The sequence below is a fragment of the Trichosurus vulpecula genome, chromosome 1 (assembly GCF_011100635.1).
Source record: "Trichosurus vulpecula isolate mTriVul1 chromosome 1, mTriVul1.pri, whole genome shotgun sequence".
NCBI lineage: Eukaryota > Metazoa > Chordata > Mammalia > Diprotodontia > Phalangeridae > Trichosurus > Trichosurus vulpecula.
In genome coordinates this window covers 530,764,613-531,918,045 of record NC_050573.1, presented here as the reverse complement: position 1 = coordinate 531,918,045, position 1,153,433 = coordinate 530,764,613, and the positions used below count along the sequence as shown (strand labels likewise).

At 40.4% G+C, this 1,153,433-nt stretch overlaps 2 protein-coding genes across 2 annotated transcripts; one reads left to right on the top strand and one right to left on the bottom strand.

The window, feature by feature from the left end:
* The first annotated feature begins 181,513 nt into the window (after nt 1–181,513).
* On the top strand, nt 181,514–184,146 carry ELFN1 (extracellular leucine rich repeat and fibronectin type III domain containing 1). The gene has a single exon (XM_036736705.1). It carries the CDS (start codon nt 181,514–181,516, stop codon nt 183,911–183,913), a length of 2,400 nt encoding a protein of 799 aa, XP_036592600.1. The 3' UTR covers nt 183,914–184,146.
* A 71,271-nt stretch (nt 184,147–255,417) lies between these two features.
* On the bottom strand, nt 255,418–1,137,834 carry MAD1L1 (mitotic arrest deficient 1 like 1). The gene is made up of 18 exons (XM_036741311.1): nt 1,137,690–1,137,834; nt 1,125,465–1,125,604; nt 1,120,739–1,120,879; nt 1,118,559–1,118,738; nt 1,117,432–1,117,556; nt 1,103,517–1,103,598; nt 1,102,141–1,102,271; nt 1,098,678–1,098,792; nt 1,096,695–1,096,756; nt 1,004,354–1,004,440; nt 835,073–835,217; nt 720,472–720,606; nt 666,241–666,297; nt 622,692–622,780; nt 600,330–600,420; nt 540,227–540,434; nt 481,558–481,748; nt 255,418–256,493 (listed from the first exon to the last, which is right to left on the bottom strand). The coding sequence occupies exons 2-18, from the start codon at nt 1,125,588–1,125,590 to the stop codon at nt 256,335–256,337; spliced, it is 2,124 nt and encodes a 707-aa protein (XP_036597206.1). The 5' UTR covers nt 1,125,591–1,125,604; nt 1,137,690–1,137,834; the 3' UTR covers nt 255,418–256,334.
* Nucleotides 1,137,835–1,153,433: the final 15,599 nt, after the last annotated feature.

Sequence of the window (1,153,433 nt, the reverse complement as noted above, 5' to 3'; positions counted from 1 at the left end):
ATGCCATGTATGAGGAGTCCAAGATTTCTTGAGCTAAACCATACTGAGGACTAGGAATACAGTTTAATTCTCTATCATGAATGACTGCTCTCTCTAGGCTATAGCTCTCTAGAATTCAGAGAGCAGGGCCTGGGAATGGGAGAGGAGCAGGGAGTTGGGTAAGACAAATGAGAAGCAGGAAGAAGGAGATTTTTGTGTTTCAAGTTTTTGAGAAGTGAGGACTTGGGGTAGAAGAATGATATGCAGACCAGGAAAAATTTGCTTGGCATCAGAAATCAGGAAACACTGGTCCCAGTCCCAACCATTTCTTTTACAGTAGAGGTAAATGTGACCTATCTATCCCATACCTTATAGGTTTAAAGGAGTAAGTAGCAATCTCTGGATACTGTCTAGCCTAGACCCATCCAATCTATTTGCCCCGCCTACTGCCCCCCCCCCCCCCGCCCCGGTTCTACTTGGATTTACAGAATCAAACTAACTGCCCCCCCACCCCAACCCAAGACTAAATGACCAAATGTGCAGCTACTCAACATGCTTTTACCTCTACCGAACACTCTAAGGAATCAGAAGCCGTGGTTCAGGCCTTTAAGGATTGAAAGGAGGGACGTGGTAGAAGCCTAGCCGAGGAGCTGAACCCTCTTTTGGCCTTGTGCCCTGTGCAGCTGCTCCCTTGACAGTTGCCTAGTTCCACTATTGCTTAAGGCTCTTTGGAAAAGTTCAGATAAATCAGAATTCTGGCATCACTGAGATCCAAGTGCCTGGGAAATCACTGTCAGGCGAGCTGTTCCCTTATATTTACAGTAAGCTTTTAGTTTTATTTCAAGCAGACTCAAAATGAGGAACCACTTAGTCATTAGCTCCTTCTAGTTAAATGTATTAAAAACACACACACACACACACACACACACACACACACACACACACACACACACACGCGCGCGCGCGCGCGCGCACGCACTTATGCACCCTCCTGCAAACTTTATTAAGCACACACCAGGAAGCAGGCATCTATAAGGGGCCAAGGCCCAGGGAAGAAAGTTTACCTCCCCTGTCACTCTCCCCAGGGTAATCCAAAGAATTACTTTTTAAGAACAGCACTTTGAGAAAATGTCACTCTGCTGGGTCGGAATTCATCACACAGCCCGCCACAGCAGCTATAATCTTTAATCATCCGGACCAATCAAAACAAAAAAAAGCCAAATGGCATTGCAGGATATGGCTCAGTGCTGGCTCATGGTGAAATGCCCCGTCACTGCAGTGATGGGAGCTGGAAGCTTGGGAGATAAGAGCTGTGGTTCCGCCAGTCCTGTCACTTTCAGCTGCCACCCACTCCCTGGTTCTATCGTAATAATGATGAGAGCTCACTTAATATAGTCTTTTTCAGTTTACATTGTGCTTCCCTTGAAGTAAGGAAGACAAGAGGGGCTGTACCCATTTTACAGATGAGGACACAGGCCTATTTTTATGCCAGGCTCAGTGCTGGAGGAAGAGTTCCTGGTCTTTAAGAATCATATGGTCTAGTCATACAAACCAAATGCCACCCGTGCCAATTACAGTGTGGCACAGAGACCCAGATTCCTTAAAGACCACTTTCTCCAGGAAGAGTTTTAAAACAGACTTCAAGGGGACTTTCCTTCCTGTCCACTGACTTCACTTCGTCATCCTCCCTTCCCTCTCCCATTCACGTCACAACTAAATGATGAACATGAAACCCCATACTTGGGATGAGCTTTTTGAGAGCAGGGACAATTTCATTGTTGTCATTGTTTTGAGAAGTGAGGACTTGGGGGGGAGTGTACTATGTGCCTGACATATAGTAAGCACTTAATAAATGCTACAGAAATTTAAATAGAATTGAATGTAAGTCTTTATTCCTGGACGTGGCTTTTGCTGTGATTTTCTATGAGTTTGTAGTATTGTCCTTTGAATCCCTATTCTTGGCTCTTCATCTGAGAATTTCAGAACTGAGAACAACAAAACTGGCAGGTGGCATACACCTTAGAAATTATCTAGATTCCATTCCCTTCAACCCACTTCCCCACACACCCTCGTTTTTATGGAGATGAAAATTAAAGCCAGAAGCCAAGAGAGGGGAAATGCCACATCCAAAGTCATACAGTGAGTCAGTGGCAGAGCTCAAAATCCAGGTTTTCTGACTCCCCAGTTCAGTGGTCCATGTGCCACCCAAGAGAATCAATGGTCATGAATTGGAACAATTTAACACCGGAACCAAGAACATCAAATCCTATCCATGCTGAAATCTGTATTCACAGGTTTGACTCCTGCTATGAGAATCAGGTCCATGTATAGGTTGCTATCTATATTCCCTATATATAGGATACTGCTTATGTAGTACCATGTGTGGCTACTAACTAACCATGGGATGCTGAACAATCTACCCTCCTCATCTCTAGGCCTCAGTTGCCTTAACTGGAAAATGAAGCGATTGGACCACATAGCCTTTAATTAGGGTCCCTTCCAGCTCTAACATGAATCATGATTCTATTAATTATAAAGTTATGATTCTGTTCATCTTAGGTAATTGTGGGCTTTGCTACACGAGGATGAGCTTTTCTGTACTCTGAAGAGGGACAGGTTTAAACTGCATCATCAGAGCTTTAGAGTAGGTCTCAAGATACCCAACTGGATCTCTGATCTCATTGATTCGGGGGTTCCCTCTAACAGTGTAGATTGCAACCCATCCATGTCTGCCCATCCCGTGAGACTCTTGTCTACATTCTCCCTGAAACTCACCAGCCCAACAATTTGGACACCTTCTTCTCTTTCTCCTTCTTCCTTGTGATATCACGATAAGGTGAAATGGGTTAATTTTATTTAATCATGATTTTTTAATAAAAAAATTATTACTGTTTTTAAAAACATTGTTCTCACTCTTCAAAGACTTCCTCACCACCGTACCAACCTTCCTTTATAACAAAGTAGAGTTATTTTGCTTAATAAACAAAAACTTGTTTTGATAAATCATTTTCCATGGCTGACAGTGTACGTCACATTCTGCACCAATAATCCACCACTTCTCTGTCAAGAGATAGGAAGCTTTAAGTTATGTCTCAAGGAGCATTTCTTGCCAAGGGAGAATTGTTAGACCTTGTTGATAGAGAGGCATTATGGAATTTCTCTCTCTAGGGATCCTTAGAAGTGAGGTTAATTCTTAAGAAACATACATGTCTGCATTGGCAAAGCAGCAGCATAGAGTAGCCCTGAAAATTCCATGTATAATTGTGTATCTCTTGATATCTGCATGGCTGGCCTTTGGCTAGATTGTGAATTAGGAGAATTTTCCCCTAGCCTTCTCTTTCTGCCCTTTGCAGGACCCTTCCTGATATCTTCAGGTCAACAGTGTCCTCCATACTCTGGTCTTCCTATCAAAACCTGCTCCCAGGTAAGGATTTTATATCAGTCATTTATACTGTAGTGTAAATAAGCTCAAGTCTCTGTGATCCCTCTCGTAGGATGTCTTTTGGTGTGTCTCACGTCTGAATTCAGAATAAAAAGCTATGTGTCTCTTCTTAAAGGCATTAGCTAATTGTGTGAGGGAGGTATTTTTGGCTACTTATTCTGCCCAGAGATAGGACCAGTCCTGCATCTGCAAAAGGTTTCCTTAGAAGGTAAAAACTATCTGAATAGTGGGAGAAGAAAGACCTGGACATGACGTCATGAGTTGCTTGGGTCTAATCTGTTTCCGTCACTGACTATGTGAACTCAGGCAAGTCTCTTCACTGTTACAGGTCTCAGTTTCTCTTTTTGTCAAATGACCACATTAGGCAAATCCCTCTACTGTTATGGGCCTCAGCTTCTCTTTTTGTCAAATTGACCACATTAGTCTAATTTCTAAGGTCTCTCTTAATCCCATCTTCCTCTTTGATTTATTTTGTAAAAGCCCCCAAATCTTTATTGAGCAAGAGTCTCTTTGTATAGGACACCGTGCTGAATTAGATCTGCACAGAGGGAGGAGTCACATGAGACAGGCCTGTGGCATTCTGAAATGTGATTGTGTAAGTGAAGCTAATGGGTGGTGAAGAGACCAGAGGACTCTCACTGAGAATGTCAGCCCCTGTTCCCCTTGGTCCTCAGCGCTGGCATTTGGCTGAGGTCCCATGAGAGACAGACGTTTGCTGAAAACTGCAGAGGGTATACTATCTGAAGATGGCAAGAGGCTGTCCCTATAACCCAGGATTAAAATACAGGTTGTCATTGCTTTACCACATAGATCTCTTCCAGCCAGATCTGTTTATAAGTGGATTTCTGTAAAACAAATCCTATTTTCCTGTTGAGATACATAATAAAAGCAGATGCCTTCTTTTGAAGGGAGAAAAAAATGTGCTGAAAAGACTGACTTGAAAACCCAGAGGGTTAGGATGGCAAAAGGCTCTTTGGTGGGTTATGTATTGCACTGGGAGCATTGCTGTGCCTTCTAGATATCATGGTCTTTACCCAGGAGTTTTATCTTTCCTTTGCTGCTGTACTTCAGAATTCTTCGAGGCATCGAAGTATGGGGGAAGAGAGTTGGAATGGGGTAGGGAGGGTGGTGCTCTTCCATGTGCTACTTGTATGATATTGGACAAGTCATTTAGGCTCCTTGGTCTTCAGGTTCCTCATTAGCCAAAAAAGAGTTTGGAATAGAAATCCTCTCAGGTTCCTCCTAACTTTCAAGTTAAGATCCTGTGGCCTTCCCACAATCCCTTTCACCTTTCTGTGACGATAATAATTTTGGATATTCCCAATCTAATAGAGCTATAGAGCTCCATCTAATACATAAATAGTAATACTAATTATGGATATTCTCAATCTAACAGAGCTATAGAGCTCCATCTAATACATAAATAGTAATACTAATTATGGATATTCCCAACCTAATAGAACTATAGAGCTCTATCTAATACACAAATAGTAATAGTAATTTTGGATATTCCCATTCTAATAAAGCTATAGAGCTCTATCTAACACATAAATAGTAATAGTAATTGTGGATATTCTCAATCTAATAGAGCTACAGAGCTCCATTTAATACAAATAGTAATAGTAATTATGGATTTCTCAGCCTAACAGAGCTATAAAGCTTCTCAATCTAATAAATAAATAATAGAGCTTTTCAATCTAATAAAGCTAATGGAGCTGGGTGGCAATATCAGATTCTGTGTCTAACACATGATTATATTTTGGCTTGAGGATTCAGATTGTGTAATGTGAATTAATTCCATGATTTTTTTTTCATTTTGGGAATTTCAAAATTCCAGATACATTTTCCAGTTATAGAAGATCATAGACCTAGAGCTGGAAGGGATGTCAGAAACCATATTGTCCCTTTGACAGATAAGGAAACTGAGGGCCAAGGAGACTAAGCCATTTTACCAAGATCACTTAGAGTGAGGGCTGCTTGTGAAGTCTCCAGGTGTTCTTTTTGAGTCTGAGCTTTGGAACCTGAAATTATCTCCACCTGTGCTGATCATTTCCCGCCTTGGAGAGAAATCACTAGATGCAATAAGATGATCTCATTTCGGGTTGGTTCTTGGAACTGATACTTCCCCCTTGGGGTGGGGTGGAAAAGTGGGGAGGCAGGAAGAGGACTTTAGAAAGCCTTCATTTTCAGTGTGTTTATTTCAGTTTTTCCTCATTATGAAGTACTCAGAGAGGATGAGCATGTTAGATCTGGAGAACGTGATTACACAAGAGAGAGATTTTTCAGAAAGGGAAAAAATCCCCAACCCATCAGAAATCCTAATATTGTTACATGAGTTTACATAAAAAAGTTAGAGATCAAAACACGAGTGGGCTGCAAGCTTGAAAACTTCTCTGCCAAACAGCAGCAGGCGTGAAAAAAAAAGCTGGTGAGAAAACACACACACACACACACAAACACATACAAACATGACAAGCCCATGTGTACAGATACAAAGACATACCTCTCCTCCCCACACAGAGAAGCCCTGAGAAATGTGGGCCACGAAGGCACTTCTAATTAATTTGTCAGTGGTTTTGCCTGTGAACACCTTGGGGAAGGGACCCAGGCTTTAGTGGGGTTAGCAAAGCCTGGCACCTGGTCTCAGAGGTCTGTGAATAATCAACGCTGCTTCCCTGGCTGGGAACGTGTTGTTTAAACTTAAGAGTTACTCTGCTGACATTCCCAGGGGCATCTCAAATGTTCTGTGCACCAAAAAGGACTTATGTAGCCAGTCAAGGCACTCATTTCAGTCTGTTGGAGCTGAGCCCTCAGGATTTAATTCAGTCACCCATGCATTGGGATATCATCACTTATCACCCATTTCTGCATCGTATCCTTGCTCTGTAAATGAGAGTTTTGAGAGCTCGAGATTTTTCTGCCTTGGGCCTGAAATGGTCTTTATGGCAAGAATTACTCCATGTAGATAGTTAAGAAAAAGAGATGTGGTTTAATCAGGAAAAAAAAAGCCACGTGTTGGGGAGGGGGAAAGGGCTTGCTGATCTCTTGAGGATCTTCCCAGTTTCCCCCAGTTCTGTGATTCTATTTTGTTTATATTTGTGTGGAAGGAGTTGTCTTTGGTTCTCCAAATCCCCTGCTGAAGCAATCCTAGGTGGTGAGCTGGAAATCTTACCCTTTCATCTAATAGATGGAAAAACTACAGTACAGGAAAGGAACATGGGTTACTCAGGATCAGTCAGGTAGTATTTGAACCCAGGTCCTCTGACTCCAGAGCTGTTGTGCTACTTTGGCATGGCCTCAGGTCTGCAAAGGGGGATATCATAGTAGAGTTGAACTATTTGGAATTTGAACCTTCAGCCTGGAGAATTTTTCATATCAAATTGATTGTCACCAAAAAAAAAACCTTGCTGGACTGTCTGAAGAGAATACCCAGTTCCCCATTCATTCTCAGGGCCTAAAGGAGTAAGATAAGCATGGATTTAAAGTTGGAAGGGACCCTTAAACACCACAGGATAATCTCTTAAGAGCTGGAAGGTACCCTAGAGGTCATCCAATGCAATCCTAACTTTATTTTACATGTAAGGAAACTGAGGCAAAGAGTGATTTGCTTAAGGGCATATAGCTACTGAGTGAGCTTTGGAACTCAGGCCCTATACTCCAAATTCTGTGTTCCTTCCACTGTACCACTCTTCCTTCATGACAATTATAATAACACAGTCCTTTCACATTCATTATTTCATTTCGTTTTCCCAACAGCTATGAGATACGTAGGTCAGGGATCATCGTTTCTATTTTACCCGCATTGGCGTAGTGGATGGAGATCCAGCCTCTGAGACCAGGGTACAATTCCCATCTCTGAAACAGTGATTGTCTGACCCTGGGCAAATCCCAGCCTCGGTGCCTGAGGCTACTGTCTAAGACGAGCTTCTTAACTTTTTTTGTCTCATGGTCTTCTTTGGCAGTCTGGTGAAGCCTGGGAGAATATTTTTAAATGTATAAAGTAAAGTACATGGGATTAAAATAGAAACCAAAGGTTAGTGAAAATAAAGGTATAATTTTTTCCCCTATCTAAGTTCACAGACCACCTCCATTTCCCCTAAGTCTATCCATGGATTCCCACTATCAATTCTTGGCTATCCATTTCTGAAACTGGGTTGCAGATGTGTTGATATCTGTTGGTGGATGGGGTTTCCTAACCTGGAGTTACATCTACCAGTAGTAAAATCATAGATTCTGCCCACAATGGATGGATGAATGAATAAATAACTAACATTTTTATAGCATTTAAAGATTTGCAAGGTATTTTTCATAAGTTATCACATTTGATTTTCACAGACCAGGGGCCTGACGCTCACAGACATTAGCAACTTGTTCAACATCTGGTCCTCATGCAGCTCATTAAAAGCAGAGCCAAAAATCAAAACCCAGATCTCTGGACCTGTAGGCCCAGAGTCTTGTTATTTCACTTAATTCTGGGGGCCTTAGATTGGCATTCAGGAGTGGGGAAACCCAGAAGACTCTCAGGGGTAGGGGAACCTGTGGCCTCGATGCCTCATGTCACCCTTTAGGTACTCAAGTATGGCTCTTTGACTGAATCAAAAGCCACACTTGAGGACCTAGAGGATCACATGTCTCACTTAGCTTTGACTGAATCAAGAGCCATACTTGAGGACCTAGAGGGCCACATGTGACCTCAAGGTCGCAGGTTCTCAATGCCTGCATCTATCTAGCCTATTTCTTCTTTCCTTAAATGATCTCCCCAGGCCCCTTAAGCCTAAAGTACTAGAGGAAAGCCACTGACAAAGAGTGGTACTATCAAGAAAAGAGAACCATGAGTGAGTGGGCTGAGGTTGGGGGTAGAAAGAAGAAGGGAGGAAATCCCTCCTTGGGTTCTCTGGGAAAGTATCCCAAATGTGGGAGGTGTTTCTGCCAATCCGGCTGGTGTCTGGTGTCTGGGGAAGCAGAGTTACTGCTCATCTCCCAGTCAGACTTCCCGCACAAGCCACAGCTGACACTGCTGAAGGGGGAGGCGATTTGGGTCAAGTCTCCTGGGGGATGTAAACACCTGAAAACCAGGCTCATTCCCCTGTACTTATTCCTTGTTCCCTCCTGGGATAGCCAGTTCTACCCAATAAAAGTTCCAGATATTTCCCCTCCCAGACAGCACAGCCCTAAGAGATAAAGTCTCAGTGGACTTGAGAGAAATGCAAAATTGCCAGAGGAGACTCAACCTGCTGCTATTGAACCTAAGTGACTGTTTGCTATTTAGCCTGAGTAATAGTTTTATTATTTAGACCGAGTAACAAAATTAGTAGTTTGCTGCAACACTGAACAACACTGAACCCGGAAACGTGCTTACACACCCGTAATTGTCTGTGTATGAGCAGAAAAAAGGCCATTTTAGAAGAATTTTCTGTTTTATCCTCTGCTGGCTTTGAGGTAGGGAGGAAGGGGGAGGTGCAGCATGGTATTGTCAGTCAGTAGCATTTAGTGATTCACCTCTTGGCTCCTTTGTCTCTCCCTCCCCTTCCAGGATTCTCACTGAGAGTTTCCCTCTCCCACTACCTGATTCATTAAGGACGAGCTGAGGGTTTTGTGACTTACTTAGCAGGTCAGGTGTGGAACTAAAGCTATAAGGTATTAGGGGAGACCCCATGAGTCACATGGGAGAGGGGAGAGAATACCATTTCCTTCTGGTCCCCTTCCCTTGACAGTATCTATTTTTGAGAGGGGTGTAAAACCATAGTTGGAAGTGTGGGTGTGGGGTTGGGGGAGAAAGAGAAGGAGTTCATAGACTATGCAAGTTTTATTTCTCCAAGGGGATGGAAATCCCTTTAAATCAAGGTTTTTAACCTGGGGTCTGTAGATAGATTTAATGAACTTAGATGGGGAAAAATTACATATTTATTTTCATTAATCTCTACCAGAAACTTAGCATCTCCTTTGATTATTAATTTTAAAAAATTTCTAAGAAGGGTTCGTTGGCTTTGCCACATTCTTCAGGGAATTCTGGATACAAAAAAGTCTAGAAACTTCTGCCTGTAATAAGCCTGTAGAGGTACCAGGGATGCGGTATTTAGCAAAGGCACCAAAATGAGCATCTGCTACTTGTGCTTAATAGGTTTTAGGCACTTTCCAGGGCTGCCTCAATATTTGACATTATAACTCACTCCCATTCCATTTCCTGGGAATAACAGTCTGTGGTAGGGAAGTCGTATGGCAAGAGGCCTAAGGCATAGGGGGGAATTCACGGGTCTGTGTACGGAGGGAGACCTGTGTTTAAAGCCTGTTTATGGTACTTATTAGTTATGTGTCTGTCAGCAAGTCACTTAAACTCCCTAAGACTCAGTTTCCTTAACTATATAATGTGGGATAACAGATTTGGTGAGATAGGGTCTAAGACTGGAATATAACTCTGGAAAGATATACCTTATTCTAAAGAACAGGATAGACGTGTGTGTCTGTGTAATAGATCATATGTTAAGATATACTCCTATGAGGAGATACAGGAACTTCAGTGGGGTGGTTTGAGAGAAGCATTGTCGAGGGCATTTGAGTATAGGTCAAGAGAAGCAGAAACCAAAGGGATATTATCATTTGGAGATGACTACAAACCACCTGGATGGAAAGAGGAAATAGATGAGTGGTCTGAGAAATAGATCACAAGCCTGGCATTGAGTAGAAATGGGGGCTTCTTAGCCAGACATTTACTGGAGTTTTTTCTCTGCCTTAAGGCAGGGCAGTTAATGATTTCTTAACTCACCAAAATAATAATAATAGTAATTTCCCGTGGATCAAATCTAACCAGATAAAATTTGAAGAATGAATGAAGGTAAAATCTTAGGCAGGCTCAAAAAATCAATTTCAGTCAGTCAACTAGTATTCATTCATTGCCTACTGTGTGCCATACACTGATGAATTAGGAAAAGTATGGCTAGCCATCAGTTGATCTGAAAAATCTCTCAGGGTTTGGGTGGACTGTATATATCCATGTTGTTGTTGTTCATTCATTTTAATCAACCCCATTTTGGGGTTTTCTTGGCAAAGATACTAGAATGGTTTGCCATTTCTTTCTCTAGCTCATTTTACAGATAAGGAAACTGAGGCAAATGGGGTTAAGTGACTTGCCCACAGTCATAAGCTAGTAAGTGTCTGAGGACAGATTTGAACTCAGGAAGATGAGTCTTCCTGACTTCAGGCCTAGTGCTCTATCCACTGAGTCACCTAACTGCCTATATGTATCCATATGGCTTCATATGTATCAACAGTGGAAGCAAAAAAAAACAAAAGATACAATGCAATGTTTGGCTGCACTGAGATATTTAGTCCCCTGGTCTAAGGAGGTGGTAGTCTTACTGGACCCTTCCCTGGCCAGGCCACATCTGGAATATTGAATTCAGTTCTAGGCACCACATTTTAGGATGAGTATTAATAAGCTGGAAGCTATCCAAAAGAAGGCAGCCAGGCTAATGGGAGGTCTTGAGATCTGGAGGAGCTGGAGAGATTTTGTTTAGAAAAGGGAAGACTTGGGGTGGGGGGAATATGATAGTACGGCATGCTAAGTTTATGAAGGGCTGTCTTTGGGGAAAGCAGCTAGACTTCAGCTTGATCCCAGAGGGCAGACTGAGGAGCCTTGGATAAAGAAAGCAGATGTAGGCTTGATATAAGGGAAAACTTCCAAACGGTTGAAGCTATCTCAAAATCTAAAAGGCTGCCTCGGAAAACAGTGGTTTTCTCCTCTGAGAACAGAGGCCAGATGACCGCTTGTTGGGTGTGTTGTAGAGGCAAACCTTATTCTAGTGTGGATTGGACCTCCAAAGTACCATCTGATTCCAAATGTTTGAGTGTATGATAACTTGGAGTACCGACAGAATGCCATAGAAATTTGAGTGATGTGATTAATTTTGACTCCTCTTCCTCCGTCCCCATACCAAAAGCATGGTACAGCAAGGGCCCTGAACTTGGAGTCATAGTACCCAAGTTCAAATTCTGGCCCTGCCACTTTCTAGTGGTGGGATCCTAGCCAAGTCACCTTAAACTACCCACATTTTAGTTTCCTCGTCTGTAAAATGAGAGGCTTGGAACTTATTTGCCTCTAAGATCCCTTCCAGCTCTGGATCTCTGGTCTTTTGATCCTCTAATCTCATGAAGTCTGTTGTTTATTTGTTATGGACTGCCCTCCTTGCCAGATGGATCTGAAGGAAGTCCCTAGACTTACAGAGAGTGATAGATGTTGGCTCGTGGCCTCCTTGTGGGCTGATGATTGAGTTGGGTTGGGTTGGTTGTGTTCTTGAGGAGGGGGTGGGAGGACTCCTGAGCCCTTTCTGACCTCGGGAAGATTTTCTTTGGAACACTGGCATTGATTTCTGGAGGCATTCTGAGTGCTAATTCATAGACCCGGGTCTGGCCAGAAATCAAATCTGTGGGTCAAACACAAACCAGGAAAACAAAGCTCTCTTGCTCCCATCCATACTTGGAGCAGAAAGTCAGGATTGTAGCTGGTCACCGAATTGGCAAAAGTGACATTTACAAATCAGCAAACACCCTTCACAATTTTTATATGGTTTACTTGGATTTTACTCATTTATTTTTAAAGTTTTATTGATGTTCTTTGGGTTTTTTTTAACCTAACAGTCATTTCCTGATATGCCTCTGGGCCTTTGATAGGATAGGATTTAGAGGATATCCCCTCTAGCATCATCAATATAGAGTTTCGGGCCTTGTTCAAACTCCCTCACAATATTATAGATGAAGAAATTGAGGTACAGAGTGATTGAGTGTCTTGCCTAGTGGTTCATATAACTAGTGCTGAGGCGAGATCTGAATCTAGGCCCTCCTGACTCCAGTCCAGTGCTCTATCCAAATCCTTATTTGGACACTGTGCCCCTAGCTTTAACCTCTCTCAGCCTCAGTTTCCTCAGCTGTAAAAGGGAGAGATTGAAGTTGAGGCCTTCCATGGTACTTTCTATGATCCTATCTATCCTAGGAACCTTATGACAAAGAAAAATGCTTATGTAATACCAGCAGATAAAGGGATTGCATCCAACATCTTATCCAACATTCCATACCCATTGGCCCCCACCTCTCTATGACTGCCCCCCATTTTTAAAACAAAAGCTGAAGATGATTTTCCTCTCACACACTCCAGATTCAACACAGAGACCTCTTTGGTCCCCAAAGCCTTCAGACTCCATCCCTGACCTAGACACCTAGACTCTTGTCTCTGTGCCATGCTCCCTATAGCCTCTGCAGATACCTACTCTAGCCCCAAACTCTACTCCTTGGATCTGGTGATCAGCTGGTGCAAACCGCATCCTGGGACAGGGAGCCCAGGGAGGTCTGTCAATAAGGTCTTAGCTCTCTAGACAGTCTGTGAGAATCCTTCCTGTCCCATCCATCCCCTAGAGCCTGAATAGGACACTCAAGTTATTGTGTCAGTTTTGGGATGGGGGACAGGGATGTGGCATCTGGTGTCTGGTTTGAGATGGAAAGGCATGACATCTGGTGTCTGGTTTTAGGTTGGGGAGGGGACATGGCATCTGCTGTCTAATTCAGGGATATGAAGACATGACATCTGTCTTCACGTATTTGAAGGACTATCTTGGAGCGAAGAGATATTGTCTTGTTCCATGTGGTGCTGTAGGGAAGGAACTAAGACCAACAGGTGGAAGTTAACAAAGAGATTTTTAGGGAAGAGAACGAGCATTTGTTAAGCACCTACTAGGCCAAGCACTTTGCTAAGTGCTTTAAGAATATTATCTCATGACAACAGCAACAACGTGAGGTAGGTTTTACTATTTACAGTTAAGGAACCTAAAGTAGACGTAGGTTAAGTGATTTGCTCAGGCTCACACAGCTAGTAAGTATCTGAGGACAGATTTGAACTCGGGTCTCCCAGATTTCAGGCCTATTGAGCCATATGGCTGCCCTACAATATAATGATTATTTTTAGCTCTATATTAGGAACTTCCTGACCAGTAGAACTGCCCTGCCGTAGAGTCTGCTGTCTTAAGAAATGGTCAGGTGCCTGCCTGCCACGACAAACCTTGAGGAGCAAGCTTGAAATTGGCCCCATTGCTATCAGTAGGGCTGGCTGGCCCACAATGAAGTTGTGAAGTGGGGCTTCCTCCCGTGTCCCTTCTAGGCTTCCAGTGTCATGGGACTGAAGAGCATACATCAGCGAAACAATGCCGTAAAAGGGCTCCATGTCCCACAAAAGTGGGTAAGAACCCCGGATCTAGTCCAACTCCCTCATATCATAAGTGAAGACACTGAGACCCAGGAGTTTAAGTGACTTGCCCAAAGTCACACAGTTACTAAGTATCTGAAGTAGGATTTGAATTCAAAGTCTTCCTGACTCCAGCACTCTGTCCGTGGTGCCAGTCTGCCTTTTGGGCAAACCGAAAGGACTCTTTAATGGTTTACTTTAATGGTTTTCTTTCTTCCCGTGTGATGATGAGTAGGAGACATGTTAGGAAATGAAGGACATCACACCACATGGAAAGCCACCTGCCAGTTAAAGCTTCCTAGTGTCCCTAGGGCATGAAATGCTTTACAATATGGTTCCTAGCCATCGTCAGACAATTCTTAATTCTCCTTCATCACTACATTCCAGCCAAACTGTTTTCCTGAACTCCTGCCTCCATGCTTGCACACACGCTCGTCCCCATGCCTAGAATGCATTCCTTCTTCAACTCTCCCCCTTAGGATCCCTAGCTTTCTTCAAAGTAAAACTCAAGTAGAACCTTCTAGTCAAAGCCTCTCCCGATCCTCCAAATTGCTCAAAACTACCTTGTGTTTACTTATCACATAAGTAGTGTAAGCTTCCTGAAGGCAAGGACTGCTTTCTTTTTGTCTTTATGTCTCCAACACCCATTGTTCTTGCTGGGCACTTAAGAAACGTTCAACTGTACTGAATTGAAGAATGAGCTCTTCTCACTGGGTTGGTGTTTCCCAAACTGTATTCTGTGGCACCTGGGATACGCAGAAATTTAGAGTGGGAAGAAGTCTTGGCAGTCACCTTCTCCAACCAGTAGTTGAGAGGAATCCCTTAACACAGATAATTACAAATAATTATCCAGTTTCTGTTTTAAAACCTCCCAGTGAGCAGTAAACTCACTGCCGCAGCTAGGTGGCACAATGAATATAGCCTTGAGTCCAGAGTCAGGGAGACCCGAGTTCAAATCCAGCCTTAGACACTTCCTACCTATGTGACACTGGACAAGCCACTTAACCTTTGCCTCAGTTTCCTCAACTGTAAAATGGAGAAAATACTAGCACTTACTTCACAGGACTGCTGTGAGGGTGTTTAATAAATGCTTGTCCCCTCTGAGGCAGCCCATTTTACTTAGGAAGTTGTTTATTTTCCCCTGATATAAAATCTAAATTTGCCTCCTTATTACTTCTACCCATTGCTCCTAGTTCTCTCATCTGGGGCAAAACAAGCCAGGTCTAGCTGATGGCCCTTCGAGTAATTGATCACAGCTATGAGAGGCACCCTGAGTTTCCTCTTCTTTAAGTTCAACGCTCCCAGTTCTTTAAGCTATTAGGTTAAAGAATGTGGACCCAAGGCCCTTTCCCATCCTGGCTCCTCCCTTGTGGACGTTCTCTGGATTATCAAATTGTCATGCCCAGAACTGAATGCCATACTCCAGTGGAGGTTTGACCTGGGCAGAATGTAGAGACTATTGTCCTCTCCTTATTCTTGGAAGCCATACTTCTTGTAATGCAGCCAAAGATGGCATTGACCTCCTTGATTGTGATCCACTGGAACCCTCAGATCTTTTTCAGCCAAACTGCTCTCTAGTGATGCCACCCCAGTCCTGATATAAAGGAGATAATTTTTTTTTGAAATTCAAGTATAAGAATTGAATTTCATCTTATTAGATTCAGCCCAGTGTTCTAGCCTGTCAAGATCTTTTTGGATCTTGACTGTAATCCAGCTCTCTCTCCTATCTGTACCATTTCTCACATCATTGATAAAAATGTTAAATAGTGCCAAGGGCCAGCACAGAGCCCTAGGGCGCTCTACTGCAGCCCTTGTATGTTGAACTATTAATGTTAACCCTTTTGTTCTGTGCCTTGTGAATATGTGGTTAGAAGTTCAGTGAGAAGATGTCTATACTAAGCAATATTTACCTCCCCAAAATATGAAATTGAGTATCAATAAACCAATTTGGGGAATAGGAAAATCAGTTTATTTTTTCTCTAAAAACCCCCTCATCCTTGTTTATCCTAGGGAGTACCCCATAAACCTAAGCTCCTTGTACCATCTTTCATGGGCTTTAGCAATATATTTAAAGCTCTAATGTTTTGAGGCCAAGTCACTTTGGAAAACACTGATATGGATGCATAGAGTAAATGAGTCTCAGAGCTGGAAAGAGCTGGAAGGATCACTTACTTTAATCTCATATGTTAGATTGGGAAGTTGAAACCTAAAGAGACTGGGTTCAAGGACACCAGTGAATTAGCAACAGGTGGGACTAGCACCCAGGGTTCCTGACTTCTGGTCCTTATATCATCCCTCTTGGAATTTTGTGGCATTAGAATAGGGCATGCCAATCAGGAATGAGGGGAGAAGGAGTGAAACAGGAAGGATGCTAGAAGATATTAGAGCACTGACATGTTAATTAACTTGTCTGTGAAGGTCAGGGGTCTAGGGAGTCAAGTAGCTGGGATCAGGATTAGGATCCCTGGCTCAAGGACTAGAGAGACATCATAGTACAATGGAAAGAGCCCTGACCTTGAAGTCAGAGGACTTGGGTTCAAATTCTGCTCCGATGTTTACTACCTGTGTGACTTGGAGCAAGTCACTTAATTTCCCTGGGCTTCTTTATCTTCCTCTGTAAAATGAGTAGCGCAGATGAGATGGACTCTAGGTGGTTCAGTGTATAGAATACTGGGCCTGGAGTCTGGAAGATTGAGTTCAAATGCAGCCCCAGACATTTACCATATGTGTGACCCTGGGCAGGCCACTTGACCTCCACGTGCCTCAGTCTCCTCAACTTTAACAACAACAACGACAGTAATTCTAATAGCATCTACCTCCCAGGGTTGTAGTCCTCACCATTCAAATGAGAATACTTTAAAAATGCTTAGCATAGTGCCTGGCACATAGTAGGTGCTATATAAATGCTAACAGGAGTTCATCTAGAGAGATCTGTGATCCTGTGACTGAGAAATAAAATTCAGGGACACAGACAGTCTGGATAACATAGCACCTGTGTATTAAGCACAGTGCCTGGCACATAGTAGGTGCTATATAAATGCTAACAGAAGTCCATCTAGAGAGAGCTGTGATCCTATGACTGAGAAATAAAATTCAGGGACTCAGGCAGAGAGTCTGGATAACATAGCACTGTGTATTAAGCACAGTGCCCGGCACATAGTAGGCGCTATATAAATGCTAATGGAAGTCCATCTAGAGAGAGCTGTGATCCTATGACTGAGAAATAAAATTCAAGGACACAGACAGAGAGTCTGGATAACATAGCACCTGTGTATTAAGCACAGCGCCCAGCACATAGTAGGCGCTATATAAATGCTAACAGAAGTCCATCTAGAGAGAGCTGCGATCCTATGACTGAGAAATAAAATTCAGGGACTCAGTAGGAGAGTCTGGATAACATAGCACTGTGTATTAAGCACAGTGCCTGGCACATGGTAGGCACTTAAATGCTAGTTGACTAATTAAAGTCTGAAGAACAGGCATGGAACACTATAAGGAAATGCTCTCCAACCTTTCCTAAGGTCTGTCCCAAATAAGGAATTCAATGCTAGGCCTGTTCCCTATCTAATGATTAGCCTCCTGGACACTCTAGGAGCTCAGCTGGGGTCCAATGTCCCCCGACTCAAAGCTTTCAGCTTTCAGTTTCCATCTTCCCTCTTCCTAGTTCCCCTAATTCCTTCTCACGGCCGGGTCAGGTTAAGCCTAGCAAAGAATACATTTACAAGGACAGAATAAAAGCATAAATAATTCAGTAGATGCAGAAGGTCAGGAAACATGAAAGTTTCTGACCAGAACAGCTCTTGATCAGCTATACAACTTGGTAAACCTATCCTTTCTTTCTCCAAAATACACGGTTTTACTGATGTAGGTGCTCTGTCTATTGAGGCAGATCCCATTCCCCCCATGCCTTAGCAGATTATCCTCATAAATTTCAGGGGCTGAAATAAACTCATCACCGTGCTCCATATGATCTGACTTTCTGAATGTAGATGAACCTCTCTGAGTTTGGCAAGGTTGGTCCTTGAACAATGGACACAGAGTCCAACTAATTGATAACTAATTAATAAAGAAATAATAATAAATTAAACTAATTAATAAATTATTTAATAAAGAAACTGTTTCATTCTTCTTCTGTGTATTCTCAATGCCTAGCTGCAGTGTCTGAGCACACAGTAGGTGCTTGATAAATGCTTGTTGGGTGATTGAGTGATCTAGGCCCATGACTGAGCTCTTTTCCAGATTTGTAGGATCAACCAGAGATTGCCATTTGTTGGCATAGCCTGGCATAGCAACCAGGGTCATCTTCATTATAAGGTATCAGAATGGAATTTAGTAGGGGAAAAAATCTTATTTTTTGAGAGAGGGCATCTGGATCTTTGACTTTACTGGTATAAGGAATTTCCTTCACTAATAGAGACCAGCAACTCATGTGTCATTTATAGTGTTTAGAGAATTGTCTCTTGACTTACCAATGGTTACTCAGTTACTAATCTGTCAGAGGAAACACTTGAACTCAGGTCATCCCAAGGTTTCCCCAAGGCCAGCCTTCTAGCCAAGACAGCTCACTGTCTTTCAACCTATTCTTTAGTCTAAACTAACTAACAGATTTATTTAATGCTATAAGATTTTCAAAGCACTTTACACATATGAATTCATTTGATCCTCCCACCAGACTTGTGATGTACATTATTATCATCTCCATTTTACAGATGAAGAAGCCAAGGCTGAGAGAGATTAAGTGATTTGACCCTAGGGTCACACAGCTAGGAAGTATCTGAAGCAGGATTTGAACGCTGGTCTTCTTGACTCCCAAGTCTAGCATTCTATCCATCCTGCCTCTCACCAAGACCTTGACACATCTTGAATAGCTTTCACTATTCCTCTAGAAAGGCTGGGTTCTGGAGCGGCTTGCCAGGTACCAGATTGGCACCTATTTCCTCCATGACACCCCTAACTGGCTTTGCAAGCCACCCAGTTTCCAATGCCCTTGGCTGAGCCCACAGGTTAATTTTAAAGTCAGTTATCACAATCCTGTCAATTCAGGAATAGACACAACTGCCTGGCATTCCACCTACATGGTCCCATGCAAATACCGACTTCTGCCTTTTTGACCCAGTTACTGGTTCTTTCTTCTTCACCAAAAGGTGTTGGGGGTGGGAAGGCAGTTAAAGAAGAAGAAACATCATCTACATTTAAATTCAGTTTCTGACTACCACCTACCTCCTCCCCCTCCCCCCTGGAAAAGGATAAATCATCCCCAAGTGACCCACAAGCCCCAATTCTTCATCGGCACTAGCATGAAGAATAGAATTTGACGCTGACTCAAAGGCTCTATGAGCCACAGGCTCCCTGGATACTTCCTGCCCAAGGCCAGAATTGCTGTCAGAGATTGCAAAGGTCTGAGCCAACACAGGGAAGCAAATAGGTGGACCAGGCCGGAGCGGGGGAGGGACAGGACAGGTAGCAAAGCAGCTACCGACCCCATGATGTGAGTGGGAATGATTCATTCTGGGAACATTTCCCTCTGTTACTGTGAACTCATTTTTATACCTAGTAATTGCAGATGGGAGGTCCTGAAACTGTGGCCTTTGTTCCATCCATTCCCCTTTCTTGGTGTCAGCTCCATGTCGGTATAGGATAAGCCAAGTTTTCTGAAGAGCTGGGGCATTTCAGTCAATATAGCCCCTGGAGACTGGTGTGGCTATACCTGGCCTTGGAAAACAGGAAGACATGAATTTTTAGTCTCACCTACAACACATACTGGCAGTGTGACTGTGAACAAATCACTTAACCTCTCAGTTCTCTAAGGTGCCTCTGTAAGACGGTCATTTGCAGAGATCTACCTGAGGATTTCATTCCTGGGGCATACTCTTTACCAACGCAGTCACAGGTTTGGTCCCTATCTCTATCCTGTTATAAATACTGTATCTGTTCATTCTGTGTACTTATTCAGTGTCCACTACATGCAGAACATTGTACTGGGCACTAGGGAAGATACAGAGCTTAAGACATGATGACTGACTTCATGGAGCCGACAGTCTAGTGGGGGCTAAGACAATAAATAAAATTACTATAATACACAGTATTTACAGCATAAATTAATTATGGAATTGCAAGATGAAATGCTACCTTAGAGCCTACACAATACAAACAAAACCTTTGTTTTGCCACTGACTATCTGTCGACCCCTGAGTAAGTTTGTACTTTTTTAGGGCTTTTCCTACTCTATAATGAGCACTTGGTGATCTCCAAGGTACTTTCAGCTCTGACATTGAATCTAGTGCCTAATGGATAAACTTTGGCTAATGTCAGCATTAATTGGCTAATCTTAGCACTAGCTGGAGAGGTCTGGTTAATGATTAAATCTTTGGAAGACCCAACAGGGGGGCTGCTCATTAACTGGTCTGCTAGAGGGGTGCTTACATGCTTGAAGTGCTGATAATTGCTGGTCATCAGTGGTGCTAATTGAATGATAACACTGTTGCAAATTTCTGTTTGTTTTTCAAGTTTTAACTTGAGCCAGACCTCTCCAGTTGATGTTAAGGGTAGCTAATGTTAATCTCCCCCCTACTGGTTCATCTGTCCTTTGCCATTCTTTTCTCTCCCTCTTCTTTCTTTGTCTGCTTTCTCTCCCTGTCCCCTATGCTGCAAAGTTACATTCAAGTGGGAGATGTACTTGCCGGCTGTTGCGCAAACGGTATGGACAGTTGCACAATATTAAATCCAGGTCTCCTTTGCCCGCTGCCCCTGAAATGACCCCAATTCTGTATATTTTAGTACTTTTATTTTGTGGCTCTCCATCCTTGACAGGGCCTCTTTGGATGGTAGCTATGCCTCTGAATAGTGTATCCGTTCATAAGGCTAATGGGAATTTAGAGATGGATGGTTTCCATGCTAACCAAATCAGGAAAGGCTTGAGGATAGCTGTAGGTCATGTTAGGGTCATTAATAGTTAAGTAGAGAGAGGAGGGTTCATGGAATCATAGAGGCATTGACTTTTATCAGCTAGTCCAACCTATAGTGAGTGAGTGGACAGCAATCCACATCCATAACATCCTGAAGTTGGCAAAGAAATCCATACTACTGCTGCCACCTCTAGTTTGGAACTGTGATTGAGCTGCTATAGGGAACTTCCAGGTGAGGAAACATCCTTTACCAATACAGGTCAGCACTTCCTTGGCTTCATCAGCACCAGCATGAAGAATAGCATTCGATGTCAACTCAAAGGCGCTATGAGCCACAGGCTCCCTAGATACTTCCTGCCCAAGGCCAGAATTGCTGTCAGAGATTAGGAAGGTCTGAGCCAGTCCAGGGGGGCAAAGAGGTGGACCAGGCCTGAGCTGGTGAGGGATAGGTAAATTTTAGAGATTTACCCATGATCACAAAGTCAGTATGTGTCTGTATGAAGCCAGGTCTTCCTGGCTTCCTCTATCCACTCCACCGTGCTGCCCAAACTACTACCAACAATACCTTGCATGACAGAAGAATGTAAACTTCTTGAAGACAGGGATTATTTCATTTTTGTGTCTCCAGTCATTAGCATAGTGCCTTGCTCATCTGTTTTCAGACTGGACCTCTGATTTCATCCACACAGGGGGCTTTTTTCTTTTTTTTTTTTTAAGGCAACAGGGTTAAGGGACTTGCCCAGGGTCACACAGCTAGTAAATGTCTGAGGCCACATTTGAATTCATGTCCTCCTGACTCCAGGGCCGGTACTTTATCCACCACCTAGCTGCTCCCACATAGGAAGCCCTTGAGGAAAACCCCTGTACCAATCCAGGTTCGCATCTGCTTTGCAACTTAGAAGTCTTAGAGAGTTGCCTGGGACACGGGCAACTTCCCTGCAGTGGCACAGACAGTATGCATCAGAAACAGAATATGAACACAGATCTTCCTGATTTCAAGGTCAGTTCTTTATCCCCGGCCTATAGGTGAGACTGAGAGTTAAGTTGCACTGCTAGAATAATAGCAGCTAGCATTCATATAACATATATATAACAGCTAGATAGAGTGGATAGGGTACAAAACCTGCAGTCACAAAGACTCATTTTTCTGAGTTCAAATCTGGCCTCAGATACTCACTAGCAGTGTGACCTTGGGCAAGTCACTTCACCCTGTTTGCCTCAGTTTCCTCATCTGTAAAATGAACTGGAGAAGGAAATGGCAGCGAGGGGGCTCAGTGAATAGATCACTGGGGTTGAAGTCAGGAAGATTCATCTTTGGGAGTTTCAATCTGGTCTCAGGCATTTACTAGCTGTGTGACCCTGGGCAAGTCATTTAACCCTGTTTGCCTCAGTTTCTTGTCTCTAAAAATGAGCTGGAAAAGGAAATGGCAAACCACCCTAGTATCTCTGCCAAGAAAACTCCAAGTGGAGTCATGAAGAATCGTATGCGACTGAAAAATGACTCAACAGCAAAAACATATAGTAGGTACTTAATAAATGCTTATATAATTGAATTGAATTTTTATATGGCTTTATACCTTTCAAAGTCCTTTCATGTCCATAATTATTTAGGGGACTTTGTACGGCGGAAAGTGCTGGGGTTGGAGGATCTGACTTCAATCCTTGCTCTGCTCCGTAACTTACTGTGCCAGTCGCCAATCTCTTAAATGAGGCAGTCAAACTCTGTGGCTTCTGAGGTCTTTGTCCAGTTCTAGCTCCGTGATCCTGTGCTCCTTTGTCTCCCTTTCTGGGCCTCAGTTTCTTCTACTGGTAAAATGAGGGGGTTGGACTAGATACCCTAAAGTCCCTTCCAGGTCTGTGATCTCATTTGGTCCTCACAACGACCTGATGAGGCAGGTCAATCAGATAATCCCATTCCCATTTCACAAGGAAGGAAATTGAGACCCAAAAAGTAAGAGGGGTTTGTGAAATCAGCCTTTCCTGTATTTTGTTTCCCAGACAGTTGATTTTTATGAATGCTCTGCTCCCTAGACTCAGCATCAAGATTGACCAGGGCTGGTGAGGAGAGAGGGGACGAGACTCTCACTGATCGGCCCCCCATGTGAATTATTTGCATAAGTGCAACTAGAAATTGTATATGCAGAGTGGAGCTGGGGGCCCTTTACTTACTTTGGGATAAAAAGAATTTATGAGAGGGTCTCAGAAACTCTTTGAGTCTAGCAGTTGCTTCAGAAGGTATGGCAAGGGGACAGCTAGGTGGTACAGTGGATAGAGTACCAGCTCTGGAGTCAGGAGGACCTGAGTTCAAATCTGGCCTCAGATACTAGCTGTATGACCCTGGGCAAGTCATCTAACCCCAACTACCTCAACAACAACAACAAAATCCACCAAAAAACAAACCAACCAAAAACCCAGATGTGGTGAGGTGGGGGAGAGAGAGCAGGATGGGAAAAGCCTGCACTCACTCCGTGTCTGGAAGGTTCTTCTTTATGTGAGACAACGGTTTTTATTTGTGCTATCTCTGTCAAGAGGTGGGGGGTGGGGGAGGGGAGGGCACATCAGGTTGAATACTCCAGAAGGTGTCCTTTTATCTCTCTACCTAACTCTTAGGGGTTGTTTTATTAACACCTCTTGAATCCACATAAATAAATAGGCTGCCAGGAACCTCTCTAGGGCACCACTAAGGGATTTCTCCAGGCTTCCTGTCTGTAATAAGTTATAGAGAGACAACCTCTGTGAATGATTATTGCTGTCATTATCTCATCTGCCTGCCTCACAGTTTTGTTAGGGAACGTGCCCATCAAAACATAAACTATTCTAGAAGGGTGAGCTGGGACTGCTGGGGTTCCTAGTCTAATTCCTTTTCTTCCAGTCTAGCAGCTGCTACCCAAAGTATCCTATGTGACCTTGAGGAAGTTGTGTCCTCACCTCCCTGGGACTCCTTTTCTCTGTAGAAAGAGGGGATTGGACTAAATGACCTGCGGGGTCCCTTCCAGTTAGAAATCAGGGATCCTAGGATAAGGGATGAAGGATGAAGGATTTCACTAGCTTAGGGAACTCCTACAGGAGGAAACTCCCTCTGCCTCTGCATGTTGGCAGCTAGCAGCCTGGAGTCAGGAAGACTTGAGTTCAAATACTGCCTCTGATACTTACTAGCTTTATGACCCTGAGCAAGTCACTTAACTTTTGCCTTAGTTTCCACAACTGTAAAAAAGGGGATCATAACAGCACCTCCCTTGAAAGACTGTTGTGCGTATTAAATGAGATAATATTTGTAAAGCTCAGTGCCCGGAATGTAAGTGATATATGAATGCTCTTCCTCTCCCCTCCCCTCCTCTTACAGCAAATTGCCTAGGAGACTGAGAGTTAAGTTGCACTACTAGAAGAATAGCAGCTAGCATTTATATTGGGACAGCTAGATAGAATGGATAGAGTGCAAGGCCTGGAGTCACGAAGACTCATCTTCACGAGTTCAAATCTGACCTCAGACACTCACTAGCAGCATGACCTTGGGCAAGTCGCTTCACCCTGTTTGCCTCAGTTTCCTCATCTGTAAAATGAGGTGGAAAAGGAAATGGCAAACCCCCTTATCGCTGCCAAGAAAACCCCAGATGAGGTCACAAAGAGTCAGGCATAACTAAGATGACTGAACAAAAAGCATTCATATAGCTCTGTAAGGTTGCAATGCCCTTTACATATATAATTTCATTTGAACCTTCACAACAACCCTGCGAAGTGGGTGCTTTTATCATCCCCATTTTACAGACGGAGTAATTGAGAAACCATCTGGAATCACCATCGCCTGTGTCAGGGGTTGGACTTGAATCTAGTTCTCTCCGGCTCAAAGTTACAGCTATCTGTCCGCTACATTATGTTGGGACTTGATCCTACAATGTTGTTAGTACAGAGGACAGACCTGTTTTATGACATGCCCCACATCAAACCAGTGCCCAGAAGAACAAGAGGTGGCTGGTGTAAATATCCTGGTTTTATTCACTCAAGGACCTTCTGTTTTGTTCTCTCCATGCTTTATCTTCTTTGTCCGCACTGCCCACAAGCAGCTGTCCCATCTTCTACCCTCAGCCTGTCCTTGCACATGATAAGGAGGACTGTCTCCTCCAAAAAGCCTTTCCAGCTGAGCCATTCCCCAAACCAGTGATCCACTCTCTGAACCAGCCACCCTCCCTCTCTGCCCCAAAGCATGGCTCACTATTCTAAGTTTGTAAAAATCTGAATGATTAAATCATTGCTTGTTAGTACATCTTACTACTCCCTATTAGACCATAAGCTCCTTGGGAGCAGAAAGTACATCATTTTTCAGTATGTGTCCCTACTGTGCACTGTAGTTCTAGGACCTCCCCTAGCTCAAAGACACACACATACATACACAAACGCGCACCCCCCCAGGGGGTCAAGTAGGCACTCATATGCCCACTGACTAATTCCACTGATGTCTCCTAGGGCAGGACAGGTGGACTGATATTCTGATTTCAGCAGAATAGGACTTTTTTTCTCCACTAAAGCCATACTATGTTAGGTCAGCATGTGGTAGAGGTGACCCTCGTTTCTCAACATCTAAGTTTTTTTTCTTAAGTATTATCCAAGGATGAGCCTAGCCAAGTTCAGAGAGCACAGTTAGGCCATGATATGAATTTTTGGTCAAAACCAAAGAAACAATCAACAAGCATTTATTAAGTGCCTACTATGTGCCAAGCACTATGCTAAGTGCTAAGGATGAAAAGACAAAAAACCAAACCAAATAGCCCCTTTGTCATGGCACTTACATTCTATCAGGGGGAATTATATGTATGTGTGTATATGTATATGTGTGTGTATATATATATGTATGTATGTATACATATATACACACACATATATTTATACACACATATGTATGTAAGGGAATATAAACTATATACAGAGTCAATACAAAGCCATTCTGTCAGTCAATAAAATTATTAGGCACTTGTTACATGTCAGGCACTAGACTTAGAGTGAGGGATACCAAAAAGAGGCAAAAGACAGTTGCTGCCCTTAAGGAGTTTTCAATCTATACAAGCAAGTTCTATTTAGAATTAATAGAAAATATTTAAAAGAGGGATAACACTGGAATTAAAAGAGGTTAGGAAAGGCTTCCTGTAAAATATTGGATTTCAGTTGAAACTTGAAGGAAGCTAGGGAAGCCAGCAGGTAGAGTTGAGGAAAGAGAGTGTTCTAGGTATGGGGAACAATCATAGAAAATGCATGGAGCGAAGAGACGGAGGAGTGTCCTATTCATGGAACAGTGAGGAGGCCAGTGTCACTAGATTGAAGAGTATATGGTAGAGATTAAGGTGTATGAAGACTAGAAAGGTAGGAGGGGGCTAGATTATGGAGGGCTCTGAATGCCAAACAGAGGATTTTGAATTTGATTCTGGAGGTGCTAGCCACTGGAATTGATTGGGCAGGGGCTTGACGTGGTCAGACCTTTGCTTAAGGAAGATTCAGCTTAGTGGTTGAATGGAGGATAGAGTGGAGTGGGAGGAGGCTTGAGGCAGGCAGACCCCACTAACAGGTTGCTGTTATAGCCCAGTCATGAGGAGATGAGGACCTGCGCCAGAGCAGTGGCAGTGTTAGAAGAGAGAGGAGGGAATGTTCGAGAGCTGTTGCAAAGGTGAAATCAGTAGGCTTTGGCAACAGGCTGGAGATGAGGGTTGAGAGATGGTGAGGAATCAAGGATGTTTCCTAGGTTGCAATCCTGAGGAACTGTAAAAATCTGAATGATTAAATCATTGCTTGTTAGTATATCTTATTACTCCCTATTAGACCACAGGCTCCTTGAGAGCAGAAAGTACCTGCCCTCTACGGTAATAAGGAAGGTCAGGGACAAGGGAAGAGTTCAGGGGGACAGGTAATGAGTTCCATTTTAGACGTGTCTCCTCCACATCCAATTCAAGATGTCTGGACGGTAGTTGGAGATACAAGAGTTGGAGGTCGGCAGAGAGGTTGGGGCAGGATTGGTAGATTTGAGAATCTTCAGCATAGAGATGGTAATTAAATCTATGGGGGCTGATGAGAGCACCAATGAAATAGTATAGAGGGAGAAGAGAAGAGGGAGCAGGACATGACCTCTATGGTTAGAGGCTATGATCTAGAGGAGGATCCTGCAGAGGAAACAGAGAAGGAAGAATCAGACAGACAGAAGAACCAAGAGAGAGAGTTGTATTCTGATAACCTAGAGACATCTAGATAACAAATTTGTCCTGTGAAGTTTGGATTCAGTAAAAGGGCCAAACTTGAGGACCTAGAGGGGCGCACGTGGCCTCGGGGCCACAGGTTCCCCACCCCTGACTTAGAGAGAAGAGAGTATCAAGGAGGAGAGAGTGATCAGTGATATCAAAGGCAGCTGAGAGGTCAAGGAAAGTAAGGATTGAGAAAAGGCCACCGGATCTGGCACTTAAAAGGTCATTGCTAACTTTGGAGAGAGATGTTTTAGTGGAATGATATGTTTGGAAGACAGGTTGTAAAGGGTTAAGAAGAGAGGGAGAGGAGAGAAAGCGGAGGCATCTGTTGTAGATGACCTTTCTGAGGAGTTTAGGTAACAAGATCAGAAGAGATGTAGGACAGTAGTTAGCAGGGGTGGAAGGATCCATGGGCCTTTTTGTAGGCAGTAGGGAATGAACCAGTAGACAAGAAGAGATTCAAAATAAATGATAAAATGAGGATAGCAGAGGGGGCAGTCTGTTGGAGGAGACAAGATGGAATGAGATCTCTCAAGCAGAAAGAAGAATTCTCTTTGGTCAGGAGTAAGGTCACCTCATCACATGAGACAGGGATGAAGAGGAGAGAGTGGCAGAAGGTATATGAGTGATAGGAGATGGGGAAGAGGGGAGAAGAGGGAGTTCCCTGTAAACAGCTGCAGTTTTGTTGATAAAATATGTAACAAGGTTCTTGGCTTGAGAGGGTGGGAGGAGGGGGACCCATGGGAGATTTGAGGAGGGATGAAAAGGATTCACTAGGGTTGCCTGGCAGCAGTGAGGGCCCAGTTGAAGTTATGTAACAAATATGTAGTATACCCAGAGTGGTTACACGATTTTCTCCATCTTCATCCAGCCGCACAGGTGTAGCAGTGAAGGCAGCGAATAGTCAGAATGGACCAGGGCTGAGGCTTGGCAGGGTATAATCACGGAATGATAAAGGGCTAGAGATTCAAGAAAAGGGAACAGTGTAGTAGTTTGGAGAGAGGGGGGATCAGGAAAGGACTCAGGTTTTGAAGGAAGCTAGGAATCTACAAGGTGGAAATCCAGAAAGAGGACGTTCCAGGTATAGAAAACATCCTGGACAGATGCCAAAGGTGGTTTGGGGGTGTGGAATGTGGTGTATGAGGAATAGCTAGTTGGACATCTCAGAAGGACACAGAGACCTCCTGTCCTACACCAGAGTGGAATCACTGATCATTGAAGAAGTGCTTTTTAAATCTCTGATTTGCTAGACCGTTTGAAAAGAACGACTTCCGGTTTTCCTCTTGGATTCAGACCAGAAGGCCACCTAACACACATAGGACAACATCTAAACGCAGAGGACTCTTACCCCTTAAGGCACTGTTCAGGTGCTTTTTAGTCCTGGCCAGGAGGCAGAAGAACGACAGGGACTAGATCATTGTTTCATCAGGATAAGGAATTGCTCAGTGAGGTCACCACCTGCACAGCGGGTGATTTATGGTCTTAGGGACTTGCCTAGAGCACTGGGAATTTTAGTGGCTTATCCAAGGTCATCCGGCTACTATGTGTCAGAGGTGGGACTTGACCTCAGGTGTTCCTGGCTTTAAGGCCGGCTATCTATTCCCCTACTCCATGGTCGTTTTCAGTTGTGTCTGACTCTGTCACCCCATTTGGGGTTTTCTTGGCAAAGATACTGGAGTGGTTTGTCATTTCCTTCTCTAGCATATTTTACAGATGAGGAAACTGAGGCAAACAGGGTGAAGTGACTTGCCTGGGGTCAGCCAGTTAGTGAGTGTCTGAGGCCAGATTTGAACTCAAGAAGATGGGTCTTCCTGATTCCAGACGTGGTGCTCTATCTACTGTGCCACTTGGTTGCCACCCCTCACCCCCACCCCACTACTCTATACAGTAGAATAAAAAAAAATCTCTTATCCAAGTGGGAACCAGCTCTTCTGCCTCGATCCTTTTTTCAAAGTCATCAAAGCAAGTTCGTCAAAGTCTGTGTGACATAAGTACTTTCGAATGCATTTATCGTAAGTCAGAAGTAACTTGACCCTTGGCATTGCTGATAGCATTCTACCCCACCGCTTCCCCCTTTCTCTTTCTCTCTGTTAAAATCACTTGGCTTTTGAAGGTCTCTAAAAGGTTCTCCCAAATTTTGGCACAGTCAGGTAATTTGCAAACATGTATATGTATCTGCAAATGGACATTTTTCTATTTATGGGATAAAACATACACAAGGAGATTCCATTAATTGCAGGAAACTCCTACCATGGATACAGTGACCAGGATTCCTGTCTTGGTCCAAATGAAATTGAGTTTCTGTCCTGGTCCCTTGACCCCAAATGTACATAAGCTCCTTGAGTTTAGGGACTATGTTTACTTTTGTCTTTGTAGTCATGGTGCCTTGTAGAGTGATGCATATTTCAGGCATAGAATCCAATTATCCCTTTCACTGGGGGTTTTGGTTTTGACCATGATTTTCTAAATACCATATTATGCTTTGTGAGACAGCATGGCCTTGTGGGTCCAGAGCCAGCCTTGAAGTCAGGAAGACCTGGGTTCAAATCTCCCCTCTGACACATCATGATTATGCGAGTGATTCTGAGCAAGACATTTATCATCTCAGTGCCCCCCCCCAGTCAGCTATCTAAGACTATAAATTGCAATACAGCTAACGAGCTACATTGGTAGAGAAAGTTCCTCACTTCCTATACTGATGAAGTCACAGATCCCATTAAAAAAAATGTCAGCGTGCCCTGAGAGACATCCAGGGAGAATAAACCAGAATATGTAAAGGTTAAAAAAATCACAGTGTTCATCGTAGTAGACTTATAGGGGCAGGGTTTCAAATCTGACCCAGAGTCCGGGCTTAGGATAAGAACCAGGTATCAGGCAGAACTGGGCCATCTAGCCGCTCTGAGCTCTGAACGTATCGATCAAGTTGCTTTGGAATGTACCCAGAACTCAGCATCATTGTTAATAACAGATAGCATTTATATAGCTCCTTAAGGTTTCAAAAGTACTTTTCAAATATTATCTCAATTTGCTCTTAATACGACCTCCTGGGAAGAAGATGTTATGATTGTCTCCATCTTACAAATGAGGGAACCGAGGAAGACAGGGATTAAGTGACTTGGCTAGGGTTGAACAGCTAGGAAATGTCAGAGGTAATATTTGAGCTCAGATCTTCCTAACTCCAGGTCTAGCATTCTATCCACTGACCTTTTGTTTTTGTTCAATCATTTTTTTCAGTTGTATCTGACTCTTTTTGACCCCAATCAGTGTTTTCTTTGCAAAGATACTAGTGTGGGGTTTGCCATTTCCTTCCCATTTTACAGATGAGGAAACTGAGGCAACTAGGATTAAGTGACTTACCCAGGGTCACACAGCTAGTAAGTGTTTGAGTAAGATTTGAATTCAAGAAGATGAGAATTCCTGGTTACATGCTTAGCATTCTATCCACTTTGCCACCTATCTGCCCTATCCACTGAGCTACCAGCCTCAAATCCAGACACTAATGAGATGAAGAACTGAGTCCACAGCTGATCTGGGAAGCAAGATCTAGGAACAAGGACAGGAACTCCACTGGCACCTGGACCTAGTGAGGAGACTGGTGAGGAATCTGGGACAAGAGTAAAGGAGATCTTAATATTCAGGGGAAAAGTTCCCCTCATCCATATAGAAATGCTCCCAGGATGGTTTCCCCATCCACCACGTTATTATTCCTCTGGCATTCCCTGATATCAGATATAAAAAGATTTAGCTTCTGCTTGTAATACTATATATTTCCATAAATCATTTATCTTATAAGGTAAGCAGTGCAAGCACTATTCTCATTTGTGCAGATGGGAGAAATTGAGGCTTAGAGAGATAAATGAGAAAGGATGGTGCCATGCAGAAGCATTGGGATGTGGAGTCAGAGGACCTGGGTTGGGATTCTGGCTCTTACTACCTGTGTGACCTTGAGCAGTCAATCCATCAACAGTCATTAAGTGCCTACTGTATGACACTAGCACTGTGTTAGATGATGGAGATAGAAACACAAAAATTAAATAGTCCTTGCTCTCAAGTTATTTACGTTCTCTTTGGGGAACTCAACATGCACACTGGCTAAGTATATACTGAGTAAATGAAAGGTAATTATTTTGGGGGAAGAAGGCAGGAGTATGTAGAGTGATTAAGAAAGGCCCTCATGTAAGAGATGGCATTTGAGCTGAGCTTTGAAGGAAATAAAGGATTTTTTAAAAAAATTCTTCAAAATTTGTTTATTATTTATTTATTTTAAGCATTCTTTTAAAAACATTTTTGAGTTCCAAATTCTTTCCCTCCCTCCATCCCTTCCTCCACCCATTGAGAAGGCAAGCAATATATTAATTATACATGCGTAATCATGCAAAACGTATTTCCATATTAATCATGTTGCAAAAAAAAAAGCAAGAAAAAGAAAGCGAAAACAGTATTCTTCAATCTGCACTCAGAGTTCATCAGTTCTCTCTCTGGAGGTGGATAGCACCTTTCATCATGGGTCCTTTGGAACTGTCTTGGACCGTTGTCTTGCTCAGAGTAGCTAAGGCTTTCACAGTTGATCATCCTTACAATATTGCTGTTACTATGGTAACTTCTGGTTCTGCTTCCTTCACTCAGCATCAGTTGAAACAAAGGATTGAAATTTCATCATCAGAAGTGAGGAGGGAGTACATTGCAGTTTGGGGGGAGGGGGCAGTGTGATAAAGCCTGTGCAAAGCTTCCCAAAGATAGGAGATTGGCAATGGAGTGCCATATGCATGAAGAACAATACGAAGGCCAGTTGGACTATTGTGTGCATGAAGGAGAGTAATATGTAATGAAGCTGAAAGCGAGGTTGAAGCCAGGTTTGAAGGGCTTTAAATGCCACTGAAAGGAATTTGTATTTGATTCTCTAGATGATAGGGAACAACTGGAGTTTTGGGGGCACACAAGTGACATAGTCCGACTTCTGCTTGAGGAATATCACTTTGGCAGCCTATGCAGGCTGGCCTGGAGAGGGGAGATATGAGGCAGGAGACCAATTAGGAGGCTAAATAGGCAATAATCCAGGTGAGAGGAGATGGGAGGCCTGAACTAGACGGTTCTGATTTGAGTATAGTGAAGGGAATGAATATAAGAGATAGCCTGGAGGCAGAAGCCACAAGAGTTGGCAACTTGTTGGATAGGTGGGTGAGGGAGACTGAGAAGAAGAAAATAACTTCCAAGGTGGCAAACATATGTTAGTTACTGGAAGGATGGCAATACCTTTGACTTAAATGCTTTGTGCCTCAGTTTCCTCATTTATAAAATGAAGTTAGACTAGAAGAGCACTAATAACCTTTCTCCCTCTAAATCTATGAAATTATGACTTTCCCAAGGTTGAATGGATAGTAAGTGGCAGAGCAGGGATTTTTTTTAACCTCACATCCGGTGTTTATCTTTCCCACACCTCACTGTCTCTTACTAAAGCCAGAGTGGGCAGATGACCAGCTCTACTGAGTGAGAAGAGGCATGAGCTTTTTCCCTTATTCTCCCTCTACCACCCCCCACCCCCATATGCCAGCTATGGTCTTTGTAGAAAGGCTCTTATGTTTCACTCTGACATTGGCTCCGAGTCACTGGGGATAGATATTGCTGATAAGCATTGCTGTAGTTCAGGAATACTGTTTATTGGTGAGTCTTCCTATTGAGACCCCTAAATGCTATTGATTATCCATTGGGCTTTTAAAATGGCCATTATGTAACAAATAACCCTTTATGCCAGCCCAGAGTGGCATAATTGACAACACTGTGGTACAGTATCCTGTACATCATAATACACCTGTCCTTCAGGGACATAATGAAACTTTAAAGGGAAACAATTTATAACCTACCAAATCAGGCAACTTTCCCAGGGTGTCAGTGGGAATGTGAAGAATGTAAGAAGTTCGGTGTTATCATCCATCCCTAAGGGAAGCCTGTTGGATGGAACATGGACAATTGATGCTTGGCACTGAAGAGGACTCAGTCACATTGCAGGATGGCTAAGCTACTCTTGCTTCCTGTGTTTTCCTTGCATTTCCCTAGACCCTCTGCCCTGGAGAATAGTGACATTAGCAAGCTTGGTGGTGATTGAGTAGTGCTAAGATTGAGTTTGACAAAGTAACTATAAGTGAGTCAGGATTCAACGAGGTGTTGCCTTAGGATGACACAGTATCCAGAGACACAAATCTAAACCTGCTAATGATGTATCCTCCCGGTCCTGAGAAATAGCCCTTTTTTATTGTCTTTCTCTCAAGATCATCTTCAGCTTCCCCCTTCTTACCCCTCCATCCTCTGCCTACCCTTACATGCTATTAGCTTATCTTAGTTCAGGATACTCATTATATAGTGCTTGTTGGTTGCTTCAGTGACTGCTAGCACTGACTAAGCATCCACAGATTACTTTGCAGTGTCATAGGCACTTAGGATGCACACTTAAAAATAAATAGTCTCTGGCCTATCTAGTGGGGGTGATGAAAGGGAGCAATGTAATCATTAGAAATGAACAGTGAAGATACAATCATTGGCCAGATGGCTAGAGGGGAAATGATAGTTCAGGAACTGCAGCTGGTAGTTAGAGAACAGAAAACTTGGAGGAGGCAGTGGTGAACCCAGAAACATGTTCTAGAGGAGCGAGGCCCTGGGCTACAACCCAAAGCAAAAAATAGGACGACAGGTATGGCATGGGAGACGGGAAGGAGGTCATTCCATGTAGATGGGCAAGAATGGAGAAATTAAGGCACTAATTAGGGTTGTGAAGTCAGTTCAAGAATCTATCCAGGCTTGCCAATGGATCAGAGACCAAGAGCCCTGTGTGTTTCACAGAGAAACTCATAACCTTGTTTCCTCCTCTGACAAAGTGCTAGACCAGACTTGTTCAGACCGAGACTATTGCTGTTGTCACTGTTTGTCCTTCGTTCTCGAAGAAGATCATGACATCTGGGAGGTGATTCCATGACATGCCAGTGAATTGGATTTAAGTGAGGGAGGGCTGTACAAAGTCACCAGCCTCATTTCCTCCTCTGGCTAGGTGTCCTCTCAAGTACAGGATGGTAGAGAGGCTACTATCCATGGTGCTGATCCTCCAGTAGGCTGACCTAGGGCAACATTTTGCTGTCTAGTAAGTGCTGTGGCTAACAAAAGTGAAAAGAACCTACGTTTCCCCACTCTCCTTTTCTAGATATGTCAATTTGCCCCTGAAGAATAGAGAGTAGTGGTGACAATACAAATGGGAGAATGAAGAAGGTAGATATCTGTGTACATATGCACGTGTATAAGTATAGATATGTAGTATCTGAGATATGATTACAAAGGAACATAACTGGTATTTTCATAAGCAAGCCAAAATTCATCCATCCAAATCAGGATCTCCTTCAAAGTCAGTATCTCCTTCAAAGTAGCCCCCTTGGGAGGCTATACAGATTCCAGCAGTGCTACTGTGACTAAGATGTTTCAAGCCCTGTTCTGGGAACTACTTCAGAGGCTGAAGCACCTTCTTTGAAATGCCCTCTAAAGTGGTCCAGTCTTCTCTGTATGGTTTATTTTGGGGAGGGGGGGGAATACACAACTGTCACTCAGAGACAAGCTGGTGAATGACTTGGTTAACCAAGCTGGAGGATTCCAGTTGGGAGCAAAAATTATTTGTGACTAGTAAGTAATTTCCTGTGTGACTTGTAATCTTTCTCTGTAGGAAATTCCCAAGATGATCCCCAAACATGGGGATCTGAGCAAGGACAGAATTGTTAGAATGAATACCTGACCTACAAAGAGGACTGTTTTGAAAAGTACACATTTAACCATAGAAGTTCCAGGATGTTGGTGAAAAGATAAAGGTTGCATGATTTTATAGCCACACCTCATAGCTATGTCCTGTCCTGGAATGTAAAAGAGAGCTTTAATAAACCTGATCAGTCACCTTGTATAATTCTCCTTTTGCTTGCAAACTTTGTATATGAAGAAACGGAGGTCCAGAGATGGGAAGAGTCTTGCTCAGGATCACAACTGATCAGCAGCAAGCCTGAGACAAGAGCCCTGGATTTGATTTCTCACCTAGTGTCCTAATACATCCTATTAATGATGATGTGACTGGGGAGTATAGATATAGGAGATGCTGGATGGCACAGTGGATAGAGTGACAGGCCTGAAGTCAGGAAGACCTGAATTAAAATCTCACCTCAGACACTTACTAGCTGTGTGATCCTGGACAAGTCACTTAACCCTGCCTCAGTTGCTCATCTGTAAAATGAGCTGGAGAAGGAAATGGCAAACCACTTCAGTATCTTTGCCAAGAAAACCCCAAATGGGGTCACAAAGAGTCAGACATGACTGAAAATGACTGGACAACAACAACAAAGATATAGGTGGATTGGAGTCAGGGACAGAGAAGAGCAGGAATTCTCTCACCCCATTTCTCTGATAGTCAGGGAGAGGGGATTGATTGGTGGCTACTTCTGGGCATGTGTTCAGATCATCTGTGCTAAGGGCGACCAGTGAATCTAGTTGTAAATCTGTTCCCTTGTGCTCTTAGAAGGTACCATCTGGAAAGGTACAATCCTTGCCTTGAGTGGGAGTCAGAGTGCAGGACTTGAAGAGCCAGTCATTTTATTTTCATGACTGTGTTTAGTCTTCTGACCTCACCATCTATTTCCCATCCTTTGAGAACAGAAAGCCTTCATTTTCTGTTGCCAGGTGTCACTTGAAGGTGCCAAAGCTTATGCACCACTTTGTCCATTTTACAGGTGGAGAAGCAAAGGGGACAGAGAAGGTAAGGGACTTGTTTGGGCTCATACAATAATCCTCCCAAGGCAGGACCAAGAGCAAACTCTCCAGTGTCATTGCTTTTGAGGACAGCTGGTAACCCTGACACATCATGGATAAGCATGGAAAGACCATTGGACAGGGAGTCAGGAGACCTGGGTTATAATTACATCTCTGCCAATAACTTCTATGTAACCAACCTGAAAAAAAATCACTTTACCTCTCAAGGCTTCAGTTGGAATAAGGTGATGGTGGTAGAGTATCTCCAAGGTCTCTCCTACCTCAAAAATTCTGTGGGTGATTCAAATGATTTGGCCCTCTTCCTTTACCCTTCTCCTTTTATTGGTACCCATCTGGTTCTCTCACTTAATTTGATTTTTAAGCCAAGTCATCTCATATTTATCTAGATTTTCCCATTCCCCATACACACCCCTTTCAAGCTCAGTGATAGGCATTTCCCAGCTTTATTGGCTTTGTATTGTTGCTTTCCTATTCTGGTCTTTACTCTACCCCCCCCACCCAGTACCACCCGCCTCTCCTAGCACAGCACCCAGAATGCACATCATCCAATCATACCTATCTACTGTGTTCTCTGACACTCAGGCAGATTCAGGGAAAGCAGAAGGAGTTTGTAAGAAGAGCTTTTTCAAGAAAGTGACATATGCATTCTCTTTGTGGCAGCTTGAATAGACATGATTAGTGGGGGAGAAAATGACAGCGGTTTTTCCTTAGACTCTTCTTCTGAATAGGACCAGATGTAGCAACACCACCAGGGTTCCTTGAGTATGGAGGTCAAACATACCCCACCCATGGCTCTTGGTGCCTAAATACTCAGATTCTCTCAGACTGCTCACTCCTACTCTTGCAGTCCACATTCCTATTTGGTTTCCCTGATTCTTCCCTGAATCACCAAGTACATCTCAGATAAATAGAATCTCAAGAGGTAAAAGGAGTGCCTTCAAGATTATCTAGTCCAGCCTGAACCCGAACAAATCCCTGTTGTGTGGTCCTCTACTTGTTAGCTTAAAGACTTCTTGTGACTGGGGAGCCCACTTGTTCTCTGAATAACTAAAACAGTATTGCAGCATTATTTGTATGATTTCCTTCTAGGAAAGCCCTTTGCTTAAATGTTATACTCCTCCAATATACCTCTCCTTTTGTAGAACAGGCTTGGTTTGGATAGATTGTTGTTAACAGTTCAGTCATTTTCAGTCATGTCCTACTCTTCATGACCCCAGTTGGGGTTTGCAGTTTTCTTCTCCAGCTCATTTTACAGATGAGGAAACTGAGGCAAACAGGGTTAAGTGACTTGCCAAGGATCACATAACTAGTAAATGTCTGAGGTAGGATTTGAACTCATGAAGATGAATCTTCCTGATTCCAAGCCCAGTGCTCTTACCCATCGCAACGTCTAGCAGCCTTTGGATAGTTGGGTATTCACATTCAGAATGAAGACAAAGTGGATCGCTTGTAAATGCCCCCCAACCCCCACCCCAACGAACAGTTAACAAAAGAAGATTAACTTTGTCATAGTATGGAAATAATATATCAGTGATTTAGTTGAGTGCCTCATCTCTGCCTCTGTGCTGGCCATACTGGCCTTCTGGTCAGAAGCCTGAGGGAGGATCTGCGGACTGCTCCTGGTGTGATGACCAGCAGGAAGCTATGTCTACAGCTAATGCCTTAGTCTCCTGAGTCAATCAACTCTCAAGCATGGTTTCAGTAATTTTTAGGGAAAAACTGGCCTAGTCTCTATGTCAGATACTGCTGCTACCGCATTTTCAGCATTCGAAATGTTTTTAAACTAGGAATTTTGAAAAACCTTTCAGTCTATGGTTAGACACATTTAAAATGCAAATTACCTCAAGAAAGGGAATCCACATTGGGTCCTACATTCACTGGAGTGTGTAAAGGACTGATAGCAGATCCTTTCCTGAGACTACAATTTGCTGGGAAGAAGGAGAAGCAGAACCCTGAACAGACGAAAGGGATTAAAAGGATAGGAGCGGCTGGTGAACCAAAGACAAATCATGCTCACTTTCTTCAGTCTTCCTGTCCTGTCATCATTTCCAGTTTTAGTTGCCTCCTTTTAATTAGTCCCTGCACATCCTCACTCCCCCCTCAATTCAAGGGGTGCCCAACCCCTCTCACTCTGGGCTGTTATTTGCTGCACAAGATATCAGAGCCCATACAATTCATATGTCGCCATAATATGTTGGAGGAAAATAAAGGGACTTGTGCAAATCAGTTAAGCTCCTTTCATCTCCAGGGGAGCTGTCCCAGACCCAGACACGGGTTTACCAAGCTGTGTCTAAAGAGCCAGCGTGGGGGAGCATAGGCAATGTTTAACTTTGAAAAATGAAACTTCACAGACCATTAGTCCTGGGTGCGGACTGCTACCTCTAGGGTGTTTGGGAAGAAGGAGGGGGAAAAAGGTATGAAATCAGTGAGATATTTAAAGTCCAATTCTGTATTCCTGCTCCTGTCAAAGCTTAGCAATGAGCATGTTCTGTGCATGTAAGCTAAAGAATAAGCAAGACGGGACTTGGCTTTTAAATTGGGAAAAAATAGCTCCTAGGCACAAACTCCAAATAGTGTCTCTTACAGGAATACTATATGCATATGTTCGGAATAATGAGACCTTGGATTTATATCTCACCTTCTCTTATGGTGGCTCAGACGTTGTCTGTGTACGTGGGTGACAATATGTGCAGCTACAACAAACACTGATTAAGCTCTTATTGTTTGGAGTGCTGTGGTAGGTGCTAAAGGGTGGGTGGGATAAACTTGAAATGGGAAAAGATCTATGCTCTCAAGGTGTTTACATTTGGGGGTGGGGGATTACACAGGAGGAGAAAGTACAGTGGGCAAGTATCTCACCATGGTTACCAAATATCTTGAGGCTTTTCTTCTTGGTTCCTGGCTTTGCCCTGACAGGAGTCAACAACAACCCCTAAAATGATTCTATCTGACCTTCAATCAGCAGCAGAGCCAAAACTAGGGAGGGGTGACTGGGGCTCTGCGCTGAGGTGCTAAAATTTAGAAGGCACTGATGGCCTTCAGTGGGTAGAAACAACTAAGCTTAGCACCTAGTTAGCAAGATTTTGTTGTTGTTCGAAAGAGTAATTAGTTAAAACAGGAAGATAACAGATGGCAGGCTGCTTTTACCAGCAGGGGCATCTCAGGAGAGTTCCTACCCTAAAGCCTCCCTGCTATGGCATCTTTTTAGCAGCAGCTCATCAGTGTCCTAGGGTCTCTGTTTTCCTACCATGGAGTCATGTCCCTGGGACCTCTCCATCACGGGTCCTTGTGTCCTGAGGTACAAGGCCTCTTCCTGAGCACTCTGCCCTCACCTGAATTTGTCTTCATCCTGCCCTGGGTGCCAAAATGGCTATTTATGGCTCTGTCAGTCAGGGATGTCACTGAGCAGTGAAGTCAGTCATTGGATCAGCCAGGACCATGGTTGGAACACGGGTGACATACAGAGAGATGGAGGGTGTGTGTGTGTGTGTGTGTGTGTGTGTGTGTGTGTGTGTGTGTGTGACAGAGAGACAGAGTGCATGCACTTTCTAACAGGCTAGAAAGACCCAAACCTCATAACAAAGACAGGAGATTTTGACTGAGTAGCCTATGAACAAGTGCCCAGGCATGTACTGAGGAAATGTAAAGTTATTGAGGAAGAAGGTCTTGAAAGAGGATACTGCATTTTCAAATTTCTCTTTTTTTTGCTTGAGGGGGGAAGGCAGGGTAATTGGGGTTAAGTGACTTGTCCAACGTCACACAGCTAATAAGTGTGTCAAGTGTCAGAGGCTGGATTTGAACTCAGGTCCTCCTGACTCCAGGGCTGGTGCACCACCTAGCTGCCCCCATTTTCAAATTTCTCTTGCAAATGGTCCTAGGAGGGAGAAAGCTGGAGGGAGGCAACCTCGTCCCCTCCCCAGGTTGTAGAAGACAAACCTCTTGCATTGCCTTGGAGAAAACAGAAAATATCCCAATTTTCCCCAAAGCCCTTCTTCCTTCACTCTCCCTGACCCCAACTCAAGGAACAGGGCATACTAGGATCCCAGGAGTCAGGTTGTCCCCACTCCCCAGCCAAGATTCTGACTTTCATTCATTCTCAGGCTACCTCTCAGAAGTATTTCAATTAATAGTAATTAATAATCTCTGGGGCTTGGGGGTGGGGCGGGGTAGGGGAGCAGAGAGGGAAGGGAAGAGGCTGTCCAGGATTGTTGGGGATGTATTCCTGGGAAGGATCATTTTTCTGATCCCTCCCCAACATCTCCCCAGTTACCACCACGTCACCATTGTCACTAGGCTCTCTCTCTGCTGCCTGTGTAATAAGTTAAGACAATAAGGGCTCCTACCGGGCTGCTTGGCAGGAAAATGAATCCCAAGGGAGAGTCACACAGGCTTGTTTACTGGTGGGGAGCTTTTTCTGCCCGCAGGGTCAGGGCTTGACAATTAGGTCCCAAGCCAGGTAAACAAAAAGCCTCAATGTTCTGCAGGCTCCATCCCCCGGCTGGACATGAGAACTCATTAGATCCAGACCGTCTCTGTTATCACCCACACCTTCCTGCCCCTGCCACAGCGATTCTCAAGGCTGCCTCTCTTCATCCTTGTATTCCTTCCCTTCCCCCAACCCATCCATGCCCCTGAAGGTGCTTAAGAGAGGAGGGTGGGCATCCAAGATGTCAGAGAACTGGGGAGGGAAGTGGGCCCTGAGGCCCATACCATGGGTTCACTCTACAGCTCCCCCGGCCCTGTGCTGTAGAGCAAGGCTCGTGGAGAGAGACAGCGAAGAAAAATAGGAAGCGATCACCAGGGGCAGCCACTGTAATAATGCACTAAACATGGAAAATTGCGTTACATTAGATTCTTCTGTTTCTCATTGTATAGATGAGATACAGAGTCATAAACAGGAAATTCACAGGGCCAATGGCCCCCTTGCCAGAGTTTCAGCTTCTTTTGGTTGGATAGGGGGCAGGGCAAGGAAGAAAGAATGCCTTCCAGACGAAAGGGCTTCCACGGCTAGAGTCTATCTTTTCAAGCCATCTCCTTGTCATCATTCACTCTCCTTGTTCCCCAGACCAAGCCCTCTTTTTAGAGAAGTGCCATTCAGGACACCCGGTTATTTTCCACAGGGGAGTTCCAGACCCTGGAAGCCTCAGCAAGCTGATTCCTCTTCAATCTTTCCTTCTCCTTTTAACCTCCAAGTACTAATGAGACAGGTTTTCCCTAGATCCTGGACACGTGTTCCATCACCCTCAGAAGGAAGTCCTAGAGGGTGGTATAACTGAGAAGGACATCGCTGGGACAAGAGAAAGAGACAAATGCACTAGAAAAGGATCCTAGGGCCAGAGAATCCTTCAGACAAATCCGAAGAGGAAACCAACACATTTCTCTGTTGATGCATTTCCATCCAAATGCACATTCAGCTGTACATACCTTATATACACAGTTGTTTGTATGCACCTGTTGATAACATATGCATCTGTGTACCCACACATTTCTGTGTATACCTAGGACTCTCATACCCTTTGTTGTCCTTTTGGGGGAGGTGATGGTTCTTTGGCTTGGGCCTGGGGTCCTCCCACACCACTAGCCTCCCACACACCTTTCCAGCAACTAGGTCTGTGTGTTTAGAGGAAAATGATGGATTGCTATTCTCTCTCCTCCCCCTCCCTGCAGTGTTGTAGAAAGGAGCCAGATATTTGATTGTGTGAATACTTAGGTATGTGGTTTGGGAAAGGGAGAGAAGGGGGAGTCATTATAGGAGAGTACACTGTGAACTGTTCCTGAGTTCTGTATGGCTCTCTCCCTCTGAGCTGGGTCAAATGAGAAGCACCAGTGGGTTAGTAAAAAGAAGACGACCTTCCTAGCATAGTCAACTCCTGAGTATCCACATGTGGGCTCTCCATGTCAAAGGCTGACTTACCTCTGCCATCTAGCTGGTTTCCATGCCGACTCCCCACTGCCGTCAGATTGCTGTGTACTCAAGTAGTTTTGGAGGCACCTAAGAAAAAATATATAATCAGGGCAAGTTAAATCTTCTGTTTGAAAGAAATCAGATATTACATTCCACAAGCTGATATTAAGTGGTTCTGGATTATTATCTGTTATTTGGGATTTTCTAAGCCATGACTCCTGTGTGGATGATTGAGAGGTTTCTTATTTTTGGCATGTACACACAGACCAGGATCAGGGCAGTGTCCCCACAAATGGTGTGTCTTATGAAACTGACTCAGAGCTCAGGCCACTGAGGACTAAAGTCTGAGTCTCCTTCCTCCCATGCTGCGTTGTCCCCATTTTTCCAGATGGACAGACTGAGGCCCAAAGCCGTTTCCATGACAAACTCATCTTAACCCACTAAAAAAGCTGAGCTAAATGACCTAACCTTGCTGGGGCGCCATGCATTAATTGCTCATATCCTTATCCCTCCTGATCCATATCCTCTTATTCTGCTCTGCTGTAGAAACAAAACAAAACAAAACAAAACAGAACACAAAACACCCAGAAAGACTACAGCATCACCAGCCTCTGGAAAAACAAAGCACTTCCTGCTTCCAACTTTTAATTCTCTGATTCTTTAGTTTACACTCAAGGAAAAGAAGTGCTTTGTACAGATTGGCTTTCACCCTGGGGAACAGGTGGAAATATCATTTGTCTGAAATGGATTTGTACTCTTCTGTCTTGTGGTTTTCCTCATTTTCTTTGCCATTTTGGCTAATTATCAAAGACATTTGCGGTGAAACCCAGGCGGACCCAGGCCTTTCCCACCTTAATCCTCCAGCATAGTCAATGGGCTCAGTTGGCAGGGTTCCCATGGCAACAGGCTATGATGTCACAAAGGGAGGATTAGAACGGGCTGGGGTGGGGTGGCATGGGGCTAGTGGGAAGCTTTGGTTTCTCAGCTGACCTTATGAAAACATAAGGAAGGGCCAATGGGGGAAGTATTCCAAGATGACTCAACAAGTCTCCACTGAACATTTACTATATGCCTAGCACTGTGCTGGGTATAAAAGAATTAGGAAGGTTGTGTGTTACAGGGAAAGATCACAGAACTTGGAGTCACAGAGCCCAAGTGTGAATGGCTCTGCCATTTACTACCAGTTTAACTTTAAGCAAGTCATTCTTGTTTCTTTGGGATTCTGTTTTCTCATCTATAAGATGGGGAATTGGACCAGATTGAACTCTTAAATTGCCTTCCAGCTCTGGATCAATGGTCCTAAATATAAGATGATAGAGAAAAGGCTCTCCCAACTTCCCCTCCAAACTACTTTAAATAATGCCTCAATGCACTTATTAGTTGTGTGACCCTGGGCAAGTCACTTAACCTCTATATGCCTCAGTTCATCATCTGTAAAATGGGATCGCAGTGGAGAAGGAAATGTCAAACCACTCCCTTATCTTTGCTAAGAAAACCCTATGGGACTCATACAGTAGGGCATGACTACACAAAAAAAGTGTTAGATACCGTGCTAAGTGGTGGGGGCACAAATACAAGTAATCAGGATAGTCTCTGCCCACAAAGAACCTGTTCTAAGGGGAAAAGACAATACCTAAAGTGGAGCTGGAAAGGGGAAAGGGAATACATGGGCATCATGGCTGGAGATAGCCCAGAAGTGTTGTCAAGGCCTGGATTTTGGCAAGATAAGGCCAGAGCTAACTTAGCCCAGGGTGGTAGATCCCAATTTTCTGGTTGGGAGGGGATAGAGATAATGGCCAAAATGCCAACCTAATGACTTAGAATTGACTGGGAAGTGAATGATAATGTAAGAAAAATGTTTTGCAAAGTTTAAAACACTGTATAAATGTCAGTTATTATTATCTTTACATTTGCTAGCTGAGGCAAGCCTCCTTGTTGGCTGTTCAGTTCCTGTTCAAACCCAAAGCCTGAATGCCAATAATACCCTGGGACTCTCTTGTTCAGTGAATCTGTATTTGCAAGTTCAAGGACTTCAGTTGGGGAATTCTCATGTTGCTTCGTATTCTGCCACATGCATCTAGAACCATACTAGAAGTTCCATAGCCTGATTCTAAGCCAATTCTAACCTTCCAGGAAAGGAAGGTTATTTACTATCTAACATAGACATTGGCATGACGTGTAGAGCCTCTTTTTTCCCCCACCGATGTAGATGCCAATCGATATTTTAAACACATTTTCCTGATGGTTCTTTTTCACCCTGCTCCTCCCAAGAATAGCATTGTTAAATCTTAGTATATTGAAAACCACATACATAGCTCTGTTGTATCTGAATGTTTAACTTTTTCAGAGGAACGTGAGAACATGTCATCCCTGGTCTTCATTCTGGAAGCTTTAATGTGGCTTTTGGCCAAAAAAACAGTAAAGGTCTGACCTGTCTCCTTCTTAAGGCCTAACCAAACCGATATTTGCCTCCCATCCTAATTGGCATCCCCTAATTCATCATTAAGGGCAGGTAGGTGGCATGGTGGATAGAGCGCTGGGCCTGAAGACAGGAAGATTCATCTCCCTGAGTTCAAATCTGGCCTCAGACACTTACTAGCTGTATAACCCTAGGCTAATCCCTTATCCCTGTTTGCCTCAGTTTCCTCATTTGTAAAATCAGCTGGAGAAGGAAATGGTAAACCACTCTGCCAAAAAATCCCCAAATGGGGTCATGAAGAGTTGGACGTGACTGAAATGACCAAACAAAAACACTAACTCATCATTAAAGCAGTTGGGAAAATGGCTTCTGGAGAAAGGGAGGGTAACTATGGAAAGCTCTAAGGATCAGTTACAAGTACCTCTGTACTGGGTGGTTTGGGGAAATCTGGCTTAGAGATTGGAATGTTTGAACTCTTGAAAGTTGACCTTGAAGTTGACCTCTTGAAATCCCTTTCTCAACCATGGCCCTTGAGGATCCTCAGCTTGGTTGGGTAGTTCCACTTTGGCATCATCTTTAAAATGAGGGTATTTGCACTAATTGGCCTCTGAAGTCCCTTTAGCTCTAGATCTTTGATCTTATATGAATCAACAAAAATGTTGCTTAGTCATTTTCAGTTGTGTCTAACCCTTCTTGATCCCATTTGGGGTTTTCTTGGCAGAAATACTGGAATGGTTTGCCATTTCCTTCTCCAGCTCTTTTTACAGATGACGGAACTGAAGCAAACAGGGTAAAATGACTTGCCCAGGGTCACACAGCTAGTAAGTGTCTGAGGTCAGATTTGAACTCAGGAAGGGATTCTTCCTGACTTCAAGCCCAGCACTGTATCCAATGCAGCAACTAGCTGCCCATGAAAAACAAATATACTGAGTGCCTTCTCTGGTCTTGTGTGTAAGGAAGGGATTGTGTTGGTATGGGGTCACACAAAAGAAAAGAAATAGCATGAGGTCCCTCCCCACAGAGAGTTTGTAACGTGGTTGGAGACACAAGACTTATGTATTTTTAAAACTTGACCCCCAAAACCTGACAACAAAATGGTAAATACTGCCCTTGATTTCTGCTGGTGGTTCTACCCTAGATTATCACCTCAAAGTCATCTTCTAGTCTCTCTTTCACCATGACACTCACTTATTTGCAGTTCTTACTGATTCTGCTTCTGCAATAATTCTCAGATCCATTTGCCACTTTCCATGCACACAACTGCCATCCAATTCTCATTTCTTCTCAACTAGACTATTGTAATATTACGCATCATAGGCACTTAATAAATGTTTGCTGAATTGAATATCCTTCTAACGAGTCTTCCTGCCTCCGTTCTCTCTTCTCTCTAATCCATCAGTTACGCTGTTGCCTCAGCACTTTTCCTAATGTGCTTTCAGTGGCTTTCTTCCCAAATAAAGTAGAAACTCCTGATTTTGGCATTCAAGGCTCCCCATCATTCGGCTCCAACCTACCTTTCCAGGCTTCTCTAGATTTCAGCCAAACTGACTTGTTTTTCATACCCCTTTCTAGTCTTGTCCTATGTTGAAATGGACTCCCCCACTTCATGTATTGTCCCTCCTTTCCTTCAAGGACCAACTGCTTCTTCATGAAGTCTTCTGATTACTTTTCCCCATATTCTCAGTTGAAAGTTTTCCTTGTCCCCTCAAATTTCTTATGCCATTTTCCTTATGCCTTTTCTTCATTTTTGTCTGTCCTCCTTTGTATGTGTCTTTTTGAGGAGTTCTCAACCTGGGGTCTTATGAACTTGTTTCTTTTAAAAAAAAATTATAACTATTTCAGTAGAACTAATTCCCTTTGAAATTCTTTGTATTTCATTTTATGCATTTATAAACATTATCCTGAGAAGGGGTCCATGCCAGACTGCCAAAAGGTCCATGATGAAAGAAAGAAAGAAAAAGAAAGGAAGGAAGGAAAGAAGGAAGGGAAGAAGGTCAGCCAGTAACCTTTCTCATTAAATGGTAAACTTTCTGAAAGCAGCATCTGAGTTGTATGCATTTTCATATTCCCCCGTACCCAAGACAGACTCTTGAATATAGAAGGATTATTTATTAAATTGGATTGAATTGTCGAGATACCAAATGAAACATCCAGTCAGTAAGTACTTGGTCCAGCAATTCAGAGGAAAGAGAGATTACGCAAAATGGGATTTTTAAGGAAGATTTTATGGAGAAGATAAGACCTCAGCTGAACCTCACAATATGGGTGGGCCTCACTACAACCTACTAAAATAGGTAGGGTACAGATATCTTTTTTAATCTTGATTTTACAAATGAGGTAAATGAGACTCAGTGAGGAAGGGAAAGCCCTTTGGTTGCCATGAGTGTCCCTGGGCAATGGGATAATATTGGAATAAATATCTATTGGGCTGTTGACACAGGCTCTGGGGCACAGGATGGTTGCTAGGGCCTGGAATGATGGTAACAGTGACTTCAGCTTCAACCAAACTTACGTTATCTCAGCTTCCATACAGCTGTTACTCCTCCCCAGCCACTCTTTCAAAGCCACACAGTCATGGACAGCTGCATGCCTCTCTGCCTTCCACACCTAGCTTTCTGCCTTTCCGGTGTCCCCATTTCTAACAGGCGTAAAGAAAAGAAACAACAGGGTAAGACTAGAAACTTAAGAAACTCTGTCCCATGGCCTGGCCCTTCAGGCTTTGCTTGCCTAAAGAAAATTGACCCAACTTATCAAGTTGTTATCACCTCCCTTCTTTGAAATGGGAACCAAGAGACTTCCCTAGGTCACTCACCAACCCTGTAACCTTGGGCAAGTCACTATCTCTCTCTGGGCTTCAGTTTTTTCCTGCTTTAATGAGAGAGGTTTGAATTCATTTTCTAAGAACCCTTCCAGTTCTACCATTTTATGACCCATCTCCCCAACCTCTAAGGGGGTGCCATGGAAGTGAGGGGCTCTTCCCCAAATGTAGGAGTGGGGAGACCAGCATGAAAAGACACTGAAGCTCAAATAGCATTCCCACCTGGCAACCAGCATACCTCTCCTCCCCAGAGAGGGTTGGCTCCATCGTGGTGAGATATCCAGACCCACACTGACTAGCTCCTTCATCCGGCAGCTGCCTCCCCCAGGGCTGGAGAGCACATAAGAGAATCATGGCTTGCTGTTTTAAAGCTTTTAAGGTGGGAATAAATTTAATAAGAACTCTTTATCGCTAGGTCTGCAGAGCCCCATCTAAGCCGCAAGGCAGAAAGGAGCCAGCATGTGAACCACTTCCTACACAGTCATGAAAATCATCAAAATGGAAGGACCCCTGGAGGTCATTTAGTCCGTCCCCTGTCTCCAAGCCAAGATTGCTCCCAGAACTTTTGAGGATATAGATAAGATTTTTCTTTTTTTCTTCCTGATCCTTACTTTTCCTTCCTTTCCTTCTCCTATTTTTCTTTCTCTGGGGACAGCGATTTCACAGTAAATTGTCCCAGTACCTCACAAGCCTGGGCCAAGACATTCTTTATGTCTTACCTAAGTCATTTCTACTGCAACTGCTGAAGCTCATTTCATTTTGGCAATGGAGGACTACACGGCATCCCTTCACAAATGTAAAAATAATAGTAACAGTGCCTCATATCTGTATAAGGCTTTATGCTTTCCAAAGCACTTTCTCATCCATTATCTTGCTAATTCCTCACTATAACCCAATGAAGTAGGTAGGGTGCAGGTATCTTTTTTATCCTCCTGAGACCCAGAGAGGTCAAAGGGTTTGCCCAGAGACACACAGTAAGTCATTAGTTGAGCCAGCTAGGTCTCTTGACAATAGAATTGTGTTCCTTCTACTATACTCCCTAATATTCCATTTCTGACCCCCCTTGCAACACACACACACACACACACACACACACACACACACACACACCTTTTCCCTGAGGAAAATGATTCTCAAAATCTTTTAGTATTTTGGAACAGGCCTTTCCACGATCCTTCTCTCGCTGCCTCCCTCCTCCAACTTAAGGCTGTGCAAACTGGAACCCCAAACAGAAGTCAATCAGCAAATCCTGGCATTTGCCTTCAGATATAGAATTAATGGAAGGAGTTAAAAAAAAAATTAAATAACCCAAGGGGAAGAAAAAGCGGGGCCAGGGGTGGAAATCATTACCAGGCTTTGACAAGTGTGTAAATATTTCATAGGGAGCATTGTGGAGCCTGAGGGCTAGGAGTTCAGAGCTCACCTCAAGGAAGTCAGGCCCTTTGTTAACAAGAAATCGAGCTGGCTTGTGTGCACAGGGTGGAAATTAAGCAAATGATATTTGAGCTCCATATTGGCAAACAAGCACTGCAGGATCGGGGAGCAAAAGGGGCTGGTAATTGAAAGAACGTCTGCACCTCCAGTCCCATCTTGGAGGAAAGCAGGGAGCCCAGCTGGAATGGGGCTGGGCATCACGTGGCTCTCTGCTGCTGTTCCCAGCATGAACCAGGCAAGGAATGCAGATGTGGCCATCTGGTGAATAGGAGCATGTGGTGGAAAGTGAAGGCAAGGCCCTAGTATTCTGTCTAAATTCCCAAAGAAAGGAGGGCCTTATGGTTCCATCCAGAGTGCCCTTAGCATAATCCTATCTTTCTCTTCTTTGGTGTTTCTCACTCCTGGGGTGCACTTGGAGGTCTAAGCAGAATTATTAGAGGGACAGAAACCACAGATTCTCAGCCTTTTGGAGTTGTAAAGGACCTCAGAGGTTATCTAGTTCAAACCCGCCCCCCACCCCCATCACTGAACTGGTATTGGTCTGATCAGCCAGTCCACATTGAAACTTGACTCTAGCATAGTGACAGCATTTTGGTCCTCTTCGAGAATAAAGAACAACAACCAATGAACCAACCAATATACCAACCCATTTGGTCAAAAAATAAATAGTCTATAAATATTTTTTTAAAGCACCTACTATGTGCCAGGCACTGTGCTAAATGCTGGAGATATAAATATGAAAAAAGAAAGACAGTCCCTGCCCTCTAGTTGCTTATAATCTAATTAGGGAGGACAAAACACAAAAGGAAGTTGAAAAGGGGGTGGGGCTTAAGTGGGGGATTGGTGGAGAAATCAGTCAGAGAAATCCTAAATGGAACCAGATGAGAAATGAGATGTCTCAGCAGAGCTTTCACCTTAAGTGGAGGTCTATTGCATTAGCTTTCTAACTGGTCCTTCTGCCACAAGTCTCTCCCCACTCTAATCCGTCCTCACTCAACTACTTACATGATTTTTTTTCTAAATGGGTCTCACCATATCACCCCCTTGCTCAATTAGATCTAATTGTTCCCTATTACCTCCAGAATCAAATATTAACTCTTTGTTTGGCAGTTAAAGCTCATCATAACCTAGCACCTTCCTACCTTTCCAGCCTTCTAATTTCCTTTGCTCTTTTCATTTGACTACCCTCCACCCACTCTGTGATTCAGCAACACACACCTACTTGGCCCTTCTTTCCAAACAACACTCCATCTCCTTTCTCCAAGCCTTTATATCAGCTGTTTCCCATACCTGAAATGCTTTCCCTCCCTTTCCTTCCTCCTCTCTTCCTCCAAGACTCAGCTCAAAGCTTCTTCAGGAGGCCTTTCCCGGTCCCCCTAGCTGCTAATACCTTCTCTAAGATTGCCTTCCATTGACTCTGAATATATCTGGCGTGTACCTACCATACATTGTCTCCCTAGTAAAATGTGAACTCTGTGAGAGAAGGAATTCATTTTGCCTTTCTCTGTATCCTCAGTACTTAGTACATTGTCTGGAAAATAATAATAAATGCTCATTGTCCAACTGGGGAAATCACTACCTCCTGAGACAGCCCATTCCACTTTTGAAAAATTTTAATTAAGGAAATCTTCAAGCTGAAATCTATTTCTATACAACTGCTACCCATCGGTTTCCATTTTGCCCTCTAGAGCCAACCAGACAAAGGCTAATCCCTCTTCCAATGTGATCACCATTCAAATACTGGAAGACAGTTCTCATGTCCCCAAAATGGTCTAGTGGAAAACCTGCTGGAACCCAGGGGACCTGGCTTTGAGGCTATTTACTACCACAGTGACCTGGAGAAATTACTTAACCTCCTTGGGGCTCAGTTTTCTTAATGGTCGAATGAGGATGTTGGGTTAGATTGCCTCTAAGGTTCCTTCTGGCTCTAAACCTATAATCCTGTGATCCCCAAGTTTCCTCTTCCTCACATTAAGCATTTTGAGTTCCTTCAATTAAATCACTGAAGACAAAGTGAAGCAATGAACAGGGTGCCAGATACAGCTGTGGTGGAGGAAGGATCAGTCTAATTAATCAACAAGCATTTATATTTAGGTGCTGTCTTGGGCACAAAGACAAAAACGAAGTAGTCTCTGTCCTCAAGGAGATTACATTCTATTGGAAAGAATATACATAGTGTATATGTATGTGTGTGTGTGTGTGTGTATATATATATATATATATATATATATATATATATACATACATATACATATATACACACACATAGAATATACATACTGCATAAAAGAATACACAAAATAACTGCAGTGTAATTTTAGGTGGGAGGAGGTACTAGAGGCTGAAGAAGACCACTTAGGTCATGGAATGTCAGACCTAGAAACTTAAAGACAATGATTTGTTTCAATGTACATAGCCAGTAAATGTCAGAGATAGGATCTGAACCCTGCATTTCCCTATTCCCAGTTGTACGTAAGAGAGAGAGGGAGAGGAAGGAGAAGGAGGCGGGGGGAGTAAAGGGGGGAAGGGAGGGAGAGAGAAGAATGGGGGGAGGTAGAGAGGAGGGAGAGAGAAAGAAGTAGGGGAGGGAGGGAGAGGAGAGTAAAACATGCTAGGTTTGAAGGTATTGCTGGACTGTTAGATATTTGGACAGTAAGAGAACTTCCCAGGGAGTTCATAGATGAGCCATGGATTTTTAAAAGACTAGAGGATTTCAGACTAGTATGGGCATGAAGCATCTCTGCACATAGGGCATATCCTGGGGTCTTTGGCTGAGGTCCCTATCCTGGCATCTGCCCTTCTCAGTTGTATTTAACAGCATTAGCTGCAAACATTTATGATGTGCTAACTTACATACAGAGGATAGAGAGGTTTAATCAAGACCTGAGTGTCGTCCATTTCTGTACCTCGCTTTTCACTCCCATTTCTCACCCTGCCCCCATTCCATTCAAACATTTCTTACTGGCTGGCCTGATGAATGAGTTCTTTCGCTACACAGTGGATAGAGCCCTGGGTCTGGAGTTCAGAAGACCTGAGTTCAAATTTGGTCTCAGACACTTACTAGCTGTGTGACCCTGAGCAAGTCACTTAACTCTGTCCGTGTTTCCTCAACTATAAAACGAGATTAGCATCTACCTCAGGCACTCGTGAAGATCAAATGAGATATTTGTAAAGCATTTAGCACAGTGCCTGGCACATAATAGATGCTATATAGATCCTTACTCCCTTTGCCTTTTTCTTCCAGTTCCACCATTCTCACCTGATGTGTATGCTGCCCTTTTCTTCTCAGCGCAGGAACCAGACCTCAGATCAACACCCCCCCCCCACCCCTGTTCTAGGGTACCAGTGTTTTTCCTACCTAGACACATCCCTAGCCTTCTATCCCAGAGGCGTCTCCGCAGCAAAGGGACTGATGACCTAGGCCAGTAGAACAACCCAGTAAGAGTGTGCTAGGGTAGGTCTTCCTTTCTGTCCCTGAAGGAGGGAATGGAATCTGAGGGGAAGGTCTGAATAAAAGACCCTGAAACTCACTCACCCTCTTAAATAGGAAGGGAGGCCTCTCTCAGCTTAGAGGAACTGTTTGGGCTCCTGCAGCTTACCGGTAATTTCTATGTGTTTATTCATCTTAAACTACCAGTTTGGTTAAAAATAAATTATGGGAAGAGGGAAGCACAGCCCACCCTATCAAGCTAAGTGTAGAGGAGGCACTCAGCCGTTGAAATTGACCGGGAGAGTTGAGTTGCCTCATCTTTTGGGTAAACAGGAAGAAGTGGACCCTAGGAGAACTGTCCTCCCTGCTCCCCCACACACACCCCCAACAACCCACAGCTTCCTTTTTTCTGCTTGGGAGGGAGGTACAACACCCAATCAGGTTTTCAATCAGGAATTTTTCTCCGTTTAGGGATGCTCTTGCTGCATTCTTCTCTGATCAGAAGCAAAGGTTCTTAACTCTTTTTTTGGCAGTCTGGTGAAGCCTTATGGACCCCTTTTCAGAATAATGTTAAAGCGTAAAATAAAATACATACAATTATAAAGGAAACCAATCACATTGAAATAAAGTTGCCTCTTTTCCTATCCAAGTTCATTTCCCCCCGCCCAAGCCTAACCCCAGAACGCTCCGCGTGTCTGTGGAGCCCGGGTTAAGAACGCTGACCTTAAGCATTTTGTCCATTTCTGGGTGTCATTTCAAAGAGCATGTTGAGAAGCTGAGCACAGACAAAAGCAGGTGACAAGAATGGTGAGGACCCTTGAACCACTAAGTTGTGTGAAGATGAATTGAAGGAACCCAGGGTATTGAGCCTGGAGAAGAGAAGGTTTGGGGCTGAGAAATAGGTGTTTTCAAATATTCAGAGGGTTATCACAGGGAAAAGAATTCAGATTGTTCTCTCTGTTCCTCAGCTGTGACTCTTCATTTCCCATCCCCAAGTGCTTGCAGTGGCTGTGCCTGACACCTGGCATGTACTTTTTTACTGCCACCTCACAGAGTCCTTCTCTTCCTTTAACATGAAATGTTGGCATCATCTTTTGCATGAAGCCTTTCCTACTCCCCTCCCAAACTGCCAGTGCCCTCACTCTAACATTAGTGTGCATCTGCTTAGTTTATATTTTATTTACTCACTTTCTATTTATGAGATATATATAATATGTATACATAAAATAAAAAATATTACATATAGAAATGTATATAAAATGTACTTCTCTCCTGTTAGAACATAAGCTCCTTGAGGATAGGGATCATTTCATTCTTTGAATTTATATCCTGGGGACCTAGCACTGTGCCTTGCACACAGTAGGCACTTGATAAATTGATTGATTCTAGGAATTATAGGTCAAAACTATAAAGGGTAGAAGGGAGGGCAGACTGGGGGAAGGGGTAATCAGAATCCATGCAGTCTTGGGGTAGGGGATAGGGAAGAGAGGGGGAGAAAATTTGCAACTCAAAATCTTGTGGAAAACTAAAAATAAATTAATTGATAAAAAAAAGAAATTATAAGGGGGCAGTTTTTGGCTGATTATAAGGGAAAACTTTTGAATGACTGAAAACTTCTGAATGGCCAGAGCTGTCCAAATGGAATGGGCTGGCATGGGAGGTAGTGAGTTCCTTGGCATTGAAGGTGTTTAAGTGGCCTTTTGTCAGAGACATCATAGAGAGGAATTCTGTTCAGGTTCGGGCTGGACTAGATGGTCTCTCAGGTAGCTTCCAACCCTGAAATGCTACCATTCTGCTGCACTTAATCAGGAAGCTCAGATGTATCATGTTGAGATATATTGGCAATCTAGGATTGCAGTGAGACTACCAAAATGGAGCCCCATGCCCTCCCTCCCTAGTTCTAGTCCATGCTCATTTATGTGCTCCCAGATTTATTTCAAGGGGCTGAGAGATGAGAATCTCTAGGTTAACCTGAGAATACGTGTTATGGAGTAGGAGCAAGGTAGCCTCCACCAGGTGGGTGAGCCAATGCACAGGATGCCAGACAACCAAGCACAATTTCCACAGGCTTGGGCCACTGAGGCACTGCTTTCTTCGCTGCCCCAAAGTTGCCAACAGAGCAGGTTTCCCCATAGCCCTGTCTGATTACTCTAGGGGTGACTCAGGGAAAATCTTTGCTTAAAGCTCAGTTCTTTACCAAATTTGAGTGGTGACAATATGGACCCCCTCTGGAGAAAGTGCCTCTCATTGCAAGGCCCTCTCCATTTTCCCAGCTTGAACCCAGACCCTCCTGCCCAAAGCAATGATTTGGATATGGTTTGCTGCCTTGGGCTCTGAGTCACTGGCTCACCGGGGGACCTTTAAAAGCTGGAGCAGTGGGCTGGGAGATTGTCAACCTCCATTAACTCATTCTTCTCTTTATCAGGGCCTCAGAGCAGGAAAAAAAAAGCTTCCTTGCATCCAGCCCTAGCACTTTGCTCATACACAGTGAATTAAATTTTTAAAAAATTAGCTAACTCTATTCCTGGCTCCCCTGAATCACAGAATTGTGGGATCCTAGAACCTTTGGTATGTCACTTAATCTATGTGGACCTCAGTTTCTTCATCTGTAAAATGAGATTGTTGAATGTGATGATGTAAATCAAGTGCCACCTCTTACTTAAAAGCCTTTCCTGATCTCTCCCCACCCACCAAGCTGACAATGCCCTCTTCCTCTTGAAGTTATTTTGTGTTATGGTATATAATGTAACACTACGTTTATTTATTTACCTGTATACATGTTGAGATAGCTAGGTGGTAAGATAGATATTTTGCTGAAGTTGGAATAAAGACGACTTCAAATCCTTCTTCAGATGACGATTAACTCTGTGACCATGAACTAGTCAACTTAACCTTGTTCATCTTAGTTTTGTCATCTGTCAAATGGGGGTGGTAATAGTCCTTATCTCACAGGCTTATTATGAGGAACAAATGATAAAACATTTGTAAAGTGCTTTGTAAACCTTCAAGTACAATGCAATGTTCTATCTTTCCAGTAGAATGTAAGCTTCTGAGGGTAGGACTATTTGCTTTTGTATTTGTATCCCTCAAAGTACTCTGCATGTAGTAGGTCAGGACTGTCCCAAATGCGCATGTGCGGCCCCCCTGCAAGCACAGAAATTTACATAAATGCTTTAGTAAAGGAAGCTGAGCTCTCACTAAAATGGCAAATCAAAATATATTGTCTATTGTTTCAATAAAAACCCTTAAGGTTGGACAGCCCTGTAGTAGGTCAATCAATGATTCAGTATTTATGAAGCACCTACTGTATACCAGGCATTGCCAGAGCCCTGAGGATAAAGAGACAAAAAAGAAGTGATCCTTGACTTCCAGAAGCTAATGTTCTATCCAGGCAGACAACATGTACATATAAGGACATACAAAATAGCCACCTGAATATCAATAATAGGTAATTTGGGGAGTGAGGGGGGAGAAGGTATCAGCAGCTGGGAAGAATCAGTAAAGATGCTTAATAAATGCTTATTATTATAGGATTCTCTCGATTTATATACTCGTGTATCAACCTAGCTAAGGAGAGAATATTGGGCATTACCAGCCCTAGGCCTCAGCTGGATGTTGTGATGCTCCTTTTGGCTGGTGAAATGCTATGGTATTTGTCAGACACCAGAAATAATTCAGTGATCCCAAGTGGAAGGGGCAGAATGTCTGACAATCTGGAGATTTCTTCCAATGGAACCAGTTCTCACTGGCCTTGAATGGATGAGGGAGCAATCTTGACTGGAGGCAGGGGGATGGTTTTGGTGACCTCAAAGGTTTTTCTAGCTCAGGAAAATGGGGACCCTGATAATCTCCATCTCTTCTTTTGGCCCTGGTAGGTAGGAGGGAGGGGATGGTCTGTGTTTAATTGAACACATGAAACGATGCCTTGCCAGACATTAGCAATATCCATCCTTTACATGTATAAGTGCTTAGTATATATTTATGGAATGAATGAGTGAGTGAGTGAGTAATGCAGAGGAAAGAATGTGAGGCTTGGAGTCAGACGTCTGGACAAAAGCCATGACTCCCAACACTTCCAGCTCTGTGACTGTGAGCAGGTAACTTAACCTCTTGGAGCCTCAGTTTCTCCATTAGTAAAATGGAAGTAATACTAATAACTTGCCCTATTTAGCTCACACAGCTTTATGGAAGTTTCTTTGTAAAGCTTAGCACTCTAGAGAACCCTGGACTAATAGATGGATTTATTGTTATTTTGAGGAACCAAAGAGTAGATAAGATGGACTGGACTGGGCACTAGCTCTTTCTCAGCCCTAGAAGTCACAGGAGCATGGTACCAGGTCCCCCTTCTCATCTAATCTGACCCAATCCAGGCCAACCCAATCAGCATTTATCAATTTATCAATAATCCACATTAATTAATCATATACTATATACACTGCACTGTGCTAGGCACTGAGGTTACAAAAACAAAATTAAAAAACAATCATAGCCCTGGAAGAGCTTATATCCTCTCCTGGGATCCCCAGAAAGCCAAGTGCCCCATAGCTTCCCATGTTATGAAGCCAGCCCATGCCCACATCAGAAACTGGTCAGATTTCCCCATCAGGCTCAGAAGAGGCAAGATCCATGAAGGGATTTGGGGTGCTGTAGCAGGACTGAAGTACTTAAATCCCACTCCCCGCTCCTACACAGACCCCGAGTGGGGGACAGAGCTTATAACAGTTCATGATAACCATACCCTGTGCACAGCTCTAGGGTATGTGAGAGATTCCAAGGCCAGTCAAGAGGTGGAAAAATTAGGGTGTGGGTGACCAAAAACAAGTCTCTTCCCTCCCTCACAGTGAGGATTTTCACCACGGAACTCTCCCTAGGGGCTTCTGCTCTGTCCACACTCTACCCTCCTCACCAGTCCCATCTGCCCTCCCCCCTCTTCCCTGGGTTGAAACCAAAGTTCCTATAGCCTCTCCCAGAGCCTGGCAGGGAGAGGCAGGGCCCCATAGAAAGACCGATTGTCTGACATTTGCACATTAGCTTCCAAGAAGCTAATAACTCAATTCGGCTCATTCATTTCAAAGCCTTGGAAACCTTCCTGCCTCTGTATCCCTGGTCAGTCAGTCGATAAACATTTATTAAGCATCTACTATGTGTCAGGCACTATGCTAAGTGCTGGGGGTCTTGAAGAGGACCAGTGACTTCACAGTATGATGCCTTGACTTGCGTATGAATTGGATTGAAATGAGGCTGAGTGGAGAAAAGTCATCAGCCTCTCTCTCTTCCAGTCACTGAGGTCTAGTGGCAGGACAAAAGCTGAGATGACCAGCCATGACCCAGAATGCAGTGGATGACCTTGGCCTTTCTAAATTAAGGTCTTTCCCAGGCCTCAGTTTGTCTGAGGGAATGCCCATTCGATGACTCAATTAGGCCATCTTTTGTTGCCCCTGCCAGAATGCAAGTAGAGATTGTTTCAATCTTTGTATCCCCACCACCCACCACAGTGCCATCTGGGGGCCTTACCTCATGTTGTTCTCTCTACTACCACTCTTCATTTGTCAAATTCCTGCCCATCCTTTAGAGCAGGGCTGTCCAAAATGAGGCCGGCAGTGTGATTTATGCATCCTGACTACAAGCATAGAAATTTACATAAATGCTTTAGTAAATGAAGCTGAGCTACCAAAGAGCTCTCACTAAAATGGCCAATCAAAATCTATTGTCTATTGTTTCAATAAAAACCTAAGGTTGGACAGCCCTGCTTTGGAGCTCAACTCCAATATCGTTTTCTCCAGGAATCTCTCAGTCAGTATCAACCTTGTGCCCCACCCCTTCAACCTCAAAAGATGACTTGTCTTTATATCTCTCAAATGTACTCATTTATTATTTTGTATTAATTAATTATAAAGAAAGGCAAAAGACAGCCCCTGCTCTTAAGGTGTGCAATCTAATGGGGGAGACAACATGCAAACAACTAAATACTAACAGGCTATGTGGATAAATTGGAGATAATCAACAGAAGGAAAGCAGTAGAATTCAAGAGGATGGGGAAAGACTCCCCATAGTTGGGTCATCGGGTCATATATTTAGAGCTAGAAAGGACTTCAGAGTTCATCCTAGTTCACCCCTCTCATCTTGCAGATGAAGAAACTGAAGTACTGAACAAAGCAACTTGCTCAAGATCACGGAGTAGGAAAATGATTGAGGCCGGATTTGAACCAAGACGCTTGTACTCCAAATCCAGTCATCTTTCTCTACCAATTCTGCTTTGTCATTGCTTGGGCCCTGATTGACTCAGAGTGAATGTAAATAGGAATTATTTCCGTTTTGGCCAGAAATGCTGAGGGTCTTCCCCTCCCAGTTTGCTTTTTTTCTTTTTAGGAGTAGGCTAAAGAGGCCATTGTTAGCCTTAATCATTGAATGGGAGTTGCTTCAGTCAAAAAGAGACCTGCTAAAGACATTATTAGCTTTAAAAGGCCAAGGTCTCCCATTGCATCCTGGGCCATCTCCAGTCATCCTGATGGGTATCTGGCCACTGGACCCAGATGGCTCCGGAGGAGAAAGTGAGGCTGGTGACTTTGCCATTTCCTTCTCCAGCTCCTTTAACAGATGAGGAAACTGAGGCAGTCAGGTTCAGTGACTTGCCCAGGTTCACACAGCTAGTATTGGAGGCCAGATTTGAACTCAGGAAGATGAGTCTTCCTGACTCTTGGCCCCACACTCCACCTACTGAGCCACCTGGCTGCCCACGTAATTTCTACTTCTTCTCTCTTCTCATCTTCTTTTCTTCTCTCTCTTCTCATGGACACCACCCTACCTGTGTTATTATCACCTCTGGACCAGACTACTACATTAGCTCCCTGCTTCAAGATTCTTTCTTCTCCAAGCCATCTACCGCACAGCCGCCAAAATGATTTTTCTAGAGTGGAGGTGTGACTATGTCACTCCAGTGCGCAATAAATCCCAATGGTTCTCTATTGCCTCTAGGGTAAGATCTTCTGTTTATATTTAAAAGTTCTTCACAACCACACACACACACACACACACACACACACACACACACACACACATACATATACACATATATACACATACACTATGTATACATATATACATACACATACATGTGAATACAAATACACACAACATAGTTACATGAATAATACACATGTGTACATGCACATAGTCATATATACACACATGTAACGTATACATATATACATGTGAGAGGCAGCCTAGCCTAGTGGATAGAGGGCTGACCTGGTAGCCAAGAAGATCTTGGTTTGAGCCCTACCTCTGATACCTACTAGGGAAGTGACCCTGTGCAAGTCATTTTCTTCTCACTGTTTTATGCAGTTCTTTAATAATAATAGGTAGCATTTCTATGGCACTTTAAGGTTTGCAGGACACTTTGTGTTATTTCAATTATGCTTCATAATAACCCTTTGACATCTGTACTATTATTATCCTCATTTTTACAGATAAAGAGACTGAGGCTTAGCAAGATGAAGTGACATATCCAGGTCACAGAGTTAGTAAGTGTCTGAGGCAAGATTTGAACTCAGTTCTTCGTGACTCCCAGTCTTAACTTTCTTTATAGCTGCCTTCTAAGACTCTTAAGTTGCAGAGGAGGTGCTAACCTACATTGGTAAGAGGGAGTTTCCTCACCTGGGAGTTCTGTATACCAATGAAATCAGAGGTTTAGTTCCTTTATCCCCCTATATTTGTGCATATATGTTTATATACGTACGTATTGTCTGCCTTGATAGATTGTAAGCTCTTTGAGGGCAGGGATAGCTTCATTTTTACCACTGTATCCTTTGCCTAGCATGGTATGGTACATGGTAAATAGTAGGTGCTTAATAAATGCTTGTTGATTAAATAATTAAATAACCATTGTGTACATAGCACTATTAGGTAATGGAGGACAGGCAAAATTCAGACAAGACTTTAAGATATAGTTCCTGCCCCACAAAAGTTTCAAGAGATACAAGGACATCATTAATGAATATCGAGGGGTAGCTAAATGGCTCAGAGGATAGAGCACTGGCCCTGGAGTCAGGAAGGACCTGAACTAAAAAACGGCCTCAGACACTTACTAGCTGTATGGCCCTGGGCAAGTCACTTAACCCTGATTGCCTCTCCTCCCCTGAAAAAAAAAACTAACCAAATATCTAATACAAAATAATAGATGAATACATTTGAGATATGTAAAGACAAGGCACCTTTGGAGGTCTGGGGGGACACAAGGTTGATACCAACTGAGCGATTCCTGGAGGAAGTGACATGGGAGTTGAGCTCTAAAGGATGGGCAGGAATTCAACAAATGAAGAGGGGAAGTAGAGAGAACAGCATGAGGCAAGGCCCAGGTGCCCACCGTCACCAGACAGGCACTGTGGTGGGTGGTGGGGATACAAAGATTGAAACAATCTTTACTTGCCTTCTAATAGGAGTGATGAAAAATACACAAAATACATACATCATAAATATACAGTTAACAAATTAATATAAAAATAATAATCATAATGTTAATAAATACAAGTATACACAAATATGGAGGCAGTCAGGTAGCTGCACTGGGCCTGGAGTCAGAAAGACCTGAGTTCAAATCTGGCCTCAGACACTTACTGGCTGTGTGACCCAGGGCAAGTCATTTAACCTCTATGCACTTCACTCCACTGGAGAAGGAAATAGCAAATCACTCTAGGATCTTTGCTAAGAAAACCCCAGGGACAATATTGGTGTGATACGGTCCAAATGAACAATTTACAAAGCAGCCAAATACAGCAGGGTGGGATGGGGTAGGAAAGATTTCACCTAAGGAAGATAGCACCTAAACTGACAAGAGGAGTTCTGTGGAGGGAAGAAGGAATTGTATTCCAATCATGGGGGACTGCGAAGGCATGGAGAGAGGAGGTAGAGTATTGTAAGGGTAAGGAATAAGAGGGTCAGTCTGGCTGGATCACAGTGAAAGAGGAGAAAAGCAATCGCCCAATAAAGCTGGAAAGATAGATTGGGCCAGATTCTGTAGGGCTTTAAAAGATAAATAGAAGAGTTTATATTTTATCCTAGAGGCAATAGGAAGCCACTGGAGTTGGTTGAGTGAGGGTCACATGGTGAGATCCGTGCTTAAGGAAAATAACTCTGTCAGCAGTGTGTAAGATGGACCAGAGTGGCGAGACACTTGAGGCAGAGAGACCAATTAGGAGGCTTTTGAAATAATCTAGAAGAGAGGTGATGAGGGCCTGAACTAAGAAGGTAGCTGGGTGAGGAGAAAGAAGGGGACAGATGTTAGAAAGGTAGAAATGGCCAGATCTGGCAGCTAATTGGATATGTAGAGTGAGGGAGAATGAGGAGTTGAGGTTAATGCTGAGATTACAGACTTGAAACCCTGGAAAGATGGGCATACCATTGACAGAAATAGGGATGTTTGAGAGAGGAGAGGGTTTGGGGGAAAGCTAATGAATTCTGTGTTAGACACACTGAGCTTCAGTTGTCTCTGGGACAGCCAGTCTGAAATGACCAGGAGGCCGTTCGTGATGCAAGACTGAAGCACAAGGGAGAGGGAGCCGCTGAAGAATTTTCTGAGCAGGGAAATGACAGGACCCATCTTTGCATCAGGAAGATTGGTCTGGCAGTGGAGGATGGATTGGAAGGGTGATAATGAAGGCACAAAAACCTATTAGGGACTAATGCAATAGTTCAAGTGTTGTTAATTCATTTTTCAGTTGCGCCTGACTGTCTGTGACCCTCTTTGGAGTCTTCTTGCCAAATATATTGGAGTGGTTTGCCATTTCCTCCTGCTGCTCATTTTACAGGTGAGGAAACTGAGGCAGCCAGGGTTAAGTGACTTGCCCAGGGTCACACAGCCAGTAAACGTCTGAGGCTGGATTTGATCTCACGAAGATGAATCTCCCTGACTCCAGGCCCAGTGCTCCATCCACCGAGCCACTTAGCTTCCCCTAATAGCAGGTGGTAATGAATACTTGTAGTGGTAATGGGGATTGAGAGAACAGGACAGATGTGAATACTCTTGCAGAAATGGAATCAATCCCAATGTATCTTAGCTCATCTTTTTTCCACACCACAATCTCCATCCCAGGTTATCTGCATCCCACACAATAGTTCTTTGTCCTAACTCCTCTCCCATCTTATACCGTACCATCATCTCATTCCCACCCCCACCCCAACGATCCCAACTTTTCCACCTCCTATAAAGCCTAGAACTCTGAGTTCCATTCCATGGGGATTTTGCCATTTCCTTCCCTCCTCCATGCTCCTTCTACCCAGACTGTATCTACACCTGCCTCTCCCCGGTGCTCTGGGCACCTTGCCCTTCCCCTTAACAGCTGATATTCCATCTGAATTTGGCTCCCTATCCAGAGGATTTGGAACAGCATTGCCCACACAGATGGGCTCGCAACATACACACACCCACAGATGTATACATATTCAAGACACAAGAATACACAGGCCTCCAAGCAGCTGTTTGTTATTTTGTTCAGTCGTGTCTAACTCTTTATGACCCCATTTGGGGTTTTCTTGGCAAAGATACTGGAGCGGTTTGCCATTTCCTTCTCCAGCTCATTTTTACAGCTGGGGAAACTGAGGTAAACACGATGAAATGACTTGCCCAAGGTCATATAGCTAGTAAGTATGTGAGACTGGATTTAAACTCAGAGGTCTTCTTGATGCTAGGCTCAGCACTCTATCCATTGTGCCATCTAGCTGCAAGGCCACACACACGGCAAAGCTGTCATTGTAAAGTAGACACTTTGTCTTTTGGGACCCAGCATCAAGTGTCAGCTTATGCTCCCTCCTTCCAAGCCCTCCCCCCTTGCCCAAAACTGTCCATTGTGATTTACCAACTGAACCTGCTCCAGCTTCAGATCTGGTTTTTGGAGTTTCAGGGTCCCATTCCTTCATGGCCTACTGGGTGTCAGGTTTTTCTCATTCCTGTCAAATTAATTCACAGAAAGGTGTATCTTGGTAGTGTAATGTCCTGCCCCTTCCCCGGGGTATCTGAAGTTCAAAAGAGGATGTACGCACTTAGATAAGAAGAAAACTCTAAGTCTCTCATATTCCCCAATTCCCAGAATTCTTTTTTTCATCACCCTCACCTCTCTGGCTTCCTTCATAACTCATTTGTAGAATGGGGATAATTGGAGTACCCACCTCACAGGTTTCTTGTGAGGATCCAGTGAGTTAATGTATGTAAAGCGCTTTGCACACCTTAATGTTGTTGCCTGTTGTTCAGTCATTTTGGTAGCGTCTGACTCTCCTTTTACCACTTCCTTCTCCAGCTCATTTTACAGATGAGGAAACTGAGGCAAACAGAGTGAAGTGCCTTGGCCAGGGTCACACAACTAATGAGTATCTGAGGCTGGGTTATCAGGAAGAGTTTTCCTGACCTCAGGCCTGGTACTCTATCAACTGCACCACCTCGCTGCCCCAACATATCTTAAAGCACCATATAAATTATTATGACTATAATTATAGCACTTATCCAGCACTTCCTATGCGTCAGACACTGTGCTAAGCACTGGACTTACAAATAAAGGCAAATAAGACAATCCCTGCCCTCAGACAGCTTCCATTCTAAAGCTGGGAGATGGGAGTCTAGGTTCTAGGCCCAATTCTGCCTCTAATTTGCTGTATAATCTAGACTAGTAAGACAGTACTCCTCTCTGGACTTTAATTTTTATATCTGTAAAACAAGGAGGCTTATTCTGGATAGTATTTAAAGTTCCTTCAAGTTTTCAGATAGTATATATAATTCAATCAGGGGTGAGCACCCAGGTTCCCTGACAACTTGCCCCTGGATTGGTGGTATGAGTTTGTATCATCACTGTCACCCCTACTGGATCCATTGCTATTATACCTTCACTGGTCAGGTAAGTGAAACCTGACTGCTGCTGTCCTCCACATCCTGACTGTTCTGGTAGCCCAAGAGAGTGAATTCATCTGCTCTGGGGCCCTCAGGCTTGACTGAGCCTGCCCAAGACCAGCTTGACTATCTTTCAGGAAAGAAAGGAGCCTGACTCTGGCCTGGCACTGGACAAGGTACCTGAGCCAAGGCACGTTCTGTTCAGGACGCTCCCTGCAGGCTGCTGTGCTGGCTGGGGCATGCATGTGTGGGGGTGATGGACTGGAAGATCTCCAACCTAGAAACTCTCCTCCTGAGATCTTAGAGATACATACTAATTGTCCCAAAGGCTACATAGAGATGCATAGTAATTACTGCATTAAAGATAGATTTAGTGCCTAGCCAGCACCTTGAACATAGCAGACATCCTAGAAGAGCTCTGGACAGTCAGAAGACCTGTGTTTTCGTCCCAATTCTGCCACCTACTAATTGTGACCTTGGGTAAGTCATTTCCCTTTTCTGAGCCATAGGTTCTTCATCTGTAAAAAGAGGAGAGTGTAAAAGTCATTTCTAAGATCCCTTCTAGATCTCATTATCTGGAGTTACAGAATCTAATTGGATTCAGAGTCAGAAGGCCTGAATTTAAATCCCATCTGTGTTATATGACTACATGTGTGACACCAAATAAGACCTTCTACCTCTGTGGGCTTTGGTTTCCTCCTCTCTAAATCAAGAGGGTTATGTTGGATTGCCTTTAGGATCCCTTCCAGCCCTAAATCCTATGAGTCTATGAAGAGATGAGTAATCATCCTCCATGTTCTTACTTTAATAATAACCCAAATTAAGGACTGGAAATTGAGGGGATGCCCATCAATTGGGGAATGGCTGAACAAGTCATGGTATGTGGATATAATGGAATACTATTGTGCTATAAGAAATGAGGAGCAGGCAGACTTCAGAAAAATCTAGAAAGACTTATATGAACTGATGCTGAGTGAAGTGAACAGAACCAGGAGAACATTGTACACAGTAACAGCCACATTGTGTGATGACTAACTTTGATAGACTTAGCTCTTCTCAGCAATGCAAGGCTCTAAAACAATTCCAAAAGACTCATGATGGAAAATGCCATCCATGTCCAGAGAAAGAACTATGGAGTCTGAATGCAGAGTGAAGCAGACTATTTCTTTTTTTGTTTTGTTTTATGTTTTTCTTATGGGTATTCCCATTTGTTTTAATTCTTCTATACAACATGGCTAATGTAAAAGTATGTTTAATAGGAATGTATATGTTGAGCCTGTATTGGATTGCAGGCTGTCTTGGGGAGGGGGAGGGAAGGGAGAGGGAGAAAATTTAAAACATATGGAAGTGAATGTTGAAACTAAAAATAAATAAGTTAACTTATTAAAGAAATAATAACTCAAATTTCTATAGCACTTTAAGGTTTCTATGGGATTTTCTCATGACCTTGAATGGTCAAGTTGAGTCAATAAGCATTTGTTAAATGCCTGCTCTTTTCCAGGCACTGTGCTAAGAACTAGGGATACAAAGAGAGACCAAAGATGGTCCCTGCCCTCAAGAAGCTCACCATCTAATGAGGGAGACAACATGCAAACAACTACATACTAACAAGTTAGAAACAGAATAAATTGGAGTTAACAGAGGGAAGGCCTCAACATTAAGGGGGATGAGGGTGGGTTTCTTGGAACAGATGGGATTTTAGCTAAGACTTGAGGAAAGCCAGGAGGCAGAAATGAGGAGAGAGGGAATTCCAGGCATGAGGGACAGCCAAAAGGGGGACCATGTTCGAGGAATAGCAAGGAGGCCAGTGTCACCAGATTGTGGAGGGAAGTAAGGTGTACAAGACTGGAAAGTTAGGAAGGTGTCATGTAATGAAAGACTTTAAAAGCCCAACTGAGGATTTTCTATTTCATCCTGGAAGTAATAGGGAACTGCATGAGAGTTTATTGAATTGGTAGGGGAGGTTGTGGCATGGTCAGAACCGAGCTTCAAGAAGATCACTTTGATAGCTGAGTGCAACATGTACTGGAGTGGGAAGAGAACTGAGATAGGGAGACCAACCATAAGGTTAGGCAGTTCAAGTATTGTTATTATCTCTTTTATAGGTGAGCGGCAACAGCCTAGTGGATAAAGAGTTGGCCTTGGGATCAGGAAGACCTTGGTTCAAGGTAGGTGGAAGCATGATTTTGAAGTGCAGAAAGTCAGGAGCAGGGAAGGCGGTACCACCCAATATATCCTAGCTGGTCAGGGCACCTAGCCTGGAATGCCAGCCTGGAGCTACTACTGCCCAGATGCTACTTGTAACACCAGTGCCCTGGGCTCTTTGCCTTTGTTTCCTTCACCCTCCTCCCCATTATCTCCTCTCTGGTGGCCAGCGCAGGGAGGCAGAGTCCTCACAAGTTGATCCCATCAGGTACAAAATGTACCAACTGCTTCTCCAGAAATATATGCTGGGACTTAGGAGGAGAGAGAGCACAGGAGAAAAAGGGTGTGTACATGTGGTTAGCAGTGGGGATAGGGTGTGACAACATCTGAGTGGAGTATGTATAAAGGTTGTTGTTTGTTGTTCAGTCATTTCATTCCAGTCATATCTGAATCTTCATGACTCAATTTGGGGTTGTCTTGGCACAGATACTGGGGTTGTTTGCCATTTCCTTCCCCAGCTCATTTTTCAGATGAGGAAACTGAGGTAAACAGGGTTAAGTGACTTGCCTAGGGTCACACAGCCAGTAAGTGTCTGAGACTGCATTTGAACTCAGGAAGATAAGTCTTCCTGACTCCAGGCTGGGCACCCTGTCCACTGTGCCACCTAGCTGCCCACGTGTAAAGGTACACATAATCAATGCCTTTGAGCTCTCAGTGCCCAGAACGAGACCACCGATCACGTATTATAAAAAGAAAAAAAAAGCAGCTTCACGTTGATCTGTTGTGTCAGTATCAGTGTCTAAGAATGTATAACAGTGTATTTGAAAGTGTGTAAGGGATACAGTGTGGAGATATGTAAGTTTCTGAATGTGTGGGACTCTGTGTTAATAAATGAGAGTTAAAGAGAAAAGAGGGAAGACATACTTTTCTTTACATCTCCCTATCTTGCCTACCATATTACTGCCCTTTTCTCTCTCCTCCTTCCTATGCATCTTCAATTTTCCACCAACGGCTTCCTCCTCTATGTTCAACCCTGTATTTTGGAAAATAAAGTGAAGGGCTACAAGAAAGAGATGGGTGGGGGAGGGACAAAGCAAGGAAACAGGATGGGAATTTGGAAGCTGGGTTCAGGAAACGGTGAGTAGTCAAGTTTGTCCAGGATATAGAGTGAATTGAAGAAGGACAGTGGGAGATGTAGCTAAAAGGAAGGCTGGAGCCAGATCGTGAAAGACCTGGAATGCCAGGCTAAAGAACTTGGACTTAATGCTGAAGAAAGGGGGAAAGTATTCAAGGGCTTGTTGTTGGTGATGATGATGGTCAAGGGCCTGACATGGTCGGTCAGCACTGATATTTAGGGAGTTTAATCTGGTAGTTCTGTGGTTTGGACTACAGATCAACAGACCAGAGACAGGGAGATCAGTTAGGAAGCCACTGAAATTGTCCAGATAAGAGATGTTAAGGGCTTCAGCCAAAGCTGTAACAGTAGAAATGGAAAAGAGGGAGCGATGAGAGATTATGACGGTAGAATGGACAGGACTTTGTGACAAACGGGATAGGAGGGAAAGTATGACAGAGGAACAGTGAAAGACAATTTACATTTTAAAACAGCGATAGGTACAGTGCCATTAGTAGGAAAAAAAAAAAAGAAATTAGGTGGTGAAGTGGGCCTGGGCCCTGGACTTGGAGTCATGAAGACCTGAATTCAAATGTAGCCTCTGACGCTTTTAAGCAGTGTGACCTTGAGCAAGTCACTTAACTTCTGTTTGCCTCAGTTTCCTCAGCCGTAAAATAAGGATAATAGTAGCACCTGCCTCCCAGGGGTGTTATGTGGAAGAAATGACATAATACCTGTAAAGTACTTAGCACAGCGCCTGGCACATATTAGGTGCTATATAAATTCTATTTATTGTTACTATTATTAATAATAATATCTTTAGGGGGCTTATGGAACTTACCAGAAAGACATAATATACACATGAGATTCATTTACCCATTTATGCCAAATATAGGCAAGTACAATTTCAAGGGGCCTATTGAGGCATGGTTTCAATTCAACAAATATTATTAACTGCCTACTACATGCAACATTTTGCTAGGCACTAGGGATTTTTAAAAAAATAATAACTCCCGCTCTTAAGAAGCTTATGTTCTACTGAATTATTGCCTGCAGGAAAAAAAGGCCCCTAATCATTTACATAATGTAGGTAAAAGTTGATGGAAGAAGGGGTAAGATTTTAGGTAGATGATGGTTGAAAATAATACCCCTGAAATTCCAGCTGTCCACTGGGTAGCTGACACCATGACCAAATTCACCTCCCTTGCTGACTTTCTACCTGCCCTAGCATCCTGCAAAGACTATTTGGTTCATGGTACAGTGGAAAGGAGGCAGGTAGGTGGCTTAGTGGATAGGCCACCAGGCATGGAGTCAGGAAGACCTGAGTTCAAATCTGGACTCAGTCAGTTACTAGTTGTGTGACTCTCATCAAGTCACTTAATCTCTGCCTTAATCCACTGGAGAAGGAAATTGCAAACCACTCCAGTATCTTTATCAAGAAAACTCCATAGAGGGTCACCAAGAGTTGGACACGACTGAACAACACAGAGGAAAGAACATTGACTCTGGAGTTATAAGACTACTCATGATGCTTACTACTGATACGACTGTGGGCAACTCACTTAATCCCCTGGGTCTCAGTTTCCTCATCTGTAAAATGAGACGGTTGAACTAGAAGGCCTCTGAGGTGCTTTTCCAGCTTGAGATTGATGTTGTATGATTCATAGCTCTTGTAGTAACAGGAGGTGGTTAACTTTGGCCACTGGAGCCCAGGAACATTGAATCACTGATGCTTTTGGAGGCAGATGGGGGCTGCAGGAGACCTCTTTCTAAAAGCAGGACTGGGCAGCAAGTGATCTGGCAAAGAGCCCAAGACAGAGCAAAACCATGAGCCTTGGAAATTTCAAACCAGTTCTAGGGACATGGCTCTAGTAAGGTGCGGCTACCACAATAGGCTAAGCTGGGGTGTGGGTAGGTGAGGTCCCCCAAAACCAGTTCTGGAAAGTCTGGGAACAGGTCTCTTGGAAGGTGCGGCCACCAGGATAGACTAAGTTGGGGTGTGGCTAGGTGGTGTCTCCATAACTAGCGTCTTCTCATATTCACATAGAAGGGTTTTTTTCTTCACTTTCCTTCCATCTACTGAGAGAGACAGAGGGGTGCAGTGGAAAGAAAGCAGAATTCAGAGTCAGAGGACCTGGATTCGAATCCTCTCTGTGATGCTTACTAGCTATATGACCCAGAGTTAAGTCAACCTCCTTGGTCCTCAGCTTCGTCATCTATAAAGTAAGAAAGTTCAACTGGATAGACTTTGAGTTCTCTTCCAGCTGTAGGTCTATGACCCTGGGACTTAGATTTGAATTCTGACTCTGCTACTTACTAGCTGTGTGACTTTGGGCAAGTCACCGCTTCCCAAAGTTCAGCTTCCTCATCTGTGGATCTGTAGGGGTTGGATTAATGGCCTTTTCTAGTTCTAGTTTTATGATCCTGTGAGCTTCCTTGGCCTAGTGGGATTTCTAAATGCTGAGAATTGAGACCAGTGCTGGACATTTGTGGGTAAGCATTTAAATGACTTATTTAGTAGTTTATTTTCCCCCAATTACATGTAAAAAGAATTTTTAACATTTGTTTTTAAAAATTTGGGGTTCCAATTTCTCCCCCTTATTGAGAAGGCAAGCTATTTAATATAGATTTTGTGGCTAAGCATTTAAAGAAAACAGGTCTGCTTCATGCCCTAGACTCTCTGGGCTCAGCTCTTCTCTTGGTGGCAGCCCTTTAGACTGATACAGCAGCAGCTTCCTCTGCTCTGTTCCATAGTCTTGTCCATGGCCTTGGGTTCTTTTCTATTCAAGAGAGATAGGGCTGGCCAGAGAGGACAGTTCTCTAAGATCCAAAGAAGCTAAGGGCAGATCTGCACAACTTACCAGTAGGTAGGGGCCAAAATTAAAATAGGCTAAACTTCTTCAGACCACAGATATGTTAGACTAGAGACAGACTGATGACAGGTGGTTGCTGCGGGTCACATGACAAACAGAAGAGTGTGCAGTGACAACCATACATTTTTCACAGGCCACCTGAAACTCTCTGATGGGCTGCAGGTGGCCCGTGGGCTGTAAGTTGTACAGGCCTGCCATAGGGTATTAGGAGTGCCTTTATAATTCTATAATACCAATTCCTCCCCACCAGACCCAGTTCCTACCCATTCCTAGGGAAGAGTCCCTCCAATTTTCCAAGCAAAGAAATCTTGGTAAAGGAAACCCGGATATACAGGACTTTAGAAAGCCCCACTGAATTAGGAAACCCTGCCTGCAAGTTCTGTGGGTACCAGGATTCTCAGGGCCTTTTCTATGCCCCTGGGAGGCCTGAAGAACATTAATATTTTAAGCATAGTCACAAGTTCTGCTTAAACCCAAGAGCACACTGTTCTGTGACTACCCATGAAGACAAAGTTACTCCCTTGGAATGTTTTGAGCATGGAGAGATAGGAACAAGGGCTACATCCATAATTTCATGGATATAGGGACCTCGAAGATGACAATACTCCCTCTACCAATACCACATTCTCTGCAACTTAGTCTCAGAGATTTGTATTAAGTATTAAGAGGTAAGTAACTTGCCCAGGGTCACGCAGCTATTATATGTCAGAGATAGGACCTGAACCCAGGCTCTGAGGCCAGCTTTTCTATTCACTGTAGCAATCCTTCTCAAACTTTTTGCTTTCAGGATGGATGCCTTTATGCTCTTAAAAATGGAGGACCTCCCAAAAAGCTTTTGTTTATGTGGATTATATCTATTAACATTTAGCAAATTATAAATTAAAATGTCTCCGTATTATTATGAAAATAATTTTGACCTTACAGACCTCTGAAAGCATCACAAAGGTCTCTGGACCACACTTTGAGAACCATTGCTCCATAGAATGCTGCCTCTCTGGGAGCAGAGAAAGGATAAGCAAATCTCTCAGCAGGTGACCTTGCTTCATACTTTAGTAAGAAAATAGAATGAGATTCCCAAGGACTTCCTCTTCTCCCTTCTTCTACATCTCAAAATCCCTTGTTATCACACCCATCCACCATTTTCTCCTCCTTTCCTCCAGTCTCTGATGATGAGATAGGTGATCCGTCTCCTTTCCAAGGTCAACTCTACTTACTCCTTGGACCTCGATACCATCTCTGGCAGACAGTTCCCTCAATCATCCCCTTCTCCCGTTCTCTAATCTTCAATCTCCTTATCTCCTGACTTCTCTGCTGCCTACAAACATGCCCAGCTCTCCATCCTTTAAAAACAAAACAAAACAAAACACCTCACTGGACTCTACCCTCTGAACCAGTCGATGTGTTCTTCTCTGTATATCCTGATTCATTTCCCCTCATCATGCCTTTATATAGGTTGTCTTTCTCGCCTGGAATGCACTTGCTCCCTTCCCACCTCTATCTTTTAGAGTTTCTAGTTCCTTTCAGAGCCCGGCTCATGTTGCCTCTTACACCAGGCTTTTCCTGATACCCCCCCTCTTTACTCCCTCACCCAAATTTATCATATATACATATATGCATATGTATGTATATGCATGTATATATACACACACATGATATATATATGTATATATGGGAGTATGCTGGAACCAGCTCAAATTTGTATTATTAAATTATTGGTGTATTTACCCTTCAGAAATAGACAAATACTACAAATCAGAGCTTGATTTATTGTTTTGTTGATTGTCTAGACTTAAGAAAGTGATAGAGAAAATGTTAATAGAGAAATGGTTAATAGATTAAATTTGAAAATGAACATGTTACACCTTCATTATTTTTCCTGGAGAACTGGTTGTTAAACATTTACCAGCATGGCCCTGTCTGTATTTATCTTGTATATATTTAATATTTATTTCATAGGATCATAGAGTCATAGATCTAGAACTGGAAAGAACTTCAGAGGCATTCTAATCTAATCCATTCCTTTTATAGTTGTGGAAACTGAGGCCCAGGGAAATTGGGATTTGCCCAAACTCACACATGTACTTATATGTGTTTTCAGTCATTTTTCAGGCATATCTGACTCTTCTTGACTCCATTTGAATTTTCTTGGCAGATACCGGAGTGGTTCGCCATTTCCTTCTCCAGCTCATTTTACAGATGAGTAACTGAGCTAAACAGGGTGAAGTGACTTGCCCAGGGTCACACAGTTAGTACATGTCTGAGGCCACATTTGAACTTATTATTATTTTTTGCCTCAAATTAAAAGTAAGCTTCCTGAGAACAGGACCTCTTTTTGTTACAGTGCCTGGCTCAATAGGTAATTAATAAATTCTTATTGATTTGTTGCTTTTGCTTGACCATCTTATACAGAGGTTTGAAGAGTGCCCCACCCCATTTACGAGCATCCTGTCTAGACCCTTCAGGCCAAGCACAATGTCTATAATTCCAACATGAGAGGCACTCCTTTGTGTTAAGGTATTGTGTCTTCAGAAGGCCCCTGTTACAATGCATTGAAGGGCAGCTGAGGAAAACTCTAGCCACAGGTAGAGAGGGAGAGAGGTGGGTTTGGGGAGGGGTACCTAGGCTAATCTTGTCTTTCATAGATTTTTATTTGTGTGTGCACACACACACCAGCCTCATATAAAAGTACCCATGACTACCAGGAGTGGAGTTGGTCTTTCCCTTATAGGAGGTCCAAGGTCCCAGGATTCTCTGTCCCTGTAGGTAATGTACTGGCATGGTGCCCCATCCTTGGGTGGCTCCTTCCCTCCTTTTCCCTGCTGGCTCTCCTTGTCTGATTTCCCCAGTGTGTCACCTAGAGGCAAAAATCTCCTCTACCATCTGAAAAGGTGCTGCCTCAGGCTTCAGGGAGATGAGTCCAGGAGAAATTCAGTCAGGTCCTTTGTTCTGATTATCACAGAAAAGCCTGCCCTTGGCACTGGTTCAGGGCCTCCTCTTGCAGTTGAGAGATGTTGCCTTTTCCCCTGCAGGCAGGGGCAGGATAGGGATTCCCAGTCTTTCCTGGCTTGGGTTTTCACACCCCCTCTTCCCTGGCTACCTGCTGCCCAGGCCTGTCACTGAGCTCAGGGCTTGGAAGATTTAGAGATAAGATTTAGGACAAGAAATTCCCTGGCATGTCCCCAGAAAAAGGAAGCCCTGGATGAGATCGAAATGGAGGTTTCCCCATTTATTGCCCATTCTCCTTCTTTCTGGACTCAAAGCGTCAGTCTCCTCGTCTGCGAAATGGAGACAGCGCCGACTTTCACAGGGTTGTTGTGAGGATCGACGATAGAACATACGTGAAAGCACTTCGCAAACCTTCCAGTGCTATAGAAGTGCTGGCTATAGAAAGCTGGAAGGAACTTCGGAGGCCATCTCATCCAAATCTCCTCACTTGACAGGCAGGGAAACCGAGACCCATGGGGTTAAGTGGCTTGCTGAAGGTCGCATGGGTAGTTAGCATCAGAATTCTATCACCTTCGGACATTCTGTGCTCCTTGGTGGTGACATTTCCTCCATAGCGTCCCTGACAGGCATCATCCAGGCTCTCCCCCCAGCTGTCCTCTGGGAAAGCCACATCCTGCTCATCTCCCCAGACAGACTGCGGTTTCTTTTAGAGGCTGCAGAGGTCCACCAGTGGAACCCCTGATCAGGGCTTCAGCACCCTCCATTCCTCACCTCCCCAGGGCCATCTTAGGCATGAGTGTACCCAAGTAACTTCCTTAGGATTTGGGGGGGTGGTCATCAGGAGGATCTTCCCCTGGCTGCTGGGGGCATGGGGGGGCGGGGCTTACAAAATCTATAGGGGACCCTGCTGCAGAAGTAGTACTTTACAAACTGAAATAGAATAATGATCATAACTGGCAGTGACACAGTGTTTTAAGGCCTGCAAAGCTCTTTAAACAGCCTTGGGGCAGAGAGAGGCAGGTGCTGTTATGATCACCGTTTTGCAGATGAGGAAACTGAGGCAGACAGCAGTGAATAGACTCACCCAGGGTAATACAGTTTGTAAATTCCTGAGGCTGGATTTGAACTCAGGGCTTCCTGACAACAGGCCCATGAGTGTATCCATTGAACCACCTCCCTGCCGCTAGAATCCTTAGCTTCCTTTGTGGCATGGCTCAAGAGCTGTGGTACCTCTTCCTGGAGGCCTTTCCTGACCCTTCCCAAAGTTGGTGCTTACACACACACACACACATGCATGCACACACACATACACACACACACACATACACACACACATGCACACGTATACCGTTTGCATTTATTCTGTATTTTGTGTATATTTATCCTTGAAGACGTTGATTACAGGATTCCCCCTCCCAGTAGGATGTAGGGTACTCCATAACAGAAATTACTATTTTTTGGTCTTCGTACCTGGCACGGTGCTTGGGCACATTATCTGTTGTTGTTTAGTCATTTTATAGCCATGTCTGATTCTTCCTTACCCCACAGAACTTTGGGTCAAGTGACTTTGTTGTTCAGTCATTTTTCATTCATGTCCCACCCTGTGACCCCCGTTCTTGACAAAGATACTGGAGTGGTTTGCCATTTCCTTCTCTAGCTCATTTTTTTTACACATAAGGAAACTGAGGCAACCAGGGTTAAGTGACTTGCCCAGGGCCACCCTGCTAGTAAGTGTCTGAGGCCAGATTTGAGCTCATGAGGATGATTCCAGGCCTGGCTCTCTATCCACTTCAATACTTAGCTACCCCAGAAGGCAGGTCCCTTCTACCTTTCAAATCCTAAATGAAAGGCTGTTTCATGGAAGGAGGATTACATTTGTTTTGTTTGTCCTCATAAATCAGAACTAGGAGCAATAGGTAGAATTTTCTGGGAAGATTTCAGTTCAATATAAAAACTTCTTAGTAATCAGTACTTAAGAAAAATAGAACAGGCAGCCTTTTTGAGGTAGTGAGTTTTTAGTTTGTGCAAGGGTCCCCACACAGACTGGATGTTGCCTTAGAGATTCTGTAGAGATCATGCAGACATTGGACAAAGGTGGCATTAGACTGAGAGCTTTTCGGATCGATCCCTTGTAACTGAGTTACGTGGGTTCAAATCCCACCTCTGACACTTCTGCCTCTATGACCCTGGGTACACAATGGATAGAGCACCAGGACCAGAGTCAAGAAGACCTGAGTTCAAATTAGGCCTCAGATACTTACTAGCTATGTGACCTTGGACAAGTCACTTAACTCTGCCTTGGTTTCCTTATCTGTAAAAAAATGAGCTGGAAAAAGAAATGGCAAACCACTTTAGTATCTTTGTCAGGAGCACCTCAAAAGGGGTCACAAAGAGTGGGACATGACTGAAAAATGACTGAACTATAACCACAACAAAGTCACTAGCCTTGGGAAAATAATATGAAGGATGTTGATCAGATCTGCTTTGCAGTTGAGTCACAAACTCTTCCATTAGAAATTCAATTCTTTGGCTCTTTTTGTTCTTTTTTATCAATCAGCAGGTTTTTATTAAGCACCTACTATGTGCCAGGTGTCCTGCCTGAGATACAAGTACACAGGATAAAACAATCCCTCCTTGGGAGTGTTTCCTGTTAAAGTGCCAGTTCTCCCTAGGAAGACTAATACTTTGAGCCTCTTTGGAGGGGATGTCTCCAGGGGAGGGGGGCATGGATTTGCCAGATGAACACAATGTCCTGTGGAAATAGGATGGAGTAGAGGCAGCTGGGAGGTGGAGATACAGAGGCATCCTTCTGATGGGAAGGAAAGGGAGGCAGTTTGTGGTGGGAGGGGACTAGGGGAGCAGAATGGCACATACTCTGTCAAAGAAGAGCCCCTTGTAGTTTTTTTAGCTTTGGCTCGACAGTTTTTCTTTGCCACGGGTAAGGAATCAACAGTGTTGGGGGGAGGGGGAGAGGTATACTGGGAAACTGGTATAAAAACCTTATTCTGGATTCAAATTCTATTTCGACTACTTTCCTTAGCCGAGTCATTTCCCCCTCTGGGCCAAAGTTTTTCCCCTCTTAAAATGAGGGGGTTGGACTAGGTGATTGTGGGGAGGCTTTAGGATCTGGGTTGAAATTCCAACTTCCTCACCCTGTGTGACCGTGGCCAAGTCACCAAACTCCCTGGGATTCATTACTCATTTGTAAAAAAAAAAAATGAGGGGGTTGGACCTCCAGGACCCCCCCACCAGCTCTAGATGTGAGGCCGGGAAGGGCAGCCGCTGTTGCTTCTTGCATCTCGTTCTCCCCTCCACCCCACCCCCAACAATTTAGAATCAACACCATCTTTGCTAAGGCACCGCCAGACCTGGGGAGCCTGGGAACAGCTGTTCCGCCTAGCCGGGCTGCTGGCATCAGCGCTTTCCTAGGGCTCGCACACCCTCTCCCCACCTCGCTAAACAATCATTTAACAAAATATGCAAATGGTATAATTACTGTTATTTGTTTTGCTGATATAAGTGTTTGAAATGCAAATGTCAAGTTTGGGCTCTTTCTCCCTTTTGCACGGGCATTTGCAATTCGATGAGTTTCTCCTGCCCGGGCCCTGGAAGGGGAGCCGGATTTTTCTCTCTTCCCACCCCCCCCCCCAGCTGCCCCCTCCTCTGCCAGGGCCGAATGATGACTGGGCAGGATTACTCACCGTAACTCCTCGGCTCTGCCGCCTGCCGCGGCCAACCTGAGTGGGAAGGCACGACTAATTGCTTCCCCGGCAGGAAAACAAAAGCCAAGCTCGCTCTTGGCTCGCCTGCTGGGGAGGTGTCTGCCACTATGGGAGGGAGGGAGTCTCCTTCAGACCAAGACGAGCCATGGGTGAGTGGGTGAGGCTGGGGGCCAAGCACTGAGTGGGGAGCCAGGGTCACACCCCATCCCCGTTTCTAGCTATGTCACCCCGGGTGGATTCAAGCCTGAATCTCCCTTGCCTCCATCGGGGCAGATGATTCCTACGGTCCATTCTTGTCTCTAAATATGAGGCAGGAGATGAGAGTCCTGCTCCGGCTCCCCAGTGCCTGAGTCACTTGAACTCTGGTTCCCTCCCCCCCACCCTATTTCCTCATCAGGAAGACCAGCCCTTCTTAGAATCACAGAATATTAGGGCTGGAAGGGATTCTGGAGATTATTTAGTCTGCCTTCATTATTTTATACCTGAGGAGGAATCTGAAGACCAGAAAGAGGGAAAAGACTTTTCCAAGGTCTTGTAACTAGAACCAGCTAGGACTAAGAGACCTAAGTCAGAGAGGGGCACCCAGTGTGCTGTGAGTCTTCAATGTCTCTAGAGATAGCATTATTTTTTAACTAATAAGCCATATTTCTATAACATTTTAGGAGTTTTAAATGTTATTTTTTTGTTTAGATATTCCAGTCACTTTCTAATATCGAACTCCTCCCCCCATAGAGCCCTCCCTTATATCAAAGAAAGGCAGTTCAAGTGTAAGGACACTTTTACAAATATGACTCCCTTCAGGTACATATAAGTTTCCTTACAAGATCCTGTACAGTAAGTAAAGCAAGCTTTCTTATCCCCATTTTACAGAAACTGAGATTCTGAGAAGCTGAATAATTTGACCAGGGTCACCAAGCTAGTAAGTGCTAGAGGTGGGATTTCAGAGTTCTAGATTAAGAGCTCCTTAAGAAAAAAATGCACCAAAATCTAGGCTGATCCCTGCATCTTGTAAGTGTCCATTAGTCAGAATTTCTCCCTCCATGGCAGGATTGGGCACCCAGTGCCCAGGCATGGCCATGTTTCACTGAGTTGAGGGTAGAACTGTATTGCAGCATTTCCCTTCCATCCACGTCCTTGGTCCTCTCCCATTATCCATAGGCTGCCCCTCACCCTTAAACCCAATCTCTATATCACAGATGGAGGTATGGAAATGCCTTCGGTGGAGCAGTTATGAGTGGCAACATGGTATGGAGGAGAGATCATGAGATCCTAGGTCAAGAGCTGGAAGGGACCTCAGAGAATATCTAGTTCCATCTTCTCATACATTTTTGTTGTTTAGTTTTACAGTCATGTCTGACTCTTCGTGCCCCGATTTGGGGTTTTCTTGGCAAAGATATTGGTGTGGTTTGCCATTTCCTTCTCCAGCTCATTTTACAGGTGAGGAAACTGAGGTAAACAGGGTTAAGTGACTTGCCCAGGATCACACAGCTAGTAACTGTCTGGGGCCAGATTTGAACTTAGGTCTTCCTGACTCCAGGCCCAGCATTCTATCCACCGAGCCAGATAGTTACCCCTCTCACATATAGGTCATAGATTTAGGGCTGGAAGGGACCTTAAAGATTATCTAGTATAACCATCTCATTTTACAGGTGAGGAAACTGAGGACAAGAGGGGTTGACTTGCCCAAAATCACCCAACTACTCTTGGATTTGAACCCAGCTCTTCTGACTCTATGGGGCAGCTAGGTGGTACTATAGTGCATAGAGCACCAGGCCTGGAGTCAAGACTCATCTTCCTGAGTTCAAATCCAGCCTCAGATACTTATTAGCTGTGTGACCCTGGGCCAGTCACTTAACCCTGTTTGCCTCAGTTTCCTTACCCGTAAAATGAGCTGGAGAAGGAAATGGCAAATCACTTTAGTATCTTTGCCGAGAAAACCCCAAATGGGGTCACAAAGAGTCAGACACAACTAAAAAAGACGGAACAACAACCACCTCTGACTCCAATTCTAATATCCTTTTCACTATACTAACATAACAATTTCCTTCATAGAGCTACCGATTTAAATCTGGAAAGGCACTCAGAGGTTAACTACTCCAACTCTCTTTTTCTATAGATGCCCGAAGTTTAGGTCATATTTGAACTCAGGTCTTTTGATTCCACCTCACCCCTCATTCTTTTCACTAACCCTCCCAGAGCTCTAGATTGAAAGGCCTAGGTCCAAGTCCTGACTCTACCATTAACTTGATATATACAACGCCCACCACCATCAGTTTCTTCTTTTGTAAGATGAGAGGGTGAGGAGCAGCTAAATGATGAAGTGAATAGAGCACTGGCCCTGGAGTCAGGAGGACCTGAGTTCAAATGTGACCTCAGACACTTGATATTTACTAGTTGTGTCACCTTGGGCAAGTCACTTAACCCCAACTGCCTTGCCTTGCCCCCTCAAAAAAAAGGATGAGAGGGTGAGACTGGACAATAAATCTGTTTGCCCCACTTTTTAGACACCCCCTCCTCACTCCAGGCATTTTTTTTCTCCATGTCCCCCCATGCCTGGAATGCTCTCCCTCCTCATCACTGCCTACTGGCTTCCTTCCAGTACCAACTAAAATCCCATCTTCTCTTGGAAGCCTTTGCCAACTCCTCTCAATTCTAGCATCTTCGGTCTCTTAACTATTTCCTATTCATCCTAAATACTGCTTTTTAAAAAATACTTGTTTGTTGTCTCCCCCATTACATTGTAAACTCCTTGAGGGTAAGGACTGTCTTTTGCCTCTTTTTGTATCCCCAGCATCTGGCACATAGTAGGTGCTTTACAAATAGTTCTCAATTGACTGAATGAAGAACCCTTCCCCACCCCTAGGATTATTCTTTGTCCCCTCCACTCTTAGATCACACTTAGCACAGGGCCTGTCTCCTGGTTTCTGTACTGCAGAGGATTAGTTTACAGGCGAGATCATAACTCTAATAATAACTCCTACGTGGGTAGCACTTTATACTTTCTAAAGCGTTTTCACATCCATTATCCCCTCTGCCCCGTGGGGTGGGTAGTGTGGGTATCCGTATCAGCGTTTAGTAAGTGGGAAAGCAGGCTCAGATGGACTGTGGCCTTTCCCAAGGTCACTGCACCTGGTGGGCTGGCGGAGTCTGAACCAGAACCGGAGCCTTTCCCGCAGAGCAGGCCATGGTGGATGGAGTGCTGGGCCTGGAGTCAGGAAGTTGTCAGTCATTTTTCAGTGACCCAACTTGGGGGTTTTCTCGGCAAAGATACTGAAGGAGTTTTCCATTTCCTTCTCCAGCTCATTTTACAGATAAGGAAACTGAGGCAAACAGGGTGAAGTGACTTGTTCAGGGTCACGCAGCTAGTAAGTGTCCGAGGCTAGATTTGAACTCAGGAAGTTGATTCTTCCCTACTTCAGGCCCGGCCTGCTGTGAACTTTGGCGCCACCTAGCTGCCTTGGAGTCAGGAAGATCTGAGTTTAAATCCAGCCTTAGCCTCAGATACTTGCTAGCTAGGTGACCCTGGGCAAGTCACTTAAACTCTATTTGCCTCAGTTTCCTCCACAGTAAAATGAGGATGAGAACCCAATCTACCTTGAAGGGTTGTTGTAAGAAGCAAATAGGATAGTATTTATAAAGCGCTTAGCATGGTTCCTGGCACCTAGTAGGTGCTTTATAAGTGCTTATTCCCTTTCTCCCAGGAGCTTGGAAAAAGTGACGCTTTGAACAGTATCTTTCTTCACTGATCAAATGGAAAATCAGGCACCGAGAGGCCCTGTGTCAATCTTTCCCCCATGGGAGGGAGAAGGAATTTGATTTAGGACCTATCCTTCCTTATGGATAGGGTTAAATTGGTGAAAAGCCAGCTGCAGACGCAAAGGGACTAACATAAGCTATCCAAAGCCAGGGACCTTGGAAAGGAATTCTAGTGATACCACAAAAATCCCCTCTCTCCGACTCTGGTGAGGCATCAGAATTTCTTTAAGAAGAAAAGTACGGAGCAGGTCAAGGAACTTGTAAAATCACGATAGTGTCTCATGTGTGTCTCAAGCTGGGCTCACCCAGATTTCCGGAGTGGGCCAGAGTGGCAGGCTCTTTGACCCTGCTTCCAAAGAGGGTATCACTCTGATGATAATGTAATGATCTAAGAGCTTCTTGGTCTAAGGAAATCCCTCCTGCTCCAGGAAGCCTTCTCATCCTCGGTGGGCCAGAACGAAGGCTTAACTTTCACTCAGACCCTATCATTCATCTCCATCCCCCCATGTCCAGGTTGGTTTCAGCAAATGTGAACATGTCCAAATCGTCACACAGTGGTACAGTGAAGAGAGTCCTGGACTTGGAGTCAGGGACCCTGGGTTCAAATCCTGCCTCTGCAACTAACTAGGTGGTCATTTAACCTCTCTGGGCCTCAGCTTCTTCCACAGTAAAGTGAGGGAGAAGGGGCTTTTCATCTCTATGACACTATGATTCTATGAATCATAACAAAAGCAAAGGCACCTGCCTTTAAAAACATGTCAATGGGGTATCTGTGTGGCTGTGGGTAGTGTTAACAATGGCAGCTTGTCTGTATGTGTGATGCCACCAGGCACTGGAACCTTTGAGAGGGCAGGTATCCAGTTGTGGACATAGTGCCCAGTACACCGAGGCTGAGAGGATCATAGACATAGCTGGTGAAAATGAAGTATGTGAGCAGCAACATTTCAAGCCAGGGCCCAGGAGGAGCCAAGAGCCTCTGTATTCCATCAGGCCCTGGGACTGGAATGAGGCAGAGAAGGCATTCTATGGACAAAGGTCCCCTATGCCAGCATTCTGTCCCAGTGGCGCTGAGGTGGGAGACTTCTTGCTTTGCTCTTTGACCCTTCCTCACCTCTCCCCTTCTGGCACTCCAGTCCAGAATGGTCATGAGAGCAGACTTGGCTTCCAGGGATGGAGGACTGCCTTTGATTCTCCTCCCACCCACAGCTTCTCTCATGAGGGGCATTTTGAACCCTGGCTGACACCAGTCCAGGCTGCTGTATCACCCCCTGCCTATGTTATATAGGATCCAGCCCTCAGGTGGAAAGGGAGAGACGGCTCTCATCTTAATTGGAAAGACATGAATCTGATGACCTGAAGCAGATTTTCTAGCCCAGCAGACTCATGTAATTGCAACCACTGGGGGTTTGTCAAGCCTGTAAGCTCTCTATCTTCTTCCTGTGCCACATCTATTCTTCCTATCTGTCCCCTCTCTGCTACCATCTCTCCAGCTTTCTTGTACTCTCTCTCCCCTTTCTTCCCTCTCCTGTTTCCCTTGTCCCTTTCTCACCCCGTTGATTTGTTCCCCCTCCTTCACCTGATTCTTCTCTTTAGGGCCTTCTGACTCTTCGAACTCTTTGGTTTCTTCTGCCCTCAAAGCAAGGCATATTGGAGGCTGGGCAGCACTCCGAGATTCTTGCCAGGTCATTGTGAAAAACAATTACTCGTTTCATCTTACAGATGAGAAAATTGAGACCCACAAGAGGAGAAGGGTTGGAGGAAGATTTCTTTGAGAGCTAAGTTGAAATTCCTTCAATTCCCAACAACCAAGTCTTGACCCTCGTTCTTTTTTTTAAGGCCATTGACTCAGGTAATCATGGAGTCTTAGGATAAGTTTTAGGACTAAAAGCAACCCAAGACCATCCTGTTCAAGCCTGTCCTGAAGAAAGGACCTGTGTTTGAATCTTGTCTGTGTTTAGATTCAGTCTCATAGATCACTAGGGCTGGAAGGGACCTGAGAGACCATATAATCCAACTCTTATAGGTAGGGAAACTGAGGCCCAGAGGCTTCATTCTCAGACTCTTCCATCATTCTTCCCCCTTTTCCTTTTCTCTTGTGCTTGATCCCTTCATCAATGCTGTTGTTATTGAGTTGTGTCTGACTCTAGCAGAGATAATGGAGTGTTTGCCATTTCCTTCTCCAGCTCATTTTACAGATGAGGGAACAGAGGCAAACTGGTTTAAGTGACTTGCTCAGGGTCATGCAGCTAGTAAGTGTCTGAGATCAGATTTCAACTCGGGAGGGAGAAGGAGTCTTTTTGACTCCAGGCGTGGTGCTCAATCCCATAGCTGCCTCATCAGTGGTTCTCCCTCAATCCCCCAGGAGCTCTCCTCTCTTGCCCCGCCCCACCTCACCTCTTCTTAACTTTGGCCTGTTTCCTTCCCAATTCCCTTATCTAAAAAATGAAGGAGTTCACTTAGGCAATCTAAAAAGCTCCTTTCTAAAATCCTGTGATCTGACCTGGGGTGGGAAAGGAAGCTGGATTAATTAATATGAATGTTGTCACCTGACTGACCTCTCCAAGTTTCCCCCATACTTGGGGCCCTGTGGCTTCATTCCACTGAGAGAACTGAGGGCCGGAGACATTAAATGCTAGCAAGTATCTTAAGCAAGATTCAAACCCAAGTCTTTCTTTCTTTAGGTCTAGGGCTCTATCCTAGAGGATTCTGGGAAACGTTTCCTGAAGGATATGAAATGGGAGCTAGATGTTGAAGGATGACTTAATAAGGGGAGGCAGAGAAAATCTTTCCATTAGGGGAACCACTAATCAGAAAAGCCTGGGATTATACTGGGGCAGCTAGGTGACGAAGTGGATAGAGTGCCAGGCCTGGAGTCAGGAAGATTCATCTTCCTGAGTTCAAATCTGGCCTCAGAAACTTCCTAGCTGTGTGACCTGGGCAAGTCACTTCACCCCATTTGCCTCGTTTCCTCATCTGTAAAAAAAAATGAGCTAGAGAAGGAAATGGCAAACCTCTCCAGTATCTCTGCCCCAAAGACCCCAAATGGGGTCAGGAAGAGTCAAGAATTAGGATTGTAATAGAATGGAAGCTGCTTGAGAGCAGGAACAGCTTTACTCTTATATTTGTACTTCCAGTGCCTAGCCCAGAGCCTGTCACCTTAAGTGCTTTTTCATTCATTCATTCATTCATTCATTCATTCATTCATTCATTCATTCTTCCATCTTCCAGACTAGGAATTGTTTCCTTCCTTTATTTGTAACTCCATTGCCTAGCCCAGTGCCTGCCACCTTTGAGTACTTTTCATTTATTCATTCATTCATCCTTGAACCTAGGAATTGTTTCCTTCCTTTATTTGTACTTCCAGTGCCTAGCCAGGGCTGGTCACCTTAAGTGCTTTTTCATTCATTCATTCATTCATTCATTCATTCATTCATTCATTCATTCTTCCATCTTCCAGACTAGGAATTGTTTCCTTCCTTTATTTGTAACTCCATTGCCTAGCCCAGAGACTGTCACCTTAAGTGCTTTTTCATTCATTCATTCATTCATTCATTCATTCTTCCATCTTCCAGACTAGGAATTGTTTCCTTCCTTTATTTGTAACTCCATTGCCTAGCCCAGTGCCTGCCACCTTTGAGTACTTTTCATTTATTCATTCATTCATCCTTGAACCTAGGAATTGTTTCCTTCCTTTATTTGTACTTCCAGTGCCTGGTACTTCCAGGGCTGGTCACCTTAAGTGCTTTTTCATTCATTCATTCATTCATTCATTCATTCATTCTTCCATCTTCCAGACTAGGAATTGTTTCCTTCCTTTATTTGTAACTCCATTGCCTAGCCCAGTGCCTGCCACCTTTGAGTACTTTTCATTTATTCATTCATTCATCCTTGAACCTAGGAATTGTTTCCTTCCTTTATTTGTACTTCCAGTGCCTGGTACTTCCAGGGCTGGTCACCTTAAGTGCTTTTTCATTCATTCATTCATTCATTCTTTCATTCAGCCATCTTGGAGACTAAGAATTGTTTTCTTCCTTTATTTCTACCTCCAGTGCCCAGCTCAGAGCCTAAGGGGATAAAATGTAAAATGTTTTGCAAACCTTACAGTGTTGTCTATACAGATCCTACTAGGCACTTAATAAACGCACGTACATTTATTGAAGGACTGAACATGACATGGTGGGGCAAAGGGGGTCAGTGCGCTGACCAGCCGAGGATGGAGTGGAGAGTGAATTAGAAACGCGGGGGAAGGAAAGGTTTCGATCCATCTCCAGGGATCCTTTTCCCACTCTTTCCGGAGACAGCGCGGATTTCCAAAGCCAGGCACGTCCCACTCCTTTCTCCCGTCTGCAAATCTTCTTCAGATCCAAGTGCCCTCCTTTGATTGGCTTGACGCTCAGCCCTTCCCCGAGGCTTACAGTCCTCCAGCCTATGGGAAGCCGGGCTACGGAGGTTTCCGTTCAGGACGATGCCGCCGAGCTCTTCCTCCCGCCTCCCGCCTCCTCCGCACTTGCCTTTGACTGGGTGGAGGCACCATTTAAATTCGCCCTATTTTTATTTCAATTAGCTTTTCATGGCAGGTTCAATGGTATTAGCATATTCAAATCGGACTCATTATTATTTCAATTAGCTGGTAAGTAATTAACTCTAATTTATTAACATCTTTCCCCCTTCCCTACATATTTTTTGGGTTATTTACATCCACTGCTAAGTAACAATTTTAAGTAATTACTTGTCACTCATTTAGTCTATTTGCACACACTTGTTCACACGGGCAGGTTCGTTTGCTACCGTTACTTTCAGCTTCTCTTTTAAATCCAGCATGGAAGCAGCGGTGCTGTTGTGGAAGGAGCCCTGAGTTGTCTCGATGCCCAAGTACCACCGGAGCTCTCTGCCATTCTCTGAATCTCTCTGAGCATTTGATGGAACACCACTGCCTGGTTCCTGGGGTAGCTATGGAGAAGACACTTTCTCAATGTTACAGTATCACACAAGAGGCAATGTGGGATAGTGAGCGTATATACAGGACCCTGAACCTGCAGTCAGAAGATCTGGGTTCAAATCCTGCTCTTAGACACTTGCCTGGTGACACGTGCAAGTCACTTAATATCTCTGGGGATTGTACTCAGTGGCCTCAAATGTTCTTTCCAGCTCTAAATCTGTGATCTGACCATTATTATGCACATGGCTAACATATCTCATGTGAGGGTCAGATGAGATAACACCTAAAATTGCTTTCTCCGTAAAGTTTGACATAAATATCAGCTATTTTTATTTGGGGAAGAGTAGCAAGGCCAAATCTGGGATGCCAGCCATGAGATCAGGACCAGTGTTAAGGCTGCCCAAGTTCTTGCTGGGATAATGGTCATCACTGCCCCCGTCAACTTTAACAATCCCACCTCATCTCTGCTCAGTACTGGAGTCAGGAAGATCTGAATTTAAACCTGGCCTTAGATACTTACCGGCTGTGTGTCCTTGGGCAAGTCAGTTAACCTCTGCCTGCCTCAGTTTCATCATCTGTAAGATGGGGGTGATAACAGTACATATAGGGATGATGTGAGAATCAAATGAGATAATATTTGAACAGAGATGAAGTGCCTGGAACATAGCAGGTGCTTAATAAATGATTGTTCTCTTCCCTTCCTCACTGTGGGATAGTCTGGTTCCCTCGCTCTTCTGGGATTTCAGTAATGATCCTTCCACTTTTCATCGAGGCCACTTAAACAACATTTTCCTGACCACCAGGCTTGTAGAAAGAGTCCAGATTCAGGAAATTGAGAATTTTGTCCAAGTTTCAGACAACCAATTAGTTGTGTGACCTTCAGTAAGTCACCTAACCTCTATGTGCCTCAATTTTTTTTTCAAATATATCAAATAACAATGATGTCAGGTCTCCCAGGATAATTGTGAGATAAGAGATGTGAACATGCTTTGAAAAAGAACAAAGCACTCTACCAATGTAAGGGATTACTATTATCTTAGGATAAAAGAGATAAGATGAATGAACACAGACCATTAACAATTTTTTCCCCTATTTCCTACCTCCCCCCAATCAAAGAAGCATGCTTGTCGAAGGAGGTGGGCTTCTGAGGAAGGGCAGGAAGGTGTTGGTAGCGGAGGAATTCTAGGAAGTCATGACTGAAGTAAGGGGCTTGGTGAGAGAGACAGGAGTGAGTGGGAGGCAACACAACTGGGCAACACAGGGAACTGAGTGCTGGATTCTGAGTAAGGGAGACATGAGTGTGAATCCTGCCTCAGATATTTACTAGCTATATGGCCCCAGGCACCTCTTAGCCTCAGTTCCCCAACCTGCAAAATGGAAATAACACCTATCTCACGTAGTTGGTTTTTTTTTTTTAAGAATCAAAGGAGACAATACATGTCAAGCACATTGCAAACTTTAAACTATGTAAATTTGAGCTATGATCACAAATGGGGAGCTAACACAAGAATTTCCCTAACTCAGGCATGCAGAGAACATAGCCAGAGAGTGCTCTGAAAAGCAACGCTGAACAAAGCAATTTGTTTTTATTGGATATATTGAGCACCTACTTTTTTTTTAATACTTATCAAAGTTATTTTATAGTACCAGCACTACATAAATTAAATTTTTTTTCCTTTAGAGATCTAGGATATGCCAAGAATATTCACAAATTTTATCTCAATATAAACAGTGTGAGAGGAGGGGGAGGACGATTCCCCATTTATTTCACTTGTCTGGAAATTTGGGGCAGATCCATTATCCAGGCAAGACAGCCACCATAGGGGTTTATTGGCTTCCATATTTATATACACCAAACACCAATGAATGGGGGCCAAGTCCATAATCCAAGGCCCCTCATGGCTTTTTTCTGGCCATCTAGCCTTATAAAATGGCTCCCAAAGGGAGATGGGGGAAGGAAAGGAAGGAAAATATGGTGAATTAAGTCTGACCTCAGCTAGGAAGAAGAGAATTCAAGTCCTTCAAACACTGCATTCTCTCTGGTATGTGTGTGAAGGATATAAGGTTTATGTAAACAAGGTTCTTGTCCCCATGGAGTGTATAGTCTAGTACAGGGGTGGGGAACCTGTGGCCCTCAAGTTTGGTCCTTTGACTAAATCCAAACTTCACAGAACAAATCCTTTTTAATAAAAGGATTTGTTCTGTAAAACTTGGACTCAGTCAAAAGGCCTCACCCAAGGACCTAGAAGGCCACTTGCAGCCTCAAGACTGCAAGGTCCCCTACCCCTGGTAGTAGGAGACAAAACAGAACACAGCTAACTCCATATGATCAGTAAGAAGCAGATTAGTGAGGAGCAAAACAAGATGTATGCCATGCTGCTGAGGAAGCTGAGGCTGAAATTGTTTGAATTCGGGGATTCCAAGATATGGTTGGCTTTTCAGATTTCTAAAGTCCCACACTAATATCGTGAGCCCCAGGAATTGGAGAGCTACCGGAAGGGGTTAACCAGCTCATGTTGGAAAAACCAAGCAGATTGAAGCTTTTGTGTGTATATTGGGATCGGCCATGAGTGGCTGCTACACCTCCAGCCCAGGCAAGATAGAGAGTCCCAATCTCAAATGAAAAAAAGAAATAGATGAGTAGCGTATGGGAGGTCTGAGGGGGAAAGTCACCCTAGGCAGGTGAGATCAGAGAAGACTACCTGGAGGTAGCATTTAAATTGGGCTTTTAGACTCTAAAGTTTAGAGACTGGATGAAAGTTCAGTAAGTGAAAGTGAAGGGTGGGGAGAAAACATAAAGATGGAAAATGTGGGTCATTTTAGGGGACAGAGACTAATCCAACCCAGAATGCATGGGTGGGGGTGGGGGCCAGGCAGTGAAATCAGATAAGTCTGGGAAAGTAAGACAGTACCAGATCATGGAAGGCCTTGAATGTCAAGCAGAGGGGTCTATACTTCATTTGGTAGACAACAGGGAGTCACTGAAAGTTTTTGGACAGAGGAGTGATGCAGCCAGATCTATAAATAAGAGAGATTAATAGGACCAAATTACAAATAAAAGAAGGAGTGAATAGAAGGAGATAAAATAGAGAGGGGAAGAATAAGCAGCCCAATAAAAGGTAAAAACTTCCTAACAATTAGAGACGGGTTCTGAACCTGTGATTTCATTGGTATTTTGTTGTTGTCGGGTCATTTTCAGTCATGTCTGGCTCTTCCTGACACCATTTGGAGTTTTCTTGGCAGAGGTACTAAAGTGGTTTGCCATTTTCTTCTCTGGCTCATTTTACAGATGTGGAAACTGAGGCAAACTTTTCAATACACCTTCATACTCATTACCAAACCCCATCCTCAAAACAAAACTGGAAGATACTAGTATTATTCCCGTTTTATAGTTGGGGAAAATGAGGTATAGAATGGTTCAATGACTCGACTAATTAGGATCACATAGCAAGGTAGTAGCAAAGTTAGGACTAGAACCCAGGTCTCTAAGATTCTTAGACCATCATAAACTCTAACTTTGTGATCTGTCATGAAGGTTTGCTGAGCCCACTTGACACATCTAGCTTCAAAAGGGGATGGAGGTGATTCAGTGTCACCATCCAGTATCCTCTGGGCCCTTGGGGAGCCCTGAAAGGCTCGGCCCTTGAGAAAGACTCATGATAAAGGGCAGCCAAGGTAGACCATTAGACCATCGTGTAGGGTAAAATCAAGGTAGCAAAAGAGATCAATCCATCAACAAACATTTTTTACTTTGAGCTAGGCACTATACTAAAGGTAAAAAAATAGTCCTGAGCCTCAATGAGCTTGCTGTCATTTTGAATAACATTTAATTTATTTTATATTATTAGTAAATTTTAGTTAATATTATTGATTAATTTTATTATTTAATAAATTTTAATAAACATTTTAATACTAGAAAACTGTAATTTCCTTGGGGTGTACCTATTTGAGAGTTTATTAGGGAAAAAGGTAAGTCAGGATCACAGATTTATAGGATCTCCTAGTTGGCAGGGACCTCAGAGGCTGTCCAGTCCAACCTATACCTGAACCAGAATGCTATCTACAACATACCTTACATGTGACGATACCACCTCTGCTAGACCTATTGCTAGGGAGAGCCCACTAATCTTCCCAAGGAAGCCCATTTCACTTTGGGATAGCCATAATTACCAGGAAATCTACCCTTACATCACAACTACCTTTGCCTCTTATCACCTCTTTACTTTTATTTCTGCCCTCTGGGGCCAAGCAGAATAGCACGAATTCTTTTTCACAACAGAGCCATTCACATATTTGAAGGAAGTTATTATGTTTCCATGAAGTCATTGTCTCTCCAGGCTTAACACCCCCAGTTCCTTTGACTGAGCTTAGGGCTTGGTCTCCAGTCCTCTTGTGTCTTAGTCATCCTTATCAGAAATTTTTTCTGGCTTTTCTTTGTTCTTTCCAAATTACTGTTCCCAGAATTCAACAAAAGTCTCAGGTGTGGTCTGATCAGGACCGAATTCAACAGAACGATCCCTTCCCATGTTCTGGACACTGTACTTTTGTTAATGCTGCCTCGGGATAGCATTAATTTTTTGAGCTGCAACGTCGTATCATGTAGAACTTATAACCCACTAAAACTGCCAGACCTCTTTCAAATGAACTATTGTGTAGTCATGCCACCTCCATCTTATATGTGTGAATTTCACTTGCTAGTTCCAAGTTACACGCCTATCAGTTGTCTACACTAAGTTTAGCATCAGTCTGAGTGGAGCCCTGGGCTTATGGAAGGGCAAACCAGCCCAGACTGGAAACTGAGCAGGTCAAAGTCCCTGTATCAATTGGTGGCAGGCTCATGAGTAGTCCTGCGCTTCCAATATGGCTGAGATGAAGATACCCCCAGTCCTAAAAGAAGAAAAGAAACAAGAAATGAGGATGCTGCCTTACATCTCCCCAGCCAAGCTCATTCATAGAGAGCTGATGTCACCTCCCCTACTTTCATAGTATGTAAGCAGAGTTGGCCCCTCACTGCTGTTCTGACATTCTACCATTCATCCCTCACGGAGCCCTTATCTCCCTTCCCAGATCAATGGTTCTACACCTTTTTGTTCTCTCCTCCCACCACAAGCATTAACCTTGCCCACTGTGCTTGCAGCAGGTACACTGGCATGGTCAGGTAGCATGGCATATTGAGAAGAAATCTGAATTGAGTCAAGAGACTTGATTTCTCATTTCAGCTCTGCAGAAACCTTGGGAAAGTCATTTCTTTGGTCCTCAGTTTCTGCCTCAGTACAATGAGTGATGTCTAAGGTCCTTCCTACCTCTAACTCTTTATGGTTGTAAAGTTCTATAAAATGGGCTCACTCCCCATCTGTCCACTTCACAAGGCTGTTGTGGGGGATCAGGTGAGATTATAGAACTGTCTGGTCAAGATTTAGAGCAGGAGGGGATGTTAGAGATAGTCTGGTCCGCCTCCCTTTGAATTGTTTTTATTCTCATCTATATTTTCCAATATATTCCTCTCCCACTCCTTCACAGGTAGCCATTCCTTTTTTCAATAGTATTTTATTTTTTTCCCAATTACATGTAAAGACACTTTTTGACATTCATTTTTATGAGATTTTCAGTTCCAAATTTTTTTCCTTCTCTCCCCTCCCGTCTTTCTAAAATGGTAAGCAATTTGATATAGGTTATACACAATCATGTAAAACATATTTCCATATTAGTCATAGTTGTGAAAGAAGAAACAGACCAAAAGGAACAAACCATGAAAAAAATAAAGTGAAAATAGTATGCTTTGATCTGCATTCAGAATGCATCAGTTCTTTCTCTGGAGGGGGATAGGATTTTCTATCCTGAGTCCTTTGTAATGGTTTTGGATTGTATTTGTATTGTATTGCTGAGAAGAGCTAAGTCTATCACAGTTGAGCATCACACAATGTTGCTGTTACTCTGGACAATGTTTTCCTGGTTCTGCTTATTTCATTTTGCATCAGTTCATATAAGTCTTCATGAGTTTTTCTGAAATCTGCCTGCTCATCATTTCTTATAGCACAATAGTATTCTGTTACATTCATACAACACAACTTATTCAGCCATTCCACAGCTGATGGGTATCCCCTCAGTTTCTAAGTTTTTGCCACCACATAAAGGGCCGCTACAAATATTTTTGCACATTTAGGTCCTTTTCACTTTTTTATGATGTCTTTGGATACAGACCTAGTAGTGGTATTGCTGGTTCAAGGATATGCACGGTTTGGTCACCCTTTGGGCATAGTTCCAAATTGTTCTCTGGAATGGTTGAATCAGTTCACAACTTCACTGATTGTGTATTAGTGTCCCGGTTTTCCCACATCCTCTCCAACATTGAGAGCCATTCCTTATAACTAAGAGTAATACAACTAAGAAAAAGTCTGATATTGTATGCAGTATTTGACACCCATAGCTCCTCACCTCTGCAAAGAAATAAAGGAGATACCTTCTCTTATCTTGATCTTTATAATTTCACAGGATTCAAGTTCAATTGTTTTCCAATATTCTTGTTTTAAAAATAAGGACCAGAGAAGGTAAGTGACCTACCCAAGGTCACACAGATACTAAAGATAGAGCTGGGACTCAAACTCTGGTCCTTTGACTCTTTTGGTGTTTGGGTTGGACTTGATGGCTTCTGAGGTCTTGTTCACCTCTTTAAATTCTGTGATGCTAAATCTAGTGCTGCTTCTGCTATGTGAAAATGCTTTTTAAAACTCTAAATATCTGTACAACCATAAGAGGCTGTCATTATAACTGAGTTGTGTTTGATCCACTCCCTGGAGGGGGCCTCATGGCATTTAACAGGCAGCTGAGAGAGGCCATGTCAGTATTCCTAGGATCACAGATTTAGAACGAGAAGAGGCCCTAGCTGTCATCAAGTGCGACCACCTCATTTATAGATGAGGAAACTGGGGTCCAGAGAGGTTAAGGGTAACTCACTCAGAGTCAGACTAAATGCTTTAGGAAGGATTCAAACCCAGCTCTTTCCAATCCCATTTCCATCACTCTGCTAGACCATGCTGTTCTGTGGTAAAGGCTCAAAAATGCCTTTCCTTCAATGGCAGATAGAGTGTCAGACTTTCTGAAGCCCTCCTTTCCTACTCCAGCCCTCATGGACCTTACTCATCTCAGAATCTCTCTGGTGCTTTTTATTCTGTCCCTTCTTATGATTGGTTGGACTTTGTGTGTGTTCAAGCCTCACTTCCCTAGTCAGAGGGCAAGCCACCAGAGGGCAGGTACCATCTCTTCTTCTGCACACAGGACTGGTCAGCACAGACTTGTTGAGTGAATGGATTGTAGATCATAGATATAGAGCAGAAAGGAACCATAGAGCCATCCAATCCAACCCCTTTATTTTACAGATGAGGAATCTGAGGCATGGAGCCATTAAGACATTTGCCCAGGAGAACACAGTATTGAAGGTTGGATTTGAACCCAGGCCTTCCTGATTCCAAGTCAGGTATTCTCTCTACTATTCCCCACTGTCTCTAAGTGATTAACAAAGGCAAAAATGAGAGGGCTTCAGGCTTTCGCTTGGAATCACTTTCCCTGCCTTTGCCTCGACCAGTCAGAGCTCAAGTCATATTCTATCACTCCAACTGCAGAGACATAGAGAGTTATTTAAGTTAATCTCAAGGATTTGAGAGGGAGGGTTGAATGGGAAGAAATACCCTGTAATTTGAAAAGCATCTCGAGTTCCCATGTGTTGCTGCTTGGAAGAAAGCTGTCTTGTCCTTTAAAGGGGCAAAGCATCTCTCCCCATGTGACTGTTATATGGATTTCCATGTTTGCCTCTGTGTGACAGACATGTGTCTGTGTCTGTGTCTTTGTATCTGTGTATATGTGTCACCATGGGCAGTTATCTTTGTCTATATATCAGTGTGTTTCCTGATCAAGTTGATGAGTTTGTAGGGAGATGAACCCTTTTGGGGAATTTTGATATTTCCCTGTGAAGGGTATGAGCATGATAAGGGGCACTTCACTAGGAGGATGGAGGATGCCTTCTGGGTAATTTTGGCCTGTTCAGATGTCATTGAGGATGAATGATAAGTCTTAGTGTTTGAGGAAGATTTATTTGGTTCTGGATGTTGTAAATCAGTCATTCCTTTGTACTGGGTCTTTAATGGGGATCTCGTAGGCCTTCATCCATCTAGTTAGAGGGAGTGGGGAGGGAGGGGAAAAAGAAAGAAAGAGAGGAAGGGGGGAAGAAAGGATTAAATGATTGGTAAATCATTTAATTAAAATTACAAAATTAAAATCTGCAAAATATTTAGCACAGTACCAGGCACATAGTAGTTGTTTAATAAATGTTTAATTCCCTCCTTCCTACTTAAGAGTCAACCAGGGTTGCAGCATGGGGTATAGTGAGGGGAGAAGCCCTTGTATATGCATAGACTCTCCACATTTTCTAGGAACTACTAAAGGGAGCCTTTGGGTGGAGGTTCATTTGTAGGAGGCACTTATCACCTGTATGACCCTGGTCAAGTTGCTTCACTTCCCTCCACCTCAGTTTCCTCATATATAAAATGAGAGAATTGGACTAAGTGGCTTCTGATTCTCTTCCAGTTCTAGATCTATGATCCTAGTTGGATAAGTTCTCACCCACTTGGCCTGAGAAATGGTGGCAAGTGGCAGCAGTGGGGTCTGTCAGCAACATGGCCCCAGGGAGAGGACATAACATCATTTTCCAGAGAGAGATGGGAGAGCTTCTGGTCTTAGGCTTGGAGAGGCAGTGTTATAACCTTTCAGTCCAATAGATCACAACCATGGGGAGGAGGGAACTGAGTTTGAGTGGTAAGAGTTCCTGAACCCCAGCTTTCTGGAGGGGTGTCAAAGAGTTTTTGGATTGAAAAATCCAAAAGTGATTAAGCTACAATATAGAAGAAGAAAAACTTGGCTTGCACTCACTAATACTATACAGTATTTGAATGATGCCAGTCCAATGGGTCCTTTAGCAACCCCTGAGCTCTTCTATTAGGGGACAGTCCAAGCCTGTGGGGTAGTGCCCTAGAGCTGGAGTCCTTTATAGGTCACTGGGGGTAAAGTTGGCTCTCCTAATAACAGCTAATATTGGAAAGGGGAAGATGGTGCCATCATTGTGTCTGTGGTCCTATGAGAACTTTATGTTGCTTTGTTGTTTCCTTGTGGTTAAATAATTGCTGTCCCATACCAGATATGTGTTGTTACTTTGAGTGCTTTACTCACATCTCTGGAGAATTAGACACAAACCGTATTTTGAGTTCCCCATAGGAAATTCTGGGTAGGGCAAAACAAGTCAAAGGGATACAATAGGAGGGAACCTAGTCCATAGAAGCTCACAACGTTGAGTACTGGGCCATGCATTCCATCCAATGTGCTGGTGCTTATGTGTGTCTCTGTGACTACATCTGTGTATGTGCTTGCGTGCCACTGCCTGCCATGTGACCATGTGCATGTATTTGCGTGTGTGTGTGTGTGTGTGTGTGTGGCCTCTACCAGCCGTAGGTTGTATCTGTGTTTGTTTTTCCCAGTGATAAGTCACTGGGAGATGGAAGAGATTTTCCTGGATCCTGCTGAGGAGCCCGTCATTAGCAGTGATGTCTGTGCTCCCGACCCACGTATAAATCAAAGGGTGTGATTGTTCACTTAAAAACCATGATGTGTTATTGAGCGCCAAACACATCCCTCACCCGAGTGCAGATTGGAAAGAAGAATCATGAGTGTCTCCTCTGCGCCTGCCCCTCCGTCTGACTCCTGTCCCCACGTCGTGTATCGGCCCCATCTCTTCTGGCTGACTAGATTGTTCCCAGTGTGCTGCTGTTCCCCCCCTGTGCAAGTCTATCTCAGCCTCCGGCCTGGCGTGCCATCAATCATTCTGGTGAAGAGACTTCACCACACCCCACCGCCTTCCCTGTTCTTCCTCACTGCTGGGTGCAAGCTCTCCCTAGGCAGGCCTATTATTCCTAAGGGAATAGAGGTTTCAGGTTTTCTAGCCTAAATTTGAGATTTACACTAGTCTTAGAAAGATGTTTTTCCTTTAAATTCAAGTTTGCTCCTTGTACCCACAAAGGCTTGTTTTACTCACTTTCTGTGTCATTGTGTCATCGGGGTGTGGGGGGGTATTTTTTCTTTCATCCTGTCTCACCTATATATACTGTCTCTCCTCATTAGAATGAGTTCTTTGTGAGCAAGGAGGGACCATTTTGCTTTTCTGTCTGTATCTCCAAAGTTGAGCACAGTCCTTTGCATCTAGTGAGCACTTAATAAGTGCTTTTTCATTCATCCATTCTTCCTGAAGGAGGGTCGACCTCCTGTATGTGCATTTCCCCTCTCTGGAAACTCCCAGACAATTCCCATCTCTGGAAAGCAAGAAAATAAGGAAATTCTGTGGGGGAAAGAGTAGGAGGGGGACATTCTCTCGACATACTCCCCCATTCTTATCTGTTATGCACTTCCTAGGTAGCAAGATCCATCCCCCACTCCTGATCTCCCCTTGGCCTGCAGTATTTAGTATATATGCCTTTCTAATTGACATCTACCAATAAATTAACAAACACTGTCATTATCTTAGCTCACATTTTCTGGTGTTTTATGGTTTACGAAGCACCTGCCTCAGAACACCTCTGAGATAAGTAGCACAGGTATTCTCATCCTAGATTTACAGATGAGGAAACTGGGGTCCAGAGAGGTAAAGTAACTTCCCCAATGTCCCCCAGTAAGTGGCAGAGTACAGATTCAAATCTAAGTCTGTGCTCTTTCTACTATAACACATAGCCCTCATGTGCTATATGCTGTGGAAGATACAGAGTATAATGTACAAAAAGCCCTCTTCCCAAGGAACCTGGGCAGCTAGGTGGCACAGCGAGTGGAGTGCCAGGTCTAGAGCCAGGAAGTCATTTTTCTCAGATACTCTCCTAGCTGTGTGACTCTGGGCAAGTCACTTCACCCAATTTGCCTCAGTTTCCTCATCTGTAAAATGAGCTGGAGAAGGAAACGCCAAAGCACTCCAGTATCTCTGCCAAAAAAAAACCAAACCAAGTGGGGTCATGAAGAGTCGAACAAAACTGAACAACAATGATAAGAAGTGGACCGTCTAGTTTGAGTTATACCCCTTAAAAAAGAATGAACGTGCCAGACGAGATATGGTAAATACTAAATGAATGGTACTGTAGGATTTACAGGAAGGAAAAAATCAGTAAGGCTCTATCCCAAGGTTCCCATTGCCGTGTCTCCTCTGGGGTGGTTCTGCTTTTCTTGTCTCCAGGATCTTTGATTCCACCGCCCACCTCACTGATAGATTGGCTTTTCATCTGATTAATTCCAGCAGATAGTTGAATCTGTTTGGGAGCTAGGTCTTGTTTTCTTTCTCATCCTATCCTAGCTGATCTCTCTGTCAACCCAAAGGATGGCCCCCTTTGATAACCAGGGCCTCTCTTGGATGACTGAGCCATTGTCAGGGTTGTTTTCTTCCCATCTCTCTTACAGAACTTCCTTTCTCTTTCTCTGCAGATTGAGTATTGGTCTCCGTGCCTGATCCTTCCCCACAAATCCTGGAACCACTGTGTCTGTCAGCATTGAGAGATGAGTACACTCTCTTCATGACGTCAGAGGAGAAATACACACCAGACCGCTCATCTCAGAGGCTCCAGATCATCAGGCAGCCCCCGGCTTCCAGGTAAGGGATGATTTATTTTGTGCTCTCTCAGCAAGGGAGAGGGGAAGCTGCCTCTCTCAAAGAAGTGGTCGGTCCATAAGCAGATGTGGCAGATACGGAACCAGGTGTGGTCAAGAGGGAACCAGGATAGACACGTCGACTAGAGCTGAAAGGGTTCGTGTTTGGGGGCAAGTGACAGATAAGAAGCCTACCATTTGCTGAGTGAATGATCAGACAGGGTTCAAGCCTATGACCCAAGTTAGGTCATTCCAAAGGGGAATCCCTGAGAACAGGTAGGAATGGGCAAAGGCAGAAGGAAGAGAACATGAAGGTGACATCATGACTGGAGAAGCATTGGGGGATCTTGAAAAGGCTTCAGAGAGGAAGGATCTGCTATCTAAGCCCTTGACCATTTCTCTCCCCCAGGAAGTCAGGACGCAAAATGGATCTGAGTCATGGAAAAAGAAATAAATCTGGATGAAAAGTGACTCTTTCTTCTAGGCAGCTGGCTGATAGATATAGTGAGTGGTATAGTGACTCCACTGAGACTGGAGTCAGGAAGCCCTAAGTTCAAATCTGGCTGTATGACCCTGGGCAAGTCACATAACCTTTGTTTGCCTTGGTTTCCTCTACTGTAAAATGGGGATAATATCAACAGTACCTCACATGGTTGATGGGAAAATCAAATGAGATGATATTTGTAAAGTGCTTGGTACAGCCTGGCATATATAAGGTGCTTAACAGATTCTTGTTTCCTTCCTCCCTTTCATTTCTTTAAGGAACATGCATGTTCCGGATCTCAATTTAGAGCAAGCATATGTAAAATGAATTGCAGGTTCTAGTGGGTTCTGTTACAAAATTAAACGCTCCCGTGGAGGGAAAAATATCTCCCAAATGACTGAGTTAAGAACTGTGGCAAAGAAGGAATTTAAGGGTGTCATCCTAATGGTTTGCCAGACACTTCCGTACCAACAGTGTTGCACCTAGTGGGAGCTGTACATTTTGCAGCTGTGTAGATATGGCAAAGAAAGGTCCCCAGACAGAAATGAATCAGCAGCTACAGTTTATTGCTCCCCATCCCTGGTTTTCACCTCTCTTCTTGGCTGTATTGCCTCTGGGTTTTGTAAATCCATCAACCCCTCCCCTCCCTCCACCCATCCATCCATCCATCCATCCACTCATCCACCCATCCTTCTGTCTATCCACTCATCCATCCATCCATCCCTCCATTCTTCCATCTGTTTGTCCGTCTACCTATCCATCCACTCAGCCATCCACCCATACACCTACCTACTTTTCTATCTCTCAGAATGCCTTGAGGGGCCATTTCTTTCTTCAGCCTCCCACTCTATTTGCTGTGGATTGGTGGCCCAGCTGACCCCTCCCTTGGTTTTATGGTCCCTTGTGTGTTACCTGGTCTTCTGTCAGCTGATGAACCAGCCCAGGTAATGCCAGTCTTATTCACAATACCAAGAGCTGCCACAAATCTGCAGGGAATGCTTCAGATGGGAGGGGGTCATTTGTTCTTCAGTTTCCTTTAGACCAACCGTGCTCAAAGAATGGTCCATGGGACCCTTTCAGGGGGTCCTTGAGGTCAAAACTATTTTCACAATAATGCGAAGATGTTTTCCTTTCTAATATAGTAAATATTGATCAATACAACCCACATAAACAAAAGCTCTTTGTGGATCATCCTTGATCGTTTTTAAGAGTGTAAAGGGTCCAGAGATCAAAAAGCTTGAGAACTATTATTGTGTACCATACGAACCTCCATACCTAGGGCTCTCCTGGCATGTAGCTGTGATTTTCTTCCTCCTCTTTGGAGGAGAAAAGGATACAACAGTGATAGCATAGAATGAGAACTGGATCTTGGACTCAGAAATCCTGTGTTCAAATCCTGTCTTTGACCACTTAATAGTTTTGTTGCCTTGGGCAAATCACTGAACCTCTACTTTTTTTGAGCCTCTGTTTTATCATCTGCAAAATGGGGCTAATAACACCCCCACCTCCCCAGACTCCAGTACATTCACATATGTAGATAACTTAGTATACTATAAAGTGTTACATAAATCGGTCCATCGACCAACTAGCATTTTTGGAACTTAACTTTTTTTTAATGAATGTTCAAAATAAATAAAAACCAAACAAATAAAATATTAAGCCAGGCACTGTACTAGGCACTGGAGATGCAGCGACAAAAACAAAACAGTCCTGGCCCCCCCTGGGAGCTTACATTATTATTGTTAATACCTAACATTATTTTTAATGTCTGCCATAGGTGGCTTGTTACAGTCAGCCTCTGCTGACCACTGCGACTGCCTGACCTACAATGCCTTTTGTTCCAAATACCCCTCAAGTTAGAGACTTTGTACCTCACAGTGGGCAGGTAGGTGGCTCAGTGGCTAGAGTGTGAAGCCTAGAGTCAGGAACACTCATCTTCCTGAGTTCAAATCTGGCCTCAGACCCTTACCAGCTGTGTGACCCTCGGCAAGTCACTTAACTCCATTTGCCTCAGTTTCCTCATCTGTCAAATGAGCTGGAGAAGGAAATGGCAAACCTACTCTGGTATCTCTGCCAAGAAAACCCCAAAATGGGTCATGAAGAGTCAGTCACAACTGAAATGACTGAACAATGCTTCACAGTATCATAGACCAATAGATTTGGAGGCTGAATATCTGGGTTCAGTTTTGTTACTTCTAGGTGACCTTGGGCTAGTCAATTCCCTTCTCTCGACCTTGGGTTCCTATTAATTGATCCATTAATACCATATGATCTCTTAAGCCCCCTTCCATCCCTAAAATGATGATCCTAGGATCCTTGTCAAATATGTAGAGTCAAGATTTGTATTTTGAGTTGAATGAAAATAAGAGATACCTGCCCTGTGTCCAGGTGGGCTGAGAAAAGGAAGTTCTGGTTGAGTAGGCACATGCCCTTACAACAAAATGGGGAGCCCAGTCTGTCCTGCTGCTGGTGGCTTCCCCCAGAGCTGGCAGCCCTTGTCTCCAACACAATGGGCTTGCCCTTCTTAGGGTTTCTCTAACACCAAGGAGAGTGCTATATAGAGCCAGGTCACTTTGAAAACCTGGGCCTCGTGAGATCTGGGCCCGAGTCCACCTGCCAGGTCCCTCCTCTGGACTTTTTCCAGCACTCTTTGGAGGACAGGAGGTCCAAGACGAGAAGCCCAACCTGTCTCTTGGGAGATAGATTGGAACTGGGCCACCGCAGTGGTGCAGGAGGCTCCGCTGCGGATCTCGCTCCTCCCCCACTACAACCACCACAGACTTTTAGAGACTGAGTCAGAGTTCTGAGCAGCCAAGGGCCTTCAGCATGGTATGCCTTCTATCACAACAGCAACAAATCATCACCACTGCTGTTTTATGACTTACAAAGTATTTTTTCTCATCACAGTCCTGTGAAGAAGGTAGGGCAGGAATAATATTGCACCCTTATTTTTACAAATCGATAAACTGAGCCTCAAAGAATAAAATAATTTGCTCAGAGGTCACACAGCAAATTAATGAGAAAGAGCAAGGATCCAAGCCCAGACCCCCTGAATCTTTTATCTGGTGCTCTGTCCTTGTCCGTACTGGACTACATAATATGGTGATCTTCTGGGACTGGCAGGAGTACAACTGGCTTATCCAAAATCTAGAAGAGGCCTGGAAGGAGGGGCCATCATTGGCCCAGTGGGCAAGGTTAAGTAGGGGTGCTCTCTCTTCATTCAGTGCCCTGTGCCCTCAAAGGACAAAACCAGCCCCTCACTAAGTTCTTCGGTCTCACCTTGTCCTAGGCTGGGACTGGGTGGGTTGGGGCAGGGTATAGATCATAGGCTGAATTTAAATTTTTGTTTCTATGTGTGCTCTTGGTAATAGATCCTTAGGATTGAGAGCTGGAAAGACCCTTAGAGATCATCTAATCTGATCCCTGGATTTTAGCCATGGTTTTACTGAGGAGGAAACTGAGGTCAAAGGTCCCTTTTGTTGTTACTGTCGAGTTGTTTTCAGTTGTGTCTGACTCTTCATGCCCCCATTTGGGGTTTTCTTGGCAAAGATACTGGAGTGGTTTGCCATTTCTTTCTCTAGCTCATTTTACAGATGGGAAAACTGAGGCAAACAGGGTTAAGTGACTTGCCCAGGGTCACAAGCTAGTGTTTGAGGTCAGATTTGAAATCAGGTCACCCTGGGTTCAGATCTAGTGCCCTAGCTGCCCCAAAGTTCCTTATGGAAGTATATACCATATTATTTCTATATAGAACTTTATACATATTTTTCTTTATTTTTAATTCTGAATTTAATATTTTATTTTTCCCCAACTACATGTAAAACCAATTTTATCATTTAAAAAAAATTTGAGTTCCAAATTCTCTCCCTCCCCCCACTCCCATTGAGAAGGCAAGCAATTTGACAGTTTATACATGTGTAGTCATGCAAAACATATGTCCTTATACATATTTTTCAAGGGCCTTTCCCATATACATTATGCCATTTGATTCTCCCAATGACCCCATGATCTGAGGGCAGGTATAAACCCCTTCCTCACTTTTGCAGATTAAAAAAAAATACTGAAACCCAGAAAAAAGGAGTGATTCGCCTGACATTGCAACTAAAAACCCTGGGCAATCGCCAGAAAGCCAAAGACCTGGGAGGCGAATTTACCATGAAACCAAGTTCACCCTGGGGAGGAGCTGTGTTTCTGGGGGCCCAGAACTGAATTGGTCTTCATGGTCCCCCCCAAAATGATGCCTCATTGAGGACTCAGGGGTGCTCATACCCTGAACCATTTGCTTTTTTTTCACTTTAGAATTGGAGAACCCCTGAGAGCATTCATGCCCTCCTCACTCCTTGGCACGGTACGGGCCCTAGAAGGCCCTTGAGAACCTCCCCGCCCCATTCCTGGCCAGCCTCGAGTCCCTTCCCCCCCCTCCCAGCCCAGAGAGTGGCCAAAGTTCTCTGAGCACTGTAGTGATGCCATCTGGGTCACACACACTCAAAGAGACCCTGGAGGGGAGCGATTTGCTCCGCATGGGCTGCCTTATTGTCGGCTTTTTTTTTCCCAAAGTCTCCTTAGTACTTGATTAACCTCCTAGTTGGAAATTCTCCAGCCAGCCCCTTCTGCTTCTCACCCACTCGCCTTTTCTGTTAGAACCAAAAATAAATCTTCGAGATCATACTCTGACCTCTTTATGTGACAAAGGAGGAAATTAGCCCCAGAGAGAAGTGACTTGCCCAAGGTTACATAGCATTTTAATTGTTGAGCTGAGACTAGGAGCTCCCTTTAAACACTCCTATTAATTTATTAATATGTTTGTTTTCTGTTTTTATGTTACCCACAGTCCAGTAACGAAGAATAAAAGAGAGAAGGGGGGGAGGGGGAAAGCATTTCAGCAAAACTAACCAATATATCAACTGAAGTTTGACAATATATGCCATGTTCCTCACTCATAGTCCCTCACTTCTTCAGAGAAGTACATCTAGAGCTCTTTCCATTAGAGCATGATACATTAAGCCTTTTACCCAAATGGACTTAGGGCCTTGGAATTCTGTTCTGGCTTGGTCCCTTCTGCTATTTTACTCAGTGACCACAATTCCCCCTCCACCACCACCACTCCTTCTATTTTATTCTCCTGTCCCTCTGTCTGTGATTCCCCATCCCAACGAGAGCCTCTTCCCTGATGCTCCTTTCCTTCTCCTCCACCCATCTCCTGACATATTTTATGCCACATGTGCATTTGGGGGAAAGCCCAGCCCACTCCTTAGGGCCCATCTGGACCAGGGTCCTCAGAAAGACTGGGCCAGATCTGGGGCAGCTCCAGCGTTTCAGGTCTGCCGTGAAACCTCAAACCCTGTGAGAATCCGCAGCATAAAGTGGTCTTGCTTCAGGTCAACTCTGGCTGGCCAAGTTTAGGGATAAAGAAGGGGACAGTGGCAGCAGCCTTAAAGAATGAATAAAATGGCGTGTAGGCCAAGGGACTAGGGTATGGGACAGGGCAAAGGAACTGGCACCAGCACTATCTGGCATCTCCCTGAATGGTCTCAATGGAAATCTGCAGAGCAAACAGTCCAGGGAAAGATGCTGAGTTGGCCAGAGGGAGGGAGACAGAGAAAGAAAAAGAGACAGAGACAGAGACACACAGACACATGAAATGGTACAGAAGAGCATAACGGGAGAGATGGAAAACTCAAGGAGATAGCCCCATAGGCCCAAGCCCAGTACCTGGGAGCAAACACTGGGGATCAGGACACAGGGTGAGCTCAGTCCTTAATGCCCCTCTCAACCCACAGCAGCAGCAGCTACAGGCTGACAGCATATGCCTAATTAGCGTTCCATTGTCCACAAGGGCTGTTGCATCGTTACTGCTGGGGCTCTCCAGTGTCAACTGGGTATCTACGGCAACCGGTTCAGCAGCAGGTGAAAGTCAGTCATTTCAGCAATCCTAATGAGCTTGGGGAGAGGACAAAGGAAGCTGAGTGGGAGAGACTGGGAGAGACCGGCATCCCTAGTTCAGGTACCCCCATCTCAAGCCTTGGCCTTGTCCACCACCCTGAAACAGGTCACCAAGGCCGATTCCTTGGATCCCATCCCCAAAGGTCCAAGCGACTGCTTCCTAATTTTGAGAAGCAGCATCTTCTTACTTTAAAATTCCTGTTCCTCCAAATGCTCCTTCCATATGCCAGGCACAGGGCCATTCTAAGGGCATGGCCAGTGTGGCCACAGCTCAGATTGAGCAGGGGGGAGGAGATGGGGAGAAAGTTCTGTCCTGGAAGCTTCTAAGATACCAGAAGGGTTTCTCCTCTTAGTCCCTGGAGGTGAAGGGATCAAAACGGTAAAGAGGAAATAAGACAGTTGTACCCCTGACCGGGGAATACCTAGGTGCCACCTTACCAGTCACACACACACACACACACACACACAGAGGTATATGTATATATACACATATAAACATGTGTATATATGTGTGTATGCATATACATATATATACACATATCTCTCTACCATCAAACCTTACCCACCTCCTTTTATGACAGGCAAAGGAAAGAGAGTCTAGTACTGGCTTCTTGGCCCTGGACCAGGTTGACAGCAAGCACATGGCCAAGGGATAGAAATTATGGAAGGGACCGTTCTGTTCTATTCAAATCTAAACTAATCTATTCCACTATAATCTATTCTAACCCATAGATAAATATAAGCCTTGAACATTACCCTATCATTAATGGGAGATATGTGCTTCCATTGGCAATGCATCGTGGGACTATGAATGAAACATGTTGGTCATTCAGTTCACAGATGGATCCACCTGGGTTCTAGCCCCAACCCTACCATCATGGTCCAAAAGCAGGCCTCCTCCTCAATAGAAAATATGCCCCGAAAAGGAGGTTTTCTGGAAAGGAAAAACTACTTAACTATAAACTGGAGAGTAATATTAATTAATAATTATAAGATATGATAATAACAATGGTGATGGTGGAGATAGCTAGCACTTGTAAAGAGTTTGAACGTTTGCAAAGCATTCTGCGTATGTTATCTCATGTGATCCTCACAGTAACCCTGAGAGGTAGGGTCTATTATTAGATGAGGAAACCGAGACTCAGAGAGGTGTAGTAATTTGTGTAGGGACACACAGCTAGTGTCTGAGGCAGGATTCAAACTCAGGACTTCTCCAGCACAAGTCCAGCACCACTGAGCTGCCTTCTGTATACACAAGTGAAACGTTTAATCAGACAGGAAGAAAATCAGTTTATGCTACATGATACTGCTTATCCCAGTAAGGGCAATTAAGCAGGAGAGGTGATCCCTCTCCATTTTTGTAGTTCTTAGGAGGGTATGAGGAAGGAGCAGTTAGAGCCAGCCCAAGGTCCTGTTAGGAGGGGTGGATGGAGGTGGAAAGGGGAGGAGTTTCCTATGTCTAAGTATTTTAGAGTCTCCTAACTCGGATCAGGTTTCATTTTTGCCACTACTTTTGCAACCCTAACGCTGTCCACCTAAGGAGAAGGCTATAGCAGCCTCCTTCTTTGTATGGGTTCTATCAGCCCCAGGCTGTTTCTACTTCCCATCCTTAACTCCCTTCTGCCTCCCTGTCTCCTAGGTTTACTAAGTGCTTAATTTCTCCTAGCTCTGGGACTCATAGTTTCCAGCTCCAGTCATTCCTCTCAGTCTCTTTCCCTTATTCCTATCCCCATGAGGCTCTAGCCCCCACCTACCTCAGGCCTTGATAACGGTTCCTCATGCTCACTGCCAGGTAGTGTATAGGGATGAATATGAGTCTGTATCCATGCAGAATTCCAGAGGACTCACGAGGAAATAGAGTACCTACCTCCTGATAGGTGATGGACTCAAAGTGCAAATTGAGACATATTTTTTTAATATATATATGGCCAATGTGGGAATTTGTTTTGCTTGACTATACATGTTTGTAACAGGAGATTTTTTTTTTGCTTCCTCCATGGGGGCTGGGGAAAAAGTAGAGAGAAAGCAAATCTTCATTTGGAAAGAAAAAAAAATTTTAAAGATCATAGAACATATTTTTGAGGCCGAGTGAAAAGGGCCTGTTCCTCTGCCCACCCCACCCTCTTTTTTTCCCAGCAAAAGATTAAATTCTAGAAGATGGGCAGTTTTTAAAGAATAACTGAAATTAAACAGAGGTGGGATATAGAATGGAGAAAAAGCAGTGAGAACTCTTTAATTCAGATTTTTGTTGTTTAGTCATTTTCAGTTGTGTTTGACTCTTTGTGACTCCATTTGGGGTTTTCTTGGAAAAGATACTGAAGTAGTTTGCGATTTCCTTCTCCAGCTTATTTTACAGATAAGGAAACTGAGGCAAAAAGGGTTCAGTGACTTGCCCAGGGTTACAACTAGTAAGTGTCTGAGGCCAGATTTGAAAGCAGGAAGATGAGTCCTCCTATCTCCAGGCCCAGCACTCTACCACTATACCACTTGGCTTTTTGAAGTTCCTTTTCTATATTTTAAAAACACAGCTCCAAATATGTTGCAAAAACAATTTATAGAAGAAAAATAGAGTCTTCTGCTTTCCTGAAGCTTACAGATTAAAGGGTCTGATATGGAGACAGCCAGGCCCTGGGAATAAGACCAAATGGCATAAGAGAATTTTTGCCCTTTCAGGCAGACTGACTTCTGCTCTTCCATTTCCCAGAACACAAAGAAACCCAGATGTCACTGGCTTCAGGTGCAAGGCTAGCTTCCATGCCCAGGAAGCAGCCCTAGGACTTTTCTTGGCCTTGTAATTAGAGCTGGAATCAGCTTGGGGTTGATTTAGCCACAGGACCATAGGTCTAGAGCTGGAAGAGATCTTAGAGGCCATCTAGGCCAACTCTTTCATTTTACAGAGTCCCAGAGAGTCAAGTGACTTTCCCAAAGTCACACAGGTAAGTAAGTAGGAATTTGAACTGAGGTCCTGTGACTCTAAATTCACTCCTCTTCGCAATGCACCTCAGCCTTTCCTAACGGATCGCTTTCTCACAGGCAGTTTAGTAAGGGGTAGTGCCAGAATTTGAACCCAAGTCATCAGAATCTAGTGTCCTTTACTGCTACTTCTCTGATCAGGATCAGGACCATCTGCCACTAAGCCTCAGAAGTCTGGTACAAATAATAATAACTCACAATTGTACTTTAGGTGGTGAGTGCTGGGCCTGGAGTCAGGAAGACCTGAATTCAAATCCAGCCTCAGATACCTACTAGCTGTGTATGACCCTGGGCAAGTCACTTCACCCTGTTTGCCTCAGTTTCCTCATCTGTAAAATGATCTAGAGAAAGAAATGGCAAACCACTGTGGTATCTCTGACAACAAAACCACAAAAGGGGTCATGAAGAGTCAGACCCGACTAAAAAATGACCATAGCACACGAAGGAGATGGTTCGTATAAGCATTTTAAAATCCCTACTTGACAGGTGAAGAAACTGAGGCTGAGAAGGGTTCGCTGATTCACTCCTATTAAGTATCAGGGCTCAAACCTGTCTCCTGACTCCAGGTCTGATGTTTTTTTCTATTGAACCACAAAACCAGGAACATCTGTATTTGTTGCTTCTTTGGCTCTGGACCAGCCAGACTAAGGGCTTCCTCAGACGTGTTTCATGGCCGGACCTGTGTGAGGGAGCAGTGCTGTTCTCAGCCCCGGATTCTCCTTAGCCTCTCCTGAACACACACTCCCTAGGGGCCAGAGTCAGAGCTTCCCTGTGCCAAATGGGCCAAGCCATCTTCCCTTCCTCCCATTGCCTCTGAGAAGATGCAACTTGTCCCTGCTTCTCTCTTCCCTCTTCCCTGGCCACCTTTCTTCCCAAGTGTGCCTGGGCACCTGGGGTCTTCAGCACTTGTCATGCCCTTCCCATGCCTAATCAAAAGGGCAGATGGTGGGCAGTTAAGCTTTAGAAGGCATCTTTTTGAATGCAAAGCTCCCAGGAAACCCACTTCTGTGAGCTCAAGACCCTTTTTTTTCTCTCCAGCAACCTGGCAATCTCGATTTTTCCCTGTAGATCTTTCCCTGCTCCCTCAGAATAGCATACACATTCACGGATGGATGGATGGATAGACAGACAGATATGTAGATGGATGGATGGACAGGAAGTCAGACAGATACATAGATAGACAGACGAGATGAATGGAGTGGGTATTCATGAAATACTTATTAAGCAGTAGGCATACAAAGACAAGCAAATAAGAGAATCCCTATCATAAAGGTGCTTTCTATATTCCAATGGGGGAAATTACAGGTGAGGTAGGAAAAGAGAGGGAGAAGAATACCCAGGCCAAAAGGAGGAAAAGCATGGGGTGGGGGGATGATCTGGGCAGTGAGTCCAGGTGTGAATGAGGTAAAGAAAGTCTGGGCTCTTTACTGAAATGGTGGTCCTAGGGAGGGAGTCAGTGACCTGGGAGGGCATCAGGGCAGAAGTTGCTCCACAGTGGCCAGGTGATGGGAAAGAGAAATCAAGAGAGTCACTCATTCTTGTATTCAATGAACACTTATTTGACACTCAGTATGTCAGGCCAGGAAAGACTAGGAAAGTCCCTACCCTCAAGAAACTCAGAGTTTTCTGATAGGTTCTTAATTGATGCTGTTGAGTCATTTCAATCGTGTCTGACTCTTAATGACCCCGTTTGGGGTTTTCTTGGCAGAGATATGGAGTGGTCTGCCATTTCCTTCTCCAGCTCATTTGACAGATGAGGAAACTGAGGCAAACAGGGTTAAGTGATTTGCCCAGGGTCACATAGCTAGTGAATGTCTGAGGCCAGATTTGAACTCAGGAAGATGAGTCTTCCTGATTCCAGGGCCAGCATTCTATCCCCTGTACCACCTAGCTGCCTTTCTAATAGGTGGGATCCAACATTCGCATTCTCTTTCTCTCTCTCTCTCTCTCTCTCACACACACACACACACACACACACACACCCTCCCCCCCACCCACACACCTATATATATTGAGAGAGATGTGTGTGTGTGTATAATGTATATATGTGTACAAAAATATACATGCACATTATTTTCATGTTGTATTCTAGCTATTCCATGCATCCATATATGTATATCTATCTGTCTCTATCCAAGTAAAATGCATGCTGAGACAAAGGAGAGATCCACACAAAAGACTAGGAAAATGCAAGAAGTGAGAGGTCACTTCGAGTTGATACGGGGTGGGCCGGGATCCACGACGCCTTCGTGGAGAAGGCAGTCCTTGAGCCGAGCTTTGAAAAAAGGGAAATTATTATCAGTAGAGATGTGGAAGGAGTCTGTCCCAGGCCTGGGAGGAGAGCTTGCAGGAATGCGATGGTAGGGAAAGACAAGACAGCCTCACCAACCAGCTCAGTTTGGGTGGAAGACGGTCAGCTGGAGAGGCACCTTGGAGCCAGATTGTGGAGGCTCCGAAAGGTAAAGGTGTTTGTATATTATCTTCGAGGCAATAAGGGACCACTGAATGTGCTCCCGGAAGATCTCAGACCTTGCAGTAGGTGATAACATCCCCACGGTCAGTTTTTCTCTAATGATCCTATGGACTCCTTGAGATCAGTATTCATAATCTCACCTGCCTAACAGTGGTTGTGAGGAAAGCGCTTAAAACTCTGTAGAAATTTGTTGTTGTTGTGGCATTAAATTTGGTATCAGAAAGCCAATTACCTCAAAAAGAGTGCTCTTCCTTCCCCACCCACCCAGCAGGCGTAAGGTCATCTAGGCTCTGGCTTTAGATTTTATCATCATCAATTATTATTAATGTGGTCATAATTCATAATTATAATGACCAAACTTGGCCCTCAAGAGGACATATAAGAATGCACCTCTGGGGCAGCTAGGTGGTGCAGTGAGTAGAGCACAGGCCTTGGAGTCAGGAGGACCTGAGTTCAAATCCACCCTCAGACACTTTACACACTTACTAGCTGTGTGACCTTGGGCAAGTCACTTAACCCCAATTGCCCTGCCTTCCCCCCTCTAAAAAAAAAAAAAGAAGATGAATGCACTTCCCTCTTTTTTTTTCCTTCTGAGGTTAGGGGACTAAGGGCATGGAGCAGTACATAATCTTTTGGATGTGCTTTTTTTTTCCTCTTCCTTGTCATAAAGGAAGGAGGGTTTTATATATATATATATATATATGGAAATGAAGGTGATCCTTTATATAGCATTTTTATAAAGTGCTTTCCTCACACCTTCTCCATGGGGGGTAGCTAGTGCTAGTACGAATGTAAATTTTACAGATGAGGAAACTAACCCCAGGTTAATGTGACTTGCCCAGGGTCACACAGCTAGTGTTAAAACTGCCTCATCCCACTGAAGAGGGTCAGACTAGGATTCTTTTTTCAACTGGAGGCAGTTGAAGGTTTTCAATGAAAAAAATACGAAAACCTTTCACATATATGGAGTTGTTTCTGTTAAGTTAATTAGTCATGTCTGACTCTTCAATACCCCAGTTGGGGGTTTTCTTGGCAAAGATACCGGAGTGGTTCTCCCTTTCCTTCTCCAGCTCATTTTATAGATGAGGAAACTGAGGCAGCAAATGAGGTTAAGTGACTTGTCCAAGGTCACACAGCTAGTAAGTGTGTCAAGAGTCTGAGGTCACATTTGAACTCGGGTCCTCCTGACTCCAGGGCCTGTGCTCTGCCTCTCACTACAACCTTTTGAAACAGACATTTTTCCAGCTTTATAGATGAGAACACTGGAGACCCAGAGAGACAGTGACTTTCTGACAACAGGTTGGTGGCAAGGCCACCAGTTTTGCTGGAGGGGGAGGGGGTGGTTACTCTCGCACACAGTATGAAGGTGTAGTTGGAAGAACCCCAAGCTGGGAATCAAAAGAGACTGAGTCTTCCTCCCTGACTCTGCTACCAAAGTCATTGTAATGCGACTTTGGGCAAGACCCTGACTTCCCACTGTACCAGGCAGACCTTGGGAGAAGAGAACCCCACCCTCTCTCTCTTAGTGTCCTGCTTTTATTCCATTATAGACAGCAGGGAGGGAACATTAATCCATCCCCAGTACTGACTCTGCAGTTAGCTTCCAATTCCCTCTGCCTAACCCAGCCCTAGCCTCAGCCCTCCTGCAGTAATTGGACTCTTCATATCACAAATCCTCAGAGATAATGTGTCTTTTAATCGTCCAGCCTGGGGCAGGGCCTAATATTGGGAGTGGAGCTTCTCTAAGAATAGCCCCTCTAAGCTGCAGATAATGGGAAGTGCTTTACCCCTCCCTGCCTTGAGCCTTCGGCTTCTCCCTTTGTCTTCACCTGATCCAGGCCTCCCCCTTCTGTGCTTCCCTCCCCAGGATCGTTTCGCTTTGTGGTTTGCCCAGGGTTTTGCTTGCTCAGGATGGGGTTCACCTTACATGTAGATAGAATCTTTCCTGCCCTTGGAAAAGAGTAAGCTTCCTACAACATGAAATCGAAAACTCTACCTTGCCTTATAGGTTTAATTGTACTATTGAGACCTGAAATTCTCACCATTAGAAATGAATTCCTTTGAGAGACAGCTAGGTGGAGCAGTGAATAGATCAACAGCCCTGGAGTCGGGAGGACCTGAGTTCAGATCTCACCTCAGACATGTGACCTTGGGCAAGTAGCTTGACCCCAATTGCTTTAACTCCCCCCTCCAAAAAAAAAAAAAGAAATTAATTCCTTTGGATTGAGGCTGTATGTCCCATTACTTTCTCCGCCTCACCTCCTCTAATAAATATGCCCTTTTTGGTTTCAGTGCTGTCCTCCGTGAAACAGGTGCACTGAAGGGGTGTAGTGCATAAAGTATGGGGCCTGAAGTCAGAGAGACTCATCTTCCTGAGTTCATATCTGGTCTCAGACACTAGCTGTGTAACCCTGGGCAAGTCACTTAACCCTGTTTGCTCAGTTTCCCCACCTGTAAAATGAACTGGTGAAAGAAATAGCAAACCACTCCAGAAAATCCCAGATGGCTTCACAAAGAGTTAGACATGACTGAAACAACCCAGTAACAACAGCAACAAAGTCTCCACCCGACCCACTGGGCCGGAGAGAATAAAAATTTGAGGTTCAAAATCCCCTTGAGACAGGCAATACATTATGTTTGAGCAGTCAGTTATGCCTCAGAGGAAATTAATTTAGCAGATTCTTTCTAGAAGACCAGTTTTGCTGGAGGGGGAGGGGGTGGTTACTCTCGCACACAGTATGAAGGTGTAGTTGGAAGAACCCCAAGCTGGGAATCAAAAGAGACTGAGTCTTCCTCCCTGACTCTGCTACCAAAGTCATTGTAATGCGACTTTGGGCAAGACCCTTCGTTTCTCTGGGCCTCATTTTTCTCATCTGCAAAATGAGAGGAGTGGGCAAGATGATCTCTACGACCCCTTCCAATGCTAGCATCATACGATTCTGCTCCGTGAGGATACTGGGAACCCAAGTCATTTCTAGTGACTTAAGTAAGACAAGAGGAAATTTTCAGAGGGGTAAAGCATGATGGATGTGGAGGGAAGTGCTTGACCACTCTGCCCATTATAGTAGTAATAATTTGGGTATAGAACACTTTCCTCGCAACAGTTCTGTGAAGAAGGTCATGCAAATATTATCATCCCCATGTTGTGGATGAGAAACCTGAGGATCAGAAAGATAAAATGACATATTGAGAGTCATATTGCTAGTAAGTAGAAGAGCCAGTAGAATGTTAGCTCCTTGAAGACAAGGATATGTGGATGGGTTGGGTGGGTGGGTAGGTGGATGGATGGATGAATGAATGCATAGGTCATTTATTAGGTGCTTACTATGTCAGGCATTGGGCTGAACTCTATGGATACAAATACCTCCCGCCTCCAAAAGACCGTTCCTCCCCTCAAAGAGCTTACATTCTAATAGGGGAAGACTACATATAACCAGGAGCAGAAAAGTGGGGGCTGGAGGAGTATGCCTGGCCAAGCAGCCAGTGAAGAGCTATCTGAGGAAGGTGAGGCATCTCATGAAATGGTCCAAGCTAGGGAGCAGTTCTCAGGGTGAAAGGCAGGGTAGGAAAGCAATTTAATTTGTGACATACAGGAGCTGCTTAATAAACACTTGTTGGATTGAATTGAACCAGGGCATCTAAATTCAAGTCCAGCGTGTTTTCCCTGCCCTCATGAAGCTTACAGTTTAGTAACAGTGATCTCTTGTCCCTATATCCAGAGCACACCTTGTTGCCCCATCATCCCTCAAAACTAGACCCTTCTTAGCCCCTAGGCACGGCTATGCTTTCTGAGGAAATGTGTTATTTATTAGTCCTCAGTGACATTTCGGTCGTGGTAGTGTTTCAAGCAATCCAAAAATAAGCTGTCAGCACAGGGAAAAAACAGCCCCGGCTAATTAGTGAAAGGTTACTGCTGGGCTCCTGGAGCCCCAGACCTTTTGAAGTCTTTCTTCACATAGCAGGCTGTGTGCATGTGTGTGCCTGGCTCAGGCTGCTTTGAATTAGCGTCTTGGTTACTAGAATGGCTTCAAAGTGAGCAGTGACCCAACAGGTCGGAGGCAGAGCCCAGTACAACAGTCTTCCCCCTCCTTCTCCTTCTTCTCCCAAGCTTCTCACACTGAAGGGTCCACAGTTACCCTCCTCAGCTTCAATCCTCCCACCCCCTATCCTTTGGGACCTACTTAGGGAATCATAGGACCAGAGATGGAAGAGACCTTAGAGGTCATTGAATCCAATTCCCTCATTTTGCAGATGAAAAAACTGAGGCCCAAGAAGGTTAAGTTGCACCTTTTCTCATTTTCACCCCAATGCTTCTTTCTAGGATGGTCCTGTTCTGAGCACTGTCTCATGTGTTTGTGTGTCTGTGTGTGTATCGGGCAGGGGTGGGGGGGGGAAGGGGGTGGTAATTGAGACTGAGTCTGGCTAATTGTGATAATCAGAGGAAGATTAGCTTAGGAGTTAGAGCATGAAACTAATGAAGCCAAGGGTCCTGGGTGTGAGGGATGTGATTTTCTTATGGGCCAGGATCCTTGTTCTGATAATGCAATCTTAAAGTCAAACAGCTCACAAACACTTATGCCGAAGAAAGTCTGTGAGTAGCTCAGTGCAGTCCATTTTCACTGTGTAATGTGCAGCTGATAGCTCTATTTGAAAGCTGATAGCAGATGTTTCAATATTTTAGTGTGAGTTAGGTTTTTAAAATTAAATTAAAAAAAATTAACAAGCATTTATTTTCTCTTCTTCCTATCTCTTTCTGCTACTGAAAAGGGAAAATGAAAAACAGAATCCTTGTCACAAATATGTATAATCCAACAAAACAAATCCCCACATTGGCCATGTCCAAAGATGTTGGTCTCATTTTGCATCTTGAGTCCATCATCCTTCTGTCCGGAGAGTACTCATTAGTATTCTGGAATTGTATTTGGCCATTATGTTGATCCAAGTTCTTAAGTCTTTCAAAGTCATTGTCTTTGCAATGTTGTTGCTATCCTATACATTGTTTTCCAGGTTCTGCTCACTTTGCTCTATATCAGTTCAGGCAAGTCTTCCCAGGTTTCTCTGAAACTCTATTTTTTGATCATTTCTTATGGTTCAATAGTATTCCATAACATTCATATACCATAATTTGTCCAGCTGTTTCCCAATTAATGGGTACCCTCTTAGTTCCCAGTTCTTTGCTTTCCCCTGAAAGATCTGCTATAAATATTTTTGGTCCATTTTTTTCTTCTTAATTTGATCTCTTTGGGGTAAGGCAAATTGATTCCACACTCCAGGCTGCAAAGAGCAGGATTGGACTGGGAAGCAGGGTAGCTCCATACTGGGGGTACTGTCAAAATAGGGCAGACCTCCTTCCAGCAGTGAATGGTGTAAGTTATTTGTATTTGCAAAGGCAACATTGGCTTCAGGACTGCCATCTCTCCTGGACCCAGAGGCAATAGGGCTTTAGGCTGAGGAGGGGAGGACACAGCTCCTGCCTTCCACACTCCTGCTCTATCTACAGGATCCTGGGATGGGAGAATCCAGGAGGTGATAACTGATAGAGCCAATGATTCCTCCCTTTTCCACAACCTTTCCAACCTCCCCTATCAGGACAAATAATCTCCATCATGCTTGCTTCTATCTCAGTGGGTTTTCCCCACAAAAGTCAAGTGCTGTCCTTGGCAAGGCCCAGACTGAACTGGAGCCAGCCCAAGAGGTCTTTGCCTTCCCTTACCTATTCTTTATGACCAGTAGCTATGGTTGGTGAACGCTTTGCTTCTCCTGAATTTGACAGTCTGGAAGCAATGTGGTCCAGTGAAGAGAACTAGAGATTGAACCCCACTTTGAATGTTTACTTACCTGGGTGACATTGGGTGAACTGGGGCTGCCACTTAATCTTTCTGAGCCTCCATTTGATCATCTGTGAAACGAGGGACCTAGACTAGATGACCTCCTATGAAAGGGGCAATGCCAATTTCTCTTCCAGTGATGTGTCTATTTCTGAACGATCATACATAAGACAAATAAGAAATGGTAAAGGACCAAAGAGGCAGAGGGAGGGAAGGAAGGAAGGATAAAAGGAGGGAAGGAAAATGGAAGAAAAGAAAGATGGAAGGAAGGTTGTATTTGTCTTTCATTTTCAAAGAGGACCATGTGATGTCATGATGACATGACTTGCAGTTGACTTTGATTTGAGTGAGGGAGGGCTGTGCAAGTTGACCAGCCTCACTTTCTTCTCCAGAGCCATTGGGATCCAGTGGCCTGATACTCATCAGGATAGGTTGGAAGGAAGGAAGGAAAGAAGGAAGGAAGGAAGGAAAAAAAGCATTTATTAAGTGTTTACTATGCTAAGTACTGGGGATATAAGAAAAAAGTAAGGCAGTCCCTGCTTTCAAGAAGCCCATATTCTAATGGAAAACATATATGGAAGGTTTCAATTCAAATGGAAAGGTAGATGATAATGTCCCTTTTTTAGTGTCATTTCCACTTATAAAATTATATCATAGTGCCCAGTGCTTAGTACACATAGTAGGCAGTGTCTGACACATAGTAGGCACTTAATAAATGTTGATTGATTTTGGACCATTTGATGGTACCAAGAACTTTGGTCGAGAGCACTCTTTTTTTCTGGGCCATCAAGTCCTTTTGCCCTTTCTCTTTCTTCCTCCCCCTCCTCCTCACTCTCCCTTCCTCAGCCTGTCCTGTCTCCTCTCCCTGTTGCACGGCGGGCTATTTTCTATGTCTGAATCAGACCAGGTCCTACCTAGATTTCAGCCTCTTTTTAGCAGAGCCCAGGGGAGCCTTTGCTGAAGGTCAGCCGTACCCCACCCAGCATTCCTCTTCCCCATCCCGGCTATAACTAGCTCACCTTTCTCAGGCCTCAACATTTATGACTTTAAGTACCTGAGTTGCCTTGAGAAAAGTTATTTTCTTTCTCTGAGCCTCAGTTTCCTCTTTCATAAAATTAGAAGTCTATCTGCGGTCTCTTCAGCTCCAGCATGCCATTGTTCTGTGAAAGAACAGGATGACCACTGGTGGAAAGGGAAGCATTGGAAGACCTGATTGTCAACCCTATACCTGATGCCTCTGATACCTGTGATGAGGCTAGTAGGCGAGCCTCCTCACCTCGAAACCTCAGTTTCTTCTTTGTAAAATAATAGGATTGGACTAAATGATCTCTAAGGTCCCTTCTAGGTCTAAATCTTTGATTCTATGAATATTGCATGGCCATCTTTCCCTGCCCCCACCTCCAATTTTCCCCTCTCTGGCCACCGTTGTCTCCTCTCCACTGATCTCCATGCCTCCCTACTTGTCTCGATTTCCCAGGATTTCCCTTCTCTTCTTGATTTCCCACTTGCTCACAAGTTTGTCCCCACACATCTCCTCTTGCTTGCTCCCCATCTTGAGATGGCTCTGTTCCTGGGTGACTCTATTCCTAGGCTTCTTCTCCCCACCTCCACCCTGGTGAGCTATAGCTGTCACTATAAAATCTACAGCTAAAGTGGGTCAGAGGCTGGAAGGAGGGAGAGGGCCCTCGAAGGGGAGGCAGGAAGCCAAAAGCAGAGATTGATTGGCAGCTGAATTGGGGGACCTGAGGGAGGGCAGGGAAGAGGAATGGAGAAAAAAGGAGAGAAGGGGGAAAGGGGTGGGGAGGAGAAACACAGCCTCTGGGAAGAACATTTAAAAGCTTAGGTTTCTTTCTGATGATTCTGTTTGGATGCAGTTAAGTTCCTGGTCTTCTAGAATGTGACAGGAAGGTGGTCTTGTCCCCGGGTCCCAGTGCAGACCTCAAAGAGTGAAGGACAAGGGGTAAAAATATGGAAGAAATCATCCACCTATAGGGAAACTGGGCTGTGGAGGGAAGAGAATTGACTCTGCAGTCAGAAGACCTGGGTTTGAGTCCTAGCTTTTCCCTTTACCGGTAGGGAAACCCTGGGGAAGTCACTTGGCTTCCTCAGGTCTGTGTCCTCTACAACATGCAGGGACTGATTAAAGGAAACAAGTCCTAAGGTGCCTTCGTGTTCTTAAATTCTGTGATTCATAGAGAGACCACCAGTGCCACCCCACCCTCCCCCCTGAGAGAGCCCATCTGCCCATTTTGTGCCCAAAGGGAGTACAGTTTGTGAATTTTAGAAAACAATAAGGACCTGAACCTCCCTGAGGCTTGGCCTCCTAGGCTGTTCTAGCCAATATAACCAGGAAAAATTGGGCTGAAACCTAAAGAGGAAATGTTCTCCCCCTGCCCCCCACCTTGTTAGTAACCCACCTGACTCAAATGACCATTTCTTCTTCTTTTCTCTCTCTCTCTCTCTCTCTCTCTCTGCCCCCTCCCCCCTCTCTCCCCCCTTTCTCTCTCTCCCCCTTCATATGTGTACATATACATACGTATACACATGCATATGTACATATTTGCATGTATACACACATAACTACATACATATCTGCATGCATACACACATGCTATATATAAACCTGCCCTGTATATACATGTATACATGTGTATATACACTTTATATGCGTGCAGGTATACATACATACATAGTGTATGTGTGTACATGCACATGCATAAATATAAATTAGGGCAAAGTCATATATGATACATGTATATATAAAATATATATTAGGGCAAAATCATATATATGTGTGTGTATGTACATGCATATATGTATGTATGAAAGAGAGAGTCCCCAAAGTCTTAGGGCAGTTTTAAGCTTTAATAACTTAAGAAGTATGTTGTTGGTTAGTTGTGTCTGACTCCATATAACTCCATTTTGTCTGTGGGGTTTTCTTGGCAAAGATATTGGAGTGGTTTGCCATTTCCTTCTCTAATGTATTCCCACTTTACAGATAAGGAACTGAGGCAAATGGGGTAAAGTGATTTGCCCAGGGTCCCACAGCTAGTTAAGTGTCTGAAGTTGGATTTGAACTCAGGTCTTCCTGATGTCAGGCCCAGTGCTCTTATCTACTGTAGATAGAGCTGTATCCACCTAGCTGCTACACACTTACCCCCCAAAAATAATTTGAAAGATTAATTATTTAAGATTTTGAAATATTCATATGTTTAGTCAATTTTTGAACTTCATAAAAACTTTCAGCAGCCGCTGCTCAGTGCCTGAAAGGAATGATTGTAATCCTAGCCTTCAGATCATCTAAAGAACAAGGTTTTGATGCATTCACACCAGTTTTGATGTGATCCCCGAAGAAAAAGTCTGATGGTGACAGATCAGCTGACTGAGGTGGCTAGGCAGGAGAACTGCCTATGCCAATCTGCCTGTACCAACCCACCGGTCTGGAAAAGCATCTTCCAGAAAACTGTCACCCAGTCAATGCGTAATACCAGGGTGCTCTTTGTTGTTCAAATGAAAATGAAAAATTTATTCTTTCACAGAATTTAAAAGAAATGTTAGTAATTAAACTACCAAATGATTTTTTTATTATAAGTTTGTAGCCATTTATACTTCTGAAGTTAAAAGCTTAAAACGGTTCTAAGATTTTTGGGACACACTGTATGGTGTGTGTGTGTGTGTGTGTGTGTGTGTGTAGTGGTTTTTATGTTGACTTATCTGTGTGCATTTTGTCCCCACTTCCAATAGAATTTAAACTCTTGAGAGAAGGAGCTATTTTGTTTTTTCTTTGTATCTATAGTGCCTGGTACATGGTGGGAGCTTACTACTACTATTACTACTACTACTACTACTACTACTGATAATAATAATAATAATAATAATAAATGGTTGTAAAATGAATGAATTAATGGGAAGGTAGCTTAGATACTACCCACCATATTTTAGAGCTCATCTGGTACAGACATTTCACCTGAGGTAGTTCATGGACAGATTTCAGGGGATCTTTGAACTTGGATGGAGAAAAATCACATTTTAATTTTCACTCACCTTTAATTAAAATTTTGCATTTCCTTCAATTATTTATTCAATTATTTAAAAAATCTTATTCTGAGAAGGGGTTCATAGGCTTCACCTGACTGCCGACGGACCAGTAGAAAGTTTGTCATTTCACAGGTGAGAAAACGGTCCCAGAGAAAGAAAGGAGCTTATTTCAAGGTCACATAATAAGTGTGACCCTGATTCTCTTCCTGATTCTGAAGTCTAGTCCCCTATTCTCTAGCCTCCCCAGGAAAACACTTAAAGTGCAATAGACATGCAAATTATTATTATTTATTATTGGTATTGCATCACACTTCTACTATACCCACTGCCTATTAGGCTTCTTGTAGGTAATCAGACACCTGAGTGTAATTTGATGAGCAGCAAAAATGCCTCAATCCTCCCTTCCCCATTGAACGAACATCTCTGATATGCACAGTTCAGGGAAAGCCTCTGGTCAGATGGCAAAGCTTTCCTGTCCTTCCCCCCAAGCCCCAGTTAAAATGTCATTAGCACATTAGCTGGAATTAACATCTCAGATTAACCAGGTCGACACTTTGGATTTGGGGCCCTGGAAATGAGTGCAGGAAAGGTAAATAGCATTTCTTCAGTCAGCAAATAAAATGTTAGAATGGGCTGCCTCCCCACCTCACTGGAGATCTTCAAAGGAAGGTCAGATGGCCATGTGTTTGGGATGTTATAAAGGGGACTCCTCTTCAGGTATGGGTTGGACTAGGTGATTTCAAAAGTCTGTTCTAGATCTTACGTCCCGAGCATCTGTGGGTAGGCAGTGTCCTTCCAGGAGGACACAGACCAGCATAAGACACTGACCCTGACCTCAGAGAATTTTAATTTGTTTGCTGAATCAAGAGCCAAGCTCTTGGTCTATGGTAACACTCTAAAGGCAGTGATAGATGCTAAAAGCCATATGGGTATTGAGAATTCAGGCTAGAGGAGTTCAGAGGAGTCTGAATGCTTTTGTCCACGCTGAGGTCACTGGAACTTCTTGGCTGAGCTGGACCTAAAAGGAAAAATATGAGGAATGGAATGTAGGGGAGGATATGACAAGGGGCATAGTGGTGGTGGTGGTCATGCATAGCATGAACCAAGACCCAGAGGCAAAAATGAGTGTAGGAGGATAATGATGATGATGATGACAATAACCATGCACATTTCTATAGAACTTTACGAATTTTCCTGGAGAGTCAAGTATGATATAAAGAATAGGGTGTGGACTTGGAGTCAGGAAGCCCTGAGTTCAAAGCTCACTTTAGGTACTTACTAGCCATATGGCCCTGGAAAGGTCATTTAAAGCCTATGCCTCAGTTTCCTCATCTGTCAGATGTCCTGTATGTTGCCTTATGGCTCTAAAACTATACAACCCTATACCAAAAAATTCTATCTCATAGCATGGTCGCTGAGAGCCTTGTGAAGTGGAAGAAAATGAGATAAGCTCTTTTTTCCTCCCTAAGTATGGGGAGGAATCCTTAACCTATCTGATCATTTCTCTGCATGCGCTTCCAACAAGGTGTAGTTCAAAGATGGGAAGAAGGGACCAGCTTTCAGCTCGGGGATCTGATCTTTTAGGCCTCCCTGTGGACAGTCCATCTTTCTGCCTTCCACTGGGTTAAATATCATCTCCCTCTATGCCTCCCTTCACCAGCACTCAATGCAAGCCAATTTGCGCTGAACCTGAACCTGAGCTCTCAGGGGAAATCTTTCCCAATCAGCCTACGAGAGGAGATATGGTTGCACAGAGGGAGAAAGAGGACATTTCTTGAGTTTAGAGTCAGAAGACTTTGACTTTGAATCCTAGCTCTGACACTTAGCAGTAAATATGATCCAGGACAATATACTTAATCTCATTGAAGCCTCAGTTTTCTAACCTGTAAAATGGACATAATATTCAGATTTCCTTCTTTTTAGGGCTCTTATAAACCTTTTAAAGGCTAACGTAAATTATTTGAAGTATAAAAATGAGAGCAGAGAACTTTGGGAAATCTAAAATCCTTCAAGGCCCAAACAAACCAATCTATAAGGCACTGTGATAGGCAACAGAAGAACTATTTTAAGTTGAGGAGCCTCTGAACTCTTAAAAGGGGACACATAGGTGGTCACCGATTGCCTAACACCATCCCTTTGTCTCCTTCCCCTGGATGTCCCTGGATTCCTCCTGCCACTTGGCCATCTCAATACAGAAATAAATATCAGCTGACATATCTGAAGATTTCCCCATGTGAGCCACCAGCCAACCTGGAGCCCTTCCCAGATAACTCTCTCAATTAACCCCCACCCTCACTCAAGCTGTTTCCCTAAGATCTAAGAGGGAGCAGGGAAGCTTTGCCATCTGACCAGTGACTTCCAGGCACTGTATGTGTACTGGAGAGTCCAGTGGATGGAGATGAAGAGGGGAAATTTATACTGCTCATCACAAGCACTGAAGCCATCTCTTTCCCAAGATTTATGGAAGTGGACACAAGCCAACCCCCAGAAACCCTGCCAGGCCTACATAATGTATTCATTATTACATGGAAGTGGGGAGGAGGGGAATAATGTCTCTGATCTCTCTCTCTCTCTCTCTCTTTTCCTCCCTGCCCTCATCACTATATACAGCAGTGGCCTAGGGAAGGGGCTGGGATGATTGATCCCCTTTGATCATATCATTCCCCATGTGAGTATAGAAACTACAGTCCCAGACCACTGCCTGGGAGGACTTGGTTTTCTTCTCTCTGCTGCTCCAGCTATCCTGATGTCCAAGGCTGGCTTCCCTGAGTCTTGTTCCACATGTCCCCATTAGACTTAAGGTTAGCTGTGCAGAGAGAGGGAAATCACTCATCGCTCAACAAACTTCTATTGAATGTTATGTGCAATCTATGTACTGTGGTGGATATAGAAAAGAAGTAAGACATGATCCTTACTCTCAACTATTTTTATAATTTAATAGGGAAGATGAGACAAATAGATAAATGACTAGACTGTAAGTGCCATCGTAGAGGTATCCCAAAAGGGCTATGAGGGCTCAGAGGAATGAAGAATTCACATGCTATGGGGGTGGGAGGAAATCAAGGAAGACTTCATAGAAGCTGTGTTTGAGCCAGGCCTTTCAAGACAGGAAGAACTTTGATGGGTGGAAATAGGGAAGGAGGGCATCCAAGGCTTGAACAAAGGTATAGAGGATGAAACCCCATGATGTGAATAGAGCTATTCAGCTGGAATACAGAGTTTGTCAATGGGAATAGTGAAAGATAAGGCTAGAAAGGTACACTAAACCCTAATTGGGGAGGACTCTGAATGCCAAGCCAAAGACCCAAGACTTTATTCATCAAGTAACCAGGAGCCATTAAAGACCTTCAGCAGGGGAATGACATGACCACGGTTATTACTCTGGCTACTGTTTTGTAGGTTGGACTGACCCAGTGGAAATACCACTGGCCCTGGAGACAGAGGATATAGGTTCAAACCTCACTTCTGCTGCTTATATGTGTGACTTATAGGGGTGCATGGAGTGTTCAAGGAGGACTAGCACCTCTCGCATGAGGGCTTGCCAAGTCCTTTTTAGGGGTGCTCATCCACCTTTGGTGTCTACCTGGCACTCAACTCTTACCAAAGTTGGAGCATGCACAGCAGCCACACCCCAGCAAAACCTTCTCAACAAATGGACTAAACAAGACTGAGGGTCAAAGACAGGCCTCAAACTCTTCAGTGAGTTAGGGGGATGTCTACCCCAAGCACGTGAAGACTCCCCCAGGAGAATAGGCGGATGAGAACAAATCGTTCCATTGGCCATGAAGGAGGCTGAAGCAGGTGCTGTGGAACACTAAGAACTTGGTCAACCATCAAAGACACCAAGGTCACCCACTGCATCCTGGGCCATCGCCAGTCATCCTTTTGTCTTGCCGCTGGACTTCAATGACTTGGAAGAGTGAGGCTGACAACTACGTGCCACTGTGCCTCGCTTAAATCCAATTCACACACAAGTCAAGATATCACCCGGTGACGTCATCAGTTCTCTTTGAGAATGAAGGGCAAACAACAGCAATGTGTGATGTTAGGCAGGTTGTTTAATCTTCCTGGGCCCATGTTTCTTCATCTGTAAAATAAGACTAGACTAAATGGCATCTGAGGGTCCTGTCTAGCTCTAAATCTTGGAGCTTACTTTGTATGAAAATGAAAGGCGGGGACTGATCTAGAAGTAGGCTGAGCTAGAAATAGATGAGAGTCTGAAGCAGTATTATGGCGGTGGATGAAAAAGAGGTGGGTGAATTTGTGAGGTATTGCAGAGATAGACTCACCATGACTTAATGACTGAATAGATGTGGAGGGAAAGAAAAGAATCATATGTGACTGAGAGTTCAAATCGGGGTAAATAGTAGAACGCTGGTTCCATTAACCGAAACTGGGAAATTAGCAGGTTTTGAAAGAATGTTTAATGAGATTGGTTGAGTTTTATGGTTGTAGGGTAAGGAAACAGAATCCAGGATTCACAGTTGCTGACAGATAGAAGGAAAGCTCCCTAGAGGAAAGAAGAGAATGTATAACACTTAACAAAATGGAACAAGAATCATCCAAAGAATAGAATGCAAGATGCTGTTAAGAAGTTACGTTAAGTGGGGCAGAGCCAAGATGGTGGCTGGAAAGCAGGGCTTGCCTAAAGCTCTCCCCCAGGACTCTCCAAACACCTATGAAAATGGCTCTGAACAAATTCTAGAACTGCAGAACCCACGAAATAGCAGAGGGAAGCAGTGCTCCAGGCCAAGACAGCCTGGGTGGTCGCTGGATAAGGTCTATTGCACCATGCTGGGAGCAGAGCGGAGCAGAGTCCGGTGTGGGCCGCACCTAGGCCAACCAGACTGGGAGCCAGGCAGAACAGGCCCTAGCACCCTGAATCAGTGAGCTGTGGCAGTTACCAGACTTCTCAACCCACAAACACCAAAGACAACAGAGACGGTTAGTGGGAAAAACTGCAGGGACAGAGCGAGAGGAGTTCCTGGGCCACCATCACCCCGGGGACAGCCGAGGTGGTGCAGCTCTGAGGCTGCTTAAAGAGCTACAGCTGCAGTTGCTTCAGGCCCCAGGCCCACCTGGTGGGAGGAATTAAGTGGCAGATCAGAGCAGGAGTACAGAGCCTGCTTAGATCTGAGTTGCGGTCCAGGTTGGAGGTTCTTGGGGGAGGAGGAGCGCTGGTGTGGCAGAACTTGTTGTGTAGAAATAGCTCTGAAAACAATAGTGCAGCCCCTCAAGCTTGGAACAAAGTACTCCCTACTCTACAAGCAGTCATACCCCGACAAAAAGCTCGAGGGTCAAGCAGTTGGCTGGGAACATGAACAGGCAGTGAAAATGGACTCAGATTCAGACTCAGACTTTGGAATCTTTCTTTGGTGACAAAGAAGACCAAAACATACAGCCAGTAGAAGTCAACAAAGTCAAAGAGCCTACAACCAAAGCCTCCAAGAAAAACATGAACTGGTCTCAGGCCATGGAAGAGCTCAAAAAGGATTTGGAAAAGCAAGTTAGAGAAGTAGAGGAAAAATTTGGAAGAGAAATGAGAGTGATGCAAGAAAACCATGAAAAACAAGTCAATGACTTGCTAAAGGAGACCCTCAAAAATACTGAAGAAAATAACGCTTTAAAATAAGACTAACTCAAATGTCAAAAGAGCTCCAAAAAGCCAATGAGAAGAATGCCTCGAAAGGCAGAATTAGCCAAATGGAAAAGAAAGCCCAAAAGACCACTGAAGAAAATACTACCTTAAAAATGAGATTGGAGCAAGTGGAAGGTAGTGACTTTATGAGAAACCAAGATATTATAAAACAGAACCAAAGGAATGAAAAAATGGAAGACAATGTGAAATATCTCATTGGAAAAAGCACTGATCTGGAAAACAGATCCAGGAGAGATAACTTAAAAATTATTGGATTACTTGAAAGCCATGATCAAAAAAAGAGCCTAGACATCATCTTTCAAGAAATTATCAAGGAGAACTGCCCTGATATTCTAGAGTCAGAGGGCAAAACAGAAATTGAAAGAATCCACCGATTGCCTCCTGAAAAAGATCCCAAAAAGAAAACTCCTAGGAATATTGTCACCAAATTCCAGAGCTTCCAAATCAAGGAGAAAATACTGCAAGCAGCCATAGAGAAACGATTTGAGTATTGTGGCAACACCAGGATAATACAAGATCTAGCAGCTTCTACATTAGGGATCGAAGGGCTTGGAATATGATATTCCGGAGGTCAGTGGAGCTAGGATTAAGAATCACCTGCCCAGCAAAACTGAGTATCATGCTCCAAGGCAAAATATGGACTTTCAATAAAATAGAGGACTTTCAAGCTTTCTCAGTGAAAAGACCAGAGCTGAATAGAAAATCTGACTTTCATACACAAGAATCAAGAGAAGCATGAAAAGGTAAACAAGAAAGAGAAAGCATAAGGGACTTACTAAAGTTGAACTGTTTTGTTTACATTCCTACATGGAAAGATGATGTGTATAATTTATGAGACCTCAGTATTAGGATAGCTGAAGGGAATATACATATATGTATATAGACAGAGCACATTTACATAATGATACATGTGTGATCTATGTTGAATTGCTTGCCTTCCCAGGGAGGGTGGCTGGAAAGGGAAGAGGGGAGAGAATTTGGAACTCAAAGTTTTAAAAGCAGATGTTCAAAAAAAACGTTTTTGCATCCAACTAGGAAATAAGATATACGGGCAAAGGGGCATAGAAATCTATCTTGCCCTACAAGAAAGTAAGGGAAAAGGGGATGGTGGGAGTGGGGTGACAGAAGGGAGGGCTGACTGGGGAATGGGGCAATCAGAATATATGCCGTCTTGGAGTGGGGGGAGAGTAGAAATGGAGAGAAAATTTGTAATTCAAACTGTTGTGGAAATCAATGCTGAAAACTAAAAATACTAAATAAATAAAGATGAAGAAAAAAAAGAAGTTACATTAAAACAAACCCCATCCCCTTCCCTTCTAGGACTTCTTCATGTCCATGTAAACAAGACTACCAATGTCAACCACTGAACTAGACCCTAGATCCCTCCACCCCATTACCTACAATCAGTGCAAGCCACTGAGTTAATACAGAATCTGAACCCTTGAGAGAAATATTACTTATCCCAGGGCATCATTACACTTGGGCACAGTGTAGCTTCCTGGACTCCCTCACATCACTTGGCCAGTCATTTTTCCTCTGGAGGGTGGTATTGATGATTACAACTGTAGAACTGTAGAAGAGAGGGGGACCGGTGTTTCAGTCATGTCTGACTTTTCTTGACCCCATTTGAGGTTTCCTTGGCAAAGATTCTGAAGTGGTTCACCATTTCCTTCTCCAGCTCATTTTACAGATGAGGGACTGAGGCAAATAAGGTTAAGTGACTTGCCTGGGGTCACACAGCCAGCAAGTGTTTGAGGCCAGATTTGAACTCATGAAGATGGGTCTTCCTGAGTCTAGGTCTGGCACTCTATATGCTGTGCCTCTTAGCTGCCTAACAACACAAATAGCTAACATTTGCATAGTACCTACTATGTGCCAGGCTCTGTGCTGAGCAGTTTACAAATATTATCTCATTTGAGCCTAACAATGACCTTAGGAGGTAGGTGCCATTATTATTCCAGATGAGTATTATTGTTGTATTGTTATTATTATAATTATGTATAATTATTATTGTTACAGAGAAGTAAACTTAGGCAAACAGGTTAAGTGACTTGCCTAAGGTCACACAGCTACTAAGTATCTGAGTGCACTTGAACTCAGGTCTTCCTGACTCCAGGCCCAGGACTCTCTCCACTGTGCCACTTATGTTTAAAGCAGGCTAATATCTAATAATCCCCAGTGGCCAGACCATGTGTTCAATATTCAGTTAATTCATTTTTTTTAACTAAGTTCTTCCTGCACATCTGTTGTATGCCTAGTATTGTCTCAAGCATTGTGGGAGACATGAGAAATGATACAATAGACACTGACCTTACTCTCATAAAGTGCATAGTCTAGGTGGGGAGACAAAATATACACATGTAAAATAGCAGCTCACCATCCCAAACAGCATGGGTTAAATCGTGTGGGATAGACCTAAGTGTTTTTGGAGTTCAGAGGAGGGAAATTGGTAAGGGCTGGTGCGATCAGTGTCAACCAAAACACAAGAATATCCTCCCTCTTCAGATGTGAAGAGTTTAATTTTCTAAGTCAATCACAAAAGATACAATCATAGAATAGAAAGTGTTTTCACACCCTAATTGGGTGTCTTAATTTACATTGGCAATTGAACAGAATCCAGTCCCTCAGTCTATTGTTGGATATTAGCCTGGTTCCAAATATTAACTATATCACACACGCGCGCACGCACACACACACACACACACACACAAATACAGTATATTTATTCTATGTTGAACGAGAGGAAAGGAGTGTATGTGTATTAGTTGAGGTTAGAGAGGGAGCATAGATGGACAGATGGTTTATATTATGAGTGACCAGAGGTTAGGAAGAGCCCCTTGAACTGGGAGGGGTTTGGGATTTAGTAAATCTCACGCTCCATACCTCTTTGCAACTAGTCCCTATCCTTTTTCCATCCTTCTAAACAATCCTTGTCTCTCTCCTTGGACCTGCCTCCCCTTCCCCAAGTTTCAGGGATGGGGAGGGAATGAGGAAGTAGAACAGGAAAGAGGGTGACTGGTGCCAGGCCTCTGAAGCCATGAGAAACATCAAAATGAATCTGTGGCTGAGCTCACATATCATTTCTCCCAACTTGGCCCTTTTAAGCCTAAAACTAGAAGTTCTATTTATAACATGTAGCATATGGACTGAGGGTTTTTTTTTCTTTCTCAAACCTGTAACATGTAAAAATAATAAATTGCATTTCTATAGCAATTCAAGGTTTACAAAGCACAACAGTCTTGTTAAACAGAGAGCCCCAAGGTATTATTATCCCAATTTTATAGATGAGAAAGCATAAACCACAATTTGGCCCCCAGTCTCCTGACTCCAAGTCCAATATTCTTTCCCTTATACCATGATGACATTCAGTAGAAGGCGCTCACAGAACCCTGCCTGGGATGGCTCAGGAAGCTGAGCCAAACCCAGATACATTTCCTGGGCCTACATAAGGCTAACAGGCACTTTAACCATTTCATAACCATTTGGCATGGATTTTCCATTAGGTACTTAAGAGCTCCAGTCCTTCTCTGCTTTTCAGCCCAAGAGAAATAGTGATCCTAGGTTGGAGAGGTCCTCCAGAGGGCTACTCTTCTATCCTGCTCCTAGGAAGAAAGGTGGTCAACCCATCCCATATCATTAAATGTCTAAAGGGGAGGACAATCTGGGCTCCACAGTGAGTTATCTGCAGAGTCCCACAATCCCCCTGCTTAGGCTGCAGAGCTAACGTATGAGCCAATCAAGAAAGCAATAACCACCAGGAGCCAGAGTTATGTCTCACAACCAGAGCCTTTCTGTCCCTACCCCACACCCTTTGGGAAAAGATAAAGCTGTAGGTTTTTCTGTCCAAGATAGTTTGGTAACAGACCCTTGGACTAGAAATTTGGCAAATGTCATTTCCCAGAGTTCGTCATTCTCCCCATACTTTTTACCTCCTGCCACTGTCTCCCCAGAAGAAAGGACTATTTGTCCAGGGGAATTGAGCCATTTCACTTATGGGGAAACTGATCTTGGTTGAGGACAGGCTTGTTGTTCATTTTTTCAGTTATTTTGGGCTCTGTGTGCCCCTCTCTGGGGTTTTCTTGGCAAAGATACTGGAATGGCTTGCTATTTCCTTCTCCAACTCATTTTACAGATAAAGAAACTGAGGCAAATAAGATGAAGTGACTTGCCCAGAGTCACACAGCTAGTAAGTGTCAGGCCAGATTTGAACTCAGGAAGATGAGTCTTTCTGACTCCAGGCTTGGTATTCTATGCATTGTGGTACCTAGCTGCCCTAGCTGGATGACTAGGCTGTGTTATAACTATCAAGAGTAAAGGACAATAGATTACTGTGGAACTCTCCAGGGTACTGATTTAGGAGCTGATCCACCAATGCAGGGAGCTGTCTCTACTCTGTCTGGCAATAACTAGAAGGTTGCCAAGATGACAAGATAACACCACAGGCTGAGCAGAATTAGGGGAACCCCCAAAGGGTCTAAGTTCTTGAAGGGGAAAAGGACTCTTATTCTTGTGTGATAACTATATAAGTCTTTCAGGGACTAAACAGACATTTTCCTGAAACTGGGTGGGGGCTAACCTGAGTTATTCATCCCTTTCTATGAGGCAGAATGAAGCCGAAGTACCCAAGGCCTTACAAACTTTGCCCATGGGTGCCACAGGGACTTTTCTACCTTCCCCAGAGAGGATATCGCACCTACCTATGCTACAACCCTGAAGTTCTTAGTATCACTATGCAGCCACGCTGCAGGCGCTGCACTCTCAGCATGTATTGTGCCCTATCCTCTAATATCTCTATTTCTCCTCCCTCTGACTTGCTTATTTTTATTCCTTCCCTTAATTAAATATAGATTGTAGTTCTGGGAATAGGGAATTATTATTTATTCACAAGCTCCTTTGACTTAAAAGTGCATGCCAAGTGGGGTTGCACTCCCCCTTGTCTCAGCACAGTTGGGTTGTGAGGGGCCTTTGGGGGCAGAGTTGAGAGATTGAAGGACTAGGTTTGATTTTCCTAACCCCCTGGGGGTTGGGGAGGTGGCCTGATGTGGCAGGAAACAGCCAAGGCAGCATGGTACAGTAGGAAAATATTTAGCTCTATTAAGCTCAGAAGATCTGAATTTAAATCTATTTAAGAACTGAGATTCAGGCAGATTATTTAATCTCTCTGGCCTCCCCTCAGTTTCCTTGTAAGGGGGTTAGACTAGATGAACTCTTAGGTCCCTTCTAGCACTAAATCCACAGTCCTATAGACACTTCTTTCTAGTTTCCTTATTTGAGCCTTGTTTCATATTCCACTTAATCTTTTAGTCTCACTCAGGAAACAGGGTCTGGGAGAACCTTGTTCCCTCTGACAGGATCTGTTTTGCCCAATTCATACTGAGGTGTGAATGACTGATATAAACTCACTCTGCCATGTAATCTCACCCATGTCCCTTAGCCTCTGTTGGCCTCCTTTTCATAGCCTCTGATGCTGAGTACCTCTGTAACCTCAGACAAATCACTTGATTCATCTGAATTTCAGTTTCCTCATTTGGATGACACAGCTTCTGTCATCCCTTCCTATGAACATGGAGTCCACAGAAGATCATAAATATATAGCTTTGGCAGGAGAAGACACATCAAGAGAACTGGCTGGATTGAGTCACAGTGTCTATGTAGCCTGTAAAAGTGGACACAACTCAAAAGGCTTTAGTATGTCCCTAAATATCTCCCCACCAGCCTGTCACTAACAGTTGAGATTCCTACTATTGGAGCTTTATTCTTTCCAAATAAAAAGTCATTCTCTGCTGAAATCTGCCCAAGAAGGACTGAGGCAGAAGCTATTCTCAGTATTAAGCACCTAAACGTGATTTGGAAGCATCAGCTCCTTTCTTGGGACATGAGTTTTCACAGGATTTAGAGCTGGGGGGAACCTTAGAGATCATCTGGCCTGAACCTCTTATTTTCCAGGTGAGAAAGTAAGTGCCCTAAAAGGTGAAGTGATTTGCCCAAAGTTACATGGCTAGTAAGGAATGGATTCAGGATTTGAACTCAGGTCCTCTCATTTAAAATTCAATGCTTTTCCCAGTATACCATTTTGCTAAAAGTTTAAAACCAGGGTTCTTAATCTGAGGTCCGTTGATGGGGGGGTTCCATAGAAGGATTTCAGGGGGTCTGTGAACTTAGGAAAATTAAATCCTTCTTTTCTTTTTTTCTTTTAAATTTGTTTATTTTTAGTTTACAACATTCAGTTCCATGAGTTTTTGAGTTTCGAATTTTCTCCCTCTCCCTCTCCTCCCCCCTCCCCAAGATGGCATGTAGTTTGATATAAGTTCTACATATACCTTCACACTAAACATATTTTCACAATAGTCAAGTTGTAAAGAAGTATTATATCTGATGGAATGAACCACAGGAAAGAAGAAGCAAAACAGAAACAAACCAGAGAGAGAGAGAGAGCGCAAATAGTTTGTTTCAATCTGCATTCAGACTCCATAATTCTTTCTCTGGATGTGGATTGCTTTTTCCATCATGAGTCTTTTGAAATTGTCTTAGAACCTTGCATTGCTGAAAAGAGCCAAGTCTATCAGAGTTGGTCATCACAGATACAATGTGTCAATTGTGTATAATATTCTCCTGGTTCTGCTCCCCTCACTCAGCATCAGTTCATATAAGTCTTTCCAGGTTATTATGAAGTCCATCTGCTCCTCATTTCTTATAGCACAATAGTATTCCATTACATTCATATACCACAACTTGTTTAGCCATTCCCCAATTGATGGGCATCTCCTAGATTTCCAATTCTTTGCCATCACAAAAATAGCTGCTATAAATAATTTTTATACATATGAGTCCTTTCCCCCCTTGTATGATCTCTGGGATACAGCCCTCGAAGTGGTATTGCTTGGTCAAAGGGTATGCACATTTTTATAGCCCTTTGGGCAAAGTTTCACATTGCTCTCCAGAATGGTTGGATCAGTTCACAACTCCACCAACAATGCATTAGTGTTCCAATTTTCCCACATCTTCTCCATCATTTATAATTTTGTCATGTTAGCCAATCTGACAAGCAAGATGTGGTACTTAAGAGTTGTTTTGATTTGTATTTCTCTAATCAGTAGCGATTTAGAGCATTTTTATATGTCTATAGATATCTTGAATTTCTTCCTCTGAAAACTGGCTGTTCATATCCTTTGATCATTTGTCAATTGAGGAATGACTTGTATTCTTATAAATTTGACTCAGTTCTCTGTATATTTTAGAAATGAGGCCTTTATCAGAGACACTGGTTGTAAAAATTCTTTCCCAAATTTTCTGCTTCCCTCCTAATCTTGGTTGCATTGGTTTTGTTTGTACAAATACTTTTCAATTTATTGTAACCAAAATTATCCATTTTGTATTTCATAACACTCTCTATCTCTTGTTTGGTCATAAATTCTTCCCTTCTCCACAAATCTGATGGGTAAAATACTCCTTGCTCTCCCAGATTGCTTATAGTATCAGCCTCATCCTTATTTTCACTTATCTCTAGCTCAAATTTAGCATTTCCTTCAATTATGATTTTTTAAGCTTTTTATATATAAAGAGGACAGAGACTGCCCTTGCTTTTTAAAATTTAAAAAAAATTTTAAGGTTTTTTTGTTACATTTTGAGTTCTTAGCAGTTTCCCTCCCAACCCCGCACTAGAGAAGGCAAACATTTGACATATATATATATATATATATATATATATATATATATCATATAATACATACTTCATATATCATATATCAGTTCTTTCTCTGGAGGTGGATAGCATCTTCCTTTATGGGTGATTTAAATATTCATGTAACTCAGAATAGCTTAGCCATTCACAACTACTCTTTGAACAATATTGCCGTTTCTGTATGCAATGTTCTCTTGGTTCTGCTCATTTCACTCTTCATTATTTCATGCAAGTCTTTCCATGTTTTTCTAAAAATCAACCTGTTCACCATTTCTTACAGCACAGTAGTATTCCATCATCATCATATACCACAACTTGTTTAGCTATTCGCCAATTAATCGGCATCTTCTCAATTTCTAGTTCTTTGCCACCACAAAGAAAGCTGCCGTAAATATTTTAGAACATGTAGTTTCTTTTTCTTTTTCCCTGATCACCTTGGGAAATCGACCTAATAGTGTTATTGCTGAGTCAAAGTCTGTGCAATTTTATAACTCTTCAATTATGATTTTTTTAAAAAAATCATTCTCAGAAAGGGTCCATAGGCTGCACCAGTCTGTCAAAGAGGTCCTTGACACACAAAAAACATTAAGATCCCCCAGTTTAGATGGTATAGAATGGCAGATCCAGAAGGCAAAGCCTTAGCTGTGGGGACCAGTTCTGATTAGGGGGTGTCCTTAGGCATTCTTAGGGGAGCTTTAGGGATATGGGGGCCATAAGGTGAGGGATAAGGACTCTAAAATGGAAGGAAAGGAAACACATCACTGGTTTCCTAGTATTGCCAAGGACAGGCTTTATGTCAACAAAGTGGTTCAGACTATAGAAAAAATCAGTTAGGCTTAGGACAAAAGGCAGCCTCTCTTTCCACCCACCCCTACCCCCCCTCACCCCCATGTGCCTCTTGGCCTGCCTCCTACGCTCTTCAGGCAGTCACCCACAGCTCCTAGGCTAAGGTGCCTAGGCCTGCAGTTCAAATGCAGAAAGCACTTTCCTTCCTTCCCTGCTGCTTTTCCCTCCCTGGCCCCATGGTATTCAACCAGTCTCAGTGACTAACTAGGGAGTAGCACTCCCTTCCAGATCAATCCCATTCAATGGTCTTTCAGCTATAATTAATGTTTGCTGTGTAATTAGATTGATTTTTTTATGTACTCTGAAAGATGAACAGAATTTATGGAGTTGGGGGGGTAGGGAGGAGAGAAAGGCAGGCACAGTTGCTAAGACTGTAAGATGCAGAAAAGCCTGACATTCAAAAGTTCATACAATCTGGCCTCAGCCCACCTTTCCATTCCCATGCTCTAGCATGGAAGGCAGTGTGTTATGGTATGGTACACAGAATACTTGGCTTAGATTCAGGAAGGCCTGGGTTCAAATCTCACTGCAGTTACTCACTAGCTAGGTCACTATGAATAAATCCCTTTTCTCCTCTGTGCCTCGGCCTCCTCATCTGTAAAACCAAGATTCCTTCCAGCTTTAAATCTATGATCTCATAATCACTGCCTTTGCCTACACTATTACCACCCCCCACCCAGGGTACCCTCCCTGTGCCACCTCCTGAGCCAACTTTCTCTGAGTGTCCCTGTCCACACCAGCCCCTCTCTCCTTTCTGAATTCCTACAGCATCGATTGTCTAGGTGGCACGTTTGACATAGCCTTCTGTTCATGGCACTTGTGAGTGCATGTGTCAATTCCTCAGCTACATGTAGAGCTCCCAAGGATGATGATTTTCTTCTATACAAGGAATGTGGTGGAGTAGAAAAAGAGCAGGATGTGGAGTCAGAAAACATGGGTATATATTTTGTGTTGTTCAGTTGTTTTCAGTTTTGTCTGACTCTTCATGATCCTATTTGGGGTTTTATTGGTAAAGATACTGAGATGGTTTTCCATTTCCTTCTCCAGCTCACTTTACAGATGAGGAACTGAGGCAGGCAGAGTTAGTGACTTACCCAGGGTCACATAGCTAGTAAGTGTCTGAGGCCAGATTTGAACTCAGGAAGGTGAATCTTCCTGACTCCAGGCCCTGGCCTTATATCCGCTGTGCCGCCTAGCTGCTGCAGTAGATAACTGCTATTTGAAAAGTAGATATCTGAACAAGACCAAACAGTGCAATGTGCGAGTGATGGTCAACTAGCATTTATGAAGCACCTCTGTTCACCAGGCACAATGCTGAGGATACAAAGGAAGGCAAAGGACAGTCCCTGATCTCAAGGAGCTCACAGTCTAATGGGGGACACACCGTCAAACAACTGTACAAACAAGATAGCGACAGCATAACTTGAGGGTATTCTTGAAGAAGGGCAATAAAATGAAGGAGGATTGGGAATGGCTTCATAAAATGGGACTTAAGCTGAGATGTGAAGGATGCTTAGAGATGAATGGATATAAGGAGGAAGAGAGAGAGTTAGTTTGGGGTAGGAGACCAAGAGTCTTTGGGACTCCAGTTCAAGGAGCTGGGGTAAAACCCAGCCAGGGTTAAACCCACTATAATTGGATTCCATCTGGAGGCTTATGGCAGCCATGTTCTCCAGAGGACCAAGGCCAGAGACCCCTGGTCTATCTTCCCAACTTTCATCCCCATCTCCAATGTCCCTGCTCACAACAAGGGCCAGCCTAGAATTGATCAAAGAAAATACTATCCAATCTGCTGTAATCTTTCTTCTTCAGTGATTCTTTATTGCAAACTGTGGGTTGCAGTCCCAGCCCACTTAAAGAAGACTCAATATGTTGAAAATCCAGATTCACTTGAAGGTTAACTTGGGATTTACAAAAGCATCTTTCGTTTTATGAAGCAATTCACTACAACCCATCTATATGTGGCTTGAACACATCTAATAAGGTAATCAAGGTCCTGACCAGTATTTCTGTGGAAAGCTGGAATAAACAATAACAGCGAAACAAAAACCCCATCACCGAAACAAAATGGTAATTGTTAGTATCGTAACTTACACTAATATAGCACTTTAAGGGGTCAAAATTGTCATAGAAGGACACAAATCACTGCTAGACATGGCGCCTCCAAACAGGTTGGGAATCACTGCCCCAGCAGAGAGCTCAGGACTGGAGACCTGGGTTCTGGACTTGGCTACAGCCTTGACTCTCCGCGAGCCATGGATTCTTGCAGGATGTTTCCCCTCCTCTTAAATGGCCATGATAAACCTAATTTCCTTGGCAGGGGAGGAGGTTGGAGGAAGAAACAATGATTCACACACATGAAAAATTTCTGAACTCTGTAAGTACAAGAAAAAAAATGTCTTGTGACATTATAGTATCCATACTGATGTTATTAATTTCACCTTCATAGCCCAGAGAAACTCATAACTATTTGGACCCTATTGGGAAATCTAGAAATCTCCTGGTGGTATAACCAAAATCTAGGCAGCTTAGTAGATAAAGTGGGGGACCAGGAATCAGGACGACTTGTATTCATTTCCTTCCACAGATATTTACTAGCTGTAGCTCCTTAGGCAAGTCATTTAATTACTCTTAGTTTAGTCATCTGTAAAGTGAGAGTGTTGGACTCAATGACCTCAGAGTCATCTTCACTTTCTTTCCTACTCCAGATCCAATCAGTTGCCATCTCCTGTTCATCCTTCTTCCATAGAATCTCTAGCATCCATCCAGTTCTCTCCCCATCATGTAGCCACCACCCTAGCTCAAGCACTCAGCCCTCTCACCTGGGCTATTGTGAGTCTCCTAACTGACTTTCCTGCCTCCACTTTCGCCCTCTCCCTATTCCATCCTCCACACAGCTGCCAAAGGGATATTCATTGTAGAGCACAGAAAATCTGACCACATCACTCCCATGCTCAAGTTGCAATAGCTTTCCATCATCTCTAAGATAATATACAAATTTCTCTTTAACATTTGGTACCCTTCACAGTCTGGCTCCACACTACCTCTGAAGACTTGTACAGTATTCTCCTTCTCAAACTCTGTATCCTAGTTAAACTGCCCTATAAAATATTCCATTTCCCATCTTCTTCTATCTCCATGCTTTCTCATAGGCTGTCCCTGTGTGCTCTCCTTCTCACTTTGGCCTTTGTAGGTTTCAATTCCCTTCAAAACTCAGCCTTGAGTGCCATCTCCAACATGAGGACTCTCTCTCTCTCTCTCTCTCTCTCTCTCTTTCTCTCTCTCTCTCTGTTTCTCTCCCCATTGTTTCTCATCTGATAAATGTTTGCTTCTTGAGACCAAGGAGAACTTTGTTTTATACCATGTCATTATACCACTAATGCCTGGCACAATGCCTGGCATATAGTAGACACTTAATAAATACTTGTGGATTTTTTCCAATGATATGGTAGTTCATGAGTGGCAGAGACAGGATTCAAAAACAGGTCCTCGGATGCCAAATTTAGTTTTCTTCCCACTATGCTATGCTTTCCCACAGAGGTATGATGGGAATCTATCTGCTGGTGATACCGAGTCCCATTTTATAATTGTCACCAAAACCAGATTGCTTCCCAAGCTCTCTAAGTCATTTGTTGGGTTTAAATGAAACCCCAGTAGCTGAGATGGTACCACACCTATGTGTTCTCCCCTTTTCCAAAGTTTAGCACCTGCTGATGTGTATGTGTGTGTGTAGGTATCGGAGCTGTTTTGACTACTTCAGTATTGGTTTTTAGCAAATGACTGGTGTGTTGGCCAAGCTTCGTTGGTCAGTTATTATGGTTCTATGCCATTACATTCTCTCATGGCTAATTTCTAAACTGTCCTTAGGTGTGTGCTTAGAGTGCTCTGTTAATTCCTTTTATGAATCTAAATTTGAAGGCTAATTTCTGGTATGTGATTTTAGCAAGAAAATTATTCCTATTAGTATAATCCGTAGCAGCCATGGCACAGCATCTCTTGTAATAATGATATTTGTCATTCTTATGAAAGGCGTCATGGCACAGTGAATAGAGAGCTAGTCTCAAAGCCAGGAAGACCTGGGTTCAAGTTCCACCTTAGACCCGTATTATCTGTGTGAGCCTGGAAAAGCCACATTACCTTTCAATGCTCTAGGCCACTCATCAAGTTACAAGGGAAGATCTACATTGGTAGAGGGAGTTTTAAAGGCCCCTCTAAATATCACAGGTCTGGTCCCTATCTCCATATGTATCATTTTTATATGATTAAGTTCTTTGAAACTCTGTTCTGTGGAATCCTAGAAAGTGGGAAAAAGAAGTATCCTTAAAGATAAATCAGGACAGCCCCCATCACGGGACAGATGATGAAATCGAATTCTGGAAAAGTAAAGTGATGGCAGGGGAGGGGAGGGGGTCAGGGCACAAGGCAATCAGGGTTAAGTGGCTTGCCCCGGGTCGCAAAGCTAGTAAGTGTCAAGTGTCTGAGGCCAGATTTGAACTCAGGTCCTCCTGACTCCAGGACCAGTGCTCTATTCACTGCACCACTCAGCTGCCCCAAGTAAAGTAATTTGCCCAACGTCATAGAGCAGGCTTAGTGGGAGAGCCAGTATTAGAACCCAGGTCTTCTGACTTTCCAATACACCATGAAGCTGCCTTTTCAGTTGCCCTCCAGGTTCATTCATTAACCCCCAAACTCACTGCCCCTTCTCCCCTTCAAGCCCCAGGTACTTGACAAACACTGGAGAAAGCAGAGTCCCTTTCCAAAAAAGCTCGCAGCCAAAATATCTCTGTAAATGTCAGCACAATAAATCTGGCCTGAGCGTATGTCCGGGTTCGGGGACCTTGTGCAAAGGTCAGGACCATTACTCATCATCGGGGGCTCAGAGGCCAGAACCCCCAATGCACATCCGGGCAACCCATCAAACCTGACCTTAAATCATCCACATCATTGTGACCTAAGGATGGGCGTTTAATCCCATGGAGGCCACAGGCAAAAAGCACTGCATAGACCAAGAAGGAAATGACACACTCTGAGCTTTCAAAGGACCCCTGGCTTGTAATGATCACCCTGAATCCAACAATGGGCAGCCAGAGAACATTGGAGGGTACAGGTGCCGGAGGGCCGGGCCTCTGTTTCACCACATGAAGCCCTGTTCACCCCAGCTGACAGAGACAATGGCTGAGGCCAAGACTCAGAGCTCAGCCCCCTGATACGGACTAATTACCATGTAGTGAGGGGACAACTCATCAACTCCTAGACCAGAGGCTCTTAAGCCTTTTTGGGTGTCATCAACTTTTTTTGCAGTCTGGTAAAACGTATGGATCCCTTTTCAGAATAATGTCTAAATGTACAAAATAAAATATGTAAAATTATAAAGGAAACCAATTATATTGAAATAGTTATAAAAAAATTTTTTTAAAAAAGAGGTCATGGACTCCATTTTAAGAACCCCTGTCCTAGACTCATATGCCAATAGAACTAGGAGGTATTCTAGAGACCATCTACTATAGTTCAGATGATATAAGCCTCATTTATAGAGAAACTGAGGCTTAGAGATATTGTGTGACTACTCAAGGTAACAAAGCTGCCAGGGCCAAGCCAAAATTCCACTTCCATTTCCTGACTGCAAGGCCAAGGATCCTTTCATCTATTAGACTGCAGCATAGTGGGAGCCTCCCCAGAGAAGGGGCAGAACAGAGCTTAGGGTTTCTGCAAAGGAATATGCTTCCCATGCTCAGAACTCTTCCTCCCTCCTTTCTTCCCCATTCCTTGCTATTAGTTTGTGTCCTGGGAGTTTTACTGTTTAATGCCTAGAAGACTTTGGGCCTTGCTTAAAGGCAAGAGCATCTGGTGGGGTCACAAAGGGCAGCCAGAAGCAAGAGATACCCCCTCCCTCTTTCCTGCCAATGATTGCTTATTATAGTGCTAAGCTCTATGCTAGGGGCTACAGAGGAAAAATAGGCAGTCCCTCCCCTCAAAGAGCTCACAACTGAGCCGGGGATATGAGATGCATGTCTGATGTGGTAATTAGCAATGCTGGGTAGTATTTGAGGATGCTAGGAGGAGCAGTGGATAGAGTGCTGGGTCTGGAATCAGGAAGACTCATCTTTCTGAGTTCAGATCTGGTCTTAGATGCTTGCTAGCTGTGTGATCCTGTTTGCCTCGGTTTCCTCACCCGTAAAATGAGATGGAGAAGGAAATGGCAAACAACTCCAGTATCTCTGTCAAGGAAACCCCGAGTGGGGTCACAAAGAGTCAGACACGGCTGAAATGACTGAAAAACAAAAAGGTCGTATTCATATTAAAAGCCAAGGGAAAGAGGAAAGGATTTATTAAGTGCCTACTATGTGCTAGGCACCGTGCTAAGCAATTTACAAATATCCCATTTGATCCTCGCATCTCTGGAAAGGAGATGTTACTGTTAAACCCCGTTTTACTACTGAGGAAACTGAAGCAGGCAAAGATTAAGTGACTCTTCTCCTGTCACGGACTTAGTCATGTCTGAAGCTGGATTTGAACTCGGGCCCTCCTGGCTCCAAATCTAGCACTGTACCCACTGCACCATGTAGCTGATAAAGATAATAACTAAGTGGTCTAGAGGAGAGGACTTCCTGTGGTGAGTAGTAAGGGAAGACCCCCTAGGTCTTCAAGATCAGGGTAGAGGGGGTAGGATTCAGCTCTGCAGAGGTGATCAGGAGAGTGTAACTGAGGAATTCCCACTTCCTGATGGAGCTGCTCTGGAAGTGACCACTCATCAACTTTAGCCCAGTTTTCAGCCCATGTGTGTTGGAGGGTAGGACCTTGGAGGGCCCAAGCTTGACCTTCAGGCCCCACATCTTAGCCTCTTATGCAGATAAGGGTGTTGAGAACAGGGTGTCAGTAGTCCAGACTGGCTTTACAGAGGCTCACTGCCATCATCTTATTATTAGGAAGTCTCTCTTCAAAATAAAAACAAAAGATTCCCCCATCTCATGCCTGAAATTCCACCATTCATGTCCTTGGGTTAAACCTCTTTCTGTGTCCTCGTTTAAAGTGCAAATGATCCCAGAAAGGGAAACAGGCTGTGTGATAGTAGAGGTGTGCTGCATCTGGAGTCATAAGACTTATGTTCAAATCTCACTTCTACTTCCTTGCTGAGTGATCTTGGGCAAGTCACCTAACTTCTTCAACTATAAAAATAAGGAGGGTTGAACTAGGTGGTGTCTAAGGTCTAAGCCTATAATCCCAGGATCTTACATTAATTCTTGCCACTTCAGTGCAGAAGAGTTCCTTAGATCCCCTTCCTCTGTTAAAGGACCTTGAGCCTAAGTCCTGGGTTAGCAGGAAGGACGAGGAAAGGAGGGGGCTGAAGAAACGTTCCCAGCTTCAGGGGTTTTCCTTCTGCTTTCCTTGTCGGCAGTGACCTTGAGTCAGCATAGCCTGAGTACTGGACAACACCAGGCTAGGTACAGAGGGAAAAGAGTTGGACCTGCAGACCTGGGTTTGAATTCTGCCACTTCCCAGGCTATTCATTTGAATAAGTTGAGTCACTTCTGTGAGCCTTAGTTTTCTCATCTGTGCATGAGAATGATAATATCTCCGGTACCAAGCTCATGGGGTCATGGCAAGGCCTCCAATGAGGTCATGTTAAAGTGTTGTGTGTATCAGTTGTTATAATTATTACCCTTTAGGGTCACAAATATAATTATTATCCTTTAGGGTCACAAAGTAGCAGTTTATTAGAGTGAGGCAGAAGGGACTCAGGGTACCCCAAGGAAAGAACTTCCCAATCATCAGAGTCATAAAATACCAGACACAGTCATCAGTCTTAGAGATGGAAGGGACTTGGGATATCATTTAGTCCAACCCCTCATTTATTCAAATGAGTTTTCCTTTTTTTTTTTTTAATGTTTTCTATTTCTGCCTTTTAAGTTTACTTGTTATTTCCCAGTGCCCCTCCTCTCAAGAGAACCTTCTCTTTTATCAAAGGAAGTTAAACAAAACAAACTTGCAGACTGATCGTCTCTTGCAACATCTGCCTCGTTCTGCATCTCTCTGGTGTCACATCAACATTGGCATCAGCAGCCCTACCATTTATAGAGGGCCTCAAATGTGTAAAGTGCTTTTCAAATCGCAGAGGCAAAATGACTTACATCGGGTCACACAACTAACTCCTAAACGTCTGAAGATAGATTTGAACTAAAGTCTCCTTGATTATAGGTCAAATGCTCTATTCAGTGGGCCACCTAGGGGCTGCCTCGTCATCAGTCTGTTGGAGTCTAGATTTAATCCCTTAATTTTACTGCATGATAGAGCCCTGGGAATTTTCTAGTCCCCTCCCCCTCCTCCAGGTCCGGTGTGGTTAAAGTGTGCTCTCCCACCTAGGCACTAGGGGATGGATGAGATGAGCACAAAGCTTCCCAAAAGCCTCTCGGGCTTCCTTCTTCCCCCCATGGTTACCCAAAGTTACACTCTCCTCTGGGCCTGCCATATCCCCCTGCCAATGCCTGGGCCAAAAGCCATTGCAGAATGATTTCTCTCTCTAACAGATGACATAGATCATATTTTTTAATTTAAAAAAGATGCCCCGTGGAAGTAGAACAGGCTATTAAATATTTTGGTCCATAATTAACAGCAAAGCTGGGCCCCAGAGCTCTGTGGATGGAAGGAGCTTTGGCCCTGGGCCTGGAAGATTTCTTACCTTCTTTGATAAATAAAATCTAATCCCCCAATAAATATCTACCAATAAAATCCAAGAGACTTTAGGAACCATAGCAGAGCCTCCCCCCCACTCAGCCCTCAGAGGATAGTCTCTAGGCTGCATCTTCCCCATTCTCCCAATATCAGACACTGGATTCACACAAATGAAGGCACCACCAGACCTCTTCTTGGCCAGACCAAGCTAACTCTCACCAACATATCTCCCAAAGCCCAAGATAATCGCAACATGATAACACTAGCAAGGCTACCCAGAGCCAGGTTTAAAGGCAGCTATCTGCATGCTGCATGTGTTATCTGTTATCTAGTCGTATCCTTCAAAACAAACTTCTGAGGTAAACAGGACAGTTGTTATCATTCTTGTTTCACAAGCTGAGGCCCAGAGACTAGAGATGACTTGCCCAAGATCATACAGCATGTTGGTGGAGGAGCTGGTGCTAGAACACAGGTATGCTAATCCAGGGCCGTCTTTCTGTGTTGCCACAGTGGAAAGGATAGATCCCAGGTCATTCACACAGTGACTTGTTGTGACAGAGGAAGGGGCAAGATTAGTATCCTGGAGACACCTGAGTTTCACCTCTACCTCACTGTTTTATAACATTGCAAGGGCCTTTCCAAACTCTGGAAGCACCCATAACCACCACCTGGAAATTCCTCCCAATGTCCTAGCTTTTTCCAGAATGGGAGTGGGTGTTGGGGATTGGGAGTGTCGGAGTAAGTAAATTCGGCAAGGTGGGACGGAAAGAGCCACTGTACCAGGAGCAAAGAAGAAGCTTCGAGTCTAATGACAACCTCTGTCCCTGACTAGCCAAGTGACCTTGGACAGAGGCTTAGTTTTCTTCCTCTGTAAAATGGCTGTGAGAGGATGACTTGGGGAGGTCAAACAGCCCAACTAACAGAGTTGGGATCCAGGGCTAATTCCCATCTCATTTCCACTATGCACTAGATGTGTGCCCCCCGCCCTGCTCCGCCCCCACTGCCTCCAGGTATCAACTGTGGCAGGCCACAAGTACCTCCCTCTCAGGCTCTCATCATCACCAAAGTGCCTTATGGAAAGGTAGGGGGACTTTTAATCACTTGGGGTTGGTGGGGGGAGGTGGCAGTTGAGACATGCTCTCCCCCCACCCCTGCCCACCTCCCGGGGATCCTCCATCTGCCAAGCTTTTCTCCCATCCCTCCTCCATCTGGTCACCTCCAAGCCCCTCCCATTCTCCTGCCCGTCCCAGGGGGCAAGGTCAGGGCCAGCCGAGGTCAGTGTTTCTGGCCAACCCCAGCCCCCTGGTGCCTGGGACCACAGAGAAGCACCCAGGCAGCCCTTTCATCAAGGTCTTTTCTGCCAAGTCAGCACTGCCCGGTGTGCCAACCCCTCTGGCTTGCCGAGAGCATCAAGCCAAGGTTTTATGGATAAATATGAAGAGGAGAGGCAGCCGGGGGAGGGAGGTGATGGATTGCTTTGGGAGCCTGGCAGCAGGGAGCTCCCAGCCTTGAGCCCCTCCTACCTCCTCCTTCCCTTCAGCTGAGAGCAGAGCCCAGGGGATGGTCTCCCCTGAGTCCCACTTTCAAACTCAGGGGATATGGGATCAAACATTTTAAAGGGTGCTCATCATCCTTTGAGAGAGTCCCTCTGGGAGATGGAGTATTTCTGGGTGCTTGGAACTTGGGAAAGAGAAAAAGATAGCTGATGAAACTTCCAGTAGTCCCAGTTGTCTGGCTGATATCAGCTCACTCTAATAATTATAATAACAATTGTTTTACAGTTTTGAAATAATTGTCCTCAACAGGGCTGTAAGGAGCTAATAGCAGTATTACTACACCCATTTTCCAGGTGTGAGAAAACAGAGGCTAAGAGAAATCGAGTGACTTGCTCATAGTCACAGTAGTGGAGCCAAGATTCAAGACTCCAAGTCTAGTCCTCTTTTTTCTGGTGGAAGGAAGGGGGAAAGAATAAACATTTATATAGCACGTGCTATATATTATGTTTATATATATTTTATCTTCATAACATCTTCCCATTTTACAGCTGAGGAAACAGGCCAAGAGAAGTTAGGTGACTTGCCAGGCTGGGTTTGAACTCACGGCTTCGTGACTCCAGGCTCAGCGCTCTCTCTGCTGTGCCCCAAGATGCTTCCATCCCCTGCACCTTTTGGGAACAGGCTAACTGTCTGGGGAGCATCACCCATGAGGGCCTAAAAGAAGGGCAGAGGGCTGAGAGAGGCTGTTGAAACAGGATTTGGGCCACATTTTATAGTTGAGTTAAATCCAAATAAGTCTCGAATCCAAGAGCCAAAATCTGGGAACAGTTCATTCAGAAAGCACTTACTGATTCTGTTTAAGCATTTAGTAACCATCTAGTCCATGGAATGATTCTGAGCTAGGCCTTGGGGAGACAAAAATAAGTAAGATATAGTCCCTCCCCTCGAGGAGTTTACGGTCTTGTATGGGGGAGATTTATTTAGGTAGTATGATATCATTAGTGTGGGTACTCACTCCACCAGTGCTGATTTCAACCCTTTTGTTCTTCTCAATCTATTTTCACTCCACGGAGTATCTGCCCAATATTCCAGTGGCCTTCTTCTGCTTATTTTGTTATGATCTTTGGTGGTAGCCAGGCTTGTTTATCCCTTGTGAACTTCTCATTCTGAGACTCACTTCCTTTTCTAATCACAAATTTCCTAGATGACTTGTAGAAATTGCTAGAGCTTTAAGATTCTCAAAATACTTTTCATCCATCAGCTCATTTAGTCTTGGGCCCTTTGGATATTGGTCCCATTTTACAGACAAGGAAACTGATGCCCAGAGAGTTTAGGTGACCTGCCTAACATTACATAGCTGAGCCGGGATTTGAAGAGAGGCCCTCTTATTCTAAATCCAACACTAGAGGTTAGCTTGCCTGTGGCCATGCCGCTGTTAAGTGTTAATGGTAAGATTTGAACAAAGGTCTCCTGATGCTGAGTCAAGAACTCTCCTCCCAACACCAGACTGTCTCTCTAGCTTGTGACAGATACTTCAGAGAAGTAGAGACAGACTCAAGGAGAGAGAGCTGACTTCTGGCTTGGAGGCTCAGGGAAGGCTTCACGGTGAGGATAGCAATATTGCTTTTCCACTTGACATCTATATAGCACTTTCAAATATGATCTCATTTCATCCTCATAACATTCCTATGTGATCAGCAAGATGGGGTCATAGGGTTTTCAAGTTGGAAGGGACCTTAGAAATAATTTAGTCCAGCTACCTTATTTTACACATGAGGAAAGAGACTCAGAGAGGTCAGTTATTTTGTCCAATGTCACACAGCTCATCACTAGTAGCCAGAATTCAAACCTGGCTCTTCAAACTCCAAATCCTATGGTCCTTTCACTTTCTATACTCTTTTCACACATGAGTAAACCGATACCTCTAAAGGTTATGAGACTCTCCAAGGGTCACACAATGACTTCCTGACAAAGGAGATTCTCAAAAGCAGAACTTAACTCACAGTTGTCTGCTTTTTTTCTCTGCTGTTCTCTCTCGTTATTCCTGTACCTTGCTAAGGCCAGGGATGCTGCTAAGAGTCAGAGGGTCTCCTCTCTGCCTTCCCTTGACCCACTTGGTGTTGTGTTTTCAGTGGCTCCAGGCCCCTCCTACTATGTCTCCATTTCAGGATCCACTGCCAAATTCACCATGTGGGTGGGAACAGGCCCCTGGAGAAAACACAGAAACATTAGCAGTAAACATGATCTATTGGCAAAACATTGAAACAGCAAAAAAAAAAAAAAAGTTATTGATCTATAACTTTTAACCAGTTCCCCCACCCAAACAATATTGGCCTGCGGCCTAATTCTCTGGCTCTGGCTGTGCGATGATGCTTGGTAAAGTTCATTCCATCAGCAAAAACCCCAGCCCAGCCCCTGGCCCCAGGGCCAATCGGTGCCTCCCGTTAGGGCTGAGTGATTGAGGAGAGAAACAATATTTTTAGACAGATCCTCCTCCACCTCAGAGCGGCAATGCCTATTATGCAAATCAGGTCATAAGAAGTTTAAAAGTCTGGAACCGTCATATTTCTTTATTTCATTAAGAGCGACGCAAGCTGGAAAGTTAATGTGACAGAATGAAGCCAGTTTCGGGACACAAACACACTGATGCCTTCCTTGTCCTGGGGAAGCTCAGTGATCCTGGGGTTGGGGTGGGGAGGCGAGATTGAGGGAACATGAATGAAAACTGTTTAAGAAGTCACTCAAGAAGCCTGTGAGGAAGAAGATTTGGCCAGGAATCCTGGAGGTCATTTTTAGAACTGAAAAGGACCTTAGAGGTCATAGTGTCTAAGCCCCTTATTTTACAGCTGAGGCAACCAAGACTCAGAGAAGAATGCTAATAGAGAAAAGGTAAGGAGAGCCTGGAATGGGGATAGAAGAACTGGGTCTGAGAAGACGCTAGAAGGCGCGGCCAGGGGATCAGAGTGGTCCTCAGACTAGGAATGAAGTGACCAGGGCTCAGAGAGTAAACACTCTATGACCTTGAGCAAGTGACTCCTGGGGCTTCCGCTCCCTCACATGTCTGCTTAGCCTACCTTGTAGTGCTGATATGAGAATCACATGAGCTCTTATTTCAATACTTTAATGAATCAGTGGTTTCGTCAATGAAGAAATCAATCAACACAACACCTACCAGGTGGCAGGCATTGTGGTAGGTGCTAGGGTTATAAATACACAAGACAGCCAGTCTTTGCACACATTAACTTGGATACCTCTTGCAATGGTGCACCCCTAAAGCTATCCAGTCTTCTCTTCTTGTGTGACTCTTGTCCATGTCCTCCAATAAATCCTCCTGAGGGGGTCCATCCACTGTTGCAGCCAGCCTCTTGGGTGCTTTCCCTTAGGTCAAGAGTTCTTAACCATTTTTTGGTAACATAGATGCCTTGGGCAGTCAGGTAAAGCCTGTGATCAAACCCCTTCTCAGAAGAATGTTTTCAGATGCATAAAGTGAAGTACATAGAGTTATAAAGGAAACAAATTGCAGTGAAATATAGCTGTCTATATCTATATCCATCTGTATGTATGTATGTATGTATGTATGTATGTATATTTAGATTCATGGACCCCGGATTAAGAACCCCTGATTTAGGTCTTCTAACATTACATGCATTTTAAAAAAGTCCCAAAAAATATTAGCTGGGTTCCCCCATAGCACAAGGTCAATCTACGCATCTATGATCTTTCACTCTCGATACACAACCACCTAGCCTGTTTTTCTGTCTCTCTCCTTATATGCACATACATATGCATATATTTTTTACATTATTTCTTGTTATGTTCAGTTCATCATTGTTAATATGTTGCAACCCATTTATACTCAGCATGCCTCTCTCCATTACCCTTTGAGTGACTTGCTGCTTTTATTCTTCTGAGAATGTGGTATTTCATGATTCATAATCGTATAACGCTGCTGGAAAAATATTGGTGATTTTTTTAAAAAAAGGGATGGGCTTTTGTTTCAGGGAGATGGTGTGGTTGAAAACCCAGCATAACTTCACCAATGAAACTCATCCTTTCCTTTTCCTCCTGTTCCTCCCACTCCTTACTCATCTACAGTGTCTGTCCAAGATATAAGAACTGATGGGCCAGCCCAATGGGCTGCCCAACCAAGTGTAATATCAGAGTCTGTACAGCTGGCATTCTCCATCCATCTATTTGGTTTTTCTTGTGCAGATTATTGGGCTGAAGAATCTTCAGTGGTTGTGAATTTCTCTTAGGGGTTTGTGCAATATCATATGAGATCATAGAGGTAGGAACATCTTGAAAAGTTAAAAGTATTGGGTAAATATAAGGTGTTATTATGATTTTAGTACTTCCAAGAGCCAGTGTTTGATTATCAATGTGGGTCCCCTTACTACTGACATAGATTGCAATCCCTTTATGACCAGGTAGACAAGCTTTAAGAGTTGCTTTTGCCAAAAAATTCACCACCACCACCCCACCCAACCCCAGAATGTAAGCTCATTGAGGCTGGGTACTATTTTTTGTTTTGCATTTCTTGCACAATGCTTTGCACCAAAAGAAACTAAACAAATGGATGTTGGTGCAGAATGGTATCACGGAAAGAGAACTGGATTTAGAATTAGAGGACATTGGTTTGTATGCTAATTCTTCCACTTACTACCCATGTCAGCTTGGGCAACAGTCCCTTTAATTTTTTTTTGAGGGGGGAAGGCAGGGCAATTGGGGTTAAGTGACTTGCCCAAGGTCACACAGCTAGTAAGTGTCAAGCATCTGAGGCCGAATTTGAACTCCGGTTCTCCTGACTCCAGGGCCGATGCTCTACTCACTGCACCACTTAGTTGCTCTGCAACCTCAGTTTCCTCATCTGTCAAAGGAGGATGTTTCATCTATGATCTTATATAAGATGAACGTCTCAAACTAGCTGGGGCAGTCCCGAGACAACTTTGAGCCTGGATTCGAAACCTTTCCAGTTACATGATACCTGACAGAGTTTCCATTCTAAGGACTTCAGTTTAGAGAGGCCACAGGAATCCCTGCATCACCTGAGACATCTAAGGGTGACTTTAGCAGATTCTTCTCAATAATAATGAAAAGCCAAAGGAATTGGCCTTCAAGCCTGAAAGACCTAGATTCAAGTCCTGCCTCTGACATATCCTGCCTGTGTGACCTTAGGGAAGTCACTAAATCCCAGTGTTCTAGTAACTCTCTAGGCCTAGAAATTACAGAGCAGGTACCTTATCCAGGAGTTCCCTATATCAATGAAATCCCAGGTCCATTCTCTAATCCCTATAATATTGATTACAGTATTAATAATACAGCTGCCTCTCTGGGAGCAGACACCCTCATTCCCCTCTTCCTACCAGCATGCTTTTCTGGTTTCTATCATCCCTTCCCCCAATCTCTAGTCCTAGCCAGGATTTTCCCAACAACAGGCAGACCATTTTGGCACATACCTACCTCTAAAGGCATACCCTTCTCTAAGAAAATTAAATCTATGAAAATATATTTATTCACAACACGATTTGTGGAAGTGCAGTGGATTATCAATTTGTAAAAAGGTTCTTTTCATAGAATCATAGTTGGAAGGGACCTTTTGCTGTTGTTCAGTTGTCTTCGGTCATGTCTGACTCTTCCTGACCCCATTTGGGGTTTTCTTGGCAAGGATACTGGAGTGGTTTGCCATTTCCTTTTCCAGTTCATTTTACAGATGAGGAAACTGGGGCAAACAGGGTTAAGTGACTTGCCCAGGGTCACATAGCTAATAAATGTCTGAGGCTGGATTTGAACTCAGGTGTTACTGACTCCAGACCCTGGCCCTCTATCCATTGCATCACCTGGCTACCTAGAAAGGAAGGACTTTAGATTCCATCATATCCAACCCACTTATCTTATAGTTGAGTAAACTGAGGATTATTTTGATAGCTATCTGGAGAATGGATTAGAGAGGAAAGAGATTGGAACCAGGAGGCCAAGTAGGAAAGTATGACCACTCACTATATGACTTGGACCACTCTCAAGGTTTCATCTATTAAATGAACATCTGATAGGACTGAACTATATAACCTCTAAGTTCCCTTCCCATGCTAAACCTATAACCTCTGAACTTTAGTTTCCTTTCCTGTAAAGTGAGGGATTGGACTAGATCAGGGGTAAGCAAACTATGGCTCAAGAGTCAAATCGGCCTCAGTCCATGAGCTAAGAATCATTTTTGCATGTTTAAATAAATTTTGATTGTATTTTAAAATGTGAAAACCATTCTTAGCTCATGCTACCTGCACCCCTAGGCTAGATGATCTTTGAAGTACCTTCCAGGCCTAACAGTCTAGGATTAAATGAAAATGAATTTAGAATCTAAGAAATGACAGAAGACTTTCAGATTCAATACATGTCACTGGGGAGCACCTACTGTTCCACCTATTTATTCATGTTATCAAGTACTGAGTACCTACTGTGTGCCAAATTCTGTGCCTTGCAGTTCAGGGATTATAAAAAGAAATTTATGGGCATCTTTTCTTTTTATATTTCCTTTTTAAAAAAAATATGCACCTCCCCTGTTTCCTCTTCAGAGTCATTCCTTCTAGAAAAGAACAACAAAAAAAGCAATTCAATAAAATTAACCGACACATCAAGCAAGTCTGATAGTATAAGCAACATTACACACCCATAGTCCTCCACCTCTTCAAATTCAGGAGGGAAGTATACTTCAGGGATTACAGAGAAAGTGTAATATGTTCCCTCCTTCGTAAGCCTCTAAAGGATTCCACAATCCAACTGGAGATGGAGAATGAGCAGACATAAAACCATTAAATTAAACTATCAGGCAGTAGATGAATAATATGATGATTTGAATGGCATAACTGTCCAAAGCTATAGAAAATCAATGTATAGTGTTCTGGAGACAATCAAGACTTCCTGGAGGATGTGGGGCTAGATCTTGGTCTTGAAGGATGGGATTGAGTGTAGGGAGGGCAGCTCATGCAAGAGGACCAGCACAAGCAAAGAAGTGGAGGTGGGAATAAACATGAAAGACATAAACAGTGAAGAGGTGGGATCTTTCCATTAATAAGATCCATGTATTGAGCACTTGTTTTAATATTCTTTGAGCAAATATTTGTTTCCTGCTGTGTGCAGAGCAGTGAAGGAGATACAAAATTTGGGTAAGACACAGTTCTGGCCCTTCTGTAACTCAGTCTAGTAAAGTGATAAGATGCTTATACAAAGAACTGTAATACATGGTAATACATGATAAAGCCCAGAAAAAAAGTGACACATGCTACTCTCATGCAAGACACTATGTTAGGGACATCCTGAGACTGAGGTGTCATGGAGAACAAGAACTGACATTTGTATAGTGCTTTAGGAAACATTTTCCTCCTGCAACCCTATACTTTTAGATAGTTCAAGTATGATTTCCCCCACTGTATAGGTGAGGAAGTTTAGGCCCCATGAGGAATATCTACTGGGCAGGGGAGCTGTCTATTCAGCACCAAGCAATGAACTCAACTCAGTCATTTATTAATTCATAGGTTCATATGATTATGGAACTAGAGCTAGAAAGGATGTCAGAGACCATTTAATCCAAGGCTTTCTTAACCCTTTTGTGTCACAGACCCTTTTAGTAGTCATGTAGGCCAGAAATCTACAGACTTCTGGGAATAATCTTTTTAAAAGCATAAAATAAAATACATAGATTACAAAGGAAACCAATTTTTATTGAAATAAAGATGTAATTCTTTGCTCATCAAGGTCCACATATCCCCTGAAATCAATCCATATGGGGTTGAGTCTCTGAGTTAGTCCAAACCCTCATTTTACAAATCAAGAAAATGGGGTTCACGGGGTCTCAGTGATTTGACCAAGGTCAACAGAGGTAGAAAGCATCAGGAATAAGATGTGAACCCATGCCCATTGGCTACAGAATGAGTTCTGTTTCTACCGTACTCCTGCTACCTCCCCCCAACCCTCAGAAAGTGCTCTTAGGAGGGGAATATGAGCTGTAGCTGGAATGATCAGAGAAGGGTTCCTTCAGGATATACTGTTTGAGCTGAGCTTTGAAAACTTTTACTGTGGCAACTGATGAAACCAATTCTAATGGACTTGGAAGGAAAGAAGCTGGAATCCAAAGCTCATTCACTCCAAGTAGCTGCGGTGTTTTTACTCATGCCATCTTTGAAGCTGGCCTACACAGGGTTCCAGAAGTAGTAAGGGCTAGAATGGAAATATTGCCAGCCTGTGAGTCGAGAGATCCAAGTTATAGTCCTGGTTCTGCCACTAACTCACTCTGTGACCTTGGACCATTTATTTCCCCTCTTTGAATCCAGGTTTCCTCCCCAGTAAAATGAGGGATTTGGACTAGATGACTGTTAAGGTCCCTTCTAGTGCAAACATGCTATGGCTCTATGAGGAGGAGGAGGAGGAAAAGAACTCACCTGGATGAGGAGCATGTGCATTGTCTCCCTTCACCATAAGCACATACTGTTCTCCTTCCCCTAGACAGGTCCACATTAGGGTGTCAGAATCAGGACAACACTCGTGATTGCTATGGCCACATGCCCAGATTCTCAGCAGGTCCAACCATATACAAGACTGAGACTGCCATTCCAGACCTCTAACAGTGAGTGCTGGGTGAATAGCCAGTGAAGATTGTCTGCCCCCAGGACAAGCTAGAAAGCCACCCCCTTCCTGCTGGACCCCACCTCTGGGGAGGTCAGGGTGACACACTGGAGGAATGGGAAATATCTCCTCTTCCCTTCCTTTCACTCCAGTCTCTTGGATCCTTCTTCCCAAAGCAATTACCAAGTCACCTTGGGTTACTGGAGATAAATGGAAAACAAAGGTAAAGAGTTGGAATCCTCTTTAGTAGCTTCATCTAGGGGATGGGGAGGCTGCCAGGTCTTTGATAGAGCCCACGAGCCAGAGCTTATTAAACTGGCAAGGTCTCCCTCAGCAGTGGAATCAAGGGCCAATCCATTAAAGCGAATGAGCCTACTCCCATCCCCATCCTTTCTCCTATCTTCTTCTCCCTGGGTGCTTCGCGGCCCCTTCCTCCCCTGCCTGTCCTACTGAAGGAGCCAGGTTGGTGGGTCTGTCTGGCACAAGACTGCAGGCACCACAGGCACATATTCCTAGATTGGCACACGGGAGAGGTGAGAAGAGTGGGGAGGGGAGCAGAATGGAGAACAAACAGGTAAGTTAGGGGGAAATGGAACCCTTCAGGTGAAGCCTTGCATCCACAAACATATAATTATGGAACTGCATACATTCACATTTGCACTCTCACAGTTTTGCATACTTACATATGCACATACTCTCAGGGCTACATACATTTATGAGCAAGCAAATCTGCCTTTCTACACCTGCATACACATGTGTGTATATCAGACCTTGAAATCAGACCTTGAGTGTATCATTGTCTAGACAGACCAGTTCCCACATTGGTACAAGCAAGGAAAGAAGGAGTCTCTAAGAAAACTAGCCATTGCCTGTCCTGTCCAAGAAGGAAAGATGAGAAAGGGCAGGGGAGGGAAAGGAAGGAAGAAGGGACGTCTACTAGGCTTAGAGACAAGGCATTCTCAAGGAGCTCTTGTGTCTCCCCCCTCCCCAACAGTCCAGGTCTGAGGCAGCCTCTGATAACAGTTCTTTAGGCCCTGTAATCCCTCCTTTACTTGACTTTGGGTTATTTTGAGCAGGAGATTAGAAGAGATTACTTATCTGTATCACACTAGACTCCCAACTTCTGGTTATTTCCTGCCTCCCCTTCCCTTCCCCCAACAGCCCATTCCTCCTCACTGGGATGAGCTAAAGGTTATACTCACATTGAGGTGGTGGAGAGGATCTGATGAGCCTTGGAGGCTCACCACCCCGTTTGGCAGGGGAGAATCTAAAACAGAAAGGGCTCTTAGAGATGATCTGTCCAACCCCTTCCTATCTCTTCTTACATACGAGTAACTGAGAAGTGTGAGAGGCAAAGGGATTTCTATAAGATCATATAAATAGTAACAAAATCTGTCTTAGAACCCAAGACCTCTGACTACAGATCATGTTCTTAGAACCTCTTGGCAGAAAAACGGAGGGCAGCACTGACATGATGCCCCCTTCCAGGTGATGAAAAGGGAGCAATAGGAGATGTGACCAGACTTTGTAGGGCTAGGGATGGGGTCTCTGGCAGGAGGAGGAAGGGATGCCAGGTTCCTGGGGCCAGTTTCTGGGCATGGGCATCACTTAATCCTCTCCACCCACAAGAAAAGTTAAACCAAACACGTGGATATGCGTAGGAGGGCACAAAGCATGTGTGTGGATGGGTGGGGGATTGTGGAACTGAAGACCAGGCACCACTCGGCCCCTTCATTGTGTATATGTCCATTTCTCTGCCTCAGACTAGGAAAGCCTCAGTTCTGTGGAGCTCCCTGGGCCCAGTGCAGAAATGCATTGAGTAACCTCAGTAGGGAGATTAACTTCCTAATCATCCCATCTGTCTACCCCAACCCCCATCCTATCTCATATCTCATGGGGTCATAACTCTAGATCTGAACCTTAGAGAGCTTCTAGTCCGAAATTCTCATTCCCTCTTTCCATTTTTTAAGTTTTACGGAAGCCTTTTGTTTTGACATCACAACCATCTTCAGACTTACCCTTTCTCCCCCCAAGAGTGCTTTCCTTTATAATGCAAAAACCGGTTCAGCAAAACAACCTACCCAGTGATTGCATCTGAGAGTATACAATATTCCACACACATAGTCCCTCACCCCATATGCCTATAGTTCACCCTTCCAGCCAAAAGGAGGAGGCACCCACCTTTCCTCTTCTCTAAGGTCAAAATTCAATCTTCTTGTCCTCTCGATGAGGAAACTAAATCTAAGAGATTTGTCCAGATTCAGACAACTAGTAAGTGGCAAGATCTGGCTTTGAGCTAGGGTGCTTTGATGCCAAAGGATACCTCTTTGTTGTTGTTACAAAGGTGTCACTCTGATATCATTATTTTTGTACCACCTGGCTTCCCCTCACCCAAAGTCACATGGCTGGAGACGTAGTACTGTATGTGAGGAATACAAACATGGCCAGTTTGGCCACATGGGAGTATGGGAGGGAAGGCAATGTACAACTGTCCCAAAAGTCTTGGTGCAGTTTTAATAAGGAGGCTAGTAATATTGGTTAGATCTGGGCTATGAGGGCCTTTAAGAGCCAAACAGGATTATATTTTATCCTAGAAGCAATAGGGAGTCATTGGGGTTTATTGAGTAAGGGAGTGCCATGGTGACATGCTGGGCATGCTGGATCCTGAACTGGAGGACACCCCCTCCCCCAGCCATCCTTCTCCCTCCCTATTGCTCACCACCCCCAGAATGGGCCCCAGTGCTCCTGTGGCTCCTAGCCTGGGCAGTACCTCCTTCCTGGGCTCCAGCACCCACTGAGACAGTCCCTCACCTGAAAATAGAAAAGCCCCAGGGACTCCTTTGGTGACCAGCAATCTCACCTCATGCCTGCTTCCTGTGCTGTCCCTCTCCTCCCCTGCTCCTTCATTGGCTGCTCATCCCCACTTCCCTCTGCTGGCCCCAGGTCCATCTGCCAGTCTGGAAATGAATAGCGGTCATTAAACAAAGGGAGCCAGCAAAGGGGCCGCCCGAGGTGGGAGCACGCCGTTTCTGCCAACAAAAAAATTAAAACTATTTAGACATCCAGCGAGTCATTTATTACTGCAGAGGCTCCCTCCACCTGGGGTTTCAATCTCATTACTGTTTGTCCAAAGCAGATGTTACCCTTTTAGCAGCAGATTATTAACAATAAACTCGACTCCTCCAGAGCGGGAGGTGGACAAGAGATTATTTTTGTGTTTATTAACATTTTTATTTAAAGTTTTGAATTCCAAATTCTATCCCTCCCTCCCTCTTTCACCTGCCCCCTCCCTGAGATATAAGCAATCAGATATAGGTTATACATGTGCAATTATGTAAAACATTTCCATTATTTTGTACAGGAAGACTCAAATAAAAGAAAAAAATGAAAGAGAGAAAGTGAAAAATAGCTTGCTTCAGTCTGTATTCCAACGATATCAGTTCTTTCTCTGGAGGCAGAGGGTATGCTTTATCACTGGTCCTTTGATATTGTCTTGAATCATCATATTACCGAGAATAGTCAAGTCATTCACAGTTCTTCGTTGAACAATATTGCTCCCTCTGTGTACAACATTCTCCTGGTTCTGTTCCCTTCACTGTGCATCAGTTCATGTAAGTCTTTCCAGGTTTTTCTGAAATCATCCTGCTTGTCATTTCTCATAGCACAATAATATTCCATTACAATAATATACCACAGCTTGTTTAGCCCTTCCCCAATTGATGGGCATCCCTTTGATTTCTAGTTCTTAGCCACCACAAAAAGAGCAGCTATAAATATTTTTATTCAAATAGGTCCTTTTCCCATTTTTTGGATGTCTTTGGGATATAGACCTAGCAGTGGTATTGTATTGCTGGATAAAAGGGTATGCAGTTTTATAGCTCTTTGGACATAGGTCCAAATTGCTCTCCAGAGTGGTTGGATCAGTTCACAACTCCACCAACAGTGCATTACTGTCCCAGTTTTCCCACTTCCCCTCCAGCATCCAACTTTTTCCTTTTTTTGTCATATTAGCCAATCAGAGTTGTTTTAATTTGCATTTCAATAAGAGATTATTAAGATTAGCTCCTTTCTTATTCATTTGGACTCTGAGGGTTTCCCCCCCACTCAAATAGTAGAACCATTCCTCTGGAGCTCTGTTTCCCTAAGCCTCAGGCCTGAGGTGAGGGACAGTGAAGGAGGAAGAGATGCGGCCTCCCCAAGCCTCTCCAAGCCTCTCCTACTGCTCTCTCATCCTCTAGGCTCCCCCAAACTTGGAAAGGCCTCTGGCTCGGTTAATTCATGGCTGGAATTGGGATTGGGGGCCTACAGGCCTGCACGGCCTCCTTGGCCAAAATAATTTCCCCTTTCTAGAACTCAGTTTCCTAATCTGTCAAGTGCATGGGTTGAACTAGAAGCGCTTTTCTGCTCTTGCTACTATGAGATGAAAGGGAAATAAATCCGCTTTGGGGAGAAAAAGCAGAGGCTTTGGGTGTTAGAGATGGAATAAACTAGATCAGCAGAGATTACAGCCAGGATTTTGGTCTCCAGAAAAGGGTCAATCAAAGGTGACCAACCAGGACCATCAGCAAAGACCTACAACGAATTGTTTAAAAAAACAAAAACTGCCTTTGCTTCTTGATTATTGTTTTTTTTTTTTCTGATGTCTCTGCTCAGCGTGCCATAAGCTGCCCTTCTATTAAATGATAAAACCTGGGATAAGGCTGCGTGGTGTTGTGGGTGGAGTACAGGACATGGACTCAGCAAGACTAGGGGCAGAATGTACCCGAGACATCTAGCTAGCCTGCCTCAGTTTCACCATCTGGAAAATGAGAAGGTTACCACGCCTACTCCACAGGATTGCTGTAAGAATCAAATGAGATAATACCTGTCAAATGCCATAATATAAGTATCGGTCTTTATGATTTTCAGGAGGCTTACTCTTTTAAGCTTTAGCTCTTTAAAAAAGATGTACCACTGTAACATGTATTACAGGTTTAAACTGGTCTTAGAAAACAGATTTTAAGAAAACCAAACAGACTTCCCTCCTCTCAGTACAAAAGTGAGGGACAGTTGGACAGAATGTTGTACATAGCGTCAGATGCAGTCAATTACTGTGTTGGATGTTTCAGATTATATGGGAGGGTCAGGTTGAGGGATGGAGAGAGTATATTTTCAGAAATCACTGTGCCGCAAAGACAAAAGGGGTCAAGAAAACTTTTGGGGAAGAGGGGGAGAGGGCCTGTGATTGCGTTGCTAAGAGAATTTCAGGGGAACTCCCTCGACCAATGCACAGCTGCTTCTGTCTGCAATTATTATCTTAGAGACAGAGTCACACAACGACTAAGTGTCTAAGACAAGATTTGAACTCAGTTCTCAAGTGACTTGCCCAGGGTCATGCAGCCACTGTGGGTCAGAGGGAGGATTTGAAATGAGCTTTTCCTGATTCTCAGACTGGCTCTCTAGCTGGGTCATGATTCCATGTTATTCTGCTTTTCAAAGCTTATAGAAATAAACTGAAACATATCATGGGTTTCCTACTGGGACCCTGCAGTGGAAATCATGCAGGACTGGATTCCGGAGATTTAGACTCTCACTGTTTTCTAACATCGACTACCAAAAGGTAGATGCCAAGAGTACAATTAATATAACATACATTATTAACATTAGGGCAGCTAGTTTGCACAGTGGATAGAGCACTGTGCCTGAAGTCAGGAAGAGTTCAGATCTGAGTTCAGATCTGACCTCAGACACTTCACTCAGGTCACCGTGTGACCCTGGGTAGGTCACTTGCCCTATCTGTAAAATGAGCTGGAGAAGGAAATGACAAACCACTCCAGTGTCTTTGCCAAGAAAACCCCAAATGGAGTCACGGACACAACTGAAATGACTGAACAACAAAATTAATATAGTTAATATTCATATACTAAAGGTGTACAAATATTAGTATATTAATAACAGTACACTGAAGTACGCTAAGTGTCTTAGGGAGATCGTTAGGACCTGCAGGTGACTCTAGTTTTATCTCCGCAGTGAATGAGGTGAGAGAGGGGCTGTGTGCCCTCATGCTAACGAGCCCTACATGGCTGCACATTTTTAGTTCTTCCTGGTTTTATAGCCTTCCCGTGCCCTCCTTTGCTGCTAGGTTTTCACCAGTCGCTTCTCGGTTCTGTTAGCATAGCTGCCTATAGAACTTTTATTCCCACTTCTGACCTGTTTCTCGATGAGTTGGAAAGCCAAATAATCAAGCTTCTTACCACTGTTTGTAAAGTAAGAGTAAATAGAAACAGAGTTGAGGCCCTTCAAGACTCTTGTGAGTACATAGCAAGAAAGAAAAGAAAGAAGCATTTATTAAGCACCTACTGTGTGCTAAGCACTTCACAAATATATCTGATTCCCACAGGTAGGTGAGAGGTAGGTGCTATCACTGTCTCTGTTTTACAGTTGAGGAAACAGATGAATAGACTTGTCCAGGGTCACATATCTAGGAAGTGTTTGAGACCAAGTGTGGGCTCCTGTCTTCTGACTTCAAGCCCAACACTGTCCTGTGCACCATATAGCTGCTTGTAATCACTATATAGGCTTTAGTCTATTTTGGCTGCTCACAGGCCTATTCTGTTTCCTTCCCAATTCTTGACTGTGTTTTTTATTAGCCAAATTTAGGAAAGGTTTGGTATTACCATCTATCACTTTAGATCTTGCAAAGGACATACATATTATTCTGTTTAATCATAGCAATATTAGAATTAATAATGGAAATTTATTTTTCTGTTCTCTTGGTTTAAGGGCCCTATCTGGTCCCAGGCCCCTGGACAACTAGTCGTCCTCCTTAGGGCTTGTGGATGTTCAGGGAACCCGCCTACCCGACCTTGACCTTTATGGGAAGATGTGGTCACTTGGGACTCCCAGGACAATTCCACCCTTCCTACTAGGGGAAGGGACATTTGTAGGTTCCAGAGAACTGAACTGTGACTTCAAAAACCATTTAGTCTAACTCCTTTATTTTGCAGATGAGGACTTGAGGTAGGGACTTGTGTAGTGTTTCACAGCTACCACACAGTGACAGAGCCATGCCTTGAACCCAGGGCTTCTAATTGGAGGATCATAAAAGGGGGCCCTTAGTTTACAGATAGGGAAGTGGGGTGACTTGCCCAGACTCTTTCCAGTATGCCCCCCTTCCTCTTATCATCTAGTTTATCCTCCTTATTTTACATACTGGGAAACTAAGGACCAGAAATGACTTTCCCAAGGTCTCTTGGTAAGTTAGTGGTATGATGTTCATAATTTCTTAAGGAATAGAGACTGCAGATTGGAATTAACTCTCTGGCGCCTCCTGCTGGCAGCCAGTCCCGGGAGAAGGCCCAACAACAACCAACCAAACCTGGGTCAAGTCGGTTCATGGAGGAGAAATCCTATCTCCTTACTTCTTCCTCCTCCTAGGGATCAGGACAGGAACTCCCAAAACTCTACAACCGCTATGATCAGATCAGAGACAGAGGGAAGGGAAGGTCTTAGGGGGTTGGGAGGAGACAGATGGGACATCGTCCAATGACTCGTTTCTTAAATTCATTCATTCATGGTCATGGAGCATCTTCTGCATGTCTAGCCCTCTGCTGGATTATGCTACACCATAGGGGAAGCAAGGAAGGAAAAAGCATTTATTAAGTACCTACTATGTCCCAGGTAATAAAAATCATAGCTAATGTTCATATGGTGCTTACTATATTATATACCAGGCACTACGCTAAGTACTTCACAACGATTGCCTCATTTAATCCTCACTACAACCCTGGGAGGAGAGAAGTGATATTATCCCTACTTTTCAGTTGAGGAAATTGAGGCAGACGCGGTAAAGTGGCTTATCCAGGATCACACAGCTAATACACATCAGAGGGTGGATTTGAACTTGGGTCTTCCTGACTCTAGGCCCAGCACTCTGTTTATTCACTCTGCCCCTAGTGGAGGAGATGAGAGAATTCAGAGACCCATAAAATGTTATCCCAGCCCAAAAAATCCTGACAATTTTGAGCAGAAAGGCTCCTGCCTCTGTCACTATCTGAATGTCCGTGGTCAAGTCACTTAATTTCTCTAGGTTTCTCTTTCCTCATCTGTACCATAAGGTAGTCAAACTAGATGGTCCTGAAGGTCCAAATCTGATACAAATTATGAGGCAATACAAGGAACACTCCTAAAATATTATTAAGTGTTATAGGCGTCCAGAAGGAGGAGAGATCACTGTCAGCTGAGGCTGTCTTTCAGGATGACCTAAAGGGAAGGAGGGGATTATGGTTTGGCAGGAGGAGGGGGCAGGGGAGAAACCCCAGGGAACAAAGGCTGAGTATCAGGAATGCCCAGAGGAGCAACGGGTTAGCACAATTGGTGCTAACACATTTGGACTTGATGCATTGGGCCATGAAGAGCCATTATAAACTTTTGAGCTGCAGGGTGCCATAATTAAACCCAATTTTAAGATTTTTAGCCCAGTCACTCCTACCAGGAACTGAGCAGGGAAAGGTAGATGTATAAGAACTTATTAAGCACATACAATGTGTCAGGCACTGTGCTAAGTGCTAGGGATACAAATACAAGCAAAAAGATAGTACGTCCTGCCCTCAAGGAGCTTTTATTCTACTGGGGGAAGACAACATACCAAAAAAAAAAAGGAAGCTGAAAAGTCTGGGTTCCTGTTGAAACCTGAAAAGTCAGAGCACAAGTGGGAGGGGAATGAAGATTGGCTGGCCTGGGGCCCTCTCCAACATGAGAGCCCCAGGAAGAACTCACCAGTGGGAGAATCAGGCTTAGCGGATAGATGGGTGTTCCAGGGTGAGGAGACCCCAGGCGCTGAGGGAGGTTCCAGGGGAAAACTTCAGCAGAGGCATGATGTTGAAGTCCAGAAAGTCAGAAGCAGAGCCTGGAGGACAAAAAAGAGAAAGAGAAAGAGAGAGAGAGCCTGAAAGCCAGTCAGTAATGGGGCCTCTTGGTCTCTTCCCACTATCAGTCTTGAGCTTTTCTTAGAGAGTGACTATTGTCAATTGAAAGCAGGTGCCTATTCCTGCATGATGATGATAATATCAGCTCAAAACACTTAGCAGGTATCACATTCAGGGTGCAAGTTTATATTCATGGCTCCCCAGCCCACTGCCCCTCACCATGTAGGTTCCCCTAAGCACTATATAGAGGATCATTCTTGGTCCTGTTCGTGATTACCACCTCAGTGACCCTTCCAGCATCAAGGTCATTTGCTTCTGAGGCCAACTGACTTAATCCATGTGCCACGGTCATGCAACCAGGATCAGGGTTAGAGTCCCAGACTGGGTCCTCAAGAGATCCTGGACCCTAGACGCTCAGCAGAGGACACAATTTTTCTCTGGCTTTCCTCAACTGCCCTGTCTCTTTAAAGCAGAGACAGATATACCCAACCCCCAGATCAAAGCAGTTTTTTATGAAGTTTCCAGAGAGAAAAAAAAAATCTATTCCAAATCATTATTTCTTTTTCCTCCTAATTTAAACCATCTCAGGGCAAATGAGTTGCAAACGTCAATATCCTTGATATAAGCTCAGCTGGCCTTCTGCCATGCGAGGGAGTGTTATTGGGACCTCCACAATCACCAACAGTAAATTCAAACGTTAACAAGCAGACACACATCCATTACATTGGTCCTGCGGAAAGAAATATATGGGAGAAAAGACGCAAACTCTTTGGTCTGAACCAAATATACAGCCTGCCTCTGTAAGATACTTGGCAGATGGCATAGAACCATCACCCATATCATTCAAGATGAGCCCAGCACTTCAGCCAAACTGATCTCCCTTCCTTTGTCCCCTATGTGTCTTACCATCTATTACCTTTGCTCTGCCTATAATGCTCCCTCCTCCTCTTTCCCTATTGAAACCTTGAACTCAGCTCAAATGGCACTTGATCCAGGAAATCTCTTTTCATCCAAGGTTGATCCCCATCCTCATAATTCTCATGACACTGTGTTTCCTCTGTTTTACACTTAATCATGTACTTTCGTGTTGAAAAAAATAAGTACCTTTCTTTTCCCCCCTAAAGCCCAGAGCCATAGTTTCACTGGCATAAGGAACTCCTTTTCCCAAATGGCCACATTCTCTGCGACTCCTAAATTTAATTCATTGCTTAGGGGATTGAGTCACACCGCTAGTATGGGTAAATGGCAGGATTTGAACTCAGATCTTCCTAACTCCAAGTCCCACTCCATCTACTCTTCCACAGCGTTTCTGCTGTGATTGATTGCCGCTATAAAATTAGTTAGCGTCTATAGAGCACTTTGAAGTTTGCAAACTGCTTTACGAATATCTCATTTGATCTTCACAACAACCCTGGGAGGTAGGGATGGTTATTTATTGCCATTTTATAGATGAGGCAACTGAGGCAGACAGGGGGTTAAATCACACAACTGGTGTCTGAGTCGGGAGCGTCTTGGGGCTTCAGACGCTGGGCTCCTACATGCCTTGAAAAAATAAAATTAGGAGGTAGTTATGGTGAAGTTACACTGGATTAGGAGTTAGGAACATGCCAACATGCTCCTGTGCTCTAGCCTCCACCTCCAGCTGGGCACTCCAGCTCCAGCCCTGACTCTGGGCTTCCACCAATGAGCCCCACTCTGCTGCTCCCTGGCCATCTTCACGACACTCCGCTCTACCCTTCCCCACCTTTTCTTCCCTACCTCTGACAAGAGTAATCCAATCACCATTGCTGTTCTAGAAAGGGCATAACCATCAATTGCCCCAATGACTCCAATCCTCAATCTCTTTACTTCTTGGACCAAACCCCTCCCTGCCTCCTCCTATTAGAATGGAAAGCTCTTTGAGGGCAGGATCTGTCTTTTTTGCATTTGTGTCCCTAGCACTGGCACCTTACTCAGCATGTAATAAGTGCTTAATACATGCTTTTTCATTCATTCTTAGCAGCTTGACCTTGAAGGAATCATTTAACCTCTCGATATCAATTTCCCCATTTGTAAAGTGCAGATACTTGCCCTACCAATATCACAGAGTTCTTGTGTGTAAGTCTTAAGGTGCTATATAAATGTAATTTATGGTTATAGTTGTGTGTGTGTGTGTGTGTGAGAGAGAGAGAGAGAGACAGACAGAGACAGAGAGAGGAGAGACACAGAGAGAGAGGAGAGACACAGACAGAGACAAAGAGACAGAGAGGAAAGAGACGGAAAGAGAGAGAAGAGAGAGACGGGGGGAGACAGAGAGAGAGAGACAGATCTTACAAAACGGTGATCAGCTAGGGAGCAGGTACTATGCACCTTTGCTTCCCCCATTGCACTTATTATGCCAAGTTATTACAAAGCTGAGGATGTGGGAAGTAATTGAATGAAAATGAATGAATAAATGAATGGTGGTGTTTAGTAAATTTTAAATTAGGTGAAGTGTTTTAATTCAGTCCCCTCACCAAAGCTGATACTAGGGGGTTAGACAAACTGGCAGTTACCTAGTTCCCTTTTGATTTTTTTAAATAGAGGCCAAATTTTTTAAATGTCAGAAAATCATGATTTACATGACATTATTATGTGATTTGTCAACTCCCATGTATTGTAGCGAGGTCTCAAAGACTCCAATGCACAGTTACATACAGAGGGGTATCATTTTCAAACACAAAAGGGGCACACCTGTCTAACCTCACTTTTGATACTGAGATCCCTCAGTTTACCACTAACTTGCTGTGTGATCTTGGGCAAATCACCCAACACCTCTAAAGCTACTTCTTTGTCTTCATTTTCACTCATATCTGCCTTCCGAGGAAGATGTCTGTCATCATTTTGAAATATTGTGCAGTTCCAGCAGAGAAGAAGGAAGGAAAGATGGAAGGAAGGAAGGAAAGAAGAAAGGGAGGGAGGGAGGAAGGAAAGAAAAAAAGGGAAGGAGGAAGAAAGGAAAGAAAGAAGAAAGGGAGGGAGGGAGGAAGGAAAGAAGGAAGGGAGGAAAGGGAGGAAACAAGCATTTATTAAGCACTTACTGTATGTCAGGCATTATGCTAAGTGCCTTGCAAACATTACTTCTTTTATCATCATAACAACCCTGGGAGGTAGATGCCATTTTATAGTTGAGGAAACTGAAACAGGCAGAGGTTAAGACTTAAATTCAATCCTTCCTGATTGCAAGCTTGGTGCGCTACCCGCTGTACCACCTAGCCACCAAAGCCCATGCTAAAATGACATTAATGAATAAGACATTTGATTACCACCTAACAGACTAGCCTCAGAGTCAGGATGACCTAGGTTCAAATTCTGATTCTGGTACACATTAGCTGTGTGACCCTGGACAAGTCACTTCACGCCTTGACATCCCAGTCAAGTCTCTAAGACTAAAAGTTACAGATAAATTTGCTGCTCTGTGGAGGGAGTTTGTTTATCCACATACATCAATGGAGTCACAGGCCTGTACCAAACTTTGGGATAGACAGTAGGTAGATAAATGTTATATATACATATATTTGTATACACACACACATACGGAGAGAGAGGAGGGAGGGAGAGAGTGATATGATTCATATTATTAATGAACTATTAACTTAGAGTTTACCAGGAGAAAGTCTGAAGAGGGTTTAAGTGGATGTGATTAAGAAACCATTCACCTAGTTTATCTACTTGGCAGTGTGGAAAGACCTCTGGTCTCGGACCTAAGTCCTGAATTCTAGTCCTGATTCTGCCGAACACTTCCTCAGGAAAGAGCATTGCATGATGGCTAGAATGCTGAATTTGTTTTTCAAGAAGACTTGCTAAGTAAATTAATTTAAAAGGAAAAAAAGAAAGATGACTTGGGTTTGGAAACCACCTCTAGCCTTTGAGGAGCCATTGAGTCAATTCACCTCCACAGACCTCATTTTGAGGCAGTTTAGGACAGCGGTCTTCTTTCAGTGAAGGATTTCCCCCTGTATCAGATAACTAGCTGTTGAACTTCAGCAGATCATTTTCCAAGCCTCAGTTTCCTCATCTGTAAAATGACGTTAATCATAGCTACGCTCTGGCCCTCCCCTGGGTTGCCTCAAGGGAAGCCTTTGGTAAACCTTAGATTGCTTTGGAAATGTGAGTGGTTATTAGCATTGGGATTATTATTATTTACTGTGGACTTTGGTTTTCCAGCAGGCTTTGGCTTGAGAGATCAATATTGAATGGCCATATTTCTGAGCCTGAAGGGAGAGGTGGAGGACGGGAAAGGGCCCCTGAGGAATTCTCCCAGAAGCCTGGAGAGTCTTCATAGGCTTCTTTACTTCTAGACCAGATAAAGGAAATTGAAGCAGCAACAACAAAAAAAAGCCCATGTTCAGATAAAAGGGAAGGGCTAGGGGAAGGTTATTAATAACATGTCTACTTCTGGGGGTGCTGTTTAGCCTTGACTTGCTTCCTCTGCCAATCCAGAATTTATGCCCGCCCCTTCCCACTCATCAGAGCTGACCTTGCCTCTAACTAATTAGTGATGGGCATTAGTGTTGAGGTCCCATGGCCTGAGCCCTAATGCTTGGGGCATCTTTGTTAGCCTCCTGGGGAGCTTCCAGTGGGGGCAGGGGGAACCTCAGTCTGGGACTGAGTCGTGGGGAGGGCTCCTCCTGAGTAGGGTGTGACAGCTCCCAGATGATGGGGGCACCTGGGATGCGGGTTGTCCAGCCTTCAGGCAGCACGGACTAATAATGCTTATAATAGCTTGCATTTACATAGCATTTTAAGGTGTGCAGGGCATTTGATGTAATATTTCATTTGGTCCTCACCACAGCTCTGGGAGAAGTAGATTATTACCTCCATTTTACAGATGGGGAAACTGAGGCTGAAAGAAATTAGATGTTTTGCTCAGGGTCACACAGCTATTAATTGTTGCGAAATTCTTAACTCCATGTCCAGCACTACACCACCTAGTGGAAAGATGGGGAAAAGAAACAGTGGCTAAGGACTGAGGCTTGTACCTCTGTTTCCTCATCTGGAAAATTATGGGACCGGACTAGAAGATCTCAAACCACTAACCAAAATAGGGGCCTTGAGTGAGGCTGAGCCTCTGTGTGCCTCAGTTTCCTTATCTGTCAAATAGGGCTGGATGTATCTGTCAGATAAATACTGCCTCCGTTAGAGATGCGTTGCCAAGCCATAGGGAAGACTTCAGCATTACTAAGCATTTACTGACCATTTTGGCACTGTCTTTTCAGATTATTTACAGAAAACAAATAGCCCAGCTGGATTTTCACACTGGGTGCCTCTTAGCTCATTTCTTTCCCCTTCCCCCCACCTCTTCCTCTGCCTGATTAAGCTTATCTCACCAAGTAAGGGATTGTAACTGGCCCCACCTTATTATCCCTCCACTTACTAAGGTGCCTCACAGGGAGGCAGGGGGCAGGGAAAGGGGAGGGGATGGAGGGGAGGTGGGTACAGATAGAAAGGGGAGAGAGGGAGGAAAAAGAGAGAAAACACCCTGAGTGGGAGCATATAGAAAGATGAGCTTATAAGCAAAAGAAAGAGAAGACATTGTGATTTAAGCAGGAGAGAGAGAAGAGACCAGGTGGTGTGTCATCTGTTATTAGCTGCTAGTAGAAAGAGCACTGGTTCTGAAGTCAGAGACAAAGAGTTCAGATCCTACCTCTGACCTTGGGCAAACCACTTAACCTTGCTGGTCCTCATCTGAAGCAGCCAGGTGGCAAGCACACTTAATGGAGTAAGGCAAACAGGTTCAAATCCTGCCTCGGATATTTATTAGCTATGTGACCCTGGGCAAGACACAGTCTTTCTCTGTCTCAGTTTCCTCATCTATAAAATTATCTGGGTTAGCCCCAAAGGTCTCTATGGTCCCTGCCAGCTCTAAATCGATGATTTTATGGATCCATGCCCCTCCCAGCTGGCTTTCTGTTTCCATAATCTCCCTTCCCATTATTCAGTTGATTTCTCAGACAGAACCCCCCTTCATAGCAGTAGTACATATAGTCTATAGCACGTAGACTGTAGTATAGACCTATACTGTACTATATACCCCCTAGAGCAGGGGTGCTTCACATTTTTTATGTCATGAACCCCTTTAGCAGTCTAGTGAAGCCCAGGGACCCCTTCTCAGAAGAATGTTTATAATGCATAAAATACCTAGGATTTCAAAAGAAAGCAATCATACTGAAACAGACATCATTTTTTCCGATCCAAGTTCACAAACTTCTTGAAATCCATTCACAGTGAGAACCCCGATTTAGAAAAGAGCCTTGGATACAATATTTTAATCAGTGAAGTCATTATTATTAGGGAATTAAAGAGACCTAGGTTCAAGTCCCAGCTCTGTCATTAACTAGCTATATGACTTGAGGAACCTTCCTAACCTTTGTAAGCTTTTGTTTCCTCATCTGTAAAATCAGGGGCCTGGCCTAGATGATCTCCAAGCTTCCTTCTGGCCTTATCGATCTTTCACTCTATGAAAACACCATCCATGTGGTTGCAAAGAATTCTCCCAAGCAAGGACCAATGTCTGTTATCTGTCAGTAAAATCCCACCTATGTGGATGTGGTACCTACCATCCACAGGCTCACGAGATGTCAGAGCTGGAAGGGACCTTAGAGATAAGCTGGTCTGAGTCCCCAGTCCCCACACCTGCCCCCCATTCTGGAGGTGGAAGCAGCAAGCTGACACAGCAAGCAATGACAGAAGGTCTTCCTGACTCCCTAACCAGTACTGTCTCCATTATTCTATGCTCATTCATCCTCCAGTGAGTGCCAGCTATGTGCCACGCTTAGGGTACTGAAGGTGGTGGGAGGGTCGTAAAGGAGACAAGAGCAAGGACATAGAACCCAAGAATCTCTGAGATGACAGAGAACTCTGAGCTCACTGAATCCAACTTCAGTCTCAGTAAGAATAGAGGCCCTTCTTGGAGTCAGGAAGACTTGAGATCAAATCTAGCCTCAGACACTAGCTATGTAACCTTGGTCAAGCCTCTTGAACTTCTCTCTGCCTTAGTTTCTCCATCTATAAAAGGGGGATAATAATAGCACCTTCCTCCCAGGTGAGGATAAAATGTGATGAGTTTTATGAAGTATTTTGTAACCTTATTTAACTAGGGTAACTAGATGGCACAGTGGACAGAGTGCTGGTCCTGGAGATAGGACGACTCACCTTCCTGAATTCAAATCTGGCCTCACACATTTACTGGCTGTGTGACCCTGGGCAAGTTACATCATCCTGTTTGCCTCAGTTTCCTCATCTGTAAAATGAGCTGGAGAAGGAAATGGTGAACCACTAAGAAGAACAACAAGGAGCTTATGACGTGTTCAGGGAAACGATGATGAGGGTCTGAATTAGAACTATACTAGTAGGAATAGAGAGAAGAGAATGAATGTGAGAAATCTGATGGCAATAGACTCGACAGGGCTTGGTAACTATGTGAGGGGTGAGAGAAGAGTAAAAAATGACTCCAAGGTAAGCTAAGTGACTCAGGGGTGATGATGATGCCATCAGTACAAGCAGGGGAGGGAAGAATCGATAAGTTCAGTTTAGGACATGTTGAATTTGAGGTGTGAGTGGAACATCCAGGTGGAGCTGTCCAGCAGGCAGCTGTCAATTCAAGATGAGAGCTCGCGGAGAGATTGCGCTCGATCTATGGATTTGGGAGTCATCTGCATAGAGGTGATAATTGAAGCCATGGGAGTGGATGAGATCACCAATAGAGGACACTTAAAGAGGGAGAAGGAAGGGCAGAAAACAGGCCCTTTGGGAACCATGCCACGCTTTAAGGGTAGAGGCAGTGACGAAGGAAGAGAAGCCAAGAAAAGAGATAGATAGGGAGAAGCCAGAGGAATTGGAGAACTGGATTCTCTGAGGGGATTCTCACTCTTCTGGGCCTGTTCTCAGTTCACAAACCCACTCCCAGCAGCTTCAGGGGAGTCTCACTCATTTCCTCCTGTTGAATTTTGTCCTATTTGCCTTCCCTGAGAGTCTGTCCCCCTGACTACCAGAAGGTATTTGGGGCTTGAGGGAGGCCACATCTCCACCCTACCCCAATCAGGAGCCAAGAAGGGTCTTTCTCCTTCCCTTCTTAATAGGGGGATCAGCCCTTTGGCCTTGGCCTCCCCTGCTTCATAGTTTTGCAAAAGCAAATATCTGGCAAATTGCTGGCTTTATTGAGCTGGAATTAAACCTGGCTCTTGATAAGAGGCCTTTTTTTTTTTTTTTTTTTTTACTTTTGCCTGCTGGAGAGAAATCAACTAACATATGCAGCATGTGTAGCAGTGGAGAAAAATGTAATGCGGAAAGGGAGACAGCAGACCTGTTTAATTCAATACAACAGGCTCATTCTTTGTTCTTCCTTGCCCAGTAAAGAAAATTCTATAATCATGACGATAATGATGATCATCATCAGTGGAGAGACTGCATGGTGTAGTACATATGGAGATGTGGCTTTGGATCCAAGAAGACCTGGGTTCAAGTGGCGCCTTAGACACATACTAGTTTTGTGACCCAGCTGTAGGCCAGAGGAGGCCCAAACAGGCAGCCACTGGCAACACCTGTGAGTGTGAGTGAGACCAGAACCAGATGAAAATGTAACTGGGAAATACTTCACGAAATAAATAAAAGTCAATATGGGGCCTGCAGGGATCCTCATTACAGTTTAGCGGCCACTTTTTCTATTAAAGTTTGACACCACCACCCCAGGCAGCTCTCTGAGACTCTGAGAAAGGACCCGTCTTCCTTATCAGAGGAAGTTTCCTCTTCCAGGAGTTTCTTGTACTCATGAAATCACCGGTTCAATCCCTCTTCTTCTCCTTCTCTTTCTCCTTCCTCCTCCTCCTTTTCCTCCAACTCCATTATTATCATTATTAGTAGCAGAAGTAATAGTAATAGCCCACATTTATAAAGCACTTACTATGTGCCAGGCATCGTGTTAACACTTTACAACCATCATCTCGTTTGTTCCTCACAACAGCCCTGGGAGGTTATCTCCCTGTTACAGATGAGGAACAAGCAAACAGGTTAAGTGACTTGCCCAGGGTCACACAGCTAGTAAGTACCTGAGGCTGGATTTGAACTCGGATCTTCCTGACTCCAGGCCCGGTGTTTCATCTGCTGGGCCACTTAGCTGCTGCTGTTGCTGCCGCTGCTTGTTGTTGGGATGATGATGATGACCATGAGGACCAGCCTCAAAACTGAGAAGATGCGGGTACAAGTCCCACCTCATACACATTCTGCCTTTGTGGCCCTGGGCAAGTCACTTAACTTGTCTGCCTCAGTTTCCTCAGTTTCCTTATACTGAGGATCGAATGAGCCGATAATTATAAAGGACTTAGCACAGTATCTGCTATATAGTAAGCACTATGTACATGTTAGCTATCTATGATGATGATGGTGATGGTGATGATGATGATGGTGGTGATGATGGTGATGATGATGATGGTGGTGATGATGATGGTGGTGATGATGATGGTGGTGATGATCATGATGGTGATGATGATGATGGTGGTGATGGTGATGATGGTGGTGATGATGATGGTGGTGATGATGATGATGATGATGGTGATGATGATGATGATGGTGATGATGATGATGGTGGTGGTGGTGATGATGATGATGGTGGTGGTGATGGTGATGATGATGATGGTGGTTATGATGATGATGATGGTGGTGATGATGATGGTGGTGATGATGGTGATGATGATGGTGGTGATGATGATGATGGTGGTGGTGATGATGGTGATGATGATGATGGGGATGATGATGATGGTGGTGGTGGTGGTGATGATGATGGTGATGATGATGGTGATGATGATGGTGGTGATGGTGATGATGATGGTGGTGATGATGGTGGTGATGATGGTGATGATGATGATGGTGATGATGATGGTGGTGGTGGTGATGATGGTGATGATGATGGTGGTGATGATGATGATGGTGGTGGTGATGATGATGGTGATGATGATGATGGTGGTGGTGATGATGATGATGGTGGTGATGGTGATGATGATGGAGGTGATGGTGATGATGATGGTGGTGGTGATGGTGATGATGATGATGATGGTGGTGGTGATGATGATGATAATGATGATGATGGTGATGATGGTGATGATGATGGTGATGGTGGTGATGGTGATGATGATGATGGTGATGGTGATGATGATGGTGATGGTGGTGGTTGTGTGGCCCTGAGTGAGTAATGTAACCACTCAGTGCTCTAGACCATAGTTGTCAGACACACAGCCCACAGGCTACATGAGGCCCACAACCCCTCAAGTGCAGCCCAAACCAGTTTAAAATGTAATTGGGAAATAGTTAACAAAAGAAATTATATAAAAAGAAACGTATAAACACAGACTTTCCGAGTCAATATGTGGCCTGCAATGATCCGTGTGTATGGGTTAGTGGCCCTCATTTCTATTTGAGTTTGACAGTACTGATCTAGGCAGGTCTCTGTGACCGTAAGCTCCAGAGCAGGTATATATCTGAACTGAGGAGGGCGGATGGGAGGGGGAGTTTCCTGTGCTGATGACATCACGGGTCTGGTCTCATAGTCGTTTCTTTCAACATCCTTAGAGCAGTTTAAAGCACTTGCCTTGGTTCTGCTGTCATTGTGCCAGCCAAGATGGGACGCCAGGGTTCAGGACACAATGAGGGCCATCCCACATTCTGTTTCTCTGACACCCAGCCTATAGCTCCACATCTTACCACTTCCACTCGCTCATCCCCTCAGCTCTCACAACACCGCTTTTTAAACTTGCTGCCTCGTACGGTCTTTGCCTTGTGATGTCACTGCCTTGCAGCTCACGCAGAGTTCTCTGGGAGGTGCTGTCTTCTCCACAAGCCCTGTGAAAAATAATGTCTCTAGACCTACATCTTACATAGGGGATGTGTCCTATCTTCTCATCATCTGGGACACCCTCATTTGAATGCTCTCCATCTTAAAAAAGTTTTTTTTTCAATTAATGAACACTTATTTTTTCTCATTCCCACCTCTCTTTAACTGAAAAAGAAAAACAAAATACTTGTAACGAATACTCATGGCCAACCCCCCAAATTCTCACATTATCCACATGCAAAAAAATCCACATCCACATGCCTCATTCTACATCTTAAATCCCTCCCCTCTCTGTCAGGAAGCAGGTATCATTCTCCAACATCAGTCTTCTAGAATCATGGTTGCTAAGTACTTTGATCAGTATTCCTACAGCTTTCAAAGTCATTTCTCTTTATAATATTATCATTGCAAGCATTGTTTTCCTGGTTCTACTTACTTCACTTTGCATCAGATCATACAAGTCTTCCCAGGTTTTTCTGAAGTCGTCTCTTACAGCATGACAGTACTTATTCTTACACATTCTTACAGCACATTTGTAGATATACCATAATATGTTCAGCCATTCCTGAATGCTCTGCATCTTAGTGATGGACTTCTAAAATGTAGTGACCAGAATTAAACACTGTACTTCACCTGTATTCTGACTGTGGCATTTTTCATTTTCAGTTAGTCATAATCAACCAATAAATATCTCTTAAGTGACTGCTATATGCCAGATACTGTAGTAGGCACTGGACATACACAGAAAAATGAGATATCCCCTGCCTGTGGGGGATTCAACATGTTCACAGATAAATAAATGCAGAATATTGATGAAAGGCATACAAAGCCATTCAGGAGAGATATTTTGAAGGAGGTGATACTCAAGCTGATCTTCAGAGGGACCTGGACATCCCATTCCAAATGGAGGGACAGCTTGAACAAAGGTCTAGAGATAGACTGTAATTTTGTAAAACCAGGAGTTGCAGGACTTTGGCTAGAATGTAGTAGAAATGAGGGGGAGTAATGTGTAATCAGGAAAGGCAGGCTGGAGCCAGATTGCAAAAGTCCTTAAATGACAAATGGAGGAGTTTGTATTTTATCTTAGAGTCAATGGGAAGATACTTGGAGCTTCTTTAGCAGGGGAATGGCATGGTCAGACCTGTAGATTGGAACTATGAATGTGTCAGCTGTGTGGAGGATGGATTAGAGAGGGGAACAGGCTGGATACAGAGAGACTTAATTAGGAGGCGATTGCAGTAGGGCAGTGGGGGAAGGCCTGAAATAGGGTAGTTGGAATGTGACTATGGAGAAGGGGACGAAGGTGAGAGAAACTGAGGTTGAATCAACAAGATTTGGCATCTATTTGTATATAGAGGAGTGAGTAAGAATGAAATGCTGAACATTACACTGAGATTGTAAACTTAGGTCATTGGAAAAATGATGGTGCCCTAGACAGAAATAGGGAAATCAGGAAGAGTAGGCAGAAAGATAATGAGTTCCAGACACCATGCCTCTCTTAATGATAATGTTCTGAACACTGTGCCTCTTTTAATTCAGTCTAGGATGACATTAACTTTTTTAATTATCATACCACATCGTTGGATAATACTGAGCTTGCAAGTCCACTAAAAACCTTAAGATCTTTTTTGGAAAAGCTGCTGTCTGGACATGCCTGTGTCACCTTCTTCTTGTGAAATTGATTTTTTGACCCCAGCTTTAACACTTTACATTTATCTCTATTCAATTTCACCTCATTAGACTAAACCCATCCTTCCAACCCAGAGATCTTTTTGGATCCTGCCCCTTGTCATCCAAAATGCCAGCTATTTCTGCCAGCTTTCTGTAGTATGCAGATCTGAGAGAGAGAAAGACCAAAGGTTTACAGATTACACGGAGCCTATATTTTAGGAACACTTTGAAAAAGGAATTGGGAGGCATGGTAAGAACCAAATAATAGCATGTGAAACTAAGTAAACTGTATTTTAATAGACAGGAAAAATGTGTTGTTATTGATGTGGGAATTATCCCTGGATCAGCTATCTGTGTACAGTCAGATCATCAACTTGTCAGAGCTAAGATCAGGATTAGTATAAAGCAAGAAGAATAACAAGCAAAAGATACTGTACACAGCTAAAGCAACTCAATCTCAAGCTATTTAAGGAAGTAATTGGCCATCAGAAATAGGAAATGGGAAACAGAAATGACACTGACACCAATTATTATAATTTTATGCAGAGTTTAACTAATGTAAATGATTTCCCACAATAAGGAGATCAAAAAAAAGGACCTTAGTTAGCTAACATTTGACTTACTTGACAAATGGAGAGAGATTGTTGCCAAAGGCAACACCAAACTACAGTATAAACTCATTTGTAAAATCTTACAGAGAAGAAGGATAGATGATTTTGAGAATTATTGTCTCCTAAAGCAGAGAAAAGCAGTGGAGAGTAAAAGGAGTTTGAAGAAAACTTGGCAAGACATCCAACTAAGCAGTCATTACAAAGGCTTCTAAGGATGAAAACTGAAAGAAGTCCACAAACAGCGGAAAATGGAAAAGATCTGTAAACATGATAACAAATTCTCTCCATAATGAAATAATCACACTTGGACACTACCAATCAGTGCTTATAGTAGAGGTAAAAATGACACCAAAGAGTGTAAAATGGGAAAAATCAATCATATTTAACCATATGTATGTACAGGAGATCCATGCTGGAGGTGACATAATTATGAGCACATTGAAAGATAAGATATATAAGACACCTGAAAGAGGGAAAGCTACTAAAGATATGGAAAAAAGTCTTACACTTTCTTAATATCAAAAAAAGAAAACTAGAGAAAGTCATTGACTTATATGCCTATTGTTCCATCTATACAGAATATTTGAGTGTTATCAATAGGTAAATTTAAGGCATCCTTGATTTGGGAGTATTAGTAGAAATGACATTCAGCAATGGATTGAATGAAAGATATAAAGAATATACGATTCCTTGGTGTTTATTTTTTGTGTACCACAAAAAAAATCATTTGATTCACTAAATGAAAATACTACCTTATGGCTCTTTTTTCAACAAGATGTCTCCCATCTGTACACCAAAATCATTCAGGATTCCTTGAAAGATATAACAATAGAAATAACCATATTCAGTAATCTTATGATCATGAACATCAGGTAAGACATAAAACAGGGAGAAGTGTATTCACCAAAAGTGTTCACCACTGATGGAGGAGATTCAATGCAGCATCCAAGTTGAAGAGGGATTCACTGTAGATGGTGAGATCCTGCAGATGCTCATGTTTATGGATGCCATTGTTCTGATTAGCTCAAGCCCAGAAAACTGCAGAACCCTCATGGAAGAGATCTCTAGTCACTCGAAAGAGCTGACTTGACACAGTAAAAGACCAAGTGATTGAAGAATAACTATTGCCCAGATTATAAACATGCATTTAGATGAACAACCTTTAGGACTTGTCTGCAGATATTTATATATGGGACAAATAGTACAGATGGCTGAGTTGGGCCCAGAGTTGAACAAAAGTAGAATATTGGGATAGAGTGCCTCTACAAAGCTCCTTTAATGACCCCAAGTCTCCTGCGGAAGCAAAGGAGCAATTTTTAATGCTGACATTTTACTAGTGTTACTGTACAGTTGTGAGGCATGAAACATTACAGTTTCCAAAGAATTAAAATGTATATTGCACAGAGGGCAACGGAGAGTGACATGGTGAGTGCAAATAGGCTGCAACAGCTAATTAATGAGGAATTACAAAAAAGAACAGGCACAAAAGATACCATCAAGGAAATGGATGTCAGGTAGAGAAGATGGCCTGGTCACAATGGAAAGGCAAGGGGTGAGAGGTAGGTAGCCAAAGGGTTAGTATCTTCTCAATGTCAAGAGAGAGTGAAAAATGCCTCCAATACACCAAGTATATTTCCTGGGGAGAATTCAGGACTCCCTGAATGCCCTCAGTCAGTAAATATTTATTAAGGACATTTATTATCTGTGGGAAACTGTGCTTAATCACTAGGGATAAAAAAAAATGGAAAAGGCAAAAGACAGTTCCTGCCCTCAAGGAGGTCACAATTTAATTGGGAAGACAATAAGCAAACAAATGTGCACAAACAAACTATAACAAAACAAACAGGAAATAAATGAGAGGTAAGACACTAGAATGGAGAAGGATTAGGAAAGGTTTCCAGTAGAAGACGAGGTTTTAGATGAGACTTGAAGGAAGTCAAAGAAGCCTGTAGACGGGGGAGATGTGGAGGGAGAATATTCCAGACATGGGAGATGAGCAGAGAGATGCTTTCAACGGAACAGTAAAGAGGCCTGTGTCACTGGACTGGAGTATATGTTGGGGAGTAAGATCTAAGAAGACTGGAAAGGTGAAGTGGGATTGAGGGCTTTGAATGCCAAACAGAAGATTTTGTATTTGATCCTGGAGGCCATAGGGAGTCATTAGAGTTTATTGAATAGGGGGTTGACCTGGTGAGACTAGTGCTTTAGGCAAATCCCTTTGGTGGCTGAATGGAGAATGGATTGGAATGGGGAGAGACTTAAGACAAAAAGACCCACCAGTAGGTTATCACAATAATCAAGGTATGAAGTGATGAGGGCATGGACTAAAGTGATGGCAGTGTCAGAGGAGAGAAGGGGCGATGTTCCAAAGGTGAAAACAAGCCTTGGTAAGAGCTTGAATATAGGGGGTGAGGGATAGTGAGGAGTTGAGGATGACAGCAAGGCTGCAGACTTACGTGGGGAAAGGGATAAGAGTCATTCAAAATAAGTAGGCATGAATGGGTCACAATCTGTATCATCAGAGGGAACTTTCAAATCAAGGAGAAGTACCATTTGAATCTTTATCCAAGTCACTGATTTAAAATGTCAAACAGATTCAAAGGGCCTAGGGTCTCTCTTTCTCGAAATCTTTAAATACCCATATAACACGTTCCTGCCCAGGGTCATTTTTTCCATCATTAGACTTTTATTGAACACCTACTATGTGACAGGCACTGAGGGAGATTCATATAGTAACAAGGCCCACATTTATATCATACTTACAGAGTTAAAATACTAACGATTACCTGACCAGTGCAGTTGTGTGATATTAGCTAAATCTCGCTTTGTATTTTGCTTTTTAAAAATAGATATATTTTGTTTTTATGGTATCTTCATTGTGACTTTAACTTTTATAAGGTTTAGTTCCCACAGATCTTACTTTCCCCCATAATGTTATTTGTCAAATTTCCTATTTTTACAGATCCAATCAATGACATTAGACAGGGTATACCTGTATTCATCTCTAAGGAGATAGTTTAATGCAGTTCATTCCTCAGAACAGAAGGATGAGTTAGATGACCTTGAATTCTGTTTCAAACTCTGCTAAAACTAAAGAATAGATGGAACCCATCACACGATTCATGAACCTCATGATTCTATTTTTAAGTCTTATTGATGCCTTATGCTTTTACACCACATCAATTTCTGGATATAACTGTCCTCCTCTACCCAAAAAGTTCTCCCTTATTGTTGTTCATTTTTTAAAAAGTTCAACAAAACAAACTAATCCATCACTCCATCTGACATTCTATTCCCATAGCACCCAACCTCTTCAGCAAAACTGGGGAAGCCGATTTACTAGTTTCTTCTCCGGGGCCAAGCTTGCTCATCATAATTACACAGCACTAAGTTTCATTTTTTGTTTCTTCGTGTATATTGTAGTGATTTTGCATGTTTTTTCCTGTTATTGAATTAGCACAGAACCTGGCATACAGTAGGTGCTATATAAATGCTTTTTCTCCTCCCTTTTCTGCTTACTTCACTCTGTATCCGTTCATTTAAGTCTTACCATGCTTTTCTGAACTCTTCACATTCATTGTTTCTTATGTTGCAATAATATTCATGTACCACAGTGATGCATCCCACAGATAATGAGCTATACATATACTTTGTTTCCAGTTATTTGCTCCCACAAAAAAAAATGCTACTATAAATATTTTGGCATGCATGAGATTTTTATGTCTTTAACCTCCTACACAAAGTAAGTGGTTAAAAATGCTTTTTAATTCATTAATTATTTGGAAAATATGCCTGGTAGGAGAAGGGTGCCCTAAGGGCATGGACATTTTAGTCCCTTTTTTCACATAATTATAAGCTCTATTCAATGCTTGGATTGGTTCACAGCTCCACCAGTGTTTTAGAATGCCTATTTTTGCACAGCCCCTCTACATTAATTATTTCTGGCTTTATCATCTTAATCAATCTTGTAGGCATAAAGTGAAACTTCAGAGTTGTTTTAATTTGCATTCCTTCTTATTATTAGTGATTTGGAGACATTTTGTATGATCATTAATAGTAATTCTTTTGAGAATTGACAACTTATCCATTGATCTTGTATATTTAACTCTTGGTCTTATATATTTATATGAATTCCTTATGTATCTTGGATATCAGATCCTTAGCAAAGAAATTTGATGCAGATTATTTCTCCCAATCAAGGTCCTTTTTTCTTCTGTTAGCTGCATTGATTTTGTTCATGCAAAAGCTTTTCCATTTCCCACCTCCAGAGAAAGCACTGATATTGATTGAATAGAAACTGAAGCATGCTATTTTTCACTTTCTTTCTCTTACTTTTTTTCTTTTATCTAAGTCTTGTACAAAATGACTAATATGGAAATGTTTTACAGAACTGCACATGTATAATTTATATCTGATTGCTTACCATCTCAGGGAGGGGGTAGAGAAAAGAAAAAAACTTTCCATTTCATATAATTTAAATGGTCTGTTTTCTGATTTGTGATCTCCTCTGTTTAAGTGTTCTCCCCTTAAGCAGAGTAGTGAGAGATATTTCCTTCCATTTTTCTCCAATTTTTAAAAATTACATGGCTTTTTTTACTTAAATCGTTTATCCATTTGGATCTCATTAAGGTATATAGTATAAGATCTCATCCTTCTTTCTAAGTAGCATTCATCTCATAATTATTTTTTCTACAAGATAGAAATCACATGACATATCCCTCTTGACTCTGGATGTATTCAAGGAACCAGTAAATTCATCTAGAGTCTGGAGAGAAAGACACTAAAATTCTAATCCCAGTTTTGTTACGGATGATAAGATGTTTATATAGAAATTTTAAAATTTAAAAAGCACTTTACATATATCATACTATTTTCTCTTCATGACAACCCTGTAATGATTATAATTAGGATCATAACCATTTTACAGATGAAGAAACTGAGGCTCAGATGGATTTCCCCCCCCCTTTTTTCTGTCTAGGTGGTCTATAATATGACAATATTACTTCTGCTGATCTTCACCCAAATGTTTTCTGCCATGGTTACCCTCTCCTCCTATTCCTGCATTTCCCTGAGCTTACCTTTTTAATATACAATGTTTTACTTTACCCTCATGCCATCCCCCTTTTAACCATCCTGTTTCTTTTACCCAAGGTCAACCCTACCAGAGCCATAGTCCAGGCTTGCGTTTTATGCTTTGAAATCCCCAAGATGCTGACTCAGTCCAATTTCTCTCCTTGCATTAGAATCTATAGTTTCTCTTGCTTGTTAACCATACTTTGTACATAGATATCTGAGTCCACAGCTTTTATTGCTGGTTCCTTTCAAGCAGCTAAGGTGACTTATTTGATGAGTGCCTTATTATCCAAATGACAGCACCTGGGAACCACTTTCGGACAGGCCCATCAACCCTCAAATGACCTGGTCTCCAGTCCTCTTACCATCCCAGTTGTCCTCTTGTGGTTTTTTGGGTTTTTTTTGGGGGGGGAGCAGGGCAATTGGGGTTAAGTGACTTGCCCAGGGTCACACAGCTAGTGTCCTCTTGTGGTTACATTTTAGTTTATCAATAACCTCTCTGAGATGTGGTGTCTAGGACTGAAGACGGTATTCCAGATTTGATCTGACCTGACCAGGGTTCAGCAGGGCTTTCACCTCCTTCATAGAATCAGGAAGATGTGAGTTCAAGTCCTGGGCTCAGACATCGTCACCCTGAAAAAAATCACTTAACTGAACCTACCTTCATTTCCGCCTCTGCAAAATGAGACCAATAATATGAACCCCCAATTCACATTGTGAGACCAGTAATAAGAACCCCCAATTCACATTATGAGACCAATAATAAGAACACCCAATTCACATTGTGAGACCAGTAATAAGAACCCCCAATTCACATTGTAAGACCAGTAGTAAGAACCCCCAATTCACAGGGTCATTGTGAGAATCAAGTAAGACAGTATATGTAAAGCGCTTTCCAAACTTATAGTGCCATAAAATGTTGACTCTTTATTGCTTCATCTATTAATACAGGCCAGGGTTTAACTTGCTTACTTGTTTGGCTGACGTTCCATGTCCTGCTGAAAACTCCAGTTGAGCTCCTGCTCTGATCTTTTCCATGGAAACTTCTGTCTAGCCACAAAAGTCCCTGGTCATTTTGAAACAACTCGTTTCCGCAGTGGTCGATAGCAATGGGAACAAAAATGGTGAAGACTGCCATGATGCCAGGGATAGTGAATGTGTTGATGCCAGGTAGTGATAGGAATGGTTTTAGTAAAGAGGATGATTTGGTAAGTACAATGAAGGGTGTTATTAGCAGTGACGATGGTGACAATGGTGACCTTGGGGTGCTCAGAGAGGAAGGTGGTGATTTTATGATATGAAAGCAATGATGCTATTGAGGATATCGCTCGTGGAGATGCGCCCATCTGAAGGTGGTTCCCAAGTGCCTTCATTTGGATAATAAGGTGCTCACCACACAAGGCCCACACCTTCTCATAAACCCATATGGCTGTAGTTATACAAATCTGTTATAAAATTTATGAGCCCACCAACCTGCCCCCTGCTCATCTTATAGGTGCTGAAAATGAAGTCTCTGCTTTTGCCTATGTACCATATGCTAGGATTGTGATAGAGGGATGAAGGCCCCTGAGACAAGCATTTCCTGATGAAAAGAGGGGAGGTTTGGTTTGGGGGTAGTGGCTCCCTATGGAATATAAATTCCTTGAGAGCAGGGACTAGTTTAAATTTTTCTTTGTCTTTCCGGTAGTCTGTATATAGCAGGCATTTAATAAATGCCCGCTGTATTGGACTGAATCGAATGGTCTTCAAAGACAGATCAGAGACCTCAACAGTCTTTCCTACCACAGAGTGCATCTCCCTCAGTCTCTCCTACCACAAAACTATCTCCCTCACTCAGTATCATGGCCATGGCAGACAAGGTCATGGATTTGGAGTATGAAGGGTCCTCAAAAGCCATCTAGCCCAACACCTTCATTGTATAGATAAAAAAACTGAAGCCCATAGACTCACCCAAGGTCACACAGGCCCTGGAGCTAGTGACAAAGCTCTGAACATCCCACTCCAGACCCTTGGTGGTCATCTGTCGGGCCAGATCTCTGCATCCTGCATATTGGAACACACCTTCCACACCCTCCCGTCTGGCTTTTGCTGTGCCCCAACTTGGAGACACCAAGGACCAAAGGCTCATACCAGTTCCCTCACCCAAATACCCATTTCTATACCTCTCCACATCTTTTGCCTCTTTCAAGTCCCCTTCCTTGACTACCTCACCTCAAAATGATCCCTCTGAACTTGTACAACGCTTCCTGTCTGTGCCCCTCATTTAACATTTATTATTAAATAACTTGCATTATTATGTGTTTTCTATTTGTGTATGTCCTTTCTCCCCAGTGGGTAAGGCATTGGAACTGTAATGGGGGGGACATAGAGTCAAATTGTGCCCCAGATATTTACTAGCTGTGTGACTCTGGGCAAGTTACTTAATTTTTCTCTGCCTTGGTTTCCCCTAAGGTAAACCTGATGACCTGTAAGGTGTCTTCTGGTTCTAATGCTATGATCCTCTGATCTTTTGAGGGTAGGGAATGAGTCCATTGTTTGTCTGCCTATCAGCACTTAACACAGGACTGGGATTCTCAGCAGACATTCAAAAAACACTCATTGGTCAGTTGTCTGATTAACAGACATATAATTCTGGCTATTTCCTTTATTTCAGGAGAAGCGACTGACACGAAGAAGAGCGGAGGGGGGAGAGCCCGGAAGCTAGGCAGATGGAGGAAGAAGTCCAAGCTGAGCTGGACATGGGCATCAACAGGAATACAAGAAGTGGTAGAAAGTAACTGGAGATTTCCCCAGGGAGGGTTCTCCCCACGGAACACTGCAGCCCTCAGCCCAGTCTGAGACCATGCCTGACGGGACAGGACATCACTGAGCTTCCCACCTCTCCCCCCTCCCCTGGCTTCTGCCCAGCCCCCTATCCCCGCAGGCTGGACAAAGAGTCACCCTTCTCTTACCCTTAAACACGCCTCATCACCCTTGGGACCATGCAAGAGGTGACCATTTAAATTCAGAGCTTCCCCCAGTTGCTGGCACCCCACTCCCCCACCTCCTCACCCCTTTCTAGCAACCTCACCGGGAATCCACCTCTGGGTGGTGCTTCCAGATGGCAGGTTGCAGGTGGGGGGTGCTGTGGGTGTGTGTGGCAGCCGCGTCCCTACTGTATGCTGGTGGGCTGGTGCGGGCCGACTGCTGGCTCATCGAAGGCGACAAGGGTTTCGTGTGGTTGGCCATCTGTAGCCAGAACCAGCCCCCTTATGAATCCATCCCCCAGCAGATCAACAACACCATAGTGGACCTGAGGCTGAATGAGAACAAGATTAAGAGTGTACAATACGCCTCCCTCAGTCGCTTTGGGAACCTGACGTACCTCAACCTGACCAAGAATGAAATCACCTACATTGAGGATGGGGCCTTCTCGGGTCAATTCAACCTGCAGGTGCTACAGCTGGGCTATAACCGCCTGAGGAACCTTACCGAGGGGATTCTCCGAGGCTTGAGCAAGTTGGAGTACCTCTACCTCCAGGCCAACCTCATTGAGACGGTCACCCCCACTGCCTTCTGGGAGTGTCCTAACATCATGAACATTGACTTGTCCATGAACCGCATCCAGAGACTAGACAGTGGTACCTTCACAGGGCTGACCAAGCTCTCCATCTGTGAGCTTTACAGCAACCCCTTCTACTGCTCCTGTGAGCTCTTGGGGTTCCTCAAATGGCTGGCAGACTTTACCAACATGACGCGCACCTACGACCGTATGCAGTGTGAGTCCCCGCCCGACTATTCTGGCTACTTCCTGCTCGGCCAAGGCCGGACCAGCTATCGAAATGCCCTGAGCATGCTGTCCAGCCTCTGCACTGACGGTTCATACACTGTGGGATCCCGCTTCATCCCTGCCCGCTACCCACCCACCACCCCCCCGCCAGAGGGCCCATGCGCCGAGGACGAGTGCTTCTCGGGAGATGGCACCACACCCCTCGTGGCCTTCCACACTCCTGCCACCAAGTCAGAGATGCGGCCCAACATCTGGGTGAAGCACCTGACCCACAACTCTGCCACACTCGGCGTCCAGCTGCCCTCCCCCTTCAGGAAGATGTACGTCCTGGCTCAGTTTGAAAATGGGTTCTCCTCTGATATCACCAACTTGCACAAAGAGCGTGAGGAGATCGAGCTGTCTAACCTCATCACCCACACCAACTACACCTACTGCGTGGTCTCCCTGGGCCACCCGCTGCGTTACAACCACACCTGCCTCACCATCTGTCCTACGAAGCCCCCACCGTCTCCAGGGCCCGTACCCAATTCCTCCACTGCAACCCACTACATCATGACCATTCTCGGTTGCCTCTTTGGGATGGTGATTGTCCTCGGAGCTGTCTACTATTGCCTGCGGAAGCGGCGGCAGCAGGAGGAGAAGCACAAGAAGACGGCAGGGGGCATGAAGAAGACCATCATTGAACTCAAATATGGGCCCGAGTTGGAGACACCGGGCATCGCCCAGCTGTCCCAGGGGCCCATGCTGGGTGGTGAGACTGTGACCCGCATTCCCTACCTTCCCTCTGCAGGGGAAGTGGAGCAGTATAAGCTAATAGAAAGCAGTGAGACCCCCAAGACCACGAAGGGTAACTACATGGAAGTTCGGACAGGAGAACAGCAAGAGAGGCGAGACTGTGAGCTAGCCCTGCCGCCAGACAGTCAGAGTTCTGTGGCCGAGATCTCCACCATCGCCAAGGAGGTGGACAAGGTCAACCAGATTATCAACAACTGCATCGATGCCCTCAAGTCGGAATCTACCTCCTTCCAGGGAGTCAAGTCTGGAGCTGTGTCCACAGCCGAGCCCCAGTTAGTCCTCCTGTCGGAACAGATTCCCAGCAAGCATGGCTTCCTGTCCCCCGTCTACAAGGACAGCTACAGCCACCCGCTGCAGCGGCACCACAGCATGGAGGGGCCCCCCAAACGCTCCAGCACGTCGTCCAGCGGCTCGGTCCGAAGTCCCCGTTCCTTCCGCTCTGAGGGATCCTCTGCCCACAAGTCAGAGGCGAAGTACATCGAGAAGACGTCGCCCACGGCCGATACCATCCTCACTGTGACACCGGCGGCTGCCATCCTCCGGGCTGAGGCTGAGAAGATCCGGCAGTACGGCGAACACCGCCACTCGTACCCGGGCTCTCACCAGGGGGAGCAGGCACCTCCCCATGACAGCCTGGGAGGCCGCAAGCCTTCCATCCTGGAACCTCTGACCAGACCCCGGCCCAGGGACCTGGCCTACTCCCAGCTCTCTCCCCAATATCACAACCTGAGTTACTCCTCCAGCCCCGAGTACACCTGCAAGCCCTCTCAGAGCATCTGGGAGCGCTTCAAACTGAACCGTAAGCGCCATAAAGATGAGGAGGAATACATGGCGGCCGGCCACGCCCTGCGCAAAAAGGTCCAGTTTGCCAAAGATGAGGATCTCCATGACATCTTAGACTACTGGAAGGGTGTGTCTGCACAGCACAAGTCCTGAGTCCTCCTCTATCTGTCCTCCCCACACTCCTCCCTTGCCCCTTCCTCTAGCCTCCCCTCTGCCTTCTAAAACTCGTGATACTCATTGGACCAAAAGGAACCGAAATCCACAGCAGCTATTTTTAACCCAGAGACTGTCTTTAAAAACAAAACAAAACACACACACACACACACACACACACACACATACACAATTAAAAAGAAGGATCATGCCCCCCAACTCCCCTATCACCCTGATCCTCAGCAGGTGGCAGGAGAAGGGAGGGGAGGGATAATTGACACCAACATCAAAATAAAGAAAATGTGACGGATGGTAGCATAATATATCCAGAGATGATCTCACCTTTGGGAGTGTTGCACCAAATCTGAACATGCACACACACACACACACACACACACACACACACACACACACACTAACATACACAAATACACAAGGGACTTCGGAAAACTGTGGCTCAGGGGTGGGGGTGGGTGGGGGAGTTTTCTTTTTCTCTCTTCTTTTTTTTTTTTTTAAAGAAAAAAGTACTTTAAAAAAGATATAAAAATAGTGAGTGTGAGGGGGAGAGGTTCACGATCTGGCCAGTCTGCTGTCGCATCGCATGATTTCTCAGTCTGTGGTTTCTTTGTGGATTCTCTGTGTCCAGTCCGTCTCCATTGTTCTCCTCCTCCCTCCTCCAGAGTCAACCTGAAATGGGGAAAACAGGAAATGGGGAAAACAGGAAAGGAATCCGAGAAGCCGGACGGAGCAGCAGATGTTTGGGAAGGGCCTTGGATTGGGGGGTGGGGAATCTTTCAGGTGGGACTCTGAGGTCAGCTGAGAAGTAGCATCTGTTGGCATTTTGGGGGAGGGGGGAGGACATGGCCAGGGCCAAGAGCTTGTGGCTAGAAGCTGGCCCCAGCTCCTGTTTGGCCTAACCCTACCCCACATTGTAATCTGTAGTCGTTCTATTGTACAGAGAAAAAAATATTTCTATATTTGCAATGTTTGCTGTAAAACAAGAAAGAGAAAAAAAGTACATCTACTAAAAAAAAAAACGACACACAAAACTTACCTGTTTGTACCAGGTTTTAATCATGGATTTTAGAAAAAGGTCTTTTTTTTTCCTGTTTGTTAGGGGAAGGGTGGGGGTCCATTTCTTTGGGGCTGAGGTTGGTCTTAGGAAATGGAAAAGAGCCAAAGTTTTCTTCCTTTTTGTCTTGGGGAACAGGAGAGAATCTGTGTGTGGGTGAGGAAATGTATGATGTGGGGTGTGGGGTAAGAGCAGGAAAAATCAGGCAGAAGAATGTCCGTGTGATTTTGAGAGAATATGCTTCAGAATGTGGATGTGAGGTCTAGAGGATGTGAGATGGAGAGTAAGTAAAGGCATGAGTGTGAATGTGGGTGGGAGAGGATGGGTGTGAGAAGGAATGGGTGTGCTTGAGAGGGTGTGAAAGCCAGAGAGAATGGAGTGTGGGGGGCAGGGAGGGGGTGTCAGAGCATGGGCCGATACCAGGGCCCCCATCTACAGGTTCCTTACCTCGGGACCGAAAGAGCCTAAGCTAGGCCAAAGCCAGAAGGAGGGAGTGTGAATCATTTAAGAACCCTGCCTTCTCTAACCTCCACCCCTGAAAATACCTGGGCATCCCTCCCAGGATGCAATGTTTCCTCCCCTGCAGAACCTGCCTGATTTGGATGCTAGTGACACAGATCAGGGGAGTGACCAGCAGAAAATTTTGTTCTAATGGGGTCTTTGAATTGATCAGAGGGTGAATTGGGGCCCCCAAGTAAGGCTTGGGCATTTCCTGATGAGGCAGTACCCCCAGGTGCACCAGGCTGATAAGGGCCCTGGTGACTGGGAAGAGGAAGGAGAGCTGGGTGAGAGCTTACCACCCCCACCCCCCCCCCATTTGACTCACATATTCCAATAGCACTTTGAAGCTCACTTAGGACTGCAAGAGACCTTTGAAATCATTTGGCCTAACCTCTTATTACAGATAGGAAAACTGAGATGCTCACAGAATCACACAGGTGGCAGAGGCAAGATCTGAACCCAGATCTCCGACTCTCGTTGCTACTGACCATGCTGGAACCTGAATCTGTTCTGTTAATTAATGGAAGCTTTGCAAAGAGCTCTGGGTAACACTGCACTGAAGTGATTTTAGAAAGACAGACCGAAAGATCTTCCCAACAGCTTCCCTGGAGGTCTCTGGGTACAAGGTCAAGCAGGGTCGTGTGTGTGTGTGTGTGTGTGTGTGTGTGTGTGTGTGTGTGTGTATGAGAGACACAGAGAGGTGAATAAGTGTTTGCTATGAACCACACACCATGCTAACACTGATACAAATACACACACAAAAGACAGTCCCTGCCCTCATGGAGGGAATTGTAATGGTGGGAAACATTACACAGAAAGGGGAGAGTGTGACTGCGGGTACAAGAAGATGGCCTGCATCAGGATACCAACCTCGGTGTCCGGCTTAGTCAAGTCCAAAGCTCTTTCCATTCTAATACACAGACAAGAATCCTTACCCTAACTTGGAGGAAGAGAAGGTAAAAAGGAAAGAATGAAAGAAAGCCCTTCCTTCGGAGTCTCTTGCTCACCTCAAGAGTGGAGGGGATTGGGCCTGCAATACATCCCTGCACCCTTCTGTGTTTGGGCCTGTCCTCACTGGTCAGGGCTGGCCTAAGATCTGAGTCCTGGAGGACTTCGTGTGTTTCTCCAAGGGACCAGGCAGACTGCAAATCTAGGTGACATCTTCCCATGACGGTAGGGAAAGGGGAGCTTGGGCAGTCTCCTATCCTCCTGAACCATGGGATTAGGACCTGAGAAAAGTGACCTCTGATGGGTGGGAAAGAGGCTAGTCATTTGGAAGAGAAGGGCAAAGGGCACAGTCACTGTAGGGGGTAAGGGGAAGAGAAGGAAAGGATTTGTCCTGAGGGAAGGGACTCACCACGTCTTGCTTGACCTCCAAAAGGAACAAGATCTCCCAACTGACTCAATCTGGAAGTTAGCATTAACATGAATGACCATCTTCAGCACCCATCCATATACACTGAGAATCCAGACTTCTGCCTGTGGCCCCATGGCCAGTGGGAAGAAGATGCGAACTAGCAGAAGCTAGTTTGAGAATGGGGAAAGTGGGGGGCGGCAGGGGGAGAGGGATAGTCCCAGTCAATAAACAAGTATTAAGCACCTCCTGTATACCTGCCAGACAGACATACATAAATACATACATATATATATGTGTGTGTGTATAAAGATGAGTGAAACAGGCTCTACCTTCAAGAAGTTTACACCCAGGGGAGGCAACATGCGCATATATGTCTATACAAAAGAGAAAGACTTATTTGGGCAGGAGCTATATGTGTTTAGGTGGGAGTAGGAAGGGAAGGTCATTCCTTGCTATCTTCCCCAGCCTCTGCCCTGGCAACTGCCTTCTTCACCCCCCAGGACCCCAGGCTTCCAGGCAGCTGGTATAAATATTCCCTGGCATATGCCAAGAAGCCACCTAAAATTCCCAGTCTCTCACCTCCTCATCAAGGAGTCTCAGGCTGGAGAAAGTTGAGGGGCTGTAATAATTAGCCACAGTCTGATTCTTCTTTCACCCCAAAATGTCCCTAAATATCAGGAATCTGCCCACCTTTCTTCCCAGGGTCTCTTTTCCACCCGCCTCAGGAGATCACCCAAGGGCATCCTGGTAAATGTTTAACAGGCTAGGGAGGGGGGAGAGGACAGGAGTATCCACTGCATACTTTTAAGTTTAATTCACATATTAACATTCTCCCTATCACTTTCTTAAGTTCAGAAATCAATGAAATGATAAGTCAAGCCCTGATCTGTAGTGTTTGCTGACAGGGGTGTAGATGGTCATACTAAAACTTTAACAATCGGGTCTGCAAGTTCGAGCTGGTTCCAGCACGTTCCTGGAGCACCCCTTTCAGTCCCCTTCCCCCTTTACCATCTCCTCAAATCCATCCTATGTGGACCCTCTGTCTGCTGGAGCCTGAGAGGGATGAAACCCAAGGCTCATCAGAGACTCTCAGGCCTAGAGCTGGAAGAGACCTTAGAGACAGTCTAGGGCAACCTCCTTTTATAGATGAAGAAACTGAGGCTAGGAATGGTGACCCTGGCTCAGGTCACTGGGAGAGAAAGCATGGGAGGCACGATTTTGGACCCAGACTCCAGAGCCAAGCTTCTTCCCACGAAGCAGCTTCTCTCTCCTTCACACCCTACAGCAACTCTCCAGCTGAAATCCCCCGACTGTGAACACCAAGAAAATCGCAAAAGGGTAACAAGCCACATGGAGGCATAGGGAAAAGGAACCCATAATTTAGAGCTGAGAAGAGCCCCGAAGATCATGGGGATCTGCAGGAAACCAAAGTTCGGGGGGGAGAGACTTAGGGTAATAAGTAGCAGAGGGAGAAGACGGCTGGGGGAGAGCAGCTTTTATGAGCAGCCTAGAGACAGACAGTGGCTAGCACTGGTATATGTAGCACTTTAAGATTTGCTGTTCATTTATCATCTCATTTTATGGTCACCACAACCCTGAGAAGTACGAGCTCTTATCTCCATGTTGCGGAGGAGGAAACTGAGGTAGACAGAAATCAAGTGACTTACCCAAGGTCACACAGCCGGCACATGTCTGAAGTCACATTTGAACTCAGTCTTCCCGACTCTGGGTCCAGCTGTGCCACCCAGCTGCCTCTGTTATTAGAGGTATTCTATGAGAAAGACAAATATTCTATTCGAGCTACATTAGTTATTCTGTTAGAAAGACGGGTAGATGGTGGAAAAGAATGTACGTACGTGTACGTATGCTCACATGTGTGTGTATACGTGTGTGTGTATACGTGTGTGTGTGCTGCGTGTGTGCTGTGTGTGTGTGTGCTGCGTGTGCGCTGCATGTGTGCTGCGTGTGTGCACATACAAACCCATATACACACTACAGAGAGAGAGACTGGACCTGTGATTTCACTGATACGGGGGACTCTCTGGACAAGCTCATCCCCTCGGCTGATCCAGATGTTTATCTTCTTTGGTACCTGATTGTCTTAGAAAACCACCTAGCGCACTGAGAGGTTAGGTGACTTAATTCAGGGCCACCATATTATAGTGTATTACCATGTATTCTAATATTCTAATTTATTATGTGTTATCATACACACTGTATTATTATTATACATTATTGCATGGACACATTCATCGATGCATACATATTTGTACATATATAGACAGGGCAGTCAGGTGGTACAGTGGATAGAATGATGGCCCTGGAGTCAGGAGGACCTGAGTTCAAATCTGGTGTCAGACACTTACTATGTGACCCTGCACAAGTCACTTAGCCTTGTTTGCCTCAGTTTCCTCATCTGTAAAATGAGCTGGAGAAGGGAATGGCAGACCACCCCAGTATCTTTGCCACGAAAACCCCAAATGGGGTCACAGAGTCGGACACGACTGAACGACGTCAATGCATAAACACACATATATCTGAGATGTGCATACACATAGAGCGCATAACTTAGATCAATGCCAGCCAAGCCCCACCTCCCTTCTCTCCCAGCATCCCTCCACTGTTGGGGGCCCAAGACCCAAAGGAGCTGCTTCTGGGGAAAGCCCAGATTCCCACGCCTCTGGGAAGCAGAGGTGTAAAGAAGGGGCCAGGCTCTTTCCATACTTGACCATGTCACCGGAGTGGGCAGAGAGATGGCCCCTGATCCCTTCCAGACCGAAATCTGTGCTCCTATGATGTTCCTGTGTGCCCATGAGATTATCTCTTATGATCCTAAGCATTTAATTTTGTGCCCAGCACTGTGCCAAGGCCATGTGGGCAGAGGAAGAAGTAAAAGGGACGGTTGCTTCCCCCAAGGACTTTGCAGTCGTCAGAGAGACAAGGGAACGAGAGAGAACACGCTGCTGAATCTCAGAATTGGGGGAGAGACCTCAGAGGGTCTCTGCTGCAACCACTAGCTGGATGAGAATCCCCTCATTAACGCACTGGGCCAGCAGCCATCCAGCTTTATTTGAAGATTTCTAGTCTAGAACTTCTCTCTGCCCCCTCCTTCCTTTCTCCTCACCAAAGAAAGAAATGGGAAGATGCCATTGTGTCGTTTCTGTGTTAGGGGGCAGATGGTATGATACAAAACTCAGGGGAGGCGGCTAGGGCATCCTATAGGTCTCTATACCCCCTCCTCTGTCCTGGGGCATCTGTGAAGGGAAGAACTCCTGTCAGCTAAATGTGATCCCAGAGCACTCCTCTAGGCCTGCCAAGGTCAGCCAAAGCTCTAGGAGGGGTCTTGATTCCAGGGATAGAAAGGGGAAGGGAATGAACACTTAGTAACCACCTCCTATCTGCCAAGCACTGTGTGAAGCCCTTTATAAGTATTATCTCATTGAATCCTCAGGACAAACCTGGGAAATAGGTGCTATTATGATCCTCATTAGTGACTTGCCCAGGGTCACACAACTAGCAAGTGTCTGAGGTAGGATTTGAACTCAGGTCTTCCTGACTCCAGGCCTAGCGTTCTAACCACTGAGTCACCTTCATGGCCTACTATGTTCAAATATGCATCAGCATCTATTATCCTGGGAGTGAGCAAGGAAAGGAATGCAAAGGAGGTGGGGATTTTCCAAGCCCACCAGGAAACCAACCAGGGTTTCAACATAAAGCTTCTCAGTGCAAGCCGTGTTCTTACTGTCCTTTGGGGGAGCCCCCTCCCCAAGGGACCCTCAGCCCTTTTCATCATGGGATCATAGATTTAGAGCTAGAAGGGATCTTAAAAGCCATCTGGTCAAAACCTCTATTTTATGGATGAGGAAATGAGGCCAGTCTTTGAGGTCAAGTGACTTCCCCAGGGTCACACAGCAAAATCCGAGGTCACATTTGAACCCAAGTCTCATGGACTCCAAGTTCAGCAAATAAACAGCTAGATGAATAATTTCTGATGGGAAAAAGTTGGAGTGGCACTCCCAGGTCATTTCGCAGTTTGGTCCCCCCCCCCAAAATACATACCCATCTCTACCCTTTCACCCAAGCCTACCTCTGCTCATTCTACCCAGAATCCTTCCCACTGGATCACTGAATTACTAATTAGTAGAACTAGAATGTCCAGGACATTAGACACATTTTCTCCACAGGGGGAAAAAGTGATAAGGAGAGGAGTTGGGGTGCTATGGGGCAGCTGGATGGGAAGTTTGGGGGAGGAAAGGCCAGAATTAACAGTGATGAGGGCGTCTCTGTCTTCCTCTCTCCTCTGGGTGAGAGGCAGCATGGGGTCGGACACTAAGATGCTTTGCCCTCTCTTCTTCTCTCTATCAAGCCCTAACATCAGTCACTGGCACGGCAGAATGAACAAATCCCCTCCCTGGGGAAAAGCCAGGGAAAGTTCATTTTGGAAGACTGATATGAGAGCCCTCCTCCCCTGGCAAAGACATCCCATGTTTCAGCCACCACGGGTCACAGACTCGTAGATCCAGAGCTGGAACTAGTCTGCTCCCCTCCTCATTTTACAGAGGATGAAACTGAGGCCCAGAGAGGTTAAGCAACTTGACCGAGGCCACACAGGTATTAAATGGCAGAACAGGGATTTGAATCAGGTCCTCTGACTCGAGAGCCAGTGCTCCCTCCCCTGTGCCCCACTGTTGGCCCTATCCCCTGCCTGTAAAGATGAATAGGGGTGGTGTTTTCAGTCAGTCAGCTCCCTGGGTGACCTTGGATGCCTCAGTCTCCCCTGGGATTCAGTTTCCTCATTGATAAAAAAGAAAAGTCAGACTGGATGACCTCTGATGTCCCTTCCAGATCCAATTTCTGATCCTATGATGTCCCTACGACCTTATCTCTTGTGATCCTAAGCACTTATTCTGTGCCTAGCACTGTGCCAAGGCTATGTGGGCAGAGGAAGAGGTAAAAGGGGCGGTTGCTTCCCCCAAGGACTTTGCAGTCCAGTCGGGGAGACAAGGGAACGAGAGAGAACATGCTGCCGCGTCTCAGAATTGGGGGAGACCTCCGAGGGTCTCTGCCGCAACCACTAGCTGGACAAGAATCCCCTTATTGATACACCGGACCAGCGGCTATCTGGCTTTATTTGAAGACTTCTAGTCCTTCACCGTCAAACTTTGTTATACGTATTCCTCCGCTGGAGTCCTCTGATGCTTTACTCAGGTGCGGAGATGATCCTGGGTTCTTGTAGGCAGCCAGGTGGTACAACCGGTGCATAGAGTCAGGAAGAACCGAATTCAAATCCAGCCTCAGATATTTCCTAGCTGTGTGACCCTGGCAAGTCACTTAACCTGTGTTTGCTTCAGTTTCCTTATCTTTAAAACCTTCCCAGGGTGGTTCTGAGGATTAATGAGCTGATAATTAGCTTATCGCAGTGCCGGGCACATAGTAGGCAGTATGTAAATGTTAGCTATCATTGAAGGCCATGCCAGGAGAACACAGCAATCTCTGGCAGGCCATAAAATACAAGACATATGATGCCTTAGCAGTTGCCAAGACAGAAGATAAATGATAGATCTATAGGCCTAGTGGAACCGGAGGAAGATTATGGGAAAAGGTGAATCTGAAAGATAGAGAAATTTTGATTAGATGGAGAGGAAAGGGAAGGCATTCCAGGGAGAGGGAACAGCATAAGCAAAAATCCGGAGGTGGGGAAAAACATGTTTCAGACAAATGTCAAGGATCTGACCAGAATGAATGGTTTGTACTGGGTTTGTAAGTGCAAAAGGTAAGGTTAAGACAGGTAGGTTAGGCCCACATTATTAGAGAGCCTTGAATGACGAGCAAAAGAATCTGGACAATCCTAAAAGTAGCTGTTTCTGTAAATTTTTGAACCAGGAAGCAATGTGGAGAAAGTATTTTTATTTTTTAATGAAGCTTAATCTGCTCACTGTGGAATGAACTTTCTTACAGAAAGAGAGGAGAATCTGGATCTCCAGCTTCCTGATCCTAGCTTCAGCCTTGTTTCATGTTACCTCAAGGTGTCCCAGAACTACAAGAAAAGCCTTAAAATGTCATATAAATGTTAGCTATATATTTTTAAAAGGGACGTCAAAAACCATCTTGTCTGATCTTCTTTCCGAGCGCAAAAATCCATTCCGTAAGCTCAGCCCTCCGAGGCAGGATCCAGACCCCAAGCTTTCCCAGTGACGGGGAGCTCACTCTTCCTTGTGGCAGCCTGGTCCAGCAGCAAGAGCTGTAATGACACTAGTTAGCATGTCCATAGTGCGTTCATGTTTGCGAAGCATTTTACAAACATGTTATCCTGACAACAACCCTGGGAGGCTGGTGCTGCCGTTATCCCCCTGTCACAGACGAGGATCGCATTGACAGCTATAAGGAATAATAAGAATAGTTAACACCGATAAAGAGCTTCAATGGTTGCAAAGCACTTAACAAACATTATCTCATTGGATGCTCACAACAACCCTGGGAGGGAGGTGCTATTATTATCCCATTTTACATTTGAGGAAACTGAGGCAGACAGGTTAAATGACTTGCTCAGGGTCATGCAACTAGTGTAGGAGGCAGAATTCAAACTCAGGTCTTCCTCACTCTAGGCTCAGTGCTTTATCCATTGTGCTGCCTAGTTCTTACTTTTAGGATTTAATGCCTTTTATTGAGCCAAAATCTGATTCCCTGGAACCTTTCTACCTCCTTTGTCCTAGCCTTGCTAGGGGCAAGAACAGAGAAGTCCGATCCATCTTTCACACAGCATTCCTTCAGATAAATGAAAACAATTTTCCTATCCTTCACTCTAATCTTCCCTCCTCCAGGCTCACTCCTTCGGTCATTTCTCATCCCATACAGTTCCAAGTCCCCTCACTAAGATTTGCCTTCCCCCGTCCTTGATGTTCCTTTTAAAATGTGCTGCCTAGAACTGAACTCAAAACTGCAGATGAAGGCTGGTAGGGACAGAGAACAGCATGGCAGACTGTCCCTTCTTCTGACTGAGACATCACTTTAACATAGCCCAAGACTGAACTGACTCCTCCAGTGCATCACCCAGTCATACTTTACTGAGCTTGTGATTGACAGAGATGGATGGAACTTTTTTTTAAAAAAAATTGAAATGCTGAAGTTCTCTCAATAGGAAATAGGATTGTATTATTCCCCTTATAAGATAGAACTGGCTTTCATTCCCATGCTATCCTCCTGCCCATTTGAGAAGGGTAAATAAATCCAGGGTGGTGGTGGTGTTAATTGGTTTTTCAGTCGTGTCAGACTCTCCATGACCCATTTGGGGTTTTCTTGACAGATACTAGAATGGGTTGCCATTCATTTCCTTCTCTGGTTCATTTTACAGATGAAGAAACTGAGGCAAACTGAGTTAAGTGACTTGCCCAGGGTCACATAGCTAGTAAGTGTCTGAGGCCAGATTTGAACTCATGAAGATGAGTCTTCCTGATTCCAAACTCAGTGCTCTACCCACTGTGCCACCTAGCTGCCCAGGGCAGGAGTCCCCTAATCCATAGGGGGTAAACTGGGTGAGTCTTGGGGCAGGGCAGCCAAGAGGGTGAAGTCTCCCAGCCCAGATTCTTTCCCCATCCCTGCCCCTCCTCCCCAACACAAAACAGGGAGAGAGCAGCATTCTTGGCGTCAAGCCCTGGGCTGGCCTGGGCCAGCCTGGAAGGGAAGGCAAATCAATGAGGGTGATTAAAGACACTGCTGGTTTTGAGCAGCTATTTTTAGCAGCAGCCTTCTGAACCAGAGTTTGGAAACCAGAGTCGGAATGTATTTACATTTCTGAGTGCTTATCAGAGTGAAGGATGACAGGGAAGGGAAAACAACCCCATCCTTCTGCTAGCCATTAGGGGTTGGAGTGAGGGGGAGAAGCTGGGGCAGGGAGCCCAGGGGCCTCTGCTGGGGCAACATCAGAAGTAAATGATCCTCTTGTAGCCAGGGCAATGGCTCCAATGTGCCTCTGTCCTGGAGGCCACCAAGCCTTGGTCCTCACATGCCCTAGGGATCCACCCATCACAGCCTTTCTATATGGGAGAAGGGGCCACACCTGGCACAGGTACAGTCCTGTTCTGCAGTAGGGAGAGGATCTGGTACCTTCTCCAGGTTGCTTTCTCTCTGCCCCTCCCAAGCATCCCAATGTCTTGTCCCCTCCTTTCAGCCGGGGAGGTCACTGGCCAGCTTTACTAGTCTTTCCAGGGCACCAGACTTGTTTGGGGAGTTCAGACAGAGATGCTCAGTGTGATGTCCCAGCAAGACTCCTTGCTTATTACCACAGTGTGTGAAGGGTTGCCAAGCTCTCTGTAGTCATTCGCTAGGGACTCCCTGGGGAGACTGGTTGGCCTCATTATCCTCGTTTGACACATGAGGAGACCAGAGACGTTAAGAGACTTGGCTAACTAAGGTGGCCAGCCAGTCCAATAGAAGTCATGGGATTAGAATGACTAAGTCTTTGGTTTCTAGTATGTTGTTTAACCCACTGGTGCCAGCCTAGATGGCAATAGGTACAAGGACAGGCTTAAAAGAATAGCCGGGGCCAAGAAATGAGATCCCCATCTCTGAGGTATGTTGTTCGTTCCATTTCAGTCTTGTCCAACTCCACATGACCCTGTTTGGGGTTTTCTTGGCAAAGATACTGGACTGGTTTGCTATTCCCTTCTCCAGTTCGTTTTACAGATGAGGAAACTGAAGTAAACAGGGTGACATGACTTGCTCAGGGTCATACAGTTAGTAAATGTCTGACACTAGATTTGAACTCAGGAAGATAAGTGTGTTGGTAAGCAAAATGGGCTCCTTAGCACTTAGTTCAACAAGTGTCCTTGAAGAGTTTGGCTTTTGTTTGCTCTGAGGAATTCAGTGTATTTCATTGAGTCTTACTAAGTGCTAAGCCCCAGGCCCAAACCCCTATTAGGTGTAAAACCTATGTGGGTGTGGATTGGCAACTAAGGTGGGGCCCAAGGTGGGGCTAACTCCAGGGAGGGCCTAGTTTACATGTCTGGGACAGCAGAGGCTTTTAGACCACATGGGTTTAAGTCCACCTCTCTGTGACGATTCTAGGTCACGTTGGTGAGTCGCATGTTGTGACTCACCCCTGACGCTGAAAAAGATATAAAACCAGGGGTTGGCCTCCTCTTCCTTGGAGCTATTACCCAGAGCTGTGGTGGCGAGCATGACTCTGGGCCAGCCCTTGTTCTGAGCTCCTGGGCTGAACCTAGATGTTGGTAACTATGAATCTGTATTTGGTCTGTCTGTTGATGTTTGTACTTTGTTTGTAATTTGCTCCAAAGTTCAGGGTGCTGGATTTTTCCCCTGAACTAAGTGAATGATATTTGTATGCTGAACTAAAGTAAGCTTGTCAACCCCTTCACCTTGCTTTCCTTAGTTAAGCAGATCAAAAGAACCTGTGCTGTTGGCGGTTTTCTGGGCGCTGGCTGTGGGTGGATCTTACACCCCCACAGAAGCTGCTAGCTGGATTGTTCAAACAATAAGTCATCCAGACTCCAGGCCCAGTACTCTATCTACTGCATTTGGAGGGTATTAGATAATCATAGAATGTTAAAACTGGAAGAGACCTTAAAAATAGAATGCAAGGCAGGGCAGAGCCAAGATGGCACCTAGAAAGCAGGGACTTGCTTAAGCTGCCCCCAAATCCCTCCAAACAACTGTAAAAATGGCTCTGAACAAATTCTAGAGCTGCGGAACCCACAAAATAGCAGAGGGAAACAGGTATCCAGCCCAAGAGAGCCCAGAGGGTCACCAGGAAGGGTCTATCACGAGATGCTGAGAGTGGAGGGCGCCGGGACAGACCAGACCCAGAGTCAGCCAACTGGAACAGGCCATGAAACAGTGAGCTGTGGCAGTTACCAGACTTCTCAACCTACAAAAGCCAAAGAGCAGGTTAGGGGGAAACTGCAGGATTGAGTACAGAGCAGTCTGGCCGCCAACTCTGGGGGTGGAGGAAGTGGTGCAGCGTGGCCATAGCAGCAGCAGGAAGCTCCTGAGCCTGCCTCCAGAGCACCAGCATCAGCTGCTTCCCAAGTCCCTGGCTCACATGGTGAAAGGAATCTAGCAGTGGATCAGAGCAGGAGTGCAAGGAGCTCTTTGTGGGCACAAAGGCAGATTCTCTTGCTGTGCCCTGCTTGGATCTGCATTGCGGTCCTGGTTGGCCGTTCTTGTTGGGGGAAGAGCGCTGCTGTGACAGAGCCTGGGGTGACAGTGGAATAGAAGCAGCTCTGAAAACAGCAGATCTTGGACCCTAAAGCTTGGGTCAAAGCACTCTCTACTCTACAAGCAGTCATATCCTGACAAAAAAGCTCAAGGGTCAAGTAGTTGGTTGAGAACATGAACAGGCCACAAAAAAAAAACTCAGACTCAAACTCAGACTCAAACTCAAACTCTAGATTCCTTTTTTGGAGACAAAGAGGACCAAAACATACAGCCAGAAGACGTCAACAAAGTCATAGAGCCTACATCAAAAGCTTCAAAGAAAGATATGAATTGGTCTCAGGCCATGGAAGAGTTCAAAAAGGATTTGGAAAAGCAAGTTAGAGAAGTAGAGGAAAAATTGGGAAGAGAAATGAGAGTGATGCAAGAAAACCATGAAAAACAAGTCATGACTTGCTAAAGGAGACCCAAAAAAAATACTAAAGAAAATAACACCTTAAAGAATAGACTAACTCAAATGGCAAAAGAGCTCCAAAAAGCAAATGAGGAGAAGAATGCCTTAACAGGCAGAATTAGCCAAAAGGAAAAGGAGGTCCAAAAGACCACTGAAGAAAATACCACCTTAAAAATTAGATTGGAGCAAGTAGAAGCTAGTGACTTTATGAGAAACCAAGATATAAAACAGAACCAAAGGAATGGAAAAATGGAAGCCAATGTGAAATATCTCATTGGAAAAACCACTGACCTGGAGAATAGATCCAAGAAAGATAGTTTAAAAATTGTTGGACTACCTGAAAGCCATGATCAAAAGAAGAGCCTAGACATCATCTTTCAAGAAATTATCAAGGAAATCTGCTCTGATATTCTAGAGCCAGAGGGTAAAATAGAAATTGAAAGAATCCACCAATCACCTCCTGAAAAAGATCCCAAAAAGAAAACTCCTAGGAATATTGTCACCAAATTCCAGAGCTCCCAGATCTAGGAGAAAATACTGCAAGCAGCCAGAAAGAAACAATTTGAATATTGTGGAAACATAATCAGTATAATACAAGATCTAGCAGCTTCTACATTAAAGGATAGAAGGCCTTGGAATATGATATTCCGGAGGTCAAAGGAGCTAGGATTAAAACCAAGAATCACCTACCCAGCAAAACTGAGTATCATGCTCCAAGGCAAAATATGGACTTTCAATAAAATAGAGGACTTTCAAGCTTTCTCAATGAAAAGACCAGAGCTGAATAGTAAATCTGCCTTTCAAATACAAGAATCAAGAGAAGCATGAAAAGGTAAACAAGAAAGAGAATTCATAAGGGACTTACTAAAGTGGAACTGTTATGTTTACATTCCTATGTGGAAAGATTATATGTGTAATTCATGAGACCTTACTCAGTTTTAGGGGATTTGAAGGGAATATAGACAGAGGGAACAGGATGAGATGAATATGAAGGGATGATATCTAAAAAAATGAAATAAATTTAAGGGGTGAGAGAGGAATATATTGAGAGAGGGAGAAAGGGAAAGATAGAATGGGGTAAATTACCTCACATAAAAGTGGCAAGAAAAAGCAGTTCTGTTGGAAGGGAAGAGGGGGCAGGTGAGGGGGAATAAGTAAATCTTACTCCCTTCGGATTTGACCCAAGGAGGGAATAACATACACACTCAAATGGGTATCTTACTCCACAGGAAAGTAAGGGGAAGGGGACAAAAAAGGGGGGATTATAGAAGGGAGGGCGGATAGGGGGAGGGTGTAATCAAAAGGAAACACCTTTGAAAAGGGACAGGGTCAAGGGAGAAAACAATAAAGGGGGACAGGATAGGATGGAAGGAAATATAGTTAGCCTTTCACAACATGAGCATTGTGGAAGTGTTTTACAGAATGATGCATGTGTGATCTATGCTGAATTGCTTGCCTTCCTAGGGAGGGTGGGTGGGGAGGGAAGGGGGAAGAGAATTTGGAACTCAAAGTTTTAAAGCAGATGCTTAAAAAAATTTTTAAAAAGTTGTTTTTTGTTTTTGTTTTTGTATTTGCATGTAGCTGGGAAACAAGATATATAGGGAATGGGGCATAGAAATCTATCCTGCCCTACAAGAAAGTAAGGGGAAAAGGGATTGGGGGGGTTGGGGTGAAAGAGGGGAGGGCTGACTGGGGAACAAGGCAATCAGAATATATGCCATCTTGGAAGGGGGGAAGGGTAGAAATGGGGAGAAAATTTGTAACTCAAAATCTTGTGGAAATCAATGTTGAAAACTAAAATATTAAACAGTAAATAAAAAAATCAAATGCAAGAGGTCTTAGCCATTTTTGTGTCATGAACTACCTTGGCTGTCTGGTGAAGCCTATTCTCATGGGTCTAGCTATATAGGTATATCATAGATATAGAATATTCTCATATTCTCATAGATCTCTTTTCAAAATAACACGTAGGATTACAAAGAAAACCAATAATATTGAAATAAAGCTGTAATTTTCCCCCATCCAAATTCAGAGGCTCCCTGAAATCTATCAAGAATCTCTGATCTGGTATACCCCTTTATTTTATAGATGAGAAACCTAAGATACAAAGAGGGCGTCACGGTGAACTGAAGGTTACAGACAAGTTAGTAAAAAGGGCATTAGGCAAGGGAAGGGACAAAGGGGACAAGACAGAGGTGGTTCCTACATAGTAGTTGGAAATCAATTGAGAAATGGAGAGCAGGGGACTTTGATTACCCAGGAGGCTGTTCAGTCATTGGTGCCTCAGAGGCAACTTTGGACCTAACCCTGAGCATCCACCTGTCATTGCACGTCGGTACTCAGAAGAGGCAAGCAGGGACAAAAGCATTTAGCTTTCCTCTGATCTCTCCTCAGTACAGACTCTTTCAGGAAAGATGGAATCCGAGAGAGAGGAGAAGCATGGGAATGTCTAGCAGGGACAGAATTTCCAGCTGAAGAGACGCATGCATGGCTTCCGAAGCAAACTCCATCTGGATTGGGTCTACAGGGCCCCGCCGTCCCCTCACCTGGATGGAGGGGCTATATCAGGCACATTTAAAGGGCTTCCTGCACTATGAGATTGAAAAGAACCTGCAGAGCACAAGGGTTGATGGCTAGAGGGAAGGACTGAGGATGGAGATAGCAAGGAGGCAGTTAGTGTAGGGAAAAGAGTGGGCGGATTTGGAGTCGGATGACCTGGGTTCGGATCCAGAATATGCTACTGCCTGTGTGTTGTTGGGAAAGTCACTCAGCTCTTCTGGTCTTGGGTTTTTTTCCTATGGAAAATGAGGGAGTAGAATGAGACAACCTCTAGGATGTCTTGCAGCTCTAAATTTATGATTGTATGCACAGGACCATGTGCAAGGCACTTCCTACTTCCTGAGTCTTAGTCTGCTCTCCTATAAAAGAGGATTGGATGAGATGGTACTTCTAGGTGTTTTCTGGAAGAAGAAACTGAGGTCCAGAGAGGATCGGTGACGCGTAACAGTATCTTGGGCAAATCCTAACTTCAATAATCTTCAGTTTCTCCATCTGTTTAAAGAAAGTTATAATAACCAAGCATCCATTTTCCACAGGGTTACTTAATATAAATGTTCTTGTAGCTGCCTGCTACATTCAAAATCACGTTACAGATCACAGAATCTCAGAGCTGAAAGGCTCTTTAGAGGTCATCTAATTCATCATCCCCCACCCCCACCTATTATTTAAACTAGATCTGTAATTTCATTAGTATAGGGCTGCTAGGGGGCCAAGGGGAGAGAATGCCGAACCTAGAGTCAGGAAGTGTGTCTGAGGCTAGATCTGGACTCAGGTTCAGGCACTTACTAGCTATGTGACCCTGGGCAAGTCACAACCTCTGCTTGCTTCAGTTGCCTCATCTGTAAAGTAAGGATAATAGTAGCAGCCCCTTCCCAAGGCTGTCACGATCCTCAGATCAAATGAGATCTTTGTAAAATGCTTTGCAAACCTTAAAGCAATGTACATAACAGGCATATATTATAAATGTACGCATATGCATATAAAGCATATATTATATACACATAAATTAAAGCATATTATATGCCTATATAAAGCATAAGTTATATATACTTATAAAGCACATCATATATACACATGTTCTATGTGCATATGTAAGTATATATTATATATACATATAAAAAGCATATTGTCAGCCCCATATAAAACATATATTATGTATAATATACAATATATCATATAGGCTTTTATCATATGTGTCCATGTAAAGCATATGATATACAATATATACACAGATTATATATATTCATATAAAGCACATATCACATATACATACATAAAAGACACATTATATGCCTATATAAAGCATACGGCATACATATATAAGACATATTATGTACGCATATATTTCATAAGCATATATTAAACGTATACACAGGAAAGGTCCATAGTATACGTATATAAGGCATACGTGTTAGGTACACATAAAAGCATGTTACCTACGCACATTTATAATATGAGCTGTTCATTAGCATGGAACTCTCCGTAAGGAAACTCCCTTTCCCCATCCATGCAGGCTCGGTCTCTTTTCTGCATCTCATCGCCATAAAGAATCCCCTAAAGCTCTGAGATTCGTCTTGTGTGTGTCCCAGGCAGAGCTCAAGCCTGAATCCCGACTAGTCTCCTTCCACTGCGCTACACTACCTTTTGCAACCCAACCCCTACTGAAACAGAAATCGCTGAGCTAACACCCCTCCCAAGGCATGGTGCTGGTTCTGACGGGAAATCTGCTGGAATCACCGAGGAGGAGCTGGAAGGCACCTTCGAGGTCATCTCATGCAAACCCCTCATTTTACAGGTGAAGAAGCTGATGCCCAGAGAGATGTAGTGATCTGCCCACAGTCTCACAGACTTTAAGTGGCTGGGGCAGGATTTGAACCCTGGTCCTCTGCCTCCAAGTTCTGTGCGCTTTCCACTTTCTCGTACCTCGGAACCTAGAACCTCTCAAGGTAAAAGCCAGAGTTGGGCTGCTGTAACTGCTGGGAAGTTATTGCTCACATGGAGGCTGCCTTTCTCTCCTCGGCTTCCGCCCACCACTTTTGGTTCTTCCCTAGGGGGCCGAGCAGAACAAGTCCAGCCCCCTCATTTTACAGAGGAAACTGTGTTGTCATTAAGTGTATCTAAGGATGACATCAGCGCTGGAGGCCTCCCTTTCACTGGCATCAGGGATGGGGAATGGGGGGCGGGGGAAGGCGGCTATGAGCTTCTCTCTGTTTCCCCACCATCCTTCTTGGCGCTTGCCTCCACATCCCAGGGTTGAGCCTTTGTCTCCGGATGGGGTGGGGGTGGGGGCGGGTAGAGTTTGGGGAAGAGGACAGCTGGGGTGTCACAGCCTCACCCTGTTCTCTGCAGAAGAGACAATTGACTATTTATAGGCAGGCAAGAGAAAACTGGGCACGGGACCAAGGCAGCCGCACTGGGTGATGTACTCAGGCGCATAGTGGAGCTGGCCAGAGTTCGAGTTCAGCTCAGAGACAAGGCACACGGAAAGGGGTAAAGGAGAAGCAGCGGTGCGGCTGCAAGTCAAAGCATAGGAACCCCTGAGAACGATCAACTAGGATCCACGGCCCTGACAGGGAGAACAAGAACCTGAACACCCCCTGCATTTGGGTCGATGGCCAACCAAGAACCATGGGGGAAGTAGGAGCATAGATTTAGAGCTGGAAGGGACCCGAAAGCCATCTAACCCATGCCTGCCATTTTACATAAGAGGAAACTGAGGGACAGTGAGGTTAGTTGACTTGCCCAGACTCTCAAGGCTTGTAAAGTTCTGCAGCAAAATTTGAAACCAGATCTTTCTGAATCCAAATCCAGTGCCCTACACTCTATGCCCTACTCTTCTTCATTCTCATGGTGGCAGCCACCAGTTCCACACACACCCCAAAAATTACTTTGCATAAATTGTCTATTTACTTGCTCATAGAATCATAGATCAAGATGGGACCTAAGAGGTCATCCAATCTAATGCCTTCATTCCAGTCCCCATGACTCCAGGGACGTCCACTGCCCCACATTGTGCCTATCACTTATCTCCGTGTTGTATTCCTCCTGTAGAATGTAAGTTCTTTGGAGGGGAAAGAGCTGCTCAGGGTTGGTCCTAATTATGCCTTCTGGAAGGAAGCATTTTTTATGTACCCACTATGTGCCAGGTGCTTTACCAAGATCATCTCATCTGATCCTCACAGTGACCCTGTGAGGTAGGTGCTTTTATTATTCTCATTTTATAATTGAGAAAAACGAGGCAGGCAGCAGTAAGTGACTTGTCCAGGGTCACACAGCTAGCATGTGTCTGAGGTTGGATTTGAACTCAGGTCTTGGAGTCTCCAGGGCCCAAATGCTATCCATGTACCATTCATGTGCCACCTAGCTGTACTTACAAAGGAGCAAGCTTCTTCACACTTCTACATCATAGCCTTTCACAAATCTGAGGACAGGAATTTTGCCTCACCCTGCCCCTTCAGCCTTTTTTCCTCCAGGTTCAATATTCTTGATACCTTCAACTATTTAGAATATTTTTTCACAATTAACTTTAATTTAATTTAATTCAACAAACATTTACCCAATGTCTACTACATGCATATTTGTTTGCTTGCTGTCTCTGCCATCAGAATGTAAGCCCTTTGAGGGCAGGAGTTGTCTTTTGCTTCTTTTTGCATCCCCAGCACTTAATACAGTATTGTTAAGATCTGTTAAGGGATCCTCTGAACTTGTCTTTTTGAGTTGCCATTTCTTCCAAGAAACATTGGACTCGGAGCATGCAGGAGACTCACAATGTGTCAGGGATGAAGCCCCCCACCCCCCAAGCTGGCATAATTGGTTATTTTCACCCCAAGCTGGATCCCTTGTATGTCCTCAGGAGGCAAGAAAGACACCAGCCAGTCTGTACCAGGCCAGGAAAATGCTTTGCAGATAAGCGGACTCTCCTATCTTCAGAGCCTAGAGGTCCTCAAGGGAAAAGAATGGGGCTTTTGCCACCACCTTGCTCTTCCCCTTCAGGAGGGGTTTCCTCCTTTTCCTGCCTTTATTGCACTTTTCCCCCTCCCCTGCCACACCCGTTCTTGGCATCTCTTCCTTCCCTGGTCCTGCCGTCATAAATATGCAAACTTCTGTATGGATTGTGAACTCTTTGGGTTCCACATGTATGTTCATTTCTCTTGTGATAAACCACACAAGCCTCATGACATTGTGATTGCCTATTTGACAGTCCAGTCATTTTTCAGTTGTGTCCGATTCTTTGTGACCTCATTTGGGGTTTTCTTGGCAAAGACACTGGAGTGGTTTGCCATTTCCTTCTCCAGCTCATTTTACAGATGAGGAAACTGAGGCAAACAGAGTTAAAGTGACTTACCCAGGGTCACACAGCTTGTGTCTGAAGCTGGACTTGAACTCCGAAGATAAGTCTTCCTGACTCCAGGCCTGGCACTCTATTCACTGCACCAGCTAGCTGCCCCTATCTCTAGCACATAGTAGGCACTTAATAAATATTTATGAAATGACTGAAATCAAGGTGTTATGCTAGACACCAGAACTACAAACACATTTTAAAAAAAACAGCCCCTGCCCTCCAGGAGTTTACATTCTACTGTGGGAAGATACATAATGTACACAGATAAGTAAATACTGTAGGAGGTCATTTGAGGAAGGAAAGAACATTAACACCTATATGAGGAAAGAAGTAAGAGTAGAGGAATCAGGAAAGGCCTTGCTTACAGGAGTTCTTAACATGGGGTCCAGAAACTGTTTTAAGAAATATTTTGTTAAGTGTATTTCAATATAATCAATTTCTTTTGTAATCTATGTATTTTATTTTTTCAGCATAAAAAAAACCTCAACAAAACATTATCCTGAGAAGGGTTCTATGAGTTTTATCAAATTGCCAGAGGGGTCCATGACACATAAAAGGTTAAGAACCCCTGACTTAGGAGATTGTGTCTGAGCAGAGCTTTGGAAGATGTTAGGGATTCCAAGAATTGGAGGTGAGGTTGGAGGATATAAGAAGAAATGTCAAGTTTAGGGAACCCAGTTCCCCCAGTCAGTAGTGTGTAAAAGAGAATGTTACACATAAAGCCTTGAAATAAAAGTGGGAACCAGATTTCAAGCCAGATAGCTTGATGTGCTGTACAAAGGAGTTTGTATATTTTTTATATAGGTAAAGACAATGGGGACAGTACTGATTTTGCCACTGATGATTTTTCAGCAAAAAGATGGCATGATCAGATTGGGTTTTAGCAATATCCATTTGGCAGCCATGAGAAAGGAGGATTGGAAGTTGGAGGCAGGGAGGCCAATTTAAGAGTCTATTGCAATATTCCAGGAAAGAAGGGATGAGGATCATGGGAATAGGTGACACCAACACCTGAAGGGATAAGTGAGGTGAAAAAGAAAGAAGAAAACAAGGCTTCCGTTTAATTGAACTCGAATTTTTAAGCATCTATGATATGCTAAATACTGCCCTAGTTGCTAAGGATAAAAAGACAAAAATGAAACCTCTCCCATCCTTAAGGAGATTATGTCCTATTCAGAAAACAATAGGCACATATAGGAGTACAAAATAAATTCAAATTAGTTTTGTTGGGACTGGGGAGAGGACTATCAATTAGGGGAATCAGAAAAGGCCTCTTGGAGGAGGGGGCACTTGAGCTAAGGAAGAGGTGAAGAGGCAAAGGCTTGAAGGTAGGAGATGTGTGGGAAATAGCAAATAGGCCAATTTATCCGGGAGTATAGAATACACACAGGGGAGTGAAATGTGCATGAAAAATGATGTGAAATCAGTGGAGAAAGATAAGCAGGAACCAGATTTTGAAGGTCTTTAAATGATAAACTGAGGAACACATATTTTCTTCTAAAGAATTAGGGAGCCAGTGAAGTTTCTTGAACAGGGGAGTGACGTACTTCAGACCTGTGCTTCTGAAGTGGTGAAACTAGATGACTAGAAGGATGATAGGCACTCTCAACAGAAATGGGAAACCCCACAAGGGTGGGTGTATGGGGGCAGCAAGGGAGTTCAATTTTTTACATTTTGAGTTTAAGATGTCAACAGGATATCCAACAGAGATGTCCAGCGGTAGTCAGTGATACTAGAGCTGAATATATACATTTGCACGCCATCCGTGTAGAGAGAGTAATTGAACCCATGGGAGCTTCACCATCCTGGCTGCCCTACTTTCAACACGCTCCAGATCATCAATGTCTCTTCAAAAAGGAGACGCCCAGAACTGAGCGCAGTATTCCAGGTGTGGTCCGACCATAATAGAATATGGTGGAAACGATCATCTCCCCCGGGTTCTTCTGTTAGGAGGGGAGCACGATATAATGACAGGAACACTGGATCTGGCATCAGAAGACTTGGGTTCTAGTCTCAGCTTCCCTTGGTGATTAACTGTGTGGCCTCGGGCTGGTCATGCCCTTGGCAGCATGGCTCTGTCAGGAAAGCTGGCTTTGGAGTCCCAAGGCCTAAATATAAACCCTCGCCACCCGAGTGACCTTGAATAGGTCATTTCTCGTTAATGGCTTTCAATTTCCCCATCTGTAAAATGAGTGTGTCAGATCGGATGATCTCCTAGGGTTCTCCTAACTCTAAATGGCATCATGGCTCCAATTTCTCTAGGGCTCAGTTTCATTTGGTAAGATGGGGATAATAACAGTTAAGTACTTGCCCCTCAGGGCTGTTGTGAGCAAAGTACTTTGCAAATAATGCAATATAAATGTGAGGTTTTAAATTTTTCATTTCTATTGATATGTTTTGTTCTGACAGCATCTTCATTTCCAAATATAGCTCTCCTTTCCCTTCTCTGGCAGGTAGATAGAAAGAACACTGGGGTCTAGAGTCAGGAACACCTGAGTTCAAATTCAGCCTCAAATACTGTATGCTTTGGTCAAGTCCCTTAACCCTCAATTTGCCTCTGATAATTACAGCCTCTACCTCCCAGGGTCATTGTAATAGTTAAATGAGATAATATTTGTAAAAGTGTTTAGCACGGTGCCGGGCTATATAAAAATGTTTACTCTCTCCTCCCCTCTCTGGCCCCAGTTGTCCTTTACAACAAAGAATAATAAAGAGGAAAAGAATAAAAATTAATTAATTAATTAATTAATTTAAAAAACTAACCAACATGTCAGCACAGTCCAATGACATGCAATGTACCATACCCATAGTCCCTCGCCTCTGCAAAGAACAGAGAATGCATTCTCATGCATTTCCTCTGGGGTCAAGCTTGATTATTAGAATTTCACAGCACTCAGTTTTGGTTTCTTTAATGGTAGCATTTTCCCTCATTTATATTGTTGTAATTATTATGCATATTGTTTTCCTGGTTCTGCTTCCTTCATGCCGCATCATTCCATATGCCTTCTCACGCTTTTCTGATTCTTCATATCCATCATTTCTTACAGCACAGTAAGAAACCATTATATTCCTGGATCACAACTCATTCAGCCATTCCCTGTCAATAGGCAACTGCTTTGCTCCAGGGCATCAGTACTACAAGAAATGCTACTATACAGCTCTTTTTGTGGTGGCAAAGAATTGGAAATTGAGGAGATGCCCATCAATCAGGGAATGGGTGAACTAGTTGTGGTATATGAATGTAATAGAATGCTATTGAGTCATAAGAAATGATGAGCTGGCAGACTTCAGAAAAACCTGGGAAGACTTATATGAACTGAGGCAAAGTGAAGTGAGCAGAACCAGGAGAACATTGTACATAGTTACAGTCACATTGTGTGATGACTGACTTCGATAGACTTAGCTCTTCTCAGCAAGGCACGGACCTAAGACAATTCCAAAAGACTCGTGATGGAAAATGCCATCCACATCCAGAGAAAGAACTTTGGAGTTTGAATACAGATGGAAGCAGACTATTTGCTCTCTTTTCTTTTGTTATTTTGTTTTGTTTCTTCTTTCTCATGGTCCCTCCCATTAGTTCTAATTCCTCTTTACATCTTGACTAATGAGGAAATATGTTTAATATGAATTTATAAATAGAGCCTATGTCAGATTGTATGCCATCTTGGGGAGAGGGGAGGAGAGGGAGTGGGAGAAAATTTAAAACTCAAAATCTTATGGAAATGAGTGTTGAAAACTAAAAATAAATTAATTATTAAAAATGCTGTAAAATTTAAAAAAAAGGAAATGCTGCTATAAAATGTCAGTGTACATGAGGGATTTCTTTTTATCGTTGCCTTCACTGGGTTATACAGCAGCTAGTGGGGTTTCTGGTCCAAAGAAGATGTCAGTTAGTCAGTCAGCAAGCATTTGTTTAATTGCTTACTGTATGCTGGGCTAAGCAAATACAAGCTAAACAAATATAAGCCAAAAGAAAGTCCCTGCTCTCAAGAACTTTATATTCTAATGCAGGAAGTTGTTATTGTTTGGTCATTTTCAATTGTGTCTGACTCTCCATGACCCCATTTGGGGTTTTCTTGGCAGAGATATTGGAATGGTTTTCCATCTCCTTCTCCAGCTCATTTTACAGATGAGGAAACTGAGGCAAACAGGGTTAAGTGACTTGCCCAGGATCACACAGCTAAGAAGTGTCTGAGGGAAGACTCAAATTCAGAAAAATAAGACTTCCTGACTCCACACCCAGCACTCTAACAACTGAGTCACCTAGCTGCCCAATGGGGGAAAACAACACATAAAGGGAAGGTGAAAAGGATGTGGGAAGCTGGGAAATGAAGATACGCAGTTTAGGGGCATGCTAGAGAAGTCGAAAGTACAACTTGGTGAGAAACAAAGACAAGAAATATGAGCAGTTATGATGACGATGATGATGTAGCCTAAGATAAAATTAATCTTCCTTATAGTAGCTGCTATTTCAGATTGAGCTTGTAGTCTACTAATACCTTTAGATCTTTTTTTAAAATCAGTTCTTGTCAAACCAAGTTTCTCCCATCCTGTATGTAAGCGATTTATTTTTAATTACATGTAAACAGAAATTTTTAACATTCATTTTAAAAATTTTTGAGTTTCAAAATTTTCTCTTTCTTTCACTCTTCTCTCCTCTCTTTGAGAAGAAAAACAATTTTATATCGGTTATACATGTGCAATCGTGCAAAACATTTCAGTTAGCTATGTTCACGCAATTTATTTTTAAGTTAAATGCAGGATTTTCTTTCCCTACTTCCCTCCCTTTTTTGCATCTCATCCCCAGAAGTCACCTGGTATAGTGGATAGAAAGTTAATCTTCAGGGCTATGAAGACCTGAGTTCAAACGCTGTCTCTACCAGGCTTTGTAACCTTGACATTTAACCTCTCAGATGGTGTCAAATAGGTTCCTGTGAGCTGTATATTGACCTAGAAAACCACAAATTAACATTATCTGTGTTTAATTGTAGAACAGCCAGGTGGCCTGGTGGATAGCGTGCCAGGTATGGAGTGAGGAATTTCTGAGTTCAAACCTGGTCTCAGACACTTACTAGTTGTATGACCCTGGGCAAGTCACTTCACCCAGTTGGCCTCTGTTTCCTCATCTGTAAAATGATCTGGAGAAGGAAATGGCAGACCTCTTCAGTATCTTTGCCAAGAAAATGCCAAATGGAGTCATGAAGAGTCGGGCATGACTGAAAACAACTGAACATGTTGAATTGTATCTTTTTATTTTGCTAAACTTCCCAGTTACTCTGGGTGTTTTAGGGGTGGCCTGTGGCTAGAGGGTCCTGAATTTGCCATCTTTGCTCCAAGACACTCTCTTAAGACTATTATTTGCAGAGAAGGTGCTGACCAGCATTGGTAGAGAGGCACCTTCCCTACCAGGAAGTTCCCTGTCTCAGTGAAATCCCAGGTCCTATCCCTACATTTCATCTGGTTAGTTTCATCTCAGGGCTTCTGTCTTTTGAAATCTCTTTGAATCTTGATATTATATTTACTTCACAGTCATGCCTCATCCACATATGAAAAAAGAACTAACTCTATAAGGCAGTATATGATTAAGTGCCAAATCAGAGCTTTAGACGTTAAGTACTGTAGGAGAGAGATGAGCATCATGGCAGAGGGAGGGAGGGAAGGGCGATGGGGAGAGAGGAAAAGACAGAGAGAGGCAAGGAGCCAGGAAGAAAAAGGAAGGGAAGGGTGGGGGTGGTAGGAGAGGAGAAAAGAGTATTGGGGGAGAAGGGGAGGGAAAGAGTGAAAGAGAGGGAGAGAAAGAGGGAGACAGAGAGGGAGATGGAGGAGAAAGAAGGAGAGAGGGAAGGAGGGAGGAAGGGGGAGAGAGAGAGAAGAAGAAGAAGAAGAAGAAGAAGAAGAAGAAGAAGAAGAAGAAGAAGAAGAAGAAGAAGAAGAAGAAGAAGAAGAAGAAGAAGAAGAAGAAGAAGAAGAAGAAGAAGAAGAAAGAGGAGGAGGAGGAGAAAAGGACAGAGGAATCGGGAGGAGAAAGAAGAGGGAGAGAATAGAAGAAAGGGAAAGCCTTTGAGAAAGCCTTTGAGGATAGAGTAACAGAACGGATTTGCTTATACAGTTCATAGCTCTCTCTGTAGAGTTCCCCCAAAGGGCTGCACAAATACATTCTGAAAAGACAAGGTCACCATTTCCTCACCTTAGGGTGAGTACTTCAAAGGAGTCCCACCACTCATTTTCCTAAAAGAACTGTTATGTTTGTTTATAAAGAAAATGACAGTCCTGTTACTTTATTAGGGTTTTTTTTTAACTCATCCAATTTCATTAGAGTCATGTTTTCTATACCCTCAAACAAGGCAATTCACCTCTTCTAGGGCAGTTCCTCCTTTAAGACAAGTAGTGGCAACATTGTTTGTCCAGGCTCCCTTACCACGGAATTCTAAGGAGAAGCAAGATCAGAGCTATGAAGACCCTTGGGGATCACAGAAGGAGAGGTATCATTATTTTCTTCTGTATTTCTACCTGGAGGAAGTCACCCAGCACCTCAAGGACAGGACTTGGAGCACAGTCACTGGGAAGACACCTTAAGGTCCTAGAGATAGGGGTGTCATGTGGTTCTCTGGACAGGCAATGGGTTCTTCTGGGTATGAGGAGCTTTTAGGAATGCATGGGGCTCCTAGTTCTCGTTGTCAAGGTGGCGTCCTTAACCTGACATGTCTAGGTAGCATGGTGGATAATTTGCTAGACCTGGAGTCAGGAACACCTGAGTTCAAGTGCTACCCCAGCCACTTACTAGCTGCATGTTCCTGGGCAAGTCCCTTAAGTTTGCTCACTCGTGCTCTCAATCTGTCTCTCTCTCTCTCTCTCTCTCTCTCCCTGACTCGTTTTCTTACCTGTAATACAAGGGGGTTGTAATCGACAGCTTAGCACAGTGATCAGGTGCTGGACTTGGAGTCAGGAAGGCAAAGGAACAAGCATTTATTAAGTGCTTACTATTTATTAGGAACACATGCATTCAGCTCTTTTAGTGGTGGCAAAAAAGTGGAAATTGAGGGGATGCCCATCAATTGGGGAATGGCTGAACAGATGGTATATGAATGTAATGGAGTATTTTTGTGCTATAAGAAATATGAGCAGGCAGACTTCGGAAAAGACTTATATGAACTGATGCTGAGTGAAGTGAGCAGAACCAGAAGAACAACAGAACAGCTGATCATTATGCTACGATCAACTATGACAGACTTAGCCTTTCTCAGCAATACAATGATCCAAGACAATTCCAAAAGACTCATGATGGAAAATGCCATCCACAACCAGAGAAACAACTATGGAGTTTGAATGCAGACTGAAGCCCAATATTGTCACTTTCTTTGGGTTTTTTTTCCCCATGGTTTTCCTTTCTGTTCTGTTTCTTCTTTCACAACATGACTAATGTGGAAATATGTTTAACATGATTGCACATGTATAACCTATATCAGATTGCTTACTGTGTTGGGGAGGAAGGGAAGGAGAAAAATGTGAAACTCAAAATCTTATAAAAATGGATGTTGAAAACTATCTTTACATGTAATGGGAAAAAATAAAATGCTATTTACATTAAAAAAAATTTTTTTTAAAAGAATGCATGCATTCTCACCCTGGAACCTCCTTCAGCTCCTGGGTCCTCCTCATTCTGGAACATCCATTCACCCCTTCAGCCTTCTTACTCTGGACCATCCATCCACCATGCTAGCCCCCTTCTCCAGTAAGTGCATTCCTCCAAGGGCCTCCATTTTGGGGAGAGGCCCAGGCTGGCCAACCTTCATTCCTTTCCTGGACAGTCACTCCCAGTCTCTGGGCCTTAGTTTTCCCATCTGTCCTTTCTAGCTCTAAATCTATGACCCTCTGTCACTGAGAGGCTACTTCAGACCCAACATCAGGAAGGCACATACTTTGAGCCCTATCCTCTAGTCATGAAAATAAGTTAAGCTGAGTCCTCCCACTTTCACCCAGCTCCCTCTCTGACTGATGTCGTGAATTTGCAAGACGGCTTGCTGGGGTAAGGACAGAGTCTGTGATGCAGCACCAACCAAAGCTAATTGGCCTATATTGGGGATTAAACCTGGGGCCTTCCCCTCATTAGTGCTATGCCCCAACCAGCTGAGTGGAGAAGATCACAGACCTTTGGCATCCAGCGATGCAGGGAAGGGCCCTGGCGGGGGAAGTCAGCCATGGTTAGTGAGCAGGGTTAGCTTCTTCCAGGGGTGGAAGTGCTAATCCTGGCCTTCCTAAGGGGCCTTTGGGTCACATCCCTTGCCTCCATTCTTTGTGAAGAAATGAGACAAGGCATCACAATATGCCTGCATCTCAAGATACGGACTCTGGTGCAGTGAGAAGATGGTTTCGGTGGTTGCCCACTAAGGAACCACCCCCTCCCTCACTAGCAATCCTTCCCATAGTTTTCCCAGATAGCCTCTCAGGAGGATGGATTTGTCTCCAAATAGGACAAAATGCTGACGGGTGGATGAATGGATAGATAGATAGATAGATATTTAGATATACAGATAGGCAGATAGATAGATAGATCTCTTGCTAGGGCAGCTAGATGGCACAGTAGATAGAATGTTGGGTCTGGAATCAGGAAGAGTCATCTTCCTGAGTTCAAATCTGGCTTCAGACACTACCTGTGTGACCCTGGGCAAGTCACCTAACACCGTTTGCCTCAGTTTTCTCATCTGTAAAATGAGCTGGAGAAGGAACTGGCAAACCACTTCAGTATCTTGGCCAAGAAAACCCCAACAGAGAGTTGGACATGACTGAAATGACTGAACAACAAATAAACAGTGAGGGGCGGCTAGGTGGTGTAGTGAGTACAGCACAGGCCCGAGGTGATGATGGGTCAGTAGAAAATGGCACTGGGTTTGGAGTTAAAGGATCTGAGTTCAAGTCTGGTCTCCCACCACTTACTACCTAAAAAAACATTGGATTTTTCTGGCCTCTGTGTTCTCATCTGAAAAAATGAGGGAGGGGGACAAGATGGCCTCCTGGGTTTTTTCCAGCACAGAATCTACGAAACTATGAACTATGAAACTATGAAATCAGCCACCAGGAAACACTGGTGAATATCATCCCTCTGTCACTGCCCCCTTCCTTGAGTACTTATTTCACTGTTTATTTGTTTTTGGGTTTGTTTGGTTTTTTTGCTTTTTGGCAGGGCAATTGGAGTTAGGTGACCTGTCCAAGGTCACACAGCTAGTACATGTGTCAAGTGTCTGAGGCCGGATTTGAACTCAGGCCTGAGCATGCATGCATCACATATTGGTGAATAATAACTCATATTTCTAAGAGCTTTTAAAAGTTTACCAAGATCTTTTCCCCATGACAAACCCACGAGGCACTGTTGTTCCAAATTTACAGGTGAAGAAATTCTATACCCATTTTACAGATGGGACTCAAAAAGAAGGCATTGTTTTTCAGCTAACTAATTGTGGAGTCAGGTCTCCAGATTCTGAACCCACTGCTCTTTCTTCCTCACTATACGCTGTCTCTAAATGAGAAGGGCAATGCAGCATTACCTGTACAAGGGTACTGTCCCCTGCAAGTCAATACCAGCACGGGAGATGCTAGACGGCTTTCCAAAATGCAAAGGTCCCTAAATGGGGTTTATCTGACTCTTTTGTAAAATGTAAGTTTTAGACTCTGACCTTTGAAAGTCAATCTAGGTTCAATGCAAGGGAGTACTCTCTAATAGTAATTTCTATGGCTCCCCAACAGTCTTAGGGAAAAACACACAGAAACTCCTTAGCCTGGCTTTCAAAGTCCCCTACAATCTGGTTCTAAGTTTCCATTCCAGGCTTATGTCACATGACTCCCTTTGAATTACTTTACATTATAGCCAAAATGGACGACTCCCTGTTGACAGAATAAGATTTCATTTCCCACCTCCATGCATTTGTACAAGCTGTTCCCAATATCTCGAACATCTCCTCAGCTCTGCCTGTCAGAATTATTTTCCTTTAAAACATAGCTCAAGCTTACCTCCTTCATGATCCCCCCGTCCTCTCTCCCTCCTGACATTGCTTAATTATACTTATCTAGACATGTTGGGTCCCACCTCGGCCCCCAGGAGGGCAGAAGCCACTCGAGGGAAAAGGCTGTTCTGTTTTCTCTTTGTACCCCCCGGAGCCTCTGTACAAATCCTCTGCAACAGAGAATAAGCAGAAATGTTCACACACACACAGGGAAAATCACGCCTGCCCCAGAACTAAGGCTCTCAGAGGCAATTACCATGAATACAGATGAACAACAGGGCTACAGGCACAGAGCCCAAGCCAGGGGAAGTGGTGTTCGAGGCCCTTGCTCAGAGCACACAGAGAGGTACATTCCAGGGGAACAAAAGCGGCTGGAAGCCTGTTAATCAAGTCTGCCCCTCCCTAACGAAGGCACGCAGCCTTGTCCATAACTGTCCACGGCACCCATACATGGAGGCAACACCTTGTAGAGCAGAGAGGGCTGCCCTTGCCGTCAGCAAGGCCTGAGTTCAAATGCCATTCACTCCCGGTGTGATCCAGGGCCGTTCTAATAGTAACACCCACAACAATCTTCACCATCATCGAAGAAGCATCTGTACGGGGCTTTAAGTCTGCAAAGCGCACTGCAAATATTAGCTCCTTTAATCTTCGGAACAGCCCCGGGGGGCAGGGTCTGTGAAGGGCTTTAATAGCTGCAAAGCACTTGACAAATGCTGTTTGATCCTCACAGCGACCCCGGGAGGTAGGTGCCATTATCATCCCTACTTCACAGGTGAGAAAACCGAGGCTGGCAGCAGCTCCACACACAGCCACAAAGTGCCTCCAGACCCAGTGCTCAATCCATTGTGCCCTCCGGGTACCACTTCAGAGACTGAGGCTTTCAATTAATCCCTCTGGGCCTAGTTTCCTCTTCGGCAAAAGGTGTGTGTGTGTTGTTGTAGTAGTAATAGCAGTAGGAGTAGCAGCAGTAGTAACAGCAGTAGTAATAATAGTAGTAGTAGTCATAGTAGTAGTAGGAATGGCAGTAGTCACAGCAGCAGTAGTAGCAGTGGTGGCAGATTTGACTAGTCGTGTGACCTTGGGCAAGTCACATTAACTGCCAAGTGCCTCAGTTTCCCCATATGTAAGATGGGAGAAATTACCATCTCACAGGGTTGTGAGGATCACATCAGTTACGGCAGGTAAAGCACGCTTCGCAAATCTCAAAGCGCTATGTGAATGCCAGCGACCATTACAACTGTTATTAAGATGAGATAAACACAGGGGCTTGTTTCTACACGGCGCGCTGAGACGACATCTGCAGTACACGCCCCCTTCTAAAGATGCTGGTTGACTGGAGTTTGGTAATTCAGCAGGAAGGATAGAACGGGGTGTGTGTGTGCGTGTGTGTGCGTGTGTGTGCGTGCGTGTGTGTGCGTGCGTGTGTGTGTGTGTGTGTGCGTGCGTGTGTGTGCGTGCGTGTGTGTGCATGTGTGTGTGTGTGTGTGTGTGTGCACTTCTACAGACATGATCTATTGGAGATGGGAACGCCCCAGGGGCTAGACTTGTGGGTATAGTGGATATGGTGTTGGGCTTGGAGGCAGGAAGACCCTGGTTCAAACCCTGCCTTAGATATGTAATAGCTGGTTCACCCTGAACAGGTCATTTAACCTCTGTCTGACTCAATTTCTTCATCAGAAAAATAGAGATGAGAACAGTACCTGCTTCATAGGGTATATCTGAGGACCAAGTGTCAATCATTTCGCAATTATGTTAAGTAACTGAGTTACATACATTCTAAGGTGCTTTTTTGGGGGGAAAGGGGGGGGCGTCTTCCTTTGTATACTCAGCATTTAGAACAGTACCTGACATACTTGTTGCTGTTGAGTTGTTTTAGTCCTTTCCAACTCTTCCTGACTCTATCTGGGGTTTTCTTGGCAAAGATACTAGAGTGGTTTGCCATTTCCTTTTCCAGCTCATTCTACAGATGAAGAAACTGAGGCAAACAGAGTAAAGTGACTTGCCTAGGGCCACATAGCTAGTAAGTACCTGAGGCCACATTTGAACTCAAATCCTTCCTCCTTTCCACCGTGCCACCTAGCTGCCTGCCTGGCACATGGTGGGTGCTTCATAAATACTAGATGACCGTGCACAGGATAGGACACCATCCCCAGAGCTGGCCAGGCAAATGTAGAGGAGGCCGGGCCCCTGGGGAAGAATTGCCATGGGCTCCTCTCTTCACTGTTCCCTCCCCATCTTACCACCCAATCTGCTGACCCTTTGTGACAGTCCCCACCCTCTCCTTTTATCTGTAGGCGATCCCGGGAACCACAGGTAGCAGAGCAAAGAGATGGGAGGATGAATGAGAAAGCTTTCAAGGGCACAGCACTGGTCCTGGAGGGGGTAGATAAGGGCCCTTGGTAACTAGATGGTGGTGACTGCTATTTTCACCACGGAATAAAGCGGCAGCTGACTGAGGTCCCTTCTTTGCAGGGAGGTATGGATGTTCCCTTGTGCTGAGTCAGGCTGGCCAGGCCACAAGGGGTTAAACCGCTCCGCCTATGCAAATTAGATTTAATTAATCCTTTTCATCAGTTGCAAATATACCTTCTGAACCCTATTAAAAACATGAATATGCAAATGCAGACCTTTTTTAATTCTCATTTTCAAGGACTTGGAGTTGGGGCTTGATTATTCGATTCCCGTTAACAGCCTGTAAACCTGGTGCAAAATTTAATTTCCATATTAAGTTGCAAAAAAAAAAAAAGCATCGAGGCTGTTGGTAATTAAGCTAATTATAGTGTTACACTAAAGAGGCTACAAACAGAGAGGACAAGATCATTCATTACATTTAACACAGGCTCCAGGACCAGTGGCCAGGGCCCCAGCCAGAGGACGATGAGAATAAACAAAATCTGGGCCAGATTGGGCAGGAAGTCGGGCTCCCCCTGACGGACATTTGCACAAAAGCCTAGAGTTAGACCCATCGACTTGGGGGGAGAAGAATTTGGGTCTGGGTCAATGCCTTAGGAATACGAATTGCAGTGATTGTTGGGTTACCTGTTACCTTGCTAGCTCTTGTCCTTGTTTAGGTGTGTCCAACTCTTTGTGACCCCTTGGACCACACTACTGTCCATAAGGGTTAAAAATACTGGAGTGGTTTGCCATTTTCTTCTCCAGTGGATTAAAGCAAACAAAGGTTAAGTGACTCACCCATGGTCACACAGCTAGTACATGTCTGAGGCTGGATTTGAGCTCAGGTCTTCCTGACTCCAGGTCCAAAGCTCTATCCACTGAACCACCTAGCTGCCTTCTCTTGCTAGTATATATTATCATAAAATCACAGCTCCAGGAGGAGACATTTATTATGTGGTTCACCCTGAACAGGTCACAGAGACATTATACAGAGCTGGAAAGGTATCTTAGAGACCATCGAGTCCAACCTCCCAGCAGACAATGAGGAAACTCAGGCACAGACTGGTGATCGAGGCTAGGGTATTGAGAAAGAATTCAGCCCAGATCTTTCTGATTCCAACTCTAGTGCCTTTATCTACCACCCCCATCACCACTCAGTCTGTCTCCATCATCATGGACCAGTTGAATGCAGTAGTGCGAAGATTGCTGGGTCTGGAGTTAGATGAATACTGCCTTTGATATGAACAAACAGCTGTGCCACAATGGGAAAGTTATACTTTTCTCTCCTGACCTTAGTTTACTCATCTGTAAACTAAAGTGTAAAGGACCCATTTTCCAGTTTTCTGAGCATCTACTGAAGTAATGTGTTTTGGAAACCTTAAAAACCTAGAGAAGTCATAGATTCAAAGCTGGAAGAGACCTCTGAGGCCAAATACTCCAGACTCCACAGTTTGCTGATAATGAAACTGAAGCCTAGGGAAGTAAGAGACCTTGTCTGACTCAAGGTCACACAGGTAGTATCAAAGGCAGGATCTGAAGCCGGGTCCATTGTATCACATGGCCTCCTGTTAGCTTTGTCCACGAACAGTGGCTTGGGAATGATAAGATCAGGGTTCAAATTCTACCTTATATTTACTCCGAGTGACCTTAGACAAGTCATGTAACCTGTAAAATTTCACTTGTAAAATGAGGGAGGTGAATTAATGGTCTCTAGGGTCCCTTTTTAATTTTAGAACTATGACGCCATGATTCCAGTACCTTCATGGAAGGCCCATAAAAAATGGAGGATATCTTGCCTTTGTCTTTGGCTGGGTATTCCTGAAAGTCACTGTGTTGAGAGTTGAGTAAAGTTCGATTATTACTACTGGGTGGTCTCAAAGCTTAATGCAGGCATTGGCAACCTGTGGTATATATTCCAGAACTGGCACAGGGGCTAATTTTCATATAGGTTTAGAATTGACAGAGTTCTTAGTCTAGCCCCTTTCTTATTTTTTTTTAATAAAATGAACAAGCACTTATCCACTACCTCCCACTTACTCCACACTTAAAAGAAAAACCAAAAAACAGAACCCTCGTAATAAATATGCAAAGTCACAAAACAAATTCCCACATCAGCCATATCCAAAAGTGAGCCTCTCGTTCTAGTGTTGAGCCCATCATCGCTCATGGCTGACTACTACATTTACGAGAGATCCTAAGCCTTTTGAAATTCTTTGATGTCTTGTTGTTGAGTCATTTCAGTCCTGTCCAACTCTCCATGATCCCGTTTGGGTGTCTCTTGGCCAAGACACTGAAGTGGTTTGCCATTCCCTTCTCCGGTTCATGTTACAGATGAGAAAACTGAGGTAAACAGGGTTAAGTGACTTGCCCTAATAAGTGTCTGAGGGCAAATTTGAACTCAGATGCTCCTGCCTCTAGGCCTGATCATCTACCCGCTGTGCCACCTAGCTGCCCCTATAATGTTGTTATTCTTACATAACTTGTTCTCCCGATTCTGAAGCCCAGAAAAGTAAGGTGATTTGCCGTTTAAAGTCAAACATCTAGTAAACGTCGAAGGCAGGATTCATATCCAGTTCTTTGACTCCAGGACCAGGGGTCTTTCTGATAGAACTCACTGTGACTGTCACCCTCTGCCTCCCCAAAGCTGCGGGCTTCTTGGCACCTGGTCGTTCAGTGTAGTATAGAGAACAAGGTTCTACAAAGGGAGTGGAAGCAAGAGAGAGCCTATGTGGAGGAGCCGTACACAGCTTATGGGAAATTCTCCTGGGACACTCTCATGGCAGGAGTTGTGGGAAACAATTCAATTAACAGGAAGTTGATTGTATTAGCAGGCTTTCCCATTAGAGCATCTAGGGGAGCCCAAGAGTGTGAAAGGGCTGATGAATCTTGGATCAAACATGGCGGTGAGCAGAACATGGCAGGAAAGTCAGTGGAGTGAAGATAAGCAGACAGAACCCAGGAGGAGGGGTGGAGAAGGGGGATGGTGCCTGCAGTGACAGGCCTTGGATCTTCCTTTCTGTTGTCTGGTACTGTGGGGCACACAGGGAATATTGTTGGGGACTAGGGTTGAGGCTTACGCTACTCCATGGAGTGTGCATGTGTGTGTGTGTGTGTGTGTGTGTGTGTGTGTGAGAGAGAGAGACAGAGAGAGAGACAGAGAGAGAGACAGAAGGATAGACAGAGAGGCAAAGACAGAGAGACAAAGAGAGAGAGAGAGAGAGAGAGAGAGAGAGAGAGACAGAGAGAGAGAGACAGAGAGAGAGAGAGAGAAAGAGAGAGAGAGAGACAAAGAGACAGAGGCAAGCAAAGACAAAAAGAGAGGCAGAGATAGACAAGCAAAGACAAAAAGACAGAGAGGCAGAGACAGAGAGAGATAGAGAGGCAGAAAAACAAGAGAGAGGCAGAGATAGGCAGAGAGAGAGAGAGAGGCAGAGAGAGAGAGAGAGAGACAACCCAAAGTAGAGGTCTAAGTGATGATGACATGGTAGAAAGAGCAATAAATTTGCAATCAATGTACCTAGTTGTGAATTCTGGCTCAGTTACTGTGTGCCCTTGGGGAAATCTCCTCCTCTTTTCTTGGGTCTTGGTTGACTCTTCTGTAAAATGAAGAGGCTAGATTAGAACTGGGGCTCCTAACCTTTCTTGTGTCATAGGCCCACCTGCCAGGCTGGTGAAGTTTACAGACCCCTTCTCAGAAGATTGTTTTAAAATAAATGGGGGAAATGTTAGATTTCAGCTTGAGGTTAATGAAAATAAATATGTACTTGTTTTTCCCTTCCAAGTTCATGAATCCTCTGAAATCTATTCACAGACCCCAAGTTAAGAACCCCTGGACTAGATAATCTCTAATATTTCTTCCATGTAAAAATGCTTTGAAGTTATAAAATTAACTTTCTGCCTATCTGAATTGTAACACAATTCCCAACAGAAGGGGCAGAGATCAGGCACAGGGCAGCTTGTTCAGTCATTCTTCAGTCGTGTCTGACTCTTCTTGACCCCATTTGGGGTTTTCTTGGCAGAGATGCTGGATTGGTTCACCATTTCCTTCTCCAGCTCAGATAAGGAAACAGAGGCAAACAGGGTTAAGTGACTCGCCCAAGGTCATGCAGCTAGGAAGTATCTGAGGCTAGATTTGAACTCGAGTCCAGACCCAGTGGCCTATCCACTGAGCCTCCTGGCTGCCCCTGTGGGACTGCCACACCAGCTTTATCATGAGGTCGGTTTACCCTGCTCCTCTCCCATTTTCACTGGATGGTTTCATAGAGAGAGTTCAAACCAGTGGGAGGAATTGGACTAGTTATATGCACTGACTGTGAGGATCATTGCTCAGCAGGTAAGTTCCCCCACAGGGTACTTTGATAGCCCTTCCCATTCTTCTCAGAAGCCCATTATTTAATCTCTGCATATTTTCTTGGCCCAGGAAAAGCAGCCAGGAGCTTCCCTTGGCCACCATCAGAGCATGGATTCAGGCACAAGTGGCATCGAGCATTTGGAAACTGGAGAGGGTCTCACTTGTTTAGGCAGCATCTTTGATGAAGGTCAGCAGCCCTCTGAAGAGGAGAGGGAGCAACAGTACAGAGTTCAGAACTGTGTTTAAGGGTTCTAGCAGAAAAGAGGAGTCTGAAGCTTCCATGTTGGAGATGAGCCAAGGAGGGAGGCCATTCTTCTGACCTCTGGAAGTCATTTTGGACAGGGAGGAGGTAAAGCTAACAGGAATTCTCACAAAGGCCCTCCTTCCAAACTACTTGGCAGATCACATGTCCAATCAGTCACCAGATCTCACTGTTTCTGTCACCACAACATCTCTTGCAGCCAACCCTGTTCTCTCTACTCATACAGCCATCACCTTTTACCCAGATCTAACTGGTCACTCTGTCTCGAGTTTCTCCCCATTCCAGTCTATCTTCCACGCAGCTGCCAAAGCTATTTCCCTTAAGTGCGAATCTGACCATGTGACTCCCCTACTCAACAACTTCCAGTGGCTCCCTATTGCCTAAACCCCTTTTCCAGCTTTTAAAGCCTTTTACACTGTAACCCCCAACTAGCTTTCTAGACTCATTGTATATTACTCTGCTACAGTCCAGTCAAACTGGCCTTCTCTCTGTTCCTCCCACACCACACTTAATCTTCCATTTCCATAACTTCACTCTGGCTCTCCCTCATGCCTGGTATGTACTTTCTCCTCATAGAATCCCTCTTTTTCTTTAACATATAGTTCAGTTATTCCCTTCTGCATGAAATCTTTCTTCATCCCCCAAGTTGCTGATGCCATCTGTCCAAATTACCTCATAATTATTTTGTATTTAAGATTTTTATTATTTTTATATTTATTTTGCTTATATTTACATATGCCTATTACCTTCCCTGTTAGATTATAAGCCCTTTCTATCATTCTTTTTATTTCTATTCTCAGTATGTAGGACAGTATTTGGCACATAGTAGGCACTTCAATTGACATGTTTGTCTAACTGTGACATATAATAAGTTCAAGAGACATGGTTTCTGGGTAGTTCATCATTTTATTAATTATGCTAGCAGATAATTAATAAAAGTGGTCAATGGCACTCTCAAATGTCAAAGACCCCTCATGGAACCCACTCAACCCTTATATGCCCTTGGAAGAGTGGGTGTTCCTGAGGGTGGCAATCAACTCTGATCGGTAACAATTAATGAGAATGAATATTATAATGAGAGGTAGACCTATTCTAATGAGGGGCTGGGGGATATGACTCTGATTACTCTGGCTCCCAGACCACCTCCAGCCTTGGGCAATCTCCAGTAAGTTTCTCTAGTTCTCTAGAGTGGGATAACAATTCCATGATTTCATCTCATCATCTGCCCTGCCCTTCACAGAACTAAGCTTTAAACTAATCTCCAAATGAGGAAGGGAAAAAATCCTGGATCTCCTCAAGATTAACAGTCAGTTATTTAATAATCATTTCTCTTACTAACTCAATGCCAGACTAAAATACCAGAAAAAATAAGATAATCTCAGGATCAAAAAGGGATTGTAGACAGCCAAAAGAGCCCAGAATTTATGCAACTGGGTGGGGGGGGGGGGTGTAATAGTAATTAAGGTGGGACTTTTTGCTGTTGACCTTTAATCATTCTGGCCTTTGTTTGAATGGGGCAGATAAAGTGGGATGTTTTTGTATTTCTCAGCACTGAGACAATTGGGAGCCATTGATTTGTATCTGATGTCATATTGGGGGTGGGGAACTTTTCCACTCCCAGCCTGGGTGAGGTTGGGGCCCTTTGGGGGCCCTGAACAGGATATATAAGCACAAAGGTTAGCGTTCTCACTTGGAACTCTGAGCCACAGCAGGAGTGGTGCATGACTCTTGTAATGAGCTCCCCAGCTGAACACCCTGATGTTGATAGCACTACAAATTGTTTTGGTCTGTAATTCAGGGTGCTGGTTTTTTCTCCTGAACTAAGTAAATGATATTTGTATGCTGGATTAAAATAAGATTGTTAACCCCTTAACGTTGCTTTCCTTAGTAAAGCAGATCAAAAGGACCTGGACTTGCAGTGTTCTGTGAGCTGGTTGTTGTTGGTTTACACCCCCACAGTAGCTGTTAGGGAATTGTTGAAACAGTGGGGGATGGGGGTGGGGGGTGGGGTTAGGGGGGGATCAATTAGCCCTTGTAACCTCCTCAGGTTTGGAAATACCAGTTACTCCATGACCTATGATAGGAGTAAAAATTTAAGGTTGGAAGGGACCTAGGTTTTCATACAATCTGACCCCCTCATTTGACAGAGGAAGAAACAGGCTCAGAAAGAAATGACTTTTTCCAAGGTCATGAAGGGAGTACATGATAGAGCTGGATTTCCATCTGAGGATCTCTAGCTCCAAACCCAGAATGTTTTTTTACTGCACCAGTTACTGATCATCTGGCCTGAGTACATAAGGGTCCTGAGGTCAGGATAGAAATGAAATGATCAAGTGCTTAGAATGATCCCTGGCTCTGGCCGGCCCTCTAAGAGAAGAGAAGGAAGAAAGACCAGTCCAAAAAGAAAGTTTGGAGCCATTCCCGAATCAATAAATGGCAATTTTTCAAGGAAAGGAATCTAAGCTATCTATAGCCGTGTGGGAAAATGCTCCGAATCATTAATAATCAGAGAAATGCAGGTTAAGGCAACTCTGAGATTTTATCTCACACCCATCATATTGGCAAAGTTGACAAAAAAGGAAAATGACAAATATTGGAGAGGCTTCAGGAAAATGGGGCCACTAATGCACTATTGGTGGAGCTGCGAATTTGGTCATGCTGGAAAAAAATTGGAACAGTATGCCAAAAGTCACCAAACTGTGCATTCCTTTTGAATTAGCAATACACCTATAATATATACATATGCATATATATACATATATTACTTAATATAATAATAATATATAATGCCAAGGCTGTACCCAATAAAACCAAAGAAACAGGGAAAAGACAAATATGAACAAAAATATAGCAGCTTACTTTGTATAGCAAAGAAATAGAAACCAACTAGAAACTAGGAACTGCTAAGTTTCTATTTCTTTGCCACAACAAATTGAACTGCTATATTTTTGCAAAACTGATTGCAAAGTGTTTACAAACAAGCAGGGAGTAACTGAACAAATTTTGGTACATATAGAGTGCATATTATTATGCTGTGAGAAACCTTGGAAAGCTTTAATCATTCAATTAATCAAGCAACAAATATTTATTAAGCACCTACTATGTGCCAGAAACTGTACTAAGCACTGGGAATACAAAAAGAGGTAAAAGAGTCCCTGCCCTCAAGAATCTTATAAATGAAGAAGACACTGTGTAAGCAAATATATACAAAGCAAGCTATTTGCAATAGGAAAGAATTTGCAGAGGGCAGGCACTTCAATTAAGAGAGGTTGGGGGAGGCTTCCAGTAGAAGGTGGGGTTTCAGTTGGGACTTAAGGGAAGCCAGGAGACAGAGAGGAGGAGAGAGAGGGTTCCAGGCATGGGGTATAACCAGAGAGGATGCCTGGAACAGAGAGATTAATTGTCTTGTTCATGGAACATCCAGAAGGCCAGTATCACTGGATTGAAGAAGTAAGGTCTCAGAAGACTGAAAAGGCAAGAGGGGGCTAGATTATGAAGGGCTTTGAATGCCAAACAGCATTTTGTATTTGCTTCTGGAGCCAGTAGGGAGCCACTGGAGTTTATTGAGTACGAGGGTGATGTGTTGGGCCCTGCACTTCAGGAAAATCCCTTTAGTAGTTTTAGTGAGAATCTTGAAGCAGACAGACCCACCTCTAGGCTTGCATGAACTGATGCAGAGGGAAATGATCAAGGCCAGGAGAACCATTCATACAACAGCAACACTGCAAAGAAAAGCAATTGTTAGAGACTTGAGGAATGTGATCAGTTAAATAAGCCTCCACACTTCGAGAGGGCAGTGATGAAGCATGCTTACCTACCTCCTGAGAGAGAGAGGTGATGGTCTCAGGGTGATCCCAGTGGTCAGAGCTACGTTTTATTTTTGATTTTCCAGTCGGAGGAGGAGGTGAAAGGGATTAAAAAAATGCTTGACATCTGAAAAGAATATTTAATTATAAAAAGAATGTTCAGAGGGACAGGGGAGCTCTGAGTTAAGTTGTAAGAGCCTGCTCCAACAGGGGAGGGAATGGGGACAGTAGACCAGCAGTGGCCTTGAATACTAAGAAAGGGAGGACCTTTGTAGACAGTTAGTTCTGCTCCAGGGCACAGTGGGATAGTCACACATATCCCCCCAAGCAAAAAAAAAGGACAGATGGAACTTGGGGAGACACTTCGTGTAGGGTCACAGGATTCAGAGCTGGTAGGGACTTGAGAGATCATAGAATTCAATCCTTTCCTTCTACAGATGAGGACAGAAGCCCAGAGAGGGAAAGAGGAAAAGTAAATAATACATCTAGCTAACATTTTTGTAAGACTTCAAGCTTTGCAAAGAGCTTGACATATGTTATCTCATTTGATCCTGGGACAGAGTCCCAGGGAGAAGAGGGCGCTGCAGAAAATGGCCCTGGTGCTACCTTATGTTGCCCCTGAAAGAATCCCCTGGGATGGTCCTGAGGCAGATGCTACAGCAGGAAAGCTAAGCTGAGTACAACCTGATCACCCCAGCTACTAGAACAGGCATGATCCATGAAATTCTTAAAAAAAATTTTTTTGATAACTGCATTTCAATGTAATTGATTTCCTTTGTAATCCTATGCATTTTATGTTATGCATTTAAAAACGTTATTTTGAGAGGGATTCATAGGCTTTACCAGATTGCCCAAGGGGTCCAGACATACTCAAAAAAGGTCAAGAACTCCTGATCTGGAATATTTAGGAAAAATAATACAGTGGTGCCTACATAAATTGGCAGACTGTAAGCTTCCTGAGGATAGGGATTGTTTGATTTTTCCTATTTGTATTGTCATTACCTAGCACACAGTAGGTGCTTAATAAATACTTTCTGATTGGTTGAAATGTGTAGTGGGAATTAATGTTGAACTGGTAAAGGGCAAGATCACTGTAGGAGAGAGGGGGGGAGAAAGAGAGAGAGAAAGAGAGAGAATGAGAGAGAGAGAGAGACAGAGAGAGACAGAGAGAGACAGAGAGAGAGACAGCGCTTCCTACTTAGTATAAGCATTTTTGCTAACTGATAGCTAAACTCATATATAACTGTAAAGAAAGAAGACAGGTGTTGTCAGAGTCCTCCCTATTTCAGGACCTGGTTAAGGCTAGGCAAAGACTACACATAAGATTAACATGCAAAGATACACATATGTTTCATATGTGTGAATTACATTTACATACATATTCGAGTAGCTATATAGATATAGATCTTGTACAGGTGGAAAAAAAAGAAGCAACTTTGTATATATATGTATATGTATATGCCTTATATGGATGAAAGGAGAGCCAACTTGTTTAGATTATATATTATACAATATATACTCTATTTCATATAACATATAGTTATATATAATAATATATAGAATGTGTATATATCCATATAGAGAATATATTATCAAATACATAGAATATAGGGAATAAAATATATTATTAATATTATATTATAATATATACTCTACTGTCTATACATACACATACTGTAATGACAATTTAGATTTGAAGATCTTTCCTACCCATTAATAGGCTCATGTGACCTGCTTATGTCACAGGAAGCCTAAGTTACATGTGGTGGATAGGAGCTTGCTGAGAGGAAAAGGAAAGTATGTCACAGGAAATGCACAGAGAGAACAGTCAGAGCTGAGGGAAAGAGCAGACGGGGCTGTGCTGTGAGCGTGATTGTTGGTGGCAAGGCCCCAGCAGGAAGTGAGACGGTTATAGGATGGAGTGGTTCTCTGCTGTGATACAGTGTATTGAATTCTTTGCTGCTGTGATGGATTGGGCTTGTTGGTCATGGGATCTGGTTCTCTGGTGTCTGAATAAGTGGTTTACTTCTGCCTTCTATGTGGAAAGTCTCTTATATTTTGCAATACAGAACCACATATGCATTTTGACAATTATCGTCTATATTGTCATTATCGCCTTGCTAATACACATACCCACAGACATATATGTATGTATGTATGTATATGCAAGATTACCTCACCTTCATCCACCTCTCTCAGGCTGTACCATTAGTAACTTGTTTCCTCCATCAAGGCTGCCCCTGAAGTTCATTATAAATGGTCAGCTGGATAACTATGTTGGCTGAGGGGATGTCCTGTGATTTTCCTTGGGACTCTTCACCCCATTAAGGACAGTCCTCCTGGGAGTGGGACAGAGGTCCATGTTTCAGGGAGGATTGACCTGACACGCATCCCGTGACTTCTGAGAGGTCCAGACAAAGCACCATCTGTGTGGAAGTAAGGGATTGGATGGAGATGGATGGCCGTCTAGCTAAGCAGTTCTGTGACATTTCAACTCCAACGTTTCTAGAATCCAGGACTACAGTCACAGAGGATGGCAAAGATCTTCCATGGGGCCTCCCAGTTGCTTCTCATTCCTCACACTTCATCTTTAGTCTTCTTGACTTTGCATCAGATGTTTTCTCTCCTCAACTTCTCCCCACCCTTCAAAGCTGGGCTCAGGTACCACCCAGGGCAAGGAGGTGGTAAAGTGGGAAGATCACCGGGTCTCAGGAAGAGCAGAGTTCAAATTCTACCTCAGACACTTAGAAGTTGTGTGAGCATAGCCTAGTCATTTAACTTCTGCCTGCCTCAGTTTCCTTAGCTGTAAAACAAGGATAATAAAAGCACCTGTTGTGAGAATCAAATGAGATCATCTTTGTAAAGTGCTTAGCACCGTGCCTAACATACACTAGGCATCTTCTAAATGCTTGTTCCATTTTCTTCGTCCCTTCCCATAAGTCATTTCCTGATTCCCCAGGTCATTAGCGCTTCCCCACGTCTGAAGCGACTTTGTATTTATTTGGTATATCTACCTGTCCTTTCCTCTTGAAATAATGTAAGTGTCCTGAGGGCAGGAACCGGCTTGTTTTTCTCTCTTGTATATCCCCAGTGCCTTACACACAGTGGGTCTTTAACAAATGTTTGTCTTTATTGTTGAATCTAGTCCATCTCCTTTGTCAGATAAAAATAATCTGAGGCCCAGAAAGAGGAGGTGAATCCCCCTTATCCAAGGTCACACAGAGAGTTGGTGGCAGGAATTTAATTCAATTTAATAAACCTCAAATGCCTACTATGTACAAGGTACTACTGTGTGCTCTGGAGATGGAAAGATGGGAAACAACAGTGTCTGACCTCAAGGAGCTTACCTTCTACTGGGGAGGGGAGCTGCCAAGTCTTACAAACGCTGCTTCCATACCATCTCTCATCTGTCCTTCTCTCACCTCTTGTACAGCACACTTCCGCTCTGCAGAGACGGTTCTCTCCACGAGTGCTGGGCCTGGCCTTGGGAACTCCCGAGTTCACATTCGACCTCAGACACTCACTAGCTGTGTGAGCGTGAGCAGGCCACTTTATCTCTGACTTGCCTCAGTTTCTTCATCTGTTAAGTGGGGATGATGATAACTCTACCTCCCAGAGGTGTTGCGAAGATGAAATAAGATAATATTTGGAGAGGGCCATATAAATGCTAGCTGTTTTTATTACCCTGGACCAGGCCCTTATCACTCCTCGTCTAGGCTATCACAATGGGATATCTCCTGTTTGGTCTCCCTGTTTCCAGTCTTTCTCTTCTCTAATTCCTCCTCCACACAGGTGTCAGATGGATCAGGTCACCCCTCAGCTGAAAAATACCCCCCAGCTTCCTCTCATTGTCTCTTGGATTAAACACTAAATTCTCCATCCGGCCTTTGAGGTGCCTCCAATCTAGTTTCCCCTTCCATGGCTCTAGAGTCAGTGGACCTTGACTAAGAAGTTGTCTCTGCCACTTTCTACATGTGTGGGCCTCAGTTTCCCCATCTGTAAAATCAGAGGAGTGAACCGGGTAGCTTCCGAGGTCCCTTCCAGCTCTAGGTCTAGGAGCTCCTCTTTCTAGTCATTTCAGTATCATTCTCCCTTTCATGCGGTTAAACCCTCAGGCTGGCTGTTCTCTGCACACAGTGCCTTGTATCACTGCCTTGATGTGTAGGTAGTCCCATGCCTGGGATGCCCTCCCTCTTTGCCTCCTTAGGAACCATAGTTTCCTTTTCAGCTCAGCTCGGGTGTCACAGCCTGACGTCCCCCCTACCCAATGTTTCTTTTCTCTCTCTGTCTCCCTCCTTGCCTCCCTTCCTCCGCCCCTCTCTCAAAATTCCTTTTCATAACTTTGCATAAAAGGAATGCTCGGGAACTTTGGCTTAGGCACATGAGCCTTGCTAGGATGGCATCACAACTTCTGAGTGGTCCTAGTTGATCTCTGTGGGCTATTTTGAAAATGACTGGCCACTGAGAGTCGAGGATGGACTATGAAAATGGCTCTGTCTATCTTTTGGGGGATCATTTTCTGTTAGGACTCTTCTACTGCTTTCTCTGTCTCTACTTCTACCTCCAGCAAAATGAAGGAAGGAAATTCTCTTCCCCCAGTGACAATGGCACCACAAGCTCATGGTATGGATGGCACTTGCCTAGGTGAACCTCAGTCCTTGGCCACTTTTTTTTCTTGCCTTGTTTTCTTACTTGAGCACAAGGCAGCAACTTAAGATCCAAAGAAAAGGGTGAGTTTGACCCTATGTTGGCAGCTATTTTATGGATTGAGAGTTCCTAAGTGTAAGATTCAGACATCAGCCAAACAGAGAGAGGAGAGATTCTCAGAGAAAGGACTACTAAGGGATCTTCCTTAGCTGATTAATCAAAGGAAGTCTATTTGAGTCATGCTTTCACAGGCCAGGAGATCTGGACCTTATGAGTTAGTCAATTCAGGTGAATGGGAAATGCCTGTTGAGAAGTCCTGCAAAAGACCTTCACCTGGTAGGGAGAGGGTAAGAACGTAAATGGCCATTTCAAGTGTTTTACCTTTTTTGTGTCTGTGCATATTTGTGAGCCACTTGTGTTTTGCAGGTAGAAGAAATAAATAGCTGTCCTATACCTGAGACCTATTTCGCATACTAGATATCTTTTGTAGAATAAATTCTTCCCCATTCCCTTAATAGTGGTATTCCCTTAATAACACTTAATAGTGTTTTATTTTTTCCAATTACATGTAAAGATAGTTTTCAACATTCGCTTTTATAAGATTTTGAGTTCCAAATTTTGTTCTCCCGCCCTTTCCTCCCCAAGACAGCATGCAACCTGATATAGGCTGTACATGTACAATCTTATTAAACATATGTCCACATTAGCCATGTTGTAAAAGAAGAGTCAGAACAAAAGGAAAAAACCAAGAGAAAGAAAAAAATAAAGAAAATAGTACGCTTAGATCTGCATTCAGATTCCACAGTTCTTTCTCCAGATGTGGATAGCATTTTCCAACATGAGTCTTTTGGAATTGTCTTAGAATCAGATCATTGTATTGCTGAGAAGAGCTAAGTCTATTGAAGTTGGTTGGTCATCGCACAATGATACTGTTACTGTGTACAATGTTCTCCTGGTTTAGAAGAAACTCTTGTTACCTGTACTGGTGGATCAAGATGGGCTCTTAGCACTTATTCAACCAAATGCCCTTGAAGAGTTTTGGCCTTTATCTCCTTGATTAAATTAGGTAACTAAGGTGGGGCTTCAGGTGGGGCCCATGAAGGGAGGTCTGATTATTTCTTGGCTCCCAAGTAGGCCCAAAACCACTAGCTATTAGGTGCTAAGTCGATGGTGAAGTCCTCCAGGTCCTAGGGGGAGGTGCTAACTCCAGAGCCAATAGTAAGAGCTTAAGTTCTGGTCGGTCAGAATGGCTAAAGAGTGCATAAAAAGAGAAGGCAGAGCTATTTGCTTAAGGCTCTCACTCCTGGAGATCCAGGACTCTGGGCAGCCACTCTAAGGGCCTTCTGGCTGAACTCAGATGTTGATGGTTTTCTTTGTAACTATGAATTGTATTTGGTCTGTTGATGTTTGTAATTTGTTTGTATTTGCTCTGAAGCTCAGGGTGCTGGCTTTTCCCCCTGAGCTGGGTGAATGATATTTGTGTTTGGATTAAAGTAAGATTGTTAACTCCTTCAAGTTGCTTTCCTTAGTAAAGCGGATCAAAAGAGCCTGGGCTTGCAGCATTCTGTGAGCTGGTTGTTGTTGGTTTTATACCCCTACAGCAGCTGCTAGCTGAATTGTTGAAACATTCCTTTTATCAAGACCCCTAGAAATAAACCATGTTTAAGCCTTGTTTTAGACATTTTCCTGGAGTTTAGACATTTTCCTGGAGTTTATTTATTCCAGCAAGGACAGAATGCACACATATCATCTCACCCCCAACTTTGGGATCAGGTTCCCTTATGATAAATCTAGATCCTAGGGAGCCCAGAATTGAGACTTTGTAGGAGGGGACCCTCTGGGCCAACCAAAGATAACATTAGTAAATATCTTGTATTTCCATATTGTGAAGCTAATTACAAGACAGGCTTATCTTAAGTAAATGGGAATAATAAAGATGAGCCAGAAATTCTCTTACCACATTATCTATGCTTAGATAGTATCCCTACCCCACCCCCAGTTAGAACATAAGCTCCTTTGAGAGATAACTGTTGTTTTTATATCCCAGTCATTTCTTGATCTATCTCCTCTTTTTGTCTCCCCTGATAACCACACATATGCACATAACCTCAGTGAGGAGAGTGACCCTGCATAGGGATCATAAGAGAAGGACACACATTCCCAAGATCCTCTCTTGTCTAGCCTGCAACGAATTCATTCCAGGACAAAAGAGAAGCTAAGAAGCCAAGTTCATTACTTTCTACCACCTAACCAGAATTCCTGGCTTTATTATACATATCTGTCAGTAGCAAAAGCCCCTTGCTTTGGGACTGTATTTTGGCTGGCAAGAAACTCATATCTCTCTACATCCTAATTCCTTCTATCCATCATTTCTTACAGCGCAATAATATTGCATTACATTCATCTACCACATCTGTTCAGCAATTTCCCAACAGATTGACTCCTACTTTGTTTTTGGTTCTTTACTTCCAGGAAAAAAAAAAGTTCTGCTGGGGAGGTGAGGGTGGGGAGAGGGAGGGGAATCTTCCTACAAAAATGCTCCCTTTTCAGTTAGCTGCAACAGAAGAAGAAGAATCACTTTGAAGTGATGGTAAGAGTAGATGAAAGGGTTTGTAGAATTTCCTTTGCTTAAAAGAGAGAGAGAGAGAGAGAGAGAGAGAGAGAGAGAGAGAGAGAGAGAGAGAGAGAGCTGGAACTGAGTCTTATACTTCGTTTGTCTCTCGTAGTGTTGGCCAGTATAAGCTGAGAACATATTCGAGTAAAACCACTGCAAATACTGACATTTCAGCACTGTTGGGCTAAGGGAACACAGGGAAGGGGAAGTCCTGCAGCTGGATTGTCCAGTAGGCTGCACTGGGGTCAGAGGCTGGAAGCAAAGAGAGAGTGAGGGAGGCCACGGGTTCAGTGACCTGGCAATTGGCTCTCTGTTTCCTGAGAAACCCTGGAGCTCACTAGAGTTTAATTAAGCCCAAACTGCTGTTATAAATGGTTAATTATGGTTTACCGCCATAATCCTTTAAAATCAGTGATTAGCATGCTTAAGAACTATTTGGTGTTTGGCATATTCTAATGAGTTAGCGTGTTAAGAAGTGATTTGTAGGCCCATAAGTCTACCACTCCACCTCGGGGCTGTACTAACAAATCACATCTTATGTAAGCATCCTTGTGACCTCCAACCTCAACAGCTGACAGAGTGAGTTGGGGTAAGAATGTCCCTCTCTAGATCCTTCTTCCTGTCACACAGGGTGATTATTGCCTCATATGAATCCCTTCAAATGTCAGCCTGAAAGGAGTTTGAGCTCACCTACAGAGCTGTAACTAGGACAGGGTGACCTGGGCATTGACCCTGGCTGCTGAATTTAGAGGGTGCTGACATCACTTGCAGCCTTTCAGCAGCATCAAAAAAAATTAGAGCTTAGCACCTAGTTAGTAGGGATAATTAGTTAAAATAAGAAGCTGCCAGATTTGAGGCTGGGGTGAGCTTCTCCCCCAGCTTAACCTGCAGTAGCCTTCCAAGATGCAGGCTCACATTGGTGTCTCTGTCTCCCTCACATTGGGTGGTGACCTGACATTCTCTCTCCATGCAACAGAGGGTGCCCCTGGAGCAGTTTGCTCTGAACCTGGTTGGTGGCACAAAATTTTCCTAGTTCCAGCTCAGTTCAAGAGCCTAGGCTCAGGCTCAAGCCCAGACCCTGGCCAGGCCTGCTGTAAAGCACCGGAGAGATCTTATATCAGCTCTACAAAGCCCAGGAATAATCAGCCACGGATCTGCCGCTGCCCCCACCTGGCACTGACATTTAAATCAAGTCACTGTTATTCCAAAGAGACCAGCTCTGTCTCTTCCTCCTTCCCCTCACCTCTCTCCTCCCCTTCTCTAAATTATTTTATTTCAATTCTACCCGGCAGTCAGCATGAAGAGGATTTGACAAACTATAACCGTAGGTTTATTAAATCAACCCAGGAGAGAGATGTTATCTGGAGACCTTTTATCAGCCCTTCGAGCTTCAACACGCCTGTCAGACTGGTGGGTTCCCCACACCTCCCCAACCACCCCCCTTCCTCTTTTCAAGAAAGAAAAATTCTGATAATCAGAGCAAGACAGGCTGTCACTTCAGAGGGTGCCAATCAAAACTGTTCTGTTGGGTAACAGAGGGATCAGAGCTGAGACTGATGGCAAATAGTCCTAAAGGCTGGAGTGTGATTCTGGGAGCAGTGGCTAGGGAGGACAGAGCCAGGGTGCCAGATTGACATTTAAAGGGATTCCTATGAGCTACTGATCGCCCTGCACTGCAGGAAGAAGGAGAATTCTTAGGGACAAAGAGATTAGCTCACCCCGTCCCATTCAGCCCTTCTCATCCTTGATCTGGAAGGAAAGCCAGGCAAGGCCTGGGCCAGTTGGAATCAGATGAGGGGTGGAGTGGAATCAAGGCATCAAAGCAGAGGAGGCAGGGAGGTCTTGGTTCAAACCTGGAAATATTCAAGAGGGTCCTCAATATCTGATACACTATAGTGCAAGCAGCAGGACCATACACCGGCTGTCCCAGTCCTCCACTGGTAATACTTCTGCACATTTCCTAAATATTTCATTTAATGTGGCACTGCCGTACCCAGCATGATGCCAAGTGAAAGTGAATAGCTCCCGTCCTCTCCAGGCTTCATCTTTATGATAATTTGATTCTATAAAAATTGTTCAATGCCTACAAGGCTACAAAGCTATCGTTAAGGGCTGGGAGATATAGGGTAAATAAATAAATAAAAGTTTAAAAAATAGAGTAGGAATGAAGCATTCTCTGTCCTTGAGAAGATACAACTCATGCATTGAGAAGTAAACATGCAAAGATTTGAAGAGGAAGAAAGCAGTCAGTTAACAAGCATTTATTAAGCACCTATTAGGAGCTAAGTGCAGAGAAGGCAAAGAACAGCAAAAACCAACAAAAACAGCAAAAACCCTCAGTCCCTCCTCTCAAGAAGCCCACAGACTAATAAGAGAGAAGACATGTGAATAACTATGTATAATAAACAAAGGCTATGTATACTACACAAAAGCTATATGATGGACTGGGGATAATCAATAGAAGGAAGGCATCAGCATTAAGAGGGGTTGAGAAAAACTTCTTCTAGAAGGCAGAATCTTAGCTGGGACTTGAAGCCTGCAGGCCAGGGAACCTAGGAGGCAGGGCTGAGCAAGGAAAGAATTCCAGAGGTAGGAGAAAGCCAGTGAAAACGACTGTAGCCTAGAGATGGAATGTGTTGTTCCAGGGGGCCAGCCCTGGTTCATCGATCACACAATACGTAGATGAGAGTAAGGTCAAAGAAGAGTGGAAAGATAGGAAGAAGTCTGATCGTGAAGGGCTTTGAACACCAAACAGGGACACATAAGAAGTACAGAACAAAGACAAGGTGTGACCTTCCTGGAACCGGGCTGATTCTATGAAGTCCTCGCACTGTTGGGTTTAGAGTCTGGCTTCTCACATCAGGATGGATCCTCAGACCTGGGAGGGGATCAGAGCCAAACTAAAGCACATTAAATCTCTGTGTCCCAATTTCCCCAAGACCTCAGAGGGTTAAATGACCACATTAAACTCTGTGAAGCCTCTACTAACTGGAACCAAACTGATTGGAATAATTGGTTAAATGAATTTTTCCACCCTGGTACGCCACTTTTGAGAATAAAGGCTCAGATCACGGGAAAATAGGCTACCTGGTATTTACTTTTTTCAAGATAGATTTCCAGGGCACTGTCCTGGAGTCAAGTCTCATTCAGCTTGGTCTCCTACAGACACTTGCTGTATCTCCTTGTTCTAGTCTCTGAGAATCTGTAGCTTGTAACACTGATCCTTTGGCCTTGCGGGATACTCATCTGTCAAATCAAGGTTCAATTATAGAAGTTGGATTTGTTTGGCTTTTTTTTTTTTGGAGGAAGGAATGTCCAGAACTGTCATTTCATCTGAGTAGAACTCCTAATATAGACACTTCCTCCGCAGCTGCAGATCTGTTATATATGTTATTTACATCATCGGTTCTCAAACATTTTGGTCTCAGGGCCCCTTTACACTCTTCAAAATTATTGAGGCCCTCAAGGAGCTTTTGTTTATGGGGGTTTTAGTTCTCTATATTTAGAAATTAGAATAGATGAAATTTTAAAATGTTAATACTGAATTAAAAATAACAATAAGAAAATTATTTATCATAAATGACATATATTTATGAAAAAAACTCTATTTTGCAAAACAAAAACAAATTTAGTGAGAAGAGTGGCATTGCTTTACATATTTTATTGCAAACAAAATATCTGTCTTAATAGAAGAAAGCCGTATTCTTATAGCTCCTTCTGCATTCAGTCTATTGTGATGTGTTGTTTTAGTTGAAGAATATAAAGAAAACCTGGCTTTACATAGACATCTTGTTGGAAAAGGGAGGAATATTTGGAGAGGCAAATAGTATCATGGTATTCTTATAAAAATAGTTTTGACCTTATAGACCCCCTAAAGGGTCTTAGGGACCCCAAGGGTCCTCAGATCACTCTTTGAGAACTGCTGATTTACATTTAGAAAGAGCTGAGGTAGAGGAGGGAGACATAATCTTGAGAAGTTTAGTAACTTGCCCACATGTGGTCAAATAACCAGATTTGAACCCCGCTGATAGCAATTCCTACTCCTTCAGACTTCCACTCCATTACTTTGGATTTATAATGTAGATTTTAAAAATTTATTCAAGTGTTTCTGCATTATCTTCCCCCAACTGAAGGGAAGCTCTTTGGGAAGTTAATTCTTTTCATTTTTTGTCTTTGATTTCCCAAACCTGGTGCATAAAGTAGGCCCTCCCTTAATAAATGCTTCCTAAGTTAAACTTCTCTATGCACTGCTCAATTGTATTTCTCCAGCTATACAACATAATAGATATTACAAGGAGGCTAAGACCGGGACACTGTGCTGGGTGCTGGGGGTGATACACAGTTTAGATAAGAGAAAATCTCTGCCAGTGTGGAGCTTACAGCACAGGTGAGGAGAGGAAGGTCATAGAGGGATGATACACACACACACACACACACACACACACACACACACACACACACACACACACGTGTGTGTGTATATCGCACACATATGTCTTTATACGTATATATACATACACATATATAAAAGACTATATAGTAACACTTGATAAACTTATTACAGCATTATAAAACAAAGTGTTATTATGTCAGATAATGTCATTCTACTAAGTTAGGACTGCAGAATGTTTGCACTGGAAGGGCCCTTAGAGCTCATCTAGGCCAAATTCTCATTTGATGGAAGAGGAACGTGATGTCCAGAGAAAGGCAATTATTTGCCCAAGGATGCAGAGATAATAAACAGTAGGGCCAGCATCTGAACCCGAACCTTATGGTTCCAAATGGTTTGCCCTTTCTGCTACACTACAATTCACTAAGACATTTTAGAAAGACTTGACAACATGACTGATGTGAAAACATGTTTATCATGATTGTACATGTATAGCCTGTATCAGATTGCATGCTGTCTTGGGGAAGGGGGATGGGAGGAAGTAGAAAAAATTTAGAACTCAAAATCTTATAAAAGTGTCAAAAACTAAAAATTAATTAATTAATTAAAATTTTTACAACAGAATGTAAAAAAAAAAACACAAAAGAAACTCTTTAAAAAAAAAAAACTTTTCCCAAGTGCCAAAACCCTCAGTCAACCTAAAATCCCAATTACCAATAAGTTCCTCCTTTCTGTAAGCATTCCAGTTAATCCAGGATTGTCTCAATGCAGAATTCCCATCCATGTTAGAATCATAAAACACTAGAATGTCAGAACCTTGGGGACCCCATTATCTAATTCTATGATTTTACAGAGGAGGAAATTGGGCAAGGACAGGTATCGGTGGTTACTAAGGCAAAAGCAAAGATCCTACTCCTTTTTTTTTTGAGGGGGGAGGTGAGGCAATCAGGATTAAGTGACTTGCCCAAGGTCACACAGCTAGTAAGTGTCAAGTGTCTGAAGCCGTATTTGAACTCAGGTCCTCCTGATTCCAGGGCTGGTGCTCTACTCACTGTGCCACCCAGCTGCGACTCCCACTTCTTTTTTTAAGCCAGGTAGCAGAGCCCACCTCTCAGACAGAACTGCCAATCTCCCCCAGTCACCATGGCTGGAGCAAGAGTGAGCTGTAGGACAGAGCAGCTGCACCATACAAACATAAGTGGAAATGAGCTTTGTCATCTCCCTGGATCCCATTGCATCCTGGGCTTCTCCAGTCCTCCTAGTGAATATCAGGCCACTGGACCCAGATGGCTCTGGAGGAGAAAGTGAGGCTGGTGACCTTGCACAGAACCTCCCTCACTTAAATCAAAGTCAGCTGCAAGTCATGTCATCGTTTCCCTGATGCCATGATCCTCTTTGAGAACAAAGGACAAACACGAGGATCCCATAGCAACCCTGACAGATGGGATACCTGCAGCCCAGGATGGTTAAGTGACCTGGCCCATGTCACAAGGAGGTATATTTTAGCAACTTGCAGAATCCAAGAAGCAGTATGGTGTGGTGGGGAGAGTATGACTTAAAATTAGAAGGCCTGGCTTGGAGGTTGGGCTGAGTGAGCTTGGCTAAGACTCTTTCCTTCTCTGGGAAGAAAAAGTTCCAGTTTCTCCTCTGTCACATGAGGACATTTGATCTGCCGATCTCTAAGCTCCTTCCAGCTCTGACATTCTGAGCTAGATGCTCCAGGACAAGATTCAGAATTCTGTGGTATTAGTAGAAAGAAGACTGGCTTTGGAACCTTTGATTCCTTTCTATCGGAATCACAGCTGCTTGCTCTGAACAAGCTGGGTGATTCCGGGAAAGTCACTTACTTCTCTGGTCTCCTTTTCTGTAAATGAGGGGGTCACATTACACATTGAGAGCAGAAAGGGAAGGTCACCTTCTAATACAATACCCTCATTTTATAGCTGTCTCAGTGGGTGGAATGCTAGACCTGGAGTCAGGGAGGAGGGCTGCTGTTCAATTGTGTGACTCTTCATGGCCCTGTGTACCATAGTGTCCTTGGGGTTTTCTTGGCAATGATACTGGAGTGGTTTGCCATTTTCTTCTCCAGTGGATTAAGGCAAACAGGGTTAAGTGACTTGCCCAGGGTCACACAGCTAGTGAGTGTCTGAGGCTGGATTTGAACATAGGTCCTCCTGACTCCAGGCTTCATGCTCTATCCACTGACTTGCCCAGGGTCACATAGGTAGTAACTCTAGGCCTAGTACTCTATTCCCTGAGCCACCTACCTGCCTCAGGAAGAGCTGAGTTCAAATCCTGTCTTAGACACTTACTAGTTGTGTGACCCAGGGAAAGTCATGTAACCTCTCTTAATTTCCTCGTCTATAAAGTGGGGATTCGAGTAGCATCCATCTCATAGGGTTATTATGAAGATCAGACATACGTAAGGCGCTATGTAAACATTAGCTGTGTCACCATCGTCATCTTCATCGTCACCATTATGAGGCCAAGGCCCAGAGGAGCTAAGAGGCTCGCCCAAGCTTACATGACTAGTAAGTTACTGGTGGAATTCAAACTCAGATGACTCCATTTCAAATTCAGTCCTCTTTCTGCTATCCTATGACACTCCTCACTACCCAGAATGGATGATCTTTAATCCTCCTGCAGCTCTAAATCCTACGATTCTGAGATGACCATGGATGCATAGACACAACATGTTTCATGACAGGTTGCTTCCCGCCTCCCCATCCTCCCATCCACCTCCATCCCCAACCCTGCCCCATTCTCATTTTTCCATCTTGGTTATGGTCTGTGTCTCACCCTCCCCCCTCCTCTCCTCCCCGACAACAGAATCAATTAACAGAGTTGGATTGGGGCCAAGATCACCCCACGACCTCTGTGATATTGTCTGTCCCAGGCCCATCGTCTCAGCATCGCCCAGGCGAAAAGGGAGAAACACAGCTTATCCTGGAGGGCCTGTTACAACAAGCCTTCCCATCAACAGACATCTCCACCTTCTTCTCATCTGTTAGGGCCAAGAAAGCGTAGGGGCTGGGGCAATGCCTGTGTCCCTCCTAATGCTGGGATATGTGATGAAGATGGTGTGTGTGTGTGTGTGTGTGTGTGTGTGTGTGTGTGTGTGTATGTGTGAGTGTGAAAACCTGAGGACTGAACTGCATTAGACCCCAATTACAACAGAGAAGCTAAATTCTATGGTGAGGTGGGGGTGGGTGGCAGGCTTCCAGTAGGGGCTGACAGGAGATCTTTCAGGGAGAAGGCTGTTTTTAAAGGGATTCTGCCTTATTATTTGGAAGGTTTTCCTCTCCTGGGTAGTGAAAGGATGGTGGTGAGCTCTGGGGCAGGATGGCTATCCTGCCCTCTGGTGGAGAAAGCTTCTAATTTCTATCACCCTTTGGAGACTTTGAGACAGAGTGGGGAGGAAGAGGGAGAGGGGGAGAGGGGGAGGGGGAAAGAGAGAGAGAAAGGATTCTTTTAGGGGCTGGTTAGACCTAGTGGCTGTCCAGAAGTCAGGTTAAGAGGATGAAGATGCTTTGTCCTCATCCTCATCCTCTTAACCAATTGCCAGCATTAATGATGTTAATAATAAGTATCACTGGTTTCATGGGTTACCACACAGTGGAATGAAAAACACAGAAACAACAGAGTTCAACTGTGCTTATTGTTGTAAAGCAACTTGATTTGTAAGAGTGAAATTCTATCTCAAAGGCTTTCCTCCAACAGGCTGCCCCCTGTGTACACATTATGATCCTACAAGAGTCCTTGAAAGACCCAGCATCAGAGTTAACTTTGCTGAATGACCCCTTGGTTTTTAATATCGAGGAAGGCTTGAAACAAGGTAGCATGGGCTCACCGCTGTTGTGAAGGATGTCCCAGGGCAGATTCCAAATGGAAGAGGGATTCCTTAGAGTTGGAACACTCTCCATGTGCTCCCATTTGTACACAGCACCGTGCTGATTGTCTCATGCCCCAGAACACTGCAGAGCCTTCTAGAGGAGATTCAGAACCAGTCAAAAGAGTAAAGCCTAACAATCCACACAGGAAAAACTAAGCGGATGAAGAACGCCTGGTGTCCAGACTATCATATGCAATTAGGTGAACAATTGAGCTGGCTTATCAGTACAGATATCTTAGACAGACAGTGCATGGAGAATAACTTGGCTCTGATCACGAGGACGAGAGTGAACGGGATTGTTTGTGGGAAGTTGTGCGGCACCTTTTAAACAGCCCCTCAGAACCTTAACACCAATATTCATCTGGTGATATTATATGGCCATGAATCAAGGAATCCTGCAATCTCTGAAGAATCAAAATTACGGGTCACTGAAAGGGCAAGGCAGAGACATATGGTGGGTGAAAATAGGCAGTAGCATATTGCCTATGATGAATTACGCACAAGGATTGGTGTGAAGATATCATCAAAGAGATGAATGACTGTAAAAGAAAGTAGGCTGGTCATGTAGTAAGATCGCGAGATAATAGATGGATGGTCCATGGGCTGTGCTGGCAAGAGACCAGGAAAAAGGCCCTGAGCAAATCAGGTGGATCCCTCTCGGAATCACCAGGTCAATTCTAAATGCACCTGGCTAAATTTATGGAAGCAAGGTGGACCGGCAGATAGAGGCTCAGACTTGGAGCCAGGAAGACCCGAATTCAAATCCTCCCTCACACACTTGCTAGCTACATGACTCTGAGTGATCCCTACATGGGCATAAATAATAGCACCTACCTCTCAGGGTTGTGAAGCTCAAATGAGATAATAAAGGTAACATGCTCTGCAAATCTTAGAGTGCTATGTATACATTAGCTCTTGTCATTAGCATGTCAGGTAGCTAGGGTGACTCAGCTTTCTTTGGCCTTGGAATCAGGAAGACCTGAGTTCAAATCCAGCCTTAGACACTTAATAGCTGTGTGACCCTGGGCAAGTCAGTAAATCCTGTTTGCCTCAGTTTCCTCATCTGTAAAATGAGCTGGAGGAAGAAATGGCAAACCACTCCAGTATCTTTGTCAAGAAAACCCCAAATGGGGTCACAAAGAATCTGACATGACCAAAAACCAACTAAACAACAAATCAGCATCATTATTCTACTGTTACACCATCTCTCCCACACAGCCCCCTTCCCTTAGACAACTACCAGCAGTAGTTCAGGACCTCATCATCTCTCTCTGGAACTTTGAAATGGACTCCTAACACGTCTCCCTGATTCCAGTCTCTCCTTAGCCAATCTATCCTTTTCATAGCTCCTCCAACAATGTAGTTGAAGCAGGCCCTATGGAGCGCAGTCAGGCATCAAAGACCCCAAGGTCACCCAATGCATCCTGGGCCTTTACCAGTCGTCTTGACATTTGTCCCACCATTGGACTGCAATTACTCTGGAGGAGGGAGTGAGGTTGATGACTTCACACTGCCCTGCCTCACTTAAACCCAATACACTGCAAGTCAAGACCTCGCCTGTAATGTCACTGGTCCTCTTCAAAAACAAAGGACCACCACCAACAACACAGTGTACCTAAAACAGTTTTGATGTGCTCAAGAATCTTCACTGGCTTCCTATTCCCTGCTTCATAAAATACTGACCCCTCAGCGAGGCATTTAAAGCCATGCCCAATCTGACTTCCAGCCTACTTTTCTAGACTGATTTCACATCACTCCCACTCATATACTTTATCTTCCAGCCAAACTGTCCTACCTGTTGTTCCACATACATGAAATCCTATGCTTTTGCATAGTCTACTCCCTGTGACTGAAATGTACTTCCTCTTCACCTTTCCTCTCCTAAAATTCTTAGCTTTCTTCAAGATGTAACTCAGGAGCCGCCTCCTCCTAGAATCCTTTTCTGAGCCCTCCAGTGATTAGTTTTCCATCTCTCCTGATAATTCGTTTGCATTTACTTATCTGTGTACATATGCCATCTCTTCCAGAAGACCCTTTCTTGACTTTTGCCTCTAAATCTGCAGCATCTAGCACAATGCCTGGCTCATAGCTGACATTCAATAAATGTCTATTGAATTGAGTTAGTGAACTGAATCAAAGCTCCTTGGGGGCAGGGACTGCTTCTTTTTGTCTTCAAAACTATGGCATCTAGCACAGTGCCCGGTTCCTACTAGGTGCTTAATGAATGTTTGCTGACTCGAATTGAGGGCATCAGCAACAGTTGCACAGAATAAGAAGGCAGGGTGATTTGTGATCTGCACTAGGGGAGGGAGTGCCCCCTGCAGAGAAATCAATGACATTGCTGGAGTATTAATGGTACCTTGCCCTTCTAGAGCAATTCGTGTGGTCTTGCCTTTGATTCTGATGATAAATCTATATCTCCAATTCTGACCTCTGCACCAGGATCCCTTCAGATCTACCCCATCTCCCGCTGACTACTGGACGTTGGCACCTGAATATCTCAGTAGCAATCTCAGATTCATCATGTCTGAAACTGACTGAGGTCCTCATCTTCCCAGCTCCTTCTCTCAACCGCCCTATTTCTGTGGATGGCATTCCCATTCTCCCAGGCTTTGAATTCTCCCTGTGCCTTGACTTACACCCTTAAGTTATCTAGTCTCATAAATTCCTTCTTTGAAATATCTCATGGAGTGAACCTTACTCTCATCGCATTTGGCTTAAGGAGGGGAATAACATATACACTTAATTGGGTATGAAAATCTATCTTACCCTACAGGCAAGTGGAGGGAAGGGAATAGGAGAGGTGGGGATGATAGAAGGAAGGGCCAATGGGAGAAGGGGTAATCAGAAGCAAACACTTTTGAGGAGGGACAGGGTCAAAAGAAAGAACAGAATACATGGTGGGGTGGGATAGGATGGAGGGAAATATAGTTTTTGCATGACTACATACCTATAACTTATATTAATTACTTGCCTTCTCAATGAGGGTGGGTGGGGGTGGAGGAAGGGAGAGCATGTGGAACTCAAAGCTTTAAAAACAACTGTTAAAATTTGTTTTTACATGCAATTGGGAAATAAGCTATACGGGCAATGGGGTATAGAAATCTATCTTGCCCTATAGGAGAATAGAAGGGAAGGGGATAAGAGAAGAGGTTGGGGAGTAATAGAAGGAAGGGCAGATTGGGGGAAGGGGTAATCGGAATGCAACACATCTTGGGGGTGGGGGAGGGGAGAGATGGGAAGAAAATTTGGAACTCGAAATCTCGTGGAAGTGAATGTTGAAAACTAAAAATAAATAAATTAATAAAAAGAAGAATAAAGAAATATCTCATGCAACCATCTTCTTTCCACTTCAAATGCCACAGTTCAGGCCCATATCACCTCTTCTATGTACTGTTGTAGCCTCCTGCCTGGTCTTCTTAACTCTAGTCCCTCCCTCCATCCTATATATAACAACCAATCCATTTTCCTAAAGCACACCCAGCTTGTCAGGGAGTTCTCATTACCTATAGAATAATTCTTGGCTTGGCATTCAGGACTTTGCACAATTAGGCCCTCCTCTCCTTTTCCAGTCTTGCCTCACAACTTTGACTCTTCACATACCCTATCCTTCAGCTAATCTGGGCTACATACCCTACATTTTCCCACCTCTATGTCTTTGCTTATGTAGTTCCCTGTACTTGGAATGCCCTCTCCCATTTCTGTCTGCCAAAGTCCCAAGCAGCTCAAACGCTCTTTACCCTTTACTCAGGATCCCAGGTGGAAGTGATCTGCTCCTCCTCAGAAATCCTAGATCATTTTGTATGTAATTCTCTTGGGGGACTTATCAAATATCGTAGCGGTTGTTGTACTTCACCCTTGAGGGCAGGAGCCATGATTTCCCATCTCCCATGGAGGGATCCCTCTAGCTGAGTGACTTGTATATAGTAGTTACTTAATGAAAACTTGTTAAATGAAGGGTGCCGGTTGATGTAGACATTATTAACAACCGTTTCATAGAGGAGGAAACTCTGGAGAGTTTAAATGAATTGCTTGAATCACACAGTAAGATACCAGTCAAGCTGGAGCTAGGCCCAAGATCTTTAGTCCTAAGGCAGTACTCTTTTTTTCTTCAGTGAACTACTTTAAAAAGCATGAGGGGATGGGAGCAGTGAGGAAAACGGCGGAGGCCAGAATACCATTCACATCAACTTGAGTCTCACTTTGTTGCAAGGTTCCTCATCAAGATGGAGGAAAGGGAGCAATCTGGCAGACTAAGCACTTTCTTTGTAGCCTCCCCATCCCAGGGATTAATTTTCCAGAGAGCTCAGGGCTCAAGCCATCCTAGTGACTTCTGTGGTGAGCCTGTCTCTGCAGATCATTAGAAGAGTGTATCGGTGCAAATGTCATCTCATCTGCCTCTGCCTCTGTGCACTGACAAGTCACTGAACACAAAATCAAATTTGCTCAGTTAATGAAACTGTTCAAAGGGATGTTGAGTTGAAACATTAAGAAAACTGAAAGGACTAAGTCTGAGAGGATGTGGCATGGGGGGGGGGCGGCATATTTTTTTTCCTTCTTCCCTTTACTTCCTCCTTCCCTTCCCACAAATATTTATTAAGTATTGACTATGTGCCTGACACTGTGCTGGGTGCTGGTGTTACAAAACATAAACGAAACAATCCCTGACCTCGAGGAGTTTATTGTCTATTGGTTAGGAACTACATCCCCTAAAAGCCTCTGCAGAGCACAGTTGGTGATGACACTATCCCTATGGGGAATCTTGTTGGATGGGAGTGTTTGCCAACAGCTTTCTTAGTTTTCTTTTTTTAAATAAAAGATTCTATGTTTTTTTAATTACATGTAAAATAATTTTTAACTGTTGTTTTTTAAAAATTTGAGTCCCAAATTCTACACTCCACCGTGCTCCCCAGTCACAATTAGACATAAAATATAGATTATACATGTGCAGTCATGCACATATTTTCATATTAGATATGTTGTGGGAAAAAAAACGCAAACCAAAAAAAACCACAAGAAAAATAAAGTAAAAAAATATTCTTTGATCTGCATTTAGACTCTATCAGATCTTTCTCTAGAGGTGGATAGCATTTTTCATCCTGAGTCCTTTGGAATTGTCTTGGACCATTGTATTGCTGAACACAGCTAAGTCATTCACAGGTGGCCATCATACAACAGTTACTCTGTACAATGTCCTCCTGGTTCTATTCACTTTGCTTTGCATCAGTTCATGTAAGTTTTTCTAGGTTTTTCCAAAGCCATCCTGCTTGTCATTTCTTATATCACAATAGTACTCCATTACATTCGTATGCCACAATTTGTTCAGCCATTCCTCAATTGACGGACATCCCCTCAGCTTCCAATTCTTTGCCACCACAAAAGCCGCCACAAAAGAGCTGCCACCAATATTTTTGTACATATAGGTCATTTTCCTTTTTGTTTTTTATCTTTTTGGGATACAGAGCTAGTAGTGACTGGTATTGCTGGGTCAAAAGCTATGCATACTTTTATAGCCCTTTGGGCAAAGTTTCAATTCCAAGTTTTCTAGGATTTCTGACTCTCCTCTTCCCAAACTGGAAAACCTGTGATATTCTGGCTTAAGAATTTTCCTTTATCATCTTCTTTAATATGAAATTCACCTGTTCTGTCTTTTATTCTCAGTTTAGTTATTGACCCTCCTCTACTCCTCCCCTCTTCTGTCTCTACACAGCCTGCTTGAACCTTTCCTTCCTCAGTCCTCCCTTTTCCCACATTCTCCACCAGCAACTGAATTAATTCTCCTGAGTGTCACACACACAAGCACCAAAAGGTGCCTTGCAATAAATTTTTATGAGCCAATGATTTTGTGTCAAGTTCTTACTTGAACATTTCATTACTCTGGGAGGCACCTCTCTGCTCTGGGGTTCCTGTCTCAGTTGACTGCCTAATTCACAAACAAAGCCCAGACTGACAAATCCAACTCAGTAGTGGGGTGTGGGGTGTGTGATGTGTGTGTGTATGCAAGGGTGGAGAAACACCCCCTGGACAACAAAGAACAAGAGCAGATTCTGTTAAGCTCAGCCTCTACTTCCTTCTAGAAACAGAGAAGGGAGCATAAGAACACAGATCATAGATTTAAGGCTAGAAGAGAGAGTGGAAGCTCTTCATTTTACAGGTGAGGAACAGATGAGGACCAGAGAGGTTACGTGTCTTGCCCACAGTCACAGGGCTACTGAGTGCAAGAGGCAGAATTTGAACTCCAGTTCAAATCCAGTGATCTTGCCACTACACCACACTGGTTCCATAGGAATCCTACCTTTGGGGATAGGGAAGCTCTAATAGGGCTCCTTTAGGAGATACTAGTATGGGGTGGGAGTGTTTGTTAACTTCTATGTATGAGTTGTATGAGACTTATAAAACTTGTAAGTTACATTAGAAAAAAGCTATATATATGTGTGTATATAACTTATAAGCAACCAATCCATACAAGCTACCCCTTCTAGTACCCCAGCTTTGGCTACTACCATGATAGTTTGAGAACTTGTAGATTCTGAGTTAGGAGAAAGCAAGAAACTGTGAGATGCAAGAACCATAGAGGATCCTGGGACCTTGGGCAGATTCCAAAGTCAGTCTGAGAAGGGGAAGTCTAGTGGGGAGACAGCATTGTGTAATACAAAAAACACTTACCTGGGAATCAGGAGATTTGGGTTCTAGTCCAAGGTACCACTAAGTAGCCACATTATCTCCCTTGTAAAATGAGGCTCCTTGAGGCTTGATGATTTCTAATGTCTCTTCCTTGTCTACCATGGAATGACTTCTATGGATCCCCACTCCCACCCTACACGTTCTCAGCAGTTTTCGTTTCACGTGGTTGCGCTGCCTGAAATACTACCAATTAGACATCCATCTGACTTTAAAGGAGCTCCCTCAAGGGGATTCTGGGAAGGTGATGGAGTAGGTCAGAAAACTTTCGGCTCTCCAAATTTCCTCCACCAAAAAAGGCATAACATCACCTCAGAAGGAAAGTAGAACAGAGGAAATAAACAAAAGTCAGGGTAAAGCAGTAGTCCCCCTGAGACAACCAGAGAAGACCCAGGGAAAGAACCTACCTCTGGGGTCAAGGCTCTGCCTAAAAGAAGCACAAACATCTCCAGGCCAACTCTTCAGAATCTGCAAACATAAGCCCTGGGGGCAGTTGGGTTGGGAGGCAGCCTCAGCCTTAGAAACTTCTACCTCACAGACAGTGTGAGGGCTCTGATGGCTAAGTAGGAGAAGATGAAAGGACCTTCCACTGTCAAGGGATGCCAAGCACAGCTATGCTGACCACAGGAGTTCTGGGCTGGGCTGCTGCTAGTACACACCTGGTGAGTGCAGTAATGGAGGGGCTTGGACCCTGACAGTTGTGGGCACTTGCAGGAGATCAGGGTCCCTGGTTTCAGTTCCAAGACAGAGAGGACAGCTGTAGTTTGCAGCCACTGCAGGGAGCAAGATTATATGTGGGACAGTATGGCTAGGGCCCTTAGTCATGGCTTAGGAGTAGAAAAAAGAGCCCAAGGCTGGGCCACAGGACAGACCTCAGAAAATAACAGTAAGAAGGACCTGAGGGGGCAGCTAGGTGGCACAGTGAGTAGAGCACTGGCCTTGGAGTCAGGAGGACCTGAGTTCAAATCTAGCCTCAGACACTTGACACACTTATTAGCTGTGTGACCTTGGGCAAGTCACTTATCCCCAGTTGCCCTGCCTTCCTCCTCCAAAAAAAAAAAAGGACCTGAGGCTTGGGGCATCATTCCCCATGCCTCGGGATTAGAGTTTAATTACACTAATAGTTGCTACAGATATCTAGAAAGAGAGATAGATGGATAAAATGAGTAAGCAATGGAGAAAGCTACTATGGAGATAGAGAGGATCTGGGTTCATATCAAGAAGAAGATGATGGAGTTTAAAAAGCCATCTCTTTTCAATGAAAAACATCAAATGGTCCCAAGCACAAAAAGAGTTCTTAGAATAACTCAGAAAGGATGTTAAAAATCAAATAAGAGAGGTGGAGGAAAAATTAGGAAAAAATAAAAGCAATCGAAGAAAATGAAGAAAATGATAAAAAGAAAGTCAATCAGCTTGAATGAGAGAATCAAAAACTTAAGAAAGAAACTAATTCCTTGAAAACTAGAACTGGGCGGGGGGAAGCTAATGACATTCTAAGATAGCAAGAAATAATTAAAAAAAATCAAAAGAATGAACAAATAGAAGAGAAAGTGAAACATCTCATCAGAAAAACAATGGATGCGGAGAACAGGCCAAGGAGAAACAATGTAACTAGTGTGACTACCTGAAAATTGGGATTAAAAAAAGAATCTGGAAACAATGTTACAAGAAATTATCAAGGAATATTGCCCTGAAGTTCTAGAACCAGAAAGCAAAGCAGAAATGGAAAAACCCCACCAATCATCATTTGAAAGGTGGTAGGAGGAAAACTTATAGGAATATCATAGCCAAGTTTCAAAAGTCAAAAGGTTAAGGAGAAAATATTGGAAGCAACAAGAAAAGTTTTAAATATCATGGAGCTACAGTAAGAATTACACAAGACCTAGCAGCTACTACATTGAAGGACCGTAGGTCTTGGAATACTATAGTCTGTAGAGTAAAAGAACTGGGGTTCTGACCAAGGGTAACTTATCCAGCAAAGTTAAGTATAGTCATGAATTTCAAACATGATCATTTAACAAACTGAAAGACTTTCAGGGTTTTGTGACAAAAACACCAGAACTTAAGGGAAAATTTGACATATAACATCCAGGAGAAATATAAGGTAAACATTAAAGACCAATTATAGGGTACTCAATAAATTCAAATTGTTTACTTCTTATATGTGAAAATATTAGCAGTACTCTTATGACTCATCATCATTTGGATAGTTTGAAAGAAAGGCTTGGGATGAGCTGAGTATGATGGGGTGATTCTAAAAAAATAAAACCGTGCAGGGAGAGATAAAAAGGAGTAATTATCTTATACAAATGAGGCATAAGAGGAAAAATTGATGCAGAAGAAACCAATAGTACAGAGGGCAGATAGCACTGGAACCTTACTCTCATCAGGAATGGGTTAAAGAGGGAACAACACATATTTAGAAGGGTATAAAAATCTAAGTTCAGAAAGAAATAAGAGGGCAAGGGGATAGAGTAGGGGGGGGAGGATAAGGGAGGGACTCTTGGAGGGGTGGATAGGTTAAGGAATAGGAGGGCAAGGTAGCGGGGTAGAAGTAAAGCAGAAGTGTGAGGAGGGATAGGGTGAGAAGGATAGTGAGGAAAAATAGAAAGGAGGAAAATACACCTGTAACTGTAGTTTAGACTGTGAACGGGATGAATTTGCCCATAAAATGGAAATGGATAGCAGATTAAAAATTTGAATTTAACAGTATGTTGCTTTTAGGAAACACCACAAAAATGAGAGATTCACACAAAGATAAGATAAAGGGCAGGAGTAGAATTTATTATGTAAAAAAAGCAAGGGTAGTAATCACGATCTCAGACAAAGTTAAAATAGATTTAATCAAAAGAGAAAAATAGAGAATGTGCCAGCAATATTATTCAATATTATTTCAGACCTGAGTGTATAACTGCCAAAACAGACACGGGAGCTATATTAACATAAACACAACACACTTTTTATGCAAATAAATTCAGATCCAGGTAATTGGAGTAACATTTATTATTCGTGGGTAGGTAAAGCCAGTATCATTTTTAAAATGACAATTTTACCTAACTATTTATTCAATGTCATCCCAATTAAATTACTCAAAAATTATCTTACTGAGTCAGAAAAAAATAATAACAAAGTTAATTTGGAAGAACAAAAGGTCACGAACTTAAAAAAACAGGGAAAAAAGATTGTTGAAGTATAAAATAGATAATTTCAATCATTTTAAATTAAAATTTTCTTGTATTAATAAAACCTATATAGCCAAGAACAGAAGGAATGCAGAAAATTGGAAAAAAAACTTTCATAGCCAATCTCTCAGATAGGATGTGATTGGGTTGGAATATTGTTGTGGTGTAGGAAGCGATGAGTTGGTTGATTTAGAAAAACATGGAAAGACTTGGGCTTATGAAGGAAGATGCTCTCCACCTTCAGAGAAACCGATGATAGGAGGGAGTAAGCCTAGTATGGTCTTACATACTTGTGTATGAGTATATATGTATATATAGGTACGTTTATGTTTATAGATGTCTATGTACATGTATAGCATATATGTGTGAGTATTTAAGCGTGTGTTTACAGATGGGGGAGAGAAGGGAAAAAAGTAAAAAGTACACAGCAAAGAACAAAAGAAAACTTACAAGAAAGCTGGGCAGCTTTGAAAACAATGTGTAGTGTTTATTATATAGGTTTTCTTGAAACGGACATTTATTGTTCTGTATTGAACCCTCTCTTACGTTCTGCTGAGTACATGGCAATTTTTTTTTCTTTTCTTGTTTTGTATTTTGAGTTTAAAATAAACAAAACAATTTACCAAAAAATAAAAATAAAAAAGAAGCTCCCTCTTCTCAAGAGGTAAAGCTCTGGGTGGGTTAAGGGCTGGGAGTGTGCCTAGGGTAGGGCAGCTATTTTTCCCTGTGCTTTGGCATCAGGGCAGATGGACAGGCCAATTTGGGTCTTGTGGGCAAAGATGGCATGGTGGAATCTTGGCTCTGCCATTTACTACTGTGTGACCTTGGACAAATCAATTAACCTCTCTGGGCCTATTTCCTCATAGTCAAAAGAGGGCTGGACTAAGTGAGTATTAAGGTTCCTTCTACTTCCAAATCTCACTGAGACTGAGGACTTGAAGTACTGGATAGATGACAGTCCATTGTCTGATTTTAGTCGCACAGAGAAAGGTGATATAACAGAAGGCCTCTGAGTGAGAAGCTAATCTAGATCCTCTTAGGGTCTTGGGAACTCTGCTGAGGAATAGTCAAACAGTCTAGCTTTTAAGTGGCAGCTGAATCCATAAGAGTGGGCTATCTGTACCTGCATGCTGAGCGACCAACGTCACGATGCTTTTAAGTAACTGTTGCTACCTTTTCACCCTGGACAGTGTAAAATTTGCTGGGTACACCCTAATAAATGTCCAAATGGCCTCTGTGAGAGTGGGAACCTTATTAGCTTTCATACATTCAGGCACTGGGAAGACAAAGGCAGAGATGAAAACTTCTGCTGCCTTCAAAGTGCTTACCTTCTATTGGGGGATAGGCGAAAAGAAACAAAATTTTCACAGCTAAGTAAATATAATACAAAATAATTATTTCTGTGTGTGTGTGTGTGTGTGTGTGTGTGTGTGTGTGTGTGTGTGTATGGCAGGGAGCAGTAACAACTAGGGAGATCGGGAAAGGAAGGCCTCCCTTGATCTGAACCTTGAATGAAGCCAGGTATAGTGTGCTGAACTTGGAATCAGGAAGAACCAAATTCAAATCCTAGGATATTTGACCCTGGAAAAGTCACTTAACTACTCTGACTCATTTTCCTTACCTGTAAAACATTAAAAGGTTGGATATGATGTCCCCTAAGTTTTCTTCAAGCTAACTTTAAGTCTATGATCTTATAAGGGGAGGAGAGGGAAAGGATTCCAGGCTTGCAGAAAAAAAATACAAAGGAAGAGACAGAATGTCATGTTTAGGGAATACCAAGTAGCATCACTTAATATTCTGAATACATTTTGTACTGTGTACATGTTGCTTTTCCCCACTAGAATGTAAGCTCCTTGAGGGAAGGGGCTATTTTGGGAGGGTCTTTGTATTGAAAATGTGCCTGGAACAGAGTAGGTGCTTAATAAGTGTTTGCTGAATGAACAGAACACTTGTCTCAAGAGTAAGAAAAATTCTTCTAATGACTATAAATATCTTTGCTGGCTACATAGTCAAATTAATCCCTGGAGCAGAATAGGTGTGTCTTATCTTGACTACTTTGCACAGCTGTTTTGAATCTGCACATCTGTTGAGAATTTAGCAGATTTATCATTGCTAACAATTACCAACAGACAGAAGGAAGGTTCCTGTTCCAAGCTGGATCTTTCCACAACTGATTTTGATAAAAACCTGCCCCCCCCCCAAAGGATACAACGACATTCCGTCAGTTGGAGTAGGGTTCTGTCTGTCCTGAAACAAAATGGTGGCCAGCATGTTTTCAAATAGGCGTGTGTGTCTTTGGTCAATTTCAACACATTTCAATGGCATAGGGTACATAAATAATGGGAGAGATGGGGTTGCACCGAATGTGGCAGTTTCCATAAATACTAGTTACATATTAATTATGAGATTAAAAAAATAAATTGCATATGCTGTCAAAGTGGAGCAATGTCAGAATTATAGGCTTATGAGGTATCTTGACCAACCACCCAGCCCATCACCATGCTTCTATTATACTTGTCCATTCTATCCCATCAACTGTGAGTCCCCAGGGCCTGCTTCTTTATCTGCCAACAACTCTCCATTATCCAAGCTAGTGGAGGGAAGCTTTAACAACAGAAATAGGAAATGATGGATTATGCACCTGGGATTTTCTCCGTAGCATCTGAATCCTAGAAATGGAGGTCACCTAACCAGAGAGCTGAAGACTGGAAAAAGCTGCCTTGCCTTGTGAATTCAGACTGCCCTCTTCAGTGCTCATCCTCCACTTACTTTGTCCCATCAAACAACAAGGAGCTCGCCGGAGAGACAAACACCATATGAATAGTTGTGGGGCCTTAAGCAGTCCTCAGGAAAGAATGCTGCTTTCACAATTGCTGTTTGGAGAGTGGTAGCCAATGGTTCCCCATCTCAGCTGAGAAGAGGAGAAAGACTGTGAGTGCAGCAAAAGGCTTAAGCTGGACGAAAGGAGAAGACATCTACTTAATTTCCCAATAGGGTTGAAGTGGCTTGAAGTCTCAGTCCAAGATTCCAAGTATAGTTTACATGATGCTGATAGAGAACCCAGGCAGGATGCCATGCTTGCTGCCTGGAGTGGCAGAAAGGTCCATGACACTCTACAAAGAGCTGTTCAATCAGCATCTATGAAAAAAGATGGGGCCTGGTCAGCTTAGGCATTCCAAACTCTCTAAACATCCACACAGCCATGATTTAGTTCTTTTTCCAACTGTCTCCCCCATAGATCTAGAGCGCTCCCAGGGGCTGTTTCTTCCCTAAGTGCTCTGAAGAGACCACCTGACAAGTGGATGTTTTGGTATTCATCTCTTGTCTGCTCCCAGTAGCTGTATATCCCTCCCCCTCTGTCCTGGTAAGATAGTGGGCTTATGGTAAACATATTAATTAATTACTTGAGCTCTCTTGTGAGGAGCTAGGAGACAGAGCCCCTGTCTCTGCCTCGTTATTGTGCTGGCGAAGAAATCGTGTGGCTGACGTTACGACTCATTTTCTCCATGACTGACGATGGCGGCCCAGAGTGCCACACTGTGCATACGAATCAGGCAATGTTCCCCTGGCATCAAATGCCAGGTAATCCATCTTTTGCTTGGACTTCTATAAATGGCAAAGCTAACTTTCCTTGCTTGCTGTATTTCCTAGGAAACCCCATTCTTTATTGGCCAAGGACTGGGGGTTTGGGTTAACCAGAACTGCCCCTCCATTCAAACCTCTCTAGTTTACAGTAGGGCTATGAGCCACCTGGGAGTCCACCCCACTCCTGCCACCTGACTCTGTTGTACACAACCAAAATGAGATATATAGCCTTTAACTCTAGGGTGAGACTAGCCCTGGGGAGCAACGAGGAAATTGCAAAATAACCCATGGCAGGAATGGATGCTTTGGAAAAGGAGAAGCAGTGAGTAGACCCTGGGGAAAGTAATGGGAGGGAGTAGCAGTAGTCTGCCATCATGGGGATTTTTCTGATCTACTGCATGGAGTGTGCCAACCCTGATTCAAAAACAACCCAATCTGGATGCATGGATGGGGGTGGTTCCACTTTGTTATTTCATCTTTGCTTAAGTCCTGGCCTCGGGTTCAGAGAAAAAGCCATGGTTCTCCCTAGGCTGATGTTTTTTAATGACTCCCAGAAGGGATGGGGTGAGAGGAAGGATCAGGCTTAGGCAGAGAGTGGATCCCAGTGTGAGCTGGCACTCCCCCCAATTCCCAATTCTGCTGGGGACAGAAGAGCTGTGTGTTCTCCTCACGTCACAATGAAATATGGGTTATGAGGAAGCAGCTAGATTAAAAAACAGTCTTAGTGTGATGACAGAAGGCATTGTGTCTGTGCAAGTGAGAAACCTGTGGACTGTGCTAGACCCATCGTATGGTCGTGACTGCTCTCTAGAGTCATAACTAGCATGGGAAAAATGGGACTTTTCCTCAAGGGTGTTGGCATAGGGGAACACTTCCTCCTTGGAAGGGGAAAACTTCCTTTTTTATGGGATTCATTTCACCAGTGACTCACCTTGTCATCCTTGGCAAACACAGGGAGCAACTACCCCTGGGAAACTTAGTTGGGCTGGAGCGTGGGAATGGGTCATCTGCTTTGAGTAAAACAGTGTTCTGTGTAGCACTGTCTTCATGTGCCACTCAGAGTCCATTCACTCCCAACTGTATTTACCCTAGTGGAGTTTCAACTAGTTAGAGCAGCTGCCCATCTCTCCCCCATTCCCTTCTCCCTGGGACTCCCACTGGCTGCTGCATTCTGACTACTGCCTATAAACAGAGGTGAAGAAGAAACCCAAGACAAACACACACATGCACCTGGACAGGATAGGTACTGTAGGGGGTGGAAGGAAACTTTATTGATATTCAGTGACAAACAAATGCTTCATCATAGCATGAAGTTTTTCAGATCACTGGGCGTGGGGTGGGGAAAGGGGCTGTGCTGGTGGAGGAGTGGTTCATGGGAGAGGGTACACAAAGGCAGAGGGGACAAGTCCACAGGGTCCCATGGTGGTTGGTCAACCCCTTAACTCTCTTCTCTCCAAGAATCTGGCTTGAAGGCCAGGCAGATAAAAACTCAAGTGAGATCTCAGTTTCATCTATAAGGCACAGTGAAATGAGAAGAGGAGACCTGGCTAGCCAAGGGAACTTACTGGATTGAAGGGAATCACTTACTGGGGCTGGCTAAGGTGTCACCTCACCAAGGAGCATGAAGCAAAGGCCCCAGAGGTTAGCTTCCTGGTGGTGGATCTGTTCCTGAATGTGGCTTAACCTTTGAAGGGCTGCTGGTGCTCTTGTTCTATTGTCCCTAATGGGGTATTCCCTAAGGAATGGGCTCATAGATGCCATCAATTAGCTTCTGGGGCGACTGCCATCTGTTGGGGCCAAAGAAATAATCTAGGAAAGAGGACGGAGGAAGAGAGGAGGCCCTGGAGATAGCTGCACGCACTGCTCTGCAGTCATATCTGGGGAAGCGACAGATGGTGATGTATATATATCAAAAATGAGGGTGACAGGATTAGGTCAAGCTGGACAGGAAAGGATATTTGGGACATCAGTGTGAGACAAATGGAATCTGAAAAAGCAAGGCCACTTGCTCTATCCTCATCCTCTTAAAATCACTTTGAAAATGGGGGATATTTTGAACCTGTGGGGTGGGTACAAGGGGGTGGGGAGGCAGGGGGCAGCAGGCTAAAGCTCCTGTGGCCTCTAGGTTGCTTAAGGCACCGGGATTCCAATGAGGCAGGATGGCTTAGGTGATCGTCTGGCGGCTGAAGAGGTCGAGAGTCACTGAGCTGAGGAACACGGGGATGCTGTCCTGCTGCAGCAGATGGAGGTCGATGAGCTCGCGCACAGTGTGGGAGAACTCCGTCTCTAGAAGTTGCATCTTGGTTCTTGAGGGGTTAGAGGCCTGCAGGGAAAGCAGAAAAGAGAGGAGGGGAAAGAAAGGAGAGGAGAAGGGAGAGGGAAGGGTAGGTGAGAAGGAAGGTTGGGAGAAGATATGGACAAAAAGATGAAGAGGTAAAGAGAAGACAGGTGAGGGGAGGATGGGAAAATAGGGAAAGAGGAGGTTGAGTTTGGGCAAGTAGTGGAGGAGGAAGGAAAAGTGGAGGAGGGAAGGGATGGAAAGGAGAGGTGAATATAGGGAAGAGAGGAAGGAGAACAGGGGAAGAAACAGAAAAAAAAGAAGAGGAAGGGCAAGTGGAGAGGATGGAGAAGAGGTGAGGGGGGAAAGGGCAGAAAAAGGGGGAGAGGATAAGGAAATATGAACAAATAAAGAGAGGGCGAGGAGAGAGGGGAGAGGAAAGATATGTTACTATGCTGGTAATGTCTTTCTTTCCTCTCAGTTGTGATGGAACACTGCCTTTCCCTCACCACAGAGTCATCATTTACATAGATCACAGCCTAATCAAGGGAGCGGTAACCACTGCCAAGCAGGTGTGCAACACAGAGTCTAACTGGACCATTATTATTAAACTTCTGCATTTCCAGGATCTCTAAACAATCCCCCCCCGTGTGAACCTTGCCTGCGTAATGAGTTGCCTGGTGGCAGGAAGGGCATCTAAACTGCCTCAAGAAGGGAAAATGCAGTTTCCAAGGGCTAAAACATTAACAGGTGCCAATCCAGGCAAGAAACACAAATCCGGGCTGCTCTGGGGAGGCGTCTTTCCTGGGAAGCTGGGCTCAGCCAAAGGAAATGAAGTTCATTTCAATTCATAGACTGTTGGCACTGGAAGGGACCTTGGGGGATCACCTTGCCCAGCCTCTTCACTCATCAGGGGAGGAAGCTGGGGTCTGGAATGAAAAAGCATCTTGCTCAAGGTCACACAACTGTCCTGAGCCAGGATTCCCGACTCCTAGGCCTCTCCATTTTCCTCTACCCCACACTCAATATACACTTGTTCATTGATAAAACCTAGGACTGCTTGTAACTCTGCAGATCTGAATGAAGACAACTGCATCCCAGGATGCCCTAGGAGGTTCTAGGAAGCCTAAATGCAGATGTGAGCAGGAAGAGGATTAGCTCCACAGCTCTCTCATTGCCAGATGCATGAACATTTATGTTCTAAGACATGAAAAAGCAAATATTTTCTTCCCTTTCATAGGAATGAATCCCAATAACACTTCCAAAAGTCCCCTTTCCACCCCTCCCCCTCCCCTGGGGCCTCCTCCTTAAAGTCCAAACTCCTCAGCCTGGTATTCCAGGACCTCCACTATCTAACCCATACCTACCTTTCTAGGCTTCTTCCACGTTTTCCCTTCATATACTATTGTACTAAAAATGCCCTTCTATTCCTTGCCTGCTTCATGCATTCTCGCTGTTGTTTGATCCAGCTCTGACAGTAAATCTTTGAAGGCAGGTACCACACTCAAATGGATCTTACACTTCATCAGTGTGGATGTTCCCTCCAACAATGCTGATTGTGACCCCTTTCTGCTCACTCAGATTGCCTGGCTCCTGTTCATGTCCTCTCATGAGCCCCTCAAAAGTGGTTTGGCTAACATGACTTGTTGGAAGCCTTCCTCATGCTCTGACATCACAAGAATGCCGGCAGAGCACTCAGGCTGTCCACCATGGCACATGGCAAGTCCGTTTTCTTTTTCCATCGTACATCTATTTCCCTTACACCACCTTTTACTATGATTCTTTGAAGTTCCTCATCTGTTACACTGTGGCTGGCTCACACCCACCAAATGTCTCTTCAGTGCTCTGTGTATGACACTCATTTTTTAATTTTTTCCAAACTTCTATGCTCCATATCGCAAAATCATATGACACTGCTGGTAAAATATTTTTAAAAATGTACCTTTTCTGAGAGAAGTTTGGGGTCATTAAAGGAACTGGGCAATTTCCCTGGTAAATTCTGGGTCTGACTCATTGACCATTTGTACTGTCTATCCCATATGATCAAGCTTTATACCCACAGACAAACAGATACACAATTATATGGACATACAGGCTGTCAGTCCAACTTCATGTCATAATCTACAGATATTTTTATCCACTTGGTCTTTCCTGTGTAGATGGTTAGGACAAATTCTTTTGAGTAGTTGCAAATTTGTTCTAGGAGACTCTGAAATGTTCTAAAACTTGATGCAACTAGAATAATGCCATCTGCAAATATGAGTATCTAGGGGATCTCATCTTCTATAGAGAATCCCTCTTTAATTTAGATCCTATGTTGGACTTTTCCATCACAGTGGTGAATATATTTAGGAACACTTCTCCCTGACTTATGCCTCTTATGATGTCTGTGATCAGAGAGAGCATCATTGAAAAAGATTACTTCTGTTATATTTTTTCAAGGAATACTGAATGGTTTTGATGTATGGAAGTGAGATGCTTTGTTGGAAGAAGACCTTCAAGACAACATTTTGCTCCACCTAATCAAATACTTTTGCAGCAATAAGAAACCAATAAGCACAATACAATCTTGTATTCTCTAAGCCTTTTAATCAATTTGCAAAATGGTACATTGCTTGCAAAGGTCTTAATACCCTCCTTGAGGATGACTTAGTATAGATGTAGATGGTGCTCATGAAATTTCTGTATAGCTATGAAAGGAGGTGTATCTATGACAGTGGCTACTCTTGTTCTATTGGTGGCTTTTTTGTGGTATTAGCACATTGATATATTTCCCTCCTTCAGATGCCTTGTGAATTGATCCTTCAATGTTCTTATAATTGTGTCAACTCCAGCATAAATCTCCTTTATATCAAGTGATCTGTCTCCCCCATTTTTCTTTTCCTTAGTCCTGTTTTTACCACCTCTATGAATACATTTGTGACTGTGATTTCAGAGTTCAAGTATGGTAGCTCTACTATCCTTGACAGTGAAAACTGTTATAAAAACATTTGTAGATCTTTTCTACTTTTTTCTTGTTTGTGGACCTCCTTCCATTTTAATTCTTAAATGCCCTAGGGATGACTACCTAGTTGTCTATCTTGCTAAACTTCCTTTAAATCAGCTTTACAAGGAGCATCTAGGTGGCACAGTGAGTAGAGCACTGGCCCTGGAGTCAGGAGGACCTGAGTTACTAGCTGTGTGACCTTGGGCAAGTCACTTAACCCCAATCACCTTGCCAAAAGAAACAAAAAAAAATTAGCTTTATATTCTACTTCTCTGTGTTTTATGAGGCAATGTTGGTCATAATCTTCCATTATCTTTCTTCATAAAATTTAAAAAATAATTTTATATTCTAACTGTCACTGCTTTCGGTGGCCCTCTCTCTGGTAGGCAAGGATGCCAAGTGTTTGTTGACGGTAGCTTTTTAGGATCTTTTGGTCATCTTGTTATAACAGTTATACTTACACCGATTAAACTTTTGTACAAAATTATTTTAATTGGTTTCGATGTCACTTTTGCTGTTCTCAGCCCATTTTTCATTATTAGTAAATTGTTTAAATAGGTCAGGATTGAGCTGTTTCACTTGCAAGTCCTATCTTTTTCTCTTTATTATTTTTTTTCTTTTATCTTTACACTTGTTTTAGTCTATAGGCAGGGAAGTCTCACAAGTTACAGGTTGACCGTGTTTTCATGGGTTCACAGAGATACCTTTCTCCCTTCCTTTCTTCTTAATATACTCTAGTTAACTTCTGACTGAACTCTGACAGAAAGTTCCTTGAGGTGAACCACAGGATCATAGATTTAGAATTAGAGTGGACCCTGCTGATCACCTAGGTCAGGGGTGGGGAACCTGTGGCCTCGAGGCCCTCAAGAGCAGTCCTTTGACTGAATCCAAACTTCACAGAACAAATCACCTTAATAAAAGAATTTGTTTTCTAAAACTTGGACTCAGCCAAAAGGCTACACCCAAGGACCCAGAAGGCCACAGGTGACCTCAAGGCCACAGGCTCCCTATCTGTGACCTAGGTCAATTCCTTATTTTACAGATCAGGAAACTGGCATTCAGGGGGGTGGAACACTTGTCCATGGTCACACAGGTAGTATGCAGCAGGGGCAGACTTTGAACCCAGGTCCTGTGCTCTTGTCTATACTTCTTGTTTTTCCCCTTACTGAGAAGTGATACAATGTAATAAATCTCTGGGACCACAGGCATATCTCTCTGGGCCTCAGGTTCCTCAAGTGTCCTCTCAGGTCTCGCCTTGATCCAGCTTTGTGGTTCAGATTTCTGGCCCAGCACCTTCCCCCTAAGAGGATTCAGAGTTGGAAAGGCCCTGGAGGTCATTCTACATGAGGAAGCCGAGGCTCAGAGAGGGGCCGGGACATTGCCAGCGGACGGCATGAGCACCCAGATGTTCCGGCTTCAAGCTGAGGCTCAGAGAGGGGACGGGACATTCTCAGAGGACGGCATGAGCACCCAGATGTTCCGGCTTCACGTCTAGTGATCTTTCCATTACGCTGCAGAGTGGGCACTTACTAAACGCTGCCTCACTCTGACTCTGCTCTCCCTGCCGGTGGGCTTCCAAACCCTTGGTGACTCTGAGTCAAGGCTGGGGCGGGAAGGAACATGGTAAAGGTATGGTAGGGGAACAGGGAACACATTGGCCATGGTGGCGATCACGCTGCTCATAATCACTTCGGGAAACTGGTAGTGTATCAATAATACAGCTCCATTTTACAGAGAGATCAATGCAATGACTTGTCCAAGGTCACACAGAGTAAGTGTTCAAGTCAGGATTCATCAAGTAATTAAGCAAAGAAGATCTTAGGTGTGGCACGAGAATTCCTGCCAATGTATATGATATTAGCATAGACAAACTGACCTAGCCTGCCAACTGTGTTTTACAGCTCTGGGAGAATGTTTTTTGTGGATGTGGAGAAGGAGGGGGTGGGGGGGAGGAGCAGGGAACCTGAAATCCCCAGGACTTCAGGATACTGGGGGATAACTGTAGTTCCCTGGCCCGGCCACAAGGTGTCACAGTGATCTTGTACAGAAGTCACTCCCTGGAGGGCCAACAATAAATGGAATTTGCCCCTAAAGTCTGGAGGCTGTTGCAGAGTCCAGGAGACTCTCAGTAGAGTGTGGAATGATGACGAATCCCCAGATTAGTAACTCACTAAAATAGATGTTTAGGAATAAGCCTCTCCGTTCAGCCTACCCAATTCTTACCCAACCTTTAACAATTGGCTCAAATACCATTCCTCCCAAGAAACCTTTACTTGATCCCCTCCATCAAAGCTTTTTTCTCGAGTGACCTGACACAGCATTTTGTCTGAACCTCTCTTACCATGCTCCTGTGCTCTCCCTAGCTACTAGACTGGAGACTCCGTGAAGGCATTTCTTTCTCTCTTTGTCTCCCCACTATTCGGCAGCGTGGTAGACTTAGTGGGCACTTTAATTTTTTTTTAATTTAATTTAAATTTATTTAACATATTTGGTTTTCAGCATTGATTTTCACAATAGTTTGAATTACAAATTTTCTCCCCATTTCTACCCTCCCCCCCACTCCAAGATGGCTTATATTCTGGTTGCCCTGTTCCCCAGTCAGCCCTCCCCTCTATCACCCCCCTCCCCTCTCATCCCCTTTTCCCTTCCTTTCTTGTAGGGCAAGATAAATTTCTACGCCCCATTGCCTGTGTATCTTATTTTTTAGTTGCATGCAAAAACTTTTTTTTGTTTTTGAACATCTGATTTTAAAACTTTGAGTTCCAAATTCTCTCCCCTCTTCCCTTCCCACCCACCCTCCCTAAGAAGTCGAGCAATTCAACCTAGGCCACACATGTATCATTATGTATAACCCTTCCACAATACTCATGTTGTGAAAGGCTAACTACATTTTGCTCCTTCCCAACCCATGCCGCTTTATTGAATTTTCTCCCTTGACCCTGTCCCCTTTCCAAAGTGTTTGTTTTGATTACCTCCACCCCCATCTGCCCTCCCCTCCATCATCCCCCCCCTTTTATATTTTTTTATCTTCCTCCCTCTTCTTTCCTGTGGGGTAAGATACCCAACTGAGTATGTATGGTATTCCCCCTCAGGCCAAATCTGATGAGAGCAAGGTTCACTCATTCCCCCCTCACCTGCCCTCTCCCCTCCTCCCACAGAACTGCTTCCTCTTGCCACCTTTATGCGAGAGAATCCACCCCATTCTATCTCTCCCTATCTCTCTCTCTCAGTATGATGCTCTCTCATCCCTTAATTTCATTTTATTTCTTTTAGATATCTTCCCTTCATCTTCAACTCACCCTGTGTCTGCTCTCTCTCTTTTACATATATATATATATATATATATATATATATATATATATATATATATATAAACACACACATATATATATATACACACATACATACACATACACATAGATATATACATACATACACATTCACTTGTATATATACATAAACATATACATACATATATATGCATATTCCCTTCAACTACCCTAATGCTGAGGTCTCATGAATCATACACATCATCTTTCCATGTAGGAATGTAAACATAACAGTTCAACTTTAGTAAGTCCCTTGCAATTTCCGTTTCTTGATTACCTGTTCATGCTTCTCTTGATTCTTGTGTTTGAAAGTCAAATTTTCTATTCAGTTCTGGTCTTTTCACTGAGAAAGCTTGAAAGTCCTCTATTTTATTGAAAATCCATATTTTGCCTTGGAACATGATACTCAGTTTTGTTGGGTAGGTGATTCTAGGTTTTAATCCTAGCTCCATTGACCTCCGGAATATCGCATTCCAAGCCCTTCGATCTCTTAATGTAGAAGCTGCCAGCTCTTGGGTTATTCTGATTGGGTTTCCACAATACTCAAATTGTTTCTTTCTGGCTGCTTGCAGTATTTTCTCCTTGATCTGGGAGCTCTGGAATTTGGCGACAATATTCCTAGAAGATTTCTTTTTGGGATCTATTTGAGGAGGCAATCGATGGATTCTTTCAATTTCTATTTTGCCCTGTGGCTCTAGAATATCAGGGCAGTTCTCCTTGATAATTTCTTGAAAGATGGTATCTAGGCTCTTTTTTTCATCATGGCTTTCAGGTAGTCCAATAATTTTTAAATTCTCTCTCCTGGATCTATTTTCCAGGTCAGTGGTTTTTCCAAGGAGATATTTCACATTGTCTTCCATTTTTTCATTCCTTTGGTTCTGTTTTATAATATCCTGATTTCTCATCAAGTCACTAGCTTCCACTTGCTCCAATCTAATTTTTAAAGTAGTATTTTCTTCAGTGGTCTTTTGGACCTCCTTTTCCATTTGGCTAATTCTGCCTTTCACGGCATTCTTCTCCTCATTGGCTTTTTGGAGCTCTTTTGCCATTTGAGTTAGTCTGTTTTTTAAGGTGTTGTTTTCTTCAGTGTATTTTTCAGTATTTTTTTGGGTCTCCTTTAGCAAGTCATTGACTTGTTTTTCATGGTTTTCTCGCATCCTTCTCATTTCTCTTCCCAATTTTTCCTCTACTTCTCTAACTTGCTTTTCCAAATCCTTTTTGAGTTCTTCTATGGCCTGGGGCCAGTTCATGTTTTTCTTGGAGGCTTTGGTTGTAGGCTCTATGACTTTGTTGTCTTCTTTAGGCTGTATGTTTTGGTCTTCTTTGTCACCAAAGAAAGAATCCAAAGTCTGAGACTGAATCTGGGCGCGTTTTCGCTGCCTGGCCATATTCCCAACCAACTAACTTGACCCTTGAGTTTTTCAGTGGGGTGAGACTGCTTGTAGACTAACGAGTTCTATGTTCCACGTTTGGGGGGGAGGTGCCAGCTCTGTCAGACCCGCACTCCTCCTTCCCCAAGAACCCCCAGTCCAGACTGGGCTTAGATCTTCAGCAGGCTGTTGCACTTCTGCTCTGATCCGCCACTTAATTCTTCCCACCAGGTGGGCCTGGAGCCGGAAGTAACAACAGCTGTAGCTGCCCCACCTCCGCTGCCCCAGGGGCTGGAAGCCAAACCGCGAACTCCTTCCACTCCTGCAGCTTCTCCCACTAACCTTCTCTGCAGTCTTTGGTGTTTGTGGGTCAAGGGGTCTGGTAACTGCCGCAGCTCACATATTCAGGGCGCTAGGGCCCCCTCCGCCCGGCTTCTGGTCTGGATGGTCCACGCTGCTCAGGCTGGGCTCTGCTCCACTCCGTTCCCAGCTCCCAGCTCCCAGCTCCAAGCTCCGTGTGGGATAGACCTCACCCAGAGACCATCCAGGCTGTCCTGGGCTGGAGCCCTGCTTCCCTCTGCTGTTCTGTGGGTTCTGCCATTCTAGAATTGGTTCAGAGCCATTTTTTATAGGTTTTTGGAGGGACTCGGGTACAGAGCTCACTCTAGTCCCTGCTCACCAGCCGCCATCTTGGCTCCGCCCCCCCGGGCACTTTAATTTTTAATGAAAGTAGGTTAAATTTACTTCCTTGTCTTAGCTTCATTACTAGACTGTGAGCTCTGTGGGGGAAGGAAACATTTCCTTCATATTTTTCCCTCTTCTTCCCTTGCCCCTAGCATTGATTACATTGCCTTTTGTGTGACAGGCACTCACTAAGTTCAAATCAGTGTGCAAAGCAACAGACAGACGAACAGAAATGTCAGTCTCTGCCCTCAAGAAGCTCATCTTCTAACAGGAGAGAGAACACAGAGAGAAGGCTCAGGCTGCAAAGTCAGATGGAAGGAAGAGTCCCCGGTCCTGGGGGAAAGCAGCAGCGTTGAAGGGGTGTTCATATATCCGTGCAATAGAGAGACAGAGAGAGAGAGAGGGAGAGAAGAAGAGTGAGGACAGGATGGAGAGAGAGACACAGAGACAGAGAATGCAAATGCATAGTAGGAGCTATAGGCAATTACAGAGTTTCCCACTACTGTAAAGAGTATCTGATCTGGGTCTCAACACTGTTCTAGTTTAATTGCTTGAGGACCCATTTCACTTCTCCCTAGGCCAAACTCAAGGCAGATAGGTGGGGTGATAGATGAAGCATTGGGCCTGGAGTCAGGAAGATCTGAGTGCAAATCTGGCCTCAGACACTTCCTAGCTACGTGACCCTGGGCAAGTCACCTAACTCTGTTTGCCTCAGTTTCCTCATCTATAAAATGAACTGGAGAAGGAAATGCAGACTGCCCTAGTATCTTTGCCAATTTTGATCTTCACTCCCCTCACCTCAATGTCTCCTCCAGATTTACAGAATATTCACTTTTCCCAAATGTCTCTTAGCCAGCTTTCCACATCTCCTCCTATTTGCATATAAAGGTGGGATGAGAAGAAAAGGTCTCCCACCAGCAATTGCTTCCTCCTATTTAACTGTCCCAATCTTTCTCTGATCTTGGATCCAAACCTTAGGTTGCTTTCCAGTCTTCCTACTTCCCTTTAGTAATAAATATTTAGTTTTGTAGAATTGAAGTGGAATTGAACTTTTCTACTTCTGCCCTCACTGCCCTTTGATACAAGTATTCCTTCTGCCCTCCACTTTCTCAGGGTACTAGACAAGCCATAAGTGGAGCCATTACAAATTAAGCTGGCTATATACAGAAGCACATCTACCTGTAAACATAACCCTGGGGAGTGGAAAGGATATGCAGTGGTTGCAAAGTTGGCTAGTGATATGCTAAAATATTATGTGCCAGCTGCCTCCTGGACACCCTTACCTGGATGGTCTGTCAGCACCTCTACAGCAGTATATCTAAAACCAAGCTCATCATTCCCCCTCCAAAACACATTCCTCCCAGCTTCTCTATTTTTACTGATGACACCACTCTTTCCACTCATAATCCTGGGCCATGACCTTGGAATGGATTACCTTTGCTTCTTCCCCCTCATTTAATCAAATGACAAGTTTCTGTCTTATATCTCCACCCTCCTTAGCATCCCCATTGCCATCATCCTTGTTCGTGCCCTCATCTCTTCTCAACCAGACTACTGCCTCTGTCTCTTAATTGATGTTCTTGCCTCTGGTCCATCTCCTCTCTGATCCACCCTTTATACTGCTGCCCAAGCAATCTTTCTAATATACTGCTCTCATCATACATTTTTTTCAAAAGTTTAAATGTTTTTATTTTCTTGCCAATTCATTTTTTAAAAAATTTGAAGTGAAAATTTTCTCTCTCCCTCTTTCCTGCCCACCTCCATCCCATTCTCCATCATATCCTTCTTCAACTCAACACTCTCAGTGGCTCCTCTCTGACCACCAAATAAAGTTATTTGGCATCTTTTAAGGTCCTCCACAATCTGGTTTCAAATTACATTGTCTAGCTTCACCTTGTACATCTCTATTTTACATACTCTATATTTCATTCCATCTGGACTACTCGTGTCCTAGCCTATCCTGTCTCCATGACTTTGTCCATACTTTCCTTTCATATCTAGAATGGACTCCCTCTATTTCTGTCTTTTGAAGGTTCTTTCTTTTTTTAAAAAAAATTATAAACTGGGCAAAGACCAACATCTGACACTGTATGCCCAAGTAAAGTCCAAATGGGCACATGATTTAGATATAAAGGCTGATACTGTAAACAAATCATGGGAGCAAGGCATAGTTTATCTGTCAGATTTCTGGAGAATGGAGAAATTTATGAGAAAACAAGAGATAGAGAACATTATGAAATGCAAAATGGACAATTTTTATTACTATAAATTGAAAAGTTTTTGCACAAACAAAGCCAATGCAATGAAGATTAGGAGGGAAGCAGAAAATTGGGGAAGAATTTTTACAACTAGTGTCTCTGATAAAGGCCTCATTTCTAAAATATATAGAGAACTGAGTCAAATTTACAAGAATACAAGTCATTCCCCAATTGATAAGTGGTCAAAGGATATGAACAGGCAGTTTTCAGAGGAAGAAATTAAAGCTATCTAGAGTCACGTGAAAAAATGCTCTAAATCACTAATGATTAGAGAAATGCGAATCAAAACAATTCTGAGGCATGACATCACACCTATCAGATTGGCTAACATGACAAAACAGAAAAATGATAAATGTTGAAGAAGATGTGGGAAAATTGGAACACTAATGCATTATTGGTAGAGTTGTGAACTGATCCAACCATACTGGAAAGCAACAGGGAACTATGCCCAAAGGGCTACAAAAATGTGCATACCCCTTGACCCAGCAATACCACTTCTAGGGCTGTATCCCAAAGGGATCATAAAGATGGGAAAAGAACCCACATTACAAAAATATTTATAGCAGCTCTCTTTGTGGTGGCCAAGAACTGGAAATTGATGGGAATGGTTGAACAAGTTGTGGTATATGAATGTAATTGAATACTATTGTGTTATAAGAAATGATGAGCAGGCAGACTTCAGAAAAACCTGGAAAGACTTATATGAACTGATGCTGAGTGAAGTGAGCAGAACCAGAAGAACACCATATACAATAACAGCGACACTGTGTGATGACTGATTTTGATAGACTTAGCTCTTCTCAGCAAATTTAAAACTTAGGGAAGTGAATGCTGAAAATTAAAAATAAATAAATGAACTTAAAAATTATTTATTTTTAGTTTACAACATTCACTACCACAAGCTTTTGAGTTCCAAATTTTCTTCCCCTCCCCCCCTCCCCAAGACGGCATGCAATCTGATATAGGCTCTACATATACATTCATATTAAACATACTTTCACATTAGTCATCTTGCAAAGAAGAATTATAACCAATGGAATGAACTATGAGAAAGAAGAAACAAAATAAAAACATAAAAGAGATAGAGCAAATAGTATGCTCCATCTGCATTCAGATTCTCTAATTCTTTCTCTGGATGTGGATAGTATTTTCCATCATGAGCCTTTTGGAGTTGTCTTAGAACCTTGAATTGCTGATATTTTATGATCTCTTTGGAATACAGTCCTAGGAGTGGTATTGCTGGGTCAAAGGGTCACAGTTTTATAGCCCTTTGGGCATAGTTCCCAATTGCTCTCCAGGATGGTTGGATCAGTTCACAACTCCACCAACAATGCAGTAGTGTTCCAATTTTCCCACATCTTCTCCAGCATTTATAATTTTTCTGTTTTGTCACGTTAGCCAATCTGATAGGTGAGATGAGGCACCTCAGAGTTATTTTGATTTACATTTCTCTAATTAATAGTGATTTAGAGCATTTTTTCATATGACTAAAGATGTCTTTAATTTCTTCCTCTGAAAGCTGCCTGTTCATATCCTTTGACCATTTATCAATTGGGGAAGGTTCTTTCTTATTTTAAGGCTCAACTCAGACATCCCCTCTTTCATGAAGCCTTCCCTGATGCTTCCTTCTTGCCTTACTCCCCCTCCCCTCCAGTTGACAGTGATCTAGTTCTGTCCCTTCTTCTATTTTTCCCAGCCGTTTACTCGGGGTTCTCTCATTTTGTCCTATAAATGGTTATTTAAATATACGTCTTCTTCCTGATTAAATTGTAAGCTCCATAGGCAAGGTCCATGTCATGTTTATCTTTGTATTCTCAGTAACTGGCATTCTGACTTGTACATAATAGATACTTACTAAATGTTTGCTGAATAATTACAATAATCGTTAACATTTACATATTGCTGTAAGGTTTGCAAAGCACTTCACATTATTAAATTATTTCATCCTCACAATGACTCTGTGAAGTAAATGCTATTATCCCCATTTTACAGATGAGGAAACTGAGAGTGAGAAAAGTCAAAAGACTTGCCCAGCAAATATATAGATGTGAACGAATATACACCTGATGAATCAGGGAAGACTTCCTAGAGGTGAGATTCCAAGAAAGATTTTGAAGGTTGGGAGCAGATTAGAAACCTGTGCTCTAGTCCTGGCATTGCCTGATCAATGCCATGGCACAGCTGACAAAGTGCAAGTCTCACCTCGGACACTCAGTCTCTCTGAGGTTCCACTTCCACGTCTACACGACGAAGGGGCTGGACTCATTGGCCTCTAAGCCTCCTTCTAGCTTTAAGGCTACAATCCTACGATCACTGCCCTTGGATCCTTCTCTGTAAAGTGAGGGGATTGGCCAAGACAATCACCGAGGCCCCTTCTGGGGCTCACACCAGAATAAATGGGTGCCAGATGGCTGCAGAAAGGTCCCGAAAGGGAGAAGCAGACAAGGGGAAAGCAAAAAGGCGTGGCCGGCTGGTCTGGGGGTGGGGGTGGTTAGACAAGCCCAGAGATCCCAAGGCACTGGTATGTTTCCAGTTCCATGATTTTGGGCTCCTGAACTAATTCTCTTTATTACCTCCTTTTGTAAATGTCACTTCTAATTGCAAAAAGTGTAATACCGCCAAAGATGGGCTTGTCACACGGCAAAGGGCTGGGAAGAGCTTATAGGATCTCACATTCTAAGACCAGAACACAGAATCACAGAATGTAAGCCCTGGAAGGAACCTTAGAAATCATAAGATTCCTCCCATTTGACAGATGAGGAAACTGAGGCCCAATGAGGGGAAGTGACTTGCAGAAGATCACGCAGCTGGCTTATAGTAGGACTAGGATACAAATGTCCTGATGGCCTGCCTAGTGCTCTTTTCATAACATCACTGCCACCTTTTAAAACCTGCTAGGAGGTTGAAGGGGTGGGGAAAGGCTGGCAGTGGGAGCCCTGCTCTTTAAGATTTTAAAGAGTCGCATCTCAGTGGAACCTGGTGGCCTTGGCTACCTGGTCTCCCTTTCATAGCATCGCCCATGCATCTGTATCAGAGAGGGCATAGATTTGAGTGGTATTCAGGACAGGAGCAGAGGAGAGAGCAGGAGCAGAGGGATGAGTTTTTTGAAAGAGGTGAGAATAAGCAAGGTTCTTTGAATTAACCTTATGAGACAGGACCCATCCCATTAAATTAGCAAATTCAACAATTTCTTTGGACCTCCTCAAATATCCCATTACAGAGTTCTACACACGGTGTGTGCACGAGACAGTAGAGATTGTATTGGATCTTCCCCATGGACCATGCCAGTGTCCTTTCTCCAACTTATTCCAAGGGATTCCCTGGAGGAACAGAACACATGGCAGCCCTTCAGTCTGTCACCTGCAATATGCCAGAGCCTGTCTGGGAACTTCTTTTTATTTGTGACCTGTACCAGACTGCAGACTGACTGAACAACTAAATGGTGCCCCGTGGGCATGCTCCTTTCATCCCGATGGCTCTCCACAAAACACACAGGGTGCAGAGGGGCAGCTCCCACCCCATGCTAGGCCTGAAGTGGTCTAGGTATACAGCTCATTTGGTGGTCAGATCAGACACAGTTCCCTAATTCTTTATGCATGGGCAAGGGATGCCGGGGGTGGGGGGAGGAGGGAAAGAGACAAGAGGGGTACCTGGGGTAGCACAAAATTCCTGACTGACCCTCTTTGGAGAAAAGAAATGTGGGAAGACAAGTGCATCTCTTAAATTCAACATTCTAAGTCTTCCTTTTGACCCTAAAATTGGTAAATTATTCAAGGCTTTCTTTCTCTTATATCTATGTTTTGGAAGGCAGAGACCTGCATTACAGATAAAGCTGTGTGTCAGCACTCAGCCCTTTTAAGAGAGGCAGGTAACGTGGAATTGGTCTACCCTTTCTATTTGTTCCACCCTATTTATCTATCTGTGCAGGAGAGGCAGGTCTGAGTGGGATCTGAAGTTAATCGTGGCAAGTGAATGCTGGGGAGAGCTGTGTACGGCTCAGTCACTGAGCTGTTGGTTTTTTCTCTACAGAAGGATAAAGTTTCTATCCTTTCTGAGTCCCAATTTGCTGATGCTGACAGCAGCCAAGTGCTTTACTTAGTCTCAGAGAGTTGGAGATGGGGGCGGGGGCGCAGAGGCACAGTGGGATAGGGAAGGTTTTGAAAATAAGAGAACAGGGAAATATTTGATAGAAAAATGACAGTTGTGGCCACCCAATTTACTTTCTGGAATGTGGCGGCTGAAGCTAAAGCAAACAAACAAAAAGCTCATGAGCTCCTAATGTTCCTTCTCCCAAATCAGCAGGGTTGCCTAGCCTAATTTGCTCATGGCCATTTGGAAGGGAACTCGCAAAAGATCCCATGAAAGCCTGGTGGACGTCAGAGGGACTGCAAGGGCAAGAAGGCAAGATCTGTGGGAAGAGGTGACGATTAGTATCCTTGAGTCCATAAAGGATTGACCAAGCAGATGACCAATGCCTGCTATTCCACATTATTCCCTGAAAGGAGAGAATTTATTATTAATAAACAAATCTGCAAACAAACGACTTTACAATGAGATGGTTTTAAGTATCAATCTCTCAGCTTTGTGTAGTTAGAACAGCCACTTGTTCAGTTTAAGTCTTAATATCAATGCATTCTTTTGAGAATTGTTTATGTTTTGGCATTTCTTTTGTACGTAGGAAATAAATACCTGTCCCATACCCGATTCATGTTTTACACTGAGTAGCTTTCTACTCCCCCTTTTGGGGAAATGCTACATGTAATTTTTAAATAATTTGTTTCTAGGGTGCCATTGTTGGGTTTAGTGAGTAGAAGGGTGAGACAAAAGGGAGCCTAGCCCCTCTCTCATTAAAGACAATAAAGGATGAGGGACTTAGGTGAGACATGATGAAACATTTTGTGACTTTGAAATTTCAGTTGACATGATTTAGTGAGGCAGGTGACAGGGGATGGATCTCCTTGGGAGGTCATAAAATAACAAGTTCTTTCAGAATCAGATTTTGAAGATAGTCTTATTAGTCATTAGGATTTAGATTTAGAAGAGTCCTCAGAGAGTTCAACCCCCTCATTTTACAGATCCTGAGACATACTGCTTTTGCTTCCAAGAATGCTAAGTTATTGTAAAGCCTATTTCTCTCCTGCAGAATGTGTGAGTAGAGTACTCAGACAGCAGAACACCAGAAATGGGTGAACGGCCTGGAGACGTGGGGCCTCCTGAGGAATGCCGAGCTCAGGGGTGGCTCAGCCAGCTAGTGACACAGCTCTTAGACATACGCCTTTTTTTTCCCCTTTTCTTTTTCTGCTTTATTACAGATACAGGCTACAGAGAACCAGCCAAATGGAACACCTCTAGTTGAAAAGTTCTTCGAGCAAACCATGGGAGCCAATGTTCCCATGCAAAGAGTTAACCCTGTTTTAGGATGGATCAGCACACCAGCAGTGGCGGCTTCTCCCCAGGGAGGCAGGAAACCCGGAATATTTGAGCAGAGCTGTTGAGCTGTGCTTCAGTGGTACCCCAAAACAACAGAAGCTTTTCAAGCCTAACTGCCATCCCAGGTTTGAAATGGGCACCTCTATCAGGCCCTGTGGTGACATGGAGACACAGCTCGCTCTCGCCCGGGCCTTCTGGCTAGATTTCCTCTGTGTTTGCCTCTTCTCACAAGACTGTCCCACCCCTCTATCTGCTCCTGAGGCACAGCTGAGAAACCCGTGGATTCATATGCAAGGCCACAGCACTCACAGAATGAGTGAGGCAGGAGCCAGAGGGAGCAAAGGAGACTTAAGAGCTTTTCCTTCCTCTTTCACAGTTTTCATGAAACTTCTTGAGCTATGTATTAGCCCCTTCCCTTCAAGGGCCACATTTCTTACACATTAGTACTAAATCAGCCATGACAAAGCAACATTCCTCTCTCTTAATCAGCAGGAACTCTGAAAGCGCTGACTATGTGCCAGGCACTGGGCTAATGTAACATGGCTTGTACAGACATGTACTGAGCATGTGCAGATGTTCCCTGCCTGTTTCCTGCTGTCCACCTGTGTGACTCAGCATCTAGGTGTGTTGGAGAGGCTGCTCCCAGCCCTATGGTGACCCAGCACTGAAACAGCTTGGTGCTTTGGCATGATATAGGAACCCCTAAGTGGTCTGCTGGTTTTCTCTGTCCCTCCCCACCCCTTCATGACTGCACTAAGGGGTCAGGGTGCTGTGACAGTTAAATGAAGAGATAGCTTCAAACTCACTTTCTTGCTTCAACTCTCCTGTGGGGCATGTAGCATGTGCTCTGTGTCTGAGACTCCCCAAGAGGGAGTTTGGGGGTACAGTGGGAATGGGCTGTTTCTTCCTCTCCATTTCACCTCTAAACTAACATCGATGCTAGTTTGCATTGGCTGCCTTTTCTGTTGTTTCCTTTCCTGAGTAGGTTACTGAACATCGTTTTCAAGGGAGATGGTGGTTTTGGAGGTAACTTTTCAAGTTTGAGAGGTCCAAAGGTCTTGAGTCTAATGAATGGGGCTGATTGGAGGCAAGGAAGTTTTTCTGAATCAGAGAAGTAAACCATCAGCAAGAGGAGGAGCCACTAGCCACTTTGAGGGAGAATGGGCAAGAACCAAGGTGAAATGTAAAATGCTTATTAATCAACAATCCTGCAAACAAATGACTTTACAATGAGATGGTTTTAAGTATCAATCTCCCAGCCACTTGTTTAGTTTGAGTCTTAATATCAATGTTTTCTTTTGAGGACTGTTTATGTTTTGGCACTTCTTTTGTGTATAGGAAATAAATACCTGTCCCATACCTGATTCATGTTTTACACTGAGTACCTTTCTACTCCCCCTTTTGGAGAAATCCTACATGTAAGCCTTAAATAATTTGTTTCTAGGGTGCCATTGTTGGGTTTAATGAGTAGAAGGGTGAGAGAAAAGGGAGCCTAGCCCCTCTCTCATTAAAAGGCCAGGCTCCCCTGGGACTGAACCTGATTGGACCACATGTTTGGGTCCAGAGCAGAGTATCCCTTAGGAAGAGAAAGTGGGTTCAACACCACTAGGGGCCCAGAAACAGTGCTCCTAAGTTAGGCTAGGCAGAGGGGGTCAAAGACAAAAGAAAAGCAGTCAAGGCGCATACATTCAAATGTACACTTATAGGACATATAAAACACTCATGCAAATATATCTATATCTATATGTAAGGGACAAACCAGGGGGAATTAGTGAGAGAGAGAGAGAGAAAGAGAGAGAGAGAGAGAGAGAGAGATCTATAGATCACACACATATCTAGGACTGCTTCCCCTTGGTTTGTCCCTTACTTAGCTACAACACCCCTTTGTACTGTTCTTCCCTGAGGACTATGGATTCCTGCTTGGGTTATACTTCTCCTTCCACTAGGGCATTTTCATCACATTACTGGCACCCCACCTTTTCTGTCTTTCTTTGCTAACACTTCTGTAAGGAGTCCAATCCCATATTTCTACTTCCTATTACCCAGGAACCTCTGTTTAAAAAGCTATTTAATATATGCCTCAATTTGCCTCTCCAGATTCTCATATCCAAGAGCCCTTACAAGTCTGACTGACATTCAACAGTTCTATGATAGCTGCCTTCATAGATGTGATGGGCTATCTTGAAGATGAGGGAGGGGACATTCTAGAAGCTACAGGGAGTAAGATTTCATTTAACATAAAGAAGAATTTTCTAGCAATTAGAGTTACCCAGTAATGGAAGAGGCTGATTTCGTTAGATTGGGGGTGGGAGAGAAGAAGGCAGATGATCTTCCCTTTTCCCCAAATGTGAGCCCAGTTTCTGAGTGTGTTAGCAATGCAAGGCTCTAACTTCTGCAGGGATATAAAAGATACAGCTGTCTGTGGGCACATAACACTTGTCTGTGACTGGATTCTTTGCATGAACTGTCTTAGAGTCAGAGTAACCAGCCATCTTACTACAGTATGTTAATACTGTTTGGGGGGACATTTGCCTGATGCTCTAACAGAATAGCGGCATGTTTAGATCAGTCTTCCAAACAGTATTCACATCATGTCACTCTTTTGCTCAAAAACCTTCAATGGCTCCCAACTGCCCATAAGATAGAGTCCTACTTTCTTAGCCAGTCATCCAGGGGCCGGGATAATCAGTACCTTTCTACCCTTATTTTCTACTTCTCCCATTCAATTCATTAAACACTTATTAAGTACCTACTGTGCTGAGGTTACAAAGATAAAAACAAAATAGTCTTTGGCTTCAAGAGATTTACATTCTATTAGAGGGAAACAACACAGACACAGAAAATTAAATAGAAAATACACAATAAATAATTTCTGGAGAGAGAGTGCTAGCACTAGAGGGATGAGGACAGGATTACTACAGGAGATGATATTTAAGATGACATGTGAATGAAGCTAGAGATTCTAATAGGTGAGAGTGAAGAGAGAGTTCCTTCTAGAACATGGGACATGAAGCTCAGTATTAGAGGATGGAACGTCATGTATAGGAAAAGCAAGCCAGCAAGGTTTACTGGAACGCAGCATGCATGAAGGAGATGCCGCTGCTAGACTGCAAACTGGCTTTAAAAAGCCAAACAAAAGACTTTGTATTTATTCCAAAATTCATTTAAATTATTTATTTAAATTATATATATATATATATATATATATATATATATATATATATATACACACACACATATACACACACACACACATACATATATATATATATATATAATATTATTTATTTAAATTTATTCTTAATGTTTCTTTGTGTCATGGAGCTATTTGGCAAGTTTGGAAAGCCCATGAACCCCTAATCAGAATGCACAAGTTTTTCAAACGTGCAAGATAAAACACCACAGGTTTACAAAGGAAACCAATTATATTAGAATACAATTAAAATACTTAAAGAACAAGTTCATGGAGCCAAAGTTAAGAACTACCTATACCAGAGGCAAGAGCGACCCATTGGAGCCTTTTGAGAAGAGTAGCGACGTGGCCAGACTGGCATCTTAGGAATTTCCGTTTGGTAGGTCTGGGCAGGAGCATGAGAGGCTGGATGAAGAGACCTCCATTAGGAGGCTACTATGACACTCCAGATAAGAGATGAGAAGGGCCTGAATGGGGATGGGGGCCATGTGCATGTAGAGAAGGGGACAGGTAAGAGAGATCTTATGGCAGTAGAACTGACAAGACTTGGCAACCAATTAATTTTAGGAGTGAGAGGAAGGCAAGAACCAAGGATAACTCTGAGGTTTTGAACCTGGGTGACTGGAAGGCTGGTGGTACCCTCAAAGACCAGAAAAGGGGAGGGCTGGGGGGAAAAGACAATGAGCTAGACATTTTCCCCAAAATGAGCTGTTGTCATTCAGTCATTTCGGTCATTTTTCAGTCATGTCTGACCTTCTGTGACCCCATTTGGGGTTTCTTGGCAGAGATACTGGAGTGGTTCTCCATTCCCTTCTCCAGTTCATTTTACAGTTGAGGAAATTGAGGCAAACAGGGTTGAGTGACTTGCCCAGGGTCATAGAGCTAGTAAGTGTCTGAGGCTGGATGTGACTTAAGGTCTCCTTGACTCCAGGCCTGGTGCTCTAAACTCTGAACAACCTAGCTGTCCGATGATAAGTGGTCAAATGCTATGAAAACAGGCAATGTTCACAAGAAGAAATACAATCAATAACCATAGAAAAATGTTCTAAATAACTAATAATAAGGGAAATAACAATTAAAACAACCATAAGGTTCCACCTCACACCCACCAGATTGTCAAAGATGACCAAAAGATGGGATTTGTTGGAAGGAGTATGGGAGGTGAGGCATACTAAATACACTGTGAACTGGTCCAATCATTCTACAAAGCAATATAGAACTATACTTCCAAAGTCACTACACTCTACATATGCTGTGACTTAGCAATATCTCTACCAGGCATATGCCCTAAAGAAATGAAAGATAAAAGAAAAAAAGAGCCACGTACATGAAAATATTAACAGTCACATTTTTTTTTTGTCGTAGCAAAGAACTGGAAACTAAGTGAGTGACTATCAGTTTGAATAGTAAAGAAATGATATATGAGTGCGACAGAGTAATACTATATCACAAATGATAAAAGGGACAAACTCAGAGAAACCTGGGAAGACACGCATGGGCTAATGGAGAATGGAGTGAGTAGAACCAGAACAGTTTACATTAGGACTAAAACAATGTAAAAGAAAATAAGTCTGAAAGATCTCAGAACTCTGAACAAGGCAATGACCCATTGTGATTGCAGAAGGCTGATGCTGTAGCATGCTTCCGCCTCTTAGGAGAGAGGTGATGGCCCAGAGGTATGGAGTGTGACACTCTCAGACAAGGCCAACATGTGAATTTGTTTTGCTTGAGTATGACATACATTTTCAGATGTGGACTGACTATCTATATTTCATTATATTTATTTGTTGCAAGGGCTATGTTTTATTGGGCAGGGGCAGGGTGGGCGTACATGGGTAGTGATAGAGATTTTTTTAAAAAAATAAGCACCAACAAAACATTAAAAAATATACACAAAAAGAGCAGAAGGAAATTCAGAATGGAACACAGACAAGCAGGGCAGTGTTGGTACTATCAAGCGTGAATATACTTAGAAAACCAAGCTGTATCTGAGAGATCTAAGGTTTGACTTATAAGCCTTTTTTCTACTTTTTTTGTATGTAGAAATTTCGTATTTGTTAAGTTTATAATAAAAAAGAAAGATAATGAGTGAGTTCTGTTTTGAATTTGTCAAATTTGAGATGTCTACGGGCCGGAAATATCCAAACAGCTGCTGATGGATGTGGACTGCATAGGCCCATTGGAACATGCATTTAAAGCTGAAAGGGACCTTCAGTATAGGTTATCTAGTTCAAGCCCTTAATCTTATAGATGAGAAAAGTGATACCCACCAATGTTAAGAGATTGACGTTAAGAGATCGCTTAGGTAGCAAGCGATAGAGCTGGAATCTGAATCTAGGTTCTATGACCCTAAATACAGCACATATTCTGTGGCACCACACTATTTCCTAAATAAGCTCTCTTCCTACGCCAACCCCATAAGACACAAGGAGCCAATCCACATTTCCATAGCCATGAGAGCTGATGAGATGGAGGGAGGGGAGAAGGAAGTAGGTGGAGAAAGAGTATAGAGAAAGAAGAGAAGAGGTCTCAAGACAGAGCCAATATAACAACTTGTGGTGATGTTTGTACAAAGCAGATTAGGGAGTGGTTAGATGGATGGGAGGGAAAAAAAAAAAAAACCCAGGGAGGAGAGAGTATCTAGGAGGCAAAAAAGGGCAACAGTGTGAAATGCTGAAATGTATGAAATGTGAAAAGCAAAGAGGAAAGAAGGATAAGAAGACAAGTTCACTGGATTTGACAATTAACAGACCATTGGTAACCTTGGAGAAAGCAGTTTAAGTTGGTTTGGAGCCATCTGGACTGATCTCTTCATTGTCACCCAAACATTGTACTTTCTTGTCTTTGCCCTTCCCTGGAATGGTCTCTACCCTCTTTTGCGTCTGTCCAGCCTATCCTTTAAGGCTCAGCTCACTTCCTGCCTCCCCGCTGAAGGCCAATCGGGTCATTGCAGCTTAAATTTCCCTTCCTCTCCACTGGACTTAGAGAACTTACTGCCTATGCTACTCACTTGGCTCTGGGCATGCACAGTACAATAGTATTATCTTTTTTCACAGGTACATCTTCTTCCCTTAACTAGACTAGATCTTCCTTGGGGGCAGGGCTCATCTCTTATTTACTTGTGTATCTCTCCATTATTATACGCTGATCAATCCATTTTGTACAAATTGTTCATGTACCTTCTGTCCAGGTCCCCAGTTACCTCCTGGCCAAGACCCCTCTATCCTATTTTCCTCTAGCTAAACTTCATCAGACCAAGGATCAGATGGCTAAACCCTGAGAAACCCAAACAGGGCTAGCAACCAAACCATTCAGGTTAAATGGAGAACTTTCCCATTTTAAAAATCCCCCAGAGAAAGAGCTCACAAACTTCCTTAATACGATTTTTAAATGATTATGCTCCCTCGCCTGACAAAGTAAACTTTCCTGAGCACCTCACCTAAATCCTTGCTGCCGTCACTTGCTAGGTGGGTTCCATGTACCCTTGTCTGTTTTTCTCATTCCTACCAGTTCTTTGGTCTTTCTCCAGTCAGCTTCTTGTGTTCATATTGCCCGTTAATACATTTAGCCTTGTCATAGTTCAACACAAACCGTTTTTTAAACAAAAATAAAAAAAAAAAACCTCCTTTGACCTTTTAACAAGAAAATCCTTTCATTTCTGCCTCCTGCGCTTGGTTCTGAGATTTTTTTCTAAATGTCAGAAAGGGCCAGTTCTTGTGCAGCTGTCAGGGAGAGGAGGGAGGCAGGGGAGCCTCAGGGCAAAGGCACTGAGGAGGGAGGGGCAAAGGCACAGCCAACAGTCTCCACTGGGAACTGAACCAGATCAGATTTGCATATGTGCAGGGCCTAGGCTCAAGTCCAAACCAAAGCTGGTGTCAGTATTGTTAGCCAGTTAATTGCATTATCAGCCATGGTCTTTGGCTAATGTCTAATGTGCACGTGTTTGCTGAGAAAGTTGGCATTCTTGTGGTTTGGGACAAAGTTGGCATTTCAGTGGGTTAGGAATATAAAACAGATCCTTTATTATGGTCCTTTAGCTCATCTCCCAAAATGTTTGTACTCAGTATGGGGTGGCTTACAGGTCTTGGTCTTTGTCTGGTTGTGATGGTGCTTGGTCTTTAGTCAGCCTTGTGTTCTAGGTTAAGAATAGCTCTGATGTCTTTCTCCCCAGAATGAAGGTATTTCAGATCCTGTCCATTCTGGGCTAGAAAGCAAACTCTTCTTCATAGCAGACTGTTTAATACAGAATATTAGCAAGCAGATCTCAACGTTAACTAATTTGGGGATTTAATTATAATATTTCCATTTCTTAAATCTCAAATGTTGAGGCAACTACTTGCGTTTGCAGAATCCAGTCATTAAACTGAAAAACTTTATCCACAAGCCATATGGAGCAAGTAGAAGGAGGAGAAGAAAGAGGATTTTCCACCTCCAAATTATATCTGATAACCTGGAGCTGTCTGCGGAAGTCTTAGATTTCAATTTACTCTGCCACAGAATAATAAAGTTTTAGCATTGAAAGGAATCTTAGAAATCATGTACTCTGTCATTTACATATTAAGAAACTGAGATAGAAAAGTGCTTTACCCAAGATCACATGACTAGTAAGGGAAAGAATCAGGAGTCAAACCCAAATCTTCCAACTCTAAAGCTAATGCTCTTTCTGAAACACCATGGTGCCTTTAATTTCTTAAATTTTGCTTTCTTGGTCTGAGATATCATCGAAAGCCTCCAATTGAATTATGCTGCACCAATCAATCTCTCCTTAGTGTTATGCCATGTTCAAATATCACCAGGTTCCCAGGTAGCTAGTAAATCACTATAATTAGGGGCTGTTCACTTAAAATTAGAGGGTGATTTTTAAAAAACAAATTGCCCAATAAGACATGTTGATTGTGGTGAGAAATATTTATGGAACTTATTTAATATTCAGTCTTTTGCTTTATTCTGGCTGCCCATTCCTGTGTGGAAGGAATTAGTGGGCCTGCCAGCTTCTGGCACACCTTATAGGAAAGCAAAAAGAGCTTCTGTCCTGAGGAGGAGGCCTGGTTGTGTATCAGTGGGCAAAGGCTCCATTCACTAGGAGTGGCCAGACCTCCGCCATGTTCTTTTCTAGGGAATCCTCTTTCAAGCGTCTAAGGGGAGGGTGTGTTCTTTGCTTAATGGAAAGAGTGCTAGACTTGGAGTAATGAAGACCTGAGTTCAAATATTACCTCAAAGCTGTGTGACCCTGGGCAAGTCACTTACCTTCCCTCTGCCTCAGTTTCCTCATATGTAAAATAGAAGGGTTGTTGTGAGAATGAGATAATATGTGGATTACTATCCGTATATTAGCATTACAAAAACCTTAAAGTGCTATATAAATACTAGTTATTATCATTGCTATTATCTTAGCCCGGACCTTGAATCTCCTAGGCAAAGATGAGTACATAGAGATGTTCAGACACAGCTGAAGAGCCACTTCTCAAGGCTCTTTCTGGTACTGACATCCCAAAGGTCACTGAGTTGATACCTTCTCACTCCTGATTGATGTTAGCTCAAGTAAAGATTATTTGTCTAGGCAGGCTGGAAGATGGTGCCTCAAGCCTGAGCCTCCGAACCAACTTTGGGTCATTTAATTTCTTTTCCTTGTTCTTGACTACCACATTGAGTCAAAGGAGTAGCACAATCTCCTAACCAAGCCCATTTCTTCTTACATCACATACAAGAATTTGAGATATTATGATGACTTCACATCATAGAACACAGATGGGTCGTGTGGTATGTGGTTTGAGGGAGAGCACTAGACTTGGATCCAGAAGAGGTGACTTCACATCCCTCCCTCCCCCTCGCCACTCACAAGGGGAGTGATTTTTAGTAAATTACTGAACCTCTCCAGTTGTCACTTGCTTTCTCAGAAAAATGAGGTCAGACTAGATTGCCTATAAGGTCTTTTTCAGCTCTAAAACCTATGACTCTGTGATTCTAATGACCGGTTGAAATAACCAGCCTGGGGGGTAAATTGATTCTTATGCCAAAGCCAAATGTAGTCCCTGAGATATGGGTGATATCTACAACAATGTGAACATCAAATGAAAGTGGGCTTTAAGGCAAAAGAATGCCCAGGTGTCTGAACAGGAGAGCACTAAACAAAGCCTCTTCTCTTCTTGCTCACCCCTGAGGTCTCCGATATTCCCTGGTGTGTCAGAATTACTTTTTCTTTTTGGATGGAAGATAATGGGAACGTTACGGTATATCTCAAAGATATTCTGGTGTGTTCTCATGTCCTAAGTTTTCTTTTTTGTCTACTTTTACTGTGGGAGGCAGAGGAGAAATGGGAAAATAGTGGGAGGAGGGAGGAGAGGGAAGGACAGAGAGCACATGTGGAGGTGTGTGGGGTGAGGGGGGCAGTGTGGTGAAATGGATTTGGAACCCGGGTTCAAATTCTACCTACATTGGGTAACCTGGGGCAGGTCACTCAAATCTCCGTTTCCTCATTTTAAAAATGAGCAGGCTGGATCAGATAATCCCTAGGGTCCTTTCCAGCTCCAGATCTTGTGATTCCATGTACTTAGTGAAGCAAAAGCCATGACGTCCTTGAAGAATATCATATGTTTGGTCATTTCTGTAATTAAAAGTTACTTGATGTTTCACATTTTTGTTTTCTTTCTGTGCCAATATATGACTTTAGCCTGTGTATGTGTATACACACACACGTACATATACACACACATACAAATATACACAGACATATATTTATATATGCATAGCTGTGGCTCTGGAAAGTTATAGAGAAAGAGATTTTTGACTCAATATGAAGAACTTTTCTAGCAATCAGAGCTCCCCAATAATGAGGTAGTGAGTTCTGCTTACTGCCTTGTGAGGTAGTAAGTTCCTCCCCATGGGGGTGTGCAAGCAAAGGCTGGATGACCATTGCTTTGGGATGTGGTAGAGTGGACTCCTGCATAGGGTAGAAGGTAGACTAGACAATTTCTGAGGGCTTTTTCTGTGAGATTCCATGGTATGGTGGCTGTACTTGAGGGAGACAGAGAGACATGGCTTCTCTTTGCTCCTAGCAAGGTCCTGCTGGGTCACAGATTAGAAAAGACTTGGAAACACTGTTCCAAGCTTGGTTCTTAAACCTGTCCAGAGTCCCCTCCCCATCGCTTGATTCCTGGCATTTCCTTTCTAGACTTTGCTTTGAGAGGCTGTGAAAACTGCCTGCTGGCCCAATTAAGCTGTTCTGACACTGGCAGTGCTTTCTATGGAGGAAGACAGTCAGACAGGAGCTGTGGTGTTTCTGTTTTCCAAGTAGTCCTGAGGATGTTACTGCTCTCCTGAGGCTGTTCAGGCCTGGGCCTTCAGCTTCTGCTGTGCCCAGATGACTATTGCTCAGTCATTTTTCAGTTACGTCTGACTCTTCGTGACCTCATTTGGGGTATTCTTGGCAAAGGTACTGGAGTGGTTTGAAATTTCCTTCTCCAGGTCACTTTACAGATGAGGAAACTGAGGCAAACAGGGTGAAGTGACTTGGCCAGGGTAACATAGCTAAGACACATAGTAAGTGTCTGAGGCCAGATTTGAACTCACAAATCTAAGTCTTCCTGATTCAAGGCCCAGCATTCTATTCACTGAGCCACCCAGTTGTTATTATTGTTTAAAGGTGGAATTTAATGAGATCCACCTACCTACTCTTGGTGGGAATAAGAGTGGGGCAGGAAAAACAACTTAATACCCTGGGTTTCAGCCTCAGGTAAGTCTTTGCTCTGTTAGGAGGCCTTAGTGGCTACAGGGTAGTGCTTCTTTAGCTGTTAGTATGCTATGGGGGGTTCTTATTGCTGGAGGTATAAAGGAATCTGGGGGAAAGAGGAGGAGAGGGGAGGAGAAGAAAGGAAGATTTATGCAGGCCCCTTTGCAGTAGTTATGAGAAACAGGAGAACCTCTGCCCAGATGCCATGCGAATGGATGGGTTTTGCCGGCAGGCTTGTATGCGAGGGTTGGCACCAGCTGGCATGTTCCCATCCTGCTCATCTGGGCTCTGGCCCTGCCTTAATGTTCTCAGACACACTTGAAGATCACTAGCTTGCCTCCCCTGGTGTGAGCCTTCTCTCAGCTCCAGATGCTGCCGGAAAACAGGCAGCAGCCAGGAACGAAGGCAAGACAGGGTGATTGGTGGCTGTTTTCATAGCAGCATGAAAATTTAATGTTCGGATCTTTGGGCAACATGCAACTAATTAGGCAGCAGCTTGAGGCAACCCCATTCCATTCCAATGACAATTGCATCAGCACTTGAAGCTCTTAAAAATATGCTCCCTTTCAGGCCAGTCCTGGCTCCTGTAGCTTACTGCTTTGGAAGAGGAGCATCTTTACTCCTGGGCATCCTACCTGGGGCAGGTAAGGAAGAGGACTGTAATGAGTGAGAACCACAGGTTCAAATCTTAGATTATTTAGAATTTTTAAAGGCTGGAGCAGGAAGGGCTCCTTTAGGAGTCATCTAGTCCAATTCATTTGTTTGCAGAGTCAGAGAATATGGTCCAGATGGGTAAAAGGTAGCTGACACAAGGTCACAGAGCATGTTGGTGATGAAGGCATGACTGGAACTCAGGTCTCCTGATATCTAAGTTAGGAATCTTTCTACTACATCACACTATTGGTGGTTGTTGTCCAGTTGTTTTTCAGTTATGTCTGGCCTTTCATGACCCCTTTTGGGGTTTTCTTAGCAAAGATACTACAGTGGTTTGCCATTTCCTTCTCCAGCTCATTTTATAGATAAGAATTGAGGCAGAGTTCAGTGACTTGCCCAGGGTCACACAGCCAATAGGTGTCTGAGGCCAGATTTGAACTCAGGAAGATGAGTCTTCCTTACTCCAGACCTGGCACTCTTATCCACTGTTCCACCTAGCTGCCTAGATCATACTACCGGACCTGGGTTCCAATCCTGTCTCTGTCCCTTTCCTATTTGACCTTGGACAAGTGATTTAATCCTTTTAAGTCTCAAATTTCTCATCTGTGTGATGAGGAGGCTTGACTAGAAGGCCTCTAATGTGCCTTCCAGCTCTGAATCTATGGTCTTATCTCCTTTTGGCTTCTTGGCAAAGGGCAAACAGATTGCCCATATGGTCATTATCTCTTTAAAGAAAACTGAGGAGGAGGAAGAGAACAAAAACCTTATGTGCAGTTTTAAATTCTTTGAAACACTTTCACATACTCTTCCCCAAATGCTCTTTACCATAACTCTGTCACAAAGGCAAGGCAGGATTCATTAACCTGAGGCCCAGAGTGGTAACATGACCACTCATGGTCGCTATGGTCATATGGCTGAGTTACTGATGGGGCTGGACCTAGAATCAAAGTCATTGATCTTTTCTACATGTAACTATTTTCAATTCAATAAGCATTTGTTAAGCACCTCTTATAGGCCTGGCACTGTGTTGAGGGCTAGAGATACAAAGACAAAAAATAAACTATCCCCCTCGCTCCACCTCTACCTTTCCTCAAGCAGCTTACATTCTTCAAGGAGAAGGCAGTGTTATTGAAACAGCTCTTCACGGTCAGAGGTGTCATTCATTTCTTATTATTCTCCGTGTCTTTCACCCCTCTAATATCCAACAAGATTGCTCTGTTTGAAGGCTAAGAGCACATCGAAGCTTCTTGGGTATCTCACCATCACAATGTTGTAAACAGAAGTATCTGTGGTTTTTAAAGTTCCTTTTGACATCTTTTGTTTTTACAAAACATCGCATTTCCAAATACAATGGAGTCACTTTACAGCACGTTTAACTAATAGGAACTGAGCTGTACTCAGCGATCATAACTATACTTGCTGGGGAAGAAGAGAGAGAAAAGTCATTGAAATAGTGTGGGTGACTCGTAAGCCGTGCCCCACGAATGAGCATGAGCAAGACGGGAAGATGTCATTCCATCTGTCGCTCTCAGTTCCCATGCGGCTTTCACAGTGTGAGCATCTCACTCGCTCAGTGTATTTCTAGAATCTTCTCTTCATCGTTCTGTTTAGGCCAGTAGAGCTAATCAGAGTGACAACCTTAGCCTCCCTCACTTTCCTGGCAAGCTGGAAGTCCCTTGCTGTGCTCCCTTGGCCATTTCTGTTTCCTCTCTTCTCATGGTGAAGTAGAAAGGAAGAAACAGTAACATGGTGGTGTGATCACCCTTGAATATGATCGTACTTATGGGTGAACTCCTTTCATGAGAATTTTCTCATAATCATGGCTTTTCTTACCAACTAAATTTATACAATCAGGAGAATTCCAAGCCTTTATTGTCACTGAATTCTCCAAACTCATTCTTGATACTTTTTTAATGCTGCCTACTGTATTTTTAACACTCAAATATTAATAAGGGCCGGTGAGGTAATCCCAACCAGGCACCCACCATTCCTCATGCCCACATTTCCTGCCACCTTCATTCACTGACCAGGGCCTGCCACTAAAAGTTCACACAGTGGACTGATGAGGATTTTCCTAATAAGGAAATGCCACATGCATGGCATGAACTATGCTAGCAAAGGGGTAAAGTTCAATGCTTGAAAAGGCCAGTCGGGTATTGCCTCCAGAAGAAGGGTAAGAACTTAGTTCCACCCAAACCCAGCAAAGTCCCTAGATCATCAGGCTCCAGCTCGGGTGGCACCTGGCCTTCCAAAGCTAACCACACCTCAGGAGATAGGCAAACTGGACAGATACACAGGTAAACCCAACTAAGGATCATGCAAAGCACAACCAGTCTGGACATGCATGACAGCATGATCTTACGATGCTGGACATGAGTGGTATCCTTCTGATGTCATGTGAACAGCATTCCTGTGGTTTTATTATAGGTCCATCCTTTATCACACTGGTAGTGTGTGTGTGTGTGTGTGTGTGCATGTATGTGTGTGTGTGTGTGTGTGCGCGCGTGAGAGACAGACAGACATTGCTCACGTATGTGGGGTATGTGTGTATGTGCCTGTAATGACAATTTAGATTTGAAGATCTTTCCCGCACATTAATAGGCCCATGTGACCTGCTTTTGTCACAGGAAGTCTAAGTCACATGTGGCGGGAGGAACTTGCTGAGAGGAAAAGGGAAGCGTGTCACAGGAAATGGAGCGCAGTTAGAGCTGAGGGAAAGAGCAGACGTGGCTGTGCTGTGAGTGTGCCTGTTGGTGGCAAGGCCCCAGCGGGGGGGCTGACGGCTTTGGGATGGAGTGGTTCTCTGCTGTGATATGGTGTATTGAATCCTTTGCTGCTGTCATGGATTGGGCTCATTGATTTTGGGATCTGGTTCTTCGGTGTCTGAATAACATGGTTTACTTCTTCTACCTTTGATACGGAGAGTTTCTTATGTTTTGTGATACAGAACCACATGGACATATTGACAATTATCGTCTATACTGTGACTATTGCCTTGCTAATACGGTGCCTGAGAGAAGAGGGAAGGAAGGCGGCAGAGGGAGAGAGAGATCTGTACCCTGACTTCGTGGGATCTCTCTAGGATCATAGAGACTTTGGAGAGCCAAAGGGCACGAAGCCTTGGGGAATTAGAACCAATGTGAACACACTTTTTCTGGCTTCCTGACCCTTTCACCTTCGGCGGGGGGACTTTTGCTCGGGGTAGGGGGGAACATTGACAGTGAGACAGGGAAGGGTGCCTTCAGCCCCATGCTTCTCCTGAGGGCAAGAGCGGGAACTGAAATCTCTTTGCTTGAATGGAGGTGAGGAGCTAAATTTGCTCAAGAGGAGAGTAGATGTGAGCTAAGAAGAGATAAGAGTGGAACAAGGCAGCAGATATAGACTGTAGGTGAGAGTGAGTAAATCCAGTCCTTGGCTTAATTTTACCATTGTTTACCCAAAGCACAGCTATGCGGATATTTCCATCTAGGGTTTAAATTAGAGTTCCTTTTCCTTCTGTCCCCTTAGATTTGCTGGGAGGGTGGAGAGGAAAGAAAAGTTCAACCTTGGCTGCAATGCTACTGCAGCATGTAATTGGGAGAACTGTTCTTTTAAATGTTTACTTGCATTTCACTTGATTTATGCTGTTAATAAATTATATGGACATCGATAGTGAATTACCAACTCCAGTGATTTAGGGTGATTGAGACGGGGGCAGCCTGTGGGGGAAATGGGGACTTGAGCTACTTAGAAAAATTTTTGTAGGATAATTTTTGATATACTTCTGCTAGACTGCTTTTGAAACTAGGAGAAAGTCATCAAGGAGATGAGCCAGCAGAGGGTGGTGTGGTGGTCCTAGGTACACCTTTTGGTACTCCTCCTAGCTTATCACCAGAAAATATCCCTAATCACACATCCTTATATTACATAATACCATTCACACACACTTGTACACACACACAAACACATACACACACATATAACACAAATGCATTTGTATTTCAATTCTTCAATAAATACTTTAGAGCTTCAGAGGTGGATTCACTGCTTACCTTGATTTTAGAAACCTAAGTAGGCACTAACAAACATCTTCCTACCTATGTTGTAAATATGAAGATGACTAATATAGCACTGAGCACATAGGAGCAAACTAAATATTTACTCATTGATATGAAATCCATTTGGTAAAATAATGATGGGAAATCTAAAGTGATGAGAAGTTTAGAGAGCCACTTCTAGAAAAGGATACTGGGGAGACCAGTCAAGATGATGGAGTAATAGGAAGCATCAATCCTAGCTTTCCTGATGGTGAGTCCCACAAAGATCTTAGAAGAGGGCCAGACCAAGCAGTGGTTTAAAATCTAAGGAGAAACTACAGCGAGTCAGTCATATTTACAGAAGCAGATAATGAACTAGACCCACAAGCAAGTGACCAAGACAGGAACTGTGGAACGGGGGTGGGATCAGAGATTCTGAGAGTAAAATTGAATGCTGGTGCTGTTTCTATGACTCTGGGGGGAAGGTGGGGAAAGTGTTGGGATCCCAGATTCAGGCCCTGAGTGCAGGGCTTCTGGGGCTGTCATTTTATCCCAGGAGAGGGGAAATGCAGCCAGATCTTGGGACCCTAGAAAGGAAAGAACAAGGGCAAACAGGCAGTACTGTTCCTTGGAACTGGCAAACCCGCCATTTAATCACACAGGGCCAGAGCCAGCAACTAACTACTTACTGGAGCTACGACCAGGGACAAGTCTGTAACTGTGTTGCCCAGACCCAGTGGAAAGTCCAAGAGGACAGTGATCAGATCATACCCTTGATCAGACTGCATGGGATCCATTCAAAGTCTGCAACTCCCTAGCCCAAGCTGCTTCTGTTGATTCTTAAAGAACAAAGCATGCAATACCTAGAGAACATTGAGGCAGTACACTAGGTAAACAGGCCAAGACCACAACAGTCTCACCAGAAGGACATAGAGCCTAGCCCTTATACAACATCCCAATCTGGAATGTAAGGCTGGAAGAATGAGATAAAGAGCTATTATGATTCCAGGAATGTCCAAGACACAGACTCAGAAGAGGAAAGTAACTCCAAAACACCTACAAGTAAAAAGGATACAGAAGGGGATTTAGAGGAAGAGCTTGAAAAATTTTATGATACTCTATGGATTAAAATTAATTTAAGTATAAATAATTCTAAGCAAATTACGGCTGTTTGCATTAATGTTTAATGTTAAGTCTCTAATTAGACATTTAATATAAAAAAGAAAAAACCCTATAATTTTGTAGGTGTATTCCATTATTTACCTAATGGTCAGATCTCTTCAAATAATTCAATGTCACAATCCAAATACAAGGCTATAATTCTTCCTACTGCCTAGTGGCAATTAAGATTATTTCAGAGCTCTCTATTCTAGATTGAATTCCTAATTTTCTTCAAAGTAACTCTAGACTATCTCTTTGCACAGAACACAGTAACACACCAGGAGCAGAAAAACAGACTATTTTGCAAATGTTCAGCATCTTAAGCACACTGGTTCCTTAGTGGCCCCCTTTGCTTTGTTGGCTGGGTGCATTATGGGAAGGATGAAAAGCTCCATTATGGGACAATGCTAGGAAATGAGTGCTCCATTTGCAAAGAAGGCAGCAATCTCTCCTTTTATGCTTTTAGTGTGCCATACTATGAGAAGGTCTTGTTCAAAACAGGCCCTAATGCACATAATGTGAGTTTAAATGGACCACTCATATATGGATGTGTGTGTGTGTGGATGTGTGTGTGTGTGTGTGTGTGTATAAATGTATACATATCTATTCTTTGAACTTCATTTCAAAGAGGACCAATGACATCATGAGGTGATGTCCTGACTCACGTGTGAATTGGATTTAAGTGAGGCAGAGTTGCACAAAGTGGTCAGCTTCACTCTCTCTCCCTTCCTCCCTCCCTTCTCCCTTCCTTCCTACAAGGTACATACACAAATATCTCTTTGGGGTGTGCTTGTCCCATCTTGGGACTACAAGCTGGTGCCATATATGGGTTAAGACCAATCTCTGGGAGCCCAGACCTTCAACCTGAACTCTCTGCCCACCACCCTGAGTTCTCCACTGTTTAGAGAGGGAGTACCACACCAGTTCTGCTCTCCATCACAATAGGATCCTGGGAGGTAGAGGCCCTAACCAACTAGTATACACAGCGAGCAAATTTGTATTTCCAGTGCCCCCAAACCCAGTGGTTCAGACTTGTCATTTCTCAGAGTAAAAGCCCATTTCTGCTACTTCTTCCTGTGCTCTTATCTCCATCCAGGGGTCATTCCTACCACTTGTCTTCCTCCTGTGCCTACCCTTTCCATTGTGTCCTCTGTAACTGTATTGTTAGTGACTTCCATTTCTCATCAATCTGTTTTTTTCTTCATAGGTTTCCTCCCACCCTCCCTCACCCATTTTCTAGCACTCACAGAAACCTGACTCTCTGGAAGACTCAAAATCCCTGGCCATCCTCTCCAACACACTGGACAAAGACGAGGAGTTTGCCCAGTCCTTGTTCTCACCTGATGCTTCTAGATACTCCTTCTACCACCACCACTCAGCAGCCTTTCTTCCTTTAAAGCTCTTTCCATCCATCTGAATCATTCAGGCCAAATCCTTCTTGCTGTGGACCTCTCACTCTTCCTCCATCCTCAAATAGTTTATCGACTGGCTCACAGTCTCTCTCTCCAATCCACTCCCTGTCCTCACCCTTAGGGACACTGGTATACACCCTGATGGTTCCTCAGACATTCTGATTTCCTAGCTCATCAGTCTTCTCATCTGCCACGATCTATGACTTCACTACCTCAGCTAACGTCAGGGATGGTTTCCATCGCCCATTTTGATTTTGAATTCTACAATTCTCTTTGAAGGTAATCTCTATCCTCCCATCCGTCCCCTTGCTCTACACCTTATCCAGCTCCTCCACCCTTCCCTACAAGTCTAGTCCAGTACCTGGCTCTGGCCTTGCTTTCCTTTCTTCGGTCTTGACCCTGTAACTGATGAGCAAAATTACAGTTACTCACTCTGACTTCCTTGCTCTCTTACGTTGCCACCTACACCTGGCCAGTTACCTTCTCCAAGCATATTCCTCATTTGCTGAATGCAGTGGGAGGAAGTCATCACCATGTCAACTGGGTCCTCTACAAATTCATGTGACTCAGTCCTAATTGGACCCTCAATGCTTTATGGCAAAATCTCTATTCTTCCTGGATTGACCTTGTTTTTCACTCCCTACAGCTGCCCTTCCACACCTTCTCCTCTCTCCTCAAGGCCTCAGTAAATGTTCTCACCTCTACCCACTGAAAACAGAGGCCATCCACTGCAAGATCTCTCTTCTCCCCTACTCCACTTTACACCTACATTCATCCTCTCTTCTTTTATTCCTGTCCCTGAGGAGGAGGTTCCCCATCTTCCAGCCAAGCCTAAACTCTATGCTTGCACACTTTATCTAGGAGCTTGACGTATTGATCAGTGAGTTCTCTCATGCCTCATCATCGCTAACCTAGACCACCGAGATAGTCTCCTAACTGGTCTCCTTGCTCCCAGTCTTTTCTCTCTCCAACCCAGTCTTCACATAGCTGCCAAAGTGACAAGTCTGACCATGTCAATTCATTGTTTCGAATTTGCTGTGGCTCCCCACTGTCCCAAGCACAAAATATGAACTCCTAGGGGCAGCGAGGTGGTGCAGTGGGTAGAGTGCCTGGAGTCAGAAAGACTCATCTTCCTGAGTTCAAATCCAGCCTCAGACACTTTCTAGCTGTGTGACTCTCGGCAAGTCACTTCACCCTGTTTGCCTCAGTTTTCTCATCTTTAAAATGAGGTGGAGAAGGAAATGGCAAGCCACTCTAGTATCTTTGCCAAGAAAATCCCAAATGGGGTCAGGAAGAGTCAGACACAACTGAAAAGACCGAACAACAAGAACAACCTTTACCCTCTACAGTCTAGATTCCAACTAGCTTCCAGTGTTATTTCTTACTATCACTTTTCACAAACTGTGTTTTAGTCAAACTGGGTTACTAGCTATTCCTCAAACTTGATGCTCCATCTCCTATAACTGTGTTCAGATAAGCCACTCCATATTCTGTGTCTGGAATGTGTTCCCTCCTCACCTCTGCCTTTCAGAATTCTTGGCTTCCTTCCAAGTTCACTTCCTTGAGGGCTACCTCCTTCAGGAAGCCTTCCCAGCTCCCTTCACTGTTAGCATTTTCTCTCTCTCTTCAGTTTTCCTTGTGTTGTACTTATTTTTGCACATGTTGTATCTCCCCAGTAGGATGTATGTTTCATGGGGGTAGGGACTTTCATTTGTGCCTTTGAATTCCTTTTGCCCAGCAAAGCCCATAATAGGTACTTCCTATGCTTCTTGCATTTTATTGGATAGCACTTTAAAGTCTGCAAAGATGCTTCCTCACAAAAGCCCTGTGAGGTAGGTAATGCAAGCATTCATGTTCCAATTTGACATTGGAAGTGAATGAGGTTCTGAGAGCTTGTCCCTGGATGCATGGAGCCAGAAGCAGGATTCACCGCTGGCTTGGGGAAGCCAAGTTTTGAATTCGCTTTCCTATATGCCCATAAATTTTTAGAATTTTAAGGCTGGATAAGACCTTAAAGGTAAACCAGTTCCTAATGACTGAGAGTCCAGAGGTGGAAGGTGACCTCTGAGGCAATCTCATTCAACCATTACTTGGAGAGAAGATGCTCTGGGCAAGTAGGAATACAGCCTCTGCTTCAGGGTCTCTGGTGCTGAGAGTATCTAACTTCCTCATCTTATGGAGGAGAAAACTGGGACCCAGACAGGTAAAGAGACTTACTTAAGATTGTACGACCAGTTAGTGTCAGACCTGGGACTAGAACACAGGTCTCCTAACCTCCAGTCTAAGGGTCTTTCACCCGTATCACCAAGTATGTACTTGTTATGCTTAGATTTATGGTTACGGTTGTGATGCATTAAATGTTAATTTGGCTCGTACCCAAATATATGGGTCTGGGAAGAATTACCCAGTTTATGAATTGAGTATTTGTTTACACTCATCTTCCCAAGGTTAACTAAGTAACGGCTTTTGTCTTGATTAGAGTATAAAAAATAAAGTGTATTTGTATTTTCCTGAGGATGTTTGAATTTTCCAAATTGGTTACTTTATGCCCAAAAGCCAGGTTTACTAAACACTTTCATGTGTTCTTAGTCCTAATCAAGGCAAAAGGCCTTGCTAAATCATTAAATAGTCTTCAGAACGCAAATACAAAAAGAATAATAATCATGAGTTTGCCATTTATTCTTCCCTAGAGGTATCTGATTTTAGCCATTAACATATTGCATATATCATTACGTATGTGTGTAAATGTATACATACATACACTATATACAAACACATATGTATACGTATAAACACATATATGTGTCTGTCTATATATGGACTGGTTTTCAGATGTGGGCACAGCCTTAACAGAACTGCACAGATTTGGAAAATGTCTTACAAAGATGCCATCTTGCAATCCATTCATCCGATAATAAAACTTCTCCAACTATACCTGACGACAGCTTTTCAGGATGGTGTCTGGGCTCTAATAAAGCTGTTTTGATTGAGAAAACTGAGAAATACACTTTTGACAGCCCACAACATGGCAGGTATTCAAAGTGGTGAAAGGGCCTTTGTACTAAAAGTCAATAATAAATGCTACCTTCCCCATCTCCTTCAAGGTATCCTGAGCCTGAGGCTTCATTTTGAAAGTGACAGAAGTCAGACACAAACCAAAGCAACACTTGCTGCCAGCTGGCAAGGCCCCACGTATTCCATTCTGAAGAGAAAGTATGGCCTTCTCATAGACCTCTCACTGGGCTGCCATTTCTATCACGTCAGAAGGAAAGCTTAGAACATGCTTCAAAACACTTAAAAATCACATAGAAGAACAAATGTGAGCCCAAATGAACCAAGCCAAAGGGCCAAGCCCAAGTCATCTAAGACCAATGATAACAGTGTTTAACTTGACTTAATTTTGGCTGAGCAATGTTAGACCTAGCGGGTAGGTAGTTCTTTAACGTGTACTCACCAGGTGCCACTGGACAAGCAAAGGCCCTGGTTTCCTGAGCAGCCTGGGCTTGGACACCTGCCATGTTTAGTTCTTGGATTGTCCTGTTCCTGTTTTCCTGAATGCCTGATTGTGCACTGTCTTTATTCTGTCACTATTACCTCTTGTCTATCTCTCTGAGAGCAGGGCTGATAAGGGAAGCCACGGGTTAGAATAGTCTAAAATACCGTAACAAATCCCAACCAAAAAAACCTGTCAAAACCTCCTCAGATTGAAAAACAAAGAGTTCATATTTGCATTTTTTTCTTCTGATTTGAGGACAGATGTTTGCCATTGAAAATCCTTGTTGCCTGCTTTCCTTGCATTCACATGTTGCCAGTATAAACTCTTTAGTTCAACAGACATTTATTAAATGCCTACTGGGTACACTATTATGGTTGGGGATGTAGATGTTCTAGCTGTTTTCCTTGTTCTCATGGAACTGATCTAGTGGGGGATATGACATGTGTACAAGTAACTAATAACAAATTATGACAAAGTGCTTAGAGAAAAGCACTAATGACAAGTCATATTAATATAGCACTTTAAGGTAGACAAAGTGCTTAGAGAAAAGCACATTGTCAACTCTAAAGTGCTGCAGAGATATGACTTCTTATTACTGTAAATGGTGTTGGGATTACCAAATATATTTTCCTTTCAGATTACAGGGAGGGCTAGGGTAGGTGGGGCACAGATGTTTGAATAAAGGAATTAAATCTGGTATGAACCATCTAGCATATACCTTGGCCTTGTGCAGATGAGCAAAAGTAAAATCAACAATCCCATCCATTATGTTTAATTGGTTTTCAGGAAGGGCTTGTTGGAGAATATGAGTTAGCTACTGGAAAGCACATCCACATTAATTTTCCAAGAACTGGTTGGATGTCTCAAGATTCCACCCATTCATACTGGTTTCTGCCTTCTCTCCACTCTTTCTTATATCCGGCGGTTCCGAACGTTTCAGACATGTTTATGATCCTCTTTGAGATTATAAACTCTGCCCTCCTAATACATTTGGCGACGAGGATGGGATTCGAACCCACGCGTGCATAGCACAATGGATTAGCAAATTATCAAAAAGAAATTGTTGTGACACTCCAGAATATGGGTAAAAAACCTGTACAATTTTGTAGAAATGATAGGATGGTTCAAGTCATTATTATCCCCTGTGAAAAAATACCCTTTGTGAAAACTGACCCTCCTCCCAAAATAACTACTAGAGGGGCAAAAGGGTCTTGCTCCATTGATAGAATAAAGTCAGGAGCTAAGGTATGGGTAAAACGGAAGCCAGATGATATTCCAAAGGCTGCAGAAGTTATAGCCCATGGGAAGGACAACACTGTAACAGTTGTCTATTCAGGGGAAAATAATTACCAAATCGTACCCCGGAACCATATATTTTACCGTGAATAGGTTATAATAATAGATTCACAGACTCCACAGGTATGGCTGATGCTGGTAAATGCCATAAGCCACTCAGAGGAAAGGTAACTTTGTGTGATTAACGGATGAAAACTTGTACATTTGGGGAAAGGCTGGGAAGACAATCTTAGTCTATATCTAGGGTGGGATCCTCTTGGCTTCCTCATTATGTTCCTTTTGAAAAGAAACATTTCCCACCTGAGTTTGGCTCTGATGTTGGATCTTTGCATAACTGAAATCTCAACCAAACTTGAGATGATTTTATTTGAAGAATTATAGTCCATACTTGTCTATTCTTTTTGTCCTTTGTTTTGGCTAACCTTGTTGCTAGTTTTGTTTCCTTCAGGCTTAAGCACCCTGCACTTTCCGGTGACTGCCTAAGCATGTAGCATTCTTGGAATTCCTGCCAGCTTGTTAAAGAAATGACCTCTGGAATGGGACTTTTTGGGGGCAGGGCCATCTCTACATCCAATTTCAGCATGAAGAAGCTATGGAAAATGAGACCTTCACCCCTCACCCCAAGATTTTGAGCCCCAATCGTTCAAGGGGGGGGTGGAAATGATGATAGTGTTCTGTTTACTTATTTTGTGTTATCCTTGCTGTGTTGTTTTATTGTTATGATATTATTGATCCTATGTAATGGATACAAGGATTTAGGGGTGGACATTTGAATTATTAATAATTATTTTGGGGATGATTGATTGAAGAGATTATCTTGCTGGGACCTAGGGGTGGATTACATTTGAATCGTAAACCAATATTTAGGAATGTCACCAAATGATATGTTTTGCTTTATAATGAATGATATGTTTTAGTTTCCTTTGTAATTGGATCACAATGTATGTTCTAGGATACATGGCTGATTAGATTATGTATCCTATAACAAGGGGTGGAGTGTAGCCATAATGGCCTTTGTTTTTTTTGAATGACTCAGCTTACCTCATTGAGCCTCTGGACACTGTGGCTTGCTCTTCCGGGGCAGGAAGCCCAAAGAGCATTCCAGGAAGCAGACAACTTCCTGTGTGATGAGTCATGGGGCTGGCTGAGGGGAGGTGTTAACGGCTACGCTAGGGGGAGGGGCCAAGTCAAGAACCAATCGGCCCTGGTCGTTCAGGCGGTGCTTGATGATGTCAAAAACTCTATAAGAGGGGAGAGGACAGCTTGAAGATCCTCTTTTCCTTTTCCGGTTGGAGCCAGAGACAGTTACAGCGACAGTTACAGCGACAGTTACAGCAACAGTTACAGCGACAGTTACAGCTACAGTTACAGCTACAGTTACAGCCACAGCCACAGCTGAAGCAGGAGCTGCCAGTAGCAGAGCTGACCTACGGGAGGAAGCTGAACAAAGACTTCAGGCCAGTGGGTAATCTTATTACCATAGAGGGGGAAACATGATTTTGCTTTACGCAATCATGCTTCTCTGTAGCCTCCTGGTTACTCTTTCAAGGCGTACTTATTGGGCCTGGAAGCTTTTGATCAATATATCAAAATGGGGTTGCTGGTTCATGGGTTGGTTACTGTGGAGCCTAAATAAATGTTTTGATTCTTCTGCCTTCTACTTTGAGAGTTTCTTATATCCGGCGGTTCCGAACGTTTCAGACATGTTTATGATCCTCTTTGAGATTATAAACTCTGCCCTCCTAATACAACCTCTTACCTAGATTATTGCAATAGCCTCCTAATTGGTCTCTGTGCTTTTATCCTTTTAGCTCTATAATTCATTCTCTATACAGCTACCACATGGATACTCCTAACACAGATAAGACCATGCTACTTCCCAGATCAAAGGCTACAGTGTTTCTTCTAGGATAAATTACAAAATCTTTCAGCCTGGTACCAAAATGGCGCTCTCTCTCTCTCGCTCTCTCTCTCTCTCTCTCTCTCTCCCTTCCTTCCTGGAGTTAAATGACTTGCCCAGGGTCACACAGCTACTGTCTGAGGCCAATTTTGAACTTAGGTCCTCCTGACTCCATAGCCAGTACTCTATCCACCATGCCACCTAGCTGCCCCCCCACCTACATTACTTCCAGTAATGGACTTGGAATTGGGACGAGCTGGGTTTGATTTCCACCTCATGCCCTTACCAGCTAGCTATATGACATTGGATAAATCATCTTAACCTTTCTAAGCCTCAAGTTTTCCAATTTGTAAAATAGAGATTACAATAATACAAATGTCAAAGAGTTGTTATGAGTATCAAACGTGATAATTTATGTAAAGTACTTTATAAATTTTAAGTCAGCGCATGTCAGCTTTGTTACCATTCTTATTACTATTAGCAGCAGCATTTAGCACAAGGCCTTTCACTAAATAGGTGTTTAATAAATGCCTAGTTGAGTTGAATTGAATAGCACGTTAAGGTTTCCTCATAACAACCTTGGCTAGGTATTATTATTCCCATCATATGGATGAAGAGATGTAGGCGCAGAGAAGCTAAGGGGCATGCCCAGGGTCATACAGCTGGTGAGTATCAGGACTGGAATTTAAACTCAGGTTTCTCCCATCTCTAGGTCCATAAGGCTCATCCCTACTCCATACTGAATGCAGAATAAGGTGAGCAGTGGTTTGGTTTGGTTTGGTTTTTATCCAGTCCAAGGGGAAGAGCTGACTTTTCTTATCCAAGCTCTCTCTTATTGAACTGCTTGGCTCAATGCTTATTTCTACAGTATTTCACATTGTCCAGGTTTTTACCAGTCTAGAATTTTTGGGTGTCTCGATGGCCTCTGGGATGAGCCTTCAATTTATACAACTGCCATGACAAGTAGACAAAAAAACCCAGAAACCACCTCAACCAGCAAACTTTTGATCTCCTTGCCAAGTCAGGAGGCATAGCCAAGGGTGACTCTAGTTTAAAATATAAGCTCATTTGCAAAACATTATGGAAGATGACAGAAGATGACATGTAGCATTGCCTCACAAAACATAAAAGCCATGGAGTTGAAAATGAGCCTACAGAAAACTTGGCATTAGATCCAACTTAGCTAGATCATCTTCAGAACATTTATAGATGAAACAGGAAGACAACAAAGGAGAGCAAAATGGAAAAATTCCATTATTCATTCGCATCAATGATAGTCTATCATATTTGGATTCTAATGCTTCAGTACAATGTATTATACTTAATGACAAATGTAAAGGACATTTATTTGGTGCCTACTAATGCAGAGGGGGAAAAGGGAAAAGTTCATGCCTTCGAAGAACTTACATTTTACTAGGATTTCCATTTCATTCCACACAATTCGTGGAGGGATCAGGAAAAGCTTCTGATGGGAAGTGACACCTAGCTCAGTCTTGAAGGAAGCTGAGAATTCTAAGTGGTGGAGGTGAAGAAGTTTTGTATTTCTGGCATGGGGGACATGACATACCAAATTTGGATAAAGCCAAGGATGACAATTTGGTTGAAACTTTTGAGTGTGTGAAGGAGAGAGATGTGAAGTAAGTCTGGAAAGGTACATGGGAGTCAGAACGTATAGGGCTTTAAAAGCTAGGCTGAGAAATTTGTATTTTATTCTACAGGCAACAGGGGGCCATTGGAGAATTTTAAGGTGGGAAGCGACATGGTCAGACTTGTGCTTTAACAGAAATATTTTGGTAGCTGTGTAGATGATGGCTTGGAGAAAGGAAAAGAATGTTCTCAGGAAGACCAATAAGGAGTCTACTGCAACAGTCCAGACAAGAGGTGATGACCATGAGTTGAAGGAAGGGGAAAGATGCCAGTGACATTATGGAGAGAAAATAAGTAGAATAAACAAGACTTGGAAATTTACTGGAGATGTGGGAGAAGGGTGAGTAATTCAGAGAATACTCTGAAGTTGAGAACATGGGCTAATAGAAAGATGGTGGTGCCCTAAAAAGAAGTAGAAGAGTGGGTTTGGGAGGAAAGGCAAATTAGTTCTGTAAAGGCATGCTGAATTTGAGATACTGATGGACAAGAGATGTCCAAAAGACATGTGGTGATTTGAAACCGAGGTTCAGGAGATAGATTAGGGCTGGACATATAAATTTATGATTCATCTGCAAAGAGATAATAAGTGAACCCATCAGAATAGATGAGGATGTGGAAATGGCAACTAAAGACAATTCCATCAACAAGAATAGCTGGACCTAAGCAAATATATACAGTGGAAATCTATGGAAGAGGTGACCCAATTGTAAAGGTGCTTAGGAATTGATTTTCAAAACATCTCAAATAGAGAAGAAAGACTGGTAAATAGCACAGGTGGTATTAGTACCCAAGAAAGAAATCAGTAGAAGTAAGAAGATATCAGTAACTACCCAAGCTATGTGCCTACTTTCTCACGTCCACAAAATCTTTATGAAAATATCCTATGTGGCTGTCAAGGGCATCTTTGAAGAAAATATGCAAAGGGAAAGGCAAACTTCCATTGACTATTCTCCATAGCAGCCCATATTTTTAGCCCCGCAATGGATCAATGTAAAGGGAATCTAAGATAGCACTGGGTGTACCTTTTGTAAATAAAGAGAAAGCAGTTGATGTGGTAGAGCGAAATACTCCCCTATGAGTTCTCCTTCAACAAGGTAGGTCCTTTAAATATACTAAGATCACACATGATTCCTCAATAGACTCAACTACTGAGAAAACCCTGTTCAACGATATTTTGGTTATCAATATAAATTATAAACCAAGGCCCAAAAAAGTATTTTTGCCATTGTCATGGACTGTGCTCTTCACGTAGTACAGTGGACAAGGGGTTTCCAATGGATAGGGATTGCATTATGCTAATTGTAGTGTTCCCTAGAATACTATATGGACTTTTCAATGAAATTCATAGCTACTAAAAAGATAATGACTTAAGTGAAATGCTTAGGAAAAATCAAGTGGATGCAGAATGCACACTACCCAAATTATGACATATATTGGATGGGCAGTCAATTGAGTCAGTCCATCAGTACGTACATCTCAGAAGACACTGCAGATGGAAGATGAGCTAGATAAAGAAATGAATAGTAGGAAGAATACAGGGTAGATGACAGTTGAGAATATGCACAGTACTCTTAATAATCCCAAGCTGCACCTTGATACCACCCCCTGCTTTTTATACATAGCATCATGTTATAATAAGGCTACGAATTAAGGAACATAGCAAGCTCAAAAGACTCAAAACTGCAGGGGACCCAAAAGAAAGCTGTGTGGTGGGAACAAGCAGACTGCAGCATCCTATCAGTAATAGATGGCATGTAAGAAATGATCATCTCATCACAATACATAGGACCAAAAAAGAGAGATAAGCTTATCATGTAGCAACAGCAAGGAATAATAGGACAGCCAGAAAGAAACATACAAAATATTAAAATACCTAGATATGGGAAAGACTGCAATATGCCAAGTAGATCCTCTATGGAGGAGCAGGAAAGGTTCCATTTAGAAGGAGGCATTTGAAGTAGTTCTGAAGGAAACAAACTATTCTAAGAGATGGAGGTGAGATACAAGCAAATTCCATACCTGGTAGAAAGCTAGTATAAATAAAAGTATGGAGATGGGAGATAAGAGTTTGTTGAGTGTGAGGAATGGCAACATGGCCAGGTGTACTGGCAATCAAAATAAGCTCTTAGCACTTAATTCAACCAAATGTCCTTGAAGAGTTTGGCTTTTATTTCCTTGATTAAATTAGGAGTCCTTCAAGACCTCCTTGCCTCAAGGAAAAGCCTAGTTTACAAGGGTTTGAGTGACATGTTTGTGACATCAGAGGCTTTTAGACCACATGGGTTTAAGTTGCATTTTTGTGATGATTTTAGGTCACGTGGGTGGGTTGCATGTGTGACTCACCTTTGACCCTGAAAAAGATATAAAACCAGAGGTTGGCTTTCTCTTTTTTGGAGCTCTGACCCACAGCAGGAGTGCTGCATGACTCTGGGCCAGCCCTTATCAAGCTCCCAGCTGAACTCAGATGTTGGTAACTATGAATTGAGATTTGAATCAGACAAGGTCTGCAAGGTTTGTAATTAGTTTATATTTTCTTTGAAGCTCAGGGTGCTGGCTTTCCCTCTGAACTGAGTGAATGATATTTATATACTGGATTAAAGTAAGATTGTTAACCCCTTAACGTTGCTTTCCTTGGTTAAGCAGATCAAAAGAACCTGGGCTTGCAGCATTCTGTTGAGCTGGTTGTTGTTGGTTTTACACCCCCACAGCAGCTGCTAGTCGGATTGTTGAAACACCAGGCTGGCTGGATGGCAGAGTGTGGGAATAGGATATAACAAAGTTGGAATCCAGCAAGGCCAGATGGTGGGAGGCTTTCAAAAAGGAGGATCTGAAATCTGGTCCTGAAGGCAGGGGAAAGTCACTGGACTTTAGTGAGGAGGGGGGTGATATGGTCAGATCTACGCTTCAGGAAAACCACTTTAGCAGCTTTGGGGAGAATGGATTAGAGTGAGGTGAAACTTGAAGAAACAGGACCAAATGGGAGGTTATTTCAGGAGTCCAGGTGAGAGGAAGTGAGGCCCTGAATGAGGCTATGTGAAGAGAGAGGAAGGGGATGTATGCAAAAGTTATTGCAGAGGTAGAAAGGACAAGGTTTGGCCATTGACTGGATGTGTGGGATGAGGGAGAAAAAGGAGCTGAGGATAATGCCAAGGTTGCAAACCCGAGTGACTGGCAGGAGGGTGGTGCCCTTAGATGTCATGTTCCTTTGCTGCATTTTAAATGAGATTCATTTAAAAAGCTGATGCACAACTTTTTTGAGGTCAATGTGTGAAGTATGTTTGACCTGCCCTCGGGCACAAGCAGAACCAGCACTGGGAGTTGTCAGGAAACATGCTGCCAGGACCTACTAAAACACAAGCTCATTAGTCTTGAGGGCAGGGATTCTATCTCATGTGTCTCTACATCCCTCCCAAATGCTGGGCATATAGTAGGCACTCAACAAATATGTAACTATTTCAATAAAGAGCCATGAGGTTTCTCTATGCCAACAAAAACATCCTGGAATCCTAGAGTGGAGAGAGGGGTGGCAAAGAGATTAAAATGGAGGCAAACACATAGCCACCAATATCCAGACCAGCTAAGGGGTCTTCATGAGGGACCATCATGGCGACTTAGGAATGGTCACCATTGATGGATTGATCATGCATGTTGGTCAAGGGGAAGCAGAGTGCTGCAACGATCGGACCGCAGGTGACATGTCCGTCTCCTCAGTGACAATGGCTACCTCCAAGGAGCCTTGAACCCATCATTTCTGAAAAGGCAAGGGGGATCTCATTCACCACCTACGATGTTCTTCACTCTTGTTCCACTCCTTTCTCCGCACCCTCAGTCGAGCCACAAACATAAGCAAATGGGGAAATAAGTTTGTCAGAGGGATATTTTTCTCCCTTCTGGATAGCAGCTGCTGTTGCCACGTTGTCATCTTGGTTGCTAGGGTGTATTTTTCTTCTTCCTCCGATGCCGTATGATTCGTCAGTTTGCCCCACAATTAAAATAAAAAATGAGCCAAAGAAAATATCAGTTTGTAACAGGCAGATGTGTATAAGAGGGGGGCAAACTGGGCCAGAGCAGAAAGAATTGGAAAGACAAAGAAGAGGGTGAAACCCCTGAGAGCCGTGTGTCCTGAAAGAGTTAAGAAAAACAGTATCCATCTGAAGAAAGTCAAGGTAGCAGCCACAGCTTCTAAGGGTTTTGATGAAGTCCTTCATGAGGGGCCATTAAGGGAGCTTAGTTACCCTGGGGAGAAAAGTTATGCCCTGGCATCAAAAAGTCCAGTTAAGTGAGAGGGAGCACAAGGGAGGAAGCCAGCAGCCAATTCTCCTAGCAGAGAGGGGTCAATAGCAGGAGCTCTCAGCGATCATGGCCGAGCTGAGTTTGGCTCAATCTACTTAATGGCTAGCTAGAGGAGGAAGTACATGGTGTGGCAGCTGAAATGCCAGACAACAGAAAACTATAGAGGTTAGGCAAAGCTGGGGTGAGGGCAGGAGAAGAGGATGAGCAGCTATAGGGAGCTCTGACTGGACCAAATTACAAGGCAAGACGAGACGGCTGCCACGGAAACTCAGTGCAGCAAGGCACAAGGTGATGCATATTGGAATGAACAATTTCAACTTCCCTCCCACAATGATGGGTTCTGAAATAGTTGTAGCCTCTCAGGAAGAAAGATTTAGACATCACCCCGGACAACTTAATGAAGATGGCTGCTCATTCTGTGGCAGAGGTCAAAGAAAAAAAAAATGAGGTGAGTAAGACATTAGGCGAGTGGCGGATGAGGAACAGAACTTATTCAGAGCAATGTCTCAGGCTCCTGCAGAAATCCCTGAGGGAGCTTTACCCTGTTGTTAAGGTTTGGTCCTGAACTTTCATCTTAAAGAAAATGAGGCCCAAATGGAAAATCAGAGGGAAACACTATTTGAAAAGCAAGCAGCAGGCACTGCGTTACCTGAGAGAGGTTGCCTCCATGGTGGGATCATAAAAAGCTGTTCCCCCCAATCGTCTTTTTCCACTAACCTCACATGTTGCCTGAAATTCTCACCATCAGAGAACTGTTTCTTTGGGTTTGGCAGGGAGCCTCACCTTTCATTTTCTCAAAGTCCTGAGGTTGCAGGGAATTGGGGATGGAGTGGGGGTATCAATAGTAAAAATCCCAGAGGAGAGAACATTTTTGCTACTTCCTTCTACACTTCTGGAATTTCAAAAAGCGCCCTCCACCCCCCAAAAAGAAAGACTATGGTAGAGAGGATGCCCATAAAGAGCTATGATGGAGGACGGTAAGGTAGCAGTGGGTCTATGTGGCAGAGAAGTAAATGTGATGTTGGTATGGGAGGCATGTCACAAGACACACTGGTAGTGGAGGAGCTTATGGTGAAGAGGAAAGTGGGTCAGAAGGGCTGTAGTGGGGATAACTAGTTTGGTTCTCTAAGCAAAGGCTGTGAGATCTATGAATAGATCCTACTGGACCCCTTGGGTTAGGACATTCTTGGTGGGAATGTCTTCTTTGCCAATACAAAATACAAAAGCTCCAGAGAAAGGGTCACACATTAAGGTTGCTCATCACTCCCACACTAATGCTGGTCATTTGAAGAGGTCATTGTCTTCTCCAACACGCAGCTGAGGGCAGGACAATGAGGCAGTTTGAGAGCATAGAACACTGCCTAGAGAGGGCGACATGAACCATTCTATACAAGTAACAACTGGGCCAAGGGAGTGTAGAAAGAGCCCCTGAGGATGATGGTCTCGTCAAGTAATTCAAAAGAACGGATGCGAGCGAGAGCCATGTCCAGCACAGGGGAAAATAGCTCACCAAATTATCCCTGCTTAATTGTACTGAGGAAAAAAATATCTAAATACTGCATGTTCTAATTATACCGATGTTATTGGAATTTATCTTCCTAGGCTAGGGGTGACCTTTTCACTCATGAGTGATGAGTGGGGAATGCAAGGCAAGACACCCCCATCAAGTGTGGATAAATTCCAAACCCAGCATTATTATTATGCTATTTATACAGCTCTCCATCTTTAACACTGTCGTTCCATTTCAAATCCACTTGCAGCTGTTCCTGCTGGCCTGGGGTGGGGGAGGACCAAGTGGTGGGAGAAATGAAGGGACTGAGGAAAGGCGAGGATGAAAAATCAGAGAATCAGAGGATTTTAGGGCTGGAAGATACCTACAGGTCACCTATCTTATTTTCTAGAGGAAGAAACAGAGTCCTAGAATGAGAAAATAACTGGCTGATCAAGTTAGTGGCTAAGGCTGGGTGAGGACGTAAGTCTCCCTATTTCCATTATACCATGAGTTAAGGAAGGAAGGAATGAAAAAGTATTTATTAAACACTTACTATGTGCAAAGCACCATAATAGGTGCTAGTGATACAACTAGAAAAGCAATGCATTCCCCACCCTCGAGGAGCTCACACACAAATGAGGGGATGACATTTCAGATGGAAAGGCCCAATGGACCTTGGGGTTTAGTAGCAAAGCCGATGGTAATGCATTCTCTTTAATGTCACTTCCATGGACAAAACCTTGTTTCTGATACTGAATCATTTGACAGTGTAGGTGATGGGCAGAGAAGGAGCAGGTCCAGACCACTTATGAGAGAAGTCTGACAGTGAATGGAAGGAGAGATACATAAGAGGAAACAAAAGGGGCAGAAGGGTCACATGGAGACCTTTTTTTTTTTTTAGGACAGTGGAGATGTCTGTATGTCTGAAGGTAGAGAAGAAAACAGCAGATGAGAGGGAGAGAAAGAAAATGTTGAAGGAGGAAGTGGTAAATGTCAAGAACGAGACACTTCATCAGTGAAGAAGGGATAAAAGCTCACGGAGAGATGGAGGGAGAACAAGGACACCTCTTACTCCCTAACATTAGAATCTTCCCTAGACTCAGAACTGTGAGATTTATGTGACAACCATTTTAGAGTAATATCTAAAAGCTTGATTAATGAGGTAAGCAGAAAAATTTAAAAATATCTATTTTCTTCCGATTTCCCCAGTCAATCTTAAAGGGAATATTCATGATGTAGTGAAGAGAGTCCTGGGCTTGGTGTCAAGAGAGATGCTGACATTTATTAGGCAAAGTGACCATGGGCAAATCACCCTCTCCATGTCTCAGTGTCCTCATCTTACAGATGAGGGTGATAATAAAACATGCACTGTCTGCATCACGGGTTTTTTGCAAAAATCCAATAGGATAAGGTAAATTCTGTGCTTTGCTAACCGTAATGTACTGTGTAAAAGTAAGCTATTATTATAAGATGATGGTAATCATATTTCTTCCCAGGTGCTCACAGCATAGCAAATACTTTCTCCTTTTTTTTATCCTCTGACTCTCAGGGAGATTGACAGTCAACATACTCCACAGATGGAGAACCCAAGGCTCAGAGTGGTGTTTAAGTCATTTGCCAAAGGCCACGCAGAAAGCTGATGGCAGAGACTGGAAATTAATGAAATGGAATCCTCCTGAAGCACAACACCTGTCCCTGAGACAAGAAAGCTCTGTAAAGAGGGGATGAGAGAGGACGAAAGGCTGCCCAGAAGAAGGAGCGTCTTCCTGAGTGGTCAGTCAGCACCTGTCACCTGCAGAAGGAATAGCACGGCAAGGAGCTGGAACTTTTTGCTACTGAGATACATGGCTAGAGCTGGGCTCTCATCTATGTGAGCACTCCCTCCAACATTAGAGATCATAATGCATCCTCATCCTCTTATTTCAGAGGACTCTTGTTCATGTCCTCCCAACATGCCAGGACCCTCCCTTTAGATCTCTTGATATTACAATGGAACTCAAGCATCACTTTCTGCATGAGGCCTTTTGTGATGGTGTCAACTGCTGGTGTCAACTGCTGGCGCCTTCTGCTAACAATCCCTTTTTATCTATTTTATAAATAACCATATACAAACATGTCTCCCACCACTTAGACTGTAAGCTTTTTGAAGGCAACGATTGTTTTTGCTTCTGTCTTTGTGTCCCCGCTGTCTACCGTGCACAGTAGGAGGCTTCACACACAGTAGGGATTTATTAAATGCTTGTTGATTGATTATTGAGTGATGGAAATTAATCCTTACTCTTCTTATAGGAGTGGCCCACACCCTCTTCTGGTCATATATCTCTCTGATGACATCCTTGCGCTTTTTCTATGTGATTCTTCATTGGAAATACATTGCAGCCTCCTCACACTCTTCATGGGTGGGGCCTGTGATATTCCATTACTTGCAGCTATAAAGCATGACTGAAAGGATATCAATATTTTTTTTGTTTGTTTTGTTTGTTTTTTAGTAAGTATGTCAAGCATCTGAGGCTGGATTTGAACTCCTGACTCCAGGGCCGGTGTTCTACTCACTGCACCACCTAGCTGCCCCTGAAAGGATATCAGTGTTAAAAATCCAACCCAATCCAATCCAGTAAGCATTTACTAAGTGCTTGCTATGTGCAGGGACCATGATCAGTGTTGGGTTATGAAGACAAACAAAGTAAGGTTTTGTTCTTAAGGAGCCCTGAGGTGGTTTGTTTCAGGGAGAAGCTTTTGTTGGGGGAGAGTTATTAAGATATTATCACATAATTTTCTCCTCAAAAGAGCCAAAAGGAACTTAGCAGCTTGACCTAGCTGGGAGGATGGAAATGGGGGGAAGGGGTAGGAAGCAATCATAAAATCACAGGATGCTATCAAGAGAGGACCATAGGGATCATCAACATCTCCCCTCTTCTTCACCCTCCCTTCCAGTTTATAAAAAAGAAAACTCAGGCCCAGAGAGAGGAAGGGACTTGGCCAAGAGGGAGGCAGTACATGCTACAGTCTTTGTTACTTTATAATCAGAATGTTAATAGAGCATAGAATGCCCCCGAGAAACCCAGAAAGAAGATATGAATTATGAGAACAAACAAAGGAAAGGGGGAATTAGAGAAGGAAGGAAGACTCACAGAAGGGGGCAAGAACAGACTGATCTGTACACGGAATCGGAACTGCCAACTTGTCACAATGGAAATCAAACCAGGGAGGTGGGCAGCTTCCTGGCTGATGTCCAGGCCCTCCTGGTACTCCCTGCTGTGGCTGGGCTTGAGATTGGAAGGCCGGAGGAAAGGAGGGGAGGTTTGGCACTAGCCCTTCTCAAGGTTTTGTTTCCTCTCCTTACCTAATAAAAATGTGAAGCAATTCGGTTTTCTTTGTGGCCTTTAGCCAGACTCCGGAGATGCTCTCTTAGCTGCCTGATGGTCCCGGTCTACTTTCCCTGTGAAGCTATGGACCTAGAGGAGGGGACTCACAATGAGGATTGAGCACCTGAGGAGCATCCCACAAGGTGGAAGAGGGACTCAGAAGGGATGTGCGAAGATGCCAAAAACACTGTCAGCTCCCCAGCTTGGCCAGGGACTGGCTGTGTCTTAATCTCAGAGACTAACACTTTAATCACACTAAAGCTGCTAGCCATGCTCTTGGCATGGGCTCCCTGGTATTGTCATCTAACAGCATCTATGCCAAATGAAGAACTTGGTGCCTCATCATCTGAGACCACAGCACAGAACAAAGCCAGGCCTGTGTAAAAGATATAATAGTGAGATGCCAACATTACCCTTCAAAAGGGTGGATCATTCTGTGCATCTAATTTCAGAGAGAGCAAAATAGTCACTCTGTCCTCAGCCATTTTCAAAATACTTAGCACTATAACTTCCAAACACTGGCAGGATTTCACACTGACAATTAGTTGCCTAGTCTTGCAGTAGGAATAATTTTTAGCTCAGGGCTAGGCCTGGAGTCAGGAAGACCCAAGTTCAAATCTGCCTTCAGACATTTACTACCTGTGAGACTCTTTCAAGTTTAAAAAAAATCTGTTTGCCTCAGTTTTCCCAATTGAAAAATGAGGATAATAACAACACCTATCCCGCAGGGTTGTTGTGAGCATCTAATAAAATAATATTTATAAAGGGTTTGGCACGGTGCCTGGCACAAAGAAGGCGCTCTATAAATGCTTATTTCCTTCCCCCTCTTCCCTAATAGTCTGCAAAGTCTTCTCAAGCTTAAGTGTCTTGCTATGTTCACTTCGGATTTGGTGATGGCATGTATGAAGCCTGCAACATGAGCCAAATAAAACAGCTCAGTCGGGATACGAGTCTCCATTTAAAGGTTTTTCAGAATCTTAAGTGCCTACAGCCTCTTGTCATTCAGGGCTGGTCTGCTTTCCTTCAAATCGAAGTCCAGGAGTCCTTCATTAATTGGTCAAGACTAGGCCGCAGGTATTTATGGGACACCTACTGAGTGCCCACCACTGAGCACTGTCAGGGCTACAGCAAAAGGAAGAGACCTGATTACTCACAGGCATCTTAGGAATGTTCAATAGACCATGTCTATATAGTACTTGATGTGTACTGGAGTCAATTAAACAGAGCTAGATTTAGAGGTAGGAAAGGTAGGTAGCCGCCTACGGTACAATACATGGGAGAGAAAGAGGCGCATTGAGGGACATTTGAAAATATTCCTTTTTATAAATGCACATATCTGAATGCTCTAAAATTCTACTTTTTATGCCTCTAGTTATTTATTTTGTGATAATGTCGGTTTCTAATTTTACAGCAAAGACTCCAAGCCTCGGGTGGACAGTCTGAGACATGTAAGAGATAGAGATTTCAAATTCTGTCTGAATGCCTTGTGCTGTCATCCTGGTTCTGCACATACTGCACAGCCATTCCTGTTTTTGAGGGACAGAGAAACTGGAGGCCACATTACAGGGTGAATGGATGGTGGAGGTGGTGGTTAAATTCACAGACTTTCTGTTTCTGGGGATGCCTCGTTGGTCATCTGATCTGGCCTAACTGTAAACAGGCTCTTTCCTCTGAGTTTCAAGACCTCTCTCAGGGTACTTCCTATACGGGCTTTCTCCAAATTACTGCTATCTCTACACCTTTCTCTTCTGTATGGCACTGTAAGCTCCAGAGGGCAGAGACAAGTTTTGCCAGTTTTTGCAATGCCAATGGGGACTTTCCTGCAGGAAGGAGGCTTTATTCCATTAAACTCTTTTGTAGCTGAGATTGTCTCAGGTCTATGAAAAAATTCTCAAGGCACAGGGGTACAGCCTCCATGGGCCACTAGTTTTCATCAGGATGGTCACAGAAATTGGGAGCAAGTTATTCCTGAAATCTTTCCCTCCATCTGCCAGTCTCTTTTGCGGACCTTTCCACTTTCTAGTATCCATGCATCCGATGCTTGTTTAAAGAAGATGCCACCCACTAGGAATTGTCAACATTAGCACCAGGTCAGTGGACATTCTCTGGGCAAAGTAGTTAGGAGATCAAGTTGGGGTGGGTCTCTCATTTCTTGGCTGAATGCCTTCTCTCTCTTCTTGTGATATTTGCTGCCCGGCTACTGTGTTCTCCCTCCTGGAGCTCTCAGACTAGCAATCTTCTGCCAATATCTCCTATGCTGGGCCTCAGCTGCAATAGATCCACCAGCTGCTTGAGTCAAAGGTAGTGATGTGGTGGGGCAGGGTGGGAAGGTCTGAAATTAGATTACTGATTTTATTTGTAGCCAGGGCTGGTGGGGCTGAAGGCTAGTGTCCCTGAATGGAGTGGGAGCTATCTCAGCAGTCCCATGCTTTCCAGCTTCAGCTTATGTTATCCCTCACTGTGTACTTTACATTTCAGCCAAACAGGACAACTCAGGGTCCTGAAAACATGTTTTAAGTTTTCCTGTCCCCACATTTTTTGCCTCCTGAAATAACTCCAACTGTTGACAGCCTGACAAAATGCCTCCTTCAAGGCCTGGCTTAAATGCTATTTTCTCCAAGAAGGAAGCATTAGCTTCCTAATTAGCATCAGCCTCCCCTAACCTCCCTAGTCCACAGAAATAGCTTCCTCATCTACTCTCATGCACTATTTAATTCTTCACAACCTCCTCAGGGCAGGGCTTTGTATACAGCAGGTACTCAGTTTGTTGACTGCTGAATACCAAGAGAAAAACGGGACTCTTGCCTCAGTACAAGGCTAGGCTAGGGACAGCTTTGATAGATGTGGATTATAAGGGACAGGGGTGATCTTGCCCTCCAAATTGGTGGTGACACGACAACCTTCCAAGTATAAAGACATGGGACTTCAAAAACCATCTTTAAAAGAAGAGAGAAAGCATAGGATTCCTGCTGTGCTGGAGGGTCTCAGGATGATGAATTTCTAGGAAGTCCCACCCACACTCCTGGGACTCACATTTGGGAGGTCAGGTGTGGTTGTATGCGCAGAAGAAATTCAACCTTGAACTCATACCCAAGAAGTCTTCTTAAGAACACAAAGAAAGAACAAATTCCGAGTAACAAAGTTATAGATTACAAAGACAGCAAGCAGCAGGATTTTGGATATTGATACTGAACCTTTGGAATTAAGAAGATCTGGGTTCTATTTCAGTCTTGGAAAACTGGAAAGACCCAGAGCATGTCTGTGTTTGGGCTCCTGCCTTCTCCCTTCCGTACAGGCATGGCATAGTGACTAAAGCGATGGACTCTGGAGTCAGGACTACCCGGATTTGAACTTCACCTCAGAGTTATTATCCATGTGACCATGGGTAAGCCCTGATTTCGTAATCTATAAAATGGAGACAACTTCGTTTTCCTCATCTGTAAAACCAGGATTAGAACAGCACCTACTTGACTGGGCTGTTGTGAGGATCAAACAAGACAAGGTGTGTAAAGTGCTTTGCAAGCCTGAAGTTTTCTAGAGGTGTGAGCTGTTCTCATTGGAGCTCTGGGGGCACTAGAGTTAGGTGCTATGCACTGGAATCCCCTTCTATGGGCAAGAAAACGGAGACACAGAAAGCTGAATCTCTCTGCCAAGGCTGCCCAATGAGCTGATGGTGCAGATGCTTCAGGGTGGGGTCTCAAAGCCACACATTCCCTGCCCCTGTGCTAGATTCATAGATCTTCTGGGGCTACCCAACTGTAACGATTGTCCGATTGCCCGGGATGAAGCGACCTCTCCCTTATCAGAATGCTCTTTGGATGAACCTCATTCCTTGCTCTGACCACATACAGCACGGCTCTGAGAAGTATGGTGCAGAACATCTAGACTTGAGTCAGAGAGATATGGGTTCGAGTCCTGTCTCTTACACGTATGGTCACATGACCAAGGGCAAGCAGTTTCATCTCCCTAAGCCTCCATTTCCTCATCTGTAAGATGGGTATGATAGCACCTGCACTACAAATACCACAGGGTTGTTGTGAGAAAAATGCTTTAAGCGCTAAATAAATGTGAGCTTCTGCTGCTATTGACAATAGAGTCACTTTTAATTACAATAAAACTCTGCAAGAACTTTGTGAAATGCTGCTGCCAAAGTGGCTTGATCATGATTGCTGACTGATGGCATTTGCCCCTGTGGAAGTAGCTGACCCTAACAATATTATTTCACCAAATGCAGTGTTTTTCTGGAACCAATTAAGGATGTTAATTAATTTTAGGGAGTAGCTGCATGGTACAGAAGGATAGAGTGCTAGGCCTGGAGTTCAGAAGACCTCAGATACTTACTAGCTGCATGACCCTGGGCAAATCACTTCATCGCTGCTTGCCTCAGTTTCCTCATGGGTAAAATGGGGATAGTAGTAGCACCTACCTCACAAGGTTGTTGTGAGGGCCGAATGAGATAGTAATTGCGAAGCGCTTAGCACAGTGCCTGGCACACAGTAAGCGCCATATTAATGTTAGCTATCATCATTACATTGTGTTAGCAGGGCAGGGTATTTCTGCAGTGCTTTGTGGCGCTCTACTTTCCCAGGAAGCTCTCTGAGGGTAGCTACTGTGTCTTCCTCTTCACTGTAACTTCCATAGCACCTGGCATGGTGTCTGAGCATGCAGTAGTTATTTGTGGAATGGAGGGGGTTGCTCTTCAAAGTTCAAGGTCATGGCTGCAGATATCATCGGAGCTGATGATACCTAGAACGTTCCCTCCATAACCTCCCTGTGAGGAGCCTGGAGAGGCTCTGTCAAAGAGACCCATCACTTCCTAGAGGCCCAGCCACGTAGCAGGAAGGATGATTCAGCACTCATGCTACATAGAGCAAAGCAGGAGAGGGAATCCCAGGGAACGGAGCTGCTCCCACCACTACTATTAATAATACTTAACAGGAGGCCTGGGAACTTTCTGGCCTGTATCATCAGCATATCACAGACATATCCAAGTGTCCCCTCTGAGGAAGGAATTCCCCTGACCACATTTAGAGCTGTTAAAAATGCTCATTTCCTTGTTAAAAAATTCACCTTTCATCATTGCCAAGAAGCATTTACCAATGAAAATGAGTCTACTGCAGTTTCTAAAATGGCCAAGGGGATTCCCTTGTCAACAGCGAGGAGGTAGGATGGCTGGGAGTAGTTGGCAAATGAGATAACAGTTCAAATAAATTTCTTCCAGCCTTGGATTCTGAGGAGTACTACTAAGAACCCCACTGGGCCACCTCACCCTTTTCTCTATCCCTGATGCCACTGCATCCTGACTGAACAACTCTCATGGGGTATGGGGGGGCTGGGGTGTAATATGCAATTCCTTGCTGCCTCCAGCTGCCATGCAGATGAAGAAGGGCAGCCTCTGGGGCTGCCTAACAACTCTAGGTGAAAGGGATGGCTGGGAGGCCTGCCAAAGAGTGGTACTCTGAGCCACATTTGTATTGTGGAGGGTTGTCCCACTAATGAGTTCAGTGCTCCTTTCTGACAACAAACTAATAAACTACCCATCCAGGTGGGCACTGTTGACAAAAGGAAAAGGGAAGTCTGTCCCAATTGGGCCATGCAGTCATGTAATAACATCAGGAACAAAGACAACCAGACAAAAGTCTGTTTCCCAGAAGCCATGTGCATCTATGTGGAACCTCTACTGGGGGTACAACAGATCCTCCATTCGGGGTGGGGGGGGGAGAGGGAGAGAGAGAGAGAGAGAGAGAGAGAGAGAGAGAGAGAGAGAGAGAGAGAGAGAGAGGGAGGGAGGGAGGGGAAAGGAAGAGAAAAGAGGAGACATGAGAGGAGAGAGACTATAGGGGAAAGAGACAGAGAGAGAGGAAGAAGAGAGAGATGGGGAGAGACACAGAAAGAGAGAGACAGAAAGACAGAGAGAGGGGGAGAGACACAGAGAGAGATTGTTAGGCAGGGGAGGGAGTCGTGAAGGGAAAGACACTGAAGATGACAAGGCAGAGCTGCCGCGGTAGAGACGACCTTGGGAAGGCAGCCGATTCTCTGTTGAAGGATGCACCTGATGTTCACAGGAGCCAGTCCACGTGCCTGCAGCAACCCTCCTGAGGGCCTCTGAAGTCGGTGTAAAATTCTCCTCTCCCCTCTTCACCTAAGCCCTGTTTATAGACTCTACAGACTGCAAATGAGTTGAGCTAATCAAAGGCAGTCAACTAAGCTTATGTGCACAACGGCAGGGAAGCTGTGCCACAGATGATCCCCCCAAGTCAGAGGGTCCAAGGATGTCCCAACTGGAAGAGAGCTTAGGGGTCATCTGGTCCAACCCACTCAGTTTACAGAGAATGGAAATGAGACCCAGAGAGGGAAGTGACTTACGCAGAACTGAATGAGTAGGAGGCCAGCACTAGAACTTAGGCCCCCTAGGTAAGTGGCAGTCTAAGGTTGGTTCCACTGTACCCGTGTACACTGTACACTGTATCTGGTTTGGGGATATAAGACAGCACTATTTTAGAGCAAGCCTGAACACCTATGTTCGCAAGGGCAATTAAAATAAGTTAGCACACTAGGTGTCTGCTGGTGGATAGAAGAGCTTGACCCAGAATCACAGGAGACAGGTGTGAAACCATTCTGAGGTTAATATTTTTCTGTGTAAATGCACATGTGAATATGTGAGAATTGAATTTTAAAAACTCATCTCCTCCAGAAATACATAACAAGATATCCACGACACCGGACAGAATGAGGCAGCTTCCATTCTGATGGGTATTCTCTACCCCATTCCTAAAACTCCTTTTAAGTTAAGAGCCAGTCCCAACCCAGACCCCTAGGACAAGAAGGATGTAAGGATGCATCTCATCTAGCCTGTTTTTACTCACCAGCAAACAAGCCTCATGGTCTACAGGAAAAAGCATGGGCTTAGGGGAAGTGGAGGACCTGGGTCAACCACCAGTTTTGTTATTTACTACTGGTATGACCCTATGCTAGTCATTCTTATTAGAAGGCTTCATTTCTCCCTTCTGTAAAAGGAAGGCATTGAACTAGATAATCTCCAAAGTCCCTTACTTCTTTGATTCTATATCTTGTTCCAATGATCTGGGCCAGGGCATTTCTACACTCACTCAGAAAGTTTTGCTTTGGGTCTGATCATACTAATACTATTAGATTCAAAACTCTGGATGCTGTGGAACCATTCACTTCACTTCAATCAATCAATGAATTTTTCCAGGGACTACTATGTGTCTAGACCTGTCTCTCTTGGTTCACTTGAAGTCTGTAGTTTGGTCTTCAGAGGACTTGCAGAAAAATTGGTTCTCATTGTCTAAGACCTCTTCCTTTGTCCTAATGTGGTGATTCCTCCAAGAGGGACACAGGGAACCTATCAGTGCCAGGCTGTCTTAAATCCCAAGAGGGGATTGTGAAAAGATTAAAATATCTGTTGGATCTCAGTGAGATGCTGGTGATGTGGGAAGGAGATAGTCGTGTCCCTGTGCCATATGCCAGCAACTATTCAGAAGGTTCCTTTCAGAGGATGTGTGGAGATCCCTTTGGGCCCTGGGGGGTCCTTTGCTGGGGGGGGGGGTGCAGTGAGCTGAAAATCATTTGAAACTTAATGACACCTTCAAGGTCAGGCAGGGCCAGCCTGTTGAGTGGCAGGGAGGCTTTGTCTCCTGCTGACTTGATGCCCATATTAATGGCCCCCTTGAGTCCACTGGCAAGGTGAAAGGGCCAGCACACATTGGAATTCAGAGCAGGGGTCTAACCTGCTGAGGCAGGGAAAACAAAGAGACATGCACGCAATGCACACTTGTCAACCAATAAGTATCACCCTCCAGCAAGTGATTGGTGACTCCACTTAACAGCATCTGAGTGTAGGAAAGGGGCTGGGGAAGACAGGAAACAAGGCATTTAGCACTACACGTTTAGAAGAGGATGGGTAAAACAGATTCCTGGCCCTTCTCTAAATTTATTCATTCAACTGTCCAATGCGTATAATGTTGTGGGTCATCAGTGAAATGTAGGACTGCAGAAAAAAGACAGACTAATTACATGGCGAGAGCCAGGGATGACCCATCTGTGTGCTCCACTGGTACATATGCAGTGTGAAGAGAACTGGAGGAAGGCCCTGAGCATACTGGACAGAAAACTCGTCATGAATTAAGGGAGGACATGGAGGAGAGTTGAAGAGGCAAGGATAGACTGCAATCTGTGTCACTGGAGGGAACAAACACATCGAGATCATAGATCGACTGGGGATAAAAATGCTGGGCTTGAACTCTGGAATTACAAAGGGACATTACACCACTGTACCTACATTTCCCTCTCTATGGAATGGCCTTCCTTTCCTTCTCTCCCATCCAGGCTTATCCAAATCTACCCCTCCTTCACTCTTTTTCCATAAAAACCTTTCATGATCATTCTCGCCCTCAATGATCTCCTTATCAATTGTGTATAAGACTGTTCAGCAATATAGAATGAGGTAGGAGATAATCTTTGCCTTTGAGAGAGTCACGGGATCACAGGAGTTAAAGGTAGAAGGTACTTTAGGAAGCATTTAGTCCAAACTCCTCATTTTACAGATGAGACAACTGAGGATGAATTTCACTGGGGCAGGGGGGAGAGAGAAATGACAATTCAATTTGAGAAATAATTATTCACTGCCTCTACTATGTGTGAGGCATTGTGCTAGAACTGGGGTGCATGTGGCCTTCTAGGTCCTCAAGTGCAGTTCTTTGACTGAATCCAAACATGTGGTCTCAAAGCCACAGGTTCCCCACCCCTGTGCTAGATAAAGGAATTAAGAAGACAAAAATTAATTTGTCCCTGTCCTCAGGAAGCTTTTGTTCTCCTACTAGGGGAGTGGAGAGAAAGGATAAAGACACAGAGATAAGAATGGTATAAGGGAATTAGGAGGAAGAAAGCACTAAGTAGGAGGGGTAGGATCAGAGGCTTCCCACAAGACAGAGCACCTGACTGTAGCCATGAAGGAAGACGAGGTTTCTGAGCGGTAGAGACGAGGAGGAAATCCAAGAATGAGGGATGAGATATACAAATACATAGAGATGAGAGACGGAAGGTTGTGTTTGGGGAAAAGCTAGCAGGTTAGTTTGGCTAGAATGTAGAGTTCATAAAAGAGAGAGGAAAGAAATGAGGCTGGAAGGTGAAGCAGTGCATGGGTCTTTTAAATGTGTGGTACCTTTAAATGCTAGGCTACATTTGTCTTTTAGCCTACGGGCAAGAGATTTTGGCAGCTAAGTGGCACAGCGGATAGAGCTCCTGGCCTGGAGTAAGGAAGATTGATCTTCCTGAGTTCAAATCTGGCCCCAGACACTTACTAGATGTGTCATCCCGGACAAGTCACCTCACCCAGTTTGCCTCAGTTTCCTCATATGTAAAATGAACTGGAGAAGGAAATGGCAAATCACTCCAGTATCTGCCAAAAAAGCACCAAATGGGGTCACGAAGAGTTGGATACAACTGAACAACTAAGGTTTTTGAGAAAGGGAGTGACACTCAGTTTTGTGCCTTAGGAAAATTACTTTTGGTAGCTGTGAAGAAGGTGGATTAGAGAAGGGACGGACTGGGAATAGGGAAACTAATGAGAAGGTCCAGATAAGAGGAGATATGGGCCTAAACAAAGGTAGTGGCTACGTGAACAGACAGAAGAGGACAGATGTGAGAGATGCTTTAAGGACAGAATCGACAAGATTTTACAGGTAATTAGACATGGAATGTCAAGGGGGAGAGTCAAGGATGAGCCTCAGGTTAAGAATCTGGGTGACTGGGAGGATGGTGGTATCTTTAATTGAAATAGGGAAGACGGGAGGAGGTTCAGGAGAACATAAAGGCTTTCCTGCGGAAGATTCCACATCTTCGAAAATTCTGAAAAATACCAGATAGGCTGGCCACGCCCAGTATTGGAATGGAAAATTAGATAGAACATGAAACTAGAGCCTAAGCAGGCCTCTCCTAGCTAGTCTTACAAGCACCTGTCTTGGAGAACAAGCATGTTCTTCCACCAGGTAGAGGCGATGTGGTGTAGTGGTGAGAACGCTGGTGTTAAAGCCACACTAGCCGAGTTCAAAGCCCACCACGTTCGGACACTTGGTAGCTGTGTCACCACAGGTCACACTTCCCCTTACTAACCTTAGTTTCTTCAACTGGATAATGGGGATAATAGTGCACTACCACAGGGTCGATATGAATGAAACACTTTGTAAAACTTATGCAAGCCGTTATTACCCCTTCAAAGCCCAATCCATCATCCACATTGGGGGGAAGATGGCTAAGACGAGATTGTTATTATTATTGGGCTACTGCTACCAATGATACATTTCCATTGGCCTCACTGCCAGAGACAGAATAGTGCTGGACCAGTGCTGGCTTTGCTTATGTTAGTACGACTCAGTGTGGTCACCATGGGCTGCTTCCTGGCTACCTTTTAAAGAAAAGAGGCAGATCTATCTCGTCATTGCAATGACTCTCATTTTCAGGGATGCTCTGCGGATGATTAAGGCTGTGAACTCTCACACCAATTTGCCAGTCTCTCCTGATTCTGGTGCCTTCCCGTTCCCCTCCCCCCCAGACGTGGCTGCCCAGGTGAGCTCCGGCCTGTCTCTGGGTGGAAAGCTGGGGTGTGTTTGCTGTGCACTTGCCAAGCTTCTCCCCACCAGAAGTGGATGCACTTCACAGAGAAGCAGAACGCTTTCTATATATAGCCGGCAGAGTACTTGTGGATCCTTGTGGATCAGAAGGTGCAATGTGACTGTCTGCCTGTCTGTCAGAGGCAGCTGGCTGCCTCCAAGTGCACTGCGGGCTGAAAGGTGCATTATGCTGTTCTTGTGGTAAAAATATCTTGGTGAATGACATGGAATTTTAGAGAGTTAAATCTCTCTTCAGTCACTTCAGTAAGAAGGAAAGGGGAAGACAAGCTTCACTTATGGCTCTGTCTTTTATCTATCTTGCTGACTAGAAAATGGAAGAGCTTAACATGGAGGCAGACCGCAGTGAAGATGGAAGCCTTTGACATCCCATCCAAACCAAAAAGTCCTGCTTGTTCCAAAGTTTGGAACTGAGTACGTGAACTTTCCCCTTTTGTGCTAAATCCATACCAAGCACAAGAAAATGGCAAACTTAATGTAGCCTCACCACACAATCTCCATCTCCCATTCCCAATCTGAAGCCTCTACAGGTGGCTGTGAGCACAGGAGGGCTGAAGACATAGATAGGGCCCTGGTGCTATAGGATAGATTTTTTTTCCCCGCTCCTTCGTCTTCCATTATCACCCTCCCTAAATGGCTCATCCTGCCATTGAGGTGACCTCGAGACATGCTGGTAGAATACAATTTCTGGCAGCTCCCAAGGGAGCTGGAAAGGCTTCAAGTTCCAGCCTGGTGATGCACTGTGTCTGCAATCTAAGGACTAGCCAAGCTAAGGTAGGACAGAATCCATAGTGCATCAGACACCAAATAGAGGGGTTTTTTTGGCCATAGTAACTTACAAAAAGAGGCTGCTAGTTGGCTCAGTAGACAGAGCACTGGACCTGGAGTCAGCCCGAGTTCAAATTCAGACTCACTCACTAGCTGTGTGACCCTGGGCAAGTCACTTAACCTCTGTTTGCTTTAATTCACTGGAGAAGGAAATGGCAAAGCAATCCAGTATCTTTGCCAAGAAAATCAGATGGACAATATGGTCCACGGGGTCACAAAGAGTCAGATACAAGTGAACCACTGAACGATAACAACTTATAAAAACTGCCTACTTAGGTTAAGAAGTGTTGCAAAGTGCATTGGGGAAAGAGGACTGATTCACACTGACAAAATCATAGCACCTTTGGTACTGAAGTATTAAAATTCTTCCTTATAACTTAATTGCTATTAATTTCTTTCAATCCCTAGGCTTGCACTATATATGTTGCTTGGCTGAATTAAAAGCAGCGTGGCCCATCAACTATGGCCCAACTTGGCCCAATCGTTACGCCATTTAGGATTTAGAATATGAATCAAGTTTGGAATTTCTTCTTTGGAATTTCTTCACACACACCACCTTTGTTTAGCTTTTATGTATGTTTAATTAGAAGGGAGTGAGCAAGTCACTTTCCCTCTCTGAGGCAGTCTCCTCTTCTGCAAAATGGGACTGCTTATGGATTACTGACCTCACAGGGCTGTGAGGAAAGTGCTTTGTAAATTTTAACATTCTAGAGAAAGTTGAGTTGTTTTCATTTTATGGAATGCTAAGTCTGATCCCACATTACCAGGCAGGAAGAATGGACTATGTCACCATTACTTTTTTGTCATCTGACTTTGGCTGTGTATATGTTTACTGTTTCTAAATCCTGAGCCAAATAAATTGGGATGTTCACTCTCGACTGTGAAATGCGGCTTCTTCCCCAGCATTGAGTATGCCGAATAAGATTTGCCATGTTACTGCTTCCTTCTGCTTTTTTGTTCCTTGTTGTTCCCAACTTGCTTCTTCCCAATTCCTCTCCCATCTTTGTACCTACTATTTCACAACCTCTTTTTGCTTCTGTATCATCTGTAAACGGCTTCCTTGTTAAATCTTTGGCTGTGTTGGAAATCTGATCATGAAAGGGAATTTTCTTTTTTCTTTTTTAATTAGTACTTGGTAATATAACCAAGCTGTGAGTTTATGGCTTTGTAGATCTTGTATTTTTGACACTAATTACTCACAAAGGCTTTTTAAGCTGCATTTCAACTTTGCAACTGCCATGCCTGTAATTAAGTAAGAGAGTGAGCAGTACCAAATTTCACATTCCAAAAAGAGGCTCCCTCCCATTCATGCTCTCTATCACACACAGCTCTCTGATCAGTCAACTGTCGTGGAGATGTTGCCTCAGAGCTACAAGAGATGGGGGGGGTCCTACAGACTACCTAATATAATACTTTGTTATTTGTATCTCAGACTAATGATAATGCAGACTTTGCTTGAATGTCCTGAAAGATGGGATACTCAGCCCTCTGTGAGATGTCTCGCTACACAGAAAATTCTGGTTTTGAGTTAAAAATCTGATTTTCTGTACCTTCAGTCCAATGGCATTAGCTTTGCTTTCTAGAATAAAGTCTGCTTGCCTTTTTTCATGGTAATCCTTGATCTATTTCAAGACAGGTATTACATGCCTCCTCAGTCTTTTCCAGCTCCTTCAACTCTGATTTGAATAAGATCATTTTCAGACAATCTTGGACACTTTTGTTGCCCAAACCTCCTCTTATAATGGTCCTTACTTTTTATGTCCCTAGGGATGATTTTTTTTTCCTTTTACTTATTTGCTCAAGACTTAGACATTTCCTTTGATCAGTCCTTAACTGCTTTGGTGGATGGACTGGTCTCTTTTGGAGGCCCAATTGAAAATCTGTACTAAGTGATCCCAGGTATGCTGTTCCAAGTCACTGAGAGTGGACCACAGCATATGTGATAATAAGTTGATTTATAAATTGGCCAACATGAAGCTGATGCATGAAGATTGAGAGGGTGAGGGGGCTAAGTGCAAGGTGATAAAAAGATACTAGTTTAAGTCCCCAGAGTCTTCAACAATATCATTTTCCATGACGAGGTCTAGATACAATGCAATATGGCAGAATAAGGCCCTGAAGCATCCTAGTGCAGATTTGATTAGTTTGCTGGTCTCTTATTATGTTAAGGTCTTCCTTGTAATACAATTCGTTAGTCACACTTTAATGTTCTTTATTGCAATTGTATTTTAAGATGTACTTATAAAACACGATCTCATTGCCAAAAGTACAACATTTCTATCAGGAGTTCTTGGCAGATACAAAAGAATGGAGATAGGGAAAGGAGAGATCATGCCCAACTCATTTCTTCAATGGCAAATCTTGCCTCAACTCTGCATTTCTTGGAGAAAAAAAATCAAGAAAATAAGATTTTATGAGAAAGAAACCGTGTTGGCAAAACATTTGAGGTGGCCAAGTTATTTCTCTAAAAAGAAGTCTTTAAAATACCCTAGAGCAGGCTATGCTAATGCCATAGTGTCCTAAGAGCTACCACTAACATTCAGTGCAAAGCCCTCCATTGTGGCACTACGCTGCTAAGCTTCTGCCCATTTCTTAGCTCTTCAGCAACAGGACCAGACCTGAAGATGCTCTTCGAGGTATAAATGGGCAATGGACAAGCATGGTTCTCTCTAAAACGTTTGAGTGCACCCACTAAGCTACAGAATGAAGCCTTGGGATAGCAGCAAGCTGATCTTGGCTGCTGCAATATTCATGCAAATAAGAGCAATTTCACTATGATTAAAAAGGCAATTAGCTAGGGAAAAATGCCAGCAATTTCAGGCACATCCCAAACCAGTATCGTTGAGATTTCCATCCTGCAATGAACTGTTATCATGCTTATGGAGCTATTCAGTGGCAACAACCAGGATGAGCCCTTACCCCAACTCACTCCCTCATCAGGAGGTGGATATCCTTAAGATATTTTTAATTATTATTCTACACTGCTTTTATTTCTCCTCATAAATACTAAGAAAAAAGCAAGGAAGGACAAAACAGAGCAAATAACTATTCACCAGACTCTTAAAAGTGTCAGAATACCGATTCATGTTCTGCCTGCCTTACAGATAGAGCTTTGATGGGAAATCTAAAATAGTGGATCCTCTTCCATAATGAGATCCAGTGACAGCTGTGATTCAGTGGGAAGAGTGCTGAAGACTGAGGGTGAAGTTCCAGAAATGTCATTCGCAAGCTATATGATTTTAGGCAGATCACTTCATCCTTCTGAGACCGGATTTCTTTATCCTGAAAATGAGTATACCAAAGGGCTCTTGTGTGGATCAAATGGGACAGGATGTGTGAACACATTTCATAAACTATAAAGTGATAGACAACTCTAAGACACCATCAACCTCGCCTCCTCCCATGGTGGGAAGGTCTCTTCCAAGGCAATCATCTGACCAAGGTCAGTAAGGGACAATCCAAATTAGCCCATGGATGGTCCAACTGATGGCCATGATTTTATCCACATTTTATCCACATTTGTACACATTTGCTTTCTTTATATATGAGGACCACAAGATTTTTCATTCCCTTGTTTAAATATCTTGTAAAACAATTCCTTGATGCTTTCAAACTTACGTCACCTCCTGAATCAATTTGCTTTGTTGATTCTTTGGTCTGGTCCAACCACTCTCACTCCATCTGAAGTTCCCTTTCAACTTTCTCATGTAGCATACCAGGGACTGAGGTATCAGGGTCCCAAAGCGGTGGTTGTTTGTTACTGAGGATGAATATGGGTTACTACAGAAATACTCATAAATTGGTTTCATTTTCTGTTTCTTCTCCTGCCAACTTCATCCAGAAATATATTTGGTAGGAAGAGACTCAGATGGAGCTTTTACCATATTTTATAGGCTTGTTTTCATTTCCACTGGTTACCTGGTTTTATGAGGTGATACTGACTGTCATCTTCCATTGTGATTTTTTAAAAAATGAGATTTTGGAAACAGAATACTAGTGGTAGGACAAAGAGGCAAGGGATTCATTGTAGGCTGAAGTGGTTGGCTATTGGGTTGATGTTGGTGGGGGTTGATGTGCCCTTGGCTACCATGTCTCTACTTGGCAAAGAGATTGACTGTTTTCTGATTACAGTAGTTTCAGAACTCTTCTGGTCTCCTTGTTATGGTGACTGTTCATTTTTTTAAATCATTTAGCCTTTTGCAGGAAATGGTAAGAATTAAGGTCAGTATATGAATACTTATCTTAAAAAAGAAGAATGAAGCTATTGAAGTTGTTTGCAGGATCTCTTCATTTATACCCTTTCTCTAATTGGATGCTAATTTTGAGCTTGGGTTCATAAATTTAGAGCTATGAAGAACCCCAGAGATCATCCATGCTCTTAATTTTATGGATTAAAAAAATAAAGACCCAATGAGGAAAAGGGACTTGCCTAAAGTCACAGAGATATGAAGCAAAAAAGTCAGGATTTGTACTCAGGTCCTCTGACCTTAAATCCAGCAATCTCTCTTGTATTTCCGCTAATTTAGTTGATTATCTAACTGTACAAAGACAGTTGATTATGCTACAATTCCTACTTCAGCAACTGGTTGTTTTCTGTCTAGTTAAGATATAATCATTTCTTTTTTTGTTATTTCGTTTGGTGTTTGCTATGCTCAGTATCTTTCAACCTTCTTCTGAAAGAAAAGCACTCATTACATAAAGGTGGGAGGCTTCCGAGTAGTTATTCCTCAACCTATGCCACATTTTGTAATATACTTTTTTGGGGGAACTGAAGTCAACCAATTTCATAGTTATATGTTAACTTAAGTTGGAAGATCTTATTAAGTTATTTGTAGAACTGAACGGGGAAAAATCAGGGAAAATTTCTGCCCCAAAGAAGAGACTAAGAGAGCTTCAATACCTACCAACCTATACACATATTTTCTCATTGTTATATAATCTTTATAAAGGATGATCTACACATGTATCGAGATCACGATGGCTAAATGTATGAGATTCTCTACATCAGCCCACATCTCTACACTCATACAATTTACTGAAAGGTGAAAAGAATATATGACTCTACTATGTTTTTTGCTTGTTGATTAAAAAGAAAAAAGTATGACTGTGTACAAAAATGCAGCTTTAAAGATTTTCATCCAACAAGGATTCTCTCACACAATATTGAGAGTATGTAAGGTTGCTTGAGAAATGCAACCACAGAGATAACTTTGTTCAATGGCCCTTTGATTAGTAGAACATAAGTTATCTGAAGGTAAAGATTGTTTCACTTTTGTATTTGTTCCCTTAGTGCCTAGAACAGCACCTGACATCTAGTGACACTTAATAAATGCTTGTTGATTGTTAACATTAAGTGAGACATACAACATGAAGATAAAAGCTCACCAAAGGCGTTTTCCACTGCCATGGGGAATATCCAACAGAGTTTAAATGGAATGGGGATTTCTTATAGATGGTGGGATACTGTGGATGCTCCAGTTTGCAGGTAGTATTGTGCTGCTTACATCAAGCTTAGACTTTCACAGGGACTCAAAGAGAATTATTTTTACTCGAAACAGAGCAGTCTATAATCCATAAAGAAAAACTAAATGAATGAAAAATGCCTATTTACCAGAGTATGACATAGAGTTGAAAGGACAGTATATTGAATTGATTCATCATTACAAATATATGGGAATTGACCAAGAGGAAAAGTGGAGCAGGATTGTATTTGCAGGGATTTTAATGATCCTAATTTAATTGCACCACAATATAAAACCCCAACGCACCCCGTCCCCACCACCACATACACAAAGGTTCCCCTTGAGATGCTTATTTGTCGTACAGTTCTGAAATTACAATTGACCGAAAGAGCAATGGTAGGACTTGTATGTGAAATAACAACTGGGTATTGGGCTTGGAGTCAGAAAGATCTGACCTAAAATCCTGCCTCAGGCCTTTACTTTGTTGCCCTGGGCAAATTACTTCACCTGGGGTTGAAAGAGATGGCCTTTGAGGTCCCTTCTAGCTCCCCAACTCCTGCCATAATACTTAGGGGAACTTAATATACATGCAGACATTCCCTCAAACTTACATATAGTCATTTTGTTTTTGGGATCTCATTTGGTATTTGCTATGCTCACCGCCCATTTCTTCAACCTACTTAAGTCCCATGACCTCTACCTTCACACCACCTTGCCCATACATAAGGATGCTCAAATACAAGCATTCCATTTGCCTAGGTATAAACCTCTGGGATTCCCTATCTGCCCCAAACCTCCTAGTATTCTACCTATCCTTCCTCTTCTTTGCTCTCATTGAGGCTTCCAATCCTTCCACCACTCAGTACTATCTTAGGCCACTGTCCCTGCTCTGAACTCACTTTCCATCCTCTCTAGCTTCAACTCATTAGTTAGCTATTTCAACCTTACACTGCCCTCTGCTCTTGGATCCTGTGCCTCTTTGTTCTATCACCACTCTTCTCCTGCCATATCTCAACCCTGGATTATTCCCATCATCTGCGTCCTACATTCCTACTCATTAGCCACAGAATGAAAGCAGAAGAAATCTCACAGCTGTGCTAAGGGGCATATTGGAAATTCATACTAGCCAACCACAACTGGGCCTTCAATGCAACAAGGCTGGCCTTTCATTCTTCCTTCATTTATACCTGATCTCATGCTCCCCAAAAGCTTTTAAAATTTTCTCTTCCCTTCTCAAGCTTCCTTCATTGCCTCCCCATCCTTTTTCTTAGCTTCTTACTTTACAGAAAAGAATGAGCTTCTCCTTCTCTCATTCTCTTCATCTCAAAATCTTCTGACATCATCTCCCTCTCTCCTCCTTCCCCCAATCTCTGACAAAAAAAAAATGGCCTTTGTCCTTACTAAAGCCAACCCTCTACATATGCACTTGATCCCAACCCCTCCCATATTCTCCAGCAGATGGCATGCTCAACCATCCCCATTCCCTCTAGAATCTTTAACCTCCCTTATCAATATGCTCAAGTTGTCCCCATCCTCAAAAAAATCTTCACCAGAATCTACCATCCCTCAAGCTACTGTGTTATATCTTTTCTCCCTTCCTTGGATAAACTCCTTGAAAAGCTGTCTATTCCCACTGCTGCCACTTTTCCTCTCATTCCTCAACTCTTTGTCACCTGGTTTCCAACCTCACTCAAATAAAACTGCCCTCTCTAAAGTTAGTAGAGATTTCTTATTTATTTATTTTGTTGTTACATTTTGAGTTCTGAGTTGATTTCTGAATTGCCAAATCTAAGGGTTTTTTTCTCAGGCTGAATCCTTCTCAATTTATTTGTTGCATTAGACACTTTTGAACAATTCCTGGATATTTTTCCCTCTCTGGGTTTTCTTGACAGTCCTCTCTCCTGGTTTGCCTTTTACCCATCTGATCATTCCTTCTCATTGGCTTGTCATCCATATTACATTTCCTGACCTTGGGTATTTCCCAACTTTCTATCACTGGTGCTCTTATTTTCTCACTCTATCCTCTCTCCCTCCCTCCCCCTCCCCCCTCTCTGTCTCTCTCTCTCTCCCTGTCTCTCTGTCTCTCTCTTTCTTTGTCTCTCTGTCTCTCTCCCTGTCTCTCTCTTTCTCTGTCTCTCTCTCCCTCTCTCTGTCTCTTTCCCTCTCCCACCCCCCCCCCAACACACACACACATCAGCTTCCATGGGTTTAACCATCATCTGTAGGCAGAGGACTCCCAGATTTATATATCTAATCTGTGCTCTGAGATTCAGTCCCACATTACCAACTGCCTACTGGACATTTCAAAATGGATGTCTCAGTGACATCTTAAAGTCATCATGTCCCAAACTGAACTGATATCATTCCCCCAAGCCCTCTCCTCTTCCAAACTTCCTGATTTGTCAAAAGCACCATCATCCTTCTAGTCCCCTAGGTCCATCATCTCGGCATCATCCCAGACTCCTCACTCTTCCTCACTCCACATATACAATCAGTTGCCAAATCTTACCGTTTCTACCTTGACAACATCTCTTGCACCTGGCCCCTTCTCTCCACTCACAGAGCAATGGCTTTAGTTCAGACCCTCAGCACCTCTTGCCTAAATTGTGACACTGCCTTCCTCACTGGTTTCCCTGCTTCAATCTCTGGCTCCTCTAGTCCGTCCTACATACTGCTGACAAAGTCATTTTCCTTGAGTGCAGATCTAAATACGTGAATCCCCTCAATGGTTTTACATTGCTTCTAAAATAAAATGGAGACTCCTCTGCTTGGCTTTTAAAACCCTCCACAACCTGGCCCCAACCTAGCTTAAACATCCTCCCTCCCGCAATATGTGACCCAGCCAAATTGCCCTTCTCTCTGTTCCCTACCCATTATGCTCCTTCTCTTGTCTATGTGCCACTGCCCAGTGTCCACCATGCTTGGACACTCCCTCTTTAGCATTGGCTCAGAAAATTCATCTCTTCCTTTTAGCCACAGCTCAAGGACTATCGTCTACATCAAGGCTGTCCAACATTAGGTTTTTATCAAAACAAAAGACAATGTATTTTGATTTGCCATTTTAGTGAGAGCTCTGCTGTAGCTCGGCTGTGTTTACTAAAGCATTTACGTAAATTTCTATGCTTGTAGGCAGGCTGCAAGTGGCCTGGGCCTCCGCATTTTGGACAGCCCTGGTCTACATAAAGTCTTTTCTGATGCCCCCCACACCATTGCTAGTTCATTTCTAAAGTACATTGTATTTAACTACTTTATATATATTTATACTATATAAATGTATATTTTATATGTACTTTCTGTTTCTTCCATTAGAGTGTAAGCTCACTGCAAGTAGGAATTGTTTCATTCTTTGTACTTGAACCTCCAACACCTAGTGTAGTGCCTAGCACAGAGTAGGTATTCAACAAAGACTTACTGATTGACCAATATATGATCCTAGGATCTTTATAAGTGCTAGCTATTAGTAAGTAGGCATGGTATATGTCTAACAATGAATTATGCTTTTCAGTAAGTGCAAGAAGTGGCATAAGGGGATCATAAAGGGAGAAGACCTAGGGCTCCAGTCTCGTGGCACATGTTGAGCGTGAAGGATAAGAGACGGGTGGCTTTCATGATGTCCTTGTATCACCAAATGCAAACAACAACAAACACTCAGAGGAAGACCTCTGGGGTGTTGGGTAGACCTTCTGTGGAGGATCTATGGCAGAAAATGAACCACAACTATATGGGATGAGAAGGCATGGATAGGAAGCAATCTGTATAAAGAGAAGGAATGTTAACGACATCACTGAAGTATCAGAAAGAGGACAGCCAGAAAGAAACTTTTAAATGATGAATAATTTGGGGAGAAAGCACACACGAACTGATTAAGGAAGTCCTTCCGTGACAAGAATCAAGGATCGCTCCCATATCATAATTCTAAGAAACAAATAGTGCGAATATACCAAATCATGGTCATAGTGTTGGGACGTGTGAAAATCAGCAAAGTTGGACTGACTGGATACATTGAGAACTTTCACTTTCTTCTAGGCCACAATGCACCCAAGAAGCAACATGGTCTAGCAGGCAAAAAGAGTCTGTGGTGTGACTCCTGCCCTCTACACACAACAGCTCTGCAGCTGATCATCAAGTTCCACGGAACTTCTGTTTCCTCCTACCTCACAGGGATGTTGTGAGGAAATAACTTTGGAAACATTAAAATATGTTACAAGTGTGTTTTTAAGGTGCCTCTCGTGAACCTACCTCTTCTGAAGACAGAGTCTGAACCAAGATCCGAAACCTTTGGGAAGCTCTGTGCTACAAACGTTGAGCAAAATCAGTCTCCCTCTGAATTCCTAGGGAGCGGTAATGCAAGACATTGGCTAGAACTAGAGGCCCATAGAACCTGTCTATCAACATTCAGGAAGGCTGATCTTGCCGCGACAGATTCAGCCCAAGTGAAATAGCTGAGTAATGATATCCCACAATATGGAGCTGTTCAAAAATGGTAGGTTACCCTATAAAATAGTAAGTGTCCTGTCCCTAGCAGTTAAGCAGAAGCCCAGTGGCTACTTGTCAGAGATTGACTATTGTAGAAGCAAATCTGTCCTTCATTGGGTAAAGGAAGTTGGGTCTGGCAACTTGCAAGGCTTTTCCAGCTTTGAGATTCTATGCTTTGTGAGTACTCTGAAGGGGAAGTGTGAGGCCACCCCAAACCAAAGAGTTTCCCAAGAACAAAAGGGCCCAACTAAAGGCATGCCACTCTCACAAACTGAATGAATAGAAGTTCCTTTAGAATCTCAGGATCCCTTGGAGAACAGTCACTGCATAAGGGCCTAAATCATTTAATAAACTTAAGCAAATCCTACTTTAAGCTTTAGAGAGACAAGTGTCAGAAATGGCAAATTGCATCTGGTCCCACATTCTCCAGTCTTGCTCCCTCTCTCCCCCTTCCTTCCTTCCCCACCTTAATGCAACCAATACAACCAAAGCTGAAAGGTGAAGCAAATGTTCCCTTCTTTGCAAAAATACTCCAGTCTGATGCAATTTGCGTGTGCAAAATGTGTTAAGTGCGTTTTCTATTTCATCAGCAAACCATACCTGTTATGAATCTGCTATTCACTTTCAGTGCCATTTCATGAGGCTTGAATAATATTATGGGATTTTCCTCATCTTGCAATAGGAGATTTCATGTCCTGCTGATAGCACTGAATTTTCATTGACCATATTCATTTAAAAAGGAAATTTCAAAACATATTCTGCACTTGATTTGTTCCTTGGCCCTTAGAATGGAATACAAATAATCTCCTCACATCTGGCATGTATCTTTCTGTGATTTTGTTTTGGAAATGATTTTTAAAGTACTTTAATGGTTCATATCTGTTCTAGGAAGAATAATTTTCCTCTTCTCTTTCAGAAGTATTCGAAAAGGACATTTCATTTTGAACTGAATTTGTCTTTTTCCATTTCTTAGGTACTGACTTTCAATCATGGGTACATCCAGATAGGTTGGACATTAACATAGGTTACTGTATTTACATCATGGCAGAGTAAAACTACTGCTGCGGTGGCTGCAAGGACAAGACCCTTGGCTAGCCATGGCCTTGTTTTGAGCATGGATCCTGTCAAAACAGTGGTTTCTGATTCAATTCAATTCACTTCAAGTGAACAAGTATTTATTAAATGCCCACCACGTACAAAACACTATGCTGGATGGCAGGAGGTGGAGGGTGGGTGGAAAGGAGGATACAAAAATGAATAAGATAAAATCCCTGACCTTAAGGAGCTCACAGTACTCCCCAGGATACTGGAGAGAATGAGGCAGATGCAAGCTAAACAATGAAAGAACATAGCAAAGCATCAAAAGTTCCTGGGCTCAGGAAGCTTGGAATCACTTTAAATCAAGCCATATCAACCAGTGTTAACTGACTGCCTACTATGTACTTATGCTCCCACATGGTGTCACAGGCTGCTTAAAGCTCTGGGCTACACATGTTTTTGTTTATTTTTAGCTTTTGTTTTCATGTTTTCTGGCAGGATTTGAAGAACAGAAGGCTCCCAACAAAGTAAGATAGTATCATTTCATGAGACCCAAGGCCAAGAATATTGAAATCAAATGGATTTTTCAGTTTGTGTAAATTTCCCTACTGCAAAATGAGTATACTCAGACTGGGGCAGCTAAGTGAGAGAAGATGAATAGAGAAAGAGAGAAGCTTGAATAGCAGATGCACCAAGGTGGGGTTAAAGGTGGGGAAGGAGTCTTAAGTGGTACTAGGGCAAACCTCAGGGGAAACATGATTCTGCCCATTTGGAGGTCAGGCGGCCTGACTTGAGGCATAACTCGATCATGGTTTATGCGAAAAAAATCAAACAAAACAGCCTGGGAGTTTGGTGGGTAACAAGTTCAACATGAATAAAGAATATTGCATGTCATCCAAAAATGATAACGTAATTTTCTATTGCATTGAAGGAGGCATAGTATCCAGAATGTGGGAAGTGATAGCCTCCCTGTGTTCTGCTAGTGTTAAACCGTATCTAGAGTACTCTGTTCAGGCTGGGGCACTGACAAAGTGGAGCACACTCAGACGAGGGCGGTCAGAATAGTGAGAGGACTAGAGGCTTAATTAAAAGAACTGGCAATAGATAGCCTGGGGAAGACCTGCCTCTATGTGACTTGTGTTGAGGGAAAAGATAAGTCCTAGTATTTGAAGGACTATTATGTTGGAAAAAAAAAGTGGGGAAGGGGGAAGAGGAGAGGGATTTTATTTATTTGGCTTGAGCCCAGGAAGAAAAGTGGGATGAGTGGGTGGAAGCTGCTGAGGGCCAGATTTCAGGCTTGATAAATACAGAAAATCTTGATATGATTGTACATGCAGAGCTTATATCAGATTGCATGCCATCTTGGGGAGGGAGGTGGAAAAATTCAGAACTCACAATCTTATAAAAGTGAATGTTGAAAACTAAAAATAAATAAATAAAAATTTTAAAAAATCTTGGTAGAGCTATTTAAAAGTGGAATGGGCTCACTGGGTAAGGAGGGATCCCCTAAAGTCCCCCTCATTACTAGATGTCCTTAAGCAGAGACTGGATACTCATTTTGGGGGAATTCTTTTTCAATTATGGGTTATATTAAATGGCCTCTGAGGTTCTTTTCTGGACCAGGAAGGTGGCACAGGTGATAGAGTGCTGGGCCTGGAGTCAGGAAGACTCATCTTTCTGAGTTCAAATCTGACGTCAGACACTTAGTAGCTGTATGACCCTGGGCAAGTCACTTCACCCTGTTTGCCTCATCTGTAAAATGAGCTGGAGAAGGAAATGGCAAACCACTCCAGCATCTCTGCCAAGAAAACCCCAAATGGGGTCACAGAGAATCAGACATGACTGAAAATGACTGAACAACAACACAGGTTCTTTCTGCTTCTGAGATTCTGAGTCCCTTCTCAGCAGATGAGTTTTGTTAGAGGATTTTTCCCTTTCTGTGCAAAGAAGAGTAAAGGGAACAGGTGCCCCAGGTAAAGTGGGAATGGGCTTGAGGCACAGGTGGGATACTTGCCCCATTGCCCTAGAGTACACATCTATGTAGTATCAGAAGTGGGTATGCGATGGCTTATAGTCTTCCCCTTCTCCTCTTCCAAGCAGTGTAGCTGTGGCAGAAAGTATATATTATGCCACTTGGGTGCTTATGACCATAAAATTCACAAGAAGGATATTATAGAGCTAAAAAAGTGAACCCAAAGGGATAGAAGGCTTCCAGGTGAGGACAAGTTTTTAAGAATAAGGTTTTTCAGTTCAGAAAGATGTAAGGAAATTACTGTATCACTGCACTTAAAATTCATTCTGTTTTGTTCAAATTGTCTAAAATGTCCAGAAGGGGGAAAAAAAAGAAAAGTATGTTTCATTCTGCATCAGTTTATACAAGTTGGTCAGACGAGGGAAGCTCTGATGTAATCTGCACCCCCCTGCTGGGGTGAATGGGGTTCGGGACAAAAAAGAGCTTTCTTTGGCCAGGGGCTAGTGAGAAGTAAATCAGAGGCAGAGAGTCTGGAAGGGGGGGGCAGGTGGTGGTGATGCATTGCACCTTCTCCTGCACCCCCTGCTGGGACGTATGCAGAATGACAGGAAGAGCCATCCAGTGAGGAGCTGATAGAGGCCCTCCTTGCTGGCAATCCTATCTCATGTATTCCTGAGTGTTTGGGGAAAAGCCCTGATCAGTGGAAGGTGTCCTTATCAGTCCTGACCTCGGCTGTAAATTCTACTTTGTTTCCTCAGGCTCTCAGTAAAACTTTTCTTTGAATTTTACAAACTGTGCACACACAAGTGGAGAAGGTGAGAGCTGCTTGGGATGGTAGAAAGAGCATTGTTTCTGGAGAGGGTATTGTTATAAACACTGCAGTGTTTTCTCCAGGGAAGGGCTATGCATAACAACCACATGATGGAGGGTGAAGGTGCCCTAATTTATGACCAACTCCGTGAAGGAGGCTTGATCTGGGAGGGTGCTCTTCCAGACTTCTGACTAGTGAACTCTCACCCTCTAGTGAAGTCCAGCCATCTGACTCATGATATCACACAGTGATGCTTATGAATCAGGTACATGATTGAGGAGAGAACTTCCCCAGAAGGCAAATGGGCATGTACCCAATGGGTCGTGGGAACAACTGAATTTGGTATTTTTTACAAATTTTATGGTTCTAGAGATCTTCAAGAGGAAGCCAAAGGACTCTTTGTTGAAGATGCTATAAAGGGCATTCTATGCAGAGTCAGGAAGGCGGCTGGAAATCAGGGACTTGTGGGAGCTCCCTGCCAGGGTCCCTCCAAAAACCTATAAAAATTGCTCTGAACAAATTCTAGAGCTGCAGAACCCACGGAGTAGCAGAGGGAAGCAGGGCTCCAGCCCAGGACAGCCTGGATGGTCACTGGGTAAGGTCTATCGCATGGAGCTGGGAGCAGAGGGGAACATAGCCAGCATGGGCTTCACCTGGACCAACCAGACCAGGAGCCGGGCGGTACAGGTCTTAGCGTCCTGAATCATTAAGCTGTGGCAGTTACCAGACTTCTCAACCCACAAACGACAAAGACAACAGAGAAGGTTAGTGGGAAAAGCTGTGGGGACAGAGTGAAAGGAGTTCTCCGTTCAGCCACAGCCCCTGGGGCAGCGGAGGTGGTGTAGCTCTGAGGACAGAACTACAGCTGCCGTTGCTTCTGGCCCTAGGCCCACCTGGTGGGAGGAATTAAGTGGCAGATCAAAGCGGGAGTGCAGAGCCTGCTTAAGATCTGAGTCCAGTCCAGGTTGGAGGCTCTTGGGGGAAGAGAAGCGCTGGTGTGGCAGAGCTTGCTGTGTAGAAATAGCTCTGAAAACAACAGCGCAACCCCTCAAGCTTGGGACAAAGTACTCTCTACTCTACAAGCAGTTGTACCCCAGCGAAAAACTCAAGGGTCAAGTAGTTGGCTGGGAACACGGTCAGGCAGCAAAAACAGACTCAGATTCAGACTCAGACTTTCGAATCTTTCTTTGGTGACAAAGAAGACCAAAACATACAGCCAGAAGAAGTCAACAAAGTCAAAGAGCCTACATCAAAAGCCTCCAAGAAAAACATGAACTGGCCTCAGGCCATGGAAGAGCTCAAAAAGGATTTGGAAAAGCAAGTAAGAGAAGTAGAGGAAAAATTTGGAAGAGAAATGAGAGTGATGCAAGAAAACCATGAAAAACAAGTCAATGACTTGCTGAAGGAGACCCCCAAAAATGCTGAAAAATACACTGAAGAAAACAACACTTAAAAAATAGACTAACTTGAATGGCAAAAGAGCTCCAAAAAGCCAATGAGGAGAAGAATGCCCTGAAAGGCAGAATTAGCCAAATAGAAAAGGAGATCCAAAAGACCACTGAAGAAAATACTACCTTAAAAATTAGACTGGAGCAAGTGGAAGCTAGTGACTTTATGAGAAATCAAGATATTATAAAACAGAACCAAAAGAATGAAAAAATAGAAGACAATGTGAAATATCTCATTGGAAAAACCACTGACCTGGAAAACAGATCCAGGAGAGAAAATTTAAAAATTATTGGACTACTTGAAAGTCATGATCAAAAAAAGAGTCTAGATATCATCTTTTAGGAAATTATCAAGGAGAACTGCCCTGATATTCTAGAGCCAGAGGGTAAAATAGAAATTGAAAGAATCCACTGATCACCTCCTGAAAAAGATCCCAAAAAGAAACCTCCTAGGAATATTGCTGCCAAATTCCAGAGTTTCCAGGTCAAGGAGAAAATACCGCAAGCAGCCAGAAAGAAACAATTTGAGGATTGTGGAAACATAATCAGAATAATACAAGATCTAGCAGCTTCTACATTAAGGGATAGAAGGGCTTGGAATACGATATTCCAGAGGTCAATGGAGCTAGGATTAAAACCAAGAATCACCTACCCAGAAAAACTGAGTACCATGCTCCAAGGCAAAATATGGACTTTCAATAAAATAGAGAACTTTCAAGTTTTCTCAGTGAAAAGACTGGAGCTGAATAGAAAATCTGACTTTCAAACACAAGAATCAAGAGAAGCATGAAAAGGTAATCAAGAAAGAGAAATCATGAGGGACTTACTAAAGCTGAACTGTTTTGTTTATGTTCCTACATGGAAAGATGATGTGTATATATAATTCATGAGACCTCAGTATTAGGGTAGCTGAAGGGAATATACATATACATATACATATACATATACATATACATATACATATACATATACATATACATATACATATACATATACCTATAAATACACACAGACAAAGGGCACAGGGTGAGTTGAATATGAAGGGATGATATCTAAAAAAATCAAATTAAGGGATGAGAGAGGAATATGTTGAGAGAGGGAGAAAGGGAGAGATAGAATGGGGTAAATTATCTCACATAAAAGTGGCAAGAAAAAGCAGTTCTCTTGGGAGGGAAGAGGGGGCAGGTGAGGGGGAATGAGTGAATCTTGCTCTCATCAGATTTGACCTGAGGAGGGAATAACATACACAATCAATTGGGTATCTTACCTCACAGGAATGAAGGAGGAAGGGGATAAAAAAGGGGGGACAATAGAAGGGAGGGCAGATAGGGGGAGGAGGTAATCAAAAGCAAATACTTTTTGAAAAGGGACAGGGTCAAGGGAGAAAATTGGATAAAGGGGGATAGGATAGGAAGGAGCAAAATATAGTTAGTCTTTCACAACATGAGTATTGTGGAAGGGTTTTGCATAATGATACACATGTGGCCTATGTTGAATTGCTTGCCTTCTTAGGGAGGGTGGGTGGTGAGGGACGAGGGGAGAGAATTTGGAACTCAAAGTTTTAAAAGCAGATGTTCAAACAAAAAAAGTTTTTGCATGCAACTAGGAAGTAAGATATACAGGCAATGGGGCATAAAAATCTATCTTGCCCTACAAGAAAGTAACGGAAAAGGGGATGGGGGGGAGTGGGGTGACAGTAGGGAGGGTTGACTGGGGAATGGGGCAATCAGAATATATGCCATCTCGGAGTGGAGGGGAGGGTAGAAATGGGGAGAAAATTTGTAATTCCAACTCTTGTGAAAATTAATGCTGAAAACTAAAAATATTAAATAAATAACAAAAAAAGATTATTAAAAAAAAAAGAAATGGGAACCACCAGACCATACATAAGGATTTCTGTGGCTCCCATATTGACTTAGTTTTAAAATGTAATATCTTTAAAATGTAATAAAATTCATTCCATTAGTCATAATTCTTCTTTACAACTTGACTATTGTGTAAATAAATATGAAGTTATATGTAGAAGATATATCAGATTCCATGCTGTCTTGGGGAGGTGGGGGGGGGAAGAAAATCTGGAACTCAAAATTATGTAGAACCAAGTTTTGTAAACTAAAACTAAAAAATCTCAAAAAAAGGGCATTCTGTTCAGGTACAGGTTTGACCAGATGAACCCTGAAATCTCTTATAACTCTGGGATCCTAAGAGTCTACACTAGCCTGGCAATTTGCCTAGCTTGCTTGGGGAAGATCATTTAACCCTACAAGTGATCTTTTTTTCCAACTCCACGACAAGACATCTGATTAAGTGAGGAACTTCAGGGGTTAATATCTCAGCACATGATACTCTTCCTCCTCCAAATCCGGGGTTCAGTGTGGTTATAGCACAATTCTCGAATGCCTTCCAGGGATGAGTGGACATGCAGATTTCAAACACGCCAGCCCTGCAGCTCATGTGTTAGTAGAGGCTTCTAGCTGTATCACAGTAATCATTTTTCCATGGGCCCTGTAAAGCAACTTGAAAATGAAGAACCACCAAGAAGTTCAGGCCAGGCACTCTCCATGATGTGAAAATACATAAGTTGGCCAATGCTCAGTTCCTTCTCAGGCCTAAAAAAATGCATATCATATATTCAGCGATGGCATTCAAAGCATCCTAGGGCAAGCCACTTCATCCTGATTGCCTCAGTTTCCTCATCTGTAAAATGAGCTGGAGAAGGAAATGGCAAACCACTACAATATCTCTGCCAAGAAAACCCCAAATGAGGGTCACGGAGAGTCAGACATGACTGAAAATGACTGAACAACAACAACACCATGATGTATCCTTGCATAATGCTACCTGAAACTTCCACTTTCCTCAAACATTTAGTGAGTTCCTATTGTCTTAAGGGCACTGTGATTAGTGCTGGGGATAACACAAGATCCATGCCCTCAAAGGGCTTACAATCTAGTTGGGAAGCTGGGATACACATAAAGGACATGATATGACTAGTAATAATATTACCAGGCCAGAAATAGCGAATGCTAAATGAATAGCACAGACATTGCATGGCACAGGGGTTCAGGGAAGAGAAGGCAAGTATTGTTGGCCATAGTGGGGATGCTAACAGGCGTGGTGTGTGTGTATGTGTGTGTATACATATATTCATATATATATAATGTGTGCGTATGTATTATATATACGTGTGTATACATACATATATGCACATACACATACATTATACATACATATACACATTATGTATACACATATATATTACATATACATATGTACATGAAAACTCATGGGAGGGTGCTATCCTCCCTCTCCAGAGCAAGAGAGAAGAACCACTCTCTTTCTCCTGTTTTCTAAGAACCTATCTCATGAAGAGATAGGCAATGGATTTATTCTGAGTATGAGTTTGTTCCTTAGTTTTCAATCTTGGGAATGGTTGGACTATTTTTCCTGGCTCTATTATGGTCAACCACTCATTCAAAAAAATATTTATTGAGAACTAAATAAACCAAATAAAAGACCCAGGCTGGGTTACCATAGGGGAGACAAAGATGTTCAGTGATAAGACACAGTCTGTGCCCTCAAGGACTTTACAACTAAGTTGGGGAATCACGAGTAAGTGGATTTTATCACTGCTTAGAGGTGAGGTGAAGGGACTTGTCCATGGTCACATTTCTGGTTAAGACAGGAGTAAAACACCCAGGCATGCTGACTCCTTATCCCACCATCCTTCCATTGGGCTAGGTTATCTACATGAAAAGTGAAGAAATAATAGGGTTGGGGCCGGACAAGTGATTCCATTTGGTATAGGGAACTCCTGGGTGAGGAAACTCCTTCTGCCAATGTAGGTTAGCCCTTTCTCTGCAACTTTGAGTCTTAGTGAGTTGCTGAGGGCACTTCCCCAGGGACATAGAGCTATGTCATAGGTGGGGCTCGACCCAGGTCTTCCTGCTTCCAAGGTCTATTCTTTTTTCTCTATACCAATCCACTTCCCTAAGTAATAATGTGGGCAAAATAATCCAAAATAATTACACAAGTGATATCACAAGGTAGATAAAGATAAATGCTATAGCAATTCAGTGGTAGAAGAAATCATTGCAGGCTACAGGGGATGGGGTGAGGCACTCCAAGGAAGATATGGGACTGGGACTGAGCTTGAACGATGGGTGGGGGTAGAAATGTGCCCTGACGGTTTGGGGGTTAGCTCACTCTGGCTGCAGTAAAGGGGGTCACATCTAAAAAGATGATTTTCTTCCTCTTCCCCTTTTTCTGCCCTTCTTTGTTACGGAGTAATTTTGGTGGATTGCCAATAGAGTACAAATCCTGGACTCTTAATGGTCACTGAACAGTGTGGTAAACCTTATCTGTCTTGGTAGCTGAGCTAGAGAGCTTTTCTTTCCTTCCATTGCTGGTCTAGTTACTGTGACCAAAGACTAAAAAAAAGTAAACTGTAAATAATGGAAATTATTTAATAAAACACCCGATTACATAGGGAGCTGCCAACTTCCAGGATGAATGATGAAGCTTAAGACCCATGACCTGTCTCCTCAAGGGGAAGAAACATTCAAATTTTGTTTATTAAAATATTGGTTAATTTTACATGGGAGTGTGTGACCTTGGGGGGGTGGGAATCTAATTTCCTGAATAACTGTGTAAGGCATTTGTTCTTTCATGCCTTCTTGTTGCCTTAACCTGAGTGGTTACAATAGATACCCTGCTGGGGAAAATCAGTAGAATGGGTAAAAAAAAATTCTCTTGGGAACACTCATAAGCCCCATTCTGTTATGAATAAGCTAGGAAAGTAATAGGCTATTCCAAAACACATTCGGAAATTTCTAAGTATTAGCTCTAATGTCTCCTACTTAACGTTAACTACAATGCAAATGCTATTCAGCTAGAAGTGAGCTGGCACCTTTGCCATGCATTGTATTTATCTAGGCATATTCCATATATGCACTGAGAGGGCACAAATTTGTAGAGATTTCCCAGATTTTTTCAAGCACATTTCATATATGCACTGAGAGGGAAAAATTTGTATAGATTTCCCAGATATTTTCGAACTATACCTTTTCCTACCAAATCTCAGGGCACAGTCTCTTGAAACACCTATAACCATGCTTTATTTGTTTAATCCATAGCACAAGTACCTATACTTCACTAACCAACCAGAGCAGGATAATAGCTCATTTCCCTCTTAACAAAAATATATTCTGGATACTCATCAAAAGGCTACTTGCTGATCCTTCTCAAACTACATGGACTCCTGCTCCACACGGATCCCCATTTCATCTTTTTTCCTAGGTGAGATCTTTGCTGACATCAGACAAGATGCCATCTCATCCTGTGATTAGAATAGAATATTGACTATTCTTCCAGGCTGCTTCCAGGATGGCTGATGCTGTTATTTTATGGCAGCAGAGAATCTTGAGGATCTGATGGCACTGGAGGGGCTATCTAGCCCAACCTACCATTTGGGGCAATCTCTTCTAGACTATTCTTTGTTATCTTGCCACTTCTTAGGGATCTTCCATTGGGTTTTCTGTAGGAAAACTATGGTGAGAAGGAGTTTACTATCTACTAATTTCATTCGTTGTTTAACAACAAAAGTTTTAGTTAGAATATTCATCCTTATATTGAATCAAAATCTACTTCCCTGTAACTTCCACCCACTGGTCCTAAATTTACCCTCTGAAAACACATTGAACAAGTTGGGTTTGGCTTCTCTTGGACTGCACCCTCACTCCTCAAAATAACTCAGTTAGAAAGCTACTGGCATAACCATGCATTTGCATTCTCCTCCTAGCTTCAAACATAATTCTAGCTCCTCTACCTTCATGTTATACTAGTGCAAAGCATATTAAGAAAAAAAACTCAAGGCTTACCATGCTGCCCTGCTTACCACATCTCTGCCTACCTGGGCAAGTTAAGCTGGCCAAGCTTCCTGCCCTTGGCTTGGATTTTGGTATTCACAGCTGCATGCAGTGTGTTTGCTCTCAGATCCCAGCTGCAAACGCAGCAGAACCTGCCCAGAATTTGAAAAGGTGACCAATGCCGAAGCATTCATTTCTGCTGACTTAATTACTTCACAAATGCCTACTATTTTCTCAAGGCACAACCCTATCATCTTTCAGCTTCCTTTTTCCTTGGCTCCCACCTGCCTCTCTTACCCCTCTCAACCCAGACTACATTCTTATTGGCCAAAGACCTGTCATTAACTTGCCAAGCCTGCCAAGTCCCCCAACTTGTATGATCATTTCTACTGCACTACTTCCCCAGTTTAATTTTGGCCTTCCTCAACACAGAAGGGAAGGATCATGTCAGCATTTCTGAAACTCTACGAGGAAAGGAAGAATGATTTTTGCCCTATTGCTCTTGTGGGGACAGTGAGGAAAAAGACAGAGGAAACCAAGTTAGTCAAGAGAGGAATCCGGGAGAACAGAACGAAGAGCTCCCATCTCAACGTCCCGGAAGAAGAAACAGTCCATTCCCATCTATGGCATAGCAATAATGGTCTGCTAAGAGAAAAAGTGTCAGAAAGGACCCCTTTGCCCCTTTATCACACACAATATAAGCAGGCTTTCAGGTCCCCAACAACTCAAAGCCTAAAGGGGTGGTATTTACATGTTGTCTAGAGAATGAAGAGGCAGGATGAAAGGAAGGGCTGTCTCACTTGCTCTGACCCTAGGTCGTTCCTTGTTGCCTTCTGCACTTTCTCCTGAAGATCAGACTTGAGAGTAAATGGAGTCATAGAATGTTGGAGTTGAAAGGCAACTCAAAAAAAATCTCTTCCACCCCTCTCATTTAATATAAATTCAGAGAGATGGTAAGATTTTACTAAGACCATAGAGCTGGTAAATGGCCAAACCGGGATATGATCCTGCTTTTTGATTCAAGCTCCCCCTGCCCTACTGAACACCAGTAGTTGACCCTCATACTTCTCTAGTTTTATAATGTTCAACATTATCAAAATAATGGAATGCCTGATCTTTACCAAGTAGTGGTTTTTGCTGGGTTTAGAAGATTTAGCTGAAGAGCTAGACCTAAAAAGAGGGGTATTAGATATAAGTGCCATGTAGATCTCAGACAACATGCTAGAAATATCTACTGTTTTAGCAAGAGCATGAAAATTGTAGGTTACTACTATCACAGAACAGCTATGACACCCAGGTTTGTCTTAGGGCTCCTTTGGTCTTTGGGCCCATAGCCTTGCAAAGGTATCCTGGGCATTCATTCACAGCATCACAGAATCTCATAGTCGGAAAGGAATTTAAGAGTCATTTGTTCAGTCTCTATCTGGGCAGGAATTCTCTGTAAAACAATCCGAATAAGTACTTATCAAGCCTCCACTTGAAGAATTCCAGAGAACTCCTTGCCTCTTGAGGCAGTCCCATTCCACTTGCTGGTAGCTTTAATCCTTAAGAAGGTTTTTTCCTTGTGAGTCAAAATCTGCCTCTGCAACTTCTATCCACAGTTTCTAGTTCTGGCTTCTAGGGCTGAGCAAAACAAGTCTAATCTTTCTTCCACATGCCAGATGTACTTGAAGACTGATTATAATGCACCAAGTCTTCTCTTCTTCAAGTTAAATGCATGGCATTGTATCCCCTACCTTCCTTGGTTATCAACATCCTTACTAAAATATATTCATACTGATGTAGTCTGTACAATGAAATCACCGGAAACTGTCATAGACAACTCAGCGGTAAAGGTTTTTTAGTCCAGAGACCACATCCATCAGGGGAAAAAGTGCACTGTTGAATACACATAATCCATACACATTCTTTGAAGTGTAGATTTGGGGAATTTAAATGCATGCCCTTTAAGATTCCCACCATTTTCCAGGAAGGTAATTGAGTTATCAGCTCTGAGTAACTAGTGCAAAATGAACAGAATACCCAGGAAACAACCTCTGAGTCTTCTTGAGTTGATGCAAAACTACCCAGAAACCTTCAATTCAATCAATGAAAAAAATGAACATACAAAGAATGGAATTCAAATATGGTCAGGGGATGAAGTCAGGTTTGGTAAAGCAAATAGTTCTGTGTTTAATCTGATGGGATAGCATATCTCCAGTTAGCCTAGTGAGTTACAACTTTGAAATTAGGCTGCCAAAGTAAAAGAGGCACTTCTGTATGAGTAGGCTGTATCCAGAAAAGGCTTCTGGATAGCCATTGGTTTCCTAGCTGTGTACTTTAATCATAAAAGATAGGGTAGTGTGTATACACAGAAGATGGGAGAAGAAAGATCAGAAGGTGTCACAAACAAACTCGGGAATGGTTAAATATATGTTAAATATTATATAAACATATAATTTATGTATATAATTACATATATAATTTTATATAACCATATTAATTATATATGCCATATATAATATAAAATGGTCATATATATACATATACATTTAGTTATATTTAATATTCTCAATTTTATAAAGAAGTTTCTTTTTCTAGCCTTCTTGTGTATGGAAATGCTCAAGGTTTATTTTTCTAGTTTATATTATAAAATAAAAACTCCAAAAGATCATGTACAGATGCAATGGTATAATCCATCACTACTACCAGGAAAACTATTCAGTTTATTTCCTATTGACACTGGGTCTTTTTTTTTTACATATGAAAGACAACTTGTTTTATTTAATCTTATAAATTAATTCAAGTTGATTAAATCTTTTAAAATTAATTTAATTCATCTTTTAAATAAGCAAATTAGCAGAGGCTCCAAATTAAGAATCTAAAAGAAATAAAGCAAGTTTGGTGATAATAATAATGAAATTAAAAGCACAATCAGGGTTGGAAAAACTTCACAAAGCAATTCAAGCAGATTTTTTTCAAGGGGAAGGAAGGCCTCCGTATTACCTTCTCTATCTTCGAAAAGTGCAAAGATCAAAGAAAACCTTCTAGATTGTCAGCAACTATGGTTCGCCATACTGGGAATGTTCTTTTGGCTCCTTATGAACGGCCACATGGATGGCTATGTTGCTGAGAAGACAAAGTCTTCATACGGTGGGGAAAAAAATGCTGTGTTTGGAATTTCAGGTCCTGGGTTAGAATCCCTGCTCTGCCACTTACTACCTGTATGACTTTAGGAAAGTCACTTCATTTGTCTGAGGTTATATTTCTTCATCTGTAAAGTCCTGGAGTTGCACTTGAAGAACTCTCCAGAATCTTCTAGCCTTAAGTCTATGATTCTGTGATACGGTCCTATCTAAAAGCATGAATAGCTCTTCTTTGCCAGCTCATAGATTCTTGGGATGGGAAAGGATCTTAGAGACCATCACACCCCATTCATTATTCAAAGGGTCACATGGCCAGAAAGCCAATCTGGGAACTGAAGCTAGGTCTTTGAGTCTAGGTCTTTTGACTCCTTTTCCAACATTCTTTATACTTCTATTGAGTTTTCCTTAAGGGCATTCAGAATCTAATTCAAACCTACCTCTCCAGTTTTATCTTCAGTATTTTCCCTTCTTTTGTGCTCTAGTCACTTCAGCTTCTTGTGTCCTTCAAAAACCATGGCACTAGGCCTGGAGTCAGAAAGACCTGAGTTCAGATCTGACCTCAGATATGTAATAGCTGTGTGACCCTGGGCAAGTCACTTAACTTCTCTTTGTCTCAGCTTCCTCAAAAGTAAAATGCAGATAATAACAGCAGCTACCTCCCACAGTTGTTGTGAAGGTCAAATGAGATATGCCTATACCCTTTCCTTTCCCCATGGAATGATAGGTTTAGCTTTGGAACACACGTAAGAGCTCACCTCATCCAACTCCTTCATTTCACTGATGAGGAACATGAGGCACAGAAAAGTTGTGACCTGTTCAAGGTGGCGGAGTTGAGATCCGAATCCAGGTCCTCCATATCCAAGGTCAATGTCCTTTCCAGCACACCTCTATGCCTTCCTCTTTTTGTGCCTGTTCTCACTCTGCCTGCCACTGGAATGCCCTGGCCCCTTCTCTTGGCCTCTCCAAATCTGCCACATCTTTCAAGCAACACCTCTTCCATTAAGCTTTCCCCAATTAACTCCTCCTCTGAACTCCTACAGACATTATTATGAGCATAATGAATTTGAAAATTATCACATAATAACTTCTGACCTCTTTCTTGAATGGTTATTTAAAACTTGGCATTTAATTTTTGACTGTTTTAAAGTTTTGTTACCCTGGGTGGAATGCAAGCTTCTATTGGGCAGGGAACCACTCTCACACCTTTTTGTATACCACACAGTTAGTGCCTGGCACGCAGAATAGGATCTTAGTAAACACTGGATATGATTTTTGAAGGCTGAGACACATGTCAGGGGCTGGCAGGTTTTCAAAATCAGCCTAACAGCCTGGACAAGATTCTTCTCCACTTCACCTCAGACTAAAGATTTCATGTTCTGAAATAGATGGTCACAAGCACTTTCAGTTTCTTTGCATGGGAAAGAGTCTGAGACGCAGCAACACAGGAAAGACGTATTTTGTACAGGTGTCAGCCGCATCTTTTTTCCTGTAGTTGGCATTCATGGGCGAGTGCAATTGGGCTGTGGAAAAAAGTACCCAAAAGCACATAAATATTGCACAGGGTGGGCAACCTTCACCATTTGTCTAAGCTCATAATGGGCCTTATGCCAGTTAAATCCAACTATATGCCTTCTTCTTGGGCCATAATTTAAGGATTAATTCTATGCCTCATTATGCATCTGTGTGACATACATTATCCCCATGAAAACATTTATCTGACTACTTCTTATACTTCATAGGGAAGGAAGGGAATTCTTTTAGTCTTTCAGAGCCAACAAGAAAGAATGGATTGAAAGCAAAAACAAAACAAAACAAAACTGGAGAACAAGAAAATGCCAACCCTTCCCCCCATTTCCCTTCTAGCTCCCATAAGGAGATTAGCAAGACAAAAGATAATTGTATTGAGAAATGTTCAAACGTTGATTTTCTGGGTATTGAACAGGTCATAGAACAGACCTGCCCAGCGATGTGCTAGAGAGATTCCACATCCATCCTTAACTGTTCAGGAAACTGGACGTCAGCAGGGCTTTTCTGAGGGCTATTGTCAAGGTAGTGGGAAAGTAAGGAAGTCCACATTGGCATCTGCAGAAAGATGGTGTACTATGTACATGGAACTTGTACTCATCTGTGCAGATGGAACAGTTTATCCTCAGATGGTTTTCCAGCCTGATGCTGGCCAGGCCGCCATTGATTTGTTACTATGCCTTCCCTTTCACTTATTCATTACCACCGACCTGGCTCCTTGAACCAGAGGGAAGGGGGATGGACAACTCAAAATGGGAAACCCCTGGAGGAAAGGAGAAGGGGGTTAGGCACATTAGCGACTGTTTTGGGGTCTCTTCTGCCCCATATTTAGAATCAGGCAGGTATGTGCTTCTATGTACATTAAAAATGCCAGATAAAAAGGGATTGCTAATGTCTAAATGTCCTAAATGCCTTCTTCTCCAGGGGGCAGAATGTGGCTACTTAAACATCCAAGTAAATGGATGTCTCTTCAAGAATGAAGGACCAACAACAACTGCAACAACAAACGCTGTAAGACCTTTTTTGCTAAGAGAAATAACTGAAAGAAGGGAGAGAGCAGGAAGCCTTGTGAAACACCAGTCTGCTCCATGTTGGGATATGAAAAGAGTCTGGTTTTTTGCTGCCTTTCCTACATGATGTCATTAGGTATCCTATTAGGGAACAAAGTTTTAGGGGTTTTGTTTTCTTTTAGTAGTGGTGATGGGCTTTCACAAAGCCATCTGCACTCTCTTTTCCAGTCTCTCCCTTTAAGCATACTTTTGTGAGATGGCTTTGTGAGGTTTGGCCATGGAAGAGAGCAAAGCAGGGTGTTCCAAGGGAACACTGAACCTGTGACCCAGTGGAAATTATGTTCTAACCCACTAAGCCAGTCCTAAACTAATGAAGTAATGATGGTCATCTGCAAAGAAGACAAGTCTCATCCAAGACACTGTTAAGAGAATTCCTGCATTGGGTGAAGTGTTATACGCCTTTTATGGCCCCTTCCAATTTCAAGATTCTAAAATCTCTGGGGCTAAATCCTCCTGAGCAGAACTGAACTCCCAATCTGCCCTCCCCCACCTCACCCCACCCTGCTTGGAGGGAGATGGCATTTGAGAGGTGTCTGTGTGACATTATGTGATTTAAAAGTTAATTAAACTGAGTGGTATAAAGTATAACAGCCCCAGGTGCTTATTTCAAAAAAGCATGTTTCTACAGCATTTGGAAGGGAAGAGGAGAAAAAAATCTAATAAAAAACCTTGTGAAGTGTTGTATTAAGAAGTAATCATGCCATTAAATCATTCTGCTTCTGGAGAGCTCCTTCCAATAACATCAGCCTTGTGTTTGGTCTCTCTGGCTCCAGTTCCGCTCTATTGTTTTGCTCCCTTCTCCAATGGGACCTAGAGTAGTTTCCAGGAGTAAGGCAAGACCTCATGAAGAGAAGGAGCCCCGAGGTAAAGATTGTGAGGATTAGCTGGGCCAGCCCTGGTACTTTTGCTGATGGCTTCCTGTTATCAGTGCACTTAAGTTTCTCTTTGCATACGATTCTGGGCTACAAAGAATCCAGGCCGGGTTATAATTCTATACATATTATTTAGCTCACTGTCAACATGAACAATCATCATTTCTCAACGTCAGTGGTGTCGATTTCAGACCAGAGGGTCCAGAGGACCTGGATGCTTGACATACTGGATACTGCACTCAGTACCGAGTCTGTTACAAGTAGCCAACCTAACGATAGACGACAAAAACTGACAAGAAATGTTGGGTGACCATTTTTAGCTCAGCAGTTAAGGTTAAGATTTTGGATAAAACACAACAGTCCCACAGGTAACATGTTTTCTTTTACTTCAACGAAGGTAGTTGGCTTCAGAGTAAGCCCCCACTTCTGTGTCCTAATGGTCATTTTAAGAAACCAAGAACTCATTGGATGATACGTATTGCAGAGACGAAGGCATTTCTTTGCTTGCTGGGCTGCCCTAGAAATGACAGCTTGCTTGCATGCACAAAAATCCCCGACAGACATAGTACTCACTGCCATCCATTTCTATAAAGGCTATGCTCTGGTGTCAATGAGAGACAGTATGGATGAGAATTACTATGACTCCTGGGAGAATGGGATAGAATCAGGAGGTCAGAGGGAGCAGAAAGCCCAGGCTGGTGATAAACTTTTGGCCTTCTGCTGCTCCTTTTCAATGATTTCCAACCCTATTTGAGGCTCACTTCGATCTCCCAGTTTGATTTTTCATAGTGTGCTTCAATGGGGGCATTGGGGATGGAACTGTCTTCCCCTGGTAGCCATCTCATCAGAGCAGTGGGAGGTTATGTTTGTGGCTCCCTGACAGGTTGGCACATCCTCGCTCACAGGTGCCTCACCCAGCAGTAGATCCAGGAGAGCTCCTCAGGGAGTCCAGTGAAAAGTCCATCTTTCCCTAATTTATCAGGTTAATAAATGACTTCTTCCAACAGCTTTTATTCATACCAATTCTCATTTAGCATGCTGAAGCCTCCTTTCACTATTAATATCACTCATTGTGAAATGTAATTACCAGCTCTATCACAAAGCGTCAGGCACATTTATCCACTCTATATACTCTCTGACTGAAGCCTGCATCAGTCATCAGCAGGCTCATTCTGACAGGGCTGCCCGGCAGGAAAGCACCTCCTAAAGTGCCCCTTAGGCTTGTGCCAAGAAAGGAGGAAAAGACAAGAGAGAGTCTCTTGAATCTATGTTCTAAGGCTGGAGAGTGCCAATCAAGGAAAGAGCACACACCTACATACATGCACGCATGCATACACACACACACACACACACACACACACATATTTCCCTGAGCCCCGCTCCAAGGACTTGGCCACATGGAGAAGATTAAACATGAGAATCATTTCCAAAAGAATGAACAGGGACCATGAAATCACTGCCAACAGAAAAGAGGGACTGTATATGCATGGTTGTATAGGAAGAAGTACTATATGGTAGTTCTCTCAGAAAGAATCAGCCTTTTACTCCTGGCACAGCTATTAAGTACAACTCTGTGTGAGGTTCATTGGATAGGGCTTTAAAATTCAGTTATTGGTCTTGGCTTCTACTCCCATGAAGCAGGATGCTGAGAGCCACTCAGATGAAAACTGATTGATGGAACACCTTGGGAGAGGGGGAACCAACAGCTTCTGTAGCGCTGCTAACTTGGTGGGCAGGGACTCTAGATTTCTGATGCTCAGGCATTGAATGTCAGATCTTAGAAGGAGCTTACGGATTATCAAGTCTGACCTTGTCACTATACAGGTGAGGGGCCTGGGGCATCAAGAAGGGAAGTAATTTTGCCAAGGTTACACAGCCAGTGAGGGGTAGAACCCATACTGGAAGGAACCGAGGTCTCAACCCCTGGTCAGAGCCCTGTGGCTCCATCACACTATCTCAAATGTAAACACTTCTAAGTAAGTATGTTTACTTCTCTGTTGGCCACTCCGGAATTTTTGTTTTCCTAGTAGAATCATCATGAGATTGAAGCAAGTGAGATTTGTGACTGTCCATCAAGTATTTCTCTTACCAGATTTTCTCAGATTTCCTAAAGGATAGGAAAATAGTAAAAGCACCCCAAACCTTAGACTGATCATTTGGTGGCCGTGATAGGTTTGTTGTGGCTGTTCAGTTGTTTTAGTCATATTCTTCATGACTCCATTTGGAGTTTTCTTGGCAAACATATTGGAGTAGTTTGCCATTCCCTTTTCCAGCTCATTTTACAAATGAGGAAACTGATGCAGAGAGGGTTAAGTGAACCTCTGTTTGACGGTGCCTACCCTCTTAATCACCTCTCAAAGATGACTAGATATTGGGACCAGTTAAGCTGAATCTGTTAGCATTTCACTCAGCCAAGGCCTAATGGAGCAGTGGAATACATCAACAGGAGGAAGGAGGCATGTTGTTGTCTGGTAGTTTAAAGCACAATGTCTAGCACATAGTAGACACTTAATAAATGCTTTCTCTATCTGCTTTATCTGCTTAAAAGGGGAAAGACATACCAAGTACTGCGTGGGTACTTGGGGCCATGCAGGATTTTGTTTTGATTCCATCTGTTGGGGCTAATTTGTTAATTATTGAACAGATAATTCATCATCTCTGTCTGCTTGATCTCTGTTTATTACCCACTGTCTGCAGTAAACAGAGCGCTGTGTGAATAGAGATAAGATTCATTAATAAAGAAAAGTTCGGGAAGAAGCACTCGATGATCGCTGCCTGGGGCCCTCACAATTTTCTCAGCAAACGTCTAACCAGAGAGGTAAGAGAATGGCGGATCCTCAGAAAAAACCCCTAAACTCCAATTCTTGCTCTGTGACACAGCTAAACTTTGCTTATAGGGAATATTCTAATAGGCTTCTATGTTTTTGTATATGCTATAGTTTCAACTTCTTATTTCCCATAAATTCAGGAAATTCTTTAACCCCAATCCCACTACTATAAGGACTCCAGATCACAAAGGTTTTGGGTTACCGACAAATTTATTCATGGTGACCTAGTAGGCAACTAAGACTAATTACCAATGAGTAATAGAAAGAATTCTAAGGCATGGTCTCGCCTTTTAAGATATTTACAGTCTAGTAAAGGAGGTAAGACTAACAACACAGAGTTAAAGTAGAAGACAGTACATGATTAAGGGCCCCAAAAGAGTGATTGTGTCTATAAGTACTATAAAGGTTCATAAGAGGAAAAGATCAATACGGACTGGAGTGATCAGAGAAAGTAGGCTTGAATTGGGGCCTTAAAAGATGGGTGAGATTTGGATAGGTAGAGAGAACAACTCAGGTCAGGTTGCAAAGCCTGAGTTTAGATGCAGATGCAGACTGAGCAAAACATTCTGAGGGCACTGAGCAGAACAGCTTAGCCGAAGCAGAAAGTTGGGGTTGGGGGAAAAATCTAGAGAGTAAGCTAGGGCCAGATTGCTAGATGAGCTTTAATCCCAAACTAAGGAGTTTAGATTTTGTATTATAGGCAGTAAGGACTAACTCCCAAAGCCAGCTCTCCCCATGGAGAAGGGCTATAGTCCTAAATGGGGTGGCAGGGGAAAGGAGGAGGCAAGTAGCAGTTTGTTCAGCATTAGTTTAGTGGCTCGGAAGGCACAAGTTCAGAAATCTTAGAAACTCCTTATTTGGAATCACTGAATATTGGAGTTAAAAAAGACTATAGATAATCTAGTTCAACTCTCTTATTTTATAGATGAGGAAATTAAAGGACAGAGAGATGAAGTCACTAGGCCACAGTCACATGCCAAATTAGTGGCAGAGCTTGGCTTAGGTCTCCTGACATCCAGTTCAGTGATCTTTCCACCATGCCACCAAACCACCAAGCTAGGCCCCTTTCCATCTTTCTTCAATCGTGTGCAGAGGACAAAACTGAGACCAACAAGAATTTGAGAGTAGAGCTATGCTGGGGCTGAGATAAGGAGGTTTGATGACAATTTCTATTCCTTTTCAAGCTCCAACTTTGCCTTGGGTTCCCATTTAGACATTGTCAATGGAAAAGTTGTGATAAACTAAATCAGTAAGAAAACATAGATGTCAAAGATTGAATGCACAAAGAATAAATTCACATAATTCACATAATAAATAAATAAATGGGAAGAATGGATGATGACAGAGGGCCAGAATTCCCTTAAAATATAAACTAAATGGCAGAGAGGATGATCCGTTTTCAGGAATTTGAAATAGGAATTCATACCATGTGTATGTGTATATATTATAAACACACACACAAATTCAGTCGTGATGATGTTGAAGAAGAAGAGAAAAAGGAAAAGCAAGACAGGCCGAATTACACAGTAGGAAGAAAATGGAGAATATGAAACCTTCTCAGAATTTATTTTGCTCATGACTATGGCTCAGTTGGGTGGTTTCGCCACCTCTCACCTCCCAAATAATTAAGAGAACAAAACAAAGAAAAACCTCTTGGAAAGAGGTGTGGAAAAAGAAAATTAATAAAAATAAGAGTTTGCAAAAGAGGAAGGAAGAAGATTTTGAGCTAACCAGTTAACTAAGTGGGGAAAGAAGTGGGACAAAAGAAGTAACAGGTGATTAAGTAAATAAAAGAAAAAGAAATCAATAATTTAAATAAAATCCAAGAACTAGGAAGAGAACATCATCAACTGGAAATGGGTGAAGGGAGAGAGAGCTTGTGTGCTTAAATTAGCATTAGAATGATTTGGATTTCATCTCTTCCTAGAGCATACAGTCCTGACATTTAGCAGAGAAGTTTGTTTTTCTTTTCTGAAATTGCTATCAAATGAGTTCTCAGGCTGCCTACAGGTCTATTAGGACACAAAGTTGGGACTGCCCTCTCTCCAAAGTACAAGAGGACAACAAGCAAACTGTCTTGGTTGGGCACGTCTAAACATCCTTTACCCAAAGTGGTGACAAATCCTCCAGAGAGAAGAAAAAAGTGGATGCCTCTGCCACTTGTTGGGGGCAGGAATTTGAATAAAGTAATAGAATAGTCTCTGAAACAAGTTAAGCTATATCCTGGATGGTGGAGCTATAGGAGAAGAGGAGTAAAACTGGAGTGATAACAACAAGGAAGGGCAGAAAGAAAGAGGCAAAGAGAGGGAGGAATTGAGAGGGAAGGAGATGGGACAAGAGAGAGCGGCAGAGAGAAAGGGACTGAGAGGGAAGGATGGTGAGGGAAAACAGGCAGAGGACAGGAGGGCAGGAGAGAGGAGAGGAAAAGAAGAGGGAAAGAGACGGGGAGAGGGAGAGAGAGACAGAGAGAGAGATGAAATGGAAGAAAAAATGGGGAAAGAAGGAATGAAATAGCAAACAAGAACGACAAAGTGAGAAAAAGATGGGAAAGGAAATGTAGCAGAGGAGAATGAGGAGGAACCAATGAGGCAGAGGGAGAGAAAGGAAATGAAAATGAGAAAATAGGAAACAGACATAGTTTAGAGGGACTAGCAGAACAGCAAAAATTGTCTCAGGCTTCACTGAGTCATACTCTCAGTACAGATCTAGTATCTTCTGTGCTCTAAGAGGTCGTTTATTGCTAGCATACCAGTCAGTTCAATTGAACTCAGTTCAACTTGGTTCAATTCAATTCAGTTCTACTCAACAAACATGTATTTAACATCGGTTATGTGTTTAATGCCGAGCTAGGTTCTGTGGAGGATACCAACAGAAAGAAGATACTGTAGGCCTGGAAGGAACTTGCAATCTAATAAGGCAGGTGAAACATGTCCACAAACACAGGAAACCTTGTTTTCTCACTTTTCCTTCTAACAGGCTCTGTTACTGTCTAATTCTGATCCAAGGACAGATCATCCATCAGGAGAGATCTCCAGCCACTGAGGGTCTCTAGACGGCTCCACCGTTCTCTATATAGACCTAGGGGAAGGTGGCTGATTTCAAACAGTTACTTTGGCACAAAGGGGATGATGAACAAATGTATTCCAACAGGATCAATAGGTAAAAAAGCAACAGTTTCCATTGTTCCTCTTTCTTGTTGGCAGAGGGTGGATTCGTTGTCTGGCTGTTTCTTCCAGCCTCCACACCAAAGGAGATCCTACCCCTACATCTGGAGACAGAAAATTAGGCCTGGGCCTCCAGCCCTGCTGGCTGCTCCCAACAATCCTTTCTAAACAAACCAAACTTTCCTCTCTGAATAAATTAATTATGACAGAGTAAACAACGATGTTTTGAAAAATGCATGTTTCTATGTGATTGCTTTTTTTTTAATTGGTTGGTTTAACATTTGAAATTTGATTTAATTTCAACTTGATTTTCCTCACCACGGGGTCAGACTGAGAAGGAGAGAAATCATTACCAGAGTTCCCATCATTAACTACAGGAGTCCCAAAGCACTCACTTATGCCATCCTTGGAGGGAAAGGCAACATCTCGGCACAGCATCTAGGCATTGCTGGCAACAGAATATGTTTTGCTTCTTCCTAATTTTCACTTTGAGCAATATTTGCAGTGGGAAAAATAATGTTATTTTCCTCAAGTGAAGGGGAGAGAGGTGCCATAAGGCTGCAATTTTGTCACTTCAGCTTGTCTCTCTCCCTTCAAATCAGATGCTCCCAGAAGCATGTGGAGCAGTTGGGCCATCCCCATCAGAACAGAGTCTGCCAGCTGAATGTGACAACGACATGATTTGCCTGCTTTTGTCTCACTGAGAAGCAGATGAGGGACAATAGCTTCAACTGGGAAGATGGACTCGGAAACAGGAGAATGGGTTTCTGGTCCTGGTTCTGCCGCTGTCTTAGCTGTGTGAACCTGGGCAAATTACTTACCTTCTGTGGGGTTTTTTTCACCTGTAAAATCTCTGCCATTTAACTTTAGACTTCAGAGGACCCCGGAGAGCAAGCATAGGTAACCCATATATGGCAGAGATACTTGTCCTCTCATTCACCGAAGTATGCACCTCTTCGTAGCTCCCCTTCCTTTTTCTTATCTAATTCCTTTCTTCTGTTCATTTTCTCCTGGTAACTGTTCTCTCCTCTTCAGAGTGGACTATTGCAACTGCTTCTCCCTCTTCTAATCAACCACTGCTATCTTCTCCTCTTTGGTAGCCATTCTACCTTCTCCTTGCACCAATGTTGGTTCAGAATGTTCATTTCTCTTCCCAAAGCTAATATTCTAAAACTACATGGTTTGGATGCCTCCTCTCTGTTTTCTCAACACTCCTCTATCATGCTCTCTTTTGTTTGTTGTCATTCAGGCATTTTTCAGTCCTGTCCAACTCTTTGTGACCCCATTTGGCATCTTCTTGGCAGATATACTGGAGTGGTTTGCCATTTCCTTCTCCAGCTCATTTTACAAATGAGGAACTGAGGCAAACAGGGTTAAGTGACTTGCCCAGGGTCACACAGCTAGTAAGAGACTGAGGCCGGATTTGAACTCTACTCCTCCTGACTCCAGGCACTGGGCTGCCTTAAATCATTCTCTCTGAAGCAGTTTATTGTACGTCTATCTCCTCTTCAGATTTTCTTCTGTTAAGGCATATCCCCATCTTCAAGACCAGTACTGTGGAACAGAAGACCTTGAAACAGATAGTTTGGGGGAATGGAAAAAGCAAGAGACTTGGAGGCATTTGAAGGCCCTGCATTAGAATCCTAGACCCACCACCTAATGACTGCGCTGGACAAGTTGCTTCTTGCTGGGCTTCAGCATGCTCATCTGTAAAATGAGGGGTTTAAATGAGAAGTTTGGATTAGGTGATGGCGTAGGTCTCTCAGAATTCTAAATTCTAAAAGCCTGGGCTCTCTGGGGTTGGCTGTTAAATACTACAAGGAACGAACACCTGGAGAGAGAGAAGCAAGTCTAGGAGACCTTGCCTGAGCTCTTGTTTCTACCTGGTGGGCTCTTATTCAAGTCCCAGACTCCCAACATCACCTGGCCTTGCTTTAGGATTGACCTTAGCCACCAGGGAGGTGGTCCTGGAGTTGACAAGGAGCCAGGAATTAGACCAAGCCCTTCTTCTACTTTTGCCAGATTCTCCTTGCCTTTCTGCCTGCTCTGATCTGGTCTGAAACTACCTCTGGAACACAGGCAGACCCAAACCAGCACTGATTTGAAGGATTCAGGGCACGCTGAAAATAGCCACTGGCTTCATCACTTTTTGCTAAGTGTATGTAACTTCATCACTCATCCTAACCTTCACCTGTTTCCTAACTCTTCCCACTTCCTTTCCTCTGCCAGAGTTCTGGACCAGGCTTTTCTGAGCTAGGGGCCTCACTCCTCCCTCTCCAGGCTCCTTCCTTCTTGAATCACAGTGAAATTAGAGAGCTGCCTTTTCTGTGATGAAAACTGAGCACATGTGAGAATGAAGGCTTGGGAAGGCACTGAGCTAGGAGGGGCTAGCATTAAGCTCTCATTCATTTGAAAGAAGAGTAAAGTTAGTGTCTTTCAATGCAATTCTCCCCAAACACAGAGATCCTTGGGATCATTCAGGAAGCAAGTAGTTTTATACTCAGGCCAGGCACTAGGAAGCTTCACTTCTCATTAATCATCTCTGTTCATTCTAGAAAATGAACACAGTTGTAGGCATATTTTGATTCCTGCTAAATTGAGTGGTAATGGTTGCTCCAGACATCAAAAATGATTGCAATTATATCTGTGTCATTGCTGTACAGTTGTCTGCCAATTATGATAGCCCAGAGACAGAGGGAGAGCTGTCCCAAAGCAGGCATTGATCTAGGGAAGCGCCTGCCAGACAACCAATGAAACAAGTCCCAAAATTCAAATCAAGGGGTGACGATAATTAACAGAGAACATCAAAGGTCAGACAAATGGATTTTTTGAGGGGCTAGGGGGTGGGGACTGAAAAGTAAAGGTGCCTGACTTTAAGCCTTCAGAGAAACAACTAAACTAACTAAAGAGGGAAAGAGAAGGAGGTAGTTTGTTATGGTGGAGAGCCTGTGAATCAGGTGAGCTAGTGCTGTGGCAGTTAAACAGCTTTGAAACTTTGAGGAAGTCATTTAGCCTAAACTGTACCTCTGGGTCCCCATTTACAAAATAAAGGGGTGAGACCACTCTTCTAATGTTCTGGGGTGCTAGACAAAATTTGTGTTATATACCTTGTTGGATGGGCTAAAAACTATTCCTTTAATGTGAAAAGATGCTTGTTAAAGATAGAATATCATCAATTTAGGAATACAGAGGTTTAGGTAAAGGGAAAGAAATGGGGGTATGGGGAACACCTTTGTCAAGATAAAAGCCAAATTACTAGTTCTTCTTATTGTGTAATCTTGTATAACTAGGATATATATATACGTATTGTAAATATCAGCCTGATGTTTCTTATAATTAGAATTCTACTAAGGCTATTGAAGTATAAAAGGGTTGGGAGGGAGGGGTGTGTGTGTGTGTGTGTGTGTGTGTGTGTACTAGTATGAACTCGTGAGCATAAAATCCCACCCACCTGCAGCTTCAGCTTGCCTACTTATAACCATGATAGAACAGAAATCTCAGTACATTCAACTCTCCTCCTGTAAAGACTGAAAGAAAATACCAAAAAGCATTTTTCTCTCATGCAGCTGGGCTGACTAGGAAGTTGGGAAAACTCTAGGCCTCAATCTCAGCTAGGTGGACAATCAATGAATAAGTCCCCTGCAGAGTTCTTTGAACTCTGTACCAAAGAGGAATTTGGAGGACAGCAAAGTAGTTCGGCCTTAAGACTTCTGTCTCCTCAGCAAGCTCAAATGGGTCTTGAGATCATACAACTGTATTAAGGTGGTCATTGGGCAGAATTGAAAAACTACTGGACATGGGGCTCAGGAGACCTGGGTTCAGATCCAGCACTGACAGTTAGTGACTATGTGACCTGAGCAAGTAATAACCTCTCTGGGCCTGTTTCCTTCTGTATAAAACGAGACAGTATTTGCACTACCTCCCCTCTGAGCATTGTTGTGCTTGTAGACTCGAGTATGTCAATAACCCTTATAAAATGTGGTGCCCAGAGCTAGAAACAATACTCTTGAAATGTTCTGACTAGTAACACAGTACAATAGGACTTTCATTTCCTTTGATGTGGACACTACACTCCTATCAATGCAACATGTGGTGATCTTGGCTTTTTTAGCACCTGTAAAGCTCCCTAAGTATTTTTCACATGAACTGTAGTGAGTACAATATCTTGTACTTATTCAATTGACTTTTTTTTTTAAACTTAAAATGAGAACTCTAGACTTTGAAAATAGCAACCATACATATCTGGACCATACAAAATGGTGATACCATAGGTAAATTAAGAGAGCAAGGAATACTTTATCTGTCAGAGCTATAGAGAAGGGAAGAATTTATGACCAAACAAGCAATAGAGAGCATTATGAGATGAAAAATAGATAATTTTGATTACATTAAATTAAAAAGGTTTTGCACAAACAAAACCAATGCAACCAAGAACAGAAGGAAAGGAAGATGCTGGGAATAAGATTTTTATGGTAAATGTCTCTGATAAAGGCCTAATTCTTAAATATATAAAGAACTAAGTCAAATTTATAAGAATACTCATTCTCCAATTGATAAATGATTAAAGGACATAAACAGGCAGTTTTCAGACAAAGAAATCAAAGCTATCTATAGTCACATGAAAAAGTGCTCTAAATCACCACTGATTAGAGAAGTGTAAATTAAAACAACTCTGAGGTACCACCTCACACATACCAGATTGACTAATATGACAGAAAAGGAAAATGATAAATGTTAGAAGGGATGTGGGAAAATTGGGACACTAATGCATTGTTGGTAGAGTTGTGAACTGATCCAACCATTCTGGAAAGCATTTTATGCCCAAAGGGCTATAAAACTGTGCATACCCTTTGACCCAGAAATACCACTACTGGGTCTGTATCCCAAAGAGATTTTAAAAAGGGGGGAGGAAATACTTATTTGTACAAAAATATTTACAGCAGCTCTTTTTGTGGTGGCAAAGAATTGGAAATTGAGGCGATTCCCATTAATTGGGGAATGGCTGAACATGTTGTGGTAGATGATTGCGATGGAATACTACTGTGCTATAAGAAATGACAAGCAGGATGCTTTCAGTAAAGCCTGGAAAGACTTCCATGAGCTGATGTGAAGTGAGCAGAAGCAGAACACTGTGCACAGTAAAGCAGTATTGTTCAGTGATCTAGCTATTCTCAGCAATACGATGATCCAAGACAATTCCAAAGGACTCAAGATGAAAAATGCTCTCCACATCCAGAGAAAGGACTATGGAGTCTGAAGGCAGCTCCAAGCAGATGGTTTTTTGCTTTTTTTAATGGATTTTTTGGGTTTGTTTCTTCATTCACAACATGACTCATATGGAAATGTTTTGGATTGCACATGTAAAACCTGTATCAAATTGCTTACCATCTCAAAGAGGGGAGGAAGGAGAGAAGGGAGAGAATTTGGAACTCAAATTTTAAAAAAATGAATATTAAAAATGACTTTACATGCAATTGGGAAAAATATTATTAAAGTAAAAAAAAGAAAGAAAGAAAAATGAGAGAACAGAATGGAAAGCAGTCCTGGAATAAGCTCTTAGAACCTTTTGGTCCTCTAAGAAGGGGGAAAAGAATAAGCATTTATGTAGTGCCTGCTACATACCAGAGACTTGCTAAGCACTTTACAAATATTAACTCATTTGATCCTTACAACGACTCTATAAGGTAGGTGCTTACATTATTTCCATCTTACAGTTAAGGAAACTGAGGCAAACAGGAGTTAAGTCCAAGGTCACACAGCTGCCAAAAGTCTGAGGCTGGATTTGAACTCAGCCCCAGTGTTCTGTCCACTGTGCCACAGCCACCTCACTATCTCCTAAGACAGAGAGCTGAGAAATGGTGGAAAGTTGGCTGTAGGTGATTAGTCCAGGGAAAGAACAAAGCCATTTCCCTCCAAATGTACTTTCGAAGACATCATGCAGCAAGATTTCTGCTTTCTTACTTTCTTACTTTCTTCTACATGAAGACCAGACTCCAGAGTTTTCAATTCAAACTCCTGGTTAGATATCATCATTTTCTTACCTGTTCTCCTGCTCCTTACTCCTCACATGACTTTTCTTGGTCTCTGTACTCCTTGTATCATGTTGCTGCTTCTGCCTGGAATAATCTCCCCAACCAAGTCTGATAACTACAGCAATAACCACCAGTCAACTAAATATGCCACTAAAGTACCTGAAGGTCACTTTTCTAAAAAGCTCTCCCCTCTTCTGAGCTACGTGGCAAAGGCATGTTTGTGGGATTCCCTTGCAAAGTTGGGTGTGGAGACTGAAACTCGAACTCATAACAGGGGACTGGACTAGTCAATGTTCTCTTTGACATCTTGGACCTCAGAGGCTACCTCTAAGCATCTTCCTTACTGTCCTTTACATATGTTCTGAAAATCCTTATCCTTCACAAACCCTAAGGGCAGGTGGGTACCTGCCTCCATTCTATCTCCCTACTCTGTCATCATATACAAATACAAAATCTGTGATTTCCTGGGGTAGGAACTCCCTCTGCCCAAACAGATCACAAGCTATCTCTAACTTTAGTAGATATATCTTGTCTTAGGAAGTTACAGAATCAGACACACCACCCAGCTATTATGTGTCAGAGATAAGATCATATGGTCTTATATAATGCCACTAAAACACCCACAAATACTTACATGGGGCAGTAAGCAGGAGTTGTCCCCACTAGGGGAGCACCTCCCTGCCTCCTCCATCACCTAGGAAGCCTAGAAACATAGAAACCACAGGACAGTCTCCCAGAGGCAAGTATCCCAGAGCATCCTTCTTCCCTTCTCCTCTCATCTTCTTATCAATACCTCCTTCACCTTCCCCTCTCCTGGCTGGGCACTGACCCTCTCCATCCCCCATTCTCACACCTTTGGGAGGGAATCCCAAATTTCAGTTGGTGGACAAGTTACCTGCAGGAACCCCTGTTCTTCCACACACATACTCACATGGCTGAATGAAGAGGGAGTCTCTAACTGCAATCATTCTAATAAGACAAAAGATTTCCAAACCTTATGTTCTGCCATGCCACTGCATCTTTAAGTCCTCTGAGGACTTCTTACTTGCCTCGCCACTGTTCTCTGTAGACCCTTGTGCACTGCCATCTGACCTGCTGATGTACTTTACAGGGACCCTAGAACATACCAGTGGTGCACCCTTTGACTGATCTCTGGACCTTTTCATCCACCCTGCAGCCAAACTCCCTTATATGTGTTTTTTCTCCTAATTAAGAGTATAAACGTCTTGAGAACAGGTACAATCTAATTTGGCTGTTTCCCCAGCACTTTGCACAAACTGAGCTCTTACTAAATGCTTATTCATTCATTCATTCTCTGCTTTCAAACCAATGCTATGTATTCTTAGTTTACTGATCTGGAGAATCACCACCATGTCAGAACCTACTTACAAACCCAGTTCTTGCCATCACCTATTGGTGCTGGTAGGCCTGGGCCCATCCAGGCCAGAATATTCCTTCCTGCTTCAGCAAGTATACAAGGTGTGTATAGGCCAGGTGGCTCCCTACTTCACTGGTAGAGGCCTCTGCTAATAATCTTTGCATTAGCTATCTCACAGAGTTGGGAAGAAAGTGCTTTGTAAATCTGAGAGGACCACCTAAATGGGAGAAGTAGGGGCAGCTAGGTGCACAGTGGATTGGAATCAGGAAGACCTGAGTTCAAATCCAGTCTCAGACATGAGCTAGCTGTGTGACCCTGTGTTAAAAAAAATCACTATTTGCCTCAGTTTCCTCATCTGTAAAGTGAACTAGAGAAGGAAATGACAAACCACTCCAGTATCTTTGCCCCCAAATGTGACCCAAATGGGAGTACAAAGAGTTGAACACGACTGAAAAATGACTGAATGATGACCCGCTTCTCTTAATGTGGCCCAGGACTGAATTAACATTTCTGGCTGCCACATCACAGTTCTGACTCTTAATGAACTTGCAGTCCATTAAAACCTCCAGATCTTTTCCCAAACTGCTTTCTAACCACGACTCTGCCATCTTATGCTTGTGAAGTTTATTTTTGTTTTTCCTCTAGTGTAATACTTGACATTCATTCCTATTGAATTTCATCTTATTAGATTCAGCCCAGTGCACGTTATAACCTTCCTCTTCTGCGTCACCTTCCTTCTCTATACCATAAGCTCCTCAAGGACAAGGAACGTTTGGTTTTTTTGCCGGTATCTGTATTCCCAGTACAGCACAGTGCCCAGCAAGGAGCAAGCACCTAATAAATGCTTGTTGACTGGCTGGCTGTCATTCAGTGATGACATAAAATTTTACTGTCTTAGTTTCTTCATTTGTAATGTGAGGATTCTAACATTTATACTATATACTTCAAAGAATCATTTTTGAGAAAATTGCTTTGTTAATCACCAAGCACTATATACATGTGAGCTCTTTTCTTTATGCTTGTAAACAAAAGTTGCTCATGTTTACATAGAATATGAGCTTATTATTATCATCATTATTATTCTTTCATCCATTTTTTATTTTGTTATTATTATATATTCTCTTTTAGAGATGTGGAGGCCATGGCTCAGAGGGATAATGGGACTTGGTCTTCCATTGCCCAGTGCAGGTATATTTCTACTGTTCCCCGACTTTGCTGCTCCATTTCTCGGTATTCTTGACCTTGGTTCTTCCTGACTGCTATGGCTTACCGTGCTCCCTGGATCTCGATATCTAGCCTGCTCCTGACATCTAGTAACTGCACACTCCTTAAGCCCTGCCCTACTTCCTGGTATGACCATCTAGACATTTGTACTGACGCCACCTGTTTCTGCACAAAAGCTCTCTGAGGGCAGGGACCATATTTGCTCAATAGGCATGTGCCTGATGGTGCACACAAACCAAATCCCAAAAAGCAATGCAATTTTACAGAGGCAGGAAAATGAGATAACGAGACAGCCCAGTAGGGGCTGACAGGAGAAGGCCCTGAGACTGGAGTCTATACCCTGATAAAGTCTCTGGGAGGGAGAGGAGGGACACAACTGCCACGGAGCCTTCCTAGTGCCTGGCTTTCCAGACATAGATTTGGTTGGATCAGTGAGTCATGCTGGTCCTATAACCCATTGGGCCATCACTTTTTACTCTAACTGCTCCTGGTAGAGTTCTCAGTTCAGGAAAATGCTGTAGGAGGCTTCTAAACTGCTGTCGGTCTGTAATGGGTGTCACATGGTGAGGGAATGAGATCAGACTGGCAAGATCAAGGGAGCTGGATTAATCACTGGATGCTACCTGCCACCTCCAGCCTGTTTTACACAGCCATCTGCTCGCTCTGAAAAAGAAACCAGGAGCCTAATTTATTCATCAGGACAAGACACAGGTTCAGGGCTCTCAGAGCCCCATAGGCTTACCAAAACACAAGAACTAACGAGCTCTCACACCCAAAGCTTCCCAGGGAATCCAGGCTAAAGCAAAGATAATTATTAAGTGCTAGTAGGCTGCTGCAGGGAAAGGGAGCTCAGAGATGAGTTAGGAAGTGGACCAAAAGAAGAAGTACAGATTATAACCACTCCCACACAAATCCCTCTGGCTCTCCAGCCCCAGGACCCAGAGAGGTAAGTAGCAGTCATTTTTAAAGGCTTTCGGATGGGTGGGACCTCTAGGTAGTTTTCATAGACCAAAGGGCCAGCAAAAGAGTTTTTTGTTCTCTGCCCCACCCCCCAAAAGAGGGAGCAACAAGGTAGCACAGTAGATATGACACTGGACTTGGAGTCAGAAGACTCATCTTCCTGAGTTCAAATCCGGCCTCAGACACCTACTAGCTGTGTGACCCTGGGCAAGTCGCTTCACCCTGTTTGCCTCAGTTTCCTCATTTGTAAAATGAGTTGGAGGAGGCGATGGAAAACCGCTCCAGCATCTTCGTCAAGAAAACCCCAAATGGGGTCACAGAGAGTCGGACAGGACTGAAGAACAACAAAGATGCACTATACTGTACGTTACTTAAAAATACAACAACAAAGAATGTTCAGAAGCCCCCAGTCCTAGCCTAGTCATTTTAGTCTCACTGGCTAGGGTTCCTGCCAGTATAATCTCACCAGCCTCAGGGCTGATTCTTGATTACAAAAACAGGAGAGGAAGTCAAGAGTCCAGGGTCCCAGTCTCCTGCCACTCTTCAGTTATGTGACCTGCTTCGCTCATTTCCCCCTCCTTGGGCCTCATTTTCTATAAAATTAGGGAGTTGGGCTGGATGCTCTCTGCCAGCCCTGAGTTTTAAGGTCTAGGTACGGCAATGGCATGGCAATAAAGAATGCCAGGGAAAGCGTTGATAATGTAAACTTATATGTAATTCAGAAAGCTAACTGCAGCCGGCAGAATTAAGCCAAGTCTTTTTTTTTGGCAAGGTAATTGAAGTTAAGTGACTTGCCTAGGGTCACACAGCTAATACGTGTCTGAGGTCACATTTGAACTCAGGTCCTCCTGACTCAGGGCTGGTGATCTATCCAATGTACCACCTGGCTGCCCCCCCCTTTAAAAACCAGATCTGTGGGTAATTCATAGAATCAAATGATTAAGGCTTCAACTTCTTTCTACCCCTTTCTTTGGGAAGGAAAATCACTGGTGGCATATGGGTTCCAAAGTGAATACTGGGGGACAGAGGTAGAAGCAATGGGCCTAGACAACCATCTTCCCAGAGATTTATCTGGTAAACTAGTTAATCTCTAGAATTACGCGATACAGTTTTTTGAGGGAAAAAGAGAAGAAAGACAGCCTTCTTCTCTCCTCCCTCCCTCCTTTCAAACAAAAACCCTCTCTGATTCCTGACAACCTTAGCTGCCCCAGTGTCTGAAGAGCGGGCGCTTAGGGATCTCGACTTTGACATGCCCACCGGATCATACATCCCTGAGTCTGCCCAGTCAGAACCTACAGGATGTCTAGACAGTCCCAGGTGGAAGTCAAAATCAGCCTTCTCTCTTGTCAACATTCTGGGCTGTTTCTATTTTTGGTTCAACATGAGTATTACAAGTCACACGAAGCCCGGCTGGCATTGCCCCTGGTGCAAGTCTGCCTGTTAAAGTCAATTTGGGGTGGTGTTTAGCACGCTGATAGCTGGGTCAGGACTGAAATGTTTGCTGACCAGCAAAGGCGGGGGCAAGGTCATTCAATACATTGCCAGGAGGATAAGCAGAGGGGAGGCTGCTGGGGGCTTGCAGGGGTGGGGGTGGAGAGGTGGAGAGTGAAGAGAGGTGGAAGAAGGTGCAGAGGCAGAGAAAACTTGAGAGATTGTGAGCCTGCCCATTAGTTATCCAAGAAATTCTCCAAAGAGGGAGAAGTGGAGAACTACAAATTATCTCTTTTATTTTAGTCCAGTCCTTCCTTATAGCTCCCTCATGCCTCAGAGTGAGGACCTGGAATTTAGTGGTTGATGACCGTGCTAAGCACTGGGTGGGGTTTAAAAAAAAAAAAACTAAAAAGAAGGCAACATGGTCCCCACACTTGGGATACTTCCAATGTAGTATAGGAAAATCCAGAAAAGACAGAAGAATTCAGAACGACACAGAACTACAACATCTTAAGAGCTCACTAGAAGTTATCTGGTCACGCGGCAGCTATGAGACTCAGTGGATAGAATGCTAGACATGGAGTCAGGAAAGATCGAAGCTCAAATGTGACCTTGGACAAGTCATTTAACCTCCCTGTGATTCCATCTCGTCATCTGTAAAATGGGGATGATAGCAGTACCCACCTCCCAGGGTGGCTGTGAGGATAAAATTGAGGTGGTGTTTGTAAAGAGCTACATAAATGACAGGCGGTGGCGGTGGTGGTGGTGGTACTGGTAGTACAAGTGTTAGCAGTAGTTGCCATTGCCCAGTGTGGGAATCCCATCCACAGGATCCCTGACAGGTGACCACCCAGCCTTGAATATTTTCAGGTATGGGGAGCTCCCTTCATACCGAATCATCCCATTTCCTTGTCAGATAACTCTAAGTGTAAGGAAGTTCTTCTTCATACTGAGACATAATGTACGTCCTGACACCATCTACCCATCTTGTGCATGTCTAGGTTCTCTTCCATGACATGGCCTTTTATACATCTGAAGATGGCTGGGGAGTGCAGTGGATGGAGAGGCGGGCATAAAATCAGAAAGAGTGCAGACACTTATTAGCAAATCACTTAACATCTCCTTGTCTCAGTTGCTTCATCGGGAAAATGGGACCATAATAGCACCTACCTCCCAAGGTTGTTATCAGGATCCATCGAGATAAGAATGGTAAAGCACTTAGCACAGGGCCTGGCACACAGTAGGTGCCATATAAAGGGTGGTAAAGCACTTTGCACAGGGCCTGGCACACAGTAGGTGCCATATAAAGGGTTGTCAAGCATTTAGCACAGGGCCTGGCACACAGTATGTGCCATATAAAGGGTAAGCTATCATGATGATGCTGAAATCCTCCCTACAGTTCAACAGCACCAATTTCTTCGATTGTTCTTTATGCCTCATGGTTTCAGGTCCTCTCAACATTTTGGTCACCACAATACTCTCCAGCTTATCACTGTCTTTGCAAGGTTCAGAGCTGAATACAGTGCTTTAGATATGATCTGACCAGAGAAGCCTATAGGAGACACATCTCTGGATACATGCATTATCATTTTATTAATGCAGCTTAAATCTACATTGCCTTTGGTGATAACCACATGACAGCACAGGTCATGTACCACGTCCTACCAGAGTCCTCTCCTGGCTCTTCTCTTCCCCCACCTCCTCACTTGGGCAGCCGCTAGGGCTTGGTATTTACTTGCTGTGTATACGTGGTATATTCCCCTCCTCCCTGCCCCCACCAGCTACTTCAGAAGGGAAGCAGAGAATCTTTTGATTTTGTGTTCCCAGCATCCCTTGAAGTACCTTGTACAAAGCAGGAACTTCCTAAATGTTTGTTAAACTAAATTAAAATATCCTGAATGAAAACAGGAGTTGAAAAAGCCAGCTGTCCCTGGAAATGGGAGTCAGTCGGTGAACTAACATTTCCTAAACACTCACTACACGCAGATGCCGTGAGAAGGGCTGAAGATACGAAGAAAAGTAAGACTAGGCCCTGCCCTCAAATAGCTCCCACTGTAATGGGGAAGCAACATATAAATAACTAGGTACAGACACATAGAGAGCAGAGAGAAGGCACCAGTAGCTGGGGAATACTGGCAAGGCCAACTTCAGAAGGCAGGAGAAGAGGCAGGGGGTGGAGGGAGACCATTCCTGCACGGGGAGACACGCCAGTGCAAATGCACAGAGACAAGGGAGCTGGAGTGTCATGTGCAAGAAATAGCAAGCGGGCCAGTCTAGCTGGGTCACAGAGTGAGAAAGGAGGCAGGGCATGAAGAGCTTTAAATGTCAAACAGAGTTAATTTATATTTGATCCTGGAGGTAACAGAGAATCGCTGGAGCTCACTGACTATGGAGGCAACATGGTCAAACATATGCTTTCGAAAAATCTACTTGGCAGCTGAGTGGAGGGCAGATGGGAGTGGGGAGGGCTCCCTGAGTCAGGAAGACCAATGAGAAGGCTGGTGAGTGCTGAGTCCAGAGGTAAGAGGCGATGAGGAGATGAACCAGTGTGGTGGCTGTGTGAGTGGAGAGAGGAGATAGAGAGGAGAGACACTGTCAGGGTACGAATGACAAGATTTGGTAATGGACTGGATGTGGAAGGGGAGTGAGAGTGAGTGACTGAGAATGCCCCTGAGGTCTGGAAGGATGGTGGTACCCTTGAAGATTGAAAGTAAGCGGGGAAATCCAGAAGAGGGGAGGTATAAGATAACAAATTCTGTTCTGGACATGTTGGTTTGAGATACCTAGCGGACGTCCAGTTCAACATGCCCAAAGGCAGTTGGTGACACAGTACTATATAGTTTGGGAGGCTGACTAGGGCTAGATACATAGAGAATCATCTACATAGAGATGGTCTTTGAAACTTGGGAGCTGATGAGCTCATTATGTGAGATAGCCGTCTTCTGGTCCCTACCATTTAGTTTTACCTTGAATTAACTTGATCCTTTAAAAAAAATGCTGTCAGCTCGATTATATCACTAAAACTTCCTGGCAACACACAGACAAATACTATTCTCATTTGATACACACGAGCCTAGACTTGGAGCTGGAAGGGAACTTGGAGACCATCTGGTTCAATTCCCTCTTTTCACAGAGAAGGAAGCGGAGAACCAAAGAAATGAAACTATTTGCCCAGGATCATGCAGATCATAACTGACAGAAGCAGCATTTGAACCCAGGATCTCCGACTACATAATCCAGGATTCTTTCCACTGCACCACACTGCATTTATCTTTATCCAGAGAAAGTAATGGAAGTTGAGAGGGGTTAAGGGACCAATCTATGGGCCCACAAGAAGTTAACAGCAGAGCCTGGACCAGAACCCAGATCTTCGGATTTCACACCAAGTGTTCTTCCCCCATGTCTTCCTCCCACTCATGCTCATTCTCTTCATTCACCATGGCTGGAATACTTCTACCATGACACTGTGGGAAATTTAGCAACAACAGGCCCAGACCAGAAAGGGCTGGTATTTTAGCTAGCCCATATAGTTGGAAGATTTCCTTGCAAATGTTGTTCACCTACAGAGTGAGGCTTTCTGTTTGTGCTCTTTGTGGGGAGGGAGTCACATGTTTCCTTTCTGGGATGCTTACGAATAAGCCCCCAAGGATGATGGCATTTTTAAAGGAAGGATGAAGTCTCTTGCTAATGGACAGAACAGAAATCTTCCTTCTTGACATGTTTCCAAGAGGAAGCAATAAGAGGGAAAGAGGGTGTGCCCTCAGCATCAGTTTCTCAACCTCTTACTGTATGCCCAGCAAATGCTCCCCTTTCCCTGCTTCTCCCATCCCTAGTTCAAGTCCTTGCTTGGGCTCTGGCTCAGAATCTCATTTAGTAGACTTCAGCATGGTAGTCCGTTTGCTCACAGCATCGTGGTTGTGCTCATAGCACCCAAACCATTTCTGACTGCTGAATATTACTAGCTGACTTAGACAGCTCAACACTGATGATCTGTCCGAGCCCTTCTTCTTCCACCTGAGCTAAATGAAAGGCAGTAGCTGGCCCATAGAAGTATTCATCAGGGCAGGGGGAAGAGATGGGAGCTGGGGATCTGCATGTCAATCAGCTTTCAATACTGCCACTCACCTCTACGGAGGATGCCCTTTCTGGCAGGACAGATATTCACCACCACAATTTGGATGACTTTCTTTAGATGGCAAGACAGCCTTGCATCCAACAAGTCGACACATCACTCATCTGGGCAGCTTGTGCAACACATCTCTTCACTTATGGCTTCCCTGGGGCTTGGCCAGAGTGAGTTGGTGTTGAACTGATGCTGCATTTTTTGATTTGGTTGTCCTCTGGGGCTATTCCCCGATGTTTCCTCTTTCCTACTGATTACAGCTTCTCTCAGGACCTCAATGCAATCTTGTAAAGAGCCTGTCACTAGATATACCCCAAGGAGGTCAATGACAAGAAGAAAGGTCCTGTTTATACCAAAATAATCTTAGCAGCGCTTTTTGTAGCAGTAAAGCAAAACAGAAAAACAAACCAACCAACATTTCCCCATTCCTCTGTCTCTCCTTCAAACAAAACAAAACCCAAAGCCCATTGCTTGGGTAACAGCTGAACAAACTATGGGATGAGAATGTGACAGAATATTACATTTCCATAAGAAATGATAAATAGGAGGAATCTAGAAACATAGGAAGACTGTATGAATCAGAGCAAGCAAAACAGAACCAGGAGAACAATATACACAATGACCAGAGTACTAAAAGACATCAGAATTCAGATTAAATTCAATGACCAATCTTGGTTTCAGGTGTCAGATGACAAAGAATACTTCCTTCTTTTTACTAGGCATGATGCATGGGTATAGGGTGTTTATACATAGTCAGAGCTGGTCCCTCTCCAGAATGTTTTTGCTTTCTTTTGTTGTCAGAGAAGTTTATATGGGGAGGGGAGGGGAAAGGGGCTAATTGGGAAGCAACTAAGGCGTAAAAATGACAAGCATCAAAATAAATCAAAACAAAGATCCCAAACCAAAAAAAGAGTCTATTACTGAGATGATGCAGGATTTTATGAAATTAAATCTATCATGTACCCCAATATCAAACACTTCATTAGGACACCTTGGACAATGGCAAATCTAGCATTTTCTTCTCTGTTTCATCTAACAGTTTTGGGGACACGACACCTCTTTTTGTTAGGTCTTCTAGAAGGCAAAGTTTCAGCTAAATGTGAGGATGTAGCTTTAACTACTCATCTCAACAGCTACTCACTCACGTGCATGCTCAGTGAGAGTAAATGACCTGTGCCAGGTGAGATATAATGAACATTGATTTCTATTCTTTCCCTGTGTATCTTCTAAAGGAGGTGGGTGGCACAGTAAATAAAATCTGTGGGCTGCTAAATCTCTTGTACTTATCTACAAGCCTCCTTTGAACATTATCTATTAACTATAAAAATGGATCCATGAACAACTTGGTTTCATAAATTATCAGTGTGCTGATTTGGAAAAAGCATTAGCCTAGGAGTCAGGAGATCTGGGTTCTAGTTCCAACCTGCTATTACAACAGCTCCAATGTCTCCAATCCCATTTTCTGCTGGAGGCCCCTCCTAAACCCTTCTGCTGCTAATGCCTTCCTTCCCATCTGAAATTACCTTCCACTTACTCTGCATATAGCCCAGAAGGACCAAGTTATTTATACACTGCCACTCTTTGGACCCCCAGAGTTTAGCACAGTTCCTGTAACAGTGTGCTTGATAAATGCTTGGGGACTGACTGCCTTTCCAAGATGAAAATTCTGTGATTCTACGACATACATATATAATGCTCAGCTCAAAGAAACTGATTATTTCAGGTATCATGCAAAGGCCCAGAAAAGCCAGAGCCAAATCAGATAAAGCAGTAGTGTGTCTAGACAACATTTCCTCCCATCTATGGACTCCATCACAGAAGGAGTCTGTAATAGACCTGAAGCTTCTGTCACTTTATAATTTTCAACTTGGTGCTTTTCTGTAGGAAGAGGAAATGCATATGAGATATCCAGAATCTTTCATCTTGAAGGAAGAACTTTGCTGAAGCAGGAAAGGGGAGGGAGGATGGGGGAACCAGAGACAACTCTTCACAGGAGCAAACTCATCTTCCTTACATGAGTTCTCAGAGAAGGGATTTCACACCTCACTGCAGACGCCATGTTTAAATACTACATGGCACCACATCTCCCTTGCGGCAGCCATGGGTCACACTTGTGAACAAATTCATATGCTTCACCTGGCAGTGCAGCAGCACTCCTGGTGCCTCCGTTGAGCTGATGGGAACTGATGCCACTACCTGTTTGAGGGTGGAGTGAGGAGGACCTTGGGCCTGCCTAAGCCCATATTTGGCTAATGAAAGGTCAGCCCATTAGATGACATCTATTTGCAAAATTAAGAGTCTCTCTCCAGCAGCTAAATGCTGGCTTTGGATTTGGAATTACTGTAATTAAAGTTACATTGTGCTCGGATTGGTGCCAATCACTGCCAAGCTCTAGGCATGACCTGTCGTTCCCGGCACTGGGCGCCTGGGCGTCCCACTCCATTAGCTTGGGGGAATTAGCTGTCATTAACGAGGAGATGCACACTCCTTCGTGTTGTCAAACCGCAATCAAGCGGGTCGCAGGTGAAGAATAAATACTTTCAGAACAAGCCCAATTACACCATTTACATTTCATTACAGAACCTGTTTAATCCAAGGATGGGCTCTGGAGTTCTTCTGCCTAATAAACAGCTTTTTGAAGGAATTAACAGGCCCTGCAAAACATGCTAATTGTATTCTTTTGCATCACATTTGCAATATTGATTTCAAAGTTACTGGCTTCCCTTAAGCCCCTTCCCCGACAAGTTTTAACTTTTTGACAAATTCCATCTCTCAAACCAGTTTAATGACCTGTGAATTTTGAAGGGGAGGGGGCCCACTTGTTGCTAACCAGAGCCCATCAAGGTAGAGTTAATGGTGCTGGGGTGCATGGCTCTAACTTGTGCAGCATTCACGTTCACAAGAGGGTAGAAGGAAACAGCTGTTGAATAGCAATTCCAGTCTTCCAAACAGGCTTCAGTAGAGGCTTCACCATAGCAACCACAGTGAGATGGACCGTTCCCTAAAGATGCTTCTTGTTCACACAGACCAGAGTAGCGAAACGGGTACAGTGACAGAGAATCCTGGAGTCTCAGCCTGATTGGAGACTAGGCTTATTTGATATTCCCTTGGGCTATTAAAACATACACATACACACAGGGAAAAAACCACCACAGCAAAGCAGTCATCTGTTTCCAAATGATTGTATATAGAGGAGGGCTGTGCACAAACTTCATTAATAACCAATGAAAATCATGCAATGAAACAAGGCTGCTATAGAAATGGGGGTTCCTGCTTTCTCTCTTTTATCCTACCATTAAGGGATAGACTCCTACACAACACCTCCTAGCCCTTCCTTCATTCCTCAGCTGCTTTTCTTTACTTCCGGAATTCCTGTATTAATCTCCTTCCTTGACCTTGGTTACCTTGAAACTTTTCCTTGTCGGAGTCATAAGTGGATAGGAGAATGAAAAGCACCATTGTAAGCCATATGTGGAAGTCTGGATAGACTCACAAAAGGAAAAGATGGGAGGAGAGAGCATTTCAGGTACAGAAAATGGCATGAGCAAAAGTCTGAGGGCAGGAAAATGCAGGATTTGTTTGAAGGACAGAGAAAAAACTGGTTCAATGGAAAAAAAAGATGAGGCTTGAAGGGGCAGTTAGATTACTGCCCTAAACAGATTAAAAGAAGAGGCTCTTCAAATATCATTTCTTAGCTAAATTAAAAAAATTATTTCATTAAATATTTCCCAATTACAATTTGAATTCCAAATTCTTTCTCTCTCTCTCTCTCTCTCTCTCTCTCTCTCTCTCTCTCTCTCTCTCTCTCTGTGTGTGTGTGTGTGTCTCTCACCTCTCCTTTCCCCCTTGAGAAGGCAAGCAACATGATACCAATTATACAGGTGAAGTCATGCAAAACATATTTTCATATTTTAACCAAATTTTTCAAAGGTGAATTCTTAGCTTGTAAACTCCTGGATTATAGCACTTAATAAAGACCCAAGAACAAATAGGACCACCAAATTATGTGACTTAGGCTAAAAGGGAGGTAAAAGATCACCTCCAAATCCTTCATTTTGCAGATGGGGAAACTGGTTCCTGGAGCGGTTGAATGACTTGCCCAAGGCCACACAGGTAGTAAATAGCAGTCAGAATTCGAACCCAGATTCTCTAACTCTAAATGCAGTGTTGTGTTTTGTTTTGTTTTTCCCCTTCACGCCATGCCTTTTACCCCCCAGGCAGCTTTCTGAATGATGATAATAATCATGGCTGGCATTTTTAGAGCATTTTAAGAGTTGTGAAGCACTTTGTATTACCTTACTTCATTTAAATCTCAACACAACCCTGTGAGGTCTTATTATTTCTAATTTACAGATCAGGAAACAGACTCCAACAGGATCTGTGACGTGCTCCTTCATGGTCACAAAGCTAGTAAATGTCAGAGGCAGGATTTAAATTGCGGCTTTCCTCACTCCCAGCCCAGCCTGCCTCTCTTTAGCAATGGAGATGCTTTATAAGCCTTCTAGCCTCCTTGCTGCCCATTTCATCACTCCGTGAGAGCCTCTTGATCACCTTTTTCTCCAACGTGGCTAAGGGACTGACTCTTTTCCAGGGGACAACAATATGACATTGCCTCTTCAAGCTTTCCCCAGAAAATATCTATGACAATAATTTCTCCTAGAAATCCCCAGTGTTTTCCATGTTCCCCCATTGGCTATGGCCTGAAGAAAAATCCTATTTAAAAACTCATCTACTTGGTTTGGTTTATGTCTCCCAAGACCCAAATGGCTCATTTACACACTAGGAGCCCCACAAATCCCCATTGGAGGGACGCTGCTGCAGCATCTGTCCAGTCCAGATGCAGCTTTCCACTAGCCACTTCGGGATGTTCTTTTTCTCTCCTGACTCCAATAGTTTCCTGTGGTAGAGGGAGCTTCCCAAATCGGTCAAATTAGAAGAACTGGTTCCTCAAACACTGGGCTACTTCCTTGTCTGGGCTGCTTGCTTTATCAGATCACACCTCAACTGGGTGTTCTGCATGTCCCACAACTTCACTCCTGCTTTTTGGGTAGCAGGAGCCAACACTGAAGGATCAAAAAGCACAGTCACTATGGCAACTTGGCTGCTACTTGCCAGTTATCCTTGTGGCAACTTGCTACCACCTGTTATATTAAATTCCCCAAAGTCAGAAGGATTTTGGCTTTCACAGCCTATATTTCAGATTGAAAATTGAGGTCAGGCAAGGATGTTCAACTTTGTACACAGAAAAGAAGTAAGTATTCTCCTTGACCTTGTCTTAGACAAACTGTGCCAGGGTTTTAGGAGGCATAGGTCTGGGCGAGAGGTTCTCTGAAGGAAAAGTCACTGAAGCAGAGGTGGGTGAGGTCTCCAAAAGTCCGTCCTTCTGTTTCTAGGCAGATATGCACAATATATCACAGACTGATGGCTGCCTATCTATCGTATGAAACATGGGACACACTCTTGAGTCGGACTTCGCAAATTAGAGTATTATGCATGTCCTTTGAGCACAAACAACAAAACTGGAGAAGGGAACTTAAAAAGATTGTCTAAATGCTATTTTCCATTTAACAAAAACTTGGAGAGAAATTGTCAATGGTTAAGGATTTGAATTTGAAACACAGGCAACATGATACAGTAGATTGAGCACCGGGCCTGGAGTCAGGCAAACTGGGGTTCAAATCCTCCTTGCCATTAGCTGTGTAACTTTGGGACAGTCACCTAACTTCTTCAGTTCCCAGAGATTCTATGACTATTTTTATGCAGTTGACTCTTGGATCTATATCCCCAGCCTTCGTCTCTCTCCTGAGCTCCAGTAGCACAGTGCTAAGGCCTACTGGATATTTCCAAATGGATGCCCTGTAAACAATTCCAACTTAACATGTCCAAACCAAACTCATCTTTCCTACCCCACTTCCAAACTTCCCTGCTTCTGCCAAGGAAACCATTCTCCTAATCAACTGGCTTCAAAACCTCAAATCTCCTCAATTCCTCACACTTACTCACCCCACATCTCTAAAAAGGTGGTAAATCGTGTCCATCCTACCTCCATATTCATACATATATACATTCATACAGCCAAGACCCTAATTCAGGCCCTTAAAACTTCTCACCTGGGCAATTTATGGCAATAACTTCTTAAGTGGTCTCCTGTCTTAAATCTTCCCCTTCTGTAATACATTTTCCGCTTGGCTGCCAAAGCAATATTCCTAAAACTCAGGTATGAATGACCATGTCATTCCCCTACTCAACAAACTCCTGTAACTCCTTATTACCTCTAGAACCAAATAGTAACTCCTAAGTTTGACATTTAATATCCTCCAAAACCTGGATTCAACTGGCTTCCCAGCCTGATTATATATTGCTTCTTAGTACAAACTCATTGGTCCAACCAAACTGGACTTCTTGCTGTTCTTCACATACAATATTCCACGTCCCAAGTCTGTATTTCTCTGTTCCTAGAATGCACCCTTTCCTTACCTCTGCCTTTAATACTCCTGATTTCCTACAAAGCTCATACCCAACACCGCCTCCTTAATGACACCTTTCTTGATCTCCTCAGCTGTATCTGCCATAAAATTACCTTGCATTTATTTTTTAGACACTTATTTGTTGTCTTTCCTTATAGAATATAAGCCCCTTGAGGAAAGGGACAGCTTTTTTTTCTTTGTATCCCCAGAGCCTAGCTCAGTTCTTGGCATAGAGTAAGAATATAATAAATGACTGTTGATTGAACCTCTGTGTGCCTGAGGCCACTCCCTAGGACTTATCAGCTAAGGCATGGACAGGTTACAGCTCTGTAGAGTTCCCTAAGTTTATAAAAAGCAATGATCCTTCATGTATGTGTGTTTTGGAAAGATCGCACCATAGTCTGATTTACGTTCATATGACCATAAATACAAATAACATCTTTCTCTGTTCAGTTTTCTAAAATTCATTATAGAATATGTCCTTAGTACTCATTTTTCTGCCAGTATAGATTTCAGATTTTGGGGGGAGGATGAAAAAAGTCCTGAACCTGTCATTCAAAGAAGGGAAGACAGTAGGTATACCAGAATGGGCTGCCCAGTTCCAGGAAGGCCTGAGTGGACTTTTCCTGGGGATCTCGTAGAGCAAGGTTTCCAATTCACGACAGTACACACTGCACAGAGATAAGCAAAAGATACAACAGACTGCAATCAAATTAAATCAGATACGCTTCCCACATCCTCTAGAAAACTGTTTCAGCAGAGCTCAGGGACAAATAAATAATTGGCACTGCTAATAAGGCTAGGAAAATTAGAGAAGGAATAATTGGAATCAGAGATCTACTTAAATGCCATTCAAGTGTCCACTGAGAACCCATTATAAATCAACAAAAACAAACGCAAGCCAATGTTGAATGAGGGATTGGCTGACAGAAGTCTCCTTTTCCACCTTCATGCCAGCTGCTGGTTAAAAGTTTGAAGCTGGGAGGATAAACCTGGGGCATGTTTATTCACTTACAGGACTGAAACCAGAGGCTAGCTGATATTATTTTATAGTTGATAGTAGACTCCCAATGGAGGGAAGAAGTCTTTCACTAAAAATCAGTCACAGTTCTAATCCCAGCTAGGTACTTGTCTATGTTGGTGAGTGACAACTTGGAATTTCTGAATTCTTCCCAGTTGGGAAGGGAATGCAGTAACACTGTTCTGTCAGTCCTAGAAGCTATAATTGATGGTCTGACTTCCTATTTTTTCTACCTTCAGGCTCATTTCTTTCCTTATGGAAGGAAAAGGATTGTGTGCATTGGCCTAATGAACATATCTCTGAATCTCACAAGTGAGTTCATATTCAAGAGAAAAAATGAAGAAAGGGAGTTGGGAAAAATAAAGAAACCCAGAAAGAAAGAAAAACACAATTAACCCATTTATTACAAAACCCAAAACACCAGAAGAATATGGCTTTTAGATGTCACAATCACACAATCAATCAATAAGCATTAATTAAACACCAGCTATATGCCAGGCACTCTGCTGGTATCAGGGGCACAATTAGGGAGACAACCCCTGCTCACAAGGAACTTACAGAATTAACTATTTGCATAGGCTGGAGAAAAAGGTGGCTGTAATTCGCAGCCTCAGCCTAGCCTGCAAGGTAATTTATTCCAGTTACTTATGTGGGGAAAGTCCTATTTAAGATATCTTTCCTATAGAAGAGTGACCCTTCTGGGCACCTTCCTCTTCATTTTTGTATTCCTTTACATATGTCCACAGAACCAGGATACCTGCAACTACAGCCTCATCGACTGCTATACAGCACTTATCCCAGTGCCTTGCACGGAGTAGGCACTAAGTATCTGTTGACTTGACAGGGTAGAATTAAGTGATTTTATTCCACTAGCCTGCCTTTCTTTAGAGAAGAACTAGGGCTTTCCTCCGAGCTAGGAGGACTCTCCAGAGACACACAAGAAGCAAAGGGGCATGCATGCCACATGAAGCAAAGCGACCTTTGTCACAAATGTTAAAACAAAGTGGACAGTTCCATCACCCAAAATGGAGAACTTATTCCTGAGCTGGTCCCATGTACCACACAGTGTTTAACCTTTTCAATGACTTGAGAGGAGAGGAGGGTGGAGAACAAAATCTACCCTTTGCAACTCTGTCAGGTCTGAGTTTTTCTCTCTGCTACTTTAGTAATAGGCTACTGAATGAAAAAAGAAAGGCTATTAGGTGACCAGGGATTGCCCTGGTGCCCCAGTTTAAGTATGGTGGTATAGACCGTGGCTTCCAATTTCACGCATCCTTAAAAGCATATATCTTTTCTTGGACGTGGTATAGAAAGTCAAGGAAATTCAACTGGTTGAAAGAGCTAAAATGGGAGTAGTCCTAGTTGTACAATGCAGTTTAATGGAAACCTATTCTACCCTCTTAATGTTTACCATGCCATGTGACACCACCATCTGCATTTCATAGCTCCTTCACTTCTGGTACAGTCATTTGTCTTATACTAAGGTTGCTTTGCACAAGACAAGGATGTAACAGACATAATGAAAGTCTAGTCTAACTTATACCCCCAAGCTTTGGGTAACAATGGAAACCGTGTCCCCGATAGCAATAATCTTGGTCTCACAGGTGGCCACTAAGCAAAGATATGCATGCATTCAGAACTTGCATTATATACATTTACCAGCCAAATGAACAAATGTTGTTTAACTGGAAACATTTAATAGTTTGGCTGACCATTAGATCCCGAGTTCTAACACCTAAAAAGATCTTCTGTTTTGGGAAGTGAGACTTCAAATACCAGATATGGGTGTGTGTGCACGTGTGTGTGCGTGTGTATATACATATATATGTATGTATGTATATATAGCCCATACACACATATATGTACACACATACATATCTAGAATATATATTATATATATAAAATCTATAAATATTAAATTGCTACAAAAGTAATTGTTACTACATATAGTCATATAAAGACACATCATGAAACTTAACCTAAAAGTCCATGATGATTTCCATTATATTCTGTGTGTATTATATTTGGTAATTTGTGATTAGTATTTTGGCAATATATCTTAAGGTACGTGTATTTTGTGGGAATGTTGACAATTTTTGGCGCAACGACTAGCTCTAAAAATAGTTTTTCCAGTTTTATGGGGAGGTGTCTGATCATACACATTGTATCTGTTTGAGTATCTGAAAATACTGAAACAAAGATATGTTTTTTGAAGTTTTTATTATTCAAAAACATGTAAAAAATGATAAAACTTGGCAATCCTAATCTCTAAAGAAGAGCTATATTTTGGCAATTAAGACTCCAAGCTCCAAAATAACTAGAAAATTCAGAAAGAAAAGTTAATAATACAAAATATCTTAATCAAACAGTTAGAGGATCAGCCCAACAATTCTATTTTCTTTTTCTAACCTTTGTTTAATTGATATTTGTGACATCTACTATTGAACATGTATTTGGTTGGATGGTAAGAGGTGGTATACTTCATTTGCCTTATATCTATGGCTTTTAGCTTTAACATACATTTAGTTCTATTGGAAAAGGATATGACATCCAAATTATCACCAAAAGATGAAAAGATGCTATAAGTCACTAGTGATAAGAGAAATGCAAATCATAAAATGATGAGGTTTCACCTCACATTCATCAGAATTACAAAGATGGCAAAAGAGGAAAGTGACAGATGTTGGAGAGTCTATGGGAAAACAGGCTGTTGGTAGAACTGTGAATTGGCCTAGCTATTCTGGAAAGCAATTTGGAACTATGCTCACAAAGTTGTTAAACTTAGACCGAGCTATGCCACTACTAGGCCTGTACCCCAAAGAAATCAAAGAAAGAGGAAAGGAACCTATATGTATTAAAACATTTATAGCAGTCCCTTTTGTAACTGACCAAAATTGGAAGCTAAGGGGCTGTACTACAAATGATTCTGCAAATAATGGCATATGAATATATTGGAACATTTTGTTCCAAAAGAAATAAAATGGACACTTTCAGAGGAAATTGGGGAGACCTCTTTGCAGAGCAAAGCGAGCAGAACTAGGAAATCATTTTATACAATGATAATAACACTAGAGAGAAAAACAACTTTGAAAGACTTTAGAATTCTAGCCAGTAAAATGATAAACCATAAGTCCAGAGGACTCATCAAACACACCTCTCCTGCCAGAGAGGTAACGAACTTAAAATGCAAAGAGAGATATACATTTTTGGTCATAATCAATGTGAGAACTGATTTTGCTGCACTATGCATGCTTATGATGGGTTTTTGTTTTTGTTTCTTCTTTTGGTTCAATTGGAGATAAAGTAGAGTTAGGGGAAAAAAAGATTATAAATACATTTAAGAATAAAATAAAAAGGAATTTTAAAGAAAAGGGATCCAAATTCTCATTTTTTTTTAAAGAAAGGCTATAACATGCTTGGTCATGCCAAGTCATTCCCCCAAATTGTACATCAGGGAATTGAGAAGAGCTGAGCAGACAGAGTGCTTCCAGTGAGAGAAGCGGCTCTGAAGCTGTTAGAAGTCTCTTTAAAAGACAGGTGAGAAACTGAAATAAACATGAGTTGTTCTAGAAAACAAGAAAGTGAACTTAAGCTGGATGAACTCTGGCTATTGTTCAAACAGTGCAGATGTGATATAATAGGGATGTTTAAGGGCGGATTTTGACTACTCAGCAGTGGAGAGTTAAGTGGGATAGTTGAGCCTGATGGAAAGCTTACATTAACCTGTACAGAGGCCAAGAATGAATAAAGTCAGCTCTTAGGGCACAAGCTTTGTCAAAGTCAAGTGATCACTAGACTCTTTCTACAGGAAAGTGAATATCTCTGCTTCCCTTTTAGACGTTATGCTGAAAAGTCAATTTAGCTTACTTGTTTTGATCTAAATAAAGAATATTTCTTTTAAAACACACTTAAAGTGTGAAGTAGTGTGTCCCTTCATACATTTGTCAGTGTTTTCAGAGAGAAAATTATTTACTTAGAACAATAAAGAATGTGGTTTTTCTTAGGGTTTGTTTTTTTTTTCATGCCCAAAGAAAGTTCAAATTTCTATCCCTGTTATGTACTAGTCCTCTGGTAGCAGAAAATGGAGGTGAAGGCAAAGTGAGGAGTTGACTGAACTCAGGACACAACTTAAAACCTGAACTTGGGAGCTAAATGTCACTGAGACATTTTGCTTACTAGACTCAAGAAAATAAGGACAGGTCGCAATACCAAAAAGAAAACCAGGTTATATCTTGAAGGACACCAAATAGAATTCTTTAAATAAATTTAACATTCACAGCCTTTCATCTTTATTCTCTTTTTGGTCTATTACAGAGGTCTATGGCTACTAAGGGCAGCTAAGTGGCTAGGGCATTGGGCCTGAAGTCAGGAAGACCTGAGTTCAAAATCTGGCCTCAGATACACTCTAGCTGTGTGACCCTTGACAAGTCATTCCACCCTGTTTACCTCAGTTTCCTCATCTGTAAAATGAGCTGAAGAAGGAAATGGCAAACTGTATCAGTAATTAAGGTGGGACTTTCTTTTACTGTTTTTTCTTTTAGCACTTATTTAATCAAGTGCCCTTGAAGAGCCTGACCTCTGTTTCTTTGATTAGATCAGGAGTCTGATGACCTGCTTGCCTCAAGGGAAAGCCTAGTTTACATGGGTTTGAGTCGCATGTTGTGATGCCCTTTGACCCTGAACAGCATATATAAACACAGAGGTTGGTGTTTTTCCTTGGGGCTCTCACTCACTGGAAGAGTGCTGGTGTGGAGACTGGGTTGCCATTGTTAAGAGCTTCCCCTCCCCCGGCTTTGAAGGAACCCAGATGTTTTGTTTGAGGCTCTCACTCACTAGAAGAGGGGCGAGTGACTCTGGGCAAGCCGTTGTAACTGCCCCTGGGCTTTGCTAACCCAGATATTGGTTTGTATTTGATCTGTTTATAATGTATGTTTGTAATTTGTCTGTATTTGCTCTGAAGTTTAGGGTGCTGGCTTTTCCTCCTGAACTAAGTGAATGATATTTGTATGTTGGATTAAAGTGAGATTGTTAACCCCTTAAAGTTACTTTCCTTAGTAAAGTAGATCAAAGAACCTGTGCTGGCAGCTGTTGTTGCTCTTCCTGTCGGGTCTTACACCTCAACAGCTGCTGCTAGCCAAACTGTTGCTACACAAACCACTCTAGTGCTTTGCCAAGAAAATCCCAAAACAGGTCATGACGAGATACACACCACTGAAAAAGAGTGAACACAACAAATGGCTACCAGAAGAACCTGAAAGTTGAAAGCAGGTGCTGATATTACCTTTGCCAATGATATAAGGAACCAGAGATGGAACTGGTACTACTTCCAAGGGAGAACAACTAGCCCCCAAAAAGGCAAGTTGGAACAAATTCTGGTTGTACTTGGCAATTTTACATAAATGTCAAATAAGGCATTTTCCCCTTATGCAAGGATCTCAGTTTGGTCAATGAAAATGAGCCACTATTTCTAGAACAGCAGGAATGTCTTTGAACCCTTTGCCTTGGCTCTCCTCTCCCTAACTTGTTGGCATTTCAGTTAGGATGGAGGCCAGGGGTGGAGGTTCTCAGTATGCCCTGCATTCTCTCTGCTGCTCCTGGACGGCTTTTCCCTCCCTCTCCCTCATAATATGCATGTGGATTTCCTATCAGCACCTCCATTAAAAGGTTGAGGGACCCTGCTCTAGGTGGCTAGAGAGAAAATTCTTAGGCACTGTCAGTGATACCAGTTTATGCTCCCTTCAATTCTCAAAAAGGGTTAGAAAAACATATTTAATACCAAACCCAGCTGAGCAGAAAAATAATAACGAGTTTAACTGAAAAAGACTAGGATGCATCCTAGAGCTTTCTCCTGGGTTCAGGCAAAGCTACTGAATTTAAAAAAAATCTACTTCCTCCCTCCATCACCCAAGGATCTAATTTTGAACTTGTTTAATTTGTTTTTGCATGTGTGTGTGTTTAAATGAACACCAAAAGGAAACCCTAGAAAGAAATGCTTTAGGTGGGGGAAACCTTCATAGAAAATAACCTAGAAAACCCAGGGTAAATCCAGATCATTGCATCTGCTTAAATTATTTTTTCCTCTGGCAAAGACCAGATGTATTGATTAAACTAAAGGTCCCATGGCATCTATAGGGTGAATAAAATGATTGCAAAGGGTCCATTTTTCCTCATATATTAATATGCAGAGACGCTTAAAACAAGAGAGCCTGCTCCAACTGTAGTTTATTTAAAATTATCACTTGGCTCCCAAAAGTTGGCATCCTCTGAAAACTGTGGGCTGAGAAATCTCAACAACTGCAGTAAATAATCACATCAGGGTGAGTTCAGGAGAGCTCTAACTATACACACACACACACACACACACACACACACACACACACACACAAAGCATATTCAAAATGGGGCCCCTGCACCATACCAAAGCGTATAGGAAAGGTGGTTTTAAAAGGGTCCAGATTCTTCCTTCCCATTCAAACCCTTGGTCTTCAGCTCCCTTTACCAGCGCAGTATGGATGGAACTCACTTTATCAAAGGCCCAGCTATTCTCTTTGACTAGGTCAAGCAGAGAGCGTGAAGTGTCATTAACTAAATTGTTTCTGGCTTCTTAGTCTATCCCAGTAGGCAAAACATTAGATGGGTAATTTGAAACATCCATGAGACATGCTGGAAGCCGGGGATTTTGTAAGGTAAAGGATACATTTCTTTGGTGCTTTTTTAGTGTGCTAATTGATATAATTCCTCATACATTTAGAATGGAACGAAAGGATCATGTCTTTCCACAGGATGTATCTTCCTTGTCTGTATTAATGAGCCTGCTGACACTGGGCAGGCTTCAGCCTTCTCAGCTTAACACCTCCCCCTGGCCCCTCAAACCCTAACCCAGCCCAGGCCAGAGGCATAAAACTCTCCTCAAAATACATTTTCCCCCCCTTCCTTCCCCCCCCCCCCCGCCAAGTTATAACCACCTTCACATAAGAAAACTCTTCAAATCAGTGGAGAAATGGCATTGTCTCAGAAGAGACAGAAATACAAGATCTCAGAGATTTTGCTTACAGATTCAAACCAGGAACCAGATAACACTGTATGACCACCATTCCTACAAAATGAGTATTATGCAACAAATAAAGGAACTTTATTCCTGGCTTAGAGTTATTAGCTCATGTATCAGCCTTATAATGTGTTGGCCATTCAGTTACTTTGTGGGGGCAGAAAAGAGGTGGGAATTCAATTACACATCTGACAGCATGTGTCCTCCAGAGATGCCTTAGTACCTTTGGGAAAATGATAGCCAGTCTTGAAAACAAAATCACTGTTGTGCAGAAAGGGAGGGAAAGGGGAAGGGAATAAACATTTATATAGTGCCTATTATGTGCCAGAAACTATCCGAGGATAAGCCCTTTCCAAATATTGATCCTCATAACAACTTTGCAAGGTAGTTGCTGTCATTAGTTGAGGAAATGGAGGCAAACAGGCTAAATAACTTGGGGAGGAGACGTCCCAGAGCTAGTAAGAGTCTGAGGATGGATTTGAACTCGGGTTTTCCAGGCTCTAAGCCACTGTACCACCTGGATGTTAAAAAAGAAGCAAAAGCAATGACGATTCCTTTGCCTGCTACTGTGACAGCTACCCTCCTAATCTTCAGAGAGTCCTGGAGTTTTCCAATTTAGCTTACCTTTAGATCAGGCACAAATCATTTGCCATGTGAATGGTTTTGAAATAAACAACAGTTCAAATTCCCCCAAGATATCTTGACCATTCAAACAAAATCTCCCAATAGAAATTGGAGCAAGAAAGGTCTGACTTTGGACAAGTATAACAAAATGGAAACAAAATGGAGGAAAGATATTAATGAAAGAAACCAGTAATCCACAAAGAACCTTTGCTGAGCCTGAGAAAATACACTCATATTCTAGGACAGGGACAGCTAGGTGGAGCACTGGACAGAGCGCTGGGCCTGGAGTCAGAAAGATTCATCTTCCTGAATTCAAACCTGGCCTCAGTACTTAGCTGTGTGACCCTGGGCAAGTCACTTAACCCTGTTTGTCTCAGTTTCCTTATCTGTAAAATGAGCTGGAGAAGGAAATGGCAAAACAATCCAGTATGTTTGCCAAGAAAACCCCAATTGGGTCACAAAGAGTTGCATACAACTAAAAAAACAACTTACCAACAGCATTCTAAGACAGAGGTGTCAAGCACGCAGCTGCAACATTCCCAAGGGCAATTGGGAAATATTTAATGAAATAAATAAAAATGCAATAGAATATAGATAATGTTAATGTATGGGTTTCTAAGTCAATTGGGCCCACAGGGATCCTCAGGTACAGTTTAGTGCCCCACCTTTCTACATGAGCTTGACACCACTATTGTAGGATATATATTAACTAACTGCATCAGCCAGAAGCGTATTTTGAAGTGACTCACAGAGAAACTTCTGACCCACTAAGTGTATCTACTTAAACTCCTAATGAATATGCACATGGAAAAATTTCCAGTAAACAAATTAGTAAATAAATTGAGGGATAGTCTTGGATTGGCTCAATCTCCGTAGCAATGAATCATTCCCCTTTATATGAGTAGGTTTTTTATGTAAAATGTTAGCTAGGTTATCTATCCCCCAATTAAAAAGCATATTCCCAGAATGCTTAGGTTTGCTGAATAAGAAGGAAAGCCAACATAGGTACATCTTAGTTCTTTGAAAATCAAACTTTAAGAAACTCTAGGTGAATATTCCCCTCCCCCCCAAATCATTTTCACAAGTGAATTATGCCATTCGTCATTTACTATAATTGGATTTCAATGAGGGTGGTGTTGGACATATTGAAACAATATATCAACGCAATGATGCATAAATGTTTATTGAACAGTTAGTATGTATGAGACACTATGTCAATCATGAGGGATATGGCCTTAACCTAGAATTCAAAAGAGGAATCAAGACAGAAACATGCAAAAAACATGTAAAGAGATAAGTACCTAGGATGTGCTAAATGCAAAGTGAATAGTACAGAGAATGCCTGAGGGACAGAGGCACTGCTATGGGCTAGTGTGGTTAGACTCAAGAAGAAAATGACTGGAACCTAGAAGAGTGGAAATAAGTGATCCCGTGAGATAATGCATTGTAAAGTAGTTTGCAAATCTATTTAAATATTAGTGATACGATGATGATGATGATGATAATGTTGGTGTTGATGATGCAGAGCAAAGGGAAAAGCCACCCTACATACAACACCTGGCCTTTGCATTTTGGGGGGGTGGGTGGGAATCTCTCTCTTTAGAAAGACACACCCCTATCAACAAGGCTCCATTTATCACATCCATTCTCCTGTGACTGGAACCAGTCTGATTATGGTGGTTTCAGCTTTGGGATTAGGATGAGCCTTTCTTAGGTACCTTTTTGGTAGGATAATAAACACATCAAACAACTCAGGTGCTAAACCATCACCAATTATCTAACATCCCAAAAGGTGCTATATATAGCTGGTATCAATGAAAAACCTTTCAAAGAAGAAAGGCATACAACCTCTGCAGCAAGGGATTAACTTTCATTCTACTTTAATCTAAGAGGAAGATTAAAGAAACAAAACCAAAGGGAGTAATAAATAGGTTGCTTTTCTGGCTTTGGGGAGACCAGGACAGAACATCAAGGGCGGCTGAGTGACAGAGTGGGGGTGCGGGAATAAGAAAGAAAAACATGTTATGCACTCAAGATGAAAATCCCCAGAAATATCTCCAAACCTATTAAGGATCGGAGTGATGGGAGAAAATCCAGTTGCAGGCAGTGTGTTAGGAAGGGGAAACCCATAAATACTGTCTAGTACCCTGTAATTTTCAAAGCACAAATGGGTTTTAGGACACTGTCAATTACCTCTGTGTGCCAGGTTTCTGACTGAGCTCAGTCCTGAGCTATTGCCCCAAATGATCCCAGATCACTTACTCCACTGGGAAAGAAATAGGCTCAGTCTGAGATGGAAAGAGGTCCTCTCCTAAAACACATATCTGAGTATATCATTCCCCTACTCAAATCTCTAGTAGTTCCCTGTTGCCTGCTAAATTAAATTGAAACTCATCCTATCATTCACAGCACTCTACCTTTCTGGTCTTTTCTCCGAGTCCTCTCCTCTACATGCATTCTACTATGCTTTCCCACTCTTTTGCCCTTGTTCATGTCTTTCCCTTTACCTGGGGCAGCTTTAATCTAGCCATTCCTAAATCTGTTTAAATTCTCTTTACCCTGTGGGAGGCAGATATAGGAGAAAGTACATTAGCTTTGGAGTCAGAAGACTTGAGTTCAAAACTTTGACACTTACTACCACTGTGACCCTGGGCATACCACTTATGTTTTATGAGCCTCAGTTTCCTCATCTCTAAAATGCAGAGGTTGTACCAAATGGCCTCTGAGGTTCCTACCAGTTCTTGATCTATGTTTCTATGGGCCTTTGAGTTTAAAAGTGATTATCATGGGAAAGCCTTTCCGAATCAGCTTCAACAAGATACATCTTTTTCATCTGAAATCCTATAGTTCATTTGGTATACTCCTCATATACTTATTCTATTTTGTCTTGTATTATAGTTGTGTGTGTGTGTGAGAGAGAGAGAGACAGAGAGAGAGCGTGAGAGAGAGAGAGAGAGAGAGAGAGAAAGAGAGAGAGAGAGAGAGAGAGAGAGAGATTGGGTCAAATCTACAATACTGTGTTCATTTTTGGTTGCCACATGTTAGGATGAGCATTAATAAGCTGGAATATGTCCAGAAGAGGATGAAAAGGACTGTTCCATGACAGATACCATGCTACATCTGGATGAACTTGGGAGGTTTAGCTGGGAGAAAAGAAGATTTAGCATAGCTATGAAAACCACCTTGAAGAGGTATCATGAGGAAGAGGGATTAACCTCCTTCTAGTTGGCCCCATAGGGCAGAAGCAGGACCAGTGTACATTAGTTGCAAAGAAGCAGACTTGCAAACAACTTCTTAACAATGAGAGCTCTTCAGAAGCAGAAGGGCTGCCCAGGAGGTGGTGAGAATACCATTAAGTAGCAGTCTTTAGGTGAAGGCTGGATGACCACTGGTTAGGGATGATGCCAATGGTATTCCTATTCAGGTGCTTTTTTTTAAGACTAGGTGACTTCTAGGACCCCTTCCAGTTTTGAGATTCTGTGATTCTATGCCATATCTCTGCTACTAGGTTGTAAACTTCTCAAGGTTAGAACTGTATCATTCATCTTTGTAATCCCAACAGTTTCTAGACTATAAAGACACTCAATAAATGTCTGCTGGATGAATGAATGGAATCTTGCCTCTCTGTGCCCCTTTGCAGTGGGAAATGTGTTAGAGCATTGCTAAAGGGTATTGAGCAGTGGGTTGGAGCAAAGGAACAAGGAAAGGGAAAAAGGTCAGGCCAGTGTGTTAATCAAGACTACATATAACTAAAAGAATACCAGGCAGTAATTTTTCCAGATTGGGTGAGTCTAACACAAAGGGCCTTCCTATGAATTTTAACATCCACACACATTCTATTATGTCTTTTCCTGCTTTTTGTATTCTTGGCATTGATCACAGTGCCTGGCACATAGTATGCCCTTAATAACTATTTGCCGATCGACTATGTAGAAGCACTTTGTACAGGAGAAATTACTCATGCAAGAGCACCTATTATCATTCAGCACAGAGTGGGGGTACTTTTAAGAATGTGACTACAGGAAAGGGGAAGTGATAGGGGCATGGAGTTAGAGCTGGAACTTTTGCTTCTGGCTGCTCTCTCTTCCCTAAGAGATGGATGAAGATGTTAGGTGAAGACACCTGGATTGTGGGGCTACAGATGACACAAGACTGAAAACCATGGAAGATCTAGAGGAGTGGTGCTCATAGATGTATGGCTTTGGAGTCAAATTTTCAAATATATATTTGATATGACTATGACATGCCCTGTAGGGTTTGGTAACATGTAATGTTTTAATAAAGATATGAGGTCTTGAGAGCCATTATCTGATTATCACCATTCCAGGAAGTCTATTTGTGTGGTCCTTAGCAAATTTTCTAAGAAACACATGTCTTCCACATAACAAGTAGATATTCACTGAGCATTAATTATGTGCAAGGCCCTGTGAAGCAGTCAAAGAAACAATTAAATAAATTACAAAGGGTAAATTAATAGGGCCTTAGATGGGACTTATTGGATATGGACACTGATAGAAGTGTATAGAGGTAAGGAGCCACAATATGTGTCTAGAAAAATGAAGGTATCATTGTTTAAAACAGAAAAGACAGGAGCAGTTCAAGACAAGAGCAGGACATTCAATTGGAAATATCCAGTATTCATTTAGAGCTATGGGCCGGAACTTAGGCAATAAGTGATGGTTAAGGATACAGAGTTGGGAGTCATCTACATAGAGAGTTGAAACCATGGGTAGAAGTGAGATATCCCAGGGAGAGAGTGTGGAATGAGAGAAGATGAAAGATAGAAACTTGGGAAATTTCCCACATTTGGAGCAGCATGCAGTCATTGAGGGTAGGGAGGACAGAGGTGACAAATAACCAGGAAGGAAGGCAGAGAAGAGGGAGTATAAAGAACATCAAGATAGCACTGAATGAGTTGCCAGGGCAGGATGAATCAACATTGTCAAATATTGTACCAAGGTCAAAGTGAAGAGGACTGAAAAGTTCTCAGTGATGACTCCCTTTGCATAAAGCGCTGTGAAGTAGGTTCAGGAATGTTGACTGGAGAGAATCCAGGTAGAATAGCATGTGCTGTGAACCACTACAGCGGATACTTCTTCTAACCTCTGAGTCTATCTTCTCTACCCTATGGCTATGCAGCAGGGGGTAGACAGTGAATATTCTGTTGTCCCCAAACTGATTCCTCTAATACAGACAGATGGATAGTGATGAAAAGCTATCCCCTTGGAATGGGGACTTTCATTTATATACTCTCCCTCCTACTTCTCACAAGTAACTTTATCCTCAGAGGTGATAAACACAGCTACCTAGCTAAATGTTCACAACTGAGAATGTCTAAGGAAAGAAAAACAAGATGGTAAGGAGATTGGGTGCCATGGTATAACAGGATCATTTCAACACTGGCATGCTTAGCCTAGAGAGGAAAAGATTTGGGCTGGTGAGGAGGGGGAAATTAGGGAGGAATGATAGGTGTCTTTAAGTAGTTGAAGGGTTACCATATGAAAAAGGTATTAGACTTGCCCTCTTTGATCCTGGAAAGCAGAACTGGAACCAAAGGGCAGGACATGCAGAGATTTGGACTTGATGAAAGGGAAAGCTTCCTAATAGTTAGAGCTATCTAAAAGTAGTGTGTTTTCTGTCACTTGGAGTCTTCAAGTGAAGGTGAGGTGACCACTTGGGTATGTTGTAAATTCATGTTCAAGTATTGGTTGGACTAGATGTTTTCTGAGGTCTCTTACAGTGATTTGATTGTGTGATTCTGTACTTCCCCTCCACTTTTCCAGTCACCTCTCTACTAGCCTCTAGTCTTCTCTCTTCACTGTGACTCCTTGACTCTCTTATAGCTCAGAAAAACTCTCTACCTGGAAAATTACTTTGCCTCTGGATTGAGTACCTTCTTCCCCTGCAGCCCCTTCCTACTATTGGCTGGTTCCTCCAAGTACCTCCATTTTAAGGAGTATGTCCAGGCCATCCATGTCTTCACTTCTCTCCAAGTTGTACTCCTGACTTTGTCTCCAATGCCTCTGCCAGGCACCTTCATTTCCTCCCCTACTTTTCCAGATTCCTTTTATAAGTATTGTCTTTCTCCATTACTAAGTAAGCTCCTTGAGGGCAGAATTATCTTTCTTTGTACTTGTATTTATAATATCAGTACTTAGCACAGTGCCTGGCATGTTGTATCCTCTTAATAGATGCTTGTTGACCAATTTTTGAATGCTCCAATGCCAGGGTACCTTCTCTCAGTGGATATCAGGTAAGTTTTGAAAAGTATGAAATCCCATAGGAGAAGAGTGCATGATACTGATAGGCAGCCTGCATGCTTCATTAGAATTTACAAAATGTCAAGAAACTCAGGGGAAGGCTCCAAGCATGCTAGATAGACTTCTCTTCTCACAACATCCCTGTATAGGTCCCCTAATTTTCACTCACACAAAAACCATGCTAGTTTAAGCCTTTATTGCTTCTTGTCTTGACCACTAACAACAGGTTCCTATTTGATTTCCCTATCTCAAGCCTCTCCCTACTCCAATCTGTTCTTCACACAGCCCCCAAAGTGATTTTCCTTAAGTACAGCTCTGAACATGTCATATTCCTCCCCTTCAACAAACTTCAGTGGCTCCCTATTCCCTTTAGGATTAAATATAAACTCCTTTTGATGTAGATACCGGTGGTGCCCTAAGGGTTAAGAGTTGCTTTTTTCCTAGTTTATTCTCTAAACCGAAGGCATCCTAAAGTCTCTTCCCCTTATCTTCAAATGCCATAAAACTTCCCCTTATCCTGGACCACAAGATTCCTTGTCTCCCTCATCCTGGGTCATAAATTTTCCTGTCTCTCTTATCCTGTCCTTATAAAAACAAGCCCCTGTCCCTCTGTAAATTGCTAGTCCTTCTTCCAGGGATAGCCCGAGGCTTTTGCATCAATAAAGCTCCCAATGGCTACAGAGAGGGTCTAAGTGAATTCTTTCACACTTGAACCAGCTCTAACAACTCTAAACCTTGTCACTTTGACATTGACATTTCTTTATAAAGTGACTCTTTCCTATCTATCCAGTCTTCTTGTACATCACTCTACTCCATATGTTCTATAATCCATCTATATTAACCTATGTGCTGCTCTGCACATGTGATCTGCCATCTCCCATGTTGAAGCCTTAGTAGTGGCTGTTCCTCTATGCCTGGAATGCACTCCCTCCTCACCTCTGCTTCTCTACTTCAAGACACAACTCAAGTGCCACTTTCCACAGGAAGCCTTTCCTGATCCCTCCAAAAATTAGGGTACTCACTCTCCCACAGATTGTCTAGTGTTAATTTTGTTTATGTATGTACATGTCTATCTATCTGTACACATGCACATACACAAACATATGTATACACGTCTATGTGTCTATGTTCAAGTCACCTTCCCTATCTAAAGAAAAGACCCCTGGGAAAAGATATTGTCTCATTTTTGTCTTTGTGTCTTCTGGGTTTAGTACAGTGACTGCTACCTAATGGGTATGTAATAAACACTTGCTGATTGATTGGCTAGGTGACTTTGTACTTCATTGGAACTGAAATCCATCAATGTGGGCACTCCCTCCAGTGATACCATGGTGAAGGTGGTACTTGAGCTGAATTTTCAAGGAGACTTTGGATTGTAAGAGGCAAAGGTGGGGTAGGAACGTGTCTGAAAAAAGGGGGACAGGTAATATAAGAGCAGGAGGAGGAGGAGGAATGGAGTGTCAGGTAGGAAGGCCAGTTTGGCTGGACCATGAAAGGAGAGTCATGTATAATAAGAGCTGGAAAGCTAGGTTGTGGCCAGGTGCTGAAGGGCTTTAAATGGCAATGGAGTTTATATTTGACTCTAGAGGTAATCAGGATCCACCTGGGATCTACTGAAGAGGGAAGCGACACTTTAGTAAGTGTACTTTCGCATCTGTGGAGAGGATGGAATAGTGAAAGGGGGAGACTCAAAGCAAAGGGATCAATTAGGAGACTATTGCAATCATCCACGCAAAAGGTCAAATGGTCTGAACTAGGATGGTGACTGTAGAGAAAAGGGGACAGATCGGAGATGTTGTGGAGGTAGGATCAATATGATCTGATAACTTATTAAACATTAAAAAGGATGAGGGAGAATGGAAAGTCAAGGTGGAAGGAGGGCAGCGTCTGTGACAGAAATAGAGACGTTTAGAAGAGGAGTGAGAGATTTTGGGAGAAAGAGTGAGTTCTGTTTTGATCATGTTGCCTTTGAGATGCCTAGTGGACATCTAGTGTGAAGTGTCTAATACACAGATAGTGATGTGGAACTGGAGCTCAGGAGAGAGAAGAGGGCTGTATTTATAGATTTGGGAGTCATCTTCACAGAGATGATAATAAAGAAGGTTCAGGTCAGGATCTTGATCTATATGTACAGTGAGGCAGCAAGATGTAGATGATGATCCAGCAAAGAAGACTGAGAAGAAGCAGTGAGACAGAAAAGAGAAGCAAGAGAGACGAGTGTTATAAAAACCCAAAGAAGATATGAAGACCAGGAAGACTGGGTGGTCAACAGTGTGAAAGGCTACAGAGAGGTCAAGAGGCTAAGGAATGAGAAAAGTCCACCAGGTCTGGCAATTTAATGAGACCATCGTTGCAAAGAGAAGTGTCAGTGGAGTTATAAGGTTGGATGCCAGAATGCAAAGGGCTAAGAACTGAGTGAAAGGAGAGGAAGAGGAAGCAATAAGCACAGATATTTTTCTAGCATTTTGGATGAAGAAGAAATGAGAAAAGTAGGGTGAGAGCTATCAGGGATGGTGGATCAAGTGAAGGTTTTATTTTAAAGATGGGAAGACTTGGGCGTGTTTTCAGGCAACAGAAAAATAGCTAGCAGATAAGGAGAAATTGAAGGAGGGAGGGAGAGAGAGAGAGAAAGCGAGGGAAGAGAGAGAGAGAGAGAGAGGGAAGAGAGTGTGAGAGAGAGAGAGAGAGAGAGAGAGAGAGAGAGGAGAGAGAGAAGAGAGAGAGAGAGAGAGAGAGAGAGAGAGAGAGAGAGAGAGAGAGAGAGAGAATATGACTGTGGGAGCAATCTGCTGGTTAATACAGGAGGGATGGGATCAAGACACACTGGAATGAGAGAAGAGAGAATTGAGGATGATATTAAAGGGGCTTTAAGGCATAGAAAAGGGGAAAAAAAGTGGAATTCGTGGCCAGTGGTTTACATTTTCTCAGTAAACTCTTAGGGAAGGTCTTTCACTGAGAGGAGGTAGTGGGGTGGGGGACAGGGTTAGTGTAGAACTCTCTGGGGAATTAAAGATTTGGAAGAGTTGTGGGGAATGAGGTAGAGTGCCTTGTCGCAGTGAGGGTCAAATTGAGATCAGATAACGGAAGTTTGCAGTGAACCTAGTCAGTGAGGCTCAGAAGTTTTCTTTCACTTTGGTGAATATGACCAGAGGAGACAGATGGTGTGAGTAATCTAGGGTCAGGGTTTAGCAACATTTTAGCAATAATAGGTCAAGGGGAAAAAAGGTTGGAGAGCAGAGGATGGTGCGGAATTGAATTGTTTAACTAAATGGTTGAACTGGAAAGGGTGTAAAGTAAAGCCATGGCCGGGCTGTTAGCCTGGGAAAAGTATGGTGGGGTGGCAGGATTAGAATAAATGTTAACTATTAGATGAAATTGCTCCTTCCCCAAGTAGACATCATGGAAGGAGTGGCTTCTTTGCACAGAATGGACCATGATCAATTCACCAATTCAGTTTTCCCTGATGCAAATTTCCTCCTTATATTTGTAGATCACTTTGCAAAGAGACCTCATGTATATGATCTCACCAGATCTCACAACAATTCTACGAAAAAAGGATGAGGATATTGAGGATTCTGAAGGTGAAGTCATTAGGAAACCATAAGAATTATGGATTTGCTAACTGCGTAGTATTTGGCAAGTCACTTTTAGAGATGAGGAAACAGACCAAGAGAGATGCTCGGTCTCAGTTTCCTCCTCTCTAAAATGGTTCTTTTAGTCCTATTCCATGATAAGTCACTTCCCAAGTTCACACAGTTAGTGAGTGGTGTGTTGAGAGAAGAGCCCAGGTCTAGCCTGCTAGCTGCTGTTAGACAGTAAGACATTACAGTTCTCTTAACTGAGCTTTCTTTCCATCATCAAGGCGAGTCAGTGAGAAAGTAAACACAACAGCTGGGAAAAGCTCTAGTTCTGTCTAGTTCTAGCTGACTAGATCAATGCCCAGTGTCCATACTCCACAATAGTGTCAGCAGGGCTCCAGAGAGGGAGGAGGTTCTACTCCAGCGGGATCTATCTGAAGCAGAGGTGGAGATCCTGCAGCCTCAAGGCCACATGTGGCCCCCTAGGTCCTCAAGGGCAGCCCTTTAAATCCAAAACCTTGAGGACACAGGGTCCCCACCCCTGGTCTGGAGAATGGTGGACAAGGACAGGGTTTGCTCAAATTGCCTAGCTGCTTGGTTTCTCTGCCTTGGCCTGGAGATCCTGTTCCTTGCCCTTCCTTTGCTGCTTCTCTCATAGCCAAGCTTTCACCTAGCTTTGTGATGGTTGCTGTGCTCTTCATGATTTAAAACATTTTGAGGGGCACAATAGTATTGTTTAAAAAACTTGGATTTGGGTTCAAGTATCAGCTCCATCATTAGCCATGTGATCAAGACAAGGGTCTCAAGCCTCTTAAAGCCTCAGTTTCCTAATCTGTAAAATGAGAATAATAATGCTTATGCCATCTACTTTGGGGTGGAAGTGAGGTTCAAAGGATAAAATGCAGGCAAAGTGCTGTGATCGTAAAGCCGTATACATGAATACTGATAATGACCCAGACTGGGGGAATCTCTCCAGCATTCACCATTCTTCCCTTCCCAACGCTGATGATCCCACCACTATGAATTCTCATGTCTGAGCTGTTTATTTCAGGGTTGGCTAGCACCTTCAGCAGAAAACTCCGGAGCCCTCTGAGGAGACCTGTAAGCACCCCACCCCACGACATTCTCTTCTTTCTCTTTAGGAAAAATTGCTTCAATATTATTTACAACAACACTAGCAACAATCACCAGCTAAACCTGGAATATGTGTTTTTTACAGCACAGTAAGGAATTGAAAACCCTGGGATGCGAATATTCAATATTAATATCATCACCTCGGTGTAGAGTTTAGTCCTCTTGGTAACCATAGGCTGTTCACACAGGCTCCCTGGAGGAATGCCTTCCACAAACTTTGATGTGAACTAATTAAGTTTGCACAGTTAATCAGGACCGGCTGCCTTGGAGATTCAGAATTTGAAAATCTAAAGACAGGCTGTTGTGAAATATGAGGCAATTGCTCTCTTTATCTTCAGTCAACTGTGGTAACACTTGTCCACCACTTCTGGGCTACCTCCCCTTCCTCCTCCCCACCCCCGCCTTACGCAGGGATTCACATTCTTTCTCCATACTGGTGATGTGGAAACAGCAAAGGGAGGATGACATAGGAACCTGGAGAGATGCCCTGTCTAATCCGGCTCAGTGTCTGCATGGATGGGTACGTGGCTGCGCTGAAGAGGATGCACCATTCTAAGTCCAGGCCTTTTTCTAGGATTTGAGATCTGCCTCCTGGCATGCTTAGCATCACTTAGGAGCTCCTCATTGCAAGGGGCTCTAAGAGCCATCTGTATGTATACAGAGATCAACTTCCACCAGCAGCTGACCATGTTCAGGCTGCAAATCCTTTTCTAAAAATAAGCCAAAAGTAATAAGTGAAGAGCCCAGGAGTCAGTGTAAATTCCAAATGCTTTTCACTGGCAAAGACTCCATGAGTAGAACCTTAACTGGTATATTCTTGGGTGCCAGGGACAGTTCCCATGTTGTCGTTTTTCCCCTTTTGACAAGGTGCATGGCCTCAAGTGGCTTTAGGACATTGACCACTATAGATATGTGCCCTAAAGTAAACCCACATAAGCAATACCTCTCATCTCCCAGATGTACAGAAATACCAAATACTTACTCTACAAGTAAGCCCCATCACAGGGCAGTTTCTTTTTCCGCTCAATTTGGTTGACCTCCAGGAATAAATTCTGTGGTTTTCAGGACAAAGTTGTCTTTCCCACTCCCTTTACTCACCACTCCAGATTCTGCCACTTATTACTTTACTTTTGTGGCCTTGGGCAGACCAACTCACCGGGCCTCGTAAAACAAGGTGACTGGGCTAGACAGTCTCTATGGTCCCTTCCAGCTCTGTCGGGGGCTGGTATCCTCCCTGCCTGGTGCCATTAGTCACGTCTGTCTACATCCTACCCAGTGTTTCAAGGCACAGTTCAAAGTCTGCTTCCTTCAATACCATCACACAGCCAACATCATCCTCTCCTCTTTTTAGCTCTCTTATCACAGCCCTCTTCTACACCAAACACAGGGACATCTGATTGTATTCAATTTAGCATTTTCTTTTCTGGGCCTTGCGGTAGTCTACACTTACTTTGTGGGGGTAAAGGAGTTGTGGGCAGCAGAAAAAGTACCTCATTGGGATTTGGGACACCTAGCTTCTAATGTTCAGTCTTCCACTAACTGGCTGTACGGCCTTCAGCAAGTTATTTGATTTTAAGAAGCTTTAGTTTCCTCATCTGAAAAATGAAGGGTTTGGATTTAGACAATCTACCAGTCTGTTATTCTAATAATCTTAGTCACCACCAATATATAAACTTCTTACGGGCAAGGACACAACATCGTGTAACAAAACTACAGAATCTCAGAGCTCCCCTAGTCCAACCTCCACCTAAATAGGAATTTCCTCTTTTAGCTATTCTCTGAGTGAGAAACAGTCAAGGGATACAAGTGGACAGTTTTCAGAAGAAGAATTTCCAGTTATCAACAGTGACATAAAAATGCTCTACATTACCACTTAGAGAGAAATGCAAATTAGAAGAACTGTGAGGTAACATCTCATACCCACCAGACTGGCAAAGATGACAAAAGAGGAAAATGACAAATGCTGGAGGGGCTGTGGGAAAATAGGTACATTAAATGCACTGTTGGTAGAACTGGGAGTTGATCCAACTTTTCTGGAAAGTAATTTAAACTATGCCCAAAAAGCTATTGTCCTTTGACTCAGTGATGCTGCTGTTCTATACTCCCAGACAGAGGAGGAAAGGGACCCATATGTACAAAAATATTCGTAGCAGCTTATTTTCATGGTGGCAAAAGAATTGGAAGTTGAAGGAATATCCATCAATAGAGGAACAGATGAACAATTTATAACATATGAATATAATGTAATACTATTGTGCTGTAATACAGAGGTATCAAACAAATGTGGCCACACTGCAGCTAGTAATATTTCCAAATGAAGTTCAAACAGATTAAAATATAATTGGAAAATATTTAATGAAATAAAAATATAATAGAACATATATAATATTTAATATGTGGTTTTATAAGTCAATAAGCAGCCAGTGGGGATCCTTTTGTACTATTTAGTATCCTTTGTTTCTGTTTGCTGCTTCAAGAAATGATGAAGGAGATAGTTGCAGAGAAACCTTGGAAAACTTGTTTGAACTGATGCAAAGTGAACTGAGCAGAACCAGGAAGAGTAATTTATACAATAAAAGCAGTATTATAAAAACAAATAACTTTGAAAGACTTAGAAACTCTGATCAACACCATAATCAACCATAATTCCAGAGGACTCATGATGCAATATGCTACTCACCTCCAAATAAAGAAGTGAAGAGTGCAGATTGAGGATTATTATTATTATTATTGTTGTTGTTGTTATTTTAACATGGCCAATGTGGGAATCTGTTTTGCTTGACTATACATGTTAGTAATGGGTTTCGTTTTCCTTGCTTTCTCAATGAGGTGCAGAGAGGAAGGTGGGAGGGAGAAAATTTAGATCTGAAAACAAAGTAGAATAAAAAATACTCAAAAAAAGAATTTCCTCTTCTCATGTATCTCTTATAGCATTCAGCTGAGTGTGACCAGCAAATACTTCTTAAAATGAATTCCAAATCCCAGCCAGTCAACAAAATCTAGGAAATACCTATTTCAGGGGTAAGAAAAGGAAGTTGTATGTTGAAAGCAGTAAGCATGTTTGCCAGGTGAGCAAGTCAGAACTGCAGTACGACTAGAAATTTGGGAATAAAGCATCTCTAAAATGGGACAGTGGTACAATATGGAGCCAAAATTTCAATTCGACAAACCACTTCAGGCCCAATTCTCATTCTCTGCAACTCAATAGACTTTGTCCCCAAGGTACAGAATGTTAACTGAGTCCATTGTTTTCCACCCTTTGAAATGACGTTTCTGCAGAAACATCAGGGAATTTTTCATGTAAGAAGGGGAAATGAAGGACAATCATACCAAAATGCTCACACTTTCCAAATCCTGTGTAGTGTTTGTGAGAGGCAGGCCATGGTTATCAGCTTTGGAGGTTATTCAAAGCAAAGCCTGTCAGAAGAACTTATTAAAAATAGATTACAGTACATTTAAGAGAGTCTCTGACCAGATAAAAATCACATAATTAAAACATTGTCTTTACTTACTTCCCATACCACCTTTTGTAATAAATAAAAAAGCCAAAAACCTATTTTTCTTCTTTTCCACCTTTTAATGCTGCTGGTGTTCCCTTTCATTGCAGTCTTTGCAGAATGCTAAACTAGATGGGTAAGTTTTACATTTCTGCCCCTTTCTGGGGTTCCCTGACCTAAAGAAGGTATTGGTATGGCCAAAAGAAATTCTAAATTAGACAATAACTCATTTTTGGCTTGATATAAGGTGATGAAAATGAAATTTATTATCCCATCAACTCCAAATTACTTGGGGCGGGGAGAGAGGGGATGCGATGGGTAGACCAGTTGGGTCCAAGGCTTCTGCAGAGTCCTGAATATGGTATTTTATGCTACTATCATTACTACTGGGTAGAAGGGAAGAAAGAGAAAGCCTGACCTTATCAATTTTGCATCGTGATCTCTGAATAATATTGTTCACCACATCACTGCATTCAACTACTGGGGCCTCTTTCTGACCCACTGGGAGCAACAAGAAGCAACTGTCAATTATGTTTATGCTCTACAGTAATTGCAGTGTTTTCTACCATGCAGTATCATTTCAGAAATAATTCATGGGAAGGACTGATTTCTACATTTGAAAACACTTTAAATGAAAATTTGTATAAATGCTATGAACTGGTGACTCGTTTGCACATTTCCTATAATATCTATGATTTGAGGGCAATCCAATGTCAAGGCTTTTACCCCAGTGCCCAGAGGTATGCATAGCTGGCTGTGTAGGGTTATGGCTTAGACTACTCATTTCTTTTGGAACATCTTCCTTTCCAGAGTTAATTTGGAAATGACTTCACACTGCTGTTCATAAACGAAAGCCAAGGAGGAGGACACCAATGGATTAGTGACTTTTCCTTGCCTCCATGCTTCAGTTCATCTTGTTCTAAATTCCTACAATAACGTTTCCTCTCCTCTCCCTCTTCTCTGTCTATCCAGTTTACCCATTCTTCAGGTCAGGCTGCAGTTGCTTCTTTAGTAAGCTTTCCCTGACTTGCCTAGCCCACAATGATTCTTACCTCCTCAGATATCCAGAATGGGAGTCTGTATCTCTCCTTAATTTCCTTCCTTCCTAATCTGGACCCCATAAAGTCAACTATTTCAACTACTGTCCTCAACTTTGGAATCTCTTTAACCCTTGTCCTATTACTGATTATGGTCTGCCGAGTCCCAACCCTGCCATTTGTCTGCCATTTGGGACTTCCACAATCTGCCATTTCTACTTCTGCATATGTGCTGATGAATAGTTTTGGAAGAAGTCACACAACCAGGGTTCACCATAAGTTTATGTACTTAATCTCAACTGAGTTCTCACTACTTCACAGTCATCTTTTTGTTCTTCCCTAATTGACTTTCTATAGTACTCCCCACAGGAGCTGTTCTGAATCTTCTCTTCATGCTTCAAGCTTCCTATACCACTCCATTAACAGAGGGTCTCACCTTATATTTTACTGAAGAAATAGAGGTATGGTGTGTTTCCTCACTTCTCCTATTTTATGTCTCAAAATCCTTAGACATTATTCCATTTCCTTTCCTTCTTTGCTCCGGACTGATAAAGAGGTGACTAATCTCTTTGACAAGGCCAATTCTCCCACTTGACATCATCCCTTCTCATCTCCTATGGCAGGCCACTCTCTTAATGACCCACCCCCCCATTTTCAATTTCTTTCCATCTATTGGTACCTTTCCTGCTGCCTACAAACACACCAAGATCAAATGAGATAACATTTGTAAAGTACATAGCACAGAGTCTGGAATGTAGTAGGCATATATAAATACTTAATCCCTGCTTCTCCCTTCTCCCTAGTCTCCCTACCAAAAAAAACTGTATTCTATGTCTTCATTTCTTCTCCCTCCATTCACTTCTCAACTCTTTGATTTTTGGCTTCTGACCTCACCATTGAGCTGAAATTGTTCTTTCCAAGACTACCTTAGAAAGACATCTCTTAATTGTTAAGTCCAATGGTCTATTCTCAACCATTTTTTTTCAATCTCTCTGTAACATGTAATACTGGTAACTGATCACCTCTTCCTGATAGATACTCTCTCATTCCTGGATTTTCATGATTTTGCTCTCTCTTGATTCTCCTTCCAGCTATAGCCATATAGATCTAGGTCTAGATCTAGATGATAATCTAAGTCCTCTTCCCCAACCAGGAGCATTCCCTCGGGTTCTGTCTTGGGCCCACTTCTATGTCTATATCCTCTTATGTAGAGATCTCTCATTAGCTCCCTTGGGTTCAATTATCTTCTCTAAGCAGATAAATCCTAGATGAATATCCATAGCACCAATTTCTCTTCTGAGCTTGTAGCAAGACATTTCCATTTGGATGTTGCACAGGCATCTTAAATTGGATGTTCCATAGGCATCTCAAATGCGTCCAAAATGGAACTGATTTTCTTTCCCTCAAAGCTACCCTTCCTCAAAACTTCCTGATTTCTGTTTAGGGCAGCACCACCCTAATGGTCACCCAAGTTCACAATCTTGCAGTCATCCTCGACTCTTCCCTCTTCTACCTTCCTGTTATCTAATGAGTTACTAAGTTTTGTCCATTCTCTCTCTACAGTATCTCTCATCTCTGGCTCCTCTCCATTTGCCATCCCAGTTCAGGTGGTCATCACCTCTCACCTGATTGGACTCCTGGATCTCATCTCTCTCCTCTCTAATCCATCCTCCATTCAGCCACCAAAAGTCATATTCCTAAAGCCCAGATCTGATCATGCCACTTCTCTGCTCAAAAAGCTCCAGGGATTCTCTAAGAACCCAACGATAAAAAGCAAACTCCACTGTTTGGCATTCCAAATCCTTCACAATCTGGCTCTCGCCTGCCTTTCCAGATGTGTTATTCTCCTTCATGTACCAACATTCCAGGCAAACCATAATGATTTCTGTTCTCTAAACTTGGTGCTCCAACTTCTGTAGCTACCTTTTTGTACCTGGCTGTATATGCCAGGGATGTGCTTTCTCCTTTCCATTTTTTTAGAAATCCCTAGATCCCTTTTAGGGTCAGCCAATAGGAATATCAGCTAATGTCTCCTATGGGAAGTCTTTCCTGATTGGCTAGTTAATTCTCACTCTCTCCTTTTCAAACAATCATATACATATATATCTGTATATAGGTCATATTCTCCTGGGAAAATAGAAGCTTCTTGAGGGCAGGAACTACTTTTTTAAAAAATCTTTGTATCTTCAGTGGTGAGCACAGTGCCTTGTTCGCCTTGAATTGAATATATTATTTTGAATATTTTGAATTATGTTGAATATATTGAATTATTTTGAATCATACTGAATAATATGTAAATATATTATAATTAATCATGGGCCATCTTGTGACACTTCTGTAACTATACTGAGCTGTTCAATTGTTTCAGTCATATGCTATTCTTCATGACCCCATTTGTGGTTTTCTCGGTAAAAACAGTAGAGTGGTTTGCCATTTCCTTCTCCGATATTGAGCTGCTACTTAAATCACATTAGTTCACTTTTCCCATGGAGGATTTCTGAGAGGACATGGATAGGAATCTAAAGAGATTATCTCAAATATAAAAAGGTATGGATGGAGTACCCACATGTAATTTAACTTTTAACATAGTACCTGCCCCCAGGGAGCTTACCTGTTACTTGAGAAAATAAGACAAAAACATGAGAAGTTAAGCAACAATATTACAAACATACATTATACTCCCTAGAGAACCTAATCCAGATCTGGATACACTAGAGCAATATTCAACAAATAATTATTGATATTTAGTCCAAAATGTGATCATTCCATAGTTAGTTCCACAAGTTCTTGCCCTTCTCATGCCCACTTCATAGCTTTTCCCTCCTCCATTGCATTCACCTTTTTCCCCCAATAACTGAACAATCTGACAAGCCTAAATTTAATTGTGCTCTAACCTGGGCTACATCATTAATCTCACTGCCACCAGTGGGTAATTTAATTAGGGTGCATTTGTAATGAGTTACAATCATCAATTAGCACCATCGCTTCTAACACGAGCCAAGGGGAGCTGGGAAAACTGGCATCGTTGATCTTGGTAATCACAATTGCCATCTTTGTAAATCTCTACAGCCCTCTCCTACTCCCTCCCCTTATTGGCGAGCCTGGGGATATAGAACAATCAACTGACTATACCTTATAGGTCAGGCTTCTGAATATCTATGCTAGGATCCAAATCAGATTTAAATAAGACATCTATTACCCAATGGAAAAGTCAGACATTCTAATAAATCTAGCTGCTCTGAGAGGTGAATAGACTGTGTATTACTTAGAGGGGATTTATGAGATATGCCTACCAAAGCAGATTGGGTGGGATTGACAAGTAGGTGTGATGAAGGTTGAAAAATGCAGGGTTTGGGTGAATGACTGGTTCAGTAGCCAAAGGCTGAAATGAGGGTGAGGGGATTCGGTATAAATAGTGAGTTGAGTAGGGGGAGCTCCTGGGAAGCTGAGCAAATAGGCCAAAGGAGATACTGCTGTGTATGCAGGGCAGTTTCTAAGGTGAGTGAACAAAGTGGTTACTGAGAAGCTGACAGTAGAATGATCACAAAGTCATCAGGTAAGTGAGAGAGTGTTAAATTAAGTTCTATACTGAGGACCAAAGTCTCAAAGGAGGCCAAGCTGTCCGGATTTTCTTTGTGAAATCCCCACTCTTCTACTCCTATCTCCCACCTTGACACTGACTTTTTGCTTGGACCTAAAAGTGCTTTATTGTTAAAGGGTCTTCAGAGTTACTATGGTGTATTTTGTTTCCTCACCCACAGAGTACTTTGAGTCACAAGACAGAGAGGTGATTGTTCAGGGCACAGGGCTCTCTGTATCCCAAGGGAGACTTTGAGCCCCATTCCCAGTTTACCCTCTACATTAGCAAGGCAATAGTCACAATACAGACGATAATTGTAAATATTCCTATATAATTCTGTACTGCAAAGTATAACAGACTCTCCATGTAGAAGGTAGAAGTAAACCATTTATTCAGACACCAGAGGACCAAATCCCATAACCAATAAGTCTGACACATCCAAGCAGCAAGCAAATTCCAGAACCAGCAAGTCCACTTTATAATAACAGCAGAGAACATAAAACACAATATCACAGCAGGGAGCTAAGCCATCCCATAACCTTCCCACTCCCTTCTGGGGCCTTGCCACCAACAAACACTCTTTCCCTCAGCTCTAACCGCTCTGAGCATTTCCTGCTCTACCCTTTCTAGTTCCTGTTGTTCAGCAAGGTACTCCCATCACACATGACTTAGGCTTCCTGTGACATAAGCAGGTCACATGGGCCTATTAATGGGTGGGAAAGATCTTCAAATTTACATTATCATTATACCCTCCAGTGAAAGGCCTTAAGTGGGATGGAGATTATACCCTTAAAATTAACAGATTTTAGCACTTATGATGAAGAGTACCAATAAAGTGAAGCGTTAGTGACCGATGAAGAAATAATTATGTAGGCCAACCTAGTCAGATCTCATATTTCATCCTCTCCTAAAGTTGGTAAGAAAACTTAGCACAGAGTTCAGAATGGCAAAATGGGAATGATTTGAGTTAATCTGTTTCTTTCCCTTTTATTCCAGATGCATTGTTATTTTTATATTATCAAATTAATCTAACCTGAGTTTGAAATACTTCCTCTGCCATATAAGACCTGTGTGACCTTGGTTACTTGACCTTACTGGGCCTCAGTTTAGTCATTTCTATAATGAGAGGACTGGACTTGATGATCTTGAAGGTTCCTTTCAGCCCCAAATCTATGATCTTATGGTTCTAAGAACAAAGTGATGAAGCAGAAATTTGACATATTGAGTCATCCTTGTTTCAGAAGGTTGCTGTCATCATTATAAACAACAACACATATTTATTCAATGTTTGCTATGTATCGAGCACTGTGTATGCTAAATCCTGGGGATTCAAAGAAAGGCAAAAATGAGGTCCCCATGCAAGGAGCTCATATTTTAATAGGGGAGACAACATGCAACGACCATGACATGCAAGATAAATGGAGTTAAATGGGAGGTAATCTCATGGGAAAGAGACTAGCAGTAGAGGAAACTGGGAAGAGCCTCTTGGAGAAGGTGGGGTTTGGGGACAGTCTTGAAGGAAGCCAGGGATGCCAGGTGGAAAGAACTCCAAGCACAAGGTACAGCCAGAAATAAGGCAGGGAGCTGGGAGAAGGAGGGCTGCTCCTGGTTGGAGGAACAGCAACTGTACTAGTGTTGCTGGATCACGGAGTATGAAGGAGGGAGTAAGGTGTATGAAAACTGGACAGGTAGGAAGAAGCTAGGCTGGGAAGGGCTTTAAAAACCTGTGAGGATGAGATGAGATAACAGAGGAATAAATCACATTTATAAATTACTTTATGGTTTAGAAAGCACCCTCCTTTCAACAAACCCTGGGAGAGCTGCTCAAAGTCAGACAGTAAGTGTCAGAACCAGATCTCCTAACTGTGTCTGGGGCTCTTTCCACGACAACACGCTGCTACTAGACAAGGATAAGGCACTATATTAATACAACTCGGGGCTCTGTCCCAGAACTGCCTGAGTCATCTCTTCTAGCATTGTTGAGTGAATAAGTCAGCAAGGACAAGGAACAGCGGCAACAATGAAATCATCTCAGGAGGCTCCAGTCCAATGGCTATCAGAAAACTCCAGAGGACATGGACCATAGGGAAAAGTTCAGCTGGCTATCAAGGCTTCCTGCAGTGTCGAGTGTGGTCAGATTGTGTTCATCTTTAAGAAACTGGTCTATTTGATCTATGCTGAGGAGATCTACACTTAGTGTTCACAAAACATCACAGCCAAATGATTAAAGAACTTGTAAAAAAAAAAAAGCACCAAATGGGGAGTACTAGGAATAGGGACAAATCAGCAAGACTCCAATAAAAGAAAGCTGTGTCTTTTTAGTCTGGTTAGGCTGCTGTTAGTGCCATGAGGTTTTCTTTCCTTTCCTTTTTCTTTTCTTTTTTTAAACAGTGGCCAGGAGCAAACCAGTGGACTGAATGTTTGAATTTTTCAAATTGCTTTGAAAAACATTCCTCAAGAGGCTATTAAGGAAGTTTGGTAACCACAAGTTGACAGGGAATGTCTTGCAAAAGATTTTTTAAACGTTACAGAGAAAACGAATAGAAATAAAAGATTTTCTCAAAATTCAAAGAGTTCAACATAACATGGTGCTTTGGACCAAAGTTACAGAGTCCCTCAGAGAGGTTACAGGACAGCAGGTGAGGGGCAGAGGTGATTGCTACCATACAACTTATTTTGTTCAAGGTGAGGATTTCAAGGCAAAAGAGTCTCTGGAGAGAGAAATTCCAAGCAAAGAAGGCCAATCTGAGCGACCTAAATAACAACTGACGTTTATGTAACACTTATAATGATGATGACGATGATGATGATAGCTAATGTTTATATAGAGCCTACTACAGGCAAAGCACTGTATTAAACACTTTTTATAATTGTCGTCTCATTTGATCCTTACAATTCCTGGGAGGTAGGTGCTGTTACAATCCTCATTTTTCAGCTGAGGAAACTGAAGCAAACAGAGGGTAAGTGACTTGCCCAGGCTCACACAGCTAGTAAGTGTCTGAGGCCAGATTCGAACTTAGGTCTTCCTAATTCTAGGCCCAGTGCTCTGTGCACTGTGGTGCCCCCAGCTGACCCTCTGAAATATGCAAAGCACTTTACAAAACATTCTCTTCCTTGAACCTCACAACAACCCTGTGAAGAAGGTAGCACAGGAGAGTTATCGTTCCCCTTTTATAGATGAAAACCGAGTCTCAGAGAAGTTGAGTGATTTTCTCTTTTAACTAAGGTTATCCAGCTAGTAAATAAATATATGAGGTGAGATCTGAACCCAAGTCCAGTAGTCTATTTATTATGTATCACTTTCCTATGACAGGAACACACAGTTAATGGGAAAAAAATTCAACATAGCAAGGAAAGGCTAGTAGAAATTATGCTCATTTAATCAACTGGCACATAAATAGAGTTTAAAAGATTTTTTAGGCTTTAGGTACAATGGAGAGACAACAGTTTGCTCACTATATGAATGCCTAATATAGACCCAATGCTAAGCACTGTGGAGAGATAGCAAAAAAAAGCACAAAATTCATTCCCTCTCCTTAAGCAGTATTATGTTATAGTAAGGGAGATGAGATATGTGCAGAAATAACTAAAATACAAGGCAATTTATGCTAGTATCTATAAGTGGTACAGGAAAGAACTTCTGTGAGAGTTACCAGAGGAAGAGATCACTCTGGGTTTGATGAATGAGAAAAGTTCCATAGAGGAGGTAGAACTGGTCTTGAGTTTTGATGGCTAAAGGCCTTTCCCAAGACCAGAGATAGTAACAAGACTGCATGTACTTGGGGGATGTTAACACCAATTAGAATTAGCAAGGGTTATGGACATCCAGTCCCACTTCCTAAGGCTGTCTGAGTTTCTCCTCCAATAATCCCAACAATCTTGGACATCTAGTCATTGCTTGAATATTTAATGTGAAACTCACCCAGTTGACTCTAGAGAGGTAAAGAATGCTCTTGAAAACATCCAACTACACAAGCTGATAACAGTTTCACCATAAGTATCAAGTTCAAATCTTTTTTCTTCAGGTAAGAGTTAGATATTTTCCAGCTGAGTAATATAGAGAAGGATTTCAAGGTAAAAAAAAATGAAGACACATGGATGATTTGTTTCGAAGCAAGATTAAAAAGGGAGGTCAGTAAATAATGTTGTTTTGTTGTTGGTGGTCCTTTGTTTTTTGAAGAGGACCAATAGGCAATGTCTTGACTTCCGTGTGAACTGAATTTAAGTGAGGCAGAGTTGCACAAAGTCATCAGCCTCACTCTGTCTCCCAGTCATCAAAGTCCACTGGCTAGACAAAGGTGATGATCCCGGATACGGTGGATGACCGTGGCTCTTTGATATCTGACCAAGCTCTCAGTCCTCCAGAGTGCTGGCTTTAGCCACCCCCATGGTCATTGGAATAAAATGTTCTCATCTTCCCATTCTGCTGGGGGAATTCTTCTCATGTTTAGGGTAGATATCTCCCTAACTCACTGATAGGTGTGAGGCCTGTTGGTTACTCTCAATCTGGGTTAATCCATCTGCTGAGATGGTTTCACTGGGGTGTGGCCGCTATGCATGCTACAGCTTCTGGAGCCACAGGTGAGAGCTGGGTGACAGGTGGACACGAGAGGTAGATGAGCAGACATGAAAAAGGCTCAGCAAACCCTCACACCAGAGGTGCTAGTCCTCCTGAACATCCCACATACCCCGGTAAATAATGACTCTCATAAGGAAGGCCATTCAGATGCTCTACTTTAGCTGACACATATGATGTTCCCACTGTGTGCAGAACACACCATTATTTGCTTGGTAAAGGGTGGATGTAAGATATGTCACAAGAAAGATCTTACCTTGTCTTTTAACCATTCTTAGACAATTTCAGAGTGTTTTATGAAGGTCTACAGTCTAGTGACCTTCCTGCATAATTCAGCCCTCTAAATACCCTCCATCTTGCCTCTAGGTAAACATGTATTTCCTTTTGTTAGACATAGAATTTACCAGTAGAATCCAATGCCACAGTCCATTACAGAGGCAAATAATTCAGTGAGATTCCAAAGAGAGTTAGAGATGGCTATGAGAGCATCAGCAAAGGGGCTACTATGCTTACTAACAAAGAGAAAAATGATAACAGCTATCAAGTCCCAAGTTTCAGAACATAAACTGATTGCCAGCTGGGATTGGGCAGAAATGTTCTGCCATGATTAAGTGCATTCTGGGCTTTTTTATAGCTCCTTCTGAAGCATTAGGCAGAGCCCATATTCATCGGCATTATAGTGAAAGAGAAGGATTCCTGGGCTTTCTAGGCCAATAACTGCTTCTCATGCATTCTTGTCCACACTAATAGGCCAGAACCAAGGTGAATCATTTTTTTTTAAATCACCTCTAAATAAGTTTGTGGTCTTGTTTTTCCCTCTATTTTTTCAGAGTTTAGGTGCAACACCTCTGTGAGGTCCTCATTAGCATTCCTTAAAATCCACAGAGCAAATAACTACATTCTCATACCCCTTGTATCCCCCATGAAGCAAGACCGATGCTCTTGGTCTGGCATTTCTCAGCAGGCATTATTTGGATAGAATCTACTGGTTACCAGATTCTGTTGCATTGCTTGGCATTGATTGGAATTTGGTGCATACATCCAGTAGGCTTAGGGAAGAGCAAGGTAATTTAAATTGAGCTGACAAATATAGAATAAATTGACTTTGGGAAAGGTTGGCAATGACCCCAGAATAAATGCCCTGATGTCCTACAATCTACTCTGTTGCAATAAGGTCAGAAAGCTGGTGGGGGTATTTTAATACTACTAAAGTTACAAAATAACATTCATTTTATTTGAGTTCAAGGAGAATATAGGAATGGTGGTTAAGACCAAAGTTACAACAAAGCCAAAATGCTTTGGGTTTAGAAATCACAACCTCTAATCCAACATCTTCCACTTTCTTTTGCCTTTACGTAAGGAGCTCTGCCTCTAAGACAAAGGCAACTTTAGATTTTCCAGGCTGATGGAAGTTTGCTGACTCATATTTTCAATAGGTTTTCTGTTTCAATGGTCTTTCCTAACAGTTGAATTTGAATTTGGGAAGAAAGCCTTAAATTATCTTTTCTTCTGCCTTCCCTGATGGTTTTGCTCCAGTAAGAGAGAACAAACAATGTCAATAAAATAGCAATTTCCCTAAGATATTCAACTTAATCCAACATATACGTTTATCAGATGCTCAGGATGCGTAGGGCTAGGAGTGGTCATAATACCATGTAGAAATGGGAAGTAAGACAAACCACTGATATACATCAAAGGTTGAACGTCTGACTTTCAGTGATACGAAACCCAGTTTGGCTGAGGAAGGAAGGGGAAAAACTCCACTGGCTCCTTTGATTTAATCCATAAAGGAGGAAGAAGAGCTGAAGTATAGAGCAAGCACCTACTGAAGTTACTCAGAAATAAACCTTCCCTTTCCAGATGCTTGTTGGTGATTTGGAGGCAGAAAATCTTCCCTTGTGCAGGGAGTGCTCCAGAAAGGACGGGTGCATCGCTGCTCATACCAATAGAAAATGAGCTCCCTGAGGACAGGGATTGTATTGTTTTGTCTCTGTGTCCCCATAGCACACAGCGCACAGTGACCTGCATGTAGTGTTGGCTGGATTAGATTATCAAATGGGCCCTCAGGTTTGGGAAAGTATTTAAAATATATCAGAAAAGAAAGCTGGACAAACTTTCTGGAAACTTCTCACAATGTCACCAGAAGTTGTAAAATAATGACTAAGTCTCTTCTAGCTCCATATACTTTCAACATTAGTCATTGGAAAACATGACCTATCGCTGCGTCATTCTCCTCACCTCTCACCCCCAGCTTTGCTCCTGGGCTATGGCTAGATGCTTTCTAGTGAACTTCAACCTTCAGCAAGGATCGCAGGATCTCAGATTTAGGACTGGAAGGGAGTCAGAGGTCATCTAGTTCAAACTTCTTACTTTCCTGATGGGGAAATTGAGACCTAGGGAGGTAAAGTGACTTGCCCAAGGTCACAGAAATAGTAAGCATCGTAGGTATAATTTGAACCTAGGTCCTCTGACTCTTGAGTTAGTCAGCGGGCCAGGCCGTCTCACCAGCCTTCACAGTTTTTTCTGGAGGGGCAAGAGTGGGATAGCAGCTTGGAAATTCCTACATGGGTAGGGATAGAACCATCACGAGGGAAAGCCAAGGCTGGTAACTCAGGAACAGGTAATGGTACTCAAGAGTTGGAAGCTGAAAGTTGTATCTAGAGCAGAAGCAGGGTCAATACAACCCTAGGAGCAACAAAGTCCAAAGGAGCCTATGAGAGCGGAAGCCTTTGCTCATGTTGCAGGGGAGGGAGAAAACAAGGATTAGAACTTGGTCTAGAGGACTTTCCATTTACTACACTCAACATTCTGTAGGTCCATGCCTATTTTTATGTCTAGTCAGGCACAGCTAGCCCCACCCGCCAGCCTTCTCTCTAATCAATTCAGCTGGATACCTCTGGCCCCAACCTCTCGCTGTTCTTTATGGCCACCGCTATCTCTATATGGTGCTGAATCATAAATGAGTTTTCTAAAACTAGATAGATGGTTTTAACCTGGGGGCTGAAGACTTGGTTTGGGCAGACATGATGTTACTTCTGCAAGGGAACCATGAGTTCTGATGTACACCAAGTATTGTCACTTTGATCTTTATGTCACTTTAAGAAAATATGTAGTGTTAGTATAATAAATAAGCAAATGCATCTTCTGTAGACTGAATAAATAATGTATTACATAGATAGGACAATTTTTCAAGTGCATGTGGATGCTTCTGTGATTAATAAAATCCAAATTCATAATGACTAAGAAGAGATGAGAAAATGAACTTTACTCCATTTTTTTTTGCCAAGGTGGAGAATTATTGGTGTAAATCAGTGTGTACACACACACACACACACACACACCCATCCTCAGCTGATTTTTGACTTAACTTTGATGAACTGTTCCACCCCTCACTTTTTTTTGTTGTTATAAAGGATGGTCTGTTGGGGAGGGGAGTAAAGGAGAGAGGACTATATTTAGAACTTAAGGTGATATAAAAACAAAACATATCAATAAAAATTGAAAATATACAAATTTACAAATAAATAAAATTTCATTGAAAAGCATTACTAAACTCATTCCTTTTTATCATTATGTATTTTCTTAATAAACAGATATTAATAGTCTAACTACTACAGTGTGAGCGTGTGTGGGAGGTCTACAAATTTTTCTGATGCTAAAAAAGGGTCCTCATTAGAAAACGTTGGGAATTGCTGGTATAGCTTTCTAAAATAAAACAAAAATAGTACAGGTGTAGCAGCAGCAGCAGCAGCAGCAAGAGGCTGCTCTGTCCCTATTATTAGAGTGCTCTGGTTCATGTACTTGACCGAGGTGTCGATTCTGCTTTTCAGTGTTGTGCCAGGGTGGGGGAAGCAGAGTCAGTGAAGGATTGGAGAGCAAGCACTCTATTGGCGGGCTGAAGACATGAGCCAGAGTATGCTCTACTTATCTGTTATATGACCTTGGACAGATACTCTTTGGGCCTCAGTTTACTTATCTGTCAAATGAGGATGTTGAATGAGATGATCTTTATTGACCCTTCCAGATATATAAGTCTCTGAGACTGTCAGAGTTTGGGGGCCCTCTACAGTGAAAGAGTGTGTGTGTGTGTGTGAGAGAGAGAGAGAGAGAGAGAGAGAGAGAGAGAGAGAGAGAGAGAGTGTGCATGAGTGAAATTTAACTGATTTAATTGGTTTAAGTGATGACACAGTCCCTCTGTCCTCTACTATAAAGGGGGTGTGGGTATGAGGGGCAGAGTAGGGGGAAGTAGGAGGGAATAAATTCATTCTTTTACCATTGTGAATCCAAAACATAGGGCCTGAAAGATGGCTGATATTAGTGTAAAAACTCACAGGTTGCCTTATAAGTAATTTATGTGACTGGTCCTAGGTGTCCATGGAATACATATGATTTCAGGGCTACCCAGAAGGGATCCTTATTTTAAAAAATACTTTGTACTCCTAGTAAGATACACACACACACACACACACACACACACACACACACACGCACGCACACACAGGCACACACGTACACACACAGCCTTTTGGAATGCAAATTGTCTTCACTGAGGAAGTACAAGGATCTAAATTCAAACTATGGTATAAATCATTGAGGTCACACTCAAATAGAAACAGAGAAGGAATTGAGGCAGGAGAGGGAAGGGGACTAAAATAGAGATGGGGAACTACAACCTCAGGGCCACATGTTGCCCTCTAGGTCCTCAAGGGCCATTCAGTCAAAGGGCCACACTTGAGGACCTAGAAGGCCACATGTGGCTGCAAGACTGCAGTTTCCCCACCCCTGGACTAATCTATACCTAAGGATCCCTGTTGGCTGCATACTGACTCAGAAAACTAAATATTAACATTATCTATGTTCCACTGTACTTTTGTTTATTTTGTTAAATGTTTCTCAATTACATTTTAATCTGGTTTAGGGCTCCTTGAGATTGTTGTGGGTTGGCGTTTGATACTTCTGGTATAAACCACTCTTGTCAGATACTTTCCTGAGGGCAGGTTTTGCTAGGGAGGAGGTCATTGAATGGAGGTCAATGAAGTCATTGAATACCTGAAAAGGAAGGAGGAAATGGAGGAATGGCCTATGGGGAGGGGAGGGAAGAAAACAGAAAGAGAAGACAAAGAAAGGATATCAAGGAGAAGTTTTGTCAATATCATAATTAAACCCAGAGCCAGACCTGAAGAGGCATATTCCAGACCACTTTAGAATAATGTAACCTTCTGCAGGGCAAGGGACCAACTACATTATGGAACTATTCTGAATATGTACAGGTAACAAATATGTGTGTGTGTGTGTGTGTGTGTATATATATATATATATATATATACATACACACATACACATACATATGCTTATATATATGTGTGTGCGTATATATACGTGCGCGCACACACACACACACACACGCATATATGTGTTACCAAAAATACAGGGATAATTATTTTAATAGCTTTAAAACATTAGCATTACTGAGAGAAAATCAGGTTGCTTATAGATTGCCTTGTGGGTTTAGAATTCAACTGGAGCAGGGAAAAAAACTGCGCAATGAGCCACCTGCTACGTATTCAGTAGGAGATGATGTGGCCTTAACCTTCTCTCTGTCAATATGTTCACCTCTACACCTCAACTTGAAAGCATAAATAGTAAATAGAGTTGATTAGCAGATGGGAATGGCAGATGAAGACAAACCTTGTCAATGTACTGCCAGGCAAAAAGAACAGGCAAAAAATAGTTTGACTGGGTTCTGGATACGGGGGAAATGACCTCCGTCCCTGATGTATTTGTAGGCCTGACACTGAAGCTAGGGGAGAAGCCCAGTGGAGCAGAGCTTCCTTGGCAACTCACACCTTCTGTTAACCTGGGCAGAGTGATAATTAAACATGTACAGCACTGCAGCAGCCTGCACATCTGGGAGGAGACTACAATCCAGGGACAGGTTGGAGGATTACCATACTGTCATTCTTTGGTGTTGCTGCTTAATGATGAAAACTCACATTTACATGACCCTTTGAGGTTTAGACAGCTCATTCTTCACAAAAAAACCTCTCGGGTAGGTAAAATGAGCATCACTGCCCTCATTTTACAGATGAGGAAACTGAGGTTAGGGGTGTTAAAAGTCTTGCTGAGGGTCATAAAGGGGGTAACTGGCAGAACCAGAATCTAAAGCCAGGTCTTCTAACTCAAAGACCAATGTAATTACTACTACAGACGTTTCCACTAGTGTAATTTCTACATAAAATTATCGATAATTTTCTAATTCTGGAACATGATCTAGAACCTCTCTGTCTCTGTCTCTCTCTTAAAGTTGCAAACGAGGAAGCTTTTGGATTATCCCTGGAAATGTATTAAGAAAGAGGAAATGGAATGAGACAGAACTGAAAGGGAATTAAAGGGCCAACTTCTTATCTCTCTTCACGGTCTCTTCTCTGTTCTTATTGCCACCCTCCTAGTATAGGATACCACCAACTTGGATGGTAATAGCCCACTAACAGGGCTTTCCTCCTCCAATTTCTCCCTTTTAGAATCCATCCTTCATACCAGGGGTGTGAAAATCATAGCTTTAGGCTACCAAGTGCGTTCTAAACCAGATTAAAATATAATTGGAAAATATTTAACAAAATAAATAAAAATGAAACAACATAGATAATGTTAATTTGCGGTTTTCTAAGTCAATATCAGGTCCGCGGATTTGAGTTTGACACCGCTGCTACACCAGTCTTACTTAGACATTGCCATTTCACTCATCTCATCAAAAATCTCCAGTAGCTCCCCAAGGCCTAGGCAGTAAAGCTCAAATTCTTTCCTTCATGTTCAAGGGCCTCCATAATCTGGTGCCGCCTTGTTTTTTTCCCTTCTCTGTCATGCTTTCCCCTAATACAAATTCTGTCCTCCAGAATGGAATGGTGGTGTGGTAAAGTGGAAATAAGACTGACTTTGAGTTAAAGGAAAGAGCTTCTCTCACGTACTACTTGTGTGATACTGGGCAAGGTATCCCCTCTGGACCTTGGTTTCCTCAGCTGTAAAATGGGAGTGGAATAGATGGCTTCTGAGGGTCCTTCATGACCTTACAAATATTCAGAATTCCCTATAAAAGAAATGAATTGTTCTAGCCTTCCTCACCAAGTTCCTTATGTCTGAAATGTCAATACCACTTTCTCCTTACCTACTGAACAAATCATTGCTCACAATTTAAAAACCCATCTAATGCATCTCTTCCCTGAAGGCTTTCCTGGGATATTAGTGACAACCTTTACTCCTCTGGATCTCACATAGGACTTTATTCTGTCCTGCTCTAAGGAAGTCAGAAATATAGGCCCATAAAATGTTAGTGCTCAAAGAGATATTAGTCTTCTTCCAGTTCAACATCCTAATTTTACAGATAAGGAAACTGAGTCCCAGGGGGGTCAGTGTGATTTGTTCAAGGTCATACAGTTAAGTGAGCAGCAGGAGCTGAGACTTAAACCTGGAACTATGATATATGTTGTGTCCCAGAAGTCTATTTTTTGACCCAGGCATAAGACTTTACATCTGGCCTTCAGTATTTTTATCTTATTCCATTTAGCTCAAAGTTCTAGCCTGTCAAGATCTTTTTGAATGCTGACTTTGTTATCCAGCATGTAAGCTATCCCTTCCGACTATGAGGCATCCTCAGTTTTCATTAGTGTGTTTTTGCAAACCTTTATTCAAGTCACCGATAAAAATGTTAAATAACACAGGGACAAACACAGATTCCTGGAGCCCACCCCTGGAGAGATGTCTTTCCAAGTTCACACCGAATAATTAATGTTTTCTATTCGAGTCTGGCCAGCCAATCAGTTTTGAATACACCAACATTTTTACTACTAACTCCACAGTTTTTCCAAAATAGTATCATGAGACATTACGTTAAATGCATGGTTATAATCTAGGTAAACAATATCTATTACATTCTCCAGATCCACCAGGTTAGTAATCGTGTCAAAGAAAGAGAGAGAGAGAGAGAGAGAGAGAGAGTGAAAGAGGGAGATGGAGGGAGAAAGAAAGAAAGAGAGAAAGAAAGAATGAGAGAGAGAAACAAAGAAAGAGAGAGAAAGAAAGAAAGAGAGAGAAAGAAAGAAAGAAGGAAAGAAAGAAAGAATGAAAGAGAGAAAGAAAGAAGGAAAGAAGGAAAAAGAAAGAAAGAAAGAGAGAGAGAGAAAAAGAGGGAGATGGAGGGTAGGATGGAGGGAGGGAGAAAGAAAGAGAGAAAGAAAGAGAGAAAGAAAGAAAGAGAAAGAAAGAAAGAAAGAAAGAAAGAAAGAAAGAAAGAAAGAAAGAAGGAAAGAGAAAGAAAGAAAGAAAAGAAAGAATGAAAGAGAGAGAAAGAAGGAAAGAAGGAAAAAGAAAGAAAGAAAGAGAGAGAGAGAAAAAGAGGGAGATGGAGGGTAGGATGGAGGGAGGGAGAAAGAAAGAGAGAAAGAAAGAGAGAAAGAAAGAAAGAGAAAGAAAGAAAGAAAGAAAGAAAGAAAGAAAGAAAGAAAGAAAGAAGGAAAGAAAGAAGGAAAGAGAAAGAAAGAAAAGAAAGAATGAAAGAGAGAGAAAGAAGGAAAGAAGGAAAAAGAAAGAAAGAAAGAGAGAGAGAAAGAAAGAAAGAAGGAAAGAAAGAAAGAAAGAATGAAAGAGAGAAAGAAAGAAGGAAAGAAGGAAAAAGAAAGAAAGAAAGAGAGAGAGAGAAAAAGAGGGAGATGGAGGGAAGGATGGAGGGAGGGAGAAAGAAAGAGAGAAAGAAAGAGAGAAAGAAAGAAAAGAAAGAATGAAAGAGAAAGAAAGAGAAAGAAAGAAAGAAGGAAAGAGAAAGAAAGAAAGAAAGAAAGAGAGAAAGAAAGAAAGAAAGAAAGAAAAGAAAGAATGAAAGAGAAAGAAGGAAAAAGAAAGAAAGAAAGAGAGAGAGAAAGAAAGAAAGAAAGAAAGAAGGAAAGAAGGAAAAAGAAAGAAAGAAAGAAAAGAAAGAATGAAAGAGAGAGAAAGAAAGAAGGAAAGAAGGAAAAAGAAATAAATAAAGAAAGAAAGAAAGATGGAAGGAAGGAAAGAAAGAAAGAGAAAGGAAAAAAGAAATAAGATGAGCATGAACAATTCTTGTTCAGGCCATGTTGGTTCTCTGTGACCCTTTCCTAGACATTTACTAACCATTTCCTTAATGATCTGTTCTAAAACTTTGCCATGAATTCAAGTTAAGCCAATTGGCTTATGGAGTGCTGACTCCAATCTCTTTTTTCTGTTTTGAAAATTGGTCCATCTGCCCTTTACCAGTCCTGCCACACCTCCCTCATTATCCTCTTCAGTCTTTCAAATTTTACTGAGAATGGCTCAGCCATTGCATCTGCCAGGCCATTCCAGCACCCAAGGATGCAATTCACCTGGGCCAGATGACCTGGCTTCATGAAGGGCAGCCAGATTTTCTTTACTAGTTCATAATTGATTTTGGTATCAACTCAACTCCTCTTAGCCTTGAGGTGGGGGTGGGGCAGGGTCTCCCTTCCCAGCCCACGGCTCATTCTCTTTGAAGTCAAATAAGAATTTCGCTTCGCCTTCTCTGTCATCGCTTGGCCTTGTCCTCTCTGTCCTCGCCAGAGACCCTGTCTCCTATTTGATCATTTCCTTTTGCCCAATACACCCTTAAAAATCCTTTTAGATTTCCTCGTTCAGTTCAACACGAACTTTGGCACTCCTGATATCACTTTTATAAGATTGTGTCACACTGACGTTTACATCTGATTACCTATCTTCTGTTGTTGTTCAGTAGTTTTCAATCATGTCTGACTCTTCGTGACCCCACTTGGGGTTTTCTTGGCAAAGATGCTAGAGTGGTTTTCCATTTCCTTCTCCAGCTCATTTTACAGATGAGGAAACTGAGGCAAACAGGGTGAAGTAACTTGCCCAGGGTCACACAGCTAGGAAGTGTCTGAGGCTGGGTTTGAACTCATGAAGAGGAGTCCTCCAGACTCTAGGCCTGGCAGTCTATGTACTACACCACCTAGCTGCACCCCTATCTTCTGTACACATCCATTAAACTTGGCTGCTGAGCTCCCTGTGCATTCCTAAGTTTCTTCAGACAATCTCCCCTTACTGGAACTTATCTCTCATCCTTCAAGGCAATAAGTTCTATGAAGGCAGAAGCTACTGTCTCTAAACTCTGTATCTCTTAGTGTCCACATGCAAAGTAGGATCTTAAGTCAATGTCAATTGCCCAAATCCCTGGCAAGGGATTAAGACTCTGCTTAAACCCTTGTAGTGACTGGAGGCTCCCTGGGAAAGGCAGCATGGAATGCAGGGGGGGGGGGGGTCTAGGATTTGGGAGATAGAAAGGACCTCTGAGGAAACTGAGGCCCAGAGTGATTGGTTTTCCCCAAGTGAAACAGGTGACCTTGTGGCAAAGTTGGGGCCTTCTGATTCAAAATCAATACTCTTTCAATAGCTGAGCAGTAACTAATGAGCTAGTAACTCAATCTCTTTAGGCTTCTCTTTTTTTAATCTGTAAAATGGGAATGGTATTAATACTTGCAAGGGCAGCCAGGTGGCACAGTGGATGAGCCTGGTATCAGGAAGACTCATCTTCCTGAGTTCAAATCTGGCCTCTGACTTTTACTAGCTACGTGACCTTGGCCATGTCATTTGATCTTGTTTGCCTCAGTCTTCCCACCTATAAAATGAGCTGGAGAAGGAAATGGCAAACCACTCCAGCGTCTTTGCCAAGAAAACCCCAAATGGGGTGACAAAGAGTCAGACACAACTGAAAAATGACTCGACAACAACAACATTAATACTTGCATCAGCTGTCTCCCAGAGGAGCTGTAGGGAAAGTAGTTTGGCAAAAGCAAAGCATAAATGAGTGATTATTATCTCACAAGACAGCCCATCCCTTTTTAAAATGTGCCATCATTATAAAATTCTGTCTTATACAGAGCTGAAATCTGCCTCCCTACAACTTCTAAGCATGGGTCCTGGGTCCTGGTTCTGTACTTTGAAGCTACACAATATGTTTGAATGTCTCTTCTACACAACAGCTGTTCAAATATTTGAAAAGAGCAATCATATCACCCGTCAGTCTTCTCTTTTCTATGGATAACCATAAGCCTTCTCACTATCCAAGTCACCCACCTCTTGAGTTACTCCTGATTGTCAATATCTCTCTGAAAGTCTGGTACTCAGTATTGAGCACAAGATTCCAGACGCTGCCTGATCCTATGCACCATACACTGGAAATCTCGCCACAGAGAATTTCCAATGTCTTAGGGTCAAAAACCAAGCTGCCTTTACTATACATGGCACAGAATATGGATTTTCAAAAAGGGAATATTGCCAAGTGCCCTTTTGGAGTAAATCCTAGATTTAAAATGGAGACATACAAAACGGTTTTTTTGAGGTGTAAGTCGGTATCACAGTGTTACCACCTTTTAGGCCTTGGCAAAGTGGCTTAGCCTCCATTTCTGAACCATATAATGATCCAGAATTTCTTATCCACTTGGCTGAGTGGCATTTCATCCTCTCATCTCAGCAGTCTCATTTGCTATCTTTCCCTTTCCTTTCGGAGCCTTACTTGAGAGAAGCCCCTCCTCCCACCCTCCTGAAGATGGCCAGACTGGTTTCATGGCTCTTTCATTCCTTCCTCTTCTCATTTCACATCAGAGAAACATCAAGGCACTTGCTGCCTGGTGCTAGCTTTGTGTCTGTACTGAATGTTCTTGCTGTGCTCACAGATACCAACTGAGTTTATAATTAGGAACAGGATTTCAAGCAGCATCCAGATCATGGGGAAAATACTGTTATAAACCAAGAGGGAAATATCCCTTGGTCTGAATGATGGGCCTCACTTTTTCTTGCCTGGACATGTCACTGTCATGGTCTCAGAAGGAAACAAAAAATAAACTACTTAAAAGGAAAAGATTCTTGCATGAAAAGGAGTGCTAAGCAGAAGGAAAGAATAGCTTTGACTTCCTGATGTGGGCACCCCTATTGGAAAAACCTCTAAGATACAGAATCTCATCTCCCTTTCCTAAAAGCTTACTCTTGGATCACGTCATTCCACCATTCAAAGCCTTTCAACAGTTTCATACTGGCGACAGGATAAAGAACAGCTCCCTAGCATCCACAGCCCTCTCTGGCTGTTCCACAACCCACCTTATAGCCCCTCTACATGAACTTAATGCTACAATAGCAAATCTTGTGCTTTCCTCCTTTCGCACCTTTCTCGTGCTCCACTGGCTCAGAATCATCTCCCTCCCTCTCTCTAGCTGTTCCATGAAGCTTCACCTGATGTGTCAGGTCAGAGTATCTGCTCCTTCCCCTAAGCCCTAGTAGCATTTAGGTGTTTACACTGTCCATCTAGAACACAGCACATAAGACTGTGTGTTATAGTTATCTAACTACTGATATCTTGTCTCCACTAACAGATTGGGAGCTCCTTGAGGGCAGGCAACTTGTCTCATAATCCTTTCTATTCCTTACAGAACCTAGCAAAATGGCCTGCAAGTTGAAGAAATTCACCAACTGATAAATGAATAAGCTGGGATAAGCACAAGGGTTAAGTTCCCAGAATGAGGATTCCTCCCTGATCCCTTCAGGATGAGGACCAACCAAACTCACTGCAGGTCCTAGAAGCAGCCTCTTCTGACTGTTCCCATCCGTGGTGCTCTTGTTCCCCTAATGGTGTTGTAGTTTCTTAGGCATTTACATGTATACATATGCACTTCTTCCAGGAGAAGAGTCCTCGACAGGGACTGCTGAACTTTTGTTTGTATCCCTAGTGCATGTTGTTCAGTTGTTTCAGCCATATCTGACTCTGTGACCCCATTTGGAGTTTTCTTGGCAAAGATACTAGAGTGGCTTGCCATTTCCTTCTCTAGCTCATTTTAAAGATGAGGCAACTGAGGCAAACCAGGGTTAAGTGACTCACCCAGGATCATACAGCTAGTAAGAGTCTAAGGCCAGATTTGAACTCAGGGAGATGAGTGTTCTTGACTCCAGGCAGGGCGCTCTACCCACTGTGCCACCTAGCTGCCTGTCAACAAAATCCCTAGCACCTAGCACAGTGCTTTGAACACTGTAGCCATTTAAATAAGTGCTTGTTTTGTTTAATTCAACTGAACTGAATGTAACGGAAATGGGTAACACCTGTTTCTGGGAAGGGAAGGGCTCCAGTCAGACTTCCCATATTCTTTTTGGCAAAATTCTTAGCCTCTGGGATTCTAACATTCTTTTAGAGAGTAACATTCACCTAAAAATCCAAGTCTGGAACAGGTCAAGTCCTATTCCACCTCTCTGCCATCCAATTTCTCCTAGCACTTGCTTGGGCCTCTCCTTTGCTACCTACTCTTAATTAGGCTCTAAGCTCCTTGAAGGTGAGTACCGAGTTATTTTTCATTTTTGTTTACCAGGTCCATACGATGATGTTTGGGACACAGTGGATGTTTAATAAATATCTATTAGATTGAAGTGGGTTGATTTAATCATCAGTTCTTATGGGAGTCTCATTTTCAGGAGGACAAGGTTCTAAGAGACTCAAGAAGCATAAAGCCCAAGTTGCTGGGCTCCTTCAGCAACATGATATTAATTCTTAGAATAATAATATAAAAAGGCTGCCTGGCTGATTACCCTTCATTCCCGGCTGCTTACAAACAATGATTACAGTCTAATCTCAGGGATCTTGGAGAATTGTTGAGAGTGCTCTTCATCTATGGCAATTATGTTCCATCTCCGCGTGAGCCAAGCCCTTTATTCTCTACTCTTGTAAATACCACTGGTTTCATCAAGTCATCAGCACAAGGAAAAAAGGGAACTCTTGACCCTGTTCTGGACAACATCAGACTCTCTGCTCTGGTCCCAAATCCATGTACTAAGAGGAAAAAGCAGTACATGAAGCCTGAGGACAACGAATAGTACCTGGACAATTCTTGACAGAGGCAGGTGGCTGGTACAGTTGATAGAGCACTGGGCTGGGAATCAGGAAGATTTATTTTCATGAGTTCGAATCCATCCTCAGACACTTCCTAGCTGTGTGACACTGGGCAAGTCACTTAGCCCTGTTAGCCTCAGTTTCCTCATCTGTAAAATGAGCTGGAGAAGGAAATGGCAAACCACTCCAGTATCTTAGCCAAGAAAATCTCAAATGGAGTCATGGAGTGTCAGAAACCACTAAAAAATGACCAAACAACAAAAATTCTTGAGAATCAGAAAATGGTATGAGAGAAGGTGTCAGACACACATCTCTGCCCAAGGAGTAGCCAAGGTACAGAAGGATAAGTCATTCTGCCTTAGACAATTTGCTATCTCTTCCTACTTTAGGGATATTATGGAGAAGCTATAATATTTTATCATTCACCAGTACTTCAAGTAAAGTTTGGAGTTAAGAGAAAAGCCAAAAGTCTTTTTTTTTTTTGCTTAATTTTAAATGAACTCTCACCTTGATCATCTGAATTCCACTGTGCTGAAATTAGTTTCCATCCCTAATCTTATACATTACAAATGGTCTCCCCTGTTCCTTTTTTTTCCCAAAAATGTATACTTTTTATTAATTAGATTTGGATCTGGCTATGAAGCAATTTCTGTTCTATAGGCATTTCTACTCCCCTTTCCTCAAAAGTTAGCTTTTTTGCAGGATTTAGAATCTGAATAGTACATTCAATGCTCCAGTAAATGCATGACGATCTCAATGACGTGGGTACTTGCACACACTGACACTTCCAACGGTCATAGGAATACTGGAGGTACATCCCTTCTTCCAATGGTGATTTAACAATCCGTCAGTGCCTTCTCATCCTGGGCAATTGCTGTCCACGTCTTCACTAAAATCCTTCAGAGTATCCATTACTATTTTGAAGGTTTTTCTTTAGGTCTTTGTAATATAGGCACCCTTGAAATCTCAGGTTTTCTATCTGTTAACCTCCAATTCTTGCTACATGACTGGACTGCCTTCTTTTTCATCATTTCTTGGATATATTTTCTACCACTTCTTCTACACAAGTCACCATGAGCAACATGTTGCACTCAACCAAGTATCTGTCTGTTGCCCTTTGGGGTCACACATAACTCTAAGAAGTTTCTTACATACTGTGACATTCTGAGAATCACAATCCTATAGTATTATTACCTAAAGAGTATGTACATTGAAAAGAGGGATCTTTGTGCCCTGTAGGAGCCAGGGATCATTGAAAGCACCATGTAGTTTCCCACATGCAATCCAACTCACCTTCTTTTAATAAGGACACTTAAAATGGAGGGGAAATGTGGTGCTGTTAAGATGATGTATGATAATACATTTTAAACAAAAATAGTCATGTGATTGAAGTCAAAGACTCAAGATGCTCTGAAGGAAGAAATGACAAGACCTGGCAATGATACTGTTCCTTATGTCATTTTTTTTCTCTTCAGGAGCCTCACAAGCCCTCTCTTGGAACATGTCAAGAATGTTGCTCTAATTGCTTTCAAAAGATAATAACAAAGATAGCCCCACTATGAGTGCTGCATTCATTTGGCTTCACACTGAGCAGGGAGACTGCCAGGACCTACGTGTTCTCTGCCAGAGGGGAAGAGGTTGATTCCACCTATTCCTCCCACCCCTACACTCAGACTTCAATAATTTAAATAAATTCCAAACAAGTCCGATGTGGTTAATGGAAAAAAGGTAGATGATTTAAAACACTTAAGTGGACAACGCTCTGCATAACTTTACCTGAGTCCCTGAGTCCTCTGCCTCTCTGTTCACAGCAAACACCACACAAACTTGTTCTTAGAAAAGATGGGATCTTCTAAGAGTTACTGCCTGAATGAGACCCAAACGCTCAGTTGCTTGATGTCATCTTCATGTCAAATCTTTTGTCCTATATACCAACCTCTAACGTCTTGGTTAAACATCAAGACTTGGAAAATTGGGCTCTTAGCTAGCAAGTGATGAAATCCTCTCTTTTCTTTGGACTCCAATTCACACACCAACCATCATATTGGTTTGAAAAAGATCTGGGGGAGGTAGAACCAAGATGGTAAGAGTACAGGATGGTACTCAGCTAAAATCTCCCAAAATTTTCCTCCAAACACCATTAAAATAATTCCTCAAATAAAATTTTGGAATGGCAGAGCCAACAAAAGATCATAGGGAGACATTTTTCCAACCTAAGACAACTTAGAATGTCCATAGGAGAGGTCTGTAACACCAGGGTGGGTCCAGGCCTGGAGCATGGCAGGAGCAACAGCAGTGGGCCTTAGAGGCAGCCCCAAAAGCAGCAGCAGCAGCAGCAACAGCAGTTTTGCTTTGGGAGCTCTCAACCCAGAGATGGTAAGGCAGTCAAAAAACTGTTCAGAAAGAGACTGCGGGTGACCATTTGTTGGCAGCGGGGGCAGAGGGAGCTGATTGGCAACTGTTGCCCACAAACAGTTTTGTGTTACGGTTCCAGGGCAGAGAATGGCACTTGCAATGGATCACAAGGGAGCGGGGGACTTGGCTTAGTTACAATTCCAGGGTCAAGAGGAACATCAGTACTTGTGGCTGCAGGGAAGTAGGGGCCTTTCCTGTATAAAGACCAAAGCAAAGACCAGGAGAGCAGCGATCACACCTTTCCCAGGATAACACCATCTTGGAAGTACTGAAAACTTGTAGACCTCCAAAACTAGCTCTGAAAACAGCAACACCAAAAAGCCTGAAGCTCGGGACGATGCCTCCCCACCCACAGGGGCACAAAGCTTAACTTTAACATAAAGTTCAAAGTGAAGAAATAGGCTGGGGAAATGAGCAACAACAACAAAAAAGAACTTGACCAAAAAAGCTACTATGGTGGCAGGGAAGAATGAGACATAAACTTAGAAGAAAATAACAATGTGAAAACAGCTTCAAGCAAAGCCTCAAAGAATAATTGGATCCAAGGCCAGCAAGAATTCCTGACAATATAAAGAAAGAGATAAGAGTGGTAGAGGAAAAATTGAGGAAAGAAATGAGAGTGATGCAAGAAAATTATGAAAATAAAATTAACACCTTGGTAAAAAGAGGCTCAAAAAATTCACCGAAGAAAGGAATTCCTTAAAAAAACAAAATTGGCCAAATGAAAAAAGAGGTACAAAAGCTTACTAAAGAAAATAATTCCTTAAAAACCAGAATTGGGCAAGTGGAACTAATGACTCCATGAAACTTCAAGAAAAAATAAAACAAACTCAAAAGAATGAAAAACAATTGAAGAAAATGTGAAATATCTCATCAGAAAAACAACTGACCTAGCAAGCTTTCAGGAGGTGATCAGTGGCTATTGAAGAGAGACAATTTAAGAATTATTGGACTACCTGACTGCCATGATCAAAAAAACACATCACGTTTCAATAAATTATAAAGGAAAACTGCTTTGAGAATCTTAGATTCAGATGATAAAATAGAAATTAAAAGAAGCCACTGATCACCTTCTGAAAAAGATCCCAAAATGAACACTCCCAAGAACATCCAAGAATAGCCAAATTCCAGAGCTCCCACATCAAGGAGAAAATATTATAAGCATCCAGAAAGACACAATTCAAATATTGTGGAGTCATAGTCAGGATCACACAAGATTTATCAGCTTCCACGTTAAAGGAGCAGAGGGCTTGGAATATGATATTCTGGAAAGCAAAGGAGCTAGGATTACAACCAAGAATAACCTACCCAGCAAAACTGAGTATGACCCTTCAGGGGGAAAAACAGACATTTAATGAAATAGAGTACTTCCAAGCATTCTGATGAAAAGATCAGAGCTGAATAGAAAATTTGATATTGAAAAAAAAGACTGAAGAGAAGTATAAAAAGGTAAACATAAAGGAGTAATCATAAGTGACTCAATAAAGTCGAACTGTTCACTTTTCTATATGGGAAGATGATAGTATAATTCCTAAGAACTTTATCATTATCAGGGTAGTTCTTTTCTAAACAATTTTTGCCTAATCTATAATATGACACATAATACAAGTAACTTCTAAGAATTTTATCATTATTAGGGCAGTTAGAAGATGCCTAAATAGATAGAGGGCATGGGTGTGAGTTGATTATGATGCAATGATCTCCAAAAAAAAAAAAAATTAGGGGTGAGAAAGAGTGATGCGCTAGGAAATGGGGGAAGGGAGAGGTAGAATGGGGGAAATTTTTCTATAAAAGAAGTATGTAAGGAAGAGCTTTTATAAGGGAGGTGAAAATGGGAGGGTAATGCTTTAACCTCACTCTCATTGGAATTGGTTCAAAGAGGGAAGAGTGAGTGTGTGTGTGTGTGTGTGTGTGTACAATAGACACATTCGAAACAAAATGACACACACAGGGTTAAAATAAAGGGCTGGAGCAGAATCTAATATGCTTCAGCTGAAATAAAAAAGGTAGGCACAGCAACCATGATTTCAGGCAAAGCAAAAGCAAAAATGAACCTAATTAAAAGAGATAATCAGGGAACCTATATTTTGCTAAGAGTTATCATAGGCAATGAAGTAATATAAAAAATTTTACAGCAAGTTTCTCTGATAAAGGCCTCACTTCTCAAATATATGGGGAACTGAGTCAAATTTATAAAAATATTCCCCAATTGATAAATGGCCAAAGGAAATAAGCAGGTAATTTTCAGAAGAAGAAATCAATGTTTTCTATAAGTCATAGGAAAAAATGCTCTAGATTCATTAAAGAAATTAATTAAATTCATTAAAGAAAGACAAATTAAAACAACTTTAAGATATTCCCTCACACCTACCAGAAAAGACAAATGCTGGAAGGGATGAGGGAAAATAGGTACATTGATGAACTGCTGGTGGAATAGTGAGCTGGTCTAACCATTCTGGAGAACAATCTTGAGCTAGACCTAATGAAGAACAATCTGTAACTAGGCTTGAAGGGTTACAAAACCATGCATTCCCCTTGACCAAGCAATACTACTACTAGGTCTGTATCCCAAAGAGATTTAAAAAAAAGGAAAAGGATGTATATGCACAAAAATATTTATAGTAATTCTTTTTGTGGTAGTAAAGAACTGGAAATTTAGAAGATGCCCATCAATTCAGAAATAGCTGAACAAGTTGTGGCATTTATTGTGATGGAATACTATTGTGGTATAAGAAATGATAAGCAGGATGCTTTTGGAAAAAATGGGAAAGACTTACATGAACTGATGCATAGTAAAGTGAACAGAACCAGGAGAATCGTGTACATAGTAACAGCAATACTGTACAATGGTCAACTGTGCATGACTTAAGATATTATCAGCAATACAATGATCCAAGACAATTCTGAAAGACTTATGATGAAAAGTGCTATACAGCTCCAGAGAAAGAACTGATGGAGTCTGAATGCAGGTCAAAGCAAACTTTAAACATTCTTCTTGGTGGGGCTTTTTTGTGGGGGAAAGGGAAGTTTCTGTGTTTTCTTTGGCAACATGACTAATATTGAAAAGTTTTACATGATTGCACATGTAGAACCTATATCAAATTGCTTGTCCTCTCAAGAAGGATACAGGGGAGGAAGAGAGGGAGAAAATTTTGGAACTCAAAACTTTAAGAAAAATTTTACAATTGTTTTTACATGTAATTGGAAAAAATAAAATATTTTTAAAAAAACATAGAAAGAACACCTCCCCTATAGGACATGGCTTAGAGAGTACCACATGGTCAATATGGAAATAGCTCACTAATAGTCTGGTAAATAGCCTCTCACCCACTTACTTTAGGGATGAGGGAGTGGATGAGTAGGAAGGAATGCTAATTTCAGTTAGTTTCTATTTCAATACCTCCTGGGAAAAATTTGACCTGGTAAAGTTTATCTTGCATTTATATGAACATTTCATAAATTTTTAAAAATATTCACAGATATTCTCACTTGGTTCTTTTAACAAGTCAATGACAGAGTTAGGGCAAGTACTATTCTCAATCTTTAGATAAGGGAACAGGTTCAAAGAAACAAAAAGAAGGATTTGCTCAAGGTAATACAAGTAGTTGGTGGCAGTATGGAAGTAGAACCCAGGCTTCCTGTCTTAATCCAAAGCCCTTCCCACTACACCATGCTGTATTAGTCACCAAAAGATGACAGAGAAGGGAAAATTACCCAGCCCCTACAATCAAGGTAAAGAATGACATTTTCCTGGCACAGCTTCACTGGTTGCTTTAAACACAACAAAAAAACATCCTGGCTTACCTAGCTACATTTAAGGAGGAGGAATAAATACTTGCCTTGATTGTATATGGAAATTGTTGGGGTACTCTCCTGTTCCCCACCCCCATGATTCACTTTCTCTTAACATATTCAACATAAATAGTGACTGTATAGTGGTTTAATCATTTTATTCTAAATCACTATCATCTTGTCAAGTCTGCCTGCATCAGGTTATTTAAAATTACAAAGCACCTCTACCTTCAATCCCACCCCCAACTAGTGACTTGGAGGGAGGATGAATTTAAAGTTCAATGAGTACTGGAAAGTGTGGCCAGGAATGCATGTTGTCAAGAGTGACCTAGGTTTCAGTTCATATCAGGAGATAGAAAGAGCAAGAGAAGAATCAGTATACTATGAGAGCAAGTTTATTAATTATGGAGCAGGAATTCCGCATGGCACAAGGGAGGATGATTGATATGGAGTAAAATATTTTTGGGTAAGAGGTTAAGATTCAGGGGCTGGAAATGAAGGAGGATACAGTTGAGGCAGGGGTGGGGGTTGTTCTTTAGCAGCTGGGGGTTCAGTATCAGAGAAATTATAAGAGTAGGAAGAAGCAGTAGGAGTACACCAACTAAAGGTGAATGAATCCAGTCAATGTACCAGTGAGGTCCTCTGATAAAAGGAGGCTGACCTTCACAATGTTGGTCCAGCACTCCAATGCCTGATTTGCCAAGTTATCATAGCACACAAAGCACCTGGAATTCCATGTGCCAGGTATAAGTGGGAGTAGGTTTGCTTCTGGACAATATTCCAGTGTCCTAGTGGCGTCCCAGGCCTGATTTGAAGTTAGCCTAGCAGTGACATGGCTATAAGGGGCAGTGGGAAGTGGTTTGTCCTGGCCTTTCCTAATCAGCCATGCCTTCTAGCAGGGCCCACCATACAAGGAAATAGTTTTTCTCTACCCTGCTTGCCAGCCATAGAAAGGCCTGGTCCTATTGCTCCCTCAGACCAGTCTAGCAGACCTGGGGCAAGAGGAGTTTGTTTTGGTTTTGAGCAGGGCTTGGCCAAGTTGTGCTACATCACACTGCTCACTCTTACTGAGATTTCAGTCCATGAAAATTCCTCTCTAACTGGCCATGCCTCCTATATCTGATGTTGTGAATTTAAGGGTATTCTGACTGCTGACCTCCAATTTTTCTATCTCCCTAGCTGCTCATTACACTCACTTTTTTCAGATGAGGAAAGAATAGGTATGTATATAATGTTCTTTTCCCCTCATTCTGAGGGGATTAAAAATATGCCATTTGTTCTTATATCACATTCATTTCCATATATATCTCTCTTTCTGCCCATGAAGCCATTCCTCTTAATACAGATTTAAAAATAAGGATGAAAAAGCAGCCTAGTAAAACCAACAAATACATCAACCATATTACAGTATATGCAATAACATACACTCTTAACCACCAGCCCCACCCCCCACCTCTGCAATGGAGGAAGGGATGCAACATGCTTTCAAGAATTTGAGTACACATTGTGAATCATTCAGATTTCAATGCCTATGAAACTCCATCTGCCTCTGCTGAAGAAATGAGTCTTTTAAGTCAGCATATATTCAAAACTCCTTCATTTGAAATTCAGGGGACCTAAAAAAGGCAAATTCAAATTAAAGTGGTCCTGGCTATCTGAGATCTCATTGTTACAGCAGGAGACTAGAGTACTTAACAAGCCTGCTTCTTCAGACAAAGTGCTGTGAATGGTCCTGATTACTTGTCAAAAGGGGGAGAGAGATGGAAGAGGAAGAGTGACAAGATTTTCTTATATTTGGTCTCACTTTCTCTAGTCTCTTCCAATTTACAAATAAGAACAATCCACAACTAGTCATTTATTTAAAATAAAACATCACTTGAATTACCCAGTTTTTGTAATAAATTATTATGGGGACTGAATTTGCACTCTTACTATATCAAGAGGCACAGTTTTAGAGTAATCCTACAGAACTTATTGGAAAATCCTTTCTGGGTGATTTGAGAGAGGATTTTCTTTTAAATTAGACATTACTCTGAGTGAATGAGCATATAATAGTTGAGGTTTCATAGAAGAGGTCACTGTTGGGATAAAGGACACAAGAATGCTGTGTTCCATTCAGGAGTTTACTCTAATGGCCAGCAGCCTTGAGTAAAACCACTAAACCCTAGACCACAAATGACTTGAGGTATCAGTATATTCCACCAAAATAGCAAAGTTGGCCAAATTCCCCGAGACCTGATTCATTTAAAAAGGTCAATGTGAAGTTCCTGCTTTTAAGAGAAATCATCTCTGCTACTCATTTGCTGCCACCCAAAGGATAGGTCCATGGCAGTTTGATAAATTCTTAGTCTCTTTGGTCAGCACTAAGAAATCTGGACAGCTCCATCTCCCTGGGGGGGGGGGGGGGGGGGGGCCTCGTGTGTGTGTGTGTGTGTGTGTGTGTGTGTGTGTGTGTGTGTGTGTGTGCTGTGTGTAAAAATTAAAGAGAAAAGGGAAGACAGTTCAGAAAAATAAGAAATATACTGTAAGCCTATTATTTAGGGATAAGGAGGAGAGAAAGTAGAACTACTCAAATTCCCATTTTGCCTTTTGTTTGTTCTTTTAAAACATGTTTTTCAGAATGGTAAAAGGAACAAAAATAATCAAGAGGTAATCAAGATGCAAGATAAATAAAGAATATAGAAAATGAGTATCTTGCTCTCCTAAACAAGTCACCAATTCAAGGTTAATTACATCCAATTCCATCCAACAAGAGTTATTAAGCTCCTCCTGTATGCACAGTTGTGTTAGGTTCTGGATATACAGATAAAATGAAAACCAGTTCTTGCCCTGAACATAACTGGTACTTATTAAATGCTGGCTGAATGCTTTTTGAATAATTATGCACATAGGAATTTGAGTAAGAGGGAGAGAGAACAAATAAAGTAATAAGAAAATGTTTCCCACAGGAGGAACCAGACATGATTTGAGCCTTTAAGGAAAATGGGATACCAAGATGCAGAGGTGAGGAGGGAGCACATTACAGGCATTCTTTGCAAGGGTTTGGAGACCAGAGATGGAGTATGGAGCCTAGGGAACAGCAAATAGGTCAGTTTGCTTGGAATGTAGAGACTGTGCAATCAGACTAGAAAGAGAGGCTAGAACCAAGTTGCAAAGGCTTTATATGCCAGGCTGAAGAGTTTGATTTTTATCCTAGAGGCTATAAAGAGTCACTAAAAAGGTCACAAGGGAGTGACATTCTTAGATTGGTAAGATATTGAAAAAAAAATTATACATTCAATTGCTGACCCACTTTCAATGATTTTGAGGAAGCAGCAAACTGATAAATTAGGGGAATGCAATATAAATATTCTAAGTGGAATTTCCACAAGGTATCTGACAAAGTCTCTCATGCTATTGCCATGGACAAGACAAAAAGACTTATTAGTCTTGGCTCCAAAGATTATAACTTAGACCAAAGTTATAGGAAGGTATATTATGACTCAACATAAAGAAGAAATTTCTCAAATTGAATGGGCTTTCCCCAAAATTAATGACTTTCTTATCCCTAGAAGTCTTCAAGAAGAAGCTAGACAACACTGAAGATTAGCAGGAATCCTTACTTCAGATGCAGTCAAGACCATAATATTTTCCAATTTTAAGATTCTATGACCCATGTTTCTGATTTGCCACTTTAACCCTGATCATACCTGCCTAATGTTGGACACTAGGTGAAATATACATGTTACAAAGAGGTATTTTAGAGATTTGAGATGGCTGGGCAACAAATATTAGAGATGAGAAACTCATTCAAGAGGAACTCAATTTAGAGAACAGGAGAGCTGAATCCACAACCTTACCACCATCCCCAAGCTAAACCAGGTGGTTTTAGGTGGCAAGGATCCAACCAGTACAAATGTATTCATCAGCCAACCCGATCTGCTAAGGGCTTTTGCTTGAGTGAGAATATTTACTACTGCCGCAAGGCAGACATGCCCAAGAGAAGAGAAGATCTTATTATCCTTCCATTTGTACTGTACAACTGGCTGGAGGGCTAGGGAGAAAGTACCACCAGGAGCCGCTCTTTACATCTAGGTACTCTTGCTAAGGTATTCTTGGAATGTATCACAGCTCTTTGTGCAGCCAATATACCTCTGGAATTGCTATGTAGTTACCCAATGATCTGCCTTATTTTGGGGAGGTACTATTGGGTATTCAGTAGCCCATTTCCCTGGGAGATCACACCTGCCTACCTGATGTTCATATCTAATTACCTCTTCCTGCTCAGCAGTAAACTTCAATCACAGTTTAACTTCATTTAAATTTTCTAATGAAACAGAGTTTAGAAGCTCAACATTCAGAGAAGGGCCCGGGTAAAGCCAGGAAAAGTGACAAGGTTAATTGACAGGGAAGCCATCTGTTCAGTGTCAAGAAGGAATGAGTTATGAGACAAAAAGCTCCCTGGGAACATGAGAACTCAAAAACTATCAATGGAAGAAGAGAGGAAGGAGGTAGGCAAAGGATAACAGTGAAATTTATTTATGTCTAAGTAATGCTTTACAGTTACAAAGTTTATTCCATCGGAACTTTGTGAGGAAGACAGTGTAAATAATAGTATCTCCCTTTTACAAGGCAGCAGGTGTGTGTGTGTGTGTGTGTGTGTGTGTGTGTGTGTGTGTCTTGGAATCATTCCATGACCTGCTCAAGGTAACAGAGCTAGTCTGTTTACTGCCGGAAGCAGGACATACTCAGATCTCCTGGCTCACACAGGGCTCTTTCTCCCACATCGATCAGGCAGCTTCCACTTCAGCACAGTCAGGATCATAAGATCATGGATTTAGAGATGGCAGAAGGGACCCTCTAGTCCAACTCTCCCATTGGACAGATGAAGACACTGAGGGAGTTTAAGGGACTTGCCCGAGGTCACTTAGCAAGCAGATTCCTGCTTTCCTCCCCCTAAACCCACCTTATAAGATCACAGGAGCAGATGATTATGTATTTAGAACTGGAAGGCACCTTAGAAGTCCTATAGTTCAAATCTGTAATTTAGAGAGGGCCAGAGATTAAGTGACTTGCCAAAGTAGTACAGCTTAGTAGGTGGCATGGCTAGGATTCAAAACTAGATCTTCCTACTACAAATCCAGTGCTCTTTCCACTGTACTAAAATAAATAGGGGCAGTTAGGTGGCTCAGTGGATAGAGCGCCTCAAGTCAGGAAGACTTGAGTTTAAATCTGACCTCAGATACTTACTAGCTATGTGACCCTGTGTAATATCAATTAAGTTGAGACTTTTTTACTATTTTGCAATGATAAATTAAGTGTCTTTGATTGAGCCTTACTAGATGCAAGGCCCCAGGCCCAAACTCTCATCTACTAGGTGCTAAGCCTATGTGGGCACACAGCCCTCAGGGTCCTAAGGGGAGTTGCTAAGACCAGAGTCAGTAGTAGGAACCTAAGTTCTGGTTGCTCAGATGATGTTTGATGATGGCTAAAGAATGTATAAAAAGAGAGAACAAAGCTATTTGCTGAGGCTCTCACTCCTGGAGGCCCAGGACTCTGGGCAGCTGCTCAAAGGGCCTCCTGGCTCACCCAGATGTTGATGGCTTCTTGGTAACTAAGAATTGTATTTGGTCGGTTTATAATGTATGTTTGTAATTTGTTTGTATTTGCTCTGAAGTTCAGGGTGCTGGCTTTTTCCCTGAAGTAAGTGAATGATATTTGTATGTTGGATTGAAATAAGATTGTTAACCCCCTTAACGTTACTTTCCTTAGTAAAGCAGATCAAAAGAATCTATGCTGGCAGCATTCTTGTTGTTGGGCTTGTGTTGGTCTTTCACCCCCACAGCAGCTGCTAGCCCAATTGTTGCAACATCCTGAGCAAGTCACTTAGCCCCGTTTGCCTCTGTTTCTTCATCTGTAAAATGAACTGGAGAAGGAAGTGGCAAACCATTCTAGTATCTCTACCAAGAAAACCCCACGTGGGGTCATGAAGAGTTGGACGTGACTGAAACGACTGAGTAACAACAACAAAAATAAGTCCACGAATTGTGGAAACTTCAAAATGGTCAGTGATTTGGGGAAGGCAGTCAGCAGGCTGCTTGCTCTGTAATTAAACGAACCCTCCTCATCAAATCCTTGCCCCTAGGGGCACCCAGAAGGGAGAGGATGGAACTAACCCAAGTCTGGGAACACAGGCAATCAAGAGAACCTAAGGGAAGAATTCTCCTGAGGAAAGATGGCACAGTCCAAGTTATAATCAAACAGAATATAGCAGGGTCAAGGTCCAGTTGACTAGAATCCTAAATCCAAAGATGAGAGGTTGGAAAAGAATAAATATCAGCGTTTCCTTTGCACAGAACATGTCAGGGAGCAGCAGGTATTGATGATTTCTCATGAGACTTCTTCACACAAGACTTCATTTTGTTACCCCAGGGACTCAATCTTACCTGTCAATATGAACCTGCTGAACCCTAGTTGGGCAGAAGTCAAATGCTACAAACTATTTAGAAAGTTGAACACAGCAGAATTTCAACCATGCTTTCTTCTCCTTTTTCATTTTAAAAATTTGTTGTCCTTAATTTCCATCTCTTTGTTTTTCCCCCTCTTCATCTTCATCCATTTACTACTTCTAATTCTACCTCTGAACTCCATAATGGTTGACTGTCTGTAACTACACTCTTATTAGTGAGCCACAAGAAAATGACTGATAAAATGAAATGAAAAGCTGAAATTATTGTCATCAAGTTATTTAACAGAAAAAGGTAGCAGGGAAATACTTACACAGCCTTAATAATAGCCACTCACCTTAATCAAGTCATAATTTATGCTGAGTGAGCATGGAATTCCTTCATTAGAACCTGATTTCATTTAATCTACTATCTGTGTACCTTGTGGAGCAAGAGCAGGCTAGCAAATGTCCTATACTTATTTGCAAGACTGGTTTAAGAGTACAGAAAAAAAAAAGACTTGAAGGTCATGTCTACACCCAAGGGCAGCAGAGGCAGTACTGAAATCTAATCTAAGAGTTATAAATCTTGTGCAAATCCCAGAGAGTGTCAACATGGCCCACAGCTAAAATTCAAGTCCTAAGTTCATAATTCTGCATTCTCCTTTCAATAGCTAAAGACTGACAAACAACTGTAGCTCTGAGGGAAGTAAGTGAAGGAGAATGGGAACTCAACAGGAAATTGCTTTATGAAAGGAACTGAACAGATCTGTAGAGTAGAAGTGGATAGAGAGGCTGGGGTGGAGGCTCTCAGAAATTCACTAATTCTGAGCATGCTGCTTTATACCATATCTGGAAAACAGAAAACATATGCTATATGACTAAGAGTATCTTGGAGTGGAGGCGGTAGGCACAGAAAGGGGGACCATCAATTTATAGTAAATTTCAATGACCTTACCCTCCTGTGTATGCCAAGGAAGTGGGGACTTGCTTTCCTTGCATAAAACCTAGGAACCTTTATTGTATTCTGGCTGGACTAGGCAGAAAGAAAGAAAATCCACAGGTGGCATCTGAGCTTTCCTGCTGCCCTGCCCCCCTTCCCTGGTGGGGGGAAATATCCCAGGGGATGATGCAAAGAAATATTTATATCATGAGATTTTCTCACATATGTTCCCCCCGTTGGGAAAGCTTTGGGTGAGAAGTGGAGTTTCTGAGCTGTCTGCTCACACACAGACTGCAGCCTAGTTCCTTTCAATGATCAAAGAATCAAAGAAGATGTGAGAATACTTAATACTCCAGGAGAAAGGAGAATGGGCTATGGGATGGGACTGCTTTTCAATTAAAGTAAATTAGAAAGAAAATAAAGGAAATCTTCCCACCACCTGACAAAGGTACTGGGGGGAGAGGGGCTGTGTGTGTGTGTGTGTGTGTGTGTGTGTGTGTGTGTGTGTGTGTGTGTGTGTGTGTAAGAACCACATCATCTGCCTTGTATATTTCTATACTTATGCACTATGATGAATGATGGGGCCAGCGGATCTTTAAAAGTCTAGATTTAGTTTTTCCTCCCAAAAGAAGGGAGGACAAATCCTACCTACTGAGACTGTGAGACTATTTGCTTTTACCATTATTCTTGTTTTCAGTGGAGCTGAAGACTTGTGGGGCCTGCAGGGGACATACTAATGCAGACAGAAGGAAAACAGAGCAAAGGGAGACAGAATCTAAAAGGCAGATGTTAGGAGGGGCTAGGAATTGGGTAGAAAAGCTGCTTTCTACCTACTGAGCTGGCTGTGGAGCAAAGTTGGAAGGACAGGACACGAGGATGGTATGAGACTTGAGGCAGTAAGGAGAGAGAAAAGATTTAATGAATCTTTACAGAAAGAAATCCAACCTGAATCCCAAAGCTCAGGTGGACCATTCATCAAGTCCAGGCAGGTCGTAGGTTTCTCCAACCTGCTCGTGTTATTCCCATTCCTGGAATGCTTTCTTCTTCTTCTCCCTCTCTACTTGAAGTCCTATGCATACTTCCAGACCTATCTACATTTACGCCTTTTTGGCCAGTCCACCACCCTCCTGTCCTGCCCCCCTCATGCCAGCCCTGCCAGAAATCTGACTAAGTTCCATTTTTTTCCCCTTCACCACGGTGGCACCTAACTTACAAAATTCATTTTGTTTTATAGTTATTTCTATATTTGTACCATGTTCCCTAAAAGATAGGTTCCTAGATGTCAGGGACTAAATAGTTGTATTCTCTACAGCACTACAGAATTCTCTGCAAACAGTAAATGCTTAAAACATGTTTGATTGAATAAATAAATGTCTAAATGAACCCTTCATCTTCAGTCTCCGAATGGCTTTGCTTAAAGCAGTATTCTATCCTGTCTTAACTATTTTGACCTTTGCTAAGCCTCTGAAAGTCATATTCGAGGGCTATATGAGTAACTGGTCTTTAAAGAATGGTAGTGAGTCAACTTCAAAATTGCCTGGCCTTCTCCAACTACCATGCCCCAGCGGGTTCAGCAGGCCCCCTTTCCCGTGCTTGCTGACTACCACGATCATAACAAGTATACCAAGAAATCAAACAAACTCATCTGGGCAGGCAATTTTGGGGCTTAAATTCCTTTCCAGCTCCTTTCGTAATTTCTGATCTATTTCCTCCACTGCGGAGAAGCCAATTGGAACCAAAAAAACCAACAGGGTCAGAACCTTTATTCTGGACACAAATTGGCAGCTGGTTCTCTCCTGCCCAGCTGTGCAGACAAGAAGCAGGAGACTATGGCCACACAGTAATGAAGATTACATGTTGATCAGGGAACATGGACGCAAAAGGGAAGAAACGTGCTAAAGGGAGGAGAAACATTCCTTAAATGAAAACCTCATCACTCACCTTGGTGTTTGTTCACCAGATTGTTGACCAGACCCCCAAAAATGCCATAAACTAGTGTAGTCCCCCCAGAACAGGTCTCAGGAATGTATTTATAACTTTTTCCAATCACACTCCAGGGAGAACTCTGGAGGATCAGGTTGAATAATCCATTCAGTTTCTTTAGTCAAAGGAAATATACAATAGTGGCCTGATATGTTATATGTTGACCTGGAAAGACTTGGTCTTAACATTCAGTGTCCAGCATAAGAAAGTCACTGTAAGGACAAGTAGGCAGACTTTTACAATTAGTAGCATTTGAGACTAGAACCTAAGACTCATGATTTCCCCTAAGGGGAAAATTCCAAGTCAAGGATGTTAAGGAAGTGAGTAAGAACCCTTGTAGAAGCCTGACAACAACCTAGCTAGAAGAAGCCAAAGCTGACTGAGGAGCAGTAGATATCTAAGGTGAGTAGAGAAGAGGGAATTTGTTTAGCTTGACTATGCATATTTGTTGAAAGGAATGTGTTCTTTTCTTTTTCTTTCAAATGATATGGGAGGCAGAAGGGAGAGATATTTGCTAATAAAAACATTTTAAAAATAGAGGGGGAGTGCGCTACCAATGTGGGATGTTGTGTGCATTTTCAGATACGTCACTGTATTCTTTGTTTTTGTTGTGGTTGAGTCATTTCAGTCATGTCCAACTCTCTGTGACCCCATTGGGGGTTTTCTTGGCAAAGAAACTGGAGTGGTTTGCCATTTCCTTCTCCACCCATTTTACAGATGAGGAAACTGAGGCAAACAGAGTTAAATGACCTACCCAGGGTCACACAGTTAGTAAGTGTCTGAGGGCAGATTTGAACTCATGAAGACGAGTCTCTCTGACTCTGCCTTGACCTCTGATTGTTCCCCCACTCCCATTCTCCTCTAGTTGAAAATGAACTCACGGTTCTAAGATTTTGCTAGAGCATGACTAGGGACCTCACTTTTGCATCAGCACATTTTGCTTATTTGTCTGTATGCCTTATCTCCTCTATTAGATTCAAAGACCCTTGAGGGCATGGAGTCACAAGTGGATTTCATACAAGTGGATTTCGTTTTTCATCTCTGTATCTGCAGTGCCAAGTAGGGTGCCTTGCACACTGAAGGTGTTCCGTAAAATGTTTGTTGAAATGAATTAGAAGCTGCTCTCCACCAGCTGTGGCGAGTATCATGTATGCCACAGGTTGTGGCTGCTGGGCAGACAAGGAGCCAGTGGAGGTGAGTGTGATGAGCTTTTATTGTTGACAGTTGTTGGCAAGGCCAGGGAAGCTAAGGGATAAGGCCCTATACCCAAGAGTACTTAGGCAGAGCCCCACCATGCATTTTTAACAGTTGATAATTAAACCAGGATCCTCCCTCCTTGGGAGAGTGTGTGGCAGTAACAATATTAGTTTCTCCATCTTCATGCTGGGGCAGGGGTGAGCTCTATTGACCTGGCAGAACTGGAAGCCAGGCAATCTGGGTCTTGCCTATAGCTCTGCCATTAGCTGTGTGCCCTGAGCAGTCATTCCTCCTAGATGGACAAGTTTTCTTATCTATGAAGTGGGTGCAGTTTCTGAGGTCTTTTATAGTTCTAATGAATGTGGCGCTATGAGATGATACTTCTGTAACACTAAACTAATTAAACTAAAATGGGAAGAATGTTGGGAAGAAATTAAAGAGAAATAAAGAATTAGGAGGCTAATCGACGTTTCTCTTAGGCAGCTCTGATATTTAAAAAGAGCAGCCACATGGCATGATGGAAAGAATATTGTGACTTTGAGGGAGTCAAGACTTGAATTTGAATCCTGCTTCACAGGATAACTAACTATGTGACCATGAACAAAACAGAAATCATTCTGAGAATCAGTTTCTTCATCTACAAAATGGAAGTAATGAGAGTTGCGGTGCACAACTCGAAAAGGTTATGAAGATTGAATGAAAAAAATGTATGTAAAGGACCATGAAAACCTTAACAAGATACTGTCATTACTAATAAAGAGCTTGGGATAATCTTATAACTCTCTGAAAAGAAAAGGGAATATTGATTGACATGGTACTTAACTCTTACACTCCCCACAAAATAATTCAAGCCAAGTGGCTAGTTATAGAAATGACATCTTTCCCCACCTCTGATCGGCCACTGTAGTTTCAATTCCTTTTGCATCTCACCCTCATCCTCAATCCTAACAATGCAGATTTTCAAATACTTGCTTCAGGGTAGGATGATGTCCAGGGGCATAGGCCAGACGAATTTCCAATATTTTAGTCCTTGAAGTACATTTTCCAGGAGTACAGGTTATGGTTACTACCCTTTCCCATCTTAAAAGGGGCTTTAAAGTGAGGTTATCCCAGAGACTATTGGGAAAATACAACATTTCTCACTGAAAGAATCTTCTGATCTCCCATGTTGTTGAAGGGGCTCTTTTGTATTCCTAGATGGGCCCCCGCATGGCTGATAGATGGGGCTAGTCTTCAAAGACATAGGCTAAAGGTTTGGAAATACTGAAAATGAAATAGGGAATTAGGAAGGTAGAGGAAAGCACACCTGTAGCTTTGTGTGGGTGTGTACATGTGTGTACATGTATGAGAGAGAGACATACACAGAGACACAGAGAGAAAAACAGAGGGAGGCAGAACAGAGAGAGAATAGTGTTGGTGGTAATTTAGGGATTAAAGCAGGAGTTCTTAACTTTTTTGTTTTATGGAATGCTTTGGCAGTCTGGTAAAACCTATGGACCCCCTTCCCATTATGCATAAAATGCATAAGATTACAAAAGAAATCAATTATATTGAAATACAATTATAAATTTTTTTTTATTTTGATGATAGACATGTAGGCAGAATTATTTTGTTCCCCGAAAAGTGTTGCCTGACCTTCCTCTCTATTGAGTTAAATTCTGCTATCTTTTAGGGCCCAACTTAACTTTCACCTCTTCCATGGCACCATTTTAGTTCACAGTAATTTCACCTTCCCTTTAACTGATAATATTTGTAATCTATACCCACCAACTTCATCCTTATTACACACTGTCTTGTGATAGCTGTTAGGCTGTTATTAAACACCATTGTTAAATAAAGGGCTGCTAGGTGGCACAGTAGCTAGAGCTACTTCAGGGCCTGAAGTCAGAAAGACTCATCTTTCTGAGTTCAAATCTGGCCTCAGACACTTGCTAGCTGTGTGACCCTGGCCAAGTCACTTAACTCTGTTTGCTTCAGTTTCCTTATCTATAAAATGAGCTGGAGAAGGAAATGGCAAACCACTCCAGTATCTTTGCCAAGAAAACCCCAAATGGGGCCATGAAGAGTCAGACATGACTGAATAACAACAAAGAAATGTTTATGTCCTATCTCTTCAACTAGACTGTTAGATCCTTCAGGGCAGGAATCCATTCTTATATTTGTTTGTAACCTGCATCATTATTTGCACAGTAAATATTGGTTGACTAGATGCATCCAACAATGCTACCCTTCAGATCCAAGCAAATGAGCATTTTTAAGGCAAAAAAGGTTAGACTCCTTTGATCAGTCAGTCAACAAGCATTTATTAAGCCCTTACCACAGAAACAATCTAAAATGGACTGGACTTATCCCTAATTCTACTCTAAAAGTTGTTTTATGTTCACGGAAATCTGGTTTTATATTGAGTTTTTCAAAAGCAAATCATGTTTGCTTCTGAAAGGAGTGCTTGTTTTTTTTTTTTTTTTTAAAGCAATTCTACTGTGAGTCACTTGGTAATTCATCTGATTTGAAAATATAGGTGTTCTCTTTTTTGGCTTTGATGAGGATGAGGGTATACCTCAATAGTATTAGCCATCATCTAATCTACCTCAGAATATTGTTAACCAAAACATTCTGGGTCTTGCCCAACCCCTTGAGGAGATAGGAGCTGTGTTCCAGACAACTAAAATAAAACAAGCTTTGAAGCATGAATAAATACAGTTCACTAACCAAGATGCTGAGTCAGATCCTTTGTCCTTTCCAGCAGCTTCATTTTTCAAATTTTCATTTCCTCCCCACCCCCATTCTCATTTCTTTTGATTTTCTAAAGTTGGTCTGGCCTCTCTCTCTCTCTCTCTCTCTCTCTCTCTCTCTCTCTCTCTCTCTCTCTCTCTCTCCATCCATTTATTTCTATATACATATATGCAGATGTTGTTGTTTAATCATTTCAGTCATTTTCAACTCTTTGTGACCCCATTTGGGGTTTTCTTGACAAAGATACTGGAGTAGTTTGCCATTTCCTTCTCCAGCTTATTTTACAGATGAGGAAACTGAGGCAAACAGGGTGAAGTGACTTGCCCAAGGTCACACAGCTAGTAAGTGTTTGAGGTCAGACTTGAATTCAGAAAAACGATTCTTCCTGACTCCAGGCCTGGCACTCCATCTGCTGTGCCACCTAACTGCCATAAAGACATACATATTACACCTTTTGGGGTCTCTCCTTTCCTTAAGGAAGCAGAAATTACTTGAAAGGCAACATTATAAATCTTTGGACCCTTTGAAGGTTTTTTAGTCATATTTTTCAAAAACCTTTTTCAACGTCTTTTCTATGTCTGGTCTCCTTAACTGATCTCCATTTTTTGGGGGCACATAGGCTATATATTTGGCTCTAAAATTGCAAGGTAAGACCTCCACTGGTTTCTCACCCCCAGACAGATGCTTTTTACTGTTCACATAGGTAAAAGTGACATAACAATGCCCAGTTGGAAGGCACTTTGACATTCTGGAGGAAAAAAAAGAGAAAGTGAAAAAAATAGGAGGGTATATGGGTTAATTAAAGAACGAGTACACTGCTAAAATTGTTCTTATCCCTGAACACTGGTCCCCCAGAACACAGGTTAGCTCACTCCTCATTCCATAGGGCTGGACTCACAGCTTTGGCAGTTCAAAATCCCTGCTTGCTTGGAAAAAAGAAAAATTATAGGCATGCATGCTTGGCTGGGCCTTGAGAGTCCACAGACTTGCCTCTAAGTCACTGTGGCTGCTGAGGTAGCTACTGTTTTCTTAGCTCACTGGGGAATTCTGATGAGGCAAGTCACTACTTTGAATCCCTCTCTGAGGACCACTGAGTTGCTTCTGACTAATGCATCTATCTTTATTAGATCAATATGAAGCACAGCTAGGAATAAGAAGGGTCTCAAAGAGGCGAGGGAAGAAAGCTACAACAAAATCTACTTCATCGCACAGGGAATCCAAAGCTCACAAGTTCTAATCCCAGATCAGTGGCACGTTGGCCATGTGACTATCTGTCTCCTCTGAACCTTAACATCCCATTCCTGGAATCAAATGCTTTCCTTCCCTGGGATGTTATAAAGATGAAAGAAAGGGCTGGGGAGAAAGTACTCATGAGATGCTAAAAGTACAGCAAGAGACGTCATGTAAACTCCAGAAAGAAAACAAGAGCTATGAATATATACTTGCCCACACAGCACCTCTGCAAAACACCTTCTACCTGCACAGATCAACAACAGGTTTCACTTTGTCAAGGATGTAGAACTAGATGAAAAACCTTCCCAAAGTTCTAATGGCTTTGGGATTTTTTTTTCCCTCATGAGAGGAGGGCATGGAGGTGGGAAGGGCCTACATGCCAACCTCACAACATAAATGATGCCCCTCTGGGATAATCTGGAAACAATATATTTTTTGCCTTCACTCACCTCCCCCCACCTTCCCCCCGCCTCCCAACACAAATGACAGTGCCTACAGCCAGGTAGCTTTCTCCTCCCACGCTAGCAACAAAAGATTTTGTCCATAGCTGGGACAGGCAGACCATGTTTTCTCCTCCAGCAACGCTATGTAGGACTGAGCAGCAAACCTTCAATTATCCCAGTGCACATCTGCAAAACCTGCTCAACTGGAAACAGGCATACAGCTATTTCTAACCCTGCCTTCAACCCCCTTCCTGTCTGAAAAATCATTTTTGAAGACAAAAAAAAAGTCACCAGGAGTTTGCTGTTCATTCTGTTTTTCCCCTCAAGCCAAATTTAACCACCACCATGCAAATCTCTGTGTGCTGGCCCACGCTGCCACTGCAGTAAGATACTGCCATGGCACCTGTATATGGGTAATGCTACAGATTGGACACGTTGCTTTTTATGGCTAATGAAAAGGATGGATATTCCAATTAGTTGCTTTCTCTCAAGGCCTATCATTTTCAATAATCTGAGCCAAGCAAACATATATCCTGCTACTGCTACTATCTGACATCAAGTTATCCACAAAGGTTTAGTCAGGTCAGTCTCTTCCTGTTCCTCACACAAGCCATGGCCATTCCTGCCTCCACGCCTTTTCTCCATGCTGTTTTTTCCACCAGAGAATGCTCTTTAAGTAGTTCTTGCTGCTTATCTGAATCCTACCTGCATCACAAAGACCAGCTAATATCCTATAACCTCAACTACTCAAGTCCATAGTGATCTCTCCGTGTTTTGGAAAAATCTGAGGCCAACTATTATACAACCTGTAGCTGTAATGAGAGTTTACTATAAACGTGGCTTCCAAATGGTCATGCAGCCTTCGCTTGAAGACTTCCAGCCAAGGAGAACCACTACTTCCTGAGGCAGGCACTTCCACTTTGGGATAGCTCTAGTTTATTTGGAAGGTTTTCCCTTACCTTAAGCCTTCCTCTTTGCAACTTTTTACCCCTAGTTTTGTCACGTGGGCAGAATAATTCTGATCCCCTTTGCATGTGATCACCCTCAAAATATCTGAAGAAAGCCCCCACAAATCTCCTCTTTTTTCAGACTAACTATTCTTCACCTAACATTTCCTTGCTTATCTGGCCTGTTCTACTGATGTACTTCATCATCATCATCATCATCATCGTCATCATAATTTTTTACTAGTGCTAAATACTTTTGATGATTCTTGTACAATTTTAGGTCTGGAAGTGCTATTCCATCTTCATTTCTACTTGGTCCTTTCCCCTCGCCCCACCCCATTTTTCCCTTGAAATTCCAGACTTTTTCTTCCCCAAGTCAATTTTGCTATTATTTTTGGTTTAGTCCTACTAAGTGTCCCCTTGGTAGTACACATGGTGTAGTATTAAACCCGTAAATTAATTTCGGAAGTACCATAATGATATTATACTACTTTTCAACCCAAATACAAACAATGACTATCTTAATTGAGTCATTCTTTTTTTCTTCATTGACACCTTTAAAACTGTATTTACCTAAGTCTTGAATGTGTTACAGCTTGATTCCCAGACATTTTTTACACATTTTGTAATTATTTTGAATGGGATTTCCCTATTATTTCTTCCTAGATTTTGTTATTACTATATAGAGAAGTGGATGATTTTTTGTGGATTTATTTTGTATCCCTATGCTTTACTACAGCTATTAATTGTCTCTGCTCCATCAATGATTCTCTTGGGCCTCCATGATCTTTCCAAGATCAGTGACAGGGGTTCAGTCATCTCAGCAGCCAGTTCTTTTAGCACTCTCAGATGTAGCTCCTCTGGATTTGAGGACTTGACTTTACAAAGGATGGCTAGATACTATTTTACTTTCTTCTTACTCATCTTGGATATCAACTCTCTATGAGAATTTTTCTTCATTTTCCAGTTCAAAGATCAGTCTTCTTGGCAGAGAAAAAAGATGCAAAATAAGCTTTGAGTAGCTCTGCCTTCTCCCAATTGTCTGTCACCATCACCCATCCACCCTCACCAGTTGTCCAATCCCTTCTTTGATCCTCTTTTCTATAATATCACTTAAAAAAATTCCAAGCTTTTCAGCTGTCCCTAACTTTCTTTGAGCTTCAGTCAATTCTGACTTTTAATATTCTTGCCACTCTTCTCACAGGGCCTGTACCATGCTTTTGCCTTTATTTCTCTTATCTACCTTTGCTTGCATCTTCTGAATGTATTTTTTAAAAAATCTAAGTAATTTTGCTTTGCTAAATCATATTTGTTAAGAAGTGTCCCTCTTCCCCCACCCCTTACCAAATACAGGGGAAGGTGGGAGGGAGAGAAAACAAATGCTTTTTAATTGAAAATAACTAAAATCCAAATTTATCAGTGAATCCTCTGTCATTCCTAGAACATATCTTGAAAGAGAGATCATTAGGCAACTCCTCTTCTTTCTCTTCACTGGAACTAGGTTCTCTTTTGGGCCTTCAGAAATTCATTCTTATGAGTTTCCTATCACTCCTGCATTCAATTCCCTTGCAGAATATCATGCAATGAGATCTATCTTCTTTCTCCAAATCATGTGAAATCCACTCTCCCCAAATTTAGTCTGTATAGCCTACCACGTTCATTTTCCCACTCCTTCATTATACATTTTAACATGGAATGGTCACCTTCCTTCAAGGTTCTCATTTTTCCCACCACCAGGAATCAGTCCCTCCATCTTGGTGAGAATCAGGGCCAGAAAAGAACGGTATCTGGTTCCTCCATCTTTCAAATGATAAAATTATCAATAAACCAAATCATTTTTCTCTTTCTGTTCAGGAGTTCAACAAACCTGCTTTTGCTTCTGCCTCCATTCTTCACCCAAATGCACCCTACCCCTTAGCAACCAATTCTATGCCTTTGGGTACTGTTCTCTTACAATTTAATGTGTTTGGGTCCTTAACTCTATAACTATATTGTAGATTCCTTGAGGGCAGGGATCCCATCTTCTTTGTACATATCCTCTAGAGAACTCTCACTGCACTGAGCCCAAAGTGGGTTCCAAATAAAGACCTTTAAACTGACTAATCTGGTACCAAGAACGAACAACTTTTTCATACAAATGCAAACAAAAACTCCTAGCACTTACTGCTGTCTAGATAATCTGAACCATTATAAGAAAGCAAAGGTCTCACTGCCAGGGACACAGAGGAATGTGACACAATAAACAAACTGGGAGAAATACTGAGTACCAAGAACATCGTTGTCCCTTCTGTTCCCAGGGTTCCTATAACCGGTAGAACTTTCATGATTGATAGCAGAGGAGCAACAAGACAGTGACAGAATTCTACATTTGGAGTTAGAAGAACTTGGCTTCAAATGCAGCAATGCCGTAAGTATAAACTTGGGCTATTCATTCAACATTTCTGAATCTCAGGCTCCTCAACTGTAAAACAAAGGGTTGAATTAGATCCAACCAATGCAATACAATGAGCATTTATTAAGTGCAAATCCCTATTGTAGGCACTGGGGATAAAAAGACAAAATGAACAGCAGTCCCTGAATTCAAAGAACTTATTACATTCTACTTGCAGGGCATTACTCAGGGTTTTTTTTTTTTTAGTAGATACATGGTACTTTAAGGAAGGTGTGAACCTTCACATCTAAGGGGATTAAGAGAGGCTTCCTGTAGGAGAAGGCATATGATCTGCACCTTGAAGGAAGCTAGGGATTCTAAGAGGTAAGGAAGGAATATATTCTTGGCATGGGAGACAGACAGTTCACACCCAGGCAAAGAGCCTAGAGATGGAGTGCTGAATTCAGGAAATAGCATACATGCCAATTGACTGGACTACAACCTGTGAAAGGGAGTAATGTGCCTATAAGGCCCCTTCTGGCTCTTGTTCTATGATGCTATGATCTTACTATCATCTTCCAACAAAAGGAAAAAAGGCTATTAGATCAGTCCTCAAAGACCGACATGGCGCCAGGCCTTGATCTTGCGGCAGATATTTCAAGTTTGTCCAAGTATATTTGGTTGTTTAAGGATGCTGTAAGGGGATGATGGTGGGGAGAGGTGTGGTCTGCTGTTAGTCTTAGGTGAGATGAGAATAGGTTTCTATGATCAGTCTACCATCACAAAAGAACGTTATAAGTCAGTGTCAACTGAAGATATGCCCCACTGATTGTACCAATAGTGAAGAGGGACTGGAAAATTAAGAGGTCTGGGTGGGTGCAGAACATCTGTCCATTTGAAATCTGACCTTTTGTACTAGACACAAGAAATGGCCCTCTGAACACCCCTCTCAGCTTGTGAACTTAATATGCTAGGCCTAAAACCAGAGAAAGAATCATGTCACTTTCTTCCTCTTGGCCTCATTTTCTTTCTTCCTCTTTAAAATGAAATGGTTGGACTGGATTTCACCAAGTCCTTCCCTTATGTTCTGGTCTTATCATCTGTACCCTTCCAGAGATGGGCAGTGAAGGAGAAAAGAGGAACATGACCACTAAGAAATGAAGGCCTGTGGCCCAAGGGGCGTGGCCATCTCTCCACTTGAGGTACCCTAGAGAAGTAATAGTAGAATCCAAATGGAAAAGCCAGACATGGCCCTGGAGATTACCTAGTCCAGCTTCCCTACTTTGTAGAGAAGACTCAGGACAGTTATAACGTCAGCTTGTTCAGGGTCATGCAGTGATGGTAGCAGGGCCAGAGCTAGAATTTAGGTTTCCTGACTCCTAGTCCAATTCACTGTTCACTTTCAAGGCTTCTTTCTTCTGGAAGTCTTTGCCAGGATTAGCCTAAGTTAACAAATGTGTGTGGCAATATAATGAAATGGGAGTCTGTTCCTCTGTCAGAATCCCAAACCAAATCCTGGCAGCTACACAAAGCCTGAGTCACTTGGCTGTCCAGATTTCTTCACAAGCTCAGATGTCTGAGCTAAGGAAACAACATGGAGAAAGGTTTATGGGGTCCTGGGAAATTTGGTATTTATCATGTCATACACAATTTCTGAGCCCATTCCTGTGTCGAGGTTTCTGAAGAAACCCTTGACTAGGGGTGATAGCAAGATAGCTGCAATGGGACTGAATAATATGCAGACTGTTGTGTAGATGTCTTCTGAAAATATCTATGGGCAGTGGCTATTGGCAGGCCAGAGGTAAATGGGTCAAAAAGCACCTCAGCAACTGCCTAGGGCCTGCTGCTCCTGTTGAAACAGACGAGGAAAGCACCTGCTTCTGTCATCTCCAGAATCAGCTTGAGGTGTACCCCCAGCCTGAGTCAGAGAAAGGAGGAGGCCAGCACCGCAGCAGAAAAGCATCTTGGCTAGGTTTCAGGACATCCTCTCAGGGAGAATGTGCAATGGAACAAGGCTGCCGGTGGTCTGTGCTTTGTTGCCAAGCACAAAGGGCAGCTTGTCTACCTGATGACAAGGCAGGAGTCAGAAACCTCTCCAGTGCCATTTTGGGGGCTGCTCGAGGGACTAAGGCAGGAACTAGCATTTATTAAGCACTTGGTATGTGTTGGCCACTGTGCTAAGTGTCGGGGATGCAAAGAAAGGCAGCACTCAGTCTCTGTCAGCAAAGAGCTCACATTCAAATGGAATGAATGTCTAAGTACAAACAGAATAAATTAAGAGTGGATGGAAGACAAACTCCAAGGAAGGCACTGGGCACTGAAGGAGCTGGGAAAGGTCTCTTGTAGAAGGTGGCTTTGCACTGAGTTGTGAAAGGAGCCAGAGAAACTAAGAGGTGCAGGTTCATCCCAGGCAAGGAGGAGTGCTGTGCTGGAGAAGCTGCTAGAAGGCTGGTGTAGCTAGATAGTAGGGTGAGTAAAGGGGAGTAAAATATGAACAGACGGGAAATGACAGGAAGGGGCCGTGTTAGGAAGAGCTTTAAATATAAACGGAGGACTTTATTTGTGATGCTGCAGGTAACCAGGGGCTCCTGCATTTCACTGAACCAGGGCAAGGTAGGGGTGCTGGGGGTGGTGACATGGGCAGATCTACACATTAGGAAAGTCACCTTGGTAGTTGATCAGAGGATGGGTTGGAGTGGGGAGAGACTTGAAATTGGGAGACCAGGGTCCTCCAAGGGAGAAGGGATGGCGGCTTCAACGTGAGGAGACGTGAGGAGAGAAGCTCTTTAGGTAGCCTTGGGGGCCCACTCCAACCCAGACACCACCCCCGCACAAGAAACAAAGGAAAAGGAGATACAATTGGCAGGAAAAACAAAAACTCAAATCCATGCCCAGAGTCTCTACCCACAATTCTTGCTGGGACAGAGCAGATTAGCAACATTTTGAGGCAGCACAATAATGGGGAAAGTTGCTGAGTTTGAAAGAACTAACATCTTACAATTAGGAAACCTGACATGAAGTGCTTCAAAATACAAGTTTCCCAAGCTAAGTCTGCCAGCAATTCCCTTTCCTGTATTCATAATTGATACCAGATGGTGCTACAAATTTGCACAATGGTTCCTGAAAAATTAATGCAATGATTAAAATTTCAGTCTCTCTTGAGATGGAAGGAGTTTGGAGAGACAATGGCTATTCCTTTACAGTCTTGGGGTGTCTTGGGGAAGTTGTCCAAATTGTTGCCTATTTACATACCTCCCCACTCCCCATTTCTCTGCAAACTCTACTTGGAAACAGGAAAATGGATATCATCATTATTTAAATTTGTTAGTATTTCCCTGGGGAACGCTATTTGGGGGAGGGAAGGTTAGGTGAAGGTGGGTATGTTGGTTCATCTGATGAACATCAGGTGTTCCTCTAATTATGATTAGTTCTTTAAATGAATGGAACAATTCCTGAGGGTACTTCTGCATTGATGACTAACCGATGATAAAGACTAACAGGGTACTGAAGGGAGACGAACAGGCTCCACATATTACAATATTTTATTTCATCCTATACTTCCTCTTGGGGGCAGGTAGGTGGCACAGTGAATAAAGCACCAGGCCTTGAGTCGGAGGACCTGAGTTCAAATCCACCCTCAGACACTTACTAGCTATGTGATCCAGGGCAAGTCATTTTACCCTGTTTGCTTCAGTTTCCTCATCCTGAAAATGAGATAGAGAAGGAAATGGCAAACTACTACAGTGTCTTTGCTAAGAAAACCCCAGATGGGGTCACAAAGAGTCAGACACGACTGAAATGACTAAACGCTTCCTGTTACATTCTTTGCCCTGGGAAACACTGCCTTTTTGTCCACTCTTTTTAATTTGAAATACCCATTCTTTTGTGTCCCTTGACACAGTGGTAGGGCTCCATGCCTCTCCTCACTCCCTGGACCCCTCCTCCCCCGACCGATTCTGAGGCAGTTGGTCAGCGCCTTGCTTTCCCATCTTCAAACTCTCATTATCTGCTGGTTCAATCTATTGTCTACAGATCAGCCCAAGTTTCCTCTCTCTGCCAATAACCCTTCAATAGACCCTGCTATTTTGCCAAGCTCTCATCCTACAGCTCTTCTGTCTTCCACAGTCAATTCAGCAGAAAACACTGATCACACTTACAGCCTCCACTTGCACACATTCCATTCACTTCTCAAATGCTTGAAATCTGTTTTCCAACATAACTACTCACTGGAAAATGTGTGCTTCAAAATAATGCATAACCCTTAACCTCTAAGTCCAAAGTCCTCATTCTACATGACCTCTGTAGCTCTTGATACCACTGATACTGTACCATCCCAGGTATACTCTCCTCTCTTGGCTCTCATCACATGTCACTTTTTCTCTGGTTCTTTTCCTCCCTTTCCGAGCATTTCTACTTTCTCCTTTGTTGGAAACCATCCATCATTTGCTACCTCATCATCTATCATCCTCTACCACGTGTGTCCCCTCAGGATATGTCCTAAGCCCTTTTCTCTCCCCTCTTTATACTTGCTCCTTTGATGGTTCTATCAGCTCCCCCAGGCTCCTGTGAATCTAGATAGAACTTCTCTTCTGAGCTCTAGTCCCACATCTCCAACTGCCTAATGAACATTTCCATGCATCTGTCCTATCAGCACCTCAAACTCAAACTGTCCAAAAGGCAATCATCTTTCCCTACCTCCACCCAACTTCCCTATTTCTATTCAGGGCACCCTTGTTCTTCCAGTTGCTTAGATTCACAACCTCAGGGTCATGCTTGACTTTTTCCTTTCCTTCATGCCCTCTCCAATATCCAGCCACTTGCCCTGTTTTGTCTGTTTAACTTCCATAATGTCTTGAGCATCCATCTCCTTCCCAAACACACACAGCCAGCACCTTGGTTTGGGCCCTTATCAGCTCCTCCTGCCTGACCTGCCACAGCTCTAACTCTGTTCTAATGTTTCCCCACTCTCCATTCAGCTGCCAAAACAATATTTATAATGCAAAAGTACAGCATATCATTCCTCTTGATCAAAAAAATCAGTGGCTTCCTTTTGTCATGAGGATAACATTCCCACAATCTGGCTTCCCATCTACCACTCTAGACTCATCACTCCCTTTTACTTAGTTGAATTCCGGGCAAACTATTCTACTAGTTATTTCCTCCACTCAGCATGTTCCAGCTCTGGGCCATGCCTGAAACGGACAGCCTCCTCACCTACTTCTCCCAGAATCCTTATCTTTTTTTTACAGTATAGACCACATACGACCTTATACATAAAGCCTTTCTTGATCTCTCTTCTGTTACTGCTCTCTCTTGGCTCAAATGACCTTATATGATCTGTGTACAACACATATCACTCAATGAAAGGTAAACTCCATGAAGGAAGGAAGTTTCTTTTGATCTTTGTATTCCTAGTGCATAGCACAATACCTTGGATATACCAGGCACTTATTAAATCTTTGCTGAATTGAATGGAGCACAAAAAGGTCTCAGGGTTTCAAAATATTTGTAGCTCAGAGCTTTCAATTAGGTAATTACAATGATAATCAGAGGAAGAGACTCATGTAGGTTACAGAATGAAGGATTAGTGCTAGAGGAGACAAGGTAGCTATGAATTTTTCTTCTCATACATCCCTCAATGGCCAATTATTTCTTGAGTAATCTTTCTTAGGGTTACATAAAACTGACCAAAATTTCTTTCCCTTATAGTGGTAGGCAAGTTGTATAATTTTGTTGCTTCTAATTTTTTTTCAGAGGGCTTGGGGAAGTAGGAGTATAATAGGAAGCAAATGTAGAAAGTCTAATAGGTGACACTGGTTGGGAGAAGAGAGAATACAAGATCTTCACTGGCTTGAGGAGAAACAAGGTGTTGACTAAAAAGCATGGCCTTTGTTACCAAAGGAGAATACACTACCCTGCCCAAAGTAAAAACAAAACCGTAACATACAAGCACACACACACGCCTTATTCTTCTTGACACTTCTGACGATGCTGTATCTGATCTAAGGGAAAACTCTACTGGACACACCGAGGCTGACAAATGAAGCCCTCTCCTGAGGGGAAGTCTCCATTCAGACTGTAGGCCTAGACTGGCATGGGATGGCACTGGAGCTGTGTATGGGCAGATTCAAGGCTTGTGTGTTGACAGCTGGTATAGCCTGACCCGGAATCATGTTATGACTTGCTAGATAGCAGAAACATATTTCAAAAACAAAATAAACTCCCCAAACCATCTTCAAAGCAACTGAAAAACCTAAGAAGCCTTTCTCTAAAGTGGTGGTTCTTAGCCTTTTTGTGTGTATAAAGGACCCCTTTGGCAGCCTGATGAAAAATTATTAATCTATTTTCTGATTAATGCACAAAATTTTAAATGCATAAAATAAAATACATAGGAATATAATATAGGAATATAACTGTATTAAATGCAGTTATCAAACTATTTAAAAAAACATGTTTCTAGACTTCATGATCTAAAGAAAATACTGAAGGCCACAAAACTGAGGCAGCATGCAACTCACAAGCCTGGTCCCTACTGGTACAAGACCCTTCATTTCCCTTTATCATCTCTTTTTGAATTCTGATTTTCCTTCTCTTTGGCTGGGTGACAGATCTGAGAGCTATATAGGTGTATAACAATGCCCCATAGCAGCCACCAAAGGTATTGCTGCAGCTGTCCTACCCACCTTTCTTTTATGTATTTCTCTCCCCTACAAGACTGCAAACTGCTTGAGGGCAGGGGCCATGCTTTTTTCTTATTTATACTTCCTCCAGTGCCTACTACAGTGTCTTGTTCGTAGGAGACAATTCATAAATGGTTGCTAAATTATTATCCGAATGTATCTAGAAACTTAAAATGTATTGAGATGTGTGAGATGTGCTACAAAGTAACACAAAAGTCCAGAGGACAGACATACAAATTCATTTCATTACTTTCATGTCACATCATATAAAAATGAAAAGACAGCTAACTATACGGGGCAGTACATGCTAATTGCCAAGCAAATGGTAAAGAATCCCAGCACACTAGCGGTTCAGAGTAAGGAATCATTGTGAACTGGATGTCATTATGAAAGGCTTGACAGATGAAAATTTTTATTCATGACTTGAATGTCCACCTAGAAGTGATACTTATTAAATCTGTGGCTGACTGAAAGTTGGATCAAATGGCCAATATTTTTGATGACAGAATCAGGATCCAAAATGATCTTTATTGAGTAGAAACAAAGGGTCAAACAGGGTGAATATGACAGTAAGAAAGGTAAAAGCCTGAATTTAGTTAAGGAAGGTAATACTCCCACTGAATTCTAGTACACTAAAACCACCTCAACCAATCAATCCTCGAATGTTTATGAAGCATTTCCCACATGTGGGGCACTGTACTAGGCACTTAGAAATACAAAAACAAAGAACAAAACAATATCTACTTGCAAGGAAATTACATTCTAAGGAGGAAGACATCAAGAACACATAATATATATGTAGCAAAAAATAAAGTCAATAAATACAAATTTATATGAAATAATTGACAGCATTATGTCCCATTTTGGGTTTCTCATTCTAAGACAGATATAAACGAAATAGAGAGAGTCCTAGAGAAGGCAACCTAAACAATGAGGCATCGGGAAACTATGATATGAAGAATACTTGAAGGAATTAGAGAAATGTCCTCTGGGGGAGACATGAGGAGGTAGTTGTCTTCAAATATTTAAATATTTAAAACGCACTCATACAGCTCTGATGTTTGAGTGCCTCCAACGGGCAAAAATCGGGTGAATGGTGAAAGGTACTGGGGGCAGATTTCTTTTCAAAATAAGTAAGAGCTTTATAACTCAAAGGAGTCTAGATAACCATTTCTCAAGAAAACAGGGATCACAATAATGGTGAAGATATTGGACTAAATGACTTCTAAGTTCTCTTTCAACCACAGTCTATAATGTTATTAAGTGGAATTTGATTTAGGTTTCCATGGATAGGGAGAAGGTAAACAGGCAACGAACAGAGGGGAATCACTCTGCACGTCACAAGTAAAGAATGGGAGCAGGAAAGTGTAAAGGCATAGTGGGGGAACAGCAAGTCCACCAATTTAGACAGAACGAGTCTTATATGGAAGAAAAGTCTGAGAAATAGGTTTGAATTCTTGGAAAGATTAGACTTTATTCTATAGGCAACAGGGGAGGTTAAAGGTTTTGAACAACAGTGACTTATGGGTCAAAGAACTGTAGACAGAATTGTAGAAGACATCTAGTCTAAGCCATTTTACAGATGAGGAAACTGATTCCCATAAAGGTGAAGTGACTTATCAAGGTCAGGATTAAGAAGTAGAAGGGGCTTTAGAACGAATGCAGTGTTCTTAGAGGGGAAATGGGAAAAAGATGACTCCCTTAAAGGAGAAGAAGCTTGAGGCGGGGAAAGATGTTGATCAGTTTTCTGAATTTAGGGCCTCCTGGATAAATGGCTGAATAGTGCCCTCCTGCCCAGTTTCTGCTTGCTTATTGGGAAATACTACATTAGAACTTTGTCACCTGTACGGAGCACAGTAAGGTATAACTAGGGCTGAGACCCAGACAAATTAAGAGGAGATGAGAGCTTTGGCACAAACTACCCAGTATAGCCATTCTTGGAGGCACTGGGAGTTCATTTCTGGGATGCTGTCTTCCTGAAAACTACCACCAAATTAATTTACTATTCTGTACTTTGCAAATAAGTAGGATAAGGCTTAAAGGTCATTCTTTGGGAATTTACTGAGATTCTTGATCCATCAGAGCCTGGTTATTATCCTGCTTGTTGCAGCTCCCATCCTGCCCAGCTGGGCTTCATAAATAGTGGTCGGCCTCTGCCAGAATGAAGCTATCATTCTAAGGGGAGTGTGGGAAGAAAGGCTTCATTGGTTTTCCTGCCAAAAGGGACCTGTTTCTTTGATGAGTCCCCATTCCCGCACAGATCTCAGTGGACTAGGGTAAAATGTGGAAAAAGGCAAGAAAGGAGGAGGGTGGTCCTCACCTGCTTGGAGGAAAAGAACCATTAGGCATTTGCTCCTGGACCAATAGAAGAGCAGTCAGTTTACAGCACGATTTACAATCTCAGAGTCAGCAGGTATCTCTAAAATCTTCCACTCTAATCCAATTCAATTCAATCCAAGGAGCATTTAACTATCTTCTATGTACATGTTGTTCTGCTAGGTAGAGGGGCCTGGGGGCTGCAGGTTCCCCACCCTTGTGCTAGGACAAAAAAGAGTCCTTGTTTTCAAGAAGTTAACATTCTACAGGGAGGGTCGGGTTGGGGGAATAGTGATAAGTAAATACATGATAATTTGGGGAGGGAGAGAACATGAACAGCTAGGGAAATGAGAACAGGTCAGTTCTGCAGAACAGTATCAAAGCAGAAAGCTGAAATATTCTCTCCTGCTGCAACAAGTGGGTATCCAGGGTTTCTGCTTGAAAAATTCCCATGAGGGGGAACCGGCTGCATTAGAGGAAGCTCAGTGCTCTTGGGACCAGCTCTGTCAGGGTTTTTTCCTTCTATCAAGCAGAAACTTCTTTCTATAATTTCCTCCCGTTGTCCCTACTTTTGCCCTCCAGAGTTAAGTAGAACAAGTTTAATATATCTTCTGTGTAGTACCCTTAAAATATCTGAAGAAAGCTTTGATTTGTTCATTCAACCAGTTCTGACTATAACTGCGCTATTATCATCTACGCCCAGATCTTCAATCTCTCCATAAGAACATAAATGACTAAGTAGTAAAGTAGACAAAGTGCAAGAAGACCTGAGTTCAAATCCAGCCTCAGACACTTCCTAGCTTGTGTGACCCTGGACAAGTCACTTAGTAACCTTTCTGCCTCAGTTTTTTCATTTGTAAGAGAGGGATGATAACAGCACCTACTCCCCAGTGTTGCATGGTTATAAAATGAGCTAATATTTGTAAAATGCTCTGTAAACTATAGAGTACTACATATTATTATTACGCATATTGTATCATTAAAAATGACTGGATACTATGTCTATAACATTCCCCTGATCTTCTAGCCATCTAACCCTGTTTAAAAAGAAAATGACATTGTTTTGGCATGACTTGCTTTCATGAACCCTTGCTGGCTCACACAGCTCATCATTTCCTCAGGTGCTTACAAACTAATCTTTAAAAAAGTTTTAGAATTTTATTAGGAATAGAATTAAAGGCCACAAAGTTTATGAAAAACCCATTTTTTTTCCTTTCTGGGAAATTTGCCCAGCTCCAATCCAGTGGCATTTCTTGCAATCTCCATAATTTTCCAAAAATCACATACAACAGGTCAGCAAATATATCTGCATATTTTTCAGTACTCTGAGACAGTAACTTGAATTTATTGAGGGGGCAGCTCTTACTCTCCCCATTTATCTTGGACTTCAATTTCACAGCAAATATTTTTTTTCTATGCTTGCCAGTGAGATTATTTTCCTCAGCAGAGAAAACAGAATAAAAATAAGTACTGAGTGGTTCTGCCTTCTCTCTCTGTCACCCATTACCATCATTGTATCCACTCTGCAATGCTCTCTTTTCTCACGCAGAGCTAAAATGTTCTTTCGACTATGCTGGGCATTGCCAGACAAGCCTCAAGAGACTGTGACACATTCTTGACACTCTTACAGGGCTGTGCAACCTGTTGGTGTTCACCTTCAGCTCCTTGGCCTTGCTGCTAACCTCTCTCTTCAACTTAAACGTCAAGAAACACAAACATTTTAATATACAAAAAAACCAGGGAAAAGGTAGGAAATAGTGAGCTTCTGATGCATCCAGTGCTTTACATACATATATGTATATATAAAATTTAGCCCAACAGTAATAGAACTGCCCTGCTTGCTGTGCTTTCTTTTGAATTTTTCTGCTCTCTTCTGTATATTTTTACATTTTTTCATTCTCTCTCTGTCTCTCTCCACACACATTGAACCAAAAATTGCACTAAGACTTTGGGGACAGTGTGTGTGTATGTGTGTGTGTGTGTGTGTGTGTGTGTGTGTGTGCGCATGTGCGCATGTGCACACACCTATGCACGTGCACTTTAATACACACTGAGCAATGAGCAGTGTTACATCTGTTTCTTTACATAGCTTTCCTCATTACCCCCTCATCAGAATGGTTTATATCATCCAGTTTTTTTTTCCTTGGGATCATCTCATCCATCTTCAAACAACTTCTCCTACAGCAGGCATTCTTAATCTGGGGTCATGGAATCCCCAGGGATCTGTGGATAAATTTCAGAGGGTCCATGAACTTGGATGGGAGAAAAATTACATCTTTATTTCTACTGACCTCTAAGGAAAACCATAGCCAAGAGATCCTACTAATTTTTTTCTCTGAACTCACTGAAATTTGCTTTCCCAAAACTAGCAAATGCCAAAGTATGTCCAGATTTCATTCCTTATCTATTTTAAATTTGAAAGTGGGAGGGACAACTTTCTGCCAAAGCTCCTGCCATTTCTACCATGGGAACTTATTCTTCTTTGTCAGTGCAAATCAGATCCAGAATATCAGTTTCCCTATTATTTCTTTTACTTTTTAAAGAACTAAAAGATCACCAAGGCGAATCAACAATTTATAAACTGCTATTTTAAAAATACATTTTTACTCATATCTTTTGCTTTTTTATTACCCGTATTTCCCAAGGGTTCCTTCCATTCCCCTTGTCCCAGACAAACCATCCATTATTACAAAGAATAAAAAAGTTAAAAAAAAACCAGTTCAGCAAAACTAACCAACATATCAAAAAAGTCTGACATTAAATGCATCCATAACCCCCCACTTTTGCCCACAAATGGGAGGAGACGCCTTCTCATATCTCTTCTTTGGGGCCAAGTTTGGTCATTATGACTTTGCAGCACATTTCTCTGATGAGGGTTTGATATCCCAGATACATGGGGAACTGACTGAAGTATATAAGAATAAGGAACATTCTTCAAAAGATAAATAGTCAAAGCATATGAACAGGAAATTTTCAAAGGAAGAAATTCAAGCTATCAATAGTCAAGAGAAAATCCTCCAAACCACTAACATTTAGAAAAAATGCGAATTAAGACAATCCACTTTATGTGCATCATATTGGCAAATACGTCAAAAATGGAAAATAACAATTATTGAAGGGGTTGCAGGAAAACAGGCAGACTAATGCACTGCTGGTAGAGCCATGAACTGGTCTGCCCGACATGGAAACCAATGTGGCACCACACGCCCCAAATAACTAAACTGTCATGCCTCTTAATGCAGTGATGCTACTATTAGGTCTCTACTTAAAAGAGACCAAAGAAAGAAAGAAAAGGAAAATATTTACCAAAAAAATGTAATTAATGTAAATGTAATGCTATGAAAAAATAGTAGATCTGTGTTCGGTTTATTGTGGAATATAAACATTAAACACGGTGCTTATCAATTGGGGAGCACTGAACAAATGACAGTCTATGAATATAACGGAACATTATTGGTCCATAAGAAATGATAAGAGGAATCATTTCAGAGATACCTCGGGAGACTTGTACGAACCTGCGTAGAATGAGGTCAGCAGGATAAGAACTGTATACATGTATGACAATAATGCTGTAAAGAAAGATGACTCTGAAAGACTTAAGAAGTTCGATCAATGACATGAGCAAGCCAAGGGCACAAGGCGCATTCACTGGCCTCGGACAACGGCCTCGGAGTATGGGAGGAGACAGGTCTTCAGGCACAGACCACAGAGAGACATGCTTTGCTTATACGTAGATCTGCTAAAAAAAGGGTTTTGTTGAAGACAGCGGCTGGAAAGCAGCGACTTGATTAAAATCCCCCCCAGGTCCCTCCAAAAACCTATAAAAATGACTCTGAACAAATCTCAGAGATGCAGAGCCCACAGAATAGCAGAGGGAAGCAGGGCTCCAGCCCAGGACAGCCTGGATGGTCGCTGGGAAGGGTCTGTCGCACAGAGCTGGGAGCGGAGTGGAGCAGAGCCCAGCATGGGCCACACGGACCAACCAGACTGGGAGCCAGGCGGAACAGACTGTAGGGCCCTGAATCATTGAGCTGTGGCAGTTACCAGACTTCTCAACCCACAAATGCCAAAAACAACAGAGCAGGTTAGTGGGAAAAGCTTCTGGGACAGAGTGAAAGGAGTTCACAGCTCAGCTACCACCCCAGCGCAGCGAAGGTAGTGCAGCTACAGATGCTTTTGGCCCCAGGACCACCTGGTGGGAGGAATTAAGCAGCAGATTAGAGTGAGAGTGCAAAGCCTGCCTTTGCCCAGCCTGAATCTGGGCCACAATCCTGGTTGGTGGTTCTTGGGGGAGAAGGAACACTGGTGTGGCAGAGCTTGCTAGAAGTAGCTCTGAAAATAGCAGCGCAGCCCCTCAAGCTTGGGACAAAGTACTCTCTTCTCTACAAGCAGTCATACCCCGACAAAAAGCTCAAGGGTCATGTAGTTGGCTGGGAACATGAACAGGCAGCAAAAATGGTCTCAGATTCAGACTCAGACTTTGGAATCTTTTCTTGGTGACAAAGAAGACCAAAACATACAGCCAGAGAAAGGCAACAAAGTCAAAGAGCCTACATCAAAAGCCTCCAAGAAAAACATGAACTGGTCTCAGGCCACGGAAGAACTCAGAAAAGATTTGGAAAAGCAAGTAAGAGAAGTAGAGGAAAAATTGGGAAGAGAAATGAGAGTGATTCGAGAAAACCATGAAAAACAAGTCAATGACTGGCTAAAGGAGACCCAAAAAAAAATATTGAAGAAAATAACACCTTAAAAAATAGACTAACTCAAATGGCAAAAGAGCTTCAAAAAGCCAATGAGGAAAAGAATGCCTTGAAAGGCAGAATTAGCCAAATGGAAAAGGAGGTCCAAAAGACCACTGAAGAAAATACTACCTTAAAAATTAGACTGGAGCAAGTAGAAGCTAGTGACTTGATGAGAAACCAAGATATTATAAAACAGGACCAAAGGAATGAAAAAAATGGAAGACAACGTCAAATATCTCATTGGAAAAACCACTGACCTGGAAAATAGATCCAGGAGAAATAATTTAAAAATTATTAGACTACTTGAAAGCCATGATCAAAAAAAGAGCCTAGACATCATCTTTCAAGAAATTATCAAGGAGAACTGCCCTGATATTCTAGAGCCAGAGGGTAAAATAGAAATTGAAAGAATCCACCGATCACCTTCTGAAAAAGATCCCAAAAAGAAACCTCCTAGGAACATTGTTGCCAAATTCCAGAGCTCCCAGATCAACAAGAAAATACTGCAAGCAGCCAGAAAGAAACAATTTGAGGATTGTGGAAACATAATCAGAATAACACAAGATCTAGCAGCTTCTACATTAAGGGATCGAAGGGCTTGGAATATGATATTCCAGAGGTCAATGGAGCTAGGAGTAAAACCAAGAATCACCTACCCAGCAAAACTGAGTCTCATGCTCCAAGGCAAAATATGGACTTTCAATAAAATAGAGGTCTTTCAAGCTTTCTCAGTGAAAAGACCAGAACTGAATAGAAAATCTGACTTTCAAACACAAGAATCAAGAGAAGCATGAAAAGGTAAACAAGAAAAAGAAATCATAAGGGACTTAGTAAAATTGAGCTGTTTTGTTTACATCCCTACATGGAAAGATGATGTGTAATTCATGAGACCTCAGTAGTAGAGTAGCTGAAGGGAATATATATGTGTATGCATGTATGTGTATATGTATGCATGTGTGTGTGTGTGTGTGTATACACACACACACACACACACACACACACACAGAGGGCACAGGGTGAGTTGAATATGAAGGGATGATATCTAAAAAAAAATAAAATCAAATTAAGGGATGAGGGAGAAATATATTGAGAGAGAGAAAAAGGGAGAGATAGAATGGGGTAAATTATTTCACATAAAAGTGTCATGAAAAAGCAGTTCATTGGAAGGGAAGAGGGAGCAGGTGAGGGGGAATGGGTGAATCTTGCTCACATCAGATTTGACTTGAGGAGGGAATAACATACACACTCAATTGGGTATCTTACCCCACAGGAAAGAAGGAGGAAGGAGATAAAAAATGGGAGATGATAGAAGAGAGGGCAGATAGGGGGAGGAGGTAATCAAAAGCAAACACTTTTGAAAAGGGACAGGGTCAAGGGAGAAAACTGAATAAAGGGGGACAGATTGTGGAAGGGTTTTACATAATGATAAACGTGTGGCCTATGTTGAATTGCTTGCCTTCTTAGGGAGGGTGGGTGGGGAGGGAAGAGGGGAGAGAATTTGGAACTCAAAGTTTTAAAAGCAGATGTTCAAAAAAAAGGTTTTTTTGCATGCAACTGGGAAGTAAGATATACAGGCAATGGGGCATAGAAATCTATCTTGCTCTACAATAAAGTAAGGGAAAAGGGGATGGGGGGGAGTGGGATGACAGAAAGGAGGGCTGACTGGAGAATGGGGCAATCAGAATATATGCCATCTTAGAGTGGGGGGAGAGGGTAGAAATGGGGAGAAAATTTATAATTCAAAATCTTGTGGAAATCAATGCTGAAAACTAAAAATATTAAATAAAAAATGTAGATACTATTAAAAAAGAAAGGTAAAAAATTATTTTTAAAAAGGGTTTTGTTTTTCCTATTTTTAAAAATTGGGGATGGAGAGTTGGAAGGGAGAACAGGGATAGCAATAATATTGCAACAAATGTATAATATTCATCTGTTCTATATTATATAAAGGAATGCTTGCTTTGTTTGGTGTTAAGTTCAGGATAAAATAATTTAAATAATTCTGCATCATTCAATTTTATTTTGTTGTGTTTTCCATTTACACTGTTGTATTTATTGTATATATTGCCTTCCTAGTTCTGCTTGCTTCCCTTTTGCATCAGTCCATATTCCTTTCATGTGCTAGTTGGACAAGATGGCTACCAAGGTACTTCCAACTCTCCACTCTGACTTTTTGACTCCCATGCTTCTCCATCTTCATCATATTTGTCATTTCTTGAACTAATGTTTTTAGTAAAGAACTCCAGCACATGTATAGATAGTTTATATTTCCTCCACACTATGAGATCATGCCTTTATGTCAGCTGTCTGACCCCATTTTCCTTCTGGCTGGATCATCTAAGAATAACTCCCTTTTCTCTTTCACTCCATTTTAAAATCCCTTGACACTGTCCCCAATTTTCTCCTCCTTTAGTCTCTGATGAAAGGCTGGTACTTCTTCTCACCAAGGTTAACCCCTCTTACATTTATCTTGATACCCTCTCCTCCTTTCTTCTTCAGCAAACTGTCCCCACAATAATCCATTAACTCCATTTACTGGTTTCTTTTCTTTTTAATTTTACTACCTACAAAAACACCCATCTCCCTCATCCTAACAAACAAAAACAAAAATAAACAAAACCCTCACTATACCCTCCCACCCCCTCAAGATACTATCCTAAATCTCTCCCTCTTTTCTAAGCCAGACTCTTAGAAAAGGTTGTTGATGGACATTGCCTCCACACGCTCCTCTATAGGTTTTCATATTGTCATTCTCTTTCTGCTTGTCTGATGGCTCCTTCACAGTCTCTTTTGCTAGTTCAATATCTGTGTCATAGTCCTCACTTGTCAGTGTAGCCCACACCTCTCTTTTGAGACTTTTCTTTTCTCTGTACACTGTTTTACTCGGTGGCTTCATCTACTCTATTCAGATTACTCCCAGATCTAGAAATCCCGTTGTCCTCCACCCCAAGCTCCAGTGGGCTCAGGGGCTATTTCAAACTACGTAGCTCATAAACATCTCCAAATCAAACCCACCCCTCTTTCTGTTTTTTGTATCTATCTAGGGAACCACCACTTCTCTAGTCACCAGCCTTGAACATCAGCATTAGCCTCATCTCCTACTTCTCTCCTACTCTGCACAATCAGTTGCAAATCTTGCCAGTCTACATTAAGTATAAGCCTGACCATGTTAATTCCTTCTTGAGAAACACCAGTGATTCCCTATTACTCTCTAGGAACAAAAAATAAGTTCCTTTGACTTTTCACAAACTGACTACAATCTATGTTTCTGGCCATATTATACATTATTCCCCTCCTTCCTGTATTGTGGTTTTTAGCCAGTCTCTGTCTTGCTGTTCCTGCCTCTAATCTCCTGCCTCCACGACTTTATACTGACTGTGCCTCATGCCTAGAGTGCACTGCCTCCTTGCTCCTACCTTTCAGGATCTCCTGTTTCTTTCAAACTTCAGCTCAAACACCACCTTCAATACAAAATCTTCCCCAATCACCCCTGCTACTAGGGCCTTTCCACCACCAAATTACCTTATATTTACTTTTAATGTTTTATATAGAGCAATACATGTCCATGTTTTTCCTCCCTAGGTGGGAACCTCTTTTAAATGCTTTGCTGAAGTTGTGCATGTGTCCCTCCCTCAAATCTCCAAGGGGCAAACAGGGGGCAAAAATTACCAATTGCCAAATTCTAGAGTTGAAAAATGATCTTAGGGAAAAATCTGGTCCAATCCCCTCATTTGTTAGACAAGCAAATGGAGGCCCAGACTGGGGAACTAACTTGCCCAAGATCATAAAGCCGATTAGTGAGAGCTGGAACAAAAACACATATCTCTTGATGCCTGGTCAGTAATTTTTTCCATTGTTGCATGTTGGCCAATATGAACGTGAATTTCCTATCTTGCTACTTGCTGGTATAACTTTGGTTAAGTCTCATTATCTATTCTTTTCCCAAAAGAATATGCTCTCCTTGACAGTAAGGACTGTTTCTTTTTCCTTTTTTAATCTCTCTAGAACCTAACAGAGGATCTAAAATAGCAGTTCCCAAGCCTTTCAGTGTCAGGACTCCTTCATAGTCTTAAATATTCATGAGGACCCCTAATGAGCTATTTTGTGTTATACCTATCAATATTTACCTTATTAGATATTTAAATGAACAAAAATTTAAAATATGTATTTCTTAATTCAAGATAACAATAATAAACCCAATATATGTTAATATAAAAACATAGTTTATGAAAATAACTATATTTTCCCGCCAAAGTGAGGAGGGCATCATTGTTTTACATATTTTTTATATCTCTTTGACGTCTGGCTTAATAAAAGTTGGATTCTTATTTCTGCTTCTGCATTCAATTTGTTGTGATATGTTGTTCTGAGTGAAGTATAGCAAGAAAACCCAGCCTCACACAGATGTGAAATTGGAAAAGGAAGTATTTTCATAGGTAAATAATGTCTTAGTATTATTAAGAAAATAGTTTTGACCTTGTAGACCTTCTGAAAGGGTCTTGGGATCCCCCAGAAGACCAAAGACTACACTCTGAGAACCAATGACCTGGAACATATTATATTATTGTTCAGTTATTTCAGTCATGTCCCACTCTTTGTGACCACATTTGGGGTTTTCTTGGCAGAGATACTGGAGTAGTTCACCATTTTCTTCTTCAGCTCATTTTACAGATGAGGAAACTGAGGCAAACAGGGTTAAGTGACTTGCCCAAAGTCACATGGCTAGTAAGTATCTAAGGCCAGATTTGAACTCAGGAAGATGAATCTTCCTGACTCCAGGCCCGATGCTCTATCCACTGCACCAACCCAGTTGCCCCAGAATATAATAAACACTTAATAAATGCCAATTGATTGATATATGCTTACCACAATACTGATTCTATTTCTCTTTCCCCTGATCTTCGCCCAAATGTTCTCTACCATGTTTACCCCTCCAAGTTCATAATTTTATCTTACATGAGCTCTTCTTGATATGTGATGCTATATTGCCTGCCCCTTCATACCTCTTAGGAAATAATGTCCTTCCAGTCATGAATTACGACTCATGCCTCGCTGATGCCAAATATTCTTTCCTACTTAAATAACAATGCTTTCTCCATTCTTGAAGACATGTTCCAAATCCCACTTTATCCCCAAAGCTTTTCTGGATCATGCTAGCTGGTGCTCAAGTAGCTTTCCTTGCTTGAATTTTTGCATTGCTTACAATGTGTACCACACAAATCAGTATTGATTACATTGTCTCAACTGTTTCCTACTGTTTCAGGTGTGTTAGTTTTGTCTCCCCAACCGGATAGTAAATTTCTAGAGGACAGGGTAATAGCTTCACAATGCAGTGCCTCTCATGGCGCTGGGCACCTAGTTAGGTCCTCAAGGAATCAATGAGTAGGTGTAACAAGGACATTTATTACCAGCAGAGAGCTTGGCACCATCATCACATTATCACCAGATAATAGATGTTAATAAGTACTTGTATATGTATAGTTCAGTGATACTTTGCAAACAAATAAAATCTAATACAAAGTCTCTAGAAGCCTATAATTGAAGACAAACTCACCACGGACAGTGAGGGAGGAAGTTCTATAGAACTTGGTTCCAGATTTTTCTTACTTCACAGAAGCAAGATATAACTTGCCTCAACTGCCTGAACTGTCTTCCCCTGGGGTAGAGGAGAAAGCATTGCAATTTCTCCAGAGATGCAAGAGGAGACTATATTGACGGTGAACTGACTCTAGGAGATGGAGAAATGCTCAGTGAGATGAGATTGTAATGTTGGGGTTTATACTGTTCAACAAAGGCACAAGAGAGGATTGACTCCAAATGGTGCTTCACAGCTCCCCCGACACAAGGCCTTGTCTTAGGGAGGACACTGATTCTGTCCCTTCTGTTTTAGGCAGGGGACGAGATGAGTATTTGTTTACTGCATTCACAAGACAGACATATGGGCCCATCATAATACACCCAATTTTCAAATAATCCTCATCAGTAGTCATAAAACAAGCTCAGCCAACCTCTAACAACATCCAGTAATGAAATCTTCCTTATACCTCTCAGCTGAGAGAAGCGAGTGCCTGAGCATAAGGCAGGAGCTGATTTCTAACTCTGAGCTATCTATCTATACCTGCCCTGGTGCCTTCCTGGTGCTGACAGCTTCTACCTGGCACTGAAACTTGCACACCTCTTGTGCTATTAGGCAGGATCATGCCTTATCCCAGCAGACCAGTGGAAGAGGGCTACTGTGACTGTCAACAATCAGGAGAAGAAAATATGGTTCCTGATAGCCCACGTACAACAACGGAAACATTACCTACTAGGAGTCATGAGAAGTGGGTTTTAGTCATAGGTCTGCTATTAACTAGCTGTGTTATCTTGGGCAAGTCACTTCCCCAAATCAGGGTCTCAATCTGCTAGTCTAGAAAATAAGAGCGATGGACCACATTTTTTCTAAGGCCTTTTAAAGTTCCAGGATTCTATGATTCTATAGGCCTACCTCCAGGGTTTGAAGTACATGCACAACTTTAGCAAAATATGCAAGACAGGCTCCCACCTGAATATCTATTTAGATGCTGAATGTTATGTGCTCAGTTGCTGATGATACCGGACAATCTGAGGAGCTTATTCAGGTCTTTACCTGAATGCAATGAAAGGGGATGGAGGGTTTTCATAGTCTCTAGATCAGGATTCTTAACCTTTTTTTGGTCAAGAACCCTTTGGGCAGTCTGGCGAAGCCTATGGACACCTCGAAGAATGTTTTTAAATGCACAAAATAAAATACATAGGATTACAAAGGAATCCAATTACATTAAATATAATTATCACAATATCAAAAAAATTCTCAGACCTCAGGTTAAGAGCTCCTGCTTTAGATAAAGAATAGTGCCAGAGATGTGGCTCTGAGAGCTATTTTCAGATGACTGGATCTTGAAAAAGCTGGGTGGAGGTATTACTCCCTAGAGGTCTTTTGCTTTTAGAGTTTGGTTTCCTCATTATATGTAAAATGATGGAAATAAGAAAAAAAAAGGTGGTCAATTTAGAAATGAGAAAAGGGATTCAAAATTCAATAGTTTTTGTTTCTATTTCAAATTCTACTCTGGCCCCATGCTGCCTGGTTCAGGTCATTTAAACTCCATAGTCCTCTCATTTCACATCTGTGAAATGGGACTAAATAACTGAGCTATTATACTGGCAATACAAGCTTTGAACCACAGGTAGGGCTGCCAGAGGAATGAACATCATTAAAGAGAATGTGAGGCTTTGTTTTTTTAACTTAAAATGTCTATGAGGAAAAGACAATGATGATCATTCATTAAAAAAATAAGCAAGGAATGCTACTGGCTTTATTCAACTTCCTGACTAGCAAGAAGACCACTCATTTGGAGAATGATTTTCCATTCTAGCAGCTGGGATATCAGTTAGAGGAAGGATCAGTAATCTTTCTGAAGTGGTGTGCCAAGCCTTCATTCACCCCCTTCCTTGAAAGTGCAAGGGCAGAGAGGCAGAGAAGGAAGCTGAGGGAGTCACCTACAGGGATCCACTCAGGCAGCATGCTTACTGGAACCCCTGGCAGGAGGAGGTTAGGGATACCATACAGGAATACTTGCCCACCACTGCTTGGGCCTTCCTTGTCCTGGGGCTCAGGGAACTCAGATGCTATCTCCTCCTAGGTGGGTTTCTGACGTAAGCCTCTCTTGGATCCAGCTGATGTGCCACCAAAATCACCACAGATACTACTTTATGGCATAGAGGGAGAGCTGGAAATTCAGAGGCTAACTCGTCCAATTTTTGTCATTTTATAGAGAAGGAGACTGACGCTCTGAGAAGTAAAGTGGCTTGCCTAAGGATGAGTAGCCAGGCTAGGATATGAAACTAGATCTTTACTCTCCTGTCTAGCCTAGCATCTATAGAGAAGGACCTGGGACACCTACTGAGAAGAGAATACACTCTGTAAGCCCAGGCCACACATGTGCACGGCACATTCTAAACCGCCATTGGGTCAAGTAGGACATGTTAGTAATTAGATTAATGACTGTTATGACAGCACTGAAAGAGACAGGCACTGGGAGAGGCAGAAGGCTTTCATTTGGCTGTTGACATCCATGCCGGATGCTCTTGGTGACCAGCAAAGTTGCCAGCTGGCACTTGGTGGATGTGGTAGGGTTTGGACACACAAAGGAATATGCCAGGATGAAACTGCCACTGCATTAGGCCCTTCACCAGCACATGCCTCAACCTGGTCATCATCACCTAAGGCCCTGCCTGACATCAGGAAAGTAAGGGAGACAGAGCCCATGTCAAGGGCACCCGAGAGCACAGGAAAGTATGGAGTGCCTGGGGATGCCCAGTGTGACAGAAGAGATATAGAAAAACACAGACATACAGATAGCAGAGGGGGTCAGGGACCTCCAGAGAAGTACAGAAGGTAAATGCTGAAAGATCACCAAGCTAGAGATAATGATCAGAGAAGTGAATTCTTAGGCCTCTACTAGGGCATAAGCTCCATGGACAGGGTAAAGGTATTTTTAAAATTTTCTATCTCCTCCACTGCCTAACATGATGCTCCATACACATTAGATACAATAAATGTCTACAGAATTAAATCATTCAAGGTTATAAGCTGAGTCTCAAACTAGAGACAAGAACCCAGTGCAGTGGCCTTTCCATCACACCCTACTGCTGCTTCAACAAAAGAAAAAGGGGGAGGGTGCGGGGGGGGGGGGGGGGGCTGAGCCAAGGGAGCAGCCACCTTCCTCTAAGCTTAAGGCTTGTTCAAGTAACATATGTTTTTTGCTGGAGGAGCATAAAGCCAGATATTCTGAGTCATCTACAACCCACCAACTGGGAACCAGTTTGGGGATGTGCCACAACAGTCAGAATCAAGAGACTCTTGCATCAAGGTAAAGAGCCTAAGTGGTAAATAGTTTGCAGACAGTGAGTCAACAAGAAGAGAAATTCACAATGTTGGGTTTCCAAGATTCTCTCCTTAGCTTCAAAATGGAGCTCAGTGTTTCCTAGAGATCTGAATGTCTTCCTGACCTCTGTGCCCCTTTCTTGTCAGGGCATAGGACAATCCTGATCCTTCTGTTTCCTCAATGAGTGTTAACAGAAGATAATTAAAACATGAATGATGATAATTACTATACTTAGATTTATGGAGTGCTTTATAGTATATAGGTAAATATACAGAATTGAATTGTTCTTCACAAAAGGCTTGCAAGTCTGGTAAGGAAGGTATTTTATCTATATCTGACAGATGAGGAACCCTGGTTACATGGTTAGTTAGGATTAGATCTCACATCTTCTTCCTACTCTGAGACTGCCTTTTCCATTACATCATGATTTAAAAAAACAGTCCCTCCAACACCTCCCCTTGCCCATCATCATTCTTTTGGAGCCAATATTGTACCTAGGAGTTTGAGAGGATTAACATCCCCAGAGCCTTCATTAGAATCAAGAGGGTTGTATTAGGGACCAAAGTTGTGGGGAAAATGGAGGTAAGGAAAGCCTGGGAAAATGCTTCCCTTAGATTTGAGAGGCATCCAGTACAAAGAGACTAGACTTGAGAGTGTTTGCTTGGTAGATGAAGAGCTATTACCTAGAAGCAGGATTTAATCATGTTTTGTTTGGCCTTCAGGACAAAATTAGGTAGATGTTATGGAGAGGCAGACGTCGGGGAGAAAGGCAAGCCTTAATACAAATTGGAGCTGTCCCAGAGTAGAAGCCTCAGGAAGTGGGGCTTCCCTCTTAGAAGGCTTCAAGCGGAGGCTTGCTGCCCATTTCTGGGGGCTGGGGGCTTTTGGAGAGGAGATTCTTAGTTAAGTATTGCATGGATTAGTCTCTTCTCACTGAGATTCTGGAATGCTGCTGCACTTTTTCAGGGCTCAAAAGCCATGAGTTACTTCACATTAGGGGAATCTGTATTATCATGGAATGCACCAGACACTCATGAGATATCTTGGACAACGGGCTACAACCCATAGTCCATCTGGCTCAGTGTTCTTTTTTTGCCTTTTTGGGGGCATTTAAAGTTAGGTTTATTTAAGTTTAACGTTCATTCCATGCTGTGTTTCAGTAAGAATAATCCATATTCTCTATCTGTGGCTCCAGTCAGATATCCAGTAGTACAAATCAGCTTCAAGTTACATATACTGACCAAAAGAGGTTGAGTGAGTGAAGGGAAAGCAGTGGAAAATGATGGTAGTCCTCCAGCCCTCCGTTAATAACTCTGTGTACCTTCCTCTGATCAGAGCAGGGAGCAGACCAAGCCCAGAGAATGGGAAGCGACAATTCAACCCAATAAAAGTATACTAAACTTCTCTCCGCGCACATAAGCCGCTACCCTAACTTAGACCCTCATCGCCTCTCACCTGAACTATCGCCTTTAATGAAGAGAAATTGATTTGTTTTTGGAGTACATACACGAACATTCTGGTTTCACTGTATGTCAACAGTATATTTTTTTCCCCTCGGAGGGATAATGTGATTGTTTACATCAATCTCCAGGTTTATACTTATTATATAATCAGTATGCCAATTAATTTTGTTTATTTATTTTAAATTCAGTTTTATTTTATTTTCAGTTACTGATTCTCTCTCTCTCCCTCTATGCAATCCACAACTCCCTCCACCAACCATTGAGAAGGCAAGAAATACAAAACCTATTACAAATATGAAGTCATTCAAAACAAATTTCTGCATTAGCCATGTTCTGGGGAAAAAATAATCAAGAAAAAGAAAGAGAGAGAGAAAAAATATATATGCTTCAACCAGTACTCTGAGTCTATTAGTTCTCTCTTTGGAGGTGGACGGCATGTTTTATCATGAGTCCTTGGCAACTTTGGCAGATCACTGCATTGATTACTAGCTCAGTCTTTCACTATCCATCATCATCACAATATTGTTGTTACTATACATAACATTCTACCGGCTCTGCTCATTTCGCTTTGCATCAGTTCATATAAGTCTTCCCAGGTTTTTTGGAAACCACCCCCTTCATTATTTCTTTTAGCACAATAGTATTCATCACAATTACATATTACAACCTGTTTAGCCATTCCGCAATTGAGGGGCATCCTCTCAGTTTCCAATTTTTTGTCACCACAAAAAGAATTGCTATAGATATTTTTGTATATATGGGTCCTTTTGCTTCTATCTTTTTGGGGTATAGGCCTACTAGCAGTATTGCCAGGTTTAATACCTTTTTGGGGATAGTTCTAAATCTCTCTCCAGAATGGTTGGGCTAGTTCGCAGCACCACCAACAGTACATTTGTGCATTCGTTTTCCCCACACATATCATTTTTCTTTTTTGTCATGTTAGCCAATCTGATGGGTGTGAGATGGCATCTCAGAGTTATTTTAATTTGCATTTCTCTGATTTTTAGTAATTTAGAGCATTTCTTCATATGACTATTAATAGCTTTGATTTCTTCCTCTGAAGAAATTCATCAACCTTAAACATTTATTCAAGGACTGGCATCTTGTTCTTATAAATCTGGCTCAGTTCCCTATATTATTTGACAAACAAGATTTTTATCAGGGAAATTTGATACAAATATTTTTCTTAGTTTCCTGCTTTTCTTCTAATTGTAGCTGTATTGGTTTTGTTTGTGCAAAAAGTTTTCAACTTTATGAAATCAAAATTACCCATTTTGCCTAATGTGAACCTCTCTATCTTTTGTTTGGTCACGAACTCTTCTCCTACCTATTGACCTGGCAGGCAATTTCTTCCATACTCCACTAATTTGCTTATATCATCCACCTTTCATGTTTAAATCATGTATCCATTTTGAGCTTATCTTGGTAGACAGTGTGAGATGTTAATCTATGCCTGGTTTCAGCCAGACTATTTTCAAGTTTTCCTAGAAATTTTTGTCAGATAGTGAGTTCTTGACCCACCAGCTGGGATCTTTGAGTTTATCAAACACTATGCTAATGTGCTCATTTGCTTCTGTATATTGGGTACCTAATCTGTTCCATTGATTAAGCACACTATTTCTTATCCAGTACCAAATTGCTCTGATGATTACAGCTTTGTAGCAGAGTTTGAGATCTGATACTGCTAGTCACCTTTACTTCCCACTTTTTCCATTGATTCCTTTGATATTCTTGACCTTTTGTTCCTCCAGATGAATTCTGTTACTTTTTGATTGACACAGTACTGAATAAGTAATTAAATTAGGTAGTATCATCATTTTTATTATATTTATCACAGAATTATGTTGTATAATTATATACAGAATAATTATATTGATATTGTCAACAATATCATATATCATAATATATTTTGCATATTCTATATAATTGTATGATATGATATTATAATTTATTATATTAATTGCCCTATGTATGAGCAATGAATATTTCTCAAATTATTTAGATAGGTCTTTATTTGTGTGAAGAGTATTTTATGTTTGTATTCATATACATATGTGTGTGTATGTCTTGTCAGGTAGACCCCAAACTATTTTATGTTGTCTGTAGTTATTTTAAATGGAATTTCTCTTTCAATCTCTTCCTGGGTTTTGTTGGTAATATACTGAAATGCTGATGATGTATGGGTTTATTTTATATGCTACAACTTTGCTAAAGTTGCTGATTGCTTTGACTAGTTTTTTAGTTGAATTTCTAGGGTTCTTTAAGTCAACCATCATATCTTCAGCAAAAGAGTGATATTTTTGTGTCATTGCCTATGCTCATTCTTTCAATGTCTTTTTCTTGTCTTATTGCTATATCTAGCATTTCAATTACAATACTGAAAAATAGTGGTGATAACGGTCATCCTTGCCTCACCCCTGTTCTTATTGTTAAGGCTTCTAGTTTATTCCCATTAGGGATAGTGTTTGCTCTTGGTTTTAGATACTACTTATCATTTTAAGAAAAACTCCATTTGTTCCTATGCTTTCTAGTGTTTTGTTTTGTTTTTAAAACCAAGAATGGGATATATTTTGTCAAAAGCTTTTTTTGCATCTATTGAAATAATCATATGAGTTTTGTTCATTTTGTTATTGATATGGTCAATTATTCTTAATTGCCTTTCATTCCTGGTATAAATCTGATTTGGTCATATTGTATGATTTTTGTGATACATCGTTGTAATCTCTTTGCTAGTATTTTATTAAAAATTTTGCATCAATATTTATTAAGGAAATTAGTTTATAGGTTTCATTTTCTGTTTTGGCTCTCCCTGGTCACAATAGCCTTCTAATGGGCCTTCCTACCACAAGTCTCTGCATTCAACAATCCATCCTTTACAAAGCTGCAAAAGCCCAGGAATCACTCTCCTGCTCATTAAATTCTACTGGCTCCCTTCTTCCTCTAGCATCAACTACAAAATCCTCTGGAATTTAGAGCCCTTCACAACCTGGCCCTAATATCCTAGCATTCCAGTCTTACATATTACTTCTCTTCCCATAGTCCATGGTCCAGTCAAACCAACCTTCTTACTGCTTCTCACACATGGCATTTCACCTCTCATCTGTGTGTCTTTGCAAAGGCTATTTGCTATTCCTGGACTGCATTCTTTTTCATTTTCACTTCTTAGGATTCCTAGTGTCCTTCAAAGTTCAGCTCATATCCTTCGTCCTACAGAAAACCATTCCTGATGCTTCCCTGTTCCCAATTACCGTGACTTAATTTTGTACAGTTTATGTACCTGTCATTCCCTTGAGAGAACATAAGCTCCTTGTGTATTGTTTTTCTTATTGTCTACTCAGTGACCTGAAATGGTGTCAGGCGCATAACAGACACTTAACAATGCTTGCTAATTGTTTAACTTCCTGATTTCAAGTAACTGCACTAGGCTTATGTCCATGAGTGAGTCTGAGAGGTGCAAAACAAAAAGCTTGGTGAGATTTAAGAGAAAGATTGTTACCAATAAGGCTTTGTGGAACAAATGGTATATAAGCTGGGCTTTAAAGGGCAGCTAGAAATTTACAACTGAAAAAGGAAGAGGAAAACACATTTCAGGAAAAGGGAATATCATTAGCAAAGGCAAGGAGGTGGTGAGACAAGGATAGAAAGGCAGAATGGTCTCTGATTATGGAGGGCCTTGAAGTGTAGGCAAAGCGGTTTGAACTTTGCTTGGTAAGTAATAGGGATCCACTGGAGATTTCTGAGCACTCGGCAGATGTATGAAGATAGCCCAGATTGGGAAATAGAGAGGAGGTGAGAAGTTATTGAAATCGTTTCAGTCAATGAAAATATGGGCCTATAGTGGGTGGTCACTGCTTATATTGAAAACCGGTAGTTGAGGACTCAGTATGGTATATTCTCCCTTATTTGTTGGTCTAAACCATTGGAGGTCATGGCCCTATCACACCTGGAATGCACATTTGAGGAGGGTTTAACAGAGAACAGACTTTTTGTGTGTTACACACGTTGATTCTCTCTCATCTCAAATAGTTTTTTTAAAAAGCCCAAAGATGAACTTTGGTTAAGACTGTGAGAAAAAAAAAATTAAGTAGAGAGGAAAGAGGAGATGGTTGGAGCATGTGAGAGGCCTACCTGACACCCAACTATAGTATCAGAGCAACAGTAAGAAAGGAAGAGAGACAGGACAGGCCTGCAAGAGACGTTTCCCCCCAGTAGATTCCTCAGTCTGTGTAACCTCAACAGACTGGTTGACAGGTCCTAGTTCCAGAGTCCTTGATTGTAACACCAAGGGAAAAGAAAAAGAAAAAGGGTTCCTTGACCTTTTCTGCAATTCTAAATCCATCCCATTTGATTTGAGATGTCATGTTAAGATGCAGACAGCTGTATCTCCCAGAGCTGGGCAGAGATTAAATCCCCAGAATGCTGCACCAGAAAATGTAAAGTGAAATATAAAAACAAAACCACAGGTAATTAACAAGCTGGAGGAGGCAATGGAGGCCAGTCTTCTCTCTGGCAGCTCACTGCTGGGCCTGGTCTACTGCTAAGATCCATTGTGGTTTCTGACTCTGTGTGTGTCTGTGTGTGTGTGTGTGTGTGTGTGTGTGTGTGTGTGTGTGTGTACAAGATGTCTTCTGAAAGTCTAGCATTCTTGCAGTGGCATTGTGACTTTTCTCTGAAGATCTGTGGGGACAGGAGGAAAGGGAAGGAAATAAAGGTAGGCTTACACAGAGAGAAGAAAAAACACAGACATAACTAAAGAAAAAACACAGACATAATTGAAGGAAAGTTTTGATTTGGCTAAAAGTATGTCTTGCCTTATGTTTCAGTTTTGTTATAAGAAGTTTGGAAGCATGCTGAGGGATGATGCTGGTATCCTGGCAGCTTGTGAACGGTTAAGTACCCTGGCTATACCTCCTCATTTTCATTTCACACTCACACCCAAAAATGCAGGAGAGTCTGGATTGAAGAAGAAGGACTGTCACCTTCAGTCAAAACGAACTAACACCCAGGAGGAATGGAGCCTTCTCAATAAAGACACACTCAAGCCCGAGCCATGCAAAGGAAAGGGCGTGTAGCTCACTGCATACCAAAGGGGTTCTCTATTCCAGAGCTGCAGTGGTAGGAATTGATTGCCATTTGCTGTTGGTTTAACTCTCTTGATTAACCCAGGTAACTGATGCAGTTGGTGGTTTCCCTTCCTAGGTGCTCCTTTGGGGCTGGTGAACCCTCAAGACAAATTGCTTCTGCCGTGACCCTCTATGAGCAACTTGTAAAAGATTAAACTTTGACACAGCAGCTCTGCATCTTGTCCTGAATTTTAACATTTCAGTTATGTCTACCTATCTTCACATCTTATGTTACAAATGATATGGGTATGTGTGTATTAGAGGTACATGTATGAAAGAGTTTTTACAGTTTCATTAATTTAGCAGCCTTGATGACTCCAAGAAAGCCCTCTTGACTGGCCACCAATAAACAATTCTAGCTGAATGATGACTTCACATCACTTCAAGGGAAAACTACGGAGGGAGACAGGTTGCATAGCTACATCAGGGCACTCCACAATCTTAAGCCACCACTCATATATGGTTTATTGTAATAATGTCATCTGTCATGTTCAAACAGTGCTCTGATCTTCATCTTTTGGGCTTCCTGATGAGCTCAGCATTACTCACAGATTCGCTGGTCACTTGTCACATAGAGACCATTGGAACCAGGCCCTACCCTAGGATCACAGCTTTAGAGCTAGAAGGGACTGTATGAGGATTTTTTACACATGAGGAAAATGAAGCTCAGAGAGGGGTGCCCCAAATCAAAAAGGAAGAGCCAAAGCCCGGATTTGGCTCCAAATCCAGTATTCTTTCTTCTATGTTAAAGAACAGTATCATGTAGATGTTTAGCAATCATCTCCAGCATCTATAAAGGACGTGGTTTACTGTGCATGATACTGTGCAGACTCTGGTTTTTCATGGCCTTAAGATTTCTTCATCTATGCCTGACTTCTGAACATGCTGGAAAGGCCTGGCAGGAGCTAGTGGATTCTTCTGGCCTAATTACATGAAGCTAGTTCTACAAATTTTGAGAGGGAAATAAATATAAATAGCCTCCCTGCTTTCTGACCTCTTCAGGTTAATGAAATGCGCCTACATCCTCCCAGTCATTTGCTTCTTGGAGATTTCTGCATAAACACATAACCCCAGCATGAAACCAGCATCTAGCTCTAAGACTTGGCATCAGCTTGGTATTTGGTTAGGGGAGAAAGAGCAACACTCTTCCTGCAGGTATTTTGAATGACAAGCTTCACTGGCCTCAGGCTTACGGGAGGCAGTTGATAAGGAAACAAATGATAAAGGAGAAACTCAAGACTCAAGGTGCTTTTGTTGGGAGTTTTACTCCTTCCAGAAGGGAGCACTGGGTTTGGCTCCAGGGTCTCGGGAGAGGGGAGAGGATTTCTCTTTTGTTATGAAAACCCCTTGAGTGAGGAGAGATCAATAGTGATGGTGGAAGGCAGAAGAAGGCTTAAACACAGGTGCAAACCTAACTAAAACACCTCCAGATTTCAAAGCCAAAACTGTCAGTGACTCATTCTCCCCTTCTAAAATGAGGTTTCGGTCAGTCATTCAACAAGCATTCATTAAGACTATGGAATGGGCACTATTCTAGGTGCTGGGGGTTCAAAGACAAAGAAGAAACAAGTCCTTGCCTTCATGAGGCTTACATTCTATGGGGCAGGTCGAATCTGGAGCTTGGGACTGGAGAGTAATGACCCCGTTGGGAATCAGCAAAACAGGGTCATGTTACAACTGTCCTAAGCAGTGGCACAAATGTCCCTGAAAGAGCATGGCCAACAACTTAGGCTTTCTCTTTTTCCAGGTTGAATTGTGTTCCTCTGAAGATGGGGAAATGTGATGCAGTTGGTTATCGCCAACCAGACTATCGCTACCATGTGTCTCTCCCCTGTCAGCAACTTAAAATTTCTTTCTAGTCAAGAGGTAGCAATAATAAAACCTGAGGGAAATTTTTTTAAAAGTCTATTAGGAAAAGAATTGGTGACTCTTGTTATACAACAACTGAGTTAAATCTAGCTGAAATTTAGACACTCTCTGAGTCTCATTCATTTGACTAAGAGCCTAATCTGTTTCTGAACAATCTACCTCATCTTCCCAGCTCTGGAAAAGTGGGATGTGGAAGCTCAGAGGGCCAGGAGTCAGGATTTGAGCTCTAGACTCTTCCTCGTTTTATGGTGTGACACAGAAAGCTCTTGAATAATGAGGAATCATAAATGTGGCGAATGTAGGGTCTGAGAAAAAAAAGAGTAATACCTATATGTGACCGTGGGTAATTTGGGAAAGAATTCCAGTCTTTTATACTCTCGAAGAGTTGCTATGAGAACCAGCCATATAACATTTGTAAAAATGGTCTAAGAGCTTCATTAGAACAGTGGCATAGAAACAAAAGTTTTTATTAGTATAATGGGGCCTGCCAGCCTCAACTAGAGTCCATCCCACCAAGTGCTAAGCCTCTGCCCTGATCACTTAAGTAGAATCGTGTGGTCCAAAGTTCAGTCATGGAGTGAGGTGGGGAACAAGGGTTTGCTGCATCATCCTAAGGCCCAAGTGCTTCCGAGATGAGCACAGTTCTCCATAGAATTGGTCAAGGTACAGATTCAGGCCTTCATGGAATGTGCTTCAGCCACTGCAGAACAGGGGGCCTGCTGGTTTACTGCCATCACACATGTATTATCTCATATATAAGACAAGATAGTGCTTTTTGCATAGAAGGCAAAGAGAACATCTGAGAATGGACTGTATAACACATGGAATGCAGTTGGTGTAGTGAAAAGGAGACTGAGTTCAGAGTCTGGGGAGTTGACGTAGGTCCAGTAAAATAACTTCTTGGCTTTGTGACCGCAGAGATGTCACTTCAGCTTTCTGTACCTCAGTTTCCTTGTCTGTAAGATAAGGATGGTAAGCTTGATACTACCTGCCTCACAGGGTTGGTATGAAGAAGTCTGTAAAGTGCTATAAAAAGTGTAAGTAATTATAATGATCTAAGTGGTACTAGTCCCAGTTAGGAGGAACGGTATCTTAAGCTCTCTCTCTCTTCTCTTTAACTCCCTCCTAAACAGTTCCTAAACTCCCAACCTGGTTTCCCCAGATTCCAAGCAAGTTTCTTAGCTAGATACTAGCCTGGAAGTCTGGAGTGCGCTCTGTATCTTCAGACACAGTACTGTCCCTCTCTGAGTCTTTGAACATGTCCCAAAATGTAAGATCCTTACTATCCATCTGTTGGTACCTCTAGTGTCTCAGAGACATTTTTATTTGTTAACTTGAGACTTAGGAAGCAAATCTAGAAGTGAGTTAGGGGAGATATACAGATATAGCAGATATATAGACAAACAGAAGGAGCGGGTGGGCACTCTGAGTCAACAGAGGTCAAGCCAAGAGCAGTCAGCTAAGAAAAGGAAGAGGCAACTACCACGGGGCAAGATCTAGTAACTGGGAGGTAAGTACAACTAGAAACAAAGATGGAGGCACCCAGGCAAAAGGGGGTCAAAACATAGTCAAGAAGCAACAGGCAGAGGATGCCAGCAACAAGGGATTTAGAGAAAACCAAAGGTCAATGGTTCTCAGTGTACATGCCACTCAGGATTGATTTCAGAATGTAGGAAAGCCTAAGTCCATGTGTGCGAGCACTTAGCAAGATTGGGGCATCTGGGTATGGAGTAAGGCAGTGACTAACACTATATCACGTCTTGTTCTTACCGTTTGGATGCTGAGTGCTGTAGGAGCAATATCTACGATGTAGGATAGATTAGCTTTTGTCCCAAAAGGCAGGGGAGCTGTTCCTGAGACTTGATTGGTTGAGAGGGATAAGGTTCAAGCTTCCTAGTTTTGTAGGACGGAGGTGTCAAATTTGCAGCCTACAGGCTACATAGGCATGAAACTCCTGTGTGTGGCTAAACCAGATTAAAACGTAACTGGGAAAGGTTTGACAAAATAAATAAGAACATAACACAGATAATGTAAATTTGTGGTTTTCCAAGTCACTAAGTGGCCCACAGGAATCTAAACAGCTGGATGACCAGACACATTTCCAAACAGAGACAAGACGGGGCTGTGTCTAGCTGAAGCAACGATATATCCTTGCTGAGAATCTTTTCCACTCTACGTCAAAGTAAACCTTTTTTGGACAACTGCTAGAGGGCCTACAAGTATCTCATTTCATTTCAATCCTGGGCCTGAAGTGCCAGACCAGCCTATAACATCAAAGAAGAGCAACTTAGCTTCCTTATCACTAGTATGATTCCTTGGCCTCTGCCCTCGTTCATCTCACCACTGGGCAGAGAGGGAAATAAAATGGGGGCTGTCTTTAGCCTTGAGTTGCTCTCTATCCCCTTCCATTCCTTGACCCTGCTGCCATGGCACACTGGCTCCATGGCCCCAGGAAGCCTCACACCAAAGCAGGGATAATTCAAGGGCTAATTGCAGTTGTTGCGATGAAGAACACAAGGGCTCCCAATTGTGCTGTAAATGGTAGGGAGCATTGGCTGGGGTGCTTGGGCTCAGTTCATTGGCTCAGCACGAGGATACTCCTCCAGCTTAGCTGGCTGGAGTAATTCATTTTTAATGATTCTTGTTATGATTTTGAGCTGAACAAGAGAGTGGGTTCTGAAGCCCTACGTCTGGCTGGGATGAAGAGGGCATAGAGAGGAGAGCAGGTTTGGCAACCTGGAACTTCAACTTGAATAGTGTCAAGTAATACAATCCAAAGCTTGATTTTTGTATTGAGCATGTATCAAATAGTTCAATCAGATACAGAAGTTGAGATCCAAACTAGATTTCCAAAGATCATCTTGCATATTCTGCTCACATGCTCCTTCAATAACCCATTCCAAACCTTCATAATTCTTACAATCAGCCAGCTCTTCCTTGTCTCTAACCAGCTCAAATGCCATCTTGAATCCTTTCCCGATTCCACCAGTCAGTAACAGCCTTCCTTGGACCTCAAATTGTACTATAAGCTTGCATCTCTCAGACTTATGATGTATCATTTTGTATACAGTGATTGGGAGCTAGAAATACTCGCCTGGTGGTATGCTTATGTCTGCTGCCTTAGGATCAACCCAGCTTGCTTTGGAGATGCTAATTGACAGAAGGGTGAACACGCCACAAGAGTAATACATTTTCTGGGAAAGAGTAAACTAAACAAGCACATCTCCTATGGCATGGAGCAGCTGTGATGGAGGGAGTGTCCATGGGAATGAAATCCCAGGTCCTTCAAGTACTAAAGTAAGTAAAGGTTTGAGTGAGGTGTCACATATACACCACAGAATATAAACTCCATAAGGGGAAGGAAACATACAGCACCTAAACTTTGCATCTCTCCAAGAATACCTCGTAGTGTTCTGTATACAGTATGTGCTGAATAAATGTTTGTTGAACTGAAATGAACTAACTTCAATCCCAGTTGAAGCTGGGGGTTCTCCTCTATCCTCTACTAAAAGTCTGATTCCTATGTCTGTTTGTGACATGGCAGTGACCTGCGTTCTTGAAGGCTATGCTGGTGGAGCCTCGACTCTTGCAAATCCTACTAAGCTGGCAGAGTTTCCAGGACAGACTTGGTGATGGGTTTTTGGTCCAAGGACCTGCCTAACTGCTGTCAGAAAAGTTCATCATATGGTTGGCGGTGGGGTGAGGGATTTTTAAGAAACAGTTACAATTAAAAACCACTCACTGAGTAAGGGAGGAGATATGACCTGTATCAGTGTAGGGAGCAAGTATGCCAAATAAATGACCAATCCCTTCAGCACTAAAGTGCTCTCTGTATGCTAACTCTTAATTTACTGCAATGCTGTGTAATAACTGCTTAAGATAGCAACTCACCAGAGCTAGGGACAGCTACTCCTTGGAGTCGCAAAGTCCATTCCCAATCCCAGTTCCCAACGTGATACTCAAGTGGGCATCATACTTTAAAGAGGCGGAGGGGAAGTACTTTCAACTACTTCACTAATTTAAAAGAATCTCTGGGTATGCTTATCGGAACCATATTCAATCCCATAAAGGCTTCATTCTCTCATGCAATCTCTGCCCAGAAACCAAGGGATCCAATCTAAATGGACACAATTCCATCAGGTTAAAGAATGTCTTCACCAAAATTCACCAAATAGAATTCTTTGGAATTCTTTTTAAGGTGTAATAGAATACTTATTTGCATAGTTTATTGATGAATTGATACCAACCTTTTCTTTTCCTGTGTAACTTTTTGATCAAGTAATAGCATAGCATTTTTAGCTAGTGTTCTCTTGAGAACTCACCAGGTGACAAGCTGTCCACCAGAATAGGGCTACCACCTTGTCACTTGGGTAGGACTGAGGGAGGCTCTACTTGGAAAAGATAAGCAAAAGCAAGAATGGATATGGATATAGGGCAGGCAAAACATAGACCACCCTGGAGGAGAATCAGTAGCCTGCTGAGAAGTGGCAGGAAACTGAGTGAAGATATTCCACTGGATAAGAAACTATGAGAGGCAAGAGCATGGAGCAGGGTCCTTTGGGTACTGGTGAGAAGATAAAATTAGTACACTTGGCTAGATGGAAAAAGCAGGCACTTTTTTTTGTGGCACTCTGTATTCAGAACCTGGGGACATCCTCAGCAGAAAAGCACTCATTTATCAAGAGCTAATGACTTGATTTCTTCTACCAATTAGAACGGAAAGCACGTGTCATCAGCTTTATCAAAGATTAACAGCAGAGCACAGAGTGAAGTGGAAAGGTTTTGAAATAGAAATAGAAACTTACCTTAAAGATGAGACAGTCTGATTTGTGCTCTGCATACATAGAGGTAAGGCGGTACTGGTTCTCTGTGGTGAAGTCTATCCGATAGCCTGTCAGGGTGTAGCAGACCTTACGGAATTCTTGGATCTTGGTCTGGAAAACCTCCTTTAGGCGTTGATTTCTCAGTTCAGAACTTTCCAACTTCTTTTTCAGATCTACAAAGTTAGAATGTATGAGACAGCAATTCAACTTCTCCATACGGCTCTAGGCTGGCAGGCAGGAAGCCTGGGTTCCGGTCCTGGGATTGCCCATGGCTTTATGCCTTTAAGCTTTGATTTCCTCATCTTTAAAGTTCAAAATTTCAAAATTTTATATTGGGGTAGGGACATAGGTAAACGACTGTCACTGCCAGTTTAACTTACACACAGTGAAGACGCCTCATCCTGCTTTATTAACAGTACTGTTCAGGACTGGTAAGCTATGAAGGAAGGACTCACTTCTCATTAGCAATACATGACTTCCAAGTTTGAGATAATTCCACCCTAAAATTTCTTACTGTTTAAAAATGCATATCAGACTTATATGCTGGATGTCAGCCAGACCCAGAGCTTCTTGCCAGATTTCTGTTAGTATCATCAAAAGGGATGACTTTGTGGTTACTGCAGACTAACCTTAGTCAAAAGCCATCTTGCTGGGTTAACACATGAAAGCAGAGTAGGCAGCATGGATTCCAACACATACTGGGAAGTGGATTTCAAGAAGGCAAGTCAGAAGAAAAGAGACTGACTTAAACTAAAGTTGAAACATCTGGCTCTGGAACTTAGCTAAGTATCTGGAATTAAACTTTTCAGCCTTTAGTTTCTTCCCATGTAGAATGAGAATAGCAACACCTTTCCTACTTATCTTACAGGGGTGTGCAGATTAAATGAGACAATGCATGCACACTGGTCATTGAGAAAATTTTAAGTGTCCGAAATTTGGATTGCCCTTTTGGTCCGGTTTTTTCATATCAGTGAAATCAATTACTATGGTAACAGTGTGTCAGCCTAACTAAGGGTTTACAAGTGGCGTTACATCCTGCTACTTTGGAGAGTTTGCAAGTACTCTTTTCATGCACATTACTGATGATGTATATGCTTTGTAAATAAAAAGTGTTATAGACATATGGATTATTCCTGGTTTAGGGAATTCTCTCTGTCAACAAGCCATCTGACTTCATACCTATGTGTAGAGAAAATCTCATTGGGATGTAGATAGTGAGGGGAGATCTAAAAGCTACTCCAAAGAAAGTAAGGACCCGTCAGATTTCAGTTGCTTCTCTCTCTGCGGAAGGGTCCTAGTCTAGAAGAGAGACCCTGAGACACCGGGCAGACACTGCATGTTTTATTGCTGTAAAGGGAGCTGCCAGCTGCAGGAATCCATCAAGAGGATACACAACAATTACCATGAATCTTTCACCCAAGGTGCCTTCCGAGTAATTAAACCTCGATTTATCCCCCCATTAATTAGTGCAACTGGCTTTACTTAAACACACTGAAGATGCCTCCCAAATCAACCTGCTTTATCAACAACACTGTCCAGGACTGCCAAACCGCTAAATCGTGTTCAGTCACGCTGGGGTGTCCCTTCCTCTGTGGCAGCTGGGATTTCCTCTCCAGAAGGCCACGGCCATGGAAGGCTATCAATATCAGTGAGCCCAGCTTGGGGGCTCTCTGAGGTACAGGATGTGCTCTATGAGAATAGGAGAGGAATGCAAGTCCTCAAAATATTGCATCCTAGTGTCCCAGAACTGCTCTAAGTATGGGGCACATTCTGGCCAACACAGCTGGCTGGGTCATATTATCCACAGCCTCGATGAGAGAGGAGGCCAGAGAGTCCTGATATGGTCCCGATAAGCATGCCTAGCATCACCACTATGGGCGCATCACCAGATAATAGATTGATTAAATCTGTCTCTCCTGCTCATCTCTCTCACCCTGAGTTCTTCCTCATTTGGTATCACATTGGATTATGGAGCCAAAAGAGGCCTCTGGGTTTCAGTTTCCTAATCTGAGGTGGCTGGACTAGAATAACATCTAAGGCCTTCCCGGTCCTAAAACTATGATACTATGACATCATGATATTATAACTACATGTCAGTTTTGTATGTTTCAAAGTTTGGGGAGGGATAAACGCATATGTGGTACAACGGAAGGAACTCTAGATTTGGAGTCAAAGGCTCTATATTCAAATCTCACCTCTGGTACTTCCTGCCCATGTGATCTTGGGCAAGTCATTCACCTTTCTCAGCCATTTGTAAAATGAGGGAGTTGGGATAGTTTGTAAGGTCACTTCCAGCTCTGTGTTTATGATTCTATCACCTCCGTTTCACAGGACATGAAAGTGAGGCTAAGAGGTTAAATAGTTTACTCAAGGTTACATTACTGGTAAGTCCTACTCTTACACCCTGGTCTCGTTTAGTGTTGAACTCTATTGTAGGGGTTCTTAACCTTTTTGTGTGTCACAGACCCTTCTGGTAGACTGGTAAAACCTATGGACCCCTTTTCAGAATAAAGTTATTAAATAATTGAAAGGAATGTTACATTTCATTTAGATGTCATTTAGGGGGAGCTAGGTGGTACAGCGGACAGAGTTTTGGTCCTAGAGTCAGAAAGACCTGAGTTCAAATTTGACCTCAGACACTTAATAGCTGTGTTGCCTTAGGCAAGTCACTTAACCCAGTTTGTTTCAGTTTCCTCATCTGTAAACTGACCTGGAGAAGGAAATGGAAAACCATTCCAGTATTTCTTCCAAGAAAACCCCCAAAAAGGGTTCACAAAGAGTTGGAAATTACTGAAAATGATTAACAACAACAAAAATTAATGATTTTATTCTTTTCTCCATTCAAGTTCATAGACCCTAGGGTAAGAATCCTTGCTCCAATGAGCAGCCTCTCTGAAATCTGCATCCTCCTTTGAAAAGCAGCAAAGCATGAAGCAGAATTCAGATCTTGACACCTAGTCTTGGGTTTTTCCTGATATAACAATGTCTACTAGGATTTCCATTTTATAGGCATGGAAATTTGGCCTCAGAAAGTTTAAGTGACTTCCTTAAGACCTTAAAAAGCATGTAGTTTAAGTCTTTCATCTGTAAAGAGGAACAAACAGGCCTGAAGAAGGAACAAACTCACTAGGTGTGGACTATAGGGTCTCCTAGTTTCCAGGCTAGAACTCTTTCAACTACTCCACATTATCTATTAGTCTCTGTCCTTCAGCTTGCAGTAAGAGGTTTGGTTAGGAAGGTGGGGGCAGATTATTCTGGGGTTTAAATGACAATGAAACTCTATCCATTCAGTCCCACAGGGGAAAGGCCAGTCTAAAAAAGTGACAAATCTGAAAGAGGAATGTGTTTGAACAAAATGAGTGTGATCCCCCTCAAGTACACACTCAATAACTCTATGAGCAATGCATTTCAAGCTGCTCTTAGACCTTAGATCATTTAATTCAAAAAATATCTACTAGGTATCTAGAGTATGCCTAGCCCTGCACATTTTGGGGGAAACAGTCTATAAGATGCAAAATCAGCTTCTGAGAACCTTCCAATACAGCTGAGAAAGCAACACACGTACACACACAATTATATGATAGTATAAGACAATGTATATAATCATGTGCTAGACTGTATGTCAGGAAAGAGAGATCAATGTGAATTAATATAGTCAGAGCTGGGCTCTGAATAGCATGTAGATTTTGATGAACAAGAAAGTATTTCAGGAAGATAAAATTCATTTGTAATTAGAAGCACTATTTACATGAATATAATCTACTGGATTTCCACTTAAGTCCTACTCTGATACCTTGCTATATAGCACAGAAGTGACCCTGGATTTTTGAGGGTCACCTCAAAAGCTTCACCAGGCCTCAGTATATTTCAAAATATTGTTTAAGAACAACACTGGGTAAAATGGAAAAGCTTAACCACAGAATGTGGGTCACCTGAGTACAACATGTTAAGTTATTGATTAAGGTATGGAAGACTATGTCATCTGTGTCAATGGAAAGAACCCCTATATCTGTGAAATCATGGATACTCAAAGTCATACACAGAAGCCTTTAAAATGGGATCTCTTAGGTAGATTAAAGATATCTCTTAGAGTTTCATTTTCATTCTCAATTTGCTTCTCAAACTTTTTCTTCACAGAGAGTACAGAGGGAACCTGTATCCTAGGTAGAATAAGCAGAAATTCTGAATTAGTGAAAGTGGAATGAATGAGATCACACAGGACCGTGTGTTTTTCCTCTTCCCGAGTACCCCGGGAATCACATGCTCCGTCAAACAGTGCTGTGAGAAGACAAACAGCATTCCCTAAAATCCTGTCCATTGGCCTTGAGAGCCCCACTGCTCAAGTTTCCTTTACTTGGGTAGGAAGTGTAGACATTTGTGTACCACCTACCCACCTCTTCTTGGCCTCCCCATTCATCACATTGGCTCCCAAAGAGTCTTTCTAGACATTGTTATTCCGCAGCCAAAATGCCTCTCCATCATGGCCTCTGGCTCAGGGCCCTTGATTAATCGAGTAATCAGACTACAAAATCAAAAGGTTAATTGGCAGCTCTGACCCCAATATTCTTCCTGGCTTCTCTCAGCCACACAGTCCTAAGATGGAACTGTTAAAAGGATAAAAACCGATGTGCAAAAGTAAAAATTCACTGACCACATCTCAGAGGTAATATTTCACCACTGTCAGAGACTGCATTGCCTTTAATATATCTCAGATGTCCAATGGGGAAAAAATTAAATTTTGGTAATAAATGCAGTCTGACCTTGGAAAAGTAAATATCCCCCTTTTCCCATGGATATAAAACGCTATCATTTATGCATTTCATTAACTCTTGAAGTAGACAGGGCCCAAGTTTATGAACTGGTTCAACGTCTGCATAGAAACTGAATTCCCCAGCTGGTTTCTTAGCAGGCCAGAGCTCGGATGGCACTTCAGTTTCTGCGTGTGGAAAGGACATGAAAGGATGGGCTGGGACAACTTCTGCAGAAGGGGTTACACAAACTCTGATGTCACAATATTGTGTCACAAGTCAGGGCTTCTCACTGTGCCCTGTCCCTAAAAGCAGGGCACCCTGTTCCAAGATAATGGGACAAAGGTACACTGTGAGGTTTTTGTTCCTGGGCAAGGGACCTTGTCATACTATATTGTGAGTGCACACAACGGTGGCATTTTCTTCTTAGGAAAAAGCAATCTCAACATTTGAGAATAATAATTAACGTTGACCCGACAGTGGCATTCTATACCTTTACTGCTAACAACACCCCACAGAATCACAGAATCTCAGAGTTGTGTGGAAATTCTGAGATCCTCTGACTCAACCCTCTCTTTTTAAAAAGGAGGAAGATGAGATGCCAAGGAGGAGGTGACTCTGCGACCAAGGTCACAGAGGAAGTCTGTGGTAGGAGTGGAAGGAGAACCCTTGTCTCGAGATTCCCAAGCCAATATTCCCACTGTCTCTAATGCAGTGTTTTGCTGCCAAATTGTTTTTACTGAATGATTAAAAAAAAATCTGTGACAGATTTTTGATAGGTCACTGCTATCTCAGACAACACAAATCAATATCCCTGAGAGGGGGTTTGGCCATGGGGAGGGCAAGTCAATTGGAAGGAAACACAGGTGTGAGGGAACTAGAAATGCAGAGGTGAGTGAAGCCCCCAGTGCCTTAATGCCCCACCTAGAATGGAACAGAATGAGACCTAGGCCTGTGGTGTCAAAATACATCCCTGCAATTACATATTAACTTAGAAAACCACATTTTAACACTATCTATGTTCTACTGTATTTTTTTTTATTTATTTTGTTAAATATTTCCTAGTTACATTTTACCTGGTTTGGGCTGTTCTTGGGAGTGCTGCAGGCCCCCAGAGTGTTTGACACTCCTGATCTAGAGGTCCAGCTCTCCATGGAGCACCTGCTCCTCTACCCTCCCAGGCCTAAGAATGGCAAGGTATCCCTACCCTTCTCATGCTGTTACCTCCCTTCCCCTCCTCAGCTGACCTCTTCCTGATGATTCTCATCTCTATGGTAACACTCCTATATTGTATCCATTTATCTCCAGTGATCAGAATTTATGGATTCTTTCCATGTATTCCAAAAGCAAAAGTATTCTGTGCCCAAATTAGAATAAGAAACTTCTTGGCTAAGGCAATGTCCTATTTCCCTTACCATACAGGAATTTTCTTAGATTAAAGCAATACCTTGAAATCTCATAGTCTAGAGCTTAAAAAATTTGGGGGGAGATTGGCAAATTCAGATGTTAGTAAGGATGGTATTTGTCAGGATTGTACCTAGATTCTATGCACAAACTGGAGGAATTATCAGTCCTTTTTTCACTTTGGTAGAAGAACAGAGAGGCAAGGTGTGGGACGGGCCTGCAAACCTAGAAGCTGTCTAGAAGCTGAGTTTACTAGGAACTTCTCTGGCCTGCTTTGTGGACACTGTGCAACTTTAAATAGACATATTGTGTCTACAGAAAGGTGGGGGAGGGGGAAGGCGATGCCATAAGGAGACTGAAAGAATCCAAATCTTGAATCCAAGCTCTATTGACTATCATTTAAGAGGAAGAGGGAGCCTTTAGTGTAGGACTGACGAGGGCAGTCAGCCAGTCATTAAGCATTTAGTAAATGCCTACTGTGTGTCATGCACACTCTGTTAAGCACTGGAGATATAAAAGATAATCCCTGCCCTCAAGGAGCTCACAATCTAACGTGGGAGACGGCAAGCAAACAAATACGTACAAGCAAGAATAAAGAGTGAAACGTTTAACAGAGGAAAGGCACTAGAACTAAGAGAGACTGGGAAAGGGATACTGTGGTAGAAGGTAGGATTTCAGGTGGGACCTGAAGGAAGCTAGGAAGCTGGGAGATGGAGAAGAAGAGGGAGAGTTCCAAGCATGGGGAGCAGTCAGTGAACATGCCCAGGCTGAGAGATGGAGTGTCTTGTTCCTACATTGGAAAAGAATATCTTTATTTTTTTTTATCTTTAGATCAAAGAGCACATGGAGGGCGTAAGGTGAAAGGAGACTGGAAAGGTAAAGGGGGCTAGCTTATGAAGGATAGGGAATCTGACTTCTAGATCTTGAAAGGAGATCACTTAGTTTTGAATAGCATTAGACAGAGAAGCCCCTAAAAACAGGACCTGGGCCAGATGGCCATTACGTTCCTCTCATGAACTGTCTGTCAAAGTCAAAAGGGAAAGATAAAGGCTAGTGAAAAGATATTTGGATAGACAGGAGGACAAGGCATCGAGCTAACCTATATTCAAACTAGCCAGCATTTAATGAAAAGGACTGAGGAAGCAAACCTATGGAAAAATCACTTTAATATGGGGTAGAAAAAAGTCAATGCTTTCGAATTATCGACTTCCTTGTTAAGATATTACTCTTCCCATTTCAAATTTCTTGTATTTCAATCAGTTACATAAACTTTAATGAATAATTCACATGTTGGTTTGAATTAAATAAATAAAAGATGGGTTTTTTCACATTTAAAATGTCACCGCTTTCTACTTGGTTGCTTTCACGCAGCCAGAGTTTCAGAGTAGATGGGAGCCTGATGCTAGGAGGGCCAGGGCTGTCTTTCTGCTTGAATCAGGAAATTAAAAGGATGTAGCGGCGTGGGAGTGGTTGGTCTCTTGGGTGAGAAACACAGATCTGAAGCCAGAAACTGAATGGGACAGTCTGCCCAAGGTTAGTCTCCTAGATGTCAGTTAGTCCAAAAACATTGACAAAGTACCTCTTGGATGTTGGACCAAACTAAGCATAACAAACCAAGTCCTTGGGAAATACTACCCAGCTATTGTGGTATTAGCACAGCCCCAGGTCGAGGTGAATAAAGCACCTCTCTGCAAGACAGGCAGTCCCCCTTTCTTATTGCTTCACTCATTCAAAACTGCCCCAAACAAACAAAATAAAACAACCCCCCCCCAAAAAAAACCCCTAGGTTTTACTTTGGGTCACTTTTACCTGTTCATATGATGGTTTCTGTCAGTGACTATACACATGAAGGGAATGGTGTCCATATGTTAATATATATATATATGTGTGTGTGTGTGTGTGTGTATGTATATATGTGTGTATGTGTGTGTGTGTGTGTGTATATATGTGTGTATGTGTGTGTGTATATGTGTGTGTGTGTGTGTGTGTGTGTATGCGTATGTGTGTGTGTGTGTAGTCAAAATGCAGTCTCCAGTCAATCTCCTTTAGGAAACAGTGACTAGGAAGGTCCTGATGGGCATTCTCTGCCCAACTGGACATTTAGAATCAAGTTTGATTTTAAAGCACTTGGGGAAACAGTAGGGGAGGCAATAGCAAAGCCAGATGGAGTGTCTATGGAGTATCAGTTCACATCTCCCATTGCAAGGCTCTAAGGTTCCCAAGAAGAAAAATGGCTTCATTTTCATCTTCGCACCAAGACTGGTACACAGAGGGGCTCACTAAATGCTTGTTGAATTGGTAATAAGTAGCCTTCTTCCTAGCTGAACCCTGCAAGCTGAATATCTGGGCCTGTAAATCAACCCTGTCAGGATGGCAGAGCAAGGTGGCTAAATCTGGAAAAGCGGCTAAATCTGGGCGATGGTTGCCTAATAAAGTGTAATGAGAAGAAATACTCAATGAGGATGGTGCGCTCCAAAATTCTGAGCAGTGTAAATGGTGCATATAGCATAAGGTTTTAAGTGACAGTAGAGACCATGGGATCTTGTGTGCAGAGATTTTAGTTCACAGTATCTGAGTTAGAGGGACCTCAGGAGGCTTTGAGTCCACAGCATAGTTGACTCAGAATCCTCTCTACAACAAAGAACCTCAGAGGTCACATCTAGTCCAACCTATAACTGAGCAAGAATTCCCTTTTCAACATCCCCCAATACTGCATTTGAAGGGCTCAAATGATGGGGAACTCACTACCTCACTATTTAGCCTGTCCCACTTTTGGATAGACCTAGGCAGCACAATGGATAGGGCATCAGGCCTGGAGTCAGGAAGACCTGAATTTAAAGCTGGCCCCTGTCGCTTACTAGCTGTGTGACCCTGGGCAAGTCACTTAACCCTGCTTGCATTAGTTTCCTCATCTGTAAAATGAGCTGGAAAAGGACATGGCAAACACTCCAGCATCTTCGCCAAGAAAACTCCAAATGGGATCCAACTGGAGATGCCTGAAATGCCTGAATAACAACTACTTAGGGAGTATTTTCTACCATAAAACAAAAATCTGACTGACCCTCTATAATTTCTACCCTTTGGTCTTAGTTCTCTAGAGTCCAATAAAACTCTTTGGGAAAAATTTAGCAAGTATTGATAAAGTCAGAGTCTCAGTATCAGTAGTAATTGTTGATAAAAAGAATCTTTCTCCCTCCCAATCCACTTCCAACACAATCTGTTAAGAAACAGCTCATGAGAGCTAATGTCTTCTGGCCTCACAGTCAGGAAGATCTGGGTTCGAATTCTACCTCTGACCCTCACTGGCTGTTTGATCATGGGCTAATCATGTAATTTCTCTAAGTCTTAGGTTTCTCATCTGTAAAGAAGGATGACAATGCCCATCAAACCTACCTTGGCAGGGTGGTTGGTGAAACTCAAATGACAAAATGTATGTGAAGTGCTTTGTTTCATATACAACTTCAAAGTGGCATGCAGATGTCGGTGATTATTATTATAGTAACAGTATTAGCTTACTTCCCTGGTCTTTTTTTAAAAATCATTTGTTAGTCTCCCTTTCTCCTTTCAGAGTCATTTCACAGAAAGGACAGAGTTCCTAATAATTTTAAACAGGATATGTTTCTTATAGGGAAGGGCAGTAGAGGGGGTCCCAGGGTTTCTTACAACAGGCAGAGGGAGGCTAACCAGCCAAAGCAGTCTTTCATGGCTGTGATAACTGTGGTTGTAAAACAAGGATTCTGTGCTCTGCGTCTAGGACTACCAGACTTCTCAGCAACCCCAGAAAACGTTCTTCCATGGAGGGTGCCTTGATGGTGGGAACGAGCTAAAGTAATCCCAGGGCTCTCATCTCACTTCTGCTAGGTCCTATGTACTTTATCTAGGCCTCGGAGTTCTCATCTACAATATGAGGGGGTTGAGCTAGGTGAACTATCAAAAGTCCCTCCCACCTCTATGATTCTAAGTGGAAGGTGAAGAAGAAATAAGAAGAGGAAAAGACAGAAAAGGAGAAGCAAGTCATTAATTCAAAGGTTGTTCTTACTATCTTGAGTACTTGGAGAATCATAAGTCACGCAAATGTTTACAAACAAGGAGAGAAATGAAAAGTGATTGAGGGCATAAAAATAGTAGCACAGAATTCTGAGGTACAGCTCATCATAACAAAACTGGGGCAAATCTAATACAGGCCAAGGTGTCAAGCCTTGGTGGTTCAGTCTGACCATCCAGTCTCTGCATTCCAGAAACCTTGTATTTGGCAGGGGGGTGGGGGTGGGGGGGTGTCACTCTGGCTGCCTTAATTTTGGCTATTACACTACTACTAATAGAATTAGAAATTGTCGAGGGCTGGAAGGGACCTCAGCAATCATCTAATCTAACCCTTTTATTTCACAGAGGAGGAAAACTGGAGCCTACCAAACTCAAACGACTCCCCGGGGCCCCCGGCTAGTGAGTGCAGAGGTGGGACCCAAACCCCCATTACCTGATTCCAAATCCACCACTTGTTCCTCATTTGGACTTTGTTAGAAATAAAAGAAGACTCTGTGCCAGCATTGCTACAAGACTTTTGGGGCTGGGAGTTCGGTGGGTTGAGGGAGAAGAGTTTGAATCTTTTGGCTACAAGGAGACTTGGGGGAAAACCTACCTGTGGCCTCATTAGCATCTATAAAGCTTCAGTTTCAAACCATTTCGTTAACTATTTTTTCATGCTTGAAAAATAGAGCTTCCAGTGCTTAATGCTGTGCCTGGCACACAGCAGGTGCTTCATAAGTGCTGCTGACTTAACTTGAAATACCCACCAGCACCATGTTTCTGACTCCTGATAAATACTGCCAACTCTTTGCCTTTCTGTGATTCCAATGTCCAACCTGCCTTCACCTTGCTATGTACTGAGGGCAGGATCCTCAGTTGTCTCTGACCTGCTTCCTCCCAGACTTCAGGATACATCTTCACCTGACATCTGCCTCATCCCACATCCCACTTTCCAGTATTCTTAGTCCTTCTACCCTACTGCATACTCTTTGATTTCATCACATTGGCCTCCTTGCCCTTATTCAGACAAGACTCTTCTAACTCCGGGCATTTTTTCTGGCTGTCCCTCCTGCCTGGAACGCTTACCCTCCTCATCTTTGCCTTCTGGCTTCCTTCAAGTTCCAGATAAAATCCCACATCTCAGGAAGCTTTTCCCAGTCCCTCTGAATTCTAGTGCCTTCCCTCTGTTGATTGTTTCCAATTGATTCTGGGTATAACTTGTTTGCATGCTGCTGTGCCTATTAGATTGTGAGTTTCCTAAGAGCAGGGGCTTTCTTTACATCTCCAGTGTTTGGCACAGTAGCCAGCACACAGTAGGCACTTAATGAATATATATTGACTGGCTGACTCACCTGGATCCTCTTGGAAGCTCTGGAAGCAGTTGTGAGATATTCTTTAAAAAAGATATAGTATTTTTTAAAATTGTGTTGTATTATATAAAGTCTTGTGGGAGAAGAGGGCAGTTTTACCCCAGAGAAAAAAGATGTCATGATAAAGAAGCATTTATGACCACAGATATCCAGAGATACAATTCATAAGCCAAAATTTATAGAATGGTTTTATACTGGAAGGAAATGTGGAATGTCTGAGAGACAAAGAGAGATGAAGACACACACACACACGCACACACACGCACACACACACACACAGAGAGAGAAATGAACAAAGCTTTCCCAATCCCCGCTTTCTTCTACTCATAACTTACAGCAGGCAGCCTGATTGGTCAACAGTCCCAAACTGTGCCTTTATTTTACAAAAATTGCATGTTCCTCAGCTATTCCAGTGCATCAATTTCCTTCTTATCAGTTCTCTGTCAAAAGGGCAGGAGGACAGTCAGGGGGTAGAAAAGGTCTTTCCATCTCGGTCTTTCTAATTCATTTTAAAATAAAGTCACTCACACTGGGGACAGCAGGCCCTCAGTGCCTAGCAACTCACTAAAAGCAGGACCACAGTTCCACCATTTTTTAATCGAACCAATCTGAGTACTAATGTGCACTTTGAAATAGTGATTCTCAGTTCTGGGTGCTCTTAGAGATAAAAAAAATAGAGGGAATGAGGAAATAAGGACATTTCTCTGTCCTCCACTCTCTCCCCTCAAAAAAAATCCTTTTATTCTTTAGTGCTGAGCTCATACAGACAATACAAAAAGCAGATATGTATTTAAAGATTAAAATCTGCCTTGAAAGGGCAGCTATAAAGCAGCTTTCCATCATTTTGATACAAGGGTCTATGTTGCAAAAGGTAATTGACTTTAAATGCATAATAGAAGCCAAAAATATGCATGATTTCATCTGGGCCTACAGATGAAGGGATAGTGAATTGGAGGTTTCTGATAACATAAAACTTCAGCTTTACAGGAGCATACACAGAGTGGAAACATCCCTGGTTCAGGACAAACTTCCCAATGTCCTTCCTTTTCTCCCGCCCATGCCTATTCTTGCTATGGTTGATAAAGGCTGCTACAGAAACATATGTTGGATTGGCTGGAGCTTTGAAATAGATGCAACTTATCTGAAAACAAGTGGTAGTAACTGATGAAATGAGGACACAGCAGCAACACTGGTTTTGACGTTCAACGGAAATAAAAACAGTGATTGCTGTATCGCTGCATTTAAACCAGTATTAGGCTAAAGTACTTAAATTGTTGTTAGAAAATGTTTATTTTTTCTTATAAATATGCAGATATTATAATTTGAGAAGCAAAGAGATTGAAGGGAGGACAGAGGAAGTAAAAGAGACAGAGGAGAGAGAGAGAGAAAGAGAGGGAAAGAGAGAGAGAGGGAGGGAGGCAGAGAGAGACAGAGACAGACAGAGAGAGAGAGAGAGAGAGAGAGAGAGACAGACAGACAGAGACAGAGAGACAGACAGAGAGAGAGAGAGAGAGAGAGAGAGGGACACTGAGATCTTTCTAACAGCTGAATGGTCAAACCATTAGAGAGGTTGTCAGTCTAAGTCCCTTATCTCTCCTCTCCTTTTAGTAGTTTGAAACAGTCTTTGAAATTTTCCTTTGGGGACTCAGGACAGACTCATTTTTCTTTCAGAAAATGAACAAAATACACTAAACTAATGTTGGAATTTGTAAGCTTTTTTCTCCCTCAAGGATCAATATTTCACTACTACTAAAAAACTACTTTATTCCTCAGCATGAATCACAATCAGCTTTGTTTTCCAACTTGGCATACTCACAGTCTCCAATAAAAGAAACAAACTGTCCAGTTTAAAGGATCTAGGTTTTAAAAAGAAATTAAGAATACTTGAAACGGACACATTCAGCATGAGTAGCCCATCCTGCTTCTAAACCAAACAGCACCAGAACTGAGCAAGCCACAACAGGAAGAGTACCGGGAGGGCCTGAACTTACTTAGTTCATTTGATCCTTCTGTTTCCAAAGGAGCTGGGGATCCTTTCAAAGGACAATCACTTTGACTCTCTTGAACATGGACCTCTCAATTCAACTGCAGAGTTCACATGGCTTTCTCCCTTCTTTAACCCATGCATTCATTATGAATGCCCCACCTCTGGGGATCTTTCCTAGACTATCCATGACTTCATCTTTCGCTGAATTCCTTATTGTTTCTCTAGGCTGCACCGCTAACTCTCCACAAGACTCTGTCTACCACGGGAAGGGGATGAGCATTTATATTGTGGCTACTATGTGCTGGACACTGGGCTAAGCACTTTTTGCAGGTGTTCTGTCATTTGATCCTCAACCACTCACACTGTCCCTGCAGCTTCTCCCTCTAACTGGTTCATTCCTTTCAGAACCTCTATTTCAAGGAGGTGGCTCAGGACAACTGCGCATGTCTTCATTCTTCGCCAGGATACTCTCCTGACTGTTCAAAGGGCTTTCTCTACCATCCCCCCAACCCCCACAACTTTTCAGATCACTTTTATTATTGTCTCCCTCTGCCAGAACATAATTTCCTTGAGAATCTTTCTTTCAGCTTGTGACTATATTCCCAGCACTTAGCACAGTGCCTGGCACACAGTAAATAGTTAATAAGTGCTTGTTGACTTTACTAGTCTGTATCATGTAATGTGGCACTTCACAATTCTTCTATTGCTCCTTAACATACATACTAAACATACATCCAGCTTGCTTCTCTAGCTAGGTAGTAGGGATCCTGATGGCAGGGTCCATGTATTCTACTATTCTGATAGCCTCTACAACACTTAACAGTGCATTAGACCTCAAATGTGCCTTCACTAGCACATGGCAATCCTTTGATTCATCTTGGACTAACTCTACCACACTCTATAGTGGTTATTCTAAGTTCCTTCTCAAGCTCTCAATACCACCCTGACTCCTTCTGATTCAGGAGAATTCTCTTCCTACTCTACTGAGAAAATCAAGGCTATTTGCTATGAGCTCTCTCAGATCCCTCACTTCAAAATTTGAAACCTCCTTAGCTCTCTTCTTTAGCTCCAGTCTTGGAAAGTGAAGGAGCTCTTCTTGTCTCCTCAAATATTCTCTCTACATGTGACTCTCATTTCATCCCCCCCTCCCCCAATCTCCTTTGGGAACTTGCTCCAGTGATCATTACCTGCCTGCCCGCATCATCCAGCACTCCCCCTACCCCGCCCCCATCACCTTCCATCTTTACCTACTTCCTTCCTTTTCTATTACCTACAAATATACTGAGGTCCTCCCCATCCTTAAAAACATGCTCTTAATCCTGTTATTATCCTATTCTCCCCCCCTTCACTGCCTAGAAAGGGTAATCTACATTTACTACTTCCACTTTCTCAAACCCTTGAAGCTGGTTTTGAACCCCACTACTTAACTGAAACTACGCATCTCTAAAAGGTTGCCAACCATTTCTTAGCTGTTAAATCAATTGTGTTTCTCAACTTGACCTTTCCACAACTTTTAACTCTGCTGATGACCCCTTCCCTTTGGGATATTCTCATTTTTCCATGACATCAGTCACAATGACCTTTCGTGGTTTTCCTCCTATCTATGAGACTGCTCTTTTTCAACATCCTTTGCTGGCTCATCCCATTTCCTTTTATTAAGTGTGGGTATTCCCCAGGGCTTTGTCCTGGATTCTCTTCTGTTACATCTTGACCCTCTCTCCTCCTTGTTAATCTCTTCTCTTGCAATGGGTTCTGTTATGTCTTGACTAATCACACACACACACACACACACACACACACACACGGAGGGAGGGATGGGGGGGAGAGAGAGAGAGAGAGAGAGAGAGAGAGAGAGAGAGAGAGAGAGAGAGAGAGTCCTAACCCCTTTCCAGCATTGCATCTCCAACTACCTGCTGGACATTTCCTCCTGGATGTTCAATCAGCATCTCAAACTGATCATGTCAAAAACTAAACTTAACATTTTTCCACTACTAATCCATTCCTTTTTAAAAAATTTAATATTTTATTTTTTTCCAAATTACAGGTAAAAACAATTTTTAACATTCTTTCTCAAATTCTGACTTCCAAATTCTCTCTCTCCTTCCTTTCCCTGCCTCATTGAGAAGGCAAGCAATTTGGCACAGGTTATACATGTGTAGTCATGCAAAACACATTTCCATGTAAGTCGTATGGTAAAAGAAAACACAGAGAAACACCACCCCCCACCAGAAAAATTTTTTAAAAGTGTCTTTGATCTGTATTTAGGCTTCGCCAGTTCTTTCTCTGGAGAGGGACAGCATCTTTCAACACACATCCCTCAGAATTTTCATGGATCATTGTATTGCTGAGAACAGTTAAGCTATTCACAGTAGATCATCATATAATATCACTGTTACTGTATACAATGTTTTCCTGGTTCTACTTATATCACACTGCATCAGTTCATGTAAGTCTTACCAGGTTTTTCTGAGAGCATTCAGCTCATCATTTCTTATAGTATAATAACATTCCATGACAATCATATTCAACAACTTGTTCAATCATTGCCCAGTTGATAGACATTCCCTCAATTTCTAATACTTTGCCACCACTAAAAGAGCTGCTATAAGCATTTTTGTACATATAGGTTCTTTTCCTTTTTGTTTTTTATCTCCCTACCAGTGGTATTGCTTGGTCAAAGAGTATGCACGGTTTTATAACCCTTTAGACATAGTTCAAAATTGTTCTCCAGAATGGCTGAATCAGTGTATAATTTCACAAACAGTATGTTAGTGTTTTATTTTTTCCCACATCCCCTCCAATATTTGCCATTTCTCTTTTCTGTCATATTAGCCAATCTGACAGGTGTGGGGTCAACTCATTCCTTTGATAAGGTTCCCTATTCTGTTGAGAGAATCACTATCCTGCTAGTCACTCAGGTCAACTCCAGCCATCCTTACCTCTTCCCTCACCATCTCCATTCAATCAGTTGCTGGGTCCTGTTAATTTTATCTTCAAAACAGTTCTTCCATCTCTCTCTTTACCTCCACTAGTTCAGCACTCCTCACTTCTCAGATGGACTATTACAATAGCTTTGGTATTGGCTTCTCCGGTCTGTCCTTTGGATCTTCCTTGGTTAGGGACAGACTAGCCATCTCATTCCTTTGCTTAAAACCCTTCAATAGCTTCCTATTGTGTCTAGGAAAATACACAAACACCATAGCCTGTTACTGAAGACTCCAAGTCTATTCCAACCTACCTTTTCAGCTTTATTTCATGTTGCTCTCCTTCATACACTCTACACTCCAACCAAATTGGACTGTTTCCTCAAATTTGGCATGCCCTTTCCCCTCCATACATTTGCATGAACAATAACACATTTCTGGAAAGTAATGTCTCATCACCTCTGCCTTTCAGAATCTTCTTCTTTCAAGGCTTGTTTCAGATGCTGCCTATTGCCCATCACCTTCCCTCTTCTCCTCCTCCTCTATTCCCCAATCATTCCTCAAATGTTCCTCAAGCACTTTGGCAGGGGTTCTTCTTTTCCTCCACCACTCCCTACCTTGTATATATGTTATATCTTATCAAAAGAATATAAACAAACTTCTTGATGAAAGAAATGGATTGTTCTTATTTTTGCATGCTCTACCATCATGTCTTGCACATAACTAGGAGCTTAATGGGTATTTGTTTAACTAAATTAATGAATTTTAGTTAAATTGACTAGTAAGTGTTCAAGAAATAATTGCTATTTTATGCCTCTTGAGTTACAGAATTAGCCAGGCCTAAATTACATCCTCTCCCTAGCAATGTTCAAGTCATGAAGATCAAGACAGAGGTACGGTTTCTCTCACTATGACTAAAGGTGAACAGGCTGACTCTTCTAGACTCAGGTTCCAAACCCAAAGGCTTGCCCACAATGCACACAGTAGATCCAAGGTTGCTAATGGGGGCAGCACTTCTCAGATACAAATCAAGTCTAGATCAAAAAAGATCAGAACTGTATTGACCATCTTCATGACCATCATCTCCTCCAGGAATATCAGGATCTCAAGAGAAAAGTTTCAGGCCACTAGAAGGCTCTACTTCTCTTCATCATCTAAAGCCCTATAATCCTTGATCATACCCATGTCCCGAACTGCCAATATTTTTAATAAGCAGAGTTTCCATGTCTTCATAAAAGTAGACTGAATGATCCTCTGCTCATCTACTATCAGAGGGTACCTGATTTCAGCCATTAGACAACTCTATGTAATCACAGCTCCTTCCTTCTATCTATGAGTGTGCTGGGACCAGCTTGTACTTCCTCAAGATGGCCAAATGTTAAGTTTTCAGTGCAAGCATTTACATCTTGGAAATTGGCAAACACTACAAATCAGGGCTTGATTTACTGTTTTGTTGACTGTCTAAATTTATGAAAGCAAAGGGTAAAATGTTAGTAACGCAGATTAAGCTCAAAAGCATGTCATGTGTACATTTTTTTCTTCAGACACCTGGTTGTTAAACATTTATCAGGACATCCCTGTTTCTATCCCTTCCTCCTGCCACACAACTAAGGAGTATTTTGACTTTCTTCTTTAAGCTAATAATAATAACTATGATGATGCTCAACATGGAATGATAAATCAGCAGTGGCTGGAAGGAGTCAAAATCCTTCCCAGTCTTATATACTATCTGTGTGTCTCTCAGCACTTATAACTGCCCTAAAATCATAAAAACACACATACCCCAGATACCACAAGTAGAAACCAGGCCCCAAAGTATGAAAAAAATCAAGTACTTTTCCTTCCAGGGAAGGAAGAAATGCAAGAACTGACAGCATTGAACTGATCACCAAAAACTTCCAATCCTGGGCAAATTCTTATCCTGTCTTGCACAGTATATTTGTGGATGAGTTATCATGGGGAATCTCACTCAAATTAACCACCACATTTCCCTTCCTTTTGAAAAGATAAAAATTTGTATGTAAGTGATTATGAAGACAAGCAGTTTGTGAGCAAGATTAAGGCACAGCAAAAGGTAGCCCGAAGGTACATGGTAAAAAATGAGTAACTGGTAAGGTCTCTGCCAAAAGGTATAGCCAGAATTTTAAGCTAATGAAGGACTGTCCTGAGAGACAGAGGATTTTATAATATATGCAAAGATTAAATTATAATCAAGAGCACTTTAAAATGATTCCAGTTCACTGGATAAGAGGCTTGAAAATAACTAAAAATAGAAGGCCCAATTCTTCCACCCCATTTTGGTTCCCCACTTCCAGGAACACTTGGCTTTGGAGAGAAGGAGATAGAAGATGAGGGAAGAACTCATTCTCTTCTGTCAACAAAGCCCTAGTTAAAGGAATGGGCAGTTTTCCCTGACCAACATCTTCTCTACCTGGCCTGGTCATAAATATAGGCTAGCTCTCAGCAAGCATGTTTTCCTTGGGACTCTTGCCAAGCCTTCCCAGACTTGACAGGAGACAAGCCCATGACTGGGCAATGCATTGCATCAGCTTTGCTCAGCTTAAGGGCCAAAACCACGTTTCCAGTGTTTGAATTATTCATGACCTGCTAACTTCTAAACTATTTCAGTTTTACATTTTTAAATATTTAATAAATAGGCATTAAATATTTATGCAATTTTATTAGAGATTGTGGAAGCTGGGCATTGCAACTCTAATTGTTAAGTTTATCACTAGGTCCTGACTGGCTATTCAGAAATGCCATGTCTAGTTTATTAAAGAGAAAGAAACAAAAGGGAGAAATCAGTGGACTGATGTCAAAGTCATGGCCATCCATAGACTCCTAACCCCTCTCTAAACCATAAGCCAATAGGGAGATGGAATTTGGTCCTACTTCGGCATAGAGAGTCCTCCTTTGTTGATTTTAAGGGGATCAGATAGCGGCAAGGACAGTCTTCTCTTCCAGAACCACTGTCCCAGATTTCAATGGGCAAGATTGTGCTGCCTGCTCCCAAGGGGGTTAGGATGAGAACTCAGCTGGTTGCCTGAAGAGATGCAGTAACACTGCCAAGTGGGACTGGCATTAAGACTCCTGCTCCTTCGCTTTTCCTCTTTGCAGTGTTCAGGTAAGATTTTCAAATAGAAACGGACACAGGAGACTCAGTTTCCCTGCCAGTCTTGCTGGTACTGTATCACTCTTACCCAAACCTTCAGTCACCCCTTAGCAGATGACATATCTTTAACCCTGATTGGTACAGGAGGTCCTATGTTCCTGTCTCTCTCTATTATGAGCCCATGTTACCCTGCTGTGCCGGAAATTGTATGGTTTACACAAAAGATGACACACAAGCCCTGGAATTATATGCAAATGAACAGCTCCGGTCTTCCCATCTTCCCATTACAATTCTGACTCTCAGACAACCGCACTGGGTAAGCTCAGTGCTGGCTTTCAAACAAGGGGCATCTCTGTGTTATTAACGTCTCACTCCACCAAGCAGTTTGTCACCTTTTACAAAAATGATTTGAAAAGACACCAGCAATTATACCCCACCAGATTAGTGGGTGGAAATATCCCAGTGCAACAGCCAGGGGCTAATGTGACATAATATTCACTGGGAAAACTCCCTCTTCCAACTAAAGGAAAACGTGGAACAAGTTAAATCTCAAATGGATGCTGATCATTCCCATCCCATCAAAAAAATAAATGAAACTTCATTAAAAAAAAAAAAACACTACACAAGGCAGAGGGCTCTGTAAGTCTAGATGGATCCTTAGGGGAAAACATGTGCCACCTTGAGTAGAGAGATCAGTGCAGAGGAGAAATGGCCTGGGAAAAGGGAGGGCACCATTCGAAATTCCTTAGAAATGTGTCTGATATCAGGTAGTCTTAACTGTCCCCATCCTCCAAGTCAGGAGAGGATTTCGAGAGGTAGGAGACTACTAAAAACTAGCAACCTGCAGACTCTCAAAAAAGCATCTAGATTATATCTTTAGGATGAGAAAAACAATACTCTTTCATCAAATGGCTTCTAGAGGACTCAGAAAACTAATGGTAATAATCCATGGGGCATCCCACCTTCAAGGGCCATCATGTCTTGAAAGTCACCTTCAGGAAGGCCACCACAGAGTGCTGCCTCCAAGTAATTTTATTTTCTTCTGGACCTCAGTGCAATAGATCTTGAGAACTGGTAGAGTTATAGGAGGGCAGAGCTCTGGGACTGCCACTGCACATGGATGGGTGTCTGAGAACCAAATACAGCTTGTACTCATTCAGAAGCCACTCAAGCTACCCTAGATTTGAGACTGAGAAATGTGATAAAAGCTTAGCTAGGCCACATAAAACTGCATCGAAAGGAAATCCCCCAAACCAAAGAGCCCAGCAACATCAAATTAATTACATTTCTGTTTGTCTTTCTCTCACAAAGGACATACATATGCACGGGCAACAATACAAGCAAAATCAGAATTGCCTGCTTTTATCAGAGCAATAGCTAGTCGTTTTTGGATCTCTTGCGAGTGACAATCAGTTCACCCTAATAGGGTGGGGGGAGGAGGGAGGCAAGAGCTTGCTAAATGGGGAGAAATAGAGACCCTGGGCACCAGCACAAGACCACTGCTAGAGAGTCTGCCAAATAAGAGGTGGGGGTGGGGGAGGGGTTGGAGAGAAAGCAGGGTGGGACAGAGGAACAGCTCATTCCCACCATCTGGTGGCTTCCTTTTGTGACTAATTATTCTTGCTAACTAGCTCTTATTATTTCTATAGTGATGGAGGCCTGAAAATGCTGTCAGCGCCATCTAAATTTGTTGTACATAGGCAAAGTCCAGATCACCCATCCCAGCTACGGCTCTGCTTACATGGGCAGGAAGCCAAGTAATCTTCAAGGCAACCTCAAGACGACACATAAATGGAAGTTATTATTGTCATTAATGGCAAAGCTGTTAAAGTTTCATACATGGAAGCAGCAAGATTGGCTGTTGTTATCTGGTGGATCTTCATGAAACAAAGAAATCAGAAGACTCTTAGGTTGAACAGCCCTCAATCTACAGTGAGTATTTTACATTCGTGATCCCCTGTGGCCTGCTAATGTACTAGCACTCATGGAGTACTAGAAACCATACAGAACAGAAAGCAGGACCCATACATCTCTTGTGTACTAGATCCGGGTGGTATAAACAGCATGACTTAAAAAATTTCTTTTGAACTTAAATAACCCCTCCCCTCAAAAAAGATATTTCCATATACATGTTTAAGACTTGAGCATCCTGGCAACTCTGGCCTGCTTTCAACACTCATTTTTTTCAAAGTAGACATTTGGGGTCCTAAAAGATACTTAGTTAAGGGCAAGTCTTGCCCTGGAAACATCTAACCATTCCTGCAACCTCCTCAATCTGAAATGTCTCTCCATAAGACTCATACCCATCTCCCATTGATTAGTTCCTCCTGGGGTCTCCCTTTGTGGGGGTCAGGGGGGTGGAGAGCCAAGCCCACTTTCATTCTCTCTCCAGTCCTATTCCTGGCTTCTAGACTTCAAAACCATGGCCCTAAACTGGGTACCTCCATTGCCAGAACTAAGGTTGCTTCCCTCCTCTGACTTTTTTTAGCTCTGTTTTGTGTGTTAGTCCCCACCCTCCCCCACCATTAGAATGTAATTTCCTTGAGGTCAAAGATTGTTGGGGTTTTTTCCATCTGTATTTGTACCCCCAGTGTTTAGCAGAGTGTCAGGCACAAAGTAAGTGCTTAATAAATCTCCCCCTGCCTGTCTTGCTTTGCATCCAAGAGATTGGTAAAGTTGACAAAAAAGAAAAGTGAGAAATGTTGATGGTATTGTGGCAACCTGACTCTTAATGAAGTGCTGGTGAAGGTATGAAGTTCTAGAACCATTCTGGAAAGCAATTTGGGATGTCTAAGATGTTATTAAACTGTGCGTGCACTTCACTGACCCAGTGATATCACTACTAGGTCTACACCACAAAGAGAATCAAAGAAAGAGGAAAGGGACCTATGTGTACAAAAATATTTATTGCAGCTTTTTTTTGGCAATGGTAAGGAACTGGAAACTAAGGGGGTACCTCTCAATTGGGGAATGGCCAAACAAATTGTGGTATGTGAACGCAATGGAATACTATCATGCCCTAAGAAATGACAGGAGGATTTCAAAGAAACCTGGGAAGACTTGTATGAACTGACACAGAGTGAAGTGACAATAATTTATGTCATAGCAACTACATTGTAAAAAGAAGCATTTGTATTTAAGAACTCTAATTGATGCAATGACCAACTATGATTTTAGAGGATCACCTACGAAGAGTGCCACCACCTCCTGAGAGGCAATGAACTAGATAATGCAGGAGAAGACACATTTCTGGACACAGCTAACATTGTCATTTATTTTGCTTGGCTATGTATATTTGTTACAAAGATTTTACTTTTCTTTGTTTTTCCCAGCAGGAAGGGAGGTTAAGAGGGAGTGACAAAAATATTTGCTAATTGAAAAAAATATAATTGAAAAAGATACATATACTAAATGAGAATTGTATACAAAACTGTGAATCTCTATTTCATACCACTCTTTAAAAGTATACAGTAAAATTCACACAAGACTTCCAAATCTATCCTGCTTGTCTGTATTTTCTTCTGAACTTCCTTCTGTTCTCTAAAATGAATTTAGAATGTTTTTTTAACGGCTCTCCTTTTCAATGTTGGCATCAGTATCGATAGCCTTACTTGACCTCCTCTCCCTATCTCCAACTAAAAAACAGAAAGAAAAAACCCCTCATGACCAATAAGCATCATCAAGCAAAACAATTCCATATGGTGGCCAAGTTTAAAAAAGGAGAAGCTTGAGTCACCTCTTTGTTAGGAACAGATAGATATAGTAGATAACATGCTTCATCTTAAGTCCTCTGGAGATGTGATTGATCCTTGCTCTAATCAGAGTGAAGCCTTCAAAGGTGTTTTTCTTTACAACGCTGTTATCCTTGTGTCCACTGCTCTTCTCGCTTGGCCCACTTCATGCTACATCCATTCATTCTCACCAGTATTCCTTGCAATCACCTCTCATTTTTTTTACAATGTATTCTGTTACATTCATCGAACCGCAATTTGTTCAGCTATTACTCAACTGATAGACATCCCCATATATTCTATTATTTCCCTTTTTCTTTTCCTTTTAATCCCCACTTTAGGATCAGGAAATTTGTTTTGATAGAGATTATTCCCACTTCTGCCCCACTCCCACACTCTGTCTGCTTCAAATAAAAACGAGGTTCATCTGATGCCCAATCTTCCCACTCTTCCTCCACATTCTTCTCACACATGCCCATTATGAGAAATATCAAATTCTTTATGTGTGTCCCTTTATTTCTGCATCATTACTCAGTCTGGTGAGAGTTTCAGGTGCTTGATGGAGTTGTTGTGGGAGAGTAGGGCAGCCTGCCTCTGTTCTAGCAGCAATCCTGACCAGAAGTCCTTCCACACATGGCTTTTCAGGACACGAGAAAGGAAGCAGTGACAGTCAGTAAGTGTTACTCAGCTTTGGAGAGGTTCAGGCCTTGGAAAATGAACATTTCTCCAACCTTTCACAGCCAGAAAGATCCGGCTATTAAAGGACAGACATGGTAACCAGTTCTGGACCATGAAATATTAAAGGAAATGTGAGCTGTTTAATGTTACTGAACCTGAACATTAGGTTGCTTCTAGCTAAACAAACATGTCACAGGATAAGGCTAATCAGGATGTTTGTTGTGTGAGAAGATGGAGGAGGGATGAAATGCCAACAGGCAGGATGGCATACTTCATACAGAAATTTTTTTGATGTACTGAAAAATTCCACAGGGGTCACATTGTTGGGAGGAATGACAAACCATTGGGATGAGGGCTGGAAAATCCTAGTAGTCATGTCACATTTAGCAAGTCAAAGATATGTTTGTGTAAGGCTGTAGAGAGCTGAATCCATTTTACACGCTGTATGTATTATTAATTTCTAACAGTGGGCTTAGAAAAACCAAATTCCCTGGAATACGAGCTCCCTTTGAGTAGAGGGAAGCCTTTTCAAAACTCATCTTTTATTGACTGAATCATTTTCGAGTCAATCTGTCTGCTTTAGGCAAGACAAGAGTTTTAAATCTTCTCTCTCTTTTTCTCCTTTTTGAGTAGTGGCAGTCTATTAAAACCTGCTAATGTATGCAGCCAGGCCTTGGATTTGAAATGTAATGAATTCTTCAGATAGGAGCAGATTAGGGAAGAAGAAGAAGATAGAAATGCTTCAACAATCTGAATGGCCTAGAGAAAGAATGCTCCCTAGTGAGGGAGAGGCCAAGGAATGAGAGAAAGGGGACGGGGGTGGGAAGAGAACAGACAAAAGTTAACTCTTTTGGGGGCCCAAGAAGAAAATCTTGGCAGTAACAGAAGGAACTAAAGAGCAAGAACTGTAAGTGGTAGGGAATCTTTGGCTTGCCCCAGGCGGAGTCAGACAGAGAGAATAAATGAAGCAAACCTGGGAAAATCTCTCCTAGGAAGAGGAAGTCCCAGAGGTGAAAAGTGAATAAATTAAAAGCAGATTAGCTCCATCTGTATAAAAGAACCTGTCTCAGAATCTAAAGCTGCTACCGGAGTGTCCTGGGGGCACAATTTTACTATCTTATCACACTATGAGGACACTGGTAGAATTCTGGCTTTGGAGGGTCTGCATTGGGAATGGAGGGCCATAGCGATGTCTAAATACTATTTTCTTCAGAATTCATCTGTAAACAACTAAAAACAACTAGGCATACACCCAGAAGAGGATCCTGAATTACTACCTGTCTGTCAATGTAGCATGGGCCAGCCCCTATCTTGAAAGTGCTAAGAACTCAAGAGAATGAAAATTTCTAATGAGAGAGAAAATAGTGGCATTGGTGAGAAATCTAAATCGGAAATGCTGGGATCTGACTCCATGGAACTTCCTGGGGACACCAAATGCACAGACAATTTCAATCCACACCAGAAAATGTGGCTCTAATATATGACACTAAAGGGTCCTGGGTAGGTCCTCACTGTTTGAATTGGATGAAGTCCCTTTTTAAACCTAGGAAAACACACAAGAAGGACCAACTACACGGATCTAAAGGGCTTCAAAGGCTTCAGCTAGTAGTCCACAACGATGGCCATATTTCAAAGACATGGGAGTGTTAGTGGACTTGCAGCTCAATATGTGTTCACAATGTGACAGGAGGCTCAAAAAGGCTTAGGCTGCCTACAAGAAACAGTGTCCTGAACGAGGGAGGTAAGTACGAGGAGAAGCATGTTCTGCCCTGACCCGATTAGATATGGGGTACTGGGCACCACATTGTTAGGAGGAACAATGACAAGCTGGAACACACGGTAGGTGGAAAGAGGTGGCTTTGGAGCCACAGATCCTGGGTTTGAATTCTAACTTGGTTATTAATTGTGGGCTTTAGGTAAGTCATTCGTCTCTTGGTGGGGGGGTTCCTCAACTGTAAAATGAAGAGGCTGGGCTAAGTGATCTCTGAAGTCTCTTCCAGCTCTAAATAAATCTAAGAGCCTATGTTCGTTCAGAGGAGGCTGCATAAGGGGATATGGGGCATGTTATACAAAGATCAGCAGAAGAACCTAGGAATGTTTAGCATGAAAGCCAGGGGGAATGGGATACAGTTATTATCATATTGATGAGGTAGCCAACTTATTTTGACCATCTCCAAATATAAGGAAAAGCATCCTAACACTGAGAACTATTCCAAAGTAAAGGGAAATGCTTCAGAAAGTGAGGTCTTCAAACAAAGGCCTGATGACCACTTGTGGGAGATGTTTTGGAGGGAAATTCATGGCTCCAGTAGGGGGGTTGGACTTGATGAGCTCTCTGAGCTTCTAGAATTGCCTCTCACTTGGAGGTTTGTTTTATTTTGTAAAACCGAATGGGCCCTAACCTTTCTACCTGTATACTTGGGCTTCTGGCCACTGCTTTGTTTGCATCTGCCAAACCTGACTTTCATGACTGTAAGTGATGAATGTTGAAAGCTTTATATTTTCCAATGATAACACATTTAACCCTGATTCTCTTCTCATACCCTACCATCTACCATCACCCTGCCAATATCAAGTAGTCCAACACAGAACATAGGCTAGATTCTTGCCTCCTTCTCTTAGACAATCCTGTCTTTCCAGCCAAGATTCCTGGTTCCACAGTGGAGTTCCAAACACCGTCCTTTTAATCCCTATAGGATTTTATTGAATATTTCTATCAAGGCTCTAAGCAGCAAAATGTCAGCCTCTGAGATGGTTCTATCAAAGCCCTGCTGCTTAGTGAAATACATCCTGAGCAGGAGAGAGGAATCAAAGTGTTTAAGCTACCAAATCAGCTTACAAGGGGTTCCCAGTTTTTGTGCCAGTGATTTATCACCCTGAAGGTTAGTGCGAGATAATAGTTGTTCTCTGGTTGAGAACAACAGGTCCTGCCTGCAAGCTTACTTACAACTTTACTACTCCATTTATTGACAGATGACCATTCATTGGAAGTGTTATAGATGCTTTCGGCAGGACCCGGTGGGTCAATATTTTGGGGTGTCGAGCACCTCTCAACCTTTCACCTCTTCACTTCCACCTGTAGACTGAGACCTCTGGCCAGGTAAGTGTGTCTATAAGGGAGCAACCAGGATAGCACATGCTGTATGTTAACTGGGTGAAGGAACTAGAGATGTTGAGCAGGGAGAAAAGGAGCCTTAGGGGATATAATTATACCAATCTCCATTTAAATTACAGCCTCTAAGAGTTGGGAGGATCCTCAAAGGTCATCTAAAGCAATGGGGTCAAACTCAAATAGAAATGGGGCCCACCAAATCATACATAAGGATCCCTGCAGGTGTCATACTGATAGTTTTAAAATGTAATGTTATCTGTGTTTTTTGGTATTTTTATTATTTTGTTAACTATTTCTCAATTACATTTCAACCTGGTCTGGGCTGCCCTTGGGAGGGTTATGGGCTGTGTGTCTGACTCTTCTGATTTAAAGAAACCAAGGCCAAGACACGAATTCCTTCCCAACCTCTCAAACAAGTGGCCCCCCCGGCCATGCCTCTGATAGAAGGACTCCATAAGAAGGACTCCACTATTTCTCAATGCAGCCCACGCTATTTTTGGAAAACTTTAACAGTGAGGAAGCTTTTCCCTACATCAAGTCTAAACCTGACTCATTTTAGCTTCTACCCATTGTTCCTAGTTCTATACCCTGGGGTCAGGTAGAAAAAGTCTAATCCCTCTTCCCCATATGAACGCTTCCTTCAAATACTTGAAAATGGCTTTCATGTTCAAAGCCTGTTCTTCTCTAGGCTAAACACCTCCAGTCATTTTGCACAGTCCACATATGGCTGGCATATGCTCCAACCCTCTTGCCTTCCTGGGACATTCTCACCTAGATAAAGACCCAATGTGAAACATGAATCCTCTCTGTAATATCCTCAACGAAGCTGTGTGCGATGGCTGCTGGTTTTCTTATTATCTTGGTTCCCCTTTCACAGACATACCCTAGCCTGCCTGCATCTTTCCTGAAATGTGGTGGCCAAGACTGAACATACTACCATAAACATGGCCTGACTAGGCAGAGTATAGTGGAACTATTAGTCTCCTTGTTCTGTACACAGAAGCTCTCCTAGGGAAACCTAAACTCACAGTAGCTTCTTTGGTTATCCTGTCACTTGAAGGACTGCCATGTGGCAAAAGGATTATACTTGTGATTGGCCCTAGAGCATGAAAGTTTCAAATAGGCAGAATTAGGTTTTGTGTAATTGACAATTAGAGCTGCCTACAGGTGGGATGGGCTGCTTCAGTGGCAGAGGGTTCCCCCTCTCTCCACCAGAAGAAAACTTCAAGAAGAAGTTAGATGATCATTTCTTGGAGACAGAGGCAGGATTCTTGGTTAGGTATGGGCTGAATTCAATGATTTCTCAAAACCTTTTCCATTCTGAGATGCTGTGACTTTGGAGCTAATATGATACCACTTCAGGTCTCTGACTGTTTTGAGGTCACTTAGTCCCGGTCTGATGTTAATAGCATGTTATTTCCTAATGATACAAGATGTGATAAAGCCACACACCAATTCTCCTAACCTTCAGCTTGTGTGAATCCCTTAAGATGAAAACTGTTCCTTTTAAGGAGGGTACACTGCACATGGGGAAGAGGAAACCATACAGAAATGCCACCAGGGGCTTCCAGACATGCATTTACTTTCCCAAATCTAAACTTCTTCATTTGCTTTTTAGACCCTCTACAATCTGGGTCAAGCTTACCTATTCAAGCTTATTTTTTTTTAATTATCCCTCAATATGCACTTCTCCTGTCATCAGGATGGTCACATCACTGTCCCATAAGTAGGTCACCTTCATTTTTGCCTCTATGTCTTTGCATATGTTATTCTTCATCATCCTCCCTCTCTGTGTTTCTTACACAATTCTTATGCATCCTCCAAGACTTCAGCTCCTTTAGGAAGCCTCTGACAATTATATTCATTCTTCACTGATTTCTCTCTCCTTATGAACTCCTATGGCACTATAGTGCTATACCTATAATAATTATATTTTCTGAACCAAAAATGAGGAGACAAAATCTAACAAAGGATATATCAAAAGTATACTTTTATATTTAAAAATCAGAGACTTCTAGTCACACTAGCTATACAGTACAACTAAGCACTTAACTATATTTATATAGTCTTATACCATTCACTCTTGTCTCTCGTCTCACCACCTATGCCACAAGCCACTTGAAGGCAAGAGTATGTCTTGTATTTCTTCTATCTCATAGAAATTAACCCAGTGCTAGACACAGAGTAAATATTAGTAAGCACATTAACTGGGATGAGTTGGTAATCAGAATCCCAAAATCTCTAGGCTCTGGAAGAGAAAGAGACTCATGGTATGAGTATCAGTAGAAGGTAAAAATAAGTATTGCATTTCAATTCTATACACATGCAGCCCATCTCTGCATAAAGAATATTTTAATCAAACTCCTCCTTGCTGCTGTTGTTCCCCCAGGGACTCTAAGAAAAGTGAGTTTCTCTCTATGAGTTGGAATATATCAAACGTTTTACACTCTAGAGATGAACAGTAATAATGTCCTTCTTATCCCCTGGGTCATCTACCTCCAATGCTGCCCCTTCTCTGGGCCACCACATTCTTCCTAAGTGGGAGGAAATGGAAAAGACAGTGATTCAACCTGGCTATTAGCTTCCCACCTCAGCTCTCAAAGATTCTGCAGGCTCATGAGCTTCAACATCTTTGGGACGATGCATTTTCAGTAGCAGAGAAAAGGCTGTTCTGCCATTATGCAAATTGAAATGTGCAGGTATGCAAAGGTTCCTTGTAGCAAATACTGAAGTGCAAGTTTGAAGAGGCCCCTTGAATACATTTTTCAGAATTGTACATTGCATACACATAGTGAAAATGGATTAAAATGGACTCGGCTTCACATTTCCCCAAGTGGACTGTTCAATTAAAATAGTCTCAGCTGAGGGCCCATAAAGCAATATGCATCCTACCAGTAATGTCTGAAACTCAATTTTCTGAGACATGTTGAGAAGGTTCCCTGTGTGTGTGGTATTTGGACCACCTTAGAGCTCTCCCATTCCACCACTATGCTAATTAAGAAAGATAGTCTTCTCCTTCTCCTACTCACTGCTTCCACATGGTGGCCACTTGCTTTGATTACTCTAGAATAGACAAACAGAACCCTTCTCATCCTATGCTTGGTCTAAATCACATTTCTACTACTAAACTAAGGTTAGAAAATATCGCGGATTCAGAGTGGCACAGCCAGAAGCTGAAGAACAACATAAAAAAAAAAACCACTACTGATAAATCTGTAAAGTCAATCATATTTGTCCAGAGGGCTTCCCTGGGTAAGCATCATAAACAGAGAACCAGGAAGCAACCCAGAGATCATCTCCAAACCCCTTATTTTACAGATGCAACTTAGCCCAAAAGAGGTTCCGTGGCCCAAGGCCGTGAATGTGAAGCACGAACATCTGACTTTAAATCCAAAGCTCTTTCTACTATACTGGCTTCCTTTTTCTCTGCCATTCCTTATCCTCTGTTGTGTCCCCTTCTCCCTGCCCCTCAAAAACCCAATGCTCTGATATGTTCTCCCTAAACCTCAGTCCATTACCAAACCCTACTCAGAAATACTTTGTTATATATGACTAAGTTTAAATTGTTATCCTTTCCAGGAATTTTACATTTTAATGCTGATTAATTCCTTAAGATAAAGAAAATGACTTCATCTAAGATAGAAAGTAAGCTATTATTAAGTGGAGAGTGGAGAATTTCACGAAGTAGTGGGACTTCTCAACCTCTTTAAGTCATACATTTAAAGTGTGATTACCTACTCTGGCTATACATAATGCTGGTTCCTCAATATCTTAGAGACTTACCCGAGCCCAGCACCCCCGAATTGGGATAATGTAGAACCCCATAGGAACAAGCCTATTTTATGCTACTGGATGTAAGTATGGTGAATAGTTCAGCTGCGATTATCATATTTTATCACCTTAGAGGATTCTGAGTAACCCAGCAGAACACAGTACATCCAGGACACTTCTTAACAAAGCAAGTCCTTTGGCCTTGTGATGAGTTCATCACAGCAAGACTAGATATCCTGCTCAATCCTATTTCAGGCCACTGCTCCTAATTCTCAACAGAAAAAGAAATCTATCTAACTAAATCAGACACAACTCATCACAGCTTTTGTAATCAATAGCAAACGGGATTGCAGTTCTCCGCAACCCTGTTCTCCTCCAGCACCAAGGACAGGGTCATATTCATGGCACTTAATGAGAATGAATGAACCACCTAGCGATTTGAAAAGAAGACACAGTAGCTCCAAAACTGAATATCATTGATAGGCCTTTCAGAGAAGAACAGGAGATATTTTAAAGAAGTAAATCTACAAATGTGCTATCCTGTGTGACATCAGAGTAAACATAGAGCTTCGGTGTATCACAAGCCCTCAGGTGGTTCGGTTGGTTTTCCTGCCCTTGGGAAAGGGTCTCAGAAGTCGGTAGCTTTTCACTCTATCCTCTCCATGACCTGCTTTCCAGCTATGTTTCCTAATCAAACCCCTGAGATGGCAGTTACTATATAGTTCTTAGTATGGAATGGTTCATTCAGGTTAAACACTAAACATTGATCTGTTTCTTCCTAAACGGGGGCATAAAAGTTGCTCTCAGTTGGTTAAAACAGGGCTTCAAACACATAGACAACACAAACAGCAGCCATTATCGTAATGACTTACAACAGGCAGAACACTTTTCTACTTTTCAAAGCACTTTAACATATGGGGGCCTCAGAAAGCTATCTCTCCGTTTCTCATTAGGCTGCCTACTCAGGATTTTCCCAATATGCTCCAGAAATGTCTTCATGGATCACTTTAGCCCTAGAAGCCATACCTAGGAAATGTCTTCTGCTCCTGTGGTCCCTTCCTCTGATTGGAGGGCTCCTTCTAGACTACCCATTTACAGAGGGTACCCAGGCTAGCCATCTCTTCATTTCTCACCAGGCTGTACTCTACACTTCTCAATCTTTGAGTCTCCATCCCTGCCCTCATCTCTCCCTCCTTCAGATCCTCATTCTATGGGTTGTTGTCTTTCGTTAGAGACAACTGGTGGTACAGTGGATAAAGCACAGGAAGACCTGAGTTCAAATCCAGATTCAGTTACTTACCAGTTATATGACCCTAGGCAAGGGTCTTAAGCTCTGTCTATCCCAGTTTTCTCAACTGTAAAACCTACCTGCTAGGGTTGTTATGAGGATCAAATGAGATAATATTTGTAAAACAAAAGCATGTAGCATAGTGCCTGACACATAGGGGGTACTACATAAATGCTTATTTCCTTTCCTCTCTTCCCTCTGCCCCATCAGAATGTAAGTTCTTTGAGAGTAGAGACTGTCATGCATTTGTGTTACCAGGGATTAGCACAGTGCCTGGAACATAGTAAGATTTAATAAAAGCTTATTGACTGACCAACAACAGACCTTAACAGTGGAGAGGGCAGATATTGTCCCCATCTGACAAATGAATAAACTGAGGCCTAGAAAGGTTATATGACATTCCCAGGGTGAAAAGCTAGCTAGAGTCAGAGTCCGAGCTAGAACCCAGGTTTATGCCTTTAACTCTTATCAGGACACTGGATTCTAGGACGCCAATGAATCCCCACTCAAACTACAAGGAAAGCCTGATGGATAGATAACACTGGGCCTCAGCCTTGATGTAGGAAAAATTATTGGATAAAGGTGTCATAAGCACTGAAAATTGGCATCAAGTCCAAGATTGAGAATTCTTCCATACTGTTAATTCTCTTTTCAAATATTTCTTCCCTAGCACTTGCTCCTTTTCCCAGTCTTTCCTCTACTGGTTTTTAAAATCTTGTTTTTGAAAGTTCTTTCTTAAACTCTTCTAAGTCTACACTTTTCTTTGAGGCTTTGCTTGTAAATGTTTTCAAGTTGTCTTCTTCTGTGTCTGAGTCTTGGGCTTCTCTATCACCAGAGTAGCTCTTTACAGTTGGTTTCTGTTTTTTTTTGTTTGCTCATTTTTACAGCCTACATCTTGACTTTGGGCTTTAATTTAGTGTGGAATCTGTTTACTTTGCGGGGGGGGGGGGGGGGCGGGTAGGGGGTGGGGAGTGTTGAGAGGAAGAACAGTCTGAGCTTCTGTCCTTTTCTATCCTTCTGCTATTTTCATAGATCAGTTTAGGGGCCTGCAAGTTCTCAGTACAGGCACACCTCATTTTACTGTGCTTCACTGTACTGCACTATGCAGATACTGCATTTTTTACAAAGCAAAGGTCTGTGGAAACCCTGTGTCCAGCAAGTCTATTGGCATCATTTTTCCAACAGCACATGCTCACAGTGTGTCTTTGTGTCCCATTTTGGTAATTCCTGCGATATTTCAAACTTTTTTATTATTATCATTCTAGCTGTTACAATGATCTGTGATCAGTGATCTTTGATGGTACAATTGTAATTGTTCAGGGGCACCATGAATTGTGCCCATATAAGATGTTGAGCTTAATAGATAAACGTTGTGTGTTCTGACTGCTCCATGTACCAGCTATTCCCCATCTCTCTCCCTCTCCTCTGGCTTCCTTTTCTCTGAGACAACAATATTGAAATTAGGCCAATTGATAACCCTATAGTGACCTCTAAATGTTTAAGTTAAAGCAAGAGTTAACTGATGTGGCAAACTTCACTGTCTTATTTTAAGAAATTGACACAACCACCCCAACTTCACCAACCACCACCCTGGTCAGTCAGCTGCCATCCACATCAAGGCAAGACCCTCACTAGCAAAAAGACTGTGACTTGCTGAAGGCTCAGACGATGGTTAGAATTTTTTTAGCAATTAAAATAAATTGTGTGACTCACTTTGTTACAATATTCACTTTATTGTGGTGGTCTGGAACTGAACCCACAATATCTCCAAGGTATGCTTGTACTTCTAAAATGGTGTGATCCTGGGACGGGGGTCTTCAGAGAGCCTTCCTGATCTGAGCTCCGCAAGTTGACCCTGTTGGCTTGTGTACAGTTGAATTTTCAGTAGATTGGTGCTAGACTCAGTCACTGTTGCCCTGCTGGGAGGCTCTGTAGGTCCAGAGCAAACGACCTGCTGGCTCCTCTTTGGTCCTGTTAGGCTCCCTGCTTATTCCACCGTAAGCTATGCAACAGGCTAAAGGTTAATTTGTTCTATGTTCAGTTCCCAGCTGGGGCTCCATGTTTGCTCTTACCCACTCCTCTCTGCTTTGGATCTACGATACCGAACTAGGTAATGGGCAACAGAGCTGCCTGATGGCACCCCTTCCTGCTTTCAGGGTCCGTTGGGTTGTCTTCCTGCCCTGGTGTTCAATCTCAGTCCTGTTACTGTCCCTAGGTACTGGAATATTTCCTGCTACTACTCCCACTGCCTGTCAATACTGCTGGCCAGTCCCTACTCAACTTTTACAGATCACTGTGTCTTCCTAAGCTGCACTGGACTGGAAAATGACTCACTGTGACTTTCTCTTGGCTTTCCCTTTCAGAATTTGCTCTGGAGTGTTTTCTGGGTTGTTGCAGGATAGGTGCACTTGGAAGCCTTCTCTCACTCTGCCATTTTGGTTCCTTTCTCCCTGGAATTCTTCACTGAGGAAAACATTGGAAATGCTCCAGAGTTTCAACACAGTCTGGTGAATAGGGGAAGGTAGGGTTGAATAAACATTTGTTCAGTTTTTCTAAATGCCAAAAATGTATAATAGATTCATAAAGTCTACCAGTTTTCTACAAAAATAAATCAAGTACCTAGTATGCACAGGGCTCATGGTGCTAGGGGCTGAGTATGTAAAGACAAAAAAGAGTTTCAGGGTTAGGATGGTAACACTTATGCTTTCTTCATCCCATTTACTTGATCCTCTGGATATTAATGAGATTATAGGTAGAACCACTGAAGTTCAGAGCTGGAAAGGGTCTTAGAGATAATTTAATTATACTCTCCTCATTTTTCAGATGAGAAAACTGAGACCCAGAGGTCTCATGGCCATGCCCATTAGTGGCCGGACAAGAACCCAGGTCTCCTGACTCTCAGGCTAGTGTTTTTGTCATCTTTGTCACCACAAAAGGAAATAACATCACTTGTCTGTCACTGACGGAGGCCTGTGTGTCTGATGGGAGTAACTGCTTTAGAAGGAACCTGGCAACTTTTACTCAACCAATTTAGCACCAGGGACTCAATTTCAGTGAGGTGATAATCCATTTGTGGATGCTCAGATGCAGACAGGAAGGTAACAGAAGACTCCTTCAAGGACAACTCCTTATACAATACAGGAGAATGAATAGACACCACAGGCTGTCCTTACATGCTTCCCACAGCTGTGCTGATGAGACAATGGAAAAGCTTCTTAGAGTTTGCTTCCATCAATTGAGGCTGAAGATTTATATCTCCTAGACATTCACTTTCTTTCAGCAATAAGGTTTTAACCACTTCTCCAGTAAGATTATTTACCCTGACTATACAGCATAGTATAGTATTGGATTTGGAGTTAAGGGCACCGAGTTCCAATTCTGATAGTGCCATCACCTCCCCTATCTGGGCTTCAGAGGAATTAGCCTAGATCAGGGGGTTTTAACCTTTTCTCTATCATGGAATACTTTTGACATTCTGGTGAAACTTATGGACCCTTTCTCAGAGTAATGTTTTTAAATGTATAAAATAAAATATTTACGATTACAAAGGAAATAAATTACGTTGAAATAAAGTCACCTAATTTTTTTTAACAAGTTAATGGACCCGACGTAAAAAATACCTGGCCTGGACAATCTCTAAGATTTCTTCTGGCTTGAAATTTATGACCCTAGGAGTACTCTGGCAATAGTAATCTCATTAGACTTTTCTTAAATTTTATCAATTTTATCCCCACTTCCAATAAAGTCTTTGGCTCTGATAATCAGCTTCACTTATGGGGACTTAGGATTGGTCAAAAGGGGTTCAGCACTATTCTAGGACTTGTGTGCCTAAACTTCAGGCCACAATAAAATCTTGCAGGCACTGGGGAACTAGAGGGTAGGAGAAATGTTCCTTAGAGGTAAAAGCCTCTGAGAGGTGATGGTAATACCTCACGTTTATTTGTTGTTGTTATCCAGGCATGTCCAACTCTCTGTGACCCCATCTGTGATTTTCTTGGCAGAGATGCTGGAGTGGTTTGCCATTTCCTTCTCCAGCTCATTTTACAGATGAAGAAACTGAGGCCAACAGGGTTAAGTGACTTGCCCAGGGTCACACAGCTAGTGTCTGAGGCCGGATTTGAACTCAGGAAGATGACTCTTCCTGACTCCCAGCCCACTGCTCTATCCACTGTGCCACCTAGCTCCCCTTATGTTACATTTATGAAGTCATTTAAAATGTTTTCAAAGTTCTTTCATATATATTATTTCATTTGATTCTCACAGGTTTCCTATTAGGAAAAAATGTCCATAAATGTTCAACTTCTTAAAAGTCAAACTGTGACTTTCTCCCCTTTTATTCTCTCTCTCTCCTCCTCCTCTCATTTTTTCTAGTTGGTTTCTGTCAACTCTTTTTCATACTTATACACTCCAACATTTTTCTGAGAACCCAACTTCACAATTTGTACTCTTCTTTTGTTTTCCTTTAAGAAAAACCCTGGGGGGCAGCCAGGTGGTGCAGTGAGTAGAACACCGGCCTGGAGTCAGGAAGACCTGAGTTCAAATCTGGCCTCAAACACTTGACACACACTAGCTGTGTGACCTTGGGCAAGTCACTTAACCCCAATTGCTCTGCCTTCTCCCTCAAAAAAAAAAAAAACTTGTAAAATCTTGATTTGTGGTCATGTCTTATTTACTTTCTTTCCCATAATTCTGGACAACCAGTTCTCTCCTTTCAATCCACAAGTCTGAAACAGATAGAACAAGAACCACAGCCTTCTAACCCTTATCCTTGTACTTCCTTCCACTAGATCATAATCTGTCTAGATTCACAGATTAAAAAGCTAAGATTCTGTGGAGTTGCTGGTGATGAGGAAAATGTGAGAACAACAAGGAATGTGATTCTAGGGATCTTTCTGATATGGAATAAGGAAGACCTGAAACACTGCCAATGGTTTCCCCCTTGCCTGAACTTGCCCTGTCATCATGGTGGTCCATTTGGGTTGCTATCTTTCCAGTTTTCCAAAGACTTTTGAGGTCTCAGACTAATGGTACAGACCTGCAGCTCCCAGAAGTCTGAACACAGTACCACCCAGCTGGGCAGAGCACAAACCCCCTGTCTATAAAATGCTCCATCTAGTCTCAGTCTATTTCGGCATAAGGCAACCTAGCTCCCTCAATTAATTTAGTAAGCATTCTCTGAACTCCTGGGGCTGACTCACTGATAAAATAACTTGTTATGTGAGAGGCATATACTGAAGTGCAAATGCATTGTAGGGAAAGGTTCAGACTGCAAGTCAAAGGAAGATCTTGTATTGGTCAGGGACCCTTTGCAGGATGTTTACAATTCATACTGTAAAACCACTAAAGAGAAATCATCTGGGATGTGATGCTTCTGATATATGTGTGATAGGTAATAACAAATGAGAAATTAGCAGTGGCTAAGTGGTGCAGTAGACAGAGCATAGGACCTAGAGTAAGGAAGATCTGAGTTCAAATCCTGCCTCAGACACCTATTAGCTGTGTGGGCAAGAGGGACAAGACACTTACCATTTATCTGCCTCCGCTTTTTCAACTGTAAAATGGGGATAAAGATAGTGCCTGCTTTCCAGGGCTGCTGTAAGGATCAAATGAGATCATATATATATATAAAATGTTTTGCAAACTGTAAAGCATTACGTGAGTAGTAGGTGGCATTATTATTATTTTAAGGGAAAATGGCCAACTCTCTAAGCAAACTGACAGAGATATGGGCAGGAGAGAGAGTTTCATCTCACCATGACATTGCCAGACGGATTAAAGAGAAGCGCAGGCTCCCCTGAACACAAAACAAAGCTCTCAGGCAAGGGTAATTGTGGAGAAGACCAAGCTCTCATTGAGATGCAGGATGTGTGTATGTGTGCGTGCATGTGTGCACACACGTACGAATACCTAAAGCATAATTTCTTCCATTTAAATACTTCTCTGATGCCTCATCATGGCGCAGATGGGACTCTGGGTTCTCAAAGATGAGGCCGGTGGCTTCATAGATGGGCCTACTGATGAAGAGAGGTTGGACATGAATTGTTTTGGCCAAAGAAATTCTTAAAGATCATCTACCAAGTCCATAAGAGGCTGTGTTCAGCATCAGTGGAGTATCTACACGAATGACAGCCCTAACATCCTAAAGTAATTACGCACATGCTGCTTCTAAGGTTCTTTGGTTCTCAAATTAAGTTTAAGGCTTTCAAAGTCCAAATATGTACATTCCAAATGAGGTTTTCTGTATAATAATGCAGGTCTCAGAGGAAAAACTTCATTTTAAAACAGGATTTTAGAAAGATTTTATTATGTAACCTCAACTTGACCCTGAAGGGAAAATCTTCCTTCAAGAAATCAATAGATTTGTTTCTTCGGAACCAGAGCTATTCATTTACTGGGGTCAAATAGGTCTGCCAGGAGAGGGAGAGAGAGACAGAAAGAAAAGAGGGAGGGAGGGAGGCAAGAAGGGAGAGAGGGAGAGAAAGGGAGAGAGAGGGAGAGAGACTGAGAGAGGAGAAGAGGAAGAGGAAGAGGAAGAGGAAGAGGAAGAGGAAGAGGAAGAGGAAGAGGAAGAGGAAGAAGAAGAATAACAAGAAGAATAATAATAAGAAGAAGAAGAAGAAGAAGAAGAAGAAGAAGAAAGGGAGGAAGAGAGGGGGGGGGGAGAAAGAGAGGAGAGAGATAATTTTATTGTATATAACCTGTTTGTACATAGCTTTTTATGTTATCTCCCCCATTAGAATGTGAACTTCTTGAGAGCAGGGATGGGTTTTTTTTTCTAATTTTTTGTACCCCCAGTGCTTAATTAGTGCTTGGCACACGCTACATGCTTAAGAATGCCTATTGACTTGAGTGACTGAAGTAGAATTGTCTAAATCGTGCCTCCATAATCATGTCACAATCAGATAGCCTATAGTAAAAGTACAATCTCCCCTTGAAAGCAAAATCTCATTGTCATCAAAGTTAGGCCAAAGTTTGAAAAATGAAAATAGGGGCAAAAACTGAACCTGAGCTGATTCCCTAAAGGCTAGCATACTGAGACCATCCAGAGGAAAACAGAAGATTTAGGGATGTATATATGTGCATGTTGTGGGGTCCCTGAAAAACCACAATATCTGTCTTCAGATATTTTGAAGACAGTTGTATGAATGAAGTCATAGGCATTCCACACGGCTTCAGACAGCAGCACTACAACCAAAAGGATAGAAATTACATGGAAATAGATTTCACTTAAATATATGGAAGAACTTTTTAATGATCAGAACTTTTCAACAATTGACTAGGACACCTTGTAAGATAGCGAGTTCCCCCCTGACTAGCAGGATCTAAGCACAGCCCAGGACACCCTGTAGAATCTGATAACATGGAAAGAGCCATCACCACCCACAATTTAAAATCCCTTTCAGGAAGTGTTGGTTGCCCCAAGTGCCTCACAGAAAGTCAAAAATGTCCTTTATCAGCTTTTACCCTTATTTTAATAAAACGAGAGGCACAAACGCCTTTAGGAGACCTAGAAAGTGGAGTGTATGTGTTTTGCAGGGGAAGGGAAGGTAGAGATTACTTTTGCTATAGCAGGTTTGCCTTTCATTTATTTTCCATATCGGAATTCCTCTATTCATTCATATCCTGGTAGGGCAGTCAATAGTTATTCTGGCCAACATATACTTACTAAGCCTTTTCTTTCTAATTACGCTACATGACCTCTAAGGTCCAGATGTTCTAGTTCCAATTCTATGATCTCTCTCCCCATCAGCACCTTGCAATTCACCAAATAACGGAGGCTTCTAGAGCAAAGGTATCAAAGCTACTACCTATGGGGGCTGTAAGCGGCCCATAAAACTGCAGAGTACAGATTGAACCAGATTAAAATGTAATTGGAAAATTGTAAACAAAATAAATGAAAATACAATACAACATAGATAATGTTAATTTGTGGTTTTCTAATCTATATGCGGCCCACAGTAATCCATTTCAATTTGAGTTTGACATCACTGTTCTAGACTGTCTCCTTAAATATAACTCTCTAACTGTGGACCCTTAAGATAAAAGGGAATTATTCTTTTCTGTACGGATCTCATGATGCTTTGTGCTTTCCAAGATCTTGCCTGGAGGAAAATGAGCACCATTTCCCTCTGTCATATGAAATAAAGACTATGGTAGATTTCCCTCTTCTTTGCCAAGGATGGTCCTGACGAAGAACTGAATATAGGAACCCATTTTCCTCTTGCAATAGCTGAGAATGACCCTCACCTCGTTTACATCAACACTGATGTCCTCTGAATGCCCTAGTCTCCGGCAGATTGCTGCACCATTCTGCTATCTGATTTTCAGATAATATTGTCTCTATGGTTGGCTCCCCAAAACTTGGGTCAATTACCAATGAAAATGGTGGTTGTGCTTTGTATTTCCCTTCTTGTTATTTGCTTGTTCTGTCAGGTACTAAAGAACACCAACATCAATTAATGGTTTAATTGGAATTGCAGAGAAATCCCATAATTGGGCACTTGACTTTAGTTATCCATTGGAGTTTATAGACACACTGGAAAGTCAAAGAAAGGGGGAAAAGTGAATCACAGTTTATAAGGATACTCATTTCAGCTGTTTCAATGAGACAAACACAGATGTGCTAATTAACAGTCTTTAGGCCAGGAATGTTGTACACTTTACAAAAACAGAGAACAAAGTACAGCATCACATGGGCAAGAAGAAAGCAGGGCTCTAACCTTAGAAGACAGGGATTAAATTTTAAGAAAAAAACAAAACAAAACAAAAGTGGAGCTCAGAGAAAGAATTAATCCCAACAGCTCCAAGGGAACAGCAGGAGGAAGGAGAAGAACATGAGGCATTGTGGTTTGAAGCTAAGAAGCAAGAGGTTTATGAAGGTAAACAAGAAAGTGAATGGAGCATTGTGGAAATAGATAAACAACATGAAGATTTGAAAAAAGGCCTATGGGGACCAGATGCTGAAAGGCCAAAGCTGAAAAGGAGGAGGAGGAAGAAAGCATCCTAGAATGCAAGAGCAGACCATCAGAAACCACACGTGGAAAAGAATCACGGGGCAACATAATAATTATATGTTCAAGATAACCTACTAAAAGGAAAAGGGAAATTTGACAGTGGAAGGCATAAAACTTGACAGAATCCAAAGAAATAAGCTCCTCTGAATTTCTGCAGGAAAAGGGCTTCTATTTGCTGGGTCCCATCAAGGAAGCTGAGTCATGCAAGGGGCTACTTCGTTAGCCCCATAATGAATGGTTTTGTTCTAAGAAGCCATTATTTGGCCCTCAGGGTAGGCTAAATTTCTACAAGAACACCCAAGCCCCTTGTCATACTGTCATGTTACACTCCCAAGTCCATAGGTCATTAAGAAGCTGTGCCTGGCCTACTTGTTCAAAAATGCAAAATGATACTCAAATTAGGGGCAAAATTTCCAAATACCTAGGTTTTCAGTCAGGGAAATTACTAACACCAGGATTTAGTCCTCAAAAGCCCTAAACAGCAAAAGTGGTGAAAGTAAGGCAACATTGGAACAATATCCACTGGGGTAATAGTGAGTTTCCAGCAAGGGACAAACCATTATCGCAAATCCTTCACTCTCTAAAATGCATAACACATATTGCTTGACTATGTTCTAGAGGAGTCCAGCTATGAAAAGGAACCTTACCCAAGGTTCCTACAGAAGGCTGCTTCTAGACCTTAAAAAAGTCTAGAAGTGGTGTTGGACCATTTTCTAGGATCCGGCTCCCATGGGAGCCAAATACTGAGGCTGTAATACTGAGTGAGATGATACCCTCTCCAGCCCACCTCCAATGCTCTCCATCTCTATCTGCAAACCAGATTATTAAATTACACGATTTCTGTACAACACCAATTAAACACCTAAGTGATGGTATTGCCCTTTATTACCTGACACAGAATAAACAAACAATGTGGAAAGAGAACCGCCAAGGACATGCAGTAATTAAGCTGCCAACCAGTTTTCATTGTTATAACCCATTGTAAGCAGCAGGAAAGAAGCTTTTTGTTCTCTCTCCCTCCCTCTCTCTCTCTCTCATACACACACACACACACACACACACACACACACACACACACACACACACACTTTTTACTTTAGGCAGTTGTATCCTACCTGGAGATGTTGCCCATAGAAGATCTTCCTCTTTCTGGGATAAGTGGAATAAACTTTCTGAAAAAGGACTTCACCCTAACATGATGGCTGGACACAGGGATGGGCCAAGAATATAACAGATGATAAAGAAGCAATCATTTGGACTGGGACCAAATTCATTCTCTCAATGGTCTGCTAATGTATTGAGATCTTTCCTATCATCTCTCTCAGAGAACTCTAAGCTTCGGAGAAACAGATCCTCAAAGGCTTAAGTCCAACCAGTTTGTGGCAAGGTATCATTTTCCTCTCTATTTGTTCTCTAGTTTAGATATGGTTAAGCAAGAAGTAGGCTTATGCTCCCATGACACTGCCAACTTTGAGGACAGTATCCTTTTCCTTATCACTCAAAGTGCTCAGTAGAGGGTTCTATACAAAGGTACAAAGAAAGAAATACACAGAATGTTTGCTTCTGGCACTTGTTCAGATGGATAGGACAAGAATGTGAAACTGTCAGAGATGGTGGACGTGAATGTGGCTCATTGGCTGGGGTGACAGCTGCACCAGATACAGGCCCACTTGTCTGGAGCAACTTTTTACTTCTGCCTGAATTTTTATATTCCATTTTATCCCACAAACATTGACTGCCTCCTCTGTGCAGAGCACTGTGCTAAGCACTGGGGGAAGATTCAAAGTTTAAATATAACTCAGCTCCCTGACTTCATGGAGCTCATGGTAGAACTTTATAGACCTGGATTTTTATAGAACAACAAGAATACTCTCAAGATAGAGTATTGCTGTTCTGGTCATTGGATCTGACCTGTGAAAACCAATTCATTTTGCCCAGAAGCATGAAGGAGATGGAGAGACTCTAATTAGAAAGAACTAAGACTCTTCCTTCACTTATCAGAGAAGCCCTTTCCTTAGGAGTTTGAAATCCAACAAAGAAAACTATAAACTGGGTTTTATGATGACAGAATATGGGAAGGTAAGGGGATTTTTATACACATCCAAAGGGGTGAGATGGGCCAAGGCTATTACCTGTGATGATGAGAGGCAGTGGTCCTTGGAGCTGTTTCTAAAGTGACAAGTACCTGGGACAGCCAATAAATGATTTCACCTTTCTGTTCCATTCCTTGGCACCATCCATTGGCAGTTCCTAAGTAGGAGCTTCACTTGGCCCTTCCCTACTTGAAATTGCTGCGTCTAACCTGAAAAAGGCATAGATGATGAACCAGCTGATCTAACCAGACAGATGTATTCTGAAAAGTGACGGTATGTCCATCCTACTGCAAAATGAGACATTCATTTTAGAATGAAAAAAAATTCATGTGAAATTATTATTACATCAGGTTCTTCAGTGTGGAAAGGAAAGAGCACTGGATGAGAAGTCAGGCAGCCAGCATGCAAGTTTTGGTTCTGCCAATAACAAGCTACGTGACCCTAAGAAAATCACTTTCTGTATCTCAATTCCCTTACCTTTTAAATAGAGAGATATACAGTAACTAGAGCCTGGAGTCCATGGGCAACCCATGAACAGATTTCAGGAGTTCAGTGAACTTGGATGGGGGTGGGGTAGGGAAATACGCACACACACGCACACACACACAAATATTCACTAACTTCTAACTGAAATTTAGTATTTCCTTCAATTACTTAAAAAATCCTGAGAAGGGGTCTACATAGGCAACATAGGGGTCTACAGATAGCAACAAGGGTTCATGAACAAAAAAAGATTATGAATTCCTGATTCAGATCAGATGTTCCTGATACACAGCCTTTGAACTACATATGGTCCACAACACTCCTAGTGCAGCCCAAACCAGATTAAAATGTACTTGGGAAATACTTAACAAAAATAAACAAAAATACAATAAAACATAAATAAAGTCACACTTTTAATCTAAGTCAGTATGTAACCAACAAGGATCCTTAGGTATGGATTAGTGACTCCCACTTCTAACTGAATTTGACACACTGATCTAGATGACTTCTAAAAGCCCTTTCTTCTCTAAGATTTTAGGAACTAAAGCTGTTTTGGGGCAGCTAGGTAGCACCTTAGTGCACAGAATGCTGGGCCTGGTGTCCTGAAGACAGTCATCTTCCTGAGTTCAAATCTGGCCTCAGACACTTACTAATTATGTGACCCTGGGCAAGTCACTTAACCCTGTTTGCCTCAGTTTTCTCATCTGTAAAATGAGCTGCAGAAAGAAATGGCAAACCACTCCAGTATCTCTGCCAAGAAAACTCCACATGGGGTCAAGGAGAGTCATAAACAACTGAAAAAGACTGAACAATAACAAAAAAGCTGTTCAACCAATTTCAAAGGGCAGTTGTGAAAATTAGATGATTTAAAAAGTACATAAAAATTTTGTTGTTTTGTTATTGAGCTATTTTTCAGCTGTGTCCAACTCCCTATGACTCCATTTGGGGTTTTCTTGGCCGAGATATTAAAGTGGTTTGCTACTTCCTTCTCCAGCTCATTTTACAGATGAGGAACTGAGGCAAACAGTGACTTGCCTAGGGTCACACAGTTAATAAATGTCTGAAGCCAGATTTGAAGTCAGGAAGATGAATCTTCCTGAATCTTCCTGCCTGTCACTCTATCCATGTGCCACCTGGCAAAAATTGATCATTACTTTGTATTACTCATCATTATTCATTTGTTAAATTCAATAAACATTGACTAAGCAGCTATTATGTTAATGTACTATGCTATGCTATGGAGATATAGATATAGAAAAAATAATTTCTTCCATCAAAGAATTTACAATATAATCCAGATATCCAGATGGTCATGACATTTAAATAAATAACTCTGGGTAGATCACAATTTCTCTAGGCTCCAATTTCCTCATCTGTAACTGAAAAAAGAGGGAACAAGTTTGGACTAAATTATTTCTAAGCTTCAAGCTCCAAGTCAAATAATCCTCTGATCATAAAGAGAAATATGCTTCAAGAGGGATAGGAGACTAAAATAAAATGTTGACAACACCGGTAAGAATTATCTTTATAAGGAAGAAAAGAAGAGGCAACTAGAGAGATTGATGTGGCTACAAAGGAAGCTCTCAGATATGCTTGATATCACAAAAGACATGTGCAAAAGATAAAAGTGAAAGTAAGGAGGCAAGAATACATACAAAAGTATGGCACAGTCATTAGATTTAAGCCTGGAGTGACTTGAAGCTTATGAAAAATTATGACATAAAATGGATTTTTAAAAGCTCTGTCTGGGTAAGAAAAAGAATAAGAAAGCCTTTATAGAGAGAACTGAGGAATGTGAGCTATAGAATGGAGAGAGGTATCAACCAGTGCAGTTTTACAGCTCCATCTCTGACTTTCATGAGAAGCCACATTTCACAAAAGTGGCCAATGCTGCTCTCACCAGGGACATTATGTGCAGTTTTAGAGAGTAGAGCTAGGTAGACAATTTTAGGAAAGATACTGAAAAAAGCCTTCACCAAATTCTTCCTCTGAAATTTTACTTCAGGGTGAAGAGGAAGGGCTTTCAAAGGCAATGTCAGTAGTGCACAAGATCCGGCAGGTCTTGCCAAACTAGAAAGGATTCAAAAGTACAGGCCTAGCCTGCCTGGTCTGAAGGGGCTCATCACCAGGATGAATGCAGGGATGAATATTTCAGCCACAACAATTCTTAAAGAATGTCTGAAGGTCTAAGCTACATCTGAAGGAGGAGTCCTCACAATGACAAAATTATAGATGTTTCAAGAACCAGAGTACTGAAAAATGTGAGGGCATCCAGACAAAAGTGACCTGAATGGGTCAAAAGTCAAGTAATTTATGGATCAGCTGAAGGTACTATTGGCCTAGGGAAAGAGAAGACTTAGGGTAAGAGGTCATGATAGTCATCTCCAAATAAATAAACAGTGACCACATGGAAAAACAAATTCTTCTGTGAAGCTCTGAAGGGCAGTACTAGGAGCAGTAGAGGAAAACTACCAGGAGAAAGATTTTGGTTCAATATCACAAAGACTTTCTTAAAAATCTGAGCTATTTAAAAGTACAGTGGAGTACCTTTTGAGTTGGTAAGTTCTGTGTCAGTAGAGGAGTTAAAGCAAAGTCTAGATAACCACTGCAGGGGATATTACATAGGGTGATCAGGGACTAAGCAAGGGGTGGGGAACCTGTAGTCTCAAGGCCACGTGTGGCCTAGGCGCTTGGGTGTGGCCTTTGGACTGAGTCCAAGTTTGGATTCAGTCAAAGGGCCGCCCTTGAGGACCTAGAGAGACGTATGTGGCCTTGAGGCTGTAGGTTCCCCACCCCTGGACTAGACCATCTCATGGATCCTTCTCAATCATGAGATTTTAAGGCAGCATAATGGGTCAGAGAGAACAATCTACTTGGATACAGAAAACCTAGACTTGAATTTTGTGCTACCATGAACCGGCTGACATATACACAAAATATGTGACTTTGGGCCGGTCGCTTAACCTGGCTGAGCCTCTGTTTCCTCATATACGAAATGGGGGTAATGATATTTGCATTAGGCACCTTATAGCACCTACTGCATCCCAAGCGCTGCGCTGAGAGCTTTACACACCTTGCCTCATCCGATCCTCACAGCAATCCTGAGGGGGCGCTGTTGCTGTTTTCTCCATTTTACAGTTGAGGAAACTAAGGAGAACAGAGGTTCAGTGACTTGCCCAGGGTTACACAGCTAATAAGTGTCTAGGCCACATCTGCACTCAGGTTGTTCACCACTCTCATCCGCTGGACCAGCTAGCTGCCTCATTGCATATTTTGTTGGGTTATTGTGAGGAAAGTCCTTCGTAAATCTCAGCGGACTATGTAATACATTTCTGGACATAACCAATGTGGAATTCTCATTTTCTTGATGATACATATTTGTTAAAAGGGTGCAGATTTTCTTCTTCCTTTCTCTCCAAAGGGATGGGGAAAGGGTGTTGGGAGAGTAATCAGGGATAGGGAAGGAAAAGAAGGAATTAAGACAGAGAAATAAAGAGAGAGAAAGAGGGGAAAAGAAAGATAAAAAACAGGAGAAAGGAAAGAGGGGAGGAAAGAATGGAAAAAGTAAATAAAGGGAAAGGAAGGAAGGAAAAAAGGAGGGAGAGAGAAAGAAAAGATAACCATCAAGGCATCTTTTTTAAAAATTAAGACAAGAGAATAGAAGAAAATCCATAAAAGAAGGACAGACAAGTAGGACGGCTTGGAAAAGTTGAACTTGCTGCATCCTTAAAAAACAAGTTGTAATACATACCTGCAATTTCATGTAGCATCCTCTACTACACAGGTGTATATGTGTGTTCCCGTGCTAACACAGTAAATGTTACATAAACGTTAGTTATGACGATGATGACGATGATGTGTGGCCCTAGTCGGGTCATTTTACCTCAGTTGCTTCATCTATGAAGGGTCGTTGTGAGGAAAGCAGTCAGAAATTTAAAAGGGCGAGTTATAATAATCATTATCGTTCAATGGCTTCTAGTCATCTCATGTTTATACTAAGTATGACTGAAGAGTCAAATAGGCCCCTCCATGGATGACCTGCCTTGGGCCTTCCAGGAATGCCTGGATCGGAAGGGCAGGGGCTGCCTGTGCAAGCCTCATCACCATTTCCCTGCCTAGAAATCAGTGGAGTTTTCAGCAGAAATGAGATCTTCTTCCTTGAATGGCGAGGTATCGTCACTGACGTACAGCACTTTGCGGCTGCTCAAAGCTCGCCATAAGCCTTCTGGACAGCGGGACGCTGCACCCAAGGAAGACAACTCAAAGAGAACAACTTCACCCCACATTAATGCGGGTGAAAGGCCTCATGCTTCAGTGTGTCAGCCTAGGCCTTGGACAGACCACCTGTCATCCTGTGGACCCAGTCGGTGTCAGATCTGCATAGGAGAGTCACATTGTGCAATGTCATCAATGTGTGTGGTTCCTCTTTAAACACAAATTTATCAAGTCCCCAGGCTTGTGCTTTGGAATATTTGGCCAGGCTCTCCATCAGTAGGCATGGTAATGTTTTATTGAACTGTTCTAGTCCCTGCTCAGAATAGCAAAGATGATTTTTTAAAAAGTAAAATGTCATGAATATCTATTACTCATGGCTGGCCAGGGATCATTCATTTATTCGTTTAACAAGCGTTTATAAATCCTTTGCTGGGTTCTAAGCACTGGCTTTAGATAAAAATGAAACTTTCCCTGCCCTCAAGACACTTACATTGGGGTGGGGGCGGCGCAGGGAAGAGAGGTCCATCGGAAAGAGACACAGAGCAGAGACAAAGACAGTAACTTCAGAGAGAGTGCCAGTTTCTATATCAACTCCTAAAAAGCAGACGTGGCACATTAAGGAGATGGGAACCCTAGAAAATGGAGCTGGTTAAGCTCCAGGCCCTTACACTTGTGGTGACAGATGCACTTTTTTCATCTTCATCACAGGTTCCAGTCTATGTGCTCCTTTGAGTCATCCTGTGTCAATGGAAGGTTAGCACGGATAAGTGAAATCCACCGATTACCCAAATGTCTTTTTTCTACCTGACCCTCAGTCAAATCTTCCACCAGAACCTTAATGAAAGTACACGATGAGTTCACTGAGTTTTACTGTCTTCCATATACTGTCCCAGAGGACAGTAGGATATGCGAGTAAGGGACTATCCAGATCCTAAAGGAAGTGAAGGAGGAAAGATAGCTCCAGATAATACATATTTGTGACCTTCTGCCTCCGTTCAGAGACCACCGAACCAAGCTCTCCCTTCTGACACTATGATAACCTGCTATGTGCAAGGCCAGCCTCCACGCTGGGAATACCTCACACAGAAGAAATCACAAGTCTTGACCACCACCCACTCCCATAAAATACAAAAGATGCTCTCTCCTGTGGCTTCCACTTTTGCTCTTCTTGGGATGTGGCAATGCTGTGGATTCTTTCTGCTTTCCCAATTACATTGGCAAGGCACTGCTGATCTATCTCATCCCAACATGTTGCTGAAATCTCAGCTATCCTCCAGCGAATGGATCCTCAGCCACTATGAGTAATATAGATTATAGACCATACATAACTCTATGGAAGTAAATGGATTCTTGGGGAGCAGCTGCTCACAAAGATCCAAGCTTTGATTTTTAGAAGGAACAATGCAATGACAATATGTGGAGCTGAGATCTGAGGCTTTCCCCCTGACAAAGTGTTCCATTGCAAATGGCATGCTGGGTTTTTTTTTTTTAAGTGTCAGAGAATTTCTGTCTGCCCGAATTGAAGACATCAGCACAAGCCTTTCTTCTCCTTCCTGTTGATGAATGAAAGAGCATTTTCAATTGTGTACAACTAGGGGCCTTATGGCACATCATTTCTAATCAAAGGCTACTCTGTGATGTAAACTGTTTGAACATGCAGCTTAAATCACGGCTCAGTGGGAGAAGAGGAAGGACAGTGGGAGCACCTACTGCCTACCTACTTCTTCAGGACTGCTAAAGGGGCCCAGGGAGCGGCACCAGCAGGATCCAGGACCAGAGCCCAAGGCAGCATTCACGTGCTAAACAACTGGATCCTCTGGGCACTGTTTCTAAGATCTAGCTCAGGTAGGCAGGACTTAAGATACTGACTTGAGGGGACTGACCCCCATCATCCATGCATCTATCTTCCAACTTCAGGGATAGTGTTTATCCTTGGAGCACAAAGGGCTAAGACACAGAAAAGGTTAAACCCAGGAAGCAAACTTGGCATTCCTTTCCCATCTGAGACATACCCTTGGGGATAACCTGTGCTGGCACCAAGACAGACAGTGTGACAAACTTGATCACCTCCACCTTGCTACTCTGGCAAGATTAGATTACTTTAATATTAATGAACTGCCTAATTAAATGCCAATTAATAATCTCTATCACTCAGCCCAACCACAGCAGGGTAGCTGTGGGGAGGAACCTTCTTAGAAGCAGCTTGGCTCAGTTCAAGAATCCATGGGGGAAACAGAGAATTCAGATTTTTACAAGCCAAAAGAACCTTCCTTTATGCAGAGCTGTTTACTTAATTCTTTTTACAAGGGGAAAAGAAAAATTACCAAACAATAATTTCCTGCTTAACCTTCAGAGTACAATTATGAGAAGACCAGGCAATAAGGAAAAGCTCCACCCATATCTCCCCCCTCCTCAAGCTCCCCTGTAAATTAAGTGGCTGTACAGTGAGACTTTGAGAATAGAGATAAGTCTGAAGCTGACCTGCAGTCTCTCATCACATTTGGCAAGATGGTCTGTCCAATTAGCAGACCTCTCAGCAGGCTGTCTGAAAAGGATGCTGCAGGGAAGGAAGCAAATACTTCTTTCCACTTTGGTGAGAGAGGTCATGGGACTGGGGCAGGGAAGGCAATTCTGATCCCCATGCCTGCAGCCTGAACAAAAATATCGACTCTCTCTTGGGAAACCTCTCAGCAAAGAAGTGCTTTTTATCTTGGGTGATGATGGGCAAGTCGGTATTTCTACGGAGGCTGGATTGTTCTCCTCCCCACAGCCCATGACCAACCATCTACTTTTCCTTCCTGTGCTTTATGCAGGATCACTTTATGTTACACAGAAGGGTGATATCCTTCTGATGAAAAAATAAGGAACAAAGTATTGTAACTTGTCTAAGTTCTAGAGACGGATTGATATGGAATACATCCTCGGTCTCTTGATTCCATATGATGATCTTTATATTATCTATCTCTGTGACTCTTAGTTCTCCAAGGTCACTGAAGGTATTCGTCTTCTGATGCCACTGAAACTTTCTAAAGAAGGCCAAACTCCATGTTCAGTGATCCATGAAGTGTTATGGAAAGTTGATGATAATTAGAATTAATGGATCATAGGAGTGAGAATGGGAAAGACCCTGAGAAGTAATAATAGCCCCAAACCTTCATTTCACAGGTGAAGAAGCTGAGACTCCAAGAGCTGGTGATGCCATATTTCCAAAAGAGAACTTAACTCTCAAGTTGTGTGTGGCACAGGGCAACTTGGAAGTGTCAGTTATTTTGCTTCTGTTAATATGTGGTACTGGATATAGCAAGGACTCCATTCTCATGGTGAATGCTATTAATTGGCCTCTGGACATTACTACTCCAGAGAAGGGATCTTTATTTCTTCTGGCCTGGCTTCCCAGGAATAAGGAGAAAAAGCACTTGCCATCCAGAGACAGATTGATAGTGACTCCACATGAAGAGGTCAGGCTATCCAGCCCCTCTCCTCCTCCTCCAGTCAGAAACAAACAAACAAAAACCATCATTCAGACTAAATGCTACTGCAGCAAATCCCCCAGAGAGAGGAAAACTGAACACTGGAAAAAAACCAGGGAAAAGGCTCTTCCAGGAGGGGCGTGTGCAAAGAAAGGAGAGAGGAAAATGGTAGGAGGTTAAGAGAAGAGAGAACCAAAAACTCCAGATACAGATGCAAGAGGGGAAAATAATTGTCAAGGTTGTGAAAGAAAGCAAAAAAGGAGGAGAGCACGGGAAGGGGACAGAACGGCTACAGAGGGCACTTGGTGTTTTAACACAAGCCTCCTTCAGCTTGCTTTGGTCTGTTCTCCTGTCCCTGCAAGATTCATGGACAAAAAGATTTAACATGCTCCCCGGGGTAGCCGCCTGACCTTGCTCTATGAGCTCCAGTGACAGAATCCAGACCTGAGTTGTCATGAGAAGAAGAAAAAATAAGTCATAAAGATTTGGCTTTTTCCAATAACAAGCCCTGCAATAGCCTGTCCCATCAATACCATGCTGTCCCATCTGCCATCTTTAGACTACAGAAGTGGGGGCGACTTGGTTCCTGTGCAGGCTGCCAGAATGCTTCCTTTGATGGAGCTGCATTACGGCTTTTAATAGAGATGATTATCACATAAATGAAGGAAAAGGGCCACTGAACTCCATGGCAACTTGCCAGCACACACTGTAGCCGCCGGTGGTTCTGCTCAGAGAGATTTAAAGTCCAGCTTAACCTTGATTTTTAATAGAGTCACACTTAATGAGCTCTAGCGTCCACAATAATAATTTCCTTATTACCTCCCCAGTAGTCAGAGTCATGGTCAGAGGGAACGTGCTGGAGGCTGGATCGACAAAAGCCTTCTGTAATGGCCAACACATTATTATCAGCATCATCAACATCATTGTCCTTAAAGTCTTTCCCGCTTGGTGTAATTATTATCCTCAGAACCCACCATGGGATGACTGAAGCTCACATTAGGCAGCTGTAATAAAGGAACAATTCTGAGGCTAAAGGCCTCCCATACTCCACAGCTTTGCTCGAGTGTCCCTGTGGGGCTAGAGCCATGCAAGTTCATGGATCAGATTTGCCAGAGGGGAAACTATCTGCTCCTTGATTTAATCTTGACCCTATCACAGTCACCAGCTACTTGTTTCTTGAGAGACTCCTTTTTAACTAGAGTTGATCAGGAGAGGTGGATCAATTAATCAACATACTTATTAAACATCTATGTGCAAAGCAATCGGCCGGGCACTCTGGCGGTTATAAAGCGTAAGACAGGGGACTGACTGACTGAGCACTGGAATGGAAAGCTGAAGACTTGGTTGTGAGTCATGGCTCGGCTACTGGCTAGCTACATGACCCTGACAAATCATATCTGTGCTTGGAACCAGCATATCCATCTGGATGATGGGCATAGCATTCCCACACCTATCTCAGAGGGTATTTTGTGAATATTAAAGTATTAAATGAATGTCAGCTGTTATTATTGTTCTTATCATTTCTGACCTCAGGGAGGTTACAGTCAACTTAGAGGGAGAAGGAAACATGCGTAGATCCAAAAAGATAGTTTAGAGCAGAGAGCCCAGGAGGGATCTCAGAAGTCATTTCGGCCAGTCTTCTCCTTCAAGCATAAACCATGTTTACAACCTAAGGAGCACATGGCCATGCAGAAACAGAGACGAGGAATTCCTCGCTTCACAAGACAACCTGTGATGCTGCTCTTCTTACACTGAACTGAAAGCTTTCTCCCAGTAACTTCCACTCACTGGGTCGCCTTCTGGAGCCACAAAGAATACGTCTGTGCTTTCTTGTACATGGCAGCTTTCCATATGTTTGAAGTCAGATAGAACGCTCCCCCCCTCCCCGCCCCCACCCCTACCCCTTTACCACCTGTACAGTTCCTTCAACTGCCAAGTATATGAAACTCTTTCATAATGTATTAGTCAGAGAAGGCTTCAAGGAGAAAGTGAAACTTGAGCCAGAACTTCAAGAATGGGTGGGACTTAGACAGGAAGAGAGGACAAGAAAGACACATGCCACTGCAATGCCATCTCTCATGGCTATCCTCTTAACTCTGCTCGCATAATGACCATCTTAATTGGGACCCTTATAACCTCTCATTTGGATTACAGTTATTACAGTATCTTTAAAAACAATAAATGTTCATTTTTATTATGAGCTTCTCATGCATAGTCTTTTCCCATTATGTATAGTTTGCTTTTTTAATAGCTTAAATTAAAAATGGTATTTTGTAATTTCAACATCGCTCTGACAGTCTGTTGCCTTCTCAACTCCCTGCAGCCATCTTCTTTTTACTTTAAAAAAAAAAAAAGATTCATGCCTGTTCTTTTCTTTAGTATCATTATCACTATGCCCTAAAGAAAAACAAAAGCCCTACACTGTAATAAATATAATCATGAAAAACAATCTACACATTGGCCCTGGCTGAATGTGCAAGCCTCATTCTGTACCTATAGTTCATCACCATCAGAAAGTTGGGAAGCATGATTAGTCATCAGTTTTCTGGCAAATTTGTCATGGCATTGATGATAGTTCTGAAACCTTTCAAAGCTGTTTTTCTTTACAGTGTTGTAGTCACCGTATAAATTGTTTTCTTGGCTCTCCACACTTTACTCTGAATCAGTTTGTACAAATTCTTCCAGGTCTCATTGAATCTGTTCCTTCTGTCATTTCTTATGATACACTAACCTTCCCTTATATTCACATACCATAATTTGTTTAGCCTTTCCCCGCTGATGGACACCCACGTGTTTCCAGTTTTCAGCTACAACAAACAATATATTTGTACGTGTGGATCCTTGCCCTCCTTTTCTGATCTTTTTGAAGTGCAAGCTTGGCAGTGGTACTGATGGGGCAAAGAGTATGCACAGCATAGGGCCTTTTTGTGTATAGTACCAAACTGCATTCCAGCTCTACCAACAGTGTAGGAATGTGCTTGTTTTCATACAAGCTTTCAAACAGCTGTAATTTTTTTGGTCCTCTTTCCAAATCTAATGGACATGAGAGGAAGCCTTAGAGCTTTAAAAGTTCATATTTCTCTTATTATTAGTATTGAGTTGGAACTTTTTCATATTATTGTAGATAGTTTGCTTTTCTTCTTTTGAAAACATCTTATTCATCTCTTCTGATCATTTAGCTTTTGGATAATGGCTATTCTTCTTAGGTGTTTGAATCAAGCCCCTATATAGTTTAGCTATCAGAACTCTGCTGAACAGAGAAACGTGCTACATAGATTTCCAGCCTCCCACTGCAGTTAATTGTTTCTTTATAATTTAAGCTACCTTGATTTTATTTGTGCAGAGACATTTCAATTTTCTGCAATCAAAATTGTCCATTTTTTTTGTCAGTCTTCTCTGTTTTATGTTTGATCAAGAACTCTTCTATCCATGGTTGTAAAAGTTATCACCTTCCTTGCTCCAGGAATTAATTTGTGGCCTCTTCTTTTACACGTAGGCCTTGTAGTCATTTGAAACTTACTGTAGTGGTGTGAGTGTTGGTCTAAGCCTAATTTCTGTCAGACTGGTTTCAAGTTTTTGTTCAAGGATAAGTCCCTTTTTCAGTAATTGGAATCCCTAGGTTCCTCAAGCACTATGCTTTATTTGCTTGTGGGTCTTGTCAGCCTAATCTGTTCTAGTGATCAGCTTTTCCATTTTTTTAACCAGTAGCAAATAGTTTTAATAATTACTGCTTTGTAGTATATTTTGAGATCTTGTTCTGCTAAGCTGGCTCTCTTCCTCCTCTTTTTTTTGACACAAGATCTCCCCATTTCATCCAGGCTAGAAGTATAATGACTACTCATGGGCCCAAACTCCCTGCTGGTTGGCATGAGAGCTTTAACTAATGCTATTTTTGATCAAAAATGTCCTCAGACAGCCTGGTGGCCATCTGCTTTTGGGGGCTCACCATACTGTGCTGGACTTAGTACAGACAACCAATTGGCTTGGCATATTGTAGCTCAGAACTCTCAAGCTTAAGGCAATTAAGCTTCAGTCTCCCAGTAGTTGGGAATTACCGGCATATGCCACTTAAAGAGCCCACCATTCTTCCCACTTTTTTTCTCCATTATTTCATTTTAGAGTCTTTACCTATAATTGATTCCAGATGAATTTTATTATCATTACTTTTTTGTTCAGTAAAGCAAGCTTTTGGTAATTTATCAGCACAGCACTGAATTTATTAATTAGCTTAAGTAATATTGTTCTTTTTACTATACTGGCACAGCCCAACCATACACAATGAATATCTCTCCAATTATTTAGGTTTATCTTTATTTCAGTAAAGAATATTTTATGGTTATATTCATATTATCTTTTGTGTGTGTCTTGGTAGTTGGACTCACAGATATTTTATATATTCTGCAGTTAATTTCAATGGGATTTTTTCCCTAACTCTTCCTGCTGGGTTTTGTTGGTAATATGTAGAAAGGTTGATGATGGTTTTGTGGGCTTACATAATATACAGCTACCTTACTGAAGCTATTGTTTAATTAATTTTACTTGACTCTAGGGTTCTCTAAATAAACCATTATTCATCTGTTAAAAAGTAATAGTTTTGTTTCCTTTTTGCATATACTTACTCTATTTCTTTTTCTCATTTCATTCCTATAAAAAGCACTTCTAGAACTATATCACACCAAACAGTAGTGGTGGCCACTGGCATTCATGCTTGTCATAAAGGCATCTCACATTTATTCTTGATAGAAAATGCAAGCCATAGTTTTCAATATATATTATTTGCCATACTATAAAAAATCCATTTATTACTATGTTTATTATTATTTTTAACAAAAAGACCCAAGCAATTAACAATTTTTTAGTAAGTGCCTTCTACGTGTCAATTACTGTGCTTAGAAATGGACCCTGTAATTTGTCAAAAGTTTCTTCTGCATCTATTGATGCAACAATATGACTTCTATCGTTTTCATTACTGATACAATCTATTCTGGAGTCAGGAAGACTCATTTTCCTGAGTTCAAATCTGGTCTCAGACCCTGAGCAGTCATGTGAACCTGAGCAAGTCACTTAACCTGTTTGCTTCAGTTTCCTCATATGCAAAATGACCGGGAGAAGAAATGGCAAACCACTCAGTATCTTTGCCAAGAAAATCATGAAAAGGGTCATGAAGAGTCAGACGCAACTGAAACAACTGAACAACAATAACAACCTTTACCCTCCACAGTCTAGAGTCCAACTACTTTCCAGCGTTATTTCTTACTAACACCTTTCACAAACTATGTTCTAGTCAAACTGGGTTACTAGCTATTTCTCAACTGCTGCCTGCCTCAGTTTCCTCATCTGTAAAATGGGACTAATAACAACAACTACCTCTCAGGGTTGCAGTGAGGGTCACATGAGGCAATAATTGTAAAGTACTTAGCACATAGTAGGTGCCACAGAAATGCGTATTCTTTTTCCTCCCCCTACCCCCAAGGAAAAAGGATGAAACATATTACCCACTCCTCGACAGAATAGTGGTAGACTCAAAATGAAGAATGAGATGCACATTTTTTGGACAGGGCCAAGGTGAAAACTTCCTTTGCTTGAATGACTACCTGCTAAAAAGGGTCTTGCTGTTTTTTTTTTTCCTTTTTTTCTAATAAAAAGAGGTTGGCGGAAGGGGGAAAAATATAAATACTTGCCTATTAAAAATTTAACTAAAAAAACTAAAAGGAGGCAGAATTGAACTTAATGTAAGGAGGAACTTTCTAACAATTAAAGCTGATAATATAACAGGTTGTCTCACAAAGAAGTGAGCTTCAGTTGCTTTACATGTCCAAGTTGAGGCTATCGTGAATACTGTACAGGGGATCCCTGCATTAAGAGGAAGCTTGGACTAGAATGAGCCGATCTCTAAAGTCTCTTCCAATTCTTTGGACTCTATTCATCTCCACCATTCACTACCAAATTCACATATATGTTGTGAAGATTAAATGAGTTAAATAGATGTGAAATTACTTTGCAAAGTATAATGTTCCACACAAGCAAAAGGTATTATTATTGTGCGGGGAGGAAGGGGCAAGGAGGAGGGGGAGGAGAATCAAACTGACAATTCTCCAAAGAAACCTTCTTGTCTTCCATATGTCCCCTCTTACAATGGGGAAGGCAGGGCAGAGCAAGGAAATGAAATGACTAGAAAGAAAATACTACCAAAAGCTCTAAAGAAAAGTCTTTCTTCTCGTTTCAGAACACTCCTGATGTTTCCTTGGAGCTCTTCTCTCAGAAATGAGGGCTCCTCCTTGGGCACCCCCACGCTGCAGCTGGGGGTCAGCTAGAGGCAATGCCAGAAGCAGAAACAAACAGCGTCCCAAAGTACCCTCCGCCAAAGGCGCTGGCTGTGCATATTGGCATAGGGACAGTCTGATTCCCAGAGTCCTTTCCTTCCTTCCTGTTGATTGATCTGTTTTTCTCTGCAGCTGCAAAGTGGATGTTCTCAGGGCAGAACTTGCAATTGTAAAAATCTCCCAGGTTTGGGGGGTGTGAATCAACTCTAGCTGGCCACCCCTCTGTGTGTGAGGTGACAAGTCACACGTTCCAGAGATTGTTACCTTGATTTACAGAATTGGAGAATGTGCATGAGAGGCACTGACCCCACCATTACTCTATTAAAATGGTAACTCTTTCTTTCCCTTTTCTGTTACTGAATCATTGACATAATCAACTGCAAGGGATTCTCCTAGATTCTGTAAAATGTTCTTGGGAAAATGAAATATGTTCTCTATTTTCATGGAGTATTGGATTTAGTCGTGATTAATGGGGCACATATAAACTGATAAACGATATTAATTTGTTTTAAGGGGGTCTGAAAAGACTTCAGCCACTTGTTTCTCTACTAGTTGCCTGAGTTATTCCTTATCTGCTGGACCTCGATGCCTAAACCTGTTTGCTCAACCCCATAAGGAAAATATCACCTTTTTCAGGCTGTTGTTCATACTACATGGTCAATCACAACTCCCTCTAGGCCAGTATGTGTTCTGTTACAATTTAGGGAAAAGTCTATTTGCCATCAGGTTTCATTATAGTCTTCTTCACCTTGGACCCCAGCCCTTTCAAGGTTTCTAGCTTTAATATTCTTGAGCCAACACCCATGAGGTCTTGCCACTTTCTCCTTCCCCCCTTCTCTCAGAACAAAGGCCAAATGGTTTTGGTGCCATAGAGTCAGCAGAGATACTACTGAGGGAAGTACCTGAAATCTCCTGTGAAGGCTGCAGGCATCCAGCCACTTCTGATTTGTTGGTAATAGAGCCCCCTCCTTCTAGGACCCGGACCATCTCGTGGAGTTGCTGGCACTCCTCCTGCAGCTGCTGCTGCTCCATCTTGAGGCGTTCTTTAGCAAGGCTGGTTGGGTTCATACTCAAGTGGAGCACTTTTGTTTTGCTCTGGTCATAGTGACCCTGGAAGAGGAACAGAGTGATCCTGGGTGTCACCAGTGCCAACTTATATACCTGAAGCTTACAGTTATAAAATTAAAAGAGAATCGATAGATCTCAAACAAGCAAACCCAGACTAAATTCATCAATTAGCCCCACAAAAACATAACTAGTTCTGCCTGTACAATGTTAAATGTTTTAACATGATAAACGTTAAAAGAGGAAATGTTTTACAGTAACATGTTATAAGTGGGAAATCCTTTCTAATAAAGAGGTTGAGTGGTTAGCAAGAATTTGGATGAGGTAAGAGAAGGGAGGAGAAATGGAGGAAGTATGCCTTGAGGGGAAGCCAACAGAGCTGAGAGAGCACCGGACACACAATAACATAGTGCTGAGCAGTAGGGAGTGTGCGTCAAATTGTCAGTGCTAGAACAAAACAGAACCAGAACCAGAACAAACACCAAACCTGAAATTTAAGAACCAAGAAAGGTTTACTCAGTTTGCCAGCAAGGGAGTCCCACCCACAGAGACTGAGACTCCCGAAAGAGACAAAACTTCTACAGGTTTCAATTTAGACAGGAGGTGAGGTGAGTATGGGGGACTTCAGGACTGGACAGAGTTTGCGGCCAGGGGCTTGCAGGATAGGAATAGGGTGGGGATGTGGTATCCCTTGCTCGGACAGAGCTTGTTGCTGGGGCCTGGTAAGAGGCAAGGCCCTCTTTTAGATTAGTTATCTATTGCAGCCTGCCCAGAATAGCCAGGTCTATCCTTGATGTTTCAGCAGACAGAATGTGAGTTGCAGTACAAACAGGGCCAGTGGCAAGATGAGGAACTACAGACAAAACGCAGTTGCTCTGGTTTTCTTGGCTACCCACAGGACCAACATGGGGCAGGAATTCCATGTGGTCAGAAGCATGGGTTGGTGGTGGTACAGGCAAAAGAAACTAGGTGATCCAAGAGCATGGCAGGTGGGGCACAGAAGAATGATGAATCAGGTAGAATGGCCAGAGTGGCCTTAGGCCATGAAGGATGTCCTACAAGGGGTCAGGACACCGAGGTAAGCTGCATAGAACAGGAGGGAGAAAATGATGTGTACGTGTTGGTTAGAGCATCAAATTACAAAAAGATCTTGGTCAGGACACCTTTATTTGGCTTATGCTATTACTTCATTTCTAGACAAGTTAAGAGAATCATCATTAGAAAACATGTTCTTCTGTATAAGTGAACTGCTGAAATAACTGAAGCTATGAGGTACTAAAACTTTTTAATATTAATTATTTTGATAAAAAATCTTTCTGAAATGTGTTATACACTTCCTTACTAAAGAGCAGGAAGAAGAAGAATGTATAAAAAGTAAACACAAGAACTATAGAAGCACTGGATTTGGGGACTATTTCATGTTGGGGGTAATCCTGAGAATCTCTAGAGCAGATTTTATTACAGCAGAAGACAAGGGAAATTCAGAATCAGGTAAGACCCCAAGGCTGTAAGTTACTCTAGCAAAACTATCGCTCCCTTCCAATATGTACTAGCTGAGAAATAACCAAGCTTGTTAAATTGGAAGTTTAATTTTATCCACAGCTCTGAGTCAGGATGGCTCTTGGGCATCCCCTCACATTGAGTAAAGATTACAGCTTTTGTGACGGCCATTTCTCATTTACCTTATGCTTGTCTTCTTAGCTATATTCTGCATGATCATAAAATCAAAGAGTTGGACCTGGAAGGAATCTCAGAAGTTGTCAAGACAATACTGAGAGTTGGTATTCTGGATAACTGAGGCCCCTTTCTTTTCTCTGCCTATTTATATACTAACTGTCTTGTTCAAGATTCAATCAAAATGTCTCTTCTTTGATGAATCCTATCCAGCATACTTGCAGCATGTAGTGATCTCACCATCCTATTAATTTCTAGAGTACTTATTTTCTGCATTATTCACTGACTACACACTGTCTTCACTTTTTGAGCACTCCCTCTCTCCAGCCTTTCTAGCACTGATTACACTTTCACTCATACCTTCTCTACCCCCACTGGCCTTGCTGAGAGAGTTGAAATACTTGCTCTCCTGTGCCACTTTCAGTCTCTTCCTCTACAGCCATCACTAAGTAAACTCTTTTCCTTTGATATTCATACATGTAATTCACATTTATTGCCCAATCAAGATTTCAGTGCCTGTTGTCTGCTGACCTCCAGAACACTCTTCTCCTTTCCTCAGTGAGTTCAGGGTCTGGCTCAAGCTTTCTCTCTTCCCCAATTCCTTCCTTCATATTAAGGGACTTCAGCCTATATCATGATATACTTGCAAACACCCTCACCTCCTAGTTCTTCAGCTTATTAGTTTCCTATTACCTCCACAACCTTACCTCACCTACATACAGAGATGGTCATACTCTCAATATTGTCATATATCACCCCTGCACACCGCTTTCATGTTCATGAACTCTGAAATTCCTTATCTGAAAACAATATTTTGCCATTGTGCCTCTCCCTCTGCCTTTCAACCCCCAAATCTGTTTTTTACCCTCACTACTCCCTCTTACCCCCTGCCTTATCCTTCTACCCCTCAGGTCTTTCCCAGGCCATCACCCCTGTTCTGGCTACAATCTCCTCCCTTCAACATCCTGAAACCTTGAAGAACCAGTTGCACTTTACACTGTCCTCCTCTCTCAAGTCCCTTACCCCTTCATGTTCCTGAAGATCTCACCCTGCAAGCCTCAGCTCTGGATGACTCCACCATCTACTGCCTCAGCACCCACTCAAATGCTACAGAACAAACCTGGAAAAAGTCATGAAATACTGTTGACTGGGTCTACTAAAAATGGATGTTACTTAACATCAACTGGGCCCTTACTGTGCCAAAGTATTCCTTTTACACCTCTGTAATTGACTCACTAACCCATTCCCCACAGTGGAATTTCCAGGCCTTTTCATCCCTCCTCAAACTTCCCTCACCCTCAACCCACTTTCAGCTGAGAACCTTGTCTCACATTTCACCGGAAAAAAATTGAGGCCATTCACTAAGAGCTCTTTCTTCTTCTCTCTTCTTCACTTTACATCACTAAGATGTCCTCATTTTCTCTTCCTTCATCCCTGGTTCACTTGAAGAGGTAGCCTTGTAGATGCACATGCTTACCCATTCCATTCCGTCCTCTCCAGCAGAACTGCCCCCTATATCACTCCTGTTCTCTCACTTATTTTCAATCTTTCTTTGTCTACTGGACACTTCCCTGATGTCTACAAATATATCCATCTCTCCCCCATCCTCAAAAACCTCACCTGATCTATCCATCCCTGTTAGCTGGCATCCTACATGTTTTCTCCGCATGTCTCTTCTCTCTTGTGTCTCTGTCTCTGTTTTTTTTTAAAGTTAAGCTCTTTCAGAAGGCTGTGTATAATTGTTGTCTACTTCCTTTCCCCTTATTCTCCTCTCAACTCTCTGCAGTCTAGTTGCTGATCTCATCAATGAATTGGACCGGCTCTCTCCAAAATTATCGATGATTTCGTAATTGCCAAATCTAACGGCATTTTCTCAAAACTGAATCCTTCACTTCTCTGCAGCCATTGATACCGGTAGTCAGCCTCTTCTCCTTGATATTCTCTTCCTTCTGGATTATTGTGACATTGTTTTCCTCCTCCTTGTCCGATCATTTCTTCTTAGACTCCTTTGCTAGATCTTCATCCAGGTCACTCCCATTAACCAAGGCTCAGTCCTGGATCCTTATCTATTCTCTTGTTATACTATTTCATTTGGTGACCTCATTAGCTGCCATAGATTCAACTCTCATCTCTATGCTGATAATTTTCAGATTTATTTGTCAAGTCCTAGCCTTTCTAACTTTTTCATATTTCTTTTATAAGCCCATTTCTCTCTTCTGACACTGTTACCATGCTGGTGCAGGCCCTCACTGCCTCTTACTGGACCAGTGAAATAGCCTGCTGATAGATCTTGCCTGCCTCAACTTTCTCTCTACTCTAGTCTCTCCTCCACTCAGCTGCCAAAGTTATCTTCCTAAAGTTTAAGTCTGAGCATGTCCCCCTGGCTCCCACCCAATTCAATAAAATTCAGTGCCTCCCAATCACATCCAGGATCAGGTACAAAAGCTCCTGTTTGGTGTTCAGAGCCCTTTATGACCTTATCTTTCCAATCTTCTTACAACTCACACCCTTCCACATACTCCTTGCTATTCCTCACACACTCTAGCTTCTGGCTCTGGGTATTTTCACTGATAATCCCACCGAGCTGAAACATCTCTTTCTCTCTTCATCTGCATCTCCTGGCTTCCCTGGCTTCCTTCAGGTCTTAGCTAAAGAGGCCTTCTGCGAGAAGTCTTTCCCCATCCCTCTGAAAGCTAACTAGGTCCTTCCCACTGTTGAGATCTCTAGATTATCCTGACTGTGTCTTGTCTGCATAGTGTGGTTTGTATGCTGTCTCCCTCATCAGACTGTAACATCCTTAAGGACAGGGACTATCTTTTGCCTTTCTTTGTACGCCCAGTGTTTAGCACAGTGCCTGGCTGCGATGTTTGATAATGCCAGTTAACTGACTGACTGTGTGTGACAGTTCTTACGTCACCCTATTAAGTTGTAATTTGTGTCCTGTACTGTTAACTTTTTATGCCAGTACTATCTCCCTCTACTAGAGGATGAGCTCCTATAGAGTATTAACTACGAATTAAATTTTTTGTTATTTCCTCTTCACGGGGTCTTTTACATCGTAGCTGTTCAATAAAAATTTGTTGATCGAGTAATATAGATTCTTAGGAGTTAGTCCTCTGGAAAATGGAGCACTACCATAATATTCTCAGTTTGAAAAAAAACCACCTGTAAATAAAATTGGATGAGTCCCTAAGCCTCAGGTGGGAAGCAGTGAAATGCTAGTGAATGAGTTCTAAATTGCTGAGCACTTTATGATAAATTCATGCGCAGTCCATCCTTTCAAAGACGTACGTGGCAGAGTTAATTTATTCCTACAGGCTCAGGAGGCCAGAATGATACCAGTCATGGGGGTCATTGGTGAGCTAGATTGGATACTTCCCTGAAGCGCAAATTCAGATGGAACATTTTTCTCTAGGAGGCATTTTGTGCACAGAACACAAAACCAGTCAGGCAAATCCCGGTGTGCCTGATTATTATTGCCCTCAAAGAGAGAGAACATCACCCTTGTCTGTCAGGGTCCTGCATGTGCTCACAGGCCTCTTGTTCAGCCCCTACGACCTGCGCACAGTCCTCGGAATGGGCCAGTTCCCCAGACATAAGTAACTTCCTTCAAAAACAGGGAGCTCAAGGATGGCATTAGCCATGGGGCTTCAATAGATTAAGGAGGATACAAATTTACTCTGTGTATAGACATATTTGTAGAATTATGACTACCAAACTCTAAAGCCTGGCTCTCTTCTCAAACAGTTGCTATAAAAAAAGATGCTCTGGGACACGAATAACTGTCTAGACATTTTAGAGAGAGCCTGGATCTAACCAAATGCTAGGGTATATTGAATTTTGTTCATGCTCAATAAAAAGGATATGAACTTATAAGCAACTTGGGCTGTTTTGAAAGCTGAAAATCCTGGCATGGTAAATGGACCGATGAAACATGACGGGCAGAGGAAGGGAGATGGTATTTCTTGTCATATTCTAGTTTACTTATTAACACAGTTTATGAAAATGCTTGCTCAGACCCTGTGACCCATCCGATGTATTCTCAAACTAAACCTTCCCAGAGCCCTAAAGTCAAATTACCCACAAGAACAATCATCCTCTGAGCCAGTACACAGACAACAATCTATATTTCTTCCATTCAATTCAAGCAATCAATTAACAAGCATCTAATATATACCAGGTAGTATATTAAGTACTGGCAATACAAATACAAATCTGAGACAGTCCCTGCCTTCAAAGAGCTTACATTTCACTGGGGGCAGAGGGAGGAGGAGCTAACTTCTTAACAGATACCTAAATATAATCAATGCATAAAATAAATACACAGTTCTTCAAGGAGCTTAGAATCCAGCAGGAGGGAGGACAAACTCAAATTACTACAAGATGCCATATGGTAAGTGCGTAGGAAAGGTTCAAGCAGAGAAAGGGTGGTCAAGAAGCCACTTGTAACTGGGGCAGATCAGGGAAGATTTCAGGAGATGAGGTAACACCTGAGGAGAGACTTGACTGAAGGGAAAGATTGCAACAAGCAAAGATTGGGGGAGATAATTCCAGAGGGAACACTAGATACACAGGCCTGAAGGCAGGTCAAGATCAAAAGGCATCAGCCTGGTTGTAATATCGAGGGCATGAAGGGGAATAGTATGGAATAAGTTTGAGAAAGTTGGATTCAAATTGTGGAGGATTTTTGGATGATACTAATAAAGTCTCTTTTATTTGACAGTAGTGAGTAGATGCATAATAATAAAAATAATGCTAGCCAAGAGGAATGTTTTATCCTCACCCCAAACCCATGAATTAGGAGGATGAGGCCAGAGAAGGTGGCTTCCCCAGTTAGTGCCACATCTGGGACCAGAACAAAGCCCTTCTTATTTGACTTAGAGCTCTTTCTATCAGAAAATGCAGCCTCCTGCTTTGTCTCAGGCTATCACTATGAAGGCAGAATCTGTCTGCATCATAGGAAAGAGACTGAAACTGTGTGTGTGTGTGTGTGTGTGTGTGTGTGTGGGTGTGGGTGTGGGTGTGGGTGTGTGTGGGTGTGTGTGGGTGCCCAACCACTGCCACTACTGGCATGTAACATTGCTAGCGTGCTGGCTAGACAGCAACAGGGCCTGCTGGCCAGAGCTCCTTGGCCTCCTTGTTCTGCTCTACTGGGGAGGGCTCCATGAACATAGCCTGAGGTGTTCAAATTGATACCAGCCAAGAAGGCCTGTGAGACATTCAAAGAAATTGGTGACAGCATTTTCAAACTCCACTAGCTGTTTGCTTTAAACTCCCAAAGGCAGCAGAAATGCCGGAATTTTGTATGTATCCTTTTCCAAGCCCCGGGTCCCCCTTCCCCCTTTTAACCTTCCCTTCTTCCCAACAAATTCTTCAAAGAGAGAAAAAGAAAAAGGGAAAGGTTAAAGGCCTTGTGACTATTTTGTGCCCTCTAGTGGTGCTCAGATTAAGTTTTTTAATCAGTGTAGTTGAGTTACAGGAAAGCCTTTCAAAAACCTCCCAAAAGTAGAGCTCCAGATATTCAGTAAATGCAAACACTACCATATCCCTTTCCAACCATTTGTCTGGAACAGTCAGGAGAAACGATCCTGGGACAACAGGCAGAATTTAATATGCTTTATCTACGTGCTCTTTCATTTTTTATTCTTTCTGTCTTTTATTCTGTTCCTCAAAGAGCACTGTGTGGTACTCAATACTTAATGATAATCAATACCAGGTTCCTGCCCCAGCTCTGGCACGCTGTAGTTGTGTACCAGGCAAATTGATCTGAACTTCTCTGAGACTTAGCGTCCTCATCTGTAAAATATGGCGATGACAACAGACAGAGAGAATGTTGGAAGGGACCTTTTAGCTCTAACATTCTAAGAGCCTATGATTTTTCTTTCTTTCTCCTTGCTATAGAAGCTAGATCATTTCACAGTTATGACTACTGTCCTCATACATTCTTTATCTCAGAAAAAAAAAGAATTAGACCGCAAATGACAAATGCTCTTTGGATCACCTTGCAGGATGCTTAGTCCAAGCAACTCCAAGTCACTGCACTCGCTGCAAAGTTGAATGATACAGCAGTAGAAAGAGCATGAGCCTAATGACTTTGGCTCCACAATCAAAGCTAAAATGGACCCTTTCATCTTAAAAATGAAGAAACTGAGGCCCAGGAAAGGGAAGTGAGCTTGGGAAACACAATTAGCCTCTCTGCGTTTCAGTTCCACATATGAGCTGTGTGACCTGGGCTCAATGAACTTTTTCTATATTCTGCTTCAGAACTGTAGTGGAGAAAAGTGGAGCACCAAGGAGACAGGGGTCTTGCTAAGAGATGTCTTTGTAAGGCATCCCCACTGCAGCCCAAGGTACTAGACTTCAATGCCTCCTAATTATATTTAACAACATTCTGATATGGAGATGATCAAACAGCCCCCTGTCCAACCTACCTACAATTCAACCTACTATCCTGATGGCATTTACTTGGTGCATTCAAACTGCTGGGAATCAGGATTCCCAGACAGAGAGCAGAAGTAGAACAGAGCATTTGTTCTCACTCTGAAGACAAATGTACCCTGTTAGAGATTAGAGACACTTTCCTCTTTTCAGATCAATTTGATCTGCAAACATTATTTTGCTCATTCCCATTTTCTTTTCTAATTCACGTCATTTGGAAAAAAAAACAAAACAAAAACCACTGGGCCCTGTTGGAAAACTATGCTCTTCTGACTTTTTTCTGTGTTCTCTCTTCTAAAGCACATCCTTTCCATTGCCTGCTTTTAAATACAAGGTTGGCAATGCTGTGCGGGGATTCACTTGCATCTTTGTGGATTTGCCAGAAACCTCTGAAAAAATTCAACGTGATCAAGAGACACCATATTACTCTAGTCAAATCCACCTGGTTTTATGTACCTGGGGGAAAAACCCCATTAAACTCTAGAAATCCTTATTCATCTCTGCTATTAGGTGGCATAAAGGAAACAGTGATTTAATGTTCAGACTTTGGGGAAAGACAGGCTTAATCTTTAAGCATCATGTTTTCAAATAATAAATTTTTAAACAAGACCCTGAATTGGGACTGCCACTGGCTAGGGAAGGGTCTACCTTGGTCCCTAGAACACAGCGTCCTGGAGTTCAGTTTCTCAGGAAGAGACACAACCTGATTATTTCTTAGGTCACTTACAACTCTAACATTAAACAAGAAGATGACTTGGCACCATCCCTCTGCCTGGTAATGCAGGAAAGGCTGTAGTGACACCTTCAACCCATGAGAGGGTGCACTGAAAAGTACCAATAGGCTCTCCTTTTCCTTCTTGGGTAGGAAAAAGCATCACACTTTTTTCCTTCAAGCCAGGAGCTAGTTATTCTCCCTGGGCCTACTCAGCTGTACAGTTCGGTCCCCTGTCATTCATATATCCTTTTTTTCTGATCCAGATTACCAGTCTTCAGGCACTACCGATTCCACGAGAACCCTTTTCCCATCCTAGATCCACTCAAAATAGCTACCAACAACCACCAAACCTATGAAATACTGACTATTTCACTGACAGAGGTCCTCTTAGGGCAGAGGACAGGTGCAAGAAAGGAGGCTACCCTTATCCACTAACACTTAGCTAACCTACGGGGCCAGCTAATGGGGAATTTAGATGCTGACTTAACTAGTGATTAAACCATTTCAAAAACCATGCCAAATTGCTATGGCATCATTCTTCTAAGAAGCTGAATTATAAGCACTATCGGTACTGAGAGGGTAGCTAGGTGGAGCAGCAAATAAGAGCGCCAGGCCTGAAATTAGGAAGATCTGAGTTTAAATGTGGACTCAGACATTTACTAGCTGTGTGACCCTGGGCAAGTCATTTTAACTCTGTTTACCTCTGCCAAGAAAGCCCCAAATGGGGTCACAAAGAGTAGGACACAACAAGGATTTATTATTTCTTCAGTGTGACTGATCCTAACACTTAAATTCTATTATTTAAAACTCACCCATGCTTCAGTAGATTTTCTTTATGAGTAGCAATGGCTGGAAAAAAATTCATGACAACAGTTCAAATTTTTGAACCTCTCCATATGTGACTCAGTTGGTCCTCGAGTATCAGTTGTATACTTCATTGCCGTCCCACATCTAAAACCTTTCCATCTCGACATGACCTAGCAGAGTTTGTAAGCCTCTAGCACAGCCTTCAAGAGCTCCAGGCCAAAATGAGACACTGGAGGAACCTCTGAATGGATGACAAGCACTTATCAGTTTCATGAGACCTCAGAAGTCATCTAGTCCAGGGATCAGAAGTTCAAATTTCATGTGTGTTTTAAGCCTAGATCACTAGTTTATTAATGCTATCAATCGGGTTATACGTTCCCTTGAAGAAAAGGACTGCTAAGCTACCCAGGGAGAGGGTTCTGGGATCCAGATAACTGATTTGCCCGACACTCATGCCAGCTGCAGGGATCTTCTGTATGGTACACCTAGATAGGCAGGGAGCCAACTTCTGCTTGGGCATTTCTAGTGAAGACGTGATTTGGCAGCATGGCTCGACCCCATCGATGGGCAGCTGTGTGAATGACATCTTCCTTCTATTTAGTTAGAATCTGCCTCGCTGAGACTTTCACCTATTAGTCCTATGTGTGCCTATGAAGCCGAGAAAAGATGAGGAAGAATGGTTTCTCTTTTCAAAATGGAGCAAGATTCAACGGGTCAGACCCATTAGTCAAGTCACATTGGCCAATGGCTGTTCCTGGCACACATATCAGAGTTCTTTGGGGGAATCGGGGTTGGAGCTCAAGGCATAAACTCGGGTCCCTGCAGTTCACTGCAACAAAGTATCTGAAAGAACAACATCAACAAACATTCTATTTGACACAGCAATATAAGGGTCTGATTCAACTACAGACAAAAAGATGAGAAAGGCAATGGCTGCAAAGCAAGAAGGAGCTGGACTCTGAGTCAGGAACCTTTAGGTTTGAAATGGCCAGTCGAATGGCCTTGTACAAGTCACTTCACCTCCCTGGGCCTCAGTTTCCTCATCTGTAAAACAGTACCTATCTCAAAGAATGATTATGGGCATTGAGTGAGGTAATATCTATAAAATAGCTTTGTAAATCTTAAAGCGCTATACCAATGTCCCCCCAAAGGGCATAAGCTCCCCGAGGCCTGGCTCTGTTTTACTTTTGGATTCCAAGGTATAGCACACTGCCTGGCACGTCGTAGGGCTCGATAAATGCTTGCCTATCTCAGCTACTTTATTATTATTGAGTTATGCTATTTGCTGTTTTTCCAAATTCCCTTGGGCTCTCCCAAGTGACAGAGCTAAAGCTGTTTTGAATATTAGTGAATAGACATAAAAAGGCAAAAAAGTCTCAAGTATCTGATAAGAAGGAAGAGTGGGGAAATATACAAAGTTTGGGGTTTGCAAAATGGGAATAACCACGTACTGTCTATAACTGGCAAGGATATTGCTTTTATGTAAGCAGTTGCCAACAATTGCCTATAAAGATGCTATTCTGCAAATACAAAGACGAGGCTATGGAGAAGTTATTGGAAGGGCATGTACTCGGAGCAGTTTGCTACGGCTCCCCCTTGGAACCATTTATAAGTCTAGAATTTAGCATTAAGGGTATGATCCGTGGTTGTGGAGCAATCCCGCTTCTGTCCCCTTTACCCCCGACTTGCTGCAAAGTGAACTTGTCTATAAAAGGATCAAACCTTCAACCTTGGCCTAATTAGCAGTGAGATTTAACCATGTTTTATCTCACCCTGGAGAGGAATAAAGGGCTTATTGAAGAACTTGGCAAGTAAGGACTACATTTTAGAGGCTTTCTTTAAACAGCCTAGTCTCCTCTAGGAAACACAGTACTGGACAAATATGTGAAATCAACATACTTTATTAGCAACCAGTCGTGTGTCATTACTCACCTTGGGTAACAACTATCTAAAAGACTTCCGAGTCTATGATGTCAGCACTGACTCCCAATGCCGACGCATTGGCAATTAATCAAAGGAAGATACAATTTAGTGAGGGAAGAAAACTCTGATATGGCCCAGTCTAATCTCGTTCCTTTTACATATAAGGAAACTGAGTCCCAGATGAGTGAAATGACTTAGCCTCAATCATACAGGTAATGCCTGGTGGAACCAGATCTGAACCCATCCCATAAACTCTGGATCCACTCTCTCATCTCCAACCAATAAGAGAACAACCTTGATCTTCTCACTCTTGGTCCAACTGCCTCTACTGTACCAAGGGAGAGAAACATCCAGATAAAACTTCCCACAAATGAAAATTCACCATTCTATCCAGCCAATATATCTGCCATGAAGATATATACCATTCCATGCAGGTGAGGCAGCACCAAGTTTCCGTGCCAAAAAGACTATTGAAACCCACAGTTTGGACAAGTGGAAGTTGCAGAAGATTCTGCTACAACCAGCAACAGGGCCTCAAGGAGGTATTGTAATAAGAATTCAGTATGGGGGGGGGGGCGGTGTTGCAGTGGTGCTGACCTTCAACATGGCTTTCTGGGGGTTCTTTCCCACAGGAACTCTGCTGACCTTGAAATTCTCATGGTTCAGATACCTACAAAGTCTGAATGCTCTAGGGTTTCACTGATTGCTGCCAGGTGTGGTTGCCGCTCAACAAAATACAGCATATGATTCACTCCTGAAAAGAGTGATGCTAACTACAGAACCTGGTGCTTAAAGTAGCAAAAAGATATCTGCAAAAAGATACTAAGAGGCACCCTGGGTACCTTCTTTTCAAGCTATCAGGGCTCCTCTATAGGAGTAGAGATGAAAATGTGCTAAGGAAAACCAAACAATTGGTGTGCTGCATCAGCTAAGTTCATGGACATAATGCCAAGAACAAAAGGCTTTGATGAGCAGCTCATCAGCTTTCAGCCCAAATCTTCAAGGAAAAGAATGGTGTGCAATCTCCTACTCACCCCCGAATTCCATCAGATCTCAAGGACAGTAATGATGATCTTGATGGCTCTATGACAATAATAGTGGTGAAAGCAGTACTACTCATGGTTCCATGAATATGGAGCCCCATCTGCAATCATTACTAACCCAGAGAACCTGGAGTCTTTTCCCAATCCCTCTTAATTCCAGGGCTTTTTCTCTCTTAATCATTTCCTATTCATTTGTCTCTTTCACTAGTTTGTAGGCTCCCTGAGAGCAGGGACTGTCTTCTGCCTCATTTTGTTTCCCCAGTGCTGAGCACAGTGCCTGGCACATAGTAGGGGCTTAGTAAGTGTTTATTGATTAATTGGTTGGTAGTGTAACAGAACAAAATACTAACATAAACATACTAGAAAGTCACTGGCTGAGAAAGCCCTACTCAGAGATGACCTGTAAGCCAGAACTGAGGTTCTGGGTTTACACGAACTAGGTTTAATTTCGGGGGTGCCTTTTGGGTCAGGAAATATATAAATAATAAGTGCTCACCATCAAATGTCTTTGTAAATTTCTCTTTGGCTCGCCTTATTTAACCTGACAGAAACCACAAAGAACTCATGCATGAGTTTACAAATTCTCTTCCCTCTCCAGTGGCCTCACCTCCAGGACCCATACTACATCCCTAAATACTCTGGGGTTTGGACCTTCTTTTCCTTCACCAGATAAAAGGTACCAGTTGCTGTTAGTTTTCCTGCCCCTCAAGTTTCCTAGACTAAAGCTCTATGGCACTAAAAGCTTCCCAAGTAGGCCAGCCTAGGAGGGAATCAGAACAGAACTGTACACAGGTGGCCTAAATCAATTTTTAAGGACAAGTTTATCCTATTTTCTCTTTTTTTGTATGTGTGCCCAAATAGAAGAATCAGGTCAGATGACTGAAGGGACTGCTGATGCCATCTTGAAATACTGATAATTGGATGTAAATCTATAGATTAGTATCCTAAACTTATAGACTATTTTTATGATGGGAAGTCTTTGCTTTTCTGATCCAAGGACGTTATGAAAAATGTTTAAATTTATGAAAACCAGTCAGTCTTCCTGCAGTCAAATGGCTGACTGCTTATACTGAGATCATCTTGAATGTGATTGAAGGGATAGTGAAGGTAGCATTGGCTTACCTCCCAGTTTAGTTTCTATTGAGCTCTGAACTAGATAGTCCATTCTCCCAAATGCACACCAGTAGCAGTAAAGTTCCAAACATACTCATTGATCCCAGGCTAAAGAGGTTATTTTCCTACTGATTTGTTAATGGGAAAGCTTAACCAATGAGACAGATTGGGACTGTTAGGAACTACATCACTGAAGGTAGTTTGTAAACCAAAGGGGAAGCACAACCAATTCTAATGCTCTAAAGAGCAAATTCTTTTCTTAGTTATAAAATGGTCTAATATCAAATGGTTGCCGAGATGCCTCATGGTTTTCCTTAGGGATTGATCAGCAAAGTCTCCTAGGTCTGTGCAAAAGGCAAGAAATTCATTGGGAAGGCCTGGGAAAAGTTTAACTAACAGAATGGCTTAAGTGATATTTCCTCAATTGTTTCACTTGAAGACTCTCGGATTGTAAATTTCTCTCACGGGCTCTTTAACTGAGTCACTCAATTAGTGAAAATGAAATTTCTTTATATTCATATGAAACTATGTGCCCTCTTCAGGTTTTGTGGAACCACTAAAAGAGCCAAATGAAGGAAAAGAAGCGAAAACAGAACCAAAATTAAACACCAACCCAAACAGATCCCCTGGGATACTGACAGTATAAGCACCAAATCCAACTTCCATTCTTATGTTAAATAACCATGCCTGGGAGAGCCAAGAGACCCTCTCCTCACCAAGGGGGATATCATTTACCAAAAGGTATTGCCAAAAAGAAACAAAGGCAATAAACTGAGAGACAACCACAGTGCACCTGTTCATACCAACCTCTGCCAGGAGCATGCTTGGGAACCAAAACAAAAAACTGAGGAAGAAATGCTGCTGTCATGTTGAGAAATGTACTGAACACTGTAGTAAATCTCTTCTTTTTCTCTCTTCTATTTACATATAAATGTTTGAACTAGAAGTACAATTTCGACTCCAACAAGAACAATGCACAAACAACAAGGGCATTACCCTGCGGGAGGATGGGGGGAGAGGGGTGGAGATTGGTGATGGTTAGAAGGCCTGAGGCATTATATGATTTTCTACAGATGAAAAGGAAAATAATGGTGCTCTCTATTTAAATGTGCAATCAACTTGCAATCATTAAACCACACGTTTAACGTTTAAATTAAATATACCCTAGAAAGTGCTACCCTCAGATTAACATACAAGGATAAAAAGAAATGTTAAGCAGGTAAGAGACTGAGTCTTCCACGACTCTGAACTAGAGCTGGCATACTGAAAGCTCACTGGCTCTCAAAAGGAAAAAGGAAGAAAATCAGACCTTCTGAGCAACCAGAGAGGAGGGAGAGTCTGTGGACCCGGGTGCAAGGAAGGATTTAGCTAATAGTCATCAAGATCAAGGCAGGTTGTCTGAGTGATTGATCTTTGCCTGGTGTGTACCTCCATGGGCTGCTATGGAGTAGAAATACTACTTTAGCTGTCTTTTCTCTCACTGCTGCTGACGTACCTGCCTGTAGAACCCTTATTCTAACAGACCTCTAAATCTGCTATGGCCTGGGAAACCAAATACCCAAGCTTCTTATAACTGTGTGTAAAGTGAGAATAAATAGGCTTGGAGTCGGGATGAGGGAGAAGGGAGCAAGTGACATACATGAGTTTTCTAAAATGGACTTTGTGGCTGCCCACAAGCCTCTCCTACTTTCTTCCTGGTTTGCCTCACTTAAATTCAATTCATGTGTAAGTCAAGACATCACCCTTGTGCTTTCTGTCACTGGTCCCCTGGAGAATGAAGGACCACCACCAACAAGTCTTTGGCTGTGGTTCATGGATTATGAGATCCACAGACTTAGAAGGGATCTCAGACCACGTAGGCCAACTCTCTCAATTTACAAATGAAAAACTGAAGACCAAGCAAGCTTAAGTGATGTCCAATGTCACACATGTAGTAGTGGAGATAGGATTTATTTTTGTGTGTGACTTATCTCCCCCCTACAAAGGTGTAAGGCTTTTAAAAAGCGGAGAGCTATATGGGCAGGAGAACTAGTCTTATTTATCTCATCAAGTACCTAAGCAGGGAATGAGTGATAGGAGGAAAATGCTTTGTAAAATTTCAAAGTTATTAAAATGAACTGTTGGATGCAGAACTAAAGGGGAATGATGGGTAAAAGATAGCAGAAAAGCTCAGTCTTTGCAAGAAATGTCTCCATAAGTATGTGAATGGATTAACATTGGTGAAACACTACTAAGCAATGGGTATACAAATAAAAGGAAGAAAGACAAATCCCTGAATTCAAGGAGCTTACAATCTAATACCAGAAGACAATAAGATAGCGGAATGGTGGCCAGGGAGGAGTGTTTTGGATAGGGAAGTCAGAAGGAATGATGCCTGAAGCCATAGGCAATTGACTACCACATCCTTCCTAGGAGAGGAGGTGCTGATCTAAATGCTGTAGGGAGGCAACTGGGGAGAAGGGACAGAGATGGGGACATGTAGTGGCATGGCTTTAAATGCCAAACAGAGAATTTTTTATTTGCTTCTGAAGGAACAGGAAGACATTGAATTTATTGAGTACGGAGGAGACATGATCAGACCTGGGTCTTAGGAAAATCACTTTAGTGGTTGCTGGAGGATGGATCAGAGTGGAGAGAGACTTGAGGCAGGAAGACCTGCCAGTGGACTATTACAATAGTCTAGGCATGAGGTGATGGGGGTCTGCACTACAGAAGTGGCAGTATCAAAGGAGAAAAGGAGGCATATTGGAGAGATGTTGCAAAGGCAAAATTGACAGACCTTGGCAACAGGTTGTATATGGAGGTGGAGGGTAGGGCTGAGAGAGAGTGAGGAATCCAGGATGACTCCTAGGCATGAAGGACTGGGAGGATGGTGTTGCCCTCTACAGCAATAGGGAAGGTGGAAGGAGGGGACAGTTTGGGGAGGTAATGGGAATAATGAGTTTAGTTTTGGACATACTGAGTTTAAGATATAATTTGAGATGTGTAAAAGGCAGTTTTAAGAAAGTGAAGGTCAGCAGAGAAATTTTGGCAGGAAAGGTAGATTTGAGATTCACCACGAGAGCTGATGAGATCACCAAGTGAAGTAGTACAAAGGGAGAAGAGGACCCAGGCCTGAGGGACACCTAAGATGATAGGGCATGATCTGGATGAGGATCTAGCAAAAGAGACAGAGAAGGAATAGGTAGAAGGAGAACCAGGACAGAGTGGTATCCCAAAAACCTAGACAGAAGAGAGTATCAAGGAGGAGAGAGTGATCAACAGTGTCAAAGACTACAAAGACTCTGGTCAAGGAGAATGGGACTGAGAAAAGGCACTCTTCTGTGCCTTTTCTTCATCTACAAATAAGAAGGTTGGACTAAGACAATATTTTGTTCTGAAGTCCTATGATCATCCTGGGAATGTGGAGAGTCATATAAACTGCAGGAGGAGAAAGGGGCCCAAAGGGTTCTTGAGAGAGATACAAGCCCCTACCTTTGGATAGGAAGGGGATTAAGACATCCTATCAGGAACAGGCAAATGGACCATCAGCTAACATGAAGGAAAGCTACCCAGAGGAAGCTGGTAGCATTAAAGGGCTAGCAGATTGGACTGACTGTATTATAAACTTTGCTGAAATCTGTTGGAGGATGACAGCTTTGAGGAAGAAAGGGGAAAAATGGCTATAATCTTCTGCTAAAAATTTGTTGTCTTGTTTGATTCACAGCTGAAGGAATTGTTGAGACACTGACAAGAATCTTAAAAAAAAAGACCCTGTTTCAAACATTCCTTTGATGCGCTACTGCAATTATTGACTAAACAAAAATATTTCACTCTCCAAGGGAGTAAAATACCTGACATTTTCTTTTAATGAACACTGTTAAACACAAGGAAATTTTAGTCAGCATGCTTTAAAGGGTATTAAAAAACATGCGACAAGTAGTAAGTAAAACTAGGTAAGGGCTGGGAGGAAGAAATGAGGGGCAGAAATCATGAGGACCAGGGCTTGAAATTTATGGACAGATCTCTCCCTGGTGATTGGGCTGTCCCAGGTGGCTGATGAAACACTTATGCTGCATGTCAGACTGTTAAGCAATTCTTAAACTGAGATCCTATAAGGAAGGAGGGTTTGCCTCCTGGATCCCGTCTGTCCTCTAAGTGAAGCAAAAGAGGGAATGTCATCCAAGCTGTTCACTTACTGACAAGGGAGCCAAGTGGACCAGCTCTTAAGAGTAACAAGTAAGCTTCCTGAGGACAGAGACAGGCTCCGTTTTGTCTCTGTATCTCCAAGGGCTACCTAGTACTGTGATGGGCACATAAGCATGTCAGTAAATTCTGGTTTTAGTAAATGCCTGCTCAGTAAAGGCCTATTCAATTGAACACAACTAAGAAGCACCAATATATGGTTCCATATTTGGGTGGGGAGAGGGATGTTGTTTTTAATGGGGGCAGGTGAGAAAGGTGCCAGGGAATCAAGCAAGGAACCCTTTGGGGGCAACCTCGGGGCTCCCAAGTTTAGTCAGCAAGCACTCACTGTGGCAGGGTTTTGATTGCAATAGGATGAGTAGCAGATCTTAATGGGGAGGAAACCCAGGCCCTACATCCTAGCTGAGATAGTTGAAGAATTTAATTTCTCTCAATAGAACATAACATGAAGCCTCTTTCTTTCAGCTCTTAGGAGAAGGGTGGAGTAGGGGTGCTATTCTCCTCTTTTTGGATTTCCTGCTTCATTTAATTTCTAGGTAATCTCAAATGGCTAATGATATTTCTTCTTTGCTCAATGAAATGAAATTTCAATTTCCTCTACCCCTGCCAACCAATGAAGCTTTTCCTTATCTTCCCAAGGGCTATGACTTCATCTACCCCCTTAAAGGAAAGTGAAGGTCTTTGGCCCCTTCTTCTTTTCCCTTGTGTCTGTGAAATTGCTGCAGACTTGGGCTTAACAGACACTGGAAAGGTCCCAGCAAGCAAGGAGAGTGCTGCTACTCTGGTGCCTGCCCTGCATACAAAAAAAAAAATCCCAAAAAAACAAAACAAAACAAAAAAAAAAACCCCACCTCGCTAGAGAGAATCAGCAATGCAAGGCGAATTAAAAAGCACAGTTAAATAACCTCAAATCCTCATGCATATTTATAAATCACCCAGCATCAAAACTAAATCAATACTCCTCCTCTGGGAGAAAAGTATAGCTCGGAGAGAGGAGAAGGCATACAAGCTGATTTCAATGTATCCACTGAGTTTCCTATGGAGCCCCCAGAAAATCCTACTGGGCACAGCACCATCCTGAGGTTGCTTTGAGCACCTCCACCTCTAGCTACACTAGCTCCTCTTTGCCTATGTGAATCCCACATATTTTTCAAATCCCACCTCCTTGGGGACACAAAGATGTTTCTAATCTCTAACCTCCTAGAGCAGGGAATAACTGTACCATCCATTTGACATTTAGCATGGGTCATAAACTGTTGTTCTCTTACATGCAAGGGAGCATTTACTAAGTGCCAGGCACTGTGCTAGACTGGGGATACAAAGACAGAAATAAAACAATCTTACCTTTAAGGAGCTAACATTCTATTGGAAGGGAAAAGATGTATAAACACAAGTTTATACCAAAAATATACAAAATAAACACAAGGTTGCTGTAGGGGGAGACACCAGCATATGGGAGGAGGGTGGATTAGGAAAGCTCTCATTAGGGATTTGCAAAGGCCTCAAGGCAGAAAGCTCTGGATTGGTAAATAGTTTAGGAAGGCATGTGAAACAGGTTAGTATGAGGAAAGGATGGAGACAGCCAGTGGAGAGCTTTGAGGACCAGTATAAAGAGAACGGGATTTTATTTGTGAGAAAATGGGGATACACTGAAGCTTCTTCAATGATGTAATTATAAGCATACATTAAAAAGATATTTGGGCAACTCTGAAGGATGACTTGCAGAGGGGGAAAGACTATAAGGCCAGTGAAGTGATAGGACACTACGGGAGTGGCAAGGAGGCATCAGATTGGAGAGGGATTGGGATAACACATAGACAGGACTTGTAACCGATCTTAGGTGACAGAGAAGGAACAAAGAGAGACTATTTCTTTGTAAGCTTCACAGAGGTATTGTCATCGGATTGGCAGAGTAGGTGCTGAATAAATACTTGCTACTGATGACTGAGACAAGTTTAATCATTGTATATACCATTCATTCATTTTATGTCTACCTTCCTTGAGTCTGTTGTCACAGAGAGAATTCCTGGAAGGCAGCAATGATCCTTAAAAGAGACTCTAAGATCATGAGCCTGAAGTGTGTACTTTGGGGGCAATACTTAGTATTTGCTAACTGATCAAAACTGCCTAAAAACTGTTCTGAGCTTTGTCCTGAAGGCCCTGATATTCATCTAAAGGTGAAATACAAGCTATGAGGAAGCTGGGAGGCCATGCTGGGGTGTGGGGGGGTGGTGTCCAAAGGAACTCTGGTAAATGTACTAATCACAGGCACCACTGCCAGCTGCTCAACGGGCCTTCTAGAGCCTCTTAAACACTCACCCACATTTAATTTAGGTGCTCCCTGCAACCATTTCAGAACTGTCTTTACAATTCTTTGAAAGGTCCTTAGAAGTTCTCTCCTAATCTCCCTGAGAGTTAAGAGAGAGATGCCAATGTGAAGGAATGCTGATCACAAATCAGGCTAAATACACGCAATGGTAGAGCAAATGGGGCAGTGGGTGGGGGATCCCTATTTTCAATTTTCATTTATCTCCATTGACAGAGGTTTCTCTTCATTTGAATGCCCGGGTAACTTTTCATTCCTTCTGTCCAAGACTCTCTTGGCAAAATAAACACTCTGCATGCACAGTCCACAATCTCCCATTTAGCTGTCAGGGCTTTAATAAATGATTTATTATGCTCCTATCTCATAGCTCACTACAAGCACACACAGCTAACTCAGCAGGCACTTAAAGAGACAGCTGACCAGCCAATCCCCAGGCATACAGCTTTCACCAGGGAGATCTTCTTTTGGAGGAAGGCAAAATAATTTGGTGACTTTTACCCCCAGGGACTAGGGAAAGCAATCTAACCTCTGCTGTGGTTCTGAATAAAAACTCACTATTGCCTGGTAACCTGGTAAACCACAGCTTGATGAAGGGAGTTGCTCACCAGGCTTCTGTGGAAAAACACTCCTTTAATACTGATTGCATCGCTGCATCATTGGACATTGCTTTGAGTGACCTACATGATAACGCATCTTCATGAACTGCTATGGACCGGACATTGCATCACTTTGTGGATGACTTTCTGGTGATGACTTGATCCTTCAATGCCCAACATGCAGTCTTTACTACTAGTCCTATGCACAATGCTTTCATTTCTTGGAAGGAACAGCCACTCAAGCTTCAGTGACACAGCTGTCAAGAATCCAGGGTCAACTCCATGCACTCAGAGACATCAAAGCAGGGCTTTGTAAAGATGAATTCTTACTGAATGTTTTTTCTGTGATCCCAGATTCAAATTGTTTTATTTTCCCTAGAAGCTAAGTCAGTTTGACTCAGAACTCAATCTCTGCCCACCCTGTTCCCAAGGGAAAAGGTCAGGGATGAAGTGCAGCAGGGGTAAGAGGACTACGGCACCCCCCAAGTTCTAACCTCCACCAGCTGCTCCACTTTCCACTATCCTCACGGACACCTCAAACGGAACGTGGAGTGAATGACTGCAGGGAATACCCCAAAGAAGGAACACTTTGGCTTTTAATCTCTGTCTCCTGCCTCTGTCCTTTTATCTGTTACTTGGTCAGGGTCAGAAGGTTCTGCCTGTGGACGTATGAAGTTTTCAAAAGAGCAGAAGGAGAGTAGAGGCAAGCCAGTGAATATCAAAAAAGCAGGACAGAATGAACTTCTTATAAAGAACACTGCCCTTAGTCCTGAGAACTGCGTATTTTTCCACTGTTTAACTGGATGAAGTGGCTCAGTTCAAGCATTGGGCATCCGGAATTACAGTTACACGAAGGCTTACAAACTTAATTCTCCACAAGTTCAAACCAAAAAGTAAGTCCTACATTTAACCATCATTGGCACTTCCTTAAGGTAATGTATCTTCATGGTATTCTTGTTCAGAAAGCTGATCTTGAAAAAAGCAACGAATGGAGGGCTGAAATGTGACTGGTGGAAGAGGGTGGTTGTTGTTCAGTCATTTCAGTTGTGTCTGACTCTCTGTGATCCCATTTTGGGGTTTTCTTGGCAAATATTGGAGTGGTTTGCCATTTTCTTCTCCAGCTCATTTTACAGATGAAGAACTGAGGCAAATAAGATTAAGTAACTTGCCCAGGGTCACACAGCTAGGGAGTGTCTGATACTGGATTTGAACTCATGAAAATGAGCCTTCCTGATTCTAAGGCCAGGGTTCTATCCCCTGTGCCACCTAGCTACTAGGGGAGGTCAATAACTAGAATAAACCAATTCAATTCAAAAAACATTAAATTACAACATACAAGGCACTGTGCCAGGTGCTAGGGGGTACAAAGACAAAAATAAAAAGTTCATGGGTCTGAAGGAAATTATATTCTCCCGGGGGAATACATGTTCACAATAAGATACACTCATTTGAGAAAGTGCTGAGCACTAACCAGTGGGGATGGAAAGAGGGGAAGGAAGAGATCAGAGAAGGCCTCCCAAAAGGAGAGCAGCTGAGTTGAACCTTGAAGAAACTTATGACTCCAAGAGTCAGAGATGGGAGGGGGGCTTATGCCAGGAATGGGTGACAGAGTGTGCAAAAGCACGGAAATGGGTTATGGTCTGTGGGTAGTGAGCAGTTCAATTTAGCTGGAACACAGAGTATGTGAAGGGGAGCAATATGAAGTAATTCTGGAAATGCAGAACAAATTTATATTGTGAAAGGTTTTAAATGCCAGGCTGAGGTGTTTGTGGTTCATCCTAGAAGCCAGGGGGAGCCACTGAAAAAAATTGAGTAGGGGAGCAATATGGTCAGATTTCTGTGTTAGAAAGAAAGATTCTTTTGATAGCTATGTGGAAGATGAATTGGAGAAGAAGAGAGAAAAGAGGTAAGAGACCTACCAGAAACTATTAAAATAGTTGAGCAGAGAAGTGGTGAGGGCTTTAGCAAGGACTGACTGCATGAATAGAGAGAGAAGGATGGATGCAAGATTCACGGAGGTAGAATCTGCTGGGTATAAGAAAGAGGCAATAACAAGGATGACTCCAAGGTTGTGAAGCTGGCTGCTGGAAAGGGGGGTGGTGTCCTCAAAAGAAACAGAGAAGTTTAGAGGAGGAGTGAGTTTAGATGACCAATTCTGTTTTAAATATGCTAAGTCTGAAATGCCAACAGGACTTGGAAGCATAAATATCTAGCAGTGAATTGGCAGAAATTGACTGGGATTTGGAGTCAATGAATAGAGATGAAGCTGAACACATGGGAGATGATAAAATCACCAAGGAAGATGAAATACGGAGAAAAGAGGACTGAGGATTGGGCGGGGGGCGGGGGTGTCTATGATTGGGGGTGTGAAACTGGTAATTATCCAGCACAGAAGACTGAGGAGAAATACTGAAAGACAGAAGAAGAATAAGGAGGGAGAAGTATCACTAAAAGAAGGGAGAAGGGAGTGTCCAGGAGGAAGGCGTGGTCAGCAGTACTAAAAAGATGCAAATACAGCAAGATGCTACTGGACTTAATGATTAAGAGGGTCCTTGGTAAACATGGAAAGGATGGTTTTAGTAAAGTACGAAGACCAAATTTGAAGGGACTGAGAAATAAGTAAGCAAGAGGTAAAGAGGCAGAGACCCTAGGTAGAGATGACTTTTTCCAAGGAGTTTGGTGATGAAAAGAGAGAAAGAGAGATGGGGTCGGGTGGTAAGAGAGGGTTAAGCTACAGTTTTCTCAAATGGCTTAATGATATCTTACTGTATCCACCCTCAATGCAAGGAAGCTTCCAAACTCAGTCCTAGAGAGGTTCCAAGGCTGGAGCCCCACACACCCAATACCAGTGATGGCAAAAGGAGGAGATGGTGCTAGGACTGGGGCAGCAGCCCAAACCTACCTGAGTACTCACTGGTAATAGAATTAAGGTTGGGGCTGATTAACACTGGGCAGTGGAGGATGTGGCATGAGATATTAGGTCAAAAAGGTCTTCACAACAAAGAAATATCTTTTAATTATAATTCTTCTCCCCCTTCACATTCCTTACCCAGGAAGCAGACTGATCCAGCTTGTTTACCCCTTAACAAAGTCACTAAATTTAGGACTAGAAGGAAATTTAAAAATCATTTAATTCAAATCCTTTATTTTAGAAATTAGGAGCTCAGGTTTGATTGGACAATGTGAAATTTAGTCCCAGCTTTAGAAAGGGTAACAGAAGGCAGAAAAAAATGGGTCAAAGGTCAAAAGGAACATGCATCTTTTTTTAACATACATCTTCTGCAAGAGATGCTTATTTTACACTGTTTTTCTCTGTATCACTTCTACTTTTCTTTTTCTGTTGTTTTCTTGTTATTTATGGTTTTCTCTATCTTTTTGGCTTCTTTTTTGGTATGGGTTCAGAACGGCAAACTTAGATTTTATATTCTTACTTATTTTTAGAATTTAAAAAACACATTCATCACTTTAAAAGAATCTTCCTCTGATGCCTCATCCTAGTGTGGAGGTGACCCTGGGCTCCTAACAGCTTTACAAGCAGCATATAAACTCTGGCAGGTTCTACCAAAATGGAAAAGTTTCTAATATGGTCTTGGCAAAAGAGTGAGTCTGATGCCCAAGAAGCAATGCAGCTAAATTTGGAGAGATTCATCACCAATAGGCTGGCCACTAAGGTAACAATCCATAAAACTACCTGATCATAAATAACATATTTTATCTTAAGTTTTATATTCCTTCATATTCTGTGTATTATCAAAAACCCAATCTGTGCAACTGGAGCCAAAGGACCTGCTAGGAGAATATCTTTGCATCCCTTTCTTTGGAAGATGAGGCACGTTAGGCCACACGTCCCTAAAGAAATCCCAGGGCATTCTAGTCTTGGGCCAAAGAGATTTCAAAAGGGAATATGGCAGGGCAGGAGTCCAATATAACAATGAGGACTTCTTGGGGAAGGCAGAGGATGAAGGGATGATGGCAAGGTGGGGCTCATTTTCCAATGTCAACATTATTAAAAGGATCTACCATAAGATCACCTTCTGGGTAAGATATCAATAGGACTACAGGTAAGATTCAGACCTAGACCTTAGATCATCTAGGTCAGCCTCCTTCAGCAGAGATGGTGGCCCAGAGAAGTGGATGGGCTTGGTCAAACAGCATATGGGTAGTAAATGGCAAAACTGATATTCAAACCCAGGTCTTTTAATTCAAAATTCAGTGCACTTTTCACCATGCCATATTGCTTTCATAAGAAACAAACAAATCTGGAACCAGCTGTATCATCTAAGACAGTGCAACTCTATTTCAGAAGAATTCAGCTTGTAAGGACTGTACAGTGATCTTAGGCCATGACAGAATTTCCTCCATACCCAAGTCTTTTCCCTATCAAACTTGGAATTTACTCCCCTTGCCTAGTGAGAAGTATGAAGGTTCTTAACCAATATCACTATCCTGCTCTAGCTGAATTAAGCTGAACCAGCTAGGAATGATTGAAAGAAGACTACTGCCACCAGCTTTCCCCCATCCCCCAACCTTCTTACTCCTTTCAGAATACTTCCAACCTTGGCAGCATGGTAAAAGGAAGATGGGCCTGCCTGCTGAGGAAATGAAGAGGGAATGGGGAATGGAGGGCAAGAGAACACCTGTTTGATAGTGATGCTATTGTTCAAATTTGCATAATGAACAGGGGGCGGAAATTAATGTCTCTCACACAAAAGTGCCCTGAAAAGACAGCCTAAACTCACCAGGAGGCTTCAGCTGCAAAGTGAATACAATAATTGGTCTGAAGAAACTGAGACAAAAGTGGCCAGGTGTCAGAGAGAGGGGAAAAAAATCACCATATTCTATGATTAGATGGCTATATTTCAATTTGGCTACCCCTGTGGGCGATTGAGTCTGTGACATCACCTTGCAACAGTGCCATCTCACCATCACTTTGACAGGCTTGCTGTGGGGACCAGAAAGATGGAAAGTGAGTTTGGGGGTATGTGTGAGGGAGAGAAGGATAGCGATAGCATTAAATAAAGCCAGCCCATAGACCTTCTCTCTCATCCCAGGCTGCAGCATCCTTCTTCCTTTCCCCTTTAAGGCTAACCTTGTCACCAGAAAGGGATCTACTGAGGAAGCTCAGAAAAGAGCAGCCACAAAATATTTACTTAATGTTTTAAAAAGGAGGGGTACTGACACAATGGAGTGCTATATGTATAGGAGACACAGACAAAGAGGAAAGCTAAAGAAACAGACTGAGCTCTGCTGCTTGTCTTTAGTCACTTGGCTCCAACCCTCAGGTTACCATGATTTACTAGAGTAGACACAACAATGCCTGAACTCCTGAAACTGGATTAATCCAAACCCAATGCCCATCATGTCCTGCCCAAGCCTGCTCTTTAATGACCGGAACTTAAGCTTTAATCAGCAGATAAAGGACTTGCAGCCTATTACATGGACTTTAATAATTAGTCAAGCTGACTTCCATTCAGAGTCCTTCAGGAGGTGATTTGTTGAAAGGAAGAGGCTGCTAAACAGTGCAAGGAAAGATGGTTGCCATACATTCTCATTTAACTCCTTTTCTGATGGCTCAGAAAAGACTAAATCATAGTCATTAAAACAGAGACAACCTCTGATCATTGACAGGCCCATTTTAATAATACAGAATCTGATCTCTGCTAAACCTCATTCCGGTGTATTTCCCCTGCTGCTGTATTTGCTCTCATGAGCACTACCCTCCCCCCCATTATTTGTGCAGTCCCTCTGCTCATCTCAATGCCACCCGGCTGCTTTGCATGCTAGGCCTGTGCAAGGCTGCTCAGACCTAGATTGCATCTGCTGATTACCCAGCCCAAGGGAGCGGCTGAAGTGCAAGAGCTTTCGTCAGAACTGGGGAGGAGGGGGAAGGGGATGGGAGGGAAGGTGCGGACAAGGGAAAAGCAAAGAATATAGGAATTACAGGCCACATTGAAAATCTTTATGGATTCATTGCTTAGCTGCATAAGCACAATTCTTTGATAACAAGCTCATCTATTTATCCTGACTAATGGATGGTCTGACTCTGATATGTTATTACATTTGGACATCACATACAAGGTAGATCCATACTGAATAGCACTCTCCACCTCCAGGAGGGAAAAAAAAAAGACACAAATTGATGTTTGCTTGGAAGAAGAAAGAAAAAAAAAAGACACATACACATACAAATATACAGGCTGGGCTGAGGTCTGGGGACCATTTTATCTCCCTTTCCTCTCTCTCAGTCACTCAGCAAATATAATCTGCTCTGCCATCAGGAACTGTCAATCAGATCTCCCAGTAGTGCTGTAGCACCCAGCGGTTGGGCAATAGCCAAGGAAAAGTAAGCCGCTTGCACTAACTTAACACTAAGTCAGGCCCAGGACAGACAGCAAACAATAGGCAATAGCCTAAATCCACCACGGTGAAGAAAGGGCCAGAAAGTCGGTGGGTCTCAGCAGATTGGCCAGGCCTTTGCCAGAAACAATCTAGAGAAGAGAAACAGTCTTAACAAGCTCATCCATTTTTCCTGACTAATGAATGGCCTGACGCTCTGATCTGTTACTACATTTGGACATCACATACAAGAGAAATGCATACTGAATAGCCTCCCCGCTCTCGGAGGAAAAAAAAAGACAAATTGTCTAATTTGTCTAATTGCTTAAGACAGGCTTAGGACTAGAAATGGAATTATAGCATACTAGGAAAGGAACACTATGGTCTAATTCGAAAATTGAACTCTTGGTGATCAGATGCCAAGTGTCAGGGAAGGTCCTCAGGATATTTCAGTTATCATTCTATATCTGAAGAGTCCCCTCCTTATTTCAGCATCAGACTGAGAATAAGATTGCATGTTTCTTGTTGTGTTCTGAAAAATCCAACTTAAAGTTTAGAAACACCAAGCTCAGAGTGGGTTAGGGAGAGAAGTCTCTGAAGCCCAATGTTTTCCCTTGACAGAATACATGTCCTATCATACAGAAGCCAATCTGTTCCTCACTAAAAACTGGAGTTCAAATACTTTCAGGATGAGTCGCAGTTGATGTTAAGATCTAGAGTTCTCTTTGCTGCCCTTGCTTAATCCAGAAAATGTATAAGTCAATTGTGAAAGTTGCTGAGAATTTGAAACATATAGTCATTTCTCAGGCCAGTTGGCAATTGGCCTCTCTAGATGGAAATTTGTTGGCCCACTGCAATCGGGGGGATAAAAGGACACGGAGGAAGCCATCCCTTGGTGGACTACAAATCTACCTGAGAGTAGAGAACAGGCAACAGAGTCCTAATGAGTCATCTCAATTCCATTCTTGGAATTTGCCACAATGTGGACCTTACAGCATGTTTTCCAAGACCATGGCAGAAGGGACCAAACCCAATGGCACAACTGCCACATTCTACATATTCTGTAGATTCTCTGCCACTTGCTATTAGGAAGTTCCCTCCAGTATTCAGCTCCATTTAGAAGACCATTTGATTGTATTACACTCAGTGATGACTCTTTGGATCACTAAGGGACATTTTGCCTCATGCCTGGTGCTTTGTAATTAGCTGTACCAAAAGAAAGGTGTTGTTTTTAGCACAAGCAAATCCTGTCATTCATCTTCCACCATGGCTCCACACACCCACGCTCTCATTGTGTCAGATGGTTGCCTTATATTGTCCAAAGACCATCCAATCACTCTCTGCTTCTGACAGCAAAAACATCCAACGAGAACAACGTGGAGGAGCTTACGGAAGGTTCTTGCCCTTTACCTGGGGATGCTAAGTAGCCAGAGTTCAAGAGAAGAGTCAACTCTAATTACTTTTCTGTTGTCCTGATGAGAAATCTGTGTTTGACTTCTTAAGTGTCCTTACTTCTAACCCTGAAGTGCAAATTTCCAACTGCAACAGATTATACAGTTTGTAGAAGCACAGACAAGCCCTTTGAACCATGAAAAGAATTGCCCCTTTCTATCTCCTCACCCTCATGGACATTGTGACATTTTAATTAGCTTCCCTCTCATATCTCTAACAGAAATCCCTCTGTATCATGCATACAGAAACGGTCTTACATTTCTCACTCTCATAAAGTTGGTAAATGAAGGGTATACTGTTTTAAAAAAAAGTCCCCTTCCTCTCCTCCCTGCCACGTTCTCATCCATGAATTCAATTATTTGCCAGTAGGTGCCAGAAATCCAGAAGTAAAGCTACAATTTTGCATTGCCTGAGAAAACAGAATGGAAAGTCTTATCTCCTCTCTCACTTCATACTCCAAGTTCAATTGTCTCATTTTGCCAAGGCAAAGAGAACTCACTATGGATGCTCTTTTTATGAAAGAGGAAAGTCAATGCTTTATATGAGAGCAAGACGGGGAACAAGGTGCTTTTGTTAAAGCAAAAACTCAAAGGAAATGTAAGGAAGAACTATGGAAACCAGAGGATGCCTACAGCAGAGAGGGGAATGACTTCAAATGAGAGAGTAATACAGCACCCAGAGCCACCTACTTCAATAACTGGAATCATCACAGCACATCTAATGGAGGCTACAGGATGAGCCTCACAAAGATGTAATGCTTCATGAGGAATCGCTAGGTGTGGAGCACCCATGTGTGGCATGGAAAGAGCCACACACACATCCTGTCTTGTGGCTATCTCACTGATGGTGTCTAACATGGGAGATCTAAAAAGGTCTGAGGAGAAACTGCTAACTCCTGCGTAATACGATACCTCGGAGCCAAACGGTTCCCATCTTATTCCAAGGACAAGATATAGGTGAAAAGAACAAGAAATGCTCCATACATACTACCCCCCTCCACCTTCTATAATAATCAGAAGCAACCAGCCATCTCATCCTCATGTACCATAATCCATGATTACACAACACTGGTCTAATATAGTCTTCCTCTAATATATTTTCTGTTTTCACAAGACTTCGCTTGGAAGTTTTATTGAAGAAGCATATGGGGCATAGGTGTCTAAATCATAAAGCAAGACTAACGCAAGAAGCATAAAACTTTAAGTACAAACACTCCACTGCAATAGAAAAGACACAAACTTCCTGAGTGGCTATATTTGTCAAAATATCGGATCTGAGATTTATAACTGTAAGGGAATTAGAGGCCATCCAGGGCAACCCCTTTATTCTGTATATGAGGAAAATGAGGCCCAGAGAAGTTAAATTAGCCAATGTTATATGAAGTGGTAAGTGACAGAAGTGGGATTTGAACACCAGTCTTACATATCTATAAATAGTATAAATATTTCAATAGATTCATGCAACCAGTTAGAACCTGCCAATGGTTTCTCCTTCTATGAGACTCTTGGTCCTATCCTCCCACCAGTCTCAAAAAGGTGATGTTACACTTACCAAAATGAAGGCCTTCCTCTAAGTCTCAATATTATGTAAGTACCAACACTGTACACAGATTCTTTCTTACTTTTGACTCTTGCTATATGAATGTACCACTTCCTCATGAGCACACCACTTCCTTTTCTGGTTACAAATCTCTTATTGATGACTTTTACCTTCTTGAACACAATTCCTTGTAGAAAATATGCTGCAGTTCTATCAATGAGAGGTAGCATAGCATAGTGAATACAAAACTAGCCAGGAAGCCAATAAGACCTGGGCTCAAGTCCCACTGCTGACAAATACTGACAATATGACCCCGGACAAATCATGTACCCTCTCCATGCTTTATAGAATAGTTGTTCTCATCCACAGTTCCATCAACAGTGCATCAGTGTGCCCATTTCCCCACAGTCCTCCCAACATTTATAATTTTCTTTTTTTTTTGTCATCTTTGCCAATCTAATATGTGCGAGATAGAACCTCAGAATTGCTTCAACTTGCATTTCTCCAATTATTTAGTGTTATGGAGCATTTTTAATATGGCTCTACACAACCCGAGTTTCCTCCACTGAGAACTGCCCGTTCGTATCCTTAGATCTTTCATCAAATGGGGAATGACTGTTACTCTTATTTGAATCAAATCCTTGTATATCTTGGAAATGCGACCTTCCTTTTATTAGAAAAACTTGTGGCAAAGATTTTTTCCAGTTAATTGTTTTCCTTTTAATCTCAGTTTTATTGATTTTTTTTTGCATAAAACCTTTTTAATTTTATGTAATAAAAATGATCCATTTTTTTTCTCTGATCTTCCCTATACCTTGTTTGGTCATTAACTTTCCTCCTATTCACAGATCTGTTAGGTATTTTTTTTCCCAGTTTTCTCTAATTTGTTTATGATGTGATTTTTTTTTTTAATCCAGGTCATGAATCCATTTGGAACTTATCTTAATATGCAGTATGAGATGTTGGTCTAGATCTAACTTCTGCCATACCACCGTCCGATTTCCTGGCAATTTGTGCCAAATAGTGAGTCTTTCGGTTTACTGAATATTAGTGTACAAAATACATTTGCTTCTCTATGTTGTGAAATCTAACACTAAATGTTCATTCTCATTCTTGGTCATACCCACAAATCCCCATTATTCTGAACCCCTGTAGGTCATTATCCAAACCCCATTCCTTATCCTCCACCTCCAATTCCTTATTCCCATCCTCTTCAACCTTTCTCCCCCTAAGTCCCAATCAGCCACCACCCACCCCTTCCACTGTGCCCTCTCAAATGCCTCTTATGCAGGCCACAAACTTCTCTTCATCCTAAATCTTTTACTGTCCCACTTCTTTCATCCATTTACAATCATCGAAATCTGGCTTTTCTGTGACGGCAAGCTCCCTGGTCACCCTTTCCAGCACTGTCTGCTTCTTTACTTATTCCCCTTGGCTCACTGTTGGAACAGGGGAATTGGAATACTCCTTGCTCACCACTGCCACTTCCAGGTTCTCCCATTACCCCCATAAGTAAGTAACTTTTATTCCTTTGAGGTTATTATCACCCTATTAAATTGTGGTAGCTGTTGTCTATACGTCTCCAGGTCACTCTTCTTCCTTCTTCAGTGAGTTTGGGACATGGCTCACAAGTTTTCTTTCCTTTCTGACTACCCTCATACTACAGGATTTCAACATACATATTGACTCTCTCTCAAACCCTGTAACCACTCCGTTCTTCAACCAACTCACCCCTCCATGAGCTACTCCTCCATCCTACCTCAGACCCCCACAGATGGTCATACCCATGATCTTACCATTACCCACAAATGTATCACATCATATTCAAGAAATCTGAAATCCCCTTATCTGACCATAAGATACTATTTTACCCCCTCCCTTTCCCTACCTTTACACCAAATTCTGTTCTTCATCCACACTGCAATATCCAATCCTTTGGCCCCTCAGTTCTCTCCCAGACCATCCCCCCCTCCCTAGTCTCTCTCTCCTCTTTCCCCCATCTTGACTCCTTGATGAGCCCATTAAACTCCACACTGTCTTCTCCTAATGACTCTTTATCATATTGCTATTGTGCTCTGCCAAGCTTCTGACTTGAATCACTCCCACCATCTACCACCATCACTCATCGACGTGTGTTACTAAGCATAGGTGGAGAAAATCACACAACCATTTGGACTGGGTCCACTATATAATTATATTGAACAACTTCAACTGGGCCCTCATTATGCTAAATCTTCCTTGTCAACTCACTATCCCAGTCTCTATGGTGGCTATTTTAAGTCTTTTCTTCCCTCCTCAAAGCTCCCCCTCTTCCACTTCTCAACTGAGAACTTTGTCTCATATTTTACAGAAAAAAAAACTGAGGCAATTCACCATGGACTCCTTCTTCTCCCCTCTTGCTTATCTCCTTTCACTCTGTTTTCTGCCATTTTCAATGCCATCTTTCTCACACAAAGAGGCAGACTTCCTTACTCCTTACCTAGGTTCCCTGCACTAATTCCAGATTCCATTCCATCCTGTATCTTCCCAAAAACCCTCCATCATTTCCACTATCATTTATTTTCAGTCTCTCCCTGTCTACTTGACTACTTTTCCACAGGCACACTTCTGGATCACCACAATAAAGCAAACTGCAATAAAGTGAGTTACATGAACTTTTTGGTTTCTGAGTACATATAAACGTTAGGTTTACACCATGTTGTATTCTAGTAAATGTGCAATAGCATTATGTCTAAAAATGCATGCAGCTCAATTTAAAAATACTTTATCACTAAAAAATGCTAACCACAATATGAACCTTCAGTAAATCATAATCTTTGGGCAGGTAGTGGGTCTTGCCTCGATGTTGCTAGCTACTGAGTAGTTAGGGTAGTGGTTGGTGTCCCAAAGGGTTCTGTGCTTGGCCCTCTTCTCTTCTCCCTCTACACCACTTTCCTTGGTGACCCCATCAGTGCCCATGGATTTAATTACCATATCTATGCTAATGATTCTCAAAACTATCTATCCTGTCATAACTCTCTGCTGACCTACAATCTCGCATCTCTGCTTTTCAGACAATCTTGAACTGGATGTCCAATAGACATCTAAAACTCAACATGTCCAAAAGAGAACTCATGATCGTTCCTCTTAAACCACTCCCCTGCCCTATCCCCACTGCAACTTCCTTCTGCCAAGGGTAACACCATCCTCTCTGTCCCTTGGACTCACAACCTAGAAGTCATCCTTGATGTCTTACTATCTCTCACATACTCCCATGTCCAAACTGTTACCAAAGCCTATTGATTTGACCTCTGTAAGATCTCTCAGTTATACCCCCTTTTCTCCTATTATATTCTGACTACCCTGGTGTAGGCTCTCATCTCCTCATGCCTCAATTTGTACAAAACCCTGCTGGTGGGTCTGTCTCCCTGAGGTCTCTCCCCACTCCAATCTATTCACCATTCAGCCACCAAAGTGATTTTCATAAAGTGTAGATCTGACCATGTCACCCTACCACTCAATAAACTCTAGTGGCACCCTATCACCCACCCACCCAGCACCACCTTTTCTTCTTCTTACGTCTTACACCCTGTTATGTACTCTTTGATCCAGTGATACTGGCCCCCTGACTGTTCCACAACAAGACATTCCATCTCTAGCCTCTGGGCATTTTCTCTGGTTGTCCCCCATTCCTACGTAATTCTCTCCCTCCTAATCTCTGCCTACTAGCTTCCCTGGCTTCCTTTCAGTCCTAACTAAAACCTCATCTTCTGCAGGAAACCTTTACCAACCTCATTAATTCTAATGCCTTCTCTCTTTTAATTATTTCCCATGTTTTCCTGTAAACAGTTTGTTTGTACATATTTATTTGCTTGTTTATCTCCCCCATTAGATTGTAAGCTCCTCGAGGCAAAGACTTTTGTCTCTTTTTGTCTCTTCAGGGCTTTGCACAGTGTCTGGAACACATTAGGAGCTTAATAAATGTTTATTGATTGACTGATGAATCTGTTCCACTGCCTGATCTATTTCCTAATCCTTAACAAGCTTGAGAGTTACTGCTTTATAGTATAATTTGAGATCTGACGCTGCTAGGCCCTTTTCATTTCCACTTCTTTTCATTAAATCCCTTGAGATTCTTGACCCTTTTTGCTTCCATATAAAATTTGTTATTTTTTTCCGGAGCTATAATGTAACCTTTAGGTATTTTGATTGGTGTGACACTGAACAGATAAATTTAGAATTGTCATTTTTATTACATGGACTTGTCCTACCCATGTGCAATTAATATTTTTCTAATTAGGTCTGTCTTTGTTTCTGTTAACAGTGGTTTATAGTTGTAGTCACCATTCCTACCATATTATCTGTTCCTCAAGGAAGATCACAGAATGGCTCAGCCCACAAGAGAGCCAAAGGTACATACAAAATACAGAGAAGAACAGGGACACACAAGGACATCCAGAAATAACCAATCTAGGAAACCTTCCTGCTCCAACAAACAAGAGCTTAGATGGCCCATTATTCTACACTGGCAATAGAAAAGAGCCTGCCTTATGAACACCAGCAGAGATTTTACTTCTTGCTTTAATCTGCTACTTGCCATGAGGAGGGGTGAGGGCAATGTTATTCTCAGGACTGTTGAAGGAGACTATCTCTTGATCACCACCACAACATAGCTGCACTTACTATGGTAACAATGAGGTGCAGGGGAGGTAAGTTTTAATGGTGAGGCAGGGAGATAGGCAAGGTCAGGTCAATGCTTGGGAGGGCAGGGCACAGCAGACCCTGACAGCAGGAAGGAATGATAGATCAGAGGAAGAACAGGAGACAGCACTGAAAGTGGGAAAGATACCTGACAATGAGATACTGGGGTCCCAAAAATACCTATTTCACAATTTTGCTAGACATCATGCTACCTCCTATATTGTCAGTACAGACTTTGACTTTGACATTATGCTATGACTTTGTAAGAATCAACTTCATGTTATCTTTCTATGCGTTCTGGCTTCCTTAGGAAGCCCAACTTGCAGGGAATGTGTCAAGGTGTAAGGGCACAGGAAGGTTATGGGAAGGCCTATTATCTTCCCACAAACTGGTTCAGTCAACCAAGGGACTGATGGGAGGCTGCCTCTAGAGACTGGAAAGGTCCCAGTGGAAGTGCAGCAAGTGCCAATCACAGTGCTTGTGAGAATGCCACAAATCCCTGGGTATTATCACTCCCCAAAAGGCACACATCTGAAGGTTTCCAGAGTCACAGTATGTGAGTTGGAATGTAGGGTTGGGTCCTGAACAGCAGCACTAGGAGGCTCATGAGTTTAATATTCAATGTGCATCATCCTTTTCATATGAAATAAAATCAGTGCCTCTGGAAATTTTATATAAATGTGCATCACAGTTCTTTTTTTAGTCTTGGCGTTAATAAACATGAGCAGCCTGAGCACCACCTTGGATGGGTTTTGTTATCCTTTTTTTTCTTTTGTCATTACGCTTTTATTTTACATATAACATTCAGCAAAGCAGATATGAGTCCAAAAATGCATTTTACATCTTCTGGACTTTTGAAAGAACCCCAGCACAGCCCCTAGAACAGCAAGGTCTCGATCACTCATTTCCTCTTAATTCTTATTGCTGACGATATTCCAAGTTCTATTTCTCCTTGCCTATGAGAACTAAGGACATTGAGAGGTTTCTTTTCAATAACGTAGTGGGGACAGGGGTGGGGCTAGTCCCCTAACCTTCTGTAAGTCAGTGTCATCTTTCATTTTCCCAAAACCACAGGATTACTTCATGCCAGGGTTGGGGACGAAAATATGAAATACATTATCGTATACTGACAGTGTCTGAGGAGAGTAGGGAGGATGCACATCTACCAGTAAACAGGCTCTCTTCACCAGAAATCTGATGAGGGGATTGGCAAGAAGAGAGAAGATGGATCATGGTTATGGCAGCTGGATAGAAGATCTGGTCACAACTAGAGTTTTGGTGCCAACAGAGATAGAGTTAAAAACCACCACTGTGCAAGTGAGGTAACTGAAAAACTAGAAAGGATGTAACTTGCCCAAAATTACACAGCAAATTAAAAGCAAAGCCAGGAATATAAACTAAGCCTCCTGCTTTCCAGTTCAGTGTCCTTTTTTATAAAGTATAAGGTAAAGAAACCCGGAGATTTATTAGATGAGTACTTAGGGCAGCTAGGTGGCACAGTGGATAAAGCGCCAGGCCTTGGAGTCAGAAAAACTCATCTTCCTGAGTTCAAATCTAGCTTCGGACACTTAATTGTTGTGTGTGACCTTGGGCAAGTCACTTATCTCTGTCTCTGTTTCTTCATCTACAAAGTAAGCTGGAGAAGGAAATGGCAAACCACTCCAGTATCTCTGCAAAGAAAACCCCAAAGGGATCACTAAGAGTCAGAAACGACTGAACAACAACTGTTTCTTTATGGTAATAAATTATATAGTTACCACTTAATTCACTCAGTAGTTACTAAGGGATGGAAGAATATATTGGTCACTCTGGGGTATGAAATGCAACCCAAACCTTGGCCATACTGACCTTTCTCCCCTCAGTGACTGCTTCTCTTATAATTCATTGGAGAAAGAGAGAAATCTAACCTCCTTTCCTGCTACTGAGGCATCCCCCCTTGGTTCCTAGTTAACTTGGACCTAGTTAACACAACCTAGGCTCTGATGTGAAAACAAAGGCCTACTGAGTTCACCTTCCTAGAAAGAGCAAGTTTGTCTAAGAAAAGGTACCTGCCTAGTGCAGGTGAAAGAATTTGTCCAAAGTACTGTTTCTCAGCATTGGGCTCAGGGTGAAATCCAGCGCCCAGAAGGACTCACAGAGAGAGAGCTTCACCTTTCTGAGAGTTAAAGCAGGGCTTCCAAACTAGTTTGGAAACAATTCCACAACAGACCAGTAAGGCACAGAGGCCATCAAAGAATCCAAGAGCTGCAGGAGACACTAGAAGAGATCTCCTCTGAGCTATACCTGAATGAGAGTCCACTCCACAGCATGCTTGATAAGTGGTCACTCAGCCTTTGCACAAAGACTTCCAGTGAGAAGTCCACTATCCTCATGGAATAGGTTGATCCACTTGTTGGGCTGATCCAATCATCAGGAAGTTTTCTCTCCCATCAAAGTGAAAGCTTCTGGCCACTTTCACCCCAATTCCTAGTTCTGCCTCCCCACACTCTCCTTGGGACCAAGCAGAACGAGTCTGATCCCTTTTTCCACATTATAACCTGTCTAGAAATATTTAAATAGATATCAGATCTCCCCCTAAATCTTTTCTTCTTTAAATTAAAACAGCTCTGGCTCAGTTCTAGGAACATTTATTAAATCCCTGCTGTGTAGAAGCACTGTGCTAGGCAAATGAAAAACCGCTCCGGACACAAGATGCTTACACAGTAATGTAAACGAAATGTAAACAAATGAGTAACTACCAACAGGTCTGACGAGGAAGGCTTTCCTAACAAATGGATGGTATTGGTAAAGGTTTCCTGCAAGAGGTGGTATGAAAGAAGCTGAGGGTTCTAAGAAGTGGAGGGGAGGAGGAAATGAGCGTTGGGGAGAGGGAACAGTTGGTGCAAAGGTATGAAGGACAGGGCTGAGATGCCAACTTCAAAGAGCAGTTAGGCAGTTTGAATCAAAATGGAGTATGTGGAGAGAGGAAGAAAATCCTAGAAGCCTTTGGGAGCCACTGAAACTTCTTGAGTACAAGAGGAGCAAGATGAGATATGTGTTCCAAGATTATTTTAGCAACTGAATTGAGAGCAGATTTGTGAGGGATCAGAGGAAGAGACCACACCATGATGTGCTGCTGAGGAAAGAGACAGAAAGGTCAACACGTCCCTCCTAATCATAGAATTAGCACCATAGTTACCATTCACATGGAAGACACTTCCAGAACTCTCTAGTCAGCACAGTAGTGGCTCTGCCCAGGAGATGGAGTCCTCAGCGTGAAGGGAAAACAGTTTCTGGTCACCCTGTTTCTCAATCTCTTAACACCCTCTGAGGACACAGAAGTCTGGGAAGTTTCACCTCAGCCAGGGCATTTTTATTAATACATTCTTTAATGGGTTTTAGACGACATGTTAGGTGACAGGGAGGCCCATGGGAGAATGATACGGTGCATTTAGGGTGAAAGCTGAGAAGAGTCCAGAAGATGAGAAGGTGCCTTTCACCTCACAGACTTCGGGACTTCTTGGAACAGTGTGCCTAAAGAGGATGGAGCTTCCTAACAGATGGTGGCCAAGGAAGAATGTAGTCAGTCCTCTGCTGCTGTGAGGATGCCAAAGCACTGTACCTCCCTTACATGGAGAACAGTCACAGGGAACTGATAGAATCTCAGCTGAAAACAGATGAGGCATGGAAGGAAGCAGGCTGACAGAGCTGCAAAGAAGGTTAATTAACTACAGCCCCTTTCAATAAATGGTGGAGGGGGCTAAAGAGAGCTAGAAAAATGGAACTAACCACAGGATCCCTAGTGAATGCTGTTTCAGGATAGAAGGTGACCCTGCAAATAGCTAGAACTGATAACCAGCTGCAATAGAAAGCAAAGACTAGCAGAGAGCAGCAGAGAGAAATGTCTGGCAGAGAGCAGGTTCCGGTGGAGACCAGTGGGATGACGTCAGTCAAAAACACAGCTTGACAGCATCATGCACTAGCTGCCCTTCTGGGCATGTGCCCTGGTCACTCGTTCCCTATGGGTGCATCCCTTCATGCAAGGGCCCTGACCACATGGGTTTTCCATGTGTGGATGGCCACACATGATCCTTACAAAAGTCTCCTTTTCCTACTGACAATAGTGGGAGACTAAGTTCAAGATCTGTGAGGAAATTTTCTACCGTTGATTTGTTTATATTACTATTTAATAAAAATGCCCTCATTGTGAATATAACATATTCTATAGTTGACTCATAAAAAGTAAAATGCATCGGGATATAGGGCCTGGAAAGTATCCTGACCCACCAAATACCCAGAACATGGAGGTAACAAAATGGCCCCAGAGTGAAGGGGCTCTGTGGGCTATAGATTGGAGGAGGGAGAGAAGGAGAAGGAGATTTACTAGTAGGTCATTCTAAGAGTCTTTGTCAAGAGCTGATGAAGGACTGATCTTGAATGGTGGTTGTATAATTCAATAGGAGGAGATATATGTGAGAAACGAGGCTGTGCAGGCAGAACTTGCAAGGCCTAGTTGTTGTTGTCGTTTGTACTTCATTCTTGAAGAGGACCATGGCATCAGGAAGGTGATGCCATGACTTGCAAGTGAATTGGATTTAAGTGAGAGGGCTGTGCAAAGTCACCAGCCTCAGTTTCTCCTCTGGAGCCATCTGACTCTAGTGGCAAGATGCAGATCAAGATGACTGGAGATGACCCCTGCTAGACCTGGTAACTAACTGGAAAGAGGGCATGAGGGAGAGGAAACAGTGGAGGACAAAGCTGAGATTGTGAACCTGGACTACTAGATCATCCAGGTGAAGATTTCTGGCAGGTAACTGTTGACTGAGGTGGTATGGGAACTCAGACAAAAAACAGGAGGTGGATATTTAGATTTGGAAGAAACCTCAATAGAGATAAATCATTGAACACAAGGGAGTTGATAAGAAGTAGTTATGTCTCTCCCCCAATGGTGACCCTGAGGAAGAGAAACTGAACTCTATCTCAGAAGGAAATGGTGATAAGTTTATGCCCTATAAAGTTCAGTAAAATACATGCCTCTCCAGGTAGTATTATAAAAAGAAGTGGAAGGCAGAGTGGAGAAAGTTAATAAGACATGCTCTAACATGTAGAATGGATCTCTTTATATGAAGAGAAGGTGTAGAGAGAAAAGGGTCCAGACCAAGGCCTTTACAGAAATGGCATGATTAGAAATGGGGCAAGGAGAATGAACCAATGAAGATGATGAAGAGTGGGCAGGGAACAGGAGGGAACAATTTCACGAAAACCAACGGAGAAGAGATTATCTGCAAGGAAGTGTGGTCAACACTGTCAAAAACATCAGGTCCAGAAGAATGATGACTTAGAAGATAGCCAACGGATTTAGCAACTAAGAGCCAGTCATAACTTTGGAGAAAACAGTTTCAATGGAGTAATGGGGCTAAGAAGCTACTTTGGAAGACACTGAAAAGTGAGCTGGAAATCAGGAAGTTGAAGAAGTGAACACAGATGGATTTTTTTCACCATGTTGGCTATGAAATGGAGACGTGATATAAGATAGTATGTTGAGGAGATGACAGAATCAGGTGAAGACTTTTTAAGTATGGAGACTGCTTAGGCATGCTTGTGGGCAGCAGGCAAGTAGGCAGGACATAAGGAAAGACTGATGATGAGGGATGGAAGGTTATCTAGGGAGTAAATCAGATTAAGGCAAAAAGGGACCACATCTTCAGAGATTGGAGCAAAAGAAGAGGCTCTGAGGGGATGTCATTCAGGAGCTACTTCAATCTGTTTTCACATAGCATTGTCTTTAAGGCCATTCAAAATCCCTGTTACCTTCCTGGGATTGGGAGCATGGGGAATTATCTCTGTTGGTCATCACCAATGCCAGAGCCACAGCTGCTCTTGACAGAGCACCTGAGACAGCTGTGTCTCTGCAACTGGTGGTGACCAACAGAGATTGGCTCTGAGTTGAATCCCAGGGGGAAAAGGTGATGAGAGAACAACCTACCCCAGTTGGGCAAAATGCTTGCCTCTCCAGGCAGTATTACAAGTACAAGGCAGAGTAGAGAAAGTTAATAAGCTGTTACCAAGCCAGTGGGATACTTTGGACTGTATACTCAGTTGGGCAGACTTTCTCACAGTATAAAAATCCCCTGAGGGCAGAGGCAAAGTTGCTTTTATATTCTGTAAGATTCCATACCCCTTAGTTAAGGACCACACCTTTGAGAACACCCACAAAACATTAAATGAAGCCCCAGGGGATGGGACTAGAAGGCTTCTCATATCTGCTCTATAACCCTAAGATTCTAAGATTAGAAGATAATGCCAGCCTCGTGACGCAGAAGGATGGCAGCTAAGGCAGTCATCATGGGCACTGTAGGTTTTCAGTTCTTAGGGAACCCAGCAATTTTCTACCCACTCGATTTCCAAAAAAGGTACATTTAAGAAATGTCACAGTGTCGAATATTTTCATCTCTTTCATAAGCAGTGATCCAAGCTGGACTGTACATTGAAAAAAAATAGCTCATTTCCACGAAATAATCTATAAGGCTGTGGTGACAATGTCAGCAAGGCGAGGCCTGGCATGTGGCTACATAGTTTCCAAAGGGAAACTGTGAGGCAAGAAAACCAAACTCCTATCTTGGTTTCTTTTGTTTTTGCTGTATACATGTTTCAGGACAAAGGACAGGAAACTGCTTAAAGAAAGGACAGAAATAGTTGGGTATTCTAGAAAAAGGTTCAGCGTTTCCCTTTACAAGATTTCTTATCCTCCACCCTCCAGTGAAAAGGGAGAATATCATCACACAATAACTTGGGAAATTGGAGGCTGGTGAAAGGGAGGCACAGTTGTTCTAGGATGCGGGGGTCTTGGGGCAGCTGGGTAGTGTCGTGGATAGAGCTCTGGGCCTGGAGTCAGAGAGACTCCTCTTCCTGAGTTCAAATTTGGCCCCAGATACTTACTATCTGTGTGATTCTGGGTGAGTTACTTCACCCTGTTTACCTCAGTTTCCTCATGTGTAAAATGAGCTGGAGAAGGAAATGGCAAACCACTCCAGTATCTTTGCCAAGAAACCCCAAATGGGGTCACAAAGAATTGAACATGACTGAAAATGACTGAACAACAACAGGGTCTTAAGATGTATGACTTCCTTCAAATTCTCACGATTCAGCATTGCCTCACACCATTTCCCCATGTCTTCCTTATCCCAGCCAAACTGGACCCCTTGCTTGCTATCTTCCCCTACCAAATTTCCTATACTTTCTCCTTGCTTTGATGAATACCCTGGAGTGAGTGTGCCTTAACCTGCTGATACCCTTCCCGTCCTTCCAGTGACTAACTAGCGCAGGGCTCTGAACATGGACGTCCATTCCAGATGTCGCTCAAATTGTGGTCACAAATAAATTCTTATTAAGTGACATTGTGACTATTCTATTTTTCCAGCTCCAATGGCTAGGTCCAAAGGTTGATGGCTAAGCCAGAAAACAGCCTATGAGTTGTACCAACAAGAAATTAAGGATCATGGACCTTGAGACACAGATGAGGGAGGCTCCTAGGGGCATTACCTATGAGAGAAGAAGGTTAAGAAAGCAACAAGTTCAGCCATGCCAGAGGATATTTGGAAACACTTAAGAAAATGGCCAAATAGGCTATATTCTTTGAACCTACTCTTCAGTTGTTTTCTTGGTATATGAAAATAGACTGATCAACATTGCCTAGAAGAACTTAACATGGGGAAGATAATATGGAGAAACAAGAACAGAGAGGTCACTGATGGCGAGAAGGGAGAACAGCAGTGGTAATACAATTATCTTTCATATGCCAATGCCAAGAGTGGCCATGGAGTACTAAGGTTCCTGGTTATGATTTCAATGTGTCTCTGTGCCTGGAACATCGATAAATCGGAGATGGTGGTGGTGGTGATGATGGGGGAGGCACCACCGAGGGTGAGGGAAAACAATGGGGAGCAAATCTCATGGGCACTGTAGAATTTGATCTTGAGAACTCAGAAATGTTCTATTTAATTCCACCTGTAAAAAAATGATGAGAGGGGATAAATGAGCAAAGTACAGAGGAAGAAGGAAAAGGAAAAGAGCATGTATAATGTGTGGGTGGTGATGGGAGGGAGGAATGGACACAAAGGGCAGCTGAAGAATGGCCTGTGCTGTTGGTGCCACACACTTCGGGGGTTAGAAAGGTTGACCACATCTCTTAGTTTAATATGAGTGTAAAAACTTCATTTATTATTCCTAAGAGAATTTAAGTGCCTACAGTCTTATCTTTAGCTCTCTTCCCATTTACTGCTTGCTCACTAAAGGCCACCTACATGAAAGGCATGCTAAATAGAAGATACTTCAAAATCTACTGCATTAAATCAAGGTCGGTTATTGGGTCTTCTTGCCAGAAACACTCCCCCAAAATCCAGTCAATAGGGAAGGAGATAGAAAGTAATTCACAAAGGAGGGAGCCATTATGTTGTGAGGGTTCATTCAGAAAGCACTCACTGAAACAGAAAAGGGTGAAAACAAGGCACGTTGTCAAAAAAGGGATTTGGAGTTAGAAAAAAAAACCCAACTTCATGGACCACTGTAATTAATTGTTCATCGTTTTATTCTTTGAGGGGTCCTATTCCAGATAAGCTATACAGGAGAATGTTGCCCTTCCAGTCTCCTATTTGAGGTTTTTTGGGAAAGCATCATGTTGATGAACCATACTACAGATCCAGAAGCCATCTAGGTTATAAAGCCCTTGAAGGTAAAGACTTTAACTTATCTGAACCCTATATTTCACCCAGCTCCTAGGTTAGGCACTTAATATGTCTGAATAGCAGAAGTGGGATTCTCTCTCTTTGGACAAAATGGTGAGGAGGGCACTGAACTGAACTCTCCCGTAGGCTCTATATCAGGCTCCAGCAGCTAAGGCCATGACTGTTCCATCCTTTGGCTTAGCTTTGTAAAGGCAAAAACAAAATTAGCATTTTATCCTGTATGTTACTGCGCAAATACTCAATTGTTTTCTAGGTTTGGGCTTAAAGACATAATGCTGCAGCCTGGTTGGCACGGTGCACATTTCTCTGTCCAACTAAACCTGCAACTCTCTGTACATGGTTATGGGAGATGTGACTTTTTGTTTTATAATTATTTTTTTTAAAAGTCCTGTCCCTCTCTTTTCTTCCTCCCTTCCCAACTCACATACAAACCAGCAGCTCTAAACTCTAACTGGGGTTTTGTTTTCCTCACCAACCAGCTGTGAACTAATTACAAAAAGTTCTAACTAGTCAAGCTCCCTCTCCAAGCATATGTTGCCAATTAAGTCAAACTGCAGCTGATTTTAATCAATCTTCCTTGAAGCAGCCAAACTTGAAGAATCTCTTCTCCTTCAGCTCGAAGAGCTGAGGAGAGCAGGAAAAGCAGGAGAGGGTATTTGCATAAGGAACACTTCACAATCCGCTCTGGTTGCCTGTAAACACACAGCTCCTGACCGTAATAAATGCTAATTGAGCGCTCTTCAGAAGTCCTTCCTCCTGCTTTACCAGAACAGTAAGCAAGTAACACACTGATTTGATCAACCTCCTTTGTCTTAGGTTTGGACTTGTGCAGTTTTCAAAGAAAGAGCTGGTGGGCTGGGGAAGGCAAAGAAGAGAAATAAAAAAGGAAGTTTCAGCCAGTGTAATGAGCCAAAGCCAGCATGCCAATCATTAGGGATTCCATGGAAAGCAGAGCTGGGCCTAAAGTAGTCAGAGACTGGAAGAACAAGAACTTTCAGCCTGAATACAGTGGAAATGACCCACTAGTAGCATTGTGTTTCTTTAGTTTCCTAATACCTGAAATGCCAGGCAGAATATTTAACCTTATTGTGTGGATTCAGATTCACCACAGGCCAAAATTACCACCTCTTCAGTACAACTCCATTTGGGGTATAGTGTCAATGTTAATCCTATGCCTAGAAATCTCTCTTATAAAGACATTCCACGGTAAGAAGTTCAAATGGATAAAGCTAAAGCGCCTATTTGGGAAGCGAGTACATTTGTAATCTATCCGTAAGTCTGAGCTAAGACAGATCAAGGTGAAGGTAAAAATAAGGAAGAAAGAACTGTTTTCTAATAGGAGTCATTGCAGGAGTTATGAGGACAACTGTGAGGAAAACAGGATCCATCTAGAAAATGAATCCTTATTCTCTCTGCCTCCCCCCAAGTCGAAAACCTCTCTATCCCCTAATCAGTTGGACAGGATGGCTTGCTATTTCAATTAAAGTGCCTAATTTGTTTAAAGGTAAAACGTATATTCAAATTGATGAGCCCATCAAAGGCTTTCACTGTATGTGTTTGTGTGTTGGGGAGGGGGGGCGGAGATGGGGTTTGTAATATGGGTTCTCAGGGATCTGTTCATGACAACGCAGTATTTAGGGGTCTCTTTGTGTGCAAGAATTTATATGAGCAGTAAAGCCCTAAGCAGTAAGTAATATCCAAGCTTTGGTCTTTATACCAGAAGGAAAATCAATGCAGCCTGCAACCTGATGGCAACAGTCAAGGCAAAAAGGATATGAAGAAGGGTGGTTTTGGGGAGTTGGGCCGGGGGGGAGAGGGGGGAAGGAAGGAAAATGGAAGGTTTCTGGAAAGCAAAGAGAAGGGGGACAGAATGTAGAAACAGCCCTGAGACATTTAAAAAAAAAAGGCTATGCTCTGAACAAGGAAAGGAAAGAATTTAGCTGTGTGGTAGGCATCTGGGAAACAGCATCAATATCTCCATGTCTTCACCTGTTAATATCAGATTCAAGAAATATAAATCACAGGAGTAATCCAAAAGGGGTGTTGAAAAAGCGTAGGTTCACTAGCCAATCAGAAGCCTTAAACTCCCACAACCTGTCCAGTCCTGCCCACTACCATCATTCTTCTCTTCTGAAATGGACTGGTTTATTACTGGCAACAGACTGGACTGGGCCTGTTGGGAATTAACTAGGAGACTATAGGCTGTGCGTTGAGAACAGAGGAGTGAATGGGGAGGGATAGAAGAAGTAGAGAATTTCAATATTTTGACTGCATAACACCCAACAAATTAGACCAGGCATACATCCAAGCATGTCAACCAGAAGGAGAGGCTTTAATTAACCATTAATTCAATTTAATTCAACAAACATTATACACATAAGGGTGGGGCTCATCTGAGTATCCCACCTACTTGCAAGTACAGTACTTTCATCTCTAAATAAAAGGCTGCTAAGGGAAGGACCCTAGGCTGATTAGGCTCCAAGGCCCAATCTTAGAGATGAAAAGCATCCTACCCAAAGGAAGGCTGTGGTGAAGGGATTCAAAACCAAGCCAATCAAGGACTGGTTCAGGAAATCTGGAGTGTTGAATCAGTAGGAGAAAGGATTTAGGGAAAACAAGATGGCTTTTTTCAAAAAAGAGTATTTGAAGCTATTCTATAGAAGAAAGGATTAGGCACATTTTGCTTGGCCTGAGGCAAAAGTAGGAACAATGGATGAAAGTCTCTAAGAGGAAGGCTACAGCTCTAAATAAAGAACAACTTCCTAACAATCAGAACTATTCAAAAATGGAATGAGATGCTTAGAGAGGTAACTAGTTTTCCATCTCTATAAATCTGGAAACAAAGGCTGGATAATTTAATTGCTGATGATGACGAAGAGTAAAGAAATATTTCAGATACTGGTTGGCTTCCAACAGAGACTATATGGTTTTCTCTATATTGTTGCTCTATTAACCTCATTTTTGTTTAATGAAGTTTCAAAATGTTTTTCTTTTCTTGTTAATATCTACTCTCATATAACAATATTTGGCTTCATAGTCCTATTTTTCAAACTCTTGCCCTCCCCCTTTAGGATTATAATGCTAATAACCACTCTTAGAAATGAAAACTCTCAATTTGTTATCTTCTTTTACAACTGAAGCAACTGAGATACACAGAAATTTAGCCCAAGGCCAGTACAATACAATGCGACAAACATTTATTAAATGGTTGCTAGGTGCAAGTTACACAATTTACAAGTGTGTCTGTAAGTACTGGTAGGAGGGCAGAATCCAGGGTTCCAGCTTCTTAATGCAATGCTCTTTCCACTATGTGTTAAGGCCATCAGACTTTTCCGTTCTTCCCTTTTGGGACGCTAAGACTATCGAGTCTCCCCTTTGTTTGGATGGGTGGGAAACCTTTTTGCTGTCTAAGTTTTGGAGTATTTCTCAGCACTGAGGCAATCAAGAGTCACTGACTTGTTTATGATACTGGGATGGGGAACTTTCACACACCCAGCCAGGGTGAGGTCAGAGCCTTCAGGGCTCTGAACAAGATATGATTGAAGGGAGCTTGGTGTTTGACTTTTGGGGCACACTCATGGAAGGAGTGTTGAGACCCTGGGCAAGTCGTAACTACACCACCCCCCTCTTTGTAACCCAGATAGATGTTGGTGATTCTCTGGTAACTATGAATTGTGATTTGAATCAGACAAGGTCTGTCTGTTGATGCTTGTAATTTTTTGTATTTGGTCTGAACTTCAGGGGGGTGATCTTTTCCCCCAGAACTAAGTGAATGATATATGTATGTTTAATTAAAGTGAGATTGTTAACCCCTTAAAGTTGCTTTCCTTAGAAAAGCGGGTCAAAGAACCTTTGTTAGCAGGCCTTCTGTATGCTGGTGTTATTAGTCTAACAGAGCCACAGTAGCTGCTAGCAGATTGTTGCTACACTATGCCATGCTATTAAATTATGATACTCTCTCATGAGTCTATCTCAATAAAGAACATCCCTGGGTTTTGGACTAAGGGTCAGGGAACAAGAAGGTTTGGGGGAACCTTCCATAAAGAAAGCCAAGGATCTATTCCATCTGAACAGATAGCACAAATGGGTGACTGGTGTTGATTTGAATTATGCTTTCTAGAAGTCTGAAGTCTTAACCATTCAGAGGGTGATTTCTGCCATCTTTCCATTAGTGGTGAAATTGTTCTGGCCTCCTGACTACCACACACCTCTTAAAAGTTTAAACATCTGAAAAGGTAACTGATTACATTTCTTTTTCCTTGATGGTTCATTACTATACCAAACATTAACCTTATTGGAGCAATTGGGACTTGAACTATGACTTGAACTATAACAGTGGACACCACCAATCAGAAAAGCTGGCATTTGTCTTCTTTTTAGTCCCTTCACACCATTTATGCCCCTCTTAATGTTAACAGAGGGAACATCCTTAGATTTGTCCTTGCTGGTGGGTTATACAGAGCATGCTCAAATATTCCCAGTGGGTACCAATCCTGCATGGAGACTGTTGGCAGCATTTCTAGCCATTCATGACTGAGAGACTATTAACTGTGTGATAATTAAAAGATCTTCTAGCTGAAAGAACTGATGACTTAGATGTTGAGAAGAAACTGAGTATGAATACAAAAAGCGCAACCTTGTCCACCTCTCAGTTCTTGTCCTTCCTGGCAGCAAGTAAGACAGGACTTCATTGAGTTATAGGGTGGGGAGAAAAGCTGCATGTATTCCCAGACCTGGCCATCATGAACACATGATGCCTTTGTTTCTTTTGAATTCATTGTTTCATGATTTTAGGTGAATGAGTATTCCAAGAAGGGAGTGCCTAGGCATGAACTTGGGAGGTCCCGAGGCCCCATCAGAGGTCCCACAGCGACAGCAGTCAGTAGTAGAGTCCACCAGAGGCAGTAGCAGTGGCCATCGGAGCAGTAGTGACCGAGGACAGAGGAAGTGCCTGCAGACAGATGTGGAAAGATAGTCACCCAAGGATGGCAGTGGCTTCAAAGAGCGTGACTTTTTTTTAATTCTGAATTTAGGAAATAAAACAAGCATTTCCATAACAAAGTAGAAGTTTAAAAAAAAAAAAGGACTGCACGTGAAATTGCAAATCTATTATGTACAACTGGCTTTTCCTTTTCAATATATGATAAAGTTATCGTGTAACTTTCTTTTTTTCTCCTTACTTTTCTCTTTCCTGCCACCCCATCCTAGAGATGGCTACCATTAGAGACAAATATATATATACACACAAATATACATATAAACTATACTATATAAACACTTCTATTTATCAATCCTTTCTCTGGATGAAGATAGCATCTTTCTTCATAGGTCCTTTGTAGTTAACCTGGGAATTTATAATAGTCAAAAGGACTTAGTCATTCACAGATGTTCTTAAAACAATATTGCTGTTACTGTGTACAACATTCTCTTTGTTCTGCTCATTTAGCTCTTCATTATTTCATGCAAGTCTTTCCATGTTTTTCCAAGGTCATCGAGCTCATCATTTCTTAGAGCACAGCAGTATTCCATCACGATGATATACCACAACATATTTATCCATTCCCCAACTGACAGGCATCCCTTCAATCCAGTTCTTTGCCACCACAACTAGAGCTGCTACAAATATTCTAGAACATACAGGTCCTTTTTCCTTTTTCCCTATCTTGGGAAATAGACCTAATAGTGGCATTGCTGTATCAAAGGGCATAGACAGTTTGATAATTCTTTGGGAGTAATTCCAGATTGCTCTCCAAAATGGCCGGGTTAGTTCACAGTTTTACCAACAATGAATTGTTTCAATTTTTCCACATCCTCTCCAACATTTGTTACTTTCCCCTCTAACACTTTAGCCAATCTGATAGGTGTAAAATGGTATTTCAAAGTTGTTTTCATTTGCATTTCTCTAATTGATAATCATTTTGAGCATTTTTCACATGACTACAAATTGTTTTGATTTCTTCATCAGAAAACTGCCTGTTCATATCCTTTGACCATTTATCAATTAAAGAATGATTTGTATTCTTATAGATTTGACATGATAAGTAATATGTTCCAAGTTCTTCAGATGTCTTGTAATATCCCCTTTTTATCTAGGTCATGTATCCATTTTGACCTTATCTTGGTAAATGGTATAAGATATTTGTCTGTGCCCAATTTCTGCCAGACTGATTTCCAGTATTCCCAACAATTTTTACTAAATAATGAATTCTTATCCCCCAAACTTAAGTCTATACACTCATCAAAGACAAAGTTACTCAAGTCATTTGTTGCTGTAAATGTTATGTCTACTCTGTTCCGTTGATCCACCTTTCTATTTCTTAGCCATTACCAGATGGTTTTGATAATTACTGCCTTATAATGTGGTATTGCTAAACAACAACAAAAGCCACTCAAAACACAAAACTCTTTCCTTTACATGTTTCCATTAGTTTCTTTGATATTCTTGACCTTTTGTTCTTCCAGATGAATTTTGTTACTATTTTTCCTAAAAGTAAAATAATCTTTTGTCAATTTAATTGGGATGGCATTGAATATATAGATTAATTTAGGTAAAACTGTCACTTTATTATATTGGCTCCACCTACCCATGAACAGTTGTTATTTCTTCAATTATTTAAATCTGATTTTATTTGTATAAGAAGTTGTTTTTTTGTTTTTATAATTTTGTTCACGTAGTTCCTGGGTTTGTTTTGGCAGATGTACTCCCAGACATTTTATAATGTCTAGAGTGATTTAAATGGGGTATCTCTTATTATCTCATCTTGAAGGGTTTTGTTGGTGATATACAGGAATGCTGGTGATTTCTGTGGCTTTACTTTATATTCTGCCACTTTGCTAAAATTATTAATTGTTTCAATTAACGTCTTAGTTTACTCTTTAGGATTTTCCAGGTATATCATATTTGCAAAAAGAGATAGAGATAGTCTTATTACCTCATTGCCCATTCAGATTCCTTCTATTTCTTTTTCTCCTCTGATTGCTAGGATTTCCAATACAATATTGAATAATACAGGTGACAGTAGGCATCCTTGTTTTATTCCTAATCTTACTAGGAAGGCTACTAGCTTGTCCCCATTACAAATAATGCTTCCTAATAGTTTTAGGTAAATATGTTGATCAATTTAAGGAAAAACCTATTTATAATTATACTTTCAAGTGTTTGTTTTTGAATAAATGAATGTTGAACTTTATCAAAAGCTTTTTCTCCATCTATTAGTATAATCGTATAATTTTTATTACATTTATTATTGACATAATTATATTAAGTTTTCTTTATGTTAAACCATCTCTGCATTCCTGATATAAATCCCACTTGGTCACAATATACAGTCTTTGTACTATATTGTTGTAATCTCCTAACTAGAATTTTATTTAGGATTTTTGCATTCATATTTATTAATGAAATTGGCACATAATTTTCTTTTCCTGTTTTTACTCTTCCTGATTTAGGTAGCAATCCATATTTGTTATATACAAGGAGTCTGGGAGGACCCTTTCTTTGTCTATTATTACAAATAATTTATTTAATATTTGAATTCATTGGTCATTAAATATTTGATAGAATTTACTTGTAAATCCATCTAGTCCTGGTACTTTTTTCTTAGGAAGCTCATTTTATGGCCTGTTCAATTTCTTTTTCTGAAATAGGTCTACTTAGATATTCTATTTCTTCTTCTGGTAATCTAGGCCATTTACATTTTTTGTAAATGGTCTTCCATTAGCTTGAGTTGTTAAATTTATTGGCATATAATTGGGCAAAATAATTCCTTCCAATTGCTTTGATTTCATTTTCGTTAGTGGTATATTCACATGTTTCATTTTTAATACTGATTTGGTTTTCTTCTCTTTTTAAAAAATCATGTTAACCAATGCTTTATCTATTTTATTATTCTTTCCATAAAATCAACTCCTAGTTTTTATTAATTAATTCAACAGTTTTCATAAACTCAATTTTATTAATCTTACCTTTAATTTTTAGGATTTCCAATTTATTAGTGCTTAATTGGGGATTTTTAGTTTGTTCTTTTCTAGTTTTTTTTTTATTGCATACCCAGTTCATTGGTCTATTTCTCTATTTTTTTTTTTGATGTAAGCATTTAGAGATACAAACTTTCATCAGATTACTACTTTTGCCATATCCCAGAGCTTCTGATTTGTTGTCTCATTATTGTCATTCTCTTTAATGAAATTATTGACTGTTTCTATGATTTGTTTTTTAATCCCCTCATTCCTTAAGATTAGGTTGTTTAGTCTCCAATTAGTTTTTATTGTGTTTCTGTGGTACCTTATTAAATAGAATTTTTATTGTGTTGTGTTCTGAAAAGGATGCACTTAATATTTCTGCTTTTCCGATTTTAACTATAAAATTTTTGTGCCCTAATATATGGTCAATCTTTGTAAAGGTACCATGAACCCCTGAGAAAAAAAGGTGTATTACTTTCTATTCCCATTCAATTCTCTCCAGATAGACATCGTATCTAGCTTATCTAAAATTTTATTAACTTCTTGACTTCTTATTTATTTTTTGGTTAGATTTATCTAGTTCTGAGAAGGTAAGATTAAAGTCCCTTAATTAAAGATTATAATTAATTAATTAAAGATAATAAAAATTAAAGATTATAGTACTACTGTCTATTTCCACCTCTAATTTGTTTAACTTTTAAAAATTTAAATGCTACAGTATTTGGTGCATATGGCTTTAGTATTGCTATTGCTTCATTGTCTATGGTTGCTTTTATCATAATTTAGTTTCTTTGTTTATCTCTTTTGATTAAATCTATTTTAGCTTTTACTTTGAGATTATGATTGTTACTCCTACTTTTGTTACATCAGCTGAAGCATAATACATTTTACTATAGCCCTTTAACTCTGTGTGTAACTCTCATTTTGAAATGTGTCTCTTGTAAACAGTATATTGCTATATTCTGATTTTTAACCCATTCTGCTACCCACTTCCATTTTATGGGTGAGTTTATCCCATTCATATTCAAAGTTATAATCACTATTATTATCCTATTTTTCCTCACTATTGTCCTCAGCTTCTCTTTTCCCTGTTCCTCCTCTAGTTTACTTCTAACCATTATCTCCCTAATCCACATCCTTTTCCTCTCCCCTTACCCTCCTCTTCCTTATTCTACCCAGTCCCTCTCTTATCCTCTCCCCCCACTCTCCCAGATCCTAATCTACACACCCACCTAAAAGTCCCTCCCTTATCCCCTCCCCTCACTCTCTTATTTCTTTATAAATTTAGAAGACTTTTACGTCCTTCTAGACTTATACGTTTCCTCTTTAACAGATCTGATGAGAGTAAGGTTCCAACACTACCCGTCCTCCACTCCCAGAAACTGTTTCAGTTCCTCTTTTCATGATTCTACCCAATTTTGCTTTTCAGAATCACCTCATCATACTCAGCTCAGCTTCAGCCTTTCTTTCAAACTACCCAAGGAATAACAACAATCTTAAGAATACCAATAACATTTTTACATATAAGAAGTAAACAGTTTGATTTTATGGAGTCCTTTATAATTGATCTTTAAAGTTTACCTTATATTTCTCCTAGCTCTTACACGCTGAATTTTCCAGAGTTCTGCTCTTTTTGTTACAAATATCTGAAAGTCTTTCAGTTCATTAAATATACAATTTTTTTTCATTCACGATTATAATCACCTTTGCTGGGTAAGTTATTTTTGGTCACAACCCTAACTCCTTTGCTCTTTATTGTAGCAAGATTCTTTTTTTTTTTCAATTTTAACTTTCCGGTAGTCCAACAATTCTTACATTGTCTCTCCTTGATCTGTTCTCCAGATCAATTTTCTGATGAGGTTTCACATTCTCTTCTATTTTTTCATTCTTTTGATTTTATTATTTCTTGGTGTCTTATAATGTCATTGGCTTCCTTTACCCAATTCTAGTTAGCAAGGAGTTATTTTCCTTCTTAAGGTTCCAGGATCTCTTTTTTCCAATTTGTTTATGCTCTTTTCACAATTTTCTTGGGTTGCTCTTATTTTTTTTTTCCTAAGTTTTCCTTGATCTCTCTGATTTGATTTTGGAAATCCTTTTAAAGTTCTTCCAAGAACACTTTTTGGGCTTATGACAATTTGATGTTTCACTTTGGGGTAGGAATGGCTTTTTTTACTTCACTATCTTCCTCTGAATATAAACCCAGATCTTCTCTATCCTCATTGTGGCTGTCTTTGGTCAGCTCCTTTCTCCTTTGCTTACACATTTTTATTTGTGTTTTATTTCATTTTTAGCAGCTTATTATTGTAATCAGGTTATCTCAGATCCTTCTTACTGTCATTTTCTGAGTTCTGTTCAGGGACTCAACGTCAGGCACTCCACTTCATCCCTTCCCCACGGTTAGGACCCCTAGCCATACTGTCCCACAAAGGCAATCGCTCTTGTTTCATGCAGTACCTCCTACAGCTGTAAACTTCAGCTCTCCCCTCTGCCCTGGAACCCAAACCAGGTATTCCACTCACCTACAAGTGCCCACAACCTCCCTGCCCCTCTGCTACCACACTCACTGGGTGTGTACTAGCTCCTTTTCTCCTGTAGCTGCAGCTTGGGACCTTGTATGGTCAGTACTGCTGGACATGGTGTCCTAAGACAGCAGAGCATCCTTCAGTCTTCCCCTACTCAGCTGTCTCACCTTCCCCTCACCCCCCCCCACCCACTGCCTATGTATGAGGTGAAAGTTCCCGAATTTGAGGCAGCTTCCCAACCCAGCTGCCCCCAGGACTTGTTGTTTGCTGATTCAGTAGAGTCAGCCTGGAGGTGTTGGCATTTCAATCAGGCCAAACCTCTGCCCTTGGAGGATGAATCTTTGCTGAGGTCCTCTCCAGTTTTCTTAAGAGAGCAACTGTTTTATTCCAACTTTTTATTTTATTTTGTTTTATTTTGCTGCTCTACATTCACTGTGAGGCTATGTTCTGTCTTGTTTGTGGAGAAAATTTGGACAGCCTGGGATTTTCTGACCTACTCCACCATCTTCCCAGAATCTTCCTCCCAAGAGCATGACTCTTAAAGAGAAAATGGACAGCTATGGATTCTAAAAGCACTGACATTTGGAGCCCAAATCAAAGGAAAATCTAAGGGAAACTTTATGAAGACTCCATAAAGGGGGGAAAAAGGCCTTTCCAGGCCACAAATTGGGAGGTTCTCTACATGTGTGCCTCCCTGATGTACTTTAAGTACTTTCTCCAAGGCCCATGTGCATGCAAGACAAGCGTGTGTCCTAAATTTTAAGAGAGGTTTTCTGAGGCAACATCCTTCATTCATCATTAGCCTATAAAGATCTCTTCTCTGGTTACTCTGTATATCTATGATGCACTGAGTTTTTAAAAGAAAATGTAATTGGTATCCTGTTTTGTCACATGGCTGAAATTTCCCTCTGTATCCTTCCCCTCCCGCAGAGCCACTACACATATCAAAGTCATTTTTTTTTTTACAAAAAAAAGAGGAAAAAGAGAAAAAATACTCAGCAAAACTGATCAACACATTGAAAAAACTTTAAAAAATGTTCCAAACTTGTAGACCTCCCACCTCTGCAAAGGACAGGAAAAGGATGTTTTCTTATATCTCTTTTGGGAGCCAGATGCATTGACTTATATAATGTATTTCACACGATAACTTAAGTACTGGCAAACTATTCTGAAATTTTAGAAACATCACATTTATCTAGATAAGGTAGGAAGAAATAAAGACAATTCACTGCTCACTTGAAGAACCTAATGCATTGAAACCTCACTATTTTTGAAAATGAAAAATAATGCCAAGTCTTTGAAAGGCAATATTGCATATTGGAATCAGGAGGATGTATGCCCAAACACTCTCTCTAACACACAATACCTGTGTTAGCATCTCTAAGTTGGGGATGAGTTTCCACACTGGTAGTTCCTCACCAACCATCCAATGAAATTACAGGTCTGATTCTATCTCCATTCAAGGGGGGAAGAAGCATGTTCAAATGTCCCTTATCAACCACCTTTAAAATGGTAAGCTAGCTAGTCTCTAACAATTTTCAACAATGCATTTGTTAACTCAAACTGCTTTATGAGAATGCTAATTTTTAATTTCAACTAGTTATATCTTTTTTATCATTATTAAAATGGAATCCAATGATAGGAAAAGTTCATTGAAAGAATGCTACTTCTTTTGTTTTTGTTTCAAAAGGAATAAAGTTCTATGGGATCTATGTATGAGGTTTCAAAAGGAATAAAGTTCTATGGGATCTAATGGAATATCTTGACATGTTGAAAGCAACATATATGGATAAGATATATGAAACTGCAGGAGTGAAGTGAACATTTTTCACTAGCATTGACCTGTGCTATGACAAGTGCAAGCATGGAATTGAGTTATAAAAAACTCCAAATTTTTAAAACAGAAAACAATGAGAATCATATTATTCATTATTTATTACAAAGGTCGAAATATCTGTACCCCTGAGTACAGGTTCCTAAGGCTTCTCCAGCACACATGCCAGAGAAGGGGAGACTGGATAATTACCTTAGAAGGTAGGACCTTGTGTTACGAACTCATGACAGACCACTCTACTGATACATTGTGGGCATGGGACCTGAGTAGCTCAGCATCATGTCGAGGCATACAAGGACTTCTGGAAAACCTCTTCTAAGGTCTGTCCTCATTCCTCGTGTTCCATACATACAGAAAAAGACATTATGCCTTTATACATGACTCTGATGATGGCCAAGTGAATATACAGGTGCTAGGACATTCTCACTCTTTTCCCATAAGAACAATGTAGATGGGAACACTGGGTTACAGAATAGGTCATCTAATCCAAGTCATACGTACATGAGAATCTTCTTATGCCTTAGCTAGCTCCAATCATGGTGAAGCTCACCATAGTTTCTCTCTTTTTTGAGGTTGCTTAATTATTTGACCCTTTAAACATTTCTTCTTTTGAATTTAATAAACATGAACATTTTGATAAATAAAAGAGAACTGGAAAGACTGTATATGAAAAAATGAATCTCTATTATAGCTTTTTTAACGTGCATATTAAATTTCACATGACAATATGAAAATAGTCCTGTTTCTCTCCCTCCTTTGGAATTTCCTTCTGCTCTCTTCTGTGTATTTTTTAATGTTTCATCGATGCTCTTTTTCTGTCTTTCTTCTTTTTTTGCATCACTATCATTACAAACTTAATTTCCCCACATACTACTCCCCCACAAAATAAAAATTCTCCCTTGTAAAAAAATAAAAATGAAAAAGTACAGTTTGAAAAACAAATTCATATGGGGGAGGGAGGCAAATATTAACTCTTGCTGGAGGCATTCTAGAAACACCCTTCCCTACCCTGCCACTTTTCTCTTCCCTGGTTTCCTGCCCATATGCAACCTTTTTTGCTTCCTTTTTTATTTTCTTTTCCTGTGCCACAGGACTTTCAGTAGCGTCCACAGGCACAATTTAGTCCTGATCATAACAGTAGAGAAAAATAAGGTTGCTGATCCCTGCTCTACGACTGCCCATGGGGATGCCGTACATCTTCAAGTAACTGATGGGAGCTGATGCTCAGAGAACCTCAAACGCTAAGTGACAGAAACAGGAACAGAATTCGGTTCTCTAGCTCCAAATCCAGATTTTCTCTGTGTCTAACACAGCTCTACAAACAAGTACATGTTTAAAAATTTTTTCCCAAAGTTTGGACTTTTATTTAACTAAACTTCCTCAACTGAACTATATCAACAAGTCACCTACAATTTCTATTGTTGGGGGTCAGCGAAACAAGGCCAGCATGGACAGAGGAAGGGACTCAAAACCAGGTCTTTCTGACTACTTCACCATATTTCCTCTCTAATAAATACTACAACGTTTCTGTAGCACTGTAAGGTGCTTTCATAAACATAATTTCATTTGATCCCCAGAACAAGCCCATAACACAGGTAGTAACATATTTATTTATAGATGATGATGAACATTTATGTAGCACTTGGTTTATCACAAAATGGATAATATAGCTTATTTTATTGACCCTGACTAACCTTTTAAGGAAGAAAACCCAAGACTTACTATACCCGTTTTACAGATAAAGAAACTGAAGTTTATACAGATTAAATGATGTGTCAAAGGTCTCAACAGGCAGTCGCTGGCAGCATGAGGTCCTGAACATGACTTCACCTCTAGTGATGCCTACCTCACAATCCTATGCGACTTTTTATACACAGTTCAATGCATGCAGAGGATAGCTGACTACAGTTCAACTTAATAAATGTGCATTAAGTACCTAGCATGGTCACGGCATTGGAAGTACAAAGATAAAAATAAAACAGTCGCTCCAAGAGCTCGTAGTCTACTGAGGACAGAAGTGAGGGTTAGGGTGTATAACACAAACACAGAAAAGTATGATACACGGTGGGGTTTGATGGAGGCAAAGGAGATACCCAGATAAAGTACTCCAGGATTATTTGGGAAGGAAAATTTATTTCTCAAGGGATGTGTCTTCAATAAACTGTGCATTTGATAGTGTGTGTATACCCTAGCTTCCCACATTAGAGTATGAGCATCACGAGGCAATAATATCTACATTTTATATACTCTGAATAAGGCCCAGGTCACTGAATCACAGGTCTGAGAAGTGGAAAGGAATCCAGTCCAACTCTTTCATTAGACAAATGAGGAAACTAAAGAGGGGAGGTGAATTGTTCAAGGCCACACAAATCATGAGCAGCAGAGGAAGTATTTGAACTCAGATCCCCTCATTCCAAATTTGGTTTTCTTACACTAAACCCCCAAGTCCAGGATGCTGTATAGTGTGGATGTTCAAAGGCAGATTATTGTCATCAAGGACTGTCCTTGTCACTAGCAATATTAGTGTACTTTGATAATTACTCAAACTATGATTTTTCTAGTCACATCTTTAGCTTCAATTAAATACTGATTTGGAAATATGCCATAGGCTATATTAAGTAGAGATGTCTCCAAATGAACTAAACATGGCAACATCTAGAAGTTAGACCCTATATTAAGGTTTTAATAGTTTATAATTGAACATAGGAACTCATTCTACTCTTATGTAGGAATGCTAAATTCTGAAGTTTGAATACTGTTGCTCATATCAATTCACCTGGTTTATAAGAGAAGACTCAACATTTTGTAGCATTGGGACTATTCAGCCCATAACAAAGGAATACCCAGCACCAAAGAAATGATAACTTATCCTCTACAGAAGTTACAAGATGAATTCGAAAACAAGAGAAGACTCTTTAAAGAGTCTTGGCATATAAAGAACTCGGGAACATGACAGTCTTCCATCTTTATTTGTAGATGGGGGAATATATTTAATAGGGTCTATACCCACGGAACAGTGGTAAATAGAACTCAATGCCATGTGGGCGTGGTCTTTCCTTTAGCATCCCTCTAGGAAAGACTCAGAAGCTATCATGCAATTATTTCAATAGGGATTTGGCTATGGTCCCCCAGATGGGTATTACATAGTTACTATTTGGAAACGGCATGCACTAGAGGCCAGCAAACCTACTTGCCAAGCCCCAAGCTTCTGATGACTGCAGCCCAATTAAAGGAGAGTCGGATGACAGGCCCTTGTGCTAAACATGGCACAGCTGACGCGTTCAGCAGCTCTCGGCCTCCTGCTTTATCAAAGTTGTCACTTTTCCCATCTCTAAGAATTGGTAATAAAAAAGAGATTTGATTTGCCTCTAATAGATGTCAAGATAAGAATCAATGGCCTGTCTGAAATCTGGGTAATTTTCAAACCTGCAGGTTTTCTGCCATGAAGTAATTCACACAAAAGGGAAAATGAAAAAGAAAGAAAAATGAAAGCAATGCAAATAGCTAGTGAGTTGGAGTTCTCCATCTTGAACAGTGCCAACAGAAGGTGTGTTTGATTAAAAATAAACCAAAGACCACACAGAAAACATCACCTAATTAATTTCTACCCAGAGTTTTCAGTTGTGAAAGGAGCTTCCAGGCATACAGTGTCACTAGCCATAGAGCATCCTCTTTGGCTATTAGCAGGAAAGAGATGAGAAAGAAAAATCCATTAGATGAAGGGAGAGAAAATTGTTGCATCCACAATGCAAGTTTGTTTTAGAGACAGAGAAACATTTTCCTGCCCGGCCCTCACTCAGAGGAAGTACTAGCAAATCACCCCTCATATATAATTTAAACCACTGGCAGCATGATATACCAAACTATAACAGGAGTTCAGAGGACAAGAGGTATTGGAAGAAAAGCCTCAATGAGATGGCTCCTAGAATGGAAAATAAGCCTAGATGTAGCTATGAAATAGGTCTCAGGATGTTTAAACACGGGAAGAAACAGAAAGGAGCAATGAGCATGGAAGGGCGCTAGCCCAGCAACGTCAAATTGCAAGCCTGATTAGGACTGTGAGGCCTCTCACCTGGAGAGTCAATTTCTCAAGCTGCATCTCAAGATTTTTCTTCTCCTCTTCTAACTGACTTCGTTCCATCACCAGCTCCTCAACCTTTAATCTGTGGATGAAGTGATAGTAGACATAAGATTAGACAAGTAAAGTACTGGGAAAGTTCAAATGAATGAATAAATTAAAAAGCATTTCTTAAACACTTTCTATGTGCCAAATACTATGCTACACACCAGGAATACTAATAGAAAAAGTAAAACAACTGCTGCTGTCTAGGAGCTCATGTTCCAATTGCGCACATGCACACACACACACACACACACACACACACACACACCCTCTCTAAACTCCAATCAGCTTGCAACATGCTCAATCTTTCCAAAGGAGGCCAAAAGGGCAAAGAAAAACTAAGTGAATAATCAGCAACTGTAATTCTGTAAGAGAACTGGATTTATATATTTTATGTATAAAAGAGCAGGAGTGAGGGATGGCATTGGAAAGAGGGTGAGGCTGTCGTAGTTGAACAGAATCATGAAATGAATTAATAGTGAGAAGAATCTTAGAAATACTGTGTCCAGATCACAGGAAATAATGCTCCCATGAAACTGCATTTTTGGAAACTATATTCTAGGAGAAGAAAACATTTGGTGTATCCAGGAGAGAGAAACCCTACAGCAAAGGGCTGGGAAACCATCTCTACAAAGATCTGCTTATACCTAAAATGTACAGATTAAGGAAAGACATTAAGACGGTTTTCGATAGTGTGCAAGTTTATCATGGAGAAGAGCAGGTAGGTTTGCTTGGAAGTCCTCTAAATGTCAATTAGAATGAGTAGGCTTGAGTATATAGCTTTTGTTTTCCCATCACATTTATTTCCAAATATACCACTTCTGAACACAAACCCAGCAATCCAACCCTTGTAACAAAGATTAAGAAACAATTAAAAAAGCAGCTCAACAAAACTAGCCAACATATCAACTGTGTATAACATTATATACAATATTGCACACTAATCAATTTCTCACTTTTGTAATGGAGGGGGAGAATTTAATTTTCCAAAGTCTTCTTGGGGGCTAAGCATAGTTATTTAAAGTCATTAAAAAATTTAATTATTTATGCTTTCCATTTATATTGTTGTAGGCTGTGTACACTGTGGTCCTGGATATACTTTAGTTCACTTCACCTCCATTCCCATAAGCCTTCCTATAGTCCTCCAAATTATGATATACTTGATACTGATTAGGATGCAGTAATATTCCATTACATTTGTGCATCAAAATTTGTTTAGCTATCCCCCAAACAATTAGGCTCTACTTTTCCCCCTAATTCTTTCATACTACAAAAAAAAAAAATGCTCCAGTGAAAATTTTGGTGCATATGGGACCTATCATTCTGTCTTTGACTTCCTTGGGTTATAGGTCTAGTAGCAGACTCTCTCAGAGAGTATCTAGATATTTGAGTCGTATTATTAGCATACTTCTAATCCATTTTCCAGATTGGTTGGTTCAATTTACAAATCTCACAATGGTATATTAGTGTGCCTATCTTTCCCCAAACCCTTCAACACTGAGTATTCTAGTCTTTTATCATCTTTTCCAGTTTACTGGATATGAAATGAAACATTAGAGTTGTTTTGATTTGCATTTCTCTTATTAGTGTTAACACTTTTTGATATTGTGATTAATATTAATTCTTTTGAAAACTATTCTGTTCAAATCCTTTGACCATAGTCACTGAAGAAAGCCTTATGGTGTTATATATTTGTGTTAGTTATTTATATATCTTGGACAGTTATTTATATGTCTGCTATCAATGATATTTGATACAAAAGGTTCCCCCTCCATGAATGTCTCTAGCAATGTTTACAGAAAAGCTTTTCAACTTGATGTAATTAAAATTATCTGTTTTATGCAGCACCTAGGTCACATACTCAATAGAGCACAGAGAATAATGTAATCATGTTTCCTGGAGTCAGAAAGACCGAAGTTCAAATCTGATCTCAGACATATAATAACTAGCTGTATGATTCCAGGAAAGTCATTTAAGTTCTGCCTCAGTTTCCTCATGTGAAAAATGTAGATAAATAATAACATCTGCCTCCCAGGGTTTTCATAAAGATAATATGAGATAATTTTGTACAGCACTTTAAAAATTTTAAAACACAATGTAAATATTATTATTATTATTGTCATTCTTATTGTTAGTATCTTATAATCACATCTATGTCTGAGCTGATTAAGAAATCTCTCCCCTAGGCATGGTTGTAAAAAGTTAACTGATCTCATTCTAATTTTTTTTTAATAACATGATTTTTTATGTTTAGGTTACATATATAATTTAAGCTTATTTTAGTATTCAATGTGAACTAGTATCCTACATCTAATTCTGCCAAAGTGATTTCCAGGGATTGTATGTGTGTCTAAAAAATTATGAACCTTATTAATACATAATTCATTTGTTTGTAAGTTTTTATGCCTAAAACATGATCATTTGTTCTGACAGTGTTCATGCACATCTGAGAAAGTGGACATTCCTTTTTATTCCCATTCAGTAGTCTTCAGAAGTCTATCATAGCTGACCTTTTAAAAATTCTATTCATCTCCTTAACTTCTTTTGTTTATTTTATGGTTAGATTAATCTAGGTCTGATGGACAAAGTGAAGTCCACTACTAGTATGGTCTTTATTTCCTCTTATTACTCATTTGACTTTTCCTTCAAGATTTTGGATGCTAAACCATCTGTTGAAAATATGTTCAATATTGGTATTAATTCATTGGCAACTTTTAGCAAAATGTAGTTTCCCTGAATACCTCTTTTAATTTGGTCTATTTTTGCTTTTACTTTTTCTGAAATCATGATTGCTACTCCTGGCATTTTTTTTCTTCAGCTGAAGCATAATAAATTCTATTCTTGCTCCTTATATTAACAACGTGTATATCTTTCTGTTTCAACGGTTTCTTGTACACAACATATTGTTGGATTCTAGTTTCTAACCTCTTCTGTTTTATGAGTGAATTTATTTCATTCACATTCACAGTTATGATTGCTAACTGTACTTCCTCCCATCTTAATCTCTTATAGCTATTCTTCTCTTCTTTACACTGTCCCTTCTTCAAAGTGTTTTGTTTCCAACTACCAACACCCTTTAAGAAGAAGAATTTTTGTATCCAACTGTGTTTGTATGTATATTTTGCCATCCTTGAACCAGTACAGATGAGAGTAAGGTTCAAGCAATGTACTCCCTGTTTTCCCCTCTATTGTAGAAAAATCTTCCTTGCATGCCTCATTTATGTGAGATAATCTTCTATATTCTTCCTCTCTCATTCCCTTCCCCCCGTATATCCCTTTATCTTACCCTTCCATTCCATCCCAGTATAGTAGACTCATACTCATGCCCTCTAAAAGGACTCTAAGTGTCCTAGTGATGGTAAAGTTCTTAGATGTTACATGAATCATCTTTCCATGTGAAATGTAAACAATTTAACCTTGTTAAGTCCTTTACTATTTCTTACTCATATTTACCTTTTTTGCTTCTCTTGAATCTTGTGTTTGAATGTCAAATTTTCTATTCAGGTATGCCTTTTCATCAGAAATGCTTGAAGGCATCTATTTCATTAAATATCATTTTTTCCCTGAAGAATTATACTCAATTTTGCTAGGTAGGATATTCTTGGTTATAATCTTAGCTCCTCTGCTCTCCTGAATAAACTATTCCAAGTCTTCTACTTCTTTAAGGCAGTAACTCCTAAATCTTGTATGATCCTAACTGTGGCTCCATAGTATTTGAATTATGTCTTCCTGACCGCTAGCAGTATTTTTTCCTTAGCCAGGGAGCTCTTGATTTTGGCAATACTATTCTTACAAGTTTTCATTTTGAGATTTCTTTCAGGAGGTGACTAGTGGATTCTTTCAATTTCCACATGCTCTATGGGTCTAAGATATCAAGGCAATTTTCCTTTATAATTTCTTGAAATATGATATCTAGGCCTTTTTTAAAAATTATGGATTTTGGGTAATCCACTAACTTTTAAATTCTCTCTCCTCATTTCACCTTGTTCATAGAAGGCTTCCCAATTTTCCCCAAATTCCTCATGTTCATCATTTCTTTATCCCAAAAGCAAAATATTTTTAAAAGTTTTCCTTCCCTCTTTCTGACCAATTATCACTTCACTTGGGTGTGGGTGCATGCATACATGCGTAGGCGAGTATACATGTGTATATAAAAGTCTCATGTTTATAGCTTGGTTTCAAATTATTAAATATAATAAATTTTGTTTTAAGTTATTTTGACTATAAATAAATCCTGAGGTTCTTGAACACTGGAGGTATCATAAATTAAAATTATCTTAAAAGTTATTTCATATGTTATGCAAGCTCTTTAATGGGGACAGAAGGGGGAGCTAGAGAGAAAAAGGAAATCTAACTGAAATAAACAGCTTTTAGATAAATTTATCATCAATCAAGTATAAGTTTTTTGAAATTGGGGGCAGGGAGAAGAAAATGAATTTTAAAAAGCTCTGTTCAACTGCCTAAGATTCAAAGTGATTCCAAGAAGAATAACCTTAGGAAGTCTTAAGCTACATGAGGAAAACATTAATATAAACATGAACATAAAGACCTAAAATGGGCAAAAAGAATGGATTCCTCGATGTCCACCATTTAAGTAACCCTCATCAATAAAGCTGAGAGGAATTATTTTGAGGCAGGAGAGGAAACTGGGAAAGAAAGGGTTAGGAATGGGGCATACCATGATAGCTGGTTTGGATATTATTAAGTAGTTTCTGATTTTTCCCCTCTCTGTTGGCAACAACGAACTTGAAAGGCAGAAAGGTGTTGAGGCATTTGATTTCAGGATTAACTGACATCTCAAAAATACAGCCACCTGTGCCTATTGCTTGGCCTGGCTTCCTCCTGATATACATTTTGCACAAAGCCCTGAAAGTCCACTGTCCTTAACTGGGAATTAGATAGCAGGCCAACACTAATCATAAACATCTATGGCTGTAATGGCAAGCAAAATGGGACTTTCACTGTTTTTTGTTAGAATGGGGCAGGTCTTTTTTGTCTTGGAATCTTTGTCAGCACTAAGATAATCAAGGGTCATTGAATTGTATATCATGAGGTACTGGGGTTGGAGCTTTCCCACACTGATTTCTCACACTCTGAATGGTGAGCCTCAGTGCCCCAGGACCCTGAGACAGCTATATAAGATCTGAGGTTGGCGTTTGACTTTTGGGGGTACACTCACTGAAAGAATGTGGGTGACCAGACTCTGGGCAAACCACTGAACCCGCTCTGGCCCCCCTCCCCAGCTTTGTAACCCAGATACATGCTGGTGCTTCTCTGGTAACTGAATTGTGATTTGATCAGATAAGGTCTGTCTGTTGATCTTCATAATTGCTGTTTGTATTTGCCTTGAACTTCAGGGTGCTGGCTTTTCCCCCAGAACTAAGTGAATGATATATGTATGTTTATTAAACTGAGATTGTTAACACTTTAAAGTTGCTTTCCTTAGAAAAGCAGATCAAAGAACCTGTGCTGGCACCTCTTGTTGCTGGTCTTGTTGGGTCTTATACCCTTATGGCAGCTTCCGGTAACATTGTTATTACAATGGCACACTCCAATTACCTGTGAGGTCATCATGTAAAGATATAACTGGGGGACACGTCTGTTTTGGCTGCTGAACTAGTGCTTTCAACCTAGTAAAGTTCAGATAGGACACGATCTAACTTGTGCTAGTTGATAAGAATAAACCTTAGCCTATCTTTTTATTCAGCCCCATGGAAAGATCTAAAAAGATTAGCAATGTGTTTGTGAAAAGAGATGTCAACAGCTTGGCTGCAAACTCTTCCATCAAATCTGAAATGCCTAGTACTCACTGGGCAACTCCCTTGGGCCAACATCCCTTGGGTTTATATCCTGAACAAGAAAGCAAAACCTTGACAGCTTCAGCTCCCCATGAGCCAAAACGTTTGATGCTTGGCTCGCTTATGGCAGCTTCACATTGCTCTATACCAGTAACTGAGGCCTTTGGCCCAACACACAAGGGGATGAAAACAGAATACTGGTCTTGGCATTTTTAAGGTTTACAGATTTTAAAAAACAAAACAAAAACAACTTGATATCTTTGCTTTGCCAAGCCTGGTGTTTCATCTCTACTATGACAGGAAAAGACAGGAATGTGTTCCCTGAATAGAGTCGGCTTACAGATGCCTAGAAAAACTTTTAGGGAATCTTCTCTGAAAGATGTCTCAAACTTTGCTGCTTATTTATTTTGGTTAAGACAGAGTTGGTTTACGTCATTTTGTTTAAAAAACAAAATAAAACAAAACCAAGAAGATATCATTGAAAAGAACATGACCTAGGTGATAATCCAGGTTGTATTACTAACAAGAATGAATGAGTAAATGATAATTAGAAAATTTATAACATCTCTGGAACTCAGCTTCCTAATCGCCAAGGAAGATAGGCAAGGTGATCATTAAAGTTCCCATTATATTCGATAACCACCCCCCAGCAAAAAAAAGGAACTAAGATTCGTTGGACAGCAGCTTGGATCTTTATCTTCTCTGGGGACAAGAAAAGACAAACAGGCAGGATGGATTTAGATAAGATGCTGGCAAAGGCCCTACGAAATTTGAGTTCCAAAAGAAACTAATAAGAGAAAGTATGGGATTTCAATATACACATACTTATAAGGTCAGAAGAGGGAAAGGAAGGGTGAAACAGGGAGACGAGAGGAAAAGAGAAGAGAGGAGAAGAAGGAAAAGGGGGGGAGGGGAGACAGTCTGGACTAGGTCCTGGGAAAATAGTCTAGATCATCTCTCAAGGTCCTTTTCAAATTCACTGTTGTTTGAACCTTATAAATTCTAGTCTAGCAACAGGTAAGCTATAAGTGATTTATGATTCAATCAATTTTTATTTGGTCCCTATTACATACAATGTACTTAATAGGAATCTTCTCCACACCCCCATTCACCCCTGCCAATGTGCTGCTGCTCCCACTGGCCACAGCCTCACCCAAATGACAGCCAAGGCTGTGACAGAGAGGTGAAGTGACTATTCTGGTGCCAAGCTACTGATTCGATGTCTTTTCACCATCCCTTCTACTCGAGTGGAAGTTACACTATAGTTACACTATAGTGTAACCCTTGACCTTTGTCACCCAAAGGTCTAGTCTCTAACCCATACAAGCCATGTGACTCTGAACTTCAGTTTCTTCATGTATAAAATGGGGACAATGATACTTTCACTTACTATTAATAAGGTATGTATGAGGTTTTGTGAGTGAAGTGCTTGGTAAACAATAGAACACCGTATAAATGTCAGCTGTCATCACCTCTATCATTATGGCTGCTATGGTTCTGTCTAGTCTCAAATCATTCCTTTCCCTTTGATGATACCAACGTTCCCACTCACCTTCCCACCTCCCACGGCCAGACAGACAAACGAGTTCCAAAAGGGCTGAAAAGAAGTAAGGGGAGCAAAGAGAAAAGCCACTCTTGTGGCAGCGGATGGGCTTATCACCAAGGCCAGACGCTGTCCATGAAGAAATAAGCTTTTGGCTCATCAGAGGGAGGCAGGCCTCTCCTACTCCTCATCTTCAGCTGCTCACTCCTTTCTGATATTTGCTAAATGCAATGGGGGTTATGACATGATGTTGGAGAATCAAGATTGGGTTAGTGGGGGGTTGCAATGAAAGAGAATGCATCCTTATGTGGATAAGCCAAAATACTACTGGTTTTGAAGCATGATAAATCCATTTTTTAGACAAAGGACTGAAAACTCAAAAATCTTGATAATCTCCCTGAGAACACTGTAGAGTGCTTTCTAGCTATCCAGAAGTTAAAACACCCCAGAGAAAGGGAAGTCCCAGATAGCATTCTATCCTCCATTCCTTTCCTTCATTTACTCCATTCACTTTCATATTTCTCAAATGTGGCTCATTCTTTCATTCCCCCACCAGAGCCACATCAATTTGTGCTTCCTGGTTGGAAATCTGTCTTCTATACTTGGGCTGCTTATTATCACACATTAGCAGAGGTGCAGATGTTCCAAACAGGTGTGGCATCTGCAAGGCATGCTGGGCCTAAGGCATCTTTATCTCCCCTGGCAAGCACAAAACCCTGTTGTCCCCATCCCCATATCCACCCCCCCCCCAAATCTGGAAGAAAGATGGCACTGTGTGGGAACTCCTCAATGAGAATGGAAAAAGGCTCCACAGAAGGATCCAGATGGCAGTGTAACTATGTTCTGAGCTGAGCAGGGAGATTTCCAACAAGTGTGACTAATAGGCATTGGCAAGGACATGAATTTCTTTTGAATTACTGTAACTCTAGCCATTCGCTAAATCCACGGACAACATTTAGGATTTACTAGAGTTGCTACTTGACAGGAGAAATGAAAGAGTTCAGATTTGTTCCAGTTGAGAAGGTCCTTCAGTTGTTGCCACTTAAGTCTTTAGTAAAGTTTTCTGCCTTTGAAAATCCACTTATTTATTTGTTATAAAGGAACCACTAACATTATCTTTATGGTTTAAAAAAAAAAAGTCTAACTCCTGTAGGTAGCACCAATCAAGCATTATGGATGAACAATGCCAATGAGATTGATCAGATAAAGGAGACCCAGGGGAATAATAGGGCAAATATGGGTGGGTGGGTCTCTCTTCTCTATCTGTCTCAGTCTCTCTATCTCTGTCTCTCAGTCTTTGTCTCACTCACAGGATATGAATCCAGGCTGGGGGGAATTAAAACGGATGGCCGTGATTTTTGTGGTGGCAAGCATTTGCTTGTCTACTTGCATATTTTCAGAAATGAGCTTGAAACAAACAGAAACATAAAGTAAAAAGGTGAAAAAAAAGCCCCCCAAAACTAGTGTCTAAAGAGGCTTCCTAAAACATGTGATTCTTAACAGTAGATCCATACTCAACTGGAGGAGGAGGGACAGGATATTTTGTACCACCTACTACATCTGGCGTAGTCTCATACTTCTGAGATGTGAGCTAACTGGAGGGGTTCAACTGAAATGTATCCCTCCTAGATTCTGACAGAAACTGTGATATGAGAAGTCATAGTGAATGGAATTGGAATGTTCTAGAACTAGGCCACTGAACATTTAGAAATGCATAGTATAAAGAAAATCAAAGGAAATTTGCATGAGAAACGCATAGTTAAGGTGATTCTACAATCCTAATCTGACAAGACAAAATACTAATGGGAAAAGGATGATGCATTTTTTTTCTGGGGATTGATTAGAAGCTAGTGAACCATTAACAACTGACTTCTGCAAGAGAAGCCAATTAATAAAACATTTTTAAACATTCAAATTCAAGGATGTGGATGGAATTCTGAAGCACCCTCTCATCCCCTCATTTACAGGAACCAATTTTCTAAGACAAGGGGAAAAAAAACATTTTCAACTGTAGGTTAGGAAAGAACAGCAGATTAGTCACATAACTCTGTCTCTAACTTACCAGAGCCTCTTAACCACATAAAGCCATTATGTCATTGTTGTTTTCTTTGAAGAATTCTAGATAGAAGTCCTTCTCTTAGTTATGTGGGAATTGAAATGTACTTTTCCATATTAATAGTATCTGATCTGATCTAACAAATCACGCTGGTCCCTCAAATTCAAGATGCTACTCAAAGTGGTGGTCAGCATAGACTATTATAGACAGGTCAGAGGAAGTGATACAAGGCACTCTCAAGGTCTCTCCGAGGAAATCTGGAACTGCTTGGGAGACTTGGGAGACAACGGCACAGGACTGCCCAGCATGGCGTGCCTCACATCAAAGAAGGCACTGGGATCTATGAGCAAAGCAGAATTGCAGCAGCTCAAAAGAAATAAGAAACGCAAATTTAGAAACATCTCCACTCCCAATATTCATGTGGACTATTTGTGCCCAACCTTTGGCAGAGCCTTCAGAGCCTGTGTTGACTGATCAGCCATAGTCAGACACACTGTACCTTGACCCTGACTTAGCGATGTCATTTTGGTCCTCTTAGAACACAAAGAACAACAACCAACTACAGTCAGTCAGTCAGTAAGAATTTACTAAACAGCTACCAAGTGCCAGGCACTGTGCTATTTGTGGGGGATACAAAGAAAGACAAAAGATCATCCTTCATGTTGAGAACCCAATCCCATGAGGAAGCTAACATGCAAATAATATGTACAAACAAGTTCCAAACAGGATAAACTGGAAATAATGAACAGAGGAAAGGCACTAACATGAAAGAAGATGAGCAAAGACTTCTTGTAGAAGGTGGAATTTTTGCTGGGACCAGAAAGAAGTCAGGAGGCAGAAATTAGTAGAAAGAATATTCTAGGCATGGGGAAAAACTAGTGACAATGCCCAGAGTCTGGAGACAGAGTGCACTGTTCACAGAACAGCAAGGAAGCCAGTGTCATTGTGTTAAAGAGTATATGGAGATGCCAAAGGCAGGAAGGGTAAGGTGTAAAAAGACTGGAAAGGAGGAGGCCGAGTTGTGAACAGCTCTGAATGTTATATTAGATCCTGGAGGTAACAGGGAGCCACTGGCGGGGCATTGTTACACACGTGCTTTAGGAAGATCACTTTGACGGCTGAATGGAGGATGGACTGGAGTGGAGAGAGAATTGAGGCAGGGAGATCAACCAGCAGACTGCTGCAGTAGGCTACATGTCTAGTCAGAGGTGATGGCAAGGCCTGAACCAAAACGGTGGCAGTGTCAGAGGAGAGAAGGGGGCATACTTGAGAGATGCTACAGGGTAAAATAGATAGGCCTTGGCGACAGATTAGATATGAGGGAATGAGGAGAGAGGGGTAAGGGAGAGTGAGTAATCGAGGATAACACCAAGGTTTAATTCAGAAAACATTTATTAAAGTCTATCACGTGTGAGGTGAGCTTGGCTGCCTGGGAGAATGGTGCTGCCCTCAAAAGTAATAGGGAAGTTCATGAATGGGAAGTGTTTGAGGGTGGAAAGATAATGAGCTCTGCTTTGTACACACTGAGCTTACCATGTCTCTGGGACATACATTCTGAGATGTTTAATAGGTAGTTGAAGATGCAACAACGGAAGTTAGCAGAGAAGTTAGGATCCTGAGTGGATAAGCTGATTTGAGAATCATCAGCATAGAGATGATAACTGAATCTGAAGAAGTCACCAAGTGAAACAGGATAGAGGGAGAAGAAAAGAGGGTCCACGGCAAACTCCTGAGGGATGCTCACAGATAGATGATGTGACCTGGGTGAAGAGCCAGCAAAGGAGACTGAGAAAGATATTTACCATAGGTAGGGGAGAAACAGGAGAAAGCTGTTATTCAGTCATTTCAGCCCTGTATGACTCTTGGTGATCCCATTTGGGGTTTTTTGGGGGAAAGATACTAGAATGGCTTGCTATTTCTTTCTCCAGACCATTATACAGATCAGGAAACTAAGGCAAAAAGGGTTAAGTCATTTGACCAGGGTCACGCAGCGAGTAAGCTAGTAAATCTGAGGTCAGATTTGAACCCAGGTCTTCCTGACTCCAGGCCCAGCATTCTAATCACTATACCACCTACCTGCCTCACTAAAACCTAGAAAGAAGATAGTATCAAGAAGTGAGTGATCAACAGCTTCAAAGGCTACAGAGAGGTCAAGAAGACTGAGGATTGAAAAAGACCCTTAGATTTGACAAGAGATCAAAGGAGTAGTTTCAGTTGAATGCTGAAGGGAGACTGTAGCCAGTTAAATGAGAGTGAGAGAAAAGGAACGTACAGCAAGCAGAGGGCTTTATCAAGGGGTTTGATATTCATCTGATACACAAAAAGGGGAAGAAATATAGGACAAGAGCTGGTGAGGATGGATGGATAAAGTGAAGGTTTCTTTTTCAGGATGAGAGAGACATGGGCATGCTTATCAACAGCAGGGAAGCAGCCAGCCAAGGAGAGAGGGAAGATAAGCAAGAGGGTGAGGATGATAGCAGGGGAAATTTGCTGGAGAAGACAGGATGGAATGGGATACTTGTGCACATACAGGGATTAGTTAGCCTTGGTAAGGAGAAGAGTCACCTCTTCATGTGAGACAGGGGTGAATGAGGAAGTGGCAGAAGGCATCGAGGTGAGCAAGGTGGAAGAGGAAGCTCTTAGAGAATGGCCTCAATTTTTTCAGTGAAATAGGAGGCATGGTTCTCCGCTAAGGGGAAGGGGATGGTAGGAGTGGCCATGGGAGGTTTGATGAGAGGTGAAATGAGCCACTGTGTAAGTGAAAAGGTGAATTAGAGAGGTGTAAATGAATTGCCTTCCCATAGTGAGGGCCCAGTTGTGGTGATGTAACATAAATTTGTAATGGAGCCAGTCAGCCCGATTTTGTGATTCTCTCCAGCTTTGTTCAGCTACAGAGAAAGGAGGAAACGATGAGGAGCCCAAGAGAACAATGCACAGTTCTGAAGGTGAGATTCCATCTGGACTTTAGCAAAATCAACTTAAGCTCCAACAAAACAGATTGAATAATTTCTATTTTCTGCCTAACCACAACTCAAGTTAAACACATTCAGCATTTTCCTTGTGCCCCTTCTCTGACCAGCTGCCAAAGCGGAAATGCTGATATTGCCTGGAGATGACACACCAGCGATTTCTCAGCAAAGCAAGTTAAACAAATGTTGACCTGAATTTCTATTAATTAAATACTAAGACTCTTCTTCCACAGCTGTGGCTTTGAGCCCTCTGAAAAAGAAAAAGTTAAATAACAAAGCTTTTAAATATATATATGCATACATGTATATTTGTGTATCTACATACATAGGAATATACAGTCTATGCCTATCTGCTGACCTATACATCTACCTGTTAAGAGCTATTTGGCCTTACTGTGCTCACACTTGTTGAAGAAAGAACAATGAATGACGGTAAACCGTCTGTAATAGTTTGCTGGCAATCAGGTGTTAATCACTGAAGAGAGGAGAAGAGATGTGTTTCTAAATTGGCTATACAGCCAAAGATTTGACTAAGGGGAACTTATGTGACAGATTTTTTAAAAGTCATGTAAAACTCCCACGTGGAAAGAAGAGGAGGAAAACAAGGTTGGGATCTTGTTGAAACAAATCCACAAAGCACAGACAGTTTAAATAGAAAAAGTCCTATTTGAAGCACCATTCACAAAGCACAAGTACAGCCCCCGTTACTGAAGGGCCTGTATGAGAACAAGTGTTTGCATCACGCTGTTAGGGTTAAGTTACTGCACTTCACCACTGTGTTCTAAGTTGACCAGAATTTCTTCTTTAACCCTTTATTTGTTCACATAGGAGACAAGAAGAGAACACTGAGCATTTAGAAAAGTGGAACTGAAGGCTTCTGTTTCCACTGGAGTGATAATACTAGCTAGCACTTTGGGGGAGACGTTAAGGTTTGTGAGGGGCCATGGGAGCTGGGAGGTGCTGAGGACATTGTGGAGCACCAGACCCGGAGTCAGGGAAGATTTGAGTCCGTATCCTGCCTCACACGCTGCCTGACTGTGGCTGCGGGCGAGTCTTTTAACCTCTGGGTCTCAGTTTCATCATATGTAAAATGGGGACACAGTAACAACTGTCTGTCCGGGGGAGGGGGCGGCTTTTAAAGCAGTTTAAACACTACATAAACAGGCTATATAAACTTACAACATTATATAAATCCTATCATTTTTGCTATTATTGACTCATTAGATCTTCACAAGAACCCTGGGAGGCAGGTGCTTTTCACACCCCCATTTAACAGGTGCGGAAACTAAGGCACAGAGAGCTCAAGTGATGAGCTAAGGGTTGCACGGCATTGGAGGCAGAATCTGAACTCAGGGTGTCTTGACTCCAGGCCTGGTGCTTTCTCCACTGCACCACCTAACAGCTTCTACAGAGAAGCTGAGCTAAAGAAGAATGAAGCTGATAGGCAATGGAGGCTGGACTGTATACTTCTCTTCCACAGTAATCAAGGAGGAAATGAAGGAAATGTCAAAGTAACACTGAGTGGGGTGAATTAACTTCTGAGGGAAAGCACAGCAGAAAGGATAAGGAAGTAAAGAAGTGGAGCTCATTCGAAGGCTGAACTGCTCCACCAACCAGAAAAGCCCTCCCCTTCTACCCCACTTACAACATTCTCTTACTGGAACTGCTAGATAAGAGATGACTACCCCACCCCCCGCCGCCTCTTTCGGTCCCTCTCCTCTTTTCCTCCTCTTCCTCTCTCTGTCTCTCTGTCTGTCTCTCTCCTCTTCCTCTCTCTGTTTCCATCTCCTGTGCTGCTACATTTAGGCAATATTGTCAACATTTAAAACCTTGGCATGCTGGAAAGAACAAAGAACCTATGTTTTAATAGGTTTAAAGAGGTCTGTGACCTTAGTCACCTTAGACCTTAATAAGGTCTGTGATCTTAAATAAGTTATTTTACTCATGTAGGCCTCAGTTTTCTCATCTGTAAAATAAGGGGACTAGACTAGGTCAGGGGTGGGAAAACCTGCGACCTCGAGGCCACAAGTAGCCTTATAGGTCCTTGGGTGCAGCCTTTTGACTGGGTCCAAGTTACACAGAACAAATCCTTTATTAAGGGGATTTGTTCTGTGAAGTTTGGATTCAGTGAAATGGCCGCACTTGAGGACCTAGAGGGCCACACGCGGCCTTGAGGCCGCAGGTTTCCCACCCCTCAACTAGGCACTATCTAATGCCCCTTTTAACTCAAAATTCTATGATTTAATAATACAAAAATATATTCCCTAATTAATAAGTGGTGAAAGGAGATGAATAGTTCTCAAAAAAGAATAACAAACTATTAAAAATAATCTGAAACACTGTCTCCCAATAATTAACGAGAGAAATGAAAATCAAAACACCTTTGAGATTTAATCTCACATCCAGCAAATTGCCAAAAATGACAAAAGATGAGAATAGTCACCATCGTGGGGCTGAGGAAAGATAGGCACACTAATGCATTGTGAAATGGTCCATCCATTATAGAAAGCAATTTGGAAATATGCTAAGAAAGTAATTAAAATATCCACATGCTATGACTCAGAGACCCCACTGAATTTATATGGATAGATACATCTGCACACATATATACACAATACATATATGTGTATCTATCTATACACACATATGCATACACATACACGATAAGGAAGTCAATTATAAAAAGGTGCTAAATGTCAGGTTAAGATGAGAGTGTGCTTTTTTTCTCTTTTTCCTTCTTTTTTGGTTTTGTTTCTTCTTTCTCATGATTCATTCCATCGGTTATAATTCTTCACAACTGGGCTATTATGTAAATAAGTTCAATGTGAAGGTATATGTGGAACCTACATTGGATTACATGCCATCTTGGGGGGGAAGGGGGAAGGAGAGGGAGGGAAAGAAAATTTGGAACCCAAAAACCTGTAGAAATGAATGTTGTAAACTAAAAATATAAATAAAAAAATAAAAACAATAACAGAAAAAAAGATGAGAGTGTGAAGTGTTGTAGAAGGGCCCAGCTCTCACCCATATACTCCAGCAATAACCTAAAGAAGGCACAAGATCTAATGAGGATCAAGAAATTCCAAGAGAAACATCAGTGAGCTACTTTACCTAACATAAGACTGCACAAAAAACCAGCCTGTCACAGTGCTGCTTTCGCATGAAGTGAAAAAGCCAACAAAAGCTCTGCTAAACAAGTGTGATTAGGGAGGGTCTGGAGGATGGAAGCCCGAAGCAGTGCCCTGACTTGACAGCATATGGGGATGGGCAGCTGAAAGAAGGACCCAGTCAAAGGAGAACCAACCACTCTCCTTAGACTACAGGACTATGACAAGGAACCCGAAGATATATGAGCAGATATAAAAGCAGAAATATATGGAAAGAACACAGAAAATCACAATCAGGACCAAAGAGGGCCTGACTACACCACTAATGAGTGAGGCTGGGGACTGACCTTGGGCCTGGCACAAAGTTGCAAAGTAAGAATTATGGCCAGAGTTAGGAATGAAGAGAAGACACTGAACACCAAGAATAAATATTTTTGATTTAAGAGACTACAAAAAGTAGTATACAGAAAAGAAGAAAGAAGAGAAAGTAACTATAAGTACAAAGAAAGAGAAAAATAGCTTGGTAACAAGGCCTAAAAGAGTACATGGAAGTAACAACACAAGAGATCTAAAAAATGAAATAAATGAAATGATAGCTCTGGAAGAAAGAACTGGAAGGAGAACAAATAAGTTATTTTTTAAAGTAGAAAAACCAAACAAATCAATAATTTCATGAGACAAGAAATATTAGGACAAAAAAAGGGAAGGGGATGTAAGGTACCAACTGTACAAAACAACTAATTTTGAAAAGATATCAAAAAAAGATGAGAATTGCTTTACTCTCTGAAAACTGTAAACCAACCCCCCCAAAAGGAAAAAAAATGTCCATCATATTTTGTTGTTCCTACTGTTGTTATTCAATCGTTTCCAGCTCTTCATGACCTCATCTTGGGTTTCTTGGCAGAAATACTAAAGTGCATTGCCATTTCCTTTTACAATTCATTTTACAGATGAGAAAACTGAGGCAAATAGGGTTAAATGACTTGCCTACGGTCATACAGCTATTAAGTGTCTGAGGCCATATTTGAACTCAGGAAGATGAGTCTTCCTGTCTCCAGGGCCAGCACGCCATCCTCTGTGCCATCTAGCTGCCATCATATTTTAAGATATTATAAATGAAAGCTGCCCAGATTTACTAGAATACAAGGGGCAAAGTAAAAGTAGAACAAATCCATTGGTGATCTCCTGAAAGAAACCCCAAAGTGAAAATTCCCATGAATATTGTAGAACAGGTCAAAGATAAAAATGTAACAAACAACAAAAAAGAAAAGCAGCAGGAAATGTGGTCAGGATTACCCAATAATTGACAACAACAACTTTAAAGGAGAGAAAACCTTGGAATATTGTATTCCAAAAGACAAAGGCTTATAGCAAAGAAAAATTTACCCTGCAAGATAAAATATAATTAATGAAAGAATTTCAAGCATTCCTGCTAAAACAGATTTCCTGTTGAGCCCTTATCTGCATACAAACATGAAGTCATGGAAGACAAAGAAATCCAGCTAATTCTGCAATAGCTAATAGGCAGTAAATGCTGCTCAATGAAAATAAATACCAAGTAACGAATCTTGGAGGTGAAACAAAGAGACTGAAACTTCTACACAGAAAAAGTACTTTGGCTATATTAACCAGGATGTGAAAGAGGGAGATGGGCAAATTACTCCTAGAGCTTCCTCAAATTCCAGAAATTAGCCAATAGCATGTTAGCTTTATTAATAAAGAAACAGAATACTCAACAAAGAAGGAACTAAGATTAGAAGAGGGTGACTCCTCAAAGACCCATCAGAAGTACCAATGCAACGTGGTAAGACACGGCAGACTCTGGTAGTCTAAGAAAAATAAACATCCTTTAGATAGGTATAGACACAGGCCTGTGAAAGTAGAGAGAAGGAGTCCATTGCTTTATCTTTAAAAAAGAAAGACAGTATGTGACAACAGAAAGAGCAGCTGATTTGGAGTCAGAGGATCTGGGTTCAAATCCTGACCCTGCCATCTCTTACCCGTAATGACCCGTAATTTTTTTTTTTTAAGCAGAGGAAAGATGTTTTATTTCATCTCCCTTATAAAAACTCAAGTCAATGTGACAGGTTGTTGTATTTTTTATGTCTATACACTAAGTGCAAGACAAAACGGTACAGGATGAAACTAACTGGTAACACTGTTATAAATAAAGATAATCAGATCAGTCTTCAGTAGCCTCAGAGTGAACTGCATCTTCATAACCTCCTCCTCCTCTTTTATCATCTTTACTTTCTGGATGTAACTTAATGAGGTCATCAATTCGAAGAATGGTAATTGCAGCTTCTGTTGCAAATTTCAAACTCTTAACTTTGACCATGGTGGGTTCAAACACATCACTCTGCCTGTTGTCCCGAGGTTTGCCATTGATTAAGTCAAGACCAATACATTTTAGGTTCTTGCGTTCTGGGTTAACTTGAGCCTCATTATGAAAAGCTCTTAACTTGGCAACCAAATCTGTAGAGTCTTGGCCAGCATTACATTTTGGGGCTTCTGTTCCATCATGTGTAAACTGAAGTTGGACTCAGTGCTCTTTAAGATTCTTTCTGGTTCTAAGAATATGGTTACATGCCTAACCATAGATTGATTCTAAAGCTGACTCCATAAAACTCTTCTGAAAGTACCAAATGCTAAACAGTGGATTTTGGTAGGTAAAAGAAGCCAGGATCCTTTAGGGTAGACACAGATAGAGTTTTTTGAGAGTGTACAAGAACAGCTAATTTTTTTTTTACCTTTAAAAAGAAAACTAATTGAATGAAATGTAATATTGTGGGACTTGAAAACATGAAAACTCCAGATAAGAATCTTAATTCTGATGCTTGTTAGCTGTGTGGCTGTGGGTAAGTCATTTAATGTCTCTGAGTCTAAGTTTCCTCAAGCATAAAATGGAGGGAATACCGAAGCAACTACTTCGCTAAATTGTTGTAAGGATCAAATGAGAAAATATATGTAGGGCACTCTGTACATCCTAGAGAACTATATGAGTGTAACAGCTATGGCCATCACTATCCTTATTCTACTCCATCTAATATAATACCCGCATGGCTCTGCACTGGCTCTCCCTCATGCTAGGAATGCACTCCTGCTTCACCTCTGTCTCTTAGAATCAATCACTTGTTCTGTTCAAAATTCTGTTCAAGTGATACGTTCTACATCAAGCCTTTCTTGTTATGTTAGCATCTTCTCCCCCACCCAATTTTTCTTACATTTTTCTTTAAATTTACTTGTATTTGTGTTTTCTTTGATTCACTGCATTTCAGGCACAGAAGATGGCCAGGGCAAAGGCAAGGAGATGGGAAATGAAATCCTGTGTGTGAGCAACAGAGAGAAGACCAGTGTGACTGAAGTGCAGAGTATGGCAATGTCCCATGAGTCTGGAGAGAGGTCAGGAAAAGGTTGTGAAGGGCTTTAAAAACTAAACAGAGAAGAGATCAGAGGGAGACAGACTACTGGAGTAGAGCAGACAGAGGCAGAATTATAATTAAGGAAAATCACCTTAAGCTCTAAGTAGGATTGACTGGAGTGCGAAAGATGAGGCAAGAAGGCCCCTTAGGAATATGCTGTAATAAAACAGGAGATGATGAGGTCACCAATAGAGAGAACATATGGAGGAAGAAGAGAAGAGGGCCAAGGAAGCACACAAAATAGGGGTTATGATGTTAGTAGTTATTCCTCAAAAGAGACCGAGAATGAAGAGTCAGCCAGGAGAGAGTGGTATCATGAAAACCCAGACAAGAGAGAGTGTTCAGGAGGAAAGGGTGGCAAACAGTATCAAGGGCAGCAAATGAGAAGTATGAGGACTAAGAAAAGACCACTGGGTAGAACAATTAAGAGATCATGGGTAACAACGGAGAGGGCAGTTTTTGTTGGTCGTCCAACAAGAATTCATTAAGTACTTACTTTGTGCCAAATGCTGGGGATCCAAAGGAAAGGCAAAAATGTGGTCCGTGCCTTTAGAGAGCTCAAACATCCCGAAGCTGAAGATAACCTGGCTCCATTTGTCACTCTCCAGACTTTTCTACTTCCTTGCCAGCAGCATTCTCACCCTGCAGGTGGCTCTGTCATGCCCTATTCTAATTAGTTCATCTTTCATACACTGCCCAGACCATGTCCACTTCACTCCAAACTCACTTCTCACTCACTCTCTGCCTTACCATTCCCCTCCCCCACATTTCCCATCTTCATTTTATGTGTTCTATTCCCCCATCAGAATGTAAGTTCCTTGAATATAGCAACTTTTTGTTTGTCTTTGTAGCCCTAGTACTTAGCACAATGCCTGGCACATAATAAATGCTCCCCCAGCCCCTGTCTCATTGGAGAGGGAGAGAATCTCAGAGGGAAGTCATATGGAGGATTGAAGGGATGGAGATGAAGAAAGACCTTGTCTAGAAGGTGGGATTTGAGTTGAGTCTTGAAAGAATCCAGGGAAGCAGAAGATAGAAAAAAAGAGGGAGAGCATTTCAGGCATGGGGGAGAGTCAATGTTAAGTCACAGAGTTGGGAAATAGAGTGTTCTCTGTAAGGAAGAGCAGAAGGCCAAAATTGCTAGACTGTATGAATGGGAGTAAAGGGCAAGAAGATCTGAAAGGTAGGAAGAAGCCAAGTCATAAAGGATTATAAAAGCTAAAGAGCATTTTATATTTGATCCTTGAGGTTTAGGGGACCACTGGATTTTACTGAGTAAGGAGATGAGATGATCAAGAGACTTTTTTTAAGTTTCACTTAAGTGATAACATTAAAAGTCAGACTACAGAAGGTTGAGAAGCAGATGAGAGGAGAGGAAGTAGCAGTATCAAGGGGATTTTCCAGGAATTTGGCTGTGAAAAGAAGAGAGATATAGAATACAAAGAGAATGCTATCTAGTGAAGTTTGATTTTAAGGATGGGGTGACTTGGCCCTGTTTGTAGCTGTAGGGAAGGAGCCAGTCGATAGTGAAAACAGCAGATTAGAGAGAGAAGGGGTGATTGCCAGGGCAACCAATTTTACCCTTGGAGAGCTTGAATTCTTAGGAACTATTTCCTTATGTTGTTTCATGGAGTGAAAAAATATAACTGATGTGGAGAATTTATGAGAAGACAAGAGCTGTATAGGATGGGTGTCGTGGATGGGTTGCAGTGGGCTTCTTCCAGGGAGCTTCCAATCCATGAGATAGCATACAGTTGAGTGTGCAACTTTATAGTGAGCTGAAGTCTACCTTGTTGTAATCAGCCCTACTTTTGACCTTTGGGATCAAGGAGAACAAATCTAATACTAATACCTCCTTCATAGCTTTCAAATCTTTGAAAGAAGTTCATGTATATAAATAATTTTGTAAACTATCAAACAGCTACACAGATGTGAACTATTATTATATTTATTGGTCAAAAATATTTAGGACAAGTAACCGCTTCCTAGGGAGTAAAATGAGAACCTAATGTATATCTTCAGTAAATAGGAAAAGCAAACATGATGATTAGAATTTAGAAGATTACTTAAGCTCCTACTGAGTGGAGAATGGACTAAAGTGACAAGAGACAAAGCCCAGAGGCTAACCAGAAGGCTAGTATGGTAGTCCAGGTGTGAAATGATGACAGCCTGCACGAAGGCTGGGAGAAGGTGATATATACAAAGAATGCTGTGAAGGGAAAAACAAGACTTGGAAACAGAGTGGATATGTGGAATCAATGCCAGTAAGGGGTTGACGATAACACTAATGTTGTGAGAGTTCTACTTTGGACATGGAAAGTTGGAGATGCCTGTAGGATATAGAGTTCAAGACGTATAACAGGCGATTGGTGATGCAAGACTGTAGTATACGAGGTTAAGGTTGGATAAATGTCTCTGGAAATCACCTCGTAAAGATGATAACTAAACCCTTGGAAGTTGATGAGATCAACAAATATGATAGCATACAAAGAGAAGAGAGGAGCGTCCAGGATAGAGCCTCGGGGACACCCACATTTGGCAGGCATGACCCGAAGGAATATCCAACAAAAGAGCCTGAGAGGGAAAAGTCATAAAGGTAAGAAGAGAACAATGTCAAAGGAAAGAAACAGGCACTGTGCTAAGCACTTTAAAAATTTTATTTCACTTGATCCTCACAGCAATCCTGGGAGGCAGGTGCTGTTACAGTTAAGGACATTAAGGCAGACAGAGGTTAAGTGACTTGCCCAGAGCCACACAGGTAGTAAATATCTGAAACCACATTTGAACTCAGATCTTCCTGACTCCAGCCCAGTGCTCTACCCAGTGTGCCAAAGAGAGGTGAAAAAAGAATGAAGATCAAGAAGAGGCCATTTGGCAATTAAGAGATCACTGAGAACTTTGGATAGAATGGTTACAGCTGAATGATGAAGTTAGTGGCCAAACTAAAGGGATTTAGAAGAGAATGAGAAGTAGAAGCACTGACTGTAGATGACCTTCTGAAGAAGTTTATTCACAAAAGAGAAGAGAGATATAGTATGACAGCTATTCGGGATGGTGAGATGGGAAGGTTATGACCAGGGGACAGTTTGTTCATCATTAAGGGAATATATAGATTTTCAAGGTTCATAGGGGCTTTGGCCTCAGGGTGCACTCCTTTCAGGACCTTAAGCAGTTCAGGCAAGGGAACAAGTACTTGAAGCAAAAGGAATGCTTTAAGTCTCCTTTACCTTCAAAGCAGGAGACCAGGCAAGTGACTTGATAGAATGGCATTTCTCCTTTTCCTAATAATGGAGTTTGGTAGTTAAGGATTATAATGTATAGGGAAAGGTGGAATAATAACAGATTATAATCAGATATGGGAAAAGAAGAGAGTAAAGCCAAGGGAAACAACTGTTTGTTGAAGTTCTGGTACTCACCTGAGGGCATTCAACTCGTCATTGGACACAAAGAAGCTCTGATCAACTGTACCAGTCTGAGACTTCAGGATTTTCAGCTCTATGTCCAGCTAAGAGAGAAAATACCAAACGAGGAAGATAAGTTAAGATGCTGGTGATTACTTCCAGCCCACATTCCAGCAAAGAAGAGACAAGTTCAAAGAGCACTCTGGATCAATGACCCAAATGTCCCTTTATGTCCCAACCCCTATACTATGGGATCCTGAAGAAAGTATTTAACTCACATTTCTTAGGGTGGACAGGAAATCACACTGAAATATATGGAGAAACAAAGATTCTAAAAACTATATCTCAAATCCCATCTGGCAAATTCAAGTTCCTCCTCTTCTTTAAAATGCCGGTGACAAAAGTAATTCATTTTTTGTGTACCTACGGGGGGTCACACTTTCACATCTAGATAACTTTTGGAAGACTAAGGGAGTAACTGTCTTTACATGCCTCCAACTAGATTGGAAGAAAAACTACTTCAATCTCATCATTTAATCGATTCACATTTTGAGTTAAGCCAGGTCATAGCACTGTCATAAATATGTGACCTACTGTTGTTTGTTATTCTTGTTCTTCTCATGTTATAAACGAGGGAGGTCAGATTAAGATGAACCAAGAAGTCACTCTTCTACTCCTGTTCTTTTACATTTGATATCTGGTATACCACTGCACAGGCACGTGAGGGGTGAGCTTTTTGTAACTGAACAGAAGTAGTAAAATGAGCTTATCTCCTGTAGACTGACTGACAACATCCTTGAGATAAATTAACAACAAAAAGTATGACAGAGATGATTTGTACTTCATCCTATTCCCATGAAGGTTTGATTTATTACACGAGGTCTCTCTATTTTGAGAGCTTTTCATTACAAGGAGTTTGGAACTTATGAGTATTCAGCATAGAAACATCAAGTAAAACTGTTCTTGAATTTTTATGGGCAACTGTGGGGAAACAGGTTTGTCTGTGATGATGCTCTAGTTCTAGTACAAATTATTTACTAAATTCTGAAAGACACTGTGAGGTTTGTATTCATAAAACAGAGATATTTTATCTGTTGGTTTATAAAGAATAGAGGGCTTCAGGTGTGTAATTCTTGCTATTGTAAATTATCTTTCTATGTATTTAATAGGTAGTACGTTTTGGTAATCCATAGTGCTATGAGCTTTTATTTAACAATAGCTGCTAAGTAGTCTGGCAGAAATTAGGTTGAGACAAACACCTCATGTCATACACCAAGATAAGTTCCAAGTGGATACTTTACCTAGATATAAAAGGTCACACCAAAAACAGATTAGAGGAGCAAGGAAGAAATTACCTTTTAGATCTATAAATAGGGAAAGATAGGATTCCTGACTAAATAGAGAGGATTGCATAAGATATAGTGAATGATTCTGATTAAGTAAAATTTTAAACATTTTTGTACAAACAAATCTAATGTATTTAAAATTAGAAAGGAAACACATAAATGAGGGAGAAAAACTTACCAACAAGTTTCACTGATAAGGGTCTCACATACAAAATATATAAAGAAATTATTCAAATTAATAAAACTAAGAGCCATTCCCCAATAGATAAATGATTAAAAGATAGGAGTGACATTTTTCTGAGTAAGAAATCCAATCTCTCAAGAACCATATAAAAAAATGATATAAATCATTAATAGAGAAATGCAAATTTAAATAACTTTGGGATTCTACTTCATACCCATTAGACTGACACAAGTGTCAAAAAAGGAAAATGGCAAATACTGGAGGGGTTACAAGAAAACAGGCACATTAGTGCAATGTTGATGGAGCTCTGAATTGGTCCAAGAATTCTGGAAAGCAATTTAGAACTATGCCCCCAGAGTTCCTAAATTACGTATACCTTTTGACCCAGCTATACCACTGCTAGGCCTACACTACAAAGAGATCAAAGAGGGAAGAAAAGGATTTATATTACCAACAGTATTTAGAGCACCTCTTTTTTTGGAGTAACCAAAAAATTGGAAAAATAAGAGGCTGTCCTATTGGGAAATGGCTAAACTAACTACGCCATGTGTATGTATATATGTGTGTGTATGTATATATATGAATAAATATGTATATGTGTATATACGCACATATATGTATCTATATGTATCTATATGCATATATGTAAGAGAATAATATTATGCTACATGAATTGATAAAAATGGATTGTTTCAGAGGGCAATGAGAAGATTTCTACCAAGCAACAGAGAATAAAGTGAGAAAAACTAGAAGAACAATTTATCCAATGATAGAAACATTATAAAGAAAAACATCTTAGAAAGACCTTAGAACTCTAACCAATGTTATATTTGTTATACTACTACAGTAGTCTAAATCTGAAAAATGGTACTCACCTCCTTCTAGAAAGGAGATTAACTTAAAATGAAGAAAGACACATATTTAAGCATGACCAATGTGAAGACTTGTTTTGTTTGATTATATATGTTTATGATAAGGGTTTTATTTTTCATTTTGTTGTTGTTATTCATTGGGGTAGGAGGTAGTAGTAGAAACAGATTATAAATACATCTAAAATAAATTTATTTAAAAATAATAAAAGGGAAAAGAATTAGATTGGGCAGAGGAGGGAGGAAATTTGTGGTGATATGTTGCATACCTCAACTCAACAACAGATCCAGTCTCCTAGAGGAAGACCTTTCTGTAATTCAAGTGGAATGACAATCCATGCCATTTTTGTAAACATATTTGCATGACAACCACTTGTCTGATGCTTTTTGTTGACATTTTGTTTGTGTTTATGTGGATAGTGTCCATGTTGGGCCTTTTGGTTTCATAGTTGGATCTTAGCTATTTCATATGTTCATTCCAGATGTCAAAGAAATACTGGTTATTATAACTGTGATCATTATCTTCAACATTATTTCAATATCATTTTTGACAGGGCTCAATGATTGATGCAAAGACAGGTAAGTATGTGCCTATTAATGCTCATATTCAGCCCCCTACAAATAGTCCCTTGGAAGTTGTGAGCTTCACTATTCATTTATCTCCCACTACTTCCCCCATAGTGAACAAGCTCCTGTTTTTGGCCATATGAGGAAAAACAGATGGGATCAGACTGGTACCAAAGATGGATGTAGCAAGGTGCTCTGCTAGTAATTCATGTGCCACTGTGATATGTTTGAGAAACTACAGTTTCAGTCAACTCCTTAATATAATTGTTCTGTCATTCATTACACTAATGGTCTTTGTATATTTATGTTCCTGTGCCTGGCATATATAGGCATTTAATGTTTACTAACTGAATGATGGTTAATACAACAATAGCGTATAGGCACCACAACATTACTGTTGCATAAACCATGGCAAAAATATTCATAATAATAGCTCTTATTTCCACAGCACTTTGTAGTTAATAAAGTTTTTTTCATTACAGCAATATTGAGTTGGGAATGAGAATCGCAGTATCCTCAATATATAAATATGGAAACTGAGGATTAAGGCCCAGGTGCAAACCCAAATTTTCTAGCTCCAAGTTTAGTGCTCTTTGCACTATAACCACGTTAACTGAATTAAATTAATCATTTATCAACTGCTTACTACATGCAAAGGGCTGAGGCTCTAGGATAAGCATGCCTATGATGTCAATCTTTATGTTTATTGAACATACAGAAAATAATGCTTTGGTATTTGTAGTGTTTTGAGAATGTGGAGAGAGAGATTCCCCGTGTAGATAATTCAGGATGTGTCAAAGGAGGAGCCTTGGTTCATTTCTGCATTTCACTTTTCCCAGGTCTATCCAAATGACCATAATTCTGAAGCACATCACTGCATCTCATTCAGGAAGCAGAAATTCTAAATGAAAACGTTTGCTTCATAGCATCTTTTAAATATTTAAATTTTATTTTGTCAAACCTGTCTTCAGAGTAGACATAAAGATTAAACAAACTTTTTATCGAACTAATCAGGGCTTGCAGCTTGGGAGTTTAACATGGGGAAACCAGTCTTAGAGAAAACGTTACCGTGTCTAACACAACACACTCCACACCCTAGAGTTATGCCAAGAACTCAGGACCCTCCCTAAAAGAGACAATTCTCTTAGATGACATTTTCTTCACCCCCTTCCTTCCTTCCTTGCATCTGGGCCATCTCAATTGCAGACTGACCCTTTAGGAACACCTTATAATTATTTAGATAGAAGCTTATTAGGAGGAGTAATAATAGCTTGTTGCCTAGGAAGACAGGTCTGGATGAGCAGAACTTTCCAAAAAGCTTAATACTCTACTGCCGAGGTAGTTTGCAAATCATCATTAATTAACAGGCAAGAAATAATTTTGTAATTTGTTTCTTCCAACTTTCTTAGTAAGAGAAGAAATGAGTTGTTCTGAGACTCACCCACATTTAAAAGAGGCCTGCTAATGGTAATGGTAAAAAAAAGAGAAGCTGCCTCCCAAACAGACTTCTCAGAGAGGAAGGGAGGAAAAGGAAGGCTGCTGCAGGCATCCAGCGCGACCAGCCTCTTCTCCCTCAGTGCTTTATTCGTTTGTAGCAACCGCGACTGGTAATTACATCTCTTAATTTAGGAGAGCGAGAGAGAGAAAGGAATATAAATTCATGTATTAACTTCAGAAATTGGAAATGGAGAGAGTGAACCTACTCTCCAGGAGATTATATTTGGAAATGAAATAGAGCGACATTTGGTATAAACTTGAAAAATTGCTCTCTTTAGCAACAGCGGGAGCCAAAAGACCACAGAGCCAACTGTATCTGAGAAGAGGCTTAGTGTGAGAGGTTATGCGTAAGGCGTGTGTATACATTTAAATTAATATTATACTGTATCCACATGTGATCATAATATAGATACATACTACCCACTTCAAAGATAAATAACAATTTCCTGCTGGATCCTGTTTATTAAAGAGACTGTTTTTAGCCAGTTAAAGGATCTAGACATAGTATTAACCAACCATTCAGTGTGAATGGAGCATGGGATTCTGGATAGATGTGATCCAATTCATTTTTTCATTTTTAAATTTTCACAAATGTGGATTAAGAAATATTTTAAATACAAAAAAAATTAATTATATCAACCAAGAATCCTGGGCTCTGCCTCTACTAAGTATAGAGCTTTTAACAGGCTGAAAGCTTAAATATTCTTCTAACAAATAGGATCATGAAGGAAAATTTTAATTCATTTTCTATACAATCTGAAAGTGTAGTATGTTAGCAGGTTTCAGAGTTCCATTTAACAAGTGTTAGACAATAGCAATAAGGATTTTTTTTTCCCTTTGGGTAAAAAGGGGCATAAAATTAATTTTGTACTATTTGCCTGGGAGTAATGGTATTGCTGTCTCCAGCAGCAGTTTGAAGAAAGTAGATGTAGACTGGTGAAGGGAGAGGTAGGTGTGAGATACCTAGACCTGAGTAAGAGAAGGACTCTGTGGAACCTGGTAGACTCAGCTCTCATATATTTCTCCTGCAGTCGATCAAAAATATTTTTGAGTGTCTCTGCCCTGCACTTAAAATGGCATATCTTCCTTCCCTCATAGACTACTGACAGCGGATGGGGTGCATCTGAGGGTGGCAGTGGCCAGAAAACCACACATATAACAACAACAGTAAGCCAGTTCTGAGCTATACTTCTGATCAGTAGAAACTAACACTAGCAATGTAAAGGTCGGCCTATTTCCAACACTTTAAGCTTTCAGTGTTTCCCCCAGTCAATCAACAGTTATTGTGGACCTCCAACCGTTGTACTACAACAGGTGCATTACAAGAGGTGCAGTTAGGCTGTCCCCATGACAACATTAGTCTTTTTTTTTTCCTTCTGAAAAACATTTAACAAGATTTCTAATGCTGACATGATAGAATAACAAGGCTCCTTTTGGAGCTTGTAACTTCTTAGTAAGGAGAAGAAGAGAAAGGAAGGAAAATGAAGACTGTTGAGAATTCTCCCTTGCGGTGGCCCACAGCCACTCTAACCAGTACGCCTGGTGTCTGGAGCGTTGTGTATTTTGTGTTTAAAGCTGGTCATAAAAATCACATAAGGGTACTTCTCTCCATTCTTGCCTTCAAGCAGGCTGCCTCTTTCCAAGCCTGAGTTTTCCAGCAATTTAAATATTTCTGTATTTAAAGAGTTCTCTGAATTGCTTTGGGGCTGGCAGGCTAACGCAACCTCTGGGTCCACCTTTTCATTCAGACTCCACAGAGCTCACTACTTATTTATCTTGGCCATTTACAAACTACTTCTATCCCTGGCAGTATTCTCTCTGCCTCAGTCCATAGCCAAGCCATCCGCTGATATTTTACAATGGATTTACCACTTGCATTTTTCCCCCTTTCTATAACCTCATTTAAGGGAGCAATAGCAGGGGTACTCTCTCACTATTATATATTCATACACTCGAAATTTGCATCTGTAACACTGTTCTTGGCATGAGGAAAGATTCTATTTCCCACAGCAACTAAGCAACTCCTGAATACATGCTTGTATCTGTTGTATACAAAGAAGACAATAACTCTAGCTGGTTATTTTTGGCGTCAATAGTGAATGTTGGTAATAAATAAGGTATTTATTATTTCTTAACTGTAAGTGGCTAGCTCAGTGGTTTCCTGGGTCCCTTTTAAATTTCAATCAGCACATAATAAATGTAGGAGGACAAGGAAAAACTGCCAAGAAGACCGTACATTACTTTAAAACTATTTTCTTTTACACCTCTGACATTCCAGGCAAACTTCAACAAATGGGTTCCATAAGGGTTTTTCTGTGAGAGTCACAGATTCGGCTCTTATAGCAGAAGTGGACTGAATCATTCACTCTGTGGCCTAGGTTCAGGAGTGTGCTCTAAGGGCAATGTTGCCTAAAGTGGGGTCTGGCATGGTTCTTGCTAAGGTCTTCAAAAATGGAAAGTACTGTTAGGTTAGAGAGGCCTCTACAACCAATGTGGAAAGGTATTTTTATAAATCAGACCTGGAGAAACTATTGTTAAGGAAGGGGCAGGGAAGGTGGGGGGGGGGGGGGCATGACGCGACATTGATAGCTAGAAGCTGTTCTAGAAAAAACAGCATGAAGAAATTAGGCCTCAGAGATATTAATGAAGATAAGTCCTCATCCCCTTAATTATACAGTATGAAGGATGATAAAACCTAGGGACACGATTAACAAAAGATATCTTTTGTAATTTCACAAATATCTAGCTAGTTCCTAAATTTGAGCCATAGATCATCACAGATCACTCCCTAGGCAAATCATACCTAGACTGAGGATTCAAAAGCAGTGTGGTCATAAATAAACTGTTACCGCAGACACTACACACTTCTGATAATCAATTAGCATACAACAGAGTTTTTAACATAGACAAATAAAAGGAACACATATAGGAAACCACCAGAACCACAAGCTACTTCATCTATCTGAGCTGTAATTGACTGGATAGAAACAGTATAGTAAACTGGGACCCTACATTAGTAGATGGCCTTTGGAATGCACTGTCCACTTATATGGTCTCTCAGAAATAATATCCTACAATGGGACATGGAGTATTGAGATTACAGAGCCTCCTTTTATGATTAGCCAATCTAATGTAGTCACTAAAAATCATATTAATTTTTAATTTATATCATGTTAGAAAATGTATGTTATAATGAAGACATGTGATGCGATGTCAAGGGTGCAGCTAGGAATAGAGTGCTGGGCTTGGATAGAGGAAAATCTGATTTCGAATCTGGCTTCAGACACTAGCTCTGTGACCCTCGGCAAATCACTTAATCTTTCTCAGCCTCATTTCCTCAACTATAAAATGAGGGGGTTGGACATGATGGCCTATAAAGTGCTTCCTAGTTCTATATCTATGATATTGTCATTCCATGAAAATAGGAGAGTGGCGGTAAATGTGAAGTACAGGAAAAAGAAGAGTTGGAAAAAAAATTGGTTGTATTTCTCAAGGTAGAAGAGAACAATCATTTTATTGAGGGCCCACAACATACCAGGCAATTTGCTAAATGCTTTACAGATATTACCTCCTTTGACCCTCAAGGGACATAGATTCTATTATGATCCCCATTTTCAGCTGAGGAAACAGAGGCAGAGATTAAGTGACTGGTCCAGATTCTCACAGGTACTAAGTGACTAAGGTTGGATTTAAATTGAAGGCTTCCTGATGCCAGGCTCAGCACTCTATCCACTGTGCCACCTGGCTGCCTCTAAAGAAAGTTGCTCTGTGGCTAATACAGGCATTCTCGTTACTAGAAAGGTGTACATCCTGATGGAATGCAGGTATTTCAACAGAACCAAGCTGTCACATCCCTTAAGATTATCCAACTCCCTTTGATCTGTCCACCAAACTATCTCATCATTCTAGGTACCTGAATATTGTCAGGGGCACGATCTAGAGGGTGGTTATAAAAAATTGTATCTCTTACTATGACTTAAATAAATTAGCAATGTGGCTTATAAGTCAGTCTCTTGTGATTGGGTTAAGTGAGAACTGATTTTCCAGTATATGCTCACTCCTGGGAAAACTGATAACACCAAAGTACAAAGAAGGCAGCCATGCGGAGATGCCAACAAGGTACAGAATACCTGCAGGCCCACCACGCCAGCCTCATGTGTTCCTACATTACAATCATGTTATAAAAACTAAATAACAATAATATTTAGACTCAATCAACCGTTGCACATATGTTTCTTATCGTACCAACTAAATTAGAAACCCTGAAGTGTAAAGGTCAGGGACGGTATAGGCCAGGACAAATGTCTCAGGTTTCTTTTGTATCTCCTAGCATAGTATCTCCGTTTGTGGTAAGTATTCAATGGATACTGGGTGTCGCAAAAGCCTTCGGGCAGTTTTAAGCTTTGGATCTGACAGGTGCTAGTTGGAACTAGCAGATCAAATACGCTTGGTGGTGCAGTGGATAGAGAGCCAGAGCCAGAGGCAGGAAGATCTGAGTTCAGATCTGACCTGAGACATTTACCAGCCATGTGACCCTGGGCAAATCAGTGAATCTCATCTGTAAAGTGGGAGTAATAACAGCATGTGCCCCCCAGGGTTGTTGTGAGGATGGACTGAGATAATAATTGTAAAGAGCTGACCGCGGTGTCCAGCGCATAGGAGACACTGTGACATTTCTGAGACACCTTGTACTTACTGAAAGAATGAAATTTCTTATTTAAAGAGAGAAATTTGACTTAAAATACAGAAATTAAAACAATAAAGTAAAACTAACCTTAAGCAATCAACTTATCTCTGGTATTCATACATAAATGTCACCAATGTGTGTCATATGGGCCAAGTGACAGGGACTCTATTGCCCCTTGTTCACTTGGGTATGAGGCACTGAGAGCCACTCTTCCTAACATCACAGCATCAACCTGTTTTTTATCTTCATAATTCCTTTTAATAGTATTAGTGTTTTATTTTTTTTCAATTACACGTAAAGATAGTTTTCAACTTCATTTCTGTAAACTCTTGAATTCCAAATTCTTCTTCTCCCTCCCCAAGACAGCAAGTAATCTGACATAGGTTATACGTGTACGATCACAGCACCACTCTTAATGCCACGGGTGAGCCCACACTGGCCTAGGCTACTTGGTACTTTTCAACAAGGCATTGATCACAAAATCTCAGAGTAGAAAGAGATGACAGAAGACATCTCAGTCTAACTAGTTCTGAAACAAAAGGTCACTGAAATCACACCCCACAGTAGTCATGCAGCCTTTACTTCTGTGCTTCTCACTTTCCAAATATCAACATCGTATCTTCATCACCTCCACCCTCAAGCCCTCCAGGGAGAATGCCCTACCCTCCCCCTTTTAGCTCCGTTTTGTATGTTGTTTTCCTCCATTAGAATGTAAGCTCTTTGAGAGTAGGGACTGGAAATTTGCTTGTGTTTGTATCCTGAGCACTTAGCACAGTGCCTAGCACATGATAAGCCCTTAATAAAGATGCCTTGCCTTGCCTTGCAGTCTTCCAAGGAGAGGGGCCCTGCTATCTCATGAAGCAGTCAATTCTGCCTTTGGATAGCTATAAGTATTTAGAAGCTTTTTCCTTACATGAAGAATAAATTTAATCTTTGTAACTGCCACCCTAGTACTATTGTCTTCTGGGGCCAAACGAGAACAAAAATAATCTCTTCCCCATGACAGCCATTCAAATACTTGATCATGGTTATTAGGTTTCCCAAAGTCTTCTCCAAACTAAACATCAGCCAGTCCTTCAAATGATCACATAGTAAGCATTGAAATATTTGTTTCATTGTAGCATGTATGTGTCTTTGTCTATCCCTACAGACTTTTAAGGTAAAAAAGAACACGAGGGCTTAAAAGGCAACATTCTTCCACCATATCTCCTTGCTGCAAAAAAGCCAAACCCTTTAGCCCCTTCTCTGTGTTCCCAGGATATCTCGTTCTGTGTCTTTCACATACGGAACTCAAGAATGCTGAAGAAATGAGCTGATGACTTTTTCTTGCCTATTGACACAAAAGGGCTTTGTGTGCCCTTCAGACACAGAAGAGTCATAAAGATCCCATGTTTCCTGTTGTGCAGTGAACCAGAGAAGGAAATAAAGTCCACTCCCATGCAAAGGGAGGTGACAATGACAGTCCCTTGGAAAAAAGTAGGATGATGGGACCAAGCTTGTAGAATCATCTCCTGGTTTCAGTGTCCAGAAGTCTAAACATATTTTCCGGTAAACGATACTACTGTGGAGCAGCTAGGTGACACAATGGGCAGAGCACTGGCTCCGGAGTCAGGAGGACCTGGGTTCAAATCCGGCCTCAGATACTTATTAACTGTGTACCCCTGGGCAAGTCACTTAACCCCGACTGATTCCAAAATAAAATAATACTAATACTACCATATGAAGTATTTAGGTTCCACAGTATTATGGGTTATCTTGGATGCATTAAGGGTTAAGTAGAGTCGTTGACTGGCCTAGGGACCTAAATCACCATTATAATACTGTTTCTATGGAGAAAAATTCTAAACAACCAACTTACAAAAGAACAGTAAATTGGGGACTACTTGCATATCAGACTAGGAATTAACCTGCTACTAAATATCTCACTGCACCATTATAATTAACCTGTCACTGCTGTTAAATAACAAAATAAGAAAATTGGTGAGGTCCTTAGCCTTCCAAAGCTTCCTCTGGTGATCCATCCTGCTTTCCTGCCCACCAAGCCCCCTATTTGAAAACCTTTAATTTTTTTATCCCAAGAACTCGTGATTTATCTAGACACATCAGCAAACAAGTGGCAGTGGCACTCAAGGCTACTAAGAAACAAGGGACAGACTGTGTTTACGTGCTCTCTATCACCAAATGCCAATCTTGAACTCTTCCTAGACCTTTTCCTCCTCCCCTTGCGGAAGAAGGAAAAACAATCAATGTTCTCCATGAAATTTAACAACAAACATCATCCCAGCCTTCAGGAGAGATGGGGAAAAGGTTATCTAATGAATGTTTTCCTGACAGAGCAAGGTTGAAACTGATGTAAGCTGCCAGTCCTCATCCCTTCCGTTCTTGTCTCTTGGAATTATCTAGAGCACTGGTTACCCAGCTTTATCCCAGTCATCTGTGATGGGTCGAGCTAGGAAGACAGATAAGCATAGTAATCAGAAAATTGAATGAAGCATTCCTTGATGTGATAATCTCACTGGACTGCTAATATAAATGATCATTTCCCTCACAGGATGGCACAAAGAAGACATTCACTTGTTTGCTTCAGCTTAAATTGGTTTGTGCTGAATCTGCCTTCCAATTCCTGGCTCTATACCTTTGTTCATTCTATTTCTCCAATCTGAAATGCTCTCCCTACTCCTTTTCTGTATATAAGAATCCAGGTTAATTCTTCTCCAAAACCCCCATGAAGACGCCCAAAGCAATCTTTTTTTAAAAAATATCCTACTGAATTTGCTCTTACCTATACCATTCATTTAGCACTTAACAAAGGGAGGCTTATAGTGCTACTGTATCACAAGGATACACATACACATTTTCTCTTTCCTACTATAAGCTACTATAGACTATAACCTCCTTGGGGTCAGGGATTATGTCTGATACCTTGCATTACCCACAGTAACTTTTAAGGTAACAGGAATACATACATACACACAGATATATACATTTTTCCCCTAGGCTTCTGTATTTAAGTTTACAAATATGTCATATAAAAGGAACTCTTTGATCTTTTCACTTCTCTTCTTCCTTCCCTTCTCCTAACTCCTTCTTGTTATAAACTCTTATTCTGAAAATAAATCTTAGTAAAGTTTTTTTGCTTGACATGATAGTTATTTCTTAAAATACTGTCCCTGTACCTAAAATTCCTCTCTTGTAACAAAGGAAAAACAGTCAAGCAAAAACCGGTATAATGATGACTTCTGAAAAGTATATATGCATCATTCTGCCCCTGTGATTTCCCTTCCTTGTGTTAAGGATAAGAAGGTATTTTTCATTTAGCTGTTCTCTGGGAACAGTATGTATTTATACAATCACTCAGAGTTCGGATCCTTTTTTAGTGTTCTTTTTGCTTCGATTATGTAATCACTGTACATATTGTTTTTATGGAACTATTTATTTACCCTGTATCATTTCAGACTAATCTTCCCATGTTTCTCTGAATTTTTCATATTCATATTGCTGAGGACTGGCCTTATTAAGGCTGATCTCCTAGAAGTTTAGGTTCAATACTGGAATGAAATGAGACACTGGTAGGTCTTTCAATAGCCTAAGAACTGGAAGCTGACTCAGTCACAACACAGAAAGGATCCTCAACAAAGATATATACATTAAAATCCAGAGGAAGCAGTCTTCTATCTGTTCAACAGGATGAGGTATGGTATGTCCTGGACCTTGGGGCATCTCCAAAGTCTAAAGGGTTTCATCTTCTACTGCCTCTTTTTTACCCGTAAGTGACCAGGAAGCCACTTAAGCTGTCCCGAGACCACCAGGAAGCTAGGTCACCAGCTATGGTGTTTGAGTCTGGGTCCCTTAGGCTAACCAAGTCTTGAAGGCAGCTTGTTTTTTAGGGAAAGAACTAAGATAGGTGGCACAGTGGATACAGTGTTGGTCCTGGAGTCAGAAAGATTCGAGTTCAAATGTAAGTTCAGACACTCATTGGCTGTATGGTGAGTCACTTCACCTCTACTAGTCTCAAGTTTCCTCAACTGTAAAATGGGGCTCATAATGGCACCTATCTCCCAGGGCTGTGAATACAAAATGACATAATATTTGTAAGGCACTTAGCACAGTGCCTGTCATATCTCAGTCCCTTAATAACTGCTTGTTTCCTTCCTTTTTTCCTACTTATATGACAGGAAGTGGGGAAAACCAATAAATATTGAAATCATCATATACATGATCAGCTCTTCATGAAGATGCAAGGCTATTTATTTCTCTTGGTTCCAAATCCTTCCTCAGGCTCTACCGTTGGTTAATCAATGAACGACATTGGTATTCTATTTAATTTGTTAAAATAAATTTAGGATAAAAAAATTTTAATGTATATATTGATTGAGTTCCTTTATTTGCAAGGCACTAAAGCTGTGAATGGCACCATTACAAAAACAGACCATATGCAACGTCCTAAAAAAATGAATGAATTCAGAATAGCAGAAACATCTTTAGCTAAACACAATGCAATAAAACTATAATTAAATAGCATTTGAAGAAAAGATTCAAAATTAAACAGAGAGAAAGTCACATAATTCTAAGGAATGTGTGGGTCCAACAAAAAATAGGATAAATGATAAATAATTCTATCAAAGAAAAAGAAAATGACATCAATGGGACAAAAAAGTACAACTTTTGGGAATCAGGCAAAAGAGTTGCTAAGAGAAAATTCAGATCTCTAATACGATAATCAATAAAGGAAAAAATCAATACATTTAACATGCAACCAAAATTAGAAAAGCAACAAAGAAAAAGTCAAATAGATAGTAAAATGGAATTTCTAAAACTCAAGAGAGAACTATTAAGACTGATGAACAAAAAAGAGAAGCTATAAAAAGTTAATGGACAAGCTGTTAGATAAACTGATTTAAAAAAAGAGAGGGAAGAATATCAAAATACTAAAATTAAACATAAAAAGGAGAATTCATAAAAGATGAAGAGGAAATAAAGGAAATTATTAGATACTGTTTTGCCCAATTATAAACTAACAGAACTGATAAATGAAATGGATAATTTCAATACTACAAAATGCCTAAATTCATGGGAAAAGTTACAGAGAATTTAAAATAATCTTAGAAGAAAAGAAATGGAACAAGTTATAAATAAAATTCCAATTCAAAACATTCCATCCAGATATATATGCAAGCGAAATGTATCAGACATTCAAAAGTACTGTTTCTTTGTATTTTTATATCCAGTACTTAACTCAAGTCCTGACAGAAGGCTATAAACAAATATTGTTGTTAGTTAATTAGGTAGATTAGATGAATTAATTGCAAAAACAGAGAGAAAATGCATGAGAAAGAACTAAAAGTGCTTGAAATTCTGCAAGAGAGAAATGCACTATAGCATTGTTTTATGCAGTAAGTCTAAGGATAACCAGAATAGGCATGTGTGCATGTGGTGGGGGGAGGGGAGGGGAGGGGAGGGGAGGGGAGGGGAGGGGAGGGAGAAGAAGAAGAAGAAGAAGAAGAAGAAGAAGGAGAAGGAGAAGGAGAAGGAGAAGGAGAAGGAGAAGGAGAAGGAGAAGGAGAAGGAGAAGGAGAAGGAGAAGGAGAAGGAGAAGGAGAAGGAGAAGGAGAAGGAGAAGGAGAAGGAGAGGTAAAAGGAGAAGGAGAAGGAGAAGGAGAAGGAGAAGGAGAAGGAGAAGGTGTAGGAGTAGGAGGAGGAGAAGGAGGAGGAGGAGGAGAAGGAGGAGGAGAGGGAGAGGGAGAGGGAGAGGGAGAAGGAGGAGGAGGAAGGGAGAGAGAGAGAGAGAGAGAGAGAGAGAGAGAGAGAGAGAGAGAGAGAGAGAGAGAGAGAAAGAAAGGGAAGGGGGAGAGGGGGGGAAGGGGGGGAGGGAGGGAGATGATGGGGGACTGGAAGATTTGCCCAAGTTAAGCAGGTGATCTTTTGTCTTGACTCTTATTGTTGTCAATTTCTTTATAATGAATCTTTAATGATTTTGGATATTTTACTACAAGAGTTTCAACATTTTTGCCATCATTTCACCCACAATTTCACCCTGGAGCCCAATCCAAACCTTCATGCCAATGTCCTATTACCCGTTCCCCTCTGATCTGGACAGTGACCATCTTTTCCATCCCACCACTATCGGAGGGATTCCAGAATCCTAGTTCTACTCTAACCACTGGCCCGATTCAACCAACTACCTAATGGTGATCGGCTGTTCCTGTCCTTCAGACTTGATGGGCAGGCTAGAGCCAGGTTACATCAGCTGGGAGGTTAATGTCAAATTTTCAGCATTTGCATTTACACCTTAGAAACTGGTAAATGTCACAAATCAGGATTTGATTTATTGTTTTGCTGATGGTCTAGACTTAAGAAAGTAATGGAGAAAATGTTTATAATACTGATTAAACTGAAAAGTGTGTCATGCATAAAGCACCCATTATTGAACATTTACCAGCACAAAAGTGCCCCATTGCATCCTAAAGACTTTTGGGCCTTGCTATCCTCATTGTGTCTATACCCTTAGGCTTTACATCAATCCTGCAGCTGAACTGCTAATCTAAGCCTCCCCCAATTAGAGTGAGCCCTCCTTAAAAGGAGGGACTGTCTTCTTTTTGGAATGTATTCCCAGGGCTTAGCACTGTGCACCCCACATACTAAGAAGTAAGGAAATGCTTTTTCATTCATTTGTTCACATCTCACTGTAGAGTACCAGAAGTCACAGAAGATGTATGTAATTGAGTTGAATATCTCAAACGTTTTGCAAAACTTATTTCCCCTACCTTAAATAAATTTTAGAAATCAACCTCATGGTAGTTTGCCAGTTTCTCCTAAAAGTACAAGGGGACCAGGCTTTATCATTATAATTTCATATCACATAATTTCATTTATTTTGTTGATGTTGTTTATTGGTGTCAAAGAGATATGAGAAGGGACTTCCTTGACTCTTTTGCAGAGGTTAGTATAGAACAGTGGAAGTAATGTCAGACAGACTTTTTTGATATGTATCTTGGTTAGCTTTACAGATTTTTTTCTTCCTCTTTTAAAAATTCTTTATTATAAGGTATGGCTCACTGGTAGAGAACTGCAAGAGGGATCTAGTGTAGAGTGCTATTAACTTGATTAAACTTATTCACTATAACTGAGAAGGGTAGACCCAGCCTAGCTTTCTGCTTCAGTTTGTATACATGCTCCCTAAGCCAATCTTGGCTATGCTGCTAAATTTTAAATATACAATTGGAATCTATCACAGTTAAGAGATGAAAGAGAAAACAAATGGAGAGTTGAACTGTGGTCTCAAGAGGCATGAAGATTGGTGTGCAACAACTGAGAAAGTGAAACATGGAGTGGATTAAGGAAATTTTAGTAGCTGATCTTAGCGTCAGAGGCAGCACCATTTGGCTAGAGTTTAGAAGCAGCTTTATTTAATACCAACAGTCTTTAGAGGTTAATGAAAAATTCATATTAAAGGAAAAATTCTCCTGACAAGCTAGAGCCTGTAATACAACAAAGCCTTGTCAGCCTCAATTAAGTGATTCTCCCAAAAGGGAGGAGAAAAATCCATTCATTATTTACCCAGAGGTCAGAGAGACAGGTTTGCTTTCTGAGCTTTTGGTCTCTGTGGATAAATCAGGCTACACAACATCTACCTCAATTCTACCTTACCCTTCTAGGCAATTGTCAGCAGTCACTTTCCACTTGGTGAAACCCAAGCAATTAACCAAGCCAGGTGCACACTGATGTCTTGCCAAGGTCTTGAAAAGAGTCAGAGATCATCAACTCTGTATGTTCAACAGTGAGGAAGCAGAATATAATGGAAAGAGTACAGCATGTACAGTAAGACAATATGGGTTGCCACTGACATATCATAAGCCAGGAACAGAGGCATGATACATTAGTGATTGGGGACTTACATAGACAAATTGTGCCCTGATTTCTAAAACAACAGAGCAGCAATGTCCACCTCTGACACTCATTAGCTATGTGATCATGGGGAGAGCATTTCACTCCTTGACACCTCAATTTCTTCCTCTATAAAATCAGGGTAATAAGTGGCCAAAAATTATTATCTAGCACCTTAAATAGTATTTTACATATAGCAGGCACTTACTAAATGTGTAAATTGAAGAGTATTCTTGTTCTTTAATGCACATTGATCAACAGATCAATCAACCAACAACCACTAATTGCCAGGCACTGTGTTAAGCACGAGGGATACAAAAAGAAGGAAAAAAATATAATCTAACGGGGGAGACAACATACAAACAAATATATACAAACAAGCTATGTACAAGACAAATTGGAAATAATTAGTATACAGAAGACAGAATTAAGAGGGGTTGAGAAAGGGTTCCTGCAGAAGGTGGGATGTTAGCTGGGTCTTACAGGAAGCCACAGAAGTAAGATGCCTACCACCATTCCAAAACCAGCTGGTACACACTAAAGAGGATCCAGAAATGAACTGGAGCTTCCTATAATGAAAAGATATTTAGGGTAAGGGTTCTTAACCTGGAATCAAGGGACCTTTATGAACTTGGATGGGAAAAATTATTATTTTTATTTGAACTCATCTCTAACTGAAATTTTGCATTTCCGTCAAATACTTAAAAAACATTCTGAGAAGCTGAATAGGGATCAGTCATCTCTTGATACTCTCCCTTAATTGAACAACACAAAGGAAGGTTGAATATATATATTCATATATATAATATATATACATATATACACACATACACCTGTATCTGTGTGTGGGTCTGTGTGTGTATCTCCAGAGATACAAGGAGTTTCTTGTATAAATACATTAAATTCAACAAGGTACCAGGTTATTAAGGTGGGAGATAACACACAGAGAGTAAATGGGCAGGAGCGGGGAAGAGAGAGAAATAATAACAAATACAGAAACGTTAACTTCAGAGGGTGGATCAATGAGAAATTATTAAACAATGTATAAAGTGTGGAAATGAAGGTCAGAATTTGGTCAAGAGAGTAAGGGAAGAGATGAGCAGGAATAGACTACTTCAATTATAGGAAATGAATGTTGATCGGATACATGTTCTTTCTCCAAAACTTCATCTTTTGGAAATAGGAGAAAGAGGACCAGTACCTCTGTGTGTGTGTGTGTGTGTGTGTGTGTGTGTGTGTGTGTGTGTGTAAGAGAGAGAGAGAGAGACAGAGAGGGAGAGAGAGAGATAAAATTGTATAACAGAAGGAAATGCAAAACTGAACATTATGATTATAAACGTAAAAATGATGAACTTAATGGTAAAAGAAAAAGAGGACCAGAATGGAACAAAAGCAGAATTCAACAATAGGCTGTTAACAAGTCACCCACGTTGAAGCACAAATAGATACAAAGCATTATCATTAAGGAAGGGTTAAAGCAGAATTTATTATCTTACAAGTTAATTAAAAAAGATAGGATAGCAGTCATGATCTCAGGCAAGATAAAATTAAGACTAGATACGGTTAAATGAGATAGGAAAGAAAACTATACTAGGCTTAAAGAGGCTATAAATAATGAAATATGAACACTTAATATACATGCACCATACAGATTACTGAACTGGGTATGCAACTACAGGAAACTAGAAAAACTAGAAATGTAAAATTAACAACAAAAATGGAAATTCTTAAAATAAGAGATAAAAAATAAACTATTGAACTGATAAAACTAGAAGATGGTTCTTAAAAAATGAAATAGATGAACATTTAGCTAATTTGGACAAAAAGGAAAACTGAATTTTCAGGAAAAATGAAAAAGGAGTGCTCATAATAAATGAAGAGAAAATTTAAAAAATTATTACTCAGAACTGGCTCAGTTATATACCAATAAAATAGGTAATTAAAATGAAATGGATGAATAGCTACAAAATATAAATTATTCATATGAACAGAATAAAAAATATAAACAAGCCATTTTGGGGAGGGGGTAAATACTCCCAAGGGAGAAAAAGAACCTAGGACACGACATGATGTCTTTATAAAATAATTCTATCAAAAATCTGAAATCAGAATAAATTCCCAAATCAGATAAATTGTTTGCAAAAATAGGAAAAGAAGAGATTCTACCAAGTACTCTCTTTTGAAATAATATATTCCTGATACCTACACCATGGAGAAAAAAAAACTAAAAAAAGAAAACTATAGACAAATATCCTAAATATATATTAGTTAAAAAAACACTGAATAAAATATTAGCAAAGAGCTTACAACATATGAAAAAAAAATTATAAACTATGATTGGGTTGAATCTGTGCCAGAAACATGGGGTTACTTAAATACTGGAAAAATGATAGCATAAGAGATCATAATGACAGAAACAATGATAAATTATATGAAGAACAAAAGCTTTTTTAAAAAAAGGATAACATTCATTTATGTTTTAAAAACATTATCAAGCATAGAAACAGCAAGAAGTTTTCATTAAAGTGGAAAATAAAGTCTTACTAAAAATCAAAAGCTATCCTTATCTATAATGGAGAAATGATAGAGGCCTTTCCAATAGAATCAGGGGTAAAGCAAATGCTCACTGCTATTATTATTAGTTAATATTTTACTTGATGTATTATTACCTACTGAAATAAGGTAAGTAAAATCAATTGAAAGGGTAAATGAAGGCAAAGAAAAAACATAATTAGCACGTTTTGCAGATAAGATGATTTTTTATATAGAAAATGCTAGAGAATACACTAGGAATGCATTGAAATAATAACTGGTAAAACAACTGGGCATAAAATACTCATAAATCTTTCTGTATATTACCAACAAAATATAGCAGGTAGCGATAGAAAAATAAATTCCATTCAAGATAGCTACAGAATGTATAAAATATCTAGGGATGTACCTAACAAAATACACATCAGAATTAATATGATCAGAATGAATATAATAATATATATAATAATAAAGCTCTCAATAAAGAAATAATGATGGACCTAAAAGAAAAAAAACAGAGAAATATCACTTACTCATGGGTAGGCCAGGTCAACTCCAGTCAGTCAACAAGCATTTTTCCATCCTTAATACATTCCAAGCACTATATTAAGTGCTGTAGATACAAAGGAAGGCCAACACAAAGTCTCTCCTCAAAAAGATTTCATATTCTTGTGGGCCAGATAACATTATAAAAAGTGTATATACAAGATAGATAGAAAAATGGGAAGTAATCTCAGAGTTAAAAGCTGTCTGCAAAAAGTAGAATTTTAGGTGAGCTTTGGAGGAAGTCAGAGGGGCCAGGAGATGAAATTCATGAAGCCAGCATTCTAGGCATGGGAAGCACCCAGTGAAAAGTCAGATGTATAGACAGACAAATAGAATGCATATATGTATGTACATATACACAAGAGATGGAGTGCCATGTATGAAAAACAAAGTCATAGTTGCTGGATTGTGGAATATATATAGCACAGTGAAGGGTGAGACGAGTAAGATAGAAAGGGACCAGGTTGTGAAATGCTTTAAATTCTAAACAAAATATGTTGCAAGTAATCTTTGAGTATATGTTTTATTTAATTTATTGAGGAGGGGGTGACAGGATTGCACTTATTCTTTTGGGAAAATCACTTTGGAGGCAGAGCAGAGAGAGGATAGAAGTAGGGAAAGACTTGAAGCAGAGAGACAAAGAAAGGCTGTTAAAATAGTCCAAATGAGAAATGATAAGGGCCTGCAAACAGGATAATTACTATATTAGTAGAGAGAAGAGGACATATATGAAAGATATTGTGCATATAGAAACAATGAGATTTGCCAGGATACTGGTTATGTGGGATGAGAGGGCCTGAGGATAATACCAAGGTTTTAGCCTGACATTAATAGGGAGGCTGGGAAGAGGGAAAGGTTTGTGGGGAGAAGATAATGAGCTCTGTTTTAGACATATCGAAATTTCAATGTTGATGGGAAATGCAGTTTGAGACATCCAAAAGGCAACTGGTGATGTGAGACTAGAACTCAGCAGAGAGGGGAGGGATAAATAGAAAGATAGGGGAAACATTGGTATAGTTGATTACTGAATTGATGGAAGCTGATGAGATCACCAAGTGAGATAAAATGGTGAAAGAAAAAAAATAGGCCCCACAGAAAACCCTGAGGTGCCCCCATGATTAGTGGACATGACCTGGATGAAGATTCAGCAATGAAGACTGAGACGGGGTGCTCAAATGACCAGGAAAGGACCAGGAAAGAATACTATCAGGACCCAGAGCCCAAAGATTATCCATGAGAAGCGTACAATAACAAAGTATTGTTTGAAGAAATAATCTAAACATTGAGGAATGTTATTCTGTACTATAACCAAATACCATGACAATGTGCATATCCTTTGACTCAGCAATAACATCACTAGGCATATTACTCAAAGAGATAATAAAAAAAAGAATACCCATATAAACAAAAATATTTGTAGCATCACTTTATTTCATTGCTAAGATATTAGAAAAAAAAAAGTCAGTTCCCTCACACGGGGGAATGGCAAAAGAAATTGTGGTATATAAATTTAATGGAATCTATCACAGTTAGGAGATGTAAGAAATTATGAAATTTCTCTGTAAGAAGTTATGAAAAAGAGAGTGAGCCTACTTGGATATGAGTTACAGTCTGGGTTGGCAGTTCTTGGGGGAGGAGGAGCACTGCTATGGCAGAGCTTGCTGTGTACAAGTAGCTCTGAAAACAGCAGCACAAGGTCCCTAAAGCTTCAGACAAAGTACTCTCTACTCTAGAACATGAACAGGCGTGAAAATGGACCCAGATTCAGACTTAGACATCTTTCTTTGGTGACAAAGAAGACCAAAACATAGAGCCAGTAGAAGTCAACAAAGTCAAAGAGCCTACATCAAAAGCCTCCAAGAGGGGGCGGAGCCAAGATGGCGGCTGGTAAGCACGGACTACAGTGAGCTCCGTACCTGAGTCCCTCCAAAAACCTATAAAAATGGCTCTGAACCAATTCTAGAATGGCAGAACCCACAGAACAGCAGAGGGAAGCAGGGCTCCAGCCCAGGACAGCCTGGATGGTCTCTGGGTGAGGTCTATTCCACACGGAGCTGGGAGCTGGGAGCTGGGAACGGAGTGGAGCAGAGCCCAGCCTGAGCGGCGTGGACGATCCAGACCAGAAGCCGGGCGGAGGGGGCCCTAGCGCCCTGATTCAGTGAGCTGCGGCAGCTACGAGACTTCTCAACCCACAAACACCAAAGACTGCTGAGAAGGTTAGTGGGAAAAGCTGCGGGAGTGGAAGGAGTTCGCGGTTCGGCTTCCAGCCCCGGGGGCAGCGGAGGTGGGGCAGCTATGGCTGCTGCTGCTTCCGGCTCCAGGCCCACCTGGTGGGAGGAATTAAGTGGCGGATCAGAGCAGGGGTGCACAACCTGCTGAAGATCTGAGCCCAGTTCGGGTTGGGGGTCCTTGGGGAAGGAGGAGTGTGGCTCTGACAGAGCTGGCACCTCCCCCCCAAACGTAGAACATAGAACTTGTTAGTCTACAAGCAGTCATACCCCACTGAAAAACTCAAGGGTCAAGTTAGTTGGTTGGGAATATGGCCAGGCAGCGAAAACACGCCCAGATTCAGTCTCAGACTTTGGATTCTTTCTTTGGTGACAAAGAAGACCAAAACATACAGCCTAAAGAAGACAACAAAGTCATAGAGCCTACAACCAAAGCCTCCAAGAAGAACATGAACTGGCCCCAGGCCATAGAAGAACTCAAAAAGGATTTGGAAAAGCAAGTTAGAGAAGTAGAGGAAAAATTGGGAAGAGAAATGAGAAGGATGAGAGAAAACCATGAAAAACAAGTCAATGACTTGCAAAAGGAGACCCAAAAAAATACTGAAAAATACACTGAAGAAAACAACACCTTAAAAAACAGACTAACTCAAATGGCAAAAGAGCTCCAAAAAGCCAATGAGGAGAAGAATGCCTTGAAAGGCAGAATTAGCCAAATGGAAAAGGAGGTCCAAAAGACCACTGAAGAAAATACTACTTTAAAAATTAGATTGGAGCAAGTGGAAGCTAGTGACTTGATGAGAAATCAGGATATTATAAAACAGAACCAAAAGAATGAAAAAATGGAAGACAATGTGAAATATCTCCTTGGAAAAACCACTGATCTAGAAAATAGATCCAGGAGAGATAATTTAAAAATTACTGGACTACCTGAAAGCCATGATCAAAAAAAGAGCCTAGATACCATCTTTTAAGAAATTATCAAGGAGAACTGCCCTGATATTCTACAGCCACAGGACAAAATAGAAATCGAAAGAATCCATCGATCGCCTCCTCAAATAGATCCCAAAAAGAAATCTCCTAGGAATATTGTTACCAAATTCCAGAGCTCCCAGATCAAGGAGAAAATACTGCAAGCAGCCAGAAAGAAACAATTTGAGTATTGTGGAAACACAATCAGAATAACCCAAGATCTGGCAGCTTCTACATTAAGAGATCGAAGGGCTTGGAATGCGATATTCCGGAGGTCAATGGAGCTAGGATTAAAACCTAGAATCACCTACCCAGCAAAACTGAGTATCATGTTCCAAGGCAAAATATGGATTTTCAATAAAATAGAGGACTTTCAAGCTTTCTCAGTGAAAAGACCAGAACTGAATAGAAAATTTGACTTTCAAACACAAGAATCAAGAGAAGCATGAAAAGGTAATCAAGAAACGGAAATTGCAAGGGACTTACTAAAGTTGAACTGTTTTGTTTACATTCCTACATGGAAAGATGATGAGTATGATTCATGAGACCTCAGTATTAGGGTAGTTGAAGGGAATATGCATATATATACATATATGTATATATATATGTATATATATGTGTGTGTGTGTGTATATATGTGTGTATGTATATATGTGTTTATGTATATATATAAGTGAATGTTTATGTATGTATATATCTATGTGTATATGTATGTATGTGTATGTATGGGTATATATATATGTGTTTATGTATATATATATATACATATATATATATATGTAAAAGAGAGAGAGCAGACACAGGGTGAGTTGAAGATGAAGGGAAGATATCTAAAAGAAATAAAATGAAATTAAGGGATGAGAGAGTAACATACTGAGAGAGGGAGATAGGGAGAGATAGAATGGGGTGGATTATCTCGCATAAAGGTGGCAAGAGGAAGCAGTTCTATGGGAGGAGGGGAGAGGGCAGGTGAGCGGGGAATGAGTGAACCTTGCTCTCATCAGATTTGGCCTGAGGGGGAATACCATACATACTCAGTTGGGTATCTTACCCCACAGGAAAGAAGAGGGAGGAAGATAAAAAAAAAAATAAAAGTGGGGGGGGATGATGGAGGGGAGGGCAGATGGGGGTGGAGGTAATCAAAACAAACACTTTGGAAAGGGGACAGGGTCAAGGGAGAAAATTCAATAAAGTGGGATGGGTTGGGAAGGAGCAAAATGTAGTTAGCCTTTCACAACATGAGTATCGTGGAAGGGTTATACATAATAATACATGTGTGGCCTAGGTTGAATTGCTCAACTTCTTAGGGAGAGTGGGTGGGAAGGGAAGAGGGAAGAGAATTTGGAACTCAAAGTTTTAAAATCAGATGTTCAAAAACAAAAAAAAGTTTTTGTATGCAACTAAAAAATAAGATACACAGGCAATGGGGCGTAGAAATTTATCTTGCCCTACAAGAAAGGAAGGGAAAAGGGGATGAGAGGGGAGGGGGGTGATAGAGGGGAGGGCTGACTGGGGAACAGGGCAACCAGAATATACGTCATCTTGGAGTGGGTGGGAGGGTAGAAATGGGGAGAAAATTTGTAATTCAAACTGTTGTGAAAATCAATGCTGAAAACTAAATATGTTAAATAAATGAATTGCATTTAAAAAAAAAAGAATATCAACAAAAAAAAAAAGCCTCCAAGAAAAACATGAACTGGTCTCAGGCCATGGAAGAGCTCAAAAAGGATTTGGAAAAGCAAGTTAGAGAAGTAGAGGAAAAATTGGGAAGAGAAATTAGGGTGATGCAAGAAAACCATGAAAAACAAGTCAATGACTTGCTAGAGGAGACCCAAAAAAATACTGAAGAAAATAACACCTTAAAAATAGACTAACTCAAATGTCAAAAGAGCTCCAAAAAGCCAATGAGGAGAAGAATGCCATGAAAGGCAGAATTAGCCAAATGGAAAAGGAGATCCAAAAGACCACTGAAGAAAATACTACCTTAAAAATTAGACTGGAGCAAGTTGGAAGCTAGTGACTTTATGAGATATCAAGATATAATAAACAGAATCAAAGGAATGAAAAAGTGAAATACAATGTGAAATATCTCATTGGAAAAACCACTGACCTAGAAAATAGATCCAGGAGAGATAATTTAAAAATTATTGGACTACCTGAAAGCCATGATCAAAAGAAGAGCCTAGATATCATCTTTCAAGAAATTATCAAGGAGAACTGCCCTGATATTCTAGAGCCAGAGAGTAAATAGAAATTGAAAGAATCCACAGACCGCCTCCTCAAAAAGATCCCAAAAAGAAAACTCCTAGGAATATTGTCACTAAATTCCAGAGCTCCCAGATCAAGGAGAAAATACTGCAAGTAGCCAGAAAGAAACAATTTGAGTATTGTGGAAACCCAATCTGGATAACACAAGATCTAGCAGCTTCTACATTAAGGGATCGAAGGGCTTGGAATATGATATTCTGGACATCAATGAAGCTAGGATTAAAACCAAGAATCATCTACCCAGCAAAATTGAGTATCATGCTCCAAGGCAAAATATGCACTTTCAAAAAAATAGAGGACTTGCAAGCTTTCTCAGTGAAAAGCCCGGAGCTCAATAGAAAATTTGACTTTTAAACACAAGAATCAAGAGAAGCATGAAAAGGTAAACAAGAAAGAGAAATCATAAGGGACTTAGTAAAGTGGAACTGTTTTGTTTACATTCCTACATGGAAAAATGATGTGTATAATTCATGAGACCTCAGTATTAGGGTAGCTGAAGGGAATATACACATATAGAGACACAGAGGGCACAGGGTGAGTTGAATATGAAGGGACGACATCTAAAAAAATAAAATCAAATTAAGAGATGAGAGAGGAATATACTGAGAGAGGGAGAAAGGGAGAGATAGAATGGGGTAAGTTATCTCACATAAAAGTGGCAAGAAAAATCAGTTCTGTAGGAAGGGAAGAGGGGGCAGGTGAGGGGGAATGAGTGAATCTTGCTCTCATCAGATTTGACCTGAAGAGGGAATAACATACACACTCAATTGGGTATCTTACCCCACTGGAAAGAAAGAGGAAGGAGATAAAAAGGGGGGGGGGGATGATAGAAGGGAGGGCAGATGGGGGAGGAAGTAATCAAAAACAAACACTTTTGAAAATGGACAGGGTCAAGGGAGAAAATTGAATAAAGGTGGACAGGACAGGAGGGAAGGAATATATAGTTATTCTTTCACAACATGACTATTTATGGGAGTGTTTTGCATAATGATATGCATGTGGCCTATGTTCATTGCTTGCCTTCTTAGGGAGGATGGGTGGGGAGGGAAGAAGGGAGAGAATTTGGAACTCAAAGTTTTAAAAGCAGATGTTCAAAAAAAAGTTTTTGCATGCAACTAGGGAAGAAGATATACAGGTAATGGGGCATAGAAATCTATCTTGCCCTACAAGAAAGTAGGGGGAAAAGGGATGGAGGGAAGGGGATGGGGGTGATAGAAGGGAGGGCTGACTGGGGAACAGGGCAACCAGAACATATGCCATCTTGGAGTTGGGGGGGAGAGTAGAGATGGGGAGAAAATTTGTAACTCAAAAATCTTGTGGAAATCAATGCTGAAAACTAAAAAATATCAAATAAAAAATCATTTAAAAATTAAAAAAATTGGATCACCAACAAAATAAAGAAATTATGAAAAAAAGTTGCCTCATATAAACCTGGAAGACTTGTATGAATTGATTAAATGATATGAACATAATGAGGAGAACAATTTATACAATGATTATAATATGTTAAAGGAAAACTATGGAAGACCGAACTATGATCAATTTAATGACCAATTACAACTTCAGAAGGCTGATGAATAATTTATTTTTATTTATTTTTGACTGATGATGAATTATTTTATAGTAAGGAAGTGAGGAACTAAAGGCATAGAACAAGGTATACATTTTCAGGCACGACAAATGTATTAAGATTTATTTTTTTCTTCAGTTATTTGCCAAGGGGAATGTTTTATTGGGAAGGGATTTATAATGTTAGATGGAGAAGTAGTAATAAGGATAGCAGCAGCAGAAGGAGGAGGAGGAGGAGGAAGAGGAGGAGGAGGAGGAGGAGGAGGAGGAGGTGGAGGAGAAGGAGAAGGAGAAGGAGGAGAAGGAGAAGGAGAAGGAGAAGAAGGAGAAGGAGAAGAAGAAGAAGGAGAAGAAGAAGAAGAAGGAGAAAGAAGAAGAAGAAGAAGAAGAAGAAGAAGAAGAAGAAGAAGAAGAAGAAGAAGAAGAAGAAGAAGAAGAAAAGAAGAAGAAGAAAAGAAGAAGAAGAAAAGAAGAAGAAGACGAAGAAGAAAAGACTTAATAAAACATTATGATTTCACAAAAGAGAGCAAACGTTCACAAGGTGGCACAGTGGAACTGTGTTAAATTAACATGCTTTTTTTATAAAGAAGCTGTAAATACTACAAAATTACAGTGCCATAAACAATCTTCCTTTTCTATTCTTTGTATAAGTATTCATGTTTATTGATGTCTGTCAAGCACATAATAATAAAAGAGAAAATATTTTTAAAACACCCCAGACAAAAATATTGTAAAGTATTACCCTCATCTCCACTTAGCAATTATTATAATAGCTTCAGCAAGAGTTTTGTTATAATATGTAACTGCAGCTTGTTTATAGTATCCAGCCAATTCTGACTCCATCCTACCGAACTTTATTTCCAATTATTGTCCAACTAGAATACTTAGCTTTGAAACAAAAGTAAGTCAACCAGTATATTAATTAGTCCTCTAGACTCAAAGAATCAGCATGGCAGTATGCACATAGAACCAAAAAGACTTGGGTGCAAGTGCTGCCCCTGACACATCCAGACTATGTGACCCTGGACAAGTCACTTAAGCTCTTAGTGCCTGAGTCAACTCTCTAAACCTCTAAGTTACAGAAAAGGGTCTAATCTGCATTGGTGGAGAGAGTTCCCTCATCATAGTGTTCCCCATACCAAGAAAAGCGTAGGTACAAACCTGATCTATCCTTACCTTCCCAGATTCATAACATTTTCAAGCATAATAACTATGTGATCTATGAATTCATTGAATTCAGAGGAAAAAAAATATTTGAAAAGAATGGAACCAAGAAGAAAGTACTGTGGCACTCTATAGTAGGGCTGATGGAAGGAAAAACTTCTTTAAAATTCCTTAAAAAAAGGGGGGGAGGGGGTGCAGCTAGGTGGTGCAGTGAGTAGAGCACTGTCCCTGGAGTCAGGAGGACCTGAGTTCAAATCCAGTCTCAGACACTTGACACACTACTAACTGTGTGACCTTGGGCAAGTCACTTAACCCCAATTGCCTGCCTTCCCCCCTCCAAAAATAAAATGAAATAAATTTTTTTAAAAATTCCTTAAAAAAAAAAACAAACCCAAACCCTGCTAACTTATAGAAAGGAGATTTTTAGTCTCAAATGACAGAGAGTAACTGAGTTCTGCTTAAAACTGTGATATTCAGTGCCTTGCAGGAATATTTTGTTCTCATGGATAGGGCATACCAACATAATAAAAATGAAATAATCTAAATTAAGTTAAAGGTTTAGTGCTATAACAGCTAGCATTTATGAAGTGTTTAAGGTTTACAAAGCACCAGCGTTTTTGGATTCATCAAACACTAAGCTACCAGGCTCATTTGCTTCCATGTGCTATGTGCCTAAACTGTTCCCCTTTAACCTGTAATCAGTTCCAAATCATTTGGATGACTACTACTTTGTGGTATAGTGTGGGATCTAGTACTGCTAGCTAGCCATTGGCTCATGTTTTTCTTTATTTGCATTAAGATTCCTGAATTCTTTTTTCATTCCAACAGATGAATTTAATCATTATTTTTCTAGTTCTAAAAGGTAGACCTTTGTGTTTTATTGGAATGGCATTAAATAAACAAATTCATGTATATAATATTGTCATTTTTATTATAATGGTTCAGCTTACCCAGGTGTAGTTGATATTTCTCCAGTCATTTAGGTATGTCCTTATTTTCATAAACAGTAATTAGTGGCTATAGTCATATAGCTCTTATTTGTCTTAAGACTCTGAAATATTTGATAATTCTGTAGTTATATTAAATGGAATTTATATGTTTTCCTGCTGGGCTATACTAGTAATATACAAAAGTGCTGATAAACTTGTATGGGTTTATGTCCTACAACTTTGCTAAAATTATTGTTTAAACTAATTTTTAGTTCAATCTAGGATTATCTACGTAAACTATCATATTGTCTGAAAAAAGTGATTATTTTGTTCCTTCTTTGTCCGTCTTATTACCATAGTTAGCTGGTGAAACCAAATGCTTGCCTAAACTGCTGCGGACTTTTTCTACTCTTACCTGAGACTAAGGGATCTTTCTGTACTCTTAAGCACTCTGATTTCAGAAACTTCTGCATTTCAAGTTGAAAAATGTATTAGAATAAGGAGCCTTGTTTGGACAGAGACAGATTAAGACTCCACGTTTGGCCGTAAGTGGAATTAGTTTAAGGGCAACAGCAAGCCCTTCTTTCCCCAGGCAAAATCAAACATTTATCCCTCATCCAGAGAACTAAAATTTTACCATCTTAAAATGCAGATCTTTCTGGAAGATTAGCTGGGGGTGGAGGGTGAGAGAAGAAATATTAAGGCTTAAAAGGCACTTTCATAGACCATTAGTGCTGGAAAATATTAAAAAACATACACCAATGTCAGCCAGAAAGAGAGGTCCCATATATACAAATACATTTACAGTAGCACTTTGCGTGGTAATAAATAACTAGAAACAAAATAGATATTTACTGACTGGGAAATAGCTAAACAAAATGTAGTACCTGAATTTTATAGGATATTATTGCATTGTAAAAAATGATGACTATAAAGAATACAGAGAAACATGGGAGAGCTTACATGCACTGATACAAATGGAAGTAAATAAGCAAACTAGGAAAAGATTACACACAATAACTATAGCAATGTATTAGTAAGACCAAAACAATGAAACTAGACAGAGAATAATTATATTGACCAAGAAGTTTGTCTATGGAAAAGAGGTGAATAACTTCATCTCCCTGCCAGCTTTGCAGGGTTGGGTGACAAGGAGTGCTGAACAGCATAAATAATGTGTATACTATGGGATTTGGTTGATGTGTGACTGGGTTCTCTGAACTGCTTTTTTCCCTAAAAACCCTTATTTTTTATTGGTTATTACAAAGGATAGCTTACCGAGAGGAGGAAAGAATGATATGATTAGAAATTAGGGCAATCTAAAAATAAAAGATATCAATACAGATTTTAGAAAGGTTTTTTTTTGGTTTTTTTTCTTTTGCCTCATGCTTTTTAAAAAAGCAAACCCCCTTTTCTTTCTGGAGGTCAGCAATAAGGTCACAACCTTTTTTGGCATCCCCTAAATTACTGGGCAAAGAAAAATCCTTTTTTAAAAGTAAGTTTTAATTACACAAACATAGTTATCCCAAGTATCCCTCCCCATTTCTGACAGTCATCCACTATAACAAGCAGTATTTTTAAGAGAAGAGAAAAAATTAGCACAACTGATCAATACACCAAAAAAGGCCACAAACGTGTAATATATAACCCCTGTGGATCTCCTGACTCCATGAAGAGGTAGATTGGAGGTGTCCTTTCACATCTCTTCACACAAGCCTTGCTTGATCATTATAATTTTGTTGTGTTTACAAATTTTTATTTTTTTAAGAGTGTAGTTATTTGGGCATCATCAGCTGGGGAGAAAAATAATTGCTGAAGGTAAGTATGGCATCTCTACAAAAGTATCCTGTTTTGTCTACTGGGTTAAAGAGAAAATAAAACACACCTAAGCCATACCAGTTTTGTTTCCTTTCCAGAATGTTGCTGTTATTTGAGATTGAGAAAAGAGAAAATAAATGGCTTTGAAACTTATCAATTTCCTATCAATATCAGTTGTTGGGTATGCATATACATTATCCCACAATGCTACTTTTCCCTTTTGAACAGAAAGAATTCTGGGTAGAACTCAGACTACACTAATCGGTTTTTCAAGAAAGGAAGTAATCACTGAATAAATATTATGTTCTGACAGTGTGAAAAAAAATGAACTAGAAAAGGAACTTGACTAGTGTATAAATTAATCCAATGCGATGTTATACATGGTAGTTATATGAGATTCCATGCCGTCTTGGGGAGGGAGGGGAGAAAATCTGGAACTCAAAATTATGTGGAACCGTGTGTTGTAAACTAATAATAAAAAAAAAAGGAAATGGGAAACCACTGCAGTAGCCTTGCCAAGAAAACCCAAATGGGTCCAAGAAGAGTCAGACTCAACTAAAAAATGACTGAATGAGAATAAAAGCCTTTCCATTGACATTGTCACAGTTACACTGAACAGTTTGATTGGTTCGGCTCACTTCATTTTGCATCGGTTCATGTAGATCTTTCCACGAGTCTCTGTGTTTATCACACAGTGTGGAAAGATTTTAAGGCCACCTAGAAGGCTACTGCAATGGTCTAAGTGTGAGGCAATGGAAGTGAAGACTCAAGTGGTGCCAGTGTCACAAGGGAGCAGTGCGTGTACAAAAGAGATACGGAGAGAGTGAGATTGACAAGGTGCAGCAACAGACTGGAGATGGGGAGCAAACAGGGGAGGATGAATACTGGAGTATAACACCTAGGTTACATGCCTGAGTCATTATTAGGATGATGATTCTCTCAACAATAAGGAAGTTAGGAAGGGGAAAGGCCCTAAAGAGAAGGATAATGAGTTCGGTTTTGAACACATCTTTCTTGGTTCTTCTGCTTATATGACCACTCCTCAGTGTCCTTTGCTCACTCTTCAATCAAGTCATGCCCACTAATCATGAGTGCATACCAGTGTTCTCTCCAGGGTCCACTTCTTTTCTTTCTCTGTTTTATCTCATTTTGTGATTTCATCAGCTCCAGTGCTTAACACAGTATCTGGCATAGATTAAGCACTTTATAAATGTTTACTGAGTTGGAATGATTTCCTTGCTGTAGTGAGGGCCCAACTGAGATTATGTGACTTAAATTTGGAATAGATCCAATCAGCATGGTCATGTGATTTTCTCCAGCTGTGTTTAGCAGTATATGAGTATGAGCAAAAGCAGTAGAGAGTAGGAATAATCTAAGGGTGAGGCTTGAGAGGGTAAGATCAATGACAGGACTTAAAAGAATAGTGTAGAGTTGAACTGCTTCGCCAAGGTGTCAAGAAAGGGAAGGGAGAAAAGTATGCCAAAATCTCCTATCATGATGGCAGGAGGGGAGGAAGAAAGGGAGTGATCTAGACCCCCGAACTCACTGAGGAATTAGGGGATGAGCCTAGAGGTCTGTAGACAACAGCCACCAGAATTTTGCTTGAGTTGCAGATAATGATTGAGTACAGCTTAAAGGAGGAGAGGTTATTGATTAATGGGAGCAGAAGGTGGGCTCTGAAGTAGCAATGAGAGGCAAGAGATATTCTGACACCCCTACCTCAACTAAGTGGGAGGAATAAGTTAAAGTGCAATCAGTGCTGGAAAGGGTAGCCAGAGAAGCTGTTTCATCAGAAGGGAGCCAGAGCCCAAGGAGAACCAAAGATAAGCATGGAAAAGAAAAAGATTGAAAATGGAAGCAAGCTTCTTACTTATGGAGCAAGGATCAAAAAGAGTGGAAGGAGAGAAGGCAGCTTCAAATTGGGATATTGGTGGGCAAGTTATGGTTGAGAGAGATAGGAATAAGGAAGCTGACAGTGTGGGGCAGTGATTCAGAATCACTAGGATGGAGAAGGTAGAATTGGGTGGGAGGTTGTTAATCACAGCCAGTCAGGTCAGCTACCAATATCCCTATGGGTTTGGCCTCAGGTTGGAGTCCTCCTCTGTATGAGGTGACTCTCTGCTTTCCCTGCAAGCAGGCCAGGTTATCTGTAAAGGGAACATGATGGACTGAATGGCATTTCTCTCCATCCAGGCAGGCAAAAACAGGACAGGTCAGGAGACAGGTGGATGAAATAAATGCTGTCTTTCTCCCCTGTATTCAGGAAGAGGCCAGGGAAAGAGACAGCAAGACAACAGAACAGTTCTCTCTGTCGCCTGTAGACATGAAGAGTCTCCAGCCATGCAGCCAACTCAGGCACTTCTGGGGTATGTTTGGGGGCAATGCTTATCATTTGTTACTTCCTATTTTAATGAGTCACTATGATTCTCCTTCTGTGGTTTGACAGGCACTTTGTGGTTTGGACTTCCATCAGCCTACGGACATGTCAGTAAGACAATGGACAGCAGTTGTCAACTCTATGGAGTGATTCTGTGCTTTACAAAATCTGTCTGTAGTTCTGTCTCATTGCCCAGTCTCTTCTGGGGGAATTTGTGGTTTGAAACGAATAGACCTCGAAGGCTAAATTCCAGTAGTACAGAAAATAGTTTTTTGTTTTTCTTCAGATACATAAAACTATTCAGTCCCTTAAGGTCTAAATACCGGAATTTTATTTTTCTTTCTGTGGAGTCATCTGGCAATCTAATCAACACCAGGATTTTGTTCCCATCTATATGCAGAGGAGCCACATACTGAGCCAGTGTTGATCCTTCCTTGGTATTTTTTAGTCTACCCAAAATGATGTAGTAAAAAGAACACATGATTCGGAGGGAAAAGAACTAGGGTCACATCCCAACTCTTACACTTTCTAGCTGTGTGCCCTTTGGCACAGGATGGAGGCTCTGGGTCTCAATTTCCTCATCTGTAAAATGGGAACAGCAGCATTTGCACAGTTGCGGTAAATACTCAGAAATTTAAAATACCCTAAAGATGAGTTAATGCTCTTAATACAACCCGTCATTTAAGGGAAAACCACCAAGACACTGTTCCTCAGAGCTGTTTCAAAAACAAATACACAGACCACTGAGTTGACACTGCCTATAGTTCTAGACCAGCGGGCACCCACCCAATCAGGGCAACGGCGCTGGATCTCCGGGCGCCGCCGATCATGAGGAGCCAGATCCAGGAGGGTCGGGGGCAGGGGACATCCCTGAAAAGCCCAGACACACAGCTGTGCACACAAACATCCGTGCTTCAGGAACTGAGGCTGACTGCCGGACAGTGTTCAACAAGCCACTCTTCCTTCCGCTACAAACATACCCTTTGCTTTCACCCTCGAAAGGCTGCCCTTAGAGTTGCCATCAACATTATTATTTCCCTTGGACTAAAACTGCGTGGGGGTGGAAATGAGCGTGATTCGACCCGGGATTCCGCACCACAATAAGGAAAGTCCTCCCATGGCCAGATGCACATCAGTAATTACAGGGAATAGCAACAGGGACTTAGTAAAAAAAAAAAACTAGATGCCTTTTTTCTATCCCCTTTTCAGATTAGATGGGCACAGTTAGACAAGTTACACAGAGAACAATACTCCCAATCCCATGACTATATCTCTAGCTTTTGGAAGTACCTGACTATGGGAAAGTCATGTAGTTTGATATAAAGAAATTATATGCGAAGCTTAGGCACCAGGGATCTAGTCCTAGCATCCTCAATGCCTTCTTGGATAAACTGAGAAAAATCATTAAATGCTTAGGTTTCATTTTGTCTTTCTATCAAAGAATGCTAGTAGCAATAGCTCACTTTGCTTATAGAAAAAAAGAATAAAGCTGAAAAAGAGATTCTAAGGGATATTTCTTGGAAAAAAAACTCAGAAAATATTTTGTAAGATCTATAAGATCTTCTGTCATTGTTCAGTCGTTTCAGTTGTGACCAACTCTTTGTGACCCCTTCAGGGGTTTTTTTGGCAAAGATACTGGAGTGATTTGCCATTTCCTTCTCCAGCTCATTTAACAGATGAAGAAACTGAGGCAAAGAGGGTTAAGTGACTTGCCCAGGATCACATCACTAGTAAGTGTCTGAGGTCATATTCGAACTCAGGAAAATCAATCTTCCTGAATCCAGGCCCAGAGCTCTATCCACTGTGCCAACTAGCTGCCTCAAATAACATCTTATAACATCTAGGTATATATAATTCAGTACATAATGTCAAGATCCAAAGGTACAAAGCGATGGTTTGTTTTAAGAACCTAGCAAGCATTCAGAGAAATTCTGAACCTTTTCACTTGATTGCAACTGAACTTTGCACTCTCTAGTTCATTTCACTGTGATCTTGACCAAGGCTTCCACTGATTTGGGTTTTACTTTTTCATTTGCTCTGCTTGGCCTTCACTTACCATCTCCTCTGAGTATTATGCAAAAATCTGACCCAGCTCAAACTCTTGGATTTGGATAAGCTACTATGACTCGCTTAGATGGCAGCATGGTGTAGTGGATGGATATAGTTTTGGCCTTCATTTGGTCAAGAACTGGATTTTAATCCTGCCTCTGAAATTATCTGTGCGGCCCCTTACAAAGCCCTTATCCTGTGAGCCTCACTTTCTTATTTAAAAAGTAGAGATAAGAGTAGCACAGATCACAGGCTCATTGTGAGGATTAAATGAAATATTAAAGTAAATATTAATTATAAGCCCAGAAGGGTTTTTAAAGTTTTCGTTTAAATGTACCCACCTTAGAGGGTTGTTACTAGGAAAGGGCTTAGCTAACTTTGAAGTTAGCTGGGGAAATGTTGTTTATTGCTCCTGATAGTATGGTCGTTACTAAGGAGGTCCATGCTGTTACATGGTGATAAGATCAATTTTATATGAGACATGTGTGTATATATATATATATATATATATGCTTAAAATACATATTAATAGTGATCAATACTAATACTAATTGGCAGCGGAGTGCTTAGACCTTGGTTTGAACCTTATGCCTGACATTTACCAGGTAAAAGTAAGCCAATCTCTTAATCTCACAGAGTTAGTTTCCTTATCTATAAGGTAAGGGTGATAGTAGTTGCAACAGTTGCACTACTTATCTCACAGCAATATATTTTATAAACCTCAAAGTTCCAAAATGTATATTTTAGTGTAAAATGCACATTTCACAATGGCTCGTGACTTCAAGCATGGTTCAACTTCCCAATTATAGCTCTCTGATTCCTGAGCCTCCTAAGACCAATATCACATGTCTCAATGGCAGCAAGTAAAGGAAATCAATTAAACAAACAAACAAATAGACTGAAGAAGGGGAAAGAAGCATAAGAGTTATACTATTCTAATTACACAGTATCATGATGGATGTAATTTCTCTTAAATTAGAAAATAAATTCTAGGTTCACACTCCCTGAAGGATTTAAAATATTAGAAGATTTTTTATGGTTGTAATCACAAACTCATTTCTCCAGCCACTACTGGCCATATCTAATTAGGGTGAAGTATGTTAATGATACATCCACAAAGCCTAGTGACATCTTCAGTTGTGATATTAATTGCATTTAAGAAAAGAAGCATGAATTGCGTTTATACAAGCTAATTAGTATGGGTTTGCTAATTAATACTGGAAAGTCAAACTGCCTTTGTCTTGTCAACTGTAATTAGCTGAAGCTGTTTAAATTTCTACTTTCTCCCCCAAGCAGTAAACTGACTTTTTTTTCCAGAAAAATAATAATTGAGTCATGGGCTGAAAGAGATGGCACCAGTTATAAGAGAAGTAGATGTTTAACACAACAAACACTGAATAAGTTCCCACTATGTACAAGGGACTGTTCTGGGTGCTACTGACACACAAACAAAAACAAAAAAAGCAAAATTGTCATTATCTTTACTGAGTTTATAAACATTCTACTGGAGCACACAGCATGTTAAAAAAAAAAAGTATACATGATCTTTTGAGAAGGGAAAGAACACAAGAATTTGGGAATCAAGAAAGTTAAACAATTTGCCCTAGCACACAGATAGCTGGAGAGCCCGTCACAACAACCTAGTGGGTCTTGGAAACACTATGATTAAGTAACAGTGGGTCATTCTTTCCAGAATTTTGTCCCCCAACATCTGGCCTAGCTACTACCTTGGTGAACTGGGCTGAAGTAGCAAGGGCTTGTAGTAAAGTGGGAGGTAGGGGTCATTTTTTTCATCATGATCCTGGTCATGTCCTTCCAGCGAGACAAAACTCCTCACTCAGGATCTCCCATCTGCCTATGCTGTATCATAGCTGCCATTCAACTTGGCATGGAGAGTGTCTGGCACAGATAATCCTCATGGGGGGCAAGGGAGGATGCTTTGGGTAGGGAGAAAAGTTAGAAAAGCATCCGATTGTGCCTAGCTTATTTTTCCATTTACAGAAATAGAAAAGCTCAGCACTTGGCACAAAGTAAGTATTTAATAACTTTTTTTTTCATTTATTCATCATTCATTCATTGCAGAGATCAAGAGTCTTCCTGAGGGCCATAAGATGGACTGTCTCATGGAAAGTTCTAAAATGAACGGTCCCCATAACAGGTGGTGAATGATTAGTTGTCCAAGGCACTGGTTAAATCCGTGCAGAGACCCGTTCTAGCAAAGCAAAGCCTCTTAGTTACCAAGACTAGCAAGGAAGGAGTCAGTGAAGTGCTCTGTTATCATGTCATTTCCTGTCAGTGGTTCAACAACAATGGAGAAGGTGAGCAGCTGCAATTTTCTCCAAGCTCTTTCCCTGCCTTTGTACAAATTAAGCTTACCGAATGGACTAGAAATCAGGAGCATTTAGTGAGCACTTCCCCTGTGCGAGGCATTGTGCTAAGTAAAAAAGGATGTAAAGAAAGGCACAAGACAGACCCTGCACTAAGGGAGGTCTCATCTTGCAGAATGATGAGTTTCTAGAGCTCATGAAGTCCAAGAAAGTGGATGGGAAACCTATTAAGCATTTTACTATTAGATGTTGTGCTAATAAGTGAAGGACATTTAAAGAACAGTGGATACGTGGTCTCTGCCCTTAAAGGAGACAACCTGTCAAAAAACCCAACAAACTACATATATATATACACACACACACACACACACATATACAGAAAGAGATATAAACATACAGAAATCTAGAGACATGGACAGATAGAAGGATAGAGAGAGAGATGAGGTGGAAGGGTAATATCAGGTGGAAGGCATTAGCAGTTGGGGAGGGGGAGGGGTGCAAGGAGAGGCATTGGGAAAGACCTTCTGCAGAAGGCAGGATTTAAGCCAAGTACTGCAGGAAGACCGAAGCCAGAGATAAGGGAGAACAGTTCAGGTAGAAGAAAAGTAGCACCCAGCTCTACCACTAACGTATAACTTTGAGAAACTCTGTCTATCCGTGCGCTTCCTCCTCTGTTAAGTAAACCGACTGGACTAGATAATCTCTGCAGTTCCTCCAGCTTTAACACTATAATTCTACATTCACTGAACAACCCATCTGTAATATACTCCGCAGAGTACCAAAGGGAGATGTAACAGAAATGAAAGGCACAGCTCTTCACCCTCGAGAAGAAAATTTAGCTGGGATGTTCGAGAAGCACATATGGATCATTATGACATATTATGGTTTGTCATCATTTCCTAACCAGCTGTTTTCCTGGACTTCATGATCTCCAGAAACTTATCATTCTACAGGATGGAATAAACTTTGAAACTCTCCCTCCTCCCCCTCCCCGTCAAGACCCCCCCCCCAATTCCTGCTGGACTTTGTCATGCCCCCACACTGGTTACACTCCCACCTCCCTTTTAAATACTGAACTCCCCATCAGACTGTGAGTTCCTTGAGGGCAGAGTCTGTCTTATTCTTTCCTTTGTATTCCCAGCACTTAGCACAGGGCCTGGCCCACAGTTGGCACCTGATAAATGTTTACTGACTCTGATTCCTGATTAATCTACCACAAACTGAATATATATTTGCAGAGAGTACTCTGAATGAAGGAATAATATAAGAGGGATGAATTAATAAAGGGATGATGTTTAGAGTCCACATTTGGGAAATGGGTCTGATAAAGCTATGGACTTAAACACCTATCTTCTTAATCTTACTCTGGGGAACGCAGAGTATTAGCAGAACAAGAAGAAGCAGAGTTGTCACACAAAGTTACTGTGTTCTCTCCAGAAACTGAGTGGAGACCCAGTGGGCTGTGTGACAGTGCCTGACAGGTGTTTATTCCATTTCACTTGTAACAGCAGAGAATGGCCATTCATGGGATCAAGCTGCAGAAAAGCAATATCTATCTACATCAGTCAGAACTCAGGATAAGAAGCAGCCTTTCTAAGTCTCCTCAGTCACCCTAGCTCAGCAACAAAATAATAAGGAATGTGAGGGTGAAAAATCAAGGGGACAAAGCAGAAATCCTGATCTGGACAACAACAGGTGGAACAAGGTTTTGACACCTAAAATCTGAGTCCTGAACACAGAAAACAAGGACAGCGAGAGCAGCCACAGAGTGAAAGGGGAAATGGACTGAGGCCATACCCTGCAATCACACATTAAGGGCTCCAAAAGAGAGGTGGCCTGGGAGAGGAACATCGAATGCACTTTTCACATAATATCGGCTTCTAGAGCTATTTGTGTTGGCATCTTATCTGACCTCTACTACTCTGTAACCTTCATGAGACTTAATTCAGCTTGTTATTTCTCCTGGTTTCTAAGACAGCACTCTGCACAGAGAAGGCACTTAATAAACGCTATTGGGACGTACTGTCTTGTAACCTACTGTACTGCATCATTTCACCAAATCTCTACCACTAAAGGTGAGGATAGGAAAGAAAGCAGGACAGAAGAGGGAAGAAAAAGTGCAGCAAGAATCAGAAATTAGAAAACCTAAGTCCTAAGCTGATCCTGTCTCCTAGCTCACCACTTCACTATGGCAAGATACTTTATCCCTTTATATTAAACAATTCCTCCAACTATAATGAGGGACTTGACTACAGGAACCCTCCCTCTCTACTCCCCTCCACACCCTTGATATTTCACCTCCAGGACAGCACACTCAATGATGTGTCAGAAGGTACTTGATCATACCATTAGGCCAAGTTACGAGGGGCCGGCAGGGCCTGGATGGGACAGCAATTACACATGCGAGTCATAAAGCAATACAAGCTGATTCCACTAGACTCAGAAATATGTCCTAATAAATCCACCACGCAACCCAACACATCCAACTGATTACAGCTTAATCTGCAACCGACAGAGACAGAGTCAAGGGCCTCTTCAAAGCACAACAACTTAGCTACCCAAGGATACATTGGTGGTGCTGACTCCAAATCTGTGGTGTGTGGCATCCAAAAAAGACAAGGCATAATGCCAGCAGCCTTTGTCCTTTATCTCTTGACCTCCTGACCAAAGAAATAGCACCAAATGAGTCGTTGATTTCTTCTTCTCTAAAACCTAAAGTAAAGCAGTCAGCTAATTGGATGCCATGGAAGGCCTCTTTAGGAGGCTGGGGATTCCAGACTCAAGGACATCTTTAGGGGCAATTTCTGAAATGTTTCTAACCACACTCCACATCCTTCTCATGTGGTTAGAACAAATTCATTTCTAATTCTTCTTGGCCTTGTGCACATTACAGGAAACAAGGCCCTCGGGCATGTTTCGATTCAGGTCAACATTCAGGAAGAGATGCATGTTGACATACACAACATCGGGATCTCCCTAGGGTTTTTTTTTTCCAAATGGATGCAGCAGTCTTTAAAAAACACATCCCTCCCCAGTTTCTTTAAAATCGATAGAAAATAAGCTCTATACTTATGAGGCCTCAAAACCTGCTAAAAAAGATGAATTACTGACACAGTCAGAATCCAGGAATGAGGAAGTCACAGGACAGAAACCTAACTGAGACATGAGTTGGCTCTCTGTCTAAAACTGTTCTTACTCCTATTTATCAAATACCCACACCTCAATTAACTACAGTAAATAAGGGAAGCAAAGGTATAGCCAATTTGGTATCAGAGTTAATCCAATAATTCTCTAAATTTGGTTTTAGAGTATGGGAATAGATACATTCTGGTAGACACATGATCACCCTGTCAGAAACCGTCCACTTCCTGGTGTCAGCACTTTATGTTGTTTGTCCTTCATTCTCAAAGAGGACCATGACATCAGGAAGATGATGCCAAGACTTGCAAGTGGATTGGCTTTAAGTGAGGGAGGGCTGTGCAAGGTCAGCAGCCTCACTCTCTCCTCAGAGGTTTATAAGCATGATGTGGATGGTGGAGGAAGGGGTGGGAATCCACTGATCAACAGATTCGTGTATTCACCTCCCCTCATTCTGGAATTTGGTGGTTGCAGTCATCTCACTTATTGTAAAGGAAAATCTAAGCGGTAAAAACTAGAATTGCATGCAGAAATGACAAATTATAATAGAATAAGATTCAGGATATTTTTCCCAACAAAATGTGATGCTACATATGAGCATTTAAAATGTGAGCAACAGGACCAGACACTCAACACAGCTCAGATATTTAAAAAGACAAATCAAAGCAGACGAGTAAAGCTCTACCTCTAAGTTTACTTGAAGTCTCTTATGATATCCTAAGTTTACATAAAGAGAGCAAGTGAACTATGTGGTACTGGGTAAGAAATAGGGTGGTGGATCAGTGGAACAGATTAGGTACACAAGATACAGTAGTAAATGACTATAGTAATCTACTGTTTGATAAAGCTGAAGGCTCCGGCTTCGGGGATAAGAACTCATTATTTAACAAACACTGCTGGGAAAACTGGAAAAGAGTGTGGCAGAAACTAGGCATAGATCAGCATCTCACACCATATGCCAAGATAAGGTCAAAATGGGTACATGATTTAGACATAAAGGAGATACCATAAGCAAATTAGGAGAGCAAGGAATAGTATACCTGTCAGATCTATGGAGAAGGGAAAAATGTATGACCAAAAGAGATATAGAGAACATTATGAAATACAAAATGAATATTTTTGATTACATTGAATTAAAATGGCTTTGCACAAACAAAACCAATGCAAACAAGATTAGAAGGAAAGCAGAAAGCTAGGAAACAATTTTTACAAGTGTTTCTGATAAAGGCCTCATTTCTAAAAAGAGAGAGAGAGAGAGAGAGAGAGAGAGAGAGAGAGAGAGAGAGAGAGAGAGAGAGAGAGAGAGAAAACTGAGTCAAATTTATAAGAATACAAGTCATTCCCCCATTCATAAATGGTCAAACGATATGAACAGGAATTAAAGGTATCTATAGCCATATGAAAAAATACTCTAAATCACTACTGATTAGAGAAATGCAAACTAAAACAACTCTCAGGTACCTATCAGATTGGCTAATATGACAGAAAAGGAATATGATAAATGTTGGAGAAAATGTGAAAAAAATTGGGACACTAATGCATTGTTGGTGAAGTTGTGAACTGATCCAACTACTCTGGAGAACAACCAGAAACTAGGCCCAAAGTGCAATCAAATTGTGGGTACCCTTTGATACAACAATCCACTACTAGGTCTGTATCCCAAAGAGATCATAAAAAAGAGGAAAGGATCTACATGTACAAAAATACTTATAACTACTCTTTGTGGAGGCAAAGAATTGGAAATTGAGGGCATGCCCATCAATTGGGGAATGGATGAACAAGTTGTGGTATATGAATGTAATGGAACACTACTGTGCTATACATAAGAAATGATGAACAGGCAGATTTCAAAAAAACGTGGAAAAACTTACATTAACTGATGCTGAGTGAAGTGAGCAGAAGCAAGAGAACACCATACACAGTAACAGCAACACTGTGTGACGATCAACCATGATCAACTTAGCTCTTCTCAGCAATATAATGATCCAAGATAATTCTAAAAGACTCATAAGGGAAAATGCTACCCACATCCAGAGAAACAACTGTGGAATCTGAATACCAATTCAAGCATATTATTTTCACTTTTTTGTTTTTCTTTTTTGTTCTGTTTCTTCTTTCACAACAAGACTAATGTGGAAATATGTTTAACATGATTGCATATGTACATGTCAGACTGCTTGCCATCTCAGGGAGGGGGCAGTGAAAGAAGGGAGAAAAATTTGGAACTTAAAATCTTATAAAAAATGAATGCTGAAAACTACCTTTACATATAATTGGAAAAAAATAAACTATTTACTAAAAAAAAAAAAGAGGAAGTGGAGCAAGAAGACATATTATGAAGGAAATTTGCTGCTTCCATTAACCCTTTCAAACCAAAGACAAACAAATAGAAGGAACGAGGGCTCAGGATCAAGGAACAGCAAAGATAAACTTGTCAAAGTACAAATCTCTTGCTGAATAACAAGAGAAGGGGGTAAGCAAACAAATCTTTTGACCTGTTTGGGTAAGATGGCACTCTCCCACAAGCAGCAAAAATCACTGAGCAGGACTGGACTGACATGCTGGGGAACAAAGGTTTATCATAACAGTACCTGGCAGAAGAGTATGCAAACTTACCATTTCAGCTCTTTCTTTCTGATTCCCCAATTCTTCTAGGGCTTGAGATAGTTGAACCTTCAAAAAAAGGAGAGGACAGGGTTAAAGAAAGAGCAAGTCAGTATCTCCAAGTTACTGTATGGGCTTACACTTATTGATCAGACCTTTCCACAACCTTTAGCTTCAAGACCTTCAGAGCTCCTGATGAAGTAAAGTAGTACCATTTAATTATAACCATATCAGAACTCAAGTGACAATGTGGTTCAACGGAGATGAGATCAAAAATACATAGGTTCAAGTCCCAGCTCTCACACTTGACCATGGCCAAGTCACTACTCTTGAATAAGCCTGAACTTTCTCATATGTCAAGTGGGGAGAACAATATTTTCCATGGAAAGGTTCTTAAAAACAAAATGGAAAAATTTATATTTCATCCTAGAGGCCAAGAGGAGCTGCCACTGGAGTTTACTGAGCAGAGGAGTGACATGATGATATCTTCAGCTAAGGAAAATCACTTTGGAAGCCATGTGGAAGATGGACTGAATGGGGAAACCAATTAGGAGATCACAACAACAGTTCAAGCGAAAGGTAGGGAGAGCCTGAATTAAGTGGTAGCTGTGTGAATAAAGAAAAGAGGCCAGATGCAGGAGACGTTGTGGAGATAAAAACGCCAGGATTTGGCAAATGACTAGATGTCTCGATGCCAAAGTTACCAACCTGGGAGACTGTAAGAAGGATATTGCAATTAGGAGGAAAAAGGTAAGTATGAGAAAGGGGTAGAATTGGGAAGGAAGGACAATGAGTTCAGTTTCGGACATGTGGAGTTGTCTATGCGATAACCAATTAGAAACGTACAGTTGACAGTTGATGTGTGATCGGCAAATCCTCAGCACAGAGATGATAACTAAGCCTATGGGAGTGGATGAGCTTACAAAGAGAGTAGGGAGAGAATGCCCAGGCTGAGTCATGGAGTTCATCCACAGTTTGGAGTAGGATATGGACAATGATACAACAAAAGACTGAGAAGTAGCAGTCAGACAAGTAGAAGAAGAACCAGGAAAGAAGAGTGCATAAAAACCCAGAGAAGAGAGAGTATCCCATTGGAGAAAGTGGTTAATCATGTCAAATGCAGCAGAGAGATCGAGGAGGCTGAGGACGAAGAAAAGACCATTAGATTTTGTAATTAAGAGGTCATTGATAATGTTGAAGGGAGCAATTTCAGTTGACTGATGAGGCTGGAATCCAGAATGCAAAGGGCTAAAGAATGAAAAGGGAGTGGACACAGTAAGCGTAAACAGCTACTTCCAGATGTTTGACTTAGAAAGAGAGGAGATAAATAGAATCGTAGTCCTGAGCTATCTACTGCTCAGCGTGATATTAGATGTCAAAGGCCAGGCAAGTTCATTATATCACCACTGACTAAGCTTCTGTATCCATCCAGGTGACTGTATGAAAAAATTGGCAATGCATACCATCATGTACCCTTGAAGAGAAAGTTTTAGTATCAAATGGAAGAAAGGCAAGCCTTCTCAAACGAAAAGAAATTTCTTAAGGGAATGACACTATCAAGAGAGGGGCATCGATAGGACTCCTACAGTATCTCATGGGGAGGAAATAGATACAAATAGGAAGTCTTAGAGATTACAAAGAGAAAGGAAGATGATGCTTTACTATTAGAGGATGCAGGTAGAATCCTGATAAATGAAAATTCTTCAGGGAGGGAATGGAAGTGAGGAGAAATCTGGAGGTAGAAAGTACTTCACTCACCTCCTCACATACTAGGGCACATAATAAGCACTTAATAGATACCTCAGTTTAGTCAACTGAAACAAAGCCTCTGAAAAATGTCATGCTGGATTATTCCTATTTGTTTCCTTGTGCCATTGTAGAGTGCCTTACCTTAGGGGTATTTTTTTTCTACCCCTCTGGTAATACTTATTAAGATATACTGTTTAACAGTTATTTCTGTATATGTCTTATCATCTTTACTAGACTGTAAGCTCCATGAGGACTAGGACAGTGCTTCATTCATCTCAGTATCCACATAAATACAGTGCTTTGCACATAAAAGGCCTCAATAAATGCTTGCGGAGAGGAGTTATTTGGCTTAAATAAATCATTTCATATAACTTTTGAAAAGATTAATAGAAAACAAAATCCAAGTAGAATGTTTCTCTCATACGAATAAATAAATATTCTTGCTATACTTGGATATTCATTAAAATCTCATAGCTACACCTCTGCACTGCAAGAGCTAGGTTTTCTAAGCACTGTAAGTAAAAGCAGACAAGAACTGTTGACCATATAAAGCAATAAAAAAGAAAAATATTAGCTACAAAAGGAAACTCACTGAAATAATACCAAATATAACAAACAAACAAACAAACCCCAAACTACCCATCTAAGACTTCGACATGTAGTCTGGGGAATATAAGACTGAAATCCTCCAAGCAAACATTGCAATTACACACAGTCCCGCTGGCCTCAGCCTCAACTCCCAGCAGAAGCACCAAGAAAGTTGCTAGTCCTGCCTGGGAAAAAGCTGTAACAGTAGCATGTTATTAAAACACTCTGAGCTCTGACAGGATGGATGTGGGTTTAGCATAAGCCTAGAACTGAGTGTGAGGAAATTAAATACAGTCAGTAAACATGCCTGGAGATGTTGGGTCTGGATAGAAGCGGGGGACGAGAACAAGAGAGAGAAGAAAAATTCAAGAACAAAGAAGAAATAACATTTCCACAAGGTCAGACGCTAGAAAACCAAGGGGACTGTCTGTAAATTCACTGGCACCTGAGAGTAAATTTTGCACAAATATTTAATCAGGGAGAATTATATCAACACCAAGGCAGCCCGGGAAAAAAAAACCAAACAGAAAGGTAATACAAAGCATATTTTGGCAAGTGTGTTTGCAAAAGATTTCCTTTAGGATGAGAAACAGTTTTTTCTAGGGTGGACTAGAAGAGAATGAATGTGTTGGAATAAGTCCTTAAGTATGTCTAGGAGGCTTATCACTGCATGAAGAGGTTTTGAACCTACGACTTCTTGGGCTAGCAACAAGAGAATACAATCACTGTAACACTTCATTCTCAGATGTTTTACAGGACTAGGCAATGTCACTGCAAGGCATAATCCGATGAAATCTGTCGGGGGGAAACTGTTCAATCCTACAGAAATATTTACAAATTCATTAATAAGCAAGTGCTGAACAGCTAGACTCACTAACCCAAGCTTTGGACCCATGCTGTATCTAGTACCTGCATTGAGTTTTCTCTCAAGAAGTAGAAGTACACACACACACACACACACACACACACACACACACACACACACACACCTGTTTATTTAGGTGACTGATATTCTTTTAAAAAATTGGAAGTGGTCCCAATTGGAAGTGGTCCCCATTTCTTCTTGCCTCCAGAGTCAGTTTTTATTCCACAACAGAAATCCTATTTCATAATTTTAGACACACACACGGTAAACTGTATTTACTTCTAAAATTCTGTGTGTATACACACATGTATGTGCGCGCGCGCACACACACACACACAGAGTAAGGTGAGGAAGAGAATAAAAGTTAATTTTAAACAGAATCACACTTCCCGAAAGTGAACACGGTAAAAAATCAGAAGAAACAACTAGTAGCACTGCCTTCTTAAACAGACTCAAGGGGCAAATTCTAACCTTACAGAAGAAACCTTATCTGAGGTTACCCCATCATAGCCCTCCTTACTCTCAATGTGATCCTGAATTCTAGACTACCAATCTGTTCAGTAGCAAGATGCCACCAGTCAAAAGAGTTGACAGCAATATTCCGGCTAGACTGCTAGAAAATGTAAATTAATCAACAACAGCATGACAGACACACGTTTTTAATTAGGAAGAAAAAATTAGGCTTTGAACTGACTAAACATCTCACTTAATCAGAATGCTTCTGAAAGCCTGCCAACCACCACAGAATATAAGGAAACATTCAGGTGAGAGGGAAAGGTGTACAGATATAAAGCTTCTAGAATCCAGGTTCACTGATCCAAAGGGCTTCCTTTACAAAAATAAAGGAAAGTTTCATTTTAACATTCCACAAAACCCATCACTCTTTACCAGTGTAAATCACACACAATTCCTCTCTTCATTTTTTTACTCATGTGAACCAGCAGTCACATCACAGGATGGGAACTCAGTGAAAAAGAGGGGCTGGCTCCACTCATCTTTCACCGTAGAAAATTCTCTTCTGTTCTACACTCAAGTGACTAATGCAACAAGTACAAGGAACCAAAGGAAGAGGGCATTGACAAGCCATTTACAAAACTACTCACTGAAAGAGTGGGGGTTGGGGGAAGGGGAGGAGAGTGCAGAGAAGGCACAGTCCTTGCCTCCAAGAAGCCTCTAGTTTAGTTTCCTCTTTTCGTTCTCATTCTCCCTTTACTCAGTGAAATGGTATCTCTAATGAACTCTTTCTGCTTAAAGATCAGCAAGACTTTACCATGATCTTCTTTTTTTTCCTTAGTAGTATTTTATTTTTTTCCAATTACATGTAAAGATAATTTTCAGCATTCATTTTGGTAAAGTTTTGAGCTCCAAATTTTTCTCTCTCCTTCCCTCCCCTCCTCCCTTCCCAAGACAACAAGCAATCTGATATAGGTTACACAAGGACAACATATACACTATAAACATATTTCCACATTAGTCATATTATAAAAGAAGAATCAGAACAAAAGGGAAAAACCAAGAGAAAGAAAAAAACAAAAAGTGAAAATAGTGTGCTTCAATCTGCAATCAGACTCCACACAGTTCTTTCTCTGGGTTTCGTCAGCATTTTCCATCATGAGTCTTTTGGAATTGTCTTGGATCATTGTGTTGCTGAGAAGAGCTAAGTCTATCATAGCTGATCATCATACAAAACCATGATCTTCTTACAGAAATGGTTCAGAGATTGAAAAATATACCAAGATCCCTATCACTAACCCAGCATTATGGAAGTGGTGACCATTAGTGAGACACAGTGGAAAACACTATGGAGTAAGGACCCCAAAAAAAGGATCCCCTTCCCTGAACTAGAGAGTGAAATGGAGTTGGGCAAGCTGCCAAAATCTGTTCCCTACAGACTGTTTTAAAGCTTTCTTTTTTTGGATATATGAAAAGAAAAATCACCTTTGTCACCCCCAAATGTGAAGGTCAACATGGTGAGAAGCCTATTAGCAGCCTTGGTTGCATCTCTTGAAGGTTGTAATGCAAGAAGAGAGTCGACCAAATGGCTGTGACCATGACAAATAATACAGAAACCAGAGAGACATTTCTGAATTATTCAGCTTTCTTCCTTGTGCCCTTTGAGGTAATGTTTTTCCTTAAACATCTTCCCAACACAATACTTGTGATTGACTGGAGAGTATTTCAAACCCTCAAAAGCAAACATGGAGAGGGGTATGGAGGGGAGGGGAAGAGAAACAGCAGCTCATACTGTGGTGTGAATCACAAAGATCAAGAACACTGCTGCCAGCTAAGCGGTATGTGGGTGGCAGTCACATGGACAAGAAGCTCAGATTTAGAGACCAGAGCCTGGTCAGGGAGGATTATTAAGGCACAGGAGCTTAATGAATCAACCCATTACAATCTGTTCATTATAAGACAGGTGGCTAAATTGTTCACGTCAACAGCCCCAAACCTCCAGAAAGGGAATGGCAGCCAACGGACCTACATGATGAACGAGTCATTCAAGGGAGAGAGTCACTCACAGGGAATAATTAAGCTCCACAACCCTTAGTGAACAATATCTTTCTAACCTTCTCCCCCCATCAATCTACAATGAACAGATCTAAGCGCACCCTGCTGAACCCGCAGTAATTCAATTCACTGCTCCACATTCAGGAACGGTCACAAAATAGGTGTGCAATTAAAACTCAATACCAACAGCTTGGAGCAGTGGAATTGAATAATTATACACACAAACACTGAATACACCAAAATACCGTATGCTTTTGAAAGTCATACACCTGTACACATTAGAAAGGTGAGCCCACCTGTTCTGCCTCTAGAACAGGGAATCTGGGCGTAGCAGAGATTTTCCGCCCAGCAACAGCTCTCCATTGGCAAGTCTGATGAATGGCTTTTGCTTTTTAAGCATAACTTGCAAAAGTCACTGTATACAGAAAGTTGCCGTTCCCATAGCAACCCTATTCACTCACATTCCAGGCACTGGAGGAATTGAATTTAATAACCTAACTGGTAATGCAAAATGAGTAAAGCACATTTAAATTGGAGAATTTAAATGTTACTTTACCAAAACAGTCTCCATTTAATTTCCTGGTGTGGGCTTTTTCTTTCCCTTCATTTGAAAGAGAGTCAGTATACAAGGTTCTTCTTTTTATCATTATTAAAAAATCAAGGAGTACCATACTTATTTCCTAGAAGTGTTCTTTCTTTCAAATTCAGCAAATAGATATTTATTGAGTGCCCACTATGTGCAAAAAGCTATGCTGCTGTGTTGAGGAATACAAAGAAGTAAAAGACAATGCCCTCGAAGATCTTACAATTTAGTTAGAGAGACAACATGCAAACCTGAAAAATTAACAAAAATAAATGACATAAATAACAGCTCAAGGAAACAAGGAGAGATGGCATAAAGAACCCAAAGAACACACAAACAGTAACAGCCGGGAGTCGCCAATGAGGGTTACGAATTCCTTCCTCAGATCTTGAAGTACGTTGTCCCTCTTTTACGTTCAGTCTTTTCTGTATTATAGTCATGATATGTCTCTATCTGTCTCTGCCTTTGTCCCTACAAAGGCAGGGAATTGTTTCTGTATCTGCCAAAGCACCTTGCATTTTTCCCGACATAAGGTAATAATTGTTTAACAAATGATATATGAACAGAAGCAATCTTGAGGAAGATTCCAGATTGAGTTATTATATGTTGCCTAGCATAATGCCTCAAACCTAGTAGAAACTCAATGTTTACTGAATGAATAAATGAGCACTTAAGAAATAAAGAAAAAATTACTAAAATACAGCATGGGAAGCTAAGAAAAAGTCATGCTAAACACTCAAATCCTTTTGAGACAAGATCATAAAATTGTTACATTAGGGGTTATCACAGACATGGTACACTTTGATTTTGGCAAGGCACTAAACACAGTTTCTTGTTATTCCTTGTGAACAATATGAGTAAAGATGAGGTGAATTTACATTCCTAAAAACAATGGTACTAAATGAATGTTGACTAAGAAATGGAATGAAAGAAATTTGCAGTTAAGACTAGTGGAATTATGTACAAACAAACTTTGAGCTTGTAGGAGAAAAGACCTTTCGATTGGTTAGGATAGCCATCTTCATCTAGTCTGAAGGAAGGGCTGTCAAACGGAGAGAGGAATAGAGAAAGGCAAAATTGGGTCTAATATGGAAATGTTAGTTGTATCATAGTATACATAGTTTCTATCATATCATAAATAGTTTGTTAGTAAACATCAATTCAAAAAACTATTAGTAATGTCCAGTAGTAAACTATTCATAAAATGGTAAGGTCCAAAACACCTTACTTGTTTACATGGTGTCAGATAGTCATTTGCTAGGGATATTATGGGGGAATTTCTGAATTGGATAGAAGATTGGATTAGATAGCTTCTAAGCATCCTTCAAGATCTTTGGTCTTCGATTTATTTATCATTTTAGGAAGGTCAGGGAAGGAAGACTTCACTAAGAAAAAGGGATTTCAGTTGAGGTGTTAAGACATGATAAGATTAGGAAAAGAATGAAGGAGGAGAAGCTGACATTCCAGGCTCCTGGAACAAAGTTCAAATCCTGCTCTGCCAATTACTACCCATGTAATGTTTGGCCAATCACTACATCTATTTGGTTAGCATTTTGCTTTGGGGCTCACTCGTGGGAAGAGTGTTCCCGTGATTTTGCCAGACAAGACTCTGGGTAGCCGTTAAGGAGCCATCTGGCCTTGAAAACCCAGATGTTGGTGCTTCTCTCTCTGAATGTATGTATTGCTATGGAAAGACAGAAGCCCTGTTTGATTTGTGTTATTTGCTCTATTTATATAATTTCTGCTTGTAATTTCTGCTTGTGTTTTCTCTGAAGTTCAGGGTGCTGACTTTTTCCCCTGAACCAAGTGAATGATACATGTACATTTAATTAAAATGAGATTATAAACCCCTTAAAGTTGCTTTCCTTAGAAAAACAGATCAAAGAACCTGTGCTAGAAGCCCTCCTGTGTGTGCTGGTGTTGTTGGTCTTAAACCTCCACAGCAGCTGCTAAGTAAAATTGGTGTTACACCCAGTCATGGCTTAATATGGAGTTTTTGAAATATAAGCTAAATGTCAGGTAGAGTAATAGCTGGTCAAGTAATTGTACCTGAAGATTATTAATTAAAGGCTGAAGTGAAGCCCAAGGAGAAATCTTTAATGGAAAACCATAAGGCTTTTCCTCACCCTGTCAAGTTAGTGCACATTAGAAGAAGGCATAGAAGAGATGCATCATCAAACAGGCAGATTTCACAAAAATAAAAGAATCATAATTAACATAGATTTACAATTACCTCCATAGGCTGACACACAAGACTAAAATCAGAAAGGTGAAATTTAACAAGGATAAATTTAAACTCCTGAATTTAGATTTAGCTTGAGAAAATTAACTAAGTAAGAATAGGAAAAAGCTGGCTGCACATCAATTCATGTTGGCAAAAAGTATGAGCTTAATAAAAACCTTAATATGAGCCAACAACAGTATGATGCAGCTGTTAAAACTGCAAATATAGTCCTAGGCCAAATCAATAAAAGTATAGTCTACTCGACATAGGAAACAAAAGTACCACTGTATGTCAGTCAGCAGACATAGAAGGGCATCTTCTAATCTAGGCCTTGTGTTTTAAGACCAACAAACTAGAATATTCCAGAAAAGGTTTAATGAGAGTGTTGAGGGGTCTAGAAATCTGGTTAAGGAGCTTGTGATGTTAGCCTGGAAAAGAGACACGATCATGGATGAATATTTAAAGAAGATTGTTTTTAACTGCTCCTGAATCAGCTGGGACTAATAATGGGAATGAGGAGGAGACAGATTTTTGCCCAATACGTGAACTTTCTAACAATTATAGCTACGGGGACGGGGAAGAGTAAGAGACACACTCCATCCCCCTTTGTGAATTTTTTGCTCTAGTCAAGGTGGTCTACATGTTAATATTAATTCAACACTAATGCCAATTCCTACCTTTTTCACATTCTTCCCTCCACCAAGAATGGCCTATTCTCTGTATTCCAATTGTTACCCATTTGTCAAGTCCCAGTCCAAATCCCAATTCCTACATAAAGATTTCTTTAATCAATCCAACCCATAGTGATTTGCCTTTCCAAACTACTCATCTGTCACATCATTCTTTTCTGTTGTTTATATATCAGCTTCACAACTAAACTGTGAAATCTTTTAGATGAGGAACTGTGTGTTAAGGACTCTGTTATGCTCCATAGTTCCTTGCACAAAGAAGACACTCAATAAATGTTTGCTTATTGATTAGAATCAGTGTGTTTGATTTACACTATCTCTAACTCCTTCTTCAAACCGGTACATGTGGGAAATGCCATCTGAAAAAAGAATCATTCCCCCCTCAACTCACATGCAGATTAATACAAGGCAACACACTACTACTATCTGGCAATCTCTGAAATATCCGCTTCTCCATAAATGTAGTAATCTGCCCAGGAGCACCCAAGACAGACAGTGAGTGCATCCAGTGGTAATCTAGCATTCCTGGGATTAGCTTTGTAACAATCACCACCCCAGGAAATCAATCACTCCCCACTCATTTTCAAGCAACTCATGGCTCAAACCCAGCGGGATATCAGTTCCTGCTGGAAGTTTTAAGGATTTTGGTACTACACCAAATACTCTAGCTAGAATTTACTGTAAATACATAACACCTGAAACAACCGGCAAGTTGGAAATTTTCAATATTCTGATGGCCTGATGAGAAAATTGCTGTGTAAAGTGGTCTCCAAGTCTATCCTGATCACATTGTGAGAAAACAAAAGACACACAAAAAAAGGTTTATCACAGAAATTTCTTTATCTCAAACAGGACCAGGCAGAAAGGGGGCTAAACTTCAAATGAAAGTAGCATAAATTTCAAGCACAAGTAGTAGTATAAAGAAGCTAGGATGCTAATTTCAAGACAAGTAAAGGCCTTGTTGTATTTTAAATGTAGTAGCAAAATGCCACCCCCAAGTGTGAGATATACAGGCAGCTGGCAAACTAAGGGGGTGGAAGGGATTTGAGTAATGCAGGGAAGCTCAGATATCAAATACATGTTGCGATACTTGAAGAACTGCGACTAACATGCTGGAATCATAGTCATAATTGCTGATGATGCAGAGAAAACACCTGTGAGTAACGGACTCCCCTCAGATTACCGTCAGAATTTCAAGCAGAATGGAAGGGAAAGGAGGAGACGAATGGAGAAGAGGGAGGAAGAAAGAAAAGGAAATAGAAAGGAAGAAGAGAGGGGAGCAGAGAGGATGAGAAGGGGGAATGGAGTAAAGAGAAGGGAAAGGAGAAAGGGCAGAGGAGAACAGACAAGAAAGAAATGCTGAAGGAAGGGCATCAGAAAGAAAAGGAAAGGGCTATGAGAAAAAAACGTAAGGGAAATTTTAAAAGGGGAGTTAAAAAGTAAGAGATGTAGAAGGGAAGGGATAAGGAGATGAGAAAAGGAGGAAAGAAATGAGAAAAAGAAAGGAGAAGGGAGGGGGAATGGAAGGAAAAGTAAAGGAACAAGAGAAGAAGAAAAGGGAAAAGAAGGGGTAGAAGAATAACAAGGCAGAAGAGAAGGGGGAAAGAAAAAAGAAGAGAAAGAAGAAAGAGGACTAAGGCAGAAGCAGTATAATAAACCAAAGCAAGGTATGGAATTCCTCAATAAAGTCACTAGCCAAGATCTCTGGGGCAGCAGCTGTCTGCCCTCATTAACACTGTTTTAGAAGTCAGTCAGCCAACAAATATTTATTAAGTGCCACTGCCTGCCAGACGCTGTGCTAAGTGTAGAGGGTGGATACAAAGAAATGTAAAAGCCAGTCCTGGCCCTCAAGGAGCTCACAGTTTAACAGGGTAGACAACAATTAAAATGATGATTTACAAACGAGCTACGTATAAGATAAATTAGAAAGAAGAAAGGTACTAGAATTAGGAGGATCAGGAAAGGGGGATCAGAAAAGCCCTTATATGAAGTGGGCTTTGAGGTGGGTCTTGAAGAAAGCCAGGGAAGCCACAAGGCAGATATGAGGAGAAGGAGCATCCCAGGCATGGGAGACAGTCAGTAGAAATTCCCTGAGTGGCGAGATGAAGTGTATGTTCAAGGAACAGCAAGGAGAGCAGTGACGGTGAGGAGTAGGGAATGCCTGTGTTGGGGGAATGGGGCAGGAGGGTGCAAGGTATAAAAAGACTAAAAAGGTCAAATGGGAAAGCCCACGGTGAAGGACTCTGAACATCAAACAGAGGATTTGCACTGGACCCTGGAAGTAACAGGAAGTCACTGGAGGTTTTTGAGTAGGGGATGATATGGTCAGATCTGCAGGAAGATCACTTTGACAGCAGAGTAGAGGATGGACTGGAACGATGTGGGACTTGTAAAAGGGAAGCCAACCAGCCAGGTGTGAGATGATGGGGGTCTGCACCAGGGTGATGGCAGAGAAGTGAAGGGGGCATATTGGAGACCTGCTAAGAAAGTAAAATGGATAGGTCTTGGCAATAGATTGGATATGTTGCAGGGAAAGAGATTTGAGGATAATACTGAGGTTATGAGCCTGGATATTTGGAAGGACAGCAGTGTCCTCTCCTGTAATAGGGAAGTTAGGAATGTGGAAGAGATTGAGAGGGAAAGGTAATGAGTTCACTTTTGTACCTGCTGGATTTATGATGTCTGTGGGACATCCAGTTCAAGATGTGCAACAGGCATGTGGAGATACAAGACTAAAGGATCGGCAGTTGAGCCTAGAGATGAATAAGTAGATTTGAGAATCATTGGCCCAGAAATGAAAATTAAATCCATTAAATCTGATGAGATCACCAAATGAAATAGTATAGACAAGGAGAGAGGAAAGGAGAAAGAGAGAAGAGGAACGGGTCCAGGACAGAGCTCCATGGTACTACCAATGGTTGGCAGGCATGTCGTGGATGAAACTGAAGCAAAAGAAACTAAGAAGGAACTGTCCGACCATTAGGAGGAGAACAAGTGCCAGAAAAACCTAGAAAGGAGGTTCAAAGACAAGAAAAGCTTCAGAGAGGTTAAGAAGGAAAAGACCTGAGAAAAGGCCATTGGATTTGGCAATTAAGAGAACATTAGTAACTTTGGATTTGGGTAGAGTAATCAAGTCAGAAGCCAGATTGTAGAGTTAAGGAGAGAGAGGAAAGGAAGTAGACGTATCTATAGTAGATGGCTCAGAGTTAGAGTTTAGCCACAAAAGGGAGGGGAGATACAGGTAAAATTCAGGATAGGTCAGAAATGAATGGACCTACAAAAAGCCAGGAAGGAAAAAAAAAATGAAACCATAAGCCCTGGAATCATTCAGGACTTTTTTCTCTCCCTTATCACATGGTTTACAAACACGGTCATGTTTCTACCACCCTTAGAAAATTCTCATTAAATCACACCATGCCCAATAGCTATTATCCTATCTCATCCCAACTTCTTGGGGAAACAAAATAAAACTACCCTCAGTTCCTCTATTTACTTTCTTTCTAACTTTCTGTCTACAATCTGGCTTGCAACCTCATCATTCAACTGAAACTGCTTTCTCCAAAGTGACCAATGATCTCTAACTGCCAGATCTAATGATGGCCTTTTCTCAATCCTCAGCTTTTTCACCTTTCTGCAGCGTCTTATACTGTTTACCACCGTCTCCTCCTAGAGACCTCCTCTCTAGGCTTTCCCAACACTGCTTTCTTTTGGTTCTCTTACTACCTTTCTATCCTTTCAGTCTCCCCTGCTGGATTTTCATCTATGTCAAATCCACTGACTGGAGGTGTATCTGAAGATTCTATCCTGGCCTTTTGTATCTTTTCCCTGTATACTCTCACTTGACATCAGCTCACATGGGTTCAATGTTAAATTATCATCTCTATGAAGATGCCTGACAGGGGTACACACACACACACACACACACACACACACACACACACACACACACACAAAGCTCTAGTCTTTCCTGAACTCTAACCCCACAACATCAACTGCCTATTAGATATTTTAAACATCTTAAACTCAATACATCCAAGACAGAAGTACAGAAGTTATTAACTTCCCCCTAAAAGCATCCTACCCCCTTATTTATAACTTCCATATTACTGTTAAGGGCACTACAGTCCTTGCAGTCACCCAGGCTCACAACCTCAATATAGGTTTCCAATCAGTTGGAAAATCTGATTTTTTTTTCTTTATCATCTCTAACATATATTCCCTTCCCTCCACTCACACAGCCTCCACCCTAATTCAGGACTTCATAACTTCTAATGGATCCCAATCAATCTTTCTTCACTCCAACTCATCCTCTACAGAGCTGCCAAAGTAATTTCCCTAAATCATAGGTCTGACTGTGCCATCCCTGATAACCTCAAATGGCTCCCTACTACTTGTGGAATGAAATATAAATTCTTCTGCTTGGAATCTGAAGCTTGTAAAAAGCTAGTCTCCTTTGATCTTTCTGGTCTTCTCTCATATTATTCTCCTCATGATCGCTACAGTACAGTCAAGTCAGTTTACTTGCTGATGTTCACACATCACTCCACTTTCAGTGTCTGGGCATCTGCACTGAATAATTGTTATTCCTCCATCTTTGAAGAACTGGATTTAAGTGAGGCAAAGTCGCACCAAGTCATTAGCCTCACTTTTTTTTCCAGAGTCACCAAAGTCCAGTGGCAGGACAAAAGTCAAAACAACTGGGGATGGCCTGAGATGCAGTGGATAGCCTCAGCATCTTCAATGTCTGACCAATCTCTAAGCATTCCACAGCTCCTGCTTCAGCCACCTTCATGGCCATTGGAATAGACTGTTTTCATTCATCTGACATTCTACCAGGGGATATCTTCACATGCTTGGGGTAGACATCCTCCTAATTCATCGATGGGTTGGAGGTCTTCCAGTTACCCTCAACCTTGTTTAGCCCATCTACTGAGATGATTTTACTGGGACGTGGCTGCTAGGCATGTCAGAGCTTTTTGAAGCTACAGGTGAGACTCTCGTTGGGTGGTAAGTGGACACCAAAGGTAGATAAGCAGCCCTGACAAAGGGCTCAGCAAGTCCTTGCACCAGAGGTGCGAATCCTCTCTGAACATCCCATACACCTATGGGGCAGCTAGTGGCACAGTGGATACTATGCCAGGTCCGGAGTCAGGAAAACTCATCTTCCTGAGTTCTGATTGGGCCTGAGACGCTTAATAGCTATGTGATCCTGGGCAAGTCACTCAACCCTCTTTGCCTCCATTTTCTCATCTGTAAAATTGCTGGAGAAGAAAATGGCAAACCTCTCCATTATTTCAAATGGGGTCATGAAGATTCAGACAGGACTGAACAAATACAACACAAATCAGGGCTTGAGTTGCTCCCAACACTGGGAATGCAAACCTCTGTCTTCCAATTTATAAAAACTCTAGCTTTGTTTAAAGTTCTTCTCAAACGTGACCCCCTACAAGAAGTCTATCCTTCTGTCATGATTCCCTTAGTCACTAGTAGCCTCCCTGGGAAATACCTTTATTAGTACATACTTGGCATTAATTTTACATTTACTTTTCTGTGTAAACATTATTTTCCCAAAATAGAATGGGAACGCCTTTGAGGGCAGGATTGTTTGCTTTGTCTTTGAATCCCCAGCACCTGACCCAGTTCCTGGTACATAATAAAGATGTAATAGATGTTTAATGAATGAATGAATCATCATTTTTATTCTATTTTATTTAGTGACATATTTGCAAGGCAGCAAATTTCAAAGACTTGATGTAGCACATTCACGATAATGTTATTTGCCAACACTGCAACTGCCTTGAGTGCCTCCTTACAACAACAATAACAAAAAATTTATTTAAAGCATGCCTCTACCTCAGCTACATTAGTCTCTTCATATAAAGGAGGAGGGGTGAAGTATGTGAGAAGAAGATGCATAGAGGTTCCTTTTCCCTGGCCCCTCCAAATAAACATACACAAGAGAGGAAATTTGAAATTTTCCTTTCTAATAAAAATCAACTATCCACATTTCTTTCCTTCCTTCTGCCTCATTCCTCTCATAAACCTAGTCTTCAGTATCATTGCGAAATCTCAAGTCCTTCCATACGTCTGTCCTCTTAATTCATCATTATGGCTCACTTTGTCCTCTACAGTGTCTTGGCCCTCTAAATGATCCAGTCCAGTATACATTAGCATTGGCCCTTGAATTCTTTGGCCAAAGGACCAAGACTATAACAAAGGATAATAGAAATAAAGGTTCCATTGTCATTCGTGCCTTGTCAAATCATAAACCTGGATCATGATCACCATGCACATCCCCTACCCAATTTCCCCTCCCCACCTTACCTCTCTTCACTTCTCTTCCCCTTCTCCCTTCCTGCTTTGTCCCTCCTTCCCTCCCTCTTCATCTCTCACCCTCTTTCTGCCCCCTCATCTTCCCTCTCTTGCTCCTACTATAGTAAAAAACTATCCCATTATTTAAAAATCCCTTTCATTTCCTCATGCCATCCTTTCAGCTTATGGTGCTATATTTTGCCTACTTTTCACTACCAAACTCCTGGGAAAAAATGCCTATATTCTTTCCCTATACTTCTTTTTTTTTTAATATAAATTTTTATTTTTAGTTTGCAACATTCAGTTCTACATAATTTTGAGTTCCAGATTTTCTTCTCTCCCTCCCCCCTCCCTCCCCAAGATGGCACAGAATCCCATATAGCTTCCATGTATAACTTTGCATTGAATTAATTTACATACTAGTCAAGTTATGAAGAACTGTGATCAATGAAATGAATCATGCGAAAGAAGAAACAGGACCAAAAAAAAAAAAACCACAAAAACAAAAGAGAGAAAAGGGAAAAAAAAAAAGAAGGGGGGGGGGGAAGGCTAGCATGAAGTATGCCCCAATCTGCATTCATACTTCATAGTTCTTTCTCTGGATGTAGATAGCATTCTCCATCATGAGTCCTTTGGAGTTGTCTTTGTACCTTGTGTTGCTGAGAGGAGTGAAGTCTGTCAGGGTTGGTCCTCACAGAATCCATATATCTGTGGTTGTGTATAATGTTCTCCTGGCTCTGCTCCGATGCTCAGCATTATGTTGTGTAGGTTTTTCCAGGTTGTTATGAAGTCCGTATCATCCCCATTTTTATGGCACAATAGTATTCCATTACCTTCATATACCATAGCTTGTTCAGCCATTCCCCAATTGATGGGCATCCCTCTGATTTCCAATTCTTAGCTACCACAAAAAGAGCCGCTATAAATATTTTTTGTACATATGGGTCCTTTTCCCGCTTGTGTGATTTCTTTGGGATACAACCCTAGAAGTGGTATTGCTGGTCCCTATACTTCTTTATCACCTATACATTTCTGTTTATTGTAACTGGGCTTCACATCCCATCACTTGAAAGAACTACTCTCTCACCTGCTAAATATGATGACGTCTTCCCAGTCCTCTTCCTCCTTCTATGGCTTTTGGCACACTTTTGAATACTCTTTTCTCAGGGCTTCCAAGACATTACTATCTCCTGGTTCTCCTCCTACTTGTTTTATTCTTCTCATTCTCCTTTGTGTATCATCAACTATATCCTGTTCCTTTAATGTGGATACTTCTGTGGAGTCTGATCTGGGCCTTCTTTTTTGTTTCCCCCTCTACATTGCCTCTTAAGAGTTCTCATCAATCAATCAATCAATCAGCATTTATTAATCTCCAAAGGGCTCGATAATTATCTTCATGTAGCTTACTCCAAAATCTATATATGCAGTCCTAATCTCTCTTGAACTGTAATCATAAACTGTCAGCTGCCTAATAACTGTTTCTTCCTGGATATCCCATAAGCACACCAAACTCAACACGTTTAAAATACAGCATCTCCCTCCTGCCTTCCACTATTCCCTCTCAAATCCACCACTCATTGAAACTTGCCTATTTCTGTGGAGGACACCCACATTCTCCTAAGCCCCCAGAATGCTAACTATGCAGTTAGCTTTGACTCTTATTTCTTCCTCATCCCCCACAACTAATCTAGCCGAGCCTGGTCAATTCTCCCTCCACTCCATCTCTCATATCTGTTCTCTTTTCTCTAATCACATACCCCATCATCCTAGTTCAGGCCCTCACTGACTATTATCAGGACTCTGGTAATAGCTTCTCTGCCTCCAGTTTCTCCCTCTGAGATCCATCCTCCACATAGCTGCTGAAAGAAACCACCTAAGGCATATCTGTTATATCAAATCTACTCAAAAATCATTAGTGACTTGTTTCTGCCCACAGTATAAAGCAAACAAAAAATTAGCCTGGCATTTAAAGCCCTCAACATTCTGGTTCCTTTTAATCTCATTTAATATTATTTATCTTCACACACTCTATGATCTAGCCAAACTGGATTATTAAACTATTTCCAGAATTCAATACTTCATCTCTCACCTCCATCATCCACGAGTTTATTCCTTCCTCAGATCTACCCACTAAGAATCCTTATCTTGGGGCCAGCTAGGTGGCACAGTGAGTAAAGCATTGGCCCTGGAGTCAGGAAGACCTGAGTTCAAATCCAGCCTCAGACACTTGACACACTTACTAGCTGTGTGACCTTGAGCAAATCACTTAACCAACTGCCCTGCTTTCCCCCCTCCAAAAAACAAACAAACAAGAAAGAATCCTTACCTTTTCTCAGGATTTATTTCAAGTGACACATCTTCCATGAAGCCCTTCCTGACCACTCCACAGTTAGTGTTTTCTCTTTCCTCAATTTTCTACTACATTTATTTGTATACATAACATACAACACCCCACCCCAACTCCCTGCATACTGTCATGCACAAAGTTAATACATAATGAATATTTGTTGAATTTAATTTAATTAGATACCCAGTAGGTACATTTGTGAGCTATACAGAGAGGGGTTCAGATGTAGCTGACAGACATTAAAAAAAAAAAAGCTTTTCCTTTATACTATTATTTAGCATTCAAAACCATAAGTAGGTTTACTAGTGTCATGTTTTCATGACCTGAACTAACAGCCTAGAGAGGTCAGAAATAAAGTCATAGGTCTGATGTGAGCAACACCATTTAGGGCTCTAAGGGACCTGCTCATTAGAGTCTGGGCCTCATTTGGAGAAATTTGATTCAGTTGCTTTCACTGCTACATGGGCTGATCAGTCTCTGAGTTCAAGATACTACTTGGGATACAACCTTAGCACTAATCGCCCCCCACTCCACCCCCAAAAAGTAATTCTTCTATCAGACTCACCAGTCATGTTATCTACACATCTTTGAGGAAAGGCAGAGGAGAGAAAGAAGCAATGGAGATGAGAAGGCAAGGTGAAACCAAGTGGGACAGGAAATGAGGGGAAAGAAAAGTATTTCTTAAGGATGACAGCAACTATAAAATACAGTGATCAAAGATATATTCTTCAGAAATCTTCTTTTGATCTGCCAGAAAACTAAGGTGTCAGTCAGTCAATAAACATTGATTAAGCACCTACTATGTGCCAGGCACAGTGCTAAGTGCTTATGTCCCCTATAAACTCTAGAGAAAAATGGCCATGAAATACACATAATGCATACAATGAATTTGGAAATCATATTATATGCATATTATATATCTATATAGTCAATGCTGGGCCTTCATCTAATATCTGAATAAACATCTGCATGGGAGGATTTTTGATCTTTTAAAAAATTTACTCTAAGCTCCAAGATGGTGACAGCGATACCATTTCCGAACTATAAAGGCTATTTATTTGATAATGAAAGCATAAAATTCAATTCAATAAAAGCCATTAAGAGCCTTTCATATATAAGGCACTCTGCTAGGCACTAGGGATACAATGACAAAAATGAAACAATCCCTGCTCCAGCTACAACAAATACGAGGGTAAATAAAGATTACCAGCAAAGTAACATGTAACCCATAACCCCTGTCTCTTGCTCTGGGCTCACATACAATGAATTTGATTGCGAGAACTGATGCAAAAACATAATTTTTTTTTGCCTTGTCACTACACCCACAGAGTCTACCATGGGAAATCTTCAAACGTAGCTTATACTGTCAGCCAATAAATACTCATTAAGCACATATGTGCCAGGCACCATGTTAAATGCTGGAGATACAAAGAAAGCAAACAGAGCTCACAATGAAGTCAAGACGATGATCAAGACTGTATCGAAATTAGGGGTACAAACGGAACAGCGATATCTGGCTTAGTGGAAAGAGCCCGAGACTAAGGCAGGGCAGGCACTATGGGACCTCATGTAAGTCACCGAAAGTTCTTGGCCTGAGCCTTCTCTTTTGCAAAATGAAGAGGTCACACTAACTCAAATCCCTTTCAACACTAACACTTTTTGTGTCTATGACACGTGCTTATAATTTACCCAGTACCCTCGGAAGAAAGCTCCCAAATTTGAGATACTGCTCTGCTTAAGCCCAGACAATACACTGATATAAACTTAAAACTTCATGATAAGAAAATATTCTTCAAGTGCTTGGTACAAGGGCTTGGCACTAGTGAATGAGTGCTTGACAGATCCAGTTCTTATTCCCACTTTGGTGTGAAAGGAGAGCCAGAACAGTCTGTAACACACCAAAGTGCATGTTCACTGGGCATATCTTTAAGAAAGAGGGCATATGTTGAGTTCAGGGTCAAGAAACCCCAGACTGAAACAAAGGCCCTTGAACTGAGACAGATATCCTTGGCCCAGGAGTAGAGAATCATGTCTAGGAAGAGGTGGGAGCGCAGGTACTGCTGTTTTCATTTGCTACTGGAAATCCAATGATTTGTAAGAGCAATTCATAACTAGAGAAAGCATCTGTTGAAGTTTCTTTCTTGCAAAACTCTGCAGTGATATCAGAAAAAGGAGCTGACAAAGCACCTGATTTACCCCTGATTTTTCCTTGAGATGTTCATTCAAATTATGTACTGCCTGCTAAGTAAGCACTGCCCACTGCTAAGCACTAGCAGCACTGTTTCTCCCATAAAAAATGGTGACTCTGCTTGAGCCATTCAAAAGATGAAATGGATACCGGGGAGGAAACTGGATGTCAAATGAAACAGGGGTCCGTTTCTGCTGGCCCTGATATCTATGGGAGGAGTAATACATAAATACCCAATTAAGTGACACAAAAAAGGGCTAGAAGACATAAAGAGACAAGAGCTTCCAGTTACCAAGTGGCTCTGGTTTTAAGAGGCTCCACATGTCATTCCAGGTCTTTCCCAGCCCTATCTCTTACACAGATGAAACCATAGACCTACTTTGCATTTATTAAACACCTATGTGTCCCAGCACTAGGAGACCTACAAAAGCAGCTAGTACAACATCAGCTCCCAAGGAGCTTATACTCTAATAGGGGAGACAGGTCATAGAGCAACATATCTAAATGCCATACATGAAGCAACTAGATAATAGTACCTAAGGAATTCTTTAATGGTGCCTTGTCCTAAAGAAGGAAAAGAAACTCCACTAGGGATGGCTTCACAGAGAAAGCAAGCCTAGTGTTAGACCCTGAGGTAGAGAAAGATTTTAAATTGGTAAAGAGAAGAATGGTGCTAACCAGCTAATCGAATGATGTCAGAGGTGTACTATGAGCGAAAGACAGAGTCAGCCAAGGGATTAGCCATTGTTTTCTCTTATTTGTCCTATATGCTAATATAAGGACTGCCATCTCCAAACGAGCTAGTGAGATCAGACTCACATGAGGTTCATTCATCTTCTGGGTTGGCCTAAAAATTCTGACAAGGAGCAAGGGGAAGAAATGTGAAATTCTGAATCCTGAACAGATAATGTTTCTCAGTCTAAGAGTTGAAAGAAGGTCCCTAGAAAAATACTGGAGCTAGAGGTTAAAAAAAAACAGATTAAGTATGGATCTAATAAGATGCTTATTCGTGGTCTCTAAGGAGGAAGGCACTTGACTCCAGAGATTTAAGATACAGCTGTGAAGTAATGGTGCAAGAGTTGTGATGTAGGTTAGAAAGGCTACACAATCTCCAAAGGATAAAAGGTCAAAGGACATGAACGGGCAATTTTCATAAAGAAATTAGAGCTTTTAAAACCACATAAAATACTTCAAATCACTAATAATTAGAGAAATGAAAATTAAAATGACTCTGAGGTTTCACTTCACACTTCTCAGACTGGCAAAGATGAGAAAAAGAGAAAATGTCAACTGTTGGAGAGGCTGTGGTTGGAAAGACACACCAGTACACTGCTGGTGAAGCTTCGAATTGATCCAGCCAATCTGGAAAGTAATTAGCAACTAAGCCCAAAAAGTCACTAAACAGTGCATATATGTTGATCCATCAATACCACAACTAGGCTTATCCCAGAGGAGATAACATAAAGAGGAAAGGGATCCATAGGTCCAAAAATATTTACAACAGCTCTTCCTGTACTGGCAGAAAACTGGAAACCAAGAGGAAGCCTAAAAATTCAGAAATGACTGAATTTATGACATACGAATGAAATACCATGGCTTCCATTTAATGGAAACTCCTTTGGGATTCATGATCATTGTCCAAAGTGTTCAAGCTAAAAATTCTTTAAGCGCACCTTAAATAAATAACGATTTAATTATGTGACAAATATATTTTTCTTCTGTGACAAGAAAATGTGCATGGGCACATCTGAAGCTGAAAATATCTTTATATGTTGAGGTACTGAGGGAAGTAGGGTAATACAAGAGTAAACTGGTAGACTGTTAGTGCAAGAAGCTAAGATAAGTGAGTCCAATCATCTCGTTTTACAGATGAGGAAAAGCGAGATTGAGAGAGGTTAAATGATTTGTCCAAAAAACCAAAGCAAGTTAATGGCAAAATCTCGACTAGAAATCAATCCTCTGTGGTTCAGCACTCCTTCTGCTACATCATGTTGTCACTCCAAGAAACATGGAGATGATGTTTTCTTCATGGTGGGACCATGTGAGGGGGAAGAGGAAACCTCAAGCTACGCAGGACCCCTTCTCCTATGCATCTCATATAGCCCTGTCAGAGGAAGAAAACACAGAGTGCATGGTGAGAGTGGGGGCTTGCATCAAACATTGCAGTTTACTAGTCTGGTAGCTACAGAAAGCCTCTAAGGGGTGGAGAAACTACAAGACAGTTGGTCTAGAAGCTGTGTATGGAAAGTAGCCACAAGTAGGAGGGTCCATTGTTTGGCATGATTTACAATGAGTAAAGAAAAAATAGGTATTATATATGTGTGTGTATGTGCGTATAGAAAGAAAGAGAGAGAGAGAGAGAGAGAGAGAGAGAGAGAGATTACCCTTGGACAGAAGCAGAAATTCTAGATGTTGATACATTGGGCTTTTCTGGGAAACTCTTTACTCCTTTTCTCAAAAGACAAAAAAATGGCTAAATGGTTACTCCTAAGAAAAATACTTTTGAAAAAGAATGTTCTAATGATAATTACGGCTCATATTTCACTCCAATTTATCATCATTTATTAAGCACCAACTAGGGATCAGGCACTGTGCTAGGTGCAAGGGATACAAATACAAAAATGAAAAACCCCTCAAGAAGCTAATAATCAGGTGGAGGAGGGTTGGGAAAGGCAACAATATATACATAGAGAACTAAATACAAAATATATGCACAGTAATTTCTGAAACAATGAAAGAGTGGGGTAGAGTATGAGTGGGACATGGGACAGATAGGACTGAAATGGATGGGTAGGACACAGTGGTCAGGGATTTGCAGCCCATGATTCAGAATCACAAGGATTTTTTTTTTTGGAGTTTTCTTTTTTTTTCTCATTTTTTTTTTTAGTTTATTTCATTTATTTAATATATTTAGTTTTCAGCATTGATTTTCACAAGAGTCTGAATCACAAATTTTCTCCCCATTTCTACCCTCCCCCCACTCCAAGATGGCGTACATTTTGGTTGCCCCATTCCCCAGTCAGCCCTCCCTTCTGTCACCCCACTCCCCTCCCATCCCCTTTTCCCTTCCCTTCTTGCAGGGCAAGATAAATCTCCATGCCCCATTGCCTGTGTATCTTATTTTCTAGTTGCATGCAAAAACTTTTTTTTTTTTTGTTTTTGAACATCTGTTTTTAAAACTTTGAGTTCCAAATTCTCTCCCCTCTTCCCTTCCCACTCACCCTCCCCAAGAAGTCAAGCAACTCAACATGGGCCACATGTGTATCATTATGTAAAACCCTTCCACAACACCCATGTTGTGAAAGACCAACTATACCTTGCTCCCTCCTAACCTATCCCCCCTTATCCAATCTTCTCCCTTGACCCTGTCCCCTTTTGAAAGTGTTTTTCCTTGATTACCTCCTCCCCCATCTGCCCTCCCTTCTATCATCCCCCCCTTTTGTTTTATCTTCTTCCTCCTTCTTTCCTGTGGGGTAAGATACCCAATTGAGTGTGTATGGTATTCTTGCCTCAGGTCAAATCTGATGAGAGCAGGATTCACTCATTCCCCCTCATCTGCCTTCTCTTCCCTTCCTACAGAATTGCTTTTTTTTTTTTACCACTTTTATGTGAGATAATTTACCCCATTCTATCTCTCCCTTTCTCCCTCTCTCAATATATTCCTCTCTCATCCCTTAATTTGATTTTATTTCTTTTAGATATCATCCCTTCTTCTTCAACTCACCCCGTGCCCGCCTGCCCTCCCTCTCTCTTTCTCTCTCTCTCTCCATATATATACATATATATATATATATATACACACACACATATACACACACACACATATATACACACATACATATATACATATACGCGCACACACATATATATACACACACACACACATATATGCATATTCCCTTCAGCTCCCCTAATACTGAGGTATCATGAATCATACACATCATCTTTCCATGTAGGAATGTAAACAAAACAGTTCAACTTTAGTAAGACCCTTGCAATTTATTTTTCTTCTTCTTTTTCTTGATTACCTTTTCATGCTTCTCTTGATTCTTGTGTTTGAAAGTCAAATTTTCTATTCACCTCTGGTCTTTTCACTGAGAAAGCTTGAAAGTCCTCTATTTTATTGAAAATCCATATTTTGCCTTGGAGCATGAGATTCAGTTTTGCTGGGTAGGTGATTCTTGGTTTTAATCCTAGCTCCTTTGACCTCTGGAATATCGTATTCCAAGCCCTTCGATCTCTTAATGTAGAGGCTGCCAGATCTTGGGTTATTCTGATTTGGTTTCCACAATACTCAAATTGTTTCTTTCTGGCTGCTTTTGCAGCATTTTCTCCTTGATCTGGAAGCTCTGGAATTTGGCGACAATATTCCTAGGAGATTTCTTTTGGGGATCTATTTGAGGAGGCGATCTGTGGATTCTTTCAATTTCTATTTTGCCCTGTGGCTCTAGAATATCAGGGCAGTTCTCTTTGATAATTTCTTGAAAGATTATATCTAGGCTCTTTTTTTGATCATGGCTTTCAGGTAGTCCAATAATGTTTAAATTCTCTCTCCTGGATCTATTTTCCAGGTCAGTGGTTTCTCTAATGAGATATTTCACATTGTCTTCCACTTTTTCATTCCTTTAGTTCTGTTTTAGAATATCTTGATTTCTCATCAAGTCACTAGCTTCCACTTGATCCAATCTAATTTTTAAGGTAGTATTTTCTTTAGTGGTCTTTTGGACCTTCTTTTCCATTTGGCTAATTCTGCCTTTCAAGGCATTCTTCTCCTCATTGGCTTTTTGGAGCTCTTTTACCATTTGAGTTAGTCTATTTTTTAAGGTGTTGTTTTCTTCAGTATATTTTTCAGTATTTTTTTGGGTCTCCTTTAGCGAGTTTGTTTTTCATGGTTTTCTCGCATCCTTCTCATTTCTCTTCCCAGTTTTTCCTCTACTTCTCTAATTTGCTTTTCCAAATCCTTTTTGAGCTCTTCAATGGCCTGAGACCAGTTCATGTTTCTCTTGGAGGCTTTTGTTGTAGGCTCGTTGACTTTGTTGACTTCTTCTGACTGTATGCTTTGGTCTTCTTTGTCACCAAAGATTCCAAAGTCTGAGACTGAATCTGGGTGCATTTTCGCTGCCTGGCCATGTTTCCAGCCAACTTACTTCACCCTTGAGTTTTTCAGCGGGATATGACTGCTTGTAGAGTAAAGAGTACTTTGTTCCAAGCTTGAGGGGATGTGCCACCTCCGCCACCCCAGCACTCCTCCTTCCCCAAGAACCCCCAACCCAGACTGGACTTAGATCTTCAGCAGGCTCTGCACTCCTGCTCTGATCTGCCACTTAATTCCTCCCACCAGGTGGGCCTGGGGCCGGAAGCAACTGCAGCCCTATTTCTGTAGCTGCCCCACCTCCACTGCCCCTGAGGCAGTGGCTGAACCACCAACTCCATCACCCTGTCCCCAGCAGCTTTTCCCACTAACCTTCTCTGTTGTCTTTGGTGTTTGTGGGTTGAGAAGTCTGGTAACTGCTGCAGCTCACTGATTCAGGGCTCTAGGGCATGCTCCACGAGGCCCACGCTGGACTCTGCTCTACTCCGCTCCTAGTTCTATGCGCAATAGACCTCACCCACCAACCATCCAGGCTATCCTGGGCTAGAGCCCTGCTTCCCTCTGCTGTTTTGTGGGTTCTGCAGTTCTAGAATTGGTTCAGAGCCATTTTTTATAGGTTTTTGGAGGGACTTGGCAGGGAGCTCATGCTAGTCCCTGCTTTCCAGCCGCCATCTTGGATCTGCCCCCCAGAATCACAAGGATTTGGAGTGGAACCATTAGATAAAAGAATGTTCTACCCTTTTTCACAGGGGTAATGGTAATTTTGATTTAATTATTCATCCATGGGCAAATGGTAGAAAGTGTGCGCGTCTGGCAGCAGAGGGGGAATAATGGAGGGAGGAGGAAGCGGCACATATATGCACAGCAATTCCCTGATCCTATCTAGTGGTCAAGACAGGGGTCATGGAGCACAGTGGCCTAATTTATATAGGACTTTACAGTTGTCGAGTCTTTAATAGCCATTAGCTCACTTGATTATTATAGTAACCTTGTGAGAGAGGTAAGGAAGTGATTGTTATTCTCCTTTTACAATTGAGGAAACTGAACTTCAGAGGATTTAAGGGATTTACCCCTATCGTGGTTAGTAAATTATAGAGAAGACCCTGGGCCTGGATCTCCAGATTTCAAGTCCCGTGGTCTCTTCATGGTAGCACACTCTCAGCTCTTGAAGTCTGTATACATAGGTTAAGTAAGTTTTACTCATTCATTCATCGGGCTCAAGTGAATGCCAACTGTGTGCCCACCCCTTTAAAGGACATAAGAGTAGTAGGAGGAACAATATCTTCCCTAAGTTGATTGATCAAAAAGACAAGAAACATACATAAAATTTTTTAAAAAGCATAATACATAATTAAAGCATAATTAAACTAGTTCAGATGTATACAGCTCACAAGTTGCCACGGGGTAGTAATATAGGCTAAGTAGCAAAAACAAATGAGATCCATAGAGGGAGGATCAGTATAGATTAGAGTAGCCATGGAAGGCTTCACAGTTCTCCACAATGTGCAGTTGAGCAGGACTTTGAAGGAAAGGTGGAACTCAGATAGACAGTGAGAAGGGTGGAGAGTATTCTAATTGCGGAGAATAGCAGGAGCAAAGACATGGAAGCAGGAATGCCCACTGGACCATTTAGGCACAAGGACTTGAATATAAAGCTAAAAAGTTGAGATTGTGTCCTACAGGCAATAGGGAGCCACTGAAAATTTTTATGCAGAGCTATGACAATTTAAATGTAGATTAACATGACATCGCTGTAGAAGACTGACTGGAAAACAGTAAGTGACTGTGATGATATTGGCATGAGAAATCAGGGCCTGAACTGCACTAGTAGGAGTGAAGATGGAGGGCATGATGGAAGAGACATTTTGAAGGAAGGAAGGATACTAGGAATGGATAAAACTAGCTAAAGGATTCAAAGAAGCAAGATAAGTCAAAAGGTGCTGTATAGATTTCAAGCCTTGGTGAAAGAAATGATTATAATAACACTGACAGAAATAGGAAGGTGGTGAAGGCAGGAGGCTGATATCCACAAGAAGCCTGAAATTGGTTTTTAACACGTTCAGTTTGAGGTAGCGGTATGATATCTAAAAGGTAGTTGGCACGGTGGATAAAGGACTGGGCCTCAGTCAGGCAGACCTGGGTTCAAATCTGGCCTCAGACACTTACTAGCTGTGTGACCCTAGGCTAGTCACTTAACTTCTGTTTACCCCAGTTTTCTCAACTATAAAATGGAGTTAATAATAGGATCTACCGTATTTCCCCATGTATAAGATGCACTCTTTTCTGAAAAATTTGGGGTCTAAAAACTGGGTGCATCCTATACATATAATGTAGATTTTTTTTACGTGCATTTCCCACTTTTTCACACTTGTTTTTGCGCTCTTTGTTGCAGATTTTTTTATTTGCATGTCCCGCTTTCTCGCGCTTATTGTCTTTGCATTCATTGTTTTGCATTTGTTACCAGTATATTAGGTTAGGTTTTGCCACATTCTGCCCAGAAATGGCTCAGAAAAGATTTTCATACAGTGCTGAATTCAAGTCAAAAGTGATCCAGTTTACAAAAGTGAATGGAAATCGTGCTGCTGAATGTAAGTTTGGTCCTCCTCCAACTGAGAAAACAATCCGAGACTGGCTACGGGAAGAAGAAACCCTATTGAAAACGCCACGGCAGAAGAAGGCCATGAGAGGCAAGTCAGCAAAATGGCCTGATTTAGAGAGGGAATTGAAGATAGGGATTGAAGAGCAAAGGGCAATTGGAATTCCTGTGTCCACAAAGATGGTTCAACATGAGGCAAGAAGAATTGCTGATGAAAAAGAAGTTACTGATTTCAAAGGACACAATTGGTGCTTCAGGTTCATGAAACGGAATGGACTAAGCACTCAGACACACACCAGACTAGCCCAAAAGATGCCTGAAAGCTATGAGCAGATGAATAAAACTTGAGTTCAAAAACTTTATGTAATACATTTTTTCTTTCAAATTTGGGGTCCCAAAACTAAGGTGTGTCTTATACACGGGGAACTACACTACTTCCCAGAGTTGCTGTTCGTAAAGTACTCGCGGCAACGGCGGCACACAGCAGTCACTACGTAGATGCTGAGCATTATTGCCGTTATTAGTAATATACGGAAATATTAAGTTAGAGATCAGAGCTTGATACAGAGGCTTAGAGGGAAAAGAGAGATCAGACATGTGGGAGGATGGTGGAGGCCATACAAACACACATGAGTCCTCCTGAGGAACGCAGGGTATAAACTGAAGAGCCAGGCAGGAAAGAGGAGTCGCCAGCGACACGGAGGAGCCGTTAGAGAGTGAATAAGGAAACGAGAACGGCCTAGTACCACAGAGATCAGGGCAAGGGAGAAGTAATGGATGACGAGACGCTAGACTTGGCAATTAGGGAATCACTGATGGCTTCTGACGGCACAGTCTGGAAAAGAAAGGGGGCCCACTGGTTAAATAATTCCAATTCCTTTCATTGGTATTATCTAAATATCCAAAACGGCATCCTGGATGTCCTAATCTTTCTCTTATTCAGAAAAGTTTTTATAACCAACAAGAAGTGAACAATTTGTATAGAAGGTGCTGACTCCAGAAGGCTCTCTCTATCCAGTTTCCCTCTGGATCCCCAAAAGCTATTCTTGCTAGTACAGATTCCCCCACTTCAAAAAGGCATGGAAAGGAATGAAAACAAAACGTCTCCTCTCCTACTCAAGGGCTTTGCTTCGCACAATATACTTAACAGCTTTTATTATTCGGGGACCATTTGTTTTCCACCTGAAAGAAATTAGAAAACAGACCATATGTGGACTGCTATGTCCTTAAATGCAAGCCCCCAGTTTATCTGAAATTCACACCATACAGACAGTGGGTCAGACCTCAGCTTTGCTATTTTTATCCCAAAGTGAGAAGTTAATACCTGATGATATAACACCCCTGCCAACTAGCAGCATCTTAAGGAAACACACAGAAAAAATCTAGAGGTCAGGCACAAACTGGGGATGACTATACATGTATTATTGTCCTTTGAGACTGAGTCAACTGGTGGGACTTTTGGTAGAACTACAGAACGTTGGAGTTGGAAACGACTTTGGAAATCACACAGTGCACCCCCTTCACAGGAATGTGGAGACTGGGGCTCAAGTACGTGAAATAACGTGTCTGAGGTCACACGGCTGCCTAGAGGCACCCTGGGCCTACAATTCAGCTCCCGTAACTCAAAGAGTTACTCAAAGAGTGTGGTAGTTAACAGGGCAATTTCGTTTAATCACAGAAAAGTGAAAAAGGAGTCACTCTTCCTCTTGTGGGAAGGGGACTAGAAGAAGTGCATGAAAGAAAGCCCGGAAAATTATTCATCAGGAAAAGCAAGCACAGCTCTCTCAGAAACTTCCTACTTACCTAGTGACCCTGTCTGTGTCAGGATAAAGGGCATGAGAGCCACTTTTTTCAGTAATAGCTCTCTTTACAAAAGAACTGGAAAGCTAAGGGCAAGTAATGGTGCCAGGGATATAACAGGACGGTGTCTCTCATCCTTCTACCAAAAGTTAACATGAAACTAGAACCTTAAGTCTCCACAATACTCAGACTGGTTAACACCATTCCTCCCCCGAGAACACGGCTAAGGACGGAGGGAGAGACGGACTGATGATATGCTATTAATAGCTGACATTTATACATGCTTTGATCTATTATATTGCTTGAGCCTCACAACCACCTTGTTAGGTAGATGCTGTAAGTTCATTATCCCCATTTCATAAATGAGGTTCAGAGAGATTAAGTAAATGGCAGAGCCAGTGAATGTCAGAGGGAGAACGGCCCAGTACTATTTCTATTTTACATTTCTTCAGGATTGTGAGGAGTGTTTCATTCCCAATCAAGTATCTCCCAGTTTTGCACAATTAAACGTATTTGATAAAGCAGGTAATTCTACAACTCCTATACAAAACCACTCTTCTATAGAATGTCACCAACGGCCTACTGGGTATTTCAAACTGGATGTCCCACAAACATCCCAAGTTCTAATAACCAAAATTTAACTTCTTAGCTTTTCCCCTAAATCTTCCATTCTTCCAGACTTTCTTATTTCTGCCAAAGGCATAAACAGCCTACCCTCTTGCCACAAATAAAAGCCATTCCACTGTGCTCTCTCATTCACGCAGATGGAAGACAGCATATCACCATCTTGTCCATTATAATCTCCACACACACTACAGGACAATCAGTCCTCACCTTATTCACCACTTTCTGCTGCAGACACACAAGTATATGGACAGACATTGAACATTTGGATACAAACAAATGAAACTCCAAGGGATAAGACTCCAGGGAAGAATCCAGTTTTAGAAACAGTATCATTTTACTTTATACTTGCCTTACCCAAGCATTCGCTTTCAAAATTTTAAAAGAACCAAGGAAATAACAGTAGTTCTACATCAACATTCATTCAACACATTTTCCAGGCCCAAAATGCAAAATACTATAAGATATTCTAAGATATACAAACAATTCATGAATGGACATGACTAATAGTCAAGCTCCAACAAATGGTCCAAGGACATGAACAAACAGTTTTCAAAAGAAGACCTAGAAAGTACTCTTAAGTACAAAAAGCTCCAAATCAGTAGTAACAGAAATTAAAATTAAAACAACTATGAGGTTTGAGCTCAGACCCTGCAACTTGGGGGGGGGGGGAGGGGGAGGAAGAGAGGGAGGGAGATGGTGTTGAGAGGTAACAGGGAGTCACTGGAGTTTATTGAGTAGAGGAGTGACAGAAACATGAATTGTTATACTAATGTACATGTGCCATTTCTGCTCAGTAATCACGTTGAAATCAGACTATCTTATAAATCTGTACACCTCCCTCTGAGCCTAGAATAATGTCTTACATATAAATACGCGCGCGCGTGCGCACACACACCTTGCAATGATGGAAAGAAGGAAGGAGGATTTATTAAGCTCTTACTACTCTGCTAAGTACTATGGGAGAAAGAAAGGAAGGAAGGAGAAGGGGAGGAAGGGGAAGGGGGAGGGGGAGGAGGAGGGGAAGGGAAGGAGGGAGGGAAGGAGGGAAGGAAGGAGGGAAGGAAGGAAATGTCCCTGCCTTTAAGGACCTTACATTCTACTAAAGGAAGCTAAAAACGTTGTGTGTGGGGGAGGCAATTTGAAGGTACCGGCATGGGGGCATGATTTTGAAGTCCAGAAAGTCAGATACAGGGCCAGAAGGAAAATGAAGACAAGTCCATCTTGGTTCCTCCACAAAATGGAGGCTTTAGAAGGAATTCATCAATTGGGGAGGTGGAGATGTTCTAGGGTAAGTATGCCACATGAAGTTAAGGAGAGTATTACAATGTACATAAGAGAATTCACTTTCAGTTGAGATGATGAGGGAAGACTTTCTAAGCTGGACCTGCAAAACACATATCCAAATTTTGAAATGGAAATGCTATCTTGATTCAAGAATTGTGCACAATTCAGTTATCTTTCAAGTTAACATTCCATCAAAAAGTAAAACTCACAGGTTCAATGAAAGAGTATGGAAAGTATTGTTGGAGTCTTCACCATAGTAATGGAAGAGAGAAAAGTAAATTAAAACATTTTTTAATTTGAAAAAATTTTCCAGTGAGAAATTATTTTAGAACTACTCAAATCTCAAATTAGGATTTTCTACCATGGTTTCATACAGCTAACACAGTCATAATCTGTTTTAATTACATAAATTGAAAAAACAAATCAGCCTGATATGTGAATCAATGTGGCATACACTGAATATTTATGTCAATGCCAACAAAGTAGGATTCATGACACAAATTTTGCTGAGTTCTCCAGCCAGCTTTATTAAATGGAATAAATAAAATCAGAGCAAAATTGTACAAACTTCACTATAGACGGATTCTCCCAATCACAACACTTCCAGTTTGTTTTTACTGAAAAGCTTTTGCCAGAATCAAAGCATGTTTCACATTAGAATTGACTGATTAAACAAAATGGATAAAATGTAATGGCTTTGAAAGAACTGAATAGATCTTTATAATTCTCCATGCCCACCAGGTTTGCTAAAGTAGGCTATCTTAATCTGCCACCTGCGAGATCTCCTCCACTTCTGCTCCAAACAAAGAGGCTGAGGCGGCTTTTTTCATGTCTTCCGTTCTCGTTCTCTATAGAGACTAAACTACTCCAAATGAACAAAATACTCTCCCCGACACCTGCAGAAGGAGCTCCCAAAGCCAGCATGGTTCATTACCTCGTGGGCAAACCTGGTCAGCAGTTCCTGTACAAGTAGTAAATAGGTGACCTAGAGTCCGATGCCTGACTTAGGAACCTATGACTTTGGGGGCTTTCAATGCCCCAAATGGATGCTGAGTGCATCAGGGAACTGATTACTTTAATGTCATAAGGTACCTAGTGTTCTTTTGTACGGGATGGGAGAAGGGCAAGGAAGAAGAAAAAAAGAACCCTACTGTCGATCAACCATACTCTGCTTGAATCCAAACCTGCACAATGATATTCTTTACTTCTCAGCTTCCCCTGGATCAGTGCTCTGTTAAGGGGAAGTAGGGAGGGGAGAAGGAGATATTAATTCAAATGACTTGAAACTTAATCCATCTCAATAATCTGAATCTGCTGGGCTATATGCAGGGAGTTTTGTGTTTGTTTGTTTTTAACCAAAGGCAGAAAACAAACAAACCTCCCTTTGGCTCTTTAAACAATGCAACAAAATAAGTGACTTGTAAGGGGTTCAGAAATTAGTTATTGGCTTTGTACTGATCATTCAGAACAGTTGGGACATCAGCTCTCTCCCCAAACAGTGTCTGCTTTTCGGTGGTAAGGGACTGATCAGTTGTCTAGAAGATTGTAAGAAAGTTTCAAAGAATGAGTTTTATAAAGTTACTTACACTTTACTGTGTATCAATAAATGGTGTTCATCTAATAAATTCTAAAAGGCTGCTTTTAGTGGCTTTAAAAATTCTCTAAGTATCTGGTAGTTTTGATAACTAAAATGTTTCCGGTGATTTAAAAGACACATGACACAGAAAGCCCCCAGAATTCCTGGGTTTTAGATTTTCTGCTTCAAACACTCAAAATACATCTGGTCAAAGAACTGTCATGATATTTGCTTGCTTTGATCAAATCCTATGGTGTGGGGGTGAATGGTCTGTGACTGCATGCTGTTTTACTCCCTAGTGTACTAATTAAGAAATCAGGACTAACTTAAAAGGCTGCTAAGCTCAGCTGTCCCCAATTCAGACTAGTGACTCCCTACCCAGTCTCCACCTCTCTCCAACAGGGATGAGGAAAGTGAGAAAAGAAGTGCCTATGCACTTCTAAATGAATCTCATGGGCCAGAAAGGAAATATAGGGTCTGGGGTGGTGACAGAGACATGCTACTGTACCTACTCCATTACACTGTTCTCTATAGCAGCCCTCACAACAGCAGTTGATATGCCTAGGGAAAGAACAGGAAGGGGCAAGCTCAGTTTTGAGAGCAGTGGTCAGAAAGTGCAGTATGCCCAAGGAGCTTTAGAATGGGTCCCTATTCAAGAGAAGGACTTCTGGTTATGGGTGCTATGTATGGGATGTGACTTTTGGATATGATAGACCCTCGGTGCTTTTGCTAGGGAAGGTAGCTACATAACAACAGCATGAAACAGAAAAGATGGGAAATGATCTGGATCACCACAAAGAGTGATCTAAGCAAAGAAGGCAAACAGGAATGCCCATACTGGAAAGCAAAGCAATGCAAAACAACTATTCTGAAACCCAGGGATAACTATGGCAAAGAATTTGCCTCCCTGGCAAGCCCCATAGCAAAACCTCATCTCTTAAGGTATCAGGAACCCACAGCATCTGGTCTGACACTTAGAGACGTAAACTGGTGTAGTGAAAAAAGCACTGGATACTTCAGTTAACTGATGACGAAATATGCTGCCCACTTCTTGGGCAGAGAGACCAGGGACTAGAGGTGAAGAAGGAGGCACAGATCTACAGGTATGGTTAATGTGTTGAATTCCTTTTCTTGGTTATACTTATTTGTTACAGGGAAGGGCTTCTATAGGTGGAGGAAGATGACAGGTAATGATAGCAAAAAAGAAAAAGGAGAGGGGGGAGGGAAGGGGAGGGAAGGTCAATAGACTATCTTAGGCTTACAGATCTAGAAATGGAAGGGATGAAAGCAGCTGTCTATTCCAATTTGCTCATTTTATAGAAAATGAAACAAAGGCCTGGGAAAGTTGTTTAACCTGGTCAAGTTCCCACAGGTAATGTTAGGAGGCAGAATTCAAACTCAGGACTTCTGAATCCAGAGCCAAAACACTTTCCACAGTACTAAAGGAAAAAAAATTCAAAGAGAAATAAAAAAGAATTTCTGAAGAGGGCTGGGACAAATAGGACAGTTTGATTACTTCCATGTTAAATTTGATATCTACTTTTAAAAAAATCTATTACTATATGAATTTCAGTTTTAGATATAATTCCTTTTGTTTTCTTTGTATATACTCTAATGTTCATATTTGTTGACTTAAGTTTATAATTAAAAAAAGGAAAGAAACACTGGGAGGGTTAAATATATTATTATTGTATAACAATAAAGGACAAATTGTAGAATAGAGAAACACAAAAGGATTTTTATGAACTGATGCAGATTACAATAAGCAAAATAAAAAAAAATACTTTATGCCAGGGACATCAAATTCAGATAGAAACTGGGGCTAATCATCCATCCTACCTAACGAGTCCTGTGGGAAGCATAGCGACCGGGTTTTAAAACGTAATGTCATCTATGCTTTATTGTATTTTTATTTGTTGTCTTAAATAATTCTCAATTACATATTAGTCTCATTCCAGCCACCCTTGGGAGCACCACAGGCTTTGCGTTTGACACCTCCAATTCAGACAACGACTACAAGAGTATAAATGAAAAGATCACTAAAAGGAGGCTTGAGCAACTTAAGCATCAGGTAGGTGCAGGGGATGCAGGATGGATAATGTGACAATGGTAAAATGGTCACCTCTGCAAACAACTCTAGACATCTCTTCTCACACTTCCTCTGCCAAATGCAGCCGCTGGAAACTGTGTCTGGAAGAACTAAGCATTGTCTGATTCAGTTACTATAACAGAAGCTTTTAATTATTCATTTTCTTTGTCACAAGGGTGAATTCAACAGGCAGAGAAGATAGGTATGGAGCTCCCCCCACTCCTCCAGAAATGACTGTGACATAAAAACAGAAAACATCAATAAAACATTTTAATGACAAAAATTTTAAACACAAAAGCACCAATAAACCGTTTTAAATTAAGAAAAGGCAGTAATAAAACGTACTCAGATACTGAAATGGATCTGTAACCTCACAGACAGAAAAAATTCCCTTCAATGATTCAGATGACAATCTACCCACACCTGCTCATCAGGTGTGATCCTTTTCCATGCCCTAGCACAAGGCCAACCTGATAAGGTCTACTGCCTTTTCCTGACATTGTGAGAGTACCAGTAGAGCTCATGGCAAGTCCACTGATGATCTTTTTTTTATTTTTGGAGGGGGGAAGGCAGGGCAATTGGGGTTAAGTGACTTGCCCGAAGTCACACAGCTAGTAAGTGTCTGAGGATAGATTTGAACTCAGATCAACATGTATATCAGGAGGTAGAGAAAAGATATATGCACACACAGACACACACAGAAAGAAGAAGGAAAGTAGCCACAAAGGGGAAGGCGCTTTAAGCTGGGGGCTGGGAAAGACCTACAGAAGCTATAGCTGAAATCAGTCTTCTTTTTTTCACTGTATGAAATAGCACTAACTTTAAAATGAAAAAAGAGGAACTAGACTAGGACGCTGGTTTTCGAGTTTTCTGAAAGAGGCAGGACAGTTGTTGAGCAGGGCTGTGAAGGACACTGGTACAATACAGCAGAGAGCACTTAGTTTCTAAATACGCTTTTGGATTCAGTCTTTTCTCAAATACACTTCAGAATTCTCTGCTTATCCTGTGAGATCCCAGCATCCTTATTGTATCACTGATTATGCCCAGGCAAGCCTCAGACTTGGATCTCCCACCATCCCTCACCTTCACATCTATACTCGTGCTCCTGAACACGGGTGGAGGAAATCACACAATGACTCTGATTGGTCCCGTCCTTTCAGGTCTGGTTCAAGGGCTTGTGTGAAGCATTCAGTCATTATTGGATGATGGAGCTTGCTCTAAAGTGTTCTCTGTCTCATCTGCACTTACTTTCTGCATCCCTGATGTGAAAAATATTCTCTGATATTATCTGGTCTTCAAAGGTATATGTCTTACCTCCCCAACAACTAGGATGTAAACTTCCCTGAGGGCAGAGACAATTTTTTATATGTCTTTTTTTTCATTATTTATTTATTTAATATTTTTAGTTTTCAGCATTAATTTTCACAAGAGTTTGAATTACAAATTTTCTCCCCATTTCTAGCCTCCCCCCACTCCAAGATGGCATATATTCTAATTCCACAGTCAGCCTTCCCTTCTGTCACCCCACTACCCCCCATCCCCTTTTCCCTTACTTTCTTGTAGGGCAAGACAGATTTCTATGCCCCATTGCCTGTATATCTTATTTCCTAGTTGCATGCAAAAACTTTTTTTTTTTGAACATCTTCTTTGAAAACTTTCATTTGCAAATTCTCTCCCCTCTTCCTTCCCCACCCACCCTCCCTAAGAAGGCAAACAATTCAACATAGGCCACATGTGTATCATTATGCAAAATCCTTCGACAATACTCATGTTGTGAAAGACTAACTATATTTTGCTTCTTCCTATCCTATCGCCCTTTATCCAGTTTTCTCCCTTGACCCTGTCCCTTTTCAAAAGTATTTGCTTTTGATTACCTCCTCCCCCTATCTGCCCTCCCTTCTATCATCCCCCCTTTTTTGTCCCCTTCCTCCTCCTTTCCTGCAGGGTAAAATACCCAATTGAGTGTGTATGTTATTCCCTCCTCAGGCCAAATCCGATGAGAGCAAGATTCACTCATTCCCCCTCACCTGCCCCCTCTTCCCTCCCCACAGAACTGATTTTTCTTGCTATTTTTATGTGAGATAATTTACCCCATTCTATCTCTCCCTTTCTCCCTCTCTCAACATATTCCTCTCTCATCCCTTAATTTGATTTCATTTTTTTAGATATCATTCCTTCATATTCAACTCACCCTGCGCCCTCTGTCTCTCTATATATGTATATTCCCTTCAGCTACCCGGATACTGAGGTCTCATCAATTATACACATCATCTTTCCATGTAGGAATGTAAACAAAACAGTTCAACTTTAGTAAGTCCCTTATGATTTCTCCTTCTTGTTTACCTTTTCATGCTTCTCTTGATTCTTGTGTTTGAAAGTCAAATTTTCTATTCAGCTCTGGTCTTTTCACTGAGAAAGCTTGAAAGTCCTCTATTTTATTGAAAGTCCTCTATTTTTTTGAAAGTGCATATTTTGCCTTGGAGCATGATACTCAATTTTGCTGGGTAGATGATTCTTGGTTTTAATCCTAGCTCCTTTGACCTCCGGAATATCATATTCCAAGCCCTTCTATCCCTTAATGTAGAAGCTGCTAGATCTTGTGTTATCCTGATTGTGTTGCCACAATACTCAAATTGTTTCTTTCTGGCTGCTTTTGCAGTATTTTCTCCTTGATCTGCGAGCTCTGGAATTTGGCGACAATATTCCTAGGAGTTTTCTTTTGGGGATCTTTTTCAGGAGGGGATCAGTGGATTCTTTCAATTTCTATTTTACCCTCTGGCTCTAGAATATCAGGACAGTTCTCCTTGATAATTACTTGAAAGATGATATCTAGGCTCTTTTTTTCATCATGGTTTTCAGGTAGTCCAATAATTTTTAAATGATCTCTCCTGGATCTATTTCCAGGTCAGTGGTTTTTCTAATGAGATATTTCACATTTTCTTCCATTTTTTCATTCTTTTGGTTCTGTTTTATAATATCTTGATTTCTCATCAAGTCACTAGCTTCCACTTGCTCCAGTCTAATTTTTAAGGTACTACTTTCTTCAGTGGTCTTTTGGACCTCCTTTTCCATTTGGCTAATTCCGCCTTTCAAGGCATGCTTCTCCTCATTGGTTTTTTGGATCTCTTTTGACATTTGGGTTAATCCATTCTTTAAGGTGTTATTTTCTTCAGTATTTTTTTGGGTCTCCTTTAGCAAGTCATTGACTTGTTTTTCATGTTTTTCTTGCCTCATTCTCATTTCTCTTCCCAATTTTTCCTCTACTTCTCTTACTTGCTTTTCCATATCCTTTTTGAGCTCTTCCATGGCCTGGGACCAATTCATGTTTTTCTTGGAGGCTTTTGGTGTAGGCTCTTTGACTTTGTTGACTTCTTCTGGCTGTACGTTTTGCTCTTCTTTGTCACCAAAAAAAGACTCCCAAGTCTGAGTCTGAATCTGAGTCCGTTTTCGCTGCCTGGCCATGTTCCCAGCCAACTTACTTGACCCTTGAGTTTTTCATTGGGGTATGACTGCTTGTAGAGTAAAGAGTACTTTGTTCCAAGTTTGAGGGGATGTGCTGTTGTTTTCAGAGCTATTTCTATACAGCTAGCTCTGCCACACCAGCACTCCTCCTCCCCCAAGAAACACCAACCGGGACTGGACTCAAATCTTAAGCAGGCTCTGCACTCCTGCTCTGATCTGCCACTTAATTCTGCCCACCAGGTAGGCCTGGGGCAGGAAGCAACTGGAGCTGTAATTCTGTAGCTGCACCCCCAGGGTGGTGACCAAATTGCGAACTCCTTTCACTCTGTCCCAGCAGCTTTTCCCACTAACCTTCTCTGTTGTCTTTGGTGTTTGTGGGTTGGGAAGTCTGGTAACTGCCACAGCTCACTGATTCAGGGTGCTTGGGCCTGTTCTGCCCGGCTCCTGGTCTGGTTGGTCTGGGCACATCCCACGCTGGGCTCTGCTCTACTCCGCTCCCAGCTCCGTGTGCGATAGACCTTACCCGGCAACCATCCAGGCTTTCCTGGGCTGGAGCCCTGCTTCCCTCTGCTATTTTGTGGGTTCTGCAGTTCTACAATTTGTTCAGTGCCATTTTTTATAGGTTTCTGGAAGGACCTGGCAGGGGGCTCACACAAGTCCCTCCTTTCCTGCCACCATCTTGGCTCTGCCCCCTATATGTCTTTATATTCCCACAAGGCCAAGTACAAAGAATTTGCTTAAAAATATTTAACTGACAATACTGTTACCACGTAACAAAAGATGGCGTGCCAGGCCTTGAATCCACTATCATCATTTTTCTTCTGTTTTTAGACTCTAATCTTGACTTTTATATTATTTCCGCAACCCATAACCACCCTTTTATTAGGAGACGGAAACATGATAAAAAGTGCTAGACAATCAGGTAGTTACTGCTCAAGTCTTGATGCTAGTGCATTCCTCCTACATAATGACACCCAAAAAAAGTTATACCCCAACAGAGTCACTGAGATCATCATCAATGAGATATCTCATAAGGCTTCCTTTGACTGAGGCTTGGATGGAATAAACATAAATCTCCTTTATGCTGGTAGATCTTTTTGCATACATCCACGGCTATGAACTCCTTGGCTAAATTCATTCATTCACTCATTCATTCATCTATCCATCTTTACCTAGAACCTTGGTTCTATGCTATTAAATAAATTACCAAACAATAGGTGAACTTCTGTCTCCAAACCTGGAATCTTCAATCAACCAGATACACATAAATCTGCAATAACTTCTCCCAGGCTTCAACAATACTGAGCACATGCAACTTTCAGATCACTGCATAATTAAAAACCAACATTTTTCATAAGATCCTTACTAATTCTTGAAACTCCAATATTCGACACTTTCACACAAATCTTTGGTTATATTGACGCATACTACATTTTCCCCAGCTTACAATCTATTCTCTGCATACACTGCTGTGTTTTGTATGAAAATTACCCAAACTTGAGCTACATTTCCTTTATTTGCAGACACTTTTAGAAATTAGCAATATTTGCTCACAGATGCTTGGATGCCTTTTTAAGCAAACCCAAGAACAAATTTCTCTACACAGGCTGTTTAATTTTTAACACATTTAGAGATGCTTTTCTAGGCCAATGCCCAAACTAATACTTACTAGAGAACTAAAACTATGTTCTATAAGGGTTCTCAGGAGGTTACCAAAGATGAAGGAAGTCCACAGTGACCCTTTTATTCAGTGCTTCTAATATATTTTACTGTGCTTCAGCACAATAAATTGTTATCCAACATCAATAAGTAATAAACAATAAGCAATTTTGTTTCTTCAATTTGTGTTTTCCCACTAATGCCACATTTTTCCTTGGTCCCTAGAAAGGAATAAAAAGATGGGCATTTACTATATGCATTTTTTTTAAAAAAATCTTTGTAAAGCCAGTGTGGTGGTATTTATAAGTTTATGAAGAAATCATATGAAATAGCCATTTCTGTATGCCCATCAAAATGGCTTTGGCTGTCCTACATCATTCTTGAAAAAGCATAGCACACATTAATAGAATATGAAATAGAGATCATAAAGCATCCAATATCGAGAAAACAAAATTAAACTAGCCATAAAGGAGTTACCAAAGAAAAAACCATGGTCCAGATCTATTTACAGATGAATGCTATCAAACATTTAGAGAAGAATGAATACCTAGTTGATAAAACTCATTATAAAAATTAAGGAAACTTTTCCAAATTCATTTTATGATACAAATAAAGTCCAAAAAACTAAAATTGTAAAGTATTATGAAAAGAAAGAAAAGATGCCAATATTACTAATGAATATTGATTCAGAAATTTTAAATACAATCCTAGCCAAACAAACAAAAATTCCATAGCAACAGATCCAAAAAAAAATTATTCACTATGACCAACTGGATTTACATTTTTGCATCAATAATTATATTAAAAAATAAACACACACCAAACCAAGCAATTATATCAATATATGCCAAAAAAGGCCTTTATCAAAGTACAAAATGAATCTATACTAAAGTAAACAGAACACATAGGCATAAATGGGCTGCTTTTTAGTACGGTAAAAAGTATGGATATAAAACCAAAAACTGGATTTATTTGTAATGGGGAAACATGAGAAACTTTTCAAATAAATGTAAGAATAAATCAAGGCAGTTCTAGAAACAAAAGCATTTTTAATAAGATAGGAGAAGGAAAATAAAGGTATGTACATTAGTAAAGAAGGCACAAAATTATCCCTGAGTGGAAGGATGATGTGGAGAGCAATGACAGATTACTTAGAAAACCCTTGAGAACCAGCAAATAAACTAAGACAATTAATAGCTTTATTAAAGTAAGAATAAAAAAATGGATCTACCTAAGGAAAAAAAAACCCTACCATTTCCACATATCTATTTAAAAATTCAGGAGAAAATAGTGCAATGAGAAGCTACATTTTTAAAGAGATAATAATTACAATAATGTTACTCAAGTAAAGCTAGAGATGTAATGATAAACTGATTAAATTATTAAGGGCATATTTCATAAAGCTAGATAAAACTAATAAAAAAATTCATAGGTATGGAGAAATGGAAGGTCCAGAATCTCGAAAGAATTAGGAATAAAAGGGGAATAGCATTTCTAAACTTCAAAATAGACTATGAAGCAATAATTATGAAAACTATTCAGTACAGTTTTTTAAAAAATAAAACAAACAGATGAGTGGAATAGACTAGATAAAAAGAATCAGAAATAACCAAATTCAACAATCCATTGTTTAGTACATGCCAGAACATAAATAACTTCAGGAAGAACTTCCTATCTGAGAACTGTTTGAAAAACTAGAAAGCAATTTGGACACATACCTTTAAAAGCTATTAAACTGTATATACCTTTTGGCCCAGCTATAGCACCAATACTATCCTATACCTGAAAGAGATCAAGGAGAATGGACAGATAAATATGTACAAGGATGTTTATAGTATACTTTTTTGTCATAGTAAATATGTGGAAACCAAAGGGTGCCCATCAATTGGGGACTGGCTGAATGAACATGGAATATCATTGCACCCTAACAAAGGTATGGTTTCAAAGAAATCTGGGAAGAGTTGTATGAACTGATACAGAAGTGATACAGAAATAGGGGAATAATTTAAGACTTAAGATCTCTGATTGATGCAGTGATCAGCTACAACTCCAAAGGACTGATAATGAATAATGTCTAGAATTTATATAGCACTTTACAGCTTCCAAACCAATTTACAAATATTATCTCATTCTATCCTCACTACAACTCTTGGAGGTGCTATTATCTCCATTATACAGATGTGGAAACTGAGACAGACAGAGGTTAAATTACTTGCCCAGGTCACACAGATGGTAAATGTTTAAGGTAGAATTAGAACTCAAGTTTTCCTGACTCCATATACTGTGCCACCTACCTGCTTTTTGACATGTTATCCAGCTCTTCAAAAAGCGGAGATGGACTCAGGATGCAGAAAGAGATGTGTACCTTCTAATACAGCCAATGTGAGAAAGTGTTTTGCTTCACTATGCATTTTTGTTACAAAGGTTTTGCTCTTATTTTTCAATTGGGAAGCATTAATAGGATTTCCCCTTTAAAAACAAAAGATGGGGGGGGGCAGAGAGAAAGAGAGAGAGGGAGAGGAAGAGGGAGAGAGGGAGAGGGAGAGGGAGAGGGGGAGAGGGAGAGAGAGAGAGACAGAGAGACAGAGAGAGAGACAGAGAGAGAGACGGAGACAGACAGAGAAGAAATAAAAGGTCATAGAAATATTTTTAATGCATAGAAGAGAACAGAAGGCCAGGAAGAAAAACAGAGAAAAAACATTTTTGAATATTAAGTGATAAAATTACTATATTTAAAAGGAAAAACAAGTTATACGTAATAGAAATTCTCAAGTGATCATCTTTTTCTGTTCTATTTTGTATATGAAAATGCTCATTTTATTTGGTACTTCAGTTCAGAATAAAAAAATAAATTCAAACAAAAAAATCAACATGGCAAAAAAAAATTAAACTAGAAAGAAGTTTGGCAGAAATTAGATTTAAACCAAAATCTTATACTATATGAAGGTACAGTATAAGATCAAAAGCTCAAACTGCATATGGGACCAGAATATTAAAGGTTAAATCACAAAAAGAGGCTCACATAACATAACTTTCACAACTATTTTTTGTTTAAAAAAAAATTTTTTTTTAGCAAACCAAGGGATAGAGGTCATAAGAACAGATAAAATAATGATTCTGATGACATGAAATTGAAAATCTTTTTTTTATACACTAAAAAGATAAGAATGCAAGCTGTTTATTAGGGGGGAAAAGTTTGCATCTCTGATAATGATCTGCTAACCAAGATATAAGGACCTAACACAAATACATAGGACCAAAAGCCATTGCCCAATAGATTAATGGTCAAAAACCAGAAAGTTTTCAAAAAGAAACATGAAAAGGAGGAAAGAAAACTAATAATAACCACATGAAAGACTGCTCTAAATAATAGTAAAAAAAAAAAATGCAACTAAAACAATTCTGAGGTGTCACCTCAGACCCAGCAAAACAGCAAAGATTTAAAAAAAAAGAGTAAAGTCAATGTGGGAGAGGCCATGGAAAAGAATACACGTTAATCCATTATTGGTGAAGCTGTGAGTTAGAGCACCCATTCTGTAAATCAATCTGTAAATTTGGAATTTTGATTTAAAAAGTGACTAGAATGTCCAAACCTTCAGTAGTAGGCATTAACCAAAGCAGGTAAGAGATGAAAAGAAAGAGTTTATATATAAAAATATTTATCGCAGCACTTTTTGTAGTAGCAATGAAGTTGAAACAAAGGAGATTCCCTATTGATTAGGCAGGCTAAATAAATGGGTACATGAATGTAATCATGTTGATCAAGCATAATCCTGAAAAAGAGATGAGAAAATTTCATTTTCCTCCTTTTCACATGTAAAGCAATATAAATATGGATCATGACATTTACTGTCAAAGCATTGGTTAGGTTTGCTGATTTTTTTTTACTTTGTTAGTTAAAGCTTAATAAATGCTGGTTGAAAGACTAATTAAATATTCCTGTGAGGTAGATATTATTAGATAGTGTCTCTTCTCAAAAGTAAAGAAATTGAAGCTGAGAGGTTAAGTGAGGCACATATTCTTTTACACTGTAAAAGCTGGGATCCAAATTCAATGTTTCCCCTGGTTTCCCATCATACCACAGTGTTAGACACATAATAGGAATTCAATAAATGCATTTAATCATCCCATGCCTTTTTCATAGAATGTGCTCCACTCCCAACCTGTCCTGTCTCTAAATACTAGAATCCCACTGATCCCTTGAAAATTTAGCTCAGTATCACCTATTCCATGAAGCCTTCCTAGATCTCCCCCACAGACCAGTTAGAAATGGTCTTCTTTCCTTTTTCCTCTCATAACATTTTTCACACTTATTTTCTACTATGAATAATGATTGTTTATACATGTGCCTCTGCCAAATATCCCTATTAGCCTATAAGTCCCACAAAGGTAATTACTCCATCTCCTTTCTGTTCTTCTTTAGTATGAAACATGTAAAAAGTTCTTAATAAATGTTCTTTTGAAAAGGCAGAGCCTTTCCCCAAGATGGTGCCAAAGTTGAAGAAGAAAGCAAATGTCCTCCCTCCTCCAAGACAGAAGTCAAGTCCAAGGTCTTGAAGGCCAAGAAAGCTGCTTTGAAGGGCCACAAAAAGATCTGACCGTTTCCCACTTTCCAGCAACCCTAGACAGTAAGCCTTCAAAAGCAACTCAAAATATGCAAAGAAAAGTACCTCCAGGAGAAACAAGTTTGATCACTATGCCATCAAGTTTCACCTTGACCAACGAGTCTTCTGTGAAGAAGGCTGAAGACCTCGTCTTCATTGTGGATGACAAGCCCAACAAGCATTGGCTCAAGCAGGTGGTAAATAATCCATGCGATATCAAGGTGGCCAAAGTCAACACAATGATACAGCCTGACAGAGAGAAGAAGACCTCTGTACGGCCTACACCAGATCATGATGCTCTGGAAGTCACCAACAAAACTGGAATCATCTAAACTGCATCCAACTAGCCTGCTTCTCCTACAATAAAAGTTTTCGGGGGGGGGGGGGGCAACAGAGGGTGATAAATGTCTTTCCTCATTAGAAGCTGCCCCCACCCAGCCACAAGAGAGATCTCTACAAGACGTGACACTTCTCAAAGGAGATTCCTAAAGAAATATCTGCAATTAGCCTTCCCCTCTGTCACTGACTACACCATGCGTCTGTCACCTTGGGTAAGCCTTGCCCTTCAAGGACCTCCCCATCCTCTTGTAAAATGATGGGTTTGGACCACACAGACAGTCCCTAAGTCCCCTGGCTCCCACATTCTTGGGATTCTGTGCAAAGATGAGGGAAAGCCACAGAGGAAAAAGCCCCCAGACAGACCATGCCCCAAGCCCTCCTCCTCACACCTAATGCCCCAGAAGCCTGGGCTTGTGAGAAGGTCACTCTAGTTCTCATTTGTATCTCTCTGTAGCCCCTGGCGCAAAACGAAAACAAAAAAATCAAACCTCTTCTTCCCTGGGGAGTGTAGTGCTCTCTCCCATCCTCCCCCCCCCCTCCCCAAGTATTTCTAGCAGGTTAGAAAGTACAGATGCACTGTATCATAGATAAGAGGAAAGAAGAGAGCTTGCAGGGTTGATATGCTGCCATCTGGTGGGCAGCAGGAACACTGCAGCTCTGGGGAATGCTGGTGAGCTTGCTTGCCTGGTCTTCCCCTACCCCCCCGTGCCACACCCCCACCCCCACCCCACCCCTCAACCCAACCTTCTGGGAAAGACAACTCTGAATGCCCTATCTCCAGACGCAGGCAGACCCTTCCACATTAAAAGAGTCAAGCCCACGTGGAATTTTCTGTCCTATTGTGGTAAACGGAAATGAACTGTAAACACACATTAGTTATCTCTTCTTCCCAAACGCAATACAGAAAATAACCCAATTTTAAACTCTCTAAAGAAAGTCAGAGCCAATTCATCTTCTGCTTCCTGCATTTTCCCAACCAAGGCAGGTAGTGTTCAAGGGCCCATCAAGGCTCCCCAAAGGAATTGAGCTATTTGTTACTTTGGAGTGATTGCTTATGAAATACTACACAGACAATTTTTAACTCTTTATAACAATGTCTTAAAAGGCACCACATAAAATAAGCATTGAAGCATCAAATTAGGATTTGAATATGAAATAGGTTGTAGAAGAAATGCAAGAGTGTGAATGCAGGACAAAGAAAAATTAAAGGGCCATAACGAATAAGGAAAGGCTGAACAAACTAGTTCATGAATGTAATAGAATATTACTCGCTATAAGAAATAACAAATACTACCTTTTGGTGGGAGAGAATAAAGATAAAAAACAAACCTGAAAAACAAAAAGAATTAACAAATACAAAGAGGTCAGACTCCATACAGGTAGGCATAAAATGGGGTAAGGGGGAGAGAATGGCAAAATCAAAAGAACATACACAATTCTGGCAATAAAGTAAATTAAGAAAACACTGAAAGACAACAGAATTAGGGTCAAATACATTAGCCAATGTTTGTTGCATCAGGCTAATGTAAAAACACACTTTCTTTCTTTGTGCTGATGTAGCACTGCCCCACCCCCCCACCCCCAACTAGAAATCCCATTAAAGAAGGGCAGCTAGACAACTCAGTGGATGAAGTGCCTGGGCCTGGAGTCAGGAAGCCCAGAGCTCAAATCTGGCCAGGATACTTATCAGTTATGTGACCTTGGACAAGTCCTTAACTTCTGTCTAGGAAGCAGTGAGGGGGTTCATTGGACAAAGTGCTGGGCTTGGAGACAGGAAGACCTGAGTTCAAATTTATCTTGAGATACTCACTAGCTGTGCGACCCTGGGCAAGTCACTTAATCTGTCTACCTTAATCCACCAGAAAAGGAAATGGTGAACCACTGCAGTGTCTCTGCTAAGAAAACTCCATGAACAGTATCAGCATGCTATGGTCCACAGGGTTATAAAGACTCAGACATAACTGAATGATGGAACAACAAAGCACCCCCTACTAGAAACCCCATTAAAGAATTCCATTCACATGCATGGTCTCCCCCTTTGTGCCTTCAGAACATGCATGAGTATTTTCTGGTTGCCCTCTGAAGACAAACACAATATAGGCACATGTGATTTTGTCTGTTTACAGTTGTATATGACTCATCATTGAGTTAAGTTTTCTCTATCATCTCCTCCCCACCCCCAAGGTTGCTGTGTTGGAAAAGCTGATGACCCCAAGATACAACAGGGTAGGAGAAGTGGTTTCTAGCTGGCCAGTCATGGGTCTTTTAGAGGCAGCCACTAGGAAGGTAAGATGTAAATTCAGTCAGTGGTAGAGTGAGAAAGGATCTTTGCCTACCCTGGTATCCGAAAAGAGATCTTCAGAGGACCTAATCTCCCACATGGAGTGCGGACTCAAGTAGGCTGAGTTGCCTTACCTTTCCTCAGTGTACTCAGATGTGAAATGAGTGTTTGTGACTAGAATTATCACTAGAATTATTGAAAGCTATAAAATTCTCTGTGTAATGAAGGCAAAGGCCCAGGGCTAGAGGAAGAAGCACAAGTGAAATGTTGCCAAATCCTCTTCTTCCTTCCATATACACCTTTTCGAGTGTAGCCAAGAGCTTAAATGAACCAGCTTGGAACCTCCTGGCTAATTTGCATGGCCCCAATACTAACTGCCTAAGGCATTATGGGAATCAAAAGTAAAATACTAAGCAACCTAAATATCAAAAGAGCCTGGGGGAATTTCCTCTAAAGGGGGTACCTAGACCATCTTTTGTGTGCCCTTAGGCCTGACTAAAAAAAGAGCTAAAGATATAGACAAGTCTTATACAAGTTGGCCAAGCCAATAGTCTAATAAAGTAACAATAACCCTTCTTTTGAGAAGGAAGAACCTTAGATGCCAAAGACAACTTAAGCAGATGGCAGTGGAGAATCCCAACAGTAGCTGCTCTACAAAAATGGCACACGGCAACTTTGGAGCAAGAGAGGAACAGCAGCTGAAGACCTGGAATAGAATTCACAGTGAGGCAGTGGTAGCTTCTGGAAGCTGGAGCTGGGATCTGTTCTAGTTGGAATGTTCAAGACCTGGGCAGTGTTGGTAGGTGCAGGAATCTGTACGAGAATATTCCCTTGGTTATTTACTGGCCCAGTGAAAAGTTGTGCTCCTTGCTTTATGATTAGTAGAGAATGCACAGGACAGCTGAATGAACATAACAATGATAATGCCAAACACTCCACAATTAAACTGGCTAGGCGACAGGATCCAAAGTCCTGTGAGACTCCTGCTATCTGTGATTTCAATATCACCGCAGAAAATGCCCTAATTTCAAATCACAACAATTTTATTGATGCCTCAAAACATTGTACTGCCACCATCCTTCAAGTGTGAGGAAATTCGAGAACCACAAAAATAGGTCAAAAGTCAAGTCATTCTCCTATGGAGAATGTGCTAAAAATGTCATCTTGGCTTTGGATATAAAGGAAGTGGAGAGGGGTAAGGGATAAGCAGTGATACTAAGGGGACTCAAATTTGCCAAACCACTGTGTAGCACAGAAGAGGCAAGGTATGTGTGTAACATATCTTCTCTCTCAGGAGGAAACAGTTCTCTGACTGCTTCAGTGAGTGAGGAACTGATGCATTAAGTGTATCTGCATTACCTCTAGAGATGACAATACTGCCTCTTGCCTCTAATCTCAGCTGAGATGTTACTGTACATAGCAGTATCAGGAAAAGAAAACTTTAGGGAAATATTCTAAGACAGTAGGAAAACTAGAAGTATTGAGACCTTTGGGCAAGAACAATCACTGAAACTCCAAAGGTTCCACTGTTGTCACCAGAAACTTGTCATATCTAAGGAATGGACTAAGAGGCATGGTTTTTACCAAATTCTGCCACAGAATAATCTCCATGGGACCTTGTTCAAACCTCTTGCCTTCTTTGGTACTCAGTTTCCTCATCTATAAAATGAGGAATAAACTTCAAAAATCCATTTCAAATACAATGACATATATGGTCTTCTATACCCGCTGCAAAAAAAGCCAGAGGTTGCCATCTGTATGGCATCTTGAAAAAATGAGTATGCAATTTGAAAAATCATTTTTAGTTAAGTTTGGTTTAAATATCATTTTCATCATAGCAACTCAGTCCTCTGACATTCCAAGGTGGGAGGGTGAGGGAGATGTTTGCAGCAATGGGAGAAAATGACAAAGGAAGAAGGAATGGTGGCAGTGCCTTAGAAGAAAAAGAAATAAAGATGCAAAGATGATAGAAGAGAATGGTCAAAAGAGGCAGAAGAGACAAGCAAAAAATAGCTATGAGCCAACTGGATAAACGTTTTTACTACCTTTGCATGTAAATTTTAAGCGTATTAAATACACAAGGTGACAGCTAAGCACCTCACTGCACAAAGATCCCCTTTTATGAGGCCTGTTACAAGCCTCGGCAGTGTTGGTACTCTGAATCAGCAGGTGTACAACTCTTATAGCTGCTGATAAGGTGATAATATTGGTGAATGAGTTTTGAGGTCACTGACAGAGTCCCTCATTCTCCTGGTGTATAAAAAAATCAGAACATATGGTATTTGATGTGCCAAAACTGTCAGCCTCATAATTAATTGATAAGGGTACATATGGTAAGTACAGACAGTATAAATCTCTCAATGTAAAAAATGCTGGGGACTATTGAAGGTGTCAGTGTGAATCTTCCCTGCAAATCTCTCTTCATTAATGTTTCATATGGAGCCAAATGTGTTGTAATAAAATAGCTATTAATGCACTTATATTTATGATGATTTCACTTTGTGCAGCTGGAATCAACCTTTCAAATCTTAAATTCAAAGTTTGAGCTCAGTAATTACAGTGGCATCAGCTGTTTCTAAGTCTGGGGGTACTGCTTATGTTTTCCCCCTTCTACAGGAACACTGTACCCCAGAGAAGGATACTGAGGAAAATAAACTATCAAGGTAATTTGGAATATTACCCACAAGGCTGGTGACAAATATTCTACTGTCAAAATGCAGGATCACAGCTTTCGACATTATCCAAATTAATGGTTTCATCATGTGCTCCACCTAATTCTCTTTCCAATGAAAACAAAGCTGAAAATGAAAAGACTGACATAGAGTTTGCAATAAGGTCTCACCTGAACTATGAGGAGGGCTTGGGTCAGGGTACAAATCATGGCCCTCTTGTGAGGCCATCTTAGTCAGAACTTAGCCCAATTAAAAGTGGCCCTGTTTCTGGAGAGTCCACTCTGAGTAAGTGCCCAGCACTGGGATATCATGAGTCCCACAACAATGTTGTCTGGATTGTGCAACATCACCACTCTTCAGATGATGAGCAAGTACACGGGAATGAACTGAATTTTCAGCTGCTGGGAAGCAGAGACTCTGCCTCAAAACATTTTGTTAAACTGAATTGACAGATAATATAATGGCAAATTATCAATGCATAAAGATATATGTGGTATCTTTATCGGTCTTAAAGTTCTCCATCCAGTATTGCAGCGGAAAGGTCATTGGCATCAGAATGATGGAGCCATGCAAAATTCCCCTTAAAAAAAAAAGTGGTTGAAAATCTTTAACCAAGAGCTATTTCATCCCAAGGTTTGGGAAATTCAAGATTCAAAGAGGCAAGATGATGAAAAAATTACGGTGAGATGAATTGGTAATTATATCAATATGGTCATAATCCAACATTTATAATAAATGGTAGAAAGCAGAAGCAAAGAAGAGTAGGAAAAATATAAGGAGAAGTGAAGGATGAAGAGAGGGGAAAAAACTCACAAAAGTGATTGCTGCCTCATCCCTCTTCAAAATTAACCAATAACAAATGCACATAAAGCTATAAAGTATGAAGAACAAACACCTCTGATCGAATATTAACAAGCCCAGTAATTCACTGCATCAAAACAAGACTGCCATCCGTGTTATCAACCCTCAACCAGGCCCCGATTTCCCTTTTTGTCGCAAAATGAGGCATTTCAAAAAATTCAACATTTATTAAGTACCTATTATGTGTAGAAAACTGTCCATGATTCCTTGTGTTCCTCTTTAAGATAAGGCTGAATGATTTAACATCACTTTTGCAGTAGACAAAAACATCTCTCAAAATCACAGGCATCTTCACCTGCCTTTGAGACATGTGCCATCAAAAAAGGGGCTCCTATGGGGGGGGGGGGGCAGCAAGATTCTCTTGAGCCCCTGAAACACTGAAATCAGCTTTCTCTCTATCATCAGATGTCCTCTACGTCATGATCTACAACTGTGCTCCTGGAGAAGAGTGGAGATAATTCTTGCAGGAGGACAGCAGGAGAATAACACAGAAAAACTAAATCTACTCATTATCCTAAATAATCAACAGAATCATCACTTTTAGAATCTCTGGCTAAAAGAAGGCCAGAGGAGGGAAAAGGAAAGATCAAGAGACTAAGATGAACCATTTGATCAGTCCAGGAACAACTGCAAACTTCGCACCCATCCTTTTCCCCATTTGCCTCAACAGAAGATTTTCATTCTCTAATTGGCTTCCCCACCTTATGCTGAAAGCACACTCAGACCTCTCTCACACTTAAAAAATAACCCCAAAACGGCTTTCAATGATCCTAACATACCACTGTCATTCCACCTTTTTCAAACATCTGGACAGAATAATCACTCTCTCCACTTCCACAGACTCCCCAGCCCCTTGCAAAGGGCCTTCTTGAGCTAACCACTCTCCTGAAATTGCTTTTCTCAAGGTCTTTACTGATCTCTAAAAGCCTTTTTCAGACCCTATTATTCTTGACTTTCCTAAAACATTGCACTGTGTGGACCACCTTCTTGATACTGTCTTCTCCCAGGACTTTTGTGACACTGAACTCATAGTTCTCCTGGTATCTTGTCTCTCCATTCATTGTTGGTTCTCCTTCTTCCCCTCCCTCCCCCCACCTATATACTGAATGTACCAGAAGGCCATGTCCCTTGACCTTCTGTGCTCTTCCTACACTCTCTTCTTTTGCAATCTCATCCTCTTCCAGGTTTCAATAACTGATTACTTCTGAAAGTTAGTCAAATTTGTGTCTCCAAACCTGATACATCCTCCAGTTTTAGACCCCCATTTCCAAATGTCTACTACATATTTTCACCTGGATATCCCAATAACATCTTAAATTCAGGATAACATTGACCTCACAGATTTCATTACATGTCCAAAACTGAATGTATCATCTTCCCTCTCCCTTCCCTTCCCCAATCAATCCTGCCCTCCTCCCAACTTCCCTATTTCTGCTAAACATGCCATCATTTCTCCCAGTTTCTAAGGCTTGAAATGTCTAGGTCATACTTGAGGGGGTTTTTGGCTCTCATTTCCCACATTACATCTCTTGCCAAGTCCTACTGATTGTATTGCTATTTGTTAAAGATGGCACCTCCTCACTACTCTCACCTCTACCACTCTAGTTCAGAAACACTTTTTCTTACTACTGATAGCTTCCTTCCAACTGCAATTGATATAAGCTTCTGCTCCTAACTGGTCTATGTTCCAATCCACTTTTCACATATGTCCAGCATAATTTTGCTCATTGCTATTCTGAAAACATCAGTTCCTTGCTCAGAAGTAGAAACTTGTTATCATTGCATTCAAGATCTCCTCCTTCATAGCACTCCAACCTAAGATTAATCTCATGTTACTCTTTCCCATGCTCTACACTCAAGCTAACTGGATTATTCCCTATCTCCTATTGTCATGACGGGTTCTCCCACCTCTGTACTTTTGCTCCACCACTGCCCACGCCAAGGATGGACTCTCCTACTCACTCTCCCATTCCTATTTCTGCCTACTGAAATCTTGCCCCACCTTCAAGGTCCATTTCATGTCATCTACAATGGCTTATCTGATCCAGTCACTCAGAAACAATCTGTCCTTCCTCAATCCTTGAAAAGTACTTTCATAGAGTCTCTCCTTTGCATTTATTGTATGTTATGTTATAGTTCTTTATGTATATGTCTCATTACTCCAGTTTGAGGTTGAGAATTTTGTCTTACTATATCCTTGTGTCACCAGTAGCCCACATATTTGTTCATATACCTTGCACATAGTAGGCACTTAAATGTTTTTTGAATTTCACTGAATTAAAATGAAGAAATGAAATTTGTGCATTTGGAAGTATGGTCCTTCTCTTCAGTGTTGCATCTACATTTTGCCCTCTGAAGAACTGTCAATGCTATCTAGTAAACCCTTAGCAATCCAGCTCCAGGGTCTGACCAAAGATGTAGAAAATTCAAACCTCCTGTTCTTCTGATTTCTCTACCATTTCACTTTTATCAATCAATAACTTGACCAGAAGCTAGGTGAATACTGGAAGAAGAGATAACATGAAGCATTTTGAGTTTTGATAAGAAGTGATACAGTCATGTGTTTTTTATTCTAATAGCTTTAATTTTAATTAATTTAATTTTAATAATTTAATATATTTTATTCTAATAGCTTTAATTACGCTGCTTATTTGCCAAAATGAAAATCTGTATACAAAACAATCACTGTGTATTATTAATGTTGAATTGTATATTGAAAGCAGTAAGAGTTTCCACAATACCAAACAAATCAGTTCTGGGTTTTTCCTGAGATAAAGTTTAACAGCTCCAGCTTCTTCAGTGTTTATCAAAATATAAAAGAAAAAAAAAGTAAAGACCTTTTTTTTTAAGATGACAAATCTGACCCTTGCAGTAAAGAAGGGTAGAAAAGGACATTTCACACATATTCCGATAGGAGGATTGTTCCAAAACAGCACCAAATACTTTTACAATGGAATGACTCCCCAAGCTCTCATGCTCAATTTATTTTCCTTCAAAACCTAAGACACCATAGAGAAATGCCTGGTGTTCTTAACTGGACTTGATAGAGGATTCATTCACTGGCTCAAATATCTTCTCAGGTCATACTGAAAATAAAAATCGGGGCCTTTAAGAATACAAGACAATGATAAAAAATACATCATGCTTTTCAGTGGCAGTAAGTGTACCAAGTATGCCAAGAACCAAAATAAACGGGTACAGTCATCCTTGTTCATCTACAGAGGAGGCTGATTCTAAGGCTCACTTACCTCCATTTCAGCACAACTGGCATGCAAATTCTGCACCAGATCCTCATGAATTTGGAGGGCCAACTGGGGAGGATGCTCTAATGGGGACATATCATTTTCAAAGGAGTCCACGATAGATCTCATTACGTCTCGCTCCTGTAGGCAGAGAAAAACAAGTGAATTTGAATCCTATTACTGCCATTATTAAAAGGCTATTGTGGAACTAAAAAGAGATAAACTGGTATGGTGAATAAAGTGCTAGATATGGAGTCAGGATGACCTAGACTTAACAGTTATATGACCAGGCACAAGTTATTTAACTTCTCTGAAACTCAGGTAACCCTCTGAAGAAAGTACTTGGAATGGAGAGAAGCAAAAAAAAAAAAAAAAAAAAAAGACCCTGGAGGAAAAGATGGAAAGGACAATGTGGCAAAATCCTAGGAAGAAGGTTTGGGCAGGAACGGAATGAAATGATCCCAAGGGAAGTGGACTTGGAAGTAAATAATCCAAATCTCTAGAAAGAGGAGAAAATAGTGATCTGTGTGAATAGGATTGACAATAAGAAGGTAGACTTTATCTAGTGCTCATCTTTCAAAGAGGTTGGAGAAATCCTTTCAAACTTCAGCAGCCCTTTGTTTTATAGAATGATGTATCCCACCAATTAAAAGCAGTGATATCCAAAAGAAAATATGGTCCATACCAAATGATATGGTCCATACCAAATTTCCTTTGATTTCCTAAAGTCATTTGGAACATTTCATTCTTTCACTGGCAATTTCTAAGAGCTACAATCAACATCAGTGAAGAGCCAGAACAATAATCGTAAGAGAGGATAACCATTATCCTGAAGTTATTGAGCCAATGAATCAGCAGGCAAGATAGAGGGGGAACCAAAGCCTTTCAAATATGGCTTCAGAACTGTGTCCAAAAGGCCTTGGGAACAGAATAATGTCTACAGATGATATTCAATGTGCTTCCTGGACCCCTGTGCCCACATCTTCACTCCAACCATTTTCCATTTTCTACTCTCTTACTGCTGTTGCCATAAACAATAACACCAGCAACCAAGACTAGAAGGAGCTAAGACAGTCAGTTCTGCACTCCAAGAGACCAAGTATCCTCATATTTACCCTGTCTATTTTATATACTGTTGTGCAATTACCAAGCTAACTCCCTCCCACTTTCCACTTCTGAGAAGTGGAAATTCTGAGAAGTATAATAAAATTAACACTATTATTGCATTTGAAAAAGGGTATGCCAATGAACTGCTGCACTGTCACTCTCACATAGATAAAACTCCATTCCATGGACACCACTATCCCCTATATTTGTGGTCTTCCCCCCTTTTAGAAATTTAAATTCCCAAAGGGCAGGGATTGTCTGGCTTTTGTATTTGTGAACTCCATGCTTAGTCCATAGCAAGCACTTAAACCCATTCATATGAAATGAGACTAAATTAACAAATTATTAGCATAATCTGGAACTGAAAGAGGAAATGAAGATATCAAAATGATGCACCATTTTCAAGTAAGAGGCAGTTATAATTTTAAAAGTAAGAACTGCAATAAAGGGGAAAGAACATGTCAGAAACTTAAATATCATCCCACTGCACCAAAAAAGGCATGGAGACAGGCTGCAACATGAAAAAAGACATGGAGTGTCAAGAACAAGTGATGAACAAGTGACATGAGAGGTCTTCAAAGTCTGGAAAGGTCCACAAATGTTCACAATGAAATGCAAGTGGCAAATTACAGAATTGAAAGGGTCCTCTGGTTTACTTGGATCCTTCATTTTGGAGCAGATTACCCTAAGAAGAGCAATGTTTGTATCAGACCGTTGCGAATAGCAAACATATTTAATCCATAAGCAATCTCTCCCTCAAGGCAAAAGTTCCTTCTCCTACATGACTAAAGTATGGAAAGAAGCATGAAAAGTATGGCAAAATCATCACTCTACCACCAGCCCTGCTCAGTAGGCCTTGCTGACTCAATCTTCCAACTGAGCTCACAAGTTATCTTCATTTCTGCTATCAGAATTGTAGTTGAATCATCGATGGGGGCTTGAGACTTTTAAAGCTAATAGACTAGCAGTCCAAATCAAGCACCATTTCTCCTTATGACTGAAGATGAAACTCACTATTAGGTTTGTGGTTCATTATAGCCTACAATACCTAGAGGACATCCAAGCTCCAAATCCTATCAGAGGAAGAACAGGCCAGAACAAATCAGACCAAAGTCTGGCACAGTGGTGTCTCTGCCCACTGGGGATCTCACCTCAGCACTTCATGCTGTCCTCCTCCATCAGCCGCATCAAAGGAAAGGCAGGGCAACTCATCCTCAGGTCCTCCTGGGGCCTTCACTCAACTTTCCACCCACCCCAAACACATTGGTCCTTCTTCTCCATTGCGAAGTCGGTACTCCAAAATGTACCTTATTCAGATCATGACAGGGGCTGTACACAATACTCTTATGTCACTCTCCTTCCATGATCAAGGACTTCAGAACCTGGCTCACCAATTTTCTCTCCTCCCAAACTCCTGTTCAAATTCCAGGCAACTTCAACAGCCATGTTGACAATCCATCCAACTCCCTAACCTCCCAATTTCTCAGTTCCTTTCAATTCTTGGCTCTCACCATTATTCAAAAATATTATGCTTCATTAAAAACTCTGACATTCCTCTTTTGATTGCAGACTCCAATCATTCCATAGCTCCTTATGCTTCATACTTCCTAAGCCTATTTGCCCTCATCAAAACCCTCAAATCTCTCCATCCCACAGCACTTTCTCAGGCCATTTCTCCCTACTCTGACTTTAGTGTCTTACCTCTTCAATTCTTACCCTATAGTTAGTTCACCTTGACCCTGTCACCTGCCTTGACTCCCTCACCTCCTTAAAGAGTAGTGATAGAAATCACCACTCATCCCTTGCTAAACCTCAGTTCTGGATTCACATACCACGCTGATTAAATACACTATAAATCTGGGCTTGTACTACAGGAAAACAATCCTTTTACATTTCCGTAATTGATTCCCTGTCTCATTCTCCCCAGAGATCATTCTGAAACCACTCTTCAAATCTCCCAGACATTCTGCTATCTGCTCATCTTATGATCTCGTTTCTTATTTTACTGAGAAAATGGAGGCCATTCACCTTCAGTTTTCTCTCTCTTCCCCCTCCCTTTCTCCTCAAAATTCTTCTCTCTTAGTTAATCTCTATTGAGATGGTCCTTTACTTGACTAAGGACAACTTCTCTACATGTGCTGTTGATGGCAACTCTCTCTCCTCTCCCTCTCTCTCCCTCTCCCTCTCTCTCTCTTTCTCTCTCTCTCTCTCTCTCTCTCTCTCTCAAACTCCAGTCCCTAACTGAATGTGTTCCCATGGCACTATCCTGGGTACTCTTCTCTTCTCTCCATACCATCTTTCTTGATAACAAATTCTCATTGGTTCAATTATCATCTCTGTATAGATGACTCCCAGATCTATAAACCCAGACCTAGACTCTCCTGGGGCAGCTAGGTGATGCAGTGCTGGATCTAGAGTCAGGAAGACTCATCTTCCTGAGTTCAAACCTGGCCTATGTGATCCTGGTCAAGTCACTTAATCCTTTTTGGCTCAGTTCCTCAACTATAAAATGAGCTGGAGAAGGAAATGGCAAACCACTCCAGTATCTTTGCCAAAAAAACCTCAATTACGGTCATGGAGAGTCAGACACAACTGAAGAACAAATGAACAACAACAGACTCTCCACAGAGCTTCGGTGCTGCATCATCAATTGACTACTGGATATTTTCAAGCTGGATATCCTGGAAACATCTCAAAATCAACCTTTCTGCTAAAACCTTCTCCTATTTCAAACTTCATTCTTCCAGTTTCCGAAGATCATACTCTGTATACTATACTCTCTACTCACAAAGACACTGCAGTAGCCCAGACCCTCATCACCTCTTGCCTAAATTACTGAGATATCCTCTTAATTGATAGCCCTGCCTCATATCTCTCGCCACTCTAGCTCATATTATACGGTATTGCCAAATCAATACTGTTGATTTTTCCTTAACATTAGAACTGATCATATCCCTTCCTTACTTAATAATCTCCAATGGTTTCTCCTATTGCCTCTAGGACGAAATATTAACTCTGTTTGTTTTTTAACCTATCTTTACCCTAACCTATCTTTACAGCCCCATTGACATTACAGGCTCAGTGAAATTATGCAATCTGTAATCCAGTCAAACTGGCTTTCTCTCTGTTCCTCACACATAACATGCCTCCCCCCACCACCCCCCATACCTGGAATGCAATCCCCTCTAAACCTCCTTGGGGGAATCATATCTTCCTTCAAGACTCAGCTCATGCAGGACCTTCTATATTAACTCTTTCCTCATTCTCCCAACTGTTTGTAATCTCCTTCTCAAAGTACCTTGTAGTCTATATCTCCTTATATTTACTCTGTATATATTGTGAGAATAGGGAGTGTTTTACTGTTTGTCTTCATATCCCATGAAGGTAGGACAGGGCCTGATACACACTAGTTGCTTAATAAATGTTTCTTGATTAACATTAGTATTTCTAGGCTTCTTGGCCAAGATGATAGGAATCAAATCTGCTTTAAGGGGCTGGTGGGGAAACACTATTAAGCTATAACACAAATTCATGTCTTCATGAATGCCATGTGGAGCTCACCTGCTTTCAATGGGACCCCAAAGGATAATTGTACATTACCCAATCATGGCTTTTTTTGCTCATTTCTCTACACCTTCTCTAACTTCCCATCAAGGCAAAATCTACAAGGGAAATGGTTTCCAATTGGCTTAGAATATCCCATTTTCAAAGCAACCATGAACTCTGGTTCCAGAAAAACTGGGCCCATAATGTAATAAATTTCAGATAACAAATAAGCTTAAAGGGTCAATCCAAATGGCTAGCTATCTCCATCACCAACTTATTAAATCTACTACCAACAAAATGCTAAACCTTAATATAAACCTTAATATTTAAAACTCAATCCTTATCTTCAAGGAACTGAGCTATCCCTCTGAGAAATAAGAGAGGCAAACATAGAGCCAAAGTCCTGAGCTTTATTTTCATAACTGCCACAATGTTAGAATATTAGCAAAAAAAAGTGTGGGAAAAAGAGGCTGTGGTGAGTGGAGGGAAAGATGATAGAATCTATATTCCATTTCTACTTAATGAGGAAACAGCTCCTACCTTCAAAAAATTTTTGGGAAAAAAGATAAGAAAAAGCTGATCTAGTTTGGCTACAAACTCAGTAGGATAATTCATTTCACATCTCTAAGACGCAGTTTCCTTAACTGTAAAATGAACAGATTAAATTAGATAGTCTCTAAAGACTCTTCTACTTCTAAAATTTTGGTTCTAAGAAAAGAGTAGAACACAGTCACCATTCTTAAAAAGTTAGAAAAAAAAACTGCTCAACTATTCAGCATCTTAGAATAATGATTCCCAAGCTTTGGGAAGTTCTGGGACATTCTATCATTATTTTTGTGATATATGCCTTTATCCCAATACCCTTCTTTAAAAAAAAAAAGCCAGCCAAGGGCAAATATTTCTTACATGTAAGTGAAGCAAACTCATCTGTTTGACAGAGTTCATGGAATTATCCTGAGAAAACTAGGAAGACCTTGAAACATAAATCTAGATCTGGGAATAGCTAGTCTCAACTTTGAGGCCTACTGATTCATGTGGCTTGCTCTCATATCAGTGGACATGGAGTTGTCACCTTATCATAAACTTTATAATTAGTTGATAACAAAAAAATCCAATAAGTGAGAAATTAAAGTTACAAATCTAAATGAAACAAGTCACCTTCTGTGGAAAATTTGTTCCTGGAGTAAAGTTTATCTAGTGTCATAATTTTATTGAATTCCTATATCTTCCTATTGACTTTTATAGTTTCAAGCTGGTTACCAGAGTTATCATTATTAGAGTCTCTATGTTGCTCAAAGGGCCAAAGGGGTTTTTCCTTTCATAAACAAGCTGTAATTGTCTCTTTTATTGATCAATAAATCTCTAAACTGCCTTACTTCACTAAAGTTCTATTCTGTTAAGTCTTCAATACTACATAGCTTTCAAAGTAGAAAAATACTAAACAGAAATAAAAATAAAATTTTCCTTCTCTTTTTTTCTTTTTAAGAAATTGTTTTGTCATTAACAATAAAAAACCAAGAAGTCTGCTAGATGACTTTGATAATGGCTTTTTAATGACAGATTCTAGTCACGGTGAAATCCCTTCTATTTCCACATGAGCAACCTTCAACTATTAATCTAAAAACAAACATGTGAGGCCTCGCTTTCATTTTCTTTGCTCCTGCGCAGAGCAGAATCTAAGATTTGCTTGGAAAAGTACAAATCATAATAATATTTTCCATCCCATGATTTTTCAATGGCAGAGAAGCAACCCTACTCCTGGAGGCAAGATTCGCCTCTTGCTTAATTACCAGTGACTGAGAGAGAGAATGTTAATGGATTGTGTTACTTATGAGGAAATCAACTAGAGGATTGTGGAAGGGTATGCATCAGAATTAAACTAGTGCAATTAGTCAGGAGAATGATAAGAATAAAATTGAGGCAGAAAAATATATGAGAAGGAGATTTTTAATAAAAGGCTCAGGTTGAAAGATGGCACCATCCCTCCCTTTGGTATGATGCTCTGTTCCAAAATGGGGGAGATCCCTATAAAAGATAGCCAAGCCAATGCCACTGAAAGGGTCCCTGTGTTAAATTAGGGACTGGCTAAGGTACTAGGGGAGGTCCATATACAATCATCAGGTAAAATAATCAAAAGCCCCATTTTTTCCTACCTCTTCTTTTAGATTTCACGTAGGCATTCCTTCCCCTCAAGGGTAAACAGGATTAAAGATCTGTAACTGGAAAGGACCTCTGAAGTCAAATCCAACTCCCTCATTTCACAGATGAGGAAAGTAAGGCCCCGAGAGCACTTGTATAGAGTCATAAATCACTAAGTGTCTAAGGCCTGATTCAAACTCAAGTCTTCTTAGCTTCACTTCCTATATTTATGTACTATACAGTACCCTTCCTCACATACAGAGAAAATCTGTGTGGAGCAGACCTCTTCTCACTATGGAAATCTTACCTTCCTGATCCCAATTTCAGGTGGTTCTTCGCATGTCTCCAAAGTATATATAATTCATTCCTAACTTTCCAATAGGCCTCCCTCAGGCACTAGCAGTCTCCCTAAAGCACTTCTAGGATGACTTCAATTTAAAAATGTCTTAAAAGATAAATCTACAAAAGTGTAATGCATGTATTGGCCTACACAGACACACACACAAAGATATACACACAGACTCCCACACGCACATTTTGACCACAGACTTTAATCAGAATGGCAGTCAAAACTTGCTATCTGGTCCTGTGATAAAAATGTAAATATAAATAAATAAATGAATGAATGAAATGAATGAAATAATGAATAAAAATTTTAAAAATAAAGAACAACCTTTTCTCAGAATTTTGTTCTTTCTTCACAAACTCTGGTGTAGTCTCTAAGACACCCAAGGCCTCACAATAACATCCTAGAAGTCAGGAAAGATTGTGCTTTTTTGAAATCTAGAAAATGCTCTGTACAATATTATACTGCTCTGAAAGTGCTCAACTGCTTTGATTTTTATGATGAAGAATCCATTTTATTTTCTGGAAACAAAGGGTGCATGAGATTCAAAATATAAATATACGCTATGAGAGCTAGGAAAAAACATGTAAGATCATTCAACCCAATCTTTCATATTCAAGATGAAGAAACTAAAGTCCAGAGAGGGGAAGGGATTTGTCCAAGATCACACAGCAGGTTGCCAAATGTACCCAGGCCACTGTCTTTCCACTACATCATGCATGAAATTAATACATTTAAGCATCATTTCTTCCACCTTCCCTTGCTTTCCAATTTCCCTCCCATCCCTACCTGAAAGTGCCAATGAGTCATAAAATAGCTAAAAATGGATACAAAAGGCAAGGCCTGAATAATCCATCCTTGAGACAAGAACTGACTCTATAACTTGCTGTATGGCAAGTTCTCATCTTCATCAGCATAAATTCAGAACCTGTTGTGCCCAAGGTACAGTCAAGATGCCAACAGGTGCTCAAAGGTGCCAGAAGCCAGAGATGGGTTTTGTACATGAATGGCCACAAGCTGTAGTGTGGAGAAGGATTGCTGAGGAGTCATGGGACTGCCATGCTAGTCCTCATTCCACCCCTGTGAGTTCAGCAAGGCCCGTGTGCTCTCAAAATCTCAGCGTCCTCCTCTGTAAAATGGGAACATTAACGCTGCACTACTTACATCAGTGTCACCGCTGTTGTGAGGAGAACGGTTTGTAAGCTACATCACATCATACAACTGTGAGCTGTGACGATTACAGATCTCAGTCTAGAGAGTCAATTCCACAGTATGAAAAGGACTGAGTAAGGAGCCTGGTATAAATTATAAGACATTAGACATGTCACGCCCCTCTCTGTTGTCAATTTTCTCCTCTGTAAAATGAGATACTGGGACTGAACAATATCTAAAGTTTCTTCCAATTCTAACATTCTGGGATACAAAATCGTATTGAGCTATTTTTGAAGGTTTAGTGAAAACATAATGTAAACCGGGGAAAGAAGGCATAGAGAAAGACTTAGACTAGGGATTTTGGAATTGCAAAGGAGTATCTCTCAAATTAATGCAGGAATAGGGATTCAAATAAAAAGTCGGGGGGGGGGGGAGTCTGAACAATAAAAGACTTCTAAAGCCTGGCACCCTCTAATCAGAACAACTTAGCTTGGTATAGTTTTGAATGGGGATTGAAGGAAGGGCTGGACTAGTCTCTGGAGGGCCCTTCCAGTTCCAGGATTCTATGATTCTGTGTTAATAAGCAAACTTTCAGAAAGGGAGAAAAATGTTCTGGAGTGAGGAGGATGACAAGTCTCCAGACAAGTGACAGGTCTGAGTCAGAGAGGAAGAGGAAAGAGGTTATATGTATTAGTGGAGGCTTCTCATCCAAGTGTTTGTCTGAGAAATCAATATTTATATAGCACCATAAATCTACATGAAACATGGCAATAAATATTCCTGTACACTAAAAGGTGGTATACAGAGAGCAGAGGGGTAATTACTACTTAATGCATTCTGCACACAATGTATCTATACCATGACAAGCCCAAACTAAGAGTTAGGCATATTCCCAATATCAAATACAACCAAGCTAAAGGCAACAAACGCCTAACTCAGATGAATACTATTTGTGAATCAGTCATGAGGCACTAGATTTTAAATAGCATGAGCATTATTCACATATTAACCTGGCTAATTGCTTGGAACTATAATTGGGAAAAACTGTCTGGATAATAGTAACAGAGAAGGTGACAATCATCACCAGCATCACCACCGCCCACTACCATCATCATCAACATCCTCCTCTTCATCATCGTCATCATTCAGTCCTGATGTGAAAATAACTTGCACTCTATTTTTAAGAATAAATACAGGAAAGTACCAATGGAGAAAGAGTGTATATGCATGCACAAACACACACACACACACACACACACACACACACATCCATAAATATACAAACATATGTGTGTGAAAAGAGAAAAAGATGAGAAAAGGTACAGAGAAAGACAAAGGGAGAAGGGAGATGGCAATGACAGAATCTGAGCAAGCAAGAATAAGTGTAACTTAGAGTATGCCCCAGCCAGCAGAGGAATATGTGGAGGAAGATGGATGCAGGGCTAGTTACCCGGGCAACGGGGTAGTTCCACACTCAAACATTACACAATCTAAGGAAACAGGTATTCATACAGCAGTAATATCAATTCAGGGGGCAGTGTTTCTCAAAACCTGGTACATAGAAATATTTCCCCCACTAGATGATAATAGTGTGCTTGATTAATAACTACATCAATGACATATTGGATGGAGCTATCAAAAATTGTAAAAAACAATGTTTTGGCTTCAATGCATCAATAAACATTTATTAAGTGCCTACTATGTGCCCTGCACTGTGTTAAATGCTGGCTATTATGAAAGCTCAAGAGTTCCCATCATCTGTAAAAGAAGTGATTAACTTAGAAAGGTGATGGGAAGAAATGAAGAGCAATAGTGAAAGAGAGAACAAAAGCTATCCAAAAAGGGGAAGAGGGAGGGATTAGGAAAATATATAAATTTAGAACATGATAGCTATGATGTAAAGGTCATAAAAATTTTAATTTCAAAGGCTATTCATAGGACCACAGATTCAATGCTGGAAGAGACTTCAGAAAACATCTAATCTAATTTCATTTTATTGATGAGGAAACTAAGGCCCCAAAATGTTAAAAGACTTGCCCATGCAAAGAATTGTCAACCGAGGGGATGCCCATCAATTGAGGAATGGCTGAAGAAGTTGTGGTATATGATTGTGACGGAATACTACTGTGCTGGTAAGAAAAGATGAAGGGGGTGGTTTCAGAAAAACCTGGGAAGACTTATCTGAACTGAGGCAAAGTGAAGTGAGTAGAACCAGGAGAACATTGTATACAGTAACAGCAACATTGTAGCAATGATTAACTGTGAAATATTTATCAATAAACTGAGCCATGAAAATCCCAAAGAACTGAAGATGAAAAATGCTATCTACCTCCAGGGAGAGAACTGATGAACCATGAGTATAAGCTGAAGCATTTTTCTACCACATTATTTTTCCAGCTTCTCCCCTTGCCCCAACATGGCTAATGTAGAAATGTTTTGTATGAATTCATATTATAAGACTACTGTATTTCTTGATTTCTCAGTGGGTAGGCGAAGGGTGGAAGAAGGGAGAGAATTTGGAAATTAAAAAAGAAAAAGATTTGCCCATGACCATACAGGTAGTAACACCACACAAGTAGCCCTGTTGGCTCATCAAAGCCTTAAGCTTTTCACATGAGCAACAGGGAATGCACAAATTGGAGCTAAGCTTTCTCTCTCATTAAGCTTGTTCTTTACATCCTGTCCAGTCACATACCAGGATTACCCAGGTCTACCCAGAATGGGCCCCTTTCATTCTACTCTACTGCCAGGACCCACTTTCTAGCTTCTCACCTTGCTCTGGGAACAATTATCAAATTATTATCTCTACTGAAGCTGGAAAAGGTATAACAAAATATGGTACCACTAAATATCCCTGTGACTGCCTGGGCTTCCTTGGCCACCATATATCTATCATATCCCCCTATCAGAATGTAAACTCTTTGAGAGCTATTTGGCACATTTCAGGTGCTTAACACATGCTTGCTGACTCACTAACTGATCAATATGCAGCTCCTGGAGAGAAAGAGAAGAGTAAGAGAAAAGAATGAAGAGACAATTCCATCATGTTTGAAGATCATACAGATTCAGTGGACACTGTGGGTGAAGCAGTGCAAGGCATGATTATTAAGAAACGTGCTTAGTTAGGATGTTCAGAAGCAGCCACCCCAGTGAGCATACCTGGTTTCAAATAGAAGAGCTGGGAGCGCTTAATCAATCATAAACATCACTGCTGAGGCCCCCTACCTCCATTAAGCTCCAAAAGTAGCGGCAAATACTAAGAGTAGATGAGCATTTCCTTTGTTCTACCCTGAAAATTAGACTAAGCTCTAATTTGTTTTCATTCTAATAAACTCCCACCTCTCTTCATCACTCCATTTGAGCTGAGATATCTGATTCACTCTCTCCTTTACGCCCACTCAAACCAAGCTCCTTTTAAAAAGGGAGTCATAATTTGTCTCACTCTACAAATGGAGGCTCAGCTTGAGATGAATTTTTCCTTCCTTTTCTCTCTGACTGACTCTCTCTCTCTCTCTCTCTCTCTCTCTCTCTCTCTCTCTCTCTCACCCTCTCTCTCTCTCTCTCTCTCCCAATCATTCAACTGCTCCCTCACAATCAATCTCAGCAAGTCTGGGTCACCTCCACTTACAACTCTTATGCAACACATAAGCTTATATTCACTTTATAACTTTCAGGAAGAAAGAATGAGAACAAGAATAGGAAGGAAGGAAGGGAGGGAGGAAGGAAGGAAGGAAGGAAGGAAGGGAGGGAGGGAGGGAGGAAGGGAGGAAGAAAGGGAGGAAGGAGGGAGGGAGGGAGGGAGGGAGGGAGAAAGGAAGGAAGGAAGGAAGGAAGGAAGGAAGGAAGGAAGGAAGGAAGGAAGGAAGGAAGGAAGGAAGGAAGGAAGGAAGGAAGTTTAGTTTTGTGAACACAAATAGTTCACAATATCCTTTTCTAACACACATCTCTTCAGAGAGCTGATCACTAAGGAGAAAGAATACAATACAAGTAGCAAGTTTAATGTAGTAAATTCTCATCCTGCTCTTCCTTTCATGGCAGAAGTTCACGACACTATCATATTTCTTGCTTGCTTTAGGACTTTCCTTCTGACACATGATAATGATCTCCTCAACCTATTGATAAGATAGGCAACCTATGGCACTCATAACAATAAATATATGGTTGGTTGGCAGAGCCTGTTGGAGCACTGAGGTCATGGATTATAATCCTATCTGGATCAATTAGTTTGTCTCAGTTCCATAACTGAAGATATTTCATCCCAGCCAGTCATTTTATACGGCAAGTGGGAGGAAAAAAGAATGTGGATCTGTTCTTGAAAATCCATCCCCACTACCAGAAACACAACTCAGATGACATGCTCTTGTGATGGTAGGTTGATAGCATCATCTTCACATACCTTAGTGGTAAGATGCTGCCCTATACTTATAAAGAGGTTTTTGTTTTTTAATCAGTGAAGGTACACAAAAGGAAAAAGAAAATGAGGTTATTATACAAAACGTAGATGAAAACTTGCAAAAGCAAAAACTGACACCTCCCAGTGTTAACTTTGTGCCTATTTTCTTGCTAAGTCAAGAGGAGAGAAGAAATTTCAGAAACCCCAGAAAGGCCAAGATATAGGTGTGGTGGCCACTTTTTAGTACCCATAACTGTGGGCCTCAGGATTTTATTACACAAAAATTGCATAATAGAGAGCTTGTGCTATGGTCTCTTTGTTATAGTCAAAGCTAATTCTTTTCAAATAGTGAGAAGCTGCTGAAATACATTAATATTGAAGGTTAAATAAATCTTATTTTAACCCAGAAAACACAGGACTAAATGGTGGTAGCTTCTTATCTTGTTTCCCCTTTTCTTTCCTTTTTTCCTCTCTTCTTTTGCCTATACCTTAGCATGATTGCTGTCTAACCCTTCTTTTACCTCATCCCAAAAAGGAGCTGAGGGCTCTTGTCTAACCTCAGTGAATGAGTGAGGCACTTACTGGAGATTGTCTAAGTCAGAAGTTACAACCACCATGGTTAAAGATACAAACACTCCTCCAAGTCACATTTCATCACACTTGTGACACATCAAAGTGTCAGAATGGGACCAAAGAAATATGCTGCATTTGCAAAAAAACCTGTTGTGGTAAATACCGTACAAAAAAGCATTCAAAATTCCTAAATAAGCGAATACAAAGAAATATATTTGGTAATAAATATTTCTCTTTATCTCTGCAGATGCACTTTAAATAGATATAATTACAAGTATATTACATTATTTATTAGAATTTATTTTATCAATCTTATTAATTATTTAAGTATAACAATAGTTTCATAATTGTAATTATATTGTTTAATTGTTACAATTTAATTATTATATTATTTTACTTCGAAACAAAAATGTTCATGCTACTTTCTCCATTTTCTTTGCCTTGTAGATTATTTTTAAAAAAATGCACTGTGTCAATTGATTGATTCTTCAATGTATTGCTAAATTCAAGTCCTTCCAGTGTTTTGTGTTAAGTTAGGATTCAAATCTAAATCTTTTCTAACTCCAAGTCCAGGACTCTATCCACTATACCATGATACTAACCAGCACCTATTCTGTATAACACATTTCAAGATGCTACAAGAGATAAACCAGAACTAATTTCATTTTAATATAATTAAACAATTTTCAGTGTTCCCCAGAGAAACTGACAGGGCGGGTCCGAGAGATCAGTCACACTGAAGCCCATTTAGAAGCAAGAGAAGGCCTTTGGGATCACTGTGAGTACTAATGGCAAGACTGGTAGGCAGGTTTTTATCACTGTGCCTGGACTCTCCAAAGAGTTAGAAGGGCAGTGGTGAGTCAGATGAATGAGGCAGCTTTGTATCCCTGCTCAGGAAGTTTAATTGCTTTTGAAATGCCTTGTGCCTGTTTCTTCAGCTTTCTCCCCAGCTCCTCATCTATCCTGGTGGTACTAGAGCATTGATTCTTGTTGAGTACAGAAGAAAGGAATAAACAAGCAGTTCAGCCAAGGCCTCAGCCAGTATCTTATGAACTATGTGGACTGACGAAGGGACCTGCCACTAAGATGGCCCTCCCCAGAGAACAAGACCATCCTTCCCCAGTTATGTAGTGGATTATACAGCTCCTCAAAAAGAGAGACTGGCATCGATACATCATTGTCCCTGATGCTAAATTCCAAACCAAATACCTACTTCACCCAAAGCAGGGACTGAATTGTGTAGAAATGACTCAGAAAATTTCTAGGAAGAGAAGAGCTTGGCTCTAGTCACGGCCCCACAAGTGGTCATGAGACCACAGGTAAATTTTCAGTTTTCTCAACTGCAAATGGGAACAACAGAGGAGAGAACTGAACTGAGAATCTTTAAGGTCTTTCCTGGCATAGCCCACAGAAAAATAGAAATGACCACATTGAAACCATAATTTCACCAGGCACAAGGATCACAGCCCTGAACTTACCTCGTTATGCTAATAAGGGCATGATACAATGAAGAGTCTAGTGCCGCTATAAAACATGTACTCTCACTCCCCCCCAAACATATGTTGAAAAGGAAAAAGCATCTATCTAGACAAAGTGAATGAATGATATCTCTCTCTCCCTGGCCAGAACCCACAGCTAGATCCCTGCTTTAACAGACAGAAGCAGGTAAATTAGGGGAAAATAACAAAGGGAAGAATTTAAAGATTCATCTCCATAACTAAATAAGATGTTTAAGAGGCAGTATTGGTTAGTAAACAGAGGGCTAGCCTTCTGCTCAGTCAGGAAAAGCTAGCTTCAAGTGAGTAAGTAAGTCCCTCAGTAAGTCTCCCCAGCAGTAACTTTAACTTACAGAAAAGATGCCAACCTGCGCTGGTGGATGAAATGCACTACACTGACAAGATAAAAAAAAAAAACACAGGACTACTGTCTCTAGGGCATATATAAATGATCAACTGCACATGAATACTAGGTGCCCAATGCTTGGCTAGAAATCATATTAAATTTATGTTATTGGCCATAAGGCATTCAACTAAGCACAGTGGAATCCCTCCTATACCAATCCTGCCTAGGACCCCTGCTACAAAGCAAAATAGTAATCTGAAATTACGTTTGCATAGTGATTTATATTTATTTTCGAAGCCTTTCACTACACATTATCTCACTTAATTTTCACAAACCTGGTGAGGCAGGCAAAGATTACTGTCCCTCAGCTCACTGAAGCTCAGAAAGGCTACATGATGTGACCAAGTTCACATGGAAAGTAACTCTGGAACTAGAGCCCAGGAACTCTGACTCCTCTAACATTGTTGAGGGGATACTGCCTCACCTATACTTAATTCCATACTGAGTAAAGCTAAGATATACAAATAGGTTTCAAGAGAAGTTTGGTTCTCTGACTTTTAGATAGAGAATTCATTTTGCAAAATAATTTATCATGCATCACTTTAAAAACGTACCAAGGAAGGGACTGTGGGAAGAAAGGAACACGAATACAATTTTATCTAGTTGTGAATTACTCCAACTATCTGGGAAAACAATATGAAATCATGCCAGCAAAGTAACTAAAATGTTCATACCTTTTCTCCCAGAAATCCCACAAACTAAGAAATATAAAATGAAGGGTCTCATAAATAACAACGGGCGGCACTTTTTGTAGAAGCGAAGCAATGAAAAACTTGTCCATTCATTGGGAAGTGACTAAACACATCATGGCCAAAGAATATAATGAGATATTATTGGACTATATGAAATGATGAATGAGGGAATACTGGGAAAATTGGAAGATTTATATAAAACAATACAAAGTGAAATAAGCAGAATGAGGAAGACAATGACCACAATAAAGTACACTAAAAGAATATCAAAAAACATCAAAACTTAATGCTGTATAATTATAATGATTAAGGTTGGTCCCAAAGAAGAACCATGAGAACACAGATATCTCTATCTCTTCTTTGCAGAGGGAGAGGATTAGGAGTGTGGAATACTCATATATGGCAGAACTTTATTTTTCTCTTCTTTATTCATCCTTATAAATGATGGCTCTGAGGCAGGGGAGGTGGTAGGAATGTAATGGAAAATGTAGAAGATTAAAAAACAAGAGCTATTAATAAAATCGCAAAAAAAAAAAAAGTAACCAGGTCCCATGCCACAGGCAGCTAGGTGGCTCAGTTGATAGAATTCAGAGCCTGGAGTCAGAAAGACCAGAGTTCAAATGTGACCTCAGACACTTACTAGCTGTGTGACCCTGGGGAAGTCACTTAACTCCTGCCTTGATGGTAAATGAAAAACAAACAAAAATAAACAAATTGGAAAATGAAAGAAAAAAAACCCATACCTAGAGAATGAAATAGCAAACCACTCCAGCATCTTTACCAAGAAAACCCCAAGGGCAGTATCATCCAAGCAGTCACAAAGAGTAACTAAATAACAACCACCACCATGGCACAGTGGATAGAACACTGAACCTGGAGTCAAGAAGATTTGATTTCAAATCCTATATAACACAGTGACAAAAAAAGCAAGTCACTGGCCCTAACTTCTCTGAGCCTCCGTTTCGTTAGGTACAAAATGGAGACAATTACAGCGATAGTATCTGCCTCTCAGGTTTGCTGTGAGCTCCAATGAGATCTTGTAAAGTGCTTTCAGTCGTCTAGCATTTCTTACACACTGACTTCATGCCAGGCATTTGTGCTAAGCACTGAGGGTACAGAGAACAATAAAATAGTCCCTACTCTCAAGGAACTCACAGCCTACTTTGGGGGGGGCCGTGCTGGGGAGAGAAGTTTTGCAAATATTAAAGTGCTTGAAAATACTAAAATATTCCATAGCATTATATAAACATCTGCTATTATTTCACTCTCTGGACTCTAGCACCATGCTACTGCTGCTTGCTCACTCTGCCCTTGTGGCCCCTTTCTCCTATTGCTGAGTTCTTCCCAAAACTTCTATTTTGAGGAAGGGCCCAGACCAGTGATGTTTCACCTTTAGACTGGCCCAAATACAGGTACCTTTCCTCTTTTACTTCCCATTCCCCTCCCCCCCATACTTTTTCCTTCCTTCCTTCTTTGTCTCCACCCCCCCCCCCATTAGAGGGCAGGGCCTGTTTTTCTTTTTGCTTGCATTTGTAACCCCAGCACTTAGCACACCACCTGGCACACAATAAATACTTTATGAATACTTCCTAATTTAAATCACTACTGCTAGTGCTACTACTTAAATCACCTCTCCCTTAGCCATGTTAGAATCTGAATCACAGTGTAAAGGCTACTGAAAACTGCAGAGATGGCACCACCTGTCTATTATTTTCAAGGATATTTTGCAAAGAGCAAATAATCTGAAAAGGAGAGTCCCATTAGTACCTACATTAACTCCTATACTCAATGCCTATGACTTCTCCAAGTTTTCTCCACGTATGCATTATACAAATATAAAACTAAGACCAACTGTGAAAACTGTAAGCTAGTGACAGATCTGACTGGAAAGCTGAATGTCTGAATGATTAAAATAATAATTTTTCCATATATAAATGCAGAAAATGAGAACTTTCCTCCTTCATTGCAAAACAACTCTGCATCTCATTACTGGAATCAATAACAAATGCCACTGGGTTGTTTTTAAAAAAAAAAGAATAAAGGGAGTTTCTGAGTTAGACTGTACTGGGATCCCTTCCCCAGAGGAGATTCTCTTAAAATCATTTTGTGATAGCAAGCATTCATAACAGCCAATCAGCCGAGCCAAGAAATGAAATTAAAGCTTCAAACTAGACTCTGTAGAACAGAGAATGAGGAATCTTCACAGGGCAGATGCTGTAACCAAGACGAAAGGAGTTACTAAACAGTAAGAATTCACTCTTCTTGTCCCAAGAGTTTCACTCATGCATTCTCTCCTAATCAATAAATATAGCTGAATATCAAAACACAGGTCTTTAAATATATATATGTACACAGTACTGATACAATATCCAAAATAAACTTCACACAATTCAAACCAAATTTCTTAACCAACAATTTATAGTCAAGGGATATTTTCACACAAATTCAAGGAACTCTTGGGTTAAGCTAATGGACAATCCCCAATGAATTATAATGTGATTTTGGAATACACAATTTTTTTTTCCTTTGGCCAGCAGATTTACCTTCCTAATCATCTTTATGAAAATGTTTTTGTGCTCCCAGAGTACAAAACATAAAATGGCTAAAACATATGGTCAAGACAACTGCTGAATAGCAGTAAAAATTATGAGGATAATATTTCTTTATATTTTTATAAGGCTCATCTAGATTTCTACAAGGTTTTTCAAAGTCTTTTCACAAAGCCAAAAAAAAAGTCAGATTTGCTCTCTGTATCCCACATGCAGATCTAACCTAAGGAGACTATAAGGTAGGGATCATGCCTTCTACTTCTCTTCTATTAACCAAACTTGCTGGCACGAGACTGGGCACAAAGTAAATGTTCAATACATTACGGCTGAGTGATGATAAGTCTTCCTCAGTTAATAAACAAAGGGAGTAACTGAAAGTTGACTGTATTAAAAATACCTCCTATCAATAACCAAACTAAAAGCATATCTGAAAGCGTCAACGAGCCAATCACCAGATCCTGCACAAGCTGAACCAGGCCTTCTCTTCTTGTGTCAGCCTGTGCTGCTTTGGTAAGAACGAGCTAAAAATTCTGTCATCTAAATGGTCATAACATAAAGTGATACGATGCAACAACCACTAAATAAGAGGAAACTTTGATCATTTCAAGCTCCACTTAAGGAGCTCTATTTAATTTCAAACTACCATTTTATAGGCAAATAGCACAAAACGTGACAGGCAAACTCTAAGCATCCTAAACCATAGTGACTTACCTCCATTTACCACCACCACCACCACCACCACCACCCCAGAAAGGCCAACAAGTCTGGCAAGTGGCATTTCTTAGGACTGTTTACGTGGGCTGAAGTGTTTACAGCAAAGAAAACAATTGGAAGGAATCAAATGTTGCCTTTCTCTACGAACACTAAGAGAATCAAGGAAACATTCTCATCTGAATCATCAGGAAGGAGGAATCAGCACAGTCCGGAAAACGCTTCATTCCTTGCCACACTCCAGGCTGTTGGGTAGAAATAAGTATTCTTAAAGAAGACAGAAGTAAGGGGGCATGGGCAGAGATCCCAATTGGAAGGAAGAAATTTCAACCTTTTCAGGATTTTGGAGAGTGCTAGTGTTACACAGAAGAGAAGGAGGGCAAAAAGGGGGAAACTTTACACTTAAGAGCTTAAAATAATTTGAAGGCTATTCAGGAACAGAAGGAAGCTAGAAGCTCTGAGAAGGAAAAAGCTGCTTGTCCTCCAAAGCCATATAAGTTATTAGGTGAGAGATCATTCAATAAAGGTGACTGGAAGAAGAGAAGAGCGGTACTATCTGGGCGATTTCCAGCTGACAGGAATTAAGGCAGATATTTGTTGAACTGATAACAACATTAGAGAGTTCTGTTCTCTTCCCAGGATATGTATCCAAGACGTAACAGAGAATCTCCCAAGTTTTATCAAAAATGATTACAACTACCCAAATGGGCAAAAAGCACAGAATCAGACAAAATCTAAAAGTAATTGCCAATGATTATGAAGTCTTGGGAAAGAAAATGAAAACCATAGGGGTGCAGAATGTGATTTCCTCACTGTTAGCCATTGAGGCAAGATATGCAGAAGAGAAATATTAATTTGGGAAGAGAACAGATGGCTTAGAAAATGGTGATTGAGAACAGAATTTAAATTTTTGGACAACAGCTTAAAATAAAGAAATGACACAGATTCCTGGCCAGAAATGAAGTAGATTTAACAAAGTCTAGTAAGAATGTAATTGTTGTCATAAACAAGCAAATGAACGCAGTAAAAATAAGTACACAATAATCTGAAAGACCACCAATACTTAGGTCGAGTCACTATTCAAACCATTTCTGGGAAAACTAGAAAGTAGACTGGCTGAAATTAGGTTCAGACCAAGTTCTGATATCATATAACACAATTAGCAGCAAATGAAAAAAAGAATTAATGAGATATAAATTTACATCATCTACAAATTAGAGAAGCACAAAAGAAAACGTCTTCCACAGCTATTAACGTGGGAACCGTTCATGTTGAAAAAAGGGATAGAAATGATCGTTAAAAAGGCCAATTTTGATTATATAAAATTGAAAATTGTTGCACAAACAAAATCAGTAATGATAGAATTAGAAAGAAGATAACCAGGAAAAGAATTTTGTAGCACTTTTTTCTAATAAAGGTCTGCTACATAAGATATAAAGGGAACTGATTAAAATAAATAAAAATGATAGCAATTCCCCAATATATAAATGTTCAAAGACAGTTCTCAAAGGAAGAAATCAAAGCAATCAACAGCCATGTGAAGAAATGCTGTATTGTCACTAATAAAGAAATGTTAATGAAAACATTTGTAATTTTTATAAAATTAAAACATTTCTGAAGATGCACCTTATATTTATCACTCTAGCAAAGATGACGAAAAAGAAAAATGAAAACAGCTGGAGAAGTCCTGGGAAGACAATCATGGTAATATGATATTGGTGGAGCTCTAAATTTGCCCAGCCATTCTAGAAAGCAGTCTGGAACTATGGAACCAAACTGCTTTTGTTTTTCAGTCATTTTTCAGTTGTATCTGATGCTTCATGACTCCATTGGAGGTTTTCTTGGCAAAGATACTGTGGGTTGTCACATCCTTCTCCAGCTCATTTTTTTTTTTTACAGATGAGGAAACTAAGGCCAATGGGGTAAGTGGCTTGCCCAGGAAACACAGCTAGTAAGTGTCTAAGGTTAGATCTGAATTCAACAAGATGAATCTTCCTAACTCAGGCTTGACACTCTCTGCTGCACCACCAAGGAGCCCTTAACTAAACTGTACGTATTCTTCAACCCAGCGATAGTATTCCTAGGCCTCTACTCCAAAGAAATTAAAGGAGGAAAAGGACCCATGCGAACAAAAATACTTACAGTAGCACATTTTGCTACAGAAAAGAACTGGAAACAAAATGGGTATCCATTAATTTGGAATGGCTATGGTAAATGAACACAATAGAACATAATTGTACCATAAGAAATGATGAAAGGGATAGTTTCATAGAAACCTGGAAAAGTCTGTATGAACTGATAACAGAATGAATTGATAACAATTTCTACAATAACAACAATTTAAAGAAAATCAACTCTGAAACACTTAAGACCTGTGTTCAGGGTAATAAACACAATGCCTGATGACTGATGAGGACTGATGAAAATCAGAAATATATTTTTGTTCTTGGAAAATGGGTAAATTTGTTCTGCTTGACTATGCTTATTTCTTACAGTGACTGAGTTATTCCCATTTGTTTTTCTATTTAAGGTAAGGGTTGCAACTATAACAAGTATTGATTTTTTTTTTAAGGAGAAAAAAGAAAAAGGTCATTGAAACTTTTTTTTTAAATATGCAGAGAAGATCTAACTTCCAGGTAATATGACCAACTAGAAGGTCAACTGGACTTCCAATCTCGTTTATTTCGATTATTCCAATAGCCTGCAGGCTGGTCTCCCTGCCACGCATCTCTTCCCCTTCCAGTCCATCCTCTACTCAGTTGCCAAAGTGATCTTCCTAAGCACAGGTCTGACTATGTCACACCCTCCATCACACATTTCCTAATTAATAAACTCCAGTAATTATCACTTGCAGGATTAAATTTCAAAAGCCTCTGTTTTGGCATTCAAAGCCCTTCATAACCTGCCCCTCCCACCTTTCCAGCCTTCTTATACTTTACCTCTCACCATTATGTTGCTGTTCTTCCCTCACTGTCAAAGAGGACAGTGACACCATGAAGATGATGTCTTGACTAGCAAGTGAATTAGATTTAAGTGAGGCAGAGATGTGCAAAGTCATCAGCCCCACTCTCTAGACCTTTGCATTCACCAAAGTTCAATGACAAGTCAAAAGTCCAGATAACAGGCGATGGCCCAAGATGCAGTGGGTGACCTTGGCCTTTCTAAATTAAAAGTCTTTCCCAGGTCTCAGTCTGTCTCAGGCAATGTCCTCTACCTAGTCCAGGTGATTATTGCCGCTACCTACTATGCCCCAGGTCACTTTCCTTCATTTCTCAAGAAGTTGAACACGTTGCTCCCAAGGATACCTTTATATTTCAAGGCTTCAAGAGACATATTGCTAATCCCTGGAACATCCAAAGCTCCTAGTCCTTCAACTCAACTCTCAGAGAGCTACTCTTTTATTCCCTGCCCCTCATCCTAACACAAGTTATACTTTGCTGAGATAAAATTTTGGGTTACACCAACCATCTGTCTTCTCTGGCCCTATTCCTTTCTTCTGAAGAAAGTCATACAACTATGTTGGCTACAAATTTTCATTAACTGATCTCAACTAGGCCCTCACGACTACAGTAGATTTCTATATTACCAGCACTTAAGACACTGCCTGACACAGAGTATGTACTTAATAATGCTTCTTAGTTGATTAACTGATAATGAAAAAAGTGATACATACCTTGACATCAAAAAGCTTTTATCAGAAAAGATGATATAGATAATAAGTATAGGAATAGGCACATATACATATGACAGATTCAAACTAGACATAAAAGATATACAAAAAAACCTTGGGGTAAGGGAAAGCATTAGCATTTAAAATAGGAAGGAAACACAGGAAAGACTTGATGTGGAAAGCTGAAGGAAAACCAGATATTCTAAGCAGTAGAGGTGAGAAGAAAGTCCATTTGAGGCATGAGGGACAGCCCTTGCAAAGGGATAGAGAAAGAAGATGGAAGGTCATGTGAAAAACAGCAAGAAGGTCAAAGTGGATGGATTCCAGAGTACACAAGAGGAGTAATGTGGTAATGTGGGAGCAGGTATTTGTGTGTATGTATTATATTATGTGTGTATATATGTATGTAATATTCTAAGTGGCTGAAAAGGGTCTTAAAGATAAAGCCTCGAGGCCACAGGTTCCCAACGCCTGCAGGCCTAACCTACCTTTATAGCTAGATTCTAGCCTAAATCCATGATTTAAAAAAAAAAAAAAAGACACTGAGGCACAGAGAGGAGAGGTATTTATCCAAGTGTCTGGTTAGAAACACAAGTTCCCAGTTCATAAAAAAAAGTCATGAAAATGTCTTCTAGATATCAAAAAACAGATATGTTAGCATATTTGTTTGGAATAACAATTCCTTGTATTCAACATAGACATCTCTGAGGTTTACTAGACACACAACTACAAAATTGGAAAACTTTTTCATAAAAACCTGCACACTTCTTTAGAAAAGGTAGATCAGTGTATATGAGGGCTTTGCTTCCCTCAAAGCTATCAAGCCTGAACTTCTCCTTCCCCCCCATTTTTTAACCTAACTTCATCTGTAAAATGAGAGGACTAAAAGAACTTCTAAGGCCTTTCCCAGTGCTAAAATCCTATGATTCCACTTTTTCCCCTAACCCTCTACACTCCCCTATTCTTCTTTTTTCATTTCAGAATAGGGTATTATTTTTCTTCAATAATACTTTACCACAACTTCACCATCCTAATGAGCAGGAACCCTTTTCACTTTTCAGAAGCCGTAAACCCTAATACGCACTAGGAAAACCCACTGGCTTCAAAAACTTTCCACCTGAGCTTCTCACCCAGGTATTTCAGGCAATATGAGAGACTGAGCATAAGGTTGATAGGGGAGAAAAGTCTCTGTGACAGTCAACTGAAGGCTTCATTATTAATGCTACTGAACTCAGACAGGCAACTCAAGTTTACAGTGAAATGGCACCCTGATGACAACTTTCCAGCACCAGCATCAGTTTCAAGAGAGCATCAATCTTCATAAAGAATGGCCTGCCCATCCAAGTGTCCTTGGATAAACAAACCTTTCTTTCAGGGTCAGAGAGATCATGTTCTAAGATAACTTCATCTTTCAAATGTTCTAGACAGATGCTAGGTCTTCAAAGCTCCTGTTTTTTATTGCCTCCCATATACTGCTTCATCTTTATGTTAATTTCCTCACTAAACTTTAGCCATGTAAATATATTGTCTTCCTCCTTTTCTCCCCCCCACCCCGTATCCCTCTCTCCCTCCCTTCCCCCCAGCCCCCCCGCCACCTGTGTGTGTGTGTCTGTCTGTCTCTGTTCCTTCCTCCCTCGTCTCCTCTCTCTCATAGCTAGAAGTATATAAGCTACTCAGTGCCCAATCTCACTAATGTAATCATCGAGGAACTTTTTCCAAGCTGGGCTGGTTTCCTCCTCCGTAGTCAATCAGATGGCTCCTTACTTCTGTTGACACTGGATTTAACGTGGATTGCCTTAGTTCACGGGCTCAGAGCTTCTGAATTCAAGGCACACCACCCTAAACCTCCCTGGTAGCTGAGATTGTAAGTCCCAACCCGTATTCTTCATCAAAGAAAAAAAGGCATATGACTGTACACCACCCAAATCAGATAACCATCACACATTAAGAAAGATAGTGACAAGGAGAAACACCTGTAGGAAACAAGCAACATGTGGAGGGTTCTGAAGATGTACCATGAGGGGATTAAAATGGAGAAACCGGGAATATGTAAAACAAGTCGAAGATTTGAGAGACATGATACTGTCTTCAAATAAAAGAAAGGCTATTGTGTGGAAGAGGGATAGTTTAGAATTGCAGAACTAGGAGCAATGAGGAAATAACAAAGAAGAAAGTCTAGGCTTGATAGAAATGAAAACTTGAAGACTTAGAAGAGGTTTACAAGTGAAATTGCTACCTCAGGAGGTAGTAAAGTCTGCATCCCAAAGTTATCTGTATCATAGCCTTTTTGTGGAGGCTGAATGACTATTTGTTTTTTGTTTGTTTTTGGTTGGGAGAATTCCAATTCTGAGAAAAAACATGACCAAAAAAACCCCTGTAAACATTCAATATTTATATCAATAATAATAACAACTATTGAATATAGAAAAAGTGGAGTAAGATGCCCCATCTATTTAGAGTTCATTTTGGGGAAGAAAAAAAATCCACCTTATATTTTCTTCCAGGAGAACTACAGAATCTTTTCCTGTCTCACTTATAATAGCCTCTTTCACCTCCTCTTATAATATTAGTCCAGTGGTTTCTTCTTTTTCCAATATCACTTAAATTCCAATTTCCTTTTCTTCAGTGAGGAAAGTTTTTGAAAAATGAAGATTCAGTCCACACATGAAAGGAACAACCATTTGTTGAGGAGACTGCTGTTCAAGTAGAAGTTAAATGTAATGAACAATAAAGCATTGGGTTAAGATCAGTCAACTGCATTTTTTTCAAAGCTATGAACAAATACTAAAGAACCACGATTCTCATTGTAAGTAATCTATGTTTATGCAGTAACAATAGAGGCTCAAAAGGGACTGTGACCTTGTTGGTGAGAGTACTCCCTTCACCACTATAAAATACAAGTTCAACATGTCTTCTCATACTCTGTGTATCATGTCCTGTGATGGATAGAGTTGACCTTAAGGGAAGGAAAACCTGGTTTCAAGCCTGGTCTTCAGAGAGAAAGGCTGCATGATCCAGGGCAAGTCACTTAATTGCTCAAGTACCCTGAAAAGCTCTTTAAGATGTTCAGTTGGTGGGGCAGCTAGGTGGTGCAGTGAGTAGAGCACCAGCCCTGGAGTCAGGAGGATTTGAGTTCAAATCCGGCCTCAAACACTTGACATATGTACTAGCTGTGTGACCTTGGGCAAGTCACTTAACCCCAATTGCCCTGCCAAAAAGCAAAAAAAAAAAAAAAAAAAAAAAAAAGATGTTCAGTTGTTGAAAAATAGATGCTGATCTGAAATAGTCAAGAAAATTTCTTCACAGAGACTTCCAAATACCAATGAAATCCCAGGCCAGTAACAAAACAAATGAAAAGATATGGTCCACACTGACGGTGAGAATGTGAAGGAACAAATAATCCATAATAACAGAGCGTATAATCCATAAAGGTAGATAATCCAAAAAGCAGTTGTCTGGTTTTGGATTATATCATTTGCTTCATTTTTATAGTGGGTATATCTTTTTCAAATTTTCTAAAGTTAGTATTAGCAACTGTCCAAATTTAATATTTTCATATTGGTTCTAAAAGAAATCAGTACATAAGCAACCTGGTTAATAGTCTGCTTCCCCACAATGACAAATGCTCCAGACTCACAAGTTGAATAATCTATCCACAAATCATCAGATCATTTTATGTAGTCAACTCTTGCTGTGGCTTTAAAAAAAATTAAATAATGACATTAGGTAGAAATATCTCTTTAGGAATCTGTCTTTGCCCAAAAATCTTCCTAAGCTCATTCATCTGTCATAACCCACGAAAAGAACAAGCACAATTATACACAATGAGAATCAATTACTCAGTGAGAGGTTAATGCACATCCAGCACTATTTTAAACATTATAGGGGGATACCAAAGAATCAAGAGATATGGCTCAACTCTACAAGAGCTTACATAATTTTTAGAGAGGAAAGATCCACATAAAACAATTACAGTATAATGTGAGACAGGAGTTGTGTAAGTACTAAATTCTCTGTTTTATAAGTGTCACAGAAATTCAGAACAGAAAGAGACAAATGAAAGCTACAGGAAAGGAGAAAAGCCTCCTGGATAAGGAGAATATGGGCTGAATTTTAAATATGCAGAAGGAGAGGAACAAGAAGCCATAACAGAAGACAGGATTCCAGGTAGCACAAAGAGCTTAAGTAAAGGCATGAAAGTAGAAAATGAGAAATTAAATTTTGCATGCTGTAATCATTAAATAAGTATTTTCAGATATTCTCTCATTTGATCCTCATAAGCCTATGAAGTAGAGAAGCAAAGTGTAATCTCCATTTTACAGGCAAGGCTCAAAATGACTTACCCAAGATTACACAGATAGAAAACAGTGAGCTAGGACTCTCAAGCCCATGTCCTTAGAATCCTGGTGCAGTGCTTTTTACATTACACCAAGCCTTTAAATCAAGATGCACACGGGAAAAAAAAAAAGAGGAGTCTAACCATACTGGAATGAAAGAGGAAAAAAAGGCATAATCACCATCCTTCATTATTCTTTGGAGGCATGGAAATATCGTCTTTTACAGAATGTAATGAAGTGTTATAGACATCACACTAGCCCTAGAGTGGCATGTGCAAGCTTGTTTGAGAAAGGTGAAGATCCAGTGTAATGAATAGGCAGAGACCAATAGGAGAGTAAAGTATCAAACTAACTAGTCCATCACTGACCACAGAGCCTATGCTCTGATGGGTGCATTTAGAAAAATATTGATTCCATTTGTCTCAGTCTGAAAAGACCAAGTGGCTAGATCATCAAATCTGACCCTGGGATTTATTACCACACAATACAAAAATGAGAAGAATACAAGGAACTCCCAGAATAGACACACTGGAAATGTCACAATTCTTGTCACAAGTCACATTCATGTCAATTCACTACATAACTGCACAGACTAGTGACCTAGGACATAAGACAAATGTGACATAGGTGACTACATGTATAAGGTCATGGGCATACATAAAAAATGGAACCTACCCTTGAGGAGACTGTTATTTAATCAAATGGATTTGTGATTGAGATGGAAGCTCCCTCCAATGACACAGACTGTAACCCAGGTGTGTAACTGCCAGTCCTGTGCCGCTCCCACCTGTATCTTTCCAAAAGTTCACAGGGAACCTTGCTTCTTTACGGACACTTTATGGACAGTCTACCGACAACTGAAGCACTGTCTGTGCACAAGTTATCCATCAATGGTGCACTGTCTCTCCACAGCACTGTCTGTGCACAAGTTATCCATCAATCTTGTCATGTGATGACCTACTTTTTGACTGGACACTTCTTTGACAATATCCTTTACACGTGTTTATAGTTGCTTTTGTTGTTGACTGTGGAAGCCCATTCACACTCGGAATGTGCCTCTCTATTGTCATAAGAGTGATATTCATGTTTAACTGTTCAGTAAGCACAGCACAGAACTGCATGACTTGTAAGACCCCAGGTAGAAGACTTATTAACAGTTTTCTTTCCTGCTACTCCAAGAGCCCTCTAATTTCTCTCCTTGCCACACAGTCTATCCCTATACAATACATCCTCCATCCAGCTACTGTGATTTTCTAAAAGCACAGGTGTGACCACAGCAGACCATAGCAGACTTACCTGACTCAATAAATTCCAATAGCTCCCTCGTGTCATTACAATCAAATATAAACTCAGTTGTTTGGCTTTTAGAGCCCTTCACAACCTGACCCAAACTCATTGCTGAAGACTTGTTCCTGGATCCTGTGGTCCAGTAAGACTGACCTTCTTGAAGTTCTTTACACGTGATTCTCCATCTTCGATCTCTGTGCTTTTGCACTGCCTGTCAGCATGCTTGGAATATATTCCCTCCTCACCTACATCACTTAGAATTCCTTGGTTCTTTCTAAACCAACCTCAAGGGTCACATTCTACATGACTCATTTTCAAGTCACTTGGTTACTATTACCCATACTCTCAAAATTACTAAATATTCAAGTGGATCTATAGTCTCATCAATTTGGGAGGTCCCCCAATGATGCAGATTGCACCCCACTGATGACTGCTCATCCCATGAAGTTCTCATCCATGTCCTCCTAAAAGTTCATCCCAGAGGATCTGAACAACACATTGGAAGCCTTTCTCACTTTTTCCAAATATTGCAAGGGCACCAGTAGGGCATTCTGGCTGTTTACCTATTTTCCCTGTCCCTCAACATATAACTGGACCATTTTTTCTTCCTATCATAATATTTCTTGATGACATCTTTTACTCCTGTTATTCTTTGGAGTGGTTCATCGATTATATGTTGTCTCCTGCTCATAACCATAATATATTTTCCCCTAAATTACACTGTATTTACATAGTATATACTTAAAATACGTATGTGCTATATTTTCTGACAAAATATAAGTTCTTTGAAAAAGAACTCTTTGATTTTGTTTTTGTTTGCATAGTATCCAGTATAATGGCTAACACAGAGGAGGTACTTAATAAATGCTTATGCACTGAAATACTGATTAATAATAAGACATTGTTTCTGGGAGAATTTTGGCATCATTAAAAGGGCTCTACAACTTCCTTCAGGGAGTTAAGTCTACTATCCTCCTCCTGTTCAGTTTTTATCCAGGAACCAATTTCCATTTGCATTATTTATAGAAGATATATAAGTATGATAATAGATGAGCTCTATTGGCCACCTATCCAACCTCATGTCACATTAAGATACCTGGCATCCTTATCCATCTGCTCTTTCTGTGTGGAAGGTTCAGTCAAACTCTTTTTAGTACTTAGAGGTCTTGCCAGGAAGCTTTGCAGTGTTTCCAAGGTACGAACATAATGTGCATTGCATCTACAAGGAAAAGGACTTAGAACACCTCACTGTCCAGAGCAAATCTTTATTCTCCTAAGAGTCTGCAACAGGTGAACTACATGATGGCACAATGCACAACCGGCAAGCATTTATTTTCAGGTTTCCATCATCTAAAAACAGCTGAACAAGGCTCTCTGTTGTTCTATCTTTAATTGAATCTTGAATAATTTTGTGTATATATGGCAGATAACTTTTTGGAAGGCAGCTTTTAGGGTGGCATTCTGCCTTACTGACACAAACACTTTCTTACTACATACAAAAATCACTGGTGGCTACGAGGCAAATGGATGCAGAAAAGCCCAGCTCTCCCACATATTTTCCAACAAAGTTCTAAGCCAGCAATAATTAAAATAACAGATGAAAAGGAGTACAAAGAAACAGCAATAACTTCTCCCTTGCTTCCCAGGATTGTACAAGACAAGGGGGTCAAATCAGGGAAAGGGAAGTTAGCATACACTTCAGTAAATGGCTTGCAGCTGGAAAGGACTCTGACATGCCAAGGAAGGCTGAAAGCAAGCCATATCCATAAGGCCTGGAGCTCACTAAGGTCCTGCAAGTTCCTAATCAGATACCGGTGATCTTGTGGGTTTGAGGCCTTCTAGAAGATCCTTTGAAACCTACTTCCACTAACCGAGGAGGCCTTTTCTCTTGATATGGCTCAGAGTTGAGGTGAGTACTGCCTGCCACTTTTTCTCCGTGCGATGACATGGCTCTGTCCTCCACTGCCCTTCCAATGGGCCATAGCCAAGTGGCTTCAAATCCCAATGATCAATGCTTTTACTGGTTGCCAACTCCCTGGCACACTGTCACTCAAAGCAATCAACATGGCAAAGAAACTGAAGCAAATACCATTGGGGAATTACACTGAGAAGAGAGAGGGATAAGGTACCAAGGGTCCTTGAAAGAATCCTGTGACCAGCACAATCTCCAGCATATAACCAGAACCTGACAAAGCCCCAGAAAAGGGCGAAACTAATTCTAGCTATGGTATTGTATAGAGAGAAGAACACACAGAATGATTAAGTTTAATACCCATAATGGGCCAGAAGGAAAGGACACAAAATTTAGGTATTATGGTAGAGGGAAGAAATATGGATTGGAAGTACTCTCTGCCCCGAAGCCCAATCTTACAGTTACTAGGTTCCTCACAGAACCTCCCATTTAAAGAAGAGGTACAGGTCAAAGCTCTTTTCATCCTTCTCCTAGCTGCATGGATTTTCTCTACCATCACCCCAAGCTAGGTATACTCCTCCCCGCCTTTTCTGACCCCATTTTGTGTTGTCTCTCCCGATTAGACTTAAGTTTCTTGTGAGCAAGGACAGCCTTTCTTTCTGCTTGCACCTATAACCCCAGGGCTTAGCACAGAGCAATGCACACTGTAAGCACTTAGTAAATGCTTACTGACTGACTGGCCAAACAGGGCCTGCCCACTGCGTGGAAGAAGGGTATGTCCCAGTCCAGAAGCATGTACTTGAGAAACGAGCAACCAGGAATCTCTCTCTCTCTCTCTCTCTCTCTCTCTCTCTCTCTCTGAAAACCATAAAGAAATGCTATGGATTAAGAGAAGGCCAAGAGGTAAACCCAGAAAAAAAGGAAGTTACTATACAAGAAGTACTAATAAAATCTTGAAGAAAAGAATGGCTTGTTCACAGGGGCCCCCAAAATAATGCAAAGGGTAAAAACTGAAAATAAATTAAAAGTAGAAAACTCCATGAAAATCACAATGAAACCAACAGAAATTAATGATTCAATGAAACAATAATAAATATTAGAATAGAGTCAAAAGTGAGTATTGGTTTTAAGTAACTATACTTATTTGTTATTTGATGGTTTTCCTAAATCCAATGGCCTTTATTCAATTCTCATCTTCCTTGACCTCCCAGAAGCCTTTGGGACTGCCTATCTCCCTCTACTCCTTAATATTCTCTTGTCTCTAGGGTCTGGACACCATTCTCTCTCTTCTGGTTGTCCTCCTACCATTCTGACTGATCTTCCTGAGTTTCCTTTGCTGGGTCTTCACCTATTAACCAACAAGGTTCTGTCCTGAACTCTCTCCTCTCAGCTTTCCATACTATTATTTAAATTGGTAATTTCATCAGCTCCCATGGATTCAATTATCATCTTTATGCTGATGAGTCTCAAATCTACTTGTTTAGCCTTAACCTTCCTGCCAACCTCCAGCCACACATCTCAAATTGTCTATTAGACATCTTGAACCAGACATCCTGTAGATAACTTAAACTCAAGTTGTCCAAAATCAGACTCCTTATCTTTTCCCCCAAAGACTCCCCAATTCCAAAAGTCACTATTTTTGTTGAGGGTACCACTATCCTTCCAATAACCCAGATATACAACCTCAGTGTCATCCCTGACTCTCTCTCTCTCTCTCTCTAATACATATCCAATCTATTGACAAGGTCTATCTATTTTACCTTCCCAAGAGCTCATCAATATATCCTCTTCTCTCCTCTGACAATGCCACAAACTTGGTACAATTCTTAATCTCCTATCACAAATATTACTGCAATAACCTGCTAACTGGTCTGGGTGTGAAAAATTTCTCCCCATCCCAGTTCTGTCATCAAAGTCATAATTCTAACCAAGGCACCACCCTATTCAGCAAACTCCAGTGGCTCCCTATCATATCCAGGATCAAATACCCTCTTGCTACCTTCTTAACCCCTCACAATCTGTCTTCTGACCTCAGCATTCCACCAAAATTTCTCTCCCCCAAGTTATCAATGATCTCTCAATTAGCAAATCCAATGGCTTTCTCTTTATCCTCTTTTTCCTCAGCCTCTCTATAGCTTTTGACACTGCTGATCACTCTCTTCTCCTTGATACTCTCTTCTCTCTAGTTTTTCTTGACAGCACACTCTCCTAGAGGGGACTGTAGTGCATAAGGAAAGATGAAATGATGAAATTATGATCAAAGAAAGGAATTTTGGAGTTCATGGTTGTGGAAATTAAATCTTTGTAGATAATGGCAAGATTAATGGTATGACTATTTCCATATGTAACTGAATTGGAGTGAGTGGGAACTGAAATTCTACACATGAGAACTGAGTTTAGCCACAAAGAAGAAAAGAGATATACTATGATAGCAGAGATTGAAGAGGAAACGTTGACATTTGTAGATAGCAGAGAAGGAATCAGTAAATAGGGAGAGACTGAAAATAAGTGATAGAGTGGAGATAAAAGAGGGACTAATCTATTATAGGAGATAGCACAGAATGGGATCACTCATGCAGGTAGAGGAATAAGGAACAAGGCTACTTCATGTGAGACTGGGGTAAGGGAGCAGAAAGTGGCACTAAGCACTTGAGCAACAGGATGAGGAAGAGGAGACCCAAGGGAGCTCATGATGGATGAGCATTATTTAGTGGTACCTACAAAATGAGCCAAGGTTCTCCACTGAGGGGGTGTGGGAAACCACGGAAGATCTGAGGAGGGATGAAAAGGTTTAGAAGAGTTACTGAAGTGAATGGCATAGTGAGATATACATATACATATATATATATATATATATATATATATGTAAGGGAGATATACATAATAGGATTGGCTAGCAGCAATAAGAATTAAATTGAGGTTGTATAACACAAATTTGTAGCAGACCCAGTCAGAACAGTTGTGAGATTGTCTCCATCTTTTAAAAACACATATGTAGGAGTGATGACAAGAACAAAGCAGTATTTTAGGAAGATTAAACTGGCAAGATAGCTGGATAAAGACCAGCAGTATACAAACAAAAAAATAACCATCAAAAAGGAGGAAAACTCTCAAGACCTGAAGGTAATGGTGAAACAGGTGACAGTCAGTTCTGACTCCAAACATCCTGGCTAGAACTCCTTCTCAAAAAGTCTTAAATGAGTTTGTTTTCTTAGGAATGACACTCTGATGTCAGTTTGAACTTTCTATTGACAGTACCCAGCAGAAGCCGAAGTACAAACACTTCATTGTGGAATAAGACTTGAGGCTGACTTCAAAACTGCTAATCCCAGCATACTCTAGCTCAATCCAAATGGAAACCTCTCAAGCTTAATTTGATTCACATTTCAAGGCAGCTTTTGAAACCTTTACATTTCTTTTTGTGAAAGCACTAGACTAGTAACTCATTATATTCTCCCCAGCCCTCCTCTTACCACTCCCCACCCCACCCAATTACAAATGAAGCCTTCAAAACCTAGAGCAAATGAAGCTTAGATGTCAGTTTCTATTATACATAAGAAAACAAATCTTGATCACACAACATGCTATAAGTATGAAAAAATAATTTTTAAATACAAGTCTGAGGAAAAAAGCATCTCAGGACATCAATTTCAAAGGGAATCTCTTTGTCCTCCAGGAATTGGCTATTTTCTGGGTACTCAAACCTCCTTAATTTTGACTAATTAGAAGGGAATAGGGTCTGGGTACTCAAACCTCCTTAATTTTGACTAATTAGAAGGGAATAGGGCAATCAATATTAACTGATGAAAGACAGACTTAAAATAATGTGTAAAGAAAGCCTTATTACATAGAATTGAGTAAACTCAGTAACTGCCAATAGATGGTTCTGATGCCTAGTGAGAACTTGCTTAGTCACCTCTGCTAAACAAGTAAGAAAATAAATCACACATTTCTTTAAAATTGTTAACTTTTACACAACTATGTAGAGCAGCTATATGGCTCAGCAGATAAAGTGCCAGGCCTGCAGCAAGGAAGACCTGAGTTCAAATCCAGCCTCAAACACTTACTACCTGTGTGATCCTTGGCAAGTCACTCCACCCTGTTTGCCTCTATTTCCTTGCCTGTAAAATGAGCTGAAAAAGAAAATGATAAACCACTCCAGCATCTTGCCAACAAAACCCCAAATGGGATCACAAAGAGTCAGACTCGACTGACGTGACTAAGCGAAAAAGACGACCACAATGTGTTCAGCTGCGCCCTACTCTGTGACCCCACAGAGCACACACACTGTCCATGAGGTTTTCTTGGAAGATATCCTGGAGTGGTTGGCCATTTCCTTTTCCAGTGAGTTAAGAAGCAAACAGAGGTTAAGTGAGTTGCCTAGGATCACACAGCTATGAAGCGTCTTAGGCTATATTTAAACTGAGGTGTTCCTGGCTATGGGCTCAACGCTATCCACTGAGCCACCTAGCTGCCCGCTCTAGCTGCCTCTAAAGCAGTATGCAGTATAGGAGAATGAGTTATATAGCATAGTTTCCAGATGCATTAGATTTCTTGGGAAATGAAATGTAACTTTTAGGTATTAAAACTTTTATTTTTACTTTAACATGGTTTAAGGTGTTTGGATCGTGTGTGTGTGTGTGTGTGTGTGTGTGTGTGTGTGTGTGTTTTAATGTATTACAGTCATCTCTGAGGGGAGAGGGAGAGAGCATACATAGATCCTAATTAAACCAATCTTGAGGAATAAGAATCATCATCATAAACATAAGCTAACATCTTATCCTAAAAAAATTATGCCAATGCAGATGTAAAAATATTTACTAATACATGCAATGCCACCATCCTCCCCAGTCCACTAGGCTATCATAATATTTCTTTTCTTTCTTCCTTCACATGCATCACTACTTTGCACTACCTCCCCCAATGTTTTTCACCATCTTGGTTCTTTTACAAACTGCCAATGTATCCTGCTACCAGATGCCTCTTTCTGCTTTCTACTATCTTGTTTCTTAATTCATTTAATAATAATAGCTGATATTTAAATAATGATGAAGGTTAAAAAGCACTTGACATTAATTATCTGATTTGTTACTCAAAACAACCTTGAGTGGCAGATAGTACAAATACTATTATCTTCATTTTACATCTGAGGAAACAGAAGAGCTTATAGGCTGATACTTCTCAAGATTAGTAGGTGGAAAAGCTGGACACTGAACCCAGATGTTCTGACTTTCCATATATTTACAGTACACCATGATGTTAACAGTACAAGGGTTATTTTAAAAGGGGGGGGCAGTTAGGTGGCATACTGTATAGACCACCAGTCTTGGAGTCAGGAGGACTTGAGTTCAAAAACGGTCTCAGACACTTACTAGCTAGCTGGGTGACCCTGGGCAAAGTCACTTAAACCCAATTAATTAAAAAAAAAAAACCAGAGTCAATTATCATGGCAAAAAACAAGGGAAAGAATCAATCTGTCAGTAATTTATTAGGCACTTGTTCTGTGGTTGGCATTTTGCTAAGGAGTGGAAGAGATAATGAGGCAAAAATAGGGCCAATGCCCACAAAATGCTTATATTCTATTGAGGGAAAGAGGTTAAGAGAAGAACATGGCTCCTGAGAAGGAGAAAGAGTGGTAGAATTACAAAAAGATATGAGTTCAAATTCCATCTTTGACAGTCACTGGTTATGTGACTGTGGATAAGTCAGTTCGCTGCAGCTGTAAAATGGCCTAACAGAACCTATAAGTCTTACTTCCCAGAATTGTTAAGTGTATCTCAAAGGATCATCAAAAGTGTAAGGTAAAACAGCTGCATACATGTCAGCTATTACTTAGATATGACCAAAGTAATTTACTATCTTCATTCCTTATCTGTTCTTTTCAATATTTTAAGCCACACTTCAACTACTACAATTTTAAGAGAGGTTTAGTGGGAAAAATCATCAGTTCTGGAGTCAGTAAGATCTGAATTCAAATTCCAGCTGTGTGACTTCAGGCAAGTCGGTAACCTATTTGCCCCAGTTTCCTCTACTATAAAATTGAGATAATCATAGAACCCACTTTCAGGGCAATTTTGAGGATCAGATGAGATAAGATTTGTAAAAATACAGTCGTTCTGTCAATAAACATTTAGTAAGCACCTATTATCTGCCAAGTATCTTGCTAAATGCTGGAGACACAAAGAAAGGAATGACAGTCCCTGCCCTCAAGGAACTCACAATCAAGTGAGGTAGATAACATGTAAGCAACTATGAACAAAACAAGGTATTTTCAGGATACATAGGAAATAATTAATGGAGAGAAAGCAGGGAAGACTTCCTATAGAGGACTAGAAAGGTAGGAGGGAGCTGGGTTATGAAGAGCTTTGAAAACCAAACAGAGGATTTTGTGATTGATCCTAGAGATGAAAGGGAGGCATTGGACCTTACTGAGTAAGAGAATGACATAGCTGGATCTGCGCCTCAAGAAAATCACTTTGGGAGCTGAATGAAGAAGGATGGGCTGGAGTGGTGAGGGACTCAGGACAGGCAGACTAAGCACAGGCTTATAGACCAAAGCATGAAGTAACATTGGCCTCTACCAGTATCACAGGAGAGAAGGGAACAGAGTCAAAAGATGCTGCAAAAATGAAATTAGCAGATCTTAGCAACAGACAGAATATGGGGAATGAGAAATAGAAAAGTAGGAAGACAGGCAAGGGTTAGGGGGAAGTATAATGAATTAAGTTTTGGACAGGTTGTATTTAAGATGTCTACTGGACATCCAGTTTGAAATGTCTGAAAGGTAGCTGCAGACTAGAAAATGGAGGTCAGCAGAGAGATTAGGGGTATAGAGGTATATTTGAAAACCATCAGCATAGAAATAAGAAGTAAATCCATAGGAGCTAATGAGAGTTCTAAGTTAAATGGTAAAGAGGGAGAAGAAAAAAGGGCTCAGAACAGAGCCTTCCTTATATGGCTCACCCATGGTAAGTGGGTGTAAACTAAATGAGGATCCAGCAAAGTTGACTGTGGAGAGATAAGTCAGATGGGAGAACCAGTTGAGAGTGCTGTTCTAAAGAAAAGACTTCCAAGAAGGGGATCAACACCGTTCCAGGCTGCAGAGAAGTCAAGAAGAATGAGGAATGAGAGAAGGTCACTAGATTTGGCCATTAAGATCATGGAGGGAGCAATTTCAAGTTGAATGACGAGGTGTTCAGAAGCTAGATTGTAGGGAGTTAAGGAGAGAGTGAGAGGAGAAGTGAAGGCACTTATTACAGACAGCCTTCTCAAGGAATCTAGCCTTGGGCTTAGTTATTAAAGTGAGTGCCCAGCTAGTAAGGCTCTCAGCACAGTGTCCTGCACATAGTAGGTGCTAAGTAAATGATTATTACTATTACTATTATTAATTACTCAGCAGTTGGAAAACATTTGATAAATAGGATGTTTTCCTGGTCAAAAGGCTTAGTCTCTTAAGTAAATAATCTCTTTCTTATTTCCTTTATGCCATTCTTTTCAGAAACCCTACCACCTTAATCTCAGTCATACTATTCTCTCCCAGAAAAACCCTTCTTCACAAAGACAGTGATGGTAAATGATAACCAAGTAAAGGTAAATGCCAGTCACAGCAAGAGAGGAAATTTCTGCTCTCTTCATACTGTCTGATTCAACAGACCTTTACCCTTACTGCCAGCTGTAGAGGAATGTATCTTTTCTCCTCATGTCTCCAGACTGATCAGTTTCCCACTGATTCACTGTTCTAATGCCTAGGATGTGACTGTTCTCTCTCGGCAGTGGTCCCACCTGTACATTTTAGCTAGAGGGGGTGGAAAGGATGCAGAGGCAGAATGAGCATGCTGTTCTATATTTCTCACCAGGCAAGTTATGTTCATGCAATTTCAACTTCCTGATAAAAGCTCTACAACACTTATTGTAAAAAAGAGTGAGAATCAATTGAAATTTCCTGAAGCAATATTACTTAGATTTCATGCTGCTCTATTACAAATTCCATTTCATTTATTTTACTTGTATAATGCACTCTCCCAGTATCCCTTCTGAGCCAGCGTTAACCATCCTAATATCAGCAACTCACACTTCCTTGGCTAATGGTATAGATGCCACATTAGCTGGTCAACATTCCTGGGGACAGTTCTGAGCTACAGCAATAAATAAGTTGCTAGCCACTTATGAAAAGATCTCTGCCTTCAAGAGACCCACCACCTCAGGTAGTAAGACATAAATGTCACACTCCTACAGAAAAGCTACACACACACACACACACACACACACACACACACACACACACACACAAATAAATCTTCACAGAACTACTACATAAATACATCATACTTTATCGATTGTTGATAGGATTTGCATTAGATATAGCAAGGGAATGAAATTACTAGAGATTTTGAGACATAGGAACCTTTAATTTACTTGCTGAATCTGAGAGAATTTCTTGCCCAATCCAGTTCAACATTTATTCAATGTTTGCTTTCTAGGAATGGGTAAAGGGGCAACAATTCATTTGTCCTCTCCCTGGGTCACACCACAAATGCAGGGCTGTTCAACTGTGGGCACCATGCTTTAGGAAGGCCATCAATAACCTGCAGACTATTCAGAGAGCAGCATTCGGGAGGAGAAAGGGCCTTCACTGTGTGCCACAGAAGGGATGGTGTATGTTAGTGTGAAGGAGAGATGATGGGGGGAATGCATAAAAAGTGCGAAGGGCTGGCACTTGGTGGGGAAATTATGCTTGTTCTACTTGTCACCAGAAACTATATCTAAGGGACTTCTGGCAAAGACGGCTGCCTCAACCCAGAAGCAAACAGTTCAGCTCGCTCTAACCTAATCCAACCAAAACCTGAAATTGACATCAGATTAAACAATTATCAAGAAACCTACAGTAAGTCACTTCATCTAACCAAAGAACTAGATGCAAAAAATCGGCCAGAAGCCCAGAGGTAAGGAAGAAGGAGCATGCCAGCAAAGCTAATTAGCACAGCAAAAAATAGTTCGGCCTGCTGGTAGAGGCAGCCACAGGCCAGAGAAGCCCACAGTCCCCAAGACTCAAGAGGGCCCCCTTGAGAGAGCAGAAAAGTATTCAGCAAGCCACAAGACAGAGGTCTTAGAAGGCCACAAGGAATGGCAAGGACAAGTGTAAAGACAGTGAGCATGGGAAAGGACCGGCCCGAGGGAACCTAGGCCTGTAAACTGTCCTGAAAAGTCAGACAGGGCCTTGAAGGCCCAGAGCTCTGAACTTCATGCATGAGAGGAAGTGGGGGGAGGGCTTCATCCCAAGAGGTTTAACAAGTACGATAATATTTTAATTATGCTTTCTTTAATGGAGTCTAAGTGTCAAGCTCAGTTCCAAAAAGCTTTTTAATGAGGCTGAGAATGGAAAACACTATGACTGTTGGCACATAAAAGAAGCACTATTAATGTTTCAAGTTTTTTTTCTTCCTCACTAAAAACCATTTTCCTTATGTTTCAATTGATATTTTCTTGACTTCTGACTTCTACAATGAGTCCATGAGTATTATACTGTAAAATACAGTACAAGATTTTAAATATTTGCTTTGTGAACTCATTTTCCTTGGACATTTCTAAAAGTTCCTTCTCTGTGCTATCATCTCTACTCGATAGCATATATTTCAGGAAGCCAGATGCCCAGGAGAGAGAATGCTGGACTTGGGGGTCCAGCTTCTGACATTTCTTAACTGTGTGACCTGAGGCAAGACCATTAAGGCCTCTCAACCTAAGATTCTTCACCTGTAAAGTACTTATAATTACAGCACCTACCTCTTGGAGTTGTTGGAAGGATCAAATGAGATGATAAATGGTAAGGCACTTTGCAAACCATAAAGCACTATATAAATGCCTACTACTATTAATATTATATGAAATGGATAAAGGAGGATTGAACACAGACATACAGTTTAGTATAGAAATAAAACAAAACAGGGAAATAAATAATAAGGGATTGGGGGAAGAGTGGTTAGGAGGAAGGGAAACAGAAGGAAAAATTCAAAGCAAAAGAAACTTTCCAAGCCTGAAAGAAATATTAAAAGGGAAAAAAAAGAAAAAGAAAAAACTCGAATCTAAGGGGCTACATCGTGACTTGGGGAGTGGCTGAAGAAACTGTATTATATGAATGAATGGCATACTATTGCCCCATAAAAAAGGATGAGATCACTTCAGAAAATCTTGGGTTGGAAATCAGAAGGAAAACAGAAAACTGGGGAAAAAATTTACAGCAAATATTGCCAATAAAGGCCTCATTTCTCAAACATATAGAGAACGGAATCAAATGTATAAAAATCCAAGTCATTCCCCAACTGATAAATGGTCAAAGGATATGAGTAGGCAGTTTTCAGAAGAAGTAATCAAAACTATAGTCATATGAAAAAATGTTCTAAATCACATTTATTAGAAAAATGCAAATTAAACCAACTCTGAGGTAGCACCTCACACCTATCAAATTGGCTACTATGACAGAAAAGGAAAATGATATATGGAGGCTACAGGGAAAACTGTGATATTAATGCACTATTGGGGTTGATCCAGCCATTGTGGACGAGAATCTGGAGCTATGCACAAAGGGCTATAAAACTGTGCACACCCTTTGACACAGCAATACCACTACTAGATCTGCACCATGAAGAATTTGTGAAAGGCGGGGAAGGTCCATGGAAGAGGACCTATTTGTACAAAAATATTTATAGCAGCTCTTTTTGTGGTAGCCAAATCTAGAACTGAAGGGATGTCCATCAAATGGGGAATGTTTAAACAACTTGTGGTTTATGATTGTAATGCTATATTATTAAGCTTTAAGAAATGATGAGCAGGACGATTTCAGAAAAATCTGGAAAGACTTACATGAACTGATATAGAGTGAAGTGAGCAGAACCAGGAGAAAACTATATACAGTAACAACAATACTGTATGATGAACAACTGTAAATGTCTTAGCTATTCTCAGCAATACAATAATGCAAAACAATTCCAAAGGATTCACCATGAAAAATGCTATCTGCCTCCAGAGAAAAAAAGTAATGGCCTCTGAATATAGATTGAAGCCTAACTATTTTTTTACTTGTTTCGTTTTTTTCTCTGGTTCATGTTGTCTTCCACAAAATGGCCAATATGGAAATGTATTTTACATGATTGTACCTGTATAATCTATATCAGGCTGCTTACCACCTTAGGGAGGAGTAGGGGGAAAAAAACCGAATTTGGAACTCAAAATTCTAAAAAAAAAAAAAAGTTAAAAATTATTTTTACATGTAATTGGGGGGAAATAAAATATTGCCTTTAAAAATGAAATTAACCTGAATTATTAACAAAAAATAATAACATTTATTTCAAAAGAAAGAAAGAAAATGTTAGGTTATATAAACAGAAGAAGAGTGAAGGAAACAGAAATAAACGATCAATCCATACAAGGACAATAACAGTAAAGAAAAATAACTTTGAAAATAACATGCAACAACCAAGAGTGGCATGAGAGGACATATAACAAAGCATGTGACCACCTCCCGAAAGTTGATGAGGTATAGAAAGAGACATACATTTTTTGTATATGGTCACTATAGGGATTCTTTGCTTGATTATTTGTTAGAAAAGATTCTCCCCCCTTCCCTTTGTAATGGATTTGGGTGATAGGCAGGTAGGAAAAATCAGTACTATTAATACAAAACGAAAAGAGAAGGACACTGATTCATTCAAAAAAAAAAAACACAGGAAGAAACAGAAAGAAGTTCAAATGGAAACACAGACAAAAAGGGCAGGTTTAAAATTTGTTTTCCAATCAATAAAATTTATTTCCTCTCTTGCCCATCTCCAACCTCTCCTCCACAAAAAAGAAAAAGAAAACTCTTACATCAAATAGAGTCAAGGAAAATAAACTCCAACATTGGAAACATCCAAAATGGATGTCTCATTCCAGTTGGGAAGTTTTAAAATTAAGGCATGAAATTACTAAATATATTTTAATGAAATAAGTAGTATGAAATGAAGATTCATAGTTTCATATGTATTTTTTATTTTTAGTTTTTCTAAGAATATGGAAATCTTCTTTGGGGGAAAAGGGTCTTTAAGCTCAGACTAATTTTTTTTTAAAAGAAAATGAAAGACACAACTAAAAGTAAAGGATGGAAGATGTGAAGAGGAAAATTCACACTTGATACATAGAAAATTCTCAAACAATTAAAACTAGACAAAAGTGGAATGGACTTCCTGAAGAGATGTTTCACCTCCCTGGAGGTCACTGAACAAATTCCAGAATATTTTTTAAAGGTATATAAGGTATCTCATAAGATATCTTTTGTATAAGATAAATACATATATATATATATATATATATATATATATATATATATGTATATAAAAATATATAAGACAGCCTTTCTGAGGCTTTGGTTGGACTAGATGACCTTTGGGATCCTTTCCAGTTTCATGACTCTGTGACACTGTGAAGTATTCAAGTAGAAAAGTGAAAACAAATGTTAGATATTAGATATTATTAGATATTAGATAATATTAGAAAACTCAAGAAACTCTTTCCAACCCATGTTTTCCCCAGTCCTCCATGACCATATATTCTTGGAAAGTTCAAAGGCAGTAGGCCTTAAGCTGTAGATCACAGAAGTCATCTGATCCAGATTTTATTCCTGATTTGAAACATCATTTGCATAATTTCAAATGTACAGTGTTGAGGACCAAACAAATATTGCAAATAGAATTTTGAAAAGCTTTATGTATGGTATTTACTTCTCAGATTTCAATTTTGACTTGGGCTGACAGAGAAACTTAAAAATGTAAAGCTGGATGACTAAGAAAAGTGGTAATTTTTACACCATGAAATAATGAGAGCCTGAGGATACTTAATGCCACTACTCTGAAAAGAGCATATATTTTAAAAAAATTGAAAAGCCAATGAAGTTTGCCAAAAGTGAAAAATCAGCCTCTCCAACTACAGGTAGAAACTAAACATGAACACTTCTCATACTGAAGGGGCTATGGGGAAAATTCACTTGACAAGTCCTACAGATTGGAAGTCTCAAGACAGTCTCCTGCTGTTATCAATTTTTAACATACATGTATCATGTCCCTAATTTGATAAGAAGCTATTCAAGGAAAAGAATCAATCAATCAGTAAGCATTTATTAAGTGCCTGGAAATACAAAGACATGGAACATAATAAAGTATGTGAGCTCCTAAACTCAAATGGGGGAGAAAACATGAAAATAATCAGGTCTCTAAAAGGTACATGCCAAGTAGATAGAAGGTAACATTAAAAAGCATGTTATGACCACTCAACCATTCGTAAGTTCCTACTGAGCTCAGAATGGTGGGGATACATAAAGATGAGTCCCTGGCCTCAAAGAGCTTAAAATCTATCCAAAGTGAGCTGGGAGGAAGTTACAATATGTACTTAAATGGCCAAATGAGATATGAACCAAGGAGGGATTGATTCTAGGTGCTAAAAAGACAACTTAGAGAGAGAGAGTATGAACAAAATATAACTCCTGATCTGAATTGTGAAGAAAGGGAAGAATTTTAGGAAGGCAAGATGAGGAAGGAGTGTACTGCCATCCTAGGAGGCCCAAGCTGCAAAATAAGACTGAAGAATAGCCAACAGTTTAATGTGGCTGGAATACAAACAGGAATAATGGGATATGAAGCTGCAAAAGTGAGAGCCACAAAGAGAAGGGACTTAAATGTCTAGAAAATGAACTTTTATTTTAGGTGAGAGACAAGAGCATATCTAATAAAAACAACAATAACAAAAGTAATAATAGTTAAAATTTCTATGATGCTTTAGATTTATAAAAGGCTTTCCTATTATTTCATTTGATTCTCACAACAACCCAGGTAGGTAGGTGCTATCATTATACTCATTTAAATGAGGAAACAAGTTAAATATCATTTAACAAGCCATTTAACAATTCATAGCTCCTGAAATCTGGTCTTCTGGACGCTAGGGCCAGCACTCTATCCACTGCGCCGTATAGCTGCCGGATCACTCCGTGCAGCATAGTTTTCTTCCTGTGCTACTACTGACACTATTGAAAAATATGTTCCTAGATGGCGGCTGGAAAGCAGGGACTGGCGTGAGCTCCCCACCAAGTCCCTCCAAAAACCTATAAAACATGGCTCTGAACCAATTCTACAACTGCAGAACCCACAAAATAGCAGAGGGAAGCAGGGCTCTAGCCCAGGACAGCCTGGATGGTCTCTGGGTAAGGTCTATCCTGCACTGAGCTGGGAGCTGAGCGGAGCAGAGCCCAGCGTGGGCGGCGCAGACCAACCAGACCAAGAGCTAGGCGAAGCGTGCCCTAGCGCCCTGAATCGGTGAGCTGCAGCAGTTACCAGACTTCTTAACCCACAAACACCAAAGACAACAGAGAAGGTTAGTGGGAAAAGCTGCTGGGGACAGGGTGATACAGTTCCTGGTTCAGCCACTGCCCCGGGGGCAGTGGAGGTGGGGCAGCTACAGAACTAGGCATCAGAGCAGGAGTGCAGAGCCTGCTGAAGATCTAAGTCCAGTCCGGGTTGGGGGTTCCTGGGGAAGGAGGAGTGCTGGTGTGGCAGAGCTGGCTGTAATAGCTCTGAAATCAACAGCGCATCCCCCCAAGCTTGGAACATAGTACTCTTTACTCTACAAGCAGTTATACCCCACTGAAAAACTCAAGGGTTAAGTAATTTGGCTGGAAACATGGCCAGTCAGCGAAAACGCACCCAGATTCAGTCTCAGACTTTGGAATCTTTCTTTGGTGACAAAGAAGACCAAAACATACAGCCAGAAGAAGTCAACAAAGTCAAAGAGCCTACATCAAAAGCCTCCAAGAAAAACATGAATTGGTCTTGGGCCATGGAAGAGCTCAAAAAGGATTTGGAAAAGCAAGTTAGAGAAGTAGAGGAAATACTGGGAAGAGAAATGAGAAGGATGTGAGAAAACCATGAAAAACAAGTCAATGACTTGCTAAAGGAGACCCAAAAAAATAATGAAAAATATACTGAAGAAAACAACACCTTAAAAAATAGACTAACTCAAATGGCAAAAGAGCTCCAAAAAGCCAATGAGGAGAAGAATGCCTTGAAAGGCAGAATTAGCCAAATGGAAAAGGAGGTCCAAAAGACCACTGAAGAAAATACTACGTTAAAAATGAGATTGGAGCAAGTGGAAGCTAGTGACTTGTTTTGTTTACATTCCTACATGGAAAGATGATGTGTATGATTCATGATACCTCAGTATCAGGGTAGCTGAAGGGAACATGCATATATGTGTGTGTGTGTATATGCATATGTGTGTATATGTATGTATATATGTATGTGTATATATATATATAGAGAGAGAGAGAGAGACAGAGAGAGAGGGCACAGGGTGAGTTGAATATAAAGGGATGATATCTAAAAGAAATAAAATCAAATTAAGGGATGAGAGAGGAATATATTGAGAGAGGGAGAAAGGGAGAGATAGAATGGGGTAAATTATCTCACATGAAAGTGGCAAGAAAAATCAGTTCTGTAGGAAGAGAAGAGAAGGCAGGTGAGGCGGAATGAGTGAATCTTGCTCTCATCAGATTTGACCTGAGGAGGGAATACCATACACACTCAATTGGGTATCTTACACCACAGGAAAGAAGGAGGAAGAAAATAAAAAAGGGGGGATGATAGAAGGGAGGGCAGATGGGGGTGGAGGTAATCAAAAACAAACACTTTAAAAAAGGGACAGTGTCAGGGGAGAAAACTGGATAAAGGGGGATAGGTTAGGAAGGAGCAAAATATAGTTAGTCCTTCACAACACGAGTATTGTGGAAGGGTTATGCATAATGATACGCATGTGGCCTATGTTGAATTGCTTGACTTCTTAGGGAAAGTGGGTGGGAAGGGAAGAGGGGAGAGAATTTGAAACTCAAAGTTTTAAAAAAGGATATTCAAAAACAAAAAAAAAAAAGTTTTTGCATGCAACTAGAAAATAAGATGCACAGTCAATGGGGCATAGAAATTTATCTTGCCCTACAAGAAAGGAAGGGAAAAGGGGAGGGGAGGGGAGCGGGGTGACAGAAGGGAGGGCTGACTGGGGAACAGGGCAACCAGAATATATGCCATCTTGGAGTGGGGGGAGGGTAGAAATGGGGAGAAAATTTGTAATTCAAACTCTTGTGAAAATCAATGCTGAAAACTAAATATATTAAATAAATTAAATTTAAAAAAAAAAAAGAAAAATATGTTCCTGAAGATGGTGAAATTTACTTGCAGCTCAGAACTGTTATGACGATGCGTTTTCCTCTAGGTCATGCCAGCTCACCAGGGATTTCACCAGTCACGTCCTGGGCTACCTTCTCTTCATCCTCTATATTCGCCTTGGTAATTTCACCAGCTCCCCTGGATTCAATTATCACCTCTACACAGATGATTCTCAGATCTATTTATCTAGCCCTAACCTCTGTGCTGACCTCCAGTCTCTAATTTCCAATTGCCTATTGGACATCAAACTCGATGTCCTGCAGACATCATAAAATCAACATTTCCAAAAACAAACTCATTATCTTTCCTGCCTCAAGCCATTCCCTCGTCACTCAGTAAATTCCATAATCTGGATGTCATCTTCTACTCTTTACTGTCTCTTAAGCCCCCATATCCAATTAGTAGCAAACCCTGTCAATTCTATCTTCTTATGTAGGTTGCTCAGCACCTAACTCCTATACTATTACAACAACCTCTGGGTTGATCTTGCTGCCTCAAGTCTCTACCCCATTCCAGTCTGCTCTCCACTCAGCTGTCACACTAATCCTCTTAAAGTTCTGGTAGTTATAATCAATCTCCACATTCCACACTCAGTAAAATCTGGAAGCTCCTTATTTCCTCCAGGATCAAAAATAAAATCCTCTGTTTGGCTTTTAAAGCCATTAATAACCTGGCCCCTTCGTACCCTTGCAGGCTTCTTATGCCTTACTCCTCACCATGTAGTCTGCAATGCAGGGACACTAGCCTGTTTACTGCTTGTGACACCACACACAATCCATCTCCTGACTGTGCATTGACTGTCCATGATACCTATAAGTCTCTCTATCCTCATCTCCAGCTTCTGATTTCCCTAATTTCACCTTCTTCAAAAAGCCTTTCCTCTTCCTTTACATTAGTGCTTCCATTTGAAATCATCTCTAGTCTATCCTGTATATATCTTCCTTATACTTGTTTGTGTATTTTCTCACTCAGTAGATTGTGAGCTTCTTGAAAGCAGGTACTGGTTTTTTGTCTTTCATTGTGTCTATAGCACTTTGTATTGAACTTGGTACACTGTTGGCACTTAATAATACTCACTGGTTTGACTTAATTTGTACATGGTAAGTGCTTGATGTTTGCTGAGTCATAATTTCTTGAATGAGAAATGCTCATTTGTAAATGGCCTTTTATAAAGCACTCACTGAATTAAAAGTCATGAAACTTGGCTTCAAATTCTAAGTCTACTCCTAACTAACAATATAACCACACTATGGTAACTTCATATTTTTTAGTAATATTTTTTTTTCTTCATAAAATGAAGAAGTTAGGCTGGAGGGTCTGTGTGGTCCCCCTCAAGTAAAAGTCTATGATTCTAAAAAGGACTCAGAATTTCCTCTATATTCAACTCAAAGGTGACTATTTATAACAGCAATGTTGCTAGCAGCTGCTGTGAAAATGAAAGACCAACAACAAGACCACCAACAAGGGCACACAGGAGGGCTGCAAGCACAGATTCTTTGATCTGCTTTGCTAAAGAAAGCAACTTTAAGGGGATAACAATCTCAGTTTAAGCAACACTTAAAAAGATAAAGTCTGATTAAGTGTAATGGCCAAGCTTTGTGTAGGAAAACGGACAAGACACAGGTCCCTCCTCTGACTGGATACATAGGATACATGGCTAGGAAATGTTGCCTACTTTGTCAAACATGGATGCTTTGTTGACTCACTTTACTTAACTGCTTTTCTTTCTTAAAGGAAAGGATGTAATGGCAGAGGGGTATAATACTGAGATACAGCTGTTAAGGAAAAATAAAATGCTTTCAGCAAAATAATTTTAAAAATAGAGAAAAGAATGGTATCACAGGCCACGGACGGACCTGTACTTCACTTGTACTAGGAGGCCCAATGTATTTGGTTTTGCTAAACCATATAATAATCCTCTTCAACTCGATAACACTTAAAATTAAACATGGTCTCTGAAGGAAAACACACAGAATCCCAGAATTGAAAGAGATCTAAAAAGTCGTTTATCCCAAACCTGTGCCCATTACAAAAATTCTCTCTACAGTACCTGGCAGGGAGATGCATCAATATCTCCTTGTTCAGAGCTCATTATCTCATTAGGCAACTTATTCCATTGTTGGACAGATAGCACCTTTTTACCTCCCCAAAAATTTCATCCATTGGTTGTTTGGAGTGAAATAAAACAAATGTCCTCTATTTCTCCCATCTTCCAGAAGGCCTCTCTTCACCCTTCTACATTAAAGGGAAATGATGGTGGCTTTTGTCTTATAACACCCATGGGGCTTTCATACTGCTATACTTACAGGCTCTCTGCTGAGGAAATGCTCTTCTGTTCTGTTCTGCTATTAACCAAGATCAGAGAGGAGGCAGTCAGACCCTACAGGTACCTGTAGCCCAGGAGACTCGGCCCTTTTTATTTCACAAATCACATGGAATTCCTTCTTGACTATAGGCTCAGGCATTGAGCTGAACAAGAGAAGCCTGCTAGGAGTTTGATATACTTGTCCTTCAAAAGTGATGCATGGTCATAAAGAGATTCAAACGTCAAATAGCAGGCAGTGGACGGAATCTGGTACTACACTACACCTTAAAAAAATAAAATAAATAGAAATGAAATCTGCCCAGGGGTTCAAGACCTGTTACTATGCTGCAGATCATTCAACATTTCCATGGAACTCAAAGATCCAAGCACTTCCCTACTATCCCATTTTACATGGACAATAACCTATCACAGATAGTCTGAGAAGCATATATAAAGAAATAAATACTTTGTAGGGTACTGTGAGGAGGAAAGATAGTGCCTGGGGCATAATTTTTCCCCCCTTCAGTTGAAAGGCTCTTAGAGTAGGTTCATTAATGGAGCTTAGAGAAAAATAGGGAATTGAAGTTACCTTGGCTAACAGCAACACTGCTGTCCCAGCCCATTTTCACCATTGCCATTCAACATAATTTTTCATTTAAATAAAAATTGTATCACACAGAGGCTAAGTACAAAAAAGGAGGAAAGGAGGAACATGTCCAAAAATGGAAAGAAGTGAAAGAAAGTGGAATGACTGCTATATGGTGATTAGAAATTAAGTAATTAAGTAGGCCTGTTGAATTGGTTATGAAAGCAAGGATGGGAAGGAAACTCCTGTATTTTTTTAAAATATTGAAAAGTGATCCATACTTGAAGTGCTCCCAGCCTCAGAGTGCAATGAGAAAGTAGAAAGGTGGTGAACATTACCAAAAGTAAGAATGTAAAATTCTCCCAAGTAGAAAGAGATTCCCTTGAGTGACCCATTTCACTCTCAAATTATTATCTTTGCAAAAAAGCCCTCAAAAGCAAATCTCTCTATAGGCAAAAAATTTTAAGCGATGATCTCTCACTTCTCTTATGTAAGTGTTCATCTTACTGCAATCTTTTATCATTTTTTAGACTGATTTCATGATTCATGACCTCAATATTAAATCCATGATAGTAATAATAATAATTTACACTTATATAGGACTTCAAAGATTACAAAGTGATTTTTTTACATATAATACATATATATACATATATAAATAAAATCTCACCCTTTAATTTAGTTATTATGCAAAGAATAGATCCTTCGGTCCCACCCCAGCTGTATTCATTTTGCACTGCTTTGACTTCCTCAACATGACTACAAGAACCTCATCTTGGAAACCTCATCACTCTACAAGACCCAAATCAGGCTTGGCTGCACTTCTTTCCTACCCTCTGCCCCTCTGGTAGAAGGGTAAAGCCATGAAGTCCTTGACCTCCATTTAGAGAGGACAGATAATGCCTCATTTCCTACCAATAGCTTCCTATCCTTTGCTTCCCATCAACCCCACATTTGCAGCTTTCCTTTGTGTACTGTCTGCCTCTATTAGATTATAAACTCCTTAAGGGCAGGGATTATCTTTCTTTTTCTATTTGGGTTGTGGAGATAATGCATTGTCTGGGCTGGCCAAAACTCATTTATCTGCTTTACTTCCACAGAAGAACAGCATGGATAACCAAATAACAACCTCAAAAAAAAATAATAGGTAATAGGTTATATTAGGAGACATATACTGGATTTGGATGTTGAATTACTTGGTTTGTATTTTAGTTAAGTCATTTAATATTACCAAGTTTTTGTTTCCTCATATGTAAAATGGAGAAAATGTTTGTACTGCTTATCTTACAGAGTCAAGGTGGCAATCAGAAAAACATGTTTGTGAAAATTCTGTGTGAAGCAGTATATAAACGTAAGCTATGAGCTATGAATCTAGCTCTTTATATAATGAGTTTACACAACTGAAAATATAACTACCATTTAATTATTTCATGAAATTTTCCAATTTTGCATTTTTCTATTTCAATACTTATGAACAAACTCTAGCCAACATGATGTCTAAACATGAGGAAAGTTCCTAGCGCCCCAAAACCTATTTAAGCAAAACCCCAAGATAGCATCAGATGGAATAATGGTCAAGAAATCCAAAGAGAAACTACTTTCTCATCATCCACCTACAAATTACACATAAAATCAGCGCGGTGCCAGCAGGCAATAGGAGAGAGGCTTGTCAGCAAAGAAAGCTCCAGGCAAGGCAAAAAGGTCCAGCATCCAACAGTCATTTGTTACTGGCCAATGAGTCATTAGTCTTCAGGGTTCTGTGTCTTAAGGTAACAAGAGAAGAAGACTCCAAAAACATTTCAGGAAGGTAATGTTGAAGGGTGTAACAAAGGGTGTCACTGATGTCCTGAGAGAAATGAGATGGAGTCTAGGTCCAGAAAAAAGAAATAGATTTTTGGACACAGCTACTAAATGGATTTGTTTTGGTCATTAAATTTATTTTTCATAAGAGTTTTTCTTCCCCTTTATTTAAACGGGCAGGAGGGGAATCATTAGGGAGAGTTTGGTTAGCAATACTGATGCCAAATAAGGAAGGGAAGGTTATTGAAATATTTTCAAAATGCACATTAGAGAATAGAAAGAAATTCAGAAGGAAGCACTGATAGGCAGAACGATTGTATTTTCATATTAGTCATGTAAAGGAAAACACAGACCAAAAATAAACAAAAAAAAAGTTTTAAAAAGCATATACGTTTGGCAACAAACCATGAGAATAATACATTGTAACTAGGTAGGATTTATTGCAGGAATGCAAGGCTGGTTCAATATTAGGAAAACCAAGAACATGGTTTATCATATCAACAACAAAACTAGCAGAAATCATAAGATTATCTCAACAGATTCAGAAAAAGCTTTTAACAAAATACAACATCCATTCCTATCAAAAAACAACAGAAAGCACAGGAATAAAAGGAGTCTTCCATAAAATTTTAAGTAGCATCTACCTGAAACCATCAGCAAGCATTATATGAATGGGAATAAGTTAGATCCACTCCCAATAATCAGGGGCAAAACAAGGATGCCCATTATGATCCCTACTATTCAATTTCGCACTAGAAATGATAGCTTTATCAATAAGAGAAGAAAAAGGAACTGAAAGAATTGGGGGACTGGTCCCAGGCCATGGAAGAGCTCAAAAAGGATTTGGAAAAGCAAGTTAGAGAAGTAGAGGAAAAATGGGGAAGAGAAATGAGAAGGATGCGAGCAAACCATGAAAAACAAGTCAATGACTTGCTAAAGGAGACCCAAAAAAATACTGAAAAATACACTGAAGAAAACAACACCTTAAAAAACAGACTAACTCAAATGGTAAAAGAGCTCCAAAAAGCCAATGAGGAGAAGATTGCCTTGAAAGGCAGAATTAGCCAAATGGAAAAGGAGGTCCAAAAGACCACTGAAGAAAATACTACTTTAAAATTTAGATTGGAGCAAGTGGAAGCTAGTGACTTCATGAGAAATCAAGATATTATAAAACAGAACTAAAGGAATGAAAAAATGGAAGACAATGTGAAATATCTCCTTGGAAAAACTACTGACCTGGAAAATAGATCCAGGAGAGAGAATTTAAAAATTATTGGACTACCTGAAAGCCATGATCAAAAAAAGAGCCTAGATATCATCTTTCAAGAAATTATCAAGAACTGCCCTGATATTCTAGAGCCAGAGAGTAAATAGAAATTGAAAGAATCCACCAATCGCCTCCTCAAATAGATCCCAAAAAGAAATCTCCCAGGAATATTGTGGCCAAATTCCAGAGCTCCCAGATCAAGGAGAAAATACTGCAAGCAGCCAGAAAGAAACAATTTGAGTATTGTGGAAACCCAATCAGAATAACCCAAGATCTGGCAGCCTCTACATTAAGAGATCGAAGGACTTGGAATACGATATCCTGGAGGTCAATGGAGCTAGGATTAAAACCTAGAATCACCTACCCAGCAAAACTGAGTATCATGCTCCAAGGCAAAATATGAACTTTCAATAAAATAGAGGACTTTCAAGCTTTCTCAGTGAAAAGACCAGAACTGAATAGAAAATTTGACTTTCAAACACAAGAATCAAGAGAAGCATGAAAAGGTAATCAAGAAAAAGAACAAGAAAAAGAAATTGCAAGGGACTTACTAAAGGTGAACTGTTTTGTTGACATTCCTACATGGAAAGATGATGTGTATGATTCATGAGACCTCAGTATGAGAGTAGCTGAAGGGAATATGCATACATATATGTTTATGTATATATATGGGTGAATGTGTATGTATGTATATATCTATGTGTGTGTGTATATATATATATATGGAGAGAGAGAGAGAGAGAGAGGACACAGGGTGAGTTGAAGATGAAGGGAAGATATCTAAAAGAAATAAAATCAAATTAAGGGATAAGAGAGGAACATACTGAGAGAGGGAGTTAAGGAGAGATAGAATGGGGTGGATTATCTCCCATAAAGGAGGCAAGAGCAAGCTGTTCTGTGGGAGGAGGGGAGAGGGCGGATGAGAGGGGAAATGAGTGAACATTGGTCTCATCAGATTTGGCCTAAGGAGGGAATACCATACATACTCAATTGGGAATCTTACCCCACAGGAAAGAAGAGGGAAGAAGATAAAAATAAATGGGGGGATGACGGAGGGGAGGGCTGATGGGGATGGAGGTAATCAAAAACAAACACTTTGGAAAGGGGACAGGGTCAAGGGAGAAAATTCAATAAAGGGGGATGGGTTGGGAAGGAGCAAAATATAGTTAGTCTTTCACAACATGAGTATTGTGGAAGGGTTATGCATAATGATACGCATGTGGCCTATGTTGAATTGCTTGACTTCTTAGGGAGGGTGGGTGGGAAGGGAAGAGGGGAGAGAATTTGGAACTCAAAGTTTTAAAAACAGATGTTCAAAAACAACACAAATGTTTTTGCACGCAACTAGAAAATAAGATACACAGACAATGGGGTGTAGAAATTTATCTTGCCCTACAAGAAAGGAAGGGAAAAGGGGATGGGAGGGGTGTGGAGTTACAGAGGGGAGCGCTGACTGGGGAACAGAGCAACCAGAATATACGTCATCTTGGAGTGGGTGGGAGGGTAGAAATGGGGAGAAAATTTGTAATTCAAACTATTGTGAAAATCAATGCTGAAAACTAAATATGTTAAATAAATTAAAAAAAAATAAAATCAAATTAAATTTTTAAAAAAAGTGGTATGATATAGAGATTCACAGTTTCAAACATAATCCTCTTAGTGGGTTCTGCCTCATACAGGGTGTTCCTTAAAGTCTGGACACATAGACAAAAATGCATATTTTCAAGAAATAAAATGATTGACATTTTCAACAACATTTTATTTAATTAGAATATTAACAAATAACATCATATGATTTCATACTCATATCTAAGACTGAATGTGCTAAAATTGACGATAACGTGGAGTTATTGCATCGAGCTCACGTGACTCTTGCAAAGTGCACCAACCTTTACATCACAAATGATGGAAATCATAGTGAAGATGTTATTTGTTAATATTCCAAAGAAATAAAATGTTGCTGAAAATTTCAATCATTTCATTTCTTGAAAATTTGCATTTTTGCCTCTGTGTCCAGACTTTAGGAACACCCTGTATATATAAAGATACTTTTTTGATATTTAATTTCAAATAAAAAATTTTAAAGAAAATATACTTATGGATGTAATGTCCTCTTCCTCCTCTTACCCCTAAAAAAAAATCTATTACTACAATTTTCCAAAGAAGAAGAAAGGGAGATTTCAATAGAGAAGGAGGGAGCAGGGGAGAGGAGCTAGGCTAGATACAATTTCCTGGCTTTTACTGAAACACAGATAACTAAATCCCAGTTTTAGTTTAAAAAGAAAAAACACCTTGATACTCAGGACATTTGCTTCAGCTCAAACTATCTGATACAGTAGCTTTTCTTTGAAAAATGGATAAAAGATTTGAGATGCGTATAGAGATGCAGGCCTTTATAACCCCTGAAGACATTAGGTCTTTCTTATAGGAGACATTTGTATCATAAGGACTCTTCTTTTGCTGCCCCTCCCCCCACCTGGCCTTCCTAAGCTTAGTGGATTTATTGTGTTTTGATACTATTAAAGGAAGAAAAGGATGGAAAAAATACTCTGGTGAAGAAACAAGAGAAAAGGGAGGGGGTTATTATCTCAAATAAATATGGAAGGCAAATAGAAAATTGAAAAACAACAAAGGTATAGATCATCTAAATCTTATTTTCATTTAAACTGGTCAAAGAAGGATAGAATATACATGTGCACATATACACACATACGTATACACAAACATTTGGATAGAAAAATACATTCAAGGTCAATGGGGCAAAAGGAAGAAAGTGGAAAAGATGGGAAAGGAAAGAATGGCAGGGAGTGTAGCCACAGTAAGAAATTAGTCCAAATCAAAACATAATCCACTCTCTGAGGATAAACTCTGAAGAATGGTTTAAAAGGAAGAAATGTTAAGAAACTGTGATTAGGGTTTGGCCAAGGAGAAGGGAAAATATAGTATCAAGCAAGGTGACCAGGTACTAAACACAATATTCTCGTCATCTTTATGAAGAGTGGGCAGGAAACAAAGAGAAAAAGGAAAGTGCATAAGAAAATAGGACCGAGGAAAACACACAATTAATAATCATCACTGTTTATGTAAACGGATGAATTTACTCGCAAAACAGAAAAAGATAATAGAATGTATTAGAAAAGAGAATCCAATAATATGCTGTTTATTAGAATATTAACTTCAAAAAAAATTTACACATAATTAAGGGGTAAGAGTAAATCTCTTATATCTGAGCTGAACTAAAAAAAAAAAAGCAGAAGCATCAATCATGACCCTCAGACAAGAGAACAGCAAAAAGAGAAAAGATTAAAAGAGAAAAACAATTGGCAAAGCTGACCCAAACATGACATTCGTTGAAGAGGCTGTGGGAAAATAAGCACACTGGTGCACTGTTGCTGTCTTACAAATTGGTCCAAATATTTTAGAAAGCAATTTGAAATTATGTTTATTAAACAATACATATCCTTTGATCCAGCAGTACCAGTAGTGGTCTTATACTCCAACAAGATCAAAGAAAGAAGAAAAGATCTCATACATACAAAAAATATTTATAGCAGCTTTTTGTGGTAGCAAAGAAGTTGAAACTACAGGGGTACCCATTAACTGGGCAATGGGGGAACAAATTATGATGAATGTAATGTCATAGTACTGTGTTGTAAGAAATGAAAAAGATACTTTAAGAGAATCCTGGAAAGACTTTATCTCAAGTGATACGGAGAGAAATGAGCAGACCTAGAAGAACAAATCCAATGATAATATCAATATTGTAAAAACTAACAATTTGAAAAGACTTAAGAATTCTGATCAACTAAACAATCAAACATGATCCCAAAGGGCTGGAAAAGGACAATGTTACCTGATGACAGAGAGATAATGGAATAATAGAAAGAATAAGAAAACATTCTGGGGCATGGCTAAGCTTTTGATACAGTGCTGTTTCTCTGTGCATATCTGTGTCTTCCTTCTCTACTTCCTACTTTGTTTTTCTTTTATCCTTCCATCTTTACTTACAAAGGGTAAAGGGAAGAAGAAAAAAAAAATGCTTAACAACTGAAAAAAAAATGACACAGTAAGCAACTGTACAATGCTCAAAGGTACCATAGACAGTGTTAATATAAATACTGCATGTATATATACCTAATGGTATAGCATCTAAATACTTAAAGGAAAAGCAAAATGAGGTACATGAAAAAAAAATAGACAGTAAAACTAATTCACAAATTAAAAAGATGGGCAGATAGAAAAAACACAGAGATGGATAGATAGAAATGAAATTATGGACTTAACTAGAAATTTTTATAAGTTAGATCTGATAGATCTCTGGAGATTACTGACTTGGAATGGAAAGGAGTACGCTTATTGCTCAGCTGTGCAAGCACCAATATAAAAACTGAGCATGTTAAAGTATGAAAACCTCAAAAATATGAGGTAAAGCAGAAATATTAAACATATCTTAAACAGACTGTAATATAATAAAATAAAGGGCCACCGAAGAATTAAAATTAATTGAAAAAACAAATCCTGAAGAATTGGGGGAGGGAGGTATCACAGAATAAATTATATCAAGAGATAATTTCATTAAAGACTATGACGACAAGACAACATTCCAAACCTTTTGGGATGTAGTCAAACAGTACTTACAGGAAAATATATATCACTAAACACTTTAATCAACAATAGATCAATAAATTGGGCATGCTGCTAAAAACACCAGAAACCAACAAATTTAAAAATCTCAATTAGCCACAAAAACAAATATTCTGAAAACTCAAGAAGAGGTTAATTAATTTGAAAGAAAAAAACTAGTAATATCTTAATAAATGACAGCTATGAGTTCAAAAAAATTAGCTGATTTGATTTTGGGGAAAAAAAGAGGAAAAATAAGTTAGCATTATCAAAAATGAAAAAGAGGAAAGACGAATTAGAAGTAAAGGAAATAACAAGAACCTATGTTATCTAACATCTACCAATAAAACCAACAACTTAAATAATACGAATACTATTTAGAAATATATGAAATGGCAATGCAAAAAGAAATAGAGAATTTAAATAACCTAACCTTGTAAAATGAAACTGAACAAATCACAGATGATGTTCCAAATGACAAAAATATTTTGATGACAAGACCAGATGGATTTACAAGCAAATTAAATCAAACATTGCAAGAACAATTAATTCCAATATTACATAAATTTTTGGCAAAAGGAGGTAGGAGTCTTACCAAATTCTTTCTGTGATATAAATATGATTTTGATTCCTAGTCAGAAAGAATCAAAACAGAGAAAGGAAACTAGAGATCAATATCCCTAAAGAACAAAGATGAAAAATCTTAAAATATCACAAAATATATCAAAAAAATTATACACTATCATTAGGTACAATTTACAACAGGAATTGGGGCAGCTAGGTGGTGCAGTGAGTAGAGCACCAGCCCTGGAGTCAGCAGCAACTGAGTTCAAATCCTGCCTAAGACACTTGACTAAGACATTTACTAGCTGTATGACCTTGGGCAAGTCACTTAACCCCAACTGCCTTACCTTCCCCCCTCAAAAAAAAATTTATAACAGGAATGCAGGGTTACTTCAATATTAGGAAAACTGTAAAAATAGAAAATAACTAAAACAACAAAAATTACGTAATATAATCAATAAAAGAATAAGCTTTTGACATAAAACAACATCTATTTTTGTTTTAAAAAATAGAAAACATCAATAAATAGATATTTTCTTAATATGAGAGGTAGTATCTATCTAAACCATATCTAGAACTGGTACAAACTTGTAAGATTAAGAGAAAATACCCAAATGATATGAACAAGCAATTTTCGAGGAAAAAAAAAATCCATGTTATAAACAGCCATAAGAAAAAATGCTCCAAATTAAACTAAGTCAATTCCCAAATTCTACCTCACAACCATAAGACTGGCACAGCTGACAAATTGCTACAAAAAAATACATATACTGATGAACTGTTGGGTGGAGCTATCTATGCATGGGTATAGCCATTCTGGAAAGGAATTTGGAACTAGGCCCCACAACTTACTAAATCGTGTAAAACCTTTGAATCAACAACATCACCATTAGGCCAAGACTCCAAAGACATCAACGAAAGATGAAAAGAACAAAATATGTACAAAAAACATTTATAGCAGCTCTTTTGGTAGTGGCAAAGTACTAGAAACTAAAGGGATGCACAAATTCCTTTATGGGAATGGGTGAATAAAGTATGCTATATGAATGTAATGGAATACTATTATGATGTAAGAAATGATAAAAGCAATTTTTCAGAGAAGTTTGAGGAGCCTCATATAAATGATAGAGAGTGAAGAGAGCAAAACCAAGAGAACAATTTATACATTAATAACAACATTGTAAAGACAAACTATTTTAATAATTTAAGAACTCTGATCAACCATGATTCCAGAGAACTGATTATTATGAAGTATGACACATACCTCCACACAGAGAGGCAAATGATAGAAAATGCAGAATGATACGCTTATTCTGAATATATTCATTGTAGGAATTTGTTTTGCTTGATTATGCATATCTGTTACAAAGGTTTGGGTTCTCCTCCCCTAGTAGGGAGAAGAGGTGTTACGAAGGAGGAAAAAAAAATTCGTAAACTGAAAGGGTAATATTAATTTTTAAAAAGAAGAAAACGTAAGATATTTCCTATCATAAATTACTAACATAACATAAGAGAAGCAATTTAAGAAACATCAGATTCCCTGAAAAAAAAAAAGACCTAAAAAACTCACCAGGAAGAAATGAAGGGACATAAGGAAAAGAGGACTGAAGGAAGAGAAACAAGGAAGACCACTTATTAAATACTTACTGCAATGCTAAGCATTGTACTAATTGCAGAGGACACAAATTTTAAAAAGGGGGAGGGGGCCCAAAGCCAGTTCCTGGGTAATGAAGATTAGCAATTTAAAGTTCAATTTCCATTTATTGTTCTTTAAACATGGAAATGCTTACAATTATCGAGCACTTGTCAAGTTTACAACAATACCTATATTAACTTTCTCAAGGCTCCTATGATGAAAGGCATTAAAATAGTACAGGAGTTTAAATTTTCACCAATATATTAAACAATTCATCAGTATCAATGTTTTTCTGCTCTACCATTAGAAATCAGTGACATCAGAAGGGACTTCGGGGTGGCATCTTCACAATCCACTAAAAGGAAAGGAATGGTTGGCAGAAAATGAGCATAGAGACCTAAATATTTATTTCTATTGTCAAATGTTTGTATGGGACAGGGAGTGGAGGGGTTAGAAATTTTTCCCCCATTCCTCAGAGAGATGATTAAGAGACCAGTCTTCCAAAGCTAAAAATTGAACAGATGACTTCCACAGATGAGAGAAGTAAAGAGAATATACTGTTGACAATCAGAATAGCAGCAATATTCCACTAATGAATGGACTAATTTGGGGGCTTCAGGTAGAGTAAAACTGACAGATACATGCTGATAGAGTAAAACCAGGACAGAAAAGGAGGTAAGCAGGAGGCAAAATAAAGAAATGAACCTAATTCAACTTAGTAAAGCCCTCTGGAATCATTTTGAGTAAAATAAAATTATACACACACACATATGGAGAGAGAGAGAGAGAGAGAGAGACAGAGACAGAGACAGAGACAGAAATGGTTTTGTCTGCTTGCCAACCAGGTGCTGCCGGGAAAGATCTGTTTTGGGAAACTTATATTAGGTATTTGATGGGACTTTATACACGGAACATATGTGAAATATCAGTGGAAATGCCAGTGAAAGTATTCCCAATACAAGGAAGCAGAGAATACAGATCAAGAAAAAAGGACAAAAATATAAGCTAGGAGAAAATAAAACTCCCTTTTTCTTTAAAGGATATGTTAATTAGTGATTACTTAATGTTAATTACTTTTAGGAAAGTATTTAAGTTTTCACATCTATTAAGAGGTAAAGTTACTGGTTCATCTGCCTGTCATTCTACATAAGGATGAAATGAGCAGAAATGAAAGGAAATACTGTAACATGTTCAGTGAATTGAGAAATTGTAGAATTTTAAGTTAATTAGAAATTTAAGAGGCAACAAGGAAGGGTGAGGGTAGATGAAACAATGGATAAAAAGTAGAAAAACACTGGCTCTCTCACTTAAGCAGTTTATCTTATTTGTATGTGCCTCAGATTCCTAATCAATAAAACAATGAGGTTGTATATCTACAATCTAGAAGAACAATGGAAAAGGTTAGTGCACTCAACAATGAACACTTCTCCACCCTACTTCTGACCACCCTGGACAATATGGATACCAATACAAACAAGACTTATCTGTGACTGGGAGTCCCAACCTGATCAACAGACTCCACCATACTCCCTGTGCAATGATAGTGTCATTACACAGGACAATTCTCCCAAGAGCTTGTAACATCTCTTATTGCTACCTTCTGTAAACAGGCTAAACCATTTTATTAAAAAAAAAAATTCCAAGTCAGGCCTCAAGTATATGACTGAAATGGAATGAAAGACAAAGAGGAAACAGAGACCAATTTACAGATAGTGTAAAGAAAAGTATTTCCTGCCAAGAATATTGCAAATAATTTTCGATACTGCCTGGAGGTTGCTCTGCTGCCTATACACGAGAAGATTCTGAGACACAATTTGTTTCTCAAAAATGAGGCTCCAGGGAAGAGACAAGATGGTGGAGGACCAGGAAGAAGTACACTGCACTCCTTCCCCACAAAGCAAACTTGTCCAGAGAGATCTAGAAAATGATGCAAAACTGACTAGACATGTATAATCTATATCGAATTGCTTGTCTTCTCAAGGCGGGGCGGGGGAGGGGGGGGTGCAGCGGTGGCAGCAGAGAAAGAGAATTTGGAGCTCAAAGTTTTAAAAGGAATATTAAAAATTGTTTTTGCATGTAACTAGGGAAAAATAAAATACGAAATAGAAAATGATGCAAATTGAATCCTAATGGTGAGAATCCAGAAGAGGTCACAATGAGTCATTTGTCTGGTCCAGGCTGGCATTGGGAGACACACTGAGAGGTTGGCAGACATAAGGGGATAAAGTCTTGTCAGGTGTGTGATGCAGGCTGAGCACTCTGGGAACCACAGAGTATTACATCAAGGACCCAGCCCAGGGCACAGAGAAAAGGGCACAGGACCATGGACAATTGGCAGTGTTGGCACCCAACATACAATGATAGTCTATAGTCAGAGGGTAAACTGTGAAGGGCCTGTGTACAAATTCAGAAGCAAAAAGCAGCAGTGTGGCTCAAACCACAGTCTCAGGTCCAGCTTCTGACCCAATCTGAAACATGGAGTGTAATGATCAGGACAGGAACACCAGAGCAAAGGGAAGTCTATGGTTCTGTCACTCTGTACCAACAGAGCTTTCTCAGCTGGCAGATAAGGGCTGAGTACAACAGCATTCTACTATTCCTCAGATGCAAATTCAGGTCAGGCACTTGTAAAGCTCAAATCGGGGGAGGAGGCAGGGGAGAGGGATGGAGCAAATAAAACTTTTCCCTGGTTCAAAACACTTTGGAATCAATAAAAACCTTGTAGGTCCCCAGCCTGCCTCCTGAGATCCTGAAATAAAGTAACACTCAATAAAAAGATGTTGTCTCCAAAGGATTGAGGAGCCAGGCTCTAATATCAAGTCCCTAGTAAGAAAGTAAGAAAGAAAGAAAAAAATGAATTCCACCATAAAGAGCCATTACAGTGACAAAGGAGGTCAAGACATAAACACAGAAGAGGGAGGGAGGAAAAAAGGAAGGAAAGGAGGAAGGAAGGGGTGAGGGAGGAAGGAAGGGAGGAAGAACTTGGGCATACATTTAACTAGAATGAGAAGAAAGGAATCAACAGTTTTAAAAAGAGTGAAAAACATTTTTGGTAGAGGAAAAATTGGAAATTAGAACTATAGGAAAAAGAATTGAAAAGCGAATTAACAGTTGGATACAAGAAGTACAAAACCTTGCCCAAGCAACTGACTCCCTGAAAACTAGAACCTACTAAATAAAAGCCAATGACTCCATGAAAGGACAAGAAATAACAAAACAAAATCAAAAGACTGGAAACATCAAAGAAACATAAAGCATTCTGGAGTGAAAACCAACATGGAAAATAAATTGAAGAGAATTGAGAACTATTGGACTACCTGAATGCTATGACTCCGCGCCACCCCCCCCCCAAAAGACCCAACATCATATTTCAAGAAATCTTAAAAGAAAATTGCCCAGATCTCTTAGAATCAGAGCGCAAAGTAGATATGGAAACAGCTGCCTACTGGAAGAAACCACAAAATGAAAACTCCCAGGAACATCACACCCAAAAACAGAGTTTCCAAGTCAAAAAAAAAGTAGCATAAGCAGACAAAAAGAATTCAAGTCAGTATCACACACAATTTAGCACCCACTGTTACAACAGAGTAAAGAGTTCAGAATACAATAATGCAGAAGGTAAAGGATCTAAACAAGAATAAACTGGTTAGATTCAAATGGGGGGGGAGGGAGTGAGAGATCCACATGTTCCCTCTGAAAATATTCATCAGAGCTCATAAAGGGAAACTAGACAAGGCCTAGAAGTGATTCTGGAATGTCTTGATGATCTTAAGAGGAGAACGTAAAGAAAATAGAAAAAAATGACATAAAGAAGAGAATGGACAGTGGGAAGGGAAAGAAAGATTAGGAAAATTTATCTCACAAAGCAGAAAGGGGAACAGCTGACATCTGAACCTCACTCTCTTCTAAACTGGCCAAAGGATGGAAGGATATATGCATGCAAATACACTGGGTATAAAAATATATTTCACTTAATAGGAAAATAAGAGTAAAAGGGGTGAAGAAAAAAGGGGGAATTAGAAGAAGTCTAAATTTAAAAAAAAAAAAAAGGAATACACCCAAGCAAAACAATTTCTAAGAATGTACAAAAATAACTATATCATTTTTTGAGGTGGCAAAGAATGGGAATCTGAGGGGGGAGACCCATAAACTAGGGAATGGATAAACATCTTATAGTAGTAAATGTGATGAAATACTATTATGCTGCAAGAAATGATCACAGGGATGGTTTTAGAGATATCAGGGAAGACATGTGGACTGATGTAGAGTGAAGTGAACAGGAGAACAAATTACTACAATGACAACAATATGGTAAAGGCAAACAAATTTGAAAGAATTCAGAACTCAGATCAATGTAATGACCAACGATGATTCCAGAGAAGTAATGAAGAAACACGCCACCCACCTTCTGGTAGAGACAAAGAAGACTCAGAATGCACAATGAAAGGTATTTTTTACGTGGCCAATGCAGAAATTTGTTTTGGTAAACTATACATGTTCTAATGGTATTTTATTTTTGTTCTCAACTGAGGGTGGGGAGAGGAGAAGTCAGATTTTTACTGACTGAAAAAAAAATAATTTTTATAAAAAGAGTAGGGCCCCAAATTAAAAGGTTCTTTATCATATGTAAAATTTTCTTGGATGACACAAGGAAAAAAATCATGCTTTGAGGTCAGAAAAATAGGGCTAAACAAATCCTCCAAGGCAGCATCTCCTCTACTAGGTTGTCAAAATAGCGGCCAAGATAAGCAGTTATTGATGTTATGGTACTGAGATGAAAGGACATCAAGCAAGGTAGGGATAGCAGTTGAAAGGACCCTCAAATCAGACAGACAGAAACAAAGGTAGCACTATCTGCTCCATTAGTCACAGCACTGGAAGAAACAGAAGCATGAGACAAACAAAATCAAGGGAGATGAACCACAAGAAGGTCTGAAGGCTTGAGCTAGGCATTGAAGAGAGAACAGGAAAGCAGATAAACAAGGGTACCAGAGTTCAAAAAACTAAGATAAGAAGTTCATTGACAGTACGCTTTTCCCCTTATGTTTGGGGAGGAGAAAGAGTCATGGTACAAAAACATGGTTGAAAAGACTGCTTATTTTTCAAGAGCAGGATTCTGATTAAAGCATGAAAGTACAGAGAAGTCAAGACTAAAATTGAAGTTTATACTTGTTCCCAATTGATAGAGTGCTGTCTTGGGAAAGATCTATTCATAAAATTGTAAAAATGAGTCCAACTGTGGAATTGATATTAAGTGCTAAATAAATACTTTCATGGTTGGAAGATTGGGATATAAATTGCAACCATTTTGAAAGTCATCTCGTCCTCCCTCCTTCCCCCCACTTTGGAACATGCAGATAACAACAAGTCCAGATCCTGAGTAAAATTAAACAAAAACAAACAAAATCAAGGTTTAAGGATCAGAAAAATAAAAATTCTAATAAAATTCTGATGAAATTCAAACCACATTCACATAAAGGGTCATCCTTAACTCCTCCTCCATAATCAACACCCTCTCAGTCACCCAGGCTCAGAAGCTAGATGACAATCTTGATGCCTCCCTCTTTATCAACCCCCACTTCCAATCTCTTCCTAAGTCCTGTTGATTCTACCCTCTTAACATCTCTCATATATATATATCCCCCTTTCTCGTCTGACACTGCGAACACCATAATGCAGGCCTTTATCATCTCACACCTGAAATATTGCGATAGTTTTCTGGTTGGTTACCTTTCGTAAACTGTCTCCCCACTCTAATCCATTCTCTACTTAACTATCCAAATGATCTTCATAGAGAGCAGATCTGTTAATCCCAACTGCCCTGCCTTCCTCAAAAAAAAATGTAAAAAAGAAAAAAAGTACAGATCTGATCATGTCACTTACCTATTTGATCAACTCCCTCTAGGCTCAACTATAAAATTCTGTTTGACTTTTCAAGCTTTCATAACCTGGTACCTTCCTATATTTCCAGTCTTCTTAGATCTTACTTTTTCTTTTCCAAGTATTCATACAACATTGCATATATTTTCAGATTGATTCAATTAACTGGTCAATTTTGCTGCTACTTTCTCTCTTATTTAGTCATTAACTGTTTCCTTTTTTAAAATAATTAATTCAATTTAATTTCACACATGTTTTAAGCATCTAACATATGAAATATTTGTTTTATTGCTTTATCAATAACATATAAAATATTTTTAATTTTTTTTTTAGATTTTGAGTTCCAAATTCTTCTCTTCCCTCCATTCTTCCCCCTTCATTGAGAAGGCAAGAATTGTGATAGCAATAATATATATGAAATCATGCAAAACATATTTCCATATTAACTGTGTTGCAAAAGAAAACAGACCAAAAAAAGAAATAAAAGAAAAATAAATCAAGTAAAAAATGTACACTTCAACTTGCAGTCAGAGTTCATTATTTCTCTCTCTGGAGGTGAATAGTATTTTTCAGCATGGGTCCTTTGGAATTTTCTTGGATCATTGTTTTGATTAGAGTAGCAAAGTCTTTCACAGTTGATCATACTTAAAATATTGCTGTTACTGTGTACAATGCTCTCCTGGTTCTGCTTACTTCTCTTTGTATGAGTTCATATAAGTCTCCTCAGGTTTTTCCTAAATCATTCTGCTTGTCATTTTTTTTTTAGCACAATAGTATTTTTAGCACAATAGTATTCCATAACAATCATATGCCACAACTGTTTTATGGGCATTCTCTCAATTTCCAATTCTTTGCCACCACAAAAAGTAGTCTCTTTGGAAAAGACCTAGTAGTGGTATTGCTGAGTCAAAGGATAAGCACACTTTTATAGCCCTTTTGGGTATAGTTCCAAATTGTTGTCCAGAATGGTGAGAATACTTCATAACTCCACCAACAGTGCATTTATATTACAATTTTTCCACATCCCCTCCAGCATTTGTCATTTTCCTTATCTGTCACGTTAGCCAATCTGACAGGTATTGAGGCAGTATCTTAGAATTGTTTTAATTTGCATTTCTCTCATCAGTAACTCCTTTAAAGCATTTTTTCATGTGACTCCAATGTCTTCACTTAAAAACTGCCTGTTCATATTCTTGGACCATTTATTAACTGGGGAATCAACTGGGAAACTTATTTTTTACAAATTTGGCTTTGTTCTCTATGTGTTTGAGAAAGAGACTTTATCAGAGAAACTTACTATATAATTTTCCCCTTGTTTCCTGCTTTCCTTCTAATTTTGGCAGCATTAATTTCACTTGTGCAAAACCTTTTTTGATTGCACGTAATCAAAATCTGTTTTACTTCCTGTAATTTTCTCTCATTTGGTCATAAATTTTTCTCTTATCCATTGATGAACTTTTCGTTTTTCCACAGATCTGACAGGTTATTTTTTCCATACTCCCTTAATTTTCTTATGATATCACCCTTTATATTTAAATCATGTACCCATTTTGACCTTATTTGGTACATGGTGTGACACGTTCATCTATGCCTGGTTTCTGCCAGAGTGCTTTCCAGTTTCCTCAACAGTTCTTTTGTCAAATAGTGGGTTCTTACCCTGATAGCAAATTGCTATGGTCATTTACTTTGGTATATTTTATACTTAATCTAGTCTGCTGATCCACCACTTTATTTCTTAGCCAGTACTAGATTGTTTTGATGATTACTGCTTTTGCATTATAGTTTGAAATCTGGTGATTCTAGGCAACTTTCCTTCACTTTTTTTTTCATTGATTTGATATTTTTGAACTCTTGGTCCTCCACATGAATTTTATTATATTTTTTCTAGCTCTATAAAATAGTTCTTTAATCATTTGGTTAGTATGGTATTGAAAAAATAAATCAGTTTTGGTAGTATTGTTATTTTTGTTATATTGGCTTAGCTTACCAATGAGCAGATATTATTTCTCTGGTTGTTTAGATCTGTTTTTATATAAGAAGAGTTTTGTAATTCTCTTCATATAATTCCTGTGGGTCTTGGCAGGTAGGCTCCTGAATATTTTATTCTGGCTGCAGTTATTTTAAATAGAATTTCTCCTCCTATCTCTTCCTGTTGGGTTCTGTTGGTAATATACAGAAATGCTGATGAATTATGTGGGTTTATTTTATATCCTGCAACTTTGCTAAAATTAATTGTTTCAACAAGTTTTTTAGTTACTTCTATAGGGTTCTCTAAGTATATCATCATATCATCTGCAAAGAGTGATAGTTTTATTTCCTTATTGTCTATTTTTATTCCCTCAATTTTTTTTTCTTGTCTTATTGCTATAGCTAGCATTTCTAGTACAATACGGAATAATAGTGGTGATACTAGGACATCCTTGTTTCACCTTGATTTTACTTGGAAGGCTTCAAGTTTATCCACTTTACAGATAATGTTTGCTCTTGGTTTTAGGTAGCTGCTACTTATCATTTTAAGAAAGCCTCCATTTATTCCTATGCTTTCCAGTGTTTTTAATAAGGTTTCTCACTACTTTGTAAGATACTGGTATTCTGAATCTCCTCTGATATTCTACCATAAGACTTTACATCCTAAACTCATGTTGGTTTTGAAAGTTATATCTCTCAGAAATACAAGATCAGTCAGTTACAATCAAGCACCTTTTAAGTGCTAGATCCTTGGCTAACCTCTGAATCAAAAATACAAGTGATAGGGAAGATGACACATGAAAGGAAAAAGAAGCTGGCACGGAAGTGTGGGACCTGTATAAGGAAAAAAAGGTATATGGTAGAGTCCAAAACTAAAAACTCTAAGAAAAGTGAAGCCTGGTGGAAAATGAAGAGATGGCTGGTAAGATGGCTGGCCAGAGTGGTTTCCTTAAGTGGGGCTCCAGGAGCAAAGGTTACCTTCGGGAGAAGTTCATAAGAATGTAGCTTGGTGGGATCAAATGTTTGCTGGGCTCTTTTGATCTCAGCGTTGCGACTGATTCACATCTGTTAAAATGACTTAGAATACATTGAAATATTTCAACTAGATGTCTTTTGTTTTATCCATTTCTCATCTGGAGACTTCAACAGATTATTTAAATAAGTCAGTTTGGTTTCCCCTAAGTTGTATAACATATAGTCCCATTTTTCTTCATTTCTGAAAGGAGGCAATGATTTTTATATTGATTTTGATACAGTATTGCTTTCAAGGAAATATTCTCCACTACTAAAATGGATTTATGATTTCATTAATTTATATGTACCCTCCAGCTACACAATCAATCCACAAGCATTTATTAAGAATCTACTATATGCCAGGTCTGGTATTCAGTGCTAGAGGTACAAATACAAGAAATGAAAAAATTCTAATGGTTGCAGATTGCAACCCGCTTAACTTGCGTGATTCTTATCCATGTTTTCTCATAATTTCACCTTGCGGTAACAACCAACATGCTAGAAATCCTCTTAACTTTCTCCCAAGAACAGTTGGTTACTTGAACAATTCATCCTTCTCCTTCACCCCTGCTGCATTACCAGCTCATCTTCTTTTTTCAATTCTTAGGGGGACTGTTAATTTTCATGTTGCATATAGCTATAGACAGCCAGCATATTAAAAACCTCAAAGCAGTGAATATCCATGATCGCTTCTACTACACACCTGCTTCAGGACTTGGGCCAGCTGACACAAATTATCTTTTTTTTCTCACCAAAAAAATAGAAATGAGCAAACTAACAGACAATAAGCACAACAAGAATGTTACACAGTACAACAGAAATGCTAAATGTTAAGCATTTGCAACTGAGGAGCTCCCACTCCCCAAAAGATCCAACAAAAAGCAATAAAATCAAACATGGAACAGAGTGACTGATAGAGGATAAAGGGTTCTAGAGCTTTGGTCTATGTAGTGGGCTGAGCTCCAGCTCTGCTGCTTACTACCTGTGTAGTAGGTAGGGCAAGTCATTTCACCACTCCACATCTGCTGACTTATATAAAAAACAAGGGGATTCAAGTAGATATTTCCTAACGAGTCTTCAAGCTCTAAATGCATGGTCATTCTTTAAGTTGGAAGACTGAGGCAAAGGCACTTAGCACTATCATTTTCTTTTCTTTTCTTTTTTTTAAATTTATTTAATATATTTAGTTTTCAGTATTGATTTTCACAAGAGTTTGAATTACAAATTTTTTCCCCATTTCTACCCTCCACCCACTCCAAGATGGCGTATATTCTGGTTGCCCCATTCCCCAGTCAGCCCTCCCATCTGTCACCCCACTCCCCTCCCATTCCCCTTTCCCTTCTTCTCTTGTAGGGCAAGATAAATTTCTATGCCCCATTGCCTGTGTATCTTATTTCCTAGTTGCATGCAAAAACTTTTTTTTGTTGTTGCTGTTTTTGAACGCCCGTTTTTAAAACTTTGAGTTCCAAATTCTCTCCCCTCTTCCCTCCCCACCCACCCTCCCTAAGAAGGCAAGCAATTCAACATAGGCCACACATTTATCATTATGTAAAACCCTTCCACAATACTCATGTTGTGAAAGATTAACTATGTTTTGCTCCTTCCTAATCTATCCCCCTTTATTGAATTTTCTCCCTTGACCCTGTCCCTTTTCAAAAGTGTTTGTTTTTTATTACCTCCTCCCCCCGTCTGTTTCTATCATCCTTCTATCATCCCCCCATTTTATCTTCTTCCTCCTTCTTTCCTGTGGGGTAAGATACCCAATTGAGTGTGTATGGTATTCCCTCCTCAGGTCAAATCCAATGAGAGCAAGATTCACTCATTCCCCCTCACCTGCCCCCTCCTTCCTTCCTACAGAACCACTTTTTCTTGCCACTTTTATGTGAGATAATTTACCCCAATCTATCTCTCCCTTTCTCCCTCTCTCAATATATTCCTCTCTTATCCCTTAAATTGTTTTTATTTTTTTAGATATCATCCCTTCATATTCAACTCACCCTGTGCCCTTTGTGTGTGTATATATATATTTATATATGTGTGTGTGTATATATATATCTACATATATACATACATAGACACACACATATGTATATATGTATACACATATATGTATATATGCATATTCCTTTCAGCTACTATGATATTGAGATCTCATGAATCATACACATCATCTTTCTATGTAGGAATGTAAACAAAACAGTTCAACTTTAGTAAGTCCCTTATGATTTCTCTTTCTTGTTTACCTTTTCATGCTTCTCTTGATTGTTGTTTGAAAGTCAAATTTTCTATTCAGCTCTGGTCTTTTCACTGAGAAAGCACTATCATTTTCAAAAAGGTTATTTCTTATAAGAAGTGATTCTGGAATGAGTTCCTGGAAGTTTGTCGCTGAGGCTCTTTCCAGCATGAGCATTTGGAGAATCAAGTCAAGAAAACAAACATTTAATAAATGATTATTATGTACTAGGTACCATGATAAGTGCTAGGAGTATACAGAAAGGTCAAAAAAAAATTTTTTTTGTTCTTTTAGAGAATTAGCAATATAATGGAAAAGACAACATGGAAGTAAGATAGAGATAAGATAGATTGGTGATGATCAGCAGAGGGAAGGCATCTGCATTGAAGGGGATGGAGAAAGGCCTCTTGCAAAAGATGGGATTTGAGCAGAATTTTCAAAGAAACAAGGAGGTTGAAGTGAGAAGGGAGAGAATTCCAGACATGAGGGACAGACAGCCAGTCAACACTTATAGAGTCAAGAGATGGAGTAACTTATGTACTCAGGAGGTAGGAAGGGTTCAGATTACGAAGAGCCTAAAAGCCAAAATGAGTATTTTATATTTGATCCTGGAGATGACAGGGAATTGCTAGTTTACTGAGTAGAGGGGTAACAGAGGGAGTGGGGGGAAATACCATGATTAGAGCTTTAGGAAGATCACTTTCAGAGCTAATAAAAAGGTAGATGGGGGCAGCTAAGTGGCGCAGTGAGTAGAACACTGGCCCTGGAGTCGGAAGGACCTGAGTTCAAATTTGACCTCAGACACTTGACACACTTACTAGCTGTGTCACCTTGGGCAAGTCACTTAACCCCAATTGCCCTGCCTTCCCCTCTCCAAAGAACAAAACAAAACAAGAAATAGAAGGTAGATGGAGGTGGGGAGAGACTTGTGACAGGGAGACCAGCCAGAAAGCAACTGGAATAGGGCAGATGAGAGGCAATAAAGATCTGTAGCAGGGTAGCAGTAAAAAAGCTAAAGTTCTATGTAATTTGTGCACCTGATCAAATGAGACCAATCAGAACACACAAACTACTCTCAATCATCTTATTATTTTCAACTTATCTTGAGAATATCCCCCCCCCGCCCACTTGGGACATCTTTATTACAACCACTACCTTTTATCAGTCCTTGTCTAAATCATAATTTTATTCTCAGGATAACTGAACTACTTTTTAAATTCACTGTTCCATGAGACTAAAAATTATGCTTCAAATGACAAAGCAATAGCTCTGACAAGGTAATGGAAGATGTCTTTCGTTCCTCTGCTCCTTGCCCTAGTGCTAACCCACTTTACTAAGCAGAGCTGCTACACTGCCTCACTATTCTTAGAACATTCAGATGAAGAGAAACACAACCTACAAAAACAATCCAAAAGAGAAGTGGAATGCCCATTTATTCTGAAACAATTTTATTATAGTACTACAGAATAGAGACAAAGACGAAGAGTGAAAGGGAAAAATTACATTCTTATCCAGAATACTCTATCAAGCCTGAAGCTAAGCATTCCCTTCTTACAAGACTAAACTAGAACTGAAAAGCCATCCAAATTCTTAACTAGCATTGGGCTCCTTCTCTGTAAGAGTCTTGGTCTACTGAGGACACTCCATTCAACTGTGAAAATGTTTGTACTTTCTTCCTCTCTACACACAAATCCCCATAAATCAAATGTTATTAAATCTCCCAAAAGGTCAGACTGTCATTAGAAAAATTTTCCTTATTCAAGCAGTAATCACAATGGCTAGATTCACTTGTATTTTCAAAGTTCAGTCTAACGTAAGTCCTTAGAGCAACTTCAGTGACTGTAATCAGCAACAAAAAAAGATTTTCCACCTCCAAAAAGCACATTCACCTTGAAACTTCAGAACACTCTTTCTTTAAAGTATGACTCCACCCTCACGACCACAATTTCTGTGAATATGGCTTGCCTGCTTGAGATGAAGTTTCCCAAATTTGTAGAATTTACTATAGGAAAGACAGTGACCAGGTGTAAGAATACTACAGGCCACAACACTGTAAAAGGAGGATTCAAGTTGCACTTGAGCAGGTTGGAGGTCTGAAAGGCTTTCTGGCTAACTTGAGTAGGCTAAAACCTATCTTTAGCTGGTTAAGGATTTTTATTTTTAAAAGAGGTACATACTTAAGGACGATTTTCAAAATTAGCCACAGTACAGGCTCTCATAAGTTGACAGTTCCATCAAATGAAAAAAAGGACTTCTTGAATCTTCAAAACAAAATTAATACATTTTATTAATTCACAAGAAAAATTTGTTTTTTACATTAATCCTAAGCTACTTGTTATCAAACATTTATATTCAACATCTAAACAATCCACTTTAAGAGTTCAGAATAAAAAAAAAAGACCTTGATTAAAGTATTTACCTCTTGCAGGCAACAACTAAAAATAATATAATAATAATAATAAATGGCATTTATATAGAGTCTATGTGCCAAATGTTTTACAAATATTATCTCATTTTCATCCTCCCAAAAACCCTGTAAAGTAGGTGCTATTATTATCTCAATTTTACAACCGAGAAAATTGAGGCAAACAGAAGTTAAATTACTTGTTGATGGTCACAAAGCCAGTAAGTGTCTGAGGCTGAATTTGAACTTGGGTTTTCCTGACTCCAGACCCAGCAATCTATCCAACCCCAACACCTACCTGCCCCTAACTCCAGACCTCTGAAATTTTAACAAAATCTCAGGAAACTTGGTTAGCACAAAATATGAAAGGAGTATTAGATAATGATTAGATAATGTTAACTATTATTATAAACAGATTATAATATTCAAATGCAAGAGGTTTGGGTGAGAAAACCACTATATTTTCACAGGGTTCACAAACTATCATAATAAAATATTTATTCAATTTAAATATTTAAGTCAGTTGCCCATCTCACAAAATATACCTAAATTATTTATGTTTCCAAACTTTAATAGGAAGAACAATCCCAGAAGAAAACAATAGCACAAAAAATGAATTACATCTAATTTAGGAGTCAGAACAGAAAAGCAGAAGTCACCAATAGTTGGGGATACGTATCCCCTCATTGACAGACTCACCTGCCCAACAAGTGACTCCAAACTACTCCAATAGTAAAGAACAAATCATTTCTATTCTCCCCACCCTTCTACTACTTAGATCTTGGCCTTTTTTGTTGTTCAGTCATTTTTCAGTTGTGTCCAGCTCTTCAAGACCAAAGCTGGGGTTTTCTTGGCAAAGTCATTTCTTTCTCTAGCTCATTTTACAGATGAGGAAACTGAGGCCAAAAGGATTAAGTGACTTGCTCAGAGTCACATAGTTAAGTGCCTGAGGCTGGATTTGAACGCTAGTCTTCCTGGCTCCAGGCTCAGCGTTCTATCCACTATGCTACCTCATTGTCCGGATCTTATCCTTTGGCAGCCCCCAATTACACAGGAAACATAATTTTTAGGCATCACATTTTTGTTTCTCAATTCCTAAGTACCTGTGCTGTGATCAGCAAAAACCACTTTATTATGTGTTAATTGCTTCCAAAGAAATTAAGAAAATGCTTAAATTCATTTTATGCTTCCTTAAATAAAGTCAGGAATCTCTAGTTAACTGAATGACTCCCTTCTGAAGTTGTCTGGGCATTGGCTGGCATAATCTCATTTACTCACGTCCCTCAGTGAATGAGTTATAAAGATATACTCTATTAGCAAACAAAGCAGAGATCATTTAAGTAACAGCCTGAGGTGACAAAATTCAAAGGAAGACACTGCATTGGAACTGTAGTCTCCTAAACCTTACTAGCCTCTAATTCAGAACGAAAAGGTGGAACGCAATTATAAAATCTTTAGATCTTTCTGTTCCACTTTTGAAACGAGATTGTATAGAAATCAGAAAAGCTTTGGAAGCTCTGGAGCAGATGTTTAGGCAGCTTGGCACAATGGAATATATTTTTTATTTAATATATTTAAAATTTATGTAATATATTTAAATAAATATATTTACCAGCTTTCTGGCTTATTGTCCAAGCTTTCTGCTAGGCAGATCTCACAGAGACTTAGCTTCCTCATTTGTAAACCCAAGAGTTTAAGGTTGCTAGAAGAAATATCAACCATCCCAGATGTGCAGATGATAGTCTGATGGCAGAAAATGAAGAAGAATTAGGGAGCCTCTTGATGAGGGTGAAAGAGGAAACTGTGAAAGCTGGCTTGAGCCTTAACATTAAAAAAAACACAACTAAGATCATGGCAACTGGTCCCATCACTTCCTGGCAAATACAGGGAGAAAAAATGGAAGCAGGGTCAGATTTTATATTCTTGGGCTCAAAGATCACCACAGTTGGTATCTGAAGCTATGAAATTAAAAGACACTTGCTCCCTGGACGAAAGCTACGGCCGATCTGGATAGCATACTAAAAAAGCAGAGACCTCACCTTGCAAACAAAGGTCTATATAGCCAAAGCAAAGGCTTTTCCAATAGTTATGTATGGTTGTGACAGTTGAGAAAGCTTAATGCCAAAGAATCAATACTTTTAAATTATGGTGCTGGAGAAGACTTTTAAGGGTCCCTTGGACAGCAAGGAGATCAAATCAGCCAGTATTTAAAGAAATCAGACGACTCATTGGAAGGACAAATACTGAAGCTGAAGCTTAAATACTTTGGCTCCATAATGAGAAGATTAGACTCACTGGAAAAGACCCTGATGTTGGAAGGACTGAAGGCAAAAGGAGAAGGATGAGATGGACAGACAGTGTCACAGAAACAATGAACATGAACTTAGGCAGGCTTTGGTCCATGGGGTCACGAAGAATCACACATGACTAAATAAAGGAACAACAAAAACTGAAGAGACCGAACTCGGTGATGTTTTCTTGGTCTGAGACTCTACAGCTTCTCTGGGGATCATATTATACATTACTGACAAACCACTGCACGACTTAACGGGAATTTTCATTCCCAGAGCCATCAGCCTTGTTCAGGCCCACATCAACTTTCCCTTGAACTACTTTTGTATACTCCTATGTCACCTCCCTACCGCCTCTGTGCTTATTCTGCTATAATAATAGCTGACATTTATACAGAAATCTAAGGTTTGCCAAGTGATTTATATACATCACCTCACTTGACCCTCTGAGATAGGTACTATTAATACTTCTTTATTACAGATGAGGAACCTGAGGCTCATTAACATTAAGTGACCAGTGTGGAATGACCTCTGAGACTAATAGGTCTGTTTTCTATGAGTTACCTCACTATGCAGATGCACTAGACACAGAGTAAATCTGTTAAAAGGAGCTAATCAGGAACCTGCAGTGAGCCAAAGTCTTGATCACTTACACATGCCTTGGCTGGTGTTTGCTGACTGACCTTGCTGAGCTGTTCCCCCCAACCCCAAAACTGTCCCAAACCAGCCTTGCAGTCAACTGTTCCTGCAAAACATCCTGCTTCTATGTCCACCTGTTCTTGAGAAAAATTGTCCTTTTTTCCCCCAACTCCTCCTTGAACTTCCCCTGCTTTGTGGTTTTCAAGCATAAATCTTCCCTGCCTCTCCTGGGCTGTGGGCTCCTCTGTACCTTGTACTGTGGTCCTCAATACTAGTGTCTGATTTTCCTCCTAAAAAAACTTTTCTGCTTTCAACCCAGCTTGGGCTCCTCTGCGTTTTGCGAGGTGGCCTTCACCTGGTAGACACTAGCCAAGAGTCATGCCATTAGCAAGTGTCAGAGGCAGAATCTGAACCAAGTCCTCCTAAACTCCAAAGCCAATGCACTTGCCACTATGCTTGTCGCCTTACTAGTTATAATCCATCCTTCATATTGATGCCAAACCAGATTTCCCAATACACTGACTGCCCTGATGCACCGACTGCCCATTCCGTACAAACCCAGGACTTAGGCATTCAGGGTGTTCTTCAATCTAACTTTGAGGCTTCTCCTATTCTCTACTCCAGGCCAATGACACTACCACCCAGACGCTGGTTTTGTTCTACCTTTGGATCATTCAGCACACCCTCCCTCATGCCTAAGAATAGCCCCTAGAACCTGCTAGAATCTTCCCTTCCCTGCAAACTCCAGCTCAGGTGCCCACCACATCCATGTAGTCTCTGGGATTCTCTTCAGATCAAAGTACCCCCCTGAAATCCTCATACCACTTTGGTTAGATGTCTTTAATACAACTTGGGTTATAATTTTCTGTTTCATTCCACATAAACTCCTTAAAGGAGAAGGACTACATAGTGACTCATTTTGCATCCCTAGCACAATGTATTGACAAAGGTGAGTAATATCTATTTGTTGAAGTGAACTGAACATAAAGTCAACTATTTCTCTTCTTAGATAGTATGAACGAGTAGCTCCAAAAAGAAGTGTCTATGCCTCTCTAAATCAGTGAAACTGAAATTTTCTTCCAAAAAGGGTATTTTCCTATCTCCTGAAGAAAGCCTTTCACTTAGAAAGTTTTTCCTACCCTCTTCATTCTCTTTATTTATAAAATTGCTTATGCTAAGATATTATCATGTATAATGCATTAAATTATGCAGTGTAAGATGTAACCTTAATGGAAAGAATTCTATTCAGTCACATCATACACTTCAGGAAATATGCAAAAAAAAATTACTGCACTGACTTTCAAATGTTTTTTAATCTAGACATTTTTCATATACATAGATGCAATATAAATATATAAAATAATAGTGATCTCATTTTTCAACTGTTTCCTGATATGATAATATGCCTGCTGCTGACACCTTTCTTATTCTCCCTGGCAGGCCCCACATTAGCATGTAAATAGCTGGCAGATACAAGGAAATGAAAGCAAGGAAGAGCTCTTTAATTAACTGTAATCCTCTGCAAATCCACACAGCAATCTGGTCTGACAGTATCCTATGCTGGATCTTCTTAGGAGGTCCCGCAACACTGACGATGGATCTTCACTAGACCAGAACAGGTGGAAGAGAATGGAAGAAGCTGACTTAGGAAACGATATTGGGACATTTGTTGATATTTAAAGTTAGCTTGGTGGCTGCCACCTGGCATTTCCAAAGTTGTGATCAGATCAAGTCTGAATGGGAATTTTAGGGAACCCAGGGAGGGAAATCCCATTTACTTCCATCAACGACTCGCCATTATTTGACTTCGAGGTTCCACTTCCAGTCTGCTTCCCTTTTTACACTCTACTCCCCATCTCCCAAACCAAAGGATCAAAGGATTGGGAGAAAATGGATGGGGAGAAGTAAAAGGGAAGAGGGAAATTGTGAAGTACTATACAAAAAGATGGGAGGGAGAATGAGGCATCCTCTTGCTGAAAGAGGATCTTCTTTAAGTGTTATTACTAAAGATCAAGCTTCCAGGTTCTAGATGAATCAAAACTACATGTGCCATTTTAAGAAAAGGATTAATTATGGGTCTTCTATAAACTGCAGCTCATTAAGCAAAGTAGTTACATTTATCAAGCATCTGTAAGGGGCAGAGTCCTTTACATTAGGAGCCACTCTTTGTCAGAGGGCTAAAGGGAGTAACAGTCTGCAGTCAGCTTTTCAAAAAGAATGCCATGGGTCTTGACAAGCTCTGCTGTGAGGATCGGGGTAAGAGATTTTTCCTTCAGTATGGGGACAGCAGAGGGGGAGAGGGAGGTAAGAAAGAATAAATACCATGAAAGACAGATCAGTCCCATTCCCTACCACAGAGTATTATCTTTATATATGCTTCTCATTATTAACAGAGTACTTCCCATTTATAAATGCTAGTCCTCTAAGGAGCTTACAGGTGGCTAAATGAGGATGGCTTATATAAGGATAAATTATCCTTCTGGAATTAGCTATATTTCTATAAAAGAGGGCTAATAAAAATCTCCAATGAAGTCTAACTAGTAGATGTCATTTATTCAGAGACTTTCAAAAAGCTTTGGATAAAGCCCTACATAAAAGCCTATTAGGGAGCCTTGCTAACCAGGAGAAAAGAGGCTTGTCTATATTTTGAATTGGGCAATTTAGAGAGAGCAAAAAAACAAATACAGAGAGTCTAGGCTTCTAAGGGGATCTTTCAAAACAAGGGCTGTCTCTTCCTACACCCGCAGAAACCAATCCTGGGTAGTATCCAAGGGCAGTGCTTTAAGTGGTAGAGAGTACTTCTTAGAAGCAAGGTTAACTGAGACCTCCTATGAGCTAATCCTATCAAGGATCTGACATTGCTGATGAAAGACTACCAAAAAATTTAAACTGTTCTCTGAATGAAAATCTACATGTTGAAACATACTGAAACCTCATTCTTATCCCAGACAATCGGCTTTGGAAGTTTTGAGGGCTTACTCTTTTCCCAGGATTATATACTTAGCAACATCCTTTAGTTTACCATTTAGATTTTACTTATTTAGCCTACATTGGCAAATAATACTGAGAGATGTTGTCTTTAATAAAGAACATGTTCTGTAACTTGTCATTTCTCCCTCCAAAAAATATCTCACAAAGTTCCCCCCTCCCTCCTCAAGACTCAGAAAAGCATCACCCTAGGTGAGGCCCTGATCACTCCCTGTCTCATGTTTCTTACCAATACAACTCATCCTCCACACAACAAGCAAAGTGATGTTTCAAATGTTCAGGCCAAAAGCTAGTCCATGCTTTCAAGGAGCTGACAGTCTAACAGAGGAGAAACCACGCGGACAACTATGTACAAGATACAGACAGGATAAATCAAAGTAGCCTCCCATGGAAGGCAATAAGTTTAAAGAGGGTTGGCAAAGGGTTCTTCAAACAGGTGAGACTTCAGTTGAGACTTGAAGAAACCTAGTGGAGATACCAGGCAGAGAGGAGGTGGGAGAACATTCCAGGCACAGAGAATAGCCAGGGAAAGTGCACATAGAAGAATAGAAAGGAGACCAGTATCACTAGATTGTAGAATACACGGAGGGGAGTAGGGGTATAAGAAGACTGGAAAAGTAGGAAGAAGGCAGGTTATAAATAGCTTTGAAGGCCAAATAGAGGATTTTATATTCGATCCAGAAGTTAATAAAGATCCACTAGAGTTTACTGAATAAGGAGAATGGGGGCAAAGGGGTGTGGTGAGATAGGGATATAATCAGAAAATCAATGTGACAGTTGAGTAAAGGGCAGATTGGAATGGGGAGAGGCTTGACACAGAGATCAACCAGGAGGCTATTGCAATAGTACAGGCATAAAGTGTTGAGGGGCCTACACACAGTTAGAATTGACAGGAGTTAGGAACTGGATGTGGGACCCTGAGAGAAAGTAATAACCAAAGATGACATGTAGGTTGTTGGCCTCTATGACTGATGGTGATGGCTCAATGATAATAGGGAAGTCAGGAAGAAGGGAGGGCTTGAGGCAGGGAAGATAATGAGTTCAGTTTTCAGAAATGGTGATTTTTAAGATGTCAACAAGACATCCAGTTTGAGATGTCCAATAGGCAAGTGGAGATTAGAGACTGGAGGTCAGCAGAAAGGTTAGGGCTAGATAAATAGATCTCAGAATCATCTGTAGAGAGGTGATAATTGAATCCAGGGGAGCTGATGAAATTGCCAAGGGAAACATAGGAGAAGGGAAGGTGGCTCAGGACTTGAATCTTTGGTGAAACCCATGGTTAGCTGGCATGGCCTGGAGGAAAAGGCACTGTAATCAGTTCTGAGCTGCAAGGAAATTTTACCACCATCAGGAGCATTATTTTTAAAAAACAGCGCCTACTATAGAGAGGACATTGTGCTGCACGCAGTAAGCAGGCAGCTACATGGCACTCTGGATCTAGGGTCAGGAAGATCTGGCCTCAGACTCTTTAAGAGCTATGTGACCCTGGGCAAGTCACTTAACCTCTGTTTGCCTCAATTTCCTCATCTATAAAATGAGGATAATAACAGAAGCTATCTACCAAGGTAGTTGTGATAATGAGACAGAGGCCTTAAAATGCTATATGAACACTAGGGATGCTTAATTATGAAGGCAGACAAGACTTCACAGTTGATTGGACATGGTGGGTAAGAAAGAGTAAAGAGTCAAGCATGAGGTCTAGCTTGTGAGCCTGGGTGACTGAGAGGAGGCAGACGATACTTTCAACAATAATAACAAAAGTTTGGAGGATTTGGGGAAAAGATAAGTTCAATTTTGAACATGTCAAGTTTAAGTTATCTGTGGGATGTCCAGTTCAAGATGGCTAGATGCAACTGGAGATTTGTGACTCTAGGTCAGCAGACATAGTAGAGCTGCACAATCGATCAAGGAATCATCATGATGATAATGATGATAAAGAGATGATAACTGAAGCCACCGCAGCTAATGAGATCACTAAATCAGAGAAGACAATCCAGGACAGAGTCTTGAGGGACTCTCAGTTATATACAGAATGAATATAGACAATACAAATAAATATAAGGTAGACAGGAAGACAGCATTAATAGCTAGAGGAATCAGGAAAAGTTTTGTGTAGAAGATGGTGCTTGAGTACATTCCAGGAATGAAGGATAGACAGTGAAAAAGAATGGAGACAGGAGATGAAATGTAGTGAATTACAGAGGGAAGGCCTGTTTGACTTGATCACAGACGGCTGGAGGTGGGAATGGGGGGAGTGGGAAGTACTGTTCAATAAACCATTCCTTTGTGCTAGCTATCCCACATGCTTAGGGTTGCATGAGTTTTCTGACTTGCTAGAACAGGCCAGAGATTACCTTCTACTCACAGAGTCTACACGATGATCTGTTACAGCAGGACTTTAGCCTAAGCATAAATTATCACAACAGTCCAGTTTACAAACCCAGAACCATCCTCCCTCTCTCTCCCTTCCTTCCTTCCTCCTTCCTTTCTTATTCCCACCTCCCTCTCCTTCTCCCTCTCCCCGCCCCTACTAGTAGCTGTCTTGTTATTTCTACCTCCACAACTCTTAACACGGTCATTTCTCTGGTAAAGTCACTCATCAGATCTCATCTGGATTATTGCAACAATCTCCTAATTAGACTTCTCATTTCTAGTCCCTCTCTTCTCGATTTCATCTTACACACTTGCCAAAAAAAAAAAAGTCTTTCTAACCCGTAAGCATGACCACATCAACCTCTTCATCAAAAACCTTTAGAGGTCACTTATTAAATCCACAATAAAATACAAAACTGGTCAATTTGGCTTTTAAAACACTTTACAATCCAGCTCTAGTTCACCCTACCTTCTAGGCTTATTATGCAGTACTCCCTTTCATAAACGTGCTCATGCTAAAACTAACCTAAATGGCATTCCCTGAACTCAATACACTATCTCCCACCATTGTGCCTTGGCACAAGCTCAGACCTCACACTGGCCCATGCCTGAATGCGCTGTCCCCTCAAAGGTACCTCTTAGAATTATTAGTTTCATTTAAGGTTCAGTTCATATGCCATCTCCTAAGGGAAGTTTTTCTTAATCCCCTCAGTTTGTAGAATTCTCTCCCTCCCCATCCTCAAATTATAATACAGATTTGTATCTATGTGCCTGTTGAATTCCCTCCATAGAATGTAAGCTCCTTCAAGGAAAGGGCTATGTTGTCATTGTATTTTTGCATCCCCAGAACCCTGTGCCTAGCATAAAGCACAAACTTAATAAATGCTTGGTGAACTACACTGTTAGACATTTTTTATATTAAGAGAAATGAAGGCAGTAGTTAGTTAGGGAGACAGCAGAGGACAGCCAGGGGAAAACAATTTTTCCTTTTCCTAAAGGGGAGGCAGGAGATACTGGAAATTCCTCTTGGAAGAAAAATATATTCTTATCCCTTCTTATTTTTTCTTTTTTTCCCTGCTGAGAAAAAAAAAAATCTGATAAAAAAATTGGTGTTAGTTCTTGAAAATGGTCTAAGGAAATATGTTAGGACTTCATAAAATGAGTAAACTATGTTGATAGCTAATATTTGTATATTATGTTAAGGTTTCCAGTTCTATTCGCATATACATTATCTTATTTGATCTTCACAACACCTGTGAGGTATATAGGTATTATTATCCCTACTTCACAGAGGAGGAAACTGAAAGCCAGAGAATCTAACAATTTGGCAGGCAGCACAGAACAGGAAAGAAACGCAGAATTTAAAGTCAGAGGACCTGAGTTTGAATCTTAGTTCTGCAAATCATTTAAACTCTCAGGTCTCAATTTCTTCATCTCTGAAATGAGAAAGTTGGTCTAATTAACCTTTGCAGTCCTCTCAATGCTCTAAAAGTATGATCTTTAGATTCTTTGAACAGTACTCAAAGTCACACAGCTAATAGGTATCAGAGACAAAACGAAATGAAAACCACAGCAAAGAAATGTCCAAGGCAGAGAGGAGGGAGGGAGGGGTGAGATCAGCTTGAGGGGAAGCATGGGCCTACTTCTTCAAACTGATGAGCAATGAATTCCATGAGCTTCTCAGAAACAGATCAAGGCATCAATGTGGACAGTTCAATTAAGATGTCCACTAATTATGCAGGAACGTTTAAGAGAGGAAAAAAAAATGAATTCAACTGAGGCTGAATTAAGCAGAGGCCAATGAAAGAGACAGAGGAAAAAAGAACTTGAATAAAAGTCACCTTGAACTACTGCATTCCTTTCAGGTGACTTTAGAACAAAAAGGGTGAGGCAGAAACTTAAATGAATAAAAGCAGAGGGGAGGGGAGGGGAAAGCACAGGGGAGGGGGGGGAGGGGAAGGAAAGGGAACATTTACATATAAAATAATAAATAGGAAAATGGTAAGACTACTTTTGTTTAGGTAGGGCTAGAGTGAGGTTGTCTTTGCTGCTGTGTGTATATGTTTGGGGAAGGAGGAAAGAGACTTAAAAATATGTAACAAATGCCAGCCAGAAGCAAAGTAAAAATGCAAATCAGTGTTTTCCTTAAACCCCAGTGGCAATGTCAGTTTAGTAAGAAAGACAGTGTAAAAATCAAGAAAGTATCTAATATTGGTTGGGTGGGCTGGCAGAGAAAACCTCATTAAAACACTTTAACACTGTGCCTGGAATATCATCATCCACAGCAAACATTTACAACCAGCCTCAGTTGCACAAACTTTTTGTGAATATAAAAAGTTAGGCAGGGATCACAGAATTTTTCTTTCAAACTTGCATTTACTCCTGCATTTCCAGACATACCTCCCCCCCACCACACATACACCACTAAATCCTCCCATAAGGACGAAAAAAGCAGGTAAGCAAAACTAACAACCACAAGGAACGGATTCAAGCAGCATCTGTAAAATTCTACCTAGCTCCTCACTTTTCTTTCAAAAGTGGAGAGTTTCATCAGTTTTCCCCTGTCAACACCGGTCATTATAATTAACTGGACGACAGATGCATTTCAGGTCTATTTTCACCTCCATTAATACGTCTACTGGATATATAGACAATCTACTTTGGACCCAGAAGGAATATCAGAAAATTCAGCTGGACCACCCCTTAAATTTTACAGATGAGGGCGTGTGACTTGTCAAGGGTCTCACAACAAGTAAGCGACAGTGCTGGGAGTTGCACTTAGCAGGTTTACTTCTAACTCTTTCCATCACATGATTTCTTCCTATTTAAAGTTCATTCATTCATTATATATGAAAATGGGCAAAGGCACAAGGGTTAGAGTTTTGCCATTCCAGAGCTAAGGGAGAAAAAAGTCGTTACACCATCCTATTTCTTCCTTCTTGTCCTGCAATTTACACCTTGTCCAAGGCCATGGGTCCCCCTTGCAGATTACTCTTGTAGATAGAAGAACCTGACAGAAGTCAGCCTGGTCTTCCTGATAACATAAAGACACACACTTAGTTAAGAAGCAGACTTTCTAATTTCTGGCCTAATAAGTCTTTAACACAAGGAAAAAGATAAGAAAACTGCAAAATGGCCTGCTGTTTTTCCCTTTCTTTTGATTGTATCCCCATAATTAAGCATGTTATTTAGAGCCGATCCTTAAGAGGAAAGTGGACCAGCTTATTTCTAGATGTACTGCATTCATTATTGCTTTTGCTTGGTGGCATTTATTCTCTCACTTGGGAGTTTTACTGGTGGTTGCTTATATCTTTATATGATCAGTTAACAAAAAGACTTAACTCTAAACAACAGGCCCTACATTTTAGTGTTTGCACCTGATGACAGATGACATTTAATACCTTCCATTTGTGCTCACGTTGGGTCTGTAAATATATATACCCACATTTTATTGCTACTTAATAACTATTACAATAGCTAGTGTTGCTACTCTTCTACTGGATTTAATGTTCCATGAGGATTTCATGAGAAAAATGGCTAAACTAAACTACATAAAACAACTGGTTTTCTGTAAACCTCACAAGGACTTATACCATACCCTCCAATCACAAACAGTTAACTGAGCAAACAGGGACATAAATAAGGGGTGTCAACAGATTAGGAAGGCCTCAAGGGGCAACTCAAATGTTTACAGCACCCCCAAAACAGTTAAGCATGCTGAAAATGTTGCCAAGTCTAGATGGCCCGCCTACCAAATCCCTTCTCCTCAGGCTCTTCCAGCAAACCTACCCACTCTTCCCCATATGAATGAATTTAGGGAATTGGGAATACAAGGACCCGCAGCCAAACACAAATTCCCAGGAAATTTTAATGAAATTACATGAGGTAGGACTTAATCTATTTCTTTTCAACTTCCTTCTTTAGGCTTTAGATAAAGCTCCTTTGCTGTTTTTGAGGAGGTTGGGGGGAGGAGATTTAAAGGAAAGGAAGGAAAAGAAAAGTGTAGCACTGAAAGTTCCAGCCTTTACCCAGAATAATAATAGCAACTAATAATTACTTAAAACTTTAAGGTCTGTGAGGTGTTTTACATGTATTATCTCATTTAATCCTTAAAGTAATCATAGCATTCATATGGCATGTTCAGTTTTGGAATGTAATTTATAGAGGGCACTCCAAAAATCTTAGTGCAGTTGTGTGTGTGTGTGTGCGCGCGCGCGCGCGCGCGCGCGTGTGTGCGTGTGTGTGTGTGTGTGTGTGTGTGTGTGTGTGTGTGTGTGTGTGTAATTGTCACAACAACCTTATGGCATAGGTTCTACGGAATTATTAGCCCCATTTTAAAATGACAAAACTGATGCACTGAGATATCAAGTACCTCGCCAAGAGTCACAGAGCTAATAAGCACCAAAGGCTGAATTCAAATCCAGGTGTTCCCTGGCTTCAAGGCAAACAAACTCTTTCCACTATGTAGCACCCCTTTAAGCCTACCCAGATAATGGTTCTCATTGAGAAGTACAGCTATCCCTTCCACAACTTTTATCATTGCAATTGTGATATATAGCAAGTAGGCATAAGAAATTAAATAGGAATCTTGAGGGGAGCTTTGCGGAAGCCACAGACGATATGTGAAGGCCAGCAGGTGACATAGAAAAAGTTTAGAAACTCAGAAATGCATAAAATATATGTATGGTATTATGTGATAGCAATACATTTTATCTTTTAACACCACAAATATACCCAAATTTTACAATAAGGTACTGTAAACACCACGTAAAAGAAAAAAAATTCAGAATTCTTGTCTGGTGCAAAGGGATGGCCAAAATTTTTACTCAGATTTTCCAGATCTAGCAAGCGCTATGCCTTTAATCCCTAAGGGATAACTATAGTGTGAACAGTGGACAGAATGCTAGACATGAAATCAGGAAGAAATGGGTTTGAATTCCACTTCAGGAATTCATTAGCTGTGTGACCTTGAGGAACTCGCTCAACCTCTCAGTTCCCTCAATTGTAAAAATGAGGGTACTGGAATTAATGACTTCAAAAGTCAAGTTCTTCTCTAAATCAATGGTCCTATGACTATAGAAAAGTGAGTATGTTGCCTTCTAAACCCCAAAAATTCACTGTATAGTTTAACAATAAACTATTGTGCAACCCAATTCTACCATGGTCATAAGCTACCAAATTAACAGACAAACCCATAAATCATGATAATTAGTAAGCAAAAACTCAATCCATTATGGCACAAAAATAATGTCCTTTGGAGGTTTTTTGTTAAATATTTTTTAAAAGTTAATATTGTGGAAGAGATTAAAAGTGCTGTCTAGACTTTATTCGACACTAGTCTCCTCTCCTGCCAAAAGTCATGTCAACATCACAGAGCTCTCAAATTGGGAGGAAACATAGTGGGGAATGGGACATGGGAAGGGAGGGAGGTGTTTACAAAGTAGACTATTAGTGACTACAGGCAATCAATCAGGTCTGCAGGAAAATTACTGTGGTCCAACATAGAGTAAACCAAACTGCCCAACAGAGTCAAACCAGAGTTCACCAGGAACGCTACAGAGACACACAAAAGGCAGGAAATTATAAAGTAGCTTCTTCAAGTGGCATGATAAGCATTTGTCAGATTCAACTTCCTTTCTCAAGTGAGCTACATTCTTTTGCCACCACTCAGTTCATTCCATTTTTTATTTATGCTAGTACATCGAGGGCCCAGAGAAAACCAAATTTGAGTGCAGGGCCTGAAGATTTTATGGAGGTGGAAAGATTGACCTTAAACCTCTATACCCAACACTTTCTGAATGACCTTGGTGAATAAAGTTGACTATCCAGTTGAGCCTAGTTCAGACACTGAATCTGTGACAGGCTGTAGATTTTAAACATGAAGTGGAGGGGAGGAGTAGCTTTACATTAGAGGAAGTTTCCATGAATCTAGGATATATTGGCTCTAATTTTAATAGGAGAGAAATTAAAATAATTTACCTCATTAATTTAGGAGTGGATATTGAAAGAATTTTGGACTAGGAGTCAGAAAAGCTGGATTATAATCCTGTTTGCACTGCAAACTAGTCATATGACCTAGCTCTAGATCGAAGACGCTATGACTCAATAACACTGATCAAATCTTAAAGCATAAGCAAGATGTTCTCTCCAAGGATGTTTTTGGCTCCAAAATTCTATAAGGAGTAACAGCATCCAAAGTTAAAGTGGAAGGATATAACTGGAAGTAAGAGACCAAATCAAATAAAAAATGTCATTTTAGTACTTCAAGGGTCCATACTGCTAAATCTTTTTAACATTTCACAGAACAGATGGGATCAGTTAGGAACATCCAAAAGGAGGCTGGTACTATATCTTTTACATACTTTGCAAAAAAAAAAATCATTCTAAGTGGTTTGAAGACAAATCAAAAACAACAAAACTCTAAAGTTATTTTTAGCATCAACACTGTGGAGGCTGTTTTTTTATAGAAAGCTGTTTCTTTGAGTGTGACCATCAATTTTCACCTGCAACCTTCCTTCAGGACCAAGGTTATTCAAAGATTTGAATTTCCTAGAAGTTTATGTAACATGAGGAAAGGCCTCAACCAAGGACAAAGGATCTAATTCTCCAATCCAGAATAGGACAATGTGTGTATGAGGGAAGAGGAGAAGGAACCATGGCCTGGATTTAAGAGGAGCAAAATACTCATGGGGCAGAAGGAGAGAGAGAAATTTGAACAACACAGAATCAATCAAGCAGGCTCACTAGCAGGATTCTCCTGAAAAGATTATACCCCATAAGATGGGCATTCCCTGCTCCAGTGGAAAGAATTGTATCCTATCTGGCTTGAGCAAGTTACTTTCCCTCCCTAGGTCTTATTTCTTATTGTGTAAAAGGAAAAGGTGGGCCCAGAAGCTCTCCAGTCTACAATCACTATTATAAAAGATAGCAGTCTACAGAAGTGCCATCAATTCCACCTCTATGAAAGCCTATTCACTGAGGTTAGTTTTCTCTTCAAGATTCATGCTCACTGTCACACAAAATATTATGCTTTTTACTTTCACTGGGATAAGGCATTGGTAGTTGAGGATAATTAAGATTTTGAAGCTGTAAGTTTTATCTTCTTGTAAAAACTCTAATGTATTTATCAGTCAACTTACTGCATATATTTTCAATGGTTAGGATACTATTTAGAGAAGACCAGTAAAAATGAATATTTTCTACCAGGGCAACTGAACCTTTAGGAAAAGTATATTCCAAATAGATTTTGCTATCATTTTACCATTTCCTATCTCAAGTCCAAAATATGTATAATTTTGGCTAGCAAGAAGAGGTTTGCTTCTGTCTTAGTGTTGACCTTGGAAGTGACATATTCAGCTAGTAGTACAGTGACTTTTTGCTTTGTTTGTGAGACAATTGAGGTTAAGTGACTTGCCCAGGGTCACACAGCAACTGTCAAGTATCCGAGGCCAGATTTAAACTCAGGTCCTCCTGACCCCAGGGCTGGTTGCTCTACCCACTGTACCACCTAGCTACCCCTATAGTGAGCTTTTTAAAAGGTTCACTAGTATTTGTCCTCCTCTATAAGAATACTTGGATAGGAATAATGATAAATAGAAATATAATAATAATAATAAATAATAATGTTTACATAGTGCTTTCACATAAACAACTTACTCTTAGACTTTGCTTTCTAGTCAAATCTGATACCTCTCCCACTTTATGGGTGATTTCATCCCATTCACATTCAAGGTTATGACAGTTAATTGTATATTTCCCTTTATCCTGTATTTGTATATTTTTTTCCTCTCTTGTCTCAATACCTCTTCACAAAAAAGAGGGACTTTGCCCAACACTTCTAATGTATAAATCAAGGAAGTTAACTCCACTCCACTGTCCCTCATCACTTTCCCTTCTACCAGCTAAATTCACAGATTTTTAGTCTCTCTTCCTTTTGTCTTTCACACTCAATCTTGCTGACATTTTCTTTTCCATATGACTGTTCTTTTTCCTGCCCTCTCTCTTATACCCAATCCTCCCTCTTTCAGTCTCTGGCTATTTACTCATTGAGTTTAATGTATTTTGTATACCTCAATCTTATCAGGTGTGTGGATGAGTACATGCAACTGTGTACAACCTTCCTATACCCTATTGTGATTAAAGTGGGATTTAGGAGATGCCAATTCAACACACCTCTTCTACCGTGTCCTACCACCTTCATAGGGAGAGCTGTGTGGTGCACAGGACATAGTTCCCAGCTTGGTGGACCTGAGTTCAAATCGGGTCTCAGACACTTAGCCGTGTGAACCTGGGCAAGTCACCTACTCTCTGTTTCCTCAACTGTAAAACAGGAATAATAACAACACCTGCCTCCCAGCAACGTTGTGAGGATCAAATAAGACGATGCTTGTAAAGTGCTCAGCATAGTAGCGCCTGGCACATAGTAGGTGGTTTACAAATGTTAGCTATCATCACTACTATAATAACTATCCTTATTATATGACAGTTATTTTCCTCCCCTTTCTGCTCCTTACCTAGCATAGTCTCACATCTCTCCCACTTCTGGCTTTTCCATAGGCCATCAAAACAAAACAAAACCATTTTGAGGGCCTTTGTCTTACTCGCCTTTCTCTGTATGACCCTTAAAGACATTAAGGTACATTTTTTGTCCCCTAAGAACAATTCATTCCCACATTCTACACTGCAAATGAAAAACTGAGTGTACATTTTATACTATGAAGTAACATTCATAAAGTGCTTAACATAATGCCTGGAACAGAGGAGGCACTTGATAAATGTTTGTTACTTTTTCTTTCCTTTATACTACAATTTTAATATTTGTTAGGAATGTTATATATATTATCGTACGTGACCCTCACAAGAACAATGGCTTACAGCTGAGGAAACTGAGGCTCAGAAAGGTTGAATTACTTACCCATGGTCACAGGTCTGTCTTTCTGGACTCTAAATCAATCAACCAATAAGCATTTATTATGAGCATCATATATGCCATATAATCTTTCCACCAGGCCCTAACAGTGACATTCTCCCTAAGCTATGATGGAGAATTTCTAGTCAAACAAATTCCAAGTATGACAAAAATTCAAGAAGCTGTTCTGTGGATGGTCGGAAGGAACACAAAGGAAACATTCCACTCTGAGAACCAGTAGTTCACAAGTACACTAGCCTTTGGGCATTTAATGTGAAGGTATTAATAAGTAACAATTGGGAAACTCCAGAATTCAGAGAGGGTACTCCAAAGAGTTTTTAAAACTAATTTTTTTTAGAAGGCTGAGTGCACTCTTTCCTGGGCTTTTACTAAAAACAGGACTTGGAAAATGGGCTAATGGGAGAATGTATACAGTTTGGAGAAGGGAAATTACACGGGGCACACCGAGTACTGGTAAGCAAAAGGAACACCCCCACACACACACACCTTTATGCTTCATAAACACAAAGGTCACAACATCTACACGTTCCTGCCTCAGGTCACTCTTTCTTCCTTCCTACTTTTCTTCTTTTTTTTTTTTAACCACCGCCAGAGGCAGTCCATAAGCATCTCTCTTCCAAAATCCCACAAACCCCATCTTAATCAACATCTTCACATTGGAGAGGGATAAAAGGCATTTTGTTTTGATTTCATTATATTTCCTGAAATTGCTTTTCTCTCTGGATTTTTTTTTCTGCCACGAACCAGTTCCAGCTGTCCTAGCAAAGGGATAATGCAATAATATTTCTGACAAGGTTGGCTTTCTAATAACTTTGCAAATGGCATTTTCCAATAACAAAACTGGTGGAATTTTTTTCTTAAATGGATATAATAGAAATGTCAGCCTAGAAAGGTAGCCTGAAAAGACGATATATTAACACCTGAAAATTAAATTTTAAAGCTGAAAAGATCCTTGCTTATCTGTGAAAGAAAGAGGGCAATCTTACTAAGTAGAGCAAATGTTATATTAGAAATCACGAGCTGAGCAAGCTCTTACAAAGTCACTTCCACTAGCAATGGTTCTTAACAGTACCTGGAAGAATGATCCATTCTGGAGCGTTGCTTTTTAAATAAAAAGGAATATTAGGATCAGGGTCTTTTGGCACTTAAAAATGCATATCTGTGTGTATGCGTGTGCACACAAATATACTTAAACACATATAATATAGACACCCAATGTATTTAGAATACGTAGCAGCTACATTTCAAGGATCACATAGCAGCAAAAATACTATCGAAATATGAAGCCGCAATTTAGCAACTATAAGAAAGTAAAAAGAAAAGGAGACTAGCTTCATCCAGGGAGTTGCATCTCATATACAAGTCATCAGTAAATGTTTATCCCATTTGACCCCCATAACCCATAAGGTAGGAACTATTAATACGGCCATTTTACAAATGAGGAAATTGAGGCTCAAAAAAATTAAATAACTTGCCCCCCCAGCCACACGTCATATATGCATCAGAGTATGCATATACTCAACAGGTCTCTTCTGACTCAAAGTCTTATACTCTATGTACTATAACAGCTACTGAAAACTGGCAATATTCTCCCTAAGTCGTCATGAAGAGGTTCTAGTCAAACTCAGCACTGCCCCCAGCTGTTAATACTGATCGGTGCCTTACGCATGGAGTCCACTGAGATGTGAAGGGCTCTAGAATGCTAGTGATTTTTGGATTCCTGAGGCAGCTTTTAATCATTTTTATGTCTCTTACTGGTCAAGGTGTCAAATGTCATTTTGAATGTTGTGAAAATTGCTTATCTATGGCGGCCCCTTTGGAATTTATAATATGCTGCAAATACCTGCTGTTGGCTTAGAATTCTGATAATAAAGTCCATTATACTTATATATTAAAATAAGAGCCAAGCAGCCCCTGCTGAGGAGAGGGATCCATAGGGGAAACAGTGAGTGAGAAGAGTTCTCTTAGGAATAAGATGCCTGGGCTTTATGTCAGTTAGCGTGGCTGTTCAAAGGCCTTTTGCTTAACTAGTGGCTTACATCTTCAAAAAAGGTAAAGAGTACAGGTAGAGTTTCACATTTGATATTCAATAAAACATATCTTCACAGTCTCACAATTGACTGAAATATCTTACTATCTTTCTATAAAAACAAGTTCTTAATTTGGTGGACCAAAATGCTGCCTTATAGGTACTTTTCTAATAAGGGGTTCCTCTATGCATATGATAAATTTATTATGTGTAAGTTGTATGAAGGTATGGATTATTTCACTTTTGTCTTTGTACCCCCAGTGCCTTAGAAGCATCATGTTGCAGTGGATAAAGAGCTGACCTCAAAACCAGGAAGATCTAGGTTTAAATCCTGCCTCTGACACATCCTAGTTGTATGACCCTAGGAAGGTCACTTTTCATACTCTAGACATTTTCTCTAAGGCTATAAGGTGAAAAGAAAGTACACTAATGGAAAGAGTTTACTTATCATAGAGCTTCCATTCCAAAGAAATCACAGATACAATCGCTATCAGATTCCCTAACAGTGCATGACACAAAGTAATAGCTTAATACATATTTCCAGGATGAAAGAATGAATGTATGCATCCAAGACAAAACGGTAGAGATCTCAGCTGATGATCTCGGGTTATTAATATGAAGGGAAGCATAAACACTCACCAAAATTGCTTGTAACCATGATGTAAGATGTCCAGGTATATGTACATAACAAAGAGGGATGCCCTTTAAGGTACAGTTCACCAGATATTTCCAGTTGTAGATAAAATAGTGCTGACTACATCGAGATCAAGAACACTGCAGAGTCCCTCAATGAAACTTCTAATTACTCAAAAGAGCTTGGTCTAAATACAAGTGAACAAAGAATGACTACTATCTAGATTATTATAGGCAACTGACCAAAAAACTCATAGTATATATTCATTAGTGCGTTAATATCTATATCTCTTCAGCAGATATCCCACGTGGACAATAAGCAGAGCCAAGAACTAAATATAAAGAGAGTAGGCTGGATTGCTCCTGGGAAATTATGCAGTTCTTTTAATGACCCCAGGCTTTTCTGAGGAAAAAAAGGCCAATCTCTTTAACAATTATATACCCCTGGTGGTGCTATATGCTTTATGGGTTTTGAAATATTAGTTTCCAAAGAATTAAGGTTACAGGTCACCCAAAGAGCAAAGAAAAAATTTCTAATGGACACAGGCAGGTTGGAACCCAGTACAAACCAAGAATTGTGTAAGAAAAAAGACATAAAATACATCAGGGATATGTATGATTAAAAAAAAAAAAGGTAGGACAGCCAAGTATCAAGAGCAATTGATAATTAATGGCCTATCTGTGTGTTTAATTAGTTTCCATTCAGTGTCATATAGTGCTCAAAAAAAAATAGCGAATTGACAGCACACAAATAAGAATTACTGGCAATGAGAAGGCATGGATAGGCTGGGGCTGACATCTTTAAGGAGAAGACTTATGTTGATGGGATCACAGAGTAACTGAAGAATCAATCAATTGGTTGTCATCTATGCTTCATTTGGTGAGATATTACCCCTTTTGGATACAAGATACACTTATACAAACTACTGTATCATTTCTAAAATTAATAGCAGAACTATCCAAACCCTCCCCCACACACACACACCACACCCTAAACTACCAGCACTTGTTAGGCACAAGTAGACCCCTATCACTGTCCTAGAGATCACAAGAGTTGATATTCTAGATTACTATTAGTACTACAATACGATTACTAGCAATGGAATACATTTTTATACTGGTTTACAAAGATTATATTTTTGAGGTTAACAACATTATGAGGTAGAAGAAATACATATTATAAACTCCATTTTACAACCAGGGAAACTCTGTTTCACAGACGGAAGGTGACTTAACAATGATCACATAGCTACTAAACAGGGAAGTCCAAGACCCAGTTCTCTATCTAAATTTGGTGCTCAGCACTTTGCCTTGCCGCTGATCATTCTCAAAGCATACATCAGTAGGTCTAAGCCTACAGAAGTCACTGGGAGGTCCTTCATGGAAAAATGGTGTGTTTATGGGGTTGAACTTGAAGAATTACTGAAGGTGCTAAGTCACTGTGATCCAAAGGGCAATAATTTCACCTGCCATCAGGTCAAGGAGACAGCAGCAAAAATATAATATGAGTCATCCTTCAACAACCCCCAAACCCAAGCTTAAGTCTACTATAGCATAGCGGAAAGAATATTAGATCTGCATTAGTTTTAAGTTCCACTACTGATACTAAATACATGTTATATAGGCAATTCACTAATGTAATGTTTAAGTTCTAGGTTTTCTCATCTGTAAAATAAAGGGGAGAGAGGGTGAACTCTAAATCTACGAACCTGTGATTTTTTGACTATCATCTCAAATACTTATATGCAAAAAGAGTGGAAAAAAAACCGATGTGATTATGATGCAGACATTGATTTGTTCTAGGGTTCAAAAATTACCTTCTACCTTGATCTGTATTCAGAAATGAATGGAGATGCTCCATGATACACTCTATCTGCATGATAAAAACCCAGTCAATTTCACATTAATTTTGGCCAAAGGGGGAGATTCTTCTACATCATCTGAAGACACAGGTATTTTTAGTGTTTGATTAAATTTAGCTCACACTTCAAATGAGGCACCTTGGAGAGGCCACACATATATATTTAACAAGTCAAGAACTGCATGACCTTGTAAGGGAACCAACATTATACTCAGTTATGTGAGAAAATTTAGAAATGATATAAATCCATGAGGACAGTATTTGAATTGCAGGCCCCTAGTCAGAAGCATAGGATTATCAGGAGCCTATAACCTTTGAATCTCACATTGGCATAACCAAGGGAATGTGCTGATGCTCAAATCTGACTTTCCTTCCTCTTAAAAAGGAAATAAGTCTGTGTTATATCAACAGCCACTTTAATTCAATGAGAACACTTGAGAAAAGAAACTCACAGTAACCCAGAGAAGCAGGATTCCTATTTTCAAGATGGCTATATTGTGAAGTTACATGACAGAAAATAGGATCCAATACTCTTCTAGACAAACCTTTGATATACAATACATGTATGATTGGATTAAAATGTTTTAAATCTCAATTTCGATGGCTTATACTCTCTTTTTAATTATAGATACACTGAAAAGAACTTTAAAAAGTTAACAAACTCATGTTCAAATATAAGGACTACTTACAGGCCAAGTGCCTATTTGTAGGACTGAACAGATGGGGATTTGTTTTAAATACATGTTTACATGTAGAATGAAATCAAATAATTTTCTACACGCAAAGAAAAAATAAGATTATGAAAGATCTAGGTATGATGATTATATAAAGTAGGTGGGATCAAAGGCAGATATTAAATGGAGGTGGAGTTGGAACACAGGGATAATCTGCTTTCCCTTCAAACTAGAGGACTAAGAATTCCTCTAAGTTCTTATGAACATCTCCAGTTGGCATTTATAAAGCATTAAACTGGATTTAATATCACATTTTAGCTAATGATGGAGAAAGTGTAATTGCTATTCCTTGGTTAGGTGTGGGAAGGAAGAAGTTTAGTTGGAGGACAGTGTTAGGTTAAGGACTTAACCAGTGGAAAAAAATTGTCTTTGAAACTGTGGCATAATATAGTGTGGAGAAAACTAGTCTTGGAATCCAAATCTTTATTCAAGTCCTGTCTTCAATACATTAGTACTTGTGTGACCACTGGCAAAGTAATTATGTCCTCAGTGCCCTCAGGCTACTTTCTAACTGAAGTCTGCTCATCAGGACAGGGAGTTGATACCACCAATGAAATCTCACATTCAGACTATACTCCCCCCTCAAAAAAAAAAATCCCCAGCATACTGCACAGTGCCTTGAACCTATCAGGTACTTAATAAATGTTTGCTAAATTAAATTCTTTCAGTATGGTAAATAATAATCTACCTTTGCTATATAAATCATCCAAATCCAGGTATTCCATTTTAGTTTTCTATATTATTTTCAATAGGCTTTTTTTTTGTACATTAGCTAAACTGAATTTTAAAAAACATATGACCATGAAGAAAAAGCCTAGGAAACAATTGTATTCCATAGTGGAATATTCTCAAACCTGGAAAACTCTAAGAAATTTTTTGAAAAATAATTAAGTATACTGTTTTTCCTAAGTCATATAACCTCTGATGTGTGCACATGAGCACACTTAAAAGAAGTAACATGTTCATCTGATGCTTTATTTAAATTACAACAGGGGTTTGCCTCCACTCAGTAGAAATTCAGTAGCTTGTTATCAAACTCCTTACATAACAGGAGCTAAGATAATCTCAGTTACTCAGAGCAGTATGAAAGCACAGGATATAGATACATAGAAGAACTTCCTTTTTAAAAACTAATTATAAATGCAATTTATTGGAATATATAAAACCACATCAATTCTGAGTGTGACTTTTCATGGGAGATCTTTACAAGCTAGAAGTCATCTAGAGAAAGGAAACTAGGATGTGAGGAGACTTGAAATTAGGACAGTTATGAGAAGAAAAAGAACACTGCTACCTAAAGTCACATCTATATGATTAATATTAAAATAACATGTAGGAATTCTAAAAAAAAGTTTAAAAGATTATGTTGTAAATTATACTGTAAATGAGACCACTGTCTTTTTAAATCAAGGTGTTCAAAAATGTGATAGTTTGGAAGAAAACGTATGATGTTGCTCTATTCAACACTAACGTCAACACTTAAAGCCTGAAAGTTATACGGGATTTTTAAAAATAGCATAAATGAGGCTTGTGCTTTGCAAAATATTCACTGATCTTCCTAGGCGCAGCTACTAAGAGAACTAGCCATTCTAGTTCTTTCTCCAGGATCCTGGAAGCTCCCCTCTAGAACCTTCCCAAAGAGAGTTGAAGATGTCTGTGACTATGTGCTAAAGGCAAAGGGAAAGGAAGAGGTCCCTCAATGTGTGTCAGCCAAAATCAGAGTAGGCACAGTCAGCAGAAATCTTCTAGCTCTGGGGCACTATAACCACATTCTCCTTCCTCCTCCTTATGATCAGACAAACTGAGACCTGGGAAAGATCTTAGCTTAAAAAGGTCAAGGTCTCCTACTGCATCTGGGGTAATCTCCTGTTGTCTTGACCAAGTCTGATCCCAGAGGAGAGAGTGAGGCTGATGACTCTGCATAATAGCCCTGCCTCACTTGAATCCAATTGAATTGCAAGTCAGGACGTCACCCTCCGAATGTCATTGGTCCTCTTAGAGAAGGAAGGACAAATGACAACAAAACAACAACTAAACGACAAGAATGACCAGAGATCTAGGCCTGGAAGAGCCTTCAGAGGTCATCTAGTCCAATCCCTTGATGTTACAGAAGAGGAAATGAAACCTATGGAGGATAAGTGACTTGCCTCTGATCATGTAGGCACTAAGCTGCAGAGAGATGATTTGAGTAAAAGCCCTCCAAACTCTAGGGCTAAAACTTTTTCCATGGTATCATGCTCCATCCAACTTTGATGTCACATGCCCCTCTCCTTCCACCTCCTCCCACCTCTTCACATCCTCCTCCCTCTTTTCTACCTTCCTCATCACTTCCAACTGGAACTAATCCCAACAATGCTGGCATAAAAGACATACCAGAAGAGTCCTAGTAATTCCAGTGCATGGGGAAACATGCCATCTTATTCACCCAAATAGGAAACCACCTCCTCCTCCTTTGAACACCATAGCATTTTGTTCATCTTTTAAGACACTTATTTTGATCTTAAAGTTGTGTTGAGACAGATCTCATGATTTTTTTCTCACTAGATTGTGATCTTCATTATTGTATTCCCCTCAATAGCAAACTTGTATACAATAAGTGATAAATAAATGTTCACTGAATAAAGACAGCTGAGTAACAGTTCTGTTTCTACCAACAGTTCCCCAAGAAATCCACTAAAAAGAAACAATACTCCCCAACTTCTTCTGCTATGAATAGAAGCCCAGATAAAGTCACCAGAAAGAGAGCCCAGCATTTGATTTTATTAAGATAGCAAATTGCAACTTTAAGCTTCACTGTTTACAAGAAAACCACCTGGATCAAGTTTCCAACTCTGCCATTGATATTTTGTTTAACAAATCCTCTTTTGAGATATTATGGTACTTTCCACCCATTAAACTGAACTGCAGATATTAAGGCAATTTTTCAGAGCCAATTTAATTCTAAGCAGCTGGCAAACATAGCTGATATATACTTCATAAACATTACATCTTCTCAGTGTCATAAAAGATAATAGTTCCTACTTTCCTGGTTACCTCTCTAGTCCTATCCTGACCCCCTCAATTTTTTCAGCACACTGAATAAATGACCCAATGACAGTCTGAGAGAGATCTGGTCAAGAATGAATGGTTCGTTTGGTTCTAAAACTAAATACTAAGTATCTGGAGTAAGGCTCTGACTTCTGTTTTGTCGGGTTTTGTTTTGTTTTGTTTTTTGCTATTTTAAAAATTTTTTTTTGTTAGTAGTTAAGTTTAGTGCAAAACAAGTTTAACAAATGAATGAAAGAACACCATCAAATCTTCTCTTCAAGAGTGAAAGGCCAGCTGCAGGCGAGCTTGACTAAAAGTGCCTGAACCAAGCCCACAAAACTACATATTTTTATAATTACACTCCACAACAATGATAGGACTCTGATTCCAACAAAACGTAATGTAAAGACTCTTAGACACAGAGTCAGAAGACAACCTTGTTTCCATTACTAGTTCTATCACTAGCTTTATGCCCTTGACCAAGTCACAACTTCTCCGAACCCCATTTCTGTTACTTGTAAAAAAGGAAAAGCACTATTTGAACTACCTATTTTCACAAGGAAATTTTGAAGAAAGTGTTCTGCAATCTACAAAAATGATATACAAATGTGAGATACTATACTTATTTCCAACCACAGGGATTGCCTTTTGCCTCTAGTCCTAGTGCTTAGTAAAGCACCTGGCACATAGTAGGTGCTTAATAAATGTTTATTGATTGACTGATTACATGGCACATGAGGGTTTTTTTTAATTTGTTTTGGAGAGAACTGAGTTTTTAAAGTGTCCCGTGTCGTCCCGTCCCATCCCCCCGCCAAACTATGTTTCTGAGCTGTCTCACCATGCCTGGAATTCATCACTTCCTCACCTCAGCTCTTAGGATCCCCAGCTCATTTCAAAGGTCAACAAAAATGCATCCTCCTCTTCCATGAGGCCTTTCCAGAATCTTGTAGAGACTGGTACTTCCCATGACCCTGAAACCACCTATTTTTACTTGGTAAATATTTTATAATTACTTACCTTATACAAACATAAATATTGTCTCTCAATAAAATGTAAGCTCCTTGAGGAAGGACTCTAGAGGTTAAGTGACTTGCCTGTGATCATGGAGGCACTAAGTTGCAGTGAGATGATTTGAGCAAAAGTCCTAAAACTCCATAGCTAAGACTTTTTTCCACCGTATCGTGCCCCACATAACTATGATGTCACATGTTGGGGAACTACAAAAACAAGGGCTGGAAATCCATGTTGGAGCATCATATCCTGCTCAATAATCAAAAATAATTCTCTTTAAAAACTATAGAGTAGAATGGACATTAAAACAGAATGGTCAATGCATACCATTAATTCAATGATGCACAAGTCCTAAAATACTCCTATGATAGATTATTTATAGAATGGGCAGATGGGCAAACTGGGAAAACTAATTACTACTGTTAAGAGCTCCAGCAGAATCTCTGGTGTGGCTAGCTCATAAAATCCTTCATCTGCAATTGTCTCTATTTGCAAGTGTCTCCATTTCCCTTTAAGATGTTTAATCGTGTAGGAAAGATCCTAATATGAGACTATTCTTTAAACCTCAATGACTTACTCCTTTCTTAAATAAATTCCTTCAATGCTTTTTGATCATGTGCAAATACATCACCTGTATTATTTGAGCCCTTCCCTTCACTCTTAAAGTTGGCAATCTTTTTATTAGTGATGTGACTACATCTCTTTCTAAAAGGTTCCTTAGTCAGACTGTTCCTCTTAATAAATATTTATTGACTTGATAAATGCATTCTATGCGCAATGACCTTTGTTAGATGATGGCTGCAGATACAAAGAATAAAACTGGGCCTTAGTTTAAAAGATGAAAGGCAAATATGCAAATATCCAGAATACAAATTTGAATGTAAGTGGACAGAGAAAGTACAACAAAATGACATGAGAGATCCAAACTCTAAAGGAGAATCGAGGGAACGATTAATAGAAGAGCTCATCCTTGCATTGGCCTTGAAGTATAGGATTAACCACAACACATTAGAAATAGAAAACTGGCAAAAAGACTTGTCAAAGTGGCAGAATCGGAGTGGGAAGTGACATCGAGTTCAAGCTATACCTAAAGAAGAATCTCCTGTATGAGACAGCTGAGAAGTGGTCAGCATGCTCAAAGATGTCTCCTCTGTGTGTGAGTTTGTGCTAGAGGGGGAAGGATTAGCAGGAACAAATGCTTGGGTACAAAAAAAGGAGAAGATAAATTTGGGTAACAGAATAGCAAAATATTGTTAGAATATGGAGCACACAAAGGAGAAAATCAAGACATATGGATTAAAAGAAAAGTTGGTACCATTAAATGCAGAAGTTAAGGATTTTAAACTTAAGTAAAGATGGGGACACAATGAAGGTTTTTGAATAGGAGAATATCATAATTAGATCATTTATGCTTTTAAAAGATGAATACAGCAGTTAGATACAAGATAAATAGCAGGAAGAAAGATCATAGGTAGAAATATATCAATTATGAGATTACTGCAGTAGTTCATAAGAGAAGTAATGAGGGTTTGAACTAGTGTTACAGCATGTTAGGAAAATTAATCCCTTTTAATCTTACCAATTTAATCTACTAATCCTACCCATTTCCCCAGCTATCTGGTTGTTTCTTAAATAGCTAGCATTACCCAATCGTACTAGCTAATATTAGATGCCATCTTTGACCACATAATGTTTTCTATAATTATTTATAACCCTTTCCAAAGCCCAGTCTGTCAATTAATTCCAAGTATGGAAAATTCATCAATACTTTGGGTAATTTTCTCCCTTCTAAATCTGTCTGTTCAGGTCATGGTAATTTATAAATCAACATGTTTATTACATTAAGTTGCTTCAAGTTACAATGAAATACTAATACTATGAATAAGCACAAGGTTAAATTCATTCCTACCCTACTAATTGATACAAATAAGCCACCACTACAGTCAGATTATTTTGACGTTGGAATTTCTTCTGATTAGATGGGCTTGGTCCTGCCAGAGATGCTTCTTTTCATGGAAGTTTGCATTTAGTGAATTTTAAGGTTTTTGTTCGCAGAATAAAAATTTTTCTCAGTGGAAGTTAGTTCTTATACATTTTTCTACAAATAATAACAGAATTCTGCAATTGTATTGCAGAATATTAGTAGCACTCTTGAAATAGCTCAGATCAAATAGGAAAATGGTTTGTGTTCACCCAATTCCAAAAGCCAATTTCCATTTGCTTAATATAGTCATGATATTTTACCAAGGTAATTATACTCTTAGCTATCAGTAACAATTAAACCCTTAGACTGGAGCTACTTAATAAAGGTCTCAAAATAAAATTGCACATTCCAAACACAGTATATTTAAATGTCAAGCATGCAAATAAGATCTTAAGATGAAAATACAGAGCTAGGGAGCACAAATCAGCATAAGTTATTCAGGCACTATATCAGGCACTGTGAGACTCTAAGCACACTGGGTGGAACTTTGATTGCCACATTGTGGAAAGGATCACTGTCTACATTCATTGCAGTGGGGGAGGTGAAAGTAGTGATTAAATGATCAAGTTGGAAGATACCAAACTTTGAAGTTTTTCTAAGCAGAGGGGTGAGGAAAGAGTCTGGCATGGGAAACTCAGGATCCACAATTGTGGAGTTGCAACAAAAGGTACCCATTGCCCCTTATGCCCACAGAAGATGGTTGTATTAGTTCAGAAGCATTTGGTGGGAAACTGACACATGTACCAAGCAATCAGGAGGCAAATCAATCCATGCATTCTCAATCTACTATGCTTAATGAACAGTTTAATCACACCACACCACTCTACTTGATGGATCCCAGCAGTTCTGAGCCCCAGGGAGTTACTCTTAGGATTGGTATTGATCTTTCTCAAATATGCCTTCTAGGGACAATCTGAATAAATAATCAGCCAGTGCTAGCTAATCAATACTGATTCAATCTCTAACTCAAACCAATAGTCCCAATATAAAGTCCACGTCTGGGTGAAGCCAGATTTAAACCAAAAGCTATAATAATCAATTAACTTGATCCAAGGAACAGAAGAATGGAAATTTTCTGCCTTTGGAGTTTACTAGGACAGAAATTCTTCAAGCAGGAATGAAAGACAAACCTCCCAAATAACATATCTAGAAAATTCAATAGCTTATATAGTCAACCCACAACAGGGATGACAAAAACTGGCACTTTCCTTCAAGCCCACAAAAGATCTCTAATTAGTTGCAGATTGTATCTCATTTGGTCCTGAAAAGCAGTTTTCAGACACTTGACATTAGGAAGATCAAGGCATTCAACTGTTAGCAAAACCAAACTCAGAGAATAATAATTTGGAAGCTGAAAGGGATCTCAGTAGCCAGATAGCTTTTTTTCAATTAGTCACTGGATTTATGTTTTAGGGTAGCTCAGGTAAGATCAATATGGTAAGAGCGTGTTTTGGAAGATAATGTATTCTAAATCTACCACTGTGAATTTGTATGCATGAACACAAATCTATTATTATAAATTTTTTTATTGAAATCCCCATCTACTCAGCTAGAAAGCATTGTGGAAACCACTGGCATTCACTACATCCAGGGTAAAAAAGAGGCAACATTCCTAAGAAAACAAATAAGGATTTCTTCCCAGGTTTCTCTCTAGATATCTTCAACCTTGAGACTGTCAAGCAAAAATAATCTACTATGCCATGACAGTTGAAGGAAAAAGGCTGTCCTTAGTGTAATAGAGGCAGAAAAATTAAAAAGGACAAGGGAAGAAATTAAAGCCTCAGTTTCCTTGTTTGCAAAATGGATTAGATCTATTCCAGCTATGAATCTAAGATTCTACGATCTCATAAGAAATCTACTAAAACCAAGTTCAAACTGTGCAAGAAAACCTCATGGTTTAGAGGGAAAAGCCTTAGATTGAGACCCAATGTACCTGAATTCTAAACACAGATCTGCCACTCACTCACATAGAACCAACCTTCTACAAATCATTTTAACCTTTGGATCTCACTTCTCCCTTCTGAAAAGTAAGGGCTCTACATTCAGTGAACTCTAAAATCCCTTCTAGCTTATATATACACACATATATATGATTTTTTAAAAAAATGATCAAAAAACAGAACAACTAAGAGAGAAACTAAACCAATTTAACTCTACAGCAGCTTCATTTCAAATGATTCCATGTGAAGGGAGAAAGGCAAAGAATCTCATTCCCAGTTCTTCTTACCTAAGAAGCTTGTATTCTAGAAGGTAATGATGAGATAATGGTCATTTTACTGAAAGAAGTTTCAAGGCATTGATTTTCTCCCACATATGCTCACTCAGTCTTGCTTTAGAACACATGGTTGCTTTAAACACCTATGAATTTTACTGAGGTAGAAAGCCCTGTCATTTCTATATTTTATATAAAACTTCTAAAATATTTCCTTCTCCGGAACCAAAGTAAGCTTTTCTTCAAAGACTCACCAAAATGAAAGCTACAGTTTAATATGTGATATGTATGTATGAATGTATGCATGTGTGCACAATCAAATTTGTGATTTAACTAAATAAGAAAAAGTCCAGCTTTAGGTTACAGTCCAAAGCTTCAGTTCTTTGAAGAGATTTCCCAGAAACAATAATAGTTTCCTATCCATGGATCCAATACCAGTAGCTACTTTTTGGAAGGACCTGTCTAAAATAAAAATGGAGGTAAAAACAGATGCTTCACTTGATGAGATGTGACTTTTATGCAAAATCATTAGCATCCAGAATGGTTTTGCCAACAAGCACCTCACTTCTATTTCCCATACTTGAAAAAAGGTAAATGTTTATCAGTAGCGGTTCATACAGTACTTCCTCTAAGCCTACAGAAACAAAGTAGTTTCAACTCAATAACGTGAAAGTCTCATCTTCTAGGGAGCGTACGGGTACGGCTTTTGGCTTTCTTTCTAGTACTTTGTCCGAGGCAATATTCTAAATAACAACCTCTCACAAAATACAAATTTACGCCCCAGCAATCCCTGCTTATCATGCCAAACATCAGAGCCTCTTCAACTCAGCAGAGACCCAAAATTACGGAACCGGGCACAGAACAATTAAAGCAAATCAAGATGCTGTAGTCAACCCCCGCAGATGGAGCCAGGAGCAGGAAAATATTTTGCCCCTTCAGAGGAAAACTCAGTTCCCAAGAGCATCTTGAAACAGGTTACAATTTCCATCTCTATAGCGAGGCCTGAGGCTTACTCAAATTTAATCTGAACTTATTGAGTAATAACAGTTCAACCCAATGCATACTAAAAGTAAGAACAATTCCATCCATAAGAAAGTTAAGGTACATGGAACCCAGGGTCCTAATGGTACCGATTACCAATACCATAATGACTCTATAAGTAAAGGCTAGAATTTAAGGAAAGGTCAAATGAAAATTCCAATGTTTTTCTAAGACTACTTTGCCCTGAAGATAATTATAGACCAGACAGCCATCACCAAGAAGGCTCCAAAAAGTATTGCTTAAGAAGTATTTGCTGACAATTATGCCTCTAATAACAGCAGAGAAAATGAGAAATTTTTGATTTGGCTTCAATATATTTTCACCTTTTATGTGGTAAAGGAAGCAATAAGAGGAGCAGCTCTCCTCAAATTCATTCTGAATGATAAGGAAGAAATGGTGACCAAAAGACAAATAACAAAAACCCTGAGAAGAGTTTACTAAGGCTTTTAGTCGACTAGGCTTTTAATTGTAACCCTGCTTTTTGCAATAGTGCATTTCAAAGAGATCAGAGAAAGGATAGACAGAGCTCTACAAGTTAATGTTAAAAAGGGGAAGTTGGTTAAGGAGAAATTTAAGGCAATTCTACCTAAGTTAATTTACTTATTCAGTGCCATACTAATCAAAATACCAAAGAATTATTTTAGAGAGCTAGAAAATATAGTAACATAATTCATCGGGAAGAACAAAAGGTCAAGAATATCAAGGAAATCATTTTTTAAAATGTTAAAGAAGGCAGTGTGGCAGATTTCAAACTGTATTACAAAATGGTAACTATCAAAACAATTTGGTACTGGCTAAGAAATAAGACTGGTGGATCACTGGAATCATTTAGCAGTAAATAACCACAGTAATCTAAAGTCTGATAAATCCAAAGACCCAAGCTTTGGAGGTAAGAATTCAAAATTTGGGAAAAAGTGCTAGGAAAAATGGAAAGCAGTTTAGCAGAAACTTGGAATAGGTCAGCAGCTCAAACCATATAAGAAGATAAAGTCAAAATGGCCAGATGATTTAGATATAAAGAATGATATTATAATGAAATTAAGGGAGCATGGAAAAATGTGCATGTTTATATATAAGGATAAGAGAAGAGTTTAGGACTAAACCAGAGATAGAGAGGATTCCTGGGGATAAAAATAGATAATCTTGATTTCATGAAAATAAAAAACTTTTGCACAAACAAGACTAAATGTAGCCAAGATTAGAAGGAAAATAGGAAACAGGAAAAAAAATTTTACAACAGATTTCTCTGTTAAAGGCCACGTTTTTCAAAATATATATGGAACTGAGACAAATTCATAAAAATAAGAGTCCTGCCCCAATTGATACATGATCAAAGGATATGAATAGGCAGTTGTCAGATGAAGAAATCAAAACTGTCAACAGTCAAATGAAAAAATGCTCTACTAATCAGAGAAATGCAAATTAAAGCAACTCTAAGCCTATCAAATTGGCTGACATGACAGAACATGAAAATGACAAATGCTGGAGGGGATGTGGAAAAATCGGGACACTAATGCACTGTTGGTGGAGTTGTGAAGTAGTCTAACCATTCTAAAGAACAATTTGGAACTATAACTAAAGGGCTATAAAACTGTGCATACTCTTTGACCCGGAAAGAGATGAAAGAAAAGGAAAAAGGATATACTTGTATAAAAATATTTATAAGAGCTTGCTTTTGTTAGCAAAGAATTGGAAACTAAGAATGGGAATGGGAAAATGTCCATTGACTGGTGGCATATGATTACAATGGAATATTACTGCATTACAAGAAAGAACAAGCAGGACAGTTTCAGAAAAACCTGGGAAGGTTTACATAAACTGATGCAAAGTGAAGTAAGCAGAACCAGAACAACACTGTATATACACACTGTTACAGCAATACAGTAAGGATGAAGAGAGACAATTCCAAAGGACTCATGCTGAAAAATGCTATCCAGAGAGAGAAATAATGAGACCTTCGAATGCAGGCTAAAGCAAACTTTTAAAACTTTATTTTTATTGTTTTCTTTTCTATTTTCTTGGTTAATATGGAAATGTGCTTTGCATGACTTCACAGATATAATCGATGTCAAATTGTTTGCCTTTTGGGGGAGGGGGAGATAGGGAGGGAGGGAGAGAATTTGGAACTCAAAATTATAAAAATCGATTCCTAAGAAAATTCACATGTAGTTGGGAAATATTTAAGAAAATAAAAAATATCTTTAAAAAGATGTAAGGTTTTCAAAATATAATCAATCAAAACAACTGAAATGGAAAAATGTCTAAAGAAACCAATCTTAATACCCTGGGAAGTCACTGAACTTAGCAGTTTTGTTTATTTTTGTTTCTGAATGTAGAAGAGATGCGAAAAGCATAAGAAAACAAGACAAATACAAAAATGGTATGATTCCTTAAAAATGTAAAGAAATATATAGACCAGAAATGAAGCCTGCAACAAATATTAAGCTCAACAAAAGGTTTATTTGATTTAAGTATAACAGGCAAGAAAAGGAAAGAACTGTTCCTCAAGGAAAATTACAATAGAAGAAAGAACTATTTGACAACATTTTGGCTTCAATTTTCCATGAAAAGAGAATGGTCCTCAGAGTGGAAAAGATAAGTCAAAAATGACTAAGAGAAAGGTTAAATCCAGGATATGTAACATGTTGGTAAGAGCATTTATTTACCTCACCAAGTAAATTCAACAATCAAAGAAAAAATAGTAAGCCATGATTATGTAAAAGAAGCAGCACAGCATAGGAGATGAGGGAGCGAGCCTGAAAGCCAGGGAGACCTGGGTTTAAGTCCCATTTTTGGCACATACTAACTCTGTGACCCCAGGCAAGTCACCTAACCTCTCGATGGTCTAGCCCAGGGTTGTCCAAAGTGCAGCCTGCCTGTATTTACTACAGGCCTGGAAAATGACATAAACGCTTTAAAGCATTTCTGTCGATTTCTGTGCTTGCGGTGGACACAGGTGGGGTACATGTGGGCACACGGCCCATGTTTTGGACAGCCATGGTCTAGTCAACTCGCCAAAACAAGTTATAGAGAAGGTCCTGAAGTGAATAAGTAGAGTGCATTTCCATATCTGAGAATTTCCTAAACCAGTAAAAACACAAATACAGTAACTATTCCTACATAAAAAGCAATGTGCTAGACACTGGAGCAACAAAGATAAAAGTCATGTATGCCCTGACCTTAAGAAGCAACCTAGGGAAATAGAGACAAACAACATATACACAGAGAAGTATGATGCAAGATAAATAAGTGTAGAGGGCAAAGGAGAGAGCAAATAGTCCATCAGCAAAGACTTCCTAAGTGCCCATCATCTGCCTGCTATTTCAGAAGGAGGGAAGGAAGGAACTAGCAAAGGCAGAAAAGAAGACAAAACAGGAAGTCTCTTGCAGAAGCAGGACCTGAGTGGAATCTTGAAGGAAATGTAGGAAGCCAGGAAATGAAAATGGGGAGGGAAGAATATTCCAGATATGAGAGGCAGCCAGTAAAAAGGCACAGAACTAGAGGGAGCTAGTTGGCGCAGTGAGTAGAGCACCAGCCCTGGAGTCAAGAGGACCTGAGTTCAAATCCAGCCTCAGACACTTGACACACTTACTAGCTGCGTGAGTGTTTTAACAATCCGGCTAGCAGTTTCTGTGGGGATGTAAGATCCACCCACAGCCAGCACCCAGAAAGGTGCTGGCACCCAGGGAAAGCACTGGTTCTTTTGATCTGCCTAACCAAGGAAAGCAAGGTAAAGGGGTTGACAAGCTTACTTTAATCCAGCATACAGACAGCATTCAGTTAGTTCAGGGGGAAAAGCCAGCACCCTGAACTTCAGAACAAATACAAACAAATTACAAGCATCAACAGACAGACAAAATACAGATTCATTCTCTTACTTCAGGGAAAGAGACCAGCACCCTGAACTTCAGAACATTCATTTAGTTCATGGGAAAAAACAAGCACCCTGAACTTCAGAACAAAATATAAACAAATTACAAACATCAACAGACGGACCCAATACAATTCATAGTTACCAACATCTAGGTTCAGCCCGGGAGCTCAGAACAAGGGCTGGCCCAGAGTCACACTCGCCACCACTGCTGCTCCAACTGAAAAGGGATCTTCAAGCTGTCTTCTCTCCTCTTATAGAACTTTTGACATCATCAAGCATCATCTGAACGACGAGAGCCCAGGCTCTGGTGACTGGCTCTTGAGTTGGCCCTACCTTGGGCCCCACCTCAGTCACCAATCCACACCCACACAGGTTCCACACCTAATAGGGCTCTGGGCCTGGGGCCCAGCACCCAGCAAGGCTCAATGAAATACACCGAGTCACTCAAAGAAAACAAAGGCCATTTTGCTTGCCAACACAGTGACCTTGGGCAAGTCACTTAACCCCAATTGCCCTACCTTCCCCCCTGGAGAAAAACAAGAACATATCATGACGTGAAATATTCTTTAAAAAAAAAAGGCACAGAACTGGGAGATGCAGGACAACTTTCAAGGAGCATTAAGAAGAACAAAGGAGCTGGATCACAGGGTATCTTGAGAGGAGTCAAGTAGGGAGACACTTTAGTCAGGAAGATCAATGAAACGTCTGCTACAATAATGCAGGCATGAACTGATAAGGGCCTGCATCAGGGTAGCAATGGTATAAGTGGAGAAAAGGAGATATATACAAGGAAGCTCTGAAAGAAGAAACACCAAGATTCAGCAACATATTGGTTAGGTGGGAAGAGTACAAGAGTGGATACAAGGATGACAATGAGAAAGCAAGACTGGGTGATTTGGACCAGACCACAGTAAGAAAGGTGGGGAAGAGGGAAGGCTGAGATGAAAGATACTGAGTTCTGTTTTGAACATGATGAGTTTGAAATGTCTATGGGGTATCTGGTATGACATGTCCATTAGGCAGTTGGTGATGCAAGTCTGGTGGCAAAGGGAGAGATTATGGCTGGCTAAAGTGATCTGAGAATCCAAATTATAGAGTTAACTGAATGACAGATAGAGAAAGAAGAGAAGACAGGCAAGGCCAGAAGCTCTAGGGACACCCAAAGTTAGTGAGGGTGATCTGGAGGGAGATCTAGCAAAGGAGAATGAATAAGAGAGCACTCAGACAAGCATGAGACCACCATATTTGAAGAAGGTTATTAACAAACCCATTTCTAATACTTTCCCTTGAAATGCTCCAGTGACTTAAAGATCAAAGGGGCCCTAATGCTGGAAGGTGGAGGTCAACACAAGAATCCAGGGTGAGACCAGCTGGGGCCAACTACCCAATCAATAACGCAAAAAGGAGGAAAACCTAGTACTGACACCAAGCATCAATTATGGAATTTAAATTAATGATTAGTAAAACAAAAACAAACAAAAAATGCAAACAAGCATCAACAATAATTGAAAATCTAAAGATGCCTAACGAAGCCCAGCTAAGAAACAACCGCAAGTAGACACCCTAAGGGTTAAAAAAAGGCTTTTCCACCAAGACTACACGAATATCTGAAATATATAAAGCCAAAGATTAAAAACAAAAGAAAAGCTCTTGAGGAAAGAATTGGAAGGAGGGTGAACATATTCAGAGTTTGATGTAGAAATACATCAAATTCAATAGAGAAACAAGTAGAGCCGGGGAGGGAGGTTTGAGACACAGGATACTGCAAGCAAAAAAAAAAAAAAAAACAACTTAATTTTGAAGGGGGAGATTAAAAGAAAAGAAAAAAAATACTAGCACCTGAGGGGGTGCCTTAGATTACCTCTAGGCCAACTTTAGACAACTAAAAAAAATCATGGTATATGAATGTCATGGAATATTATTGTGCTGTAAGAAAGGATTAAAGAGATTGTTTCAGTCATTAAGTCAAGAAATAATTATTAAACACCTACTAGGTTCCAGGCACTGAACTAATTGCTGGGGACATGAAGAAAGGCAAAAGAGAGGCCCTGCCCTCAAGGAGTTAAAAGTCTAATGGGGAAAATAATATTCGAACAACTATCTACAAACTATATATGGGACAAAAAGGAAATAAATCAACAGAAAGGATTGAGAAAAGCTTCCTATAGAATGTAGAGATTTTAGCTGGAACTTGAAGGAAGTCAGGAAGCAAAGATGAGGAGACAGAGTGTTCTAATGAAAATGCACCAAGCCAGGAGAGAGAGTGTTGCTGTTGTTCATTCCCTTCCCCACACCCCACACCCCACCCACCCACCCCCCGCCCCCCACAGATGATCTGGGTCATATAAACTGATACAGAAGGAAGGGGGCAGAACCAGCAGAACAATGTATTCAAGAATAGCAACGCTGTAAAGGAAAACTTCAGCACCTGAATCAAGGAAATTACCAATCATATCTCCAGAGGACCTAACTCCAGACAGAAAAGGGTAGAGTACTTGTTAAGGGTCTACCAGGAGTCAAGTACTGAGCAAAGCACTTTATAAATATTTTCTGACTTGATCCTCATAGCAACTGTGTCAGTTAAGTACTATAATTATTCATATTTTACAGCTATGGAAACTGAGGTAGACAAGTGACTTACAAAGGGTTACACAGCTAAGAATTGTCTAGAGGCAGATTTGAATTTGCACCTTGCTGATTGTTGGCCCAGAGTTCGGTCCACTGTGCCACCTACTTTTTTAATATAATTGGTATGTGAATTGGTTTTTCTTGAGCATGCTTATTTATTACAAGGGATTTTTTTGCATCTCTCTTTCTCAGGGGGTTGAGAAGAGTTGCAAAAAAGGAACATTAGTGATGTCAAAGGGGGGCCATTATAACACTTTTTAAATGCACAGAAGAAAAAAGAAGTTTAGAAGATAGAACAGACAAGGAGAATAATTTGGAAATTAACACATGAAACTCATCATATATATTTTCAAAGAATTCAGTAACATGGGGAGTTGTGGTTTCATATACAATCCTCCTTTTAAATTCTGCTCTGGGTATAGAAATATTTTTCCTTTACGGTTTTACGTTAAGAGTATTTTTTAGAGAAGATGTAGAAGGAAATATAATAGCTATGAAGTATTAGAAGGATGTGATGAGGAGTGATTAGATATATTTTGTTTATCCTCACAAAGTAGAAGTAGAAACAATGGGTTGAAGTTTCAGAACTGCTGATTTTTTTTTAACTCTGTGTAAAGAAAAACTTCAAAATAATAACAACTGTCCAAAACTGAACTGAATGTCTTGGGATGTAGTGAGTTCTTCATTAATGGGATGTGAATAGAAGCTGGTTGAGCCTACAATGGATTCCTACTTAGTTAGAAGACAGTTTAGATGAACTCGGAGGTCCCTTCAAACACAGATATGATAAGACACCATAAGGTCCCATTCTTGTATCAAAAAGAGATACAGAAAGGGCTATTAAAAAAAATCACTCACTTCAGGGCGAGGGGGCAGAGCCAAGAGGGCGGCTGGAAAGCAGGGACTTGCGTGAGCTCCCCACGAGGTCCCTCCAAAAACCTATAAAAAATGGCTCTGAACAAATTCAAGAGCTGCAGAACCCACAGAATAGCAGAGGGAAGCAGGGCTGTAGCCCAGGACAGCCTGGATGGTTGCTGGGTAAGGTGTTTTGCATGGAGCTGGGGATAAAGGGGAGCAGAGCCCAGTGTGGGCCGCACCTGGACCAACCAGACCAGGAGCCGGGGGGAACAGGCCCTAGCGCCCTGAATCAGTGAGCTGTGGCAGTTACCAGACTTCTCAACCCACAAACACCAAAGAAAACAGAGAAGGTTAGTAGGAAAAGCTGTGGGGACAGAATGAAAGGAGCTCACGGTTTGGCCACCACCCCGGGGGCAGCAGAGGTGGTGCAGCTCTGAGGACAGAACTACAGCTGCAGTTGCTTCCTGCCCCAGGCCCACCTGGTGGGAGGAATTAAGTGGCAGATCAGAGCTGGGGTGCAGGGCCTGCTTAAGATCTGACTCATAGTCCAGGTTGGTGGTTCTTGGGGGAGGAGGAGTGCTGGTGTGGCAGAGCTGGCTGTATAGAAATAGTTCTGAAAACAACAGCGCAACCCATCAAGATTGGGACAAAGTACTCTCTATTCTACAAGCACTCATACCCCAATGAAAAACTCAAGGGTCAGGTAGTTGGCTGCGAACACGGCCAGGCAGCGAAAATGGACTTAGATTCAGACTCAGACTTTGGAATCTTTCTTTGGTGACAAAGAAGACCAAAACATACAGCCAGAAGAAGTCAACAAAGTCAAACAGCCTACATCAAAAGCCTCCAAGAAAAACACGGAACTGGTCTCAGGCCATGGAAGAGCTCAAAAAGGATTTGGAAAAGCAAGTTAGAGAAGTAGAGGAAAAATTTGGAAGAGAAATGAGAGTGATGCAAGAAAACCATGAAAAACAAGTCAATGACTTGCTAAAGGAGACCCAAAAAAATACTGAAGAAAATAACACCTTAAAAAAACAGACTAACTCAAATGGCAAAAGAGCCCCAAAAAGCCAAAGAGGAGAAGAATGCCTTGAAAGGCAGAATTAGCCAAACGGAAAAGGAGATCCAAAAGACCACTGAAGAAAAAACCACTTCAGTATTAGGGTAGCTGAAGGGAATATACATATAGAGAGAGACAGAGGGCACAAGGTGAGTTGAATATGAAGGGATGATGTCTAAAAAAATAAAATTAAGGGATGAGAGAGGAATATATTGAGAAAGGGAGAGATAGAATAGGGTAAATTATCTCACATAAAAGTAGCAAGAAAAAGCAGTTCTCTTGGGAGGGAAGAGGGGGCAGGTAAGGGGGAGTGAGTGAATCTTGCTCTCATCAGATCTGACCTGAGGAGGGAATACCATACAAACTCAATTGGGTATCTTACCCTACAGGAAAGAAGGAAGAAGGAGATAAAAAGGGGGGACGATAGAAGGGAAGGCAGATAGGGAGAGGAGGTAATCAAAAGCAAACACTTTTGAAAAGGGACATGGTCAAGGGAGAAAATTGGATAAAGGGGGATAGGATAGTAAGGAGCAAAATATATATAGTTAGTCTTTCACAACATGAGTATTGTGGAAGGGTTTTGCATAATGATACACATGTGGCCTATGCTGAATTGCTTGCCTTCTTAGGGAGGGTGGGTGGGGAGGGAAGAGGAAAGAAAATTTGGAACTCAAAGTTTTAAAAGCAGATGTTCAAAAAGGAAATGTTCAAAATGCAACTAGGAAATAAGATATACAGGCAATGGGGCATAAAAATCTATCTTGCCCTACAAGAAAGTAAGGGAAAAGGGATTGGGGGGAGTGGGGTGACAGAAGGGAGGGCTGACTGGGGAGCGAGGCAATCAGAATATATGCCATCTTGGAGTGGGGGGGAGGGTAGAAATGGGGAGAAAATTTGCAATTCAAACTCTCGTGAAAATTAATGCTGAAAACTCTGTGGTCTTCAGCAACAGCATGTGTGTGTGTGTGTGTGTGTGTGCGCGCGTGTGTGTTTGTGAGTGTGTAGTGATACTGTGTGTGTCTGTGTAGTGATATAGTTCTATAGGCTTTCCATTAAACTGTATATCATAGGGATTTTTCATCCACTTAGTTTTTCTTGTGTGGATTGTTAGACCAGACTCTTTAGAGTGGCCCTGGACTCATTTATTCTAGGGCTTGACACAATCAGAAAAAGATCACCCACAATTAAGAGTATCTAGAAGATCTTATCACCTATAGGAAATCTTTGCTTGACTTAGATTCTATGCTGTGGTTCCTCCTTGGCATCAGTAAATACCTTTACGGACCAAACATCTTGCTTTTTTGTGTCCTGCTTGATATTAATGATCACAAGGTCATCAAGCAAGGTTATTACTGCTGTTATAACTTTCAGAAATTTTATATAATTTTGACATGGTAGATGCCTTGTTAGAAGAGAACCCTTAAGGCAATGTTTTGCTCTACTGAATTAAATGCTTTTTAAAATTAATAAACAATAAGCAAAGCGGGATTTTGTATTCTCTACTTCTTTTAATCAATTGTGTAATGTTTGTGTAACTTGTATAAATTAAAGATTGTAATATTATCTGTGGAAAAAAAAAATGACTCAATCACCAGCTTAAGTAGTACCTTTGTCAAAAGGAAAACACGCTTCTGAAGACGTCGGACCAGGTCTTCATTATACTCCCGCTTCTTCCTCTCTTCCAACAGTTCACTCTGGACCTTCAGTAAATCTTCTAGCAGCTGCTGACGCATCTTCTCCAATATCCGAGCGCTACAAGAAAACCAGAAGATATTTGTAAAAAAATAAAAGATGACCTTTGGCTCTTATTTCCCCAACCCGCCAACATTAAGATAAAGATATGGAAGAAGGTTGTTCAGGTCAAGGTATGGAATATCTGGGTGATGTCAGCAGCAGTTATAGAGACACCAAGCAAGGGATGAGATGGAGCTCTCTTGGTTTAGAAACAGCATTATCCATAACCATACCCTAAAATAGATTTGCATGTGCATATTTTTTTCATTCAATTTACTTACTTATGAATAGCTACTTAGCTCCTTTCAGGAGTTTCTCAATTTCAAACTACGCATTCAAACAACACCCTGTCCAATCTCAGAAAATATGAGGGGGATTTTCACATCAAAAGTATGCAAGGAAAGGAAAAAAATATCAAATGATAAGAAAAGGAGAGTTGAATAAGCTAAATTACCAAACAAAATACTTCATACTTGAATCACAGATAGCCCCAGATGTGCAGTTTTGGATGGCAGTAATTTAACACTACCATCCACATAGTTCCTGTACTCTCAACGTTCTATGCATTCTAAAAGAAAGGAAAAGCTTTTAGGGCTAAAAGTGATAGAGGATAAACGATGTCTACAACTGGAGAAAGACTATGAGGAGAGATAAGTGAAGGGCAAGAGTCCTGCGCACAGCAAAAAGAGAGAGGTCAGCAGGAGTAAAACACTGAATTGGCTCCATTCATTTACACCAAATAAGGCTGAATGACACTTCACAGAAAGCCCAATGGGAGAGATCTATTGTGCTGATATAATGCTATTAAATACATGTAAATAAAGTTGAATATCTCTCCTTCTCACATGCTGCTTTGCAGTAAAAGACTAAGAAAATGATCAAGAAAAGACATTGAGGAACTCAAATTAATAAACCAGACCAAAAAAAAAAAGATTTGATAAACCAAATACTTTATCATACTAACAAAACCGTGTGTGTGTGTGTGTGTGTGTGTGTGTGTGTGTGTGTGTGTAACAGCCATTTCTACACAAGTCAATATGTTCTAAGATACACTTTCAACAACATTCTTCAGACCAGCAACAGCGGAGATTCAGAATCCCATAAAGCTATGACGTGATGCCTGGATTCCATGTGCCAGGATGTTAAACTTCACTTGGTTCTTCTTGAGAAGACACACACTGAAACTAAGTAAAAAATGGCCAGTCAGGCAGTTGCTTCACCAGCTCCAGGTATCTATTCTGCCTCTGTCACTCTCACAAAGACACGTAAAACCTAAAATATATACACAAATACTCATTTGAAACAAATTAAAAGGATATTTTGAGTTCCAGTTCAATGTCAAACTATTCATAGACCAATTAAATAATCAAGAACTGTGAAATCAGTTCTTTTCATCATTGAATTCAGGTGGGGAAGATCATAAGTGCTTTAAATGACTTTTCAAAATGAGTAATTTAATTAGAAAAATGACACCAATTCCCTGGATGTCTTTTAATTCGTTACATATACAAAGACCATTGTGTGACCGAATACAAGATCAGAGGTGGTAGGGTATTAAAAAGCACAATTGGCCTCTCACAAATTACATAACTATGCCCTGCCCCAAAACCAAGTCTTACAAAATGCAGAAAACAAGAAATGTAAGCAAATTTAAGATACTACAAAGAGAAAAACAAAATATGTACATGTCTCCATGGACTTTCAAGCAAACATGTGAAACAATGGTGAGAGTATTTGGTTTTGTTTGTTTTTTTAAACAGCCTCCTAGAAACACTAGATATTCTCATGAAGTAGTGCAGAGAAGCTAGACTGTCCTGCAAAATAATTAACAAGTAGACTTGGGCAATTATCTCTCTGGACTTCAATTGTTTGAATTTCTTGAAAAATAAAGGGGATAACGTAGAGAGACACTATGGTTACAATGTAATTATAAGAATACATGCAAATCTAAAGAAAACTTTTATTCGACCAAATATCACATACAAACAAGGACCCCATATGATATCCTAACCAACTTTGCTGAACATTATTATAAAAAGCCCCTCTTAAAAAAGCTGCTGGGAAAACTAGAAAACAATGCAGCACAAATTAAGTATAGATCAACATCTTACACTGTATACCAAGATAAGGTCAAAATAGGTACATGATTTAGACATAAAGGGTCATACCATAAGCAAATTAGAAGAGCAAAGAATAGTCTACACATCAGATCTATGGAGAAGGGAAGAACTTATGACCAAACAAGAGACAAAGCATCAGGAAATGTAAAGTAGATAATTTTGATTATATTAAATTAAAAAGATTTTGCACAAATAAAACCAATTCAACCAAGATTAGGAGGAAAGTAGTAAGCTGGGAAACAATCTTCACAGCAAGTATCTTTCATAAAGGCCTCATTTCTAAAATAAATAGATAAATGAGCCAAATTTTTAAGAATAAAGCCATATCCCAACTGATAAATGATAAAAGAACATAAAAGTGCAGTTTTCAGAGAAATCACAACTATCTATTCTCATATGAAGAAATGCTCTGAATCACTTTTGATTAGAAAAATGCAAATTAAAACAACTGTGATGTTGACAGAAAAGGAAAATGATAAATGTTGGCGAGGATGTGGGCAAATTGGGAAGCTAATACATTGTTGATAAAGTTGTGAACTGATCCAACCATTCTGGAGATCAGTGTAGAACTATGCCCAAAGGGCAACAAAACTGTGCATACCCTTTGATCAAGCAATACCACTACTAGGTCTGTATCCCAAAGAGATCATTAAAAAGAGAAAAGGACCTATATGTATAAAAAAATTTATAGCAGCTCTTTTTGCTGTGGCAAAGAATTGGAAATTGTGGAGATGCCCATCAATTAGGGAATGGCAGAAAAATTTCAGTATATGAATATAATGGAATACTACTGTGCAATAAGAATTAATGAGCAGGGAGATTTCAGAAAGACCAAGAAAGACTTATACGAATGGATGCAAAATGAAATGAACAAGAGAACACTAACCATGATAACAACAACATTGTATGATGATCAACTATGAATGACTTAGCTCTTCTACACAATGCAATGATCTAAGATACTTACAAAGAACTCATGATAGAAAACGCTATCCATGTCCAGATAAAGAACTGATGGACTCTGAATGCAGATCAAAGTGTACTATTTCACATTTTTTCATAATTTTTTTACTTTGGTCTATTTCTTCTGTTACAACTGTGACTGATATGGGAATATGTTTTACATGATTGCACATATATAACCTATATCAAACTGCTTACCATATTAGGAAGAGGAAAAGGAAGAAGGAGGGGAGTGGGGAAGAGAAAAATTTGGAATTCAAAATCTCATGGAAAATGAAAGCTAAAAATTCTCTTTACTTATAATTGGGAAAAATAAAACATTATTTTTAAAAGCCCATCTTAATATCATTAATCCCCACTATAATATCATTCAGGGATCACCTAAATCACATATCATATACAATCCATATCAACTAACTACTAATTAGTACTCAAAAAACTAACTACCTAATAATATTTTCTTTCCTAATCCTATTGTTTTAGGAGTCTGATTAACAATGTTAAACCAAAAGAAAACAGGTAAGCTAGGCAGGAAAAGTTATTCAGTAAATGATAGACAACCACCACCATGACCTGCCATTACATAAACAAGGCAAATTGTATACCATTTCACTTCCCTTCTTAGATAGCATACTGCCACGTATGCATTCCTTGATACACTTCAAAATTTTAAATTTGGCTAAACAAATTGCCCCTCATTTGTGTAGCACAATTACAAGTCACACTGGGGAAGTACTAAAGGATGCATACTTCTAAGATGTTATTTAGAAAAAAAAAGTTGGGGTTACTTCTTTTGGAATTACTATAGATAGAATAATCTGAGAAAGGATACAATCGTGAGTTAGGAAAGTAAACTAACACTCTCAAAGTACAGGGAACAATCAGGAAGGCTAGCCAAGTTATAATGCTGGGACTGGACACTTAAGATTTGAATCTAGGGCAAAGCAAAAGTATTGGGGGGGGGGGGGGGGAACAGGCCAGAATAAAACAGCAAATTCAAGCAAGTAGTTGCCTAGGGATCTATGATAGTATTCTACACTTGACACTACCTTTTTTTTTCCATCTAATTCTGAAGCAAATGTTGGCAACCGTGGGACCAAACAGCCCACTTGCCAATGCCCAGCCATGATGCTTATCTTCCTATATAAGACACATCTTGGTTTGATAATTTTATATTACATACACATTCACATGGGCCAAAGTTCGTTCTCTCTCTCTCTCTCTCTCTCTCTCTCTCTCTCTCTCTCTCTCTCTCTCTCTCTCTCACACACACACACACACACACACACACACACACACCCCCCTTCCACTGAATGGAAGCTCTCACAGGGCAGGAAAGGTCAACCTAGGCATGGAAAAAGAATGTAAGAGAATAGGACAATGATTATTTAACCTCTAGATAGATGCTTTTTGATGATACTTGTTCTAGTCCTGTCCTTAGCAATCCTCTTATGGGATCCTTAATTGATCTATTAAACCTCCAGTCAGTAAGTGGCTCTCTCCCATTCCAGGAACACCACATGAATGTGGCAACATATTCTGTTAACTCTAAGATGATTCTGTAGCACGACAAGGATGAATGTTCATATAAACTTTTTTTGCCATCCAAAGAAATTCTGGCAACCAGATCTTAAGAGTGTTGATCCATTGCGTCACCAGCCAAGATTTCACTGTGTTGAGGATGTAGTCACCAGTCAAACCAAACCTTTGTTACAAAGGGAAAAAAGAGAAAACAAACTCATAAAAAATTAAATCCCCTTTTCCATGCTTAAGTTGAACTCTACGGTCAGTGACATTTCCATGAACCTTTAAGAGTTCAAAAATAAATCTTAGTTCTTAAAGAAAAAGCTGGGTGTATTTATTGATCAAGGACTTATCTGAGCTGCCATATATTGAATGAAGTAAAGTCCGAGCTTTTGAGAATCCATCTTTGTACTTCGAAGTCCTCTTTAATGTAATCTTCATGAGAAAACTTTGTTTCTAAGACTCTTCTTTGAAGGAACAATGAAAGGACACAATGAATTCAAAGGCTGTAGGAAACATTTTAATGACATCCTGGAATGAACTCCTGCATTATACTCTTCCCTTACATGAACCACAAAGTTTCACTTTCCCTTTTTGTGATTCCTCCCAACTCCCAAATCTTCTATCCTGCCTACATCACTAAGAGAAAAGAGCAAACAAGGAAAATGAACTAGGAAAACACACAAACACACACACACACACACACACACACACACACACACAGCAACACTTTGGATCAGGGGAAAGAATATAATGGAGAACTTGTAGGTAAAATGGGACTAGAGGCTTAGAAAATCATTGCAATAGAAACCTAGGAGACTATCTGATCAATATTAAATATCGATGATAAAAAGAAACTTGGTGGATGTAATCAATTGGGCATGTATTCTGTGAAAGTGAAACAGACACCATAATCAGAATGAAATGCTGGTCAGGCCTCCATTTCGTGCTATACTGGACACTACACAAGGTGAAAGAGAGGGAGTCAGTGTCATTTGATAACTAAACAAAAAAGAGGAACAAGGGGTTCATATTGTGCTACTCCACTAGAATGCTGTGACTTAAATTGTATAACTCTTCACCCAGTAAGCCAAATATTCTTCCAAGAAAAACTAGTGGAAGGGAAGGATTTACTCAAACCTCCATTTTATAAGAAATCTGAGCACACAATTTATTTGCCCCTAACAGTAACATTCCACAAATACTCAAAGAGGAAAAAGAGAGGTATTTATTTCCTTCTCTTTCATTTTAGGGGGTGGGAGCCTAAGGGAAAGAGTAATAAATAGAAAAGGAGAAGTGAAAATTTCATCTCTCAGAGATCTGTTGTAGTTTCAGTGCACTGCTTTCCCAGGAAAGTAAAGGAGAAAAGACTTTGTTATCTACTGATAACATACTAACCAATTATATTCTATCACAGGAGGGAAAGAATATCATTACACATTAAGTGAAATCCTTTAGCCCCACAATTCCTACCATATGGAGTCCATGTTGAATTTATTCCTAAGCTCATATCCAAATAAGAAGAGAAATATCTCAAGTTATATTGCCAAAAAAAAAAGAAAAGAAAGAAATTTTTTCACAATACTGGGGAAGATTCAATCAACCAAAGAACATTTATTACGACCTGGACTATACAAATTGCTGCATAAGAGGCTGGGGTTATAAAGACAAAAATGAAACCATTCCTGGATTCAAGAAACTTAGGTTCTATCAGGGGAAACAATACAGAAAATAAATACAAAATAAATAGAAGGTAGTTAAGGAAGGGAAGGCACTAACCAATGGAGGCATCAGAAAGGTTTCATGTAGAAGGCAGTACTTGAACAAGACTTGGGAAAAAAAAAAAGTATCAGATTCTCTGTTCACTTCAGGTTAGGGGGAGAACCAGCAGTGCATTCCTGGTATGAGAGGCAAGTAGAGCAAATGCTAGGTGATGGGAGATGGAGAAGCATGTTTGAGAAACAAGGAAGTTGGCCTGGCTATACCACAGTATGGCAGTCAGAAAAGTAATGCAGAAGCCTAGAAAGTCATGCCACAGCTGAAATGTAAAGGGTTTTAAAATGCAAAATTTATATTTGGTCCCAGAGACTACAGGAACAAATAAAGTTCTGTGAGTAGAGGAGTCAGCTAAATAGAAATAGCTATAAAGAACTAACCTAACCACCTAAAGAAAATCCCTTTAACTATGTGGATTATGGGTGCTATGAAACCTATATGGATTGGGGTGGCAAGGAAAGATGCAAGATAAACAATAATCCAGGTGAGTTAATTAAGACCTGAATTGAGGTGATAGCAAATTCAGCAGCAAAAGAAATACCAATCCCCAACAGATAAAAGTAAATAAAGGACAAAGAGTTCTCAAAAGAAGAATTACAATCTATTAACAACCATATAAAAGAATTTTAAGAGAAATACAAATCTAAATAACCCTGAAGTTTTACCTCACATGCTGGAAATATGCAAAGATGAAAAATTATAGGAATGGCCACAGCTGGATAGACTGCAGGAAGACAGACACACTAGGGGATTGTAGGTGGAGCTATGAATTTTGAAAAAGAACTTGAAATTATGGAAATAAAGTGACTAAAATGTTTACTCTTTGATCCAGTGATCTCACTACTTTGTATATAACCCAAAGTGCTCATGGTTAAAGAAAAAAATCTCCATATACACCAAAATATTTACAGTAGCCATTTTTGTGGGAGGAAAGAACTAAAAACAAAATAGACATGCATGTATTGGAGAATGGCTAAACAAACTGTGGTACATTCACAGAAAGGAATATTACTACAACCCTTTAAAAAAAAACAGGACTACCAGGAAACTTGAAAAGATTTACATGATCTGATGGAGAGTGAAGTAACAAGAGCCAATACTATACACAATGACTGCAACAAAGCAAATGAAAAGAACCACAAAACAAGAAAAAATAAATGTTGCATAATTACACATAACTGGTATGACCAAAAGAAAAACTAATGAGAAGACAACCCCACCTTACTATTTTGCAAATGTGGGAGTTACATAAATGTAGTATTTGTGTTATTTTCAAGCTTTAATTTTAGAAAATAATACTCTGCATTAGCAATTTCTCAACCTTTTTGTCTCAAAACCCTTTTACACTCTTCAAAATTATCAAGGATTCCCCAAAGACCTTTTGTTTATGGGGGTTACTTCTGTTGATATTTACCTTACCAATTTCAAGACTTTATGAGTAATGTAAATGAAGTCTTATAGAAAATTATAATAGAGAGAGATGATACTTGACTAAGGTAATCATGGAAGGCCTTGTAATGTAGGGAATCAGGTAGATGGATAAAATTGACAAGGATAGCATTGTAGCATATGAAGCAATATGAAAAGTGGTTTGGAAGAAGAAAAGTACTAAAAAATTTCAGGAAATTGTGCATGGCTGAAACAAGGAGTATTTTTTGGTAAGTAGTACAAGACCACATTGTCCAAGGCCAAGCGTGTGAACTCTATAAGAGTTTAAGATCTCTATAACAGATTCACTGAAAGTCTTAGATTGGTTATGCTAATCTTATTAAGAGTTGGTCCTTAAACAAAACAACATATAGCTTCCTGGAAATCTATGACTATCTTTATTTTTTTATGACTATCTTTAAAAAAGAAATTATAAACTATGATAAATTTAGTTAACTAAACCAATAAAATTGTATCTTTGTAACTCAATGACCCTTTCTGTCAAATCCTGATTTACTTTATTATCAGCAAAGTTTACAAGTTATAGTTAATATTTGAGAATAAATTTTAACTATAAATATTACCTATATTAACAAATACATGCCATTGATCATAACAAATGTTAACTGAGAACAAAGCAATGAAGTCATTCGCCCAAAAAGAGTTCTTTAACTATTCAATTACAGCCTAAATTATTTAGTGTTATGTTCCTATCCGTCCAACCCATGGTGGCCTCCAAGTTACAGAATGACATGGGGCTAACCTAAACTTAACTAAGTACTTTATTGATCCTACAAACATAAGCCTGACTATCATGGCTTCAGTTCAATCTCTGTTCATCTTAAATTCAGTTTCAGGGTATCTTACCTTGGATTCTTCTGATTATTGCATTCTCATAGTACTACTTGTGGCTATGTCTCTATTAATGGCCCCTTTGTTGGTTCCAGGTATAACTTAAATATACATTTCTACAATAAGCAACATTATTTCTCTTCTTCACTTCAATTCACCCAAAGCCCTAAATGCAACAAGTTTTAAAGTAATACATTCCGAATATGAAATTAGTTAGGAAGATGCATATCTCAATGAGGGACATTTCCTTCCATTCTAAGTCTAGACCAAAATGTAAGGGTACAGGGGGTTTGCCTCAAAAAAAAACTGACCACTCAAGCTATCTTTCAGTCACAGTAGAGAGCTTTTATTATAACACCAGTTAGGAGGGCAAGATTCTTAGTAAATCTGTGAATTTGATGAGGATGGGAATGATACTTTTATACAGAAAAAGATTGTGGGAAGATCAGGATGGCACTAAGGAGTGACAAGTAGCCTGGGTGGGCAAGGTGCAGACAAGGAAAGGAGATAAGTGGGATCTCAGTTGGAGAGCCCCAATAAAAGGACTGCTGAAAGGATTACTGAGTATCTAGGTGGACTGGGATGGACCATATGCCTCAGGCAACCTGAGCTGCAGAAATGTGTGGGAAAGTTTACAGGCTGAGGGTCTTTTCCCTTTAGGGTTTCAAGTCTCATAACCCTAACATTGCCCTTTGAAAATTTCTGTGTGAAATAATGCAATCAATGATATGGAGTAGGTAGGGCTCCAGGTCATATAAGCAACAAGATGGCATACTACACATTTTCTTGAAACTCCACAACCTCTCAGACCTCCTCAAAAGAGAAATTATATGCCAAACACAAAGCAACTTCAGTTATTCCCATGGTACAGGATACCAAGAATCCAAAACATGGTATAAAAATTTTTTTAACAATTAAAAACTCTACAACCCTGGAACTGACACTCACTGACCCTGAAATCTCATTCTGCACCCCTATCCCACCTCTCAAACTAGCAGCAATGAGGCCAAATCCAAAGAGGTTTATATCAAAACCCAACCCTACACCCTAATCCCTTCTCTCTCTTTCCAGTGGCAAAGGCACCAGCTTTGCCACAACCCTTTAGGAGTAAAAGCCTGCTATGCTCTACAACCCAAAAGTACCAAGACTGTAAAACTCTGAACTCCTGGTATTCTTAAACTGCTGGTGCCAGGCCAGAGAACTGAGGAAGAAAGGGAGAGGAATAGCTCACTGAATAGGACACTGCATATGGAGAGCTGTACACCAAATCTGAGAAAAGAGCATAGCATCCAGCTGTGGCCAGCTCTAACCACCAAAAAGACAGAGCAGAAAGCTCTGATGCTTATCTATGAATTTTCCAGTGTGAGAAGAGGCTGAGATGCTTTGAGATACAGCCCCAAAGGAAAACACAAGCACAACGGAGGGAGTCAGAAGTGAAGAATAAGAAAAATAAAGAAGTAGGAAAAATAAATCTCAAAGACCATGAACACAAACACATATCAACAGGAAAATTAGTAACCACAGAAGGAAATACGGCTTCCGGATCTAGTAAATGAACTCAGGGATCTAAGAATAAATACTGCAAAAAGAAGAAACATGATCCAATATTTGATGTGAAAGTTGAGAAGAACATGAAATCACAACACACTGTTCAGGTTAAAAAAAAGAAAAAAAAATTATGAGAGCAGAATTTATGTTGTGGAAGCAAAAATTATGAGCAGAATAGAGAAACTAGAATATCCGAAGACAAGCCTAAAGAAGAGAACAATAGATTGTTAATGCAAATACCAATGAGTAAAAAACAATCTAAAAGAAGGAATCAAAAAACAAGAATATTTAAAGAAAATATACTCACTATGCAAGCAAAACATAGGAATCTCTAAGACAGGATGCATAGAAACAACCTAAGGATAATAGGTCTCTGAGAAGAATATGACAGGATGAAAAAAACCTTAAGACCATAATGAAGGAAATAATAAAAAAGGACTGCCAAAAACTTTTGAACACAGAAAATGAAATACCAATTGAAAAAATTCACAGACCACGTCCAAGGGGGAAGAAAAAAGCTCTCAAGGCAGCAAACTCCAAGCCATATACTGGTTAAATTTAATATTTCAACTCAAAAACAAGTTCTGCAGGTCATCTAGAATAATATCTTCAAATACAAAGGAAAAGACATTCAAATAATGCAAGACTTTCACAGGCATGATAAAAAGCAGGAGGGAAAGAAATAATGTATTCCAAAGAGCACAGGAGCTCAGAAGGAAACCCAGGGTGATCAGTCCTATAAATCTGACACTAACCATATAGGAAAAAACAAGAATCTGAAACATTTTTAAAAAGAAGACCAGCAATGAAGAGATTATTTGCATCTAAAACACCACAAACCACAGATATGTAGGAGGAGTAATTAATGTAGACAGTACCATCAAGAAAGTGACACCAGAAAGACCAGAAAGAGATGCCTTTCTAAACATATGAAGGAGAGAGAGAACAGAAATCTGGGACATCAGTGCAGACAAAAACAGGGATCATTGTGGATAGAATCTGGTGATATCTTGACTACAAATGAATCCTCCTTTTGTAGGGCTAAATTGCAATATAGGAAGGCACATGAGTGGGGAGAGGAGTAGAGAGGAGTCACTAGCTTAGTTAAATCAAGGACTAGCAAGAACTCTCTGTGTCTCCCTTCCCTTCCCTCTGTCCACATAAGGTATATTCTCATCTGGGAATGTTCTGATCACTGAAATTCACTTGCATGTCATGGCATCACCTCCTTGAGGTCATAGCCCTCCTCAAGAATGAAAGACACCAAGACGGTGGCAAGAAAGCAGGGACTTGCTTGAGCTCCCCGCTCAAATCCCTCCGAACACCTGTAAAAATGGCTCTGAACAAATTCTAGAGGTGCAGAACCCACGAAATAGCAGAGGGAAACAGAACTCCAGCCCAGGAGAGCCTGGATGGTCGCTGGGAAGGGTCTGTCACACGGTGCTGAGGACGGAGTACAGACCAGACTGGGAGTCAGCCAGCCAGAAGAGGCATTGAAACCATGAAAAAGTGAGCTGTGGCAGTTACCAGACCCACAAATACCAAAGAGCAGCTTAGGGGAAAATTGCAGGATGGAGTTCAGAGCAGTCTGGTTGCCAGCTCTGGGGGTGGAGGAGGTCATGAAGCAGTGGAGGTAGCAGCAGCAGGAAGCTCCTGAGGCTGCCTCCAGAGTGCCAGCGTCAACAGCTTCCCAAGTCCCTGGTCCACACAGTGGGAGGAATCTAGCAGGAGATCAGAGCAGGAATACAAGGAGCTCTTTGTGGGCACAAAGGCAGATTCTCTTGTGCCCTGCTTGGATCTGAATTGCAGTCCTGGTTGGCGGTTCTTGGAGGAGGAAGAGCACTGCTGTAACAGAGCCTGGGGTGACAGTGGAGTAGAAGTAGCTCTGAAAACAGCAGTGCTTAGACCCTAAAGCTTGGAACAAAGTACTCTCTACTATACAAGCAGTCATATCCTCACAAAAAGCTCAAGGGTCAAGTAGTTCGCTGGGAACATGAACAGGCAGCAAAAACGGACTCAGACTCAAACTCTAGATTCCTTTTTTGGTGACAAAGAAGAGCAAAACATACAGCCAGAAGAAATCAACAAAGTCAAAGAGCCTACATCAAAAGCCTCCAAGAAAAATATGAATTGGTCTCTGGTCGTGGTAGAGCTCAAAAAGGATTTGGAAAAGCAAGTAGGAGAAGCAGAGGAAAAATTGGGAAGAGAAATGAGAGTGAAGCAAGAAAACCATGAAAAACAAGTCACCATGAAAAACAAGTCAATGACTTGCTAAAGGAGACCCAAAAAAATACTGAAAAATACACTGAAGAAAACAACACCTTAAAAAATGGACTAACGCAAATGGCAAAAGAGCTCCAAAAAGCCAATGAGGAGAAGAATACCTTGAAAGGCAGAATTAGCCAAATGGAAAAGGAGGTCCAAAAGACCACTGAAGAAAATACTACCTTAAAAATGAGATTGGAGCAAGTGGAAGCTAGTGACTTGATGAGAAATCAAGATATTATAAAACAGAACCAAAGGAATGAAAAAATGGAAGACAATGACAAATGTCTCATTGGAAAAACCACTGACCTGGAAAATAGATCCAGGAGAGAGAATTTAAAAATCACTGGACTACCTGAAAGCCATGATCAAAAAAAGAGCCTAGATATCATCTTTCAAGAAATTATCAAGGAGAACTGCCCTTATATTCTAGGGCCACAGGGCAAAATAGAAATTGAAAGAATCCACCAATCACCTCCTCAAATAGATCCCAAAAAGAAATCTCCTAGGAATATTATCACCAAATTCCAAAGCTCCCAGATCAAGGAGAAAATACTGCAAGCAACCAGAAAGAAACAATTTGAGTATTGTGGAAACACAATCAGAATAACCCAAGATCTGGAAGCTTCTACATTAAGAGATCGAAGGGCTTCGAATACGATATTCCGGAGGTCAATGGAGCTAGGATTAAAACCAAGAATCACCTACCCAGCAAAACTGAGTATCATGCTGCAAGGCAAAATATGGATTTTCAATAAAATAGAGGACTTTCAAGCTTTCCCAGCGAAAAGACCAGAGCTGAATAGAAAATTTGACTTTCAAACACAAGAATCAAGAGAAGCATGAAAAGGCAAACAAGAAAGAGAAATCATAAGGGACTTACTAAAGTTGAACTGTTTTGTTTACACTCCTACATAGAAAGATGATGTGTATGATTCATGAGACCTCAATATCATAGTAGCTGAAAGGAATATGCATATATATGTTTATGTGTGTGTATATATATATACACACACACATATATATATAAGTGAATGTGCATGTATGTATATATGTATGTGTGTGTGTGTATATATATATATATATATAGATAGAGAGAGAGAGAGAGAGAGAGAGAGAGAGAGAGAGAGAGAGAGAGAGAGAGAAAGTGGACACAGGGCGAGTTGAAGATGAAGGGAAGATATATAAAAGAAATAAAATCAAATTAAGGGATGAGAGAAGAATATATTGAGAGAGGGAGATAGGGAGAGATAGAATGGGGTGGATTATCTCGCAAAAAAGTGGCAAGAGGAAGCAGTTCTGTGGGAGGAGGGGAGAGGGTAGGTGAGGGGGCAATGAGTGAATCTTGCTCTCATCAAATTTGGCCTGAGGAGGAAATACCATACATACTCAATTAGGTATCTTACCCCACAGGAAAGAAGAGGGAAGAAGATAAAAAAAAAGGCAGGGATGATGGAGGGGAGGGCAGATGGGGGTGGAGGTAATCAAAAACAAACACTTTTGAAAGAGGACAGGGTCAAGGGAGAAAATTCAATAAAGCGGGATGGGTTGGGAAGGAGCAAAATATAGTTAGTCTTTCACAACATAAGTATTGTGGAAGGGTTATACATAATGATACACATGTGGCCTGTGTTGAATTGCTTGACTTCATAGGGAGGGTGGGTGGGAAGGGAAGAGGGGAGAGAATTTGGAACTCAAAGTTTTAAAAACAGATGTTCAAAAACAAAAAAAAAAAGTTTTTGCATGCAACTAGAAAATAAGATACACAGGCAATGGGGCATAGAAATTTATCTTGCCCTACAAGAAAGGAAGGGAAAAGGAGATGGGAGGGGAGTGGGGTGACAGAAGGGACAGCTGAATGGGGAACAGGGCAACCAGAATATACGTCATCTTGGAGTGGGGGGGAGGGTAGAAAAGGGGAGAAAATTTGTAATTCAAACTCTTGTGAAAATCAATGCTGAAAATTAAATATGTTAAATAAATTTAAAAAAAAAGAAAAAAAATTATACAAATAAAAAAAAAATCCACCAAAAAAAAAGAAAGAAAAACAAGTCAATGACTTGCTAAAGGAGACCCCAAAAAATACTGAAGAAAATAACACCTTAAAGAACAGACTAACCCAAATGGCAAAAGAGATCCAAAAAGCAAATGAGGAGAAGAATGCCTTGACAGGCAGAATTACCCAAATGGAAAAGGAGGTCCAAAAGACCATGTGTTGGTAAGCAAAATGGGCTCTTAACACTTAGTTAGACAAAGTGCCCTTGAAGAGTTTGGCTTTTGTTTCCTTTGAGTAATTCAGTGTATTTTATTGAGTCTTACTAGGCGCTAAGCCCCAGGCCCAAACCACTATTAGGTATAAAACCTATGTGGGTGTGGATTGGTAACTAACACAAGATCTAACAGCTTCTACATTAAGGTATCAAAGGGCTTGGAATATGATATTCCAGAGGTCAAAGAAGCTAGGATTAAAACCAAGAATCACCTACCCAGCAAAACTGAGTATCATGCTCCAAGGCAAAATATGGATTTTCAATAAAATAGAGGACTTTCAAGCTTTCTCAATGAAAAGACCAGAGCTGAATAGAAAATTTGACTTTCAAATACAAGAATCAAGAGAAGCATGAAAAGGTAAACAAGAAAGAGGATTCATATGGGACTTACTAAAGTTGAACTGTTATGTTTACATTCCTACAAGGAAAGACGATGTGTGTAATTCAGGAGACCTTTCTCAGTTTTAGGGGAGTTGAAGGGAATATAGACAGAGGACACAGGATGAGTTGAATATGAACGGATGATATCTAAAAAAGCAAAATAAATTTAAGAGGTGAGAGAGGAATATATTGAGAGAGGGAGAAAGGGAGACATAAAATGGAGTAAATTATCTCACATAAAAGTGGCAAGAAAAAGCACTTCTGTTGGAAGGGAAGAGGGGGCAGGTGGGGGGAATAAGTGAATATTACTCTTATTGGATTCAACTTGAGGAGGCGAATAACATACACACTCAATTGGGTATCTTCCTCCACAGGAGAGTAAGGGGAAGGGGATAAAAAAAGAGGCATGATAGAAGAGAGGGTAGATAAGGGAAGAAGGTAATCAAAAGCAAACACCTTTGAAAAGGGACAGGGTCAAGGGAGAAAACCGAATAAAGGGGTACAGGATAGGATGGAAGGAAATATAGCTAGCCTTTCACAACACGAGCATTGTGGAAGTGTTTTGCATAATGATACATGTGTGATCTATGCTGAATTGCTTGCCTTCCTAGGCAGGGTGGGTGGGAAGGGAAGAGGGGAGAGAATTTGGAACTCCAAGTTTTAAAAGCAGATGTTCAAAAAAAAAAAGTTGTTTTTGTGTGAAGCTGTGAAACAAGATGTATAGCAAATGGGGCATAGAAATCTATGCTACCCTACAAGATAGTAAGGGGAAAGGGGATGGGGGGAATGGGGTGAAAGAGGGGAGGGCCGACTGGGGAAAGAGGCAATCAGAACATATGCCATGTTGGAATGGGGAGAGGGTAGAAATGGGGAGAAAATTTGTAACTCAAAATCTTGTGGAAATCAACGTTGAAAACTGAAATATTAAAGAAAATATATACAGAGGAAAATTAAATGTGGTGGTAGAACCAAAAAAAACAAAAAAGACAAACAACAACAACTATGACTGAAGGCAGATAAGGACTTTTACGCTACATGAGGCCTAGGAGACTTGGTGGTAACTGGCACCAGGTAGAGTAGGCGAGCAGGGAGAAATGGGGGGGGGGGGGGGGGAAGTGGGGAAGGTCAACAAGAAAGGGTATAGAACCATAGGAGAAAAGGTGCCTTACCATGGGCCACGTCCTTTCCAACACCTGCAATAATTGGCATCATTCTGAAACTGAGGCACAATAGAAAAGGGCATTCCATAGGGAAAGCTTTACAAGAGAATGCCAGAAAGTTACTAGAGGACAGAATCTAGAAAGGACATCTTGGAACCTTTGATTTTATAAAGAATATAAAGAAAAGAGAAAGACCACATGATGATAGGGGCCATGATGCAAGGAATAAGAGTAAAAAGAAGGAGAGGATGGATAATGAAGAGAGTAAAAGAAATCGTTTTTCAAAAGGGGCACCACAAAAAAGTGAAATACAAGAAAACTCATGAATAGAACTTGCTGACATAGAGGACAAGAAGAAGGAATCTACCAAACTAAGAGGGAAAAAAAAGGGAGTAACAATACATAACCAGATAAAAGCCAGAAAGATGAAACTAATAAACAAAATTATAAAGGGAAACAGGTAACAAATGAGAAGAAAGGGAGCAAAGGTAAGGAGGAGAGAGACCCAGTGAAAATAGTTGTTGGTGTTGGTGTTGTTGTTATGCAATTTTTAGTTCAGTCTAAGTCTTTATGACCCCATTTGGGGCTTTCTTGGTAAAGATACTAGAATTGTTTGCCATTTCCTTCCCCAACACATTTCACAGATGAGGAAACTGAGGTCAAAAAGGTCAAGTGACTTGCCCAGGGTGACACAGCTAAGTATCTGAGGCCAGATTTGAACTCAGGAAGATGAGTCTTCCTTACTCCAGGACTGGCATTCTATTCACTGAGCATGTAGCCACCCAGTGGTTACAGGGCCACCTCAAAAAAAAAAAAGATGAAAATAAAGTAACTAAACAAACATAGTACTATTTTTCCAGTAGAAGAGAGGGAAAATCATAACTCAGGAGGAAAAAGTAATTTTAGAAACAGATGGGGAAATATAAATATAACTCATAACATTACATGTGAATGGATTAAATAATCCAATAAAAGGAAAAAATGTTATAGATTTGCTAAGAAAACAAAACACTACAATCTGTTGCTTACAAGAAACATTTTAAAAACAAAGACATACACAAAATAAAATGGGATTAAAAAAAAATTTACTACACATACAGCGAATCCAAAAAAGTAGAAGCTGCTATTCAGCTATCAGAAAAGGAAAAACAAACATTCAAAAAGCCCAAAAAGGATAAACAAGGAAATTATATTGTGCCAAAAGAAAATATAGATAAAAACCAATAAACTAAAACACTCCAAGTGCCTTAGCATCCAATATTTCACAAAATAGTCTCAGAAACTGAGGAAGGAAGAACCTTGCTAGAATCCACTTATGAGACATACATAGTTCTAATATTTACACAAAAAGAGAAAACATATAAAATTATAGACCAATATCATTAATGAAAAATTATTTTTTAAAATGTAACGAAAAAGGTTATCAAACACACTAAAACAATTTAACCAAGAAAGTATTCACGATGACCAAGTGAGATTATTACCAGGAATACATGAACAGTTCAACGTTAGGAAAACAATGAACATAACTGATCATATTAAAACCCAAATCATCAAAAAACCATATGACCATCTGAAGAAATTCAGACAAAATATTTGACAAAACACAATGCTCTTTGATCTTAAAAATACTTTCAAAAAAGTAGAGGTATAGAGGGATTTTTTTTTAATATCACAGAAAGGATCTCATTAAAATCCAAAGCAAGCTTTATATGCAATAGGGATATACTAAAGCCTTTTACAACAAATTTGGGAGTGAAGCACGGGATACCCACACTCCACACTATTGTTTAATAGAAATGAAAACCAAAATAACACACACAAATTGGCAAAAATGACAAAAATGGCAACGGTCAATGTTGGTGGGACGGTGGGAAGATGGGCATAACAACACACTGCTAACAGAGCTGTGAAAAGGTACAGACATTTTGGAAAGCAATTTGGAATTAAGCACAAAAAGTGACTAAAATACTGACAAGAAAAAAAATCCCTATATAGCAGTACTTTTGGTGATAGCTAAGAATTAGAAACAAAGTAAATGCTTATTGAGTGGGGAATGGCTAAACAAATTGTAATACATAAATGGAATGGAATACTACTGTGCCATAAGAAATGATGCGTGTAATGAATACAGAAAAACATGGAAAATCTACATGAAATCATACAGAGTGAAGTAAACAGAGCTAAGAAAACAATATGCACAGTAACCATCACAAAGCATTGAAAATGGAAAGAACAACACACCAAAAAATCAAATGCAACAAAACTATAAAGATCAAGCAGGACGCAAATGAAGAGATATGAGAAGACACCACTAGCCATCACATATTGCAGATGTTTTCAGACTTCTCAATGTATTTGTCAGTTATGCTGATATTTTTTTCTCTCTTAAAAAAAAAGATACTTTGTCATGTGAAATGCCTTTCAAGGAGGGAGAAATATGAGATAATATAGTGATATTTAGAAAAAGTAAATTTAAAATTATTTTTAAAAAAATATGGAGTAGGTAGACTGAGCTAATCCCAATGTCGACTGCCACTTACAAAATTACTATGGCAAAGAGCAAAGCAAGGGATTCACAGTAAGTTATTTAAGAAACTGAGAGTAGAATTAATGTCATCCTTTAGCATCCCTCTTACCATTAACAGAGACTCTGGAATTCTCAAAAGAGCTTGGTCAAACATGAAGAACATGAAAATACCCCTACAAAATTCTTAGGACAGAGTGCAGCTAACTGTATTGATGCCATCCAATTCAGACAACAAATGCCTCAAAGTATATCCTGTGAAAAATATGCCAAATTAAAAAAAATCAAAACAGCAAAAACAAAACTGAAAATGAAAAAGCAGATTGAAATAATTACCAATCAAAAGAAAGGGCAGTGTGCAAAATGTTGAAGCCACACTGTCCAGTTCCACCCAATAATTTCACTCTATGTTGCTTCTGATGAGTATTATTTTTCTAACATCTCATCAATTTGAACCACCAAATTCAATTTGCATTCCCAGATAAACAGAAGTTATAGAGTAAATACTCTCATCTGACCTTGAAGTGAGAAAAGGAAAATTACCCTTCGCAATTTCAATTCAATCTCAACCCTAATGAATAATCCAATTTATGTGATCAGTTACCAACCAGTAATCACACTAGAGGAGAAGATTTTCACATAAGTGGGAGGTGCCCTCGATTCTAGCTTTCATCTCCCTTTATCTTCACTCTATTCTGAGTTCTGCTCTAAAATTTATTCATACCTTTTGAGGTTCGGAAGCTCAAAAACCAGAAAGAGATGAAAGAAAAGATTGCATTAAGAAGGAATCATAAACCAAACATCTTCAGGAGAGGGGATATGACCACGAAATCTGCAAAATGAATGCCCAATTTTTACCAGTATTTAACCCAATAAAGATTTGTAGGGCAGTGTCCAAAGGAGGATGAGCACTGCCACAGAGGCAGTTGAGGCATTCAGGAAAAAGCAACCTAACAGACAATTCTCAATGATGACGAGAGGCAGGTAGCATGGTATAATTGATAGAATGACAGAAATGGAAATAGGAAGACGTGGATGAAAATGCTGCCTCAAACATTTCTTATTTGTGGTGATCTTGGGCAAGTCCCCTAACCTCTGAGCTTCAATTTCCTCTGCTGCAAAACAGGGATGATGATTGATGATTGATGATGATGATGATAATGATGATGATGATGATCATGATCATGATGATGCTACCTACCTCATGAGACTGAGAGGATTAAATAAGATAATATATGGAAAGCACTTTGCAAACTTGAAGAATACAATATAAAATTTAGCTTGTTATGAAGAAATAAGATAATGTAAGGGAAGTGCTTTTCAAAATCTTAAAGGTATATGTTGATGAATGCTATTATTACTTCTATATTATATGTAAACAGGAACAAAAGTGGTATACAAAGTGCAAGATGGCATCGAATTTCAAAAGGATTTAATCTTCTCTGACACCTCCAGAAGTCACCTCAAGACAGTAAATCTGGCGTTTACCTGGTAAGATAATTGAGGGTTGGCTATATGGATAAAAGATTTTGTTTTTTAAAAGTTCATTCTCCTCACAATTCCATCCCTATCACCTAAAAAAGGAATTTGGACTCCCTATAGTTTTCCATATAAGGTTCCAGGCAATTCTCATTCATGCCCCCCAAGACATTATACTATAAGTTTCTTCAAAGCAGCGTGGGTCTGGTCTATCTATCTTAACATACCAACACCTAGCAATTATCTATTGTCATGGTTCCACCTACTGCCTGGACACCACAAGATGAGCTTTTCCAAAGCCCTGATGGGTTGCCTAGGCATACTGGAAAGAGTGCCAGCCTGGAGTATGAAGCTGAGCTTGAGTCCAGACTCTGCCAGAACTGGCTTGGAGTTTGAGGGTAAAGATTTTTACCTTCCTAAGCATTATTTTCTCATGGGTAAGCTGGAGGGTCAGAACAACTGTATTCAATAGGGTTGAAAAAGATGAAAGTAGATTAGGTTTCTACACCTTGTCCACACAAATGTCCACAGACAGATTTCAAGGGATCCATGAAACTGGTTGTATCGTTTTAATTTTTTTTATATTTATTTATTTATTTTTAGTTTTTGACATTCATTTCCACAAGCTTTTAAGTTACAAATTTTCTCCCCATCTCTTCCCTCCCTACACCCCAAAATGGCATGTATTCTGATTGTCCCTTTCCCCAGTCTGCCCTCCCTTCTATCACCCCACTCCCCCACCCTTACCCCCTTTCCCTTTACTTTCTTGTAGGGCAAGATAGATTTCTATACCCCATTGCCTGTATATCTTATTTCCCAGTTGGATATAAAAAGATTTTAACATTTGTTTTTAGAACTCTGAGTTCCAAATTCTCTCCCTTCTTCCCTCCCCACCCACCCTCCTTGAGAAGGCAAGCAATCCAACATAGGACATACACGTATGTTATGCAAAACACTTCCATAATAGTCATGCTGTGAAAGACTAACTATACTTCCCTCTATCCTATCCTGGCCCCCATTTATTCAATTTTCTCCTTTGACCCTGTCCCTTTTCAAAAGTGTTTGCTTCTGACTACCTCGTCCGCCAATCTGTCCAACCTTCTATCAACAGCCCCCCCCCCATTCCCTTCCCCTCTACTTTCTGTAGGGTAAGATACCCAATTGAGTACATATGTTATTCCCTCCTTAATCCAAATCCTATGAGAGTAATGTTCGCTTATTCTCTTTCACCTCCCCCCTCTTCCCTTCCATTATAACAGCTTTTTCTTGTCTCTTTTATGTGAGATAATTTAACCCATTCTATTTCTCCCTTTCTCCTTCTCACAATATATTCCTCTCTAACCCCTTAACTTTATTTTTCAGATATCATCACTTCATGTTCAACTGACCCTGTGCCCTCTGTGTGTGTGTGTGTGTATATATGTGTGTGCGTGTGTGTGTATGTATACATGTATGTATGTATTTATGTATATTCCCTTCAACTACTCTAATACTGAGAAAGGTCTCATGCATTACAAATATCATCTTTCCATGTAGGAATGTAAGCAGTTCAACTTTAATATGTCTCTTAGGATTTCTCTTTCCTGTTTACCTTTTCATGCTTCTCTTAATTCTTGTATTTGAAAGTCAAATTTTCTATTCCACTCTGGTCTTTTGATCAAATATGCTTGAAAGTCCTCTATTTCATTGAATATCCATGTTTTACTCTGAAGGATTATACTCAGTTTGGCCAGGTAGGTGATTCTTGGTTTTAACCCTACCTCCTTTGAGCTCTAGAATATCATATTCCAAGCCCTTCAGTCCCTTAATGTTGAAGCTACTAAATCATGTGCTATCCTGATTTAGTTTCCATAATACTCGCATTATTTCTTTCTGGCTCCTTGACCTGGGAACTCTGGAATTTGGCTACAATATTCCTAGGAGTTTTCCTTTTGGGATCTTTCTCAAGAGACAATGAGTACATTCTTTCCATTTCTATTTTACCCTCTGGTTCTAAAATATCACAGCAGCTTCCCTTGACAATTTCTTGAAAGATGATGTCTAGTCTTTTTTTGATCATGGCTTTCAGGTAGTCCAATAATTTTTAATTTATCTCTTCTGGATCTATTCTCCAGGTCAGTGCTTTTTTCCAATGAGATATTTCACATTGTCTTCTATATTTTCATTCTTTTGGTTCTGTTTTATAATTTCTTGATTTCTCATAAAGTCATTAGCTTCCATTTGCTCCATTCTAATTTTTAAGGAATTATTTTTTTCAGTGGTCTTTTGCACTTCCTTTTCCATTTGGCCAATTCTGCTTTTAAGGCATTCTTCTCCTCATTGGGTTTTTGCACCTCTTTTGCCATTTGAGTTAGTCTATTTTTAAGGTGTTATTTTCTTTTGTATTACTGAGGTCTCCTTTAGCAAGCTGTTGACTCATTTTTCATTATTTTCTTGCATCCGTCTCATTTCTTTTCCCAATTTTTTCTCCACTTTTCTTAATGATTTTCAAAATCCTTTTTTGAGCTCTTCCATGTCCTGAGACCAATTCATATTTTTCTTGAAGGCTTTTGATGTAGGCTCTTTGACTTTGTTGACTTTTTCTGGCTGTATGTTTTAATCTTCTTTGTCACCAAAGTAAGGTTCTATAGTTTGAGTTTTTTTACTTTGTCTGCTCAATTTCCCAGCCAATTACTCAACTTCTGAGCTCTTTATCAAGGCATGACTCTGCTTCCAAAGTGGAGAGTGCTCTGCCCCAAGCTTCAGGGATTTTCACAGCTGTTTTCCAAACTACTTCTAGGCACCTGTAAATTTTCAGTTCTTCTGAGGTGGTAAGATCCAAGGAAGGGTGTTTACTCCTCTATTGGCCTATGGTCTGGTCTGTGAGTGACCGCAAGCACTCTCTTCTGCTTTGGAACTGCTAGGAGGACTCCCTCTCCACATTCACAACAATGCTCCTCCTCACCCCAAGACGGCCAACCAGGAATATGACCCAGAAGCAAGCAGGGCAAAGCAAGAGAATACTTCCTCAGTGCCAGCAAAGAGATCCCTGCACTCCTGCTCTGATCAGCTGCTTGATTCCCCCCACCTTCTGTGGGCCTAGAGCTCCAGAAGCACCTCCTGCCACTGGAGCCAACTCTGCTGCCCTGGGGCTGGGGCCAGACTGCACCCTTTTCTCATCCAGGTCTAGCAGAGTTTTCTCACTGATCTGCTAAGTTGTCTTTGGTATCTGTTGGTTGAGAAGTCTAGAAACTTGCCAGAGCTCAGCGATTCAGTGCCCTAATGCCTGTTCTGCCCAGTCTGTTCTGGCTTGGTCCATGCTGGCACAGCCCATACTAGGTTGTGTTCCGTTCCCAGTGCCATGCAATAGACCCTTCCCAGTGACCATGCAGGCCGTCTTCAGCTGGAGACTTGTTTCACTCTGTCATTTTGTGAGTTCTGCAGCTCTAGAATTTGTTTACAGTTATTTTTTACAGGTGTTTGGAGGGATTTGGGGGAGAGTTCAAGCAAGTCTCTGCTTTTACTCTGCCATCTTGGCTCCATCTCACTATTGTTTTAATTTTTAAAAACTATATTTCAACATAATTCATTTCCTTTAAAATATCATGTGTTTTATTCTATGAATTTAAAAGCATCACCATGAAAAGGGATCAACAGGCTTTACCAGAGTGCCAAAGGGGTCCATAACACAAAACAGGTAAAGAGTAAATACGTGTAAGTTACTATTGGGTTTTTATTCGTATTATTCTACAATCTCCTCTGGGGTGAAGACTCTTTCTTATCTCAGATTTGCTCCTGTAGTAAACAGCATGGTGCTTTGTACATGGTGGGTACTACCCATACCTCATTGAGTTGTCTTAAAAAAAAAAGGGCAAAAAATTTGGAACTATGCCCAAAAGACAACCAAACTGTACAAACCCTTTGATCCATCAATACCACTACTAGGTCTCTAACCCAAACAGATCGGAAAAAAGGGAAGGACCTACACAGACAAAAATATTTATAGTAGCTCTTTTTGTAGTTGCAAAGAACTGGAAATTGAGGGGATGCCCATCAATTGGGGAATGGCTAGACAAGTTGTGGTATATGAATGTAATGGAATACTATTGTTCTATAAGAGATGGTGAGCACGCAGATTTCAGAAAAATGTGGAAAGACGTACATAAATCAATGTAGAGTGAAGAGAGAAGAACTAGGAAAACAAAGTGCTGATCAACTATTTCTTCTCAGCAATACAATGATCCAAGACAATTCTGAAAGACTCATTATAGAAAATGTTATCCACATCCAGAAGAAGAACTATGGAGTTTGAATGCAGATGGAACCATACTATTTTTACTTTTTTTTGTTTGGAGTTTTATTTTCATGGTTTTTCCCTTTTATTTAACATGACTGTACATGTATAATCTATATCAGACTGCTTGCCATCGAAATCTTACAAAAATGAATGTTGGAAACTATACATGAAATTGGAAAAAGAAATACTATTTACAAAAAAAGAGAAAAATAATGGGCAAAATTTAGTGTTTTTTAAATGTGAACTTAATTATTAGCACTAATTATAGATGCACAGATAAGTAGTGTAGTGCATAGAGCACTGGGCCAGGAAGACTCATCTTCCTGAATTCAAATCAGGCTTGGGGTCATAAGGAATCTGAAAAGACCAAATAACAAACAATAATAATAGATTTCTGTTGAACTCAACAGACATCCCAGAGATCAATTATAAGATATACTTACAGGGAGGAGGGAGTGTTTCACCAGACAATATACACAGAAGAAAAACAAAAGCCAAAAAGGAAAATCAAAAGAAAACTCTGAGAGTAAGAGAGACAGAGGCAGAGGCAGAGACACAGACATATCCCATGCACTGTTAAGAGTCTGCACTTAAAACACAATTACTTTAATAGAATTCAAGCAAGGAAGGAGGCTGGATAATGTTGGTATGATAAATAATTTAAAGATATCTACAGCAATTTAATGACAGGTAAGTGACATGAATCATGCCTCATTTCTGATTCACAAAGACCATGAGAGGCAGTCTGAAATGACCCTATCTGCACAGAGCTGATTGCTACAGAATTTTATTATTGTCCAACACAATAGGGCACAAATTCTCTGTTTTCTCAGTGCCATTTCTGAGTATGTTACTTTTGCCACAGAGCTTCACCTCTCTGAGAACAGCCATCTATATCTCTCATTGCCTCATTCCTATGGAACTGAATCTTCAAACCTCATCCCAACAACTGATCCCCCAAAGCATTTTTCATCAACCTCTGCCTCTGTGTGAACCTGAACGGCAAAAAAGGCATCATATATTTAGTTACTTTTGAAAAGAAGGTGGGCACTGTGGAGTGAGTAACATTAGTTACTAACTAATGTTAATGACATTAGTTAGTTACTAATCTTAGTAACATTACTAACATAAAACAAATTCTAAAATCTTTACTTCAAATCATAATTAAGTTTCATTTTTTCTAAGTTTTGCTCAAAAAGGCAAGATGTCTGTATTTTTCAGTGTCTTGAAAAGGGATGCAGAGGGTAACCCCAGCAGAGAAGATTTGAAGGTCAGTAAGTCTGGATTTACAGAGAAACATACGGCAGTAGATTGATATGTTTCTGAAAGCTGGTTCCACATATCTATTTGCTCATTCCCAACTCTGAGAATCATACAATTTGAAAGGAATCCAGAGATCATCTTGAAATCATTAAAGGTAGACCTGAAAAGGTATCTTCTGCACAACAGTCATCTACCTGGATACCCATAGTTATGGGAATCCCACTCGCCTCCTCCTGAAGTAACTGATTTTAGTTTTAGACTTTTCTAATTATTTAGAAGTTTTTCCTCACATTGAACCAAAGTCTGCCTCACTTTGTATCACAGTTCTGAACATTAATCCCTCTTTCACAAGATGTCCTTTCAATTACTTGAAGATATCTATTATTCTCTTCATCAGACTAAAACAACCATCATTATCACCATTTTACTAGCCTTCTCATGCCACTTGGTACTCTCCTCTGGATGTGCAAGTTTGTCAATATTCTTTCTATATTGTGGCATTGAGGAATAAACACAATAGTTCAGAAATGATTAGATGAAGTCAGAATACACCAGAAATATTACTAGTTCATTTTGGACAATGATTGATTAGTGAAGCATAAAACTATAATATTTAAGTCTGTCACATTAACAAGCAAATTTTTATACCTAAAAGGAACTTTAAGGTTGTACATCAAAAACATATATGATTTTATCAGTGGAAATGATGGCATCGTCCCTGTATCCTAAGGACCATGGGACCTTTCCCTCTAATTTATAGCTGAAACCATCCCTATGTGTTGTCTCATCCACTAAAATGTGAGCTCCGAGAAAGCAAAAATCGTCTTACTTATCTATTGGTGCTTAACAAATGCTTTCTTTATTGACCTACTGAAATAAAACAAGATACTTTGTGATATACCTTCCAAAAATCTAAATATTACTTCTATAATATGGACTTACTTTCCTTTAGTAATATAATTTTTAAAAATAAGTTTAATCTGGAATTCTCTATTTTTAATGAATGCAGATTTGCTCCTAGTGATTAACTTCCATAGGTGGTTGAGGGCCATTGAACAAATAATGCATTTTGGAATTCTGTCAGAGATCAAGATCAAGTTCACTGGTCTACAGTTTACACAATCTACTTCCTTTCTTTAACTGAAAAATATCATTTGGTTTTGTTTTTTTTCCCCCAATCCTCTGTCTTTCACTCTCCACAATTTCACAAACATTATGGTTCCATGATTACACTAGGACGTATTTTATTTGGTATAGAGGAGGTGAAATAATTTAGAGCCGCTAGGTCCTCTCTTCCTATCTTTTATTTTCAATTTCCTCTTAGCTAAATTCATTCTACCTTTTTTCCTTCTGAAGAATAACTTTCTTATCAAAGAAGATGAAAACAAAATAGGAATTGGTTATATCTCCTTATTCTTTCATCACCTAATTTTGTGTAATTGGCCAATCACTTTTTTGTTCCAGATACACTGTTAGAAAAGATAAAGTTTATTTCAATAGTAGCCTCCACATGTCTTGAGAACAATAAATTATGTATAGTAAAAGAACAGCAAATATCAGGCCAAGGCAAAAGCAACTATTAAACACATACTAAGCACCAGGCAATGTTGCTAAGTGCTAGGCACGCAAACAATAAAAGGACAAAAAACAGTCCTTGCACTGAAGAAAATCACAGTCGAACCGAGTAGACAATATGCAAAAATCTACAACATATAGACTGGGGAAATGGCAAATAATCTTAGGGAGAAAGCACTAACATTAAGGAGAATAGTGCAGAAGTTGATATTTTAATGGGGACCAGGAGGAAGCCAAAAAGTCAGGAGATGAAGGGGAGAAAAGAAAGAATTCCAGGCATAAAGAGCCATTGAAAAGGCATAAAGTTGAGAGATAGAATACTATGTTCAAAGAATAGCAAGGTGGCCAATATTTACTAAATTATAGAGTCTTTGGAGGAGAATCACATGTAAAAAGTCAGAAAAATTAAGAAGAAGCCATGTAATGAAAGCTTTAGAAGACAAGAGAATGTAATATTTGATGCTAGAGGTAACAGGGGACCACTGAAGTTCACTGAAAGGGGCAGGGGTGGAAAATGGGGTTGACATGGTTAACCAGTGAATAAACAATATTCAATTACGTCACTGGAGAGCAACGTTAAGTTATACATCTGCAATTCTTGCCTCATTCCTACTAGGGACCAGTCAGGTCTCCAAATGTTCAGAGGTCATCGATTTAGAGATAGAAGAAAACTTAAGGCCATCTAGTCTAACTCCCATATTTTACAGGTGGGGAGATGGGGCAAAGAAGTTAAGTGGCTTGCTTAAGGTCAAAAAGGCAAGGGTCAGAATCAGGATCTAAACACAGGCAGATCTTCTGACTCCAAATCCAAAAATCTTTACATTGCATCACACAACTTGGCCTTTCCAGCTCTTCCCTCCAAAACTGTTCATCTCAAAAGTCAAATGAAAATGCCAATAATAAGACACAATAAGCAACCCAAATATGTAAGAACTGTTGAAGTGACTAAATTCAAAGCATTAGACCATCAATCTCACTATATCAATGTTTCTAAATTTTTAAAAACATCATTACTATGTGACAAGAAATCTCCTGCAAATGAATATTTAATAGAGAAATCAGGCATTTGAAAAAGTACTCAATCTCCATGCTATTCCAATTTGAGAAACTTTCATTGAGGAAAGAAAAAGAAGGTTGAATTTTCACTTCCTGAAACAAGTGTGATAATAAGGTGTCATTAATAGTATGACCTTTGTGACTGTTTGTAACACATGAAAGAACTATAAGCTGACTCTCTTCAGTCTGCAAGACAAAAACAAGTTTTTTAAAACTATAGTTTAAAACCATTTCATTTTTTATTCATTATACTTGAATTTCTTAAAATTCAATCTGTGATCTCATTACTATGCATTCCAGTATAGTGCATCTCATGATGAATACATTAGTTCTAAACCTATAGAATTTTTTTTTTATGTTCAGTATGGCATGTTGTACATGGAACTGGGGTCAGAAAACTTTAATTTCAAATCTCAAATCTTATCTCAGGCATGATCTTCAGCAAGACATTTTATATCACTCTGCCTCAGTTTCCTCATTTGTAAAATGAAAGGGTTGAAATACCTTTAGGGGTCCTTTCCAGTTCTGAATCTATGATCCTAGGGTCCCACTCAATGTACTGGAGAACTTCTTCTAGACATTTTTAACATGACCAGTATAGCACTCTTGATGTTCATATATGCCATCCTTCATTGTTACTATGAATTGCTACCACTTCATTTTCAGATATTCACCTATAATTTATACGTCCATTAGAAAACTTTTATGCCACTTTTTGCACACAAATAATCACTGGTGATATTCAACAACCTAATGATGACAATTAGATGTATCTCCAATGCTCTCAGAGTCAAATAAAATTTTAAATTTTTTAGAATATTTTATTTTCCCCTAATTACATGTAAAAACAATTTTTGACATTTTTTTTTGAATTCTAAGTTCCAAATTTTCTCTCTCCCCCCTCCTTGAGACTGTAAGCAATTTGATAAGGGTTATACATATGCAATGATGCAAAGCATATTTCCAAATTAATCATGTTGTGAAAGAAGATACAAACTCAAAGTGGTGAAACACACACATGCACACACACACACACACACACACACACACACACTCTCTAAAAATTAGTATGCTTCAGTATGCATTCAAACTCCATCAGTTTTTTCTCTGGAGACATACAGAATTTTTCATCAGGAGTCCTTTGGAATTGTCTTCAATCATTGTATTGCTGAAAATACCTAAGGCATTCACAGTTGATCATCATACAATATTGCTGTCACTGTATACAACATTCTCCTGGTTCTGCTCACTTCACTCAACATCAGTTCATGTAAGTCTTTCCAGGTTTTTCTGAAATCTGCCTGATCGTCACTACTATTCCATTATAATTACATACTACAACTTGTTCAACCATTCCCCAATGGATGGGCATCGCCTCAATTTCCAATTCTTTGCCCCAACAAAAAGAGTTGCTATAAATATTTTTGTACAAACAGGTCCTTTTCCCTTTTTATTGATCTCTTTGGGATAGAGACCTGGTAGTGGTATTGCTAGGTCAAAGGACATGCACAGTTTGATAGCTTTTGGGGCATATTTCCAAACTGTTCTCCAGAATGGCTGGATCAGTTCACAACTCTACAAATAGTGCATTAGTGTCCCAATTTTCCCACATGTCCTCTAACATTTATCATTTTCTTTTCTCTCATATTAGCCAATCTAATAGGTGTGATCTGGTACCTCAGAGTTGTTTGATTTGCATTTCTCTAATCAATAGTGATTTAGAGCACTTTTCCTATGACTATAGATAGGTTTGATTTCTTCACCTGAAAACTGCTTATTCAAATCATTTGATGATTTATCAACTGGGGAATGACTTGTATTTGTAAAAATTTGACTCAGATCTCTATATATTTGAAAAATAAGGCCTTTATCAAAGAGATGCTGCAAAAATTATGACATTTTAATTTTTTCAACAAACATTTATTAAAGGGGGGAAGAGAACCAAGGAAAAAAAGGCAGATTCTCTAGAAATAATAACTATTTAAATTTATTTAGTGCTTTAAGTTTTACAAAAAAGTTTCTTTACAACAACCCTATAGAAATAACTACCACTTAACTTGTGAGAAATCTGAGGATCTGAGAAGGTGACCCACCTAGAAACTCGAAGGGCCAGAACTAGAATCCAAGTCTCATAATTTTTACTGCTTCACTCATTTTCCTATAAAGTAATCTAAGTCAATAAACATTTATTAAGCACCTACTATGTACACGGCATTGTGGTAAATGCTGGAGTTACAAAGAGAGTAAAAAGCCCCTGCCCTCAAAGAGCTTATGATCTAAAGGAAGAGACAACAAGCAAACCACTATGTACAAACAAGTTATCCGTGCAAAATAAACAGAAAGTAAATAAGAGAGGAAAGACACTAGAATTAAGAGGGGTTGGGAAAGGCCACTGGTAGACGATGAAAGTTTAGTTAAAATGAGCAACATAAAGCCTCTGGTTCAAGGAGCTTACACAGAATAATACAAAGCAGAATGTGTTAAGTGAAATAAGAGGGTTACATACAAAGTGCAGTGTATTCAATTTAGACTAAGAGAAGCTAGATTCAAAGCCTGGTTCTGCCACTAACCACCATCTGTAAAATGAGGATTAGGTACCCTCAAAGGTCCCCAGGAACTCTAAAGCCATAACTGTTCTGTAAAAGAGAAAAGGAAAAAAAGGGTAACACTTAGGCTAGACCTTGACAGATGGGACTAGTCCTTCAGTGAAGCTGCTAGGACTGGGGGCAAAATGAGCCAATTCTCATCTTACCTCTCCATTTCTAGCTAGCCCTAGATCCTCAGACAGCTTTCAGCCCAGACACCAGGACTGGTCAGCACACACAACTTGTTGTGTATCCTATCCACTTTCACCTCTTGCTCAGGAAACAGTAGTCAAGTCAGTATTACTACTTCTACTATAAACGGCACAACAATCTACTGACCTAGGGCTCCGGCTAATCCCTGCAATTTCCTATGCCAAAGCTCCTTGGCCCAGGAACCACTCTCTAATATGTCCCAGGTAGACTGCAACCTCCTTGTGGGCAAGGGCTATCTCATTTTCTCCTTGAATCCCTAGCCCCTAACAAACCGACAGGCACACGGTAGGTACACAATCAATGTTTGCTGATTGACTATTTGACAGGATACATTTTGGAAAAAGAGCATTCCAGGAAGAGAGAATAATATAAGCAAAAGAAAGAAAATGAGAAAGTACAGAACATGCTTAGGGAATAGCTGGTTATACCATACCTGAATCTGTCAATAATGAAAACAGTGAACTACTAAATGAACCAAGAGGAGTAGATGGATGTGACAGATATTGTGAAGGGAGAATCTACAGAATAAGGCAACTGACTTGATAAAACAGAAACAAACATAATCCCATGATTTGGAGTCTGGGTAACTGAAAGAAAGATGGTACTGTTAAATGAGGCAAAAAAATAGGAGGAAGAGGTTTGGGGTAAGAAAAGGGGAGGGAGATGATTGTTTGATTATTCATTCTATATCACTGGTTCAAAATAACGAAAGAAAAACTATAGATATGTCTAGTACTGATATTTTTGTAACTGATAATGCAACACTGGAGTTTGTGAAAATGGTAAAGGCTAGAGAAATTAATTTTGGGACTCAGTCATGGCCATGATGGCAAAATTCATGAAAGTGATTAGTCTGAGAGAAACTGCATAGAGGGAAAAGAAAAGAAGGCTGATGACAGAGCCTTGTTGAATGCATACTGATAGGAAGAAGGAGTAAGAAGGGGAACTGTAGAAGGAGACAGAAAAAGAACTTTCAGAGAAGTCAAAGTTCCAAGACACAGCAACACCACCAACCCCAAGGGAAAAGACATTCAAGAGAGTTTTAGTGGAAGAAAAATGACAACCGCTACAAAAATGTCAGGGAAGGTGATTAAGGGTAACTACTTTTACTGTTTACCATTTGATATTAAGGTTTATATAGCACTTGCCTCACAAGAATTTTGTATGGATAATGGTAGCATTATCATACCCATTTTACAGGGGAGGAAAATGAGGATCAGGGAGCTGAAGTGACTAGCTCAAGATCTCACAAGTGGTAAGTAATGAAAATGGAATGAAAACCCTGCTCTCCTGACTCACACTCATCCACTGCTCTTTCTGTTATAATACCCAAAGCCTGGAGAGAAAGAGCATTTGGTGCACACTAGGCTAGTAATAAAAGTCTTCATACAGTAGCCAATGCATGAGCTGGTCACTGAAGAATGACACTTCTGGCAGAAAGGACAACTACCATTCGCAGTGGGTTGATATTAGGTGGGAAGGGAGACAGAATATGTAAGACGAAATAAATGGAAAGAAGGGTGGTCTGTTTGATGAAAGGGAAGAGGCAGGCCTGGCGAGACAGAAGAGCTGTCATCTGCTTGGATACTGGTACACATGGAAAAGCAATGGAGAAATCTGGTACAATTTTTGACAAAGGGGGGATTCTTTAAATCTATGAGATAAAGATCAACCTAATTAAAGAATTTAATTATAAGTCCTTCTCAAAATAAAGAGAGACCACAGAAGCATATTACTTCGGGCTGAGAAAATAAAGTGATAGATTATACATAGGTGGATAAGAAGGAAAAGAGAGAGAAAATATGGTGGTCTGATTGGTAGCACTATATTGAGATAGCATGCCCAGAGAAGCAAGCAGTTAAAAGATGAGCCAGAACGATCTCACCCACATCTCTCTTTGGAGTTACCCAATAGCCCAATTAGCGGCTTTGATGCTGCTGTGCCCAAGACTGCCCACAATCAATAATAGCACTTCACCAAGAAAGAGGAGACTGTCTTTGCTCAACACTCTTTTCGATCGACACCTGTGTTCCATTATAATACTTCCAGCTGCCTGTGCCGTACCTGATTAATAAAGCCCATTCCTCCTGTTTATTTCCTTATTGATTTTGCTGTCTCCTACCCAAAGATGAAAAGTCAATATGCAGTTAGGTGTGGCACTTCCTTGGGGACTCTGCATTCAACTGACTCCTGGAGTTCCGTCGTACTCCCACCTGTGACAGGGCTCCCTGTCAAGTGGGGAGCGACGGAGGTGGAGACTGTTACAAAGCACATGGAGTGTCCTACTTAACTGAAGTTGACAAGCTCTCTTAATGCTGTCATGAGACTAATAAACAATTCTGAATAACTTATATATGCTTGTACAATGCAAAGTAAAAGGAGAAAATTAGATTAAGATAAAACAGAATATAATTTAAGAAGCTAGTCTGCATTCTTACCCCTTCCCACCTCCCCACCCCCAGAAAGAAAAGTAAAAGGAAGCATCTGCTCACCAATCACTATGTCAACAGTGAAACTCACTTATTAATCTCTTTCCCTCCACACTTCAGACATAGGGGTTTGGAAAGTTGACACTTGACTTGAAAAATGCCAACTCTAAGCAGTTTATTTCCTCTTGAACTTTAAGAACTGACTCAGACAGAAGTGACCTTTAAAAGGCAGGGTTAGAGCTCGTATGAATTGCTGGGAGTACTTCTCTGCTTACACAACATGGAGAGGTGCTAAATAAATCCCCCCCAATGTTATTGTCCACCTTCAACAGGTGGACAGGTGGAAAATCACTGAGGGCTCAAGCTATTCAAGGTTCTACTATCTGCAGAATTAACTACAGGATCTAGAATGATGAGGGGTACAGATGCATGGTAAAGTCTCAGAAACCAAATTTAGAATGGAAAAAGATTCCTCACAATTTAAAGAAATAGTCAATCAATTAAGTGCCTACAATGTGCTAGGTAGCCTATTAGGTACTGGGGAGACAAAAAACAAATGCAAAAATAAAACCAGTGTTCCCCTCAAGAAGCTTGCAATCTTTCAGAGGAGATAAGATTTAGGCAAATGAATGGATACAAAATAAATAAAAGGTAAATGTTTTAGGGGAAAGATGCTAGCAGCTGAGGGGTTCAAGAAAGGCTTCATGTGGATGTCACTTGAGCAAAGCAATGGTTAGCCACCCTTAAAGAAGAGCTGTTTTCTAAACACAATGACTTTTCCTATCTCTAGGACCAGGGAAGTCACAGACATAGTTCTTCCATAGTGAGTCTTACTTAATGTCTTTAAATTGAATTCTAAAAATAAATTTTGACAATTAATTTAATAAATCCTGATTGAGTACCTCCAAGAGCAAGGCACTATACTAAGTACTATGGGAAACAAAGAATGCCTGCCCTTAAGGAGTTTCCGGTCCAGCTGGGGAGATAAAATAACTGACAACATAAGACATTATATAATAAGTACCAAATAAATGACATACAGTAAATACTTTTTTAAAAATATTTTATTTTTTCCTACTTACATGTAAAGACAATTTTTTAACATTCATTTTTTTTAAGTTCCAAATTTTCTCCCTCCCTCACCTCTCTCCTACCTAAGACTATAAGCAATTTGATATAGGTTATATATGCATACAGTAAATACTTTAAGAATTCAGAGGAAGGGGAGGTAACCAGGGACTGGCATAATGAGGCAAAGCCTAACAGAAAATGATACACTTATCATGAGCCTTAAAGGGTTTGAATAGGCAAAGGAGAAGTGAGACAGCTTTTCAGCCAAAGCAAAAGACAATATGCAAAGATTCATAAGTAGAAAGAAAGGCCTAGAGAAACAGTGAGATTGACTGAATCTGAGAGTATATGTTCGGAAGAAGGAGGCGATAGGAATGAAAAGGCAGGCTGGGACCAGACTGTGCCAGGCTGAAGAGTTTGGAAATTATACAACAGAAAACCCATTGAAAGTTTCTCAACAGGGAGGTAAAACTGAGTTGATTTGAAGATTCACCTGCTGCTGGTGTGTAGCCTGGATTCTAGTGTGGAGACTGAAGCAGGAAAGCTAGTTATGACGCTATTTGCAGAAAGTCAGGCAAGTGCTGTTTGGGGTCTAAACCAAAACGTTAGCAAGAGAAATAAGAAGAAATCAAAAGATGTTAGAGATGTTAATGGATTGTAGATCTTTCCAGTTCCGGGAACATCCAATCCAGAACAGGGAAACAAACAAACCCTGCCCCTCCGAAACACCTGGGAAAGTGGTCCTGCTTTTAAAAGCCCTTAAAGCACTGGCTGCTTAAAATAGTCCAGTGAAGCAGGTGATCACTAACCTGAAGCAGTCCATCCACTCTACTTTTTGGATGGTTCTCAATGCTAGAAAGGTTTTCGTTAAACAAGCTTCAATATGCCTCTCTACAGCTTCCACCATATGCTTGGGGACCAGGCAGGAAAAGCCCATTTTCTCTCCAACACGGGTTAACTGTGGGTCCTAATTATCATTCAAGTGTTAGATATGCTCCTAACTTATCTCCTTTGCATATCTGATAAGCATGGCATATATCTGTGTGTGTGTGTGTGTGTGTGTATAAATATATATCTATACAGTTATCCAAGTCATTGATTAAAAACTGTCAAGCAGAAGTAGGCCAAGTCCACTACAAACCTCTTTCCAAACAAACACTGAATGATGAATGTATAATCTTTAGGTCTAGCCATACAATTATTTTAGAATTCAACTAACTATACAATCTTCTTAGCCAATATCTCTCCATTTGGAGAAAAAAAGAAACATGAAAGACTCTAAATTCTAAATTCTTAATAAAATACATTCACCTGACATAGTAACCTTGTCAAAAAACAAAAAAAGGAATGAAAATAAATGAGGATATTATTGCATGGTCTCTTCTTGGTGAAGCCATTCTGGCTCTTTCTGATCAACACTCCCTGGCCTAGATGTTTCGTGATCATCCCTGTAACAATTTAACATCATTGCCAAGAAATGAAGTAGACCTCACCAGATTATATTTTAAAGACTCCAGTCTCTTCCCCTTCATGAAAATCAAAACTTTTGCACTTTCCTCATCTTGTAGTACCTCTCCTGCCTTCTCCAATTTGTCATAGAACGCTGAGTGGAAAAACAACCATATCTGTCAATTATCTTAATATCCCAGAACTGTAATTCATCTGACCTTAATGACTTGAGTTCATCCAAAGTAATTAGGTACTCACTATACTTCCCTATATCCTGATCCCCCTCCTCCTCCCCAACTGCCTGAGCTGCCACTTTGTATTTATTTTATATATATTCTCTTTGGGCAGCTGGGCCTGGAGTCAGGAAGATCCAAGTTCAAATCTGATCTCAGATATTTACTAGCTGTGTGACCCTGGGCAGGCCACTTAGCCCTGTCTGCCTCAGTTTCCTCATCTGTAAAATGAGTGAGAGAAGGAAATGGCAAACTACCCCAGTATCTTTGGCAAGGAAACCTCCATATGGGGTCACAAAGAGTCAGAAAGAACCGAAAAAATGACACAATGTCAATATATTCTCCTTATTTTCTGTGTGTATATATATGTACATACACATATATGCTTGTATATGTATGTGAATAAGAAAACATTATATGCACACATACACATGCAGAAGGTAAGTTTTTTGAGAGCAGGGATGGTTTCATTCTTTGTATTTCTATCTGTTGTGCCGAGCAAAGTACCTGGTACATGGCAAGCACTTAAAAAAAGTACTTGTTGAATGAAATAACAATTCCATTTTAACAGACAGCTTATACAACTTAAGAATTTACTGAATAAATGAACAAAGAAGAGGAAAAGGCATCAATAATAATTCAGTGTCTGCCTGAGTAACTGGGTAATAACAGCACTATTGTCACACTCTAAATTTCACTTAATATTTAACTATAAGTAATGGAGAAACAGTGAGCCTCCAAAATGATTGAAAATTAATAGTGCAGGAGGTTTTAAAAAAATTCCTTAATAAAGTTTCTCCTGTGTACATTGATAAACAAAGCTCTCATAGGAATATTTTGATCCTGGTCAACTGAAGTCTCTCTGGACAGATCTCTGGAGGTAGAAAAAAAGTTCTTAAAAGCTATGGCCCTGAACAGACTTGGACTACATAGAGGCCACAACTTTCACTAAGTGAAAGAAACCGGAGGAAGGAGTTGACAATGTCGTATACTGTCACATTCGCTCACAAATATGAAGAATCAGCTATTTAATAAATCTTTTATTGAAATGAATCAGTCACCTGGCCTACCTAATGAGTATTAGAAGAAGAAGCAGCCTGTACAGAGAAAGTAGGTAGGTGGGTATGGAGAGGAACAAGGGAGAAAGGAACATGGCATAGTACTCTTTCTGAGGAATCAGAGCAGTCAAGAGAAAAAAGCTTAAGATTTAATTCTCAAGGAAATCACCATTCATTTTTACAGTTTCTTCACTATCTATGGGTACTTCTGAAATGCTAATTTTTTTTTCTCAGAATAGAGACGAGTATGCTTGTGTACACCACATATCTCTCTCACACACAGACCATCACGTGCTCTTTTCCTAAACAAGCAAAAAAAAAATAACAGTGAGAGTAGAGATAGTGTCCATTTCAGTGGGTGCTGCTGCTTTGCTGATACCTCAGATTGGCCCATCTGCTGGAATGTAGATTAAGACACAGGAAATGAAGCTCAGCCAGTGGAACAGGAAAGAAAAGAACAGATTTCCTGAACCATTGTAGGGTTAGTTCCATTCCTTCTCATTCTCTACTCAATGGTTAATTTTACTTTGCTGTAATAACTTTCTTAGAAAAGGACACATAATTTACCTCACAACTGCAAATATCTGCACAGCTCACTTCCTGTTTAATGGTCAGCCATGGTGCTGGAATTAAGTAACCTTGGACAAAGGATGGGAAATTCCTCTCTGAGACCCTCTGCCACACACAGCAGGCATAATGTGAATCAAGTGGAGACACAGTTCTGGCTTGAAGTTGTAAGAGGTGATTCATGAACAGCCTGTGTTTCTCCTCTTGCTCCCTGGCATACATCAGCTTATTTGTTCACCATGAATTGATGTTTGATACTATTACCTCAACCAACGCCCCCCATATATCAATCTCATTTAATAACCATTTGCAATGAATGACCAGGCTTTATCCCCAAATCCAAACATCACCCCAAGCTAGAGTTATCTGACAGACTTAGCTCTAACAACATGGCCAGAAGGTTTAGGTTTATTTTTAAGGTTGTTTTTTAAGTGAAGATTGATAGATCCATAATTTCAGAATAAAGGCTTGAAATCAAATCTGGTTTGACTTACTGATGGTTCCACTCCAGGCATTTACTCCAGGTTTCAGTAAATGCCCCCAGGTCCACAGCAATTTGGTGACACTGGCCTCGTCCCTGTTCTTTGAACAAGACACTTGTCTCCAAAATCCGAATCTGCAAAAACTGTTCCCCATACCTGAAATTTTATTCCTTCTCATCTCTACTTCCCGGCCTCCCTGGCTTCCTTCAAGTCTCTGCTAAAAATCCTACCCTTCTACAGGAAGCCTTGCCCAACCCTTCTTAACTCTAGTGCCTTTCTTTTATTAATTATTTCCTATTTATCCTGCATATGGCTTCTTTGTACTTAGTTGTTTACATGGTATTTCCCCCATTAGACTGTGAATTCCTCAAGGATAGGGACTGTCCTTTGCCTTTTTTTGTGTTCTTCCCACATAAATGGTGCTGAATAAATGCTCATTGATGGACTTACTTTCCTCCACGGACTAGGATAAAGGCTGAGAACGAAAATACAAAAGCAAGGCAGTCTCTGACCTAAAGAATCTTCTAAGTAATAAAGGGAGACTAGAGAAGGAAATGGCAAAGCACTCCAATATTTTTGCCAAGAAAACCCCAAATACACTATGGTCTATTGGATCACAAAGAGTCGGACATGACTGAACAACTGAACAATAAAGAAAAAGAACGCATACAAACAAGTGACCATGGAAAGGTATTTTAATGTGGAAAGTCACAAGGATGGCTAGTGGAACAACAGGACAGCTGAATGGCACGTTTTTTCTGGAGGCAATAGTAGTGCTGAACAATTCAGGGGGTCAGGTTTGGAGGGTCAAAGAGCACCAAGCTGTAGTGAAGACACTGTCCCAGAGAGTTCAGGAGCTGAGCCTTTTTGCTCTTCTCCAACATGGACCTTAGAGGTCCAATTTGGTGTACAGAGGAGTAGAAATGGCCAGGTATAAAATGAGGACACATAATATACCAACCTGAGTATATTAGTGGACTTAGTTGATTCAATTTACAATGCTTCTTTTGCTGCTAGTTATTTTGGAAAATACTAGGCAAATCAATTAGTCTCAGTTAATGAGCTCTTCTTCCTCAATTAGGACTTTCACTTAGGTTTCAAGTCACAAATACCTACCAATTCTGAGAATTTGAAATTCTTATTATTAATAATAATACTGAGCACTTAAATAGTGATTTAAGATTTGGAAACTGCTTTACAAATATTTTCTCACTCTATCTTCACAATTCTAGGAAGTAGGTGCTATTATTATCCCCATTTTACAGATCAGAAAAATGAAGCTGACAAATTGGATCAAGCGACTCGTGCAAAGTCACATTGCTAGTATATGTCTAAGGTCTCATTTGAACTCAGGTCTTCCTGACTCCAGATTCAGTGCTCTCTGCACTATAGCACCTAGCTGCCTGAACAAGCCCAGGTGGCTTTAGACTTGGAGCTTGGTGGAACCACTGCTACAAAGGAAATGAGCTAAACTGTAAGCCTAATGCCCATCAGGTATACTGAGTCCAAGGGGATATGAGGGAACTTTCCTCCAGGTGTTGGAAGGAAAGTTTATGTTTGTTCTTGTGATATTGTTAAAATAAATATCCCTTTTATAAAAGCTAATCTGAATATTAAGTGGTGAAATTGAACTGGGGTGCTTAGATCCCTAAAATTGGAGGAAGGAATATAATCAATACAGGCTTGAGCCAAAAGCTCAAGGCAACCCCACCTCCCCAATCTCTTAAGGTTTCCAGAAGGAAAACACAGCAGGGGTTGTTGTGAGACCAAAGTGATAGAATGTGTGTGTGTGTGTGTGTGTGTGTGTGTGTGAGTGTGTGTGTGTGTGTGAGAGAGAGAGAGAGAGAGAGAGAGAGAGAGAGAGAGAGAGAGAGAGATACATTATCCATTAACAGTGATCTTTTGCTGAAAAACATGACAAGGAGTTAGCTCAAGTACCTTGAAGGTGCTACTGGACCTCAAGTTGTGGACCACTTTTTGCCATTCTTTTTCGCTTTTCAAAAACCAGAAACCTGAGGGCGGCTTTCTCAGCCTGAGATACACTAGTGACCAGAGCAGCGGTACCTCTTCATGAACTCTTAATGTCTAGCCTTATTTATGTCCCTACAAAAGATGATTCATGTGTCAGCTCTGTACATAGTGCACTAGATGGTCCCTATACCTGGATTTTTCTCCTCCTCTCTCCTTCTAGGAATCTCTGGCTTCCTTCAAGACTAAATTCAAATGGCATCTTATGGAGGAGGTCCTTCAAAACCTGACCCTTTCCTACCTATACAGTCTACTTTTATTTTACTTCCTTTCACACACTTCAAAGTACAGCCATCCTGGTCTACTTGCTGCTCCTGAAAAAGGATACGCCCTCTCCCAAGTGGGTGCCTTAGCAATGATAGCTCAGCCCACCTGCAATGCTCTTTCCTCATCTCTGATTGCTGGTCTTCCAGGCTTGCTTTAAAATTCAGCTCAAATCCCACCTTTGTAGAAGGCTTTTTCCTAGTCAATTCCCGATCCTTCCCCAAATTACCTTCCATTTACACTATATCTATCTTATACATACATAATTATTTAATGTTGTCTCACCCTTTAGAATGTGACTTCCTCAATAACAGGAATTGTGTTAGACACAAAGTAAGTACTTAATAAATGTATGTGAACTGACTAATTGGTTGATGTACTTAGAAGACAGTTTTTTGAAGAGAGCTGGATAGCATACTTTAAAGAATTCTCGGAAGGCCAGTACTATGGTTCGTCTCGTAGATTCACAACATCAGCACTGTTTAATATCATCAAAGGCTCCAAGGAGCTACATTTCCAAAAAGCTGGTTCTCCATTTCTGGTCTGCTTTTTCTTCTACAATTAGAATTTATAATGCTAGTGTAATTATATCCACTTGTTTTCTGTATGGAGAGTTATGCTGAGCTTTTTTTTAATAATTACATATCTCATTTAGGAAGGACTGAAATGTTCTAGGATTTGATATAATCGATATAATGTCATCTGCTAATAGGAGAATATGGAGAAGTTCATCATTTCTGATTTGGACTCTGGGTGAGACACACTCTGTATTAGTGACAAACTAGGTGGGCAAACTTTTTCTCCCTGTTTTGTGCCTTACTTAGTATTTATAGTAAGAGGATAATTGATAACTGATCTCAGAAAATATAGAGTTCTTTTAAATGACCCCCAATCTCTCTGAAACAAAGGTCCATCTTTTAAACACTAGTATGACTCTGTGGATGCAACATGGTTATGAATATGTACACAATCTCCGAAGAATTACAGTTGCAGGCTGTGCAACGGGCAAAAGGGGGGTGTGTGGTAGGCCCAATTAGCCTAAAGCATTTTACCAAAAAATGTGCAACGAGAGCAGCATAAATGATATCCAACAAAGCCAAAAAAGAAGGAAGAATGAACAAGTAGCAAAAGCAGAGAACGATAAGGACAGCCCACGGGCTCCTCCGATCCCCACATAAACTTAAGCAATCTAAAGTTAGACGTCCCCACGTTGGGTGGACCCTTGTGGGGAATTGATAGAAAGCTACTGATAAGAGTCTCATTAGATGAGACATGAATTAGTTGTAGTATGTGCCAATGAAAAAAGCTCAAAGGAGCTATTGATTTTAGAGTAAAAACTCCTCAAGGGCAAGGAAGCCGTGCCTCCCCACAACAGCAGTCACAGCTTTCTATGTAATAGTAATGACTTAATAACTGTCAATGGAATTGAATTATATGTATTTTGAACTCAGGGTAGTAAACTATTGGCCTAGCTGCCACTACTATGTCCTATGCTTTCTCGCAGAGAAATCTTTTCCTAAGATTCCTCCCTTTACTTCCAATCATTAACGTTCATTGTCCAAAATTGTACTTTTTTCTTTCTTTCAGATAGATAACCTGTTCCTTGACCAACTATCTCTTTAAATCTAGCCAGAATAATAGTAATGAAGTACAGTACCATTGATCCATACTGTTTACAAAATTCAGGAGGGACTCATAAAAAGGAGTTGTAGACCATTTGTGCGGCCATATGGATTAGTCTCTAGCTTTCTCTGCTCATTCTTTACCCACATTGTTCATTTCTGACTGAAAGATCTGTCTTGAGTCACTAATTACAAAGACACTGTCAACATCTTTTCTTTAATTAAAATATTTTCTAAAAGACTGGCTGTGTAACTATGTCATAAATGCATAAGTATTCTGTTTCTTTGACTCTCTGCTGTGGTCCAAGTGATGCTGCTTCTTCTCTCCTGCCAAGGTACCCCATTCTCCCCAGTTTAACAGGCCAAGAACACACACAAAAAAATTTTTGAGCAACTTCCACTGTGTAAGACATTGTATCAAATTCCTTGTGGAACATACTAAAAATATGACAAAATAAGGTCCCTCAACAGCTTTTCAATGCTTTTCCTTCTGTCTCTGGTTTTAGACACCTTGGTTTTTCTGTAATGTCAATGGTAAAAATACTTTAAAACATTTTTTGACAAAGGCTGTGTATTCCAAGTGGTACCCCTCTTCTCCTACCTCAAGAGGCAGCAAATTAGGAGGAGAGAACTTGAACAAAGTTCTACAGTTGGTCTGAAAGTATAGAGAAATAATTCAAAATATAATTTGATATGTACCATAAAGATGGCTTTAGGGTAAGAGCTCAATTCTGGTTTTGGAATATAAGGGAAGATTTCATAGGATATAGGTTATCTAAGTTGGCAGGTTAGGATTTTCACAGGTAAAGATGGAGGGGAGGGAAGCATCAGTCAATCAATAACCATTTATTAAGTCCCCGCTATGAGCCAGTCACTCGGGTGAGGAAACGCAGAGAGGTGAAAAAGCACAAGATGTACTGAAATATCAACATGTATACAGTACAGTTTGGTTTAAGTACAGTGCTGGAGGAGGTCTACAAGGTCATAACATTTGGGTGAACCAAAATCATCTCCTTAGTCTCCTGGAACACTGTAGGTGCTGTAATAGACACTGCTTCGTTGATTTATTAACTTTTATTGTTTGCTCTTTAGCTCTTCTGTTACTTGAAAAAGCTCATCTCTGAGAATGATGCTTATGACCAAGTCACAGGATGCAGGAGAAAGGAGAAGACAGGACTTACTGGATTAATGGGTCACATGGCTTAGCAAAACAATGACTATTTTTTAAGAAAGGTGATGACATTATCATCAGAAAGAAGTACTTACTACATATGTAATTATAATTTTATATATGTTGGCATACATGTATATATTTATATGTGTGTTGTGAGAAGGAAAGCACATGTCTGTGTGTGTGTGTGTGTGTATGTGTATGCATGTGTGTATTCTAGTTCCTAAACTCTCAAAGGTTAAAATCTAATAAAGACAAACCTAACACAAACTGCACATGGATTTTGAAGACAAGTTCAGCTAAGTATATAGAGTCTCATAGGTGGGCATTAGGTAATATTATTGACCGTTGACCTATTTTATTAAATATTTTGGTTTCAGTAGCAAAGTGGCTTTTTAGCTCTTTTTTTTTTTTTTTAAAGAGGATGGGGTTACTGAGAATCACATAGTTTTCTGCGCAGTTTCAGCTGGATGGAAGGATAGGTTACACAGTTTTCCCTGGTATAAGTAAATAAAGTAGCTAGAGGAATTACTTTCATCATAGGCCAAAATACAACAAGAAAAGACATTTCATGACAAAGCAGTAACAGAATTTTGTACCAAGGGCAAATACCACAAATTGCACTCAGGACAAGTGATGGAAAAGTTGCTCTCAGTTGGGGATGGTGGAAATTAGTCTCCAGACTCGATAGGAAGAAACCTCGAGCATCACAAGGCCATTCCCACAGAGAAAAAGAAAGTTTAGTTGTTTCTTGAAAGCTGATATCCAAGAAGATTGCTGCCTGAGGTATCACCATAATCCTCATAGCAAACCTATGGCTTTTGGAGAGGTATCTAAAAAGAGGATTTGAAGCCAACCTTACATCCCCCAAACCCTGAAAGCAGAATGACAGAGCATTAGAGAAAACAATGTGGTTTGAGCCAGCAATTTAATTTTAGAGAAGAAACTGACGCTCTAGAAGAGGTGAGCTGTCCAAGATCAAATAGAAAGGCTGATTCTATGCTGAAATAAAGGATGAGCTGACATGGGATGAAATGGAGCACAAATTCCTTAGACTCATATGCTGATGGATCTGTCCAACCTCCATGTTTTCCAGAGAAGGAATAAGAGGGCCTGAGTGAATGTTGAAGCAGAGACTAGAAGGCAGGTCTTCTGACACCCAGTTCACCAGAATTTTAACCTGGCTGTTTAAAGCTGACTCCAGAAAAACAATAAAGGCTTATTCAAATACACTGGTCCCAGGTATCATGACTGAGGACAAGAAGAGAAGCAGGGACACATTGTGACCCCAGGACACAAGCCAAGCTGCAACCTTGAAGGGGAGCAGAGGCTTGGGTCTACCAGAGTTTGTAGGCTAGGATATGCACATCAGAAGGACGACCCGCATACAAATCCTGTTTCTCCTGCCCTGTTGCTCAACAGCTCAGGCCACCACTACTGATACTAAGGGAGCTGCCTGCCACCCAGGGGCCAGGATTAGGGCAGAACGTTTTCACTTCCTAGAGGAGCAAAGAAGCAGACCTTTAACTCACCAGACTTTAGGAAGCTCAAGTCTTGACTCTTCTTTCTCCCTCATGCCCCAGAGGGGACGTTCGGAAGGAGAACCAGAAGAGCAGGAATAGCTTTCCACACCTAGATATGAGAAACCTTAAGAACAAGAGCTGGGCTAACAACAAAAATTCCAAACCTTATTGCCATTCGGGCACCATCCTGTCACCAAAGTTCCCCTTGGTTCTAGCCACTTCTTGCTCCTCAGAAAGTTTTCTGCAGAGGTGAGTTCCTGTTAGCCCTGTACTAGCCATGAGTCTTTTCATAAGATACTTGGTCATCTTGCTTTGCAGTGTTTGTAATGAGCAAAAGGAATAATGACCATGAAGGTAATTGGCATTGATGTGCCAATTTCTATCCCAAAGACTGAAGTAGTGAAATTACCTAAATAACTTTAAAAGCTCCCCCGAAATCAATATATGCAATAATACGGAGGGATTTTATTGTACAGGTTAACACAGGGTAGGATGATGAAAATGTGGTTTGGAATCAACAACCACTCAGAAACTTCACATCTATATACTGTAAATATTTTTGTCATGAATGAAGGTTCTGGACATGTGGAGTAATGAAAAGCAATAAAAATATATAAAATTATCATATCTCACCAGAAATGACTGGTTAGCAATATAGAAGTAATTTTAGAACCAACTGTCTAGTGTGCTGTCAGATCATTGACTGGGTAGAACAGAAGTCAAAAATCAATGCTAAATTAGGAAAAAGGATTAAGATGTTGACTACAACACTGTCTGCAATTATAGTAACTAGAACCTGACTTGATTAAGGAAGTGAAAGTCTCCAAAAGAATAAATAATGAATAGAAATGTTGATCACATTTACACCCTACTTCTTCAGGACCTAATATATAATGTCCACTACATATCTTGAAGAAAGTATAACAGGCAAAGGCAACCAGAATTGACCAAATACACATAAATGATATTCATGATGGAGATGATTATTTAAAAAGAACTATTTGAACTGTTTATATTAATAAATTTGTATTAATTAGTTATTAAAGTTATTAAACTTTCAAGATATCTCAAAAGAAGGGAAAATTCCCAAACAATGCAGAAGATCCCAAATGAGGATGCTTCCATTTCAACTACCCACAGGTCAAAAAAAATGGGGGTGGGGATGTGATAGGGGGAATAGAGAATGCATTAGCATCTACTGACACCTAAGTCAACTTTTAGTTGAAATTTTTACTTGATTGATTTATGCATAAACTGAGGATGTCCTTGATGAAACCTAACGAAGGAATAGTCAGGCATCTGAACGTGATTTCTGATAGTAGATCATCTCTGGAGTCACACAAGTGACTAAGAAACATAGAGAATAGCTAATCCTATTACATCTATCAACTGTGGAATTCAAAAACATTCTACTAGGCAGAACAAAACAGAACCTCGAATCCCACATATATACAAAATTCATGCAAGATCCTATTGCTAGGTGTCATGTGACTACAGAGCTAATAGTGTTAAAAAATCATCAATATTAAGACAGGAAACATGCTGTATGACAGGTAACACTAGCATATAGGATGGCTGCTAGCACAGGTTCATTCTTGATCTGGTCAGATAGGAAAGAGAGCTCCAAAGGGGTTAATAATCTTACTTAATTCTAGTCTAGTCTTATCACAAAGGTTGCTGATAATGAACACAAACTCCTACAGCATTCCCTAATCACCCTTCCCACAGGGGCCAGCAAGAAGCAGGGGGCAACTACCCCTACATCTCTATGGGGTCAATCGAGACAGACACAATACATTCTCCTAATTCCCCTCAAGCCTCAATGAGGGCCAACTGAAGGAAACACAGATTCCTCCCAAGCCTTGATGGGGGCTGATCAAGGCACACACAGCATTCCTTACCTGTGCATTCAACCATAAAGGTTCCCCAACTCACTGACCAGTGCCCACCTGCTTTATAGGGCAACAGACAAAGAAGGCATATTGTCATCAATAGCCTCACCAAGTTTACATCACCTCATCCCTGTATCTCACTGCACAATCCCAGTGGATGCTTACAATTTAAGCATACATGTTTATATTATTTATCATTATATAATGCACGCAAGCGTGGTGGAGATGTTTTGTACCATGAGCCTGGGAAACAGACTGTTATGGTCACAGATCCTGGGAAATTGAACTTTAAGAAATAATAACAAAAATCCACCTTACATACACTAAAATCCACCTTACTCACACTAAAATCTGCCTTACTTACACTAAAATTCACCTTACTTACACATGCTGACCATTGAGGATACCCTCAACATCATTTTTATAAAAGGATTTCCCTAATGATAATGCTGAAGTTCAACAAATGATCCTCTTAACAGATCATATTTTTACACTAACTGCATTAAGTTCCACAACACTAGCAGGTTTCCCCACTTTAATCAGTTTCATGTGAAAGAGATCAGCCTTGCCCTAAACACCAGAGTCACAAAAAGGAGGAAAAAAATCTTACTGTGAAATTATCACATATAACTGTATGCACAACCCACTGAGTTACTCCATCACATCAAATCTTAGGAAAGAATCACAGATGGACAATGATCTGAACTCACAGTTGAAGAGGAAAAGATCAGACCGGATCAAATCTGGTTAACTGTGAAATGATTCTAATGCTCTCTAGCTGCTTGCTGTTTTAAAAGCCAATACTTCTAAACACCAGTATTTTCTCAATTATGCTACGGAACTACAAACTGTGGAAAATGACTATTCCAGAAGAATTAAAGATGTAGAGATGTAGATAGCCAAAAAAGACAACAGAAAGATGCATAATGAGTATAAACAGACTGCATCTAATTACCAAGAATGACTTTTCACTGCAAAAATCAGAACAGAAGACATCAAGAACATGTATGATAGAAATAGAGGCAGGTTACCAAGAGCACAGTCAAACATACAGGCAAGGGAGGTGGGGTTTTGAGGAGTTGGGCATTCCAAGGTTGCAGGCTGATAAGGTTATTGGGGCATGATGTCAAAGTCCAGAAGAGCACAGATGGGTAGGAAATGAAGGATCTTAGGAACAAATGCTCTTAGGAAGATTCTAGTTTGAGGATTCTCAGAAGATGGTAGAGTAGGTGAGAAACTTTTGGTTCTCCAAATTTCCTCCACAAAAAAAAGACACCACCTCAGAGTATACCTAGAGCAGCAGAAATAAACAGGAATTGGGGAATGCTGTGTCCTAAAGCAACCTGAAAAGACTCCACCTACAGCAGTACAGGTCCATCGGGAGTAGATGGCAAACATCTCCAGGCCACCTCAGTAGAATCAACAACCAGCCCTGGAGGCAGCTGGGATTGGGAGGCATCCTCAGCCTCAGGAACTTTCTACTCACCAACAATGGTTGAACAGGAGAAGATTGAGGGACCTTCCGCAGTTAAGGGACATCAAGCACAGCTGTGCTGACTTGATGCTGTCTAGGGCTGCCACTGTGGGCAAGAAGGAGCTACATACACCTGGCAACTGCAGTGGCAGAGGGGCAGAGACCCTAATGGCTCGGGGTACTTGCAGGAGTCCCTGGTTTCAGGGCAGAGAAGACAGCTGCAGTTTGCAGCCACTGCAGGGACCAAAGGGAACAAGATCACTTGCAAGGCTATTGTTTACTTCTTATCGGCCCTACCGGTGACCTAGGGGGGAAGAGGAGTGCCCAAGGCTAGTCTCTGGGACAGAACCCAGGAAATAACAGTAAGAAGGACCAGAAGGTTGAGGGATCATTCCCAATGCCTCAGGACTACAACTGAATTATATTAAAAGCTACTTAAAACAAAACAAGATAAAATGAAAATAAAAATGAATAAGTAAAAGAGAAAGAACCCAATCACAGATAACTACTATGGGGATAAAGAAGATCTGGGTTCCTATTAAGAGGAAGATAGTGGAGCCAAAAAAAAAAAAAGCTGCTACTTTTTCAATAGGAAACATTAAATGGTCCCAAGCACAAAAAGAGCTTTTGGAAGAACTTTAAAAAGAGAATATAGAGTAAAAATTAGGAAAAGGGGGAGAGGGGGAATCAAAGAAAAATCAGGAAAATTATAAAAAGAAAGTCAACCAACTTGAAAGAATTAAAAACTTAGGAAGAACTTTTAAAAGGGGTGATAGAGCAAAAATTAGGGGGGGAAAGAGAAAGAGAGAACAATCCAAGAAAATTATGAAAAGAAAGTCAACCAACATGAAAGAATCAAAATTTAGGAAGAAAATAATTCCTTGAAAACTAGAATTAGGAAATGCGAAGCTAATGATGTTCTAAGACACCAAGAAATAATAAAACAAAGTCAAAAGAATGAAAACATAGAAGAGAAAGCAAAACGACTCATTAGAAAAACAAATGATCTAGAGAAAAGACTGAGGAGAAATAATATAATAGTCAGACTACCTGAAATCCATGATTAAAACAAAAAAAGAATCTTGACACAATATAACATGAAATTATCAAGGAAAATTGCCCTGAACTGCTGGAAAAAGAAGGCAAAGCAGAAATAGAAAGAGATCCCAGAAAGAAAACTTACGGAAATATCATAGCCAAGTTCCAAAGCTCCCAGGATAAGGAGAAAATATTGCAAGCAAAAAGAAAAAAAAATTAAATATCATTGACCTACAATAAAAGAAGCTACTATGTTGAAGGACTTTAGGTCTTACAGCAAAAGAGCTAAGGCTATGACCAAGTGTAACTTACCCAGCCAAGTTAAAAACAGCAGAACTTAATGTAAAATTCAACATATAACTTCCAGGCAAACTAATTAAAATGGACTTAATAAAGCCAAATTGTTTACTTCTTATATGTGAAAAATGACTGTCATCATGATTTGAGTAGTTTGAAAGAAAGGTTTAGATGGAGCTGTGTATGATGGGATGATTCTAAAGAAATAAAATGGTATGGCGAGATAAAAAAGAATAATTATCTCATACAAATGAGGCATGAAAAGGAAGAATTGATACAGAAGAAGCAAGGGAAGCAGGTAGTGATAGAACCCTACTCTCACCAGGAATGGGTTAAAGAGGAAATAATATGGGGGGAAAAGGGGTAGGGGTATAAAGTCTTCTAAATTCAGAAAGAAATAAGAGGGCTAGGGGACAGGGTAAAGGGAGAGGATAAGGGAGGGACTCTTGGAGGGGTGGGTAGGTTAAGGAATAGGAGGGCAAGGTAGCAGGTGGAAGTAAATTAGCTGAGTGAGGTGGGATAAGTTAAACAGGGTGAGAAGGAAAGTGAGGAAAGCAGGTATCTATAGTCATATGAAAAAATGCTCTACATCACTACTGATTAGAGAAATGCAAATCAAAACAACTCTTAGGCACCACATCTCTCCTGTCAGATTGGCTAACATGACAAGACAGGGAAATCATAAATGCTGGAGAGGATATAAGAAAATTGGAACGCTAATGCACTGTTGGTGGAGTTGTGAACTGATCCAACCATGGAGAGAAATTTGGAACTTTGCCCAAAGAGCTATAAAAATGTGCACACCCTTTGACCCCGCAATACCACTTCTAGTGCTATATACCAAAGAAATCATACAAGTGGGAAAAGGACCCATACGTTCAAAAATATTTATAGCAGCTCTTTTTGTGATGGCAAAGAATTGGAAATCAAGGGAATGCCCATCAATTGGGGAATGGCTAAACAAGTTGTGGTATATGAATGTAATGGAATACTATTGTGCTGTAAGAAATGAGGAGCAGACGGACTTCATAATAACCTGGAAAGACATATATGATCTGATGTTGAGTGAGGGGAGCAGAACCAGGAGAACATTATACACAATTACAGACAAACTATATCTCTGATGACTAACTCTGATAGACTTGCCTCTTCTCAGCAATGCAAGGTGCTAAGACAACTCCAAAAGACTCGGGATGGAAAAAGCAATTCACATCCAGAGAAAGAATTATTGAGTCTGAATGCAGATTGAAGCAAAATATTTGCTCTCTTTTTTTGTTGTTTTTGTTTCTGTTTTGCTTCTTCTTTCTCGTGGTTCATTCCATACCTTGTAGTTCTTCTCGCCAACTTGACTACTGTGAAAATACGTTTAGTGTGAAGGTATATGTAGAGCCTATATCAGACTGCATGACATCTAGGGTGTGGAGGGGGGAGGAGAGGGAGAAGGAGAGGGACAAAATTTGGAACTCAAAAACTTGAGGAACTGAATATTATAAACTAAAACTAAAAATAAATAAATTAATAAAAAATAGAACAATATGTTGCTTTCAAGAAACACAATGAAAATGAGAGATACATGCAAAGATAAAATAAAGGGCTGGAGTGGAAATCATTAGGTTAAATAAAGCAGGCATAGTAATCATGACCTCAGACAAAATTAAAGCTAAAATAGATTTAATATAAAAAGAGAAAAATAGGGAAACTACACAGTGTCACCAATATTATTCGATATTGTTTTAGATCATTTAAAATAACTAGATAGCATAATATACCTGAGAGTATACCTGCCAAAAAAGGCACAAGAATCATAAGAACATAAACATAAAATACTTTTTATACAAATAAAGTCAGATTTAAATAACTGGAGTAATATTTATTGCTCATGAGTAGGGAAAACCAATGTAATAAAAAATAACAATTTTGCCTAATCTATCTACTTATTCAATGTGATTAGGGTTAAATTACTAAAAAAAAATTATCTTACTGAGTCAGAAAAAGTAATAACAAAGTTCATTTAGAAGAACAAAAGATCAGGAGTATCAAAGAAACAAGAGGAAAAAAAGATGTGAAGAAAGGAGATTCAGCAGTATCAGATCTTAAATTATATCATAAGGTGAGAGTATTGTTGAAGTATAAAATGGATAATTTTGATGATTTTAAATTTAAAATTCTGTCATAAATAAAACCAATGTAGCCAAGAATAGAAGGAATGCAGAAAATTGGGAAGAAACTTACATAGCCAATCTCTCAGATAGGATGTGATTGTGTTGGAATACAGCTGTGGTGAAGGAAATGATGAGTTGGTTGATTTAGAAAAATATGGAAAGACTTGGACGAATGAAGGAAGATGCTATCCACCTCCAAAGAAAGAAATGACAAGAAGAAATATGTGCTGCATAGTTTTACATATATGTCTGTGAGTATATATTTATAGATATCTGTAGATAGACAGATATAGAGACATACAGATATATAGAGAAAAAGAGATATCCATGTTTAATTATAGTCTTCATTAGGGTAGGGGATAAAAGGGGAGAGGAAGGGAAAAAATAAAGTAAAACATGCACAGTAGAGAACAAAAGAAAACCTACAAGGAAAAGAAGAAAAGCTGGGTAGCTTTGAAAAAAAACATGTAGTATTTATAATATAGGTTTTCTTGAAATGAAAATTTATTGTTTTATACTGAATCCTCTCCTTTGTTCTGCTGTGTACATGGATGTGTTTTTTTTCTTGTTTTGCATTTAAGATGAATAAAAAATTTATCGAAAAAAAAAGGATTCTGGTTAACAAAGCATTTCTACACAGAAAAGACAAAATAAAGATAACTACATACATACAAGATACATACCAATGCCAAATAGAGGAATGTATGTATATATGTGTATGTATATATGTGTGTATGTATGTAATGTAGAGACTACAGGAAGGAATAGGTTTACCTGATTGAATACCCAAATTTTAAAGGGGAAAAGGACTTAGAAGATATTCTGAAAGCCCAGGCCAAATTTTAAAATACAGATAGGAAAACACTTTTCAAACCACCTATTCAAGGAAATAAAAAATATATGGAATCTTTATTTTCTCAAATTGTCGCAGTGGAAGCTATTTCTAAAAGGATAAATTAAATCCACAAAGAGTCAAAATGACCTGCTAGCTCTCTGTTTCCTACACAAAATGTTCCATTTCCCATCTCTGAGCATTTGAGGAAAAGCTCACCGTGTTTAGAATGTATTTTTACTTCAGCTGTGTCTCACACTCCCTGGCTACGTCAAAGTTTAACTCAAGATCCATTTTACAACATGGTGTAACCTAATTCCCACACACGCAAACTTCGCACAAGTGTTAATGCTTTCTTCCTCTTGAATTTTTTTTAAATAAACTTACACAAACTTTGTACTGATTTATACACATAAATGTTGTATACATCTGGTAGAATATAAAATCCTTGAGGGCAGGTACACTCATTTTTCTCTTTTTATATACAGTATAAAGTAAAGTACCTTGCACTTAGCACTTAATGCTGTTGAACAGACATGACTATAATTTTAACCAAAAGTTTGTTTCCCAAAACCTTCAGGGCAAGCTAATTAGTTGATATAACTAGTATTTCTCCCTTTCACATCCTTCAATGCAATTGCAAAGGAGAAGAAAAATGAACAAGGTATCCTAATTGGGTAATTCACAAGCAGCATAATAAGCCCTTGAATAATCAAGAGCAGCCATAGTAAATTCTTCAAATTAGGAAGGGATGTCACCAATGGTACACTGAAAATTATTCTGTTAGATTTGTACTACAGTTCTGGGCTCTCCCTCAGAACTAATTTCACCCTTATGGAAGAGTTTCCATGGAACTTAAAGACTTGCTTTCCGATAGTAATGGACTCATCACTCCTCTTAGATGGCCCCCTTAAGAGTTAATAACTGGACTCCAATGGATATTCAACATGGAGGATAAATGACTGGATCCACACCTCATTTTATTTTTCTAAACAAGTAGTTTTCTCCTAATCCAAAAGACACAAATCAGTTAGAATGGAAAAGCAAAATGAAAAGAAGGGAGGCTACTGAAATGTGGGGAAGGTGAATACACAATCCCTCTGGCATTAGAGTTAAGGTCATCAGAAAGGTTTGCTCCCATAAAAATAAGAGTAGCTAACATCTATAGAATTCTTAAGGCCTGCAAAAGTCATCATTTCACTTTGTACCTTTTTTATACTTTTCATGTTTATCATGTAGCAAAAATATTTGCATCATCTCATTTTCCAAAGTTACTAGAGAACAAGATGAAGGGTTCAGACCCTTCTGTGATTTCATCTGGTACAGGTAAACCCAACATGAAGAATTCCCTCTACCAATGCAGCATGTCATATGCTCTGCACTGATCAGTCACAGCGGGGTGCCCAGAGTAAAGAGCAGCTGACTAACTTGTTTGGGCTCACAAAAGCAGGCTGTGGAGGGGGGAGCACTTGAAGACAATCTTCCGGGCCAGAAGACCAGATCCCTGAACCCTATGCCACGCTGTCTTTCAATGTGAGGCGAAACCTGTTCTTATTTACTTTTGTGTTTCAGTCTGTCCTTTGAATACTGCTTTCCTTTATAAAAATAAAAATTTTGTAAGAAGCTGCTGAATCAAAATGAACAGAGATAATTACATTATCACAGAATTTTAAAGTTGCAAATAACCTTTACATATCATCTAGTGAAGTTCAACTCCATTATTTCAAAAATAAGAAATCCAAGGGACCTGGAGGTAGACTATGAGGCAGCTAGGTGGTCTGGTAGATGATGGAGCCTAGGCACAAAACCCCAATTCAAACCCAACCTCAAACACTTACTATATGACCCTGGGCAAGTCACTGAACCTCCATCTGTCTCGGTTTCCTTAAATATAAAATGAGGATGACAGGGCTGTTGTGGAGATCAAATTAAACAACATTTGTAAAGCATTTAAAACAGTGCTTAATAAATGCTTGTTTCTTTCCCTTTTCCCACACCTCCTATCCCCTCTTACGTCCAATGCCCCAAACGATTTGCTCAAGGTGACTCAGCTCATTATCGGCAAGACCAGGAGAAGATTATTTTGACTCGTAACCAGTCCCATATTCTTTCCTTTAAACCACATTTCTGCAGGCTTTGAAACAAGCTAGATAGAAACATGTCATAAGACTACACAGATCTCTCTACTTTGAATACAAGGACATCAAATAACCATCTGAAAATCAATTCAGGTTCACAGATCCACCAGTATCAAGAAGGTGGCATACAAGTAGAAGACATATGTATTTCAAATCACAGAAGGAAACATTCTCACTTTAACAATTCTAGATGGACATCAGAGGTGAAGCTCGATTGGCAAGTGCATGATCAATGGAATAGATTGAGTATACAATGTAAGTATTTTGGAAATTACAGGCCTAATAATGTTCAAAGACATCAGTTCTTGGGGAAAGGCCTCATACCACACTAATATTAGTTCCTAATGGTCATATTTTTAAAAATTTAGAAAAATTTTAAAATTTAGAGAAGCAAAACAGAAATTACCTTTCAGATATATGGGTAAGGAAGGTGTTCATGACAAAAACAAGATAATAGAAATAATAGAGAAGAAGAAACAATTCTGATTAAACAAAATTGAAATTTTGTAAAACAAAACCAATGTAGCTAAAACTAGAAGGGGAAGAGAAGGATCTTAGTAGCAAATTTCTCTCAAAAAAATCTCATTTCATATGTATGCATGTATGTAATTGATTCAAATTAGTAAGAATAAGATCCACTCCCCAAAAGATAAGTCATAGAGGGATATGAACAGGCAATTCTCAAAGGAAGAAATCCAAGGTTTCAACACCCATAAAAAATGCTCAAATCACTAATAATTAGAGAAATACAAATTAAAGCAACTCTGAGGTTCTACCTCAGATCAAACTAGAAAAAGCTGACAAAAAGAAAAAAATGACAAATGTTAGAGGGGATACTGGAAAAAGGGCACATTAATGTAGTGTTGGTGGAATTGTGAATTGGACCTGCCATTATAAAAAGCAATTTAGAACTATGCTCCCAATTGAATAAACAGCATATAACCTTCAATCCAGAACACCTCAAATAAACCAGTATAACAATGAAATAAAAGGAAAAGAAGAAAAACTTACTAAAATATTAACATAGGCTTTTTTGTGTAAAATAGCAAAGAAATAGGAACTGGGGAAGAGAGGGATATGTTGACTGGGGAAAGGCTGCACAAATTCAGTTATATGAATATAATGGAATACCATTGTTCCATAAGAAAAATCTGTAGAGACTTACATGAACTGATGCAGTCAATGTAGGAAGAGAACAATTTATAGAAAAACAACATTGTAAACCAAATAACTTTAAAAGAATAGGAAGTCCTAACAATGCAATGACCAGAGATGATTCCTGAGGACTGATGATCTACTCTGCCCTTCCCCAATTCATGAAAGAACAATAATGAATTCAACATGCAAAATGAGACCTTTTTTTTTTATATATGAGCAACAAGGGGCTCAATCTTACTTAATTACGCATATTTATTGAGAAAGCTTTTTTCTCATTTAAATTGAGGTGTAGTGGGGAAAAGACGAATACTTGTTACTTAAAACCTAAAATAAAAAAAAATATATTGGAGGGAGAAAGAGTAAAAAATAAAAAAGCTGCTTGCCACGGTTAAGGAATTGGAAAAGAAAATCTATAAGAGAGTAGTATCAGTAAGTGTAGAGAAGGAGTAGATATGACACACAGCATGGAGGAAAAAAATATAGGACTTGGTAAGCAAACAGACTTTAGAGGTAGATAATTCTTGAGGATGTAGTACATGTGGGCATGGTAACTAACTTGAACCCAAAAAAGAGAGCCACGTCTTCTCTTACAATTTATTTTAGGTTTTAAAGCCCTTTTAGTTATTTTTGCTGTATCTTTTTCAATTAGAAGATAACTCCATGCCTTTTGCCATTGTTCCAATAGAAGGAGTCTTTATTTTTATCTCTATTACATGGAATCTTTCCCCTTGGTTTTGGAAACATATCATCTACCATATTAAGGAAGGTCCATTTATTCCTCTGATTTCCGGAACTTTTATAAAAATTAGTGGCATATTGGGTTAATAGCTTTTTCTCCATCTACTAACATGTGATTTTTGTCATTCTGATTGATACAGTCTGTTATAGTCATATTTTTCCTAATATTGAATCAACCTTACATACCTAGTCACAATATATCTTTCATATATTCTGCTATAATTACACATTCAAAATTTTTAAAAAATGTTTGTGCCAATAATCTTTACATTTATTAGTCTACTCTTTCATTTCTCCATTTTGACTCTCTCTGATTCATATATCAAGACAATGTATATAGCTTGGAAAGAACTTGGGAGGATTCCTTTTTCCTAATTTTTTAAATCAGTTTGTGTAATAATGGAATTAAATGCTTTTGGAATGTTTGATCAAATTCACTTGTGAAACTTAATTTTTTTTTCCCTTTGAGAATTCATTAAGAGCTTGTTCTATTAAGTTTTAAGATAAGATGGCATGGTAGTATGAACTGATGCAGAGTAAAATGAGTGGACCCAGGAGTACAATTTATACAACAATGATAACATTATAAAGATAAACAACTCTGAAAAACTTAATGACTCCCATCAATGGAATGACCAACTGTGTGAAGCACAGAATACATAATGAAGTAATGTTATCCACCTCCGGGGAAAGAGGTGATGGATTTAAGATGCAGGACAAGATACACATTTGTAAGTATGGACAATGTGGGAATTAGCTGATGTTTAACCTATTTGTTAGGAAGATTTTATATTTCTTTTAAATCTTTTTCAATGGGGAAGAGGAGAGAAAAAACAAATGCTTAGTAAATGTTTTTTAAAATTTTGAAAGAAAAAACATAATAAAGAGAGGAATAGAAAATCACAAATAAATGTACTTCAGAAGGACAAAGCACCGATAGTTTTCTGTTTTCTCTTACTCCATGGATATCATGTCACTGATGGAGAGTTTACTCATGAAATATATTCATTTCTTAAGACAGAATTCATATTCATATTTAGTTAGTTGAAATGCTTCTAGATACCCAGAGGTGATAAGCATTAAACAGTGTGAAATTTTATTACATTTTTCAGCGTTCCTCCTGAGGTTTTTATGATAACCATTTTTTCATTAGATATAAACAGTGAGAAATCCAAAAGGTTCATTATACTTGAAGATCCTCCAGGATAACTTCACACACCAAGGCTATGCCAGCCAGGGATCTTTAGAGGACAGAATAGCTAAAGCAGTTTTGGAAATGAAAGCCACAGTCACTGAAAGGGGAGCTCAGTAAACTCCACTGAGCTGAGAAACTTAACTATATGTGTCAGGTTATAAGCCAATTAGAGTGTTAAAATTTTGAGGTCTATGCAAAAAGACTAATGCATGGTAGATGCTTGGTTCTGCTCTGCAGTACAATAGAAAAACTATCCCTTCTGGTTAAAAACATGATTTTTTTTTCCCAGTAAGTATACAGGATCATCTGACCTCATGCTAAGTCTGAAACAGGTATTTGCTAGCCTAATTCAAGGAGGACATGATTAATGCTCAAAACCTACAATGCTGACTCTTATATCATCTCCCCCCAGGACAACATAAACTTTATTCAGCAGAAAATGGTACATTATAACAGGCACTATTAAACTTATTGGCAAGATGGGAAAAGGAGAACACCTGAACATAATCTAAAAAAGGGATGAATGGAACTGAATCAATCAAGAAATATTGCAAGCTCTGTAAAGGCAGGAAAATATAAGGCTCTACAGTTCAGGAGACTAAAATCAAGCTTGAAAACTAATAAAAGACAATTTGTGACAAAGGAGGAGTGGAAGGGGAAACAGACTTTACAACCAAGAATAATAACTCTTGTAAAGCTGAGTGTAATCATAAGAAAGGAAATGGAATGTTAATGTAACTGAGCAGAGGTGTGGAATTTGTGGCCCCCAAAACAGCCTGAACTAGATAAATACATAATTGAGAAATGTTAAAATAAAAATACAAAAAGAAACCCATAGGTAATATTAATTTGTGGTTTTCAAAGGCAACATGTGAACCTGCAAAGACTTATTTCTATTTGATGCCATGGTGGTAGAGGACAATCAAATAATTCTGATTTAAAAAGGCTAGAGCTGATTAGGAACTAAGAAATACAAGCACAAGGAGTTTAGAGAAAGCTAGACAGAGAGATTTAATTGATCAATTAGAAGAAACTATATAGACTAAAAGTCTAATAGGGTGAAGAGAAAAGTTTTCCTTCAGAACTTTAATATCTTCAAATAGTATTTAAGCAATTAAATAATAAAAAAAAAAGAGAAGGAGGAGAATCCATTCAATAAAAAGAAATAAAAGGGAGAATAAAAAGAATACACAAGCATAGAAAGGAGGAAGGACAGATGAAATATGTAATTTCTCATAAGTAGAGTCTATAAGTATGTGAAAAGGGGAGGAATGAATGGAGGGGGTATGTAGCAGATGAACTTCATTTACCTGAAATGGACAAAAGAGAAAGACACACACACACACACACACACACACACACACACACACACAATTTGATACAGAAATGCATCGATATTGACAGGGAAACAAGAAAGGAAGAGGGAGAGGTGGTAAAGAGGGAAGGGAAGAGAATAAATATTTAAATAGCCATATATATTTACTATATGCCAGGAACTGTGCTAAGCACTTTATAAACACTATTTCAGCTGATCTCCACAACAACCCAGCAAAGTAGGGGCTGTAATTATCCTAATTTTACAGTTGAAGAAACTGAGGCAAACAGAATGTAAGTGACTTGCCCAAAGTCACACAGCTAGGACATGTCTGAGGCTGGTTTGGAAATCAGATCTTCCTGACTCCAGACCCCAATGCTCTATCCACTGTGTCACCTAACTCCCTCTAACGAGGGTAAAAACAGGAAAGCAGTAGTTACAAGTAAAACCAAAGGGCAAGAAAAAAGGGAAATAAAAGAAAGAGAATCTAGAAGAATGTCTCTGATTGTCTTTAAGACAACTGGGGAAAGACAAAATAAACAGTAGTCTATGAACTCCATTTCTAGGTTTATACCCCAAGGAAGCCATTTATAAGAAGAAAGTCCCTATATACACTAAAACATTTGTAGCAGCACTTTTTGGGATAGTTAAGAACTGGAAATGAAGCAGACGTCCATCAATTGGAGAATGGCTAATCAAATCTTGGTACACGAATGTAATGGAATATTACAGTGCTTTAAGAAATGATGAAGAAAAAAGCATGGAAACATTTACATGAACTGATGCAGAGTAAAGCAAGGGTGGCCAAGAAAAATACACGAATGGTACAATAATGTAAATGGAAAGAACAACTGCACTCTAAAAAATTCAAAAGTGAATGTCACAATTATTAAGATCAAGCATGACTCAAAAGATGAAAAAACAGCTCAAACACACTCATTCCAGGAAGTGAGAGGTTCACACATTACACATGGCACGTGGTTGTGGACTTTTTTAATGTATAGATCAATTGGGCTGATTTGTTTTCCTCTTGAAAAAAAAATATTATTTGTCAAATGGGATGGCTCTCAAATACAACTATAATTATGTAAAAATAGACATCAATAAAAACTTATTTTTTAAAAATAGTAGTCTATGAATATTACAGGATATTACTGAATTTTAAGAAATGACCAAAGTGGGATTATATGAACTATGAAACTGAAATGAACAGTATCAGGAAGATAATGTATACTAAAATATCAAAACTGTAAAAAATAAAAAATTCTAGTATTCTTTAGAATGCAATTAATATCATAATCAATCATGATTCCAAAGGGCTGATAAAGAAAAATGCTAGCCTCCTCCTAAGAAAAAGGTAATGTTAAAGAAGATAACTTATATGTGAAATAAGAGATACATTTTTGGTTATGGAATTGATTTCTTGAATTGATTGGAAGTTGCTATCATATTTTTCTGCTATTCTTCAGACCTCAAAAGTAATTGGACATGGTCAATGTGCTCATTTGTTTTGCCTAACCACAAACAACCACCACCACTTAGCCTTAATCATTGAATGGCTTTTGCCCCAGACAACCTAAGACCTGGGAAAGATCTTAGTTTTAAAAAGCCAAAGTCTCCCACGTCATCTGGAGCCATCTCCAGTTGTCCTGATCTATGCCTTGTCACTGGACCCAGATGCCTCTGGACAAGAAAGTGAGGCTGGTAACTTTGCAGAGCCCTCTCTCACTTAAATCCAATTCGCTTGTAAGTCGTGATATCACCTTCCTGATGCCATGGTCTTCTTCGAGAATGAACAACAAACAACAACAAATGAGGATTAAAGGAGAGGAGGAAGAAGAAAAAAAATTGATGCTGGATAACGTAAAGGAAAAATTAACTTAATTTTAAAAAGAGACACACTTTTGAACACAGCCACTGAGTGGATTTGCTTTGCTTGAACATACTTACTTGTTATTAGTACTTTTTTTAAATTTTCTCTTCTCAGTTTTTAATTGGAGAAAAAAGTTGTAGAGTAGAAAGATACTAGAGGATAAAGGGCTAGCAAAAGTGATACCAAAAAAAAGAGACCAAATAGAAAAATGTTTTAAATATACAAAGGACAATAAAATAAAGTTCATAAGGATGGCAAACAAGCGGAATTTATTTTGAAGTAATGTTGATAATTTATGATATACTCTTTTTTTAAAAATGGTATGAAATGGAGATATAAGGTTTCATAGAAGATCCTTTTTTCATATTCTTTTATGTATAGAAATGCTCTGGAGGGAGAGGAGACTTGAGAAAATAATGGGCTTTTAACAAAATGTGAAAATTCCAAGTATTCCTGATAAAAGAACCAGAGCTACACAGAAACTCTGCCATACAAACACAGAAGTCAAGAGAAGCATAAAATGGTAACAATCAAAAGGGACTAAAGAAGTACAAACTGTTCACATTCTTATATACGGAGACAATAAATGCACTCTATCATCATCAAGAATCATAGAGGTAGTCTAATTAGAGGGCCTGGGAGAGATTCTGTTATGTTCTGGACATCTTAAAAGAAGAGAAAGAATAGGGAAAGAGGAGCTGGGCAAGGGAGAAGAAGGCAGAAACCAGAATGCACAAGTAGAAATCTGTAGAAAAGTAGAAGGGGGAAGGGAGAGGGAAGTAAACAGTACTTGGACCTCACACTCCTGTAAACTGGTCAAAAGATGGAAGAATGTGGGGGCAACTAGGTGGCACAGTGAGTAGAGCACCGGCCCTGGAGTCAGGAGGACCTGAGTTCAAATCCGGCCTCAGACACTTGATACACTAGCTGTGTGACCTTGGGCAAGTCACTTAACCTCAAATGCCCTGCCTTCTCCCTTCCAAAGAAAAAAAAAAAGAATGGAAGAATTTACATACACATACAAACACAGACACGCACATGCACAGACATAGATCTGGGTATATAGGAAAAGGAAAAATTAGAGGGACATTTGAATAAAGGGTGATGAACATTTACTAAATTTTATAAATTGTCGAGGTTAAAAGGACAGAAAATAGAGGAGTTCAATAACCTAACTTCAGAAAATAAAGAATCTCATCTCATATAAAGAAATCAAGCAAGCCACAAATCATCTTCCTAGAGAAAAAAAAAGAAAAACAAAAACCACAGGATTGGAGTGATTCATAACTGAATTCCATCAAACATTTAAAGAACAATTAACTCTAGTAGAGCACCGGCCCTGGAGTCAGGAGGACCTCAGTTCAAATCCGGCCTCAGACACTTGACACTTTACTAGCTGTGTGACCTTGGGCAAGTCACTTAACCCCAATTGCCCTGCCAAAAAGCAAAAAATTAAAAAATTTTAAAAAAATAAAAAAGAACAATTAACTTTAATACTACATAAATTATCTGAAAAGATAGGAAAAGCAAGAAGTCCACAAAATTATTTCTATAATAGAAATATGATCTTGATAACTAAACCAGGGAGAATGAAAAGAGAGAAAGAAAACTACAGATCAGGAGCCCTAATGGCAACTATGTGGTATAGTAAAAAAGACACTGGGTCTGGAATTAGGAAGACATTCATTCAAATCCACCCTTTGATGCATAACAGCTGTAAGACCTTGGCAATTCACTTAAACTCTGCCTTCCTCAATTTACTCAGCTGTTCAATGGGGATAATAACTGTGCCTAAATCATCTAGTAGTCATAAGGGTCAAATGTGATATTTGTAAAATCCTTATCATAATGCCTGGCTTATATAAATGTTAATTATCTTCCCTTCCCCTAATGAATAGTGATGCAAAAATCTTTTTTAAAAATTATTGCCACAGGAGATACATCATAAGGATAAACATATCATAACAATCATACATGAAAACCAGACTAGATATATACCAGGAGTTCAGGACTGGTTAAATATTAGGAAAAATTATAAACATAATTGACCATGTTAATAACAAAAACAAAAAGTATGATTATATCAGTAGATGCAGAAAAGGTTTTTGAGAAGATATAATAGTGAAACTTGATTTAAAAAAAAAACACACTAGAAAGCATAGGAACAAACAGAAAGTTTCTTAAAATGATAAGTAACATAAATCTAAAACAAAAAGCAAGCATTATCTGTAATGGGGATAAAATAGAATCCTTTCTAATGAGGTCAGGGATAAAGCAAGGATGTTCCTTAGCATAATTACTATTCAATATTGTAGTAGAAATGACAGCTATAGCAATAAGACAAGAAAAAGAAATTGAGAGAATAATCAAGAGCAAAGAAAAAAAGAAAATTATCACTTTTACAAATGATTTAATGGTTCACTTACAGAATTTTGGAATTAACTAAAAAGCAAATGAAAGAATTAACAATTTCAGCAAAGTTACAGGATATAAAATAAACCCACATAAATCAAGAGCATTTCTGTATATTGCCAGCAAAATCGAGCAGTAAGACACAGATAGGGAAATTCCATTTAAAATACACAGAGAAAGTATAAATTACTTGGGAATCAACCTGTCCAAATGTACACAGGAACCACATGAACACAATTACAAAACGCTCATTACACAAATACTGATCTAAATGACTGAAGAAAAATTAATTGCTTTTATAGATGGTAGGCTGAATCAACATAATCAATATAATCATACAGCCTAATATAATTTATTTAGTGCCATACTAACTTTATAGAGTTAGAAAAATAAAATTCAAAATCATATGAAGAAATAAAAGAACAAGAAAATGAAGGTAAACAATTTTTAAAGTGGGAAGAAAAAAGGTCTGGCAGTATGAGATCTTATATTTTACTACAAAGTAGTAATCGACAAAACAATTTGTTACAAGGTAATAAATAGGTTGATCAGTGGAAAATATTAGGTATATAATATAGAGAAACAAGCAAGCACAGTAGCCTGGTGCTTGATTAACTCAAAGATCCAGCTAGCAGGGAATGTACACACTATTTAACAAAAACTGCTGAAAAACAGAAAAGCAGTCCTGCAGAAACAAAAAACAGAACAACTTCACACACCATATATTAAGATAAACTTCAGATCAGTGAGGGACTTAAAGGGCATCATCATAACCAAATGAAAGGAGCAAGGAAACTGCCTCTCAGATCTATGGACAGGGGAAGAATTCACGACCAAACAAGAGACAGGGAAGGTTACGGAGCAATGAAAAGACAATTTTGAAATGTATAAAATTAAAGATTTGAAGTCAGCTATAATTAGAAGAGAAGGGGAAAAGAAGGGAATAACTGCAACAAAGATTTTAACCCAGGTTTTCCTGACTCCATATCTAGTGTACTACCCATTGTACTATTTATCTGCCTCAGCAAGAGAAGCTTTAAATTTGGGAAAAAATCTTTGTGGCAAATTTCTCTGGTGAAGATCTAATTTCTAAGATATATAGGCAACTGACTCAAATTTATAATGGGAGCCATTCCTTAATTGATAAATGGTCAGAGGATATGAATAGGCAATTTTCAGAAGAAGAAATAAAACTAATATAAGCCTATAATAAAGATTCTCTGAATCTCTAATAATTAGAGAAATGCAAATTAAAATAACTCAGATACCATCTCACATCCATCAGACTGAGAAAGCTGACTAAAAAGGAAAATCTCAAGTGCTGGATGGGGAAGGGAAAAACAGGTCCATTCATGGACTGTTAGCACGACTGCAAATAGGTCTAGCCATTCTGGAGAGCAAGTTGGAACTATACCCAAAGAACTATAAAACTGTGCCTACTCTTTAATCCAGCAATACTACCACTAGGTCTGCATCCCAAAGAGATAAAAAAGAAAAATGACCTATATGTACAAAATATTTATAACAGCTCTTTTGTGGTGGCAAAGAATTAGAAACTGAGGGGGTGTCCATGAACTAGCGAATGGTTAAATAAGTTATGGTATATGAATCTGATGGAATAATATTGGGTTGAAGAAATAATGATGAGAAAGTTATTAAAGAAAGCTAGCTGAGAATACTTCTATTAACTAATGCAAAATGAAGTGAGCAGATCCAAGAGAAAAATGTACACAATAACATTAATATGGTAAAAACATAATTGTGATCAACATGATGACCAAGCACAATTCCAGCAGACTCATGATATGAAGATGCTACTTACCTCCAGTTAGAGAGGAAATGGACTCAGAATGGAGATTGAGGCATATTTGGAGGAAGATGGGAAGGAAGAGAGGGTATGGCCAATGCAGCAATCTGTTTGGCATGACCATTCAGATATAGATGTAGATAGATAGATAGATAGATAGATAGATAGATAGATAGATAGATAGATGGATAGATAGATAGAATTTCTCTTGCTTTCTCAATTGGAGGAAGGGGAGGAAGAATATAGAATTGAAAATAAAATTGGATCAAATTTTTTAAAAAAGAAATCACTTGTAACTCTGGAAACAGCAGTTTTATTGTGATTATAGGTCTTCTTTTTATGATAGCCAACAAGTGAAAACTAACATTTCCTCATCTTATTACAGAATGGTTAAATAAATTGTAGGGAAGCTCGGTGGTACTCTGGATGGAGTACCAGGTCAGGAGTTAGGAAGACTCTTCTTCCTGAGTTCAAATCCAACCTCAGACATTTACTAGCTGTGTGCTCATGGACAACCACTTAACTCTCTCTGTCCCAGTTTCCTCATCTGTCTAATGAGCTGAGCTGGAGAAGAAAATGGCAAACTACTCCACTATCTTTGCCAAGAAAACCTCAAATAAGGTCACAAAGAGTCACATACGACTGAAAAATGACTAAACAACAATAAACAAACTGTGATATATGAATATCAATGTGCCATAAGAAATGATGAAATGGGAGAGTTTCTGAGGAAGCTTCAAAGATCATTTATGAAACGATGCAGAGCCATGTGACCAGAGGAAGGACAACAATGTATACAGTGATAACATCATAGGAAAAACACCAACTTAGGACTTTAGAACTGGAACCAATGTAATGATAAATAATGAAACCAAAAGAATGAAGTTGGAACATGCTACTCACCATCTGACAGAGAGGTGATACATCTAAAATGTAGGAAGAGACACACATTTTCAGATATGGCTAATATGAGAATAAGCTTTGCCAAACTATTTAGATATGTATAGAGAAAGTGTTTTGCAAAAAAAAAAAATTAATGAGATGATTGCTTGTGGTAGTGGGATAAATAAGTTACCAAAAATATTTATTAATTAAGCAGTTAAAATAATATCTATTAAACAAAGGAAAAAGAAAAGAGGGGAGAAAAGACTGCAGATAAACCCCAAATTGACTCCCTTCATCTTTCCTCACTTTCTCAAGAACCGTGCAACAGTAGAACATACTTTAAGTCATTTCTTAGTTTCCGAAAAAGAGAAATCTTTCCTACAGAAGGGTATTCTGGGTTTTCTTCATTAATATTCAACATCACTTTTATTCCTCTCTATTGTGCCTTCTTTTGTGTTCCACAGATAACTAAGATCTCTAATCTCTCCCATCTCCCAGCTGCAAATGTTCAAACTGGGGTTCTTTTTTAATTATTTAAAAATGAAATCTCATTTTAGATTTTCAAAGAGTGACAGCTACCAATCTTCCAAGCACTTATATTCTGTCCTAATTAGGCCTGGCAGGAACTTGGAAGGACCTAACACTACTGGCTAGGAAATGTCCAAATCCCACCGCTCTCTGCCAGTAGACCCAGTTTCCTTCCCTCCAAAAATCTGACATTGTTCAAGTGAACTCTCCTACCACCATCATGGAAGCCTGCTGACTTTTGCTGCAAAAAGCAATTACTTATGCAAAGCACTTGATCATACAGTCAACATGTGGACATGTAAGGTATCTAGGGTAATAACATCTACTCGTTTCTGCCCTAGGCTAAGAGCTGACTAGTTTGATTTCATTACACACATTGATGAACAAAGAACACAAAGCTGCAGCATTCACCTACATACAACTGATTAGCAGTCAAATGTCTGTGACATTTTTAGTCTTATGTTACTGGTTCATTACATTACTCAGCTTTCAACACATTCCATCCTACAAAATCATAATCCCCAGTAAGGCAGAAAACTGATGTGTGTTTCTTCTTTTATCTTTCACGCCAACAAGCACAATGTTAGGCAAACAGTAGGTGCTAAATAATATAGAAGCTGGAGCAATTAAAAAAAAAAAGCCCATAGCTCTTCCTACCACAAGTTTTCAGGTGTGAACATGAAAAGATGATTCTATCTTTCAGAACACTGCCCTGGAAGAAAGACAACTTCCCACTTAGAAACTAAGCTTGCCTTAGCCTCGAGCCCCTGGTAGAAATTATAATTTCATCTTGGCAAGTCATTCTGTTTTTATTATAATTTTTAAATAATTAACTTGGTCCTAAAGGCCTTAGGGAAAAAGAAGCAAATGCTTCTCTGCCTGCTACCATCTTAAACATAGGAAAATTCCAATAATTTATGGCAGCAGATATCTGAGGAAAAGACTAGTTCCGGCTCTGACCATCCTTCCAGAATCTACCACATCAGAGCCCTCTGCACTTAGATTCTCCACAGAATTTACCTCCATTCTCCAGGCCTGACAAGCTGCCATTTGTATTTAAAATTTTTATCATTTATGTAACAGCTCAGTTATTAACGCAGTCTCATTTGCACATGTCAGGGAAAGAGAAAAATCACCTAATTAACCACTTTCCCCAACAGCAAAGGAAAAAGGAGGGGAGAGAAAAACTGCCAATTTGTTTTCAACTCCTCTACCTTTCGAACTCTCTCCCCTTTTAACAGGAAAATATTCTGTCATAAGGGAGTTAGAAATATCATCTAATTAACAAAATTTTTAATGCATCAATTAGTAAATATCTTCACTTAAGATTAATGAAGTTCAACATCAAACTGAAGTTCCCATCTACATAACAAAAATTATTTCAAAAGAGACACCTAGATTATGACCACACTGAAAATGACACTAAAAGGTCAAGTGAAGAAGTAGAAATATGTCTCTTCTATCAACCACCACACTAAAAGCCTTTACCTAAATAATCAAACTTTAAAGTCAGGACGGAATTGTTGGCTTCCTATAAGGTTATTTTGTACTTGTCACTTTGAAAAAGATAATTCAATATGTTATGTGCATATCCCTAATTTGAATCTGAAGACTGGGCATGTTCCATTCAAAACTCATTGCTGTGAAAACTTTTAAAAGACCTACTGTCTACTGTACACCACTGCCAGACACAGCTTTCTAAAGCACAACTTCAATCATGGCACCTCCTTTTAAAAAGACAAACTGCTCACTAAACTGGTATTCAAAGGCCCTCTACAATATGTTGGGTAACTTCTCTGTACTCCGGCAAAACTGAAGGACTTAATTTTCCTGGAATTGAAAAAGAAAAAAAAGCCAAGAATGACTGCCTTTGCTGTTCTTGCTGTCCCTCCACTTGTTAAAACTGTATATCTTCTTCACTGTTCAATTCAAATACTGCCTTTTCCCAGAACACAGCCCTGGTCCTTGGTATCTCCTCATGTAAATGCCCATAGCATTGGGTTTGTGTTTCTCAAAAGCATTTCCATGCATTTCTACCTTATCCTCTCTACTGAGATATAAATTACTTAGAGGCTACAATTTCACCTTAGCAATCCTCTTTACTCCTAGCACACAAAGTAGGTGCTCAGCAAATATTTGTTCACCTTTCAATTTCGTTAGTCTCTTCTTTAATTTTCAGAATTTTTATTTTGATATTTAGCTGGGTTTTTTAAATTTTATTACTTTTCTTATTTATATATGCCCAATTAATTCCATGATCTGTTCTTTTACTTTTAAAGTGTTTAGAGACATGAAACGGTTTCAAAGAAACCACTACTGAGTCATGTGAGCAGAAGCAGAACAATTCATACAATAACATCACTGTTACAACTCTGATCAAAGCAATGACCAATCAAGATTCCAGAAGATCAATGAGATGCAAATTTCCCAACTTGTGACACAGAAGTGAAAGATTGGAGATATACAATGAGACATATTTTTGGACATCGATGGACAACATGGAAATTGATTTTGTTTGACTAGGTATATTTGATGTGAGTTTTGTTTTCTTGGGTATGTTTTTCTTCAAAGGGGAAAGTAAGAGGGAGAGGAAATAAATAGTTTTTAACTAAAAAAATTAAAAATAAAAATTTAAAAATACATGTTGAAATATAATTCCTTTAAACATTACTTTCTACCCTCAATGGAATAATAAAAGATAATAAATACTAGAAAACATGAATATATAAGTAGAACACTAGTGGTTGATGGTAACATAAAAGTTAACTCTATGTGCAACTTTGGTAGAACGGAGGAGTACATGGATGATGAGGAGAAAAAGCTGTGAGCCAGGCACTAAATAAATGAAGAATGAAGAAGAATGTCCTGGGAGTTGATGGATTTCAACCACTGTATGATGAATTTGAACTTTGAAGGACAAATTGACAAGTGAAGATGATCAAGGGATTACCTGGAGGTGGGAATGGTGAACATAGAGTACTATTCCCCACAACCACCAACGTGGGAGGTATAGGAGGGAGGTTAGAGACAGTATGCAAGTGTAGTCAGTGTTAGAAAGGCTGGCGAAGAACATAGCATAGTCAAAAGGAAGACACATCTCAGTAAGGGCTAGAAGATGGAAGGAGTGAGTGAAAAAGAAATTTAAGAAAAAAGGAAATCTATTAATTATGGATCAGGCCTGCCAAAGAGCATAGCAGAAGGCACTAGCAGATCTGAATGGAAATATTAGGTAAATAGGATTATGGTAGATATGGCTAATGACAAGACAAGGATGGGGAATAGGGTTTATAAATCAGTTGCTGAGGGTTCAAGATTCCTGGGACAGATTAAGTATTTTCATCTTTCCTCTAACTATATTTTCCAATTCTACTCTCCACTTTACTCAACTCTAGTTTACCCCAATTAATCAATCAATTAATATCACTCAATCCTAGTCACTTCTCCTGAATTCTCCCTCCCTATGCTCCAGCATCTGCCTACAACCTATTCCCATACCTTCTGGCCTCACCTATGTCCTCTTAGTGACTTCATCCAGATTTTATGTACCTGGCTCTATATCCAAATTGTCTTCTGGATTCCTATGTGCTGCCATCAACTCATCCCCATACCAAGGCCAAGATGCCCCAAAATGGCTGCTCTTGGATTCATCTCTGGGCCTTATGAGTTCCCTTTTCCCTCTCCTGCCACATTTCCCATTTCGAAGAAAATGCCATTTCATTTGAAATAACATAAGAACAATGTTTTGTCCCCTGAATTACTGTTTTGAAAAATATGCATTTTACTGAGGCCTGTTACAATATTATGCCAGTGATTACAAGATGCCTCAACCAAGTTCAACTTGATTTACCATAGTAAAGTGAGTCAAAAACTAAGGATTTCTGAATCCCAATGAAAATTCCCAATTACTTTGTAACTTTTTCCCAAAGTAATAAGCCAGAGGCAAAGAAGTAACTCTAACACAAAACCTCAACTATAAGTCAAAAAGTAGGCTGCTGTGGCCAGAGGGAAATCACGATTAAATAAGTTAGAAAATCACATGAAAGCTTCATGTTAGTAACAAGGAAAGAAAATTTTATGGGTCAGCTTAACAGTGTTCTTGAGCAGCCCATTAAGAGTTGACTAACTTCATCCCTCAGATAAAAGTGCCTAACACTGCACAGGCTATTTGTAACATTTGTGCAAACTATGCCTTCACTTAGATCCTTGAGGGACAGGATAGGTTGAGAAAGATGGAAACCACTACTCCATGTGCTCTGGGTTGTTATGAGCCAGGATCCATCAAACAATAGAAACTAGAACTGAATAACCAGCTAGTATCTCAAAATCACCAGGTGGTAAAAATTTCTTGCTTTGGGTGGTTAGAAAAGGAAAAAAAAAGACCACTAGTCAGATAAGTAACGATCACAGCTTTGTAGTCCAAAAGCAATACCTATTATTAAGTTGCAGAGGTCTGATTACCAGAAATCTGTACGTAGAAACAAATAGAAATCACCTCCCCCATTTTCAGTGAGTGAAGACAACGGTACCATAGATAATAGCATACAATTGCTGAATGGGGTAGCAATTGGCCAAAGCTGTTTGATGGCAGATTCTAGCTTGCTATAAATTATACCTCTTATGTTCAAAAGAGGCAGACCAAACTTGGAAGATGAAACATGTGAATGAACCCCAGTGTCCTTTATTTTTATAAGAATATTAAAACCACCTTGAATTATGAAAGAAAAAATATTTAAACTATATTTCATAGACTGGGCCAAGACAAAACATCAATGTGCCCTAGTCAAGGTTGGAAAGTTACACCCTCTGAGAGTTACCAGTGACCAAGAGCATTGCACTTTCACTGTAAAACACATAACCTGACAATACAAATCAACAAGGATTATTAAACCACCATATACAAGATATAAGAGATATAATAAAGTCCCTTCTTTCAAAGAGCTTACAATCTAATAGTAGGAAGAAAAGAAATGCACATAAATAACTAGAACACAAGGGAGAGTTAGTTAACTACAGTGGAGAGATCCAAACAATACGTTATAAGAAACATGAGAAGGGAAAAGTTTTAGACAAAGCTTACAATAAGAGGTAGAATCTCAACTGAGCTACAAAGAAAAGGCAGAAACGTTATGGTAAAAAAAAAAAAAAAAACATACACAGACTCAGAAGAGGATAAGACAAACCAGGGAGTGGAGAGCAATCTTTGGGAACAAGAGAAGATACGATGGGCAGTAATATATGATAAAGCTAAAAAGGCAGTCTGGATCAAGACTATGAAGGACCTGGATAAGGAGATAATACTTTATTCTAATAATTCTCCAACTTTTTTAACTCCCAGAAATAATACAACTTGTACCATTATTTGCTGTGAGGAATCAGGACATTATACAGGAAAGGTGGGACACTCATGCATTTTGAAGAAAGTAACAAAAAAAAAAATCTAAAAAAGCAACAAATTAAAAGGCCCACAACAAATTTAAAAAGAAAGGAACATCTAATCTGTTCTCAAGTCTTATGGTTTCTACCTTAACTGAATCTCTATTATGAGTTTGCTTTTCCTCGCATCCCAGCTGTGATCCTAGTATGGAAGCTCATCACCTCATGCCTGAGTTATTTCAACAACCTTTTAAGTAATCTCCCTGCCTCAAGCCTTGGCAAATAGAGGGAGAAGAAATGGAAGCAATGGAAGCAGTGTCAGACTTTATATCCTTGGGTCCCAAGATCACTGCAAACAGCAACTGCAGCATGAAATAAAAGATGCTTGCTCCCTGGAAGGAAAGCAAGGGCAAATCTAGACAGCATACTAAAAAGCAGGGGCATCACCTTGCCAACAAAGGTCTGTATAGTCAAACCTATTTTTTTTTCCAGTAACAAAGTATGGATGGCTTTGAGAGTTGAAATGTTGAGGGTGAGATGAAGTCCAGGAACCCCAAAACTAGAGTTCCCAGACAGGGTCTTTGCAGGGGGCGGGGGGGGGGGGGCAGTACTCCTCAAGGACCAGAGTACTGGAGAGGGGCAGGGCCGTCTGGAATAAATTCACAATCTCAAGCATTCTTTAAGTCAAGGTGGCAAAGATTTATTATGTTTTTCAGTGGGCAAGAGTTCTTAGGGAACCTGCAACCTTACACAGGTGCAGGTAAATTTTATCTAGGTTAAAACTTAGTAAAACATGTGCCAAATATGTTAATTAGGTGATTCAAGGAGGGATTAGGGAGTGGTTAAGGGGTCATCAGTTCTTAAATGAACATGAACCTTTTATATCTACTGCATAGGTATCTTACCCAGAGTTCACTGGGAAATAACCCCAGGAGGGGTTACATGGAGGTGTGGGTTTAGGCCTGAAATGTCACTAAGTCAACTAACGGTGAGGGTTGGCTGGGAAATACCCAGGCTGCTTCCATCAATGTCTTGTTAGACAAGATAAATGTAAGGGAGTAAACCTATGTCTAGGTCTAGCACGCACATGACAGGTCAGAGAGTAGTAAATATCTCTATAACCCAGTACACAGCTGGTTTGAACTAATAAATTCTATAGGTACAGCTGGCTGTCGTATCAGGAAGAGAGATATAAACACTTTGCTATGGCATGCTGTCGTGTTTGCTAGAGAGAAACTGCTAGGGACAGTGTTTTGAGGCTGGGGAGAGATGTGATTTTGGAACTGGGATCCAAGCACAGGCACCCAAGAACCCCGTCAGAACCATAAGGAAAGCTGAGTGCTGCAGAATTGATGCTTTTGAATTGTGGTACTGGAGAAGACTTTTGAGAGTCCCTTGGACAGCAAGTAGATAAAATCAGTAAATACTTAAATTAATTCAAGCTGTTCACTGGAAGGTCAAATACTGAACCTGAAACTTAAATACTCTAGCCTCATAATGAAGACAGGACTCTTTGGGAAGAGATCCTGATGTTGGGAAACATTGAAAGCAAAAGAGAAAAGGCACAGAAGAAGTTGAGATGGATAGATAGTGTAATAGAAATAGTGAATGTGAACTTGGACAGACTTTGAGAGATAGTGGAGGACAGTGGTGTGCTATGGTCCATTGGGTCACCAAGAGTCAGACATAACTGATCAACTGAACAATGACTGTCTGCTGATCATCTTCACCAAGACAATCCTTTAGTTCCTTAAATTCACCTTGCCCAAAATTAAAAGCAACATTTTTCTATCCTGTATTTGTTCAAAAACTATTCCTTTATCCACAATTGTGGAAATTATCACTTTCTCTGCTCCTCTAATTTGTGTTATGACCTTTTATATCTACCAGGAGTAGCAAGAGAATAAAGATAATAGTAGTACCTTTAATATAAAGTTGGACTTAGCTTCAATGATTGAAGGCATAGGAACAGAAAAGATCAGAGAGATTATATAAGGAAAAAAGAACATAGAGCAAAGATCAAACTTTGAGAGTTGCCAATATTTAAGGAATAGGAGGAAAACAAGGAGCTAGTAAAGGACATAAGAGACCAGAAAGATCAGAAAAGCATCATAAAACTACATTATGTAGGGGAGAGTGAATATGAAAAAAGAAGAGCTAGTCAACTGTGTCAAATACAAAAAAAAAAAAAAAGAATGCCTACATTCCAGGGGGAACAGAAAATTCTAGAATTTAAAATGGAATATTTAAAAGAGTTAAAATGAAAAGGGCCTTCATGGGACCTGCTTCAAGTTGTACCTTTCACAACTACATCCTTAACTACTTATTAGGCTCTAGTCCTGGCTCCCTCAAGTGATGAGCTCTTCTTTTGCCAAACAATGGGTACTTAAGGATAAACTCCTCCCACAAGAAGCAATACTAGTCAGTAAACAGATAGCTCATTCATGGCTACACTGACAGAAAAGCCCTCTCTCCAAAGGAATGACTAGAAATGTAAATTAGAAAGAATGAAATGTCAGGGACACTCAGTATTGTAGTTATATATCTTACATCCCCAGATCCCCTTCTAAACCAAATCTATGGTTTAAATAAACGTATTCTTTGTTATATTCTTAACCCCAAAACATAACTGTCTTATACTTACATGTCTCATTCTGACATCCTTGATAGTTTTTATATTAAAGGTGGTACTCCTGAATCCCACTTTAATTATCTGTATACAGGTGAGTGCAATTTGCACAGTTTATATAAATCACTGCCATCCCTATATCACTGTCTTTTGCTAGCTGTCAAAGAGCCAGGGCCTTCAGCTTAGAGTTCATTTCCGTTAAGTAATATAGATGGTCAAGATGTCACTAAGTACCAAGCCCACAGTAACTATGAAAGCTACTTTATATTATTAAAATCCCAGCATTGGGATTCTTCCTCTGAGGCTGCAACCTCAAGCAGTGAACTGACATTACCATTTTTCTAAATAACAAGATGAATGACTGTTCCAGGAACAATCTTTAAGCCACAGGAGAGAACAACAAAATCAAAGTACATATGTTATCTCTGAAGTCAAAGACTAGATTCTTGGAAGAATCAAACCCAGGAACACAAAGCTGCACCTTGGTAGCTTGTACAGCTGCCTTAACATCTCTGCCTGACAAAGCAATCCCAATGACAAGATACTTAACACAGGAACGATCCAATGAAGTATCATATGACTTTCTTGGTCTTCTACAAGATTCAGAATTAAGAGGTTATCTTTCAGGGATAGACTTCCATAAAAATAATTTAGAACAAATGACTACCACATCAGAATCTAAAGTACAGATGGAGAAAAAAATGCCATCACCCTGCATTATTAGGTGATGCCAAAGGAGTCACTGGAATCTTTTCAACAAAAAAATTAAAGAATTCTTTAATTGAAGCAGCCCTTGCTAAAATTCTTAAGCTGGGAAACTCCAATTCATATCCAGTAAAACGTGTGCTGCTAAAGGGAGAACAGGAATGGCTATTTTAAATGAACTCTGTCTGAAAGCAATATTTGTAGTTCCCAACTAAAATACTAAAAAATTTAAAGAGTATGGGCTATGCCTATTTCCTATGTCATACCACTAAATTTTTCTGCAACTAACTCCTTGTTCCACTGTACTCAAAGGTATTATATCTTGGAAATAGGAAAAAATAGGCATTAGAAATATCTCGTCTTTTTATAAAACTTGAACTTTTCATTACCTATTTATGTACCTCCCCCTTTTAGGGCTACATCTCCAACTCTTATTTATAACAGGGTGATGATTGAAAACTTCTTCATCAGAGGTGGAGACAAGATGGTGGAGAACAGGCTGGAACCTAGCTGAACTCTCCCGATATTCCCTTCCAAACAACTTTAAAAAGGTGCCTCAAATTAAATTTTGGAGCAGCAGAGCAAAGGGAAAAAAAAGGTCAGAGGGAGATAACTATCCAGGCTAACACAACTTAGGAGTTCTAAAGAAGAAGAAGTCTGTAACACCAGAATGGGCGAAGGCTGGAGAGTGGTAGAAGGATCAGCCTTGGAACTTTGAGACAGCAGGATCAATAGTACCTTTGGAAGCTCTCAGCCCAGAGACAGTAAAGGAGTTGGACAAATGGCAAGGAAGGGATTAAAAAGACCCTTTGCTGGCACTGGATACAGCTGACACTGATTAACCATAACCAGCTCTGGGCTGCATTTCCAGGGTGCAGCTAAGTGCTTGTGACCTGTCACAAAGCAGCAGAGACCCTGGTCACAGTTCCAGAGCCAAGAGGAGCATTAGTACTTGTGGCTGCAGAGGAGCTGGGGCCATTTCTGGATAAAGACCAGAGTGCAGACCAAGAAAGCAGTGACCACACCTATCCTAAATTAATATCTTAGAAGCACCAAAATCTTGTAGACTACCCCCCCACCCCCCAAACTGGCTCTAAAAACAGCAGCACCAAAAGCCTGAAGTTTGGCATAGTGCAAGCAGAGTCCAACTTTAACATAAAGTTGAAAGTGAAAAGAGTGGAAAAATGAGCAAACAGGAAAGAAATAAAGAAGGGGGGTGGGGAGAGAGGGAGAGAGAGAGAGAGAGAAAGAGAGGGAGGGAGGGAGGAAGGAAAGAAGGAAGGAAGGAAGGAAGGAAGGAAGGAAGGAAGAACTTGAACATAAAGTGCTACTACTGTGACAGGAAAGACCAAGATATAAACTCAGAAAAAGATAACAAGATAATTGGACACAATGCCAGCAAGAATTACTGGAAGAGTTAAAGCAAACTGGGAAAAGAAATGAGAGTGACATAAGAAAATTAGGAAAAGAGAATTAACAGCTTGGTTAAAAAAAAAGTCACAAAAAATACTAAAGAAAATAACACCTTAAAAAATAGAATTGGCCTAATGGTAAAAGAGGAACCAAAATTCACCAAAGAAAGAACTCCTTAAAAAGTAGAATTGGCCAAATGAAAAAGGAGATAAAAAAGCTCACCAAAGAAAATCATTCCTTAAAAATTAGAACTGGACAAGTGAAAGCAAATGACTCAATGACACATTACAAATAAAACAGTCAAAAACAAATGAAAACGTAGAAGAAAATGTGAAATATCTCATCAGAAAAACAACTGACCTGAAAAAAACAATCATGCAGAGATAATATAAGTATTACTGGACTAGCTAAAAGCCAAGATAAGGGGAAAAAAAAGAGCTGAGAAGTCATATTTCAATAAATTATCAAGGAAAACTGCCCTGATATCTTACACCTAGAGAGTAAAATAGAAATTGAAAGAATCCACCAATCACCTCCTGAAAGAGATCCTAAGATGAAAACTCCCAGGAATAGTATAGCCAAATTCCAGAACTCCTAGTTCAAGGGGGAAATACTGCAAGCAGCCAGAAAGAAATCATTCAAATATCATGGAGCTACAGTAAGGATCACAAAAGTTTAGCAGCTTCCACATAAAAGGAACAGAGGGCTTAGAATATGATATTCCAGAAAGCAAAGGAGTCAGGATCATAATCAAGAATAACCTGCCCAGAAAAATTGAGTCTAATCCTTCAGAGGAAAAAAATGGATGTTTAATGAAATAAAGGACTTCCAAGCATACCTGATTAAAAGACCAGAGATAAAAAGAAAATTTGACATTTAAACAGAAAACTCAAGAGAAACATAAAAAGCTAAACATGAAAGAGTAATCATAAGGGACTCAATAAAGTTAAACTGTTCCCATTCCTATGGGAAGACCAGAACTTCATCATCATTAAGGCAGTTTAGAAGAAGTCTACATGGACAAAGGATGTGGGTGTGAGTTGACTGTGGTAGAAAGATCACCAAAACAAAATATGGGATGAGAAAATGGGGTGCACTGGAAGAAGGGGAAAGAGAGAGTTACAATGTGAAAATTTCCCTTACATACAAAAGGAAGAGCTTCTATAATTGAGGGGAAAATTGGAACAGGAAATTTTGAACCTCACTCTCATCAGAATTGGATCAAGGAGGGAAGAATATGCATCCATATGTGTGTGTATACATACATATATAAAATATATCCACATACTCTCGGACATGGGTACAGAAATGTATCTTACCTAATAGGGAAATAAGAGGGGAAGGGGATAAGAGACATGAGAAAGTGAGAATAATAAAAGTGAGGGTGGATTAAGGGAGGCAGTGGTTAGAAGCAAAACAGATTTCTGAGAAGACAGGATGAAAAAGAGAGAAGGATAAACAGAAGAAAACAGAATGGAGAGAAAAACTCAGTTAGTAATGATAACTGTGAATGTCAATGGTATGCAATGACCCATAAAAAAGAAACAGATAGCAGAATGGATTAGAAACCAAATTCTAGAAACATACCATATATAAGAGACATCTGAAACAGAATGACATGTACAGAGTTAAAACGAAGGGCTAGAACAGGATCTAATATGCTTCAGCTGAATTAAAAAAGGCAAGGAGCACAATCATGATCTCAGACAAAGCAAAAGCAAAATTGGACCTAATAAAAAAAGATAATCAGGGAAACTACATTTTGCTAAAAAGTACCATGGACAATGAAGTAATATCAAAAAATTTCACACCAAGTTTCTCTAATAAAGGCCACATTTCTAAAATACATAGGCAACTGAGTCAAATTTATAGAAGTAAGTCATTCTTTAATTGATAAATGGTTAAGGAATATGATCAGGCAGTTCTCATAAGAAGAAATCAAATCTGCCAACAACCTGCTGGAAACTTGAGATATTCTGATCATTCAGAGTTCCCAAAGTCATCACATAGTCAATGGCAAGGCACAGCAGACAGAAAGGACAGGAGTACTTCGCCTCTGAATTGCTTCCAAACTATCTGGGTACTTTTATACACAGTCTGAAGTCTGATTCTTTTGGCGAAACAAAAGATATTTCTGGTGTGGCTTCAACTGATTTGGTCCAATTATCAACATATTATATTCCTTTCAAGTGGATTAAGGACTTATTCTTACCTAGCTTACATTTCTAAATGTAAAGCATTAAACTGATTATTACATTATTAAACTGATTGATTCAAATGAAGTGTCAAGAAATTTTGTGATTAAAACAACGTGGGGATCAATCCCATTCTAAATTTATATTTTAATTTCACTTAAATCTTATAACAAGCTTATGTGACAGAGTTAGCATGAAGATTTCACAAATAAATCACTATAAATCACTGTATAACAGGCTTATGCTGTTTCCAATACACTTTAAACAAAGTTTTTGGGACCCTGTGGAGAGCCAGCATAAATATCTTAATTCCAATAAGAAGGCAATGTGGCACTGGAAAAAGAATATTGATGCAGAAGTAAGCAAAAATGATTTCTAGTGTTGGTATAACTGATAACCACTATAAAACATTCTATATCACCATACTTCGTAAGGCTTTCATACAGAGACTCATGATTCTAACTAGGGAATTGGAGGAGCTTATCTCTCGTGCCCCTACAAGCTGTAACATACTATGATCCTCCAAGCCCATTTATTATCTATATTTAAAGTAGGGACTGCTGAAGTGACTGGCCAATGGTCACATAGTAAATTTCAAACTGAGCTAAAACTTGATCTCTGGATGTCAGGCCTCGGCTATTTTCCCTGACCATGCTGGAGCCAACCCCTTCTGGCATCTCCAAGTTAGTATTCTACAAATGAAAGTTTTAGAGAGTGGAACTTCCTATTCTGAAGAATTTTTTTTTAAAAAGAGAGAATGCCAATTATCTCTATAAGACTTTTCCCACTAGCAACCAGGTGTTCAGAACACACCTATTTTAAAACTTGATGACCAAAATTCCCAAAACGGATCATTTTAAAATAAAAACCAAGCATAGAGATTTTCATATGTATGATAACATTTCTATTAAAACTGAACAAACTTCAGGGATTATATCAAATCAATTCCGGTGGGATTTGTGTCCATTCTAATCCACTATTCAGCCTCAATCTCATTAACATACCAGGCTTAATTGGCATTTCATCCCTGTATTGTGTCTCCAAAATGAACAAGGTGTAATTATGGTAAAAAGAGCACTTCAATGGTTTTGGTTTAATTCATGTCATTCATCTTCATCAGAATGAGCACAGATGTTCTATTGGGGGATAGAGAGGGAGATGAGCTGCTTTCAAATGACACTTTTTACTTTAAAACTTTATTTAAAATAAAAGTTATTTAAGTGAAATATACAACACAGTATTTTTCTTCCTTTGTTTCAGTTGCTATAGGGCATTAACTTTCAAAAGCTGGTTCCGCTTAATTTGATTTTTTATTTTCAAATGAACAGCTGTGTTTAAGTCTAAAAAGCTCTTTGTTTAAACATACAGAGCACCAGAAAGGGTTTGAACAAAGCATCCCTCTGTAAACACTTGATTACCAGGAAGGCCTGTTTTTCAAAGTAATCTAGGATTTGTGTTTTCACGATTTTTTTGGTTTTGTTTTTGGGTTGGTTTGGGTTTTTTTTGTTTTTTTTTTTTGCTGTAGGTTTTCTCTCTTTTTCAGTTCATGAGAAACTCATCATTTCAGAGACCTAGAATAACAAGGGCAACAGTGTGCTAAGTTGTTTGATCAAATCATTTAAAGGTAAAGAAAGCGAATACATGAAAATGGATTATCCCACCAACAGGGTGTATAATAAAATATCCAGAAATCAAACAATTACTGACCATGAGGGCCACAAGGCAAAATTTATGTGGAAATGTAAGCAAAGAGACCTTTGGAAAACCCAAAGGAATTTTATACTTTTCTATTTTTGCACTTTAGAGGAAAACTAGCTTCTCTAAAATCAAATTTGGGGTACAAACAAAATTTACCATATGTCTCAATACATCTATATGGATCTAGATAGTTTTATATGCCTCATGTTTTCATGGATCTATATTTAGAACTCTTTAAATAAAACTAAGAAAGTTACAATAATATGCATTTTTTTAAACTCACTAATCCAATGTTGCCATTGCAACTACTATTTTGGACGATCTGCTAAATATGTAATTAAGGAATTAAGATTCACATCCCACAGGATATGATAATTATTCCCTTGCATCCATTCTGATATTTTCTCAAATCAAATATCCTGTTGTTGGCAACAATAATCACCTCTTTTAGACCATAGTTTCTGTGTAAGAGCCACTAACATAATATATGCTATATAAAAAACCAATCCTGATATTTGGACCTGCTTGAAGATTACATAAGCACAGAATCAAAGAAGTGAAAGACATCGAAGGCCATCTAGTCCAACCCATACCTGGAAAATAAAACAAAAACACAACAGGTCCTTCTTAAATTATGCCGAATAGTTGCTCTTCAAAATTTCTAGCAATTTCTCATACTTTGGGGCAAAACAGAACAAGTCTATATCTTTCTCCTCAAGACAGAGTTTCAAATACTTGAAGAAAAATGTTATACCCTTTTATTAGCAAGGCAATAATCACAATAGAGACAACAATTGTCAATATGCCTATGTAGCTCTGTATCGCAAAATATAAGAGACTCTCAATACAGAAGGTAGAAGAAGTAAACCATTTATTCAGACGCCAGAGAACCAGGTCCCAAAACCAGGAAGTCCGACCCATTCATGCAGCAAACAAATTCCAGAACTAGTAAGTCTGCTTTATAATAACAGCAGAGAACATAAAACAGCAAAGAATCTAAAACACAACATCACTGCAGGGAGCCAAGCCATACCGTAACCCTCCTGCCCCCTGCCTGGGCCTTGCCACCAACAATCACTCACAGCTAGAACGACTGCTCTCTCCCTCAGCTCTAACTGCCCTCTCCACATTTCTTGTGACACACTTTCCTTTTCCTCTCAGGGAGCTTCTCCTAGGCTTCCTGTGATATAAGCAGGTCACATGGCCTATTAATGGGTGGGAACAATCTTCAAATCTAAATTGTTATTACAACCCTTCTAAAGTTTTCTCTTCTGCAGGTTAAATACCCTGAACTCCTGCCACAAATTATCATATGCCATGAACTTACCATTCTAGTTGTCCAGATATGGATTCTCATTGGCTTGTCCATAAAATTTAAAAAATGCTGCACTTAGATATGAATAACAATATCTAGAAATGGTCTTACATAAGCAAAATACAGTAGTACCAACATTATACCTCTCCTAATGCAGTCTAAACCACATGTTTTCTTAGTTGCTATCACAGTTCACATAGATCTTGCAGGTGACTAAAAACCTCAATTTATTTTTCAATGAACTATCTAGGTATATCCCACCTTTTATTGCTAAGATGACTTTCTAAACTGCTGTAAGATTTTACATTTATGCTTTAAAATTAATCTTATTGGATTCAACATAATATTCTACTCTGTCAAGAGTAGAATCTACACCTTTATTCAAGTGGGATAAAAATGTTAAGCCACACAGGGCAAAGCACAAATCACTAAGGCACTCCATCAGGGCAATCCTTTTAAGTGCTAATGAACCATTAACAATTTACTCTTTGGGACAAGTCAATTAAACAATTCAGAACACATCTAACATAGCAAGAAAGATTTTATCAAATGATTTACTAAAATCCAGGTAAACAAGGGTTCCAGATCACCCTTATCTACTATTTAAGTATTGTTGAGACAAAAGGAATACAGCTAATAGAGCATGAGAACAATCTATTTTTGAAGGGGCATTCATTCTGGCTCTTCATGGTCACCACATCATTTTCTAGATGTTCATTAACCACCCAATCAATAATACATTTTGGAATTTTAGCAAAAATTGGTCTATAGTTTAGTTATTCCATTTACTTCCTCTTTCTTCTAAACTGGATCATTTGCCTTTTTACAATCCTGCAGCACATTTCCAAGTCTTCTAAAGTCTTTAAGTCTCACTCTACAACAACACTTGCTAATTCTTTCAGTAACATCGATATAGTTATTCTGAGCCTGGTAACTTGATCTCCTCAAGGAAAATTATATAACTAGATTCCTCACTGGCTTAACTTGGGGGTTCTTAACCTCTTTTGTGTCATGGCACCAACTGAATGAAGCCAGTAGATGCCTTCTAAGAATAATGTATTTAAAAGGAAAAATATGTAGGATTGTAATAGACTAATTATACTGAAATAAAATTATCAAAATGAGCTTTATAAAAAATAATTCCACAGAGTCCACATTAAGAAACAATGATTTAACTGAAGCATTTATCAATCAGCATCATGAAGAGCTGTACCCTATGGTTAGTTCTTTGGAGGCCAGCATTTTCAAATTTTGGACATGAAACACTTTTGTGCTTGAAATATATCAATAGCAATGATAAATATCCATCTAGAAATGCAGAATACCCCAAAAATAAAATACATTCAAGAACATTTTGTTAAAAAAGACTGAAAAATCACCACAGGAGAATTTTTATACAGTTTCATTTTAAATATTCAAAAGGGTAAAATGTTGCTAGCATCAAAATTCTCATGGAATTTCTACTCACATGATATGAAACAAGGGTTAGGGAAAAACTTTTTGAGATAAGAACATTATGCCTCCCCTGCCAAACTTTCATATATGGAAAAAAAAAATTCACCTTGAAAATTGAGAGACATAAAAGTGGAAAAAAAAATCAATAAAACATTTTAAAATAAAAAATGACACTCCTACTTTTATAATGTTTCACTTGAAAGAATTTCTCAGAAGACCAAAGAAAATTAAAGAAGAGACTAGTAATTTTTGTCCAAACAAAGTAATTGTGCAAAGTATTAGGGCCAGGATAAGGGTGCCAAGAAAGACATAAAGCTCAAATGCTAGGGTGATAGCACCTTGAAAACTAACTACAAAGACAAAATCTGTCAGTAATGAAGGCACCGAAGCAAGAACACAGCACAATAATTAGCCTGCTCATTATTCAATGGAACAATACTTAATATCGACGTTGGAAGCCATGTATTCTATTTTCCTAATGCCAAAACAGAAATGAAGTAAATGAAAAAGATGGGGTTGCAGAAAAAGAAAAGATTAATGAGTATAGAGATTTTGAAAAGTATTCAAAAATATACAAAATTAAATAAAATGTGTTGAAATTTGATCATGATGCATGAGAAAATAGAAGAGGAGGAAAACAGGCACTATTTCATGTAGTTAGAGAGGCTATGGCTTAACATTTATGCAGAAAACTTGGAAAATCTAAAAGGACAGCATAAATCAAATGAGTTAAAAGGAAAAGTGAAAGGTGATTAAAAAAAAGAACATGTGAAGTAAGTTGAATAAACTAAAAGGCTGAAAAAAATTACAAAATGCATAGTCCAAAACCATGTAGAGTCAAGAGGACAAACAATAAATTCTTTACTTTGCACTCAAAATATCACACCCAAGGAAGTAGGACTCCTCCTACAAACCCCAACATGTTAATCCAGAGGTTCCTAACATAGGCCATTACATAGAAGAGCTATGGAAAAGTTTCACAATACCAACCATGTTTATATACTGTACAATTAAAAGAAAAAAGATTTCACATCTGTTGCAGTCAATGAAAACATTTAGTTTGTGATTAAGATATGTGCCTAAAAAACTCCATCTGGGTGCAATGGATAAAAGGTCAAGCCTGGAGTCAGGAAGACCTGAGTTCAAATCTAGCCTCACATACTTAGTAGCTGTGTGACCCTGGGAAAATCACTTAACCTCAGTTTCCTCATCTGTAAAATAGGGATAATAATAACGCCTATCTCCCAGAGTTATTGCAAGGATCAAACAAGATAACAATTGTGTAGTTCTCAGCACAGTACCTGCCACATAATAAGCACGCTATAGATGACGACGACAATGACACTTTCTCATACTGGCAACTCCCATAAACAACCAATCAACCAGAATTTATGGAGCTCCTAAATCCTAGGGATACAAACACACAGCATAAAACTATACCTTTTCCCAAAGAGCCTGTATTCTAATAAGGCAGCACATCTATAAGTATATTCAAAATGAGTAAGAAAACAATAAACCCAAATAAATACAAGATAGTTAAATAAAAGGTCATCAGGAAAGGAGGGCGTTAGTAGTTGGAGGTGTTGGCTAATAGAATCATATAGAAAGTGGACCTTGAGCTTTGTCTTAAAAGAAGAAAGAGATTCTATGGAAAGGAACTAGATTTCAGGCATGGAGAACAGCTGATTCTAGCATCCAAAGAAGGGAGAGTGAGTGCCGTGTGAAAGACAAAGAGGTCAGCAGTCACCAAGAATGGGAATGATGTGTACTGAGGACAGAAGCAGAGGCTGATTCCTGGTTGAAAAGGGCTTTGAAAATTAAAACGAGGAGTTTATATTTTGTCCCAGAAGCAACAGAACACAACTGGAACTTACTGAGGGGAGTAGCGGCTTCAGATGTGTACGTAACAAAAATAACTGGCCGATATCTGGAGCACTCACTGGGGTGTGAAGCAAGTTGAGGCAGGAAGACCAATGACGGAGCTATTGCAATGATCTGGACTAGAGGTGATGAGGGTTAAACTAAAAAAGGGAAAGGAGCTTCATAAAATACACTTTTAGGATCTTAACAGGCACTTATATGACATGAATAATTTAAGTAGCAAAAGGGATACTATCAAGGAGGAGGAGATGGGCTGGTCATATAATAAGGGTGAGGGATAAGAGAAACTTGAGTGCTACACTGCCACCCACGAAATGCAGAAAACTCAAAGGCCTCTATCACACCAAAGAGACCCTCTGTGGAGAATTTATAGAATAGCATGGAGGAGAACTGAGTAAGAATAGAAAGTGGTACTGGACTGTGACTGAATTCATCTAAACCTACATTAAATAAGATCAGTTTGACAATTACAGGATGATCACATCAAGAAATTAATTAGTTAAACTAACCTCCTGTTGGTCATTTGCTTTTGAACTGCAACATGATCTGGTACTTGTTGTTAGAGGAAAAGATGTGTTTTTGTTGCACGTTCAACGTCCTCTTACCTTCTCCCTCTAATTTTCCTGGAACCCTGTATTACCTCACAACTGTAAAATTTTCTTTTCCTGACTTTTCTCTCTTCCTCTACTTTACCACCACATCTAATCAGCTGCTAAGTCTTGTTTCTATTTCCACGTCATTTCTCCCATCAGTCCCTTTACTATCCTAAATAAATACCTCATCACTTCAACTATAAAAACAGCCTCCTAACCTATTTCCCTGTTTCCAGTCTTTCCCTTCTCTGATCCATCCTCCAAAGAGCTGCCAAAATAATACTGCTAAAACACATATCAGATTGTGTCACTTGCTTGTTTCAAAAGAGATTCCCTGTGGTTTTTAGTTAAAAATAAAATCCGCAGCTTGGCACGTGAATTTCCACACAATCTAGCCCCAGTGTGAAAGCTTGGAGTCAGATCCAAGTTCAGAATCTAGCTCAGACACTTATTACTATCTGACCCATTTCACCTACCTCACTGGGTTGCTGTGAGAATGGAACGAGTTAATATGTACAGCATTTTACAAGCCCTAAAGGACCACAAAAATGTGAGCTATTTTTACTATGTTCTGTCTTATTTTGAAGTACTCTCCATTACAAACTCTCCTTCATAAAACACGACATCATCCATCTCCACAATCTTGTCTATGTCACTCTCCACGTCTGGAATGTACTCTCTTTATACATACATCTAGTAGAATAACTGTCTTCCTCTAAAACACAACTAAGATGCCACCTCCTCCATAAGGCCATCATGACCTCGGTAATCAGTACTCTCTACCACTTGAAATAACTTTGTGTGACTGTTAAAATTTGTATTTATTTGCCTATGTTAGCTTCAGTACCTGGCACAGAGGAGGCTGTGAATAAGCATTTATAGAAGTGAATACACAACTTACTCTCTTGACAATCAGCAATCTCATCAGCTCCCAGGAATTCAACTATTATTTCTATTTAGGCAATTTCAAGAACCAAAGACCCTGCTACAGTCAGTTTCCTGAACTCCAGGTCCACATGACCAGCTTTCTAATGAACAGCACCAACTACACATTCATTAATCATCTCAAACTCAACATATCCAAAAAGAATTCACTATGATTCCAAAATCCTGCCTTCACCTTAGCTTTCCTTTCTCTGTTGACAGCATCACCATCCCTCCACTCGCCAGAATTAACAACACCTCACGTACAACCAGATTAGAAGTCTTGTCCATTCTACCTCCACAGCTTCCTTCACATCTGTCCCCTACTCTCCACTAATACAGCCTCCCTCCTAGTTCAGCCTTCAGCATTTCTCAGTAGGACTACTGTCATAATTCCCTAGTTGGTCTGTTTGCCTCTAGTGTCTTCCCTCTTCAATCTATCCTCCATAGCCTGCAAAACTGACATTTCTAAAATGCAGGCTTAACCATGTAATTCCTCTACTCATGAAGCTTTAATAGTTTTCTCTTATCTCTAGAACAAAATATCCTAGAGATATGTAACAAGAGTTACACAAATCCCCTTGTGTAATTTTTAAAGTCCTTCACAACCTGGTTCCAGCCTACTTTTCCAAGATTACTGTGCATTGCTATCCTTCATACACCCTAATCTACAAGTAAACTGTCTACTTGCTCTCCCAAGCCAGGGCATGTGAAGTCATCTGCCACCTCTAGGCTTTGGCCCAGGCTGTCCCCCTCACTTGGAATGTTCTTCCTCACCTCCACCTCTTTACAATGCTTAGCTTCCTTCAAAGCTCAGCTCAAGGTACATCTTGAGGGATCATTTTGTTTTTCTCTTTGTACTGTCTGCACTCAGCAAAATGCCTGGTACACAGAGCCATGAATGGACCTGTAAATTCATCAGTAAAGGGAATTGTCAAGTGAGGAAATTTCCTTTTTAAATGCAAGTCAGCCCCATCTCTACAACTTCTAGTGTCAGAGTTGCCTAGAGCACTGAAGTCACACAAACAGTAGTCTCAGAGTCAAGACTTGAACACAGGTCTTCCTGGCTTCATGGCTGGCTCTCTATTATACCAAGCTAGCTTCCTGGTGCATCCATAGCACTTCATTAATGTTTGTAAAGTGAATAAATGAACAAAATGAACTTGCAGAGAAATGATAAGCAGACCCTCAGGATGGAGTTGCTACTCCCATTAGCTATCAAAAACCTACAATAAGAAAAAATCATTTTCATCATAATAGTTCATTTTATAGCCAGTTACACAAACCATTAAGAGGTAGATAAGCATAAACCACATATTCCTATTTCCTAGAAAAAGAAAGCAGAATTGATTGCCTGTACAGCAGAAATAACTGGCAAGATAGAAAAACTTGAATCCACAGTAGAAAGTCTCACTAAAAGAACAAGATAAAAATAGGTAAAAGTTTCATTTTTTTTTTCAGTTAAGTGGTGTTTTCACAAAGGAAGATGATTCTTCACTGAGGGGTCCAAGTTTCCGTTTTAGAGAGAGTTTAATTTACTGTCAAGTATTTTTATAATCAAAATTATCCTCGGTCGCTAAGGCCCATTAACCTAGCCCATAGTTGAAACTACAGCAGTGACTGAAGAAGCCTGAAAAAAGCTGTGTCTTTCACCTTTTTATTTTAATAAATATTTTGTAGCCCCATCTGGACGTACTACGAGTCTGAAGATTTACAGTTCCCTTGCAGGAGGTGTCTCCTACAAGTTCACTTTTAAAACACAATTACTGTTTCCCTACTTAAAGAAGTGCCGTTGAGAAGTGAAAGCACTAAAATGACTTTTTGGTTGATGGTTTTTTAGACACTATGTGTTTCGCTGCCACATAACCCACATTTGCTTTAATTAGGGCAGTACCAGAAGACACCATTAGATTCTGCTCTTGATCAAACAATTAACAGCTTGTTACAGTTTTAAAAACAAATATTGGACACCTCTGAATGTCTGGCTGGCCCCAGAATGCCTCTTCCTTATTTCTCCTAGTCATGATGTTAACCAAGAATACAAGAAGCCAAACTGTAGCACTTAGGCAGAGGCAGCTGACTACTCACACGTTGAGCTCACTCTCTTATTTACGCCAAGGAGTCAATAAACTGAAAAGGGCAAGATGAGGCAAGGCAATGAAAAGCCTGCATGCAAAAAAAAAAAAATAGATGGAGGCCAAGCTTTGAAATGATAACAAAAACAGGTTGCTAAATTGGAAAATAAAGAATAGCCCATACTTAGAAGCCAAACGATTTGAGCACAGACCCTAAAAGTACCAGGAAAAGAATCTAGTTCAATCCCATCATGCTACAGATGAGGTAAAGCCAGTCCATAATCACGCAAGTGGCATTACGCGGAGCGGAGTAAAGACATGAAACTTGGGTTTTCCATCTTCAAGTCCAGTACTCTTTTCTCTATTTCCTAATGACTTTCAAACATAACTGTCTCCTTTGGACAGCACTGCTTTTCTGCACCATTCACGTGTACTTACCCATACACAATAACAATAGCAACAAACAAATCATTAAGAAACTCCGTTCTAAATGTGCACACTAAGACAAGGGTGAAAGTAGGAGCCAATGGAAGTGATGCTCGAGTAACAGGCTGAAACAATATGGAATAAAGCTCACAACACCCCGCTTACAGGCAAATTAATGTTTTTCTTTTCTGTTTCTTTTGGTGAGACTAAGTTACAGAATAGGAGGGCTCATAAAAAGGGTGAGGGGAGGACGAAGACAGAAGTATGTGATATAGCCTAAGCAAGCCAAAGGCTAAAAATTAAGGGGAAATAACTCATATAATTTCTCAGGAAGAAGAGAGACTACAGGAAAATGGGCAAGGAGGCAACGGAATGGATTGAAAAGGGAAGAAAGAAAGGGAGAAACCTTTTATCACTGGGAGAGAAAACTCACCCTACTTTGGAAGAAAGGGAATCAGACTGGCTCCTATAAGTATTTGACATTCCAGAAGATAAGGAGGGCCTGGAACCAGGGAAGAGATTCTGAGACAAATAAGGGGAAACGAATGCCAAAGAGAAGGCAGAGGTCAATCATCAACTGCACAATCAGGAATGTAGAACTCCTCTATGGGGCAACAGCCTCTCTATCACCTGTAAGAACTGGCATTTCTATGAGATGAGTGAGGCACAACAGAAAAAAAAGGTAGCAAGGGGGCAATATCTACAAGGTAATACTAGAAACTGTTTAGAAGAGAGACCTCAAAACAGACCACAAGTTAATTCCATGGGGAATACAGAAAATAAAAAGAATGAGTCATGAATCAAAAAATTTAGAATAGATTTTTAAAAAAGACAAATAATAAAAAGATTGAGAAAAACATCCTTTTTAGAAAAAAGTTCAGGAAATAACACCTTTACAATAATGAACAAAACAAACTGAAGGGGAGGAAAAGGGGGAATTCTACTTAACTATTTAATTGAGAGGGGAAGAATCAAATAACTAGATAAAAGCAAGAAAGAAAAAGGAATGAATAAGCAAATTCCAAAACCAGGGAAAGGAGTAACAATTGGGGTAACACAGAGGTGGAGAAGGGAAGAGAAGGTGCACGGCTGGAGGGTAAGAGCTGGTGGAAACAGCTATTTTAAAACAGATTAAACTAAAATAACTAAAGAGACATTAGTACTGAACCATCAGAGTATTGTTCACAATGGGGGGGGGGGGGGCCTAATTTAGGAATAAAAAACATCATTAGAAACAAATGGAAGAAAGAGTAAAGCTAACTAGTAATTTTAATGTGAATGGAAATAAAGGTGAATGGATTAAACTATCCAATAAAACAAAAAAGAATGAGGCTAGATAACAAAACAAAACTCCACAATCTGTTGCTTACAAGAAACAGAATTAAAAAACAAAGACATGCAAAAAAAAATGAAGGGTTGGAAAAAATAAAAGATTATTTAAGAGACCTATAACCTAGATAAAGTCCAGAAATGAAAAGGTGACTTCTTTCCAGAATCAAGCTATTTCAACACTCAAATTTCATGTGCCGTGACTAACTAATGAGTTGCCATACCATCTGTCACTTAGAACATATTTTGTCTTTAGGTGCCATGAGGGCATCACACTGACTGTGGCTGGAGATTTCAAGTTGTGGTCAACAGCATGTTCCATAGTGCTACACTAAGAAGAAATAAAAGACCAAGATAACCACATCCCTTGCCTTTGGAAGAATAAACCAAAAAAGAAACTGGACACAACAGAATGAATGAGATTTCACTGCTTTTGTTCAGAACGAACATCATCCCATACCTATCAACATAAAGTCTAGTAAAAGAAATTCAATCAGGAGAAATTCCATTGTGTAATTACTTATAATAACAATAGCTTGCTTCTGTGAGTACCCGGAATTTAATAAGTTTTAACTATTCCCTTCGATCTTTCTGAATATCTTTTTATCTCACCTCCAAACCATCCAGTGATCTCAGTATAACTTTGCTATATTTTGTCCTCTGATGAATCTTTTAGAATAACTTAATGACTACGCAAAATAGAATCTTCCAGATGAAGTGGACTTCAGAGGTCACTGCATCTAACCTCACAACTCATGCAAGAATTACTCTTCCAGTTCCTTACTTCCCTAGTCATCACCAGATTTGAGCTGTCTCCTCAAATTACCTTTTAGCTTAACTTTGTACATGTGTCTCCCCAGAAGAAGGTAAGCTCTATTAGGCCAAGAATTAATTTTTTTTTGTCTTTGTATCCCTACCACCAAGCACAATGCGTTACAAATAGTAGGTATTTAACAAACATTTATGGAATTAAACCAAATGTGTTTTTGGAAAAATGCAATGCATTTAACAAATCAGGGAACCAATTAAACTTTGATCCTGCTACCAGTTTTGAAGGCAATCACCTACCAAACTTGCCCCTTAAAATTTATTAAGCTTGCTCTACTCTCAAATCAAATTCAGGCTTGCTACGTAGTCAAAAATGACAAATCCTTCAATATGAAGTAGAAGAACTGAGGAAACACGGTTTAATTGTGTTTGTTGCTAAGCCTGGGGTCAGACTCTCCCTAGACTGGATGCTTGGTATCAGTGCAGAAGCCCCAACCACTCTATTCCTTAGAGACACCATAAGACGCATCTCTACAAAGCACTGACAAGAGCACTACAGGAATCATAGAAAAGCTGTAAACAAACCACACGCCATTTATTACAGGCAGTGCCAAGGAGCAGTTACCCTCCTGCTCAGAGCTTCCTCAATGTGGGAGTTGGCATAGCTTCCTTCTTCCAAGCAGGAAGCTCATTAGCAAATTCATTTATCTTCTTGCTATTCTGGGGAAAATGTCTATCAGCACAACACGGGGTAAAGGGGCAAGGGATTAAACTGCGGATTATGGCACTCTAATAACTGCCTTTCTGCCAAACTAGATTGTCTGTGTAGCACAGTAGTATGCATAAAGCTGGAACTGGAACTCAAGACTCAAAGCAACAGCAAAAGCAAAGCCAACCACTTATGACCAATTATACAGCAAAGGAAGAATCAAAAAAGGGAAGGGGGAAGAACAAAACAGATTAAAGCAAATAGCTTAAAATTTACTTCTGTCAATTAACACAGGGCTTGACACACAGTAGGCACTTAATAAATGTTGATTGAATGACTGAATGAAAAGGTATACTGTGAAATTCAACCTCCAAAGAATTATTTATATTTACATAGAAGTAAAGAGAATTATCACCAAGAAAGAAAAAGCTTTTCCCCCAAAAATATGTTTAAATTCAGCTTGTAAATGAAGATGTGTTGGAGTCATAAAATAAGGAAGTAGAACCCTTAACTAACATACCGCTAAGGATAAGATCCCCCGCAGAGTTACAACCTAGGGAATGAGAAGAAGGGCACAAAACTAATGAAAAACTGGGGGTAAGAAACAGAAACAATCTTTACCACAATCAATGAGTGTTATCCATTTGGAGTTCAACACTTAGCCCAATAAGGAAAAAGCTGATGAAGTAATAAAAGGCAGAAAGTGTAGTGGCAAGGTAATAAAGCCTCTGCCCAAAACATATGCCCTTGCCCCTTTACCTTGGACCAATATTAATTTAGTCTCCACCCTCGCTACCAAACTTTGTTCCCTAAAGGAACAATGGATAGGACCAGTCCAACCATTTTCAAGCGAAAGACCAAGGTACTAAGTGCCAACACAAATGGATCTGAAAACCAGAAAGGATAACAAAATCAGTTGGTCTGGTCCTTCAGGCAGACAGCCTGGCAGGAGAGTCATGCCTGATTCTTGTTCTAGGATCTGGCAATGACAAACTAAACTGAAGGTTAAAATTAACCTGGTACTTAATGACTTATGCTTGCTTCTGGCTTGCCCAGGAGAGCATCTACTATACCGCTTGGGCATAAGACCAACTGTGACACAAATGAAGTAAACTGTCAAAGAACATCCAATTGTTAGCTGAATCTATGGAAAATTTAAAAAAGTAAAATACTACCTTCCCCTCAAAAATTCAAAAAAAAAAATAGGAAGAGAGGTTGAGGAAAGTGTCATCCATCCCAGTTATCTTAAGGGCACTGGACTCAAATCTTTACTGGTGATTCAATCTGTGTTAGTAGTGCCCAAATGGTAAACTGGGATCTTTGGGTAGACAATAAAGCCTTACCTTGTAAGTTTCTAAGCTGATTTCCAATGTCATATCCTCTCTGTAGTCTGCCAGAATGCTTAGCATGAAACAGAGTATATAGCTAGCAGCAGAACATTGCCTTATACCCTGTTAGGATACATACATTACTGTCAGCACAATTGTAACACCAAACCCCAAAAAGAGAATTTAAAGTAATTAGAAAAATGACTAGTAGCTCCGTTTCACAAAAATTTTGGGTATGTTTAACTAAACAACATGTAACCAAGCACCCTAGAAATAAATGCAAAGCACTATAAGAGCAGGTACCTTCAAGACAGAAACTTACTGGGAAAGTTATTCAAGGCTATAGAAACAGAGTGAAAGACCACATGCAGAGTTTTTGTTAGAAACTGCCCATTCTATGAATACTTCTGAAAGCTACTCCAGGGCATGAGCGCTAGAGCCATGAGGTGCTAGAAAGAGAAATCTTCACTAAACTAACACTCTAAGAGAAGGATTTCTGAGGAAAGTTGGTGCTGGAAAGCTAGCCTTGAGGCAATTAAGACCACTTCAGAGTGGGTTTGGCAGAAGGTGCCAAATCAATAGATTCCCCCAAGCTGTGTGTCCCTGCAAGAAACAAATCAATCAGGCAAATGCCTTGCAATCTGCTCCCACAGAGGAATCAAATCTGTTTACCATTTAAGACCCAAAAATAAATAAAAACTCCAATTAGTCAGCACCCCTTTGCTTGTCTGGAGAATGCTTTTAGTTACACAGAAAAAGTCAGTGCTCCTGGCTGTTGCCCTTCATTAAAAGATAAACAGAACAGAGATGTCCCCATGTGTCAAAATGGGAAACAGTTGATAAGGAGAAAAACTGTCAGAGAGAACCCCAATCAAACAAGCACTTATTATGTACCTACAATGTGTGATGCACCATTCTAAGTGCTAGGAATATAAATACAAAGAATGAAACCAGGACCTGAGAAAGGGGAGCAAGTGACTCCTTCTGATTCATTCAGCCTAAGATTTTATATCTCTAACACTGACATGCCAACTAAATCAAGGAAAAAAATCCTAAAAGCTTCACTGATTCGCGATATACACATGCAAGTTAATTCCCCTGAAACAAGCATAAACACTAGATGGACAGGCCCAAAAACACAGGTGGGTGGTGGGGTGTGTATGTACACACACACACACACACACACACAATCAGGAATAAGAAGCATTAGGTGGTTAGCTCCAATCTTTTTTTAATGATGGCTTATTCTCCTCTCATTACTACCTTTGAGTGAACTATACATTTCATAGAGTATTCTAAGGCCTCTATTCCAGCCAAAACAAACCTATGATTGAGTCACCCCACCAATATGGTAAATCAGAACCAACTGTATGATTTTAGATAGTATAATAAAAGGCAACAACCTTATGGGAAAAGAGTTAAGAATAGGTAAACCCCATTCTTATATCTGGTTTAAATGAAATGGATGCTCATTAACCATGCCTCTGCATCTATGTTTATGCTTCACATGATGCAGCTCTATTATTTGGAAGAGTGAATTTCTTCCCCAGTAGAGTCCCTGATCCTTCGAATTTCCTTCTCTTAAGATTATCGAAACAGAACAAAAGCACCCCCCCAGACCCTCTGTCTCTCTTAGTTTTTCAAAAGACCCCTGAAGACATTTCATTCTTCCTCTAAGGGGTCATGAAAAGTCAAACATGACAGAAACAACTAAATAACAATAACTATTTGCAATTAAGCAATTTATCTTCGTATAGGCCCTTCCATTTAAACACATGTATCTACATGTTTCTCTTGTCCCTTACGTTTCCATTTTAGAGTGACTACTAAGTTCTTTTAAGTACTAAGTTATGGTCTTTTCATCAGATATGCTTTAAAAATCGCCTATTTTATTAAAGATCCTTTTTTTTTCTTTTTAGGGGTTTAAAATTAGTTTTGCCAGAGAGGTTATAACTCTATCTCTTTTGCCTTCTGGAAGATCATATTCCAAGCTCTCTTATCCTTCAAATTTATAGCTGCCAAGTTTTGCATTATCCTAAATGTGTTTTTTTGATACTTGCAAACTTTATTTTTGACTATGTGCAGTATTTTTTCTTTAATGCACATGGTCTGGAATTTGGCTCTTAAATTCATGAGAGTTTTCATTTTAGGAATTCCTTTACCCTCTGGGTCTAAGAGTACTGGTCAATTCTCATTTTTGATCCTGAAATATAGCATCCAAGTTTTTGCTTTATTTTTTTTTGGACGGGGGGGGGTTCTGATCATTATTTCCATATACACTGATTATATTCTCAGATTCTTGACCTCTTTTCTAGCTCATTAGTTTTTATTAATCTATACCTTACAATTTCTACTTGTGCTTTTTAATCTTATGATTTTGTTTTAATATTTCTTGTCATGTCATGTAATCTTTTGATTGGTCCCTTCCAATTTTTTGGTAGTTCAATTCTTGAACAAAGGTTTGCTACCATCTACCCTAAAGTATTAATTTTGTGCAACTTTTTTTCCTTCCCTAGTAATTCTATTTTGTATCTCTTTTTTCATTTTGTCCAGATATTCCTATAGCACTTGAGATTAAGACATTCTTATCTCCGAGGCTCTACATATGCTTCTTGTACAGTCACTCTCATACCCCGGGTTTCTCCTCTTAGGCTTCTCTTAGTCCAAGGAATTTCTTCAATGTGTTGGTATTTTCTTCTATTTAGCACAGATCTAGGCTAAATTTATGAGTGTAGAGGGGTCTATTTACTTCAAACTCTGTTCCTTTGCTCCTAGATGGTGGTCTTTATAGAGATTTCTTGATTCTAAGTTCATTAGCTAAGATTATGTACTACCTTTTGCATGAATTTCCTGGTCTTGCCTCTTGCTGTCATTTGGGCCCAGGTCGTCTGGATATGGGTTTGGGCACTGGTTTTCTGAATGGTGGATCAGGTATAAGTTCCCTGCATATTGGCCTGACCTTGTCTGCTTTGGTGGGATTGGACTGTTTTACCTTTTCCCTTTCACCTTTATCTTTTCTCCGCTCCTTACTTCTATAAGATTCTAGGAGATTTGCTATACAGTCCTGGTCTAGGTAGAGGAATTTATAGCTAATTCTCTCTGTTATTCTTCATCAGTTTCTTCTGGGATATTTTTAGACCTTTGCTCTAGGGACACAGGCTCTTTTAAGTCAACAATATCCACAAATTATATTCTACAGAAGACCTAATTTTAAGAGTGTCAAATTGGTTGAAAAAAAGTAGAGAATATGAGATTCCACTGTTTCTTATTCATTAGTTACCAAAAAACATTAGATTTTCATAAAATACAAAGTTCACTTTGATTGATCTCCATCAAGGTATCTCTGATGTCTATGTCAAAATCATAAGACTTCTTGAAGGACAAAAGATGACTTCAATGATTCTCTATCACCAATGTCAAATAAGTATAAAACAAGTAATATATGTACACAAAAGGTACTTAGAAAAATATTAAGATTTCTGAGAAACATGTGAAGAGTCATATAAAAAGATAACAGTGAAGATAGCAGAACCTAAATGACTATATATACAGAGGAACCACAGTGATATAAAGTCACCATGGAATAGCAACAAACTCAAGTCAAATGCCATCACCAATATTAGTACCATATTATGAAAGTTAAAGACATATCAATCCTTTCTGTTAACAACTGAAAAACTATTTTTCAGAGGATGTTTTTAGCACAGGAGTTGTATTTGGGTTGGGTTTTTTTTTTGGTAGAAAATGGCTGTTGGGTCAAGGAAATATAATTAATGACTTTTATAATTAAAAAATTTAATTAAATTCTTAACTGTCAGGGTAAATAGTTATTTATGCTATGTGGGAACATCATTTAGTTGAAGTATCCCCTTAAAAATAACGTAATGAGACATTAAAGATGATCCCGATTTGTTCTTGCTAAAGTGTACACATAGGCAAGATAACAAATTTCCTATGTGAACTAACATCAACTTTAGGCAACAATGCTGTTGAATATCTAATACATCCTTTCAGAATGATTTATACTTTAAAACTAAAAAGAATTTTTTTAGGCAATTAGACACTAAATAATGACCAAAAAGTATCTGAGGTTTCGAGATCAGCTGATTGGAAGTTACAGGATAATAATATATTATATTGAGCTGAAGCTGAAATGTAGATACTTCAAAAGATTACAAAACATATTTGTGAATTCTTAATGCTACACACATGCACAAACACCCCAATTTTGTAAATCAGTTGCTTACGAGCCTTTCTGAACTTAGCTAAACTGTTCTTCAGAAAACACACAATCTATCTCCAGGCCTCTGTGCAAGCCTCCTCAGTTTGGCAGAAGCTATAAGAGCTTTTACTCCTTGGAGTTGTTTTCCAAAAGCCCAAGGTCACCTCTACACCATTTTATGGAAACAAACATTTGCATGTCATAATTTTTTCATTATATTTGCATATTAATTAAGTCTCTATTCTAACTCATAATTTCCTAGGATAGAGTTTTCCAAGCAGTACACCTTACTGCCTTCCAGTAGACAGGTGCTTGCAGCCATGGATTGACACTCCTTTACGTGACTTGCCAGACCTCCCTGAAAACTGAGTTTTCTCTCAACAGTTATCAACAATAATCCCTCTTTTATTCCACTCAAGGATTTCTTCATTAAGTGGAAATCATAGCACAAGCACAATCCCTTCTTGCACTTAAGACTCCTTATAAAAAGAGTTTGGAGATTTATCTCCTAAAATTCGTCCAATAAAATTCTACTTCTGTTCATAAGGGGAAAAAAATGCACTAGATTTAAAGTTTGACTATTTATGGACTAGCAATAAATCTCAGCCAAGGAACCAGTTTGGCTAGCTCATCTCAGGTACAAATCCTAATGAAAGTAAGAATTCCCTATTGGTTGTGAGGCTAGCTCAAGATTTCCAAATGTTTCCAAACAGGGAATATGATTAACTGCTACTCTTCTCACCCAAATTGATGAGAAACAACATTAAAATGCTAAGTAGATGAGTACTGTAAGTCCTCCAGAAATTATTTGAATGTTGGATTGAATTCTCGTATTTATTTCTATTGAGTGCTTTTTGGGGCCTTTTTATTGCTAATTTTTGTAAGTAAACAAAGGAAATAATATCAAGAATGAGTTCTGACATTTCTTCAACTTTGAAATTCCAAGAAAATAACTTCATCCAGCTCAAAATATATATTAAAAAAGAAAAGTTAACAGTGTCAACCCTAAGAAAGCAGGCAATTGAGACCCTTTAAACTATACTCATGCCTGCTCACATTTACCACATGGTGAATCCAAAAAGGAATTTTGTTAAGCTATTAAAAGGTTTATTATATTAGTATGTCACATGTCCTCCCCTTGGTTTTGTTTTTCTCTTCAGTTTTCCCCTCCTTATCCCCTAGAAGTCAAAAGACCTAAGCTTCAGGGTCAGTTCTAAAACTGCTAATAAGATAAATAAATTGTGCCAATGTTGTTAATACCCAGAGATAGATAAAGAAAGATGTTCATAGAAAAGAGGGTAGAGAATTTTGATTTGTTAAAGACCAGCAGGAGACTATCAAGCAGCAAATTTCAACAGTCAGGTATACCAATTAACCCTGGTGTCTGAATAAAAAAAAAATTCATTCATATTCACTATACCTATCCGTGAAAAGACCACACAGGGGGAGAACTTGGTAATATAAATAAATAGAAGACATGCCCAGAACTCAGCAGCTTCAGTTTTATAAAGTGATCTCTTCAAAAGTTTAATTTAATTGGATTCTTTCATGTCCCTATTGTTAGTAGTAATCAATAATAATAATGAATTAATAATAACTAGCTTTTATAATAGCACTTTAAGGTTGGCAAAGTGCTCTAAAATATTACATCATTTATCCTTACAAGTATGATAATTTTTATGGCCCCCTACTCACATTAATCAGTATTTATTCAGTTTACTGTGATTTGATGAGTATCAGCAATTGTATTAGTGAATTAAGCAGAAAAGGATTAAGTTTAAGTTAGTTATCTAACTAACTAGGCTAAGAGTTATGAATGATTAATCCACCATGTATTGACAATTATACTTATCAGCTAGAATCATAACGTTACTTAGAAATGTAATAAGAATATGATTGCTGCACTATCTCCCACCCCCCACTCTGTAACATGCTGTAATAATGTTCATTTACTGATGCAATACCCCTTGTCCCTATGAATCACAGCAGTTCACTGCCTTGTAACCTCAGCTTTAAACCTACAACTTCCTTGGACCTTGGCATACTGTAAGTCAAACAGTAGGGTCTCATGATTTGTGGAAGGCTCTGAGACATTGTTGAAAGGGTCTTAGGACCTTTGGGAAGACCTTGCTGAGATGACCTGTGAAAGGTCTGTTAACAAAGTAGTTATGAGTGATGGACATTTCCTTTAGCCAACCATAAGATTTTCACACTTCGGGAATTGACCAATCAGTGAATTGTAATGCCTCCTTCTAGTTTTAATGCTCTCCTAAGCGTATAAAAGTAGCTAGCACCCAAGGCAAGGGGGCCCTAACTCTGAGGAAGATCTTGGACCCAATTCATTTGGGCCAACTGGTATCCCCAATAAATTGAATATGCTCGGATCTATAAGTGACTTCTCCTACCAACTGGACCTGTGTGGTTTACACAATGACCTTAGGAAGTACACACTATTGTCCTCATTTTACAAATGAGGAAACTTAGGCAGATGTTAAATGACTTGCCCAGGGTCACAAGCTGTCTGAGGCTAAATCTGAACTCAGATCTTCCTGTTTTCAGGCCCAGGACCCTATCCACTACACCATTTAGCCCCAATTTAAAAGTATTATGTCCTTTGTGTCAAAAAAAAAAGTAATAAGCACACATTTGTTCTATGCCAGAACATAAACTGCTGATATGAATATGGAACTGTAAGGAAATTAACACTCCATCCATAGTTTTAGATGAAAAAAGGATCACTCATTATACACCACTAGAATTCTTGTTCTCCTGCGGCAAGAGACTTGGAGAGAACCACTACCATTTTCAAATATTATCTGTTAATAAAGCTAAGAAATAAATTATATTTGTAAAAGTTTTGGCCTACTTAAGTTAGAATGGAAGACTATACAGAAGTACTGCTATAATGAATATAACATAATGCTTAGGCCTTCAAGGCATCCTTGGTCAGTGTGAACCCTAAGGTGGGGGTCAGAGGGAACAGTAAGGTTTATCCCAGCAGATCTGGCAGTTTTGTTACTAACTCTACAAATAAATATCTTAATCACCAGATTCAACAGATGAAAAAGAATGAAAGCCAAGAAACTCCCTCAAGCCCCCTGTCAATTGGTATTATTGCTATCCTAACTTTTCCATATCTGAACATAGACCCCAGAAATTCTGATCCTCTATGGGATGATATCTCCAATAAGTAGGTTCTGGAGCTAATAACAATGGTCTGAATGAAACACATGGATCTCATTAGAACCCTCTGTAAGCTTGTACTTTTTAAAAGGATTTTACCGTAAGATCTACAATTATGATAAGAGACGTTGCCAATGATTGGGTTTTTCTGCACAAAGAATCTGTTCTTAACAAACCTTTTAGTACAAAAGATAAATTTGTAAGTTGGAAACACTTCAAAAATTTCTATTTCATGTCTAGTATTTTTTCTCAATGATGACACAGAAATGTTGAAGAGTAGCAACTGAGAGATGGTTAATTACCAGCCTTTCACATCCTTCTAAGTCCAAGGACAGTTACATAACAGTAGATTCAACCACTGGATCCTAATACAGTAGGAGTGATATTCTAACCCCTACTGCCACACAAGTTGGGCTTGTCTTCCCTTAAAAAGCACTGATACCATTCTCTAAACTGAGTTGGATCAAGGGACTAAAGGCTCAGGCTACTGATATCATTTCCCTGTCATCTGAATACAAAAATCCACAAGAAACTCCAGGTACTTTCTGATGCTTAGCAGACCAAGGCAGGAAACTCAGGAAAAGAAGTTGCACTCATCAGAATCAACTCAGTGTATCCTCAATACATATCCATATTAAATATCCTTCTACCGCCCTGCCTAAGTAAATCTCCTTTGTGAACTGTTGAATGACCTACGAGTTACTGCTTTTATTCCAATATCAAACCTATATTGCAGAAGCCTGGTCTGAGTCAGAATACCTGACAATTTGTCCTTTTGTTCTGGTGGGAGATCTGAAGTCATTTATGGAAAATCCCCCCAAACCCTGAGTCTCACCAGAATTTGTTGCAAAGATGTTGGAAACCAATAAAGACTATTTACTCTATCACCTGGTTTAGTAATCTGAAATCTTCTATTGTTGCAGCCCAGAGCACTTGTGGGAAGAAACATATGCATTAAAACTTCAAGGATTCCACAAGGGTTACTGTTGATAAATGCCATACTTATGTACCTCTAGTGAAAAAATAACTTAAAATCTGGTGCCATTTCATGAAAAGCATAATCTTTTCTATATCTGTATCTCTCCATATATATTATACATCTATAAATCTATTACATATGTCCCTTTTGTAGATCAATGCTATGGGACACTTACACATTTTTAAAACACAAGGACTTAATAAGTTACTCCTGCAAGGAAATAACACAATAATCAGTCAAGTACTCCTTAAATCTTGTAATCAGCCACACACTGAATGATCTGCCTTGGCAAAGCAAGTATTCTAACCCTTAGTGGCTCCATTTTGTTTCCAGCTTCATTAGAAGCCAGAGACCTCAAAATAAATAATCATAACTCAACACCGTCAGGGGAATCAGCTGATAAATTGTGTTACTGTGCATCTAATAGGGTATTTCAAACAACTGTAAATTAAAACACAAAATAAATAATAAAGAAGTCGATTTGAGTAATGATCTCCTGGTTAAAAAAGCATATTTGAGGATTTCATCTCAAGGGAAGAATGAATATAAATGTGAAGGGAACATTTAAGGCTGCCTCATTAAAGGAATCTTTTCAGGGCCTCCCTTTAGTGATTTTAATTACTTGTTGATATAAAATATAGTGCCATCCTAGATATAGCTAGCTGCAGGCATACCTGATCAAGGTCAAGGGTCTAAAGACCTACAAGGGTCCCTTTGCAAGTTTATACCTGCTAACTACTACCAAAAAAAAAAAAAAAAGAAAGAAAACAAAAATGCTTCGGGAGGAGTCACAGGAAGAAAACAGGAGGAAAGGATGTGTCAGAGTCAAGATCACTTACAGCAATGTTCAAAGAAAATAATGACGGGATTTCTACTGTGACACTAGAAACATACCTTCCTAAAGGCCAACCCAGCATCCTATACCCTAACCCCATGCTCCTTTCATCAAGGACAAATATGTAGAAATATTTATGTTTTCACCTGCAAGCATAAAAGGCTTTCACTGGTCATTTCATAAGAAATACAGTATCTAGCTAGAGTAAAGGAACTGGCTTGACTGTTCTGCAGCAGAAAACTGTGGTGACTGCTAACACCATTCTCCCAAATTACTCTCGGATCAATTTGGCTCTCGGTGTCCTAGATAATTGTTCAATTTTGCATGTCTTCTTTATGGTTTTCTGATCCTGGACTAATTATTTTACATTTCTGTACACTGAATTATTGCATTTGTCATCTACAGGCTCTACAGCACTTCTAATTCTGAAGAGCTCTGCTTACACGTTGGCAGATAAGTTAGCAATTTTGATTCCCAAATGCCCAGATATAATTTTAAGTTATAGTGCTGAAACTTTGGTTCCAGAGGTCATACAGTCATTAAAAACAGAGGACTCCATTTGAATAAACAATAAATCCATCAGGGACAGATTCATGAAAAGCAAAAAAGTATGAAGGCTATTTCGAGAAAGTAGACATTTTAGAAAGAATTGCAAACTCCTTTTACATTACTCGAGCCATCCTAACGGGAACCATTTAATCATGGGTTCCTTAATGCACAATGTTTTTCGACATTGTCCAATTATTGTTGCAGCTGATACAGTGATTTATTGGAGGGCCAGTAAAAAAAAATTAATTTCAGTAAAAAAGGCTGGCTCTAGGCCCTGGCAATTGCAATGTCAATTATATTATAGGCCTGTGAGGAGTCTGGGCTTGGGATCAGCAGAGATCATTAGGGTTCTCTTATGTTGACACTTGGCACTAGAGATGCCACGGTCTTCTGGATCTAACTTGTAATCTATTATCTCAAGACATAAAAGGGAATTGGTAATATTAAACCCATAGTGCAGACTTCATAGAGTCTCCAAGAGCTGAAGCCCAAGTCCCAGGCATTGGGCCAGGATGCAAATACTAATTTTCCTACCTGGAACCAGCCATTTAAACTCAAATAGCATATAAGAGAGCAAATTAAAATAATTCAATCCTGGGAAACCTAGGAGCAAGGACAACAAATTTACCATCAAGCCATTTGAAATTTAAAAAAAAACACCTTTTGCTGGTTAATTCTGACTAAGTTAGCCTTTGCTTTCCATTCCACCCAATCTACTTTTTCAATTTATACTGGAGATAGTTTAGAATTGCCTCAGCTTACTTGTCTTAGTATAATGTGGTCAATTTACTATAAAATAAGAGTAGAGGGACCAAAGAGGGCATCTGTCCTAATGCAGTGAAATAATAAGATATGAAAAATATGTAATATATACACATACATGCACAAAGTGCCCCCACAAAGGGTGGAATTGGATTTGTAGAAATGCGAGACTTAGGTCAGAGCACATGGACTTGGGCATGATCATCTCAGTGACAAGACTGAAGGCACCATTTTTATTATTTAAGCAAGCTTGATGATTTCAAAGACTGGTTAGCGTATGCACAGCCAGACAGCCAAAATTAAACAGAACTGACAAAGTGGAGGGGGGTGGGGGGTGAAAGGAAGGGGAGGGAAAGAGAAGATACAGAGAAAACAGCAGGAAAAGGAAGGAAGAAAATTAAATGAAATGGAAAGTATTTACAAGACAAGAGTTTTAGTGAAAGAGCTTTCAGAATAGAGGATATCCCAAAAAGAGAAGTAGATTTTGAAAGCTGGATTCTATTTTTTACAGGTAAGAAAAAGGGCTGCAGAATGATTTCACCAAGATCTTTGAGTCATCAATAAATATAATAGTAATAGCCCCTCACGTTTGTATAGTGCTTTAAACACTTTCTTCACAACAACCCTATGAACCAGACAGGCAAGTATTAATAAATAACCTTCTTTCACAGATGAGAAAGAAGGTATGGAAGTTTAGCTGACTTCCTGAGGAACACATAACTGATAAGCTTAGGGCTCAAAAATCAAATCTGGTTATTTTTAGAACTGTGCATGTAGTACTTGGTTCCACTAAACTATACTGTGAAGTGGGTGGACATATAGATAAAATCTTTATGTAGAAAGGTTGAGGTCACACAAATATTCATCATACAACAGTGATGAGTCTCTATATATAGCTAAGACAGCAATAGTAGCACAGTGAGCTAGCTCCCTACCCACTCCCCAGCCCAAACTCCTCCAAACAGATCCAGAAAGCACACCAGACTAAATTCTGATGAAGACAGCAAAGACAAAGCCACATGGAGTCATCTGTCTAGTCCAGGTTGCTTCAGGGAAACGGAGATCTATGATCACTAAGGGCTCTGGCCAGGAGTGAGCCCAGCACAAGGGAAAGGCTATGAGGTCCAAGGCCCATGACAGGGCCCTTCAACAGGAAAATGTGCCTACTGGAAGTTTTGTTGCTCACTTCTCAGTTCAGAGTCACAAATATAGGGGCAACATTCTCTTCTAGGGCAGGACCTGGTCAGTATATGAGGGGAGAGAAGCAGATTCAGAAACAGGCAACTGCTGCATGGCTCAGACCCCAGGAGCTGAACAGAGTCTAAGCTCCAGTTTCAGGCTTAGTCTAAAGCCTACAAAGGAATACCAAGGAAGGAAGCACACAGCAAAAGAAAATCTACAGTTCTGTCACTTTGAACTGGCAGAGCTTTAAAAGTAGCTGACAGTGGCAGAGATGAGCTGTAGTCTAATGCTGCCCATATCCAAACCCAGACCAGGAATTTACAGAGCTCAGATTAGGGAGCCAGCAATCAGACTTTACTCTGAATCATACTTTGGGATCACTAAAAGCTTGCAGATCCTCAGCCTGAGTTGCCCCTGAAGGGCAAACCTTTTCACACCAAAGACTTTATCAGAGCAGTAGAAGCTGCACAGGAATCTTGATGAATTCTCTGCCAGCACATCTGATCCAGACCTGCAGTTTGTCTGATCGTCTTCATCATGAGGAGTTGCGTTGAATAATATTCTTGCATCTAGGCAGAACCTTTGGGTAGAGCCCTTGGTCAGAGCCTGGCATTACAAGTCTTTGCTCCTGCCACAATGCTCTTCTCTGAGGTAACCATAAATCTATTTCTTCTTGTGTGTTTAAAACTAATTGGTTTTTTTTTTTCTGATCTGAAAACAGGAGATACAAACCAGTGAGAGTCCTTTTTACTTGGTTTCCTTGATTCAAAGAAGCTATTCCACTTTCGAGCTGCCAAGAAATAGATGAAATACATGAATTCATTAAATAGACATTTATTCAGTGCCAGATATATGCAGAATACTGTGTTATGATTGATTAGATATACTATTTTGATTAGATATAATACTTGGCTGAATGGAACTAGTTTTATAGGATATGATATACACACAAATAACTATAATGGAAATAAGTTGAAGAGCATTTATAGGAAAATACTTTGGAAAAGTAAAAATGCCATATAAAGACAAGGATAAGAACAAGAACTAGGCCTGTGATTTTATTGCTTTAGAGAACTGAGGAAACTTTGTCTACTAATTTAAGTCAAGACCTTCTCTGCAACACTTTAAAAAACTGCCTAAAGAACTGGAACTGAGAGATTATACAATGACCACAGGCATATCACCCGTACCATAAATGGTTTTGAGAGACACTGAAATGGGATGAGTGTTGGACTTGGAATGAAGAAGCCTGGAGTTTGAATCCTTCCCCCAAAATCTACTAGCTGCATGAACCTGGACAAGTCATTTAACTTTGCTGAGCCTGAGACTCCTCATCTGTTGAATGAAAAAAAAATAACATTTCAAAAGGCTGGTGTGAGGATCAAGTGAAATGATATAGATAAATTGCTTTGCAAAACCTTAAATCAGTTGAATATCAGCTGTTTCTTGTTATGTTATGAATTATGTTCCCTTAAGATTATGCATTGAAACTAATGGGTGGGACAAGGATTTTTAATAGGAGAAAAAAGGTCTGGTATGGATTACCATCTAGCACAAATTTTGGACTTGTGATGATTAATAATAGCGTACACTATCCTACTCATTATATTTAACTGGCTTTTTAAGGGGCTTGGATCAGAGTTGGCTACTGTTGTTCCTCCCGACATCAGTTTTCCTAGACTTGGTCAGACCAATTCTGAAGATTCTGTCTCTTCACAGAGCCGCATTCAGGCACTTCTCACCTCCTCTCTTAGAGTCATCACAGCCATACTAACTGATCTCTTTGCCCCCATTTGCTCTTCTCTCTAATCCATTCTGTGTTCTGCTTCCCAATTGATGCTCCTAAAACAGATCTACATGCTACTGTCCAGCAGCTCGAGGGTAAAAAAAACAGAATCCTCAGTGTGACAATCTGTCTCTTGCCCACCCACCTTTCCAGATTTATTTCATATTATTCGCCTTTATGAATGCTATGTAATGGTCAAACTAGCCTGCCAGCTCTACCTTGTATACAATATTCTATCTCCCACTGACATGCCTTTGCTAACGTGGTCAGTCGCCCATGTTTGGAATGTACTCCTCATTTCTATGTCTTTGGATCCTAAACGACCTTCAAAGCCATAGTTCAGGTATCACCTCCTACCTGTGAATCCTACAGATGTTCCAAGTTGTTAATGTTCACTTTCCCTCTTGATATTACTTCCTCTGCCCATCAGCCACCAAACACAACAGGATGTATGGCACAGTGAGTCAGGGGCTATTTCCCTGTGCACAGTAGGAATTTTTAAACATTAAACTGAAATGAAAATTTAATCACATTGGAATATGTTTAAGTTCTTTGCTCTAGGAGGAATGTGTTTAAGTTCTTTGCTCTATCACCACTGGCCTAGGTTCCTTGGAGTGAAGTGACCTGGTAGAAAATAAAAGGAGAAGGCTGCTTGACCAACTTATCTTAATTCACTTAGCTACTTGAGTGAAATAAATCACAGAATCTATTCTAGAACATTGGAACACAAAGGGATTTAAAAGGTCATTTTATACAGCCTTTCCCTTCTACAGATAAATGCATGGAACATAAGGTACTCTTCATAGATGCTTGCAGACAGACTGATTGCCAAAGTTCATACGGCTGTAGTGAATGGAGCTGAGATGTGAACCCAGCTCTCCAAATTCCTAGCCGCATAGCCTTTCCACTATACCGTACTATCCTTACGCTTTATCACAGTCCAAATTAAGGGGAAATGATCTCTGAACACAGCTGTGAACGTAGGTTGGTCAGAGGTCGTACTTTGCTGTAGTGTCTATAACATGTTTTGGTCCCTCAGTGGCTTCAATGACCATTTGGAAAAAGGCCATCTCTCTGACAATTTTTGCTTGAGGAGGCTCTTATTTGTACTGCAGTATAGCCTTGAGATGCCTTAGCTCACTACAGATAAAGTACTCTTATCTATGAGCCACAAATTACCTAAACTACAATACACAAATAAAACTTTTTTTTAAAAAAAGGCATATGTACTTCTCACTTAACATAATCAAGCTATTTATGAAATGTTGCATGCAAAACAAACTTCTAAGTAATATGTTTCCACTGACTTCTATTATCAAAAGTGATGTTTTCCTATACCTAAATATTGGCTCCAGGATTTAACATATTACTTTTTTAAATGCAAGAAACTTTTAACAATAAATTAACTATAGAAAATAACTATACTCAAACATATGCTATGCAAGAAACTGCATTATTTTAGGATTAGATCTAAAAGACAAGGACAAGTATTTTAAGGACTGTGTAATCCTTTAAATATACAAATAGCCTTTACGCAGCATCTACCTTTGACTCAAAATACTAAAATAAGAAAACTATAAAAAGCACAATTTAAAACCAACTGGCCAAACACATGATTTTCATTCTCTATGGTAACTTTATTGAAAATTTATCACTTGGTTTTATATCTTTAGTAAATCCTTTTCTAATGAACTCAAGTCTAAACAAAGATTTTCAGGCCTCCTATAATCTTTTGTCCACTGGAATATCAAGTGCCTATTTTTATTATAATTTATTATGAAAACCATAAACTTGAACATATAGGCTACCTTACACCTACATGGTACAGATGGATACAGATGCAACTGCAAAACTTACTTCCTTTTCTCCAACAGATTGGATATATTCTTTCCAGTATATAGACAGTTGTCTTCTCTGCAAAGTTATAAAATTCTTCAAGTTTTGGTAAGGTGAATCATAAGGATACTAAACACAAATGTTACAAATGAAAGTCTTTTTTTAATTTAGTTATTTCTCTTTAATAATTTTTTATTTTTAAAAATAAACTTTGATTTCTTTTTTAACATCATAATTATTGTTGTACCTTCCCTTTATGACAAAGTAAAACAATGAAGCAAAAACACTTCATCTAAAAAATGTACTAGACATCAAGTAATTTTTAAGAAAGCAGATGTTGCAACGACGCTGTCTTAGAAAGCAAAAACAAACATTCAAAAATTCAAAAGGGATAAAGGAAGCTACATTACGCTGAAAGAAATCATAGATAACAAACCAACATCAGTCTTAAACTTATATGTTCCAAATACCTTAGTATCCAAATTCATCAAAGAAACATTAACTGAGCTACAAGAATATAGACAGTAATACAACAATGACAGGAAATTTCAAAAACTCTGAATAACACTAACAGAAAGATTTAAAAAATGGAAATTTTAACTAAAAATCTAATGGAGAAACTAGAGCTAAAAGATGCATGGTGTCTTACTAAATGGGACTGCAAAAGAATATATATGTTTCTCAACACCACATGGAACTTTTACCAAAAAATGCCTATGAATTAGGGCACAAAGATATTGCAAACAAAAGACAGAAATAAAACATAAATTTTTTACAAATCACAACATGTTAGAAATAGTCTTTGGTTCAAGGACCACAAACAAAAAACACAATCACAAATGGAGACTTAATGAAATGCAAAATAACAAGTGAATCAAAGAACAAATCATAGGAACAATTAATAATTATGTGAAAAACACAAAATCTACTGATTATCTGCCAATGTGTACAACATTCTGTCCTACAATTCAATCACCTCCCTACTATGAAAAGTATATGTGTTTCATTATCTGTTCTCTGGAATCATTACTCCTTTTTATTTTTCATTACTCAGAATTGTGTCTCCTTCTTTCCTCCTTTTTGTTCTTCAGGATCTGTTCATTTAACTCTCTATATTTATTCATATCTTATTTCTTGATATTTCCCATATTTGTTTCTTAGTTCACAATAATAATCCATTACACTCACTCACTTCAGTCTTCTGTTCACAACACAATATTGCCTGTCAGACATTCATCCCTATATTATGCTTTTTCAGCCTTTCCACTATTGATGAGCACTCACTTTATTTCTAGTTCGTAACTCCCAGAAAGCGTGCTACTGTAAATGCATTGGCATATTTGGGACCTGTTTTTGTCCCTTCTCCTTCATTCTTAATTTGTAAGTGCAGGATGACCATCCTAACTTAGACTAAAGGATTTTTGCAATCTATTATGTATCCCATAATGTGACAGACATGCGTATGAGGGACTTTTTCTATTCTTCCGTCTAATCAAACATTTATGATTCTACTTTGAAGACCTCACTGAAAACAGTATTTAACTATGCAGTAACACTTGCTTATAAAGCATCTTGTTATTCTTAGAATGTAGTAGGATATATCTTATGTGCATAGTGACATATTGTCACAGAAATATAAGATGTTGCCACGGAGCCCCAAACTCCCTAATTTTGCATTGAGAGCAGCAAACATGTAGACAAAGAGAAAGGCTTACTTATACAGCAACATCTGCTGGGAAGGATAAAGAGGTAGAGAAATATTACAACAAACTTGATAGGATGTTCCAAATTAAATATATACTTCAATATATAATACTTAAATGCAAATATGGGCATAGGAAGTATAGTGTTGCAAATTATGACCCAGGATGAAAGATCAAAAGAGGCCCAAAAGTTTGAATACATCACAGAAACTTAAGACCTATATAGCATGAATATTTTCTTAAAGAATGGGGACAGGAGGCATGGTATACAACAAATACCAAACATGATCATGCAAACAATTTGATTTTTTTCCTTAAAAGATAGGAAAAAGCCTGCTACCTATGTAGAAGCTATTTCCTAATGAGTTGAGCTGTCTATGTATAATAAAAACAATAATAATAGCTAACTACATTAACAATATTAACACATCACCTTAAGGTTTGCAGAACATTTTACAAACATTATATTATTTTATCCTCACAAAAATCTTGGGAGATGGGTGTTATTATTGTCTCATTTTACAGTTGAAGAAACTGAGGCAAACAGAAGGTAAATGACTTATCCTGGGTCACACAACTGGTGAGGGTCTGGGGCTGGATTTGAATTCAGATCTAGCACTCTATTCATTGTGCCACTTTGCATTGCCTAAATTTGATTGTGCAATCAAACCATCAACTCTTCACAGTATGTGTCAAAATCAATACAAATTAGAAGAACAGAGTTGAAATTAAGATACTGTATATAATTAAAACAAATATAATTTTACCTTTCAAGCTAACAAGCATTTATTAAGCACTTAACCAACTGCCAGACATTGTAATAATTAAGCACTGGGAATATAAAGAAAAGCAAAAATGAGCTTTGCCCTGCCCTCCATGAGCTCACAGTATAATAAAGGGATAACAATCAAGGACAAAATATACGTAAAGTGCATTGTAAACTTTAAAGAACATGTAAATGGTAGCTATTGTAATCCCCAATTCAATTGTGACCTACTAAAACAAGTTATTGATATTTTTAAAAGGGTAAATTGGACATGATTTTCTAATAAAGTGCTACCAATAAATTAGAATGACTGAGCATGAACACACACACAAAAAAAGAAAATAAGAAATGTATCTCCTCCCTTTCTTTGCAAAGATGGGGAGCTGGCTCTGGATACAGAACATTAGATATACTGTCAAGTTCAATTGATAATTGGTTTGGCCAACTTTTTTATTCTCCTTTGTTACAATGGGCAGTCCTCTAATGGATGGGGGGAAGAGAGATACTGGGGGGAGGAGAAGATATGATAATTAAAATATGATAGTTAAATATGATAATTAAATATGATAATTAAAACTTCTAAATAATAAAGTATTATTAATATATATCAAATGTCACAATGAGGAGACTAAAAGAGTCTTTTAAGAATCACCTTAACCAGCAAATACTGACCTCCTTGCTAGGAAGAGATATGACAGCCAAGGGCAATACTAGTTTAGAATTCAAACTCATCTTTCAGGGAAGGAGTATAGAAGATTGTGAGCAGTATCTTAAAAAAAAAAAAACAGTGAGCAGTAAAATGAAAAACAAACATCTACAAAAACTTTAGTGAGGGCTCAATTAAGTTAGATTATACTCAAGATAATTTAGGGATGAAACTGTGAGGAAGACAAACAAATGAAAATTTTTAAAGACCCATTAAGATTAAAACAACAAAATGTTCTCTCCATCAGTGACAGTGAAAAGAACTCATGTGGACCCTAACATCTAACAGTGACTGGATCGTAACAGGTGCTTAATAAATGTTTGTGGATTGACAGTCCCTAATATATCGTCTAACAAAGAAAAATAGCACATACACACACTGAGAGAGAAGAAAAAGAAGGTGAACTAGACTAAGCATATACTGGTAAATTCAATGCCTTAGGCAACATAATTTCAAGAGCACTAAGGGTTCAATTCTTAAAATATCTGTAAGAGTGAAGGACACCAAATATCTGAAGATAAGCAGATGTTGTCACTATACCCAAAAAAGAGAAGATTTTAAAAATGCATCAATAATTATCGATCCATATGCTTACTTCCCATCTTTGCAAATTTAAAAAATAAAATAATAAAATTAAATTAAATTTAAAAAATAAAATAAGAGTACTTATTGAAGGTACCTTAATGAAGGTACAAGACCAAAGTGACATTGTTAGTAGATTACATTTTTTTAAATTACACAACTGATTGAAAGTTTTCATTATTTTACCATAATTTCACTATAAAAGCTTTTAATTTGGTATTGAAAAATACTGCCAAAAATTCTCTCTGCCTCCTAGTGTTGGTGTCACATTTAAGTCATACAAGATCCTCGAAAGATGCTACAGAGACAACTTTGTTAGATGACCCTCTAATGTTAAGTGAGGCATGAAACAAAAAATAAATATATGTTCACCAACAGTGACTGCCACAGTTAGGATGGATATCCAGCAAAGAGTTCTAAGTGAGGTGAGAATTTCTAGTTCTCCAATTTTATCTACTTACCAATTGTGATGATGGCATCAAGCCAAAGAGCCTCCTAAATAAGATTTGTCATAAATCAGTGTGACCTAACTACACATAAAAGAAAAACCTACTGGATGAAGAACCATATCCAAGTGCATAGAGCTGGTTTCTCAGGACATACGCCTTGGATACACACCACGGAAGGACAGTGTACTTAGATTAGTACTAAATAAAAAGAGAGCAATCTGGATGACCTTTGGAAAACAGTATAATGTTTCAAATGATCCAGAGCTTCTCAGTGAAGCCCAAAGGGTAACAAAGACATACAAGGTAGCCACAAATAGGCTGCTAGAATTACAAAGACATAGAAGATAAATGAATGACTAAAAAAGGCTGGTTGAGTATGTGGCAACATCAAGGAATAACCAATGGACAGCCAGTGTATTTTCATGATACATGAAACAAAAGCAACAGAGCCCAATGAAGGCCTCAGAAAAGTGGGCAGTCTCCTTGAAAAGAATTTACAGGAAGACATGGACATGAATTGCAAAGATTAAAAAAAAAGATAACATTATTTGTACTTTTAGAGGGAGTATTCATACCAATGAGAATATAGATTCATCAATGTATCAAATAAATTGGAGTAGCAGTATTCACCATGCTCAAACAAGTAGTTTTAGTAAACTGTGAAACATTGCTTGAGATGGGAGGGGGAAAAAAGGACATGCAATTCTTCCTCAACTCCCCAGACAATTTCTATTTTAACATTACCTTCAACCATGTCCCTCAAACTTGCCCAACACCATATTTTAAGTTTAGTAGAGAGAGGTCATTGTAAAGAAAAAGGGAGAACTTAAAAAAAAAAAGTATGCAGTGGGAAATCTGTATCTATACCACCTCCTCTAGGAAACTTTCCCTAATCGTAACAGTCAAAGTAACAAATGCCTCTCCTTAACTACTAGAGTTACTTCAAGTAACTTACTTCAAGTCTGTATCAATCATATGCCACTTAATATGAATTGCTTTAAAATGTTGCCTGCTTATGGTCAAACTCCTCCAGAGTAGAGATTGTTTCATTCTTTGTATTCACAGTGTCTAAGGTATTGCCTGGTACATAATAGATGCTTAATAAATGCTTTCTGGTTGATTGAGGTGCTCTAACTAGGACTAAGTTATCTCTCAAGTATTACCACAGTGTCTTACATACAATAGGCACTTAATAGAAATTTGTTTTATAATCATTTTTACACCCCAAAGACATCTTCAGTATCAAGGTTTTCGGGAAAGTTTCAAGAAACAACTGTTATGGATCCTGGTGTGAGGTATATTACTACAATTCACAGTCCCTCATGGCTTTTTTTTTTTTTTTGCCTTTTTTATGACTAGTTCTATTAAAACTAGTTTAAAAGTAATAAAATTTATAACATTTTTAGCAAGAAAATATGAAATTACAATAAAATTAACAGAGCATAAAAACGAAGGAGTTCTAAACATCCCCGGATTTTACAGCAGGAAGAGACAAGAAGTGGCTTAGGATTGCTAAATAGAAAGGAATTTAAACCAACTTAAAATTCAAAGTACCATTTCTCCATCACTACATAGTACCACCCCAAGGGACATTAAACACTTACATTTGCCTGGCACTGTTTCCAAAGCTCATCAAAGTTATTTTCTGAAATGTGCTTACAAAATGGTAGCCTGAAATATTTATGCTGAAACTCATCCCAGCCCCCATAGTGTTGGTCAATGAAGCTAGTGAATATTTCAATGAACATTCTACCCATTTTTCCCAAAAAGGAACTCTGAAGGAAAAAAGAGCATCAGACACCACCTCCCATCTTAAATGATTTCTCCTATCTTCAATCTGTCTCCCAATATTCTTCTATCCTGACTAAACAAACAAACGTTAGCAGTGTTGAAAAAGTGAGTAAGAGTAATCAACTTCTAAAAAACGAAGGTTCTACATATATAGCATCATTCCTAAGAAACACAATGGGGAAGAAGGGAACAATCAACTGGGAAATCAAATAAAGGATCTTTAAAATAAATCATTTTCATATTAAGAAGGAAAACTATGTCATGCATACAATAAGTTCCAATTTTACATATGACAGAGTCACAGTTACCATAAATTCTATTTATGAAGAAATACCAATTATGTAAATGACTATTTAGATAGTTTAGAAGTTAATTCAAAGTGAGAATACATGGTAAAGTGCTAAGATTCTAAATACTAGGGTGAAGTGACAAATTCTGCATATCTTATAACTTCTTAGAGATGAAGGAGGGAGTAGCAGTGGCTTGCCAATGCTAAAAATTTTGGCAAATGGATAGAGATAATGGGAATTTGCGGGCCTATCCTCATCTCTTAGAACCTCAAGCTTGCTTCAAAGGTGTCACCTTCTTTGCTGGTATCCCTAGTTTTTAGTGTTCTTAGATCCTTTCACTCTAAAATTGCTTTTTAAAATTTATTCTGTATATGCTTTGTATATTTTATTTATCTGTGTTTATGTTATTTGTTCCAAGCAGAAGATAGGCTCCCTCTCCCCTCCCAAAAAAAAGAATGTAAGTTTCTTGAAGACAGGGGTGATTTAATTTTTGTCTTTATACCTTCAGTACCTAGCATACAGTAGACACTCAGGAAGTGCTGAACTGAAGTTAAATGAAATGGTCTCATGAATTTGTGCTTTTATTCTCACAACTCATCTTCTACCACATCCTTAGTTTATGGGGTGGGCTTACTTATAAGAGTAAAAAGGACAGTTTTCTCTCTACCTCAAAAAGGAAACAAAGAATCTAGTTCTTTTGAAAACACCAGAGAAAGTAAGGTGGCATAGTGGGTGAGAGTAAGGGACTTCAAGTCAGGAAGACCTGAGTTTAAATCCTGCTGGAGACACTTACTAGCTGTGTGACCCTAGGCAAGTCCTTTAACCTCTCAAAGCCTCAGTTTCTTAGAATGAAAAATGAGGATACCTCATCTACCATCTAGCTCACAGGGTTATTACGATGAACAGATGAGATAATATGTACAGCCCTTTGTAAAGCATAAAGCACTACATAAATACTAGTTACTGTTGTATCATCAACACCTATGGCCATAAAACTGGTTAATCTGAGTGCTTTAAGATGTTTCTGCAAAATAGAGAGAAAATCATTTTGTGTGATCTCTAAGATTCAAGGCTTAACCACAGGGAAACAATGAAAATTGGGTTCAAAAATGGCATCATATCAAATGGACTTCCCATATGGCTCACTCACATAATAAGACTTGAAAGTGAAGTCAAGTTTCCTTCTTAGAAACAAATGATTCTTGTTTCTTAAATACCAACCCACACTATGGAAAGGGACTTTTTTTCTAGAATGATGTTTAGAATGAACAGCAATGCTCATTCATTCTCCCTCTCTCTCTCTCTCTCTCTCTCTCTCTCTTTCCCTCTCCCCCCCCCCACATGTGTCTCCTTTACTTGAACTTTATCACCACTTAACTGAAGGTGTATTCCAAGGCTCTCTCCTGGTTTTCTTTTGTGTTTTCTTTCCATACTTGCTCACTTGATAACTTCATCTTCTCCCATAGTCTCGATTACTACCTCTATAACCTCAGATACACACACACACACACACACACACACACACACACACACACACACACACACACAGAGTTTCTCTCCTGAGCTCCAGCAAAGTGAATGGTAAACACACTTTTCAATCTCAACATATCCCACACATTATCTTTTGCGCTTAAAATCCCCTCCACCCTTCTTCTTAACACTACTATTGAAGGCTAACACCACCAGACACCCAGGTGTGCAACAGCAGTATCATCTATAACTCTTTCTCCCCAGAAACCCCCAAGATTCAATGAGTTGCCAAATATTGTCATTTCCATGTCCCCGAGATTTTTCAGAAACATCACTTTCTCTCCACTCACACAGTCTCCACACTAGCTCAGGTCTGCATTACATTTTGCCTAGACAATTTCAATAGCCTCCTACTCAGTCTCCTGGTCTCAAATCTCTCCCCCACTCCAATCCATCCTCGACAAAGATGCCAAACTGATTTTCCTAAATCTAAGATCTGACCCTATCACTCACACTCCCCACTCAATAAACTCCAGTGGTTCTCTATGGACACAAGGATGAAATATAAAGTCCTCTGCCGGGCATTTAAATTTCCAAAAACCTGGACCCTTCCTTTCTTTCCAGTCTTCTAACAAATTACTCCTCTCTGTATATTCAATCTTCCAGTCATACTGGTCTCATTGTATTTCCTCCCATACAACACTACATTAATTATCCTCATTCCTATGCACCAGCTGTTCTCCATGTCTTGGATGCTCTCCCTCCCCACCTCCATATCTTAGAATCTTTGACTTCTTCTAAGACTCAACTCAAATACCCCACCCCCACCCCATACACCTTTCATACCGAACCCTATCCAAATAGTACATTCCCAATCCCCTGAAATATGATGTCTTAAAGATTACAAATGGCACCTTCCACTATCTGGAATCATCTATTATCAGCTGTTATAGCATGAAGTCTTTCTATAGCATGTGGCATTCTTCAGCACCACTTTCTTCTTGCAACATATTCCTCCCTCAGTTTCCATGGCATTCTCTGACTCTCCCAAAGTCTCATTATTCCTACACTGACTCCTTTGCTGGCCCTTCTTCAACCTACTCCCTCACTGTAGATATACAGCAAGGCTTTGCCTGAAACCCTACTCTGATCTACTTACAATTTACTCCTTTGGCAATATTATTCACTTTCATATAACATTTTTATGAATGAATTTCAAATCTATCTACAGGCCTCATCACATATCCTACTCCCACATCATGAACTACCATAAAGATGGATCCATTTGAATGAGTTTTTTTTTTTTTTTGCGGGGGGGGGGGGAGGGGGTGCTATCACTGAAACTCAAATTTCCAAACATGAAATCAACCTCTTCATTCCCATATCAACTCCCCTTCACAAGGAAGTAAGCAAATATATATTAAGGGCCTATTATGTGCCAAGAACTAGTGCAAGTGCTTTTATAAATACTATCACATTTGACCCTCACACTATCCCTGGAAGGCGTCTTTACTAGTATTATCAACATTTTACAACTGAGAAAACTAAGGAAGGCAGTGGTTAATGAAACTACAGCCAAAAAGTTACCAAACTATGCATATCCTATGACCAAGAAACTGGGCCAAAAAGATCAAGGAGAAAAAGGATACGTTTTTACAAAAATACTTATATTGGTTATCTTTCTGTTACTAAAGAACTGGAACCTAAAACGTTGTCCATCAATTGGGGAATAGCTGAAAAAAAATTATGGTATATGAATATAATGGAATACTGTTGCGCCATAAGAAATAATAAAAAAGATGGTGCCAAAGAAAACTGGGAAGATTTATATGAAGAGATGCAGAATCAAATGAGGAGAACCAAAATCCCAAAACAATTTCTACAATGGTAACAACACCGTAAACAGAAACAACTATAAAAGACTTAAAATTTTTAACGATGTCCAACCATGATTTCAGAGGAGTGAGAATGACATATGCTATCCGCAACCTGACAGAGGGGTAATGGACTCAAGATACGTACAACAAGAGACATATTGTCGACATGGCTGGTGTGGAAACATTGTTTCACTTTGTGTATCTGTCAAAAGGATTTTTTTTCCATTTCTTTTCTTTTCTTTTCTTCTTTTGGATAATGGGGAGAGAATTTGTCTGGGAGAGAAAATCAACACTTGTAAATTGGAAAAATAAATATTCTGACAAGCTAAACTGTGAAAAGGAGGAAAATAATGGGGATGGTGTGTTCTTCTACTCATTATTTGTGTTCATGCCTCTCTATCTCCTCCTTGGCAGAGTTAGATAAAACCTACAAAGGTCAGTTGTGGCAATAAGCTGCGACAAAGTCTAGACACACACCAAAAGGGTAATGCCATATCACAAACCAAGTCTTTGTACTGCAGTTTTCCTAAGAATAATTCTTAAAGCATCCAAGTTTTTCTAGAAGTATGCAGAAGTTAAAACTATCATCCTATAACAAGAGCCAGTCATCACTCTGCTTTAAAAATCTCAAAAAGCAATCAGGCTTGATGATGTCTAATCAGTGGTCCCTGATTCTTTTGGTTCATTGTTATTGTTTTACAAACACTAGAAACTGAAACGCTCTAAGTCCTGGCAACAGTTCTGCTAATTGCCATTGCTACATTGTCACAGTATTGGTGTTTATGCCAAAGACAACAGCCAGTGGGCAGCGAGCTGGCCATCACATTTGCTGGCTGACTTTCCTTTTCTGCCTCAGGCTTGGTGACGCCTCCTGGAATACAGGAAGCTGGAGCAGGAGGGTGGTTCTATTTCACAAAATATGGGAAGAAAATACAACGAGATCATACTGTGGCATTAGAGAATTTCTTCTTTCCACTTGAACACTGGAAATCAATATGTATGTTTTTTTCCACTCATTCATTACACTGGGCCAGAGGCTACAGCAGTTCACAGCTGAATAGGAAGTCATTTTATGTTCTAATCTAATAAAGTTACCAAATTACTTTTAAAATGTTCTTCTGTTGTTGTTTACTAAAACATGCATTTCTGTAGAGTTAGGAGAATTTGGGAAAATTATGCTCTTAATGTCATGGAGACCCAAAATGACATCCACCATGTTTTCTTCCCATTTTCTACTCCCTTGTAATGAAGAGGGGCAGCTCTGTTAGTAAGGTTGAATAACCTGACAGCATCTGTAACATAGTACCATGCAAAGTGTTCTGAATTTGAACTCAGAGATGGATTCAAGCCCAATGTCCACCATTGACTAACTGGGTAACCTTGAAAAAGTCACATAATCGTTTCCTGCCTGGTAAAATAAGGGGGTTGGACTAGATCTCTGGCGTTCCTTCCAGCTTGTTTCAACAATCCCTGGATCATGTGGGAAAACAGATACTGTAGTATACTCCTGGCCTTGCCCCGAATTGTCTGTGTGTGCTTCTACCACTTGCTTGTGCTCATGCATCACTACTTCCTCCTTGATAAAATTAGATAAAATGACCGCAAAAACCCTTCCCCTGTCTAACATTCTATTAATGTGACTGAAATAAAGGCAGAACCCTGAGTTGGGCCATTAAAGAAAAGACCCAGTGTCAGTTACTTCATCTGCCGGTCAGTCAAGTTTCCTCAGATAATCGAGAGAATAAAGAAGGTGGAATGCTTAGTGTGGGATTCCAAAAACAAATTTTTAATAAGGTTACTAGTCTTTAATAAGGTTCCTAGTTCATGCCATCTTGAAAAAAAGTTAAGAACATGCTCATCTTTCTCTAAACTGTAAACCTAAAGCAGCCTCAGATTCAGCCTTCTATGGCAGCCCACAATCCTATCCATACCAAAAAAACAAACAAACAAACAAAAAAAAAATGATACATTCAGTTTTAAGAGCTGATGTTTAAACTATGTGAATACACACCCTCACAAGAAAAAGGGCTTCATTTTATCCCTCTTTTTCTTTTTCTCTCAAATATTCTTAATGAATCAAAAACTCTACTCTCCCTCACTGAATGACTGACATTTTCTACCTTCAATACTACTCTCAGTATTATTTTCAAAGGGACTTGAAGCTGAAACATTTCTTCTACAGGCATGTAGCTATCCTAGACCACGCCCAGTTTAATGAAGGCATGTTTGGAAATAAATGAGGAAGGTTTACTCTGGCTCAACAAAGCTAGTGGCCAGGTAAGACACAATGTGGAAAAAAAAAAAGATTTTATTGATGATGCTTTAAATAAAAACTGAAGTAGTGGATTTGGGGGATGAATACTATAGTGACATTATAGTCCTTTAAAATAAGTTTGAGTTGGCAGAAAAGCAGAAAATCAAAGCAAGGTCAGGATACTATATCACAACCCAATCCCCCATTCCCACCTGCCGGAACCTCCATGAATATAGAGGCTAAGAAATAAGCCAGTCTCAGGCCCTTTAATGAAACAGAAGACATAACAAGTCTAATAAAAAGTCCAGAAAAGAGCAGGCTATTTAAAATGCAAATGCAAAAGTCAACATACACAAAGATGGGTAAAGATATTTGATCATTTGGAAGGAACTATGTAAGCATGAAATGTCTGCATGCTAACAGGGGGAGAAGAAACAAGGGTCCTCTCACAGCTCAAATATCTTTAAGGGTAATAGAGCATGATAAGTAAGACAGGCAGAGGGCCTGTCTTAAAAAAATACCAGAGAGGGGGTGAATATGATATTGTTTAATGGTGCCAGGAGATGAAAGAAATGAGGAGAAAAGGGGAATATGCTGGAAAGAAAAAGAGGAGAAAGGAGAACAAATGTAACATTTTGCCATTATAAGCAACCACGAGATAAAGAGTATAGAAATATGGAGAAAGGGAGGAATGGGAATCTCATTCATCTTAATTTCATCTGAACCAAACAAAAGAAGGTTGAGCACATTCACATACACTAATACACACATATAAACGCAAAAAGAATTTAGTGGAGAAATACACTGAACTCAAAAAGGAGATAGGCAGAAAAGGGATTGAGTAGGGAGAGGGCCCATTAAGAAGAAAAGCTTATCAGGAGAAGGAGTAGTCACAAGGGAAGGCAAATGGTAGCATAAGAAAAGAGAATTAAAAGGAAAAAAGAAACAGGGACAGAAAAAGGAGAGGAGAAGAAGGCAACAGAACAAAAACAGACTAATTCAATCATAAATTACTAGCATTAAGCAAACTCCTTCCTTTCCCCCTTTTTTCTTCTTGATAAAGAGAGATACTGGGGGAAAGAGGGGAAATGTACAAAATAAACCTCTCCTCTGCCTCCTGATTTCTCTGGTTTCCTCCAAGATTCAGCTTAAATTAGGCTTTCTTTCTACAAAAGGCCACTTATAGTCTTACTACGCACTTATACCACCCTGCCCGCCCCCAACCATTGGTAGTGTCTTCCCTCTAAAACTATCTCTCATTTACATATAGATTTAGATGTAGATTTTATACTTATATATGTGTTTACATAAATACATACAAACACACATACAGCAATATCTACATCATTCATATAAGAGATATATCTAGATAATCTATATCTAATAGATAAGATATTTAGATTTAGATATCTATATCTATACCTATGTCTATATCTGTCTAGACATAGATAAACAGATAGGTATGCACACAGTAGATGTAGATTTTATACTTATATATGTGTTTACATAAATACATACAAACACACATACAGCAATATCTGTCATTCATGTAAGAGATATATCTAGATAATCTATATCTAATAGATTAGATATTTAGATTTAGATATCTATAGCAATACCTACGTCTATGTCTGTAAAGATACAGATAAACAGATAGACAGATAGATACACACATAGTAGATGAGGTAGTTGCTTGCATGCTTTCTCCACAATTGGAATGTAAGTTCTTAAAAGCAGAGATCATGCTTTGACCTTTCTTTGAACTTCTAGTGTTTAGCACATTGCCTGGCACATACTAAATGCTTAATAAATGCTTCCAAACTGACAAAATGGAAGTAAATACAAGACCAATCATAAACATTAATGTGAAAAGAATAAACTTTCCATAAAGTAGAAGAGCATAGCAGAAAGTATTAGAAATCAGAATCAAATATTATCTTGTTTATAAGAAATATACTTGGAAAGATGACAAAGAAAAGGCACTAGCCGACCTCTCCCAACATCCTACTGCAAACAACTTTAAAATACTACCTGAAACTGAATTCTGGAGTGGAAGAGAGAACAAAAGGTCTGAGTAAGACATTCTACCAGTCCAAGACAACATTAAAGGTCAGAAACAGAGATCTATGACACAGGGGAAAAGGCTGGCCCAGTCCCCACATGGATGAAAAATCATTGGTGCGACTAGGTGGTGGTGGTTGTTTGTTGTTTTTCCTTCCTTCTTTAAGAAAACCATGGCCCCAGGAGGGTGATGTCTCAACTTGCAGGCGAATTGGATTTAAGTAAGGTAGTGCTGTGCAAAGTTACCAGCCTCACTCTCTCCTCCGGAGCAATCTGGGTCCAATGGCAAGACATAGATGGTCCTGGATACATTTGGAGACCTTGACCAAGACTAGATAGTGGTGACAGAAGCAACAGCAGCTTCAGGAGGTCTCAAGCCAAAGACAGTAAGGGGTTGCAGAAACTGGTCTGAAAGAGATTACAAGATACCACTGGGCTAGCAATGGACACAGGACCAAACACAGGATCAACTCCATTCTCTACATCCACTTCAGGGTAATAGTCCAAGGTCAGAAAGAAGCACTTTTGGTTAAGAAGGGGTGAGAGTCCTAAAGGTCAACTATTTAGCAAATACCCACTTCTCAGTCATAGTTCAAGGGCAAAGAGGAGTATTTTAGGGAGCGGGACACCTGAGGGTCAATATCACCTCCTGCCCCAGAGGATCAAAGGCTTGGTGCCAAAGGAGGAGGAGCACTGAAGAAAAATATCAATTGCTATCCCACAACATCAGAGGCCCTTCCTAGATACAGACCAGAGTGAGACTAGGAGAGTAGTGACCACACCACTTTTCAGATCACACAAACTTGGAAGCACCAAAAATTTCCAAAGCCCCAGAACTAGATCTGAAAACAATAGTGTGAAAAAGCCTGAAAGTGAGACAGTGACCCTCCCATGCCATCATGCCAAGAACAGAACCACACATTGCCATTAAGTTTCAAATCAAGAAACAGGATGAAAAAATGAGGGAAAAAAAAACAAGCTACGATGATTACAAGGAATATCAAGACACAAACTCAGAAGAAGACAATGAAGTCAAAAGAGCTACAAGGAAAGCCTCAAAGGAAAAAAACTGAATTGGACACAAGTCCAAATAAGAATTCCAGAAAGAGCTTAAAAAGTTATTTTCAAAATCAAGTTAACTGTGGTAGAGGAATGGGGAAGAAATGAAAGCAAAGGGAGAATATTATGAAAAGAAAATTAACAGCTTGGTAAAAGTGGCACAAAAAATTACTGATGACAGTAAGTCCTTAAAAAGTAGAAATGGCCAAATGGAAAAAGAGGCACAGAAGCTCACCGAAGAAAATAATTCTGTAAAAATCACACTTGAGCATGTGAAACATAATGGACCGCGTAAGACATCAAGTAACAATAAAACAACGACAGAAGAATGAAAAAATTAGATGTGGAAATATCTCATCAGAAAAAAACTTACCTAGAAAATAGATTGAGGAGAGATAATTTAAGAATTACTGGACTACATAAAAGTCATGATCAAAGAAACAGCCTAGACATTACATTGCAAGAAGGAAAATGGGTCCAATATTCTAGAACCAAAGGGTAAAATAAAATTGAAAAAATCCACAGGTCACCACCTGAAAGAGGTCCCAAAATGAAACCTCTCAAGAATATTAAAGCCAAATTCCAAAACTCTAAAGTCAGAGCAACCAGCAAGAAAGCATTTGAATATTGTGGAGCCACAGTCAGGAACACACAAGATTTAGTAGCTGCCGCATTAAAGGGAAAGGGGCTTGGAATATGTTATTTCAGAAGGCAAAAGAGCTGAGATTATAATCAAGAATAACTTACCCCGCAAGACTGAGTATAATCCTTCAAGGGAAAAAATGGAGACTGAATGAAATAGAGGACTTTCAAGCATTCCTGGCAAAAAGAAGTGAGCTGACAGAATATGAGACTTTCAAAAACAAAACTCAACAAAAGCATAAAAAGATAAACATGAAAAAGAAATCATAAGGAACTCAATAAGATTAAACTGTTTACTTCTTACTTAGCCAAATCACTGATTGGCCATTGCCCCAGTCAAATTAAGACGTGTTAAAGACTTCAGATTAAAAAGGCCAAGGTCTCTCACTGTATCCAGGGCTATCTCCAACCCTCCTGATCTATATCTGGCCACTGGATCCAGACAGCTCTAGAGGAAAAAGTGAGGCTGGTGACTCTAAACAGCCCTACCTCACTTAACCCCAATTCATTTGCATGTCATGGCATCACCTCCCTGATATCACTGTCTTCTTAAAAAAAGGACAAACAGCAACAACAATATTGTGATCAGCACAGTTAGAAGAATACCAGAGAGAAAGAGGATGTGAGAGAGAGATGGTTGTATTGAGATGATATAAAAAAATAGGCAAGAAAGAAGGATGCCCTGGGGAAGAGGGAAAGGGAGAGAAAGAATGAGGGAAATTATTTCACATAAAAGAGGCATACAAGATAGGGGCATCTAGGTAGCACATTAAGTAGAGCACCAGCCCTGGAGTCAGCAGGACCTGAGTTCAAATCCGGCCTCATACACTTGACACATGTACTAGATGTGTGACTTTGGGCAAGTCACTTAAGTCTAATTACCCTGCCAAAAAAAAAAAAAAAGAGGCAAAGAAGGAAGAGTACTGAAGGATAAAATGTTGGTGTTAGGAGAACTGCTTGAATATAATTCATATCTAAATTGGTTCAAAGAGGGAAAAAATATATATATGTACACATACACACACACACACACACACACACACACACACACACACACACACACAATTGGTAATAAAAATCTATCTTACCCAAAAGGGAAGTAGGAAGGAAAGAATATACAGGGAAGGGTAGGAGAGTAATAAATGGGAAAGCAGATAAAAGAATGTAGCAGTCAGAAACAAAACAGACTTTAGAGGAGGAAGAGGATGAGAAAGAAGGATAAACAGAAGAAAAAAACTAGGATGGAAGGAAACACACAGGTAAAAATCATGAATGTAAATGTAAATGGGATGATTCCACCCATAAAATGCACATAGACAAGAGAATGGATTAAAAACCAGAATCCAACAATGTGTTGTTTATAAGACACACACAGAATTAAAATAAGGGGCTGGAGCAGAATCTATTATGATTCAGCCAAAGGAAAAAAGGGAGGAATAGCAATCATGATCTCAAACAAAGCAAAAACAAAAACAGACCTAATTAAAAGGGATAAGCAGAGACACTATATCTTGCTAACAGTTAAGATAAATAATAAAGTAATATCAATATTAAATATATATGCACCAAGAGGCATAACATCAAATTCTTTTTTGTACTTAAGCATTTTTATTATTTTAATTATTTATTTAATATTTTTAGTTTTCAGCATTGATTTCCACAAGATTTTGAATTACAAATTTTCTGCCCATTTCTACTCTTCTGCCCCACTCCAAGATGTCATATATTCTGATTGCCCCCTTCCCCACTTATCCCTCCCTTCTGTCACCCTACTCCCTCCCATCCCCTTTTCCCTTACTTTCTTGTAGGGCAAAATAGATTTCTATTCCACATTACCTGTATCTCTTATTTCCCAATTGCATGCAAAAACAACTTTTTTTTTTAACACCTCCTTTCACAACTTTGAGTTCCAAATTCTCTGCCCTCTTCCCTCCCCACCCACCCTCCTTAAGAAGGCAAGCAATTCAACATAGGTCACATGTGTATCATTATGTAAAACCCTTCCACAACACTCATGTTGTGAAAGCATAACTATATTTTTCTCCCTTCTATCCAGTCCCCCTTTATTCAATTTTCTCCCCTAGCCCTGTCCCTTTTCAAAAGTGTTTGCTTTTGATTACCTCCTCCCTCTATCTGCCCTCCCTTCTATAGTACCCCCATTTTATATTCCCTTCCTCCTTCATTCCTGTGGGGTAAGATACCCAATTGAGTGTGTATGTTATTCCCTCCTCAAGTCAAATTCAATGAGAGCAAGATTCACTCATTCCCCTCACCTGCCACCTCCTCCCATCCAATGAACTGCTTTTCCTTGTCACTTTTACGCAAGCTAATTTATCCCATTCTATCTCTCCCTTTCTCCCTCTCTCAATATATTCCTCTCTCATCCCTTAATTTGATGTTTTTAGATATCACCTCATCATATTCAACTCACCCTGTGCCCTCTGCCTATATATACACACATAGATATATGTGTGTGTGTACATATATATATATACATTTTGTATGTATGTATGTATGTATGTATGTATATTCCCTTCAGCTACCCTAATACTGAGGTCTCATGAATTACACACATCATCTTTCCATGTAGGAATGTAAACAAAACAGTTCAACTTTAGTAAGTCCCTTAGGATTTCTCTTTCTTCTTTATCTTTTCATGCTTCTCTTGATTCTTGTGTTTGAAAGTCAAATTTTCTATTCAGCTCTGGTCTTTTCACTGAGAAAGCTTGAAAGTCCTCTATTTTACTGAAAATCCATATTTTGCCTTGGAGCATTATACTCAGTTTTGCCGGGTAGATGGTTCTTGGTTTTGATCCTAGCTCCTTTGACCTCTGGAATATCGTATTCCAAGCCCTTTGGTCCCTTAATGTAGAAGCTGCTAGATCCTGTGTTATTCTGATTGTTTTTCCATAATACTCAAATTGTTTATTTCTGGCTGCTTCCAATATTTTCTCCTTGATCTGGGAGCTCTGGAATTTGGTGACAATATTCCTAGGAGTTTTCTTTTGGGGATCTTTTTCAGGAGGCGATCAGTGGATTCTTTCAATTTCTATTTTCCCTCTGACTCTAGAATATCAGGGCAGCTCTCCTTGATAATTTCTTGAAAGAGGATATCTAAGCTCTTTTTTTTGATCATGGCTTTCAGGTAGTCCAATAATTTTTAAATTATCTCTCCTAGATCTATTTTCCAGGTCAGTGGTTTTTTCAATGAGATATTTCACATTGTCTTTCCTTTTTTCATTCCTTTGGTTCTGTTTTATAATACCTTGATTTCTCATAAAGTCACTAGCTTCCACTTGCTCCAATCTAATTTTTAAGGTTGTATTTGCTTCAGTGGTCTTTTGGACCTCCTTTTCCATTTGGCTAATTCTGCCTTTCAAGACATTCTTCTCCTCATTGGCTTTTTGGTACTCTTTTGCCATTTGAGTTAGTTTATTTTTTTTAATTTAAAATTTATATAACATATTTAGTTTTCAGCATTGATTTTCACAAGAGTTTGAATTAAAAAGTTTCTCCCCATTTCTACCCTCCCCCCCACTCCAAGATGGCATATATTCTGGTTGCCCTGTTCCCCAGTCAGCCCTCCCCTCTATCACCCCACTCCCCTCCCACCCCCTTTTCCCTTCCTTTCTTGTAGGGCAACATAAATTTCTATGCCCCATTGCCTGTGTATCTTATTTTCTAGTTGCATGCAAAAATTTTTTTTTTTTGTTTTTGAACATCTGTTTTTAAAACTTTGAGTTCCAAATTCTCTCCCCTCTTCCCTTCTCACCCACCCTCCCTAAGAAGTCAAGTAATTCAACATAGGCCACATGTGTATCATTATGTATAACCCTTCCACAATACTCATGTTGTGAAAGACTAACTATATTTTGCTCCTTCCTAACCCATCCCGCTTTATTGAATTTTCTCCCTTGACCCTGTCCAATTTCCCAAGTGTTTGTTTTTGATTACCTCCACCCCCAAATGCCTTCCCCTCCATCATCCCCCCCTCCCTTTTTTTTATCTTCCTCCCTCTTCTTTCCTGTGGGGTAAGATACCCAATTGGGTATGTATGGTATTCCCTCCTCAGGCCAAATCTGATGAGAGAAAGGTTCACTCATTCCCCCCCTCACCTGCCCTCTCCCCTCCTCCCACAGAACTGCTTCCTCTTGCCACCTTTATGCGAGATAATCCTCCCCATTCAATCTCTACCTATTTCCCTCTCTCAGTATGTTGCTCTCTCATCCCTTAATTTCATTTTATTTCTTTTAGATATCTTCCCTTCATCTTCAACTCCCCCTGTGTCTGCTCTCTCTCTCTTTCATATATATATATATATATATATATATATATATATATATATATATACACACACACACACACACACACACATAGATATATACATACATACACATTCACATAGATATATATATATATATGCCTATTCCCTTCAGCTACCCTAATACTGAGGTCTCATAAATCATACATGTCATCTTTCCATGCAGGAATGTAAACAAAACAGTTCAACTTTAGTAAGTCCCTTGCAATTTCTGTTTCTTGACTACCTTTTCATGCTTCTCTTGATTCTTGTGTTTGAAAGTCAAATTTTCTATTCAGCTCTGGTCTTTTCACTGAGAAAGCTTGAAAGTCCTCTATTTTATTAAAAATCCATATTTTGCCTTGGAGCATGAGACTCAGTTTTGCTGGGTAGGTGATTCTAGGTTTTAATCCTATCTCCATTGACCTCCGGAATATCATATTCCAAGCCCTTCGATCTCTTAATGTAGAAGCTGCCAGATCTTGGATTATTCTGATTGGGTTTCCACAATACTCAAATTGTTTCTTTCTGGCTGCTTGCAGTATTTTCTCCTTGATCTGGGAGCTCTGGAATTTGGCAACAATATTCCTGGGAGATTTCTTTTTGGGATCTATTTGAGGAGGTGATCGATGGATTCTTTCAATTTCTATTTTCCCTCTGACTCTAGAATATCAGGGTAGTTCTCCTTGATAATTTCTTGAAAGATGATATCTAGGCTCTTTTTTTGATCATGGCTTTCAGTTAGTCCAATAATTTTTAAATTATCTCTCCTGGATCTATTTTCCAGGTCAGTGGTTTTTTCAATGAGATATTTCACATTGTCTTCCATTTTTTCATTCCTTTGGTTCTGTTTTATAATATCTTGATTTCTCATAAAGTCACTAGCTTCCACTTGCTCCAATCTCATTTTTAAAGTAGTATTTTCTTCAGTGGTCTTTTGGACCTCCTTTTCCATTTGGCTAATTCTGCCTTTCAAGGAATTCTTCTCCTCACTGGCTTTTTGGAGCTCTTTTGCCATTTGAGTTAGTCTATTTTTTAAGGTGTTGTTTTCTTCAGTGTATTTTTCAGTATTTTGGGGGGTCTCGTTTAGCAAGTCATTGACTTCTTTTTCATGATTTGTTCGCATCCTTCTCATTTCTCTTCCCAATTTTTCCTCTACTTCTCTAACTTGCTTTTCCAAATCCTTTTTGAGCTCTTCCATAGCCTGGGACCAGTTTATGTTTTTCTTGGAGGTTTCTGTTGTAGGCTCTTTGACTTTGTTAACTTCTTCTGTCTGTATGTTTTGGTCTTTTTTGTCACCAAAGAAAGAATGCAAAGTCTGAGAGTGAATCTGGGTGCGTTTTTGCTGCCTGGCCATATTCTCAACCAACTAACTTGACCCTTGAGTTTTTCAGTGGGGTATGACTGCTTGCAGACTAAAGAGTTCTATGTTCCACGTTTGGGGGGGAGGTGCCGGCTCTGTCACACCAGCACTACTCCTTCCCCAAGAACCCCCAACCCGGACTGGGCTTAGATCTTCAGCAGGCTGTGCACTCCTGCTCTGATCCGCCACTTAATTCCTCCCACCAGGTGGGCCTGGGGCTGAAAGCAACAACAGCTGTAGCTGCCCCATCTCCGCTGCCCCCCCCCCGGGGCTGGAAACCGAACCCACCCGAGAACTCCTTCCACTCCCGCAGCTTTTCCCACTAACCTTCTCTGCTGTCTTTGGTGTTTGTGGGTTGAGAAGTCTGGTAACTGTCGCAGCTCACTGATTCAGGGTGGTAGGGCACATTCCGCCTGGCTCCTGGTCTGGGTGGTCCATGCTGCTCACACTGGGCTCTGCTCCGCTCTGCTCCCAGCTCCCAGCTCCGTGTGGGATAGACCTCACCCAGAGACCATCCAGGCTCTCCTGGGCTGGAGCCCTGCTTCCCTCTGCTGTTTTGTGGGTTCTGCAGTTCTAGAACTGGTTCGGAGCCATTTTTTATAGGTTTTTGGAGGGACTCAGCAGGGAGCTCACACTGTTCCCTGCTTTCTAGCTGCTATCTTGGCTCTGCCCCCTCGTTAGTTTATTTTTTAAGGTGTTGTTTTCTCCAGTATTTTTCAATATTTTGGGGGGGCTCCTTTAGCCAGTCATTGACTGGTTTTTCATGGTTTTCTTGCATCACTGTCATTTCTCTTCCCATTTTTTCCTCTACTTCTCTTACTTGCTCTTCCAAATCTTTTTTGAGCTCTTCTGTGGCCTGAGACCAATTCATATTTTTCTTGTAGGTTTTTGATGTAGGCTCTTTGACTTTGTTGACTTCTACTGGCTGTATGTTTTGGTCTTCTTTGTCACCAAAGAAAGATTCCAAAGTCTGAGTCTGAATCTGGCTCTGTTTTCACTGTCTGTTCATGTTCACAGCCAACTACTTGACCCTTCAGTTTTTTGTCAGGGTATGACTGCTTGTAGAGTAGAGAGTACTTTGTCCCAAACTTGAGGGGCTATGCTGCCATTTTTAGAGCTACTTCTATACAGCAAGCTCTGCCACACCAGCTCTCCATCTCTCCCAAGAACTGCCAACCCGGACCATGACTCAGATCCAAGCAAGCTCTGCACTCATGCTCTGATCTGCCACTTAATTTCTCCCACCAGGGGGGCCTGGGGCCTGGGGCCAAAGGCAACAGCAGCTGTAGCTCTGTAAGCAGCCTCACACCAATTCCACCGCCCCCAGGATGGTGGCCAACTGCTGAGAATTCCTTTCACTCTGTCCCAGCACTTCTTCCCACTAACCTTCTCTGTTGTCTTTGGTGTTTGTGGGTTGAGAAGTCTGATAACTGCCACAGCTTAATGATTCAGGGCACTACACCTATTCCACCTGGCTCCCGGTCTGGTTGGTCCTGGTGCAGCCCACGCTGGGCTCCACTCCACTCCCAGCTCCATGCAACAGATCCTTCCAAGTGACCACCCAGGCTGTCCTGGGTTGGAGCCCTTCTTCCCTTTGCTATTTTGTGGGTTCTGCAGCTCTAGAATTTGTTCAGAGCTATTATTATAGGTGTTTGGAGGGATCTGGTTGGGAGCTTAAGTGAGTCCCAGCTTTCCAGCTGCCATCTTGGCTCCGCCCCCAAACATCAAAATTCTTAAAGGAAAAGTTAAATGGGTTACAGGAAGAAATAGACAGTACAACTATGTTAGTGGGGGACCTCAACTTTCCCCTCTCAAAGGTAGATAAATCTAACCATAAAATAAATAAGAAGTCAAGGAGATGAATAAAATCTTAGAGACATTAAATATGATACACTTCTAGAGAAAACTGAATGGGAAGAGAGAGGAATAGAAATAGAAAGGAAATAGAAAGGAAAAAAACATTTTCTTAACTGTAAGTAGCACCCTTACAAAAACCAATCATGTATTAAGACATAAAAACCTTACAATCAAATGCAAAATGGCAGAAATATTATATGCACCCTTCAGAACAATAACAATTACATTTAGTAAAGAGACAAGGAAGCACAGATTAAAAGTTAATTGGAAATTAAATAATTATTTCAAAAGAATGAGTAGGTCAAAGAACAAATCATAGAAAAATCAATAATTTCATTCAAGAGAAAGACCACAATAGAGAAAATATTACAAAATTTGTGAGATGCAACCAAAGGAAGTACATAGGGGAAATTTTCTATCTCTAAATGCATACATCAGTAAAAGAGAGAAAGAGCAAATCAATGAACTGGGCATTCAAGTAAAAAAAGTTATAAAAAGAACAAATTAAAAAATCCCCAATTAAACATCAAAATGGAAACTGTGAAAAAATCAAAGGAAAGATTAATAAAACTGAAGGTTAAAAGACCTGTGAACTAATAAATAAAACTAGAAGCTGGTTTTATGGAAAAAAAGCAATAAAACCATTGGTTAATTTGATTTTTAAAAATCACTAGTGTCATAAATGAGAATGCATCACCAATGAAGATGAAATAAAAGCAAATGTCAGGAGCTATTTCGTCCATTTACATGTCAGTAAGACTGATAATCTAAGTGAAATGGATGTTAAAAAAGAAACTGATCAGACTGAAAGGAAATAGAATACTTAAATAAGCCTACCTGAGAAAAAAAAATTTAACAAACCATCAATGAGCTCCCCTCAGGGAAAAAAAAAAAAAGAACCCAGGACCAGATGGATTCACAAGTCAATCCTATCAAAACTTTAAGTAACAATTAACCCTAATACTACATAAACTATTGGGGTGGGGGGCATGAACCAGGGAGAACAAAAACAGAAAGAAAACTGCAGACCAGTTTCCTTAATGAATATCAATGTAAAAATTGTAAATAAAATACCAGCAAGGAGATTACAGCACTATATCACAAATATAATATGACCTGCTGGGATTTATATCAGGAACACAGGGCTGGTTCAATACTAGGAAAACCATCAGCATAACTGACCATATCAATAACAAAAATCATGAATATCTCAATAAATGAAGAAAAAAGTACTTGGCAAAATACCATTCTTTTTGAAAACGACAGAAAGCATAGGAATTAATGGAGCTGTTCTTAAAATGATAAGTAGTATCCCTCTAAAACCAAGAGTAAGCATTATCTTTAACAGGGATGAAGATCAAGAGTGAAGCAAGGACGACCTTTATCACTGTACTAGAAATGGTAGCCAAAGCAAAAGGACAAGAAAAAGAAATTGAAGGAATAAAAATAAGCAACGAGGAAACAAAACTACCATACTTTGCAAATGATATGATGGCATACTTCTAGAACCCTAGAAAACTATTGGAACAATTAATTTCTGGAAAGTTGCAAGATATAAAATAAACTTACATAAATAATCAGCATTTATATATACTACCAATAAAAATCTTAAGAAGGTGATAAAAGGAGAAATTACATTTAAAATAATTGCCGACAACATAAAATTCTGGAGAATATACCTGCCAAAACAAACCCAGGCATTATATGAACACATATAAAAAACACTTCATATAAATAAAAACATATCCAAATAATTGAAAAAATATTAATTGCTCATAGGTAGGCCAAGCCCCTATAGTAAAAATGACAATTCAACTAAGTTAATTTACTAATTAAATGCCAAACCTATCAAACTACCAATGAATTATTTTATAGAGCTAGAAAAAAATATTAACAAAATTCATCTAATAGAAGAACAAAAAAACAAGAATATCACAGGAATCTATGAAAACCAACAATAATGAAGGCAGCCTAGCAGTTCCAGATTTCAAGCTACGTTACAAAGCAGTAATCATCAAAATGGGGCAGCAAGGTGGCATAGTGAATAGAGTGCCAGGTCTAGAGTTAAGAAAACTCATCTTCCTGAATTCAAATCTGGCTTCACACACTTACTGTTGACCCTGGGCAAGTCATTAACCCATTTTGCCTCAGTTCCCTCATCTGTAAAATGAGCTGAAGAAGGAAATGGCAAACCATTTCATTATCTCTGCCCAATAACCGCAAATGGAGTCGCAAAGAGTCAGACATGAATGAAATGACTGAATAACAATAACGACCTTCACAACATTCTGGTACTGGGTAATAAATAGAGTGGTAGATTGGTGGGACAGATTAAGTACACAATACATGGCATTAAAAACCACGGTACATTAGTATTCACTCAAATGCTCGATAAACCAAAAGATGTAAGCTTTTGGGGTAAAAATTCAACATTTGACTAAATTTGCTGGGACAACTAGAAAGCAGTTTGGCAGAAAGTAGGAATAGACCAACATCTTATATCAGATACAAAGATATGGTCAAAATGGATAAATGATTGAGATAATAAAGAATAATGTCACAAGTAAATTAGGGGGAGCATGGGAAAATGTACCTGTCAGATTTATGGATGATGGAAGAGTTTATGACCAAACAAAAGATAGAGAGGATCACATAAAGTAAAACAGATAATTATGATTCCATGAAATTAAAAAGCTTTGGAACAAATGAAATTAATATAACTAAAATTAGAAGGAAAACAGGAATGGGTGGTGGAGGGGAGAGGGGTGGGGGAAAGAGGGCATATTTTACAGCAAATTTCTGTGAGAAAGACCTCATTTCTCAAATACACAGATAGTGAACTAAGTCACATTTATAGAAATAAGAACCATTTTTTCGCAAATAATTGGTCAAAGGATATGAACAGGCAGTTTTCAGACAAAGAAATCAAAGTTATCTATAATCAGGTGAAAAAATGTTCTAAATCACTACTGATTAGAGAAATAACTGCAAAGTAAAACAACTTTGAAATACCACCTCACATCTATCAGATTAGTTAACATGACAGAAAAAGAAAAATGACAAGTGCTAGAAGGGGGGTGGGAAAATTTGGACACAAATGTACTATTGGTGGAATTGTGATCACCCTGGAGTCCAATCACTCTGGAGAACAATTTGGAACTATGTTCCAAGGGGTATAAAACTGTGAATACCTTCTGACCCAGCTACTACTCTGGCGCACTACTAGGTCTATATCCCAAAAAGAACAAAGAATTTTTGTAATGGCAAAGAATTGGAAATCAGTACAAAACCTCCCAAATAAATGTAGAAAAACCAAAATATCAAACAAAATGTTGGAAAAGGATCTTTGAAGGTAGGATTAAAAATTTAGAGGAAACCAAATGGGTGAATGAACAAATCAAAGACATCATATAAAAATATTTGGGACCCAGCTAATGCAGACCTTAGAGGGAAAATATGTACAACTAAACATATTAATTAATGTAAGAGAGAAAGAAGTGACTGAGGAATTGCACATAACATTAAAAAAAAACACTAGAAAAGCATCGAATCAAAAACCCTTCTATATGCACTAAAATAGAAATCTTACATAAGTAAAAAAAAATTAAAATTAAAAAATTAATTGAAGGAAAGGAGGCCAGAGAAAAATATTTTAATGACTGTTGATGCAAAGTAGCAAATAAAACTTAACAAAGTATGCACCAAGATATTTTTAAAAGTATACACTATGACTAGGTTGGATTTATTCCAGAAAGGCAAGCTTGTTTCATACAATAAGGAAAAGTAAAGTATTACAGAATTATAATAAAATATTATAAAGCATTAACAAGAATAAAGTATAAACTATAATATCCTGTAAATAGAAGCTGAAAAATATTTTGACAAAATTTATCACTCATTATGTTTTTAAACAAGCAACACTATGAAGCACAGGAATAAATGAACCTTTGCTTCAAATGAGAAGTTGTAACTATCTAATGCCAAGAAGCAACATTATATGTAATGAAGATAAATTAAGTTCTTTCCTAATAAAATCAGGGGCAAAACAAGGTTATACAATGTCAACATTACTTTTGGATATTTTGCTAGAAATAATAGCCATAAAAATATGATGTGGAAAAAATTCAAGAAAAAAAATAGGAAAAGAAACAAAAATACTGCTTTTTTATACCCAGAAGAGTCCAATAAAATTAAATAAAAATTAATTGAAACAATAATTTTTTCAAAGCTACAGGATATAAAATAAATCCACATCATCAGCATTTAAATATAAACAAAATGAAGCAAGTAGAGATGGAAAGAGAAATTCCATTAAAAATACACACACACGATATATTTCTTTGCATTTTGACCTCAAACATACAGAAGTCTACTGTTTAATAAATAAAATGAAGCTACTGGGGTAAGAACACACTATTTGACAAAAACTGACAGAAAAACTGGATAGCGGTCTGTAAGAAATAAGGCTTAGACCAATACCTCATACCAAGAAAAATCCACCCCCCCCAGCCCATACACATAAACACACAAAATGGTTGTACTGATTCACAGCTCTACCAACAATACACCAATGTGTCTATCTTTACCACACACACACACACACACACACACACACGCTACATACATATACTATACATAAACACATTAATATGCCTATCTTCACCATATGAAAGAACATATTTAAATCACTGTGCAAAGTTTTAAATAATTACATAGACATCAGTTAACATCGACATCATTATCGTCTCAACTTTTTTGATGGAGGTCAGATAGAACTGGTCTCAGGACAAGTGACAATGTTATTAATCTTTTATATTTATATTCTACGGACTACTGAAGAAGTCAGTAAAATTAATGCACTTTGTAAATGAAAAAGATGGCTGGGAGGTAAACTTCTTTTCTTTATATTCACTAAAAGCACCTATAGAATAAATTCTGTATGTAGTGAACAAAAGGGATATGTACTTCATCCTCTTCCCACATGATTTTAACTTCTTGCACTAGGTGTCTACATTTTGAAAGATTTTCATGATGAGATTTGGAGATGAGTATTGCATATGGGGAAATTAATAAAAATGTTATTCTTATTTTTTATGGATAAATATCATGCTAAGTGGTTGTGATAAACAGTTCTGCCTATAATGATAATCTGATACCATAAACTAATATAGTTAATTTGTTCAATTATTAAGGATATTTTGAGGTTTGTATCTTCAATATGGGAATGAGTCATTTATTAGTTTGTAAACTACATAAAGCTTCTAGTGCATCAAACTTCTTGTCTAGCCTTATGACCATGATGTTCTAGGCCACTATCACTAAATCTTTGCAACTTACGATAATATATTGTAGTTTCCAAAATTTCCCCGAACAATTTGCATCAATTGTTAAGTTATCTAGAGCAGAGGTGTCAAATAGGCTTTGCTGCACACAACACTCTCAAGTTGGGTCCAAAATAGATTAAAATATAATTGGGAAATATTTAACAGAACAAAATACAAGAGAACATAGATAATGGTGAAACACGGCTTTCTAGGTCGATATATGCCCAAAGGGATCTTTAAGTATGGTTTAATGGCCACTTTTCTTTTAAGACTGACACCACTGATCTGGAACACCAAGAAGTTCAAGGTTTTCTGTGTCAGTATACATCAAAGGAAGGACTTAAACCCAAGTCCTCTTGCATCCATAGTCAACTTTGTATCCACTACGTGATGCTGCTTTTCCTAAAGATTCCTTTCCTATAAGATTTCTAGTCACTGACATGATCCTGAATTGCCGTCACGAACACTTTCATTTCAATAAACAAATCCACATTACTAAGCCATTTTATTATATTTTGGTGTCAAAATATTGTTGGTTAAGTTTACGTGGATTTCACCCAGAGCACCTTTTGATTCTACTTCTGACATTTTACACATACAGTGTCATATACTTGTTAGATTTTACTACTACTTTAAGGAGTATGTTACAAAAAGATTTCCATAAATTTTTACCTATTTATAACATGTTCTAAGAATATCTTTCAATGTCTTCCAAAATTGGAGAGGAATTGTTCATTTTTCCAGAGCAGCTTTCTGGAGGTTAGTAGTCCTATATCTTATCAATTTTGTACATGGTTTTCCTGAGACATCTTCCAGATCTCGTCTGTTTTACTACTCTAAAAACTATTAGTGTAAAGGTAGGAACTGAATGATTCAATCAAACAATCAATCCTTTCCATTTAAAGTAGGAAACAAGATACAGCTGGTGGTACAATGGATAAAATGTTGGGTTAGCAGTCAGGAAGATCTAAGTCCAAATCTGGTATAGCTAGGTGACCCTGAGGAAGTCAATCAATTTTGATTATTCTCTCCCTCTCCAGTTCCCACTAGCTAAGAGAGCTTTATAAGGTGAAAACAACTCTATAGAATGAATCAGGCAAGGCAACAAACTATCATGTGATCTGTGGGTCCTCTATAAAATATAAAGCCAGTTTGGAACTCAAAATGATTCAAGTATCTGACAGGTAGAAGGGAACCATTCCAGCAAAGCCTCTGAGAAAAAATTCTAGGGGGTGGGGGTTGGAGGAGAAGAAGCATGGAGCGTTGGTCTTGAGCAGAAGAGGACCTTGTAAAGTTTGTAGTTACAGAATTTCCACTTCTCATTTGCATACTAAAAATTTCCCTGGAACAGGGGTGATTGGTGGCAGTGAACCAAAGAAAAAATAGACACAATGGAAAAAAAGTCAGCTTCAGAACTCTACAAGGAGACCAAAAGAAAGCTAATTTATACCTAAGGAGATCTTTGGGAGGGCCCCACAAAAGGGAGAAAAGGACAAAAAGCAAAAGGATACCCATGAGCTATGAGTGACTCACTGTGATAAATGTATCCTAGATTTGAGCCCTTATTACCCTAGATTCTGTACGTACTTCTTGAACAGTGTGCCTCTGATTTAGGGAGTGAAGATGTTTCTTCAAGTTAGGCTTACATAACATACCAGGGGCCACCTCCAGTAGTCCTGATCTTTATCTGGCCACTGGACCCAGATGGCTCTGGAGGAGAAAGTGAGGCTGGTGACCATGCACTGCCTTCCCTCACTATAATCCAATTCACCTGCAAGTCATGGCATAATCTTCCTGATGTCATGGTCTTCTCTGAGAACAAAGGACAAACTACAACAACAATATAACATACCACCTTAGTAAATACGCATTTCTGAAAGTCTGGATAGCTAGTTGCTATCACTAACAATCAAATGAAGGTAACACAATCAAATTTGTAAAATCAGGGGGTTGAGGAACCTGGGGGACTACAAAAAAAAATTCCCACTTAAAGGACTCTATCTTAAGTCTTAAGAAATGAATACTAAACAACTAGAAAAGTCTGTGGTCAAGGTCGAAAAATGAGTTAAGTTACAGTAGAAAGGAGCCGCAAATCAAATGAAGGGGGCTCATGAGAATTAGCATCAGAAACATACATCCGACTCCTCAGGAAGTATCCCTAGGACCCTAAAGGGAGGTACAGAGTAGTCATGCTCTGCAAGTAACAAGGGAGTTGGCAAGTAGCTCTCCACTATGTGCTATGTTTAAGACTGATATAGCTAATTATTAATCCCTCTAAAATGGCCCTTCCGATTAAATTTGGATGTCTGTAAGACTCCTAAGAGTCTCAGTTTTCTCCTTGAGAGCCTTACACACAATGTATACTACCCAATAAAGAATACGATATCTGTAACTCTTGCTTTCATTCATTGGTTCCATTTAACTTCTAGATTCAGGTTCAAAACCTTCAGTCTCTTGTCTTCCCTGGTGCATGTTAAGAATGTTTTACTTATGAGGTCTAAATGATATTTTTCTATCACTGGAAAAAGTTTCCTAAAAGATTTAAGTAACATCATAATAGGGTTTATAGGCAAGTGATTAATACATTTTGGTATGACTCTCTTTTTGACTTGAGAGTCAGACACAATTCTATTCAGTATTATTATTACTACGTCAACTTCCTTACTAAATGATGAGTTTTATTGGGTAGTGTTTCCTTACAAATGATAAGTTTCCAGAATACAGAGATAGTATCATCTATCCATCACTACAACTGTCTACCACAACAGCCTGCACATAGAAGGCACTAAAAAATGTACTAAATAAACAAGCCTTGATATAGTCAATGATGAGGCATCAGGAAAACAACAGGTGTCAATTTAGCTCCCCAAAGTACAGCAAGATGAAAGTCAGATTCAGAACTCAAAATGAGAAGAGGTAACCAGAACCCCGAATGATAGATACAATATAACTATATAAATGTAAACTAAGAATACAAACTTGTTTGGATTATTAAGTATTATATTTTCCAGTTCTGAGTATGTATGTATTATCAAATAACTTCTTAGGCACCAAAGATTGTTCTAATGAAAATTCTAAATATGAACACTTTCCAGATCATTTTTCATAAACAATAGTAGCATCAGAAGAAAATAAACAATCATTTGAAAGCTGATTTCACTCTTGGGAATCTGAATTTTTCCACTGTTTGAATAAAAAAAAGGATTTTTTATTTTATCATTTTATCCACTTCCATTTCCCTTAACAATAAAAACTTATTTAGAAGTCTTATGAATATGTAAATATAATTTTAAATATAGAAATTCAATATATGCAAGCAAACCATGCGTATGAAATATTAACAGAACCACATCTTGCTGAAAGAAGATCCCAAGCTCCAATGAACTATGAGGTCTAGGAAACCTGGGATTCCAATCCAAACTCCCTTGGATTTGCCAAATCACAAAATACATTTCCTGCTATATTAAGAAAAGTGGGAAAAAATCATTCCTGATAATGACTCCAACAGGAAAAATGTTACAAGGCTTTCTACTGAGTGAGGACCTCTAAAAGTACGTGGCACAAACACTAGAAAACCACGGACTGAATTTTAAACTAATTCATTGCTTTCAGTCCAGACCATTAGAGAATCAGGCTAAAGACAACACTGTGTTAGATAAGCAACCTAACAATTATTTTTTAAAGTAGTATTTTCTTCAGTGGTCTTTTGGACCTCCTTTTCCATTTGGCTAATTCTGCCTTTCAAGGCATTCTTCTCCTCATTGGCTTTTTGGAGCTCTTTTGCCATTTGAGTTAGTCTGTTTTTTAAGGTGGTGTTTTCTTCAGTGTATTTTTCAGTATTTTTTTGGGTCTCCTTTAGCAAGTCATTGACTTGTTTTTCATGGTTTTCTCGCATCCTTCTCATTTCTCTTCCCAATTTTTCCTCTACTTCTCTAACTTGCTTTTCCAACTCCTTTTTGAGTTCTTCTATGGCCTGGGGCCAGTTCATGTTTTTCTTGGAGGCTTTTGTTGTAGGCTCTATGACTTTGTTGTCTTCTTTAGGCTGTATGCTTTGGTCTTCTTTGTCACCAAAGAAAGAATCCAAAGTCTGAGACTGAATCTGGGTGTGCTTTCGCTGCCTGGCCATATTCCCAACCAACTAACTTGACCCTTGAGTTTTTCAGTGGGGTATGACTGCTTGTAGACTAACGAGTTCTATGTTCCACGTTTGGGGGGGAGGTGCCAGCTCTGCCACACCAGTACTGCTCCTTCCCCAACACCCAACCCGAACTGGGCTTAGATCTTCAGCAGGCTGTGCACCCCTGCTCTGATCCACCACTTAATTCCTCCCACCAGGTGGGCCTGGAGCCAGAAGTAACAAACAGCTGTAGCTGCCCCACCTCCGCTGCCCCCAGGGCTGGAAGCCAAACGGCGAACTCCTTCTACTCCCACAGCTTTTCCCACTAACCTTCTCCGCAGTCTTTGGTGTTTGTGGGTCGAGGGGTCTGGTAACTGCCGCAGCTCACTGATCCAGGGCACTAGGGCCCCCTCCGCCCGGCTTCTGGTCTGGATGTTCCACGCCGCTCAGGCTGGGCTCTGCTCCACTCCGTTCCCAGCTCCCAGCTCCGTGTGGGATAGACCTCACCCAGAGACCATCCAGGCTGTCCTGGGCTGGAGCCCTGCTTCCCTCTGCTGTTCTGTGGGTTCTGCCGTTCTAGAATTGGTTCAGAGCCATTTTTTATAGGTTTTTGGAGGGACTCGGGTACGGAGCTCACTCTAGTCCGTGCTTACCAGCCGCCATCTTCCTAACAATTATTTTAACTTGAAGAAAATATAATTACTAGAAATAGAATTACTAGAAATATACTGAACTTGAGATCAGAAGACCTAAGATTCAAATCCCATCTCGACATTAGTTGGTAAGTCATTTAACAATCTGGACTTCTGTTTCTTTATTTGTTAAATTAGGGGGCTGAGCAACCTAGGGGACTACAAAAAAAATTCCCACTTAGAGAACTCTATCTTAAGTCCTAAAAAATTAATACCAATCAACTAGAGAAGTCTGTGGTCAAGATCAAAAAATGAGTTAAGTTACAGTAGAAAGGAACCATAAATGAAACAGCAAGGTCCAGTGGAAAAAGCTGTGGATTTGCAAACAGAGGACAAAGATTCCTATCATGTCTCCACTTCATCCCATGTGTGACTTTAGGCAAATAACCTAAGCATTGTGAGTCTCAGTTTTTTTACCTATAAAATGGGTGGGGGTGGACTAAATGGTCTCATAAAATGCCTTCTGGCTCTAAATCTCTAATCCATGATCATTAGCCATCATCCTCACAGACTAGCCAAGCTCAAATATCAGTTCCTCAAAAGACAGTGCCCACTGAGCCAATCAAGAAGAGTTACCTAGAGTCCCCATACCAGTGGCAAACAGGCACTGATTGATAAAAGCAGGTATTGGCATGTTCACTTTACCAGCAGATGATAAATTAAAAAAGAAAAAGACTTCAGGATTTCAAATACACTCTAAGCAACATTTTACTTCATTTCATGTCAGCAAGGCAAGTGTGCACCCCATCTCCTTCAAAAGCAGCCCTGAAGCTGCTCTTCTGTAATATCCTTTCCTTTCCCAGGGCTGCCACAAGAGGTTCAATATAACTTCATCTCATTTGGATAAACATAATGAGGGGAAAGGGAAGGAGTCAGGGTAGCATCTCCTAAGGACAGCCCAGCTACCAAAGCACGGACATAGCAGGTTCCTTGAAATTAAATCAAATTTTCAAAAAAGTCATATCCAAAAAAGGCATAGCTGTTATTTACCAATAAACAGTATACTTCCAAATGGGTATTTGGTCACACGTCACCAGGAGATGGCACTATATTCCTTTCACAGATGAGGTACCTATGTACAGTGAAAAGGCTGCTGTACCTGGGATCAGAGAAATTGGGTCCAAAACTTTACTCTGCTGCTAACTACCTATGGTCCCATGGGCAAGTCACTCACCTAACTTCTGTGGGCCTTAATTTCTTCACCTGTAAATTGAAGTGTTTGAACTACATGACATTTAAGAAGCTTTGCATCAATAAATCTATGTTCTATCAGTCTATGAAAAAGTGACTGAGGTAAAGGTAGATTCATAAAAAAAAAATTTTTTCAAATACCCCACTCAATGTTCAGAGAATTTAAGAGCCAAACTGATTCTTAGTAAAGGAAACCTGAGATTTGGACACATGGTGAGGGAATAGAGAAAAGAAGATGAGAGCCTAGCTAGGACTCCATTATGACAAGTACTTCTTTGAGAGTCACAGAATTTCTATTAGTTTGTTATCTCCTTTAAAGCAGAGACTCCATCAGTTTTCGTCTTGGCATTCCTAGCTACTGGTGCATAGTAAGCAATATGAAATGAACTTATTTAGGAGAATTCAATTAGAAAATTTGTTCAGTTGAATTAGAGCTGTTAAGAACAACCAGCCTTCAATTTCCAGTTATAGTCCAGAGATGAGGAATGATTTGCAAAAGATTGCAAGATGACAAGTCAGGACTAGAATTTAGGTCTCCTGATTCCTATGTACAGTTTTCTTTCTGCTACACCACACTGTTATAGATATGAAGATATCTGAACTGAATTAGAGATATCTGAATCTATTCTCAGCATGTCCCAAGACCATTCTATCAGCTCTACTAGGAGCTAAGTTAAAAAAAAAAAAACTCCACAGAATCCACTGCATCATGATGCCTAGATAATAATGAATCCATATATAATGTAATGAGAATCTTCCATAAATTATCTGAACATAAGTCTTATTACTTTATAGTCCAAATAACGTTATTATCAGCCTGCTACTTATACCATTTTCATGCTAAATGGAAGGACCAGGTCTCCACCATATGAAAAGAAAAAGGCACAGATAAAGGTGATTTGTCCAAAGTCACCAAGAAAGAACACAAACAGAGCTGGACCTAAAACACAGCTATACAAAATGCTACCAGCATGACCTAGGGGTAGTCGCTGAACCTTTCTATTCTTCAAGGTTGTCCTCTATTAAATGAAGCCGTTTGGATTAGGTCATCTCTGAAATGCATTCCAGGGCTAAATCTTATTCTACATTCTAGGTCTCGAGATTCCCTAGCTCAATGTTTTCCAATATATTATTACTATCCCTTTGTGATAGACGGAAAAGGCAGAATGAAAATCTAAAAAACTAAACCTTAATCAAAATCGAACTAGGAATCCCTACAGGTGACCAGAAAAGATACACATGAACTCATATAGTTCACAAAGCAAATCAGAGCTTTACACTATTCAAGTGCCATGACTCCTACCTTCTGGGCTTTAAAATTTCAACACAGTGCATCTTTCAGTCCTTCCAAAAACAAAGAACAAACCCTTTTCTTTTAGCCAGAGCTGCTTCAAGAGTTTTGAAAAACCTGACAGCAACTGTTTAAGAGAGGCAACAAAAAATTCCTAACAAAATATATCTGAGAAATACCCATTCACCTCAAGAAGTTTAGTTGTTTCTTTCTTTCATCAGCCACTCTCTAACTCACTCTCATTTTCTCTCTCTAATTGGCCACAAAATTTATAATCCTGGTGACAGCACTGAATAGAGAGGGCTAGGGGAAGGAGCTTGAGGAAGGATGAGCAGCAGGAAATGACTTCAAAGGCTGAAGGCACCATCTTATGTCCAAACTTGGTCACTGCAACAAAACTGCTAAAATTCCATCTGTTCTTGCTGTTCTCTATTTGACAGCCAAGACCTGAAGAGCCTCTAGGCTCCTTAATCCAAAAATATGCGCACGCTTCTCAGAGCCTAGTGCTGGGTTTTTTTGGAGTTTTAACTTAGTGCTTTGTTTTTTAAAAATAAAAACTCTAAGCTAAAATTCAAGAAGAAAAAACCTTCATTAGCACCATGGAGAGAGGAGGGAGGAAAAAAAAAGCAGCCACAATGCAATCAGGAACCAAAATGGCTAAATAAATATGAGCCAGTAATCAGCGTGTGCCAGAATCCAGTTGTGGCACATTGAAATGTCAACATCCTTCTACAACCAGAGTCCCGTACTTGTGCTATTAACACTGAAAGATGTTAGCATCTAAAACTCAAGAAAAGTAGCCTGTCTTGATGGATCTAGGTATTCAGTTCAACTTTCATTTGTGGCCATCTCAGACCAATCTTACTCTTACAAGTTCATCCTCTATTTTAACATTTCACAATGGAACATAAATTTCCCTCAGGGATTCTGCAATTGAAACGGCAACATATATTCATATAGCGCTTCACATTTACAAAGCATTTTAACATACATCGTCACACTTGATAAATCAAATATTAACATTCTTATCTAACGTACAAAGAAACTGAAATTCAGAGTTCAATAAACAGTAACATCCCCACTGTACTCTGCCTTGGTCAGATCAGAATGCATCTGGAATATAGGTTCAGTTCTAAAGACATTTTAGGAAAGTGACTGGTATACTGGAGGGTGTAAAGAATAACCAGGATGTTGAAGGACCTTGAGATTATTCCACCTGAGGATCAGCTGAAGAAACTGGGGATATTTAACCTGAAGAAAATACTTTAGTGTACCATGAAAACTATCTTTAAATGTCTGAAAAGTTATCATCTACTTGGCCCCAGAAACAGAACTAAGTAAGATGAGTGTATCAGAGTAGGGGAAAAAAAAAAGATTTGATTCGGATGTCCAGAAAAACTTCCTAAAACCACAGTTATCCAAAGATGAGGTGACCTGCCTCTTTGCTAGAGAAGTTCAATCAATGATTGGAGGAGAACTCTTCACATACATTAGAGAAGTCATTCTTATTGAGGTACTGATTAAATTACATGGCTGCTCCAACTCTGTGATCCCTATGATTCTGTGAATACACAGAATTAGCAACAAATAAATAGCTGTTATTTTCCTAGAGGGCTGACTGTGGATCTCCACGAAGGATTCATGCTAAGAAACGCAAGAGTTTCTTTATGAGAATCTCCTATAGTCCCCTCCATTGAAACAATGCAAACCGCTGATGACCATTAGAGTTAAAATTCCTGGGGTCTTCTACTTAATAGAACAACAGATGTGGTGAGAGTTTTAGGGGTACCTTAGAGGTCCTCAAATTCTTACTTTGTAGAGGAAGAAATTGAAGCTCAGAGTCATAAAGTGATTTACAAGTTAAGTCAACAGCAGAATTAGGATTACAGCCAAGGTCATCTGGCTCCTTCCACTCTGCCATCTTGTCTCTCTAATCCCATCTCTCAGCCATGATCTGAGTAACCAATGCCTTCCTGATGTGATTCTGTCAGGGACAGTTAGGACATCCAAGTAGTGGCAATGATCCTTCTATCCTATCAAACACAAGATAGATAAAAACTACCTAAGACAACACCTCAGCAATCCATGCCCAAGCAACTCATCCAATAACTCTTGTAATAAGAGTCCACTGCAAACTAAAGAAGAGGCACCAAGGAGTAAAAAGTACAGAATCTGGAGTCAGACCAACCATTTAACAGATGTGTGACTGTGGCCAAGTCATTTAGTATCTCTAGAACTCAATTTCCTCATCTGAAAAATAGGAACAATATCTGAATTATCTAAACCACAAGGCTTATGGTGATGAAAATGCTTGATAAACCTTAGAGGCTTTCATAAATGAGATTTCTTATTCTCAGTAACATGGATATTAGAATTTAGACACGGAATAGGACACAGAGGTCATATTGCTCAAATTGCTTATTTTCGAGATGTAGAAACCGAAAGTTGAGGGGGATGGGGAGAGCCATTAACTTACCTCTCCAATATAAAGAAAACAGAAAACAGATAATATGAGACAGAACTGGGATTCCAAGCCAGATCCTCTGACTCCAAAGCTAGTACTCTCTCCACTGCCTCCTACTGATCACTCCAGGTTTTTATTTTGGTCCACATTCAGTAAAAGACTAACTTTTTCTTCCCCTTCAACCTTAATGCTCCACACCCTTTTGTTTGTGGCATTTTTACCTCAGTTCACAATTGCATAGATTTCAGAATCCTATGACTTTGATATGCCCCATCCTGAACTTCTCTAGAGAGAATTCTATGATTTCAACTTCAAGACCACTAGTAAATTAGCCAAATCTCAGTGAAATATGTGAAACTTAACTCCACTTAAAACATTGAGGGTATGCTAAGTACAGAGACTACGCAATACTCTAAAATTCAACTGGCAACCTTGCTTCAAGGATCAAAATACGGGGAAAATAAACATTACAGCATTAATAATGCTCAGGGAAATTTACAGGGTAGGGATATTTCAACAAAACCCTCTGCCTACCTGCTCTGCACATGACATACTAAGTGTTAAACTAAATCACATTATCGTCATTTCAGGTCTAGCACAGTCACAAACATGAACATGGCTTTCTCAGGTGCTGCTAATTGAAGTGAAATTAGATAAGTCATCATATAACTATGTAGCAAAGCACAAAAGTTTATCCTCTGATGAGATACTGTACTAAAAGCTTCATAATAGCAATTTGCTGCAGCCTGAAACCAGTCAGTATATGGATGGCTTTGGGACCTTGCTTCTCCACTATAAGGACTATGCAAACAGGAAACCAACGATGCCCATTCTTTTGCTCTCAATCACTACCATTCAAGGGCACAAAGTACAAGCACCACAGGCCTGGGCACTGAATCTTTGATCACTTTAATAAAGGAACTCCCCATTTCTGGCTAGGAAAATAAAATAAATCAGAGCCTAAAGGCAAGTATAGCTTTTATTCAAACTGCTATTATGCTTGCCCCCACTTGCTCCACCTTAGCAATGGAAGATAACTGCCTAAGCAAAAATGCAAGTCTCTAAAACGAATGCTGATAGCAAGAGAAAACACTAACCCAATATGCTTTTAAAGACTATGTAAGGAATCTCTCCTTCATGCTGTTTTGTTGAACTGATTTAAGGGACTATATTGGGATAATGAGGAGGGCAAATTGTGAGTTTGTCATGATTTATAAGCTATGTTGAAAGAGCATTTATCAATTTTTTTAAAAGAACATTCAAGTCCGTAATTCAGTCCCTTCCAAACAGTTTAGGCTTAACAGAGCTTCCAAAGAGCTATGTTTGATCACAGGAAGGCAGGGCAGTACACTGAAAAAATTGTTAAACTTGGATTCAAGAGAGAACAGAGTTTGAATCCCACTTATGAGAATGACTAAGGGTGGGACTATGGGCAAATCACAACTTCTTACTTTAATAAAACGGAGATATGAATATTTATAATACCTAGCTGAAAAGACTGTTGTGAAAATCAGTTGGGATGCCTGTAGTCTATTATCTCCTTTCAGACCATAATCAATAAACACGAATATTGATTATATTTAATACACATAAGAGTAACTTTACCAAGAAGGCAGAATAAAGTGAAAAATTATCATTAGAATCAAAAGAAGGGGAAAAAGGCAATTCTGTTCACTAAGGCTACTCTCCTCATATTCTCTGACTGAGGTTCTGGACCCTAGCTTGTATGCCAGCTCCTCCTTCCTTTATCTAACTGTTCTTGATCAGGGTCCTTTGCCTACATAGAACTATACTATCTGCCAGGATCCATTCTAGTTAGCTAGAATCCCAGGCGTGGTCAATTTATCCATACTTTCAAATGTGATAGTACGGTTTTTTGGAGAAGCATAGTAGAAAAGAGAACTGGACTTGCCATCCAAAACCTGGCTTTCCAATCCTTGCTCTGCCACTTAACTGAGGGATCTTGGGGAATTTACTCAACCTATGCAGACCTCTAGTTTACTAGTTTATAAAGTGAGGGAGCTAGACTAGATGAAGCCTAAGGTCCCTTCCATTCCTACATCTCTGACATGGTAACTAATGAATTTTGTACTCTTTAACACACTATATAAATGTGACTCTAAAATGGACATGTACAACGTTATGAGGAAGAAGGTAAAACACTAGGTTCTTATAAATGACATCACTACCACGACCAACAATGACGATATATCTAAATCACAAATACCAACTAATAAGTGGACAAAACAAGGAACTACAGAGTTTACTACTCTCTAAAATGTACCATCAGTTACCTTCCACAAGTTCTTGCTAAAATATTATCTGCTTCATGAAATGAAGGCTTTTTGGCTCCCCAAAAAACAATGTAAGCTTTCCAACCACTGAATGATGATATTATTTTGTAGCTTTCTTGTAAAATTTAACATATAGTGATTCATCTCTCATTCCAGGAGTATAAGCTATTTATAGGCAGAGACTATATTACACATTAATATGTGAGTCAAAGACCTTGAATAATAACTTGAACAGAGGAAGAAATTAAATAAGGCTTTAATGGAAGCACTGACGGTAGCTGTTGCCTTTAAGCAACCTAAAAGTTTACATGGAAGTTGGAAGCAAAAAGTGGTAAGAATCTAGAACGATTATTTTTTCTGGCAAGAGTAACTCATTTAGAATTCTAAACTCATGTTTAAAATTATTTTAACTCAGTATATCATGGAGAAAAGAGATGGACCAGTTATGACTTCAGGAAGTTCCTTCCTGATACAACACATGGTACACATAGTGGTCCGTATGCAATGATCCAATGGTAAGCACTAGGAAACTCAACTTGTAAAATTGGCAACCTCCTAGTTTGAAGCTGGCAAAGAGAATCCCTAAAGCTCATGCTAAATGGACTATGACATGGTTGTGGAATCTGGGAGCCATGAAGGTTCATCAATGAGATATTCAGTCAGACAACCATTTAGACACAGGTTCTCTTAGACACAGAATGTCCAATTATGTTTACGTCAAATGAAACAGAAAACAGATCAGGCATGGATGAAGACCCAAGGGACCTTACTGTTTCTACAATTTATAATATGTTAAGAGAAGCATGAGACCTGGTGGGAGATAAGCACAAATGGAAGTCAAGTTCATCTTAAAGAGGCTAAGTTCAACAGGAAAAGAGTTTATTTAACATAGGAAATCTTCACAAAATGAGTCTCCATGTCAAGGACCACAGAACTGCAAGGGGAATATCATCCATTACTTTCCTAAGAAACATAGAAAGACTACACTTCAGTGCAAGAATTAATATTGCAAAAGAAATACAAAGTGAAATAGGTGACAGAATCTGAAACTCCAAATGGAAATGGTTTACAAATCTGGTCTGAGGGAGCTGAGGCCTTAGAGGAAGTTAGGTACTCAACGAAGGATACGACAGCATTCTCTAAGAGGGGAAAAACTCTAAAATAAACCTAGATTAGTTTAGATAATTATTGAAGTAACCATAATTTATCATCAATAGTGAACATATATGGTATCACATTCTGGTTTCCATATACAATAGATAATCTGGCTGTCCATATAATCTAACAAATTCCCTTCTAGGGTAACCACTGAACAAAACAGGATTCAATTCAAATATATAATCTACTATGAGCTTAGCAATGAGGATAACAAAAAATAAGAGCCCTAGAACTCAAGAAGCTGACATTTAATTGGAGGAGAACAACATATACATGGACAATTATATAATTTCCAAGGAAAGGTCTCTCATAACTTGGTGACTATGCTTCCAGAAAGAGGAGCAGCTGGACTGGGCCTGAAGGAAGTATCATTGAGTAAGGACTGCATGAGAAGAGAGCATGTGCAAAGCCCCAAAGATGAAATATAGAATGTCATGTACAAAAAGCAAGCCATTCCAGCAGGAAAGAAGACTGCATCAAAGACAGTAATGTACCACAGCCCTGGAGATGGGGAGGGAGCCAAACTGCAAAAGACCTTAAAAGTCAAATAGAAGAGTTTGTATTTTATGTTAGGAGCAAGAGGGAGTCACTGTAATTGTGATACCAGGGGAACAACATGGCAAGACCGGTGCTTCAGGTATATCAATTTGTGTTGAAGAACAATTGGAAAGGGTATAGCAATGAGGCACTGAGATAGGACAAGATCAAATATGCAGTGTCACAGAACCAATCACAGCAGAAGTACTAGGAGGGAATAATCTATAGAATGGGTATAATACTTAACTTACTTATGGTTATGAAGACAAAATGAGGTAATGGATGTAAATCACACTGAAAACCAAGTCTCCTTTACTGAACCTGTATTCAGGTCCCTCTCGCTGACTATGGGTGTCCCCAAGGATCCTTCCTTGGCTCACTTCTCCCTCTACACTATTTAATTTGGTTGTCCCATCAGATTCCAATGGATTGAATTATCATCTCCATATATCATCTCTATGTCTCAGATCTGTTTAATCAATTCAATAAATATTTATTAAGCACCTACTATGTGCCAGGCACTGTGCTAAGTGCTAGATATACGATAAAAAGAAAGACAGTCCCTATTCTCAAGGAGCTTACAGTCTACACACAAAAGGAGGCAGTAAAGCAGTGGGGGGAACAAGAGACCAGGAAGTACCCAACACAGGGGGCATCTTATTCCATGGAGTTGAAACCTGGCAGCGCAGCAGACACAGAGTGGAGCAAGCAGAAAAGTCCCAATTTCTACCCTCTATAAAGGAAGGCATTGGGAGGAGTTTGGCCCTCTAACCTCCAGTCCTCCAATTAGGGGGAGAGGAGAGGGATGGAGGTTGTATCAATCAAGGCTTGAGTGAGCAGCATGGTAACGAGATTGGAAATGAGAAAGCTTAACCTGGGAAAGGCATCTTGTTCTTGGACCTGAGATCAGGCAGCATAGCAGATGCAGAATGGAGTGAGCTACAATGCCTAATGGACACCCTGAACTGGATGTCCCATACACAATAAATTCAAAGTGCGAACTTGAATTCATTATCTTTCCCTCTTCACAGCTTTCCTATTACTGTGAAGAACACCATCATCCTCTCAGTCACTCAGGATCACAACCTAGATATCATCCTCCCTGCCTTACCCTCTCACTCTCATGCCCCCCCATTCCCAATCTGTGGCTAAATCTTCTCTATTCTACCCTCACCATACTGTAGGCTCTCATCACTTGATACCTAGACTCCTTTTGCTTGGTTTCCCTGCCTTAAATGTCTCCCCACTTCAGTCCACCCTCCATTCAGCTATCAAAGTGATCTGTGTAAAGCATGTGTAGTGGTCCCCTACATAAGCCATTGAATCAAATATAAAACCTTCTGTTTGACTTTTAAAGAACTTTATGAGCAGGCCCCTGAATATCTTTCCAATCTTTTTACACATTACTTCCTCAATATACTCTATGATCAAAATGACACTTGTTTCCTACCTGTTACTTGAACAAGATACTCCATATCTCCTGAATGCATTTTCTTTGGGTGACCCAGGACTAGAATTCTCTCCCTTATCTCCACCGTTTTGCTTCTGTCAAGTCTCAGATAAAATTCCACCTTCTATAAGAAGTCTTTTCCTGTCCCCCTTAATGCTTCCCTCTGAAATTATCTTGAATTTATCCTCTAGATATCTTGCCTGTACCTAGTTGTTTGCATGTTCTCTCACTCATTAAATTGTGAGTTCCTAGAGGGTAGGGACCGCTTTTTCCTTTCTTCTGTATCTCTACCATGCAGAACAGTGCTTGGCACAAAGCAGGCCCTTAGTAAATGTTGGTTGAATTGCCATATAAATTTCATGCTAATTTCAAGGATTTGGGGAGAAGAGAATAAAACTGAATTAACAGTCATTAACATAAAACCAGTCAGACTACTGGTATGAGGCAGCTGGTAGCACAGTGGATGGAATACTAGGTCTGGAACCACTAAAACTTGAGTTTGAATCCAGCTTCAGGCATTACTAGCTCTGTGACCCTGAGCCATCTCTCACTCTCTGTTTGCCCCAGCTTCCTCAACTGTAAAATGAAGACAGTAATAGCTCTCTCAGGCTTGTTGTGAGGATCAAATGAGATTAAAAAAAAAAGTGCGTAGCACCATGCCTGACATAGGGGAGGCACTATATAAATGCCTACTCCTCAAATTCCCCAAGGCCTATACTTTATCTCCTTTCATTTAACGAGTAGCAAGGTGGTAGAGTCAATAGAGTGCTAGGCCCAAAAATAGGAAGAACTGAGCTCAAATTCAGCCTCAAAAATGTTCTACCTTTGTGTCCCTGGATAGGTTGCTTAACTTCCGTGTGGCTCAGTTTCCTGAACTTTAAAACAGGGACAATAACAGCATGTGAGGATTAAATGAGATTGTATTTGTAAGGCATTTAGCACAGTAATTGGCATATAGCAGGGACTTACTTGGTGCTTGTTTCCTTCCCTACCTTTCTCTCTCTACTACCAGAATGTAATCAGCTAGCAATGATGCTGGTAAAATAATATTACCAAGCCAACAACAAAATTTATTAAACACCAACTACATGATAGGAACTGTGACCATGGGGGAAAAAGTTTGGGAAGGAGAGGGAGAACTAGCACAGTCAAAGTAACTTCAGAAAAATAGGGTAGGGATCAAATCTTTGGGTTGAACATTGTAATTCCCTACCAAGAATAATGGGCAATTGCCTTGAATAGGCTGAGCACTGGCCTAGGCATCAAAACAACAGGATTCCCATTGGATCTTAATCACAAGTGATCTTGGGCTCTGAAATCAACAACTAAAAAACTGGAGAAATTTATAAGACACTACAATCCCACATAGGGCATATACAGAGTTACCTAATTGTGAGAACAATATAGCTAATAATTTCCTATTAAGTCAGTATTCCTATGTCTCAGATGTTTCCCCATGGTTTCCTAATCATTGGACCAAAAACCTCAGTTCATCAGGAAAGCCTAAAAATACTTGAGAAAATATCTTAAAAGTCTGTGTATACCCCTCAAAGCATGTATTTTTGACAAAAAAGAGGGTACTCTATATCCATCTGCTACATTCTAATTCACAAATATCCTTGTCCATATGTCCATAAGACATATTATCCACTTACAGGTCAAATAAGATAAAACAATTATTTTATTTTTATATTTGCCTCCCCATTATACTTAAATTCCTCTCCAAATTTAAGGAAGGTTAACAGAAAGAATTTGACAGACACTATTAATATTAGTGATAGATGCTCATCACACTCTCCCTAGAAGGATAAAGAAAAAGCAACACATACAAAGATCAGGGTTGGTAGTTTATGACATGTACATGACAGAACAATGCTTGAGATAAATAGCTCCCATTTCCTTTCACTCATTATTATTCTAAAAGATCTCCACTCTGTGTCTAAGAGGTCCTAAAAATATTCTACCTTAAACTGCCAACCACAACATTTTTGGAGCATACTTTTAAGAAGACTAATCATCTTAGAGCCACATACTTCAATAGACGAATGGACTTTTCATATCACCCATGAAGGCAGCTCCTCTAATAATGCAGATCACAACCCATCAGATCCTTACCATGTGAGATTACTGTCCACGGCCCACCACAAATCCTCTAGAATTGATTAGGCAGTAGCCTCAACAAACCAAAAGCATTCTTGTAGAGCTTTTAAAGTTCCTTTCTTTTTATTTTATAAAGTGATTGGCTTTAATAAGACAAACTAAAAATTAATATTGTCCATGAAAACAGTTTAGCAAAAGAAACAAAAATTCATTACAACTGATTATAGGACCATCATCAGGCACTGCGTCTAATCTGGACTTTGTAAACATTTAATGCTGCTTCATTCACATAATTGCAGTCAGAGGGTAGAAGGATGCCCTTCCTTTACTCAGCATTACTTCATCTAAGTCTCCTTACACTTACATTAATTCTTGAAGAATTCCTCATTTCTTACAGTTTAAAATTCATATATCACAGCGTATTCAACTGTTTCCCAAACATTGAGCACAGTCTGCTTCCAACTTTTTGCTGTTATAAACAATTCTTCAGTGAATATTTTCTGGTGCTAGGTCTCATCCTCCAGTTGAAAAACTCCTCACAAAAGAAACCTAGAGTTGGGCTTTCTAGGTCAAAGAGTATGAAAAATTTTGTAAATTTTACATTTTAATTCTATGTCATTTTACAAAATAATCAAGTCAATTTATGAATAAATGTGTCCTTTTTCCAACAACCAACAAAGACTAAATTTTTTCCATCTATTATCATTTATATCAATTTGATGAATGAAATGTAATTTTTTAGATAACTCAAGTTCACTTTTACAAAATATTTTATGGATGCTTTCAGTTTTGTAAACCGCTTCCAATTAGCAATAACCTATTTGCTTATAACAAAGAAATCAATTAAGCAAAACAAGATGTCACTGAAACCACAGGTAATTTTCTGCCTCTATTACTCCACTTCTTTATAGAAAAGACAGAAAAGTATATCATCATTAGGATGAGAAGAACATAAACAGAGCTGGAAGAGACCTGGAAGATCATCTATTTCAACTCCCTCATTTTAGAGTTGAGCAATGAAAAAATGAAAAGTATTTATTAGAAGCTTACTCAGAGTCATTCAGAAAGTAAGCAGAGGAGTGAGCATCTAAACCCTACTCACCTAATTCCAAATAAAAAATAATTACCAAAGTACTGCTGTCTCCTATAGGTCTTGGAGCTAGTATTGGTCCTTACATTTACAGGACTTGGGATGCCCATTAGTGTTATTTTCATTTAAATTATGAATCAGCATGCCATACTGAATAGTGTATTTAGCTTAGAATTAGATATATATGAAATGTAAATTCTGTCTCTGACACTAGCTATTTGACTCTGAGCAAGTCAAAAAACCTCTATATACCTAAAACAACTCCTATATCTACAAAGGCATAGAAAGGTGGTACAATAAATTAGAATTAGGCTGATGTATTCAATATATTGAAAACATCAATGTACATTTCTGCCATGAATGCAAGGACATTGTTAGAAATTAGGAAATTAGGAAAACAATTAGCATAATAAATTGTATTAAGTTATGCATTGTATAAGAAAAAAAATTTCATTTCCAATAAATGCTGAATATTTTTTTATTAGTTTCAACCCTTGTTTATGTTAAAAACACTAAAAAAGCAGAGGAATAAGAGAATCCTTTTGGAATATGATAAAAATAAAAACCAAGAAATATTTCTAATTGAGAAACACTATAAGCTAATAATTAAAGTCAGTTCTCAGTGACACACATACTCAGAGCACATGAAAGCTAGTTCCCACACCAGGAATGACTAAAGCGATGATATCACAAATATATGCACATACCTTTATATATTATTATACTGGGTATGTATATGTGTGTGTATACACATAAATGTATATATTATAAATGTATTTTATAAGTGTGTATATATACATACATACATGCACATGCATAAATATATGCATATGCACATATATTTATTTCTTTATAATATTCTATTGCCTCTGGATTCTGTGTTTCACATCACTTCATACAAGTCAGTGCAATTGTGATAGATATACATTTTCAGATGGCCAGTGATAATGTGTGTTTTTTCCTTTAAAAATGGTCATTCATGCACTCTGACTACATATCACCTGAGGACTGGCTTTTAATCTTTAGCTTATACCGTTTCTCAATTACAAATACCTCTTGGGTTTTTTTTAATTTATTTTTATCATGTTAGAAAAGGATTGTCTTATTCCTCTGCTTTTTAATGTTTTTAACATAAAGAAGGGATGAAACTAATCAAAAAATATTCCACATTTATTGGAAATGATATAATTTTTTTCTTGTTATTACTAATGCAATTTATTATGCTAATAGTTTTCCTAATTTCTAACCATCCTTTCACTCATAACAAAAATGTACATTGATATTTTAAATCTACTGAATACATCAGTCTAATTCTGAATCTACAGCAACTGAAAAACAGATTCAGACTCATCTCACTTAATTACAGGTTTAATTATAAACATAAATGGTATTTACAGTAATAAATACAAGAATGTATTCACTTTGCAAGTGGTTATTGATATACATCTTGTCTCTTTTAATGGAATATAAGGTCGTTGAGAGAAAAGAGTCCTAGGATTGCTATGTGGGACCATGGATAGAACACCACCAGGTCTGGAGTCAAGAAGTTCTCAATCTAACCACAGACACTTACTAGCTTTGTGACCCTGGGCAAGTCACTTAGCCTCTGTTTGCATCAGTTTCATCATATGTAAAATGGGTACGGTAATATAAAATAGCATCTCCCTCCCAGGGTTGTTGTAAGGATCAAATTAGATAATAACTGTAAAGTGCTTAGCACAGTGCCTGGTACATAGTAAGCACTACGTAGATGATGAGGATGAGGATGATGACAATGATGATGATACTATCCCATACTGGCAATTCCCATAAACAACTGACTAGAAATTACTGAGCTAAATTACTGAGCTCCTACTATCTACCAGGCGCACTAGTAAGTGCTACAGGTACAAATACACAGAATAAAATGGCACCTATTCTCAAGGAACTTAGAATTCTAACAAGGACGTACTTGACCAATGGACATGACCGATGTAGGAATATGTTTTGCTTGACTAAGTATATGTTTTACAAGATTTTTGTTTTACTTTCTGGCACGTGGAGGAAGGAAAAAAGAGAAAATAAATGCATATTAATTTTTTTAAGTTTAAATAAAAATGGACATCTATTGATTTGCCGATAACATATGCCACACAGATTCCTAAAAGGAATACAAGTCCTATATTTTGCTTCACTATCACCAAGTGATCTCAGTCTCATTGTACTCAGATGAAATAAAACTTCACTCATAAACACAAGCCAAGAAATGAGGCCTACCCAAAATTATATGTAGAGGAAGAGTGACTCAAGGTAGTTAGGGTTATTTTATATTAAGGAAAACAAACACTGAGGAAGAGGGAAGAGATTGGGCATCAGATGAACCTCACTCATCTACAATGCCAAAGAAGAGTGGAATACATACACATGTGTGCAAGCACACATATATAAAATCTGATGTTAAAATACATCCAGGACAACAGGGAAACAAGTAATGGTGGGGAGAGAAGTTAAAAAGAGGTAGAAATAGTCACAAACCAAATAAACAAGGAGAAAGAAGAAGAAATTGAACAAGAGTCTAAGAGAGGGGTGGTGCCTTAAATTGCCTCTTAAAACAACTGGGGAATGCCTAAACATAGTGTATATAAATATCAGGGAATAATACTGTGATATAAAAAATTATGAAAGATGATTTCAGATATTTGAGTAAGTATAAACCGAGACAGAAATGAAGTGAACAGAATCAGAAGAACAAATTTTACAAGGACAACAGCATAGTAAAGAAAAACAACTCTAGTGAAACATGTCTCCAGAATACTTACGATGAAGCATATTACCAAATTCCTAACAAGAGTTAATTCCTATGAATGGTGAGGTCTCCAAATGCTCTTATTTGTAAACAACCCCATGCAAATTGCAACAAGTCCTAAAATATTATAGAGACTTCTAGAAGAAATAGATAAGCACTCAAACTAGGGATATCAAAATAGGGAAGAAGTATATAAAGAACATCTAGTGCCCCAACGATAACATGCAAGTGGATTCACAACCTATTGTGCTTGTCTGTCTGAATGTCTACCTGGACAGAGAGTACAAACGGACAACAAGAAGGGTAAAGAATTAAATAATAGGAGAAAACGTGATGTCGCCTTTAGGGAACTGCACAGCTACTTTAATGATACTAAACTTTTCCCAAAAATTAAAGTCTGCCTTTTTAATGTGTTGTATAGCTAGCGGACATGGAACACAACAGTATCCACGACATGAGCCTCACAAATAAGGAAACTGAGAGGTATGCGATAGGTGTGAATAGGCAGCAACACTTAACAAATGAGGACCTTTAGAAGAACAGGCGTAAAACGTATCAGGGGAATATGAATGACAAAAAGTGGGCTGGTCACACGGCGAGGGAAAAGGGAACAGACAATCCAAGTGCTCCACAGGTACACACATGATATCAGGAAGCAGAAACGAAAGTCCTTGAGAGAAAGACAACGGACAAATGGGCAACGATGGCACAGGATAAACAGGTTCACATGGGTCAGCGTCTGAATTACTACTGAGAACATCAAAACAACGAGATCACAGTTCCAGGAGTATATTTTAGTAGAGAGTCAGTGATTTTATTTAAATTTTCATTGTTTAAGTATATAACTGAGCATAATAGTTTTTAATAACTGTCTTCCTCATCTCTATACCAAAGCTAAAAGCATTTGTGAACTGTGATTTCCCTGGGGGCAGCTAGGTGACTCAGTGAGTAGAGCACAGGCCCTGGAATCAGGAGGACCTGAGTTCAAATCCGGCCTCAGATACTTGACACATGTACTAGATGTGTGACCTTGGGCAAGTCACTTAACCCCAATTGCCCTGCTGCCCCCCAAAAAATGAACTATGATTTCCTTGTTCTCATTTTTTTGAGGCGGGAGGTGAAGCAATGAGGGTTCAGTGATATATACACCTATAACTTGGCAAATAATCACCAGAAAGTCTCAGTGCAATGTAATTAGGACTGCACACTAAATCAATTCCTAGCTCTGACACTTATTGCTTCTGCCAATAGAAGGCTAATTACCACTTCTCTCTGGGCCTCAGTCTTCCCATATTTAAAATTAGGGAGTTTTACTAGATGATCTCAAAAGTCCCTTCCAATTCTAAATCAATTTTTCTCTTATCCACTATTCATTTAGAATCATGTTTCCTTCAAAAGCCCATACCTATCCACTTAAGGCTTCTCTGATACTCCCACCCGGAAGTAGAAGAATTATAGTATGCAACATTTCATATACTGTCAAGTCTCAGGCGACATGTTGGTTAGTTTTGCTGAACTAATTTCCCCTCCTTCTGTTTCGGGCATTGCTACAAGGAATGGCTTGCTGAATAGGAAAGAGCAGAAAAAGAAAATTGGAAATTGGTGGTTCAAAATAATAAGAGTAACACAAAATTTATAAAGAAAAATCTATCCAAATTTATTTATGAGTTACATAAACTTGAAAAATAAGTATAAGCTAAGATATTGATTTGCTTATCTCTACATATCTACTAACTCCAGTTAGTCCAATATCTTGTTAAAGTAGATAATTCCCTCTTTCCCTATCTTTCTATTTCACAGGCTCTATCAGACACTGATAGGAACATTAAAGTGGCCTACTTATAGAGTCTGATTACCTAGGTCTTTTTGCATTTAACTTTAGGAACTTAAATGCTACGCCATTCCATGTGTATGTATTTAATACTGATAATATGTCATTGTCTATGGAGCCTTTAATCATAATATAGTTTCTCTATTTATCTCTCACATTGCCATCTATCATGACTTTTATCTTATTTAAAATAATGTTTGCAAATGCTGTTTTAGATTCAACTAAATCGTAATAAATTTTATCCAGCTTCTCATTTAAAATGCGTCTGTGTCCCTACCATGAAGGCAACGTATAGTAGAGCTGTCTTTTCTAATCCAACCTGCAGTACTCTTTTTTTAGTTGACTTATTTCCATGGTTACACAGTTGTTATACATTTGTATAATTGTTAAGTTAGGGTTTTCCTTCATAATATTTTTATGTCTGTCTTTGATTCCTCATCACAAGGTATAGTCCACATCATTGTACTAGTGCCAATCAAATTCCAAACTTTGTACACACACACACACACACACACGTCCAAAATTCTACCTTCTACCCTAGTGTTCTAATTTTCCAGATATAATCTCTCTCTCCTCAGCTCCAGGCCCTCATCACCAGTTGCCTATTTTACATCAACAAATGGATGTCCTGGAGGAATCTCAAAATCAATATGTGCAAAACAAAAACTACTTCATGATTCAGCCAGACTGGGTTGCTTGCTATTTCTCAAATCTATAGTTTTTCAGCTGCAAGTCCATGAATTTTCAGAGACTGCTCCCCCCTATGCCTGGAATGCACTCATTACTCAACTCTAACTCTTACAATCCAAAAAGCTATGGAAATCCATTCCTGATTCACCTATTTATTACTGTCCCTCCTCAAATCATCATGCATAAACAATTTAAATACATCACCAAAACACTCTTGACACAAATAAAAAGACAATAATTTGTTCATTGTTTCCGCTTTTCTTCAATTGTGTTTGTCTCCTTGTGACCCCATTTGGGGTTTTCTTCACAGATATATGGAGTGGTTTGCCATTTCCTTCTCAGTTCATTTTACCGAGATAAACAGGTTTAAGTGACTTGACCAGGGTCACACATTTAGAATGTGTCTGAGGCCAGATTTGAACTCAGGAAGATGAGTCTTCCTGACTTCAGGCCCAGCACTCTATCCACTCTGCTATCCACTTTAGCTAAAGACACCAGCATCCTACTAATAATGATCCACATTCATAATGTCAAAGGCATCCTTGATTCTTTCTTCCCACCGAGCACTCATATCCAATCAGCCGTCAACCGTGCCATTTCTACATCCAGATCTCTTTTATTCCCCTCCTTCTATCCTCTCACTGGGCAACTACTCTATTTCAGATCACCATTGATTTTCATCTGGACTATTGCAAAAGCCTCTCAATTGGACTCCAAACTTCCAGTCTCTCCACACAACTGCCTAAATATTCTTCCTAAAACACAGTTCACGAATGTTCAGTAATCTTCGTTGGCTCCTAATTGCTTCTAAGGTAAACTATAAACAAGGCTTGTAGAGCTTTAGCTATTGTGTTTCAGTCCTTTTCAGTCATATCTGATCTTGGCAAAGCTACTGGAGTGGTCTGCCATTCCCTTCTCCAGGTCATTTTGCAGATGAGGAAGTGAGGCAAATAGGGTTATGTGACTTGCCCAGAGTGACACATCTATTAATTTAAACTCACCAAGATGAATCTTCCTGACTCCAGACCCACCGAGTTGCCCCAGAGATCTTCGCAATGAGGCTCTGGTCTACTTTTCCACCCTTATTTCAGATTACTCTGCTTTAAGCACTCTACATTCCATCCAAATTGGCCTATTAGCTATTCCTTCCCCTTACACTCAGGCCTCAGCATTCCATTGCCTCTCTCTCTGGTATTGTACAAGTCTTTCCCTATAATGAAAATGAAAGCCCCTCCCTTCTCAATGCTTACCTTGTAGACTTATTAGGTTCATGTATGACTCAAGTGCCATTTCCTATAGAAAAATCTTTCCTGATCCCTCAATTAATGTTCAATACCTTCTAAAATTATTGTATATATTGTCTGTGTAAATGATTTATTCCCCCCAATAGTCTCTATATCTTTGAGAAAGATACTTTTTCATTTTTTCAATATATTCCCTATGCCTAGCACAGTGCCTTCTCCACAAAAGGTGCTTATTAATAAATGCTTATTGGATTTAAGCTGCATTTATGAAATTATTCAAAGCTATAATTCAACCTAATCTATTTTTCTACTTAGCTCTATTAAAAGATTTAGCTTGGGAGAAAATGCAAAGAATTATTTTATGAGGAGATTTCAAGATTATCATTGTACTTTCACCAAGGCTATCTGAGAGTTGGACGTTACCTAGCTCTTTGGAAGAAAAGTCTTCATAACATAACATGAATTCACATTAGGCCAGAAAGCCACCATTTAGGAAGTATGAAACATTCTGGCTATTAACCAACTTAATGAACAAAATTTAGCTTATGGAAGTTTGAAAACTGTACACATTGGCAAACATTTATAAATATGAGGGAGAAGTTATGATACAAAACCCTCTACTTTCAGAGTCTGCGACGTAAGCAGCTTCTTAAACCAATTTCACAACTATATTGCATATTTACACCTTTGTATACAACCTCCATCAAGAAAACCATTTAGTATACCTACCCACAATATTCCTTGGAACTACCTTAACCTACCAAGTAACAAGCCTTCTTTCCAAGTTGCTAGCCTTCAATTCAGCACTGAATTCAAGTTTGATCTGTAACTCTTTTTTTTTCTTAACAGTATTTAACTTTTTAAAAATTACATATAAAAATAGTTTTCAACATTCATTTCTGTAAAATTTTGAGTTCCAAATTTTTCTTCCTTCCCTCCTCCCCTCTCAAAGACAGCAAGCAATCTGATATAACTTATACATGTACAATCATATTAAACTTATTTCCACATTAGTTGTATTCTGAAAGAAGAATCAGAACAAAAGGGAAAATCTATGACAAAGAAAAAACAAACAAAAAAAGTGAAAATAGTATGCTTTGATCTGCATTCAGACTCCATAGTTCTTTCTCTGGATGTGATTAGCATTTTCCATCATTAGTCTTTTGGAATGATCATAGATCATTGTATTGCTGAGAAGAGCTACGTGTCTTCTAATCATAGTTAATCACCCCACAATGTTGCTGTTGGTATGTACAATGTTGCCTTGGTTCTGCTCACTTCACTCAGCATCAGTTCATGTAAATCCAGGTTTTTCTGAAATCTGCTTGCTCAGGCTTGCTTTCTTTCTTTCTTATTTATCTATTTATTTTTGGTTTTCAGCATTCACCTCCATAAGATTTTGAATTGTAATTTTTTTCCCACTCCCTCCCCTCTCCCTTACCCAAGACAGCATGCAATCTGATATAGGCTCTACACATATATTCAATATAAACATATTTTCACATTAGTCATGTTTTAAAGAAGAAGTAGAACCAATGAGAGGAACCATGAGAAATAAGAAACAAAACAACAAAAAAAGAGCAAACAGTATGATTCAACCTGCATTCAGACTCCATAGTTCTTTCTCTGGAAGTGAACAGCATTTTCCATCATAAGTTTTTTGGAGTTGTCTTAGATCCTTGCATTGCTAAGAAAAGCTAAGTCTATTACAGTTAGTCATTGTACAATATGTCTGTTACTGAGTATAATGTTCTCCTGGTTCTGCTCAGTTCACTCACCATCAGTTCATGTAATTCTTTTCAGATTTTTCTAAAGTCTAACTGATTATCATTTCTTATGGCACAATAGTATTCCATTACATTCACACAACACAACTTGTTTAGCCATTCCACAATTGATGGGCATCCCCTCAATCTCTAATTCTTGGCCACCACAAAAAGAGCTGCTATAAATATTTTTTGTACATGATCTCTTTGTGATACAGACTTAGTAGTGGTATTGCTGGATCAAAAGGTATGCACAGTTTGGTTGATCTTTGGGCATAGTTCCAAATTGCTCTACAGAGGGGTTGGATCAGTTCACAACTCCATCAACTTGTGATTACACCATTAGTGCTCCAATTTTCCCACATCTTCTCCAACATTTATCATTTTCCTTTTTAGTCACATGAGTCAATCTGATAGGTGTGTGGTGGTATCTCAGAGTTGCTTTAATTTTCATTTCTCTAATCAATAGTGATTGAAAGCATTTTTTCATATGGCTATAGATAGCTTTAATTTCTTCCTCTGAAAACTGCCTGTTCATATCCTTTGACCATTCTTGTATTCTTATAAATCTGACTTAGTTCTCTATACATTTTAGAAATACTTGCTGTAAAAATTGTTTCCCAGCTTTCTGCTTTCCCTCTAATCTTGGTTGCATTGATTTTGTTTGGACAAAACCTTTTTTAATTTAATGTAATCAAAATTATCCATTTTGCATGTCATAATGTTCTCTGTCTCTTGTTTGGTCATAAATTCTTCCATTCTCCACAGATCTGACAAGTACACTATTCCTGCCTCTAATTTTCTTATGGTATCATCTATTATGTCTAAATCATGTACCCATTTTGACCTTATCTTGGTATACAGTGTGAGATGTTGGTCTATGCCTAGTTTCTGCCATACTATTTTCCAGTTTTCCCAACAGTTTTTGTCAAATGAGTTCTTATCCCAGAAGCTGGAGTCTTTCAGCTTATCAAATAGTAGATAACTATAGTCATTTACTACTGTATGTTGTGTATCTAACCTATTCCACTGACTCACCACTCTATTTCTTAGCCAATACTAAATAGTTTCGATGTCAATCTGTAATTCTTGCTTCTGTTGTACCTAAGAAATTTACAAGAATGTAATCAGTAGTTTTCTTTTTATTTGCTTTCTGACCTTCAGCAAAAAACAAAATTAATAACAAGGTGCTTCTGATTTTTTAGAGAACAATGAGGGAGATACATTGAGCATATCCAGGATTAAATAGTCTTATTCTATGGAAAAAATACATGGTAAAGTCTGGAAAAGTGCAGAAATTACTCAAAATAGTCAAGACTATCTACTTCTTTTCCTTTGGTGTCTTACTCTATCCACTCCCACCCTGAGCTAACAAAATGAAAGACTGACTATAAAGGTATTAGACAACCTCAATATGAAAAGAAATCTAGTGTTCATTCAATGGAATTAATTTGATGTTATCTCATCCTCAACCTTCTTTCCTTTTGGGGCACATTATTGATATGAATATACATTAATGGCATTTCATATAAGTCACTGTCTTATTTTCTGTGTCTTTTTTTTAAATGATTTTAATGGCAGCACACAAACACCTTTATGGACAAAAAGACAAACTCCAGTTAGTTAGCATAGGATAGAGCACTAGATATGGAATCAAGAAGATCTCACCTGTCTCACCTGTTAGCAGTGACATCTCAGGTAAGTAACTAACCTCTCTGGGCTAGAGTTGTTAATAAGCCCAAGTCACAGCCATGAAAACTGATCCTCAAAACAAAAAATGCATATAAGTAGGGAACTGGTAAGTTATTAAGATATCAGGGCACTGTTTTGGAATATATCCTGGGAGAATGTTCAGAAGAAGCTAATCACAGCCACTTTAATAGAATTGATAATCAAACTAGCCTCTCTTCATTTCATACTATGCAATCTTCCAAAGGAATGCCAATTTCTCACACCCTGTAAGGGAGGGCTGCACACTTGTCTCATCAAACTGCAAAGATACAACTCAAGGAACAGCTCCATCATCCTCCCTTTTCAAGAAACTTAGGATTATCATTCTTTGCTGGTGCTCCCTAGGTTCAACAATACCTGCTGTTGCTCCTACCACTTGGTACTCCGTTTATGCAACTTGTAGCCACAGAATACAAACATCAGTGCAATCCATCATGTGCTATTAATAGCATTTTCCACTATTTTACCCAGAAGACTGAGATTGATTTTACTCATTTTCTCTTTTTGCTCCTGTCATGTGGAAAGAAAGAAAGGAGCCATATCTCTCCCACTCTACCCCTGTCTAAAACACATTAACAATATTCAAGGATCCAAATAGCTCAACTACTGTATGTAAACTGGTCTAGGAACTGAGAATGACTTAAACCATTTAATAAGAAATTCAAAACCTGACACTTTCCACTGTCTTTATGTCACTGTTTCCCAGTAAGAACAGCAGCAGAGACCTTTTTACCTTTTCATGATTTTCCAAAATACAAACAAAGCCTTAGCTTTAATACTGAAATGTTGTTGTTGGTTTGGGTCTTTGTTTTAAATAAGAAAGCTTACTGTTTTGGAGGTTAATGTTATTATTCCGTATATATGAAAATCTATGTGTTAGCAGCTGTCAACATAGAGACAAGCACAATATGGAACCATGACTACAGGAGGTCTCAAAAGCAACATTATAAAAAGAGCTTCAAAGGTGAGCAAGAAAAAATGCTAAGGTAGAGAGGGCAGATCTGCACGCATATGTATTCCATAGTGAAGCAATATGGTATCAGCAGCACGAATTTCTCTCCTCTTTAGCTAGATAGCCCCAAGCAATCTCCACGGCAACAGTCTGTAGAGGGAAGATGATGCACAGACTATAAAAGTGGGGGAGGGGAGGCCTGAGAAGAAAGAATGTATAGCAAAACTGCTTTCTTCTACTACCTTTCGAGGACAAGTTTATTTAAGAACCTTGCATAACTACAACTTTGGACTTTGTTGGGGAATATCTTCCTCAATTCAGCAAAAAGGAAATACAAATTTGGATGAAAAAAAAAAACTATTAAAACGATAACCATGAGGACGTTTGGGGATGTGGGGAATCCCTGCTCAAAGATAACATTTAAAGAGGTATGCAGAGTTCAAAGAGGTAAAGTTTAAAGAGGTAGAGTTCAATGGCAACAGAACTGTACTAGCAAGGAAGCAAAGGTTCTGATCTCCAACAGTCCTAGGAATTCCCTAAGGTCACAGGAAAACTGAATTCTCCAGTGATGTAACAGTTTATCAATAAGCTTTGGAGAGAAGAATGGCACAGTACCAAGCACAATGTATTTAAGTCTGAGAATATGAGTCTCATTTTTCCGATTATGACCAAGATTAGTCATTTCACCTATCAAGGTTTCCATTTCTTCATCTGTAAAATGAGAGAGAAGTGCTCATTTTTGCTCTTATGTCTTCACGCTACTGCACCTAAGTCTATGGCTAATGACTCCTAATGATTATAACACAGCTAGTTAGTATCCAAGGATTTGACTCAGGTCTTCCTGACTGCAGGCCCAGTACTCCATCCACTGAGCCACTTAGTTATCTGCCTCCAAGAACTACTATTAAGCAATAAAGCATTAGTCAGAAGATATCTTTCTTTGGAAACCCTCAAAGTACTTTACTGACATGACTGTGACTCTCTAAGTTGATTCCCATTGGATAGATGGCAACACAGAAATCCAAATGTTAAGTGTCTTGCCCAAAACAATAGTTACCAGTGGCAGTATTGTGGCCAGAATTACTATTTTCCCACACCAAGGCTTTTTCCCCTATATTAGACTTCTTCAAAGCTTAGAGTTCTTCTTATAACCTGAGTTCTAGATCAAACTATTGCTATTAAAGTACAACAAATGGTACATGGGAAGGAGACGATAAGGGGAACATCTGCTTTTTTCTCACCCTCTTTTCAGGAGTTTGCTTTCCTACTTCCATATTGTCTAAATCATAGAGGGAAATAATAGAATAAAAATTGTTAGATAGAAGAAAAATATAGAAAATTATTCATTCTACTAATATCTAGTCTGCTTTGAAACAAAAGTACATGAATAGAATAATTTGTCAAGATGTTCAAGCTTTTATTTGAGGTCACTGACAACAATGCAAATTTCATCGGAAGTCAAAAAGCGATCATTTTCATTTGACATTTCCAAGCTAAATGGATGGAATTACATTTGGTAGGACCAGATGCTTCTAAAGGCCTATTTTTGCAGCAAGCAGCAGCACTACCACTACACAACAAAAAACTTCCTTCTAGCTACTAATAAATTATAGAAAAGCCATCTCTCAGGGATGATGGGGGCTGCAGCATGAGAATCAATGATGCACAACCAGGCTCAGCATTTCCTCGGCCTCCCCATCACTGGATCAACTGTGGACAAGATGATTACTGGGCTTTCTTTAGCTCTTAAACAAACACATTTCTTTCATGAAGAGCCTCGATACTCATGTCATGAAAGAAGAGATGGGGATTTACACTACTGCAAAGAGCTGGATGGTACACAGCTCAAAGAGGAGCATACTGCAGGAATCAGACATCCAGCATAAGAGGACAAAACAACTGGGAAATCAAGAAAGCTGTTTGGTCTGATTTTAGGGATCAAGTAGTTCTCACTGGAAATCTGGGTTTTACTATCAAAGGACATCGAAGAGTTCATCCACAGTATGAACTCTAAATTTTAACCTCATTGCTCCCATTTGTTCCACGGACCAAATTAAAGACAGAGTAGAAGCAAGAGTGTGGTCTTATATAGCACCAATTTTACTTAGTTCTAACATGGAAAGAGGATAACCTTCCTTTCAGAAAGTCTTCGAGAATATCTTGGAGTGAGAGTGTCATTTGCAACCAAGAATCAGGCTCATGGCAATTCATCCCATCACCCCTACCTGCTTGTACTGGCCGCACTCTTTTCTGCCAACTCGACCTCCCTCTGTTGCAAGGACACAATGTGGTTGGAGAGATCATCAGGAGTCCTGAGGGATAAATGCAACACACAAAAAGAAAAGGTTAAAAATCCAACCATGCTGTTTACAGGGGGATCATTGTCAACTGTAAGTGTCAAGAATTATAAAATATCCCGTATGGTGACTTCAATAGTCTTTCATGAACTGGGTCATGTGTACCCTATTGAAAATACAAAAACTTTTACACATTAAACAATATTTATTTATGATCTTTAAATGAAACTACTCTAGCCTGTCCTTAAAAAGTCATGAATTTCATGAAGGCACAAAGTATTCCAGCCATGTTCCACATAAGAACAAGGCTTCAAGCAATGAAGCAGGGCTACAGACCACTGGGAAATCACAGCAAAAAAGAAAGGGAAAAAAATACAGCAAGCAGCAATCAGAAAAAGAGTTTGACATATTAATAAAGAAGTGATTTCTGGCATCCTTTTGTCCTTCCTGTCTTTTCCCACACAATTCCATTCCATGGAGTCCATACTCCAGACAATGAGGACTCTTGGTTCTCTCCTCTGCACACCTTGTGCTCCCCTATCCAGGTGCCTTTGCTTATGCCATTCTCTCCTTCTGCTTTGCTTCTCCAATGTGTGGCATGGAACTGTGGAAAGAGGGCTGGATTTAGAGTAAATAGCTGCACTATTTACTGTGTAAACTATGCCAAATCACTTAACCTCTCTAAGTTGTAATTCCTCATTTAAAAAAAGAAGAAAATGGGTTAGATGACCTCTATGGTCTCTTCTAGTTTAAAATCTATGATTTACCTGACAAGTTCATCACATTCTTCAAAACCCACAATTTCTCAACATATACCCTATCCTCCAAATAATGTAACATAGTGTATGTTGTCCTTTGAACACCAAATGTGTTTAATTTATTACTATAGTTATTGAGGTATACGTCACATTCACCAAACTAGATGACATGCACCTCAATAAGAAGTACCATAGATTTTATCATCTCCTCTCTGTAACTTAGAAAGAACTGATAAACTGAGTCAGATATAAGGACATATAAAGGGACAGCACTCAAATGATGGCTACATCATTTGTAAATGGAAGCAAAGAATTGGATGGTACACAGCTCAAAAAGGAATACACCGCAGGAATCAGACAACCAGCACAAGAGGACAAAACTACTGGGAAATCAAGAAAGCTGTTTGGTCTGATTTTAGGGATCAAGTAGTTCTCATTGAAAATTTGGATTTTACTATCAAAGGATATCAAAGAGCAAATCTACAGACCAAACTCTTTAAATTTTAACCTCACTGATGTCTTTTGTTCCATAGACCAAATAAGAGGCAGAGTAGAAGCAAAAACAAACAAAAAACAAAGGATAAAGCAAAAAGGACAGAAAGACATACATTAATCCAGTCATTCATGATCACAGTTATGGATAACAATCTTCATCAGGATCACATTTAAAAAGATTTCCCTAAATATATTTATATAGTTTATAATACAGATTTTCTTGTTTCAATGTAAACGTATTGCTAATAAACATCATGGTATGCTAACAACTGCAACAATAATAATGCTAGTAGATTTTGGGGTTACAAAACCAGCAAGATAGCAAAGTAGCTTTCCACATATCTTTCTAACCCAGTAAAAAAGAGGAATTACGTGCCAGACATAGAAAAATTATACCTAAATCCAAAAGTCAAAGAAAAGATAACACTGAAAAGGCAAAATCTTTATGAATTAAAACCAAAGAAGTCTAATCCTTAAAGGGCTGAATCAGCAGCCCCCATCCACCCACCCACCAGATTCCACACTCCCTGGGATGCAATTAAATCAAGGACAGTTACAGGGGGCCATTGGAAAATATCCAAGACTGTAGAGACTCTGCTGGCACATCTCTCCTTGCACCAATCCACACAACCATGTCTAGAAAAAGGGGGTGATGAGAGATGAAGACGTGTATCATTCTGACAAGGACCAGACACATCCCCCCACAACCCACTATAAAGACACTAGTGGCACAGACTTTTCCTTTGTCCCATGCTTCAAGAACTGACAAAAAAAAATGATTCTGCCCATCCATCAGAAAGAAAGGAGGAGAAAAAAACTGAGGTTGAGGTGACTTGCATGGCTGTTCCAGACCAGAAGGAAAGAATACTGAAAACCAGCAGCAACTAGTATAATGTCCTAAAGAGGGCTCTCAAGGTAAGGATCCAGGAGAGTTAACATTATATCCCCAATTATGTAAGAAGGCTACCCAATTTCAGCAAAAGGGGAAAAGCAAGAAAATTAATTACAGGAAAATATTTCCTAAAAAGTTAAAACACCAAATATTTCAAAAGAAAACTTTCTAATAACAATAAAAAACATAAACAGATGAACCAGCAAAGAGAAGTCTAAAACCAGAAGGTAGAATGAGTACTAAATCCTCAAAGAGAATACAAAGCTCCCTTAATAAACATTACTTGTTTAAAAAAAAAAAGTAGACCAATTTTAAAAGAAATAGCAATATCCTGTGGACTTTCAGAGAGTATGAATCGACAATAAAAATTCCAGAATGTTCCAAAAGAGAAATGAAATTCATTAAGGAAGAAATTCGGAGTTTTAAGCCAGAATTTGGATGTTTCCATGCAGCTTTTAAAAAACAAAACTAACAGATTCATAAAAACTGACCGCATGATATAGACTCCCTCTCTCAAGTAATAAGAGACATTAACAGATCTTAATTAATTAAAAAACTATTTTTAAGTCTTTAATATTTGCAAAGTATTGTATTATGTGCAAAGGATACAAATAGAAAATTATGATCATCCTTGCTTTCAAGGACCTTATTCTCTAATAGGAGACAAAACATAGAAGGTTTCAGTTGCAAGTCAAATGGAAAGGCCTATGTTCTTTTGGGGAACAACAACAAATCAGATGGTAATGCCTCTTCTATAATGTCATATCCACTGGTAAAATCATCAATTTTATATATTGAACCATCTGATAGTACCAAGGACTTTAATAACAAGAACTTTCATGTCTGAGCTTCAGTAGCTTTAATACTTCCAGGTGTAGTAACAGGCTGCATTGACTCAAGGGTTGCTTCCCAGGATAATGACTGAGAGTCTTTCTATTTGCAAAGCTCTTGGGGTAAGGGTCCCAGCTATGCCCATTAGGATCTGGGAGGAGATAGTTGTCAGTGTGGTGATGGTGGTGGTGCTCTGACTTGCCTGAACATGTCTCCTGTCTCTTCCTCAGAGGGCCTTATTACTTGAACTACATTGGCTTGCTTGTCCTATATGTAGCAATTGGTGGATAATTGGTAGAGATACACAGGAGCTTCTTCCTTAGATGACGGCTGTGGGCGTTGGGCTGGAAGCCAAAAGGATAATCTAGGGAGTGCTGACAAACTTAAAACACAAGAATACTAATATCAAAGGAAAGGAGAAAGCTGGGAAACAATTTTTCCACAAGTACCTCTGATAAAGGACTCATTTCTAAAATATATACAGAACTGAGTCAAATTTAGAAGAATATAAGCCATTCCACCATTGACAAATGGTCAAAAGATATGAACAGGCAATTTTCAGACAAAGAAATTAAAGATATCTATAGTCACATGAAAAAATGCTCTAAATAGAGAAATGCTACTCAAAACAACTCTGAGGTACCACCTCACACCTATCAGATTGACTAACATGACAAAACAGGAAAATGATAAATGTTGGAGAAGATGTGGGAAAATTGGGATACTGATGAATTGTTGGTGGAGTTGTGAACGGATCCAACCATTCTGGAGAGCAATTTGGAACTATGCCCAAAGTACTAAAAAACTGTGCATACCCTTTGACCCAGCAATACCACTTCTAGGGCTGTATCCCAAAAAGATCATAAAAACAGGAAAAGGACTCACATTTATAAAAATATTTATAGCAACTTTTTTTGTGGCAGCCAAGAATTGGAAATTAAGGGGATGCCCATCAAATGGCTGAAAAAGTTGTGGTATATGAATGTAATGGAATACTACTGTGCTATAAGAAATTATGGGCAGGAGGACTTCAGAAAAACCTGGAAACACTTAAAACTGATGGTGAGGGAAATGAGCAGAACCAGGAAAACACTGTACATAGTAACAGCCACATTGCTCAAGGACTGACTTTGATCGACTTAGCTCTTCTCAGTAATTCAAGGACCTAAAACAACTCCAAAAGATTCATGATGGAAAATACCATCCACATCCAGAGAGAGAAATATGGAGTCAGAATGTAGATCAAAGCATACTATTTGCTCTCTTTTTATGTTTAGTTTTGCTTTGGTTTGTTTTTTTTCTCATGGTTCCTCCCATTCATTCTAATTCTTCTATACAACACGAGTAATGTGAAAATATGTTTAATAAGAATGTATATGTAGAAACTATATCACACTGCACACCATGTTGGGTGTGGGGGGAGAGAGGCAGAGAAAATTTAAAACTTATTTAAGTGAATTTTTAAAACTAAATATAAATAAATTTATTTTAAAAAAATGATGAACAGGCAGATTTCTGAAAATCTTGGAAAGACTTGTACAAACTGATGCAAAGTGAAAGAAGCAGAACCAGGAAAACATTGTATATAGAATCAGCAACATTGTGTGATGAGCAGCTATGAATGACTCAGCTCTTCTCAGCAACACAATGATCCAAGACAAATACAAACAACTCATGAAGGAAAATTCTATTCATATCCAGATAAAGAACTGAGGGATTCTGAATGCAGATCGAAGCATATTTTTTTTCACTTACATTATTCTTTCTCATGTTTTTTTTAATCTCTTTCTTCTGTCACAACTGTGACAAATATGGAAATAATTTTTACATGAGAGCACAGGTATAAACTATATCTAACTGCCTGCCATCTTCAGAAGAGGGGTGGTAAGGGAAGGAGGGAGAAAAATTTGGAACTCAAAATTTTGTAAAAATGAATGCTAAAAATTTTCTTGACGTGTAACTGGGGGAAAAAGTAAATTATTACTAAAAATAATATAAGTCTTTTGAGGACAGGAAGTTGACCTAAAAAAAACCCACCAATGTAGAAAAATCATGGCCTTAAAGAAGTAAAAGGCAACAATATCAAAAGACCACATACATTCTACACAAACCAAAGTGATTAGCCTGGAAAACTAGATGCAGGAGGATAACCCCTGAATTTAAACAACAAAGCACTAATACAGAGAATCTACAGATCACCTTCAGGAAAAAAAAATGCTGAATTCAAACTCCTTGACACAGTCACTAAATTTCACAAACTGAATGAAAACCAACAAGTTTTGTAAATGGCCAGACAAATTAAATATAAAAGAAAAGAAATTCGAATAACTCAAGATTATTCTACAGTCATAAGAAATCACAGAAAGGAACAGTATATTTCAAAAAGCAAAGGAGCTCAAGATGTAACCCAAAATGATATACTCTGCAAAACTTACCCAAATCACCAATAAAAAGATAGATATTCCCCCTCAAAAAAGAGACATTTGAGAATTCCTGAAAAATAAACCTATGCAGGCAGAATATTTGACTTGGAAACATTCTGAGGAAAAGAAACATGAGAAAGATAATTAAACTATCAAAGAAGGAATAAGTAAGCTGATTACATGATATTTAGGGGTTATGAAACAGAAACAGTGACACCAGCCCATGACGTAAAATAATAGCACCTGACATAGTACTGAACTAAATTATATTCATTATAAAGTTGAGCATCACAGCAGACCTAGAAACTTTAAGGTAGAAAGATTGAGCTACTTTTCCAAGGATATACAGTTAAGAAGGAGCAGAAATAGGATTTCAAAGGAAATCTACAGACTGCAAATCCAAGGGTCTGTGTAAAGGTACTTAATAAAAGTTTATTGACTACTGTGGACAATGAACTTACATTATGGTAGAAATTACTCTATTAAGTAAAAGAGATTCTTATCACATAGAAATGGTGGGGTATAGGCTCTGGGAACCTCCTTGAACTCTCCTTGAATCTTTCCACTAGATCTGGCTTTCGCTTGAGGCCATAAGCCTTCCATGACAGCTAGGCCCAAATCTGGGTTACCCTAAACCTGGCCTAGCCCTCCATGGTCTATTATCTCTAGGCAGCCTTCAGCTATTTCCCACCTTTAATCCCATTCTCTAGGTTCGTAGAGTCAGACTTCTAGTCACCCCAGTCCCATCAAGATCCTCCTTAGACTTCTCCTCAAGATCCTCCCTAAACCCCTCCTCTCATCACCCCAGACTACTTGGCCAACCCTAGATCCCTCCCACAGTCTTTCTGTATATAAGATCCATCTTGCCTCCATGAAGGTGCACAGATTCAATCTAGCTCAGATTCAATCTGGGTCAGATTGTTCTGGCCCACTTGTCAATACAAGCGTCACAAAGGTTCAGATTCCTTAAGAGTCTAATCAATGGTGAGATTTCTTAAGAGTCTGGCCAATGTGAAGGATCTTTAATAAACTTTCTTTTTTTTCCTTTGGCTGAAAGAAGGCTTGGGTTGAATTCATTCAAGCAGGATCCAGCATGTTGGTATTTTGGGGTCCGGAGCACCCTTAAACCTCAATGGAGACACTATAGAGACACACCAGAGATCAGAAAGAGAAGATTGAGATAATTCTGACCCTAAAAGCTCCAGTAATCAGTCCTGGGAGTATACAGTTTTCCATGACAATCAGCTAGAAAGTAAGTGTTAGCCTTACAGGAATCTGAATGGGTAACACTGTGACTTTGATACAGAAGAATAATCTTCTACAAATGGCCCCAGGGCAAATCTATATCCTTAATAAAAAGTGCAGTTGTGACCAAAACATATCAGAAATATTGAGAAATACTGAGAAATCAAGATTTCAGGACTTTCTGAATCAGCCTACACAGACTTTGGGAGTGTAATGCTTTATCTTTTACCTTCAATCCCATTCAGTAAATATAATCATCCATAAGGTAAATGTGACTTTCAGGTCACAAGAAGAAGGGAAGGGAATCAGAATACCAAAGGAACAGAAGCACTAAAAGACATTCTGAAGAACGGTTGACCCAGGGATTTTAATTGCTAAGAAAGGCAAGGATGGGGATTTAAGGAAGTCTGAGAGAGAAGTCCCTTCCAGCAATAATCTTAGGTTTTTAATCTTAGATTAATCCAAGTTTTGCTGGACCTTTATCTGAATCCCCTTTCTAGTGCCAATGTAGAACAAATGATCCTGTAGAAAGGAGATACCCATAATTTACAACATCATCAACAACTAGACCAAAAAGACAAAGTCAGATGACAGATCTTTCTGACAATCTGTGGCTGTACCACGCAAGTCAGAACTATGAGGTAAAGATCTGTCATTCTAGTAGGAGAGGGGTAGATGAGAAGTGTATTCAATATAGTTAATTTTATATACAAAGAAAATATTCACTCTAGCTTATGTCAACAAATCTGTCTTGAGAAACAACATTTCAGCCCTCTATTATGTCAACTGCCTAGGAAGAGAGGATTAGAACATGCCAACAATTCTCCCGCCCCCATCACTAAGCTGGTAGCAGTTGCAATTCTCCTTTTGCAAGGATAGATTCCCAGTTCTTCTTGCCTTGAAACTTACTCTGATATGTGGAGGTACTATCTAATTCACTCCACTTCTCCAAATTGTCTAAGAAAAACACTGCCACTTCAACACTCTTGGGAGCCACTGAGCACTCTATATATGGAGTATCTACTGAGAGGATTGTCATCCATAGCTATCTTAGGATAAGACAAGGGAATTGACATAAAGTTCAAGTTAAGAGGACCTGCTCACCAAATATTCACTAATCCAATCTCTCTTTTGTCTTTTCCTATGCTTCACTGTGTTTCTGAGAATGAGAGCATAACTGTCCTTCATTCTAGGACTTTAAAATGGGGAGCATCAGTCAGTTGTTACTTCCCCTATCCTATCACTAATAAAATCCCACCTCTTTCTCCATTTATCACTGCATCTAGTGAGACCAAAAAAACAGAACAAAAACAAAAAACCAACGTTCCCATTTTTTACTTCTCATCCTGCTCTGCCCTAATTCTGTTCAGTTCCTATTACTCTCTGCCCTCCTCTTCCGTTATGCCCTCCAGAATGCCATTTCTATCATTAAATTCTGATTCACAGGGCAGCAAGGTGGTACAGTGAATATAGGCCCTGGTATCAGGAAGACCTGAGTTTAAATCTGACTTCAGACACTTGACACTTACCAGCTGTGTGACCTTGGACAAGTTATTTAACCCCAACTGCCTTCCCCCCTCCAAAAAAATAATTCTGATCCATCATGAAACTTCTGTAATCAAGAAGCTTTTATTAAGCAACTACTATGTGCCAGGTACTTTGCCAGGAACTGGGGATACAAAGCCAAAGCAATTAGGAAAAAAAAACCCAAAGGAAGAAAAAAAAACTCCAAAGAAAAAAACCTAGTGTCTATCCTCAAAATCTTTATACCCCTCTGGCTTTGAGGTTTACCCCAACCATCAACATTACCCTGTCCAGATCCTTTTCCAGCCATCTACCAGCCCACAGCCATTTTCCTTCCCTTTGCCAAAACTTTAATCTGTGACTCATACACTTCCTCACTATGCCAATCCCTGCTCTCTTACTTAGGGACTTCAATATAAACACTGACAGCCCTTCAAACATTCTCATCTCCCATTAATCAATCTGCACAGCTCCTATGACAACAGGAATGTTTATGTTTTCGATCTCCCCATCATTCATAAATGTGCCACCATCAACTTCCTAGGCTTTAGAATCCTTCTCTAATCATGAATTCCTTTCATTCCCCTCTTTCTCAATCTCCTCCTAATGCTTTTACTTGTCCTCTCTATAGCCTCCATCCTCTCCATGTCCCCCATTCCATTATGCCTATCCTGGCTTTATTTCCTTCCTTTATAATTTTGCACCTTTAGTTATCGGATCATCCTCTATCCCTGAATCCCTTGTTCCCTTGTCCTGGTACTATCCAGGATTTGAAAAACTCTAAACCTATGTGAATCCCTACATCTGTCTAGTCCCACACAGACTGGCACTATAATTATGCTATTTAATCTCAGCCAGACCTTCACTGCTGCATGGCAAACTTTTAATTTACAGATTGTGCTGTGACAATCACCCAAGGGCCAGCAATATAATTGAAAGAGTCCCCCTCAATAGGCTGATCCTTCACCTGGAAGATGGTCATCTACCTGAGAGCCAATGTGGCTTCAGAAAGGGCCGAGGAAAAGTTGACATCGTGTTTGCTGCCCAACAGCTCCAGGAGAAATGCCAGGAGCAGAACAGGTCTGTATACAATGTACACCTGACTAGGTCTTAACCTTCGATACTGTCCATCCTGAGGACTTGGGGAAGATCATGGGAAAATCTGATTGTCCAGAGAAGTTCATCAGTATTGACCCCAATTTCATGAAGGCATGCTCACACGGATGGGTTCTGGATAATGCATGATCTCTCATACTTCTCCAGTCACCAGTGGAGTAAAACAGGGCTGGGTGCTTGCTCCTATGCTTTTCTAGTATGATGAATTTTCAGCAATATTATAAGAAGCCTCCAGTGAGGACAAACATCAAGGTCAGCTATCACACTGATGGCAAATTATTTAATTTGAATAGGCTACAAGCCAAAACAAAAATGGAAGGAGAGTTGGTGCACAGCTTTTTGTTCACAGATGATTGTGTACTCAATGCAGCCTCTAAGGCTAAGATGCAGTAGAGAGTGGATCAATTCTCTGCCACTTGTGCTAATTTTGGCCTGACAATTAACACCAAGAAAATGGAGGTTCACCACCAGCCAGAACTGCACCACCCATACACGGAACCACTGGTTACAGCAAATGGAGAATTTCTGAATACTGTGGATAAGTTCACTTGGCAGCATACTTTCTAGGCATATCCACATAGATAATGGGGCTGATGCATGCATTGACAGAGCTAGCTCAGTGTTTGGGAGGATCTGAAAGAAAATGTGGGAGAAAAGAGTAGTATTAAGCTGGCTTTGCACTGACTTCATTGTTGGATGCCTGTGAAACTTAGAAAGTATACCAGCAACATGCCAATAAACTCAGTTGCTTCCATTTAAATTGTTTTAGGAAGATGATGAAGATTACCTGGCAAGATAAGGTACAAGACACTGAGGTGCTCTCTCAAGCTAAACTGCCATGCAAGCATTCAAACTCTACTCTACACTCCAATTAACTGGCCATATTGTCTAAATTAGAACTCACACAGAGGCTAGAAGAAGCGATACAAGGACACTCTCAGGGCCTCTTTGAAGAACTTTAGTATCAACTGTGAGACATGGAAGATACTGGCACAGGACCCCCCAGCATGGCATGCCCACATCAAAGATGGTGCAATGCTCTATGAGCAAAGCAGAGTTACAGTAGTTTAAAAGAAACATGAGACGTACAGAATCATCTCCATCCCAAATGTTCAAGCGCTACTTGTGTCCGACCTGTGGTAGAGCCTTCTGAGCTCATATTGGTATGTTCGGCCACAACTGAATACACTGTACCTTGACCCCAACATCATAAAGACATTTTGGTCCTCTTCCAGCACCAAGGATGAGCAACATATAATCTCAACCAGGCCTTTCTTGCTATGTGACAAACCTTCCCCAATTATCAAACTCCATGCAGCAGCTCTTAAAACCTTCTCTTCTCTCCTTAAGTATTGATAACAAACACACTCCTGTCCCTCTTAACAGTGGATTCACGTCTTTCATATTAAGGAAATCAAAACTGCCTGTCATGTGGCCTCAGCTTTGCTGATCATTCCTCCTTGCCCAGTTGTTAGTCCTTTCTTCTATTCAACATAACTTGTATTCACTTCTCTGTGTACCTGATGCATCACTAATACAGTGTAAGCTTCTCCTGGGTAAGGACATCTCCATTTTTTTCCAGTTGCTAGGTGGTACACCTAGCACCACATGGTAGAGCAGAAGAGTGCCAGGCCTGGAATGAGGAAGACCTGAGTTCAAAAATGCAGCCTCCAATATCTACTAGCTCTGTGATCCTGAACAAGTCACTTAACCCTGTTTGCCTCAGTTTCCTCATCTGAAAAAATGAGTTGGAGAAGGAAATTACAAACCACTCCAGTTTCTTTGCCAAGAAACCTGAAAAAGGGGTGATGAAGAGTCAGACATGACTAAAATGACTAAACAAGAGGATCAGGCACCTAAAGAATGTCTGTGACTCTATGATGGCACCTTGATGCCACCATGATGGAGCCGCCTTTATTTTAGCTGTGCTATGGTAGTATTTACTAAGACTTTGAAAAACAGAAAGGGCAAAGTGAAAGACAAATGTATACACACTAGACAGTTCTGAAAACACGAATATTCCTCCACACCCAAACCAACTTAAAAAAAACTTTTTCCTGGCTGCTTTCTCTCACTGAAGATAAATATCACCTGTAACAACTTACAAGTAAATTCTTCATTGACGGAGTCCAAAGAGCATTGGCCAGTCAGACATATTTGAAAACAATTTAGAAACATGGTTTTTGCCCTAGGGTACAAATTAGACCAGCAAAGCTCCAAACTACAGTAATGTAGTTAAGAGGCAAAAATTACTGTTAACCAAAGCACTCCAATTTCCTTTGAAGTAAAGATAATCTGAAATGTAACAATTTAATAAGGAAAAAAGATCCAAAACTGCTTAAATGAAGTGAAAAATGAATTTAATAGTTTCCCCATCTGAATTACTTTGCTTCAGTTAGAGGCTGCAAGGCATAGAGTTCACCCTCACCTTAAATCTTAGTAAAACACATAAAGCAAATTACACATTTTTACTTCATATATTTAATTTCAATTTCTTACAAGAAAAGTGACAGCTAGTTATTTCAGCAGAACAATTATTACCCCAACATTCAGGAGCTTACCATTTCCGTATACCACTTAATAATGAGCTAGAAAGTATAGTTACATATTTCTATAAGCCAAACTACATACTAGATTACAAGGAAAGATAGATATATACATACATAGACGTGCACACATACATGCGCAAAGCGTTTTCAGAAAAGGATCAAGATTTTCAAACTTTGTAGCATGCCTGAAATATATAATCACCATATAAATTCAATCTAACAGTCATTGATTCAATATTCATTGCAAACGAGTCAATGTGTTAACACTATAAAGAATGCAAAGCTTAGCTATAATATGGTCCCTAATTCTTAGAATGTTTACTTTGGTACTAGGGATCTGACAAATAAAAATAACTACAATGTAAAATAATAAGTATACAAAAGCACGAAGTACATTTGAAGGACCAGCAGAGAGAAGCTGTTACAAGGACATTTGTCTGCTTGTATGCCAGCATTTCTGACAGGACTGGAACACCAAAGTGCTTAGTAAGCGCTCACTCTATCTGTAGATCTACCTAACTTCAAATTCTGCTTCTGATACTTATTAGTTATGGTGCCTTATGCAAGGCAACAATAAGCATTGATTAAGCACTTATTCTGGACCAAGTCTCTACTAAACAATGGGGACACAAAAAAGGCAAAAAGCAGTCTCTGCGATCAGGGAATTCAGTCTAATGGGAGAGAAAACATGCAAATAACTATATATAAACAATACATACAGCATAAACTGGGGGAAATTTCAGGAAGAAAGCAGTAAGATTAAGGAAGACTTGGGAGTGTTCTTGCAGAAGGGAATACTTATCTGGGACTTGAAGGAAGACAGGGAAAGCAGGAAGCAAAGATGAGGGAGAGAGCTCTAGGCATGGAAGAAAGCCGTGAAAAATGCAGCCAGGAGATAGAGAAGCTTGTACAAGAAATAGCAAGGAGACCACTGCTGACAAATCACAAAGTACTTGGGGGAGTGGAAGGCGTAAGAAAGTAAGGAAAGGTAGGAAGAGACTAGGCAATGAAGATCAACCAAAGACAGAATTTAATATTTGAGCCTGGAGAGAAGAGGAAACCATTAGAGTTTACTAAATGGAAGTGAGAGGGTTGATAGGCACTGGAAGTGTTTGGCATGATCAGATGCACTTAGGAGAACAGACTAGAGAGGGAAGAGATATGAGGTAGGGAGACCAACCAGATGGCCATTTGTAACACCAACCAACACAGCACATTTGAGGGCTGCTGCTGTGAACATATGTTTATTTAGGGTCAAACTGCACAGTATAATGAACTCTCTATTTACTCAAAACTAAATCTTATTCAAGAAACTAAAGCATAACATTCATAGCAACATAAGAACTTATTACCAAGGTGGGCACATGGCCTTAAACAAAACATATCATTCAATATATAACATACTGTGCCAAGACACTTGTTCATACAATCACATCCCCAGGACAGGGTCTTCCCTTAAACTCCACCCCTAGGTCGTAGTAGGTTGCAATCTCCTCAATCCAAACAGTGTCCAAGTAAAGTCCGCGGGGGGGGGGGGGGGGGGGGGCGGCCGGGAAGAGTCCAAGTCTTAAGTCCTGAGGGACATCTTGACCAGGGCCAAATTCCAAGCCCTGTGGCTGCAGGTCTGCGGGCAGACCTCTCCTGGCTCCCACCAGAATTCTGACAAAGACAACTCTCTGCTCCTGCTCCAAGTCTCAGCTCATGGCTCCAGTTAAGCTTGGCCTCCCGCCATAATCTTGGCTCTGAGAAGTTCAAAAGAAATTTATCCCCTGGCCCCTTTGTTATCTCTGTAGGAGCTTTAGCTATCAAAAATAACGCAATAACTGGAAAGCAACAGACAACTGTCCCAGTCTCACCAAATCCCATCCCTATACAAGTTCCCACTGCTTGGCCAGCTCCTGCCTCTGCTGCCCTGCTGCCAGCTCTCCCAACACTGGCTCAAAGCTCATTTTCCCCCTTGCTCGTTCTCTTCTTCATACCCAACGCTCACTTTCTCCTTCTTCTGGGTTCACATTCATAACCAGGGGGACTCTTTAACAAGGGCTACCCAGAGTCGTCGCCGTCACTGTCCGTTATGTCTTCTCCTCCTCAAGAGTTCTCAGGCAAAGTATTCTTCCCACCAGTGAGCCCAAGGCAGTAACAATCTCCCAGCTTAGAGACATGTTTTACTCGACATCTGATTGGCTGAGCTTGCGTGCACAGCACACACGTATTAGTGATTGGCTCAGCACAGTGAGCCCACGTGCCTGGTACCAAAACTGGGAACATGACTGGCTTAGTGCCCGAAGGCATGAAAGCGAGCCTCGGTACCCAATGTGTTACAGCTGTGGATTACCAGGGCTCAAAGGAGATTAATCCTTCAGATGTTTACAATTTAGCATAAGCCTAGGAAACTTAATTCCAAAAAGAACAAAACAATAAAAATCCCACTCTGCTTGTCCTCTCCCATAGTTTCGGCAGTAGGTAACAAGGGCGAGGCACCAGGATGGTGGAAGTGTTGGAGGAGAGGGAGGGGTTCATACGAGAAATGTTACAAAGGGTAGAAAGGACAAAAGTTGGCAAGAGATGGGACGATAAAGGTGGGAACGGCAAGACCCAGCGGCTGACTAGATACTGGCAGGCAGGAAGGTAACAGAGAATGAGGATGATGCCCAGGTGGTGAGCCCCAAGTGAATGAGAGGACAGTGGTACGTACCATCAACAAGAACAGGGAAGTAAGGAAGAGGAACAGGTTTGGAGGGAAAGATAATGGGCCCTGTTTTACATGTTGAGGTTAAGATGTCTGTAGGACAATGTGACACTGCAGGGCAGAAGAGAGGCTAGAGCTGGACAAAGAGACCATAAGAACAACAACAACAGCTAACACTTAGGGAGCCCAGACGTGCCAGGCACTGGGCTAATCTCACTGGATCTCCGCATCAGCCTTGGGAGGTGGATGCTGCTATTATCCCCATTTCACAGTTGAGGAAAAGGAGGCAGAGGTTAAGTGACTTGCCTGGGGTCATACAGCTAGTAAATGGCTAAGGCTAGATTTACACTTGGGTCTCCTTAACTCAAGGCCTGGTGCTCCTTCTAGTGTACCACCCAGATCCAACAGAGCTGATAACATCTTAAATGAAAGAACACAGAGGGAGAACAGAAAAGGGGCCAGGATAGACCATACCCATAGTTATCAGGCACAACTCAGAGGAACTGGGAAAGGCCTTAATTCAGAAAGGCCAAAGTCAGCCACTGCATCCCTGGTCATTGCCAGTTGTCTGGACTTTTGTTCTGTCACTGGACGTCAGTGACTCGGGGGGAGCTCTGTCTCACCTAAATTCAATTCATCAGCAAGTCTAGACACCACCCTCATGATGTCACTGGCCCTCTTTGAAAATGAAGTACAAACAAAAACAGTAATAACCAAGGAGACACAGAGGGAACAGTAAACCCTGTAGGAAGAGAAAAGATGTCGGTGTCATCAAAACCTAAAGAGAAGAGAGTATCAAGAAGAGGATGATGGGCAGTAGAAAACAGAGAAGTCAAGAATGAGAACTGAGAAAAGGCCATTAGATTTGAAAATCAGGAGATTATTGGTAACGTTCCATAGAGTAATTTCAGTTGAATAATGAGATCAGAAACCAGGATGCAGAGTTAAGAAGGGAAGAAACGAAGTGGGGTTATTTTTCATCTCTCCACACTTCAGTTTCCTCGTGTTTAGGAAAAGGGGAGGGAATAAGCATTTCTATAATGCCTACAATGTGCCAGGCACTGTGCTATGCATTTTTTTACAAATACCATATTTGATTCTCACAACAACCTCAAGATTGGTGGTATTATATCCCCATTTTATCACCAAGGAAGCTGAGGCTGCCAGAGCATAAGTGACTTGTCCAGGGCCACACAGCTACTAAGTGTCTTGTCTGAGAGATATGAACACAGATCTTCCAAATTTCTGGCCTAGTGCTCTATCTACCGTACCACCAGCTGCCTGTAAATATTTAAATGATGAGATTAAATTAGATAATGTCTAAGGCCCTCCCAGGGTTAATCTGTGATCCTAAAATGAACACTAAGTCTCCCCTTCCGGCACTAAATACCATAATCCTGCTCAATGGTACTTTTCTATTCTCAGGATTCAATCTTATTAAAATATTGTTGCACACGGACTGTGAAAAGATACTTGGCCAGCTGAAATTTACTGAAATAAAAACTTTTCACCACCTTCCACTCTATACTCAGATTAAATACAAAATATCCATAGTAAACTTGGTTCTACCTCACATAACTCTGTTTTAGACCCACAAAACCTGAGCCTTTCACACTCAGAACCGTAGGAAGTTTAACAACAAATATTTCAGATTACTACTTCTTCTTCTGTCCTGCCTCAAGGAGATGCTTAAGGGGCAGAAGGTAATTCGCTAATCTCTTCCTTGAGGAGGCTCGTGGGGCTAAGAAGCCTGCGGTGAGAGTCCGGCTAACAGAGACTCACAGGGTCCCATCTCGTTATTCTTACCACATACTACATTTCAACTTCTCCTAAAAATCCAAAGCACAGGAGGGTAAAATTCGAGACATGTGTCTAAGACTCGATACTCCTACTATCTGAGACAATGAGAGTTAAGGAAAGCTTCAGAGCGGAAAGAGTCAGGCTCATGTCAAAAGTCTAGTGCTTCCCTGTCCTAGCAAACAAAAGGGATAAAAGTTAAGATGATAAGCTAGCACAAGTGCATTTTACCATACTATATACTATAGCTGGGGAAGAGTGAAAAGAGCATTAGAACCACAAGGCCTGTATCAGGTCAAAGAACTGAAGTACTGAGGATCCACAATGAGAATCACGCACAATTTAGCAGTCACCATGTTGAAGGAGCAAAGAGCTTGGAAATATGGAATTCCAAAAAGGACAGAACATGAGTTTACAGTCAAGACTATCTACCCGGCAAAACTCACTATAATCTTATAGAGGAAAAAAGATAGACCTTTAGTGACATAGAGGACTTCTAAGCATTCTTGATGAAAAGATCAAAGTTGTGTAAAAACTCTGAAGTACAAACACAAGAGTTAAGAGATAAAAGATAAATATGAATGAGCAATCATAAAGGATCAACCAAGGAAAAACTGCTTGCATTTTTATATGGGGAGATGATATACATGTCCTCTTTGAACCCTATCATCACTGGGGCTCATAGAAAGAATTTAATTAGTCACAGCATGGGGAGGGTTTTGTTAGGTCTCAAAGATCTTCAGAGAAGAATGGCAAGAGGAACACAATAGGGGGAGAAGGGAAGGGATGATTAGAAAAAAATTATCTCCCATAGTCACTGTATAGGCAAGTAGATACCTATACAAACAAGGGGTGGGGGGGGGGGGGAAGCTGATACATAAACCTCACTCTTATCTGAACTGGTCAAAAAAAGGGAGAATACACACACACACACACACACACACACACACACACACACACACACACATACACGCGCGTACACACACACACACACACACATACATCCATGCATACACACAGTGAAGTACAAGAACACATTTCACTCAACAAGGAAATAAGAGAAAAAGGGAAATAAAGAGAAGGGAGAATTAAACAGAAAGTAAATTAAGAGAAGAGTTAGTGCAAAGTAAAACAAGCTCTAAAGACATACACAAATATCTGCAGCTCTTTTTTAGGTGGCAAAGAATGGGAGTCTGAGAGGATGCCTACAAATTGGGGAATAGACAAATAAGTTTTGTGCGTGTGTGTCTGTGTGTGTGTGCGCGCGTGTGCATGCTGCTGATGATGATGAAACAGTACTGTGCTGCAAGAAATGTTTTCAAAGAAACCTGGGAAGTCTTAAATGAACTGATGCAGAGTAAAACAAACAGAAGCAGGGGAAAATTTTTATGACAACAATATGGTAAAGATAAACAACACTGAAAGGCTCTGATGAACAGCCATGATTCCAGCGGACGGGTGAAGAAACAAGCTGCCTACATTCTGATAGAGAGATGAGGGACTCAGAGTGCAGTAAGAGACATTTTTTTTAAATATGCAGCCAGTGCAGAAATTTGTTTTACCTTTAGGCTTGTAGGAGGGGCTTTATTTTTCTTTTGTTCTCAAGTAGGCAGAAGGGAGTTGGGGGTAGGAAGAAGAGAATATGGATTTCTACTGATTGAAAAAAATATATATAATCTTTTTAGTTGATGGGAAAACTGAGCAGTAGTATGGAAGAAATTAATTTTAGATCAGTACTTCACACCAAATTCAATGCCACATGATGCTTATATACCACATGGAGCTTTCATATAGGCTTTATGAAAAAAAATGCTTTGAACCACCAATATTTTTTAAAATGCAAATTAAAGCAAATCTAACATTCCACCACTCACACATCAGATTGGTAAAGTTGACAATAAAGGAAAATGACAAATGTCAGAGGAGATGTGGAGAAAACAGGCCCATTGATATTGTTGGTGGAGCTATAAATTGGTCGAGGCATTTGAGAAAAAAAAAATTTGCAACAATGCCCCAAAAGTTATTAATTGTGCATACTATTACTGCGTTAGAGATAAAATAATACCACCATTGGCCTATAGCCCAAAGGGATCAAAGAAAAAGGAAAAAGTCCAATAGGTACAAAAATATTTATAATAATAGTTGTTTTTGTAATAGCAAAGACCTGGAAATGAGAGGGGAGATTAATCCAAGGATTGGGGAATGGCTGAACAGAGTATGGTCTACAAATGTAAAAAAAAAAATACTATTGTGCCATAAGAAACAATGGAAGGAACCGTTACTGAGAAAGGTGGGACGACTAGTTGAAACCAATAAAGAGTAAAGTGGGGAGACGAGGAAAACAATGATACCTGGAGGAAGGACAATATTTTATATGAATAATTTGGAAAGACATAAAAACTCTAGTCAATATAATCTACCACGATTCCAGAAGACTAATGATGAAGGATACTACTCACCCTTTGACAGTGAGGTCAGGGCCTAAATATGAAAAATGAGACATTTTTGGACATGGCCAATATGGGAATTTGTTTTTCCTAATTATTCTTCATATTAGTAAGAAATTATTTGTTTTTATGGGGCATCTAGGTGGCGCAGTGAGTAGAGTACTGGCCCTGGAATCAGGAGGACCTCAGCTCAAATCCAGCCTCAGACACTTGACATACTCATTAGCTGTGTGACCTTGGGCAAGTCACTTAACCCCAAATTGCCCTGCCTTCCCCCTCCAAAAGTTTTTTTTTGTTTTTCTTCTTGTTTCATTTTGGGATCAAGAAACATTTTGTTAATTTAAAAAAATTAAAATTTTATTTTAAAAAGATAAAATACATGAACATGATTATATAAAAGCAAAAAGATTTTACACAACAAAAACTAAAATACTTAAAACAAAATAAATTAAGGTAAAATCTTTGTGATAAATATCATATAAAATTCTGACATCCAGAATCTAAAGAACTGATATGAATCAATAAGCCTTTGACTCATTTCAATAGACAAAAGGTCGGTGGATATGAAAAAAGAAGACAAACTACGAGTAACTCATGAAAAAATGAGAGCCACTGCAATAATAACAGACATACTAATTAAAATAATTTTGAATCATGATCTATTAGCAAGGATATGGAGCAGGGGGGTAGCATCCTACTACTCTGATTCTGGAAATGCAAACAGATCCAATGTTTTCACTATTAATGACTATATCAAATACCTTAGTTATAGGAGGGAAAACACTTGTTTAAATAAAAACATTCATGCTTTTTTTTTAAGTAACAGGAAAAAAATTGAAAACAAACCTAAGTGTCCAATAACTGAAGAACTGTCAAAGCAGTTGTGATGCATAACGTTGCAATTTTAAAATTCTATAACATCAAAACAAGATTAATATACAGAAACACATGTAAAATGATAAAAACAAAACGGACTAAAATTATTTTTAAAATGAAACCTTATATAGACAGAAAATATTTTAAATATAAATCATTCTAGTTGTAGGCTGTTTATTTCTCATATATATACTCATTAAAATTAGCACATTAACAGTAACTTTTTTAAAAATCTTACCCCAGAAATCTCTCTCAGATTTTTCCCTTTCTTCTACTATATCCAATCAAGTTCAGGTCCTAAACTATTATACCAACTTCCTAATAGATCTTCCTAACTCCAACCTCTTCCCCTTCTAATCCAGTCAACATTCTGCCAGATTAAGCTTCCTAAATGGATACCTCTCATGATGTCATTCCCCTGATTTAATATGCTCCATATTCCCATCTACCTAAAATACAAAGTTCAAATGACTTAACCTAAAACAGTTAAAACCCTTCACCACCTGGCACCACTAACTTTCCAAACAAAGCAGACTACTCTCAATCCCTGGAAGACTCCCCATCCTTTCCAAGCCCCCTGCAATTTGCTTAGGCTATTATCTATTACAAGCACATCATTCCTGACCCATCCTCCTCCCACCCTCCCCAAAATACCCTACCCATACTTCAAGACCCAGATCAAGTACCATCTCCATGAAGCTTTTCCCAACTTGAAAATGAATTTTCCTTCCTAAGGTCTCTCATCATATGGTATTTGTACAAGATATGTATATATAACATATATACATATATACACACACATATTTCACACATGTGTATGTATACATATGAATATGTGTGTGTGTGTATATATATATATATATATATATACATACACACATGCATAGACACCTTCACATACACAATACTCTGTACAAAGTAGGAGCTTAATACATGGTTATGAAATTTAATCAAATAAGATTTCAGATCTAACTCTATGATCCTATAATCAACCCAAGAAAATTGGAAATTAAAAAATAATTTGTCTACTACATGATGAAATGTTACTTAGGTTTTTGTTTAATTCCATTTATATTCTTTATAAATAGCCTTTCAACTTTCAAAAATGAACTACTACATTCCAGAAATGGAAATTCTTAATATCATTTCATACTTTTAAATGATAATGACATTTTCCTACCTAGCTTATAAAATGACATTAAAGTAAACTCCCTGAAAGGAATTTCAAACATATTTTGAGCATATCTACAGCAAAACCTTTACGTATCCTAAGCAAGTTTTAAAATGCACACATATTCACTCAAGCAATTCTGAACATAATTTTATCCCTTCAAAGAGATCATTTCAACATTTGTGTGGCCTCAAAATCACAATAAAACCAAGTAAATTTATCTACAGGCATAATTATTAATCCAATCATGATTACAATACAAATTTTCTTGCTTTATTAGCCACAAAGTCATTGGGCATTTCATCAAAATCAATGCACTATTCAAGCTGCTTTTCAACGACATGTTCAAAAGTATGTTTAGATTTAAATGTTGCATCTGAGCCTTAGATCTTAAATCACTGGGAGTAGAGAGTAATCAGGGAAGTCAATGATCAATATGAACAGTTATTCAATAACCTGATGAGATTCCAAGGCATGGATCATTGTTTGAGACACCTGCTCCTACGGTACAAGTGCACCTTGGGGCTAAATTGATTTGAGCTTCATTCAGAGATTGTCTCCAGATGACTGAGAATCAGCCACCCATCCCTGTGATTTATAAAAGAGAGCTGTGAGACTCAGTTTGGTCCTTCCCAATTGTTCTTAATCCCAGGGGATATGGGATGCCAGCAATGTCCAATTTTAAATTATTTTCAGTTTGACGAAGCTCTTACGGATACTAAACAATGCAATGGTTCTCTTCACCTACCTCATAAATAATTCTGAAATCAATATTTTTGAGTAAATACAATCCACTCCCAATTTCACATCTACCTCCTCTGAACACCTATAGAGGTTTGTGGAAAAAATTATACGCTTGTTTTGAGAGCCAAAAAATAGGCATTTTTATTTCCTGCCAACTCTATTTGAGTGCCATTTTATTAATTGAGTATTACTTGGATTAGATAATCAGTAACACTAAATCAGCAGGTAACAGAACACTACAAACAATGTTCCCTTAATTATTTGACATTCATAAAGCCTTAGTACTTGTGTTGATGAAACTTAAAAATAACTTACTTCTTCAAATGATGGCAATGCACGGGATTGTGATTTATATTCACCACACTAAATTTTTCAGGTTTTTTGAATTTCATACTCATAAAATATTTCCAAATAAAAATTATTCATATGTTTTGTACTGTATTGGGACAGCTGATTAAAGCCCAACAGATGACTATTAGAATAAATCCATCAAAGGTTTAAATAACTCACACATAAATTAAGGTGGGAACTTCTATACAAGAAACCCTCTTAAGAATTCCTATAACTACCTGCACACATAAATTAGTTTTTTTTGTTTTTTTGGCAAGGCAATTGGGGTTAAGTGACTTGCCCAAGGTCACAGAGCTAGTACATGTGTCAAGTGTCTGAGGCTGGATTTGAACTCAGATCCTCCTGACTCCAGGGCCAGTGCTCTACCCACTGCACCACCTAGGTGCCCCACACATAAATTATCATTAATAATAATAGTAATGGCTAGCATTTATACAGCACTTTAGGGTCTGAAAATAATTCTGAAAATAAAAAAATATATATTATCTCATTTCATTCTTACAACAAACTACAGGTGGGTGCTATTATTAGGAAACTAAAGCAAACAGATTAAGTAACTTTCCCAATGTCACACAGCTCCACTCTATCCTGAAATTTTGGAAGTTTTTCTGTGTCTAGCATAAGTAAAAAGTAAAGCCTTGTTTTGGAAGAGCTTTCCCTACTCAAGCAAAAGAAAATCAGGTGAAATTCATCTGTAAAGTTTTCACTTCTTTAGCTATACTCCTGACATTACAGAAAGTGCTCCATCCCATATACTTTCACAGCCTAGTCAATGAGTGACACCACAAGCAAGATCATGACAAGTCAAAAGGCTGGAAGATCTCAAAGTGGAAAGCTGTGAATACTGAATAAATTATAATCTTCTTAATTCACTTCTCTGACCCTAGCATTCCTTTACCCAAAAAATTTCAATGGCTCTCCAGTACCTCTCTCAGAGTAGAAAAATCTAATAGGAAGATAAATGAAAAGGAAAATATAGAACTGAACAAACTACTGGAGAATTTAGAATTCAATGAGATTGTTAGAGAATATTCATTCTCTATGCCATATGGAACCTATGAAGAAATAGTTAATATATAAGAACACAAAAAAAATTTTAAATTAACATAAAAAAAAATACCAAGTACATCCTCCATAAAACATAATGCAATAAAAACAGTAGTCAATTCCAAAGAACCAGAAAAGAAACAGATACAAATGGAAACAAAAGTAAAATCCTGAACAATGAGTGAATCACAACACAAATCATAGAAACAATAGTTATGAAAAAGAAAACAAAAATGGTATAACAGCATTCCAAATTTTCTAGGAAAAGTTAAAGCAGTTCACAGAAGAAAAATTATATCCCTAACAACATGAAATAATACAAAAGAATTAATGAATTAAATATGCAATTTTTAAAAATCAGGAAAATAACATATAAACATCAAATCACAATTAAGCACAAAAGAAAAAAACTTAAAATTAGAGAAATTATAAATTGTAAGCCAAAAGGAGTACAGAAATGATAATCAAAGCTAAAAGCTGATTCTTTGAAAATTATGACAAAAAAATCTAATTCCATAAAGAGATGAAAATCAAATTAACAAAATGAAAAAAGTAAAATCACAATAAACCCAAGAGAAATAAAAAGAAACATCAGAAGCTACAATATGGTTATATGTCAAGAAAAGAATTCAAAATAAATAGATAATTATCTAGAAAATATAAAATATACAAATTAACAGAACATCAAATAGAGATCTTAAATAATCTAGTCTTTGAGAAGAAAATGAACTAATTGTAAAGAAATTACTAAAGTGGGAAGGGAAAAAAAATCTAGACATTTGCAGGATAAAACTTTTATAGAATGTATTTATAAATTATTTCACAATACATACATTGTTCTTAAAAACTAAGAAATAGCACACTTTACCAAAGCATTATAAGACAAAAAAGCTTTACTACTATGACTATAAATACAAAAATTGTTCAATAAAATTCTGGCAAAAATATTACAAAATTTATCTCTAAAAAATCATTCACTATCATCAAGTTGAATTTATATCATTTATGAAAGGATGAATCAACATTAACAAAATAATGAAAATGAAAATACTCAAAAGCATATGATTATATCAAGAGAGACAGGAAAAAATCTTTAACAAAGTACATTCATTCATGCTTAAAAAAAAAACACCCTATCAAATATAGGCATAGAAGAATTGTTTAATATCAAAAAAGTATGTGCCTGCAACCAAAAGCTTCTATTATATTAAATTATTTAATAATAGAAACTTTCCTAGTAAATTCACAGGTAAAGCAAGGATGTCCCTTTTATCACCGTTACCTGATATAGTTGTAGAGATGCTGGCAATAAGAATAAACAAAGAGAAAGCAATTAGAAGCATAAAGATAGAGGAAAAGAAATTATCCTATGATGACATGACATGGAGCATAGTAATAATAGTAATAGCTAGTGTTTATATAACACTTACTATGCGCCAGGCACTGTGCTAAGGGCTTTACAATTAAAAATCCTCAGGAGTCAGAAGATAAATTGAGATCTTTAAAAGCTTCAATAAGTTACAACTTACAAAATAAATGCAGAAAAATCAATAGTATTTTATATAGGTTTAACAAAATATAAAAAAATAATGTAAAGGGAAGTTCGATCCAAATTAACTACGAAATTTATAAAATATCTGGGAACCAATATGCCAAAGAACACTTCATACCTGAATAGGAATAATTATAAAACACTGGTTAAGGAAACAAAGGACATTCTAAATAATTGAAGAAATAATCAGTGCTCATGGTTAAGCCAAGATAGTATAATAATAATGATAACATAACCGAAACTCATTTACTGGATGTAGAGCTATGCCACTAAAACTACCAAAGCAATATGTTATAAAGCTAGGCAAAACAAGAGCAAAATTCACTTGGACGAATGAAATACCAAGATTATAAAAGGAAATCATCAAAAAAGACAAGAAGGAATGGCGAACAGCATTTCCAGACCTCAGATTATATCCTAAAATAGTAATCATCAAAACTATTTGGCACTGTTAAAAAATAAGAAAATTGTTCATTGAAACCAATTAGACAGGGAAGAATTAGAAATAACTGAACTAAGTAATCAAGTGTTTGATAAACCTGAAAATGGAAATTACTAAGGAAGAATTCCATATTTGACAAAGATTGCTAGAAAAAATGGAAAGCAACATGTGAGAAATTAAGTTTAGATCAACACCTTAGACCATATTCCTTGATAAATTCAAAAAAGGATATGTGATCTGAATGTTAAAGCTCATACCATAAACAAGGACATAAGCAGATAGTCTATCTTTTACGATTATGGTTAGGGATAAATTCTTAACCAAAGGTTAGACATGATTACAAACGATAAAGCAGACAATTCTAATTATATAAAATCAAAAATCTTTTACATAAACAAAATGCAATTAGAATTCTCAGTCAAGTGGATAAAAATCTTTGTAGTACCTCAAAAGGGCTATATATCTGATAAACAACAAATAGAAATACATCAGCACAAAATCCAATCCCTAATAGATAAGTAGTCAAAGGAAATTAACAAACCATTCTCAAAAGATGAATTACAAACTATTAACAAAAATATGAAAGAATGTTATAAACCACTAATAGGAAAAATAAAAAGCAAAATAAGCTTAAGGCTTTATCTTTCACCTAGAAAAGTGGAAAAGATGGCACAAAATGTCAATTGCCAATGCTGAAGAAAGTACAGAAAGTCAAGAACCACCAGTGCATCATTGGAAGAACTATGAATTGATCCAACCATACTGGAAAGTGCAAATATAAAACAAAATTAATAAATGTCCATGTTCTCTGACCTACAGATTCCAGTGCTAAGGATGTGCCCTAAGGAAGTTAATGATGAAAAGACCCCATATGTCAAAATATTTATAAGCAGTACTTCTGGTGATAGCAAAGAACTAGAAACAAAATAGCTACCCATCAATTCAGGAATGGCTAATAAAATTGTAGTAAATGAATGTAGTGACTATATTACTGTACTGTAAGAAATAATGACTATAATGAAAACAGAGGAAAATGGAAAGACTTACATGAACTGATACAAGGTGAAATAAGCAGAATCAGGAAGACCATGCATAGTGACAACAAAATCAAAACCCAATGATATGACATTAAAATGAACAAGCATGAAGACTACACATGTACAACCTATATCAAATTGCTTGCCTTCTCAATGAGGGTGGGTGGGGAGGGAAGAAGGGAGAGAATGTAGAACTCAAAGTTTTCAAAACAAATGTTAAAAATTGTTTTTACATGCAACCAGGAAATAAGATATACAGGTAATGGGATATAGAAGTCTATCTTGCCCTACCGGAAAATGGGGGGAAGGGGATAAGAGAAAGGGAAGGGGGTGATAGAAGAAAGGGCAGATTGGGGAAAGGGGTAATCAGAATGCACGCTATGTTGGGGTGGGGGGAGGGAAGAGATATGGAGAAAATTTGGAACTCAAAATCTTCTGGAAGTGAATGTTGAAAACTAAAAATAAATTAATTATAATTATAATACAAAAAATAAAATAAATAACAAGCATGGTCACAAAGACAAGATGTGTCAGAAGACAGCTTCCTCTACTTCTCTGCAGAGGTGGGGGATTCTGGGTGTGGGACATAGCATATAACATCAAATGTTCAGTATGTTAGCTATTTTTACTTAACTTTTTTCCTTCTCTCTTTTTATTCTTTGTTATAGGGATGTAGGGGCAGGGAGAAGGATAACATTAGAAAATGTATGTGATATAAAAACAAAAAGTATGAAAAAATGTTTTAAATGAAGAGAAAAGATAAATATAAAGTAGACAGATACAACACGAGGAGAGAGGGCAATAGCAGTCGACAGAAAGTTAACTGGATAGTACAAACGTCTTATGTAGAAGGTAGCACTTGAGCTGTCTTATAGGAAGGTAGATTTGTATACCAACACCTGGCAGGGTGCCTTGTACAAATCAACACTGTAAGAAACTCAAATTTCATTTCCTTCACTAACTCTAATCCCAAGCCCTCTATGACTCAGCCGGATATATCATCAATTCCTGCAGACAAAAAGAAATTTATCATTTCTCATAATGAGCCACTCTATGGACTCAGCCAGGCTGGGCCTCAAATAAAAACAAAATACATGTCATTACTGAGCCCATAGTCAAAAGTTTCCCACCTTGATGGGGCCTACAAAAGCTTATATTTTACTCCCACAGCCTTTGAAACCTATAATCAAGTTCATGACAAGATGTGAATAGGACTTTACTAAAAGGCCCTGCATCTTCAACATTTTAATAAATGTTTGTGGAATGGAACTAAAAATAATTATCTACCTACTGTGGAATATTTTGACATTAAAAAGCATATTTGTAAAAAGCACTATTATAAAGTGACCTTCATTGCAAACCCTGGCATTTTACACATAGGTAGCTGCCTAAATTAGCAACTCATAGTTCAGACTCTAGTCCTGAGTAATGGTAATAAAGTTCATGAATAAGTTTATGGACTCCCAGAATGAATGCTTTGATAGAAAGAATACTTTTAACTGTGAATACAACCCAACTATATAAGAATTGCCTATCTCCACACTTACCTTTTCCAAACCATCTTTCATACTGCCACAAAATAATTTTTCTTATGCACAGAATTCATCACATTATTTCTCTACTCAAAAATCGTTACAGTGTCTCCATGTGCACTGTACTAAGTAAAACTTTTCTGCCTAGCATGCAAGGCCCTGAACAACCTGGTGCCACGGCAGCATTATGTATGGCCTTTTCTCGAAATGGTCCTCTTCATAGACTATGAGATTGACCCAAACTAGACAATTATCTGATACTAAAATACATATTGTATTCCTAACACCTCTATAGCACTTTTGTTGAGTAAGGTTGTTCTCTATCGCTGGAAAGCCTGCTCTCTCTGCCTCCCTTTACCTGTTAAATTTCTATATGTCCTTTTAAGCCCAACTAAAATGTCACCTCCTCCACGAGACTTTACTGATGTCCATCCCCAGCCCTCTGCTTAGTATCAACTCTGCGCCTCAGACCTCAGAGCATTGAGTTTCCTAACTACATAGTGTTACCGTGTAATACTCCACATCTTAAATACATACTAAGCTATAAGCTCTTTGAGGGCAGGAACCAAATCTTATCCCAATTTTTTATCACTCCAAACATCTACCACAAAGCTCTGTATACAGCAGGACTTAATAAAGGTTTCTTGCATTTTATCTGGACAAATGAGGTTTAGTCTTTCTTGGAATGATGTGGAGAGTTGGAGGGAAGGTAAGAGGGACTCCCAGTCTCTCTACTTCATAGACATATGTATATGCTACTAAATTTGGACCAAATCACATTGGTCAAAGCAATCTCATCTTATTTCAATGAAGACCAGCAACAGTATCTAACAAGGTCATGGTCAAAGTTCTCTAGACCACATAGAAATCTATGACATCACTCTCAAGAGGACAGGATGGTGATTCTAACTACCAACTTCAAACACAGAACAATAGTAGTTTCCGCTTTCTCTTCCCTTTTTCTTCAACAAGTAAGAAAAACAGGCAAAAGTAGCACATGCTTTTCTGGCTAAGAGCCAAAAAATGAATTAATCTTGAATGAGGATTTACTTTTTTTATTGGGATGAGGGATTAAAAGGGGACAGGATGGGGCATGTGATTCATTTTTAAAACAGCAGAAAGTAGTTCCCCAGAAAGTAAAATCTGGACACCAGAATCACCTGCTTTCAATCTGTCCTACTCTCACGTTGATCAAAAGTATATACCCCTATAGTTTTTTCAGGAGAGTAGAGCCCACAGGCAGTCAAGCTAGGGACCGGAAGAATATAGAACAGAAAATGAAAAGTAGGAAGCAATGGGCCTCCATCACATGACAAATCAGAGACTAGAAACCTAAATGCCTCCAACTAGAAGGAAGAGAATTTATCTCTCCAAAACCCCGTTGTGCAGCTACTGCTCTTTGAGGGCTATTTACCAAAGTGAAAAATGGGGGTGGCTTCAAGGACTAGTGAAATGCCTTTAACTGCTTTAAAGAAAAATGCCAAGAATTGCTATAATCTCAAGATAAAACAAGACCACATGCAGAAAAATTAGTCCATTCAAAAACTTCCACAATGTAAATTAAAATGTGGAAATAAGAATGAAGAAACACTCAGGGCCTTGGACCCCTAAAACTCCAAAGTGACAGGAAAGTGACAGCTCTAGCTGTGGCCCAAGATGTGACATCTGCTACTAAAACTTTGGCTTGAGCTCAAAGGCTTTTAACTCAAACTCACAGGTTTAAAAGGGGAAATAAAATGTTCAGGCTGCAGCTGAATTTGACTCAAACTTAGATGCGTAGAGAATAGAAAAGGACTTCTAAAGAGTCAAATCCAGTGGTTTATTTTGAAATAAAACCAGTTTCAACCCAAGCAGCAACTATTTTTTTATTTATCTTTTTATTTAATATTTTAGTTTTCAACATTGATTTCCACAAGATTTTGAGTTACAAATTTTCTCCCCATTTCTCCCCTTCCCCCATTCCAAGATGTCATATATTCTGATTGCCTCGTTCTCCATTCAGCCCTCCCTTCTGTCACCCCACTCCCCCCCATCCTTTTTCCCCTTACTTTCTTGTAGGGCAGGATAGATTTCTATGCCCCATTCCTTATATATCTTGTTTCCCAGCTGCATGCAAAAAACTTTTTTTTTATGTTTTTAAGCATCTCCTTTAAAATCTTTTGAGTTCCAAATTCTCTCCCCTCTTTCCTTCCCACCCACCCTCCCTCCCTAGGAAGGCAAGCAATTCAACATAGATCACATGTGTATCATTATGTAAAGCACTTCCACAATGCTCATGTTGTGAAAGGCTAACTATATTTCCTTCCATCCTATCCTGTCCCCCTTTATTCAATTTTCTCCCTTGACCCTGTCCCTTTTCAAAAGTGTTTGCTTTTGATTGCCTCCTCCCCATATCTGCCCTCCCTTTTATCATCCTCCATTTTTTTTATCCCTTTCCCCTTACTTTCCTGTGGAGTAAGATACCCAATTGAGTGTGTATGTTATTCCCTCCTCGGGACAAATCCAATGAGAGCAAGATTCACTCATTCCCCCTCACCTGCCCCCTCTTCCCTTCCAACAGATAATTTACCCCATTCTATCTCTCCCTTTCTCCCTCTCTCAATATATTCCTCTCTCACCCCTTAAATTTATTTCATTTTTTTTAGATATTATCCCTTCATATTCAACTCATCCTGTACCCTCTGTCTATCTTCTCTTCAACTCCTCTAATACTGAGAAAGGTCTCATGAATTACACGCATCATCTTTCCATGTAGGAATGTAAACAAAACAGTTCAACTTTAGTAAGTCCCTTATGATTTCTCTTTCTTGTTTACCTTTTCATGCTTCTCTTGATTCTTGTGTGTGAAAGTCAAATTTTCTATTCAGCTCTGGTCTTTTCATTCAGAAAGCTTGAAAGTCCTCTATTTTATTGAAAATCCATATTTTGCCTTGGAGCATGATACTCAGTTTTGCTGGGTAGGTGATTCTAGGTTTTAATCCTAGGTTTTATGAGAGAAGCCCAAGGCAGTCTAGGATAGACCCTTAGGTGGCCAAACAGGAACTATAACCCTGCCCTTCTAGTGGGGACCTCTTGAGGGGCTTAATTTTTTTTAACTTCTAAGGGGGTCAAATGGTTTGATCCAGATAAATCAAGAGTCTATCAGAGGGATTTTTGGTTATGATAATGACACGAAAGGTCCTAACAGAACCCAGCTCCCCTAACAAGCACCCCAAAGAGGGACACCACATGAATGGAGAATCAATAAAACCAAAGGGAAACACCAGCAAACTCCTTCGTCAGTCCAAGGCTAAACAAGAAGACAGCCAGAAGCTGGCAGGCACTCTAGGAAGGGACATAGTGGAGAGCCAAGCAACAACCTTGATCTCACTGTTGGCCTGACACTGCTGTCAATGGAGGGTGGGGCCAGGTCCAAGGAGGTCACTGTACAGGAAGACTAAGTTGAACAGAAAGTATGCACCTTAGTGCCCTTTCAAGCAAGTTTATCAGGAGAAAAAGACCAGCTCCAAGTATAGGAGGGAAATTATGATGCTACCAGGCAGCTCATGCTAAGGCACCCACCAAGAGGCCAAAGAATGTTTTGTTGCTAATAAGAGAGGAAAAAAGTGAAATTGGAAAAGGAATACCCTGGGGAAGAAATAAGGAGAAACAGTGAAAAACCTACTATTTCCTATTACTGGGTTACTCCAGAAGAAAATTATGCAATCCATGGAGGAAAGGGTAGGGCAGAAGATGCCTCTCAAGAATCTCATTCCTTACAACTGAACCAATTCACAGTTCCACAAATAGTTATTTATTATGACTGAACACTGTGCTTTGACAAAGCATGTGCCACTCAAGAAACGCCCAGACCAAAGCCCTGTACAGAGCACAACTACTAAGAGAAAAGTCTGACTATCAATCATAAATGCCATACTCCCCACTTTTAAGCTCTCTCATAACCTACTGGCTAAAAGTACACCCAAGTCCCCTCATCCTTAAAATAGCTTCATTTTTTTTCATCACTAAGCCTCAGTTTTCTCATCTGTAATGAAAAGTTTGGACACAATAGCCTTTGAGGTCCCTTCTAGGTCTATGATGCTTAGAACTTGTGATTGTATTTTTGGTTGAGTTAAACTTGGAGGTCTTCTCTGCTGGCATCAGTAATTCAGTCAATATCCATTCTGACTTCATTTTCAGTGTTTCTGGAGGATCTTCTTTGCGTGATTGCTTGAAACATGATAGTCAAACTCTTTGCTTCTTTGTATTTTTCTCTAAGTATAATAATTCTGAAATTGTCTGGTCAAGTTCAGTACTCTTCCTCTTGTTTCTTTTGTTTGCAGAAATCTGAACTTGTTATGGGGCAGGTCTGAGTTAGTCCAGTGGTTTAGGCTTAGTATCAAAATGAAATGAAATGCTCGTTGACAATCTAACATTTGATAACAGGGAAATTTGCTTAACAATGGAATAGAAAGGATATTTAGTAAGGATACAGAACAGTTTCAAGCAAATGAAACTTTCCTTATTCATAGAGAAACATGTCTGGTCAGAAGTTGGCTGGAGTGGAACTAGACTATTCATCAAGTCTAAAGGGCTTTAATTCCACTAGACCTGGATTTTTTGGCCTTAGATTACCAGAAAACAACATCAGTACCTGGCACCCCTAGTCCCCTTGTTCAAACAAGTCTTAGGGATAGCTTCCTTGTAATTTAGGAAAAACTAGCCTATCTAATGTGACAAATACCTTAATAAATGTTACTCCTACCACAGAGGTCAGTCCTTTGCTAGTTTTTTTGTTTTAAAAAATATTGCTTGAAGGTTTAATTGCATAAAAGAAGTATATGGAATTATAGCCTATTAAGTGCTTACTATGTATACGGTACTCTGCTAGGTACTCAGGGTATAAAAACAAAAACAAATATAGTTCCTGCCTTCATAAGGCTTACCTTCCACTGCCTTTTCTCATTCTCCCCAAGCCACTCTATTTATCTAGGAACCCAATGATTCCCTGAGATTTTCTACCCCTTCTTCTACTTAGTCAAGTTTCATGCTCACTTACGTAAATACATCTTCCAGCTACCTCAATTTCAATAGTACATCTACCCTTTCTCTTGCTATGATTCTAAACAACGTAGTCGCAGTTGTTATCTCAAGTCTTTTTCTTCTTCATGGAGATGGCACTTGATCTGGGTCTCGAAATGTGGGTAGGTTTCAAGGGGGTAAAATGAGTCAGGAATAATAAGCTACAGATAAGGAACAAGTTAAGCAAAATGCATGGAGGTTAAACAGGATGGGAAGTCTTCCAGGGATTGAGAGCAGTCTACTTTCTCTTTCAAGTTAGTGTACTGTCAAGAGGTGAAGGGCTTTGAATATTTTTGAGTAAGATTTCTAAATTCTATATTTTAGGTAATTGGGAACATTGAACACATTTAATCCGGGGAATAGCATCATGAGAGGTATCCATTTAGAAAGCTTAATATGGCAGAATAATGGTGTTTAATCCTTTAAAAGATTTGAATACAGTACTATTCCTAGAAGCAAGTCAAAGAGAAGCCAGTCACTACTAATCTCCCATACACTTGCCATTAAAAACAGGTGCCATACGTGTCATAACCTCTGGTTACAATGGGCCTAGCAAGTTTTGGTGCCAGGGGGTAGAATTAAGTTTCTAATCAAAACCCCATTCTCAAGGCAACTGTCTAAAAGCCCAGAATTCAGCTTAAGAGCTTCAGAAAAAAGAATTATGTGAATCTCCAGACACAGGTAAATAAAATGAAGAAATTTCAAATTTACAGTTGCTCCCTTCAAACTCACTCGCTTAGCTCAGGAAGGATTAAAAGGACTTCAAAGCAGCCTGAATTCTTATTAAACCAGTGTGACCACCCCAGGGACGCTAGAATATTCCTCTGATTAGCAAGATGCACTCTTTGAACTGTTTGAGCTAAAAAAAGCTCTGAGAACCTTTAAAACAAATGCTGTAATTTTCACTCCTCGTTCATTTTCCATCCTGGAAAAATTGATCACTTTAAATATTCAAAGCGAAGGGCAAATAATAGCTCTAAATGTAATGTCAAAAAAAAAATCATCCATGAACAATATTCAACGAACTTGAGATATGAATGAATTTTTACACTTATTCAACAAGGAGGTCCAGGCTTGGGCACATAATTCAATGGAAAGATAAAATCTAAGAAAGTACACTGTGAAAAAAAAAACTCCAAGCCTGGGGAAAGGACATGGCATATCGTGAAGTAGGATGGACCCACAACAAAAGAATCTGACCCAAATGAAGGCAGTGAGATCAGCTTTAAGTCCAGTAGGTCGACTTCCACGCCATTAAGTCTACTACTGTTGACTACCCTCACAAGAAGCCAAGGACTCACATAACGAGATGTGCAAATTTGTATTGGCTACTATGCCTAAAAGAGTTAGGTTTTCAGAAATTTGGTGTTGTTGTTTGAAGAGAACCATGCCATTACAGGAGGTGATGCCATGACATGCAAGTGAACTGAATTTAAGTGAGGGAGGGCTGTGCAGAATCACCAGCCTCACTTTTGGGCAAGATATAGATCAGGATGACTGGAGATGGCCTGAGATACAGTGGGAGAACTTGGCCTTCTTAAGCTAAAGGTTTTTAACAGGTCTCAGTTTGACTGAGGCAACACTCATTCAGTGATTAAGGACAGGTAAGAAATGAGGCAGAGAATAGCCTCTTTACTCAATTAAAAAAAAAATCAATCTGGAAGGGAAAGACCCTCAGGGTTTCTGGGCAAAACAGAAATAACTGCTATTTACATTCATTCTGGGCCAATCAGGGCCAAACCAATGACTAAGTAAGGCTTGGCCTAGAACCTACTGTTGGCCAATCAATAAGAGCCAGAGTGATATGGGTTTAAGGTTGTGGTCCTTAAGGAAAAAAAAAAGTTTCATCAAAATTTACATTCCTTTGGGCAGAGCACCAGCAAGTAAACATATGACACCCTATATGGACAGAGGGACAGGGAAGGAAGGAGGGAGGGAAGGGGATAGAAAGGAGGAAGGAAGGAGAAATTATAATCCAGAACATGCTCCTAAAATTGTTCTGAGAAAATAAAATCTTATCTACTTATTAATTTGTCACTTCTGAGATGCAGTTTCTGTGTTTATCATCATTTCTGATTGATCTTCCATTATTAATGATTTAGTGCTGATTCTCTGCCAGAGATTAATAGTCTGAAAATAAATCCAAATGCACACACAAAACTATGGTGTGAAGTCTAGTCTACTTGTAAAATTAAAAGGATTCTCTTTTTAAAAAACTAATTGGTCACCCCTTCCTACCCTCTCTGACAAAGGTTTATCCCTATGAGTGGCAGTACTGAAAAATAGCAGTGAGGCCTAGATTTTAGTAGAAGCTATTTCACCACCAGGAGGCAGCTAGATGGCCCAGTGGATAGAGCTCTGGGCCTGAAGTTGAGAAGACCTGAGTTCAAATGTGACTTCAGACACGTACAACATGTGTGATCCTGGGAAGTCACTTAACTCTGTTTGCCTTAATCCATTGGAGAAGGAATTGTCAAACCATATTCCAGGATCTTTACCAAGAAAATCCCACGGACAGCACTGGCCATACTATGGTCCACAGGGTCACAAAGAGTCGGACATGACTGAACAACTTAACAATAACAAAATTCAACCACCTACGTTGTGATAAATCTTGGGCAAGTCAAGTTCCTCTTCAGCAAATTCAGTAGGCTGAAGAATATGATCTTACCGTCTTTTCCAGCTCGAACAGGCTCACATGAGAAAATTTTGGCCCCTGAATTCTTTATCTTTAACCTAGGTCTGCTTCATTTGGTAACTAAAGTCATTGTCATGATTTCTTGTTATGTGTAATTGTCCTTAGGATACAAACCAATCCATCACTGAGGCTAACTTTATAGGGATAAACAGTGTGCTGTAGTACAAAGTGCAAAGGCCTGAAAATCCAGAAATCTGAATTCAAAACTCAGCTTTCACGCTTATGACCAATGTGTGACAAGTCACTTAAACCTCTGATCCTTAGTCTTCCCAAGGAAGGAAAGATCATTTTCAGCTTGGGGGATTAGGGAAAGCTTTATAGAGATGGAACTTGATCTGGGACTTGAAATACAGGTAGGGTTTTGGGTTTTTTGAAGGGGTGCTATGGGAGTAAATTACAAAATGGGAGACTGCATAAAAGGGGGAAGGGTGGGAAGAAGATAGAGGAGAACTTGTGACGTACCCTAATTAAAAGGAAAACAACTCCTGTAGTCTCTCAGGAAGAAGTAGTCTCCTACAGGAGAATGGGAAAGGAGATCAAGGAAAAGATTTAAAGAATCAAGAAATCTGTTTCAATAGTGGGAGGGGGTACCACTGATGAATGCTCCCATGGGAAAATAGAGATATTCTATAAAGGAAGATGGGGACGTTACAATGAATATAATCTTGAAGAATTTGATGCTTAGAGATGCTACTCCTCCTGCCTCAGAAATGGGGGAATCACAGCTCCTTTGGGCAACTGACATCCAGAAGAGTAGGAGGGCATGGAGTAAAGAAGATTTCAAAGCAAATATGGGGAAAAATACACAGAAAAGGGCAAAAGGAAATTCAGAAAGGGCAGTTTGCCTACTGCTATGATAAATGTAATACATACATAAATGAAAGCAGTACGTGACTGGGATCCATGGTTTTATGTGAACCCTCTTTCAATTCTTCTTTGTATATGAAAATGTTCATGTTTGTTGATGTTCATCAAGTTCATAATTAAAAAAAGTAAAACTGTAAAGTCACCATTTACACACACACACACATATCCACAAGACAGTATGGTGATATGGGACTAGAGGTTATAAGGAACTGAGGCTGGTTGTGTAGGTCTGGGAGTAATCAACATGGAGATGATAAGTGAACCCATGAAGATTTTCATTAGCTATCTAGAGGGAGAAGAAAAGAGAGCTCAGGACAGAGTCCTAATAGCACCAGCTTACATATTTATAAAGCACTTGAAAGTATGCAAAGCAACTTCCCATATGTTTTTTCATTGATCTTCACATCAACCCTATCATTATCTCCATTCTACTGATAAGTAAACTGAGAGTGACAGAGGCAAAGTGACTTGTCCAGGATCACACAGCAGTGAGTGTCTGAAGCAGGATTCAAACTCAAGTTTTCCTAATTACAAATCCAGCACTCTATCCACTGCACCACCAAGCTGCTGATGGAAGCACTTTACAAAGAAAAAGCTACATAAATTCAAATCATCATTTCATATGCTCACCGTCTAAGGCAATGAGCAGACATTTGAAGAATGTCTTTTACTAAAGAGTAGACCTTCCTCAAACAGCCACAACAAAAATCCAATTAACTTCATTATTTCACCTTCTACATGTGTGCCAATATTCCAGGAAATAAGGTGGGTTTGGGGAAGGGAGGAATAATGGCCACTGGTTCAATGGAATAGGAACTCATGTCCTTATTCTGTTTCTCTCCAGCAAATAAAATGTGGTAAGAAAAATTTCTAGTATCCACAGTGGCCCAAACTGAGAAAACAAGTTTTAATTCTACCCCCAGAAGGCTCCCTTTCTCACCTATAAAAGCAATGGGGCTCAGGACCAGGCATGGTGTTATGGTTCAGATGTAGAAGCTTGAATGGAAGGGGCACAGCATAAAGACAGATAGAACTAACAGACATCCATTATTTACGCCCTGAGAAATGAAAGCTGGTATGGTAGTCATTAACCAAGGATAGTTGCACTTATATCCCCCAAACAGTAGTAAAAATGAGACTGCTCTTGTTCTAGGAAAAGAACATTCCAGAGACTGAATTATGCTTAACCTTTTGAAAACTCTTTATCTCATAACTATGCTTCTCATCTTCTGTTTCATCACCTAGAAAACCAACATTCCACAAAACAGAGTTCAAAAAGAAGATGAGTGGGCCAATCTTGACAAGTTTCCCAATCACATTAATTCTGTCTAGTTTTTCTTCTGGGCTGTTAGTCTCCATATATTTTCAAGGACTTAATGGTTAGATGATAATATTTCAGATTCTTGAAGATGTTAGTCTGAGAAAGATTGATTGTAGCCCAAGAATGATAAATTTACAAAGAATCTGGAGATCTCAACTGAAAGAAGAACCACGTTACTTGTGTAAAGGGGTAAAACATTACTATATACCTGCCTAACCCTAGAAGAACCAGGCATATCAATTAATGCAAAAATTTTTTTTATAAAATTTTACTTTGAAATAAAAATTTTTATCCTATTTCTAGTCTCTTTGCCTTATTGATTTTTTTAAAATGCACTGAGTCAAATGAAGCAGCCTGTTCCTTCAAGGCATTTTTAATTTCTGGTCCTTCTACTGTTAATAAAACTAAGTACTCCCTTCTTCCAATCCAACCCAAGACTCCTCATGGTATGGGAACTTCACTGGCATAATAAATATCAAAGTCCCTGAACACGAACAGAACATCCAATCTTCTTCAGTCTAGTGGAGACGATCCCAACTCTCCACAAAAGCCAAAAAAGAAGAGAAAAAATAACTCAGTCACTTCTCCACAGAAAGTACAAGTGCAGGAGTATAATCGCATTAAAGACACAAATGGGAGCATTTTCCCAATTACTGTTCTCTGGTTCCCAGTTCTGCTCTCCAAAAAGCCTGAGAAGCTTCACTACCTTCATGAAATCCCTGGTTCTGATCAGCCAGAAGTAATTATAACTTCTCAAGAGTTTGTGCCACAGGTTTCTATAGGATTAAGATAAGAAAGGGATTGTTGTCCTAAGCACCCTGATCACAAGCTACTTTGGGCTAATATAAAGTTTCAATTACTTTTCAAAACCACAGTCAAAGTGGAAGGTTTTACAGGGCTATAAATTCAAAAATCTCCAAGAACTTCAAGTATATAGCTCTTAGGCTAAGAAGAGGCCAAAGGGAGAAAGATACCTCAAGATAGTAAAAACTACAAAAACTCAATATTTATGTAATATTTTCTCATCTTATTGACCACAGTCCAACCAAATTAGGCCAGAAAAATCTAGAAAAGTAATCTGGTTTATCAACAACTAATACACATTTATCATATACATTTACTGAGGGTACTTTTATGCCCAAACATTTGCAATTTGAAATTTTAAAGGTACTTGGGGTCAGAGGTCATACCATACTTTTTTTTTTTTGGTGGTAATCCCTACAATATCTAACCAGGTAGAAGCCCTCAAATATTTTTTGTTGCTCTAAAAAGAATATCTTGGTCTTTTTTTTTCCTCAAAAAGCTTGTGTTCTCTATTATCTTACTGACCAATGAAAAAATTCTGACAATTTTGCCTTAAATATAAGCGATGCTTCCAATCTTCTCTGCCTATAAGAGATATGGACCCTGTAATGTTCCTGCTCAGTTAAAAACAAACACCTCATTTTCCTCCTAAACTCTGAGGATTTACTAGTTAAACTCCCAAGAACTTAGAGCTGAGGTGAAATTGGCTATTTCAAAACTGAACCTCCTCACTAGTTTCTCAGTTTCTCAGAATTGATTCAGCTGTGACACCAGGACCAAGAGGCAAAGTCCCAGAAGCCCCCAAAGCAGGAGGCCTGGCTCTGTTACCAGAACACAGCTGCTTTCATTGGTTGGTTCCATCCCTCTGGAGTCTAAACTTTGATGGCATTTACCAAGAAACTTTGCCAAGTAGCTGAGCCAGGTCGAGGTTTTAGAACATTATATTATTGGCAAAGAAAAGGTATAATTCAAGCCCAGATTCCTGGCCTTCCACTCAGCTGGATGGTCTGCTTCCCATTTAGAAAAGGCTTTCCCTTCCCCTTCATAGAGAAGGGTATGCGTCATAGGACAATTTGTTTCCAGCTCAAGCTCAGAGACCCATCACATTTAGAGGATTCCTGGAAAAGGGGACGTGAATATACAAAAGGAAGGAAGAAAGGGAGAGAAAATACTTTTTCAAGGAGCTATCAGATACTTGAAAAAGAAACCACCAATCACCCTGAAGCCAGTCTATAAGGTACTAAAAATAACATCTAATCAAAAGAATGACACAGTATGTGGAAGAGCTATCCTTTAATCTATGGATATGGAATAAAGATTACTCATTTAAAAAAAAGGCAAGCTAAGTCATAGGTAATATTTCTAGCATTAAACCCAAATAATCAAGTCAGCAACTCTGGTCAAGAAGATACCATATACAATATTTCTATTTCAGTCAGAAGAGTACCTTCTATTAATATAGTTCTCTGAAATTTCAAATCTTCTGGCCTCCTACCAGAGAAGACCATCACTTTGCTTTAAGATAAAAACACTTCAACAAACATAATACATAGTTCTACTGTTATCATCATTACATTAGAGACTGTCAAGGAATACAAAAGAAGTAGAAGGGGACTCAACTATATTGGGAAAAAGACATTCAAAAAGGAAACAAAGCAATATGACAACCAAATGGGTCCTCACACATTTGTTGGCCCCACATGTGACACACTACCTCCCAGTACAGGAGGCTTCACTCTAAATGTATCCAGCTGGTCAGCTAGGATGAGGAATCAGCAGGTCTCAGAGCTAAGTGATACAGATCAGAATATGGACATTCTCCACATAAACAGAACACAGCAAAGGAAGATGAGAGAAAAACCAGAAATGCAAACCCATAAGGAAACAACAACAACTGAGCACCACACACAAAATCCTCATCATCTGATGTAACATTTAAATGAAGAAAAATGTTCTCTGAAGGCCCAAAGGGCCAGCAGCCAACTCAATCTGCCCCTACTTTCCCATTTCCAATTCACTGTAACACTATTTGTTGCTTCTGTCTTTTCAAACTACCTGTATTTTAAAGCTTCTGTCATCCTTTATTTGTTGTCTTTGTTCAGTCATTTTCAGTCTTCTTGACCCCATTTGAGTTTTCTTGGCAGAGATACTGGAACGGTTTGACATTTCCTTCTCCAGCTCATTTTACAGATGAGGAAACTGAGGCAAACAGGGTTAAGTGACTTGCCTAGGGTCACACAGCTAGTAAGTGTCTGAGGCTAGATTTGAACTCCAGGAAGATGAGCCTTCCTGACTCCAGGCCCAATGCTCTATCCACTGTGTCACCTTCACCCTTCATACCATTCATATCATTCATCAGTTCAATTAAACTGATGTCACTCATATGCTAAAATTACTCTATACTGTCTACAGAATAAAATCCAAGTTCCTTAATTTAGCACCAAATGACCTAATCTATTAGACTGCATAACACTCCTCTGAAGGTAATGGCAGGATCCTCTCGATTTAGTTTCCCCACTGTCTATTTTTCTTTTAAGTGGGAAAATTTCCAACAAGTTAGATGATGGGCCTTTGAATGTATATAGTTCTGATGCATGAACTGGCTGTTCCAAAAAATATTTATGGTATTTGCCTAACGTCCAACAAAGAGTTTTACCACATCATACCAATAATAGGCCAGTCTGTGACTTCTAGGCCTAGGACTGACAAAATAATTTTGATATTTCAGCAACCATGTTGCTACTCCTTTCAAATTCCTCTGATCATCTAGAACCATAAATGGTTTTTTTTGATAAATTTTACTGTTATTATCATCAGAAACAACAGAGTTCACAAATGCAGGGAATGCTGGGGTTCTAAATCCTTCCACTTATACTACTGTGCACTTTTAGGTATTATTTTTGGGACCCGGCTATCCATCCTAGAACCGAAACCTATTAGAGACCTTTGTTCAAGTTGGTGATGCCAATCTCTATCCTGAAGCATAAAGAACAAATGGAGGTGATGGTGAAGTAATAGAGGATCTTAAAGTCAGAAGTAGATGGGAATAAAGTCAGATGATGATGATGAAAGTGGTAATAAAGCAAAAGAGCACTGTTGGTGTGTAAAGACCAACAAGCAGTCCAGTAGAGGTGAATCAGAGCTTGTAGAGGGAAGTAAAGTACAAGTCTATAAAGGCAGGAAGGAACCAGGCTATGAAGGATTTTGAATATGTTCTGATTTATTGTCTGTAAATTCTCAGGATGGATTAAGGCCTTTCCATTTAGAATAGCAATTACTTTCATCAGTGAAAAAAAAAAACTTTAAATCAAGTGGGGGCGGGGGTGGTTCTGTTTGTAGCCAAATGATCCTGGGTTTATCAAATGATACTGAGATTCCATATACAGGTCATGTAATCCTGGCTGCAGTGTTCTCCGGGTCCTAAAAACTTCCCCCAGTCCTACTCCCATGCCCCTTATAGATGAACCTTCAGGTGCAGAAATGCCAAGAGTCCTTGTCACAGTGACAAGTGATTCATTCTCTAATCTTGGACAAAATGGGAGATGGAGAAAGGTAAGGACAACTAACTCCATGCTGAACAAAGAGCTGCATTGCCAAAATAAGCTTGTTGGCAACACCAACTATAGAAATTATTTATAAATTAAAATGTACCAGAAATTGTCCCTCGTCTCAGTTCTTGGATATTACTAAAACTCCACAGAATGCCTTAGTTGTAATTGCATTTTCCTTATAGCCAGGATAGCACTCACTAAGACACCTATAAAAGCATATAGCTAGACTCTGCATGATGGGAACCGCATTCAGAGCAATCTGATCCTGTTTCCCTCTTTTTAAACCAGCAAAGCATCTTTTGGCTTAGGTCTGCTTTAGTTTTTTTTTTTCTTATAAGACTACAAAATAAACAGACTAAAACAAAAAGAAATACAGAATTTAAATAACTCAATCTATAAATTGAATAAGCCATTAAGGATAGTAGTGGGGTAGGGGCCGTGTGAAGAAGAATTTGCAAGTGAATTCTAGTAAATACACAGAAAAATAGCTAACTCGAATACTATGTGAACATTTGGAAATAATCTAGACATAGGGAGCCTATAAAACTTTTTCTATGGGACAAATAAAGTGTTGATACCAAAACCACTGAGAGATGAAGCAGAGAAAGAAAACTATAAAGAAATATCTCTAGTGAATATCTATGTATCTATAATTTAATATTAGCAAACAGACTAAAGCAAAACACGAAAAGGATCATACACCATGATCACGTTAGATACAAATACCAGGAATCAATATTAGGAAAAACACAAATATAATAAACTATATAAAACAATAATAAAAATTAAAGGAATATATCAATACTGCAAATAAAACTTTTGACAAAAGATAATGCCCATTTCTCTTACAAACATTAAAAAATTAGGAAGAACTGGACCTTTCCTTAATGTGATAAACAATATCTATGTGAAAATAAGAGCTAGAAATATCTGGAATGGAGAAATAAATGCTAAAGGCCAATCAAATAAGCTCACAAAAATGGCAATTGATGTTGAATTGTTCAGTCATGTCCAACATCTTTGGCAAAGCCGTTAGAGCTTTGCCATTTCTTTCTCCAGTGGATTAAGGCAAATACAGGTTAAGTGACTTGCCCAGGGTCACACAGCTATTATGTGTCTGAGGCCAGATTTGAATTCAGGTCTTCCTAACTTCAGGCCCAGCACTCCATTCGCTGAGCTACCCAGCTGTCTCAGCTATAGCAATAAGACTCCATAAAGAAACTGAAGGAAAAAAGCAGAAGCAAAGAAAACATAAAATTATCACTATTAATAGATGACACGATAGTTTACTTAGTGAACCCTAGTAATTCAACTAAAAAATGAATTGAAATAATAACTTCATTTAAGTAGCAGGATATCAAAAAAAAAACACAAAATACTTTAACATTCTGTATAACAACAGTGAAAGTTAGCAGAAAAAAATCCATTAAAAATAACTCTGTGTGTTTGTGTGTACGTAAATATGTATGGATTTTCTCTCTGGGAGTGGGGAAGAGGATAGATGTAGGGAACAATTTAGGTGATGGAAAAACAAAAGATATCAGTAACATTTATTTTTTAAAAATAACTAGGGAATGTAGAAAATATGTGAGAGTCTGTTTATCAATATATACTTAAGAATCATATAACTATAATTACAAAACATTTTTTACATAAGTAAACATATTTAAATAACTGGAAGTATATTAACTTCTCACAGTTGGGCTGTGCAAATGAAAACACTAAAATAATGTACAGATTCAGAGTATAGCAATCAAATTTCTAAAGGATTACTTTATCAAACAACAAAGCAAAATAATAACAAAATTTATCTGCAGGGAAAAACCCTCCAGAATTTCAATGGAAATAATGAAAACAAAGCTGGAAGGTAGGAGACCTCGGATGGCTAGATCTCAAACTACACAACAAAGCAGTACTTACTGGTACTTTTAAAAAACACTAACGTGGATCAGTGGAACAAGATTCAGAAGTAAATGAACCAAGGATTGTAGTGTTCAATAAATACAAGCATACCAACTACCAGAGTAAGGACTTCCTGATATTAAAAAAAAAAAAAATTCTGGAAAAACTAGAAAGCAGTCTGAGAGGAATTAAGTTTAAACTGACATCTCACACAACCTACACACACCAATAAACTCCACATAGATCCACGATCTAAACATAAAAGGTCAAATCATAACCAACCTGAGGACAAGAGATTTCACAAGTACATAATAAAGAGGGAAGAGGAGTTCTTGACCAAACAAAGGCTACAGAGGATAATAGGAAATAAAACAGGCAAATTGATTATATAAAACTGAAAAGTTTTTATTCAAATAAGATCAATGTAATTTAAATAAGGAAGCAGTTGTGGGGAAAATATCTATAGCAAATTTCCTAAATAAATGTCTAATAATCAAAATACATAGGGAACTGATACAATTATATAAAAACACTCCACAAAAGGCTATATAAAATGATGGTTTTTAAAAAGAAATACAAGTTATCAACAATCACATTTTTTTGAAATGCTCCAATTCCCTTGTAATAAGAGAAATGCAAATTTTAGCAATTCTGAGATTCTACCTCACATACACATCAAAGAAAACAAAAGGGGAAATCAGCAATCATTGGAAAGGCTATGGGGATACAGGCACTGCCTGTAAAGCACTGCCAATAGAGCTGTAAATTGGTCTACACAGACCAGAAAGCAATTAGGAACCCATAACCAAAAAGTCACTTAACTATGAATACCCTTTGACCCAATGATCCAATATATCCAAAAAAAAAAATGAAAGATAAAGGAAAAAGAGCCACATGCCAAAAATATTTATAGCAGCCTTTTTTTTTTGGTAGCAAAAAACTGGAAACAAAATGAGGGGACACCTTTAGGGGAATAACCATAAAAAAAAAAAATCTGCCATGCAGACATAAAGGAATAATACTACATGGCAATAAAAGACAAAATGGAAATTCTAAAAAACTAACAGATTTGTATGAGCTAATTCAGAGTGGAGTGAGCAGAACCACCAGAACAATTAATACCATGACTACAATAATGTAAAAGAAAACAATCTTGAAAGACTGCAGGACTCTGATCAGTGAAATGACCAGCCATGATTTCAAAAGACTGACAAGAAGTATACTTCCCTCCTCGTGGAAGAAAAGTGATGGAACATGGGTACACATTAGACATTGCAAACACTTCACTTGTTTAACTTGACTATATTTATTTCTTATGAGATGGTTTCTAAGGGAGAATACATAGGTCAGCAGAGTTGGTTGGTACTGATAGTAATAAATTTTTAAAAAGAAGGAAACGAACATCAATAAAACATTTAAATACACACAGAAGAAAGAAACAAATTGAGAAGGGGATATAGACAAGCATGGAAGTTTTGTTACTTTAATATTCAACTCAATATACAACTTAAAAGAAACTACATAACAGAAATTCAGTTTCATATATGTTCTTCACTTTCTGCCCTTTGCATATTAATAAAGAACATGTTAGTATTCTTTGAGTATTAATGTGATGTTTATTTGTTGATATTTTAAAATTCATAATAAAAAACGCATTTTTAAAATCTCACCCATCGTTTAATGTGTAGCTCAAATGCCTCCTTCTCCACAATGCCCTCCTTCATTCCCACCAGTCAGAAATGAATGATTTTTCACTCCATTGTTCTCTTATTGTACCTCTCACAGGCACTTGTGCTCCACTTTCGTATTATTTTTATTTGTGTTTGCTGCCCCTCCCTACCAGACTGTAATATCCTTAAGACCAGAGACTATGCCTTTTTCGATCAAGCAATAAAGCTAATATGTATGTGCCAGGCACCATGGTAGGCACCAGGGATACAAAAACTAAAGGGAAACAGTCCCTTTCCTCAAGAAGCTCACATTCTTACAGAGGAAACAACATGTACCTACGTAGATATATCCAAACTGCATACTAAACAGGTACAGGGTAATCTTGAATAGGAAGACAGGAGCAATATGCCCATCTCAGTATCTCTCCTTTTCTTCCCTTCCCTCCAGTGACTGGCACAGATGCTCTGCACCTAAACATTGACTGCATTTGTTGAAGTGGGTTTGAAATACACTGTGTACAGTTACATGACAATTATTCTAAATTATGACAGTAAGAAGGAAGCATAAGCTCACAGATATGTATTCATTTAGGAAGCAGATATACCTAAAAACAATTATATTAAAATTAGACCACATTTGAAAAGCAATAGGGAAAAGTGTAAGGACACCTAAAGAAACCTGTGACAAATACAGGAAGGAAAGAAGGGAGAGAGGGAGACAGGGAAGAAGGGAGGGAGGGAGGGAAGGAAGACAGGAAGGAAACTATAATTCACAGCCATAAGTTATATACAAATATAAGCTTACAAATCGATATTAAGATTTGCTTACATCTGGGCCTAGTGCATCTTGCACTAGTGAAGGAACTTTCAGAAGCAATCTACTCCCATAGAAAGGCTATGATAGCTTGCCTGGAGCCTGCTGAGGGGAAATCTGTATTCCACCTCTCCTAATAGACAGCCAAACTGGACTCTTCCCTGATAGATACTGCTCTCCCACAAATGGACTCCAGTATTCTTTGCTTCCAGCCAACGTGAGCCTCTCATCCTTATAATCTTGATTCCAAGTAGCTCATTAAAGGAGAATGGGGCAGCCTCATGATGCTATTACAGCAGCTTCACCAACCAACTTTCATCAAGAAAACACCAAGGAAATATGGAAATAATAGAACTCTAATATAAAAAATTTACACTATCTTAAGACGATAAAAAAAACCCACCATGATTTAAGACCTGAGTAGCTAGATTATTTTCTTTCTTTGTCATTTAAAGTCTAAGAATAGAATTAGGTGAGTAACCTGCCATGGTCTAATACCATCTCATATTTATAAAATGCTCTCTTTTAGAGATATTCTAGAGATATTCAGACTCATGTTGCCCGAAAACATCTGCATTACACAGAGGGCAAGGACTATTGTAACTTTGAAAAATTAGATCTACAAAAATTGTTTTTGCCTTTTACTAGGAAGCCTAGGCACATGCTTATTTGCCAATACTACCTTCCCACTAGATATTATTTCATTTTTGTCTTTGTATCCTCAGCATGTACCTTGTACAGAGTAGGCTCTTAATAAGTGCATGTGGATTGCTTAATTTTTGGTCCTGTCCACTCCTATTGTTCTTCTCTCTCACTAGACTACAAAATATATGGTTACATATTCCCAACAGCCCTTGGATTAGCAAAGCATCCCAGATCCCCAGCCCTACTGTCAGCCCATTACCAAAGCTACCATCCAGGAGAGCACCCCCTGGGGAGATGAAGTCCCACCATCTCTACTACCAAGAATACCACAACCAATCAACCATCAAACACTGATAGGGAATCAAATCAACCTAGTGGGAAGCAGAAATGCATCCTAAAGGAGGAAGAGGTGATGGCACATTCCAGATGGTGCAAACCTCAACCTGCCCTTAGACCTTAGGAGAGGCAGCCCAGGAGCTTGGGCCCCAAAATCTCCCAGACAACCAGCGCTGTTTCCAGTGCGTGTGTGCAGCCACCACTGTGGGAAATAATCCTTATGGAAATGTGACCTGGCAACTGCCTCTGAGAAGCTACATCACCAACTCCTCAGCAGGCACAGCTACCAAAGACCCAGAAAAGAAATTCCTTGGCACCAAAGCCTTTGGCTCTAAAAAATCATCTCAAAATGTGAAAAAGATATGCTTCTGCCCATGGACATGGCACTAAAGAAAATGCACTGCCATGTAGCTGGGCACTGCATCCTACAGACCACACAGACCTCCAACTGTCCTAGAACCAAAATCTCCTATGTGTTGCCTCCCCTGATAAAAATGTAGGGTCCCTGAGAACAGGGATTATCACATTTTTCTTTTTGTACTCCCAGCCCAGTGATTTATACACAGTAAGTGCTTAATAAATGCTTTTTCACAAATTCATTTCATGCCAATGAGGAGATGAGTTTCCTCACTTGGACAAAACTGTATGAAAATATAAAGGCTTTTCGAAGAGGAGGCAGAAATTTATTTTGATACAGGCCTCTAGAAAATAATGGACAGCTAGGTGGCACAGTGGATAAAGTGCAGAGCCTGAAGTCAGGATGATTCTTCCTGAGTTCAAAAATGGACTCAGACACCTAACAGGTGTGTGGCCTTGGGCAAGTCATTTATCTCTGTCTGCCTCAGTTGACTCATCTGTAAAATGAGCTGGAGAAGGAAATGTCAAACCATGCCAGTATCCCTGCAAAGAAAACCCCAAATGGGGTCATGAAGACTCAGACACAACTGAAAAATGACTGAACATGGATGATCCATTTCGTGGAAAGACAAGCTAAGACTCAAAGAATCTAAGTAATTTAGTAAAAACCTCAGAGTTAAGCCGATGCACTTCACCAATGGGCAGCCCACAGCATTGCACAATATACTGACTACATGAATCAGTACACAGCATAGCAAATATCTCCTCTTGGATCAGCACCATTTCTCCATGTTTCATGGAAGCCACAATGGATAAACTTTTTTTTAATAGTAACTCACACTTCCATAGCATTTTATATGAGACATAATACTTTCTTATAAAACGTCTGTGAGGCAGATGGTGCAGATATTATTCATCCCCATTCTGCAGATAAGAAAACTGAGTTTTATTTCATATTTCAACAGATTTAGAGTTTGACGAGACCTCACAGGCCATCTAATCTAACAACCTTATTGTTTAAATGAGCAAACTGAAGCCAGAAAGGTCAACTATCAGAAAGGTAGTAAGTACAGAGTCAAGACTTGAATAAAGGTCCTCTGGCTCAGCACGCTCAACATCAGAGTATATGGGAGAGCTAGAAGTCAAAAATCATTCTTCTAATTCCAAATCTAGAGTGAAATGCTATAAAAACAAAATCTCAGAACTACACAGGACTCAAAAGCCTCATTCTTTATAATTCCAATCTGTAGTACCTTCACAAAAGGAGAGGACGCCAAAGGCTGACATCAAGTATGATTTTTCCTCCATGCTTGTTCTCAAAGATTAAGAACTCGAAGCACATGAAAAGAGATTAGCCACACAGGGCAACCCCGAGAAAAACTGCCAATTACCCAACTGAGGGAGTGGGAGCAAGAAGAAAGAAAATGAACCTGAATTCAAAATCCTTGGAAACTGAGAGAGAGAATGAGAGAGAGAAGGGGAGAGAGAGGGAGAGAGAATAAGAGGAGGGTGGAGAGAGGCTTTCTTCTCCTCCCTTCCCCATTCCCATACACTCACGTCATGCCCCAAGACAACAACAGAAAAGGATTTCATTAATAAATTTATTTCGACTTTCTTTTCAATGGTGCTGAAAAATATATGCAAATCCATTCGTAATTAGGTTTAAAAATTCCATTTCATGGGATAATCAGACTTCAAAAAACTCAATTTTAGTTTTAATCAGATTTTAACAAGGATATTAAGTCTATTTCGTTCAGAAGAGGGAGAAACGGAGAATTTAACACAAAATGTATTCAAGCTTAGCCCTGGGAGATAATTAAATAAAATTAATTTGGCAAGGGTTGTCAGTAAATGGAAACGCTCCAGACACTGGCATACATTTCTGATGGAAACAAAAGCAGCTCATTACTGTACAAACAGATACAAAGCTTATTGTTCAGATCGGAGAGAATTATACAGTCTTTTCGTAGCGATGGAAAGAATATGACCCTGGCCCATGAGGCTTAGAATAACTGGGTAACCCTATATAAAGGAAACAAACCACCCTACTCCTGGACAGCCTTGAAAACCAGCCAGAGAAACAATCAGGTCTAGTCACTGAGTTTAGGGAAGGACAACGGTGAAGAGGACACAGACAACTGCAAAGAGGCCTTGTTCTGAGAACTTTCCAGTCATCAGGAAAAGGATATTCTAAGTAATGAGTCTCTCATAAAATCTGGAAGGTATTTGTGATGAAAGGTCTGCCAAAGAAATTTAAAGGGACAATTAAGGCACCATGCTACCAAAGTCTTCTCCAAGTCCTACCAGTAGTGCGGACTCAGCCAGAAGACCCAGGTCCAAGTTCCGTCTCTTTAATTAACTGACTGTGGGACTCCGACAAGTGACTTCCACTGTAATTTATTTAATTTTCAGGAGTACCACATTTGAGTTTCAGAGATACCTAACTGATGAATCTTATTGCAATCAGGTTCTAGAAAACAATCAAAATACCCAAAGTAAATAAAGTAAAAAAAACATTACTTAAGAGCTGAAGCAAAGGGTCCAGACTCACAGGTGTGACTCCTAGGCAAAAGAGAACTTTTTGTGAGGGTTAGAAGAAAAAGGGAATTTTGTTCTAAGTCTCCAAGTTGGGAGGGGGCTATAAAATTCTTAAAATTGTTGCAAAGCACTCTCAGAGAACAATGAGCATTTTTAATATGAAATATGCCATGGGACTCCTCCCTCACGCAAAATGTACAACTCAGTCTCAGTGTAGAATTTTTTCTATATGAAAGCATATGCAATTTTGTTTAAAAAACAACATAAAATAAAATTTTTCATTTGTTGGAACTGAAATTTGAAAACAACCTCTGGCAGCACACATATATTACATATACATTGGGGAAGTCACCCTTCACAAATTCAGCATGCCCACTTTAAAAAGAGAGAACTAGAAGAAAAAAAATAAATCTCAGTAACTAAGAGTAGAGAAAAATCCAGGAAGAGGGAGTAGACAGTGATCCAGGATGATATGTGCATATTTATTTTTCACATATGTACCTACTAATACAGTTGACCCAAAACCAAATTTGAACGGCCCTGACGTGCAAAATCAAATGAGGTTAGAGGCCTCCTCTTCCCTAGCTGTAGGAGGACTGTTTGGTTCCATGAAAATGAAGAGTAATTTACAGAGAATAAAAAATTAATTGCTAATCTTCTAACTCAGCCGCCTCCATGAACAAGATAGCATTGTGTTTCCTCCTCAGAAGTTAAATGCTTTCTCTCCAAGTAATTATAGCTCTTCTGCTACCTTCCAGAGAAACTAGATGAGCTGCCGGGCACTGCCAAGCACCTGCCAATAAGGTGACAGGTGCTCCATCAAAAACAACAAACAGGTCACCTCTCCAGAAGGCCAGGATTGCCATCGCTGCCAAAGTTCAGCTGGGAGCCATCATTTCTAAATTAGATACTAGCCAGTGATGGGCCTCATGCTGCCTGCACATGTGCTAAGCTTGGTGGATGCTAAATTGACAGGCAACTTACCAAAAGAACCTTCTAAGCTTGGGGCCAGGGCATACAGGCACCAACTGGGCAGCACCATTTAGTGGGTTGGATGGGCTTGGGCCACACAAGACAGAACACAATATACTTCCAAACTATCCACAGGCTCCAACCAAGCAATCTGACAAAGGAACGGAGAGAGACCCACAACCCCTTCCTTACCCAGGATAATAGATAAAACAAAATAAGTAGCAGAGTTCTCAAATTCCAGGCTTGAATGTTAACATTTAAAAAAAAAGGTTGTTCTATGGGTATTTCCTCACTAGCTCTCTATTAAGCATCAGTCTCTGATGGTTCTGCTGTGCCCACAATGAAAATGGCCTTTCTAAACAGGGAAGAACTAACGAACAGTAACTACCTTTGAACATCAAGTGGAGACCTATCCAAATCTCCTTTCTGGCTCCATCCAAGCCAACCATTCTGAGTCTAAAGGAAATTTCAAGCCTACTTTCACCCATCAAACCAGTACTGTTGTATATAAATAACATCCCCGAGCTTGGTACTACATGGATTTTTTCCAGAGCTTAACAATGAAAGGTAACAGCCCTTCTCGCAACACTCTTCAAGCATTCAAAGGGAACAGTTCTGTGAGACAGGGGGAAATGAGAAAACTTCAATAGGAAAGTGATTTGGCCATAATTACAATAAACAGATATGAGGCTTATATCCCTAGTTCCTGTCACCCAGTTCATTACCCACGTGCCAGGAATCCATTTGGCAGTGCAACAGGAAAAACACTGGTTTTGTAGTTAGAGGACCTCAATTCTAATACTGACTTTGCTAATTTTTAGCTGCATGACCTTAAGCAAGTCACTTAGCCTCTGAGCCTCAGTTTCACTCCTGTAAACTGAGGGGTTGAACTAGATGAACTTCAATATCCCTTTAAGCTCTAGATCTCATGATCCTACTTGGCCATAAAACTTTGTTCCTCAACAATGAAGACTGTTGCTTCTCTTGACTTTTCAAGAAATAAGACCCCCTACAGTGGAGCTCAAAAAAAGAGAAAGAAAGAAGAGAGGAAGGAAAAACTTTGTAGCTTTGGGGACTTCACAGATAAATCCTCCTTTCTAGTTAAGAGGAAATAATGACTAAAAACATATTCTCCCCAACTACCTTACATCACAATCAACTTCAAAAACCTATCTGGGTAATTTCAAAACAGAAGTGATTTTATTTACATATATGTGCATAATAATATGTAAGTGTGGGCTGTTTGCAGATGATAATTGTGTTGATTGAGCAAGCCCCAATACATTGCAAAGTCTCCTGGAAAAGATCTGTAATCACTCAAATGACTGTCCACTTATCAGCGTTGATGTTGTTGTCCAGTCGTGTCCAACTCTTCACGACCTCATGGACCACAGCATTCCTGGTCTTTGTATCCTCCACTATCTCTCAAAGTCTGTCCAAGTTCGTATTTGTTGTTTCCATGACACTATCCATCTCATCCTCTTGACATTCCCATTTCCTTTGGCCTTCAATCTTTTCCAACATCAGGGTCTTTTCTAACAGGTCCCATCTTCTCATTATCTGGCCAAGGTATTTAAGCTTCAACTTCAGTATCTGACCTTCCAGCGAACAGTCTGAATTAATTTCTTTTAAGTAATGACTGATTTGGTCTCCTTGCTGTCCAAGGGACTCTCAAAACTCTTCTCCAGCACTACAATTCCAAAGTGTCAATCCTGCAATGCTCAGCTTTCTTTATATTCCGACTCTCAAAGCCATACATTGCTACTGGAAAAGCCCCAGCTTTTACTATCCGGAACTTTGTCAGAAAGGTGATATTCTGCTTTTCAGTATGTTGTCCAGATTTTCCATGGCTTTCCTTCCAAAGAAGAAGCATCTTTTCATTTCATGCCCATAGTCACTGTCTGCAGTGATCTTTGAGCCCAAGAATATAAAATATGACAATACTTCCACCACTTCTCTCTCCATTTGCCAGGAAGTAGTGAGATCAATTGTCAAGATCTTAGGGGTTTTCAGTGTTAAGCTTCAAGCCAGTTTTTACAGTCTCCTTTCACCCTCATCAAGAGGCTTCTTAATTCCTCTTCACTTTCTGCCGCCAAAATGATATTGTCTACATACGTGAGATTGATACTTCTCGCAGCAATCTTAATTCCAGCTTTTGATTTATCCAGCCAGGTAGTTCATATGATGTATTCTGCAAATAAGTTAAATAACTAAGGTGACAATATACAGCCTTTCCATACTCCTTTTCCAATCTTAAACCAATCAGTTGTTTCACGTTCAGTTCTAACTGTTGCTTCTTGGCCCTCACATAGGTTCCTCAGGAAACAAGTAAGATGATCTGGTACTCCCAGCTCTTTGAAGATTTGCCATATTTTGTTGTGAGCCACAAAGTTAAAGGTTTTAGAATAGTCAATGAAGCTGAAGTAGACATATTTCTGGAACTCTTTTCCTTCCTCCATAATCCCGTGAATGTTGGCAATTTCATCTCTAGTTCCTCTGCCTCTTCAAAAACAAGCCTGCTCTTCTGGTAATTCTTGGTTCACATATTGCTGAAAGCTACCTTGCAGAATCTTAAGCATAACACTGGTGGCATGGGAAACAAGAGCAACTGTTCAGTAATTTGAACATTCCTTGGCATTGCCCTTCTTTAGGATTGTGACATAAACTGATCTTTTCCAATCCAGTGGCCATTGTGTTTTCCAAATGTGCTGGCATATTGAGTGCAGCACTTTGATCCAGGGCACAGATTTCTAGACACATATTAATAGAAATACCCTAAAACACATATCAAACAATATTTGTGTCTGGGGCAGATAATACAGATGGACAAGGAGCTGAACACAGAGTTAAAAAAGAGGAGAGAGAAATCAAGGTAGCTTTCAGGAAATTGAAAACAGCCCCATTAGTCAGTCAATAAGCAGCTGTCAAGCACTTACTATGTGCCAGACATTCTGCTATGTACTAGGGAATAAAGACCAAAAACAAAACAGCCCTGGTTCTCAAGGAGCTCACATGCAAAGGAACAAATACAAAGAAGATAGAGACAAGATAAACAGGAGATCAACAAAGAGAAGGCACATACATTCAAAAGCTTCAGGAAAGGTTTCTTGCAGCTGAAAGTTAAAGGAAGCCAAAGAAGCCAGGAGGTAGAGATGAGGTGGAGAGACACTCAGACTTTAAAACAAAGCCAGTCAATGAAAATGCTCAGAGTTGGGAGATGGAGTCATATGTGCAAGAAATAGCAAGGAAGGTCAGTGTAATGGGATCTCAGAGCACATGTTGGGGTTTCAGGTGTAAGAAAACTAGAAAAGTTGGGGGTAAGCAACAGATAATGAAGGGCTTTGAATGGCAAACAGGATTTTACTTTTGATCATGGAGATGACACAAAGCCACTTTAGTTAACTGAGTAGGGGAACACCATGGTCAGACCTGAATTTAAGGAAGATTAACATGAGAACTGAGTGGAGGAAGGATTAGAGTAGAGAGAAATTTGGGGCAGGGAGACCAAAAAGAAGGACATTACAATAGTCCATGGAACGAGGTGATGGAAAGCAAGCATCAGAGCGATGGCTGTGTGGAGGAGAGAAAGGGAAGTATGCAAGAGATACTATAAAAGTAAAATTAACAAGTGTTGGTAACAGACTGCATATGGGGGGGTGAAAGCCAGTGAGGTCATGAAGGTGACATCTAGGTTTGACCTTGGCTGACTGGGAGACTGGTAGTGCCCTAACAGTAAGAGGAAAGTCTAGAAGAGGAGAGAATTTGAGGAACAGGATAAGGAGTTCAGTTTTGGACATGCTGAGTTTAAGACATCTATATGCCATTCCGTTTCAGATGTCAAATAGGCAGCTGGTGATATGAAACTATAGGTCAGGAGAAAGGTTGGGATGGGAAAAATAGAACCAAGAATCATATGCATGGAGATGATAATTGAATCAATGGGAGCAGATGAGATCACTAAGAAAAATAGAATAGAGGTGTAAGATAAAAGAACCCAGAAGAGAACCTTGGGGGGTACACAAAGAAGGTAGACTAGTAGTCATAAAGAGAAAGGGATGGATGGAGAAAGTACTCCAATAGTACTCATAATGTTCAAGAGAAAGTGAGGAAGGACTCTAGGATGCTGGGCAGACTTCCATGGAGAAAAGCACCATGTGGCAATGATGGGTTAAAATCTGAATCATTGCAGGGAACTACAGAACATATGAGGTCACAGCTGCATGAGCATGAGAGTATTTGAGTACTCAAAGACTGACCTAAGAGTCAACTTACAGAGATGGACCACCTGACCATTAAAAATTACCAAGAGAAAAAGAATTAACTCCAGAAAAAAACTTCTATTAATCTTTTTTACCTTTCCAACCTGAGCAAAGATTTTCTCTGGTTGGTTTATCAAGATCTTCAAGAACTGAAATACCAGAACTCAAAGTCAAATCTCCTACCTTTCTTAAAATCTCACTGTCCAGCCTCATTTGCACAACTGATGGAAGGCTAAAGAGAATATCAACCACCTGCTGTAATCAAATGATCAAATTCCTATGTGAGCAACCACGATTTCTATCAATTGAGGTTTTCCACTAGTAATATTCCTTAGCAAAGGCAAAACTAGACCTTACTGCAAATTATGTTAAAGATTTCATATAATTTTGAACAATGGGAAGGAGGGAGGGAGGGAGGAAAGAAGGAAGTTCCAACAGTAATCCCAAGCAGGTCTAAATCAATAAGGCCACCAGATAGATAATGAAAATATGTGTAACCCTCAATCCATAAGAGATCAGAGTATTCCTATTGTTCTGTCACTAACTGATTTAGTTACACTTAGATTGTTTATAGGTTTCATCAAACTACTGCTGGCAAAGTTTGGCTTTTTTAACATGTTGTTCACATATATACCAGTTCCTCGGAAATCTTTTTCATTTAAACATTAGCCCCAAATGCTTCATTCCAGTACCTCAGGTCAGCACGTTCAAAATTACCACTGAAAGCTAATTGATTTCAGGTGTTTGTTGAATATACCGATTCACTTAGACCTCTTCACCTTCTCTCATAGCTTTCAAAACATGAACCTTTGCAAATTTCCCCAGACACAATCCCCCAAGTGTTGTCCCATGGTTCCTACTTCCTGGAAAAGTCCAATAACTCAGTCGCTGTATTCAGTCCTCTTGTCTATTTCCTACATCTTTCCATCAAACCAGAAAGTGCAGAAGAAGATTAAGTTAACATGCCCTTCATCACCAGCTGAACATAACAAGAAACACAGTACTGTCCTGTCATCTACAAGGTAGGATTTTCCAAGGAACTGTTTACTCTGACTGCTGAAACTTGCGGGTATCCCCCTTTTGAAAGGACCTTAGCTACAGTCGAGAAAGACGCAGGAGAATCCAATAATAAGTTCAAGTGCTGATATTGGTATAAAAAATTATGACAAAGTGAACTCCCTAATTTCACTCACCTTTATATGTACACGTGAGTTATTCTAATCTAGATCATTTTAATGCTGGTCAAACCCTTTGAGCTACTCCAGAAATGCTATGATAATATCATTTACTAAATTAAAATTAAGCTCAGAGACCAAAATATGAACACCAATTAGTAATATATTCCAAGATCATTCTTCAGAAGAAAAGATTAATAAGAGCAAACATGCTACCAATAAAAAAGATGGAATTATTGATCCAAAAAAAGATAATGACATTTCTTCACACAAAGACTCATTTTACTGAAGGTACTGAACCATATCATGAAAATAAGTTTTCTGGAAAAAAACTATTATTTTTTTCCACCAGAAATGAACAAAATTCCATTAAACTAGGGACAGAAAGCAGAGCAGTTAGTCTAACTTTCCCCCTTCATACCCTCAGCAGTTATGGATGCTCGAAATTCTCTCAATAAGTCTTCAATGCTCCTATTACATAAAATATGATGATAAACCATAGAAATAATGATGTAAGGCATTTCCTACTTCTAACCTGCACCAAAGAAAACGTACCTAAATACAATATAGAAAAACTTCCCTTTCTATTTCTCTTTGTAGATCTAATGTTCTCCCCAGTAAAATGTAAGTTCCTTGATGGCAGGGCCTACATAACTTTGTGATCTTTCTATTTCCAGCTATAAGATGAGCATCTATAATTTCATCAATGTAGGTAGGTGCTTCCTCCATCAATGAAAATAGCAGCAACTCTGTAATATAAGAGCATCTCTGCAGCCAAAAATAAATTCATTGCCAGTGCTGCAAACCTATGATTTGGAGCCTATCCAAATGTTAACTAGATTGATCCTCGGCCAATGGCCATGAAGACTACACGAGTGAGTGGTCATCTGCAAAGACTCCCTGGCTCCACAAGCCTGACTGGTGGCTTGCCCTCCACTGCAGAACCTCCCTCTTAGAGGCAAAGCCAAGATGGTGGATAAGGGGCAGCTATCCAGCTGAACTCTCTTAACATTCCTCTCCAAACAACTTTTTTTTAAAAAGCCTCAAATCAAATTCTGGAGATTAACTCTCTCATACAGAAGCCTTCATACAGTTAGCTATACGAACTGAAAAGTTCAGGGGTAGGGGGCAGCGTTTGAGTTCAAAATGTTTAAAAATTAAAATCTAAAAAATTAGTCTATATAATAAGATAAGGATGCGAACTAGAGTGGTGGCTATGTGAATGGAGAGAAGAGATGTACACGAGAGATGATGTTAAGGTAGAAATGACAAGGTTTAGCAACAAATTGAATATGAGATGTGAGTAAGAATAAGGAGTTAAAGATGACACTAAGTTTATAAGCCTGGTAACTGGGAAGAGAGTGGCACCATAGACAGCAATGAACAGTTAGGGGGGCCCAATACTGTACTCTGCTTTGGACATGCTGAGTTTGAGATGCCTACTTAACATTCAGTTTGAGTTGTTCAAAAGGCAACTTGTGAGGTGAGAGTGAGGCAGGGAGATCAACCAGCAATTTTATAATAGTCCAAGTGTGAGTTGGCAGTGTTAAAGGAAAGAAGGGAAATAGATGAGAAATGTTGCAAAAGTAGAAACAACAGGAAAGGCACCTTGAGAAAGTGAGGAGTTGAGAGTGACATTTAGGCTGCAAGCCTGGGTGACTAGATAGATTACCTCCACAGTAAAAGGAAAACTGAGAAGCGGGGAAGATTTGAGGGAAAGATAATGAATTCCGTTTTGGAAATGTTGGGTATAAGATGTCTAAAGGCCATCCAGTCCAAGATAGCAGTAGAAGATTCAAGACTAAAAGTCAGGAGAGAGGTTTGGGCTAGATAAGCAAATCTGAGAATAACTGACATAGAGATGAAAATTGAATCAATGGAAGCTGATGAGATCACCAAGTGAAATATAAAGAGGAAGAAAAAAAGAGGGCTAAAGACAGAGCCTTGGGGAACATCCACTGTCAGAAAGCATGAATTAAACAAAGATCAGGCAAAAAAAAGACTGAAAAGAGGTCAGGAAGGTAAAAGAAAAACAAAATAGTCATAGAAATCTAAAAAAGAACAGGTATCAAGAAAAAGAGGATAACGGACACTGCCAAAAGTTGCAGAGGTCAATAAGGATGAGGACTGAGAAAAGGCCATTAGATTTGAAAATTAAGAATACAGCCAGGCATGGTGACGCATGTCTATAATCCCAACTATCAAGGAAGCTGAAACTGGTGATCTCTTGAGCTCAGACTTCTGAGCTGAAGAGGACTATGCATATTAGGCATCCTTGTTATGGTCAATACCAATATGGGGGGGCCAAGGGGGAAGCAGGAGGTAGTTGCCATGCTGTCAAAGGAAGGAGCGAACTGGTCCATGTTGGAAAGGTCAAAGCTCCCATGCTGATCAACAGTGGAAACAGGCCCAAGATTAGCCCCTGCACTTCAGGCTTGGGCAAGAAAGAGAGATCCAATTGCTTAAAAAGAATACAAATAATAAATAACACAATATTATTATTATTAGCATGTAAAAATACGAGCCTGTGAAAATTAAAGATGCTATTCCCTTGGACCAGAGTGTACATAAAGCAAAATGGTGGGGGAGAAGAAAAAGGGAAGGATCAACTTTATGACTATTATCTCTCCAGAAATAAGCAAAGTGACTACCCACAAACTGAACAGTTTGTCAAGTTACATTTAAATACCCCACCCTACCCATATAACACTTCGTGTTACACAGAATCTTTCTGTGGTTGCCATGAACAGCTCAGCTGTTTCTGAAAGTTATTTTTTAATTACCATGACTGGAACTGTTTAGTTAATACAAAGAGCGGCTCTGATACACCCAATTTGTAGCTGCTACTGATCATCTTTCTAAAATTCTGTTTTGAACTGGTTTTTTTTCCCTCCTTTTTAGTCTTTGTTCTAAAAGATAGGTGTTCTGAGAAGGTGGGGGTACTAAATTGGGGCCTGTAGGTGATACAAAAATAAAAGACCAATAAATTCAATTTTTAGAATTTTGGCCTTAATCTTTTTAATACCATCAACCTAGTTTTAGTATTAGTAGAATTTTAAGTATTTTGGAACATATTAAAAATAATTAAAAGGGTCAATAACTTTCTAATGTAAATAAGTGATTAAATGGCTATCTGCACCAAAGAGATTTGGTCTCAAACATTTTCAGTCCTCTCACATAACCAATAGCATCAAAGCATATACAGCATACAAAATTATCAATAAATGCACTTATTCAACAAGCATGCCATCTTGGCAAACTAGAGGACAAGTTTAGCAGTACAGATATTGGAAGAAAGACGCAAAGAACCACACATAGGTTAATTTAGCAAAAGCTATGTCAAAATTGGACATGACATTACAATATTTCCCCACACCCTCCACCCCCACACCCTTGTCCCCAATGTAAAAACAAAGAAATAGAAAAATCTATCAGAATACAGGTTCGAAAGCTACTCTCGTAAAGACAACCATTTTCACCTGTAGAGACATGTTTGGCCACAATTATACTCACAACTGATTGGCACTAAGTGGTGTTTAAGTCAGCCAGTTATCCACAGAAGAAGAACCTGGAATTCCCCCAAAATTAGGTAAAATTGCTATCCGTGTGACTGGCCTTGTCGAGGCTCATGTTATGGATTAATGAGAATTCACTGTCCATAAAGACAGACATTTTGGCATCAGCTGAGACTAGACTAATTCCCATCTGACACTGTGTATCCAACAAAAGTCTGCAGCAGTTAAGTCTTCCACTGGCCTACCTACTGTAAGCTTCAGGCTGTTCTTTCATTCAAAATTAGAGAAAAGCCATCCCAAAGGCCTTACTTTACGTAATTCTACCCAGTGACTTTTCCCTCCCATCACAAGATATCCTGCATTCCTCATGATTTCTCTCTTACTAGACCCGATGTAGTGGACAGTTGTGTATTAACTGGTCTATAAACCATTCCTGCAAAGCCCAAATTGTATACCAATACCATGACTGCCCTAGGTACACTGTAATGTGCACCTTTCCTGACAGAAGAATGTGCTTACAGGACAGAACAGTATCAGGTGAGAGGAGACTTTCTGATAGAGAAGGAAAACACTGTAAAGGACAAGAGACACTGAGCATGGTGAAAAAGTCCTAGCCCAAGTCAAGGAACAACCAAACTGTATTTTTTAATTAGCATTCCTGTATTAAATTCCTCTATTCCAGAGGAAGACCAGCTCTTGGTCATTGATCCAAACAACACAGAGCATCCACAGGTGCCTTATACCCTAAGTACCCCAAAATAAGGACCCCTGAGTGCCAGGGTTATGCACAGCTGAAGTGGCTATTTCCTAATCCTAAATGTTTTCACAAAGCCACTTGCTAGTGCTTCCTATGGTCATTTCATGGCTCTCTGGAATAGATAAAAACCTGTACCCTGAGTAGACTGGCAAGCCTACTGTTTCTTCAAGCTCTGTTATATGTATCAAATATAAGTTCAAGATTGTAGAGGTCATATGGCAGAGTAAGAAAAGCAAAGCCCTCATCCAGTTTGGACTTTGCTTCCTCAAGATTACTATGAAAACTGGGCATAGTCAACTTTTCAAAAATGGTATGCTGTAATTTACACCCCTATTATTCCAGGATGCCCAGGAGAGGCAAGGGGTAGAAGCTACCAAAGAGATCTGTGCAAGACATAACAACTTTCACAAATGGCAGTGAGAAGCAATTCTCAAAAGTAATGAAGAAGAAGACATGGCAGGGTCCATGAGTTTATACGCTCTTGGAAATTTACTGTCTTTGACTCATATACTGCCAAAGTATACGTTGCTGACTTGATGGACTACTAGGACAGTTCTTCTGTGACATGACACAAATTGGTTTACCATCATGAGATTTGATTCTAACAAATGAACAAGGGAAGTAGTAAGAATATAAGCAGCAGGCATGAGGTAAGAGAGAAGGTCTAGGGCACAAAAGAAATCTGCAGCAAAGCAATGACAACCTTACTTCTGTTGGCATCCTTCACTATAAAACCATTTAGTCACTGACATTGAAATCGGGCCTGGATCCTAGAAACGCCTTCTAGGTTCGATACCAGCACCTTACCAATAAAGACAATGAGTGTATCTCCCAACTTATCTCATTCCAATGAAGTGCTACCCTGAAACACCCAAAATACTAGAGATAAATATAGTATCAAATGCCACTGTTCAAATAAATTAACGTCTAACTACAAGGGAAATAATCATGGCAGTTAAGACCAAACCCAAGCTGTAGCTAGTATTTTCGCTAAAACTAATAGCAGTCAGTGTGAGGAAATAACGTAGATCTGTCCCTGCACACCCAAATAAGGCGCAGGATTCACCTGCAGACTTCTGACCTTTTGGCTGTGAACAACCCTTGGGTGCCCAGAATCCTCTGACAAGAAGGAAAAAGGTAGACAAAAAACAGCTTCTACCATAGAATCAGAGTTCAAACCAAACTCCCAATTCTCAGAAGAGAGGTGGTAGTTTAGAGGTATATAACAAGTCATACAGTTTAGGAGATGGCCAATGTGCTGTATTCTTTAGTTTGACTAAATCTATTATGAAGGAGGATCCTACTGAAAGGGAAGGATGGGGAAAGAAGGGGTGAGGAAGCAGAAAGAGGGAAGTAACAGTGAAGTTTAAAAAAACAAAAGAGCATCTAAAAAAAATTTTTAAATAGCAATAGCAGCTCTAGTGGCTCTCTGTTGCTCTAAAAATAAAATACTACCTCCTTTGTTTGGAATTTAAACTTCTTCCCCATCTTAGCATTTCAGTGTTATTATACATGCACTCTATGGTCCAACCAAACCGGCCTCCCATTTGTTTCACATACACAATATTTCATCTCCCATTCCTCATCCTTTAGAAAGACTATTGTCCATATTACTGAAATGCATCTCTTCCTTAATTCTACCTCTCAAAATCTGTAGCTTCCTTCAGGACTGAGCTAAAGTGCCATATCCCCCAAGTGGTTTAATCTAATCACCCAGAAAACAAGAATGACTCTAAAACACCTACAAGCAAAGCCTCAAAAACACAAACACACACACACACAAACACACACAAAGCTAGGGGATAAATTCAACTAAATTTCATGGGATGAGCTATTTTTCCAACCTAAGCAAATTTAAAAGGTAGGGAAAAGTCTGTTGTTGTTTGTCCTCCATTTCAAAGAAGATCATTGACATCATGGGGTAATGTTTGGACTTGCACAGGAATCAGATTTAAGTGAGGCAGAGTTGCACATAATTGTCAGCCTCACTCTCTCTTCCAGAATCATCAAAGTCCAGTGGCAAGACGATCAGGACCACCGGCAATGGCCCAGGATGCAGTGGATGACCTTGGTGTCTGTGATGTCTGACCAAGCTCTAAGCACTCCACAGGACCTGCTTCAGCACCTTCATGGCTTTTGGAACAAACTGTTCTCATCTCTTCATTCAGCTAGGGGAAGTCTTCACACACTTGGGGTAAAATGGGGAAATTTTCTCACATAAAAGAGATGCGTATATGTAGAAGATATATTGGATTCCATGCCGTCTTAGGGAGGGAGGTGGGGAGGGAGGGAAGAAAATCTGGAACTCAAAATTATGTAGAACCAAGTGTTGTAAACTAAAAATAAAAAATCTAGAAAAAAAAGGAGATGTGTAAGGAAGAGTTTTTACAAGAGAGAGGGGAGGGTGACAGGTGACACTTGAACCTCACTCTCATCAAAATTGGTTCAAAGAAGGAAGAACATATATATGCATTATATACATTATATACATATATACACATATATACATATACATATATACATATATATACGTATATATACATATATACATATATATATATATATATATATATATATATATATATATATATATATATATATATATCACCCAGTTGTGTATAGAAATGTAACTTACCCAGTAGGGAATAGGAGGGGAAAGTGTTAAGAGAAAGGGCAGGGGATGATGAAAGGCAGGGCAGAATGAAAAGGAGGGAAGAAAGGAAAGTAGCAGTTAGAAGCAAATAGTCTTTTCAGAATGGAAGGAGGGAAGGAAAGGAGAGGGGGGGGGAGAGAAACAGAAGATAATAGGATTGAGGGAAATCCAGAGTTAGTAAACATATCTGTGAATGTGATTAGGATCAGCTCACCAAAATAAGGAAAGCAGACAGCAAAATGGATTAGAAACCAGAATCCAACAATATGTTGTTTACAACAGACACACTTGAAAAAGAAAGACACACAGAGTTAAAATAAAGGACTGGAGAAGAATCTAATATGCTTCAGCTTGAGTTAAAAAGGCAGGTGTAGCAACTGCGTTCTCAGACAAAGTAAAAGCAAAAATAAAAGAGAAAATAAGGGAAAATACATTTTGCTAAAAGGTACCATAGACAATAAAGTAACATCAAAATTTTCACAGCAAGTCTCTCTGATAAAAACCTCATTTCTCAAATACATACTGAGTATAGAACTGAGTCAAATTTATAAAAATAAAAGCCATTCCCCAATTGATAAATGGTCAAAGGATATGAACAGGCAGTTTTCAGAAAAAGAAATCAAAGCCATATATAGTCTTATGAAAAAATGCTCCAAATCACTATTGATTGCAGAAATACAAATTGAAAAAACTTTTTAAAACTCTAAGGAACCATTTCACATCTATTAGAAATGACAAATGCTGGAGAGGATGAGTGAAAAATAGGTTGTGACCTGGTCCTACCATGCCAGAAAACAATTTGGAACTATGCCTAAAGGGCTATAAAATTGTGTGGACCCTTTGACCCAGCAATATCACCACTATATCTGTACCCCAAAGAGAGGAAAGAAAAAGGAAAAGGAAGTATATGTAAAAAATATTTACAGCAGGTCTTTTTGTGGTGGGAGATAATTGGAAATCAAAGGGATGCCCACCAAATGGGAGATGGCTCAACAAGTTGTGAAATATGATTGTGATGGAGGGCTGTGCTAAAAGAAATGATGATAGATAGGGGTGGTTTCAGAAAAACATGGCAAGATCTATATGGACTTATGCAAAGTGAAATGAGAAGAACCAGTGCACCAAATCACTGTGCACAGTAACAACACTGTTGTAATGATGATTAACCGTGAAAGACTTGGCTACTCTGATCAATACAATGATCTATGACAATTCCAAAGGACATATGATGAAAAAATGCAATCTACTTCCAGAGAGAGAATTGATGAATATATATATCTATATAATTTTCTCATTTTACTTTTGTTGCTTTCTAAAATATGGCTAATATGGAACTATATTTCACATGTACAATTGATATCATATTACTTGTCTTCAAAGTGGGTGGAAGAGGTAGTGGAAGGTAAGGAGATAATTTGGAATACAAAATTTAAACATAAAAGAATGTTAAAAATAAATAATAATTTTAAGATTAAACACAAAGGAACAATCATAAGTGACTAAACAAAGACAAATCCCTACGTTCTAATACAGAAAGATGATGCACCTATCTCATGTAACCTACCATCATCAGGGGTCATAAAGGGAGTACAATTAGACAGAAGACCTGGTTCTATAATGTGTCAATCTTAATAGAAGAAAGGAAAGAGAGGGCAAGAAGAATGCATTGAGAGGAGAAAGGAAAAGGACAGTTAAGGAAAATTATATCACAGAAGCAGTGAACATGTATAGTAAACATCTATACAAACGAGAAGGAAGAAATGGGGAGAGAGGCTGATACCAGAACCTCACCATCATCTAAACTAGTCAAAGGATGGAAGTATACACACACTACATTTCACTTAACAGGGAAAAGCGAGAAAGGGATAAGAAAGAGGGACAAGGAAGAATTGGAGGGAGGATCAGTTAAGCGATGGATTAATCCTATGCAAAACAAGCTCTAAGATGTACAAAAACATTTATAACTCTTTGAGGTGGCAAAATATAGGAATCTAAGAAATTGTTTATTAGTTGGGAAATTCCATAAGACTAATGATGCTATTACCACTTGATAGAGAGGTAAAGGACTTAAAATGCAGTCTGAAATGTATGTGTGCGCACGCATGTGTGTGTGTGTATCTGTATGTGTGTGTGTGTGTGAATCTGTGTGTGTTTTCTTTGGGACACTGCCAATGTGGAAAGAGGTTTTGCTTGACCATATGCTTGTAAAAGAGTTTTTGTTTTCCTTTTGTTCTCATTTGGGGGGAAAGGGTGCCACGATAAAGTAAGCATATTTTTTGCTGAGTCAAAAAAATAAAATTTAATTTAAAAAAAAGAAAAAGAAAGATTAGTGAACACTACAAAGATAATAACTGTCCATAAACCATTACAGAAACAATCCTAGTCACAACAATGTAACTTTTAGGTAAGTCAGTAGATGTTTCCATATATATTTGGCTTCTCAGACACTCAAATGTAAATAGTTTTTCCTGATTACAAGAAGTTCAGGACTTTGCCACTAGGATGATTACAGAAATGTCAGAAAATAAAAGCCTGAATATAATGGGATCATTTGAGTCCACTGACAGTTGCATTAAAAGCCCTTTACTGATTAGTTTCAGCTATTTAAATGATAATTTCACTTTCCCTCCAGTAACACAAACCTGTTTTTCTAGATGCAGCTCTGTGAAAAGGGCTATGCTCCAAAGATTGCCTGCTTCACACAAGAGTGAGCTCTCTAGTTGGAGTCATTTACATGTAACAAGGGATATACTACAAAAAAAAAAAACAACCAAATTCCTTCCTTTAGCTTCTCTACAGTATTGAGGAACATCAAATAGGATATCATTGAAGTTTTTGAAGAATCAAGAATTGAGGATTTAGTTTCTTCCTGTTCCTGAATTTCGACAAACAAATATTAGAATAACTACAACTAAGTCTAATGCTACTGTACTGAGCCCTTGGAGAAATTACAGTGATTAGACCAAAGGTAGAAAGGAACTTAAGCCTTAACACAATTCAGTTTCAAAGGCTCTGAATTACCCCTCAAACAAGCAATGAAACTCTCTGACCACTTCCCAATAACCCAGGGAGGTCACATTCCACAAAGAAAATTCAAGATGCAAGACTATCAGATGTTAAAATAAAGTGCTATATAACTCAATTCAGATTACTATGCTAATTAATTAAAAGCTTTAGATCTGCATCTCAGTAGATTCAGGAATACCCCATCATGCATTTTAAAAATAAAAGCTAGATGGTGCTGCAGTAGATAGAGCAAGGGCCTTGGAATCAGGAAGATTCATCTTCCTGATTTCAAGTACATCCTCAGATACTTACTAGTTGTGTGACCCTGGGTAAGTCACATAACCCTGTTTGCCTCAGTTTCCTCATCTGTAAAATGAGATGGAGAAGGAAATGGCAAACCACTCCAGGACCTTTCCCAAGAAAACCCCAAATGGGGGCACAAAGAGTCAAACACGGCTGAAACAAACAACAACAACAACAACAACAGCTGACTGACGGGTTCCCAGAAAACATCTCTAGGGTAAACAACACTGGTCCAGGTCACAGACAATATCAAGCCCTAAATACTCTACCTACTTGGAATTTTGCCCTAGAAGACTTTCTCTAAGGAAAATAGGAGGCCAACGGTAAAATTGGCATCTAGTATGGAAACATAATGGCAGAGACTCCTCTGAGTACAATCTGCTCACAAATTCAGTCAGTTTATTCTGAAAAGAAAGAAGGAATTAGAAAGGGAGAAACCCTTTGCCAGAAATTGCAAGAAACAGTGGGTATACCGGCTGACAAAGCTTTGGTTTTTTTTTTTGGAGGGGGGAAGGCAGGGCAGTTGGGGTTAAGTGACTTGCCCAAGGTCACACAGCTAGTAAGTGTGTCCAGTGTCTGAGGCCAGATTTGAACTCAGGTCCTCCTGACTCCAGGGCTGGTGCTCTACTCACCGCGCCACCTAGCTGCCCCACCAGCTGATAAGTTTAAAAAAAAAATCAAAGTAAGAAAAAATTAAAGTTAAAAAAAATGAAATTTAAAAATTCTATAAAAAGAGGCACTGATTATGGAGAATTTAAAAAACATAGACTTTTCAGAGTTGTAAGGAACTTTAGAAATCATCTATTCCAACCTTCTGCACAGTGATTGTTGCTTCCATCACACTCCTGAAGGTGGTTATAAGAATGCTTCACTAGAACATCTGTAGTGGCAGGGTGTTTTCTACTTAATGACACAACATATATCCTGCTGGTCAGCTCTAAGCATTAAAAAGATCTTTATGTTGAAGCACAATCTGCCTCCTGGTACCTCACACTTATTTTTCCTAGTTTTCCCTCTAACGCAACACAAAACAAGTATGCTTCCCTAAAGGATAAGAATAAAGATTGGAAGTTTACAAAACTGACTCCCATAAACCTTGGAAATTTCTACTTCACTTGAGACCCAACTTCCCCTGCGTATAAAATGATTTTAACATCCTCAAGTAAGTTTTAAAATGAGCTCAAAATTATTTCTTAGGTCCTTCCCAGAAGCCTCAACATCTGTGTCCCTCAACCCCCTCAAAACACAATAACTCTTTTTTTCTGAGTGAAAGAAAGCCACAACCCTGACATATAAATATTACTTAACATGAAACATCAAAAAATGATAGCCTGGGTGATTCTCTTCCAAGGTCATTTTACATTAAGAATTTTTCTTTTTTTTTTAAATTACTGAAAATTCAACTTCTCCCCTTCCCATTCCACCCTCACCCCCCCCAAAAAAGAAAGAAAAAAAAAACCTTTGTAAGATGCATAGTTGTTTCAACAATTCGTCTAGCAGCTGCTGTGGGGGTGAAAAACCAACACGAGCCCAACAACAAGAACGCTGCAAGCCCAAGTTCTTTTGATCTGCTTTACTAAGGAAAGCAACGTTAAGGGGTTAACAATCTTACTTTAATCCAACATACAAATATCATTCACTCAGCTCAGGGGGAAAAGCCAGCACCCTGAGCTTCAGCGCAAATACAAACAGAGCAAATAAACACAAATCAACAGAGAGATTTCTGTCTGAGAAAATCACAATACACAGTTACCAGAGAAGCATCAACATCTGAGTTTTCTTCAAAGCCGGGGAGCTCATAACAACGGCTTGCCTAGAGTCACACACCACTCCTGCTGTGGCTCAGAGCTCCAAAAGAGAAAGCCAACCTCTGGGTTTATATATCTTGTTCAGGGTCAAAGGTAAGTCACAGATGCGACTCACCCACGTAACCTAAAAATGTGACTTAAACCCATATGGTCTAAAAGCCTCTGATGTCACAAACACGTCACTCAAACCCACATAAACTAGGCTTTCCCTTCATGCAAGGAGGTCATCAAGGACTCCTAATTTAATCAAGGAAACAAAGGCCAAACTCTTCAAGGGCATTTGGTTGAGTAAGTGCTACGAGCCCATCTTGATTCCCGATACAGATATATAGGGACCTGATTCAAATTTGTAACAATAAGCCATTCTTCAGTTGGTAATGGTTAAAGAATATGAACAGGCTGTTTTTAGAGAAGTATATAGTATCAATAATTATATGAAAAAATTCTATGAAAAAATCAATAGTCATGCAAAACCAAATCACTAATAATCGGAAAAATGAAAATTAAAGTAACTCTGAAGCGTTCCCTCTCTCAGATTGGCAAAGTTGACACAAAAGAAAAATGACATCCTGGACAGGCTCTGGGAAAACAGGTACCTTAATGTACTTGGGCTGTGAAATGATCCAACCATTCTGAAAAGAAATTTGGAAATACACCCAGAAACTTACTCAACTCTGCATACCCTTTGACCCAATGATATCATTGTTAGGTGTCTGCCTCAAAGAAATTAAAGAAAGAGGAAAAAGACCCAAAGGTAAAATAATATGTGTGCTTGGGTGGGGTGTACATACATACCTCCTCCCCCCCACATATTATATAGGATCTCTTTGTGTGGTGGCAAAGAACTGGAAACCAGTGGGATCCTTATCACTTGAGGAGCAGATGAACAAATTATGATACATAAATGTGCTGGAATACTAGTTTGTTTTCAGGAATGATGAATGGGTTTGTTCTAGAGAAACCTTTACTTTTATAAACTGATTCATATTGAAGTGATCAGAACTAAGAGAGAACAATTTATAAATGATAAAAAATATTGTAAAGACTAACCTCTCTGAAAGACTTAAGACCTCTGATCAACTCAATAACCAGTCATGATTCTAAAGGACTTATGATGAAACATTCTGCTCACATCCTGACAGAAAGATGGTAGAGTCAGGGACTATTGTGACATGAATTTATTTTGCTTGACTATTGTTGCAACAATCTGCTAGCAGCTGCTGTATGGGTGTAAGACCCACCAACAACCAGCACATGGAAAGCTGCCAACACAGGTTCTTTTCATCTGCTTTACTATGGAAAGCAAGGTTAAGGGGTTAGCAATCTTACTTTAATCCAGCATACAAACATCATTCACTTAGTTTAGGGGAAAAAGCCATCACCCTGAACTTCAGAGCAAAACACAAACCAATTACAAACATCAACAGACAAACCTTGTCTGATTCAAATCTCAATGCACAGTTACCAGAGTTTAACAAAGACCGAACATACCGGTTTACAAGCTGGAGGGCTCTTAACTACAGCTGCCCAGCGTCTCCACATCAGCACTCCAGCAAGAGTGAGAGCCCTTTGGAAAAAGCTCTGTTCTCTCTTCTTATACACTCTTTAGCCATCATCAAACATCGTCTGAGTGACCAGAACTCAGGCTCCTACTATTGGCTGTGCTCTTAGCAACTCCCCTTAGGACCCTGAGGGCTTCACACCCACATAGGCTTAGCACCTAGTAGATAGGGGTTTGGGCCTGGGGTTTAGCACCTAATAAGACTCAATCAAAGACACACAACTCAATTGATATTACAATATCTTAGAAATAAGATACTTATCAGAGAGATTTCATACAAAGACTTTTCTCTCACTTACCTGCTTCTCTTCTAATGTTAACTGCATTGTTTTTACTTTTATGTAACCAAACTTATCCATTTTACCTTCTGAGATCCTCTTTATTCCTTTATTTAGTTACCAATATCCCTGGATCTGATAGGTAATTTATTTCTTCCTTGCTCCCCTAATTTGTTTATGATGTCACCCTTTATGCCTAAGTCATGTTCCCATTTGAAGCTTGTCTTGGTACACGGATGAGATGTTGATGGATACCTCATTTCTGCCAGACTGCTTTCTAGTTTTCCCAGAAGTTTTTGTCAAATAGTGAATTCCTGACAAAATAACTGTGAACTTTGGGTTTATCCAACAGTAGGCTATTAGACTAATTTCCTTCTATATAATGTACACCTAATCTGTTCTGCTTTATCAGTGTCTTTTTTCTTAACCAGTATCAAGTTGTTTTGATGATGATTACACTATAATGTAGTTTGAGATCAAATGCTCTCAGGTCCCTTTCATGCCCAATTTTTCTTCATTTTTTCACTTGCGACTGAAAACTTTTTATTTCTGAAGATAAATTTCATTATTTTTTCTAGTTGTAGTTTGCACTAAATAAGTAAATTAATTTAGATCATTTTTTGTTATATTGGTTCAGTCTATACATGAGCACCTAATATTTCTCCAATTATTTAGATGTCTTAATTGTGTAAAAAGTGTTTTATAATTGTATTCATATATTTCCCAAGAGTGTTTTGTCAGCTAGTCTCTCAAGTATTTTACACAATCTGTACTTATCTTAAATGGAATTTCTCCTTCTAGTTCTTCCTGCTGGATTTTGTTGGTAACATACAGACAAGTAATGATTTGTGTGGGTTTATTTTTAAAAGTGCAGTTTTGCTGAAGTTATTGTTTCAGTTAATTTTTAGTTGACTCTAGGATTCTCTAAGTAAATCATATCATCTGCAAAAAGCATTAAATTTGTTTCTTCTTAGATTATGCTTATCCCTTCAACTTCTTTTTCTAGTGTTATGGCTGTTGCTATCATTTCTAGGATTATATCAAGTAGTAACATATTACCATAACATTCTTACTTTACCCCTAATCTTATTGGAAAGCTTATAAGGCAGATTTCTAAGTCACATGAGAAACACGATGGAGGACTAGACATTTTCTCTGATCCCCACAACCTTTCAAACCTCTCCAAAACAGAAATTATGAGCCAAAGATACAGCAATTTCAGATGTCTCCATGGTCTAGGACATCCAGAATCCAAAAGGTGAAAAAAAAAAAAGAGCCCATGATTTGACACTCATTGACCCTGATCTCACTCAGCCTCTTTCCCTACTTCCCACACCACTGGCAATGAGGCTACACTACCAGACCCAAAGACAGGACACAGGCTTACAACAAAATTCACCCCCACCCTCCTGTCCCCTTCTCCCTTTCCTGTGAGATGGAGATCCCACATTCAGGCTGCAGAAATTTGCCGTAACTGTGAAATGTAGTCAGGAGGCCACAGGCCCAAGAAGCAAGTCAGGTGGGTCCACAACCCTATAGCACCAGAGCTACAGACTTCCAAACTGCCCATGCTGGGTCAAATAACTAGGAAACAGGACAAGACACTAGGACAGGATGCTGGTGGGGGAAGGTGAAGGGGATGTGGGGTGGAGTCCAACACTCCGCCAAGCCTGAGGGGAAGAACTCCAGCATCCAGCTAGAGCTAGTTCTAACCACACAGAAGTCAGGTGAGGCAGAGACCTAAGCTGGTGAGCTATGAATCACCAAGCATAGAAGGAAGCCAAGACACTGAGATCCAATTCCTAAGAAAACCACAATCAGAGAGGAAGTCAGAAAGTAGGCTATAAGGAAAATAAGGGGGGGAGGGGGGGAGAATGAAATTAACAAAGATTTCAGGAAGAAGAAACCTCAGAGACTTTAAACATAAACAGATAAACCAACAGGATAAACAATGACAACAGAAAGAAATATGGCCTCTAAATCTAGTGAATAAGATCAAGAATAAATACTGTAAAACAAAAAGAAAATAACCCAACACCCGAAGAGATAAAGAACTCTGTGGAATTTGAGAACACAGAACCACAATATACTGTTCCCGAGCAGTTCAAAATTGAAATGAGAATATAGAGCAGAATTATGGCCTGCACAGCAAAAATAATGAATAGAATAGAAAAACAGGAATCTGCAATGGCAAGCCTAAAGAAAGAAACAAAAGAACACTAGTTTCAGAATGCAAATACACAGATGTGAAGGACAATCTATAAGAAGAGAAGCAAAAAAAAAAAAAAAAAAAAAACAGTGAAAGAAAATGTGCTCACTATGCAAGCAAAACAATACTGATCTTAAAGACAGAGTGCGGAGAGACAACCAAAGGATCGTAGGTTTCCCAAAAGAAAATGATAGCACAAAAACCCTTAACACCATAATGAAGGAAATAATAAAAGATGAAAATGTCTGAACAAAGAAAACGAAATTCCATTAGAAAGAATCCACAGATCATTTTCAGAAATTAACCCAAGGCTGCAAACTCAAAACATATGGCAGTTAAATTTAACAATACAATTCAAGAAAAAGTTTTACAAACTATCAGGAGAACCCTTTCAAATACAAAGGAAAGGTCATCCAAAAAACATAATACTAATCTAGACCCAGGGTTTCTTAAACTTTTTCCAGCATTTGTGGAAGTACTGCATGGCAGAACCAAGACTGCAGTGAAGTTGCACAAGGCAACACAACACTGGCAAGCACCGCCAAAAACGCCTTGGATTCACTATGTATTTGATTTTTAATTAATTTTTGGCCATTGTGCATTCAGAAACTTTTTACTGTTGTCAAATTTTTCACAACCCCATAGGGTTTAAGAAACAAGTCCTGTTCTAGACCCAGTAGAACATGTAGGTAAGAATGGAATAATGTGTTCAGAAGAGCAATGGAGGTCAGGATGCAGCCGAGGGTGACCTACCCTGCAAATCTGAGTTTAACCACACATGAAGAAAAGATGAGTGTTCAATAATTGAGAAGAGTTTAAGATATTTTTAGAAAGGAAAAGTCTATACGTTATCTTCATTACAAATAAGGCTAGCTCTCGGTTTTAGGTAAATACTCCTATCATATTATGGAAAGATCCATCTATTTCAATGTGTTCCAATGTTGGATATAGACCTATGATTTCTGTTGTTCTTTGTTTTTCATTTAATTTGCTATTAATGTGGTCAATTATGTTTATAGTTTCCTTAATACTGAACAAACACTAAATTCCTGGCATAAATCCAATGATATTGTAGTATATAATTTCTGTGATGTTATTATGATCTCCTTGTAAATATTTTACATTAAATTTATGCATGAATATTAATTAACAAGTACGTTAAGCATTTGAACATGAAGAAACTGGATATTTAGATAGACAGTGGTCAATAAGGACATGAGAGTTCCCATTCTGGGGAATAAAATTAACTACTCTAGTGAAACAAAAAGAAATGTCAGCTATCAACCCTGGGGAAAAGGAATGCTACCCCCGACATAATTAAATTTTGTTTAACATCCCGTTACGAATTTCCCATACGTGAATTTCTTTTTAAAACAATGTATATTTAAATTTTGAAATCAAGGTAAAAAGAGTGAGCAAAAGAGAAAAGGTGTTTGCATGAAAACAATCATCCTGGGAGTGGTGGGAAGACACCAAAAATATAATTGTAACTACAATTTGTTTTTTTACATATTTTATATTTCAAGGATAAAGGGGGCAGAGCCAAGGTGGTGAAATATAAAGAAAAAGTACTGCAGAGGCCTACCCCACAACTTCTACCCAGAGATCCAGAAAATGTACCAGACTGATTTGTGATCAGGAAAACTAAGAAAAAAATCATAGCAAGTCACTTTTCCAGCCGAGGTCAGGAAAGGGACAAGGAGAGTTCTGCAGAACCTTAGAATGGGATATACCCAGTAATGCCAGGCAAAGCATTCCAATACAGGGAGAGGCTGTGCACAAGAGTAAGTCAAGGTTCCAATACATCCCACAGCAGCACAGACTTGTACAGGGTACAGATGCCAACTGGCAGCTCTGCTACTATCCAGTTCCAGGTCGGAGGTGCAGGGCTGAATGAGAAGAGGCGTATGCTTATGGAAGGTGCTTTAGGGTCAGGAGTGGCCATGAGAGAGGGCCGGTAGGTTTGTCTGTGTGCCAAGCAAGGAGGAAGTTCTGAAGCACGTAAGTGGCTCTGCACCAAGGGAAAGAGCAGAGTCTGGGTGTAGCTTCTAGTTAAGTCTGAAGCCTATGCAAAATAATCAGGAAAGTAATCCCACACCAAAAAGGAGCCTGCAATCTTATAATTCTCAACTAGCATAGTTTTCCAAAGGCTAGTACTGGCTGAGTCTGGCAAAAGTCTGCTAAAATTCTAACCTGGAGAAGCCAAAACCCCTGTTGTTCAGATCAGGTCAGAAATTTGCAGAGCTCAGGCAGCTGATCAGACTTTGTCCTGGATCAGACTACTTTGAAAGCGCTAAAAACTTACAGGTTCCCAGCTCTAGCTGCCCCTGAGAACTCAGAATAACAAACATAACATTCAATGCTTCAAGAATGCAGCAGGACCAGCCCAGACCATCACTCTAGAAGGGATCAGACCCTTGCCCTAACACAAAGTCAGAAGTCAGAAAGTAGGGTGGAAGAATGATCAAACAAAATAAAAATCCCACTACAAAAAGCTATTATGTTGACATGGATGCTCAAGACACAAACCCAGAAAAAAGCGAATGACAAGCAAAGTCTCAAGGGAAAACATAATTTGGGGACAAATTCAACTAGACTGCCTAGAAGAGATGAAGTAAAAAAAAATTTTTTTTAAGAGATTAAAATGTTTTTATAAATTAAATGAGACCACTAGAAAAAAAATGGAAAAGAGAACTATGGAAGAAAGAACTGGAAAGGGAATTAAAAGATGAGCAAAAGGGGTACAAAACCTTATTCAAGCAACAAACTCCAATGATTCCATGAGACAACAAGAAATAGTAATACAAAGCAAAAACATTGAAAAAACAGAAGAAAATATAAGCTTTCTCATAAGAAAAAAACAAGTGATCCGGAAAACTGATTGAGGAGAAAAAAATTAAGAATCATTGGACTACCTCAACTCCATGACCAAAAAAAGAGCTGAGATATCATATTTAGTGAAATCTTAGAAGAAAATTGTCCAGATATCTTAAAACCAGAAAGCTAAGTGCCTAGGAACAAGGAAAACAAATTTATCATTAAGCCATTTTAACATTTAAAAGGAGAAAGAAAAATCTTTGATTGCTCATTAATTCTGACTATGTCTCTTAGTTGGCCTCTGCTTTCCATCCTACTCAATCTCCTTTTTCAATTTATATTGGAGATTGTTTAGAACTGCCTCAGCTTGCTAGTCTTAGGATAATGTGGTCAATTTATTATAAAGTAGAGGGACCAAAGGGGGCACGTATCTTGATGCGGTAAAATAATCATTTCTTCAATACCTTCATTTCAAAAAGACTCGGCCCACACAGTATTCGTCAGAAGTGTTCATCCACTAAACAGGAGTGCTTAACAGCACTTCTTAACGCTGACTGAATGGTTAGAACAAAGGCTGCACTATAACCCCTACTGCTGCCAGGCTTTAGGAGGACACTACCTCTGTGTGTGTGTGTATGTATTTATATGTATAATATTATATTATATATTACATATACACAAAGTACCCCCACAGAAAGTGGAACTGAATTTGTAGAAATGGGAGACTTCAGTCTTCCCATCCTGTGACTGGGAAGAAATCGGATGAATAGATGGACCAGGAGCACATGGGCTTGGGCACGACCTCAGTAACAATACTGAAGGAACCATTTAGAAAGGCAAGCTGTTAGAAACTCAATTTATTATTTAAGCAAGCCTGATGATTTCAAAGACTGGCGAGCGTATGCACAGCCAGACATCCAGAATTAAACAGAATAGATAAGTTAGAGGGGAGGAAGGGGGCAAGAGATACAAGGAAATCAGCAGGAAAAGGAAGAAGAAGAAATTAAATGAAAGGGAAAGTATTCACAAGGCAAGACTTGTAATGAAAGATAGTATTTAGGATACATAATGCCACAAAAAGCAAAGTAGGTTTTATTTTTTACAGGTGAGAAAAAGGGTTGTAGAATGATCTTGCCAAGGTCCTTGAGTCATCAATGGGAATAACAGTAACAGCAAAATCTCACATATGCATAGTGCTTTATGGACTTTTCTCACAACAATCCCATGAAGTAGACAAGCAAGTATTAATAACCCCATTTCACAGATGAGAAAGAAATTATGGAAATTTAGCTGACTTCCTCAGGAACAGAGAGTTGGTGTCAGGGCCAAGAATCAAATCTAGTTGCTTTTTTTCTGTTTTGTTTTGTTTCTTTGGAGGGGTAGGGAGGAGAGATGGTACACACACAGACAGAACCTTTTTGGAAAGGTTTGAAGTGGCCAAAGAATCCGTCCCATAGCAATAAGAAGTCTCTCTATACTTGAGCTAGGGGAAGAAGAGCCAATAGGTCAGAGAAACAGGCCACAGTACTGCGAGCTCAGCATCTCCAGGCCAAATTCCTCTAAACAGATCTAGAAAATGCACCAAATCAAATTCTGATGGGAAATCCAAGACAAAGTTACAGTGAATCATGTGAGACAGACAGAGAAGTCTACGGACCTCGGACAAGGAGTCTGGACAGGAAAGGCTGTAAACAAGGCCAAGAGGAGGTTCTAGATAAAGACCAGGATCTCTGACAAAGCAGGTTCATACACTTCCTAGCCGTGTAGCCCTGGGCAAGTCACTCAACCTCTGCCTGTCTCAGTGTCAATAACTGTAAAAAGAGGATAATAACAGCACCAACACTGCAGGATTGTTGTGAAGATGAAATAGCAAGTGTAAGCATAGTGCCTGGTACACAGTAGGCACTATATAAATGCTTATTCTCTCCCCTTCCTGCCAAGTCTCCAGGTCCAGGTCACAGATCTAGAGAGGTTGCTCTGTTCCAAGGCAGGCCCTGGTCAGGATATTGGAAGAAAGAGAATCAGTCTGAGAAACAAGCGGCTGCTGTGGGATTCAGGGTCTCAGTTCCAGCTTCTAGCTCAGTTTGAAGCCTTCATAGGAATAACTAGGGAAGGAATACCAGAACAAAAGGAAATCTACAATTCTGTCACTTTGAACTAGTAGAACTTAACAACTGGCTGATAACAGCAGAGATGATCTACAGGAGGGCACTACCATTGGTTTTGTGTGTGTGTGTGTGTGTGTGTGTGTGTGTGTGTGTGTATGCACTATAAATAATATATATATATATACACACACATATTACATATGCATACACAAAGTGCCCCCACAGAAGATGGAACTGAATTTGTAGAAATGGGAGACTTCATTCAGTCTTCCCATCCTGTGACTAGAGAGAAATCAGATGAACAGGTGAACAGAGCACATGGGATTGGGTATGATCATCCAGTGACAATATTGGAAGAACCATTTAGAAAGGCAAGGACAGAAAATTACCAAATTCAGACAAGAGGGGCACCAATCACATTTTACTCTGAATTAGAACACTTTGGAATCACTGAATGTGTGCCGGTCCCCAGCCCAAACTGTTCCTAAGATCCTGAAATACCACCACATCCAATACCCAAGAAATCAGCAAAAGAACCAGATCAAACTTGCCCTCCAGAAGTTCACAGAGCCTACTCCTAAAATCAAGTCAGAAGTCAGGAACTAGGTTGGCAAAATGAACAAATCAAAAAAGAATCCCACTATTAAACGTTATTATGGTGAAGAGGATGCTCAAGACACAAACCCAGAAAAAGAGAATGACTCCAAAACAAAAAAAAGCCTCAAACAAAAACACAGCATGGAGACAAATCAACTATGGAATACATGAAAGAGATGAAGCAAGAGTTTAAGAAGAATAGAGTTTAAAAATGTTTTTACCAATGAAAAGAGACCATTAGAGGAAAAAGTTAGAAAAGGAATGAGAGCTACAGAAGAACAAACTAGACAGGGAATTAACAGCTTAGTATGAGAGGTACAAAACTTTGCCCAAGAAACACACTTCCTGAAAATAAAAATGGATCAAAAAGAAGCCAACGATTCCATGGGACAGTAAAAGATATTAAAACAAAGTCGAAAGACTGAAAAAAACCAGAAAGAACATCTAAGGTATTTCATAATAAAAACAACTCACATGGAATATGGATCAAAGAGGAAACATTTAGGAATCATTAGACTATCTGAATGCCATGACCAAAAAAAAAAAAAATCCTAGATACCATGTTTGGAAAAACTTAAAAGAAAACTGCTGAGATCTCTCAGAACCAAAAGGGAAAACAGAAACAAAAATAATCTACAAGTCATCATCTGAATGGCAGCTAGGTAGCACAATGAATAGGGTCAAGCCTGGAGTCAAAAAAACTTATCTTCCTGAGTACAATTCTGCCCTCTGACACTTACTAGCTGCATGACCCTGGGGAAGTCATTTACACTGTTTGCCTCAGTTTCCTCATCTATAAAAGGAGCTGAAGAAGGGAATGGCAAATCACTCCAGTATCTTTGTCAAGAAAACCCCAAATGGGAGCACGAAGATTCAGACAAAACTGAAAAACAACTGAACAATGATAACAACATTTCCTGAAACAAATCCCAAAATGAAAACTCCCAGTAACATCATAGCCAAAATCTGGAGCTTCCAAGTAAAAGAAAAAATACTGGAAGCAAGAAGAGAGAAAGAATTCAAGTACCGAGGAACTACAACCAGGATCACACAAGATTTAGCAGCCACCACCATAAATGAGAGGAAAGCTTGAAATAAAATGTTGTAGAAGGCAAAGAACATAGGATTATAGAGAGGAGTATTTTACCCAGCAAAAGTCAGAACAGTATTACAGGAGGGAGGAGGTAGGGGAGAAAGAGATAGACCCTTAATGTAACAAAGGACTTCCAAGCATTCCTGATTAAAATGCCAGAGCTACATAGATTCTTTGATTTGCAAAAATATAAGTCAAGAGAAAATAAAACAGTAAATATAAGTGAACAATCATAAGGGACTAAACAAGGATATCTGTTTACATTCTAATATGAGGAGATGATGATACATCTGCCCCATGAACCCCATCATCATTAAGAGTCATAGGGCAAGTCCAATTGAGTAAAATGCCTGGGAATTGTTCTTAGTGATCTTAAAGGAAAAACAGAGGGGAAAGGGAAAGAAAAATTAACTTACATAATCAAGGAGCACTAGTAGGCATCTTTACCAACAAGGAGGGAAGGGTGGGGATAAAAGGTAACACATGAATCTAACTCTCATCTGAACTGATCAGAAGAGGAAAGAGTGAAGACACATGCATACATACATACACTCATACATATACACACACACAAAACTGGTTACAGAAATACATTTTATTCAACCAACAGGAAAGAAAAGGAAGAAGAGAGGAGAGCAGAGCATAATAAAGGATAGATTAGTCCTAAGTAAAACAAACTCTAAGGATGTACAAAAATATTTATATCAGTTCATTTATGGTGGCAAAAAAATGGAAATGGAGGATGTCCCCATAAATTGAAAAATGGCTGAACAAGTTATGGAATATGTGATGAAATACTATTTTGCTATATGATATGATAAAGGAGATAATTTCAGAGAAACCTGGGAAGATTTGTATGAAATGATACAGCATAAACAGAACCACAACAATAGTTTATACAATAACACTATAAAGAAAACTTTAAAAGACTTAAGAATTATCAACACAGTAATCAACCACAATTCCAAAGGACTCATGATGAAACACACCACCTACCTCTTAACAAAGAGGTAAATTTGGAGAACGCAACAAGCCATTGTTTCTTCAATGTTACCAATGCAGAAATTTGTTTTGCTTGACTACATGTTTCCAACATAGATTCTGTTTTCCTTTCTTTCTCAAAGGGGTATGAGGGAAGGGGGAAGAGAAAAAGTAAGTTTTCACTGACTAAAAATAAATAATTTAAAACGGGATTTCAAGGATAGATTTCCTCTAAAAAGTCTACTTGAGCAAGATCTAACAAAACACTGTAACACTCTCACGATACATGCTCTTGAGACATTTAGGAGAAACATTCTCTCTTCCTAAAAATTTCTCTTATGTTCTCCTGAACTTTGCAATCACCATGTGGTCTGCAAAAAAAAAAAAAAGAAAAGAAAAAATGGAAGATAAGATCATGCTGCAACATTCCCAGACAAACTTGATGGTCTGAGAAAACGAACCTGCCTGGAGCTAACCCAGGGCAAGAATGCAATTTACTTTCCAGTTGTGTGGTTTTTGTCTCTAGTGAATCTAGCTGTGATTAGGGACATGAGAAAAGGAGAACATCCTGTCAGTGATAATGCTTTGTCCACAAATCACTGACCAAATCTACATCTCATTTCTGAAATCTATCAAACATCCCAGAAACTCAAATGTATTTCACAGGAAAAGGGGTGAAGGGAAAGATCACCCTTTCCTCCTGGGGCATGCTGTACATGAAAGTATGACAATTGTCATAATGCTTTCATGTCTATTTGTTTTCTGCTTCATGTTCTGAAGCATCTTATTTAACATGAGGAGTCTCTTGGCACCCGGACAAGTTAAAAGATACAACCCATATACCACAGTTGTAGGCCATAAAATATTAACTGTAATACAAAACTAGCTTAACTTAAAACCACATACATCTAAAAGCTTACCTACAAGGGTGAAGGCTGTGAGCAAAACTGAAAAATAAAAGCAGACCTACTACTATGGCAGAAACCAGAAAATCCTTTCAAATATATTGGCATACACATACACACACACACACACACACACACACACAAGAACATCTGGCTTTTGCCTAGTTCTGTCACATCAGATCATCCTAAGATAATATCTAGCAGTGTCCGTTTGCTCTCAGCATCTAAGAACTGAGAAAACTTAGAGGTCACTTAATGCATTCATTCATTCACTGGACAAGCATTTATTGAAATGCTTGAGCTGCACATTATGGTAGGTGGCACAGCTAAAAAGACAATAATGAAAAAGTACTTGCCCACAAGATTACATTCTATTGGGGGTGGAGGGAGGGGTGAGAGATAAAACAATCTAACTATATACAAAATTAATGCCAAGTAATTTCAGGGAGGGAGGGTACTAAAAACTGAGGAGTCAAAATAGGCCTGGCCTTCGAAGGAAGTTGGGGATTCAATTCTTTCTCATACAGTCTCTGCTCAATTAGAAACAGTGTGGCATGAAACAAAGAACTCTGGTTTTGGTGCCTGCACCTTTGGCACCAAACTAGCTGTTTGGCTATGGGGTTATAATCCCCTAGGGTCTTACTTTACTTGTTTATAAATGAGGAGATTGACCTAAACGATTTTCCAGCTCCAAAATTCTATGATTCTATGACTCCCAACAACTGGGAGAAATGACTTTGCATATAAGTATTCTAGAGAAATGACTGAAATGAAGATGGTAGGAAAAAAAAGACACTAAATAATCAGTCCTCTACAGGAGCCCAGGTTCACCATAAAAACTCAAAAATAAAACATTTTTCTTCCTATAGCATACTTGCAAAAAAAAGTTAACTAATTAAATATATGACAAGACACTTGACAATACACACTCACCTTTCTCAGGCACCACTACTGCTTGCCATATCAATCAACTCCAATGCCTAACTAATTACAAATTACAAGTGATAACTAGCATAATAAAAACATCTAAAATGGTCAATTAAACCCTTTCTTAGAAAGAAATTATGAAAACCCCTTCACTATCCTTCTTAATTGGCCTCACATATCAGGGGAAACTAGTTCCCAACACTTGTCAGCTGGCCAGTCCACAGATGTTTTTAGGAAGAAAACCAGGTCAGCAGTCACAGGTTTCCATCTTTGGCTCTAAGAGTCAGGTCAGCAGTTTGGTGTGGGCTGCCTACAGCTGGCAGGTTTCATAGCCAGCAAAAATGGTCCATCAGTGCTGGCCCAGATTCCTGTCAAATCTGCATTTCCCCTGACAGGTCTAAGCTAACCAAGACAGCAAACTTGCTGCACCAGCCCCAGTATGTTTCAAATTAGAATCATAGAATCTCAAGGCTGGAAAGGACTTTAGAGATCATCTAGGCCAACTCATACCTTATCAGGAATCTCTGCTATAATATCCCAACAAGTGTTCATTCAAGGCTCAGCCTGAAGCTCTACATTAATAAGGAGGACCGTACCTCCCAGGGCGGCCAATTCCACCATTTTTTGGACAACTTTAATTGTGAGAAAATTAGGAACCTAAAATTTACATTTGCAAATTCTAACCACTGTTACTACTTTCACCATTTGGAGCTAGCTAATAATGCTAAAAATATTGACTAGTACAGGTCAACAGACATGATCTCATAACAGACCCTCCTCCAAGCTGACAACAATCAATTACCATTCTTTGGGTATATACATCTTCATTTCAATAGGTCAATGTTTAGGGCATATACCAGACTATGCCCAGCTTTCTCTTCCTTTGTTATCATAAACTTTAAAATGGTATGGACACTCACTCCTAAGACTCCTATCTAGACGGGCAACCAGTACTTAATTACTGCTCAGAATTGTGTCAAAAAGAACAGTTTTCCTCGATCACTTCCTCTACATTTATGAAGAATGAAATGATCGCCATCAACAACAGCTGATATTAAGCATAACATTATGCAGTTATTAAGCATCTACTCTGCATCTTTATTAGAAGGTTCTAAGGAAACAGACAATTTAGACAAGCCATAGCCCATGTTTCCCAAAGACCTTATTGTTTAGTAGGGGGATACAGCACCAATACAAATACCTATAAATAGAAGAAAACAATGAAACAAACTGCTATGTGAGTTCTAAGAGGGGAGGCCATAACTGCCTTTGTAGATATGAAGGCTCCTGGAGACCAGTCAAGAAAATTTTCAACTTCTCTGTTTTCAGCAGACAGAAGAAATTTACGATCCCCTATTACTTCTCTATCACACCCCTCCTTGTTTTACTATCAGCTTCCAGACCTCATCATCCATTTCCTCCTTCTGGCCCACAGTGTCACCAATTCTGCCTTCGCTGTCTATATTACCTTCCCTCCTCCACTTCAAGGATTTCTTCACAGGACTGGATCTTCTTACTGTGCAATGCTATTCCACCATTCCTTTTATCTAGTCTGTTCTTTAACATTATAGTCATAAACCACAGCCCAATAAGTCTCAGTGATATATATGACATACATGAAATCAAATTCATCTCCTTGTATTAAGATCCCTAGTTCAGTTTATTATACACAGTCTGAGAAATCATGTAGATACACCTGAGGCATCAGGTGAGAAATCAAGATTTTATAAAACAGAACCAAAGGGATGAGCAAATAGAAGACAATGTGAAATATCTCACTGGAAAAACCACTGACCTGGAAAATAGATCCAGGAGAGATAATTTAAAAATTATTGGACTACCTGAAAACCATGATCAAAAAAAGAGCCTAGATATCATCTTTCAAGAAATTAGCAAGGAGAGCTGCCCTGATATTCTAGAACCAGAGGGTAAAATAGAAATTGAAAGAATCCACCCATCGCCTCCTCAAATAGATCCCAAAAAGAAAACTCCTAGGAATATTGTCACCAAATTCCGGAGCTCCCAGATCAAGGAGAAAATACTGCAAGCAGCCAGCAAGAAACAATTTGAGTATTGTGGAAACATAATCTGGATAACACAAGATCTAGCAGCTTCTACATTAAGGGATCAAAGGGCTTGGAATACGATATTCTGGAAGTCAATGAAGCTAGGATTAAAACCTAGAATCACCTACCCAGCAAAACTGAGTATCATGCTCCAAGGCAAAATATGGACTTTCAATAAAATAGAGGACTTTCAAGCTTTCTCAGTGAAAAGGCTAGAGTTGAATAGAAAATCTAACTTTCAAACACAAGAATCAAGAGAAGCATGAAAAGGAAAACAAGAAAGAGAAATCATAAGGGACCTGAGGCCATAAGTATTATTACTATACCTCTTCCTTGATATTGTCTCTGGCAAATTTCTGTATCTTTCCACTGACATTTTTCTTCACATGCTTCATAGCTTTTACTCTCTGTTGTATCCAGACAGATTAGGTATGCAGTTAGTTTTCTCTTTCTCTATCCATTTTCAACCTAAAGTCCTCTAGATGAGATATAGAAGCCACTAGGCAAATACATTTTTCATGGTCCTTGTTAGATGCAGTCCATCCCTAGCCAAGAGTGCAGTCTTCCAATACCTGGTCCAGAACTCCAAATCCTGATTTCTCACAGTCTCATTTTAGCCAGCTGCTTACTTACCATATTTACCTTTCTTTTGTGAAGGCCCTAAAAAACACCCATTTTTTCCTAAGATCTTCAGTTTCTTGCCTAAGATGTTATCTCTCCTACAGATGCTTTCTAGTTTCTGCCTGGCACTACTATCTGTCCCCACAAGAACTTCCAAAAATGAGTAATATTTATCAGGGTTGGCAAGTCCAGACACCAGAAAGACAATGACTTCTGACACCAAGGCCACGTCTCTTTCCACTGCATCATCATATCTCCTCAGACTAGCTGTCAGACTGGATAAAAGTAAAAAGGAGAGAAAACATACAAGCATCAACTGGTGATAGATGGCAAAGAGCAGATATCCAACAGTCTTGTCCTTTCAATGTGTTTCCCCCAACTTCAAAAAAGGACAAGCCACTAGATTGTTCTAACACTACATGCCTTCCACAGAGAAGTCACCCAACTCCCAAGAAACATGTGAAGAACAGCATGAATTAAGTAGACAGAAATCTGCAAAGGTCCCAGGAATTTCCCCAGCCACTCAGCGTTGAACCTGGCATGCTCTACCTGGTTAAGAAAATGAGAACTAGATAATAACTTCCTCTTCCCCGCACAAACACCTTCTTTGTCCTTAAGGGCCACATTTTGGCCACTGCACCATTATCCTGAAAATCTGTCCAGATTTTACAGGTTATACTATGAGTTCAAAACAAAAACAAAGTAATTTTTCTTACAAAATGTACAGAGCACCAAAATTCAACAATTTCCAAAGAAAATAAAGATTAAAACATGTCACTCTCTCCAAAGCTGAAGCTAAAATGCATCAATATAAAATTAATAAGACGAGCAAGTTGAAAAAATAACACAACCAAAAGGAGAATGTCCTCTCTAAGCATGCTGCTGAAGAGATCAGGGAACATCCCAGTGTTTCGTTAGGAAAACACCAACCTACAGCTTCACTACCGTGTGTAGTGTGCAGATACACAATATCATTTCTTTAGGCGGACACATTCCTAGGGGAGGGAAGGGCAATTCATCAAGCTCTTACTCTATACTCACTAAGCAACCTTCTAACTTTTTAATTTGGTCTCCTGAGTTAACTTATCAGAATAGACTATCTTATGCAGATAATTAGTACTTGGTGCTGCATCTCCATATACTCTCCACTGTAAATTAATAAATGAGAATACCGTATACCTCTATTTCCTATAAATTTGGCTATTTGTCTTCATAAACCTTTATCACCCTGAGTGAAGCAATAAAATAGTTTCTGAACCTATAAAGACGAGGCCCAGGTTCCCAACTCTTAGTAAGCCTGTCAGAATAGTAGGTCTCTCTGTCATCTCCTAAACAGCAATGCAGTCAAAACTCAAATGGACCTTAGAACGCACCTTAGAGGTCATCCAGTCCAACTTCACCTGTTACCAATGAGGAAACTAAAGCCCAGAGGGATTAAGTGATCTGTCCAAGATCATAAAGGTCTAGATTATCATCACGTTAGATTATCATTAATCTAAACAAAAGTTTGGATTATCATTATTAATTACAATTATTCACTTGTAGCATTTGACTGCTAGCTCCTTAAGGGCAGTGACTGTCTTTTGACTCTTATTGAATCCTCCCCTGCTTAACACAGTGCCTGGCACATAGTAGCCATTTAATAAATGTTTATTGACTGACTAAAATAAGTGACACAGCTGGAATCTGAGTCCAGACCCTGATTTTAAATTAGGCACACTACCCACTGCACCACACTGTAGCTCTACCTGAAAAATGTCCTATCACGCAACATCCAAAATTCAAGACCTTGACTTCACCTTCATTCTCGAATGGACTTCTTTAAAACAACCCTTACACAAAGAAGGTCCTTATTTGTCAAATTAATTTAAAACTCAGAGTCATAATAATAGATCTGAAAAACAATCCAAGAGAGCGTTGCTTAGGGGGAAAGAATGCACAAGGCACAATATATCTATTGGCAGACGATGCTAAGGAACAGGTTTCATATCCACACAGTTTCCCAGACAGGAACAGGAAACCAAGTGTAAGATATTCATTACTGAAGCAATACTGGTCCAGTGGGAGTGAATTCCTGGATCTGGCATTAAAATGCACATAAAACAAAAAAATCAACGAACAACTTTAGTTTGCTGATGCCCAGAACCCTTCAAGGGTTGCAACAGTAGCTCCACCAGTCCAAAGCTGAGAGGCTGGATTTCCAAATTACAAAGGGAAGCATGCCACCTAGTGGAAAGACATAGCTTCACAAAATCATAGGTTGGGATGGCAAAGCTAAATTAGGTGGGCTCTGAAACTGTGCACCCAGGTCCCCAAATAAGGCAGCTAAAGTCTAGGACCTGTTCTGTTTTGTTTTCATAAGGCAATTTCACAGCATAAAAGCTAAGATATTCAGAAACCAAACAAAATTCAAAGCGGTTCTGAGCGTGTGTTTATCACATCCTCAGAACTGCCAAAATCTTTACAAAGCATTTTCTGAATCCCGTTCTGCTACCTTAGAAGGCTGTCTTTGGATCCAGAGAAAATTGATAAACGTTTTCAAAATAGAAATCACAGCAATAAGTGCCTCTTAGAGCTCTTAATACACTATTCCTGTCAAATCTATTCATTCCTCTCTCATTCCCAATGCTACTTTAATGCTTCCTAACTGGTTCCCTTGCTTATATTTTTTCTTTCCTCCGTCCTTTCTATCCACTCTGTCCATTCCTAAGAGCTTCCCTTAAAGAGTTTCCCTAAAGAGCAATTTCCACTAGAATGTAAGCCCTTTGAGAACAGGAATAGTTTGACTATTATCATGTTCCCAGAGCCTAGCACAGTATCTAACACATATTAAACCCTTAATACATCTTTGTTGATTGACTAATTTCAACTCTAAATTCAGCATGCATACACACACACACACACACACACACACACATACATACATACATATCCTACTTCCTCAAAAACCTCTAGTGGTTCCCATTAAATATTATCCAAACTCTGGATGGGAGAAGAGGTGGGTCAGATAACCTGACCAAAAGCACCACATCCTGTCCTCAGTATAACAAGTAGAAGTCTCTGAAGCAGTCCAAAAGCACAAGGAAGATTTAGCTTTGAAACAAAAAGAACACATAAAAAAAACCTCCAAGAACTCAAAGCAAAAGCTGATAGGAAGGGATCACTTCCCAGTAGTGAAATGAAGAAATCTGGCAAAAAAAGACGACTTTCCTAAGCCAGATAAGATGCTGTTGGTTCTTTTCCTGCTTTGAGACATCTGTACTGCTACTCTGAAATCTGTTACCACCTGTAGCTAAGATTAAGTGTCCTCTTAATAAGTCTATTGCACACCTTAATAAATTTTTAATCATAAAAAAGTTATTCAAACTCCTTAGCATGCCATTCAAGAGTCTCAACCACTCTCACAAAACACTCCTCTAAAAAAAACCTTCTGTATTCTAGAACAAGTCTTATTAATACCCCCCAATTAATACACTAGGTACATTCTTTCCTTCAAACAAGCAAGCTGTAAATTGTAAAGACCTATACAAATGTAAGATAGTAGTGAAAAGACAGCAGGCACTGGAGTCAGAAAATCTAGTCCAATAGTGCCTCTTCCTTTCTATAATCTCTACTTGATCAACATGAGCCTCAACATTCTAAAAGACCAACCATGGCCATCTAATCATACCTGATTAGGCTGGTTAATCAAATTAGGATGATTATTTGACTGATTTAGGATCAAACAGGGTAATGGGTAATGGATCAATTCGAGTTTATTATGAGGAGCAGAGTGGAGTTATAGAGGAAAGTTAACATGGCACCACATTCACTTAAGGAAAACCACTTTGGCAGTCATATAAAGGACGGACTGGAGTGTATAGAGATCTGAAGAAGAGAAACCAAGTGGGAAGCTACTACAACAGATCAGGTCAGAGGTGATGATGGCCTGAATTAGAGTAGTGGCTATGTGAGTGGAGAGAAGGGGTCACAAACAAGAGACGTTGTGGAAATACAAATTATAAGATTTGATAACATACCAGAAATGGAGGAGGGGAAAAGACAGAGGAGTAAAGAGTGAGGAGCCTTGGATGACACACAGGTTCTAAACCTGGCTTCCTGGAAGGATATTAACAGCCTCAAAAGTAATAAGGAAGTTCAGAAGAGGAGTAAGTTTGGGGAGAAAGATAATGAGTTGCTTTGAACACGATGAACTAGAGATACCCTTGGACATCACCAACTAGCTAGAGAAACTAGGGCTAGATACCTAAATCTGGGAATCTTCTGCACAGAGATGACATGAACCAGTGGAAACTGACGAGACCACCAAACCGAGCAAAGAAAGAAGAGCCCCAAAAAGTTAAAGTGACTTGGGGAACACTCACTGCGGATGTGAAATGAATAAATATACACATGTTAGTTTTGCATTGGGATAATTCAATTTTGCTGCATGTGCTCTGCTTGTTTTATATTCTGTTTGGTTGCCCTTTAGCAGATCCCAGGTACTCTTACAATCCAGCAGAGATCTGACTGATTATACCAGTGGTCATTTTATCTCCTTCATTCTAGAGAAATCATGAATGCTTACGATTTGCCTAAGGAATCACTATGAACAGAGGAGATGCTTTCTGATTGGCTCATAAATCTGGAAAAGAGGAACACTCTCTGAAGATTAAGGCTCTATTGGGATTTGCACAACAAAATATTGGGTTTTTCAGGTGAAATTTAAAAAAAAAATAGCATTCTAGTTTGTTCTTTGTAACTTTTAAAAAAGAAAAACAAAAAGCCAAGAAGCATTTTAAAATTGCAGAGGGAACTAAAGCCCATAAAACTGGTTGAAATGGAAGCTGATTCCAGAGCCAGCAGTTGGATAGCATAATTAAATTACTCTTTAAGTAAAGGACAACTCTTTAAGGAAAATTCTCAATCTTGGGAGAGATTTTGTAGAACAGCATGAAAGACTTCCACATCCCTGCCTGTCTTAAAACCCAACAGGCATGTAAAAATAAAAAGCCCTTTAAACACACCATGCCTCCTGGTGTTCGCATGACTAACTCAAAATGTTAAGTCCAGCCTCTCCAGAAAGATTTAGAGAAAAGTACATAAAGTAAAAGCCATTCAGTAAGATATTCAGATGGAGGCTTATGAAATTAGAAATTATGCACCGAAGAGGCTATGGCACCTACGAGTAAGGGAAACAGTTGCAGAACCACTAGGGGAAGATGAACAACTCCCCCCCTAGTGAGCCCTGGGCAACAGGTACATGGAAATAGAAACAGGAAGCAATGGAAAGACTCATGGCTGCTGCTTCTTCCCCTCTCTCTTATTTATAAAGAGGCAGAGCTCATATCACGTTGACTCTGGGATAGACATGAAAAGATGTGCCATCCAACAGTGCCCAATCTGCTGACCCCATCCTGACTATCGTCTACTTGTGAGCAAGCAAATAGGCTGGCTAAAGTTGGCAAAGGGGATCACTACAGGTTCCTGATTGGGTCAATAATTTCCCATTATATTTTTACCTTCCTGTCCCAGACTAGAAGAAGAAAAAAAAAGAATGTTCTTCAAGCCATAAGAGGTAGGCCTAAAAACTCAGCCCAACTCCACTTATTTTAATCACAAAGAAGAAATGATTTTCTTGAGAGCGATTACTTTTTTTGTACATGTGTAAAAAAAGAACCTTTTAACAATACTAAACAATGTGGTGCAATCAAATACCTTGCTAACATTTTGTAGTGAATATTCTGATTTTAAATGAAGATGTTATTAGACTTCAGCAGGAAAAGTCACTTGGTTCCATTTCCCCCCCACTGTGAAATTACCTCATTAAACCTGAACAGCAGGAAGTAAAAGTTTCTCTACCAACAGCCGACAGAGAAATTTTGCTGGGACAAACTCTGAGGAGCAAAACCTGTTTTCTTCTAAAGGGGAAGATTGGAATACGTCAAAACTACTCTTCTGCTAGCATGTTCTGGGCCCAATGGGAGAGAGAGAACACAAGTCAAGTGAAAAACAGGATAACTGAAGGGACAATTTACAAATACAAGGCAGATGGCCCTCAAATTTTTAAAACAAATAATTTTTAACCTACAGGGGTAACTAAAAATTAAACCGAAGCTCATCTATTTCCATGTGGATCAAGGAGTTATTTGGGCACTTACAATAAATACTTTGGTTTGAGCACACCAGCACTAGTTTCTGTGGAATCTGAAATTTGTTTGTGAGGCCTCAGACCTCACTATAACAGACCTATACACTACTCCCAAACTCTCCCTTTCCCTTAGTCTTAGAGTCAGTCATTAAGTTCCCTTTCAGTCTTTCTTCTTCATACTTAACTTTTTCAACTTTAGGAAGAGACAACAGAGAGCTTTCTTCTGCCAGCATCTATGTACAAAACTGTCTGTTCATCTTCCTGACCTCTTCAACCTCTTTTTAAATACTTATTAAAGAGAAGCAGTATTGCACAGGGGATTGAGAGATGACCTCAGAGTCAAGAGAATGTGGCTTCAAGTCCTCCCTCTGACACATACCCTGGCTGTGTGAACCTGAGCAAGTCACCTAATCCCCAGGCAATTCTCTAAGACTGTAAACAGCGATCAATGGATGTCTGCATTAGCAGAGGAAGATTTTTACCAGGAGCTCTTCACTCAGATGAAAACAAAAGTATGGTCAAAAGATTAAAAATCAGACAGATATTAAATTAGGGATCTTTATCAAAGGACTAGATTTTTAGAATCATAGAACACAAATCATAAATGGTTAAAGCTAGAAGAGACCTTAAGAAACCATCCAATCCAACTCCCTAATTTCAAAGATGAGGCAGCTGAAGCCCAGATCAGTTAAATTGTTTGCCTGAGTAACAGTGGCAAAATTGAGATCTCTATCGGATTCTTTGAATGTCAATCTCATACTACTTACACTAGACCACACTATTAATAAATCCTATTTTTCCCAAGTTATCAAGGATATGCTCATTTTGCACCAGAAGAGTGGTTAGTCAAACTCCAATGGTGTTAGAGCAACGTCAAGAGAACCACAGGAAGGCAATAAATACGTTTGGTGGACCCAACACGAAAAAATTATGGGAAGACATAGAAAATCATCACATGGGAAGAGAAAGCATGAATGTGTCTCACCAATCTGTACCACTGGAGTAGGCACACTCTGAGATCACATACGAATCAAAGTCAATATATGCTGAAGTGTCAAAATGTTTACGGTTTTTCGATATCTAATATCACAAGCTACAAATTCTGTCCTCAAATTCCAAAACGATGAAAAAGACTTTAAAATTTATTATACTTCTGCTAAACATGTCAAAACATGTAGCTATCTAGCACCAACCCTTTTAACCTGGACCTTCATATCCTCAAAGTTATAATATTCTGATACCTCAAGTTGAGTTTGTCTTTGAAGGTCATGATGAACTCACCATGTCACAGACTAACATGCAAATTAATTAAAATCAAGACAGGGTCTTAAGATAATCTGATTCAGAGAAATCAAGGAATACTTCTTCAAAAGAAACATTTAAGCCATCACAGTTGTGAAAACTAAAAGAGGGGACAGCATAACTTCACACATTCTTATTATGTACCTGATATTTAAGCCCATGGTTTGATCCAGTCTCTCCCAGCTTTTCAGCTTTTCCAGCAGTTTCTAAAAGTCAAAGAAATCATAATGGGTTAAAACTGTTTCCTTCCATCTCAAATTCCAGGAACAATCTCCCTTAAAACTCAACATCTTTTGCAATCTCATGATTAAAGCATGATGGATATTGATTCACAATGACATTGAGGGCCAAATCACAACTGCTCTTTGAATCTAAGGGTTGACTAGATATGACAGTAAATGAAGGGATCCCCAGTTTTGTTTTTTTTTATAATCTCCTACCTCTTTAGGAAAATATAAACATTTTAAGTAAGCCTCTTCTGAAAACAACTAGGTTTTTTTCCCCAACTGCTGTAGTTCCAATGCATGTTTCCCTGGTTCATTCTTGTCTAGTTCTGTAACTGAAAATATACATCCCAAAACACAAAAAGTAATGTGAAACAGCCTTAGCCCCTTACTGCAAAACCATGAACCAACCAAAGAATCCAGAATCATGAGCAATGGCTGCCCCACTAGAGATAGCATAGTGTAGCAAAGAGAACTAGCCCCAAAGACAAGAAGATTGAGGTTCAAAGCCTACCTAGATATATATGGACTGTGTGACTCTGGACAAATCCCTTGACCCCTCAATGCCCCACCTGTCCCTGCAACTCGCTCTTGTAAGTTGCATAGCAGGTATAGATTTCTACTAGTAGGGGAAGTTACTACCTAAGAGCTCAACACAATTAACGAAATCGCAAGCATGCCTTCCCATGACCTACTCTCGACCCACCCAAAAAGAAAACCCAGCCCCACCAGCTTCTTTCTTTTTCTCATGACCTGAGGAATGTACTATATGATTTAAATCCCTAGGCCCAGAAGAAAAGATAATAGGAACAGATTCTTCCCACTACTGGAAGAGGATGGAACCCCACAGCCGCCAAGTCAAAGTATTGTAATGACTTTGCCATCTTGTTGGAGACTGAGATTTTTACAATCAAACTAAAAAAAATCAAGTAAGTGAATCCATTCATCAGTTATTTCACATATACCCTTCAACTGCATTAGGCCCTTGACCTCAAGAAACTTTACATAACTAGTCCTAATACAAGTGAATAGTCTTACTAGAATGATACATCATCAAAGAGGAATGAAAAGAAACAAGAACTAGGATTGAAGTAGGATGGGTTCTAATCCTTTTCCCCCTCATTACATCACTTGCTAACATAGCAAAATTATAAAGGTCAAGCATGACTTGAAAGCAGAGATGTAAGAGGACACTTCTAGGCTTCATGGAGGTGGGAGGCCCACAGGTGTTGCACACAGCACCTGTTTTCAGACTTTTTCCATGAATTGATTGGTTTTTCCTCTTTACTTTCTATCTAAAAAAAATACTATTTGTTATATGGGATGGGTCTCTAGGAGGGTCATCTGGGACAGATAATGGAAAATACCACGGGGATATAAAAAACAAAAGACATTAATAAAAATTTAGAGTTTCACCAACAAAGTAGAAAAATAAAAGATGATGAAGAACGTCTTCTAGAAAAATTTTGCTCTGCAGTTGCATGGAGAGTTAATTAAGCTCATCTGTGAGTAAATCTATCATGGACACATACTGTAGATGTATAATAATAAGGGTCTCTTCAAGTTAAAGATTTAAAAACTGAGACAACTATCCTCAGACAGAAATCCGGAGATATGTTACAAAAGAAGGTCCAGTCTGAAGGAAACTATGGTCCATGTATATTAACAGAGGGAAAAAAAGCTCTCCCAAACAAAGCATATCTTGCATTCTCTTATTCTCACTACTAGAGGAACCATTATGATAAAGATTGAGGTTTAAGGGGGGGGAAAAAAAGAAAATGGCCAGTTTGAATAAACAAATCAAAGTAGACTTAAGGTTCTAAGGTCCTTCAAGAAAGCTAAGCTAGGTAGATAAGGAGACAACATTCACTATACCGCAAGCCTCTTAAGGACAGATCCTCACCTCCTTCTCCAATTCTAAGGCCACCATATCTTCCTGTAGCTTCTCATGACGTTCCAGTTTTCTCTGAAGTCCTTCTACTTCTTCTTTCAACAAGCCAATGTTCTCTTTCGTTTCTCTGGTGGCAGCAAGGAGAGAACAGTCAACCATTTATAAAGCAACCAATCCTTTGTCCTGAACCAGCTCCTAGGCTTGATCAGCAAATGCACAGTATCTACCAAGCCAGAGGAGACTTGGTCTCATCCTAGTCTAGAAAACTGACTCTCCCTATCAAAGCTTTGCTATTCAAGAAGAGTCTGATTACTTTCATATCATCCATAACTTGTTTCTTATAAATATACTCCAAGGAGGTGAAGCCAAAATGGCATAGGGCAGGGACTTGTCTGAGGTATCCCAAATTCCCCTTCAAAAAATTTTAAAATAATGCCTCAAAATAAATTCTGGAGTAGCAGAAACAAATATACTCCAAGCTACTACGTATTCAAAAGAACTGATGGGAGAGCTGGAAAGTAGTTTGAAAAATAGGTTGTCAGCATCTTTCACATCTCTTATCAATTTCAAATTGATAAAGCACTGAAATATATTATCTATAATTATGAATAAGAGAAAAGTTTATAACCAGACAACAGAAATTAAAGGTCACAAAAGACAAAAATACAAGGGGATGCCCATCAATTGGGGAATGGCAGAAGGTAATGGAATACTACTGTGCTATAAGAAATTGGGATGATACCGACTTCATAATAACCTGGAAAAACCTACATGATATAATGCTGAGCAAGCAAAGCAGAACCAGGAGAACATTATATATGACCAGAGATATATGGATTTGGTGATGACTAACCCTGATGGACTTTGCTCTTCTTAGCAATACAAGGTACAAAGACAACTCCAAACGACTCACGATGGAGAGTGCTATCCACATCCAGAGAAAGAACTATGGAGTCTGAATGCAGATTGAGGCACACTTTATGCTCGCCTTTTTTTTTTCCCTTTGTTTTTTTTTTCTCTCTTGTTTTTGGGTTTTTTTTTTATTCTGTTTCTTCTTTCTCATGATTCATTGCATTGGACATAATTCTTCTTTATAACTTGACTATTGTGCAAATTAGTACAACATGAAGTTATATGTAGAAGATATATCAGATTCCATGCCATCTTGGAGAGGGAGGGGGATGGGGGGGAAGAAAATCTGGAACTCAAAATTATGTAGAACTAAGCGTTGTAAACTAAAAATAAAAAAAAACCTCAAAAAAAGACAAAAATAGACAGCTTTGATAAAAATAACTTTTAAAAATCTTTTGCACAAATAAAGTAAGTGCAGCTAGAATAAGAATATTGGATTGGCAAAAAAAAAAATTGCTGCATGTAATAACCTTATTAAAAGCCAAACCCAAAAATCTATAAGGAACTAACATAAATTTTTAAATTCAATAGTAATTCCCTAATAAACAAGTAGTCAAAGGACATGAACAAGAGCTTTCAAAAGAACTACAAAATGAAAATAAGCACCTTTTAAAACTATTCAAAATCACAAATAATCAGACAAATGCACATTAAAACTATCCTACTAGAAGACCTGAATTCAAACCCCAGTTCTGGCACTTATTATTTCTTTGACCTTACTACTTAAATGACTTCTGCACAAATCACTTAACCTCTACAGCCCTCAGTATCCTCACCTATAAAATGAGGGGGTTGAACTAACTGTCCTCTAAGGTCCCTTCCATCTTTAAATCTAGATCCTATGACTCACCTCACACTCAAAAGAATAAAAATTACAGAAACATGGGAAAACTCGTTGATGGAGGGGTTATAGGCATACCAATTCCTTGATGATAGATCTGCAAATTGTTTCAACTTCTCAGGAAAACAATCTGGAATTATGTGATAAAGTTATTCAATTGTTTGTACCTTTTGAACCCAACCAAAATCTCACTTCCCAAACAGGTTATTGACAAAAAGAAGTCTCTGATACAAAAAGGTTATTAGCAGTATTATTTATGGTAAAGTTTGAAAACAAGAACATTTGCCTAGTGACTAGAGAATAACTGAATGATGGCATATGAATGTAACATAATATTACTAGATAAGAAAAGAAAAAAAAAAGAGAAAAACAGAAAGACTTGTATTAACTGAAGCAGAGTAGAAAAGAACATGATACGGAATGACAGCAATGTAAATAAAATCAACACAATTTCCTCTAGTGGTGAGCCACTGTACTATGTCCCTGGCCTTTCTTGGTTCATACTTTTATCATCACTTGAATGAAGGAACAGATTTTAATTCAACAAACATGCATTAAGCACCTACTAGGTACAAGACATTATACCTGGTGCTTGGGATACAAAATGAAACCGAACAAATTCCTGGCCTCAAAGAGTTTACATCTACTGGGAGGACATAACATATATACACAGATGAGAAAAGACAAGCACGGACAACCGGAGATGGAGGCACGCAGGCTGAGACTAAAGACTAGCTATTCTAAGAGGTAAGGCTGAGGATGATGGGGACCATTCAGATATGGGAGCCAGTATGCATGAAGGCAAAAAGAAAGGAGTTCAATGTGAGGTTCAAGGAATTGCAAATAGGCCATTTGAGTTAGAATGCAGAATTTCTGAAAAAGGAAATAAATATAAATGAATTAGGAAAGTGGTCAGACTGCAGAATATTTCTAATGTCAGACAGAGATGTTTCTATTTTATCATAGAGCAGGACAATGAGATGCCTTATTGTATTTTATTCTCTCTCCCTGTGCCTTAGGAAGATGATTTTTGCAGCAGTGAATAAGATGAATTAGAGGGGAAAGACACTAGAAGAAAGAACACACTAATTCAATCCAACAAGCATTTAAGTGTCTATCATACATAAAGTACAATTAGAAGGCCTTTACAATAGTCCAGGGGAGCAGTGTTTCAGGGCCTGAACTAGAGTGTAGAGAAAGACACAGTGAAGGCACAATCTAATAAACCTGACAACCGATTAGATATGGGTGATGAGAGAGAGGGAAAAATCAAGGATGACTCCAAGGTTTGGGCTGGTTGGTGGGGGGGGGCAGGGAGGCGGGGCAGGAAGGGGAGTCTTAGAGAGGACATGATAGCTGTCTTCAAGTATTTGAAGGACTATAATGTGGAAGAAAATTAGACTAGTTTTTCTTGACCCCAGAGAACAGAATTAGTAACAATGAACAGGATATTAAGAGAGGCAGATTTCAGTTCCTAATGACTAGAGCTGTCTAAAAGTGATATGGGCTACCTCCGGAGGTAATGAGCTTCTTATCACAGGAAATCTTCAAGCAGACACCACACTTAAACACTTATGTAGGGTGTTGAAGAGGATCTCCTAATCTGGTATGGATGAGACTAGGTCCTATCTGAGATTCTAGGAAATTGAAATAATAATTTGAGAAACAAAAGGCTCTTAAGTTTCTGCCAGCAACAGACCCTTTTTTTTCTTCCCCCTTTACCTCAGGTAGACATTTTCTTCCCTTAGTTGCTTCACTTCCCTCTCCAACTTTGGAAACCGTACAAGTTCTGACTTCATGTTCTTCACAATGGCAGCATCCTGCTCCTGCAGAGAGAGCTTCTGCTCCAGTTCCTAAGAAGATCAGAGACCCAAAAAACATGGAACATGGACGCACTGAAGGCCTGCTGACGAACTACTAAACTTTAGCAAATTTCTTTTTCAATAACAATGAAATTTTCTGTACTTCAGGAAATCATATAGTGCTACTGACTCAGTATCAGGATAGAAATTTTGACTCATTTTTTAAACAGTGGGGATGTCTCTATCTTGATGCAGCTACAGACACCTAATCCACTTATTTCTAGATGCCTTAAGAGGATTAGAGGTATAATGTGTGATTATTGGTTGATTGGTTAGCTGGTTGTTGTCCTTTGTTCTCAAAGAGGAACAAAATGACATCACTATGCTAGAGTCAAGTTTCAATGTATCCAAATGTGGCTGATCAGACCAATATGAGCTCACAATGCTCTACCATAGCTCAGGCACAAAGAGCCCATGTAAACATTTAGGGTGGATATTCTAAATTTGCGTATCCTGTGTTTCCTTTGAGCTGTTTCAATTCTGCTTTGCTCACAGAACACAGCACCTTCTCTGATGTGGGAATGCCACGCTGAAAGGTCCTGTGCCAGTGTCTCCCATGTCACACAATCAATTCCAAAGTTCTCGAGAGAGACCTTCAGAGTGTCCTTGCATCACTTCTTCTGACCACCACGTGAATGCTTGCCCTGTGTGATTTCCCCATAAAATAGTCTTTTTGGCAAGTGTACGTTTTACATCCAAACAACATGGCCAGTCCAGAGTTGCACTCTCTCAAGCAGAGTTTGAATGCCTGGCAGTTTAGTTTGAGTAAGGACCTCAATGTCTAATACCTTATCCTGCCAGGTGATTATTAGTAAAGCGAAGATAAGTGGTCCAAAGACTACAAATTTGGCCTCATTAGCCAAATTAACCTCATCAGCCATATCTTTAGCTCAGTGGCTACAGACTCAAATTTCATGCATTCCATAATATTAAAACTCATCCATTTTATTTCCCTTCAAAAAGACATGTTAATCAATTACGTATTTGTCTGAGCAAAGAGCTATTTAATACATTTAAGGGAACTGCAATTAACCTAATGCCAGGGACCACAGGTTTGAGATGGCCCAATCGAACACAGAGCTAATTAGCTAAAGAATGTCCACACCATCCCAACCTCAAATACATTTCTGAATTGTCCTTCAGAAATACCGGGCCCATCATGTAAAATGTCTACAAAACAAAAACACCTTTCCCTAACTTGGAGGGAAGAAGAAACCAACATAGTACTATACTCACTTTGATTTTCTTTTCACTGTCAGCTATAAGACACTGGCTTTCTTGGAGCTCCAGGACTCTCTGGCTGGCTTCCTGCCATTTTCTGTTGAATAGACAAGAGAGTTACCGTATGAATATATGGAGGCATTTCACAAATTTAGCATAATTCCAAATATGAAAGTCCATTCAATGGAAGTGTATTAATAAGATCTGTATGACTTTGGCAGAGCCACAACTAAGGGCAAGTAAGGTAAGCAGCAGCTACGGGTATAAAACAATACTTTTTAATATTTTGTAAATGTATTTTTTGATACCGAAAAATTCTACTTATGGTATACTATTACTTAATCTGTATACTTTACAATGATTACTCAAGCCATAGCTGGACAATAAGAAATCTTCCAAGGAACAAAACAATGAAAGGAAATGGCCTTTATCAATAGTAGTCTCTGGCTATCAAATGCCACATCTTCTGAGCAATGGCCTAAGCTCAGTGCAAAGATTCAGCCTTGGGATAAGAATGTAATGAAATACTACTCATTGACCACAACATACAATAAAAATAACAAATTATAATAAAGGATTTAAAAGGGTGTAATTATTAAAAATATATGCTATTCCCCCAACCTTCACATTTGTCAGGGCTGCAACACAAAACAACAACCCTCAGGACAGTGGAAATTACACCAGACTTCAGATTACTACTCCCCACAGGGCAGGAATTTTATGCTTACATTATCAACTAAATCTCAAGGAAGCTTCCTTGCCTTCTAAAAGGAAAACTATTCCATGCTACATAAAACAAATTCTGGTCCTACCACATGCCATCCCCTTGGGAGAAAGGTCCCAAAAATATTCCAGGGGACTTTCTACCACTTAATTGACCTTGAAACAACTTTGTCCTTAGGAAGAAACCTAATATAGTCCAATGGATGAAGAGCTTAGTGAAAATACACACACAGGACAAGCAAGACCGCCTCAGTGAAACAGCAAGGTATCCCAAGGTAAAGAGCAAGTGCCAGACAAATCAAACCACCACCACCACCTTGATCACTATCTCACCTCAGATTTTAATGAAAACGGCTAAGGTCCCTGAGCTCAAAATCCTTGGAATAGCAGTAACCCAGCCCTAAACCATCAAATCTGCTTCTAGCCCAGCACCCATAGCCATCATCGTGAAGAAAAATCATTGCATAGAAGTGGCCCACCTTCCTCATCAGCACATACTGACCAAACTACTGCCACCAATATGCAGACAGGCAAAGGAGCCCTACCAGTGGTCACAATCCCTAGACTACCAGTCTTGCTTCCAGGTCCAGCCTTCACAGCCATCATCTGGAGAAACAATTCCTGTGGAAAAAGAGTCAGCCATCTCTACCAGTGGCCAACCACAGGGCAGACAAGCCAGCCTAGCTGAAACAGCAGGGCCCCCTGAGGGAGAGGTAAGAGGCAACACATGTTAGGCAAGTCAGACCACCACCACATTCTATTAGACTGTGACCTCCCTGAGGGCAGGAACTATATTTTGCTCCTGTCTGTATTCCCAGCACTTAGTATAGTTCCTGGCACATAGTAGACACTTGTTGACTGATTAGCATCTTCCCTCAGATCCCGATGGAGACAGCCCAGGATGCTGAACCCAAGAGCCTTGGGAACTTAAAGGGCCAGGTGACTTCATACCAGGGATGGAATAACAGAAAGAGTCAAGCCTAAAAGTAGTTCATCCAAAGAGGTGCAGCCTTCTTGAAGGACATATCCAAGAAACCACTAAAATAGAAAGCAATCCCCCTTTCTAGCACAGCACTAGATCATCAATCACAGATGCAAGTCCTGGAAAAGAAGACCCCTGACCCCAATAATCATGGTATGATGATAGAGCTTCTGCTTCAATAGCTCATTCCAGTGTTTAATACCAGATGCCTGAAGATGACACCAGAGATCAAAGACCTAGCAAATGTGTTGGCAGTGTGCCCAATCTTTGAAATGTTTCACAGTAAAATGGGCACCGTGATACAAAGCTACGGTGTAGGAAGTCTATAAGAAAGAATGATAAGTCCTGAAAGAGCTTGGATACTGGCACACTTCACTGGCACTGCAACATGAGACAGTATCCTGAATAAATATCACCTGCACAAGCACAAACAAGCTCTTGCCTTGAGATGGAGGAAAATGAGCAATACCATCCATGTGTCAACTGAAGGCAGGTCAAGGACAAAGCAGAATCAAGCTACACTGATATTTCAAAGGGGATTGCTCCAATTGGCATGAGGAACATCACTGAACAGCAGTTTTCTGCTAAGCAGCTCTCTCCTCCTTAGTTGGGAGATCATATAATCCCATACCCACCACAAAAAGCATTCACGGCTACCATGTCCAGACTGAGGATGGACCCAGTCCCTAATTTCTGCCATGTTGTTGTTCAGTCATCTTAGTCATGTCTGACTCTTCATGACCCCATTTGGGGTTTTCCTGGCAAAGATACCAGAGTGGTTTGTCATTTCCTTCTCCAGTTCATTTTACAGATGAGGAACTGAGGCAAATAGGGGGATATGATTTGCCCAGGGCCACACAGCTAGTAAATGTCTGAGGCCACATTTGAACTCCAGGCCCAGCACTCTATCCACCGCACCAGTTACCTGTCCCATATTTCTGTTGTTATCAAACCGATTATTAGGCTCAACAGAGGAAAAATAATGTCTAGGAGACATTGGCAAAATTCTTTCATCAACCTTGATCACAAAGGGAGAAAAAGTTGTGCTGTCTAGAAATTGTCCTATATGTTTTAAGTCTCCAGACCCACGGCCCCTGCTCCAGAGTTAGCATAGATGAAGATACTATCTGCAGCACCCCTCAAAGCTCTCTTACAAACCATCCTTACAATTCACAACTTGGCCATGATCCTCTCGATTACGAAAATGTGCCAAGACCCCCATACCTCAGTTTATCTCGACATAACTTAATGGCCATCAGTGTCCAGTTGTGCACATTTCTCACATTACGGTCAGAGCCAAAAGGAAAACAGACAAAAAGGCCAAGTAATCATAGGTCTCTTGGACCATCAGGAGAGACAAAGCCCTGAGGCTTGACTGAAGGGTTATACCACTAGCAAAAAAGAGCACTATTCATGATGGGGGACTAAGCATGTGCAGGCACACGCATGTGCACATGTACACACGGGCCTTAGACAAGCATGATCTCGAGTATAACATTTCCATTAAACAATGGAAGCTTCCTATGTCCTACCCATCTTATTAGAAGGGCCACATTACATCATGGAATTCGCAATAGGTAATTTTGGACAAAGGGTAATGGTTTGATCCCCCATCATCTCAGTAGCAACTAGGGCCCAATAAGAGGCCAGCAAGTAGCCAAGTAGCCACTTCAAGAAGCTGATAGACCCACAAGTCTACCAGTCATTTATTCTGGCCTCCCCTTGGTGCCTGACAAAGGTGCCATTCAGACTAGCCCTCAGGACCACAGATCTCTAAAAACACAGGCCCCACAGAGTGATAAGGATTCAATAGAAGAAAGACTGCTGAAAGGCCTGTTTTAGGTCTTCCAATTCTACAACCTGTTCTTGGTCCAACTTAAGAGGCAGGCTTATCAGTACTCAATAGATGGAGGCCAACAAAATAACCAGGGTGAGAATAGGGTTTCCCCAAACCAAATGATCAAATAAGCATCTGAGTTACTTTTTAATTGTAGAAGAAAATTAGTTATCTTATTATGGACTATATCATCTGGCTTCCCCTCAGGCCAAAACTTTAAACAAGTTGGACCAAGAATTTTCATAGGGCTCATTTCCCACCCTGTCTACCTCACATTAGTCACCAACAGATCTAGAGTCCGGTCAATATTATATCATCAAAAGAGTGGTGGACATCCATGCCTTCAAGAAATGTGGCTCTTTTAGATATCAGCAATACAAAACAGAAGACAACACTAAGGAAGGACAGTGATGGTAAACCAAATTCCTTTCCAAATAAAAGCAAACTATCCTGGACTCGTCTCAGGCAGGAGAACAGAGAAGATTCCCAAGATCTATAACTCAATACAATTCACCCGGCGTATGGCCTGGTCCACATGTTTACAGTATCAAAAACAGTCACAGGGATTGAAACTGATGTAGCAATTTTATTCAGTTTCCTGTAATCCATTACAAAGCTCCAGGTAACATACATCTTCTTCGCCAGCCACACATGTTATTATAAAGTGATTCTGTATGTTGAGAAATTCCATTCTCCTTCATCTCCAACACCAAAAGAAACTATGTTTGACATCCTTCCACCCAGGGCCCCAATATCATTTAATCTTAAGTACACAAGACTTCAAAGGCTTCTATTTGTCTCTACACATAATAACCAGAACAGTTGTTGCCATAAGCACGCATACAGGTACTGACTCCCAAGAAGTAAAAATATCCATCCAACAATATCCTGGTTAGCCCAACTGTGACCCTGGTAGCCTACTTCCAACCCAGCAAGGATGCCCCTTCCCTAGGTAGTCTTCTACCAAAACCCCTGGTGAAAACTGGAGTGTCCCTATGGACCCACTGAGAGTCTCTCAGTATGATGGTAAGCTGGTTGCCTATATCCAGCAGCCCCTTAAATATCTGGTGCCTCTTCCCCTTTCCAAGGAAACTTAACTCAGGCATATGCCCTCCAGTCACCAAGTGCTCCTGCAGTTAGAGCAGCCTGAGCCTCAGGGGGACCTCAGCCCTCGAGGGTTTGGATACAAAGACTTAGCTGGCTCACCCAACTAATCAAGATGGGGGCTGTGGAGAATGTCCTAAGTTTCAGTGGGGCAGAAAGATCCTTACTGCCTTAATCTCAGATATCAGGATACCATTTAAGGGGCTGCTAAATTCCACAGGCTAATAATTAATCATCTTTTCAAACCCATGCTTTAGAAGCCACATTCAAAGCCGCTTAGGGAGAAGGGAATCACCTACAACCTACCTAACATCAAAGTCCCCCCTGCCAACCATCCTCAGAGTGTCTATGGGAGCAACATAGGTCCAGTTCACCAAATGCATTTCTTTTAGGAATTTCAACCTCTTCTTGGCTGATCATGGAGGAATTGCAGAGACAATTCATCTTTACACACTCATAATGATTTTCCTGATTTAGGCACCAAGAGACACAAAAGACAATTGCCTCTAAGTGATTTAACAGGCTTTACAAGAGTCAGTCAGTGGTGAGCATCCCAAGCCAATGGAAATCTGCAGCCCAGAGAAGCTCTACATTTGCTCCCACTAACTCTTTATAAACTGACGTTCATTAGGCTGTTTAAACAAGATTCCCACTAGCACTTTTTAAACTGACTCCTTACACTGTTGTTAAAATTTCTCCTGCTACCCTCCAAATTCCATGATAGTGAAAAGACACACATCTCCAACTTCCCTGTGAAGGAAGCCACCTCACCCCAGAGGATGGTAACAGAGTAGATCCAAGGCACTCTTACCACTGGCAATGTTTAAATTCTCATCCTAACTCCTGTTCCATTTTATTCCCTTACAGTCCTCATCTAAGCAGAATTCAACATATTCTCCAGCAAAACCTCTGGGTGTTTTCTGTGGCCTACTGGTCTTTGACCCAATGAGAAGTGCCCTCTTAACCTGTGCTGTTAGTAAGTCCATAGGATGCGCCCTTCTGCCTTCAAGACACAATCCTTTAAAAACAAAAGCATATTTATCTGTCTCTAACTGCTGAATGCACGAACTGTTTTCATTCTATGAGGGTTCTAGCTTTTCTAAAAGTGTTAGTAAGAAGCAAAGAGTAGAGGTTTTACAGTATTTTTACTCTCCTGGCAAGCTCCTCATGAATCCATCAGGCTGTAGATGGGAGCCTTATCCTTATCCCATTTAGAAGGTTCCTCTTATACTAAAAATTGTTGCAACCACAGGGTACCGAGCCTCCTGTATCTGGCCATCCAGTTACCTGAGGCTTTATTTCCTCTGCATAGCCCTTCCTCAATTTCAACCACAAAATTATCCAGAAAGTCACTGCAGTCCTGACTAACCCCAAATGCTTCAGGCTGGGCCAACCTTGAGCCATTCCAGTGATTACAGCTCAACACTATAACACGATGCAACACTGGTGACATTTGTTATTATCCAATCCATACGTGTTACAGTGATAACTCCAAGAATCTGTTTAACAATATCATGCCTTCCAAGGCACATATCAATGAAAGCAATGGCCTTTGTCTACAGTTCGCTCTGCCACCAATTTTGAGCAATGGCATAACCAAGGCTAGTCTAGTAATATAGCCTTAGGACTAGGATGCAATGAAATGGCTCATGAAAATGAGCCATAAAAAGTAATAAAAATGAGTAAGTATAGAGGATTAAAAAGGAAATAATTACTACAAATAGACACTGCTTCCTCATGCCTCCACGCTAACCGGAGGAAAGAGAATCACACCACATCTCAGGAACACCCACTTCCCACTGGCGGGATTTTTTATATCCCTTAATTCTCCAAAACAAGCAAATCCTGAGAATGGCCTCCTTTAAAAAGAACCCATCAGGAGGGCAGAGCCAAGATGGTGGCTGGAAAGCAGGGACTTGCCTAAAGCTCCCCAGGTCCCTCCAAGCACCTATAAAAAATGACTCTGAACAAATTCTAGAACTGCAGAACCCATGAAATAGCAAGGGGAAGCAGGGTTCCAGCCCAGGACAGCCTGGATGGTCGCTGAGTATGTTCTATCACACCGTGCTGGGAGTGGAGCAGAGCAGAGCCCAGCGTGGGCTGTGCCTGGACCAACCAGACCAGGAGCCGGGCAGAACGGGCCTTAGCGCCCTGAATCAGTGAGCTGTGGCAGTTACCATACTTCTAACCCACAAATGCCAAAGACAACAGAGAAGGTTAGTGGGAAAAGCTGCAGGGACAGAGTGAAAAGAGTTCATGGTCAGCCAACACCCCGGGGCAGCAGAGGTGGTACAGCTCTGAAGCTGCTTCCAGAGCTACAGCTGCAGTTGCTTCCAGCCCCAGGCCCACCTGGTGGGAGGAATTAAGTGGCAGATCAGATCAGGAGTGCAGAGCCTGCTTGGATCTGAGTGACGGTCCAGGTTGGTGGTTCTTGGGGGAGAAACAGCACTGGTGTGGCAGAGCCTGCTGTGTAGAAATAGCTCTGAAAACAACAGCACATCCCCTCAAGCTTGGGACAAAGTACTCTCTACTCTGCAAGCAGTCATACACTGACAAAAAGCTGAAGGGTCAAGCAGTTGGCTGGGAACATGGCCAGGCAGTGAAAACATTCTCAGATTCAGACTCAGACTTTGGAATCTTTCTTTGGTGATAAAGAAGACCAAAGCATATAGCCAGAAGAAGTCAACAAAGTCAAAGAGCCTACATCAAAAGCCTCCAAGAAAAACATGAATGGTCTCAGACCATGGAAGAGCTCAAAAAGGATTTGGAAAAGCAAGTTAGAGAAGTAGAGGAAAAATTGGGAAGAGAAATTAGAGTGATGCAAGAAAACCACGAAAAACAAGTCAATGACTTGCTAAAGGAGACCCAAAAAAATAATGAAGAAAATGACACCTTAAAAAATAGACTAACTCCAATGGCAAAAGAGCTCCAAAAAGCCAATAAGGAGGAGAATGCCTTGAAAGGCACAATCAGCCAAATGGAAAAGGAGGTCCAAAAGACCACTGAAGAAAATGCTACCTTGAAAATTAGATTGGAGCAAGTGGAAACTAGTGACTTTATGAGAAATCAAGATTTTATAAAACAGAACCAAAGGGATGAGCAAATAGAAGACAATGTGAAATATCTCACTGGAAAAACCACTGACCTGGAAAATAGATCCAGGAGAGATAATTTAAAAATTATTGGACTACCTGAAAACCATGATCAAAAAAAGAGCCTAGATATCATCTTTCAAGAAATTAACAAGGAGAGCTACCCTGATATTCTAGAACCAGAGGGTAAAATAGAAATTGAAAGAATCCACTGATCGCCTCCTCAAATAGATCCCAAAAAGAAAACTCCTAGGAATACTGTCACCAAATTCCGGAGCTCCCAGATCAAGGAGAAAATACTGCAAGCAGCCAGCAAGAAACAATTTGAGTATTGTGGAAACATAATCTGGATAACACAAGATCTAGCAGCTTCTACATTAAGGGATCAAAGGGCTTGGAATACGATATTCTGGAAGTCAATGAAGCTAGGATTAAAACCTAGAATCACCTACCCAGCAAAACTGAGTATCATGCTCCAAGGCAAAATATGGACTTTCAATAAAATAGAGGACTTTCAAGCTTTCTCAGTGAAAAGACTAGAGTTGAATAGAAAATCTGACTTTCAAACACAAGAATCAAGAGAAGCATGAAAAGGAAAACAAGAAAGAGAAATCATAAGGGACTTACTAAAGTTGAACTGTTTTGTTTACATTCCTACATGGAAAGATGATGTGTATAATTCATGAGACCTCAGTATTAGGGTAGCTGAAGGGAATATGCATATGTATGTATGTATGTATGTATGTATGTGTATATGTGTATGTGTGTGTGTATGTGTATGTGTGTGTGTGTGTGTGTGTGTGTAGACAGAAGGCACAGGGTGAGTCAAATATGAAGGGATGACATCTAAAAAAATAAAATCAAATTAGGGGATGAGAGAGGGAGAAAGGGAGAGATAGAATGGGACAAATTGTCTCACATAAAAGTGGCAAGAAAAAAGCAGTTCTGTTGGAAGGGAAGAGGGGGCAGGTGAGGGGGAATGAGTGAATCTTGCTCTCATCGGATTTGACCTGAGGAGGGAATAACATACACATTCAAATTGGGTATCTTAGCCCACAGCAAAGAAGGAAGAAGGAGATAAAAAAAGGGGGGTACTATAGAAGGAAGGGCAGATCGGGGATGGAGGTAATCAAAAGCAAACATTTTTGAAAAGGGACAGGGTCAAGGAAGAAAACTGAATAAAGGGGGATAGGAATAGGAAGGAGCAAAATATAGTTAGTCTTTCACAACATGAGTATTTTAGAAGAGTTTTGCACGATGAATTACATGTGGCCTATGTTGCATTGCTTGCCTTCTTAGGGAGGATGGGTGGGGAGGGAAGAGGGGAGAGAATTTGGAACTCAAAGTTTTAAAAGCAGATGTTCAAAAAAAAAAGTTTTTACATGAAACTAGGAAATAAGACATACAGGCAATGGGGGATAGAAATCTATCTTGCCCTACAAGAAAGTAAGGGAAAAGGGGATGGGGGGAAGTGGGGTGACAGAAGGGAGGGCTGACTGGGCAACGAGGCAATAAGAATATATGCCATCTTGGAGTGGGCGGGAGGGTAGAAACAGGGAGAAAATTTGTAATTTAAACTCTTGTGGAAATCAATGCTGAAAACTAAAAATATTAAATAAATAATAATTTAAAATAAATAAATAAAAGAAAATAAAGAGAACCCATCTCAGACAACATAAAACAATTGCTATTCCTACCGTACCACCAAATGCTTATACTTTGCTGTAATCTATATTCTAGTAGCAGAAGAGAATTGCTATGTTCAGTGGAGTATAGTAAGGATAGATCCCCATATCTGGAAATCAATATAGTACAATGCTTATATTAAAGAAGGAAGTGATTGATGGTTTTCAGTTCCAATTGTGTTGATCTGCATTTTTTACTTTGTTTCCAGGCACCATCAATAGATGTCAAGTAATTAGGAAAGCAAATACCATGAAGCTGTCAACAACCAATTCGCTGTTACTGACCTGTCACCTGACCATTACTAAGAATAAAATAAAGGCAGTAATAAATCAAAGTATTTATTTCTGGCTATCAGATGATGACTAGTATTTCTGAATACAAACTATAGTAGCTAAGAGGGAGAGGCTCCAAAATGGGGTGCTTTGTACTCACAAAAAAATTTGTCAGACTTAATTATTTATAAAGTAGGCAAGGCAAAGTTAAATTAATTACTTCCTTTCTTTCATATAGGGATCTTTAATTGGATTTAAAGTGGAATAAAAACAGTCTAAAGCTAGACTTAAGAAAAAAGCTGGAAGAGGCCCAACAAAGAGCCTATCACTACAGCTATAAAGAAATGAGTAACTATGGATGCATGAGTCACTGGAAAAATTGAAAAGTACTGTATTTTTAATATATGCAACTCTGAAATTCAGGAATTTTCTATAATCCAATAGCCAAAAACAAGGGCTTAGCCAGCCAGCTACAGGTATTTTGCTAAATGATAAGAAAAAAAATTTCACTAAGTGATAGTTTCTTTTTAAAGGAGGCAAGGAGTTCACTCTCAGGATTTGCTTGTTCTGGAGAATAAAGGGATACTGGTAAGCTTAAAAGATTCTCTCATCCTTAAAAAAATATGAATGATTAAATCAGATGTCATCAATCAGAAGATGACTTCAAGCAAAATAAAGATGCCTATTTTCCAACTTCAAAGTGAGCCAAGATGATGAATGAATGTCACTTGCTCTAAGCAAGGATTCTTTACTGTGCCATGAGTACCATGGACCTCTCTGCCATATGGTGAAATCTGTGGACATCATCTCAGAATAATGTTCTTAAGTGCATAAAACAAAATACACAGGATTATAAAGAAAACCAATTAGACTGAAATACAGTTATTGAAATATATTTTTAATGAGTTCATGGACCCCAGGTTAAGAATCCCTGCTTTACAGGTTAATGGTCTTAACAAGCGATCTCTCATTGTAAATTTAACAAAGCCTGGTTGGGTAATACATTGTAAACCAAATCATAATTTTGTTTTCCTTGCATTCTCTTCAATGTATAATGTACTATTGCTCCCCCAAAACGATACCTATTACTTTAACAAAGAAATAAAAACTTACACCTAAGAATAAAGAAAGAGAAATCATTGGAATACCTTTTTTTTAGAGGAAGTCAATGAAAAAAAGTGAAAGGGCACTTTATTGATGATAACATTCATCAGTCAACCTAATCAAAAGTAACAGGAAATTCTCAAATGTGTTTCAGAGCCCATTCTTTTTGTGCAAAAAAAAAAAAATCAGTAGTTTTAACTGTAAAATGAGAAGTCTGAATAATGAAGGCTTTCTTGCTACTTATTGAGCTTATGAATAACCACAACAAAATACAAAAACAGTTAATTCTGAATCAATTCAATTTCAAAACAAAACACTTTTCCTATGAACTACTTATATAATAAAATCCAAAACCAAACTTCTAATTTGTGGGTCTGTGATATTCAAGTTGAAATCATTTCTCAAAAATGTTTGTATTTAACCATACCTATGATGCTATATCCCAGAAGATGAGTACAATACCTGCATATGTCAATACTGTCAATGACAGGATTCTCCATGAATATTTCACATATATACAATGTACTGTCACCAGATTGGATTGGCATAAAATATCCTTCATAAATGACTTTAGCTTGAGATTCATAATAAAAATACAGGAGGCTGAGGTTATGACATTATGGCAAAAACTCAAATAGTAAAATAATCTACGATCCCAGCAATGTGTGTATATATATATTCCTTCCATCCATGCAGAACTGCCCCTCCCTGTCCATACCATACAACATTTGTCCATGTCTTCCTATAAGCTTGGGGGATTCCCACTGTGTGTTCAGGACCTTCCTTATTCTCTTCACATCTCAAGGACCAGTGAAGCACATAAGTTGTCCATTGTTCTCATCATCTGTCAAGCCCATCTTTATTGATCATAAATTTCTTTAATGACATCCTTTACTTTAGTTATAGTGAGTAAAGACAAATAAAGTACAACAAAATGTTCTTCAATAAAACAAATTTGTAATGTAGTACCACACAGGTTTTAATGAAGTAAATAAATACTAATGCAGGTTGTTTAAATGAGGTAGTTCTTGAATTTTGTAGACTAATAAAAAAAGTTTTTCAATTCCTTTCAGGTTCCACCACCCAGAAGAAAATTTTAATGAACAAATTACAGACATCTCTTAAAGGTCACTCATTCTGAAACACTCTGGTCCTCTAACACAATGTTAAAGCAATGCATTCACAAATGTGAAAATTTGCAAGAAACCACAATAGCTTTTGAATTCTAGAATGGATGGAATTACAAAGGGCTGCAAGTAATTTGGCTGTGAAAATCTTGACATGCTTAAATTCTGTTTAGTAATGTTGAGCTAAGTAGAATCAGCAGCAACTCAACATTTTCCAGCTAATTCAGAAGTAGACCCTTTATGGATGCTATCCAAATGTTTTTAAAACAGTAATATAAAAGGGGCTTCAGCAAACTGAAAATAATTTTGAATTAGGTAGAATTATCAATGGCATAAGACCAATTGTCAAATCATCTTTCCACTTAATAAAATAATGTAAAGCTCCTTAATTTTGATGGTTTTTTAATGGGTATAAATTCACTGATAAAAAGAGAAGTTACAACCACTAATTTGTGACTGTACTTATACATAAACTAATTTGGTTTTGTTTCTACTGCTGTTTATCTAAACTGAAGCAAATCACTCTTTAAGAAGTAAAACTGTTCATGCCTTAATTTGGAAAGAAAGGGGATAAGAACATTTGCAAACTTGCTCAAGGCACACGATTGCCCTCTCCCGTGGTCTGGACAATGGACAAGTCCCTTCCACTTTCTGAGAGGGCTGAACTAGATCTAATGATGTCTAAAGGTCCATGTTGTCTCCTTTCTTAAAATGTACATTGCTTGAGAACAGGGACCTTTTTTTTCTTGCCTTTCTTTGTATCCTCAGCACTTAGTGCTATGCCCTACACATAGTATTTAATAAATGCTTGTTGAATGACTTACTGACATTCTATAATTCTATTGACTTCTCACACTTGTAGAATCTTAATAATGACAAAAAAACTCTGAGCCTACTGCATAACTACATTAGACCTTAGCCTATGGAGCTACTTACTAATCAAGACAACAGAGGATTAAGTTTAAGATTAGCTATCATTAATACAATAAATAACAATAATTTAACCTTAAGCTTTTCCTATGACTATCCTATAAGACTGCCATAACCTCATTTCAGTAAATCATGTGGGCTTTGCTCATTTATAATGGAGTTGGAGAAGGAACCATGTTGTGTTGGTAACCAAAAATGGGCTCCTTAGCACTTAGTCAACAAGTGCCCTTGAATAGTTTGGCTTTTTCCCCTGAACTAACTGAATGCTGTTTGTATGTTGGACTGGAGTAAGCTTGTCGGCCCCTTCACCTTGCTTCCCTTGCTTAAGCTGATCGAAAGAACCTGTGCTTTCCCCAGCGTACCTTACACCCCCACAGAAGCCGGATGGTTAAAAACAGCTTCCGTTGGAGCCAGAGGCTGCTACTGCTACAGCTACAGCCACAGCCACAGCCACCGCCACAGCCACAGCCACAGCCACAGCCAAAGCTAAAGCAGGAGCTACCAGTAGCAGAGCCGACCTACGGGAGGAAGCTGAACAAAGACTTCAGGCCAGTGGGTAATCTTTTTACCATAGAGGGGGAAGCATGATTTTGCTTTACACAATCATGCTTCTCTGTAGCCTCCTGGTTACTCTTTCAAGGCGTACTTATTGGGCCTGGAAGCTTTTGATCAATATATCAAAATGGGGATGCTGGTTCATGGGTTGGTTACTGTGGAGCCTAAATATATGCTTTCATTCTTCTGCCTCCTACTTTGAGAGTTTCTTATATCCTGCGGTTCCAAACCTTTCAGACATATATATGATCCTCTTTGAAATTATAAACTCTGCCCTCCTAATACACGTGTGTATATGAGTTAGAATGAAAAAACAGCATATTAATTTCTATACAATGGTAGCATTCAAAATTTCATAGATCATGAACAGCTAGAAAAAAGAGAAGCCTTTCTTTAACCAATAGAAAGCAAAATCCATGAAAGAAGTTCCCCCTTCAAAGCATCTACAAAGAGGCAACAGGTTTTGGATTGTTTTGGTTTTTTTTCTCCTGAAAGGGCTGCTGTTGTGCTGTACTCACTTGTTCTGTACATCTAACTGCTCCGTCAGCTCCTGCTTCTGGGATTCCAAGTTCTTCACTTGCATCTCCTGGTTCATTAGATTCCACTGCAACTCAGAAATTTTCCCCTTTAATTCACTGATGTTCTGGATACAAAAGAAAGGGGGGGGGGGCGGGGAAAGACAAAGAAAATGCCAAGATCATCAGGTTAACTAATTACTAAGGCAGAATGTGGTGATATCAAACACTGATAAACAAAGGTGAAGCCACTCAGCCAAAAGCCCAGGCAGACTTATAAACCCCACTCCACCCCCAAAAAAAAAGAGTCAATAAAGAGAGGCCTATCACTGTCAATCTGTCACTTGACTTCTCGCTTTAATGACTTACTCTCCCACTTGCAGGGTCAAAAGCATTCTTCTCAGTCAGAACATGCAACAGGAGAATGAACTGGCTCCCTTTTCAAGGAACCAGTTTTTATTCCCAGTGATCCTAAGACTGTTTTAGAGGAGTACCCATTTATATTACAAGTAAGAATCACACAGAAAGTAACTAACAATAAATAGCATCCATGAGAAACAGGACTATAGAAGCAGAGTCAGTGTGCTTTCATCCGCACCAAGCCAACATCACCCCCCAGCTCCAGTCTTGTTCTTCTTATAACAATCAGATTAAAATAACCTTTAGGCAGCATCCAAATAGCCACCAAGAAAGGAGGCAGAAGGAATACAGATGGCTTGCTGTCACCTTTTCCTTTCCTTGATTTTTCTTCCCCTTCATCTCCCTTCAGAATCAACAACCATGGACACCAATGAAAAGAGTCCTCGGTCTTAGCTCCTTCTTGTAAAATGGCAAAGTCTTTGATGAGCCACTTAAGAATGAACACAGCGTCTGCCCGAGTTTTAGAGTCTTTGGTACTCTAGAATTATCACATGCGAACAGAAAGAAATAGAAGCCTCCACCCCCACCCCAAAGAAAAAAAGCTAAAAGATCATAGAGAGACCCTTGGTCCTGTGTAACCTTTAGAAGGTGAATTAATCTCTCCTGGCTTCAACTTCTCTGTAAGATGAACTATATCATCCCTAAGTTTCCCTCCAATTGTAACTCCCACCATCTGGAAGTGTGATCTCTAATGCTTTTCAAAGACTCACCTGATTAGCTTCCGATAACTTGTTCTCTTTCTCCTGGAGCTTCTTGTTTGCTGTGTCCAGATCCTGTTTACATGACCTATTGATTTCAATCTGTTCCTTCAATTTATTCTCTGCTTCTACCTCCCTCTCTTGGAGCTGTTTGATACGGGTCAGGAGCTCCTGGTTGCGGTCAGCCTCTCTCTATAAACGAGAGAAAATAACTTCCATTCAATTCCACAGAATAAAGTCTAGGGGAGAAATAGGGTGGGCTAAGTCTGTATCACAGCCAACTCACAGTGACCCCTGCAACAAAGGAGAAACAAGTCATTATAGCAGCACTTTCTGTGATGGCGAAGAATTAGAAACAGAGTAGCTGCCCATCGATCAGGACATGGCCAAACAAACCGCGGTGTATTAATTGTAATGGAATATTATTGCACTGCAAGAAATGATGTGTGTGATGATGGATATAGAAACATGGAAAGATCTATAAGAACTGATGCAGAGTGAAGAGCCAAGAAAACAATATATACAATGACTACAATAATGTAAAAGGAAAGAACCACCGCAAAAAAAAAAAATCAAAAGCGAATAATGAAAAATCACAAGGAACAACTACTGGTCCAAAGAAGAGATGTGAGAAGATACCTCCACACCACTCTTTCACAGAAACGGAATGTCCATATTATATTATATTAAACTTATTTTCAGACTTTTTCAAAGCATCTATCAGTTTTGCTGATTTTTTCTTTTCCCTTTTTTTTAATCTTTAAAAAATATTTATTATATGGGAAGACTCTGTGAGAAGAAGAGAGGAAATTTTGGTGATGTAAAAAAATTCATCAATAAAAATTTATCTATAAAAACAACCTGGTATTTTTTAGAGGAGGAAATGGACTGTGAGATTACGTGATTTGGGAAACATCACATAACTAACTAGTAAGTTGTAGAGAAAAGTCAAAACCTCAGGTTTCTTAATTCCCAGTCCAGGCCCTTTTCCACTCCTCCCATGGAAAAAAGACAGCAAGGACAGTTGTCGAGCTCTTCAATCCCACTCTCCAGGCTCCAACACAGAGCCCTCCCGCTAGCCACTCTGCTAGCAAGCTCACAGCTTAACTGCTGAAACTGAACCAAAGTGCCAGCAAAATCCACTTAACACAAAAACTTCGATGAAGGCAAGGCCCAGTCAGGGGAGTGACACAAAGGCATAACATTCCCCAGTCTAGGCCTCACGGTTTATCCCAATTCAAGCTAACTGAAAGCCAAGGACTTCATAACAAATCATCACCAGGGAATCACATCATCTGGATTTAAAAAAAAAAATCAAATTAATATCATGCTGAAACTATCTCCACTGTTTTCATAGAGACCAAGCAAGAAAAAGTATAAAAACATTCATATAAAAAGGACAGCAAAAGTTTCTTCAGAGAAAGGGGGCTTGGGAGGCAGAGGGAAGAGACCAAGACTTTGTAATCCAATTCTCAGCTTTCAACCCTGCCAGCATTTCTGCTAAAATTGATTAGCACTTACTGAAAAACCCATAGCAAATTGCTCTGCTAATCAAAGCAAATCAAGTCAGGGATTTACATACTAAAGGAGGATTATGCCACATCACCTCAGAGGAGCTGAGGAATCACAGCCCAGCCTGCTGCTCTGCAAGGCTCTGTCACTACTCAGGCAAAATGCAAGACCCTACTCTGTGCAATTTGTCCAAGGATGGGCCGGGGGTTTCCTTTATAGGCACCTACTTTTCCCAATTCCTCCATTACATACTTGGTGTCTGCCAATACTTCTATTATTTTCCCAGAGGAAGGAAGAATGCCAGGAGGTCAAATCCTAGACACGGCTGCTTACTTAAGCAATATAGCTCAGTAAACTCATAAGCACATTCAACCCAAAAACTTTCAGAGTCATCATTTAGGCTTCATTTCCTCTCATGTGGGTGCTGGAATTGTCACCATTCCAACTCATCACTGTCAAGGATCTGAAGCATTTCCAATTACCTAAGCCATTTAAATAATTGGCCCAGAGGAAGAATGCCTAAGCGTTCCAGACCCAAAGCTCCTCTGGCTACATGCTGTCATGTCACTGTGGGATTTTTCAGCTGACTGGGCACTTATTTATTTGGCAGGTATCACACAAGAACCCAGTTCTCTTGAGAGGCTTGTCTAGAAATGGTTTAGCTTCTAGCTCATACCCACCTCATAATTCCTGGCATTGGTTGTTGCTGCCTTCTCAAGTTCAACTCGAGCCCTCTTATGGCTCAACTCCATCTGTATCTTCTCCCGTTCTATCTGGATAAGGTGAGATTTTGAACGGATCTGTTCAGCTCTTTCCTCCAACTGTGGAAATCACAGAAACACAGAATGACAGAATGTGAAAGTTGGAAGGGATCTCAGAGGCCATCTAGTCCAACTCATACATGAAATGAAACCCTACTATAACAAACTTGTTTCACCACCACCCCACTCCCAAAGACTTATAAGGAGCAGGAAACTCATTATCACTTTGGGCACTCTTTTCTGGCACACCACTTTTGGACAGCTCTAAAGGTTAGCAAGTTTTTCCTAACATCAAGCCTAAATTTGACTCTGAATCTTTCACCCATCATTCTTGTACAGCCCATCACCATCTTGGTTAGTCTCCTCAGGACACTTTCCAGCTTATTAATATACTTCTTAAACTGTAATGCTCAGAATCAAACATAATACTCCAGATGAAGTCATATGAAGAAGTGCTCTAAATCACTTTGGATTAGAGAAATGCAAATTAAAACAACTCTGAGGTAGCACCTCACACCTAGGAGATTAGCTAATGTGACAAAAAAAGAAAATAATAAATGTGGAAGAGGATATGAGAAAATTGGGACAATAACGTACTGTTGCTGGAGTTGTGAACCAATCCAACCATTCTGCAGAACAATTTGGAACTATGCCCAAAGGGCAAGCAAATTGTGCATACCCTTTGATCCAGCAATACCACTACTAGGTCGGTAACCCAAAGAGATCATTAAAAAGGAAAAAGGTCCTATATGTGCAGCTCTTTTCATAGTGGCAAAAAAATGGAAATTGAGGGAATGCCCATCAATTGGGGAATGGCTGAACAAGTCATGGTATATGAATGTAATGGAATACTATTCTATTATGGAATAAGAAATGATGAGCAGGCAGATTTCAGAAAATCTGGAAAGACTTGTATGAACTAATGCAAAGTGAAATGAGCAGAACCAGAAAAACACTGTATATAGTAACAGCAACATTGTATGATGATCAATTATGAATGACTTCTCAGCAACACAAAGATCCAAGACAATTTCAACTTGGAAAATATGGAAAATGCTACCCACATCCAGAGAAAGAACTGATGGAGTCTGAACGCAGATTGAAGCATACTATGTTCACTTTTTTTGTCTTTTTTTCCATGTTTTCTCCTTTTTGTTCTGTTTCTTCTTTCACAACTGTGACTAATATGGAAATATGTTTTACATGACTGCACATATGTAACTGATATCAAATTGCTTACCATCTTAGGAAGAGGGGAGGGGAGGATGGGAGAAAAATTTGGAACACAAAATCTTATAAAAATGAATGCCAAAAATTGTCTTTACATATAATTGGGGAAAAAATAAAATGGTATTTAAAAAAACAAAAATAAATAAATGAAACCAGAAGAAAAAGAAGTTGCAGCTAAATGGAAGGACAACTTTCAGGTTTCTCCTTAGAGAAGTGAAGTATTCTCATAGCTATTTTCCTTATAATACTTCTTTAAGTTTAAGACAAAAATGCCTTACAAGACAAAAATATTTAATTTTATCCTCACAGGAACCCAGGGAAGTAGATGCTATTATTATCCTCAATTTAGAGATGAATAAACTGAGGCTGACAGAAGTGACTTGTTCAAAGTCACACAGGTAGTAAATGTCCCAGGCAGGATTTGAATTCAGGTCTTCCTGAACAGAAATACTTCACCAGATACATCATTTAATCCAGCAATACTTCCTATAACCAAAAGCAAAGACTACAATGAAGCTCAACGTACAGAGAATAGAAGATACCCGTGGGGAAGGGAGAGTTAACATGGTATTTTTCATCCCCTACCATCCCCCTCTTCTCATTGAGGTTAAATCTAAGCATATAAGGTGCTAGGGATCAGACGACTCTGTCCTTAACAAGAGAGAAAAATAAAACCCTTCAGAAGGGCAGTATGGAGTAGTGGATAAAGCACTTTACTTAGCATCGCAGGGCCTGGTTTTGAATCCAGGCACTGTGAATTACTACCTGTGTTACCTTAGCAAAACACTTCTTTCTGAATTTATTTCTTTATCTGTAAAGACTAAGCTGGGTTAAATAACCTTTAAGGGCACTCCCAGTTCTAAAGATGTGAATCTACATTATCTTTCAGAGGATGACAGAGAAAAATTTTACAAAAAAGTTGTAGAAATAAACAAATTAACAGCCAGGTATAACCTGGAGAAAAGAAGAATTAAGGGGCACATGCTAAATGTTTTCAAGTATTTGCAGGACTGCTGTGTGAAAGAGGGATTAGACCTACTCTGGTTGGCCAAAGAAAAATGACTAAGATGATGAGGGAGCTCAAAATCATTTCACGTCACATGGTAGAAAAGATGAAAGCCTGAAGATGGTCAGCCTAGAGAAAAGGTAGAGGGCAGGAGAGAAAAGGAGATCTGCACAACAGCTACCATCAAATATCTCAAATGCTGTCATGCACAAGAGGAAAAACGATTTATTTTATGTAGCTCTGGAGAGCAAAACTAGGACCAAAGGGTAAGAGCTACAGGGATGCCAAGCCTGGATATTTACGAGGAAAAGCTTTCTAATAACAGAGCTGTATGACAACAAAGCATGCTGACTTGTAAGTCAGTGACCTCGCCATCACTGAAGGGCTCAAGCAGCTGCTGGTCAGGAATATGAGAGAGGTGATTAATACAACCTAAGGAAACTCATCCTGCATAGTACGTTCTAGAGACTGTGAGACCATTATCCTGGCTAAAGGGAAAGGTCCATGTTAGAAAGAGATGACTGCCTAAGCAAGGTGGAGGCCAGACAGTGAAAAGTCCTGAATAACAGACTCATGAATTCAAATTTATCGTGTAGGTACTGGAGCTTCTGAAGAGAAGTTCCTGTGACATGATGTTTTGGTGTTTTGCTTTGCTTTGTTTTCAATCAGTCTGGAGGTGGTATGCAAGATGGCACAAGATACTTCATCTCCCAATACCAGGCATTTTCTCTTGCTGTCCTCCATGCCTGGAATGCTCCCCTGCCTCATCTCCACCTCCTGGCTTCCCCGGCCTCCTTCAAGTTCCAGATAAAATCCCAGCTTCTCCTGTACCAAAGTGTTCCCAGTACCCTTTAATTCTAGTGTCTTCCCTCTGTTGATTATTTCTTAATTATCTTATGTATAGCTTGTCTGTACACTGTTATTTGCATTGTGGTCTTCCCCACTAGACTGTGAGCTCCTTTGGGCTAGAGACTTTCTTTTGTCCTTCCTCGTATCCCCACACTTAGTATAGTGCCTGGGACATAGGAGGCTGTCACAGCAATGTATAAGCTTTTTAATCTACGTATAGGGGAATAGTTCCATGACTAAAAAAAACAGAAAAGATCACATAAGATAAAATGTACAACTTTGATTACATAAAATTGAAAAGGTTTCACATTAACACAACCAATGTAGCTAAAAGTAGAAGGGAAGTAGCCTACTGGGAAAAAAAAAATATTTGCAACAAATTCCCAATTCCCAGGTTCCCATTTCAAAGATACAGAAGGAACTAATTTCAAATTTATAAGAAAAGGAGTCATTCTCCAAACGATAAATGGTCAAAGAATACAAATAAGCAGTTTTCAAGAGAAGAAATCCAACCCATATGAAAAATTTACCCAAATCACTAATTAAATCTGGGGTTCCACTTCACACCAATCAGATTGGCAAAGCTGACCAAAAAGGAAAATTACAAACGCTGGAGGGGTTTCAGGAAAACAGCTTCCTAATGCACTGGTGGTATAGCTATGAATTGATCCAGCATTCTGGAAAGCATTTGGAACAATGCCCAAAAGTTAACAAACTGTGCATCCCTTTTGGTCTAGTAATGCCACTACAGGGCAAGAGATCAAGGAAAGAGGAAAAGCACCCATATGTACAGAAATATTTATAGTAGCTCTTTTTATGGTGGCTAAGAACTGGAAACTAAGGGCGTTCCCATATGGGGAATGGCTGAACAAATTACAGCACATAACTATAATGAAATACTTTTAGTATAAGAAATAATGCAAGGGATGGTTTCAGAGAAACCTAGGAAGACTTGAATGAACTGATAGAGAATGAAGGAAGCAGAGTCAGAACAATTCACACAATAACAACATCATAAAGAGAAACTACTTTGAACTTTGAGCAATAAAATGACCTACTATGAATCCAGACGATTGGTGATAAAGCATGCTAGAAGAGGTAATAAAACCCGGGGTGCAAATTTTTGAAGGCCACATAGCTATGGGACAATTAGACAAGGCCAATGCAGGAATTTGGAATTTGTTTTGCTCGACTCTTCCTATCTGTCACAAGGGTTTTTTTGTTTTGTTTTGTTTTCAGCTGGTAGAAAGGGAGAAGGAAAGAGAGAAAACAGATTTTGTTAATTGAAGAAAAGAGAATTATAAAAACACATGAAGCAGCGAGGACTAGAATGAGGTACTGGCATTACTTCCTTCTCTTTCTGAACATAGCCCCCACACTCTCCAATTAGTATTGCCACACAGTTAAAACAGGGTCTCTGTAGGCCTGACGCAGGGTTGCTACAACTCTCTTGACTGTGTAGACTCCACGGCACAGGGGCCTTGGCCCCTACTGGCCTTTAGTAAGACTGACCCTGAAGCACTGCTGAATTCTTCAACTACAATTGCCACATATACTCACTTGCATGCTCTGCTGGTACTGTACATTCAGGTTAGATTCTTCCTCCACAATTGGTTTTGAAAGAAAGTTTTCCAAAGTCCTAAGGCAAGAAAGGACAGCAGTATTTTCCTCCTCAAGATTTTCCATGGTCACTTTCTATCCTACAAAAAGATAAAGGGAAAGTAAAGGACATCTTTCATAAACACCACAAGATCTATACAGAAATGGAGTGAATATGCACTGCCTTTGGACGGTTTCAAAATATTCCAATATTCGAATGTTCCTCAGAAATTACTCCAGAATTCTTCATAACATTCCTATGATCCAGGCACTTTAATAAGGAGGAAAGGGATCAAAGAAAGAAGCCCAATGAGAGAAAGGAATGGAATTCATGTCATGGTTGCACGCATGCCGCTTGGGGACACATGAAAGAGTGATTTAGTTTAGAGCACAATTAAATTACCCTAATGTGATTTCATGCTTTCTGGCTGACACTTCATTGCAAATCCCTTATTCTCCTCTTTTTTAATCACGGTTTATTAAAAGGTTAACCCAGATTAGATGAGAAACAATAATTAATAAAATTATTTTTAATGAAATAAATCTCCCTTTTCACCAACTCTACTCAGCTTTGTTTTTGAAAAAAAATTACTGGCTGAGTTTGAATGTACTATTTGTCAGCTTCACTTTCAATGATATGTGTACTGTTACATACACATGCTTTGTAAGTACACTACAAACTTTTTCAACTCCTTTTTTCTCAGAAGGCATACCAAGTGCTTGCCTGTTTATTCTGCAAGAGAATTATACTTTCTCCTCTAACAGATTTGTTACCTTAGATTTTACAAATAAGGTTATATTCTATGTGATTATAATGACCAAGAGGTAAAGAAATGCAGCTCTGCTTCTTTATTGAAGATGTAGGTGACTATAGATGTAAAAAAGGACATACACTGGAACACAGGTCAATATTTATAGGCAGGTTTTGCTAAACCCTTATCTTTTTTTTTCCTCCCTTTTTAAATTCTTGTTCTAAGTGAAGAACTCCTGGGTAGGGGAAGTAACAGGGAGATCTATTCAAAATTAAATCTGACATAAAACCAAAAAGTAGCAATTTATAAAATCCACACATATTATTTTTAAAGAGTTTATATTCTAAAATTGCCTTGCCCTTGGTTGCATATGTTTTTTGCTTGGCAAGGAGATTAAAATGTTTGCTATCAGAGGTTAAGTGCTAGGATCTTTTAGGATCCTCATTGTTGCAACCAATTTATATCTGTTAAGCTCTGGGAAATGGAAAGGTCTCTCAAAGTCTCTTCCATCCATTTCCCATTCTGTTGCATCAACTATTTGTTTAAGTTGGTTGGTGGTTGTCCTTCATTCTTGAAGAGGACCAGAATAACATCACTATGTTAGAGTCAAGTTTCAGTGTGTCTGACTGTAGCTGCTCAGACCAATACGAGTTCGTAATGTTCTACCACAGGTCAGGCACAAATAGTTCATGTGAACACTTGGGGTAGGTTATCTAAATATGTGCATCCTGCATTTCTGTTGAGCTATTTCAATTCTGCTTTGCTTATACAGCATAGAGCACAGCACCTTCTCTGATGTGGGCATGAAACGCTAAGTCCCGTGCCAGTGTCTCCCACGTCACACAATCAATTCCAAAGTTAAGAAACACCTTGAGGATGTCCTTATGTTGCTTCTTCTGACCACCATGTGAATGCTTGCCCTGTGCGAGTTCTTCATAAAATAGCCTTTTTGGCAAGTATACATTTTACATTCGAATAACATAGCCAGTCCATTGGTGTTGAACAAACTCTCTGAAGTAGAGTTTGAATACTTGACAGCTTAGATTGAGAAAAGACCTCAGTGTCTGGTATCTGCCAGGTGATCTTCAGAATCTTCCTAAGACAATTCAAATGGAAGTGATTCAGTTTCCTGGCATGGCACTGGTATACTATCCAGGTTTCATAGGCATACAACAATGAGGTCAGGACAATAGCTCTGTAGACCTTCAGTTTGGTAGTCAGTCTCTTCTCTTCTATACCTTCCTTCAGAGTCTCCCAAACACTGAGCTAGCTCTGGCAATGTGTACATCAACCTCATTACCAATGTGTACCTCCCTGGAAAGTACACTACCAAGGTAAATGAACTTATCCACAGCATTCAAAACTTCTCCATTTGCTGTAACTTATGGTTCCATGTATGGACAGTGTGGTGGTGGCTGACAGAGCACCTGTGTTTTCTTGGTGTTAATTGTTAGGCCAAAATTAGCACAAGCAACAAAGAATCAATCCATACTTATCGCATCTCAGCTTCAGAGGCTGCACTGAGTGCACAATCATCTGCAAACAGAAAATCATGCACTAATACTCCCTCTACTTTGGTCTTGGCTTGTAGACTTTTAAAGTTGAAGAACTGACAATCAGTGTGGTAGCTTACTTTGATGCTGTGTTCATCCTCATTTAAAGCATTTGACAACATGACTGGAAACATCATGCTAAAAAGCACTCCCAACAGATGAAACAAGGCTGCATGCTTGCTCCTATTTGTTAAACTCAGGGTAGAGTTAGCACAACTGCATGCCCCATGTTCTTATTTCTATAATACTTCTTCTGATTTGGTTTCAATATTGATCTTGGATCTAATAAACTGGTTGGTCAAACATATACACACAGCTATTGTTGAATGATTATTAGTAACCAATAATTGGGGAGATACAGAATTCTTCCCTTTTTCTAAAGTACCAATTTTAAAAATTCAATCTGCTGAAGGACACTGCTGATGATGAGACTGGACTTTCTTCTTCAGACCCCACCCAGGTGTGATAAATTGTGTGACAAATTCTTAGAACAGATTGCCCAAGGCTGAGGTTAATTTAAGAGGCGAATCACTTGATCAAAGTTCAGGTCCAGCCCCTCATTGTAATATTCATTCTCTTATCAATTGTTAGCCAGTCAGAGTCAACTGCTACCCTCAAGAACACTCCTCTTCCAAAAGCACATTTAAGCCTTCCTTGACCCTACCAGCCATGATTGTCTTTGGTCTAAGAGAAAGATGGTCAAATGATCATCCTTTTATTAAAATGCTGGCTGGCATTATTAATAAAAGTATTAAATTACCCAGAAATTATGTTTCTCAAACCTTTTTAAAGGTCACATGGTTCATCCTTCATTCTCAAAGAGTACCAATGACATCAACAGGGTGATGTTTTGACTTGCACATGAATCTGATTTAAGTGAGGCAGAGCTGTGCAAAGTCATCAGCCTCTCTCTCTCCTTCAGAGTCATAGGTGTCCAGTGGCAAGACAAAAGTCAAGAAGACTGGCCAAAAATGCAGTGGGTGACTTTGGCCATTTTAATCTAAGGTCTTTCCCAGGTCTCGGTCTGTCTGAGACAATGCCCATTCAATGATTAAAGGCTAAGTAAGATTTGAGACAAAAGATGGCTTAGTTTGCCATAGCAAGAGGATCAGTTTAGGAGGGGAAGACTCTCAGAATTTCTGGGCAGAAAACAATTGCTATTTACACTTACCGACCCATCAAAATCCAAACAAGGAGCAAGAGAGACTGCTGGGAACTATTACTGGCCATTCAATGAAAGCCATGGTGATCTGGATTTAAAGGCAGACGGATAACTCCATTTGAAACACAATGCTCTTTTTAAAAGCCTGTTATTTCAGAGCTATATTTCAAGAAGTTAGAAATGAAAAGTGAGCAAGACAAAGAGTTAATTGTTCCAGTTTTTTGAAAAAAAAAAAAATCAAATGGGTATTCTTTTCAATCTAGCCCCCAAGCCCTAAGATAGCTGACAAAATATAAGTGGCCAAAAATTATATTCCTTTGGAAATAGCACCTACACATAAGGGTATAACTCTCCACTGCAGAGAAAGGGCTGATATGCACTGGGAAATTTTAAAATGGACTGATTGTCCATTTTAGTAGTCACCTGATGTGTATTAAAATATAGCCAATTCCATTTTATTAATGTTATTTGGTGCTCAATATGTCCAGTGCCTCCAAATTCTTTTCTCAATCAATCATCATTTATTATTTATTAAATACCTTACTACATGCCACACACTGGGGTGAGTACTGTATTTATAAATAAATAATCCATATCCTCAAGCTTACATTCCATTGTGAGGCCAGACAGTAACTGAAAGCTCTTTCCCACCCATTCAATAGGTCTCAGGTGGGGCCAACAAAGGCAGGCTTGATTAGAGGCAGGCCTACTCCCTACCTACTAGGCACTAAGCCTCAGGCCCACACTCTTTTGATGATTGAGTGTAAAGCCCTCCGGCCCTAAAAAAGAGTGTAAATACCCAGAAGGTAGCCATAGAACTCAGAATGTGCAGAGCTACAGAATTCAGAATTCAGCTCAAGAAGGAGTGAACAGAGCTGCAGAAGAGAGTGGAAACCAGGGAGCTTCCCAGACTAGAGAACTGAGGAGGGAGAGAAAGCAAGCAAGTTAGGATTCGTGAGTGGTTGTTTACAGGAAGGCCCTAGCAGGGGGGAAGGTTACAGGATGACTTGGTTCCTTGCTATAATACTGTGCTATAATTTCCTTGTTACTACATTGAAGTGGGCTTACTGATTTTGGAATATAATTACTGCTATATTGAATTGGGGTTATTGGTCTTGGGACTGGATATTCTGGTGTCTAAATAAATGTTATACATCCTCTGCCTTCTACATAGAAAATTTTTTATACTTTGCGATTCCAAACCATTCAGGCATGTTCACGGTCATCCTTGAGGTCATGAATCTTGCCTTACTGATACATCCGTTGCCAGGGACAACAAATATATATGGATATACACACATATATAATTACATAAAGAATAAATATAAAGAGAATACAAAGTAATTAGATACAAGGTAGTTTGGGAAGGCAAACACAAGCTATTGGGAGGATAAGGAAAGGCTTCGTGTAGAAGATGGCACTTGAGCTGCATCAATACAGAATAAACAACAAATAATTACAAAGCAGTTAAATATAAGGTAGTTAGGGAGGAGGGCACAAGCAATTGTGAGGATCAGGAAAGGCTTCATACAGAAGGGGTTGCTTGAGCTATACCCTGAAGGAAGAGAAGCTGTCTATGATGCATATGTGAAAAGACATTACATTCTAGGCATGGGGAAAATGTAGTACAGAGGCAGAGATAAGATTCAACACCACTCCTAAGAGAGACACCAATTCAACAGTATCATAGAATGAAAGAGGGAAGTAATATATAATGAGGGGGTGAAGAATAGAATAGGTGGGGGCCAAGATGTGAAAAGTTTTAAAAGTTAAATGGGGAAAAAATATAAAAATAAAAATAAAAAGTTAAGTGGGGGGATTTATATTTTTCCTAGAGGCTCCCAAGGGAGTTTATTCACCAAGAGAGTGACAGTGAAATTTGGGCCTAAGGAAAACTGACTTAATGCACAGAGATCACTTAGGAGGCTATTGCAATAATCTAGGTGAGAATGGATGAGGCCATGACTTAAGGTGTTAGCTCTCTGAATAAGGAGAAGGGTTTGGATGCAAAAGATGTTGTAGAAGTAGAAATAGCAAGATTTTGCAAACAGGATATGTGAGGTAGAGTCAAGGATGACTATGAGGTTCCAAACCTGGGAAACTAGGAGAACAGTGATGCCTTTGATAGAAATAAGGAAGCTTCGGGAAGAAGGGAGGGAAAGAGAGTAAGTTCTGGTTTAGAAATATCAAATCTGAGATGGTTCCTGAATATCCAGTTTTAAATGTTGCATTGGTATTTAAGACATATAATCATGAGGTTTATGTAGAGTCTATAAGCCTTTTTGGCCTCTTTCATTTTTTTGATCACCAACCATGTTTTTCACTGTCCTCCCTGATACTAAAGTACGTCGATTTAATTTGGAGTCTTGATCAGTTCTCCATAGAATTTCTCTACCTCTTCTTCCTCTAAAACAGAGGGTGGTACATAAGCTGCAATTATTTTCATGGTACCTCTACCTACTTCGATCCATCTTCTACCCAGCTGCCAAACTGATTTTTCTAAAGCATAAATTTAATCATGTCACTCCCCTACACTATGAAAGCCAGTGGCTTTTTATTACCTTCAGGAATAAAGATAAGCTACTCTGTGCTTGGCATTTAAAGCTCTTTGTAACCTGGCCCCAACTGACTTTTACTGGACATTACCCTCACCTACACAAATTGGGCAGCTAGGTGGCACTATGGATAGAAATGTCAGGCATGGAGTCAGAAAGACTCATCTTCCTGAGTTCAAATCTGGCCTCAGACATTTACTACCTGTGTGAATCTGGACAAGTCATTTAACCCTGTGTGCCTCAGTTTCCTCGTCTGTAAAATGAGCTAGAGAAGAAGATGGCAAACCAATCCACCACTGTCTTTGCCAAGAAAACCCCAAACGGAGTCATAAAGAGTCAGACAACTGAAAATGAATGAACAACCACACGTACATATTATATTCCAGACAAACTGGCCTTGCTGTTCCTCGATATATGCCATTCAATCTCCTGCTTTTATACTGGCTGTCCCCCAGGCCTACAATGTACTCCTTCCTCACTTCTCTCTCAAAGAATCCTTAGTTTCCTGCAAGTTTTAGCATAATCACCACTTTTGACCTTAGGCCTTCCTGATACCCCTTAGCTACTAGGGACTTTCCTTCAAAATCACTTTGTAGGTATTTTGTAAATATCTACATAAGTACATTTTATCTGGCTGGGTCAGACAAGTAAATAAAGAGAATAAATACACATAAGTAGTTAAATACAAGGTAGTTAGAGAGGGTACAAGCAATTGTGAGGATCAAGAAAGCCTTCAAGGAGAAGGGGTTGCTTGAGCTGCATCTTGAAGGAAGAGAAGCTGCCTATGAGGCCTAGTTGAAAAGATAGAACATTCTAGACATGGATAGGAGATAGCACAAAGGCAGAGATGAGATTCAGGTCCACATGTGAGAACAAAGACACCAATATGACAGAATTATAGAGTGAAGAAGGGGAAGAAATCCATGAAAATAAGAACTGTTTTTTGCCTTTGTGTCCTCAGTGCCTAGCACATGGCTCGGCACACAGTAGATTATTAGATGTTTATTGATAGGCTGATGGCATTTTCACAAATGCTTACTATGAATACTACAATACAAAATAACAACACATGCCAAAAAGTTAAGCTTCTTGTTATTCTTGGCCACAAATTAAAACCAACTTTGCTGAATCCTTCCGTTGCCACTCCAAATACAGCCTGTGAGTCATCTTCCCGTTTGTCTTCTAGACAAACTACAAACGGTACGATGGATGTGGTGGCAGGGGAAAACAGCAGCGGACCTGAGGTGAAGGGACCCACGTTCAAACTCAGATTTGAAAGTTCGTTTCCTCACCCTTAAATGAGGCTGAACAAAGCTGACCTCTAAGTTTCCTCTTCCAATCATAATTGAATGGATCTGTAAATCGAAACCCAGGTCCTGGACAAGGATCTCACATTTAGAATGCTAATAGCTAAATTACTGTTTCCAAACTATCCAGAGACTGTGACTTTTCAATCCGTATCCCATTTCTCACTACTCTGCCAACCAAATTTTGTATTTCTCTGCAAAGTTTTTTTTTTAATTTTTTGGTTTTATCGGTTGCCATAAAATTCATCAACAAGTGGGCAGCCTATTGAAAATTAGTCTCTCCACAGTTCTAGAATGTGAACAGGTATAGTCTTCAAGAATCCAGGGTCACCTCCATGCCAAGACGAGGTACCACAGTAGAACTTTGTGAATTAGTCAGCCACGTCTTAGCAGTCATAATAAACTTGTAGTAGACGCAGCTGGCAATGCTGTGTGACTTCTTCACCAGCACCAGCAATATCTGAATAAAAGCAAAGAAGGTCGACAGCATGAATAAGTCAAGGTTGGTGCTTGGCAAGGCAAGAACATAATAAGGCAAAGGACAAATGATTTCAGGGGACAAAACAATGTGCACTTGAACTTGGTTAACCAGTGGTCAAGTCTATTAAAGGGGAAAAAAATAAAGCAGAGATTGTAGTCAGGACAATCAAAAGGTACAGAAGAGAAGACGAAGAAATGAAAGGATAGCTTGTAAGATACAACCGAAGGCAAATCAATGTCTCGAAGCCTGTTTCCTTATTTGGATGCCTACATGTGCACATGTTCTCTTCCTGTTAGAATACGAGATCATAAGGGGCAAGAACTTTTCCACTTTTGCCTTTGTATATTCAATGCTTAGCACAGTACCTGGCACACAGTCACCATTTAAATGCTTGCTGATTAATAAACTATCAGAAAGCCTGTAGCTGACTTATATATGTTCAAGTTTCCAGGCCAGGATAAACTAACTATATTCCAGAATACTGAAAGAACTGACATATCTGACCAATGAACCACAGTGAATAATTTTTGAACAATTCTGGAGAACAAGACAAATGCCATAAGACTGGGTAAGGGCAAGGACAGTCAATATTTTCCAAAAATGAGAAGAGTACAGACTCTACAAATTCAACACCAGTATGGTTTGTAAGCATTAAAAAAGGGAAGCAGTTAACACTGAGAAGAAGTATAACAAGGTAGTCAAGACAGAACTGATGGTGTCTGAATACAGATTGAAGCATAATTTTTTTACTTTATTTTTCTTGAGGTTTTTTTTTTCTTTTCTATGTTTTCTCTCACAACATGACAAGTAAAGATATGCTTTGCATGACTACACATGTATATACCGAACTGCTCACCTTCTCAATGAGGACAGGGAGGAAAGTAGGGAGAGAATTTGGAACTCAAGTTTTAAAGAGGAATGTTAAAAATTGTTTTTACATGTAACTGGGGAAAAATAAAATACTAATTTTTTTTAAAAAGACATCTTCATTTCCTTTTCAACTGGAGTAACAGAGTTAATGATCAGGAAAATGCTACAGATACAGTAGTTTTATATTTCAACCAACTATTTAACAGTCTTTTCTCATGCTACATGGACCAAATGGAGATGTGGGTTGGAAAATAGTACAGTGAGGTGAATTCAGAACTGCTTGAATAATCATAACTAAAAAAGCAATTACTAACTGCTTGGTATTATGTTGGAGGCAGGTCCCCGATACACTCTCCTCACCCAGGATCACAGAACTACTAAGAGGTAAAGTTGGGAGATGCTGCCACTGACTTAAAAAGTTCCAGCACTCTTTCCATTACACCACTGTACTTTAAGCAGGCTGGTCAAATTTACTGATGGTGTGAAACTAGGAAGAGAAGGTTAATAGATTGTGCAAAAGAATTAAGATCCAAAAAGATCTTTTCAGGCTTAAATAATGGGCTAAACTGAATAAAGTTAAATTTAACAGGAATAAATGTAAAACGTTACACCTGAGTTATAAAAAAATTACCTTCAAAAATATAAGGGATATAGCTAGACAAAAGTGACCATGAAAACAATCTGTGAACTTTAGTGGATGTAAGCTCAGTGAATCCACTGTATGATGTAGCATCTCAGGCTACATTAAGAATAAGAGAGGCAACAGTTCCACTGTACCATGCACCAATCAGACCACATCTAGAATAGTTTTAGTTCTGGACACCAATTTTTAGGATGGACTTAAAGAAACTGCAACACACTTAGAAGAGAACAAGTAGGACAGTAGAAGGAGAAACAATAATACAAGTACTAGTTAAAGGAACAACCTGAAAAAGAGAACTTGAGGACATGACAGCAGGCTTCAAACATCCAAAGGACTGTCATGCGGGCAAAGAATTTGACTTCACTGCTTGGCCCCAGGGGTCAGAACTTCAGGCTACAGTTGCTATTAAACGTTATTAGTCTGTAAGGAAAAACTTCACAATCAGAGGACACTGAATTGAATACCTCATCAGGTAAGAGTTTCCCCCATGTAATATCAATTGAGTTGGGACTTTCTTACTGTTTTAAAATGATTAAGAGTCTTCGAGTCTTCCTAGGTGCTAAGCCCCAGGCCCAAACCCCAATTAGGTGTAAAACCTATGCGGGTATGGATTGGTAACTGAGGTGGGGCCCAAGGTGGGGCTAACTCAGGGGAGGGCCTAGTTTACACATGAGTTTCAGTAACATGTCTGGGACAGCAGAGGCTTTTAGATCACATGGGTTTAAGTCACCTCTTTGTGACGATTCTAGGTCACGTGGGTGAGTCGCATGTGTGACTCACCCCTGACCCTGAAAAAGATATAAAACCAGGGGTTGGCTTTCTCTTCTTTGGAGCTCTTGCCCACAGCAGTGGTGGCATGAGTGACTCTGGGCCAGCCCACGTTATGAGCTTCCGGGCTGAACCTAGATGTTGGTAACTATGAATCTGTATTTGGTCTGTCTGTTGATGTTTATACTTTGTTTAGGGCTCTCACTTGTGCTGGTGAGCTGATGCAGAGACTCTGGGCAGCTGTAGCTAAGAGCCCTCCAGCTCGTAAACCCGGATATTGGGACTTTGTTAAATTCTGGTAACTATGAATTGGGATTTGAATCAGACAAGGTCTGTCTGTTGAGGTTTGTAATTTGTTTGTATTTTGCTCTGAAGTTCAGGGTGCTGGTTTTTTCTCCTGAACTAAGTGAGTGATATTTGTATGCTGAATTAAAGTAAGCTTGTCAACCTCTTAACATTGCTTTCCTTACTAAAGCAGATCAAAAGAACCTGTGCTTTTGCAGCGTTCTTGTTGGGCTTGTGTTGGTCTTTCACCCCCACAACAGCTGCTAGCCGGATTGTTGAAACACCCCATTAGAGGCAGGATAACTACTTTTCAGTTAAGACGAAATTCTTTGTTAGGAATGACTGAAATAGATGGCCTCAAAGGTCCTTTCCACCTTCTTTATTGTGATCGGTAAAACATAGCTAACAATACTTAAACTAGGTACTTCTCAAGGTTTTTGTCAGGAAAATGCTTAGGAAACCAGATAAAAGTGAGTCATTAATAACTTAGGGTCAGATACTATCTAACAAGAGGAGTAGCAGTTTCAGCAATTCCTTTCTGATCAATACAACATTCAAGGGATACAAAGGAAATCTCCCAATAGACCAAAAAGGAGGGGGCAATGCGGGAGCTGGTGGCCTAGTAAACAGATCAGGAGGGTTTAAACTGGGGTACATGCACTTGGTTTTTTCGCATATATATTTTGGGAATCATTATCAATATAGCTGGTTTCCTTTGTAGTCTTACTTCTAATTAGTTTAATGAAGTATTTTATGTATTTAAAAGCATTATTCTAAGAAGAGGTTCACAGGCTTCACCAGACTGCTAAAAGGGTTGCTTACACAGGAAAAGGTTAAGAACCTTCATATTAAATGTTGTGAAGAGACTTGGCAAGATTCAGATGGTAACACAAGAAAGAGGGCTAAGTTTGAGCCCGGTGGCCAAATGAAATGAAAGCAAGAGAGCTGGCAACTGCTCATTTCTTTATACGAACAAAGGCAGAAGGAAAGGTAAAACTTTTAAGCAGCCTGGGAAAGATTACTTGGCTATAATAGATCACACGTATAAAAGCCTCCAAGATTCTTACAATGCAATGGCTCAACAAGTACATAAAAAGCACCTGCAATGTAACAAGTATCAGCAGGAGTTACCCTTTTGCTAACTCACAAAAATTTACAGATGTGAAAACTGAAGCTCGGGGGCATCAAGTGGGTTTCTCGGTCTCAAACAGCTCCAGAGAGACAGGGTCAAGATTCAAACCCTGATCTTCCTGGCTCCAAGGGGAGTGGCTCTACCCACTTAAATCACGATGTCTAAAGGGAACAGAGTATACAGACGATGTACTGCCTGGGATCAAGAACAGAGACCTTGATCTGACTCAACAGAGAGAGGAGAGATAGTCTGACACGGAGCTGGGGAGCAGGATCCCGACCCAGGGCTAGGGAGGGGGATCACGGAGCTCCTGCCCAGGCTTGAGGATGCAAGGACCCCTGGAGGAATCCTCGGTGCCAGGAGGACCGGGCCCCTGCCTAGGCTTAGGGATTTGGGGACCCCCCGGGAGGAACTCTAGGTGCTGGGAGGATCAAGCCCCTGCCCAGGCTTGGGGTGCGGGGAAGCCCGGGAGACCCACAGTGCCAGGTGGACCGAGCTCCTGGCCAGGCTCCGGGGAGCGTGAACCCCCGCACAACCGGGAAGGCGGAGGAGGGAGGCATGGTACTGTTTCCTCCGCATCTACGTGACCCCTCGGCTAACTCAAGCTCCCTAGGCCAGGCCCAGTACGGAGCATCCCCCACAGCCACCCTCCCACGGGGCTGTGCCCAAAAAGCTCACCCACAGTGCCGGAGCCCACTGCCGCCAGGAGCTGCTGCGCCGCTCAGATCTCCCTCCTCTCCTCCCCAGTCCACCTATCGCGAGAGGAGCCTCGGCTTTATGGGATCCGACTGCCAATTACTGCCCTTTCCTGCAAACACAGGCCTCGATACGGCGTCTTCCGAGGGACAAACTTCTCTACAGAAAGGCGTGCGAAACTCTTCCTTCAGCGGCGCGGAACTTGAACGAGTTGGTGTAGACAGACCGAAGATCCCTAAATCTTCCCGCAAAATGCCAAAGAATGTGATTGGCTCATTTTTCCGGCCGCCATCTGACGCAGGGCTCAACACAATTCTTAGTGCTTTTTGCAGACTGTGAAAGAAATGTTAGTCAACAAGGGCTTTTTGTTTCATTTTGGTTTTGCCCCCATCATCCCTAAAAATACCCGAATTTCACTTTTTTCTAGTGCTCTCGCAAAGGCTCTCGGCTTCCACGAAAATTTGCATCAGGCTCTGTTTTGAGAGATTTTCTTGGGGGGGGGGGGAGCGGGGAACCTTTGTCTCCCAAGCGCTTACCACACATCTAGCACGTAGTAGGTGCTTAAGAAACACATGATGACTAGTTGACTTCAAAAGCATGGAACACAGAACAAGTTTATTCATGTAACAAAAAGATACAAGGAGGGCTCATATCCAACGAGCATTTTTTTTAAACACCTACTATGTGCTAGGCATTGTTCTGAAAGCTGGAGATGCAAAAAAGGTTTTAAAAAAACGGTCCTGTCATTCAGGAGCTACTTGCCCTGTTTCCTTCTTGCCTTCCTAAGCCCCAACCTTGGCTGTCATACTTCTTTGCTTTTTATTCCCACGTTGCTAAATGCTGCGCAGGAAGTCACACAGCATTGCTAGCTGAGTCTGCTACAAATAGAAGTTATCTAATCTCAATTGGTTCTTGCTATGATGTAGCTGACGGATTGACAAAGTCCTACTGTGGTACCTCATCTTGGCATAGAGGTGACTCCGAAGGTTTAAACTCAGGCACGTCTGTGTTCTCTTTTGTCATGTCATCTATGTTTAAAATCAAATTAGCCTTTACCTGAAACCATCACACACTTATGAATGTTTTCTGTTTGTTTGTCCCTTAACCTGGCGTTCTGTTTGTGCGTCTCTCTGTGACTGTGGCTTTCAGAGGCTTTGTCAATGTGATGGTGCACACCCTTGTTAGTCACTCTGGACGCTCTGAGCTTCCAAAAAGATCCGGTCAAGTTTGGAAATGTAAGGATTGGATTGACAGGAGAAAAATAAGCTTGTAAGGAAAAGTTAGAAATTTTAATTGTATCTTTAGGAGTGTTGCAAATTAAAGTGAAGGAGGAATTGATTTAGGAATAACTTTTGAAGTGGTGTCTATTTTGAACTTAGAAATTTTGCTTGTAAATTATATGAGACTCCTACTTTTTATAACAAGTTCAGATTTATTATTTCTTGACGAAGAAGAAAGGAGACCTCCAGATGAAGCCTCCCCCTCCCCTCCTTGTGCCCAATATCTTTAATTTTAGTCTCAAATGAGATTAATTGATAGCCTGCCACCAGTCCTAAGCTACGTCAGGAGGGAATTTTGGCTAACGTTAACTTAAACTGAAAGATTTACCAAAAACTTCTTCCCTTTTTCTAACCAGGGTAATGTGATTTTTATTAGAGATACAAAACTTTTTCTCTCTCTGCTCTCTCCACCTGTAGAAATAATGTCCCTAGGCCTGAGGAGAATCCAGGAGCAGTGATAGATCATTTTAATGACTGAAAATACAGAACTGATTTAATGAAGACTTTGCTCTCCCCACGTGAAATACAGGTGGTCATGGAGGCAGCTAATAGGTTAGCCTCAATAGAAGGGGGAATCTCCAACTGCCCTTTACAAGACCTACAATGGGACCCTGTATCAGTAAGGCAATAATAACAAAGTTGATGATAATTGTCAAAATGCCTATGTAGTTCTCTATCACAAAGTATATGAGACTCTCCACAAAGGTAGAAGAAGATATCAGAGAACCATATCCCACAAGCCATTTATTCAATCTATCAGAGCAGTAAAACATTCAATACACAATATCACAACATGGAGTCTCTCTATCCCAAAACCTCTCTCACCCCCTGGTGGGGTCTTCCCCAAAACAAACTCACAGTACAGCTAAGTCAGCCTGTTCAGTCCTAACTATCACTATGATGGCCGTTAGCAGCCACAACTGCTCTTTCTTTCTCTCTCAGCATTTCCTGTGACATAACTTCCTTTTCCTGTCAGGAAGCTCCTCCTACCATGTAGGAGGTCACATGGCCTATTAATGGGTGGGAAAGATCTTCAAAATCTAATTTGCTATTAAATTTGGCCCCAAGAACTTTCCCATCCATTGCATCGGGCAATGGGAATTCTGGGATAACTAGTATCAACAGAACTTTACACAACAATATAACAGGGATAACACAAGATAAGCACATAAAACAATGTCATCATTCTCCCCTCGAAGAAATGGGGCTCAGAATCTTGGGGTAACAGGCGAAGGTCTCCCAAAGCTTCTTTTTGCTAAAATTGGACATAGAGCTGTCCCTGCCCCAAGAGATTAAGAGTCCTATTCAAGAGGTCAGTTCTTTAGCAAGCTGGCATCTGGAACTCAGTTGATGCCAGGTCCAGGGTTGACACATCACAGTCTTCGATAGGTCCAGAGGTGACATCCGAACACATCAGAGACTGACATCTGGCTTAAGTGATCAGGCTTCTGCAGGTGGATGGTACTAAGCCTGCAGGACACAAATCTCACAAACAAATTTAAGAGACAAAAATCCAAAAAGAAACAAAGGGGCTGTCATAACCTCATTCACGATAGAATACATGAGTCAAGGGTACAATTTCATAACTATTTTCTCCTGGGTAAACCACTGTTACAGTGTTATCTTTACCATGTGCTATAATTTCTGCAGACTTTGGAACATCTTCTGGCTTCCATTTTACCCATACTTTAGTTCCCAATTTTATTCTATCAGTAGAACCAAATCCTTCCTTTCCTCTGATAGTTATTTTGGAAGGAGGGTCAGTTTTCACAAGAAGTATTGTTTCACAAGGAATAATAATCAATTGAACTATTCTATCATGTTTACACAACTGTATAGGTTCTTCACCTAAATTCTGGAGTGTCACAATAATTTCTCCTTGATAACTAGAATCTGTCACTCTAGCCAATACATGTATTCCTTGAGCTGCTAATTCTGGTTTAGGTAATATCCGTCCAAAATGATTCTTAGAGATTCTCATACATATCCCAGTAGAGATCTTTCTTATCTCTTTTCTATCCAACCAAAAGTTCCCTAAACAATGTAAATTATATCCTGCCAAACTAGGTATTCCTAGATACGGTGGTGGGACACCTTCCCTCATAGACCGATACTCAATATTTTGAATCTTATGTGTTTGCTGTCTTCTAATTTGCAGATTCAGGGTCATCATTCTGGCTGGAGGCATACTTCCTCCTAATGGTCTATTATTCAAATTATGTAAAGCAGTGAACAAATTATCCTTCCAATGTTGATATGAATTATTTCTTAACTGTTCCTTCAACAATCCATTCATTCTTTCTATCAAACCAGATGCTTGTGGATAATATGGAATATGATATATCCACTCTATATTGTTCAATACACAAGATCTCTTCGTCTCATTACCTTTGAAACGTGACCCATTGTCACTTTGAATCTGCGTTGGGGTTCCATAATATAGACTTATAATATCTAGAGTTTTGCAAGTGTTTTTCTGGGTTGCATTCTCACAAAGACAAGCCACTAGTATACCTGAATAGGTGTCAACACAAGTACATATAAATTTGTATCCTTTATCTTGTGGTAGTGGTCCAATATAATCTGCCAAATTCTGGGCTGGAACTTTTCCCCTTGCTATTTCTCCAGTTACTACCTGTTCGTTCCTTTTCCAATTGACATATATGACATTCCTCTGTTAACTTGCTTTAACAATGAATAAGAGACACTAATACTTCTATCTTGTGCCCACCAATGTGTGGCCTAGACCCCTAAATGGCCAGTCATTTGGTGGACCATTTTGCTAGTACTGGATCATCAGTTGGTGTCGGAGTAGGAAAAATATGTTCAGTAGCAATCTTTGCTAGTCGATCAGCCTGCACACTGTACTCACATTCTGGTATAGTGAGGGCCACGTGAGTGTCTACATGAAAAATTGACAAATTAGTAACCAAGACATATCATACATCTTCCCATAGTTCTTTGCCCCAAAGTTGTTTACCGTGAATTTCCCAATTTTGATTTTTCCACATTGGCATCCATGTAGCTAACCCATTAGCTACTGCCCATGAATTGGTGAATATATGACACTGTCCTCCTTTCTTTGTTTTAATAGCTGCTCAGATCAAGAGTGAATCTGTTAATGCTAGAAAAGCTCCTTCTCTCACGGCTCCCACCTGAAAATGATTTTCTCTTTAAAAGAGGATTTGTCCCACAAAGTTCATCTGAAACTAAGAATAAGCAATGCAATGGAGCTATTTTGATTTCCTAGAGACCACTTGAATTATAGCTAATGAAGCAACCGGTTATAATTGTGATAGGCACATTAATGAAAAGAATCACCTGGGTTGAAAGTAACTCTATAGCTTGGAAAAGTAGGGTTGTAGTGACATTGGTTTAACAATAGTATGTGCAGTCTGAAATATGGTTGAAATATAAAGGAAAGTTGGGTACTTTGTGGAATGGGTGTGGAAGATTTGGAAAGAGAAATAAAGGCCTTAGAGAAAATATAGAAGGTAAATAGGGTTTGGGAACAAATGGGGGACATTTGCATATAGCTGGCAGGCAGCAGCAAGCCCAAGTCTTCCAATCCCCTCTTGTCCCTGGACGTTTCCTCTGCACGCCTTGTGCTGGCTTCAGGCGATCTAAGCAGGTTGAGAAGGTGTGAGGAAGTTTGACTGCTTAAGTCAAAAGGTTGAGAATCAATGTTTTGTAGCTTGATTTGAAAGTCAATAGAGGCTTTAGAGAAATTTGATAAGCAAGGTGTTCCTAAGTGTGAGAATTGGGATAGATTATTGTCACTTTTTAAAATTAATTAATTTATTTTTAGTTTTCAACATTCACTTCTATAAGATTTTGAGTTCTAAATTTTCTCCCCCAGTCTCCCTTCAATCCTCCCCAAGACAGCATGCAATCTGATATAGGCTATACATGTGCAATCATATTTCCACGATAGTCATGTTGTATAGAATTAGAACCAAAGGGGAAAACCATGAGAAAGAAGAAACAAAACAAAAAAGAGAGAGAGAGAGAGAGAAAATAGTAAGCTTCCATCTGCATTCAGACTCCATAGTTCTTTCTCTGGATGTGGATAACATTTTCCATCATAAGTCTTTTGGAATTGTCTTAGATCCTTGTATTGCTGAGAAGAGCTAAGTCTAAGTTGATCATCTCACAATGTTACTGTTACTATGTACAATGTTCTCATGGTTCTGCTCACTTCACTCAGCATCAGTTCATGTAAGTCTTTCCAGGTTTTTCTGACATCCACCTGCTCATCATTTCTTATGAAACAATAATATTGCATTACATTCATGTACCACAACTTGTTCAGCCATTCCCCAATTGACAGACATCCCCTCAATTTCCAATTCTTGTCCACCACAAAAAGAGCTGCTATAAATATTTTTTACATGTGGATCCTTTTCCCATTTTTATGATCTCTTTGGGATACAGCCCTAGAAGTGGTATTGCTGGGTCAAAGAGTATGCACAGTTTTATAGTCCTATTGTCATTTTTAAATCTTTGACTGTGGATTAGCTGGAAATGGTGAATCCATAACATGAAATGGTTGGAATAAATAGACTTGTATTTTTAAAAAAATGCTAAATAATTAAAATTACAAATTGAGATTCTGTATTATACCATTTGGAAAACAGAACCAGGTGTAGTTGAATTTATTCTAGTTTAAATGTGCCTTTCCCAATAAGGTGTTCTTGATTAGTCAGAATTTATTAGCTGTGTAGTTTTAAGCCAAGTTACCTCAGTTATATGATTTGTGATATGTATAAAGACAATGCCCAAACCAATTTGAAAATTCGTTGTATTAGAAATATTATTAGAAAAGTGAACCCTTCATTCTTTCAGATTATAGACTTAATTGTTAAAAGATTGATGTAAATGTTTTATAAAAGAATTCTTTAGAAATATAAGAGATAGTAATAATGGCTTTCTGTGAAGTTAGCATAGCAAGGAACCCGTTAAAATGTCCTCAACTGTGAAAGGCAGAGTTCTAAAATCTTAGTAGACCTGCTAATAGTTTAAAGTAATGCTGCAGGGGCAGCTAGGTGGCATGATGAGTAGAACACTGGCCCTGGAGTCAGGAGGACCTGAGCTCAAAAATCCAGCCTCAGATACTTGACACATTTACTAGCTGTGTAACCATGGGCAAGTCACTTAACCCCAACTGCCCTGCCTTTCCCCCTTCAAAAAAGAAAAGAACTAAAGTAATGCTGCATGCTTGCTTTTTGTGTCAGATTGACAACTGAGTAGGGTGTCTATATTTTAAGACTTCAAGATAAAGTTCTATGTTCAGGTTAAAGTACAGTGATTTGATTTTAGTTTAAAACTAGAAATTACAAAGGAAAATATTCTTATTCAGGATTCTTATTCCATCATCATCATCATCATCATCATCCAGTTTCTAACCATTGGACCACACTATTCTAAAATTTTTTGCAGCTTTTGTCTCTTACAGGTAAGGTTAGATGAGCGTCTGGCAGTCATGTCCACCTACTTTTCAGGATGGTCTGCAGGAAACCTGTATTATAAACCTAACACTATATAAATTTTGGTTATGGTAAAAATATTGGTTATTGTGATATGTGACTACTACGTAGGATCCTAAATGTTTTCTTGCATTGTTCAAATGGAGAATGATTTAATTACCTCTCTCTGTGAAGACTCTCAAAACGTTTCTGCCAGGGGAAATTGGACCACACCCTGCCAGCATCTGCTCAAACTCATTAGGTCTTCTTTGTCGAGACCAAAAACCGGGCCTCCAACTAGAATCTTAAAATATTTTAGCCCAGCACACTTTAAACTAACCTAATAATCACAGATGTAAATTCAAAATGCTTGAAAACTGTTCATATAAACTATTTGTCTATTGTAAAGAGGAAGTTTCATCTAAAATTATTTAGCTATCTATTATGAAAATTGTAAGATTATTGGTTGCTATTAGGGGTTAATATGATAAGGCCAATTTAGTTAGGCATATTTTTGGCATTGCTTCACTTAGAAAATGGAATCTCCTCTCCAATTGCAAATACTTTTTGACTAGAGAAGGGTGGTAATTAGGAATTTTTAATGTAAGACTATTGTGAATTATGAAGTTATATCTGGAATGGTCTACATTAAAGTTACATTTTGACCAACTTAATCTTAACATTAAAGGTTGAATAAGAGGTAGATATCTGTCAATTTAGAGGCTTTCAGCTATATTACTTCATGAAAGTCTATACTGATACATCAATGTTTCAGTAAGTCAAGATTCATGACCTTGAGGATGACCATGAACTTTCCTGAATGGTTCAGAATTGCAAAGTATGAAAAACTCTCTATGTAGAAGGCAGAGGAAGTATAACATTTATTTAGATACCAGAGCATCCATTCCCAAGACCAATAACCCCAATTCCATATAGTAATAATTATATTCCAAAATCAGTAAGTCCACCTCAATGTAGCAACAAAGAAATTATAACACAGTATTATAGCAAGGAACCAAGTCATCCTGTAACCTTCCCCCCTACTAGGGCCTTCTAGTAAACAATCACTCACAAATCCTAACTCTCTGCTCAGCACTCTCTTCTGCAGTTCTGTTGATGCTGGCTATCTCACTGTCTTCTCTTCAACACCCTCTTGATTTCTGCTGTCTCAATATCTTCTTGATGTCTGTTTCTCAATTCTGCTTCCCTTCAGTTCTGCTTCTCTTCAGTTCTGTCCCTCTCCAATTCTTGTTCTCTCACACTCTGGACTCTCCTTATATACAGTCCTAGCTGGCATTTGATTGGCTGCAACTCAGGTCTCTGACTGGCTGAATTCATGATTGACTAGAACTCAGTGCACATACCATGGGCTCTGGTCTTAGCAACTCCCCTTAGAGCCCTGAGGGCTTCATGCCCAAATCAGGTTAGTACTTGGTAAGTAGAGGCTTTAGGCCTACTTACAAACAAAGATATAATCAAGCTTTCCCACCTATCCCTACCTGAGGCCTATTGAATAGGTGGGGAAGATCTTTGATCACATTAATATAATATTGGGCCCCAACATCTTTCATGCCCGTTACATAGGCAACTTGCTAGGTACTAACATTTTTTCAAGTACAACAGAATCCCCTCAAAATGAACACATCACATTTGCAAAATACTTAACCTAACATCGTATCATCAGAGTGACCATATGGCTCACTCATCAGCCCCTAGATCTTTGTATCCATTACATAGGTCAATGGGAAACTGGTGTCAATAATACCATAACAATATAACAATACGACAAGGATAATACAAAATAAGTACACAGAATAATATCATCATTCCCATCCCAGGGGTGGAGATGTAATGGTAATCAGGGTAGGACTTTTTTTACTGTTTTCTGTTTTGGAATGTTAAGGTAACCAAGTACCTTTGAGTCTTGCTTTTCAAATGCAATGGCAAGAAAAGTGGGACTTTTTGCTATTTTTTGTTTGAGTGCTTCTTAGCACTGAGGTAATAGGGTGCTTTTGATGAGTCTTGCCTTTGTTTCTTTGATTGAATCAAGAGTGTTTGAGGACCTGCTTAAGAAACAAGAAAGCCTAGTTCACATGGGTTTGAGTGCTATGGTTGTGATGCCCTCTAACCCTGAACAGGGTATGTAAGCTCTGAAGTTGGTGTTTTGCTTTTGGGGGTTTCACTCGTTGGAAGAATGTTGGTGATTTGGCCAGGCAAGACTCTGGGTAGCCATCAAGAGCCCCCCTGGCTTTGAAAAACCCAGATATTATTGCTTCTCTCTCTGGTAACTATGTACGTATTGCTACAGATAGACTAGTTTGTGTTATTTGCTCTGTTTATATAATTTATACTTGTAATTTCTGTTTGTATTATCTCTGAAGTTCAGGGAGCTGGCTTTTCCCCCTGAACTAAGTGAATGGTATATGTATTTTAATTAAGATTGCTAACCTCTTAAAGTTGCTTTCTTCAGAAAACCAAATCAAAGAACCTGTGCTAGCAGCCCTCCTGTGTGCTGGTATTATTGGTCCTTCACCTCCACAGCAGCTGCTAGCAACATTGTTGTTACAATGAGGATAAATTTTAAGCTGTCTTTGAGAAAGAGAAATACCAGGAGAAAGGAATGTTAAGTGAAAATATTTTGCACAATTTTTAGAAGGATTTTGTGCAATTGTGTGGATGGACAAAGACATGGGGCTAGGTGAGTTGTATAGTCTGGCTATAGACTGATTTTAATGAAGTTACTGACAGTATTTTATACAGGTTAATTGCTGAGTCATCCTGACTTCTAAGAAGAGTACAATAAAGCATTGGTTAAGTTTTTTATCTCCTTGTTCCTGGGAGTGAGATACTAGTTTTCCTCAAGGCTAACCAAATTGAAACACTTGTGTTCTCTCCCATATAGATAACCAGACTGAAACATTTCTGTCATCTCCCATGTAGATAATCAGCTACAAAGGTGGGTTTTCTTTGCCACGTCTTCTTATCCTGAAACTGGCCTTTGCCATGCACAGACCCATTCTCAATTGACCTTGCTGTGCAAAGATCTAAGAGTCTGCTTTACAGAGGTCTGATGACACCTAAACGGGATATAGCTGGCTCTCCACATCTCCCCCCTTTTTATTCTGTAACTTCACTTCATGGGTTATTGCTAGAAGTGGCTTCATCATAGTGTTTATTATCCTAAGGACACAAGGTAGACAAAAAATCAGTATGATCAAACAAAGAATATAAGGTAGTGTATGGAAAATAGTAAAAAATACATTATTAAATGGGTTAAATTTTTTGAAAATGTTGATAATCGTTTTTGCTACCCCCTCTGAATCAATACCAGGAAGAGGGACGTTTCATTATTTCAGTATTCCAATCAATCTCCCCGTTTTCTTTTGTAGACACCTCACCATTATAGATACATCCGAATTTTTTCTTTAACCATCCCCTTTTAAGTAAATATAGGAAGGACTGATCAACGCATTGACAAATCAAAGGGGGCAGTCCCCTTTAAGAATATAGATACATAGACTCAAAAAGAAATAAAAATGCAATTGTCTCTTTAAGATTCAAAAAGTCCTCAGTATTTGTTCCAGCCATCTCCAGCACCACATCTCAGCATCTTCTTCTTCTCTTCTTGTAGGAACCAGCTTTCTGTCCATACTCCTACAAAAGTGATCTTAGCACAATTTTAACTTACCATTTCTAATCTTTATAACCCTGATCATTTTTACGAACTCAAAATTTGAACCGTGGACAATTGTCATATTTAAGAAATTCACATCATAAGCCAGTGTCTTACACTTTACATTCATCCATTATTAATTTCCTCACTAGGAGGATGAGATGTCACTTAAAGAATTAATAACAGGCTTCAGTACATACATAAATACATTAGTCAGTTTTTAACACAATGCATATAGAATCTTAACCTTTTAGTCATGCCATGTTTCTTTGATGGCATTTACAAAATAAACTACAAGCCATTCTTCTTGTTAGCATTATTAATTGCAACAAAACTTTAGACAAGCATGATATTAATCAAATAACAAAATAACATTCTCACATTGGTAGCAGTAAGAGAGTGATCACAGGAAAAATACTACTGCTCTTAGAATCCTTTTTAAACAAAAGGAGCATCTTAAGGTGAGTCTTAAGCAGGTTGTATAAATTTCTGCACATGTTCTAGTTCTAGATAAAAATAAGATTAGATTGCCTAGTAAGATAACATAAAAGAGCTTATATCTTATACTAACTACTTGCTCTGATCACAGAAATTTGCTATAGAAGGAAAAAGCAGAGACAAGTTCAAGTTCAAAACAAAATTGTTTTTGGTCCCAAGTGTCCTTTATCTCTAAACACCAAGTCTCACTAATCACAGCTTAGTCAGATACAGTTGCTTCTGCTTCTACGGAGCTGCAATAAGCAGTAAAGATTTAGCAGGATTCATATATATAAAGGTTTTCATTAATTTTTCATTCTCAAATTTAAACTTGTCCTGGTGTAAAAGCCAATCATTAGAATCCTTTCTATCTATTGTACATAAACTTGCAATTTCTCAGCAAGCCAAGTTAATTGTTTAGAATTTATGTAACTCAAACAGGTTCTTTTTCTGGGGCTGATGACCTTGCCTGAGCAGATAGTTTCCAGGGGCCTTGGCAATTTTACAAAATAAGGAGAATTAACATGGATCTCAGGAAGGGGTTAATAGAAAAACCTTGGGCCTGTCTGCTATCTTTTGCTGTTTCTCTGAGCACACTTATTCAAAGTCAAGGCTTTCTAAAAATCATGCAAAGGATTTTACAAAACTTTTCTTCATAAAAATATTTCCCTAGGGGCAACTAGGTGGTGCAGTGAATAGAGCACTGGCTCTGGAGTCAGGAGTACCTGAGTTCAAATCTGGCCTCAGACACTTGACACATTTACTAGCTGTGTGACCTTGGGCAAGTCACTTAACCCCAATTGCTCTGCCTTCCCCCCTGCAAAAAAAAAATATTTCCCTAAATATTCCATAAATTCCATGCAAATATTTCTCAGAAACATCTTGCAATTTATCCTGATATTATTATTAATTCCTAAGTATTAAACAATTCTTAAATTTGATCACCAAACCTTTTCCACATAATTGAAGAAAAAAAAAGAAAACTAAACATACTATTGTAAATACTAGATTTAAGCAATAACCTCAATAGCTTAATTTAAAATCTCACAAATTTCCTAAATGATAGTGAAACAATTAAAGATAAAATTTGGTAATTTATGATTTCTTAAATTACAACACTAAAAAATATTATAATACACGGTCAATTAGAATGATTTAAAAGTTTTCTAATTCAGTACAATTCTTAGCCTAACAACATTTAGTTTATAAAAGAAATTGCTTTTTTGACAACACAGAGTCTCAAATTTTACATATATATATAACTAGTATTTACATTAATCAATTAGTAAGTCACAATAATTATGTCACAACCAGCAAATCTCAATAATTATGCCACAATCAGTAAGTCTCGATAGGTATGTCATAGTCAGTAAATCTCAATAGTTATGTTTCAACCAGTAAGTCTTAATAGTTACCCAATATTACCACAATAGAATTTTCTTGGGGCTATATAGTTAATAGATTTCTCAATGCCAAATAACAATATGCACCCTGTTTTTATTCAAATATACATTTCTAAGTTCCATTCACATTTTTCTTGGGAAAGTTTTACAAACAGTTTGCAATCACTTATTATAATTAGGTCAGTAATTTAAAATGTGCTGGGCTAATATTCTAACTACTTCTTTTGATCCAGCATAAAAAGGAAGCCTAAGGAATCTGAATCATTGCTAACAAGGTATAGTCAGTTTTCCCCTTCAGGCAGAGGAGTTTGATAATTAATTGAACAGTAATAATAATAACTCACAATAATCAATATCTTTGTCCTAATCAATATCCATATAAGATTTAATAGAACCCACCCATGAATCTAGCTGAAAGGTGAGTGGACATAATTTCTTTTATCTCTCCAGAACTATGTGGTTTTTAACATTAAAACAGTAATCCCAAATAACCTGGTTAACAAGCTTACAAGTTTCATAAGTGCTGGCCAAATTGTTTTAGCTGTAACCTCCTATTGACTACAGGTAAAGGTTTTCTAAATGGCAATTATTTTGAAAAGGAGCCAACTCTCTATTATATATTCACAGTCAAATCACTCTTTAAACTTTCCAAGTAGCAAACTTACGAAGATCATAGCAAGCTAGAAATATCTATTGAGATAATTCCTATTCTAGAAAGTATTTTTGTTTCTCGGGAATATAATAAGTAACAGTCTTTTTAAAGTCCTTTTTCCAGTTTTTTATTTATACTAGTCTCATGGTGATTCTTATTAACCACACATGAAATAAAACATCTTTGTATATACTTCTGACATAGAGCTGGAATTCTTAACCCCCCAAGGATAGATAGATTGGAGAAGGATATAGAAAAAATATATATCTTTTGTCATTTAAACTGAATTTTCTTCACATTCATAAGTCTTTATTATTTTGAAAAAGATTTCACATGCTACACCAGATTATCTATGAATAACAGAATCTGCTAAAGAATTTTCAGCTGCCCTAACTTTTATCGCAGCCCTGGCTCAGTCAGAGACAGGACAACAGGGTGAAAAGATCTTAGTGGTTCTAATTTTTACTCAAGTAAACTTCATTTCTGTGTTCACTCCTTAAAAACTTTTTTGAAAGTGAGAACCTTGAATCCTCCAGCCAAAGTGAGTGGGACTCTAGTAAAGATTCAGTGGTGCCTTGTCCCTTCTCCTCCATACTGGGAAACTCAAAGTGTCTCTTTTTCAGAACTATGCATTTTTCGAAATTGCCTTAGTGCCAAATAGCATAATAAATTCTGACTTTATCTTAAACATCAAATTTAGGAGTAACACACTTCACTTAACTCTAAGGGGAAAAGATCCCCATTTTCTTTCTTATCTCTCTTCACCTTCCAAATTTGGCCAGAATTGGAATGAAGAGAGAAAGAAAGAGCATTTTCTTATTTCAACAACTTTAACAACGAAGAGTCAGATAACATACTCTCTTCACAGAGAGATACGTAACACAAAACAGATACAGACAGAAAATGACTGCACACACTAAAAGGATTTCTAGAAATCTGGCATTTTTCTTTTCTCTTTCTACTTTGGCAACTCCCAATTAGCTAGTCTACCCTCTAGTGGGTTATTGTCACCCATCCCTGGGCTGAGACTCACAAGATCTCGCCCCAACCCCAATATCATGCTTAATTGTTCTTTGTACCATAGGAACTTTTCCTTCTGGAGTAAGACATATTTTTAAAATGTTCCATATGGAAAAATTTGACATTGGAAGTGTTCTGGTCCATCCTCCCTTAATCTTTTACTCATTTGTTTTTCAATAATCTCCCATCTTTCTAAATCAATTGTACCTTCTCGCTTTTGCTTTTCTGTTATACAAAAAACCTCTTTCTGTTACAATTTTTCTTAATACTTGCAGATATAGACCCTTATCCTTAAATTGTATCTGCCTCATATTTAAATCTCTAAATCTCTAAATTTTTAAATTACTAAATCTCTAAATCTCTACAATCCCCCAGTAAGCTTAGTGATAATTAATCCTCTTACCCCTTATGTGAATATGCTCTGGAGCCTGTATTGGTAAAATGTTACTCCACCTCTTCCAAGTCCCAGACTTGTGGTCCCTGTTCCAGGCGCCACCTTCGAATAGCCTCGCAATTGTGTGGATGGAGTAATGAAACACAAAAAGACAAAGACATGGGTCTAGGGGAGTTGTATAGTCTGGCTATGGACTGATTTTAATGGAGTTACTGACAGTATTTTATACAGGTTAATTGCTGAGTCATCCCAACTTCTAAGAAGAGTACAATAAAGCATTGGTTAAGTTTTTTATCTCCTTGTTCCTGGGAGTGAGACACTATTTTTCTTCAAGGCTAACCAAATTGAAACATTTATGTTCTCTCCATATAGATAACCAGACTGAAACATTTCTGTCATTTCCCATGTAGATAATCAGCTACAAAGGCGGGTTTTCTTTGCCGTGTCTTCTTATCCTGAAATTGGCCTTTGCCGTGCACAGACCCATTCTCAATTGACCTTGCTGTGCAAAGATCTAAGAGTGCTTTACAGAGGTCTGATGAGGCCTAAACAGGATATAGCTGGCTCTCCACAGAAGGCCTTATAAATTTCATTTGTTAGCCAATTTATTACAACAGCTTGAGAGGACTGATAACAATTGTATCCAGCCCCTATTGTGGTTAGTGAGACTTTGCTTTTTGAGATGAAACCTTTTTGGAACCCTAAATATTCTTTTTGAGTTTCATTCTTATGTTTGTTGTGTCCTTGAGCCAGCAGCTCAATGAGTGTGACATCTGATATCTAAGGCCAATGGATATTTATCTGTCTCTGGGAGTAAGATTAAGAAGGTGACTTTGGGAAAGCTAAGGTTGAACTCTCTTAATTCATTTTCCCATACTGCCCACATGGTTGTATATGCTTGTCTGCTTATAGTCATTCTGAGCCTTAGGACCAGTGTTGATGTGTGACACTGTATTTCTCCACGTACAAGATGCACCTTTTCTCAAGAAATTTGGGGTCTAAAAACTGGGTGCATCTTATACAGTGGTTGTAGATTTTTTACTTGCATTTCCTGCTTTTTCACGCTTGTTTTTGTGCTCATTGTTGCAGATTTTTTTACTTGCATTTCCCGCTTTTGCGCATTTGATGTCTTTGAGCTCATTGTTTAGCATTTGTTACTGGTATATTAGGTTATGTTTTGCCACGTTCTGCCCAGAAATGGCTCAGAAAAGATTTTCATACAGTGCTGAATTCAAGTTAAAAGTGATCCAGCCTGCAAAAGTGAATGGAAATCGTGCTGCTGAACATAAGTTTGGTCCTCCTCCAACTGAGAAAACAATATGATACTGACTATGGGAAGAAGAAACCCTACTGAAAACACCA

Excerpts from the sequence above, each read along its gene's own strand:
- MAD1L1 (XM_036741311.1), bottom strand. The coding sequence starts at position 1,125,590 with ATGGAAAATCTTGAGGAGGAAAATACTGCTGTCCTTTCTTGCCTTAGG. Across the intron at positions 622,781-666,240 it reads AGAAAGAAAGAGCTGAAATG|CTGGACATAGAGCTGAAAAT; the intron begins GTAAGTTTGCAT and ends TTTCTCTCTTAG. Across the intron at positions 540,435-600,329 it reads TTGAGAAATTGACTCTCCAG|GGTCACTATGACCAGAGCAA; the intron begins GTGAGAGGCCTC and ends TTCCTCTTCCAG.
- ELFN1 (XM_036736705.1), top strand. The coding sequence starts at position 181,514 with ATGGCAGGTTGCAGGTGGGGGGTGCTGTGGGTGTGTGTGGCAGCCGCG.